The sequence below is a fragment of the Lissotriton vulgaris genome, chromosome 6 (genome assembly GCF_964263255.1).
Source record: "Lissotriton vulgaris chromosome 6, aLisVul1.2, whole genome shotgun sequence".
Lineage (NCBI taxonomy): Eukaryota > Metazoa > Chordata > Amphibia > Caudata > Salamandridae > Lissotriton > Lissotriton vulgaris.
In genome coordinates, this window is record NC_141694.1 from 1,529,316,347 (window position 1) to 1,530,469,779 (window position 1,153,433).

Below are 1,153,433 nucleotides of genomic sequence, written 5' to 3' on the forward strand. Positions count from 1 at the left end.
TTGGCCCTGCCCGGGGCTAATTAGCATCAAAGCGCGGTAGACCGTGCTTCGTTTTTTTATCGGCAGGATCTGCGCACCCTACACGGATTTTTCAGATTTTTCTTTTAAATGTGATTTTTTTCAGGAACTACTGAACGGATTTACACCATTTAAGCAAAAGGCACAACTCTGAACTAAGGTCTACCTTTCTGCCAAATTTAGTGTCATTCCGTTCAGCAGTTTGGGTTGTAGCTGCGATTAACGGTTCCTGTGGGAAATTGCATGGGTAAAACATGTTTTGGGAGCCCCCCTTTTTTCTCAGCCCCCGCTTAACGAATCACCCCAAGACTTTCAGGATAGGAGCAGACCAAAGCTCCCCACCAGTTTTGAACATTTCGCGAATATTCGTCAACCGGCGCCAACGTTATTAAAAATAGAATGTTGCAGATTTCCTATGGAAAATAGGTCCTAACTATAACTACCTACTGGCGACAGGCACCAGCAATGCCCTGGGGTGCCCACCCCGGGACAATGCAGTTTTCTGCCTGTGCTCTCGCCAAGCCATAGCAAACACTGCTCTGGGTCTGAGTGAGACCATGTAAAATGCTGTTGCTTGCACAAAGCTGGGCAGAATTGCTTTTGGACAGAGAGAGCTGTATGTCCCACAGGATGTGGAGAGCCGGCAGAGACTACGGGGGCCTTCAGACTCCCCCCTGCAGCCCCCATTGGAGAGGCCAGGCCCCAGGGGAGGGGCCGAAATTGGCCCGTGGAGGGTGGCCATGCAGCCACCTCCCTTCTTGCTTAAAAAAAGAAAAAGGGGCAGGCCCCCGGGTATGGGGTCCCTGGGGCAGAAATCGTACCGGGAGGGAGGCTACATGGCCTCCTCCTATGATTTAAAAAAAATATATTAAAAAGGCCAGGCTCTGGGGGATTGGGTTCCTTGGGTTGAAATCAGCACAGTAGGGGGACCGCTCAGCCACCTTCTCTATAAATTACATAGAAAATAAAAATAAATGCTGGGCCCCAGGGAATGGAGTTCTTGGGGCCTAAATTGACCAAGGGAGGGCAGCCGCCTGGGCCAAACATTCTTTAGGGAAGGGGAGCCACATTGCCCCCTTCTCGTAAAACCTTTTTAAAAAAAATCCTACTGCAAGTTGCTGAAGGCCATGCCACCTCCTGTTACCTTCAGAATGAGAGGTCTTCGTGGCCCGCCCCCTTTCTCTACCAATCTGCAAACACGCCTCCTAGCACACTACTAGTTGGGAGATGAAGTCCCCTTGGCTGCTTAAGGTCCTTGGGGGTGCTCAACCCCTCCTGTTACCTCTAGTAAGTCCCACACAGTGGAATAGTTAAGAGGTCTGCAGAGGCTACCCCCCCTTTCTACATAATTCTGCAAACACATCTCCTGGGGAACTACAAGGTGAGGAATTAAGTCGTTTTGGATGCTGAGGAACATAGGGTGCCAAGAAGCCCTCCTGGTACTTTCTGTAAGTCCTACACAGTGGGATTCCTAGGAGTTGATCAAAAGACCCGCCCCCTTTCTCCACCACTCTGCAAACACCATTACGTCTTTCAAAAACATAGACATTCACTGCTTTCCCCAACATTCCATCAATGACTTGAGCAGCTTTTATCAATTTTTAATCTTGAAAAGGGGGTGTATGAATGGAAGGCACGAAAGGCAAAAAAAACTAGGAAAGCATATATGGGCTACGATGTACAGCTGGAAAAAAATAATGAGATAGGTCAAGATGAATTATGAATTATTTATAATCTTCGTATTTTGTATGATATTAATTGGAGTTCTGTATTTGATGGTCCACGGATTCCCATTTTCCCTCAATATTGTATTTTGTTTATTATGCACTGAATTGCCTCATGTATTTATATATGTATTTATCTATTTGATGGTGATAAAACTTCCCCCCTAAAAAAAGGGGCTGGGGAGAGGCAAGGTCCTTACAGAACTCTCTTGAGGTGGTATCATTTACCACTCCTCCCTCTACTGAATTTTGCAATTTAGTAGCTTGATACTTCTCTGAGAAGATAGATACTATCTACGCTTCTTTTCCCGAATCCGTCAGAAATTTTAAACTCACTTTGCAAGAGAATCAATGCCCCACTGAGAGTTTTTCCAACCTCAAGACCCTAACTGTATTATAGACTGGCAGTATTCTCTGCAAGGTGAAATCTGGATCTCCTCTTGACCCATCTCACTGACCATGCATGTACCGAGCACTCACTTGATAATTGTAACTACTGAAGAACTGTTCCTTTATTCTGTGCCTCTTAATTGGTTTTAAACTTATGTAACCAAAGAACATAAAGCAGCAGACAAGGTCAAGCACAATGGTTCTATGTATTCTTGATATTAGGTGGAGCAATTGCTTCCAGCATCCGCTGCTTGAGGATGTACAAATTACCACAGTACAAAAAAGCCAAAAAGGAAGGTGCACTCAAATGAAGTCAATAGAGAAAAGTAATTTATAAATATCTTATTCTTTATTCAGAGTATTGTTTTCTGTGAGCAAAGGCACAGCCAGCGCGTTTCATTCCCTTTTTTGCCTTGGGAACTTCGTCAGGGCAAAATAGTAATATCAGGAAACGGCAATCATAAACCAACACAGTATATGAACCGGGATAAGGACGTTCTGGCTTGACCAATTGAGGTCTCCTTGGCTTGGATTGTCACAGCCCTAGCTGAAATATACTTAAAAAAACCCAGTCGGTGAGGTAGAATCGTTTGTAGTCCAAGTGCTATTAAGATCCCCAAGTTAAGAGGCGTAAAACATGAATAGGAATGGACAAATGCGTCTTCATCAAAGTCTCTCGTTTTAATACGGTGATCATATAACAACTAACCCCCGGTTCGTTTTCCTGGTATCGTGAAAGCAGCAGGTCAAGTCGTGACCAAGACCGAACATAAACAGAAAGTGCCGCACCTGTGATAAGGTGGCGTTTTCAGAAATCTCCATCGGGAAGGGCGTCTTTAAACTTACACTGTTGCTTTTTAATTCACCTGTGTGTTGTGCTCCTGACCTACGGTGCACGTAAGTAAGAGTTGGCCCGCTATTAGGAGATCAGCGTGCTAGTTGTTTTGCACGCAGGGAGACATAAAAACCCATTCTAACGGTCGTGCCACTGGTGCGCCAAAGGAAAGCATGTCTGCCCCATCATCACCCGGAATGCGCCAAGGGCCAGGACTCCTGGCCATTTCTCCCACCATGTCTATTTAAGGGAATAGCTACTTGCACTCAACAATGGTAAGTGCTGTAATACCCCGTTATTTGATGGGGAGAAGGACAACACTCCTTACCACTGTAACCTACGCAACTTCTCCCTTGCGGTTAACCCCATGGCAGCTAATCCCAAAGCAGAGCACTTGATAAAACCACACCAAGAGATAACAACTCTCTCAATGCTACAAATAACTCACTAACTTGTATCTTGCTGAACACCAGATCATTGATCAAGCACAAATATGATTTCGAGAACTTGATGCAGACTTCTAATCCTGATCTGATATTCTCAACTAAAACTTAGGCCAATGAAACTTCGGAGCCCGACTGGATTGCAGCTGTGCATGCAGGATAGGAATTAGCAAGTGTAGACAGGAAAAGGAAAAGGGGAGGAGGGATAGCAATTATTTACTGCTCTAGCTTTAAGGCCATGTTTGACCCAACCCATCACCTTGGAGTAGAAGCAACAACATTCAATTTCAAATTTAGTAACACTGTTGGGCATATTTACAAGCCCCTATTGCCACCACAGTGTCACTTTCAGTGATGTTATGATGGTGATAGGGCCTATCCTTACTTACAAGACAGAGTTAAGCTGCTTAACGTGGCTTAATGTTGCTTTGTAAATAAGGCACCCTTTCACACTGTAATTAGCTTAAAAGGTGAGGGCAATGGGTGTTGCGTTGGGCGTTCCACCGTAACACCCATTAATTTTGCCGCTGCCTCCTATTTACAAGGGCAACGTAAATAGGAGGCAGCACCAAAATTAAGACCAGGGAAAACCTGGTTGTAAACAGGCAAAACGAGGAGAAATGCTTTATTTCTCCTCGTTTTTGCTTGTGCAGCACACATAGAAACATTAAGATTATCACGGAGCCCAGACACAAGGCCTGTAACACATTAGATGGAATCTTCATGAATAACCCCAACATTTTCTGAGCAAAAATACTGCTGCTAACGTGGACCGATCATAAGGCTTTTTCTTTCAAACTCCTTCTTCCAGAGAAAATAGTGCCCTTTCACAAATTATTCCTTCCTACCAAGACCTGACTGTGGCACAAAATTAACAAAACTGACTTAGAAGAGGTCCTTCTTAGTCCCAGATAACAATAAGGCTGCTGATAATGTTGACTGCTGGATCAGATCAGCAATCACTCTCCTGGCCCCAGATAAATCTACTAAACAACACCGGAACGAAGCTCCAGCCCCATGGTACAATGCAGAACTCAAAAACATAATATTTAAGTGCAGACATTTAGAACGTACCTGGAGATTAGATTACAGTAAGCAGGGCAAACTTAACTACAGACTAGCCCTAGTAGAATATAAAGAAGCTATAAAAACGCCAAAATGAACTACTTTACCTCTAAAATAGAAGCTCCACAAATTCGACTAGACAGCTTTTCAAAACTGTCACTTCTCTGTCCAAACTTCAGCGGGAGAATCAATTCTTTCCTGATCAAGCCTTCTGCACTAAAGTGGTCATTTATTTCCAGACTAAAGTACAAGCAGACTACAAGGAGCTCGCAGGGAACGCCCCAGACACTGTCAGAAAGGTGTCATTAGAGGATATTGTCTCCGTAACTCCAACAACTTGTCAACTGCTAAGTTTTCCACTTTAAACTCTGAGAAAGTAAATAATATACTATTATCCAATAAATCTGGCACCACGTCTGATGCCTCTCCTCCCTCAATATTTCACATGGCTTCAGATAGTGTTAGTACTCGTTTGGCCCCACTTCGGAACAACATTCTCATGTCACGTAATTTCTCGATTTCCTGGAAGAAAGCTTGTATACAGCCCATTCTAAAAAAAAACCTCACTAGATACCACTGAGGCTAAAAATTATTGGCCTATATGTTGCCTACCTCATGGCCAAAATCCTAGAAAAATCTATTAATCATGAGCTGGTGTGCTTCTTAGAATCCAATGACCTCCTAGACACCAACCAACATGGCTTCAGACCAAACCACTCAACAGAATCAGCCTTAGTCTTGGCCACCATGGAGATACATAAACAGCTTGACAGTGGGCGGATGGCCGTACTCATCCTACTTGACCTCTCAGCTGTATTTAATACTGTCAACCATCTGGTACTAACGCAGAGGCTGAAGTCAGTTGGAATTAAGGGGACGGCCCCAACCCTGCTCACCTCTTTCCTTGCTTCGAGGGAACAGAGACTGTGCTGTGGGTAATCCTACATCCAAGGCCTTTTCACTCCCTTGTGGAGTTCCTCAAAGCTCAGGACTATCACCTACCCTCTTTAACATCCTTGTCAGTCCTCTGGCTAAGCTGATTAAGGTACATGGGTTTGCATTGGTCTCTTATGCCGACGACACTCATATTGTGATATCTATATACTCTGGTGAGAAATAGTGGCTGAGAGGTTCCACAACTGTCTGAAGCATATCATTGGGTGGATGGATCTGAATTATCTTAAATTTAACACAGATGAAACAGAGTTAGTTGAGTTTGGAAAGCGATCATTACTCTGGAATCACCTGTGGTGACCAGCAAAGACAGGATGCTGTCCTGATACCACTGATAAGGTCAGAAACCTATGAGTCATGTTTGATGATCAGCTCAATTTTGCAGGCCAGATCAATCTTCTAAACTCCTATTACTTTTTCCTTTAAAAAATCCTCAGAAAAATGTTTCTGCTCATTGCACAAGAACTGAGAAAAACCGTAATGGTTGTCTTAATTCTCTCTGGAATTGACTACTGCAATGCTCTTTTTCTGGACATTGACAAATGCCTCAAAATTCAAGGGGCATATTAGCAAGAACCTCGTCAAAATTATCGCTGTTTTAGCAGCAGGAAACTGCCGCTAAAATGGCGATAATGGGCTTGCTAATTTGCGTTATAGAATTCCAATAGAAGCCCAGGTTAGATGTGCAGGACATCTAACCCGCGCTTCAATTGGAATTCTATAACACATGTTAGCAAGCCCATTATCGCCGTTTCAGCTGCAGTTTCCTGCCGCTAAAACGGCAATAATTTTAACGAGGTTCCTCCTAATATGCCCCTCAGTTCTTACAGAATGCTGCAGCGCAGGTGCTGCTAAACATCAAGAAATTTCATCCCATTTCCAACAGCATCAGGGACCTTCATTGGCTTCCGGTCCAGCAAAGAGTTGGGACGCGACTAGCACCCGGTGGCAGTGGGTGGTCGCTAGCTGTGCGTGCATGCTCCTGATACTTTGCTTTTAAAAAACCTGACTTTTAAAATTTATTGTATTTTTTTGCTACTATTGTGCAGCCCTACCTGCTCGCTCATCCCAAGCCCCGGTCCTACACGGCTGCGTGCCGATTGCTCGGAGGGCTCCTGAGGCTGATTCCACTTCCAGCGATCACTGCAGGTTAGCGCTCCACCCCGCGCACCTCGGCCTACTTAATCGACGGCCAATGCACACGTGCAGCGGACGCGCGCAGTGGGCGCGCCGGTGGCGCACCGAAGGCAAGCCCGTCTGCGCCAGTCCGCGGTCGACCGGGGCTCGGGGCCCACCACTATGCTCAGTTTTTAATCTACTCCTCTAAACAACTGCTGGCACTCCAGGGCAACTGGCTGCCTAATGCCCTTACCCTTACTCACATTGGAAATCTTGGCATACTACAATCAAATCCAATTATATCATGCCCTCAGACATCTGGATTACTTGATCCCTCTTTGCCTTCTGCTACCCCTGAGACACTTTCCCGGACCCTTTCCACCCACTATTCCCCTCACGCAACATTATTTTATCTTCTCAATACCTGCTCAGCGGTGAAACACCAACCGGAGCTTTTTAATTTTTTAGATACGGTCAAACCAGACATTCTGTTTCTTACTGAAACCTGGTTTTCATCCGACTCTCTGCCTGACGTCCTAGCGGCCCTCCCTGACTCATATTACGCTTTACGTGCTGACCGCCCCGAGGTTAAGATTGGCGGCGGAGTGGCCCTAATTGCCCCCTCCGAACTCCAGTTTCAGCTCTTCACATTTCCCTCTATTACCGCTGTTGATTATTTAGTTGTTTGCTTTATATCTCATGTAGCCCCATTTACCTGTGCACTCTTCTACTGAACTCCTCAACCTATGCCTCACTTTATTCAGGAATTGCTGGCCACTCTGGTGGTCAACAATTCCTCTGTTCTGGTACTAGGCGATATTAATTTCTGGCCTACCGACCCCCATGAATATCACATGTCTAAAGATTTTACAGAATCACTCTGCACTCTGAGTTTTACCTCGCATATACATCTCCCTACTCACACCCACGGCAATATCCTGGATCAGGTATGGTCAGCCATCTTACCTATCTCCTCCCCTCTTGTCACCCCTTGCCCTTGGTCTGACCACTTCCTCATCTCCTTTTCCCTCCACCAAGGAATCGACACAAACATCCACTCCCTAGCAACATCTGGGCGCACAATTGGAACCATGTGGACCCAGTCACACCCTGCTCTTCCCTTTCTGCTTCACTCCCTGTCCTAGCTGATATCTCCCCAACTCTCAGATTGCCGCTATTAATAGCTGGCTCTCCGCAACCTGCGATCAAGTGGCCCCCCTTAAACTGGTTAGAACTCGTCGCCTTCACAAGGCTAATAGATGGTTCACCATCAAACTTAAAGACAAAAATCTTGCCCTCAGTCAGGCTGAGCGCCACTGGAGGCGTGGATATTGCTCTGCATTAAAACTGCAATATATTACTCTCCTCCAGGACTATAAGAAAGCCATCCTTCACGCCAAATCAGAACACTCCAGCCGAGTGGTCGCTCCCCTGCCTCCCTGGTGCACTGTGGTATCGTTATTCAGCTTTTGTCTGCCCTCATTACTGCCTGCAGTCTGCCCCGCTTGCCGCTTTGCATATTTGACATTCTGAAAGCGCGTTTGTGTCTGTGTATACATAATTGCTGTATCTGTGCATTCCGCCCCAAGCGCTCCGCTCCGCTGACCCCTCCGCTGCCATTTTGAGCGTTGTTGTCCTCCTTCGTGGCCCGCCCCGCCTCCCAGCTGAGACGCCCTCCCACTGCCTAGATAGAGCGCTCCGTGTCCAGAACGCGCTGTGACTCGCTTCGCCCTCCAGCCGAGTGGTCGCTCCCCTGCCTCCCTGGTGCACTGTGGTATCGTTATTCAGCTTTTGTCTGCCCTCATTACTGCCTGCAGTCTGCCCCGCTTGCCGCTTTGCATATTTGACATTCTGAAAGCGCGTTTGTGTCTGTGTATACATAATTGCTGTATCTGTGCATTCCGCCCCAAGCGCTCCGCTCCGCTGACCCCTCCGCTGCCATTTTGAGCGTTGTTGTCCTCCTTCGTGGCCCGCCCCGCCTCCCAGCTGAGACGCCCTCGCCCCCCCCCTCCACTATCCATATATGTCAGTTGTACCCGCGCGCAGCGTTTACGCGCAGCGACCGCGCCCAATCCGCGCCGAAGGTGCGCCAAAGGTAAGCCCGTCTACGCCCGTCCGCGCCTGGACCGCGCCCAGCGCCAGACCCCCTGCCCCTCGCGCTGCCCAGCCCTCCCGCATCACCTACGATGCCGCCACCCTCCTAGCCCTCAACCCCGGTCGCGCCCCCAACTGCGTCCAAGCTGCTCCCGGACACACCCATGGACCTTTCTCCTGCTACTCCTGCAAATTCATCGGCACCGTCAACATCTCCGCTACGACCACACCACTGATTCCCGACCCCAATCACCTACAATGCATCCTTCTCAACACCCGATCAGTCCACAGGCACGCCATCGACCTATGGAATCTACTAGACACCATTTCTCCGGACATCGCCTTCCTTACGGAAACATGGATGAATGCTTCCTCCGCTCCAGACATCACCATTGCCATCCCTGAAGACTATAAGATCACTCGCAAAGACCGTACCAGCCACACAGGAGGAGGAATCGCTATCGTCCATAAGAAATCAATCCGCATCTCCACCAGCTCTGACGCCAACCTCGCCAACTCCGAACACCTTCACTTCCAGATCCACATCGACCCCAAGACCACACTCAGAGGCACCCTCCTCTACAGACCACCAGGACCCCGCGCAAAATTTAGTGAAGACATCACAGACTTCATCACTCCTCACGCGCTCCCCTCCAAAGACTACATCCTTCTGGGAGACCTCAACTTTCACCTTGAAAAGATCAACGACCGCAACACCGCCACCCTCGTGGACAACCTCGCCAACCTCGGACTCAAACAACTAGTCACTTCCCCCACCCACATCGCAGGTCACACACTCGACCCCATCTTCACATCCAGCAATCATGTCTCCTTCAGCCACACCACGGACCTCCTCTGGACTGACCACAGCTGCGTTCACTTCACCTACAACAAACCAAAACCCAGCACCCACCTCCAACCTACCCTGCAAAGAAACTGGAACAAAATCACCACAGACCAAATCGCCGCATCGCTCCTTCAAAACTCCCCAGCCCTCTCTTCTAACGCCAACGAAGCCGCCGCCAACCTCACCCTATGGTTATCCAACACCGCCGACACCTTAGCACCACTGAAAAAACGTCAAAGCAAACATGGCAGCAAGAAGACCTCATGGTTCAACGATGATCTCAAGAAGTCCAAGAAACTCTGCCGCTCCCTTGAAAAGGCCTGGAAAAAAGACCCAACCACCAGCACCAAGGACGCCTTCAAAAGCGCCACCCGCACTCACCACCAACTGATCCGAAAAGCCAAGAAAACAGCATTCAAGGATCGACTTGACAACAACGCCCACAACAGCAAGGACCTTTTCAACATCGTCAAGGAATTTTCCAATCCCTCGGCCAACTCAAACGACATTACCCCCTCTCAAACCCTCTGCGACTCCCTAGCCTCATTTTTCCACAACAAGATTGCAGACATCCACAACAGCTTTGACAACCAACCCGGAAACCAACCCACCCTACCATTTGCTGATCATCTTCCCCCCGTGAACACCCTTAACGACTGGAACCCAATCTCCACTGAGGACACCATCCGCCTGATGAATTCCATCCACTCAGGATCCCCCACAGACCCATGTCCTCACCACATCTTCAACAAAGCAGACTCCATCATAGCACCGCACCTCCGAGACGTCATCAACTGCTCCTTCAACTCCGCCACCTTCCCGGAAGACTGGAAACACGCTGAACTCACCGCCCTTCTGAAAAAACCAACAGCGGACCCCACCGAACTCAAAAATTACCACCCCATCTCGCTTCTTCCATTCCCGGCCAAAGTAACCGAGAAAGCTGTCAACAACCAGCTCGCCGCCTTCCTCGAAGCCAATAATTCCCTCGACCCCTCTCAATCTGGCTTCCGAGCAAAACACAGCACTGAAACCGCCCTCATCGCAGCAACAGACGACATTCGAACTCTACTGGACAATGGAGACACAGTCGCCCTCATCCTCCTTGACCTCTCTGCAGCTTTCGACACAGTCTGCCACAGCACCCTTTTACAACGCCTCAATAACATCGGAATCCAAGGAAAAGCGCTTGAATGGATCACCTCGTTCCTCACCGGAAGAACCCAGAGAGTCCGCCTTCCACCATTCAAGTCCGAGGCCTCTGAAGTCATCTGCGGCGTACCACAAGGATCCTCTCTCAGTCCCACCCTCTTCAACGTATACATGAGCCCCCTCGCGGCCATCGCACGCCAACACAACCTCAACATCATCTCTTACGCGGACGACACTCAACTGATCCTTTCTCTCACCAACGACCCCAGCACAGCCAAAACTAACCTACACGAAGGAATGAAAGAAGTTGCCGAATGGATGAAACAACGCCGTCTGAAACTGAACTCAGACAAAACAGAAGTCCTCATCTTAGGTACATCCCCCTCTGCATGGGACGACTCCTGGTGGCCGGAAGACCTCGGAAAAGCACCCATCCCGACAGACCACGCACGGAACCTAGGCGTCATCCTGGATTCCTCACTCTCAATGAACAGACAAGTCAGCGCCGTATCCTCTTCCTGCTTCAACATTCTTCGCATGCTCAGAAAAACATTTCGCTGGATCCCCTCCGAAACAAGGAAAACAGTCACCCACGCTCTTGTCACGAGCCGACTGGACTACGGAAACACCCTCTACGCAGGTACTACCGCAAAACTCCAGAAGAAACTCCAACGAATCCAAAACGCCTCAGCCAGGCTCATATTAGACATCCCACGCAACGAACACATCTCTGGTCACCTTAAAGACCTCCACTGGCTACCCGTCAATAAGAGGATCACTTTCTGACTGCTTACCCACGCACACAAATCACTCTACGACATCGGACCAGATTGCCTCAACTCAAGACTGTCCTTCTACACCCCCTCCCGCCAACTACGTTCTTCCAGCCAAGCCCTCGCCACTGTACCTCGCATCAACAAGACCACCATGGGAGGCAGATCCTTTTCATACCTGGCTGCTAAAACATGGAACTCACTCCCCGCTTACCTTCGCCTTACCCAGAACCACCTAGCATTCAGAAAGCAACTTAAAACGTGGATATTTGACAAGTAATCCTCCTCCCCTCCTAAGCGCCTTGAAACCCTCTGGGTATGTAGTGCGCTATACAAATTCTATGACTTGACTTGACTTGACTTGGGGCAAACAAACCTAAGGAAATCTTCATTATTGTCCAGGAGTTAGCCACCTCTGACAGAGCTACCCCCAAGCCAATTCCCTCACAATCCCTCTGCAACTCTCTCAATGATTATTTCATTGAGAAAATTACAACCATCAAGCGTAATATTCCCCACCTTCCTCTTCCTTCTCACATCCCCAGCTGCCGCCTAAACCTCTCTTCCTAGATCAATTTGCCCTGATTTCCAAGGAGGTTTCTTCCACTTTGCTTAAGAAAGTCAAATCAGGGTCGCCCTCTGACAGCTGCCCTGCCCACATCTTAAGAGAGATCTTCTCCATTTATTCTGAGCCCCCACTAACTCTCCTCAATAACTCTTTCACTCAGGGCATCGTCCCTGTTCTGTTCAAAGCAGCCAAAGTAATTCCTATTTTAAAAAAGCCAGGTGCTGACCCCACTTCCCTTTCCAACTTCCGTTCTATTTCCGTACTCCCGTTTCTGGGAAAGATTTTGGAGAGCCATGGTACTACACACCTCAGTGCCTTTATTGAGTAGAGCTACTTCCTGGCTCCTCACCAAGCAGGCTTTCGCCCACTACACTCTACGGAATCTGTCGTCCTCTCAGTCCTGGACGAGCTCAGAGGGAGTGCTGATATCCCCCTCCCAGGCTCTGGTCCTCCTCGATCTGTCCGCCGCCTTCGACACGGCCGGTCATTCCACTCTTCTCGACCGCGTCGAGGGCGCCGGCATCCGGGGATCTGCTTTGGCCTGGCTCACCTCCTTTCTAGAGAACCGCACACAGGCCGTTCAGCTGGCGGACTTCTCCGCTCCTACTCGCTCGGTTCTCTGTGGGGTCCCCCAGGGTTCCTCTCTTTTTCCTCTTCTTTTCAATCTCTATATCCTTCCACTTATATCTGATCTGCAAAAAATGGAGGTCACTGTATTTAATTATGCCGATGACCTCCAGCTCATCTTTAATCTTTTACCCCTTCCAGCTTCAATTCTTAACTTTGAAACCATCATGACCTTCATCAGCGACTGGATGAATGGTAACCATCTAAAGCTAAACCCCGACAAGACCGAGTTGATACTCACAGGTGGCTCCCCCAGTCCCTGGACCTCCGCCTTCTGGCCTCCCTCTCTTGGTCTTCCCCCTCTACCCTCAGCCTCTGTATAAACCCTGGGGATCAAAGTCAGCAAGGACCTCACAATGCGTCCTCAGATCAGCTCTGTGGTTTCATCATGCTTCCTGACTCTCCGAATCATACGCAAAATCTCTCGCTTTTTTTCCTTTTCAGCTCTTAAATGTATTCTCCTTGCCATGATCATATCATGCCTTGACTATGGCAATGGCTTATATGTAGGTGCCCCTGCATACGAACTCCAGCGCCTACAACTAATTCAAAACCAGGCTGCCCATCTGATCTATCGACTTCCTAAATTCCACCATGTCACCCCTCTGTTAAAAACTCTCCACTGGCTGCCCATCCTCGAACGATCCCTATTCATGATGGCCTGCACGATTTTTCTAGCCCTGGCTGGCACTGCACCAGCCTTTATCAATTCCAAAATTAAAGCTTACGTCTCCAACAGAGACCTGTGCTCCTCCTCCCAGCTTCTCTTATGTTTTCCTCGCTTAGGAGGAAAAAATTCGGAGGCATGAGGTTCTCTACCTTGGCCCCCCCTCCTTCAATCAATCAATCAATCAATCAAAGCATTTATATAGCGCACTACTCACCCAGAGGGTCTCAAGGCGCTAGGGGAGGGGGGTCCGCTACTGCTCGAACAGCCAGGTCTTGAGTTGCTTCCTGAAGGCGAGGTGGTCCTGGGTCAGGCGGAGGTGGGTTGGGAGGGAGTTCCATGTCTTGGCGGCGTCCTCCTGTGGTGGCTCTTCGGATGCGGGGGACGGGGGCGAGGGCGTGGCCGGTCGATCGAAGCTGGCGTTTGGGAGCGTAGAAGTTGCAGCGGCTGATGAGGTATCCTGGGCCTTGGTTGTGTAGGGCTTTGTGTGCGTGGGTGAGGAGTCGGAAGGTGATTCTCTTGTTGACCGGGAGCCAGTGCAGGTCTCTCAGATGTCCGGAGATGTGGCTGCGACGGGGGATGTCCAGGATGAGTCGTGCTGAGGTGTTCTGGAGTCTCTTCTGGAGTTTGGCGGTGGTTCCGGCGTAGAGGGAGTTGCCGTAGTCCAGACAGCTGGTGACGAGGGCCTGGGTGACCGTCTTCCTGGTCTCGGTGGGGATCCACCGGAAGATCTTACGTAGAATGCGCAGGATGTTGAAGCACGACGAGGAGACGGCGTTGACTTGTCTGGTCATGGAGAGGGACGAGTCCATGATGAAGCCCAGGTTGCGTGCGTGGTTTGTTGGTTAGGGTGCGCTGCCTGGGGCAGGGGGCCACCAGGAGTCGTCCCAGGCGGAGGGTGAGGATCCCAGGATGAGGACTTCCGTCTTGTCCGAGTTCAGTTTCAGGCGGCTGTTCTTCATCCATTCGGCTACCTCTTTCATCCCTTCAAGAAGGTTGGCTCTGGCGGTGGCGGGGTCGTTGGTGAGGGAGAGAATCAGCTGGGTGTCGTCGGCATAGGAGATGATGTTGAGGTTGTGCTGGCGTGCGATGTCTGCGAGGGGGCTCATGTAGACGTTGAAGATGGTTGGACTGAGCAAGGAGCCTTGAGGCCCTTCCCTTTTCTATCAGGACTACTCCGATCTACCTGGACTTTCGCAAAGCTCTCAAAATGTTCCTCTTTTCCCGCGCATTCCCAGACTAAGTGGCCTCCTCGGCCCCCTCCCGGAGCTTTCCGTCCTCAGCGCCAAGAAACCGCACGGTGATCGAGCGCTATACAAAATTCTTAACTTCAACTTCAACGAGGTTCTTGCTAATATGCCCCTCAGTTCTTACAGAATGCTGCAGCTCGGGTGCAGCTAAACATCAATAAATTCCATCCCATTTCCAACAGCATCAGGGACCTTCATTGTCTTCCGGTCCAGCAAAGAGTTGAATTCAAGGCTTTTTGTCTAGTGCATAAAACACTTTATGGTGGAGGGCCTCTGGACCTACAGAAACTTTTTTCCTCGCATATCCCGCAGCTGGATCAGCCAGCAAAGGTATTGTTCAGGTCCCTAATATTTGAAGGGCAAGATGGGGGGGTAGAAGTCTCTCCCATCAGGCATCCAAGCTCTGGAGTACTCAGCCGGTTGTAACTAAGCTACATTCGAATAGACTCTCGTTCAGGAAGATGCTTAAGACCTGGTTATTCCTGTCCAAGTAAGAAGCAATATGTCCCTTCTTTGGCGAATACTTTCAGCGCCAAGACGCCTCAGCATTTTTACACTTTACAAAAGTCTTACTTACTTACTTACTTACGCGGGGAAGAAGCCATTGCCCCCAAGCTCTGCAAACTAATTGAAACTTTTTTTTCCCTCTAGCCGGGTCCCTCTAGACTGGAAAAATTTGATGGTGGTGCCTTTACTGAAGAAGCCTTCCTTAGACCGTTCTCTACTGAAGTATTTGAGACCAGTCTCACTACTTCCATTCTTTGCCAAGGTTGCTAAAAAATATTTTAACTCTCAGCTGACGAAGTTTATTGAAGAAAACAATCTTCTTCACGAGACCCAATCAGGGTTCAGATCTATGTTCAGGACTGAATCTGCTCTTCTTATAGCCCCCAAATTGCTTAGATTATCTGCTGATAAGGGAGAGATCGCAGCCCTGATTATGCTAGACCTGAGTGCTGCCATCAATACTGTATCCCAGGACCTCCTACTTGAACGACTTTGGGGTCTCGGGTGGGGGCTGTGCACTTGGTTGGATTATGGGTTTTCTCCAGGACCATCACCTTTCAGGTCTTTCAGCAGTCATACAAATCAGGGAGCCGCCCCCTACCCCAAGGTGTGTCTCAGGGATTGGGTTTGAGTCCGACCCTATTTAATGTCTACATGCTCTCTCTGGCAGATGTAGTTGAGTGTCACGGGGTGAAGATAGTATCCTTTGCTGATGTCGCTCAGCTGATTATCAATTTGTCACAGGACACAGGTGATGCTGCCTCCAATTTTAAATTATGCCTGGTCGATCTGACAAAATAGATGGACTCCAGCTGGCTTAGACTCAATGCAGAAAAGACTGAGGTCCTCGTGGGTGGCAAGCAACTGTCTATTTGGTCCTCTTTATGGTGGCTATCTGAATTAGGGTAGGTTCCTGCTCCAAATCCTAAGATAAAAAATCTTGGGATATGGTTTGACTTGTCACTGACCTTCGATTCCCAGATCTCTACTCTTGCGGGCACCTGCTTCAGCATCTTGAAGATGCTTCATAAGATCTTAGAGTTTTTGCCAGATCCGGCAAAGAAAACAGTCATTTAGACGCCTGTAGTGTCATGCCTGGATTACCGGAATGTTCTTTATCATGGATTTCCAAAAGCAGAATAAGTATGTTGCAGAGGGTTCAGAATACTGTGGCTAGAATGCCTCTGAATATCCCTAGACATTTCTCTTTGGGCCCTGCCCTTACCAAACTCCATTAACTTCCATTCAAGCCAGAGTAGCTTTTAAAGCTCTATGTTTCTGTCACAGAATTTTAAATCTAAGGGGTTCTTGATATCTGTTTCCTTTGATCAAATTCCACCTGCCAAATCATTGCCTGAGATCCTCTGGAACAGCCAGGCTTCTGATACCCAGAATGCACAGAGCTCATTTGGGTGGTAGCTCTTTCAGTCTCCTGGTAGCAAAGATGTGGAATATCCTTCCTGTAGACCTTAGAATACAACCTTTAGAAATGATGCTTCATAGAAGGTTAAAGACCTGGATCTTCAGGCAATCAATGGTAATCTAATTGCCATCGCTGGCTCTCTGATTGCTGTTAGGAAAAAAACTAGTGCAGGGACACTTCGCATTGGAGTAACCAGGCGTTTTACACAGTTCTAACATAACATAACACTCCACATTGCACAAAGAGGGTTCATCTCCCACCTGCTCTGGTATACACAGGCACTGGAAGTAGTGCTGCAGGGATACCGCAGTACCCCCAAACTAATTGTGCTGGATTCCAGAAGGTGAATGAGCAAAATGTCTTTACATTAAAAAGAAAAGAAATTCACTGAAAAAAACAAATGTTATAATGGTGTTTTAGTTAGGAATTATAATTTTAAAAAACCTCAAAAATTCACTGAAAAAAAGTAAAGTTACAGGGACTTTATAGTTAGGAAATGGAATTTAAAAAAAACTGTAGAATTTCACTGCAAAAAACAAAGGTTACAAGGATGTTATAGTTAGACTCAGGTTTCACTCGCACAAAACCAGTACAACACCAGTGAAATACAGCAGTTATAGTTAGCTGAGCTAACTATAACTTGTGCCCCGCAATGCATTGCTTATGACCTCACATGTTACATCATTCATTACATCTCATATGACATCACTGATGGCATCTTCCACAAAATCATACCCACTCACACTCCCATAGAACCTTTTCTACACTCACTCCCACAAAACCATTCACATAACCATTCACAGACCCATACCATTACTTACATACCCACTCACTGACTCATAGATCTACACACACATCCACTCACTCACCCATACCGCCACTCATACACCCACCTACTCACTAATGCAGCCACTGACAAATCCACTCATACAACCATACATCCACTCACACATTGAGTCAGTCACCCATAGAGCTACTCATGTACCTACTCACTCACCCATACAGTCAATCACAAAGCGGATTACTCACCCATACAGTTGCACACAAGCCCACTTACTTACTCATACATATACTAACACACACTCACTCACCTATACAGTCATTGACACAAGCACATGCTCACCAATATAGCCTCTCTTACATTTACTCACCCATACAGCCACTCATATACCCCTATCACACACCTATACTGCCTTTCACATACCCAGTTACTCACCAATATACCACTGACACATCCACTCAATCATCTGCACAGCCATATACATACTCACTCTCCCATACAGCCCCTCACACACATTCACTAACCCATACAAGTCAAGTCAAGTCAAGTCAAAGGTTTTTGAAGAGCGCAAACTTTTCACCGCAATGTCTCAAGGTGCTTTGGAAGAGAAGAACAATGTGGAGGCAGTGCAGGGGGGTGATTCAGGTGAAAAGGAAACCTCCTTACGGGAACAGCCAGGTTTTGAGACTGGCCCGGAAAAGATTATGTTCAGAGATGGATAGAAGTTGGGGAGGCAATTTGTTCCACAACTGGGGGGCGAGATAGGAAAAGGACTGATGGCCATTTCGGGAGGAACAGACACGAGGCAGGATCAGGAGTGATTTATGGCTGGATCTGAGGGATCTTACTGGTACATACCAATTGAGCTTCTTTCGAAGGTAGTTGGAACCAGATTTATACAGGATGGCATGCGTCAGACTCAGTTTCTTAAAAGGACTTCTTTGGCGAATGGGAAGCCAATGAAGCTTTTTCAACGTAGGGGATGAGAGGGTTCTGGGTGGAAGATCAAGGATGAGTCTGGCAGCTGCATTCTGCAGGGACTGTAGTTTGGAGAGCAGATTTTCGTTTAGTCCGAAGAACAAGGCGTACCCGTAATCAAGCCGACTGATGACAAGGCCCTGCACCAAGGGCTTCCTGGTTTCAATGGGAAGACATTTGAAGGTCTTCCGGAGATTACGCAGAATCCCGTAGCAGGTGCCAGTGACCTGGCTGATATGGTTCTTCATGGACAGGGTGTGATCAATCATAATCCCTAGGATGCGGATTGCAGATTTGGGGGGAGGACAAGGGCCAAGTTCCGGCGGCCACCACTCGTGTGATCAAAATTCTTCGGCTTTGCCAAACAGGATAATATCCGTTTACTACTGTTCAGTTGAAGTTTGTTGCTACACATCCAGCTGCTTATATCGATCATACAATCCTTAAAGCGGCGGCGAGTTTCGAAATAATCTGGGCCGCATGTGATAAGCAGCTGGGTGTCGTCAGCATATGATACAGCCACTGACTCACCCACTCACTCATCCATATAGGCAGTCACCCACCCACACAGACACTCCAACACCCATACAGGTACGCAGACAACCGATCAATCACCCTGATAGCCACTCACATATCTGCTCACACACCCACACAGCCACATAGACACCGACTAACGGACTGATATAAATACTAACACAACCAGTCACTTACTCATGCATTCACTGAGACACTTAATCACTCACTTATGCAGTCAGTCATGCACCCACTGAATCATCCATACAGGCACTCATACACCCACTGATTCACCAATACACCTTGGTATGTATATTTAACACTCAGAAACTTTTAAAACATACTCATAGTCACTGGATGATGTTGTCAGTGATGTCATTTGAGATGTCACTGACCATGTCATGAATGATGTAATATGTGAGGTCATAAGCAGTGCATTGGGGGGCATGAGTTAAAGTTAGCTCAGCTAACTATAACTGCTGAATTTTACTGATTGTGTATGAGTGAATCCCGAGCCCAACTATAATGTCCCAGTTGCCTTTGCTTTTTTCCAGTGAATACATATACCATTATATATATCATCAATACATGAATGCGGACACTAGGATTCCTGCCAGAATATAGACAAACTTGTAAAGAAGGCACAGAGGAACACAATAGCAGTTACAGAACTTATAATTTCCCGCAGAATTGAGCAGTAAGTTCCTGCCACAAACTATGTCTAAGTTGACCTAATACCTGACTGCCATCTTAGACCACCTAGTAGTGCACAAAATCGTAATCCAAATACATTATAAATGGCACAGTTCATGAATCAAACATATGTTACAAATGCAAATGTCTCATCATAAGTGCAGATGCTGACACTCGTGTTAAATTTGTACAAATTGTGGCAAACTTGTAAATGGGTATAACTCTTTATTTGTAAGACAAAGTGTCATGCCGTATTCCCCAGAGAGTTCCTATCACAGATTATGTTTGAGTTGGACTCAAATGCAACAGCAGTCTGTGACCAAATAAAAAATGCACAGCAGCAGAATACGAATGTAAATATAAATGGCACAGATTGCGAGTCAAACCTCCTTAGCGGGCGATAATAATCCACCTATAAAGTGAAATCAAGCCCTTCATAGCAAGTGAATGCATCAGTCTAGAGTGCATATACTGTGGGTAACCAGGCGATTCGTCTAACCCAATAGAGCACCAGTGGGCAATCATAGCTCAATCATACTGTGGCGAAGATGACCTATATACATGTTATATGCATAGTGTAACGTAGGGGAAGAGAATTTTTTTCAACAAAGGCAATAATAAAATTGCAATGACTAATCCGACATTGATTGCCCAATAGTAAAAAATGGTGTATGTTATGTACCCGACAGACCCTGACATAGTCACAAATTCTAGTGGATGAAGTTGTCAATGAGCCAACTGGATCTTTGTAACGACCACATTTAAGCCCTAATGGGCATGCATCCACCCGAAGACAATACCAAGTGTTTATCATAACTCAATATCTGGTGGGTGCTAGTAAACAGAAAATAAGTGTTATGTAGTAAAATATTATCATGTATGGGATCTCCAACTAGGATCCTCTAAACATTCCCTATAATCACATCCAAGAAAAAGGAAGGAGGAAGTCAGTAGAATAGAAGCAAATATAGATAATTGGAAAAAATAAATAAAAAAAGCTCTTTGCTGCAATTTGTCCCCTCAGACTGAGAGGAAAAGGGAGAAAAGAGAAAGAGTCCAGCCCAGTGGGCAATCATCTACAGCTCAGATGCGTCTGGCCAAACAGCATCAGGAGGTAGGCCCACCCCGTGTGAACCTGAACATAAAAACATAATTTACATTTTAAAATCAAATAATATTTATGAATGTTGATATACACCCTAAGAGACACAAGACCTAGAGTTAAAAGCCATATTCCAAACTAGCACTGAATACATCCTGATTAATTTAGTAAAAAACAAAAGGGGATAAAAATAGTTACTCACCTAGATGGATATGTAACTCCTCGTCAAAGTTCAGCCCATTGGGAGCCCTGGTGTAAAGATCCAATATATATATTTGGATTCAAGTTGCTAAGCGTGTGTGTTCTGTTCTCACCCCCTACAGATTTGGAAATTTTGACTATAGCAAAGGAACGCAATACTTTTGTGACACCCTTGAGTTCTAACTTAAAATGGCATGCTACTGTATACTGCATGTCCCTGTTTTGGATAGCCCTAATGTGCTCCAGCATGCGTTTCTTTACTTGATGTGTTGTGCTCCCTATGTACATTTTGCCACAAGGACGTACCAATGCGTATACAAAAAAGTCAGAACGACAGGTAATATGTTTGTCGATTTGTTTGTCAGTGTTTGTCACAGGGGTAAACTATTCTTTCAGATTGGAGCTGTGTTTGAAAGCCTTGCAATTAATACATTTAAAAAAGTCTACCAATGTGGTATTTGTCTTAGACTGTCCTAGTAGAAATTACTGTGACTTAATTTTTGCATAAAAATACAGAACGTTTGACAGGTGTACTTATAATATTCCTTTAAAGGTCTAAATATTTAAGAGTTTCCTTGTTCTCAATATACTTTTTAGAAAGCCTGCCATGGTACCAATGCAGTAATATGTTTCTAACATCTGTAAATACATAAAAGCAGGGCGGCATTGTCTCCATCCTCTCTGTTTTAATAGGGGTACAATCCATCTTCGTCGTTCGATTGCATAGTATTTACAGAATAAAATTACATGAATGGTAGTTTGTAAAGAAATGTTATCTCAAGGGCATGGGTATAGTTCCCTTGACCAATTGTTCATAACAGGATGACTAATCGAGCGGTGGAAAGTCCCAAATCTAAAGCGTGTTAACACGTACCTGTCGTACCCCCCCAGACAACAAAGTAGGTACTGTTGAATGTTATATGTTATGGTGATCAGTTGATGCCGGACCACCATGGGTTTGTTTATTTCCAAAACCAAGCTATTTTCGTCCAGGACGGTCATACAAACCTTTTTAAATTCATTCCGGTGTATTGAATTTAACATTTCAGGCTGGGAAAAATATTCTGGATGCCCAATGTCATGCATAATTTGTTTTATATATTTTACCCATGTGATCTTGCTGGCATGATTCAGTTTCATTGCGTAGGTTAAAATTTCCTTGTTTAGACCTGTGCTGGTAGAGGTCTAAATTCAGTGCCAGAGCTGCACTGGTTGTACCTTAATTAAATCTGAAATGTAATGTACTCCTAGCTTGCTGTGGCAGTTTAAAACAGGGGTACTAGCAGGGAAAGCAAAAATAAATCTTAAAAACTTGTTTTCAACATATTGGATTCGGGCACAATCATGGAACCCCCATATTCCCGCCCCAAAGATTGCAATGCTCATGCATTTAGCCTGATAGATTTTCAATAACATTTCGGGTCGTCTTTTGCCCAGTTTTTTGGAGGCTCCTGATCTTGATTGCCTGTGCCCAAGACACAGTGCAGTTAAATGGGACACTCAGATATGTAAAGGTGGTAATAGGTTATACTCTGCTCCCCCCAGCATGAAAACTCCTATACCTTTGTTTCCTCCCCCGCAGGTCATAACAAAACTTTTCTTTGCATTCATTTTTAGACACAAATTATGCATAAAACTAGTATAATGAGTGAGGGCCTTCTGCAATCCAATCTGGGTGTGTGCCATGAGTACTGCATCGTCCGCGTAGAGAAGGGAGATTATCGGACGCGGTCCCTCGCGTTTGACACCGCTAACAGCCCTGGGACGTCCACGGGTAGCCATGCACTCTATAAATGCCAAAAATACAAATACAAATACAAATTCACCAACTCCTGTTCTAGTGCGTTCGTATACAGAGTGAACAGGAGTGGTGCTAAAACACATCCTTGCCTCACTCACCTCTCAACTTTGAACGGTGCAGTAAACTGTCCCTTCGGAAGCAGTGAGTTCCATAGTTTAGGGATAAGATGTGTGAAGGATTGTCCACCCCATTGAGTCCTACGTATTCGAGTCACCTTCAGGAGTTGGGCAATGGAAAATCTAAGCACCAAGGGAGGTGGCCGCTGTGAGCTGACCTATGTTTCAACATTGGGACAATATTGATTCATCTGTTTATCTTTAAACCAGGTATTTTCTTTTTTAGGGAATTACTACATCACATATCAGGGTACAGGTGAGGGGTAGGTTCACTACCTCCCTTGTTTGGTCCTGAAGAAGCACTATGGATCCATTCTGGACCTTTGGGCATGAAACATGTTGACCTGACTACACTACACCTAGAGACTTGAAGCTACTTGGACACATTATGCCTCCACAGTATCCATAACCATTTCTTGGTTTCTCAATCCTGCCAGGAGAACCATCACATTAAAAAATGATTTAGTATCTCCTAGACAGTTTTATCTTATGTTTCCTCACTCCTATATACACAATCCCCCCACATATTTAGGATGACCTCATACTTGCACCCTTCATAGTACAACATAAACAATAAATCTTCACAAAAGCAACCCTTCATGGGGCCATAGAGCACTGCTGGCCCTATGAGGAGCAAACCACCAATGATGGAGCATGACATCCCCAGGGAAGTGTGAGGACAACAAGAAATAGCCCATGGGGTGCCCTTTCCACGTTTCATCCACTGTTTTGTCTCTTTCTCTATTCTTTTGATAGGAACAGTACCTTCCCAGCTAGTCTGATTACTGCTTTCGGAGCCTAAGTACTGGACCTTTGTTGGCTCAAAGTCCCCTCTTCTTTTTTGCTTTGAGTAAACTATGTGAAACATGGGGTATCTTTGAAAAACTCAAATTGGATTTGTTGCATAGGTACATCTTAGAAGGGCCTCACAATATTCTCAACAGGGGAATTTCAGTCTATCTGTTCAAATGATTGAACTACCTCCAGGATGTGATCTCAAATGATATTTCTCATGTGGAATTTGCCACATTTCCTGAGTTAGACAACAAGGAGAAAACTAGGATATGTTGGGTACCTGGGGTCTGTTACAAAGCTCTGAAGGAAAGAAGAGGGCAAACAGTTATAACATCCCCCAAGATAGCTGCTCACAGGACAGTCTTTGCTTGGAGAAAGCATGACATTATTGGCACACACTTCAAATTTTTAAGCTGGGATGTAGCCAGCCTTTCTCAGGCATTACATTTTCCCCACTTGTGCAATTTTGTATCAACCTATCAGATTTGCATCGTTCAAGAAACCTGGGTTGTAGATGTGGTTCACTTTAAAGGTCATATCACCTTCTGCATCCCTGCTTCAGAAGGGACTAGAGCAAAACCTTTGCGGGTATGCAAGCTGGGTGTGTATCACATTGACCTGCAGTACTACTGAAATAAACACCATAAGGACATTTAATTTTAATTATAAAGTTTTGCATGGCACGAGCATGATCCTAATGGGTATCAGAGCCCTTTACATGACAAGACGTAGTGTAACAATTGGACTGGTAAACAAAGAAAATGCATGAGTGCCAAACATATAAGGAAGTTAATATGATGAAAAAGGCTTGGTCTAGGTTAAGGTCAACAAAAGGATGGTCGATCATCAAAAGAGGCTGATATGTATACATTTTCATTGTCACCGATAAATTGTCTTAGGGTAAAAACTTAGCATTTACTTCTTTTTTGAAAGAGGCGGTTGAGGAGATTAGGCGAAGGTCCGGAAGTAGAGAGTTCCATATCTTAGGTGCAATCACCAAGAATGCTCTGGCACCCGTTTTCCTTGTGTGGGTTCATAGAGGTTTCAGAAGGAAGGTGTGCACACTTTGCGATGATCTGCTGCCACCTGATGTTTCTAGCTTTTGAGCCAAGTAACTGGAGGTATTGAAGTGTAACGCTTTATACGTCATGTAAGCAATTTTCTGTTGGATTTTTGCTTTGTTCAGTAGACATTTTAAGGATTTTAGAGCCAGTGATATGTGTGTGTTTCTTTTAGCTCCAAGGACAAATCATATTTCCGCATTGAGGGAGACTCTTAGATGGACCAGTTTGTATCGAGGTAAGTCACATAGTGGGGAATTACCTTAATCCAGTCTGGGCAAAACAAGAGCTTGAACCACTTGTTTTAGGCCATTGTGTGGAAGGTAGGGTTTAAGTTTCCGCAGAATGCTCAGTTGGTAGTTTGGTCCTTTGGTGGCTGCGCTAATGTGATCCCGCATGTTCAGGTGTTTGTCTAATATAATACCCAAGTATCTAGCGGAGTCTCTGATGTGGGGCGAACATTTTAGGGCTGTAAGATGTTTCAACCAGAGATCAATCTTGGGGATGTTATTCGGAGGAGAGATGAGGAAAATTTAGTTTTAGCAGTGTTGAGTTTGAGATGGTTGTCTGTGAGCCAGAGGTGTGTGTTTTGTAAGAAGGAATTAAGGGATATAATGTCCTCTGGGGAGGCGATTTTGTGATACATCTGAGTGTCATCCATGTACATATGGTAAAGGATGTTGGTTGATTTTGGGTGGTTTGCCAGTGGTTCCAGGAATACGTTGAAGAGAATGGGTGATAGAGCAGGTCCTTGGGGAACTCCAGGAGTGATTGCATGATGCTTAGACATTTTCACTCTTAGGGATCTGTTTCAGAGAAATGAAGAGAACCATTGTAAAACAACACCTGATACGCCATTCTTTGTTCCAGTAAGTTCAGAAGACTATCATGTTTGACGTGTCAAAGGCAAATATGAGTAAGTGCCAATTCAGTGCTGTGATCTTGATGGAAACATGATTGGTTCTGATCGAGGAGTTGATAGTTGTTTATGTTATTGCAGAGATGGCTCTGGACACACTTTTCTAAGAGCTTTGCCATAGTAGGGATGTTGGAGATGGCCGGAAGTTTTTAGGGTCAGAGCAGTCTCACATGGGTTTTTTTTTAACATAGGGGTTACTTGACAGTCAGTGATAGTGCCTTGACGTACTGGGACATTTACAATCTTGGTCCATAGGAGGAGAATACAGGTTTTGATCTCTTTGAAAATGAGTCGTGGTAGAGGGTTAGTGAGGTGGTTATGGGTTTAAGGAAGAAAGAATGTTGAACATGTCATGTGCACTGATTTGAGAGAAGGTGTTCCAAGAGGCATAGTTTTTGGAGGAGTGCCGGGAAGTCTCCTTCCCTTCCATATACTGGGAGGTGTGTGAGAAACTAAATGGGGTAGTCCGTAGATAGACCCTTTGCTAATTGTAGATTGTTCTCTATCTTTGCGGTTTTATCCTTGAAAAAGACGACCAGTTCTTAGCAATTTGGAGGGGTGCTGGAACCGGAGTCTAACAGGTTTGATGTGTTGAGTGATTGACGCTTGACTATTTCGAATAGTTATTTGGGCTTATTTTTGGTTCTAAAATAGTTAGCTTTCACTTGTCTTATTCTTCTGTTGTATGTGTTCCTCGTTGTTCTTAGGCGTTTTAGTAGTTCCAAGGATGGGGAAGATCTCCACGCTCTTTCTGCTATTTTTAGATTGCGTCTTTCGGTGTTCAAATTGTCATTGAACCAGGGCTTTGAGTTTTAATTGGATATATTTTTCTGTTGAAGAGGCACGACGGAGTTCATGATTTCCAATATGGACGTATTGTAGAAATCTGTGAGGTCATTGACATCATCCATGTTGGTCTGTGGAATCAAGGTATTATTGCATTTAATGATTATGGATATCTTTTAACACTGAACACAACTAATGCTTTTCAACATTTTTACAGTTGAACAGAGAACAGAGTAGAGCCTGCAGTTCTGCATCACTTAGATGCTCTTATTAAAACATTTGCACAAGTGTCCACAATCAAAGGGAAAACAGCATTTGTCTATAGAGAAAACTTTTATAATACTATTGTAAATTGGAATAAATGTTTTCCTCTTCCATATCCTTTTTAAATCACCGCTTCACTAGCACTGCACTGAGTTTCTTTCCATCACAGTTTTAGTGGATATGCTCTAGATACATCGGATGATCAAGGAATGTAACTGGTCATTGGTCTTTATCTACCACTACTTGTAGAGGTCACAGAGATCGATACGAAAGTTATACCACATCATCTCCTTTTGTGTCAAAAAGGTTGAGTGGTAAGAAAAGAAGGATATCCAGATGATGACACTGGCCATGGCTGGCAGTTGATGGAAATCTGACTGTTTCGTAATGATCTCTGTTTTTGTTTTTGTTATTAGTCCCGATTATGGAATGTAATATTCCTCTTGGAATTCTACTTAATAGCAGTAGGCTACATGGTTGATGGTTGCTGTTTCTCTCTTAATTTATCTCTTTTTGTTTGACCGCCAGATTTGTAAGTAACAAAAGTACGTCTGTGACAAAAAACAGAAACTCACTGAGCTATCCACATAAATATAGGTCTGTCATCTGCATGGTACATGTTCTACATTACCTCTCTGTGCTACAGTCAAAACTTCTACTAAATAAAACTCTGATCTCTCTCCAACAGGGACATAAGGCTGTAAGTATGCAACAGGGGTTTACGGTACATGGGTCTTTGGAGGTGAAGAGAAGGTGTTGGGCTATAGATCTCAGCAGGCTTGTGGGGATGGGGGGAGGTACAGAGCGCCCAACACAGCGTAGCCCCTCTGATAGCATGTTATGATATTTTTCTCCAGGTCAAAGCTGAGAAATTCCCTGCGTATCGTCTCTCTGGTTAGGAGGTAATTGGGAAAGCCTCCTGGTTCGAGTGTCCAAGACTGAGAAGGGCTTCGCGGTCTCATGTGCAAACTCAAAGTATGGATACTCAGGGCCCAGTACAAGCTTTAATACAAAGCGATGGTGGGGTGGGGGGGCTCTGAGAGTGAGTTAGGGATCCAAGGGGTACTGTAACAGGAGTGAGAGAGTGTTGTTGCAGGGATGGGCATTGTGATACAGGGGACTGTAAGCAGATGGGCACTGAGATACAGGTGTGAAAGACACTGTGGAGAGGGGGACACTGGGATAGTGGGAGAAAGCCACTGTGGAGAGAGGGGCACTGTTGGAGGTAGCGGTGGGGCACAGTCACAGTGGAAGGGATGGGAGGTGTTCTTCAAGGTGCTGTGGCTGCAACGGTGCCCATTGCAGAAGGGAGAGGACGGGTGTGATAGAGGCGAGATGGTACTGGGACACGTAGGAGTGTGGTACTAATACAGTGACTGGCAAGAAATGTTTTCACTTTTGGACCACCCTCAGCTGCTTCCGGTATTTTGTTATTACGCTGCAAGGCCTTGTCTGGCCTCCTGAGGCAGGCAGCTACTGGGCAGTTTCCTGCGGGTGCCACAGTGCAGGAATTTATTGATGGTGTCCCACGGCCAAGCACTATTCTGTCACCTGTAGGATAACAGTTGTGTGTAAAACAAGACACACACAACTCACCTAACCTTGCAGCTTTGGCTACACTGGAAAGTGCAGACTGCTGGGTAGCGCAGCTGAATTTATGCTCCTAGTTCATTGTTCGTGCAGTTTATACTGCACATGACACAACACACCTGCCCTTCCCCCACCCTGAAGACCAGGCACTGGTGCCAGCCAAAGCAAACACACTAGCAGCATGCACCAAATCTGAATGTACAGCTGCACAAGCCTCGCTCGAGGCTGGGGCTTTTTAATGGCCTGTGAACAGTGCTGGCTGTGCATGGGAGAAAAATTCAATAGACCCGGCCCTGAGAAATAGGTGCTGGTGCTCAGCACCTGAAAGCACCTGCACAAATTAAGCACTGGTTAGGACAAAAAAGATAATTCACTATAAATCACTTTTTCAGGCTGCACCTAGTTTTGTCAAACTGAAGAGAATTGCTCAACATGTCATGATCATGGAGCTCTGTTCCTTGTTGAATAATATCCGAAACCAGCTATTACGGAATTCCCTTAGGGAGGCGGATACATTTACTAAAGAGACTTACTAAACTGCAAGGAAGAGGTCATCAAGTGTGTCAGAAAAGGCTGCCCTTTAACCCTTTCATTTTCATGTTGTACATAAATCAGGCGGTCGAGGAAGTTAGACAGTATATTATTGATACTCTTTCCTCAGTTGGCATCAGGATTGCTAATTTATTGTTTGCAGAGGGTGCCCTATTGGTTTACAGATCTCCCAAGTGTCTACACTCAATTTTAAAGAAATATGCCATTTACACAACTAAAAGGAGCTAATAATGAATACAGACAAAACAATAATAATGATATTTAGATCAGATAAAGGTGCGAGAAACACCTTCAAACAGAATAATTTTTGTTGGAAGAGGTGGATGTATGTAAGGATCAACATGTCAACATGTCAAAACGTACCTCATAGACACCACAGGTAATATTTACAAGTCCCTTACGCCACCGGAGTGTCACTTTTTTTGACGCTCCGGTGGGGCTCTTTGCTAGCCCATATTTACCAGGCAGCGCTAACCCACTTCACGTGGCTTAACACAGCCTTGTAAATATGGCGCTCTGCAACCCAGTTTTCTGCACAAAGGGGCATGCAATGGGTGTTGCTGTGGCTGTTCCCAGCAACACGCATGGCTTTTTGACACTGCTCTAGATTTACAAGGATCTGTAAATCTGATGCAGCACCAAAAACTAACGTATTTCAAAAGGAGCGTTAATGAAGCGCAACAAGGAGAATACTTTTATTTCCCCCTGTGTTTTGCTCCTTCTAGGAATACTGCATTATTATTTATTTATTTATTTAAAGGTTTTATATAGCGCAAACATGACCCTTGAGGGTATCAGAGCGCTTTACATGGGTCGAAAGTAGGTAACAAAAAGAACACAGGAATACATCATTAAGTCTTATAATACAGATATCAGTTGCGGGCCATATGTGCAAAGGTTCATGAGAATTTCCTTAAAAGTAAGGATTTTACTTCTTTTTTAAAAGAGGTAAAAGAAGGGTTCCGTCTGGTTTCTGGGGGCAGTGTGTTCCAAATCCTAGGAGCGATTCCAAAGAAGGCACGGTTTTCTTTTTCTTTTTGGCAAAGCGTTGTGATTTCAGCAGAAGACTGCTGTTAGTTCTGGAGGATCTGTTTCCACGGGAGAGCATCAATTTCTGGGCCAAGTATCTCGGAGTCTTGTGATGTAGGGCTTTGTAAGTCATGCAAGCAATTTTTAGTTGAGTTCTGGTTTCGAAAGGAAGCCAGTTAGGAGCTCTAAGGTCCGGGGTAATATGACAATTTCTTTTTGAGCCCATGATGAGCCTAGCCGCTGAATTGAGCAAGGCTCTTAGAGGGGCTGTTGATGTTCTGGGAAGACTGCAAAGCGTTGCAATTCCATAGTCTAGTCTTGGGATTACTAATGCTTGAACTGCCAGTTTGAAGTAATTTGCAGGAAGGAAGGTTATTAGTTTTCACAAGCCTTTTGTTGCAGCACTAATATGTTTCTGCATGTTTAGATTTCTGTCCAGTATTAATCCCAGTGATGTTGCTGAATCAACAATATTAGGTTGGCAGTTGAGCGCTGTAAATTGTTTAAGCCATTCTTCGATGTTGGTAGTTTTGTTGGGAGGAGCGATTAGGAGAAATTTTTTCTTGAGGGTGTTTAGTTTCAGGTGGTTGTCCGCCAGCCAAGTCTGGTTTTTTTTAAGAGTTGGATTCAGAGTTGTGATATCGTCCTGAGATGTGATCTTTTAAGTATAGTTGTGTATCGTCATTGTACATATGATAGTGGATGTTTGAGGAGCTGAGGATTTCAGTCAGATGTTCCATGAAAAGATTGAAAAGTGTAGGCAAGAGGGATGAACCCTGTTTTACTACCAAAGTGACTGGGACGGCTATAGACAGCATTCTGCAGCACACCTAGAAGGAGCAAATCACTAAGGGTGGGCGTAGTTCGCGAAGTCGCACTACGCGTACTTCACGTAGCACTACGCGAGCTGCGTAGTAGCATGTTCGCACTGTGCAAGATGCGTTTTCAATGATTGCACGGTGCGGACAAGCATCCAGCACTGTGCAATCATTGAAAACGGCATCTTGCACAGTGCGAGCTGTAATTTTCTGCTGCTCAGGTAGATTTTTACTCTAATCAACAATATTAGGTTGGCAGTTGAGCGCTGTAAATTGTTTAACCGCATCGCTGCTGCGGTCATTTTTGCGCTGTGCGGCTGTTTTCGCAAAATCGCATTACATGACGAGCTCAGCTCGTCATCCGCACACGCCACCCGTGGCTGATGACGAGCTGAGCTCGTCATCAGCATCGAAGGGGTTAAGCCATTCTTCGATGTTGGTAGTTTTGTTGGGAGGAGCGATTAGGAGAAATTTTTTCTTGAGGGTGTTTAGTTTCAGGTGGTTGTCCGCCAGCCAAGTCTGGTTTTTTTTAAGAGTTGGATTCAGAGTTGTGATATCGTCCTGAGATGTGATCTTTTAAGTATAGTTGTGTATCGTCATTGTACATATGATAGTGGATGTTTGAGGAGCTGAGAATTTCAGTCAGATGTTCCATGAAAAGATTGAAAAGTGTAGGCAAGAGGGATGAACCCTGTTTTACTACCAAAGTGACTGGGACGGCTATAGACAGCATTCTGCAGCACACCTAGAAGGAGCAAATCACTAAGGGTGGGCGTAGTTCGCGAAGTCGCACTACGCGTACTTCACGTAGCACTACGCGAGCTGCGTAGTAGCATGTTCGCACTGTGCAAGATGCGTTTTCAATGATTGCACGGTGCGGACAAGCATCCAGCACTGTGCAATCATTGAAAACGGCATCTTGCACAGTGCGAGCTGTAATTTTCTGCTGCTCAGGTAGATTTTTACTCGAGCTTCAGCTTTCTCAACGCGAACTGGTAGTTTCTCATTGCGAGCGGTCGCGAGCATGCGCAACCACTCGCAATGAGAAACCTGACCTCCCCGCGTTGAGAATCTCACTGGGATGTCATTTTACTTGCTCGCGGTCGCGAACATGATGTTGAGGACCGCGAACAAGCAAAAAATGACCTCTGCACTATGCTACGCTGCACTATACGTGTTCGCACTGTGCTACGTGCAGCTCGCGTAGTGCGAAGTTGCGCAAACTTCGCAAACTACGTGAGCGTAGCATAGTACTTCGCCCAGGGTTACAAAACATCATTAATGATTGTGTTTGTGCCACCTTCCTGCACAAACACAATCATCCCTGCACGGCCCCTTCCTGCACAATCACAATCATCCCTGCAAGGCAGGCACCTTTGCACCATGGTGCGTTGTTGCTAGGCAGCTTTTTTAGCACCAGTGCAGGGGTGAGCACAGGGATGCACCATATTCTTGTTAATCCTTCAACCCTATGTTTTAAAAATGGCGCAGCTCGGCTCAGCAGAATTGCTTGCGTCACCGAGCTGCATCATTTTCATGTAAATATGCCCACACATGCCTTCAGAATGAGAAATTTTTGTGCACAAAGAACTAGAGCCCTTGCCAACTTTGCTACAGAAATTAGAGGGCGCTTAGTGTCTCCTGTTGTGGAAGTATACAAGGCACATTGCCAGAGTTCTGCTCGGTACAGTGCCGAACTTTGGGGCCACTGGAATTTGGCAGACTTGGCTATATGTGAGAAAGGGATTTTAAAGAGTCTGTTGAGACTTCAACCTGGTACTCAATCTCTCCATTTGTACCTAGATATGGGAATTACGGATAACGTTTCTTGTTCTTAACTCAGGGCCATCTTGTATTGGCTAAGAATCTAGGGCACACAAGAGCTCAACACCTGCGGTCTGCCCTTGGCAATGTTCTGGGCTTCTTAGATAGTGCAGCCGTGGAATGACTCATGTATGTCAAGAATACATTGGGGGAAATATGTCTTTCACAATTTTGGGACCAGCCTAACACAATTGCATGTGAGAGCGCCTTAGATGCAAAATTAGTATACAAATGGTGGTCTTCACCTGCACACTGATCACATTTTTGACTCAAAATCAGCAGTGTTCCAATAGTCAACAAATTTCATTTATTTACAAGGAAAAATATAACTCTTTCATAGGAATGAAATTACGACTTATGATGCAAACTGTCATACCTTAACGTGGGATGTACAAAGTAGATGAATCTACAGGGCCCAGAACATGTTATATTAGGTTTTGTTCAGAAGTTGTTCTGGTGCCGTTTGTAATTTGTATTTCAGCACTGGGGCAGTAGGAACTCTATAAATGTTCAGGATCACTGTAGCAACCACAGACAGTGTTAGGCTACTTGGAGAAGATATGATCGAGATCAACCTCAAAAGTGAAAAATGTTCAAAAGTGAAAAAATTATTAATGTTCAGAACGTTGCTTGTCTTTGTTACAATTGAAAGACTGCATTACAGTACCAAATGTGTTGATAATGAATGCAGTATACAGTGCAGAGAATTTAACTATGTTTCTAAGTGTAGCATGATTCCAACAAATTTGTATTTGGCAAAATCCCATCTGGTTGACTCTTGGTAAATGTTTTAACCCTAGCAGATAAAGCAGAAAGAAGCATTAGTCTGGTTCATGTTTAATTTGCGGTAACTGAAATATCAGTTCTCAACTTAGTGAACATGTTAATATTTTCCTATAAGTGGTAGTGTATGGTATAAAAAATATATATATTCTCCTGATTTCTCCTAGATTTGGAAACCTGGCCTTCCGTTTATAGGCAGAGAGACATGTTACATGATTAATAATCTGGTTACTTACGATAATCTTCAGTACTCTGACTCCAGGTCTTCCTCACTGCAGTTCTTACTTGTGGAGTTTATCTCCGCCTCTACTGATAGCATGCGAAACCAAAATAAAACTAACTGTTTCCTGAGGAAGAGTTTCCAGAGGAACAGAGGGCTGGGCCAAAGGAACTTCCCGTACATCCCCAAGATGAGAAATAAAAATAAAACTGGTCAGTTTAAGGTCCCCCTCTGGGCAGGAGGGAGGGACCAGGTCTGTAGCAAGGAAGTAGTTAACATGAAGATAAACAATGAACTTACATTTAATGATGCCACAATAGCAGAAATACCAAAAGCAACGTCTTTACTAGCAGATACGATGGTCGCACAGACCGTAAAAAAATCAGATAAATGGGAGGCTCTTTCTACAAACAAAAAAGAGCAAATACGCACGGCCCTCCATGGACCTTTCATGACTGAATACCTCCGAAAGAACACAGATCCCAAAGGTTTAATAGTAACAAATGAAGCAAGGATTTTTTCGAACAACAAGGAGTTTCGAAAAAAATGGTCATACATTGCATGGAACTGAACAAAGGAGTGGCTGGTATTAATAATCAATACAGCAAGGAAACTGGCCGACCAACTACTCATAGAAATACAACAGAGTGAGAGTAAACTAAAGACAAAAGTGCATATTTCCGTTTTCAAAAAGAAACTAGAAGAGATTAAAAATGATAACTCCCAATACAAAGAGTATTTGACACAATCAAAACTAACCAAACTTAAAAAGGATGTCCAGAAGTTCAGCCACGGGACAACCTACCCATACGCCACAGTCGAACACTATGAGGAACCCAAGACACAAACTGCTGGGAGAAGACAACAGAGGTTCAGAACCACACCATTGGACTGGACCTTTAGTTCAGGTGATGAAAGGAGCAGCAGTTGCAGCAGCAGTAACGAGGGGACAAGACGTCTTCAAAAACAATACTATCCGGCCGCTCATCAACAATCACCTATGCATCCACCAATGTACACATTTGGCTACTGGCAACAATGCTATTACCCGCAAGGGTTCCCGTTTCAACAGGGTCCTCCTTCTTTTTTATACAGAGGCAGAGGCAGGGGAGGAGGAAAACAAAAACAGTCAAGACAACAGGCCAGAGTACACTGGAAAGACCAAGCACTGAATATAGTGGTGACGAGGGGCAAAGGGAAAGACCAGGGACCAACCACGAGCAGGGACCAAACAACATAGTGAACCTGAGCAAACATACATTATCACTAGACAAAAATTCTATCCTTTCCAAAAGACTAGGGTTTGTACCAAAACCGAAAAATGACCTCTCTGCCCTAAGCATTGAACTAGCACAATTTTTTAGAAGGATCAAACTAAAGAGCTTCTTTGAGGACTTGGAATCTGGTACGCAGGAAACACTCAACACAGGACTGAAGAAAAAATCCACCTTTCTACCACCAATGCAATCTATCCCTTGTCATGTGATGGCCTTTGAGCAGGCCAATGCTCAAAGAAATAGACACAATTGATTGTCAAACCAATAAGGGCTTCCAGAATCTAAGGAATGGTGAAAGAAAAGCCTTAATGGACCTTAAGAAGAACACTGAACTGGTTATAAAACCAGTGGACAGGGGCGGAGCAATTGTCATTATGGACAGAGAGATGTACCATGCTGAATGCATCCGGCTCCTATCCGATGGTAACAGTTATGAAATCTACCAGACCGACCCCACGCCCAGACGTATCAACCAATTAAAAAGCCTGGTTGTGATGAGGGGCTTTTGAATTTTTGGATCATGAGACATGAAGCGGAGTATTTTGCGTGTGAAACTCCTCACACACTACGGTTCTACACCTTCCATAAGATCCCTAAAACAGGAATCCTCCCCTGGGTAGACCCATAGTGTCAGGAATTGGTTCAGTGCTGGAGACCCTTTCACAGTTTTGCGACTGGTTCCTTAGACTGATTGTTGAAACATTCATCTCATAACCGAGAGACACAAAAGACGTCCTATGCTTACTCAGAGACATGGAGATTGACCCCATAGAAGACTGGATCATCACCATGAACATTGAGTCTCTATATACCAGCATACCACAGAGACATACCCTGAGCGTTGTTGAACATATTCGGCTTGAAAGGGGGTGGGATTATATGACTCTAAACATTTTATTTTAGAATGTGTGGAACTGGTCCTAACAGAGAACTTTTTTTAATACGAGCACGATATACCACCAAATTAGAGGTACTTCGAGGGGGAGCACATTTGCTCTTTGTACGGCTTGTCTGTACGTGCACCAATTTGAAGCAGGCTACATCTTCCACCAGGACAACCCCTACAGGACACAGTTGAAACTTTGGCTCCAATATATTGATGTTGTCATCATAGTGTGGCACAGTAAAAAGATATCAAGCCGTGGATTTTGTGGAGTGGGTAAATACCAGAGATGAACACCTAAAATTTACACACACAATCAGCATGGACAAGGCTGTCTTTCTGGATTTGGACATAACATTGGACCAAAGAGGCATTAAAACAAAGGTCCATAATAAAACAATAGATAGGAACAGCCTTTTCCTATTCGAAAGCTTGCACCACAAAACCCTCCGACAAAACCTCCCGGTGGGCCAGTTTCTATGGATTAGAAGGAATTGCACTTCCCTTGAAACATTTGATATACAAGCCGAAACACTGGATAACAAACTGATAACTCACCACTTCCGAAGGAAACTAATTAAAAAAGCAAACAAGAGAGCAAGAAATAAAAACTGAGTGGCACTGCTCGAGAACCAAGACAATAAGGACAATGACAGACTAGTGTGCGTCACTATGTACACCCCGATAGCAAATAAAGTTCAGAATATCGTAGGGAAGAGATGGCTTATCCTTATTGGAATGCAAATACATTGGCCTCAACCACTGTTTGCATTTAAGAGTCATACAAGTCTACGAGACTTTCGGACTTACTACTTCAGTTGTTAAATTCTATGTTAAAGGGGGGCCAAGTTCCTAACTCGTTTACGGAAGGCTCGGTGGTTAGCTTTCCTAAAAAAGGCAAAGACCGTAAAGACCCCAATTCATATAGGCCCATTACCTTACTCAATACTGATTATAAGATTACAACAAAACTGCTTTCCTTGCGATTTAATTCCATGGCTGCTGCGGATCTTATACATCCAGATCAGAATGGATTCATCGCAAGCCGCCAACTTGCAACGAACACTCATTTTTTAGTAGAAGCCTTAGATTATTTTGAGATGAAGAAGATCCCGGCTTTAATTTTATTGCTTGATGCAGAAAAGGCTTTTGATTTGGTGGTTTGGAACACACTTTTTGTTATTTTGACACAATTTGGAATTCCTTCACAGATTATTAATTTAATTCAAAATTTGTACACGGGTGCTAAAGCTAAGATAATTATCAATTCGGCCTTAGTAGGCACAGTCTTAGTTCAGCGAGGGACTCGACAAGGCTGTCCTTTATCCCCCACTCTTTTTGCTTTTTTTTATTGAGCCTTTAGCCATAGCAATTCGTAATTCTGTAGATATAGTCCCCCCTGTTCCTACTATGGCCAAAATTAAAATGTATGCAGACGATATCATGCTGCTAATCAGACCAGATATGAAATCTCAGGTCTGCGCCTTAAAACTTTTTGAGGAATTCGAAACCTTAGGTGGCTATAGGATTAATAAAAGAAAAACCGAAATTTTAGTGTGTGGAGGGAAGGATCTTAATGTTCATCCAGAGTTAGTCGGATGTATCAATCCAAGGCCAAAAAGATATTTAGGGATTTTCTTTTCGGCTTCGGTCGCAGATTTATATATACTTAATTTTGAACCTCTTCTGCGGAAAATACATTTAATGTTTACTAGGTGGAGTCCTCTGCCATTATCAATCTTGGGCCGGGTGGCCCTGATTAAGATGTCCGTGCTTCCACTTTTTAATTTTTTGTTTGCAACTATTCCATGTTTTCTTCCTGCAGCCTTCTTTTCAAAGGTAGAATCTTTATTTTCTGGTTTCATCTGGGCAAAAAAAACAGCTAGACTAGCATTAAGTACTCTCTATACAGATACAAAACAAGGTGGGCTATCTCTACCGAATATTAAAGATTATTATAGTGCATATTTTGCACAATATCTAGAGCGCTTTAAGATTGGAGCGCAAAGACCTAGTTTATTTATTAATTTCTTCTTTGACCTTATTTGTCATGATACCCAGACTCCCTTCTTTTTGCAAATTCCGAAATCTCCAAAATTAGTACGATATAAGATCATGAATTGGTTTTTTAAACGACGGGATGCTATCCTTAAAAGATATTCCCTTCCACGCTTCAACTCTAAAACTCCTCTGAAATATATCTTCAAATACACAGAGACTAAAATAAGTTCAGATATTGTTATGCAATGGAATCATCGAGGTTTTAACAATTTATCAGATTTTATAAGGGATGGAGTCTGGATAAAGCCGTGCAAGATGCAACTATTAATTCAGGGGAATTATCTGCTAATAGGTTCTTATATTCTGATTTATAAAATGCTGGAACAGCTGGACCCAGGAAATCTTAGTTTACGGATTCAGCTATGGGAAGATTTGTTTGTGGTCATAAGGTCCAAGAAACCAGGGGAATGGAAAAGCTGTTTAGCTCTTCAGATTGAGATAGATGTCACCTCGAAAGCTATTAAAAAATGGCAAGATCAAGAATATCATGTTCTCTCTGTAAATGTTTGGAAAACGTTAAATGAGTTAAACTTTAAAGTGCTACGGGGTGCTAATTGGAGAAGAATGTTATTTTTTAATAAATGGCTGCTATATTATACACCAGCCGCTATCTCAAAAATGTATGTTAACACATCTCCCAATTGTTTTAGATGCCAGCACTTTTCCCCCGCTAATTGGTCTCACACCATAGTTAACTGTCCTAAAATTGTACCCTTTTGGAATGAGTTATTTAAGTTTCTACAAACTGATTGTAAGATTCAGATTTTATACAATGAAAAGTTGATGCTCTATGGGTATGATCTCGAACTGGAAATTGATGATCAAACCGTCAAATTGTTATATATTGTAATGGCTGTAGCAAGGTCGTTAATACTGCAAAATTGGAGATCAACTCAGGTCCCGTCGCTCCAAGCATGGTTGCAAAAGATAAGAAATGTTAGAAGAAGTGAATTTTTATATGCAAAACGGATAGGAGGGCTGAGGAAATTTGAAAAGACTTGGGATTCGTTTTTTGAGTAATTATGGATCTGTTTTTGCTTGGTAAAAAGTAGCCCTATATTTTTATTTCTATTTTAATTTATTTTATTTTGTTTGTATTCTGCATGTAATGTTACTTTACCTATGCCTTGATCTTGATTTTGACATTGTATATAACTGTTCAGATTTTTAAGAACCAAAGAACTTCAATAAAAAATTGTTTAAAAAATAAAAAAAGTCTACGAGACGAACTGGTACACGCAAAAACACCGACCTCTCAGACCCAGAACACACACAACCTTATGGGGAAACCAGTGACCAGTGTGACACTACCCATGCGGCAACTGTGTAGCATGCAACTACACTAGAGCAACAAAATAAGTTGACATTAAGACAGATAGGCCATGGGTCTTGAATGACTTCAGCAGTTACGACAAGGAACATTTCATTTATCTCATCTCCTGCCTATGCAACCTCATGTATGTAGGAATGACTACCAGAAAGATCAAGATACAAATCAATGAACATAGGAGCACCATCAGGTGCAAGAAGACAAACAACAAACTGACGCAGCACTATCTTGAAAAAAAACACTGGGATGTGGGTCTGAAATGGGTTGTCCTTGAGACAATTAAATGAAAAGGCCCAGACATAAAAAATAAACTACACACCCGCGAGTAACAATCGGTGTATCGCCTCAGAACCGGGGAAAATAGATTAAATGATGATATCCCCTGGTTACACATTAGGAAATAGAGTAGTTATCTAAACCATCTCTTTGTAAACCCATCCCTGCTTTGAGGGGTAAGAAATTACACCCTTACTACATTCATGGCTGGAATAAAGGAGAACTATTTACAAAGATGCAGAGAACAAGGGTATCTGCCACCTCTGTGAACCCTGTACTCTAGTACTCTATTGTGGTTCTCTTACATATTTTTTGTAATATATTTTTAGTAACCTTTTAAAAAAAGATGGTGTCCAGCATTTATGTGAAAAATATGTACACAAGCATATACCATTTTCTTAAACTAAAGCTATCCGAACCCATAACAGCACAAAGGAAAAGGGGGGGCCCTTGGCCCCCCCGCTCACATGGCGGCGCGGCGATCACCTCTTCCCCTGCCTGCCGGTGGTGTGGGGGCGTGATCTCCCGGCGCCCAATGGTACGCGGGAGGTGTGCGCCACACCACCGGTCGGCCGACGCCCAATCCCTAATCCGGAGGCGTGGTGCAGCTTCCGGGTCAGAGGGGCGGGCGTCGAGGGGTGAGGCCCACCCTCTCCCCGCGTCCCTGGGAATAAAGGAGGGGGGAGCACTCAGTTGGCCCTTCTTGTCGCCTGACGCTCCCCCACACTGGTCGTGCCCCGCGCTCGGGCCTCCTAATTTTCAGGTTTTTTTTTCAGATCAAGGATTGCTGGAGTGTGTGGTAGCGCGACATTGGAAGCAGACAAACGGAGAGTGGACCGTAAAGATCGAGGACGGTGGATCTGTAGAGTGCAGGACATGCAAGTCATCGACAGTAAGAGGAAGCTGGGGGGCTTGCATTTCATCGCTTCGTGTGGCCGCCGGGTGGTTCTACGTTAGAGTTTGGCCACCCATTACATTCGGAATAGCCAGTGTTGCGGTCGCTGTGGCGTGGTGCTCATAGCCCCCTGCACATCCTCCGTCTCGTGAAGGTATAGGGCGCACTGGTTGCAAATCTGAGCAGTGAGTGAATTGATCAATAGTAAGAATGCCGGGAACTAAGGCTAAGGGGTCAAAGATGGAGTTGATGTTTTAGGCCATGATGCGTAAGATGAATGCCATGGATAAAAGATTGAATAAGGTTGATGGCCTAGAGGCCCGTATGATGGAAAGAATGGATGATATCGCAGGCCCGTGCGGTAGGCCCAAGCGGCAGATTGACGCACCTTTACTGGAGGGAGATTCCGATTCCTCGCCTAAGAAGGGCAAGGCTAAACGGCCAAGGCGCAATTCTTCCGCTCGTGCACCGGTGGTGGTGCCCACTACCCCGGAGCCGGTACTCCCGGCCCCCTTAACACAGGCTCCCGCCTTGCCAGCAGGGACCAATCCTGCCAGGCCGGCGCCACCTGCCCCGGATGACCCACTTCCATTGCCCCCAGTGCCGGCACCCTTGGCGCCATCTGCACCAATGGTGCCGGCAGCATAACCGGATTGTGACACTCAGATCCCTCCTGAGTTAATGGCACAGATAGCGGCTATACTTCCTTGGCTGCAGAAAGGGGGTATGATGCCCTCAACGTTAGATCATGCCGCGGAGGCGGCAAATATGGTGGAGATGATTAGGGCGGGAACAGTTACAGGTGCGGCTGCAGCCTCTGTTTCTCCTTCTTCTGCAGGTTTGGATGCCGCTCGGCCGAACGGAAGCGATGCAGAACCAGCCCCAGTGTTCGGAAACGGTTAGGCGGTAGCCATTCCTCTTTTAGGAGACGGGACGAATCCGTCTCGGAGCGAGGATTTAGGGCAACATGTTTCTCGGGCGGTGAAAGAGATGATTTGGGCTGGAAAGTACATATATATTTTCTCTTTGCTATTAGACAATAGGGAAATGGAAAATGCCAAAATGCTAAAGGAATGGATGCATCCTAGTGAATGGAGAGTACAGTGTGTGAAGTTTAGGGTGGAGGAAACACTGAGCAATTGGATCAGGGCCTTCTCCATCCTTACAGCTATCACTGTTGTACGCCCTCCAAACGTGCATGCGGCAATGGCGTGCTATCAGAGCAGGATCGTGGGCTGGAGCGAGCAGTATGCTGGGGACGCATGGAAAGAATATGACGTGAATTTCAGAAAGTCGAAGGAGTTTGACTCGTCGTTGTCATGGGACAAGGTGGACTCATTGTCGTGGCATAAACAGTTTGCAGGGTGCACGGCCCCCACCCAGCCCGGGACCGTAGCCAACGTGTTCCCCGCAAAGACCCAGCAGCCCTTTCGTGCGGCGCCGGGGAATGAGTTCCCAGGGAAAAGTAGGGGGGAAAGAAAAGGTGTGTGTTGGGACTTTAACCAGCGTTCCTGTACTAGACCGGCCGGCACTTGTAGATTCAGACATGCATGTGCAATCTGTGGTCACACCTCCCATCCCGAGACAACATGCAGGAAAAATGGTAACCAGAATCAGAGAGGGGGAAAGAAACCGGAATAGTGCTGGAAGCCCAGTTAGCCCCTCCCCGGTTAATGTCCTGGCAATGATTCCATAGTTGAACAGATACCCAGACCACGGCGCAGCTGCGTTACTGCAAGAAGGTTTCTCCCAAGGTTTCCGGATCCCGGCTGGTGGACACATCGGCAGTGCGCACTGTAGGAACCAGTTATCTGTACAACAGAATCCTGCGGTAGTTATGGCTAAGATTCGAAAAGAACTGTCCCTGGGCAGGATAGCGGGGCCATTCCAGAAAGTCCCAGTGCCGAATTTTGTGTGTTCACCATTAGGCGTAGTCCCCAAGAAAGAGAAGGGCGAGTTTAGATTGATCCACAACTTGTCGGCACCAAGAGGGGTGTCCGTGAATGATGCGATAGATGAAGCAATTTGTAATGTGAAATATGCCTCCTTTGACCAAGCAGTTGAGTTATTGCGGGGATTGGGGCAGGGCACTCTCACGGACAAATCTGATATTGAATCCGCCTTTCGTTTGTTGCCGGTGCATCCTTTGGACCACCACCTACTTGGTTTCGCTTTAGAAGGAAAGTTTTATATGGAGAAATGTATGCCGATGGGTTGCTCGATCTCTTGTGCGTACTTTGAGACTTTCAGTTCCTTTCTGGAGTGGGTCATGAGACAGGCCATGGGCCACAAGCAGGTCATGCATTATTTGGACGACTTCCTTTTCCTGGGAGTGGCGGGGACTTCCGAGTGTGCCTAGGCATTGCAGGAATTTTGCGTGCTCATGCAGGCTTTCGGAGTTCCGTTAGCGCCCGGGAAGACGGTTGGACCGACCACCTGTTTGGAGTTCTTGGGTATCGAGATTGATTCGCTGGAGGGGTGCTTTAGGTTACCCACAGGCAAAGTATCGAAATTTTGGGCGGCATTGCGCCAGTGCCTTCAGAAGGAGAAGGTTACATTGCAGCAGCTGCAGGAGACGGTGGGCCAATTGAACTTTGCATTGCGAGTTTTCCCAATGGCACGCCCCTTCTCTCGGTCGATTGCCCAAGCCATGAAGGGTTTGAGAAAGAAACATCACCGCACTAGACTGTCAGCGGAGGTTCACCAGGATATGCGGATATGGGTAGCATTCCTGGAGGATTTCAATGGCAGGGTAGTGTGGCCGCCCCCCCCCCACGTCATCGGCAGAGTTGGGTTTATGGACCGACGCTGCTAGTAGCGTGGGCTTCGGTGCCATCCTGGGCACTAAGTGGATCACCCAGAAGTGGCCTGAGGAATGGGGATCGTGGGGACTAATCCGACACCATCAAGTTCTTGCAAGATGAGGGCAGGCAGGCTGTCCTCATCTTGCTCGACCTTACCGCGGCCTTCGACACCATCTCTCATGCGATCCTTATCAGCAGGATGCGTGGGATTGGTGTCTCGGGTTCCGCGCTTGCTTGGATAATTTCATTTCTGTCCAATCGCTCTCAAACGGTTTCCTTAGGCCCTTACTTCTCTGGTGAACGCCCCATCATCTCAGGTGTCCCTCAGGGCTCCATCTTGAGCCCTCTCTTTTTTAATGTATACATGGCCCCCCTCCTTACGTTGATTGAGTCACATGGGATTCTAGTGACGTCCTATGCTGACGACACTCAACTCGTCGTCACTATCGACAAAAGAATCCCTGACGCTACCATCAGACTCCAAAATTGCCTCTCAGAAGTCTTTTCCTGGCTCAACCTGAATCATCTGAAATGTAACAGCGCCAAAACCGAAATAATACCTCTCGGTAAAGGCACACTCTTCTCCCCTAAAGAGTGGTGGCCCCAAAATTCTGAAGCACCACCAAGTGCGGTTGTGTCAGCCCGCAACCTGGGAGTTCAATTCGATGCTTCCCTCAGCTTCGATGAACATGTGCGCATCACCGCAGGACGCTGTTTCAGCTTAATCAGGCAACTAAAGAAATTCTTTAATTTCCTGCCTATCTCAGCCAGGAAATCAGTCGCGGTTGCACTTATCCTTTCCCGGCTGGATTATTGTAACGGTCTCCTTGCAGGCATTAAGAAGTCCTCACTAAAAAAACTACAGACCGTTCAACATGCAGCCGCCAGACTCGTCCTGAAACTCCCCCGTAGGTCCTCGGCCACTGCAGCCCTCAACGCACTCCATTGGCTGCCCCTCCATAAGAGAATCTTGTTTAAGCTTTTAATTACTGTTTTTAAAGCAAACAAGTGCATGGGCCCAGCTTACCTGACTAAGCGCTTCCAGCATTATACTCCAACTCGCTGCTTGAGGTCATCAGGCGCTAATTTCATCTCTGAACCTCGTATCAAATTAAAAACAAAAGGTGGAAAGACCTTTTCATTCCTTGCTGTTAGGGCATGGAATCGCCTTCCCCCTCATCTTAGGCATGCCCCCTCAGAAAGCCTTTTCAGGAAAGCCCTGAAGACATGGATCTACTCTCAATTTGACTCCTCAGTTCTCGCAGCCATCTGATCCATGTTATCCAAGTAGATCTACTGTGGGTGCAGCGCCAAGATGCTCCTCCCGGAGCGATAGAAGCGCTCTACAAAAAACCATAAATATCAAATATCAAATAACCACCAACATCGGATTTCTGGAATTGTTCCCGATATGGGTAGCATTGATGGTCTGGCCGGCGCACCTTAGCAATCAGTCAGTGGTTTTCTGGTCGGATAACATGAGCGTGGTAGAATGCATTAACCAGCAAGCGGCGCGGTGTCCATTCATACTGCGCTTGGTAAAGGAGATTGTGCTACAATGTTTAAAATGGAACGTGACTTTCAGGGCCAAGCATGTGCCATGTGTTCTCAATAATGCAGCTGATGCCCTTTCTCGCTTCAAAATGAAGGTGTTCAGGGAACAGCTTCCAGCAGCAGACCCATCGCCAGCACCTTTCCCGGTTTCTCTCTGGTGGATTGGTGCCCCAGACTACCGTACCTCGTGGCATCTAGCTTAGCCCCCCGGACCAGAACAGCATACGAAGGGGCGTTCTTGTCTTACTGTACTTTCCTTGGGCATGGTTGGGAGGATAACTGGGCACATGAGGACAGTTTTGTTGCATACCTAGAGCTGATGCACAAGGAAGGGCGCTCGGTGGCAGCTGCAAACAGACACAGGGCTGCGGTTTCATTCTTTGCACAGGCCAAGGGCGTGAGGGACCCTACAAACACGTTTCTAGTGCGCAAGGCGTTGAGGAGCTGGCGTCGCATTCAGGGACACTCGACAGATTCGAGAAAGCCTATTGGGCTGGTAAGGCTTACAGCCCTGTTGTTAGCACTTCCTGATGTCTTAGTTCCCCTTGGGAGGTGATGCTTTTCAAGGCGGCGTTCACGCTTGCATTTTATGGGGCCCTGAGATTAGGCGAGCTAGTAGCCGCGTTCAAAGTTGACAAAAAGGGTGGCCTACAAGTGGCCTGCGTGGGGATCCATGCCGATACCATGTGTGTAACGATTCAAAGATCGAAGACTGACCAGGAGGGAAAGGGGGAAACAATAGTGCTTCACCGTGCTCGGACCAACCCTTGTTGCCCAGTCTCGCATGTGGAGGCTTTTAGGAGGCAGCAGGACGGGTTGGTCGGGAGGGGCACTATTGTGTCACATGGATGGTACTCCTTTAACTAGGTACCAGTTTAGGAAGGTCCTGGACCTAACGATTGCAAAGGTAGGCCTGGATCCCACAGAATTTGGCTCCCATTCTTTTAGAATCGGGGCAGCAACTGAGGCAGTGGTAAGGGGACTCTCAGCCGAAAAGGTTAAAAGGATTGGGAGGTGGTCCTCTGAGTGTTACAAATGCTACGTACGTGTTGACATGTTGTGACATGGCCGGATGACTCACGCTTGTATCTCTTGGCTTTGCAGTTTCTAAAACCTGTCACGCGGGAGAGGAACTTGCCGAATGGCGGCAGAAGACAGCGGCATTGCAACAAAAGCAACTGGAAGATCGTTGGACAATGATGACTTGGATTGTGGGCCACTCTTATGTGGGGTTCTCCATCTCATTCTTCGGGAGGGGAGGCCTGGGTACTCGGCAGTTCAGGGATTACTTTCTGGAATTATTGTCGCAGCAACCCACCCCCCCCGTCAGTGGTGATACTTCACCTGGGGGAGAATGACTTGACAAAACTGGGGAGACGCATCCCGATAGATGAAATCATATCCACTGCGGGGTGGGTGTCGAGGACTTGTGCGGGTTGCACGGTAGTCTGGTCGCAACTTATTCCTCGTTAAGCAGTGGCGAGGGGGGGACTCGGTCAAGGCGTTGAATTACTCGGTAAAGAGGATCAACACACAGTTGGACAAATTGTTTCGAGCCCCCCGGTTGCAGACGATTCCTCATGGGTGTATCTGGGGGGAGCATTTCTACCTGCGGGACGGGGTACACTTGACTGAGGCTGGGAACGTCCTGTGGTCAAATAACATTTTAGCATGGCTAGAGGGATATGCGAAGGGGACATGACCTTTCTGAGGAGTAGGAAGGGGGGAGGCCAGATCGTCGGGTAACAATGCTGGCCTGTGGCGGTAAGGTCATGACCGGTGAGCAGCTATTTTAAGGTCTTAGGGGGTGGCATCATCCTTTGGAGGTGTCCGCCCAAGGGGAGGAGGGGTCACATGCCCCTCCTAGAACTTCAGGGGCAGCTGGTAACGCAAGTTAGGGCCCTCCTTCACTGGTTAAATGAAGTTCACGGGGTGGACCGAGTAATTAACGGGCTTGCCTGCATGGGTGGACCGAGTAAGTAACGGGCTCGGCTGCATGGGTGGACTGAGTAATTAACGGGCTCGGCTGCAAGGGTGGACCGAGTAATTAACGGGCTCGGCTGCAGGGATGGACCGGGTAATTAACGGGCCCGGCTGCGCATGCGCACCTGCGTAAGGGCGCAGCTTGTAAGACCTGACACCGATTAACGACCTTGCCATATCGCCATCAATGTTAGTATGCAAACTTTTCAGGTGAGGATGTTAGATTCGGTTAGGAAACAAGCTGTATTAGAATCTTGTTAAGGCTAGCCAATCACAATTGTCAATATAAATGTATCTAAATGTTTCTGAATAATTTTGCATAAAAATTGTATATTTTGTTTAACAATTTTATTATTTTGTATCTTAATAAATACGGCCGGGGGGTTTTGCGACCCCCCGCCTTCCAAAGACAAATCATGTTCCGTTTAGTTGTGTTCTGAGTTGATGTGGGCATACAGGGAGAGGGGCGGTAGCCGTCGCTGACCATGCTGATGAGCTGGTTCTCATATCATCTCCAATTCACTTCAACCACACCCCCGCAGCACGTCATGTATGACGCAATGTTAGTAATTACGCCGGTAATGCCCGATTGCGCAGCGCTGTGATGCAAAGCCCAGGCTGTCCCAATCAGGACTCCGGGGCTTGCACTAACCCTGGGTGTAGTCTGCGTAGTAGCGCAATGCATGGCAACGCGAAGTGCACTTCGCACTACGCTAGCTAAGCATAGCTACGTGAACTGTGTAGTACGGTAGGGAAAATGCTGTTCTCACTGATTGCACAGTGCCGGATGCTTGTCCGCACTGTGCAATCATTGCAAACGGCATCTTGCACAGTGCAAGCAGTTGTTTTCTGCAGCTCGAGTAGATTTGAAGTTGAGCGGCAGCCCAAGCTTAGCTTGCACAAGTGCAGCAGCTCAACTCTGATTGGGGCGTGCAGCTGATGGGTGGCCCAGGCAGTCCTGCGTGGGACACCGGGGCTCACACACGTGCATAGGTTCAGCTACACCTACGATATGTAGCCGAAGGGTCCATGCGATGCGAACATCAGTCATTTTAAATATATGTTGTCTCCAGGCAATCGGCCTGACACCGTAAACAACTCAAAGGAACTATTCAGCACGAGTGCAACTAATTAAGCGATTTCATACAATTACGATGACCTATTTAAGGTTACTCCCTCACCCCTCTCCATTCTACTTCAGGGAAGAGTAGCAAACACATCTAGGCAGATGGCGAGAAACTCACCTTGAGGCAGTAAAAGTATGAATGGAGGTGTGGGTGAGTCCTTTTGTGTAATTATCTCAACTTTCAAAAGAAGTGTAAAACATATGTTTACCACCCAAACAAATAACTTTTCTTCCAGAGTGTGACTAGAGGGATCTCTAATTCTCTCTTCCCATGGGGCATTTAGAAACCTCCATTTTTGTAAGATTGTTAGCTGGTCTCACACAATTTTGTAAAATGTACTGTGTTTCTCACGTTTGCAGTGACACGTCTCTCACACTCTATAGCCACTATATATATGCATGATATGTAATGTTTATTCTGCAATGACCAGATACAGTTCAGATAAATTATGATACTTTTCTGATGGCAATCTCGTTTTGCATTACAGGTTTAAGAAAACTCGTTCATCTAGAGGTTGACATAGGTCATACAACATAGTGGTCATTTCAAACCAATCATGGTAAGATAGGTCCCACCGTTTTTTCCCATCCTGATGAATGTCATGGACCCTAAGGGCCATTTTGGCAGAAACATGTTGATGACTACAATCCCGGTGGTGATGGGGTACTAACGCCTCCATTCGCCACATTTTATTTTAATACCAAGTAATTGCCCAGTGAATAAAAAATGTATTTTGGCTTTTACATTGGTTTTTAAACTACTTTCATGGGTCCCCACTTACATTCAGAAGTACCTCCCTGTCTCCAGGTGTAGGCCCGCTCTCTACCAAACGGAGTTTCTAGAGAGCGAGGACTGCCAATGATGAAGCATGACACCTGGTGGTGTGTGAGGACTTTTTATTCAGATGCCTGGTACTCCACCAAGTACAGTGTAATTTCCCTGTCATTTTCCTTCAGGGTAGCTTCTTTGTGTGTACATGTTAAGGTTGGAGGCCAGCTCACCCTGAATACCCCGTAGCCTCTAGTTCCCTCTCCTGGGAAACCCCAGGGTTTAGTGTGTTGTATGTAGCAAGGAAGACCTGGAGTAGGAGTACTAAAGATTACCGGTAAGTAACTGGGTCATTAGCTCCTCCCCCTGTCTTCCTCGCTCCAGTCCTTACCTTTGGTGATAATATTCAAGCAGTATTCAAACAGCCAGATAAACCCATAATAAGATTCATACAATACCAGGTAATCTACTACATTCTGTATTTACTGATGAAACATTTTAAAACATGACTAAGCATCGACTGATTGAAGAACCTTAACCCTAAACCTGAAGTAAAACTCACCAACCACTTGTAGCCTGAAGTGAGACATACATGTGTGAGCTGTAGACATAATTGTGGCAGCAGTGCAAATGTAATTCATTGGTGCACCTTTAAAAAAATGCCCCTGACTTAGCAACCACATGTGTACCTAATCTAAACAGTATTTAACTAACATTGACCTTCTGATACGTAAGCCTTGATAAACGTAGATTTCAACCACCTACCCAGAAATAGATTGGATGGTTTCAAACCTTGTCCAAGCCCTCTTAAAGTCACAAATAATGAATCCCATTACTTCACCGGAGATGTCCTTTTCACATAAACAATTGAGAGAGCGCCAGTCACATCAAGGGAGTGCAACTTCAATTCCTCTGGGGCAAGAAGGATTGGCATGTAAAGCTGGCAAGACTAAATCCTGAGAAACATGAAATGAGGATGGTAATTTAGGGCAAAATAATGGATCCAGTTCAGAATTAGCTTGTCTGGAAGGAAACGCAAAAAAGTTCAGATCATAGCAATGCACCTAAGTCCCCAATCCTACAACCTGAACACACTGCCATAAAGAACATGACCGTATAACCTATAACCTATAGTCAGGTCTTGACTGTTGTGGCCTGCCAAAGGTAAAGGCAGCCCCTTCTAGTAGCCATGTTGCTACCAACATAGGAAATGTACAAGCAGGAAATTTCCCTCCAGAAGGAATACCAGGGTAGGAAAAATACAGAGCGCATAAAACCTCCAATAAGGCAGTAGAATTCCAGGGAAAGATGTTTGGATGAATGACTATAGGGATCTAAGCAGAGGATGGAACAGGAAACGAATGACAGAATTACAGGAAAGATAACTAGAATAGCTGGGACAGGATAACCAGTTGGCAGGGCAGAAACCATGAAGTGTTTTGATGCAAGGAACAAGCTGGACAGACTTCTTTATATAGGGCCCCAAACAGGAAATTACAAAGAAGCCATCTTGGATTTGGAAAAGGATGTCAATGAAGAGGCTGCCATTACAGCAACAAGGTAAGTGTAGGGTAAGTGTTGGTGTGTGCCACTGTGAGCCATCGGCGCATAGTCCGCACTCTCCAATGGCATCCAGCAGCACGATCCACCTGGATGATAAGAGCTTGGGCCTCGGGCAGGACGCGAGTGGCAGAGGAGTCACAGTATACCTCACTGTGAAGCCTCGGGCATATGAGGGAGTAGGCAGAAGAAACAGCAAACCAAAACAGGGGCATGAAAAGGAGGGTACCCTCTCCAATAAATCAAGAACTGCAGGGGCAGATTTACAAGCCCCTTGCAACACTTTTACGCCACTGTTGCATCACTTTTGTGATGCAGTGGCATCGTAAACAATGAGCCACATTGTGGCACATTTACAACGTGACGCATCTAGGGAGATGCATCATGTTGTAAAGCCCTGCATAACACTATACCTGCATCAGGTATAATGTATGCAGGGTGGGCTTTCCGACGCAAGAAAGCCTCATAAAAGTCTATATTTCACGGAGTCATTTCTACGGCACCACTGCGTCAAGACCTTATGCCTGTCTGAAGCAGGTATAAGGAGTGATGAAGCACAATAGGAATAGGCATTCCTAAACATTGTTGGAGTTGTGACACGCTTGTGACAAAACTCCAGCAGTGCATTTACCTGTACAACAATAGACGTGTGACGCATCTATCAATCCTTGCACCAAGGTGTGCCGCCTTGTAAATGGGTGGCATCCATGGTGGCACAAGGATATTTTTTGCGTGACGCACTTGAACTGACACATCTCTGCTAATATGCAGAGATGTGTCAGTTCTTGTAAATCTGCCCCGTAGTCTATAAGAAAAAGGTAGGAATCACAAATCTCCTGTACTTCATACTGAGGTTCATGATCAACCAAAATAAAAGGATTCTGAGTGAAAAGACGTGTAAAAGGATCTGCCCAATAGGGTTTTAACTAAGAAGAGTGAAAAATGGGTGTTCCAGCAGGTTAGCCCCAACAAAGTAAGTGTAGGTGTATGGCGCTGTGACTCACCAGCCGTGTAGTCCACCCTTCCCACTGGCATCCAGGAGCATGTCCCGCCCACCCGATAGGAGTTCAAGCATCCGGTGACACATGACTGGCAGAGCCACAATAGCCTCTTTAAATCAATCATCTGTAGAGTTTCACAAGGTAGGGATTGAAGAGCTTTCAAAACTAAAGTCAAATCCCATGCAAGAATCGGGGAATGTAGCACAGGAAAAACTCTTGAGTAATCTGGCCATCAACCGATTAATATTTGTGTAATCGCTGAACGGACGCTCGATTCCCGGCTCCGCAAGCCTGTGCGTTCCGCACCTATATCCTGACCGCAAATCCGGCCTCGCACCGCAGCGGAACATAGCCACGACCGCACTGACACTTCCAGTGCTCCACCGAGGTCCCTACCTGCCAGATTTCCGGAGATATCGTTGTGACGGGCAGCGGTCCTCATAACCGGGCGCTGAGACCAGTGTTGCTCCCTGCCACCGTGGACCTCCAGACCGGCAGCAGTCCGCTGAGCCCTGGAAAGCGTGGATCCACCTTTTGCAGCACCGTCGCTGGGGGAGTCGAACGGATCCCTTTCGCTGCACCTGGGCACCCCGACCGGTGAGATCGGTACGAGGTGGTGAAGTGTTCCTTTGTTGCGATCGCCCCCCTGGCTGGGGCTGACCTGCGCCGTCCAGTGTGAGTGGGTCGCCCCTGGATTGCCCCGACTTGCACCGCGGCGGCAGTGCTCTATCCATCGCAACGCTCCAGAATCGTGCGGCAAACTTGCCCGGTCCCGAACCCTTTGGGACCGAATTCGCCCCCTTCCTGTAGTGCACCCCTCAAGGCATTGAACATGGCGGCTGCCCTCTCTGCTGCGGCGACTGTCCTCTCGCCTCATACCAGCGACTCCCTGCCCGACAGCGAACTGGGGGCTGCACTGCACGCATCGTCTCGCGCTGAGGAGTAGCAGAGCTTGCAGACGGAGCCGACCTGCCGGGATATCTTCATAGCACTGGTTGAGCTCGGGGCGGAATGGCGAGCACTCTCCGGCAAGATGGGCAACGACGCAGCATGGCGGTCGGAGTGGGTCCGACCGGCCACCTCTCGGCGCTACACTGCCTCGACATTGACGAGCGCGGAAGGGGAAGGCGAGGTGCTGAACGCTGACAAGGAGATGGGGATTATCTCTCGACGCCACAACTCCTGTGAATGGCAGTCCGACAGTGATACCGGGGACACAATGTTGCAAATATCATCGGAGTCCGTAACTTTGTTTGTGGGGAAGTTGCTGTTTCCCCGACCTCCATTCACGCTGCAACTGTATCCCTTTGAGCTTGCTGCCCCCCAAGTACTTCTTTCCCAGCTACGGAAGGTATGTCAATCTGTGAGTTTGGGGGTACTTCTCCTGCTTGCCTGTGACTCGGCTGATGCCTGGGGACCTCCATTTTGTCCCTACCTCCCACTTCTTCATCGACGGTGGCCATTTTACTTCCCGGCTTTGTTTGGATCGGGCCCTCCTCGGATGGTGTGCTTAGGGGGTCTGTCGCGTTCTGGCCAGGGCTGAAAAACTCTGTTTGATGACCGGGACTGACAAGCTGTTGGGGACTCGGATTGGAACATTTATGACTACGCTTTGGATTGTGCGAACCGGAATGTCTCGCTCCGTTTTCTACCGTAAATGAGACTGTTATTGTTTCTCTATTTCACGGGGTGGGGATGGACTGCACAGCGGGTATGACCGGGAATGATTGTATTGGGCCCTCCTCAGGCTTTCTAGTATGGGTTACTTCTTCTTTCTTCTTCTTTTGTCTCTGACTCCTATATTTCGGGTATTCTAATGGGCGACAGACACACTGCAAGGGGGGGGGGGGTAGGCCGTAGCCTCTGCATGCGTGTAGGGTGGGGGGTTTTGAATGTACGTTTTTTCGTTTCTATGGGCCTTCATTTTCTTTTTTTCTTTCACTTTTTCTCGTCTTCTTTCTGTCCTTGGGCTATTGTTTGGCTTGAAGCTGGGTGGGTTCCTGTTGGCGTTCGTCATATTGCTTGCTTAATTATCCTGTTGTGATCTTTGCGATGCCGCTAGTTTGATTGCGATGCTACTCTGTCTCATGGGACTCGCCTGTTTATCGCTGACTACCTGTTCTGTAGTGGGACTGACTGGACAATGGCTCTCCTGGACCTAATTCTCGTTATTGTTTTATAAAACTTTAAATTAACCTCACTTCTCTTGCATATTGGCAGTACAGTATGGCCCAGTGTAACTCCAATTGATTGCCCAATAATGTCATCTTACTGTCGATGTACCGTATGGTTTGCAACAGTACTTACAGTTTTGTGGCCGGCCAGGTGGTTGTAGGCCCGTATTTGTTCGCTGCTTATGCACAATAAAGGTTTCCAAAAATTAAAAAAAAAAAAAAAATATTTGTGTAATCTGGCCCTCTGAAGTCCCGGAAAGCTGTCCAGTGGATCCTTAGATTCAACACTGGCAAACCCAGGAGAAAACCATCCCACCAAATTCCAGCACCCTCCTAAGAAGGGAACTAGACCCTCCTGATTACACCATCCCATGAACTGTCCCCAGTGATGCTTGTAAGCTTTCAAAGTTGCTGGATGTCTGGATTCCTGGATATCTAGAACTACCTAATCAGAACAAGAGTGAGATTGAACCCTTCAAGCTCCAGACCCCTACCCTTAACCTCTGTACTGATGCCTGGTCTAGGATCTGAAAGTTCAAGGAAGATGGGTGAGTCAGAAATAACCAAGAAGGAAAGACCACTAACCTCTGCAAAATGGAAAATGAATCCCTTTTAGGCCAATATGGGTCTACCAACAACACCAATTTATCATCCTCCCGTATCTTCTGAATCACCCTTGGTAGCAGATTGATGGGAGGGAAAGCATAAAGTTTTTCTTGGGACAATGGGATTTGAGAGGTCATCTACTGCCCATGCATGGTTGGGCTGTTCCAGGGAGCAAAACTGTGGGAGAACCGCATTTTTCTGTTGAGCAAAAAGATCCAGACAAGTCAGAATTTCTGAGTTATTTCCGCGAAGATCTTTGGGTGGAGTGCGTCAATATAGGAAATGAGCAGCTCAGATGTTCTGCCCCAAGAGTTCTGTTTCCCTGGAAGATGGATAGCACTCAGCTAATTCTGCCCAACTCCCTATCTCCTGTGCAACTAGAAATAACTCTTGCTGACCTCTACCCCTTGGTAATTTAGCAGGGGCCTGGCAAACATATTACCCATCTTTTGACTGGATGATCCCTTGACAAATTGGCAAAATGTGTTAGGGCCATCAGTACTGGCTTCAGTTCTTTCCAATTGAAAGACTTGCTGCGTTCCCAAGGACACCATTTCCCCATAACCTCTACTAACTCCAAGGTTGCTCCCCAACATGACACACTGCATTTGTTGTTACTATTTTGGGAAGTGTAATTTGAAATGGCTAACCTTTGGGAAATTCTCTACTTCTAGCCACCACTGCAGAGCATGTGAAACCTGGGCGGAAACTAGGATCAAATGCTTGTACATTTGGGATACTTGGGTTCCAGGCCTCTAAGAGATGCCTTACTGGTGGATACATGTGAATGCATGCCAACTGCACCAAAGACACCGTTGCTTTTGATTTATTCAAAGGAACCTTCATGGGACATCAATTTTGCAATCCTGTAGTTTGGCAAAAATATCCTTCCCACCTCCGAATTGAACAAAGCTCCTATTAACTGGATTGGATGTGCTGGAATAAACTGTGATTTTGAGTGGTAGATTAGAAATCTGTGCTCCTCCCTCCATTGCAAGATCCTCTGTTGCCTTAGAAAAAGAACAAGATACAAAAAATCAGTCATCAAGGTAAGAAAAAAGAAATATTCCCCAAAAATGTTATCTACCTACCCGGGGTGCCAACGGCTTTGTAAATAACCTCAGTGCTGGTGTGCATCTCAAATGGAAGGTCTAGAACCTGAAAATGGGGATCTTGCACACAAAACCACAGACATGTTGTGCACAGAGACATGCAGATAGGTATCCAATAGATTTATCACTGTCATGTAATCCTCTAGTCACAATAAGGGGATGAGGCCTGAGAGCATGGTTATTTTGAAGGTCTGATGAGAGATGAAAGTTTTCTCTTTAAGTCTAACATCAGTTTGAACCCACCTGATAACGTTTGTACCAGAAAGATTATCGAATAGCAACTGGTTTCTCTCTGGTCCTCTGGTACTGAAGTTATTGCCTTTTTGTCCAAGAGGGCCTAAATTCCTTTGATTAGCATGGCATAACCTGAGACACTAGGGCTTGAATACATTTTCCCTGATAGTCATGAGAAATCTTAACTAAATATCCTGAGCATATGATCTACAGACCCCACTTTACTGAAATGCACTTCACCCAGATTTTCTGGCAAAATTGCAGCCGACCTCTAACTGGGTGTTGAACTGTCATAGTCATGTTTTAGATTGGGCAGGAGAAACCACGCGCTGGGTTGACTGGGTCCAGGGTTTTACCAGGACCAGGATCCCTTCTGCCATACCCTATGTTTGGGAAGAGCAGTGATGGTCCTCATGCTGGAAAAGCAGGACCAAGAGCTATTTTTCACAGTACTCCCCTTCCTCTGAAGATGGTATATACCGGCTGTAGTAATTTGTGACATTCTGCCTATTTCTTTACACGAATCTCCAATTGAGCACCAAATAGAGTAGTTGCAGTTAAAGGTAAATGCGTCAAGGATGCCCTCTGAGAAGCATTTGCCTTCCACGAGGGCTTCCAAAGGTGTCTCCTTGCTGATAATGCTGCTCCCGAAGAGGAGGCTGCTGCTCTCAATAGGTCAAAAGATACAACAGGGGGGAAGTGTTACCCGCTGTTTCATTGCCGAAAGAGTTGGACTCAAATTGGCACCATTCTGAATCTACTCAGCCAAAGATTGAAAGACTTTCAACAGTTTTGCTTGTATAATTGACATATGTACTGGCTCTGATCGAGAAAGTTTAAGCCACATACGATCTCTTAATCGCTTCCTCCACTTTCGTGTCTACTTCTCCAGAATGGAGTGCCTCTTCTGCAGTAATGAACCCTTGCCAGGAAACTCCCACCATAAGAGAGTACACCTTAGCTGTTGGGAAAAATTCAATAAGGATATCGGCGGATCAAAAATCTTGTAAAAGACTGCTGGTCAACTTTCTTCCATTCTGAAGTCAAAACCTTTATAATTACTGAATGCACTGGAAGTGACTCGGGTACTTTATGCTGAATAAGACACACAAATCCTCTTCATTAGCAGCCTTTTGAGCTTCCGGTAAAGTAAAATTATTTCTTAAATGCTGTAGCAAAAATCAGACAGCTCTTACCCCTGAATATATCGCCCTTTGACCTTCTCCTCCGTCAGCCTGGTCATCATCCCCAGCATCCGCAGAGACCATAGGAATTTTTAGAGGTGGATACCCCTCTCTGACTACAAATGCAGCTTTCACTGCCTTTTCAATTATGGTTTGTGCGGCACCTAAAGATATTGAAGTCTGAGGTATAGAATCTGGGGGCATATTACCAAGGGCCATTATCGCCGCTTTATTGGGACTTTTTCCTGCTAAAGCGGCGATAATTTGATCGCCCAATTACCAAGCAGTCGCTAACACCAGTTAGCGACAGCTAGTAGGCGATAGCGATCATCTTGGGGCCCGCTTTGCATGTCACCGATAATTATCGCTAATGACATGCAAAATGGGCGTGCCAAGATGTTAGCAACTGGAAACAGTTGCTAATATCGCTATCTCCTATTACCAACATTGGATTCGTTTTGGAAATATTCGCGCTAAGCGCGAATATCTCCAAAAGCTAACGCCTGCCCAGAGCAGTTCTTAGCCATGTTATCCAATGGTAGGTGGATAACATGGCTAAGAGCATTGTCACGATAATGTGTGAATATCGCTGTATTTACAGCGATATTCACGCATTTCGCCTGCTTTTTATCGTTTTAGAGATATACCTTGCTAATAGCAAGTAATCTCTGCGATGAAAACAGGTGAACCGTGGCGAATATTGTCACCGCTGAGCCTACTTAGCGATATATATCGCTGTAGGTTGGTAATATGCCCCATGGGGCTGTGTCTTTCATTGACTGCGCAGGGAGTTTCAAATGCTGACATTTGGCAGAGGTTTTTAATTTCATATTAGATCCAAAGTCAGGAGAAACAAGCATTTGCAATGCAATAGGTCTCGCATTAGGAAAGTTTGAGCTATTGGTATTGTAAATGACACATTTTTTATATATGTGTTGGTTTTGAAAATAGCGAAATTAATAGCTTTGTCATTTACAATGCCAATAGTTTTAACTTTTGCAAATGTGACACCCATACCATTTGTAATGCAATATGTGTTGTATTTACGTGACTTAGATGTATTGATATTACAAATAACAATGGCTTTTAACTTTTTTAATAATGAATACTTAAATAAAACTTATTGTAATATATAATGGCAATAGCTTAAACTTTTGTAAATAACTTTTGTGAACATTAAGTTCAGTGTATTTTTTTGTGATGAAAATCCAAGAACAGAAGTGAAATATTAACATCTTTTTGTGACATGAAGCTTGAAACATTGAGATAACATATTTGAACCAGTTGCTGTTGAATGGTTGCACAGATTGATGCTGTGGTGGCGCTGAGTGATGTTGTGGTGGCGACGAGTGATGCTGTAGCGTTCAGTGATGCTGTGGTAGCGCATAGTGATGTTGTGGTGCCCCTGAGTGATGCTGTGGTGGTGCTGAGTGAAGCTGTGGTGATGCGATAGATAGAGTGAGGGCGATAGATAGATAGAGTGAGGGTGATAGTTAGATAGAGGGAGAGCGATAGATAAATAGAGGGAGGGCAATAGATAGAGTGAGGGCAATAGATACATAGATAGATAGATAGATAGAGTGAAGGCGATAGATAGATAGATAGATAGATAGATAGATAGATAGATAGATAGATAGATAGATAGATAGATAGATAGATAGATAGATAGATAGATAGATAGAGTGAGGGCAATAGATAGATAGAGTGAGGGCGATAGATAGAGTGAGGGCGATAGATAGATAGAGTGAGGGTGATAGACAGAGTGAGGGCGATAGATAGATAGAGTGAGGGTGATAGATAGAGTGAGGGTGATAGATAGATAGATAGATAGATAGATAGATAGATAGATAGATAGGTAGAGATAGATAGATAGATAGATAGATAGATAGATAGATAGATAGATAGATAGATAGATAGATATATAGATAGATAGATAGATAGATAGATAGATAGATAGATAGATAGATAGATAGATAGATAGATAGATAGATAGATAGATAGATAGATAGATAGATAGATAGATAGATAGATAGATAGATAGATAGATAGATAGATAGATAGAGTGAGGGCGATAGATAGATAGAGTGAGGGCGATAGATAGATAGCTAGAGTGAGGGTGATAGATAGCTAGAGTGAGGGTGATAGATAGATAGAGTGAGGGCGAAATATAGATAGATAGATAGATAGATAGATAGATAGATAGATAGATAGATAGATAGATAGATAGATAGATAGATAGATAGATAGATGTGAGGGCGATAAACAGATAGATATATAGATAGATAGATAGATAGATAGATAGATAGACAGACAGACAGACAGACAGACAGACAGACAGACAGATAGATAGATAGATAGATAGATAGATAGATAGATAGATAGATAGATAGATAGATAGATAGATAGATAGATAGATAGATAGATAGATAGATAGATAGATAGATAGATAGAGTGAGGGCGATAGATAGATAGAGTGAGGGTGATAGACAGAGTGAGGGCGATAGATAGATAGAGTGAGGGTGATAGATAGAGTGAGGGTGATAGATAGATAGATAGATAGATAGATAGATAGATAGATAGATAGATAGATAGATAGATAGATAGGTAGAGATAGATAGATAGATAGATAGATAGATAGATAGATAGATAGATAGATAGATAGATAGATAGATAGATAGATAGATAGATAGATAGATAGATAGATAGATAGATAGATAGATAGATAGATAGAGTGAGGGCGATAGATAGATAGAGTGAGGGCGATAGATAGATAGCTAGAGTGAGGGTGATAGATAGCTAGAGTGAGGGTGATAGATAGATAGAGTGAGGGCGAAATATAGATAGATAGATAGATAGATAGATAGATAGATAGATAGATAGATAGATAGATAGATAGATAGATAGATAGATAGATAGATAGATAGATAGATAGATAGAAGTGAGGGCGATAAACAGATAGATATATAGATAGATAGATAGATAGATAGATAGATAGATAGATAGATAGACAGACAGACAGACAGACAGACAGACAGAGAGACAGACAGACAGACAGACAGATAGATAGATAGATAGATAGATAGATAGATAGATAGATAGATAGATAGATAGATAGATAGATAGATAGATAGATAGATAGATAGATAGATAGAAAGAATTAAAGAGCACTTCTATACAAATTTGAAGCCTAAAAATTCTTCAAAAAAGTAAGGCTAAAGGTTTTAAAAAACGCACAGTATCTGTGGTGTGAAATAAGGAAGATGCTAAACATCGGGTATTATTCAGAATTCTCCCTGATTTGGGATTCCTCTAAGACACCAGAAGGCCTGAGGGATACATTAAGTCTCCCTTTAAAACAAGCTGAGATATCCAAATGGGGATATGTGATATCTAAGGAAGGTGTGTTACCATGGGAGGGGTTGAGCACAAAGACAGGCAACAGACTGTCTCCATTTAAATATATGCATCTTACATTATGGTTTGCAACAGCTTCTAGAGAGAAACGGGGGCTATGGGATTTGAGATCCTCCTTCAAGATGTTAGCCCGAAAAGTAAAGAAGTGGCAAAGTGGTATGGGTTTTTCCCGGAGGTAAAGGAAGAGAAATTGGAGGCCCCTTATGCGACCTTCAGGAAGAAAACATCCAATTTCTTTGGATGGACTCTCTAAAATTATTATACTCAACAGCCACGCCCGCAAACTTTAAACCTCACCACTTCTTTGTAATTAATAGACTGTATTGGACCCCTCAAAAAGTGGCTGCGTTCGTGTTACAGCCAGTACCCTGCTGTAATAGATGTATCCTCCCAAGAGCGAACGATATACACATATTCTTTTTATGTCCTAAGATTCAAGAATATTGGAAAATTGTGGATACCACTACGAGCAATGTTTTGGGGGCATGTAGTCTTGACAGTGACCCTGGTACTCTTTGGGGTGGATAATGTTACGCTCAACACTTTGAATAGCAAGCAAAGGGGCCTATCATTCTATCTGTTGCCTCTGGCCATGCGGGAGATTTGCAAACACTGGTCAGATCCCGCTCCCCCACACTCAACAGAGTGGTTAAGTTGACTAGCAATATGGATATCAAATGCAAGTCACCAAGGTGGGAGAAATCTTGGAGGATTTTATAAAATGGGCAGGTTAGCACTCATGGAACTACGTTGGGCTGCCGGAAAAACATCTAAATATTGTCCTATGACTACACCAGGTCATGGACCCCGAGGTTGGTCATTGCACTCTCTCCCCCCGATAAGACCAGAGCCTGGGATACTTGTGTCAAGTGAATGCAATGTACAGCAAGATGGATCGAGCGTGTCAAATGGTCCAAGAGTTGCAGGCGCCATGGTGAAATGAGGACAACAACAAAAAATTATGAATGAAAAAAATTGCTAAACAAAAAAGCTTTGTATTGGAATAATACAGTTTTATGTGCCCCAATGGGTGAAGATTTTATATGAATTGCGTTTGGAAATCTTCCTAAAGGTGAAAAGAACTTACTCCTAGGCAGAGAGGGTAAAAACACATCCAGGTTATCAGTTTTGTGATGCTGATAACCAATACTTAAATCAATTTGTATTAAAATCAGTTTCTAAGACCTGTGTTTGTAAAGCATAATACACAGACGCATTCTGATGCACTATTTATGTTGTGTTATCCGAGATCAATGAACATTTGTTATCGATTGTATACATTTTCTATTTTTTTTATTACTTTGTAATTCATACTTGTATTTATTGTAAATGTCATTTTGTTCTGCAGTATTTTATGGAAATGCTACAATGAATAAATACTTAGAAAAATAAAGAAAACATATTTTCATTATTCTTTCATCTGAACTCGTCCAGAAAAATATACTGGGCAGAGCAAACAAAAAAAAACTGTCCAGCGCCCCCTCCCAAAAGATGTTCATCTGGAACTCTTGGTGTGTGCCCTTGGCGACCAAGGGAAATCAGTCACAGCGTCCTGCATATGACAGAGCGATGACGAATTTTGGATGGTGGGGTTGCATTGCCAAGCACTTGAGAGCTAATAGAGATGTTGTTTTCTTGGCAGCTGATGCCACGTTATATAAATGTTACACTAGTGCAAAAAAGGCCAAAACTATTTTGCAGTGATGTTGCGGTTTGCAGAAAGGAGGTTGGGCAAACTGGTTTATTTGTGCATTCAGCAGGTAATGTTTTGCATAATACAAAGAGAAAAAACTGCATACCAGTTGCAGGAAATGTATCCTGCATGTATCCCTTCAAATCACTTTTCATGTGTCGTACAATTTAAAACAAACAGCGTCTGCCCCGTGAATAACCTTTGTTCTACCCGAGAGGCTGTTAGAATGACTGTAGGCCGATTGAAAGGTGACTCCCCTCTCTGTTTATGAGGCCTTGGGTGAGCTTAGCTCCGCGGATCCGCATGTAAATAACAAATAAATATGATGGAAATGTAGTTGTGTGAACTGAAGCGCCAGTGTACACCATGGGGCTCCGCGAAGGTAATACAATCAGCCGGTACTCGGTGCTGGCCCAGCTCAAGCCGGCTGCATCCTTGTCTTGCGCCTGACACTGTCTTTTCGAGTTCATGCGAGTGATTTGGGCGAGAGCGAGGAAAACAAGTTGGCCTCTACATTTGTGAAAATGTTGTTACAAACGCAACATTAAACTGCCACCTCATTATTGCTAAGTGTTTGGCCTTTTGATACACTCGCTCTTTAAGCAGCAACATTATTTTCAAACCTCCTTTGCTATTAGTGGAGAAAGCAGTGCCCCAACTCAGCGGACTCTACGGTGCACGCCCGCCACTTCCTGCTCTGCAAAAGGAGGGCTCAGCAGGTAGCGAAGGACGAGGTGGTGTCTGCGCTGCCGCTGCAGCACTTCTGCACATTTGGAAAAAATTGTAACGCCCTTTTTGCCGTTTTATATATCGGGAACTTGCCGAAGCACTTTACATGAGCACCTGTTACATATTTCGTAAGGTGATAATTATTTTGCCCAGCATCACAAGATGTTGTGCCATTGGTGGAGCGAGGTGGCAAAAACATTTTGTATACCCCTCGTAAAGTCAATGTTCCATAACGTTAACTTTACTAATGGTGTGTTGTGCTGAAATAATCAACCATAGTATAATTTGCATACATAAAACACACGTGGGAATACTAATCTTGCGTGCATGAAGCGAAATAATTAACTTTGTAATGTTATAGTGATCTGAACTAATGCACAGCTTAAATATAAATAAACGCAGCATGTTTGAGCTTATTGTATACGTTTTTGTGCTACAAAGTCATCGGATATGTAAGTATAAAACGCATTTATGTGGCTTATTTGCTAGGTAATAACTAATGGGGAACATTAGTATGGTGGGAGGTAAATAGAAGGGCTTTAGTTCTATATTTAACATAAATTTGTGTTTGTTTCTACGATAGTTACAAAAAAGTGGCCTCTGAGGCCTACCGAGAAAATGGCCGCTCTGATTAACTGCGAGTGAGCACTGGTCTGCGCATGTGCATCCAAAGCCTTCAAGTGCGAGTGAGCTGCCTGTGCTCAGATGAGGAGTTCAAGGTTACCATGTCCCGAGAACCAGGATGGGTGCCAAGATATGGACATTCAAGTGTTCTAAATGTGGGGAAAGGTCCCAACGTTTCAAGTCGCGGATGTGACTAGGCCAAGACTGGCCTAAAACAATAAGCGTATTATGAATTTGCTGAATCACTGTGAATATGATGCTGTAATGGTGAGGAAGTACTCACCCACCCCAAAATTGTCCAATCAGAACCCAAATTGGTGATGTTAGATACTTTTTAGATAGATTAAGTTAGGAAATAAGTGTATAAAAATCCCTGATTTTGCTTAGAGGGAATCGCTCCTTTCGATTTTCTCTGGAAAGGCTGTTGGACTGAAGATCGATTCCCGGATGTAAGAAACTTTTTTGACTTATTTGTTTTTCTTTGCAGGACTGTTAAGATAAGATGAGGGTGTTAGTTAGGGATGTTAGGAGAGAGTGAATTTGGAACTATCCGTTCTTTGCTAAACTTCCCAACTGAACGTTAAATGTCTATTTCTGAGCTCTAAAATAAATAATAATTTTATTGAAATAAAGATAAAAGAATTTTCTTGAATAAAGAATGAATAAATGCCTTAATATATAGACATGCTGAAATCTGTTGATAATAAAATAAGAGAGTTGGAAAATTAAAGCTGGTCTGGTATTTTTCCTACGCCTATTTTCTACTAACAGGTTCATCGCCACTATGGTGGTGTGTTTAAATAAAATTGAGCTTTATTAAAACCATGGTAAACTGTTATTAAAAACTGCAGGTGTAAATAATAACTAGTTAAATAGATTTAGACACTCCGCCAAATGTTACAGCACTTACTTTGGATAGATTTCACCAAACCCTGAAATTGAGTTACAGTGAAGAGAGTACAGAGTTATGGGCCCCACTGGTGCATGAATATGTGATGGAACATTTCAGGGAAGTGGTGATGTTGGGTTTAGAAATTCATTCTGAAGTACCGCTGCAACACCATCGCTGGGACTCGACCACAGCTCCGCCCTTCCAAAGTCGACTCCTCTGGCGGTAACCCACATATTCGCCGTTTCCGCCATTGCAGTTAGCATGAAAAGAAACAAATTCAGGAAACAGGTTTCGGGCCATTTTAGGACACATACATTTGTAACCAACTGGAAAAACACATCTTTCTGTTCGTACATTGTAGGTATCTGTACAGAAAAAGAACAAGGGGCGGGGAGGGAAACGGAAAGCGCGCGGCACATTAGCTGCTTGTGAACACACGCTTACTCACTGAGCATGCGTGCTGCCAACTTTGCCTGGGACATGGGCGGGGATGGAGAGCGCAGCAGTGTCCAGGGCTCCTGTGAGCTGAGGGAGCCCTGCGTGTTGCAGCCCGCGTGAAGGAGCGCACCCCTCAGAGAAGTCCCACAAAAGCCCACCCCGTCCAGTGAGTGGGGCATGCTGTATGTGTGAAGCGCACATGGGCATCCGCAGGAATTTTTCCTGGGGGGGCTAACCTGGAAAACGAAGGGGCATGGCTAATGTTAATCAATAGGGGTGGGGCTAAAATAGCAGTTAATCGGGATCAGGTAATGCTCAGGCCAAGCTGAGAAAAAATAAGTGGTGAATTCTGCATTTGAAACTGGACAACAATTAAAGCACACTTATGAACCCTAATATTACCCCCTGACCCCTTAAAACTCATACATTCCCTGATCCCTAAAATTAGCCCCCTGTCACTCCAAAACCCATAACCCATACCCACCCTGACCCCTAAAATTGGCCCCTTGCACCCCAAAACCCATACCCACCCTGAACCCTAAAATGTCCCCCCTTGCAACCAAAAACCCATACCCATCCGAACCCTAAAATGACCCCAAAACCCATACCCACCCTGAACCCTAAAATTACCTCTGCCCCCCAAAAACTCATACCCGCCCTGTACCCTAACATTACCCCTGGCACCCCAAAACACATATCCACCCTGAACCCTAACATTTCCCCTGGCACCCCAAAACCCATACCCGCCCTGAACCCTAAAATTACCCCTTGCACCCCCAAAAGTCATACCCACCTTAAACCCTAAAATTATCACTGCCACCCCAAAACCCATACCCACTCTGAACCCTAAAATTACCCCACTGGCACCTCAAAAGCTGTACCCTAACATTACCCCTGGCACCCCAAAACACATATCCACCCTGAACCCTAACATTTCCCCTGGCACACCAAAACCCATACCCGCCCTGAACCCTAAAATTACCCCTTGCACCCCCAAAACTCATACCCACCTTGAACCCTAAAATTATCCCTGTCCCCCCAAAACCCATACCCATCCTAAACCCTAAAATGACCCCACTGGCATCCCAAAGCTGAATGCTACGGGGCAGATTTACAAGCCCCTTGCGCCACTTTTGCGTCACTTTTGACATGGGAAAAGTGAAGCAAAAGTGGCCCAAGGGGCTTGTAAATCTGCCCCTACAAGCTTACACTACATTTGCATATTCGGAGGGGACTGTCCTCCTTGACGTTTCCATGCATGTAAGCCTAAAAAAAGTAACCTAGATATGCAGCCAGTAGGTAATGCTGGTGAAGCTGTAGAATGCATTAAAGTTACTGGAACTTACTTAAAAACTGCTGCCTGCTCTTCTGATACTATTTAGTGGTGTCGGGCTGATCAGCAGCACTGTCGTCCTGGCATTCAGCCCCTCCCGAAGGTCTCACTTTCTAGATAAGTGAGGATCAAATGTGTTCTGGATTCTCCTTGCCTGGGCCTCCTCTGCTTCTTCGTCGGTGCCCTTGGATGCAAAAAGAGATAGATCCATGGCCCTGTTCACCATTTATCTGGTGAGCAGCACCGTGAATGTGTATTCCATACAAGTGCACAGACAGCAAGGTGAAAGGGATGTCAATGCAGGTGACACTTTTCCTTTGTAAAGTAATTCCTGCTGGCCTCATAGCCCAGGGTGTGCTGTCTGTGCACTAGTATGGAATACACATCTTTACGACACTTTTCCTTTGTAAAGTAATTCCTGCTGGCCTCATAGCCCAGGGTGTGCTGTCTGTGCACTAGTATGGAATACACATCTTTACAAGTGCACAGACAGTAAACCCTGGGCTATGATGCCAGCAGAAATTCCTATACAAAAGAAAAGCGTCACCTGCACTGGCCATCCTTTTCCCCCTGCTGTGCACATCTTCCCACTCCCACCCCATGACGAGGCAGCTAGAAATGGTGATTTGTCATTTTGAGGGGTATGAATGTTATAAGAATGTGTGTACCTGTCTGAGACAGCTTCCCAGCACAGCACACACACACAGCCGCACCCGAGTACTTCACACAAGGTCTTTAAAAGACTATTTACTTGGTAATGAGGTTTTGTTGTGTTTTCACCCCTACTTAGAGCCCCCGCATCTCCACTCTGCAATTGGCTTGGGCTGGATGAAATAGCCCTCCCAAAATTTGAGGGAGACAAGTTGAAATGAGGTTTAAAAGAGGGGTGAACGAGGGATTGAAGACGCAGAGTGGTGACTGTGATGGGGCAGACATTTAATGCAGTTTCCTTTTCAAATGGGTTTATTGTACAAATCTAATTTGACAGACTCGCAGACAGCAAATGCTGCTGCCTTTCCATGGCGTCTGAAATTTATTTTTGGGAAGTTGGGTCGACGAGCTGGTCGGGTTTTTTTCTTCCTTCATGTGGTGGTGATGAGTGGGTTGTAGGGCACCTGCACTTGTCACCTCTGTCATTGGTAGCCCCCTGATTCCATTAGAACGCTGAGGATCACCGCCCCCTGGAGGGGTCGCCGTGATGTCTACAGTGACCTACTGGCATGGGTGCAAATTCAGGACAGTGAGCATACGAATTCAGGACAAAGGGTCAAAATTCGGGACAAAAAATCAGGAAAGGAGGTAAAAATTCAGGACAAAAGGTAAGGTTTACAGACACATCAGAGAAGGTTGTGCAATAGTATATAAATAAGTAAATAGACAACCACTAAAGTACCAGTGAAAATAAGTTAATATTAGATTGAGACAATTGTGCACTTCATGGTTTGTCAGTATACGTGCAGCTTTAAGCAAATGTGCAGGTCTTTTTGTGGTAACAAAACTGCCCCCACCTTTCCAACTCCCAGAGAAAACACTTGATGCCCAGTCCGGCCAGTCTGGCCTTGATACCACCCTCCAATGGCGCCCCTCATCTTCACATAGACCCTCACTCATGTGTATTTAATTTCTTCCAGAGTGCTACTCGTCCCACGTATGTGGGGCAGAGTTTTGGAGTGTGTTACAACACACACATACTATATAGAGACAATCACTCATATAAATGGAAAAGTCAATGTATAGGAAATGTTGCTTAAGATAATGGGGCTTACAATGTGTAATCATACTTTCATCCATCATTCAGTCTTTCACCATTCATTCTGTCCTTCCATCTGTGTGCCCAACAATGTCCATATTCATCCATTTACAAACCTATCCATCTCGTTTCCTTCCATCCATCATTTCACTTATCTATCCACGCTTTTACTCATCCATCATCCATCCATCCACCTTTTCACCCTATCCATCTATACACTCACCCATCGACTCTTCCACCCATTAACTCATCCATCCAGCCATTCACCCGTGCAGTCATCCCTATTCCTCTTTCAATTCCCCTTTCACTCCTTTAACTTTTTCCATCCTTCCATCCACCCACCCATCCATCTACTCATCCACTCATGAATCAATCCATTGAACCTATCATTTCACTCATCCATCCACCCTTTCACTCCCTCACTCATCTATCCATCCTTTTGTCCATCATCGGTCCTACTAATTCACCCTTGCACTTATCAATTCATCAATCCACTCTTTCACTTATCAATTCATCAATCCATTCATCATTTCACTCATCCATCCACCCATTCACTTGCCCGTCATCCACCCTCTCACTCATCCATTCATCATTTCACTCATCTATCCAGCCATCCATCCACCCATCCCTTCACTTACTTACTCACTCACCCTTTCACATTAGTTATGAAACCTATCAAGAACTCCACCCTCGCTGTAGTTCCTAAAGCAAGGGGTGGGGTGGAGCAGGGTTCACTGAATATATGCAATCTGAAAAAGTGGAAGGCATGAGTCATGCATGATGCACAGTGCCTTAACATGGGGCGACTGTGACATGGTGTTGTTCCCAGAGCTTTAAGTGGGATGAAAAAACTAGAGGGGTCTCTCCAATAGGGTGTTTGATGTAATAAAATGCGTGCTTAAAACACATAAGCTAAAAATTTGTGCTTAATATAATGTGCCGCCCAACTGGTATTTTTGTTGCTTCTGTCATTGCATCCAGATATATAATACAACAAGTAACGTTACACTTAGATCGAGTAACGTTACACCTACAACAAGCCAGAACTATTGGCTTTGTCTATGGTTGTTAGTTGCATAAAATAAAAAAGCAGCAACCATGGCTGCTATATTACTATTACTATAATCCTTTCCTTTAAACTTCTTTCACCTCCTTCCTTTGGCTAACTGGATTCTCAGATAGCAGCAGCATGGGCGTTTTTGCACTTCCATGTGACAGATGCCCTGCCCTGGACTGAGGCTGTAGGAGGCCACCACATGCTGTGCCAGCCCAGACTGACCCATTGTCATTCTGTATGTGGCAATCAGCCCCACACAGAATGATAATGGACGGGGTGGGGCTGCTCTTGTGCTCAGGGGAGTGTGAGGCGGTCCCATCAGGGAGCTTAGGCCTTTTGCAGGGGAACAGCTCTGTTCCCTGTAATGCCTAAAATTAAGGTCTCTGTAAAAGGGATTCTCTTTACGGTCAGTTGGATGATGTCCAGCCTAAGGATGAGCCCTGGCATCAGGCCTCCCTCCGGGATGCATTTGTGCACATGGGCGTGCGCAGGGGGGGCAAGGAGAAGCGCTCCAGGGGGGGGGGGCAAGTGCCCCCCTTTACCCCCTGCGGACGCCCATGGAATCGCGTGGCGTGCTGTATGTGTGTAAGTGGGGCATGCTGTATGTGTGAAGCGCGTGTGACCTTTTAAAAAAATTATATTGCAGGAGGATAACTTGCCTCGGAATCAGGACAGGAGATGTGCACAGCGCGTGGCTCTACGTGCGGGTGCACCTGCTCAAATCGACAAAAGCTGTGCGCATGCCCATCTCCTGTGCCACTTTTTTTTCTAATGAGAACTTGTTATATAAATCAAAGGTTTTGTAAAGACGTTCTTGCTTGCGCGTGATCCAAACAGATTCTTACAGTGTGCAAGATCGCTGTGACGTCCCACACTTCTTTACCTGCTGGCAGTTACAGCATGCTTCTGATATCATTTAACGGATCTCTCCACCTGTCTATTAAAGCAATATATGTATACAGGGTAGAGCAAGATTCAATGAAATAAATAAAATATTTTTAAAATGTTAGTCCGCTATAGCGTGACTAACACTTACCTCGCTTCCTAGTCACGAAAAATGAAAAACAGGGAGGTCCTTTTGCCCAGTCGGCTGTTATACACTTCTTCAAAGAGTAGGTGGCATCCATTCTAATAGTTTTGTTTTGGTGCCCCATGTGAACGAATAAGCTCCACAGGTAAGGACTGAAGTAAGAAAGATGGGAGAGAAGGTGATGTGTCTTTTACCACCCAAAAGAACAGACCAGGACCAACTCTAAGTTCATGTGTGTGCATGGCACACTTAAGAGATGAACCTGGGAATTGTGTCTAGGTGGGTAAACATCGTCTACAAAAATGTTTCAATGTCATTACAACGCAGTCATTACAATGACTGCGTTGTTACATCGCATGCCATCAGAACGCAAGCCGTTACAATGACTTGCTGTAGGGGGCAGAAGGTGTTGGATTTCATATCCAACACCTTCCCTACTGTTGCACAGACTTGAGTTGGAATAGTAAATTATACTATTCCAAAATCCAGCGCCCCCCCCCCCCTCTGCAAGTCATTATAATGACTTATGTTGTAATGGTCTGCAATGTAACAACGCGGTTGTTGTAATGACCACGTTGTAATGGCATGCCTTCTAAACGCATGCGGTATAATGTGGCCTATTCGTCTAGGTGTGTTGACATGATTTGGACCTGCATGGTTTCAGACGTTTTGCAAACCCTCATCATACAGCTGTAAAATTTTAAAAAATAACTAAACCCAGTCCCTAACTTAAGCTCCACCATTTCCAGAGAGTGATAAAAAGGGTTTCCACCTACCAATATTCCTGAAACACCGAGCATCTCAGCAGCTATGTAAACAAAATGAAGCATGCATGAGTGTGCATATCTTGGACTGTGGTGTAGAAGTCTAGGACACTGAGGGGCAGATTTACAAGCCCCCTGTGCCACCAATACGTAACTTTTTGTGACGTACTGGAGGCATATCTTACTGCTCCATATTTACAAGGAGAGGAAAAGCCACCCTGCGTGGCCTCTTTACATGAAGCACTTTGCTTGAAAGGGGCGTTCCATTGGTGTTTCTGTGTGTGTTCCCACGCAACACCCATGGAACAAGACACATTTCCAGATTCACGAGGAATCGTTAATCTGGAAATACGTGTGAATGCTATGGAGGAGTAGGGAGGTTTAACGAGGGGAAACTTTTTCATTTCTCCTTGTTTTTTCTTGTTTCAATTCATGCTGCATTCTACAGCACGCATTGAAAGAGGAAAATGCCTGTAGTGATTCTTTTTGTGCAGGAATGTGCCCCTTCCTGCACAAAAAGAATCTCCCCACGACAAAGGCACTTCTCAAACACCACTGCACTAAAACACTACCCCCAGCACGACCCCCTACACTACCCAAACACCACTGCCCTACCCTAAACCCTAAATCTACCCCATCATGACCCCCTACACTGCACAAACACCACTGCATGACCCTAATCCCTACAATCACTATACCCAGCACAACCCCCTACACTATACAAACACCACTACACTACCCTAAACCCTACCACACTACCCCCAGCACGACCCCTACACTACAAAGACATTGCTGCACTGCCCTAAACCCTAAATCTACCCCAGCACAAACCTATACACCACCCAAACACCACTGCACTACCTTAAGCCCTAAAACACTACCCCCAGCACGAACCCTACACTATCCAAACACCACTGCATTACCCTAAACCCTAAACCCTAAAACACTACCCCAGTACGACCTCCAACCCTACCAAACACCATTGCACTACCCTATACCCTAAAACACTACCCCAATCACGACCCCTACTTTACCCAAACACCACAGCACTACCCTAAACCCTAAATCTACCCCCAGCACAACCCCCTACACCAAACAAGCACCTAAAACACTACCCCCAGCACGAACCCTACACTATCCAAACACCATTGCATTACCCTAAACCCTAAACCCTAAAACACTACCCCAGTACGACCTCCAACCCTACCAAACACCATTGCACTACCCTATACCCTAAAACACTACCCCAATCACGACCCCTACTTTACACAAACACCACTGCACTACCCTAAATCCTAAAACACTACCCCCAGCATGACACCCCACACTACCCAAACACCACTGCACTACACTAAACCCTACAACACGACCCCTATACTACACAAACACCACTGCACTATCCTAAACCTTAAATCTACCCCCAGCATGACCCCTACACTACAGAAACACCACTGCACTAAACCCTAAAAACACTACCCCAGCACAATCCCTTACACTACACAAACACTACTGCGCTACCCTAAACCCTAAAACACTGCCCCCAGCATGACCCCCTACACTACCCAAAGACCACTGCGCTATCCTAAACCCTGAAACAATACCCCCAGCACGACCACCTACTCTACACAAACACCACTGCGCTACCCTAAACCCTAAAACACTACCCCAGCACGACCCTGAACACTACACAAACACCACTGCACTACCCTAAACCCTAAATCTATCCCCAGCACTACCCCTAGACTACCCAAACACCACTGTGCTATCCTAAACCCTAAATCTACCCCCAGCAAGGCACCCAACACTACCCAAACACCACTGCGCTGCCCTAAACCCTAAAACACTACCCCAGCATGACCCCCTACACTACCCAAACATCACTGCTCTGTCCTAAACCCTAACACTACCCCCATCATGACCCCTACACTACCCAAACACCACTACACTACCTAAACCCTATATCTAACCCCAGCATGACCCTCCTACACTACACAAATACCACTGCACGAAACACAAAAACACTACCCTCAGCACGACCCCCTACACTACCCAAACACCACTGCACTACCCTAAACTATAAAACACTACCCCCAGCACAACCCCTTACACTACACAAACACCACTGCACTGCCCTAAACCCTAATACACTACCCCAGCACGACCCCCTACACTACCCAAACACCACTGCGCTACCCTAAACCCTAAAACACTACCCCAGCACGACCCTGAACACTAAACAAACACCACTGCACTACCCTAAACCCTAAATCCATCCCCAGCACTACCCCTAGACTACCCAAACACCACTGTGCTATCCTAAACCCTAAATCTACCCCCAGCAAGGCACCCAACACTACCCAAACACCACTGCGCTGCCCTAGACCCTAAAACACTACCCCCAGCATGACCCCCTACACTACCCAAACATCACTGCTCTGTCCTAAACCCTAACACTACCCCCATCATGACCCCTACACTACCCAAACACCATTACACTACCTATACCCTATATCTAACCCCAGCATGACCCCCCTACACTACACAAATACCACTGCACGAAACACAAAAACACTACCCTCAGCACGACCCCCTACACTACCCAAACACCACTGCACTACCCTAAACTATAAAACACTACCCCCAGCACAACCCCTTACACTACACAAACACCACTGCACTGCCCTAAACCCTAATACACTACCCCAGCACGACCCCCTACACTACCCAAACACCACTGCAATGCCCTAAATCCCCAAAACACTACCCCCAGCATGACCCACTACGCTACCCAAACACCACTGCGCTACCCTAAATCCTAAAACACTATCCCCAGCACAACTCCCTACACTACACAAACACCACTGCGCTACCCTAAACCCATAATCTACCCCCAGCGCTACCCCCTACTGGGGGTGAGCAGAATTAGCATAGTCGCACTACGCAAAGCTCTGCGAAACAGTAAAAAATCTGCGCAAGCATGCAAAAGTTCTGCGAACCCGCAGAATTGCTTGTTCGCCCTGTTCGCTGTGCTTTTTCCCTGTTCGCGAATGCTGTTTGCATGCTCGGGTAGAAATATCTGGCGAACGCCCATTTTTAAAGCGCGAACAAGCAAAAAAATCCACGAAGCCGCGGATCGCGGAATTTTTGGCAATTTTGCGTTCTCCGCAGAACGCGAAATTACCCAAATTCCGCCAGTGGAACAGAATTTACCGCCCAGGCCTACAGATCTTGCCTTTTTTTGTCATCTAGGGCCCATTAGGCCATCAGGTTTTTTTTTGGGAGAGTGACCGCTTAGGCAAGGGACTCTCTCCCTTGGGGGCTGTCTCTTCCCATATTTGGCTCACTAGACCACCAGCGATTTGTTTGTGGGGAGTGGCCCCCTCGGCAAGGGTCACTCTCCTTACGGGGGCAATGTTTTTTGGCTATGTCTTCCCTTCTGGGGGGCAGATTTCACCATTTTTTTTAATATGGCCCACTGGACCACCAGTGAATACTTTGTGGGGAGTGGCCCCTTGGGCAAGGGTCACTCCCCTTCGGGGGCTATGTTTTTAGCTGTCAGCCCCCATGGGAGGCAGATTTCGCCTTTTTTTATTCTAGGGTCCACTAGGCCACCAGGGAATTGTTTTTGGGAGAGTGACCCCTTGGGTGCGGTTCGCTCTACTTTGGGGGCTGTGTCTCCCCATGTTTGGCCCACTCGACCACCAGGGATTTGTTTGTGGGCAGTGGCCACTTGGGCAAGGGATGCTCCCCTTGTGGGGGTAATGTTTTTTTACTTTGTCTGCATCCCGGGGGGGGGGGGGGGCAGATTTCGCCATTTTTTTTAAAGTGACCCACTGGACCATCATTGAATACTTTGTGGGGAGTGGCTCCTTGGGCAAGGGTCATTCCCCTTCGGGGGCGATGTGTTTGGCTATCTGCCCTCATTGGGGGGGGGGATCAGATCCCGCCTTTTTTATCTAGGGCCCACTAGGCCACCAGGGATTTTTTGGGGGTAGAGTGACCTCTTGGGCAATGGTCACTCTCCTTTGGGGGCTAGGGCTTGTCATGTTTGGGGCAACTAGACCACCAGGGATTTGTTTGTGGGGAGTGGCCCCTTGGGCAAGGGTCGCTCCCCTTTATGGGAGGATGAAAACATACTGGCAGATCAGCAGTTTTTTTTTTAGGCCCATCTGCCCCAAGGGGGGCAGAAGCCACTAGACAACAGGGCTTTTAACATTTTTGAATTGGGGAGTGGCCTCAAGGGCAAGGGTTGGTCCCCTTTCACAGAGGTGAATCTTTTATTTATACTCTTAGGCCCACATACCCCATAGTTTAGCTGGTGGATTGTATGTTGACTGGTGCATTATTTGAATATGTGACTGTAATGTTTTTTTTCTCCTTTTCATTCTAGTGTAAAGCTTTCGATTCCTGTTTGCGGTTTTGGCAGTGGTTGTTCTGAAGTTTTGCATAATTGCATTTATTTAGTAAAAAAACATTTTTGTTGTGTTTACTCCAAATGAGTATTATTGTCATGCATTAATGAATTCTTTTGTAAGTGGTGTCATAATGGCAGCATATTTGTTAGTGTTCAGAGCATGAAATTCTTTGCGATGTATTTTGCATAGTCTTTTGTGTAATTTTTTGTTTCTTTTTCTTTTTTATAGGGATATTGTTGATCCTTACTGTGTCTGTGCAGAGTAGGTGGTGGTGAGTCTAGCTGCTTCTGTCAAGTGAGTGGTATAGTGTTGGAGTTTATAGGTCTTTGTGATAAAGCTACATTTTGTTTATTTTTTTTTTACAAAGCGTTTGTTGTTGTTGACCTGTTTGACAAGTTACCTTTATTAATAAGCATTTTGGCTAGCAGTAAAATGACTGCTCAGTAGGTGGTTGGTATGCTTCTTTAATCTTCCTCTGAGCAGGAAACTTTCTAAATGAACAAATCAATACGTCCACCAATTCATCTTCGCTCACAATTCCGCCATTGCAAACAACCCACTTCCAAAAGACCTTGGGCTCGGAGCCATCCAACCCCAACCCAATCCCGGATTGCTAAAAATTAAGGCACTTCTGTCAGTCACCAATAGAGCCCTGAGCTCTATGACTTGTGCGGCCCACATGCACGCCGATAAACTTGACACCAGATATCCATTCTACAATTGGTGGCCGACTCCATAATTGGAATCGATTTAAAACTGGATCAACTAAATTCGCTTATACGAAGAGCCCAAACAAGCATGAACCAAAATCATGCGCCCGAAGCGAATCCGAGCATGGAACCAACTGTAAACGTAACTGTACACCCAAATCAAGGCCAAAAAACCTGCATCTGCGAGCCTTTATTGAATAAACTTGAAACTCTACCAGAAATAATCTCTACGCTAATAGAAGACCTGAGGCTGAAGACCCAAGCTAGACCACAGAGTCTTAGTTTCCCCCCCACTCACCTTCGAACCTTGGAAACTCAAAGGCGATCAGAACCATGCTGTAACAGCCCATCCCATCCCGCCTTATTAACAACTATACCAGTTTAAAACTGGAACACTCTCTGTTTAAATTGACACTAAACACTCCTTCTGAACAGTTCTCCTTTGAGCCTCCAGTCTCTGCTGGCAATCTATGTTCACAAACACCGAATGCCACAAAAATAACCATGCAACCCAATACTGAAGCACATCCCCTTACCCTATCAAATCACCATACGCCTGCTACCAAGGCCGACAACGACCAAAAAGCAAGCACCTACCTATCCAGATAAAATAAGAAGAAAATGAAGAAACTAAACAAACCAAAAAAAAAGGGCAACGCACTAACACAATGGCTTGGAACAAAAGTGGGCAAGTCTCCAATTGAGCTGATGAATAAGGCAGAAAAACTGGCAGCCTCTCAAAAAAAAAAAGAACATTTGGAAAACTCATCCAATTGTGCACAGCCACTAATAGATCACAAGTCTCCCGGTAATTGCCCAAAGCAAAATGATGGCCTTACAAAACTCTTTGACAATAGTTCCTTGCTTACAATTGTCGCAGTACACAAACCAGCTATCAAGGCCCAAAGTCCAAAAGAAGGAATAGTGGCGGGCGCCTCCCCATCCATTGTATGGGAGAGGAAAAAAAACAGCCCAAAGTTAATGCAAATGCAGATAGTTCTGACAGTAAAATGCCCTGCCCCCAAGAACCCCCAATGTGTGGCGAGCCACCAAGAATTCCCCGCCCTCTAATGATCAAATCAAGCGCACAAGCTAACACAGAGCCGCCGGGCATTGACTCTGATGCTCCTATTATCAACCCGGCTTCACTGCTTCAAGACCCTTGACTTGGACAACAACAGCATAGAAAAATATTTCTCCATCCGCAGTATGAATCCCAGGGACAATGGGATATCTTAAATAGAGGAAATATCCTCAGGCTATGCCTGCATTTGCTGGGTCTAGAAAGCGTGAACTCAACGGATATTGAGACAGTGTCCTTCATAGACCCTGTCTTAGGACAAAGAAATGAGTCCACACTGGTAAATTTCTTTAATCCAGAACGTGGGGCCACGCTAATGAAGAACAAAAAATAACTGAACGAATGGGGCATCCAGGCTAGCCCTTATATTAACACCAACTACCCGTCCTTTTAAAAAAACCTCTCTGACATAGCTATGTCTGCCAATACCAGACCGGACCAAAAACAAGCAAAGCATTCATCCCAGTCATCCTCGATGCTGCGGGGCTTCCGGCAAGAGCCGAAAACAGTTTCATGGACTGAGAACCCACTGCAAGCAATCGCCTCCACAGCTGGCGGCCCACGAAAATGCATATTAAAACCTCATGAAACGAAAGACTGGTTTTGGCTCTCTCAGGGGCTAGGGTAGTGCACCGATACCTGTGTATGGCCACAAACCTAACCATGAGACGGCCCATCATTTAAACATATGCTCTTGGAATATTCGGGGCCTCACACAGGAGAAAACAGAGCGATTAACTTCAGGTCTGCTGAAGACCCACAAAATATTTGCCCTACTAGAAACCTGGGCCCTGGAAAATACCATCTGGGAAGACTTTACTGTAATAGAATCCATTGCCACTCCTTCCAAGGTGGGGGGCCACGCATCTGGGGGAGTGCTGATTGCTGTGAAGAACTCCCTGACTACGAAGATTGAAATGCTCCATAGCGGGGACATCGACCATGTCTTTATCAGCATGGAGATTGAGAGCCAGGCAAAGGGGAATCCAAAGCAAAAAATGATCCTTGGCTGCGTCTATTTACATCCAACAAAAACAAGGTACGAGTCCACCTTGAGCCCGTTACTACCAATAATGAACAACCTCAAAGTTCTGTATCCAACTGACCTGTGGCTGATAATGGGCGACTTTAATGCAAACTTAATTTAAATCGATTCTACTCAATCCTCCCGAATAAAATATTTTAACGCAATGTGGGCAATTCCGGAGATAAAATCCCAGTATCAGCGAAAGGGTATGAATGGAATAAAACTTGCAACAAAACTGAACCATCTCGGCCTGCGCATCCTCAATGGAAGGATGGCTACAGATCAACCGGCCGCCTATTCACACATATCCTCCTCTCTAATGGCCACCTTAGATTACATATGGATATCGCTAATGGCCTTCCATCTGTTGTCCCAATTTTTGGTAACACCGTCCTCAGACAGCGATCACGCCATTTTAACATGCAGCATTGCCCTCGGCCCACTACATCGTCCTAGCATAAATGCAATAGGGTCTGCTTCAGGCCTGCAGAGTGTGAGGAAACTCCGATGGTCAGAAAGCAACCAGGATGTAATAGAAATGGTGGTGGACAAGCTTATGACCAGAGGACCCCTGCTGCTTGCATCCAGGTGACAGCTCCCGCTTGGGAAGCTATATTGACCAACTTTAGAGACCTTTTCCCTTCAAAACCGCCCAAAAAAAAATTCTAGGGACATTCTGTCCGTGCAAAAACAACATACAAGAACTGCCAAGAGTAAACTAAACAAGCTACAAAGAACAACTGTCCACAACGAAAAGGACCATAAACTTTTGAAGAAGGACATCACGGCTGGGGGGAAAGCTTATAGGAAGGAACGCTTTACCCTAAAGAAATTGGAAGAAGACCAGCACTGAGTAACAGCCTTTGAGATTATAAAATCTAAAGATCAAAGGAAATTCTGGAATTAGGTTAATAAGGCCAGTAAAACCACCAAACCACCTACCGCAACCAACATCTCTCCTACGTTAAAATGCTCTACACAGCTCCACATGGCCAGATTACCAACAGCCTGGCCTTTCTCGATCAACCAGTTAACCAGGAAGAAACCACCACCCTTGTCAATACACTAACGGATGACATAACCGGAATAACAAAGAAAATGCGCTCGGGTGGCGCCCCTTGACCCAATGGAATTCCGACCCAAGTATTTAAAGCTTCTGCTGGAAAATGAACCCGGATACTGACACCCCTCTTCGAGGTCGGAATACTGGGTGGCCCCATCCCGGCGTCTTGGCAAGGATCGCTTCTTGTCCCCATTCATAAGAAAGGACTGCGCTCTAATCCCGATAACTATCGAATGATAGCTCTCTTAGACATGGACGGGAAGGCATATGCTGGCATTCTCTTAACTGCACTCACTACGTGGGCGGAAACCAACAACCTAGTTCCCTTCACTCAAACCGGTTTCCAGAGAGGCTGCCACATTGAAGACAACCTGATATCCATTGCTCATCTGATGGAATCCACCTTAGCCGTAAAAGGTAAAACCTTACACCTTGGTTTCATCGATTTTCAAAAAGCCTTTGACATTGTAAGTCGGACAAAATTATGGGAAAAACTTGCAAGATGGGGTATTCCACAGTCGTTACTGAAAGCATTAATCGCTTTACATACTGACACCTGGGTCAAAGTGCGAGTTACATCGAGTTGGTCGACCTCCAATAAAATCTACACCACCAGAGGTTTAAAGCAAGGGTGCACCCTTGCACCAATGCTTTTCAACCTGTACCTCGCGGATCTCCCCGAATGGTTGTCACGCATTCGTGCTGTCCCTCCAGGAATAGAGTCAAGAAAGATCCAAACTCTTCAATGTGTAGACAACACCATTCTACTAGATCAAACCCAGGTTGGTCTCCAGAGACTGTTCGACTCCCTCGCTCAGTACTGCAATATGAACCTGCTTGAGATATACATGACGAAAACCAAAGCAATGATAATATCATCTGGAAAAACCAAAAAGACCATGTGGTTCATCGAAGGGAAAAGACTGGAAACTGTCACTGCCTATAAGCACCTGGGGGTGTGGATCGACCACAAAGGGAGACCCTCTGTGCATACAACCGAAATGCAGGCCGTTGCCCGAAGTCTGGAAGGGGCCTTTATAAGAACGAAAAGTGCTCTGCACTCTCAAAATCTAGTACCATTAATAAAACAGATTAATGCAACATTACTCCCCACTATCTCCTTTGGTGCAATAATATTCAAGGACAAAATTAATAATTGGTTGGACAGAGCACAATCGTCTTGTTACCCTAGGGTTTTTCTGCTGCCAAATTCAACTGCCCTCGCCCAAATCCGGGAAGAATTTTCATTGTCTTCCCAGAGGTGGATAATGGCTGCACGCTACATTAACTATTGTTCAAAAACAAAGCACGCTAGCCCTCACTCCTGAAAGAGCTGTCTATGTTTAGTCTTCAGCAACCACAAAACACAGTGGAACAAATATCTGACATCATGTCTAGAATCCCTCAAAGCAAAGGACATATGGTCATCCCCGTTGCCCATTGCGGTGAAAACAAAACTTCTAACCAAACAAGCAAAAACTCTATCAAGCGACCACGACGAGCAACGGGTCGACCAGCTCTTTCATGGCCCCAGGGTCTGCGTTGCGTTGCACTTTGGTTCTGTAAACTTTCCTGGTGGATAATATCAATACATTAGCGCACATTGTTGCATAATATATGCTCCAACCTAACTAGATAAATTAATATTTTATTCTAGTTACCTCTCTCCTATCAAAGGAGCTCATTCTCTTGGGGTGTCTTTCTTTCGTCCTATCGCACTACTTCACAATCTATAAGGGAGAAACACATAGTATTTGTTCTGTATCTATCCCCTTTTGCCTATTCATAATCTAATAGTTGATTTGTATGTATCTTACCTCATGTGAGTTTTCTCTCCACATAAAATCTTCGGATGATGAAGGTTCTATCAGTGCGGATGAAGCTACTCTCGGTGTGGATGAAGCTACTCTCAGTGTGGATGAAATGCCTGTTTTAGAGGAGGATACTGCTGTGTCGATGGTGCAAGAGGCATCCGGATTGCAGCCTGAGGCTGCTAGGCTTCCTACTGGAAGTGCTGGACTCTGGGTTGATCCAAACATGGTGCAGCTGGTGTGGCCTGCCTTTAGTGGTGATGCAGGGTGTAGAGTGGATTGTGAATTTTTTTGCCTATACAGTTTTTTCAGTTGTTTATGGATGATGTATTTTTGGGTGAGATTGTTGAGCAGACTAATTTGTATGCTGAACGTTTTTTGAGGGAAAACAGTGCAAGACTTAGGCCCCACTCTAGAGCTTCCCGGTGAACCCCCACAAATCTGGAAGAAATGAAGAAGTTTTTGGGTTTGACTTTATTGATGGGTTTGATAAGGAAGCCGTCCATGGCTTCATATTGTTTTACCAGTCCCTTGATGACAACGCCATATTTCCTGCAATTATGACTCGTGATCGGCATTTACTTTTACTTCGGATGCTGCATTTTGTTGATAATGATTTGGCGTTGCCACAAGATCACCCTGACTTTTTAAGATTTGGCCTATTCTTGATCATTTTGTAGATCGATTTTCAGAGATCTATACTCCAGGGAAAGAAAAATCTATTGATGAGTCTTTGGTCCTGTTCAAGGGCCATTTGGTTTTTAGGCAGTTCATTCCTAGCAAGAGGAAATGTAATGGAATTAAGCTGTGTATGTTGTCAGAGAGTTAGACAGGATATGTTTTTTAATTTCCGTGTGTATACTGGTAGGGATTCCACTGTTGACCCCCCTGGTTCTCCGTCCACTTTTGGAGTTTCAGAGAAAATGTGTGGGATCTTACTAGAGGACTGTTTAACAATGGCCACCATTTGTACCTTGATAACTTCTACACTGCTGTGCAATTGTTTAAGTAATTGTTCAAAGTGGACACTTTTACTTGTGGCACAATCCACTCTAACCGTAAAGGTTATCCAAAAGAGCTTGTTTGCAAAAAACCTCTGAGGGGACAGTGCAGTTACTTGCGTAGTGATGAACTACTCGCTGTGAAATTTGTGGACAGGGGGATGTGTACATGTTGACTACCATCCATGATGAGAGTACTTCACCTGTGGCTGTTTGGGGTCAGATTGCTGAAGTGTGCAAACCTGAGCGCATTTTAGACTACAATAAGTACATGGGTGGTGTTGATACAGTAGATCAGAGGTTGGAACCTTACAGTGCTATTTGTAAGGCTTACATTTGGTAAAAGAAGTTGGCAATCCATCTCTTCAATTTAGCAACTTTCAATGCTTTTGTTGTGTTCAAGGAGTGTTCTCCTGCGTCAAAGTTGACTTTTGTTCAGTTTCAGGAGTCTGCGATAGGCAGCCTTGTTATTGTGGAACAGGCAAGTGATCCTAGAGTTGGAGTGGTGGAGGATGTGGCTAGATTGAAAGATCACCACTTTCCTGATTTAATTCCTCCCACGCCCCAAAGAAAAATCCCTGTAAGCGATCTAGAGTCTGCTTGCGAAGAGGTGTGCAGAAGGAGAGTCGTATGCACTGTGCCGATTGTCCTTCTAATCCTGGGCTGTGTGTGCCCACATGTTTCAGATTGTATCACACTCAAAAGAGTTTTTGCGAACAACCATGAGTCTAATAGTGTACTGCCTGGTCTGTATGGTTTTATATAGTTCAGTTTAACGTTTGGCAATAGAATGATGTTTTCAGTTATTGCTGTTGTTTTTGTAGTTATAGTTTTGTATTTGGTTGCAATTTGTTTGTGTTTTCGTTTTTGTTTAAAAAAAATGATGACGGTGTGCGTGGACTGGCGCTTGGCTGTCGGTGTGCGTGGACTGGAGCTTGGCTGGCAGTGTGTGTGGACTGGCGCTTGGCTGGCGGTGAGTGGACTGGAGCTTGGCTGGCGGTGAGTGGACTGGCGCCTGGCTGGCAGTGTGCGTGGATTAGCTCTTGGCTGGCGGTGTTCGTGGTTTGGCGCTTGGCTGGTGGTGTGCTTGACTGGCACTTGGCTGGTGGTGTATGTGAATTGGCGCTTGGCTGGCGGTGTGTGTGTGTATTGGCGCTTGGCTGGCGATGTGCGTGGACTGGTGCTTCGCTGGCGGTAGGCGGACTGGTGCATGGCTGGCGGTGTGCGTGCTTTGGTGCTTGGTTGGTGGTGTCCGTGGATTGAGGCTTGGCTGACGGTGTGCTTGGATTGGCGCTTGATGGCGGTGTGCGTGGATGGGCGCTTGGCTGGCGGTGTAGGAGTAGTGACTTGCTGCTGGTTACTACACACACTGCTAGCTAAACGCCACTCCACGCAATCCGTGAGCTGGTATGGTTGCTGTGTCAGGAATATGGGCATGTGAAAGTGATGGGCCCTTGAATGGTGTGAATGGTTTTATATGTGTCACACATATGAAAGGTGTTTGAATGGCCTGTAAAGCGGTTTGTACCTTGTTGTGGCTTTACAGCTCACGAGCTGTGAGTCAATGGTTCAGTTTCTCCTCCTTTCAAATATTAACAGTGCATTTCATTTTTGTGAAATCTCTGGTTAATACAACTGTATACACTGAACCATCACTCACCCTCATGCCAAATCCAACCAGTATGTCTGTGTGCTTGAAGAATAGGTGGTTGTGCAGAAATATTTGTCTTTCTGTCTTTCTCAAGCAGGGTGTACCTTGTCTCTTTTTGTGAGTGTTTTAATGTGTTGGTTTCCTGCTTGGTGGCGTGAATGGTCTTGTGTGTATCACGTATGAAAGGTTTGTGAATGGCCTGTGAAACGGTTGGTACCTTGATGTGGCTTTACAGCTCAGGAGCTGGGAGGTACTGGTTGAGTTTTTTTGTCAGTTTAATTATTGACAGTACATTTCATTTTTGTGAAATCTCTTGTTAAAAAAAATGTATATACTGAACCATCACTTGCCAACGGCCCAAAACGTAGTGAGGCGACATCAAAATTGCCTATCACGAAACGACCTGGTTTTGCAAGGGGTCACCTTTGTTTTTGGCCCCGTGCTCGGTGGTCATCTAGGGAAACCTTCCAAACCCACACATTTCTGAAAACTAGACACCTGAGGGATTCCAGGGAGGTATGGCTAGCGTGGATCCCCCAAGATTTCCTTACCCAGAATCCCCTGCAAACCTCAATTTTAGCTGAAAAAAATCACTTTTTTCACACATTTCTGAAAACTAGACACCTGGGGGATTCCAGGGAGGTATAGCTTGTGTGGATCCCCAAACATTTCCTTACCCAGAATCCCCTGCAAACCCCAAATTTAAATGAAGAAAATCACTTTTTTCACACATTTTTGTGTGGGAAAGTTGCGGCATACTGGGCTGACACAAATTTCCTGTCACCCAGCATTCCCCCGGGTCTCCTGATAAAAGTGCGGCCTCACTTGTGTGAGAGGCTCAAGTACTCGCGACAGGCAAGGGCCAAAAACGTACTGAGGCGACCACATAATTGCTATCTTAAAACAACCTGGTTTTGCAAGGGGGTCACCTTTGTTTTTGGCCCCGTGCTCGGCGGCCATCTAGGGAAACCTACCAAACCCACACATTTCTAAAAACTAGACACCTGGGGAATTCCAGGGAGGTATGGCTTGCGTGGATCTCCCAAGATTTCCTTACCCAGAATCCCCTGCAAACCTCAATTTTAGCTGAAAAAATAACTTTTTTCACACATTTTCATGTGGGAAAGTTGTAGCATCACTTGATTGACACAAATTTCCTAGCTCCCACCGTTCCCCTGGGTCTCCCGATAAAAATGGTGCCTCACTCGTGTGGGAGGCCCAAGTACCTGCGACAGGCAACGGGCCAAGACTTAGTGAGCCAATATCGAAATTGCCTATCTCAAAACAACCTGTTTTTTGCAAACAGGGTCACCTTTGTTTTTGGCCCCGTGCTCGGTAGCCATCTAGGGAAACCTACCAAACAAACACATTTCTGAAAACTACACACCCAGGGGATTCCAGGGAGGTATGGCTTGCGTGGATCTCCCAACGTTTCCTAAGCCAGAATCCCATGCAAACCTCAATTTTAGCTGAAAAAATCTAGTTTTTTTGCACATTTTTGTGTGGGAAAGTTGTGGCATGACCGGGCTGACAGAAATTTCCTACCACCCAGAGTTCCCCCGGGTATCCCGATAAAAATGGTGCTGCACTTGTGTGGAAAGCCCAAGTACCCGCGGGTGTCTAGTTTGCAAAATGTATAGGTTGGCTAGGCTTCACTAGGTGCAGAGCTAGTGTTCAAAAACTACAGCTAGGCACTTTGCCAAAAAAAGGGTAATTTTTCACTGTGAAATTGTATTGTGTCCACGTTGCTTTTAGCGCCGTTTCCTGTCACGGGCACTAGGCCTACCCACACAAGTGAGGTACCATTTTTCTCAGAAGACTTTGGGGAATGCGGGGTTGGTAGAAATTTTCATTCCAGAACTTTCCACTGCAGAAATGTGAGGAATATGTGTTTTTTATACATTTTTTTAGGTTTGCAAGGAATTCTGGGTAACAGAATCTGGTGAGAGGCAGTCAAGTCACCCCATCCTGGATTTCGTGGGGTTTCTAGTTTTCAAAAATGTATAGGTTTGCTAGGTTTCACTAGTTGCCGGCAGAGCTAGGGTCCAAAAACTACAGCTAGCACTTTGCTAAAAAACTGTCATTTTTCACTGGGAAATTGTGTTGTGTCCACGTTGCGTTTTGCACCGTTTAATGTCGCGGGCACTAGGCCTACCCACACAAGTAAGGTACAACTTTTCTCAGAAGACATTGGGGAGTGCACGGTGGGTACAAATTTGGTGATCCACGCAAATTCCAGAACTTTGCACCACAGAAATGTGAGGAAAATGGTTTTTTTTGACAATTTTTTAGGTTTGCAAGGGATTCTGGGTAACAGAACCTGGCGAGAGGCAGTCATGTCACCTTATCCTAGATTCCCCATAGTGTCTAGTTTACAAAAATGTATAGGTTTGCTTGGTTTCTCTAGGTACCAGCAGAGCTAGGTAAAAAAACAACCGCTAGGCACTTTGCCAAAAAAGGGTCATTTTTCACTGTGAAATTGAGGTGTGTCCATGTTGCGTTTTGTGCCGTTTCCTATCGCAGGCACTAGGCCTACTCACACAAATGAGGTACCATTTTTCTCAGAAGACTTTAGGGAACGTGGGGTTGGTAGAAGTTTGTGGATTCACACAGATTCCAGAACATTGGTCCAAGAAAATGTGAGGAAAATGTGTTTTTTTGGATAATGTTTTAGGTTTGCAAGGGATTCTGGGTAACAGAACCTGGTAGGAGCCAGTCATGTCACCCCATCCTGGATTCCCCTGAGTGTCTTTTTTTAAGAAATGTATAGGTTTGCTAGGTTTCCTTAGGTGCCAGCAGAGCTGGGCTCAAAAACTACAGCTAGGCACTTTGCCAAAAACGGGCCATTTTTCACTGTGAAATTGTGGTGTGTCCACGTGGCGTTTTGCACCGTTTCATGTCACAGGCACTAGGCCTACCCACACAAGTGAGGTACCATTTTTCTTGGAAGACTTAAGGAAACGCGGGGTGGGTGGAAATTTGTGGATCCACGCAGATTCCAGAACTTTCCACCACAGAGATTCGAGGAAAATTTGTTTTTTTTGACAATTTTTGGTTTGCAAGGGATTCTGTGTAACAGAACCTGGTGAGAGGCAGACGAGTCAACACATCCTAGATTTCACTGGGTGTCTAGTTTTCAGAAATGTATGGGTTTGCTAGGTTTCCAAAGGTGCCAGCAGAGCTAGGGTTAAAAAACTACAGCTAGGAACTTTGCCAAAAAAGGGTCATTTTTCACTGTGAAATTGAGGTGTGTCCACGTTGCATTTTGTGCCGTTTCCTATCGCAGGCACTAGGCCTACTCAAACAAGTGAGGTACCATTTTTCTTGGCAGACTTTGCGGAACGTGCAGTGGGTGGAAATTTGTGGATCCACGCAGGTTCCAGATCATTTCGAATCTAAATCTTCGGACTGACCTGTCTCTTTGTTGTGGTTCCTGGCAGCTCCTGGCTCCCTGCTGATAGCGCCACGTACAGGCACCTTGCCCCTAACGCTGGTCTCTCCCCACCGCCGCAGCCTCTTGTACTCTCGGCGCGGTCGCAAGGGAGTGGGGGACTACATCCCCCAGTGTCCCCAGCGGCAGGAACCCGCACACGCCTGTTCCGCGCCCGGAGGCGCATAAAAATCAAGGAGAGCCCCGGTGGAGCGGGGGCTCGAATCTAAATCTTCGGGCTGACCTGTCTCTTTGTTGTGGTTCCTGGCAGCTCCTGGCTCCCTGCTGATAGCGCCACGTACAAGCACCTTGCCCCTAACGCTGGTCTCCCCTCGCCGCCGCAGCCTCTTGAAATCTCGGCGCGGCCTCAAAGAGGGGGGAACTACATCACCCAGTGTCCCCACTGGCAGGAAGCCACACATACTTGTTCCGTGCCCGGAGGCAAATAAAAATCCAGGAGAGCCCCCACGTCGCGGGACACACGTGGGCAGCGCCGGGTTAAGCCCAGGCAAAAGGCGGGCCATCTGTGGCTATCAGAGGCCAGAGGCGGCTGGGCTGGGACACTTCCTTAAGGCCTACCATCAGACTCGTTTATTGTTGTCAAAATTCCTTGCAGATCGCCGAAGCATCATCAACGATTATTGACTGTTCAGAGCTCTTCAAAGGTACTGTTTATCATTGTTGGTAGTAAAGTAGGGACTCTTTTCAATCCTGATCATGGCGAAATGTAAGCCCACACAGACTAGGGTGGGGGGAGGAGTGAGGGAGTCCCTTCTAACACACGGAATACAGCTGACGGAAAAGAGACTGTCACTGGACACACTAGTCGCACAGAAACGATCTTCTATGGGCAAAATAGCAACGTGCCCGTCTCCCAGAGTCGACACTCCCTTAGACCAGGCTAACCCTGCACACACTACACCTATTCACTGCACTAAGGCACAAGTCCACACCAACCCCCTGGTGAGTTAGCCAACCCAAATGAGCAGATCGGAATTGATCTAAACCTAGCACAAACCCCTATAGATGAAAGAAAAGGGCTTGCGGCTATCCGCCCAGGGTTAGTGGAGATGAGTGGCTCGGGGGAAGGGACAGCCCTAATAACATTGGATACGGGTGAATCAGATTCCTCTCAAGGGTCAGTCAGGGAAGTGGTCACACGCTCCAAAAAGTCTCTACTCATCACAAACTCTGCCCCTTTAGTTGCCCCACCAGCCGCCACTAGGGCTTCTTGTAACCCAGCTAAGGGCGGGTCACATACAACAAGACCCAAAATCAGATCTAAATGGAAAGGGGGTGATAAGATTAACAAAGATGTGGAGGGGGGAACCGTGAGCACAGTGTGTTAAAGTTGCCCAAATTGTGGAGGAGTGGACTGGTCCCAGGGAATTGCTACGGCGCTAGAGTCAAAGCTGGAATTGCTTATAAACGCACACCTGGGCCGGTGCTTGAAGAAATAAATAGATTAGAAGGGAAAATATGCAGGATATTAGAGCTAGATAGGGGAAAACCAACCGTGATTAGTGCACGGGCGGCGGATGAGAGGACAGGGTCCTTGCATTGCCCGGAGCCAGCTAGTACCAATAAGGGAATAACGGAGGGAAACTCTCATGTGGACAAGCCTACAGGCGGGAAAGAGGTATCCAAGGAGGGACTAAGGGCAATCACCAAGAACCCAATAAGTTTGGGGCCAAGTAATACCCCCAACCTCTCTACAGCCACAGCACATAACGAGGGGAGAAAGGATACTGTCACTCTCCCATACATAAACTCAACTGACCATGTATGCAGTACCCAGGGTCTCCAGACCCTGGACTTACCGCCGGCATCCTGTCCCTACACTATAGTACTGACAGGGGTCCCAGCATGTAGCCAGGATAGAGAAGAAACAACAAGAACCCTGATTAATAAGGCAGCACATTGGATGGCTAAAAATACGAATGCGAGCACATTCCAATACAGGCACATTCTCATGGCAAGGAGGGTGGCATGGATAGGAGCTAGCAAGAAGAAGTTCGCAGGAGATTGTGTAATCGTAAACCTTAGACATCTAGAGTTAGTTAGTGACCTGCTCGCCTCCCGGCAGTTGGGGCGCCCCGTGAGGTAGACGGTGGGTCCTGCATTAAAATGTTGCCCTTGAGTTTTTTTTATAGGGACACAGTCAGAGAGGTAGGCAATGCATCTACAGGCGATTCATGAATGTTTCAGGATGGGAGGATAGGCCCAAACCTGTAACCAACATATATGCCCCACTTGCTAGTGCATTCATACTGGATGAATTAGATTGACTGGGATTAGGGGAGGGACTTGAAGACGCTATAATACAGGAGAGCCCCCTCAGGACTGAAGTTAAAGGAATGGTACGCACAACAGAGTTAAGCAGCCCAACCTCCTTGGAAGTGCACGGGGAACAGCTGGGGGAGGGCAATGAACTGTTTGTAAGACGGCTTTAGACGCCTTTAATAATAGGTAAGGGCATCACGGGGAATATCACGGATAATCTTACAACCAGCGAGATTAGAGTGGTCTCTTGGAATATTGCAGGATTATCGGCCAAAATACAAAATAAAGAATGGTTAGATTTGATCAGAAAATGTCATATCATCTGCCTTCAGGAAACCTGGGAAACTAATATCGGTGCCCTTCACCTAGATGGATATAAAATGTTTTTGTCCCGGCACGCAAAACAACCATGGGGCGTGCTAAGGGCGGCTTAATCATTTATGTGGACCTGACAATGCATGGGACCTGGGAAGACTTGGGTTAGGACTCGGAATTCATGCAGGGAATTAGGTACTGCAAGAAGGGACTAAAGCTAATTTTTATTAATTTTTATAACGCAATAGTGACGGGACAAACCACGTTAACAATGTGTGAGCTAGCAGGCTGGCTGGCATACAGGAGGCAGGGGATATACCCTTTCAGCTGATAATAAAGGGCAATTTCAACTGCCACCAGTGCCCCTTCCTGAAATGGGGCAGGGGAGAATGGGCCTCCTGCCCAACTAACAAGGGCTGGCATTTAGAACACTCAAAAGAAGGCAGGGAATTAAGCAAGATCCTAGGCACACATGCACTCACACATACAATGGACCTGATCAAAAGAGGGGAAAACAATATAGTCATCCCAAACTTTAAAGGTAGGGGCAGGGATACCATCATTGACTTTATCTTCATAAGTAACACACTTAAACGAAGGATCACGAATGTCAGCATAGAGGTCAGCATTTTTAGCGACCATAACCCACTGGTATTGTCCATCAGGGATTTTAACCCATCGACTGAGCCCGGTCAAAGGAAATCCAGTGGCTTAGTTCAAGCCACTGATCAGGGCAGGAGACTGAGATGGAAGAAAATAGACGGGGAAGCGTTTTATAGAACATTTCTCGCCAAGTCTGAAAGTCAGATTTGGAAATGCCTAGACCCAGCAGTGGAGGGGAATGAACTGATCAGTGCATTTGAGAGCACAGCGCAGCACATTGATGGGTTATTGAGGGGCAATAAGAGGAAACATGACCCAATGCACCCTAGATGGTTCGACCACGAATGCACCTTGGCACAGAGAGAATTGAAGCGAGCGCTTAAAACCGTCCCAAAAGATAAGAGTAAGGTGGTTGACTGTAGGGCACACTATAAACGGGCCATTAAACAACGTAAAACCAGGCTACAGAATCAGGCATGGGAGACACTAAAAGATGCCGCAGAGCGCAGGGATATGAATGAATTCTGGAGAGTAATTAACGATCCCTGTTTCCAGGAATCAAATAAATCGAAGGTGGCTTGTCATATTCTCCCGGATGCGTGGGAGGAACACTTTTAAGGCCTGTATAATTATGGTGGCTCAGAAGATTCAATAGTACCAGATACAGGAAATGTAAACAGCACGCATATAAGCTTTTCCTTTGCGTTGTCCGGAAGCTGGGATTGACGCCGAGGAGCAATTGACTCGGTCGTGTGTTGGAGGATCGGCGCAGGGTCTATCACTAAGCGCAATCAGGTTGTCTTTTGAGACTTCCCAAATGGTGTTTTATATGAATATCGGAGACACACATAATTCGGATGAGCACAGTTGTGCAGAGGAAATGAATGCCTCCCTTTTTTTGCGACCATTTAACTCCTGAATTCGCCTGATGCACTAGACCTCCTTATTTGAAATTGGATATTTATTGGCAATTCCCTTGTGTTGTAGGATTTCCTGTTAGATTAATGTTGCCCTTTGTCCTGATGAGGCCTGAAATTGTTTGACAGGCTGAAACGCGTCGACAGTTACCATTGATTTCAACACCTTTCTTTTGATTTGGAAATCATGTGAATATAATCTCTAGGAGCATTATTTTGATTTCAAGCCACAAAGACATTGTTGTTCGCTTCTTTATGCTCCTTGCCCTCTGGGTGTTCGAAGAAGGAAATAAGGTCAGGAAAAGACATTGCCAGATTTTCCTTGAATATAAACTATTGGGCTTCTCATACATCTCGTGGATTAAGGATTTACAACGATAAGATATTTGAGTCTTTGGATTCTGAACAGGATATATTGCTTTTGAATTTTGAAAAATAGTTTCACACAAGATTGAATATTGCGTGAATTGTATGTATGATGTAAACATATAAAAAGTATTTCTAAAAATTTTGAATCACTTTTGTTTGCAGGTGTCCTTTTTAGTTTTAGTTGTTTTGTAATGGCTAGTAGATGAACGTCCAATTAGATGAGATATTGATTATATCATGTACTATATGATGAAGACAGATAATTAGTAGTGTTTGTCTTGACAAATAACAATTTTTAAGACAATACCGTTGGCATCACCTCTTTCTTAAATTGCTAAATTCCTGGGAGAGATCAAGGCAGGAATAGACGGGCTGACTCGAAATAAGGCCCCAGGCCCGATGGGATCACGCCAGACCTTTTTAAGAGCCAGGTAGACCTTTGGGCCCCTATACTCACAAGAGTTCTAAATACAGCAGTGGAATCAGGGATGCCTAGGTCATGGTCCATGGTCACCACAGTCCCGATTTTCAAAAGGGAAACAGGAGCGACCCACAATATTACCGCCCGATCTCGCTAATAGATGTGACAGTGAAAGTCCTGGGAAGGGCCATCCTTAATCGGTTGACGGATTGGGCGGAGGAATATGACATTATCTCGGATACCTAGTATGGGTTTAGAAATGGCCGATCTACAACGGACCAATGCCTCAATCTATACCACCTGGTGGCCAAGTACACCGTGTCAAATAAGGGGACGGTGTACTTGGCCTTTATGGACCTGATGGCAGCTTTCAACCGGGTCAACCGGAGGAAGCTGTGGGAATCCATAGGGCTGCTTGGTGTTGACCCAGGCCTGATAAATATTCTGTGAGTGCTCCACCAGAACACAGCGGCACAGGTCAGATTCAATGAAGAGGGGAATACAACTAATCATTTACCTTGCCTCAGAGGTGTGAGGCAGGGATGTATCCTGGTGCCTTTCTATTCACATTATATATAAATGGACTGGCCAAGTGCCCGGAGATCTAGGGGGGGACTGGCCGCATATAGGTAGGAGAGGTATACCGGTCCTACTGTACGCACATGACGCAGTACTCCTGGCCCTCACCGCTCGAGGACTACAGTCCCTTATTGATGGTTTTGTCAGTTTCATGGAGGATCTAGATCTAACACCCAATCTCACTAAATCAGGGAAAAGATCATCTAAGAATTGTATTTTTACAATAGGGTCTAGCAAATTAGAAAAGTTCAGGCATTTAATTATCTAGGGATTTTATTTGATAAGCACCTTAGTTTTAAAACATTGATTAATGATAAATGTAGCTCACAAATCAGCTCGGTGGGCTCAATTATGAATTTTGCAAAAAGACTAGGCTTCTGGTCACTGAATGAAATAATGCACCTGTATAACTCTGTATGCTGTGCTAGGACCTTGTATGGAAGTGAGGTATGGTGTTTTAGAGATACCACGCTGATTCAAAATGAGGAAAATAAATTCCTAAGAAGAGTGCTGCAGGTACCACAAAGCACGCCTTCCCATATTGTCCATGAGGAGTTAGGCCTCACTAATATTAGCGATAGGTTAAGACTCAAACACATAACCTGTTGGATTAAAATATGGACGAAACCTGAAGCCACATTAAGTAGGCAAATACTAACGGACTGCATTGTCCTGGATAGGGGACGAATGATGATACCTTGGCTCAAATATGTAAGGGAAACCTTGAAAGGGTTCGGTTATGTCAAGTATTTTGATGAGCCCACTATACTTTCGCCTAAAGACAAGGGAATCATAAGGATGGAATTCTTAAGGCAAACAGCAAATGAAAGGGAGGACAGAGAACTGATCAAATCCTCGGTGAGAGCCCACTTGCTAACTTAATCAACTCCAGGAATGGAATTTTACCTGTCCCATATGTACAATAAACACAACAGATTCCTAATGACCAGATTCAGGCTGAATCTTCTGCATCACATTTTATCAGTTCCAGAAGGGTACACATCAAATATCGAGATAAAGGGACCGTGCGGCTTTGACCAGTGGTCTCCGCAGGACACACCTCATTTTGTTTTAATATGCCACTTCGATGCGTACCCTAGGATAATGTTTTTAAAAGCTATTTTAAGGTAAATTAGATTCAACTTGGCAAAGGTGGCACTACTGGTTCTGAAATTGTCAGCAGATCCACTAACGCTGTTTAGTATGGTAATTTTTTTAAGATCGGCCGTGAGACTAAGGAACACCAGAGGCGATAAATAACCGTCTATGATCCTCTTTGTTGACAGAAGGGTTGGCAGCACCAATATTGCCCAGGATTCTTATTTTTATTGTATAAATCGTTTTTAATATGACTTTTTAGTCATGAAACAATTTTACTGTGCATGTTTATATATTTCTTTATTTTATTACGTAACTTTCAGCGGTTGTAATGCCTTTTTCTGTTAATAATGCACTTTGTATGGCATTGTTTCTATACCGACTAAACTAATTTTGATTAATTGATTTGTTCCAGAACATTGCACCACAGAAATGTCCAGTTTAAAAAAATGTATAGGTTTTCTAGGTTTCCCTAGGTGCCAGCAGAGCTAGGGTTTAAAGACTCCAGCTAGGTACTTTACCAAAAAAGGGTCATTTTTCACTGTGAAATTGTCGTGTGTCCATGTTGCGTTTTGCGTCATTACATGTCGCAGGAACAAGGCCTACCCACGCGAGTGAAACACCATTTTCTCGGAAGACTTTGGGGAATGCGGGGAGGGTGGAAATTTGTGCATCCACACAGATTCTAGAACTTTCCACCACAGAAATGTGAGGAAAATGTGTTTTTTTGTCAATTTGTTATGTTTGCAAGGGATTCTGGGTAACAGAACCTGGTGGGAGGCAGTCGAGTCACCCCATACTACTGGATTCCCTGGGTGTCTAGTTTTAAAAAATGTATAGGTTTGCTAGGTTTCCCTAGGTGCCAGCAGAGCTAGGGTTCAAAAGCTAAAGCTAGGCACTTTGACTAAAAAGAGTCATTTTTCACAGTGAAATTGTGGTGTGTCCACGTTGCGTTTTGCGCCATTTCCTGTCGCAGGAACCTGGCCTACCCATGCAAGTGAGGTACCATTTTTTGTGAAGACTTTGGGGAATGCGGGGTGGGTGGAAATTTGTGGATCCACACAGATTCCAGAACTTTCCACCGCACAAATGTGAGGAAAATTTGTTTTTTTGTCAAATTTTTATGTTTGCAAGAGATTCTGGGTAACAAAACATGGTGGAAGGCAGTCGAGTCACCCCATCCTGGATTCCCTGGGTGTCTAGTTTTCGAAAATGTATAGGTTTTCTAGGTTTCCCTAGGTGCCGGGAGAGCTAGGGTTAAAAAACTTCAGCTAGGCACTTTGCCAAAAAAGGGTTATTTTTGTGGTGTGTCCACGTTGCTTTTTGCGCTGTTTCCTGTCACGGGCACTAGACCTACCCACACAAGTGAGGAACAATTTTTCTCAGAAGATTTTGGGGAACGGGGGTGGGTGGAAGTTTGTGGATCCACACAGATTCCAGAACTTTCCACTACAGAAATGTGAGGAAAATGTTTTTTGGATACTTTTTTGGGTTTGCAAGGGATTCTGGGTTATAGAACCTGGTGGGAGACAGTCAATTCACCCATCTTGGATTTCCCTGGGTGTCTAGTTTTCAAAAATGTATCGGTTTGCTAGGTTTCCCTAGGTGCCAGCAGAGCTAGGGTTCAAAAACTACAGCTAGGCACTTTGCCAAAAAAGGGTCATTTTTCACTGTAAAATTGTGGTGTGACCATGTTGCGTTTTGCGCCGTTTCATGTCGCAGGAACTAGGCCTACCCGTGCAAGTGAGGTACCATTTTCTCTGAAGATTTTGGGGAATGCGGGGTGGGTGAAAATTTGTGGATCCACAAAGATTCCAGAACTTTCCACTACAGAAATGTGAGAAAAAATGTGTTTGCCAGTCAAATCACCCCATGCTGGATTCCCCTGGGTTTTTAGTTTTCAAAAATGTATAGGTTTGCTAGGTTTCCCTAGGTTCCAACAGAGATAGGGTTCAAAAACTTCAGCTAGGCACTTTGCAAAAAAAGGGTAATTTTTCATTGGCAAAATGTGGTGTGTTCATGTTGCGTTTTGAGCCGTTTCCTGTTGTGGACACTATGCCTACCCACACAAGTGAGGTACCATTTTTATCGGAAGACCTAGGATAATTCAGATTTGTAAAGCAACTGTTATTACCTATTGACTTTCAATGAATTTCTGCCTTCCAAATGAAAGACAATAAGTAAAAAAGAAGTCATTTTGAAAAATAACTGATAATTCTCATGCTAGAATGAGTATTCCCAAATTCGGAAAAGTGCAAATATCTACTGTTTCTAAACTCTATATTTTGTTCCCATTTCAGAAATACATAGGTGTCTTTCATACCGATTTTTCCATGTATACATTTTCCCAGAGTAATTGCTATATACCCGGTTCATAATAAAAAAAACATTGCAATCGGCTGCTCAGTTTTTGACTCTGGGTTCGTCGGGTTCTTGGTGAACCTACAAGTCCTATATATCCCCACAACCAGTAAGGTCCCGCGGATCTAACGGTATATTGTGTCAAAGAGCTGTCATAATTAGAAGAAGTTACAGGTGAAAACGTTACCACAAAAGGCTGTTTTTTCAATTAATTTTCAATTTTTCCTATGTTTAACTGTTAGTTTCTATAAAGAATCCTTGAAGGATCTACAGAAATGACCCCTTGCTGAATCTAGAATTGTGTCTACTTTAATAAAATGTATAATTGTCCAGGATCCATTATTGCTTTTATACCCATTTCTACCATTAACTGGAAGGAGGTTGAAAGCACAAAAAATAGCAAAAATAAGCTATGTCCCAGAAAAATGCCAAAACTGTGTAAAAAATGGTGGGTTTCTGACAAAAGTCTGTCATTCCCTAAAAGCTGAGAAATTTGTGATTTCAGCCCCAGAAACCGTTTTTTGATATAATTTGCCGGGAAAAACCCGGATGCTTTCATTTGCAGCACTTTTTTCCCATTGTTCCCCCAAAAACATGTTGCTGTATTTTGGCTAATTTCTGCGTCCCCTCCAGGGAAATCCACAAACCTTGGGTATCTTTAGAATCCCCATGATTTTGGAAGAAAAGGACGCAAATCTGGCATGGATACATAATGTGCTCAAATAGTTACAGGGGCCTAAGCGCAAACTACCCCAAGTATCCAAAAAAAGGCTTAGCACAGGGGGGAAAGGCCTAGCAGCGAAGGGGTTAAATGTCACCAAAACTCTGAGATGGCACTATAAGACCATATTATACATTGGGGGAGTTACATTGCAAAAGGAGTTTTTTAAAAAGAGAAATATTTATTTGAAGTTGTGAATAGAACACTCTATTTTACAGTTTGATTTCTTGTGAGTTGGGATTAATAATGGACGCTGACTGTAAAAAGAATATTTTGTTTTAATTTAACCTAAATTGATAGATTATTGATAAAACAATGGACAACGTAAGAACTATATGATTCTGTGACTGCAGCATTTTCTGCATTGTTACTGATTTGCCACACGTGCAACGCAATTTGCAGATATAAAACAACTGTTGTTTCTAGCTCAAATGGATCGAAAATCATAGCTGCTTGAAGTAGGTGTGCCTCAGTAATATATTTGTAACTGTGTACTCTAAAATACAGCACTATCTACTTACCAAAGCTTTACCACTGCTGAATGTGCATAGCTCATTTGTTCTCTGTGAAACACCAAGACTTCAATGATATAAAACTCTGAGAATTGTTCCAGCACCACTGATCAAAATATTACTGCCAAAGAAATATGCCATATAATATGGTTTTCATGATGCATTAATCCAGCATAAATATATATATTTCTGCATCAGCGTCGTATTTGTTGTCTTCTGCTTCAGATTTGAGCTCCCCGCCTGACAGTGAGTCAGACTTAGAGGCAAGCAGAAATGACCCACGATTGGGGTTTACCAGGTTCTCGCTGGAGGAGGAGGTGGACTGCCTGCGCCAAGTCAGGAGAGACACTCTACGTCCCAGAAGACCCAATCAGATCAACACAAAAGGAACAACAAAAAGCGCTGACAGCGCCGCAAAGCAGGTTCCAAAAGAAAAACCAAAGAAAAGGAATGATTCCAACAAAAGATGGAACCAGAAGAAGTAAGTCCAGCCCTTAAGAAATCATGCCCTGACCCAAATGATTCCTCTGTTATCAATCTCACCAACGTTGCTCTCAGTGCTGCAGAATTAAAAACTCTTTCGCTGGGATTATCTTTCAGTCCCGCGAGTGACTTCAATTATGCAAAGACCAGGATGGATCTTTTCAAATACACTCGCAAGTTGAAGTTACAGAAACATTTTATTTGCAACAAATTCCAGCCTGCAGCAAATATAACATCAACAGCCCACACGTCACTGGGCTTAAATGTCAATGATCTGGAACTGTTGAAGGATTTGGAAGCACTGCATAATGAAATCCCCAGTTCAGGCTCTTCAGAAGAACATTTGGTTTTAAACACTCCAGGTAACACCAAATTTAAACCCAAGTCTACTTTTACCCTCCTAATGTTACATGATAATATTGATATCTTTCATGAATTGGCCATTAAGGGGATCAAAGATCTTTATGTAACAACACTGAAGGAGAAACGCAAATTTTCAGCACATAATAACTGCACCATGAATTTGGTCAAAAAGTTGCAAGCGGATAACAACATCATAATCCGCCAATCAGATAAAGGGGGTAATGTGGCCTTGTGGCCACGTTCACAATACATGGAAGAGGCCTATCTTCAGTTGAATGACTCGCTGTGCTACAAACGGTGTGATGTCAGCACTGTTCGAAAAGCACAAGCAGATTTCTACACACATCTGATGGGTTGGAGAAGTTCGGGTTTACTGAGCCAGGATGAATTTAAGTTCCTCAAAAATGAACATACGGAAACTCCCGTCTTCAACCTAAGTCCGAAAGTCCACAAGCATCCTGAGAAACCCCCAGGCAGACCTATTATCTCTGCACGCAGTGGACTTCAGGAAAATACCTCCTTGTATATTGATTCTTTTCTCCAAGAGTTTGTCAGGGCGCTGATATCCTATGTACAGGACTCTGGGGACTTTTTGAGGAAACTAAACTCTGTAACATGGGACTCAGACTGTTGGTTAATAACTTTGGATGTGTCATCCTTATACACTAGCATTTACCATCGCGACAGTCTGAGGGCGGTTCAGTATTACTTGGTTAATAGACCTATCCAAATGTCGGAGCACAATAAGATGTTGCTATCCATGATTGCCTACTGTTGGCACAATAACTTTTTTATGTTCAGCAACCTGTATTTCTCCCAGTTATGCCTGTCTGCATATGGGCTACTGGGAGAAGCAGTTCCTCCATGGTACGTTTCATTACATCTGTGTTGAACACATTGTGCAGTGGTATAGATATAGCGACAACATATTTTTAATATGGCGAGGCACCAAACAGCAAGCAGTGGATTTTATCACCAAGATCAATAGCAATGCAGTCAATCTTACTTTCTCCTCCACTATCAGCCAGGAAAGTGTTTGTTTTTTAGATGTGGAAATTGTCGCCAAAAACAATAAATTAGAGACAACTTTGTACAAGAAACCCACAGCAGGTAACACAGTTCTGCATGTCAAGAGTCATCATCCAGTGGATCTGATACACAGTATCCCTACAGGGAGATGCTGCGTATCAGACGCATCTGCAGCACTGACCTTCAGTGCCTACAAGCACAGGAGGCTAGTAAAGTACAATTCTTAGCTAGAGGGTATACTACCTCAGCAATGGATAATGCCATCAGAAAGGCCAATCTCATTCCTATGGAGGAGGCCCTAATATACAAAAGAACTCAGGTAGCTGACCCCAATCCAATCACTCAGCCTACTAGGCTTATTTTGACAAATAACAAGCAGCATCAGGCTCTACGCAAAATTATCAATAGAAATTGGAGTCTGGTGCGCAATGACCCCGTTATTGGGGAACTAATGACAGATAAACCTGCAATATCTTACAGGAAAGCTCGTTCGATGAGTAAAGCTTTGGTCAAGTCAAGCCCTGAGATTGTAGGAAACACTTCCTGGTTGCAGGCCAGCAAAGGTTTCAGAAAATGCTCCACATATAAAGCCTGCAAGCACGGGGTCAGTAAAACTGAGTTTACAACTCCTTTCTCTGATATCCCTTGTACTATCAACAAACAGCTCAAGTGCAAGACTGAGTTTGCTGTGTATATGCTGGAGTGTCTGTGTGGCCTGCAATATGTTGGTAGCACCAAGTTGCAGGTCCACAAACGGATACTCCAGCACATTAGAGCTATCAACACCAGTGAAGCTGCGTATCCAGTCGCACGTCACTTCAAAGAGAAACAAGGCAACAAAAGTCAGCTGTTACAATACTTCGGGATAGATGCCGTTTCCCCCCTGAGAAGGGGAGGCAATAGGGAGGTGATCTTACGAGCACTGGAAACGAGGTATATTGTAGAATTGTATTGTAGACCCCTCTAGGATTGAATGCCAGTGAAGACTTTTATACTTGTCTCTAGTTTTAAACATCAACCCACCATTGTGAGCTGAACAGAATTTGAAATTCCCCATTGATTTAACTTTATCTAACCTTGGGATATCTAATGGTGTGTCCTCTCCTCTCCTCTCCCTCGTAGACTATAATGTTTTTAACATTATTTTGTTTTATGAGGAACTGCTGTTTTTAAATAATGAATGTTCATTTACATGATTTTTTACCTATTTTGCACATGTTTGCACTTAGTTAACTTTGTTTTCACTAGAATACTAGACGGGCGCAGCTGCCCCTCTTATTGTATATTAGGGGCACAATTGGAAATTAACCCACTTGGGTTGTATTCTGGCACTTTGCTCTATTTTTTGCACAGCTGCATTAAGTTTGCACAGATAGGTGTTGTGGTATAAATAATGATTTTACTCAGATATTTATTCACCAAGGCCTAGATGTAGGTAATAGCAAATGACCGAATGGTAAATACCGAATTTTACCGATTCGGTATTCACTATTCGGTAATTGCTATGTAGGTAAAATATTCGGTAAAAATACCGAATCTGTAAGATTCGGTAATTACCGATTCTGTTACAGAATCGGTATTTGCCATTGATTCCTATGGGCCTTGAAGCCCATAGGAATCAATGGCAAATACCGATTCTGTAATTACAGAATCAGTAAAATTACCGAATTTGCAAGGGTGACAGGGTGTCACTTTCACACCCTGTTGCACCCCTGTTTCTGGCTTGTGTGCCATGTGACACACAGACATGCCCTTAGGGCATGTCTGTGTGCCACATGGCACAGGTGTACATGCACAGATGTGCATGTACACTGGAATTCATTATTTACCATGGAATAGTATTCCATGGTAAATAATCATTCGGTAAGGGCCTGTGGCACTGATTACAGTGCCACCTACATCTTGATTTACAGAATCGGTAAATTTACCGATTCAGTATTTTACCGATTCTGTAAATTTACCAAATCGGTAAATATACCGATTCTGTAAATAAAATGCCCCCTACATGCCAAATCCCAAATACCGGTCGGTAACGGCCAAAATCGGCCGTTACCGGCCGGTAATTGGCGACCTACATCTGGCCCCAAGACTTGCATTTGAAAGAAATGCTCTTCTTTTTACAATGGCTGGTTCGTATGTGCTGTTTTTACTTACGATTATTCGGTTCTTTACAACTGTGAACCCGTGAGTATTTCTTTTCTGCCCATGTTGATGGTTCTAGTGTTATCCGATCACATGTCAGCTTCCTTTGCACCTGGCACTTTAAAATGTGTTTGCTTTTGACACAGAGTTGTGTGTCCTAGGCCTCTGGGTAGGCCAAAACGTTATGCTGGCAGGCTGCGGTAAAATTCAAGAAAAAAAAGATTTCTCACCTGCATATTTGGGTCAGCTCTCGCTTCTTCTCGTGTGAAGTCCCGGGTACGTTGGGACATCGGGATCTTGGGAAACGAGTCTCTTGGCATTTCTTCAACCAGTTTTGCTTCTCCGGTTTTCGAGCTGACCCCTCCTTCGACTTGTGGCAGAGTGGCAGGAAGCAATCACTTTCGGTGTCCCGGAAGTTAATTTTGTCTCCAGTACGGAGTAACTGCTCTAGCCCCCGGACCGCTTCAAGCTTCCCTGCATCCGAAAACGAGACCGACGTTCTGAGACGGACGTCCCTGCTGCCGCCAGGTACTCGCTGCGGAGGGGGTTTGCTGCATGCGGATTGCCTGGTGAAGGAGTTTGCGGACTTCGGATAGGGCTATTCCGGCAGCTGTTCGCCTGTCCAGTGAGTAAAGCATTTGTGTGTTTCATCAAGCGCCATGTCAGCCGACGCATTAAGAAGCAGGGAGGAGTCGGCTATAGATGTATTTGATGACTCCCCGGCTGGGGAGTCCAAAGCTATTACGCATATAGAGACTGTGCGAGAGAAGGGGGCAAGCCTTCGCGACAAATTTAAAAAGCTGGAAAATCTTATGAAAAGAGAGCAAGCCAAATGGTGAGAGTACCGCTCTCTGAGCAGATACTTGGAGGTGGGACGAATGTCTCGTGGATTGAGGATAATGCTCGCACCTAGCCATGAGCAACGAGACCCTAACAAGCTCAGAGAGTGGGCGGAATGTTACTTAGATTCCTTACGCAAGCTGGTCACCATTTTAGTTAAATATGCGGAGAGTGACCGGGTAGCGTTACAGCAACAAGTAGAGGAACTCAACTGTGAAATTAACGCTATGGGCTCAGGGACAGTGGCTGAGTGCGCAAACTCAGAGAAGAGATGCTGGGCAGGCTATGTAAGGAAGAGGAAGTGATTAAGAAGAGGAAGGCTTTCAAATTTCAACGCGATAAAACAGACTACCAACAGGGCCGTATTTTCACCTTCCCAAGGAAATTTGAAGCGATCAAAGCCGCCAAAACTCCTCTTGGCCCTCCATCAGCCCTAGCCAGTACCAGTTCTGAACCAGCGTCGCATTTGTTGTCTCCTGCTTCAGATTTGAGCTCCCTGCCTGACAGTGAGTCAGACTCAGCGGCAAGCAGAAATGACCCACGATTGGTGAGTGTTTGATTTGATCAAACGCTCCGTCCATCATCCCCTTTTGTATCGCTTTGTTCGCCCTAAGTTGGCAGGGTATGCTCAGACGTGAGTCCCTTGCTCACTTGGCCACTGGATTCAAGATAGCCTGGCTGATGAGGATTATGAATCCGAAACCGGTCACAGGATGCTCGTTTCCGGTCCTGGGAAGACATGGTTTGGCAGTTCGGGCTGGACTGTTCCCATGAGGCACAGGGTCAGACTGATTTGCATATGGCCATGTCTGAACTAAGGTGGCTGAGTGAGCTAAAGAATGGTGATGGATTAAACCCAGATCAGTTGACTGGGGTGAGTGTTTGATTTGCTCAAATGCTCCGTCCATCATCCCCTTTTGTATCGATTTGTTCGCCCTAACTTGGCAGGGTATGCTCAGACGTGAGTCCCTTGCTCACTTGGCCACTGGATTCAAGATAGCCTGGCTGATGAGGATTATGAATCTGAAACCGGTCCCAGGATGCTTGTTTCCGGTCCAGGGAAGACATGGCTTGGCAGTTCGGGCTGGACTGTTCCCATGAGGCACAGGGTCAGACTGATTTGCATCTGACCATGTCTGAACTGGGGTGACTGAGTGAGCTAAAGAATGGTGATGGATTAAACCCAGATCAGTTGACTGGGGGTGAGTGTTTGATTTCCTCAAACGTTCCGTCCATCATCCCCTTTTGTATCGCTTTGTTCGCCCTAAGTTGGCAGGGTATGCTCAGATGTGAGTCCCTTGCTCACTTGGCCACTGGATTCAAGATAGCCTGGCTGATGAGGATTATGAATCCGAAACGGGTCCTAGGATGCTTGTTTCCGGTCCAGGGAAGACTTGGCTTGGCAGTTCGGGCTGGACTGTTCCCATGAGGCACAGGGTCAGACTGATTTGCATGTGGCCATATCTGAACTGGGGTGGCTGAGTGAGCTAAAGAATGGTGATGGATTAAACCCAGATCAGTTGACTGGGGTGAGTGTTTGATTTGCTCAAATGCTCCGTCCATCATCCCCTTTTGTATCGCTTTGTTCGCCCTAAATTGGCAGGGTATGCTCAGACGTGAGTCCTTTGCTCACTTGGCCACTGGATTCAAGATAGCCTGGCTGATGAGGATTATGAATCCGAAACCGGTCCCAGGATGCTTGTTTCCGGTCCAGGGAAGACATGGCTTGGCAGTTCGGGCTGGACTGTTCCCATGAGGCACAGGGTCAGACTGATTTGCATGTGGCCATGTCTGAACTGGGGTGGCTGAGTGAGCTAAAGAATGGTGATGGATTAAACCCTGATCATCTTGACTGGGGTGAGTGTTTGATTTGCTCAAATGCTCCGTCCATCATCCCCCTTTGTATCACTTTGTTTGCCCTAAATTGGCAGGGTATGCTCAGACGTGAGTCCTTTGCTCACTTGGCCACTGGATTCAAGATAGCCTGGCTGATGAGGATTATGAATCCGAAACCAGTCCCAGGATGCTTGTTTCCGGTCCAGGGAAGACATGGCTTGGCAGTTCGGGCTGGACTGTTCCCATGAGGCACAGGGTCAGACTGATTTGCATATGGCCATGTCTGAACTGGGGTGGCTGAGTGAGCTAAAGAATGGTGATGGATTAAACCCAGATCAGTTGACTGGGGGTGAGTGTTTGATTTGCTCAAACGCTCCGTCCATCATCCCCTTTGGTATCGCTTTGTTCGCCCTAAGTTGGCAGGGTATGCTCAGACGTGAGTCCATTGCTCACTTGGCCACTGGATTCAAGATAGCCTGGCTGATGAGGATTATGAATCTGAAACCGGTCCCAGGATGCTTGTTTCCGGTCCAGGGAAGACATGGCTTGGCAGTTTCCGGCTGGACTGTTCCCATGAGGCACAGGGTCAGACTGATTTGCCTATGGCCATGTCTGAACTGGGGTGGCTGAGTGAGCTAAAGAATGGTGATGGATTAAACCCAGATCAGTTGACTGGGGATGAGTGTTTGATTTGCTCAAACGCTCCTTCCATCATCCCCTTTTGTTTCACCACGATTGGTGTTTACCAGGTTCTCGCTGGCACAGGAGGTGGACTGCCTGCGCCAAGACAGGCAAGACACTCTACGTCCCAAAAGACCCAATCAGAGCAACGCAAAAGGAACAGCAAAAAGAGCCGAAATCGCTGCAAAGCAGGTTCCAAACGAAAAACCAAAGAAAAGGAATTATTCCAACAAAAGATGGAACCTGAAGAAGTAAGTCCAGCCCTTAAGAAATCATGCCCTGACCAAAATGATTATTCTGTTACCAATCTCACCAACGTTGCTCTCAGTGCTTCAGAATTAAAAACTCTTTCGCTGGGATTATCTTTCAGTCCCGTGAGTGACTTCAAATATGCAAAGACCAGGATTGATCTTTTCAAATACACTCGCAAGTTTAAGTTACAGAAACATTTTATTTGTAACAAATTCTAACCCGCAGCAAATATAACATCAACAGCCAACACGTCACCGGGCTTAACCCCTTCCATGCCCATGACGGCCCCCAGCCGACATGGCACACAGTGCTTGTGACAGCTGGGGGCCGTCATGACCACGCCCGCGTTCGGAATGTGCTGCACAGGAGCGGATTTCCGGCCGCGGGCAAGGGGTTAAATGTCAATTATCTGGAACTGTTGGAGGATTTGGATGCACTGCGTAATGAAATCCCCAGTTCAGTCTTTTCAGAAGAACATTTGGTTTTAAACACTCCAGGTAACACCAAATTTAAACCCAAGTCTAGTTTTACCCCCCTAATGTTACATGATAATATTGATATCTTTCATGAATTGGCCATTAAGGAGATCAAAGTAACAACACTGAAGAAGAAACTCAAATTTTCAGCACATAACAACTGCTACATGAATTTGGTCAAAAAGTTGCAAGCGGATAACAACATCATAATCCGCCAATCAGATAAAAGGGGTAATGTGGTCTTGTGGCCACATTCACTATACATGGAAGAGGCCTATCTTCAGTTGAATGACTCGCTGTGCTACAAACGGTGTGATATCAGCGCTGTTTGAAAAGCACAAGCGGATTTCTACATACATCTGATGGGTTGGAGAACTTTGGATTTACTGAGCCAGGATGAATTTAAGTTCCTCAAAAATGAATATCCGGCAACTCCCGTCTTCTACCTAAGTCCGAAAGTCAACAAGAATCCTGAGAAACCCCCAGGCAGAAATATTATCTCTGCACGCAGTGGTCTTCAGGAAAATACCTCCTTGTATATTGATTCGTTTCTCCAAGAGTTTGTAAGGGAGCTGATATCCTATGTACAGGACTCTGTAACATGGTACTAAGACTGTTGGCTAATAACTTTGGATGTGTCATCCTTATTACCATCCCGACGGTCTGAGGGAGGTTCAGTATTACTTGGGTAATAGAACTATCGAAATGTTGGAGCACAATAAGATGTTGCTAGCCATGATTGCCTACTGTTTGCACAATAACTTTTTTATGTTCAGCAACCGGTATTTCCATCAGATCAGAGGTGTTGTCATGGGGGCCTGTTTTTCTCCCAGTTATGCCTGTCTGCATATGGGCTACTGGGAGAAGCAGGTCCTCCATGGTACATTTCATGACATCTGTGTTGAACACATTGTGCAGTGGTATAGATATATCGACGACATATTTTTAATATGGAGTGGCACCAAATAGCAAACAGTGGATTTTATCAACAAAATCAATAGCAATGCATTCAATCTTACTTTCACCTTCACTATCAGCCAGGAAAGTGTTTGTTTTTTAGATCTGGAAATTGTTGCCAAAAACAATAAACTAGAGACAACATTGTACAGGAAACCCACGGCAGGTAACACGGTTCTGCATGCCAAGAGTCGTCATCCGACGCATCTGATACGCAGTATCCCCTATGGGGAGATGCTGCATATCAGACGCATCTGCAGCACTGACCTTCAGTGCCTACAAGCACAGGAGGCTAGTAAAGTACGATTCTTAGCTAGAGGGTATACTGCTACAGCAATAGATAATGCCATCAGAAAGGCCAATCTCATTCCTAGAGAAGGAGGCCCAAATATACAAAAGAACTCAGGTAGCTGACCCCAATCCAATCACTCAGCCTGCCAGGCTTATTTTAACATATAACAAGCAGCATCAGGCTCTACGCAAAATTGTCAATAGAAATTGGAGTCTGGTGCGCAATGACCCCGTCATTGGGGAACTAATAACAGTTATACCTGCAATATCTTACAGGAAAGTTCGTTCGATGGGCGAAGCTTTGGTCAAGTCTAGCCCTGAGATTGTAGCAAACCCTTCCTGGTTGCAGGCCAGCAAAGGTTTCAGAAAATGCTCCATGTGTAAAGCCTGCAAGCACGGGGTCAGTAAAACTGAGTTCACAACTCCTTTCTCTGATATCCCTTGTGCTATCAACAAACAGCTCATGTGCAAAACTGAGTTTGCTGTGTATATGCTGGAGTGTCTCTGTGGCCTGCAATATGTTGGTAGCACCAAGTTGCAGGTCCACAAACTGATACTCCAGCACATTAGAGCTATCAACACCAGTGACGCTGCGTATCCAGTTGCACGTCACTTCAAAGAGAAACATGGCAACAAAAGTCAGCTGTTACAATACTTCGTGATAGATGCCGTTTCCCCCCTGAGAGGGGTAGGCAATAGGTAGGCGATCTTATGAGCACTGGAAACGAGGTATATTGTAGAATTGGATTGTAAGACCCCTCTAGGATTGAATGCCAGCGAAGACTTTTATACTTGTCTTCAGTTTTAAACATCAACCCACCATTGTGAGCTGAACAGAATTTGAAATTCCCCATTGATTTAACTTTATCTAACCTTGGGATTTCTAATGGTGTGTCCTCCCCTCTCCTCTCCCTCGTAGACTATAATGTTTTTAACATTATTTTGTTTTATGAGGAACTGCTGTTTTTAAATATTGAATGTTAATTTATATGATTTTTTATCTATTTTGCACATGTTTGCACTTTGTTCACTTTGTTTGCACTAGAATACTAGACGGGCACAGCTGCCCCTATTATTATATATTAGGGGCACAATTGGAAATTAACTGACTTGGGTTGTATTCTGGCACTTTGTTCTATTTTTGCATACCTGCATTAAGTTTGCACAGATAGGTGTTGTGGCATAAATAATGAATTTACTCAGATATTTATTCACCAAGTCTTGCATTTTAAAGAAATGCTTTTATGCTCTTTTTTTACAATGGCTGGCTCCTATGTGCTGTTTTTACTTCCGATCATTCGTTTCTCTACAACTGTGAACCCGTCAGTATTTTTTTTCTGCCCATGTTGATGGTTCTAATGTTATCCAATCACATGTTAGGTTCCTTTGCACCTGGCACTTTAAAATGTGTTCGCTTTTGACACGGCGTTGTGTGACCAAGGCCTCTGGGTAGGCAGAAACGTTAGGCTGGCAGGAGGGGACATCGGGATCTTGGGAAACGAGTCTCTTGGTATATATATATATATATATATATATATATATATATATATATATATATATATATATATATATATATATATATATATATATATATATATATATATATCCAACAAAAAGGTTGCCCCATTTAGAAGAGCCAGCATTCAGGTAGGTTTTGTAATTTCGTTTTTATTTTCAGGAAAACAGCGTGGAATGATGAAAACAAAGTCCATGCAATTTACAGGCCTGACGGGTTTCAAGCGTGATCTATTGAACTACTAGAACCAGCAGGCTCTGGGGGCACCAAAGACTCTGAAAGCTCCACGCAGAGTTTACAGAAGCCTCTAAAGAAATGCTCAGGGGAGCATGAAACGCGTCAGGCTTGTAAATTGCATGGACTTTGTTTTCATCATTCCACGCTGTTTTCCTGAAAATAAAAACGAAATTACAAAACCTACCTGAATGCTGGCTCTTCTAAATGGGGCAACCTTTTTGTTGGATGTATTTACCGCCCGGTCCCGGTCAGGGAAGAGCCCTACCACATGGAAGTGGTCCAAGCTGCAGGCACATGGCATACAGCAGAAACTGGCAGGCAAGGTCGTTTTTCAGGATGTTACTTGCAGCGCAGAGGTGATTGAACATTTTCCAGACCCACTCTGGTTTAACTTTGAAGTATTATTTCTCTATGGGAGCAGCTCACTGGAGCGTGATTTATTGAACTACTAGAACCAGCAGGTTCTGGGGGCGCCAACGCCCACTGGAGCAGGTGATAATCATTTAAAGACTCTGAAAGCTCCACACAGAGTTTACAGAAGCCTCTGAAGAAATGCTCAGGGGAGCATGAAACGCGTCAGGCTTGTAAATTGCATGGACTTTGTTTTCATCATTCCACGCTGTTTTCCTGAAAATAAAAACGAAATTACAAAACCTACCTGAATGCTGGCTCTTCTAAATGGGGCAACCTTTTTGTTGGATATATATATATATATATATATATATATATATATATATATATATATATATATATATATATATATATATATATATATATATATATATATATATATATATATCCAACAAAAAGGTTGCCCCATTTAGAAGAGCCAGCATTCAGGTAGGTTTTGTAATTTCGTTTTTATATATATATATATATATATATATTCTCCCAACCTTGTCCACAACGAAGAAGCACTCCACAGCAAATAACTCTTCCGGGTTCTTTATTTCCAAACAAAACGGCATTTGTGAACAGCTGTAATTCTTGCTTGACGCGTTTCGGGACTCTTGCACTTGTTCACAGGCTTAGGCAGAGCGAAGCAGCAACAAACCAAGGCCCTTCCCTTCACACGCTAAAAACTTTTGTTTTCCATCCAATATGGCCTCACAGGTGAGTTCACTTTCCTGCGTGCATTATGAATCTCGTAGTCCCTCGATGCAATTCATACCCTTCAGTGGGTGTGCTTTATTTCCAACTATTACAATATTCATTCCTAGCCCTCCTGTGGGCCGCCGAAAACATCTGCACAGTTTTAATAAGCATTTGCTGTTACAGGTGCAAGGCTTTGAACAGATCTGTGGCCCTGCGGCTCCACATTACTTTCTTGTGGCTCTGCCGCCTTCATGGCAGGACGGCCGTATTTATGATTCTCAACCTTGTCCACAAACAAGTCACACTCCACAGCAAATACCTCTTCCGGGTTCTTTATTTCCAAACAAAACAGCATTTGTGAACAGCTGTAATTCTTGCCTGACGCGTTTTGGGCCTCCTGGCCCTTGCTCACAGGCTTAGGCAGAGCGAAACAGCAACAAACCAAGGCATTTCCCTTCACATGTAAAATACTTTTGTTTTCCCTCAAATGGGGCCTCTCAGGTGAGTTCACTTTCCTGTGTGCATTATGGATCTCGTAGTCTCTCGGTGCAATTCATACCCTTCAGTGGGTGCGCTTCATTTCCAACTATTGTAATATTCACTCTTAGCCCTCCAGTGGGCCGTCGAAAACATTTGCACAGTTTTAATAAGCATTTGCTGTTACCGCTGAGAGGCATTGAACAGTTTGGCGCCCCTGCACATTACTTTCTTGCAGCGGGCAGCCTTCACGGCAGGACTGCTGTATTTATGATTCCCAACCTTGTCCACAAACAAGAAGCACTCCATAGCAAATAACTCTTCAGATTTTTTTATTTCTAAACAAAGAGGAATTTGTGAACAGCTGTAATTCTTGCATGATGCGTTTCGGGCATCCTGGCCCTTGTTCAACAGCTTAGAAAGAGTGAAGCAGCAACAAACCAAGCCCCTTCCATTCACACGCTAAATACTTTTGTTTTTCCTCCACTGGGGCCTCACAGGTGTGTTCACTTTCCTGCATGCATTATGGATCTCATCGTTCCTCAGTGCAATTCATACCCTTCAGTGGGTGCGCTTCATTTCTATTATAATATTCATTCTTAGCCCTTCAATGGGCCGCCAAAAACATTTGCACAGTTTTAATAAGCATTTGCTGATACCGCTGCTAGGCATTGAACAGTTCGATGCCCCTGCGGCTCCACATTACTTTCTAGTGGCGGTGCAGCCTTCATGGCAGGACGGCCATATTTATGATTCTCAACCTTGTCCACAAACAAGACGCACTCCACAGCAAATTAGTCTTCAAATTCTTTATTTCCAAACAAATCGGTATTTGTGAACAGTTGTAATTCTTGCCTGACGCGTTTAGTGCCTTTTGGCCCTTTTTCACAGGCTAGGGCAAAGCAAAGCAACACCAAAGCAAAGCACTTCCCTTCACACATTAAATCCTTTTGTTTTCCCTCCAATGGGGCTTAACAGGGGAGTTCACTTTCCTGCGTGCATTATGGATCTCGTAGTCCCTCTGGTAACTTCATACCCTTCAGTGGGTGCACTTCGTTTCCAACTATTATTATTTTCATTCTTAGCCCTCCAGTGGAGTAAATTTGTTGAAGGGAAAAAGCAGCTGTGTATCGTCGGCTTAGGATATGGGGGTGAACCCATGCATCCTAAGGAGATTGGTGAAGGGAGCAACATAGATATTGAACAATGTGGGGCTCAAACAAGAGCCCTGAGGTACTCCCTTGGACAATTCCATGGAGGCCAAACGATACGGGCCCTGGTTGACAGTCTGGGAGCGAGCAGATAGAAAGCTCGCCATCCACTTAAAGGCAGAATTCCTTAGTCCAATTTCCTTCATTCTTCTGAGCAATATCTGATGTGAAACCGTGTCAAACGCGACCGATAGGTCCAATAGCACCAGTATCGTAGAATAGCCCTTGTCTATGGTCATCCTGATGTTATCCGTGACCACTAGCAGAGCTGATTCAGTGCTGTATTTGGGCCTAAAGTCCAGACTGGGAAGGGTCTTAACTACCAGTTAGTTTGACATGGTTGGAGAAATGTTCCGGAAGGGAGAAAGCGATGTAGGGCAGAGATTGGAAAGATCCGTCAAAGGAACCTTGGTGTTCTTGAGAATGGGCCTAACCTGTGCTACTTTCCATTCTGATGGATCGTGACCCTCACTCAATGAGAGATTGAGGAGATATCTGACAGAAGGAGACAGTTGACAGGCCCGGGAGGTGACAACTTTGGCCAGGATGGAATTGAGGGGGGACCCTGATTTTACCGTATGAACCAGTGTTTCTACCTCTACCAAAGTCAATGGAGGGAAACTCTCTAACAGCTGGGAGGTTTTTAGTTCTAGTTGATCAGATATCGTTGTGACCAGAGCCTGTCTTCCTAACGGGACAATTTTCTCGTAGATGAGCTCTATTTTCTGCAAAAAGTATAGTGCCATTTCGTTACATAGTGCTAGTGTGGGCGCCTCAGGGTTCTCACAGGTCTTGGGGTTGATAAAAGAGTGGAGAAGGTGATGCAAGATTTTAGGGACTTTGCCAGCCTGGGATAAATGAGATGCAATATGGGCTTTACAAGCTGCTTTCTATATTTTAATGGTAACTGGACAAAGTGGCCAGAAACTGAACTTTATCTCACTCATCGTGGATTGTACACCAGCGTCTTTCATATTTCCTACTGAGTTGCTTCTGTCCATGCAGCTGAGTAGAAAACCAGGCCGTCTGAGGGCGTTTAGAGTGGTTAGGTAGAAATTTCAATGGCGCAAGTTGGTCCATAGCCATGGACGCAGCAAGGTTGTATTTGTCTAGAGCATCCTTCTGCCATTGTCTGCGGGTACAGTAGGGGACAGGGTTTAATCCCTTCAACTCCCCTGGGCCCTGAATGGAAAATTCGATTGACGCATGGTCAGACCAAGTTAGCTGTTGGGGGGTTCACACTGAACACTAGAAGAGTTGGAGAAGATAATGTCCAGCGTGGGGCCTGCTGTATGGGTAGGGCCTTCATTGAGCTTGGATAGGCCCACGAGGGCTAGGTCTGTCAAAAGTGTCTGTGCATCAGCATTTGAGGAGCATTCACTGTGGATGTTAAAATCCCCTAATAATAAAAAGTTGCTGCACTAAACTACGTAGGAGGCTATTAGTTCGGTGAGTTGTATTGAAAAACCACCTAAAGTCCTGAGGTCAGTTGACTAAAGCTCCCTTCCAGCTAACTCGGGAGGAGAAATCTATCCGGAAAACTAGAACTTCCATAATAGTATTGCAACGCTGATCTAGTGCTGTGATTGTAATGCTATCTTTGTACACAATAGCAATTCCACCCCCCACCTTTAGTGGTCTGTCCATTCTAATAAGTTTATAGCCTTCGGGTATAGCTAATGCAATGGAAGGGACAGAATGAGGCTTAAGCCAGGTTTCCGTCAGAAACCCCAGCTTAGGATGCACTGTGGACAATAGATCCCAAACCTCAGTGGAGTGTTTAGGCAGGGATCGGATATTACATAGTAAACTTTTCCATCCCTTCTGTAGCTTATCATGGGGTTTACCTGTATCATGGCTGGAAGGGTGACAGGTTTAAGGGTAAGGGAGCCAACATTAGGGGGAAAACCACAGGGTGCCTCATGAGTCGGCGTCGGCCCAGCAAGTTTTCCTTGAAATTGACAGGCTCAGCAAGAGAAGAGGCCTTCAGGAATAGGCCAGGTCTCAATCCGGCATAGGAGTGTGGGATCGGTCCTCAAATCCAACAGCTCACATCTAGTGTAATATCGGAGCAGAGTGGGCCATGCATTAAATTGAATTGACCAGGGTCCCTGGCTTCTGGCGACGTCCAGGCACGGACAGGCGTAGACGGGCTTGCCTTTGGCGCGCCCGCTGCACGTCGTTTGAGGCATCCGGTTAAGTAGAGGGGGTTGGGCCACTAGAGCGCCAACCTCCCTCGCAACCGGAAGAGCATCAGAACTCCCTCACTACAATTGAGCTAGTCCCGTGGTGGTCCAGGGAGAAATGACCTTCCACTAAGTTAAAAAGAGGTGAGCAGCAGTTTAACAAATTGTACATGTTTTAAAATAAAAGATTTAAAAAACAATATCAGTTCTGTGCAAAATCACAATAGAGCACTCAAAGCAGCTAGCAGTGCAGTATGGGTGCCAGCGCATGTCCATTCATATTCCATACAAAGGCACACATGCAATAAGTAACCTGCAACATGCCACACCAACGTTGCTAAATAAAGCCTTTTATTTTAGGCAGGAGAGAATGCATAATGCGTTTCAACTCTTGACAAGTCTTTGTCAAATGAAAATATTCCCAGAGCGGATTCGTCAGCTTTTTTATACAAACATGGCACAAACACTGAAAAGGACTGAATGTCTACATTGATTTAAGGAGGCAGTAGATTGAATTATTTTGGAATTCTGAGAAAGTTCGCTTTTCATTGCTGGTAAATGTTCACTTTCAGTTCTTAAAATGGTAAATCTTTAGGAAATAAAGTATTCCCATTGTTTTGACTTTACGGTCACTTTTAGTAATTACATTTGTGTAGTCACCAGGACCACAACATCCATGATTCAGTGTTCCATTTGATATTATTTCGTAACTTGATATCGCTGTGTCCCAAGTGCCTTGACTTTGCCTTCAACCAGGAAAGTTCCACGTATTGGCTGAGTATTAGGGACACTGCAACTATCAAGGAATTCCGCTTTTTGGCCTCAATTGAGATATATATGTATATATATATATATATATTGCACACAATTTCTTTTCCTCCTTTCAGGAGATACAGAAAGCACAAGACACTCCCAAGCAGTTGCTGCCTCAGTTATTCTATGTAGCGTAGAACCTGATACATCTCGACTCACATGGGTCTTGGTCACATGATCAATGATGAGTACAAGTGAGATTTAAACCCCTTACTAAATGTGCAACATAGAAAAGGGACTATTTATCCCATTCCTGTGAAAACACCCACATTTACATATGATGAAATGGTTATACCTGACAATCAATTACAAATATACAATATTACATCGTATCACTTTCTCCCCAGTGTTCAGATTTACAAAATCTGCTTTGTCTACATATCCTCAACTGGAATGGGCAGGGATTCCTGAATACGCTAATCAGCATACAAACATTAATTATAAACCTTTCATTACATGGGGATGACGTACATGGAAACATTGCAGACTCTAATATCCTCAGCTGTTAACATCATTTTATAACCGTTCAGGCTCAAGTAGGCTCCAGTAACACTGGAGTCAATCACAGATATTTTTTGCAATTCACAAATGAATTGCAACAGTATCATTTTCCTGCTCATCATCCCCATAAGTTATCGATTATCAAAAAAAATATCTAAGAAAATTTCTGAAATAGTATATCACTGGTGTATCATTCCTTAGTATACACTCTAAAATAAAAACAACTCACTTCAGTCCTATTTAAAAACCTATTTATACTTATTACATTAAGACTCATTCAGAAGGATCAGGGGGATTAATATATTCATGTCAATGGTTTCACAGATGTACAAACAATTCCTCATCATGGTTCAGCCACTTGGGGCCAAAAAGTCTGCTTCTAAGATGTACTTAGACTCTAGTGTTCGAATGGATAATACATTATCATCTCCTCTTGGAGTGCTTGAAACACAATCAATACAAAATATCTTCAGTGCCCTCCAGTCCCCTCCATGAGCTTCATTAAAGCGCTGAGCCATGCTGTAATTTGAATCAAAGTTGGCTAATGGCTTCATGCGTTTAAGGATACGTTTCTTAACAGTTAAGATGGTACTCCCAATATACCATTTACCACAGGGGGAGGTGATTTATTTATTTATTTATATTCTTATATAGCGCTGGAAGTCAATCCTCGAAAGGGTATCTCCGCGCTTACGTATTACCAAAAGAGAGCCAGAAGCTAGTATTTAGACAGTGAGATGAGGGAGAACAAACCTAACAGGCGACAAATAAAAAAGTTTTCAGGGACTTCTTAAAGGATTGAAAGTTGGCTGTATTTTTGAGAACAGAAGGCAATGAGTTCCAAAGGATGAGGCTCGCCCTCCCTGCCAGGCTTTTTTTATCCTAGGAACCTGGAGTTGTTGCTGGCTACTGGATCGCAGAGTTCGACTGGGTATGTAGGGTTTGAATATATCTTTTAGATATTTGGGTCCGTTGAAAAACAGACATCTATGAATTGTGCAACAGATTTTAAATTTTACACGCTGTCTAATTGGCAACCAATGGAGTTTTGTCAGCAGGGGGAGTGAGGCAGACCTTGGCTGGGCGTTGAGGACTAGTCTTGCGGCAATGTTCTGGATCACCTGTAAGCTCTGTAGTTGTTCCTCATTTGCAGAGATCAACAGGCCATTGCAGTAGTCCATCCTACTTATAACCAAGGCCTGGACGAGAGTCTTCCTATAAGAGTCTGATAAAAATGGGAAGACTCGTCGTAGCAGACCAATGACCTGGAAGCAGGAACCTGCTACTTGATTTGTGTGTTCTTTGAGCAGGAGTGTTCTGTCTAAGCGCACACCAAGATTTTTAACAATCTGTTTGGGGCTCGGAGTTGGTCCTAGGTCCAGAGGCCATCAATCTGGGGACCACAGAAGTGTGGCTACCCCGAACAGCATTACCTCAGTCTTGCCTACGTTGCACTGGAGGCAATTAATGGCCATCCAGTTGGATATTGCCCTCATTCCGTCTGCAAAAGATTTTTTTATTGCGGTTTTAAAGGGGAACAAAAGCTGGGTGTCGTCAGCGTACGACACAGGGGTGAACCCATAAGATCTTACAATATCTGCCAAGGGAGCCACATACACATTGAAAAGTGTGGGGGTTAGGCAGGAGCCCTGTGGTACTCCCTTGGTGAGCTCCCTTGCGATTGAATGGTGAGAGCCCAGTCTCACCTCTTGTTGGCGATTCGAAAGAAAGCTCTCCAGCCAAGAGAGAGCCACCCCTTCCACTCCCCTCTCCTTCAGACGATAGCATACACTACATGATAGGTTTAACAAGTGGCATGTTTGGTGATGTAGCACTTCTGTTTAATCCACATCAATTCACATTCTTTGACACTTAGGCTAAATATACTCTCTTTGCAATGGCCACATCTTTGAAACCCTGGTGGTGGTTTCAACCATCTGGTTTCCATGGGATTCATGAAACTGTGGACCAACTTGCCCTTAAGTGAAGTGAAGTATATGGGTTGAAGATTTTATGGCTGGACCTTTGCCAATGGAATACTTCATAGTATCCTCATAGTATCCTCTCATAATAGGATATCCCAACGCTTATGTAAGATACCCCGTAGCCTACCCGTCAGTTTGGTGTATGTAGTAATAAAGTGGATAAATCCTTTATCTTGTCCATCTCTATCGGCCTGTTTTGGTCTGTACAACATTATTTCTCTACTCACTTTTTCAGCCCTGTCGTTAGCTTCATTGAGCATCTTGTTAGAATATCCTCTTTGTATGAATCTTTGTATCATGTGATCACGTGTTGCAATGTAACCTCTTCTGAGCTACAATTACATGTTGCTTGATAAAATTCACTTTAAGGGATCCTTCACCAAAAACTTGGGGAAAGGTTACTCCTGGCATGGAATATACAATTGCCTGCCATGAATTTCCTAAATAGCTCTGTTTCCAGAGTCAGATTTTTTATTGTCAGCCTTAAGTCTAAAAAAGCTATGATCTTCTTGCTTTAATTCATAGCAAATTGTAAAGTCAATTGAATCGGTTCAAAGTCAAACTGAACTATTTCAATTCTTACTCATCACCTTTCTAAATTTAAAAACATTTAATGTACCTGAGCCACATCACCACCTTTCATAAGTCAACAGTTCAAGCTCAGTGGACCAGACCACTTACTCCTCCCACCAGCCCAGGCAACATTTGCAAAGCTGTGGGTGAAGCAGGTGCCAATATCTGTCCCTTGGAGTTGACTGAAGTATTGATTCTCAAAAAGAAAAAAGTTCTCAATTAGGCAAATGTATATCATGTCATATATGCAATATGATCCAATATCGTCATTGAGGGGTTCTTGCAAATAAATGTTAACAGAATCATGATTTGGCAACCTAAGACATATTAAATATTATCCATTATGTATTTTTATATTATCTGTTTATTTTGCAAAAGATAGCTTGGTACTCTAGGTAACCTTACTTTATAATTTGGTCCTCCATGCAAAATAATCATATGATCACTGATAACGATAAAGGTCTGCAAAGTGGGGCGGTGGCTCATTCAGCATGAAATCCATATTTTACATCGAACTCTGAAACATTTTCCCATATTTTCCAGTTCCCTGTAAAACACTGGATTTTACACCATTGTATTTGGTGCACTAAAAGCACACAAACCTATAGAAACTATATCCAGTGATTAACACATGTATTATTTGTGCATAATGTAGGTCCAGATTTACTAAGCAATTGTGATGTCCTTGTGTCACGCAAGTCAATGAAAGGCAAATCAACTGCTTAAGTGACATTCACAAAGCCAAGCAAAAATGATTTTCACCTACAAAGTAACTCAACGCAGCGGCTTGTGTTGCCTTAGCATTGCTTACATGACCATGGTGTAACAAGCAGAAATATCTTTATTTCTACTTGTTACTTCTTCTTTGCATATGTGCTGCATTCTGCAACACGGATACAAACCGGAATATGTCTCTAAAGATTGGTTTATGCGTGGCAGTATTCCTTCCAAGGCTACCTGCATTGGCACTAGGCAGCCACAAGTGCACCAGTGCAGAGCGAGAGAGCTGAATTGCAGCATATCATTCCCAATATGTCACAATTCAGCTCTCTTCCATTCATGAAACACAGAGCAGCAATATCCCTTGCCATGCTGTATTTCATGAACTGTTAGTAAATCCCGAGGTATTTACTGTTTACTATCTGCGCTATCACAATGTTCATTGGACCAATAACACCAAATATAAATAACATGATCACTATTAATGGTTTGCTTCTATTTCAACTACTTTATTTTGAATTAGTATACCAAAATATACTAATATACCTGAGAAATTCTGAAACATATACATTGAATTCCAAATGCACTGGCTAAATAAACACAAAACACAGCTTTCATTAATAAATAAAGTTTATTTCTTGTGGGAACTACACTTGACATGCAATTTCATCCAACAAGCAGCACAAACATGTTTTTCAGTAGTCTTCTGCTTTGACATAGAATCAACATTCAAAAAGGTTTTAACAGCATAACGATTTTTCTACATGAAAATACCTCTGAAATGATTATAATCTTGACAATACCCGCTTCTTCGTTTGACCACTGTTGCCATTTGAGATTTACACACATGACATAAACAATGGCAATGAATACTATGACACTGAGGTTTCAATACATACATAAGAAAACTGCTGCTTGCGGTTGTCTATCATCTATGATCTCTTGTATGGATTTACATGAGCTTGGGATGGTAACAGTAAGATGTACAGATGCAGACATCTCCTCAATGCTATTACATATACACACCCTGTATTCTCTCATTAGCTTCCACATTCATTGGATCATAACTGAAAAAGGATAAATATGTGAACAGTCGACACACACTCTGAAACTGAACTTAGACCCCTGATCATGTTTTAATATGATATAAATCCAAATGTTCACGGGAAAAAATGCAATAGATAACTGGTTTATCTTCGAAGTAACTATTTTCTTGGAATTTGAGAGACGTTCTGCCATTTAGGGCACCTGTTTTATCATGTGCCATCACTTCTATGGCTTACTTAATTACAGTTGATTCATAGAAGAAAGCAAAATTGACCCACTTTTTCCGGAGTTGATATACTGCAGTTTGACACTGATCTTTTCTCTTTCCAAAAGGGATACAAAAGTAGTAAATATTGTCTTCAGACATTTGCCAAGTTACACCTGATACTCCGACTATCACAAATGTTACATAACCCCAAAGTACTGTAAATTATCAAAATTAGTTTACAGAAAATTACAAATTTCTTTCAAAATACATTACATTGCTACTATTGCCAAAAGGTGTTTTGCCGAAAAAAGATCTCGGTGTAAATAAAAATGCAATTCAATAACCTTCTGATTAAAATTTAAGAGAAACATTTTGTGTGCTATTATCTAGTAATTTTGTTGAACTTGTAAAGAGTTTGTATCTTGATTTATATTTTTCCTGAATAAACTATAAAACATCTGCCAAAAACTATTGTGCTATATAAGGCTTACACAATATATCGCTGTATGTACACAGATACCCAAGCAAACCTCTACACTGCTTCATTCACCTTGACATCTGGTTAGTGACTCAATCACTCATTGAGCTGAGATCGTCCGGTTTTATCTGTTCCATGTGAACACCCAGTGGAATTAGCGGTGTCTGTACTGCCTCATGAGTGGTATAATACAAGAAGGCGGGCCAGCCATTTTCAAGAAAGGTTGTCTCAATAGCTCCTGCGCAGTGGCTCTCTGTGAAGGATCTCTTACCAACATCAAATCCAAAAAGCGTCGTAATACAGAGGAAACCTGTAGTATCACATGGAGTTTGTAATGAAAGAGAAAAAAGTTAATGTTATAAAACAATGCAAACAACATGAACATAAACCAAAAGATTAATAAACCATACTCCAAACACTATAAATCCTGATTTCCATAAACAAAGTATGTGATTTCTTTCCTCTCATAGCTAGGTATATTCAAAGGTTGAAATTTCAAAAACAAAAGCAGAAAAGCCCAAGGCTACTGTGTTTTGAAGTTCGACCAACTCCCATTGCTAAATAACATAAAAAAGGAAATTGTTTCAGCCTCTGAATAGCAAGTTTCTTAAGGATGGGAACAATATGAAATAGCTAGAATTTGTTAGCTGTTATTACACAGTATAGTCCAGAGTATATTTCCTATATTTCCAAAGTAGTAAAGATGTTTCTTTCCTTTCATTCTCAATGTAAATTATTACCAATGAGTTCTCCAATAAGCATTTTATCATTCTCAAACCTAACCTGTAAAGTTACTAGCCACGAGAGGCTAGGAAAGAATATATATCAGCTTTCCTGTTGGGCTCCTCCTCTGTAATGACAATATACATGGAAAGGGTGGTTTGAGAGAGCCATCTTGTGTAGGGTTAATATTTCAAGACAACAGTACTGATTGATGAGTACACAGAGTGTGATGCTATGAGCAGCAATAGAGAAGTGAACACTACACAATAATCATACTTTAAAATGGCAGGAAACCATAGGTGAAAGTCACTACCTTGGCCTGAATGTGTCCTGATAGCATTATGAAACAGATTAGGTTAAATGGTTCTTAGCACTCCTGTTCTTTTTATCAATGCAAAATACCAAGGGAATGACCCCTGAACTTAGAAGCCTTAAAGCCCCATTAGTGAGTTACACAATGTTCTTTCAACTTTTCTGGACAAACGTGGAGTATTATAGAATTTGTATGGACTATATTCTGAAATATCCTACTGAAATTTCAACGTGGAACTCATGCCTGGAGAAATCAGGTGATTCTACCTCCTATAAGTGGGTCCTCCTGTGGAAGATTAGACATTGTCTATCAGTTAGCTCAGTTAACTATTACTTGTGAATTTCTGTAGTTTTCTTTGTTTTTAAATAATATTTTTTAAACAATTACTTTAGTTTTTTTATGTGAGGTAAGATCTTATTACCATAGCTAACTATAATATCACATTAAACTTTGTTTTTTCAGCGAATCTCTGGGTTTTATTAGTTATAGTCAGCCAACAGTCCCGCTGTGCAGGGGGTTCCCCTCAGGGCCCGGCCTCAGGCCATGCCCTGTGCCCCTCTCCCATGAACACCCAATCCCCTGCTGAGCACGCCCTGTGACTGTGTGCAGTGTGGGGTTGGCCGAAATGCCTGACCTTTTGCCATGCCCTACAGCCAACTCCACTGCAGTACCCCAACCCATGCTGCACACAGCTGTGCACAGCAGTAAATTGGATGCAAGCCCTGCACCCAACCCAACAAGGACACCCAACTCGCATTTTCTTTCCTTTTTTTTAAAAAATTTTTTGCACGATTTACCTCCATGATACTTTGCAAGCTTACTCAGTGAAGCTACCTCACAGGAGGGCCACACTGGATGCAGTGGAATGATTTATTTGAGTGAAGGCATCCCTACCAATTTTTAAAAAATGTTTTCAAGACAAAGGAATGAGTCCCCAACTTTAATAGTGACTGCAACATTTTCTTCTGAATTGCAGTCAACCAATCAGACTGCTTGGTACCAGGACTGGTCCTGCAGTAAAGAAATAGCCTTCAGGGGAAAATACTCTCTTGGTCAATCAAAAGTTATTTTTTTTAATTTTGTACTACATGACTAACAGGGGAACAGCTGCGCAGATATACCTACATTTTTAACTACTTGAAGCCAAACCTGAGCACTTCTTTCAATGCTAAATTCTCAACAATGGCTGAAGGGTTATACACCAAATTGCAAAAAGCATGTTTTCTAACTGAACTGCTAACTTTCTGCCAAATTTGATGCAATTCGGTTCAGCTCTTTTTTCCTTATCAGAGAGCAAAGTTTTCTATGAGAAGTAAAATGAGAAGAAATGTTTTGGGAGCCCCCTGTTCCTTGGCCTCCTCTAAATGTATTGCAGCAAAAGTTTTGAGAAGGAGCTGAGGTAGCTACATTTTGTTTTGGGGGAAAGTGCTTTGAAGAGTTGTCACAGGACATTAAAGTAATTAGCAAAATAAAATGCACTCTTCCTTTAAAAACTCTGAGCTAACTAAATACACCGTGATGACTGCCACTGTGTAATATATACATATTCACACACTCACACACACACATACACACATGCACACGCACACACACACACACACACACACATACACATACACATACATAAATAAACACACATGTCTTAAAAAATGGCGGTTGCAACTGAGTAGTTATAGTTAGGACCGAGTTATCATAGGAAATAGTTTTTTTGTTTTGCAAATAACTTTGACATTATTTGACAAATCTTAACAAAACATGTTTGTTTCAAGTTCATCCACTTTAGCTCTTTCTTGGGAAGATTTGGGGTGATCTGTCATGCAATGCTGAGAAAAGGGGGGATACCAAACACAATGTCCTCATGCAATTTCCATAGTGATATTTGAACAGTGATACAGAAAAAAATGGCTGATCGACAATTACAATAACTGTGGCAGAAAGCTAGTTCTTTATCAAGAAAGTGGGCTCTTTGTGATTTGGTGGAAATCTGTTTAGTAGGCTTTGAGAATTCGGGGTTCAAAATGTATATATATCTGGATGGTTAGGTATGCGTTAGACTTCCAGGAGTCCAGCATGTATGAACATTTAGAAATATAACAATCTGATGGGCCGAGGGTAATTTTTTCCCTGTCAGCTACATTGCTTTTGCGAGTCCAATAGGGGCTCATGCTCCGGTTGGCTCGCTGCAACCTGAACAAAAATGTTGCAGCTGCAATTCCAGAAATCAGTCCGTGTGTCCTGAAAATCAAAATAATATAAGGTACATGGGGTCAGGGTAAGGTTACCCTGACCGCCTGGGCCATGTGGGGGGGTTAGAGTCCCAGAAGGGTCATCCCTGGGGTCAAGCTAAACATATGCCTCACTTCTGGGCCTGGTATATGCCTTCCTTTGACTGATCTAAGACTGTTGGATTCAATGGGGAAGTTACAGTCTGCAAAAATCTCAATTCCTGACATGTTTTGCAATCGCTTGGATTTACCAAAAAGATGTTCCTGGCCTGCACTGAAGACTTAATTATTAATCTGAGGATTCATGTGACAGGGAACGTCAGAGATGTGTTAAAGGCAATCAGTGACAACCTATGAACAGGAAGATTCAGTGGCCAAAAGGTCTACCTTCGTTCTTGAATACATACGCAAAATAATACTGACAACGTTAGTTCATTTCTTCCAAGTATAAAACTGAAGTCAGAAAAGACATCAATTTCAGAAACTGCATTTCATAGTTGATCCAATTGTGGTTAGAGGCATAACAGAGAAACCTTTATATGATCACTAAAACTGAGAATCACATTTATGGATTATAGGATGTAGGTACATATAGCTTCCCAGATGAAATGGCGATTCTTGGTTTCTATAGGGTAAGCCAATTCCAATTCCATATTCTGTATTTTAAACGTTTTTACATTTCTCTAATATATTATTTTTTCCAGAACCTAACTAATCTGTTAGATCTCTAAACAAAATGGATGGTCTTATATAACTGATGAAGATGAAATATCAGGTTGTGGTTAAAAAAATTGGATGTTGAACAGAGCTGAAATTGTCCACCTCACCAAACAGCAGGATATTTATGTGCAATCTCATTATATTATAAATACATTGAGGAGCGGGCGTGGCTTACGCGCCGGCAGCAGAGGACGTCTTCCCCGTGAGCTCCGCTTCGGACGAACCTGCGGATGCCGTGAGGACCCGTTTTACCGTCTTTTGGGAGGATTTCCGGATGTGTAACGGTGTCGGAAGGTGGGCAGCATATGATGAAGCGCTTTTGCACCAAAAACGAGCGCTAGTTTATTGACAATTTATAACGGCAAATTTCTCTTCAATTTGTAATGCGAACGGCCGACATTTTGTCTGCCGCTGAAGAGAATGCTAATTTGCGCACCAGCCGCATTCACCCTTCCGTTTTGGCATTAGCTTGGTCTGGAAACAGAGTATGATGCTGGGTCATTTACAGATTGTCGTGAGTTCTTTTCTAATTTATGCATTTTATGCATTTTCTCTATTTTGCATCTAATGCGTAGCTTATTCTCTGTGGTGAAACGACCGCCATTTTGAATTCCTGAATGCCATGATTTTTACTGCTACATCAAGGCAATGTGGTGACTGCCTCACCGTTGTTTCAAGACTTTTGCTCTTCTAATATTCCACGGCCACCTGCCTCCTGCATTCTCTCACTGCCCTGTTGATACCAGCGTGATTGTGTTTTGGGTTTTCTCTTTTTTTTTCATCTAGCCTTGCACTTTCTATTTGCACGAACTTCTACCACCATGTTCATATGCTCCTCTTTGTGGATGCTCCTTCTCTGGTGATGTGTGGCTTTTAGTGTATCTTCGCACTGATAAATAGTGCACTACTACGCAACTCCTTTACTCATCGGCTTCTATTTGCCACACTGTGTGCCCCTATCATCTTTGTGCATCCACACTCTAGTTCGTATTCAACAACTTTGTTGGTCATATCTCCCTTTTGCTGTCCTGCACCATGGCAAATGTTTCTACTTCACCGAAGCTGACGCAGACTGGAACAAAACCTAAAAGACCTAAAAATGACCCGCCATCCCCCATTAACTCTTCTACTAATCCAGTACTGGACTCCATCCTTGAAGAGGTGCGTGGTCTTCAGCCTTTTATGTCTGCAACCAATGCTAAACTTCAGCAGATTGAGGAGCGATGGGTGGTTATGGAAAATAAAGTTTTGAACCTAGAACAACGTGTAAGCGATGTCCAAGACCTCTCAACTCGGATTCCACTATTGGAACAAGAAATCCACAAACTCAAACTCCATACCGAGGATTTGGAAAATCGCAATAGACGCAACAACCTACGCGTTTATGGTGTTCCGGAAAATTTGGAGGGGTCTGACATGGTCTCTTTTATTCGAAAATGTCTCCAGGAACTTTTGGAACTCCCACCATCGACTCATCCTCTCAACATACAACGAGCACACCGTCTTGGCCGCCTCAACTCCAATGCCGCCAAACCTCGTGGAATCATCATGTTATTCTTGGAGTTCACAGAATTAATGGCTGTATTGAAGGCCGCCAGGGCCAAACGTCGTCTCCAGTGGTCTGGTCACAACATCTTCATTTCCCAAGACCTCTCTTCTGCTACAAATGCTCGACGTAAGGAATTCCTGAACCTTCGGCCTACGATGAGACAACTCAACATTCAGTATGGAATTCTCCATCCCTGCTTCTGCAAGATCACACACAATGGTCGTACCAGGTCCTATGATGATCCCCAGAAACTTCGCGACTATCTGCTAAGTGTCTCGCCTTCCACCATGGACACTGCTAGCTAATGCTTTTTTGTTTTTTCTTTGTTTTCTCGTTTTACATCCACTACTCTAACCTATCTAACTTTTCTTAACTTATCTTCCTTCTCTATCTTCGTTTTAATATTTTCCTCACATCCTTGTGTTTTTTTTCTTCTTCATAATGTCCGTATCCTGTGTGCTCGTGGGACATGTCCTCTCTCTGGTGTACCCTCGTCTCACATGTTTCGGTTACTGTCTTCTTCTCAGATCAAGCCTTTGCGCCTTGATCTGTTTCCTTTTTCTCTTTCTCGATTTATGTATCTTTCCTCTCTCTCTCTTTTCTATCTTTTTCTTTGCTTTCTTCTTCTTAAGTGGCCTCTACTGTTTTCTCTATTTCTTCGATTATTCTTTCCTCATTTTTCGATTATTCTTCGTTTTCTTAAATTGAGCGTTCTACGATTCCACTGTTTAACTGTTACTTTTTGTCTTCCCCTCTGTAGTGATCTCCTCGCCTTGTGTCGCCTCCATTTGTCGCCCCTCCTCCCATCCTCCAAACATGTGTAATTTTGTCTCTTGGAATGTTCGAGGTCTTGGTCACCCTGTCAAGCGTCAGAAGGTATTGTCTCACTTAACCAAATTTCATTCACAGGTTGTTTTCCTTCAAGAAACGCATTGCTCTGATACTGAATCACTTAAACTAAAGAGACATTGGGTGGGTCAGGTTGTGTTTTCTCCTGCTGTTAACAAAAAAGGAGGGGTTGCTATATTATTTCATAAGGCTTTAAATGCGCAAATTATTTCCTCTCAGTATGATGATGAAGGTCGTTGGGCAATGGCAAAGGTTGTTATACACAACAAGACAATGGTTTTATTAAATATATATGGCCCTGTTCGTCCAGATCCCAAATTTTGGAAAGACATTAAATTGCTCATTGCATCTATAGATTGCCCTGATTTTATAGTAGCTGGTGATTTTAACCAATGGTTAGACCCTTTTTCAGATCGGCTGTCTTCGAGTAAATTTCAACCTGACAAATCTCTTAAGAGTTTTCAATCTGCCATTGCCTCACGTCCTATATATGATTCGTGGAAAGTGTGTAATCCTGATTTATTGGAATATACTTTTTTTTCTAATGTCCATCATACACGTTCGAGGATTGATTATATTATGATTAGTAAGTCTCTTCTTCCCTCCATTCAAAAATCTGTTATTGGTTCTATTTTTATCTCTGACCATGCCCCTGTCTATACTACCCTTGATCTTTCCCTTAGCCCCTCTAAATTTAGCAGTTGGAAGTTTAATTCTTTTCTTTTATCTGATGCCTCTTTTATGAAAAAATGTACTGCGTTTTTTAATGAATATTTTTCCTTAAATAATCCCGCTGATACCTCCATTCCTAACACCTGGGATGCTTTTAAAGCTTCTTTTCGAGCTTTTACGATTTCCTATGTTTCTGCTAAAAAGAAGCTTAATAAGCAAAAGTATGAAGATCAACTTAAACAGATTAAAACTCTCGAACACACCTATTTCACCTCCAAATCCCCATCTGCCCTTCAGGATTTGATTCTTGCCAAAACAACACTTAATAAAATTATCACTAATGAAGCCTGTCATACCCTCCTTAAAATAAAATCCAAATTTCATGGGGGTCAGAATAAAGCAGGGAAAATGTTGGCCAATTATTTGAAAATCAAGTCTGAGCGCAAAGCTGTCGGCCCAATTTTGAATGATTCATTAAACAAACTAGTTACTTCCGACAAAGACATTGCTGAAGAATTTCACAACTATTATCAAGCCCTATATACAGAGGACACACACCCTTCTGATGCAAACTTAACAACATTTTTTGAAGGCCTTCCCTCTCCTCCATCCCTCCCTATTGACTTTTCGCATTTAGAACTTGAAATTACTCTCCAGGAAATCACCACGGCCATTCATTCCCTCAAGAAATCAAAAGCCCCTGGCCCTGATGGTCTGCCGGTTGAATTTTACTCCTCCTTCCATTCCTTTTTTGCTCCTAAACTCCTTCAGTTATTTAACTCTTTTATTTTGGAAGCTAAAGCCTCTGGGTCCTTTTTGGATGCCCTCATTGTAATTATTCCAAAACCTGATAAGGATCATTCCCAATGCAAAAACTACCGCCCCATATCCTTAATTAATTATGATTGTAAAATTTTTGCTAAAATCCTTGCCTCTCGCCTTGATTCCAATATCCCTCGCTTAATCAACACAGACCAGGTGGGTTTTGTTAAGGGCAGACTCGCTGCTGATAATGCTCGTCTTTTTTCCAATGTCCTTGCTCACAGTAAAAATGTTAAAACCCCGTTGGCAGCCCTCTCCCTAGATGCTGAAAAAGCTTTTGATCGTGTTAATTGGCAATATATGTTCCGCACCCTTACTTGGTTTGGTTTTGGCCCAAATTTTATATCGTTAGTTAAACTCCTTTATTCATCCCCCCGTGCAAGTATTTTTGTTAACAACCAATTTTCCAGATTCTTTTCTTTAACCAGAGGCACGAGACAAGGTTGTCCCCTTTCCCCTTTATTATTTATTTTATGTCTTGAACCCTTTCTACAGCGCATTCGTTCCAATCCCCATATCACAGGTATAAAATTTTCCTCTGTCGAAACTAAATTGTCAGCGTATGCTGATGATGTACGCATCTACATGTCCAATCCCGAAACATCCCTCCCACCCTTTTTAAATGAAGTTCAGTTGTATTCCTCAATATCAGGATATAAGCTTAATTTATCCAAAACGGAAGTGCTTCCCCTTAACTCATTGTGTTTTCAATACATGTTTAATAATACTGATTTTGCATGGTGCCCATCTAAAATTAAATACCTTGGTATATGGTTTTCTTCTTCTCTAAAAGATACCCTTAAAATAACCTTTGATTCGTTGACTAATAAAATTCAATCCCTTCTGCAGATTTGGTCCCCCCTATTTCTCTCTTGGTGGGGTAGATTAGACACCACCAAAATGATGATTACCCCTCATGTTTTGTATACAGTTTCTATGCTCCCTTTCAAAATTCCTAAATCCTATTTTTCTCGTATTAATTCTGTATGCACAAAATTTTTGTGGAATAATAGACATCCCCGCATTGGGTTACATAAGTTGATTCGACCTAAAAATGAAGGTGGTGTTCGTTTCCCTGATTTTGGCTCATATCACTCTGCCTTTTTAATCAAACAATCCTTCTCCTTGGCCTACAACTTCCTTGATACTCCTGTCCCTAAGTGGGTTCTTCTGGAACGCTCTTTTTTAAAAGATTTCTCCTTTCAACATGTTACTTTTATGTCGAATTGTACCTTTGTATCTAAATATCCCATTCTGAAATATTCCCAATCTACATTGCAAAATGTTTTCTCCTCTACTCTTTCCCCTCTACAATGTTTTTTATCCTCTGTAGTTTGGTACAACAAATTTCTTAGATATAGGGGTAAATCATTCTATTTTAAACACTGGAAAGAAAATGATATAATGTTTGTACATCAGTTTTTCCTTGATTCCACTCTTCTTTCTTTTCCAGCTTTACAAATCATGTTTAATTTACCTCCCTCATTTCTCGCTGAATATTCTATTATAACATCTGCTATTCAATCTTACTTATCCTCTTTATCTTCTTCCTCCGAATCTTTTTCTTCTTTCACTCCTGTCACTCCACTTTATCCTCTCTTTTCTACTTAACAACCTAAAGCTGCTCTTGTATATTCACTTTTACTAATAATCAAATAATTGCACAAAGTTCCCCTGGGGGTAATATCTATGCGAGAGAGAGTGAAATGGTTCTCTCTCTCTGGAGGTGTGGTTGTATCTGGAAGGCAGGGGCGGTCGTCCCTTGTCGGAATTAGGGAAACCTCACACAACAGGCTGGTTCTACGACTGCTGTCGCATTCCCAACCGGCCGCTTCATATCATCATCGGCTTCCTGCTCCTGCGTCAAGCCGGCACTGCAATGCCTGACGGGCAGCACTTGGTGCTGCACTTTAACGGAGATCTTTTATTCCAAAAGCCGATGTTTGAGTGGGTGTGAGGGGCCCTAATCGTGAAGTAGTGAGCGTGTTAATGTGGTGATGCTAAAAAAAGTTAGTACAGTCTACTCTGGGTACTTTATTCCTGTAGCTGCCTACTTTATTAAAACTAAGAGGGGTATGGGATTTCAGCAAACCGATGTGTGGGGAAGCCCGTTTCAACCCTCAATAAGTGATCTGGTCGACATGTTTCGTGCCATCAAGGCAATTCTTCAGGACCAAAAAAGTGCTCATAAACTCAATTCAGCGCCCATCATGGGCTGCGAAGTTTGATAGATACAACCTGGGGGGTCGGGAACTGGTGCAGGAAGAGTTCCTGTAATGTTCTCCGCCCTGCGAGGAAAGGGGAAAAACATTTTTTGGTATAAGAAACAATGCTTACAGAACTGCGTTGTCTGTATTTCCACCAAATTAATCAATCTCTCAATTACAGACTAAGAATTGAAATAAATTATGTCAGACAATGTATACCACATGCAGCATACAATGAGCGTGTTATCTCCCATTCAATCTCCCAAGCACAATGAAGGGAAATGTCACCAATCAATTCTAAGGACGTATATGTGCCATGGGCAATCTCATAACGGCTTAAGCAAATTTTAGAAGGAACCATAATGGGGGACTTGGGTAAAGCTCTAGACTTACCCACAGTTGTTGTAGAGAGTTCTCCCCGGGCTGCCTGGGTAGGACTTACGTGGTCAAAGTATCGCCTGTGGGGATGCGGGAAAAATTGGAAAAGTGTAAAGGAAGGCTTGGATCGTGGTTCTACATCAAGGTTCAACAATCAGCCATGCCCAACCAGGTGCAGTAGCACTGTGGGTAGAGGGGCCCGTGCCAGGGCGACATTCAACCATTGCCGCAGCGCGGCGGCGCGAAAACCCAACCGTGGATCGCCATTACCTATGTGCCACCACCCCCATGGGGGTATATATGAGTCAATTCCGTAGTGCCAAGGGGTGGGCACGCCCAAGCTCGCCGAACCTTCCACATGTCTTACTCCAGGCTCACGGAGCCTCATTAATGTGGGCAGCGGCCGCCAGTCCGATACAGAATTACAGGGGTGCAGGCACAGGGGCTTATTTCAATTCTTAGTCTGTAATTGAGAGATTGATTAATTTGGTGGAAATACAGACAACGCAGTTCTGTAAGCATTGTTTCTTATACCAAAAAATGTTTTTCCCCTTTCCTCGCAGGGCGGAGAACATTACAGGAACTCTTCCTGCACCAGTTCCCGACCCCCCAGGTTGTATCTATCAAACTTCGCAGCCCATGATGGGCGCTGAATTGAGTTTATGAGCACTTTTTTGGTCCTAAAGAATTGCCTTGATGGCACGAAACATGTCGACCAGATCACTTATTGAGGGTTGAAACGGGCTTCCCCACACATCGGTTGGCTGAAATCCCATACCCCTCTTAGTTTTAATAAAGTAGGCAGCTACAGGAATAAAGTACCCAGAGTAGACTGTACTAACTTTTTTTAGCATCACCACATTAACACGCTCACTACTTCACGATTAGGGCCCCTCACACCCACTCAAACATCGGCTTTTGGAATAAAAGATCTCCGTTAAAGTGCAGCACCAAGTGCTGCCCGTCAGGCATTGCAGTGCCGGCTTGACGCAGGAGCAGGAAGCCGATGATGATACGAAGCGGCCGGTTGGGAATGCGACAGCAGTCGTAGAACCAGCCTGTTGTGTGAGGTTTCCCTAATTCCGACAAGGGACGACCGCCCCTGCCTTCCAGATACAACCACACCTCCAGAGAGAGAGAACCATTTCACTCTCTCTCGCATAGATATTACCCCCAGGGGAACTTTGTGCAATTATTTGATTATTAGTTTGTTGGGACATGCACACTGGACCCCATTAAATATTGTCCCCCCTCTTTTTAGTCCCCCCCTGTTGTTAACTAATTTACGTGGGTTTCCCCCACGGGAAATGTAAGGTTACCAACAGTGAAACTCTTTCACTGCACTGGCCCGACACACCAACACAGACGAGAACTACCTGCGTGTTCCTCCCACCCTCCCATCTCTCGGGATTTTTCCTAACATCTCTCCAATCACTATGGAGGATGTGCCAGGCCTAAGCTTTAATGAGGATGCCATTGCCGAAGCCCTAAGAACGGCTCCGCCACTACTGAACAACCCCAATACCTCTGCCTCAGGCACATCTAATGAAGACTGGACAACCCTGACAGAACTGAAAAAAGAACTCATCAGAATTACCATCCATGGGGTAATGATGACGGAATATCTAAGGAACAACATAGCCCCATATGGATTGATTGTTAAACTCATTCCAAGACTCTTCTTGGAGGACAAGCAATTCAAAACAGATTGGTGCCAGGTGTCCTGGAAGTGCACAAAAGATCTGCTATTCTTGATCAGCCAGACAGCAAAACGCCTCGCGGATGCCCTGCTGGAAAAAATATCAAGCATAGAGGCCAATATGAAAGCTGCTGTCAACAAAAATAACAAGACTTCCTTCACCACGAAACTGGCTGATATCAACCAGGAGATGGCTGACCATCATGACTATTTATTGAAACAAAAAACGGATAAACTACAGAAAGACATCACCCGATTTGATAAGGAGAAGGTATATCCTTACCTTAAGGATGACTTTAGGAATAAAAAGAACAATTATTCCTCAGACGATAGTTCAGATGACAACACCAGACGAGGCTCTACAAGCAGCGACTCGAGTGGAGGACAGGCCCCAAGGAACAACCGGATGCAACACCGTCCCCAATGGCAACAGGGCTACCACCAAGGTCCAATGTTCCAGGGACCTCCACAAATGCCACCACCAATGCAATACCCTTTCTTCTCCCAAGGTCCACCCCAATTCTACCCTCTCAATCCGCCACCTTTTCAAGGCAGAGGTTGGGGCAGAGGAAGAGGGCGAAAAAGAGGAGGACAGAAGAATGTGCAATGGTCAGACCAACCGGCCCAACCAACGATGATGGAAACTCGGAGTGCCACCAACAACAGGGGGAGAAGAGTCTGATTGTCAACCTCTCATCAAGGACCCTGACCCCCATTGAAACCACCGTTTTGGAGAAAGGACTTGGGTTTGTCCCTACACCTGTCCCGGATACCTTCGAAGAGATGATTGAGATGAAGAATCTCTTCAGGAAGATAAGGTTACGGGCCTTCTTTGATGGCAAACCCGAAATCACGGCTCAGGGAACTGGCCTCAAGAAACCATCAACCTTCACCCCCACAGATGGCATGGTCCCCCCGGAGGTACTAACCTTCGAGCGAGCCGTCTTATCAAGCTTGAAAAAGAAACCTCAAATAAAACAATTCAACAACCTATCAGCTGCTGAAAGACAAGCCGTGAACACACTGGGCAATGATGTGACAATAGTAATCAAGCAGGCAGATAAAGGCGGCGCCACAGTTTTACAGGACCGCTGTGACTATGACCTGGAGTGTAGAAGACAACTCTCTAACACCGCACACTACCGGCCTCTACCTGTGGACCCAACTAAACGTCTGGCAACCACTATCATGAGCCTAGTCATCGAAGCCGAAACCAATGAATGGATCTCAAAAAAGGAGGCGGACTTCCTGATCACTCCACATCCAGTCATACCATACTTTTACACCCTACCGAAAATTCATAAAGGCACCACTCCTGTACCCGGTAGACCAATAGTCTCCGGCATCGGTTCAATCCTGGAGCCCTTGTCCCAGTTCTGCGATGTCTTCTTACAACCCGTAGTGAAAAAGATACCTTCCTACCTCCAAGACACCAGAGATGTCCTGCGACTCATTAATGATGTGGACGGGAGAACAGACGTGGATCTATTGCTGACGTTGGATGTGGAATCCCTTTACACGAACATCCCCCAACAGGCAACCTTGGAAGCAGTGGAGTCCACCCTGAGACTTGAGGAATGGACATCGCCTACTCCAATCGCTTTCATTATGGAGCTAGCAAATATCGCCTTAACAGAGAACTTTTTCAAATATGAATCTGAACTGTTCCATCAAATCCGTGGGACTTCTATGGGTTCAACCTTCGCGCCCAGTGTAGCATGTATTTACATGGCTGCGTTCGAGAAGACTTTCATTTACCCTCTGGAAAAAAACCCATTCCGTGAAAACCTCACCCTCTGGCGTCGCTACATAGACGACATCTTGATCTTTTGGAAGGGCAACCGGACCAGCTGTGAGGAGTTCTGTTCCTGGATCAATCTCCAAGACCCCTACCTGAAATTTACAGGAACCATTTCAGAAACCTCCATACCCTTTCTAGATTTGACAATTTTACTGGGTCCTTCGGAGATCTCGACCACTCTGTATAAAAAGGAAACTGACAGAAACAGCCTCTTGCTCTATGGCAGCCACCATACGAAAACATTAAGGGATAACCTCCCCTTCGGTCAGTTCCTAAGAATCCGCAGGAACTGCACGAGCACCAGTGATTATCAACGGGAAGCCGACATCCTCCAAAATAAACTACAGGAGAGGGGCTACCCTACAAAATTACTCCACCGCTCAGCGAAGAGAGCCCTGAATAACAATAGAGAATCCCTGTTGGAAACTCATACCAGGGAGAAGGAGGATATAATCACGTGCGTAACAGCCTACACCAAGAACTCTTCCTTTATCAAAAAAACCGTTAATTCTCATTGGGGTATACTTAACTCTGTCAATCTAGATATTCCACGCCCTCGGTTTGCGTTTAAAAGAACTTGCAATCTGAAAGATCAACTGGTCCATACCCGTCCCAAAAAGAATAGCACGCGCCCACAGAACACCCTGTGGGACCTGCCACCAGTAACTGGTCACTACCGCTGTGGTAACTGTGTTGTTTGCCCACAAGTCATCCAATCCAAAACTGTCCAACTTTCACATGACTTCACGTGGCACCTGAACAGACATACGAACTGCAACAGCAGCAAATGTATATACATGTTGACGTGCCCTTGCGATCTGAAATATATCGGAATGACAACACGCACAGTAAAAACACGCATCATGGAACACAATAGCAATGTTCGGTGCCACAAGACCCATACTCGCCTTTATGAACACTGCCATCTACAGAACCATGCGGCAGAAGACATGCGCTGGGTAATTTTGGAATGGCATCCCTCATTAAACCAACAGGCATTGTTCAAGATTGAACAGAGATGGGTCCACCGTCTACGTCTAGACACTGAAGGGCTCAACGACTCTGTCCCATGGAACACACTGACAAGATAGCCATCCACCGGACAGAGTATCTTCCTTTAGTTCTGTCCTTCACCAATGGGGCGAGTAGCTGCACCACATAGCCAACACAAGTGCTTTTTACCATCAAAAGTATAGTGTAAGGATTATGAACCCACGACCAAATCAATGATTCTGCAGAGTTGGATACAATAGCACCAACGGGCAAACCTGAGACTGCTGTGATATCCTCAACACAATATATAATATATAGTGTAGAGATTAAGAACGTACGACGTAATCAATTATTCTGTTAGGGTTGGAGACAGTGGCAAGCACTAGCTACAGTAGCTCTGGGACAAAGCCTGATAGACCCATACTAATAACCCAATGTCAATGTCACATTACACCTTAATAAGCAAACCATAGACTGCTGTAATTAAACTAGGTTCATCATCTTTAAATAGTATCTGTTCTATCAAGGTCTACTGCAAAACTAAGCAGTCTAGCCTTCCCTCCGTGGATTATTCCATTGGTGCCCTGTAACGCAATTCTGTCACGACCCCATTCCAAGATGTCGCCTGCTGTGGTACATGCATAGGCCCACTCTGCCTTCTTCTTTTTGCGCATGCCCGAGAACAGGTAAACAGCCGTAGTCCTTTTTCATTTTCTACTATCGCTACGATAGTCTTAAGAGCTCCCGACAACGCGACCAATCCACCGGCTGCCTGCTCGACCGAGACCGCAGGTCGGATGGACGTAGGTTTGATGGCCCTTGCATGCTGCTCTAAAGGTAAGTGGCTGTCTGAGCCCGTCGCTGCCTGGATGATACCGCGGGAGCGCTGGGGGCTCCGGGTCTCGTCCTATGTGCGCGCTACCTCCGGAGGGGTCTACGCGGCCAGGTGACCTCCCGGGTGTGTTGTGGTCGCGATGGCTGGAGCCTTGCCCCTTTGCCTGCACCCCTGTAATTCTGTATCGGACTGGCGGCCGCTGCCCACATTAACGAGGCTCCGTGAGCCTGGAGTAAGACATGTGGAAGGTTCGGCGAGCTTGGGCGTGCCCACCCCTTGGCACTACGGAATTGACTCATATATACCCCCATGGGGGTGGCGGCACATAGGTAATGGCGATCCACGGTTGGGTTTTCGCGCCGCCGCGCTGCGGCAATGGTTGAATGTCGCCCTGGCACGGGCCCCTCTACCCACAGTGCTACTGCACCTGGTTGGGCATGGCTGATTGTTGAACCTTGATGTAGAACCACGATCCAAGCCTTCCTTTACACTTTTCCAATTTTTCCCGCATCCCCACAGGCGATACTTTGACCACGTAAGTCCTACCCAGGCAGCCCGGGGAGAACTCTCTACAACAACTGTGGGTAAGTCTAGAGCTTTACCCAAGTCCCCCATTATGGTTCCTTCTAAAATTTGCTTAAGCCGTTATGAGATTGCCCATGGCACATATACGTCCTTAGAATTGATTGGTGACATTTCCCTTCATTGTGCTTGGGAGATTGAATGGGAGATAACACGCTCATTGTATGCTGCATGTGGTATACATTGTCTGACATAATTTATTTCAATTCTTAGTCTGTAATTGAGAGATTGATTAATTTGGTGGAAATACAGACAACGCAGTTCTGTAAGCATTGTTTCTTATACCCAAAAATATTTTTCCCCTTTCCTCGCAGGGCGGAGAACATTACAGGAACTCTTCCTGCACCAGTTCCCGACCCCCCAGGTTGTATCTATCAAACTTCGCAGCCCATGATGGGCGCTGAATTGAGTTTATGAGCACTTTTTTGGTCCTGAAGAATTGCCTTGATGGCACGAAACATGTCGACCAGATCACTTATTGAGGGTTGAAACGGGCTTCCCCACACATCGGTTGGCTGAAATCCCATACCCCTCTTAGTTTTAATAAAGTAGGCAGCTACAGGAATAAAGTACCCAGAGTAGACTGTACTAACTTTTTTTAGCATCACCACATTAACACGCTCACTACTTCACGATTAGGGCCCCTCACACCCACTCAAACATCGGCTTTTGGAATAAAAGATCTCCGTTAAAGTGCAGCACCAAGTGCTGCCCGTCAGGCATTGCAGTGCCGGCTTGACGCAGGAGCAGGAAGCCGATGATGATACGAAGCGGCCGGTTGGGAATGCGACAGCAGTCGTAGAACCAGCCTGTTGTGTGAGGTTTCCCTAATTCCGACAAGGGACGACCGCCCCTGCCTTCCAGATACAACCACACCTCCAGAGAGAGAGAACCATTTCACTCTCTCTCGCATAGATATTACCCCCAGGGGAACTTTGTGCAATTATTTGATTATTAGTTTGTTGGGACATGCACACTGGACCCCATTAAATATTGTCCCCCCTCTTTTTAGTCCCCCCCTGTTGTTAACTTATTCACTTTTACTGTCCAACTCTGCTGTTCGCTCTAAATCTAAAGTAGAGACTGCTTGGGAAACCGATCTTGCTGTCTCTTTTGACATTGCATTATGGGATCGTTTATGGTCCAGAATCTTCAAAGTCTCTGTTGCTGCACGCATTACCCAATCCTTGCTTTTTATTTACCATAGAGTTGTTATTACCCCGGTTACTATTCATAAATTTTCTCCAACCTCTTCTCCTTTATGTTGGTCTTGTTCCAAAGTTACAGGTACTCTACAACACCAACTATACAATTGTTCCCCTGTTTTATCTTTTTGGAATGATGTTTGGAATATATGTATGAAAATGTTATCTCTTTCTTCACAATTATCTTTTTTACGCATATTTTTAGGTTCTTTATCTGATGATATTGATATTGTTACACCCTCTTCTGCTAAGTTGTTAGACCTATTTATTACACTTGCATTTAAAGTTATTTTATCGTGTTGGAAAGACAATTCAAAAATCTCGGTCCACACTTGGTGGAATTATATTTGTGATGAACACAGAATTTCTATAGCCTCTTCTACCTCTGTTCCCTTGAAAATCAAATCTGAATTATTATGGCTTCCCTTCACTTCCTATCTTTCATCTAACCCCTCTCCCTTACCGCGTGCTCCTTGTCCCCTATGATCCCTTTGTTTACTTACTTCTTCTCCTCTTTCTCCCCTCTACTCTTTCCTTTCCTTCTGCTTTCCTCTCTTTCTTTCTTTTTCCTTCCTTCCTCTCTCTATTTCTTTTTACCCCTCTTTTTCATATATAAATTCCTCTGGATTGATGTCATTTATTTGTATACTCATATGTTCTTTTTTCTAATTTTTCATGACATGCTTCTTGTATCACTTTTCAATGCTTAATAAAAATTTCTTAAACAAAAAAAATAAATACATTGAGGAGGTGCCATCCATACATTTAGAGCAATAATATGTAAAATACAAGCAAAACAAACCTTGTGTACATCTTTAACTCTTGGGGGTAAATTATCTCGGATCCTGCGCATAGCTTGAAGTGGTGGTTCATTGAAGTATGGGGGTTCACCATCTATCATTTCTATCACCATTATACCAAGTGACCAAATATCCACCTGCAATTTACAAAAAATATATTCAGAAAATGTTCTTACTCAAAATAAACCATGTGTACAGAAAACGATACTAATACAGCACAGGTTAGCAAATTATGCTTAAATAATTCTCTGCATAGTCGAAACAGAATTCACTGAGGGTAGATAGGTTTCCTAGTATTGTAATATGAGAAAACCTTAACACTCACAACAATTTCTCAAAGGCTTAATATAAGGGCACAAGAAATGTTATCATGGAAATGTTTTTACCTTTGCAATGGGTCTTTCTGGTAGATATTCTACCATCTACAGATTTGTGACCTCTTGAAAGCCCAGGAGTCGGAGTGGTTCTGGAAACCTTTAGTAGCTCTTCAATTTTTTGTAGGGGGTGCTCTTGCCAGAAGCAATGGCGCTGGAATATCAGTTGAATCATAAAGTGTGCACCTTGGCACCCTGATATCAGTTTCTCGGCCATTTTTTCTGTGCCCTCCAAGGCAATAACGAGACGGAAAAATACATCAATTTGTGACAGTGAAGTGCAACAACCTAGCTGGAACCTTTTTGTTCTTTTTTACTTTAATCATCCTTCAGAAAAGGAAAGTGTGTGGGATAGGTGAGGAATCTGCAGGCCAATAGAGTATCCCCCATTCAGATTGTTACAGAAGGCAAGTAACTTTTTCATCTAATGGATACTTCTGATTAAAGATTCCTCACCTCTTAAAAAGATTACAAAGCAGCACCTCCCTAGAAGGTGGGTCTGAAGGTATGGCTATTCAAGGAAATCCTGCAGCACTGTACATGTGAAATGGCCATACTTTCTCACCTGCGATTCCCAAAAATGTTTTGGAAAAGGTGTGAGTAAGCTGTGTAGCCTCCTGACAGAACTTAGCCAAGTGAACACCCCTGGCAAAAGCTTACATAGATTGCCTTGATTAAATGGGCCTAAGGCAGCTCCTTCTTTGCAAGGGTGTAAAACACCCTGATGCACAACATTTTAAATAAGGTTATCTTCTGGTCTGCCTTGCCCTCTTGCTGTGAAAGACCCCACAAAGAACTAGTCCTCAGGCCTGGTCGCTATAGTGTGGTTAATTTAATAAACCACTCTTTTAGGATTCAGCTGTGTAATCTATCCTTCTTTTGGTATGATGCAGCAGGAGATAAAAGGAAGGAAATGGATTGTATTGCCACAGATGGAGAGGGGTCACCACCTTTGAAAGGAAAGCAACTCTGGTTGGAGCAACCAACTTGTTTGGAACAAATCATGTCTATGGCGGACGGATGCTCAGTGATTGAAACGTGCTTGCTCCCCTTGCCTAAGTAAATTTTACAAGAAAAGCAGTTTTAAATGTAAATAATTTTAATTTCCAACTATGAAGGGGTTCAGATGGACAACCCTTCAAAAAAGTTAATATCAAGTTCAAATTCCAAATGGCATAGGCATAAACACATTTGTCAGTCACTTTAAAAATCTTGTCAAGATGGCAGACTTAAAAGGGAAGACTGGTCTAGAAGGGAGAGAAATAATGACATGTGTGCACTGTAGCTCTTACCCTGCAGAGCTAATGGTAATATAAACTGAAGGGTTTCTTATAGGATGAGGCTTCATGGGTCCACATTTTCCAGTGTACAAAGCAAAAAATCTATCTGACCTTCAAGAATAGACAATCTTGGTGGAAGGTGCAGACCAAATGACATCAACCGCCTCTAGTGGCAGATGAAAAGACCATAGCTGCCGTCGCTCAATCTCTATGCATGAAGGTGGAGGCTCTGGTGGTTGGAGGGCAGAGACTGACTGGAGAAGGGGTCCACCCTGAGTGAAACTTAAATCAAATCAGGGGCACAGGGTGAGGTACAGGATGGATGTATGACGTTATAATGCATACTTTTACCACGCATACCTTTACAATGCGGTATTTACAACGAATACCGTTACAACGCATAGCGCTTAGAGGTGCTGGATAGTGGTAAGTATAATTTTCTATTCCAACTCCAGTCCCTGTGGACACTAGGGAAGGTGTTGTATAGAAAATTAAACTTATTCCCTATCCTAGAGCGCCCCCCAGCGCAATGCGTTGTAATGGTATGCGTGGTAATGCCTGCGTTGTAATGGTAGTGCGTTGTAAAAACTTCGTTGTAAACGTTGCATACCGTACAGGATATATGCTTACAACCCTTATCAGACAGTCTGGGACAAAGGGGTAACTAGGGCCCATCATGATGAATCTTAGCTCAGGACTGGAGGAATCAAAAGTATGGGAGTGAACATGCAATTAGGTGGAAAGCTACACCTCAAACAATTCACCTCTCCCAAACATTCCTGCAGAAGATTAAGCAGGGCACAGAACTGCTAGAAAAGGGTATTGGCCTGAGTGGTAAAGTGATCTACCCCAGAGTAAATATTTTTTGAATCACCACCGGATGGAATCACCACTAGTTGTTCACTGGATGGCAAGACTTAGGCTAACAGCCCTAATGTTCAGTGAACTGGCGAGATGGTTGGAGATTAGCCAAATTTCATTCTGATGCACCCATTCCCATAGTCTCAATGCTTCCTGGAACAGAAGGTGAAAAACCACTCCTTTCCTTTCGGCTTACTGACATACCACATTACTGTTGTATTGCCGGTCATAATCTGGACAGACTGACAGCAAAGCTAAGGGAGGTGGGCCTTGAGCACCAGCCGAATCACCTTTAGTTTGAGCAGGTGTTCATGATGGAACCACTGTACGCAGAGGTACCAAGCTAGAGAGCCCTCATGTGCCAATGTGCCTACATGACCAAAAGCTACAAGACCTAGTAGGCGCCGGACCATCAGGACTGGAATGCGAGCTCCCTTCCAAAAAACCCTGAATCAAAACTTTAATGTCTGAGGCTCTCTGAGGAGGAGAAGATCTCAAAGCAATGTCTTCACTATTGCCCCTTTGAACATTGGGTGCTGAGATGGATCTAAGTGAGACTTGGGCATGTTGGTAGAAAAGTCCAGGCCAAATAACAAGGACGATTTTGTTTCGAGATGAAGCAACGCTATCTGTAGGGACCGGGCTTTGAGCAGCGAATCGCCCAAGTATTAAAACACTGGAAGGCGTCCCGACCTCCTGAGGCATGCCACTACCACTGTCATTAAGTTCTTGAAGACTTAGGTGCCCATGTCAGCCCAAATAGGAGGGCACTAAACTGGTGGTAGGTGGAATCTACCACGGAAACGCATGTACCTCCTGTGATGGAGCCTTCAGTATGATAAGTTGTCAGATGAGGCTATGCACTTTGATGGCGCCTTGTCTTTGTGGAAAACATTCTGTATGGTACAGTCATAGGAGTTTCTCCACCGCCGCACCTTTGTACTGTGCTATTAGGGTGTTCTTCAGTTATGTCTAGTGAATTATCTGTAAACAAGGGTGTGTCATTGTCTAGCATATGAGCTGCCCTGTGCATTACAAATGCAGCTTGCTGCCTGATGTGCCTTTCTAGTGCTAGTGTTCAACCTGATCCTAATAACTTCTGTTAATCTGCTCATGTACTTTGCTGCACTGTCTAAAAGGAGGAATTCCCTACACTTAGCCTAGTGCTGCTTTATATATAGCCAGTGCACCGCAGCCTCTTTGAGTTTTAGAATTGTCAATATCATAATTGCTAAAGTACATTTTTGGTTACTATGCATCCTCTCCAGATTTCCAAGTCCCTGCTGCTCAGCCAGTGAGAAAGGTCATTGGATGGTTGGAATGTAGAGAGTATTTGTGCTTGGATGAGTGGACAGGTGAAGTGAGAAGGGCTGAGCGGCAGGATGCTACTCCTGGTGGGACTTTACATGATTTACCTTTAACCTGATCTATACCTAATAAACCTACATCTTTTATAACCTACAAGACCACATCCTTGATTGTAACACTGCCAGCGAGTGGAAAAGAAACTGTGCTTGAGGAACAAGAAACTTGTGGAACTACTAATGAAAATAAGCAATTACAAAACGAAAGAGTGGGGGGTTCTTGACGGGTTACCTCAGTATATGTTTTTAATGCCATGCTTAATTCTCTTCCCAGTCATGTTGGGTATGCAGAAGAGGGAGTGTGTGTACTGTGATAAGGTGGTCCTAAAGTGTGAGCATGTTGTGACTTGTTGGTTGAGTTACACTGATGAGATGTGTAATTTTTACTACCCTTCCTAAGGGGTTTAGGGTATAGGGGGAAGTGTTTAGCCCTGGGTTGCACACTTCCTATGGGGTTAAGGGTGTAGGGAAATGTGTTTAGCTCAAGGTTCCACCATTCCTAAGGAGTTAGAGGTATGGGGCAGTGTGCAAGCCCATATTTGTATGTGGTAAGGGGTACGTGGTTATACCCCAATGCTGTTGTCAGTTGTGAGAGTGTAGTAGAGGGCATGTGGTCCCTATTCCTGCCATTAGTTAAGTTGATGCAGTAGAGGGTATAAAGTCTCTGGTTCTGTTGTGAGTTGCATGGCAGCTTATCTCTACGGTAGTGTGTTCGTACAAAACTGTAGTCTTTCTGGTTGAATATGAGGGTTTGTCCCCACTTCCCCTAGCAGAGTGCACTAGTCTTCTTAGGTCTTGGTGGACACATGTTCAGTACTTATAGCACAGTGTCACACATCATTTGCCCAGACATGCAACTGCCTCTGTTCACCGGAATCCTCACACCCCTTCACCAGAGAGCAGCATGTGTTTGTGAGCTGCAGCTGGGAGCTTGATGGAGAGGCTTATTCTTCATGAGGTCAGTGTAGAGGCTCTCTGAGCTCTAGCCTGAGATGGGAGAGTGCACTCAGCAGCATCCAAATTCCTCATCATTGCTGCTCAGGCGGGTGGCGCTGCAGCTTGTGTTCAAACACTGAGGTCTGAGACGGTCCACCGCAGTTTCTCGGCTGGTGAGAAATGCTCTGTGCTCTTGAAGCCTACTGGCACCCAGACAGGCAGTAAAAACAACAGTGATGGCAAAGGTCTGAGAAGCCAGTAGCTGTACAATACATGGGACTCTGTAATCCCTGTATAAAGGCAGTCACTAATTTCTTTATACTTGCCGAATTGTGACCCACCAAGTCCATTGATTATAAAGAAAAGACATCAGAACTTGACTATTATAAGGTTATTACATTCAAGTTCTGATGTCACAATGTCAGCTTCCAGAACTAGCTGCAGAGGTGAACAGCAGGTCAGGTCACAGAGCATAATTAAACCAGCTGGTTAAATCATCCAATAGAAAGTTGCTTTCCCTTCTACTTCTCTATTTTAACAGTTTATAATGACAAGAAGAGAGAATATGTTTATTTTTTGCACTCCTTAGATAGAGAAAAGCTGGAATCTTTCTGCCTGTTTCTACACTTCTTGAGCTACGGCAGCTTTTTTTTTCTTTTAACTGACTTACATTGAACTGTTTCTAGTATCTGTTTGGAACAGATATCTAACACGTTTTTGATGTGTTTAATTATGCAATAGAGATTTTTTATTATTCATGTTTGCAAACATGCTTGCTCTTTCATTTGAAAGAGCTACGCACCAAGATTGTAAGGGGTTTGTGGGTAAGGTGATGGCGGGGCTATGTATTATATGGAATAAAGTACCCACTAACATACATGATAAGGATATTGTAAGTCACCTTAGAGTTTCATAACCTTTAGGGGTGGGAGGAATTTTTAATTCAATTGGTGGAATTTAAGGAATTTATTAATGCTGCATTGCTCTTTTAGTGTGGAATTACTAATGAATTCCGGTGGAAATAATGAGCAAAAAGGGACCTAAAAGGATAGCAGGGAATCCCCATCATCATAACTAAGTTCAGTGGTTCTCCAGAAAATTCAATGTCCATCTTTGGCACTGGCAAGTTGGCTGAATCTGCCCGACCACCTATCCCGAAGTCGGTAGCAGAGACCTCTAGTTCGCACACCCGCTTGTAATTAATACTTAGGACACATTCTTGACCAAATCTGGCACCGAGACTGTCCGGTCACCTCACTCTCTATTTCTCCCTGTGTTTGGTCAGACCACTCTCTGATCACTTTTTCTCTATCCCTTCTCTCATTCCCCAAGTCCACCCCCGCCAAAAACGTCTGGGCTCGATCATGGAACCGCGTTGACATAGCGGCCCTATCTGCCACACTCTCCTCATCCAGCCCCGACCTCTCAGGGCTGCCATCTTCTGGACAAGCTGAATCTATCAACAGCTGGCTGCGGGCTGGCTGCGACTCCATCGCCCCTCTGAAGAGCATCTCGTCCAAACGCCCCAAAGATGCAAACCGATGGTTTTCTAGCGACCTGAAGATTCAAAAACGTAATCTCCGCCAAGCGGAACGCCTTTGGAGGCGGGATTACTGCCCTACTTCTAGAATTCGCTATACCACTCTTCTAGCACAATACAAGAAATCCATCCTGGAAACTAAGAAGGCTTATTTTTCATCTAAAATTCAGCACGCGGAGAACCGGCCTAGAGAAATATTCTCCATCGTTCAAGACCTCGCCTATTCTGATAGAGCCTCACTTAAACCCTCTCTTTCACAACCACTTTGCGATTCTCTTAACTCCTTTTTCCTCGACAAAATCAGCACGATCAAAGCTAAGATTCCTCCCCATCCCCCTCCTTCACTGACCATTGCTGTCCCCCAGCTGCAGCACGTCTCCATTCGATCCCCCCCCCACGACTGTTTCTCTCTCCTCCATTCTTCCGCTGGTTAAATCCGGCTCCCCCCTGGATCCCTGTCCTGCCTATATCTTGAAGCAGATCTACTCCTATTGCCCCTCACCACCCCTTACATTTCTTAACAGCTTGTTATCCCAGGGTATTGTCACTCCATCACTCAAATCCGCAGTGATTGTTCCTATTTTAAAAAAACCTGGGGCGGATTCTTCGTACCCAGCCAACTACCGCCCCATCTCTCTCCTGCCTTTCCTGGCAAAGGTACTGGAACGTCATGTTGTCAGAACCTTGAGTTCATTTGTGGAAAGAAATAGTGTCTTGGCTCCCAGGCAGGCTGGATTCCGCCCTGCACACTCAACTGAGTCAGTAATTATATCTGTCCTGGACAACCTCCGAGAGGGCATGGATACTAGTCAGCCCCAGGCCCTGGTCCTCCTTGATCTCTCCGCCGCATTCGACACGGTGGACCATGCCATCTTACTTTCACGTGTCGAGGCGGCGGGAATCGGAGGGACTGCCCTGCTATGGCTATCCTCCTTCTTGAGTGATCGCACTCAAGCGGTCCACCTGGGTGAGTACTCAGCTGACTTTCGCCCAGTGCAGTGCGGGGTCCCCCAAGGATCCTCTTTGTCCCCTCTGTTATTCAACCTTTACATTGCCCCCCTTATTTTTGCTTTACAGCAGCTGGAGGTCTCTGTGTACAATTATGCAGACGATCTCCAGCTTATCTTTTCTCTCTCTTCCTCCCCCGAGACAACATCTAACTTTCAGTTCATCATGACTTTTATCCAGGACTGGATGAACTTCAACCACATGAAACTCAATCCCGACAAAACGGAATTGGTGTTGATGGGTGGTTGCTCCAGTCCTTGGTCCTCTTCCTTCTGGCCCCCCTCTTTAGGTTCCCCACCCACTCCAGTTTCCTCCGTTAAGACTGTTGGGTTCAAAATCAATAATAAACTCTCCCTCCACTCTCAAGTCAGTGCTGTCATTTCTTCAGCCTTCCTCCCCCTCAGGACAATCCGTAAAGTTTCACGATTTTTCTCTTCAGCCGCCCTCAAACTAATACTCCTGGCCATGGTGACGTCCCGCCTGGACTATGGTAATGCCCTCTATCACGGCATGCCTGCGTACCTCGTGAGGCGTCTCCAACTGGTTCAAAACCAGGCGGCTCACCTGGTTTTTAATCTACCTAAATCACAACATGTCACACCCCTTCTCATATCCCTTCACTGGCTCCCTGACCGGCAACGTGCCCTATTCAAGCTTGGCTGTACCATCTTCAAAGCCCGGACTGGCTCTGCCCCGTCTTTCATTAGTACAGCCATTCAAGACTATATTCCACCTAGAGAACTGCGCTCTGCTACCCATCAACTCCTTGTGGTCCCTCGCTTCAAACGGAAAAAGTGGGGAGGTTCCAAATTTTCTACCACGGCTCCCGCCTTTTGGAATTCTCTCCCACTCCATTTGAGATCCTGTTCCCAGTACCCCCTATTCCATAAAGGCCTCAAAACCTTTCTCTTCACTCAAGCCTTCCCCTCTTAAACCTGCCGTATCCTTCAGCCTTTCTGCCCCCTGAGTAGCAGTATTCACACAGCGCCAAGAAACCGCATGGTGTATGCGCGCTCTACAAATTCCTTAAACTCAAACTCAAACTACTTACCCACCCCGAGATAAGACTCCTCCGGTGCCATAGGGCATATCTGCCCACCCGTCACCTGTTGAAGGCAATCTATCTCTTCCCCTTTACTGTTTACCGCCAAACTAAGTGGTCACTCTTCATGCTTTCTTCACATTTTTCCAGCCATAATATGTGTCCCCTCTTTAAAAACAAACTTTTCCAGGTGCTTTCTACTGTCAAAACTAAAACTAATGAGTAATAATTCAGAAAAAAAATTGTGACCTGCGCACTTTGACACATGAGGCTGTGTTGCTGTATCCGGGCGGAGGAAGGTGTTGTTAGCTAGCTAGGCCTTGCAATACAAATGGGAGATGGCAGATTCTCTAAGCAGGTTGTTTACAGCTCAGAGCTCCAGTGTACCGCTGCCAGAGTTCTGCCTGCTGCGCATCTAATGTCCAACCAGCCCAGTCCTAAAACCGCTGCAAATACGCTTGCAGAAGAACTGGAGGCATCTTTTGAGGTAAGGGAAACAATGATGTCAAGTGTGCTTTGCTAGCCCTCACCAAGTTAGCAAATCCAACATTTAGACTCATTACAGACTCATTGGAGACCCACTCAAAATATCACAGGACGCCGGAGAGGGACGTCAATATATATTTTTTTTAACATTTGGGCTCCTTAATTTCTCCCATAATTCTACAGCATTGCTTTCCACAACCGTCATTGAAACCCGTCCGAGAGAAAAGCGCCCTGGAAAGGTTCTCTATCTGACAACAATTCGTGTTAGATCAGGCACGCACAGCTCGCAGCATCTTGGACAAGTTCCTAATACAGTGGAATTCCTGTCACAAGACCATCAAATTAGCAGGGGCCTAGTGCCCCCACTATAAATGGGACCCAGATCCACTGAGGAGACGTTAATTCCCATCATTTGTGAATGCTTAAGGTAGTTCATCACATGAGCACCAGAGCGCCTTATTACCTCCAAGTGATGTTCCATTTAGTAGATGTCTGTGAATTTGGGTAGGAAGCACACTGTCTCCAACCTGTCTGGTCTTTAATGCACTGTATCTGTCTCCTGCTCCCCTCTGGGATGGCGGAAACGGGAAGAGGGGTGCACAGCAAAGGGCCCGGCTTCAAGATGGGCTGAACTACGCAGAATCTTGCAGAGTTTTTATGTTATTCCAAGGTATTATGGAAAGTAAAACTCTGCCAGTTCCGCCCACCTATAATAATCTTATAAAGGAACTTGGACTTCGGCCTTGTTTCTCTATATGGTTGTGGAACTCCTCGTGGACTTGCAATATCTTTATTATGTATGGCACGAAGTACTTTATCTCTTATATATTACAGCTCTGGTGCAGGGCTGGGGGAGACTGCCATCTTCACATTCCGCTTCTGTCATGATACAGGACTGAGCCTGCCTTACTTACCGATGAGAACTTGCTTGAGTGTGGGTAGAAGGCTTTAGACTGCGTGCACAGTGGATGGTGTGGTGCTACTTCAGGGCTGGAAGAGACCTCAAACTGTGCACACAACTCATGTTAGGGTGCAGGGCTGGGAAATACCTTACTCTGCCCAGGAACGTGGTTAAAGGGGCCGATGCATGACTGGGAGGAAGCTAAGTCCACTGATCCTTGATGCTAGTTGCTTGGTGGCATGGCATACAGAAACTATTGTCGCTAATGCATAGAGCATGATTTATTTTATTTTTATTTATTTGCAAAGTTTTATATAGCGCTGGCTAGACCCGGAGGTATCAGAGCGCTTTACATGAGGATCAGAGCGTTACAGGTTACATAGTTACATCAATTACAGATTTCAAGTAAGGACATAGGAGAAATTAAAAATACAAGATGCAGGGGAGGGAAGAAAACACAATGGGGCGACGAGGAAAATAACGTCAGATGTCCGGCTGGGTAGGTGTCGGCCGAGGCGGTGAACCAGAGCCAAAAACTCCTCTACAGCTGCATAGGACAGCTCCACCGGGCATCAGCCAAGGTTGCTCGGGCTCTGAGGTAAGTACAAACAGTCATGGTATCCACCCGAGGGGCATCCTAAAAGTTCTATCGGTAGGCACCGGTCCTGGTTTTACTGGGAAGTGCCGTCTGCTAGGTTCTTCAGTTGTCCCCCAGGGCGAAAAGGTGAGAGGAGAGGTGGAAGGGACAGATTCCAATGTCGGCAGATTGTAGGACAACCCATCGTTCTTGCCATCAAACCTCCTGGCAGGAGTGAAGCTGAGGAGAAGTTGTGCCTGGAGACCGGATCCTCATCAGACTTTAGACCTCTATAGCCCCCCCATAGCGACAGTTGTAGAATTTGTCTTGGCGCCATTTCGGGCAAGTCTGAGCCTGAACTATACTTTGAATAAGGATGTCTCACTATGCCCCCTGTATAGAGCACTGATAATCGGGAGCCCCTTGGAGTTCCCCAGCCGACTTCTATGCTTTGTAGTGCTTTCTCGTTGGAGACCTTGTTGTGCAACTTCAGGCTTGTTTGGCGTTAGAAGGTGGTAGCTTCCCCCATTCAAATGTCCCCAGTGGCAGCCATCTTAGGGTGAGGTGCACATTGCAGCTCTGGATTCTTCTGACTCCCATGCTGCTTCCTTTATGGACCTCAGGACTCCAGTTTAAAATCTCCCCATCAACTGGCGCCTCCTGTGCTACTTCATAAGAGATCTACTCACTGGGGTGTTGCTCCCACCATCTTAAGAGTCAGGGGGCACTGAGGGTGTACTCCCGGTACCCCCGATGCCATGCACTTTCTTGATGGGCTGAGCTGAGCTGCACCCCGTTGCCTCGCACAACCAGTGAGTGCCCCCTTCACTCCGGCAACCACCCGGGCCAGGTCCGATCCTCCCGTCACTCCAGTTTTCCTTCCCAAACAAAACATCCTGTAGGCTCAGGCAGCATTCAAGGTGGCACAGATAGAATTCTTCATTCTCAAGCATCATACATTCTGGATTTCAAACATGAAAATAATTTTTAGAAATTTGTGTCCTCATGGCCACGAACCTGTCCTAGTTGGATAATCATCATCATTATTATTAGTGATACTTCTTTTAATGTTTTCATTTTTATTTAAAAATGATGTTGGCATCGTCTTTTTTCTTTTCTGTATTAATCTGGTCACTACAGGACAGGGAGACACAAATGTACAAATCTGGTACTGATAAATGTACATTTGGAATATAATGCATTCTGCCAATGGCTGTTTTTCTCCTTTATTGCTTTGGCTTCCCTAACTCTTGCTGCCGTCTAGGAGCGAAACACAGCCTGAGATTAGCTACAACTCAAGGAGAGACTGCAATTCAGACAGGCTGTGAGATTGCATGAGCTAGGAAGAGATCTCAAGAAGGGCTGCTCTCCAGGACAGACTATGAATGAAACAGCACACTAGAGACTGAGATCACACCACAAGACAGGGCATCTCCCACGAAAGACTGTGAGAATGTCCCACAGTACAGGCTGAGATACACTTCAAAACAGACTGAAATTATTTACAATGTATTCAACGACTGCTTCACAGAATGGGTTCAGACACTACACAAGGCAAAGGCAGATCACAACGACAGACCGCTCTCCGGGACAGGCTAAGATGTTCCTCAACAGTCCACCTCTAAGCCATAGCACAGTATATTCAGGAAACTGCTTAAAACCTTTTTTGGTATCTGTCAAATTTGCCAGGAACCACTGACTCTCCTCATTGTCCGCTTAAGCGCAGAGATACCCCTCCGGGGGTCGATTCTAGCGCTATACAAACAAATAAATAAATAAAAATTGTGAGATCCCACCTCAGGGAGAAGCTGCCAGGCTCAGAGACTGCACAGCTATACAGTGAGGTCACCAACACAGCTACTGATCCATGAAACAGTCTGAGAGACTGATTGAATGAATGAGACTTTATTGTATAGTTAAATAAAACCATTACAAAGATACTATGGTAAAAACACACTGAGAATTTACACTGTGAAATGATAACATTTAAAAATTGGGGGTAAAAGCAAGCGTCTTTCTGGGGTAAAAAAAATAACAATTCCAAGTTCAAGGTTTTGCCAATGTTCTTTGCTTTTTCTCAAAATACTCAATAAATTAAATTGATCTACAAATGAATTGCGGGTCTGAGAGACATGCCCAATAGACTGTCAATGAAAGAGTGACTGTACTCTAAGATGCCGTACAATATACGTCACAACACCCCTTTGGTCAATGTTGGCGATTTGGCCAACAGCAGTTTGTGCTCTTGTCTTAATCCTAAGACCACTTGTAGACCATAACAATGTAAATAATAGCTACATTCTGATACTCACCCTATCAAATGGAAATATCTGTGTTTCTGAGAAAGTGACACTCGAAAGTCACACCTGAGGCATTGGAATTGCACACATAAGCACAGTAAAAACATAGAAATGTCATGCTTCTGGACAAAGAAAACTTGGCAGCTAAGAGGATCAATTGTGAAGTTGTCAGCGTATGTTTCTTATTGAAATTCAAATGTACTTATTGCAAGAGTTATTGTTGCCACGGTAACCACCTGAAAATGGCTCTTCTCTAACAAATGCATTTTTCGTGAAACATATTTAGTCGAAGTAGAGTGTATTATGCAAAAACCTGTTTTGTTGCTTTAGTGGCCCTGGAGACTTGTTTGCGTAGTGAAGGTGTGTATTTTAAAGAAAACTTAAGGTATGCTGTTGCCTGTGTACGAACTAGTTGTGTTTGCTAACTATTGCTTTTCAAATAACAAGCTAAAAATTAAAAGCGGCATGCATATTACGACATAAGAAGGAATTGGTATGTGTTAGAAAAATTACTTCTTGATGATTCTGAACTTATTGAATGATGTGTCTTCCAGGGTTTCATGTTTTCCTAGCTCTTGGTTGTGAGAGAGTTCTATAACTCCTGCCAGTCTGAAATGCTTATAGCTGGCTGCTTGCTCATGATGTATGCACCTGAATGCATTAAGGGAGAGGTTTGAGATTAATGCTGTCGAGGCTAGACATGTTGGGAGTGCTACTGAATGAAGGCTATCTAGTTTGAAGAGTGAGCTTGATGACGTCAATACTCGGCACACACTCGTGCTTTGAGGCAGCAGATGTCAGACTTATGTTCGATAAAGTAGACAACAGATGCAGGAGGATTTGGTGACGTTTATGGTGCTTGAAGGTGTTCAGTTCGCTCTGTGTTGATTCTATTTATGTGTGGGTGCCAGTGTTCTGTGGAAAATGGCTGTCAGGGAAGTTTGGCCCTGTGTTTTCGAGAGTTTGAACTGTTTTGTTTCGTGCTGGATGTATGTTTGCTTTTTTTGAAGACACGTGCCCAGCATATTACATGGGGTGACGATATTGGTGTAGTGTGTGTGTCATTCTACCACACATGGTGGTAATCATATGATGTTAATCAGTGCATTGACATTATGGAACATGGAGATTTTGGTGGAAGGTGTTTACATCTCTTAAGGACTACTGGTGAGTATCTGTTGGGTGGTACCTGTCAGAGTGTCTGTAGTTAATTGCATGTGGTCTTGTATGTGTGCACCACGTGGTCCTAGTTAACTTATTTCACTGTCACATGCCTCTCAACCACACTAAAGGTATAACGATTTGAAAGTAAATACTCCAACTTTCATCTCTCCTCGGTAGCCTATAATTGCAAAAGTTAATATACCATTTAGTGCAAAACGCACAGCTGTATTGAAAGTCACTAAGCAGAAGAGGAGACATGAATTTCAAAGAATTTTCTGTTTTCTGTTTACTCTTTTTTAACGATCAGGGCAACTATATCGACTTAAATACCCATGCCGTTTAGTGCAACATGCACACCATGTGTCCTTGCTTTACACCATTGCCATTCAAAGCATGTGACGTATTTTTGATGTACACCAGGATTTAAAATCATTAAAACATTCCTCATTCTCCCCGAAATTTTCCTCAAAGATTCCAGTTTGTTCTGGAGAAGCCAAAAAGACCAGCAGTGTTCGAGAATCCCAGAGTGCTATAAGGAGGGAGCTTTGTTATTATTCACTTATTATATTTCATTTGTTCATCTAGCACGTCAGTGTACATAGTAGTAAGACCGAATGTTTCACTTGTTTGAGATATATATATATATACACACACACACACCCACACACACACACACACACACACACACACATATATATATACACACAGCCACACACGTGCTTGTCCAGAGTGAACTTGGCTGAGATGTGTGATGTATTGGAGAGTGATGAACGAGAAATTATACCTCACGATGATCTACTGGTCACTTGCTCTCATACCTCAGTTCCATAGGGAAGTCTTGATATAACTTCTGGAGCCATCCAATATGGTGTTCCAACCAAAGATTTCCTTTTGGGAACCTCTTTGGAGACTTGCGCGCAGAACCCAAAGTCTGACAACTTTATCTAAACAGGGAAACAGAAAAACATTCAATCAAAATTAGAAAAACAATCTCTACTAGAGATTTCACATTATATGTGAGCTTGCAGGGTTGAGTATTTGAACTGTTGCTAGCAACATAAAAAAGTTGTAATTGAAATTATTGTGGTTCCACCTTCTTTATAGGAATGTGCCTTGTGCAAGAAAAAATACGTTTGTCTTGAGGCATACTCCAAAAGCTGCTATTATCTCCTAAGTCCAGTTGAAAGTTGTAAATGATACAATTATGTCATTCAAGATGTTACCATCAGTGATGTCATAAATTATGCAATAGAAAATGCCATGAGTGATGTAATATGTGAAGTCATTAACAATGCATGGAACGGATAAAAGTAATAGTTAACTCTGCTAAATATAACTGGTAAATTTCTGTGTTCTTTGTTCAGTTCAAAATGTTAATGTTGGAATTAACTATAACATTACTTTAACCATATATATAATAAAAACATAGGCTTCAGGGGTGTTAGTGTTAGCTGGATATTTCACTCATACAAAACCATTGAAATTCCTCCGTTATAGTTAGTTGTACTAACTGTAACTCTCACGCCCCCAATCCACTGGTGATGATGTCACATATTACATAATTCATGACATGGTAAGTGACATCACTGATGACATCACTGATTTTTAAAGACGAATATGTGATAGAAGTACTAATCATGCACTTCCTACACCCAACAAAATCACAACACCCAGCGCCACCACCACTACAACAAACCCCTCCTGTCCCCTTCCCCTCTTCTACCTCAGAGGCAGCGCAAAACAGGACAATGGACCTTCCCAAAATAATATATCCCTCAACAGCATACTAGCTCAATGTTCAGAGATGTGGCAACTAACTATGTATAAGGGAGGAAACACGCACATCAACAATAATTTACACAATCCCAAGACTACCGGCGAAATGCTATACACAACTCACTATACAAACCAAAAACTTTTCCGTGTGTAGATATAGTATTGATAGGTATAGTGTACTGCACAGTGGACGCAACCATATTATCTCAGACACTGGGGAATATCTTGGTCATGTAGCTGTGTTGTGCTCCCTTCTTGAAGCAGAAGCAGAGTGGGCTGGTCCAACGTACGCAACTCCAGCGTAAGAGTATAAATAATTAGGCTACGCCTTGGGCTTGGTTCACTTGTGCAAAGACAAAAGACTCTGCCTCAGCGAAGGTCCTCACAATGCCACAGGGCTGCCGCCACGAGCATGTGCCTCCTCGATACATTGCGAAATCAGCGCCACAGCACCGCAGACTTATGTTGGTATCGACTACTGCCTTCGATCTACACTGCGGACAGCAGGGTTCACAACTTGAATTCAGCTTTGGATCTACACTACAGACAGCATTGAATTTAGCCTTGATTTATTTAAGGCAGAGACAATTGTACTTTAAGTCCTCAGATTTTGTTAAAGGATCTAACAAAAACCATTCGTCAATGTCTGCGCCGACCACTGCCTTCGATCTACACTGCGTACAGCAGGGTTCACAACTTGAATTCATTTTGGATCGACACTACGGACAGCATGAAATTCAGCCTAAATTTATTTAAGGCAGAGAGAATTGTACTCTAAGTCTTCAGATTTTGTTAAAGAATGTGACAAAAAGCATTCCTCGATGTTTGTGTCAACTACTGCCTAAGATCTACACTGCGGACAGCAGAGTTTACAACTTGATATCAGTTGTGCATCTACACTACAGACAGCATTGAACTCAGTCTTGATTTATTTAAGGCAGAGACAATTGTATTCTATGTCCTCAGATTTTGCTAAAGGATGCGACAAAAAACATTCCTCCATGTCAGTACTGACTACTGCCTTCGATCTACACTGCAGACAGCAGAGTTTACAACTTGATATCAGTTTTGCATCTACACTACAGACAGCATTGAATTCAGTCTCTATTTTCTTAAGGCAGAGACAATGTACTCTATGTCCTCAGATTTTGTTAAAGGATACGCCAAAAATTATTTCTTGATGTCTGTGCTGACTACTGCCTTCAATCAACAGTGAGGACAGCAGGGTTCACAACTTGAATTCAGCTTTGGGTCTACACTACAGACAGCATTGAATTTAGCATTGATTTATTTAAGGAAGAGACAATTGTACTCTATGTCCTCAGATGTTGTCAAAGGATGCAACAAAAACCATTCCTCAATGCCTGTAGTGAGTACTGCCTTCAATCTACATTGTGATGGCTCACTATTTATGTGGAATGGCGATTGCACATGACGCATTCTGTAAGAAACATACATTGCACCAGTGCGACCCACCGAAACCACAAATCATCGCAGGGTGCACACACGCTGAGTTCTTTAGAGACCACTAACTCACTGCCCCACAAGTCATTTTCCCGTGGCCTTATTAAGGCAAAATTCACTAGGCAAAAAACATTGTTCCCAGTGCGGCCTGCCCGGACTATGCTTTATCGCAGGTTACGTACAAACTCAGTTCCAAAGGTACTACTAACTCAGTACACCATAATTCATGGCCACATGGCCGTATTCAGACAGAATTCAACAGACAAAAAACATTGGTCCGAATGCGGCCCCCCTGGACCACGCATTATCGCAGGGTACGTACAAGCTGGGCGCCAAAGATACTACTAACTCAGTGCACCATAAATTATCGCAAAGAAGAGTGAACAGCTTTATGTCAGCAGTGAGGCATACTATCACTTTTAAATGGAATTCATGCAGATTTCAATTGACAAAAGACATTACTCCAATTACTGTGCCTCCACCCCCAACCATGGATCATCGCAGGGTACGTACACGCTAAGCGCCAAAGGTACTACTAACTCAGTGCACCAAAAATCATCGCCACGTGGCATTACTAAAGCAGAATTTACAAGACAAAAAACATTGCTATCAGTACGGCCTGCCCGAACCACACATCATCGCAGGCTCCAAAGAACCTTGTTGTTTCAGGTGCCGCTCACTTAGTGCACCACTAATCATCACTGGCTGCACACACACTAAATTACCAATACCGTGCAGCTCTATTCAACCCCACGTGGCCGTGGGCTCTTTCTGACCGCTGCCTCCTGCCTACACTATAGTCATCAGAGCTCACAATTAAGTAGACTGTTGATTCATTATTTGCAGAGTGCAATACCAAGCTAAGTATAACATCTATCAAACCTATACAATATCCCTTTGGTATACTTCCTTCAATAACTTCTTTTACATCAGTTATAGATTTAGTTGAATAATAAAATTCACACTGCAAGTGCAAAGGCACACTCAATGGCAGTCTACACTGCGGACAGCACAGGTCACAATTTGAACTATAATGTCCCTGAAACATACATATTTCAACAATGTATTCCATACATGTTTCATCTTTTATTTCAATCGTGATTACAGGTGATTCAGTCCAGTAGGCAACAGACAATCCTTCCAGTGCAGACCGCTCGAACCACGCATCATCGTAGAGTGTGCACAAGCTGAGCACCAGACATACCACTAACTCAGTGTACCATAAATAATCACCACATGGCCTTATTAAGGTAAAATTCAGTAGTCAAAAGACATTCATACCAGTGCATTCTGCCTGGACCACGCATCATCGCAGGCTCCACACAAACCGACCCTGACTTAGTGCACCACAACTCATGAACCCTTTATGATAGATATTTCACATATAGTGGTCCTACCTTTGTACAGCAGAAGTCATAAACCGTTTATGATTGAATATCTGTGTATGATATCATGATTACTATTTTACTTGTTACCAACAGCAACGTAATAAAATGGAGTGGAGCACACGTGCCCATACCCACTTCAACTATCTATCCACTTCAACTATCTATCTGTGTCTGTGTATTTATTATATTTGTAAAATGCTGGTCCTGCACCCTCCCACATTATATTGTGCTGTAAACAGTGTATGCAACCATCTTACCTCTGCCAGTAACAAAAACTTTGATTATATAACTTTCCGTTGCTCATTCTACAAATACGAACGTACAAACTGGATCATTACAATACTGCAAACAAAGTGTATAGTAAATGTATAAGTGTGTGCTATTGCTCGTTTTTTTAGCATATTTATATAGCGCAAAGTCGACCCAAACCTATATCAGCAATTTACATGAGCACAGTATTTACAGTACATTTTTTTAGGCACACGTACATTATGTAATTTCTCTACAATAACAGGATGTGGACGCAACTCCGAGCCTCGAAAACTGATTTCCAGCTCCAAGTTCTACAGTATACCCGAATGACCACATACGTATATATATTAGCTGCCCTTCATGTGCCAAAAACTGCAACCTAAAGCTTTCTTAGCCCTGTATTACTGCAGCTAAAACACTCACTCACGTTCAACAAACATTGATATTCGCAGAAATGCGTCATGTTTACCATCTTTTATGTGTGCAACTATGTATGAATATAGGGTCAGTGATACCCCGTACCTTCCATGTTGGCCATGTGGTGGGACTTTACAGACATAATGACACATTTGCGTTCAAGACCTGGGTGACGGCAGCACTAAAACATGAACACCCGAATCAGTTGATTTCTCATATAGCTCATCAGTCCAGCCTACTCCACTTATGCTTTCAGGAAAACTACATGGTCCAGATTTCCATTGTAGTGATTTTTTAGTTCCAGGTCTAGTTCTCAGAACGGCACACACACACACACACTCCCTCTTTGCTAGAATACACCCACACCACACCCATCCAGTACAGACGTCACAACCCACGTGACCCTACCAATAAAAAAAGACGGAGTGCACATGCTCTACGCCAATTGAGAGTTTCTCTCATCGCAAGCACTGTGAAGGCCTGTCCTGGTGGATGGAACACCTCATGTAGGCCCGAACTACCAAATGTAGTTAATGTAATATGGTATTTATAAAGCGCAAACTATCGCTCCGAAAGGAGCATCCTGGCACTGGCGGTAGTGGGCCCACCGAACAGGTGGGCCCACTACCACGTGTGTGGCCTCTTTGGCCACTGAGTTAGTGGTACCACAAGGACTGAACGGGTGAGGAACCTGCGATGATGATGGGTGCACAAGTATGTCCTTTCCCATAGGTATATCAGGACTCAGCACCAACTGTGACACTTCTTGGTGGGCGGAACTGCATGATGTAGAACGTACCCTGTCCACGAAAAGGTGAGCAGTGAGGCCTGGTGCACAGCGGAGGGAGTAGATGAGCTCCAGCAGACTGGATACAAAAAGGCAACACAGCAATTTAGGCGTACGCAGTCCTATATACCGTATCTTATTACATTTGTATTTTTTATCCTATAGCAGGAAAGATTTTATAGTCGGTCAAAAGTCTGTCGCTCGTGATGATTGAAACCACGTGTATCACTGTGCACCACTTTTTTTCTATAACCGGATGGAAAACTTTACTACTCTACTAATTCTTCAAAAATCTAAGCCCATTAAACAAGTTGGAACTGTACAAATAGTTGTATTTTAATGCGGGAGGAAAGGTGTGTAAGAGGGCGATGTTATTCTATTCCATATTAAGATAGTGTCAATTACCAATCATGACATCTTTCTTTTACTATCTTTTAGATGTAAAGCTCCAGGGTGCACTATGTCCCGGCATGTGGTGGAAGACACACCGGTCACAGAAAGGTGAGCTGCGAATATTCTTTTCAGTCCCTCTCTCACTTCCTCTCTCCTTTGATAAACAAATGACGCACAGTCTTATCTTCCTTTTTATCTAACAGGTTGTGTTTCACTAATTGGCGTTCCCCCCCCAACACCTCCAAAGCTCAACGTTTGAGGATTCTGCGATGATGCGTGGCCATTGTAACAACACATAAGAAGGCTGCTTCGACATGTGGTGGACCCTCTTTAAATCACGTCAGTGGCACAAGGTGAGCAAAGAAGCTTGTTTCCGAATCAACGAGAAGTCACCTGTGGGTGGGGAGAGTGGATAGTGTGCAGCAACTTGACTGCGTACGAATGTACAATTACCTCTGGGCAGTGGGAGTGGATAGGTTGCAACAGTCTGGGTGCGCAAGAAAGGGCACTCAACTCTGGACACTGGGGGTCAATGGGATGCAACAGTCTGGGTATGCAGTAATGAGAACTCAGCGCTATGCAGTGAGAGTGCATGGGTGTGGTTCTCTGGGAGAAAAAGAGCGCACAGACACCTCCTTGCAGTGAAAGTTGATGTAATACAGTACCCTGAGTGTCCAAAGGCATAACGCAGAAATATACGTGTGCAGTTGTATGTACTCTGCTATTAGTAACTCTATACTATCTTTCAGATCACTAAACTTGTGGGTGCACTATGAACCGGCACTTGCTTGAACGCACACCAGAGGCAAAAAGGTGAAGTACAAAGATTTTCTCCAGTATCAACACTACCCTCCTGCTCCATCTATTACTTTCCCTCTCTCACACTTTCAATGTCATTTTTTCTTTCTTTCTCTCTCTCCCTCTCTCTCATATTGGTTCTCTTTCTCTTTTCAAGTTATGAACGCTGCTGTCCACTCTGCAGATAAATAAATCAAGGCTGAATTTAATACAGTCTGCAGTATGGAACCATAGCAGAATTCAAGTTGTGAGGTCTGCTGAAAACAGTTTCTGCAAAAGGAAATCAAAGCGGCCAAGATACACAATGCCTCCAATTAAACGTGCTGTAAATAAACTATATTGACCTGCAAAATGAGCTCTCACCTAATCCTGTCTCATCTCTGAATCATTTTAAAGTCCTGCTGGACCATACTGTAGATCTGACCCAGCAGGCACTTCCCTACAGACACCTCTTCAGAGAGGGGTGGGATGTATCAGGAACACTGCACACATGCGAATAAGCAATATGGCCAAGTGTTATGTTAATTTGTGATCTTTGACCTCATTCAGTCACATCTCTATCTCATTTTGAATGTCATCTGTACCATAAGATAGGCCTAAGCCTACAAGCAGTGCTGACCTACAGACTCCTGTTGAGGGTGATTCTGTGGGAGCAGTAGGGTGCAGTACCCTGAGTGTGCATGTGAGAAACATCGATCTTGCCTTTTGTAAAGATGTAATCTCTCACCTCATTCAATCACATTGATCTAATTTTAAAGACTTATTTTCATTTGTGTTTTGCAGGTTACCTAAGCTCTTACCATTGGAGTCCATCTCACATTTTGTTCATTATACTCTTATGTTAAAGTTACGTTTCTATTTATTTATTTTAGTTTTAATAAAAGTTAATAAAAAAAACTGAGTGTATACGTCTTCTTTTTCTGACATTTCACTATTATTTAGTGTGATAATCATATGCTTAGAGAAGATTTAAAAATCAAAAGTAGAAATGATGTTTATAACACTGAGGCAAACTATTTACCAGCTCTTTACCAGAGTCTGTAGCTGCGATGAACGGTTCCTATGAAAATTTTAAAAAAATCCAGCACACTTGCTGTTTGGATTAGCAACATTGTGTGGTGAACTTGTGACCTGTGTGCTCAGTTAAGTGTTCCATGAACTGTTACTATGATAACAGGCAGTAAGCAGTTTGGGGGTATGGTTGAAAGGTAGTGGCTGTACAGAAGCTGTTATATTTACCCAGGATCCTCTACATGACAGAGGGGACAGCAAACGGATACGACAGAACACTATGTACATTACGAGCAAAAGAAGTACACAACTCTTCGAATTAACCTCAAGAGAGGGCTCGAGGAATAGCCACTAATGTTACAAAACCCCATGTACAATTTGCCTACTCTGTACTCAACAATGGGCAATTCTTTATCGATCACACTCAGACACTGTTGCTTCACAATTCAAAGTGTGCACTTCACTAAATACTTGGTGCCTATTAAATGGGAGACAGGATTGTCGACATTCCAAAACTTAGGGGCATATTTACAAGGACAGCTTTAAATTATCGCCGCTTTAGCGGCAGCAAATTACAGCTAAAAAGACGATAATGGACTTCAAAATCCTTTGTTGTCTTACCGGAAGATTTTTTCAACACTGCTATTTGCTATGGCGGGTGAGAGCCGAGGTTTGCATTTTGAAAGAGAGAACATGAAAACGTACTCTTTCTTTTAAAATGCAAAGCAGAATGCTTTCCCCAAGGGGATGCTACATATTAGCAGGTCCTCGAGTGGAAAAGTAATGGTGGCTTCCAAAGGACGCAGGGAGCTGACTGGCACCGTAGGGACATTGGCCCTCCACCCACAGTCCCCAATGTTGAATATACGCCCATTAGATGGGATCCCGAGAAAGAATACAAATTAGTAGTAGGTGATATTTTTTTTTACGGTAAAATTAGGGGTCTGTAATGGGCATACTTAATAGGACACCGTTAAAATGTTCTGGTGTCAACCTGCGCTTCTATTGGAATTCTCACGAATTCTCAAAAGCCTAATATTAAGCTCCTTATGGCCGCTTTAACGGCACTTTCCTAACACTAAAGCAACAATAATTTTAATGCTGTCCTTGTAAATATTCCCCCAATATCGTGAGAAATACAGAGATAATTCATGTTTGCAAGTGAAAAGCTTGTTAATATAAGACAGTGGACTTAATATATCAATCCACCTCGCATATTAAACATCCTTAAGTCTATTTCAGAACAGATGTTAGGATCCGACAAAAAACGCAATTACCAAGAGTTTTGCTATCGGTCCTCAAATCCAGGGCCACCTTGTAAATACAATGCTGTTGTCATACCTCCCTCTTCCATGTTATATTGTCATAGGAACACCTACCTTGCCACTGGGAATGCCTACATTGCAACTCATTGGCGATACAAGGCGAGCCGTTAGCAAACTGGCTGCTAACATGCGTTAATGCATCTTAGCATCGCCTAGTAAATAGGGGGATATAATTTTCACCGCATTTTGGCTTTTTTTTTATTGCAGCACAATGGCACTTGTTTATATGCCCTCAAGTTTGCTATGACAGAGCAATGACGTTGACTCCAGCCCTGCCCAAGCAAACAGCAGTGTCCCAGTGGTAGGCACCCCAAGACACAGCAGGAGCCGCTCCTGGGGGTGGTGTTCCCCAAGGCTTTAGACGGCTCCAGAATGGGGACCACTCGGCCGCGCTCCCAAAATATAAAAAGACCCAGAGGTTAGTAATCCCTGGGGATTTGATGGACTTTTGAGCTCCCTCACCCATTTATTTTGTAGCACCGAGGAATGGCGGTCTACGGGCTACAGAGCCACTCTGAACCCCCATCAAATTTAATATTTTAGACCCCGGGATTTGGCCCTCCGAGGTAGCTAATTATTAAACAAGCACAAGAGCCCCCGCTTCGTTTTTTAATTTTGTACGGAGGATCCATGCACCCAGTACACATTTCTCAGTTTTTCCCCCAAAAACTTTTTTGGGGGGCCAGAGGGGGTCCTTGTGGGACCCCCTAAGCAGGTCTAGAGGGTCAAAATATTTCTAACCTGCCCCCTTTATACATTTTGAACACCTGTTCCACTAATTTCTAGATCCTCTCGTCTACTGAGGCACAAAATGGCTGCCAACACTTCCTGGTTTCGAATGTTGACAACCACTTGACAGCCAATTAGCATTCAGCTCACGATCGGCACGGTGCGCATAGGGTGAGCTCAGGATGAGCGGATCCACTGCGGCCATAGATATATATGTATTTTTAAATGTGATTTTCTCAGGAACCACTGAACGGATTTACACCATTTATGCAAAAGACACAAGTCTAAACCAAGGACTGCCTCTTTGCCAAATTTGGTGTCATTCCGTTCAGCAGTTCGGGCTGTAGCCGCGATGAACGGTTCCTATGGAAAATTGCATGGGGAAACACTTTTTGGGACACCCTCTTTTTCGGTCCCAGCTTCACAAATCACCCCGAGACTTTCAGGATAGGAGCGGATCGGAGCACCCCACTGGTTTTCAAAATTTTGCGAAGATTCGTCAACCGGCGCCAAAGTTATGCCAAAGAATGTTGCTGATTTCCTATGGAAAATAGGTCCTAACTATTACTACCTACTGGCGACCACAAATTCTGTAGAATCTACAGCAAATCCACTGCAGGAAATAGTATCCTGCATTCACGCAGTTGCCATCCGAGTTCGCTCATCAACAGTATTCCGGTGGGCGAATTGTTATGAGCGAAACAAAACTGCAGTACAGCGCAAAGTTTCAAGTTAGAGGAAACTATTATGACTGAGAGATTCCTGGCTAGGGGATACTTACCAAAAGTAATCAACAAAGCTAAGCTTTTAGTAGCTGAAAGGTCTAGAGAATCATTGTTGGTTGAAAAAGAGACAGTTGATCCTTCTAAAAAAGTACCTGAGAAAACTCGATTTATCACAACTTACAGTAACCAGGCAATTGAGATTCGGAAAGGTTTGGGAAAATTCTGGCCAATACTACAAACAGATTCGGATATAGCTAAATGTGTAGATGTCTCACCACAAGTTACTTTCGGGAGAGCAAGATCTTTGAGGGATTTTGTTTGTAGGGCAGTGGAACCCCCCAAAGTGAGAATTTTGGGAATACAAGGCTTTTATACATGCAGAAAATGCAAGGCGTGTAAAAACAGTAGGAACATGAAAGAAGTAAGCTCATCACCAGGTTGACAATCATTTTGTATTACAGAACACACGTCTTGCAATACTGAGTTTGCGATATACGCATTGTTTTGTCCCTGCAAAAAGGCGTACATAGGCAGTACGATTCATAAGGCCAAGATAAGGATTCTTGAACATCTGCGAGCGATTAAAAACAGGGATAAACAATATCCAATCGCTCGTCATTTTCAAAGCCATCACAAACAGAACACGAATCTTTTAAGTTTTTGTGTACTAGATATGATCAAACTCAACGAAAGGGGAGGTAACAGATTACAGTGCCTACGCCGCTTTGAATCAAGGTTAATTATACAGTACAGGACATTAGCCTCAATAGGACACAACTGCGATGAGGGGCTTTCAGTTCACCTGGGTTAAAGATTCATTTGTCAAATCATTATTTATTGTCTGATGAGAGTCTTAATGAGTCACAGTTAGAGAGAGAAATGTAGAGGGTACTATGAACAGTTTTTAGGTCTCCCAAGGCATAATCCTGTTTAAGAAAATGTAAAAAAAATTATTTTTGTAAATGAGATGCTTGTGATTTATGCTTTTTGGATTTTTTTAGTCTATGTTAGTGTTTGGGTTTTTCACATTTTTGTATTATTTGTGTCTTAACAGATCATCTGGAAAACGGTGATTGGAAGAAACGTGAAAGAGCAAAAGTATCAGTATTTTTGAATAAGTCCTTTTTTCTGTACATAGTTATTTAGGTACCAATGTGAATGGTATTTAGCCTACTTGGGCGGTGATGAAATGTACGATTTAGTATGTCTTGGGGAGGGGGTTCCGGTTTTAATATGGACTTTGAGTCCAGCCTGCAAGTTAATGAGGGACGGGACTTTGATGCCATCGTTGCTAATAAAGTTTAGTCAAGATATATATGACAAAAAAGCCCACTTGGGCTATACTGTGGATATTTCCTCATTGCCCTCTAGGGAGCGGGCTGGGGTCTTTCTTTACATTCATCTATGCCGGCAGTTTGAGACACCCCTTGCACTCACGATTTAAGACGCGAGTTAGATTTGACATGTTTAATTTTTTCTTTATTGTGAACAAGAAATATAATTGTGATTAATTTAAGGACAATTTATTTTTTATACTTATTTTGATGAATTTACGGTTTACAATCTCGGTTGCCACGACTGTGTTTTGAAAACGGAGGTCTGTTTTCATTGTTTATTATTTGTTGTACATCACATGTGTATTTAGACCAATGAGATAACACTAACGGCACTCGTGACCAAGAGACGAGGTCTCATCTTGATATCCGAAATACACCATTACAAGATGGCGGCCACTCATGCACCATTGATCCTAGAATACCGGAAGCTGATAATGATCAGCCTACACAGCAGTTTCAGCTTATCTGGGATTGTCGCGGGAATATTAAGCTGGTTTTCAACATGACCTTTACACGTCCCGATTCCACTTACGAGAGAGGAACACACCAACTCATTCTGGTAAGAGACCCGACACGGTCCGGCTGGTTTTAAACGTTAATTTTGGGGATATTGGCACTCTAACTTGCAATCGCTATAACTTACTCTGGGGTTAGTCCTGGAATTATATAAATTGTCTATTAAGCCATTTTGAGGCTTCGCTTTATTCTCCCTCCGAAACGGTAAAGCTCTGCCTGGGGGATAATCTGACTTATATGGTGATGTCACTGACCTTATCATGAGTGATGTAATATGTGAGGCCATAGGCAGTGCCTTGTGGGGCACAAGTTATAGATATCTTAGCTAACTATAACTGCTGAATTTCTCTGGTTCTCTACAAGTAAAATGTCAACTTAACCATAATGCCCCTGTAACCTTTGGTATTTTCCGTGAATTTTTATATTTTTTTTACAATTCTATTTCCTAACTATAACATCCCTCTAACCGTAGTTTTTTTTCTGTGAATTTGTAACGCTTTTTAATAACCCTGGGCGTAGTTTGCGAAGTAGACCTACGCGTAGCTACTCAAAGTGCACTTAGCACTACGCGAGTTACGCAAACTGCATAGTTCACTGTGCATAAAGCTGTTCACACTGATTGCATAGTGCCAGATGCTTGTCCACACTGTGCAATCAGTGCAAACTGCATCTTGCACAGTGCAAGCAGTCGTTTTCAGCCGCTTGAGTAGATTTCTACTCGAGCAGCAGCTTTCTCAGCGCGGACTGGTAGTTTCTCATCGTGAGTGGACGCATCAGTGTCACAATGGGCCGGTGATTGGTTGAGTAAGTCTCTCAATCCGTGAGTATGTGCATGAGTGCCGTTGTGCATTTTTAAGTAAGTATATGACTGTCTGACTGGATCTGTGAGTGGATACATGAGTGTCTAATTGGGAGTCTGAGTGAGTGAGTGAATGCATGCGTGTCTGAGTGGATTTGTGAGGAAGCGCATGAGTCTCTCAGTGGGTATGCGACTGGTAGAGTGAGTGACTGAGTGGTTCTGTCAGTGGGCATGTGGGTCTGTGAGTTTGACTGTGTGGGTACATCAGTCTCTGAGTGTATAACTAAATGGGTGCATATGTCCCTTAGTGGGTTTATGAGTGCCTGTGTGAGTGACTGTATGGGTGTGTGAGTGTCTGAGTGGTTCTGTGAGTGGATGCATGAGTGTCTGAGTGGATCTGTGTCTGGAAGCGTGAGCGTTTCAATGGGTCTGTGAGTGAGAGCATACGTCTCTGCATGGGTGAGTGAATGGGTGCATGCATGAGTGTCTGAGTGGTCTGTTATTGGGAGAACGAGTGTCTGGGTGAGTCAGTGAGTGGATGTCGGAGCCTTGACTGGGTGAGTGAGTGGGTGTGTGTATATATGAGTGAGTTTCTGAGTGTGTGTGTGAGTTTCTTAGTGACTGACTAGGTAAATAAGTCCCTGAGATGCTCTGTGAATGAATGTGGGAGTGACTGTATCGGTGTGAGAGTGAGTGCATGAGTGTTTCAGTGGGTCTGTGAGCACATGAGTGAGCGTGTCGGTCAGTGAGGGCATGAGTCTCCATGTGCGTCTGTACATGGGTGCGTCACCTCCGAGTAACTCTGTAAGTGGGTGTATAATAAGTTCCTGAATGGGTTTGCGAGTGAGTGCATGAGTGTCTCAGTGGGTATGTGACTGGATGTAAAAGTGTGTGAGTAGATAAGTGAATGGGTGCATAAGTATCTGAGTGAGTTTTTGAGTGCATACAAGAGTGTGTGACAGTGACCAGTGAGTGTGTACAAATCTATATCTATTTTTATATTTTCACCAATATTCGTGATAGTCATGATGTCCCTGTGACGGGACATGGAGGTCGCACTGGCAGTAGTGAATGGATGTCTCAGTGGTACATGTGCGAGTAACTACATATGTAAAAAGCAGTATATGTGAGTGATAGTGTATATAAATAACTATATGTGAGAGTGAGTGATTGTGAGAGTGGCTGTATGGATAAGTGTGTATTTGTATCAGTGATTGTATCAGAGAGTAAGTATGCGTTAGTATCTGCTTGAATAAGTGAGGTGGTGTGTGTATAACTGTATAGGTGAGTAAATGGAAGTGTGATTGACTCTGGATGAGTGGCGGTGTGTGAGTATCTGTATAGGTGTATTAGTGCATATGATAGTGTTGTATTGATGAGTGACTGCATGTATGAGTCACTGTATGGGTGAATGAGTGTATGTGTGTGAAGACCTAGGAATCAGTGAGTGTGTATGTAGTAACTGGTACTGGTGTGTCTATGGTTTTGAAAATGGTAGTCTGTATTTTAGAGTGGGTGTATCAAAGGTTATATTAGGGGGTGAGGAGGTGCATCAGATTTTCACGTGGATGATCTCATCAGTGATGTCATTTCAGATGTTATCAGTGATGTCATCAGTGATGTCACTCACCATGTCATGACTTTTATACTATGTGACGTAATCAGCAATGCATAGCGGGGTGCGAGTTATAGTTAGCTTAACTAACTATAACGGCAGAATTTCTCTGGTTCTGTGCGAGTGAAATGTTCAACTAACTATAACGTCCCTGAAACCTATGGTTTTTTCAGTGAATTTCAAAGATTTTTTAAATACTAATTTCTAACTATAACTTCCCTGAAACCTATGTTTTTTTATTTCATTTCAAAGGTTTTTTACATGCTAATTTCTAACTATAACATAGCAGTCACATTTTCAGACTGGCGGAAAAAGGTGAGCATGGCATCCAAACACCTTTTAGCAAACCCACTGTGTGGGATTTACTGGAGGTAACAGGAGGGGTAGTTAGCCCCCAACATCAACCTTGGGGGCCAACTACCCCTTTTATTACCTCCAGTAAGTACCACACAGCAGGATTGCTAACTTGTTATATACCAGGCCCGACCCTCCCTGCACCACTGTGTAAAACGCGCCCCCCTGGCACGTTGTTAGTTGGGGGATTAAGTCCCTTTGGATCTCGAGGGTCCCTGGGGGCCAATCAGCCCACCAGGTACCTCCAGTAAGTGCCACAGAGCTGCGCTGCAGAGAGGTGTTCTGAGGTCACGCCCCTTTTTACACCACGCTGCAAACGCGGCTTCTGGCTCACTGCTGCTCGGAGTATAAAGTCCACTTTTGTCCTGAGCCCCTCAGGACACAAGAGGACCTCATCGCGCCACCAGCAGTGCACCAGAAGCCATGTTTGCACAGTGGTGTAAAAGGGGCGTGGCCTCAGACCACCTCTCTGCAATGCAGCTCTGTGGTGCTTACTGGAGGTACCTGGTGGGCTAGTTGGCCCCCAAGGACCCTCAGGATTGAGGGGGACTAAATCCGCCAATTTACACACTTGTATGTTAGGCCCCGCCCCCTTTCTACCCCACTGTGCAAACGCACCCCCTGGTGTGTTTTAAGTTGGGGGAGTTAGTCTCCTTGAATCCTGAGGGTCCCTGGGGGCCAACTAGCCCACCAGGTACCTGCAGTAAACGCCACTGAGCTGCATTGCAGAGAGGTGTAAAAAGGGGCATGGCCTCAGACCACCTTTCTGCAAGGCAGATCTGTGGCGCTTACTGAAGGTACCTTGTAGGCTAGTTGGCCACCAGGGACCCTCAGTATTCAAGGGGAGTTAATTCCCCAATTTAGAACGCGCCAAGGGTCGCGTTAGCAGAGTGTTGCAGGGAGGAGGCGGGGCCTCCGACGAGTTGCCGTTTTTTTTTCTGGGAGGGCGGCTGTGTGGCCCCCCTTTCCTGGGCTACTTTGAGCCCTGGGGGACCCATGCCCAGGGCCCTCAACATTTTCATTTTCTTTCTTTTAAAAAAAGATACAGGAAGGGGGCCGCGTGGCCCCCCTACCCTGGCCCCTTATTGGCCCCGGGTACCCCATCCCCTCGGGCCTGGTTTAAAAACAAAAATTCTATTGTGGCCAGGGGACTCCAACCCCAGGGCCCACACTTTTTTCGATTAACATGAGAGGGCCGCATGGCCAGGTTTAAAAAAAAAAAATTCTATAGTTGCAGGGAGGGGGCTGCGTGGACCCCCCACCCCTGGGCAATTTCTGGCACCAGGGACCCCTTCCCCAGGGGCCCATGCATTAAAAAAAAAATATGCAGAGGAGGGCCGCGTGGCCACCCTCCCGGGTCACTCCTGGCCCTAGGGACCCCTTGCCCCGGGGCTGACCCTTTCCCCTAGGGTCCCTGGGGGAGTCCCAATGCCCCCATTGTCCTGAGGGCTCCCCACCTCTGCGGGAGCCGGCATTGCTTTTGACCAAGGGAAGCTGCTGACATGCAGCTCCCCTTGCTCAAAAGCAATCTGCTTTGGTTTCTTGAAGCAAGAGCAAGTTTCCTGCTCTCGCTTCGAAAAATCAAAGCAGAGTTTGCTATAACAGAGCGGGAGCCACACGGCTGCCGCCATGCCATAGCAAACAGCAATGTCCTGGGGGTGGGCACCCCGGGACATTGCAGGAGCTGGCCCTGGGGGTGGCAGTCCCCAGGGCCATGAAGGGCTCCTAGGAGGGGGCAGTGCGGCCCCCCTCCTTCCATTTGTAAAAAAAATGTAAAAATGTAAATTGATACTTGTATAGCGCACTACTCACCCGCAAGGGTCTTAATGCGCTTGTACGAATACAGCTGTGGAACCCATTCTGGCCTTCCCTGTGAGGCGTCCATTTCTGGGCACCCCCAAGGTGGATGCCAGGCATCCTTAGCGTTGTGGGGGCCGTGTGGAGATTAAGCAAGCTATTGCCCAGAGTTGCAGAGTGGGACTACATGATTGGGGACTCCATGATTGGAATAAGCACCGAGGCGAGAATTATCAGGTCCGTGGAATTTTGAGCCCAAGACCCGTTGAGGTGGGGAATTGAACCCTGGTCCTGGGCTAGACCTCTGCATCAGGGTCTGCCGCTCTAATCATTCAGCCACACTTCTCCGGGGAAGTGGTGGTCACCGGGGCTCATGGGTCAGTAACGGACCCCCAATTTTGCATTATTTGTGCCAGGGAGATGGTGGTCCCCAGGGCAGTGTGGGGGGGAGCAGGAACTCCCCCACACAACTTAAGCTGCACATTTAAGCCCCAGGAAGGTGGCATTACCCGGAGATGAGGGGGGCCACGTGCCACCCCGCGCCTAATGAAATAAAGCCCCAGGGAGGTGGCGGTACCCGGGTTTGGGGGCTTCGGAGCCCCCCCACATCAAATTGAGCAAGCCTGTTGAGGTGGCGGTTCCCGGGGCTGCGGGGCCCCCATGGGCCCGCGCTATTCATTTTTGACATTGCCCCCAGGACCTGGCCCTCCCGGGGCCCCATTAAAATGAAGCACGGGAGACCACAGTTTATTTTTATTTTATTTTCTCTGCAGGATTCGCGCACCCAGCGCGAATTCTGCTGTTTAAAAAAAAACCACTTTTTTAGGCCTTGAGGGCTCTAAAAAGTAAATATACTTAAAAAAGGAACAAAATGTTTGTTTCCAAATTTAGTGAAGCAAAGAGAAGCGTGAAAGGGGTAGGTGGTTAGAAGTTTAGTGGTATGGGTTATTGATACAAGGTTAAAAGTTAAGGATCTAGGCCCAGATGTAAAAAGCTATTTTTTGGTTGCAAATGGGCTGATTCACAGAATCAGGCCTTTTATGAATGAAAAAAGGTGTTTTAAAAGCACCAAGCCCCATTGGTGATTCGGTTATCTATTATCGAATCACAAATAGGGTTTGCAATTCGGTATGAGGAAGTGGTAGTGCTAAGGGTGTACCTTCCTAATACCAAACTGCAGTGGTATTTGTGAATGTTTTGCGACTTAAATGCGGTTGCACAACATTCGCATTTTACCACCTTCTTCAAGTAGGTGGTAACCCATTTGCAAATGGGATGGGGTTCCTTTGTGAATGTTTGTAACCAATGCCTACTCTTAAAAGAGGAATAGAAAACTTTTCATTTTTCCTTTTGAAACACATTATGTTTTCCTTTAAGAAAAAGTGCTGCACTTAAAACAAAGCATTGCTCCTTTGAAAAGCAATCACAGACATGGTGGTTTGATGACCACAGCACGTCACCAACCCTGTGATGTTTGCGATTCCCAATGGGTCATAAACGAAGACCTATCTCATGAATATTAATGAGGTAGGTCTATTTAGGACCCCTTGGACTCGCAATATATGTGAAACACACATTTGTACATGGGTGTTTGTGATTGCCAAATAGTGAATCACAAACATTAGCTATTTAGTAATCTCAGAACCTTCCCTATGTACATCTGGCCCGTAGGGATTAATTTATATGATTAAGGGTTTGAAGTATAGGGATTAGTGGAAAGGGATTTAGAGGTTAATGGTTCAAGGATTAGGGTTATGTGTTGGGTATAGGGTTAAAGGTATGGTTAAGGCTATAAGTAAAGAGCTTAAAGTATATGGTTAGAGTAGATGGTTAGAGATATGTGGTGCAGGGTTTAGGGTTTGGGGTATAGGGCTTGGAGAGGGGTTAGAAGTATATTGGCCATGGGTATGGGGTGGAGGGTAAATGGTTAATAAGCATCGCTTCAATGTTTAATTGTTTAGCATATAAAGGTTGGATTTAAGAAGAGAGGTTTATGGTTAAGGGTATACAGTATTGGGGTCAAGGGTGCATAGTTTATGAATTTAGAATATAGGGCAAAGGGTTAAGTACACCAGGTTAAGGGTTGGTGTATAAGATCAGTGTTTGAAATATAGGGATGATGAGCAACGGTGTCCTGGGTATTGGGTAACAGAAGTATTAGGGTTAAGGGTTTAGGGAACAAGAATAAGGTTTAAAGATTTCAGGTACAGAGGTTATGAGTAAATGGTTAAGACTATAAGGAAAGTGTTGGACCCGGCCTTTTTGGCAGGTTCACCCCGAGACTTTTGCTTTTTCCTAGCCTGTTTCTGTGACCTGGTGTTGGTGATTTTAGGCCTCTGCGCACTTTTTCACTGTGGTACAGTGTAAAGTGCGTGAGCTCTCTGTGTATGTGTGGTGAGTGACCTGCCCTTCCATAGGAATGAATGGGGAATATGTATGCCCATGGTAGTTCCTGATGTGTGGGGAGTGCAGGGTCGAGTTCGGTATGTGCAAACTCGTGAGATTGAATGCTGCACAATGGTATATGCGGCATGACTGTGTCTAGTGTAGAAGTGCCACTTCTAGAAGTTGTAAAAAAGGGGGATTTTTACCTATGCCTCTAAAGTTGATTCAAACAATTGATCCATGAAAGAGGATAAACCAAATTTTATTCGTTTTTCCTGACACTTGATTTATGTTGTGTTTTCTTTGTGATTGATTATAAAACTTATTTCATAATGAGCCAGAGAAAGAACATCATCAACTTCACATTTTGCCATACAATTTTACAAAGTGTTGAAACACAAAACATAAATATTTACAGTGAAAAACATGTGAAAATAAACAAGTCTATTTGAATACAAAACAAATGTGCTCTCAAGTCTCTAAACAAATCAATCTAAACGAATCAATAAACAGTTGCCAAGAGATAATACAACAAAAACTGCAATTGTCAAGTAAATTCCCAGGAGGTAAAAAGAACTTTTTGTTACCACCCACGCCCCTGTTGAAGTATTACCATACTCTTATTAATTTTAATCAGGGGGTAAACAGATGCCATTGGCATAATCTCTTTAATGAATAGATAAATGCCGACGCATTTCGAGTCTCTCTGTCTGAATCACAGGAGTCTCATCAGCGCAGGATAAGTCGTATCCGTGGGAACTTTTGTAACCAAGGTTGCGCTGGTCTTTAAAATGTCATCAATGCCGTGGTTGTCACACTTTTATCATCTTGATCTGGCAATGCATCGGACGACTGAGTCGGTTTTACTCCGAGTGCCGAGTGTAGTTTACATTTTTGTCAGTAAACATCAGGGGAGCGGAAATGAATACTGCTGTTAGTTAAATTGCCAGGTCGTGTGTCCGTCAGGTGTAAAGCTTTCCGTGTTGTCAGTTTCTCTCCTTCAGAGATATTGGCCCCTAGCGCTTAATAGCGCTCTAGTCTGTCCAATGGCGCTTGGGAGCACTGGAAGTTGTCTTGAGCGCTTGAGAGCGCTTTACTTTCACTTTCGCGGCTGCCCACGCCGCATTTTGCCCGTATTTTAATTATTAATTTAAATACCCCGATAATTGTCGCAATTACGAGTGCCCACCTCGCTTGTACTTTTATATTTATATCGAGGGTGCCCACCCCTCGGTACTGCTCCGAGAAATCACCGCCGGCCGGCCTGGGACACCCCCGTGATGTCATTCCCGGGCCGTGCTGGGATTGGCTGCCAGCCCGGGACCTGAGGCGGAAGGAGAAGAGAGGAAGTGTGGCCTGTTACGGGGCTCCCGTGTGCTGAGGGAGCCCCGAGAGAGGAAGAGTCGAGGCTGCAGGCGCCGGCAGGCCTCCGGTGTCATAGAGAGACCAGCCGAGACTAGAGAGGTGGCGGAAGGTGCGGGTGGGGCTCCGTTGTCAGGAGAGCCCCGCCGCCCAAGAGAGAGAGATGCCGCAGGGACCCAGCGTGATGTCTAGAGACCCGGTGAGTGGAGAGAAGGAGAGGAGGGGCATCGGGGCACATTGCCGATGCCCGCCCCTGCCCTCCATCGTGGGTGCTGGGGTGCTGAGAGGCCTGTGGGGCCTCACTCGATGCCGAGTCCCCCGAGAGGGACTCCACCAACCCCGCCCACATTTATTCACGAGCCCTAGGCTCCCTGGGGCATATTGTTGATGAGCTCACAGAGGCTCAAGGGGGCATATTGGATTTAGAGCCCTGAGAGGCTCCTGAGCAGTTGAAGATTTTCGAGTCCGCGAGGGACTCCAATGAGGGGGGCAATCATTCCTCGCTGAGCCCAAAGGGGCCGCTCTCCTGTTGCCCCGCCGCAGATGGTTGGAGCCCAGAAGAGTCTCGGGGGCATGGTTGGTTTACGAGCCTGAGAGGCTCGAAAATGTAGCATTTCGTGTGCGAGCCCAGAGAGGCTCCCTGCCCACATGGAGGTTTAGAGCCCCGTGAGGCTCTTGGGGGACACAAGTTGTTCAGAGCCTGTGTGGCTGCCACGTGGCCCCATCATTATTGATTCCCAGCTGCCCAGCAATTAGAGGGCAGCTGCACCGTTTAGGCCCCTGACTTTTGGACACAGGGCGTCCTAGCCCCAACAAGGCAGGTTGGCCTAGGGACTGCCACAGGTGGTGGCTGATGTAAGTTTTGCACAATTGTGTGGTTTTATTTCACCTCTGAATGTGTTGGTTTATGCATCATGTGTTTTTCCCTGTCCTTACACCTCTGAATGTTTTTGGGCATCATGTGTTTTTGTGCTATTGAGTTATGTTCTGGCACCTCTGAATATTTTTATGCATCATGTGTCTTCCTTGATTTTACACCTCTGAATGCGTTGGTTTATGCATCATGTGATTTTCCTTCCCTGCACTAGTGAATGTGTTTTGATGCATCATGTGCCTTGTTATTACACCGCTGAATGTATGTTTTATGCATCATGTGTTTTCCTTCCCTACACCTCTGAATGTTGCGAGGCATCATGTGTAATGTGTTCTTGCTTATACCCCTAATTGTATTGTGATACTTAGGTGGTTGTTCTTTCTAGTACAAGTGGTCCTAGTGAGGTCCTGGTTCCCTGCGTGACATTCTCCTAAGGTGTTTAGGGTTGCGTAGGTGGTACTTACCTGTTACCAGTTTACTGGTTGTGTGCTATATTTGCTAATTTGTGCTACAGTGATTTTATATCCTATATTCTATATTCTAGAAGTACTATTTCTACTAAGTGCTGATTCCGACAGTGGCCCATGTGGCCCTGTCCTGTATATAATCCCTTGTGAATATTGCCGGTGCCAGTTGGCACAATGTACATGTGTGACTTCTATCTGATGCGTTTTTACAATACAGAAGGTATTTTTATATAACCTTGTGTGGAGTTCCTTTTGTGGTGTGCCTAAGATGTTGTTGCTGGTGTGTGCTGGCGCAAATGCTTTACACATTGCCTCCGGGATAAGCCTGTCTGCTCGTGCCAAGCTACCAAGGGGGTGAGCAGGGGTTATCTTGGAGTGTGACTCCCTTGCCCTGACTAGAATGGTGGTTTCTGCCTAGCTTTGGCGTCAGCCTTAGCCAACCAGAAATGCCCAGTTCTAACAGAAAGGATTTGGGGTGTAGGGTTTTTAGGTTTGGGATATATGGTTATAGGTTAAAAGTATAGGGGTTAGGGCTCTGGGTTACAGATTAATGGTTAATGTACTCTTGGATATTGTCCAGTTCCTCTTGATAATCAGCATGGGCATGACGAAGTTGAAGATTCCGGAAGAACTGAGAGTCTGGCATTTGGAAGTCTGTGCCTAGGTCCTGGAATGCCCACACATGGTCCCGTTCCCAGACATCACCGACCTTTGAAATACCTATGTTGTCCCATCCTTTGAAGCTCTCTAGGTACAACACCTGAGGCAGCCAGTGGAGTCTCCAGTGCAAATTTGCAGTCCCACCCGGTCCACCACAAGGTGCCTCTCCATGCCCTAAACATTACTTGGGTCATCTCCCGAAAGGAGGCTGGAATGGCAATGCCGTATAGAATACCTATTACCTTGTCCAGGTCTAGCAACGATAGCTCACACTGTCATTAATTGGGCAGGAGTTGAGGCACCCAGTAATACAGACAAATGTCTGGTATGACTAGGCCCCCGTCTTATATCACACAAAGACATTTGCCGAAAGCTACCCTAAGGGTTTCACCTGTCCATATAAATGTGCGTCTCATTGTCGTTACAGCATCAAACCAAGTCTTAGGAATGTGCTGGGGATAATTCTGAAGAACATACACAAGCCTTGGGAGGATCATCATTTTAATAAGCGCTATTCTGCCCAAAAAGTTGAGGGGGAGTTTGTCCCACTGTACCATGTCCTCCAGAGCCTTATGCAGCACAGGGCAAACGTTCAGGCTCCATGTAAGGCCTGGCTACCAGGAGATGTATATACCAAGATACTGGAAGTGAACATGGCATATCGGGATACGGGATTGCCAGTTTTCGTCTTTGCGGGTGCCCCTCAAAGGGACCAGCAGGGATTTGTCACAGTTGACCTTAAGCCCAGACGCTGCCCTGAAGACTTCCAAGATATAGAAGAGCCTAGATCCCATCTTGGCTGGGCGGGACAAAAACAGCAAGATTTTGTCATGCAGAGTTGGTGTAACATTGCTCTATTGAGCTCCAACTGGCATCTCATTGATTCAGTCTGCTTCCCCTCAGTCTCCCACTCTGGTCAGTATTGAGGCTTGCAGGTCTGTGATGCAGCTGCATTTCTCACAGTATGCCCCTTGAGCGTATGCGCGTTGCAATACCCCTCATGGAGGCCTTGCAGCCTAACACAAAGGTGCCCGCTGTGTCAACGGTGCCCTATTTAACCCCTTCACTGCTGGCCCGTTTACGCCCCTGTGCGGTAAACAAATGAACAGGGGCGGGCCATGACGAACCCCAGCCGTCATCAGCACACAAGCACCGTAGTGCATGACGGCTGGGGTTCGTCATCAGCATGCAAGGGGTTAAATCTAGTTTAATTTAGTTCTTGGAGCAGACAGTCCACAAACTGGTCATCCATGAGGAGCCAAGCATTAAGGCGCCACATGGGGCGCCTCCCTGCATGTTTGGATGCTAAACAGAGTAGTGGGAGGATATATGATCCTGTGGTGTGGAGACGGTTAACAGCTGGGAGAAACAAGTAATCTATACAGGACAGTGACCTGTATGTTGCAGATGCATGGGCATATTGTAATTTCCCAGGGTTCCACACCTGCCATGGGCCACTAAAGCTAAGCCCCCTTGTCAGTTCTCCAGGCCTCTGCCCTGTCACTAAGCCTGAGGCCCCTTGTCCAGTTCTCCAGGCCTCTGCCCCCTCGCAAGGAACCACCTTACACCCCATGACATATTTTAAAATCACCTCTCACAATGGTCACCTTTGGGGTCAAAACGGGCACTAAAGTTCTGAGAACCCCCAGTGTGGACTGCTGCATGTCCGGTGGGCCATACATGCTGAGGATATTGTATATAGTATCCTCCAGTGTTCTCTCTAAGAGTATGTATTCGCCCTGATTGTCCCGTGTGACTTTGGTTATAGCTAAAGGCTGTGTTTTGTGCAAACAGATTGCAACCCCATGGCACCCTCACACATATCCCATGTGATATATTCTGTTATATCCCTGCAAGTCAGAAATGAAATTTGCAGTGGTGACCCTGTAACTGGGTTTCCTGGAGCAGCAGGACCATAGTGTTATGCCATTGCACAAATTGGAAGACTGCCCCTCTCTTAATGAGGTCTAGAAGACCGTTCATGTTTCAGGTCATGATTGAATGGGGCCCGTCATAGTGGTAGGGAATGAACCAACTGAATCCCCCTGCATGCTGTTCACACGCCCCTTAAAGGCTGGTCTAGCAGGGTCTTCTACAATAAATCCACCCCTCCGGATGCACAAGTGGGATCAGAGTGTGTTGCATACCCATTAGTGAAGAGCATAACATTAGACAGGGCAAATCGAAGTTATGCCAAAACATAACTCCATCCCTCAACTATCCTCTCTCTATAATTCCTACCCAGTAGAAGCATCTGTTGGCCATACCCAACTTAGACTTAGTACTAACTATCTAACTGGAGGGGGTGTCGATGTACCCAGGCAAGCCGAATAGGCTGCCCAATGACGGTTGGTAAGTAGCCCTACTTGTCAACACTGTCTCAGTATACAATTTTGCTGGTGTGCATTGTAGGATCTTTCAGTCAAATCGGGGACTCACCCCAAGTTCGAGTCTGCCTATGTTATCAGTTGTGACTGGAATGCAGGACCAGCACCCACACAGCAGCATCCTCTCTCCCCATCAGAGTCCGTGGAGGCATCCACACACGACCGCCCACTATGCCTCTGCCGCAATCATTTCCTCTGACGTTTACCTTTCACTTTTTCAAGCTCGGTGCCTAATGTCAGGGATGGGCTGGTCACTTGCCAGGGAGGTGGCTGGTGCATGGCAAGCGGTCGTTGTTCAGTGAGCCAAGTCCATGCTTTCTTCAGCAATTTGAATAGCCCAGTCTTGGAGTGATGGATTACTTGCAATTTGGCAGGATATAAGCAAATAGGGTATATGCATTTTGCGCAACTTTCATTTCACTTGATCTTTGAATTCACGCTGTGATTAGACCTGGTGGCTGTAGTCAGGAAAGATCATTAAGCTCCGTGATTGAAACATCAAGTTTCCCGTAAGTTGGACCCCCTTCAGAAAAGCGTCTCAGTCCTAGTAGTTTAACAAATGTGCTATCAAGGGCCAGGGTGGGGCTCCGGGTAGGAGCATCTGGGTGGGCGAGCTATGCGCCCTTTCCAGGATGAAGCAAGAGGACAGATTTACTGGGTCCATCCATCATGTAATCCATTGTTCAAGAAAGGTCTCAGGGGATGGGTCCTCAGCCCCCGCCAGAAAACCAATGAAGCAAAGGTTATTGTGGCGGGCACAGTTTTCAGCATCTTTGGCGCAGTCTTGTACAACCTAGGGGATCCGGGGAGACGCAGGTCACTTCTGACAAGAGATTTTTTTAGTCTCGTACAATTCTGATATCGTCCATTCTGCTTCAGTCCCCCTGACCACTGAATGGCAAAGGTCTTTGCAGCAGGGCCACCTCCGCACCAACCACCCCAATTTGTGTCTCCAGTATGGTCTTGGATTCTCAAATAGCTGTGAGAATTATAGAGGTGTGGCCTCATTTGGTGGGGCTCCTTTGCTCCCCAACTTGCACTGTAAATGTAGACATTTTGGCCTGGCCTGGCAGAGCTTTGTTGTGGTCCATAGTGCCTTCACCAGCCAAGCTCAATCAAAACGTGTGGGGTTTGCAATTAATGGTAAGTTTCCACTGGGAGTTCTCCTCTTGGGGAAGGGGGAAACCAGGCCCCCCTGCTCCAGACATGCCTATCTGGGTAGAAATTCTAGCATTCAGCAGATCATGTCTCTCGTATGGTCACTGAGGCCACCGGAACCACCCACTCCATGGTGCAGGCCCAGCGCCCCAGTCGGTCTGCTTCTGAGTTGTTTGTCAAAGAGGGTGATTGATTTGTGATACAGATAGGCTGAAAGAGATTAGGTAGTGTTAGTTTGAAGGGATAGGGTTTTAAAGCAGAGAGGTTGGGACCTATGAAATGAGGTATCAGCCAATTACAGAATTATAATAAGAGATATTAAGGCAGACAGGTTTGAGATTAAGAGGAGGCTATACTCAGAAATAGAAGGCATGCAAAGGATGGAAGGTAAGAAGAGGGCCACTCTGAAGACAGATTTGAGAGGAATCAAGCAGTAGTCAGTCAAGGTAATTTTTGTGTGCAGGGTTTAGGAGTATAGTGGGAGAGGGCTTTCTGAGATAGCAGGCAATCTAAGGATGTAAACCTGTAGAAAAGCAGACTGATGTTAAAAGCTGTAGAAAAAAAACATTATACATAGTGCTCCATAGAAGGCAGTTAAATACATGCAAATCCGAGTGTACACATCACAAACATTGAGCATTAGTCTGTTGTGTGCCAACCCTATTACAGGCCTTTTAAACATAGTCTGGAGTATCCCAACCTTAGTTGTAGGGCCTGTACACTGCACAAGAGGATTCGGCACAGAAAAGAGAAAAGGTCTCATTTAATCATCTGTTAGATTCTAATACAGGAATCAAATAAATTTAAATAGGATTTATTGTCCAGCACAGCATAAACAGTCTCTCTGCTATAAGATCCAGTTGCAACTGGCTCTGTCTCATTAACCCTTTCGATGCTGATGACGAGCTCAGCTCGTCATCACCCACGGGTGTCGTGTGCTGATGACGAGCTGAGCTCGTCATGACAACAGCAAAATGGTAATTTGCAGCACAGCGCAAAAATCACTGCAGCAGCGATGCGGTTAACCACCTTCAGAATACAGAATGTCATTGGAATGTAAACAAGGTGTACAGGCAGGCATCTCTGGAACCATATGTCACCAAAGCAGAGACAGATAAACATGACAAAGATGTGGTAAAGGATGTAACCTCATCTTCCCACACTATTCTGTATTAAAAAAAATAATTTTATTTTATTTTTCACTCACTCATTAAAAAGGAGGTTTTTGGCATCAGTTGTGAATGTCTTTTCAATGGGAAGTGAGATGTAACATTTGTTTTGCAACCAACTCATATTCTAGGTTGTTTCTATGGCACAGCAGAGCAACCACTGATATGAAAGACATTTACAGTTAACATCTCAAGTGCGTGCTGTGAATGTGTGCATATTTGCCCAGTATAGTGTATGCATTGTACGCGGTAACTAGACATAATATCGAATTCAAAATATAGAATAGCCATAATATCGAAGTCAAAATATAGAATGGATAAAATATCGAATGGACAGAATATAGTGGTGAAAAATATCGAATTGGAGGTAAATAATATAATATCAATGGTTTAAAACATAGAAAGTCAAAATGTGGAGGTATATAATATAGGTAATAAAATATATCACATTTTTCATAATATCGAATTTTTTAAAGTGTTTTGTATGTTAGTATATATGTGAAAAGTGTATATTATTTTTTTTATTTATTTTAAGTAATGAATTTAATGTTATTTAATTTTTGCGTAATTTAATTCTGTAGCGGGTTGTGGGTTTATATGGGAATAGGGTGGGAAATAATTTAATTATTTTAAATTAAATATACATTTTTAAAAATTATTAATTATTTTTAATTTGATTTTGCGTCTTAGTTCTGTAGTGGGTTGCGGTTTTATAGGGGAATAGGGTGGGAAGTAATTTAATTGTAATTAATTCAATATTTTTATTATTTTATAGGTATTCATTTTGAATTAATTGTTAATTGATTTTTAATTGGTAATTTATTTTTATTAACTAATTAATTAATAATTATGTTAATTTTATTAATTTATTTTCCGTAGCGGGTTGTGGGTTTATAGGGGAATAGGGTGGGAAGTAATTTAATTGTAATAAGTAAATACTTTTTATTTATTTATTGGTATTGATTTTTAATTTATTGTTAATTAATTGTCAATTGGTAATTAATTTTTATTAATTGGCAATTAATTTGTATTAATTCATTAATTGATAATTACGATAAATTGTATTATTTATTTTCTGTAGCGGATTGTGGGTTTATAGAGGAATAGGGTGGGAAGTAATTTAATTGTAATTAATTACATATTAAAAATACTTTTTGTGTGTTGATAATTAATTTACTGTTAATTAATTATTGTATCAATTTGTATTATTAATTAGTTTTTGCTATTGAACATTAATTAGTTGTTAATTAATTATGAAGCAGTAATTAATTGTAACAACTAATATTTATTTATATTTCTAATTGATTAATTATTACATAATATTAAATTGGTAATTAATTTTAATTTGTTATTGGTATTGATATTTAATTTTTTTTAATTAATATATAAAATCATTACTTTCCCTACTGTTAAATTCACTAGAGTGGAAATTGTAATGTTTACCCCTACGCTGTCCAACGTTTTCACTACTGTTACACTCTCTGGAGTGGGAATAGACATTTTTACCCCTACGCTATCCAACGCTTTCCCTACTGTTGCACTCTCTGTAGTGGGAATAGTATTCTTTACCCCTACGCTATCCAACGCTTTCCCTACTGTTGCACTCTCTGGAGTGGGAATAGTGATTTTTAGCTACCGCTATCCAACGCTTTCTCTACTGTTGCACTCACTGAAGTGGGAGTAGTAATTTGTATCCTTCCTCTATCCAACGCTTTCCCTACTCTTGCACAAACTGGAGTGGGAATAGTAATTTTTACCACTACGCTATCCAACGCTTTCCCTACTGTTGCACTCATTGGAGTGGGAATAGTAATTTTTACCCCTACGCTATCAAACGATCAAACGTTTTCCCTACTGTTGCACTCACTGGAGTAATATTACGTTAATATATATATGTATATATATATATATATATATATATATATATATATATATATATATATATATATATATATATATATGTTCCAAATGCCCAATCATTCACTGCTTTCACCGTATCGAGAGTTGCGTCGTCACCAAGAGACTCCTTGAACTGAGTCTTGCTTACACCTCCATTAAACGACCACGCCGTGTGAGATTTTCAAAGGATTTCTTTATTTAGCCGCTGCCATACGCGTTTCGACTACACAGTAGCCTTGATCACTGGTTACGGTTTTGGAGGAACCAACCCTGTTTCTCACACAGTGACAGTGTATTGCTGATATTCCTGAAGGAGGAGGGAGGAGTCTCAGACACTGAAGTAGATACAGAGGGGACAGAGCTCCTATTGAAATTCGATTGTTTTTTTGCTGAGAGGAAACCTGGATATTCAGCCTGTAGCAGTGCCATTTGGTATATAGGAGGGGTCGGAGAGGGGGTGCAGTTTCGGTTGTTCAGAGCTTGCAGAATTCTTTAGGTGAGATAAGCATTTTGCCTCTTTCCTGATCACTGTCTTCTTGGCTGTTCATAGCCAAGTGCAGATAGTTCACACCTCTTTATGCCTCTGTTGTGGATGCTCCAAGCTGGAGATTACCCCGCTTTGATGAGCATCACCCCACTCAAAGGCTGCATCTGCAGAATAGCATAGAGAGGCACCACACAGCGGAGTAAGGAATCTTCTTGGAGTGGCTGCTTCCAGGCGCTGACATTCTACTTAGTACACCTTTCCATTTCACACTGTGTCATGTGGTAGGCCCTTATGGAAGGATACCTATATTTTATAACTGCCTTCACAGGAAACGTCAGAGTAAGTGGCATCAATCGTCTTTTCTCGGAGAATTCAAAACATTTCTACTTCAATTGAGGCTTGAGCGGAAAGAGTGTGAGCCAGCCCACGGTAGCGTCTGGCTGCAGCCAACTCTGATGTTGGCCGTGTACAAGGTTTTTCACTCACGTACAAAAGCAGCTCATTGTAACTGACAATCCTTAGTGGCAACGTGAAAAGACACTGCAAGAAGTTTCAAGGAAATGTGGCAGGAAACTGAAGGTCATTTTGAGATCTGTACTTGTCTAAAAAAATGAGTGCTCGTGAATTTTACTCTAGTGCACGTTATGCGCCAAAACACATACCTCTCACCTGCTCATTTGCTCAAGTTTAGTTTTATGATCCAATTTCGGGTGAAAAGTAACTGCAAAACAGAACATTAAACATACTAAAGATGCAGGAGCAAAACAAAGTCATAATGCCATACTTTTCTGCATAATGATCAATGAGGTGCTAAAAGACCGCAGCAACTCAGCACACACTTTAAGATTAACTGAAATGAAACTGGCAAGCAAAGGAAATTAGTAAGAGTAGAATGCAACCTGCCGTTTCATTAAGAGAACATACATAACAGCTTACCCTTCCATCACTAGTTAATAATATAGAATCGCTTTTTATGTCTCGATGTATAACTCCCTGAACGTGAAGGTAGGACAGCGCTTTCAGAACCGACAGGCAGACTGTGGCTATTTGCTCCTCATTCATTCTAAAAGGGAAACGTACAGAATTAGATATTCATATTAAGACATATATAGCGCTTCAGAAAGAAACATACTTATAGTCAATATAGAGATCATCGGATGGCATTTCGGAAGTGAAGTTGTCTGTTGTGCACATCCTGACAATAACCATGTCAATAATTCAGTAACTGACTTATAACATGGCAGTACAACAGTGATGTCTTTCAAGTATTATGGATATATGTGTGTGAGTTTCAATGTAAAGAATCTGTTACAGTCAAATAAACATAGTGTCAGAAGAGTGAATTAAAAAGATGAACAGGTTAGCCAAAATGCATACAACAGCATTATAGGAGCAAGATTGTTACGACTTTCCAGTGCAGATTCACAAATGTGCAAAGCTGAAGTCATTAAAGATATCCTTCAAACCTTTATGTAAATATGCAAGTCACTCACTCACAAAACGGTGTATTGCATCCTCTGTGGCTGGATGTGGGGAGATGAGGATGACTGTGTGTGCTTTACTCCTATATCAGAAAATTGAGCAGATGTCGCTACCTACAAAGCCCTACATTTCAATACCCCCAGATTTTTGGCCCAAAAAGTAGAAAAACAGGGGGGATGGGGGGGATTGATAGTTGCAGAAAATTGTGAAGTGCGAGTTCCCTGCTACTGAAACCACAGCGGAACCTTTTTTTTTGTCAGTCAAACAAGCTTTATTCGACATAGTCATAAAAGCATTACAGATAAAAATGTGTTATATAAAAATAGAATTAGAATTTACACAGAAATTTAAAACAAATTTTTAAAATTCAAAGTTTATTACAATATGAATTAGAAATCATCATGTTAAAATGTATCAAGTATTCAGGTAGAGAGTGCATTATCAAGAGCCTATCCCTTTACATTTTTGTTTCTAATAATCCAGGCCCATCCTAAAAATTTCGCCACAGCTATATATATTACAGGGCTTGGGTTTGTACAGATAATTCTAGCAGCCACAGTTCCATTCCGTGTACCCAGCAGTTTAGCCATGGGTCGCACCCAAACTCTGCGCAGAGCGGAGTAGGCCGGACACACAAAGAGTAGATGACTAACTGTTTCTTTGGGATCTAGGCACGATGGGCAAGAGGTACTTCCACCATTAGACCATCTGGATGTGAAAGATCTAACAGGTATACTACCAATTCTCAGTTGGAAATAGAGCTTTCTATCCAGTGGCTTCGTTATGTCGTCCCAGAATGTCTCAAAGCGAGTCTCATCCTTGAACTCCATAAACACCCCCGTTAATGAAAGTGGGGGAATGGTCCTGAGGAGTTTCGAGGATATCATCTCCCAGTACAATCCCTTGACAGCCTTTTTCGAGCGAAATATAGCGGTGGTTGGGTCTTCCCATGTCTCCACCAGACCCAGCTCTCTGAGAACCGCTCTAATTCCAGAGAGCCATTTTATCTGATGAAAGAAATCACTTTTAATAATGTCTAGAAGTCCCATGGTGAATATTTTCAGCTCCGGCGTTACCCATATTCGCCTCCAGTATAATACTGGGCGGAGGTTTGCAATAATCTCAATTGGTTTCATGCCAAGGTCCTGAAGAAGAGGGCCCATGGGGGTACTATGCGGCAACATGGCAAGGTTGCGTAGGAACCTGTTTTCAGAGATAGTTAGTTTACTTAGGTTCCCATGTCCCCACATCTCAACCCCATAAAGTGCTGCACTCACAGCCTTTGCATTATAGACCATGATTGCAGGGGCCATCGGTTTTGTCAGGGACCTGGCATGTTCGCCAATCAGTGCCCATGCGATTTGCCTATGTTTAAGGGTGGCTAAGTCAATTTGCTCAATCCATCAAAGATCATGCTGGATGGTTGTAATGGCTGGGTTTTCCGCTTAGATGGGATCAGCCCCCAGGGGCCCCTATAACCCAGCCAAAACGTACTCACCTCCCTCCTTAGAACGTATTCACAATGACTATGGATATATATATATATATAGGTATATACAGGTCGCACCTAAGGATGGGGAATAGCAATACACATGCACAGATTTTCTACAATATCTGTTAGACCTGACATCTTTTGGCGTGATTACCCCTATCTTTTTGCCTCTGCCTCCTGTATTTTTTTGATGCTGTGCTGGATTCGTTTTTGCTGGTTTAGATGCTTTGGACACTCTGCCACTGCTGATCAGTGCCAGAGTGTAAGTGCTCCCTATGTAAATTGTTATCATGATTGGATATCCATGTTTGGCATATTTGTATCACCATGAAGTCCCTAGTAAAGTGCACTGGGTGTGCCAGGGCCGGTGATGACGAATGCTACTAGTGGGCCTGCAGCACTGATTGTGCCACCCACGGGAGTAGCCCTAAAATGGTGTCTCGGGCCTGCCACTGCAGCGCCTACGGGCAGTTTAGAACTGCCATGTCCTCCTGGTCCGCGTCCCCGCTGACCAGGCCGAACCCTTCCCTTTTCGTGCACATCAGTCACCCCTATGGAAGGCCCAAGGTACCCCCCTGGCCAGGGTGCCGTGTATGTGAAAGGTAGAGCATGTACTGGTGCAGGTGACATGCTCTGGTAGTGAACTACAACCATTTTCGTTTTCACTATTGTAAGGCTATCTTGCTCCATAGGTTAACATGGGGGATGCTGGCTACAGTGGTTAACGGCATTTCTTCCCATAGGAACAAGATAGGACATAAGTATCTAGTATCCCTGAACTCAGAATTTAATAACGCATCTTTTAGGAAAGGTGGTTTTTAGATCCTGTGTTTGAGGACAGCACTTTTAGAAAGTTGCTGTTCTCTTGTCTGACCCTTCTGTGTGCCTGAGACTGTTTGTGTATTGACTGTCTGGTTTGTGAGTGACAGGAGCGGGGGAATGCCCCAGAGGCTGGATGAGTCAGCGCTAGGCTGAGTGGAGCAGTTGCTACCTGAGTGGTGGGAGGAGTTAGCACCTGGGCTGAATAGGGCTGTGCCTGCCTGCCACAAGGTTGGCTCCACCTCCTGCTGGGCGGCTGAGGACTCTGCCCCTCACTCTGAAAGGAAAGATGCAGCCAGCACATCAAGGTGCTCAGGATCCACCCAGAACTGGTTCAGACCGGGCTCAGGGCCCACATGCACCGAAAGAACAAAGACTTTAGGGGTATAAGTACAGGACCCCTGACAACAGAAAATTAGATCATCCTGGAAATCAAGAAGGAACCTCTGCCAAGGAGAAAGCTGACTCTGAAGAAGGAAGACTGTCCTGCTGTTGCTCTGCTGGACTGACCTGCTGTTGCTTTGCTGCCAAGGAGAGGGGAAGGACTTTGCTGTGAGCTGTGTCCCCTGTCTTGAAGGAATCTCCAAGGGCCTGAGAAGAGCTGGCTCCCTGTTTCCAAAGTCCCAGGAACAAAAGGACTTCACCCCCAGTCTCCCTGAACTCTGCTGAGAGAGTTCTGTCCTTCATAGAGTGCTTGATCCAGTTGTGGGGCCTCTAGAAGTCGAACCTGAGCTGGGAAGCTTGAGACTAAGCTGAGAAACTTGTGAAGCTGAAAAGTGTCGCATCGCTCGCTTGCGGAGCGCATCCCCGACAGTGCGAGAAGTTTCCCGCCGCTACGAGGGTCGAGATCGGCGCAGCACCTGACCTCGCTGCCGAGGCCGTCGCACCCTTCGTTTGCGAGACGCACCAGGCCGGTGCAGGGGAATCGAACATCGCTGCGAGTGTCGTCGCAGAGCCTGTCGCTGGGTGAGATCACCGCACCGCTTGCTTGCGGACCGCATCACGTCGCTGCGAACATCGTCGCAGAAAACATCACATCGAGGAGCTGCGAGAGAGAGGGTCACCGCTGGACTGTGCATCGTCGCCCCGGAGATCGTCGCAGCCCCTACGAGATCATCGCATCGTGCCTTTGCGAGAACAAACTTCCCACGGAACCTACGCACCGGAATCTACGCAAGCTGCCTTCCTCCCCTTACAGACCGGATTCGTCGCCGCACGCCCGCTGCTGCAGCGGGGCTGTCGCATCGCCTCCCCAGGGTCTCAGGAATAACGAGTTGCTTGTTTCCACCGCACCAGCTTCCTGCTTGTGGAACTTTGTTGCATCTAAAAGGTACTGTGAGTCAACGTGACGCAACTGTGAACTTTTCACGCATCTGTGGATTATTTGATCGTAACTTAAAGAACTTTGATTACAACCTGAAGAACTCATTTGAAACCGTAACCTTGCATTGTGTATGTTGGATTTCTGCCGTTTTGGTCTTGTGTAGTTTAGAATAAATACCTTTATTTTCCTAAACTGTCGTAGAATCAGTTTGTGGTGTTTTCACTGTGTTACTGTGAGTGTTGGTACAAATACTTTACGCATTGCCTCTGGTTAGCCTAGACTGCTCCGGCCAAGCTACCTTGAGGGCGAGCAGGGGTTATCTGAGAGGGTTATCTCCTTGTCCTGACTAGAAGCAAGGGTCCCTATTTGGACATTGATACCTACCTCTGCCAACTAGAGACCCCCAGTTCTAACATTGGTGGTCAGGCGGTGGGATTTGAGCTTGTATTTGTACTTGACCCACAGTAATTGGTGTACATCACTAGTGAGTGCAGACCATTACGCCACCGCATACTACTGGTTTTTGAGTTTTTGCATTCTGTTGTTGAGTAACTCTTCGGAAAGCGTCATGTCTCTGAATGGGAAAGCGCCCAGCGAGGAGGCAGAGCTAGATTTGGAATTCTCGATTGAAGATCTGTACTCCTACCCGGTAAAGCATCTTAGGTACTTCTGCCAGCAGTTTGAGTGCCCCATAAAGAGTGCCTACAGGAAGGAGGAGCTGCAGAAAATCTTGAAAACCCATTGGGAGGCACAAGAAGGAAATGATGTTGTGGATGTAGAAAGCGCTTTTCAAGGCAAAGATCTGCCAGTGGGCAGAGTAGGCTCAGGAGCTGTCAGCAACCACTCCAGCAGGGGCCTCACCCCAGAAGAGTTACAGGAAAATCAAAGAATAAGAGAATATGACTTGGAAGTCATGAAAATGAAAATGAAGCAATTGGAAGTCGAGAAGGCGGCGGAGGAGAGCAAGAATGCCCGCGCGTTAGAGGAAAAGAAATTGCTTTTAGCTCACGAATTGAGAATGAGAGAGCTGGATCTGCAAAACAGAGAGGCGGATGCCGGTTCAAATGGTGGCAGCGCACAGCCAGTGCATGGGGGTAAAGTATATATTCCCAAAGACCTGGTACAGAATTACCATAGGAGTGAGGATATTTATGCCTGGTTCACTTCGTATGAAATTGCATTGAAGATGAATGATGTGCCTGACAAGTATTGGGGGCGGGCCTGTGGAAACATTTTGAGGCGTCTGGGAGGAGTGCTCTAGAGCCTTTAGAATTGACAGGTGCCATGACCTACCCCAATATGAAGGAGGCCTTATGTCTCAGGTATGGCCTTACTCCAGAGCAGTACAGACTGCAGTTTAGAAACTCCAAGAAGAAAGAGTCTGAGACTTGGATGGAGTGTGTGAATGGGTACTCGCGTGCACTGGAAGGTTGGATGAAGGGCAGTAAAGTAACTGATTTGAAGGGGTTGTTGCATTTAATCAGTTGGGAGCACTTGAGTAGTCTTTGTGTTCCAGAGCTGCGCCAGCATCTTTTAGACAGCAAGCTGACAGACCCCATTGAGCTTGCTAAGGAGGCGGACCGCTGGTCTAGTACCAGGGTCCACAGAGGAATTGTGGGTACCACAGCCAAAGGTGGGCAGGGTCCCCAGCAGAAGAGTGGGGGGGACAAGGGTAACCAAAAGGAGTTCTCACAAGGGCCCCAAAGTAGTTCCCCGGAAAAGGATTCCCAAACCCCCAAGCCTAAACAGCCATGGCCCTCGAAGGGTAGGCGGGACAAGAGAAATAACCAGGGTCCCCCTACCTGCTATCACTGCAACGAGGTGGGCCATATCGCTCCGAAATGTCCCAAGAAGAAGCCCGCACCCACTGGTGCTCCTGCGCCAGCGTTAGCTAGTGTAGCTTTGGGTGGGGATTTGGTTTCTAGTGATTGGGGAGAGCTAGCGGTCATGACCCTTGTCTCGCTAGGAGACCGAGAGATGGTCCCGGAAACCTTACTGCCCTCAAACACTAAGAAATATGGGCAGAAGGTGACCATCAATGGGAGGGAGGTTGAAGCACTGAGAGACACCGGAGCAAGTGTGACATCCGTGAGGTGTCAGTGGGTGTCTGACGAGCAAATCATCCCTGGCGTACTCCGCCCTGTAGTGGCCGCTGACAGCTCAGTGCGCCTCTGCAAGTTAGCGAAGGTTTCCTTTGAATGGGGAGGAGTCTCTGGTCTTTTGGAGGTAGTTGTCAGTGATGCCTTGCCTGTGGACTGTCTGTTAGGTAACGACCTGGAGAGTTCTCCATGGAAGGACATAGAACACCGAACTCACTTGGAGATGTTGGGTCTGCCTGCGTGGATCTGCGTGACCACGCGCGCTACGGCAGCCAGTAAGGGTGAATCAGCAGAACTGGAGCCTGAAACAGTGGCCCAGAGACCTGCCAGGAGAGGAAGAGGCAGAGGGCGCGGGAAACCGGCCCCAGCTGTTCCCACGGTCCAGGAGGAAGCAGAACCTGAGGGGGATGCCCTGGAACCTACAGGGGAACAGGTCGCCGAACTGGGAGACCTACCTGAGCTGACCCATTGGCAGCAAGAAGGTGGTCCCTCCAGGGAGGAGTTCTGCCAGGCGCAGAAGGAATGCCCTTCCCTCGTTGGTCTGCGGCAACAGGCTGTAGATCAGACAGCAGGTGGAGCAGTCAAAGATCACTATGTTTACTGGGAAGGTGACCTACTCTATAGCGAGCCTAAGTTTGCTGAGCCCGGTGCAGCCCGTGTGCTGGTGGTACCCGAGCGCTTCAGAAACTTCCTAATGGGTCTGGCTCACGACGTGCCTCTCGCAGGACATCTGGGGCAAGACAAGACCCTAAACCGGCTTGTCACCCACTTCCACTGGCCCCAGATGAGAAAGCACGTTGGTTCCTTTTGCAGATCTTGCCAAACCTGCCAAGCTAGTGGCAAGACTGGAATGAAGTTGAAGGCCCCCCTTCATCCCTTCCCAGTGGTAAGCACCCCTTTCGAGCGGGTGGGCATAGATATCGTAGGGCCCCTGGACCCCAAGACAGCCTTAGGCAACAGGTTCATCCTGGTCTTGGTGGACCATGCCACCCGGTACCCGGAAGCAGTCCCTCTCAGGACAATCACCGCACCCGTGGTGGGCCGTGCATTGATGGGGATCTTTTCCCGTGTGGGGTTCCCCAGAGAGGTGGTCTCCGACCGGGGTACCAACTTCATCTCTAGGTACATGAAGTCTCTGTGGGAGGAGTGTGGGGTAACTTATAAGTTCACCACTCCTTACCACCCTCAAGGAAATGGGCTGGTTGAAAGGTTCAACCGGACCCTGAAAGGTATGATAATGGGCCTAGCGGAGCCCATGAGACGGAAGTGGGACGTCTTGTTACCATGCCTGTTGTTTGCCTACAGGGAGGTGCCTCAGAAGTCCTTAGGGTTCAGTCCCTTTGAACTCCTGTATGGCCACCCTGTCAGAGGACCTCTCTCACTGGTGAAGGAGGGTTGGGAAAAGTCCCGTGGGAAAACCCCCCAGGATGTGTTCAGCTATGTGCTGGCCATCCGCAACCAGACACAACGCTTCAGGAAGCTCGCTCAGGCGAACCTGGAAGCAAGCCAGGAAGAAATGAAAAGATGGTACGACCAGAATACCACTCTGGTCGAATTTCAACCTGGGCAGAAAGTGTGGGTGATGGCGCCAGTGGAGCCTTGCGCGCTCCAAGACAAGTGGTCTGGGCCATACGAGGTGGTGGAAAGGAAGAGTGAGGTAACCTACCTGGTTAACCTGAAGACTCCCAGGCAGCCCCTGAGAGTTTTGCACGTGAACCGCCTCAAACCACACTTTGAGAGGTCTGAAGTAACCATGCTCATGGCTACAGATGCAGGGATGGAAGAGGATAGCGATCCTCTCCCTGACTTCCTGGCAGTTAAGGAGCACGATGGGTCAGTGGATGGTGTGGTCCTCTCGCCCACCCTGACCCCAGAACAGCAGAGCAACTGTCGCCAAGTGTTGGGTCAGTTCTCCTCTCTGTTCTCCCTGACCCCAGGAGTCACCAACTGGTGCGTCCATGACGTGGACACTGGAGACAGTCTGCCTGTGAAGCAAAAATTTTACAGGGTAGCTGACAAGGTCAGGGCCAGCATCAAGGAGGAGGTTTCCAAGATGTTGGCGCTAGGGGTGATTGAGCCCTCCAGCAGCCCCTGGGCTAGCCCAGTGGTCTTGGTTCCCAAGAAAGCTGCTACCCCCGGTGGCCCTCCAGAACTCCGGTTTTGCGTGGACTACCGTGGGCTCAATGCGGTCACGAAGACTGACGCACACCCTATCCCCAGAGCTGATGAGCTCGTGGATCGGTTGGGAGCTGCCAAGTACCTCAGTACATTTGATTTGACTTCCGGGTACTGGCAGATTGCCTTAACTGATGGGGCCAAAGAGAGGTCAGCATTTTCAATGCCAGAGGGGCACTTCCAGTTCCGTGTCATGCCCTTTGGGTTGAAGAATGCCCCTGCCATGTTCCAGAGACTGGTTAACCAGGTACTGTCCGGGCTGGAGGAATTCAGCGCCGCATACCTGGATGACATTGCTGTGTTCAGCTCCACGTGGGAGGAACACTTGCAACACCTCTGCGAAGTGTTGAAGGCTCTGCAAAAGGCAGGCCTCACTATCAAGGCCAGCACGTGCCAGATAGGGCAGGGATCTGTGGTGTATTTGGGACACCAGGTGGGGAGCGGCCAGGTGGCGCCCCTACAGGCAAAGATTGATACCATTCTGGCTTGGGAGCCCCCCAAGACCCAGACAGAGGTGAGAGCCTTTTTAGGACTCACCGGGTATTACAGACGGTTTGTCAAGGGATATGGCACCATTGTCGCTCCCTTGACAGAACTCACTTCCAAGAAGTTGCCCAAAAGAGTTGACTGGACTGACGCCTGCCAAACTGCTTTTGAGGCCCTGAAGACTGCGATGTGCACAGCACCGGTGCTCAAGGCACCTGACTTTTCCAGTGAGTTCATAGTTCAGACGGACGCTTCAGAGCATGGTGTGGGAGCAGTACTCTCACAAGCCACTGAGGAGAATGGAGACCAGCCAGTAGCTTTCATTAGTCGGAGGCTACTCCCCAGGGAACAGAAGTGGAGTGCGATTGAAAGGGAGGATTTTGCTGGGGTCTGGGCTCTGAAAAAGTTGAGGCCCTACCTGTTTGGGACTCACTTTCGTGTTCAGACCGACCACAGGCCCCTCAGGTGGTTAATGCACATGAGGGGTGAAAATCCTAAACTGCTGAGGTGGTCCATCTCCCTACAGGGAATGGACTTTACGGTGGAACACCGCCCTGGTACAGAACACGCCAACGCTGATGGTCTGTCTAGATTTTTCCGCCTTAGTGAAGAGAACTCCCAAGAGGGTGGGTAGTTCTCCCCACTTTCAGCTGGAGGGGACACGTGTTAGACCTGACATCTTTTGGCGTGATTACCCCTATCTTTTTGCCTCTGCCTCCTGTATTTTTTTGATGCTGTGCTGGATTCGTTTTTGCTGGTTTAGATGCTTTGGACACTCTGCCACTGCTGATCAGTGCCAGAGTGTAAGTGCTCCCTATGTAAATTGTTATCATGATTGGATATCCATGTTTGGCATATTTGTATCACCATGAAGTCCCTAGTAAAGTGCACTGGGTGTGCCAGGGCCGGTGATGACGAATGCTACTAGTGGGCCTGCAGCACTGATTGTGCCACCCACGGGAGTAGCCCTAAAATGGTGTCTCGGGCCTGCCACTGCAGCGCCTACGGGCAGTTTAGAACTGCCATGTCCTCCTGGTCCGCGTCCCCGCTGACCAGGCCGAACCCTTCCCTTTTCGTGCACATCAGTCACCCCTATGGAAGGCCCAAGGTACCCCCCTGGGCAGGGTGCCGTGTATGTGAAAGGTAGAGCATGTACTGGTGCAGGTGACATGCTCTGGTAGTGAACTACAACCATTTTCGTTTTCACTATTGTAAGGCTATCTTGCTCCATAGGTTAACATGGGGGATGCTGGCTACAGTGGTTAACGGCATTTCTTCCCATAGGAACAAGATAGGACATAAGTATCTAGTATCCCTGAACTCAGAATTTAATAATGCATCTTTTAGGAAAGGTGGTTTTTAGATCCTGTGTTTGAGGACAGCACTTTTAGAAAGTTGCTGTTCTCTTGTCTGACCCTTCTGTGTGCCTGAGACTGTTTGTGTATTGACTGTCTGGTTTGTGAGTGACAGGAGCGGGGGAATGCCCCAGAGGCTGGATGAGTCAGCGCTAGGCTGAGTGGAGCAGTTGCTACCTGAGTGGTGGGAGGAGTTAGCACCTGGGCTGAATAGGGCTGTGCCTGCCTGCCACAAGGTTGGCTCCACCTCCTGCTGGGCGGCTGAGGACTCTGCCCCTCACTCTGAAAGGAAAGATGCAGCCAGCACATCAAGGTGCTCAGGATCCACCCAGAACTGGTTCAGACCGGGCTCAGGGCCCACATGCACCGAAAGAACAAAGACTTTAGGGGTATAAGTACAGGACCCCTGACAACAGAAAATTAGATCATCCTGGAAATCAAGAAGGAACCTCTGCCAAGGAGAAAGCTGACTCTGAAGAAGGAAGACTGTCCTGCTGTTGCTCTGCTGGACTGACCTGCTGTTGCTTTGCTGCCAAGGAGAGGGGAAGGACTTTGCTGTGAGCTGTGTCCCCTGTCTTGAAGGAATCTCCAAGGGCCTGAGAAGAGCTGGCTCCCTGTTTCCGAAGTCCCAGGAACAAAAGGACTTCACCCCCAGTCTCCCTGAACTCTGCTGAGAGAGTTCTGTCCTTCATAGAGTGCTTGATCCAGTTGTGGGGCCTCTAGAAGTCGAACCTGAGCTGGGAAGCTTGAGACTAAGCTGAGAAACTTGTGAAGCTGAAAAGTGTCGCATCGCTCGCTTGCGGAGCGCATCCCCGACTGTGCGAGAAGTTTCCCGCCGCTACGAGGGTCGAGATCGGCGCAGCACCTGACCTCGCTGCCGAGGCCGTCGCACCCTTCGTTTGCGAGACGCACCAGGCCGGTGCAGGGGAATCGAACATCGCTGCGAGTGTCGTCGCAGAGCCTGTCGCTGGGTGAGATCACCGCACCGCTTGCTTGCGGACCGCATCACGTCGCTGCGAACATCGTCGCAGAAAACATCCCATCGAGGAGCTGCGAGAGAGAGGGTCACCGCTGGACTGCGCATCGTCGCCCCGGAGATCGTCGCAGCCCCTACGAGATCATCGCATCGTGCCTTTGCGAGAACAAACTTCCCACGGAACCTACGCACCGGAATCTACGCAAGCTGCCTTCCTCCCCTTACAGACCGGATTCGTCGCCGCACGCCCGCTGCTGCAGCGGGGCTGTCGCATCGCCTCCCCAGGGTCTCAGGAGTAACGAGTTGCTTGTTTCCACCGCACCAGCTTCCTGCTTGTGGAACTTTGTTGCATCTAAAAGGTACTGTGAGTCAACGTGACGCAACTGTGAACTTTTCACGCATCTGTGGATTATTTGATCGTAACTTAAAGAACTTTGATTACAACCTGAAGAACTCATTTGAAACCGTAACCTTGCATTGTGTATGTTGGATTTCTGCCGTTTTGGTCTTGTGTAGTTTAGAATAAATACCTTTATTTTCCTAAACTGTCGTAGAATCAGTTTGTGGTGTTTTCACTGTGTTACTGTGAGTGTTGGTACAAATACTTTACGCATTGCCTCTGGTTAGCCTAGACTGCTCCGGCCAAGCTACCTTGAGGGCGAGCAGGGGTTATCTGAGAGGGTTATCTCCTTGTCCTGACTAGAAGCAAGGGTCCCTATTTGGACATTGGTACCTACCTCTGCCAACTAGAGACCCCCAGTTCTAACAATATCTTATTCACATCAGTTGGTCTCGCTGCCACCCCGAGTGGATCCTGCCCGGCAAGAGTGAAATCAGCTGGAGCCCTAACTTCTGGCCGTCCGACATGGGCCTCCCCCCCAAGAAATCTCTCACTGTAAAAAGTCTGGGGATCACCATCAACGAGGACCTTTCGTTAAAATCTCAAATTGGAACCGTGGTCTCTTCTGGATTTTTCCAACTTAGGAAAATTAGGAAAATCGCTCATTTTCTCACTCCCACCGCCTTAATCCAGGTAGTCATGGCCCTGGTCCTCTCCCATATTGACTTTTCAAACAGCCTCTACCTAGGCCTACCTGTAGGTCAACTCAAAAGACTGCAGTACTTGCAGAATCAGGCCGCCAGGCTGATTTGCAAAGTTCCCAAATGGGAATCAATTAAATCAGGCCTAGAGAGCCTGCACTGGCTACCCGTAGCTCAAAGAGCCGAATTCAAAGCCGGGTGCATTATCTTTAAGGCTCTGCAAGGCAAGGGACCTCTATTCATCAGACAGCTGATTGGCAGATATGCTCCCTCACGGAACCTAAGATCGGCCTACAAAGACCTTCTTGAAGTCCCTCGCTTTAAGAAGAAACGACAAGGTGGCAGTAGTTTCCATTTCCTAGCAGCCACCCTATGGAATTCTCTGCCACTAGCCCTTAGACAGAGTAAAGATCTCCTCGCCTTCAGAAAGGCATTCAAGACTCACCTTTTCACTAAAGCTTACTTAAAATAACGCGTCCGGCAGATTCACCCCTTGTTATGTTTTTTATCTTTCTAGCGCCAAGAAGCCCTTGGGCGTACGCGCGCTTTATACATTTTTAATAACATAACATAACATAACCCAGACCGGTCTACCCTAGGGCAGATATGACACACAATCCGGTGCGTCTACACATGGGCCTGCAGAACCCAATGCTCTCCTTTCCAAACGATCCACATTCCGGTAGATCTACACGCCAGTATCCTCCCTGACGCTCTCACTTATGCAAGCCACAATCCTGTGGGTATCCGCGTTGGTAATCCCCCCCAACGTTCTCACTAACGCCACATATCAACGACGACCACATTCCTATGGGCAATTATCGGGACAATGTCTCAGTTATCTACTTGGGATAAAACTATGATAATGACTTTTAATACGGTTCCCAAATTATATAATGTACCTCCTATTCTTGGCATCAAAGGTCCACTCACTCCCTCTTTGTTCGATCACTATTTACCTGATCGGGATTTCACATCCGTTCATGCAAACAACTCTCAACTAGGAGATCCATTTACCAGGATTGAACAGGAATACAAGGCACCCATTAGTTCTCTAAGAACTAGGATATTTTATTGACAATAGACACATATCACATTACTATGCAACATAATTTCTGTAAAGAAAAGGTAAAGATTAGAACGCGCGCTTATTGGGAAAGGGCAGATGTCACCTTGTTAACATGAAGTTGGGGCTCGGCAGTCATCTAGGTTCCCTTCTCGTCTCTGTGTCCTGGCTCGCTTCGCAGTCACACCCCAGCCGTCACAAGTACACGTCTGCACCGCTAGGCTCAACCTCGTCTGCTTCCCTCCAGGCCACCGGAACCTCGCTGGATATTAGCTACCGTCTCTCTCTCTCTCTCTCTCTGTGCCAGTGCGCTCCGCGCTAATTCTCCTTCAGTCTTTCTCAGAGAGTTTCGGTCTTAAATCTTTCTCGGACTTCAAAGATGGCGACTGTCCGCCATGAAATAATTAATGGCAGAGATGCTAACGGCTAGATGCCGCCTACGAACTAACTGACAACTGACTAACACCTTCGCTAATATCAAAGCCCGTTCCTTCATGGAAATTTACGGCCAGCAACCTGCCGCCCACCAAATTCTTGTACCTCCCCGTACCAAGGACACGTTCCCAGCCGGCCGGCCTGAAGTTGTGTCTTCGGAGTGGAGAAAAATACATTCCTTCGATAAGGGCCAGCCTGAGCCGGTTCTCTCCAAGCGAACAACAGCTTGAAACTAAAACACTACACTTGACCTAGAAGGCCTCTCGAGCTACCAGGCAGAAAGCAAAATGGAGTCTGTCTCGTTTAAGGCCTACAGGGCCCGCAATATGCGTAACTCCACGGAAAATATCCTAACACGTTAGCAAATGGGCAAATCATGATTAGTACTTATGTATCTATTCCCTAACTTAAATTCATAAGCCCTACACTAAGGAAAGTGACACGAAAATGCTCTAATATATGGAAGGCAGGGGTCCTGTCTATAGTCCTAATCCCTATGCTATGGGGGTGATAGGCTGGAGTCATTCTCCATCCTTCTCCCTCTTAAAGGAGCCAGAAAAGGGTAGCCATTACAATGGTAACACCCAGATATGAAAACGATTTTACTTGCTCCAGGGGTAGGTTATTTATCAGCACCTTCCCTCTGAATGAAGTATGCGGTTCCATAAAAAGAAAACTAGATATAGAGCTTTCTTGGGTGTAGCACCAAAGATATGGAACTCTCTACCAATGGATGTGCACAGAATTTCATCTACTGCGTCATTCAAAAAAGAAGTAAAATAATTTCTGATTAACACGTTTTTACCCTAAGCTATGTCCTTTATGTATACTGATTGTATCCATACCTGTGACTCTTTTATGATTCCTGGCCTTTTCTTGATGACTATATTTGAGAACAAGCATAGTAAGTTATGTACGCTCTTTACTTCCATTAACATAGGTGATCATGTTAGATGCTCAATTATACTCATGTAAAGGGTTCTGATACCCAATAGGGCCATGTTCGTGCTATACAAAACTTTATGAAGAAATAAATAAATACGGACGCCTCGGGCCTTGAGGTGCATAGGGCCAAATCAGTAGGGCAGTCCACAGGGGACTCCGCCACATTAATTTTTGAGCGCTGCTGAGATTAATATAAATCAGTGTGCGCCACGTGCACGAGGGTCCTAAGCTATCCCGGATGCATGTGTGCTTTCTAACTGCACAAACCTGGAGGAGATGAGGGCAGCTACACGATGTGTGTGCATGCAATGGCTCTCAACCATTCGTGGTTTGTGGTGCACTGCTATTAGCTGATCATGCCTACATCCTACCCTTTCTGTGTTACTTGAGATCCAACTACAGAGAGGTATTTTGCGAATAGCTGTATCTAATATACCTTCTTTTCTACTTGGCTGATATATTAATACCTTGTTGGGGAACAGCAAGAGGTTCCTCCTTTTTCTTCATTTTCTTAACTATCTTTAATTTCTTTAGCTTTTCTCCTTTATTGTGTTGTGAGGCTGAGCTCGTCAATTTGCTTATCTCATGTTCCTACAGAACCTGTATATCATTACTGGATCCAAAGTATGTTGCTTACTTACTTATTTTCCATGTAACTTGCTGTTCCAGTATTTCACAGGCTGGTGAGGATGGGGGGTTGATCTTGGCACTGGGAGCTCCGCCCCCGTGTTTCTCCAACGGTCTGACCTGACTCTGCACTGCTCCAGCTTCGGAAGCTCCTGGCAGTGGCTCTCATCCCAGGCTCCAGGCTTTGCAGTTCACTTCAGCACTTGCACCTTGGTTTCTGCTTCAGCTGCTCTTAGCGGCAGCTTTCATCCCAGGCTCCAGGCTCTGCTGCACATTCCAGCACTTATACCTAACTCCGTTTGGCTCACACTTAAGCTGCTCCTGCCAGGCGGGTTTCATCCTGGGATCCACAGCGCATACCAAACCTCTCACCTGACTCTGCTCTGCTCTCGCTGCATTTCTGGCAGCATCTCTCACTCTAGGTGTCTCAGCGCTTGTATCGGGCTCGGCTGCTTCGGTTCAGTGCGTCTTGACAAGGGGGGGTCATTCCCTCTCTGTTTTGGGATACTCTGAGGAAGTCAATGTTTGCAGGTCTTGTTTATTTGGCTGCATTTTGTTCTAGGGTAAAACAGGCCCTGGGTACTACTACCTTTTCGGGCAAACAACTCACATGCTTACATGGCTTACTCAATACTACAGGCATATTCTAAAGACTCTCCAGGAGGGGAAACTTCACTTGCGAATATGTTGATGGCCACTGTGCCATCTGAGAATATGGATACTTTCTTAATTGCTCTGGAAGGAGACAGTGTCGCAGGTGGACAGGAGCTGGATACATCGCTCCCAGGCGGAAGCCAGCCATCCAAGGATAACGACACCTCTGGAATTGTGTGTAGCGATGGCATATCTGGGGGATCTGGATCTGACTTTGTGGAAGGGGGAGGTACTCAGTCTCTAGGTGCTTGGAGTACGGCACATGGTGCCCATATTGGTAAATCTACAACAGCATCAGCTGTCAGTCATAGCTTAGCTCCTAATCTATTGACGTTGAGTGTACATAAGGAAATGCCTACAGATGATATCGATAACACAGGACTAAATAACTGCTGTGAGAGGATGACAGAAGAGGGGTCAATGGCGAATGTGTGGGCTAATAAAAGTGCTGGGAGAGATACAAAAGTGCAAACACACTTACCAAGGAACAAGCAGGAAGAGAGCTGTGTCTTTTTTCGTGGCAAGACTCAGGTTAGACGCAATACCACCAACGGTAGCCCACTGCAAAATTGGGTTGTGTCTAAAGGAGATGTTAAAACAATAATATCATGTTTGTCTATTGCCTCAAGCGACTCCCAAAATCCTTGCAAGGGAGGGAAGAAGCACAACCAGGGATCAATAGAGCTTACAACCTCAATTACTGATAGCCTGGAGGCCTTGGATCCACCTGATACTCGGTCCCCCCTCACCTAGGGACATTACTACAGCCTGCTATCCACCTACGGCTATGTCCGGCCCTTTCTTATCTGACAGTGAGCATAAGCCAACATTGTTAACTAGTCTGCAGATGTTACAAACTCAACGAGCCGAGGCACAACAGCACTATGCGCAGGTCAGAGCCAACAACATTGCTATACAGCGCTCGTTAGCCAATATCAGTACAGAGATGGGGGTGCTCCAAACACGGGTTTCAAACATAGAGGATGTAGGTGCAGTTACTCAAAACACCATAGAGCAGCATGATAGTGATCTGAATATTGTACAGGCTAAACTTGAAGACCTGGAAAATCGTCAAAGACTAAATAACTTATGCGTATTTGGTATACCGGAAGGTAAGGAAGGGGAAGATCCACATCAGTTCATTGTGCAGCTGTTTAGAAAGGCATTTCCAGAGTTATAAGACTGGGATATGGTATCTCAAATACGAGGGCACACACACTCCCTATTAATTGCCCCGTCAGATCGAACACCATGGCTTCTAATGGGGGTCTAAATGTACGACCAGTTGTGGTGTAATTCGGTAACTTTCTATTGAGGCAAGCCATTTTTATAAAGCTCCTGTACGAATAGACTCAATGACAATAGTGGCTTTATCGGATTTTTGCAAGCCCACAATGGACAGGCGGTGAAAACTGGAAAACTTATAGATCCTCCAAAATCTGCTTGAGCACAGTTTTTTTTACAGGAGCCCATTAGACTTAAAATTGTTAAAGAGGGTCAAAGATGGTTTTGCAATACGGAGGAGGAGGCAGCTCAGATTTTGTCTAATATAAGGGGAGGGTTGAGGTATATAAGCCATCCGAACCCCTCTTTCTGTGACCTGATTACTTACTTTCTAGGGAGGTCTGTTAGTTTGTCTTATTCTCCCTCTTTTTTCCTTTTAAGGTGTAAATTACTTTTTTTGCTCTTCTCTTTCCAATATTCTTTCCTTTTTCTTACGTAAGGGGAAAGTCATGGTCGGGTGGCGCAGGAGGGGGGAACATAGTGGGTGGGAACTCTCGGGCTGAAGAGCAGACAGTCTAGGGATTAGGATGACTCCTTTTGCTAGAGTTGGGGAAGGGGGGGGTCACTCATTGAGGTGAGGGGAGGGGTCCCAGAGGTAGGGATGGGTGCAAATGGTGTCAAAAGTCAAATTGGTCAAGGTCTTTTTCTCGGGTGATTAAGGATAAAGTTGGAAATGTACCAAATGTTATCAATTTAATTTGACGATTTTCTCTTAAGAACTCAAGGTGCGGTGTGGGGTGTATTTCTTCTTTTATGTCAATGTTAAGGATTAGGCTAAGGCAAGCAATAACTAATTTGAAATAGGGTTAATACGTTGTATATGTTGGAATGTCTCCGGTTTGACCACTACCAGTAAACGTCAGTTAGTCCAAGAAGAACTCAAAATGTACAAACCCCACATAGTATGTCTTACTGAAACACATATGGCTTACAATGACAGGTTTTTATTGAAACAGCTGGTTTATAATATCATTGTCTGTACATCCCAGAACTGCTAGAATGGCAGGGAGTACTGCTAGTTAGTTGCAATTTTAACTGTACCTTGGATTATGTTAAAGTTTCAACTAACCAGAATGCTTCTCTAAGAATGAGGAAGGTTAGGATTTCTATTCTTGAATTAGCAGGCTTAAATTGTCTTAAGGACGTATGGAGGTCGCTCTACCCAATTGAGCCTGAATACACGTACTACTCTGTACCCCATAAACAGTATTCTAGGATCGATTTGACTTTTGTTGACAACACAATACTACAGTATGCGGATCTGGAAGTGTGTCCTAGAGTAACATCGGACCATAACCCTATTTTGCTATCTTTTTGTAGTCAGGCTGTAAAAAGTCATAGGCATTCTTTTTCCTTCTCTCGCCATTTACTTATGGAGAATGAGTATTTAATGAAGGTAGAAAAGAGGAGCCTAACCAGTGACCAAGATGGCCGCTTAGAGAGTCTGCTCCGCCGATCTCCCTCGCCCTCGACATGATCCTGTGAATTATCCTGTTTCCCAACCCTACTCCCCGGTGTTGGAATAGAAGAGATCTCCGCCAAGCCTCGAACGAGTCGCCTCCAATGTCCTGGGGCAAAGATATCCCGACAGACATATTGGGGCCTACTCCGGAGACCTGACCGGGACCTGTGGTTCTCAGCCAACCGACAGTGAGTGCAACAACTTCGGCCGTGGAGGACCGGAAGTTCCCGATGCCCTCCGATATAATCTTGAAAATTGGCCCTAATATACAGAATTGTCAGTGTGGGACACTGTGGTGGCCCCTAGACAGAGGGGTTTGCTGGATGTATCCTACTGTGCCTCTCGGCGGAGGTCGGACCCTTGATAACGAGCGACGGTGTCGTGGCGCGACGGAAACTGGGGTGCTCTGAGTCTGCCCTTTGCACTCTTTGGAACCAACATAATCGTGGGCGAGGGATATCTATCCCGCTTGAGTCACTTGGCCTGGAGTGCGAAGTTGGTGGCCTATAGGAGTAGTGTTGGGTGATCGGACACAGCGGCGAAGGCCCGGTCGATTGATTCGACGCCCATCGCCTATGATAAACTGGTGTGAGCCGGCAATAACATGTGTGAGTCCTGATGGCGATGAAATCGGACCAAGATAAGACCTTGCCGCATTCCTCCAGAGCATCCAGAAACGTGCAATCCAACACGCTGGAGCGCTATGCCCTACCAAAAGGATCCCCAGCAGATTCGAAAAAAGCGCCAGTGGCGGTGGATATGGGAGCCCCTTCAACGACGGCTCCTACTTTATCGGATCTCATGGTGGCTATCACTGGAGTCAAGACAACATTGGGACAGAAGATGGAGGCCTTCGACCACAAAATTCACACTGTAACCATCGAGGTTGGACTAATAAGAGCAGATCTCAATAAGGCGAGTGAGAAGGTGAAATCACTGGAGGTCAAAACTGCTAGCCTCGTCGCTGATGTGAATCTACTGCAACAGGAGGTGCGGGACCTCAAGACATCGAGGGCCCAGACGGATCAGAAGTTGGATGAATTCGAAGTTAGAGCACAGCGCAATATTATTCGCATTTTGGGGGTGCCTGAGAGGTCGGAGGGTCCAACGCCACACCTGTTCGTCGAAAACATTGTACTCAATCACCTACAGCCTAAAGGCCTCAGTAACTTTTTCACGATCGAACGTGCCCATAGAGTTCCGGGAGGTAGGCCGAGACCGGGGGCTCCCCCTCTTCCTATGATCGCAAGAGTTCTTAACTTTCGTGACCGTGATGTGATATTGCAGGCGGCCCGTTCTGGGCCTCCGTTAAAATTTGAAAATGCAACACTATCCTTGTATCCAGACTTCACTCAAACAGTGCAGAAACAGCGGCAGGGATTCCTAGCGGTGAAGAGGAGATTACGGGACAAAGGCATGAAGTATGCCGTGATGTTTCCAGCCCGGCTGGGAGTGGAACAGAATGGAAGGGCTGTGTTCTTTGACAATCCTGAAGTAGCAGCGGACTGGTTGGACAACACATGTGCTGCCGAAACGGAGGTCTAGAACAAAGATACATCGGAGGAGCAGTAATTGATTGACATTTGGAAAGTATTTTGTGGGAGGTGGAGTGGAGCAATGATAATTTCCTTACTGCAAGTCAGTCAGAATTGTACTGGGGAGTTAATCCGAAAAGATATGGTGTGCGGGGTGCGGGGAGGGGGCCGGCTTGGCTTGAGGTCCTCCTCCATTTTCTACCTCTAGTTAGCTGTAGTGTAGTTTTGGGGCGACAGGCACACTGCTAGTTGGGGATGCGCGCAAGCTGCAGGCAGGGGTGCAGGCTGGGGGGGGTGGAGAAATGGGATGTTTGGAGGGGTTTGAAAATTCGTATTTGTGTAAATTGATTGCACTTTTTTTGTTGGCGTTCTCGTTTGAAGTTAGTTTTTGTTGTGTTTCACAAGCATTGGGGAACTTAGACAAGAGTTACCACCAAAATGACTTCTAGTAAACAGGGTTTGGGGATTACCACACTCAGCTGGAAAGTGAATGGACTGGGTGATAAGATAAAGCGAGGAATGGTCAACCAACTGATTAGGAGACACGCACCCGATGTACTGTTGCAAGAGACGCATCTCGTTGGGAATAGTTGTATGGCGTTGCATAAGGGAGGGTATAAAATGGCGGCACACGCTGGATTCACCTCAGGATCCAGAGGGGTGGGGATATTAATGAGAAATTCCTTCCCACTGATGATCCAAGCTACTTAGACAGATAGCCATGGCAGATATGTTGGGATTGTGGGAGGGAAGAACGGTGACTCTATTGTCTGTGTATGTCCCGCCAGCCCTCCAGACTGAAACCTTCCGAGATCTGGCTAGAATTTTCCTGTCCCTGCCCCTCGGAACTTTGATTGTTGGGGGTGACTTTAATGCTGCGATGAATGGTGGAGTGGATAGATTCCCTCCTCGAGTTTTGCCATTGTCCAGCCGATGGTTGATTGATTTTGTGGAAACTACTGGTTTGATGGATGGTTGGAGGCTGCGAAACCCGCTTGATGTACATTACACTCACTCCTGGGCCGCTCATGGTTCCCTCTCTAGAGTAGATTATGTCCTGGTGCCAGTGTCCCAGTCAGATGGAGTCAGGGAGGTGCGGCACCTAGGTAGAGGGATCTCTGATCACTCGCTAGTCTGGATTCGCAAAGAGGTGGGTCGCAGGGATGTAGGTAGGGTGGTCCCCATAAACGCATAGCACTTAAAAGACCCAGCCATTAAGAAGGAAATCAGCAAGGCCACGGATAGCTACTTTCGATCTAATGTGGGGACAGTGGAGTCAAGGAGTACCCTTTGGGAGGCATATAAAGCTGTGATCCTAGGAGAGGCATTATCACTGATCTCTGGGAAGAAGAAAAAAGGTTGAGCAGAAGTGGACAGAGTCGAGGCGGAGTTGGCAGTACTGGAGGGGGAGGAGTCGACAATAGGGGCAACGGAGGGGGGCCACAGACTGAAACTCCTCTGAGATGAGTGTAAGAGCTTGGCAAGGGAGAGGGCAGAGGCGCAGTGCGCAGACACCCAGAGTAGGATTTAGGAACATGGAGATAAGGCTGGGAAGTTGATCGCATGGCTTGAAAGAGGGGAGAGGCCGACGCAACTGGTGCCGGAGTTACACACGGTGGAATTAGGCAAAATTACAGAACCGCAGGAAATCGTGGAGGAATTTTCGTCCTATTATAGTCGGGTTTACACAGCTGCGAATACGCACACAGAGACTGAGAATGCAGATATATTGCGAGATATCCAGATGCTGTCATAGAGGAAGAACGGAAATTCTTAGACTCTCCCCTTACTAACGATGAGGTCGCACAGGCGATCAGGGGGGTGAAGTCCGGGAGGGCCACCGGCCCAAATGGGATCCCCGTAGAGTTATATAAACCGAATGCCAACAAATTGGCACCTTTTCTGCGTGATATGTATCTCGAAAGCAGGGAGGACGGTCAACTTCCTTATGACCAACTTATCGCCAACATAGTGGTCATTCACAAAGAGGGTAAGCTTCGGGGGAAGTGTTCCTCCTACCGACCAATCTTGCTGCTTAATGCAGAGCCCAAACTTCTGGCAAAACTGTTGGCCACCTGTTAGACCTGTCTGGCTTTTTGGCGAAGTCCCTCCTAATTATTATTTATTTTGTCCCCTTTTTGCCCCTCAAACCCTTATTAATTTTTGTGTCTACTGACTTTTTGTAGGTGTTGGCCAGGGGGATAGGTGTTCCCTCTCCCCCTCATAGTTTTTACCTCAGGTCCAGAGGCCTGTTCTGACAGGAAAGTTGGCACCACCTAAAATGGTGGCCACCAACTGCCCCAACTGTCACCAACAGAACTTGGCCATAGCCTAACATAGGGCATTCCAGAACCTTCTGGTCCATTCTGGACCACTGAAGGGCAGCCTATATAAGGCGGAATGCGGGGCAGCCATTTTGTCTACCTGTGGAAGTCAGCTGGAGGACAGGCTGTAGCCAAGGGTGGGAGAGGTTAGACATAGGGTTGACCTCCTAGATAGGGAAGCTGCCTTGGGTTGTCACCTCAAAATCCCCCTTTTGGGTTATTTGTCCTGACCCCGCTGTGAAAGATTACTGGAGACCCTGGGCGCCTAGCTTGCCCCTTGTCCAAACTATACAGGGGAAGTTTGAGGAGAAGGAGACTGCAGTGCTGCGGTGCGCAGTCCTCTGCCCAGCAGAAAGAGACTCAGGAAGGATAACCTTCTTCCCTAAGATCCCAACCCCTTCTTCAACTCAAGTGCTAAGAGGACTTTGTGAGGTGGGAACTGGGTACAGAATCGAGCCAGCGCTGTCCCTACCTTCCTGGGTGCTGGGGAAGGCTTGTGTCCTGAGGAGCCCTGGCTGGATTGGCAGTCAACTGATCCCTGGAGTCCCTGGTGGAAGGCATCAAGTCTTCTGGAATAGCGCTCAACCCCGGGATCCACTGAGCCTGTGAAGCTTGTCAGGGCTTCCCTTTGAAAGCGGGACCCCGGGGGCACCTTCCGCGCTCCAGTCGCGTTACCGAGTGGAGTCCCGGTTCACAGAACAGAGCCTGGGCGAGACGCTTTGCAAAGGCGCCATCGCGCATGCCCATTCGGCTATAGTATTCCCTCAGGAGGGGCCTAGGACCGAGCAGGCCCGGTGCGGTGTCGCTTCTCCCCCGCGCATGCGCAGGAGAGCCCGGGGGCGTGTGGAAGTGACGACGCGACGCTGAGGAGAGCTGTGAGGAGGCGGCTTCGGCGAGTGGCTGAGATCAAGTGGGGCGCCGAGGGACAGATCCTGGACGGTGAGGAGCAGCCCTGTGGCGAGGCTGCATCACCGTGTCTGCGCTTCGTTTTCTGAGTGCTGGAGAGGTCTCTGCTCCTCTGAGAGGGAGCGAGGGGGCCGAGTAACAGCGGTGAAGCGTCCTCGAGTCCAGAGGGTGAGCGGAGGACTCGACTGCTGCCTGCTCTTACAAGTAAGCTGGGAAGAGTGAGGGGTGGCGAGGGAGAGCTCGACAGGCCTCCAGCTCGTCTGTCTTCTTCCTCTAAGGCCTGAGAGAAACGAGTGGCCTAACTGCAAAAATAACTACATAACTGCCTACAGAAACTTGGTACTTAACAGTTGGGGACAGATTACTTCCTTCCCCCCCCTCTGGTGGAGTAGAGTTGGTGAGAAGTTAACTAAAGAGTCAAGTATAACGCATAGTTAACTGGCCTGAGAAAACCTGAAGGTTACCTACCGGCTAATGATATAGTGCTTGTTTAAAAAGGTCATGAACTGTAGTAATTAATTGAAGTTTGCATAGCACGTTAAAAGTAGTATTGCTATCGCTGAGACCAGTTGAAGAGTATAGGTCATCTTTAGAAACTATGCCTAATTAAGCGCTAGAAATGCTAGTAATGTACAGCTGATGATTTAAGCTAGCACCTTGACAGAATCTGTAACAAATTCCCTGACTAATAAGATTTGTGCTTTCATCTCAAAAGGAAATCTACTTGTATTTAGGTGGCGCTGGGGTTTTTCCTCCCAAGGTTCTAGCAGAGTGATAAATAGCCTGATTGATTCTAAGGTACAGTTTATCCTAATGTACAAGTGTAATAGGAGTTCAAGGATATAGCAACTGCTTTAAAGACAACGTGATAATCTGCTAGTAATTTCAAAAGTGTAACTGCTGATTCTAAAGGTGCCTTGAAATGTTTTGAACTGTTTATATGTGGGCTACTGATATTTGACAACATAGAGCATATTATTTTTATATAAAGCAGTACGTATTTTCATATAATTTTGGTGTAGTGTTTTCTTTTTGAGTGCTATTGCGTGGAATTACTTTTGGGTGGTCTGCAACCTTTACACTGTGCCTCTGTTATGCTAGTCTTGCCCTAGGCCAGGCTACCTAATTCCAACACCACCAGACTGGTTAAGGTCTTTACGACCCTGATACACCCGGACCAATCTGGTTTCATGCCCCACCGGAATACAGCAATAAACATACGGAGGCTACACGGAATTTCGGCTAGTGCTTCCTATATCCACGAGCCAGCTGTTCTCTTGTCGTTAGATGCCGCTATGGCCTTTGATAGGGTCGAGTGGCCGTACTTGTTTGCTGCTCTAAGCAAAATGGGCTTTGGGGCAGGATTTGTTTGGTGGGTCCGCCTCTTGTACACGAGCCCTCTTGCTAGAGTTGTGGTAAACAATCATAGATCTGCTGATTTCCCATTGGGGCGAGGTACGAGGCAAGGATGCCCGCTCCTCCCGTTACTATTTGCATTGGCGCTTGAGCCAGTAGCGGCGTGGGTGCGATAGGACCGGACGATCAGGATTGAGATGGTCGCCAGACTGGAAGGACAAGATATTGGTATACGCAGATGATATCCTGCTCTATCTGACCACTCCCTGGGCATCATTGATTGCTTTTTTAGACATCCTTGCTATATTTGGGAGATACTCTGGCTTTGCCATTAATTGAACGAATTCGGTACTCTTTGTCCTCAGCAGGGACCCACCCAAAGTCCCAAACTTCTGTCCCCTCCGGATGGAGTGTACGGGCTTCAGATATCTGGGGTTATTGTTTACTATGGACCCGAAGCTGAGATATGACAATAATTTGGGGCCCCCATTGGCTCGGCTTCGCCGGGATGTGGACAAATGGAAGGAGTTGCCGCTCTCCTTCCTGGGACGTACCACGCTGTTCAAAATGATGGCACTTCCCTGGTTCCTGTATGCGCTTCAAAACAGTATGGATCCGGTGTCTCCTTCATATTTCAAGGATATAGAGTCACTCCAGAGGCGGCTCCTTTGGGAGGGAAGACCACGTATCGCATTTTCCAAACTCACATTGCCCTGGTATGATGGGGGAATTGGTTTGCCTGATCTCCGCTAATATTACTGGGCCTCCTAGCTTGCGTCAATTAATCATGCAATTTATGGATCGCCCCTTGACCCCGGCTATGCAATGGACCGGGGCCAGATGCCCGGACATGACTATATGAGAGCCCTCTACTCCAAACCGGGTAGAATTCCCCTCATTGGACCGACTGTGCACGCGGTCCGGGTGTGGCACGCAGCTAACAGACATCTTAAGTGTGATGGGAAGATCACACTGGCCACTCCTTTGTGGAGCTCTGAAGTTCTGGGCAACTGTGGAGATCAAGGGACTTCGACCGGTGGGATCTTATCGGGATTTCACGGGTCAAAGATGTGTGGGGTAAAGATGGGATCCTTTCATTTGAGGCCATGCAGCACAGTTATCAGTTAAGTGAGAGCGAGAGATTTAGGTACCTCCAATTGAGACATGCTTAATTGACCAACATCCCCCGGGGTACTACGCCTCCCGAGTCCCGAGGCTTCCGCGCTGGAGGATCGAATTCTGGAAGGACACCTCCCTACTAAAACCATATCTCTGATCTACAGAAAACTGATTAACCATATGGAGGATCCGTTGGCAGTGCTCAGAGAACAATGGTGCGCAGATGGTTTAGTTATTGGTGATGAGGATTGGAGAGAGGCTGTGTCTTCCCCCAAAATAGTGGCTATTCCTATGAGGTTCCGACTTTTGCAGTTGAAAATCCTACACAGATCTACGTGACGGGGCCTAGATTTGTATGAATGGGTTTGGCTGACGATGGGAGGTGTCGGAGAGGTAGCGGAGAGACAGGAACGTTCATGCATATACTGTGGCACTGTTCGGAATACAGCAATATTGGGTCAAGATACATGAGAAGTTCCGGGAGGTGTTGGGTGTGGAAGTGTGCATGGAGACTAGACGCTGTCTTTTGAAAGTCTGGTAGCCCTCAGACCTCACAACACACGGGAAACGATGGGTGACACTGGCATGTATGATTGCGAAACGTAACATCATGCAATTATGGGGTGCTGCTCAGGCGCCTCAAGTGGGGAAATGGATGGAAGACCTTGACTTGAATATGATTAGGGAGAGGTTGGTGTATGTGGCTAGGGGTCGTACTAAGAAGTAGGGGAAGATCTGGGTTGCCTGGAATAGCTATAGAGGAGATATTTGTGCCCCTCCTACTGTGCAAACTGAAGCTGTTGTGTTGGAATCTCTGTGATCACTTTGAAAATCTGCAATACACATTGTGTTGGTTGGTAATGTATAACTTATTTTTTGTAATTAAGTGTACTGTCAACTGATGCTTGTTTTTTGTTGTTGTTTTTTTACCTTCGTTTAACAATAAAAAGATTTTTTTTTTAATAATAAAAAAATAAAGGTACAAAAATATTTAGCAGAGTTCATGGAGAACAATGCTTGGTCCGCATCTCCACAGATAGTGTGGGACACTATGAAGGCCTTTCTGAGAGGTGCCACCCAGCAGTACATATACCAACAAAATAATAATAAGGAACTCTAAATGAGGGGAACTAGGCAGACAGTTACACAGCTAGTATTTTTACATACTGGTGCAATTAAGCAGGGGGAAAAGATCAACAGGATATATCTTTCTCCTTGATAGAGAAATAATGACACTTGGGAAGTATATTGAGGGAGAGGGTAGTGGTCAGCTACAATAAACATTGCTCCCTTCAGTATGAATATGGTGAGCGTGTAGGGAAAGTGCTGGCACACTAACTGGCTGACAAAAGAGCAAGAAGTCAGATTAAGGTGATTTAAGTTGAGGATGGAGTCCTATACACTCAGACACAGGCAATACTCAAACAATTTGTTGGGTTCTATCAGAAATTATACGACCAAGTCAGCTAGATTGATGAAATGGGGTTTAGTCAATACTTATTGGTGTGCACCCTACCAAGGCTTAGCGTTAAACCAGCGGAGTCTCTTCAAATGGAAATGAACAGTGAAGAAATGTTGGAGGCCTTGGCTGCATTGCCCAGTGGGAAAGCAGCTGGCGACAATTCACTACCCATAGAGTTCTATAAAGTTTTTAAGGACTACTCTGTGCCACTGCTAAGAGATGTTGTACGATCTATAGGAGAGAGCGGGGATCTCCCCAGTTCATGGAATATGACAAATATCTTCTCTTTCATATACAAGGAAAAGGACCAGAGGAGTGTGGGTCATATCGACCTATCTCCCTTATAAATGCAGATGCCAAAATCTTTGCTAAGATATTAGCTGCCCTAATGGCTCTTCTTATACCAGGATTGGTATCTAGCCAGCAGAACAGCTTTATATTGGGTAGGGATACTGCAGCCCATATTAACACGGTGATAGTGGCCTTTGATGTGGCAAAAAAACAAGGCATATGTATGGGGATGATATTGTTGGACGCCGAAATGGCTTTTGATCGTGTAATTTGGCATTGTCTCTGGTCCACACTCTCAGCCTATGGACTGAATGGTCCATGATTTCTTCTCCTTTCCGTACACAGCGGGGAAATCGACAGGGCTGCCCGTTGTCCCCTCTGTTATTTGTTTTATATTTTGAGCCATTCTTACACTCTCTATGTTACAATATTAACATTTTACCAGCTATGGCAGGAATATGTGAGTTGAAATTCACTGCATACACTGACGATGTGGCTGTGTATTCGTCTGATCCAGTTTCCGCACTTGAACATATTAAAGCCAAAGCTAACAGATTTGGTACTTTCTCAGGATACAAACTAAATGCCAGGCTCTTCTTAATTTTCAATCTACTAGACCAGTCCCTGGCGTTTGTTCATCAGCCTTATACTTGCGGGTGCAGATATCGCCTCAAATTAAACTGATTGTTGCTTTTACAGCGCGTGGTCCAAAGCTTTGGAAGCTGGCATAAGTTGCCCATTTGTATGCTGTCAAGCTTGACAGTAGGCCCAACTGCCCTCCTTTAGGAGATAAATAAATCTTCGTCTGTTTCCTGAATCAAAGTAAACAAGATTATATCCAGGGAGGATTCCATTTTCAATTTAGTTTATTCATATTCCATAAGTGTCGTATTTGTCTCTCTGTTACATCACAGCTTAATGTTCAATTTCTCATGGTCAATCAATCATTTACAAAACAGTTTTTTAACAATCCAATTCAATGATCACGAGTATCTTTCAAGTACACAATGCATTTTGTGCGAATCGCACTTTATCAGGAGAAATACATGTAATCTATGGAAAAAATGAAAGTGAAAAAGTATATCAAAGATAGGGAAGCGGACCTGCATTATGTTACTCAATGGTGATGAGGCATGCTATTCATGTTAGAGAGCGCAAGTGGCTTAATCGTGTTTATTAGTTATAGCTGTATGTGAAGCGTATAGTCTTGTGAACGCATTGTGTTGGGGCTGCACGTGTTAATAGTTCACAATTCGCATATCGTACCCGTGGAGAGTCGTACATGATTACAATTCGGGTTCATCGCAATGTTATCGTAAATCATGCCGTGGCGGAATTCTGTGTGCCCGAGTGTTCACTGTGGTGTTATTAGCCTTACAGCAGGGTGGTAATTCAATGGCTGTTAGGCGGTGCTCCGAATACGTTGTGCTCAAGTTAACAAAGGAATAGATGTGCGCAAGTCTAAAGTAAAATAAAATGAAATGTGTATCATTTCATTGTTTTAAACGGGTGTTCGGAATTCCACTGTGTATGCACATTCTGCTTACCGGTACTCGTAAAGTTGTTCGGGTCTCTGCTCGCGTTTACATTTTCGATGCTGCATTGAGTCGAAGAACGCTGCGCATGCGCTTGTGGGATTGTTATCGGTTTCCACAACGATGACCCGGAAGTGTTATCACGAAACGTGAAAATCTTCGAGGATGTTTTAATATACTCAGTGTTGCCGGATTAAATATGCAACATGCTTTTTGTTCTGTAAATGAAACGTGTATTGGAGTATAATGTGGTGGACCTCAAGGTGCGAGTGATTGCAAATAATGTCTGTGACTGGCGGCCATATTATAGAGGTGTGGTGTGTGTGAAAGTGGAGGGTCAGTTTCGCTGTCACGGGGTGTTACGACTGTATAAAAAGGAGTGTTAATATATTATTTGGTTCTCTAAGAATATATCTTAACTTTAATACACGATTAAGGTAAATTGAAAAAACGAATTCAAGGATAATTCTAAGAATGCTCTCAAATGTCATAATACTCATTTAAACCCATTTATAGAATGCAACTGTATTCTAGTCTTCATTTGACCCCGTCGGGTTGCATGAGTTCAATGTCTTAATCCAAAACATTTCACGTTGGAGTAGTCTTTTTCTGTTGTCAAAGCCTAGGTTCACAGGGACAATCTCCAAGACCATGAATCTGATCTGGCTGATGTTATGATTGTTGGTGACAAAATGTGCGGCCACCGGAGCTTTCATGGTTTTATTTCTTATCGTGCTTTTATGCTCTGTCGTGCGAGTTTTTATTTTCCTCTTGGTTTTTCCTACGTATGGAAAACCACACGGGCATTTCAACAGATATACCACATTTTTTGTATCGCAGGTGGCATTGATGGACAGTTTGATCGTCCTGCCTGTGGTTGGATGGTTGATGGTGTTGCCTCTGATAATGTTGTTGCAGTGACCACAATTCATACATGGGATAGTACCAGTGTAAGTGATGTTCGGTTCTCGTGGTTTAGATTCATGTAGGTCTTTTAGATTTCTTGATCTTTGGTAGGCAAATAAAGGTTTCGTGAAGATTCCTTTGAAATCAGGTTCGTTTTCAACCATTTGCCAGTTTTTGAGGATGATTTTTTTTATCTGTTCACTCCTGGTTGAGAATTTGGATACAAACACTGGTCTGTTTTGGTTGATATCCTTAGTGAGTGTTTTTAAAATTATTCTGATTTGGTAATGGTTTGTGTTCTTAGTTTTGCCTCATCCAGGATGTTTTCCGGATATTTGCGTTCTCGGAATTTCATGATCATCTTTGTTTCATTAGATTTGTATGTGTGGTCATCCGATGATATCCTCTTCAGTCTTAGCAATTGTGAATATGGTAGGTGGCGTTTCAGAGACATGGGGTGACAACTGTCAAATATCAGAGTATTGTTCCTGTCCGTACTTTTGGTATATACATCAGTAGAGAAATGATTGTTCTCGAGAGATACTAGGGCGTCCAGGTATGGGATAGCTCCAGTGCTGATTGTGTGTGTAAACTGTATGTCGTCATCAATTTCATTGATGCATTTAATGAAGTCCTCAATTTCTATTGGTGGTCCTTTCTATATAAGGAAAATGTCATCTATGTATCACCAGTATCTGTGGATCTTATTCTGCCATCTTAGATTACTGAGAATGTTGTCAAGTTCCAGCCGGTGCCTGAAGAGATTAGCATAGCTGGGGGCCGCACAATTCCCCATAGATGTTCCAGCTAATTGTTGAAAATGTTCGTCGTTCCGTGAGAAATAGCTATGGTACAGGGTGAAGTGTAGAAGTTCTAGAAGAAACACTTTTAGATCTTGTTTTATGTTATGATGGATTAAGAATGATTCTGTGGCTTCGAGGCCCCTGTTATGTGGAATGGACGTATAGAGTGAACACACGTCTATTGTACAAAGAGTGAATTCCCTGGTCCCATCCAATGTGGTATCATTTATCCGGAAAACATCCTGGATGAGGCGAAACTAAGAAGAACACAAACCATTACCAAATCAGAATTATTGAAAACACACACTAAGGATATCAACCAAAACAGACCAGTGTTTGTATCCAAATTCTAAACCAGGAGTGAACAGATATAAAAAAATGATCCTCAAAAACTGGCAAATAGTTGAAAACGAACCTGATTTCAAAGGAATCTTCACAAAACCTTTATTTGCCTACCAAAGATCAAGAAATCTAAAAGACCTACTTGAATCTAAACCACGAGAACGGAACATCACTTACACTGCTACTATCCCATGTATGAATTGTGGTCACTGCAACAACATTATCTGAGGCAACACCATCAACCATCCAACCACAGGTAGGACGATCAAACTGTCAATCAATGCCACCTGCGATACAAAAAATGTGGTATATCTGTTGAAATGCCCGTGTGGTTTTCCATACGTAGGAAAAACCGTGAGGAAAATAAAAACTCGCATGACAGAGCATAAAAGCACGATAAGAAATAAAACCATGAAAGCTCCGGTGGCCGCACATTTTGTCACCAACAATCATAACGTCAGCCAGATCAGATTCATGGTCTTGGAGATTGTCCCTGTGAACCTAGGCTTTGACAACAGAAAAAGACTACTCCAACGTGAAATGTTTTGGATTAAGAAATTGAACTCATGCAACCCGACAGGGTTAAATGAACGACTAGAATATAGTTGCTTTCTATAAATGGGTTTAAATGAGTATTATGACATTGGAGAGCATTCTTAGAATTATCCTTGAATTTGTTTTTTTAATTTACCTTAATCGTGTATTAAAGTTAAGATATATTCATAGAGAACCAGATAATATATTAACAGTCCTTTTTATACAGTTGTAACACCCTGTGACAGCGAAACTGACCCTCCACTTTCACACACACGACACCTCTATAATATGGCCGCCAGTCACAGACATTATTTGCAATCACTCGCACCTTGAGGTCCACCACATTATAATCCAATACATGTTTCATTTACAGTATAAAAAGCATGTTGCATATTTAATCTGAGTATATTAAAACATCCTCGAAGATTTTCACGTTTCGTGATAACACTTTCGGGTCATCGTTGTGGAAACCGATAACAATCCCACAAGCGCATGCGCAGCGTTCTTTGACTGAATGCAGCATTGAAAATTTACAGCGCGAGCAGAGACCCGAACAACTTTACGAGTACCGGTAAGCGGAATGTGCATACACAGTAGAATTCCGAACACCTGTTTAAAACAATGAAATGATACACATTTCATTTTATTTTACTTTAGACTTGCGCACATCGATTTCTTTGTTAACTTGAGCACAACGTATTCGGAGCACCGCCTAACAGCCATTGAATTACCACCCTGCTGTAAGGCTAATAACACCACAGTGAACACTCGGCCACACAGAATTACCACTGTATGATTTACGATAACATTGCGATGAACCCGAATTGTAATCATGTACAACTCTCCACGGGTACGATATGCGAATTGCGAACTATTAACACGCGCAGCCCCAACACAATGCGTTCACAAGACTATACTCTTCACATACAGCTATAACTAAAAAACATGATTAAGCCACTTGCACTCTCTAACATGAATAGCATACCTCATCACCATTGACCAACATAATGCAGGTCCGCTTCCCTATCTTTTATATACTTTTTCACTTTAATTTTTTCATAGATCACATGTATTTCCCCTGATGAAGTGTGATTCGCACGAAATGCATTGTGTACTTGAAAGATACTTGTGATCATTGATTTAAACTGTTAAAAAACAGTTTTGGAAATGATTGATTGACCATGAGAAATTGATACGTGCAACATTATTAAAAACAATATTTGGGGGTGTGGCTTTAGCGCACGGCAAGATGGGCGCTCATTAGAGAGGCTCTGCTCTGTTGATCCATCACTCCACCTAATATCCGCCTTTCACACGTTCTTTTAGAGCTGTGAACAGAGCGCTCCTTACCTTTGAAGTTTTCTGCCTGGACTGGTGTGGTTATTGCTGCTTGAAATTGCTGCTTCGCTTGGTGGAGTGGAGTGCATGACATCGGCGTGGGCTTCGGCGCGTCCCTGAAGCCAGCGTGCCGCAACTGTGCTGCAGTTTCCGACACCAGTGGAGAACATTGCTGCTGCCTGCTGGGCTGGTCCTGATTGCCGCGCTCTCTTGGTGCTCGCTGGCGGATTGCCTTCGGACTGCCCCCCTGTGCAGTGTGCTGTGCCCATGTCGCCGGAGAAACTGGTGGAGTGGAGCCCTGCTGCTTTGTGGCCCGGGGATCCTGCCTGGACCGCCGGATCTGAGTAGAGGAGAGGTGCGGAATCCTAAGTGCTCCATGCTGGGTGCGCAGAGTGGTGACGGCCTGCCACTGGCTGGTGACTGTGGAGGTGGTGCCGGTGGGGGTCGGGCCGCGGCCTGCGAGCTGTGGCTTGGCGTGGGAATGCACAGGAGTGTGGCGGGCCGCACTGAGAGGCTGCTAGACGACTGGCTAATTGAGCTCATGCAAGGAGTTCACTGTGTATCACTCTGGCAATGCTGCTGAAGCTTGGGGTGCAGTGCAGTGGCTATTTTACCCAGGCACACCAAGAGATCACTGGCGCTGCGTGTGACTCTCTGCATCTGCGTTGGGAGTCCGCCTTGCTCCATTTTATTGTCTGGGATAACGACCTGCACCTGGTGGGATGCGCTCCTCTAGGCTCCTTGCCCCTGTTGTGACTGTGCAGAACTGCCACCTATTGGCTGGCGTACTATATCTCCTAGTGGGGATCTATTGCATCAGGCACTATCATACTCCGGTGTGATTGAGGCGCTACCCCCTTGCTGAGGAGGGTTGTGGTTCTCTGATTTGTGCCACGAGGTCTCCTATTTGTGGTGGAAGAAGTCTCTCACAAGCACTTTGCTGCGAGATCTGCTATTGGGGTGCCAATTGGGCCAGGGTCTTGTGCTGTTTTTTTGCCATGGGAAGGACAGATAAAACACAACCTTGCCTCACTTTTCAGGCGCGCATGTCCTCTAAGACTTCACAGAGGGTGGCCTTGGATGCGGAGGCTGATACCCTGACTGTGGGGCCTCCCACCCTCAAAACAACACTGATAGCCATGCAGAGCAGATTGCAGTCCATAGAGGGGGCGATGGCAGCAGTGAACCATAATTTGGATCATATGTCAGCGCAACTCGAAAATCACAATGCTCGTATGGGAGAAGTGGAACAACGGGTGTCCGTGACAGAGGATGAACTAAGTAAGGTCATCAGGAAGACGCTGATAATGGAGAGGTCCTATCTCTAAACCAGGCCAAGAATGAGGATTTTGAGGCCTGTCCCGAGGCAATAACATTCGCATAACGGGTCTCCCAGAATCCACGAATATCGGCAAGATGGAGCTGTTTGTTGAGAACTTGATCAAGGAGGTCTTTGGCACCAAACAGTTGTCCCCTATGTTCATAGTCGAATGGGCTCATAGATCCCTTGCAGCAAGGCCTGTTCCGGGAGCTCCAACCACCCCATTATAGCCCGCCTGTTAAATTACAGGGATCAAGATGTGATTTTACAAATGGCCAGCGACAAGGGGTATACTGTGCATCAGGGAAATTCTCTCTTATTTTTTCCTGATTTTACAGTCGCAGTACAGGCCGCAAAGAGGGAGTTTGGTTCCGTAAAAAAGTTCCTACACTCTGAAGGGTTCCCCTAGGCTATGCTATACCCTGCTCACCTGCGTATTGGTCCTAAGGGAGACTCCAAAATATTTACAAGTCCTAAGGCTGCCCTTGAACATGCTAAACATTTAAAACGGGCAAGGCGAGAATCTCAGGTGCCCTCAGACACTGAGGAACAGTAGGGGCATGACAGCTCAACCTTTATTCTGTAGCATTGTTAATTGTATCTGTATAGTGCGGCTTTGTTGCTTCTAACAATTGTTTTTCTCTTCAGGTTGTTATAGTCAGGCCTTAATGCCTGTATATCCTTCTATTCGACCGGGAGCTGGGGGATACTTTGCTAGTGTGTAAGAGGCATGATTACTGGGAATGCTCAGCCACCTACTACTAGTTGGCAGGCTAGACGCGCTCTGACGCCCCCACATGGGAGTACCCCATTTGTGATTGTTTGTATTTTTTTGTTGTTTGGGTTGGGTGGGACTGGGTTGGGGGGCTATTTCTGGGGGGGCTTGAGTTACCAACAATGGGATGTCTTTGGCAAGTTGGGGAGGTCGAAAAGGGTGGGGGGTTAGGTGGTGTACAGCAGGCACTGGCTGTTTGGTTTATAGCTGACATCTGGCACAAGGTTCTGAATGATGTTCTTTGAACATATCTGCATCTAAGATCTACTAAGTCTTATGGGTGGTACTTTTAGATTGCTAACCTGGAATGTACATGGTCTTAACAGTCCTAAAAAAATACGTACTGTGATGGCGAGCCTTGACAGGCTGAATATTCAAGTGGCCATGTTACAGGAGACCCATCTCACTACTCTCTCAGAACGGAATGTGGGATTATGGTGGGCTGGGTTTTGGATTACCTCATCTTATTCCTCGTATTCCCAGGGAGTGTGGATCTTGGTCAAGAAGGGAGTCCTATTTCAGGTTCACAGCACAGAGACAGATGATCAGGGACGGCTGGCTATTGTGCATGGTATGCATGGGGGTACGAATGTGCTTTTAGTGAATGTCTATAGTCCAAATTGGGATGACCACCCCTTCTTCACGATGTGTGGCGTCGCATCCTTGCTTTTCCCGTTGTTAAGATTCTTTGGGGAGGGGATTTCAATACATATCTGGATGCTAGTGCTGATAGGGCGGGAGCAGGGGCAGCGAGACATGGGCTTTCCACTGATGCACTTCCGGGAATTTTAGATGCCAGGAACTTGCATGATATTTGGCAGGTGCGGCACCCTGGAGTTAGAGAGAGTACGTTTATCTCTACGGTACATGGAACGTGGTCCCGGTTGGACTATTGGTTGCTGTCGGAGGCCGCTTGTACCTAGGTGGGGGATGTACAACATCTGGCTAAAACTTTTTCGGATCACGCTCCTGTACTCCTTGACCTGTGAGTTCCTGGTTGTGAGCGCCCCCCGTTCTCGTGGCGACTGCAACCATCTTCCTCGACTGATCAAATTTTTAAGCACACAGTAGGTGAGGCTATTCATAATTATTTTAGGGAAAACGGAGGGACGGTCGACAATCAGGGAGTTCTCTGGGAAGCATTCAAAGTTACTATCCGGGGGGCTGCATTGGTGCACAAGCGGGGGTCCTTAGAGATTTGTACCGTACAACACATAAGCTGGCCGGGGAAATCGCCACCTTGGAATGGGCTTATGCTCGCGATCGAGTACCTGAGACGCTGTCTGCCATACGCGATCTAGTGACTGAACATAACGCGACGGTGGATCAAGACAGGACACACAGATCCTGACAATGTACTGCCAGATATTATGGGGAAGGGGGACACCCTAGTCGCTCTTTGGCGCAGAAGTTGGCTGCTCAAGGCCCGGGGCACGAGGCAGGGCTCCCCCCTGTCGCCCATGTTATTTGCATTGGCGCTGGAGCCTCTGGCGTGTAAGCTGCGTCATTTGCATGCCCAGGCGGCACTGCGGTGTTGACAGAGACCCTTGGTGGTGTTGTTGTATGCCAATGACATGCTGCTCTGTGTCTGCGAACCCGCCACATATTTATCAGCATTATTACGAGAATATGTCAAATTTGAATTTGAATTTGAAATATGGAGAAGTGTGGCTCACTGGTTAGAGGAGGCAGACCTGAAAGCAGAGGTCAGCCCGGGACCAGGGTTCAATTCCCGGCTCGGCGGGGTCTTGAGTCCTAAAATGTCCATGGACCCGACAATTCTCGCTCCGGTGCCTACTCGATTCACGGGTTCACACTCTGCGACTCTGGGCAATAGCTTGCTTAATCTCCACAACGGCCCCTCGCGGCGGGATGCCTGGCTTTCACCTTGCGGATACCCTGCCGGGGTTATCTCACAGGGGAATACCAGGATGGGTTCTCTAAGCAAGCGCTTAGAAACCGCTTGGTGATTTGCGCTATATAAATTCCTGAACATTTACATTTGAGAGATACTCCGGCTTAGGCAACAACTGGGCTAAATCTACTGTGTTTTTCCATTGACGGCAGGTACAAAGGAGATTGATTTAGAATACCCTTTGCAGTGGTTGGTCGACCCAGTGAAATATCTTGTGGTATGGCTTCATAGGGACTATGAGGTGGTGATCACAGCTAATTACGGTATGCTGGTTGACAAGATTACAGACCAAGCCGCGCGATGGGCTAAACTTCCTCTTTCACTTTCGGAACGCATTGTGGTCATAAAAATGACTGTTTTACCCAAACTCCTTTATTTATTTGTTAACATCCCCATTCATCTGAATAAGGCACTGTTCCCTGCGCTGCAGTCGACTCTTTTAACATTTGTCTGAGGGGGTGGAAAGCCCCGCTGCAGCTGGAGTGTACTGACTCTGCCATTTGACTGCGCTGGTTTTGAGGCCCCAGATATGCGCTTGTACTACTTATGCGCCCAGGCTCAGTTTGCGCACTTTTGGTATTACCCAGAGAGGTTCCAGCCACACACTGCGACTGAGGCAGCCTCCGTACTGCCTACGCCCCTGATGTCAGCGGCTTTGATGGGCTGTGGCGGGGGCCCGCACCCTGAAATTAGTCCAGTTCACTGTACGGCCTGGGCGTGGAAAACTCTTGCTAGTAGAGCACAGTTGGATTATTTATATGCACCTAAACTGACGCTTGCTGCGCATCCTGGTATCTCTGCCGCTCGAGAACCAGCGGCTTTGAAGACATTGAGTGTAGTGGGGATTAAACATAATGGTGATTTATATAAACAGGGTCAATTCCGGACTTTATTGGACCTGCAGGCGGGTCAGGAACCAGGTCTGATGCTGGTGTTTACCTATTGCATGTGTGGCAGGCAATCCGGGACATTTACCCCGCATTTCCGGAAGAACCGCAATCACTACAGGCCTTGCGGGCGGTGTTGGGGGGCGAGAACTGAAGCGGCCTGATCACTAAATTGTATAATGCGTCTCTTTGGGAGCAAGAATTAGGTGTATCTCCCTCTCGTAAAAAGTGGGATTCCAACTTGGGCTATAAGCTGACGTTGGATACGTGGAAGTTCTGCTGTGCCTTAACAGGGCGTCTGACGGCGAACTGTAACCTCCGCGTCATCCATTTTAAATACTTGCACCAGCTTTACTACACGCCGGTTCAATTATGTAAGTTTGGCTTCCGTGAAAGTACGTGCTGCGTGAGATGTGGCCAGGCTGATGCAGTTTTTTTGCACTTAGCCTGGTCTTGCGCTGGTGTTTCCAAATTCTAGTTATGTGTCACGCAAGTGTTAACTGATATTACCATGGAAACTGTTGGGTGTGTGCCTGAGATATGTCTGTTGGGCAGGGTGCTGAAACTCAAGCCCTGTAATAGGCGAGTAGTAGCCATATCTACCTTATTTGCTAAGAGGGCTATAGTACAATGTAGGGGTGCAAAGACTGTGCCAACAATTAAGAGACAGATCCATGATCTGCTCTATTGTAGGACCAATTGGCATTAAATGGGGAGGAGTTGCCGGAAGCGTCCCGACCTAAAGATTTTTGTGTTCCCCTCTCTGGGTATCTCCTTACGAATCCAGATTTGGCATAATCTCCTGTACAGGCCTCCGCGGTTTATGGGCCAGGAGGAATGGGACTGTTGTGCAATGCTTATCGAAATCAGACTGTATTACTACCAGATGTTACAGTTATATATATTACTGCCGAGCTGGGGAGCCGCTGGGCGGTGAGTGTTTGTTTTGCGACGGGTGCTTTCTTTCTTGAACTGCGAAATGGTCTGTATATGTAATATTGGCACAGTGATTTTGCTCAGCCCTTTTTTTGGGGGCGATGTATCTTTGTTGCTCTACAAGCTGCTTAATAAAGATATTTTTAAAAAACAAGAATAATATTTTACCTAAATTCCTATATTTTTTTCATTCAATACCTTTAGGAATTCCAAATCTTTTTTTTAAGAAACTTGACGGGTCTCTCAGGAGTTTTATTTGGGTTATAACACAGCACAGCACGTAATATGGCATATTAAGTTTCCATATAATCAGGGTGGGTTACAGCTTCCGGATTTTAAGTTACATTATTGGTCAGCCTTTGCCGGGCATCTTAGTAAACTATTGGCCGGAGACAACTATGACTTTTTTTTATAGGTTTGTGCTTGGCTCAGACAGCAGATTTATTTTTGCACCATATTAATGATCCCAATTACTTCAAAAGAGTAAGATTTAAGACTATAAGAGATATAGTTTCTATTTGGCGGGAAATCTCTGCTGAATATTCCTTACCTCTTTTTCATGAGTTTCTTCCCTTGTAAGAAAACCCGATGCTTCCCAAAGTGTTCCATGACTCAGCTTGTAAAATCTGGTCAAATTATGGTGTTGAGTGTTTGGGACAGTTGTACAATATAAATGGGTTTTTATCATTTGAAAATCTGCAAAGCTCCTATGCTCTCCCTCATTGGCTTTTCTTTAAATACTTGCAATCCAGGGATTTTGTTTTGTTACGTCGGGGTATAAAAAATTTGGAACACTCTGATTTGCTGAGAGGTTTTTATCAGGCACCGAGGAAGTTGTTAATATAAACTATTTACCAGAATCTTTGTCAGTAAAGAGTTAACAACAGCCTGAAGATTGCGCTGAAATGAAGTAACCTTCTCTTAGAAAATATTACTCCTCTGGAAATAACTGCGGCATTAGATTCAATGGGGAGATCAGTTCACTCCGTGAACTTAAAATTATGGCAATTTAGATCGGTCTGTATGTTATACTATATGCCTGATAGAATAGCTAAATGGTTATGCAACGAGGAGAGGGATAGAGGGGAGAAAAGCAAGTACCCTAAATGCAGACTGAAGGCTGCTAATGTGCTACATATGTTTGTCACTTGCCCAGAAAGTGACAAATAAGGTGATCATGCTGGGGAATAGTGGTGTGGAAGATGTAGACTTACCAATTCTTCTGAGCGTGATAAGTGTTTCTGCCAGGCTGTGCATAGCCAGGGCATGGGTCTCGACAACACCCCCTAGAGTAGCAGAATGGTGGGTATTCTTTAGGGTAGAATATGAGAGGGAATATGCCTTCGCTAGAATCATAGGACACGCACTATTAAAATATTTGACCGAATATAAGGTAGTTTAATTAGGGTTTAAACTGGGTTTTTACCCGAAGTAATGTAATTTACTTCACTTTGCCTAAAATGAAATATTAATTATAATTATGTATCTTGACTTATAATTTTCCTTTATCACTTATCTCATGGTTTTTGGTACCACTTATAGTTTGATTTATTGTGATAGATAAGTGCAAGTACAATTGTATAGCTTTTTGACTTATGTATTTACAATACTTAACATATCTGTATTTTGGAAATCCCTTTATCCTTGTTTGTCTCCTGATCAATTTGACAATAAAAAAAATATACATAAAATACATAAGTCAAAAAGCTATACAATTGTACTTGCACTTATCTATCACAATAAATCAAACTATAAGTGGTACCAAAAACCATGAGATAAGTGATAAAGGAAAATTATAAGTCAAGATGCATAATTATAATTAATATTTCATTTTAGGCAAAGTGAAGTAAATTACATTACTTCGGGTAAAAACCCAGTTTAAACCCTAATTAAACTACCTTATATTCGGTCAAATATTTTAATAGTGCGTGTCCTATGATTCTAGCGAAGGCATATTCCCTCTCATATTCTACCCTAAAGAATACCCACCATTCTGCTACTCTAGGGGGTGTTGTCGAGACCCATGCCCTGGCTATGCACAGCCTGGCAGAAACACTTATCACGCTCAGAAGAATTGGTAAGTCTACATCTTCCACACCACTATTCCCCAGCATGATCACCTTATTTGTTAATTGCGGCTCTAAACCAAGGCAAGTCCTGATATGACTATTCACATCATACCAATACTTTCCAATTCCAACTTGGAATTAAAAAAGAATCACAATTATATTTTTCATTTCAGTGTGAGAAAATACTTTTCTTTGAGTCACTATAAAAGAAATGAGGCTTGTTGTGGTTGATCAGTGTGCATTATCTTGAATAATCTCATACCAAACCACAGTTTTAAAGAGATTTCTTGCAGGAACAATATATGGCCATTTAATCATAAATCACATCCGCCATTGAAGAAATATTGAAATGCTGTAAGTATACCTGGCCACTGAACATAGTGCATCTTTCTGGTACACATTACACAAATGTACTGTTGAATTTAATTGAAATGTGATGTTAGACCTGGTATCCTTGGCATGGTTTCTCCTGACTTTTGCCTTTTGACCTCCTGCTTTGCTGACTTCATTTTTATCTGGCTTTAGGATTCTGGGCAGTTTACCACTGCTAACCAGTGGTAAAGTGCATATGCTCTGTATTCAAAACATTGTAACAGTGGCTTATCCATAATTGCCAAATGTAATTTACATTTAAGTCCCTAGTAAAGTGCACTATATGTGCCCAGGACCTGTAAATTAAATTCCACTAGGGGACCGCAGCACTAATTGTGCCACCCATTTCAGTGGTCCTTTAAACATGTGTCAGGCCTGCTATATTAGATCCTGTTTGTGCAGTTTTAAACTGCCATTATGACCAGGCAAGTTAATCTACTTGCCAAGCCCAAACCTTCCGATGCTTATATCTAAGTCATCCCTAAGGTAGGTTCTAGGCGGCCCCGTTGGCAGGGTGCCGTGTATTTAAATGGTAGGACATGTACTTTTGAGTTTTACAGGTCCTAGTTGGGAAAAACTGTTAAATTCGTTATTCACTACTGCAAGGTCTAACTCTCCCATAGGTTAATGTTGGAATTGCTTTTAAGCATCTTTTAAGTGTAATTTCCATTTGGTAAAAGATAGAGATTTATGGTATGGTGTCTCTGGAATCACAATTCAAAATCAAATTTTATGGTGAAGTTAGATTTTTCATTTCAAATCTGAATATGCCACTTTTAGAAAGTTGGCAATTTCTTACTTTAAACATTCTGTGCCTCTGCCTGTCTCTGAATACCCATCTGGGTGGTTGAAGACTGGGCTTTGTGCATTACCTCTAGACCGTCACACACAACGCATCAACCAGACTGTGAGAATCGGAACTGCCACATCGAGTCTTCCCCACTGATGCTTGCACCATCAATGATACTTGTTCAGTGGCCCCTGCATGAGTCCTGTAGCAGGTCTGCCCATCATCCTGGTTGGCCTTAAACTTTACATTTTCCCTGGTCTAGCGCAACCTCAGGTAACCCTTAAGCGCTATAGAATTTTAAGCACTTTTAAGCATTATATTGCAGTTAATCATTTACAAACTCATGTCTCAATTTTTCACCCACCATGCTACTCTAGACAAAGGCCTGCGTTATGCAAATCAGTACCGACCTTGAGCCTCATCATAACAATCCATCATGAACTGCCAGGTGAGGCCCCCTCCCTAAGGGACCACAAGCAACCCCAGACCAGTTTTGACCTACATAGGTCTCATCACTGAGTTATAACTTGAGTCCTGTAGCACAGTGAGCACTGGATCAACGTCTGGGTATACCAGTCGTACTTAGGGCACAGACTGCTACAACAACAGCAAGGTGATGAATGGAATACTTGACTTCTTCTCAACCACTGGCAATCACTCGGGCAGTATTGTCGTCCATCCTTTTACGCACACCATGCTACACAAGACAAATGCGCACCTTCCCGTTCCGGGAGGTCCTGGCCTGTCAGTTCAGGCAGGACTGCACCTATTGGAGCAGAGTCAAGACTGATTTGCATATTGAGGGGTCCAAACCAAAGGTTGCATTTTGTGCAAAATATTGATGGTCTGGGATGTGGTCCAAGTAATTACAAGAGGCTGACATTAATTCACGCATTTCACTCATTGCTTTTTTGTATATTTCAATGTGATGCCCTAAGTATGACAGGTATGCCTAGAAGTGGGTCTTGTGCTCCCTATGCCACTGGAGCCAAGCTTCCCCCAACTGTAGAGCCTCAACCAGGGCGAGGTTGTAGGAATCTGGCTGGCAGCTCGGGCTGGACTGCTCCTATTAGTGCAGGGTCAAGATTTATTTACATATTGCTCGGTCCAATTTGAGGTGGCATGTGGTGAGCTGTGCAAAAAATCAATGGACTGGGATGAGGCCTGATTAATTACCAGTGATTGAGATTCATTCAAGCATACCCCATCACTATTTTGTATACTTCAGTGAGGCGTCCTAAGTGTGATGGTTATGCAAAGATGTTGATCCCGTGCTCACTTTGCCACTGGAGTCAAGCAACACCGACTGAATAGACCCAAGGAGAGCCGAACCGGTCTTAGGTTGCTTGTGTTTAGGTTCAGGGAGGACCTGGCCTGGCAGTTTGGGTGGGACTTCTCCATTGGAGTAGGGTCAAGATAGATTTGCATATGGCTGGGTCTAGTGTGTAAAAAATCAATGGACTGGGATGCGGCCCAAGTAATTATCATTGGTTGAGATTACTTTTTTAATATTTTCCTCCTATTTCAGTCTCTGAGCGATTGCTGGAATGGCCGCTTCCATCAATGCTCAGGTGTAGCAGATGCTAGATGTATGCCAAATCACCCTGAGACCAAAGATTTCCCCAGATAGATTTAGAGTTTCAATGGCATGAGTGATCTTCATGTAAGCCTCTTGTAAGAACTGTACCTCTTGCAGGAACTGTAACATGTTCTCAGCTAATAGCGATATATAGTGAGTTTCTTTGCCAATATTTATACCACTGAAGCAGTTTCATTTTTGCAGTCGAATAAAATTAATGGTTTCATGGCTATTACAAATATATGCATGGGCAGAGGACATTCCTGGTGTGTTTCCCTAATACTATACTACCTTTCTGACTATACTAATGCAGGATTATCAGTCCTGTCTGAACTCTCGTAGTGGGGTTGGTGAGGTCCAGGCCAAGAATCCCTCTTCCAACCACATTTCCCTCATCACAGTGTACCAGGTATCTCCAGTCTAATGTGTGAAAAGCTTTCTCAATATCTATAGACAGCAGTGCTGCTTGAGGAGGTGGGTCCCCTAATCCTTCGAGGACATAGATCAATTCCCTAATAATTCTTGCTGTATTTGACACCAATACAAACCCATATTGATCTAGGTGTGTGAATTGTTGCATTTGCTGGAGAACTCAGTTGGCTTCAAATTTGCTAAACAATTTGTAATCAGTGTTTAGCATTGATAGGCGACAATAGATGGCTAACTCTGTCTGCCAAATCTCAGGCTGGTTTTGGGAGAGATATCAATATGACTGCTTGTGCAGTGGGCAGTAAGCAATATTCCACCCTTGTGGTATTAAAAAACTTTACCAAAATCAGAGTTAGGATATTTATGAATTATACTCCCTAGTGACCCAATTCAAACATAGGCTACATCAGTGTAAAATCATTTTCGATATTTGTTACATCAGAAACTATATCCATTTGATATAGGCAAATAAGTTTAACTGTTGCATCAAATGTGCTCTTGACAGTCCCACAAACCCGAGACCCTTATTTATGAGGCCTTGCGTCAGTTTTGCGCCGCCGGTGCGTCACTTTTTGTGACGCACCAGCGGCATAAAATATGCGCCTTGTTGCGCCATATTTAAAAAGTGACGCATCTAGGTAGATGCGTCACTTTTTAAACCCCTGCGCCACATTATACCTGCGTCAGGTATAATGTATGCAGAGGGGGCGTTCACCCGCACAAAGCCTCGTAATAGTGACACAGTGAAATCTATGAGATTTCACTGCGTCACTTTTAGGATGCTGTTGCGTCAAAATCTTGCGCCTGCCTCACAGCAGGCGTAAGACTGACGCAAGCCCTTTCACATGGGGCTTTCCCCATGTGAAAGGGCGCATTGCTGGAGTTGCGTCACTTTTGTGACACACTCCAGAAATGCGTCACTTTTGCGCTTACAGATACGTCAGAAATACTGACGTATCTGTAAGTCCTTGCGACATGATGCGTCATACATTAAATATGACGCATCATTGGTGTTGCAAGGAGTGCGCAGTGAAAAGTGACGCATCGCTGTTTTCACGCAGCGATGCGTCACTTTTCATAAATGAGGCCCCATGTAGTTTGCATCTGCACTTTTTTTTTTTACAGAGTTTTATATAGCGCGTACTTGACCCGTTTTTATTGGGTATCAGAGCGCTTTAGACGAGCACCAGTAGCGTTGCATGAGGACACATTGATTTTAGTTAAGCACGGGGGGATTAAGGGGCATATTATCAAGGGGGTTTATCTCCGCTTTTTTGGCTTTAAAAGCCAAGAAAGCGGAGATAAAATGATCTCCCTATTACCAAGCTGTCCCTAACACCAGTTAGCGACAGCTAGTAGGAGATAGCGACCATCTTGGGCCCCACTTTGCATGTCAGTGATATTTATCACTAATGAGATGCAAAGTGGGCGTGCCAAGATGTTAGAGCCTGAAAACAGTCGCTAACATCGCTATCTCCTATTACCAACTTTTGGAGATATTCGCGCTAAGCGGGAATATCTCCAAAAGCTAACACCTGCCCTGAGCAGTTCTTAGCCATGTTATCCAATGGGAGGTGGATAACATGGCTAAGAGCATTTGCTCGATAATGCATGAATATCGCTGACTTTTCAGCGATATTCATGCATTTCGGCCGTTTTTTATCGCATTTGCGATAAACCTTGTTAATAGCAGGGTTTATCTGCGATAAAAATCGCCGATGTGCGGCGATAATTTTTGTCTCTAAACAAGTTAGAGACAAAAATTATCGCTACTTGTTGGTAATATGCCCCTAAGTGTTTTGCCCAGAATCACAGGATGTTGCATGTCCTTGCCGAGACTTAAATCTGGTTCCCCAGATTTGAGGTCGACCGCCCTAGCTGTTACATCAACTCCTCTCCCCAATTATTGTAAGAATACTGATTTAGTATTTTCCATAAACATGGTAGTTTTCTAAATTGTACTATAGCACCTAATCCATATGTATATTTTCCTGGTCAATATCAGCATAAATTAGCACTGTACAACATGATTATTGGCAGAAATATTCCTGTTAAAAACTGAAAGACCAAATCGACCCCGTTTTGCTCTGCATGAGGGAAATAAATAAGGTGTATTTAATGGAATATAAGATCACTTATTTTCAGGGAACCACTACCAAAATTGTGCAAATCTGAAGTAACCCTTTTTTTATGATGTATTTTTTTCTACTCATTTTTAAATGGGAAATAATCTAATCAAAATGGGACTTTTTCTATATTTCGTAATGTGCTTTCTTAGTTCCCAGTAATCTCCCTTCCTAATGTATTTTTTTCTTTTTTTTACATGAAGTGCATGTACATTTATGATGAGATCTGTAATGAAATCTGAATTCCACATAAAATGAAAACAATAAAAAATAAAGACTGTAATGTTTCACACCAAAACAGATAATCAGCAAACCAGAAACGTTGTGCAGAAATAAAGCAAAAAGCAATATGCCCAAATGAAGGTAAACACAAGAACTGATGCATAGAGAGTCAATGTAAAATTGGAAAGATATTCCACAAAATCCTCGTCTTCTTCACATGTCTACTAGGGACCCAATATAGCTCGAAATGCTGACCTCGAAGTTGAGAGAAGTCGGTGGTTGAGCTAAGTCAAGATATATATCCTTCACTTGAAAATGTTTTAGAAGCATTTACAGTTCAACAGAACAATCCTGGAGGGTTTTTTGTAATAAACACTTGCTCGAATATGAAAATAGCCTGGAGTAGGAAAAGGGAATAAAGTGAGCATGGTAGGCAAACATTTACATCAGGATCAGATACATCGATTGGTCCTGATCACGATTTCCACATTCCTACTTTGCTACTTTATAGCGCTCAAACAGGTCCACTAGGTATCTATTAAGTGCTCTACAAAGTTGGTGTGACTTTGCAGGAGAGCCTGCTAAAAAGCTTCTTTAGAAAAACAAAAGTCTAAAGCAGAACAAGTGCAACTATCCAACAAGGTTTCATCTTGGCTGGAATAAGGTTCCTGCTTTACCCCAGTCTTCTGGAACAAGCACTACTTCAGAAGAATATGTTCCACAACTTATACATGTTTTACAAATCAAAGTGTTTAATCCAAGATGAACTTCATAAAGGTGTTTTTAAGATGTTTTTTTCTAAAATGGCATAAAGGGTCCTTTTTTAAAAAAAATCAGTTGTTCGACTCAATTGCACAGATGTAGGTCTACCAGAGTCTTCCAAGCAGCACCTGTGTAAACTGGAATTCTGGAACTGGTTGGTGGGCCTCTTTGGCCTTTTGCTTTCTTAGTATTCATGAACTTAATGTTCTTCAGGGACAGGAAGGCAGGTGTCCACAGAAAAGTTAGTTCAAATATCTATGTAGACCACACCAGAAAAGTTTCTTCCAGATCTTAGAAAGAGCTACTGGAGTTGAAATATACAGACAAAGGTTGGAACAAAGCTTCCAGTGTTCTTCTGGCAGCCATGGATATATTTGTCTAGTGGAGCAGGCATGGACGTCATATTCAATCTTCTCAAGTATAGTTTAAAAGTCCAGGTAAATCAAACATAGGGTTTTAGCATGTCTATTGTAGATGATCCTAATGCTATCTCTGAAACAGACCCATCACACTAAGTTTTACTACGTGTGATATTTTCCTGTTCTTGGAGAATTCCTGGCACCACTAACAACTTCCTAGCTTCCCTTTTAGGTAAAAATACAATGTAGCTGAGGGCAGCCTTAGTTTTATTTTATTTATTGAAGCATCCATAATTATATGTTATAGTAGACAGTAAAGAGGTGACTAGAGTTCTTGGCAGAAGTTATAAGGTCTGAGATTGTACAGATTTTCTTAGGTAGATTTTTTGTTACCCATTCTTTCTGTAAATGTTTGAGAATGTGTGACAGGATATTGTGATTAGTTCAATCTAGGTATGTCAAAGAGGAAGACCTCTTTTTTCAATGTAAATTGTTTTGCACAACATTTGTGTCAGGTTGGTATCTAAGTCCAAGTGAAACGTTTTGTAAATAATATAGCCTTATAGCCCACTGCCAAAGGTTATGCTGGTTGTTAAAGGCCCTGAACCTGAGTTATAGGCCAAAGTCACAGGCGAGGACCTATAACAAGAGTGAGGACCTTTAAAAACCGGGATAGCCCTATTAGAACATTCCCCCCATTAAGGGTAAAATCTTCTAAATTAAAAAGAGAGAAACATGCAGAACAACATTGGAATGTTGAAGCTCCAGACTTATACCAGCCATTATAAGCCCACAGCTACTCCATTCTGTTCAATTGAGCTCTCAACATTCCAATGTTCTAATATAGTCTTATAGACCATCGTAGCGGGCTATACCGGCCATTAAAGGCCCACTACCGCTTTAAAGGCCCAGGTCGAAGGCGAGGGCCTTTAACAAGGGAGCGGAACTTTAATGGCCGGTATAGCCCAGTTACGAAGAGCTATAAGGCTATTAGAACATTATGCCACTAGAGGGCAGAATGTTCTAACAAATAAAACAAAGGCCTCTCGGACCCCAAGAGGACTGAAATCCCCTCCGGCTCTGGCCTTTGTTCAAACAATGTTGGAATGTAGCTCTGCGGGCTTTTACCGGTCCGTAGAAGCATGGAGCACTCCATTGTATTCAATGGATCGCTCCACATTCCAATGTTCTAATAAAGCCTTATAGCCCACATAGCTGGCTATATCGGCCATTAAAGGCCCGCTTCAGCCTTTAACAAGGGAGCGGGACTTTAATGGCCTGTATAGCCCAGCTACGAAGAGCTATAAGGCTATTAGAACATTCTGCGAACTAGAGGGCAGAATGTTCTAACAAATAAAACAAAGGCCTCTGGGAGCCCAAGTCAAGTCAAGTCAAGTTAAAATTTGTATAGCGCACTACTCCCCCAGAGGGTCTCAAGGCGCTTGAGGGAGGGGGGGTACGTTACTTATCGAATATCCAAGTTTTTAGTTGTTTTCTGAAGGAGAGGTGGTTCTGTGTAAGGCGGAGGTGGGTGGGGAGAGAATTCCAGGTTTTGGCCGCTAAGTAGGAGAAGGATCTTCCCCCCATGGTGGATCTTTTGATGCGTGGAATCACGGCGAGGGCTTGATTGGACGATCGTAGTTGGCGGGTGGGGGTGTAAAAGGTCAGGCACGTGTTGAGGTATTTGGGTCCTAGGTCGTAGAGGGCTTTGTGTGCGTGGGTGAGGAGACGGAACGTTATTCTCTTGTTGATGGGGAGCCAGTGAAGGTCTCTCAGGTGACCGGAAATGTGAGCTTAGCGGGGGATGTCTAGGATGAGTCTGGCTGAGGCGTTCTGGATGCGTTGGAGTTTTTTCTGTACTTTGGCTGTGGTTCCGGCCTAAAGCGTGTTTCCGTAGTCCAGTCGGCTTGTGACCAGTGCATGGGTGACCGTCTTTCTTATTTCGGTGGGGATCCAATGGAAGATTTTTTTGAGCATACGTAGGATGTTGAAGCATGATGATGATGATTGTTAGAACAATGATGGAATGTTGCTCTTTTAAAGGTCCGTAGAAGCACAGAATACTCCATTGTATTCAATGGAGTGCTCCACATCCCAATGTTCTAACAACGCCTTATAGCCTTATAGCCCACATAGCTGGCTATATTGGCCATTAAAGGCCCAGTTCAGCCTTTAACAAGGGAGCAGACTTTAATGCCGGTACAGCCCAGCTACGGACGGCTATAAGGCTATTAGAACATTCTGCCACTAAAAAGCAGAATTTGCGATCAAATAAAACAAAAGCCTCACGAAGCCTGAGGAAATTGAAATCCCTGGGCTCCATGAGGCCTTTGTTCTCAGCAACAGCTGTGAATAACAACATTGGAATGTTGGAGCTCCAGGCAATTAATGGCCATTAGAAGCCAGGAGCACACCACTGTTGTCAATCGAGCTCCCAACATTCCATTGTTCTAATAAAGTTTGATTCCTACAGGCCAAGGTATAAATAAGAAATGGATTTTATAACAATCCCTACCACCATTTCCACAATCCAAATGTTATTTATAATGTCCTTAAGATACATACATCTTGATATGCCTTCAATTAAATCCCATCAGTGGATATGGCAGGCATCATACTTAAGCTGTATTGTAAGGATTTTCAACTATATATAACATTATGTCTCACAAGTCGATATTGGACCCAGATGCACTATGCAAGGTGAGTTGTGCATTACTGTTACTTCACAATGAGCTATAAATACTTTAAAATTTGAAAGTAGTCAAATGCTTCCCTGTCAGGCAGCCGGGCCAGTACACAGAAGTGGGGGCAGCCATGAGAGGAAAACCATTTTATCAGAAAGCTTGTGGCAACGGCAGTTTTGCAATCTATGTGAAAAATTCAGAGTGCACAACAATTGGAAACTGACTATGGAGATGAAAATTCTTACAGAATGATCATGGCCTATTTTGAAGAAAGTCTTAGGCCCTCATGACAAGTTAGGCAATACGTATTTATCACACCTGAGAGTGAGGTATTCGCCATGTATGGTAAATAACTCCTACTTAGATTTTTCAACTTGAAAATGAGGCAAAGCATGCAGAATCGGTATTAAACACCCAATTACGCATGTTTGACCTGCCGAATTTTATAATCAGAAAACTGCGAGGGTGTGATGATTATCACACAAGTCACAGTTCTGATCTCCGTGCAAACTCCTGCTTGCACAGGGATCGAACTTTAGCCCTCAACCTGTGATGAGATCCTAGTTAACTGATTTCCCAGTTCCTGGTCGCACCGCTGCCAAGAAAAAACATATTCACACATGCATTTTCAGTTTCAACCCCTAGCACATACCGTTTCAGTCATTCAACTGGCCTTCATAGCCTTACTATATGGCAACATGGGTAACACGATCAGAAAGGCGATCAGTTAAGCGAAGGAAGTCATTTATAACAACTGTACATTGACTCAAACCATGGCATCCATTTTCGAAATTCTTCAAGAGATCAAGCTAGAGATTTGATGTATCCAGTGTGATAAAAAAATCCCATGTTGGTTTTCAAATTACATGTTATCATTGCATGTTGATGCTGTTTGAATCATACAGCAAAACCATATCAGCTCGTCGGCTTCATGTGGCTACTTGCAGAGAGGTATCAGCGATTTAAAAATTCATATAGAATTACAGACATTGCTTGAGGATGAGTCCAGATTTTACAAAATGTGGTGGCTGAGGTCAGAAGACAGCAGTGTTGGTTTACAATATCAAAGGCATAGTAGTAGAAAGGTAATTTCCAAAATCTGACTGAATCGACAATTAAACTTGAGCCAAAAATGTGTATTGTTATGCTGACAAAAAGATAAATTATCCAAGGGACAAGGAAAAGGTAGAAACAATGCAGAGTTAGCTCGCACACCTGTGCACGCTTCACATTCACCCCCTGCATCTGAAAGAATGCGTAGCTTTTATTCCATGTTATTGAAGATTTGATTAATTACTCATGTCAAGGTGAGTAAAGTAAACTGCAGCCACAGCCTCCTTGACGCGAGTCGGGCCTGCAGTAAAGTTCCATGAAAACAAAACAAAAGGGAGGGGCTTTTTTATATATAGGTCTTTTATACAGCCTGCCAAAATACTTATACATGTTAGTGATTTTATTGCAATTAAAAAGCACTGGTGCATAATATTATATGATTAAATATAGCAAAAAGGGAGAAGAAAAAGAAGAAGGGGAGAATAAGATAAAAGAAGAGAAAGGAAGAAGGAAAGAAAGGAAAGAAAGAAGAGAGAGGAGAAAAGAGGAAGAAGAAAGAAGAGAAGAGGAAAAGGTAGATAAAACTCAGTGAGATAGAGTAGTGGAGGAAAGATATTATGCCTGATTGTATCTCCCTATTCCTATTCATATATTTCCATTTTTTGGCATGTACTCTGTTCTATTTGCAAAAATTACCAATAAAAATGTATTAAACCAAAAAAAAAAAAGCACTGGTGCAAAACACCCATATGTCGCAGATATCGTCATCGTCACGACAGACCCAAACCACTCTGAAGAGCTCTAAAACTGTCTGGGCTACTAGGCTTATGCAGCATGGTGGGCTAAAATATGCAGCAAGGTTATCTTAAATATGCAGCAAAAAATGCCATCATGTGTCATATGCTCTGGCAGTATTATTTTCATCCATTTTAATCTAAAGAAAGAATTATTGAAATGCCCCTGATCTATTTTAAGGTGACCATGTATTCAAGTGAAACACACAACTGTTATATTGCAAAATCAATCAGTGAAATGTGCCGAAGGAGTTCTTAATAATAACATAACAAAACTTAAAAACCAAGATAAGACGGGTTTTTGAGAATAATGCTATTTGCACACTTCAGTGATTGGTTTTGCAATATAACACCTGTGTCTTTCACTTAAATACACAGTCACCTTTAAATAGAACAGGCATACTATAATCATCTATTTTTTTTATTTTTCCTTTTTTATACATTTTTTAACAGTATTTATCTCGTTGGGTCCTGCTAAACCCTGTTAACATCTTGGGTTCTTCAGAGTATGGTCTTGAGTACATATGACTTATGAGACCAAAAGGTCAATGCTGTTCCACCTCTCAATTGCAACAGATTGGATCTATTGGAGATAATTTATGGATTTTCACTCAGTTGCTATGAGAGTAGCCTTAACATGCATTAGTCTATGAACTGTGGACAAAAACATTTGTGATTTAAGTAGCGTGACTAATGTATGTAGGGTTTTCTTTGTTGTTTTGGATGTCCCCTTGATCTATATTAATTCCGCATATGAAATTGTGTATGCCCGTTTTTCCTTTTCTGCTGTTTTGTGCTGCTTGTTCCAATTTTGAAGTCGGGCTTTTGAGAATAATACTATTTGATTAAGTCAGTCTGAAATGACCTTCTTTGAAATAATTCCTCCTTTTCAGCATTTTTGACTTCACATATCACAGATTGCCAGGCTTCAAAGGGTTATTAAGTTGTCCACCTTCCCTTACTTGTATATTTGTGCTACTCCGACAGCCTCCTGAGACGCTTTCCCGGCCCATTGCGGCCCCGTCCACCGCAAACGGGACTCTTGGCACAGATTTTAGAAGTAAAAAATTCTGCAGGTCTAACCGGATGACTGTGGTCGACTTGTGCTCTATTACTGTTGGCCTTAATTTGTAACTTTGACTCATCGAGCACAACCTGATATCCGAAGTTGGCGCTGTATGCTTTTTGGTGCTATTTTCACTAAAATATTTGAAAATTCATAGCTTTGGAATTTTGTTTTTTTGGTGTCAAATAGTTTATTAAAATGACTAATTCTTGTGCCAAGCTATCCGTAGTTTAGCACAGGTTCATTTAGAGACTTTTCGTGGTCCAGTCTGTATGGGACTGTGGCCGTTGCTTGGCCAGAGCTCACACCCAGTCAACTAACAACCCAATTTCTAACATTGGTGTTCAGCAGTGTGGATCAGGACTTGTGTTTGTGCAATACCATACAGTGATCTGTGTAACACTAAATCCCAGGTAAATAATTTGATACCAACTTGGGCCTTTTTAAAATCTTAATCTCCATTGGCTGATTTTCTTTTTCTAAATAACCCTGCCCTCTTCTACTACAATGGAGGTGATTAATGTTGCCATCCTCTCTAGAAATTTTAAATTGCTAAGATAATCTTTTATATGAATAAAAACATTGCAAGCGCTACAATCTAGTCTGACAATATACTTAGTACAAAAACTGCGGTGATATGATTGTGTGATAAAAGAGACTACAGACACCGAGTAGCCATATTGAACCAAGTAAGAATATACAACAGTCTGTTTCCAGGGATTTCCCTACAGGCTTAAAATGCCATCCTCACTAGGCCTGAGCTGCAAAGGCTCTGCGTGATTAGAGGTGAGGAAAACTTCCAAGGTGGATCTACAGATAGCCCTTCAGGCCTTTGAGGAAGTCAAGAAGCTACAGCCAACAACAGTGGATGTTGACCCTGAGGGGGACCTGGATTTGAGAATGGATGAGGACCAGGACCCCGAGAGGGACCATGAGCTGCAGGAAGGGCCGCACTGCCCACCAGAGACGAACCAGTATGCCCAGGATGGGGCAGGTAATAGTGTGTCTTCCAGGGGTCTGTCACCAGAGGACTTGGAGGAGAAGAGGGAGAAAAGAAGCTCAAGCTTACATGGCCAAATTGAAAGTAGAGGATGAGAAGGAGAATGCTGAGCGGGACTTAGCCAAGGAAAAAACCATGGCTGAGAAGGAGAAAGTTGAAGCTGAGGGGGCCTTCGCTGAGGAGAATGCTGAGAAGGTTCTCATTGAAAGTAAACTGGTGTTGGAGCACAAGAAAAACATGAGGGAGCTGGAGCTAAAGGCAAGTCTACCCACAGGACCAAACAGTGATGGTGGCAGCGCACCAACAGTGTCTCCTAGAGAGGTGAGAGTCCGCATACCACAGAAGCTGGAGCCTAACTGTTAGACCTGGCATCCTTGGTGTGTTTTCCGCTGACTTTTTGCCTTCTGACCTCCTGTTTTGCTGACTTCATTTTTGATGGCTTTAGGATTCTGGGCACTTAACAACTGATAACCAATGCTGAGGTACATATTCTCTGTACTCAAAAGATATGGTAACATTGGGTAGTCCACAATTGGAATATTACATTTACATATACGTCCCTAGTAAAGTGCACTATATGTGCAGAGGCCCTGAGAATTAAATGCTACTAGTGGGCTTGCAGCACTGATTGTGCCACCCACTTCAATAGCCATTAACCAAGTCTCAGGCCTGCCACAGTAGCCTATAACTATGTCTCAGGCGTGCCACTGCAGAGCCGGTATGTGGAGTTTAAACTGCTATTTTGACCATGTCAAGTTAACCTACTTGACAAGTCTTAAACTCCCCTTTTATTACATATAAGTCACCCATACGGTAGGCCCTAGGTAGCCCACAGGGCAGGGTGCAGTGCAAATAAAAGGTGAATCACTGACGAAATATCCACGTTGAAAATATCGACATCAAAAATATTGGAGGCAGAATATCGACATCAAGAATATCGAAGTCCTATCTACATTAAGGTAAGTACAAAAATATTGTAAAAAAGATACCGTAAGAAATATTGCTGTAAAAAAATGTTTTTTAAAATGTTTATAAATAATACACAATTAAATAAATAATTATAATTATAATAAAAATAATAAAAATATAATTAATAAAATATTATTAAACAATATTTAAAATTATAAGTAATACATATAATGTAAACAAATATATATATACATAAATAATATAATATATAAACATACTTAATAATATTTACAATTAATTACTCTAACAACTTATAAATTGTTAAAAAAACATTTTATAAATTATAAATACATCCATACACATACAATAATATAAATAAAAATATAAAAACTATAACAATTTAGAAAAATCATTTAAAATAAATTAGACACTACATTAACTAAAACAGTAAATATTGGATCGAGTAGGGGTAAAAATTACTATTCCAACTCCAGAAGGTGCAACCGTAGGGAAAGTGTTGAATAGCGTAGGGGTTAAAATTACTATTCCAACTCCAGAGGGTGCAACAGTAGGGAAAGTGTTGGATAGCACTGGGGTAAAAATTACTATTCCAGCTCCAGAGGGTGCAACAGTAGGGAAAGTGTTGGATAGCGTAGGGGTTAAAATTACTATTCCAACTCCAGAGGGTGCAACATTAGGGAATGTGTTGGATAGCGTAGGGGTAAAAATGACTATTCCAACTCCAGAGGGTGCAACAGTATAGAAAGTATTGGCTAGCGTAGGGGTTAAAATTACTATTCCAATTCCAGAGGGTGCAATAGTAGGGAAAGTGTTGGATAGCATTGGGGTTAAAAATACTATTCCAACTACAGAGGGTGAACGACTGGAGGACAGGCTGACATTCGAGGGGTCGTACTTTCTGAGAATTCCACTAATGGACCAAACCATGGGTGTAGAAACACTGTGACATTGAGATAACGGGAAGATTAACCAAGTAATCACTGAGATAAGGAACCAACTTGTGTTCATGTGAAATAATATTCCTGGTTTCCTCTTTTATATTATTGATTATAGAAGTACCATAGGAACACTAGACGACCGATGCTTACTACTTTTTTGTTGCAACATTACAACGCAGCCCTGAAGAAGTCCCAGGTGGGATGAAACGCGTTGGCGACAAGCAATTTTGCCATGTTTTAATGAATTTTTGAAAATAAAGAAATTATCAATCTACAATCAAGTCTCTGAAATTGCTCATTTTCAAGAAGCTATTCCTGTGATACAAGTATCTGTTACTGCAATACAAATATTTTGTTTACTTTGCATTGACATAATCTGGTGCTGGGTCATTTTGTATGTTAAAGTGTTGGATAGCGCAGGGGTTAAAATTACTATTCCAACTCCAGTGGGTGCAATAGTAGAGAAAGTGTAGGATAGCGTAGGGGTTACAATTACTATTCCAACTCCAGAGGGTGCAACAGTAGGAAAAGTGTTGGATAGCATAAGGGTCAAAATACCTTACTAATCATTAAAATAATATTTGTTTTGTAAAAAATAACAATTTAATTACCAATACCAATAAATAATAATTTACAAATAATTACCAATGAATGATTAATTAACAATTAAAATAAATACAAATAAATAATAATTATTAAAAATGTACTCACAAATATTACAAAAAAAAAAAATTATTGAATACCAAAAAATAAAAATTATTCAAAAACATCAGATCCAACACCTTCGTAAAAAGCAGGCACTGGTGCAGAACATTTAAATGCTACATAAAAATTAAATAAAACAACGGGTTTTAATAATCCCTTTCTTATAAATGTTCTTTCCTGAAAATCTAGTGATTTGTTATTTATTTAAAACGTTTGTATATTAAACTGCAGGGGTTCAATACAGGGGAATTCATGTTACCCTCACACCCCCACAAAAGTGTCTTTTCTACGGACTCACATAAAACTAACTGTCGAGCACTTAGGGCCAGATGCTGTTACCGACCGGTATTTGGGTATTGTAATGTAGGGGGCTAGAAAATTACAGAATCGGTATATTTACCGATTCGGTAAATTTACCGATTTGGTAAAATACCGAATCGGTAAATATACAGATTCTGTAATTCAATATGTAGGTGGCACAGTTTACAGTGCCACAGGCCCTTAGAAATTCGTTATTTACCACCCAATACTATTGGGTTGTAAATTACGAATTTCTGTGTACATGCACATCTGTGCATGTACACCTGTGCGATGTGGCACACATACATGCCCTAAGGGCATGTATGTGTGTCACATGGCACACAAGCCAGAAACAGGGGTGCAATAGGGTGTCAAAGTGACACCCTGGTCCCCCTTGGAAATTCGGTATTTTTAACGATTCGGTAATTACCGAATCAGTATTTGCTATTGAATCCTATGGGCTTCAAGGCCCATAGGAATCAATGGCAAATACTGATTCGGTAATTACCGAATCTTACCGATTCGGTATTTTTACCGATTTTATTCCTACAAAGCAATTACCGATTAGTAAATACAGAATCGGTAAAATTCGGTATTTACCATTCGGTAATTTGCTATTACCTACATCTAGCCCTTAGTGATGTACCAAAATAGACTACAGATTCCACCTTTATTATACTTCATCTGATTGTTGCTTAGAAGGAGCAAGACACTAAAGAACTAATAGGGCACGAGGTTGAATTTGAATTTAAATTTAAAAGTATTTATTGAGCGCACGATTACCAGGCGGTTTCTTGGCGCTAGAGGATGCATCCCATCTTAAAAAGGGCGCGTTCTCTGATGGGAAGCCAATGAAGGGCTCTAAGTAGTGGGGTGACATGATGTGATTTGGAAGACCATGAATAAGGCGGGCGGCTTGATTCTGGACTAGTTGGAGACGCTGAAGGGCGTAGGCAGAAACACCATTGTACAGAATATTGCCATAGTCCAGGCGTGAGAGGACCATGGCCATGAGAATACGTTTCAGAGCTGCAAAGGAAAAGAATCATGAAATCTTTTTAATAGTGCGTAGGGTAAAGAAACAGGAGGACACAACCGTGCTAATCTGGGAGTGTAGAGTGAGGTGTTGGTTAAGTGTTATCCCTAGTGTTTTAACTGAGGGGGACGGTGATGGGGAAGGGCCTAGGGAGGGGGGCCAAAAGAAGGGAGTTCAGGGGTTGGAGCTGCCACCAGTGAGAACCAGCTCGGTTTTATCAGAGTTGAGTTTGAGGTGGTTACAGTTCATCCAATCTCTGATAAAGACCATAACGGATTGGAAGTTGTGAATGGAGTGTGAGGAGTCGGAAAGATTGAAAATGAGCTGGAGGTCATCGGCGTAGTTGAATACTGTGACCTCCATCTTCTGTAAAGCAAAAATGAGGGGGAAAATATATAAATTGAACCGGAGAGGGGAGAGGGAGGAGCCTTGGGGGGCGCCACACTGCACCTTGCGTGAGGGAGCAGAGAAATCGGCCAGATGGACGGCCTGTGTGCGATCCCTCAGAAAGGAAGTGATCCAGGCCAAAGCGGGCCCCCTGATGCCCGTCGCCTCGACACGGGTGAGAAGAATGGTATAGTCCACCGTGTCGAAGGCGGCGGACAAGTCAAGGAGGACGAGGGTCTGGGGCTGGTTGACATCCATCCCCTCTCTGAGCGTGTCCATAACCGAGATGACAACTTTTTCAGTAGAGTGTAGCGGGCGGAAGCCCACCTGGCACGGCGCTAGGTGGCCACTGTCCTCAATAAAAGAGCTGAGGACTTTGGTTGATGGAATGGCCATGTATTTAGAGGATAACAATGCCCTCTACTGTATTTAAAAACAGTGACATCTGAAGGATTGAGGGGCCCCAGGTATTAGATATTTTGTAGCCTCCTGTCTGAAGCAACTTTGAATTTATTACCTCTTTTCGGGGCCCTCAAGTCCTGAGTGATGCCAACCAATACTAAAATTATGTTACCCCTGTTGTAGGAAAACAGTGCTATCGGGGAATTGTTCGATGTTTCGTGGAATAATGATTAGTATTAAAGTAAGAAATGTGCACAAATTATTTGAAATTGTAGCTTTAGTTCTCCAAATGTTTATAGTCACAAATATATCCCCATTCACTACTAGCGTTCTTGTTGCAACAGTGAAATTCAAAGCCCTACTTTGAGAATTTTCACCATTCCAGAGGTTTACAACTAATTACATTCTATTGATTTCTGCCCCCCTCCTTGCCCTTTTCCTCTTTATAGATGTGCACTTCTCTTGCTAGACAGTTAACTGTGACACTGCTGAGTAAGAGAAATGGGTCATTGTTGAGTCCAAGAGATGAACAGATAACAGTATAACATGCAACATGAACTAGAGGCTAAGCAGTGGAGATAGAGATGATGTAGAGAAATATTTGTGGTAGGGAGAGAAGCAAAGTAAATAGAGAAAGGTGCGGTGCCAGAAAAAAAGATAAGGAGAATGAGGAAGGGAGAATGACATTTACGTAAAGGAAGGGGAGTACAGTACTCCAAGGGGTGATGTAGAAAGAGAGGTAATGTAGAAAAATAGGTGAATTTTAGAGAGGTGAGAGCAACTAAAGGTAGATGTAGACAGAGAGACAACAGGAAAAAAAGAGATACAGGTAGAGAGAGAGAGAGCAAAATAAAAAAAAGGGGTCAGATAAAGAGTAGTGGAGAAGAGTGAATGTTAGAGAGAGGGTTAAAGGGTAGAAAGAGAAATGTAGTATGAAGCGAAAAGAGGAAGTTGACTTGAGAGAAAGCAACCTGAGGTTTATACAGAGGTACACAGTAATGAGATCAAAAAAATTGAAAGAGGTGATGAGAAATGTTGAGACAGAATGTTGAGGTGGAGAGGTGAGTCAAAATGGGGAATGTGCAGAGAGACTGAGACATTTGAGTTTTTATATAAAACAGAGAAAGTGAGTGAGGCAGAGGCGTTGATCAAAGAAAACAAGGGGCAGGGGTAGCAAAATAGTGTTGGCCAGAAAGGAGTACAATATATAGAAAGGTGAAAGAAAGGTAAGAAAACGAGAGATAGAGGAGGTGGAGAAGAGAGATAGTACACTATTGATGAGGTAATTTGAGAAGTTAGGTAGTGAGAGAGAAATGGGGGGTATATAGAGGTGAGGTAGTGAGGGAGATGCATAGTAGAGGGGAAATAAGAGACACATATGAGGGAGCGGTGATGAGGTAAAGTAAGGGATGAGAGAGTGCTAGAGAGAGATAAGGTGAAAGATTGATAGGTGAGGTACAGATAGAGATGAGGGTGTGTGAGAAGTGAAGAAGAAGGAGGAGAGTTACGGGCAGGTCATATGAAAAAAGTGCACTAAAGTACAAAGGGATGAGGTAGAGATCTGAGGTACGGGGAGGGCATTGAGAGTGATACATATTGATATAGACGGAGAATGAAAGAAACAAGATTAAGGTCATGAGAGAGATGAAGTTGATTGAGCTATATTCAGTAATTTGATAGAGAGGTGAGGTAGACACAGGTGAGGTAGAGAGAGCTGAGAGAGAGAGAAAGAGGGTGAAGTTATATAAAGAAGTTGAGATAGTCAGAAAGGTTAAGAGAGATGTCAAGGTTGAAGAGGTGAGGTGATATATGGAGAGGGAAATGATACAGAAAAAATATGGTTCAATTTAATTGCCACCAACTGCCTGGTAGTGCAAGGGTTAAGGCTGGACAAGATAAAATGCCCACAAATGGGCAGATTTAACTTTTAGTACAATGCACTACAGCAACCACAGTTGCGGCACGCAGTTACTCAAGAGAGGGAAAGCAGTGAAGAGCCATGTTTATTAAAATAACCTCCAGCAGTTCACTACCCCAGTGCTGGCCCAATAACAGGCTATCTACTACCATGGATAACGTTTGCTCCGAGGTGCAAAGGTGAATGTGCAGTCTAGCACAGGATTTCTACTGGCAGCATACCCTTCTAGTATGCAATTCTATGGCTAGATAAATTATTAAACATATCAAGCATTATATATGTGCTGTACCGTGCAGAATGCATGCAATTTGTGGAACGTTTGCAGAAATGAAAACATTACTCCATATTAGACCCTGCTTCAAGTAAGCTTTATGTTTTGATGCAAAGCCCAGCCTGGATATTATAGCAGAGTGGGATTTGCATTAAAAATTATGGGGGCTTGCACTAGTCCACCAAAGTACTGCTAGGTTGACACAAAGTGGTGCCAAGCACTATTTGTGCTGAGAAAACTACATATTTCCAGCACAAAATAACTTTTGCACAGGATCGTAAATGCAGGTGGTGTAGCTAGACCTTTTACCACCCATGGGTGTCTGGGCATTTGCCGCACTGCGACAGCCACAGGTGAGAGCGAGGAGTATGAGGGATGGCGGCTGTCCCTTTGTTTGCCGTCCCGCAGTCGCAGCTAAGAGCAAGGGGGGTTGGGTCCGCCGCCCCCAAAACTCTGTCCAAATGCGTACACTTAGTAGAGGTGGCGCTAAGTATCTGTTAAACATGATCAACTGTCAAATTAGAAAAAGAAACTTTTTTGATGAGTAAGGTTATTGTGGTAGAAATCACGATTGTCCCACTCACTTTATCAGGGGGCTCCTTGTCACTTGCCCACTTTGCCCACGCCTGAACATGTCTATGTTTGAAACAGATATTGCAAGTAACCTTGGAATGGAATGGAATGGAATGGAATGGAAAGGAATGAGGATTTGTAGAGCGCGGTGGCTACCCGAAGGAGTCCCAGCGCTGTGAACAGACTGAAGGGTTGTGCTAAAAGGATGGGAGTGCGGCAGGCAGAGGAACAGGTTAAAAGAGGGTTTTATTGAAGAGCCAAGTTTTTAGGAGTTTTCGAAAAGTAAGCAGGTTGAATTCCATCAACTTTGGCCTTGTATGTTACTAGGGCACTCCTGAGTGACTGCAATATCATTGACACGTACAGTAGGCAGCACTTTAGGCAGTACGTAATAATGCCTTCCTTAGTTGTTTTTTTCAGAATTATCAGCATAAGTCAAGGCACAATTAATTAATGCGTTGCTTAACACAGGCAGAAGGATACATATTTGACACGGTTAACAATATTGGGTTATACGATGCACACATACCTTGTGTGGGTTACTATATCCGTCAGGGCTCCACCTTCCAGAAATTCCATCACTACCCAAAGTTCATCACAAACAAGGTAACTGTTGTACATATCAACCACATTGTCATGATGGTAGTCTCTCATTATTACAACCTGTGTGGTGAAAATAGACATAAACAAACATAAATATCTTTAATACAGTTAAGCATGAATGCAGTTACACAGCTGCTCCTGGGGGAAGAAGATTAGTATTCACCAGGCAGTGTCAGCACTCAGGATGCTGATCAATAGTACATCCAGCTCCTCAATTTAATGCAGAAACATCAATCACCTGTTTTTTCTTTTCTTTGCAACTTATCAGTGTGATGTAGATAACCAGTGCGGGTCCATGAACCCTCTGAGAGGTCCAACAATGGGCCACAAGCCTGTGAGAGCTTGCAGCCAGCACACCGGGGCCCAAAAACATTTCACATTGTAAAGATTAAAAATATATAAGAAAGGGGACTAACCTCTGTGTGGTTTGGTTTTCGAAGATCATGCACAGAGTGAGATGATCACCCTCTGTCATCTGGGCACATTGCCTTGCTGGGGGCTTGGCCCCAACACGTATGTTAAAAAAAACTCTCAAATGTTCTTAATAACCGATACTTAGAGTTTAATTATGGTTACAAATTAAAACTAAAAAAATACTGCAATTAACCAGTTATGATGAGCTCCGAAAACCATAACTCGCACAACATCTTTCTAAACCATATCTAACACACTACATGCAAAGCTCATGACTAAACCCCTGATATGACAGATGCAATTACAACTGCCATAAATGATATTACAGGTCAGACTAAATATTACATTACGTTTACGCTATGAAGGATGGGACTATGAAAATACTATACATTATTGGGTTATGGATGTGCTGTTATCAGTCTGACCATGTGACAGTTATACTTAGTTAAATACAACCCCCTAAGCACATTGTATCCTCTGCCACAGTATTCATTTGTTGGTCTAGATGTTTTAATGAGACAGTAACTCCTTCACAGAGAGGCATACCTGTGTGTTTTTAATACTACTTTTATATTTTGTTGCATATTTGTGCAATGTAGCTAATGACCTGTGTCATTTTATTGTGCCATTTTATGTTGATTCAAAGATGTTGATGTTTATCGCATGGTGGTAAGATCCACCCTTTTATGATTTTTACAAATCAAATAAAGTAACATTATATAGGGTTATGGATGTGCTGTTACTTAATGACTGTGCTTCTATGTTGTGTAACTAGTTGGTTTTTAACATTGCGAGGTCATAAGCATTGAATCCTTGACCTGTTATTTATTGGTGTAATTATTATAGGGTCGTATGCATTGCATCTTTGACCTCAGAAGTGATAAGGCAGAGTGGAGAGTTGTGTCTTTTTTCACTTTTTCTATTTCCGTTTCCAGATTTCTACCACCCACTGTAGTGTTTTAGGATTGCTGGTCACTGGTGGGGATGGTGAGAAATAGAAAAGAACATAACTTTCACTGGATCTTGAGCATACCGTTAGTGAGAAATCTTATATGATGTCAGTGGTGATTTCATCAATGATGTGAATTGTCATGTCATCAGGGATGTTATGTGAGATGTCATACACAGAGCAAGGGGTGGCACATGTACATGGTGTGCATCATGAACCACAAAATAATGAATTTCAGAGATTTGTCATGTTTAAGCCGGAACCATAACTCAGTTTCTAACTGTGTTTTTTCTCATACCAACAGCACAGCACCAAAGAAGCAAACACCACACAACAGCACAGTTGAATAACAACACATCACAAAAAACAGCATAATTAGGTGCAAAATAAACTTCAACAGCACAATACAGGAAGCACAAAACCACAACACTAGCAACAGCATAAAGTACAACAATACAATAACTAGTCACAAATATAGACACACAACGCATCTGAATAGCGCAAAAGCACAACACAGTGGCAGAAAATAAAAATAATACAAGAAAGCAGAACACCACAGCACAATATCACATCAGAACAGCAACAACACAACATAATAAAAAGACACCCTATAAAACTTGTCCCTAGTATACAGTACTAAGAGTACCCACAGCCTGTACGTTAAATGCAACTAATGGACTGTAGCACTTATTGTGCCATGGCGGTCGGCATTCCAACTGATGGCGTCCACCAGGCAAGACGTTTCAACTTCGGGCTATAATCTAGGGGCAGTTTTTGTGCATCAGAATCCACATCGTTGGACATTCTAGTCGCGAACATGGTTTAAATATAAAGAGACTCTTATCATCTTCACATATATCGGAGTGTTGTAGTGGAATTCTTGGAATTAACACAACACATTTTTTTGTCGCAAATGCATAGCGGTCACCGCTGTAGATGGGGCATCAATCTCTATTATTGCTGTAACGGACAGTGACGTTTTTGAGACTACAGTAACCTGTAACAATGCATAGATTGGGTTTGCCGATAAGATATACAGACAAAATGCTTAGGACATCGCAAAGGTTAATATTCAAACCTCATTCAACTCACCAGACATCCATCTAAGAACCTTATGTAGGAACCGAAGAGCCATAAAATCGCTTGCAGTTGAATAACCAGAAGTTCAAGTACCCAATATGAGATATAGAGGTTTCAATTGATATATGTACATGGCGTCCTGATGAAGGCTCCAAGCTGAAACGCGCTAAGGATTTAAATTGTACAAGAGCCATGCCCAAGATCAAATTGATTTCATTAAAATATTAACCAACAATTTGTATATGATTTTGAGAATGTTCAATGAATTTCAGATAGAATACAATACAAATCACTGTATCCTCTGTTGTTGATCGATTGAAGTATTTATGTGTGCAAACATTATGCATTTTTTAGCATAGAGGTTGTCATTACCTCCAATGTATTTCTCTTGTGTTTTTTCTTTTGTTCTTAAACAATAGAAAAATATGACCAGTTTATAAAATAAGAAAAATAAAAAATATATATTTTTGTAACCAATGGTGCAAGCATGCAATTTTGTGTACTCTTTTCAGGTCCGCATTATTATTTTATATGTTCCTAAATTGTTTTGATCTCAGCCATCACTAAAGTAACCATGGAAACATGACTCGAGGCATGCCACAGCTGCCTAGATGGGCAGTTTTCAAGCTGTAATTTTGTTCTGTTAAAATGGCACTTTTAACAGGCTTAATGCTTCATTTTCAAAAATAACAAGCCACCTCTAAAGTGAGCCTTACCAACCCTAATGCAGGGTGCATAGTATTTAAAAGCAGGATATATGTATTTAATGTTTTTACATGTCCGACAATGAAAAAGGCCCCAAACCCCCCATTATACTGTAACAAAGCTGACTGTGCCATAGAAAACATCGGATTAATTTATTACACTTAACAAAGATCACTTCAAATTGATACTAGCTAGTAAAATACTTCAACACACATTTTTATAATTAAACTAAATCCAACTTATTGCCAAATTTGAATTTTGTCAGCTATTTCAGGAATATTATTATATATATATAGAAAGTCACACTTGTTTTGACTAAAGGCTCTGGTAGCCTTTTCAGACTTAATCCCCGACTGTCATCTAGTAGCCTGCTGGCCCCATGCAAGCAGGTGTGAATGGCTCCCAGAAAAGGGAACAAAAAGGCCTTGAGTTGGAAGTGGTGACAGGATGGCCTGCCGGATGTGCCCACCAACTAAGCAAGCTTCAAACAGGCATCCCCTGTCACAGGCATAGGAACTCATACCTAGCCCTGCCCTTTCCATTGTCCAGCTGATCAGAATGGCACCAATTCCAATGGGTGGAAAATCTGTTTTGGAATTGGTTTGCAGGGGGAGTTTCTCATTTCACTAGACAAACCTCAGGGGCATACTCAAAGCTCTTCTCAGGAGAAGAAAGGTCCTGCAGTGTTGAATTTTGACAGCGCTGTGTACTGTGGGAAGGTTTTGGGCCAAACAAGCAAGAAGTGATGTAAAATTGTATAGGGGTGCCCCTAGGAACATTTTCACTATTGGTCAGGGAGTGTCCCACACCCACAAGCTGGTGCCAGACATAAATGTGGAATCCCTGGATAACATTTACAGAAAACCTATGGACCTGTGAAAGACAGAAGACTGCATCTGTGGTTGAACCTGTGGAGAGTGATGCCAAGGGCTCAACCTGCTCCCACTTGCACCTAAGACAAGGAAGTGGACTCCAAGGGTTCAGGGTTAACTAGCTGACCTCATTTTAAGATACAGGGCCACACAAGCTACACAACCCCTCCTTTTCAATAGCCCAGCTGACCAGCTCTAACTGGATTTGTACTGAACCCTGCTGGTGGCTTCTGGGAGAGTCAATCCTAACCCCAAAATGGTGCCCTCAAGGTCCTGGATCCTTGGCTGGTGTTTAAGTGTACTCCTCTGACTCTACAACCTGAGAAACCTGATTCATAGAACCCTTTCCAGAACTTTTCCTCCAGAGAATCAGCGGACACTGGTACTGATCCTGAAACCGTAGTCGCGATAGTTGAACCATTGGTCAGACTCAAACTTGCAGACTTCCTCTACTGAATGGATTTAAACTCATAGAAAAGTTTCTCAGTCCGAATGTAGAGAGGCTCCATTGAGGTAAATGCTGGACAGCATGTGACCGCGAACGAGACCTTTTTGGGCACAAATTTTGGACTTTTCCCAATCAGAGCTTTCCCACCATCAACAACAACCAATGCAAGTTTCTCACTGGAGCCAAGGCCCCCACCAAAGACTTGCACTGCACCAGGCTGCCTCCATTGAGCCATCCTTCGGATCCAGCATGCAGTCAACCTCCAGGCGACCAGTCTAAGAAGACATTTCTTTAAAAAATCTTTTAAGTCACAAGGTAAACTTTCCACTGGGACCACCCTGGTCCCTGTATCGAACTCGCAGTAAGCCTTAACTTCTGACTTGGACCCAGTCTAGTATGACTAGATAGCTGTGATTGGGGTTTTGCGCTTTAGGTGCTATTTTGACTTAAAACTCCTAAAAATCATACCTTCGGTTTTCTACATCTGATTTTGGTCCTTTTAACATCTATTTGTTTATTAAAGTTTACTCTATTTTTTATAAATTGGAGGGGGCTTTTTAGTGTGTTGTGTTTTTAACTTCTTAATTGTTTGGGTACTGGTAAATTCTTTAAACATTTCTCCTAATTTAAGCCTACTTGCTCTGTGGTACAGCTACAACAGGTTGATCTCAGGTTTAAATCACCAAGACCTAACTGAACCTGATAAAGTATTGTGACGTTATTACTTGGTGAGGACTCACATCCTCTCCATCCATTGCGACTCTAAGAACACATTGCCCTCAGAATATATTTTTTTCTCTTAGACTGCTGTAATTGTAATTGGCCCAAAGACTAATTTTTTCATATCATTTCTGGAATCTGTATGCATTAGATTTGGACTGTGTTTATGGTGTTTGCACCCAACAGCATGTCCCTTAGTATAAGATTTGGTTCTAGAGAGGAGGAAGCAGATTTTCTGCAAATGGAATAGGATTTTTGCCAAGGCAATAGTAGTAAATCTGCCAAGTTTAGTATTCCTCAAGAGCAGCTTTAGAGATAAAATGTGTGGTGAAAAATCCATTTGTCACATGATGGAAGAATGTCCACCATCAATCATGTGGACTGAAAATGTACCCCCAGATTTGGTAGGCGACTGTCAGTGGTCGCACACTGGTTTCCCCAACATGCTCTTTTCCCTCAAAATAACAGGAACACCACACTTGCATGTTCATGAAAGTTAACTCATCCAGCATCTCTTTGCAGAATTTCTATCACTTGGGCAATATTGAAAAGGGCAATTATATTGCTGAAGAGGTTGATGAGGTAACTTCTTTTTTAGGATTCTTTATCACCACTCTGCTCTCAATCAGCCTATAAGTCTTCAGCTCTGCCTACTTTGCTAAGGGGTGACACATCAACACTTTAAATAGAACTTTGGTTTGCATCTGTGGATTCCTCTTGGCAAAGGTGTTGTGAGAGCTTAGTCATATAGATTTCTTTGACCATGCTTACCATATACCATGACATGGGTATTTTGTATAATGTTTTACACTCAGAAAGGAGCAAATTACAAATCAGGTTATGTGTTACATGTAAACAAAACAAAAGGAACAGCCTACCTGAACAGCAGACTCAGCTTCTACACCCCTACCTGCCAGCTCGGCTCCGCCAGCCTCGCCGCTGTCCCCGGCATCCAACGAACGAACTCCGGCAGAAGATCTTTCTCCTACCTCGCCGCCAAAACCTGGAACACCCTCCCCACCCACCTACGGCAGACCCAAGACCTACTCGCCTTCAGAAGACTCCTCAAGACCTGGCTCTTCGAGCAGTAGCAGCACCCTCTCCCCCAGAGCGTTGGGACCCTCACGGGTAAGTAGCGCTCTTTACAAATAACTGATTGATTGATTGATTGTTGTAATGTAACACCTGTTCAACTCGGTACCAGTCAGGCAGTTTAATTAGGCAAATGTGAGAAACGATTGTGAATTTATTTTTAAAACATCTTCTTTTTTTTTCAAAGGATAACTATTCAAAGGACAACTATTCCCCAGTTGAAATTGCACAATTTTAACTGCTGGAGAAAGGAAGCTTTATTTCACTCTACTCTTGGCCATGTGCTAATTTCTTGCTCTGGAATTGTTACATAGCGAAGAGTAGATTTTCTTAATTAAACATCTACTTACCTTAATGATATGTTGGCAGTGGATACTATGGCATCAAGGTGAGTGTGGATCTATATAAAAATGTAATAGGTTGGTAGAACACCACGCTAGCACACCCATCTCACCACATTCTTCAATGAAAGCACAGCCGCCAGACAACATTCTCACATGGAGGTTTGGGAGACTTATAAAGAGCTTACATTATGAAACCCTGAATTAAAAAAGTATAGCTTCCTCTCCCCAAGGTCTAAGCAACTCTTTAGCTACTTACTTCTGAAAGAATACCCCAGATGTTCAAAACTCAACCTTTATGCCAAACCCTTCCCATTTCCACCTGAGGACCTCAAAAATAAAGTTTCATCTTTCAAGAAAAGGTGTGATCAAAGCTTCCAAGTTAATAAAATAACATACTGAATCCAGGTGGAATTCTGCCTCTTTAATATGTCCTTGCAAAAAAGCCATGACACTGATGCAATAAAACAAGCAAGCAAACTAAATAAACTATCTGGATTTACATATGTAATAGGTTTATCTGGGCGCACGGTAAGACCCGCAGGGCCTATAGGTACATGACACTTCCTAGGGATAAAGGGGGATGGGGTGCACCAGGTTTTCGTTTATATTATATGGCACCTGTTTTGCAATATATACAGGGATTAATTGAAGGGAATAATGATGATGATAGAGTGAAGAACATGTCTACTGGGGTTTATGCTGTTGTGCTTGGGGCAAATGCTGATAATTGTTTTTTAAATTGCACCGATTTTGGTTATTTTAAGAGAACTCGGTTCAAGACGGTTTTGGCTGCTGTAAGTGTGTGGAACGCATTTCTAAAGAAAGCCAAGATGGGGAGGTACAATAGATATGTGTCTCTGATTAATAATAGATCATTCCCCACTGAAATATTCAATGATCAGACAATGGCAGAGTGGGCAGCAAGGGGGATTACACAAATAGGGGACTTGTTTTCTCATGATGGATTTGTACAATTCTCAGACCTACGAGATGCATATGGGCTGGACAATAGGGTTTTTTTTAAGTATCTACAGATCAGGAGCTTCCTCAAAAACAAGGTGGGAGGCCCCGCAGGCTTTGATAAAAATGAAATAATGGAGAAAAGTAAGCTCATGGGCGATCGTACAATCAGGTCCTTTTATGCAATATTGATAAAGGGAAAGGTGGACGATTTGGAGAAATTTAGCACGAAATGGGCGGACAAACTGGGAGATGAAAGTATCCTGTTTCTTGAGTCCCTGAATTTAGGATGTACAATCCTGAGCGCAGCCCCTCTGCAGTCTCAGCACTATAAGACACTATATTTTCTTTATTATACTCCTGCGAGGATAGCAAAATGGGGTGGTAGTACAGGAATTACCTGCCCCCGATGTGATGCACTGGAGGCAGATAGCATACATATCTTTGCAACTTGCCCTCATTTACATTCATTGATTAAAGGGATAGAGGGGTTTTTATCAAGATCCTTGGGTATACAAATTACTCTTACACCACCTTGGATTATGTTAGGAGTGGCAAAGGGTGAGCAGGAACAGCATGCAGAATTTCTATTTGTTGCGATGGCTGTTTACAGACTGACAATAGCCAGGGCTTGGTTCGATAAAAATCCCCCAAAATTTCAAACCTGGTTGGCAAATATGTTATATTCATATAATATTGAGAAAAACATCTATGCTCGGAACGGGAGGAGAGGAAGATGTCTGGGTAGAAGGATTTGGGAGCCCTTAAGTAAATGGAAGGAGATGCAAAGTAATGATGAATAGGAAAATTTCCCCCTTCTGCTTTTATTCTTTGTTTTTCTAATCTGCCTTTATTTGATTGATTGAAATGTTAAAAAACCATGATTACTTTTTTATAAGTATTGGAATGACAACCTGTTGAATGTTGTATTGGACATGTACCTAGGATTGAATTTGTGCAATAGGAATTAAGGAAACGTTGCAATTGTTAAAGTGTATTGTATACAGGATAAAGTGTGCTTAATAAAAATGTAAAAAAAAAAAAAAATGAAAGAATACCCCAGATGTTCAAAACTCAACCTTTATGCCAAACCCTTCCCATTTCCACCTGAAGAGCTCAAAAATAAAGTTTCATCTTTCAAGAAAAGGTGTGATCAAAGCTTCCAAGTTAATAAAATAACATACTGAATCCAGGTGAAATTCTGCCTCTTTAATATGTCCTTGCAAAAAAGCTATGACACTGATGCAATAAAACAAGCAATTGTTCTCTCCATACTAAATAAACTATCTGGATTTACTCCTATCCAGCTAAGCATCAGCCCAACTCCAAGTTTCCATTTCTCGAAGTTGATACATGCTAACAGCTACAAAACTATGATCAATAAAATAAACCTGCTATTCCATTCTCAAACAGGCATCATTCATTAGAAGGAGCAGGATCTGTTATGGAAATCAAGAAAAAAGTGCTGGATCCATAGGTCTGGTTCAAATGCTTCTTTTGTGAGGGGAGACAACAATTCAAAATGATCAGTACTCCTCTGAGCCCATTACTGTACAGTGTTGAGTTCCACAGGGCTCAGCTCTGACACCTCTTCTCTTCAATCTATACATGCGTCCCCTAATCCATTTGATCAGTGACAAGGAACATAACTGTCTGATCCATTCAGAAGACAGCCAATTCCTAGCTGAACTAAGTAACAACTCCCTTTTTGTTAAACAATCAGACTACCTATGGCATTCAAACACTGGATGAACCCTAATGGCCTCTACTAAACTGTGATGAAACTGAGATTCTGATCATCAATGATGAACACTAAATTAAACTAGATGCTTTTTGGCACACTTAATTAGATCTACTGCCATCCCCTGTAGCAGTGGTGCAGATGTTTGCAGTACTTTTCAAATTCATTACAAGAGCGGAGGCTACATTATGCAATGTCTTTTATTGCAGTCTCCAAGCAGCCGCATATGTCGCAATAAAAAGGTTCCAAAGAGAACATTCAAACAAGGTAAATGATATGGTATGACAACAATCTGCCTCTTTTAAATGCGGCTCCGAGCAGATAAGTAACTCCTCTACAAGCTCTTGCCTGATTTTTTATCTGATGTTTTACGTCATTTATTTCTATGATTCTTTATTAGATTTCATATTTTATGTATCTTTTGCGGGCTAACCCCCTCCTTCCCCTATCATTTTCCCTTACCGGTCTCCAATTTATGGAAATCCCCCTTATATTCGCTTTATTTAATGTTTTTTTCTAACATGACGCGATTCTTACAGGTCCTGAGTTTCAGGTGAGTTTCCTTTTACACTTACTTTTGGAGTTAAGCCTCATTCACAGCTAGACTCCTCTTCACGGAGATAAGCAATTCCTGTGATTTTCCTCTTTCGACACGATCGTACGCTTGAGGAGCCCTCTGGCCACATTACGCCGCTATCCGCTTTTGGCTAGGCATCGGGAAAGGGACCCTTCTTTCCCCAATGCGATCCCTACACGACGCAGGCCGATTCAGAGGAAAGTACCCTGGCAGCGGGTGCGTAACGCGCTAGGGCTGCCTAGGGTCTTTCCTCCAATACCGCGTCTGGTCTCGGGCCTGGGGTATTGCTTTGATGCATCCCCATGACAACCAGGCTCGAGATCAACAGTTTACTGCGAAGCTGTTGTCAAAAGGACTTTTCTCCTCATTTCTTTCACCGGACCTCATATTTAACTTATATTTGACTCGTTTTTTATGCCCATTTAAAAAAAAAAAAGAAAGAAAGAAAAAGAGAGTTTAATATCCTAATCTATCTATACAATATAAATACTTAAAATTGATAATAGAATACATGGAGCATATAACTAATACATAGGGCATATAAACAAGCCCTTTTTCTCTGATTTATATATTTTTTCTTAAAGGCCATTTCTGTATAAAAATAAATTAAAAAAAGGGTAAGATATGTCTGACTCTGACTCTAAGCAAGCCAGTGCATCCTTCCCTACTTTGATAATGAGAGCTTCAGATTAATGCTCCAAAAGAAAATGAGATCAAGTATGTTGGAGACCCTTGGCCAGGTCATCCCCAACAAAAGACCACTTCCATCTCAAGGGATATTTCAAATGGAGTACCTGATTTGAGGGGCAAACGAATTATGAAACTTAATAATATTGACATTTGTACCCCTATGAGCACTGAAGGTCCTAGCATCTCTTCTCATGCGGGAGGTTTTACCACCTCAAATTTAATTAGAAGTCCTCGCACCTCAACTTCAAACAGTGTCCTTAACGGCACAACAATGGAAGGTGCCCTTCGCGGCGCGAATAATTTGGATGCCCATAGCGGCACAATATCTAATAGTGCTCAAGATAATATCAGACATAATCAATATACTCTCAATGATGACCTTTTAGATGTACCTGATGAGTACATTTTAGATCTAGACGATGATGAGGATGAGTTATTCAACATGGAGGAGAAATTTCTTCCTTCCTCGAAAGACAACATTGTAGACCCTTTGGGGGAAGAAATGTTCTCGCCTTTTAATTTAAAACATCCTAGATCTTCACAATGGTGACCACAGGACCACGTTTCTAAATTTATAAAGAAATGGCTTTGCAACCTACTAGAAAGAGACACCAGAAATATTCTTATAGCAGAATGCTCAAGACCCACCATCGAAGACAAGACATATCAAACTCCTAATCTTGACCCAGAACTTATTAAATTTATATTTAAACTCGGTCGTGATCCGAGAAAAGGGTTAGAGAAATCATTTAAAGGTTGCCAGGACCGTCTTCTGGACGTCCTTGGTCCCCTAACAAGAATCCTTGACTCGGCTGAGGAGTGCCATATCCAGGGGACTCCCCTTGATATTAACCTTATTAGAGGCTGACGTCAAAGAGCAATAATTCTCTTAGGGAACACAAATGCTAGTTTTAACGCTGAAAGGCGTAGATTGATCCGCTATAAGATTGACCCCAAACTTTCCGATATGGCCGACAAGGAGCCATATTTGAACCCAAAAGGTCTTCTCTTTGGAGAAGAATTAATAAAGTCACTTGGGAAATATGTATCGACCTTTACAGCCCTAAACAAGGCACAACAGAACATGAAAAGAGTTTTTAATAATAACCTTTTTGGAAGGTCTGGGAGAAGGGGCCTTTCTTCCGGCTGATTTAACTAGAGGCCCTATCAACGATACGCGGCTTTGGTCGGGGATAGCAGCAATACAGCGGATCCACCTTCTACCCCCAGCGTGGGAGAGGAACTTGTGGTTCAAGATCCCTTGAAGCATTCAACTCCAATCCAACAAGTAAGTGCTCCCTCCTCCCCTATCCCTTCTATACCCTTAAAGGTGGGAGGCAGACTCAAACTTTTTTTCCAAAACTGGAAGTTGATAACTCAAGACCCATGGGTACCGAACACAGTCAAGGGTTTCATGATAGATTTTGTTCAAGTTCCCTTTCAATCTTCCTTTCCAAAAGACAAATCTCTCTCTTTAGAGAAACAAAAAATAGTAGAAGAGGAAATCTCCTCTATGCTCAAGAAGGGTGCCATAATAGAAGTTCCCTTGGACACTTTAACTTTCATAAGTACATTATTCCTCGTAGAGAGAAAAGGAAAAGACTTGAGGCCGGTGATAAATTTGAAAAGTCTCAATAAATTTGACATTTCAAGACGGAGGGTATTCATCTTCTGAGAGACCTCCTCTTAAAAGAAGACTGGCTGGTCAAACTGGATTTAAAGGATGCGTATTTCACGATCCTTTGGCCGTAATCCATCAACCTTTCCTCCAATTTATGTGGAAAAATCACCTTTATCAGTTCCAGGCACTTCCGCTCGGACTTTTATCTGCCCCTTGGTGTTTTACCAAGGTGATGGGAACGGTCGCCTCTTTTCTGAGAGAAAGAGGTATTCGCCTTATCATTTATCTAGACGACATTCTGATAATGTCTAAAGACCTCTAACAGATCCTCCTAGACCTAGAGACAGTTATGAATCTTCTAGAGGGTCTAGGTTTCCTTATAAACAAAGAAAAGTCTATTCTGACTCCCTCAAAATCACTAGAGTTCCTCGGTTTCACCCTGGATACCTCCAAGTGTCTCCTCCTCCTTCCTTCAATGAAAATATCAAAGATCAAAAAAGAAATACGACACATTTTGAGACAAACAGACCTTCCACTGAGGGATCTATCCAGACTCTTGGGTCGTCTTTCTTCTTCTATTCAGGTGATTTTTCCAGGCCCACTGAACTATCGGGCCTTACAAAGGATAACAGGCAGAGCTCTGAGATCTGGCCTCTGGTACGAAGATCGGATTACCCTAGATCAGGAAGCCAAATCAGAACTAGTCTGGTGGTTAGACAACCTAGAAGCATGGAATGGCAAGGCAATCTTTGGTTTGGAACCAGATTTTATTCTGGAATCCGATGCTTCCCTCCATGGTTGGGGCGCATGCTTTTTGGACCAGAACACCGGAGGGATTTGGTCTCAGGAAGAATCATCTCACCACATCAACTTCCTGGAAGTTACGGCTGGCCTTTATGCTCTTATGAGCTTCAAACATTCCCTCCAGGGGAGATCAGTCATTTTAAAGATGGACAACATGTCCGCTGTAGCTTACATCAATCGTCTGGGCGGTACCAAATCTGCCAATCTTTCCAATCTAGCCAGGAAGCACTGGATGTTCTGTCTAGAACACACAATTGCACTCAGAGCGGAATACTTTCCAGGCAAATCGAACGTGTTTGCCGATTGGAGTTCCAGATTCCTATTGGATCACAGCGATTGGAAACTCAATCCACTTGTCTTCAATTGCCTGAACAAGATCTGGGGCCCTTTCGAGATAGTCCTTTTTGCGAGCCGTCTCACGTATCAACTAGAAAATTATTTCAGCTGGATGCCGGATCCCAGCGCTCTAGCAGTGAATGCCTTCCTGCAACCTTGGTCAGGAATCAACGCATATGCCTTTCCTCCCTTTGCCATGATCCAGAGAGTCTTACAGAAAGTGAGGCAAGAAGGGTGCTCCCTGGTCCTGATAACTCTGTTTTGGCCATCCCAAGCATGGTTCCCCACCACTCTAGAACTAGCATGCGACATTCCCTTCTTAATCCCTTTCCTAGAGAATCTCCTCACAGACGTAAACGGAGATTCCCATCTCCTAACCCAAATGGGGAGTTTGAACCTTCTTGCCTGGAGAGTGTCAGGAGATCTAACGAAATCTCAGGACTTTTGTCTTCAGCTGCAACTCTCCTTAGAGAGTCCTGGGCACCAGGTACCCACTACAGATACAATAACATTTGGAAATCCTGGGTACATTGGTGCCTGGAAAGGAATTTGGATTCCCTTCAGGCACCTATCGTTAATGTGGTAACATTTCTGGTTGAATTATTTGATAAAGGTTTAAGTTATAGATCTATTAATTGCTATAGATCCGCTATTTCTGCTGGTCATGTACTTGTCAACGGAAAAACTGTGGGTAAAAATGTTATTGTTTGCAGAGTAATGAAGAGTATTCGTTTGAAGAGCCCCCCAAAACCCAAAAATGATACCCTATGGGATGTGAACTTGATTCTGGATCTTTTCAAGTCATGGCCTGAAAATCTCCTTTTGAATAGAAAATTCCTCTCCATCAAACTAGCAACTCTTCTTTGTCTTATTTCTTTTCATAGAGTCTCTGATGTCAAAGCCCTAGAGATCTCTAATAGGTCTTATAACTTATTTGGTGTCAAATTCGAGGTTTATAGAAGAACCAAAACCATGTCTGACTCTATCTTCTATCCTCGTTTCGATCCTTGCCCAAAACTTTGCATGGTTGAGTGTATGAAAGCTTATGATCTAAGAATGTCAAGCGTACGTCCTTTTGCTGAAAAACAACTTCTTGTCTCTTTTATCAAACCTCATAGAGCTGTTACTTCTACTTTCATTGCTAGATGGGTTAAGAGAGCCATGGACTTAGCTGGTATTGATTTATCAACATTTCAAGCTCATTCTACTAGAGGTACTATGGCCAGTAAATCTCTGTGGTCTGGAGGTAAGTTAGATGATATTCTTAAAGCGGCCGACTGGTTGAACGCTAGTACCTTTGCTAGACATTACTGTAAACCTATCGAACATATGTCTAATGTTGTATTACAAAACTACCAACATGCATAATGTAGCCTCTGTTCTTGTAATGAAATTGCGATTACCATGACTAGAGAATCTGGATTTCATTAAAGACACAGAGGCTGACATTATCCCACCCATCCCACTCCTTAGTGGTTGATAATTTATGATTTGTATTTACATTTATGCTAATGTAAGGCTTTATTTCTTGTTTACATGTATTCATGCTTGAAATGTCTTATTTTGATCTAGAGAGACTCATTATCTTCTTTCTTTTCAGATAACCCTTCTTCTTAACCTTGGATACCTTGTGCTGATTCCCTGCTTGGTTATTTTCCTCTTCAAGTCTCCATTTGGATACTTTGGAAATCTTCAAGTTTACATTCCAACACCTCTGAACTTTTTCTTTACTCTTCACATGTTTAAAAAGAGGCAGATTGTTGTCATGCCATATCATTTACCTTGTTTGAATGTTCTCTTAGGAACCTTTTTATTGTGACATATGCGGCTGCTTGGAGACTGCAATAAAAGACATTGCATAATGTCAGCCTCCGTGTCTTTAATGAAATCCAGATTCTCTAGTCATGGTAATAGGAGAATCGCATTTCTCACCTATCTTTCAATGCACAGTGGCAGTGCACTCCACAATTTCAACTGTATGCCCTAGCTAAAATCTGCCAAGCTAGTAGGGAACCAACACTGATAACCACTATCATGGGCAGTTTTAATATCCAGAATTCAAACAATATAGCCAAATTCCATCAGTAAAGCTATTCAGACTCTTCAACAGGCAAAAGACTGAGCCTTTGACTAAGTAACAACAATCATATATCCACTTTCAGAGCACAACTAGTCCGCCTAATCACAGAGCACCACAAACACCTCTGAGCCCTCTGCCTCATTTGGAAAGAATTACAAACATCCCTCACTAATTATCAGGCCTCTTCCAATTTCACCAATCTGCCACACCATTGTGCTCTAGCACTAACCACAATCTGAGATTTCCTACATGGCACTTGTATTGATTTGGGGGCAGATCACTGAAAGTGGCAGGAAGCAAACAAGAAAAACAATCTGCCCCAAATCCTCAGACAGATTAACAACTTCACTAGTTGTAATGTAACTTAAAATATTTACAACTAAATGTATCTTTGTGAAGGAGGCACCTATATGCTATTTTGTCCTTCTTAGACTGTGTGAATCAAAATATGTTCAGGGCTTGATTCACAAAGCCATTTGCTCTATTAAATCAACATTTAAATGCTAAACTGCATTTATGAACATATGAGATTCGCAAAAGGGTATATTGCAGATGTAAATCCTTTTACTTCTATGGAATACTACCACCCACTTTTGTAATTTTTCACAGGAGTAAAACCATCAAAATCAATGTGGAGTGGTTATTACAAGGCATGGTATGCCTTGAAAAATGGAGGGGACAGTATTCTTCCATTGAAAAAATGTATTTCCCCATTAAGAAAATAAATTAAATGTGCTGGTTGCTACAATATTGTACCCTGTGTACAATACTGTATTGCCCAGGGCCCAGGACAAAAAAGGGAATTTAAGGCGGTTTGCTATGAGTATGCCTGAAAAAATGTGAATGACATAGTTTTCCAGGCATAACCTTGGTAAGTTTTGAGAACTTATAAAAAGTGCAAATGTACAAGGAAGCAGAAATGGAAAAATTTGAAAGTATTTTCCCAATTTTTATAGTGACCTGGGCTCTAAATGTATCTCCTTCCTTGAGTACTGAATTATGCATTTCGACCCTTTTGGAAACTAACTTAAAGGGTCTTCCTCAGGTCGAGCTAATAAGGGAGCACCACCGCCTTAAATTGGCCACTATGAACGAATTGATCTAGAATTCTAATGATAGATAGATAAATTAACAGATGGATGCCCAACAGTATACTGTAGTGTCGGTGTCTGTGTGTGTGCACTTGTATTATCTGTGTCGTCTTTTTCAAGAATGTCCTTTTTGTCCATATATCCAGATGCCTCCATGACGTTTGCGACCGGCATCTCTCTTAGCAATAAGGAATCATTGGTTAGATGTTTGATTAGGAACGCAGTCTTTAGACATGAACATCACCAAAACAAATCTGGGATTCCTTGCCAAGGCGGAGGCCATTTTAGAAAGAGGGAGCAGGAAGAGGTCACTGGGTAAAGAGTGTTCAAAGTACATGTGCCTGCCATATAGTACACAGTCTCTTCTACTTAGCCGGAGGCCATCTAATTAACAGAGAAACCTTACTATTAAGTGGTGCCTGGCCAACAATTTGCGACTTTGTCCATGTTCTACAATCATTTGTACTGTTCCACAATGGCAAACTGCACAGACCGCACTCATTTTGATAACTGTGGGTGAAGGGAGAGACACCAATAACGATGGGCCAAAAGGATTTGAAATCAGACTTGGCAGCATTTTCTACCACTAAAAACAAGAGGGTTGAGATAGAAAGAAGGTTTAATTATCAGGCTGGTGTGCTAGCAGGTGGGGTGTCTGCTCCCTTGAAGTCTTATAGCTTGTCACGCAAGAAAAATAAGATGAAAAGGGTAACCCTCTGGGCACAAAGTTGGCTGCACCATAAGAAAGTCCACACCCTTGATATTAGAAAGGCTTTCACTGCTTCCACCATAGACACATGGGTAAGACGGCTGACTACTGCTGGATGTGCAATTCTGCCATGTTAAAAAGCTGCCTCAAATGGACTGCCACCTTAACATTTCTCGTTGACTTTACCATGCTTCACAAACATGCCACAACAACGTCCAGAACAGAAACACAGCTTACCTCATTGAACAAGAGCTCCCGCCTTTGTTGTTTCCTGAGATCCATTTTTTTAACTGCAACTTGCTTCCCTGTATGTTTCTCTGTCGCAATGCACACTATTCCCGTGGAACCTTCCCCGATTTTAATGAAGTTATCCAGATACTCTCGTGGGTCCCCAGGGCTGACAACCAGCTGCAGCGCAGCCCTGAACTGTTCATGTGACACTCGCGAAGGCTGCTGGTCAGAAGATGAACCCCAGCTTGGGGGAGGATACGCGCTTGAAGTAATACTGGGGGAGCTTGGATAAGAAGCCGTGGACGTAAAATGAGAACTAGCAGGTGGAGAAGGCTGGTTGTAGTGAGAAGATTTGTGGTACACAGGAGGATACTGGTAACTACTTGCTGAATAACTAGGCTTGCTTTGGCTTTGAGGTAGTTTGGTTGTGCCTCTGGGATAGGTGTCAGATCCAGACAGTGAGGGGCTAGCAGAATTTTGTGCTCGGTCGTATTCCCCCTGCAAAACAGAAAAAAGAGGTAAATCTGTATGTGTTGTTTAAAGAAACTGAGCAGTAACTGCTTTCGTGCATACAAGGTGTCTTACAACAGTATCTTGAATGGTGCATGTCCTTGACTACTTTTGTTATGCAAACTTGTCTTCTCACCTCACAATTTCATGAGCAACACAAGAATGATATGAAAGTGAGTGATATGAATAATGATACAGAGCAAGATATTTTCATAACACACCATTTAGTGTGAAAAATGGAGAGAAAGAAAATGAAAAACCAACGCTTGAGTGCACATTAAATACTGCTCAGTAGGTAACAGCGCCAGGGGCACAGGTCTTTGGGGGGGGCCCACATGTCACAGGCATGGATATTGGTGAGTCTCAATCAGGTGTTCATGTTTCTGAGGTCAATACAACGTGTATCACTGAGTTCAGCAACAACACCCTTGGTTGTTGCAATGTATGTATAGCAGGGGATTCGAGAACTTTGAAAAATAACAATTTAATATGATTATATAATTCTCGGCTAAAATGTAATTATGTTGTGCATGGCAGGTAAAAGAAGGTAACAACAGTTCAAAGATATTCCAGGAGAGGCCCACCCACTTATAGGGGTGGGAAGGGAAAAGTGACCCTTTTGTGTATATAACCCTCACCCACTTGAATAGTGGCATGCTTCATCATCGGGTTCACCATGACTCACCACAAGCAGGGGAGTTGAGCGTAAGATAGGTATATAGATGGGATAAGACCCATGATAAAAGTTTGACTACAGGGCCGCCCTCTCATGCCTTCATGGGAACTTTGTCCCACTTTGTTTGGGTAATCCCCAACAGCGGCAAGTATGTGTATATATATATATATATTAGATATTTTATGAATTTATTTGCATGCCCATAACAGTGACCACACGGTAAACATGTGGGGGAGGGACCTCTTTACTAACCCATCCTGACAAAAGCCCAGGACCTCACACAGGCCAGTAGAACAGGGCTGAAACATGTTGGAGATATAGGGTCATTGGGCCATCAAATCTATGGAATTAGAATAAGTATGAAGTCGATTTGCACACTGACAATCACAAATGAAAAATGTATACAGAAATGTAACAAAATGTATGTCAAATGTGTTTCTGGAAACCTCAATAAAATATGTTTAAAAAAAAATAGGGCCATTACACCCTCATAATGAAATGTTTTTTTACCTTCCCTCCCACTCTACCAATATTTTTGAAGTGGGTGAGGAATTTTACCTCTAAGGTTACACCCCCTTACACACAAAAATACTTGTAATCTGGTAGGCGGGCAGAAGTGAGTTTTGGCGGTGCTGGAGCATGCCAAAACTCATGTTCGGGTCCTTAGTATCTACTGCGTAGAATCTTTGCCCTGTTAGAAAAATGTTCTGCAGAACCAACAATTTGTGTGAAACATACTATTCACAAGCCAACTGTCATCTACACACATAGTTACTCTTCAATTCAAAGAATTATAATGTGTTAAATACCTCTACACACCCATGATGCATTAGAAACACGTGTTTTGTTCACACACCCATTAGCTGAACACAGGCTGTGTAACATAAGGTAGAAAAGGAATATGGTAATTAGCTGCCACTATCCAAACTATAAAATAAACTGGCACACTCATTGGATGATGTCATCAGTGATTCCATAAATGATGTCATAGAACATGTTATGAGTGATGTAATATGTGAGGTCATAAGCAGTGCATGGCGGGGTCACATGTTATAGCTAGCTCTGCTACGTATAACTGGTGAATTTGTGTGTGTTTTTAATGTTTAAAATGTTAATGTTGTCACTGACATATTCACCTAACTATAACGTTATATTAACCTATATGACAAAGATATCCTGACCTCCACCACAGAGGCCAGACTATCATTCTTCACATGTGATAACATAGTGGACAGGTACACAAAATAAATGCGGCATATCATGCTTTATCACCTCCCATGTACCTCTATGCACATGGCACACATACTTGCACTATGTGGTAGTCGAAATCCAATCAGCCCGCTAATCAGACCCATCGAAATTTCGCACATAGGAGACCCAGCAATTTACACATTCTCCTACCAAACATGCATGTCTATCTCTTATCACTGTGGACGGACAGGCTGAGTGCTATAGTGCCACACCAGTGGTAGTTGTGTGTTGTTTATATTTTAAACATAACATAACTTGTGACTGCGAAAAAACTAACACATTGGGTCCGATTTCACAAAAGTAATTTGAGACAGTATTCTAACTTCACGACTTTCGGTATTCACAAAGGGCATTTAGGAGTAGTAAAGTTAGGATTTTGCCTCAGTTAAACTTAAGTTTGGCCTTAAGTTAAACTTAAGTTTGGCCTTAAGCTAAACTGAAGACCAAAACTTAAACTTAAGACCAAAACTTTGTCTCAGTTAAACTTAAGTTTTAGTCTTAAGTTAAACTTAAGAAAGAAACTTAAACTTAAGACTAAAACTTTGTCTCACTTAAATTTAAGTTAAACTTAAGACCAAAACTTTGTCTCAGTTAAACCTAAGTTTTCATCTTAAGTTACACTTAAGACCTAAACGTAAGTTTAACTGAGACAAAATCTTACCTTTACTACTCCTAAATGCTCTTTGTGAATGCCTAAAGTAATAAAATTAGGATTTTGTCTCAGATTACTTTTGTGAATCGGGCTCAATATGTTTTTTAGCTGCAGTAACTACCATATAGGATGACAAAAATGCAGACTGAAATCTTGTGACTCTGGCTACAACATTTTTAAGTGCAGATATAATGTATGTAGAAAAGTGTTCAAGACGTGGATGCTACTCTACTATCCCAGTGCAAATGGAGATCTTTATACACACTGTACAAACACTATAAAATCTATATCCAGAGGAACGATAGTTTTGTAATCAACAACATACCAGATACATTATTTATGTCAAACAATATTTTGATTAAAAATCATCTGACATCAACCAAGAAAGAGAGCATGGGGTAAGCACCTGAAACACCGTGTATAATTTGCCTAGGCCACTCGTTGATATCGATTTGCTCACTTCTTTTTCAGGGTGGATTTTTAAATTGGGTTTGTTAATATATTTTATAGAAACATACCACATAAATATTCATTCTTAGAATTGGCCACATAAGTGTCACGGTGTTTGAGAACGTGTACACATGTACGTTTGAAACAGCAAACCTTCTAGCACATAAAACAATGCTTGAAGGCTATCTGCACACATCACAGGCATCCTCACGTAGTTGATTCACTTTTTCAGGTTAATGTCCTTTCTTGAAAATGAGAAATTATGTGAAACACGGGAACAAATACAGCATGCACCGTCATTCATGATGCTTCAGTGATAGGCTTAAAACAGCAATGGTATGGATAAGATAATAGAAGGGGAGTAGAACATTTTAAATGTATTTTCCTAACTTAGAATATAAGAAAGAAAATGGGCCATGCTTGAAAATTAAGCAAAAAATGTTTTTGCTAAATTCTCTACTGAGCACTTTTAAAACTGGATGTGCGCATACAAAACAAATCTGGCATGTGTGCACCTGCACTAATCACAAAAGACGGCGTGTATAAATAATTATGATTATGAAAATAAATACAAGATTCTATATGGTATTGATTTAACATTCAATCCACCTACGTAACCCTTGAGGTTTCAAGTGAATAAAATCCACACAAAGCTGAGCAACCGGCATTTACACATGCGTTCACAAAACTCCCTTTTTGTGCATCCTCCACCAAACCAAAAGAAAGCTTACTTGCCTTTGGTAATTTTTCTGGTGGAAACTTTATCTTCTATGCTTTTGAATATCACCAGGTGTGAGATTTGATCCGAACATTTGGCAGTTGTGCTACTGCGCAGGTAGGTTGCATCAGCTCTGCCTCAGTCTCGCTTACTACCCAGATATGACAACATTGAAGCTGCAAAGTGAAACCCGTGTGCCCAACGTCAGTTCCTCATACATTTTCTTCTGAGCCCTTAGATGCAGAGATGTGGACGCATTGATTGAATAGTGGCTTTGAAGTGCAACAATTTAACATAGACTCTTACTATCCAGATGAGTACGACCCATTCCTCAAGAGGGGAGGTGAGCAGCATCAAAGAGAAATCTGCAGGTAGATAGGAATTCAAACACAAACATTGTTACCGTAGGTAAGTAACTTTCTTCAGAGTATAGATATCACAGCAATAGCCATCGCAGGAGATGGGTCTGAAGCAGAGGCGCAACTAGAACCACATTTCGGGAAGGGCTCCGAAAAAATTCGGGAGCGCTGACTCTTTCAGTAATATGCACAGTGGAGATGCAGGGGCTCTAAGAAGGGGTCAAAAGCAACAACGCCTCATTAACACGCAAATGGTCTTTTAAAGACCTGTGAAGTACTTGGGTGTGGCTGTGTGTGTGCCCAGGAAGCTAGGATTGTAGAGGGAGAAGTAGGGTGTTCTCTTCTCCAAATTTCATTACAAGCACCCAGGAGACTGAGGAGAGAATATACGAATTGAGAAGTGAATCATTCCATGAGCGCCAAATTCTCCTTGAAAACACCCAAAGGATTGTTCTGGTGCCCAGGAAGCTGTCTCAGCCCGGGCTGCCACACACGACGGGGGATGCTGAAGCCCTTTGAGCCCAATAGGCATTGCGCGCCTGGTCTGAAGTAAAGGTCACACCAGAAAGTCTTGGCGCATCGAACAAGCAAAATTGCCATCCATTCTCCAATATTGCTTGGCCGGTGTGTGAAGCGAAGCCTATGTTAGTGTAAGGTTTATTTCTAGAATGCAAGAACAAAAAACATTTAAAGAGGGTCAATGGGGATTTTAAAGACCAAGCTCTGATGTGGCCCCTACATATACTTGAAAGACAAAAAAGTATCAGAGGGTCTAGGGTTAACAAGAACAAGAACGCCGGATATGCACCTACAGAGGACTCTAATACCATGCCATGTGTGAACTATAGAGATATAGGTCAGCCTTACATTGAACCCACCAAGTGATCAGATAAGGATGCCCATCAGTCACCACACCGAACCGCCCTTCATCATTTGGGTTCCTCTTAAGACCACTCTTGGTGTTATCTATTATCTTTCACATGGAGGGCTAAGGTTGTTAAAAACCCTCACATGATCAGATAGATTTTTCGTGGTCTTACTTATCAACTAGGAGGATGCTTGAGTATTAAAGGAGGGGACTGATGTTGCAGTGCAAAAATTGGTGAAAACAAAAAAGAAAGTATGTGAAGTAAAATTAGATGAGGGGGTACTGGACATAAACTTTATTCTGTTGCTACCCTCTCTACCAATTTTAAAAAGTAGTCAGAGACAACCAAAATATTTTTGGATTGTCTAGATGTATTCCAGGGTCAACATGTTTCAGTAATTCATGACGCAGATTGTCATTGCTTTCATCAGGACCACAATAAAATGATTGCTACTACGAACAAGTGCTCTTAAAACAAAAATTAGTGCTCAAAACTTTGAATAGATTTCAAAACCGATACTTAGATCACCTGTATCCACTAGGTGTCCACATCGGTAGCTTCACCTTTCCAAGTTAGGGGTTTCCCACTTGGAAGATGTATGGACCTCACCCCACCTGGCCACGTCTAAGCCGATCGGGCTTAGATGCCAACAAGAAGTACCGACGGAGAGAGCAGTGCTTCCCCTTTACCCTGAGCCGTGGCCAGGTGGGGTGAGGTCCATACATCTTCCAAGTGGGAAACCCCTAACTTGGAAAGGTGAAGCTACCGATGTGGACACCTAGTGGATACAGGTGATCTAAGTATTGGTTTTGAAATCTATTCAAAGTTTTGAGCACTAATTTTTGTTTTAAGTGCACTTGTTCGTAGTAGCAATCATTTTATTGTGGTCCTAATGAAAGCAATGACAATCTGCATCATGAATTGCTGAAACATGTTGACCCTGGAATACATCTAGACGATCCAAAAATATTTTCGTTGTCTCTGACTACTTTTTAACATTGGTAGAGAGGGTAGCAACAGAATAAAGTTTATGTCCAGTACCCCCTCATCCAATTTTACTTCACATACTTTTTTTTTTGTTTTCACCAATTTTTGCACTGCGACATCAGTCCCCTCCTTTAATACTCAAGCATCCTCCTAGTTGAGAAGTAAGACCACGAAAAATCTATCTGATCATGTGAGGGGTTTTAACAACCTTAGCCCTCCATGTGAAAGATAATAGATAACACCAAGAGTGGTCTTAAGAGGAACCCAAATGATGAAGGGCGGTTCGGTGTGGTGACTGATGGGCATCCTTATCTGATCACTTGGTGGGTTCAATGTAAGGCTGACCTATATCTCTATAGTTCACACATGGCATGGTATTAGAGTCCTCTGTAGGTGCATATCCGGCGTTCTTGTTCTTGTTAACCCTAGACCCTCTGATACTTATTTCTAGAATGGCCACCCCATTGCTAATTCCACAAAAAAATGTCTTGGCTTTGGTAAAATGAGCTCTGGTTTCTTCTGGGAGTTCTTCTTTGGCCAATATCTTAATCTATTTTAATGCAAAGTACAATCCAATGAGACAGGGTCCTCTTCTGGGCTGTTTTACCCTTCTTATTGCTTACATATCTGACTAAACAAGTCGTAGAATTTAAAGTCCTTGGTCCTGACGACATGGTAGCTGACTACTCTATATGGAAACAGCCTAAGTAGCCTCCCCTTCGCTTTGGTGGGATGGGGTGGAGAGAAAAATTTATGAAGCATAACGGACTGCCCCATATTGACTGGACAAACCACCTTTGGAAGTAAAGCTGCTTTTGTTCTCATGACCAGTTTGTCTGAGTAGACACAAGTAAATGGAGACCGGACAAACAGCATTTGCAATTTACTTACACACCAAAGCAACATGCTGGCCATCAAAACACAGTCTCGAGCATCAACTGGCAGACAGACACGTTCATACGGAGCCCGAATCAAGTCTATTAGAACCAGATTAAAGTCAAACTGAGGCATAATAAAAGGAGAATGGGGATAAAGAAATAACAGCTCCTTCAGAAAACTCATGACTGTTGAGGACTTGAATGAAGAGGGTTGGTCTGGAAAACAGATAAAGGCTTTTAAGTCTGCAACATAGCCCTTAATTGCGTTCACTGTTTTTGCTTGCTGAGCCAACAAAAGTGCAAAATGCGACACATTGGAGAGGTGTGGTTTTAGAAGGTTGCACTCTCCACCGGACACCAATCAACACAATGCTTCCACTATCCTGCATGAACTGACTTTTGTAGAGGGGTGAAGTGGAGAAGACTTACTTTGGTCACCTTCAGCAGCAAATGAAACAAACAAAGATGTCTCCCACTCAATCTTCAAGAATGAAGGTGGAGACTCTGGATGTTGGGATGGCCAAATTGCCCCTCTGACTACAATAAGGAGATGATGGATGGAGCGCCAAAACTTTTCAGACACTCACCCCTAATCACAGATCTGGGTTGAATCCATGACTGTTCTTTAGCTCACTTCACCAACCTAGTTAATACCCAGCCATGCGCAAATCAGTCTTGACCCTGTTCCTTATGGGAACAGTCCAACCTGAACTACTGAGCCTGGTCTTCCCTGGACCAGAAACAAGGATCCAGGGACCGGTTTTGGGGTAACTTACCTCATCAGCCAGGCTAGCATGAATCAAGTGGAAAAGTGAGCAAGGGACCCACGTCTGGGCATACCCTGCCAAATTAGGGCAAACTAAGCAAACACAAGGAGATGATGGACTGAATGCTGAAACATTTCAGACACTCACCACCAGTCACAAATCTGGGATGAATCCATCACTGTTCTTCAGTTCACTTCCCCAACCCAGTTCAGATCCAGCTATATGCAAGTCAGTCATGACCCTGTTCCTTATGGGAACAGTCCAGCCTGAACTACCAAGCCAGGTCTTACCTGGACCAGAAACAAGCATCCAGGGACCGGTTTTGGGGCAACTTCCCTCATCAGCCAGGCTAGCTTGAATCAAGTGGCAGAGTGAGCAAGGGACACACACTGGCCATACCCTGCTAGCTTAGGGTGAACAAAGCAAACCACAAGGAGATGATGGACAGAGCACCAAAACTTTTCAGACACTCACCACCAGTCACGGATCTGGGTTGAATCAATCATCCTACTTTAGCTCACTTCACCAACCCAGTTCATACCAGCCATATGCAAATCAGTCTTGGCCCTGCTCCCCATGAGAAGTCCAGACCGAACTGCCAGGCCAGGTCTTCCCTGGACTAGAAACAAGCATCCTGGGGTGGCATGGTGAGCAAAATACCAATGGATTTAACCCAGATCTATTGACTGGGGGTGAATGTTTGATTTGCTTTGCATTCCGTCCATCATTTGTATGTCTTTTGCTTCCTCTGACTACAACAGCGGGAGCAGGAGCTGAAGTGGGAGGCACAAGGAGAATCTCGAAAGGCTTGAGTACCACACTCTTTTTGAGTTGTGGCAATCAAAATGACTTCTAACCAGTCTTGCCACAGCTTCCTTAGCACACAAGAGGTCAAGGGTATGAAAGAAAGATATGATAGTGGACAATTCCATGGCAAATGAAATACATGAGCCCAAGTCGCCCTGTAACAGAAATAGGAGGGCTTGTAGAGTCCTCCTTTATTTTTACAATTATTGTAGAGTTTTAAGATGTCTAGTGTATGTTTATAACAAGTTGCATTGTAATTAAAAAATGACATTGATGATTAGTTGAAATTAAACTGAAAATGACTAATATATCAAAGGATCATGATGAGCCAACAGTTATTAGCCCTGTTTTCCTGCCACCAAACTCGTTCGGTATTGGTACAAGGTTTAAATGATCTGTTTATGTTGATTGATTTAACAATTTGTGATAAAGTGAATTTCATAACTAGCAAATTGTCTAGGATAAGTCAATAAATAATGCTGATGTCTCAATAGGTTATTTAGACATTAGGGATAAGTGCACACTTATCAATATTAGTTAAGATTTGAATTTAAGGAATTAATATTTTTTACAATGGCTGATGTGATATGTTCTACTAAAATCTTATTTTCCACTTATTGTGAAGCCAGTTTAATTAGTTCATATAGGAGAGAAAAAGAATAGTTTGCACACTTAGCTTTAGAAGAATGACTCACAATTGCATTTGTATTTTGCTTTTGGCTTATGGAATATTTTATATGTATTCATGTTTCTTCTTTTGTGCTAAACCCCATTGACATCGGATAGCGATTTGTGATTTCATCTCAATCAATTGATTAATTTAATTAAATGTTTTTTGTTAGAAATGGAGTTCTCTAGTTGGCAGAGGTAGGTACCTTTGTCCAAATAGGGACCCTTGCTTCTAATCAGGGTAAGGGGCATACACACTTCAGATAACTCCTGCTCAGCCCCTGGGCAGCTTGGCACGAGCAGACAGACTTATCCGAAGGTAATGTAAAATATTTGTACTCAAAACACACAGTAATACAGTGATAGCACAACAAATGGACACCACACCAGTTTAGAAAAATAAAGTATTTTTACTTAAACTCAACAAGACCAAAACAACAAAAATCCAACATACATGTAATAAGAATATGACTTTAAAAATGTTTTAAACAACGCGGTCTATAGAAAACTATGGATGCCTGATTTCTCACAAAGTAACTGTAGATGCGTCAATATTCACTAGGCCAAACAGCCGCAGAGAGGGGAAGCATCGAGAAACAAAGAGATGCGTCAGTTCCTGAGACCTTGGGGAGGCAATGCAACAGTTCTTTTGCACGCAGGAGAAGTGATGCGTCAAATCCACTCTGTAGGGGGGAAGTGATGCGTTGACTCCAAGATGGTTCGGGTCTGTGGGTGATGCGTCAGGAAGACTTGCCACACAGGTGCGATGCGTGGAAATCCGAGATGCGACAGCAAGCGAGGCGGAGGCGGCGAGCGAAGATGTGCCAGCTTCTTCAGCTGCGATCCTTTTATGCGTTGTTTCTTGCAGCAGCCTGAGATTCTTCTAACACATTGGTGCTGCGTTGGAAAAACAGCTACAAGAAGAGGGATGCGTCAGTTTCTTCAGTTCTTCTTTTCTTCCAGCTCCCAGCAGCAGGGACAACCTTCAGAGGCCCATACCTGGAATAGGTACCTCCTGGCAGGTCATAACTCCCTGCTACAAAGTTCAGAGGGCCTGGAGGGTGAAGTCTTTGTGTCCTTGAAACTTCAGAACAGGAGGCCAACACACACAGGCCCTTGAAAATCTTCATCAAGCAGGTTCACAGCAAAGTTCCAGTCTTTGTCCTTTTCTTGGCAGAAACAGAAACTACAGGCCAGCCCCACATAGCACACAGCAAAGGGGCAGTACTCCTCCTCACAGCTCTTCAGCTCTTTTCTTTGGCAAAGGTTCTTCTTGAGTCTAGAAGTAATCTAAAGTTTCAGGGTTTAAGGTCTACTAGTTATACCCCATTTTGTCTTTGTTCGCTTTGTGCAAGGGTCTCTGAGCCCAGTCCAAACCAGGGGGTAGCTCGGACCTACCATGGCAGTACCTTACATGTAGGAAAAGGGAATGTTAGTGCCTGGCAAGTGGGTGCAATTAAAAATAGACTATCCATTAGAGTATTATTAAGACAAACACATTAATCCAATCATCTTGATCGATCATACACATGTTAATACCCCTATGAAAGCACCCACTGCACACTGAAGGAGGACTGTAATACAACTCCCAATTATATCACAAAAGCTACTTTATTTAAAACATTTGTACACAATGATGCCATTAAAATGTCACAAAAGATATGTGACAGTCTTTTTTTTTTGTTGGTAAAAACACAGTGTTATATAAAATACATTACAATGAAAACATCATACAATACAAAATTTCATGAACAGAGAGAAAAAGAAATTTGACAGTCCAATTTGTCATGAATACAGCATATCGAGTGGGATAAATTCTAAACCAGGCCTTGATGTACTTAATTTGACACCATTAACAAGACCGAGTATCCCCGTAGATTATGCTACCAAGTGGGTGCGATTGCCAGGCCGACATGGCAGTTAATAACTGCGCATAGACACTGCAGTGGCAGGTCTGAGATAGTTTTTCAAGGCTACTCATGTGGATGGCACAATCAGTGCTCCAGGCCCATTCGTAGCATTTGATTTACAGGCCCTAGCACACTTCGTGCACTTTACTAGGAGCTTACCAGTAAATCAAATATGCCAATCATTGAAACACCAATACATATTAACAATTTACACAGGGGGCATATGCACTTTAGCACTGATTAGCAGTGGTAACGTGTCCAGAGTCCTAAAGCCAACAACCACAGGTGAGGAAAAAAATAGGAGAAAGAAGCAAAACGTTTGGGGATAACCCTGCAAAAAGGGCCAAGTCCAACAGTCTTGAAGAAGGTGAATCCAATACCAGACGAATTCCACCAAAACGTGCATGCACGTTTTAAATGTATCTACTGTTGTTAGCCTGTGAATGAGGAAAGATGTTGTTATCTTCTCTGGCAGTAGAACCTGTATTTCCCAACAGGGATTGCTTTTAACTGGACTTGACTGATGCTTGTCACTAGGTTTCATCTATGGGACTGATTTATATCTACACTATGTTGTTATAACTAACCAGATATACTCACTAAAGGAATTTTGGACTGCCATTTATGAGTTGTTAAATGTGTTTACTAACCTAGCATTCAAGTAAATGTACCCTTATAATGCAGAAGAAAGTACATTTGTATGACTCTATTAAATTCATTGACACTCTGTGGGTATAGAAGAGTTTAGCTATTTTTAACCCTTAATCAACCCACAACCTTCTCTATTTTGATGCAGAAGTGGGCTTGTCCCAGGTCACATTGATGAGCGTCATGAGTTCCTTGTTGAAGGGGAGCACAGGTTTGAAGATGCTGTGGCTTGTTTGCAAGATCTCTGTTAAGAGATTTAACTTAATCACCAGCATTGGAAGTGACAACATCAGTACCTCTGCAGTCTTCTTGATAACAGCAGTGAACAAAGCGATGTTTGTAGCATTGCAGGCGACGGTCCAGAGGGACATTTCTTGTCCATGTCAAGCAGTCTGATGTATCTGCATCTGCTAGAGGGGAAATTGGAAGCTTCACTGCTGTCCTCCTCGCCCAGTAGAATTATTCGTGGCATCTGAATGTGTTCAGATTTTGACATAATTATGTCATCTAATCATTTCCAATATTCCTCCCTGTGCAAAGACTTTGGCTGAGTGACATTTCTGTATTGGTCTTCTTCTATTAACCCTTTCACTTTGTGTCTAGAAGGCATCACAACGGCTGTAGTTTGAGGCATGGACTCAAAAGGCGGAGCAGGTGCCAAAGTACGCTTTAGTGGGCGGGCTACTGGAAGAGCGCTGGTAACCCGTGCCATTACAGTAGGAACGAAAGAGACATGCCATGAGGTGGACATCTAGAGTCAACTTGCTACTTAGCCAGCAAAGGCTATGGAACAGCCCCATCTTAGTTTATATGAAGGAAAGGACCTGCTCTGGTTTGGCAGTAGGAACTCCTGATATGCTTGAAGATAGCCCTGCATCGAGGCAGGATCTGGCACCTGAGCTGGGACTGGACCCAAAGTCAGTGTCAGTTCTCCAGCCAGAGTGATGTCCATCAGCTCCCTCTCAGAGGGAGGTTTTGCTGGTGGTGGAACGCGTAAAGGTGAAATAGTTCTGGAGACAAATCCGCACCTAGGAGATCAGTTGTCCCACCAGGACCTCTTCTTATGCTTCTTTAACATGTGCTTAAACGACTTCAAGAAAACGACCATCGCGACTTTGACCAAACCAAGATCTGGAACGTGAGTGGCACCGAGCCCAGCACTAATCACATGTGCACCATAAACAACTTTGACTCCCGCTTCTTGATGACTTTTGAATGTATGAGGTAGCACTGGCCTGTAACTGAGAGTGGTGCTTTGACCCCAAGCACCACAAGTAGAACTCTTGGGGTTCAGAGATAGACATTTGCTCATGATAGAAGCAACTGGGTTGAAATCCTGACTCTTTTGTAGGAGACTTGTACTATCACTGAAAAATATTTGGAAGTTTGTTTAAAGCAGCTTTGATCTGCGGGTGCAGAAAGAAGGGAACTAAAGACAAGCACCAGGGAGGGTCATGTGCAGGGTGTGTTCAAAGCTAAGATGGAGCCAAAATCACATAAGGATGCAGGAAAGATATTGCAAAAGTTCCAGATCGAGTGCTTGGGGATATTCAGAGGGTGGGAAACGTACAGGTTGAAGTACCCATCAGAAATTCGATGTTGCTCTTACTGACTGCAAATAGAAACAACACTTAAAAATTACTGGGGAAATCCATCATGCTTGTAAGAAGAACTAACCTGGTTTGAGAATTTTACTCACAGTCAATTGGTGAAGAACTATGTCCCGGCGATTAATGAAACATTGGATGATGTATAATAAATGCACAAAACACTGCACAGAGGGGATGCAATGTTGCTTGTTATGTGAATATCTATTTTCACAGTAGTTCCAAGAATACTCCTAAATGCGAAACATAAAAGTATCTCTCTTTTGTATGAAGAATCAGACTGATTAGCAATATTGATTTAGAATGTTGTTGAAAGATGGAAAATCCTGTGTGAATTGGAGCCCTGCACTCAGCCAACAGCGAACACATCAATACAATCTTTAAAAGGCAAGCATCAGTGGAACATACAAAACAATTGCCTTCCACTGTCATGTGATTGAGGTCACAAGGCTACAGAGACTCTTGGCCTTGATTCGATCAGTAACACTGTATTTAAAGTAATCTTTTATTCTTATTTGCAGGTATCATGCTTGGTATTTTTTCACATTACACACAACATTTGAAATGAGACCAGTGGGCTATCGGAACACATAAATATAATGAACAGGGGGCCATATGTACACAAAGATACAACCTTTCTACCACTGAGTAAAATAAGTCCTGCTTTGCAGTAGAGTTGATGTATGCTTATCAGGTGTGCTAAGTACAGTCATATTCAATGCAGGTCTGACACTTACTACTGTCCTCAAATACGCGAAAGGTGACAGGCGGAATGCTTGAATAAGACTAACCAATGGCAATTGCTTGGGGTAGCTTTCCACCTCATTGTTCTTTTGCCCCGTATGCCACCTCTGACTTGACCCAGCCACATGCAAATCAGTTCTGGTCCTGCTCCAATTGAAACAGGCCAGCCTGAACTGCTGAGCCAGGTCCTCTCTGAACTAGATCACCTGCAACCCAAGATTGGTTTCGGCCTCACTGGGTATCTTTAGTCCGATGTATCTTGATTCCAGTGGCAAAAGTGAGCAGGGACCCATGTCTGGGCATACCCTTAGCCATTTAGAGCATTACATCAAACACACAAACGGTGACGGGAGGAATGCTTGCAATAAGTCTAATCATCGACAATCACTTAGGGTAGCATTTCAACCCCGCATTTTTGTGCCCACCATGTCACCTCAGATTAGAGCCAGACATATGCATATTAAACTTGGTCCTATTCTGATAAGGACAGTCCAGCCCAAACTTTCAAGCCAGGTCCCCTCTAATCTGGAACCCTTCACAACCAAGCCTGGTTTCAGCCTAATTGGGTGTCTTCAGTTGGGTGCACCTTTGTTCCGGTGGCACAGAGAGCATAAGACCCACATTTGAGCATTCTCTTGGCCACTTAGAGCATGACATCAAACACACAAAAGGTGATAGGAGGAATGCTGGCAAATAGTCTAAGCACTGGCAACCTTTCGGGCTAGCACTCCAGCCCATTGTTGTTTTGCCCACCATGCCTCTCCTCAAATTACGCCCAGCTATATGAGAATAAGCCTAGGTTAGTACAATAGGGGCAATCCAGCCCTAACTGCCCAGCTAAGTCTTCTCTGAACCAAACACAAGAAACATAAGACCAGTCTTGGCCTAACTGGTGCTCTTCAGTTGGGAGCAGCTTAGTCCTGGTGGCATAGTGAGCTTGAGCCCTGATTAATTACGACAGGTTGGGACAATTCAAGTATTCCACCGGTCTCCTTAGTTAACTTTTCCGTTCACTTCAGTGCGACACTCAAAGTAAAATGGACATCCCTGACTTAAGTCACATGCTCAGTGTGTCACTGGAACCAAGCTGCACCCAACTGAAGAGATCACATTAGGTCACAAATGTTCTTGGGATGGCTGTGCTCTCTTCGGAGAGGATGGAGCACTTGTTATTTTTGGCTATTGTGATAAGTCTTGTGTGCCCAATCAAACCGTTCCATGCATTCACTCTAGTTTCTTTATGGTGGATTAAACTAATAGGTTGGGGGATATGTGAGCTCATACACATGGTTGGTGGGATTAATAAATGAGCTAGAGAAGAATAGGTTTTTGTGGGTTGCAGGTGTAATTTATAGAAATAACATAATGGAGATTAAGGCAAATATGTATGCGCTCAGAGATAGGAGGCATGCAGAGGATGGAAAGAAAACAGGGCCATTTGAAAGAACAAAGAGGCAACAATCAGATGTATTAATTGAAGGCCAGTTTTTCCTGTCATATTGTAGGGATGCAGAGGATATTTTTGAGATAGCATGCAGGTTGAGGATGCAAACTATAAAAAGAAATACCCAAATTTGCATGTGAAAACTGTGTTATATTAGATATTTTTGACAGGCACTAGAATCAAGAAAACTGTCTGTCCGCTGTTAGGCTACTGTTGGCTCATGATTTCAATTAGGTCAGTGGACCAGCTCAAGGACTGGAAGTGCAAATTAAGGGCTTGACGCATATGCCGAGATATATCAAGAATTAAAGGCTACACTCAAAGAAAGCAGTAATCTCACTGTGGTGTCCCACATAGGGAAAGTAAGCAGACACATGGATGATATCTTATGGACATCAGCTTCCTTTAACACAGGTCTCTTCAAACGTGACAAGAAGGACTAGGCGAGAAGGGAGGGGGATATGCCAGCAGCAGAGGAGCCTGATAAACATCAAAGCGGCCGAAAGGGGAGAAAGGTGGGGTGAGTTCACGCTGAGGTGAAAAGAAGTACTGGGCGAGAAGGGGGGGGGGATGGCTGCACATAGGAGCCTGATTAAAGCTGCAGCAGGGAAGGAGGCAGAGGAGGCTCTGATGGAGAGCAACGCAAAGCCATATGGCTGCTATGCGCGCATGCACGCCTGGTGCACGGTAGCTCTATGCCAGCGATACCAGCGGTAGCACTTTGAAGACCCCCTTACTAAATGCCTTGCTACAGCGCATGCGCGCTGTCTCAGCAAGACCTAAAAAGTAGCATGAACATCAATATTGATCAAAATATTGGTATTACATATGAGCATCAAAATGACAAATACAAATAGGCAAACATAGAGTAAGAAAAAAAGTGCATAACTAGTAAAAGACAAGCACATTCATTAACAGAATAAAACACCAATTTTTAAGTAATTGCAACAACTATGGCTATGATCCCATTTGTCACCCCGAGTGGGATGGGTATGCTCAGACGTGAGTCCCATGCTCTCCACACCACTGGATTCAAGCAAGCCGGGCTGAAGACGGCTGGAATGCCAGAAACCGGTCCTCGGAAGCTTGTTTCCAGTCCAGGGAAGGCATGGCTTGGCAGTTCGGGCTGGACTCTTCCCATGAGGCACAGGCTCAGACTTATTTGCATATGGCCATGTCTGAACTGGGGTGGTGTGGAGTGCAATAAAAAGATGGATTTAGGCCCAGATCTCTGTACTGGGGTGAATGTATGACATTGTTCTGCATTCTGTCTATCAACTGTGGTTTTTGCATTTGTCACCCCGAGTGGGATGGGTATGTTCATACGCGAGTCCCATGCTCTCCACACCACTGGATTCAAGCAAGCCGGGCTGAAGACGGCTGGAATGCCTGAAACCGGTCCTCGGAAGCTTGTTTCCGGTCCAGGGAAGGCATGGCTTGGCAGTTCAGGCTGGACTGTTCCCATGAGGCACAGGGTCAGACTGATTTGCATATGGCCATGTCTGAACTGGGGTGGTGTGAAGTGCAAAAAAACGATGGATTTAGGCCCAGATTTCTGTACTGGGGTGAATGTATTACATTGTTCTGCATTCTGTCCATCAACTGTGGTTTTTGCATTTGTCACCCTGAGTGGGATGGGTATGCTCAGACGTGAGTCCCATGCTCTCCACACCACTGGATTCAAGCAAGCTGGGCTGAAGACGGCTGGAATGCCAGAAACCGGTCCTCGGAAGCGTGTTTCCGGTCAGGGAAGGCATGGCTTGGCAGTTCGGGCTGGACTGTTCCCATGAGGCACAGGGTCAGACTGATTTGCATATAGCCATGTCTGAACTGGGGTGGTGTGGAGTGCAAAAAACGATGGATTTAGGCCCAGATCTCTGTACTGGGGTGAATGTATGACATTGTTCTGCATTCTGTCCATCAACTGTGGTTTTTGCATATGATCCCATCAAAAGCATGAGGACAACAGTATAGGCTCAATCAACACGGCTTCTCACAGACAAAACAGAATTAAACTAACCCAGACCGAAAAAAGGGTAAGTAGTGTATTTGTCCACAGACAAAAAGGAAGTAAACAAAGTTACCCACTACCTACTTGTCATAATAGCCAGGAATACCTTCTATACAAGGAAAACTATGAGTGGAATATGATGGTTAGGTCAAAAAGAGACTGTTAACAGTAACAAGCAGATCAATCAAAAAATACGCCGTAGGTCAGACCTTAAAGGATGTGATTTCACAAGATCAATATGTATTGCTGCAATATTGTTTAATTCCTCTCTCTCTCTCCCAAGCTCTCTCTCTGAAGTTCTCCCCCCTATGTCCTGCTCTTTATCCAAACACATTTCTTCACCAGAAAGACAATGACTCCAGTGCAAAAGAAAACTCCAATCTCTTCATTTCTATACGGTTGCCAATAATAGGTAGTTATAGTTAGGACCTAGTTTCCATACAAGATGCATTTTTTGTTTTGCCAGTAACTTTGGAGCCGCTTGGTGAATCTTCACAAAATTTTCAAAACTTTTCTTCTTTTTGGTTCAGCTGCTGTGTTAAAACTTTAGGGGTGATTCATCAAGTGATGGCTGAGAAAAAATGGGGTCTCAATTTGCATTTTCCCATATGGATTTTGAACACGACTAGCGCCCAAACCGCTGAACGGAATTACAGCAAATTTGGCTAAAAGCTAGATTTTTGTCACAAAAGCATAGTGTTTGGGATTTGGTGTAAATCCATTCAATTGTTTTAGAGATATTTAAGGTTAATAAATATAGATATCTGGGGACGCGGATCCCTGCAGTGGACTTGCGGGTCCACAGTCCCTGTGTTGAAATTTGATTGGGTGCTAACACTTCAACTAGGAAGTGTTGGCAACCATCTTGGCACAAAAAATATAAAAAATAAAGAAAAGGGAGCAGGCTAGGAATACCCTGGCCCCTCAGATATGGTGGGGGAGCCCCACAGGGCCTCTGCTTCAGGGTTAAAAGCAGTTTTTAAATTCAATTTTGCTACAAATTTGCAGGTGGACCTGCAGCAAAATTGGAACCAAAAAAGGCAAGAGGGCTCCAGCGCATCTTCTATAGGAAGCCCCTGGGTGGGCGAAATGCCAGGGGCAGTGTTTTATAATTATGCAGGGGTGCCCATGTAGCACCCTCACGCTCTGGGAACCACCACCTCCCTGGTGCAAACAATAATAAACTTATGCACAGAGGCCTGCACGGCCCTCCTGCAACCTATTTATTAAATTAGTGTGGGGGAGGCCCGTGCGGCCTCCCCTGCAGCCTTGGGGACTGCCACCTCCCCGGGGATTTTTTTATTTGACATGTGGCGGAGGCCTCACATACCCCGCCCTGGGACCACGACCTCTCCGGGGCCAAACTCCTCTTTTAGAAATGGGAGAGAGGCTGTGTGGCCCCCCTACTGGGCTGTTCTTTACTTCTTGGCTGCAGAGAGCCCTCGTTGGCTGCTGGACACTTGTGGGCCAAGCAGCGTGACTGCTGAGAGTACTTCAGAGGACTTCAGAGGCCACACCCCCTTTATCTACCACTGGTTGCAGGGGTATTTCCCCTTGGATGCTGAGGGTCCTTGGTGGCCAACAAGGCCTCCTGTTACCTCCAGTAAGTCCCACCAAGCACAACTTCTGAGAGGTCTTTGGAGGCCACCCCCCCCCCTTTCTCCACCACTCTGCAAAAGCACCTCCTGGTGCGCAACTGGTGATGAAGTCCTCTTGGATGCTGAGGATTCTTGGGGGCCCAGAAGGTGACCTGTTACCTCTAGTAAGCGTGACACAGCAGGTTTCCTGAGAGCTGGTCGGAAACCTGCCCCTTTTCTTCACCACTCTGAAAACACAACTACAGGCTAAAAAAACATTGAAATTCACTTTTTTTTTCAAAAATGTTACGCGGTCGTTATAGTTAGGCTCGTAAAAAAACCTGTGAAATTTAGCCGTTATAGTTACCTGAGTTAACTGTGACTTACGTCCCCGCAATGCACTGCTTATGACCTCACGTATTACACCACTCATTACATGGACTGATGACATCTCAAATGACATTAATGATGACATCATCAAGTGGGTGTCAGTGTTTGTAAGCATTTATTGGTGTTAAACATATATAATTACCTACTAACTTAAGGGGATAGGTCTGGCTTTGTGTATAACATGAAAATGTCAGGAAATATTTTAACAGTATTTTCAGTGGAATTAAAACAATCAGTAGTGAGTAAAGATACATTTACTACCCTGACTGGCAGATCAGCATAAGACCAGGTTTTGCAAGTTCATGCCAGCCATAGATATTTCTGCATTGGCCTGCAACATAGATTTTAGTTAACAGCGACCTGCCAAGACAAGACACAGTGTCTATGAAGAACCCAACCTTAGCAATATCCTGAGCATCATAAGCTTTAGGATTTATGTTTAGGGTGCTCAGGATAACATTAGACCCCCAGTGTTGGTACAATAAAGTATCATATAAGGTAGTAATATGTACACCTGAGTCACACATCATGTTAAGTGCTATTTTGGAATCTAGAGTTACCTGATATAAATGTTCCTTAATTTTGATAATAGACAAGGAGTCAATCTCCAGATTCAGGACCATATTTTATATATTCACAGAACAGTCCCCTTCATTTAAGTCAACACAATGTACTTTAACTTAGTGTTTACCGGATCTGCAAATACTGTGAAAGTGGCCTAACTTCTTGCACTTATTGCATTGTTTACCTACTACTGGGCATTGCAGACAATTGCTCAAATGGGATTTAGATCTGCACCTGAAACAACAATTATTAATATTATGTTGAACAATTATAAAGACTTTGCCCTTGATTTGTGCAGCATCAACACATTCAGAATAGCCCACAGCATTAACAGTTGGAGAAGATGTCTGAATGGATTCCTGAGCCATCATGCGACTCGAAATTATTGAATGTGTAATGCTTTTGGCCAGATCATCAATCTCAGACAATGAAGGGTCTCTGCAACTTAGTAGACTTTCTTGTATCTATTTAAAAAAGCAACTATACACAAACTGGTCTCAAATGTATATGTCAATGGATGCTCCAAAATTGAATGTAGCAGTCAATACCCTTAATGCTGATATGAATTCTTCAACAGTTTCATCAGTTGTTTGTTCCTTCTTGAAAAAATTAAATCTCTCCAATAGTATGCTATGTTGCTCTGAGAATTTGAATCTAAGTCTTGTAATCGCTTCTGAATAATCATTAGAATCTCTAGATAGCCCATATGTGCTGTTCGCAAATCATCAAACACTTGCTGCCTTTCAATTCCCAAGTGACTAAAGAAAATAGCAGCCTTTATTTTAGGTTCAGAGCCATCTACTCCAACTGAGTTTAAATAGTTCTCAAAAGATCTTAAGCAAACATTCCACTTAATCAAAGGCTTGCCAGGAAGTTGTGCAATGGTGAGATCTGAGCAAAATTGTTAGAATCCATTAAAACAATTGTTTAAGATGCCACCATCCAATGAAGAGTTGATACAGGAAATGACCCAGTTCTGATAGGTCAATAAATATTTCCAAGTACACTTGAGCCAATTAAATCAAAGGCTCTCAAGTTACAAAGAAATATTGCTGTAAACTTGAACTATCGAAACCAGTCTAGCACTGGCATTGAAAAACGAGCATGTCGGTACAACACCGATAATCAAAACAGCAACAGATTAGAAAAGTAAAGATAGTGCCAGGAGGACACATGCACATGCAGCCAAGTATTTACTTGTAGGACAGGCACATGAGCTGAAGAAATTTTATCAAACGCATGCACAAGCATACTGGCTCGGTGGCTCACCTGTGTTGAGGAAGAAGTGGAGCACACAGAACTGAAATGAGGAAGTGGGCTTAGCTGCTCTCGAAATAGCCAGAAAGATGCATTGAGTTGTGTGGGCTCCAGGAAATACAGTAGAAGTACTCACTTGAGAATGGCTTTGACGAGTGAAATAATACAGATGCTAGTGTGGGTTATCCGGAATGCTGTAGGCTCCAAATTCTCAAAAAGTCTGGTTGGTGATAAATTGTCACCAAATTTTACATAGAGACTTCGGTAGCCAAGTGGAAATTAGTACAGCATTTATTTTGTCAAGCACAAGATAAAAAGAAGCTCACAGACAGCCTTTCCTCATGCATCAGACACCCAAAGAAGACTGAGCAACCAATGAGGGACAGCAGCATGGGCCATAAAGCAGTAACTTAAAAGGAAATACAGCAACTGGAATGCATTTACTTTTGACAAGTGAGCTCGCTATGCAAAGCAGGAGCTTGCTCACTCATAACAAGTCCTTAAAGACACAATGCACTCCGTAGTTACTGAAATGTCTTATGGTACAACAGTTAGCAAACTTATAAAACATCAAGGAAACAAACCAAAGCAGCAGAAGCCAAGCTGTGATATAACTGGTACCTGCAAACGAAGGCGACACTGTCTTGGAGTTTGTGCTTTTGTAGAAAGAGTGACGTAAGAGGACAGACGTATATAAGTTCTAGAAATCTGCTAAGATGAATCTAACGTTAGAGCTAATATCGTGATGGCATTCAAAGGGGCACATAACAGATGTTTCTTGACTGCAGGTAGATTCATCAAAGACCCGTTTTGCGAGTCTGTAATAGCGAATCATAAGGAATCGCTATTACAGACTCGCAAAACGGGATTCATGTAGGAATCGCAAAATTAAATGCGATTCCTACACATTCCTTATTTGCGATTAGCAAATTGCTAATCGCAAATAAGGAATAACTCCCCATTCATTCCTATGGGCCTTTATAAGGAATAACTCCCCATTCATTCCTATGGGCCAAAAGGCCCATAGGAATGAATGGGGAGTTATTCCTTATTTGCGATTAGCAATTTGCTAATCGCAAATAAGATAGCGATTTAAAGGGTGCCAGGGGTGTCCAAAGGACACCCTGTAGCACCCCTTAAATGCAAATTCAAACAGGTGTTGCGCACACACATGTCCAAAGGACATGTGTGTGTGTAACACACAAAAGAAAAAAATGCACTAAAGTGCTTTTTACTCTTTTTTCACAATTTACCACAAAGTCAGATTTCGTGGTAAATTGCGACCAAATATTGCGAATTCGCAATTTCAAATTGGGTGATGAATTGCATTTAAGGAATCTCTATTAGAGATTCCTTAAATCCAATTCTTCGCAAATATGCGATTTCGCAAATAGCGATTTTTGCATTTGGGATGATGAATCGCAAATGCAAAAATCGCACTCGCAAAGGGCCAGATTTTTGGAATCTGGCCCTTTGCGAGCGCAATTTCGTTTCATGAATCGGGGCTGTAAGTCATTACTATTGACAAAAGAAAATATTGTGCTTGAATGAGAAAGGCCAGAAAACACTGTTCATAACCATACTTATGCAGCTAAGATGAACCTCTTCAAATAGGCGAAGCAGAAACTAACATCTGCATCAATCAAGAAATAGATGAATGACAAAGGGCCATATGTATGAACACATTTTCCCATTGACACAGAATGGTTAAAACCCTTTCATACTTATGGCCAAAAGTCCATAAGTAGTACAAGTGAAGAGTAAATAATATAAATAGGTCATGTGAAGCCAGCTCAATGACATACCCACAAATACAATAATCAGAATACAAATATCAAACACATAGCCGCAAGGACAATCAAGCACATACATACCAGTTGAAAGGCACATTTCAAACACAGGACATGACTGAAGCTTTTATTAATATCCAATGATCTTAACGCATATATTGTGCTAACTGGAAACATATAACCTTAGAAACCACTTTACACTGCCACCCGTCCACAGTAACGCTGCAGTGCATCCCCTTAAGGCCATAAAACAAACATGGCACCAGTTCCTTGTTGAAACTCAACTACACACATGGAGCAGCCGAAGAGTAATCCAGTCAGCATTGCAAAATGAGTAGCGCCCCACAGACCAACAGCCAGGTACAAATAGTACAAATAGCCTTGCAAGTCATCAACAGCATACAACTCCAATACATTTTGATTACCTTATTATTGGGCACCAGAACAAAACCTGTCAGGTGACAATCCTAACAACTTCCAAAGAGCTACAGGCCATGGGGCATTAAATGTAAACAGGCTGCTTGATTATGAACACAGACACACAACTTCCCCAATGTACTGACTAAGAAATATATCATGCCTATCCAAAGGTGGAGAACATTAATCCTGGGCTAAGAAGTATCAAAGGGAAGCACAGCAGAAACTGCATTTAAATTAAATACTAACATAATTACCAGCTCATCCTCATCTCAGCCTCAGCATCCTCCTCCTTCCCCCAAACTCGACATAAAAACACCAAAAAAGAAATACTGAGATGGAAGTCACTTGGCTGTCATACAAAGTGAAAACACCTATGGACAACAGACAGGCCTCTAGGCTGCTCCAAGTAGTCACATCAAGTATGTTCCATACATGATAGTTATCAGTATCCACTGTGTAGGGATATCTACATTCCTACTCTTGCATAGAGAAGCACAGATGTAGCAACTCGTGCAACATTTAATGGGAGGTCTCTCGATATAGCTTACTAAGTGAAAATGAATCTGAAGCCAGTACAGCCCAAGATTAGAATGGGACCCTGATAGTAGAGTAAAATTGCCAATACCCCACCAGTCTGAATACCCAAGCAGCAGCTTGTAACATATCTCTGCATTGGAACTGATAATGGCCCAAAGATCGCATTACTGTGGTTCAAAAAGCGTGGTGACATCAATGTCAAATGTCAAAAGATCTTATATAGCGCAGCTTATCACCGTGAGGTCTCAATGGGCCCTGCTGCACAATTGAGTGTTTACACTAGCAAGGTGAGCAAAACCAAACAGGTGGGAACAACCAAAACACCTGACATCACCAAGGAAGATAAAGTAATCTCGGGCATGGAGGTATAGCCAAATTTGAAGCTTGTCTGTAATTCTGTCAGAGTACTTCAGAAAGCTTCACGTACACACAACCGATTTTGTACACAAGCACAAGACAACAAAATAGTTGCACAACAAAAAGGCAAGAACTACCAGATGAATTTGCCAATGAAGAAACACTTTCTCAGAAATATGCTTACCAGACAAATAATGAGACAAATCCAGAGATCTCCAGTGAAATCAAGGAATACAAAAGAATTGCAGCGACAATACAACTCCCAAAAATAGTCAAAAGGAATTACAAAGGCAGACAAAACAAAGCAGAGGCAAGTTTGGGTTTCTGTCAACTCTTCATTGTGAAAAAAAGTGCTGAGGGAATGGCCATCTTACCTGAATCATGGTAGTTGGAAGTCATTTACATGGTATACTGGCATAAGGGAAAGCTCTAATATCTCATCACAGGGCAGACAAATAATGGAGCATATGAGGGTAGAACTTCACGATCTTGAACATTCAATTATATTTGCACCACATACAGAATTGTGTGAGTACATTTTCCACTTACCTCCCCGGTCCATATCAGTGGTGACACCCTGATCCAAGATAACAATGATGCTACACTGTCTACTCACTCCATGAAGTGCATCAGCACAGCTCAGCAGCGGCTGAGATAAAACTTTGTGTCCATGATATTCATGTTCATTTCAAATAAAGTCTGGATTGCTTGACACGTGTGAATAATCATAGAAGTGACCACAACATTGATTTACTTTTGTTCATCTCCTTACAGATACATCCTTACTGAAAACTATTACAAATCAGCAGAGGTTGAAGGGCATAAATGAAAAAAAGTATGGAATTTGTGATGAGTGCAGTGGTGGTGGATCCTGCCCAGTTTAACTACTGCACATCAGTAACTATCAGATCAGACCACAACAAAGCTATGACAGAAGAAGGGCGGCTCATATCACCCATTGCCTGCATCATACCGGATACACCTTAGCTTGCCTATGTGGTGGATCTAAACTTACAGAAATCTATGTACATCTGGCTGTCATCTCAACCACTCCCTGCACTTCAATAATGTATGTATTTGGATGTACCTGAATGTGCAAGCCTTGTCATCTCTGGCTTCAGGCATATGTACCTGTACCACTGTACCAGGCATAAGCAGCCCACACACAGAGGTATTTCCTTTATCACACCTTCACCTTATTCACTGTTATCTTTACAATTGGCCAAACAGCATTTCAGATTTTCCTCTCTTTGTCATCTAAGACTGGGGATGAATCTAAATTGCCACCATAATGCCGGACACGGTTACATACCAAAACACCATGTAGATGACGATAAGACGCAGACAAACATGAAGAGTGCAGAACTAATTATGGAGCCCTACCTTAAGTGTACTGCATGACGAGCTGACCTTGTCATGAGCATGGAAGGGGCTAAGAGGTTTAAGAATGTCAGTGGGAGAAGTCTATGGCGTGTGTCCAATGCACAGTGAAAACTTAGCACAGATTTTCAGACTGGGTCAAGGGACGAGATAATATAGACACTGACAATGAAATGATGGGGGAAAAGTCCAGAGGATTCAAGGGACTCAAGCACAGGTATGGGGTGTATAAGGCATGTATGTCAATACAGGTTTGACAGGACTGAGGAGTGGACATGGGGTAAAGCAGAAAGAGAGTAAGTTTAGTGTAAATGATTTATTGGGTTAAATGTGCAACTGTCAACATAAGCTCTGTGTCTCCCAGAAGGTGGCAGGGAAATGGACTCGGTTGGAGCTTTGTCGTAATGAACGAATCACGCTGTGCACCACAGAAAAACATTAGAGAGCCACATACCAAATGGTAACTGAACAAATACATCATGAATAAGATGTTGGAACCATAAAAGGCTTGCCATTGTTGTACATACATGACAGTAAGCAAAATCACAGTGTCTGTCCTGAATATTGAGGTGACTGGAGCTATAGGACTTATCACATATTCAGCAGAAGTGTCCCGTGGATAGTGACAGTGTTGAGAGCAGTTGTTGTCAGCGTGTGTCTTTTTTTTAATCCTCATTTGCCTTTTCGCCGCCCATTGCAAACCGAGTCCACCCTAGGCTTTTCAACTCATTTACTGGTATTGCAGGAAAAAGGCTTACGCAACACTCTCAGGCTGAGAATCTCCTCCAGGGTAACCCATAATGAGTCGGACAGAGAGTCTCAGTCTAGAGTGTGTCCACCCTTACCACAAGTCTTCACAATACCTGGAAGACTTCAACCAGCCGAGGTAGGCCAAGGCTTAATCATTGGATTTGTATTTTATCAAACACAAAAAACCCTTACCCTCACCCAAAACACACAAAAAATGGAGTCCAAAATGTATATCTCTTTTTTTTCTGATCCGCAATATCCAACTTAGCAATGAGTCTCATAGCTCGCAACCAATCCAGTTCTGTTAGGGGGACCGGCGAGACCCATAATTTACAAGTCTCTCTACGAGCCAAAAGTATGGCATAAAAAATGAGCTTAGCCTTATCATCTATACCCCTACCTTGCAGATCAAGTCTTCCAGATATAACTAGCTCAAGGCTTACCTTGATCTGCAGGCCTAGGGCCCTTGACAAACAGCTACTCACGGCCTCCCAAAACTCTTTGATCTTTGGACACAGCAAGAACATGTGCAGGGCATCTTCATTAGGGCTCTTGCACTTGGGACACGCCACCACACCGCCAGAGCTGAATTTAGAAATTCTTCGAGGTGACCAGTATGCCCTATGAATGGTAAAAAAATGGTTCCGCCTTAAATTTGCAGGTTTCACTATTTGTAGAGCATAGACATTGTTACTTGCCATTGGTCTTCTGTTGTGATCTCCGGCAACCAATCTCCCCACAGGGCCTCAGGCAGCTTGAAAGGGCCGTCCACCATCTCTAGCATCAGCCAGTACCACAAGGAAACTCCCTTTTTCATGTATGGGTTCGAGAAAAACTTCTCCTCCAGCTCATTATAAGTTCCAATTTGGTCTCCCACTTCCCTTGACCAACTCTGGATCTGCAAATATTTAAATTTGGAGGAACCTTGGCCCCATTCTTGTACGCAAAAACCCCAGGAGACCAGCCTCCCATCCGGAAATAGGTCCTTCAAGCTCTGGGGACCAAACTCCTTTAACGGTCTAGCCAACGCATCCTTTGACCAAAGCGGCGACCCTGGTGCATCCCAAATCAGAGCCCTATGACTATAATATGGGATTTTTTGAGCCCTCCTGATTTTAAACCAAGTCTCTGCTAAGCCTCTTAAAACCTTTAACCTGACCTTCTTAAAAAAATTCGGATCAGCAAACATATATAGGAAACCATACTCGCTGAAATTTTCCTTTCTGAGCATTGCACGAAACATTATCCCAATTACTGAGTTTGTCGCGGTATCAAACAACATTCTACAGTTTTTCAACAAGAAGGCCCATGAATATAGTTGCAAGTCCGGGACCGCTAAGCCTCCTTTAACAAGTCTTCTCCTAAGCTTCTTCCATGACAATCGCGGCCCTTTTGATGCCCATAAGAAGGAACTGATCCTACTCTGTAAACTTGCAAACCATTCTTTCTTAAATATCAAAGGAACTGATTCAAACAAAAATTTTTAACTTTGGCAAAATCATCAATTTCACCAAGTTCGTCCGGCCAAACAAAGTGAGTGGTAGGGGTGCCCAGCCTCGCAAACTGGCACTTATCTCCTTTTTTAGCTTGAAAAATTTACTTTAGTGATTTCCCCAATATCCTGCGTTATCTTAACCCCAAGATATTTCATCTCACTCTTACAAACTTTCCCTCAGAGTTCATGTTTCAGGCCATGATTTCTGTTTTTTCCTTTTTTATAGCATAGCCTGAAACAGCCCCGAAGTCCTTGGTCAAGTCTAAAAGGCATTCTATTGACTGGTGTAGATTGGGGGTATAGATAATTATATCATCAGCGTATAGTCCGATTTTTTTGGACCATCCTTCAAATTCAAAAAGGACAATATTCCCTACAGATCTTATGTTACATGATAGGGGTTCAATATATAGGTCAAATAATAGTTGTGATGACAGGGGGCAACCTTGTCTGGTCCCGCGCACAATAGGCACTGGCTGAGTAAGTATCCCGTTAACTAACACTCTAGACGTCGGAGACTGATATATAGCTGCAATAGATTTACTAAAATTCTGACCTAGACTGAGATATTGTACCAATGCTTGCAAATAAGCCCAATTCACACGATCAAACGCCTTGGCGGCATCTAAAGCGATCTCCGCCAAGGGAAGAGCATGGGCCGTGGCCATATCTATGGTGCCAATAAGCAAAAAAGTGAGCTCTTTCAGATATCTGCCCTTAATAAAGCCTTTTTGATCTTCATGGACTAACTGTGGGATAACTATACTCAATCTATCAGCCATTATTTTAGCAAAAAATTTATAGTCACAATTAAGTAACGATATAGGCCGATATGACTCCATATATTTTGGTGATTTCCCAGGCTTCGGTATTAGTATAATATTTGCCTCGTTCCAAGAAGGTGGCAAGGACACCTTACCCATAAAAATCTGATTGAACAACTGACAATTAATTGGTTTGAATATGCCTACCATAGATTTATAGACTTCGACAGGAAGGCCATCTGGCCCGGACGCTTTAGCTCTTTTTCCCCCTTTGATGACACCTTCAACCTCCGACTGGGATATCTCCTGATTTAAAACATCCTTGAACTCATCCGATAAGGGCTCCAGAAGTTCCACCCAAGCCTGCACCGCCTGCTCTTCAACCCTCAAATCTTCGTTATAAACCTTCACAAAGTATTCGTAAAAATCCGCTGCTATACCTTTAAAGTCTGTAATCATCAGCCCCGTCTCCACACCCTTCACTTCTTTAATCAAATTCCGAACTTGGTCCTTCTTCGTCTTCCACGCTAACAATTTACTACAGCCCTCTCCGTATTCAAAATGCGCTAGTTGACTAAAATCCCATTACTCCTTAACCCTCTCTCTCAGAATTCCCACTAGATCTGATTTTAGCTCTATTACTTCTTGAAGGACACTTTCATCCGGAGCGGTTCTACCAGAGTTTACCATATCAGTCTCCCTCTGCCGAATCTTTTACTCCAAATCTGTAACCTTTCCATAATATAATCTTTTTTTTTTCGCTCCCAAGGCACCAAATCTTCCTCCTAAGAATGCCTTGTAGGTATCCCAGACAATCTCAATCCTAGCTGACCCCAGGTTCTTCTCAAAAAATAATTTTGTCACTTCATTCAAAAATTCTAATGCTTCCTGATCAGAGAGAACCGTGCGTTCTAACCTCCATATTGAACCAGATATACCGTCCCTTATTTCCAACCAAAGCGTAGTACCTGGATGATCCGAGAGATGTACTCTAACATGACCCACATGGGTCACTGAATCAGCCAACCTAGAGTCTACCAAAAAATAATCAACTCGAGACTTATGATTATATTTGTAATTATAGAATGTAAACCCAAATTGCTGTCCAAACCTGGATCTCCAAATATCACACAATCCTAACTGGGACATCATCAACTTAACTCCATTTGACATTTTGGGATTCACAGCAGCTCTACTCTTTTCAGAGCGATCTAGCTTATGGTCAAGCACAGCCTTAAAATCACCGGCCATGATGATCTTACCTGAAAAATTCAATAGCTCCCTTGCCAAATCATCTAGAGGACCTATATTGTCCTGATTCGGACCATAATAGCCGACCAAAATAAACATTTGCCCACAGATCTTTAACTTCACAATCAGCCACCTTCCACGTACATCAGCTGCTTTATCGTCAACTGAAATATTTACACCCTGCCTGATTAAAACTGCAACCCCTTGAGTAACAGCTGTCTGAGGAGTATAAATTGCATGAGCCACCCATCGCTGTGATAGAAACAGTTCCTTACTTTCGTCCCCTGATAAATAAGTCTCTTGTAATATTATAATTTGAGCCAAAGAATCCCTCAGGTATTTTAAAATCAACTCCCTTCTTCTTTTTACATGCAGCCCATTTATATTCCAGGATAGGATTCTCAGCTCCTTTAAATTAGTGCCATGGGGCCCGATTCACAGAATGAACTTAAGACTAAATCCTAAACTTACTACTATTTGGTATTCACAGAATGCACTTACTACTTTCGGGATTCACAGAGTGAATTTACTACTTTAAGTATTCACAGAATAGATTTAAGACTACTAACTTTACGTCCTCACTCGGGCCCAAAATTCCGGCCTGGAGGTGGAGCTAGCTGCTTGGAGGCGGAGCTTCCGGCTCGGAGGTGGGGATTTAGCCATGGCTGAAATGTCCATTTCTGGGCCGGAAGCTCCGCCTCTGGGCCGCCAACTCCGCCCCCAAGCCGGAAGCTCCGCCTCCTGGCCAGAATTTCCGGCTCGAGGGCGGACGTAAAGTTAGTAGTCTTAAATCTATTCTGTGAATACCGAAATTAGTAAATTCATTCTGTGAATCCCGAAAGTAGTAAGTTCACTCTGTGAATCCCGAAAGTAGTAAGTGCATTCTGTGAATAGCAGATAGTAGTAAGTTTAGGATTTAGTCTTAAATTCATTCTGTGACTCGGGCTCACTCATCCCAGCCTAAGCCGACAATCACGTGCAACCTTCCTTTTTTTTCCAAAAGCAAAAAAGCATCTGAGGTATTTTTTCTTCCATTTCTCCCCGTACCCTTACACCCTGCCCCTCTCCCCCACCCCCAAACCACCCAAAAAAAACCCCTCTTACCCCGGAAAACCCATCCTGAATACCCATGGCCAAAAGGCCCTATGGGTGCCCTACAGCAGACGGAGCAAATAAACAACATTCCAAATAAGCTACATTAATAGTATACCTGGCAGGAGTCTGATTTTTTAAAACCACCTAACAACATAAACCTAAACTAACCCTTAAACCAAGTGAATAGCCATACCGGTACCTACTTTACATACCCCCTGTTTGGCACTGCTCCAAAAAACTATCAACCTCGTCAACAGATCTAAAAGAATGCATTTTATTATTCCACATGACCTTCAAAAAGGCCGGAAACTTCAGCTGAACCAAGGCTCCAAGCTTTCTCAATGGCTCGATCCTCTTACCAAGCTTCCATTGTCTGTTGGCAGTTACTGCTGACAAGTCTGATCTTACCTCCACCCTAGCACCATCTACTTCAATGGTTTTCTTCTTAAGAGCAGTAGCCAAAATCTTTTCTTTCAAAGCATAAGTCAGAAAATTAATCAAAATTCTTCTGGGCTTAGCACGGTTTGGGTTCAACCTAAAGGGATCACGGTGCACTCTCTGAATATCCCTAGAGATCTCCACCTTTGTCTCCTCGAGCTGTAATTCACTCTTTAAAAGCTGCACTACATATTTCCTGATGCCCGTACCTTCTTTACCTTCCGGAAGTTTTAAAATCTTCAAGTTATTTCTCCTTTGCATAGTTTCCAATCTTTCTACCCTCTCCTCATGTTCCCTATCCTTAATCTTAATTGCCTCTAACTCCTTACGGTTCACCATAACTTCCTCTCTTAGGGCCAGATGTAGGTAGGCATTTACCGGTCGGTAACGGCCGAATTCGGCCGTTACCGACCGGTAAATGCAATCTGAGATGTAGGGCCCTGTATTTTACCGATTCGGTAAATTTACTGAATCGGTAAATTTACCAAATCGGTAAAATACCGAATCGGTATTTTTACCGATTCTGTAAATTTGATATGTAGGTGGAACTCTTCTGAGTCCCACAACCCTTACCGAATCAGTATTTTACCATCAAATATATTTGATGGTAAAATACTGATTCCGGTGTGCATGCACATGTGTGCATGCACACCTGTGCCATATGACAGGCAGACCTGCCCTTAGGGCAGGTATGCCTGCCACATGGCCCCCGAACCTTTTTTGGGGGTGCTAGAGGGTGTCAAAGTGACACCCCCTGCACCCTTGTCAAAATCGGTATTTACCGATTCGGTAAATACCGACCGGTAATGCCCCATTCATTCCTATGGGCTTCAAAGCCCATAGGAATAAATGGAGCATTACCGGTCGGTATTTACTGAATCGGTAAATACTGAATTTTACCGATTCGGTAAAAGGAACATCTGGATGTTCCTACATACCCCCCCTTCTTATTTACCGATTCTTAATTACCGAATCGGTAAAATTCGGTAATTAAGATTCGGTAACTGAGTCCTACCTACATCTGGCCCTAAGATCCTTAACTTCCACCTCCAAAGCAATTGTACGGCAACTCAAATCATCCATTTGTTTCTCTAACAAGCTACATGCAGCTCTAATACTTTCCTGATTCAGCTTGGAGACTTCAAATCCCTTATGCATATCAGTATTTAACTTTTTAGGCAGAGCAATAGCTGGGAGATCACAATTTTCTGATTCCAAATCTGTCTCCAACCCTTTCTCGCTTTGTTGAACCGTCTGATCTAATTTCTTGACCTCAGCCTCAGCACCTAATATATTGGGGGTACTCGGACTACGAGCTAGCCGTAAAGTTGCCCCAGAAGTATTTAGAGTTTCTACATTAGAGGGAAGGGCAGGTTGTTCTAAACCACCATTCAGATCTAACTGGGGCTGTGGGACGTGATCTGCGCCCTCCATATCTAAAGAGAGGAGCTGAAAACGGTTGGGGCTCAAATGCTTAGACCAGTCAAGCAACCCTGTGTCCACAGCCACCTCCCCAATGTTCCTATCACCTACCAAACTACAATCCGTACTTAAACAGAACTGTTTAGCTCTGGGAGCTGCTACTAAAGCAGTTAACTTTGTTGGAGATTTGCCTTTTAATATCAGGGTTTTTGGCACAGCTTTAAAGAATGAGGTGAGTGAGGGGTTGTCTTAATCTTACACTCCAATGACCCCCTTCCAGCTTTTTACAGCTCTTAAACTGCTTACTATTCTTTGTTGTAGTTTTAGACTTTACTTCTATCCCCCCTTTATTGCTGGTCTTGAGAGAGCCTGTATGTTTAAATGGGAACTTCTCCGGCCCCCTCCACCTCCCATCGCTTCTCAGGGCATATCTGGAAACCCTAGAAAAAGTTGTTGCAGGCTGGGTCTCAAACCCTAATTCACCTGGAGTTTCCTCTATGTCCTCTGTGCCCCCAATGTCCACTGAAATGTCTGTAGCGTGTAAAACAAAACACTGTCTCTCCGTGGTTACCTTATTAAAACCGTGTGCCTGCCTGCCTGCCTCGTCCTCCACCACAGAACACAATCCTTGATGCAGCCCGACTGCCCCTGCTGAGCTCTAGTGCTACTCTCCCCCAGCAGAGCTCAGCTTGCACTGCTGACGAGTCCTCCTTCTGTTTCTGGGAGCTCTGCATGGCTGGACCCGCCATACGCAGCCCACGCCGAAATTACCCCTTATAATCCGCCCGAAAACACTCTCCAAAAACGCCTGCACAACCTACAGCTCGTAGCACTATTGACCAGACCCCTGCACGACAATCCACAAAGCATCCACACCGCCGCCTTCCCCAACACCCGCAGCCCGCGCCTAGCCGGCCGCCATGTTATCCTCCTGTCAGCTTGTGTCTTAGAAAGTCTTTTCTCCCTCTGCCTCCAAATTGTCTCAATTTTTACATACTGCTATGCTGGTTTCACTCCTCTCGCATCTGTACCATCTGCAGTAAAGAGGTCCAGGTCAGGGTGTTCACTGTGCTGGTTCTGGTGGCTTAGTGGTCTAATGAGTCCACTGTAGGGGCCTGTATTTGACCTCATGGTCACAGGTTCAAATCCCAGCAGATCCACTCACCCTTTCCTCTTTCTGAGGTCGATACAAATGAGTACTATAAAGTTGGATAACAATAAACATCTGTTAGTCAGTGCCAAGATACCCTTTTTGGTAAACATGTACTTTACAAATACATGATATGTGCTCCAGTAAGAGCTTTCAGATGTCTTCTATTTCTGGGTTATCGCTGCCCTCCTGTACTCAGCATCTGTACCGAGACATCATTGTTTCACTGGTTGCTTGACCACCTAACAATTGTGATGGCGACAGCAGCTGTCTGTGTCGTCCATGGTAGGCAGCTCTCGGCTGACGCCGTGGAGTGCAGCTTTATGCTATCTGTGGTAGGTTCCCTGCCTTGCAGTGACCTCACTTTGCTTGTTTATCTGCTTTCAGACAGGTTAATGAATCTCAGTTTGAACACCTAAATGAACCACTTCATGCTGCATAAATCCCGATGTATGACCTGTTGGACCTCCTCAGTTGCTTTCTGGATCAGTTGTAGGTGGGTATTATGCATTCAGAGAATATTTACACTCAACTGAAGGGGTTAGAAGGAAGCTTTGTGGTTTCAAGTGCTATATGAATTCCGTTTGTGTCGCCTACTCGTTTAGAAGTACTTTGGTCTATTAATTTTATATTTGCATCCCGATGACTATCGTTCACAACTGCTGCATTATGCCATGAACTTGAGAAGCATTTAGAGCACCCATTGGAGCAATGGTTAAAATCACAAACCAACTGAATTATGAGTGTGATGAATCATTTGCAGATTAAGTGGGGGGTCTTGATATCTATCTGTATACCATTGCTAGATCTCACATTGAGTTGGAAGCCACTAATGTTAAAATCCCTTATTACTTCTCATATCTGCTCGGCTGTGTGGAAAGATGACATGAAAGGCCACATTAGGTTTGAGTGTATGCATGACAAATTTCTCTGTAGCCATGCAGAGTGATGATTGTAAGATGCTGGTGGTATGTTCGGTAACCCTCTAGAGGAACCTCGTGGCATAATACTGTAGAGTGCATAGGTGCTTTGAGTCAGTGATCATGAAGGTGGTTTGTGTTTCATGTCTGGGAGGTGCAGAATGATTCATGGCTGTGACTATCTAGTAAGTTCCCTGGATGCATGCCGTTTTGGGTCTTCAGTGGGTGGATGCTGAATAGCACACACCTTTCATATATTTATTTTGTAGGTTTGGGCCGCTATATTTGCAATTTAGGAAACAAAATAGTCATACAAACACGCGAGACTCAATCTCCAGCTATTTTTGGTAATAAAAGTGTTACTAGAAGTAACTGAAATATTTGTTGAATATTATCTCAGCTTTCACAGAATAGTCCAGCACACTTTGCGAACAAGAAGTGACAAATATACAGTCAAAATACAGCAATTTTTCAAGGAAGGGTCGATGCTTTAGTTATTTTCAATGTTATCCTTTATTTTTCTTTGTGTAAAAACTTTTGAAACCGCCAACGCGTTTCGCCCACACACGGACTTCTTCAGGGCTTAAGTATGTATCTCTAGCGCTGTTGCCTAGTGATTGCCAAAGTATTGAGACCACGTATTGTTTGTTATTAGATTATAATGTCCCACACTGAGGTCTGTTATGTTCCAAATGTTCTTTCATAGATGAATAAATATCCGAGTCTTGAGTAATTCCAGCAGTATAAACCTCCACAGTGAACGGCAGCGCATTGTTTTCGAGAGAGGTTTATTTTTTGAGGTCCATGTCCAGGATTACATCTCCATCATTGCTATTTTATGTGACTTGAATTTTCTCATTGGAGCCCTTAAAAACTAAGTGTCAAGATCCACAGGCACCATGTACTGATTATAAGTTGGAGGTAGTGATAAGAAATTTGAATGTTTATGTTAACTTGGAAGCTGTTACAACAATCCTGTTTACAGAGTACTACAAAATTGGTAAGTGTTTTGGCTCAATTTTATTACATTAATCACAAGAAAGGAGCATGGGTCAATATTCAAATATATTTAGACAGAACTTGAGACATCATCTAACACCCAATAAACAATGTGCTTTCAAGAGGGAAGATTTTAAAAGGATGTGGACTTGATTAAACTCAGAAGAGATCAAGGAAGCAAATCTGTGTCGAGCACGCTGTGAGACTGGAAATGCAGCCTTTGGTTCTTCACAAGAAAAGAACTGCAACTGAGATAGCACCATGGACATAGGGGTGACGTTTGTGAATTGACGCTTAATAATATTCATGACATGGATGCTAGGCTGTTCCTCATGTGTCTGGAGGAGAACGTGTCCTCAATTCTTCACGAAATCACCAAATTTGGTGGATACTCTTGCCTAATGATAAATTGGAGTAAATCTGAAATTTACCTGTTGAATCCCTCTGCCCGTGAGGTCATCTTGGAAACCACAATTTTTTAGTGCGAGGAAGCGGTAAGCATCCAGGGTATTAACATTAATAAATTTAAGGAGGTGGTATTGCTTGATAACTGCGGTGTCCTGGCTGTGCATGCAGAAGGGCTGCTAGGTCAAACTGTTTCTGTCCATCGCTGGCAGGGTGGTTATGACAGATGTCTTTATTTATTCCTGGAGTATACAGATACATCCGAAATTCATGTTTTTCAACATACTGAAATCAAAGCTCAGCAGGCTCCTCTTGGTGAAGAGACAGCCAAGGCTGTGCTGGGAGTTGATGACACTTCTGCTAGCGAGGGGCGGTTTGTCTGTACCTGACCCTGAGCTATATTACTTAGCTGGCCAAGATTTGTTTGCAACTTACTGGTGTCTGCCACAACCAATCATACAACACATTATTGTCAAATCTGAGGTCGTGGCTCCGGGTACACTACACATTTGTCTCTTTTAAAGCCTGTCATTCTTTGAGTGTTGAACATTGTAGTGACAACCACTGCCTTATGGCACAGCTTGGGTTCTATCATGGGTTGTCCCCTGCTATACACTCTCACGGCCCACAATACCTATCATTGCAGAAGCATTCGCCAAATCAACACTTATAAGAGAGGACATAAAAGAGTTGGGACAGCTGTTTCACAAATAGATATTTTAAACCCTTGAATAATATTGCGACAGAGCACAAACAACTACTCTAGACATTTTCATATGTTACAAACTTCGTCATGCGATCAGGGAGCATCTCCCAGGGTTCTCTCACGAGTCCAGGGAATTTATCCCTCTCACCAAACTTTTGGATCTAGGGCTTACAAGGGGGTGGGTCTCACAAATCTATAAACGTACACTAGGAGGAGCCCAATTATGTTGTGTCCCAGCTAAGGAGTGTTTTGAGTGATTTAGGTGATGTATGGGACACAGGTAGATGGATCTATTGCTGTGTCAAACGGGAGAAGTTCTCCATTACAAACACAAATTCATACACTTATAGTTCTTGAACCCCGGTGAGACAACATCATTTTGATAACACTAGGCTGCATGAATGGACCCGTTGTAATAAACCACAAGCTACCTTTCTTCATCTGCATGGGAATGTTGCTACATCGTTGCTTACTGGACTACAGTGTTGGCAGAACCCACACGACAGCTGGTGGTGCTTCTCCTACTATTGGCTAAACAAGTGGAGGCCATTCAGAGGATGAGGAGACCGCTACTCACAAGAAAGGGGTGGTCTTGTGGGTGACCTGCAGCACCAATGCAGGATTGCATGCCACTATGCTGCCTGTTAGATCCAGACTCAGGGCTACATGGGCATCACTGAGATCTTATCGTGCAGTGCAGCAGAATGACAGCTCGGATGACCACCCGATGACTCCTATGGCTAGCAATAACTGATTCATCCTTTTTGCAGATTACTATTACTTTAATTCATTGGCAAATTATGATAGTGATAACTGGCACTTAAGCTGGAAATACTCTTTGAATCGACAAAATTTGATGGAGATAACTAGCACTTATGCTGGAAATACTCTGTGAATGCATGCTGCGAGACTGTGTGATCATTGCGGCCTGTTAAGTACAGTGATGGTGCTTTGACTGTGACACAGAACCTTTATAGTACTGGAGAGATGGATAAGGTACTGTATTTGCCAATTATTGTTTTGCCTTTTAAATTACGTGAAAAATAAAATAAATTTTAAAAAGAAGTTAGAGGAATGGGTGGAATGTCCAACCAAAGACTTCTGTCCAATTAGAAGAATACAATTCTGCTTAGACCTGCTGGTGAATAATTGTTATTTCTTGATGCTGCTTGTGAAAAGATGGTCCGGGGGGGGCCTTCCTATTTGCATAAGGTTGACTTAAAGCTATTGGTCAATTTTATTACCGTTGGAAAATTCCTTTGTCGCTGCTGAGAATGTCTACTAGGTCATTGGATATGCAGGAAAGGTGTTTAACAGTAGGAATACATCATCTTTAATCTCTTTGTGCCAATGGAAATCAGGTGAGCTGATGTAAAGAATGGATGTAATGCTGTGCGAACTTCCTGTGGAATGTTTTACTGAAGGTGAAAAGTCTGGCAAATAGCCCTTAACTCCAAAACCAAAGGGCCCTTAGTGTGTCAAAGCATGGTCGGTTGAACAAAATTTCATGTCATGCTGTAATGAATGGTTTCTTTGAAACTGTGAAACAAGCCTTGGCGGTCCATCAGGCAAACACCTCTGTATTGCAGGATGAATTGTGTGCAAGCTTCAGTAGACCATCATCCATGTTGGCAAACATGTGAAGCCCCTATACTATATGTGCTGCCACTGGTGTCATGCATTTCACAAAGATTTGTGGGGCTGATAGGAGACCGGATGACAGCACCACTAACATGAAGCACTGATATTTCCTATGATTTGGGTGGATTGGGATGTGAATTTTTTTTTCCTGGAAACCGATAGAGGCCAGAAAATAATATTGAAATAGAGAGATTATGTATTTTCGTGTTACCCTCCTGGAGAATCATTTCTTCCGATATTTCTTAAGAAAAAAAAGATTCAGGAAGAGAGGTCATCCTTTGGACTGTTTTATTGTCTATAATTATCTTAAGCAAAGCACTAGTTTCACTGGAGCTTTGGTACTTGTCTTATTGTCATACTAGGACCATTGAGGATGTGCCTCCTCCTACCCTCTCAGATGCTTGTTATACTCACCACAGAAGGACCTTTTGAGGAGAGGAACGTCTTGGCAAATTCTGAGTAGTGAACAACATGAATGATACCGTGTACCCATCAGTTTATTGTCACTGCTTTCCAGGCTATGAGATGCTGGCCATGTAGTTGTGGAAAAGATCTTTAAGGATTCGAGCTCATTTGGTAGGCTCTTGGGTCTTTTTCAGTTGTTCTCCCTGGCGAGCTGGCATTGCGATTGATAACTTTGTACTTGTTGGATTGTGGCTGAAAGGACTCACAAGACTGATTCAAGTAAGACCCGGGCAGTAGAAGGTGGGTTCTTCCACTTGCTAAACAAAAGAGTAGCTTCTATGGACACATGATCTTGGTATATTATTTTATTATTTGAAGAGCGCTATTGATATGTCTACCAAACAGGACCTTCCATCTTATTATATCATATGGCAATCTTCTCCTGGGCCTCCAGTCTGAAGAATATACTGCAAAGCCGCTCTTGTTTTTTCAAGACTGCTCCAATTCCTACCTACACGAGCATCACGTTCACATCTGTATCAATGAAGTGGATAAAGGCTAATTACACCTTGTACAGAATAGCCATTGCTTTGTTTACACATTCTCTGGCCTGTGTCCCAGCCAGGTCCTTGTTTTTTTAACTGGATGAACCAATGTATTTCAACGTTAGGGGAATGACCACATGCGTACCCATTTGTAAGGGTGTATGCATGCCTTTATATAGAGAAATACATACGTTCAATATCAGGGTGCAGATGAAGTTGTTGATGGTGTTTAGTCTTACGACGTTGACAGTACCATGCTCATCAAGTTCAAAGGACTGTTTGTTACTGATGTACACCCAGCAAAAACACAAGGTTTTGGAAATCATTACGAAGGCTAGTACTGACCTCTTCTCTGGCTCTGTCTTTGGGCAAAATGAAGGAGAGAAAGGCTTATTGAATTTCTTTTAAAGCCCAAATGACCTCTGAGAGCACATGGTTTATTTCTGGACAGACTTAGGCAAGGCCAGACTATCTACAGAGCAACTGTTAGGAGGATTAAACTGGAATCTAAGGGAAGTATTTGCCATAAAACTTAGCAAACATTAGTTAAATACTGGGGCCTGGCAGTTCTAATCAACATTCTTGAAAAATGTGGATTTGTGTCTATCTATCACGGATGGAGTGGCCCAGGCAAAAAACTGCCGGGAAGTTTCCATTTAAAAAAAAACTGAACCTGCAAAATACAGAAGGCCCACACAAGGTGAATTCTACGCATCTCAATACATATATTGCTCCTAACTCTCAGGCACAATCTTATTCCGTGGTGGTGAACACCAATTATAAAACCGTGACTAAAGGAATAGAAGGTTTGCAGGCAAAGGCACCATCTGAGACCAGCAGAAGTATGACAACCCAAACAACAGCACTGAAGCCCATGGAAACTCAACCATGCGAGCAGCTGGAGATGTCACTACCCGGACTAGAGCAGGGTTCTTGCACAACAAAGGTACACCCACCACTAATGGAAACACAATGCAAAGGCCAAAATACAGTAACTTCACTAACAATAACAGCATGGAAGAAGACACTAGCAGATCAAAAGGCTCAGATGGTTCAGCAACCCTTCAGCACTAAACCGGATGGAAAAGCACCAGCTGTGCCTTGCGGGATAGTAACCAGATGGGGATCTCTGATAAAATACACTCGTATGATGGGCAGGGATATGAGAATGAGGAAAAAGAAATGAGAAAAGAATCAATGGCTAACTCAGCGTTTCCGGTGACTTTCACCCATAAATACGAGGCAAGAGGCCCCAGTGAAGTCCTAAACTGTTCAAATATTTTATATATCCTGTCGAATATACCCTCACTGGCCTATTTAACATCAGCTCAACTAGCATCGGTGCAATTCAAAAAGTATACCTGGAAACATCTTAGAGAGTCAACCCTGACAAAGTGGACAAGCAGATTAGACACTCAAAACATCATGGCAAAAAAAGACCTACTTAAGGATTGGGGGACCCGCGTAGATAACTGCCCAATGGAAAAGTACCACACGTACTATTGAAAGTTGCATAAACAAGTGGCACAAGAACCACTGAAAAGTGTACTAAGGGGCACAAAATCCACCTCGAAATAATCCTGTGATAATAATATTAAAATACAGCTTTACAAGGGTGGTGGAACTAGACATTGCACGGAGGTAAGAGCATTTCATGATTCAAGGATATTAGAAGATTGTGCCTGGATCTCAACGGCACTGCACACCAATGAGAGGGCAAATTCCTAGCATAAGAAAATACTCAATCTTGCCCGGACTCCGACACCATTGGATATCAGGGAAAGCCCAAACAAGCTTTATCGAAGGTGTAAAAGAGCTGAAAACAAGATCTAAGATCAGAATAATAAGCTGGAATGTGGCTTGGCTCAAATCCACCATAGCAAATAAAGAAACCATGGAATTTCTTAAAACAGGAGAGATTTTATGTTTACAGGAAACATGGATGACAACACCAAGCTCTATTAAAGTCTTCCAGGTGACCCAGACATTGGCCAACAAGAAACACATTTTTGGAAGACCAATTGGTGCGGTCTCGATTTTTATATAATTAAACTTGCAGGTACGAGTCAAGGACTGGCCCATGTACTCACCCGACGTTCAGATCATAAATATAAAAGGAATAGGATTAGAGGGCACTCCCATTACCATTGCAGTAATCAATCTCTATCTTAACCCAAACAAGAAGGCAAAAACCCTGAACATTAGGATGATCACTGGATTGATCAGAGAATATCTTTATGAGTACCCAGGGCATGAGTGCATTGTTACCGGGGACTTTAATATGAGAGATCTGTGTTTCCCTGGGCAAAGCCAAGGGGAGAGTGGGCGGAACATCATGGAAGCCTGCATTAATGAATTTAATTTGGGGTCCATGAACCAAATAGGGTAGATAAACAGGAACCCACAACCCACATTCAAAACATCTCCATGCTAGATTACATCTTCCTGAGCAAGAACTTATTGAAGAGGTGCGAAGAATATAAGGTGCAATATACTACTGCAAGCGATCATCATCCATTATTCATCCTTGTTAATGTTAGTGCCCCCTTTGGTAAAAAGCTCAATTTAATCAGTGAACCAGCATCAATAAAACAAATTAAATGGGGAACTTCAAGTTGGGCCAAATATAACCAGTGGAAACAGGTTACACAAACAACTGGCCTTCAGAAAAGCAGGCCAAAAATAATGGACTCGCTATTCAAAGCTCTGAGTGCAGGAAAGCAACTCATACATGAAAGTAACCTTATTGGAAATGGGCCAATTTATCTCCTTGATAACAAAGATTTTGAAGAGAGCAAAAACAGGTGTAATCAGGCAGAGCTACAGTATTGGAGTGGGAAGTACCCGCGGATGGAAAAAATCCTGAAACCATACAGAAAACTGCATTAAAAAAACATCTGGCAGCTGAAACAAACGTAAATGGAAGAAAAATGGAAACAAATACATGCCCTGTTAGTGCCCAATAAGAACAGGGTATTTTGGAGCTATTGTACACACATCAGAGGTGAATAGAGTAAATAACATAAAAATACATATATTCACAACAAACAGAGAAAGTTTAATAAAGTTTGTTTTTGGTTGACACCTTTAATCAGTTTTAATCACTCCCTATACTGCACTTTTTTGTCGCACTTCTCGGTTGAGATCACTTGGTGTTTGCACAATTTTCACCAATTTATGTGTTTTATGTTGTCGATGTCCATTTGTCCTCACTATATGTCGTGTTAAGAGCAATTTATTATTTTTTCCCCTCCCTTATGCTCCGTCCTGCGTGAGGTTCACCAGGACGTATTGTAAGCAGGCCCAATGATGAAGCATGTCACATACCTTGGTATGTGAGTGAGGGCAGTTTTTTCAAATAGAGTGTTTTGCCCTATTGGGGCCTTCTCTGTTTGTTGTGTATATATGTATTTTTATGTTATTTACTCTATTCACCCCTGATGTGTGTACAATTGAGGTCTTTGAGGGTCTGGGGTGATAAGAGTTAAAACTGAGTTGACCCTCGCTCCTTTTTTGTGATTGATTATTCTGGAGCTATGTCAATGGCCTAAATGGTGGAGAACATACAGAAAACCCTGTATCTGCCAATAAATGGGCAGCCCATGCAAAAAAGCTCTATTTCGACTTAGATAAATCCATGGCCAAAACTATGTAGGCGGAGGGCATCTATCCTGACGAGGTTGAGGCAGATCACATTGCCATAACAGAAAAAGAAACCCTAGTTATTCTCAAGGGAATCAGGAAGCATGGGGCTCCTCGGCCAAATGGGTTACCGGGTAGCATCTTTAATGAAGGTCGAGAATTTTAGGCCCCTCACATCCATGGCCTGTTGTATCAATGTTATAATACTTCAGTGGTACCAGACTCAAGGAAAGGCTCCGTCTTGCATCCCATCTATAAAGAAGGAGATGCCTCTTGCCCAGAGAACTATAGACTGATCGCACTGTTGGACGTTCATGGGAAGGCATTCGCAAAAGTGCCCTTGGAAGAGCTAGAGGCATGGATAAAAAAAATCATAAGAGCTAGAGGCATGGATAAAAAAAAATCATAGCATACCTCAATATCAGATAGGATTCCGGCCCAACTCATCTACGCTGGACAACGCTATTGCTTTATTATATCTGGCAACCAAGGCCACAGAGGTCGCCTCCCCACTACTTTACTCATGTTTCCTCGATTATAGTGCTGCCTTTGACAGTACTGATTGTAAGCTACTTTGGGCAAAACTTGCAAAGTGGGGCATCCCGAGGAAACCTTTGGCAGCCATTATGACGCTCGACACCGGCACCTGGGTTTGTATTAAGCTCACACAGACACATGCGACGGCAAAGATTTATATGAACAAAGGGTTAAGAGAGAGCGGTGAGATCGCCCCTACATTGTTTAACTTATACACCATGGATATGGGATGGGGCACTTCTAAAATCAAAATTTTTCCATCAAAACTAGGCCATCTTAGATTCCCGATCATGCAGCATGTGGACAACCTGGTTCTACTGGATCAAACCAGAGTCGGCATGAAAAGGGCATTGGAGACATTACATCTATATAATATAGAAAACAAACGTTAAACCAATGCCTCAAAAACGAAGGTGCTGGTTTTTGGTAATAAACCAAAAAAAATATTATTGGGATGTCGGTCATTCTCACTGTCCTCGACGAACTTAGATGTGGCTCCGACGCAAATTCTTTTCAGGCCTTGGTCCTCTTGGATCTTTCGGCCGCATTTGACACGGTCGACCATGTCATTTTGGTCGACCGTGTCAAGAGTGCTGGCCTACTGGGATCCTCTTTAGTTTGGGTCTCCTCATTCCTGGAGAACCGTCATCAAGCTGTTCAGTTAGCCGGATTTTCAGCCACTGCCTGCCCCGTCACTTGTGGTGTCCCTCAGGGTTCTTCTCTTTCTCCCCTTCTTTTCAATCTTTATATTCTTCCTCTTATCTTGGCTCTTGACGAACTGGATGTTACGGTATTTAATTACGCTGACGATCTCCAGCTCATCTTTAATATCTCTTCCTCCCCTTCTTCCATCCTCAATTTTCAATCTGTTATGATCTTTATCAGCGACTGGATGAGCATGGACCACCTTAAGCTCAATCCAGATAAGACCGAGCTGGTTCTTACCGGTGGTGTTCTTAGCCCCTGGTCTTCCACCTCCTGGCCCTCTTCCCTTGGTTCTTCCCCTTCCCCCTCCCACACTGTTAAAAGTCTAGGCATTAAGGACAGTAGTGACCGTTCTATGCATCACCAAGTCAGTGCTGCGGTGTCCTCATGTTTTCTTAATTTGCGCATTATACGTAAGATCTCCCTTTTTTTCCACCGAGGCGCTTAAATTAATATTGCTAGCCATGGTTATCTCGCGTCTGGACTATGGGAATGCCCTGTATGTCGGCATACCTGCCTATGAGTTTCGCCTTTTTTAACTTATTCAAAATCAAGCCGTAAGGCTAGTCTACAAACTTCCTAAATCCCATCACACCACCCCTCTTCTTAAATCCCTCCACTGGTTACCCCTCACTGAACGCTCTCTGTTTAAGCTTGGTTGCCTGATCTTTAAGGCCTTAGTTGGATCTGCCCCTGTGTTTGTTTCCACTAAGCTTAAGCTTCATGTTCCTACTTGTGATCTGCATTCTTCTACTAAAAATGTATTGCCTATCCCTCGCTTCAAAAGGAAGAAACATGGTGGCCTGTGTTTTTCTTACCTGGACCCTTCCTTTTGGAACTCCTTATCTTTTACTATTAGAACTATGGCTCATTACATGGAGTTCCGCAAACAGCTGAAAACCTGGCTGTTCTCACAAGCTTTCGCTGAGTGAGCAGTTCTCCTCTTACATCTGTCCTCAGCACCAAAAACCGCTCGGTCAACGTGCGCTCAATACATTCTTTTCAGCTTCAACTTCAACTTCATGTTATGGCGGCCTGCTAAGGATTGCTACTGCTAATAAATACAATTATCTGGAAGGTCAATTCTCAGACACTGGCAGATCAGCATTGCAGGCCAAAGCACTCCAGGTCAAAGGTCACACATGGACTATGCAAACTAAATCATAGGCTCCAAAGTTATTCTGCAGAGGGCATCCGACAGGTAATGCAAGCAAAGTTTATTCTAACACTGAGTTATGGACATCTCGTCTTTCCGGGTTTGCTTACAGCAAAATTGGAGCGCTCACATATCATGTCTTTCAGAAAGGCTTTCAACACGGCGCACACTGATTCAGTGGGAGTTCAATATCTCAGCAATGGACATTGAATGCAAAAAAGATATAGTTAAATTTTACTATCGTGTGATACATCAGGGAAGCATTACAAACAGTTTTCCAGGATAACAGTAGCTGCTGGGCAAGGTATCTTTTGATGGCCAACAAGCCATTGGGCCTGCCACTAGACCTTTTAACCGACACATCCTTAACCATGGCCGGCCTTAAAAGCCTGTTACAGAAACGGGGCAAGCGCATCACAAGGCAACAGGATCTCGAACGGATTAGACACATTCTTGGCGCAGAGGGTCTTGTGTAGTCACACGAAGCCAAATCATGTAAGCATGGGCGGAAAATCCGTTCCGCTCGCGAATTTTGCGGATTTTCGGTAAATTCGCAATCCGCGAACGCTCGCGAATTTACCGAAAATCCGCAAATTCGCACGCAGCAGATTTTTTTTTCTTGGTTATACAATTTTGCGGCGTGCGGTGTAAGTTCGCAATTGCGAACATGTAGGCAGCAACAATCTCGCACTCGCGAAATTACAAAAATTGCAATTCTGCACAAGAAATCCACTAGCAAGCAGCATAGACCTTCTGGAAATGATGATTTTTATCAGAATAACTCCTCAGGTTGACATTTGCCTGCACTTTTTTGGATTTGAGGCCTTTTGACTTTCTTTGGATCACTTTTGGATTAGAAATCAACTTTCACAAGTAAGCTTGTTTGGGGAATTACAGTTGCTGTAATGCTGTTCTGCAGAAAAACGAGTTTTGCAAAAGTGAAAGCATTCAGCAGGTTCAAAAGTTCAAACTCATCATTAGTAACCATTCCCTGTCGTGCTTCCTGACTGGGGCCCCTCCAGAGTTCAGTTGCTAGTTGCAACAATTGTATGACCCTGCTCTGACCCTCACAGCAGGCTCATAGAATAGCTACAAGTAGGCCATAAAAGGTCCTGGAAAAAAAAATTGCACTGTAACAGAAAGCAAATTACAGATAAGGAAGCAGGTGCCAGACTGGAATTTTAAAACAGTGACACATTAATAAATCAACCCCAAATTAATTCATGTCAGTTGAAGCAGGGCTGGTGTGCTTGCTTTTCCCCCCCATAATCTACAGTGATGATGAACCAGAGGGTGGCATTGATGTACCAGAGGGTGGCATGGGTGAAACAGAGGGTGGCAGGGGTGAAACAGAGGGTGCTGGGAACCTGTGATGATGAACCAGATGTAGAACCAACATAATCGCGACCGTTGCGAGCCGACAGGTAAGTTCGCAATTGCGAACTGGTACAAAACCCTCGCGAACTGGCAGAAATCCTTGCGAACACAAAAAAAATAAAAATCCACAAATTCGCGAGAATTCGCGGATTTTGTGGATTGCGAGTTCGCAAATTTGCAAAATTCGCTCATGCTTAAAATCATGTCAACCATACTTGAAGTCAGGATTGGGAAGGCAAGTCCTACAGAATGGTCTGAGAACCAGGCTCCTAAGTTTACCAATATCGGACTATAGGGACACTGGAAAAACCCACTGCCATGAAACGGGGGATGTTGCTTGTGCCAATATCATACAGACTCAGCTGAGCACATTATTTGTTGTTGCCCAGCCTTGCTGGGTCAAAGGCGACTATATTTAAGAACAATGTTCCTGCAAAATGGCGTAAAATCATGTATGGAGGCCCTAATGTTCATTTACACTACCACGATGCAGATGGCCCAGGCACGAATTGGCAAGTTTTATGCGGTAGCTGGAAGGAATTCAACAAACAATGCAAGAATCAAAGACGAAAGTCAAAAAATATAAGCTGTTGTTCATCTATTTTTGCAGTAACACTGGCACCATACGACTCTACACATGCACCTTGCACTTTAGGATCACTCACAAAAGTTGAACTATCTGATGGCCATGGGCTTGAGTTTGTCCCTACACCAGCGTATTCTTCATTTCTGGAGAAGTTTCCCGGAGGGGACAACTGCACAATAACGCGTCACACAGATGTACGTGTTCACCTGTACCACTGTTCTTTCTTTCACATTTCATATTTTATTTTTTGGGAGGAGGTATTGTTTTTAATTAGTAACATATGTGTTGTACAATATTCCAGTTGGTCAGCGACGGCTCGTGGAGGGAGTTACGGTGGGGCAGGAGGGTGGGGAGGGGGAGGGGCAGGGTGGAGGTTGCTAAAAACCGGCATATGGATAATTGCAGGTAAGTAAACAATTTAATTAATAAAACGAATTTCATAGCTCGCACTGCATTGCATTTTGCGATGCAAGGCGCACTACGAAATTCGTTTTATTAATTAAATTGTTTACTTACCTGCAATTATCCATATGCCGGTTTTTAGCAACCTCCACCCTGCCCCTCCCCCTCCCCACCCTCCTGCCCCACCGTAACTCCCTCCACGAGCCGTCGCTGCAGTTGGTTAGATCTCTGCAGCATATGTCCTATGCATACTTCCTCCGGCATTTAGATAATCCAGGCTTACCCATTTGTCTCTTAGGCATGAGTCTCTTTGTGATACATGCACAAATGTTCTGGATGCAAAATACAGAGGGCCATAAAGTAACCCTGGATTAATCCGTGCAATTTGTTGATGCATGTTTACGTATACAACAATTATATGCATGTTTGCATGACACAACATCGCATATTCACGAACCTTATGCCTTTTAGCTTTGCCTGGTGATCCCTTTTTGCATTTGCTACACCAAAAAAACCTTGCGCTATTTCCTGTACCCATATCATTTTGCAGCTGCACTTTTTGACGTTTTTAATTGTATATGGCCACACATTTTTTAACAATTTTTTATATCTTTTTAATATCAGATGTTTGTTTTATGACGTAATTCACACTGTTTTTGTAAATAATTTTAGGTAATCATACAATAAAGATAATTACTTACTATCTATCCGCAAGGTGTCTCAAAGCTTTCCTCTGCCTCAAAAACTCCAAATTGTGTTTCCTATAATAACTTATAATTGATGTATGGCTCTAAATAAGCGTGTGGATCTGCTTCCTTGACAGTGTTATTTTATTTTTCCCTTAGTGCGTTTTTTGCAATTTTCTTTTAGGTTTTAGATATAACATAAAACTAAATCCTAGCCCCTGAGAATCTCTTAACAGATAGAATGGTATTGTAGCTGAGGTATCTTAAAGACTAGGTCCTCTGTAAAAAATAAAAAAAGCAATTAAATTCGGTGGGTTGTGGTTGAAACTAGGCTACTGAAATCTGAAAGGGGTGGGAGGACAAACCTGTCCAAAGCAAACACAGAAAATGCAATAGGAATTAAGCTACATCTACAGATTACCTACATTTTCTCAAAGTTGCATTTGATTGTAGCAGTGAATTATTTGGATGTATGGAAACAGAAAGCTGGAGAGTAGATACATTCGTAAGGACATGCTTACTTTACTCTTATATATCAGAAATTTAAATAATTTACTTTGTGTTTATATATTTAAAGAGGAAAAGGCAAATTAAGAAAAAAATGTTTTCCGTCTGTTCATATTGTATGTTAATATTCTAACCGTACCTTCCTCTATACAATCAAAACGAATGATAAACAACTGAGAAACATTATGATATGACGTAGACTGAGGACTAAAATGGTGACTCCATGCTAGGTTCGTATGGATAGAAGGCCAAATTAATGGAGATTGGGTGACAAGACATATTTACCACTCAACTGCATTTGGATATTGGGTGACAAGACATATTTACCACTCAACTGCATTCCATCTTGACACTATGACACCTCACTGTAATTACCAGCTAAATTTACCAGAACATATTACCACTGGTTTCCTCATATTTACAAGGAAACTACAAAATATGGTCTAAAGATGTCACAATAATTCAATCCCTGCTGCAGCAAAATACTGGTATTTGCCGAAAGATATAAGTGAACGCTGCAGCTGCATAAATTTAGGATGAATACGTTAAAAATAGGCACTTGCCTTGCGCACATTTTTATTAATTGTGACAACAAAAAGCCCAAACTTTGAGGTTGGTTTTATTCAGAACTCATCTAAGATAACAAACGCTCATGGAAAAATGTAAATAACTGCCATGAGATATTTAAAACAAACTAAAGCAGGAGCAATCATGGCTGTATTTTAGACTCTGAATGGCACAGTGTATGTTAAGAAAGAACACACGCTTCAGGATAAGAACATATTTTAATAATCGCGCACACTTGTACACAAATGGGCTATTCTGACATCATTGTAATTTCCCAGCCTGGTAGTTTTGTTTACATTCGACCACAGTAGATAAGCACATGAAACCCATTATGTTGTTGTGTTGCCGCTGTTGTTGTTGTTATGTTGCCGCTTCCCCTATCTCGGTAGGCAACTGTTTTTAGCGTTGCATTTTACGCGATCCCTTAATATGGACAACACAGAATAAGGGGTTTTCAAGCAGCAGATCATACAAGTGCTTGGAAGGGGATGGCTGTGGCATCCGTAGGACACTAACCGACTGACTGGAAGATGCTTGTGGATGGAGGAGACACCAGCGAGGATGAGAGCGACAGGGGTAAAGATGAAGGAAACAAAGGGGGGATGGGACAGTGACTGTGACGAGACGAAGAGTAGAAGAAAAAACAAGGACTGTGACAAGATGGGGTCAGGGAAGGTCAAGAGCGATAAAAAATATGTGTATCATTCACATTATGTAGAATTCTATGTTCTCGGTAATGCAGGAAATAAGCATTGAAACTATGATTCCCAACACTTGGAGGAGCAGGCATTGTGAGGTTAGCTGTTGCGGTGTGTAATGCTGGACCGTGAAGTGATCCACTGCCATTGTAGACAGAGCCCAATTCTACAAACTTCAGGAACACAAAATGTATATATATTTTCAATGCTCGGATACCTAATAAGAATGTATGAGTTAGGGGGGGGGGGATACACAAGAGAAAGGCCAATCACTCCTGACATTCTAAGATGTGTCTGTAAGGTGAGGCATTGAGTGTGGCGCATGGTGGAGAGCAAACACTGCGCATACACAATAGAGGTTTCAGGGGCCGCCGCAGCTCATTAGGTAAAGATGGAAGAATGGCGATGAAAAAGTGTTCATGGGGCTGGGAGAGCTGTTAAGGATGCAGATGCTTATAGCAGGCGGCAATGTGTGCCATGAGCACAGTCACCACATTCAACATGGAGCGGGCAACTTAATTCTAAGAGAGAACGGCTTTACTATGTATAATGCTTGATGCAAATGACGGGTACTGCTGCCAATCGCAGAGGCGCAAACAAAGAGTATTCTTTCAGAAAGAATGCACTATCAGGTGGATATAAGGCATACAGACTTAAAAGTCATATTTTCTGAAGGTATATGTTATGGGAGGCAAAAATCAGCCCGTGTCATCTTAGGGTATTCCAACCTGCTCCCCAACACCACCAGACCGCCATGTCCTCTTACAGTAGACGCCTGACCTTGGATGTACCTACCATTGATGGTTTGCTATGAAGGATGCAGGGGAATGGAGTACCATTATTGATATCCTTTGCCATTTTTAATGGAAGAAAAGCTGAGAAAAATGCAATGAGCTATCAAAGAAAAGATATCCTATTTGTAGCATGGCCACCTTGTGACGAATCCCAATATGTATGTGCATACAGATTCAGGGCACTGTAGAATTCTCCAACGCCCTGGAAATCAAATGGGAAACCTTCTCTTGAAATGTGTGGCCAATGGAAAAAATGACGCAGCAGCGGCACATGGCTAATTCCCACTCCACACTCATAACTGAGGTAACTCATGGCAAATGTGTGTGACATCTACAAGGGGAAAGAGTGAGACGCGGGCTCGCGTGTTGCACAATTACAAATAATTACAGCGATGAATTAATTTAATCAATCAATTTCACTCACGAGGCACCGAAGTGGACAGGGCATCAAACCCGACGCCGCTATCAATTTCTAGTATTACTGCTGGCTGTCAGCCAGAGGTCCCCTGATCCATACTAGTTAAATGCACATTAATCTGAATTTGGCAGTGTAATCAAGGACCCAACTGAACTGTGAAATTGAATTCTGCGGTGGAACATCATTTGACCATTTTATGCTAAGACTGCAAAAAAAAAGAAAAAATCTGCCGCAGCGTCAATTTGTCACTGTAGCCTGCTGCACAAAGGGAGGGGGTTTATGGTTTAGCTCTGCTGAAGAAGAAGAGTGGGAAGGGAGTCTGGAACAGCAAATCACATTCTCGCTCTGGGATATCATTATCTTCAAGTAACATTACACGCAATGTCTGCGACAAGATAGTCAACGACTTTGGAGCCGCGTGCGGTATGTAAATGTCAGCAGCCCCAACAAAGACCCAAAAAACCCTGCAGAGGAAGAAGGAAGATCCAACCTCAAATATTAAAATTTGCAGCTCCCTGCATTTCCTGGCCATTCACCGCTGGGGGCGAGGATTGTGGTCATACCCATCATCTGCTTCTTATCGATATTGGAACAAGCGGTAGAGAAAATGATCAAAAAGTGATAAAGTAAGCAAATGTATTGCCAAAGCTGCAGCATGCAGACAATTTATTGCAAACATTCTTATTAAATCTGACCTCTAAAATCGAAAATTGTAAATCGTGTAGGAGCACGTAGATATAAAAGAACTACAATTGTGTATTAACCGTGGAAAGAACAATGCTTCAGTGCAATTGACGTTCCAAAGGTGCTATTCGCTTACTCTGCGCCTTTGGTACATGGGCAGGGAATGCCTACCCTTCAAGCGCAGGACAATAAAGTCCCCGAGGAGGTGCGGGTCAGCGAAGCAGATTAAGCTGTGACATGGAATCCATCACAGCGCCGCAGTGAAAAGCAGCAGCCATTTCGGGCGCGCAGCGGGCTCAGTGACTCAGAAAAGACTGAAAGTGTGTACAGCACAAATTCAATCCAGGAGAGAGATCTTTTAGCTTTAGGAAAGAGACAGCGGAAGCCATTTGAGCCTGCTGACTGTGAGGTCGGAGCAGATGTGAAAGGCACCATCTGTAATCCAATGCCCTGTGTATTTATGGTACAACGGTACCAAACCCGCTGCAAATTCAGCAGGAGATGAAACGGGCTTCTTTGTATTTGGTTTTAGGTAATAATCGAGCTCGAGAACTAAAATGTTTGCAAAACAAAATGAAAAATAATTTTAATTTCACAAAAAGGGAGAGGTGCGTTTACACTGCTTCATGCTCATTTTATTCATTAAGTCCTATGGCCTTCAATTTAGAGGATTTATAAACATAATTCAGTGTTACAGGCTCTAATATGTTGCTCAGATGTACAAAAGATTGGCTTAGTATGGATGGGTCTTGGCTGAAGCCGTTCAATACTGGCATATAACAACAAACAAGTGAGGACTACTGTCATTTCTCTTCTGACCCAGTTTAATGTGGAGTATAAATGAAGGGCACTCTGTTCCCGCATCACTTTATCACATACATGAGACCTTTACCATAAAGTATTCAACGCTATCATTGGGCATATCAGTAATCTGCTGGTGACACCAGTGCTTAATTTGTTAAATAAAAAGTTTTCTCAGTAGCCTGCTGCTGGAACTGTAGAAGGCCAGTTTGCCAAACACTAAGGCTGCCTAGTTTTATTTTCACCCCATTTTTGCTCTGCTTTCTCCATTTATCAAGGCTTTCCTGCCTTTCTCTTCCTTCTCCTTTCTCTCTTTCTTGCTTTGAGTCAAAGTCTGATGATGAAAAATAAGTTCTGGTCTCCAAAAAAGAGTGCTGGAACTCACCATCTGCAACAACCCGCACAAATTAAGCATAGGATGATATGCTCAGTTTTAGCTAGACTGGACGAGAAGAAGAGTCGGACTGAGAACACAAAGCAGCCCTGGCAATTTTCCTGGACTGCCCTCTTCCCTCCCCCCCCACCCCCCCGGGGGCCAGGCAGAGGGCGAGGATGCAAGTATGAAGCACTACTACATAACTAAACCGGCGTCCAGCACTGCTACTTTTTTTACTGGGGGCCGATGGTGCAGTGCCTCAATAAAACAGACCCTCAGTAACAAAACCAGCCCCCACCGCTCCAAAACCAGCCACCACCCTTCCAGCCTCCCGGGAAAATGCTGGTGCGTGCTACAGTCAGTCCAGCCCTGACGATAAGATTGACAACAGAAAGCCAGCGGCTATTGACAAATGTTTAGACCTTAAAGCCTGCATGTTTAACATTGGCTGACTTTGAATAGGAGGTTAAACTGAAATGCTCACATTTGTGTGAAGAATAAAAATCTAAGCACATTTCAATAGCTGCAAAATTGGGAGTCAAATCCAGGGCTGGACTGGCCGTAGTGGGCACTGTGCATTTCCCCAGTGGGCTGCCAGGGTGGGGGCCGGTTTTGGACCCCTGAGAGGCCATTTTTGTAACAGAGGGCCTGTTTTGCAGGTGAGCTGTTTGCCAGGCCCGGTATTAGGTTCCCAGTCTGACCTTGGTCAAATCCACCTCCACACCACCACATTTGTCCAAGAAATACAACTTGGAGGTACCATGCTTGTCACTTGAGGCCAACTGTGGAGCAAGTTAGTATCCAGGCGCGGTGCGTCCATTGGGGCGTAGGGGCGTAGCCCCACTAAGCCCCATGGCGCGTCGTCATGAAAATACAAATACAACAAATATTGAAATAATCGCGCTCGCTACCTGCCGGCCGGGAATCCGGGAGACACCCGACTTTTCCGGAGTGCGGGGGGGGGGGGGGGGGGGGGGGGGCTGCTGCAGCTGCGCAAGTGGATTTTTGGGCACAAACATGCCCGCGCATGCGCAGATTGATTCCCTGGCAATTTCCTCGTAGAGAGAGGACCAGGGGGCGGGCCGCAGCCCCCAGGGTTGCACATGGCGACTGGGCGAGCAGTCATGGTGCCCCCCCAGCCAATCCTGGCGCTGATTTCCTGGTGTGAAATGGCTAGTTTACAGAGAAGTCCCCTTTCTCACGGGTTACTGGTCTTAAACAATGCGAGTTTCAAAGACTTGCCCTCTCGTCAGAGTAACAGGAGTGGAACTACTAGTGTGCGCAAAATGCCTCCTTCCACGTAGATTACAGGTGGGACACTGAGCTGGTGCAGAAACCCCATGAACAGTGCTAGTTTACAATGCTCCTTCATCTGCCCCGAAGGTCGTGGTAAATGCGTGCGTGATGCTGTCCCTTGCTCGAAGTCCAGCTCTCACATAGGATACAAATGTGAAACTGATACTTTGTAGAGAACACCCCCCTTTCACGAGTTACTAGTGTCAAATTGCTAGTTTACCCAATTAGTGCCTTTTCCTACGAGTTTACGTGTCTGACACTGCACCAGTTTTCCAGAATGTCCCCTCGCCCTGACAGGGCCCTCGGAGAAGTAACCCCAATAGCTACTTTGTATATTCTTGTTTCATCGAGACGAGTGTGTAGAACATTCAGTTCGAGGAGGAAGTACGTGTAGATGAATGGATTCTGCCTTAAACCGCCCCAGTTGAAATGTGCTGTAAGCAGACCCAGTGGCCTAATGGAAAAGGCACTGGCCTCCTAAGCCAGAGATTGTGGGTTCGAGTCCCATCTGGGGGGAGAATTTTTTTGTTGTTGCAGTTTTCGAGTCCCATCTGGGGTGGAGTAAATATGTGTTTTTTGCAGTTTATAAGCAATCTGATGTTGTGTGTTTTAGATTTGAGGCCTGGCTTCAAGTCGATTTTATCCCAGGGGGAAAGCAGCTGCCATTATTAAGGTTTTGCACTCTCAACGTGACCTCATGTATGACATTATATATTTTTTTTATTTAACTTGATTTGCAAATTACCTCTGAGGTCGGAGTTAAAAATCGTAATAAGAGCTGGTGTTGTCAGTGCCAACATGTGTGTGTGGATCAAATGTAAACTTCTTTTGAAAGGTGTGGTTTGCTTAGTGCCTTTCCAGGTAACTAAAAATGAGTTTGGCTTGATATAATCCACAATGTCAATGAAGGTAGTTAGCCCCTCAAATAAAATGTTTAAAAAAGAAAGTTCCCTTTGCATACATTTATTTTAAAGTGGCTGAAAATTTTTGGGGGCTGCATTTAAAGCACGGCCATGCTGCTTAAAAAACAAGGCAACATCGACATTATTTTTAAATGTACTTACAATGTACTGTGCACTAAAATGGCCTCTGCATTGTGGTCATCTTGCGCCTCAGATCTGTTTTACTATTCCTACATACAGTGACTTGCAGTACTCGAGAGGTCGAAAGATGAGGGCCTGGGTGGTGGCAGCTAGGTTGCATCAAATATTGTATAATGTTTGATGTGATTGCTGTGCTCACTTTTTAATGCTTTACGCAGCCACCGCTCTCTCAAGCACAGGGATTCTGTTAACTTTTATCCCTCTGCACTGCTTAAATCTCTACTTGCTGCTGTCTTCCTTAGTGAGGCTGGGATACGTCACTCTTTCTGTCATATCTGATTGTTCTGGGCTTCCTACCTCCCACCCTGGCTTTGGGCTGAAAGCCTCTGCATTCCTATGCTGCGTGGTTTGATGGTGCGTGCTCCAACTACATTTGCTTCTGACATCATTGTCTGGTGTGTATAGGCGCTGCACCACACCATAAAAAAGCCAATTCATCACCTCTCTTATTTCATACTCAACCCTCTATGGGGTTCTGACACACCAAAGGGTCTGGTTGGGACCTCATGTAGTCTCAAAAAGAAATGAAACCTCCCAACCGTGTTTCTTTTGGAGATGTGACCCAAACAGAGACCATTATGGGGCTTTAGCAAAGGAAGTTTAATGAGCATTACATCATCCAACTGTATTTTTGCTTCTGAAGGACACCAGAGACAAAAACACCAACCAGAGCTTTCTAGTTATCTTATATCAGATGTGAGAAGCGAATGCATCCCTGCTCTTTCATGCACGTGGTCCTTCGATTTGCAACCCAGTAGTAATTGTAGTAGTGGTGGTGGTTGGAAGGATCATTTCTATAGCACATACCACAAACTGAACTGCTCCTAGTGTTAAAATAAGGCTTTTTAAAAAAACTGGTGTCAGGGCAGTAACCAGCCACAGGTAGTGACCATGTAATACTGTCTTTGTTATGCTGCTCCGCTTTGACACTCCCGACTGAGTGTCATGGACTCATTTACTTTGAAAAAGTAAGCATGAGTCTCCAGACTTCCTCAGGTAGGTACAACGGGAATGGCTTGTTGCTTAAAAATCATCAGTGGTAAAGCAGCTGCATCTGTGAATGTTTTTTAAAATGCGATTTTTTATGTCAAGCATAAAGAGCAATATTTAGGAGGCAGCATATTTTCTTTTTTCCCTTTTTATTTTGAGGCATATGCTTGTAAATAAAACAAAATTAAACATTGCACCAGATTGCCAAGGCCTATTGGCTTTGCCAACTCTTGTTAGACAAGGGGCCATGATTATAAAGGGTCGACTAGGGCCTTCATATCATTGAGCTACAGATGGAATTCTTGGACCAGTCCACCATGAACGTAGGCAAAAATATTTCCAGGAAGGTTTTCACTAAACTAGAACGAAGTTAGTAGTATTGATGACAATAAGATAGTTCGTCATTCTTACCACTAGCATTGCTGACAGATAACTGACATAATTATTTCTATGACTTGGGAAGCAGCTTCCAGTAAATATAGCATCTTACATCACAAATGCTTTTTCAATGCAATTACAACACAGTCGTTACAACGACCGCGTTGCTACATCGCAGTACATTACAACGCAAGTAGTTACATCGACTTGCTGTAGGGGGCGTACTGGACTTAGGAATAGTATAATTTACTATTCCAACTCCAGTCTGCGTAACAGTAGGGAAGGTTTTGGAATAGTAAATTATACTATTCATTAGGTTAGCGCACCCCCTACAGCAAGTCAATGTAACTACTTGCATTGTAATGTATTGCGATGTAACAACGCGGTTGTTGTAACGACCGCATTGTAACCCCCTTAAAGAGGTTCGGGCTCGCTTGCTACGCTCGCTTGCTGCGGTGCAATATGCAAATTAGCTTACGCCCCACCACTGTCAAATGTCACCAGCCGCCCCTGTTAGTATCCCATTTAATTTGGCACCTGAACATACCATAATGTGTTTAACTTATTTAGATTATGAAGACTCAATGCCTTAAAAATGTGTAAAATAGTTTTAGGAAGGATTTGTGAATTCCAGACCAAGTCCATGTGAAGGCAATTCTGCATGTGTACTTGTTCACAGTGTAGAACAGGCCTTCATTTAGAGCTATTGCACATTACAAAAAAAAATTAAAGCAAACATTTTTTTTCGTATTCATTTCCCATTTCCTCTCTCAAAGCAGATTCACTCCCCTCCTTCACAGGAGTAAATATCTGACTGTCTTAAAGGATGGAACCGGTCATGGTAAAATCTGTGAATAGCCACACATTCACTTGTGTGTGTACCTAAGCTTTCTATGTACTTGGAAACAACTTAGTTCATCATATAGGCTTTGACGGATGGTACTCCATCTTTAAGGGTGGCGACGGACATTACTTCTGCCACCCTGATACGATCCCCCAAATTTAGAGATCATCATCAGCCCAGTTTTCTTCTCTCTACCTTGAAAGGAACCACCATCATGGCAGTTCCCTACAAAAAAGTGTGGTGGATGGCTGCTGTCGTTTTTGACTCCTGTTCACCAAATTTATAAACGTTTTTTGTTTTCAGAAACACACAAACAATTGGTCCCTACACCATGGTAGCTTTCTCCCAAGGTTTCTGGGTCATTATATCTGTTTTATCTGTGCAGACGCTAGAGTGCAGCAGAGAGCGGCAAACGCCACGAGCCACAAGCGACGAGCAGTCACGAGGAGAGGGAGGCGAGAAACTCCGGCGAAACTCCGGCGAGAAGCTCCGGCGAGAAAGCCCCGGCGATCTGCGGTGGTTTTGAGAGCCGTAGAGACTTGGAGCCCCAGAGTGGAGCCAGAGCCGGAGCCGGAAATGAGAAGCAGTGAGAAGCTCTGAGCACCACGAGGGGGGGGAGCGCAGATCCTGACGGCTCCGAGCCCCATGGGGGAGAGCAGTGATCCCGGCGGCTCTGAGCGCTGAACGCCGTGAAAGGAAGGGATTGTGTGCGGCTGTCACTGTGTGTGCCGTGAGCGCCGTAAGTGCTTCGGTTGTCTTGTCCCGATTCCGTCCCTGCTTTGCCTTACCTTCGCCCTACCTCGCCCCACCTCCCAGCAAGTCTTCACCACGGCATTGTGCTGCATCAAACCAGCATCTTCGCTGTATTGACCGGTAGGAGGCCCAGCTGGGTATTGCGACTAACTCAGGAGCAGGCAGCTGTAGCGGCTGGAGAACAACGGTGTCAGCGGCCAGAGAGAGGGGAAGGAGTGGCGGATGCGGTGAGGCCCGGGATGGTAGCCCCATCAGTCCTGACACCCCTGACAGCCGCAAACTGGGAGCCGAATTGTAAAGAAAGCCGCTGGTGAAAAAAAAAATCGATATGATCTTGACAACCAGGCACTGTGGTTGCTGGGGGAAGCGGGTGGAAGCTCAGCCGACACTGGGCTGCGACCCGACCGCTCACATACACCTCGAGCTTCACTTCCAAGGTGAGTGAGTCAAGGTGGGAGTAAAGGCCACATCAGCTGCAAGTAGCAAACTAAACAGGCAAAAGCAGCAAAAGCTGTAAATGCTGCAAATTTTAAACACTCAAAAATACCAAAAGGATACCAAAGCGGGAGAAACAGGGACTATAAAGTAATACTAGCAGCAGCAAAAGCCGTTAATTTTAATTTTTAAGCAGCAGGAGCTGTGAATACCAGCAGAGACAATAGAGTCTCCGGTTGATTAACTGCCAGGAGCCAATAAACCTCTTAGAGGCATTTGGAGCTAAATTGTCTGTTTGACTGTACTACAGTGTGAATTAGCAGTCAGCGGTAGTATCAGTAAGCCCTAAGACCTAGAGCGGGCGGCTCCGTGACAAATAGACTACCACGGAGGATTGAGTGAACAGGCACATCTTTAACCAGGCAATTTATTTCTTATGGATATATGCTAATCGTTGGCTGGTAGAGGTGGAAGTGCTAGAAGGCTGAACATACAGTCGGTGGAAATCAGGGGATAAGTGTTGCGTGGAATAGGAAGTTTTTCCCCCCTCCCTGATTAAAGCAGGGGTATAACCCCATGCAGAACAGTATATCTGCACCACAAGGAAGAAAAAATAATTCCAAAAGCAAATGTCTAAATTGAAAGTAAAATGAGGTCTGGGAGATCCAGAAAACAACTGATACAAAAAGCGGGCAAGCAAGGTGGAAAGAAAGCAAAGGAGTGCGATGACTCACCGGGAAAAATTCAAGAAAACATAAGCCCCTTAATTCCCTTAAAATATTTAATATTCGGAAAACCGGCTACCAACAGAAAATTCATGCTTTTAAAAGATCCCATGACAGCCATTTTCTCAGAAACAGGCCACCTGGAGGGCCTTCCGAACCCATTAACACCTCAAAAAAATCACTTAAGATCTGAGAATAACAACTTGGAGAGCAAAGAAACTCGGAATAATAGTCACTTAGTCATCCAAGCTCAAGTTCACGCTACTGACTTCTCTGACTACTCACATTCAACACCAAAATCAGCATTAAATTTAATACCATTCAAACAAATGCCAGAAGAGATACATTTGGAAATTTCGGATACCCTCAAATCTGCAAGGACTAAACAGAACAATTCATGGTTACACTCAATTTCATTAACAAACAATATGGATCTCCTGCAGGCTCTGGAAGTTGAAAATACAAATGTCCCAGAGAATAGAAAGAGTAAAGAATCGATAGAAAAAAGGATAGAGCCCACGCATCCAATTATTGAAATATCAAGTACACTGGAGCAGCCAATCCAATCTCAGAGCCTAACAAATCATAATACAAAAAAATCTGATAAAGAACAGTCGGTTCGGCTGCATCAAAGTACTAACACAACAATTCTTACACAGAATAACAGCCTAACAGCAGATAAAGTTGTGGAACAAGGAAAAAATGAAGATAATAGTGAAGATACGCCCGCATCGGAAACAAAAGGAGGGACTCAGCAATCAGCATGCTTATCACTACTTAAAGGTTTGGAAACCACAATAACAGTCCTTAATATGCAGTCTGATAAGTTAGATACACAGATCGACCTCATGAATATAATAGCCTCAAATATCGTAGGAATTAACATGAAACTGGAAACACTTGCTGATCTAACAATGAAAGACCGAGAAATAAAAACAGTATTAAGCAAAGATTGTGTATGTGGCCCAATAATTGATAAGCTAAGCAACGTTCCAGCGATCTTAACAAGTATTCTAAATGATAGGAAAAAGATTATTGATGCGGAGGGAACAACAAATTGTCTAACAAAAATCTCAGAATCAAACCCACAAAGTTCTATCACTGGTGACAGAAATGCACCGACCACAGTAGAAACTCCAATAATTTGTACAAATATTGAAAGTCCCAATTATATTAAGGGTAATTTTGGGAAGGATATACCAAAGATGAGCAGCGATGGGCTCGGGATCATAGAAAAAAACGCATCCCATTTAAACTGTGAGCAGCTTTTACAAGAAGGCCAAGGCAAGATAGAGAAATGCTGGCAAACCAAGAGACAGAGAAAAAGAGCAAGGAAATCCAGAAAGAATAATCCCAACGTAATACAAGAAATGAGTACCAGTAGGAAATCGTTCCCTATCTTTGAAACTAAAAAAGTCAACATAGATCCAGAAATGCAAGGTATACAAATAGATCAAAGAGATATAGTAGAGGAAGAGTGTCAACAAGGAGATCTTTCCTAATTGACATCATTAAGTCATAGTATACAAACAGATGAATCATGTAATATGATGCAGATAAATCAACATCAAATCTTATGTGCATCAAAACGAACCCTCACAAAGCGATCAACCACCAGCAGGAATAATCTGGCGCAAACAACGGGCAGCTCAGAGATGGAGCAAAGATATCTCCCCGATGAGATGGAAAAGAAGAAAAACTATACAACCAGAATCAATAATCCAGCAGGGGATTTCTCAGGAAAGAAACAAAGAGAGACAGTAGAACAGACTCAAGAGAAGCAACCTTTGGGTTGTAGGAGTAATGCCGTGGAAAGAAAAGGCACTACAGAGCCGGAGCGAAGACATTTCCCAAAAGAGGTGTTGAAGGAAAAATTGATAATTAAAATCAACCCACAAATAGGTGATAGATATGGAAGTAATCAAATGGAAGTATCAGGCCTTACCCCAATTAATCAACCAACTGATGATCAGAATAACCCAGTGCAAACAAAGGGCATTTCTGAGAAGGAGCACATAATACCTTCGGTATAAGATTTACCCAAGGAAAACATTATAATTAAAATCAACAAGCGGGCAGGTGACAGATATGGAACCAGTCAAAGAGAGGTACTTCAACGCGCTGAACCAAGAGTCAAACATCTGAGCAATAATCGAGAAAATAGTTGTAATAAACAGATTATATTGACCCCCCATTATATTTCTCAGGGGCAGCAAGACCTCCTCAATAGAGGGAATTTACTAAAACTAATAGCTGAAATTCCTACCTTAAAGCATTTGACTACCTCTGATCTGCTGTCAACTGAATTTCTCGAGAAAGAAGAGAATAGTAGCATGGAAAAAACATTATCAACTTGGAAAAATGAAGACATTGTAGCGCTAATAATGAATGCCAGACAGCTGTTTGAAAGTTGGAGTATAACAATGACAAGAACAATAAAGAGATGATATCCCTCACCCCTACTAACTGAGCTAAAGATTCTAAAAAAAGAACTACAGAACGTGCCTGCGTATACAGTACTCCATAACGCAAGAGGAAAAACAAACACCGCCAAAGACGCCACAGAGAGTCTTATTATACAACAAGATGGCATTAAATGGAATTGGATGGCCACAGCCTTAAATGTTCGGAATATGGAATGACTTGCCACAAAGGGCAAAATCACCATCAACAGTACCATAACATTTCTATCGTGGAACATTGCCGGTGCCAAAAAGGAATTAGAAGAAGATACAGCCCCAGAATATTGGGAACACTATGACATCATCACCCTGCAAGAAACATGGATGATGAAGTGTAAGGATGTAGCCAACTAAACACTCCACCAAGTAAAGGCAACGAGAACACACAATTATGGTAGGCCGAAGGGTGGCTTAGCAACGTATATATCAACCGTGCTAAATATTAATACAGAACAATTACAGAGTACGACATCTGATCAACAAGTAATTAAAATGGTACAGGGGCATAAAAATCAAACAACAGTAATTTTAATAAATCTTTACATTCATCCAAATGCAAGGAAAAGAAGGCACAATCCGAAAAACTAATGTCACTAGTCGCCTCTATAAGGTTTGATAATCCAGAATGGGAGATAATAATAACTGGTGGTTTTAATTCATATTTAATCCATACACCAGATGATGATGATCAGCTGATAGCAGACAACGAGCAATGGTCCGTTCCTCCACAAGTATCCGCATTAATAAAGAGACAGGACTTAAAGGGGCAACAACTGGTCCAGACACTAGAACATTTAGGCCTTCGAGTCCTAAATGGCAGAACAAAAGAGGACACTCCGCGTGGACCTATCAGGGTGTTCACGGGCAGTCAATTCTAGATTATACAATTACAACTCTTCCTTTACTTGTGCGCGTGACAAAAAATAAGATCAAATATTCCATCCGAAGTGATCATGCATATCAAGTATTTGAATTGGAAATAGGTCATCAAAAACACTGTGCGGCTCCCGTTCACTTGGGTCAGTTGACCACAACAAACATCAAAAGAATTCGATGGTCAGCAGAAATGCTACCTGAACTATCAGCATTGGCAAAAGAAATAGCTGAAGCCAAGAATACAACAGGCAAAAACACAGTAGAGCGATGGTCTATTTTTGCAAAAACACTATTGCTTCAGGCACCAAAAATTAATTACGCACAGACTAGCAGGCTCAAGCCCGAAACAAATATGTCTAGGAAAGCCAACTTGTTAAGAAAAGAACTGAGAAAGATGGTGAGGAAAAACAATACACAGAAAATCCCAAAGCATACATGGCGGGATATAAAGATCGCCAAGAGGCTGTATAAAATATAAATCTGGAAGGATCATAAAGTGCAACAGGAAATCCTCTGGGCGAAATTACTTTTTAGGGCCAAACAAGCAAACAATAGGCTGTTTTGGAAACTAGTCAATAATTTGACAAGATCAAAAAAAGTGATCAACAACGCCTGGGTATCAGAGAATTCATGGGCAGTCCATCTAAGTAAAATATTTGAAGATCATATAACATCCACGAATAAGTCAATTACTGTGATCAGCAAGACTTTAATCGCAGTACTTACAGGGAAGAATCATCCAGGATCGTTAGATCGTGGCATCACCATAGCCCAGGAATATCAATGCCATGCATTAGAAGATATTGCCAGAATAATAAAAAAGGGTCGCAATGATGGCGCCCCAGGTCCAAATGGCATCCCAAAGGACATATTCAGGACGGATCCAGACTACTGGGCAAAATCGCTACTAGGTCTTTATAATGAAATCACCTTAACAAATGCCCTTCCCACAAGCTGGAAGGGGTCAATCATCAATCCGATCTACAAGGGAGGTGACAGGGCAGATCCGGCAAATTATATGTTAATTGCTCTTACGGACGTGGAAGCGAAATACTTTGCCACACTAATCCTGGAGGACCTGGTGGAATGGTCTAATACAAATGGCCTGATTCCCTTAAACCAAACTGGATTTCGTAAAGGTTGTGGCACCACAACAAATATTTTAGCCCTTGCCACAATAGCCAATAAATGCAAACGCCAGCGAAGACCACTACAAGTGTGTTTTATAGACTTTAAATCTGCATTTGATCGAGTGAACCGCGGGCTATTATGGACCAAACTACATAACCTGGGCTTTTGGAAACAATATTACGTCCCATTATACAACTCTGCACGCATACTTGGGTCCGTGTAAAAATGGTGAATGGTATTAAATTATCCAAAAAAATACCAACTGAGATTGGATTAAAACAAGGCTGTGTATTAGCCCCCCATTTATTCAACCTTTTTATGGCCGACCTCTCACCTCGATTGGATCAAGCAAATGCACACCGGCCGCGTCTGGGAACATTGCCCATAACGCATCTCTCCTATGCAGATGACATTGTTTTGTTTAGCCTGACCCGAGTAGGCCTACAAAGAGCACTTAATGACTTATTGATGTTTGCTAATACCAACGCACTGGAGATTAACGAGACCAAAACAAAAACTATGTCGTTCCGAACTGCACACAGCATCAGTATCATTTTAAAATAGGAGAAAAGCGCCTTGGAGTAGTAAATACCTATAAGTACTTGGGGGTATACATCGACAAAAGTCTGAATTTTCAATCTCAGAAACAATATCTTGAAAAAAAAGGAAACAGAAATATCTATGCCTTCTGCGCTATCGCTAAGAAGCTAAATGGTCCCTCATTCACGTCACTAATCTCTGTTGTGGCCGCAAAGTTATTACCGTCAATCCCCAATGGAAGCATAGTTTTAAATGGAAAAGATGGTAAAATCTTAGACTCATTACAAATAAAGGCCTTTAAAAAAGTCTTCAGATTACCCCAGTCAGCAACCCCGGCACAGGTCCGACTTGAATTTGGTCTCATCAAGCAGGAAATTGGGAGGAAATACGCAGCAATCAAAACATGGTATAAATTATGGCAGAATCGATCTAATCTGCTAAATGATGCCTTGTGGCAAGCCCAGGAAGATCCAAACTCAAGCGACAGTACATTTTTTAAAAAGGCATTAGATGACACCGAGACGTGGGATCTATGGACGAAGAACCCTTCATTCCAAATCTTCCGTAGCGTAATAAACAAGGTGGCAAAACTGCAATCATTATTGGCAGACAAAGGTACCCTAGCAAAAAGATCTCCATCACTTCGACCGGCGGAACACCTCGGAGCAACATACTCGCCCCACTTGAAACTTAATGGCAACAAGATTTGGGGTATTACCAAGCCTGGCTAAACAACCGTTGTGGAAATATAGTGACGTCAAATCTTGTGGTTTATGTGGTGAAGCCTGGCAAGACATTATCCATCTAACATGCGTCAATCCCACCCTAAAAATGCAACGTATGGTATTACTGAAAAAGGCTTTTAATGACAGAGGAATTCGAACGTGTAGAGGTGCAAATATTAGAGGACTCAGCACAACAGACCCTCAGCTGACTTGTAAAATAATGAAATTCTTACTGTATTATGAGACAAACTATGTGGCACTTCCTAAACAATAATGGTTAGAATTTTATGGTCATTTTACAAGAAATGTAAAAAAAAAAAAGGGGGGGGTGTTTTATGTGTTACAACTTGAAATCAATAACAATACGATGTCGTAGAATTATGTACAAACTTTAAATTGGCATCATGAGAAGGACACCGCTTTTGCTCTTTTGGAATTATATAATTAACATGCTTGTTCTTGTTTTTAAATATTTTTTTAATAATGTTATAGGGACATTATATTTGTTTTATGACATTGTTATGGTTTTAAATAACTTAAACAATAAAGACTTACTTACTTACTTACTTACTGTTTTATCTGTGCATCACGGCCAGAATTTATCTGGTTGTGATAGACAGAAAGAAAAGAAAGTTTTACCATTCACCCTAAATAGGGCTGGCGGTGTAATTCCTCTACTCTGTCAGAGGAAGCTCTGTGTCAACAGAGTTAACTGGGGCTCTGTTGACAGAAACTTAACAGTACGCCCATCTCAAATGAACAAAGAACAGATGATGGACGGAATGCTGAACAAATCAAACATTCACCCCTAGCCACAGATCTGGGTTAAATTCATTGTTTTTTTTGCTCGCCATGACATTCCGGTTTTGGCCCAGCGATATGCAAATCAGTCTTGACCCTGCTCCCATTGGAAACAGTCCAGCCCGAACTGCCAGGCCATCTCAAAATGAGGAGGGTAAACAGATGAGTTAGACAGACAGAGTACTCTGTCACATTTCTGACAAAGTACCCTGGACACAAGTCTTGAAATCAGGCCCTTGCTCTTGTGCAATATTACACCAGATTGAGATTGGAATTGATATGAGTACATTCACTTATGAGTGCAAATTCACATTTGCAGTGCTTAGAAAGGCCAATAGTACAATATGTAGAGCTATTATGGCTGAGATACCCGCCACCCCCTCTCAACACAATCCCCAAAGGAGGGAAACCGGAAACAGTTCTTGAAGTTTTTGGAAGAGGGAGGGAGTGACCCTCCCCGGCCGTATTTATTAAAACAAAAAATTAAACGTTAAACAGTTTCATATTAATGTACAATTTCATAACCACATTGCGATGTTTGGCTAACCTTAACAGATTCTCTAATACAGAGGTTCTCCTAGCCGAACTAACAACCTACAAAACATTTTCTAGAAATAATGAAATTGTACATCCTAACGTTTAAGGGCCAACGGCAAGGTCGTAACCGGTGTCAAGATCCCTAACCAGAAATACCCCCCCACTTGGGAGGGGCGACAGCACTGAGGCGTACCCCAAGTGCAACTACCAATTTCCCTTGACTTGACGGGGGCCCCAATAAACTCGACGCCACTTAAAGGTCGTTCGAGGACTCGTGTGAGTATCTAGAAGGTAGCGTAGACCTCCCCCCAAACCCCACACAACTTACCACATCTGCCGTCGCAGACGTCACTGGCCCCGGGAAATTCCCCAGGAGGGGGCTGTAACCCCTCCTACACAGGAAGGGGCCTTGACCGCCTTTCCTTTCCTTCCGGCGGCCTCTCCTTAGACAGGACCGCCTCCCCGTTGAGGGGCCAAAGGCCACCTCTCCCGAGCGCTCCCATCCGTGTTGGGTGACGCCCACTCATAGGGATCTTCCAATTACTGCTCACCGATCATGACCTTACCGCCCGACCAAAATAAATACGACAATGCTAACTAAACCAACAATACCTTGGCCACTATGACCAGAATAAGCATGCTTATAAACGGACACTAAAAACCGAATATCTTTAATCACAAAACATACATAAAATCGACCAACTTTATTACACACTCAATATCAACATGATAATACCACAACCTGTAAACGAAAATAGAATTATCGATCTATTTTAAAAACAACTGGCTGTCCTCAGGGGCTGGTGGGTGGGTCAAAATTGGCTCTTCGTTCCGTCTCGAGCTCACGTGCAGCGAGGAGGTGCAGCTTCAGAGCACAGGAACAAGAGGATGTCTTCCGGTCTTGCGTCCCTTTTTATCCGTCTTCAGGGCGGGCGTAAACCCGCCCCCGCCTGCCCCGAGGGCGTGGCCAGCCGCATCAGTGTCTAGGCCAGCCCACTCTAGGGCGGGAAAGAGCGCGCCCCGGCTACGCCGCTTCGGGCATACCAGCCGAGACGCGCCTCCCGCCCAAAATGGCTTCCCGGGGGGATCGAGGTACTCTGCCATACGTTCGGGGGGACCGAGTGGTCGCCCCTTTCCATATGGCTGAGATACCCGCCACCCCCTCTCAACACAATCCCCAAAGGAGGGAAACCGGAAACAGTTCTTGAAGTTTTTGGAAGAGGGAGGGAGTGACCCTCCCCGGCCGTATTTATTAAAACAAAAAATTAAACGTTAAACAGTTTCATATTAATGTACAATTTCATAACCACATTGCGATGTTTGGCTAACCTTAACAGATTCTCTAATACAGAGGTTCTCCTAGCCGAACTAACAACCTACAAAACATTTTCTAGAAATAATGAAATTGTACATCCTAACGTTTAAGGGCCAACGGCAAGGTCGTAACCGGTGTCAAGATCCCTAACCAGAAATCCCCCCCCCACTTGGGAGGGGCGACAGCACTGAGGCCTACCCCAAGTGCAACTACCAATTTCCCTTGACTTGACGGGGGCCCCAATAAACTCGACGCCACTTAAAGGTCGTTCGAGGACTCGTGTGAGTATCTAGAAGGTAGCGTAGACCTCCCCCCAAACCCCACACAACTTACCACATCTGCCGTCGCAGACGTCACTGGCCCCGGGAAATTCCCCAGGAGGGGGCTGTAACCCCTCCTACACAGGAAGGGGCCTTGACCGCCTTTCCTTTCCTTCCGGCGGCCTCTCCTTAGACAGGACCGCCTCCCCGTTGAGGGGCCAAAGGCCACCTCTCCCGAGCGCTCCCATCCGTGTTGGGTGACGCCCACTCATAGGGATCTTCCAATTACTGCTCACCGATCATGACCTTACCGCCACAGGCCGGATAGTTGACCGGCTATCCGGACCCCCCACAAAGCACCTACCTAAAGGTCATGCTTTAACTTTTTTAACCATGCTAAGAAGTCTCCTATGAGTAACTCATTCCCCACCCGAGACAAATGCACACCATCCCCCGAATACATACTGTCATCATTAATACAGCCATGCGAAATAGAATGCAATGTCCCGGAACGGAACAACCTACTCACTTTGTTATTAAGCTTTCTAACAGACTGATTCAAAGCAGGAATAGAAATAGCCCCCCGCCACACCTTTCGTGGGATCATATGGGACCACGCAATTGTGCACCCCGGAACTCTCCTCGCCAACCAACTTACAGTGGAAAGCATTGCCTCCAGGAGAAGTCGTCTACCGGTGGTGACCAAATCATTGCCCCCTAAATGCACTATGACTATAGACGGCGGTGACCTCGTCCGCCCTAACAAATCCTCAAAATATGCTTGAAACTGGTCAATACAGAGACCGCCTCTTCCGTAGAAGGACACCCTGTACCCGTATTCCCCAGCTACGTGAATCATGTCACCTGCTTTGAATACGTCCGCGGCACGCCTCACGTATGAGTGGCCCACGACCCACACCTCCTTTTTCACAGCCGGTGATGTCTGACCGCTGGCCCGGTGTTGGGTCGACTGCATAGTCCGCCCCGCCTCGTAGGCTTGCGCAACTGAAAACCAAACAAAAACAAGAGGCGTGAGTACGTCATTACAGCTTTACAACATGTGCAACCGCACATACCTCTTATAACAATTGGAGGACCAACGCCCCACTCGTTTCACTTGTTCAACATTAAGACCCCTGGCTGTAGCTTCCGTAGCAGCCCCTATCCGAAAGGAATGGGTCCCAAACTCGCCCGGGTTCAAGCCCGCAGCGGCAATTGACCCCCGTGAAATGCTAACGTAAAAGCGGCTCGGAACAACACCGCCTCAAACTGAGATGAACATGTGGCAGGGAGTGTAGCCAACAACTGGGCCAACCTATCCAAACCTATCGGGCGCCTCTCGTCTACTCTGCGACCCTCAAGGCGTTGCCACCCACGCAGCGCTTTCTGTACAACGAAAGACGCTGTCGGGTCCTGGATACTATGAGCCCTGGCAACAAAGGAAATAGCAGCACGATGCCTCTGAGCCGTAGCCACAGATTTCCCGGCCCTACGTAAGGACATCAGAAAATTCACTACCCATTCCTCGTGGCCCCAAAGCCTCTCTCTATCAGTCCCCAAAAAGGCTAAATAGGACCTAAACGCCCCTTCATATGCTTTCCTCGTCCGTGGTGCTAGACTCTCTCCCACGAGGTGACGAAGTTCGGGGCACCGAGAGACCAGAGAGCTTCGGGGAAGGGTGCCGGCTCTGGGTCCGCTGAGGGAAGGAAACCCGAGAAAGCCTGCCTATGAAAACGAGACAGTGCATCAGCCGCCTGATTCAGTACCCCTGGGACATGTTTTGCTCTGAACAGCACATTCAGTTGCATACACAGTAAAACAGTTTCTTTGAGCAGTCTTAAAATCAGTTTACATCGTGCTGCCTGACTATTGATGCACTCGACCACGGTCATATTGTCAGACCAAAATATCACAGAGTGATCTTTGAACCCTTCTGGCCAGGTTCTCAGGGCCACCAAAATGGGAAAAAGTTCCAGGAAAGCAATATTACTTGTCAGACCATTGTCATGCCACCATGTCGGCCACCTTTGTGCCGACCATTTTGTGCCGAAGATGGCACCAAAACCTATGCTACCTGCTGAATCTGTCCATAGCCCCAGCTCTTCAGAGGATACGGCTGGTTTGTTCCAGATGACTCGACCATTAAAGTCCGCCAGAAATGCTAACCAAATACGCACGTCCTGGCGGACCTCAGCCGATAGTCTCGTGCGATGATGGCCCTCCTTTAGGCCGACCATAGCTTGGGCAATTGAACGAGAAAAGGGGCGGGCCATCGGTATAACTCTCAGGGCAAAGTTCAACTGTCCCACCAACTGCTGTAACTGATGCAGCGTAACTTCAGATCCATTTAGACACACTTGCAGGGCTGCCCTGAACTTCCACACTTTGTCAGGTGGCAAACGAAAACAACCTTCTCCGGAGTCTAACTCGATCCCCAGAAACTCGAGGCAAGTCGCAGGACCCACCGTCTTACCTGGTGCCAATGGCACACCAAACTGCTTCATTAATACACAAAATTCGGCCAAGGCCCGGCCACATTCGAGATCCCCGGCTGCCCCAAGGAACAGAAAATCATCAAGGTAATGCATTACATGTTGGAAACCCGTCTTCTTTGTGAAGACCCATTGTAGAAAACTACTGAATTTCTCGAAATAAGCACAAGATATAGAGCACCCCATCGGCATACACTTATCCATGTAATAATAACCCTGAAACATAAAACCTAGGAGACGCTGATCGTCCGGGTGTACCGGGAGCAACCGGAACGCTGACTCGATATCTGACTTCGCCATCAGCGCCCCGGGCCCCAGGCGATTCAAAATGGCTACGGCCTCATCGAAGGATGCGTACCGCACCGAACACACTTCTGGGTCTATTGCATCGTTTACAGAAAGACCACGTGGAGCTGACAAATTATGAATCAGTCGAAACTCACCCGGGTCCTTCTTGGGGACCACCCCTAAAGGAGAACAAACAAAATTCTGTACCGGGGGTACACTAAATGGGCCGGCGACCCGACCTCGAGTAACCTCTTTCCGGATCTTTTCCTGAACCACGGTCGTATGTTGCAGGACGGAAAGTTGATTTTTACACTTCTCCACGCCCTGAAAGTCCCCTACCGGGATGCGGAAACCATTCGAAAATCCGTTCCGCAGCACCCCAGCAGAAGTACGATCCGGGTATTCACTGAGCCAGGGAATCATCGCCAAGGTATCAATCGGGGTAGGTAAAGGCGCCCCTCGGACTACGTTAGACCTGTTTGGCGCCTCCTCTCCCCCCGTTATCACCCGTTTTGGCTCTGCACGTGGACTCAGGATGGGACGACCCGCACCCACTACATTCATGTTTAAATTTACACGATCCCTGGGGCCTGGTACATTTACCTTTGTTGAAATTGAAGCAGAACCCCCTTTTTCCTGTATTGCCGGCAGGTCTCGAGTAATCGTCGGTACTCGTACCTGACCGAAAGGGCGTCCCCCCATAATGGCGGGAGGATTCGCCAACATTACTTCCTACCAATGGCATTTTCAACATACCTGTCTCCTTCATTTTATCCCATGTCAAAGAATCATAACAATCCCAGGTTAAGCTTTTATTATGCTCTTTTGCCTTTCTAAAAAGATTATCGTAGCAGAACCAATGGATACCCTGGTGTGATGTCGAGTACCCCATGATTCTTGACTGATAGGTCGGCAACTCGGAAAGCAACTCGGGCCTACGTTCCCCCAAGATTGACGTAAAAATTCCCCATGCATTGCCCCAATTGCCGATAGTCTCATTTACTTTAAAGGCGGCCATTTTTGCGCGCCAAACACTCGGATGCATAAGATCTTTCTGACCCATAACATGCTCCACCTCATAATGATCAACAAGCAACGAGAAGATGTTCACGTACTCCCCCGCCCAAATCTTCTCCTTAATTGCCAAAGGCACATGTTGACCCAACCTTTCTCTACGAGAGGGTGCTGACTCATCCCTCGCAATCGGCAATGGCCGCTTACCTGCACCGGACGCTGCATCTGCGGTCGCAATCGTCCCTTGCGGCTTGTCAACAACTGCAACCGGCGCGGACGCCTTGGCTGCATCCCGTTTCTCGCGTAATTGCTTCATCAGCGCCTGGGCCTCGGCAGCCGTGGCGCCCTTACTACTGTCGCCCAACCACGCTGCAAGTTGTGCTGCCAGCTCGGGCGGCATATCCTCGTTGGACACCGGGGTGACCACCACAGGAATCGGATTCCCCTCCACTGGTACTGGGGTTGGCGCTTCGAGCGGGGTACAGGGAACCGGGGCGTCTCCCCCAGCTGGTCCCCTCCTTGGCCTCTTGGCTCTTCCTCCCGGAGCTGCTCCAGCCGACGGACGCTCCGGCCCCCCTTCCCCGTCTCTCTCCGCTACCCGCTTCTTCAGCTCAGTCATCTCCTTCATGAGGACCCGAACCATCTGTTCGGTCGTCATTCTCTTCCCGCCTTTCTTGGGCATTTCTCCGACAGAGTATCTGTAAGACAAAAGAAAGATTACAACGCTCAAAATTGGCTCTTCGTTCCGTCTCGAGCTCACGTGCAGCGAGGAGGTGCAGCTTCAGAGCACAGGAACAAGAGGATGTCTTCCGGTCTTGCGTCCCTTTTTATCCGTCTTCAGGGCGGGCGTAAACCCGCCCCCGCCTGCCCCGAGGGCGTGGCCAGCCGCGTCAGTGTCTAGGCCAGCCCACTCTAGGGCGGGAAAGAGCGCGCCCCGGCTACGCCGCTTCGGGCATACCAGCCGAGACGCGCCTCCCGCCCAAAATGGCTTCCCGGGGGGATCGAGGTACTCTGCCATACGTTCGGGGGGACCGAGTGGTCGCCCCTTTCCAATAAAATGGTAACTGGTAGTATGCTAAATGCAGATTAAGTTTATAGTACAAAATAACTGAACCAAATCTAGGGGCCGATTCACAGAACTAACTTATGACAAAATCCTAAACTTACTGCTTTTGGTATTCACAGAAGGCATTTAGTAGTCTTAAATTAGGATTTTGTCCTAAATTAGGATTTACTCTTAAATTAGTATTTTCTCTTAAGTGTGGATGTTGTCTTAAATTAAACTCAAGACAAACTTAAGTTAAACTTAAGTTTAAAAAGACAACCAGTGGTAAGAAATGTGATGACCCACAGCTCACTTGAAGTATTACTACTGTCCACAATAGATCTTTGACAATAGACTACTAGGAGCTGTCTCTCACTGTACATGTGAGACATGTGGGTAGGCCAGGGAAATAATCATCAGGTGACAGACTTGATCAGGCTGCAGCCTCTTTATTGGAGAAATAGCGTATGTAATTGTACATATTGTAAAACAATCAGGGCAGGTAGCACTGCAGGACCGAAGGATAAAACATAACAACAATGCAATATTCTCTGCACAAATCACACATGTAAAAAATGGAAAGACTGCTAGACAATGTATTCCAGGGCTTGCATTGTTTACTCTTTCTACAGAGGTCTTGTTCAGAGTTTTTAATGCACTCAACAATCCGCAGCTGGAAGAATTGGACAAAAAGTGAGCTTGCAATGAAGAGGAATGGGAGTGGGAAGGATCTAGCTCTCCTCGTCAGAGGCTGGCTGTTCAGTACAGTAGAATTTTACAAGACTGCGGCAAAATCAGCAGTCCGCATTAGCAACAGTAATATATATAGCAAGTATCTGTTAGCGATTTATGTTCAAACAAAGCAAAAGAAGACTTTCAACTTGCATTCAACCACCAGCCTATTTGACACCAGATGATTGGCCAGAGCTACCTCCTTGGAGAACTGGGAGAAAGACTTTCAGAACCCTGACCATGGCTTTAAGTTACAGAAGATTGATGCATGCCTTGATGTCTTCACCTGACCATAAGCCATAATTGAAGAGGATGTTTAAAAATTCCTAGATGTGTTTTAAAAAGGCAGTTGACTGTGGTCTAAGACTCTACCCTTTGGAAGATAAGAATTCTGATAATGCTAAATCATGGGTCTGCTAAGACAGACCAAGGGGCAGGTCAGGGTAAATGTGGAGCTTTACGTACCCGGAAATGCTATTCATTAACTAGTAAGATCTGCAATTCGATGGTTCATTCTGTCATGAAGCACTATATGGAAACCCATGGCCAGAAGACCTACAAAGTATACATTATGGTGAAACAACTATGGAGGAAAATTGTCCAGAGGAATGACTTTCTGAGGCACGGAAAGACCACATTTATTGCAGCGTTCATGACATCTCAATTATACTGAAGCCAAGAAGGGAGTCGAACGATGATTTGGGCTTGCTGCTGGTGAACAACTGACATGGAGACAGGATAAGATGAGAGAGAGAGTGGGAGCGAGCAAAAAGTGTTGAAACGTTCGTTCTGGACATGCTGGTTATCCATTCACTAGTAAAGAAAGCTCCAAGAACATAGTAGATGCCATATCGCCACTGGCAAGACTTTGGCAAAATTAATCCAAAGAACTTTACACTGCCTCCCAGGAGAGATATGTCAACAAGGTGTTTCAGTATTTTCTATATAATGTGTGGGAATGAGAATTATCTTTTGTGCATAGCTGACAATAAGCATAGTGCCCAGAACCTTACTTGGGCAAGAAAGATTTCACGTTGAATAGGTCAAGTGTGGGTGTTAAGCTTTTTTCATGAACTACTGTAAATCCATGTATTTGTTTTATCAGCCAGTGAAGAAGGACATTGTGGGCTTCTTTACAATAACTTAGCTATGATGCAAGGTGAGATCCAAGGCGATCCAAGGTAAGGCAGTGGTGCCTTCAGTTCTCAATGCATATTGCCCAAGAATCCTGGTTTAACTTTAACAACTGTTTATAATATAATTGTTAGACACCATCTTGATGAAAAGGAAGACTTACTATCTTATCAAAACAAGCTTAAAAACAGATATCCACTTCAAAAAATCAAGCTTACTGTAAATCTTGACTCATCAACAGAAGGCTAAAATCGTTTAAAAGCAGTGGGAAAAATCTGAGAGTTGAAATGGTGTAATTGGAAAGGGGCGACCATTCGGTCCCCCCGAACGTATGGTGGAGTACCTCGATCCCCCCGGGAAGCCATCTTGGGCGGGAGGCGAGTCTCGGCTGGTATGCCCGAAGCGGCGTAGCCGGGGCGCGCCTTTTTCCTGCCCTAGAGTGGGCTGGCCTAGACACCGACGCGGCCGGCCACGCCCTCGGAGGCAGGCGGGGGCGGGTTCACGCCCACCCTGAAGACGGATAAAAGGAGCGGAAGCCAAGAAAGCATCCTCTTGTTCCTGTGCTCTGAAGCTGCACCTCCCCGCTGCACGTGAGCTCAAGACGGAACGAAGAGCCAATTTTGAGCGTTGTAATCTCTCTTTTGTCTTACAGATATCCCGTCTGAGAATGCCCAAGAAAGTCGGAAAGCGGGTCGGTACCGAGGAGATGCTCCGCATACTCATGAAGGAGATAGCCGATCTGAAGAAAAAGGTTGAGGCTAAGGACGGGGAGGGAGGACCGAAACGGCCTTTACAGGGAACAATCCCAGGTGGAAAAAGCAAGAGGCCCAGAAGGGGAGCACTTGGGGGAGAGACCCCGGTTCCCGAAACCCTACGAGAGGAGCCAACCCCGGTGCCGAAAGAGGGGAATCCAATCCCTGTGGTGGTCACCCCCGTGAACAGGGAGGATATGCCCCCCGAGTTAGCGGCACAATTGGCAGCGTGGTTGGGAAACGATAGCGAGGGCGCCACGGCTGACAACGCCCGGGCAGTAATGAGGCAACTGCGGGAATCTAGGGAGGCTGCGAAGGCGCCATCTTCTGTTCCCCCACAGGTTCCGGCGGCTGGAAGTACAGCAGACCCAAGTTCGGCGACAAGCGTGGGGTCTACTTCAGGTAAGCGGCCATTGCCGATTGCGGGGGAGGGGTCTGTACCTTCTCGAAAGGAGAAGATTGCCCAGCACGTCCCACAAGAAATCAAGGAATTGATTTGGGCGGATAAATATGTAAACATGTTTTCATTGCTTACCGACCATTACGAGATCGAGCATGTGAAGAGTCAAAAGGAGCTCATGCATCCGAGTGTTTGGCGCGCAAAAATGGCCGCCTTTAAGGTCGACGAGACCATTGGTACTTGGGGCAGAGCGTGGGGCATTTTTACTTCCATCATGGGTGAGCGCAGGCCTGAGTTGTTGACCGAGTTACCCATTTATCAGTCGCGTATTATGGAGTATTCTGTGGCATATGGGGGTAATCAGTGGTTCTGCTATGATAATCTGTTTAGAAAAGCTAAAGAACACAACCCATTGTTGTCTTGGGATTGTTACGACTCCGTGTCTTGGCAAAAAATGGAGAGTACAGGGATGTTGAAGGTGCCATTAGTAGGGAGTAACGGGGGGGAATCCTCCCGCCAAAACTCTGGGACACCCTTTCGGACGGGTGCAGGTAACGAGTACCACTCGAAGCTGAGTGGCAACACAGGTAAAAGGGGGATCTGTTGGAATTTTAACAGAGGCAAATGTACCAGGCCCCAGGGGTCATGCAAATTCAGACATGAGTGTGGGGGGTGCGGGCAGCCATCCCATCCTGAGTCCATGTGCAGAGCCAAAACGGGTGATAACGGTGGTAAGGGAGGCGCCAAACAGGTCTAATATAGTCCGAGGGGCGCCTTTACCGACCCCGATTGATACCATGGCAATGATTCCTGTGGCTCAGCGAATACCCGGATCATGCTTCCGCTGGGGTGTTACGGAACGGGTTTTCATATGGTTTCCGCATCCCAGTGGGGGATTTTCAGGGGGTACCAAACTGTAAGAATCAAATGTCGGTCTTACAGCACACGGCGGTGGTGCAGGTAAAGATTGGGAAAGAGGTGACTCGAGGTCGTGTCGCCGGTCCATTCGATTTGCCACCGGTTGCTAACTTTGTGTGTTCTCCTCTAGGGGTGGTCCCCAAGAAGGACCCGGGTGAGTTTCGGCTGATACATAATTTGTCAGCCCCACGTGGTCTTTCCGTGAATGACGCGATAGACCCGGAAGTATGTTCGGTGCGGTACGCATCTTTCGATGAGGCCATTGCCATGTTGAATCGCCTGGGGCCCGGGACGCTGATGGCCAAATCGGACATCGAGTCAGCGTTCCGGTTGCTCCCGGTACACCCAGACGATCAGCGTCTCCTTGGTTTTCAGTTTCAGGGTCGCTATTACATGGATAGATGTATGCCAATGGGATGCTCGATTTCATGTGCCTATTTCGAGAAGTTCAGTTGTTTTCTGCAGTGGGTATTCACGAGGAAGACAGGTTTTCAACATGTTATGCACTATCTCGATGACTTTCTGTTTTTGGGGGCAGCCGGGGATTCTGAGTGTGGACAGGCATTACATGAATTTTGTGTCCTAATGAATCAATTCGGTGTGCCATTGGCGCCAGGTAAGACTGTGGGTCCCTCGACCTTGATCGAGTTTCTGGGGATCGAGCTCGACTCGGTGGAAGGTTGTTTTCGATTACCCAAGGAAAAAGTGTTAAAATTCAGGTTATCCCTTGAGACATGTATTCGTGCAACGAAAGTAAACCTGCATCAATTGCAACAGGTGGTGGGTCAGTTGAATTTTGCCCTAAGAGTAATGCCGATGGCGCGCCCTTTTTCCCGCTCGATTGCACAATCCATGGTCGGCTTGAAGGAAGGACATCATCGCACGAGACTCTCGGCAGAGGTTCGCCAGGACATGCGCATTTGGATTGCATTCCTGGCGGATTTCAATGGTCGAATTGTCTGGAACAAACCAGCGGTGTCTTCCGAGGAGTTGGGGCTTTGGACAGACTCGGCGGGGAGTATGGGTTTTGGCGCCATATTGGGTACACAATGGTCGGCTCAAAAATGGCCGTCATGGTGGCATGAGTGCGGGTTGACGAGTAACATTGCTTTTCTCGAACTGTTCCCTATTCTGGTGGCTTTGAAAACATGGCCAGAAGGGTTTAGGGATCACTCTGTGGTGTTCTGGTCTGATAACATGACCGTGGTTGAGTGTATCAATAGTCAGGCAGCACGATGCAAATTGATTCTGAGACTGCTCAAGGAAATTGTGTTGTTGTGCATGCAACTGAATGTACTGTTTAGGGCGCGACACGTGCCGGGGGTGATGAACCAAGCGGCTGATGCGCTTTCTCGTTTCCGTATGCAGGCCTTCTGGGGTTTTCTGCCCACAGCGGACCCGGTGGTGGCACCCTTTCCCGAAGCTCTCTGGTCTCTCGGTGCCCCGAACTACAAGACCTCGTGGGAGAGAGTTTAGCACCCAGGACGAGGAAGGCATATGAAGGGGCGTTCCGTTCCTATTGGGCCTTTTTGGGTACTGCCGGGGGGAGCTTTGGGGTCAGGAAGAGTTTGTAGTGAGATTCCTGCTCTCTTTACATCAGGCAGGCAAGTCAGTAGCTACGGCCCAGAGGCATCGGGCCGCCATTTCCTTCATGGCAAGGGCTCATGGGATCCAGGACCCGACAGCGTCTTTCGTTGTGCAGAAAGCGCTACATGGGTGGCAACGCCTTGAGGGTCGCAGAGTAGACGATAGGCACCCGATAGGTCTGGATAGGTTGGCCCTGTTATTGTCCGTGCTACCGGTAACATGTTCATCCCAGTACGAAGCAGTGTTGTTCCGAGCCGCATTTGCATTAGCATTCCATGGGGCTATGCGGGTAAGCGAATTAGTGGCAAAGAACAAGCAGGATACGATGGGGGGACTGTGCCGGGAACACATTCAGGTCAGGGAGGAGACAATGACGGTCTCGTTTGTCAGGTCCAAATCCGATCAGGGTGCAATCGGGGACTGCGTAATCATCCAGAGGATCCCCGGGTCTTCCATGTGCCCTATTGTGTGTGTAGAGGAATATTTAGCGCAGAGGGTGGCAGCATGGGGGGGGACCTTGTTAAGACACGCTGACGCCACCCCACTGACGAGGTTTCAGTTTCAGCGGGTGCTTGCGATGTCGATTTCGGCCGCGGGCTTGAACCCCGGCGACTTTGGGACCCATTCCTTTCGGATAGGGGCTGCTACGGAGGCTACAGCCAGGGGTCTGAATGTTGAACAAGTAAAACGTGTGGGGCGTTGGTCCTCGAACTGTTATAAGAGGTATGTGCGGTTGCACATGTTGTGAAGCTGTAATGATGTACTCACGCTTCTTGTTTTTGTTTGGTTTTCAGTTGCGCAAGCCTACGAGGCGGGGCGGACTGTGGAGCCGACCCGACACCGGGGGGCCAGCGGTCAGACATTACCGGCTGTGAAAAAGGAGGTGTGGGTCGTGGGCCACTCATACGTGAGGCGTGCCGCGGACGTATTCAAAGCAGGTGACATGATTCACGTGGCTGGGGAATACGGGTACAGTGTGTCCTTCTACGGAAAGGGCGGGCTCTGTATTGACCAGTTTCGATCATTTTTCGAGGGTTTGTTAGGGCGGACGAGGTCACCGCCGTCTGTAGTCATAGTACATCTTGGGGGCAATGATTTGGTGACCACTGGTAGACGACTTCTTCTTGAGGCGATGCTTTCCACGGTAAGTTGGTTGGCGAGAAGAGTTCCAGGGTGCACAATTGCATGGTCCCATATGATCCCACGAAAAGTGTGGCGGGGGGCTATTTCTGTTTCTGCTCTGAATCATTCAGTAAGGAAAATTAATAATAAAGTGAGTAGATTGTTCCGTTCAAGTACACTGCATTCTATTTCGCATGGTTGTATTAAAGGGGACAGTATGTATTCGGGGGATGGTGTTCATTTGTCCCGGATGGGGAACGAGTTACTCATAGGAGACCTGATAGCCTGGCTAAAGACTTTATGACATGACCTTTAGGCAGGAGTGTTGTGGGGGGTCCGGATAGCCGGTCAACTATCCGGCCTTTGGCGGTAAGGTCATGATCGGTGAGCAGTAATTCGAAGATCCCTATGAGGGGGCGTCACCCATTACGGATGGGAGCGCGCGGGGGAGGTGGCCAATTGGCCCCTCAATGGGGAGGCGGTCCTGTCTAAGGAGAGGCCGCCGGAAGGAAAGGAAAGGTGGTCAAGGCCCCTTCCTGGATAGGAGGGGCTACGGCCCCTCCTGGGGAATTTCCCGGGGCCAGGACATCTGCGACGGCAGATGGGTAAGTTGTGTGGGGTGCGGGAGGGGGTTTACGCTACCTTTTAGACACCTCACACGAGTCCTCGAACGACCGTTAAATGGCGTCGAGTTTATTGGGGCCCCCGTCAAGTACAAAGGGAAATTGGTAGATGCACTTGAGGTACGCCTCTGTGCGGTCACTCCTCTCACAAGTGAGGGGGGTATTTCTGGTTTAGGGATCTGACACCGGTTACGACCTTGCCGTTGGCCCTTAACGTTAGGATGTACAATTTCAAGTCAAATGTTTTGTAGGATGTTAGTTCGGCTAGGAGAGCCTTTGTATTAGAGATCTGTTAAGGTTAGCCAAACATCGTAATGTGGAAATGAAATTGTACATAATATGAAACTGTTATTTTAATGTTTTAATTTTGTTTCATATTTTAAATAAATACGGCCGGGAAGGGTGACTCCCTTCCCGCCTTCCAAAAGTTCAAGAACGGTTTCCGGTTTCCCAATTCTTGGGGATTGTGTTGAGAGGGGGTGGCGGGTATCTCAGCCATATGGAAAGGGGCGACCATTCGGTCCCCCCGAACGTATGGTGGAGTACCTCGATCCCCCCGGGAAGCCATCTTGGGCGGGAGGCGAGTCTCGGCTGATATGCCCGAAGCGGCGTAGCCGGGGCGCGCCTTTTTCCCGCCCTAGAGTGGGCTGGCCTAGACACCGACGCGGCCGGCCACGCCCTCGGAGGCAGGCGGGGGCGGGTTCACGCCCACCCTGAAGACGGATAAAAGGAGCGGAAGCCAAGAAAGCATCCTCTTGTTCCTGTGCTCTGAAGCTGCACCTCCCCGCTGCACGTGAGCTCGAGACGGAACGAAGAGCCAATTTTGACCCACCCACCAGCCCCTGAGGACAGCGATTCGTTGTGAATACAGTTGATATAGTATCTTTTGTTTTCTCTGTTTTCTTACAGGTTGTGATGATATCGTGAAATTTCTTAAGATGCAATAAAGATTGGTTATTTTCAGTATATTTCGCAAATAAAGTTTTGGAACAAGGATTGAGCAGTATTCACGCTTGGTAATAAGTGATGTTTGCTTTGTAATCTTAGTAACTTAGTTAGACTTGTCGTATTTATTTTGGTCGGGCGGTAAGGTCATGATCGGTGAGCAGTAATTCGAAGATCCCTATGAGGGGGCGTCACCCATTACGGATGGGAGCGCGCGGGGGAGGTGGCCAATTGGCCCCTCAACGGGGAGGCGGTCCTGTCTAAGGAGAGGCCGCCGGAAGGAAAGGAAAGGTGGTCAAGGCCCCTTCCTGGATAGGAGGGGCTACGGCCCCTCCTGGGGAATTTCCCGGGGCCAGGACATCTGCGACGGCAGATGGGTAAGTTGTGTGGGGTGCGGGAGGGGGTTTACGCTACCTTTTAGACACCTCACACGAGTCCTCGAACGACCGTTAAATGGCGTCGAGTTTATTGGGGCCCCCGTCAAGTACAAAGGGAAATTGGTAGATGCACTTGAGGTACGCCTCTGTGCGGTCACTCCTCTCACAAGTGAGGGGGGTATTTCTGGTTTAGGGATCTGACACCGGTTACGACCTTGCCGTTGGCCCTTAACGTTAGGATGTACAATTTCAAGTCAAATGTTTTGTAGGATGTTAGTTCGGCTAGGAGAACCTTTGTATTAGATATCTGTTAAGGTTAGCCAAACATCGTAATGTGGAAATGAAATTGTACATAATATGAAACTGTTATTTTAATGTTTTAATTTTGTTTCATATTTTAAATAAATACGGCCGGGAAGGGTGACTCCCTTCCCGCCTTCCAAAAGTTCAAGAACGGTTTCCGGTTTCCCAATTCTTGGGGATTGTGTTGAGAGGGGGTGGCGGGTATCTCAGCCATATGAACTGTGTTCAGAAAATCAGGATAACAATGTCCTCTATTAATGAATTCCATATGTAAAGGGGAATTCTGACTCTGAGGTGGGAAGATCACTAAAACCAGGCATTAAGGGAGTAGATGGATGTTCCCACACCCTCTAATTATGAAAAACGTATATGAATACCCTCCCAAATGAACAGTCAACAGAAGAGAGCCTATATAATTACTCATCGACTTTCCAAGCTCAGATTCTACGATTTAAGTGGTTAGGAATGTCATGATTACTTACTAGTGATCTTCATTATTCCGAGTCCTCGGCTTCCTCGTTCCAGTCCTTACATACTGAGGTGAGTGTTCACTTGAGATATAGAGAGGTATCCCTTTTTTCATATCGAGGTAGAAGGCTATTTTTCATTTTCAAACTAGTGAATGTTGCGCTTCTTCCATATCAAATACGGCTGCCCTGCCCCATGGCCACATAACCACCACATTTCCAAGGAGGAGAAAGTCTCTGTGAATATCCCAAGAGTAAAGCACCAAACCCCTTCCAAGAGTGAGCAGGAGAAGCGAAGGACACAGTATGAAGAACAGCAATGCACAACTGAACAACAGTGAAGGAGTAAAGAGAAGGACCCTGCTTAACAGCATGTCAATCAAAATGTCTGACTCTGAAAGATAGGGCAGAGGATATAAACCAGTGACATGACTGTATTTTCTGACAACAATGTAAGACTGTAATGAACCTTAAAAGGAAGCAGGAAAAGAAGGACAGACCTCCCGCCCTAAATGGATCCCACAAGTGACCCAAAAATGAGAACTGAATAGCTGTTGCAGCCAAGATTCAAAATTTCCCGGGGAGCCCGTGGTGAAACAAAACATGAAGGGGTGAGTTAGAAGAACGTAAGGGCTGACTGGGCAATAGTGGGCTCAGCTATGACAGATAGGCAAAAAAACAATAGAAGCCTCCATCAGGACATGGAATAAGGCCCTCTCCAAGAGATGGCATAGAAGCCGGCCAGCATCCCCAAAGAGTCTGCACTCTTATGCATAGACCCAGCAACCACTATAAGTGATTTCTTTTAGGCCCAGGGCATGGACAGACCTAGGCAGGCTGAAAAAAATGTAGGCCAGGTTGAGGAACTGCTAAAAAATCAGTCAAAAATGAGAAGAAAATCATGGAGTAATACCTAAGAGGCAGCCCACAAAAGAGTACTAGAACATCCTATGTACAATAGCCAAGGAAGCCACCTATCCCCAAGTGAGCACTCCAAGCCACCGGGGTTCCTATATTAAATAAAGAAAGGAACACCAGAGTGAAGAGTAGCAGAAGGAATCTACATCTCTAACTGGAGAGAGAAGGCATCTATGAAAGAAGCACGAGAAAAGCTCAATCATTCATACCCAAGGCAAGAAACTAGACACCAGCAGAATGGGGCCTTGGAACACAGGAAGCAGGAGAACGATGGGGCGGACCCTGGACCAGAAAGAAGAACAACTCACCAGTAGATCCAGCATAATCACCCATCAGGAACAAGGAAAAGAAGCACCTCTAAGAAAGACATCCAGAAGAAGAATTAGCATCCCTAAAGGACATTGACTCAAATGCTCAATACAGCAGTCAAGGGGCTGGCATTTGACCAAAGGTTAGGACTGACCCAGTAAGGTCCATCTGAAACTTCAGAGAAGAGGTGCAATAACCTAGCCTTATATTTCTTCTCGAAGGTGACAGACATTTATAGTGGCTTCAAAACAGATGGAGACCACATAATAGAGGGGGAGGAAGAACGTGCAGTAGTCTCCTCACAACAGGTTATTACTAATTTCCCAAAGATGGAACAGAAGGATCTAGAAATCTTACTAGACACGGTGAAGCCTGTTTCAACTCTGGATCCAGCACCTTTACATATTCTCAAAGCAGTAGCACCCATTACTGCCCCATTTTAATGAAGATCATGAATCAATCACTAGAAACATGCACAGTTCCTTTGTCCTGGAAACATGCTGTGATAAAACCACTGTTAAAAAAAGCAAACACAGATCAATAACAACCAGGAAACTACCATCCCATCTCCCTGCTACCATACATTGGCAAGCTATTGGAAAAACACGTCAATAGGAATGTGTCCAAATTCCCAGAGGCCGATCACTGCCTCCACCACCCACAGATGGCCTTCAGTGCACAACACAGTACTGAAACTGCCTTGCTGGTAGTAGTGGAGGAGTTAAAACTGTCACTGGACATTTGAAAACCAGCCGCATTGCTCTTATTAGCTTTGAGTGCTGCATTTAATACGGTAGATAACCTTATATTGTGCAGAAGGCTCTCAGACAATGGAATAAAGGGTTCGGCATTCAAATGGTTGACTTAATTCCTGAGTGATCGTTCATTTCAAGTACAGGAAAACAACATCCTCTCCAAAACCATGTCTCTGAAGTGTGGAGTCCCACAGGGTTCCTCAATGAGTCCAACACTTTTTAATGTTTATGTGGAACCACTTGCCAAAATTGGACTGGAATTTGATATTTCCATGACTTCGTATGCCAATGATACGCAGCTGATCATCTCCCTTGACACAAAAAACTGCAGGGATGGTGAGAGACAATCCTCCTGCCTGGTCAAAGTAAAAGAATGGATGACGGCAAGCAGCCTAAAGTTAAATGGAGATAAAACTGTGCTATTGCTCATTGGAAATAAGGCAATACTGAGGCCTATAATAAACTGTCCGGCATGCTTAGGTAAACCACCTATCCCGGCAGAAACAGTAAAAAATCTGGGGTTCTGGCTAGAAATGGATCTTTCTATGATCTCAGTGGCCAATAAGGTCACAGCAACCTGCTTCGGATTTCTCAGAAGTGTACGAAAATTTTTAGACAGAATACGCATCCAACTAAGGAATACAGTGATCCACTCGCTGGTAACCTCGCGACTTAATTATGGAAATTCACTGTTCCTGGGGGCACCTAAATATGTTACCCAGAAATTGCAAACAGCCCAGAATGCTGCTGCCAAAATACTGTGTAACATCCCGGCATGCGAATCAGTAAAAAAGCACCTACGAAAACGACACTGGCTCCCAGTGGAGGCCAGAATTAAATTTAAAGTATTAGCCATAACTCACAGAGCACGGCACAATAAATGGCCAAAAAAAGTAAGACATCTAATCTCCCCCTATGTTCCAAAGAGGCATCTGCGATCCAGCGCAGAAGAACGGCTAATACAGGCTAAGGTCAGTAGGGAGAGATAAGGAGGAAGATCCTTCTCCCACTTGGCTCCCAAATTATGGAATTCCCTACCACTGGAACTCAGGCGGATAGAGAGGGAGTTACAATTCCACAAAATGATCAAAACATGGCTGTTTACGCAATATCTTTAAGGTATAACTTGCCCAAGCTCAGTACTTGACTGCTCAGTGCTCGGAAGCCAAGAGTAGCCATGCGCTTTATAAAATAATATTAATGATAATAATAATAATAATAAGGCTGAAAAACAAAACACAGGGACATGATGACATATTCATTGTTAACTCACTCTATATAAAGGCAAAGAAGATAGCCAGTGAAAGCAGAACAGACAGTTAAATGACACTGAAAAGATACCCAAAAGCTGTCAACCCACTGTGCTAGGTACGGGTTGTGAAACACAAACATCAAACTCCAACCAGACACCGCAACCATGAGGGTCACCATGAGGGTCACTTCAAAGCATTAGTGGAGTCTAAATCAAACACAACACGCTGAACTTGCAATACAAAGATGTCTATGGTCCAGTCCAAAAAAGAACGGCGTCACAACTCACCCTAGAAATAGAGACCTAGAAATGCTTAAGCAAATGTTGCAAATGAGGAAGCCAGCAAAGAAAATGAAGCCCCTGCCAGAACGGTCACTTAAAAGCACCATGCTGAATCCCCAAAGGGGGGGGCAACGTGCCACCAGAGGTGAACCAGCATGATAACCATGGATCATGGATACAATAGCGTGGTAAACAATATCGTTGTCAAAAATACCATTTACCCTAATATTGTGAAAAAATACACATAATGGTAAGTACAAAATATATTGTTGACCATATTTCGTCCAAAAATAGACAAAAATTCGACTTGGTAATATAATGCAGATTAAAGTAGTACATTTAAAATATTTTAATACATACTTTTTATATAATCTTAATGAAATAAATTCTACTAATATGTAATGCTATATATATAAATATATACCTACATAAACACACTTGTGTTTATTTTTATATATATATATACTTTTGTGTTTGGGCAGTTGGTGAACAGAATATATATATATATATATATATATATATATATATATATATATATATATATATATATATATATATATATATATATATATATATATATATATATATAGATACATACATATATATATTCACAGAAAAAACCATAGGTTATAGTGGATATATAGTTAGGAATTTGCATTTACAAAACCTTGAAAATTCAATGAAAAAACCATTGGTTTTAGGCCATATATAGTTAGGGATTTGCATTTACAAAACCTTATTTTACTCGCATAAAACCATTGAAATTCCATATATAGTTATAAGCGCTAACTATATATCGCGCACCCGCAATCCACTGCTGATGATGTCACATATTACATCATTCATGACATGGTTAGTGACATCACTGATGACATCACTGATGACATCTCAAATGACATCACTGATGACATCACTGATGACATCTCAAATGACATCACTGATGACAACATCCAGTGACTGTATGTTTCTGTAAAGTTAAAATATGTCTTACATATTGAAGAATGAATGGATGTATAAGTGTCTGGATGAAGGATTTAGTAGGTGCATGACTGACTGTATGAGTGAGTGATTAAATGTGTCTCACTGAGTGCATGGGTTAGTGACTAAACTGTTTTAATTTGTGCATCATTATATCTGTTGTTCTACAAACTGCTGCATATGTTGATCAGTAGCTATATGAGTAACTGTATGGGTTATTCATTGGTTGTCCAAGTATTTGTATTGGAAACTGAGTGTGTGTGTATGGGTGGCTGGGAGGTGTGTGACTCTGTACATAGATGTGTGAGTAGTTGATTCACTATATGTATGGGTTCAAAAGTGCATGTGGAAACAGCTGTATGGGCGGTTGACTGTGCATGAGTGTATTAGTGAGTGAATGGATATCTCAGTGCTACATGTCAAAGTAAGTACATATGTAAAACACAGTACATGTGAGAGTTGACATATATAAATAACTGTGCATAAGAGCCAGTGAATGTGTGAGTGGCTGTATGGATCATTGTGAACATGTATCAGGGATTGTATAAGAGAGTAAATATGTGTTAGTATATGTTTGAATAAGTATGGTGTGTATAACTGTATAGTTGAGAAAATGGAGATGTGATTGATTTTTTGCATAACTGACTAGGTGTGTGAGTAACTCCATGGATGAGTGACAGTCTGTGACTGTCTGTTTACACTGATTGTATCTAAGGTTATATTAGAGTCTGAAGAGGTTCATGGTATTATCACATGAATGATATCATCAGTGATGTGATCAGTCATGTCAAATGAGATGTTATCAGTGATTTTATCAGTGATGTCATTTGAGATGTCATCAGTGATGTCACTAACCATGTCATGAATGATGTAATATGTGACATCATCAGCAGTGGATTGCGGGTGCGCGATATATAGTTAGCGCTTATAACTATATATGGAATTTCAATGGTTTTATGCGAGTAAAATAAGGTTTTGTAAATGCAAATCCCTAACTATATATGGCCTAAAACCAATGGTTTTTTCATTGAATTTTCAAGGTTTTGTAAATGCAAATTCCTAACTATATATCCACTATAACCTATGGTTTTTTCTGTGAATTTCATTGGTTTTTTAATAGCAAATATGAAAAGCTTTAAAATGTCAAGTACGTGATAGATAAAAACATTTTCGTATTTATGCACGCTGATGTGCTTTGAACGCTGCACCCCCCCCCTCCCCTCTTTTGTCTTAGTAGTACTCTCTCTTTGCAGATAGTGAACGGTAGTTAACGCAAGCCTTTGCCCCCGTTGTAATCCGTCGTGCCTGCTTGTCTCTCCATTTGATTGATTGTTGTCCAAGCATTTACTGTTTTAGAATTGGTTCTCTTTGGATCATTCTCTATTTACAAACAAGCACAAAGTCGCAATACTCTGTTTAGTCTTTGCAGATAGTGAAAAATCGTGTAAAAAAATAAAAGTAATCGAGCAAAATCAGTAGGCCACTAATTGGATCTCTTTTTGACCTCGCTAAAATAGAAATATTAGGAACAACCCTTCATGAGAAATACGAAAATAGTGAGATGAACTGAGCTCCACACCATGAGGGCTGCAAGACAGCTCGGCTCCATCACCCATCCCGCACAAAATAACGACAAACCCTATGCAAATATGAAAAATATAGACAACACACCAGCAAAGAAACAGGGTAAAACATTTTATTAAAAAACTATTTACATAACGTTGGTTTATAAGATGATGTCAGTAGTGGACCGATGTGTGAATAGGTCGAAAGCAGCACAAGGCTCCAAGATCCGGATGGCAAGCTCCTGGATGTTGGGTGCCATAGTTCAGAGTTCTGAGTTTGAGCCTTTTTCAATGCCTGTGCTTTGTTGAATCAAAATGGCGGCTTGACACAAAGCTGACTCAAGCGTTGCTACTGATGCTATGCAGACCAAAACTGGTTTTCAGTTTGTACATTTTTCTAGATTTTTCAATCCAAGTTTGGTTGACTTTGTAGAACGATGGCTTCAAATTTTCAACATACGGTGTGGTGGCGCTGACTGGGAGGGGGCGCTTCGCTCCTGCCCCCTCCCCAAGTAAGATTTTCATACGTGAAAGTACGTTAATGGTTTTGGTCCCTGAGTTGCTTCGATGTCACTGCCATTCTCAAATGGCATAAGTTCTGGATGTTGGGTGCCATAGTTAAGAGTTCTGAGCAGTGCTTGTAACACTGTCTGAAGCTTATTTCCACCTACTGCAGCTTCACTATTCTCAAAGTAAGTGAGTGTCGTTTGTGGACCTGACTGCATTAGAAAACAATGTGATATGTTACCTTCCTAAACAGCTTGACGGAGGCCCCTGAGGGGCGGTGTGATGGTCATGGACTCGGAGAAGACGCTTGGCTCCGACACCCTCCCCAAGTCTTATAGCACTGGTGTAGCCTGAGATCGCCCCCGACATAGGCGGCCGGCTCCCGGGGTCCGGCGGAACTTTTTGCCTTTTGATGACTCTTCAATTCTGAACCTTGTCCCACAATCCGTTTGACCTGAAGACACGCTGTAGTGGGGCGCCCCTTTACCGTTTCAGTTGCCATTCCGCCCGCTTTTGCTACACTGTGCCTCTTCCGCCATTCAGCTGTTTACCGCCCGCTCTTGCGACTACAGCGTCTCGCTCATCATGTAGTTGAGTTGCTCCCGCTCTTGCGGTGCAGCGATAGGCGGCTGCCACAGGACTCTCAAAATGGCGGCTGGCTCTTCGGTTTTGGGCCTGGTCCACTAAAATGGCCCTGGGACACCTTTGAACTCGGACGCTTCCCTGATAGGGCTTGGGTCCCATTCTCGAAAAGCGTCCCCTCAGCCGTGAAGATTCTACAAAAGTCTTGGGGGCCTCCGACTCCCGCAGGCTTCTGGTGGGGAGCGGCTGCCATGATTGCTCGTGGAATGGCCACGACGGAGCTACGAGATGGTAGTGGTCTCATGCTGACGCCAGCTTTAGTCTGAAACATCCAGAAACACTGTAGACTACCAATTCGATCAGTTCCGGTAGCGCCCCAACATGACCCGGAAGAGAAGAACTTGCCCTCCCCTCTTTGACTGATGGTTCTTGTTGCCTGTCCCCTCTGTTGTCATTTAACAGAACTTTTTGGACTGCTGAAAGGGGTTGTGTTCCGAACGCTGGTTGGTGGAGACATTTTGACTATATTCTTGACCTACGTTGTCGCGTAATGCGTTATATGACACGCCGCGTTAGCGCACCCGGAAGTGATCCGAGGCGCGGCGCGCAGCGCGTAACGTAAGCATAACAGGTCATGTGACTTGTTAATAAAACTTTTCATTGGTTCATTTTACTATTGTTAATTTAATGATGAAAAGCTTGGTCATATGACCTAAAAATTACGCTTTTTATTGTTTTCGAACAATATTTTTTTTTCAAACATATGTTATAATATTCCAGGCTAATGTACTTTCCCGGAAAATTTACAAATGTCTTGCAAGTAAAATATATTCCTTTTTCGAGAAAAAGGGCGTTTCTTCCTTTTATGACGGAGCCGTTGAGTAAAAGAGATTCCGCCTGCTGTCTTAGTCGCCGATACGCCTGATTATCAGATTCTTATCGATCACTTTATGTTGCAGACATGAAAAACACAACTGCCCTTGACCATTTATCTTTACTGCGTTCCTACATATTATACCTTTTATCCGTCATGTAATTGGACTGCTTTATTTCACTTGCCTTTTACTGATTCGAAAACAGTGACTAAAAGTAAAAACTTTACCAATGTAAATACTACTACCGTGTTTTGTTTTAAAAACCTTTATTGTGAAAATGTCAGTATACAAATACGGGCCTATAACCACGTGGGCCGGCCACGGAGCAAACTGAAATCGTATATGATGAGGAGACATTTACACTGTAGAAGAACGTAACGAGCGGGCCATTAGGTTGCAAGAACAAAGGTGTCTAACAGTTGCGGAATCGGTGGACGTACATTTTGTAATTAAAATAAGACAGGGCCACTTACAATAACATTTTCTAGATATACATTTGCGGGCAAGGAGTTACGAGTCCCATTTATACCGGCGCCATTTTGGGCGAGGCCGGGCAGGTCCAAGATATAGTCAAAATGTCTCCACCAACCATCGGCCAGACCAGAACCCCTTTCGGCCCTTTATGCTACAAGATGGTGTCTTCCATTCAGAAAATATTGTTGGCAGCATTTTGAAAGGAAACAGAAACAGCCGTTCTCCTAGTGAGTTTCACATTGTTACATTTAGGAAGAATGTTGAAGAGTAGTATGTGGAAAATCTGAAGCCATTTTTCTACAAACTCTCAATCAGACTTGGATGGAAAAAAAAAACCTGAAGAATGTACAAACTGAAAACCAATTTTTGTCTGTATAGCATCAACAGTAACGCTTGAGTCAGCTTTGTGTCAAGCCGCCATTTTCATTCAATCAATAGCGTCCCCCTGCACACATTCAGGGACCTGGTCGTGTCTTCAGATGAAACGGATTGTAGGAAAAGAAGCAGAAAGGAAAAGGAAAAAAGTTCCGCCGGACCTCGGGAGCCGGCCGCCTATGTCATGTGCGACCTTTGGCCACACCAGGGCAATAGTGAAGCTGCAGCAGGTGCAAATAAGCTTCAGACAGTCTTACAAGCACTACTCAGAACTCTCAACTGAGGCACTCAACATCCAGGACTTGCCATTCGGATCTTGGCGCCTTGTGCTGGTTCCGACCTATTCACACATCGGTCCACTACTGACATCACCTCATAAGCCAACGGGGCACCCCACACTGACTTTCGGCGCAGCATTGTAGGATGGCCACACCAGAGCGGCAACTTGCTGGACACGACCTCGGTGCCATCCGGATCTCGGCGCGTTCGAGTCACTGTACCGCAAGAGTGACCGGAACTCAGCTGAACACGCCGTCTTTCGGCGCAGCATTGTAGGATGGCCACACCAGTGCAGCAATTTGCTGGACACCACCTTGGGCAATAGTGAAGCTGCAAAAGGTGCAAATAAGCTTCAGACAGTCTTCAACTTACTCTGATTCTTATAATAAACTTCAGACAGTCTTACAAGCACTGCTCAGAACTCTCAACTGAGGCACTCAACATCCAGGACTTGCCATTCGGATCTTGGCGCCTTGTGCTGGTTCCGACCTATTCACACATCGGTCCACTACTGACATCACCTCATAAGCCAACGGGGCACCCCACGCCGACTTTCGGCGCAGCATTGTAGGATGGCCACACCAGTGCGGCAACTTGCTGGACACAACATCGGGGCCATCCAGATCTCGGCGCGTTCGACTCACTGTACCGCAAGAGTGACCGCAACTCAGCTGGACACGCCGTCTTTCAGCGCAGCATTGTAGGATGGCCACACCAGTGCGGAAACTTGCTGGACACCACCTCGGTGCCATCCAGATCTCGGCGCGTTCGAGTCACTGTACCGCAACAGTGACCGCAACTCAGCTGGACACGCCGTCTTTCGGCGCAGCATTGTAGGATGGCCACACCAGTGCGGCAATTTGCTGGACACCACCTCGGTGCCATCCGGATCTCGGCGCGTTCGAGTCACTGTACCGCAACAGTGACCGCAACTCAGCTGGACACGACGTCTTTCGGCGCAGCATTGTAGGATGGCCACACCAGTGCGGCAATTTGCTGGACACCACCTCGGTGCCATCCGGATCTCGGCGCGTTGTGCTGCCTTCGGCCTATTCGCACATCGGTCCGCTACTGACGCCGCCTCACGTGCCAACGGATTTTCTACGCTTTTTGTAGCCCTATGCCGCATAACAGGTCATGTGACTTGTTTATAAAACTTTTCATTGGTTCATTTTACTTTTGGTTTCCTAAAGATGGAAGGCTTGGTCATATGACCTAAAAATAACACTTTTCATTGGTTTAGAACATTTTTTTTCTCCCAAACGATGAAAGCCCCACCTTGTTTCTGGATCATTCAGACTGAAGCTGGCGTCAGCATGAGAGCACCACCATCTCGTGGCTCCGTCGTGGTCATTCCGCGAGCAATCATGGCAGCCGCTCCCCACCGGAAGCCTGCGGGAGTCGGGGGCCCCCAAGACTTTTGTAGAATCTTCACGGCTGAGGGGACGCTTTTCGAGAATGGAGCCCAAGCCCTAGCAGGCAAGCGTCCGAGTTCCAAGGTGTCCCAGGGCCATTTCAGTGGACCAGGCCCAAAACCGAGGAGCCGTCCGCCATTTTGAGAGTCATGTGGCAGCCGCCTATCGCTGCACTGCAAGAGTGGGAGCAACTCAACAACATGGTGAGCGAGACGCTGTAGCCGCAAGAGCGGGCGCAACTCAGCTGGATGGCCGCCACCTGGGGAGGCCCGTTCACGCCGCCTCCGGCACCCCCCCCCCCCCCGGGCCGCCGCACGCCAATTTTCGGAGCAGCATTGTAGGATACCAAAACCAGTGCGGCAGTTTACTGGACATCACCTGGGTGCCTGTCGTACATGTTGTGTCAGCCATGGGACACTGGACACAGTGCCATCAACATCTCAACGCGTTCTGCTGCCTTGGGACTATTCGCACAACAGACCGCTACTGACGAGGCCTCCCCCCGCACCACCCGGGACGCCCCACGCTGTTTTTCTGTGCTGCATTGTAGGATCCCAAAACCAGTGCGGCACCCAGGCGACATCACCTGGGTGCCGTCCAGAACTCTGCACGTTGTGCTGCCTTGGGACTATTCGCACAAAAGACAGCTTCTAACCATTGTTGCTTTTTGGGTTGAAAAATGTTTAAATGTTTTCAGTTTTTGTTCCGTTCATTATAGTTAAAAGTTAATAAAGTTTTATAATCTTACTTTGTTGGAGTGTTATCTATTTTTTTTAAAACGGGTGAATGGGGCCTTGAATCGGGTTATTGTCATGTGTGGGCTTTGGAAGTGTGCTGCTGCAGGATCGGACATTTCAAACTCAAATGCACGTTCTTTTTCTTACCTTTCCGAAGCATGGAGCGCAATAGCAGGCAGAGAAAGGGTGATGCACGTGTTGAACACTACCTGACCTGGCAAGTTGCTGGCAGTGTCCCCCCGCCCGCTCCTGAAAGAGGGCACACACACACCGCCGCCCCGAGTACTTCACAAATCTTTAAAAGACCATGCGCTTGTTCATGAGGCTTAAATGGTTTATCACCTCTTCTAGAACCCCTGCATCGACCCTCTGACGTTTCCTGGAAAAATTACCATGTAACACAATACCAAGCCCTGTCAGCTGAAACCCCCAAGGAATCGTGGGGCATATTATCAAGGGGGTTTATCTCCGCTTTTTTGGCTTTAAAAGCCATGAAAGCGGAGATAAAATTATCTCCCTATTACCAAGCTGTCGCTAACACCAGTTAGTGACAGCTAAAAGGAGATAGCGACCATCTTGGGCCCCGCTTTGCATGTCAGTGATACTTATCACTAATGACATGCAAAGTGGCGTGCCAAGATGTTAGCTACTGGAAACAGTCCCCAACATCGCTATCTCCTATTACCAACTTTTGGAGATATTCGCGCTAAGCGCGAATATCTCCAAAATCTAACACCTGCCCTGAGCAGTTCTTAGCCATGTTATCCAATGGGAGGTGGATAACATGGCTAAGAGCATTTGCTCGATAATACATGAATATCGCTGACTTTTCTGCGATAATAGCAAGGTTTATCTGCGATAAAAATCGCCGATCTGCGGCGATAATTTTTGTCTCTAAACAAGTTAGAGACAAAAATTATCGCTAGTTGTTCGTAATATGCCCCCGGGTTTTTGCTTGCAGAAATCGGGAGGCGGGAGACTAGCACTGAAATCAGTAGTCTCACGCCTGAATCGGGAGGGTTGGCATGTCTGAATTCTCTACAGCTGGGGCCATAAAGTACATCCGCAGGGGTAGGTGATAGCCTGGGACCAGCCTGGCATCTAAAATGGCTGCCGTGCACGACAAAATTGTGGCATTGGAAAAAAGGCAAGATGGCGCAGCCGCTGGAAGAGATATATCAACATATATCAGCCTCCTCAGCCACCCTCAGGAAACATAGGGGATTAGGATACGTCTCCCGCACCCCCTTATACCTAGTAATTTAAAGTAATTTAATTAACGAAGCACAAAATGGCGAATTCCCGTTTCGCTACCAGTTTGCGGCCCAGTTCGCGGCCCGTGAAGCGCTTCTACCGTGAAAAATCATTTTTTTTTTTTTTCCCCACGGGACCCTTTAATAACCCCAACAACATTCCTAGGGGGTCAAGAGGGGGATACCTTGCCCCCTTTCATTAAATTCCCCCTTCGTTTTTCACCTCTTCTTCTCTCTCGATCCTACCGGGAGACAAGATGGCGGCCGCTCCGGACTGTCACGCAGCAAAAAAAAAAAAAGCTCACGCACAGCCGCTGGAAGAGATGTATCAACATATATCAGCCTCCTCAGCTACCCTCAGGAAACATAGGGGATTAGGATACGTCTCCCGCACCCCCTTATACCTAGTAATTTAATTAACGAAGCACAAAATGGCGAATTCCCGTTTCGCTACCAGTTTGCGGCCCAGTTCGCGGCCCGTGAAGCGCTTCTACCGTGAAAAATCATTTTTTTTTTCTTTTCCCCACGGGACCCTTTAATAACCCCAACAACATTCCTAGGGGGTCAAGAGGGGGATACCTTGCCCCCTTTCATTAAATTCCCCCTTCGTTTTTCACCTCTTCTTCTCTCTCGATCCTACCGAGAGACAAGATGGCGGCCGCTCCGGACTGTTTAGAATGTTGACAGACACCGGAGAGCCAATCAGCTTTCTGCGCGCAAAGTTCCGAAACGCGAAAAGTAAGCGGACCGGATCGCTGCCCGGAGCGCTGTTACAGATATATATCTTGATTTAAACGTTAATTTCGCAAAATCCACTGAAGCACATATATTGAGACCTAGCAAAGGCACATCGGGCTAACAGTCCCTACAATTTTGCCAAGTTTCGTGCAAATCCATTCAGCCGTTCGAGCTAAAAGTGAGTCCAACCGCCCTATGGAAAACTCAATGTAAAAAACGCGTTTTGGGACCCCCCTTTTTTCTCAGCCCCCCCTTGACGAAACCCCACCAAATTTTCAGGGGCTGCTCAGATACAAAATGTGCCATTTTCCTGAAAATTTCAGCCGATTCCGTCCACAAACGCCAAAGTTATTAGACATAGAATTTTCAAAAATCCCATAGGGAATTAATCCTAACTATATATACCTACTGGCGATAGCCAGTAGGTAATATATACATATACATATATATATATATTTTTTTTTTTTCGATGAAGATATGGCAGGTATTTAATTGGATGTGCAATATTATTAACCAATAAAGAATCCCCAGTTGAAGAATTTTAAATCTGGTTACTGTGCTTGTAAAACTCTATTTCAATAAGAATTTAAAATGATTTTGAAAATCATATTTGAAAACGTGGTCTGATTATGGGGATCATGTCACTACAAGCTATCAAAAGCAATCCCATTGAGGCTGGAGACATGATAAGGTCTAGATGCTGCTGACAGGAAGTGAGCTAAGAGACAGTCTTTTTCTTTTTTTAAAGCAGGGGTTTGGTGTTGCCCCGTTGAACGAGTAAGCCAAAACGCGTTGCCGTTCCATGTTGGGTGTTGCTGTTTAAGGAAATATAAGAAATAAACATCTAATGTGCATTTGAATACTGTGTAACACCTTTGTTGGAGTTACAGGGAGAGTGAGGCTGGATCATCAGACAGCAATGGTTGTTATGAAATAATATATATACGTATATATACACACACACACATATATATATATATATATATATATATATATATATATATATATATATATATATATATATATATATATATATATATATATATATATATATATATATATAGCCTCCCGGCGAATTAAATATCCTCACAAGTTTGAAAAGATGGGACGCACTCTCAGGAAATAAACCAAGTGAGTTTAATCTGTAACACGTTCTGACAAACAAGTTGCCTTGTTCACACAGTGAGCATATACGTGAGGAAGCTATACATATACAATTGAGCAAAAGTAATGACGGACTCCACATGGGAATACTGTGGATACATCAAACAAATGCGGCTGCCATTTGTGAAAGGGCAAACATGTTATACTTAACATTTTTGTTTGCTATACAAAGTACATGTATGTATAGTATTCAGGTGCATAAATATTAACAGTGTGAATAAATTGTCTATGTATAGCCTCCTCACGTATATGCTCCCTGTGTGAACAAGACAGCTTGTCTGTCGAAACGTGTTACCGATTAAACTCACTTGGTTTATTTCCAGAGAGTGCGTCCAATCATATCAAAATTGTGTGTCCATCATGTGATCAAGGCCCGAGTTGGGGTTCAAACGCGTTATGGCGGAAATGCTGGGCATCTATTTTAAAAATGTATTGCACCAAGAACTTTCGGTCCGCTCCCCGTCTTTCCATAGAGAAATTGGAGCAGCTGAGGCCTGAGGCGAATCCTGCGATATATATATATGTATACACACACAAATATATATATACGGCTAGTGTAACAATTAAAAAACATTTCTTATTCTTTAAATATATTTTATTTATTAATATGAACACATATATATATATTCATATCAGTACATTAAAATTATTATTACTATATATTATACATACACATTAAAGCAATAAAAAATGTAAACATTTGTAAGACAAAATATATTGATTACTGTACACAATAAATAAAATATTGAAAATTGAAAAAAACAAAAACACATTTACAAAAAATAATATAAGCATTAAAATAAATACTAAAATAAAAATATGTAATGTTAAAAATAAAAGATAAAGCAATTAATGCTATAAGCTCTATTTAACCACCATTATCAAAACGATTGGAATCTAAGAATATTAAATTTACTATTCCAACTCCAGTCTGTGCAACAATAGGGAGCGTGTTGGGCGCTAGAGGGCGCATGACCGGAATGGCCGCGCACGGGTAAGGCTCCTGCCAGTTCGGGCGGAACATCAACCATAACCCCCATCCTATGTCGAATAACTGGCCCTACATGAACCTACATAGAGAGGGGAAACAACGCTGCCTGCCGTGGTGGAATTTCCAGAGCTCAGGGATGAACTGTCGCAGAGAACGGAGCCGGTGAACCTCCGTACAGAAGGCGGAGGCGGAGGTCTGGAGAGGCGCGCCGGCTGCGGACATTAGGCAAGACCGGGGAAGACTGGGCCCCACAGGAGGAGTAGTCGCGAGGGAAATAATGGCCCGAGCCACTGCAGGTGCGTGCTCGGAAAACTCGAGAACGACAGAAATAGAGGTAGTGGCGAGCTGCAACTGGTGATCCACTGCCCAGGACCCGCAATGCGGTAAGGAGGAGAACCGCTGCGGAAATCACAGGAAAGAGGAAGCAGGCTCCTGCGCTCGAAATCCGGACGACAGGATTGGAGCAGGTGCGGTTGCATCATACAATGTTGTGGGGGCACATAAACGCCCTAAAAAGTGTGCGGCGGAGTTACGGAGGAAAAATACAGGCTCCCTATTAAACTATGCTAATAGCATCAGGACTGGCACTATCAAGGGAAAGGCAGGCCGCCATTTAAAATCGCCGAGCATAGCAGGAGATGGGAGAGGATAGAACACTGAGCCCTGTCCCAGCCAAAGTGGAGCCCAGTATGGGAATCTAGGGACAGGAACAGGTGCAGTGCATACATAGGCCCTGAGCAGAAGGGCAGGGAGTGGGTACGGCAAGCAGCACGAGGTGGTGACAGGATTCAAGCTGATACACCGCCATTTTAGGACAGAGTCCATACCCCGGCAAGAGCAGAGGGGGGCTACCATAGGCCTGAACGCTTGAGACTTGCATGGTGGTGATAGTGCAAGGTAATGAGGACCAACCACCGTGCTGCCACCAGACCCCCAGACTTCAGGAGCAAACCCCGACGAGACATGAGTATACCTTGCATGGGACCTCACAAAGAAGACTAGAGCAACATGTCCACACAAACATGACCTGAGGTGAACTGGGCAACGGAGGCAAGACACACAGAATCACAGAGTGTAAGGAGAGCACAAAGCGGTAGTATAATCAGCATGACCCACGCACGGCAGTTGAAGGCACCACGACTCAGACTTTGGGGACAGCAGAAGGGGAGCAACAACGAGCCAGGGGAGTAGGGAAGCACTAAATTCCACGCCCTGCTCATAGAGTAAAAAAGGACTACCAACATGGGGCGTACTGATGCTAAACAAGCTAACCATTCCTTTGACCCCCGTAGAGTGCCGCGATCAAGCTCAGCAGAGCAGAGGGACTCAGACCCAGTGGAGCACCAGGAGGATGACTGGAAATCAATACTACTAGGCATGAAACAGCACCTCACATCTATCGACTCCGTGGTGAACAAGGTCGACCAGCTTGACCAGAGAATCAAGGGTGTCGGAACTGGAAGATGGAGCAGTGGTGACAAGAGAACATGTACTCCAAATCAAAAAAATTGCTAAAAGTGATAGCAGATAAGAACAAAGATTTAGAGGCGAAATAACGTGGGGCTGGCGGAATCAACAAACATGGGCCGAATGGAAGACTTTATGGAAAACCTAGTTATCGAACTGTTCGGCAGAGATGCCTTTTCGGCCCACATGACTGTGAAAAGGGCTCATCGCTCGCTAGTGGCGCGCCCGCCACCCGGAGCACTGCCCCGCCCTGTAATAGTTTGCTTCTTAAACTATCGAGATAGGGACACAGTGCTGTATGAAACAAGTGCGATATGAGAATACTACCCTGGCGTTCTTCCCAGATTTTATGCAAGCGGTTCAGGAGGCAAGATGCAAATATGCGCACTGAAGAAAAAACTACTGGCACAAGACATTCCATATGACATGATGTATCCAGCGAAACTCAGAATCACCCACTTAGGGAAGCAACATTTTTTCACAACCCCCCAACAAGCCGAAGAATACCTCAGAAGGAATCGAAGAGCAGCATCCCAAGAGTCGGAGGCGCGCAGATGCTCCAGGTCCCACCTACCCACGTCGAACCCGGAATGAAGGAACTGGACTTGGCTAGCGATCTATAGACTGACACAGCCGTCAAGCTGTTTGTGAACATCTCCAAGTTGGTGACGTATTAACAGAGATAATGTTGTAATATTAGTTCCGGCCGCACACTCACCTCCCTCCCACTAATGCAGCCAGCTTAATTAAGTGGAGCTGCGGGTGGGTGAAACAGAGGAGGAGAGTGGGCGTGTTGTGAGCCCCTAGTGTCTCTCATACGAGGGTGAACCCTCTAGTTTCCCTCAGGTGAGGGGGAGAATTTGATTGACTTTTGCATTCTTTGAGGGGGGAGGGAATACATGCCCGGCGAGTTGGGGAAGCCGGTGTGGGTGTGGGTGGATGTGTGGATGAGGGGAAGTTAATTGCTGAAGGATGGACAATGGACACGGCATGTATATACTAGGCATAGGCAGGAGTGGGACAATGGATGATGGTGCAAAAGATGTAAATGAGCTTACTGTTTTATCTTGGAATGTACGGGGGCTGAACGACCCAAGGAAAAGGAGACAGGTACTCAGGTACTTAGACAGGCACCATGTTAAAGTGGCCCTATTGCAGGAAACCCACCTTGCCTCAAGGAATAAGCCCCAATTTGCAACGAAGTGGGCATCCCATCACTGCTTTGCATCGTACTCTAGCTATTCTAGAGGGGTGGCCATTCTAATCAGAAGGGGGTGCAGTTTGTGCAGGGGGCATGGAAATAGATGTTAATGGAAGATACTGTTTGCTCTGGGGAAGGCTGAACTCCTATGATGCAACGTTTGCTAATTACTACGGACCGAACACGGATGACACGCATGCCTTGCTCGAGGTATGGGGCAGGATTCAGACGATTGCCACTTTTTATGTTTTTTTGGGGGGGGACTTCAATACAGTTGCAGACCCTCAGAATGACAGGCCCTGCGCAGCCCCATGCATTACACCAACATGCAGCGAACACTAAAATATATAATAGATACCAGCTACTTGCTAGACACGTGGAGATACAAGCACCCCACACTTAGGGAAGGGACACACTATTCCGCAGTGCACTTTTCTTGGGCCAGGTTGGCCTGTGTACTAGGGTCAGTGGGTATGGGGCACTGGGTGGGAAGGGCGACTCATCTTGCCCGCACATATTCTGATCATTTGCCTGTTATGACTACACTGCAGACCCTGGTCAATAACTCCCCATATATTAAATGGCAGCTCAATCCCTTGCACCTCCAAGACTCAGTGTTTAAAGCAGAAATAGGGCAGGAAATTCAGGAATTGTTTGAGCGAAATGTGGATTCGGTGTCAAGCTTAACAACAGTGTGGGAAGCATTTAAGGTCACGGTACGGGGCTGGTGTATCTCTAAAGGGGGCGGTACCCTAAAAGACCTACGCAGAAGCTTACATACAGTGGAAGGGGAAATTAAAGCGCTTGAGAGGGATCTAACGGAGGGGGGGGCGAGGCAGGGGCTACGAGGGCCACATTGCGCACCAAAATGACATAGTATGGAGAAGCAGCTGACAAAGAGTGTAAATTCAGGGGGAAGTCTCATGAGGCGCGGACATATGGGGAAGGAGACCACCCAGGGAAGGCATTGGCGAATGCAGAACGCCCCTCTAAATTTGCGAACTACATAGTATGAGAAGGGTCAGACTTATAGGAACCTAGCGGAGCAACTAAACACATTTGTGGCCTATTAGAAAACACTCTATTCCTCCCAGATCTGCAACATTATTGCTTAGGGGTCCCACAAGGACCCCCCAGGTCTACAAAAATTGTTGTTTTTTAAAAAAGATCACGGGATGGGCGCTGAATCAGCGCATCTGGCTGCGATAAAAAAAAAGAAGCGAGTACTGCTGCGCTTCCTTTACTATTTGGCCCCCGGGTAGGCCAAGTCCTGGGGCAATATTTTAATTGTAATGGGGGGCCCCGGGGACAGCAACCCCCATTACCCCCAGGGACCCTCAGGATTAAAGAGGAATTCATTCTCCAACTTAAAACGCGCCACAGGGCGTGTTTGAAGACATGTCACCTCAGGCCCCGCCCTCTTCCTTCACCATTGTGCAAACACGCCCTGTGGCGAGTTGTAAGTTGGGGAATTAATTCTCTTTCAATACTGAGGTTCCCTGAGGGCCATCTAGCCCAACAGGTATCTCCAGTATGCGCCAGGGAGCTGCGTTGCAGACAGGTGTTCAGGGGCCACACCCCTTTTTACACTTCTTGCAACGCAGCTCTGTGGCGCTTACTGGAGGTACCTAGTGGGCTAATTTGAACCAAGGGACCCTTAGGATTCAAGAGGACTTCATCTCTCAATTTAGAACTGCCACAGGGCGCGTTTACAGAGTGGTGAAGGGAGGGGACGGGGCCTGAGGTGACGTGTGCAAACACGCCCTGTGGCGCGTTTTAAGTTGGGGAAATAATTCCCGTTCAATCCTGAGGGACCCTGGGGCCAACTAACCCACCAGTTGTTTCCAGTATGCGCCACTGCGCTGCGTTGCATAGAGGTGGTGCAGGCCGAGCCCCTTTTTACACCTCTCTTACTGGAGGTACCTAGTGGGCTAATTTGACCTTAGGGACCCTCAGGATTCAAGGGGACTTAATCTCCCAACTTAAAACGGCCGTAGGGCGTGTTTACACAGTGGTGAAGGGAGGTAAAGGGGCCTGAGGTGACGTGTGACGTGTGCAAACACGTCCTGTGGCACGTTTTAAATTAGGGAAATAATTCCCTTTCAACCCCGAGGGCTCCTGGGGGCCAACTAGCCCACCAGGTGCTTCCAGTAAGCACCACTGGGCTGTGTTGCAGAGAGGTGGTCTAGGACGTGCCCCTTTTTACACCTTTCTGCAACGCAGCTCTGTGGCGCTCACTGGAGGTACCTAGTGGGCTGATTGGACCCCAGGGACCCTCAGGATTCAGGGAGACTTTATCTCCCAACTTAAAACGTCCACAGGGCGTGTTTGCACACATGTCAAATCAGGCTCTGCCCCTCCCTTCACCAGTGTGCAAACGCACCTTGTGGTGCATTTCAAGAGGTAGTTTTAATCCCCCTGTGCTATTATGTACTAGGGGCTTACAGAGGAGGTCATGCTAAGCTCAGGGGTACCCCAACATATGGTGTTCCCTAGTGTATGTAGGTGTTTTAACTGTATTCTAAGTGTCTTTTAGCATAGCACTGGCTCTAGGACTGGTTAGTCAGAAGTCAGTTACCAGTACCCATCGGAAAAAGTTGAGGGTACAGGATGATTTTGCAACAAGGCCTCTTTCAACTCCTCTGTTTGTTCTTTCTGCACGTCTTCCTTCTTCCTGCACTTTTCTTCGTCTTTGAGGACTTCTGTTGCTTCTTTCTTCATTTTTTTTCTTCTTTCTGTATGTTTTTCTTCTTTCTTCACATGTCCTACCTCTGTAGGCATGGTTAGACACTAGCATTTAAAAAACCTTTGAAATTAATTGAAAAAACATAGGTTTCAGGCACGTTATAGTTACAAATTAGCATATAAAAAAACCTTTGAAATTCACTGAAAAAACCATAGGTTTCAGGGGCGTTATAGTTATCTGGACATTTCACTCGTACAAAACCATTGAAATTCCCCCATTATAGTTAGTTCAGCTAACTATAACTCACGTGCCCGCAATGCACTGCTGATGTCAGTGAAATCACTCATGACATCACTGATGACATCTCAAATGACATCACTGATGACATCATCCTTGTGATAGAGTGGCAGACCTCCTCTCACTCTAATATAACCTTTGATATACACATTCAAAAATAGAAACTAACATTTTCAAAACAATGGGCATACCAATACCAGTTACAACAACCTATTCAGTAATTCCAAGATCTACCTACACATCCACTCATTCACCAACAGTCCTATACAGTCACTCATACATGTACTCACCCATCATATGTACTCATACACCTATACATCCTGTTACACACCGTCACTCATCCATAGAGTTACTCACACACATACTCACTCATGCAAATAAAGAATCAAACATCCATTTACTTGCATATACAGTTATACACACACCACCACACTTACTTCTACAGAAACTTACACATACTTACTCTTTTAAAAAATCACTTATAGAAACACATACTTATTCATACAGGAACTCTTCCAATCTCTCACTCTCACATATTTTCACTTATATACACCAATACTCACATATACTAGTTTAAAATATATGTAGTTACTTATAAAGACACCATTGAGACAGTAATTTACTCACTAGCACACCCATACACACACTCATCCACCCATACAAACACATACAAACAGTGACTCACTCATTCATGCATCTATGCACTAAGTAATACCCCCCACTGAACCATACAAATACTCAGACACTCATACTGATATTCAAAAAAACAAGTAATAACCCATATAGACACTCATGTAGCTACTCACCAACTCATGCAGTCACTTATACACAAAGTGAGAGACTGATACAGATATTTACATATTTAAACATTACTTTCTAACCGATGTATTCACAAAGATACACTTAACCCCTTCGATGCTGATGACAGAACGGTTCCGTCATCAGCATCGGCTGAGCTGTGCTGATGACGGAACGTTCCGTCATGACTCCGCCCGCGCAAGGCGGAGTCAGCATGGGCGGGGAATTCGCGCCGCACGCATGCGGTTATTCAGTTCGTTATACAATCAATTTTACAAAACAAAATCATCCATTTAGACACATATATACCCATTTATTCTTCCATCGACCTTGAGATGTACATATATAAAACATATTTAATTTTCAGAAAAACACACATTCACTGGATGATGTCATCAGTGATGTCATTTGAGATGTCATCAGTGATGTCATGAGTGACGTCACTGACCAGGTAATGAGGATGTAATATGTGATGTCATCAGCAGTGCATTGCGGGCGCGCGAGTTATAGTTAGCTGAACCAACTATAACGGAGGAATTTCAAAGGTGTTGTACGAGTGAAATGTCCAGCTAACTATAACGCCCCTGAAAGCTATGTTTTTTTCAGTGAATTTCTAAGGTTTTTTAAATGCTAATTCCTAAATATAACGTGCCTGAAACCAGGGCTGGACTGACTACCGGGCAGTTTGGAATGCTGCTGAGCTGGGGGCTGATTTCCCTGTGGTGGGGGCTGATTTTGATCATGGAGACCTGCGTGTGCTTCAAAATAATTAAAGGAAAACAAATTTTGTTTAGCACACGCAGGTCTCCATGAACAAAATCAGCCCCCAACTCTGCAGCATTCCAAACTGCCCAGTAGCCAGTCCGGCCCTGCATGAAACCTATGTTTTTTTCAGTGAAAAAAAATTATATATATATATATATATATATATATTTTATGTCACAAAGGGAGCGGCACACCAAATTTATGTTTGTAGTCTTTTAATCAGAGCTTCACCCCACCTGGGTGGGGTGAAGCTCTGATTAAAAGGCTTCAAACAGAAATTTGGTGTGCCGCTCCCTTTGTGACATAAACTTTATTTGGGTCAGGATCCGACCCCTGAGCTGAGCACACGCTGTTGAGCGCATCATCTGTCTGCAGGATCACTTTGTGGCAAAAAAAAATAAAAAATATATATATATATATATATATATATATATATATATATATATATATATATATATATATATATATACACCTTCCTTTGGCGAAGGAGGTATGATGGCCACTAGCAGCAGCGGGCTGGGACGGGATCGCCACTCCCCCGTATTCAACAAACAGTCGTTCTCCTTTCTCTTCAACAGAACGATATCCAGGCCACATCTCAATTCAAAAGTGTTTTATTCACAAATGCACTCGACGCGTTTCGGGAAACGAGTTCCCTTGTTCGTGAACAAGGGAACTCGTTTCCTGAAACGAGTATTCCTCTTCTGTGTTTCATCCCACCGTTCCAGACGATAAATAAATCGTTGATGTAACGGTGCCAACACACGGTCTCCCCTTTGTATGCCCAACCGTACAGCTCCTGGGCACCTGCTCCTCCCACCAGCCCACGAACAAGTTCGGGTAGCTGGGAGCAAAGCAGGTGCCCATCGCCGTGCCTGACCTCTGCAAATACAACTGGTCTTCAAATAGAAAAATATTGTGGGTTAGAAAAAACTCAACAAATTCAAGGATCATTATATTGTGCCTGGCAAATCGCATTTGGCGTTGGTCTAGGAAGTGCTTGACTGCTTCCAGCCCGTGTTTATGTTCGATACAAGTATATAAACTGGTGATATCCAACACCAGCAGCAAATAATGTGAGTCCCATTTCAAATCTTGGATCTTCATCAAGAAATCCTTGGTGTCCTTGATATAGGATTCCAATATCAATACCAAGGGAAACAGGATATTGTCTACAAACCAGGACATATTCTCGGTTAAACTGCCGATGGAGGAAATGATAGGACGGCCTGGTGGACGGTCTCTATTTCTATGCAACTTGGGAAGGTGATAAAAAGTAGGGATCATAGGGCAGTTGTTCCTTAAAAACAAATGTTCGTCTTTGCCCAAAATCTGAAGATTGTACCATTTCTGAATAAGCGTGTCATATTCCATAATGCTCTGTTGGTATAGTTCAGTGGTTCATTTCATGTAGAATTTTTCATCAGAAAGTTGCCTCAGAGCTTCTTTTTTATAATGATCTCTACTCATTAGGAACACGTTCCCCCCTTTACCACGATGTTCTTGTCATTCATTATGTTGTTTAGTGCCAGTTTTTGTTGGTCTGTGATATTGTTTCTGTGGGTTTGGTGGTCCGCTTTTCTATATTGCATGAGGTCGTTGTTCATTGCCTCAGTGAATACATCCACAGCGTCCCATGGAGACTAGGGAACAAAGACGGAAGTGGGTTTAAACCTGCTTTCCTCCCTCTCCTGTTCTACTCCTTGTAATTCTGCTCGTTGTGCAGTGTCCAGTTGACCTGTATCAGAGGACTGTTCCATTTGTAGGTCCTCAAGGGTCTCTACTGTAGATAAATCCCTACTGCTGAGAGCATCTGTTGCAGTCATCCTTACTCCTTTCTTACTATGATCTTTCATATGCGGGCGCAGTTTAAAATATTTGTGGAGTTTCAACTTTCTTGTAAAGCGGAACAAATCGATTTGTGTTTGTGTATATTCTAGCTCGTTATTAGGGCAGAATGTCAGTCCCAGGCTCAGTACTTCGGTTTCTGGATCAGTTAGTTCTTTGTCTGTGAGATTCACAACTGTAAGGTTAACTGGATCTCTGGAACCGTTACACATGGCTGTCATTACTTCTTGTTGGTGTTGCGGTTGATCCAGCGGGAGGCTCTTGCTCCTCCCCTGCCTCCTTTTGCCACCCCCTGACCTCCTTGTCCTCCTGGTTCTCCCGAGCCCACTACTCCCGCGTCCAGTGGTTTGTTCTTTCCGTCACGGAGCCAGGATTTCCTGATTATTTCGAATTCCTCTTGAAAACGGATTCTCTTAGTTTTGATGGCTTGGACAGCTCGATATATACAGAGGCGCAGCACAGAAGGCCCCTGCCACGAGAAGAGACTCGGCTCTATAACTGGCGTTCCGCTGTTTCAGCGTACATCGAAGTTGAGGGATCAACAAAGAGTCGGAGACTGCCAGGAACGCGATGCTGGAATGCGAGGAAGGAGGTATTTTATCTCCCTAGCAAACACGCCTCGCATTTGGCAGCTCCCTCGTATTTTCAACATTGTGGAAATGGCATTGGCAGGAGTGAGGGGACAAAGAGGAATGACTGCAGCATTGTGGGCGGTGTGAACAGTCCTCTCCAACTCACCTGTAACTGGCACGGACCCATTGTCTTCAAAGTTCACCCCCAAACCACCGACCAGAATTTTGCCGAGACTGTGCATGCTGGGAACTGCAGTTCTGAGGACTTAATTAGAGCTGCTCAGGTGTGCCTACAGCCTCAGGGGGAGGAGCAAGGAGTGCAGTTTTGTATTTCACGCAGGATGAGCGAGACGAGGAAAGGACACAGTACTGGGCGCTGAGGAAGGTCTGTTGACCGAAATGCATTCGCCGCTGCTGGCATCATCCACAATAAAGCAATTTGTTCCTTCAGAACTCCCCTCCGGCCTCTGTCTTCTCTTTTGTTGGGAAGAATTTCCGCCATGTTTTCTGCGCCAGCCAGAGGCGCAGCACATAAGGCCCCTGCCACGAGAAGAGACTCGGCTCTATAACTGGCGTTCCGCTGTTTCAGCGTACATCGAAGTTGAGGGATCAACAAAGAGTCGGGACCGCCAGGAACGCGATGCTGGAATGCGAGGAAGGAGGTATTTTATCTCCCTAGCAAACACGCCTCGTATTTGGCAGCTCCCTCGTATTTTCAACATTGTGGAAATGGCATTGGCAGGAGTGAGGGGACAAAGAGGAATGACTGCAGCATTGGGGGCGGTGTGAACAGTCCTCTCCAACTCACCTGTAACTGGCACGGACCCATTGTCTTCAAAGTTCACCCCCAAACCACCGACCAGAATTTTGCTGAGACTGTGCATGCTGGGAACTGCCGTTCTGAGGACTTAATTGGAGCTGCTCAGGTGTGCCTACAGCATCAGGGGGAGGAGCATGGAGTGCAGTTTTGTATTTCACGCAGGATGAGCGAGACGAGGAAAGGACACAGTACTGGGCGCTGAGGAAGGTCTGTTGACCGAAATGCATTCGCCGCTGCTGGCATCATCCACAATAAAGCAATTTGTTCCTTCAGAACTCCCCTCCGGCCTCTGTCTTCTCTTTTGTTGGGAAGAATTTCCGCCATGTTTTCTGCGCCAGCCAGAGGCGCAGCACAGAAGGCCCCTGCCACGAGAAGAGACTCGGCTCTATAACTGGCGTTCCGCTGTTTCAGCGCACATCGAAGTTGAGGGATCAACAAAGAGTCGGAGACCGCCAGGAACGCGATGCTGGAATGCGAGGAAGGAGGTATTTTATCTCCCTAGCAAACACGCCTCGCATTTGGCAGCTCCCTCGTATTTTCAACATTGTGGAAATGGCATTGGCAGGAGTGAGGGGACAAAGAGGAATGACTGCAGCATTGGGGGCGGTGTGAACAGTCCTCTCCAACTCACCTGTAACTGGCACGGACCCATTGTCTTCAAAGTTCACCCCCAAACCACCAACCAGAGTTTTGCCGAGACTGTGCATGCTGGGAACTGCAGTTCTGAGGACTTAATTGGAGCTGCTCAGGTGTGCCTACAGCATCAGGGGGAGGAGCAAGGAGTGCAGTTTTGTATTTCACGCAGGATGAGCGAGACGAGGAAAGGACACAGTACTGGGCGCTGAGGAAGGTCTGTTGACCGTAATGCATTCGCCGCTGCTGGCATCATCCACAATAAAGCAATTTGTTCCTTCAGAACTCCCCTCCGGCCTCTGTCTTCTCTTTTGTTGGGAAGAATTTCCGTCATGTTTTCTGCGCCAGCCAGAGGCGCAGCACAGAAGGCCCCTGCCACGAGAAGAGACTCGGCTCTATAACTGGCGTTCCGCTGTTTCAGCGTACATCGAAGTTGAGGGATCAACAAAGAGTCGGAGACCGCCAGGAAAGCGATGCTGGAATGCGAGGAAGGAGGTATTTTATCTCCCTAGCAAACACGCCTCGCATTTGGCAGCTCCCTCGTATTTTCAACATTGTGGAAATGGCATTGGCAGGAGTGAGGGGACAAAGAGGAATGACTGCAGCATTGTGGGCGGTGTGAACAGTCCTCTCCAACTCACCTGTAACTGGCACGGACCCATTGTCTTCAAAGTTCACCCCCAAACCACCGACCAGAATTTTGCCGAGACTGTGCATGCTGGGAACTGCAGTTCTGAGGACTTAATTGGAGCTGCTCAGGTGTGCCTACAGCATCAGGGGAAGGAGCAAGGAGTGCAGTTTTGTATTTCACGCAGGATGAGCGAGACGAGGAAAGGACACAGTACTGGGCGCTGAGGAAGGTCTGTTGACCGAAATGCATTCGCCGCTGCTGGCATCATCCACAATAAAGCAATTTGTTCCTTCAGAACTCCCCTCCGGCCTCTGTCTTCTCTTTTGTTGGGAAGAATTTCCGCTATATATATATATATATATATATATATATATATATATATATATATATATATATATATATATATATATATATATATATATATATATATATATATATATATATATATATATATATATATATATATATATATATATATATATATATATATAATAAATGAATACATTTTCAGGATTACTTTCCATTAAAATTATCAATTATTAAATATTCAGTTATTCATTTCCCACCCTATACCCCATCAAATCTAGACCCTGCATCTAAAATATAACTTAAAAATAAGTATTCCATAATTTCTACATTGAAAATCTATTGAATAATTAATAATTAATGGTTAATTATTACTTAATTAACTTCCTAGCCTAAACACCTACAAACCTAGCAGCCAAAAACTAAAATATAATTAAAATAATGTCATATTTCAAAATTTAAATATTATAATATAACTGGCGTTCCGCTGTTTCAGCGTACATCGAAGTTGAGGGATCAACAAAGAGTCGGAGACTGCCAGGAACGCGATGCTGGAATGCGAGGAAGGAGGTATTTTATCTCCCTAGCAAACACGCCTCGCATTTGGCAGCTCCCTCGTATTTTCAACATTGTGGAAATGGCATTGGCAGGAGTGAGGGGACAAAGAGGAATGACTGCAGCATTGTGGGCGGTGTGAACAGTCCTCTCCAACTCACCTGTAACTGGCACGGACCCATTGTCTTCAAAGTTCACCCCCAAACCACCGACCAGAATTTTGCCGAGACTGTGCATGCTGGGAACTGCAGTTCTGAGGACTTAATTGGAGCTGCTCAGGTGTGCCTACAGCATCAGGGGGAGGAGCATGGAGTGCAGTTTTGTATTTCACGCAGGATGAGCGAGACGAGGAAAGGACACAGTACTGGGCGCTGAGGAAGGTCTGTTGACCGAAATGCATTCGCTGCTGCTGGCATCATCCACAATAAAGCAATTTGTTCCTTCAGAACTCCCCTCCGGCCTCTGTCTTCTCTTTTGTTGGGAAGAATTTCCGCCATGTTTTCTGCGCCAGCCAGAGGCGCAGCACAGAAGGCCCCTGCCACGAGAAGAGACTCGGCTCTATAACTGGCGTTCCGCTGTTTCAGCGCACATCGAAGTTGAGGGATCAACAAAGAGTCGGAGACCGCCAGGAACGCGATGCTGGAATGCGAGGAAGGAGGTATTTTATCTCCCTAGCAAACACGCCTCGCATTTGGCAGCTCCCTCGTATTTTCAACATTGTGGAAATGGCATTGGCAGGAGTGAGGGGACAAAGAGGAATGACTGCAGCATTGGGGGCGGTGTGAACAGTCCTCTCCAACTCACCTGTAACTGGCACGGACCCATTGTCTTCAAAGTTCACCCCCAAACCACCAACCAGAGTTTTGCCGAGACTGTGCATGCTGGGAACTGCAGTTCTGAGGACTTAATTGGAGCTGCTCAGGTGTGCCTACAGCATCAGGGGGAGGAGCAAGGAGTGCAGTTTTGTATTTCACGCAGGATGAGCGAGACGAGGAAAGGACACAGTACTGGGCGCTGAGGAAGGTCTGTTGACCGTAATGCATTCGCCGCTGCTGGCATCATCCACAATAAAGCAATTTGTTCCTTCAGAACTCCCCTCCGGCCTCTGTCTTCTCTTTTGTTGGGAAGAATTTCCGTCATGTTTTCTGCGCCAGCCAGAGGCGCAGCACAGAAGGCCCCTGCCACGAGAAGAGACTCGGCTCTATAACTGGCGTTCCGCTGTTTCAGCGTACATCGAAGTTGAGGGATCAACAAAGAGTCGGAGACCGCCAGGAAAGCGATGCTGGAATGCGAGGAAGGAGGTATTTTATCTCCCTAGCAAACACGCCTCGCATTTGGCAGCTCCCTCGTATTTTCAACATTGTGGAAATGGCATTGGCAGGAGTGAGGGGACAAAGAGGAATGACTGCAGCATTGTGGGCGGTGTGAACAGTCCTCTCCAACTCACCTGTAACTGGCACGGACCCATTGTCTTCAAAGTTCACCCCCAAACCACCGGCCAGAGTTTTGCCGAGACTGTGCATGCTGGGAACTGCAGTTCTGAGGACTTAATTGGAGCTGCTCAGGTGTGCCTACAGCATCAGGGGAAGGAGCAAGGAGTGCAGTTTTGTATTTCACGCAGGATGAGCGAGACGAGGAAAGGACACAGTACTGGGCGCTGAGGAAGGTCTGTTGACCGAAATGCATTCGCCGCTGCTGGCATCATCCACAATAAAGCAATTTGTTCCTTCAGAACTCCCCTCCGGCCTCTGTCTTCTCTTTTGTTGGGAAGAATTTCCGCTATATATATATATAGATATATATATATATATATATATATATATATATATATATATATATATATATATATATATATATATATATATATATATATATATATATATATATATATATATATATAATAAATGAATACATTTTCAGGATTACTTTCCATTAAAATTATCAATTATTAAATATTCAGTTATTCATTTCCCACCCTATACCCCATCAAATCTAGACCCTGCATCTAAAATATAACTTAAAAATAAGTATTCCATAATTTCTACATTGAAAATCTATTGAATAATTAATAATTAATGGTTAATTATTACTTAATTAACTTCCTAGCCTAAACACCTACAAACCTAGCAGCCAAAAACTAAAATATAATTAAAATAATGTCATATTTCAAAATTTAAATATTTAAAAATCAATAAAATAAAATAAATAACTTGCATAAAATAATTAATATTACAGTACATTAAATAAGTAAATAACTTCCCTCCCTATTACCCTATAAACCTAGCACCCTGCAATGAAAATATTAGTACTATAAATCAGTATTACATATTTTACACAATTAAAGTATTATTAAATTATAATTATTAGTTAACTTCCCACTTCAAACCGTACAAATCTAGCATCCCACAACTATAGTGTTATGTCTATAAGTAAAATAAATATGTATTCCCTACATTACATAACTAAAATAAATTGTATAATTAATTAACATTGTGTATTTTTTTTTATGAATTATGACTTAATTTACTTTTCATCCTATACCCTACAAACCTATCAGCCTGCAAATAACATATAAAGAAAATACATCAATATTACATAATTCACATTATAAATATGAATCATATAATTAAATAAAATGTATTAACTAATTCACAATTATTAATGACCAATTAACTTCCCATCTTATCCACCAATAAACTCAACATCCTGCTATCCTGCTAGGACACTATAAATTGCTATACAAAAAGTAAAAAAATATTCTACGTCACTTCAAATTACACGATATATTTAAATAAATAACCTATATATAAAAAATAGAAACACATAAAAATAACATATCAACTATAACACATTCAAATTATTTTAAAAACTATATTTTTTACCACTGTATTATAGCAAATATTTTCAACACATTAATATTATTAAAAACTATATATTCCTAACCAAAGAAATCTAAACATACTACTCAATGATATTAGTGCATCACGATGTTTGTGTATCCCGATATTTATTTTCTGATATGACTACCTCCAGATATTTATAATCTGATATATTGTTCAAACACGATAACCACAGATACAGTGGCTGAGAGCAAGCAGATGGAGAGGGAAGTGGAAGTGAACCAGAGACCAAAAGAGAAATCATTAACCATCACTAATAACCATACTAATAATGTTTTAAGGGGGTTTCTATCTGGTTGAGGGGCAGGCGGTCAAAATGTCTCAAAGTACGAGGTTTGCGACTCTTTGCCAGCCGCAGCCCGTTCGGGTAAGAGTGGTGGGGCCAGGTGGTGGTGGAGGATTTCAACAGAAGGTAACGGAAAATGTATTATTAATTTAATTTACCCTTGTGGTCATCTGTCGAATCCCCCCAACCGGGACCCACCGCACCCAACGCACTTAGCAGAACAGGCAGCGGTTGCTTTATGCCTAAGTATGGATGGTGCACCTTTTCCTAGAAAAATGGCGTGTTCAAGGTCTCGGCTGTAACTAATGGCTGAAAATAGTCCTCATTTCTCATGTTTTCCCAAAAGGACATCATAACAATCGGCATTTACGGTCTAATGCTAGCAAAGGCCATTCAACCACAATGACACCACAGTCTCCAGAGAGGGGTTTCTGCGAAACAGCAGTAAGATTGATTGCAGTATTTATCTCAGTATCTAGAGGACAAGGATTCTTGTAACCCACCACTCACAGTGATTCTACCTGTCTAGTTTAATTCCACTCACCTTGATTCAGAGGATGCTCAATAAAAGGTGATGTACATTTAAATAACAGCATTTTTTCTATGGTCTCTTGGGACTAGCATTTTACCTGGTTCATTGTGTGGGGATTATGACTTTGCACATATTGCTCATTGCTTTACCAAAATCTAATTCCAGCAAAACTCCAGAAAAAAATGAAATGTAAATACATTAAGTTGTTTCACATGGTATTTAAAGTTATCGTTAGCATCTACCTGCAAGCAAACAGTACAACGTTTCTTCGTGGGATCAGGATATTCAAATTAGTTGCTCAAAATAGGTTTGCTAATGAAAACACTTGGAAGTAAAACGACAAGTTCATGCTTTGTTTCTTCCACATTTTTTAAACTGACCGTTTATACAAAAGCATCTTATAGTCTAGTTTTCGTTCATGCTTTCTTAAGAATTCAGGGGCATATTATCAAGGGGGTTTATCTCTGCTTTTTTGGCTTTAAAAGCAAAGAAAGGGGAGTTAAAATTATCTCCCTATTACCTAGTAGGAGATAGCGACCATCTTGGGCCCCGCTTTTCATGTCAGTGATATTTACCACTAATGACATGCAAAGTGGGCGTGCCAAGATGTTAGCGACTGGAAACAGTCTCCTATTACCAACTTTTAAAGATATTCATGCATTTCGGCCGATTTTTATCGCTTAGGAGATAAACCTTGATAATAGCAAGGTTCCTAAGCGATAAAAATATCGCCGCTAAACCAACATAGCGATAATTTCGCTAGTTGTTGGTAATATGCCCCAAAATATTTTATTACTTTGAAGACTTATAAAACCAACTTGTTGCATGTGATTAAAATGAGACCACATATTCCAAACAAACTGATGCCTCATAAAAAATATAAATTTGCTAGTGAGCAAAAATGTGATCCTACTTAAAAACAAAGGGGCGGACAAAGGATGCCTCGTAACACTTTGCACAAACCCAGACTCTGCCCTAGCATGCCGAACAACGAACACTGAAGCACCAACAATCAAATGAAGAATTTCTATGAAAAATAAAGTAATTCGGAAAAATACATAACAAACCAAAACATTAAACCAGCAATTTCTCGAAAATCTTCAAAAGCGTACAATTAGTCAGGCCAGAACAAAGTGGAAAAGGGGCCTATTTTGAAAAAAAATATCAAAAACAAATATATCCTCTAAATTAAAAAAAAAATTATGTGGTGTACATTGACATTCAAATAAATCCGTCTTAACATTGTCTTCAATAGACAGGAGTTTGTAGATGGATAGGGATAAAGGCAAAAACATACCTCACACATTACCCTCTGGAAAATGTTGCTCAGAGACATAATCGAAACAGCCAGCCTGTCTTTCACATAATGGAGCGTTTGGATTGCAAATTGAAATCTATGTAAACTTAACTGTGTTCCTTGTGCGGTCAGACTGACACACTTTTCAAAAAGTAATTTCCGAACCACATAAAACATCAATAATATAAATAACAATAAAAAGCGGTTTGTAGGTTTTGATCAGTTTTTAGCCCTTCTGCCACCCTTTGCAAAATATACTGTGATGGTACGCTTCATATGAAAGCACATAAAATTCTACCATGTCATCAAAAGATACTGTGTTCTAAAAGTCTGATTATTCTGTAAGAGTAATGCCCTTTTTGAGTTCAAATCTTTTTCTGAACTTTTATGCAAAGAAACATAAAAGCATATAGTGAACCATAGGTTGAGCGTTCCCGTTAACAACAATGGGGCATATTACCAAGCCCGCGAGAAATGCGTTAGCGACTTTTTAAAGTCGCTAACGCATTTTTTTTCACATCGCACTATTACCAATACGTCTCTAACCTGAGGTAGAGACGTATTCTTGACATTATCTATCGCCCCGCGCTGGGGACGATAGATAACGCTAATGGGATGCAGGGTGGGCGTTCCCACGTCCAACCAGATGTAAAATGTGGTTGGAGGTGTTAACACCCTATTATCAAGGCAGGCGTTGGGAGAAGGAGACCTGCGATAAACGAGTTTATCGCAGGTCTCCCAACGCCTGCTCTGACCAGGCGTTGGGCATTGATAACATGGGGGTGTGGATCATAAAGCTGAATCCACCCCTCATATTATCAAGGCATACATTAGCGCGTGAAAACAACGCTTGTTTTCATGTGCTAATGTTCCATATCGCTGACTATCCCCGGATTTCATTTCGCCTACGTGATGCGCGTTGATAATTACGCGCTATCACTGCGAAAAAATCCGGCGATTTGGAAATGTGCGATGTGCATATTTTAAAGCATATCTTAATATGCCCAATATTCTTTTTGGGTCCAAATTCCCAAGACTGGTAATTAATGATTTGTATGCATTTACACTGCCGACTGAATCTTAGATAACCTCCATCTTGTATCATACAGCAGAACATTATCACTGCATCTAAAATATTAAAAGCTCATTAACTTATTCAGTGCTTAACGTGCGCTGACGGTTGCAGATGATGGGCATCAACACTCATTTTTGGGGTCTGTGACCATTTTTTCATAATTAGATCTTGACCTAGAGTAGGAGAGAAAAATGAAGGAAAGGGTGATAGAAGAAGGAACAGAAAGACAGTAAAACTATGACAATGCCAGTAAGTAGGTGAGACAAAGAAACCACAAGAGTGGAATAAAGAGGTGGGAAGGGTACGGTGATGAAAGAAAGAGGTATGTATTTAAGTCAACACTAGGCAGCCTTGTGATTCAGCCACACGCTAAATGAGCAGAAAAAGAGGCAGACTGCTAAGAAACCCCCCCCAAGTTACTTTTAACAAACTAAACACCAGTTATAACTGTATTAGCTTATGCCTTTAAACAGCACATGCAGAAGTTGAACATGTTCCTCGAGACAGATAAGCGGAACTACTGGAATTAGGAGACTATAGGGATCAAAAACTGCAGATTGGAAAAGAGCTCTCCAGTGCAAGACAAGAGAACCAAAGTACTAATTCATTGTTTACCGATAAAATAAATCAAGAGATCTTAGCACTTGTGAATATCATAAGGATCAGGGAGCGGTAAATCCCACCACAATGCCAGCCTAATTCCCTTGCTACCAAGCCGACCCCAAATGTTTCTGAGGGGGCCATGGAGTGCGATATATAAGATTGTATTCAGAATGAGCAAACAAGACCACTGGCCTACGAAGCAGCGGGCAACTTTCAACGACCTCTGGGCTCTCTGAGTCCCATCGACCCATGGTTACTGCTGGATTGTAGCTACCATTTACTATGTCACCATAACTGAATCGCTGGGAACAGTAAGATGATACACTTATGGGGACAGATGGTAGGGGTGATGGCCTTGCCCCTCTTTTGTTCAGATGTTTTGGGGGTGACAGGTGCTCTGCAATGTTGGGGGCAGGAAGTTTTGAATCCGATGTGCAGGGAGGCGGAAGGGGGGGTTGTAGGGAACATATTACTGTTTTGTTAACACCGCATTATGCACAGCTGGGTTAAAATTCCATCCCAATGTTCAAATTTACACACTAGCATTAAACATTGGAAAGTTCTCCTGTCCTGATCCTTTCACCATGCTGGAACAATGCAGCCCTAAATATACAGCCAGATACCACACATGACAGCACATACAGATAGGGCATGCCTATCTATGCCTAATATCCTGGAATGTTAATGATCTGGGTGACAAGATCAGGAGGGAAGCGGTGCTACAATATATCAAGAGACATTCTCCTGATGTGTTCCTTCTGAAGGAGACACACCTGGTGGACACAAAATGCAAAGCCACGGATAGATAGGGTTATAGAATGTTAGCTCAGGCAGAAGACGTGACAGGCTCCAGGGGCATGGGCAGATTAGTTAAAAGATCATTGGCCTGAACAATCCAAAACACCCGGGGAGATAAGTGTGGGTGATATGTGGCCATTACTGGTACATGGGAGGGGGCACCTTTAATATCCTTAGTGTTTACATCCCGTCTGGACATCACGATACAGCACTGCCTGTCTTGAGCTCATTGCTTCTCAGTTTCCCAGATGCAGAGCTATTTATGTGAGGAGACTTCAACGTGACACTTAAAGATGCTAGCAATAGGTGCCCCACCCCTCCTCCCCAGTGTGTGCCATCAAAGCATACTTCATTGGCAGACTTTCCTAATGCCAGGTAGATATGTGGTGCTCTCTTAAACCCATGATGCAGCAATTCACTTTCCACTCTGGGGCACATGGTACCCTCTCCAGAATCGATAATGTGCATCGCCTCCCCCACTTTCATGAAGTTCTTCACCTGGTCAGGGGCATCACTGATCATTCCTGTTCTATAGTCTTGATAATCTCGAGAGCCAACAAACTATAATGCTCAACCCTGGTACCTTAAAATTCCCAGTGTGAGAGAGGGACTCGTACAAGCCACAGAACATTACTTTTCAGACTTCAAATTGGACCAGGTCTCTCCCTGATTGTAGCCCAGAAGAGGGACTGCTTTGTAGAACAGTGGTCATGTTCGTTGAGCACTTTATCTGCTTCTCAGTTCGTGTTTGTGATGTGGGGCATACAAAGTGACAGTTCACAGTTTGAGAAACAACTGACACACCATAGTCAAACTGATACCAAACATAAACTGGCACTACAGAACCAGGAGTATCGTGACATGGTGAAAGAGGGGACCAGGGCTAATCACAGGGCAACCTTACACCGGATTTACGAGGTGGGGGACAGGGCGGATAGGTTGACTGGACAAGAAGGAGAGGGTGAGCCGATGGGTATTAAAGTTTCATTCTGGAGAGGGGGAATGGACGACTGAAAAACTAGTGATAGCTTAAGCTTTTGCATCCTAATTTTCTAAACTTTACCCTCAATCTCACGCCACAACAGCAGAGGAATCATGTGAGTTGTTAGCAGACTTAATACTTCCTACCCTCACAAACGATGACAATACCCTCCTGGAAGGTGATATTCCAGAAGAAGAAGTAGTCTGCCTGCTTGAAGAATTTAACTCTGGTAAGGCACTTTGCTCAAATGGGATGCCCATCAAACCGTACAAATTCACTGCTCAGACACCTGCACTGTACATGCTATGGATTTTAAAAGAAAGTAGGGAGTGGAGGATCCTTCCCAGAGACCAACGTGTGACTACCATTATAGTCATACACAAAGAGTGCAAACTGCCAGATGAATGTGCTTCATATAGGCAAATTTCACTACTCAACGCTGAAGTTAAAATTCTGACCAGACTCCTGGCTTCCCAGTTAATACAGGTCATTAGTACACTGGTCCACCCGGATCAATCTGGCTTCATGCAGGGGCGCAGTACTGCGCTCATTTTGAGGAGATTACGTGGAGTACTGGGCCATGCATGCTATATTCAAGAAGATGCCAACTTCCTCTCCCTCGATGCCGTTGACCTTTCAAACTGTCGAGTGGCCATACCTCTTCAATAATTGGCTAAAATGGGCTTTGGTCCCAGATTTTTAGGCTGGGTCCGGCTTCTGTACACCAAACCCCTGGCCCAGGTTGTGGTAAATAGTGGAACCTCACGAGACTTTCACTTGCAGCCTGGTAACCTACAGAATTTCCCACTGTTCCCCCCTTCTCTTTGCCTTAATGTTGAAGCCCTTGGCATTCAGGGACTGTGCTGGAAAGATCAGTGGGAGGACAGAATTTCTGCTTATTCTGATGATTTCCTGTTGTATGTGGCGAACCACAACATATCCTTGAACAGAGTAATGCATATACACACCCTATTTGGCTGTTATTCTGGATACTCGATAAATTGAGCGAAATCACTAATTTATGTATTACATGGCCCAACGCCCATGCTACCTCAAGACTGTGAGGTCCGAGTGGTTATGAGAGGCTTCAAATACTTTGGAATTTTTGCCACCACTGACCAAGATCTCTTCTATGAGAAAAAGCTATTAACCCACCTTCCAGAAATGTTAAAGAAGGATGTACAACATTGGAGATCCCTACCCCTGTCCCTACTTGGGAGAGCAGTGCTCCTCAAAATAATGGCACTGCCCTATTTCCTATACGTTCTCATCAATACTCAGTTCCCTGTTTCAGTGATATACTTTAAGACCATAAACTCTGCTCTACACACACTACTATGGAATGGGGGGTCAGTATGTATAGCGCTTTGTAAGCTTTATTTATTTGCGAATTTTGTAAAGCGCGCAGCGGCCCCAACGGGGCGTCCCGGCACTGAGAACTCTGAAAGTAGAGGCCACGGGGTCCGATATCCAGATTTAAGAGGAAAGAAGATGTGTTTTCAAGGATTTACGGAAAGCAGATTCTGTCTGGCAGGTGCGTAAGGCTAGAGGGAGCTTGTTCCAGCGCTGAGAGGTGCAGACCTCAAAGGTTTTTCCACCTGCACAAGAACGTTTAAATCGGGGAGTTTCCAGGAAGTGAAGAGTGTTGGAGCGTAAAGTCCTGGGGTTGGCATAAGGTCGCAAAATGTTTTTTAGGTGTGCCGACCCACTGCCTTTTGATGCTCGGAAGGCCAGTGTCATGGCCTTAAACACACTTCTTTTAGCTATGGGCAACCAGTGCAATTTGCGGAGGTGTGGGGAGATGTGGTGCCTAGCAGGGAAATTCTCCAACAGCCGGGCGGCGGCATTCTGGACCGTCTGAAGTTTATGGCAGAGGCCTGCTGTGATACCAAGGTAGAGGGCATTGGCATAATCAAGATGGGATATTATCAATGCCTGGATCACAGTCTTACGGCAGTCCGCCGGCAGGTAATTGATGAGTCGTTTAATGGTCCTGATCTTTGCGAAGCAGGAGCCTGCTACTGTTTGGACCTGATTGTTGAAGCTAAGTTGGTTGTCCCAGCGAACTCCAAGGTTTCTTACCGAGTCTTTGGGGGTGGGGGCTTGGCTCAGGTCTTCCGGCCACCACATATTAGAATCTAGAGGGGATGGTGAATTAAAAAATAGGATCTCTGTTTTCCCAGCATTGAGTCGGAGGGAGTTGGCATCCATCCACTTCGAGATGTCTCTGAGACATGATTTCAATGGGTCAAAAGCAGAAGCGGAAGGGGAGTCAAAAGTGAAGAGAAGCTGAATGTCGTCAGCGTAGGAGGTGGATTTGATCCCCGTCTGGGCGATCAATTTGGCCAAGGGGGTGAAATAGACATTAAAAAGGAGCGGGCTTAAGGAAGAGCCCTGTGGAACTCCCCATTTAAGTGGTCTGGCAGGGGAAGTGTACGGAGGAGTGAAGACCTGCTGAGTGCGGTCTGAGAGGTAGGAAGAGAGTCATTTCAGAACAGCGACCCCCAACACTAAGTTCTCCAGCCTTTTCAGCAGGATGTTGTGAGAGACGGTGTCGAATACTGCTGAAAGATCCAGCAGCACTAACACCGCCCTCGACCCTTGGTCAAGCGTCCATCTTACCGAGTCAGCCATTTCAATAAGGGCCGACTCGGTGCTGTGGCCTGATCTGAAACCGTGCTGGGAGTCGTGGAGTAGACCATTGGTTTCGATGTAATTGGACAGCTGAGAACGTACCAGTTTTTCCAGGATCTTGGCTGGGGCAGGCAGGAGAGAGATAGGCCTGTAGTTGCTGGGGTCATCTGGATCCAGGTTGGGGTTTTTAAGCATGGGGACTAGGGAGGCATGTTTCCATTTGGACGGGAAACAGCCAGTTCTGAGGGGGCCGTTCCAGATGAGGTTGAGGTGGGGGTTAAGAACGGATGCAAGATTTTTGTATTGCTTGGCTGGCCAAGGGTCTTTAGGTGAGCCTGATTTGCACTTGAGGAGTTCTACCATGGAATCAGCTTCTGATACAGTAGCAAATTCGAGTAGGGAAGGCTGCGGGGGCGAGGAAGTTATGAGTTCCTCTTTTCGCCCTTCTATGATAGGGGTGGGGAAGGAGGAGTAGATAGCCTCAATTTTGTCCTCGAAGAATTGTGAGAGTTTGTCGCAAAGGGACTGGGAGGCGGGCTGGGTGCGAGTCAGCGCATTGGGGTTTGTGAAGGATCTCACTATATTGAAAATTTCCCTAGCGCCATTGCTGGCTAGTTTGATTCTGGAGGCCAGAAAGTCCCGTTTGTGCTTCTCGATCATTCTCCGGTATTCTTTGAGGGCTGATTTATAGGTGGTTTTACTATCCAGGGAGTAATTTTGTCTCCAGAGGCGTTCGAGGGATTTACAGGAGGCCTTTTTCTGCCGGAGCTCGTCGGAGTACCAGGGTGCAGATGGTGCCGCCCTGAAGGTTTTAGTGGGTTTCAGAGGGGCTAGTGCGTCTAGGGCCAGATTAATCCATGTGTCCAGGTTGTCAATCTGTGAGTCCGGGTCAGATGACAGAGGGGGTAGGGAGTTTTTTAGATATTCCAGGAGCGTTTCAGGGGTGATGCGACTCCAGTTTCTGCCTGATGATTTGGGGGTGATAACGGGTCTAATGTGGGAGGGAATGTCAATCTCAAAAGGGATGAGGAAGTGATCCGACCATATGACCGGAGTGGGGGGAGAGATCCGGATAGAAGGATGGTTGGAGCAGATCAGATCTAGAGTGTGACCTGCTTTGTGCGTGCGTAAGGTAATTAATTGGACTAGGTTACAAACAGCTAGCGTAGAGATGAAGTTGCTGCTGTGCGGACAGGAGTTGTTATTAACGTGGAGATTAAAGTCTCCTAAAGCGGTGAAATTAGCCTAGCGTGTGCTAAGCTGAATGAGATAGTCCGCCAGAGCCAGTAGATGAGAGGTGTTGGAATGCGGGGGACGATAGATGAGAATTCCGGAGCAAGAGGAGGACGGGGAGGTTTGGACTCTGAAAGGTAGGCCTTCGATACAGTCAATATGTTCAAATGGGGGAAGGGTAGCAGTCCATTTGGAGTTGTGGATTAAGGCAACGCCACCTCCGATTTTACCGTTGGGTCTGTTTGCACAGATAATGTTGTAGCCTTCGGCAGAGCAAGGGAGATGGCGGGGTTCGTGGTGTCATTCAACCACGTTTCCGTTAGGAAGAGCAGGTCCCAGCTGTTGTCCTGAAGGGACTGCCAGATGTCAATGGTGTGCTTGCTCAGTGATCTGCAGTTGATCAGTGCAGCTCTGAGGATCAAGGAGGATTGGGCTACGCACAAAGAGGTGTAATTCAGGGCGTGAGCCGTCCTTACAGTAGTGTCTGGGACAGAGAGGGAGAAATTGCAAACAGTGCAGACATGGGCCTGGTGCCGAGCGTCGGGGGTGGGAAAAAGGCATGTTGCGCAATGGGGGGGTTTCAGAGACAGCAGCTCATTCCGAGTGTATGTAGCGGAGATATGGCTAGTAGGACGGAAAAGAAGACCGGCCCCGGTTGCGTCCTGATCGCGGATGAGCGTAGACGAGCTTGCCTTAAGCGCGCCTTTGGCGCGCAATCGTCGCGCCCGCTGCGCTCGTCCGCTGCGCTTCCGGTACAGGCACATCTTTATGAGGATATGCTGAGGAGGGGGCGTGGCCTCGGAGTGGGCGTGGCCCAGTCAGGGCGAGGGGAATGGCGGTAGTGGAGAACGGCAATTTCGCCCTTTCCAGCGCTCGTTTTGCTGGGAAAAGGGGTGCCTGCACACAGCAATCGTGTAACAGGAGGGGTGAGTGAATGTTTAAAAAAGCGTTCAAAATACAGCTTTTAAAAACAAAGCAAAGTGCTCGATCTGACTGTCGGCTCCCGGCTGTGCCTCAGCAGTATTTTCAAAGTGGTCTGCGCACTAGCAATTCAGTGCGCTATTTGTAACATTCAGCGGGGGGGCGTGGCTTACAATGGGATAGTATCATTGTGGAATAGCATTACCCGATATACAGAAGTATTATTGGGCACAGGTGCACCTATCAGAGGATGAACCATCGGTCCATATGGATCACCTGACTATACAACCTGGGGTGTACTTGCTTACTTTATATTCCACTTCCCCATGATCTGCAATACAAGGCCCCACAGCTGTCACAATCACACATTAGCACACTGCACAGGCAGTGCTGGGGTGGAAAGGTAGATTAACCCACTCTACTCCCCTATGGGATTCTGGTGCGCTGGGCACTCTAGGCACTCTACCAGAAATTGACAAATGGGATCTCATTGGACTGACCAAAGAGGGGGGTCTATGGCTATGAGGAGCAGTCACTCCCTTTACCGACTTGCAGTGGGACTATTGACTAACTCCCTCTGGAATATACCGCTATTTACAAGTTCAACACACTCTTCAAACAGCACTGCCTAGAGGTGATGAACTGCCTGAGTCCTCCCCACTGGAGGATAGGTTACTAGATGACCATATGGCACGTAAGGCAATATCCCCCATGTATTGTAAATTGATGAAAACACTCCAGACACTTTCATACATTTGCGTGAAAAGTGGGTTTTATATGGGTAGAGTAGAAGATGATGAATGACCTGAGACTCTGGCCTACCCGAGGGAAATAGCAGTAAAGGCTGGATTGCACTTGGTGCAGCACAAAATACTACATAGAACCTATTTCACTTGTACCACATTAGTGAAAATGGGCAGAGCAACAGATGATACCTGTCGCAGAAAATGTGGTCAGAAAAGTAATATTTTTCATATTATATGGGAACGCCCTGTCATACACTGCTATTGGGAGGCAGTTGTAAACTGTATGAATACCCTGTGTGGCTCAACTGTACCTCTCACGGCTAAATGGTGCTTGAAAATATTTGGACTAATCAGATCTTAACAGTATAGACCAGACCTGGATGTCTCTGGGCCTGGTGATATTCAAACTTAATATTGCCTGTCATTGGGGGGCTGAGATGGCGCCATGTCTGAGGGATTGGAAGAACAATATGATAGCCAGCTGAGAGAGTGGTTTATAAGCATAGAGGCTGTCCAAATAAATTGAATGAATATCCTGGGAGATTGTGTGTTTCCCCCTCACTTGAAAATGGATTTCGGCCCCACCATTGATTATATACCCCAATCCTATACAGTTGAAGGTGGGTGGGCAAAGGGTCGGCACTTGTATAATGTGTAAAAAAAATTGTGGCGCTACATCTATTTATAACATTGACACTATGTGATGTGTTTATTTGATTTTTGGTTTAAATAAAATGATTTTTTTAAAGTATTACCAAACATTTGGGATATTTTTTTAAAGAGAACCCTAAAGATAGATTATTACAGACACTGTATCCAGTCTTGAACTTTTAGCCAAAAAACACTGTTTTCAGGGGTGTTAGACTAATTAGCTTCTTGAGACCACAACAAGACTGCAACTTCTAGAATGCATTAGGTTATCACTGGAAACAGTGTCCTTAATGATCTGGAGAGAGGTGTCACCCTAGGAGCAATTTCTGGCCATTACGTCTTTAACTAGATTTATTACAGCTTCACTCCACGAAGTCCAGTTTACTACATCCCAAAACATTTGTTTTATTACACTATAAAGATTAAACCATTGTGCTCCTTAGTTTGATTTTAGACCTAACCTAATCACTTCTATGCTGTGTCTCTAATGATTTCCAAAGTCATCTGCTTTATTTTACGGCTGGAGAATTACAGTAATTAGGATATCAAAACCCAATAGATGTCTCTATATTGCTAGGGATATCGGTTCTTCTTTACTTTTGCTTTCTCAGATCAACCATTGAGTTTCCTTGGATATTAAGAGGGATATTTAGTAAGAATAGGAATATGCAAATCTCTGTCCTCCTGATCGGTACAGTGTAGTTTGTCAATCATAATTCAGGTTTTTTTCTCTTTTAGTAGTTCATTGAATTAAAAAAGTATCAGGGCATTCTTTGTAGTATTGCTATACATTATTGGAGTTAATGTCATTTTGACAGTCTGGTATTCTCCACTATGCCAAAATTTGTGAGATCCCTTTTGAGCTATTCCTTTGATTGTTTGGATTGTGAGAGCAACATTTAATTTGATTGTGTATTCTATATTCATTTTAAATTGGGGGCCGAGACATATAAGAATACAAAGTGGCCAGCTCAGCCTGATACCTGTAATCATACTGTTATTGCTTAATATTACTTCATACAGCTGAAGATGCACAACTGAACTAAGAGGACAAAATCAGACCAGTATTGGCACCTTAGGCCTGCATGAGCATTGTTAGACCCAGCAGCCACCCTTGGAGCGGTCTTCCCCCAATCCTTTTGCCTACTCACCCGTTGCTCAAATTTGTTATTACTCTGTGAACGTTACCGCTGCTAACCACTGCTGAAGTGTTTGTACTTTCTCCGTGAAACAAACTAAAATTGGTACACACCCAATTGGCACATGTCATTTACTTATAAGTGCCTAGTAAAGTGGGGCAGCATGTATTCAGGTCCTGTAAATGAAATGCTACTAGTGGGCCTGCAGCACTCATTGTGCCACCCACTTAAGTAGCACTTTACAAAAAGTGCCTCAGGGCTGCCTCTGCAGCTTGTGTGTAATTTTAAAGTAACTATTTGACTTTGCAAATAAACCTTTTGCCAAGCCTAAACCATCCTTTTAAATACATATAAGTGACCCCTAGGGTAGGTAATAAACAATCCATACAGCAGGGTGCAGTGTATTTAAAAAGTTACCACACAAAATAAAATGATGGACAGAGTATTGAAACCTTTCAAACACTTATCCCCATATACAGATCCGGGTTTAATCCATTGTTAGTTTGCTCGCCACGTCATCCCAGTTTGGACCCAGCCATATGCAAATCGGTCTTGACCCTGCTCTCAATGGGATCAGTCCAGCCTGAACTGCCAAACCAGGCCGTCTCTGGCCCAGAAAAAAAGCATTGTGGGGCCGGTTTCGGTGTATCACCCCTCTTCAGCCAGGCTGGCTTGAATCCAGTGGCACATTGAGCAAGGGTCCCACCTCTGGGTATACCCTTAGCCACTTATGGCGCACATAGCAACATCACAAAATAAAACGATGGACAGAATGTTGAAACCTTTCAAACTCTGATGCACTGAGAGTCAAAACAGATACCTGTAATTTGCCAATTTGTAGTAGGGTGGCATTTAGGCATGTAGGCATTTTCAGACAGCTCAGGCGTTTACATTAAACATAGCACATTACATGGCACACCATTGTTCTGATGCCAAAATATTTGCATTTTTGTATCATTTCCACATATTTATCCTGCTACTAGTATGGGTTGTGTAGATCATAGCAACAATGAAAAGACCCCCGACCCCCCAAAACTTGAAGCCCAGAATAAACTACTAGCAAAACTTAAAGATGTTGCATAAGCTCTTGCGGGAGCAATACTGGCTCTCGGATACATAGCATTTGTACCAATACAGTGCTCACACTGAGCATATAAAGAGGCAATAAAGGGCTAATATTTGTAACTTCCTCTACATCTTGCTTGCCTTGGGATTGTAACACCCTACCTTCTACTTTCCGCTCTTCAGGATACCTCTCTTTCTTCCCATGGAGATATAACCAACTTCAAAAGACTGTGCGACTCGGCTAGCACAATTAGTGAGTAGGGCACACAGACCAAGGGATGCAGATATACATGAAAAAGTCAATCATTGCTCTTGTGACCAAGAAACAAGATTCTAAGGAGTCAAGTAAAACCCTAATGAAATTCAGCAACAACATCCACTGATTCGAAAGGGAGCACCCTGAAAAAGTATGAAGAGAAACAAAAATTAGATTCAATTCATGCAGTTTGAAGAGCAACCAGGAGGCTCTCTAAGATTTCAAAGTAAGAAATAAGAGACTTCATGAAGTGCAGGCAAATATTGCGGCAACAGACAAAAGCACAACTAAAATTTTAGAACTTTATTGCAACACACTCGTTATTGAGAGTGAGCTTTAAGAGTTATGGGGATCCCCAGAGAGGGAAGGATGGAGGGGAGGCAAAGTACTAAACAAGTGTTGTCAATCTCACAACTTTCATAAAAGTCCTAAAAGCAATGAAGCAGCTCAAGCCTACACCTTTGGAGAAAATAACAAAATATAATTCCAAAACGATCAGTATTGGAAACATAGTTGAATCCTCACGCTACTGTATCAATTAGTGAACCTCTCTGGCCCATATCACTTGTGACCTCAAGAAGTAATATGTGCAACCCCATTTCCCACGCAGCAAGGTGATATGGCTTAGTAGCACTGTAAAGGCATACAAATCAGATACATTGCTAAAATGGCCCCATCCACATGATACAGATAGAGCCGTGTTACTTTGGCACAAGAAGTTTATCTAGGTCTTTCTTTGGAAATGACAGCGATCACAAGACAAGCCTTAGTAAATATTTAATACAGCCAGCCTGAAAAATGACTTTTTATTACATGGGGGGGGGGGGTGGTTTGTGAGACATAGACTTAAGTAAATAGCCAGTAAATTAGGAAATAAAGGACCCCAAGAAGCCAGAAGGAGGAATGGAGATCTGATATCAACGTTATGGTTAATTTGGAGATTCACATATCATAAGCATTAAACATACTTCAATACTTTTGGAGTCAAAAGGAAGAGTGGTTGGTTGATCGGAAAAGGTAACTCTTTTGAATTATTTCCATTACAGGATGTGTGGATAGAGTTGAAGAAATGAATTGAGATGAACAAGGCGAAAAGAGAGAAGCACACCTCATGAAACAGACAAAGGGAATAAACAATGAGAGCACATAATGCAATCATTTAAAAGGGGCGAACATTTCAAATTGAGTATGGGTGGACATCTTCAGTTATACCTTAAGCTCTCTGAAATAATAAAGCAGCTGCTCCCACTGACTAGGAACAGAGGTTAAACCAACAAACATTATCTTTGTCTGAAGTTGCTTTGCTCTGAATGGAATGTGAAGAAAGCATCAGGTACCATCACAGTGAAAAGTTGCTATGCCCCAGCATGCCACCACCAAATATCTTTATTTTTTAGGCAGATTGATAAGTGGCAGTTTTCCATGATCTTGTCATTCTGAGGAGGGAAGTTCTTCATGTGTCTTCTCACAAATACTAGATTGTCACTGGGTGCTGCATCTCCCTTTGCTACAGCTCCTGACACTTGCAGTTGCCTAAATAGTTTTTATGGTATTTTATTCCTAGATATGAAAGACTTGGACTTCTTCCAACTTCTGATTGCCCAGGTTGAACTCCCTCAATTTTCCTTTGTGTATATGCTCATCCAGAATTCATTATTTTTAACAATGCACAGTAATACATTGTTATCTGTGCAGTATTCCAACATTACTTTCCGATTTGTGTCAATGTGGACTTGTCTACTTATAGTAACAGGAAGAACAAGATCCATTACAATTTGGGAATGCCTGTCACTGCTTTCATAAACTCATTGTACAGGTTGTTGATATTTAGGGAAAGACTAAACTTCCTTACTTGTGCTATTGTCATATATCATATAGTGTTTGACTGTAAGGCAGTGGTGAGGCTCATTTGTCTATGTTTAATCCTAACAGTTCAATGGGTATATAAAGGCAGGCTGGCAATTTTCCTAAACAGAACTCAAGATCTTCAAGTTCGCCACTGAGTCTTTTGTCGATTGAAGCATCAGTTTGCAGTAAATCATGCAGTAAATCCACTCAGTAGAGGACAAAAGTATAGCTTTGCACGATTGGGATAATTTTGTGGACCATTTGGATACTGGGATCATTAGTGTTTTTTAACATGATGTGAGCGATTGCAAATAATTGAAAAGTCCTTGAAGAAGGCTGCTAAGATTACCTCTAACAAATGTACCTCTGTATATAGGGGAACATGCCAAAAGACTCCCAGAAAGCTGTTTAAGATTCTTAATGACCAAATCGTTAAGAATGACCAGCTTATCATAAATTAGCTTTGGAGCCATGATTTATGAGTTGGTGGGTGTAGTTGGACTCTCTGCAGATAAGAGAGGGAGTTATGCTAGCCATTTCTCTGTTGAAGAACTATTAAGCTATTGTGGTACCTGAGGAACAGGAGCTGTAGTTTCCAAGCAGTGAATGAAGGTCAAAGGAAGCAATTCAGCTGCTATCCCATCCTGTTGCGTTAACTGCATGTGATATTTATGCATGCAATAAATCAGAATCAATAAAAAACACACATTGTTAATATTTTAGGGCCTGATTTCATTTGCGGAGGTTAGGAGACCGCCAACATGCATATTCTGATGTGACCACGAGGGGGGCAGTCGGGATTCTGTGGTACCATGGCGGGGGCATGCCACAGCCATAGAAAAGGACTGCAGCAGATGCAGCCACCATGCAGCGCCTCCGGCCCATCTGTGTACTGTGTGCCATTCACCATGCGTGCATGTCACACAGTGCTCATATGAATGTGCCAGGAGAGGGAGGCACCACATGCCCAATACACATTTTTCTCTGGGTTGCAATGTCCCGGGCCCTCTTTGGGGCCCCTTTGCACCGGTTTCAACAACCTTTTATTGGCGAAGTTTCCACCTTGAAAAGGTATTCCGAAAGGAATATCGTAATCCAGACAGGGGTGCCTGACTCGGCACCGCCTTCATTCTGGGGCACAACTCCGACCACCGAACCATCAGGAGCTATGATCCTGGCGGAGGTCTTGCGTCCAACAGCTGTGGTCCAACTGCTACTATCAGATGCAGGCCCTTAGTTATTACTGAATTCCCTCCTTGTTTTACCTCAGGGTAAACGATAATGAATGTAAGAGGGTATGTAGCTAAATTTGATCTTGAAGTACAAAGATACTATAACAATCCAGAAACAATCGTAATGATAAAGGATGAGGTTATTTAGGGAACGATTCAAGATTGTGCAATCAGTAATTGCTTAAATTGCACTGCACAGGGGACTGTGGTAACTGTATTTACGTTTTGCAGTATTTACAACAGCATTTTCAGAAAACTCAAAATGACCTCTAGATGACGCCCAAAGTAGAAAAATTTCTATTGTACTAAAAACATACATATTTTCACACATATTGCAGAAAAATATAATTTAACTAGTAGGAAATTATGTTTCAGCCTTTTGAACAACAAGGTGCCAGGGCAGTCAAGGGTCATAGATAATATTTCCTTCCTGAAATGAATGATTGATGAATATCCTTATGTTTCATAATGTATGGTCTAATAGATCAGGCAAGAGGAATGCTGATGGATGTTGGTTACAGTGCCTTCATGATAGAGAATCGGTCATAGTATTGATTTCCATCCTCCCCCTTAATATTATTTGGCTTCCTTTCACTTTCAGGGAGTAATCTGCTGTCATACATTTAGTCTATGGGATACTGTGTGCAATGGGACTCAACTTAATGATTAGCTACTGATTAGATCAAACAGAAAGTTTGAATGAGATTGCTCTTATGTTTGGCTCTCCCTGACAGCCTTTAACATGAATACCAGATTCTAGATCTGGTTATTCACTGCAATTACATTGAACAATGATAAACAAAGATTGTTTCCCACTCTTGCTATGCCATAAAGGAATTTCAGGCTGCTTTAACATGGCTCTCTGTGAGCCTGTCTGTGCAGCGCTGGCTCTATGCGCCAATGGGGAGCTGAGTACAGCTTCAAGAGTGTAGAGTGAAGAAAGGCACAGATAGCAGGTGGGAAGGATTTGTTTTACATTGAGGGCAGGAAGGAGAGACCAGGTTATCTTTGGCTCCCCAAATACTCCTCCGCTCCTGCCTAGCAGCTGAAAACGAGTCAAAAGATGTGGTGGTCCCTATATAATATAAAATTATAGAGGGGTATAAGAAAGTGGGTAATTTGTTGTGAAACATGTAAGTTTTTCACACGTAATAAGTCTGTCACATTTCCTTTACCAGAAATGAAATACACAGTTGTAGCACTTGACTCTCTCAGCAAAGGGAAGCTGAGCAGTCCAAGGTCTATTTAAAGGGAGGTGGTACTTGCTAGTACTCCAGCTCAACAGTAAGCCATATATAACACTTAATAACTCATAGTCAGAACCCTTTTTCATAAAATTGAAAAGTACTTTATCATGCACAAACTACTGAATTCTACATTTAGATATATGTACAGGTTGGCAGATGGAAATAACTATGGTGACTGGCTATTAACTTTGCATTTGGCAATTAATTTGTATTCATTAAATATGCAATGTTACACTGACAATAAAACCTTTTCCTGACGGCTAAATTATATAACATGTAATTGTCCCATTGTTAATAAAGACTTACAAGTTCAATTAAAAGTGTACATGAGTTTCTTTTCTACTCTCAAAATGCTGCAAGTGCAGCTATAGGACCTATGGACAGGAGTCCTGACACTATAGACTTTGTGCAAAAGCTCCAACTCCAAGACTGCTTGGATAGCATTGAAAACCTGTCCCAGGATCCTAAATGTAATCCAGTGGGGGCACCACAAAGGCCAATTAGCACATTTTCTGAGTGCCCCAGAGGATTCTGGAGTGCTCTGTTCCCTGATGCAATGACTAAATAATTTAGAAGCTTTGCCAATTTGAAAACAAAAATGTTTTTTTTTTAATCAGAAGCAGCCTTACCCTGCCTTTTCATTTTCATGTTGGGTGCCCCTGCCACTCCCTTGGGCCATCCTGCATGTGCTGACATTTGATCAGGGTGGGAAGCTCACCCCTTACCTGCCCAGCTGGCTTAGCAGTCTAGTGGACCCTATTCCTATGCCGGCTCGGGGGAGGGCATGATTCTGTTTTCCCACACACATCTGAAAGAGTATGAAGGTGCTGGTGGTGTGCCTCCTGCTCTCCCCAGACTTAGGTCCTGGGGATGGGGTTCATTAGGATAATTTTTACCCGAGTCTGGCTCCAGGGAATCGGGTCGCTAGAGCACATGTTCACTACTCACCCAAGCATACTTTTGTCAGCCCAAAGTTGTGGCCCACACTGGGAGCATTTTCCTTAGTTATGGTGGAGCACTATGCACTTAGTTTTCTGCCTTGACACCCCAGGGACTAAACTTCTGGAGCTACTTTCTACGGCCAGAGACGGTGGATTTCCAGGGGAAGGAGTTGTTTTACTCCTGGTGCTCGAGTTTCAGACCTACTTGCCTCTAAATATTATTTTTCTTCCTCGAGTTTCAGACCTACTCGCCTCTAAATATTATTTTTCTTCCTGTAGCTGGGTTTTACTGCGCCTGATGCTGGATCTGTCTTCTCTCTGGTCTCCTGGCACATGATTTTGCCTGGGGGTTACCACAATAGCTCCTCTGCAGACCACCGAAGGTTAATTTTCCGTGTCACAGTGTCCAGGCTTCATGGTTTGGCTATATTTCAGGGCACCAGTGTCAGCAGCAGAGTCAGTTGCCCCCTTCCTCATGCAGGTCACCCATCTCCAGAGCCAGTTTACAGGACATAGAGGTGATGGTCTCCCCAAACAGGCCAATTTGTCTACTGCTCCCCAGAGGGTATACTGGGTCCAGCACCAATGGCTCCGAAGAAACACTGCAACTCCCTTGTGCCAGGGATTTTAAGTGGAGGTGGAGAAGATCTAGAAGGTAGACACCTCTGCCAGTCCTATGGTAACATCATCATTCCACCAGTGCCCCAACCACTTTGCACATTTCTTTGTTATTGTGGGACATTTCATCATGGTGGCTTAAAGTGGTCAGTGGACAAACCTTCCCCGAGAGTCTCAGCCGCGCCTACAACAGCCGCAGCTACCTGATCCCTTCCCACTAAAACTTCAAAGGGGAGCCTGCCCTTTAATTGGCTTCAAGAGTCTGGCTGTCCTCCATTTTAATGCCGGCTTGGGCTTGTCCATGCTAGGTGCAGTGTGAAGATCTAATTAGCACATGCAGATTTCCTCCCTACCCCTTCCTTTCCCAGAAACAGAACCAAGACCTGGCAAAAGGGTATTTTGTGTGGGAAGACTTTTGCTCCTCCTGCTGGTGCAACTTGGCCCAGTAAGTGGGGCAATGGTCAAGAGCCTGGAATCTAATTGTGACTATGAGAAAGCTCTTGAATTATGACAACTCTTTAAGTGCAATAAGGAGTACAAATATCACAAAAGTGGCAAAGGATCCACATTCAGGGTACACTTGTACCCTATGACTGGTACTAGAACTGTATCACTAGGCCTATATAGAGTGAAACTGTGTGTTTGTGCATATTTTCCCATAATATATAAATCAGTGAGCACACAGCATTTTCAGTAATCGCTACAGATATACACTATAATGCCCACTTGCAGTAAAAGATCTACACCAGGTCAGCACCAATCCGTGAAGGTGCCCTACTACGACACACTACCTGTGTGCAGATACCAGTTAGAAAGTAGTCTCACAGGTTTAGCCACACACATTTGTACACTCCTATTCTTATGTGTTCACATTCAGCCTTATGTGTTCACATTTGTCCAGAGCCTCTTACCCTAGCTAAGCAGTCGAGAACCATAACGTAAAGGGTGGACTCTAGCGGGTAGCACCCTCTATCAATTTTCATAGAATTTCCCATGGGTGAGACTTAGTTGGTGAGATTTATTCACAGTAAAAATCCAAATCCAAGTAGTTCAAAAATCCAGTGGGATTAAGCGAGTGCAACCTATTTGCTCTAGTGGCAAAACGGGAATAACGGGGATGCTTTTCACCTCTTGGTTCTGAGTGACATCATTGACAACTCAAACTTTGCTCTTTTTGTCTATTTGATGTCATTTAGACTATCCAGTGAAAAACATCCCTGTTATTTACTGTTGCCTATGTATAATTGTATATAAACATGGTCTCAATCTGATGGTATTAATTGAAAAAGCATCTACCCTATGCATCGGAGAAGACAGGAGAGCTTCATAATATTGACTTTTATGCAGGAATCATCTTTAGACAGGAAAAAACCGAGGTACCTGCTAAAATCATATCATCCTGTCATACTGGAATTCATTTCATCTAGACCATACATGTATTGGTATCTGAGTGAAAAATTACCATTGGTGCTTGTGATTAAATCAGAAAAACAGTTTTTACATCAACATTTTCAGGGCCTTAATGTTATCCAGGCTAAAACAACACATCCTGCTCAAAATACACAGTTTTCCCATGGGATTTACCAAGTCAGAATTGGGCAAAGCTGGATGGGCTTACTAAACATGGACATAAGTGGTTACCAGAAATAACCTGGTCTATGGTCAGCAAGGACTTGGGCAGTGGACAGTGAGGACATTACCACAGTAAGAGATGGAGATTACAGGTCAACACAACATTTTGCATTAACCATTCCAAGATGAGGAGGTAGCAATCAAAAATGATAGATTGTACCACTTTCATGTGAAGATGTAGAACAAAGGTGATCTTATTTCTTACGTAGTACAAAAGGTCAACTAAGAGAAGACACATTGTCTTTGAAACTTGATTTGTAACTAGCAGGTTAGACACATGCCACTGCTGCAGTATGCTTGCTGAATATTTTATTCCTTTTTGCAGCCTATGTAATGGTAATTCCTGTGAGAATGGTATTTGGTTACCCCCTTAATGAGAATTAATACTCTTTGCCTTTAATGGTTTTTAATGGAATTTGTTGATATAGAAGTTTTTACATTCTATCACTCGGAGCCTGCCTATTTATTGGCACCCTCGTTTGTGGTAGAGCATGCTCTTGCAGGCTGTCTTACTTGCAGTGTTTTTCCAATTGCATCTGCATTGTCATCACAAAATGTCTAGCAAACGGGACCAATCCGAATGCAGCATAGCAGCAGTCTAAAGAAGATTTTATTGATGATTAAATATTTGAACAGGATCATTTTTGGCAAGACTGGCAGACCAGTATCTGAGTTGAGATACAAACAGCTTTACATATGGAAGAAGAAAGAGGAAATGCAAAGTGTAAATGGTAATTCCTGCTCACTTTGATTTCTGTCATGCACATATATGAAATATTCACCTTAGGCCATTTCTTCTCAAGATTCACAGCTATTTCTTACATCCGCCAAAAACAAACTAAAAGGACACCTACTTTTGAAGTATCTTTAAATGCACTACTATTACATGTTCCAATTAAATGGTAGGCTAGTAACTTGCTGCTCTACCTTATCTATTACCTTTTGCCACTATGTTTGCAACACATAAAGCACTCCCTCCATATCCATATCTCCTTCCCTCCTATGTCCCCCAACTTCATTTTGGATTCTTCTCTTTCAAGCTCGTCTTTAAAAAGTTCACAACCAATCAACCAAACCTTTCTGATCTCTACAATGATTAGTATGACATCTTTCTAAAGTTGATTGCAATTTCAATCTAAATAATTTGAATGCACATATTACAGCTTTTTACAGTTTATATTTTCACCTGTTTGTAAATGACTTGACATCCACTTTGACATTCAATCTATATCAGCACGATGTGAAAAGCAAATGAACAACTACATCAAAAGCAATAGAGATTCAATCATCATCGCAACATATCAGGATAAGGCTCTATAAAAGCTTCCTACATTTTGACCCAAATTACTGTTTTTGTTATTAACATAGGATCGTTTAAGGTGTTTCATGCAGACATAAACCAACTAACTCTTTCTGTGTTTATGGAAAGTGCCTTTCAATAGACAAGGTGAAGTCTGCTGGCTCCACACATTGGTGGTCAAAGGTTTATGAGGATTTGTCCCAAAACAATGAAGTGCTAAGTGGTACCACAGTCCTGAAACTGTTAGAAATTAGACTGTACAAGTACAAGTATAGGTTAAGGTGACTTCTATAGTATTTTCTTCCTTACTTTTTAGCATGAATAGACATTGCTGAACCATGAAACATTTTATTGACACATCTCTGTAAGAGGTGACAAACCATAAGAAAAACTGCCGTTCAGTTCTAAGCCAGTGCACCTCAATCTGCCAGCTCCTAAATAGAAATGTGTAACATCTTGAAGAAAGATCCAACTTAAGTTCCCAATCCTGCTGACAAAAGCATGAGCATGAGATGATTGATGCAGTCCAATAGAAGTCAAAGCAGGCCATCAATTTCAAGATAGTAGAACTTTCATGCAATTTTTGTATTAACTTTTCAGAAACAATTGAAATTCATTCCTAAGACTGCACTGAACTTAACAATGATTAGTGTCATAACAATAATATGCCAACATGCTAAGGATGCTTGTAAGATATCCTGTCTTTCATCAACATCTGAAAAACATGTGGTGTCCGAAGCTCTTTGTTACAGCAGGGTGTGACAGAACGTGAAACATATCTGAAAGACATGTGTGTCAGCAGACGAATGTTAGAAGAATCACAATGGATATCAAAGAGAGTATCTCTGGCCAAATGGGATGTGGTGAGCCTTACATAAATCCTCACACCAAAGCAATCTCACTTTAGTGCAAACTGAGACCAGGAAATGCTACTGATCTGCATCATCGGTCTTGGACTAAACTAACTACAAATGCTACTAGTTTGTAACAAAATATGTTTTACAAAGAAATGTTGTGGTGATGGGACCAATATGAACTTTTTGTATGTAAAAAGTGTGATAAAAGATTGGAAAATGAAATATCTCTTATTGGCCATAAGAAGTGACTGTTGATTTAACATCTGTTTCAGGTATACTGATGTAGTCCTTTAGTTGTGGTAAACACACTTCATTAAATCACTCAATGTGCAGAGGAGCTATACATGCAACATGGACATGAGTTTACCTAAATATAAGTGACTCTTCTGTGAATTTCTTGCCCAGCACAATTAGTACAAAACAAAAACTTCCACACTTTAAACTGAATTGAAATACCACTGAGCCCAACAATGCTGTGTATTACTCAAGCGTCCAACCAATGAACATTAAAGGGAGTATACCCTGCAGTCTATTGTGCATGCTGTGATGCATTGTGAAAGAATGGCACGACTGGGACACGTAACTCTTGAACATGTCGCCCATGTCAATAACACATAGAACTATTGTTAGACGTAGCATTATCTAGAGGTAAGAAAGCTTATGTTCTGGGGGAACGAGAACAAGTCTGCCATCTAAAAAGGGCTTTAAATCCTATAGCACAAAGGGGCATATTACCAAGGGCTTTATCGCCGCTTTAGCGGGAATTTTTCCAGCTAAAGCGGCGATAATTTTATCGCCCTATTACCTAGCTGTCGCTAACGCCAGTTAGCAACAGCTAGTAGGAGATAGCGATCATCTTGGGGCCCGCTTTGCATGTCAGCGATATTGATCGCTAATGACATGCAAAGTGGGCGTGCCAAGATGTTAGCGACTGTGAACAGTCGCTAACATTGCTATCTCCTATTACCTACAATGGCGCACTATTGGAAATATTCGTGCTAAGCGCGAATATCTCCAAAAGCTAACGCCTGCCCAGAGCAGTTCTTAGCCATGTTATCCAATGGTAGGTGGATAACATGGCTAAGAGCATTAGCTCGGTAATGCATGAATATCGCTGACTTTTCAGCGATATTCATGCATTTCGGCCGATTTTTATCGCATTTGAAATAAACCTTGATAATAGCAAGGTTTATCTGCGATAAAAATCGGCGGAGCTCGGCGATAATAATATTGCCGCTAACCGTGTTAAGCGATGATTATCGCTTGATCTTGGTAATAGGCCCCATAATTCTCTATGTGATAAGGCAGCAGTACTTTAGTCCACAGAGTGGAAAATACATGCAGAAGTGGGACTACACATTAGTAATCCTCTCCTCGCTTGAACACTCCCATGAATAAGAGACCCAGACCTTTGACTAATGTTTCGATGCGCTGTGTCTCTTGTTGGTCGGCAGTTCCTGCCAGAGACAGACACGGACTCATCACCAACGGGGCTTGTGTAATCAGGTATAGATTTCGTCAAGCAGAAAGCAAGACAACCAATGGGAAGGAGCTACTGCTTAGATACATAATCAAGACCTTTGTGGGGTGGACACTTATTGTACTGAGCCATTAACATTAACAAACAATGAGCCATGCAAGATGACGATGAACAAAAATTAACCTGTGAAACATCCGTAAAAGTCTAAAAATGGCTCTCGAAAGTAAGAAATATTCTCATAACAGCATACAGCATTTCACGCAAGTCTCAAAAGTAAAGAAAAAAGATTACATTTCCAAGTCTCCATCTTGTGAAAGTTCACTCTTTTATTAAGTATAATAAAGTATTACGACCAAGCACTACAGAAAGCCTTTCTGTCAGTGCCTTTTTTATGCATTACTCTTAGGGGCATATTTATGAGTTTTGTGGTGCAATAAGTCACCTTGCTGCGCTACATCACAGGGAAACAGCAGGAATGTGCCGTATTTGATACAATACGGTGCACTCCTGTCCTTTTCCAAGCGCTGGTGCACAATGTGCTGGCTAGCGCCAAAACAGGCACCCTTGCACCATGGTGCAAGGGTGCCTGCATTGCATGCTGGATTGTTGTTGTGCAGGAAGGTGCACCTTTCTGCACAAAAACAATCCTTAGAGGCATATTCCCCTATCTATGTGTGCTGCACAAAGCAGCACACGTAGAAAGAGGAAGTAATGAGAAGAAATAAAGATATTTCTCCTTGTTATGACTCCCCTGGGAAGGCGTATCTTTTTTGCGCATTCCCAGGTTTACCAGTTCTGGTAAATCTGGGAATGCTCAATAAACAAGTAAAGAGTGTCCTATGGTTACAATTAACCACATATAGGGAGCAAAAAAGGAAGGGTTTTAAACGGCCTGATTTAGGATGTTTAAAGAAAGCCCTCACTCACCACCTGGTGATGACATGCTTCATCATTGGGCTCCACCATAGAGACCGAATGTCTCTTTGGTGTGCTACAACGCCAGATCTACTGCGGAGCAGGTTGGTGAGAATTAGGGCGTGTTTTCTGCAAAAATAAGCTAATGAGTGGTGAGGGAATTAAAAGTAGTCAGTAGTGTATCAAGAGGAACTTTATTCTATGATCACTAAAGACAGTATTTTAAAATCAATGTGTATGGAAGCAGTCCATATTTAGTTGAGTGGTAGTTTCCTAAATATCAGTCGACATGCTTCTTGCCACGAAATGGTGTATATTTACCGGGCAATTCTTCAGGACTAGAAAGGTGTATTTCAAACCCTGGCGGTATGGACGCGCTAAGGCCCACCCTTACCTAGGGACGTGAAAGTGAAAATAATGAAAAATAGTGAAAAAGTGCAAACAATTTTGGAAGACAGGTAAGTCTTCTAAGTCACTTCAGGTTTTGGAGGCTTCAACTTTGCGGTTTCTGCACTTTGTTGGTGTTTCGGAAGAACACCATGGGTCACAGAAGGGGGGTAGGAACATAATTGGCATAATTGATCATAACCGGGGAATAAGAGTGTCAATCTACTCTCCCTACCTCTCTTTTTGTTTAAAGGGAAATCTGGGAATGCATCAAAAACCATGGGAATGCCTTGCCAGGGCAGAGAAACGCAACACTGCGATTTGCGCTACATTACTCGAGATTTATGAGTGGCGTCATAAATCAGAATTTTGATTTGGCTCGCGCTTGCACCATGTTGCGTGGTGCAAGCGTGATGCAACAGGGCCCATAAATATGCGCCTTTGTATGTAAACAGAAAGCACTAAATTGTCCTTCCTGGTATTCAAATTTTTTGTACACACCTCCACACAGACACCTAAGAATAAAATCACTACAAAAAAGCAAAACTTTTTAAATTGTTCCACTAGATGGTACCTGGAGTTTTGAGCACCTGTGGGAGCATGACACTCCCCTCGCCCATCTCTTTGACTGAAGTTTGAATGAGCAAATAGTAGATTTGGAAAATATACTTCATACTTATGGGAGCGTTGTTTTGCTTTCCAGTGCATGTTTGGTTGTGGTGCCTGCCACACGGTGCAGGGATTTACAGTAATTCCCGTTTCTCTATGAGAGCAACTATGACCGACATCAGAATCAGGCCCTAGGTTCCTTACTAAGTGCAATTGGCAGTTTGCCTTTATGTATTCCTCATAGACAGCCACCCAATGGGGGGGAAGTCACCTACCGCACTTGCAACTCAATGGGGCTACCTCAGCAGACACACACAAAGCACTTCGCACTAGCCTATTGTGTCCCTAGACAGACTGGGACCAAGGCAGGGAGGCAAGATATTCCAGACACCTCTGTAGGGGCAAACTGTAGAATCTTCTCCCACTTCATAGTGTGCACAAGGTATAAAAACTGGGATCCTCAGCCCCACTCTTAAGTACACTCCTGGACTTGTGGATGCTACAGAAGAAGGATTGCCCTGCTGCAGTGCTGCTTGAGTCTTGTTCAACTTGCTGAGAAGGAAGATTGGGTCTGCACCTTTTGTTCCAGGCTGAACTGACACCAAGGTTCAGCTGACTTACCATCTATTCTAAGCTGCAGGGACACTCCAAAGCCCTCTCTGCATCTGCCCAGCTGACCTGCTGCCTGGGCCTGCAACTGGAACTGCCTGAGCTCTGTTGGCATCTGCTGGAGTGAGTTCCTGATCCTCAGGAGGCGCCACTCAGGTTTGGACACTTGGTGTGGTATCAGTTGAGCTCCTCATTGAAGAAAGGAAGACATTCTGAAGTTTTGGGCTCTTCACAACCACGAAAAGGCCCATTCACACCAAGATCTTGCTGCCTGCGCAGACTGTCAACGTGAAACTCAGGTGAACTCTACTGTTCATACTATGTCGACCACCAGCGACGACTAGAAACGCAAGATCTGCACTTTGCGCAACAGTATTGACATCTCGAGGTGACTGCCAAAGCGAATCTCCAGCGACAACAGCCCGCAGCACCAAACAGGATACTTACGCTACAGGCATGACCATTTGCAACACCCGGCATGCTCTTCGCAATACAGCTACAACCATCCATGGCACTATCCCTGCTCATCGCGGCTCCCTCTACCATGAATGGAACTCTTTGCACTGGACTTTAGCAGGTAATGTTTTCAGTGGGACTAATCTGGTCCCTGCACCCCACCTGTGCTCCATTGCGGTCGGCCTGAACTTGTGACTTTCAAGTGGTCTCACGCAACCTGGTAACCACGAGTGGCAGTTTGTGATTTTAGGCGCTGTAATTACCTTACATTTTTTTAATTGCATATCTGTGGTTCTACTGATTTGAATTTTGTTCTTTTGATATTAAGTAATGTGTTACATTTTACTCTATGTTTCTAAATTGGTGTGGGATATTTCTTGTGTTGTGTTTTCACTTTATTACTGTTCATGTCTTGCACAAAAACTATACATATTGCATCTAAGTTAAGCCTTACTGCTTTTGTGCCAACATACCAGAGGGTTGAGCACAGGTTAATGTAGTGACTTTTTGTGGTTCACAATGATTGTGGTTGTTGCTTGAGAAGGACTCACACCCCCTTCAACCACCAACTCAATTTCTCACAGAAAGTGATACTGGAAGAAACAGAATTGATCTGTAAAAATTCAGACAAAAGCTGATTAACCTACACCACAGCAACTTCAGGCTCCAAGTGGGTTCTTCAGTATTTGCTTCTCACAAGACTAAGGCAAACAACAACTGTATGAAACAGCACCAGCTTTTGCATCCCCTAAGGAGCCTTGAGCATCTATAACAACTCATTGTAAATTAACCAATAAAACACAGTTCTTGTAACTCCAAACTAGAAAGCTCATGTAACTGACCATAAATAATCCAGTTACCCTTGGACTGTATAGGTTACCCAGCTCACATATCTCATGTGACTGACCACAAATATTCCAGTTCCTATTGGAGAAGTATGTTTCATTCAACTCAGCCAGGCACAGCGATTCCTTGGTCCAGTATCCAGGAACTGGCGTAATAGAGTATTTCTAAAATCTTTAAATCAATATTTAATGATTTGGTTAGGCAGCTGTCCAACCTGGCTGGGATTTTCATTGGTAAAACAAAGTGTTCCCTTGAGCGAAAATGAATAGGAGAAGCCAGAGGGTCAAGAAAAAAACAATTACAAAATACAAGTGAATATAAAGAGTTCTTACAATTTATTTGAAAATACAAATGTTAAAAGGAGAGTGGTCCAAATGTAACCCACTCAACACAGGTAAAACAATAAAAAAAAAAATTGACATTCAATTTTGGCCAGCAAGATTGAATCACAAGGACAGAAAAGGCTGTAAGACATAGAGTTTGTGCAATACTGGTTGTATATTCGGACTCTATTATTAACACCTAAGCTATGTGCACTACAATACAGTATATCAGCAAAGATGTCGAGATCATGAATTATACTGGGTGACGCTTCACCCAGTATAATTCATGATCTGGACATCTTTGCTGATATACTGTATTGTAGTGCACATAGCTTAGGTGTTAATAATAGAGTCCGAATATACAACCAGTATTGCACAAACTCTATGTCTTACAGCCTTTTCTGTCCTTGTGATTCAATCTTGCTGGCCACAATTGAATGTCAAAAAAAACTTTTATTGTTTTACCTGTGTTGAGTGGGTTACATTTGGACCACTCTCCTTTTAACATTTGTATTTTCAAATAAATTGTAAGAATGCTTTATATTTACTTGTATTTTGTAATTGTTTTTTTCCTGACCCTCCGGCTTCTCCTATTCATTTTCGCTCAAGGGAACACTTTTTTTACTGGTTAGTTAACTCTATTTCCCTTGACTCTAGTTAAGGGGTACCTCTCGTATTTACCCTCTCTGGGATTTTCATTGTACAGTTCTTTCTGAATTGGTTATTTTTTCATATACTATTCTGACATAGTATGCAATACAATTATAAAATCATAACCTGTGCCTCATTTGAAGAAGTAATGACATCATAAATACTGGAAGAATTAACATAATGATTGAGTTGTGTGGGTCTAAATATTCAACTTCTAGCAACTTGATTGAGTTACCAATCTATCAATCAATCAGAGGATTTAAAGCATGCTACTCATCCGTGAGCGTATCAAGGCGCTGGGTGGTGGTGGGGGGGGTGCAGCTCCGGTTCAGTCTGGAGTTGTGTGAGTCTAATTCATCAACTTCTTGCAATTTGATGAGAAAAGGTGGATACTGGAAGGTCACAATGATTTCAGACATCCATTCTGCAGGCCATGGTGTCTGTTCTGTGGTGCCCAGTGCCTTTTGGGTGGGGCAAGGGACAGCAACCAACTGCCTCTAATGACCAAATCCACTCCAAACTAGGTAATGAAAAGGTCAGATAAAAATGCACTCAATTAACTAATGATTATTGCTGCAACATATTTATTAACTGTGTTGTGCTGCTGTAGTAGGTACACACAGGGTTCCTTTCTGGGTTTGTGTTGGACCTGGCCCTCTCTGCCGGGTCACCCTCAAACCTTTTGCCTTTACCCTCCACTTTTTGCTGACTTTGTTTTTCCTAGCCTTAATTCTCTGTGCACCTTACCACCGTTAACCAGTGCTAAAATGCTTCTGATCGCTCTTACAAACATGATAACATTAGCATATACTCATTTGGCATATTCAATTTATTTATAAATCGCTTCATGTGCCAAGGGCCTGTAAATTAAAATGCTACTAGTGGTCCTGTAGCACTGATTGTGCCACCGACTTAAGTAGCCCATTAAACATGTCTCAGGTCTGCCAATTCAGCCTGTGTTTGCAATTGTAAACTGTCATTTCGACCTGGAAAAATAAGCCTTTTGCCAAGCCTAAACCTTCCTTTTGATTACATATAAGATATCCCTAGGGAAGACCCTTTACAGTACAGAGGGCAGGGGGCAGTGTATTTAAAAAGTGGGACATGTACTATTAAGTGTCCTTTTGAATTAGTTTTTCACTACTGCCAGGCCTACCACTCCAAATGGTTAACTTTGGAGTTACCTTGTTAAATTTAATAAGCGGTCATTTCCAAATGGGAACAGGTAATCAGTTCATGTTTGATGTCTTCGGAATTGTAATGAAAAATCCTACCTTATGGTAAAGTCAGATTTTAAATTGCAATTTGGAAAATGCTACTTTTAGAAAGCTGGGATTTTCCTGCCTTATCCATTAAGTGCATGTTGCCTGTCCTGGGTCACATGACTGGGTGTAGCTGAAAACCGAGTTTTGTGTATTCCTCCTCAACAGCAACACAATATAAAACTTAGGTGTTCCTGGATAGGCCATCACTGGCAGACAGGGAGACCGGAGCAGGACCCTGCCCTTCTCATACTTGAATAGGCTATGTCCTGCCTCCACATAATGGACTGCATACTACCTGCAGTTAGTTTGGAGCTGGGTCATGGACGGCAGGATGCGTGGGGACTTCAAAGTGAAACCTGTAGAAGCTTTTCCCCCACTTCAAAGGCACAACTGGGTATAAATACTGGACCTCAGATACCAACCATTGAGTACACTTCTGGACCTGTGGATACTCTGCCAGGAAAAAGAACTGCTGTACTGTTGAAAGGACTGCCACTTTGCTGGACTAATGCTCTAAAGGGCAGGTGCCCTGCTGTGCTAACCTGTTGCCTGGCTGAGAATGTCTGGGCCTGCTTGTCTCGAACTCCAGAGTGACTTCAAGGGCTAGTTTGCTGGCTTCTTGATCTGAAACCTCAAGGACACAACAGGTTTCCAACAATCTTGCACCTGCACCTGGACTCTGCCATCTGTGACTCTACCCTGCCAAGTGGTGCCTCCCCAGTCTGGGATCATTGGAAGTGGGCTTAAGGTGCCTTTCCAGGCTCTGTTCCCTACCATGATTTTCTAACGCGGGCGGTTGGCGGCATTCGCTAGCGATTGTGGTCACAGGGCTACTGCTCCTGTAGATTTACTGTCACTCGAGTACCCGTTCTACTCGAGCGGCAGCAAAATCATCAAGAATGACTATGCACTCTTGCAACACATGTGCCATTCACACTCATTTTTGCGATGTTCGCGCTACCAGTGCTAAATTGCAGCGCAAATAGAGCAAGCTGCATATCTTCTGGCCGTTGGCACAATTCTGCAGAATCCTGCAGAGTTTTTCTGTAACTACGCGGAATTCCATGAACTGAAACTTCGCAAGTTCCGCCCACCGCTAGACTGGACCGCTGCAAAGATCCGCATCACCACTGCAGCCCTCAACACCTTCAGAGCCACCACTGTGAAACGCATACTCAGCGCAGGCCCTTGCATCCCTTGTCCCCGACAGTCTCGAAAATAACGATGGACTCTGTATCAAAGCCTCACAGCTCCTCAGAATGACGCATCTCCTCAAATACGCAATGCCTTGACGCGTTCGGGCTTTGCGTCCCAATCCCTCGTTGACAGGATCCTCGACAATGATGCAGGACCTCGCAACGCAGACTCGCTGCACCTCGGAAACAACGTATCACTTCAGCTGCGCTGTGGATCCTCGCGACGCTCCACAAACAGGATTTCAAGTACTTTGTCCAGCGGGTCTAACTGGGTCCTTGTAGCCGGCCCACGGTCCATCGCGGTCAGCCTGAATTTGTGACTTTGTCCCGTTCCAGCACGACCACATATCCACAGTTGTCACTTTCAATTTTTGGGTGATATTTTTACTAAAATCTTTAAACTTGCATATCTCCAGTTCTACTGATTAGATTTTCTGTCATTTTGGTCTTTCTTAATTATTACAAATTATTCTATTTTTCTAACTCTGTTGTGGGACTCTTTTGCTGTGTGTTCCTCACTGTGCTACTGTTTGAATTGTTGCACAAATACTTTACACATTGCCTCTAAGTTAAGCATGACTGCTGTCTGCCAAGCTACATAAGGGTTGAGCACAAGTTCATTGAAGGAAGAATTAAGAAGATTTGTGTTTGCTGCTGAAGGTTTTCACCCCTCTCAACCAGTAACCCAATTTCTTACAGTTTGCAGAAATTGATTGCATTGTCGTGTGCACATGAGTTAGAAAATAACATCACATGCTTCAAACAATGTTGGACCATAACTTTCTCAGTGGTGTTGGTAAATGGTAATTTTAGATTCTGCGAGGTGCTTAAATGTCACAGTGCTGGTGGTCACTCGTTAAGGGGTATCTCGACAAGCACTGGGATTGTGTTTTTGTTGCAAGGCAAGCATCTGCCCCCTCTTTGAAAGTAAAGGTGTTTCTAGAAATATTGATGAAAGCCACATACTTTTAGATCAGAATTTAGAACTGTAGTTTGGTCTCGTAGCAGATCGTTTTTTTCTTTCCACCGGTTTAGATCCACAGATTGCATGCTATTAAAAAAACACAGTCCGCTATATTCCTAAAACCTTGCTTGAAAAATTGACCTTCATTTACACTTTCAATTTTACTCTCCTTGATTTCTTTTGAATGATCGTTCCTTCTCTTCCACCACTGGCCTGCCTACTGAATATATAGACTAGTTTACGTTTCATGTATCTCTGCCTTAATCTCTCTATCTTTGAAACCATATCTCTGCATCATTACAATATATCTATTCTTTCCATCAACTACTTGCTTCTCACAAGGAAACTGCAGTAAAAGCATGGAAGGGTTTCATTTAGAGCACAAGACTACGCCTAATAATCGATAAACTCTGCACTAAACACAAACTTTGATCCCATAGCAGCATGCTGCTTGATGTTAAGGACTTCAATGCCAAATGACATATAGGCACAACATTTTGAGTTGGCAAAGACCAAGGGCTTCATTTATGAAGGCCTTGCGCCACGGGTGCGTCACTTTTTCCCATTTTAAAAGTGACGCACCAGCGGCGCAAGACCTTCATAAATAAGTCCCTAAGTATTAACCACATGGCTGCTGGGCGTTTTCCCCCCCCTGTGCTGGAAAATGCCATTTTAGTGGCACCATGACGAGCTCAGCTCGTCATCAGCACACGACACCCGTGGGTGATGACGAGCTGAGCTCGTCATCAGCATCGAAAGGGTTAAAGAGTATTTGCCTTTGCCATGTTCCACTATCTTCCCTTGTTCGCTTTATGAAAATGGAGACCACTTGCTGGAAGAGAGCACAGACACTTTTAGAAGCAACCTCATTAGCCATTTTGACAACCTTACAGCTGGTTTGTTGCCGAATTGGCGAGCGGCCACATGATAATATTCCCTGAGGCCATTCTGCCAGTGCCTTAGAAGAAGTTCCGCATATGAAGGCATTAACGCACATGGATATCCCATGGATATCTGGGGATGGGAGAGTGGTCAACCCTTATCAGGTCCTTTCCTACGAAGAATCTATTCTACCTGTTCATGTAAAAGTTTTATTCTGCCATTCCTCCTACAGAACAACCAGTACATTGTGGTTTATGGTAAGATCAACTACAACTTCGATTATAGTATATCCTTAGGTTGATATCCCTAGGAGAATACTGGACCTCCTTCAGAATTTACCAAAGAAGTAATCCTGGATTATCTGGCTTCTATTAAGTTAGCCTGTTAGGCGGGTGGCGATATCATTGGATGGCTACCGGTTAGATGAGCACTTAGGACAAGTAGTAAATAAAGAAACCCGATGGTCGATTGAGGTGGCTCCTGTCCCTTAAGAGGGGCGGGCGAATTAAAGATGCCAAAGTAGGTCTCAAAACCAAAACAGACATCATTGCACCAAGGAACATACTGAAATGCCTGTTGGTGATTGTTAGAGATGCCAGACTGGTAAAGGGAACTTTTTTCCCTGCAATGGACGACTGCTCTCATTTTCATTCATTACTGGCAGGTTGGATGAATTATTGGCAGCCACTAGAACTTTCACATTATTCAAGTGCAAATACATTTTCCATTCTGCATTTGTTGCCGAATAGAAAATGTGTTTGTTGTTTTATGAAAAATAACACTTTTTAGAATGTTACACAAGGGAATTTTACACTTATTTGGGCAAGTGGCTAATATACTAAATCTAGTTAATGGCCCAGGCTCATCCTGTCTTTCTTGCGGTTTCAGGTCTTCGTTAAGCGGCGAGTGAAATGTGGTTGGCGTTGATGTTTGCCATGATTAGCAATAGAAATAAAACTTGAACAATAGCATGAATAAATCAAAAACAATAAGCGAGTATGCTTTAGGGATGCAAAATGAAAATCTGAATGTTAGCATAATAACCAGTAATTATGTCGTGAAAATACAACTTGGCTTCAGTACATTGATAAAGGAAAACAAAATATCATGAAAAACACAAAGGGTGAGTATTTTTAGTTTGAAAAAAGATCAAAAGAAGAATTAGGCATGAACGCTGTTTCCAAATGCTGGCACATGAACACCGTAAGAAACATTTTTAGGCACATAATATACGTTTATTAATTTGGAAAGCACCCAATTGAAGTTGTCAGAGCTATTGAAGCTTTAATATGCAGCTCTCTAATTGTATACTGAATTCAAGTAATTGTAGAAAATAATTATAGGATTTTATTTTAACTTCAACAGCAAATCTGATATATTTAACTACACTTATAAAATTAGGTTAAGCTTATTTTTTATTTCAGTTAACAATATTTTCATGTCATGAATGTAGCACACTCGTTTTCAGGAGGTTAACTTTACCTTTGCAATGCACGCTGCTGTTTCGGACAAGCGAGGGTAGGTATATGAGCTGTACGAGTGTCCTTGATGGTTCATTTTACAAGCACTTGCTCCATATGGAATCACTGGCTCCTGCAGGCCAGACCCTGATCTTGACCTCTGTCTTATGGCTGGCTGTGGGCTTGTCTGGCTCACATAAGAGGACTTGGGTCTCCTTTCATAATCGTCCTTGGAAAGTCCATCTCCCCAGTCATTGTCCTCAAGTCTTTCTGTCGACCCTTCACTGAGAATTCTAGTTCTAGGAGTGCACTTGTAAGGTTCTGCATAAACTACAGGCGATCCAGAGCTGGGTCTTTGGAACTCCCATTTCAGACCACCGCGTTCTGATGAAGCACCTTTATCCTCCGTGTGTGGCCGATACTCTGGAGAAAACCTTGAGATATCTGATCTTAGGGGGTTAATGTCTGGATAATATGCCTCATACGATTTCATTTTCATGGCATGGCCATTTTGCTTGGTAGGTTTGCCTCCTTTACAAAACCTGTCTATCTCTTCTTCCTGGCGGATGCCTTCTCTGCATTTTTCAGAAGCATAACCTCTGTCTGACTCACGGGAATACTGGGCATAAGAGATGTAGCCATTTTCCTCTAGGTGACCTTGGGCGTGGTTGGAATTCCCTTGCCGCGGGGTGGGTGGACTTTCTTTGCGTAGGGAATTGGAACGCGTGACTGAAATATTGTCAAAATCTTCTAGAAGGCCATTGACGGAAGTATCCTTTTGAGGTTTATTTCCTCTAACAATAGTCTGGAGAAAGAAAAGGAAAATGAGTTTATAAAATGGGATTTCCTTCATATTTTATCTTTTCTTTCACTCAAAAAAGAGGCGTACTGAACTGTAGCTTTATAAAAGTAACTCAGTGAATTTCAGAGTTTGTCCATGTCACTTAAAGTAAACTGTTGGATTACCACAAATTCAGTCAAACGATTAAATGCAATATATTAGCAGTACATTACCTAAAAGTATAATAAATATGCACATTTTATATCCCCGCAAGCACACACTGTATGCTATATGGTACACAATAATATTACATGACTCAGGGTCTTATTGATCAATATTTATTGCTATAAACATGCATACATTCAATTGCGGGGAAGAAAAAAAAGTATTCATTTAGGGATACTCACAATTCATAAAAAATAACATTAGGAAGCTTCTTCTCCAAGCCTTAGAAGAGCAGTTGAAATTAGCTGATGCCAGCAAATTCAAACAAGTATAATACTGTGAATAAATATGTACCTTAACTTTGTTTTCCTGTCATTATTGTTTGCCTGTATTATGAAAAACGCTATAAAGCATCTCATATTTTACTTTCTAGGTATGGAATGTAAAAAAATTATAATTCACATGAAAGTGTGTTATGTCACTAGCTGCTCTGTGCACCATTAACAATCTTCTAACAGGCCAGTTGACCTCAAACCTATACACCTGATGCCCAGGTAAGGAGTAATGTTATTGACCGGGCACCCCCTGCAAATAGAGGAGGGGCACCATTTGTCTCTCCATGGACAGGAGCCAAGGCAAGTAGCCCGTTGTTTGTCACGCCACAGAGGAGAGTCGTGATGTCATCTGGAGGCACCTGGGACAGGAACATTTAAGGCGCTGAGAGGTGAGGGATTGGCCTCTTTTCCTCTTCACCGCACTCATGCATACTGGATCACAATCCACCCACCCACTCCTGGCGGAAGGCGGAATTTCTAGCAGCAGAAAATTGGGGTTACCCCAAAAATTTAGACTGATTTACTGAACTGACCCCTTGGGGTGGTGTTGAGTTGTGTAGGCACTGGACAAGCAGGAGGGGAAACTGATCTGTAGGTGGTCCTTATCAGCCTGGAGATCACCATTTTGGGTGAAATGCCTGGAGTAGAACATGTTGAGCAATTTGCCTAGTGAGGGCAGAGTAAAGGGGCTACCCGAAAATTGGGGCTGATTTACTGAACTGACCCCTTGGAGGGGTGTGGATTTGTGTGAGCACTGGGCAGGCAGGAGGGGATGCTGACCTGCCATTGGCCCTTGACCTTTCTGCCCTCCCCGAGATGCTTGGAGCAAAACATTTTGGGGGTATTTGCCTGGTCACAGGTACTCCGGCAAGAACAGAGTGCTATGTGGTGCCCTGGTGTATGTGTTGGTATGGAACTGCGGTTAGTGCCCATCCCTCAGCGACCTGCATGTTGTGAGCACACTATTCATTCTAGTGGGATGAAAAACATGAGTGGGATGCTCTAAAAGGGGTGCAGTCTAGGACAAGTGTTTAAGAAACTTGCACAATAGGTGTGGCCTAGAAAACTAAGGGTAGTGCCTATAATATGAAATAAAAATATAGAAGGTGATTGTCTCACAACGGAGTGATCTGAAACCTAGGGAGCATAGAGAGAAGGGGGAAACGCCAATGAAAAATGAAGCATTCAACAAAATGATTATCACAAGACAAGAGTGCAGAGTCTTGAGAAAAGGGTTATCATAAACCAGGGACAATGCAAAATCTTTCAGGAGAAATTCAACAAGTAAACAAGCGAAAATACAAACACAAAGATGGGAAAGGAGTGGAGCCAATAGACATATGTAGGAGATATCACCAGGAGAAGCAAGACTAGAGAATTGCCAGTGGTCTCAAGAGTAGAAAAGCAACATCTAACAATAGAGGCCCTTGACAAAATGGGGACTCGCAGAGAAGAGCACAGTGATAATAAATTATTGCAAGTGCAAACTCCATGGTACCATTCACAGGAAAAATGAAGGTAGTGCAGTTCTTAAAGAAGCAGAATTCTATCAGAATTGACATTTGGGAGTAATTTTAAAGCAGAGACACCGACATAGTGACGTTTATGTGCCAATTAAATGTATAGCATCTGAGTATCGAGTTTTAAATATTGTGCTCCCAAAATATAATATCAAATACCAAAATATCTTTAAGGCACGAATATATAGGTAAGTCTAGATGCGATACACTTAACTTCACATCAATCAACCATGACAATATATATTTCAAGGTACATAGATGTGGAGTTCAGAATACTAAACCTGTATGTACTCAAATAAAATTATGTTTATGCTATTTTGGCAATATTGTGGAGGCACAATATTTTTGTGCTTAATAATCCAAAAATGTGTGCGTCAATAAAAGCTACACCAAGAGCAAAAATCGATGTTGTGCATTAATTTCAACCACAATAAACAAACTAGTCTGTGGAAGCATGGGAATATTAAGTTGAAATTTGCTGCTTTAAAAATACTTATGGGTTAAAAATTAGATCCATTCACTTTGAACTCAATTTTACTGATGTTTAATGCCAGTCCATTATCATCAATCCAAAGCTTAATTACAGTGTGGCAACTAGTCAAGGACATCGAATTTTGTTCATAATTGAGTTGAGTGCTATCAGCATAGCATAGCTATTAACCTCCATTCATGTCTTTGCCAGAAATTCAATAATATGTTGCAAGTAGATGTTAAAGGGCTGTAGTGTTAATGGAAGTCCGCACACCAATCCTCACAAGATCAAAGGAGGACCTAATAAGAGTGATGGGATCTTTAAAGACAAAAATGTGGATACAAGTATACGGTTGTTGAATAGATTTATAAAGCCTATATTGATTATCCTGTAGATTCAGAACCCACCGTACGTCTAAAAGGGAGTATGTCTAAATTAAATTTTCAATTTTTCTTTACACATTTTGCTCCACTAGTAGCTTATGTCATAGTAGTTAACTCCATACTAGGATTCAGCACAATATTAATGTGTCTGTATTGTATCATCGACTTGGGGAAAGTGAACAGTTTCTACTCCCAATCGTGCCAGCCATTCGTATTATCCTTCTGTGGTGCATACATCAGGCAGAGCTTATATATAGCAGATTTTATATAAGCTTGAGTAAACCCAAATTTCCCTTTTTGTGTGACGAGGTTTGGATTATGTCAAAATCTTTCTAACACAGGCTAACAGTCGTCCTGTAAACATTTCCCCCTTATGATTCAGACAGACTATTTAGAGATAGAAAGTCCCCCTATAAGGAATGCTGATCTTGTCAAAAATGATATGCAGAGATGTTCCCCTTTCCCTTATTCCCATTGTAGAAAAGGACCTCACCGCCATACGATGAGCCTAAACATCTAAGATGGTGGCCATCTTGGAAGGGCTCAGCATAACTCATCTAAGGGAAATATAAGACCCAGGAGGGCAAAGAGGGCACAGCAACAACAAATAGACCTGCAAGCACCGAGAGACAGGTAATGACATTCAAGTAAAGTCTCCTCTAGACGGAAACTAATTTCCTCTCAGTAAATATGGTGGAAAACAATTTAGAATCAGCAGGCACAAACTCCTTTGTTATAAAGTACCCAACTAACCTATCTAAGCATGCAGTCCAAAAAATCAAACACAACCTAATTAGAAAATACCCAGACACGCTGATCTCTGACCCCTACTTCAACCTAAACAAAGGCATAAATATTAACGACTTGATTTGTTTCACCAGAAAAACAACGAAATGGTGCACTGTCATTACGAAGATGCTCAATGTAAAAAACATAAACAACATGCCACATGGCACAAAATGTATGGTCGTCCCATCACCAAGACTAAGAGCGGATTTATGCATAACTATCTACAAGAACAGCATTTTACTTATACAAGCATCTAACAGCGAGCTAAAAAAGTTTGACAACCTATTTTCAACACTAAAAGAGTGTGTAGATAACTCAAGACTATCTTATCAACAACGGATCAAACAAGAAGCCACACTACTCACCTCCAACAATACCGCCACAGACGTCCCAACAATCAGAAACCCTCTAGATCCACAAACTACAATGATACCAGGAGGCACAACTTTAACAGAAGGCTCATTAGACGGAAATGATACAGAGACAGGTGAAAATTCCACACCATATGCCACTACCGCACCCACGCCACCTCATCGAGAAGTATCAACACCTCTACCGCGAGATTTGACTTCTTCTACATGTAGGACAGTCAATGGGAACCTCCTTCCAGAAATAAAGGATTTGAAAGCTAACACCCCTCTTATACCCCACTCAACAACATCACAAAGTACATCAATGACCTTACGAAACTCATATCCTTGTAACGTAAGATCAGGAGTTCAGGAATTAGGGAGCACACTCCACCCCACTGTCACTAACCCCCAAACCAAGGACAAAAGTAGGAAAAATGAAGAAACCAAAGCTCTAAAGCACCAGGACACAAACAAAACTCGAAATAGGCAGACACATACTCCCATAATATCTTCTCAGTCTCAAAAAGAACTCAAAGCTCTTCAAACAAAAGTGGGTAATTTGTCAAAGGACATCTCAAGCCATTACAAATTTTGGACAAAATACTGGAAATCACAGTAAACACCCACACCGAAGTCGAAAACTTCCAAAAATTAGTGTATATCTCTCAAGAAAAAAGTGGAGACAGCCATGCCAGTATCAAATAGACATAACCGACCAGACAGAAGTCTTAAATACCTATCAGACGATGAAACCTTAACCATATTGCGATCATATGAGCCGGGAGCTAGCAGCAGAGGAGAGGAAATTAAATCAGTCCTGATCGATGCTAATAGAAACTCCTGGCCTAGGAATAGGAAACCCAACCTTAACAATCTTCAACAAGTCCAGCTAATGGCCAATACTCGAGAAATGAACTCTAGCAATGCAGGGAAACCACTACTATGCCTCCTGCTCAACTGTCGGTCCACAGCAAAACATGCTTCAGACATCGCTGCCCTCATAGTTAGTCAGGAAATCGATGTAACAATTCTAACAGAAACATGGCTTACGGAATCCTCCTCCCCGTTTATGGATCTTCTGGTGCCCCCTCGTTATAACATTGTAAGATTAGACAGACGAAACAAGACAGGTGGCAGTATAGCCTGCATAGAACGTTCAGATATAGAGATCAACCAAATACAGTTCGACCCTCTCGGATCTTGAGAATACCTAGTCCTCAATGTAAGAACAGCAGACAATCAAAGATGCAACCTGCATGCGCTTTACCACCCACCAGGCAATAAAGCTACTTTCATAGAACAGTTAATGGAGATCATCACGGCTAACTCTAACTGTCACACTAATAACATATTCCTAAGCGACTTCAGTTTACACTGTGATGACAATAATGACAAACAGATCAACGCTCTTAAAGACTTATTCACAGATCTAAACCATACTCAAGCATGCACACAACCAAACCACTCGAACGGGGCAACCTTAGACTGGGTAATCTCAAGGAGGAAAGATATCACAGTCGAATCAATTATTCCTTGTGATTGGTCAGATCACCATGCCATAACCTTCCTGATACCCACAATAAAAAAGCACAAGACCGCGCAGCCTGTCAAACTGAAAAAGTGGACCCGGGACACCAAAGACCCTACTATGGAGCTACTAATAGCAAGATGAGAGAAGGAACTAAATCCACCCAACAACTTGCTGAACGCTAACGAGCTCACTGAACACAATACCATATCAATGGCAAATATAGTCAACTCTACCATGCCACTAAAACTAAAAAGAATATCTGAGAAGGATAAAAATCCATGGTTTAATGAGACACTGAATGAAAATAGGCGTAAACCGAGGCTTGCAGAAAGAAAATGGAGACAGCACCCATCATCCCCCCAGCTTAAAACACTCAGAAAGATCAGAAACGAGTACAACAAAAAAGTACTCAACTCCAAGAAGTAATTCTTTAGATCGAAACTAGAAAGTGCCAAAAACAGACCACCAAAACTATTCAAGATGTTAAAGCAACAATCAAATAAGTTGGCCAAATCTGCACAAGAAACCACTAAAACTCAACTGAGCTGCGAAGAATTCTCTACATTCTTCACTGACAAGACCAACACGCTCGAAAGAGAGCGCATGTTGGCAGCCGATAATCTTTCTAGTCAGCCACCAACACAAAACAATGATACCATGACAAAGGATCATGATAGATTGAAAAACAATGCATAAAGGGCAACCTGTCAGCTATATGATCAGAATACCATTGACAAAACACTCTCGGATATCAGACCTAACAACCACTACAATGACCCCCTCCCCTCTAAATGCTTAAAAAAAATCAATCATATCATCATCCCAGTATGGACAAAGAAAATAAATGCCTCACTATCTCAAGGGATCTTACCGGAATGCCTAAAAGCAGGTCAAGTCCTCCTCATCATCAAAAAACCTACAGCGAACCCGGCAGAGCCAAATAAATTTCACCCAGTGACCAATATTCCAATACTCGCCAAACTAATTGAGAAATGTGTACAAAATCAACTGAGCAGCCACATCGCCAAATTCAAGTTGCTGGACGACTGCCAATCCAGATTCAGACCAGGCCACAGTACAGAACCATGTGTAGAGAAATACTGTTACACCTTGTCATGTACAAGAATATTATATATATTAATGTTGCTATTGACACTGTATTACAAATGTTCCACATGTAATTGTGAAGTGCTCTGATACCCAAGGGTCAAGTCCACGCTATCTAAAACTCTATAAATAAAAATAAAATAAAATAAAATTGTGCGAACCGTAAACATTCTAAGATGTAATGCTGATATTTTTAGCCAGAATGCGTTGCTATTTTGTTTATGCGAGGAGAGTTTGCTAGATCCTTGAAGATACCTAATAATATTGAATTGGAAATTGGGTTCCTGAGCACCTAATGAGCTGCACAAATGGTGTCTATCTCTGTACTGCTCCACTTGCTAAGATGTTAGATGACCTTCATTCCCAGGCTGCTCTACATTCCTTCTACATCTATAAGAACCCTACAGTTCACAGATAAAATGGCAAAACAAAGTGCTAAAAAACGGATGCACCTGAATGATCCTTGAATAATTCCCTAGGCACGGTATATGAAAGAAAACAGTAATCAGAAAGCTATTAACCCCGTGCATGCTTGTGACGGAACCGTTCCGTCACAAGCCTCGGGTGAGCTGTGCTTGTGACAGAACGGTTCCGTCACGGCCCACTCGGTGCGCCTGAGCGGCGCTGATTTCACGCCTGCGCAGCGCGTTCCATTGAGCGGGCGCGTTCGTGACGGAACCGTCCGTCACAAGCACAGCTCACCCGCGAGCCGTGACGGAGCGGTTCCGTCACAAGCAAGTGACCGCCGCGCGGCCTCCCTTCCCCCTTAGCGCTGCGGCGGAATAGCCGCCGCAGCGAAGGGGTTAACATGATTAGTTAGCAATAAACGAGTTCCAATGGTACCGTATGTTTTATCTCTGCGTGAGTCCATGAGTCATCAATTTAACATTAAAGGTTGAAAGTTCAGATATCCTAGAAGCAGTGATGCAGTGTGTTCACCATAAAACAAATAAATGTTTGTTATTTATGTTGTACCTTGAGTTTGAAATGCTCATCAAGACAAGCTTTAGTGCCATTATTCTTAACACTTTAAGTGCTCATGACGAGCTCAGCTCGTCATGAGGCGCGGTGCTTAGGTGCTCATGACGAGCTGAGCTCGTCATGAGCTGTGGAACGCTCACACGCGGGGATAATTCCCCTGCTGTGCTGAAAGTTCCACGGAAACGGGTGTGGTGTGGTCATGACGAGCTCAGCTTGTCATGAGCACACGAGCACCGTGCCTCATGAGTACAGGGGTACTGCAGCCCCCCTCCCCCGCTCCCCAGCACAGTGGGGGAATTACCCCTGCTGCGAAGGGGTTAAAGTTACAGAAAATTGCTGAGGTTGAAAATGTGTTCTTTTCCCTGCCAGAGCTCTGCCTTACAACATAAGACCATGTTTATGATGTGGTGAATTAGGTCTAGACCCCAAAACCAATTTCTCTCTTGATAAGTAATTCCAAATGAGGGTAAACCTGGCTCTCCATGTTTCACACTTTATGTTTGATTGAATGGGCAGTCGGTGGACTGATTGCTGATGGAAGATCCCACCCATGGGGTGTGGAAAGGCTCCTTCCAAATGTTTAATCATGAAAGTGGGTAAAACTTACACTTCGTTTCCTTCCCCTATAAAGAGACACATTTAGTTTGATATTTAGCAGTAGCATTCCAATTTCTGTGCAATCTGAAAAAGGCATGTAAATAATTCCAGCCATAGTTCAAGCTCTGATGAATGCTACCTAACAATGTCTGGCCCAGTACGTCCTCCAGATCTCACCCTCGAGTGGTGAGGTTGCCTAGTAGCAGTAAATCTACACAAGCTTGGAAAGCAGGTCCAAAAGAAAGACGCTAATTTTTTACTCAATCGGCTTTTGTTTTCCACTGTATTTTAGCTTGTTCTGCTGCGCAGTCTACAGATCCCAACTAACATTTCTTTAATATCAAGTTCTTAAGGTAGCATAGATTTCGAAGCCTAGCCTGGTCAATAACTATCCAGTGTAGGTGTAGGTAGTGATTTTGCATATTGTGTCATTTATTTTTCCACAGAAATGACCTTATGGCATGTCTAAATAAAATTGATTGCTCATTCTCCGTAGGGAGTGCAATGGGTGTAGCTCTCATAATCTTTCTTCCCTGGGGACCGATCCTTTGGCAGTCAGGAGGTTTATGGGCTTTTTAATACTGGTTGTCTTATTCCAGTCGTAGATATTTCTTCTGGTATTGGTCTGTTATTAATTCTGGATTTGTTTAATTCATTTTGCCAGAGTAATCATTGGATCTAAAATTGATTTGGGAAAGTCAGGACAGGATAGGCAAACCGTCTGCCAAGTGGGATGAATATATCACTACCAAAGGGGGCTGGCTTTCACAAACTCGTGTTCATATGCTGTTCATGAAAGGGGCTTTGCCCGCACATCTAGTCATACAGAGTTCTCTTAAGCTCAAAAAAGTACTGGCCAGATGTGCTATCTCCAGGGAAGAGCATTTGATAATAGCAAATATTTGAGAGGCTTCTTTCTGAGTCCCCAGAAAATATTTGTGTCTCCCAGTTACATAGTGATGCTCTGTTACTACTAGTTCTTGGAGATATGCATCTTTATCATCAAAGGACCCATGGTCTTTCTGATTATTATTTCATCAAATGTTACAAGCCTTAGATAGCAAATGTACATCTTATTTAAGAATGATATCCTCTACTATATTATAGAACTAGCAGCCTGTCCCGACCTTGTCCGGGAGCATTCAGGCTTCCCCTACCCCTGCATCCCCCGACATTGCCCAGCAGCCCGTGCCCCCGCCCGCCCCGTTCCCCCGCCTGCCCGACCCTCGCCTGCCCCAACATTGTCTTTCCTCAGCCGATCTGTTTTCCCACCTGGCCCTACCCCCGCCTGTCCTGAGTCAATGGAGGTCGGATAAAATGTTCCACCCGTCACCTTGTTAGTCCCCGTCCCCCGCCTGCCCTGACTCCCGCCTGCCCCGACATTGCCTTTCCTCAGCTGATCTGTTTTCCCGCCTGGCCCGACCCCCACCTGTCCTCAGTCAATGGAGGTCAGACAGTAGTACGTGGAAAATTTTCCACCCGTCACCTTGTTAGTCCCCGTCCCCCGCCTGCCCCGACCCCTGCCTGCCTCCGACATTGCCTTTCCTCAGCCGATCTGTTGTGTTGTAACTCCCCGTCCCCCGCCTGGCCCGACACCCACCTGGCCCGACACCCGCCTGCCCCGACATTGTCTCCGGAGCCTTACCTCAGCTGCCGCTCCTCAGTTCACCGCTGCTCCCGCTCTGCTCCTCACCGCCTGTCTGCCGCCGCTCCTCCCCCGCGCCATGTCCCCCTCTCCGCTGCTCACACCGTCTCTGGCCTGTCCGCTGCTCCTCATGTCACCGCTCCTCCCCCGCGCCATGTCCGCTGCTCCTTGGACGCCGCTCCTCCCTGTGCTCCTGACGTGAGCACGCACGTTGTGGCCGGCGCTACTTTGGAGGGACTACTTTTTTTAATATAAAGTTTGTAAATAACTTTTATTTTTTATATTTATATAGCCTATAACCATCTACACACCCTGACGATTTCAACGGTGTATCAGGTGTGTAGATTGGCGCCGTGGTTCCAGAGTTTACCCGCCTCAAAGCTTGAAAGTTCTCACTTTATTATAGTAGTATAGATTTAATTTTATTCCAGTACATAATGACATAGTGTTGTGTGAAGGAGTATCAGTAGGATCTGAAGAGCAGAAACCACTCTTAGTGACTCAAAGTCTTTGTGAGCTTCAGAACCAGAACTTATATTCCTTTTTTTAACCCAACTGATGGTAGTATGTATGTTTCGGCATGGTTGGGTAGGACACTAATTCTCTTTTCTCCTAGAGTGCAACAAAGAGGAACCATGTGGAACCAGCTGCTGCTTGAACAAGAAAGGCATTGTTCAAATGTGTACCAGTGGTATGTGCTCCATTGTAACAGTTCTCATGGCAGGAAAGGCAAAGCAGTCGGTAGGAAACAGTTCTAGTAACCTGGAAGGTCTAAGTCATCCTCGAAATGCTAACTGCTGTGTGCAGAGAATGGTGTAGAAAGGGATAGTGGTCTCCTTTTTAAAGGTGACAGGAGCCAATGGAGACAGACTAAACTTTGCCTTATTTGGGTACGCTACACTAAGGTGTGGTCTCTCTTTTCCAAACATATGAGAAGATGACAGGAAGAGGGATGTTCCAGTAATCATCTATTTAAGCCGCATTCCCAAAAGCCTTCAGCAAAGAGCATTGGGATTACAAAACAGGCACTCTTTCGGCACTCTTTCGGCACTCTTTCGTGCCAGTGAGCTAGGAAGCACCCTTGGGATGGGAAAAACAATGGAGGGATGAACAATTACACCACTATGACTGAAATAACCCCTTGTGTAGAAGCAAAGATGAATAACATAGAAAGGGATAGAAACAGACTTTGTGAAGGTACAAGGAGAAATTAGGAAACTACACCTTGTAAAAGAGCAAAGAAGACTAGGGAAAACATCCTCTAGGAAGAAATGAGGAGGACCTAAGAAAAACGTGCCATGTAAATAAACAAGAAGGACTGTGGATCTTCTTGTTCTGAAGGAACAAGAAGATCTGTAAATAATACACCTTGGGAAGGACCAAGGAGAACCGTTGATAAGATCGAGAAGCTCGGCTTATTATACAGTTATACAAATTAGTCAATAATTTCCATCATTTAAATATACAGAATACAAAGTATAGCAAGACTGGAATAATCTTAAGCAAATCTATGACCATCGATAAAGCGTTCAAAGCCCAATTATCATTATACGTTCCGCCTTTCAGCCAGTACATAGGTTTCTTCATTGGCTGTAGCCTAACCAATTCCTCTCACCTACCTTATATTACAGGGAGGAGTTCTCACTCCTTTGAGAATGTTCTTATGACCCATAATAAACTATAATTGTAGCACTCAAAAACATATTCCTAATTGTAGCACTAAAATACATGCCTTAGTAAATAAATCAAGGACACTGTATAAATTCATTAGGATAAATAGAGAGATTTTACCATCATAGTTATTTCAAAATCCATGGAGCTAGGCATAAGCTGCATTCATATATGTGTAGATTCCTTCAGGTTGAACATAGCCGCATGGGGCTAGCAGAAATGGCTGAACATGATCTGGTGTATAATGTAACCAAAATAATCTTCCTCACTGACCTTGAATGATAATTGAGTCAATTCCAATATGAATCCTTTGCAGTTACGAAGGGCCCCACTTTTCCATATTAAACGTTACACGGGCCACCTGAACACACCACATAACTATACCCTCCACCAATTTGTATTCCTGGTTAATAATTATCTCATGTCTGGGCAAAAGATTGAAGTTTATATTTTTTTGCCATTTAATGAACGTTAGTCATCTCATGCCATGTTTGAATACATCCAACAACAGTTTGTATCAAACCTATCTGTACTATTTATGGGGGGGGAATCTAAATATAGAACATTGTAGTTGTGTGAGAGGCAATATAACTGTAAACAATTACCAAATACTGCTAGTCATATATTTCAGATTTCCAACAATTTGCAAATTCCTCAGAATAAAACCTTATGTGCAAGAGCCTCCATCAATTCTTAGATGCTGGTCTCACAAACATATCCTAGGTGAGTAGTGAGAACGTAAAGCTCTATAACACAATTAGTTAATCAGTCTTTTCATCACATCAGTATTTAAATACATTATTTTAAGAGGAATTGTCTGATATTAAAACAGAATATGAGCAAGTACAGTTGCTTTAACAAGACTCACCCCAATACCGTTTGAAAACAGACTTGTCTGTAGGCCAGCTTTTATGTGTGCACAGATGTGCCTGAATTAATTGGCTCTACTTGCTCACTGGTCCTGAAATGTTAATGTTGAGGTACTTAATATTAGTACCACCATTAGTTACTTTAGGATGTTGTCAGTGATTTCTCTATAGTTATGTAGTGCCCTGAAATTTGTACTTCTTGGTTCAGGTTTTAAAGTTTAAAGTACTCATCCAATAGTCCTAAGAAATCCAAATGAGTTCATCAGCAAAAAAAGGCAAATGGAACATATGTTGCCTGAATATAAATCCCCTTAGCAGAGGATGTGATCAAATACTATATATTAAAGGCCCCATAAAAAATAAGAAAGTAAGTAATAACACCTATTCTTTGTATCCCTTTCTATCCAAAAGTGGGCCACATGCAAATCATTCAAAATTTCTATGGCTCTTGAGAAAAACCAAAACATACCATCACAAATATCTGTCAAAATAATGCATGCCAGTCTAGAAGAAGACCCACTCTACTCAGTCACAGGGCGTTTTATCATCTCAGCTTAGTATAGATATTTGCAATCCTCTCCCTTGTGCTTGACTACATCTATCATGGTATTCAAGACATTGGCTTACATCATTGCCAAGCATACACCAGTTAATTCAATTGTCTACAACTACGGGGGACTTTTGTTAAGCAGGTAGCAAGAACTTTAGAAAACCCGGTACAATCTGAATGTATTGAAAATATTTACTGATAAGGTACTTTCCTGGTTTGGGGAACACAACAATGGATACAATCTAATTGCTAGTAGGTGTGACTCCCACAACATAGAAACAAATACATTATTCAACAATGCTACTAACTGATACCTGAAGGTTGCATACAATTCAGTGGTAAGTTGAACAGGCCTGCATATTTGCTGATAGGTAAAACCTTTCAGTTCCAGAATTTCCTCAGGTGTTATAACTTGATTGATATTAAGAGACCACTTCACAGATAACGTTTGTAAAATCAACCCACTTCAAAACTGTCTTACCGTTGAGTCTGCATCATTAGGTACGATCAAAAAAGGTCTGATTTAAGCCTTCTGAACCCTATAGCAATTGTGTCCTCTACACTAAATAGTACTGCAATGTGTCTTCCTTCATCCAGTTACATGAGACAAGGCTGGCAGTTTGTGCCATGATGCCATAATGTAAAACTGTTTAATGGACTGGAAAAGTACCTGGTAAAAGTTGCCCTGGGTAGGAGTTATCTGCCTTCTTATTCTTATTCCATTGCCCTACTTAAAGAACAGTGATAGTCAGTGCAGGTTGTCAGAATCAGTTTATTACTGACATAAACACAAAAAAATTGATAATATTTGGCCGATATCCCAATTTCTTCTCAGCCCTCACCTAATCCAAAAAATAAATGTAAATATGCTATTCTCTAGGCGATAGCTAAATACATACAAGAGCACATCACTTGCCCCTCAAATATGGTATCATTTCTATTCTTACACATCATAGCTCATCCTTTCTGACTCCGTAAAAAAATTCCCAAATCACTCATAATCCCCCCCAAAAAAACATGAGCCAAATTTAGCCATGAACCTTCCCACCGTATCATTTCATTTCATAAAGCTTTATTCGGAGCATTTAAAAACATGTCCATAAAAGCACATATAATATAGACAATTCATACATAATTCGTTAAAGAAAACACATGATATAGAATATACAATTATTAATTACAAACAATACATTAAACAATACATATCTCCAAGAAATACCACATAATGCAAAATATCCAGAGGGGGATGGAATAAATATTTAAAAATATACAAATGTTTAAAAACACATACTTTTCCTGGCGCTGATAGCTTTAAGCAAAAAAGAAGCGGTAAAAAAGCAAATGTCCGGGTGATTCAGATTAAAAAGCAGTCTCATAGCATCCGAAGTGTTTCTCACTCCAAATCTATTAAATAATGGCTTCAAGTAGAATTTCCGTAACTCCCTATACAGTTCACATGTTAATAAAAAGTGCTTAGTGCTTTGTTCAGTTTTATTATCACATTCACAGGGGCCAATAGGGCGCATTTTAATGTTTGGGCACGCAACCAGATAATGTACTATACCCATCCTCATTCTGGTTAGTACAAACTGGTGCGTGGTTCTTGTTACCTGTGACAGATATGGGCTGAAACCAGTAAATTCATTCATGCTATAGTACAGTACACATGTAGTTAACTTAGAATCCTCTAGAAGATGCCTTTCAATACAGTGATTTAAAAAGGTTGTTTTCACATTAGATTTGGAGATTTCCGAGAGACTGTAAGGGTCCGTTAACACATTGATCCCGAATAATTTTTGTAAACATTCAATAATATATTTGATCCAAGGGATCTTCAGGGGCTGGTCCAATGAAAAGCAGTCCTTAATAATTGCTCTGTTCAATGAGGTGCCATCACTGAGCCAGATAGAGCGCCACAATAGTATGGGCCTTAGCATAATCAGATCATTTAAGGCTTGGGTCCCTGTTTCGCTATGAACCAAGGAATTGGAAGTAGACTTGGGTAAACATAAGAGCTTTTTCAGGAAGAGGTTCTCCTCTACCTGAAGGCTCTTGGCAGATGACACACCCCAGACACCTGCCCCATAGAGGGCCGCAGATAGACATTTAGCTTGGTAGATATTTAACATGTCTTTAATGCGTCTATTCCCCAACTTCTTGGCAAACAAAAAGACCCCGTTAGAGCTCCTAATCATCTTAGTTCTGACTACTTTATGTTCGGTGGCCCAGCTCCCATTATTAGAAAAGGTAATTCCCAGATAGCAAAAGTGTTCAACTTTTTTAACTGGTTCACCATCAATAACATAGTGGGTTTTAGCTCTGATTTTTGCTTTTCCCAAACTGCATTCCATTACATAAGTCTTAGACTTATTAATCACCAGTTTCCTATTCTTAATAAAGGATACAAAACAATCCATCAGACGTTGGAGACCCAAGGGTGTCCTAGACAGTAACACTGCGTCGTCCGCATAGAGTAATACAGGTATATTAAAGTTATTGACTCTAGGGGCATCCGCAGCGACTGCCTGCAGGGCAGATTCGACCTCATTAATAAAGAGGGTAAAAAGCAGGGGTGCTAAAACGCACCCCTGTCTAATACCTCTTCCTATCCCAAACTTTGTAGTACATTCCCCATTGGGTCCATAGCGAACACTGGTGCGAAGCTTTTCATACAGTCGGGCTAAGAAGTATATAATGCCTTCAGGTGCACCCATTTCCAATAATTTGGCCCATAATAATGCGTGATCTACCAAATCAAAGGCGCTACTAAGGTCAGCGAAACATAGATAAAGCGACCCTTTTTTCGCCTGGGTGTATTTTCCCACTAGTAGCTCTAAATTCAGGCACTGTTCAATAGTACCGCGGCCTTTCCTAAAGCCAAACTGACAGTTACTGAGGATCTCATTAGATTCTGCCCACTCCTCTAGTCTTACAAGAAGGACCCTACTCATAATTTTAACAGATGAATCCAATAAGGATATGGGTCGATAATTTTTAGCATCCCCCCGATCTCCTTTCTTATATATGGGGATGATTATTGACTCTTCCCATGTAGACGGTATTTTACAGCAGATAGCTGTGTTAAAAATTTTGGTAAGTAGTGGACCCCAAATATCTGGCGCAGTCTTATACACGTCTATGGGAACGCCATCCGGCCCCTGGGCCTTACCTCCTTTACTAGATCTTATACTAGCCATGGTTTCTCCAATGGTAATATCTAAGGCTAGAGTGGGCAATCTATCTCCATTGGAATCTGTTAAATTACTAGAGTCAAAGATGTTAGAAAAATGCTGGATCCACGAGTCCATGCTCACATTAGATGTGAGTTCTGGGACCTTGTCATCTTTTAGGAATGGGCTATTCACCATGGACCAGAACAGGGTGCAATTATTCGTGTCCGCAGCTTGGGTGAGATTATCCCAGGCTTCTTGCTGTAATTCAGCTTTTCTACGTTTGAGGGTCGTGTTATATCCCTGTCTAAGTTGGACCACCAAATCCTTGTCCCTTGGTTTTGCTGCAAGAGCCTCTTTAAGGTCATTCCGGGCAGTAGAGCAAGCATGGTCAAACCAACCCCTTATACACCTAACTTTAGACCCAGCCTCTTTAGTAAACTTTTTATTGATGATTGAATTAATCCTGTTAAAGTGGTCAATACTGTCAGACGAGGTGTCGTCCTGTTCTAAAATTGCTGTGATCTCCATCAGACAACCAGAAATAATGGAATCTGATGTTATGTCCGCTTTTTCTCCTTTCACCTCAGTCTATAACCATTCTGTCTATGGGGTTCGATATTAGCAATGATACCCTGTTCACAGACATGATCGTTTTTCCAGAAAGTTAATTCAGTAGTCAAACAGTTATGGTCACTCAACATAATATCTATCACCTTGGGCGTTGGGCATAGCGGAGCAATGGTTGAATACATGCACATAAAATCAATAATGGTATTCGCGCCCCTTCCTTTAAAAGTTGGTATACTTTCACCCTTGTCGTTTTTAGCATTGTCCATAATTTCCATGTCATATTGAATCATAAAGTTATTCAAGGTTTCCCCGTAGGTGTGATGGGGAAAATGGACTTCAGCTTCCCCCAGTCGGTTATACACACCACAAACCTTCTGGGTGGATAATGGGCACACAGGAACATTAAAATCCCCCACAAAAATAAATTCAAATACATCATTAAAATTCTTCACGAAATTATTCACTGCCGTTTCTAATTCATTAATTGCTACATGTCTAGTGTTATCAAAAACATTATTATAGAAATTTATCAATAGAATATTTCTGCCAATTTCTTGTGTAAGCCATAGAATTTGCGAATGCGCCCCCACATTAACAAACTTTTTCACTGAGATGGGTAATTTGACAGAAATTAGCACCATCAACCCACCTTTAGCTCTACCATGGGTTGAGGGCAGTGCTGGAAGCTCATAAGACACATACCCATAAATGCCTTGGAAATGTTTGCACCAGGTTTCCTGTAAACACAGGATATCGACTAAATGCACAAAATCCTTCCAGCCTAACGCATCCTCCTTGCCCGCAATTCCAGCAATGTTCCAGCTAGCAATATAACAAGTTACCTTCACTCTCTCTTGGCTATCATTAGGCTGTTCAACACTAGATATGGACATGTTATTCTGTATAATAAAAGGCTCTATGTTAGGTATAAAATTCGGAATGTCGCCCCCTGTTAACGTACAGTTCAAGCACACATCATTACCCGTTTCCTCAATTAACAAAATAACTTCTTCATTAAGGGTACTATTTCCTACTTCCCTAGGGGGGTCAATCTCATGTCAGTCATTCTGATCTAAGTAACTCAGGGACTGAAACCTGTTCTGGGTTGGGACTTGGTAAACCATACCATTATCATACAAAGGGGTGCTACCAAAAGGTACAAATGGGTTGGGGGTATGCATTAAGGGAACATTCCCCCCTATCATAGAATTCCCCATATGCAGCGGTGGGGTAAATAGACTATTTTGTGGACCAAAGAAAAAGTTAGGCATCACTGGTCTATTTACCATAGGTGGATAGGTAGGATTACTCGGTACCCTCTCCTTACAGTTTGCCGAAGGTTGCCCACCAAGATGATTATAAAAATAGCCCAATGGTCTAGCGACTACTTCAGTCTCCGACTGTGTAATTGCGGCCGCTCTAAGCAAGACAGTCGCCACATGTTGTGGATGCTTAAAATTTATTATCACACAGTCCCCCCCACCGACTTTTTTGGTGTTACCTATCCAGTTGACTCTTCTGATAGAGATAATTTGGTCAGAATAGCCGACTGGGTAGCCGCAATGACGGTTTAACCAAGAGATGGTTTTATTCCTCAAGGAGTCAGGTGTCTCATAATCATTTGGGGGCTGAGTGAGGATGGGGACGTTGGTTAATACCACAAAGTAGGGTACACAGTCGGGTGGAAGATCAACTGGGCGTCTGCATATCCTAGTGGACACCCCATTAGACCCTCCCGTTGTGTCAGATGAAACTGGCACCGCAGGTGCCGATACTTGCATGGGGGCTGGCAATTTGGCACCCGGCAAAGTGCTTGTAACCCCATTGTTAGATTGCTTTGAAGATCTACCTGCCTCCTGAGTCAATGTAGGTAATGGTTTCAGTGGTTCTTTAGAAGAGTGTTTCCTGGTGGTAATGGGAGGGACACTAGTTGAGGCTTGTGGCTGCTCCTTATCCTTAGCGGAAGCAGTGGCTGGGCAAGTTGTCTTTTTGAAATGGGCTAAAGACTTTTCTAAGTTGTCAGCATGCTTGCCCACCATACCCCTTAACCTAGCTACTTCCTCCTGGAGATCTCCTATTTTACTTAGCAATGGCTCTACCACCATACTAAGTTTACTGAGAATGGTACTCATTAGTGAGTCAATTTGGTCAGGCTTAATGGAAACATATTTATCTTGGCTCAGAGTTCCTAAGTCCTCGGTATGTTCCAAATGTGTGGTGTCTTTTTTCTTTCTTGAAATATGACTACCTCGCTTGGGGACTGTTTTTCTACAAGCTCGCATAAATTTGGAAGCCCTCCCAGATTGCTGTGGTGTCCCCCCAACATTATCACATTGGTCATCATCCCCCATTATTGACTTGTCTGAAGCCTTAGTCACTTCAACATTAATACTATTAATACTATTATCAAGCTCTACAGGAGCGACCATCTCATTAACAATATTATCTGAGTTAATATAGTTATTTGCATCCGCCGACGGGGTCAAAGGGGGGTCTGCAATAGTACTTTTTCCTAGTGATTTCCTTCTGTCGCTGTTGATTTTGGAGACCACTTTCAATAAGTAATTGTCCGGTAGTGTACTTTGGACTGACATTTCAGGGCTTAATTTGACAGTATCAGGTGAATGTTATTTAAAAAACAAGGGGAACAAGTGGATTTTCCACGATGTATCCTTCAGTAGTACTCACAGTTCGTGCCAAGGGGGGTGGCCCTGCCCGGCCTCTTCTGGCCCCTGACGGCCACAGACGGCCCGCCCTTGTCCCGGGCTTCTCCCGGTCGCTCCCACGCGCGACTCGCGGGGCGAGAGGGGGTGTCAGGCTTTATCTGGCGCCTCCGGCGCTCTCTGCGCGTCACGGGCGCGCTGCTGGCAGAGGGAATGCTGGGGAGTGTGGTCCGTTCTCTCGGGACGCCTCCCTTCGCCTCCCGGCGTGTGCTGCTGCGTGTGCTGCTCCCGCCGTTCCCCTCACGGCAATGCCCGTTGGCAACAAAGTCAGGTAAGTAGCGTGGTGTTCCCCCACTGGGCTCCCGGGGGGGTCAGGCTTTATCTGGCGCCTCCGGCGCTCTCTGCGCGTCACGGGCACGCTGCTGGCAGAGGGAATGCTGGGGAGTGTGGTCCGTTTTCTCGGGACGCCTCCCTTCGCCTCCCGGCGTGTGCTGCTACGTGTGCTGCTCCCGCCGTTCCCCTCACGGCAATGCCCGTTGGCAACAAAGTCAGGTAAGTAGCGTGGTGTTCCCACCATATCAAACTTGCCTTGACCCAGAGAAGCATTAGAAAGATGTGTCGCCAAGCATCTGAACAACATCATTGCTAGGGAATATTTTTATCAGACTACCAATCCAGTTTCTGGTCTGGTTTTACAATGGGAATCAAGTGCTTAAAGTTAATGATGAGATGTATCAAATCTTGGCAAGAGGATTTGCTTCTTTAATCCTTTGGTGGTGTCCTTTCACATAGTTGCTCACTGCAGGCTAATAGAAACCTTGGAGCATTACATGGGCTTTTGTGGCCCAGTCCTTGATTGTTTCTCTTCTTTCCCTACAGTTACTAGAGACTGCAAACATGAACGTCTGAGAACTGTCTTATGCTGAACCCTCGAAAGATGAATTTGTACTCTTCACCTCCAGACACTGGATCAAAACTATGTTTGCCCTTCTGAACTCATTTTAACTGGAAGGCTTTTCTCCTACTCTATCTTACTCTATCCAAAATAGTAAAGTCCCTGTTTTTCATCCTTGATCATTCCATCACACTTTTAACACACATTATATAGGTTACAAAGTTGACACACTTTTACCTCTGTGTCCTAAAAAAAGAGAAAACACAAGACATTGACTATCTTCAGAACTGTTGAAAATATATGTGCACCCTCAACATTTCAAGACTGGAGTTTGGAACTATTTTTATTAGAGTTTTAAATATTGGGATACCAGAATTTCATCGCAGGAATATTGGAATGTAAAAAATATAATTGACAGGAATACCACAGGGAAGGATAATATTTTTAAGTGTTGTTTTAATTTCATTAAAAATGTCATGCTTAAAAATATTGTTGTAATATTTTTTCCAATAGTTTTGCAATGGTTCAGTTCCTATCTATTTTTTAAATTGTTATGTTAAATTGTTTATTATTTGTTTTTAATTTACCTGTAATGCTGTATAGTTTATTTTTTATTTTTTTTTTGACAAATTTAAATTCCAATAGAAATTGAGAATATTTTTGGAAATCTGTTTTTCTTTTAAATGAACATTTTAGAAAGTCTAATATTACATTTTAAATATGTTTATATTTTACATTGCAATTATGAATGAAATGGTAATGTCTGTGTTTAACCACATCGCTGCGGCGGTTATTCTGCCGCAGCGCTAAGTGGGCGGGGCGGCCGCTCGGCGGCCGCATGCTGATGCCGGAACCGCTCCGTCATCAGCCGCGGTTGGGCTGTGCTGATGACGGAGCGGTTCCGTCATGGCCCCCGCCCGCTCAATAGAACGCTCAGCGCAGGCGTGGAATTCGCGCCGCGCATGAGCGGCGGGCGGGCCATGACGGAACCGCTCCGTCATCAGCACAGCGCACCCGCAGCTGATGACGGAGCGGTTCCGTCATCAGCACGGAAAGGGTTAATAAGGAAATTGTAAATATATTTTTTCTGAACATCTTTAATGTTATAAATGGAAGTGCAAACATCACACATAACTATTTAATATTTTTACTATTGTTAATTTTTATTCATAATTCTTATTCTAGATTTTTCAAAAGTATACTATTGAAAAATTTCAAAGAAATGTTAATGTTGTCTTTAATGTCCAACACCTTCCCCAAAGTGGCTTAGAATTTATTATAACTAGTAAATCCGATTCCATGAATGTCAAAAACCTTCCCAAAATGGCTTAACGGAAGTGGTGTAGTTTAGTTGGAGTGGGGATAGTAAATCTTACCCTTTAATTGTCCAATGCCTTCCCTTTAATGATTTAGATTGAATAATTAATTTTTTCATTTTAATGTATAACCCAATCCACATTTTTGTAGCTTTGAATAGTTTTTAAGTGTTTAAGATATATTTTATTAATAATTTTTTATAGCAATTGCAACAAATAGCTTTATGTTTTAGACATAGCTTTCTTTAGTACATTGTACATCGTATTTCTGCATTACAGAACGATTATATATGCACCTTTGTTTTCAAACATGTTTTAATGTTGTTTTACACATAATATATATGTGTGTGTGTATATATTTATATATTTTTTCACAATGGTACATGCTTTAACATATTTTACATAATTCTCACTTAACATACATTTTGTCCTTAACGTAAACATTAAATGCACTTTTTTAACAATACATAATATATATACATACATATACACACACATATACATCACACATATACATACATCCATATATATTCATTAGTATTATTGATTAATATTATTTTTAATAGTACTTTTAATCTATATTTTACAATCTTGGATGACATGAGAGGCCTCAGGCGCAGAAACTAGAAACTCTCTCCAACTGGAGGTCAACAAGATCAGAACTATGGCAGCCCAGAAGTACAGGTAATGCTACCTCAGGCTTGACTACTTTACTCCTGCACACCAGAAAAGCTGACAACCATTTCTAACTAATGGAAATGTCTCAGAACCCTCTTGGTCTGGCAGTTTATAAACTTCTTCCAAAGTAATTTTTGAGCCTTTCTTTCTACTCTGTTCCTGATTATATTCAAATAAGCACCCTGAAAACTAGGTAAAATGACTAGCATTTTTCCATGTTTCCTATTAATTTGAAATTTATGTTCATCACTATCAGCCTTGTTACATGGTATGCAATGTGATACTCGGGAAGCGCCCCAATATTTGTGTGTCCTAATGTGCTATATAAATGTGTTAACTAAAAAAAAAAATATTGTGTATGTTTATACTGACAAGTGTTTGACGTGTTCAAAACATCATTGCAAGATATTCTCATACATTATAAAATAAAAGTTCCTGAATTGCTCCTCAACATTTCTTTGCTTAACAAGTGGCAGGCACTCTAACATGGAACATATTGCAGAGCCAAAGTCACGGGCAATGTCGCCCAGCTTACTCTCAAGGAGATGTTTCACATCTACATCAATTATGCTGAACACTTGGTAGACAAGGTTGTTTTCAGACTCTAGTTTTTTTATGTTCACTAGAGCAGTCAAGTTTTCCTGTAAAAATCTAAGAATGCAGAAGAGTGCACTTTTTTCACATCACTATTAATATGTGACCAAAGATCCTCGCATTTCTTGCCTTTTGCATCATCACTCTGAAGATTGTAAATATGCTTTCAGCGTACCATCAAACAAGTGGCAAGGATCTCTTACAGGGAAGACTTCAGCTCTGATATCGATTTTGACAGTTCATCACACTTTTTGCATGTATGTAGCTGAATTACTACAAATACAAACAATATCACTACAATCTTTTTTGAACTTGATCAGAATTTTTTGCAGCAGTATTCCATGTAACACTGCATTCCATGTTTTCCGAAAGTCTGGTGTCATGTTTTACCACTATCCCAAATGCTTAGTGACAGCATTGTTTTCACATATACCTGTCACCAAACCTTTCATTGAATGTTTAATGCTTGGGGTGTTTGGCAATTCAACTACTATCAATACTGACTCACTAGAAAAAAGAACTGATGTATCAAGGGTTTTACCCAATCTCTGTGGGTGAATGTGATGGTAAATATAAAAAATATTCTTATGAAACCAGACATTTTATCTATCAGTGAAAGAATCAAACGGAACCAAAATATCAAATATGATTTTGATATTTCCTGATTCGCCTGCAGTTTATAAAATAATTAAACAAGACATAAAACATGCTTCTAAACCCTACATCTTTAGACCAAAGACCACAAAACAAAAAAAAAGCACAAGGAAGAAGAAACAATATTTTGTGACATTCCTAAACAAAACTCAAACAGAATAATGATAGCCGAGTCTTTATTGCTGCTACCTTGTTTAACAAAGTTACATTGTATTGGCCCCTTCAGGAAGAAATAAAAATGACTCTTTCACTCTCCTTTTCCTTTCTTTGAATGGCATTTAGTTTGTGCAGGTTTTTTTTCAGTGTTTATATGTTTACACTGATGAGGGTTATTTCCCTTTCGGTGGGGTATTATCAGTTATTATGGGTGTAAAGATAAAACAGGACATCCTAACGATGTCCTAGCCAGTGCCTGCTTACCTCTCTAATTTGGTAAGAAAAACTAACATGTATATGTGATAGGAAAATTGATTACACCTCAAAAGTACTAATACTTTCTGTTACACGCTATGAACGATATTTAGTAAAAATACCCAAACACCTGCCTTGTGGATATGAAATCTAAATATGCTTCATTTCATGATGGGGACTTTGCTAAAAATTATACCATTAGTCCCTCCCAGAGAGTGGATGATATCCAAAGATCTCCAGGATGCATACCTTAAAATCCCAATTCACTCGAATCACCAGCACTATCTAAGGTTCGTTACCCAAAATTGTCATTAGCAATTTCAGTTGTTGACTTTCGGACTGACATTAGCTCCAAGAATATTCAGAAATGCATTGGCTCCACTAATGGTGCTGTTCACAATTCTGGAAACAAGCTACACCTGTACCTGCACAACTGGGTAATACACTCTCAATCTTCAACAGGGATGTGTCAGGACATAACCAAGGACGGTCAGCATCTTGTCAATCATGGCTTCCTGATCAAAATCAAAAAGTCATAATTCATTCCTTTTCAAGATCTAAACTTCCTTGGAGCCTGATATGAAACTGCAGAAGGAATTGTCAATCTACACAAAGCAGGAGCAGAGAGGTTAATGCTCTATTTATCCAATCTCCGGTCAAGACCCAATGCTTCAGCCAGCGACTGATTTAAAATACAAGGAGACATGGGAAGTCACTTTTGGTTCAAAATGCATGGAGATTTGGTAAGTACATTGGTAGGGGAACTTATCCTAAAAGGTGTTTTGTTTTATTTAGTACTAATGTTTGGGTTTGATCTTGTAATACCTGTTCTTGTAGGCGTCCTGCATGTTTGTGACTTACATACCACATAGGATATTGCGTTAGACATCTGTTTTAGATTTGGCCTCCTTCTTCCCCGGATGAAACACTTCCAATTCTCGTATCTTCATCAATAAAGCAGAATCATCAGTGGTGGTTAAGCCCTTAAAACCCAAAAAGAGGAGATCCCCAATCTCAGTCCCCCTTATAATAATAACAAAATATGCAAGTAAAATAGGTTGGAGCGATACAGTGGGGTCTCTTACAGCACAAATACAGTGATCACAGTCTGTTCTGGAGCACATCTCCAACTAGAGCGAACTAGCAGCAAACCACAGGGCTGTTTTTTATTTATTACCTCTAATGCAAGGTCAGTAGGTTCTCATTCATTCACACAATACAGTGGATAGGTCTTATGTATACAAACAATCATGAACAGGTTCAACATCACTTGCTCTATTTGTTGTCCACATCTATTTTGGGGCACAAGTAAATCTACTGGCACTCCAAGAGTGGAATTCTTTGCCGAACTAGACAATGCTCATCTTCGAATACCAAATACAACAAAGACAGCAGACCAAAAGACAAACTGCACCAGGCCGTTTTTTCCAAGTAATATCTCCAAACATGCATAAATACAAATGTGTGCACACACCACAAGCACCCGCTGCCTAGGGGCATCCACCAAAAATGGTTACAAATTACTTTAAAAAGTGTAGCGATGCATAACACCAATAATCAACAGTCACAAATATGATTCTTGTCCTTATTTTTCTTAATTCTTTTTATAAAGTTTCACGTATACACAGAAATGAAAGCCAATGTGTTTTGTCAATCTAAGTGGACTTCTTCAGGGCTGTTGATAGACTAAATACATACAACACATGAAACACACACATTACACAAACAAGAGGGAAGAATACACACATAACAAACGCAATCTTCAAATATAGTTCATAGCTACAAACTAGAAAATGAAACACATAAAGTAAAGCAAAAGATAAATAAAGAATAATTATATATAATATACTATAGACTATAATTTATGGATAAATAGTGAGTCAACAAAGATCAGGTAGTTACTGCAAACAGTAAGACATAATATTAAGCTAATAGAGCATGTGGTTGCTATTTTAAAAAGACAGGTTGTATTACATCTTAAACACACTTGTGTAGAAAATGCAGGATTACCAAACATGATAAACAAAAGCAAATACAAAACACAAAAACCAAATGGAAGAAAACACATATTCCAAATCATTGTACAACGAAAACAGGTAATGGATGCACATAGTGCACTAAATGTCATGTAAGATATCATATGTAATACTTTCTTAACATCATAAATTACATCATAAAAACATCTTAGGCAATACATGATAGGGCAGTTAAGGTCCCTTATATTAGCATAGTTCTGGGATAGTATCAAGAAAGAAGAGTAAGTAAATAGGTAGAGAAAATATGAATGGAGGGATATAAATATGAAAAATGAAAAATAAAATGAGTAAAGAGAGAAAGTGTAAAATAGAACAGCAGAGGAGTGTTGTCACAAACAAAGTGAAAATACAGAATTGCTCATCTTCCTTATGATATCTAAAGGGTTTCGAGCCAAAGGCATGGTGTGTGGATGTGTTAATTTCTCCCAGGCCTCATTTGTACACCATCCCTCGTGAAACCTCTAATTCCCAGGCATTTAGTACACCTCCAGAAGCAAAGAATTGACATAATTCTAGCAGTCCCCTTCTGGCTCTGGATGAGTTGGTTTCTCCTGGTAAAATTAGGTCTAGTCCCTGGGAAATTGTCTCTATCTTTGCCTGTCTATTTGGAAGTAGAGGGGCTTCTAGGTATGTATTCTAATGCAGCTGCCATTCAGAAGCCTCACCGCCATCTACCTGGAAATCTTTTGACCATGATTGGAAATCCTTTTCTTTTTTGTCTGAGGTTATGTTTGAACCCTGTAAATACTTGCCTAAATGGGTTCTTAACTTTTCTAAAGATGACTTCCATTTAAGGCTATCTGGTTCCACCCCTAGAGTAAAGAGACAACGATTAAGGTGGCCATAGTCCTTCGAGTGGCCTTTCGAAGATGGAATAGTTGGGAAGTCATTTGCTAAGGTAATTTTCTCTTCAGAGTCCACCTAGCAGGTCAGTGGTTTCCTCTTGGGCTCTTCCTTTAGTCTTCAGAGAATCACTGCAGCCAAAATGTAAATCCCTTGAGAAGGTTGCTTTAATGTTTTTTTTTTACGGCTTTCTCAGTGGTCATTATTATAGCAGCTCACAGATTAGGTGGGTAATTGAGATGCTTGCCTGTCAAAGCTCCCTAGCTCAGGATTTTCCCAGACAGCCTGGTTCTTTGCTTAAGTCCAGATTTTAGACCTAAGGTTGCTTCTTCTTTTCATATGGATTAGTAAATTGTTTTTATTCCTTTTCTCACACTCCCTCATCTGAGGAAGATTTCATGGCATCATTTAAACACACGTTGTACAGTCAAAATGTATCTTACTTGCACAGCTGATTTCAGGATTTGGGACAATCCTGTTGTTAACTTTGATCCCTTCAAGCAGGGTTGTTAGCTTGGAACCTAAATCTTTTCCCACAGTAGGTAGGTCAATTAAAAATGCTCTATAGCCTATCAATCGAAAAGCCAATTCAGAGCTGTTCCACTTGTGGTGGCCTCCTGGGCAGAAGCTGAATGGGCAATCATTTAGGACATTTGGTAAGTAGCAACTTGGACAGTTCCTTTGATCTTTGTAAAACACTATCATTTAGACTTGATGAATCAAAGGATTTGTACTATGGAACCAATATTTTGAATTCTACATTGCAAATATTTTCTTCTGTATGGCTATATTTCTGACTAAAATATAGATGTGTTTGCATTATCTTAGGAGATGATTTTTATTTAAGGTCCTGATGTAGTCAGCTTTATAACAGCTTCATAATAGTAAGGACTGGGATGAGGTAGGATTGAGGAGGTACTGTGCGGATTATTTAGAGGTAATCTCAATTGCACCGATTATCCTTCTCAATCCTAGTATGTACATCCCTTCCTCCCTTCCTGATAATGACCTGTGAAGTGAAAAAAATCTACATCAAGTCTTATGAAAATATAACTTTACTCTAATAAATACAGACGAGTAACTGCACAAGATGCACAGTAGCTCCTCATCAACAGCTCTCCATACTCAAACATATACTTTCTATAAAAAATAATATCACTATAACAAATGGGAAAATACATATAGGAATGACAGACAGACATTCCAAATTATAGGATGAAACACCTCTCCCCTTTCCACACAAAACAGCAAAAAAGCACAAAACACACACACAATACCCACATAACACAGACACAATAAATATGTTGCAAACAAAGACCACAAACAATAATGAACAGACAAAAAGTGTACAATTCACTAACATTTGCCAGAGGACTATGGAGTACAAGAACATAAGGTCAATAAGCTATGAGGAACACATTTTGTGCGTAGCCTCCTATGAGGCTGTAGTAATTTTTGAGCATGATCATGACGAAAAGTTTCCTAATGTGTAGTGACCAAGTCTACTCCATGTCTGCAATGCTTCTCACATCACTTTTCTTCCAGTCAATAGCCAAACTGTATTTGCCAATTTTGGCAACAAAGAATTCTATCACTGACCATAAGAGATATGCATTACATTTCCCCACACATAAATAACTTGTACAGGTTCCCTGAATTTGCATACCCCGTTTCCTAACAGCAAAGGAGCCTTAATGCACATCCAATCAATCACACTTAAATTAGCACTCTTCTGCTTGCCTTACACACTTTCATGAATATACCGTGTCACACTTCTCTCATCATTATTCAAGTCACACTACTGCTTGAAACCTGACATTCACCATCCAAAACGTTGAAAGATCAGATACCACTTTACCCCTCATCCTTACAAATTGAACTTTTCAAGTGACAGAATGTGGTGTTGTGCGAAAAGTCAGAACAATTCCCTAATGGCACCTGAACAATCCTTTCGTGATCTAATGGCATAGTGAACATACTCAACTAACATTTTATTAAATCTTTCCAATTTACCATTAAATTGGGAGTAATAAGGTAGGACTCGGTTCACAAAAAGTAAACTAAGACAAAATCCTAACTTTACGACTTTCGGTATTCACAAAAGGCATTTAGTAGTAGTAAAGTTAGGGTTCCTCACTTTACTGCTACTAAATGCCTTTGTGAATACCGAAAGTCATAAAGTTAGGATTTTTCTCAGTAAAGTAGTATTAAAGTTAGGAATCCTTAATGCCTTTTGTGAATTCCTTAAGTCATAAAGTTAGGATTTTGTCTCAGTTTAGTAGTAGTAAAGTTAGGAATCCTAACTTTACTACTACTAAATGCCTTTTGTGAATATCGAAAGTCTTAAAGTTAGGATTTTGTCTCAGATTACTTTTGTGAATCGGGCCCGTAGTGTTTGAGAATGGTTAATGCCAAACTTGTGAAGAATGTTCTTCAAAACCACAGAAGACAACTGAACACCACTGTCTGTAAAGGTTTTACATGACACACCTTCTTTAGCAAACACTGCTTTAAAGAATCCTATGACACTGCTAGCTGTGGATTCAGATACTCCCTTCACTTCTCCCCAATAGAAAAATGATAATTTAAAACAAAAAAATACCTTGGTTGGTTGGCTAAAACCGGGAAAGGACCCAGAAAAACGACAGCAACTTTCTGTCATACCTTTGAAGGACAAGGGGGATAACAATAGTGCAAGAACAGCTGTTTCAAAATGTTTGTCACTACAGGAACTCAGCACACAGTTTCTTATCAATTCTTTGACATCACCATCCAGCCAAGTCACCTAAATTATGATGCACCCTACGCTTGGTTGCACTCATGCTTGGATGTGCAGAATGTACAGTTTTCATAATGCACTGTCGAAAACACCATTGTGGAATTAGTTTATCAACTCTTACCAAAAGATTACTTTCTATCGAAAGCTTATGGACACTTTGCAAAAAAACTGCAGACTGACTTTTAGCATTTTTTCTTTAGGACAGGCTCTTATGACAAAAGAGACCACCTGTTTCAATGCCTCATTAAGTTCCAGTTCTTTGCACCTATACTCTATATTCGCACACACAACCGGATATTCAGCTTCACAATAATACATTCTTCAACATCATCATCCACAGAAACACGTTGATCGTCAACAGGTAGCTTTGACAGGAAATCTGCTTTGACATTCCTACTACCTGTAATATACACAATCTCAAATGTGTATTCCCCACAATTTGTTGACAATCTAGATAACCGAGCAGTGGCCTTCTTGATTTTTCCACCAGACACCATGTCAACCAAAGGACAGAAGGCTCTCGCTCAAGGACACGGTTTGACTTTTTCCACACACCAAGTACAAGCAAGCATCTCCTCATAATATGTGGACTCCACTTCTTTTAAAGACCTGGACAGAAACTCAACTGTCAATCCCACTGAAATAATACATTTCCCATACCATATGCACTAGCATCTACAGTCACAAACATTGACAGCTTTCAGAATAGGGCTGCAGAGATGAAGCAGACACAACGTTTTGTTTGATCATCTTGACAATTTCCTGGCATACCTATGATCATACAAAATAAGTATTATGCTTCAATTAATTCGATAACACTCAGTTAGACAGACGTGATCCTTCATGAACTTAGAAAAGAACTCACACATCCCTAAAAAGGAACAGAGATGTTCTTTGCCACATGAGTGTGCCATCAACAAGTCCAGGTTTAGGTTTGGCAGCATCAGCAGATACAATATGCCCCAAGTACTCCACTTAACTGACTTCAGATAAGCATTTAACCTTCCTCAGCGTGACCCTATTTTCCAATAGTACATTGACAACATTATTCAAAACAATGTTATGCTTTTCCAATGTTTCCGCAAAAATAATATGTCATCTTGAAACACCACAACATTGTGAATTCCTTTCAACATTTTGAACATTACCTTCTGAACTACAGATGCTGCTGAGGCCACTCCAAATGGTATTCTGCCAAACTGAAATGTATAATCAGTTACATGTAATAAAAAACAGTGAGGTGACATGAAACATTATATAATTCCGCCTTATAATAGGCTGAATGGCTATCAAGCTTAGTAAACCATTTGGACTGGCCTACTGTCATTATTAAATCTTCAATGTGTGGGAGGAAAAACTACTAAAACCAAAATATTGTTAATAAGGAACTGATATTAATGCATAGGCACAACTTGCCTGTTTTCCTTTTAGCTAAAACCACTGGGCAAAGCTAAGCCTGCATCTTTTTGAGAATTTCAGTAAGTTTCCCCCTTCACACTGAGCAAACTATCGCATGACTTACGCTTAATAGGGACATGGTATTCTTTCACTTTAATGACGTGAACATGTTTTGATCAATCCAATTTCCACTTTGAAAACATCATTAAACCTTGACATCCACTGATGATTTATGCGGAAGCAAACTCTGAAATCTGACAATTGTCTTCTAAAGATAATGGACATTCCCTTCTAGGACGGATCCCCATGCACAAATGTGCCTGATGCTACTATCCCAGGACGTTAATGTACTTCTGGCTTTTATAAAATTTAGGGGCATATTATCAAGGGGGTTTATCTCCGCTTTTTTGGCTTTAAAAGCCAAGAAAGCGGAGATAAAATTATCTCCCTATTACCTAGCTGCCGCTAACACCAGTTAGCGACAGCTAGTAGGAGATAGTGACCATCTTGGGCCCCACTTTGCATGTCAGTGATATTTATCACTAATGAGATGCAAAGTGGGCGTGCCAAGATGTTAGAGACTGAAAACAATCGCTAACATCGCTATCTCCTATTATCAACTTTTGGAGATATTCGCGCTAAGCGGGAATATCTCCAAAAGCTAACACCTGCCCTGAGCAGTTCTTAGCCATGTTATCCAATGGGAGGTGGATAACATGGCTAAGAGCATTAGCTCGCTAAAGCATGAATATCGCTGACTTTTCAGCGATATTCATGCTTTGTGGCGATTTTTACCGCATTTGCGTTAAACCTTGGTAATACCAAGGTTTATTTGCGGTAAAAATCGCAGCAGCGCTGCGGTAAATTTTTGTCTCTAACCAAGCAATAGCGATAATTATCGCTATTGCTTGGTAATATGCCCCTTAGATCTTGAGTTTTCCTATCCTGAAAATAAATGTAGATCCAAATGGATCAAATATATTGCTTTCAAAAGCAGTGGTAATAACATCAGGGGGTAATAAAGCTTTGTAAGCTCATTTCTCCTTGTACTTATCTATAGCTGTAATTGTAATCCTTGCTCCCGAATAAAGCAACAAGGGAATGTCTAATCCATAAATGACAATAGCATTGTGTGGGTCTCTTAATTTTTGTCCTAATTGTCAATACTACCAATTTACATGACCTCAATCCCAGTTAACACACAACCCAATTTCTCACAAGATCCAGTGCATGTGTAGCCCTTAGGGCGTGCTACTGAGGAACTGCCCAACAGGTGCTTCACCACAAAACATTTTCTAGGCACCAGCACTATACAAAATGCTGAGGAAATCCTCTTCCTTGTTTGGAGAATAAATAAAGGAATCAAAAGCACAGATTTTAATAAACTATGGAGATTAAATAAATGTCCTTTGTTACGAAGTCCAATGACCAGCATTTCACTTTGTGAATTTATGATCAGTTGTATTCTAACTTTTCCTTTTTATTAGCATTCCCCACTGTTAGACCTAGCATCCTTGATGTGGTTGTCCCTTAACGTTTTGCCTTCAGACTGCCTCTTTTTGCTGACTTCGTTTTTGCTGGCTTTAAGATTTTGCTCACTTTACCATTGCTAACCCATGCTAAAGTGCTTGTGCCCTCTATACCCAATCGGCATATTTAGTGTACTTATAAGTCCCTAGTAAGTGACACAACCTGTAAATATTGGGCCTGCAACACTGATTGCGCCACCCACTTAAGTAGCACATTAAACATGTCTCAGGACTGCTACTGCAGCCGGTGTGTGCAGTTTTATATGGCCATTTTGATCTGGCAAAGTAAAACTTTTGATTAGAAGCTGGAGCCTTGTCAGGTCCCCCAAGATGCACAGCCGGCGAATGAAAATTGAAAATCCAATACAGTTTAGACAGTTTTGTCGAATTTTAGTCCAGTTTATTCCAAGAAGTAATCCTTTTTAAACCATATGTTTTCATGTTTCCATATTTCCACTACGAGTTTAACAAGTGCCTTTGCAGGATTTTTCCAGAACGCATGGAGATTCACTATTCCTTATAATGCAACATGAATGATACATACCCAATGCATTTCGGGCAAACTGCAGTTTGCTTGAAATGCATTGGACTTGACGAGACTCCAGCTTCCGCTCTGAATGTAATACGCTCCAGGGTTGCATGTGTAACTACTGCCTTTTGAGCAGCAAGGAACTTTATTGACGACTATTGCAATTTAGAGGCCATTATACCACTTTTTATATATAAAGTAAATCTTGTGCTAGGCCTCAACGTTCCCTTTAAATACATGTAAGTCACTCTTAGGGTAAGCCCTGGACAGCTCAGAGGGCAGGGTGCACTGTATTAAAAAAACAGGAGACCGTGTACTTTTAAGCTTTACATGTCCTGGTAGAGAGACACTCTTATATTCTTTTTCACAAGTGAAAGCCCAGCCTCTACCATTGGATAACATTGGTGTTGCCTTATTGCATTTTATAAGTGTTATTTCACTATGGGACCAGGTAACCACCAGTTCATATTCGGTGTCCCTGGAATTGTAATGAAAAATTCTAACTTATGGTAAAGTCAGATTTTAAGTTACAATGTTTGCATTTTCCTGCCTTAGCCACTTGGTGCCTGCAGCCTGTCTCTGAGTCACATGACTAGGTTTAGTTGACAGTTGAGCTATGTGTATTCCTCTTAGCAAGCCACACACAATGTAAAACTTAGGTGTGAGTAGATGGTCCATCACTGGTTCGATGGGAGGGGGAGCAGGGCCCAGCTTCACTTACATTTGAATAAGCTACATCTGTCTCCACACAAATGGCTGCATTCTCCCCGTAGAAGCTGGGCACCTGTACACTTTAAAGGACTGCCTCTAGAAGCTTCTCCCCACTTCAAAGGCACAACTGGGTATAAATACTGGAGCTCAGACACTACCTCTTCAGTACACTTCTGGACCTGTGGATACTCTGAGGAAGAAGGACTGGTGCCCTGCTTAAAGGACTGCCACTCTGTTGTACTGCTACTGTGAAGGACTGCTGCTTTGTGATGCTGAGCTGTTGCCTGCTACCCTCTTGCCTGAATGTGAAGAACTGGACCTGCATCTCTTGACCTCAGAGTGACTTCCAGGTCTAGCTGACAGGCCTCCTGAGGTGAAGCCTCAGGGACACAACAAGCTTCCACAACCTTGCACCTGCTCATGGATTCTGCCATCTATGAGTCTACCCATCCAAGTGGTGCCACTCCAGTTTTGGACCCTTGGAACCGGGGCTTAAGGTGCTCTGCCAGTCTCTCTGCATCCCCATCCGCTCTGCTGCACAACGCAAACCCGAGCAGAATGAACACATTGTTGCTGCAGTGTGGATTGGACCCATTGCAAAGTCTGCATCAATGCCACAGTCCCTTCAGAACGGCCACTGCGCAAAACATCCTCGGCTCAAGCACTTGCACCCAGCATCGACAGCAGCCTCAACAATGATGCCGTACTCTGTATCGCTGCTCCTCGGACCCAACACATTGCCCTGACTGCGCATCGCATCATCAATACCGGTCTTCGCATCGCAAGCGCTGTCAATGGGATCTTTGTAATGTAGCCTCACTGCATCTTGGAACCAACACATCACTCGGCTGCGTAATGCATCTTTGATGCAGATCCTTGCAATGCTCTGCAAATTGCGATTTAATGTACTAAATTCAGCAGGCCTAACTGGCTACATCGCGGTTGACCTGAACTTGTGAATTTGTCCTGGTCCAGTGCAACCAGACCTCCACAATTGGCAGTTTGTGGTTTTTGGCACTATTCTCACTAAAGTCTTTAAACATGAATATCCATGGTTCCACCGATTGGATTTGTGTTGTTTTGGTCTTGTGTTATTTATTAAAGAAAGTTCTATTTTTCTTACTTGATGTGGAATCTTTTTTTGTGGTGTTTTCACTTTTTGACTGCTTGAAGTGTTTGAATTGTTGCATGAATACTCTACACACTGACTCTAAGTTAAGCCTGACAGCTCCATGCCAAGCTGCCAGAGGGTTGGCTTGTGCCTCGCCCTGAAAATGATTGTGGTCGGTGCTTGATGTGGGCTCACACCCCAGTCAAACTACAGCGCAATGTATTACTGTCACAAACTACTGTCTTATGATGATAGGATGCTGCACTCAAGAACTGAATAGCTTTAGGCGAAGAGTGCCCTAAGGCTATAAAAAATCACACGGGATGCATGTCATTTAAAATGTCTCTTTCAATTGGTGCCTTTGCTTCCTTCCTGCCCCTATAAAAATTTAAAAATAACATTTGTTGAGTACAAAATTAAAACCAACATGGTGTGACTTCCTTTAAGATAACTTTAAAAAGGCTGGTATGTTTGGTTTGCTGGTGTTAGGTAAGGCAGTGTTTGGTGAAAATATCTAAACCAAAATACGCCACAATATTATGAAGGCGGACTTTTGGAGGTGTTACATGAGATAAGAATGTTTACACATATTTGTTATGTTACATTTTGGTTGTGATGTGTTGTGTTACATTTTTGTGTTTTTATGGTACATTGTTGCATTGTGTAGTGCTCTACTGTGATTTTTAAGGTGTGTTCTGTTATGACTGGTCTGGTGTATTTTGCAATCAAACAATCAATCAATCAGATTACTTGTAAAGCGCACTACTTACCCATGAGGGTCTCAAGGTGCTGAGGGGAGGGGGTGCCGCTACTGCTCGAAGAGCCAGGTCTTGAGGTGTCTTTTGAACGCGAGTAGGTCTTGGGTCTGCCGTAGGTGGGTAGGGAGGGTGTTCCAGGTCTTGACGGCGAGGTAGGAGAAGGATCTGCCATTGGAGGTTGTTCGTTGGATGCGGGGAACATCGGCAAGGGCGAGGCTGGTGGAGCGGAGCTGGCGGGTGGGGGTGTAGAAGCTGAGTCTGCTGTTCAGGTAGGCTGGTCCGGCGTTGTGGAGTGCTTTGTGTGCATGGGTGAGGAGCTTGAAGGTGATCCTCTTGTCAACGGGGAGACAGTGTAGGTCTCTCAGGTATGGGGTGATGTGGCCGCGGCGGGGACGTTAACTATCAGTCGGGCGGAGGCGTTTTGGATGCGTTGTAGTTGTCGTAGGTGTTTGGCTGGTATTCCTGAGTAGAGTACGTTGCCGTAGTCCAGTCTGCTGCTGACGAGGGCCTGTGTCACCGTTCTTCTTGTTTCGGTCGGGATCCACTTGTAGATCCTGCGAAGCATGCGGAGGGTGTTGTAGCAGGAATAGGAGACGGCGTTAACCTGTTTAGACATGGAGAGGGAGGAGTCGAGGATGAATCCTAGGTTGCGTGCATGGTCGGTGGGTGTCGGTGCTGTTCCCAGTGTGGTCGGCCACCAGGAGTCGTCCCAGGCTCAGGGGGTGGGTCTGAGGATGAGTACCTCCGTCTTGTCTGAGTTAAGCTTCAGACGGCTGTTCCTCGTCCAGTGGGCGACGGCCTTCGTTCCCTTGTGGAGGTTGGTTTTGGCAGTGTGCGGGTCCTTGGTGATGGAGAGGATGAGCTGGATGTCGTCAGCATAGTAGATGATATTGAGGTCGTGTTGGCGGGCCAATTGTGCGAAGGGGCCATGTAGACGTTGAACAGCGTCGGGCTGAGGGATGAGCCCTGGGGGACGCCGCAGATGTCGGTGGCCTTGGATCGGAAGGGCGGGAGGCGGATGCTCTGGGTTCTGCCAGAGAGGAAGGACGTGGTCCAGTCAATGGCCTTCTCTTGGATTCCGGCTTCTAGGAGGCGTGTCTTTTGAGTGCAATGGCAGACCGTGTCAAAGGCGGCTGACAGGATGAGGGCTGATGTTTCGCCGTTGTCTAGTTGGCGATGGATGTCGTCTGTGGCGGCGATGAGGGCTGTCTCTGTGCTGTGGTTTCGTCTGAAACCGGACTGGGACGGGTCCAAGATGTTGTTGTCTTCCAGGTGGCGAGCCAGGTACATGTTGACGATTTTCTCGATGACCTTTGCCGAGAACAGGAGCAGGGCCGGACTGGGAACTGAAAGCAGCCCTGGCAAATTTTGTCAGACCAGCCCCCATCCGGCACGTAGCGAGCCAGCCCCTGTCCGGTGCATAGCTAGCGAGCGCAGCGTGAACAGCGAGAAGTGGTTGGCACGACCTGTTTCTGAGTTGTGCTGTCTGCATCTCATGCACCAACTGGAAGTTGCCGAGTTAGTATAAGTAACCACCCGTCTGGTACATAGATTGAAGTAAAATATCTCATCAATAATTTCAAAGCTCAATAAGTCGCAATTAAGCCCAGCGATTCAATACATCACAAATCTCAAAGCCAGGTTTGAGGCAAAAATGTATACATCATATTTATTCACAATATTCAACGATTCTTATGGTACATACACCTAGAATTAGGTATATACAATATCTATTCAAATGCCAACACCACAGTAGCAATATTCATAACAATGTATGTACACCCTGGAGAGACCCAGGCTCAACCCCCCAAATACCACAGTCAAACTATCAATTGCACTACATACATTCCATTCAAATCACACATATCAGTCACATATAAATATATAGCGCAAATTCAATAGAATCAAGTAGAATTGTTATAAAAGAAACAAGGGCCAAAATAAGAATACTTAGATTTACGTGGGCCAACTTATTTCAAATACATGGTGTACATAGACCCTAGATCCTGTATTATATGTTGGATCACTCGGTTCATGAATGATAGGATTAATCGTGTATTCTGGTCCCTGTGTTCCAAACCAATGTAAGTTCTATTACCCTGTTTGCCAAGTTAGTATCTGAACCCTTGGCCGTCCAATTTTGTTCTAAACTGACTCATGAACCCTTCCTGTGCACAGTGCACCGGCTCAGAATAGGATCCTGAATGCTTCTTTCTGTCTCAGCCCGCGGCAGAAAAACGGACTCCCTCACCTCACTCAGGCGGCAGGCCTGCTGATGCTGACTGGAAGGTGTTGTGCTACCGGAGCCAAGGGGTATGACGGGAAAACTTCGCTCAGATTATATTATGACGGGCAAACTGCGCTCAGATTATACAGCATTTTCCCCACCAAAGTAAGGAATGGAAAGACCCACATTCCTTGCTTGTATTACATCTTTGAAATGGAAGTAATGTCCGGATTAGAAATGTATTTTCCATTTCTTAACGGCCAGATCCTCGATAGTGTAAAAACGGAATTTATAACACAGCCCAACTTTATTGGAAAGCATTAACACTATAAACAGAATTATGGCGAAGGAAAGAATTTACTATCGCCGTCATGGAATTGTCAAGAAGTTCAATAAGATTTGGGGAATTCTTTTAACAATTGAACTTTGGATATACTGATACAAAATTGGAAAAATATGTTGTTTTTTTCCACAGAGTTTATATAGCGCGAACTTGACCCGAATCGGGTATCGAACGCTTTACATAGCACCAGTTGAATTACACGAGAACACATTCATTTTTGTTAGGCACGGGGAGATTAAGTGATTTGCCCAGAATCACAGGATGTTCAGTGTCATTGCCGAGACTCGAACCCAGGCAGTTCCCCACATTCGAGGGCGACAGCCCTAGCTGTTAGGCCAACTCCTAGTAGAAAAGAAACTAAGGCTATGTGGTCGCTTGGTTTAAATTATTATGTGCTATATTACCTTCTATGCTGAGGCCAATTAAAAAAAAAGAAAAACGAGTTTGCTGGAAATCCCGATTGATACAGGAATGGGATTTTATTCCCCTTAGAGATTATTCGTTTAGTGGAAATGCCCGCACATTCCCTCCCCACCACCTGTGAAAGGTAAGTAACTGAAATGTAGTAGGGGAAAATGCTCAAAATAATGTCAAAATCAGCTCGCACACCAATTTACGTGATTATTCTTCGTACTCAGCACTGGCGCGTTATTGGAGAGAATTCCTGCATCCTGTTATTAACGCTCCATGCTGCTGCAGTATTGGTGATAATTAGGTGGAGGATTTCTAACTTGGCCTGTCTATCGATGGTGTGACGAACACTTAATTATGAAAGTCTTTTAACGTCCAACCAGAGGCTTAGGAGGCGTTTACCTTGCTGGTTTTCGGGCCTCTGGTCTTGGAGCGTTAGGTTTTATACCGGGTTTGCCGTCTTGAAGCCTGCTGTTGGTGGGGTCACGTGACGGGGTGGCACTAGCACTCACTAATGCAGACACATGGGGGGTCGGGTGCTAGGCGGCGGCGCTAGCTAGCCCCTGCCAGTAGCCACTGTAGGAATAAAATTATGCAGGGGCCGGCCGCTCAACTACAGTCCGTCCATGCGCACCTCTGCTCCTCTCGTCAGTCACGCGCAGTTAATTGCAAAATGCGCATGCGGGCAATGGAATTACAGCCGCACCCTACTAGAGGCGCTCCACGCGCAGACGCGGCAAAGGAGGAGACAAAGCATAATTCTGCGTGCTGCGCACAGGCACCTCCTCCTCCTCGCTCTGTTTGTTTAAGTTAGGTTGCACATACTTGCTGCAGTGCTACAGTGCACACACCGGTCAATCAGGCTTGCTGGCGGCGGCGCTACAGTACTTTTCGGGGGCGGCAGCCTGCAGGCCTGCATCGTAACTGATCGTAACTTGGAAAGTCTGACTGAGAGTCATGATTGATGTGGCTTCTTCTAAGTGAGTGACGTGACAGTCCGCCCGTCACAGGCTGTGACGGGCGGACTGAAAATCGGCCCCCAGCCACAAAACCGGTCCCCTTTTTGAAAACCGGCCTCCACCCCCTCCAGCCGACTGGGGGATTGCCCGGTGCCCGGCATTGCCAGTATGGGCCTGAACGGGAGCAGGGAGATGGGACGGAAGTTCTTGAGGTCCTTGCGGTTCGCCTTGGGCTTCTTGAGGAGGGCGTTGATTTCGGCGTGTTTCCAGCTTTCCGGGAATGTCGCTGTTTCGAAGGAGATGTTGATGACCTTCCGTAGTTGGGGTGCGATGGCAGCGTCTGCTTTGTTGAATACTTGGTGTGGGCACGGGTCTGACGGAGATCCTGAGTGAATGGAGTTCATGACCTTGCGTGTCTCATCGTCGTTGACGTTGGACCAGGAGGTCAGGCGGTTGGCGCTGGTGGTGTTCACAGGGGAGGTGGGGTCTGGCGTAGTTGGGCGGTCATGGTGTTGAATCTGTCATGGATGTCAGCGAACTTGCGGTGGAAGAAGATGGCCAGTGAGCTGCACAGTTCTTGTGAGGGTGGTATGTCGTTGTTGTTGGTGCTGGGGTTGGAGAGTTCCTTTATGATGCTGAAAAGCTCTTTGCTGTCGAGTGCGTTGTTATCCAGGCGGTCTTTGAAGGAGGATCTCTTGGCTAATCTGATGAGGTGGTGATGTCTGCGGGTGGCGTCCTTGTGGGCTGCGTGGTTGTTCGAAGTGCGTTCGTGGAGCCATACCTTCTCCAGTTTCCGGCATGCGCATTTGGAGGTTTGCGGCTCGTCGGTGAACCAGGTGGCTCTCTTGCTGGCGTGGTTATTGGAGGGTTTCTTGAGAGGGGCGAGGGTGTTGGCGCAGTCGTCGATCCACTGTCTGAGGTTTCGGGCTGCGGTGTCTGGGTTGGTGGGGTCGGTAGGTGGGTTTTGGGCGAGGGTGGTGATCAGCTGGTCTTCGGTGACTTTTCTCCAGCAGCAGCAAGGTAGCTGTGGTGCGGTGGTTATGTTTTAGCTGTGTGGTTATGTTGATGTGGGCTGTTATGTTGTGTACTTTAGAGATGTCAAGAAATGCTGGTACATTTTGGACCAATTCCTTTAAATTTCCAGGGTCTACAGTGATGAAATACTGCTTCTCCAGCTCTTTGACTATTTAAGACAGATGCCAGTCCGAAACTGTGGCAGAAATCTATCTTAAATTAGCACTTCCAGTGTTAACGTTGGCTGATCTGGCTCAGTATAAGTTGCTACCAAGCCACAGACGATTATTAGAGCACACATTGATCAATGCAAAACACTGCCCGGTTACAGATGGATCAATAGAACGATAAATTAGAGAGCATTGGTGAGTGTTTTGTAGTAACTGTCGCATTAAAATCGATGAAACCCAATCTATTTGAATTAAAGCCCGGAATTTCTTCCGCGTTCTTCCATTTTCTTTCTCTTGCTTTCTGAACATTTGCCGCGTTTGCTCCGGGCTCCGGTGACAGTGGTAATATTTCACCGTGTTCCTTTAGTTCCTTTAGCGGTCTGTCCTCCGGTGATAAGCTGTAATGGATCTGTCTGTAAGAACAGCTGCCTCCCCATGTTCCTAGGAGTAAGCGAAGAACTGATTTTGCGCTCAAACACCATATTAACCTTGACAATAATGAAGTGAGTAATTAACTGTTGTGGCTTCAAAAAGCCCCGCCGTGCATTTTTAACGCTTCTACTGTACACGTTTTGGAATACGTTCTGGTATTATACGAAAATGCAAATATCGCGTTCCATGCGCGGTTTTAAAGTGTTAACTGAGCACAGGTTAAAACAATGTCATCACACCAGCGATCTACATTTTTCATTTGCGGCGGCGGATGCCTAGCTTTATTTATGGAGACTGCTGAATGCTGCCGGCAGAGACAAGCACCGAATAATAATCCTATAATTAAAAAAAACAAAGGAGAAACGAAAGCCAAAGGAACTAGTTCTTAACCTTTAAACTGAACTTAGTGCACGCGGCACGCGGAGGGCGGTCAGGGCTTTGTTTTCATGCTTGAACTGTAATCGCAAGGTACCTCTACTCTCCACTTCCCGCAAGAAGCTGTTATTTAGCACTGGACAAAGTAATTAGAAGGGGCTAAAAGGGAAATTATCAGGTCTACTTGAAACCAGAAAACCTGCCAAAATTGCAATTTCAAAATGTCTGTCCACCAGTGCAGTGTTAAATTGTCAGTGGCCATAACAGCATGCAAAAATGATTTTATTACAATTAGGCTCGCCTATGATTCTTGTGGCGTATACAAATGCAAGAACTTTCTTAAAATATTTGACACTGCCGTTCATTTAAGCTGCACGCGGTTCAAGAATATAATTAGTTTTTGCTAAACGATAGGATTTAATTGACTGTACTTGCATGTCTAATACAGTTTAGAAATGTAATAATGTACATATTTAGAAAAAGAATAAATGGGACGTGTTTTTTTATCCATAGTACACCCGTGTAGAGTTCCTTGCGAGACTAGCTGATGAAGTTACTTTGCAAAGTCCAGAGCAAAGAGTTCTGCTCACAGTAGAGGGGCCCGCAAGGAGCAGAGACAAGTTGCGGATGTCGCAGCTACTGTAGCATGAAGAGCAGGCCGGACATCCCAGACAGCTGTTGTTGTAGCACGAAGATCCTGTCGGCTCTCACAGACAGTTGTTGCTGGAGCTTTGCCTAGGCGTCGCAATGGGCCATCGGTGCTGTAGGGTGAAGTGCATATCTTGCACTGCCGGTCGTCGCGGGCGGTTGCTGCATTACAAAGAGTTGTGTTCACCAGAGCTTCGCATTAAGGGTCGGCACGTGATGCAAGATCTTGGCGTGAACAGGCTGGTTTGCGGTGGCGTGTCAGCAGGTCAGATGGAGGGAGGCCTTTCAGAGCTTGGTAGGTCCCTGTAAGCCCAGAGCAATAGGTAAGTCAGCTGACTCCTAGTGTCACCTCAGCCTGGGATGAAGGGTCCAGGTCCAGTCTTCCTTTTCAGCAAGTAGGGTAGCAGGCAGCATGGCAGCAAAGTAGCAGTTCTTCTGGTAGCAGAGCAGTACAGCAGTCCTTCTGTAGTCCAGGTCCAGAGGTGTACTAAAGAGTTAGGTCTGAGGGTCCTATATTTATCCTGGGTGCCACATTTGAAGTAGGAGAACTTTCTAGAGGGTTCCACCAACAGAGGGGCTTGGAAGCAGAGGCTTTGCGTTGTGCAAGTGTGATAGGTGACAGCTATGTCCCCCTATCAAGTCCGAGATGGCCCGGCCTGACAACACCTATTCCCCCTCTGTCTCGTTGTCTGGGATAATACACAAATACCAACTGCCAGCCACATCTAGTCATGTGGCCCAGATGGCAGGCAGCAAATAGTTAGGACAAAAAATGCCAAATTTCTAAAAGTGCAAAAAGAACAATTGATGGTCATAATGCAGAACAATGCCGAACGTTCACCCCAGTACCGATATCTGGGCCCAAATCCATAGTTTTTTTGCTCACCATGCTATTCCAGTTTGGACCCAGAAATATGCGAATTGGTCTTGACCCTGCGCCCAATGGGAACAGTCCAGCCTGAACTGCCAGGTTAGGTCCTCCCTGGACTGGAATCGAGCATCCTAGGACCGGTTTCGGGCTTTCAGCCCTCATCAGCCAGGATAGCTTGACTCCAGTGGCATGGAGAGCACAGGACCCACGTCTGGGCATACCCGTTCCACTCAGGATGACAAATGCAAAAGGAACAATTGATGGACAGAATGCAGAACAATATCATACGTTCACCCCAGCACAGAGATCTGGGCCTAAATCCATTGTTTATTTCTAGCCTGGCGGATGAAGGGTGACACAGGTATTAAGGAGGAAAACTTAGGACTGGCAAAATGTTTATCTTGCCAAGTCGAAATGGCAGTTTAAAAACTGCACACACAGGCTGCCTTGACAGGCCTGAGATGTTTAAAAGGCTACTTATGTGGGTGGCGCAATACGTGCTGCAGACTCACTAGTAGCATTTTATTTTACAGGCCCTGTATTGCCACTTGGCTAGAGACTTACAAGTAAATTAAAGGTGCGAATAGGTTATAATACAATTTTACCATGTTTATGAGAGAGAACTCTAGCACTGGTTAGCCAACAAAAACGGGTTCAGAAAACAGGAGGGTGAAGACAAAAGGTGTGGAGATGACCCTGCAGACAGGACCATATGCAAAACCCCTATACGGAAAAAAAACCCACCAGAAGGCTGAAGACCATTCAGAACTCGACATCCATAATTACACTCAATCTCACATGCAGCAATCACATCACACCACACCTGAAGGAGCTCTACTGGCTCACCATTCACAAATGAGCAGAATTCAAACTACTCACCGACACTTTCAAGGCAGTATATAACACTGGCACAGCATACCTAAACAATTACTTCTGGTTTCTCAAACCTTGCCGACAGCTCCACTCGTCTGGAGTTCTACTTGCACAAATCCCAGTCATACAGAAAACCAGATCCGTCAGTCACACTTTCTCCTACTATTCTACTAAAGCGTGGAACAAAATGCCACTACACATAAGAGCATCCTCCTCTCTTCTAGAATTCCGCAAGAAGTTCAAGACTTGGCTTTTCAAGTAGGTACACTAGGCTCTAGGTGGGCCTTGACTCACACCTATCCAGCCCCAAGATACCCTCCTGGATGGTGGTGCACTCTACAAATCTGCATAATATAACATATCAGATACATGAATTTAACAAAAGAAACTTGCATACAATCAGAAAAGGTGGTTGTAAGACAAGCAGATCACCCAAGAGTTTCAATTTCAGTATCAGAGAAAAAAGTGAAAATTGGCTTTTGTCTAAGAATATGGAATACAAGGAAGTGTAAGCTAGAAGAACTCCAAAGGTGAAGGAGAAGATGAAGTGAAAGAAGAGGTGACTGTTGTTTGAATAAGGAAAGCTCAAACATCTTAATTGCAGTTATAAAGAAAGATTAATTTCAAAAACTGATATTTTCGGAAGACCCAACTGATTTTATAATTTGGATGAGATCTGAGAATAATTTATATGTAATTGTTTATTGGTGCACATGAGCAGAGTCCTTCTGAAGTCTATTACAGTTGCTACATTGTGTCTTTGTAGGTTGTCATGATTGATCCATGGCTGCATTTGCACAACATAGATCCTTTTGTGGAATTCTATATGTCACTGAAAAGCTGTGAAAAGGCAGGGTATTTAAAAATTATGGTTATAAAAATGGCATGATCACATATTACAAGGATTATATCATTGCAAAAATGATATGTAGTGGAGTGCTTAATAACACACAGTTTGCCACACTGGAGAGCACTGCCAGACTTGACACATTTCTGGCATTCTCAAGTATGCTTTTTGTAAATTTCAACTAAATTGTATATGGAACTTCCCAAACAAACATTGATATCATCGTGAGACTCACTGTAGACCACTCCCCTCTAAGTCTGATTTAGACCCTATGTTAAATTTGGGGGTCTCTAGTTGGCAGAGGTAGGTACCTCTGACAAATAGGTACCCTTGCGTCTAGTCAGGGTAAGGTTGTACACTCCTAAAATAAACCCTGCTCACCCCGTTGGTAGCTTGGCACGAGCAGACAAGCTTATCTCAGAGGCAGTGTGTAAAGCATTAGTGAACACAAACAGTAACCCAGTGACAACTCTACAGATGGACACCACACCAGTTGTATATTAAAAAGAAGTATTCTTTATATAGATTTAACACAAGACCACAAACGACAAAAATCCACAATACTGTACTTAAAGTGGTAGAATTAGCCTAGTTCTCTTTAGCTCTTAAAATGCCACACTTTGAGTCAATGTACCTTAAGATGCGTAACGGTTCTACAACGAAAGTGTTGCAGAGATGGTGATGCGATAGTTCCTTACATGCAGAGACACTGTTGCGTTGAAGATCCGGTGCAAAGAAACAAAGATGGTGTCTTCTTCTTGATGCGACACGCTCCTCCGATGTTGCGAGATGTCTCAACTCAGTGCGACAGGTGCAGGAGCGACACCCCTGTTCAGTGATGTGACAACAGCGGCTTTGGCGGCGACACTTTTCTCCGACGATGCGAGATGCTTCAGCTCGATGCGACAACTGCAGCAGCGACACTCTTGTTCAGTGATGCGACGACAGCGGCTGCAGCTCGCTTCTCCGTGGATGCGAGGTGCTTCTGCGATGCGATGCAACAGCTACAGCAGCGACACCCTTATTCAGTGATGTGACGGCTGCAGCGGTAACACGCTTCTTCGATGTTGCAAGATGTTTCTTGTGATGCGGTGCAATGAGACAGCTTCATCGGTGACACCCTTGTTCAGTGATGAGTTGGCAGTGGCTGCAATGGCGACGCGCTTCTTCTTAGTGAATCATGCTTCCAGCTCCTTACGACACGCAGTCTCTTAGAAGGCCAAAAACAGCTACAGGCACTTCAAAATAACTCTTGGGAAGCTGGTGGTTAAAGTCTGTTGTCCCTGAGACTTCAGCAGGAAGCAAGCTCTTCTCTCAAACCCTTGGAGATCCTACACAAGTTGGATAAAGCCCACACAAAGTTCCTTTCTCCTTTCTTTGGCAGTCAGGCAACCACTGCAGGCCAATCCCCCAAGTAGCACTTCAGCTTAGGGATAGTCTCTCCTCAGTTTCTTCCGGTCCCTCTCTACAGCGAAGATTTCTTCTGGTTTCCCAAAGTAATCTAAAGTTCTGTGGTTTGGGTCCCCTCTTTTATACACAGTTTTTCTTTGAGCCTAGTCCAAACCAGTTCTGGTCAGTCCTGGAGCACTCTGTTTATATGACTCCTTTTTTCCTTTCACAGTGCAGGGCAGGGACATCAGACGCACCACAGGGGGTGGAGCCAGCATTGTGGCGGGAAGGCACAGCCCTATTCAGGTCCCAGGTGCAACTCATCCCTCCCATCTAGATGCAGATCTCTCTATTCAGCACTGGGGTGACTCACCCTGTCTCCTGGAATCCCCCAGCCCCTGTCTCTCAAACTCCAGACAAGGAATACACAACCTAGCAGAGGCAGGCCTGGATAGTTAGACAAGAAAATACCTACTTTCTAATAGTTGTATTTTCAAACACAGAATGTCAAAACCAACTTCACTAAAATATGTATTTTATCATTCTGAGTTCAGGCATACTAAACACGAATTTCTACCCAGTTCCCTGAGTCAGTTAGGATTATAAGATGTAATAATCAAACTGCCCATTCTTTTTTTTTTTTTTTTTGTGTCCTCATACATGCCACCAGTAAATTGATACTCTGAATTAGCGCTCTTCAAGCCACTGACGCAACCTTCTGTTACGGCCCTTGTGGTTGTGGATAGCCATTGAAGATTGCCCAGAGGTAGGGTTGTTACCCGTCCAACTTCCTCTCGTAATGGTACTTGCTGCATAGGAAGAACAGGACCACAAGACCTCTGGCATAATCATTGGACTATTAGATTATTTTTCGCTCCAGGTTTTTAGCACCGACCACAGTTTAGCAGACTTTTCACCCCCACATAAAGTATCTAGTTTACTCACCACCATGATGTTTTTGATACAGTCTGCAAACGTCGGAGAGAGCGCCGACTTCCAAACTTTACAGATCTCTCTTCTAGCGATCACTATTACATAGAAAATAAACTGTGATAGGTTACTATTAACAACATAATCCGGAATAAGACCAAAAAAAACCAAACTGGGGGTACATATAATTGGAAATGATAGTACCTCCTCCAAGAACTTACACACTTGTCCCCAAAAGTTACTTATATTAGGGCAATCCAAAAACATATGAATATCATTTGCATCTTGTGAGTTACATTTGGGACAAAGATACTGGGTTGCTGACAATTTGGAGAGTTTAGCTGGAGTCCAATATACTCTATACATTGTATATAAATGATTTCTTCTTAAATTGGATGGTTTGATTACTTTCTGAGATATCGAAAAAGAGTCTATCCAGAGTTTTTCTAGATTTTCTAAGTTTTCAGTAATCGGGACCGTGCTAAGATCCCATAGTTTGGTGATTTCTAATTCCAGATTATCTTTGTAGTCTAATAAAATTTTATAACATTGAGCAGTCTCTCCTTTCCTACCACTACAGCTACTAATAAATCTCAAGAGAAGGTTTTCGTCCTCCGTACCCCAATATTGGCTTTCCCACCAGGCAGAGAGTTGATAAAATTTAAATCTCGTAAGAGTACCGCCAGTTATACCAACCAGAAAGTCCCAATCTAAGACTCTTGAGTCATCGCAAAAATCTCCCCATCTAAAAAGGCCAGCTCTCTTTAAGGGAAGGGCCAATTGGTCAGTTAAGCATTCAGGGGTGCTGGGGGAGTCCCAAATCGGGGCGTATAAGTGGTAGTAGGGAATATGTAATAACTTACAGCTCTGTGACCAATAATATAAAGCCGCCTTCAAAAGCTTTAGTCTAACCTTTTTGAAGAATTTTTTATCACCAAATTTAAACAGAAAAAAGTCTGCATCATATGGAAGGTCTTGCAGCATAGCCTGAAACAGTAAACTGTTAGAAGTTGAGTCCAATTTATTGGCTAATAACCTAAAATTTTTAAGTTGAAAGGCATAACAGTAAAATAATAAGTCCGGAAGAGATAGTCCACCTACTTTCAATCCTCTCCTTAACTTCTTCCAAGCTATCCTTGGAGTTTTAGTTGCCCAAATAAAAGATCCTATCCTACTTTGCAAATTAGTAATATCTTTTTTGTTAAATATTAAAGGAATAGAATTAAACAGAAACGTCACCTTAGGTAGGATAATCATTTTAACTAAATTAACTCTACCATAAATATTGAAAGGAAGAGCATTCCACCTGGACAAAAGTTCTTTAATCTCCTTTATTACTTCTTCCCAACTAGTCTTAGAAATTTCCTCCAAATTCTGGGTTAATTGAATACCCAGATATCTCATCTTTGGTTTGGCTTCTGGAATAGGAACTGGGATGTTCCAACACATAACATCAGTTTTATCCCGATTAATGCAATAACCAGAGACAGAACCAAAATCCTCAGCTAGGCTGAATAATTTTAGGATTGCTACTAGTGGATTAGAGGTATAAAGGAGAAGGTCATCTGCATATAGTGCAGTCCTAATAGATAGCTCTCCAATACTAAATGAAGAGATTATGGGGTCTTGCCTTAAAACACAAACAAAGGGCTCAATATATATATCAAACAATAATGGGGACAGGGGACATCCCTGTCTTGTTCCTCTGCAAACATTCAACCAATCTGACAAACCCCCATTTACCAAAATCTTAGCTCTCGGGCCCCTGTATAACGTTTCAACGCCTTTTATATAGATCACTCTCCATAAATAAGGCCAATTCACTTGGTCAAAAGCTTTGGCAGCGTCTATCGCCACAATCGCAAGTGGCTTTTTCTTCTGGATTGCATAGTCTATCGCGCCAATCACTTGAAATATAAGTTCGTTCAGTTGTCGGCCAGGGATAAATCCTCTCTGATCGGGGTGAATAATAGTCTTTATAACCTTAGCCAATCTGCTTGCTAATATGCCCGAGTACATTTTTAGGTCAGAGTTCAAAAGTGAAATGGGTAGATATGACCCTATTTTTTCCGGGTCTTTATTCGGTTTTGCAATTAATGAAATTATTGCATCTAACCAAGAGGACGGAATTTGTTCTCCCTGGATAAGAATATTATTAAATAATGTCTGAAGTGGGCCCAAAATTTCATCTATGTTGTCCTTATAAATCTCTATTGGCAGACCGTCCGGACCTGCTGCTTTATTCCTTGCCATCTTCTTCACTTGTGATCTAATCTCCCCCCCAGTTATTTCCTTTGCCAAGAACGCTATATCTTCATTGCATAATTGTGGTAAGTTTCTCAAGATAGCCAATTTTTCTAGTTCAACAGTTGAATTATTAATATTTTCTGAATAGAGTTCTTCGTAAAAGGATCTAGCTTCCTCCTTAATCTTGCCGTCTTCAGACAGAACAAAACCCGTCCTTCTTTGTTTTAAAGTTTTGATGTTGTTCCTGGTCCTCTCCGACCTAGCTTTCCAGGCTTGCAATGACCCACATTTTTCCCCATATTCAAAATTTCTTAGTTTGCTTATTTCCCATTTATCTCTAAGTATTTTTTCGTTTCCTAACCTGAACTTTGTTTGTAACTCAAAAAGTTCTTTTTCCAATCTTGGTATACCAGGTAGATCGTTAGGAATGGCAGAAAGAAGTTGCTGTTCTTTTAATTTAATAGCTCTAAGATCATTAGTATCCATTTCTTTATTTAGGTTTTTAGTCAGGGCCATTTGGGAACCATATATTCCTCTTAATACGGATTTAAATGCGTCCCATATTATGTAGTCTGGAGCTGTTTTATGGTTAAACAAAAAAAACTCTAATATATTCTCCTTGACTTTTATCTTATACTCTTCGTTTAACAAAATGGTCCTATCCAAAGTCCACCTATATTCTGAAAAGTTCTTTTGAAAGTTAATATTTAACTCAACTACTGAGTGGTCAGACAGCCCGATTGGAATGTAAGACATGGATTCAGTATCTGCAAGCAGTGATCTATTAATCAGAAAAAAATCTATCCTAGAGAACTGATGATATTTTTTACTGTAGAAAGAAAACTCTCTACGGGTACCGTGCTTAACTCTCCACACATCACACAACAAATGCTCCTTCATGATATTTTTCAAAGCTGACAAGGATTTCTTAGGGCAGTTATATTTAGATTTAGAAGTGCGGTCTACTACAGGATCTAATAATAAATTAAAGTCACCTCCTAATACAATAGGTATAGTATATTGCAACATATAGTTTTCTAATTTCTGTAAAAAACAGGGCTTATCCTCATTTGGGCCATAGTAAACCCCACATAGAAATTTAACTGCACACATTGAAACAACTGCAACTAACCACCTGCCTGTCTGATCTGTGGCCCAATCATGCATAACAATTCCTTTATTAGCACAGATTATTATCGCCACCCCTCTCGTGTTACCTGATTGTTTTGAACAAAAAATATCTTGAACCCATTTGCTCTTAGTAAACTGCCCATTCTGGCCTATGGGGAATAGGTCGCCTTGCAATTGTGAAAAGCGAAAATGGCTGTAATTCACTATTAGGGTATGCCACACACATCAGGGTTTGTCCTACCTTATACTTACAAAGCACCCTGCCCTTGGGCCTACCAAAGGGGTGTCTGATATGAAGAAAAGGGAAGGTTTAGGGACTGGCAAGTGGGCACACTTGCCCAGTCAGCATGGCAGTACCAGACTGCACACAGGCTCTGCAATGACAAGCCTTAGACACACTTTTACAGGCTGATTCTGTGGGTGGCACAAGCAGTGCTGCAAGCCCACCAGCAGCATTTGGTGTACAAACCCTGGGCACACTCAGTGCACTGTACTAGGGTCCGACAAGTAAACCAAATCAGCCAATCATGGAGTCACTAATCCATACATCAATTTACAATAGGGAGAGCATATGCACTTTAGCACTGATCAGCAGTGGTAAAGTGTCCAGAGTCATAAAACCAACGAAAACAAGTCAGACAAAATACAGGAGGAAGGCAAAAAGTTCAGGGATGATTCTGCAAAAAGGGCCTAGTCCAACACCCCATATTTGGTAAGATGGAGTCTATCAGCTCTCCCAAATGAACTGCAGAACTTTAGTTCTTCCTTCTTTCAGAATCCTGCTTGCTAGAAATGATAAAGAATTCTGGATCAGTGTGGCCATTTTGAGCTTGCTGGTATTTTCGAAGTTGCCCTCAGTCAACATAAGCAGTTCTGTTGATTGAACAAGCCACTAACTGGTTCCCAGTGCTAAAATGGAAGAAAATCATTCAGTATACAAGTTATTGAATTTGATTTGTCAAACAAGAAACTGCTATCTCTACAATGTAAGTAGCCAGACAATAATATTGTGTTGTAAAAATCGATATCAGATACGTAAACTATAGTTTTGAGTTTCTTCAAATTTCAACAGGTTTTCTTAATCCAAGTATAACACATTTATGGTCTAATTTCCCCCTGCAAGTGACAAGTTTTTATACTTTAAGATGTTTTAATCAGAGCTGTCTTAGACCAATAAGTACTACATGTCAGTTAACATACAGATTATATCCAGTTTAGTAGCTTTGCAATGATGTAGTAGAAGAGCATCCTTTATTATTCAACTTATTGAAAAGAATTTTCAAGCAAGACCACTGGTTGCGACCTCTAAAATCTAACGGCCTCATTACGATGTCTGGAGGACCATAACGATCTGGAACCACCCGACCATAGGTCGGCGGTTCGACCTCCTAATTTGTATGCGACTGCCCTATGGGCGGTCGGAAACATACATTTTGTAATGGCAGCTTGTGCAGCAGGCGGTAAAGGCCTGCAGCACAAGCTGTCACTGGAAAATTGATGTTTGTAAACATCCCTGCACTGTGTGGCAGGCATCTCACCCCCTTGCCCCCAGGCCCATAGCGGAAGGCCAGGGGGAAAGGGGCCCTAATAGGGGCTGTCAAAGTCATTTTCTGACAGCCTTTCCATGTCGGAAAGGCTGACATAGAAAGATTGTCGGAAACCGACATCGTAATCCCGAAGGCGGAGCCGAGGTTTGCTCTGCCGTCATTCGTGAGATTACAATTGCGCTCCTCTTCTGACGGGGTCTGTGATTCTATTCTTGAGTGAATCAAGAATAGAAGACATTCCGGGACAAATCCAGGAGTCAAACATTACTTGAGGCTTCAATTCTGGTTGTCCTTGTACCATGATTGATGGAAGCTCAGAAGGAAGCCAATGATGAGGATAAGGAAAACATTGTTTTAGTTGAGAAAGGTGAAAGTCGTAATGAATCTTTCTTTTGTATAGTAAGTTCAATAAAAAAAAGCCATAGGATGAATCTAATGATTAATAACAAATGGGCTAAAAAATCGTGGTTGATATTTGATTAGCAATGTATGAACATGGAGAAAATGAGGCAATAACAAAACTAATTTCAGGAACAAAAGGAAAATAATGTAATCGTAACTTATCCGTTTGCTCCACCATATTTGAATGGCTTAGACTTTCAGAAACAAGTTGTCTTTGTTACAATAGCATCACAGATGTTGTTACAAGCAATGTGAAGCTTGCTCTGCGTATCCATTTACTGATGATGATAGTCAGAAGAAAGAGCTTGTTCAATTGAAAATGCTCACTGTCATGAGTACAAACCAACAAAACAGTGGGATTACAACTGTTGAGCCTGCATGATGGTAAGGAGAGGTGGTCTAATAGAACACAATGCCTTGCTCTGTGCCGGTCATAATCTTGCTTAAAAAAAGCATAACAACTGCTGCCAATTTAGAGATGGATAAAGGGTGATCTTTCACAAGAGGAACGTGTCCTTCCACCAGAATTAGCTTGCACAGTAGGTATAGAGCGTAAATGGGTAAAACAAAGAGCCAAACCCAGACTTCCCAATCAGACCTCAAACCCTTTCCTTACCAGGATGTACCTAGACAGGCAAATAGCAAGAGGGTGTGTAAAATGTGATATTATTCCTTAGAGGAGTTGGAATTCCACTATTTAAAAGAAGCCCTTCCCCAATCCATATTTCCAGCGCTGCCAAACAGAGATTAACTCAACAGAGACATTGGGAGAAGGATAAGAGTTGTGACAATGGCTCTCATCTGCCATTCTGAAAGATATACCAGGACTGACAGGAGGAGCACCCTTGTTCTTCCAGGAAAGCCAGGAAGGAAATGTAATGGGCCTAATTAGTAACGCTAGTGTAGTGGGGGTAGAAGTAGGAAAGGAGAGATAATCCAGGACCTGCAGACAGAGTATGGACTTGCTCCCTTTTTCTTCCAGGCCCCTGACTTCCGTAAGTGGTCCATACCTCCGAGTGAACCTAAGGGGCAACATAGGACCTGATTCGACCAGTACTATTAAACCCATAAAGGGGAAAGCCCCACTGTACTACAACGAGGCTAGGAGGAGAGGAAGAACTATAGTTAAACCTTTCCCAGAACATACCAAAAGACAGAGACAGGCTGTAATATAATACCAGTATCAGGAGAAAGAAATTTGGGAAATAAAAAAAATCCTGAATAAGAATCTCTATGGTGCCACTCAAATACTGCAAAAACTCTCTTCTAAATTAAGTACAAAGAATAAAGATCATACTTCTTAATAAGATGTACTGGGTTACTTCATACTTGAGATTAAAATCGGCCATACCTACACAGAGCTCTCCAAAAACATGAAAGATACGGCGGTCCGCCATCAAAATAATGGTATGAGCAACCCGTTAAGGCAAAAAATATTCATCAACAAACATACCCAGCACATTTTATGCTTGGCACTCCAAAGAGCTAGCAGAACAGCCCTGCAAGTGACCGTGATCATGGAGACATCAGGACTTGAGTCCTAGAAGACAATAGCCAGCAGTGTGGGGAGCTCCACTGACCTTCTTGAATGTGCATAATCTTCTGTAAATGTTAAAACTGCTCTCAGCACGGATATAACAGTAAGTCATCTCCTGAAGCTCCAGGCCTGCCAGGTTGTTATTGAAAAAAAGAACAACACAAGGAAACATACACCAAAGAAGCATCTTCCCCGGATTCTCATTAAAAGGAGGGCCTTTTTGATGATCAGAAAACTGAAGACGACCTCAAAAATGTCCAAGACCCACACATTTCTTGTACCTCATATTCTTTTTTTTTTAAAATACATTTTTATTGCAGATACACAAGGAGCCAATAATACAATCAGTCTTGAGTTACAGTAATGTCTCACAGATGGGGTTACTTAGTGCCGGGAAGGGATACACAGCCATTTAGCCCACATCCCTGGGGTTGGGCGGCGAGCATGAGTAGTGCAGCATATCTACTAGAAATTACCCCCCTGAGGACTTTCATAGGCAATCCAAGTTTCTGCTTTTTTGATTTTAGAACGTAAACAAGCCCTCCCCCCACCCCTCTCCCCCCAGTGAGTAATAGAAAACACAAGTCAAGTTCCTTTAAAGTGTACACATATAATAAATAGTAAAGATGTATCAGTCACTTCTCCTTGCCCCTCCTTCTTCCCCCCGCACCGGCCAGAGACATTCAGTTATTCAGGGTCCGTAGGAGCGGGTGGAGCCCGGCTCCTTATGGGATCAGCATTATTAGTCGTGATCACAAGTGTATATCCCTATGGTCCCAGGATTACGTCCCATTGTCCCTCCTGATCAGAACCCTCCTACAGCCCCCCGTCCAACCCATGGTAATGTCTCCATTTTGACCACACTCTACGGAATTTCTTCGGGCAGCCCCTTGCCTAATACGTGACCCTCTCCGCTGCTATATATAAGTCTAGACCTCTTCTCCACTCCTCCAAGTCTGGGGGCTCCGGTGCTCCCCAGTGTTTAGCAATGTCACGTTTGGCGACCACCAAAGCAAGGACTAGAAAAGTAAGTAGTGGGCGAGTCAGGTCAACCTCGTTCGTCATTCCAAGCAGTGCTAGCTTGGGGTCCCGGGGTATCGAGGCCTCGAGGACCTCCTCCAATTCCCTAAAAATCTGGGTCCAGTATCTCTGTATTACTTCACAGGACCATACTGTGTGGAAAAAGTCTCCCTCCCCCTGGAGGCATCGGAGGCATAGTGGCTCATCTATCTTCCCCATCCTGCATAGACGCACTCTGTCAAAGTATGTTCTATGGAGAAAGTTGAATTGAATAAGTCGTAGTCTAGCTTTGATTGCCACCTCCCGGGGATGCATCAGGACTATCTCCCAGTCTAGGTCCTCCATCACCCCCACCTCCGCTTCCCAGGTGTGTCTAAGTCTGTTTAGGTCGCCCAGCATATGGTTAGTCAGTGTTTTGTATGTTAAGGATACTGCCTGTCCCACCACCTATTCTTGGAGGAGCCTCCCTTCCAGTGGTGCGTATTCAGGGATATCTGTAAGCGTAATGTTTTGGGCTATCCAAGCATGCCGCAATTCAACGTATTTGAAATGTTGCGTTTTATTTAGTCCGAACTCTGATTGGAGGGCTTGGAACGATTTTAACTCCCCTTTGGCTATGACATCTCCTATGGTGGAGATGCCGATGTCGTCCCATCTCTGGAATCCGCGTAATTTGTGTAACTCAGTCAACCATTGGCAGTGCCAAAACGGTGTTTGCCGTGTGGGTTTCTTTTCCCAGCCCATGCGACGTGTAGCTCTCGCCCATGCCCTGAGCGTTATAGATGTGGCCGGGAGGAGGGGGGCCCTACCGATGTTCCCGTAAAGATACCTTAAGATGTTATTAGGCGCCAGCTTAGTTCTTTCTAACGCATAAGTTGGGTGATCTGGCGGTGCATGGAGCCAGTCATTGATTGGAGTCAGATGTTCCGCCCAATAATAGGCCTCCAAATTTGGGAGTGAGATCCCTCCATTATATTGGTGCCTCTGAAGCGTGGACAGGGCCACCCTGGCCTGTTTACCCAGCCAAAGGAAGGAGCGCAGATCCCCATGGATCCTGTTGAAGACCGCCACTGGTATTGGGTAGTATTCATTTTGCAGGGCGTATAAGAATTTCGGCAGGATGATCATTTTGTACATGGCCGCCCTACCCAGCAGTGTCAGTGGGAGCTGCCTCCAGCGGTCCATATCGGTCACTGCATTAGAAATGATCCGTTCCAAATTTCTTTGGAACGAGAGGTTCGCATCCGCCGTTATATAGATCCCAAGGTATTGGAAGCCCTCCGTTGTTGTCATCAAGTCCTCCGGTAGTCTCCCCCACTGATTGCGTCCCCCGGATCATAGAGAATTGATTTGTGCCAATTGATTTTGTGGCCCGCCATCCCTCCGTATCGTTCTAGTTCCCAGAAGAGCTCCGGCACCGTGATCTCCGGTTTGGTGATGTAAAGCAGGACATCGTCTGCATAGAGCGAGACCTTTTCCGGCTCAATGGCGAGCGTAAAGAGGAGAGGGGACAGGGGGCAGCCCTGCCTAGTGCCTCTCTGGATTTGGAACTCACGGGAGAGCACCCCGTTTACCCTCACTCTAGCCCTAGGGTCAGTATAGAGTATCTGGACCCATTTAATAAACCTCGGCCCGAAACCAAATCTGTGAAGCGCTGCAAACAGGAAGGGCCAATGGATCGCATCGAACGCCTTTTCGGCATCCAGGGAGAGGATCCAGTGTGGGTCCTCTCTCCCCGCCACCTCTTTAAGCCAGTTGTGGGCTCTCTTGAGGTTTAATTTCATCGCTCTGTCAGGCAAAAGCATGATTGGCCTAGATGTACAAGGTCTGTTATGACCATCCTCAAGCGGGCCGCCAAGATGGTTGCCAGCAATTTCACCTCCGTATTGGATAGGGAGATCGGCCTGTAGGAGGCACAGTTCTCCCGTGGTTTGCCCTCCTTATAAATTGGAACTATCGTGGCCATTGCGACGTCCGGTGGGAGCTCACCTTCCTCATAGGCGCCAGCGAAAAGGCCCTTAAGATGGCGGGTCAGTAGGTCCATCGTGCGTTTAAAAAGCTCTGCTGGGAAACCATTTGGACCAGGAGTTTTGCCCGGCCGGAGCCTGGCAATGGCAGTTGTGATGTCGTCCGACGCTATGTCCGCTTCCAGAGCCTTCATAGCCTCAGGGGGGATGGTAGGTAGGGTGGTGTTCTCCAGGTATTGGAGGGCCACTTCAGGGGTAGCTAGGTCTCGAGCTGCATAGAAAGTCTCGTAATGGGTGGCAAACGCCTCTGCTATCTCCGCGTCCGTGCTAACCATCGTTCCCTCAGCCGTAGCGATGCTATCTATCCACCTCACCGCTCGTTCCCTTGTACCTCATATTCTTGCATCCCTTGTACAATACCTGACAGAAATTCAGACAGAAGCCAATTATAAAAGCCAGGAACTTTAGGCTTCAGTTGGGATGAGTGAAAAAGAGAAAGACTCTTCCAACTACAGAAGCATTTAAACTAAAAGGCAACAGGATTGATTTGAAGACCTGTCAAGAATAGCCCAATAAATTGCAGTCAAAACGTAACTGGTAATGCATGGACAAGAAGAAAACAAAAAGCCTGGGCTTTTTTTGGGCAGGCACAATAAAAGTAGAACTTGATCTTGGTTTATCTGCAGTTTTCGTGCGATGTAAACAGAGTTGACTTTCAGAAACAAGTTACCTATACATCATGTAGTTTGTAACTGTAACCATAAGAACACATTTCTCGTAAAAAAGAAAAGACAAGGAACATTATTAAGTGCTAAACATTTGCCGCTGGCCGCGCGACGCGAAGGGGAGATAACGCGAGACAGCGTCTTAGTGCCACATGCTGCGCGAGTAAAACGTTAGCGCGCCAGCCCGGGTGCCGCCCCCTTTACGAAGGGCCAATGAATGGTGAGTTGGAAGTGCGGGAGGCGGACCCACGGGCCTTTATCCAGAGCAGCTTGGCTTTGCTCGGTCTTTTCCTCGCCACGTTTCCTGACTGCTCTGCGCTGTTCCCACCCTGGCCCTGACCCAGCAGCAGAGCAGCAGGCGAGTGTGAACAACTAATGGTCTGTTTTGTGTTGCAGGCGGAGTCACAGGGCGATCTGGAAGCAGATGGACAGTAAGGGTACCTCTGCGGCAGAAGGAGACAGTCAATACCTCTGCCTGGCACAGTAGGGGTGCCTGAGCCAAGAACCTGGAGCCGAGGGGGTTCCAGGAAACAGCGTCGGCGCCCCGTTAGTCCTTCGGGCGGTCGGGGGGCCTGAACCGACCGGGGGTGTGCCTCATCGCTCCGCCCTGACAGGGGGGGCGGGAGTAAAACGAACTAAAGTATTAACGTATTGCACCGTCAAGAGCATCGACTTACCGTGCAAGATGGCTAATTAGGCATGCGGGTCAGCGAGGGGCTGCCGCATTGGATCGCCTGTAAGATGACCCACCTTATCTGCTACTTGTTATGCAAAATAAACCTGCACCACCGTTTTCCCCAATTATGTCTCATGAGTCTCCTTGGTATGAGAGTGTATGGAGCGCAAGGTGGAGCGAGCGCTGGCGGTGTGGGCACTAACATTTCTCAGAGAACCTCTATAATGTATTTTACTTCTAAATGTCATAAGTCACCGCTATGACAAAGCCACAGTTGATAACAAAACTGGTTACCTACTGTTGTAATGTCATGTAGGCCTTCTAGGTCGGGCTAACAGGGTTGTCAGAAAGCCTGTTAACCCAATGCGGATTCTATGCTTTGACTGAAAGCAGAAAGCACAGCTGAAGGAAGAGGAAGGAAGGCGGGGAAGGTGGCGGAGGCTGGTCACGGATGTCAAGTAAGGATTTGTTTTCATTTTTGGGACAGGGGATACATCACAGGGTAAAAGTTATGTATGGCTCCCCCATTATTCCTCTATCACAACATGGGACTTTAAAGAAGTGGCGGATGTTTTTGGGGGCGATGCATAACATAAAACTATAGATGGGTAAAAAGTGAACTCCGGGGATGTTTTTCACCTCAGAGTTCTAAGTGACATCATAGACAGCTTGAGCTTTACTCAGAACTCCTCGGTGAAAAATCATCCCCGTGATTCACTGTTACCCATCCATAATTCTAAACATTGATGGTTACAGTACCAGTACGAGTTTTACCCCGAGCGATTGGGAATAATCTCAGGAATTGATGTTTGAACATTATTTCCTGTATGTTTGTCCATCATTCTGGATTCCTCCTCACATACATTCCTTCAAGTTTTTCTTAATTAAATGTGCAAGGGGAAAACAACAAAGTGTGGCATTCCCGTACAACTCGTAACCCCAATTTAGTTTCCACCCAATTTGGGATGTACAGGTTTCTCATAATGAGAACAATAAAAGGAAGGCGGGGAAGTCGCATTGGCATTTTCTGTCCTTTTTTTTTACATAAAGTTACTAGAAGTTACTTAATGTCATGAGGTCTCTAAAAATAGCAATATACTGCTTATAGCTAAATATGGCCGCGACATTGCATTTTTTAAAGGGATCCAAGTTACAAGGACAAGTGCGTATAAATTAAACATCTATTTTAGTTAAGAACACGGATAGTGTGCCTCTTATTAACACGAGGACCTCATTCTGAAGAAACCCTGTGACTTAACACTTCTAATCCTGATAGAGTTCAAGTTTTCAAACTAAGGAAAGGATTTAAGGTCCTCATTTGACTGAGCTCTCCGGAAGACACTGAAAGATGGCAGAGCTGCACCCTTAATCCATCTGAGAAGCAATACCTTTCATCTGCCATCTTATAGAGACGAATTTTTGAATAACACTAAGACAGCGCTGCAGGCTTTCAAACATGCAAATCTTCAAATGACGTGTTTAAGAGTATTTAGCATGTATGGCTGCTGCAGGGATCTGTGGACTTCCGAGTGCTTCTAAGAATTTTATTTTATAGTAAAGGGCACTGCCATTCATGATAAAGCTAGGCATTAAGGGTCAGAAAATCCATTCTATCAGGAGCCCTCACAGCTAATTTAAAAGTACCTCCGAAATTAGTTTCATTTGGAAATCTATTGAAATTTTACTTTGGTGAAATTCCCATCGATTTTTTATATTCAGCCCTGAAATAGTTTAAACAACTATACTTTATTCACAGACCAGAACCGTAACCACAGAGAAATGGCCAGCACAGTGTACACAGCAACTTTATGAGTGTCTGTGATCCTAGCTCATCATTTCCATACCTGACTAGCCATAGCATCACTTCTTTAACCCTTTCAATGGCAGGGTGTTTTTTTACACCTATGTGCCGGAACGTGTACCTCTTAGCCTCCTTGTACACCCATACAAACTAAATACATTTTTTGGCACATTCAGGGCTATATGTTGGTACACACCAAGCACCACTCTCTGATTGCAGCCTGAAGATCTCATTAAAAAGGTGGAGATATTTTGACATTCTGACCAGTGTAATGTTGGCCTGAATGTTTCAGGAATAGCAATTTTTGTGGGGTTTCCTAAGGAATGAAGTTAGCACAATGAATTAAATCACATTGTCACAGACCACAAAATTGCAACAGAATCACTGTTTATGGTGCACTGTTTATTTGATGACAGATATGAAACTCTAGAAAATATTCACATAAAAGCAATAAATGTTCTATTATGTGCAATTTCTATAATACATTGGTGCATGTTAGATTTCGGGGTCTCTAGTTGGCACAGGTAGGTACTTGTGACAAATAGGAATCCTGGCCTCTAGTCAGGGTAAGGGGGATACACTCTTTAGATAACCCCTGCTCACCCCCTTGGTAGCTTAGCATGAGCAGACAGGCTCATCAAAGGCAATATGTGAAGTATTTGTACCAACACTCACAGTAACACAGTGAAAACACCACAAATGGACTCCACACCAGTTTAGAAAATAGAGTTATTTAATCTAAACTAAACAAGACCAAAACGACAAAAATCCAACATACACAGTTCCAGAATATGGTTTCAAAAGAGTTCTTAAGGTTGCGGTAAAATAATCCACAGTTGCGTCACGTTTTAGCCAAAAGTACTTTTAGATGCAACAATAGTTCCAAGTGAAAGCTGCAGCGTTGAAAAACAAGCGATGAGTTACTCCTGAGACCCTGGGGAGGCGATGCGACAACCCTGCTGAATGCAGCGGGCATGTTGCGGTGACTCCGGTCTGTATAGGGAGGGATGCGATACCTTGTGTGAATTCCGGTGCGCAGGTTTCGTAGGAAGCGTCTCACAAAGGTACGATGCAGCGATCTTCGGTGAGGTGACGATCTCAGGTGCGGCGGCGATGCGCAGCGCAGCGTCGATCTTCTCCTCTCGCGGCCCCTCGATGCGATGGCTCTGCGACGACTCTCGTGGCGACTTGGAGCGGTCCGCAAGCAAGCAGTGCGACGATCTAACTCAGCGACGACAGGCTCTGCGATGATACTCACAGCAATGGTAATCTTTTCGCACTGGAGTGATGCGTTCCACAAGCGAAGGATGCGTTGGTTCTTGCAGCGGCAACAGGCGCTGCGATGATCTCGATCTTCGCGGTGGTGGGAATTTCCTCGCACTGTAGGGGATGCACTCTGCAAGCGAGCGATGCGTGAAACTTTGCAGAACGTCTCTAGTTTCTTCTTTTCCAGCATCCCAACAACAGGTACAACTTCTAGAGGCACCACAACTGGCCCAAGCACTCTAGGAAGGACAGAACTCTCTCAGTAGAGTTCAGGGGGGAAGCTGGGGGTGAATCCTTTTGTTCCTGGGACTTCTTAACAGGGAGCCAGCTGAACTGAGGCCCTTGGAGATCTCTTCAAGCAAGGGGACACAGCACGAAGCAAAGTCCTTCCCCTCTCTTATTGGCAGCAAAGCAACAGCAGGTCAGCCCACAAATACACAATAGGACAGTCCTTCCTCTTCAATCTTCCAGCTTTCTCCTTGGCAGAGGTTCCTTCTTGATTCCAGGATGATCTAATTTTTTGTAGTCTAGGGTCCTATACTTATACCCCTAAAAGTCTTTGTTCCCTTTGTGCAGGAGGGCTCTGAGCCCAGTCTGAATCAGTTCTGGGTGTTCCTTGAGCACTTTGTTTTCCTGGCTTCTCAGGGTCATCAGCCGCCCAGCAGGAGCCAGCATTGTGGAAGGCAGGCACAGCCCTATTCAGGCCCAGGTGCTACCCCCTCCCACCACTCTAGATGCAGATGGAGCTATTCAGCCCAGGGATGGCCCACTCAGCCTCTGGGAGCCACCCAGCCCCTGTCACTCACAAACCAGACAGTCAATTCACAAACAGGCTAGCCACGGCACACAGAAAGGTCAGACAAGAGAACAGCCACTTTCTAAAAGTGCTGTTCTCAAACACAGGATTTCAGGGACACCAGACTTTTATGTCCTATCTTGCTCCTATGGGAAGATATGCAGGTAGTAAAACAAAGAATTGTTCCCCTGGTGTAGTCTTTTTGATGCTCCAACTGCCTTGAAAGGTATCTACCTTCTAATCACTATCATTCAGCAAGAGTATTTTAGATGCTCTCACGGTTTAAAAGAGCTATCTACTTCTCATTCCATCACATTCAACCAACATTTAATCAAACATTTACACAAAAAGGCTCCAGTGTATTGCTCCAGGTTTAACACAGGAAGAGTTAGAGTGAGGTATAGTGTACCCAGAGTTTACAAATTTTAACCTGACAATGCAAATTGCGTTAACAATCTTATTTATTAAAAATATTTTACGTTTAAAAAAAACAGTCAATGTGAATATTATTTGTATTGCACCATCCAACACAATTTATGAAATGCAGTTAAAAACACAGTTTTGATTGTCTATTTTCGGGTTCAAACCCACACAAATTATTTTGTATCAACAATCCAAAACAAACAAATTCATGAAATACACTTAAAAATACATTATTATGTATATATCCAAGTTAAAACCCAAGCAAAAAAAGGATTTTTGTGTGTCGACGCGTTTCGGTGGTTGCTGGCTTTTACGCTCCACCTTCCTCAGGACAAATGATTAAAAATACAATATATTGTAGAGAATGAAATCCCTGCATGAAGTCTTGGGAATCCGTGGCTTACTGGTTCATCTTATTCCTGCTCAACTGATGCTTAATCTCAGATTGTTTTAGCTCCTCTGAGAGGACATATCTAGCATTGTTCTTGTCCTCCTGGATATGGAATTACTACCTGTCGCTCCGTGCTGTGCTACTCATGGTACCAGATACTTTATTTTCTGGTGACTAGCATTTATCGTCACCCTCCTTCCTTAGGCAGGATTATTCAATTATTCCGGGGTGTGATTCTTACGGGTAGATTTCTCGTGACCTCAACGTCGCAACAAGGATACGGCAATGGAATTCAGGTAACCACTGTACACAGCCTTCCCCATTATAGCCTATGGGCAAGATAGCCTTACAGCAGTGAAAAACGAAAATGGCTGTCATTCACTACCAGAGCATGTCACCTGCACTAGTACATGCTCTACCTTCCGCATGCACTGTGCCCTGCCCAGGGGTGTACCTTGGGCCTTCCATAGGGGTGTCCAATATGTACAGATAGGGAAGGGTTAGGCCTGGTCAGTGGGGACACTGGCCAGTTTGACATGGCAGTCCACAGACTGCACACAGGCACTGCGGTGGCAGGCCTGAGACACCATTTTAAGGCTACTCAGGTGGGTGGCACAATCAGTGCTGCAGGCCCACTAGTAGCATTCGGATCACCTGCCCTAGCACACTTAGTGCACTTTACTAGGGACTTCTTGGTAACACAAATAGGCCAATAATGGATAACCAATCACAATAACAATTTATACAGAGAGCATATGCACTTTAGCACTGATCAGCAGTGGAAAAGTGCCCAGAGTCCTATTGCCAATAACCACAGGTCAGTAAAAATATAGGTGTAAGAAGCAAATAGTTTGGGGATAACCCTGAAAAAAGGGTCATTTCCAACAGTGCACACCAGACCTTTTTACCCTCTCTGACTGACCAGAAGAACACTCCAATCATGACCGTTGTCAGCTTTTTAATAATTCCGTTTTCAAAACATGGAAGTTCTTTCTAGCCTCCCTCATGCAGGAACATACCCTTGCCAAGGCTTAAACCCCAACTTTGCTTCTATGGGTTTCTTGGTTGTGGTGGTACCCGAAATGAAAGGGTTTTATTACGTTCAGAGTGTCCGTAGGCACTAAATTAGGTGTTGTGAATTCTGTAAAGCAGCCACAAGAGAAGTGCTTGTTTAGGGTACCTGTTTTTATTCATTATTATCAACCAATGGGCTGTATGGAACCATGCAATAACCATATATTTTTAATATCTACAAATACTAAGGTTTCTATTGCTAGGTGTCAGTCCTCGCTCACCCTGATTGACAGGCTGGAAGATTGTGCTGAACATGGCGTTCATCAAATTTTTAGCATTTCAATCTAAACTATAGTAATTCCCTCCAGACTTTCCTATGCAGGAACATAACACTTCATTTTCCACCAGCTCTGTTCCTTTTAGTCTCCTGAACAAGGTGGTGGGATAAATATATGGGCTTTCTGTGGGTTCAGGGTGCCTAGAAGTTAAAGACTGGGTGCAGGGCATTTTGGAAATTTGGAAAGCAGCTGCAAGCGAAATTGCAGTATAAGATACTTGTCTTTTGGTCACATATATCACCCTTGGACTGTATGGAAACATACCTCAAACATATATTTTTTATGTTGAGATATCCTAAGGTGTCCATCACTTTGTTCCAGGCCTCCCTCACACTGAATGGCGAGAAAAGAACTTGTGATTAACATTACATTTGGCATAGTTATCATATTTTTAGTATTTTCCCCCAAAGCCTGGTTAGTCTCCTTCAGTTTTTTTCATACATAACCAAATATGTATTGCCCTACGTTTTATGTGGAGTAAGCAGACATGTGTGGGTTTCAAATAGGTTTGAGCAGGGAGCCACACACTAGGCACCAGGGTATGTTTTTGATAGGGGAGACTCAATGAGGAATGTCTGGAGCATTTGGGCCCAAGGTCAGCAGGCACCAACCCTTCAAGACATAGATAAGAAATAGAGGAACAGGGAAATCTACTGTAATGTGGCATGCATGAACCCCAACATGATTTATTAGTGGGAATCCATGAAAATGTCAAAGTATGGATAGAAGAAATCATAATTTCTTCCTTTTTGTGTGAAAGAAAAGTCCATAACTTCATGCAAATGGCAAAAGAGAGATGGTAGGTTTTCCCTGTTGCCAGACGACCCCAGGCCCAGATCTTTGCAATTACACCCCAGCAAGGAGCTGGGTGCTATATGGACTTTTTCTTAAGCTAAGAAAGAATCCAAACAGCACCCAGATTCTTTGCTTGGTTGCAACGGTGTGTGTATGCACCAACACAAGGTGATGGATTCTGTTTTTTTTTCTGGAGCTAAAAAAAATCCAAACAGTATCCGACTCCTCTGTGAGGCCCAGTGTGTCTGCACGCCTACAAAGTGCCAGTCAATGTGGATATTTTCTTAGGATAAGAAAAAATCCCCAAACTTCTGACTCCTGGCTGGGAAACAACTGTGTGTGCCTGTGCAACAGATATGCACCTGCCGGTGGATTTTTACCTTAGGCTAAAGAGAATACAGAACAGTATCTGGCTCCTTGCTGGGGCGCAGACACTTAACTCCTTCCTCTCCCAATGTTTCTCTTGGATACAATCAGCAAAATGGGCACCAGGAACACCCTAAACGCTGGGGTCACCCAGCAACTCACCAGGAAAAACTACAACCCAGCCAGACTGATCCTCAACCTCCCACACAGGAATTACATCCCACAACACCTTAGGGAGCTCTACTGCCTACTGATTCATAAACATGCTCATTTCAAACTCCTCACAGACACATTCATCTTACTAGACACCTTAGTCCCTACCTGAACAATCCCATCTCCTTCCACCAACGAGCCAGACACTTTCCCTCCACAAGACTCCTACTTGTACACATCTGACGCATATACAGAAACAGATCAGGAGGACAGGCATTTTCTTACATCACTCCTAAAATGTGGAACAACATTGCATACCAAGTCAGAGCCTCCTATTCTTTTCATGAATTCTGCAAGACGACAAACCCTACTTTTCAATTAACCAACCTACCCAAGGCAGGGCCAGGCACACATACCTGCTCAGTGGATAGCTTAGCAGGTGATAGTGTGCTTTACAGATAAACATAACATACAATAACATATGGGAAAGAAAGAGCAAATAATACAAGGATTCCCATGGTGTGCTAGAGGATAAAAACAAAATTGTTCACTTTATTCAAACAGTGGAAGGACACAAGACATCCAATCAAAATGAAGCAAAGAACACATATTCCTACCTCTATATATCATTGCGATATTATTTCCTTTCCTACTGAGGTACTTCCCGTAACAATGCTACCACACATTTAACATATGTAATACATACAACACAATCATATCTCCTACGTTTGTGGGGATCCCCTGTTGTAATAAATAGTTCAAACTAATCAAAAAATAATTATAATAAAACAATGTAATATTACGTGTAATAGCCAAATGTGGCTTGTACAAAATTAACGTCCAACATAATGGCCTTGACATAATCTGTTGGTATATTTCTAGATTTTTCAATGTTTATTTACAATTCACCTAACAGCGCTGTACACGTGTTGCATTCTTTCCTATAAAGCAGTCATTTAGCCACTTATTAATGTCTAACATCTGCTTATTTAACTATATGGGGCCTGGAAAAGTAAATATAAGGCTAAGAGAATGAGTTGACAAACATTGAGTATTCTGTTCACTACAGGCCATCCAAAACCTATGATAACAGCAAGGCAATATGCTTCACTGTATTCACATGTTTTCTTATATTATCTAGCCCATTGTAAACTGGCAAACAAATACACTTGGCAAGACTAGATTGAGTCAACCATATAAAAATACATACAATAGGGAAACAAGGAAGTATAATTACGTTTATTTTTCCATTGAACTGAATAAAATTAATTGACTGTAAAATAAAAATGTAAAATAATTAAAACAAATAATATTAACCTATGTCACATTAAAGAAAAAGGTATATCACACATGACTTTGAATACAATTATTAAATATAAAAATTATTTTTTTAACATTATTTTCAACTTTAAAATTATAATAATAGACCCTCATTAAAAATGCTCTTTTTATTTAATGTGTTACAAACGTGGCTCTCAGTTACATTTGTAATATATTTTCATAATTTTAAGTTACAAATTTAGTTTAAAATAATTTAAAATTTCAGTCTGTTACTAAATTAACAAATAATACATTTTTGCTCCGCTTGACAATTCTTTACGAAACTTTTCCACAACAAAGTACATCCTCCTCAGCTCCTTCCTGGAAAGTTTTGGGGTGGTTGTCCGTTAAGCGGGGCCAATAAAAAAGGGTATCTCAAAACGTCATTTTCACATGTTAATTCTGGTAAGTAAATTTGGAAAGTAATACAGAAAAAACAGCGTAGATCTCTTCGTAGAAAAGAAAGGAGAGAGGGAGGAGGTGGAGATCTCATCTCTAGGCATAGATTTGTGTGTTTTACTTCCTGAAGTAGAACTACTTTATTGGTTTCAAAATGCCTTTGCTGAATCCGTCTCAAAATCTTTTGCCTCTGCATGCCTAAGCTGTGGTTATGCCTCTGCAGTGCCATCCATGCGCTGATATGGGACATACCAACATGCAATACAGGGATTTCAGGTTTGGTGTTTTATTTGAGGAAATTGTATGAGCATCTGCACACGATAAAAAGAATGTTTATTTGGGATGGGGTACACAACTTGCCATGGTACTGTGTAAAGACATGATTTCTATATTAAATGAAGCCCTATCATGGTGCAATCAGGAAATGTCAGAACATTGTGAGAACTGTGTGCTCCTGTGCTGTTCCCCATCCTTCACTTTTTGTGAAAACCACAGGGTAAATGTCCTTGGATAGAAAGTTTCTGCAGGATCTACATTTATCATCCCCCTTCCCACTATAGGTTGTATGGCATGCATACATGTACGGTACATTCGCAGGGGCTTGCACTCAGAGAGAAAACCTATGTCAAAAACAGCAAAGACCATAAAGATGTGCCAATGGTTCGAAGTTGGTAAAAGTTCAGTTAATTGAGACTGTTGCCATACCAATCAGCAAAGGGCTGCGGCACTGCACAGAGACACCAGTGATGAGTTGAATGAGCTCATTTTGCAGTGAAACTGCCTCAAAACTTTGTCGGCTAAGCTAACGTTCATTGACATTCACTGCATTTTTGGCAACACTAACCAGCTGGACTCAACTGCGAAGCCTATTTTTGGAAATCTCAGAGATCATTAAAGACTAATATACTTCCTGAGATCTTTAAAGATACTGTGACATACTTCCTGTGACATTTCAATTTCCTGGTATTAAAGAACCATTTGCAAATGTATATAAGCTCTCAGGAAAAAACACACAGTATGGCCAACACAAGAAGTAGAAGAATGTATCCACTGCTGCTCTTAAATATCAACCAAAGGCTAACTTCTGCCAATAAGAAAGCCTCACCAGGGCAGCTGCGTTCGGGAAAACTGTCAGGAGAGATCCACTGGCCAAATGAAACAGAGCATCAGGGATTACTTGATGCAATGTGCTGAAATTGCAGGTCAAACTAATGAGAAACTTACCATCAAGTCGATATTTTGTTGCCTATCAAAGCGAAGTCATTTGATGCTGGTGAACTAGTCTATGTGACTAGGACAGCCAGCTTAGAAAAGCCCTGTATTAAAACCACATAAGACAACCATTCATAATATGATTGCTCCTTACAGATTGGTAGTGTGTTTTGAGGCTATGGTTGCAATAAGATTTGTGAACGGTGTGGTTGGGTGGCAGAGGAGTAACCAGAAAAAATAAATACCACCCACTTGGACCTACATCCAGAACGGCTGTGTACGAGCTGCCCTTTTTTCTCTGTAAGGGCTATCCTTACATCCCACCTCTAACTTTTCTCTATTCTCCTCCATCTTCCACCTATCACTTGCTCTGTTCTGGCCCTTTTTTCTCCTGTACTTTTTCCTGTGTTTTGCTTCCCCCTTTGTCTCTCTCTTCTCCAATAGCCCTCACCTTCCTCCTCTTTTTGCCTTTCTGTCCATCGGTCCTCACTTTTGCAGGTACAGATGACAGGAAACAGTTGTAATCTTGAAGTTTATTTGTAGGACAAAAACCCTAAGATGTCACTGGCAGGAAAGCATAGCACCAACTGCCCTTACATTCCTATGTGAACACATTGGAGTCACCAACATTCCACAAGAATTAAAGACACAGTAATACACTGGAGCAGGAGAGAATGTAACACATCCTTCTTCTTGAACAGCAAAAAAAAAAAAAAATAAAAAAAATAAAAATATATACATTGCAATGGGTATAGGGTCATTATGCATATATACAGAGTCACATCTTATGCATATATTCTGAGTCACATCAAATAATCCTTAAGCTTGACAGGTTTCACAATAATACGTCCTGACAATCTTCTAGGCTTTGGAACATCCTCCTTTGGAAGTTCAGATGATGCGGATTGAACATGGGAAGACTGGACAGAACTAGAGGGAGAAATGGGACCAGACCCCTTTTTCAACCAAAGTTCACGTTCCAGATCATTGCACCTGGCTACATTGCATAAATTCCATTTTTGTCCATCATCAAGTAGTACACAATTACCCAAAACATTTAACACTGTTTTAGGATGAGACCATCTGGAAGAACCATCCTTGGATAACCCAAAGCGAGAAGACCTGACTAAATCTCCTACATGAAAACTATTTACACGTTTCATAACCTTGTTATTATGCCTGTCCACATACTTCTTCTGATAAGAACTCATTCTACTGTCGAGACCTTCTTTATAATTACGACCAGCAGAAATCTTGAGCATCCATGCAGGAGTCACCTTATTACCAGCAGAACGCCCCTTTAAAAGATGGAATGGAGATACCATGGTAGCAGAATGTGGAGTATTTCTATAACTCCAAACCAAATTTTTGACAGCAACCTTGCAATCATTGCCACCAGACACAGCTAATTGTATACAATCCTTTAAAACACGGTTGAACCTTTCTACCATTCCGTTCTCCCTTGGGCAATAAACAGCCGTGGTAATATGTTTTATACCACATTGGTGTAAGTAACTTTGGAACTCAGAAGCAATGAACTGGGGGCCATTGTCAGTCGTAATGCTCTCAGGAAAACCTTCCCTATGAAAAACCTCCTCACAAAAATTAACAATGCTGGAAGCTTTAACTTCCTTAACGAATGCAACCTCTGGCCATTTGCTATAATAATCCATTAACACAATGGCGAACTTCCCAGTAATGTTACCTACACTGAACGGACCACAAATGTCCATAGCTAACTTCTGCCATGGTCCGTCAGGAAACGCAACAGCAGAGATTGTAGTTTCTTGGGAGACATGAGATTTATCACTGCATGTGCAAGCAGCACAATTCCTTACACACCTTTCAACATCCTTGTCCATACCTGGCCACCAGAAATCACACCTACATCTTCTTTTCATGCCAGACATGCCTGAGTGCCCTTCATGCATAAGATCCAGTAACTTACTTCGTAACGAAGACGGTACCACAAGTTTATCAGCTCTTCTAACTACACCAACCACCAGGTCATAAGAAAGTTCAGCCCAAACAGTTTTGTATTCAGACAAGTCAGAATCACTCCAAGAGAAATTCTTGCATGGTGATGTTAAGCGTGCAATTACTTCCTTCAATACCATATCATCCTGAACAGCTTGTCTCCATACTTCCAAACTTATGGCACCACCACATGCTTCATCCACAGAAGCTATTGACCAGTCTTCATCTTGTTCACCCACAACATCTTCACCTCCCACAGGAAGTCGAGATAGGCAATCAGCATTGACATTTTTGATTCCCGGTACATATTCCATTGAAAAATCATATTCTTGTAACTTATAAATCCACTTGGCAATTCTAGGTGTGGCCTTCCCTGCACCCTTAGTGGAAAAAATATCAACAAGGGGTTTATGATCTGTTCTCAACTCAAAGTTAGTGCCCCAGACATAGTTCCTGAAATAATTCACACCCCAAAAGCAAGCTAAAGCCTCTTTCTCGATGACAGAGTAAGAAGGTTCAGCACCTTTCAATGTACGTGAGGCAAAGGCTACCACCCACTCAAATTTGTCTTTCCCTTGCATCAAAACAGCTCCAAGCCCATATGCACTTGCATCCACAACTATGATCGACCTCTTGCTGGGATCATAAGGTTTAAGTGCAACAGCATTTGCAATTTCCTTTTTTACATCATCAAACACAGCTTGACACTCTGTGGACCATAAAAACTTGGCACCTTTTTTCATCAACAATCTCAAACAAAAGACTTTAGAAGCAAAATTCGGTACAAATTTCGAGTAGTACTCGGCAAGACCTAAAAAAGAACGGAGCTGGTCTTTATCAGATGGTGCTGGAGCGTTCTTGATGGCATCTAACAGATTCTTTTTTGGTTTAACACCATCTGCGGATAAAGTGTGCCCAAGATATTCTATTTCATTTGTCGCAAATTTGCATTTTTCAGCAGCTACAGTTAACCCAGCCTTTTGAAGTTTACCCAATACATCATGTAGAATTATATCATGGTCACTTTTATCTGCACCCCATACAAGTACATCATCTTGAAACACTAACATATTAGGTGTGCCTTCAAGGACTTTGCACATGACTCTTTGGAACACGGCCGAGGCAGAAGATAACCCAAAAGGCATTCTCAAGAATTGAAATGCACCCTCAGGAGTGATGAAAGATGTAAGATGACGGGATTCTGGATGTAACTTTATCTGATGGTATGCATTAGATAGATCAATGGACGAGAAAAATTTTGCATCTTTAACCGAAGCAACCATTTCGTTAATTTTGGGCAAGGGGTAGCGATCTACCCAAATATTTTTGTTCAAATCTCTTAAATCAACACACATGCGTAATTTTCCGTTGGGTTTTCGTGCCAAAACCACTGGACTAAGCCAATCAGATGCTTCAATTGGTTCAATAATGTTTTGATGACAAAGGCGATCTAATTCTAGTTTGAGTTGAGATCTTAACACTAACGGCACGTTCCGTACTTTATGGACAATAGGAACACAATCTGGTTTAAGAACAATTCTATGTTCAAATTTTTTGAGACAACCTAATTTAGGATTAAACAAATCAGGGAACTTATTATGCAATTCCAAAACAGCATTGTCATCCTGAGTTACTAAAACTTCTTCAGAAGTTTTTTTATGCCAATTGGTAGATAGCAAAACTTGGTCTGGATGATTTGGATCAAGGGTCAAACCTAAATTCCAAACTTCTTTCCACCCTAATAATGCTCTCCCTTTTTCCACTACATAAACAGTTCCAAGAGTGCTCCTATCCCTAAAAATGATTTCAGATGTGAAACATCCAATCACAGGTAGTCTAATACATAGATAACCTACAGGAGATCTTTGTGAATGAACTAAGACGGGTTTACCACATGTTTCCCACATGGTCTTATCAATAATGGTGTACAACGAGCAAGAATCAGCCCAAAGAAATAACTTGTGGTTGTTGATAGTGACTTCACATCTAGGTGGTTGAATCTCTTCAGAGATTTGATTTACCTCATCATCATTCCAAATGGTCATAACTTCAATGTCGCTATCACTATTAGAGTAAACAGATTCATTAATGACATTTACAGAGCTTTTCCAAGCATTAGGATTTCCTGACCTGCACATTTTTGAAAAATGGCCAGATTTGTTACACTTGAAACATGTGACATTTGACGCCGGACACCAAGAATTTTCAGTGGTATGCTTGGCATTTCCACATCTGAAACAAAATTGCTTATTGCTAGGAATCATAGTCTTATTAAAAGGCGCTCTGTTATATGATACTGTGCTTTTGTTGACACCAGAAAAATTGCGAGGTCTAACTCTACTATCACGTTTAACATTATATCTAGCATCAAATGTTTTTGGCTTACTGGACACAGTACATACTTCACCAGAATCTTTGTTTTCAGATAACTTTCGATCTGTGCTATGTGTATTGTTTAACTCTTTGACATAACGTGAATTATTTTCAACTCTCCTGGCAACAGAAATAGTTTTCTGAAGAGACGGATCTTTCAAGTCCAGTAATTTCTCCTGGATTTTAACATTGTTAGTTCTATTGATGAACTGATCTCTTATGATTTCCTCATGTAATTCTTTAAACTTACAAGTAACTGCTAACCTTCTTAAGGCAGTAATATACTGTTCTACAGTTTCACCAACCATTTGTGCTCTAGAAAAGAATTTATGTCTTTCTACAACAATACTGGTTTTCTTACCAAAATTTTCTTCTAGTGCATTAAGTGCATCTAGATATTCATCAGATAAGGCTGGTTCAAGTTTTGAACAATCAAATACAATTTCTTCTTCACTGAGATCTTCATCTCCGCCTACACATACCTTTGAATTAAGAGAAGATACAATTGGTAATGTTTTCAGTACTTTCCTACCTTCAACACCAAGACTATGCTTGAGTAAAGCTAATTTTCGTGAAGCAAGAAACACTTCTCCTCCAATTGCTTCCAAATAAGTTTCAAATGATTCACGCCAATCCTCCAAGTTCATAGGAGGTACACCAGGATCTTGCAAAAATTTGGGAGGAGCTAAAATATTATTAGTTTCCATGCTAAGTGAAAGTTAGTTATACTATATTATATACAATAAGTCTAATATGACAATAATACAATTAAAGTGAAGAAAAAAAAATAAACTAACATATGAAAAGTAGTCACCGATGTCTGCGCTGATTTCAATGAAGAAATACTGAAAGAAAAAATAAGTAGATTTATTTCTGGTAGAAAAATACAGGAAGACTGTTTGTTGTGAGGATTAATAAAGATGATCTCTTCTCTTTTTTTTTTTTTGAAATTTCCCAGAATGCATTGTCATTTCCCAAGGTGCATTGCGAAGAAGAAGAAAAAAAAACGAAGGAATAGCAGGTGAGTGTGTCGTGTCAATTGTCTAATTGTTGAGATAAACAAGAAAAAGATCGATAAAATGTAGGTTGCACGTTTGATAAATGATGACAGAGTCACATGTTGCAGTCGATCGTTGTTTGTTGGTGATTTTTTTTTTTAAGGCGAGGCGCCGCTTAATTAGAGTGAAATGAACGGAAAACCGGCAAAAGTATGTTGCCAAGCAACCAGAACACACAAAATGGCTGCTACGCGACGTAACTGCCTGACGTTGTCTGCAACTTCCGCCTGACGTGGCTGGAGCGCCTGACGTCGCTGCCGATCAGCTGCAGATCTGCTGACAATATTCTATGCGCGCATACACGCTCGCGCATTGGCAACAGCTGGATACTTATTTCAAAAGATGCAACCCACTGAAAACGCTGGTTTCCAATGTAACATAATTTCCAAAACAAGGCAAAAATGAAACGAAGTTTTCCCTTTTGGTGCCGGCGAGCGTGTTCAACAAGGCAAAATGAAATGTAGTTTCCCCCTTTAGTGTTTGCGAGCGCGTCCAACAGGACAAAAGGTCAAAGTTAATGCCGTGAGGAATAGCAAGTGCTCTTAGGGGAAAATTGAACAAGGAAAATGACAATACGGAGATACACAACTCACTGTGTTGTTATTTCATGTTGAAGATCTTTCCTTTTTTGAAGATATTTCCAGGATTATTTTTCATCTGTAGAAACGATTTCCTTTCTTGATATGTAGAAAAAAAATTTTGGTTTGAGGACATCAAAGGGTTATATGGGTTGTTTTTTCACCTCGTCGCCACTTTTGCAGGTACAGATGACAGGAAACAGTTGTAATCTTGAAGTTTATTTGTAGGACAAAAACCCTAAGATGTCACTGGCAGGAAAGCATAGCACCAACTGCCCTTACATTCCTATGTGAACACATTGGAGTCACCAACATTCCACAAGAATTAAAGACACAGTAATACACTGGAGCAGGAGAGAATGTAACACTCACCTCTCTCGTCTACTTACTTTGTTTGTTCATTTTCCTACTTCCCCTCCCTTTTCTCTTGCCTCCCCAGATCCTTGTCTTTTCTTTCTCCTCCTAATACACACGTTCTCTTTGTTTCTATCATGGCATGACTCATCTTCTCCCTATTCCATTTATCTCTCCATCACTTTTGCCCTACTAAGTCTACTGCCCATTTGTCCTTTCCTTCCCTCTCACCTTTTTCTACTGTCTATTGACTAGACTTCTCCAACAAGTGCCTCATGAGCTACTGGTAGCTCTCCAGCTACCTGTGAGTAGCTCTCCTGTGTGCAGCTCAGTATAATAAAATTAGAGGCTTTTGCTTGGCTGAATTAATATGTGTATCCCACAATTCAAAAGTGAGAATTTGACGAGAACATGGGTGTATTTTCAAAACCCATAATTTCAAAAACATATTTATTCGAAGCTGGCATTTGAATGATAAATCATGCAGTTTTGTGAGACTTATTACTAACATTATTCCCATTGTGCTAGGATGCATTGTAGCTGTTGCTGTTATATATTACTCTTGTAAAGGTATTCCAAACTGACTAAGCCTTTTTTACATTTTATTGCTTGCAATCCTGCCCTGGAGTAATCATTAGGGGTGGGCGGAAGTCGCCGAAGGGACTATCGCGGAGAGGCACGGAGATTGAACCAATCTCCGTGCCTCTCTGCGATATTTCCGTTACGCGAGCCCGCCCACCCGCCGCCCGCCTCCCGCACACCTTATTAAAGTATATTTAAAGGCTAAAATACATCTTAAATAAAACGTACCTTATTGTACAGCAAACGTCCCCATCGCGGCTTCATTTTGGAAACTGCGCATGGGCAGGCTTCCGCGCATGCGCAGGTTCCAAAATGGAGACGCGATGGGGATGTTTGCAGCGCAATAAGGTAAGTTTTATTTAAGATGTATTTTAGCCTTTAAATATACTTTAATAAGGAGGGCGGGAGGCGGGCGGGCGGCCAACTTCGTTCCGCCCCGTTTTTCCGCCTTCTTTGCGGAAGGCGGAAGGTGCAAATTCCTGCACATTTCATGGGCGGAACGGAAATGTCTTCCCACCCCTAGTAATCATGGTTGGTAATCTTGCATATGTTGGCCACCAGTGGCGGCACCTCGAGGGAGTGCTAGGGGCGGGGTGCATCGCCGATTGGGTTGCAGTGCGCGCAATGTAATTCATTTTATTTATTTATTTATGTACTTAACTCGGTTCAGTCATTTGCCGGAGTTTACTACCCCCACCCTGCCCCTCCCCCGCTCTGCAGCACTCCCTCGAGGAGCCGTCACTGTTGGCCACTAACGTACTCTTGTCTGAAGCGTACAGCACTGATAACTTTGGTAGCCCAGGATGATTTTTGTTAAACAAAAGTAGCTCTCATTAGTGAAAAGGCTGGAGACCCTATTCTACCCTCTCATTCCTTTCTTTTTTCTCCCTGTCAGAAATGGGGATCTCTGGTTGGCTAAAGCATGCGTGAAAGCCAGGCAGAGACCACCACTCTAGTTAGGGAAAGGGAGTTACACGCCAAAGATAACCCCTGCTCACCCCCTTGGTAGCTTGGCACAAACAGTTAGGGTTATCCCAGTGGCGATGTGTAAAGCATTTGCACAACACCCACAGTAACAACACACTAGGCACACCACAAAAGGAACTCCACACAAAGTTATATAAAAAATAGCCTTTGTAGTATAATAAAAACACATCAGATAGTAATCACACAATATACACTGTGCCAACTGGCACGGGTAATAGTTACAAGGGGTTATTTACACATGACAGGGCCACGTGGGCCACTGTCAGAATTAGCACTTGATAAAGAAATAGTAAAAGTAGGAATATATATGAACTTAGAACACAGCCAGTAGTCACTGGCAGAGACTATACTCAGCGTCAACCTGTAACATAAATCATAACATGCACAGTATCACTTAAGGCGAGAACTCTATTCTGCGCCACCCTCATGAGTTTAAATATAGTAGACCACAACTCCTAAACATAACTTGCATCAGGGAATAAACTTAGTAACATAACCTGCAGTAGGGAATAAATCAAACCTAGACCACAGTAGAAAACTAAAACAGTAGGTAAAAACCTAATAAGCATAAAAGCACATTTATAATCATAAATCAAGGTGCATAAATCATACCACAAACATTACATTTCCTAGCACCTATAAAAATGAAATTAAGGCCTTGCGCCCTACAAACCTAATAGTCCCCTGGGCCAACTGGCCATCTCTAAGGTGCTCAAATGCCCTCTGTCCAAAGTCAGGGCACACTGCCTATGCAGCGACAGACACGGGGGCGCACTTAGCGCAAACCTAAACGTGGCAGCTGCCCACTGCTTGCTGGGCAGCTGGGAATCTTCAAGGAAGGACCGAAACGTTGCAGCAGGCACTAAGTGATGCGCAGCTGTGCAGGCCAAGGTAGGGAGGAAGGAGTGCGTCTCACTCCTAGATTAAAAAGACATGTCCCTTAAAATAAAAAGTCCTTAACGGTGCAGCTGCCCACTACTTGCTGGGCAGCTGTAAAAGGAAAACTGCGGCATGGGCTCTTACTGGCCCTTGAACAAACATCTGTGCCCCATGTGGGAGCCATCTGGGCTCTAAGACAACCACGATGGGGCAGTGGAGCCATCTGGCTCTGAACAGAAACATAGCCCCCAAGGAGCGCAGTGGCTCCGGAAATAATGAGGAAATTATGGGCCTGTCTGGGCCAGACATATAATAAGGGTGCCATCGTTGGAGCCCTCGGGCTCAGGAAATAGATGTGGGACCTGACACTGCCCCTGGGCCATAAAACATGACCCCCTCTGGGCCTGGGCAAATAATGAACGCTACCTGGTTGGAGCCACCTGGCTCTTACCAGGAATGAGCCATCACCGTTGGGGCAGCCCGCTGCCAAGTGGGGTCGCCCGTGACACAATCAGGGATAACCCCTAGCCCTCTTCTTACCAGGCTGCTCTCTTGCTGCAGGGTCTGTCTCCTTTCCGAGGACAGCGGCGAGACTCTGCTTCCGGGGCTTCCCTCACTCCAGGGAGCCCAGTCACACAATACCGGGCACCAGGATGGGGCGCCTCTTCACCCGGTCCCCCGTCTCGGGACCGGTACTTGGGAAATAGAGCCCACGAGGCTCTGTGCGGCTTCTCCCCGTGCGGGGGGGAAGCGGAAGGGGAGCCCGCGAGGCTCCAGCATACGTCGCCGGCCACGCCAACAACCAGGCGGATGGCTGGACTTCTCCTTCCGGGTTCACTCCTCCTGGGCCGGGGAGGTGAAATGCAAGGCAAATGAGGGGTAGGCTCCCTCTAGTTCAAAATATAAAGTGGGGTGGGCACCCGTAATAAAAAAAACAAAAATAGGCGGCCATAACACAGGGTGGGTACCCGCTAGGAATAATAAATAAAAACAACCAGAATGCAGGGTAGGCACCTGCTAATAAGTATCAAAATAAGCAGGGTGGGCACCCGCCATGAAGGGGCTACGGGGGAATCCCTACGCTGGAGATTCCCTATTAGAGGGCCACAAGGAAAAGGAGCACAGCGCTCCCAGGGGCATTCAGGTAGCATAAAGCCCTCAAGGATAAAAATAAAGCCAAAGTCTTTTAAGGTCTTGAAATAAAAGCCAAGCAGAAGGGTCCCAAGAAGCCCTCCAGGCATCCAGGGCCAGGGCAGAGCCCAGGGAGGCTAGCCTTTCCCTGAGCTCCAGCAGCAGCACACCCCTGGCAGATTCCAGTCCAAGACAAGAATATTTACTTGGGGTCACAGCCCCTCTTTTATACACAAAAATCCTTTGTCTAAAAGGTGCAGGCAAGGGGAGAACCAGATGCAACTGGTTCTGGAGCACTTTGTTTTGCTCAGCCCCTCTCCCTATTCACAAGAGAGGCCAAGGACATCAAACGTACCACAGGGGGTGGAGCCAGCATTGTGGTGGGAAGGCACCACCCTATTCAGGTCCCAGGTGCGACTCCTCCCTCCCATCTAGATGCAGATCTCCCTATTCACCACTGGGCAGACTTACACTGGCTCCTGAAACCAAGCACACCAGCCAGCCCCTGTCACTCACAAGCCAGACAGGCAATTCACATCTCTCAGCACACAGAAATGCCAACTTCTAAAAGTGGCACTACTACACTAGACACAATAAATCTGCGCATACCATCCCGCAGCATTTATTACCACGAGTTCGCACATACCAAACTCTACCCTGCACTCCCCATATATCAGGAATTACCACGGGCACACATATCCCCCATGCATTCCTATGGGAGGACAGGCCTGCTCACCACACGCACTCAGAGCCCGCACGCACTTTATACTGGGCCACAGTGCTAAAGTGCGCAGAGGCCTAGAATCACTATCACCATGCCAGAGGCTAAAGGCAAAAAGTTTAGGGGTGAACCTGCCAAAAAGGCACAAGTCCAACACTCCCTCTCTCTTTTCAATCTCTCTGTTGCTTCCTTTCTGTCTCCTGGACAGTTGTCATACCAAGAATACACTGGTTTTAGTTAAGATTAGTTTGGACAAACAAAATAAATATTTGTGGTCAACATTACCCAGATGTGTGCCAGAAATATTACAAAAATGAACCAAAAAATCACACCGTTAAACAAAAGGAAACTATCAGCCAAAAGGAGTAAGTTTGCTGTTTTTGCATTCATAAATGACAATATAAAGTTCTGTGGTTTAAAATGTTGTTTTTACAATTAGAAATGGTGTCCATCTCTTTCTGCACCAAGAAGCTAAATACATTCTGGATTTTAAAAAAATGGTTGACTTGCCTCCTGCTGTCTTCAAATTCTTATGGAATTACATTTTCGATTCTTATTGCTAGTTCTTATTTTTGAATTACAGAAAAGACCTTTTTTTAGGGGCGGGACGAGAGATGTTGTGAGCTAACAGAAAACACAGGCAAAACACTCCAGCAGGGGTAACTCATGCTCGCTCTGCTGTTAGATGCAGCTTCTCTCTGAAGAGAGTAAAGGTGTCGTACCCGGTGATGGACGCTAGGAATGGGTCTGACTGGGCGGAACTCCATGTCACTTGCTTTCGCAAGTGCCCACTGGGGGTTGTAGTTTTGACCAGGCAAACTGCTAGAAAGATGCCTGTGTACTACAAGCCCCATAAAGATTAGTCAACGCAAGGAGGGATCTGAGTTGGGGCTGTCTCTCACACTGACAAGCTTGTTTGATTTCTCGAAGCCTTGGGGGGTGGTAAGCCTGTACCCCGACTTAAGCTGGTGGAGCGGGGGTTCACGACGCCACTGTTTGATGGCAAAGCTGCTACTGCAGCAGCCAGTTTTGAGGTCTGGATTGAACTATTGTTTTTTTCAGTTCTTTAAATTATACCCAGAGTTAGCTTTGACTACCACTAGAAAAGCAATTCTGTCTCACCTCGTGCTGTTGGCTGCTTGGTGTATCATTCTGCCTTCTAGAAACTGCTTCCACTGGAATTCAAGGGGGGATTTTATATCAGAAAATACACTCAGTCATCACACTGTTGCATTCTATTCTTTGTCTTCAATGTGCTTTGTTATGTGCTAAACAGATTGTGATGCAAATAACATTCGTAAATGCCTGTGACTACAGGTGTTAACACACTGAAGCCAGATCTACTCGCTTAGCGAATGTTTGTTAATGATTTAGTTAGGAATCAAAGTCAAGTCAACAATGTTTATTTGGGTTCAAGTCGATCCAAAAAAAAATCTAGAATTAAAATTAAAATATTTACATTTTATAAGGTAACATAACAGATACATTAGAAAGGTACAGGCATAACCAGGAGAGAATTCATCTAAGAATATAGAATAATAAGGCAAACCCTTTATAATGTGTTTTAACGTTTTTAGGATACGCAATTCAAGGCAGACCAATTGTGTGCAAAGTGATAGACATTTAGCATAGGATCTTCATTCCAAGCCAAACAACATGTAGCCCTGAGGCGTATCAATTGGAAAAGAATGAAAAGTAACGGCTGGTGCATAAGCAAGATTGCAGCCTACTGGCAACCCTTGCGGCGCAGCAGCTGCAGCACGCGCTGCACTTGTTCAAGGCAGTGCATTATCACAGAGGTGTTGTAGGCATTCTACCAATATCACACCAACCTCTAGGCCACGGATGGCATTCGGAAGAGGAGAGGAAGCACACTATTTTTCCTTTCTCTGTGTATCTTCAGACAAGTTCCTCTGCTGCTATCTGCATTGTCCTGGATAAATACCATCTTTTTAGCTTGACGGTTTGTTTTTCCAAGCAGTCTTAATGTTAGCTATTTGGAATTAAAAGACTTACATCTGCATTTGAAAGCTATGTTTACCCTCTAACTCATTGGGCTGTTGGGCCTTGATGGCCTACATGATGCAAATATTAGAGAGCCAGGAACCCAGTTCTAGTTTGCATTTCAAAAGTTTGCACAGTAGCACTATGACAGATGATAACATCAGTATGCTGCACTGTGAGGCCTATTGTGTGTTTAACACTGTCCTATGGACTCAAAACCTCAGCATGCAAAGTGCCACTGACTAAAAGGCCAGAAATGGCTGAAGGTGATATACATGACGTTGAGCCACATGTCAGCTATGTTTTAAAATGGAGCAAATCCTCTAGCCCAAGTCATCAGTTTATATTCCATAAGACAAAGACTAAGTAAAGGACAGGTGGCAGTAGCAGGAGCAACATCAACCAGTTCTCTCACACATGCAGAACAGGTACTACTCAGGATGACAATATACTAAAGAATGAGTAAGAGGATTTACAGGACTGTTGTTTGGCGTCAAAAAGCAGGCATAACATGCAAGAAGCACAACACCCCTGAAAAGACACAGGCAAGCTCTTGTGGTATTATGGAATCACCATACGTTCATGCGTTTGTATAGTTAGAAGTGCCCTCACTCAACTAGTGTGGTATGCTTCATCAACATGTTCTATATGTACCCCTGGAAAGCTTTCTAGACGGCAACTGTTCACTGGTTGCATATTTTCCTGACTATTGATTCCCTAGTTTGGGTGAATTTATGTGTCTTATGTGAACATTTATGTTCTCCCTTTATTATACTGTTAGATATATTTTAGAATTGTGAGTGGGTTCTCTAGAAATGTGTTTTACTGGTGTCTCCCTACTACAAGTTTAAATACAGTAGGGTCGAGTAACTAGCACAACTTTTCATTTCCGTCAACAAATGTTGGTGCTTCAAGATTGCACCTATGGGACCGGGTGTCTTCCTCAGGACTACAGATCCTAGTATCAGTCATCAAAAAATTTGAAACTGTCCCTGGTTCATAGGACATGTTATGCAAGTGCATTCAATAAATCCTTTGTCATTTCAGAAGATGGTGCAACAGTAGTGGGAACACCCCTTCTTCATAGAACAGGTAACCTCAGGCAGCAGCAGCACAAGTTATGACTGTCATAAGACATGTACTAATCTGATTCCTCACAGAACAGGTACAGCATGATAGCAGCAAAGGAAGCTTCTCTCTCTCACAGAAGACAACAAGTGCACTCATCAATTCCCTGCAGACCAGATTCAGCAGGGCAGATTAGTACAAGCGTTCACTGTTTGCAGCACAGGTAAACTCCTGAATGAGTGACTTGTAGGTTACAGACAGATCTCTGGAGCAGGAATTCAACTCAGATGGGAATCTAAAAGTAGATGAGTGAGTGACTATGCAAGTATTGGCACCAATCTGTCTTGGGTGGTATTCCACGTCAGCATCTAGAAAGTCATGGAAATGTCACTCGGAGACCAGTCGTCACTGTGGTAACTCTTCGGCAAGTCCTGCAGTCTTGCTGCTGTCCCTTCCAATAGATCCAAATGCTGTTATTTACACTTCCCAATGAAACTTATATCTCAAAGACTGGCACTTGTTAGCCCAATACAGGGACCTTCATTACTTGTGGTGTCAAAAGGGATGGAGATAGAGCCATGTACCAAGTAGGTGAAAAACGTGCCTCTAGCCTGATCTGTCGTTTCCTCCATCCATCACCCTTTCTATCTCTACATCCCCTTTCCCTCTATTACATATTGCCTCTTCCTCTCTCTTACACTTGTTATCCAGTCTCTATTTCTAGCAATACTCTCCCTTTTCTTCCCTTCCCTCCTTTTCTTGGTTTACATTTCTGTCTCTCCTGATTTTCATCTGGTTTCACCATCATTTCTCTTCTCACCCTTTTTTTCTTTCCTTCACCTCCCTCACACTTCATTTACACCTGGCTTTCGCAAACCTTCTTCTATCCTAATTGAATCTATTAAGCATACCTTCTGTAACAATCTTCTCATTTTTTTCATTCTCCCAACCTTTTTGGCTCTCACCTCCCCCTCTAATATTTCTTTATTGCTATTAGTTCTATCTCCTAAAGCTCCATATATGGCCAGCAAGAGAATTGTTACCATCCTAGCTCAAGGTACATGTTTCTGTACCAACGATTCTAGGAATAGTATCACATTTGCTGCATGTACTTGAAATATGACACTCCCTGCTGTTGACAGTCTAGGAATCCATCTATAAATCTCTTCCCCAAAAATGTCCCCAACTCTCGTCCTGTGTTTCACAGCATCCTCACTTCTTACACCTCCTCTCTCAAGCTCTTGTTATCATTTATCCTTTTCGGCTTCTTGAAGACATGATCCTCACACTTTCCCTTCTGACCCCTGCTACTCCATTCCTCAATTTCATATATGGTCCTCTCTCACACTTTTCATTTGCATACCAATGTTTCCATCCTTTGGTATTCTGCTCATTCTTACCCTTCTCACTTTCCTCAAGCTTCCCTCCACACACTACTATCCTTGACGGTCATCTCACTATCATACCATACATTCCATATCACATCTTTCTTTCACATAACTTATAGCCTCACCTTCTTCTTACATCATTCTCTGAAAAATACCCTTTTCTGTCCCACACATGCCTTGTACCATCTCATTTAAGCTTGACGGCACTAACACTCTCACCTCTCAATCACATGCTCTTCTCACAAACACAGATGCACACATTATCATCCCTCTTTCAAATCCTACTTTACCAGGCAAACCTTTCTTACTTGCCCTTCACACGAAACCTCCTTACACTACACCTTTGTTGCTCATATTAGCTTGCTCATATCCTTCTCGTTCTCACCTCCTGTTTCTCACAAGCACTTTCCTCTTTCAGACTTTCTTCATTACTAAGGGCCTTATTATGAGTTTCGGTGGTCCTGGAGCGGGCAGCATGCCACCGCTCTGCTCCAAGACTGCCAAAACTCACGGCTGCCCACCCACCAGATTACAAGTAATTTTGTGGTCTGGCGGGTGGGCAGCATATCGGCGGTGGCGTTTTAAGGCTCATTTTGAGCCTTAAACAGCACCTCCGCGGGTCTGCCGGTGCCCCTTCCTGCACAGGAAGGAATACACCATGACATGCATTCATTCCCTTGCAGGAACTGTGGGTGCAAAAATACAGGGGGACACATCATGTGCCCTCCTGCATCCACCCTGTGCACAGAGACACAAGGGGGCCCTGTAGGGGTCCCCTTTGTTGTATCACCAGCATACTTTTGATGCCGGTACAACCGCCATGAAAAGAGTTGCGGTGAGGCAACTCAAAAAATGCTTGGAGGTGTCGCTGTGGCACCGCCAGCCATATTTTGGCTTTGAATCGCTGCAAGACTGCCGCAGGGTCCTTGATCCGCGGCGGTAGCAGTGGTTGAGTGGCGGTTCAGTGGCGTTCTGTGCCAGTGTGGCGTGATCGGCCGGCCACCATGACTACGTCAGTCCAAAGGACCACCGTAGTCATAATAAGGCCCTTAATGTCCACATTCAAGGATATATGTGATTCTTGTGTTCCCGATCACCAGTGCAAATGTTTAATGATCACTTTTTGAAAATGACTCTGGTGAAAACAAATTTGTGCAACACAATTAGGAAATAAAGACCGAGAGGCCTTGTCGATGAAGCCTACAGAGAAAATCATACTTATTCAATACAGCGATGACTTCTGATGAAATGTAGATTTCTAGTTGTGAAAATGCAGCCAAAGAAATGCCTGGGGCCATTATAAATTGCTGAATATTATGCTGATACCTCATCATGAACTCATTTGATCAGCATGTCTGCACAAATGCAATATATGAGGATACTTTAGTAATGCAACATTGAGCTGAACAGAGGTCGCTAACGAGTCCGGTATGCTGGAATTCATGTGTTTGAACACCGCAAGGACTACTCAGCCTTTTATCATTCCAAGGTGGGTAAATTAAATACAATAAAATGGGTAATAGTGCCATATGTTACTTACATAGACATATTTGTTATTTACACAGTCACACATGCAGTTTTATCACTATTTAAAACAAGATCATTATTTACGTATTATTAGTAAAATAAGACATCAAATAAAGTATCATTATGTTTTGACACGTGCATGTACAGGAGTGTACCACACATCCACCAAATGTTCCTAAAATAAATGTCCACTTGTGATATTTCCCTCTTTACAAAGTTACTGAGTGCATTTCTCTTCATGGAAAGAAGGACCGGGTTTTAAAAACCTAACTGGGTACAGTAAAAACAACTGCGCCGACAGCTGCACTTCTGGTGTTCTACTGACTGTTTTAATTTGCATGAATCTGCTGCAATACTTCTGCAGCCATTTGGATAACTGGTTAGATACTGGAGTGATCCGCTTTCGATTGCACTCTGTTATCAGCTGTGCTTGGGCTCTGACAGCCATGATAAATGAAACTGCCTGCAGCGAACAGGCTGGCCACAGCTGCCGTTTTGTCTTTATCCCCCATTTAAAAAGAAGCCAGGAGTTGCAAGATAAAAACAAAAGAACTATAAACTAAGAAGGTGTAGCATTATTGAAATGTGTGCTAAAGCGCTTTTAATTAAACTAGTCACAAGTTTCAATTATATTACACACAGTGGGACACGTTTTCCAATTAAAGAGACAAGCTACGTGTAAAACCCCAGTAGCGTCTGTAGAACGGGGAGGGGGGGGGGGGGGGCGTTTTTCCTGCTCCTTCTCCTTGCGCCCCACCGTTGAAGCTTGAATGTGACATGAGGCAACACAGAAAAAACAAGCATTGGCAAAGCCAATAGGTTTCGTCTTTGAGACTATTGGTGCTGCCATTGACCTTTGTTCTGCATTGAGAGGCATCTATTTAAAGTGATAGTTCCACGAACTGAAACGGCACATTTAGTTTCAGAAGGTATGTTTAGCACCAACGTTTGGTTTAATTTAACTGCAATTTTGTATGCATTAATCACACTGATCAAATGAAAGTTTGCAATGATTTAGGAGACAAGTAGTTTGACTTTTGTGTGGTGCATGTGCCATGAGGGAGCACCGGAACACACTGCACAAATGTGAGGAGATCAACATGTCCCACAATACTGAGTTATACATTCACACTTTAAAGTAAACGTATATCCAATGGGGAAAAACACATCCTTTGGTCAATGTAAGATATGTGTATGTGTGCGAGCTCTGAACAACATATGAAAGGCACTTAATTTACAAAAGGGATAAATGGCCAATGGTCAGATCTGACTGTCTCAGCATGCATATGAGTGACACTTCAGTTTTCACTTTGCATATGAGACGACATTTTGAGTGACACTTTATCAAGAGCAATTATCAAGAATACATTTGAGAGGAAAAGCAGCAAATCTTCATTGTACTGCACTTTTCCCAGATAAAAATAAGGGCCATATGTCCATGTTTTATCATTCTGCAAAGACCCCGACATGATCCTTAAATTGAACTTTATATAAAATCCTCTTTCTTCACTTTTAGCATAGCCCTTCCACCTGTGTTTACTTTTATTATCATCCATGGATCAATAGGCAGCTCTAGAACACATTTTACAGTGCATCCCTCTTACAGTTACTGCTTAAACTTCCAGCATGTGGTTCTGCATTAGATTATCAACTCCTACCGTCGCAAGACAATGGGCTGCTGACAGTGGCTGGACTGGTGTGGACTGGTCAGGTCGCTTTTAGGTACTACTTTGTGTGCCAGGACAGGACACTGTGTATGCCTGTTCCTCACAACAAACACATGTGAGGAGCAGGTGAGAAAATGACTTAATTCCTTTCATCCAGGGGGGCTGGTAGGTGAGTCCCTGGCAGAAACGTCTTTGGCAAGAAAAACAACAAGGCAAGGTGCCTTCGGGGTCAAGGTGTGCTGCAGTTTATCGGGCTGGTCTGCGTTGTTTATTATTTATGTTCACTTTCAATACGTTGCTGGGACAGGGATCACGTGGTCCAGGGCCACCTATTACATTTGAGAGGCTGGGCTCCAGGTTGACCAGGATGGCGTGGTATGACTGTAAACACTGAGATCACCTGTGTTGTGTGCTGATTTATCATTTTGTTTCAAAATCTTTTTATTGAGTTTGTACCAATACAGAGAAAAATAGTGTAGTCGCAACAAGTACAGCATACAGGCCAAGAGTTACAGATATCCCCAAGGTACACACAGCTTGGTAACAAGGTCTTAGCCCCATAGGTGTCCGTACTAATAAGCCCCAATCTACACTTTTAGTACTGTGCATTGCCCCATTTACCAAATTGTCCTCATGTGGGACCTTTGCTAAGATGCACTTGTGCTTCCTACCCCAACTTTAAGCCCAAAGAAAGGTAATTAAAGAAGAGGAAAACCTAAAACCAAAGATAATAAGCAGAAAATAAAAATATAAAAGAAGAACTAAGTGTGAGCCGAACTAATGTATCATGGTGATTATGTTCCAAAGCGGACCGAATGGTGGGGTGGTTCCGTTTGCAGGGGCTAGGGTCGGATCTCTCTCACCGTATGCTCACATAAAGCGCGTCCCCCTTCAGTTAATTGAGAAAATAGTGAAGTGCTCGCAGTCTGGGGCTACATGTGAATAAGGGCAGACCCTCTGACAGATATTCCACCAGCAGGGACCAGATGCACTCAAACGCCTTTCTTGAACCCTTTGTTATGTCTGTCAACCGCTCTAAAGCTCACCATAATCTAGCGTGCCATTGCGTGATGGACGGGGCCTCTGCCTTCTTCCAGGCCGCAGCAATAGCCATCTTAGTGGCGCCCAGGCACAACCACATGATGGAGCAATCTCTGTACATTTGCCGCTTCAAAATCGGGTCCCAGATCCCCAGGAGAGTGTGGTCTATAGTTTCCCGGATGGGTACCCTAATATCAGTTTAATCTGTGAGAGAATCTCCTTCCAGAATGGTGGAATAGATGGACAGCCCCACTAAATGTGTCAGAAGTCTCCCAAGAGCCTGCAGCCCTCCAGCACCTGTCCATAGTGTTAGGGAATATTTTATGCAATTTCTGGGGGTGCAAGTACCAGTCATACATAATTTTATAGTGAGCGTCTCTCCAGTGAATAGAGCGATTGTGTTTGGCAATATCCTCATACAAGCGGCTCCACTGTTTCTTCTCCAGTGGCCTAGAAAGGGTAGAGTCCCAGAAAGTCCTGTGTCTCAGAGTCGACTGTGGGCTCAGCACTCTAATGAGGGAGTACAGAAAAGAGATAGTCCCCTTGGTGGATGCCCCTGAGTGTGCGAATTTCTCAATTGGGAGCAGGTCCGTGGTTGCGGCCAGCCGCTCCTGGGATTGCGGCACCCAATGTTTGAGCTGTGTGTAATGGAAGCCCTCTGTGGGTTGTAACTGGAATGCTTTAGCGCATTCTGCAAATGTCGGGAGTTTCCCTTTTTGTATAGGTGAGATATCATAAGGCAACCCTCTAATCTCCATTGCCTAAATGGCCCTTCTTGCAGTGCTGGGGGGAGCTCCAGGTTGAAGTAAATGGGGGTGTAGGGTGATGGGAAGGTTGTCAGGGATAATGTTTTTGTAAGAAGGTCCCAGACCCGGGGGCCTGGCTAGCTAGCCAAAATGGCGGACGCAAATCTGTGAGCTCCGTTTGTCATCCCCTAAAACTCTGCTAAATCTATCCTGCAGGAGCGCCATCTCAACGAATGCTGAGTGGGATCGGACATCTGAAACTCTGCAGCACCCGCTGAGCCGACTACTGAGCTACTTGACCCATGGACTTTGTGAATCTGCTAGTAGCGAACATCTGGCCCTGCCCGTACTGAGGCCGGGCGCGGGAGCCCAGTGTTGGAAGATGGCCGGCTCCACCTGAATGCCCGCGACCGGATTTTGAGGTGGCCCGCCCGGACCTGACGATGTGGGAAGGGAGCGATACAGGCAGGAGACCCGGTACTTGACCGCAACGCCTCCCAGAGCTTCACGGCCCTGACCGCTGTGTGGCCGCGGGCGGGTGACCAGCGTTAGAAGTTGGCCGCCCATACATGACTGCCTGAGACCGGTGCTGTGGGAACCGCCTGGTACCCGGAGTCGCATGGAAGGAGCGCCGCTGCGAACAGGAAGACCCGATACTTGGCTGTGCCGCCCCTCCGGTCTATGACCTTACGCACTGTGCGGATCCGTGTGGATGCCCAGTGCTGAGGGATGGCCGCCTGCGCCTGAGTGCCTGCACCCGGTACGGTGAGGGCCTCTGCCCAGGCCTACCGCCGCGGGGTAAGGACACTGCCACAAGTGGGAGACCTGGCTTTGTGCCGCGCCTCTCTCAGAAGCTGTCTGTCCCTGTCTGCCGCACACGGGAGACCACAGTTAGAAGAGGACCACCCGCGCCTAAGTGTTGACGCCCAGGGCTGTGGGGGCTTTCACCGGGGCCTGGGATTGCGCGCCAGGGCTGCCGCCATAAGTATGAAATCCGGACTTGAGCTGCACCATCCCCCTCGAGCCACAGCTGACCTGAGAACAGAGGTGGCGGCTGGGCCCCCGAGGTATGTTAGCCCAAGTAGGGCGGCGGCGCTGATAGTAGAGGAGAGGGGTGGAATACAAAGCTAACACCGTGCAGAGACTACTGCTGGGGACACTGAGGTGCCCAATCACCTCCCCTACCCACAGTCTCCGACTCCCGGAATACTGTACACAGTAGCGTTACCGCATAGGGCCCTGTTCACTGAGGCCATGTGGTGTTGGCTGTCGAGTGGGAAAGAGGGCTGCCTGAGTCGGAGGACGCGTCAGGCACGAGCCTAGAACCTGCTCTGCACCCTATGGCATAGCAGACATAGCACACGTGCTGGGCACCCCATCGAAAGTGAGTGACACAGGCCTTTGTGCATAGGGGCTCTCTGAGGGACCTAGCTGTGGTGAGAAACGTGTAGTTGTGGCGTAACGGAACTGCAAGACCTGGACCCCAGGGGAGGTTGCGACTAGAACAATCCTATGGTGAAGAGGCTAGCCGTGCATCTTCAATAGGAACTAACACCGCTGTGCACCTGTAAGCAGGCTGAGATCAATACGCCGGCAGTGCCTATGGAGAGATAACAGAATAGACTAAAGAGAACACGGGCGGCCAGCTGAGATTATCGTAAGGATCCCTGTAACCCCCTCTACCGGACTCTGAGATCTGAGCAGGTGTGGAGTGGAAACAATGACGGTGGGTGAGCGCTGCAGTTTCCCACTCCCACACACGTAGACCCTTGTGACCTGTGGAGACAGTATCCGTGTGGAAATCCGCCGTAGCACATACCCTTGGCCGCTCCGCAGTGTGGTTGGGGCAATAGACAACGTTTCGACTCCCCTAAAAGTTAATTGCGAATGCCCACGGCGCAGCAGCTTGTACTGGGCCGGATAAGAGCTAAATTACAGCAAGGGCCTCTAGGCACGGGCAGTTTGGATCCTACCAATATAAGCGCTGGAGAAGGGATGGAGCCAGCGTCCACCTCCCTGGGCTCACAGCAGTGGAAAGGATTTGGACCACACAAGGACTTCCCTAGAGACCCGGATAGATGAAGTCACCTCGGACTTCACCTTACTGCATGCAGACCACCGCAAGTTGACTGACAAGGTTGTGGCGCATGGCCAAACGCTGAAGGAATTCCAGCCTATAATGCAAAACCACGCACTTGCGCTGCAGGATTTGATAGACCGCGTTCACGATCTGGAAGACAGAGCGGACAGAGCGGAAGATGCGGAGGGATGGTCCCGTCGTAACAACGTCCGCATAGTGGAACTGCAGGAAGGCGAAGAAGGGGGAAACCCGGAACAATTCACAGAGCGGTGGCTACGCAATCTATTACCTCAGGGAACATTGTCAATGCAATTTGCAGTTGAGAGAGCCCACCGCATGCCGGCACAGAGACCCCAACAGGGAGCCAGACCTCGCCCATTCATTTTCAAACTGCTGAACTACAGGGACAGAGATGCGGTGCTCCGTGAAACGCGCAAGATGGGTGGCCTAAGGCCTTACAGTGAGCGGCAGTCAGGTTATGCTCTTCCCAGACTACACCACTTTAGAGCAGAGACCCAGGAGTAACTATACTCAGAACACTAGAATTGCCATATTTGCTGCTGTTCCCAGCCCGACTATGAGTGGTCACAAAAGAAGGGACTCGCTTCTTTGATTCCCCCGAAGACGCGTGGGACTGTCTGGAGGAGTCGGGGTGTGAGACCTCCGGAGACAGCACAGCGAGCAAACGGCCAAGGAGACGACAAAGGCGTGGACCCTTACAGAACGCTAAGCCGAGTGCTGCGGCACCAAGTCCGGAAAAGCTGAGGAAGGAAAGACAGGGCGCCTTGGAAGCGGTCACAACTATTGGATCTACTTGTCTTAAAGAAAGACCGGACTTCTTCATACAGGAAATGGTGGTGGTCAGCGGATCCTCGTCGTTGTCAACGGACATATCCGAAGAGTTCAACTTGCAGATGATTACCCCTCAGACTGCTGATGGTATCATATGAGACGGGACTTCCGAGGTAGATGCTGACATAAGCAGCATCCGCAAGTAGAACTCTGTTTATTGACACCTATGATATTGCTAGCTGGAATGTAAGGGGTAGGACTCACTAGGTTAAATGCAACACATACTTCACATTGAGCTGGTGAGGTACTAACATGCCTCCTGTTAGCCACCACACACATAACATTGGAAGGTAAGCTCACACTCGTCCCAAATAATCGAAGCAATATTTTACCGGTCCTACAAGATGTTTCCCGCAACCGATGGATGGCGCACTGCGCAATCTGGAATTAAGGGGGTGGCCATAACTCAACATCGCTAGTACACGCACCCCAACAGGCAACATACTGACCTAGCTTGTACTACTCATTAGTTGCAGAGGTTTGGACAGACAATGCGCAATGTCTGCCCCAGATGTTATGTTGTTTTCAGTTTGTTTATTGTTGTTGATTTTATTGCAGCATACCGACGTGCTCACTCAGGCCCCTGCCCACCGCATTCTGTGGCGTACCCCCCCCCTCGGCATCCCAGTTGCTTAACTCTATCAGAAATGACACACGCTGACATAATCACATGGAATATACATGGCATGTACACACCTGCGTGCCGCTACTCTATATTTGCGTACCTTCAGAGGCACTCGGCTGCAATCGCTCTGCTGCAGGAAACACACATGACCCAGCCGGAACTAGATAGGCTGCACAAATGATGGAGGGGACAAATATATGACACGACATATTCAGCACATTAATTTGGGTATGAGCAGGCAGCCTGTTCAGCTGCGCAGAGACGGTGATAGATCCCGCAGGCTGGTACACCTTAGTGAGAGGGACACTCAGTGGGCAGCAGGTACACCTAGGCTCCATATATGCCCCAAACACAGACCAACCCCTGTTTCTGGCGCAACTGTCTGCAACACTGACCCCCTACGTTGGGCTCCCCTGGCTGCTAGGCGGGACTTCAACTCAGTACTCAACGTGCACATGGATAGATCTTTCCCACCCCTCCGGACGACGGCAGCTGTGTCGAATGCGCAGGCGCTTTCAGACTGGCTGTCGCAGTGGGCATTGCTGGACTTGTGGCGAGTCCTGCACCCCACTGACCATATCTACTCCTACTACTCAGCGGTACATGACGTACATGTGCGGCTGGATAGGGTAGTGTGTTCCCAGTCGCTGGTCCCTCTGGTTGAGATTGCGGACTATCGGGGGTGGACACACTTTCACCAAAACCCCATGACACTTCGGTTGAATTGGGAACCTGTCCACCCCCCTGTGCCCACCTGGCGCCTACAGCCAACTACACTGGAGGATCCAGAGTTCCTCGCATCCCTAGAGACGACGGTTCTTGAATACTTCGACCTAAAAGAGGGGACAGCAAGCTCCACAACAGTGGAATGGGATGCCCCCAAAATTGCTGTTAGAGGCCAATGCTTCGGTGCCACATGGAACATACGCAAACAGTTGTTTTTTTCGCTCCCTCGCCTGGAATCACAACTACTGCAGTATGAGCGTGAAGGGGAGGGTGGTGGTGGTTAAACCAGCCAGTTTGAAAGTCTTAGGGCGCAACACCTGGAACTCATAGAAAAGCTGAGGTGCCACAATTATACTTCCCACACAGCCCGCACCCACGCCAAAGAGGACAGAGCAGGTCGCCTGCAAGCCTGGCTATTGAAACAGAAAAGTAGGCATACCCCAATCAGCGCCATAAGCACACCAGAGGGGGCTCTCGTATACACACAGAGGGAGATACATAAAGTAATGTTGAATCATTACTCGATGGTATACCAATCCACAGGACGATGCTCACTCCTCGACCTGGAGATGTTCCTAGAACTTGTTCACTTACCCACAGCCTCAGGAGCACATCAAGAGGCACTTAATGGTCCCCTCACCCTAGAGGAAATAGGCGAAGCAATAGGGTCAATGGCATCTGGGAAAACGCTGGAGATGGATGGCCTGATGGCTGAATACTACAAAGCCTACAGGGAGCCACTGACACAGCCACTGCATAACCTGTATGCTACGGCCCTGGAGGAACAAACATTGCCCCCGTCGATGGGAGAGGCCTACCTGGTGTCTCTGCTAAAATCCCATAGAGACCCTGAAAACTTAGGATCATACAGACCACTGACACTCCTAAATGTGGACTGCAAAATACTTGCCAATGTGCTGGCAAGTATGGGGCAATGCACGTCATAGGTTAACACTAGCAAAGTTATACTTGCCCACCGATCAAGGGGGACTAGCCGCACCTTGTTTGAGCACTATACTTTGGCTGCACAGTTGCAGTGGATAGCCCTGCTGGCTAGCCAACAGGGGGCGCGAAGACACTGCGACCTCAGCCCCTCCCCTCTCTTTGGATAATATCACCAATCTTTTCCACCCAGCCTCTAAAGCCCAAACGCCTACCCCTCTCCTTCTGGCGGTAGCTTACAGGTGCTATCACCACTGCCTACACCTCACAAAAACACTAGTCCCTTATGCACTGGCTATACCACTAGCGGACTCCCCCAGTGGGCGGGGGTGCTCACATCTCTTGAACTAGTGGACTGGCACAAAGCTGACATACAAACGTTGGGAGACTTGTACCGGGATGGCATGCTCATACCATATGAGTCCCTGGTCGACGAGGTGGGACTGCCGCCAGGAGAATTTCTAAGACACCATTCGCTGATTGCAATACTAGCCACTAGATGGGGAGACCTGCAAGTGGAGCAAAATCATCACCTAACAATACAGTACCTTCATGTCATTGGGCAGGGTAGACACTTGGTCCGCTGGTATGCAGCATCCCTTCGCACACATGCAGCGATAACGTTAGACCCATTGCGACGCAAATGGGAAGCAGATCTGGAGTGACAGTTAGAAGACAGGGAATGGGAATAGATACTAAAAAGTCCAACGCGAATTCCTAGGAACATGAGGTTCCGACAAATACAACTATTTATAGTCCACAGAGCATACCTCACACCTGAAAGGATAAACAAGTAATTTCACCGCGCAGATGCAATGTGTCCACAGTGCGGGGAGATGGGGGTTGGACTGGTACACATGCTATTGGGCTATCACAAGTGACACATATATTGGCACGTGGTCGGCGAGGCGCTGCACACCTGCACGGGCCGCGACATACCCTTTGAATGGCCTGTTTACCTATTACACCACTTTCGCAGGTCCCCGACCACGAAGGTCTCCTCTTGCCTCTTAGACCTAGGTTTAGTGGTAGCTAAAGCGGCTCCTAACTAAGAAACGGAAGGCACAAGAACCACTACACATTCGGGCATGGAAATACTCGCTCCAAGCATGGGCCAAAGCAGAAGGAATCGCTATTCTGTGGGAAGAGACGTTAGGACTGAGGAAGACACCTATAGCAGCGCAATGGGAGGGACTCCTTCGGGCCCTGATGCAAATTGGGGGGCCACCCTGAAAGGCGGCCAGGAAGTGGGGAAGTCACTCAAATAAGGGGGGGCCGGTGGCCCGACAGCGAACATTGGTGATGGCATGCAAGTGCACACATTTCGACTGGCGACTGGGGTGCGCTGCGACTTGGGCAGAAGGGGCAGGGGAGGGTATGGGGTGCTGGGGAGGGGGAGGAGGCCGCGGGCGGAACAAAAGCGGGAAAGAGGCAGGGGGCAGAACACACACCTGGAAGTCGGTACAAGCTGCTGTTGTTAGTTTTGAACTTTTGTTGTTTGTTTGCTTACAACGTCTGTACACTTGCTGAAACGTTATGATCCGCAAAGAATCTGCACAAAATGCAGATGGAGCAACATCAATAATGTATAATGGCTGTTATCCTTGTTGAACTTGCATGGTCTGTAAAGATTCAGGGCCATATGTATCAAGGCAAAATGGGTTCGCAGAATTTCGGCGTTTGCTAACCCATTTTCGCAAAATGGTATGTATGAAACATTTTTGTTGCAAAATAAGGAATCGCTAAATTTGCCTTTCCTTATTTTGCGATTGCAATTAAGGAATTGCACATTTTGCGATTCCTTAAATGCAATGTATCAAGGAAAAAAACATTCCAAAATGCCATTAAGGAATCGCAAATTACCACCAACTTCCAGTTGGTGGTAAGTTGCGAATTCTTTCAAAAAAGCATTATTTTAAAAATGAAAAGGTGCCATGTGACGCTCATACATGCCCTTAGGGCATGTATGTGCGTCATATGCGCACACATGTCATTTTCAGGGGTGCAGCAGGGTGTTCTTGAGACACCCTGCACCCTTGAAAATATTCACAATTTGTGATTAGCAAAATGCGATTCGCAATTTCCCCTACATTCCTATGGGCCTCCTGGCCCATAGAAATGAATGGGAAATTATTCCTTAATTGCGATTAGCAATTTGCTAATCGCAATTATGGAATTTTAAGGAATCGCTAAAAAGAAGCGATTTTCTACATACATACCATTTTGCGATTTCTGAATAGCGATTCCTTAAAATCGCTATTTAGGAATCGCAAAACGGAATGTTGATACATATGGCCCTCAGCTGGTAGCTGAGCCTGTAGCAACATCAAAAAGTTTATTTGCCATATATTGCTGTTCAACCGAAATGTATCTTTGACGTGGACAGATGGTCACTGTATGGTCAACTTTATAAGATGTATGTTATTGTACATGATGAAGCAATCTTTAAAACCTAATAAAAAACAGATTTAAACAAAAAAAGAAGGTCCCAGACCAGCAGAGTAGTGGTCGTGGGGGTGCTGAAGTAAGTGTTTGGGGGCATATGCTGCTTCTTTAAACACAAGAGATCCCAGATGGTCCTGCCTGTTATTTGACGGTCCATATGGAGCCAATGTTTTTCGGACTCTCTGAGGGACCATTCCAACAGCACATGGAGCTGGGCACCTCTGTAATACACCCAGAAGTCAGGGAGGGCTAAGCCCCCTCTGCTCGCAATCTGATTAAAACTCCGTATGATAATCGGGCTCTTTGTCCCTGCCGTATGAATTTAGTGAACAACATTTTCAGTTCTATAAATAGTTCCCTGTCCACCGGGATCGGAAGGCCCTGAAAGAGGTAGAGTAACCTGGGGAGGACATTCATCTTAATTGCATTGATTCTCCCTATCCAGGAGGGAAAGGCAGCTTTCCACCTATTCAGATCTGCTTTAATCTGTCGCAACAAGGCGGGTAATTGGCCTTATAGAAGCCGGCAATTTTTGCAGTGAGCTTGACCCCTAGATATGTGATGTCTTTGCCTGTACAGCAAAAGGGGGAGGTCTCTTTTATCCATCCTATCACCTCTCCCGGCAAAGTTAAGTTCAGCAAGAATGACTTTGGGAGGTTCACCTTTAAGCCGGAGACTAGTTCAAAGCGATGAAGCTCTGTTTGTATGGCCAGTAACAAGTTATGGGGATCGGTGACGGGAAGCGGGACATCGTCCCAAAAGAGGGAGATTTTGTGGTCATTGGTGCTTTTATATCTGGGTTTGCCCTGATCCGCTCTGCCAGGGGTTCAATGCTGAGAGAAAAAAGCATGGGGGACAGAGGACAGCCCTGTCCGCTAGCGTGCAAAGGAGTGGGAGGCCACCTACTTTACGAGGACTTGAGACCTGGGAGAGTGCTAATTGGCCCGCACCATACCAATAAATGTTTCACTGAAGCTAAATTGTCTCAATGTTCGCAGGAGAAAAGGCTAGTTGGCCTGATTGAAGGCCTTTTCCGCGTCTAACAAGAGGAGGCCGCGGGAATGCCCTTCTTCTGTACCTTCTTGATTATATGAGCTATTCTTAGTAAATTGTAGTGGGGCTGCCTTCCCTTAATAAACCCCGACTGGTCGGGTTTGATCAGAGTGGAAAGGAAATTTTTAAGTCAGGTGGCCAGTATTTTAGAGTACAACTTTGCGTCTAGGTTCAGAAGTGCAATGGACCTGTATGAGGTGCAAGCTTTATGGTCCTTCCCTGGTTTGGGAATAACGGTGACTAACGCCTCCCCCATGGTATCCATCACCCTTCTGGCATTTGATATGTCGTTAAAAAGGGTCACAAGATGGGGAGTCAGCTCAGGTGCAAAGGTACAATAAAATTGAGCATTTAGCCCATATGAGCTGGGGGCCTTCTGTAGTTTCAAATCGTCTATTGCTTTCTGGACCACTTCCCTGGTGAAGGGGCAACTAAGTTGGGCTGAGACCTGAGGCAGGCTGAGGGGCACCAGATAACACTCCTTGGCTTGGGCCTCTAGTGGGTCGGTGGTGTAGAGGTTGCAATAAAAATTCCCAAAGGCATTTGCTTTACCCTCCTCGTTAATATGGGAGACAACAGCTTGATCCACTATTTGTTTGATATATTCTTTTTCTTGCTTTGCACTCAGCTGCCGAGCCAATAGGGTGAAATTTTTTTTGCCACTTTCGTTGCCTCGGTCTGAAGCCGAGAATAGATTTCCCTGCCCTATTGGTGTATATGGCCTTTCGTTTACTCTTTAGGGACGTGACCTTGGTGCAGTTTGTAGTTCCCCTTCTAACAGGAGTCTCACCCACTTCGGCTGATTTCCAAGCATGGTGGCTAACAGGATCAAAAGACGCAGAGTGTCTATCAGAGTACCATTCTCTGCATTTGATGCATCAGTAATGGGGCCATTCCCCCAGTGTTCTCCCTACTGCAACCCCCCCTTACCATGCCTCTATTGAAGTCTAGACTTAGGTGCTCAGAATGCGTGGAACCAAGCAAAACTCCTTAGGCTCTCCCAACTTCAGTCTGGTGCTTTCTTACCCCCTCGTCCAGTCAACTACCATGAGCCGCCACCACGTTGCTCCTTCGGTTGCACCCCTTCTTCATCTCTCGATGTTGTGGCTCGTGCCGGGGAGTGTCCTGGATGAGTGAGCATGGTATGTTTTGGAATGTAACTTTGTCCAGAATTCTTGCTTTTTGAAGGACCAGCTCTTTCATTTTGAAGGAGCGAAAGTGTCCTAACACATCTCTTGGCCTCCTGTTGTTTCTGGGCAGCCTCGGTCCCACTCTATGTACCCGCTCCAGTTGCACCTCTGGGCTTCCCTCTCCAAGGACCGTGGAAAAGGGGCCTATCATGAATGCCTCCAGGCCAGTGCCTTCGCAGCCTTCTTCCAGGTCTCTGACCCTTATATTGTCCCATCGGGAGTGGTTCTCTAAGTCATCGCATTTTAGAGAAATGCTCGTAGCTGGCTGCAAAGCTCCACAGAGCTCTCCTCCAGGGGTTTCATGCTTTCTACCAGTTCCTGGCATTTCGCTTCCAAGTCTGGGGTGCAGGTTCCTACCGAATCCACATCAGCCTACAAGGCAACCAGCTTCACCCTCATCTCTGCTCTGAACGCATCGAAGGAGGCATCCATGTCCGACTTGATATCCTCCAGTAGCTCCAGGGTTCAAGTCGGGGTACCACGCGGGTGGACGGTGCCCCCCCACTTATTTTACTGGGGGGACGCCATCCCCCCTGCCAAATAGCTGAGCTGGACTTAACTCTTTGGCTTCTCTGGGACGAGGAGCTCGGCACCTTTCGTGACATCACTTCCTGTCGTGACGTCACTTCCGGTGAGCGTCCCCCCACTTCTTTTTTTACGACTTGTGCCCTGCGTAGCTCCTCCATGACATCTCTGAGGGACGCCGGTAAATCTTCCTGAGTGAAAGCCATGCTGCCACCAGGCTGCGCCTCTCCTTCCTTAGCTGTCCCTGCGCCAGGCGGAGCAAAGTAGTTGGAGACTTTATTATTGGTGGCCTTTTTGGGTGGCATATGGGGGCAGGGTGTCCAGTCAGCTCGGGCCACCCTCCCACAGTCCAGAGCTTGACCAAAGAGTAATCCACCGGAGGAGATTCCAGCAAGGGGCAAAAAGTCTATCGATCTGGGCGACTTTACTTCTCCCTGTGGTGGCTTCAATCAGGGCCCCAAAGGCCTCTCTGGAACTTCAAAGCTCCGAACTCCCTCTCCCTCTCGTGGGAGCTCCTCCAGTGACGGGGTGGCCAGGGAGGGGGTCAGCACCTGCTGCCGTGAAGGTCTACTCTGTTTGAAGGCCTTTCCCCCTGCTCATCTTCCTCCCCCTTGCCTTATTGGTATCGCACTGCAGTCAGCCGCCACCATCTTGAGGTCAAGCATCACCTATGGTGGGTCACACGCCCAACCTTTATTCTTCAGACCACTGTTTTGTTCATGGGGGCCACGCTGCTAGCCGCGGGCTCCAGGCATCACTCACCTCCAATCCACCACCTCAGATTCCCGCAGCACTGACCTCCCCTCACTTTGTCCGCCAAGCCCGGGACCGCCACATTGGCTCTGGGGAAGCTCGCCGCTACCAAAGGTGCTTCCCGGCGAAATTTACAGAGATTTCCGAGTGGGCGGCGCTTTGCTCACCTCCGAGTGGCTCACTCCTCACCTTCTACTTTCTGACCGGAGCAACGGAGGGCTTCCCCCTCTCTCACTATTGCGGTCTGCCGGGAGCTGGCATTTTGGGGTGCTCGATGGCGCTTCAACTGCAGTACTTTTAGTCCCCGTCCACGATCATCCGGTGGCACCCAGGGGCTCAAAACTGCATTCTGGTGCCCCCGCCTCCACTTGCGTTGCTTAGGCAGGGTTCATTGCTGGATTCCGTGCCCTTTTCCACTTCATCCGCGGTGCCTGGAACTGAGCCATTTGGATTCAAGTCCGAGCGGTCACCCCCGTGATTTGTCATTTTATGGTGGAGTGAGACAATATAATTTTTATTTGTCAGAGGTAGCAGGCTGTGTACCAAATCCAATTTTAGCTCGGTGGAAGGCTCCTAATAAATATGCAGCTGACGTTTGCGTTAGTGCACCTCGCTGCAGGTCGTCCCTGGAAATGGAGACTTACAACTAGTTAGTGGCTTGGCTCAGGCATAACTCTTTCCTAAATGTATGGGGGCTGTAGGGTGGATATGGAGCCAGGTAAAAAAAGTTTATTAAGCTCCTTTATTGCTAGCGTCACCCCTCTCTGTACAGAGATACATGAAAGTCCTAACATTCAGATGTCTTAATCCCATACCACTTCCCGGATTGTCAAACGTATTGCTCCCTGAAAAGAACTAGTCTGTTCAAGACTGAAGTGAAATGATGTGAGACAGGAGTGTGGCTCTAACACATATAGTACTTAAGAAGGACAGAGAGCAGACATGACTGCTGCATCAGGTATGACTTGACCTGGATTATGAGATGCACTGTGGCCTATTCACTTCACTACAGGTGAGGTGCACAACTCTGACTCCTGATAATTCCTGGGCACTTCCATGTATTTCAGAGAGAATGCACAAGCAAAGGTTGATGCACTGGAGTAGAACTTGTGTTAACCCGAGAAACCCTATAAAAGGACAGAAACATGTGTGAGAGGTAAAACGGAGGATCATCAGCTCTGGAAGCAGCATGAAGAAATGAGAATGCTCTATCAGTCTCTATGAAATTAGTTCATGAAATGATCAAAAATGTAAAGTATAAAGAAGGCCCCATGAAGAACAAGGTGAAAGACTTTAGCATTAGGTTTGCAACAGCAGAGCCACTTGGGAACAAACATGAGCATAGATCATAACTGGTGAGCTAACGTGTGCACAGATCATAAGCATAGAATCAGCCATTAAAAGTGAGTTTAACTGACTGGCAGTTAGTTCCTTTGGCTCGTACCAGCCGGTGCTCGTGCTGTGGTGAATACATGCTGGGGGAAGGCGTACGAGGCAGATTGCACGTGCTGTGGAGGATGCAATCCTGAAGCCGTGCAAAGATTAAACCCAGATCTTTTGACTGGGTGTGAGTGTTTGATTGATTCAGATGCTCCGTCCATCACCACCCCCTTTTGTACCGCTTTTGGCCGCCATAAGTGTGGCAGGGTATGCTCAGACGTGAGTCCCTTGCTCACTTTGCCACTGGATTCAAGCAAGCTGGGCTGAAGACGGCTGGAATGCCAGAAACCAGTCCTCGGAAGCTTTTTTCCGGTCCAGGGAAGACATGGCTTGGCAGTTCGGGCTGGACTGTTCCCATGAGGCACAGGGTCAGACTGATTTGCACATAGCCATGTCTGAACTGGGGTGGCAGAGTGGGCTAAAGAAAGGTGATGGATTAAACCCAGATCTTTTGACGGGGTGTGAGTGTTTGATTGATTCAGATGCTCCATCCATCACCACCCCCTTTTGTACCGCTTTTGGCCGCCATAAGTGTGGCAGGGTATGCTCAGATGTGAGTTCCTTGCTCACTTTGCCACTGGATTCAAGCAAGCCGGGCTGAAGACGGCTGGAATGCCAGAAACCGGGCCTCGGAAGCTTGTTTCCGGTCCAGGGAAGACATGGCTTGGCAGTTCGGGCTGGACTGTTCCCATGAGGCACAGGGTCAGACTGATTTGCATATAGCCATGTCTGAACTGGGGTGGCAGAGTGGGCTAAAGAACGGTGATGGATTAAACCCTGATCTTTTGACTGGGTGTGAGTGTTTGATTGATTCAGATGCTCCGTCCATCACCCCCCCCCTTTTGTACAAGGCAGATTGCACATGCTGTGGAGGATGCAATCCTGAAGCCATGCAGCATCTAAGAGAACGCGTTTCACAATCTGCTAGAGTCTGGAGCGTAAGCTCCAAAGCGGCGGAGATGTTGGCGCGTCACAATCACCTGGAAGTCCAGAGTGTAAGCTCAAATGCAACAGAGATTTTCGCAGCCATTGCAGAAGGAATCCAGTGCTTATCTGCCCATATAGCATTGGCATACTCTGTGAACAGCTGAGTGTCGGGGGACAGTTGGAATATCAGCGTGTTCACTTGAAAGCTCCTAATGTTGATTCGCACCCCTAATTGAGGACACTGTTGCTAGCTGTTTACTGATTATAGAGGTTTTCCTGTAATTTGCCAACACTACATGCGTTTACAGGGGGAGGGGCAGTGACATGAGCTGGGGTAGATAAAGGCAAACGAACAGTGCGGTTTTAGAGCACAGCTATATTAACGCAGAAGTGCTTGCACTTTAAAAATAAAAACAAGCACAGCACAAGCGCTATTGCAGGCAAAACCTTAACAAAATAGTGCCACAAAAGTGAATGGAAACACTGCTTCAGTGCTGGGAAACTGATAAGAGAGGTACAGGAGGAACAACACGAGCAAGGAACAGGAAACAGTATGCTACAGTCAATTGTAACAGAAGAATAGTTAAGTGGCAAGCATAGAAGTAATTGAAAATCAAGGAAAGCAAGGGGGCGGGGTGTAAGCCCCTTTTAAGATTTTTATTAAATACAATAGATTTCACAAGCACACCGCATGCGCTCTGCAGGTGAAACCTAAAAATGACACTGGAACGTGCCACATACATTTATTTGTCCATCTACATTTCATTTCAAGGCAGTGTTTGTTTGAGGCAATACACAAGCATACATTCTACTATTATGTTTATGGTGCAAATTTGTTTTTATTGTTTTACATCCAAACAAGAGACAGATATGCTGACTTCATGCATAGACAAGCCCCAAATGGAACCCAACAGGGTAGAACTCAACAAAGACAAAGGTCTTGACAATATCCCGCCTTCCCCCTTCTCCCAGTTCTCTCCCTCTACTACCTTGTAGGTTAGTAGAAATCAGAGTGCCCAGAATCCCCACTGATACGGGCATACAGTTGTTCATAACATGTTTAAATTTGTCATCAGTCAGATTTGGCAACACACAAGGCTACATTTTACTAACATGTTTAAATCAACTCAAAGTTAGATTTTAAAAATGTCCACAAACATGCATATCTCTCTCTTTCTTTCTCTCCACAGACAGTTACACAGATGTAGCGGCAAAATGGCTGAACTGATTTTTACGAAATTTGATAGGAATATAGGTTATGGTGTGGAAAGGGTCGTTTTTTTCTCTTATATAATGTGAATTGGTACAGCAGTTTTATGATATAAGGGACACAATATGATTGGTTAATGAAAGCCCTTCGAAAATGAAAAGGCAGCACAATTGTTTAGAGCACACAATCTTTGTTCTGGGTTTTAATATGAAATCTAGATTATTACTGTTTGTGAAATGGATAGGAAGTAATGAGGCAGCTTGGGAAACCCAGTAGAGGTAACAACATTATATTTGTGGATGTATATGTTTATTGTTTTTAAGGAATACAGAGTACAGTGATACTTTCCTGAAAGTATCTAGAAAGAACCATGGTGTCTATGGAAATAAAAAAAAAATATGACACTCTACAATTCGCTACTCCCCTTTCCCATAACAACAAGCCACTCCACTCTATGAGTGGGGTTTCCAACCGTTTGTGTAGAGATCTTCAGATCGCTAATGAATTTAAAGTGAGCAAATATGCTCCCTAAAATATTAAGACGTAATTGTCTTAATTATTTTATTTATTTAGAAGTTTGTAGAGTGCGAGGTGTCCCGGCGCTGAAGACAACATCTAGTGAGGTTCAGTGAAGTTCAGGGGGATAAAGAGTGGGCTAGATCAAGGAGAAGAGCCAGGTCTTAAGTTTCTTTTGGAACAGAGGCTCAGAAGTCAAGAATCACAGTCTGGAGGTGGCCACTGCAAAGGCCCTTCCTCCCGTTCGCGCTAGACGAAAACGGGGGCAGATCATTAGGCGGAGATGGTTAGATCTGAGATTTCGGGATGCTTGTGAGATCTTCAGTCTGTGTCTCAGGTAGGCAGGGCCTCGACCATTAAGAGCTCTAAAAGGAAGGGTCAGGGATTTGAACTGAATACGAAGTCTCACTGGGAGCCAATGGAGTTTGATCAGATGAGGTGAAATGGAATGACGGTAGGGAACATTACAGATCAACCTGGCCGCTGAATTCTGTACTGTCTGCAATAGATTTATGAGATACGCCGGGGCTCCAACGTACAGATTATTTGCATAGTCCAAATGGGAAGTTATGAGGGCGTGGACTACAGTCTTGCGTGAGTCTAATGGTAGAAAAGAGATGATTTTTTTAATCATACGGAGCTTTCCAAAACAAGACGCTGTGACTTTGTTAATTTGGGTTTTGCAGGAGAGGGCAGTGTCAAATTGGAAGCCCAGGCTGCGGGCAGCTTGGACAGGTACAGGGGGAGGATCTAATTCAGCCGGACACCAGAGGCTAGTAGAGATGGGGGATTTCTGATAAAAAAATAAGACTTCCGTCTTATCTGTATTCAGTTTTAAATTGTTTGAGGACATCCAGGTGGCGATATTCACCATGCAGTGGCGAAAGTTTAACAAAGAGCTTTCAGAGTGATCTTTGAAGGAAAACACCAGCTGAGTGTCGTCAGCATAAAAGATCACTCTGACGTCCCATGATTCCACCACTTTTGCCAAAGGCTTCAGGTATACATTGAACAGGAGCGGGCTAAGGGCAGATCCCTGTGGAACCCCCCATATCAACGGTTTCTTGGTGGAAACGAAAGAGCCCAGCATCACTTGTTGGAATCGATCCGGGACAAATGATTTGACCCAGGCGAGAGGGGTCCCACCAACTCCCACCTCCTGCAGGCGTGTAAGTAGAGTTTCATGGGAGATGGTGTCGAATGCTGCGGATAGGTTGAGGAGGACCAGCATGGCCTCCTCTCCCCTATCCGTGCACTCACGAATCGACTCGGACACTTCTAGTAGAGCTGATTTGGTACTGAAGTCCGGCCTGAATCCTGACTGAGAGTCGTGGAACAGCAAGTTTGACTCAAGGTAGTCAGACAGTTGTTCTTGTACAGCCTTCTCGAGCACTTTGGCTGGCTTGGGTAGGAGTGAAATCGGTCCGTAGTTGCTCAAACACATTGGGTCGACACCAGCTTTTTTTTGAATGGGGATTAGCAACGCGTTTTTCCATAAGGAAGGGACAACACCTGAATATAGGGAGGAGTTCCAGATTTCAAGCAGGGGGTTAACAACTAGCGGGGCAATCTCATTCAGGATCACACGGTGAGCCTGATTTGCATTTTAAAAATAGATTCAGGGCATACTCTTTAGTAAGTGGTGTAAAAGATGTAAATGCTTTAGTACAGGTGGTGTCAAGATCTGAGGTAACTTCTGTACGATTCTGGAGGATTGTTCCCGTGATGTTAGCAGTTTTTTCAGAGAAGAAGTCAGATAGGCCTTCACTAAGTGCTTGGCAGGGGTGACGGGAGCGGACAGAGCAGTGGGATTAGTAAACTCTTTAACGATGTTGAAGAGGGCCTTAGTGGAGTTTTTTGCGTTAACAATAGTTTCTGCAAAGTATACACACATGGTATTACGTTTGAGTTTATGAAACTCTTTAAGGGCCTGTCTGTAAAGAGATGTGGTTGCAGGGTCATAGGTCCGGCGCCATAGGTGCTCCAGTTTTTTACAACTGCTTCTGTTTTCCCTTAGTTCCTAGGTGAACCAGGGAGCTGACGGTTTTGATCTGCGGGAGGTGAGGGTCTGTAAGGGCGCGACTTTCTCAATGACGGTCGTGAGATCTTTATTAAATGCAAGAACCGCTGCATTGAGATCGTCAGGGTGTGAGTCTAAGCTATTATTGTACGTTTGCTCTAGGGAAGTACATGTGATCTTGTGCCATTTTCTGCCTTGTTCTCTAATGGCAGATTCCTTCTTAAGAGATCGGGATATAGACACCTCGAACGGAATCAGGAAATGATCAGACCATGTCAGTGTGTGGAGGGGAGAATTTTAAGCTTCGTACAATTAGAGAAGATCAGATCAAGGGTGTGTCCCGCAACATGTGTGGGGCCACTAACCCCTTGTGTCAGATTCATACTTTGCATGGAGTCTAGAAGATGGGTGGCTCGACTGCAGTCACTTACATCTACGTGATAGTTAAAGTCTCCCAGTACCGTGAAGTGAGGGTGTTTGAGAGACAGATCTGCAGTAACTGCTAACAGTTCAGAAATGACAGGCTGTGGGGTATTGGGGGGGCTGTAAACCAGGATCCCTGAAAAGATGGCTGTAATGGTGTCCGAGACGGAAAAACATAGTGCCTCTATGGGCCCTATATTCGTGATTTTTCTCGACGTGATCGTCAGGTGAGTCTGTAAGATTACCGCGATTCCGCCTCCCATCTTGGAGCCTTCGCGGCTTATACCTGTAAGGCGGTAGCCCGGGGGCAAGGCGAGGGAAATATCTGGGTAGGAGGAGTCTTTAATCCATGTCTCAGTCAAGAAAAGTAGGTCCAAGGACATGGAAGATAGCAGCAGTCAAATGTCACTAGCGTGGCATGGCAAAGAGCGACAATTCAACAATCCCATGGAATATGTTCTTATGGGTATGGGATGACTGATTAATGAATCATGGGGGCATTTTGTCTATGGAGAAAAGGAGAAAGGGCAGCTGTTACATTTAAAAAGGAGAGGGCTAGTCAGAGAGAGGTTGCACTGTGTAGAGGGAGTGCAAGTTGTTTTTCTTAGATCCATAACTGTGATCTAGACCAGACCTGCCTCTGTGCGGGAGGGGAACTGGCAGCATGGCTGGCCCTTGGCCCGGAGCTGGCACGGACGGGCGCAGACGGGCTTGCCTTAGGCGTGCCTTCGGCGTGCAGACGGCGCGTCCGCTGCGCTCCTCCGCTGCGCGTCCGGAAAATGCACATAATTTATAGGAGGTAGGAGACGAGAGGGGGTGTGTGGCCTCACGGAAGGGGCGTGGCCTGAAGGTTCGCCGGTAATGGCAGCAGTGGTGTTTGTTTAGGATCCCCCGGCAGCGCTAAGATCCGCTGCGCTGGGTTGTCAGGTGCGTGCTTGAGCCCAGAGTCAATGTCAAGGAATGGAGATCAGGTAGATTAAAAACACACAACACAACAGTGACACTCAAAGTTTTAAAATAATATCGATCGTGCTCCCGGCTTCCGCCTCAGGAGATTGTAGTCTCTAACTGGCGCTTGTAATCAGCGTCCTTTAAGTAGCGTCGGCGGGGGCGTGGCCTCACGAAAGGGGCGTGGCCTGAGGGTTCGCCGGTAATGGCGGCAGTGGTGTTTGTTTAGGATCCCGCGGCAGTGCTAAGATACGCTGCGCAGGGTTGTCAGGTGCGTGCTTGATCCCAGAGTCAATGTCAAGGAATGGAGATCAGGTAGGTAAAAACACACAACACAACAGTGACACTCAAAGTTTTAAAATAATATCGATCGTGCTCCCGGCTTCCGCCTCAGGAGATTGTTGAAAGTGGAGAAAAACATTGACTCAATACAAATATTTTTATCCACTTTAAATTTCTCCCATTTAAAAAAAATTACAGTATCTTTCAGTTATAAATATGGCACAGTGTCTACTGGCTACTGTGAGCAAGAGTCCTTCAACACTTTGAAATGGATTACATTAAAATGAAGAGTTAACTTAATCATTGACTCTCATGCACCAATATTGAGTTGACAAGGACTTTTATTTAAAATTTAAATATCTTGATGCTTCAGTTCTTCACCTCTGTGCCCTGGTTCATAAATCTGACTCCAGCACTGGTCATTATCAGGCCCTGCTATCTGCAGCCTGAAGATAATAATGTAAAATAAACTAAACCTTCCCTTAACATTAAAAGGATAATGTGACCCGGTGCTTATTTAAAAAAGAAATCAAGGCTGTGAGCTACTCTGGAGGTGTCTGTGAGCTACTGGTAACTCGTAATTGACTGGTTGGAGACACCTGCTCTATTACATGGCACTCCATGCCCCTCCACTCTATGTCTCTCTATGACATCAGTATATAACAAGCCACTCCACTTCACTTTAACCCACTCCACTCTACTCTATGACATGCCACTCTACCCTACAACATGCCACTGAATGCCGCTCCACTCTATTCCATGGCAGGCCACTCCACTCTTCAACAGGCCACTACACACTACAACATGCCATTCCACTCTACACCACTCCATGACACTCTACTCTACACCAGTTCACGCTACAAGACTCTACTCTGCTCTATGGCCTTCCACTCTACGACACTTTACGATGCACTCCTCTACTCCACTGTACAACATACCAGTCCAGGGTACAACAGGCCACTCCAATCTACGCCAATCTACTCTCTGCCCCTCCACTGAAAGACGCTCTACGACATGCCACTCTATGACACGCCACTCCGCTCTACTCTACGACATGCCACTCCACTTCACTTTAACCCACTTCACTCTACTCTATGACATGCCACTCCACCCTACGACACGCCAGTGTATGCCACTCCACTCTACTCCATGACAGGCCACCACACTCTACAACATGCTATTCCACTCTCCGCCACTCCACTCCATGACACTGTAGGACACACCACTACGGCACGCCACTGCACTCTACTCTATGACATGCCACTCCATTCAACTTTATGACCCGTCACTGCACTCCATTCTACTGTACAACAATCCACTCCCCTCTATGCCACAGCAGTCTAGGACACTCCACTCTTCTCTGCTATACAACACTCTATGCCCCTCCACTCTACAACACTCTACTTCACTCTATGCCACTCCACAACACTCTACTCCACTCTATTCAACTCTACAACACTCTATGCAACTCTCTCAATGCCACTCCACCCCACTTTTCTCCGCTGTATTCTATGACACACCATGCCACTCCACACCACTTCACTCTACGCCACTTTGTACCACTCAACTCAACGACACTCTATGGCACTTCACTCTACTCTATGCCACTCCACTCTATGCCACTCCAATTTACGACACTAAACTTTGCAACACTCAACTCTATGACCCCCACTCTACGACTATATGACACGCCACTCCCCTCTACAAGACTCCACTCCACTTTACGGAACTCCACACCACTCCAATCTATGACATGCCCCTCTTTGCCCCTCCACTTTAAGACTCTGTACTACATGCCACTCTACTCCACACCAGCCTACTCTATAAGACTCCACTTCCCTTCCTCCACTCAATGGCACTCAACAATGCTAAATGACACGCTACTCCACTCCACTGTATGACACGCCACTCCAGTCTACGACTGGCCACTCCACTCTCTGCCCTCTGTGGCTGCGACACTCTATGCCACTCCACTCTACCACACTCTATGACACTCTACTGCACTCCACTCTACAACACTCTACTCCACTCTATGCCACTCCACTCTACAACACTTCATTCTAGACACTTGACTCTATGACCCCCAATCTATGATGCTCCACTCTATGCCCCTCCTCTCTAAGACACTCTACAACACTCCACTCATTAACCCCTTGCATGCTCATGACGAGCTGTGCTCGTCATGAGCTACAGTGCTCCGGTGCTCATGACGAGCTGAGCTCGTCATGGCCTTTAGAACGCTCGCACGCTGGGATAAATCCCCTGCTGTGCTGAACGTTCTAAAGAAACAGGTGTGGCCGTGACGAGCTCAGCTCGTCATGAGCACAGGAGCACTGTAGCTCATGACGAGCTGAGCTCAACATGAGCATGCTGGCACTGCGCGGGTCCCCCTCCCCCCAGCACAGCGGGGGAATGTACCCAGCAGGGAAGGGGTTAACACACCACTCTATGTAACTCTACAATATGCCATCCGCTTTCACAAAACTTCACTCTATTACATTCATCGCCACTTCATTCTATGACATGACACTCCACTATAAGACACAGCACTCTATGCCCCTCCACTCCAAGACACTGTACTACACGCCACTCTATGACCCACCACTCCACTCTACTGTACGGCATGTTACTCCACTCTACTTCATTCCACAACAATCTAGTCCATTCCATGTCCCACCACTCTATGCCACTCTGCTCCAAACTATGACACTCTACTGTTTGACCCTCCACTCTAAAACACAGCACACCACTCCACTCTAAGACATGCTACTCCACTTCACCAGATGCCAATCCATTATACGACATGCCACTCCACTCAAAGACACTGTACAACACCCCAGTCTATAACATGCCACTCCACTCTACTGTGTGGCAGGCCTCTCCACTCTACAACACTCTACTTCATAATTTGCCCCTCCAATCCATGCCACTCTGCGACAGACCACTTCACTCCACTATACGACACTGTAGGCCACTCACTCTACGAAATGCCACTCCTATCTACGAGATGCCCTTCCACTCTAACACACTGTATGACATGCTATTCTATGACACATCACTCCACTCTACTGTATGGCACACAACTCCACTCTATGCAATTCCACTCTACAACACTGTACTCCACTCTCTGCCTCTTAACTCTACACTCCTCTACTCTATGACTCTCTACTCAGCTCTGTGCCACTCTCATCCACTCTATGCCACTCTAGGACACTCTACACAGCTCCCTCTAAACCACCCCATGCCTCTTTACTTCACTCTACTCTATGGCACAGTAGTCCTTTTTATTCTATTGTACTCCACGACTCCACTACGTCACTCCACTGTATGCCACTTTATGTCACTCCACTGCATGACACTCTATGGGCCAGATGTATGAAACTTTCAGTTTGCATTTCCTAAATAGCGAATCCTAAGAAATGGCTATTTAGGAAATGCAAACTGAAATGTACAAAAAAGAGATTTCCTAAAAGGTTTTGCATTTCAAAATGTAAGATTTCCTAATAGGAAATCACAAATTTGGAAATGCAAAACCAAGAGTGCGTATGGGCCTGAGGCCCACATCAATGCACCTCCAAGAAAAGTGGTGCAGATGTAAAGCACACAAATGCCCTAGGTGCAAGTGTGCACTTTACGGTACTGTAAAAAGAAAACATTTTGGGGGGCCTTTTTGAAATTGCACATGGATACCATCGACTTGGAGTCAGCGGTAATAGCATTTCCTAAATGCCCATTTCGCATTTAGGAAATGATTTGTACATGTACTTCAGAAATCGCAAATAGGAAATCCCAATTTGCGATTTCCTATTTAGGGAATTGTAAATTGAGATTTCTACTAGATCAAAATCACATTTTGCGATTCCCTATCTGCCTTTGTACACTCCATTCTGTGACACTCTACTCTACGACACTTAACAACACTTTCCTTCACTCCACTCTACAACACAACACTTGCCTCTACAAGACTCCACTCTATGCCCCTCCACTCTAAGAGACTGTACGCCTCTCTTTGACACATGACTCCACTCTACTGTATGACATGCCACTCCACAACACTATATTCTATTCTATGACACTCTACGAGATGCCACTTCACTCCACTCTGACACGCCACTCCACTGAATGACACTCCACTCCACAACACTGCCAGCCACTCTACTCTAAAGACATGCTACGCCACACCATCAGATGCCGATCCACTGTAGGACATGCCACTCCACTCTATGACCCTCCACTCTAAGACACTGTACGACACACCACCTTATAATATGCCACTTCACTGTGCGACACACCACGGACGTTTATGACATGCCACTCCATTCTACAACACTGTACTCCACTACTCAATTGTATGCCACTCCAATGTATGCCACTCCACTCTACACCACTCTACTACACAGTACCCCACTCCACTCTACAACACTCTATTCTATGCCACTCCACTCACTCTATGACACTCCACTCTGAGATGCCACTCCACTGTATGAAACTGAACTCCACAACACCACACGCCACTTTGTTCTAAGACACGCTACTCCACTCTGCGAGATCCATAGTAGGACATGCCAATCCACTCTCCGTCCCTCCACTCTAAGACACTGTACAACATGCCACTCTATAATATGCCACTCCACTCTACTGAATGACACACCGATCTCCAACACTCTACTTCATTATATGCCCCTCCAATCTACACTACTCTACTCCACGCTACAACAGACCATTTCACTCCACTGTACAACACACCACTGCCCTGTATGACACACCAGTCCACTCTATGACACTTTACTCTATGAAACTGGCACCACACCACAACACTCTACAACACACCACTCCACTCTACCAGGCACCACTCCCCTCTATGACATGCCACTCCACTCCACTCCACGCCACTCCGCTTAAAGTCACTATACAACATGCCGCTCCATGGCACTACCCTCCACTCACCTGTATGACATGCCACACGGCTGTATGACACACCGCTCTTCTCTTTACAACATGCCACTCTTTGACATGTCACTCCACTCTACTGTATGACATGCAATTCCACTTTACACTACTCCACTCTACAATACTGTATTCTACTCTGTGCCTCTTCAATCAATCAATCAGGGATTTGTAAAGCATGGCAAATCACCCATGAGTTTCTCAAGGCACTGTGGATGCTAACGGCTTCATGGCGATCTGTTCATTTGAACAGCCAGGTCTTGTTGACTCTACGCTGCTCCACTCTACTCCCCTTTGTGCCACTCTAATTCACTTTATACAACTCCACGACACTCTCCACAACTCCCTCTACTCCACCAATTGTCACTTTACTCCACTCTAATCTATGACACAGTACTCCTTTCTGCTCCACTGCACTCTATTACTCCTCTGTACACCACTCCACTGTACGCCATTTTATGACACTACACTGTATGACACTCTATGCCACTTCACTGTACTACACACTACTCAACTGTAAGCCACTCCACTCTACAACACTCTACTCCATTCTACACCATTCCATTTGATTACACTTTACGACACACCACTCTGCAACGCTCCACTCTACAAAAAACCCTCTGTATCAAACTCTGTACTATATGCCACTTTGCACCAGGCTATGACACTCTTTGCTCCTCCACTCTATATAACTCTTCTCCACTGTATGCCACTCTACTCCACTCTATGCCATCTACTGCACTCTAGGCTGCTCCATGTATGCCACTCCAAGCCACTTTACTCCACTCTACTCTATGACCACTACTCCACCCTATTCCACTGGACTCCTCTACTCCACTCTGCGCCACTCCACTGTATGCCACTCCTCTATATGCTACTGTATGCCACTCCACTGTACCACACTCTACTACTATGTACCCCACTCCACTCTACAACACTTTACTCCACTCTTTGCCACCCTACTCTAAGACACTCCGCTGTACAAGTCTCCACACTGTGACACTCTCCTCCACTCTACGCAATGCCACTACACTATACAACACTCAACTCCACTCTGTTATACTCCACTCTACTCTATACCACTTCACTCTACGACAATGTACTCTACTATAAATAATATCAGATATTACTGTAGTAGTCGATTATAAACTTACCTTACACTTACCTTTTATGTCTATATTAATTATGGTGTATTTCTAATACCTGAAAGAATATGGTTATTTTTCATACAAGCTCTTTATTGTTTGAGATATTTGGTTAGTTCTGAAAATAACTTTTTTCAATATTTTTCCAGGAAGTTTTCTTTTTTTCAAAAGTTAACATTGTCAACCAACAAAAAAGAGTCTAAAGGTCAGCATTACTAACCAACAAAAAGAGTCTTAACAGAAAAGTGGATAACAAGGGCAAAAGGGCAAAAGAACTTGGGCTGTTATGGAGACACTGGTGAGCCATGACAAGCTCCTGGTGTTTGGTCAGATCTAGGCATGGGCGAATTTTGCGGATCTCGCGTTCGCGAATTTTGCGGATTTGCGAATTCGCAATCCGCAAAATCCGCGAATTCCCGCGAATTTGCGGCTTTTTTTTTTTTGTGTTCGCCCGTGTTTCTGCCAGTTCGCGAGGGTTTTTACAATTTCGCAATTTGCGAACTTACCTGTTGGGTCGCAAGTTTCGCGAACTTGTTGTTTCTACGTGTCCAGCCTGTTTGGGACACTCTTCTTCATCACTGCCACTCTCTGTCACCACTGCCACTCTCTGACTACTCATGCCACCCTCTGGCCCACCCATGCCACCCTCTGTTTCATTACCACACCCTCTGGTTGTCCAGTGTACATTATTTTCGGCAAAGCAAAGCACACCTTCCCTGCCTCAAGTGACCTGAATTAATTTGGGGCTGATTAATATGTCACAGAATATTTTTTTAGCTGGCACCTGCTTCCTTAGTGCGCCCTGATTAGTGATCTTTTGCACTTGCTAAGTGCTTTCATTGTTGCAAAATTAGTTACAACACCTGCCCTGCCCCAACTGACAATAATGAATTAGGGGCTGATTAATGGATTTTAACTTCCAGCCTGGCTCCTGCTTGTCTCCCTTAGCTGTAATTCAGGACCTTTGTGGCATATGTGTAACTATTCTGAGGTTCAGAGCAGGGTCACATAATAGTTGCAACTGGCAACTGAACTCTGGAGGGGCCCCTCAGGAAGCACTACAGGAAATGGCTACTAATGATGAGCCTGAACTTTTGAACCTGGCAAGTAGTTTCAGTTTTGCTAAGATCGTATTTCTGCAATTTAGCACTTATTCGCGGGGCGCGAAGTTGTACTGGGAAGCCGCGAACTCACGCGAACAGTGCGAGCAGTGCGAGCAAAATCCGCTGCTCGCGGATTTGCGGATTTTGCGGGAGATTCGCGAATCTCGCGGATTGCGGATTACCCGAAAATCCGCAAAATCCGCGAGCGAAACGGATTTTCCGCCCATACCTAGTCAGATCTCACTCATGCAACAATCACAGTATGGCACAGGAGACATATGTGGCAGTACTGTCTCAGGCCATCTCCTGGCATCGTGGTAAAAAGAGTAGGTTTTGATGCAGGGACAGGTCCACCGGGTGGTGGTAGAGGTGGTCATGGTGGTGACAAAAACAAAAGCAGGGTCCTTCAGCAACCAGACAAGAGATCCACAAGGATGGTCTTGACATCCTATTCTCTCCATTTCAAGTGTGCCCCAAGTGTTACAAGAGGCTCAACAGACCTGGAAAGCAGGATTTGGCAGTGTCTGTCTCACAAGATACCCATACCTCCCACTCTGAAAATGCTGTGGATTTTGGAGGAGTCATCCTATTATTTGCTCCTAGGAGAACTCTCACACCTATTCAAGGCTCTGCACAAGCTGAGAGCAGGCAGAAGCTTATGATACTTAGCCTTCTGACAGAATAGACAGGTATAGGGTCACTTTATAAAAATTGATTTTATGGCATGACACGGATCGCTTGCCTGACTCCAAAATGGCGGCGCCTTAGGGACCTCGGCGCCAACGAATCCCCGGACGGACTTACAAGCCCGCGATCGGTTGCTGCCAAAGCATCGCCTAAAGAGCCTGCCTTCCTCCTGTGCCCATCCAGCTGCGACGTTGCTCCGGCTCCTCCATATGGCTCCAGATGATGTGGGACGGCTGTGAGGCATGTTCTCCCCCTCCTGGGACAGCGAGACGTCTTTGTTGATGTGCCCCCACTGGCTGCCTGCCGGCCCGCTATCTCCCCATACAGGCTATCTTCATGGATTTTGCCTCGCCTCTTCATCGACTTTGGGGACCCCAGTGAACTTCTCCCAGGTCTGGGGGCATGGGAGCCACGACCGGCTGAAGGTCTTTGGCGTTGATCAAGTGGACCCGAGCCCACACGACTCCTCTCCCTTCCTGACTTAGATTTGCTTTAAATATCTACCCACACCCCCCCCCCCGGACTTCTCTTGGCACTTTGGTCATACTCACTGGGTTACTATCATGGACTTCTTTACTTTTTTTCTTTTGTCCAGGCTGCCATTTTGCTGCTGCTCTTGGCCGTTTTTTGCCTTCTGACCCTTGCCCACCATCTTGTCCGTTCCCTCGACCTCTACCTTTCACCCTCGTTTCCCCCTTTGACAATCCTCAAATGTTTCTGATTTGCCTTTTGTTCATACCCCTGTATCCCTCCCACCCTCCCTACTCCCACCCAAATCTACTATTTGTATATATATATATATATATATGTATATAGAGATAACTCTAATCACTAGTATATGCTGTAGACCAGGGGTACTCATAGTACGACCCGCGGGCCGGTGCCGGCCCGGCAAGCCTTTCCTGGCAGCCCGCAGACCTTGCAGACATTGTACCTGAGTTTTTTTTTTGTTTTTTTTAAGAGTGTCTGCAACCAGTGCGCGACTCAGACTCTGCTGCTCTGTGGAGGCCGGGCGATTCCCATCATAGTCTGAGTGGGGCTGCAGGGGCGCTGAGAGGTGAACAAAGCCTCATTAACAAGCCAATGGTCTTTTAAAGATCTGTGAAGTGCTTGGGTGCTGCTGTGTGTGGCTGTGTGTGTGCGCCTGGAAGCTGTCACAGCCCGGGCACACCCAGACAGGAGAGCGAGGGAGGGAGGGAGAGCAAGCGATGGAGCGAGGGAGGGAGAGCAAGCGAGGGAGAGCGAGGGAGGGAGGGAGAGCAAGCAAGGGAGAGGGAGGGAGGGAGGGAGAGCTAGGGAGAGCGAGGGAGGGAGAGCAAGCGAGGGAGCGAGGGAGGGAGAGCAAGCAAGGGAGAGCAAGCAAGGGAGGGAGGGTGGGAGAGCAAGCGAGGGAGGGAGAGCAAGTGAGGGAGAGCAAGGGAGGGAGAGCAAGGTAGGAAGGGAGACCGAGGGAGGGAGAGCGAGGGAGAGCGAGGGAGAGGGAGCGCGAGGGAGGGCAAGGGAGGGAGAGTGAGGGAGGGAGAATGAGGGAGGGAGAATGAGGGAGGGAGAGCAAGCAAGGGAGCAAGGGAGAGTGAGAGAGAGAGGGAGCGAGGGACAGCGAGGGAGGAAGGGAGAGGGAGGGAGAGCAAGGGAGAGAGAGCGAGGGAGGGAGGGAGAGCGAAGGAGGGAGGAAGAGCAAGCGAGGGAGGGAGAGCGAGGGAGAGGGAGCGCGAGGGAGGGAGAGCGAGAGAGGGAGAGCGAGGGAGGGAGGGAGAGCGAGAGAGAGGGAGCGAGGGAGAGCAAGGGAGAGGGAGCGAGGGCGAGAGAAGGAGGGAAGGAGAGCAAGGGAGCGAGGGAGAGCAAGGTAGGGAGAGCGAGGGAGAGCGAGGGAGGGAGGGAGAGCAAGCGATGGAGGGAGAGCAAGTGAGGGAGAGCACGCGAGGGAGGGAGAGCGAGGGAGGGAGAGTGAGGGAGGGAGGGAGAGTGAGGGAGGGAGGGAGGGAGAGTGATGGGAGAGCGAGGGAGGGAGAGCAAGCGAGGGAGCGAGGGAGGGAGAGAAAGAAAGGGAGATCAAGCAAGGGAGGGAGGAGAGCAAGCGAGAGAGGGAGAGCAAGCGAGGGAGAGCAAGGGAGGGAGAGCAAGGGAGGGAGGGAGAGCAAGCGAGGGAGAGCAAGGGAGGGAGAGCGAGGGAGAGGGAGCGCAAGGGAGGGAAGGCGAGGGAGGGAGAGCGAGGGAGGGAGCACGAGGGAGGGAGGGAAAGCAAGCGAGGGAGCAAGGGAGAGTGAGAGAGAGAGAGCAAGGGAGAGCGAGGGAGAGCGAGGGACAGCAAGGGAGAGAGAGAGAGCGAGGGAGAGCAAGGGAGGGAGAGCGAGGGAGGGAGGGAGAGCGAGGGAGGGAGGAAGAGCAAGCGAGAGACGGAGAGCGAGGGAGAGGAAGCGCGAGGGAGGGAGAGCGAGGGAGGGAGAGCAAGCGAGTGAGCGAGGGAGAGCGAGAGAGAGGGAGCGAGGGAGAGCAAAGGAGGGAAGGAGAGCAAGGGAGCGAGGGAGAGCAAGGTAGGGAGAGCCAGGGAGAGCGAGGGAGGGAGGGAGAGCAAGCGAGGGAGGGAGAGCAAGCGAGGGAGAGCACACGAGGGAGGGAGAGCGAGGGAGGGAGAGCGAGGGAGGGAGAGCAAGCGAGGGAGTGAGGGAGAGTGAGGGAGCAAGGGAGAGCGAGGGAGGGAGGGAGAGGGAGCGCGAGGAAGGGAGAGCAAGGGAGGGAGCAAGGGAGAGCGAGAGAGGGAGCGACGGAGAGCGAGGGAGGGAGAGCAAGTGAGGGAGTGAGGGTGAGCGAGAGAGAGGGAGCGAGGGAGAGCGAGGGAGGTAGGGAGAGCGAGGGAGAGTGAGGGAGGGAGGGAGAGTGAGGGAGGGAGAGCGAGGGAGAAAGGGAGAGCAATGGAGCAAGGGAGAGCGAGGGAGAGCAAGCGAGGGAGGGAGAACAAGCGAGGGAGGGAGGGAGAGCAACCAAGGGAGAGCGAGGGAGAGCAAGGGAGGGAAAGCGAGGGAGAGAGGGAGAGCAAGCGAGGGAGCGAGGGAGAGAGAAGGAGGGAGAGCAAGCGAGGGAGAGCTAGGGAGCAAGGGAGAGCGTTGGAGCAAGGGAGAGCGAGGGAGGGAGGGAGAGGGAGCGTGAGGGAGGGAGAGCAAGGGAGGGAGAGGAAGCACGAGGGAGGGAGAGCAAGTGAGGGAGCGAGGGAGAGCAAGAGGGAGGGAGCGAGGGGAAGCGACGGAGGGCGGGAGGGAGAGGGAACACGAGGGAGAGGGAGCGCGAGGAAGGGAGAGCGAGGGAGGGAGAACGATGGGGGGAGGGACAGTGAGGAAGGGAGAGCAAGCAAGGGAGAGCAAGAGAGAGGTAGGGAGAGCGAGGGAGGGAGAGCAAGTGAGGTAGCGAGGGAGAGCGAAAGAGAAGGAGGGCGGGAGAGGGAGGGAGGGAGGGCGAGGGAGGGAGAGCGAGGGAGGGAGAGTGAGGGAGGGATAGCGAGGGAGGGAGAGCGAGGGAGGGAGACAGAGCAAGGGAGACAGAGCGAGGGAGACAGAGCGAGGGAGACAGAGCGAGGGAGGGAGACAGAAGGAGAGAGAGGGAGACCTCAGAGAGAGGGAGACCTCAGAGAGAGGGAGACCTCAGAGTGAAGGGGAGGGAATGAGAGAGAGGGAGACCTCAGAGTGAGGGAGACAGAGGGAAGGAGACAGAGGGAAGGAGACAGAGGGAGGGAGACCTCAGAGTGAGGGAGAGGAAAGGAGAGAGAGGGAGACCTCAGAGAGAGGGAGAGCTCAGAGTGAGGGGGAGGGAATGAGAGAGAGGGAGACCTCAGAGTGAGGGAGACCTCAATGTGAGGGATAGGAAAGGAGAGAGAGGTAGGCAGAGAGAATGAGGGAGAGGGAAGGAGAGAGAGAGACAAAGGGATGGAGGGAGAGAGAGAGGGAAATAGAGTGAGGGAGAAGGAAACAGAAAGAGAGGGAGACAGAGGGAATGAAGGGGAGAGAGGGAGACAGAGGGAAGGAGGGAGAGGGAAGGAGAGAAGTGAGACAGTCAGGGTGAGTGAGACAGAGGAAGAGAGGGAGTGAGACAGTCAGAGTGAATGAGACAGAGGGAGAGATGGAGGGAGGGAGTTTGAGAGTCAGAGTGAGTGAGACTGAGGGAGACAGAGAGACAGAGGGAGAGAGAGAGAGAGAGAGAGAGAGAGAGAGAGAGAGAGAGAGAGAGAGAGAGAGAGAGAGAGAGATAGATGTGTGTATGCCGGGGCTGGTGGCTCAGTGGACGAAGGCGTCCGCTGCAGGGACCGGCGGTCAACCTCATGGTCACTAGCCCCGCCCCTTCCTCACTGACCCCGCCCCCACCGGTGCGGCCCTCGGACAAAAACCACATTGTAAATTTGGCCCCTGAGAGAAAGTTTGCGAGTACCCATGCTGTAGACCATTGTACTCTCTACCATTCCTATGTGATGCTTAGAGTTTATCCATTTGTATTGCTTCCTCGAGTGACTCTCTTCCTTGTGTGACTTTACTACTTGTACTTTTGCATTTTTTTCTGCTTGTATCTTTTATGTAACGCACGTAATCCTAAATCCTTATGTATTGAAACTGGTTCTTATGTAAAGCGCTCAGACACCTTCGGGTAAAGTGTGCGCTATAGAAAATCACATTAAATAAAATAAAATAAAATAAATTATGCAAAACTCCTTTATTGCCCAGCTTACTGCTGAGCTGTGGCAATAAAGGAGTTTTGCATAATCTTAGCCTCTGTGTCCTAAATAAAATCCTGATTTTCTGCCCACCAGGCTGTAAACAAATCTAAATTTTCCTGAATATTTATTAAAAATCTAACTGCACCATTGAATTGGATTTTTTAATAAGTGTTACAAATAGATTTTCAAATATTTTTCTTGCTGGCCCCATTCCAGAGATACAGTATTCGTTTTAGTTTGTTGTACTCTGGTTTTCTGCATAGGACAGCTAGGTCTGTCACAGTGAAAATAACTTTTTGGGCCTTGTCACTATAGAGACATGGTAACATGAATGTTCTACATGTCCTACTTTTATACCGTGCACCCTATATTAGGGGCTGCAAGGCAGACACAAGGGTGACTTATTATTAGAAAAAAGGATGTTTTCTCCTGCCCGGGTTATTTTGACATGTTGCTCTGCAGGGTTAGCGCTGCAGTACTCAGGCTTCACAAGATAAACCTGAAGCCATGTTTGCCCAGCCACTGTAGTGGCAAAATAGGTGCTGCAGACCACTAGAGGCATTTAACTTCCAGGCTTTGGGTGCGCTTTCTACATCATATTCTAGGAACTTGTAGGTAAGTTAAATGTGCCAATTAAGAACAAGCCAGTTCAACCACATTACAGGGGAAGCACAGGCAATCTAATCAGGGTTAGCAGGGGTAAAGTGTGCAGAGTTCTAAAACCAACAAAAGTATAGAGTCCTGTATAGAGTCCAGCAAAGGGTGAAAGATCAGGGGAGAGCGCCCAGCAAAGGCACATTTCGTATAATTTAAAAACAAACAACCTACCACGATGGCGAATTCACCTCTACCCTGAACTGAGATACGTGTAGAGATTCAAACATGGTCAGGTAATTAGCATTGTAGTATGCTTTGCAGATTTAATGCTCTTTATAGAGACCATTCCATCGACCCGCTATTGAAGGTGTTTGAAGAAAAGGCAATAGCATCAATCTTATATAAAACGAATGTAATGGGCAGCAGCTAGCTTGTGAATTAATGTTTTCTGATGTCCCTCAAGAGCTAGTTTTTCAAACTCATCAAGCGCTCTTTTGACCAGAACTGAGTACATACTCTATTAACCCTAAAATTGATTCTAGCTTTTTTGTACAAAGTATGCATTAGATTAGGTCAGGAATCAATTAAGTACCAATTAAAAACTCTTGTTTAAGTTAGAAAAATGAATAGCATGAAGTCACGGTCCCTTTTTCAATGCCTACTACATTCATTTTCCTCTGTCCTCATTCCTCCTAATTTAATTTCCTGTATCTTGTTACTTACTCCCCAAACCTCAAATCATGCTTTCTATACATTAGATTGATATTTCAACTCATTGTCTGTAGATGTGCATAACTTTGCTATTTTTTATCACTTATTGCAGTCTTACTATACCAAGATTATTTTATTCTGAGGTTACTCTGTGTTCACTTAAATTACTATTGCTTTTTGGTAATTGATTTATGTATGTCTTATTCTGACTGCACCTAGAAGCTAAGTCCCTGGCTTTGGTTTGTGCACTGGAAAAAATAAACAGCACAATACAATACAACAATAAACTACTGCAGCAATGTCAAAAACTTCATCTGAAAAGATGCTTGCAATACTAAGTTAATACGTATGGAAGATATTCTGACATAAAAGTGGGCAGGGTGCCTTAAAACCAATCGTGTTGGCCACAGAGGACACCTGTGGCATATCTTTGTTCATCTGTAGTCAGCTCAAAAGCTTAGCCACATAGGTAAACTCATTAAAGTTCGGACACTTAAGGACTGAGCCCCAAATTATTGAGAAGGGCCAATACTGCACTATTTCTTTTTTAGGTCCAGCGCTAGCCAAGACTTTTTGATTTTACTAAAATCACGTACACAATATCCATACTAATAGGGACTTCCAGCCAGCACTATTTATCTATTGGTTCGTTGTTGTGTTATTTACATCTTTCTTCTACCCAATACAGCATGGAGCAATGGGTCAGTTTATTTTAGTCATTTGCTACCTCCTCAGTGAGTGATCACATTCTGCTCTTTCACAAAGATCACATTTAGCAAATGTGTGTTTATTATATAAGAGAGGGCCTAGTAGTTCCTTAAAAATACATTTTAACAAAAACCATAACAAAACAATATAAGCAGTGACAAAGCCAAAAGGCTGGCAACCAATGATAGACCTGTTGACTTTGCCAATGCTTGTTTAGAGTGTCAGTCAGTCACCCTGCCACCATGTATGGAGCAATCTGTGGAATTTACAAACCTAACTACATTAGTGACATCTGTAAATGATGCAGGAAAGTCAGGAATCGGAATGTAGACCATGTCTGTTGAGAGGTTCTATCCCCCCACCAGGGCCGGACTGGCTGTACTGTGCATAGGGTCTTTGTCCGGGAGGCTGGAAGGTTGGGGGCTGGTTTTGCAGCTGTTGGTTGTGTTACTGGGGGCATATTTTGCAGCAGTGCTGCAATAACGTCCCCCTGTAACAAAAGCAGCAAGCAAGCGTTGATGGTCTCCCAGGGCCAGGCAGTGCTTCCCCAGGGGCTGCTCTGAGAAAATTGTCAGGCTGCTTTGAGTTCCCAGTCCAGTCCTGCCCCTAACCCCTCACGCCCCAGCAGAGGTGGGTGGCTCAATTAGGATAACGTCAAATTGCACTTTCACACCATTTTTGCCCATTATATTTGGAACCTTAGTGTAAAAGAAGTAAGAGATCTTTTACTGACCACTTGAACAGGGGGGGCAGGCACCAATGAGGTAGAGGGATTTAGAGATTTTAAAGTCTGCAAAAGGGTTCTATGGAAATAGCGCGAGCTGTGATGATTTTACTATGTGAATATTATTCTTTGGCCATCAAGGGGGCTTCGTGGTTAAACCATCGACTGTTTGTTCAATGCTTCTGTGTTATTTCCAGAAACATGTTACATAGTGTGATATCCTTGCTCCACGCGGCCCTCTCTTCTGCTTTAAGTCAGAAAGTCGGGTGGGGACACGGGTAAAGAAATGTAGAAAAAGCCAAGATAGATGATTATAACATTGCTGATATGTCTGACTCATTCGAAAAACTGAAGCTGAGTGGTTTCAGGCACTTAACACCAGGGAGGTCAAACAACAAACAGAAGCATCCCATTTGAAAAGAGGCATCCGAGCTGGATGCAGTCACAGCAGCAGCACAGACCACAATCCGTAGATAGAAAGTTAGTAAGATGTCCAAACACTGCAGCAAGTGCATGGCAGCAAGCCCTTCCAAGTGCACAACTGGGAGCTTCACCGATTCGCAGGGACGGCTCTTCCACTGGGGGAGGAGCGTCGCCCCACTGCTTTCTCCAGTGTGAGAAGAAGAAACATAAAATGGCTATACCTTTTCGTTATCACCATTTTATGTTTGGTTGCGGGTGCGAGGGGCTGACCTGTGAGCAGCCGGGGCAGGGGAGGAGTGGTGTGCCCACTCCTGAGGGCGCAATGACGGTTGGTCGGCCCTCTGGGACCGCCCAAACCAGTCATGTGCACTCTGCCTCTGCTCCATGGAGAACATAGCCTCCTTGTAGCCCCTGTCTGGGCAGCATCCCCACCAATCCCAACGCGTTATGATTGGCTATAAGGAGGGAGCCAGGCTGCGAGCTTCCTGTTCAAGCAGGAGCAGAAGCCGAGAATAAACGGGATCCGCCCAGCTGAAAGGTAAGTTTGATTTTTTAGTTATTATTAAACGACCCTCCCCCCCCCCCACTCCCTGCGCGACAGCCCCTTCCCTGCGTAACCCACCCCTGCACCCTCTCCAGCGAGTAATGGAGGTTTGGTTATATCTTCTATACAAGGATCATGTGTATTGACGGCTTTAGCAGAATAATCCAGGCTAGTTGTAATAGGGAGCCAAGGATGCCTCTATTAATGGCACGAGACAATGGGTTGGCATACGCTCTGCGGCATGTGTTTCTGTCACAGGCAATCCCCAAATCTTATGAGGGTGCAGAATAAAAGTTTTTGCCGAGGACAAAAATAGGTACTATATAATAACTGTGTGGGTATTGGGAGGGTCCTCATGATCTAAGCCATAAGAAAAGCAGAAACAAGCATGACGAGGGTCCAAAGAGGATAGGGACAGAGTAGGCAGAGCAGAGCCCTGTGGTGGGGCCATGTCAATGTTCAAAACCGCTTTTGAGTATCATGATAATGCACAGATAGCAATTGGCTTTCTATACCTGAGTGCCAGAATTCATGTCACTAGATTGATGATTTGGTCCCTGCTAGGTCCTTTCGAAAGATTCAATTCTAAAAGTTTCTCAAGAAGGGAACATCCATGGTTGCAACCAATAGACTACATGTGGCCAATCGGCTGACTGTCCTCTCAGAGGTCTATTCCAATGTTGTGTGTTATAAATCAAACCACCTCCATGAAGACCCATAAATAAATTAAAAAGGTGGTGAGTTGGACCCTGGGGCCTGCCTACTACAGGAATTGTTAAGAAAAATAGAGGTCTTTAACGCCTTCCTAAAGAAATGATACCTTCCTGGGAAACTCGAGATTCAACAAAACCTAAGTCCAGAATTCTGTCCTTGACAGCTAAACAGTAACCGCCTATAGCCACAATTTTGATAAAATAATTTGTCAGCAGGAGGTGCTTAATGGAATATACGTTTTTGCTCTGTGTTGGAGCATGATTTAGCTATGCTGGTTTTTATTGCACAGAGATGCCCTGCGAGATGTTTGACTTGATTATGACACTGAATGAAGCTATGCAATGATGAAATCGTCTTTTTTTATTTATTTTTTATATAGATTGCTTTGCCACTACTTGCTTCATTTTCGACATCTGGTATCATTTTGGCTTGTGCTCCAGCAGTAAGGGTTGGAAGAAGGCATGGTTTCAATTAGATACAGAAGGGTTTGTTACCTCATATGTAGTTAGAATAGGTCTACTTCTCCTTTTGCGGCCCCATTTATTGAGGCTGAATGCTTAAATATCTACCAGGATAGATGTACAGATTCTTAGGGTATTTGTTAAACTACTCTGTGTAACCAAATAAGAAAAAGTCTCAGGTGGAGCAGGGTCTAATGAGATGGCAGTAGCCTAAATAGAGGCCAGGAAATGTAGACACAGTGAGCTGACCACTGCTCAGGCCCCATCATTCTTCTAAATGTCTATGTGCTCTGATAACACAAAGGAACTACAGGGCTTATTGATATTCATGTAAAGTTTACAGGAGCGGGACCCATATACCAATTCAGGACTGGGTAAGTAAGGTGCATTAAGAAACAATGTCCTGATAGGTAAAGATGTGTAGGTAATTAATTATGCATGCATACAGCATTACTCACAAAGAAAGAAGGAAAGTACTCATTGATTTGAAAAAAGATAGATGCACAGTCACCTCATGGCCTGGCACTGTGCATCATTCATGGCTCATGACTTAGATTGCCTATGTACAGGGGCATAGTGAGCCCTTCCCCGCCCCACCCATTGCTTTAGGAACAACAGAAAAGGTGAAATTCTTGATGGCTTCTTCTGTCTGCAACTCTGCAGACAAAGGCACAGCTCATAATTAATATGAAAAGGTGGGTGAGTGAGTAAGTGAAGGGATGGGTGGATGGCTGGATAGATTAGTGAAAGGGTGAATGGATGAATGAAAGGGTGAATGGATGGATAATGAGAGAAAGGATGGATGAGTGAGTGTAAGGAAGGATGAGAGAAACGGTAACAGACTGTATGTATGGGTGGAAGGGTAGATCGATGGGTAAAAGGGTGGATGGATGAGTGAAAGGATGGATGGATGAGTGAACGGATGGATGATGGGAGAGTTAATGGGTGGATGGATGAGTGAAATGATGGATGGATTGATGAATTGATGAGTGAAAGGGTGAATGGATGGACGGATGAGTAAACGGGTGGATGTAAGGATGGATGAGTGAGTAAAAGGGAGGCTAGATGGATAAAAGGATGGATAGATGAGTGAAGGAGTGAAAGGGTGGATGGATGACTGATAGGGTCAGTGGATGGATTCATGAGTGGATGAATAGATGGATGGGTGGAAGGAAGGATGGCTAAGTGAAAGGGTCGATGGAGAGAGAGCGGGAGGATGGATTGATGACTGAAAGGGTGAATGAGTGGAAGGATGAGTGACTGGGTGGATGGATGAGTGAAAGGTTAAAAGGCTGCATGGATGAGTGAATGGATGGCTGGATGGAAGAGTGGATGGATGAGTGTACCGATGGATAGGGTGAAAGGGTGGATGGATAGATAATGGATGAATGAGTGAAAGGGTAGATCGAGGGATGGATGAATGAAATGATGGATGGAATGATGCATGATGGATAGGTTTGCAAATGATTGAACATGTTTGGATATGGATGGGCTTAATTATATTCTATTGCGCGACCTCCACTGATGTGTCTGTAAAACGTACCTTTTGTCCCGAAGTTTTGTCCTGAATTTTGACCTCCTGTCCTGAATTTCTGTCCTGAATTTTGACCCTTTGTCCTGAATTTTTACACTCCCCGTCCTGAATTTGCACCCATTCCAGTTGGTCACCCTACCCGCAACCAAACCCTTCTGCTTTCTCGCAGTGGGGCGACATTCCACTACCCTAGCAGAGAAGCCGCCACGAGGCCGTTGGTGCTTAAATAAAGCTCTCTGTCTGAAAAAGGGGGCTCGTATACAGGAGCCGTCACCCCGACCGGAAATATGGCATACTTAAAATGAGCAACGTTTGTACAGAAAAAAAAAACATTTGACCGACGTTTTCCTTACTCTGATAACCTAAAGTGTGAAGACGTGCTACGCATCTACAAGAGCTCACGTTTTCAATCGCTATTACACTGAAATACATATATTTATAAAGCACAAGACTAGGCCAAAAATGATTAAAACGCCCATATTTTCACTAAATAACCGTTATTAATAATATTTAATGCAGTTACGACTGTAACCTCGGGCATCTCTCAACTACAGAAGGAATGTCATTCTGGAGCAGTTAATGGGTTCCCGTTGTTGTTTAAACCGTCTTTAACTGTGGATTTCCCTCGTGGAAATAAACCGACGGAATCGTATCAACGATTTTCCTCTGGCTCCACCTGCTGGTTTTCAAGACAAACCTAGAAATCCGAGTCCACAAGAGGATGAAAAATATTAACCGAGTGTTGTCATACGAAAAGGCAAACATGTCAGATGTCCACTGGTGCACGTTAACCCTTGCATAGTTCACACCTCGCAGAACGGCTCGAGGTTTGTAATAATTCTACTGCCAAAGGTCTGCTCGATTTCAGACACATCTAAAAAGAATGAATTAAAAAAAAGACAGCGGATGTTGCTATTTTGAAACAGATATAACTGCATATCAAATAGTGTCTGAAATTATTAGAAAAAAATGCAGTGTCAATAAACTTGAAGGCGTCTCTTACTGACTTCGATAACAAGGAAAATTAGAAGCTTCCACTTGTCTGGACCAGTACTGCAGAAGTGGGGGGGTGGTTGCAGCAGCCTTGCAAAGGAAGCCTGGCCTGATGCGAGGAAGTTCGGGAGTTCGTGGAGGGAGATAGTAGCGTACACTTTAGAATGCCAGCTTGATAGATTAGGTGCCTGGAGCTGAAATCTACCTGGAACATGCAAGTTTCGGTTCTAAATATCAGGGGAGCTGAGTCACCCTTCCTATCAGCATTGAGCTGGGGTCTCAGAAAGGCGCCTTCATCATGTCTGAGTTGTCTAATTACATCCATAATGGCCGCCTCCAGGTTTGACAGATCCAAACTTGAATTCAAGCTGGTTGCTGGCTTGATCCACATTTGGTTCCGACTTCATCTTGAACGGCGTTGCAGTTCACCGAGAAGGGCCCACAGTCACATCTGCTCTTGCCCACTCAACCCTCAAATTCTTTCAGTAACATTTCAGCATTGTCAATCCTGAGCTGCAGCCACCTGTGAGCCTATGCCAACAAAACTTCATGCCCCCTAGATTGTACACTATCATGACATAATCTTTTAACAGGAGTTTGATTCTATTTTACAGAAACTCAAAGTCATATGCTAAAAAACCTCGTTTGCCTCCTGATGGCCTATTCCCATGATGTTTGGTGTTGGTGTTTCTGGATGGCTTCCTTGACATACTCTATTCCTTTTATATCCCTATTTTGTTTTTAAGGCTCTTTCCACATTTCCCATTGCAAGTCTCATTTATGGCTTATTCTTGTATTTTTAAAGGTTTCCTTTTTATTTAAACTTCATGCAGCTCTTCATGTTCTATAAACTCGTCACACAATTTCCTTGAGGTTTTAATTTCGGTTTAGGCCTACCAACCGAAGGCGAGTCAAGGACCCTTGGACAGGGGCCTCGGGCATCATCATCATGTAGGCTGTTTTCTGTCGAGAGTGTTAAAAGTACCTTCTTGACTTTCCTTTTAGGACAATGTCTCTTACCCAGGTTTGAAGAAAGTACCTGATAGTACCGCAATCCTTTGTGAAATGGAATGGAACAAATATACAATCTGAATCAAGACTAGATATGGGCCACAGTCTTTTTTACATTGAAATGTCATGATCCGGAAAATGGAATTATGAAAAACAATTACACAGACTTTCTCACAATCAAAAGCAATTACAAAATAAAGTTGACGTAAGTCATTCCAATTATTTTTTTTCTCTAGCACTGAGGTTAACTGGTTTCTGTCAGTGTAGTTAGGATTAGGGAAATAATTTGTTCACGGTTTGGTTAATGTTAGTGTAAGGGTTAGGGATATGTTAAGTTTAGCTTAAAGATTAGTTAGAATTTGGGATTTGTTGAGGGTTAACATTGAGGTAAAACATTGGGTTTAACTATGGTCAGGGGTTAGACCTAGTATTATGTTTAGTGCACATGGGTTAGAGAATGGAAAAATACCAATGGGAGCGCACAAACATCAATTCAATGAGAATGTCCCACTTAAGATAAATATTTCAAGAGCATGTATAACTTTATTATGTTTTCTATATTAATGATAATTCTGTGTATTCACACTACAGGAACAGGAAAATGCCTCTTCGTTCTGCCTTAATATAGACCGATTAATTTCTTCTCTTAGTCTACACCTATAATGTTATAGTATCCAGAGAGACATTTGGTGACACCCTCTCACCTCAAATGCTCATATTAAGTGGGCGTTACATACCTTTTTGACAACTACCCTTTTTCAGCTACATTCCAGCAACAGCATCGAACTTACCATAAAAATGACTCCGTCAAACATTATTCACAGTACAAATCTGCATACATAGTTTTGAAAAAGTCCCACTGGCAAAACCTGTGTTGGCTGTTCTTGGTGCAAGTGAAGGTAATGCAGGTTCACCGACTCATAATTAATAAAGAAAAACATTATAATATTATACATGTACTTTGCTGAACAGATGTAAAATTCTGAAAACAATCCCGCAATGACACTGCAATGGCGACCCCATCTGGATTCACCAAATGTAAGAAATAACTGAGTAAAGTACCACTGATATACCATCTTCCCGGTGGCTGATCCTAATGCCAGAGCACACAACGTTCCTGTTGGTGCACTGGTACCACAAAACGCGTTCAGCGGCAGCACCATGCACACTGATTTGTGACAGAGGTGCTTGTTAGCAGGGCTTAGTAGGCAATTCTGGGACTCCAAGACAGTGGTGTGCCTGGTACAGGGGCATAGAGACATAAGAACTTCACTGACTATGGAGACCTGTTCACGGGGGTTTGCTACAGTCTGAGGCTGGTTGTGGCACTGGAAGTTTGGCTGGTCACCGCAGCCTGCTTCAGGAGCTATGGATGAAGTTGCGATGAGAGGCGGCCTACTGACTCCACCACACTGAGTCTGAGAGAGGGGATCCAACTGGCTGTAACTGCGCGATATCTTGAAGTGGTATTGATTATCTAGAAGCAATTAAAATACAGATGCCTGCAAATGACTGCGCAGTCATATTCTGTGATCTGACTGCAAACATGGTGAACAACAAAAATGCCAACGTGACAAAGTCAAACAAATTAGTCTAGTACATCCGGACATAGTTCTTCGAGCACTGAGGGACAGAACCCTCCCCCGACTGTGGTAAATAAAGCTGGGCATTCAATGGCTGAACTACTAAAACTATTACAAACTCACGCTTAGTTCTAGATACAAGATAGACACAGTCTCTTTCAGAATTACCCTCAACAGGGATGACGGTAGGAATCTGTGAGGTAAGTCGAACTATCATGTGGAACTTTATTGTTGATGGGAGAAGAAAGGTAGCTCTGTCCTCTGCACACTTGGTTGATAGCATGTATGGATACATGAGACAACTAATGCACTAAGATTTAACCTGGAGCAACAAGGAAACCAGTATCCAAGGGAAAATAGGATATATGGGGTTGTTTAATTTACAGCGTGTGAATTATTGTGAGAATTACCTGAAAAGAATAACAATATGGGATGAGGTTCACAAGAACTTCAGCTCTGCTAGAACTTCATGACCTAATACGGCAACCCCGTAAAAATTACCATTACGAGGGTAAAGGTTAATTGATACTGATAAATGGACCATTTCAGCAACCTCTCCCTGGGGCCTATGACCGGGCATGTTATTGTTGAAGGAATGGCTGAAGGCCACTGGCAGTGGAATTTCCAGGGTGCATCTTGACAGTGATATCAATGGTATTACATTGATTTTCTCCATACGATGTAGTCATGTCCAGCAGTTGTAGAGTTTTAGAAAAAGGTAACAAATGCCCTGAGGAGTCCAGTGAAAACCATGATTAATCACTCCCTGAGGACTATCCCAGACTGAAAGAGGGTTTTAGCTGACATCAATTTATGCTTCTTTCGCTCATGTTGGCTAAAAGCATCCCGGTGATACATTGGCTGTGTCTGTCTAGCCTTCCCTTTGACTCATGGAAACAAGATGTAAGGGAATAGTTAGTGGCAGAGTAAATCAGTATGACTGACGTGAGAATGGACAACAGACCTGAGATCTTAGAGACCAGAGTGAAATATTGAGAGTGCTGAATGGAGATGATAAAGATGCAAAGGTGTCACAAGAATCCACTAGCTAGACTGGTGAGCTTATTGGGAAAATATGTCTCCAACATAATCCTTAGATGTGGCGGAGTGGACTGTAGTTGGAAAGACAGGCTGAATGTAACGGTTGGTGCAAACACAAAGTGCATGAGGCAGAAACCCTGCCATGAAAAATGTGGGTTTGCCACACCAACAAGTTTGATGCGGCTCTTGTATTGTGATCAACTCCATAGGAAGGATCTAAAAGAGTGAATGGCTGGCCTGGGACCAAGCTGGGGATCAGAGCGGAATGTTGCTATGGTGAGCAGTGGGGCTACAATGAATATATCACTGATTGCGTTTAGTATCTATAGAGCACCCTCCTGATTGCTGGTAACGATGTTGGAGGAGCTTCCTGTTCAAAAACTGAAATACTGGAGAGTAGGCAGAGGAGACCCTGGTCCTCGTTGCCCGTCACCAATGAGCGGTGAAGATCATTCTTTTTATGGCGGCAGCAGTCCTGTGCTATGTAATATAGGTTGGTGTCGACTAAGAGATAACACTAGGGTAGATGAGTTAATGATAAATGCAGCATACTGGCTAGTATTGTGCACTGGAATGCCCAGTGTAATCTACCCTACCGCGAAGTTAGACATGGAATGGAGTTTTAAGCAGGCTGATAAAGCTTGATTTGGCAGAGATCTGCCTGTGAGGTACATGACACTAGCAAAACTCCAGGCCTAGTTAGATTGCAGAAAGATCCCATCGTAGGGTGGCATTTTCTGGACTTCCATTTGGGGGAATGTCTGGGGAAGGGCTCCGATGGCAGCTAACATTGGATGGGAGGGTTACCTGAACTCCTGCAACACAAGAAGTATACTGGGGGAAAATTAATAATAATGCTCTCCTGTCCTTGAGAGAATTGCTGAGCTTGCCTGTTGTGTAGTGGTTGGGAATACCCATATCCATTAAATCTATACATATATATGACACCGGAAAGCATAGGAGGTGTGGAAGCAGTCAACGATAAACATAGGAGGAGGAAAATGTATGCTAGAAGTAGGGAAGCAGATCATACATGCAACAAGAATCAGGCAAGAAACTTTCATACAGCAAAGATTTATGATAGCAGTACCCTTCTATAGTACAGTTGGTTTAGAAAGGGTACCAGGATGGTTAAGATCATACTCTCAATTGACGGTGCGGGTGAAGAGCAACACTCTAACCCTGAGACTGGGATGAGGTGCTACACAACAACAGCTGGTGCCTGTGATCCGTGTGTAAATCACTCCAAAGCTATTTATGATCTATGTTTGGGGTTCGGGGATGGGAAATTCATATGGTGGCAAACTTGGGGCTGAGTGTAGGTGGAGGGATGAAGTAGTGTAATGTATATAGTCTATCACATATCCTCTGTGCCAAGCTCCAGGTAATGCTCCTCATACTCCTCCAGCCAATTTAGAGTAAGGATAGAGCTATGCTAATTAATAGAGTTTGACTCAATTCATTCAATTCAATGTAAACTTGATTCGGTCTTTGAAATAAAAAACATAAAAGTAGTACACACCATAATAAAAACATCACATATAAATCCTCCTCCATAAAATCACATTAAAAGACAATAAAAATAAGTGACCTCATAAAAGACCTAAATGAAAATCTAAGAAAATAGAAACTATCCTGCATTTCCCATAGGTTTAATCACAACTATTTCACAGTCTAACAGCGATTTTTTTTTAAACTGAGAACTTTAACAATAATGTCTCCGGGAAGCATTTGCAGATATATCAGAGCGGGTCGAACTTGGATAAAGTTGACCCTTTTCAGTAATGAGAGAATAAATTGTTTCCTAGATGCAGTGTAAAAGCTACAAAACATAGTAAAATGTAACATGTCCTGCGGAGATTTACTGTCACAGCAGGGGCGGCCTTAGGCATGTGCAAGCTGTGCACCTGCACAGGGCCACCAAACCCCAGGGGCCACCACGCCAATATATATCCTTAATATAATAATCCTCTGAGGATGGATACATATTTGTGCAGCGGCCCCTGGCAGGGATTTGGTGGCCTCTGGCTGTGTTCCACTTCCAAACACCCTGACCCCCTTCCTGAGCTCCGGGGGGTTCCGCTCGGCCCGGACCCCCTCTTCCAGGGCCCCCTACCTCCGCTCCCTGCCCAGGGCCGCCATGAGCCTAGAGCCGCCCCTGGTCACAGCCGCAGGATGGAAGATTGACACCCCTATTCCCCCCATCAGGGTAGGCTAACAGGAAAGGCAGTAGGTCCAGATGGAACCTGGTTAATAGAAAGCTACGGTACCTGCTTTTAACACACAAAAGGTAAGGCTCAGTAGAGCGCACTGTTTTTAGAAAGATATGCAGTCGAACTCTAGGCTTCATGATGTTTCTCTCCTCCCTATCCAGCTCCCTCCTTTTATAGAATTGTTCTTTCTCCCAGCTAAAATCCTGTTTCCCAATCCTTTCTGAGTTCCTAAAAAGATCTACCCTGTCCAAATTAAAAAAAACAGTCCCTTATATATTTAAGCCAGGGTGTTAAGGGAGTGATACAGGGATAGACAATTCTTTATACTATCTTTACTCAATTGGGTCCCAGGCCTGGCCCAAAAATTCATCCAGGAGAGAGGATGTCTGTTAAATAGGCCACTCCCATTTTTTCATACACTGAGATGGTTGGTGTACTTTGCGAAACGCACAGAAAGCTTTTTACTCGTTTCTTTATAACAGATGCTCATAGCAGGCACATCAGAGCAAAATGGATCCTGTGGAGATAATGCTAAGGTGTTTATTATGAGTGTCTGCTGCCCTAACACTGACTCCTGAGTCTCTTAAAAAGCTATTCAGGTCAGGTACTGACTAGGTGGGCAAACCTGGATCATTACATGAACAATATCCTCGAGCAGGTCCACAGTGGCAAGGTCTCAAAAGTAGCAAAACACATTTTCAACTGTTTGCACTTTTTTCCTTCGACTGATGCAAGCACATCATTAACTCCAGTCAAAAGCACTTTTTACAATATTTTAATGTTTACGATACTTCCTCTCAAGCACACTTTTAAATTCCATAATAAGAAGTTTGGCAAACTCCGGGGGAGCTCTTCTAGCCCTCGAATATAGATGTTTAGGAAAGGCGCCTTGACTAATGTGCTTTTTAAGACACAATTAGCAGATTACCTAGACAGCTGTTTTGGCAGGAAAGAGGGTTAAGCAAATATCGTAGGGATAATATGGAAGGCATTTAAGCATTAAATCAGAGGAGTATATTCGTCCACGTTGAGCAGGATTAAGGCAATCAGGCTTGAAGTACTTAAATCTAGGGATGCTCTGAATGGACTTGAAAATGCAATGTGATGCACACACAGGAAAGAGTTACGCTGGCTTAAATTCACTGCATAACAGAGACACTTGGTAAACTACAGTCAATTCAGGTAAAATTCTATGCAGAGAACCGAGGGTGACGTCATGTGCTTCTGGGGAAAGACCAAGGCGAGCGCAAGAATGGTTGGTTCAGGGTAAGAAGGGGGCATATTATCAAGGGGGTTTATCTCCGCTTTTTTGGCTTTAAAAGCCAAGAAAGCGGAGTTAAAATTATCTCCCTAACACCAGTTAGCGACAGCAAGTAGGAGATAGCAACCATCTTGGGCCCCTCTTTGCATGTCAGTGATATTTATCACTAATGACATGCAAAGTGGGCGTGCCAAGATGTTAGCGACTGGAAACAGTCGCTAACATCGCTATCTCCTATTACCAACGTTTGGAGATATTCGCGCTAAGCGCGAAAATCTCCAAAAGCTAACACCTGCCCTGAGCAGTTCTTAGCCATGTTATCCAATGGGAGGTGGATAACATGGCTACGAGCATTTGCTCGGTAATGCATGAATATCGCGGACTTTTCAGCGATATGCATGCATTTCGGCCGATTTTTATCGCTTAGGAGATAAACCTTGATAATATCAAGGCTCCTAAGCAATAAAAATCGTCGCTACACGGTGATAACATTATTGCCGCTAAGCCAACCTAGCGATAATTATCGCTAGTTGTTGGTAATATGCCCCAAGGTTCGTAAACTGATATTTGACTGCACAGGTGTCCAATATAGAACAGGGCAACTTTGAACAGGGACATAAAATATATTTTGAAATAAAGAAATATGATAAATCTATCTCATTTACATAGTCCGGTGTTATCTTGCATGGACCATGTCTTCCTTGACCTATATTGAGCATCCGTAGGTTATTGAGAAAAGACAGCTCGAAAGCCCTTGTAGACAAATATTTCTTAGCTTCATTCAGTGAGGTTTAGAAAAGTCTTTAACCATATGTCACTCTAAAAAGTTGAGACAAAACTGGCACTTATTTCAAAAGAGTTTCTGTTGCAAATGGATAAGAGCTGATTTTGATGAACCCATTTACACCCATTCGATCGCAGCTGCATTACATGCAGTGAGATCTTGTACATCCACTCGACTTGTTGGGCTCACCATGGAATCAGCATTGAAATTTACAAGCTTGTTGCTACTAACTACCCTCAAAATTATTTCAGATATGGAGGAAGCAGTGGACAAGAGTGAATGGCCTCTCACCTCTAGGCAATCAGTATTATTAGTGGTGCAAAAACCCGAGAGTGCAGTTTGTAAAGACCAATCATTAATATGTTTGTATCCTAAAATATTAGACACAGTAATTGCCAATAGGATGTTCCTTCATGCAAACTCACTTGTATACCCTACCCAGGAAGACTTTAGCCTGAACAGCTGACCAGCAACGATCTGCTTAGTTGTTCGATATATTGACCAGCATTAATATAATGCTGATGACAGCTGAGGAATCACTTGATAATGAAAGGTCATTTTATTCCACAGCTTGTGTGCATTGGAATGCCACCCTCCTTTAAATTTGGCTTGCACCTAATCAAACTAATAAAACTATACTACAGCAACCCAATGGCGATGTGATGGGCAAAGAACATTGTTAGACTCGTACAGCTTAGGGCTGTCTTCCCTGCCAACTTTTTGCCTTCCTCCTCCTTTTTTCTCGCCTCGTTTTTACTGGCCGTTGAGCTCTGAGCACTTTACTCCTGCTAACCAGTGCTAAAGGGCATGAGCTCTCTCCTCTAAACATGGTAATCTTGGCTCATATCTAATTGGTATATTTAGTTTACTTATAAGTCCCCAGTAAAGTGCACTATATGTGCCTAGGGTCTATATATTAAATGCTACTAGTGGGCCTGCAGCACTGATAGTGCCATCCACTTAGGTGGAACCTTTAAACATGGCTCGGGTCTGCCGTTGCAGAGACTGTGTGTGCATTTTTAAACTGCCATTTCAATCTGGCCAAATAAATCTTTCTGCCAGGACCAAATCTTCCTTTCTAATACACATGTCACCCCTAGGGAAGGCCCTGAACAGCCCTGAGGGCAAGGTGTGATGTATTTAAACAGCAGGACTTGTACTTTTAAGTTTTACATGTCTTAGTAGTGAAAAACTCTTAAAAAATGTTTTCACTACTGCAAGGCTTATATCTCCCACAGGATAACATTGGGATTACCTTATTACATTTTATAAGTGTAATTTCCAAATAAGAAGATATAATTGATTCCAGTTTGGTATCTCTGGAATCCAAATTTATAACCCTAACTTAAGGTGAAACCAGATTTTAAATGACAATTCTGCAAATGCCGCTTTTAGAAAGTTAGTATGTTCTTGCCTCAGCCAATTGGGGCCTGTAGCCTGACTCTGGTCACAAAACTGGGTGTGGTTGGCAGTTGAGCTTTGTGTATTCCTCCTAGACAGCCACACACAATGGGAGCTTAGGTGTGACTGAGTGGGACATCACTGGCCGGATGGGAGTGAGGAGCTGGTCCCAGCCCTACTTACACCTAAATAGGCTGTCCTGCCCTCCACAAAGGGCTGCATATCCCATGTAGTTAGTTTGGAACCAGGATAGGCAAGGCATCTGTGCACTTCAAAGGCTTGCCTTTAGAAGCATCTCCCCACTTCAAAGGCACAACTGTGTATAAACGAAGGCCCTCAGACACCACCACTTTAGTACTCTTCTGGACCTGTGGATACTCTGTCAAGAAGAAGGACAGCTGTGCTGCCGAAGGACTGCCACTTGGCTGGACTGCATTATGTTGGACTCTTGCTTTGCTGGGGTGTCCTGCTGTTTGTTACCCTCTTGCCTGGTTGAGAAGGACTGGACCTACACCTCTTGAACCCAGAGTGACTTCAAGCGCTAGTTGGCTGCCTTCCTGATTGGAAGCCTCAGGGACATAACAGGCTTTCAACTTACTGCACCTGGACTCTACCATTATTTATTTTATTTACCATCTCTGAGTCTACTCTGCCAAGTGGTGCCACCTCTGTCCTGGACCCTTGGAAGTGGGCCAGTGGAACCAATGCATCTTGTCTGCTGAGCAATGCATCCCCGAGCAGAACTGATGCATATCCTCGATGGAGCGACACAGCCCTGAGAAAAACCAATGCATCGCTGCTGCAGCGTGGACTGGACTTTTCGCAAAGATGCATATCGTCCACCACAGTCCTTGGAACAGACGCATCGTCCTGGCGGTGTGGCATATTTACAGCCAGGTCCTCACACCTTTTATTGACAGCAACCGCTATGATGATGACATACTCTGCATCGCAGCCTTGCAGCTTCTCTGTACCGCCGCATTGCCACTGGTGCGCCACATCTCTTATGCAGAACTTTGCATTGCAATGCCTGTTGACGGGATCCTCAACAATGAAGCAACATTAGTTATACTCGACAGCGAAATGTACAGAAACAAACTTAAAGAACACATTGAAGATACCTCAACCTATATGGCATTGAACTGTAACCCCACCAATGAATACCAAGATCTGCTGAAGGAAATCATTCACAGAGCATTCCATAATGGGGTCATTGAAGAACGTACCAAAAAATACCTGATCACAGACTGCCCAAAAAGCCCAACGATACATATGAGCCCTAAAATTCATAAAAATCTGATGGATCCGCCATTTAGGCCCATAGTATCCACTAAGCAATCTATTCATGAGAAGACTGGTAAATTCATCGACAAATATCTGCAACCTCTCGTGACTCAAGCAGACAGTTACATCAAAGACACAACGGACTTTCTGCTGAAACTCTCCAAAATATCAAATCCTAACAACGAACCGTACATTCTATGTACCGCCGACGTGAGTGCCTTGTACACCTCTATACCTCACTTAGGAGGTATCGAAGCAATTGAAGGAGTTTTACTCAACAGCGGAATCGATGTAAAAATGCAAACATTTTTGATCGAACTGATGATTTTCACTTTATATCACTCTTACTTTACAGTTGACAATCAATGGTTTCTACAACTCTCAGGGATGGCCATGGGGAATTGTGCTGCCCCGTCATACGCGAACACCTACATGGAAAATTTCGAAAAGAATTACATCTACACCAACAGGAACTTTCAGAAGCATTCTAAATTGTACGTACGGTACATTGACGATTTATTCTTTCTATGGTCAGACACCAAGGAAACCTTACATGACCTTATAACTGAAATCAACAACAAAGATCCACGTATCAAATTAACATGGCTCATTAGCGATACTGACATCGCATTCTTGGATGTACACATAAAGAACACTCCACAAGGATTGATTACAGACTTGTACAGAAAAAGCACTGACCGCAACAACTCTTTACATTATGCTAGTTTTCACCAAGGTTCCCTTAAAAAACATCTCCCATTCTCTCAGATGCTACGCGTCAGACGCATTGTGTCTGATGAACTTTTGGTTGAAGACCGCATCACAGAAATGCAAAACAGGTTCCTGGAACGAGGCTACCCAGACAATGTTCTGCAACAAGCACGTGTCCGTGTCACCAACATATCGAGAGCAGAAAGTATGACTAAAACTCCTAAAAATCCGGATCAACGTATGGTTCTCGTTTCCAAATATTCCACTGCAAGTGCCAAATACAAAAAAATAATACGGAAACACTGGCCCATTCTACAAAATGAACCCGATTTCCAGGGCATTTTCGCGAAACCCCCTATTTTTGCACACACTAGAGGAAACAACTTAAAAGAAATTCTGGCAAAAACGACAGAGTCATCCAAACACCATAGGGGTACCCAACCGTGCCTGAATTGCAGCCACTGTAACAACGTTATAAAAGGAAATACCATACAGCATCCTATGAAAGGTCATAATGTGAAACTTCGGGTGGACGCAACATGTGATACTGCCAACGTGATCTATGCATTAAAATGCCCTTGCGGCAAATTGTACATAGGTAAGACAGAACGTAAAATGAAAACACTCCTCAATGAACATAAATCTAACATCAGATTGAAATCAGAAAAATCGAACATTGCCATGCACTTCATTGATGCACGCCATACCATCGCTCAAATGAAATTCATCATCCTAGAGACTGTATCCAAGAGAGAAGGAACTGACAACACCAAGTTCCTCCTTAAAAGAGAACTCGAATGGATCTACATGTTACAAACACTTAAGCCGAACGGGCTTAATGACCGCACCGAATTTAGTTGCTTTTTATAACTTGACATTATGCCGTAATGTATATGAATGTCTTTGTCCACACATTTGTTCTTCCTTGTTTTGGTATCAGTCACCACTATTACACCACTCCAATATGGCCGCTTCACTTTCCACTATGACACGCATGCGTAAGTCCATCGTCACTGTTAACTTATTTATTTCATCGTGTTTCCCCTGCACGATAGACAACCGGTTGATACCTACATGAGCACATGTACTGGAGTCTCCACGTTTTTCACCCTGAAGTAAGTGTATGCGCACACGCGTAATCGCGTTTCTTTCACTTAGAGCAACACGCAACCGGCGTTAAAATCCGGAGCACCCCCTTACCGATTTAATCACGCGAACGCGACCTAACTATCCAAATCCCATCACCCGTTTTGTCTCGCCAACCTCTCTAGTATTAAAATTCGCCACTATCCCTCCACTCCATTAGACGGTGTCCGCTTTTTAACTTGAGCTTTTAACTTGGGTCTTGCACTTAGAGCACTCGCTAAGCAACCTCAGTTATACCATCACAACCCCTGATACCAGTTTATTTACTCTTCCTCTTCAGCCTATCCGTGACCAAGGGCAGAACAGCCCGAAATGCATTGGATATAAACGTTCAGGTGTCCAACGATGTTGTCCTATGATATGCAGTAAATATCAGAAAAATAATTAACATGGAATACACTAAACGATATTGAAGAAAATAAAACGTTATGTTCAACATGAAGTTTTGAAGCACTTTTGATGATCCTTATTGGTGTGCCTCATTGGGGATGTACCTGCGGTTTCCGCAAACACAACTCTACAGTGTGACTGAGTGGGACATCACTGGCCGGATGGGAGTGAGGAGCTGGTCCCAGCCCTACTTACACCTAAATAGGCTGTCCTGCCCTCCACAAAGGGCTGCATATCCCATGTAGTTAGTTTGGAACCAGGATAGGCAAGGCATCTGTGCACTTCAAAGGCTTGCCTTTAGAAGCATCTCCCCACTTCGAAGGCACAACTGTGTATAAACGAAGGCCCTCAGACACCACCACTTTAGTACACTTCTGGACCTGTGGATACTCTGTCAAGAAGAAGGACAGCTGTGCTGCCGAAGGACTGCCACTTGGCTGGACTGCATTATGTTGGACTCTTGCTTTGCTGGGGTGTCCTGCTGTTTGTTACCCTCTTGCCTGGTTGAGAAGGACTGGACCTACACCTCTTGAACCCAGAGTGACTTCAAGCGCTAGTTGGCTGCCTTCCTGATTGGAAGCCTCAGGGACATAACAGGCTTTCAACTTACTGCACCTGGACTCTACCATTATTTATTTTATTTACCATCTCTGAGTCTACTCTGCCAAGTGGTGCCACCTCTGTCCTGGACCCTTGGAAGTGGGCCAGTGGAACCAATGCATCTTGTCTGCTGAGCAATGCATCCCCGAGCAGAACTGATGCATATCCTCGATGGAGCGACACAGCCCTGAGAAAAACCGATGCATCGCTGCTGCAGCGTGGACTGGACTTTTCGCAAAGATGCATATCGTCCACCACAGTCCTTGGAACAGACGCATCGTCCTGGCGGTGTGGCATATTTACAGCCAGGTCCTCACACCTTTTATTGACAGCAACCGCTATGATGATGACATACTCTGCATCGCAGCCTTGCAGCTTCTCTGTACCGCCGCATTGCCACTGGTGCGCCACATCTCTTATGCAGAACTTTGCATTGCAATGCCTGTTGACGGGATCCTCAACAATGAAGCAACAGGACCTCGCCCTGCAGCCTTGCCGCATCTGGGAACCGCTGCATTGCTCCGGCTGCATGGCACGTCTTCAACATTGATCCATGTAATGCTCTGCAACCCCGATTTAAGGTAATCTGTTCAGGAGGCATAACTTAGTCCCTGTAGCTGCCTCGTATGCCAATGCAGTCAGTCTGAATTTGTGACTTTGTCCCCGTCTGGCATCTTGTGCTTTTTGGCGATATTTTCACTGCACAATTTGGAATTCAATATCACCAGTTCTACTAATTGGATGTTTGTAATTTTGGTTTTGCTTCATTTGTTAAAATGTGCTCTAATTTTCTAAATCTATTGTGTGCTCCTTTTGTGGTGTGTTTTCACTGTTTTACTGTTTGAAGTATTGCACAAATACTTTGCACATTGCCTCTAAGTTAAGCCTGACTGCTCTGTGACAAGCTACCAAGCGGGTGAGCACAGATTAATTTGAAGTTTTCCTGTGTCTTACACTGACACAGATTGCGGTTGCTGCTTGACCAGGGCTTATACTCCTGTCAACCATCAACCCAAATTCTTATAGGCATATTTTACCAAATTAGTTGTTTGTCTTAACTCCACTTTGAACTAGTCATGGAATAAGGCTGGAACAGATGGTTAGAACTGCTATGCTGGCAAAAAAAATGAAGATGTTATATTTTTCTGTTAAATTCCCTTATGTGGAACACTGATATATAACCCATAGTGGATAATTCTGACCAATTTGGTTAAGTTTATGGCCACCAAATCTAGGCTAAATCTGAAGTCTTTCCTTTGCTGTAATGGATGAGAGAGTACAGGCAGGCACTCTGCTACAATGTGCCTCTAACATTCTTCATTATTTGAGAATCAGTACTGGTCAGTGAAAGACATTATGATTTGTAATTGGTATGCCATTTAACAGTAGAAAGTGGCCAAACAGATTTCTTTCTGAAATGTTAATATTGGAAGTGGATGGCTCAATTGTTATGATCTTCCATAACCCAACCATACTATCTGGAGGAATTGGCAATGCCAATCACTTAGGTGAATGATATGGAGGTTCAAGTTTGTTAAGTGGTGCATACGTATGTTACAGCTATGCACCACCTGAGACATGGTCATTTCATTTATTGCATACTCTGGAACATACCAAAAGCAGACCTTGAAATACAATGCCACTAAAACAAGCCACATGGTGCTGAAGTTGATAGATTTCACAAAAACGAGTGTTATTTCAGGTGGGTGTTTGGGGTGTGATACCTGCCATATAAATGAATTATTGGCTTCGTAGGTGGGTCTAGGAGCCCTTAGTCGCATCTGCTCTGTCTGTGTTGGTATTTCTCTTTGTCCTGATTTCGCCATTGGCCTGCTGCTCCATTCTCAGGTTACCATCCATACTACTAGCAAACAAACCTCCAAAGGTCTAACCACTGGCAATCATTCGGGATTGCATTCCAACCCATTTCTTTAGGTAATTGTGCATCTCTAGGCAGAGAGCCTGATTCAGTGTCTGGCAGACGGAGTAAAGGCAGATAGGGTGGTGGAGAGCTTTACATTTTCACCCCTGCCATTACTCCACATGCCAAATTTAGAGCTGTCCACCAGCTCCGTGCACATCTATATACATTGGCAGAAACTGCTGTTGTGGGGATGCTTTGCAACGTAGGAAAAGTTTAACGAACAGCACCGTCAAACATGATTGCTGGCGGTTAAACTTTTCCAAAAGTTTTCATTTTCCATAAATAAACTTCTAAAGCGGGTGTTTGTTTTTGAAAAGAAAAACACTAATTACCCTCAAACCATGTGTGTTTTACCCATGGTGTGAGGATCACGTTTCTCATTTTTTACTGTTCCTCACCACCAGGAAACATTTGGTGGTGACGTACAGTTAAAAAGAAGCCATCCAACCATCCACTCTACATAAGAAAGAAAGTTGGATAGCTTACCTTCAACTGCTCCTACTCCTTGGAACTGCTAGAGGAAGTTGTACAACAATGGGGTGCATTTGACACTGTTGGTATCAAATTTGCAGTGCACCCAGCTCAAAATCAGGCAGGTGGACCTTGAGTTTGGCAGGCTGGGTACTCCATTGCTGTTGCAACAGAGTACCCTGTCCAAATCAGTACTGACCATGTTGCTCATAAGATCAGATAATCAGCCTTGGTCATTTCACCCTCACACCTGCAGCCAGCTGCTTTTTTTCACCCCCCCCCCCTGCCCCATGTATCACTGACCAAGCCTCGCCCCTGGTCATAAGCTGGTTCGCCAACTGCTCTGGAACACTGTCGTAGGCTCAAATGTACTAATCAAAATATACAATTCACCAAGGTCAGCTTTAGGAATTGTTATACTGAGGAGCTAATTAGCCCCAATCAAAGTTCCTTACTACAGGTGTTGACAATTTTGAAGGCATCTCCTGTGAAAGTCATAGTTTCTGAAGGAAGAGATGAGATAGAATTTCATAAACAGGTAAGCAAGATTCTCTGACAACCAGCGGACATTTCCACTGCCTCCATGGATGAACTTAGCAGGAGGTTTCAAGAAGCTAATGGTCAAAAACGTCAGTTTTATGTTGCTGGTTTGACGTTCGTTATCTACAGTGACTGTAGTGTTGAAACTGCTTAGGTAAAGAATTTCATGAAGCAACTTCTGAAAGATGATCGAAGAAGATGACATAAGTAGGGACTTGAAGAACATCCCGCAATTTAGGTGCAACAACAACAATTGCATACAATGTAGATGTATGACAAAGAGAACAAGAGGCAGAGTAAGTAAATGTCTAGGAGACTGAATATAGGATACAAAGAGAAGACAGGTAGAAAGGGGCCAGAGAAGTAATGCAAATCAAGAAAATGCACAGAAAGTGAAACTGAAAAGCAGTGGTTGTTCCTCCGCTAAGGCGGAGGAGCGTCGCCCCACTGCGGCAAATCAGTGAAGAAAGAACAAATAAAATATTAACTCGGTATTATTATCATTGTATTTGTTTCTGCTGCACAGTTTGCGTGGCAGAGGGGTATGCTCTGCTATTGTGGCAGAGGAGGAGTGGTTTGTCCACTCCAAGTGCCAAAAAGTAATGCGTACTTCGCATGTTCTCCATGCAGGTTACATTACAGCTGGCGTGGAGAACATGCCCAGGCCCCCATTCCCTGGCTGAGCGCCGACCCACAGCTCTCAGACCAGTCACAGTGCTGCATTGCACTGCTGAAAAGGAAAGGAAATGTCCTGGGCTCAAAACAGCAGTAATGGACAAGACTATTAGCCTAGGCCCAAAGCTGACTGAATCAGAGTAGTCAATGGTTGAAAAAGACAGTTTAAAAGTCCTTTTCTGTGTATGTGTCTCAGAGTATGTCCGAGTGTGATGATAAAAACTCTTGCCTGCCTAGCTAAAACAGTCCATAGGCAGGACCTAAAAAGGAAAAGGAATCTTTTGATGTTGGGTAATTTTAAATAGCATGCAGTAGTAAAAACTAGCATCCAAAAGTTCAAAGAACCGACCGTGGAAATCTAGTCACGCAAGACTGGGTCAAAGTCGAGAAATGTGGCTGACCGCAATGAAGCATGGGTGGGAAACAAAAACTGGATTGGGCCCATAAGCACTTACCTTCAGCCTTAGAAGAAAGTAGAAGAAGTTTCTAGAGAATTCAGTTTAAATGCTTGGAGTTTCCTGACTCTCCTGCCCTGTCTCCAGCTTGAATGCATGAACAGTGAAGTGGTGCGAAGACTTATTGATTTGCTAGTGCTCCTGTCCCCCATCCTACCAGTGATGGCCCATCCAGGCACATCTAATCCCTTCATTAGGTGGCTGTCTGGGAGGAATAAATAAAGTCCAATTGCTAACTACACCAAGTCATGTGACCCGGGAATAGACTGCAGGCACCAAAGAGGGCAGAAAAACACCAACTTTCTAAAAGTGGCATTTTAAAAATTATGACTTAAAATCCAAGCGCCATTTGTGGTTTTCTGGTCTTGCTGGACTGGATCACAGTAAAAAGTTCAGCTCGAAGAACTGTTGGCTCGAAGACCTGGTTATAGGTTGGCATTTGACTGCAAGGAGATGATTGTTGGCACAAAGAGCTGGTCGACTGTCAGAACATTGCATTAGTGGAAAATGCGGCAGGTGATTGCTGAAATTAAGAGCATCGTGTAGGTGAAGTCCAGACATTGCAGCTGGAAAGGTCGCATTTACATTTGGAAGCAGGTCATCCGTCAGCCTTGGTAAAGGTTGCTGCTGCTCTCGAGGAGACTCAGGACAATTGTTTTTTTAACAAAAAGCCCAGGCCTCTGGAGTTTCAACTGGAGTCCGGTTTGTGCTTTTTGCAGATTGGAGGAGTACAGTCTGACACCAGCCCGGGGTCCAGGACCTGGGCAGACAACTCTTGGGGTCAGGACTCACTCCAGCAGAGGCCAGTATCAGGGTCAAGGCAAGTCCAGTTGGCACTGGTCAGCTGAGCTGTTGCAGAAAAGGCAACTAACAGCTTGTCATGTCCTGTAGCTCAAACAGGAGGCCAGCCAACTGACCATCGGAGTCACTTCTGTTATCCTGGGCTCAAAGCAAACAGGCCCAGCCGTCCTTCCTCAGACAGCATGGCAGTTGTTCTTCTGAATCTTCTCAGGTCCAAGAGTGTGCTGAAGAGAGTGTCTGAGAGTGCCACTTTTATACCCAGTGCCAGCCTCAGTGTGGGGATTACCTGCTTTGTCTAACCCCAAAGTGGTTCTGCCCAGTTCTTCCTCTGTCCCTGGGTCTGACTTTAATCTGTCTACAATAACAAAGGGCAAGCAGGTCAAGGTATGGGCTGCATTTCCCACTGACAAGGGAGGCAACTTCGGAAGCTCAGGAAAAGTGTACAAACCCCCTGGCCATCCTGCTCAGAAGAGGGACAGCCTTCCCCCACAGCAAAGGCCCTTTTGTGTTCTGCCTGGAAGGAATACACATTGTTTCACAGGAGTGTCATTAACAGACATGTGACACTAAACATTGGCACAAAGGCACATTTGGTTTAGGCAGAAAAATGCCAACTTTCTGAAAGTGGCATTTTCAGAATAGTGATCTAAAATTCAACTTTACCATTAAGGAAGATTTTAGATTACAATTCAAATGAGTTGAAGAATTACTTCTCTATCTGCTTCCAAACTGAAGTTATAATTTATTAAGTGTAATGAGCTAACCCAGAGTTAGTCTCTGGGAGAGCTTGCCTGTGAGAAGTTGGCCTGGCATATGATGTCCACTATTCTAGTGGGCACCTTGCACCAGTCCAAACGACCCTTATTGATGGTAGGTTTAAGATAACCTTATAGAAAGCTATCCTAGTGGTAGCCGTGGAGAGCAGCCTTCAGTGCTAAGTCTTGAAGGAATGTAAAGCAGCTTGTTTTATCAGTCTATAATCTCTTGAATGATCAAATGAAAGTACACCACACAAGGTATATATCAAATATATATGTATGTATTCTAAACACAACCCCTCTAGTCTCTTTATGAGGCTAGAGGTAAAATTACAATAAAAGAACTTTAAATAGCACACAGTAAATAGCACAGTATACGTTTTGCACTAGAGGCCTCACAAACCATATACTAAAATAGTGGTATAAGAACCACTTGAGGGATAGATGTGAGGCCTAGGGCCTGTAAGCCGCTGGGGCAACCAGGAACCACCAAAGGTAGGGACGCAGAGGACCCACGAGGGACGCGTGCAGTGTCTAAACACAGCCGCGAACCCCATAGACTTCTATGAGGAAAGATTAAGTTACAGTTTTAAAGTTTAAGGACACTTAGGAGTGGACTGTGGTGAAACCCTTTAGACTAGGACACTTTGCGAGTCAAGACCCATGGGAGCACCAGAGTACTCGTGTTATCTCACCCAGGGAAGCCGGGTGCATAGGTGTCTTTTCGTGTCGGGTTTCGTCGTCGATTCCAATGGAGAGCTGCAAAGAAGTGCTGCAGGCGACCAGAAGAAAAGTTTACCGGTGGATCCAAGGGTGGATCGGAGATCCGAAGAACCTGAAAGCAGAGGGGGCAGAGTCTGGGTCACAAGCCAGAGACCAGGATGGCGACAAGAAAATGCCAGCCGATGTCGGGTGCTTTCAAGTGAAGTAGGTGAAGCTTGACTCTTCAGCCACCAGGACCAGGAGGCGTCAACAACAAACAGGAGCTGGATTCGAGCTGTCCCACAATGGATGTCGAGTGCTGCAGCATCGCAAACCGGATTGGCCCCAACAAGCCTTGGCAACAGCAACCCACGCAAGATGCAGAGATTGGCTTCGGTGCAGACCAGCAAGGTCTAAGGGACTCACCCATTGGAGGGGAGTCAGAGCACATCTGGAGCAACCAGGAAAGCTCAATAAACAAAGGGATGTCCTTCGTGGGGACCCACTAGCCAACAGACTAGAGATCGCAAAGGAGCCTCGAGCTGCGTTTAAGAACGCAGGCCCACGGAACACTCGTGGAGTGTAGGCCTTTCAGCTTCGGTGCAAAAGGTGCTCGGGGCACGGGCAACAGAGAGCCCAATGCACAACTTTGGGAAGTAGGTGCACTTGCAAACTTGCAGGATGTCCAGGAGTTCCGGTCCCATGTCTCTCGTCTTGGCTACAGGTCTCAACTTTGCTGGGATCTCGTGTCAGCCTCAGAGATGTCTGGAAGTCTGTGTCCTGTTTTGCTGATTCTTAGAGATCTGGCGGGAGCCTCGAAAATGCAGACCGGCAAGACGCTCTTAGGTGCCTGTTTGAACAGGGAGGTCACTCCTTGACCTCAAGGGAGATTTCTTCCGTCTTCAAGTCGATATGGAATGTCGTAGGTCCAGGTTGTCGTCTTCAGAATTTCGTCCAGGGAAATCCAAAGTCTCAGTGACTGGGTTCCTATCCTTATACTAAGTTTAGGGGATGGACTAACTCTAGGGTCCCACCTATGGGAGGACCTGGGGAGGGGGTGGTTACACCCCTTCCCCTTTGTCCAGTTGCACGCCAGAGCTGGGGGTAAGTGCCCCAGCAAACGGTTTGAACTGGGCACCTTGTGTGCCCCAGGCAGTGTCTGAAAAGCATTCACTGAATGCAATCCACCCTGCCCCAGTACACTAAAGCCTGTCTGGGGAGATGCTAGCAACTCCCTGGGAAGGAAACCTATTGTCCAGGCCTCCCCTGCCGGAGTTTCATCCAGCAGCAGGAGGTCAGATGCGTGTCTGAGGCAGCAGCATCCATTTTGTGATGCTGAGGCTCTTTTAAACTCTTACTGGGAAAGTAAGTGTGCATGTCTTCTCCCTCTAGAAGGGTGGAATGCTACCCCCGCCGCCAGAACTGGTGGGGGATAGTATTCCAAAGTGTTTGACACCAAACACGACATGTTTTGACAAAGCCAATCCAAAGTTAGCATTAATCATGAGGATTATAATGCACTTAAGAGTATATGGTGTGGCCATATCACAGAACAGCTATAAGGAAGGGATTCCGAAAGCTGCAGAGGGTCTCAGCTCATGCTAGGGCGCCCTCTCACACTAAACCAAGCACTCTGCCTTCAGGATTGTCAAGGCTTGCCATAGGAGTGACTTATAGGTTAATATGTGTCTGTTTTAAATGGGGGATATAGGTATACTATATCCCAGTAAGGGGTGCTTACACCACCTTACCCAGGCTGCAAGTGCAGACCTGTGGTGTCATTTTGGAAGGCTTTCCAGGGGTGGCATAATACATGCTTCAGCCCCTGGTAGGCCTCTGGGGTACCTATGTCCTTGGTACCTAAGGTACCATATACTAGGGACTCACAAGGGTAACCCAGTAACCAATCTGGTATGTACCTAAAGTACATGCAATCAATTTAGAGAGAGAACAGCTAGGCTGTGGTCCTGATTAGCACGGCCACAGCCAGACTAAAGTCGAAAAACCAGTGATACACAGCAAAAAGTGGGGGTTACCATAGGAAGCAGACCCTACTCTCCTACATTGCCTTGCTACACTGAAAACTACTTTGTGAGGTTTTCACTGCCAGGACATGTCAAAATTAAGTACACTTGTTCCCCTTTTTAAATACCATGTAGCCTGCCTTTTGTGCCTGCCTTCGGGGTGATTTATAAGTATTAAAAAGGAAGGTTTAGGCCACACAAGGTTTAGCCTTGGTACAAGGTTTATTTTGCCGAAGTTGAAATGGCAGTTTAAAACTACTCTACTGCAGAAGCGACCGGCCTAGGACATGTTCTACTGTGCTATTGTAGTGGGCTGCAGCCTATTTGTAGAATTTAATTTATAGGCAGTAAGTGGCAGGCTTAACTTAAGAGGCAATTTGTAAATTATTTGTGCACCACTTCAAACAGTAACACAGTAAAAACATCACAAAAAGACTCCACACCAGTTTAGAAAAATAGCTTATATGTTTATGACCAAAACAAGATCAAAATGACTGGATTGCAACAAGAAAGGCAAGCCAAAGCCTGGCCTTGGCTCACCGCTGGGATTTAATTACAGAAGACTTCTGCTTTGAGGATACCGCAGAAGCCCTCGCACATATCCCGCAGGCCACCCTGGAACCTGCCCCATCACTATTTCACAGTGGGCAGATTTCGCCAAGCTGTTTGGGCCCTCGATCAGGCTGTCTTTATATCTGCCCTGCAGACAGTGGGTGCTGGCCCTTGGTTTGAACCCTTAGAGCATAAGGGGCCTCCTGAGGCCCGCTTTATGTACTAAACCTGTGGAGGGGCATCCAGCACAACGAACAGTAAGTCCACAAGCTGGACAATAATAGACTGTGTACTGTCAGTGGTTGCAAGGGTTAGACGGGTAGCCGACAGATAACTACCATGATGGTTTATTGAATGGACACAGCGTCTCACATTATTAAGCCGGGGCGCCCATGAACTGCTTGGGGTTGGTCCGACAAGCCCTAGTACTTTTTTTCATGATGAACTGGGCTTGGGGTTTGTGTCAGAATTTGTAAAAATAGCTCCATTACTTTTATGGATGTTTTATTTTTTTAATTTCAAAGTACTTTATTAAGAATTTTACACAAACATTTTAACATTGCTTTCCCTTCACGGGGTAGCGTCCCCAGCTGGGCATATCTGATTGTGGTACAAGTTTCAGTTTACTTATCGGATGCACTCCTTACTTCTGTCCTACTGTAGGAGTGAAGGTAAGTGAAAAGATGGAAAAGAAAAGAGTGTGTATAGGAAGGGAAAAGAAAACAGGGTGTGCGCGGAGATAGTTTGTTCACACACCTTTGTGTGTGGGAAAGGCCTGATTTTGGTGGATTGCTCTACAATTCTGGTGCTCATGGGGGTTCTTAGTGACCCAGGAACTCATCCAGTGATGACCACATACCTATGGCTGTTGGCTTTCAGGGTAAGTTGCAGGTGTATTATCCCTTGAATGATGCCCTCCCTGTATCCTTCCACTTGGAGACCACCATCTTAACTGCTGAAGTCAACAGGTCTAGAAGGTCTCTGTCTTGTTGTGAGCTCAGGTTAGTGGTTATAAATGCCATAGTGAGGGTTGAGAAATCTGGTCTTAGTATAGACCCCAGTAGTTTTTTAATATACATAAATATCTCCTCTCCTCCCAGACGTTTTTTACTTTGGACATCGGAAGATGAGGTGAGCTTGGTCTCCTTTTACACTCTCACAGTTCCAGCATAAGTTAGTATCTCTAAGGCCTTGTAACGCTCGCCGTGCGGGTGTCCAGTATGCCTTATGCAGTAGCCAGAATTTTGTCTGGGGCAATGGTGATGTTATCTTGTTCTTTGAGGGGGAAGCCCAGAGGATCTCCAGTTTGTGTTCGTTCAGTGTGGAGTTGTGTTGTACTGTCCAGTAATCTGTTAGCTTATCATTGATTTTGGTAGAAGTAGGGCGTAATAGTTAATAGAGGTGCGATACTTGGTGGCCTACTCTGTTTAGCCTGGACATATATTGTATGATTGAGGGGCTGTGCTTGTCTAGATTTGCCTCTGTTAAAGCTGTTCTTATTTTTAGGAAGCTGTATAGCTCGATGTCTGTGAGATTATGCTTCTCTTTTAGCTCGCTGAATGTTGCAGGGATTTTCCCCTCTTCTAGTTGTGCCGGGAATGAGATCCCACTCTTTTTCCATACCTCTATGTCCAGGGCTTTCCCCTTGTATTTAATCTTGTTATTTGCCCCCACTTTGAGCCTTTTATACTGTGTTCCATCTTTTTGTCTACCTTGAGCAGGGCCGCCTTTGTGTTCTTGAATATAGGGTTGGTGCCGTGTGTCTGTTTATTGGCTGTGAGTAGTGCCATTGGTTCGAGATTGTGTAGGATGGCTCGTTCTATTTGTAGCCATACCAGCGTGTATTCTTGAGGGGGTGTCAGACAATATTCTCCCTGTTTCGCTATGTATGCTGTTTGAAAGGCTCTGTAGTCCGCCAGATTCAGCCCCCCAGCTTTTTATCTTATCTTAGTTTTTTTAGGATAATCCTGACTCTTTTGTCTCTCCATATAAATTTGTTGAGCAGCTTGTCTAGCTTGTGGTGGAAGTCATCCGTAAGTGTAGGCGGGAGCATGCTCAGTAGATAGTTGACCAGCGGTGTGATCATCATCTTTATTGTTTCCACTCTCCCCCACCAGGTGGTGAATTTGGGTGACCAGGACTCCAACAGGGACTTTATTTTTGTTAACAGGCGGGCCTCATTATTGTCTAGTGTTGATTTCAGGTCATTTTCAAAGTAAATCCCAAGATACTTGATGGACCCATCTTGCCAGGCCAGCCCGACTCTCCTAAGGTTTCCTTATGTGTGTGTACGTTAAGGGGTTTGCATTCTGATTTGTCCTTATTCAGTTTATAGCCTGAGTGTTTTGAGTATTTTTCAATTGACCCTATCAGTGCCTCAATGGACCTCTTCAGCCGTTTGGTTACAATGAGAATGTCCTCTGCATAGGCGGCTAACTTGACCTCCACCTGGTTGATGCATATTCCTTTAATTTCTTTATTTCCCTTGATGTCCCTGATTAAAGGCTCCATTGCGAGCCGGAAGAGTGAGGGGGGAGAGGTGGCATCCCTGTATTGTGCCACGCTGTAAGGCGAAGGGCTCTGAGGTAGCTCCGTTTATTAATATTCGTGCTTTGGGGTCCCCGTATAGTGCCACTACCTTCCTAGTGTTTGCCTCTCCCAGATTAAATGTCCACAAACATTCTTCCAAAAAGCCCCAGGACACTCTGTCAAATGCTTTCTCGGCATCGAGCATAATGGCCACTGCCGGTTCGTCTATTACGGATGTGCGTTCAATTATGTGGCACAGGAGCCTAGTGTTGTTGTGTGACATGCGTGACTTTAGGAATCCTACCTGTGAGTTGGAGATCAGCTTTGGCAGAATGTGAGCTAATCTTATTGCCAGAATGTTTGCGTAGATCTTGCAGTCCACGTTAATTAAGGATATGGGCCTGTAGTTCTTGGGGAGTAGCGGGTCTTTGCCTTTTTTGTTGGTATCAGTATAATGTTTGCCTCTGACATGGATTGTGAAACTAGTCCCTCATTCGCACAGCAGTAAAATACCTTCTTCATGGATGGCAGCAGGGATGGTAGTAGCGCTTTGTAGAAGGCGGCTGTATACCCATCCGGGCCTTGTTGTCTTTCAGGGACCTGACCACCATTTCTATTTCCACTGTGTTTATGTCCTGCCCCAGCGTCTGTGCCTCATCATTCGTAATTTTAGGGAGACTGAGTTTGTCTAGGTATCCTGCACATCCTTTCAGATCTAGGGTTTGGTCTGCCTTGTAGAGGTCCAGGTTGAAATCCTGGAATGTCTGCAGGATTTTCTTATGCTTGGTGTGGGTTTTATTGTGTAGGTCCATGATAGCTAAGATTGTGAATTGTCTTTGCTTGCATTTTAAGTATGAGGCCAGTTGTTTCCCCGCTTTGTTTGCCTCGCATAAGTTAATTGCCTTGTATTTATTCACCCATAGTCCCGCTCTTTCGCTCAGTATTCTATTGTTTTCATATTCTTTTTTGGTGAGCTCATGTATTGTTGCTGTGCCTTGTGTGTTGCCTGGTTTTATTTACTTGGTCCTTCAGGACATCACTGTTGAACCTCTACCTACGGGGGTGTGTACTTGTTGTGGCAACCACTCAGCTTCAGGCTGATGCAAGAGTTGTCTGAGACTAGTCTTGGAGCTATGGTTGTGTCCTCTATTAGATGTGTGTGTTCCTGTAATCAGTATGTAGTCTATCATGCTGTATGAGTTGTGTGAGATGGAGTAAAAGGTGTAGTTCCTAGCATCCGGGTTTTGGAGTCTCCATGGGTCTTTGAGGTTGAGGCTGGAGCACATATTACTTAACGTATTTTGTGCAGCCGGGGGCTGGTAGTGGCTTTGTGTTTGCCTGTCTAACGTGTGGTCAAGCGCAATGTTGAAGTCTCCGGCAACCGCCATGAGATCGTTCTGAGGAATGTTTCCCAACTTACATGTTATCCCCTCCCAAAATTTGGGACTGTCTGTGTTTGGGCCATATATGTTTGCCCCGTGTATGTCCTCCTCTCCCCTTTTCAGGTGGGTTATTAGTGTTCTCCCTTCATCGGCGTGGTCTTGAGCTATAATAGTTAGCTTAGAGTTCCTTGTTACTAGGGTGATCACCCCGCGCTTCTTCCCCACTGCTGGTGAGCATTCTACCTGGGCTATCCACTTTGCCTTCTTTCTCACCGAGTCCTCTATGGATAGTTTAGTTTCCTGCAGTAGAATAATATCACCTTTGGTCTTAGCCAGGTATTCTAGAATTTTCCTCCTCTTGACGGGGTGGTTAAGACCTTTTACGTTAAGGGAGACAATTTTTAAGCTCATTGCCAGGGTTTTTGTACTAGACTGTCATTGATGTTAGGCATGATCGCTGTATTCTCTTGTGTTATACTCCCCCTTTTATGCCTAGAGTGCGCACTTTCCCTGTTTTGGCCCTCCTCGTATTTTGGCGGAGTTGACCCCTCTTTGTCGGTTCGTGCGTGTTTGACTACGATCCCTCGGCATGACCCGGTTGTAACGCTTACCCCTGTGCAGATGCGCATAAATAGTTGGGTATTGGAAGTATAGAAAAGAATGGAAAGAAGTAGGTCAATTAGACAAGACAGACATTAACGACAAGATCGCCAAACCGTCCCCCGGGAGAATGTTCTGTGGTATGGCATCTATACTTTCCCCACTAGTTGTCTGTTGTCCCCTTAATTACTATCCAGCTTGAGTCCTTGCTTTTGTAAGTCTCTATCCCCTCTCAATACCCACCTTCCCCTCCTTCTTATTTTGTACAAAAGGATATGCAGTCCATGATCTTTTGATGTTGGTTTCGCTTCCGGTCTTCTCGATGTCCTGCTGGTGGTGCAGGTGGGGCTTCTTTGTGCTCGCTTCCATTCTTGAGATAACATTAGCTTCTTAGTGGGGCCTTCCCGCGTTTGTTGCGACTGTGCTCGCGAGGATTGGTCCCAAGGTATCTCAATTATAATCATGACCGTTTTCCTGATTATAGTCGCTTGGTTGAGGTAGCTTGTGTGACGTACTGAGGTAGCATTGTTGTGTAGTCCTGAGTGACTTATTGTGTTCTTTGTTCGGTGCAGTCTTGGTACAGCCAGGCAGTCTACCTCTGCTTATTCCCCTGCCCGTTCTGGTGACGCTCTTCTCTTGCTTGTTGTTGTTTGTGACGTTTCCATTTCTTGGTGTGACTGGCCGTCCAGGTATCTTGCCAGGGCTCGCGGGTCGTCGAAGGTCTGCGTCCCTCCTCTGTCGCTTATCCTGAATCTTGTTGGGCTAGCGAATGAGAATAGGATGTTTCTCTTTCTCATTTTATCTCTTTGGGCTAGGAAACACTTTCTGATGTCCACTGTTGGTTTAGAGTAGTCTTGGGTCAGTATTATTTTCTGTCCATTCCATGCAATGTTTTGGTTCTTCCTTGCCGCTGTGAAGATACTTTCCTTGTGGTGCGATCTTAATGGTTTTCAGATTATCGGTCGTGGTCCCGTCTATTTGTGGATGTTTTGAAAGCCGGAACCCTGTAGGCTTTATCCAGTTCAAAGGGTTGATCAAATTTGATATTCGTGATCTTTGGAATCATGTCTTCGATGAGTGCCAGGCAAGAGCCCGCTTTGTCCTCTTCTCCTTCCAGCACTCCTATAATTTATATGTTACCCCTTCTATTGCGGTCTTCTAGCTCAGCTGTTTCCCTCTGTAGGGCTTTTGTTGCCATAGTCATGTCCTTTATTTCTTTGTTCATGTGTTGGTCAGCGTCCTCTATGTCACTGATTCTCTGTTCCACGATCGCGATTCTGTTTGCCGCGTGTACATCCGCTCTTACTGCTGCTAGCTCAAGCTGATTTGCTTCAGTGGTTTGCTTCGTCGTTTTTACTAGCTCGTGGACATCAGCTAGCTTTTTGAGGATCGACTCTAGGGTGCTGTTCATGTCTGATTTTTGTTTGATCAGAGAGTCGGTTAGTAAGTCTCCTTTGTTCCTTTTTTGCTGTTGCTTTTGTTGGCTATTCCCTTCATTCCCTTCCATCGTCGCTAGCCCTCTTCTTGTCTGGTAAAGCTCGAATCTGATCTCTACCTTGTTGGAGGTCGCTTGCGCTTTGTTTTCCCCCACGTGTCTCTGCTGTTGTCTTGGGCTCCGTTTCGGTGGGTTGGATGGAGTTACCCTTGGAGCTAGGCCTGTTGGCAGGTGAAGGCAGAGCTTTGCGTCATTGATCTGACTGCCTGCGGGGGATGGGCCTTCTTTCTCCTGCCCTCCGCCGCGTTTTGCTGTCTGTGGGAGCGGCACCTCCGTTGTACGAGCAGCCTGGTTTCTGCCCTGAGTTCCTCTTTTACAGAGCTTCGCCGCTCTTGTTGCGCCTCTCTCTAGTCTTTTGGGCTGCTTGTCCTGCTTGGCTGTGAAGATTTGTTTACCCCCCGATTTTTGGCTCTTCTGTGCAGCTTTGTCCACAGCCCTACTGAGGTAACCTCCCACTGGGGTACTGGTATATTTCCTGGGTTTGGCCCCACACGCTGCTCTCAAGAGATCGTAGGCAGAGCAGCCAGGCACACTTTTGTGTAGTTCTGTGTTGTGCTTAGGACATAGACATAGGTTCTTTGGTCGGTAGTAGCTATGGAGGTATCTTTGGGCCAAGTTTGCTTGCAGCCTCCGGTTGCCGGGTTGGCTGTGGGCCCTCCGCACTTTACTTTCTGTTGTGTCGCTTTTCAGAGTGTTGGCTTATTGGGCATAGCGTCTTGTGTCTTAAATGCAGTTCCCTTTTCGCTGTTGAGCATGAGGATCGGCGGTGTGGCAGGGTTAGTAGGTGCTCTCTTCCATTTGCGGTACCTTCTGCCCTCTTTTTACTGTCGCGAGCCCCCACTGATGCTTCACGTCCTTCTCCTCCGCTACTGCGCCTCACTTTTGGTCTGGTGCTGTCTGCTGTCCGGCTTTCCATCCGTTCAGCATACCCCCTCTGACCCTCTCCACATGGTGTGTGTTCGCTAAGATGGCCGCCTTACTCTTTCTCTTCCGCCCAAACCAATCTTGTTACGGTTTCGCTTTTAACGGGCATTGTGGCTCCCTTTGGCCTCACATTTGCCTCAGAATTGTTGTAATTTCCAGGACCGCTGCTTGTTTCTGAGTGTCCGCTGGGCTCTGGGCTAGTTGAGCGATATGTGTGTGTCTGCTGCAGTGAGATGGGCTGTGCCACACCCTCGGGTTTTTAATTAGGTGCTGTCTGCTGTCTGGTCTCCCTCCGCTCTCTCAGTACCTCAGAGTTGTTGTGCAGGGCTACGCCGCCCTTTCGGGGTTTTGATCTGATGCTGTCGGTTGTCCGGCTTTTTCTCTGTTCTGCCTGCCTCTTCTGCTCCCCTCCGTTTCAGTGTGCGTTCGCTAAAATGTCTGCCCTGTTCTTTCTCGTCGCTCTAGTTTTGGTTTCGTTTTACATGGCTGCGGTCTCGGTCACTTTTCGCGGGCGCGGTTGGCAGTTATGTCGGCTGTCTGCCCGCTATCTTCGGGGGTCCTCTCTGGGCTCTTAAGTGCCTCCTGCTGTGCTTGCTGTGATTTGGGGTTCTTTACTGAGCTTTCTCAGTGTTCGGAGTATTTTCTCCCGATTTCTTTACCCCCTCTCCTCTGGTCCACCCTCTCGTGACGCCTTTTACTTGTTTATTTACTTAGCTTGCATGTGCGTTGTCGCTACTGACGGCGGGTATTATCGGGGCTGCTGCGCGGTCTTCCCTGCATTTCACTTGATATCACCTTGTGTCTGGTGATGTCGGACATGGGTTACCTCAGACAGAGAGCGGTCCATGTTCCACCATTTTTGGTTCAGGTGACCAGTTCCGATCTCGTGAGGGCCCCCTTACCGATTTTAACACAGCTGATGACGGGATCTCCCCGAAAATGTCCCCTTTGCTGCGTCAACCATTCAGCCTTCCTTTTCCGTTCTTGTTTCTCAGGGCCACTCGCTGGGTGCTGCGGGAAATGTTGTTTGCTCTCCCGGGTTCACTGAGCGGCTGATTTAAGCGGCCATTCCCTTTGCCGTCCAAGGCACACCCCACTTTTATGGATTTCTGTTTGGTGTAGAGACCACACAGCTTTTAATAGCGAAGTAATTCAGAACTGTCTTGGCTGTGATCAGGGGCATAAGATACTGTGGTTGGTATATGTAAAAAACTTGGCTATTAAATTGGAGCATCCCGAATTGTATTACACTCCCCATTCTATTGTCAAAGCGTATAGGAAGAGGATAAAAGAAAAATATTTTAGATTAACTATGGATAAGAGGGAATCAAGGGCCTCGGAAAAAATGACAATGAGAGCCTTTAAGATAATACAAACAAATAGAGGTCTTGCGCCTTATTTCACCATGGCTAAAAATCCATGGGAGAGATCCCTGCTCACTAGCTTCAGAATGGCCTCGATACACTGTAGTCTCTGCTTCCCTCCTGGCAATAAACAATAATTTCATTTTATTACACCCATGTAAGCATGGGCGAATTTTGCGGATCTCGCGTTCGCGAATTTTGCGGATTTGCGAACTCGCAATCCGCAAAATCCGCGAATTCCCGCGAATTTGCGGATTTTTTTTTTTGTGTTCGCCCGTGTTTCTGCCAGTTCGCGAGGGTTTTTACAATTTCACAATTTGCGAACTTACCTGTCGGGTCGCAAGTTTTGCGAACTTGTTGTTTCTACGTGTCCAGCCTGTTTGGGACACTCTTCTTCATCACTGCCACTCTCTGTCACCACTGCCACTCTCTGACTACTCATGCCACCCTCTGGCCCACCCATGCCACCCTCTGTTTCATCACCACACCCTCTGGTTGTCCAGTGTACATTATTTTCGGCAAAGCAAAGCACACCTTCCCTGCCTCAAGTGACCTGAATTAATTTGGGACTGATTAATGTGTCACAGAATATTTTTTTAGCTGGCACCTGCTTCCTTAGTGCGCCCTGATTAGTGATCTTTTGCACTTGCTAAGTGCTTTCATTGTTGCAAAATTAGTTACAACACCTGCCCTGCCCCAACTGACAATAATGAATTAGGGGCTGATTAATGGATTTTAACTTCCAGCCTGGCTCCTGCTTGTCTCCCTTAGCTGTAATTCAGGACCTTTGTGGCATATGTGTAACTATTCTGAGGTTCAGAGCAGGGTCACATAATAGTTGCAACTGGCAACTGAACTCTGGAGGGGCCCCTCAGGAAGCACTACAGGAAATGGCTACTAATGATGAGCCTGAACTTTTGAACCTGGCAAGTAGTTTCAGTTTTGCTAAGATCGTATTTCTGCAATTTAGCACTTATTCGCGGGGCGCGAAGTTGTACTGGGAAGCCGCGAACTCACGCGAACAGTGCGAGCAGTGCGAGCAAAATCCGCTGCTCGCGGATTTGCGGATTTTGCGGGAGATTCGCGAATCTCGCGGATTGCGAATTTCCCGAAAATCCGCAAAATCCGCGAGCGAAACGGATTTTCCGCCCATACCTACACCCATGTGATGGAATTACTCTACAAACTCTGGACCATTTGGTACTATTCTGCCCAATAGGTAACTTCTAGTGAAAAATATATCTGCTCCCCGTTTTAAAGGCTAGAGGTTTTTATCAATATAGGCCTGCTTTTGTGCACTTACAATTACTGTTAGATCCAACTGTTATCTTAGCCGTCGTGTCTTTGATAAAATGTGCTTTAAAACTGAATATATATATGTATAACTGGTTTTACCCCAGCACCAAAGTATGATGCTCCATGTATACTGTAGTTTTAATGATAATCCTATATGAAGCTTTTTTCCTTTTGTATAATTGTGTATTTATTTACAGTTGTTTTATGATGAAATAAGTATGGTTAATGGTTTTAGTCTGCACTTTTTTGATTATGAATTAATAATGTAATAAAGAAATATTGATTGATTGATTAATTGAGAATGGTTTACTCACATGCAATATTACTCCATAATTGGTTACCGTTATACATGAATACAAATCAAGCAAGGCTTTAAATGTTACTCAGACTCATTGGATAAAGTCACCGATGAATACTGATGAAGGTAGCCAACCTCTTCTCCTTGGAAGAAACATTTTTCAAGGGCTGAAAAATAATGTGTAAAATTTTTGAATGTGGTTTCAAGATGGTGCTTAGTGTAAACGTTTAATGTTCAAATGTATTACTTCAACATTGCAGGGTGTTGAGTTTAATTAAATTATGTAACAGACTGAAAAGTATCATCTCCTACATAAATATCAGCTGGGGTAATTCTGTTTCAAACAATAATAAGTAGCCCAACCCAGCTGATTGAAAGGTCCAACTCCTTAAGTATGTGGACTTTTGGGAAGTTGGCTTTCTTAACCAATCTGTGCCTTTGACTGTCCCTAAAATACACGTCTGGTTTGAGCTTTGTGAATTCACTCTAGACAGTCACACACAGAGAGAGCTGAGGTGTGCCCTGCATATCCTGATGGCACATCCTCAGGCTGATGGGCCATCTTGAGATAAAGTGGTGGGAGTACTTGACACTTCCACCTGAATAGGACTATGTCTGTTCCCTCACAAAGAGCTATTGTGTTGACAGGAAGGACTGCTACTTTGCTACTTGCTTTGCTGTGCTGGCCTGCTGCCTGCTGCTTCTGTCTTGGGAGTGAGAATATTGGAATTTGCTCTCTGCATCCTGCTTTCTACAGTTCTCCAAGGGCTTGAGTTGAGACTACCTCCTGTAGGAAGTACCAGAGACATCAAAGACTTCACCTGCAGCACCTGGGCTTTTTTTGCTGTGAGCCCTACTCTGCCAAGGGGTGCCAAATCCAATTCCTGGGTCCTTGGAAGTGAGTTTACTGTGATAAACAAGGAGAAGCCAGTACAAAGACTTTGAGTGTGACTTTGGAGCGGGCGCTGCTCTCCGATAACATGTCGCTGCCTGCATCAGAGCCATGAGCCTTGTTCAACACAATGACCATGACATATAACGCATGTCCCGACACCACGGCACGCCTTTGAAGATCCACCACAGTGTGAGTCTCAAGCACCTCATCACCGAAGTCCATGATGCTCGACTCGTCACAGCACCTGAGGCCCCATGGTGTGACATCAAAACCGTGAAGTTGACGCCTTGTGGCCTGACCCTTGATGCTTCATCGATCCTGCACCGCAAGCCGAACCGATGCCTCACCACCAATGCTGCATCATCTCCCCTGTGCTTTGCAACATCCTGGCTTTCAACAACTCAACAACTCTGCATTGCCTCTAGGAACCAACGCCTCAAGTTGCTTCAGTGACACCTCAGTTCTGTTGTGCAACGTGCAGCCCAAGCACCAACATGCAAATGACCTGCATCGACATTAAGGAACCATCGCCACACCAGCCTCTGCAACGCCTCATCTCCCCGGCGTCTCACAATGCTTTGTTTTATTAAAGGTTCCAAGGTACTGTAACTGGGGTCAGTATGACCCCATAGCCGGACCGCGCTCCAGCTTGGTCAGCCCCCAACTTTGAGATTCAACTTCGACAAGCATGTCGTTATAGCCCCAGCCGGAGTTAATGTGTTTCTAAGCACTAGAACTGCATTTAATCTTGAAGAATTCATATTTTGATTTGTGTATGTTGGATTTTTGTCGTTTTTGGTCTTCTTTTACGCAGATAAATATTAGCTATTTTTCTAATCTGTTGTGCAGTACTTTTGTGGTGTTTTCACTGTGTTACCGTGTGATTGAGCACACATATTTTAGACATTGCCTCTTTAGTTTAGCCTGACTGCTCTGAGCAAAGCTACCAGAGGGTGAGCACAGGTTATCTTTGTGTGTACTACCCTTACCTTGACTAGAGTGTGGGTCCCAACTTGGACAAGAAGCAAGCCACTGCCACCTAGAGACCCTGATTCTAACAGTTGGGATGTCAGTGTACAAGGGACAGCAGACATTTCTACCCTCTTTGGCTTTTTTGCGGCCTGGCACCACTGCAACCCCAGTAACTTAAATATCTAGGGTTCACAATGCCACAGTGGTGCTTACTGAAGCAGAAGTTGGAGGGAGCATGCAGCAGTTAAACATATTCTTCTGCTGCTACCTGTACTGGCAGCTGTGAAACGCACAAGGGAGGTATCATGGGAAACATCCGCTTTGCAAATGGTTACCGCATGCCCTTACAAGGATTTCACAATTGTTGCACCAGCTTGAATATAAATAACTCAGAGGAAATATTTATTCAACATCACCTTATCAAATGCACCACTTGAATCAAGGAGGATCCAGAGGAGAGATAATAAACGCAATAACAAAGCTCACAAACAGCAGGGCTCCAGGCCAAGGCGGGTTTACACCTTACATTTACAAATACTTTAAGAATGCTTCAGTGGAACCCCTTGCCTAACTGTTTAATTCATTCTCTTAAACAAGAGAAGTTACAAGTCTTATGAAGGAATCGGAATACCCCTTGATTTGAAAACCACAGAAAAATCTAAATATATGTGGGTCTTATAGCCCCGTTCAATATGGATGCCAAAATACCCGCTAAAATATTCACAAATCACTTGGGAAATATATGTCACTTATCAATCCACAGAGCCCAATCTGGATTTACAAAGAATTGGCAAGCATTGGGCAATATTCTTTTGGCATTTCAACAAACAAATAAGCCTTTTCTCACTAGATGCGGAGAAGGCATTCAACAGGGTAGATTGGAAATTTCTCAAAACATTCAGTCATACAGATTTACCCTCTGCTCGGACCCCCTTCAAAAAACCAGCAATTAAAATCCCAGTGACTCTAGATCAAATTTATGATGTCAATATTCCACCTTCCCCACTACCAGGCACCTTATACAATGAAGTATACGGTTGAGGAAGATTGGAGACTTCCTTGTTCTGCTGTATGGCGTGTGTAAATGAACTTCGTACCTCGATTACTCTGTTATTCCCAAACATTACCACTGACATTTGACTCTTATATTATCACAGTGATACAAACTAAATCTAAATTACTAGCCTTCCTGTGGGCAGGGAAATCCCCTTGAATATCTAAGCTAACTTTATTTGAAAGTAAATATGAGGGGTGGGAATAGTCTGGTTCCAAGTTGGCGGAGTGAGGATCTACGCCAGCAGCTCACCTGAGTCTACCCTCTCTTCGCAGGCGAGATGCGAAAATCACCGAGGCTGATTTAAAAAATACGGAGCTGAAACCGGGAGTGCTGAGCGCTGAAAAAGAAGGAGCAGAGCTGGCTTCCTCGCACCGATGCAACGAACGCGAGGTAGGCAGTTACGGAGCTGAAAACCCGGCATCAAGCACGGGTGCGAGTGCGAGGGATTCTATGCTACGCTGCACTGCTGGCGGCTGAAAGAGAAAAGCTACGGAGCTGAAAAACCCGGCATCAAGCACGGGTGCGAGTGCGAGGGTTTCTATGTTACGCTGCACTGCTGCACTGCTGACGGCTGAAAGAGAAAAGCAGCTGGCGGCCATAAGAGAAAAGCGGAGTCGGCTTCCATGCAACGAGTGCAAGGCTGACATACCTGAGAGCAGCAGCGGCAGTCCAGTGATTGAACGCGGACGCGGGCGCCGATTTGAATAATTGCTCCACGCTACACCGAGAAAAGGTATGGCAATGGCGTGCTGATATCTTTTACTTGTGGAGATTAGAAACGTGATCCACTACCAGAAGAGTGCAATTCAATTTAATATAAATGTTCTACTTTGTTGCCAAAACCACGCTCCTCTGGCAGGCGATTTTTGATCGGCTCAGAGGCTCTGGGCTCCACTCATCAGGACTAGCACACTTGAGTAGCTGGAGCCACAAGCTTACGAATTCTTTGAAACAAGGAGGAAGAATGTCACCAAAGCACCCTCCTAGGACTACAAGGAACAGTAAAAATACAGCAAGTAAATTGCCACCTTCTCCTCATTCACCTGTACAGCCACAGAGCGGCTCTTCTAGCGGCTCGTCTAGCCTGACAGCTGGAAAGGCATCTACCACTCCATTGTCCCCACAGTCGATGCCAGCCAATACACCTCGGAAAGGGCTCACCTTCGCAGCCTCAACTATGCCAAACGCCTCAGCTGTTAGCAAGGAGGGTGAAAAAAAGAAAAAAACTAAACTTCCTGCTCTTACAGAATGCACAGAGAGGATTGAGGATTCAGGCACGGTGGGAGCTCAACGACTGGAGGACTGCAGCACCACAAAACAGGTACTGAAAAAGAATTATATTTCTAACATTTCTTTGGCTACAATGGGGGAAAAAACTGGGCATCTGGAGGAAGTGGTTGCTAAAACTGCAGCTAAAAATGACGCTGAAAATGATATAATGACAATAGCAAGGACAGACAAGGAAACTTTGGTGGATATTTCAAATGGGATCCAAGATATAGCGATAGCCAAAGTAACAGAATTAGAAACAGAAACAGAAACTGAAACATCAAGCAAGTCAAGTTCTAATTCAGGCACAGATATTCAAAGTGATATTGGTGGGGCAGATGCAGAACTAACAGGCTTAACAGGCTTAATAGCCAGTACTAATAAAGGAGATATGGTCATGGCTCCTATAATAGACTTATCAGAAGGTGGGCCAGTGGAAGACTTGTCAGCAGAACAGACAGACATCACGGAACTAAGCTCTTTTGAAGACTGTGATGCCGAAACAGAAGATGAGCTAGGGGTGAAAGAGAACAATGTTGATAAAGGCATAAAATCAAAAGCCAAGAAAGGACGTACACAAAGAAACAAATCCAAGAAAAAAAAAAGAAATATTAAACCTAGCCTATCGCTAAACAGCTCTGTGATAAATAACAGCCAGACTTTGACAAAAACTCTACAAGACAAAAGCCCGCTAATAAGATGGATGGTGACAAAGGGGCTAGTTAAAAATATGACTCAAAGACTCTCTGGAGCAAGCCCAACAGAAATATCCTCAAAAGCTACACAAGGGAATATCAATGACACTAATAATGATGATACTAATAATGATGACGCCAACAACGGGAAAAGTGATCCCTCAACTGCTCTACCCAACTTATCTAACACAACATCTAACTATGCATCAGATACTATCTCTGAACAAATGCCTATAACAATGCTGTTTGAGCCGCAAGACCCTACTATAGATACTCCCGCAGCAGAGAGAGAGATATCTGAGCCACAAACATGCTCTTTAGCTGTAACAAATACAAATATAACAGAGAATGCTGCTCTTCCCATATCTACTGTGAGCCTCTCTCATGAACCTACACGGTCTCATAACAACTCGGAGAATGATAGTCATATAACAGCTTACATGACTACACCTGAAGAGGAACCAAATTTACGAGACTCAAACGACGCCTCTCCGCTGGATATCATACTTCAGCTATTAAGCAATCAACGGACTGAGGCTCAAGAACATTATTTACAATTAAGAGAAGACAATAACAAAGTACAGACAACTCTACAAGAACTGACTGGGAAATTTGGAGGAATCTCACAAGATATCGCGGAATTACAGCAAAGAGTTGCTGATGTGGAAGAAATAAGCTCCAGAAATGCATCCTCATTCGATAAACACGAAACACAGATTGCGACTCTACAGCAAAAAGTGGAGGACTTGGAGAACAGACAGAGACGCTCGAATCTTAGAATTTTTGGCATACCTGAAGGAACAGAGGGATCTGACCCGAGGGCCTATCTAGTGGGGCTACTTCAGAAAGCTTTCCCTGATCTAGCGGACTGGGACTGGGACTCACAAATCCAGAGAGCGCACTGCCTTCCTATAATACAGAGAAACAGAGGGGGCCAGTTCCCCCGCCCCTTCTTGGCTTATTTTGGCAACTTTTTACTCCGCCAAGCAATCTGGCAGAGAGCTCGTCCTAACACCCCGGTAACTATTGGTGCAATCTCGATTTTTGTCCGCTCTGATCTTAGCAAAGAAACCATGGATAGGCGATGGTCGTTACGCAAGCTGATAGATCCCATTAAGTCAAGCGGTGCCCAAGTATTTCTTCAGGAACCAGCACGTCTAAAGGTAACAAAAGGGGGCCGCACCCACTTTTTTACGGACATAAAAGAAGCAGAAGCATATCTAGCTGACACTGATGCTGGCTCAAGCAAGACTAACTCCAAAACGAAGAACTAAGTACAACAGCAGAGACACTGCTAGAGAACTTTTTTTTTTCTCTTTTTGCTAGAAGCTCCCTTTTTTTTTTTTGGCATTACTTTCTCTCTAGTGTTTATGCCTATAAATTTGCTATAAATTTGCTTAGTTAGTGTGTTTACATCACGCAAGATTAACACTAGTTTACTTTTTTCTTTCTTTTCGGTGGACATATAGATTATGGATTGTCTAAGCGCAGAGAGGGGGAGGGCTTCGGTGTAGAGCTGCCAACCAGCTGCCCATCCAACGGCAGCAGATGCTGAGGGTTGGCTCTACCCCGGCTGGGGTAAGAGCTAGGGGGGAGGGGGGCGGTGGGAGGGTGTTCTCCGCACTCTGGGGGGTTGTGGGTGGGGGAGGTAAAATAAAAGAAAAAAAAGTTTGCAGGCTGAGGGGGTGGAACTAAACAATGATATTGGAACCTTTTTTAAAGGAATTATTAGTACACAATACAGGAGACTAAGTCAATGCTTTGATAAATATAAGATAAACCTCGATAGTAAAGCTTTATTTTTGTTTCTTTTTTGGGTTAAATCGACATATAGATGTATGAAATAAAATGCCTAGCCTGGAACGTTGCTGGGCTAAATAGCAAGAATAAACGAATGCTGATAAAAGAAGAATTAAAATTACATAACTCACATGTAGCTCTTCTGTCCGAGACACATATCACAGGAAAGGATAGAAAACTACTTAACCATTTAGGATACAAAGTTATCATCAGTTCATCATATTGTCAACCTATTAGGGGAGTTGCTATACTTAAAGATAAACGATTTAAGGCTGAGACAATACAAACATCTTGCGACAAAAACGGCAGATGGGCAATTGCTCAGATACGGTTGGAGAATGCTTACTATGTTTTGTGTGTGGTTTATGGAAGTAATGTAGATGAGCCTACTGTCTTTGACGAATTAAACATCAAACTTCTAGACTGGGAGGGAGAACTTATTGTTATGGGAGACTTTAACTGTATCATGGATTATAGAATAGACACTACTAGATCTGGGGGACATCAAAGAATGCACAAAACAAGGGCTTCTATACTGGATATGTGCTATATACATAACTTAAAAGATGCATGGAGATACTTATACGCTAGCAAGCCAGGATATACATATTACTCGGCACCCCACAAACTATGCTCAAGGATCGATATGGCATTTATAAGTGATAACTTATTGAACACAAGCTCTATGATCTTATGCCCACGCATCTCCTCCGACCACAACGCTATAATTTTATCATTTAAAACAACAGAGCACAGAGCCACTTCTAGGCCTTTTTCCTTCCCAAGACTCCTAATATCAGACACAGAATACATAACACAGTTAAAACTATACCTTACAGAATTTATAAATATAAACTCAAATACAGCATCACCAGCAATAATTTGGGATACTTGCAAAGCCAGCATTAGAGGCTATACTCAGACTTATGTGATTAGACAGAATATAGAAATAAAAAAAAGAATGAGACTTTGACGTCAAAGATAATTGCCCAAGAAGAACTTTTGTCATCATCCCTTCAGGCCAACTCGACTTCAAGCACAGAAATAGGGCTTAAACTCACGACACTGAAGAATGAAGCAAAATCTAAATTTATTAAAAAGAGCGTCAACAGCCTACATAAATTTAAAATAAATGAATATGAAGGCGGGGATAAAATTGGGAAAATTCTAGCGTATAAAACAGCGGAAGACAGAGCAGGTGCTACAATTACTAGCATTCGGGGGAGAGGGAACAAAATATACAATAAACCCCAAGACATACTAGAACAATTCGCTGACTACTATAAGAATCTATATACTCCAGAAACAACCCCCAGCTTAGATGACATACAAAAATATACTGAAAAATATATCATAGACACTCAAAATATCACTGAAATAGACTCACTGTCTGATGAGATAACTATGCTAGAACTTCATCAAGCCATTGCCTCATTACCCTCAGGAAAAGCAGCAGGGGAAGATACCATACCCTTAGAAATATACAAAATATGCTTAAAAGAGCTTGAACAACCCTTGCTAAAAGTAATTCAATATGTAGGCCTAGAAGGGAAAACACCACAATCCTGGAATAGGGCTAAAATAATATTTTTTCTGAAGAAGGACAAACCAAAAGAGGAGAGAGGGTCTTATCGCCCAATTTCGTTGATAAACACAGATGCAAAAATCTTCGCCAAAATCCTAGCTCTAAGACTGGCCCCCATCATGCCCATGATTATCCATCCGCAACAACATGGCTTCATTATTGGGAGAGACACTACCATACACGTAAACACGGCCATAACAGCATTTGACGTTGCGGAGACCAACTCCACCCCACTCGGTATGATTTTGCTAGATGCTGAGAAAGCTTTCGACCGAGTGGGATGGGATTTTCTTTGGTGCGTACTATCTAAATTAAGGTTTGGAGGGGAATTTTTGAATTGTATCAAAGCATTATATGATAAACCAACTGCATTTACTAGCTATGGGGGGTTGGTATCTTCAGACTTCAGGATTTTAAGAGGAACTAGACAAGGCTGCCCTCTCTCACCTTTTTATTTGCACTTTCTTTAGAACCTTTTTTGTTGGCTCTTCAATCCCAAACTCAGATTATACCGTTTAAATCAGGACACCAAGAATTAAAAATAACAGCATATGCTGACGACATAGCGGTTTACACTGAAGATGTAGTAGAGGCTCAAAAAGGAATAATTTTAGAAGCTGAGGAATATGGCAAAGTGGCGGGTTATAAATTAAACTTACAAAAAACACAAATAATAGTTAACTATGCCCCTCCTGTGGCGATGCCTGAGATATGCAAAATAGCCACTTATTTGGGAATAAAAATAACAGCTAATATACAAGACATTAATAAAATAAATTACGATGAATTAATCAAAACTACTAGACTACAGCTAAAGAAATGGCACAGGCTACCCCTCAATATAATTGGCAGAATAAATTTGATTAAAATGAAGGTATTACCTAAGTTTATATACTTATTTCGATCCATACCATTAGCACTAAATAATCAATTCTTTAAGAAGTTGGATGGAATATTTAGCAGCTTTATATGGGGTTATAAAAAGGCGAGAAGATCACTGAACTTTATGAAAAAAGACACATCCGATGGTGGGCTCAATTTTCCCGACTTGAAATTATATTTCTGGTCCGCCTTTACTAATCGGCTACGCTCATTACTCAATGAAGGAAGGGCTTTATTTTTTCATTCTTTTATGTTAAAATCTGATTCAAATCTATTCTTATTTAGAACGAACGATCCCAACTATTACAAGAGAGTCAAATTTAAGACAGCCAGAGATATAACAAAGATATGGGGTAATATCCTATCCTTCTGTGACACTAACTTTTTCCATTCGAACTTATCACTATGGGGAAACCCAGGCTTACCAAATATTTTTAATGATAACACTGGCCACCGATGGTCTAGACTAGGTATTAAAACCTTAGGGGACTTATATAACGCACAGGGCTTTATGGAATTCGACACTCTTAAACAATTATACAACTTATCCGAAAACATGAGATACAAATTCCTACAGATACATGATTTCCTGATCAATAAAAAACAAATCTTTGAAGTCCCAGAATCTCCAGAATTTGACATCTGGACTTGTTTATACTCATCAAAAAACAAATCTGTTATAAGCGAGACATACAGTACTCTTATCGCTATTAAACCTAACGATTGCAGCATACTGGCTGACAAATGGAGCAGAATATTGGGATTAAATATAACCTCCACACAGATAACAAACTCTTTAATGAATATTAACAAACGAGCAAGATCATCCAGCTTAAGACTTCAACAATTTAGAACAACATGCATGTTATATTATACCCCCGAAAAAATCTCTAAATGGTCTCATAACAATATTTATAGTGACCGCACGAAGTGCCCTAAATGCTCTATGGAGGCGGCAGACCTGACACATATGCTGTTCTCATGCCCGAATCTGAAATTATTTTGGTGCGAAGTTGAAAATTTTTTGCATATGAAGCAGATACAGATACCAGCTCTAACAGCAGCGTCAGCTCTATTAGATATATATATAGATCCACTTCCACATGCCGCCTTGATTACAATACTAATGTCCTGTGCTAAACTAACGGTGGCAAGAGCTTGGATCAGCTCAGAAACACCAAAAATTTGGGACTGGTGGACACTGGTAACCGAAATACACTCAATGGAGTTTGCTTTAGCAAATATTAGGGGTACAAAAGCAATGAAAAATTATGAAAAAAATTGGGGTACTTTTATAGAAAGCTGATGTTATATCTTTGAAAAACTGTATTATTTGACAGCTGTTATAATATTTTGGAGTTTGCTAACATGAAATTGCTATATCTGTTATGTATGATGGCCATTATATATATGTATTGTGTGTTATATATTGCTATTACCCTTCTTTTTGTATTTTCCGTTCTCCTCTTCAGCCTGCTAACAATAAAAATCTTTTTTAAAAAAAAGAAAGTAAATATGAGGGTGGATTGGCCCTTCCGTGTGTGGAATAACATTCATGCCTCCCAACTCAGACCGATTATAGACCTTACTACACCTAATAGCTTGAGAAAACATGGAACAAGCGTACAAAACTTAGCCATTACACATTCTGCATGGTTGCCCCCAACCGATAGTCTGCGATGGACAGATTTGCCTCTACTCCACTGCACTACATTATCCTACTGGCAAGCAATAGTGGGAAGGGGAGGAGTGATGATATATCCCTCAGCAATGTCTCCAGTATTATATAATCCTGATTGTTTTCTTGGTGTCCAAGACACAGGTTTCATGAGATGGTTTGGGAATACAGTAGCAATATTGGGACATCTTTTTGAAAAGGTTGTCCCATTTCGTTGTCCTCTTGCATGCAAAAATGGGAAGTCAATCGTCAAGCGGTGTACAGATACCAACAAATGATTCACTGGACAAATCAAAAAGACAACAAACAAGCAGATACTAGAGATTTGACAGTCACCGAAACCTTACTAAAAGAATACATTAATAAAAGGTATACCAATACTCTATACAGACCTAAGTAGTTTCTTGGAAACGCCTAAGCCAACATACACATTAAAATGGGAAACAGAACTGAGAGTGAAAATAGATGAGGAAACTTGGATTAATGCTTTGTCAATGATAGCTAAATCCTCCATCAGTAGCCAATATAAAGAAAATAGCTTTAGAGTCTTTTTGATAGGGCAATTAGTGTGCCAGTATGTCTACACTCTCATCTATGCTGGAGTGGTAGTAGTGAAAAATGGACAAATGCAAATATGTGGTTGTTCTGCAACAAGGTACAAATATTTTGGAAAGAGACAAATCAAATTAATATATACCATGTGTTGTGCTGGAAGACATGGGTGATGCTTCTGAATATCAATCAATCAAACATTTGTAGAGCGCGCTACTCACCTGTGAGGGTCTCAAGGTGCTGGGGGGGGGGTGGGGGATGTCGCAGCTACTGATCGAACAGACAGGTCTTGAGGAGTCTCCCGAAAGTCAGCAGGTCCTGGGTCTGACGCAGGTGGATGGGGAGGGTGTTCCATGTCTTGGCAGCGAGGTGGGAGAATGATCTGCCTCTGGTGTTCGTTCGGCGGATGCGTGGGACAGTCGCGACGGCAAGGTCAGCAGAGCGATGCTGGGGGTTCGGGGTGTAGAAGGTGAGCCGTTCGTTAAGGTATGCTGGCCGGGCATTGTGGAGTGCTTTATAAGCGTGGGTGAGGAGCTTGAATGTGATCGTCTTGTGTACCGGGAGCCAGTGCAGGTCTCTCAGGTGGGCGGGGATGTGGCTGTGGTGAGGGATTCAGAGGATGAGGTGTGCGGAGTCGTTTTGTATTCGTTGGAGTCTTTTTTGAAGTTTGTCCATGGTTCCCGCGTGGTGGGCATTGCCGTAGTGCAGCCTGCTGCTGACGAGGGCTTGGGTGACGGTCCTTCTGGTTTCAGTGGAGATCCATCTGTAGATCTTGCGGAGCATGCAGAGGGTGTTGAAGCAGGAGCAGGAAACAGCGTTGACTTGTTGGGTCATGGAGATCGTTGAGTCTAGGATGAACCCCAGGTTGGGTGCATGGTTGGTGGGTGTTGGGGCAGCTCCCAACGAGGCCGTCCACCAGGAGTCGTCCCATGCGGAATGGGTTGGGCCGAGGATGAGGACCTCCGCCTTGTCGAAATTCAGTTTCAGACGGCAGGACTTCATCCAGTCTGCAACAGCCTACATTCCCTCTTGGAGGTTGGATTTGGCGATGGCCGGGTCCTTGGTGAGGGAGAGGATCAGCTGGGTGTCGTCGACGCACGAGATGATGCTGAAGTGGTGTGCTTGGACGATGTTGGCGAGAGGTGCCATGTAGATGTTGAAAAGGGCCGGGCGGAGGGATGATCCTTGGAGTACGCCGCAGGTTATTGTGGTGGCTTCAGATCGTAATGGGGGAGGCGGACTCTCTGGGTTCTGCCGGTGAGGAAGGAGGAGACCCAGTTCAGGGTTTTGCCATGAATCCCTATGTCATGGAGGTGTGTGCGCAGGGTGTGATGGCAGACGGTGTCGAAGGCGGCCGAGAGGTCCAGGAGGATGAGGGCTGCGGTTTCGCCGTTGTCCAGCAGGGTCCTGTGTCATCAGTGGCGGTGATGAGGGCGGTTTCGGTGCTGTGATTGCTGCAGGGACCATATTGGGAGGAGTTCAAGATGTTGCTCTCCTACAGGAAGTGGGTCAGATGTGTGTTGGCGGCCTTCTCAATGACTTTCGCCGGGAACGGGAGCAGGGAGATGGGTCAAACGTTTTTGAGTTCCTTTGGATCCACCTTGGGCTTCTTAAATAGTGCGTTGATCTTGGCGTGTTTCCAGCTTTCCGGGAAGGTGGCGGTCTTGAAGGAGCTGTTGATGATCTTTCGGAGTTGGGGTGCAATGATGGAGCTTGCTTTGTTGAGGATGTGGTGGGGCAGGAATCGGAAGGTGAGCTGGAGTGGATGGTGTTCATGATTTTGATGGTGTCATCATCCTTGACGTTGTTCCAGGAGAGCAGGAGGTTGGAATGTTTGGTGGGCATTGGGTCGGGGATGTCGGTGTCTGGGTGTCAAAGCTGTTGTGGATGTCTGCGATCTTGCGGTGGAAGAAGGTGGCCAGGGAGTCGCAGAGTTCTTGTGATGGCGGGATGTCATTGGAGCTGGAGCTGGGGGCAGCGAGTTCTTTCACGATGTTTAAGAGCTCTTTGTTGTTGTGTACGTTGTTGTTGATGCGTTCCTTCTTTTGGCGGATCGGATGAGTTGGCGGTGCTTCCGTTTGGCATTCAAGAGGGCTGCGTGGTTGTCTGGTGTCTGGTCTTGGCACCACTGCTTCTTGAGTCTTCAGCAGGTCTGCTTGGAGTTCAGGAGGACGGCGTTGACTCAGATTGTTCTCGTGTTGGTATCATATACCAAAATCATATGATCCTAGCGGCGAAGTTCTCTATTGCTCATTGAGGGAAGTTACCTTCCTCTCACCCCTTGACCATGCGATGACCAAATTTGTGGTCCATTTAAGGGATGAGAAATTGATGGCTGTTATCCGTGACAGAATTAGTCATATGGAGAGGTTTAGGGCACCTTTATGTACGGATATAAAAAATCAAGGGTGTCTCAGATGGCGCTCAGGACAAATATCTACAGTGCTTGTGATATATCTGATATATTTATAGCTAGATTAACTCCAAACAGTTCATCATCTGATACAGAACACAACATTCCATAAAAGATGAAGAGACAACTAATGGAACACAAGGTAGTACAGTAATATAAGGTGGAGGTGTATAAGGGACAACAAAGATATGGACTACCTAACCAAGGCAGAATATTGATTGCCTTTTTTTGGTCTGAGGATGTATATACGTGGTTACACGCTGGAAACACATGTAATGTTTCTCTGATTATTTGTGATCTGTTTTTGGGAAAATGTTAACGTTTGGAAAAATGTATGTAATGGGAGTGGGTACCTCCAAATGTTTTACAAAATCTGGTGAAAAAGAAGTGAGTCATAACCTTGAATTACAGGTGGGAACGATGGAAACGAATGGACACAGCCTTTGTGATCCCTGGTGGCCCTGGGTAAGTTATTCAGTATATAACTAAAGGAGAACCTTGGAAACTACAAATGCAAAGGAGGACACTCATTTTGTTATACATAATGCAAAAAAAATCGAATAGACGACCTAGGCACATTGTTGAAGCACTGGATTGGGGCCACGTTGTGGAGCGGACATTATTTTGATGTAGTTTACAAATAAAGAAATAAAGCATCACATTTAATGACGGTCTAGTTATTACATAACTATGCAGAAGTCACCAAATTAAAATTTAATTTATTGTATAACTTCTATCACTTTTATAGGTATACCATTTTCTTGCACCTATATCATTTTAAAAAGATACAAAATGCATCTTCAGGAATTGGCAGAGGAGGGGGGGGGGTGAGTTTCCACAAAGCCTATTGACAGAGACATGTTTGATAAATAAACCCGAGCTTTTGATCTTCAATCGCTTTAGATGTGAATGTCTTGTTTAAGCACAGTATGAACACTAGATGGCACATTTGCCTTGTCTTTCTTCGGCGAAATAATTAATATTATACCTTTGGAAATGTAGGAGGGAAACCAGTAGAACGTTCTCTCGAGACAACTCGTCTTGTTCGCACATCAAAAATGCTCTCGGGAAAAACTATGGGGCAAATCCGCAGAGGCATTGACATTGATGTGTACGTGAAATAGTATGAAACAGGAGTATTTTGTGAATTGGCCCAATGTTTTAAATGGCTCAAAGGAAATGCATACGTAATAAACGTTTTCCATTAATCTCTTTGTCTAACTGGCTAGTGTTCTCACACCAGCCTCTAGATGTCAGCCAAGGTTCACATTTGCTTTGGTCTGACAACATTTACGGAGGTCAAACACAGTGACGGAAAATGGCCTGTGATAAAAACTGCAGATAACAGAACATTTTACACCACACACATCTTTTTGAATATTGTTTCATGTACATACACTCTCGTAAGTAGCTCTTTTGATACAAAGACTAAATCTTAGAAGAGAAGCACCAAACAAAGGAAGTCATTTTTAACTCATGTAATGTAACGTTTGCTTTTGTAACATGCCCACTTGTAATTTTCTCCTCATGTAACGCTACTGTTCCTATTGTGAAGCGCTCTGATACCTTTGGATAAAGTCGGGCGCTATATAAAAACGCATAAAATAAATAAATAAAATACATGAGAAAAACGTACAACAGAGCCATCCCCCTACACCCAACACAGGAGCCTGCGGTGTACCAGGAACAACGGCTCACTAGGTTTCACTTAAAAGGGAATCTTCAAGCTAGGGGTCTTCCACAGCCGCTCTCAGGGCCTCATTTATGAGGCTGTGCGTCACTTTTACGCCGCTGGTGCGTCACTTTTTGTGACGCACCAGTGACGTAAAAAATGCGCCTCGTTGCGCCATACTTACAAAGTGACGCATCTAGGTAGATGCGTCACTTTTTAAACCCCTGCGCCACATTATACCTACGCCAGGTATAATGTATGCAAGGGGGGCGTATTGACGCAAGGAAGGGTCGTAGAAGTGACGCAGTGAAATCTATGAGATTTCACTGCGTCACTTTTAGGACGCCGTTGCGTCAAAATCTTGCGCCTGCCTCACAGCAGGCGTAAGACTGACGCAGGCCCTTTCACATGGGGCTTGCCCCATGTGAAAGGCCGCATTGCTGGAGTTGCGTCACTTTTGTGACACACTCCAGCAATGCGTCACTTTTGCGCTTACAGATACGTCAGAAATACTGACGTATCTGTAACTCCTTGCGACATGATGCGTCATACATTAAATATGATGCATCAGGAATGTCGCAAGGAGTGCGCACTGAGAAGGGACGCATCGCTGCTTTCACGCAGCGATGCGTCATTTCTCATAAATGAGGCCCCCAGTGAGCATGTGATGAAATGTACAATATACAGAAAAAAACAAATAGACACATTATCAGAATTATATTATTTTGACATGTACTGCCTAATCATTAGAATCGCAGCGTAGACTTAGGATAAAGGACGAATAAGGAATATGCTCTAGCGATTTGGTGAAACGAAGCAAACTAATCAACCCATTTCAAAGCTGTGAGCTTCAGACTTAGCATCATCAGTTGTATATTTGATGGAAACGCTGGTAATTTCGTACAATAACTGCTAGACGAACTACATTCACCTATGTCAGTCCCTTCTCTTTCACCCTGCAGTTTATAAAACACTGAAATAACAAATCACTACATTTTCCACCAGCCTTGGGACACTAAGTAAAGTACAAAAACATGCAAATCACATGACACCTCCGGACCAAACTGATTCTTTTTCAACAAGTCCATCCTGGCTCCAGGACTTTGAGTGGGCCAGGTCCCGCTGGTGCTCAGCACCGGCAGTTCTTAAAAGCAGGTGCCGAGACAGGTACCTATTGGGCTCTCCATTTTTACCGTTAGGGTGAGGAAGAAAAAAAAAAGCTTAAGTCTCCAATAGTACCATCTGTCACTGCTTTTGATGCAACTTTGAAGAGACTAATTTTTCAGTTTTATATTCCGCAAACTTGGAGAAACCACATTACACAAGGAAATATTCATGTTATGAATCAGAGGATGTTGCCCTGACGGGAGTGTGATGTGGGCACGGCAGGGTGCTTGCGACCTGGGCCACACTAATAATAAGCCCACAATGGAGAATAAATTATCATACCCACACAGTATGATAGTTGGATGGAGACTGGCCTCGTGCGACCATGCCTCCCTTTATTACCATCCCCGGACCACGCCTGCTCCAACCGCGTGGGTGCGACACATCCGGCCCTCGCTGAGGCCAAAACAATGCTGACTCATTCCATTCCATTTTAACTCAGTCCTATTTTTCTTCATCCACTTGGCTGGCTGGCTCACACAACATGCAAAGTCTTTTAGCCCGGAGCTCGGGCAGGATTGTCTCTCAGCTCGTACCGGGGGTGGGAGCCCCTCACCATGGTCCAGACAGCTGGCGTCGCCAACGGTTTTGTTTGCCCTCCTGAATCAGGGAGACCACAGAGGTTTCCTGATGGGTTTCTCTAGATCCCCTAGGGTCGTCGCTTGGCGGGTGCCCAGGTCCTCTGGCCAAGAATATTCATCTTCTGCTCCACCTGCGGCTGCTTCCCTTCTTCATGTGTGGTTTCGCTCACTTTCTTGAACCACTAGATATTCCGGTTATTTCCTCTCCGTTCTTCTCTGTGGTGATCATTGTCCCCTTGGCAGCGACCACAGTCCAGTATCCTTGTTCATATGGGGTCCGGAACTTTCCTCCTTACCTCCGATCTCGTACTATTACTCGATTTCCTTGATTCAAATCACGGGGCCAGGCCCCGCTTCAGGGACTGCCCCCTTGGTTCGGCTGTTTCCGTCTCCCTAGGACTTTGTCCTCATGATATGGAGGTGGGGTCCAACCAGGGCAAGTAGTCCTGGCAAGGTCCAATAAACATTAGCACCCGCATGGCCTGGCACGTGGTGCTGTGTGGTGTGCTTCTGTACTCCCGAAGGAACAACTGTAGGTGGCATTCAGGGTCTATGTTTTCAGCCACGGCAATGAGCAGGACTTTGTTGAGAGTCCTCATGAACCACTCAACCTCTTCATTAGCCTGTGGCCATTGAGGAGTGATGCAGCGGTGTTGTATCCCATGATGTTGCATGAAGTCGCGGAAATCTCCTCCCTGAAATGGGGGTCCATTGGCACTTTTGATCTCGTTGGGACATCCAACCATCGCAAATTTATTTTCTAGTATTGGGGCGGTCCCCGCAAATGCCATTGAGTTGACAACCTCAACAACTGGATATTTTGAGAAGCTGTCCAACATGACTAGGGTTGGCCGTCCATCCGGGAAGCACCCAAAGTCAATGTTTACTTTCTCCCACGGTGCCTTTCCATGTTCTTCCTTCTGGAAAGGCGCTAGTTGTTCTGGCGCACTGGTCAGCTGGCATGCCGGGCACTTCCTCACCACTTCCTCACCTGTCCTTCGAGTCCTGGGAAACAGGCCTTCTCCCGCATCCTGGCCTTAATTTTTTCCATCCCCTGCTGTCCCCAGTGGGCTAATTGGGTTGCTTGATGTTGTAGTATGGTGGGGATGATGATGCGGGACTCTTGCAGCAGGAACCCATCCGAAGTTACACTCAGCTTGTGCCTGATCCTGCACATTTTTGTGAGGTACTCTCTGTCCTGCCCCGATCAGTCGTTGGCCGTCTGTAGGAATCGATTCCAGCTGCCCCCTTGGACTGCATAGCATACTTTGGTAAGGACTGGGTCTAGTTCGACAGCGGCCATAAACTCTGCCAGGGTCAACGCTTTTGGACAGGTGATTGTCGAGATCATGTTGGGCTTGCAGTGCTTCGACTTCCTTCTCTTCTTTTGGAGTGTCCCTTGGAGGTGGGTGCCGGGAGAGCAAATTGCCTAAATTTTTGGCAGCAGGCCTGTACACTACCTCCATCTCGTACTGTTGAAGTCTGATGGCCCACAGTTCGATATGTGGGGGTGGGTGAGGCACAAATCCCTTGAACAGAGGCACAAGCGGTATGCAGACAAAATATCGATATTTAAATATCGATATACAATAATATCGAAGTTTAAAATATCGAAGGGACGTAATATAGAAGGTAAGTAATATCGATAGATTTAATATCGATATTAGTAATATCGAAGTGTTAAATATCGTTCTTAGTAATATCGATGTTAATAATTTCGATGTTACTAATATCGATTTTTATATTATTTTTGTGTATATTATTATGTATTTATAATGTTTTTAATTTATTTTTATGTAATTTTGTATTTTAGTAGTGTAGCGGGTTGTGGGTTTATAGGGGAATAGAGTGGGAAGTAATTTAATTATGTTAAATTAATTATTAATTTGTAGGAATTATAAATTAATTTTATTAATTGGAAATTATTTTAAATTAATTGGTAATTAAATTTATGTAATTGATTAATTGATAATTATGTTCTGTAACTCGTTGTGGGTTTATAGGGGAATAGAGTGGGAAGTAATTTAATTATGTTAAATTAATTATTAATTAGTAGAAATGATAAATTAATTTTAATTAATTGATATTATTTTTAATTAATTGGTAATATATTTTAACTAATTGATTAATTGATATTTATGTTCTGTAGTGGGTTGTGGGTTTTTAGGGGAATAGGGTGGGAAGTAATTTAAATGTAATTAAGGAAAAAAAAATTTGATTAATTGTTTTGTTAATTATATAATTGTTAATTAATTATTAATTGGCAATTAAATATTATTAAATGGTATTTTTAATATTTTTTTTATTTAAATATATTTTGCTAATCATGTTTTTAATAATTATGTATTGGTATTTGTAAATGGTTCATATTTATTTAATAGTTAAGTTTTTTATTATTTAAAAAAATACATTTATTTATAAGTATGTTATTTTTATCCCTACGCTATCCAACACTTTCCCTACTGTTGCACTCTCTGGAGTTGGAATAGTAATTGTTACCACTACGCTATCCAACACTTTCCCTACTGTTGCACTCTCTGGAGTGGGAATAGTAATTTTTACCCCTACGCTATCCAACACTTTACCTACTGTTGCACTCTCTGGAGTTGGAAGAGTAATTTTTACCCCTACGCTATCCAACACTTTCCCTACTTTTGCACTCTCTGGGGTGGGAATAGTAATTGTTACCCCTATGCTATCCAACACTTTCCCTACTGTTGCACTCTCTGGAGTTGGAATAGTAATTTCTAACCTTACGCTATCCAACACTTTCCCTACTGTTGCACTCTCTGGAGTGGGAATAGTAATTGTTACCCCTACGCTATCCAACACTTTCCCTACTGTTGCACTCTCTGGAGTGGAAATAGTAATTTTTACCCCTACGCCATCCAACACTTTCCCTACTGTTGCACTCTCTGGAGTTGGAATAGTAATTGTTACCCCTACGCTATCCAACACTTTCCCTACTGTTGCACTCTCTAGAGTAGGAATAGTAATTTGTACCCGTACGCTATCCAAAATGTATTTAATTTTTTTGATTTGTTTTACATTTTTATTAATTGTTATTTATATTATTATTTGATGTATATAAATGTATTTGTAATTTATTATATTTTCATTTATTTATAAGTTATTAAAATAATGTATTAGAGGTATTATTAATGAAGTATATACTATGTATTATATCTTTATTATTATTAGTTTTTATTACATTATTTATTCATTTTAAATATTATAATATATATTTATATATATATATATTTAACTATGTTTATTACATTTATAAGTATTATTTTGTTAATATTCCATTTTTTTTTATTTAAAAAAAACGATATTTTGAAAAAAACGCTATTTTTGACATCAATATTATTTTTTCGATATTTTTGTACTTACCTTGTTAGAGATAGGATATCAATATTAATATAATCAATATTTTTGTTGCAATATTTTGGTAGGTAGATATTTTTTTCGTAGTCGATATTTTGTCATAGATTCAGCACCAATAGCTGGTGGTTCATGATGACCTTGAATGGTTGGCTGCAGACACACATGTGGAAATGCCAGCACGTCCATTGGATAGCCATGGCCTCCTGCTCAATTTGTGCATAGCATTTCTCTGTGGGCGAGAGGGACTTGCTGGTGTAGGCTAATGCGGCCCTCCTTCCCAGTTCCTGTTCTTGTCTGAGCACTGCTCCAAGGCCTACCAGGCTTGCATCCACAATGAGCTCTGTGCGTTTGGCAGGGTCAAAGTATACCAAAGTGGTGTGGTCGAGGAGGGCACTCTTGATTCGCTGAAATGCCTCTTCTTCTTGATGTTCCCACTTCCACTTGGCGTCGGCTCGCGGGAGGTTCCGGAGGGGTTCTGCTATGGTGGCCAGATCCGGGATAAATCAGCCACAGTCTGTGTCCATCACAAGGAAACTTCGGATCTCCGATACTGTTGAAGGGGGTGGTGCATCTTTTATAGATTGAGATTTCAGAGGGTCCACCTGTATTCTCTCCTGATTGAAAGGGTAGCAGAAGAATTCTAATTTTCTGTGAAAAAAGATAAAAATTTCTCTGTGTAGGGTGACGCCGTCCTCCTGGATTCGTTTCAGAGTGACTCTCAAGTGCTGATAGTGTTCATCTACAGTGGCTGGGTGGATGATAATATCATCACTTACATTCAGGACTCCAGGTAGGCCCATCAGGATCTCTGTCACCGCATCCTGAAACACTTCTGCTGCTGAGGCTATCCCGAAATTGATGCGCTCACATAGTCGTAGCCCCAGGTGGGTGTTGAATGTAGTGATGTATCTGCTTGCCTTATCCAGGACCAGTTGGTGGTATCCGACATTCAAATCCAATTTCAAAAACCACCTGGACCCGTTCACATCGGCCACTATGTCGTCCCTTGTTGGTGTGATATGGCGTTCCCACCGAATTGCCTTGTTGGGGAGGCCCATGTCTATACATAATCGAATTTTCATTGGCTGCCGTGGTTTCTCTGCTGTGACTATGGGTGACACCCACGGGCTTGGTCCCGACATCTTCTCGATGACCCCTTGGCCTTCAAGCTTTTGCAGTTCCTGCTCAACGAGTGGTCTTAGATGGAGCGGGATTCGTCTGTCGCGTAAGGCTGTTGGGGCAACTGTTTGGTCGATGTGGAACTTTACTGGTGCTCTCTTGATGCATCCTAGGCCTCTGAACAGGTTTGTGCACAGGTCCAGCAGCTCCTCCATCTGATTCGCTCGTACACTCCTCGCAAAAGACATCAGTCCTAAGTCATCGGCGGCGTGGCTACTAAGCAGTGTATCGGCTTAAGGGTCGATGACATGGACAACTGTGAGGATCTCATTTTCTTCCGACTGGATTGGTACGGTCATGTTCTCTCTCACCGGCAGGGGTCAGTCACTCCCAAATGCGAAGATCTACATCTTTGATGGTGTCAGTTCTGGCTTGGGTTGCAGTTTGTGGTATTGCTGTATTCCCATGACATTCCCCATGTTGATGACAGCCTTCACCTCCGATCCAGCTATCTTTACCGTGCACAGGGGCAGTAGTCTAACCTGCCTTTTCAGTTCTTTGGGGAAGGACACCAGGTAAGTCTCGGCTTCATCATCCTCGGTTGATGTGTCTTCTACTTGGTAGGTTGCTTGTTCGGTTCGTTTGGCACTGCTCGATGTTTCCAATGAGGCACTTGAAAGTTGATGTACCAACTTCCATATGGGCTTCCCTTGTCCATTGTCCTAGCGCTAGCTTCTCTTCTGACAGACTGGCTCAAAATGGTTTGGGATGCCGCAGTTTGAGCATGTTCGACCCTGGGCGGGGCATGCATGGGGTGGGTGTTCCTCGTGTACGCAATACCCGCACTGGCCTTTCGGGGTTGAGGTTTGATGGCCTTGCACCTTGTTCCCTCGGTCTTGTGTCCTCACGGTGTCAACTTTTTCCGTCTTGACAAACATGTTTTTCTCTAGAGGCCATGTCAAGGCTAAATCCATCTCATCGGCTCCGGACGCGGAGAAGTCGTGTTTTCTGGCCAGGACCAGTATGTCGTTGAGGGCCTCAGTATCAGCCCACGCAGTTTCTTGCTGCGGATGCCCTGGATGATGTGGGAACAAATTTCTTCAGTGGCCCGGTCCTCCGTGATATAGGTGCCAGATAGCACTCGCAGTCGTGCGTAGAATGCATCGATTGATTCCCCTTCCCTCTGTTGAGCCTGCCGCAACTTGAATCATTCAAAATCGGGGTTCAGCTGTGGGTCAAAATGCGTGTTAAGCGCTGCTACCGCAGCGTCATAGTCCGTGGGTGCGCCAGTGTTCAGGGAGGGGTGTTTAAACAGGAGTTACACCACTTCTCCTGCATAGTGGAGCAATAATGACCGCTTTACAGCTCCATCAGTCTCCCTTGTCAATACAAAATAATTCTCAAGCCGCCCTGTCCACGTCTTACATCATGGGGACGCAGTGGTGGGGTCAGCTGCTTCGCTGATGGGGGCAGGACCCCTGTTGGAGCGCGTTGTGTGATCACGCATGTGGGTTGCTGGTCCGCATTTGGCTTGGGGTCTCCAATTTCCCCCTTCTGGGGTGGTGCGCCTGTCTTGTAGTTCTGGCCTGTTTGGCATTGTGGATGGTGGCTGGCAGTGCATGTGTGCGTGGTTATACATGGGGAGCCAGAAAAGATCCTTTTATGGTATGGTGTCTTTAGAGTCCCCATTGAGGCTTGTGTTGCAAGATGCACTCAGCTGGGGCATATCCTATCCCATGTTTGTCCCTTTTAATTTTGTCTCCAGATACCAGATGTGGTATCTCTCCCTGCTCATCGGAGGTACGGCCTTGCGCAAGTCACCCACGTGTTGCACAGCGTGGTGGGGCCTCCAATAATCCTCGGGCTAGGCCACGCATCATGCCCATACAGGGGCGGGCCTGACGATCTTCAGTGAGTAGTGCCAGTCGTACGGTCACCTCCGCCACGGATGTTCAATGCAGCGCAGGCCAGCGGATAAAGGCGGAAACGCCTGCTCTTTGTCGTGTTTCAACTGTGCGCCCAGTGTTGAGGGTGAGCTGCCAGCGCCCCGATAATCTATGCAGGATTGTGAGTCCAGCTCTGCACTAGTCGCCAATGTGATTTGGACACTGCGGGTGCTTGAGACCTGGGCCACACAATAATAAGCCCACAATGGGGAATAAATTATCACACCACACAGAATGATAGTTAGATGGAGACTGGCCTCGTGCGACCATGCCTCCCTTTATTGTCACGCCTAGTCCGAGCACGTGGGTGCAAAACATCCGACCCACGCTGAGGCCAAAACACTACAATGCTGATTCATTACAGTGAGGTCAAACCTACTTTCGCAGCTTGAAAGTCAGCAGCTTTAGCCTTATGCCACAACCTCACCCACAACAAGCATTTGAAATGCAATAGGTCTTGCATTAGGAAAGTTTGAGCTATTGGTCTTGTAAATGACACTTGGAGGGTGGAGTAGGGGTTGGAGGGTGGAGTTGGAGGGTGGAGTTGGAGCTGGAGGGTGGAGTTGCTGGGTGGAGTTGGAGGGTGGAGTTGGAGTTGGAGGGTGGAGTTGGAGTTGGAGGGTGGAGTTGGAGTTGGAGGGTGGGGTTGGAGGGTGGAGTTGGAGTTGGAGGGTGGAGTTGGAGGGTGGAGTTGGAGGGTGGAGTTGGAGGGTGGAGTTGGAGGTGGAGTGGGAGGTGGAGTTGGAGTTGGAGGGTGGAGTTGGAGTTGGAGGGTGGAGTTGGAGGGTGAAGTTGGAGTTGGAGGGTGGAGTTGGAGTTGGAGGGTGGATTTGGAGTTGGAGGGTGGAGTTGGAGTTGGAGTTGGAGGGTGGAGTTGGAGTTGGAGGGTGGAGTTGGAGTTGGAGGGTGGATTTGGAGTTGGAGGGTGGAGGTGGAGTTGGAGGGTGGAGGTGGAGTTGGAGGTGGAGTTGGAGGGTGGAGTTGGAGGTGGAGTTGGAGGGTGGAGTTGGAGTTGGAGGGTGGAGTTGGAGTTGGAGTTGGAGGGTGGACTTGGAGGGTGGAGTTGGAGTTGGAGTTGGAGGGTGGAGTTGGAGTTGGAGGGTGGAGTTGGAGTTGGAGGGTAGAGTTGGAGGGTGGAGTTGGAGGGTGGAGTTGGAGTTGGAGGGTGGAGTTGGAGGGTGGAGTTGGAGGGTGGAGTTGGAGTTGGAGGGTGGAGTTGGAGGGTGGAGTTGGAGTTGGAGGGTGGAGTTGGAGTTGGAGGGTAGAGTTGGAGTTGGAGGGTGGAGTTGGAGGGTGGAGTTGGAGGGTGGAGGGTGGAGTTGGAGGGTGGAGTTTGATTTGGAGGGTTGAGCTGGAGTTGGAGGGTGGAGTTGGAGGGTGGAGTTGGAGTTGGAGGGTGGAGTTGGAGTTGGAGGGTGGAGGGTGGAGTTGGAGGGTGGAGTTGGAGTTGGAGGGTGGAGTTGGAGGGTGGAGTTGGAGGGTGGAGTTGGAGGGTGGAGGGTGGAGTTGGAGGGTGGAGTTGGAGGGTGGAGTTGGAGTTGGAGGGTGGAGTTGGAGGGTGGAGTTGGAGTTGGAGGGTGGAGGGTGGAGTTGGAGGGTGGAGTTGGAGTTGGAGGGTGGAGTGGGAGGGTGGAGTTGGAGGGTGGAGTTGGAGTTGGAGGGTGGAGTTGGAGGGTAGAGTTGGAGGGTGGAGTTGGAGTTGGAGGGTGGAGTTGGAGGGTGGAGTTGGAGTTGGAGGGTGGAGTTGGAGTTGGAGGGTGGAATTGGAGGGTGGAGTTGGAGGGTGGAGTTAGAGTTGGAGGGTGGAGGGTGGAGTTGGAGGGTGGAGCTGGAGGGTGGGCAGCGTGTGAAATCAGACTGGGGTTGAAAGTGAGAAAGAAAGGTTAATTAATAGAAACATCCGAAAGGAAAACATTTTCACAGATAACATTAAAAAAATATTAGAACGCCTGACTGGATTGAACTTGTGCAGCTGAAAGAAGATGTGTTTCATTTGCAAGCGCATCAACAGATAAACCTTACACTTATGGTATGTGTAAAGTGCATTCACAGTTGGAGGTGAACGTCAGCCACATGATCTGTGAAGGTGCAGAAAGCTCAAAAACTTGTTGGTATTAGGTGCTATAAAAATAAGCTGCACGCTTACATCATGCTCAGGGGTTAAATCTATAGAGCGAGGCTCCTTTCTCACCAAATAAAATACATTTAAATAGAAATTGGATTACCCTGCCAGGACATCACAAAACTGAAAATGATCAAACCAAAATACTACATATATAAGGTGCTAATAAAAGACATTACAAGGACCCTTTTAATTTAGATGAGGCAGTAACAGAAGCTACAGACCGAACGACAATTAGGAGACGTGCTGGGCAACTCCGGATCAGGTTTGTTTCACCCAGAGATGTTAGTTCCCAAAAGCAGCTGATAGTTCTGAAAAGCAGCTGAAATCTCTGCGTGAAACTACAGGGGGGATTCGGAATTGCCAATTCCCATGGTAACTTTTTTTTTTTAGTGCAAGATCAGGTGTTAACCTGTACCCCATTAACTCTGTGACAGTAATCCTATTTATTATCTGCACTTCACGACACTTGGGGAGGGGTTGAACAGAGTTAGCAGGAGCATTACCAGGGCACTGAATATAACTTGGCTCTATATATGTGGTATCTGTATAGCGCAAACCCGATGAAAGGCTTCGGGGCGCTGTACAGAGGCACCAGGTAAACACACTGTTAGTGACTGGAGGGACAGCAGTGTTTTGAGAGTGGAAGTGGAGTGCTACTGCGCCATGATAAGAGTGTTTGACCGCGCTGTGAAATAGTGTTCTTTAAAAGGGTTCTAAGAGGTGTGCATCCCGTTTCACAGGTTTAAATAAAACGGTCTCCATGATGAAAAACAGAGTGACTGTGTGTGAAAGCAGCAGTAGCCCTTTAATAGACTAACCACAGAAGATGAAAAGACGGCCCACTTCCTGTCACTGCCCTCGCTTTAGATAGAGTCCGTAAGCTGCTAACCCAGGCAGTGATTATCTCCCCTTCCCTCACACCCGTCAATTCCTGCTTTTGCCGCTGCTTCTGCGAGATTCCAAACTTTACATTCACAGATGCAGATTGCTTGACGTATGTTTGCAGATGGGGACAGCGACCAACTTAAGCACATGGCCCTTCTCCTGAAAGCGTCTCACACAAGATGGTCTGGCAATGGTTTCCATCTCACGTACTTACAGGAGTGATGTGCTCAAAACTGTCTCACTGCACAAGCTTACATCAATGTGCACGATAAAAAAAATAAACATGAAAGCGGGTGCCGGCGTACTATAACATGAAGCATGACGTCCGTGTATAAAAAAAGTTGTGCGCACAGCGCACACATTAGTAGGAAATAAAACAAGCAACGTTTTAGAACATGAAAATGGGATAATAAAAAAAACGGGAAATGTATTTTCTCCATTGATTTATTTAAAAGCGGAGGCAATTTTGGACTGGGGACAGCTGAAATAAAGCAGTTTTGGCTTGAAAAATCGTCAGCCACACTATCAAAAACCTAAATAACAAGTGATTACAGTATAAGCAGGAGAAGGGCAGTGGAATGGGAATAAAGCCAATAGCGAGTGTAGGTGTAGGCGAGGGACTGCAGAAACATAAGTGCAGGTTGAAAAGTAAACAAGCCCAGAACAAGCTCTTGGCATTGCTGTGGGAGGGGGAGGGAGGGAGGGGGAAAAGTGAGACACGGCCTGGCGGCCGTGAAAAGTATGAAGCAGGGGGCGGGGAGCAGATGCCTTTGAAGTGAAGCTGCTGGGGCCGTGAAGTGTGAAGCAGTGGGCGGGGAGGCAGGAGCAAATGGTAAGGGGAGCCTTTGAAGAGCAAGGCAGGGGGATAGAAGCGCGTTCACGAGCACGTGCACTTCTACAACTCTGCATTGTGAAGTCAGCTTTGTGGTTTGACTGCAATAGGTCTCTCTGCGAGACCTAAAAATAGAGGCATTTTCAATCTTCTATACAACAATGCCATAGTTGTTGCTTATTTATCTTATCCAATTGACAACCATTGACAAAGCCAATAGTCCTGGCTCGTTGTGGGTGTAATATTGTTTGTTGTATTATATAGCTGGACAAATGGACAGAAGCAGCTAAATACCAGTGGGGCAGCACACTACGCTAAGTACAGATTTTTAGCTTAAGTATTTTAAGCCACATCTTAATTACATCGGCCACGGCCCTATGAGAGACCCCCCCCCCAGTTTTTTCATCCCACTTAAAGCCCTTTTGGGCACTTTCTTTCCTACTCAACGACTAAGATAAGTGCCTTTTTCTTCTCTCTCTCTGGCGTTTTGGATTTAATTGTACTAATGTTATTGTACTGACTGACGATGCAGAATTTATGTTTTAACATCTTAAGGTTTTGCTACTGGACTAATACATTTATGTTGCTTTAGGTTTTCGTCTTACTACTGCAGCCGCCCTCTGAGTGTGCTCGGTTTGCCAGTGGGCTTTCATGTCCTGAAGAGGTCAGGCGCAGACCGCTCGGCTCAGTTAGCGACAGAGCCTGCCTCTTTCTTAAACTATTGAAACTAGCTTTAGGTGATCAAGGTGATGCGACCACTGATACCAATAATTAAAATGTAGATACATTTTCTCTTGTTTGTTCCACCTGTGATACTAGATGGTAGTCTAATTCACAGATACATATGTTGGTGGTGCACACAATTGTCGATTAACACAATGAGTGGCAAGGAAGGTGAAGGGGACTTCAGAGACCTTATTGTCAAGGAAAAGCAGGACTTTTCTGTCCTGGGTGTTAAGTTCACAGGGGCCACAAATGAAGCAGTTCAATAGTTGATTCAGAAAGTAGTTACGCCTGTGGTGGCACCTACTGGAAAACGACATATAAAATGGGTGACTGACTAGACCTGTGGTACTCCTCAACTGGATAGAAGACTTACAGGTACCCAAAGAACCTTTGAGAAAGTGTTGTAAATAGAAGATCCTTGAGCCAGGTGTATAAAACAGGATAGGTTTATTTAGCCTAGTTCCATGTTAAGTTAACCAGGATAAGATCGATGGAAATGTAAAACCCCACCAGGAGCGACCTACCTGTCTCTCAGCCTGCCTGCCATCAACTGCCGCTCCACACACAAGCCAGGCACCAAACATTCCATGATGTCACCAGGCATTCTACCACTCACACTATCTGAGCAACAGGGAAATCCCAGCCAGGGAAAAGAGAGACACAAGTCAATTATAACACATCCCCCTTGCTTAGGGAGACAACAAAACTGAATGCATTCTAAAAGAAAACATAGACATTGTATTTTCAAAAATAACAACATTTGAGATTAGCCGCATCCCCCTCCTTTGGGAAAAACAAAATTAACATTGATACCACTAATTGGCAAATCGCTTAAAACTTAAAAACCCAGTCATTAACATTCACTTCTCCCTTTCTCAAACGAAATGACAAACCTCACACACACACGTTATACTCAAGCCGAAGCAACAAACACACCACCACGCCAGCAAATGACATACAAAACCCGAAAAACCAAACAAGCCGACTGGCCAGGCCAGCAAGAGGCAAAAGGGTCCCAACTCACGGCGCGACAGGGAAACATCAGTCAAGTGTAAAGACACTATACAGAACTTGTAAATGTGACATCAGTCACGTCACACAGGTCACGCGTTCACACTCTCATGTCCACAAAAGAGAAACTAAGCAGATAAAAATAAGACAGAGAGTGACGTATTCACACACTGTCACCCCAGTGCAGTCATTCAAAATATGCAAAAACTATATTGTAACGAGTGGCTTAACTCTTCACAGCCAACTCATGCGCCATAAAATTAAAGAGTTACTTAATGCTTCTCAGTCATCTCAGACACAGTAGAAAACATGAGGGGCTTAATACTTAACAGACATCTCATGCACAGCCATTAAAACAATGAGTGACTTTAAACTTAGCAGTCATCTCATGCATCACAACAAATGAGTAAATGACTAAATTTTTACAGTCATCTAAAAAAATACATCAACTTAAAGGGTGACTTCAAGTTCAATACGCTAATCGCTGTGCCAGTTATCTCATTGCCGCATTTTCAAGTTCTGGGCTCATTGCTCTTTATCCCAATTTTGGACTCACTGCCCCAAGTTCTCTCATCCATATTTCATATTTTTTTTAACACCGGGCCCCGATCCTTGCCCCCGACCAACCTGTCCCACAAGAATGCAGACATACACGCAGCAAATCTAGGCAAACAGTACCTTGACTAAACTCATGTCAAGTGTCCGCCAAGAAGCGAGCTGCAGTTACATGTCGCCAGGAGTAAGCCATTGCTGCCATCACTGGAGGAACGCCTTGCTGATATTTCATTTAAAGACGTGGTTGGCAAAGCGCTATAGCAACAAGATTGGCAGCAAACAACGTATACCAGCACAGGATGGCGGCACGTTCAGCACGCCTTACCATATGGCTCACAGCACATTAGATCAGCAGGGCGTCCTTCACAAGCTTTGCTGATAGTGACGTAGGGAAGAATCAGAGTACAGACTAAGCATGAGCGAATTTTGCGGATCTCGCGTTCGCGAATTTTGCGGATTTGCGGATTCGCAATCCGCAAAATCCGCGAATTCCCGCGAATTTGCGGATTTTTTTTTTTGTGTTCGCCCGTGTTTCTGCCAGTTCGCGAGGGTTTTGTACACTTTCGCAAATTGCGAACTTACCTGTCGGGTCGCAAGTTTCGCGAACTTGTTGTTTCTACGTGTCCAGCCTGTTTGGGACACTCTTCTTCATCACTGCCACTCTCTGTCACCACTGCCACTCTCTGACTACTCATGCCACCCTCTGGCCCACCCATGCCACCCTCTGTTTCATCACCACACCCTCTGGTTGTCCAGTGTACATTATTTTCGGCAAAGCAAAGCACACCTTCCCTGCCTCAAGTGACCTGAATTAATTTGGGGCTGATTAATGTGTCACAGAATATTTTTTTAGCTGGCACCTGCTTCCTTAGTGCGCCCTGATTAGTGATCTTTTGCACTTGCTAAGTGCTTTCATTGTTGCAAAATTAGTTACAACACCTGCCCTGCCCCAACTGACAATAATGAATTAGGGGCTGATTAATGGATTTTAACTTCCAGCCTGGCTCCTGCTTGTCTCCCTTAGCTGTAATTCAGGACCTTTGTGGCATATGTGTAACTATTCTGAGGTTCAGAGCAGGGTCACATAATAGTTTCAACTGGCAACTGAACTCTGGAGGGGCCCCTCAGGAAGCACTACAGGAAATGGCTACTAATGATGAGCCTGAACTTTTGAACCTGGTAAGTAGTTACTTTCAGTTTTGCTAAAATCGTATTTCTGCAATTTTGCACTTATTCGCGGGGCGCGAACTCACGCGAACTCACGCGAACAGTGCGAGCAGTGCGAGCAAAATCCGCTGCTCGCGGATTTGCGGATTTTGCGGGAGATTCGCAAATCTCGCGGATTGCGGATTTCCCGAAAATCCGCAAAATCCGCGAGCGGAACGGATTTTCCGCCCATGCCTAGTACAGACACACAGCGCAAACAACAAAACAAGGTAAGTGGCACGCGCCAAATTTGTATTTTGAATCGCAGAGTGACGTTTTGAAAGTCTATTTGCCTTTTGAAATTCTGTTTGCCCCATTTAAAGATCCAGACTGCTGCATACTTCCTCCGAATCATCACCAATCACCACAGTGTTAAAATGTTACACACCAGGGCCCGAACCTGTGCCCCCGATCAACCGCACACCAACAAATTACTCCAACTTTCACTATGTGCCGCTAACCAACACAACAAAGAGTGTGAATCCCCAACGTGGCTCGCACACTTCAAAGCAGGATGCAGTTCTAGTCCCAGATGACAGCGGGGCTCAACACCACATTTCAAACTCACTGTAGCAAAGTCACCAACGCCGGGCTCGATGTTTGCCCCCGATGTCAATTGCAAAACGTGAGTTGGTATAGGAAACAGGGCATGAGCAACATCCACAGATTCCAGCAAGCAGATTGTAGACTAGCACACGAGGGATGAACACTGTAACAGTGGGTATTCTGTCTCTACGTGTGTGCGATAGACGCACCTATGGCTTTTCTCCACGTATGGCCATACGTGGAGAAGTATGGCTCAGGGGTTAGAGGTGGCAGACCCGGAAGCTGAGATCGGCCCTGGACCAGGGTTCAATTCCCCGCCTCGACGGGGGTTGGGCTCAATAATTCCACGGACTCGATAATTCTCGCTCCGGTGCCTACTCGACTCACGGGTTCACACTCTGCGACTCTGGGCAATAGCTTGCTTAATCTCCACAACGGCCCCTCGCGGCGGGATGCCTGGCTTTCACCTTGTAGATACCCTGCCGGGGCTATCTCACAGGGGAATACCAGGACGGGTTCCCTAAGCAAGCGCATAGATGCCTGCGATGTGGGCGATTTGCGCTATATAAATACATGTACATTTACATTTACATTTACATTGCCCCCTGGGCACTCTCCACCTCACTGTACTTACTCATTGAAAGGGCTATTTACGCAGCAACTGCTCAAACCCCCAAAAATGGCCAAAAGCCCTCGGCTGCAGGCTGTCTTGTTGATGAGGGACACTGGTGAGGCTGACCATGGTGTTTCTGTTGCGTTTCCATTACTTTGAGGGTTCAATTCATATGTTTCAGTCTCTTTAGTAGACTCCTTTGTTCCAGTAACTTAGCTCCTTTAAACACAAGTCCCAATACATTTTCTTTGTAGGTTCCTCAATTCCTTTAGACATAGACAACTCCCTCAAGGGTAAGTCCTTTAAATCATCGCCAAAAATTTTATAAATAGAAGAACCTTGAGCCGGGTGTATAAAACAGGATAGGTTTATTTAGCTTAGTTCCAGGTTAAGTTAATCAGGATAAGGTAGATGGAAATGTAAAACCCCACCAGGAGCGGCCACCCTGTCGCTCAGCCTGCCTGCTATCAACTGCCACTCCACACACAAGCCAGGCACCAAACATTCCATGATGTCACCAGGCATTCTACCACTCACACTATCTGAGCAACAGGGAAATCCCAGCCAGGGAAAAGAGAGTCACAAGTCAATTATAACAGAAAGGTTACTCAGAAAACACCTTCGGAGGTAGGATGCAAGCCTAGCTCTTCTCTGTAAACAGATGTTTTTGCAAAACTGAAAGGACCATTCATTGAGAGGGGTGCCACGATAGAGATGGGCACTCACGGATAGTGGAAGACCAAACAGGTCAGTACAAGGAGAAACCAAGAGCATCCAATAAAGGCATTTCTGAATTCTCCTATTAAGAGGATAAACATTCTGAGGATCGGGAGTCTTCAGGCTTTGAATAGGGACATGACAGGGGCAGAAACTGATGAATGGACATGGTAGCCAGGAAGAGGAAGAAAGGAAACTTTAATCAGACCAAGATCAGGCCACTTAGCCTGAAGAGGAGAGGAAGTGGGACCCTGATTATCTTCACCAGCTGAGGCCTACCAGTGGACACCTGCCCTGAAAGTGACCAAATATGTCAAAATATATCAAAAACCTTGAAAATAAAACCAAAGTTAAACACATTTATGGGTGATTTCATAAGGGAACCAAGAAGGGGTTTGCTAGATCTTGGACATCATAGCAAAATAATTTCTGGACTAGGTGGTCCCCTACCAAACCAAGATTACCAGTGTGGCCACAAAAGACATTGGCCAGGTGGACCCAAATCTTTTACATGGATGGAAGCAGAGGGCCATTCACCTTCTAGCAGAGCGAACTGCAGCATTTTGGCCAGATGTGCAGGTTAATTTTCATCAGAGTAGACTCAAAGGCGTGGGAACTGCTAACTCAGGAATGTGCTGGGTTGCCCACGGCTAGCTTTTTGAGGATCCTTTTGTGAAGGACCTCAGAAAATCTGACACAAACATGCATCCCTGGCCAAGACACGACTTACAAAGGGTGCAACTCTAGAGGTTTGTGGTGGGCTCAACGTGGTAGGAGGTGATTGTCTGGATGCTTCAATAAATGAGGCTATAGGAGCTTCTAATAATCCCACAGAGGAGGGAAGGACCAAGATCAATGGTGCCGAGGCGCCTTTTGTCCCCGTTCAGCGTCAGTCAAGAGTATATTTCTGCAGAAACAACTACAGATGCTCAGGAGGAATTCCAGGTTACGGTGCTCTTTCTTCCCATTCAAGATCACATGCTGATTTAGTCTGGTTTGTGCATGACTAGTGCCTGGTAATCAATGACGCTTGGTTGGTGCACAGCGTACAAGTTTCAGGACCAAGTTTTTGGGGATCTTCATTTTAAAGCGTGAGACTGAGAGCTTTTTTATTGTCTACAAAAAAAGGCACAAAGTGAAATACATAATCTATATGTCTGTGTCTTGAGTAGAACTGACCCTCTCATAAAAGCTAGGAAATGTTTCATTATCGTTGAATCAGAACACTTGAACTCACTCTCCTTTCCCCTGCGTACAAACTCAAACCCTCCTACCTTCTGCCTTCACTTAAGACCTGGTTCTTCTCACCTGTTTTTTTTTTTTCATTTCAGTCCATCCTGAAAGAGACAGGATCCTAATTTTGGGCAGTGATCCTCTCTGAGTCAAACCCACATAGCGATTGGAAATGTTGGAATACAAGTTTATCGACAAACTTTCTCCTGTCCTTCCTGTCGTGAGCAAACGACAGACCCGTAAAAGACAAACAATGCGTTCAGTGTAAAAGGGATTAAAGGCAAAGGAACCAGGAGCTGCAGCCGCTGTAAAAGGCTACAGAAGCCCAGAGGCCACCACCCTCACATGATACACGGAAACAAACATAAACACAAAGGTCTGATTCACAAAACGTTTTTTTCATTCTTTTTCCGTGACTAAGTGTGCCTTACTGTGGAAATTCAAGACTAGAACACATCAAAGTGAAGAGTGAGATGCACCTAAAGACAGAAAATCTGTGGCTCAAGACCAAAGTAAATTTAGACTTAAAGCACGAGACCTATCTATGGCACATGACTGCATTTACCATCTGAATGTCATCTTCTCTCCGAGCCCCTGTGATTTTAAAATGTGTGACAACATGTCTTTGCAATTGAGAAAAACGGACCTGAAAAAAATGTATTCAAACATAGAAAGTCATTTCTGCAGTTTTAATATGTTTAAAATATGTTGATTAGAAATTATGTGTGTGTGAAAGGATGAGCGTTTGGCGTGATAGATGGTCACACAAGGGTGAGGTGGTGGTATGTGGATTCTCACTGCAAGTAAGGGGATCAGAGGCAAAACGTTTGGGAGTACAGGGTCTTTAATCGGTTGGCAAGGCTGTTCAATCTGCAACCATGTGCACATTGTATGTTTTGGAAAATATGTTTTGGTAAAAACTATTTAGAGAAATTACTTTACCATATGGCAGAAATGTGGAGTAAAGGAGCACAACCTACCCTTTTGCCCTCTTCAAAAGTCAGATAAGGCCAGTCCTTGACAAACCAAGTCCTCCCCTTCCCTAATTTCCCATCCACACTTGTTCCTCTATAATCCAAATTCAGCCAGACCTCTTCTCGCAGGGAAAGGCATTGCAATATGGTCAGCCCACTGAAGCCTCTTTACTCCATGCATCGTCAGCTTCAGCGGGAAACAACCTTTACAATGCAAATTTTACAACGCACTACCATTACAACGCAGTCATTACAACGCAACATCCCTTACAACGCATGCCATTACAACGCAACCATTACCACGCATTACACTACAACGCATAAAATTACAACTCATGTCATTACAACGCAGTCATTACAACGCATACCATTACAACGCATACCCTTACACTATCCAACACTTACCCTATTGTTGCACCCGCTGGAGTTGGAATAGTAATTTTTACCCCTACACTATTCAACACTTACCCTACTGTTGAAGCCCCTGGAGTTAGAATAGTAATTTTTTCCCCTACACTATCCAATACTTACCATACATGCAATGTAAAGGTATGCGTTGTAATGGTATGCGTTGTAAAGGTAATATGCGTTGTAATGGAATGCGTTGTAAAGGTAGTTTTCAGAAAATTCGTTGTAATGGCATGCGTTGTGATGGAATGCGTTGTAAAGGATGTTGTGTTGTAAAAAATGCGCTGTAAAGGTATGCGTTATAAAAGTATGCGTTGTAACATCATACATCCGCTTCAGCTCCATAGCAAATATTACGTGGTACAATATATTCTCAGTTGATGTTTTATACCATGCTGCATATCGCCCAATAGAGAACTTCATCCTAATACCAGCAAAACCTTCGACTTTACAATCTAGAATGGGGAGTTTTTGCACTGGTCTGTGGCTCAATGCATTATACTAAGCTTCCCACCTACTGTCATTTGACAACCACTGTCGAGTATTGACGGCATCAGTCACCTGTACTGAGAAAGTGTCATCAATGTGCGCATACATACTCTGCTTTTACCAATAATAAACACAATAATTACAGTAAAAAAAGTTAATTAGAGCATGTCAAACCACATATGAGCTTGGGGGACCACTCTTTCACCATCTTTGACTTTTGTTGGTTAAAAGCACTGCGACTCATATACATGACAGGTGGAGCATTTATAAGGATAGAAAATACTAATCCGACTTTTAAACTTTTTTCGGGTAAATTTGGATTTTTTGAGGGGATGAATTTCAATGCTTCCAGATGGCACAACATTGTTTACTGTGGGTGATTATAAAGTACAGAAATTTTAACTGTAGAAAGTTGCATACATTTTCTCATGCATAAAATTGGCCCAGGTCATTTATCTAATGATTACTAAATATATTCATGTGCTGCATCTCTCAAAACGAGACACCATAACTCAGGAAAGATAAATATGTATGTAGTCGACTAATCCATTTTACAGTAGATCACTTTGGAATACACCAGTGTTTGATACATATGAATTTAAAACACACATCCTCCTCATCATTGTATAATGCTATCCAAAAGTTAAAGAGGAAGCGCTGGGAAACAGGATACGGCAATACCTTCATAGGAGCAAGTTGTATCGGGGTGATACACGACGGGTCCACCACAGGCTTGGGCCTGTTGGCCGTGTCTGCCAGCAAACTCTGCCATTGTTGGGGAAGTCCTGTGAACTTTTGCTCCCTGGGATCAAATCCAGTATGAACCCTGTGTTCGAAGTTTGAAGGACCAGAAATCTCTATCTTCTTCTTCTTCTTTCCAAACATGATGGGAAATCCTGAGCAACCTAGGAAAGCAAGAGCACATGCCTGAAATTTACTTGCAAAGTGAGAAAATGTATTTATTTTGTGCAGAATTATCAGACATAGAGTCTGGTAAACATTCTATAAAATGGCACAGCCATTGCATTAAAGACATCGCATTGAAGGGATTTGCCTCTCGTCTATATTCTGTCATCAAAAGAACATCATCGCTATGTTGTACCATGAAACGTATTTTCCGAATTCTGTTCAAGTAAATTTGGTGGATTTTCAAAGATTTGGTCGCAGGAATCTGTTGATATTCCAGGCCAGCATCTTAGATGATGGTTCCCTGGAAGATGCCAAGAGCAGCTCAAATTTTCATTTGGCTTCTTCCTGATACACCACTAAATTACTTCTGAATCTCATAAACAGAGCATAAGCCCCAACATCTTTCTTAAACATGTGAAACAGAGCGCACCCCCGATAATCCATGAAAAAAAAATAGGAGGTAAGAAAACATACAGCAGATGGTGACCCAGGAGTTACCACTAACGCGACCCACCAAGAGCTTGCATTCCGTCCTCTCCGGCCACAGCGTATGGTACCAAGTACATTCACCTAGACCCCCATTCCATTGCATCAGAGTTTACAGCATGAACACTCATCATAGCTAAAACAGGATACAACACGCCCACTCCAGAGAAATACAGACATACAAGGACAGCAGAAGCAAGAAGATACAACACACTTCCTTCCTTTTAAAACCCAACATCTCATGCAAGACAATTACACTGCCCAGAGAACGAAATGTAGTACATACGCACAACCACATAGTCAAAGCTAACAAGCTGATCACAATTCCTTGCATGAATATATGCAACAGTTCCACAGAAAAACACACCCCCACAGAGCAAGGTAAGATAGCAGATGAAACTTAAATGAAGCAGAGATGCAAGCTGTACTCCATCTCTGTACTGATGCATAACAATCAGAAGGCAACAAACACTTGGTAAAGACAATAAAGTCACACCCTATATGACCAACTCTTACACAAATGGGAGATCACTACACCAGCCCATACCTAGACAAAGTCCACGGCAGCAAAGTCTGTTAATGCATCTATCAATATAGGGAGTGCATGTCATATGTCACAGATGTGAAATTCACAACACTCCACATGTAGTTCAGGGAGCGATCTCAGCACAAAGGTCAGAACATCTAACATCATACATTTTTAAATAGTTTTCATGTAATATTTTCTCAATTATAAAAAAATTATATACTTTATATAAGCATACATTAATGATTTATTTGCATCTTGTAAAATAACTTTTTGGGGTGTATTTCTTCTTTACTAAAAGTAGTATATGAAGACTTGTGCAAGTGATTGCAGTTTACTATTTGGTATTTTACCGGGTATGGCATATGGTGACCCAGCTTTAATTTTAAATGTGCTCACAGTTGTAAGTGCACCGCAAACAACTTAAGCTATTGCCAAACCACAAAATACAAATCTTCAAAACACATACTTCCGGCGAATAGCAGGCAAGGGACCAGCCAGAGTGTTACATTTTCCTCGCTTGCCACTTGTAACTTTAATCTCTTGTCTGCTGGGCAACCTTGGGCATTCTTTGACAACAGTTATTGAAACAATTAGCTATCATGAGAACAGACTATGGAATGCAGAGAGCACTGCCTAAACACTCAGCAGCACTTCCAAAACAGGCACATCACAAGTGCACTTTCCTAACCAGGGCAAAGTGCATCGATTTGTGAATGCAGAGCACTTTTCACAACTTGGGGGCAAGGAAGAACAAGGGGCAGGATGGAGGGAATTTTAATAATCCGCATGTTGTTTCTTTAATCGTAAAGAATACAGTAAAATGCAAAAAATGTTTTCACAAAGGAAAAGCTAGGGGGTATTGTGGAATGGCGATAAGAGGAAGTGAGCAAGAGAATTTCTTTAAAGGGAGATTTCTGGTGATAACTCGAAGGCGATTTAAATTCCTCTTACATGAGCTCGTGCCTTGGAGCTTTCAGGTCTTACACAGTTTAATTACACGTCGCCGTTTCTGGCTGTTGTTTTAGTGTGAAGCTGCCCTCTCTTTCAGCTCTTGAAAAATGGAACCTCAAACTTTCCTTCACTCTCTTCCTTACAAATTACCAACAACAGTTAGTAGCAGCCACCCTCACAATTAACCCCGACCTACTTTCACTAATCCATAGGCCTTTTGATGAAGAAATGATGTGATTTAGAAGTAGAGGAGCTGCAGATGAAAGAGGCGGCTGACAAAAAATCACGGAATCTGATGCAGTGTGGAGCGAAGAGGCGCATGCTGGCCTCCCCTTTACTTTAACCTGAACTAGAGCTGCAGCTCTTTCTTGGAAACCATCTTGTTATTGAGTTGTTGTAAAGTGCAGCTTTCTATTGGACACCGGTGTAATACGCAAAGTGCCAAAGATGGTGCTCATCAGGGCTGGCTTTAGGGCGATGCAACTGGTGCAGTTGCGCCTGGCACTGATCTCAGGAGGCAGTGTGTTTAAAAATAACTTATGGGTTAAATAGCACGTGCTGCAGAGTTCCTTGTGTGTCCTTCGCTTTTCAGGCAGCAAGAAAAATGTCAAGGTAACGCTAGAATTAATGCTCATGCTTGAAAGAGATCAGAGTTTTGCCTAGTGGCAGTTTTGACTCATCATAAAATAGCACAGAGGGTTAATGTGCCTGCTGCTAAGAGTGTGTACCATGAAGATCACAAAACTGAGTGTGGGTGAACCATGTGTAGCGCTATAAAAGTGGAGTGGGAGAGGTGGTTTGTGGAGAAGAAGGTCATAGGGGGTGCACCAAATTAGACGGTTACAATGGGCGCCGCCAGTACTAATGCAGGCCCGTGCTGATTTCCAGAAACGCTACCTTTTATCACAAATAAAATTAAATAACAAATGGGAATATATTTATTTAATAATGTATTCAAATATGTTTGGCTTATTCACCTTTGTAAGTGTGTTTTTGAAATATCAGAGTAGTCAACGCCTACTCATAATTTTGAAAGTTTCAACTAACTAATAAAATTAGACATCAAAGAAGGAAAAAGGAAACAGGGAGATGTGATTGAAATAATCAATAAAGTAGCATATCACTTTACAAGCGCCCATCTATTTAGCAGCAGCGGCTCCTCCGCTATGGCGGGGAGCATTGCCCCCCTGCCAGAAGCTAAAAAGGTTAAAAAATACAATGATAATAAAACAAGTTTATAATCCTTGGATTTTTCAACTTCAACGTGCTGCATCCTGGGGGTGGGGCTCAGACCGGCCAAACCCACATGCGCACTGAGCTACTTCTAACCCAGCTGTGTTGCCGGGTTGGAGACAGCAGGCATAAGCTCCAGTCTCCATGGGAGCGCAAATTATCGGTACTCAGGCCAGTCCTGAAGCTGCTCTCATTCATGAGAGTAGCTTCAGGATTGGTCGCAGGGGAGGCAGGGAGCCTCTGCCTGCAGTGGAGCCACGAGAGGAACAGAAGACCGAGAGTACGGCGGGCAGTAGGCGGAAGGTAAGTTCTTTATTTTCTTCTTTCTTTCTCCCCCCCCCACCCCAGCCCCGCCACGCTGTCCTAGCTGCTACTTCTATTTAGACGTGGTTTCAATTCATTAAAACAAAAGTTTCTGATGGATGCTTTATGCTAAACACATGAGTGAAAACAAGAAGGACTACATGCCTTGTGGAGACACAGGGCTGTCATGAGACTTTCCAATGGTGATGGGCTTCTTGAGTGCTTTGCATACAAGTATATAGTTGTCTATAGTGTCTTTGCTGGGCAATGGAGATACATAATTGCTGTAGCCGGGACTCTGTTGTCAGAAAGTCAGAAGCCTTGCATGCTGTCGCTTGAAAGTCTACAAAAGATTGGACTGAACTCAGGGAAGTATTTTAGTCCAGATCATGTTTAAGGATATAGATTTTGCACTTGAACACGATTTTCTTAAGTCATTCCTTAAGAGTTATGAATTCTTATATTGGCATACAAGAGGAGCAAAAAAGCAGCCTCACCTTGTGCGGACTTTCTTGACCTTTCGTAGAGGTATTTTGTACTAAGGTACTGGTTTAGTTGGAAAATAAAATTGCTGGTTATCAGGCAAACTGTATGACAATAATGTACATTTTTTATACTACAGTTTATGAACCTGTCACATTGAAAGTAATTTTAACCACAGAACGTTATTGCATCACCTTGAAGGTAGTTGTCTTTAGCAAGCAAGGTTTGGGGCCTCATGTATCAACCTATTTTGCATTTGCAAATGTTGTGAATTGCAAATTTTGACTGTTTGTGAAAGCAAAATAGCCTTTCAAGGTGTCTGGAAGGCTTTGGTAGTGCATTTTAGGTAATCACAATTTTTAGAGATTAACTAAATTTGAGACTACAAAAATTGAATCGTAATTTGTGTTTCTCTAAGCACATGTAGCAAGCATTCTCTAAATGCAAATTGTGCATTTACGAAATGCTATTATCATTAACTCCAAGTCGATAGTAACCATGAGCAATTTTTGAAAATGCTGAGAAAATGCATTTTTCCAAGTGCCATGTAGCGCACACATGACCCTAGGGCAGGCGTCCCCAACGAGTGCTGATGAGCTACCAGTTCCAGCTACCTGCGAGTAGCTCACCTGTGTGCATCTCAGACTACTAATATGAAAGACTTTGTTTGGTTATTTTATTATTTGGAGCCAAAATTAGAAAATATGTTTTTGAGACGAAAATGTGGGTATTTTCAGAACTCATTAGCTGATGTTTGGAGAAAAATGGTTCAATTTCCAAAAATGAATGTAGAGCTATTATTTGAGTTGGAGACATTTATTGCTCATATTGGGCCAGATGTAGGTGGCCAAATACTGAGCGCTAATGCTGACATTTGCAGAATTTGAGCATTTGCGACTGGTAAATAGCCATGTACAATGTAGGTAATGCCGAACGCTATTGCAAAAAAATGCAACAGTATGAACACAATGGCGGCCCTCTATGTCATTGCAAGGCGGCTTCGGATGCAAGCAGCAGGACTGAGGATCTGGAGATGGGAGGAACGCGTGTACAGATTGTGCATTACATTTTTCCAACTGACTGAGACTGAAATCCATGAGAGGTACAGGCTTCACCCCCAAACCATCCTAGACCTGATACGGGACCTGCACCCACTCCTGGAGCATCAGATACCAAGGGCGCACGCTATACCACCACATGTCCAGGTGCTTTGTAGCCTGCACCTACTTGCATCAGGCAGTTACCAGGAGGTGATAGCTGTGGCGGGTGGTGTGTGGGGAACAGTCATAACAACGTGGGGCTTACCCTGCAATGCCATTACAACGAAGGGATTACAAGAAAAGTCGTTACAAGGGGTTGGAGTTGGAATAGAAAATTAAACTATCCCACTATCCAGCGCCCTCCAGCGAAAGTCGTTGTATCGACTTTCGTTGTAATTCCCGTGTTGTAATGGCAAGCGGGGTAAAAGCCTGCGTTGTAATGCCATACAACCGTGGTGTGTCACAGAGTTGTCTGCCCCGTTTTTTCAACACTTTCCTGGATGCCATGATGCAAATAATGCACCACTACATACGGTTCCCCAGCACATAGGCGGAACTGCATAAAACCAAGGTGGATTTTTATCAAAAGGCATAGTTCCCACATTTAATAGGGGGCATTGATGGGACACACATACCAATCTGCCCACCTGCAGCTACAGAGTACATATATCGGAACCTCAAATCTACACATTCTATCAACATGCAGGTAATTTGTGATGCGGACCACATCATCACCGACATCGTAGCCAAATTTCCACGGAGCGCCCATGGCTCCTACATATTCAGGAACAGTGGGATCTACACACGTCTGGCTGGGGGCGAATTCGTGAAAGGATACCTGCTAGGTAAATCTATGTGACACACCCTGATGTATACCTTGGATGAATGTGTTGGTGACTGTTATTAATGACTCTTCCTCTCTCACTCAGGTGATAGCGCATATGCTGTGCGGGCATTTATCCTGACTCCATATCTCAACCCATCTTCCCCAAGTGAGAGGAGATTCAATGTGGCACATAGATCTATGTGCAATATTGTGGAGCTCACATTTGGGCTCTTAAAAAGCAGGTTCGGCTGCCTCCACAAAAGTGGAGATGCAAGGCAGTACCACCCTATCATCTGCTGTAAAATTATAGCAACGTGTGCCATGCTGCATAACCTTGCCACAAAGAAAGGAACAGCAGTGGAACTAAATGACTCCGAGGACGAGGGTGAGGATTGTCCACAGCTAGAGCACAGAGCAGCAGGTGTGGCAGCAGCACCAGATAGGAGACACAGACGGGCTGAGATCACACGCAACTATTTCTGAGTAAGTAATGAGACAAAGCCAGTAACTGTAAGTGTGTGACAGTGTTTTATTACCCTTAACTCATGCAATAGCACAGCACACCGCCACACCATTTTGGCCTCAACATGCCATGTCAATATTCAATAAATATTCAAAAGGTGAAATGGGTTACATCACCCATCCTACAATGCTAGATGATGGCGGTCATTATTTTCTGCGCCCACACACAGCACTGCCGCGTTCCCTGTGCACACTGTCCTCCCTGAAGGTCTGTCCTATGGCAGCTCCATGCCTTTAACTGCACCTCCTGGACTCAGTTGGTGGGGGTGATGCTGCTGTGGCTAGTTGCCTCCTCACTACCCCCCCCCCACCCACTCCCTGCACCTGTTGTGACTATTTGTGTGGTCTGGAGCACTTCCAGAGCACTGGTAACTGTGACCAGACCCCTTGCAACGTCACAGCTGCAGTGGGCCATCGGTTCCTGCATTGCCACCGAGCGCCTGCAGAGAACAGGGGTGGCAGTGGAGAGGCGGTTCACCGCTTTAGTGTAGCCCTCCAATTTCTGTCGGTGCCTGCGCCTCGCCACACGATCTTCATCCAGTTTGCTGCACAACAGCCTCACAGCCTCTGACATGTCCCGCATGCCCTCAGCCACAGTGTTGTTCATGCTGTTTATGCCCTCCTTAATTTCCAGGATGTGTCTGTTCATGTACACCATCTGGTGTTGAACTGATCTAATGGCTTTGCCTTGCAGGCGCTGTACCTTCAGCATATTCCCCTCCAGACCAGCGAATACGCAACAGGACTCGCTGCCCTCGATCTGCGGCATCTGACACCTGTGTGGGCGCACTCGGTGGGGGACTGTGTCCCTGCACTGTTCTCATCCTCTACCAGCGTGGAATGTTAGCCTCCCATGCTCTCCTCCTCTCCTGGAGGCTAGCCACTGTATGCCTCCTGGCTCTCTGTGGTGGTGGTGGTGATGATGATGGTGATGGTGGTGGTGGTGGTGGTGGTGTGTGCTCAGCAGGCGACAAGACCTCCTCATCCTGTGTGTTGGCTCTCCTGGGTGCCTTTCCTGTGTCCCCTTCAGCAGTCTTGCGCGCTGCCTTGCTTGTTGAGACAAAATGTACATTTACTCACTTTCCTGGCAGCATTTGTGGAATAATACATTTAATGACTGCCAATCACACTGACTCTCCTCCGCTTGCTAATTACTGATGTGTGTCACATGCCTTTGGGTTCAGTGGACTGACTGTTATGATATGTGTTACTTCTGACTAACTCTCCCATAATGCATTGCTGTTTTTTTAGAAAACATGTACTGGAGTAGGAACCATACCGGCTCATTGGGGATTGTGGAGTGGGGGCACAACATGCTGTGCATGCATCTTACCTTGCCTGTTGCCAGCTCTGGCTAAGCGGTCTGCGTCCCCAATGCCACTCACGCTCTCCGGCTGGAGGATGGACTCCACCAATAAATCCAGGGCAGTTGGTACAGGCACTGTAGATGTCCCACCACCTCTCTGCGTGGCTTGCTTGATCCTTTCGGCCACCCTCTCTTTTGCACGCTTCCTGAGGTCATACCAGTACTTCTTTTGTTCATCTATTGTGCGCTGTGTTACGGCAATTGCATTTATCCTCTCCTGGATCACCAGCCAAATTTTCCTCTTTTGGGATTCCGGGACATGCAGGGATTGTTTTCCAAACAGCTTGTCGTGGTCCTTTGTCACCTCCTCTATCAGCACCTCCAGCTCCCTCTCGCTGAATATGTGCTTTCATTTTCACTCTCCTGCCTCTTTTTCTTTCTCCTGGTTGTCTATTTTTGGCTTTGGTGTGTCTGCAAGATGTTTGCAAAGCAGCTCCTGTGTAGTAAGGTCTGCTCCCTGCCTCTCCCACAGCTTCAGCCACAATGTAGCAGCAGGTGTCAGGCAACTTCCTGCTTGTGATGTCATCAGAATGCACCGTAAAGGCAGGTTAAATAGTTAGCGATTTCTTAAATTACCGATTCGTTAATACCAATTGGGTAATAAATAATCGCTATTTGCTAATCAGTAAATCAGAATCGGTATTTCATTTTACCAATTTTTACTGATTCGCTATTTTTTAATGAATATTTACAGCAGAATTTGCGAGTTCTTAATAGCGAATCAGTAAAAATCGCTATTAAGATCTCGCAAATGGAGTTTTACTTACATATGACCCTTAATTACCTTAGTGCCGGGGAATAGCAACTATGGCTATTACGTATTGCGCATGTATATGCATTCCAAATTGATCATAGTTTTTTTACTTAACACTGGCAACCCTGCCTAATGCACCAATGTGATCACTGTTGACAATCATGAATGGATTATCACATCACTTACAGTAGCTCAGAATACTTTTCATTGAACATAAGTAGCTCTTATTGCATAAAAGGTTAGAGACCCCTGCCTTAGGGCATGTGAGTGCTTCACATGCACACATCTTTTTTGTTGGGGTGCCCGAGGCCTTAGGCCCCAGGACACCCTTGGTCGCAAATTAGGTAATGTAAAACCATTTGCACACCCTACCATGCTTGTAGATTTACTTGTCTGAAAATCTTGGGTAAGTAATGGCCTGGTGATACTACAGAAAGGACCTGGCTGCATCAGGAGACATTGATACGTTCATGCAGATTCTGTATTTTAAATCTACTGGCAAGCAACATAACAAAGAGCATGGGACTGCAGGATGATAAACCTTAGAAACCCTAGGGGCATTGACAGTGATACCATCTACTAGACTTAAAAATTACCCTGAAGTTGACGGTCATTTACCAAAGCATTGCTAGGAACTGCCGTCAAAACAGTTCCTGTCTACGATTTTTGCAGCTTGGTGGAGGGCAATTTGAGCCATGCACAAAACTGTTTTCTATTTTAATTCCCCCCCAAAAAAATCCTGAAGCAGGAATTTCTCTTTGAAAATCAAAAAGAAAATGCTTCTCTCGCAATTGGAGTCTGCTCCCATGCTAAGGAGAGCATTTAACAGTGTTCACCACCCCTTACTGCCAGGGTTTTCCTGGAGGTTTCGGGCAGTGAACACTGACCTTTAATTTTGCCCATCTAAATTAAGTGGGCTAAATTAGAGGCCTGACTATGACGGCCTTTACGCCACAGGCTCGTTGGGTGGGTTTAATCACGGGGGAGATGGAGTAGTCTCTGCCGTGATTAACCCAAAGGTCTGCTGGGATCTAAATTTGGAGGGCAGACCATTATGGTGGTAGTAAGCAATAGAGTATGCTTACCGCCAACGTAAAAGAAATGAAAAAATGTAGTTGTAAACCCCATATTGAAACCCAGTTAGGGATGATAATTTTATTAGAATCAAAGCACACCAACAACTTCATACAATTCGTAACAACAACAAAAAAGATTCAAAGTTTGTGCACAAGTGTTTTTTATAAAGGTTAAAAAACTTTTGTGTGTTTTAGGAACTGAAACAAAGAGATAATAAGGCAAAGATACAGGGACGAAAGTAACGAAAGGGCTTAAAAGAATGACTGAATGTACAGATGGATGAGGCATTGTTTACAAAGATTATTACCACAAAACTATTGTGCAGCAGAGCGAAGTCAGAGATGCCAGACGCACTTTCGGAAACAAATAGGAGGTATGCAGGAAAATCCACACACCACCTGGTGTCAGATGTAAATGATTACAAGGCTCTGAAATTGAAAATATTGTCATGCCCTAATATTCAGGCATTTTTCTCGTTTCTGTAGCATATCCGGCAAGTTTAAAACGAGAGAGTTATATCAAAAGAGAACTATTAACTGGATCTTTACAACAAACTGAGTGGTAAAGAAGAAGTGCAGAAAAAAATGTACAGTAATTGGTTAACCATATACTTTTTCCGACCCTCAGTATTAAATACATTCTCTATAATTACTGGGAGATGCAACCTTAATACCAGGCGATGCAAGAGTAAATTGTGCATCCAGCAGTAACTAATGAAGATGGCTTTTGGCAGATTTTATCAGCTGGAAAGGAAGAAGGGTACAGAACACAAAACATTGGCTATTTTCTGCACCCTTTCTCTAGCCGAAAAAAAAGCAGTTCTAGGGTTGAATATCAGAATATTGTGGACTGAAATATTGTCTGTCCTAAATACCAAGGACTGCATGTAGTTTACCAAAATAGCCTCCCACTGGGCGTAGACGTTCTATTATTCATTGTCATGGTGCAATATTTTTGTGAATGATATTTATGACACAACATTTATGTCAGAAGATATTCTTCTCACCACGACACTGTGGTACATGACCTGACAACTCTGATGATGCTCGGTATCACCGGGCCCTCTCCTGGTTTTACCTTAAGTTCCAACTCTTTTTTTATAAAAGATAAGTGCAGTTTTGTAAAGACAGCCTGACTACCAGATATTTTTTTCTGCTACGCACATCTCAGCGCCCACCCTCATTCCCCTTGATCCCGAGGAATCTAGGGGCAGATTTATGTTTCCTGGCACATCCCGGCAAATCAGCAGGGTGCGCCAGGAAAGATGCGTCATGCAAGTTTACCCTTGCGCCACCGCAGATGCGCCACATTTACAATGCGGTGCATCATGGCGCAAGGATAAACAGATGCGTGTCGCATCTGCCGGCGTAAGGTTGGCGCAGTGCTGGAGTTGCGTCACGGGCGCGACACAACTCCAGCACTGTTCCAACCCTGCCTATGTCCAACATGGTGCGTTAAGCCTGCTTCAAGCAGGCGCAAGGTTTTGACGCAGCGGGGTTGGAAAAGTGACTGAGTGAAATCTTGTAGATTTCACTCAGCCACTTTTGCGTGGCATTCCTGCGCCGGACCGTACCCCCTGCTCCGGCACGCCCACATGAAACCTGACGCATGCTTCATGTGGCGGAGGGCTTTACAACGTGACGCATCTCCCTAGATGGGTCACATTGTAAATATCCTGCAGCATGGCGCTGGCTTTACGCCGCCGTTGCGTCAAAGAAGTGACGCAACGGCGGCGCAAAAGTGGCGTACGGGGCTTGTAAATCTTCCCCCTAATATATTCCAAAAAACAAGCCCTACTCATTACTGGAGAAACAATAAACATATACAAATGCAAACATTTCAAACCTCATGGAATAGCATTCCTAGATTTTTACATAATTTTAGTTTCTTGCCACAAATGCTAGTACGCCACACTCTAAACTCCCTGCAGTGCGTCGGTGTCTCCTCTCGACTCATTAGCAGCACTTTCATTACCTCCACTGGGCTCTGTGCTGCATAAGTAATGCCCTTCGAGTTTACTCTTCTGGCCTGGAGTCATCAGACAATGCACAGACCCACCGAGGCGGCTCGCAGACAGCCGCACCAACAAGTCCTGGCACACGGGGGAATAGGCTCAAATGCAATCAACAGAAATGCGCGCCAAACGGTGGCGATAATTACCGAGATAACAGAGTAAAACAGATACTCTGCTATTTAATGGGATCTGACTGTCAATTATCTATTTCTTAATGGATCAAAATGGAGTGCATACAGCAGCTGTCAGAGTCAGAAATACATTCCTTGCACCGCGCACTTCCTCATTTTACAACAGTAACACAGCAGCAGACAAAATCTGGAAGTTTGGGTGGATGGTGTGAAGGATGGTGTATGGACAGCACCTGGCCGCTAGGTGGCGGCAGTGCCCAGCTATTTTGAAATCAGATATAGGCTTTCTTCGTGAAGGCAATCCATGCCGCTAATGACATTGGTTTAACCTAGACAGCAAAAGCCATTCTCTGCTGTGCATGTGATGACTGCATAAACTGAAGCCTTAATTCTGGAGCGGCACACCACTTCCAAAAGCTTGCACCACCAAAATAATACCTAAAAATAGTAACGCACAGTATCTTGGCATCTGCTTACATTAAAATTAGATCACCCATCACACACAAACCTCTCTCTCCCCTCTCTCTCTCTCTCTCTCTCTCTCTGTCTCTTTCTCTCTGGAGCTCGCAGCACATACAGAACGAAGCAAGACCGTCTTCTTGAGTGCAAAATTGTATGGAAGTACTTTACGGTCCTTGGAGACTTCAATATTCATCTGGAGGCCCATGATGACCCACCCACTGAGGCTCTATTACAAACAATGCACTCTTTGGGATTGTCTCAATGAGTGGACAGTCCCCACGCAATTCTTCTCTGGGTAAAGTGAATACACTCCCTCCTCCCTTGATCCAATCACAGCGCCAGGCCCGGTCTGGCCTGCCGTTGCGGGCACCGGGCAATCCCCCGGTGCCCCGCAAGGGTGGGGGCCGGTTTTGGGCCCCTGGGGGCCGTTTTTGTTTGCTGCAAAAACGGCCCAGTTACAAAATCGGCCGAAAACTGGCCCTGGCAACGAGCGCGGTCGCACCCACATCCCGCCTGGGGTGTGGGGGAGCCGGCCGAGCACTTTGCAAGGGCCAGATTTGGTTCTCAGTCTGGCCCTGCACAGCGCCGTTAAAAAAAATACCTATTGAGGTCCTGTATCCGCGGCTAGTCCATCCTGGCCCTTCTCTCGTGCTTGGCCCTTTGGGTGATGTCTATAACTACACACACTGACTGGAGGCCGTTTCTAGCTCCTTAGCACCGGTTCAAAAGGTGAAGACCAAGAGGCATGGTATTACCGCCCCTGGTTTTCCGAAGCATTAAGGATCCTGAAATACGTCTGTAGGAGGCAAGAAACATGCTGGCGCTTAAACTATTGGAACAGCGAAAAGGACAAATCTAAGATTTGCCTGGCTAGTTATAAGGCATTCGATTCGTCAAGCAAAATCTGAATACTTTACTATAAAGATAAAGCGTACAGCAAATTCTTCTGAGGAATTATTCTCCACAGTTAAAAAACTTACTTCTGCCACTGCTGCTCTACCCAAAGAATGCAATCTTTTTGCAACTCAGTGGCAAGTGCCTTCCGCATCAAAGCAGAGGATGGCTTCTATACCTTTTCTTCACTGTCATCTGTACCTCAGTTGGACAAGTCTTCTCTCTTGTCAACTAATCTAGGCACTGAATTCAGCTCTTTTTCTCCACCTGCCACCAATGAAGCTATTAAGCTGCTGATGGCCCTTAGATCAGGTTCTCCAGATGATCTGTGTGCCCCTTCAGTGGCTAGCCTAGCCACTGAAACTATTGGAACCAAGCATTCTGATATATTTCAGCTTATGTACCTTTCGGGTTCTTTCCCTTCTTGGTTGAAAGCAGTAGTGTTGCCCCTCATTAAAAAAACCTTCTCTCGACCCTAATGATGCTAACAGTTATCTTCCCATTTCCTGTCTCCCACTGCTGGCTAAGATTTTTGAAAAGGTGCTGAATCCACAACTGGGGATTATATTAACACCAACAATATCCTGGACACTACACAATTTGGGTTGGAGTCTGGCCACGGCATGGAGACCTCTCTTATTACGGCTCCAGAGGAGATTAGGTCTACTCTTGACCAGGGTGGCTGGGCTGCACTGATCCTGCTTGATCTATCAGCAGCCTTTGATACTGTGAATCATGGGCTGCTGTGGAAGCAGTTGAGCGGGATCGGTGTAACTGAAACAGCGTGGGAGCTACTGAATTGATTTCTTTCAGGCCGGGTGCAATCGGTCAGTCTAGGCGGGTCCTCCTCTCCACAGTTCTCTCTTCCTTGTGGGGTTCCCCAAGAGTCATCTACCAGCCTATCCTTTTTAACATCTAAATCACTTCCTTTGCTGATCTAATAGGATCATTTGGATTTGCAGTGAATTTGTATGCTGATGACACACAAATTGCTGTGTCACTGGCTACAGAGGACTAGGTAGTGGGTTGAGATTCTGTGACTGTATGAAAGTGGTGGGACATTGGATGACAAGGAATTGTCTCAAATTGAATTCTGTGTAAAGTGAGATACTGGTGTTTGGAACTCAGACCTATTTTTGGTCCCCGACTGGTGGCCTTTGGAGCTTGGTCATACCTTTACATGTCAGATGTCTTGAACTCTCCTGCCAGAACAGCCTCTCTCCCACTATTAGAAAGAAGTCTACACTGGCTTCCAATACGTAAGCGGGTTAGATTTAAGATATTGTGCGCAAAGCGCTAAAAGGTAGAGGCTCTGGTGATCTAGCAGAAAAATGTACTCAATACCAGCCACTCAGACCTCTTCTCTCAGGAGCGAAAATCCTCGCTCCTCGTTCCACGTTTAAAAAAATCTAGTTTGGGTGGGAAAGCCTTCTCTCACCGAGCCCCCTATAACTGGAATCAGTTTCCACTTCATCTCCAAAAATGCCCAGATTACGTTTCATTTAGAAAGCTTCTCAAAATTCAACATTTCTAAAATACCTGCTTCAATATGTCCTGACTGGTGCACCTCCGTATGTCTATGTCTATGTATTTAATTTTGTATAGCGCATAACTCACCGTTCGGTCTCAGAGTGCTAGCGAAGGACTGAGCTATAGAGGGCTGGCGTGGGATTTAATATCAGTTAAAAAGCCAAGTTTTAAGGTTTTTACGAAAAGTTTTGTGGTTTGGGTCCATTCTAAGAGATAAAGGAAGGGTGTTCCAGGTGGAAGGGCCTATTTTAGAAAAGCTTCTGTCCCCATTTCTGACTGTCCTGACCTTGGGGACCTTTAAATAGTGTTTGTTAGAAGAACGCAAGGTTCTCCCTGGGCAGTAGTCTTGGAGCTTTCTCTGCAGGTATTTAGGTCCGGAGCCATTGATGGACTTGTGCACCAGACAACATATTTTGAAAGAGATTCGTTTTCTTATTGGGAGCCAATGAAGAGTCTTCAGGCATGGAGCTGAGGGGGTGCGAGGTGGAAGATCAAGTATAAGCCTTGCAGCAGAATTTTGTAAAGTCTGGAGTTTAGTGAGAGCGCTGTCGTTTACATCGGCCAATAGCGCATTACCATAATCAAGGCGGCTGATTATGAGACCCTGAATAAGAGGTTTGCGGGAGGCAAGTGGAAGCCACTTGAAGATCTTCCTAAGGCTTCTCAGTAGCCCTATACTGGAGTGGACAACCTTATTTATGTGTGGGGACAGAGATAGTTTGTCGTCAATGATGACTCCGTAGCACAGAGACACCGCTTTGGGGGTGATTCAGGCGCTTTACAAGTCAATAAATAAATAAATAAGATGGGTTTAGAACCTAGGAGTTTTAATAAATATAAACTCTCTAACATTGATCAAGCTAGTGCTGGAACATCTGGAGCATTTTTCATCCTAAAAATAATTTAAAAAATCCTTTCTTTTGTTACTGAGTCATCTCCAGAAAACATGTCATCTCTCTTGTTCTCTCAAATGTTGATTATCGCAATGGGCTTTATCCCAATGCACATCAGCAGGTTCTTAACAAGTGACAAACCTTACAGAATGCTGCTGCTCGGCTGCTGTGCAAAAATTCTCAAACATCAATCCGTCTCTAAATCCATATCCTAACTTCACTGTCTCCCTGTTAGACAAAGGGTGACTTTTAAGGCCATGTGCCCTGTGTCAAACGCTCTGCATAGGATATGCCCTGACTTACGGAGGCGGAGTTTCAATTGGTACCCACCAAGTCGATCTCTGCGTTCCGCATCGGCCAAATTGTTGATAGTTCCTAGACTTAGATACGCTAACTGGGCGGCAGAAGTTTTGAACTTGGGGCCTCCAACGTTTGGAATACTCTTCCTTTACATATTAAAGCCCCGCCCAACCATCTGTGTTTTAGAAAGGTGCTAAAAACTTGGCTCTTTTCCACGTGCTAAACTATGTTTTTACCTATTCTATTTTCTCAGCACTCAGTTAGTGCCACAACACCTTTTTGGGCATGTGAGCACTTTATAAGCATACCTAACATAACATAACAATCACACATTTAATATCAGTATGATGCGCACCCAAATCAATACCATCTGAAATCTGGCGCGGCATACTGGTGCAATGCATGCAAATGCAGCTCCAACCACAGCTTCATTTATGCAGGTGGCTGCAGGCATTGGACACTGGTACGCATTATTAGCGGTCAGGACTTATTTTTCACTGTCAAACTAAGACTCACAGTAAGAGAGAGAAAGTCAAACCGAGGAAGATGGATGAAGGGAAACATTGAAAAACAGTAACAAAGGGGAACAAACTGGTGTGAAAAAGAAACAGAGTGAGATAAAGAGAGACAAACTGTAGGCTAGTGTAAGAAAGAGGCATGAGATGGAATCGAGAGGAGGCAGCCTTGATATTCGGTGAACCTGGTAATAGACACTAAACAGCCCTAGCAGCGGACTCCTAGAAAAAAACATAAAAACTTTGGGCTTCTGCAATAATAAATATTTTTTCAGATTAGGCACTGGCACTACCACATTATAAAACAAATATATAGGAAGTCACTGCAAAAAGCCATATTTTTTAGAAGGTGGATGAAGAAGAGGCATAGGACCAGTAAGCATCCTCTCCATCAACATGATGGACATCCAAGACCTCAGAATGTGCTGACTAGTCATGGTCCAACAATGCTATCATGATATTATTTGGACAAGCCATAGAGTCTAAATGTTCACATCGTACTGCCCTTGCACCAGTAGTGAACTTGATAACTGTTAGACCTGTCAGCCGTTTTGCCTTACTCTTCCTGTTTTTGCTGAATTTTATTTTCTTGGCTTTAGGGTTCTGCGCACTTGAGCAAAGTGCAAAAGTGCTTGTGCTCCCTCCATTAAACATGATGAAATTGGCTAACCCCTGATTGGCACATTTAATTTACATATAAGTCCCTAGTAAAGTGGTACTACATGTATCCAGGGCTTGTAAATTAACTGCTGCTAGGAGGCCTGCAGCACTCATTGTGCCACCCACTTAAGTATTTCTTTAAATATGTCTCAAGCCTGCCATTGCAGCCTGTGTGTGCAGTTTTAAACTTCCATTGAGACCTGGGAAAATAAATCTTTTGCAAGCCCTAAACCTTCTTTTTTAATACATATGCCACTCCCCGGGTTGGTCCTAAATAACTCATAGGGCAGGGTGCAGTGTATTTAAAAAGTTGGGCATGTACTTTTAACTTTAACATGTCTTGCTAGTGAAAAACTCTTAAATTCGCTTTTCACTACAGCAAGGTCTACCCCTCTCATAGGATAACATTGGGTTACCTTATTTTATTTAATAAGTGATAACTTTCAATTGAAAGCCGGTTGGAATGTTGAATTTAGTGTCCAAAGAATTGTAATTTAAAACCCTCTATTTTAACTCGCAATTCAGAGAAATGCCTTTTTTAGAAAGTTGGAATTCTATTGTCCCAACCATTTGGTGACTGCAGCCTGTATCCTGGGTCACATGATTAATTATACCTGGCAGTAGATCTTTGTGTTTTGCTCCCAGACAGTGGACAAAGGGGGCTAGGTGTTGGGCGGATGGAGCCATCTCTGACATGATAGGGGGCGGAACTGTCACCTACCACACTTGCACATCACAAAGCCCCAGCCTTAGCAATGTTGTACCCCCAGACAAGGTGGGACTGGACAGGGAGGCAGGCAATTCCAAATACCTCTAGGGGTGGAAACCTCAAGAAGCTTCTTCTACTTCAAAGCTGGAACCAAGTGTAAATATTGGCTCCTCAAACCTAACTTTTCAGTACACCTGTGGCCCTGAAGAAGACTCAGAAAAACTACTATGCAGATCTGCTGCAAGATGGACTGTTACTCTGCTTCTCTGCTGCGTTTGTGAGAAGGACTGGACCTGCATCCTGAACCCAGGACCACCAGAGTGGCTCCAAGGGATAGTTGGTTGGCCTCCTGACCAGAACCTCAGGGACAGAAAAGACACAAACTACATTGAACCCAGCAACTGGACTCTGCTGCAAGTCTTGCCACTTAAGTGGTGCCACCCCAGTCCCAGACCCTTGGAAGTGTGTCCAAAGGTTCTCTGCCAGCCCAGCTGAGGTCTTATGGGCAGAACCAATGCAGTGCAATGCATTTCCTCTCAGCACTGTATCGGAAGCACTGTTGGCTGATGCATCTCTGATGCAGGGCATTGCATCGCAGCCTACAGCTTCTTGGAACTGCCGCTATGCATGCCCAACACAGGACTTTGAACCTGAATACTCTGTCGATGGTATTCTCAGTGATGAAGAGAGACCACGCATCACAAGCCTCATCTATGGTTTTATCAGATCAACCGCTGCATGACATATCCTCAACACAGGACTTTGCATTGCTGATCAGAGATCATCGGAGCCGCCGCTGTGGGACGCATCATCAACACAGGACGCCGCAACCAGGACTGATGGTACTTAGTTCAGTGGACCTAATGTTTTCCCTGAATCCGACCCATGCTCCATCACAGTTGGCCTGAACTTGTGACTTTGTCTTGGCCCAGCGCAACCAGATTACTACAGTTGGTGCTTTGTGCTTCTAAGCACACTTTTTTTTAACCTAAATATTTAAAATTGCAAATCTCTGGTTCCACCGATTGGATTTTTGTTGCCTTGATCTCAAATAAATTATTACATTTTACTCTGTTTTTCTAAAGTGGTGTGGGATGTTTCTTGTTTGTGCTTTCCCTTTATTCCTGTTGGTGTTCTGCATAAAAAATGTTCACATTGCTTCTAATTTAAGCCTGGCTGCTTTGTACCAAGCTACCATTGGGTTATTTTGGAGTTATTTGTGACCTGAAACTGGCTGGAACTGTAGGTTCTACTTGATTAGGGTCTCACCCCCTTCAACCAGTAACCCAATTATCTACAATAACCATGCTACATTTCTGTGCAAGTGTTGTGCAAAACGGACTCTTTGATCAGATTTTGCAAGCTATAAAAAGTGAGATTTTTAACAAGATTGTAGATCCTGTAGTGATCGAGGAATCGGCTCAGATAGTCCTTTGTCTATTACACAAGACTAAGATAACCAACTCAGACAAGGTTTTCAAGAATATATGGACCACGGACCATGGTTTATCTAACAGACTTTCTCTAAGTCAATGTACACCACTTTGACAAATCACGCTTTGTAATACAAGGTTTGTAGATATGTTTTAACCATCAGGCATGCTATGATCACCCACATACTTGTGCGTGCACACACACACACACACAGGATCTGCCCTATCAGCTTCCAATACAGACACATACAACTAATGCAAAGCTATGATACAATCTACTGCAAACATCACAATATCACAGCAATTAAATTAAAAGAAAGTATAAAAGAAAGTGTAGGACAGGTCCCACTACATAACATCAAAAATATCACAAAGAGAACACACCACAGCTTGATCCATTATTGATGCTTTCTAAATCGCCAATGGGCATGCAGCGGGTGTTAAATCAGTTTACCATTTTCTGCAAAAAAAGGAATTTGGTGGTCAATATTGATAAAACTAAGTATATGGCTTTTAATGCCAACACCACCAACTGTCCTCACCCTATGATGGAGGGTATGCCTTTGGATAGGGTCCCTAATTTTGAGTACCTGGGCCTAACGCTGAATGACAAAATGGGGTGGGCCCCCCAAAAATGCAAGGCAAATCTAAAACTAACACAGGCTGTCGGGGGCATTTTAAAAGTTTTGTCCCTCCCAAAAAATACGCTGCTCATGCCGCTAAGGCTAGATCTAAATATTCGTCCCATTTCTGACGTTTTAGCCTCGCGGCCTTTGCTGTACTGGAGGATATTTGTACAACAATTTCAATAGGTACCACCCCACAAGAGAACTCAGGTCAGCTACTGCCAATCTGATGACTGTCCCCAAATTCAGACTGGCCACAAAAGGAGGAAAATCCTTGGCAGTCATAGGTGCCAAGGCATGGAACAAAGTGCCTCACCATCTTCGAGCAATCACCTCCGAACAGACTTTTAAAAAATCCCTCAAAACCTGGATTTATAGTCTAGCTGACTCAGTCTGCAAAACACTTGTTTAATCCCCCCTCTTGTAAAACACCAACGAACAGTAAAATCCTACCATCATATCAGTAATGGAGTTAAAGCGCCATGATGCTCCCTGGAGTGACCGAGCGCTATACAAATATTTTTTCATTCATTCATTCATTATGGAGTACTCCCGAGTTGGCGAGCTACAAGGAAGAACTTAAAGTGGTTTTGGGTTCTTTAGGTGCCGATAAGATTCCCTGGCTCTCATTTGTTAGGAAGTCTTTTATTTCGATTGGGCTAGAGAACCTCTGGACAACCCCGAGGATTCATGCATTGCTATCTCTAAGAAAAAACTTGCCCTTACAATAAAGGATCATAACCTAACAAAAGTACTTGCCGCCGCCAAAAATTCAAGCCTAACTCACAAGTTCCTCGACTTTAAGGCTCATTATGGCTTCGAGTCTGAATTAGGTGCTATTCAAACTACTCTAGCTAAGAAGCTATTTTTACAATTTAGATACGGAACTCTGCCTCTGCATGCACTTACTGACAGGTGGTTGGGAGGCCCACCCCACTTATGCCCAAGATGTAAGAAGGAGGAGGAGTCCCCTCTTAATGTTATACTTTTCTGCCCTACATATGCTGTGATTCGGAAGAAGTGGGTCATCCAGTTATGTAAAAATCTGGGCATCAGGAACTATCTTGTTTTTTATAGGATTTTAAGAACTGATACTAGTCCTGTGATAGTTGCTGCAGTTGCAAAGTTCTTGTTCTCAATGTGGCATATACGCAGGAAATTAATTAGCCAAACTCTGTAACGTTCTTGTACCAATCGAATTATGTAGATCCATGGAATGAATTTGTGTATTACATGTAATTGTACTCTTCTTTTAATCACATCTAGACTTAATTAAAAATTTTATAATTCTTAACTCGTGTTTTCCCAACCTGATATTTTGCAGCGTTGATGTATTTTTATCTAATTGGATTATTTTCGAATGCAATTTTAAAATTGATGGTGGAATATCTGAACTCTGTATTCCTTTTAACATGCATGTGCTTTTATGGTTAAACCCAACCGAAATAAAGTTTTTTTTGAATGAATGAATGATGTCGGGACAGAAACCATGTCACAAGTCACTCCTGTGGAGGTCAATTAGAGATAGCAAGGGATAGCAGCTGCCACTCATGGCTTTTCCTTTGGTGCCCCAGGCACTGACCTTGGTGTCTTCGCTGGATCATTGGTATCAGGTGGCAAGAAGGAAGAAACAGTAACATTTTATTTAAGAGCCATATTTAATTTTTGGTGGGTTCGATTGCTTGCACTTCTCCTAGCTTCTCAGTAGGAAATATATAGATCTAAAAGGGCAAAGCTTTGGATGAAAGGGTCTCACCTGCAATGGCTGTGTGGGATAAAGGGTTTGTAGTATCACATCTGTGAGTGAGACTTGACTTTTGTGAATTGAGGCTCATGATAGCTCGATATCACTGAAGCACATGGTCATGTCATGTCATGAATCACATACACATGTTCAATTTACGGCACATCAACGCAGAAATCATTAAAAGTAGAGGAGACAAAACAACAATGTCATCACAAGGTCACTCTGACAATACCAGAGTACAAGACTGTGTGTCGAACTTGCTAACACTACTGCCAAGAAAGAAAACTGTAGAACCATATCCCATGATACATGAAAAGCAACATATACGTCTGGCAACAAGGAAACACACTAATCACATTGTTTCATATGCATGTGCTGAAGCTTCAATTTCTTTGCACTGTTTTGAAACTTCGGCAGAATCTCACAATATATTCTGGGTAAAGAACCTATGAAATAATGGGAAAATGTCAGTGTACTGCGTTAAAGGGGCGTGCAATGGGTGTTGCTGGGGGCGTTCCCAACAACATCCATGGCCTTTTGACACTGCCCCAGATTTACGAGAAATCGTAACTCTGAAGCAGTGCCAAAAGCTTACGCCTCCCCAGGGGAGGCGTAAGGGAGGCGCAACAGGGAGAAATGTCTTAATTTCTCCTCGTATTTCCTTTTTCTGTGTGTGCTGCATTCTGCTGCACACATAGAAAGAGGAAAAGCCTCTTGTGATTATTTTTGTACAGAAAGGTTTCCCTTCCTGTACAAAAATATTCTTCCCCGCAACGCAGGCACCCTTGCACCATTGTGCAAGGGTGCCTGCGCTGGCGCATGTCAGCCCATTGTGCGCCACGCAGGGTAAAAGGACAGGAATGCGCCGTATCTTACAGATACAAACAAAACAGGTGATGGACCGAATGTGGATCAATGTCACACATTCAACCCAGTCAAAAGATCTGGGCCCAAATCCATCGTTTTTTTGCACTCCACACCACCCTGGGTTAGACAATGGTGATATGCAAATCAGCTCTGACCCTGTGCCCCATGGGAACAGTCCAGTCCGAACTACAAAAGCCATGTCCTTCCCAGAACGGAATCAAGCATCCGAGGACCGGACCGGTTTCGAGGTAACACCTCTCATCAGCCCGGCTAGCTTGACTCCAGTGGTGTGGAGTGCCTGGGACCCACGTCTGAGCATCCCCAGCGCACTTATGGCGGTATTGCAAACAAAACAGGTGATGGACCGAATGTGGATCAATGTCACACATTCAACCCAGTCAAAATATCTGGGCCCAAATCCATCGTTTTTTTGCACTCCACACCACCCTGGGTTAGACAATGGCGATATGCAAATCAGCTCTGACCCTGTGCCCCATGGGAACAGTCCAGTCCAAACTACAAAAGCCATGTCCTTCCCAGAACGGAATCAAGCATCCGAGGACCGGACCGGTTTCGAGGTAACACCTCTCATAAGCCCGGCTAGCTTGACTCCAGTGGTGTGGAGTGCCTGGGACCCACGTCTGAGCATCCCCAGCGCACTTATGGCGGTATTGCAAACAAAACAGGTGATGGACCGAATGTGGATCAATGTCACACATTCAACCCAGTCAAAAGATCTGGGCCCAAATCCATCGTTTTTTTGCACTCCACGCCACCCTGGGTTAGACAATGGCGATATGCAAATCAGCTCTGACCCTGTGCCCCATGGGAACAGTCCAGTCCGAACTACAAAAGCCATGTCCTTCCCAGAACGGAATCAAGCATCCGAGGACCGGACCGGTTTCGAGGTAACTCCTCTCATCAGCCAGGATAGCTTGACTCCAGTGGTGGATGGATTTAGGCCCAGATCCTTGTGCTGGGGTGAATGTAAGACATTGATCTACATTCTGTCCATCAAATTGTTTTTTGTAATTTTCTCCGAGTGCACTGTAGTAGCTCAGACGTGGGTCCCAGAGCCTCCACACCACTGGAGTCAAGCTAGCCGGGCTGATGAGAGGTGTTACCTCGAAACCGGTCCGGTCCTCGGATGCTTGATTCCGGTCTGGGAAAGATATGGCTGTTGAAGTTCGGACTGGACTGTTCCCATGGGGCACAGGGTCACAGCTGATTTGCATGAAGCCATTATCTGACCCAGGGTGGTGTGGAGTGCAAAAAACGATGGATTTAGGCCCAGATCCTTGTACTGGGGTGAATGTAAGACATTGATCTACATTCTGTCCATCAAATTGTTTTTTGTAATTTTCTCCCTGAGTGTACTGGGGTAGCTCAGACGTGGGTCCCAGAGCCTCCACACCACTGGAGTCAAGCTAGCCGGGCTGATGAGAGGTGTTACCTCGAAACCGGTCCGGTCCTCGGATGCTTGATTCCGGTCTGGGAAAGATATGGCTGTTGTAGTTCGGACTGGACTGTTCCTATGGGGCACAGGGTCAGAGCTGATTTGCATAAAGCCATTATCTGACCCAGGGTGGTGTGGAGTGCAAAAAACGATGGATTTAGGCCCAGATCCTTGTACTGGGGTGAATGTAAGACATTGATCTACATTCTGTCCATCAAATTGTTTTTTGTAATTTTCTCCCTGAGTGTACTGGGGTAGCTCAGACGTGGGTCCCAGAGCCTCCACACCACTGGAGTCAAGCTAGCCGGGCTGATGAGAGGTGTTACCTCGAAACCGGTCCGGTCCTCGGATGCTTGATTCCGGTCTGGGAAAGATATGGCTGTTGTAGTTCGGACTGGACTGTTCCCATGGGGCACAGGGTCAGAGCTGATTTGCATAAAGCCATTATCTGACCCAGGGTGGTGTGGAGTGCAAAAAACGATGGATTTAGGCCCAGATCCTTGTACTGGGGTGAATGTAAGACATTGATCTACATTCTGTCCATCAAATTGTTTTTTGTAATTTTCTCCCTGAGTGTACTGGGGTAGCTCAGACGTGGGTCCCAGAGCCTCCACACCACTGGAGTCAAGCTAGCCGGGCTGATGAGAGGTGTTACCTCGAAACCGGTCCGGTCCTCGGATGCTTGATTCCGGTCTGGGAAAGATATGGCTGTTGTAGTTCGGACTGGACTGTTCCCATGGGGCACAGGGTCAGAGCTGATTTGCATAAAGCCATTATCTGACCCAGGGTGGTGTGGAGTGCAAAAAACGATGGATTTAGGCCCAGATCCTTGTACCGGGGTGAATGTAAGACATTGATCTACATTCTGTCCATCAAATTGTTTTTTGTAATTTTCTCCCTGAGTGTACTGGGGTAGCACAGACGTGGGTCCCAGAGCCTCCACACCACTGGAGTCAAGCTAGCCGGGCTGATGAGAGGTGTTACCTCGAAACCGGTCCGGTCCTCGGATGCTTGATTCCGGTCTGGGAAAGATATGGCTGTTGTAGTTCGGACTGGACTGTTCCCATGGGGCACAGGGTCAGAGCTGATTTGCATAAAGCCATTATCTGACCCAGGGTGGTGTGGAGTCTAAAAAACGATGGATTTAGGCCCAGATCCTTGTACTGGGGTGAATGTAAGACATTGATCTACATTCTGTCCATCAAATAGTTTTTTGTAATTTTCTCCCTGAGTGTACTGGGGTAGCTCAGACGTGGGTCCCAGAGCCTCCACACCACTGGAGTCAAGCTAGCCGGGCTGATGAGAGGTGTTACCTCGAAACCGGTCCGGTCCTCGGATGCTTGATTCCGGTCTGGGGAAGATATGGCTGTTGTAGTTCGGACTGGACTGTTCCCATGGGGCACAGGGTCAGAGCTGATTTGCATAAAGCCATTATCTGACCCAGGGTGGTGTGGAGTGCAAAAAACGATGGATTTAGGCCCAGATCCTTGTACTGGGGTGAATGTAAGACATTGATCTACATTCTGTCCATCAAATTGTTTTTTGTAATTTTCTCCCTGAGTGTACTGGGGTAGCTCAGACGTGGGTCCCAGAGCCTCCACACCACTGGAGTCAAGCTAGCCGGGCTGATGAGAGGTGTTACCTCGAAACCGGTCCGGTCCTCGGATGCTTGATTCCGGTCTGGGAAAGATATGGCTGTTGTAGTTCGGACTGGACTGTTCCCATGGGGCACAGGGTCAGAGCTGATTTGCATAAAGCCATTATCTGACCCAGGTTGGTGTGGAGTGCAAAAAACGATGGATTTAGGCCCAGATCCTTGTACTGGGGTGAATCTAAGACATTGATCTACATTCTGTCCATCAAATTGTTTTTTGTAATTTTCTCCCTGAGTGTACTGGGGTAGCTCAGACGTGGGTCCCAGAGCCTCCACACCACTGGAGTCAAGCTAGCCGGGCTGATGAGAGGTGTTACCTCGAAACCGGTCCGGTCCTCGGATGCTTGATTCCGGTCTGGGAAAGATATGGCTGTTGTAGTTCGGACTGGACTGTTCCCATGGGGCACAGGGTCAGAGCTGATTTGCATAAAGCCATTATCTGACCCAGGGTGGTGTGGAGTCTAAAAAACGATGGATTTAGGCCCAGATCCTTGTACTGGGGTGAATGTAAGACATTGATCTACATTCTGTCCATCAAATAGTTTTTTGTAATTTTCTCCCTGAGTGTACTGGGGTAGCTCAGACGTGGGTCCCAGAGCCTCCACACCACTGGAGTCAAGCTAGCCGGGCTGATGAGAGGTGTTACCTCGAAACCGGTCCGGTCCTCGGATGCTTGATTCCGGTCTGGGGAAGATATGGCTGTTGTAGTTCGGACTGGAATGTTCCCATGGGGCACAGGGTCAGAGCTGATTTGCATAAACCCATTATCTGACCCAGGGTGGTGTGGAGTGCAAAAAACGATGGATTTAGGCCCAGATCCTTGTACTGGGGTGAATGTAAGACATTGATTTACATTCTGTCCATCAAATTGTTTTTTGTAATGTTCTCCCTGAGTGTACTGGGGTAGCTCAGACGTGGGTCCCAGAGCCTCCATACCACTGGAGTCAAGCTAGCCGGGCTGATGAGAGGTGTTACCTCGAAACCGGTCCGGTCCTCGGATGCTTGATTCCGGTCTGGGAAAGATATGGCTGTTGTAGTTCGGACTGGACTGTTCCCATGGGGCACAGGGTCAGAGCTGATTTGCATAAAGCCATTATCTGACCCAGGGTGGTGTGGAGTGCAAAAAACGATGGATTTAGGCCCAGATCCTTGTACTGGGGTGAATGTAAGACATTGATCTACATTCTGTCCATCAAATTGTTTTTTGTAATTTTCTCCCTGAGTGTACTGGGGTAGCTCAGACGTGGGTCCCAGAGCCTCCACACCACTGGAGTCAAGCTAGCCGTGCTGATGAGAGGTGTTACCTCGAAACCGGTCCGGTCCTCGGATGCTTGATTCCGGTCTGGGAAAGATATGGCTGTTGTAGTTCGGACTGGACTGTTCCCATGGGGCACAGGGTCAGAGCTGATTTGCATAAAGCCATTATCTGACCCAGGGTGGTGTGGAGTGCAAAAAATGATGGATTTAGGCCCAGATCCTTGTACTGGGGTGAATGTAAGACATTGATCTACATTCTGTCCATCAAATTGTTTTTTGTAATTTTTTCCCTGAGTGTACTGGGGTAGCTCAGACGTGGGTCCCAGAGCCTCCACACCACTGGAGTCAAGCTAGCCGGGCTGATGAGAGGTGTTACCTCGAAACCGGTCCGGTCCTCGGATGCTTGATTCCGGTCTGGGAAAGATATGGCTGTTGTAGTTCGGACTGGACTTTTCCCATGGGGCAACTGGACAGAGCTGATTTGCATAAAGCCATTATCTGACCCAGGGTGGTGTGGAGTGCAAAAAACGATGGATTTAGGCCCAGATCCTTGTACTGGGGTGAATGTAAGACATTGATCTACATTCTGTCCATCAAATTGTTTTTTGTAATTGTTTTTTGTATCTTATAGATACGGCACATTTCTGCCCTTTTCTTTTGCCGTAGGGAAGCGCAGCAGGAAGGCCTTCTGCGCTTCCCTACGGCAAAAAGTCATAAATGAGGCCCTAGGTCCTTATGCTCCAGTACTAGGAGAACATTACTATAGATTGTGTCTAAAGGAACAAACAAAGTGGTAAAAACGAATTTTTCTCACTGAGTTTAAGAACTTTTTTTTGAGTCCCACAAGACTCAAAACATGGACTCAGCCTCTTTTATCTGTAAATTGAACTACTAGGAGTTTTAATAAACAACCTTGGACTTTCATACCATCATTACACAGTTCTATGTATTGGTAACACTGTAGCTGTAGGTAAATATCAACCATGGCTTATTCATGGACTACATTAATGATGGCATATTTAAATTACATAACCGGATGTCCTCCTGACAGTTTAAACTGAGTTTTTCATCATCAACCCAAGCAAAAACACACTCAGAATCACCGAGTATCAAATTTATAGGGGCAGATTTATGATAACCGGCGCTATTTTGCGCCGCTGCTCCGCCACCCATGGTGCGCCGCATTTACAATGCGGCGCACCATGGGGCAAAAACGGCACAGATGCGTGACGCATCTGTGCCGTAAAGGTGGCGCTTTGCTGGAGTTGCGTCGCAAGCGCGGCGCAGCTCCAGCAAGGCTCGGCAGTGCCCCATCTTTACAATGCTGCGTCAAGACCTACGCCTGCTTCAAGCAGGCACAGGGTTTTGACGCAGCATTGGCCTGAAAGTGACTGAGTGCAATCTTATAGATTTCACTCAGCCACTTTTGCAAGGCGCACCTGCCCCGGAACGCCCACCCTGCGCCGGAACGCCCACAAGTGGCGCAGGGCTTTACAATGTGACGCATCTGCCTAGATGCGTCACGTTGTAAATGGGTCGTAGGGATGCGCCACGTTTACGCCGCAGTTGCGTGACGCAAACGAGGCGCATTCCCAACATAAATCTACCCCATAGTGTCTAAGGTTCATGCCCTTTTTTGATCGTTAATAAGGCCAATTGCGGCCCTGAGGAAGGCCTTCTAGACTCAAAACCTAAATCATGCTTTGAAAAGCTCAAGGGACAACACGGCCAGAGTGAAACACTTGACGGCTAAAATACATCCAGGTACTCTCGTCAGTTGTGTTACGATTTGCCTTTCACATCTATCATGAAGATAACAAAAAATAAATCAAATTTGTAAAATCATCGGATTTCAATAAGTATTTATTAAACTGGAAGGAGCATTCTAGATATGAGGGTCAGCACAAGTAGAGCTAATAAACATAACACCCCAAAGTTACCAACAGATTTCAAAGCACTTTAGAGACAGGCCAAGCTTACACAACCAAGGGCTGACACTACCATTAATAAATAGCTGAGGAGAAACTCACTAAGAGTTGGGAGGACTTGAGATGGTTGACTGCAATGAATACCATGGGCTGCCCACATACAAAACAGTATCTATTCAGACATTACTCAGTGTGTGACTGTGTTGAAACCTACAAAGCAACGTTTTGCTGCTTCTTTTCTGCTTCCGAAATTCTATATAAGATTTTTCACACAATCTATGAAAGTTTTAAAACATTTTTAAATAAGAAACGGTGTCAATTAATCTGGGTCTGCACACAGGCAAATCACGTGCTCCACTTCTGCGCCTCACTGCTTCGCTCCTGGTGTTTCTGTGAATCATTAGCATCCGCTTCTGGGAAAGGAGCTTTAAATGACACTGCTGAGGAGTGCTGGGAGCTGAGCTCGGTTGCACTGAAAACAAGCTCATACCGCAATGAATAGCACACACATGGAATTTATTATGGAAAACTTTTAACCCCTTCGCTGCTGATGACGAGCTCAGCTCGTCATCAGCCACGGTGGTCGTGTGCGGATGACGAGCTGAGCTCGTCATGTAACGCAGCTTTTAGAAAAAAGCTGCACAGGGTAAAAATAACCGCCGCAGCGATGAGGTTAAAATCATGCTTCCCACTATTTACAAATGGTGCTGAGCTACCGGCAGTTATGTAGCGCTACCTGCATGCTCACGCACTGTTATATCTCATCTCATGGTCCTTGTCCACTGTGGGGAGGGGAGGATACGTGCTTCCCAAAGAGTGGGGTGCAGAGCTCTGTTCCCCAGCAAAGCCACCTCGAATATATATATATATATATATATATATATATATATATATATATATATATATATATATATATATATTACCTACTGGCTATCGCCAGTAGGTATATATAGTTAGGATTTTTTCCCTATGGGATTTTTGAAAACTCTATGTCTAATAACTTTGGCGTTTGTGGACGGAATCGGCTGAAATTTTCAGGAAAATGGCACATTTTGTTTCTGAGCAGCCCCTGAAAATTTGGTGGGGTTTCGTCAAGGGGGGGCCGAGAAAAAAGGGGGGTCCCAAAACGCGTTTTTCCCATTCATTTTTCCATAGGGCGGTTGGACTCACTTTTAGCTCGAACGGCTGAATGGATTTGCACGAAACTTGGCAAAATTGTAGGGACTGTTAGCCCGATGTGCCTTTGCTAGGTCTCAATATATGTGCTCCAGTAGTTTTTGAGAAATTAACGTTCAAAACAAGATATATATCTGTAACAGCGCTCTGGGCAGCGATCCGGTCCGCTTACTTTTCGCGAAACGGAACTTTGCGCGCAGAAAGCTGATTGGCTCTCCGGTGTCTGTCAACATTCTAAACAGTCCGGAGCGGCCGCCATCTTATCTCTCGGTAGGATCGAGAGAGAAGAAGAGGTGAAAAACGAAGGGGGAATTTATTGAAAGGGGGCAAGGTTGACCCCTCTTGACCCCCTAGGAATGATGTTGGGGTTATTAAAGGGTCCCGTGGGGAAAATAAAAAAAAATGATTTTTCACGGTAGAAGCGCTTCACGGGCCGCGAACTGGGCCGCAAACTGGTAGCGAAACGGGAATTCGCCATTTTGTGCTTCGTTTTAATTGTTTAGAGACAAAAATTATCGCCGCACATCGGCCACAATGCATGAATATCGCTGAAAAGTCAGCGATATTCATGCATTATCCAGCAAATGCTCTTAGCCATGTTATCCACCTTCCATTGGATAACAGAAAGCTGATTGGCTCTCCGGTGTCTGTCAACATTCTAAACAGTCCGGAGCGGCCGCCATCTTATCTCTCGGTAGGATCGAGAGAGAAGAAGAGGTGAAAAACGAAGGGGGAATTTATTGAAAGGGGGCAAGGTATACCCCTCTTGACCCCCTAGGAATGTTGTTGGGGTTATTAAAGGGTCCCGTGGGGAAAATAAAAAAAAAAATGATTTTTCACGGTAGAAGCGCTTCACGGGCCGCAAACTGGGCCGCAAACTGGTAGCGAAACGGGAATTCGCCATTTTGTGCTTCGTTTTAATTGTTTAGAGACAAAAATTATCGCCGCACATCGGCCACAATGCATGAATATCGCTGAAAAGTCAGCGATATTCATGCATTATCCAGCAAATGCTCTTAGCCATGTTATCCACCTTCCATTGGATAACATGGCTAAAAACTGCTCTGTGCGTGAGCTTTTTTTTTTTTTTTTTGCTGCGTGACGTTTGTTAACGTTCGATTCGATGGAAATCAGGAAGTGTTGACCACCATTTTGTCACTGCGACTAAATATTTTGTTATAAATGAATCCTTATTGATAAACATTGTCTGCGCCATCTTGCGTTTTTGTCCAATGCCACAATTTTGTCGTGCACGGCAGCCATTTTAGATGCCTTGACCAGGGCCACTCTCTGCACGCCGCCGATCCTCAGCATGGCTCCCCACCCTCGCAAGCATCTCCCCCACGCACTGGTCACCCCCGCTGTTTCTCTCATGCATGGGCCATATACTTCCCCCCATCTGCGCTGCTCTTCTCTGAGAATCACACCCTGTGCCCGCCCGACACCTCCCTTTCACCCTATTCACTACCGCACCCTCTGACACTCCTCTTCCTCTGTGTCCGATTGTCCAGGCCGGACCTAGGCTATCACCTAGCCCTGCGGATGTAGTTTATGGCCCCAGCTGTAGAGTATCCAGACATGCCAACCCTCCCGATTCAGGCGTGAGACTACTGATTTCAGTGCTAGTCTCCCGCCTCCCGATTCCTGCAAGCAAAAACCCGGGGGCATATTACCAACAACTAGCGATAATTTTTGTCTCTAACTTGTTTAGAGACAAAAATTATCGCCGCACATCGGCGAATTTTATCGCACATAAACCTTGCTATTAGCAAGGTTTATCGCAAATGCGATAAAAAACGGCCGCAATGCATGAATATCGTTGAAAAGTCAGCGATATTCATGCATTATCCAGCAAATGCTCTTAGCCATGTTATCCACTTCCCATTGGATAACATGGCTAAAACTGCTCAGGGCAGGTGTTAGGTTTTGGAGATATTCGCGCTTAGCGCGAATATCTCCAAAAGTTGGTAATAGGAGATAGCGATGGTTAGGGACTGTTTCCAGTCGCTAAAATCTTGGCACGCCCACTTTGCATGTCATTAGTGATAAATATCACTGATATGCAAAGCGGGGCCCAAGATGGTCGCTATCACCTTTTAGCTGTCACTAACTGGTGTTAGCGACAGCTTGGTAATAGGGAGATAATTTTATCTCTTTTTTTTTGGGCTTTTAAAGCCCAAAAAGCGGAAATAAACCCCCTTGATAATATGCCCCATGATTTCTCGGGGGTTTCAGCTGACAGGGCTTGGTATTGTGTTACGTGCTAATTCTTCCAGGAAACGTCAGAGGGTCGATGCAGGGGTTCTAGAAGGGGTGATAAACCATTTAAGCCTCATGAACAAGCGCATGGTCTTTTAAAGATTTGTGAAGTACTCGGGGCGGCGGTGTGTGTGTGCCCTCTTTCAGGAGCGGGCGGGGGGGGCACTGCCAGCAACTTGCTAGGCCAGGCAGTGTTCAACACGTGCATCACCCTTTCTCTGCCTGCTATTGCGCTCCATGCTTCAGAAAGGTAAGAAAAAGAACGTGCATTTGAGTTTGAAATGTCCGATCTTGTAGCAGTACACTTGCAAAGCCCACACATGACAATAACCCGATTCAAGGCCCCATTCACTCGATTTTTTAAAGATATATAGCACTCCAACAAAGTTAGATTTTAAAACTTTATTAACATTTAACTATAATGAACGGAACAAAAACTGTAAAAACATTTAAACATTTTTCACCCAAAAAAGCAACAATGGTCAGAAGCTGTCTTTTGTGCGAATAGTCCCAAGGCAGCACAACGTGCAGAGTTCTGGACGGCACCCAGGTGATGTCGCCTGGGTGCCGCACTGGTTTTGGGATCCTACAATGCTGCTCCGAAAATTGGCGTGGGGCGTCCTGGGTGGGGCGGGGGGAGGCCTCGTCAGTAGCGGTCTGTTGTGCGAATAGTCCCAAGGCAGCAGAACGCGCTGAGATGTTGATGGCACCCAGGTGATGTCCAGTAAACTGCCGCACTGGTTTTGGTATCCTACAATGCTGCTCCGAAAATTTGCGTGCGGCGGCCCGGGGGGGGGGGGGGCGTGGGGGAGGCGGCGTGAACAGGCCTCCCCAGGTGGCGGCCATTCAGCTGAGTTGCGCCCGCTCTTGCGGCTACAGCGTCTCGCTCACCATGTTGTTGAGTTGCTCCCACTCTTGCAGTGCAGCGATAGGCGCCTGCCACATGACTCTTAAAATGGCGGACAGCTCTTCGGTTTTGGGCCTGGTCCACTGAAATGGCCCTGGGACACCTTGGAACTCGGACGCTTGCCTGCTAGGGCTTGGGCTCCATTCTCGAAAAGCGTCCCCTCAGCCGTGAAGATTCTACAAAAGTCTTGGGGGCCCCCGACTCCCGCAGGCTTCCTGTGGGGAGCGGCTGCCATGATTGCTCGCGGAATGACCACGACGGAGCCACGAGATGGTGGTGCTCTCATGCTGACGCCAGCTTCAGTCTGAATGATCCAGAAACAAGGTGGGGCTTTCATCGTTTGGGAAAAAAAAATGTTCTAAACCAATGAAAAGTGTTATTTTTAGGTCATATGACCAAGCCTTCCATCTTTAGGAAACCAAAAGTAAAATGATCCAATGAAAAGTTTTATAAACAAGTCACATGACCTGTTATGCGGCATAGGGCTACAAAAAGCGTAGAAAATCCGTTGGCACGTGAGGCGGCGTCAGTAGCGGACCGATGTGCAAATAGGCCGAAGGCAGCACAACGCGCCGAGATCCGGATGGCACCGAGTTAGTGTCCAGCAAGTTGCTGCACTGGTGTGGCTATCCTACAATGCTGCGCCGAAAGACGGCGTGTCCAGCTGAGTTGCGGTCACTCTTGCGGTACAGTGACTCGAACGCGCCGAGATCCGGATGGCACCGAGGTGGTGTCCAGCAAATTGCCGCACTGGTGTGGCCATCCTACAATGCTGCGCCGAAAGACGGCGTGTCCAGCTGAGTTGCGGTCACTCTTGCGGTACAGTGACTCGAACGCGCCGAGATCCGGATGGCACCGAGGTGGTGTCCAGCAAATTGCCGCACTGGTGTGGCCATCCTACAATGCTGCGCCGAAAGACGGCGTGTTCAGCTGAGTTCCGGTCACTCTTCCGGCACAGTGACTCGAACGCGCCGAGATCCGGATGGCACCGAGGTGGTGTCCAGCAAGTTGCCGCACTAGTGTGGCCATCCTACAATGCTGCGCAGAAAGTTGGCGTGGGGTGCCCCGTTGGCTTATGAGGTGATGTCAGTAGTGGACCGATGTGTGAATAGGTCGGAACCAGCACAAGGCGCCAAGATCCGAATGGCAAGTCCTGGATGTTGAGTGCCTCAGTTGAGATTTCTGAGCAGTGCTTGTAAGACTGTCTGAAGCTTATGTGCACCTGCTGCAGCTTCACTATTGCCCTGGTGTGGCCAAAGGTCGCACATGACATAGGCGGCCGGCTCCCGAGGTCCGGCGGAACTTTTTTCCTTTTCCTTTCTGCTTCTTTTCCTACAATCCGTTTCATCTGAAGACACGACCAGGTCCCTGAATGTGTGCAGGGGGACGCTATTGATTGAATGAAAATGGCGGCTTGACACAAAGCTGACTCAAGCGTTGCTGTTGATGCTATACAGACAAAAATTGGTTTTCAGTTTGTACATTCTTCAGGATTTTTTTTTCTATCCAAGTCTGATTGAGAGTTTGTAGAAAAATGGCTTCAGATTTTCCACATACTACTCTTCAACATTCTTCCTAAATGTAACAATGTGAAACTCACTAGGAGAACGGCTGTTTCTGTTTCCTTTCAAAATGCTGCCAACAATATTTTCTGAATGGAAGACACCATCTTGTAGCATAAAGGGCCGAAAGGGGTTCTGGTCTGGCCGATGGTTGGTGGAGACATTTTGACTATATCTTGGACCTGCCCGGCCTCGCCCAAAATGGCGCCGGTATAAATGGGACTCGTAACTCCTTGCCCGCAAATGTATATCTAGAAAATGTTATTGTAAGTGGCCCTGTCGTATTTTAATTACAAAATGTACGTTCACCGATTCCGCAACTGTTAGACACCTTTGTTCTTGCAACCTAATGGCCCGCTCGTTACGTTCCTCTACAGTGTAAATGTCTCCTCATCATATACGATTTCAGTTTGCTCCGTGGCCGGCCCACGTGGTTATAGGCCCGTATTTGTATACTGACATTTTCACAATAAAGGTTTTTAAAACAAAACACGGTAGTAGTATTTACATTGGTAAAGTTTTTACTTTTAGTCACTGTTTTCGAATCAGTAAAAGGCAAGTGAAATAAAGCAGTCCAATTACATGACGGATAAAAGGTATAATATGTAGGAACGCAGTAAAGATAAATGGTCAAGGGCAGTTGTGTTTTTCATTTCTGCAACATAAAGTGATCGATAAGAATCTGATAATCAGGCGTATCGGCGACTAAGACAGCAGGCCGAGTCTCTTTTACTCAACGGCTCCGTCATGGAACGAAGAAACGCCCTTTTTCTCGAAAAAGGAATATATTTTACTTGCAGGACAGTTGTAAATTTTCCGGGAAAGTACATTAGCCTGGAATATTATAACATATATGTTTTAAAAAAAATAATGTTCGAAAACAATAAAAAGCGTAATTTTTAGGTCATATGACCAAGCTTTTCATCATTAAAATAACAAAAGCAAAATGAACCAATGAAAAGTTTTATTAACAAGTCACATGACCTGTTATGCTTACGTTACGCGCTGCGCGCCGCGCCTCGGATCACTTCCGGGTGCGCTAACGCGGCGTGTCATATAACGCATTACGCGACAACGTAGGTCAAGAATATAGTCAAAATGTCTCCACCAACCAGCGTTCGGAACACAACCCCTTTCAGCAGTCCAAAAAGTTCTGTTAAATGACAACAGAGGGGACAGGCAAGAAGAACCATCAGTCAAAGAGGGGAGGGCAAGTTCTTCTCTTCCGGGTCATGTTGGGGCGCTACCGGAACTGATCGAATTGGTAGTCTAAAGTGTTTCTGGATGTTTCAGACTAAAGCTGGCGTCAGCATGAGAGCACTACCATCTCGTAGCTCCGTCGTGGCCATTCCACGAGCAATCATGGCAGCCGCTCCCCACCAGAAGCCTGCTGGAGTCGGAGGCCCCCAAGACTTTTGTAGAATCTTCACGGCAGAGGGGACGCTTTCGAGAATGGGACCCAAGCCCTATCAGGGAAGCGTCCGAGTTCAAAGGTGTCCCAGGGCCATTTTAGTGGACCAGGCCCAAAACCGAAGAGCCGGCCGCCATTTTGAGAGTCCTGTGGCAGCCGCCTATCGCTGCACCGCAAGAGCGGGAGCAACTCAACTACATGATGAGCGAGACGCTGTAGTCGCAAGAGCGGGCGGTAAACAGCAGAATGGCGGAAGAGGCACAGTGTAGCAAAAGCGGGCGGAATGGCAACTGAAACGGTAAAGGGGCGCCCCACTACAGCGTGTCTTCAGGTCAAACGGATTGTGGGACAAGGTCCAGAATTGAAGAGTCATCAAAAGGCAAAAAGTTCCGCCGGACCCCGGGAGCCGGCCGCTTATGTCGGGGGCGATCTCAGGCTACACCAGTGCTATAAGACTTGGGGAGGGTGTCGGAGCCAAGCGTCTTCTCCGAGTCCATGGCCATCACACCGCCCCTCAGGGGCCTCCGTCAAGCTGTTTAGGAAGGTAACATATCACATTGTTTTCTAATGCAGTCAGGTCCACAAACGACACTCACTTACTTTGAGAATAGTGAAGCTGCAGTAGGTGGAAATAAGCTTCAGACAGTGTTACAAGCACTGCTCAGAACTCTTAACTATGGCACCCAACATCCAGAACTTATGCCATTTGAGAATGGCAGTGACATTGAAGCAACTCAGGGACCAAAACCATTAACGTACTTTCACGTATGAAAAACTTACTTGGGGAGGGGGCAGGAGCGAAGCGCCCCCTCCCAGTCCGCGCCACCACACCGTATGTTGAAAATCTGAAGCCATCGTTCTACAAAGTCAACCAACCTTGGATTGAAAAATCTAGAAAAATGTACAAACTGAAAACCAGTTTTGGTCTGCATAGCATCAGTAGCAACGCTTGCTATCAGAGTGCATGAGTTTCATGCTCGATCGATTGAGCTAGCCGGATCGGGCAATAAAAAGTATAAAATAGTTATGTAAATAGTTATTTAATAAAATGTTTTACCCTGTTTCTTTGCTGGTGTGTTGTCTATATTTTTAATATTTGCATAGGGTTTGTCGTTATTTTGGGCGGGGTGGGTGACGGAGTCGAGCTGTCTTGCAGCCCTCATGGTGTGGAGCTCAGTTCATCTCACTATTTTCGTATTTCTCATGAAGGGTTGTTCCTAATATTTCTATTTTAGCGAGGTCAAAAAGAGATCCAATTAGTGGCCTACTGATTTTGCTCGATTACTTTTATTTTTTTACACGATTTTTCACTATCTGCAAAGACTAAACAGAGTATTGCGACTTTGTGCTTGTTTGTAAATAGAGAATGATCCAAAGAGAACCAATTCTAAAACAGTAAATGCTTGGATAACAATCAATCAAATGGAGAGACAAGCAGGCACGACGGATTACAACGGGGGCAAAGGCCTGCGTTAACTACCGTTCACTATCTGCAAAGAGAGAGTACTACTAAGAGAAAAGAGGGGAGGGGGGGCAGCGTTCAAAGCACATCAGCGTGCATAAATACGAAAATGTTTTTATCTATCACGTACTTGACATTTTAAAGCTTTTCATATTTGCTATTAAAAAACCAATGAAATTCACAGAAAAAACCATAGGTTATAGTGGATATATAGTTAGGAATTTGCATTTACAAAACCTTGAAAATTCAATGAAAAAACCATTGGTTTTAGGCCATATATAGTTAGGGATTTGCATTTACAAAACCTTATTTTACTCGCATAAAACCATTGAAATTCCATATATAGTTATAAGCGCTAACTATATATCGCGCACCCGCAATCCACTGCTGATGATGTCACATATTACATCATTCATGACATGGTTAGTGACATCACTGATGACATCACTGATGACATCTCAAATGACATCACTGATGACATCACTGAAAACATCTCATTTGATATGACTGATAACATCACTGATGATATCATTCATGTGATAATACCATGAACCTCTTCAGACTCTAATATAACCTTAGATACAATCAGTGTAAACAGACAGTCACAGACTGTCACTCATCCATGGAGTTACTCACACACCTAGTCAGTTATGCCAAAAATCCATCACACCTCCATTTTCTCAACTATACAGTTATACACACCTTACTTATTCAAACATATACTAACACATATTTACTTTACTCTCTTATACAATCTCTGATACATGTTCACAATGATCCATACAGCCACTCACACATTCACTGGCTCTTATGCACAGTTATTTATAGATGTCAACTCTCACATGTACTGTGTTTTACATATGTACTTAATTTGACATGTAGCACTGAGATATCCATTCACTCACTAATACACTCATGCACAGTCAACCGCCCATACAGCTGTTTCCACATACACTTTTGAATCCATACATATAGTGAATCAACTACTCACACATCTATGTACAGTCACACACCTCCCAGCCACCCATACACACACACTCAGTTTCCCATACAAATACTTGGACAACCAATGAATAACCCATACAGTTACTCATATAGCTACTGATCAACACATGCAGCAGTTTACAGAACAACAGACATAATGATGCACAAATTAAGACAGTTTAGTCACTAACCCATGCACTTAGTGAGACACATTTGATCACTCACTCATACAGTCAGTCACGCCCCTACTAAATCCTTCATCCAGACACTTCTACATCTACTCATTCTTCAATATGTAAAACATATTTAAACTTTACAGAAACACACAGTCACTGGATGATGTCCTCAGTGATGTCATCAGTGATGTCATTTGAGATGTCATCAGTGATGTCATCAGTGATGTCACTAACCATGTCATGAATGATGTAATATGTGACATCATCAGCAGTGGATTGCGGGTGCGCGATATATAGTTAGCGCTTATAACTATATATGGAATTTCAATGGTTTTATGCGAGTAAAATAAGGTTTTGTAAATGCAAATCCCTAACTATATATGGCCTAAAACCAATGGTTTTTTCATTGAATATATATATATTCACTGAAAAAAACCATAGGTTTCACACCAGTTATAGTTAGGAATTAGCATTTAAAAAACCTATTAAATTCACTGAAAAAAACATAGGTTTCACACCAGTTATAGTTAGCTGGAAATTTTACTGACATAAAACCATTGAAATTCCCACGTTATAGTTAGTCGGACTCACTATAACTTGCGCGTGCAATGCACTGCTGATGACATCACATATTACATCACTCATGACATGGTCAGTGACATCACTCATGACACCATCCTTGTGACATAGTGACAGACCTCCTTTCACTATAATGTAACCCTTGAGACACATATTCAAAAATAGAAACTGAAATTTTTTTAAAAATGGAGATACCTATATCAGTTACAACAAGCAATTCAGTAATTCCACTATCTATATACACATCCACTCATTCACCAATAGTTCTATATAGTCACTCATACATATACTCACTCATCATATGAAGTGATACACCTATACATCCTGTTACACACCGACATTCATCCAAAAGTTACTCACACACATATTCACACGTGCAAATAAACTATTGGACATCCATTTATTTGAATATAGAGTTATACACACACTTCCACCTTACTTCTATTTAAAATTACACATATTTATTCTCTTAAACAATCACTTATAGAAACACATACTTATTTAAACAGGAACTCTTACAATCTCTTACTCTCACATATACTCACTTATATACATCAATATTCATATATACTAGATTAAAACATATGTAGTTACTGATAAAGACACTAGTGAGACAGTCATTCACTCACTAACAAACACATATAGACACTCATCCACCCATACAGTCCTGTACATATGTTGTCTTCAAAACACATACAAACAAAGAGTCAGTCACTCATGCATCTATGTGCTAAGTAATACCCCCACCAAACCATATAGACACTCATACTGATACTAATAAAAATATCTAATAACCCATATACATACACATGAGTGGATGTGTATTAGATGGTGGTATTACTGAATTGGTTGTTGTAACTGGTATGGGTATATCCACTTTTTTGAAAATATTAGTTTCTATTTTTGAATATGTGTTTCATGGGTTACATTACACTGAAAGGAGGTCTGTCACTGTGTCACAAGGATGGTGTCATCAGTGATGTCATGAGTGATGTCACTGACCATGTCATGAGTGATGTAATATGTGATGTCATCAGCAGTGCATTGCACGCGCAAGTTATAGTGAGTCCGACTAACTATAACGTGGGAATTTCAATGGTTTTATGTCAGTAAAATTTCCAGCTAACTATAACTGGTGTGAAACCTATGTTTTTTTCAGTGAATTTAATAGGTTTTTTAAATGCTAATTCCTAACTATAACTGGTGTGAAACCTATGGTTTTTTTCAGTGAATTTCATAGGTTTTTTAAATGCTAATTCCTTACTATAAGTTTCACTTTATAAATAAGACTGTTAGCACTCTAGTTGTTCTTTTTAACACTCTGGTACATTCTGTCATTGGGCTACAGTTGTGCTACATCTAGTTGAATTTTGGGCTACATTTACAATTTTTGATCTCTGGTGGCCATCTTTGGGCTTCATTGGGCTACTTTGGGCTACATTTGGGCTACATTTTGGCTCTAACATATATTAAGCCCAATGTAGCACAATACATATTTTTATAAAGTTAATTTTTTTACAAACCACTTCAGAATAGGGCTACCTGTCTCTACAATTAACCCATTTTTTTTTTTTAATTTTTGGGGGGAGCGCTCCCAGAGCGCGCCCCGGAGTGCGCCCCGAAAAGCGTATTTCTGAAAAGCGCCCCCGGGCGCGCTCCGGGGAGCGTCTCGTGAGCGCCAATATCGCAAACGAAAACATGATCGTGACGTATCGCGTAGCCGCGACCGCGTGATACGCACGGCGTAAGCGCACCCGGAAGTACTCGAACGAATACGATCGCAAAACGTAAACTTCCGACGCGCTTACGCTGCGCGCCCCCGTGCGCGTAGCGTAAGCGCGTCGGGTCATGTGAGCAGAAAATAACACTTTTCATTGGTTCATAACAGTTTTAGTTTCATAATGATGAAGCCCCTGGTCTTGTGACCTGAAAATAACACTTCTCATTGGTTAAGGACAGTTTTGTTTTCCAAATGATGAAAGCCCCCACCTTTTTTCCTTATTCTGACTTTGTCCTTTGACTGAGGAAGATCTGTTTGGAACTCTCTCTACCTTTTTGTACTTTAAAATGGCTTCAGTAGCAGCAGCAGCAGGTGCATCTCAGCCACCACCACCACCACCACCACCAAGAGGACCAGCTCCAAATTATATTGGTGGTCAAGAACAGGAGGAGGAGGAAGAGGAAGAGGAGGAGGGGAGAAGAAGATGGCTGCCTGAAGAAAACACACCTTATAAACCCAAACCACACTTCATTTGGCAGTTTTTTTCAATCCCAGAGGGGCAAAAAAAGGTGAATGCGCCCAAAGTCACTTGCCTCATCTGCAATGATGAACTTTCACGGGGCAACCCAAATAAGAAATATTCTTTTGGTAACTATACCATGATTCGGCACATGACAAGAAAGCATCCAAACAACTACTCTCGCGCAGAGTTCCGGGAACTGGCCAGTAACCTCCCCCAGTCATCAAGGACCCCCTCCCAAAGAAAACAACCCTCTTCCTCGCAACCAGAAACATCTGAGGTGATGCCTTCCATTCAGCCAAGATTTGCTGATTTTAAAATTACTTGTAAGGCTTGTGGCAAGCTTATCTCCTATGGGGAACAAAGTGTTAAGCTCATCGTCCTTGCAGGTGATAATCACAAGTGCCCCAAAAAGAAATAATTTTTTGGGTTTTTTGTTTTTTTGCTCCAGTTGAGCCAGTTTCAATTCCCTTTTTTTGTTTCTCCCCCTAAAAAATACAAAAAAAATATAAAACTGTTTTGAAAAGCCAAAAAAAGTTTAAAAAGTTCCAAAAACACAAAAAAAATATAAAACAACAAAAAGAAGAAAAAAAAAAGTTCTTTTAAGAACTACCTCCAATTTCTAAATGAAAACTTCATTTTTTTAAAACTCTGTCATCTTTTTCCCTCATTTTACGCTCCCCGGTGCGCTACCTGGTGCGCGCACCGAGCGCTTCCCCCGCGCAAAACGAAAAAAAAAAAAATATTTTAAATGCCCCGCGGGGCCCTTTTATAGCCCCCACATCAAACCTAGGGGGTCAAAGGGGTCTATCCCTGACGCCTTATGGTCAGTTCCCACTTTGTTTTAGCCACCTCTTATGTCTCGATTTTACCGAGACACAAGATGGCGACCGCTCTGGACTGTTTGGAATGTTTACAGACACCCGAGAGCCAATCAGCTTTCCATGCGCACCTCGCGTGTCGCGCCTGGAGCGCACTCCGGTGCGCGCACCTGTGCGCTGCTATAGATATATATATTTTTTTGGACCTAAATTACTCAAAATCCACTGGAGCACATATCTTGAGACATAGCAAAGGCACATCGGGCTACCAGTCCCTACAATTTTGCCAAGTTTGGTGGAAATCCATTCAGCCGTTCGAGCTAAAAGTGAAATCGACCGCCCTATGGAAATTAACATGGGGAAAACGCGTTTTGGGACCCCCCTTTTATCTCGGCCCCCGCTTGACGAATCCCCCCCAAACTTTCAGGGAAGGACCGGACCGCCATGAGACCATTTTCCTGAAAATTTCAGGCAGATTCGTCAACCGGCGCCAAAGTTATTCAAAATAGAATGTTGAGATTTAACATTGAAAATTATCCTAACTATAACTACCTACTGGCGACCGCCAGTAGGTAATATATATATATATATTATTTTTTACAGAGTTTTATATTGCGCGAACTTGTCCAGGTATCGGGAAACAGAGTGGATTACAATTGCACCAGTTGCGTTACATGAGGACGCATTCATTTTTGTTATTCATGGGGAGATTAAGGGGCATATTATCAAGGGGGTTTATCTCTGCTTTTTTTGGCTTTAAAGCGGAGATAAAATTATCTCCCTATTACCTAGCTGTCGCTAACACCAGTTAGCGACAGCTAGTAGGAGATAGCGACCATCTTGGGCCCCACTTTGCATGTCAGAGAAATGTATCACTAATGACAAGCAAAGTGGGCGTGCCAAGATGTTAGCGACTGGAAACAGTCGCTAACATCGCTATCTCCTATTACCAACTTTTGGAGATATTCGCGCTAAGCGTGAATATCTCCAAAAGCTAACACCTGCCCTGAGCAGTTCTTAGCCATGTTATCCAATGGGAGGTGGATAACATGGCTAAGAGCATTAGCTCGGTAATGCCTGAATATCGCGGACTTTTCAGCGATATTCATGCATTGAAGCCGATTTTTATCGCATTTGCGATAAACCTTGGTAATACTAAGGTTTATCTGCGATAAAAATCGCCGCAGGTTGGTGATACATTTTTGTGTAATATGCCCCGAGGTGACTTGCCCAGAATCACAGGATGTTCAGCGTTGTTGCCGAGACTCGATCCGGTTCCCCAGATTCGAGGTCGACCGCCTTAGCAGTTAGGCAACTCCTCTCCCCTCAATCAAATCATGAATGTAAATATCTGTCATTATCTGAAAATGAATGAATGCCAAGGGTGAATCTGGGTGCCTTAAAAAAGAATCCAATGTTTTTGGTACTACCTTACACACCCGGCCTGTTGGCAAATGCTGGAAAAAAGAAGCAATGTTCTTCTGCATCACAATAAGGGATATATGCATTGAGGGTGTGAGATATGTTTTTAGAGCAGCTATAGTTTAGCATGCAAAAGTCAATGCATCGCCCCTACCATAGGGCCTGGGTAAAAATGTTACCTTGCTTCAGGTTCTGATGCAGCCTGTTTCATTGCAGAGTGCATATTCTACACCACAGTCTGCTGCAAAGAAAACATACTTGGTAGTCCTAACATACGTCACCACATCACCTCAAAATACTGGCCTTGCTGATGTCACTTCCTGTGATTGAACTGACTCCTGGGTTCATGTTAAGCAATGTCATCTCATGCCAGGTTTAGGTGAAGACTCATCTGTGCTGTTACTGAGATAAAGGTTATATTTGTCATGTAATGGATGCCCAATAGAAGCCTTCCATTAGAAATTTAGCCTGTTCTCTAACACTCTTTAATAAAAAAAAGACACATTATCGTCCAGTTACACAGGCTAATAAATGTGCTATCTTACATTCCATCCTTCAAACAGATCGGCGATTTGGTAATGACTTTAAAATATTAATACAGAATATTTCAAAACCAAGCTAAAACAAAATAAAACACCATGCCACCTTACTTACTATTACCACACACGTACCCCCAAAATGTTGCATTTGTAAATGCTGTTTCAGCTTAGTGCGATTCAGAAAAGGGGGTGGTGATGAACAGAGTGTCTGAATTAAGCAGTCCAAAGATCAGGGCTTGATCCATCACCGTTATTTATCTCACTGCACCATCCCAGCTCAGAACCTGGCTACATGCAAATCAGTCTGTCCCTGGCCCAGTACATCATGGGAACAGGGCAGACTAAACTACCAAGCCAATTCTTTTACTGGAAAGGAAACAAGCTTCCGGGGACCGGTTTCTGGCATTTCAGCCGTCTTCGGCCCGGCTTGCTTGAATCCTGATGGTGCAGTGAGGAAGGGACTCATGTCTGAGTATACCCTGCCACACCTATAGTGGCCAAAAACGATTCAGAAAAGGGGGTGGTGATGAACAGAGTGTCTGAATTAAGCAGACCACTCTTACCCAGTCCAAAGATCAGGGCTTGATCCATCACCGTTATTTATCTCACTGCACCATCCCAGCTCAGAACCTGGCTACATGCAAATCAGTCTGTCCCTGGCCCAGTACATCATGGGAACAGGGCAGACTAAACTACCAAGCCAATTCTTTTACTGGAAAGGAAACAAGCTTCCGGGGACCGGTTTCTGGCATTTCAGCCATCTTCGGCCCGGATTGCTTGAATCCTGATGGTGCAGTGAGAAAGGGACTCATGTCTGAGTATACCCTGCCACACCTATAGTGGCCAAAAACGATTCAGAAAAGGGGGTGGTGATGAACAGAGTGTCTGAATTAAGCAGACCACTCTTACCCAGTCCAAAGATCAGATGTGAGTCCCTTGCTCATTACACCATCAGGATTCAAGCAAGCCAGGCAGACGACGGCTGAAATGCCAGAAACCGGTCCCCGGAAGCTTGTTTCCTTCCCAGTGTAAGAATTGGCTTGGTAGTTTGGTTTGCCCTGTTCCCATCATGCACTGGGACAGGAACAGACTAATTTGCATATAGCCAGGTTCTGAACTGGGATGGTGCAGTGAGCTAAAAAACGGTGTTGGATCTAGCCCTGATCTCTTGACTGGGTGAGAGTATTCTGCTCAATTCAGAAACTCTGTCCATCACCACCCCTTGTTGTTAAATATTTTGTCCACCCTAAGCGTGGAAGGCTATACTCAGATGTGAGTCCCTTGTTTATTGCACCATCAGGATTCAAGCAAGCCGGGCCGACGACGGCTGAAATGCCAGAAACCGGTCCCCGGAAGCTTGTTTCCTGCCCAGTGTAAGAATTGGCTTGGTAGTTTGGTTTGCCCTGTTCCCATCATGCACTGGGACAGGAACAGACTAATTTGCATATAGCCAGGTTCTGAACTGGGATGGTGCAGTGAGCTAAAAAACGGTGTTGGATCTAGCCCTGATCTCTTGACTGGGTGAGAGTATTCTGCTTAATTCAGAAACTCTGTCCATCACCACCCCTTGTTGTTAAAGATTTTGTCCACCCTAAGCGTGGAAGGGTATACTCAGATGTGAGTCCCTTGCTCATTGCACCATCAGGATTCAAGCAAGCCGGGCCGACGACGGCTGAAATGCCAGAAACCGGTCCCCGGAAGCTTGTTTCCTTCCCAGTGTAAGAATTGGCTTGGTAGTTTGGTTTGCCCTGTTCCCATCATGCACTGGGACAGGAACAGACTAATTTGCATATAGCCAGGTTCTGAACTGGGATGGTGCAGTGAGCTAAAAAACGGTGTTGGATCTAGCCCTGATCTCTTGACTGGGTGAGAGTATTCTGCTTAATTCAGAAACTCTGTCCATCACCACCCCTTGTTGTTAAATATTTTGTCCACCCTAAGCGTGGAAGGGTATACTCAGATGTGAGTCCCTTGCTCATTGCACCATCAGGATTCAAGCAAGCCGAGCCGACGACGGCTGAAATGCCAGAAACCGGTCCCCGGAAGCTTGTTTCCTTCCCAGTGTAAGAATTGGCTTGGTAGTTTGGTGTGCCCTGTTCCCATCATGCACTGGGACAGGAACAGACTAATTTGCATATAGCCAGGTTCTGAACTGGGATGGTGCAGTAAGCTAAAAATCGGTGTTGGATCTAGCCCTGATCTCTTGACTGGGTGAGAGTATTCTGCTTAATTCAGAAACTCTGTCCATCACCACCCCTTGTTGTTAAATATTTTGTCCACCCTAAGCGTGGAAGGGTATACTCAGATATGAGTCCCTTGCTCATTACACCATCAGGATTCAAGCAAGCCGGGCCGACGACGGCTGAAATGCCAGAAACCGGTCCCCGGAAGCTTGTTTCCTTCCCAGTGTAAGAATTGGCTTGGTAGTTTGGTTTGCCCTGTTCCCATCATGCACTGGGACAGGAACAGACTAATTTGCATATAGCCAGGATCTGAACTGGGATGGTGCAGTGAGCTAAAAAACGGTGTTGGATCTAGCCCTGATCTCTTGACTGGGTGAGAGTATTCTGCTTAATTCAGAAACTCTGTCCATCACCACCCCTTGTTGTTAAATATTTTGTCCACCCTAAGCGTGGAAGGGTATACTCAGATGTGAGTCCCTTGCTCATTGCACCATCAGGATTCAAGCAAGCCGGGCCAACGACGGCTGAAATGCCAGAAACTGGTCCCCGGAAGCTTGTTTCCTTCCCAGTGTAAGAATTGTCTTGGTAGTTTGGTTTGCCCTGTTCCCATCATGCACTGGGACAGGAACAGACTAATTTGCATATAGCCAGGTTCTGAACTGGGAAGGTGCAGTGAGCTAAAAAACGGTGTTGGATCTAGCCCTGATCTCTTGACTGGGTGAGAGTATTCTGCTTAATTTAGAAACTCTGTCCATCACCACCCCTTGTTGTTAAATGTTTCAGCTTAGTGCGGCGTGGAAATGTGGTGATGTTCTGGGAAGTTTTTTTTTTGTTGCTTGTTTGGTTCCTCATAATTGCACACATGCATAAAATAACGTGTGGTGATTTCAAATTGTGAAACAGGATCTTCCCTAAAGTAGCCTCTGCATTAACAGCTGGGCAGCTTATTTCATCTTTACAAGTCTTCCTTGATTATGGGCCAAATGAGCATTGTATCAAATTTTCCTGGAATGGCTAAATAGAAATTTAAAACAGTAGGGCAAACCTGTCCAACAGTAGGGCAAACCTGTCCATATCAACGTTACATTCAGACATTCTGTGGCTGAAGTAGTCAGAGACAATAAAATACCTTTCAAAAGAGCTCAAAAGGTCTATGCATCGATACACTGTTTTCTTTTCTTTTAGTTCTCAGAAAGACTGTTCTGTTTCCTGCTCTCACTACCCCACGCTGACAAAGTGATAAGAGCTCACAAAAAAAGCGAACAATTTCCTAAGTGAATCAAAGGAAGAATATGATCAGCAGTATGAGACTATTTTTCGTTAGATGAAGGGGAAGAGTCCGGAGAAGATCCCCTGCTATTTCATTTCCAGTTTAAAAAGAAATACAGCTGTTTAATGTGCAACTTCTGCACTGAATTCGCTTTCCATAATTTGGTGCGCTGTCGCAAGACATCACATAAATGATGCTGAAAGTAAAGGTTGATAAACAGGGTTGTGATGCAAAAAAGTTTAAAAAAATGATTACCATCTAATCTGAAGGTGACATTACTTTAGAAACCCGAATAATGTATAAATCAGAGTTGGAATCCTTTCTTATTTTAAAACTACATAAACATGCACCCAAGATTGTCCCTGACTTAAAGGTTGTTTTCACTACTCCACAGATGGTCCAGAAGGAGGGGAGAATACCTTTAAACTTCTATAGAGGGTATGACCACAGCCAGACCAGTGTTTTATCTTTACACAGTTTCTTTCCTTAAACACTATTCCAAGGATCCCAAAAAGGTGATAGATTCAGCGCATGCTCTTCTCAATATAAATAGCTCAAGATAACTGTCCCTTTGATCACACTTTGCATGCTATAAAGTGAAAATGTCTAACAAGGCGACAGATACTGCAGTGACTGATGGATCGGCTCAGGGAGCCATTTGCCTATTGGTGGACCTGGACTTTTTTGCAGGGTCACCCCCATATTTTTGCCTTCTGTTGCTGAACTCATTATTATTGGCAATAGGACTGTGTGCAATTTTTCCCTGCTAACCAGTGGTAAAGTGCCTATACTTTCTCCCTAAAATGTAGTACAATTGGCATCCACTTGATTGGTATATTTAATTTACTTATACATTCCTTGTACGTGGTAATGCAAATTGAAATTGAAATGCAATTACTAGTGGGCTGCAGCACTCATTGTGCCACCCACTAATATAGCATTTTAAAACATATCCCACGCCCGCTACTGTTGCTTGTGTGTGTAGTTTTTGACCTGGCAAAATAAACCTTTTGCCAAGCTTAAACCTTTCTTTCCAATACTTATAAATGAACCCTAAGGTAGGTTCTAAATGTTCTTATGGAAGGGTGCATTGAATTTAAATAAATAGGACATTTGTACTTCATTTTTCATGTCCTGGTAGTAAAAACTCATTAAGTTGTTTTTTTCATTGTTGTAACACCTATCTCTCCCATTGACTAATACTAGGTTCCTCTAAAGAAGAAAAGGTGAAAATCCTGAAGTCTGGGTCCCTTGCAAATGCGTTTGGGCTCATTTGCGACATGACTCGGCCATCCACGATGACCACCAATGCAAACCTCTAGAGAAACGTTGTCGCGTGACGACTGTCCACCACGACTGGCAGTGCAAGCCCTGCACTTCGCGCTACAGCAATAACTGTCTGCAATTCACGACCCGTTCTTCACACAACTGTGATGACCGTCCTCAACACCCAACCTGCTCTTCATACTACAGACAGAACCGTCTGTGATGCTCCTCCTCCTCCTCATGGTCTCCTCTAAAGTGAACAGAACTCTGAGCCAGACTTGAGAAAGTAAGGTTTCAGTGAGACTAACCTGGTTTCTGTATCTGACCTGCGCTTCATCGCGTCGGACTGAACTTATGACTTTCCCCTAGTCCAGCCTGACAAGAAAACCGCAAGTTGCACTTTGTGCTTTTTGGCACTATATTCACCTAAAACATTTTTTAATTATCTCCAGTTCTACTGATTGGATTTTAGTTTTTTCTGGTATCATTTTATTTATTAAAATGTATTCTACTCTTCTAATTTGGTTTGGGATTTTTCTTGTGCTGTGTTTTCACTTTATTACTGGTTGTGTACTGCGTACATACTTTACCCTTTGATTCTAAGTTAAACCAAACTGCTTTGTCTAAAGCTTTCAGAGGGGTAATCACAGGGTAATTTAGTGAGTTGCGGCGGCTCATCAGCGTCTTCCGGCGGTGTCCACCACTTCTTGCTTCAGGTCTCCAGTGTTCCGTCAAGGCCAGTGGCATCTTCTGCTGGCTCTGCTGCGTTGGGTGGTGGACACCGCTGGAGGACGCTGATGAGCTGTCGCAACTCAAGAGAGTTGTGGCATAGCTGGTTTATTTGCCGACAAGGGCTAAAACTAGAAAACTGCATGAACAAGCCTGCTCACGCCAAGATCTTGCCACGAACAATGCTCACCAACGCAAGGGTTGGGTGAACCCGACTCATTGCGCCACATCGACGACCAGCACCACGAGATCTGCACATAGCGTACAGCATGACAAGTCGCAGTGACTACCAATGTGAAGCACCAGCAAAGACTATCCACGGGACCGGACAGGATATTCGTTCTACAGTGACGATATCCATGATGCCCGGCCTGCTCTTTGTGCTACATTGATGACCATCTGTGACACTCTCCCTGCTTCTCGTGGCCCCTTCCACCACGAACAGAACACTTTTGCGCTGGACTAAGAAGGTAACTTTTTCAGCTGGACTAACCTGGTCCCTTTATCTGGACTGCACTCCAACATGTCACAGTCGGCTGAACTTTCACCCCGTCTCGCATGACCAGAAAACCGCAAGTGGCTTTTAGCTCTACACTTACCTGAAATCTTTAAAATTGCATATCTCTAATTCAGTTGATTGGATTGTTGTCGTTTTCGTCTCAAATAATTTATGAATTTTTACTCTGTACAAATACTTTACACATCACCTACAAGTTAAGCCTGACTGATTTTGTGTCTAGCTACAAGAGGGCTACGCACACGTTAATTTGGGGTTTCCTTATGATTTCACCCTAACAGGAATTGTGGTTGATGCTTGTGTAGGGTTTCACCCCCTTCAACCTGTAACCCAATTACCCAATTTAACATACTATATTTTCCTTGTTTGTGTGTTGTAGACTCTTAGAGGATGGATGAAGAATAGATATGGCCAGTAAAAAAGTCACTATGACTTGTGAGTTGCTAAACTTTAAAAAAAGGTAGTCTCCTTAACTATTCCAGCCGAGAGTGATTTCCATGTGCTGTGCTTGACCGAAGAGACGTATATTTCTTAAACCCAGAGCATGGAAATCCAGTCCCGGATCCAATGGCAGGGGAAAACAAATTACGTTCAGTCTATGTTTTATAACATTGTGGGTGTTATGGGACGTTACCGGGGGGTAGACATGGCTGAAACTGAAAACAAGGTAGATTAGATGTCCTTTTTTAATTCGGTTAGGGCTGGTAATTGAACTTACGGATCAATCAGACTTGTGGAACACTGTGGGGCCAATGTTTTTCATCCAGTGTTTGTCACCAAGGGAGCCCACTTGCTAACATTAGCAAGTAGAGTCTCAAGGTAAAATACCTGATGCGAAATGAGGAGTAACCAGGGTACTCAGGACAGGAATGACTGATTTAGTTGTTAATTCCTGATTCCTAATGGGAACCAGTTCCCATTGCAATTCCTGGTAACTCAGCTCACTGCAGGGATTACTGAGGACCTCGTAATAATAAATACTTTGAAATAACATTTTTCCAACAATATATGGCAGGAGAGTGCATAACCTGTGAACAACACAAGCGGCAAACACAATGAGTCTATAAGATAAAGTACCCAAAGTTGTCTATTAAAGGGATATTGCAAGTCTCCCTGGAGTTCCATGACCATGTCGAAGAATGAGGCTGAAGACAAAGTTTCCTTCGAAGGTCATGGAACTCCGAGTAGAAAGACCATATTTCCTCATGATGTACAGCAGGGCATACATTATCCCTTATAATAAATGGTCACATAATCACCCTTCCCACAACAAACTTAAATCCTTGCTGTGGAATTTCATATGAAAGATATAGGATGTTTGTCAATATGAAGGATACAATTAGAATCTCTAGTTCAAAATTGGAAACACCAAAAAGCAGTTAAATATCTGTTGCAAAAAGCTATTTCGATCAGTTTATTACAAGTCAGATTTTTTAAAAAAATCTGCAGCTCAGAATGTGTTGAAATATGCAGAGAGATTCTGTCTTTTTCTTTTCGTGTTTTTTTAAAGTGCATCTTCATACATTGATTGCTGGCTCCAGCAGCAGACACGTGTGACATGAAAACCCAACTGTAATAAATTATTACAGTTGTCCAGCTGCATCATTTCTTTATTAGAGACAACTAGAGACATCAGAAGATGCCAGTAATAAGGAATTGGAAGTGAGCTTTTATACAGCGATTGTAGGCTCTTGTTTTATAAACAGAATTATGTCTACTCCGATTGCCTGTCAATAAACAACCATTAAGTGATACACTTTTGTTGTAGGATTGACTGTATCTCTAAAGGGAGAAAATGCCAATGAGGTATGCCTGATCCCTCTACAAAACCTTTTACGGTCAAGCCTACTAGACAGCACTTGCCCTGTTTGTCGCGAGGCCTATTTTGGTTTTCCAAGAACATAGAGGAGCATGGAGTCTGCCCATTGCACATCATTCCTGGTGAATCTCATTTGACTGTTTCTTATTTGTGTCCTAGTTGTCAATCTTGTCAAATGATTTGACACTTATTCCACACATAATGTTCTGAATGTGTGAAGGGCTTTCAAAATGAAGGAAAATGGTTTTTACAATGTAGCTCAGGAGAGCTATGCCTTGGCATGGTTTTGACACCACTCAAGATGGCGGCGTGCCTTTGAACTCCTGTGGACGCGGGGAGCATTTTCAGGACCTGAGGCGGCTGCAGCACTCACCGGTCAAGGAGACAGCAACGTATCTTCTCCTGAGCACCCGATGAGTCATTGGGGCCCTTTGTTTTGAAGCAACTCCTCTTTTTTGTGCATGCCCGGTCTGGTGAATTTCTCTCTTTCAAATATGAGGTTGTGCCTGCATTTTGTGAGGCGGCGAGGGTGAACCTCGTCATGCTGAGCCTCCAGAAGCAAAAAACAACAGGTGATGGACAGAATGCAGAACAATGTCATACATTCACCCCAGTACAGAGATCTGGGCCTAAATCCATCGTTTTTTTTGCTCACCATGTCATTCAAGTTTGAACCCAGCCATATGCAAATCAGTCTTGACCCTGTGCCCCATGGGAACAGTCCAGCCCGAACTGCCAAGCCAGGTCCTCCCTGGACTGGAAACAAGCATCCAAGGACCGGGTTCGGGTTTTCAGCCCTCATCAGCCTGGACAGCTTGATTCCAGTGGCATGGAGAGCACGGGACTCACGTCTGAGCATACCCTTCTCACTGGGGTGACAAATGCAAAAAACAACAGGTGATGGACAGAATGCAGAACAATGTAATACATTCACCCCAGTACATTAAACCCAGATCTTTTGACTGGGTGTGAGTGTTTGATTGGTTCAGATGCTCCATTACCACCCCCTTTTGTACCGCTTTTGGCCGCCATAAGTGTGGCACGGTATGCTCAGACGTGAGTCCCTTGCTCACTTTGCCACTGGATTCAAGCAAGCCGGGCTGAAGACGGCTGGGATGCCAGAAACCGGTCCTCGGAAGCTTGTTTCCGGTCCAGGGAAGGCATGGCTTGGCAGTTCGGGCTGGACTGTTCCCATGAGGCACAGGTTCAGACTGATTTGCATATAGCCATGTCTGAACTGGGGTGGCAGAGTCGGCTAAAGAACGGTGATGGATTAAACCCAGATCTTTTGACTGGGTGTGAGTGTTTGATTGGTTCAGATGCTCCGTCCATTACCACCCCCTTTTGTACCGCTTTTGGCCGCCATAAGTGTGGCAGGGTTTGCTCAGACGTGAGTCCCTTGCTCACTTTGCCACTGGATTCAAGCAAGCCGGGCTGAAGACGGCTGGGATGCCAAAAACCGGTCCTCGGAAGCTTGTTTCCGGTCCAGGGAAGGCATGGCTTGGCAGTTCGGGCTGGACTGTTCCCATGAGGCACAGGTTCAGACTGATTTGCATATAGCCATGTCTGAACTGGGGTGGCAGAGTCGGCTAAAGAACGGTGATGGATTAAACCCAGATCTTTTGACTGGGTGCGAGTGTTTGATTGGTTCAGATCCTCCGTCCATTACCACCCCCTTTTGTACCGCTTTTGGCCGCCATAAGTGTGGCAGGGTTTGCTCAGACGTGAGTCCCTTGCTCAATTTGCCACTGGATTCAAGCAAGCTGGGCTGAAGACGGCTGGGATGCCAGAAACCGGTCCTCGTAAGCTTGCTTCCGGTCCAGGGAAGGCATGGCTTGGCAGTTCGGGCTGGACTGTTCCCATGAGGCACAGGGTCAGACTGATTTGCATATAGCCATGTCTGAACTGGGGTGGCAGAGTGGGCTAAAGAACGGTGATGGATTAAACCCAGATCTTTTGACTGGGTGTGAGTGTTTGATTGGTTCAGATGCTCCGTCCATTACCACCACCTTTTGTACCGCTTTTGGCCGCCATAAGTGTGGCAGGGTATGCTCATACGTGAGTCCCTTGCTCACTTTGCCACTGGATTCAAGCAAGCCGGTCTGAAGACGGCTGGGATTCCAGAAACCGGTCCTCGGAAGCTTGTTTCCGGTCCAGGGAAGGCATGGCTTGGCAGTTCGGGCTGGACTGTTCCCATGAGGCACAGGTTCAGACTGATTTGCATATAGCCATGTCTGAACTGGGGTGGCAGAGTGGGCTAAAGAACGGTGATGGATTAAACCCAGATCTATTTGACTGAGTGTGAGTGTTTGATTGGTTCAGATGCTCCTTCCATTACCACCCCCTTTTGTACCGCTTTTGGCCGCCATAAGTGTGGCAGGGTATGCTCAGACGTGAGTCCCTTGCTCACTTTGCCACTGGATTCAAGCAAGCCGGGCTGAAGACGGATGGGATGCCAGAAACCGGTCCTTGGAAGCTTGTTTCCAGACAAGAAACCTTAAGTTATCTGGTACCTCCAGCAATGTTACATTATCCGACTCTGATTCTACTTACAATGACATGGATGACGCTGCTTCTCAGAAATTTGACTTTTACTCAGGCACAATTCCAAAGACATCCTCATTAGGTAAAATGCCGCTAGGGGCAACTAAGAGGTCAAAAAAGATCCCCCTCACCAGTAAAATCTGCCCCCGCTTCCATGGATGTGATCCTTGAGGAAATTTGTACATTGAAACCTTTTACGGAAGAGACTACCAAGATGTTGCAACATCTTGATGATAAATGGTCTGCTTTGGAATCACGAGTTCTGCTGGTGCAGCACAAAACAGACAATCTTCAGCTTACAGCTTCAAGTATTTCCCATCTTGAATCAGAAATGTGTCTACTTAAAAAGCACACAGAAGATCTTGAAAATCAACATCGCAGAAATAATCTTTGTATGTATGGCTTTCTGAAAACACAGAGGGCTCCAATCCGACTGTCTACGTTCAAACTTTTCCAGCAAAACGTCTTGACATGTCTACAACTACTCCTCTCAATATACAAAGGGCACACAGATTGGATCACAGAGTCTCCACAAAGCAGAGAGGAGTTATACTACTTTTCTTGCAATACACCAATCTCTTACAAGTAATGTTTGTGGTTAAAACTTAAAAGCAAATCCTCTGGGCTGGACATAGACTATTTGTCTCCCAAGACGTAGCCAATGCCACTGCGGATCATCAGAAGCAGTTCCTAGACATGCATCCTCAACTGAGAGTGAGAAGGCTTGATTTGGTTTAATGCACCACTGCCTGTTTAAGTTGACTTACAAAGATAAAACTTCTCCTTACAAGGAGCCTACTGCACTGAAGAAATGTATTCAATAGCACCGAGGAGAAGATATGGACACTTCAAGAATTACCGGATTAATAATCTCTTTCTCTCGCATGTCTTTAGATATTTATTAGAATAGTTGACTTCTTCATGCCTTACTTAACCCAGCGCAGGTAACTCCGCTTCGCCAGCGGAGTTCCGCTTCGCCAGCGGAGTTTGCGGGGATTTGCCTACTCCGCGCTCCATTGTGAACATGGAGGTAGGCAAAACTCCTACTCCTTGGCGGAGCAGTGTTTGCCAGCCCCTCCAACCTCCCAAGTTTGCTAAAAACTAAAAAAGAAGGCACTTACTTATCTGCGTTACTGCCACCTCCTCTGCCTGGCCGCTCTCCTTCTAGCTCCTCGCGTCCATCTTGGATTAAAAAAAAATCTATGTTATAAGTCTTGCACATGCGCACGTGCAAGACATACAACCTAGGATTTTTTTAATTGAAGAAGGATGCAAGGAGCAGGATGGAGAGCAGCCAGGCAGGGGAGGCAGCAGACACGCAGGTAAGTGCCTTCTTTTAAAATGTTAAAAAATGTTTGGAGGAGGGAGGGAGCAGAGAGGAGTGAAGCGGAACTCCACTGAGTTTTTTTCAAACTCCGTGGAGCTCTACATAGAGGCACTACACCAGCTCTGCCCAACCTTTGTCTTACTGACATGATGTTTTTTTTCATAATATAACACTTTTATTCTACAATATCTTCTTTTATGATACATGAATTTTGCTTCTTACGTCTCGTTCACTGTTGATCCCACCATTATGTGATGTTTTCACCCACGTCGAGACTGCCCTGCCGACTTACGAAGTTTCAGGTGTTGTCGCAGTCGTCTTCTGGTGTTTCCATCCTCCCTCTTATTCTGTCTATATTTGGTATGTTTTTCATTCATCGTTTGTATGACTTGTACTGTCTTTTTGTTCTTTGTCTGGTATTTTCTTGTTCACATTTCTGTCAGTGGTTATATTCTGTTCCCTTCTCGTCCTCAAGAATTTTTCCACTACCACTTCCTCCTTTCTCTATTTTACTAAACCCAATTTATATTCTTCCCTATATTTGATTCAGTTTTACACTAATTTGGTTATTGTAGAAATGTTAAACGTGCATGCTTTATATTTTAGTATTCAATTCTGACTACATGGATTAGCAAGGGATTAGGTAACCCAATTAAATGGCAGAGGATGTTATCCCATCTTGCCAAACTCAAAAATGATGTGGCACTTCTTCCGAAGTTCACTTCTCTTAGAACTAGAGTCTGCCAAACTAAAACAGACTGGGCAGAAAATGTTTTTGCTGCCGCTGCTAAAGGAAAGAAGAATGGAGTATTAATTCTGTCATACAAAATTACACATTGCAGTTATTAACCAAGATCATGATCCTGAAGGTCGATAGATTATTGTTATACTCCCTGTTGATAATATACCTATAACAATTTTCAATGTGCACGGCCCAGTCTCTGTCTACATTTTCTGGACCACAATTTCTGACAAATTACTTCAATGGGCTGATGAATATATCATATTCTAAGGCAATTGTAATCAAATTCCCGATCCCATATTGGACAGAAACTCAGCAATCAAATGTATTCACACTAAAATGCATTAAAAATTTAAACCTAATATCCAGGAAAGACATTGGTCGATATTTGGTGATGATGTCATCCAGACATTCAGGAATACACCTTCTACTCTGCCCCTCACCTTTGTCAATCTCAAACAGATAATCTCTTTCTTAGTAAATCCTTGGCTCAATACGCCCTTCACTCAGATATAGGATCGATTTTGATATCAGACCATGCACCAGTTTACAGTGATCTTCACCTTCTACCCTTTTTGCCACATGCAGCTAGATGGTGTTTTAATAACTTGCTACTTTTAGACAGTAAGGGCCTGATTACAATGCTGGCCAGACCAACTGCCGTGCTCGCTAGCCCTTTCCGACCGCCAAGTCCGGGAAGCTTCCCCCCACCATATTACGATGCAACCGCTGCTACTACGGCAGTCACATCTACAATGGAGCACATATCCCCAAATATGTTGCTGCTAATGCGTACAAAACTCAGATTAAACATGTGAGTTGTACACACATGCATGACATGTGTTGAGGGGTAGCTTAGTTGTGTTTCAGGAGACTCAGTGTGTACGTATGTCGGCAAACCAATTGGTTTGATTGTGAAGCCCTCACCCACCAACCTAGTTGGTGGCATGCTTCATCATCGGGCCCACCACAGTGACACCAAATGTGTCCCGGGTGTGCTTCGACTCCAGATTACTGAGGAGCTGGTATACTTGCTGAGTGTGCTGTGTTGTGGGTGTGAAAGTGTACCCTATTTTTACACAGTGCCCAAGGTGCGCAAAGGGGTTACCCCGCCTCCAGGCAGACCTATTGTGTCGGGCATCCAATCCCTGCTAGAACCACTATCACGCTTCTGCGATTTCTACCTCAACCCGTTAGTCCAGAATACACCGTCCTACATCCAGGACACAAAACATCTCTTAAACATCATCAAAGACACCAGCTTCAACCCAGAAACACAACTCCTTGTCGGATTGGACATAGAGAGCTTGTACACAAGCCTACCCTAGGACGCTACCTTACAAGTATTACATGATGTCCTGGTGGAAAGCATTTGGCAACATCGTACTCCCCGGCACTTTATCCTTGACTGTGCTGCCCTGGCTTTGAAAGACAACTATTTCGAGTATGAGGGCAAATTCTTCCTCCAGACAAACGGAACCTCTATGGGGAGTGTTTTTGCCCTGAGCGTGGCAGGGCTCTTTGTTCATCATTTTGAACGAACCCACATCGAGGCCCCTACCAACCCCTACTCAGCTAACATCATAACTTGCCGTCGCTACATCGACGACATTTTTATCATCTGGGAGGGAAATAAAGACACACTGAAACACTTCCTAACATGGATCAATAACCGGGACACCTACCTCCGGTTTACCTGCACCAGCAGCCCCACTGAACTCGCCTTCCTGGACCTCAACATCAGAGCAGAACAGAATGGCCTGACAACTACCACACATTACAAGCCAACTTCACGGTACTCATTGCTGAGATTTGACAGTTTCCACCCGAGGCCACTTAGGGAAAACTTACCCTTTGGCCAATTTCTACGCATACGACGTAATTGCAGTAAGATTCAAGATTACAAATCACAGTCCAAAGCACTAGTCCATAAACTTGAGGAACGCGGCTACCCCACCAGAATCATTTCCAAAACCTGCAAAAGGGCGCGCAATCAGAACAGAGAGGCACTCCTGGACACCATCATTAAACCACCTGAAACACCTATCCTAACATGTGTTACCACCTACAACACTGCCTCAAACCAAGTGTCCAACATAATCCGAAAAAACTGGAAAATCATTAATTCAGGGGCAAGAGAGTGGGAGACCCCACGCTTTGCTTATAAAAGAGCGAAGAATCTATAAGACCAATTGGTGTCCACGAGACCAAGAACAAACCCCCGCCCCACAGGCAATACAATCCTGAACGCCTGGGGCCTACCAAAAATGATGGCCACCAACCGTGTAACAACTGCAGTGTCTGCCATCTGACCTCCCCCTCTAAGACACTGGCCCTAGAAAATGGAAAAACCTGGAAACAGCGCCAGTTCTCAAATTGTAATTCATCCAACCTTGTGTACCTCATCACATGCCGATGTGGCCTCAGATACATTGGTATGACCACCCGGAAAGTGAGAACAAGAATGACTGAGCACAGAAGCACCATGCGCTGCGGCAAAAACATAAGCAAACTGACTGAACACTTTCTCACCCACAATCACACCCCAAATGATTTTACATGGACTGTGATTGAACAATTTGAAAATTGCAACGAGAAAGCCCTCCTCACCAAAGAGCAACGTTGGATATACCGCCTTTCAACACACCTAAGTGGGCTTAACGATTCCATCCCATGGAATTCGCTGACAACCTAATCAGCTACATGTATACAGATCACTCTGACCCATTCGTTTGAATCCCCAGACCCGTTTTGACTCGTGGTCTGTCCCCAGTCTGTAGTTCTTTTAATTTCCTTCCTTACTTTCTTTTTAATCACAATATGGCAACAATACTAGGCCATCATTGACCCAGCGCTGCCACCACGCATGCGCCCTCACAGCGCTATACTAGCACGCATTGCGCATGCACTGACTTCCACGATCAACACTGTCTCCACGCATGAGCTGAACCTGCACTGATCGCGCACACATGCACAGTATAGCAGATGACTGGGCGCTTTCTGCGCGACCGCGCCCACTCTTTCCTACCCTACTACAGGTGCTGCGAATCAAAGGGGCTATATATACCAGACCGAGGAAAGCACACTCTCACTCGGGACACCGCAGCAGGACGATAGGTCCATGGAGCACGCAGATCGGCAATTCTGTGAGTAACTAGGCTGATTCACCGCTACTATCTAGGTAAGAAGCAGAATCTTTCTCCCTACAGGCTCGGCTCTAACCAATGCCTTTTACAATGCCTATGGTCTTCTCCCCCTGCCAGGTGACCCAGGAAGCTTTAACAGCAAACAGCAAGTGTGAGGAATATGTACATTACTTACCTGTATCTCACCCTAAGCTCACCTCGCTGTTTAGCCCACCACCTCCACCCCGTTTTAAACGCTATATAACCACACTTGCCATGTAACCCACATGGCCACGTTCTACCTGCCGGTCTAGGTCGTTCACACACCTTAGAAGCCGGCATCATGTTGTGTTATAAGAATACCATTCTCATTGACTCTACCTTGTATGTCTGTTTGTGTCTTTATGTTATGTGTACAGTAAAGCAGAGGGAATCCCCCTCTATACACGTATAGCACCTTAGCGAGTGCGACACTTTTATAAACAACACCTATCACTTAATATAATTTATTTTTTCACCCACACATACTCATTGGTCCTGAGGAAAGCCAGATGTAAATAAAAGGCCTGGCTGAAACATGTAGACCACATAGGACGTGGGAGCCCATAACTCACTCCACTGCGTCCGTTTGCCTTTTTATCTGCTAGCAGGGGCCCAGACATTAAAGTTATCCATATACCCTCGGGAACTGGGACCCACTGCATAGCTTTTAAATCACTTTCACACCCACAACACAGCACACTCAGCAAGTATACCAGCTCCTCAGTAATCTGGAATCGAAGCACACCCGGGACACATTCGGTGTCACTGTGGTGGGCCCGATGATGAAGCATTCCACCAACTAGGTTGGTGGGTGAGGGCTTCACAATCAAACCAATTGGTTTGCCGACATACGTACACACTGAGTCTCCCGAAACACAACTAAGCTAGTCCTTTCTTGATACTACATATAAACCAGGGGATCCGGACTAGCTCATCTAGTCCTCTCTCTCCATTTTGATTTGCTGATGTGTTGTGGTGTGCCTTGTGCACCATGTACCCAATTGCTGGAGTGTGTGGAATGTGCACACTTCAGTCAATTGGGATATATACCACATAAGGACGGACCTGAATTCCAGCGCGCACAGGATCATAGTCATCGGGGTCAGCTGCTAGATTTGTAGGGGGGACCTGGAGGACGGAATCCACTGTGGAAATTGCTGGAGGGAAGCGGATTTGGGTGAGTATGCACCCCAAATCCTTTGTTTACGACGACTCGAGGCAGCCGGTCAGAGCACCAAGGTCGGGTCATCGGAAACCCTCATCGTAATCTGGACAGCAGTCGGAGATCCCTGCACTGCCCTATGGATGCTGTTTTTCTCTAACCGCCATCTCAGCGGTCAGAGTTAAGGTGTTGGAGTCGGTGGTCTTTCAGCAGTCAGTCGGAGTACAGGATGCATGCATCGTAATCAGACAGTCGTTCCGACTACTTCCCACGAGACCGCATCGGTCTGACTGCCTCTGACAGGATGGCAGAAGCCAGTGCGACCTGCATCGTAATGAGCCCCTATGTTCTCATCTCAATCTGAAGCCTTTGCCTCTGAATTCTTTGCTATTAACAGCACTCATGACTCCTCCTATGTAATGGTTTGGGATTCTTTTAAAGCAGCAGCACAGGTTTCATAATACATTTTGTTTAACAAAAGAAAAAATCCATAGAGGCTCAATCAAATCAATACCTTGATAAAATTAAAAAAAAATAGAGTATACTTACTAACACTCAAAAAGCGAGGTTTCCTTGAAGCACTTTATTGAAGCTAAACTCACTTTTAACAGACTAACCACAAATGCCTCCTCTTCATATTTATTGAAGAGTAGTGCTTGCTATTATGGGGGTCAAAATAAATTGGGAAAATTACTGGTTAACTATTTAAAAATTAGAAAGGATAAAACAAGAGTGGAGTCTTTATGGAGCAGTGAGGGGATTACTCTTTTTAAGGAAAAAGATATTTTAATTGAATTCATTAATTTCTGCACAAATCTATATTCACCAGAGAAAAAACCCTTACAATCTGATTTTACGATGTATTTTCAGTCGCCCTCATCAAAATCTAGCATATTGATTATGGTCCGTTAGATGCAGATATTTTATTGTCAGAAATCACCCACACAGTCTCTATCTTACATAGAGGGAAAGCCACTGGACCTGATGGTTTTACTATCGAATTTTATAGTTACTTTGCAAAATTCCTCCTTCCCAAACTTCTACTCTTGTTTAACTCTTTCATTAATAATAGTTTTTCTCAAGGCTCCTTCCAGGATGCTATGATTTATTTAATTCCGAAAGATAATAAGGATCTCATGCACTGTATAAAATGTTCGCAAAATGTTTAGCATTGCGCATTGACCCTATCTTACCTGATCTCATAGGTCCAGAACAATCAGGATTTGTTAAAGGCAAACTGGCCTCTGACAATGATTGTGTCTTTTTTCAGCATCTTACGAAAAGGACCATCCTATTGCTGCTGTTGCTTAATTCAGATACTCTGTCCATCACCACCCCCTTTTCTGAATCGCTGTTGCTTTGGAGGCAGATAAAACTTTTGTTTGATTTGTTGGGATTTTATGTTTTATGCATTAAAGTGGATAGGTTCCCTTCCAAACTGAATATTTTGATCTCTGTGTTGTATACATATCCTAAGGCTGCAATTTTTGTCAATGGTATGCTATCTGAGTATTTTCTCCTGTTCAGAGGTGTACAGCAAGGATGCCCATTATCCCCTCTTTTGTTTATTATCGCACTCAAACCCTTTATAACTAAAATCAGACAAAACCCAAGAATCTCTGGCTTTCGAATTGGGACACAACAAATTAAGATGTTAGTCTATGCCGATGATATTCTCCTATATTTCTCAAATACTACTGAGTCCCTCACTCCTTTCCCTGAACAAGTCCATGCTTTCTCTCAACTATCAGTTTATCGACTCCATGCAGATAAATCAGAAATACCACCTCTAAATGTCTTATGTAATAAGCAACTTTTTGCTCATACTGGCTTTGTCTGGCAACCCACAGAAATTAAATTTTTGGGGCTATGGTTTTCACAGACTATTAAATATACCCTCAATTTGAAGTTGGATTATATGACTAAGAAACTAAACAATAGCATTACTCGTTGGCATTCATTATTTCTCTCTTGGTCGGTAAGATTGATTCTATCAAAATTATGCTCACTCCTCTGATTTTATATATTATCTTTATGAATCCAATTCACATTCACAATTACTATTTTAAAATAATTGATTCCCTTTAATAAAAATGTCTTTGGAAAGGCACATCTACTCATATAGCTCTATCAATTTTAGAAAGGGATACATCCGATGGTGGCCTTGAATTTCCAAATTTTAAAAAGTATCATTATGCTTTTCTCTTTAAAACTATCCAATCGATGCCTTTCTTCAGACTCCCCCTTACACCCTTCCTTATGGATATTGGTGGAATAGTCTCTCATTTCCCCTTTTTACTTCAAGGAAGTCCTCGCTTTCACAACGAATATCTCTCAAATACATACTCCAGTTGTTACCCATTCTCGTAACATTTTAACACCACTTCTACTTTTTACATATCCCTCAGTGGCTACATTTCAACAACAACCTATTTGGCATAATACAGCTCTACAAATTAACAGTCATTTTATATATTGGAAAAATAGTGAACTAAAGTGCTTTACTGGTTATCGTAACTTTTTACGGACAAACAGATCCTGTCCTTTTCTGGTCTCCAAGCTCAATTTTCCCTACCATTCACTGCTAGAACACAATATGGTCTTCTAAGCACCTCTCTCACTCATTACATTCCTATGCTACCTCACACGTCCTCCTTTCTCTCTAAATCGGCTATAATTTTCCCTTTATTAGGTACCAACACCTTGGCTTCTAGTATTTAGAAGTCACTGCATGTTACCCATGATAGAACCACAACAAAGATTGAGTTATCTTGGGGAAAAGATGTGATGGAATGATGGCCAACTGCTCTGTGAGATCAGATATGGCTTAAACTTCATAAATCGAGCTTCAAATAGTACATCAATTATTTTTTTTTGCTCACCACCCTTCATTATTTACTCCCATGACCATAATATCGTTCTCTCCAAACTTAAGTTCCTCTTGCTGGTCCTGTTCATGCTCAAATGCTGATTTGAAACATATGCTGTTTGAATTCCCTTCCATATTCCAGTTTTGGAAACTGGTTTAACAGCAAATTAAAAAGATTTTCAAGGTTAGTATTCCATTTTCCTTAATGAATGTTTTCCTGGGCAATTTAGCTCCTCAATGGCCTCTCTTAACTTGAAGTCATAAGCTGATAGATTTATTATTAGCTGTTGCTTTCCATTAAATAACTTCCAATTGGAAACAAGCTCATAATGTTACCTTTCGATCTCGATTTCGAACGCAAAAGGTTTTCATCATAGACTGGATACCAGCTATGGCTCTACTTTATCATTAACTATAAAGAGAGATTTGTTATGGCTTCCCATGACTGCTTATTTATCTCACCCCAGTTCACTTCGGAAGCCCCCTTGAGCTCATTCATCTGCCTTTTTTATATTGATATATTATTAAGTTATCATATAGTTTTACAAACGTGTACAAGTAATATTAATTTTTCACTTTTTCATGTCTACAGTTTTTATTGTTAATCATTTTGTCACTTTTATTGCATAATTGTATATATCCTTATTCTTCCCACTTCATTCACCCCATACATTTACATGTTTTTTTACAGCATAACAAGTCTTTTTTTCTATACTTATATACATATTTCAACAGCATTGCATTTGCTATGTATTGTATTTTATACCTATTTTCTCTGCCTTATATTGTTCTCTTTGTTTATGGAATCTATTGAGTGCTGTTCATTGTTCTAAATAAACTCAAAATAAAACAAAAGGAGAGCTATCTTCTTTATTTATATATTGATAAACAGATACAATTCTTTTGCTTGGAAAAAATATTCTGCACAGAGTTTATGTAGTCTAGCATTCAGATCAGCTGGAAATTTAAATGTACTTTATGCAAAAAAAGCACCCTCTTCAGATAAACCGCACTAGAAACACATTAGAAAAACATATTAGAACAAACAATGGCAGTGAGATCTGAGCACTGACAGGCAATGTATCATGGCCATACTGATTGTATTCTCCACACTGCAATTTCAGATCAAAACGCTGGTACTGATATCACACTAATTCATCATTGCTTAACATGCTTGTCAAGCAGCTCCTTTTCCATGAAAATTACAGCGGAGATTTTAACACAATTTACAAAGCGTTGGTCAGCACACTTTACTGGACGTATCTGAGTTTCTCCTACGTGCTTTTCAGCAATTATCGGCTGATATATTCTTTAACCACTTTAATATTACCTGTTTTATACAAACATAACAAACAATTCGATTATAGATAAGGGCACAAAGTAAGAGAGTCATCTAGATAAACACCAACGAACCATAATGTCTCACAACCAGGTAAGGCTTGTTTCATCGGTAATCACACATTTCAGGGGAGTGGGGAGTGATGACCTCACCTTACCCCCTGCACTTTATACATAATTTTTGAGGTAGTCATGCTTGGCCAGGCAGTGGCGTAACGAAACTTGAGGGGGCACCGCTGTAAATATATATAGTGGGGGTCCCCGAGGCTCCGAACCCAGTCAGGAGCTCTTAGGCCAGGGGCCCGATGCCCATGCATAGTGCCGGAGGGGACCCCCTGGAGCTCAGGAATGCGGGACCTAATGTCACACCAGTGTGGCCAGGTAAATGCAGTGCACAAGTCAAATACTTTCAAGAAAGGAATGATCATCCTACTTGTAGCCAGCCATTACAGACAGTGATTAAAGTCCCACCCGTCAAGTCACCCTACCCTTTCAACTCCAGGTGCTGATCAAGGGCACACATTTACTTCAGAATTAACCACCAAGATGGTAGCTGAAGGTCACGTGATTGTGAAGGATCATGGACAAAGGACCTGAAAGAGTTGTCGGTCTTTCTCATTATGCGTCCAGCTGTTCTAGAGCACATGACCCTCCAATCACCACTATCCACCAAAACAAAGAGATCTGCCAGCTGATGTGGCATTGATCTGTGCCTCAAGGGCCATCCTCTGATAGCGTAAAAATCCAGTATCAAGTTCAAGAATTTCTGCAACACTAACAAAGCCACCCAAACTTTCAACCCCTCTTACCTTCAGAATGCCTTGCACAGATTCAGAGTTGACTCCCACCTTGGCTATCACCATCATATTCAGGAAAAAGGTTTAGGGGCGGCCAAGCTCTGATAACCCTCAGCTTCCAACACTAAGGCTTCTTATTACCTCATCATCACCAACAGAATTGCTACTTTCAATTTAGAAGATGGAGAAAAGCCGACCACTTTCTTCAGCCTTTACCTTATCCCTCTTTCCTTCTCTTTCTCGATAAACTACATTTCTATGTTTTACTCTTGACTGGCCTGCTGGCATCAGAGTGGCATCGTTGGAGGCCAGCAAAACGTAGTCAGTTGTGCCCTGCAGCAGGACATTGCGAGTGTTGCAAATCTCACCAATCGTCATATATATTGCGCTACCAAAGCATCACAGCAATGCATTCTCAGGGGCAGACAAGAGAAGTATCAGTGGTAAGTAATTACTAGAGCTTGTTGAAGAAAATATGGACTTGGAGTAAGACCTAAAATGTCTGTCAATGTTTAGGAAAGCTTATAACCAATGGATTACTATTCATGACTCGATACTGAAGATAGAAGAATGTGAGAACATCTTAAGAATATGCATATCCGAAGCTTCATTTTATTGGTAACAGAATACAGATCCCTAACATATTGGCTAAGTAGGAGCAGTGACAACTCTCAGTATTTTTCTGCTAATAATATTATTATTTCAGTTTGTATCTCTTGGACGCCCCTCAACCCACAGTCCATCCGCTAAGTTCTCATGAGAGTATGCTTTAACTCCCACGCCATTAGGAAGAGTGGGGAGTGACACATGGTGTACTGTAAACCGGAGCGACTCCTATTTGCCTGCCTAGTGGACTCCTGCATTGTTACCCAATGGCGGTTGGAGTGCTCCTTTCATGTCTTTGGTAGATATGGCATTCTTGTGTGACACTACTTGAATGAGCATTGTACTTCCACTGTATTGAGGACACTACATAGTATTTACTTGATGCCTTTTAACTGCAATACTAAGTATTGTGCATTGCTTCCCCCCAAATTTACGTTTTTGTGGTTCCATCTGTCATTTGAAAAATAGAAAAATCTGTAAGTTGCACTGTTTAAACGACTCTGCTAGTTTGTCAAAAAGAGCAAATGCCAATAAGGGCTCCTACGGAACTCCGTGTAGGTCTATGGGACTAAGACAACAGTCTAGGAAAATAACTGGCTTGATGGTAGTTCATGTGGTCAGATATTATTTTCTGGCTAAGCGTGGCAAACATGCTTACCTTTCAGGGCTCATAAAATCTGAAAAATTGTACTAGTCCTGCAGGTCTAGTACCTTGGAAAATACCCTAGACCCAACTGCAACCTACTTGACCTCCGTCTCTGCAAACAGAGCAAAAGTGACAAGTTAACAAGATTTAAAGGCATCTTTATTGCTCATTCCCTTTGTGAGCAATAAAAAATGCCTTTAAATCTGGTTATCTTGTCACTTTTGCTTTGTTTTCAAAGACAGAGGACAAAAGTTAGTTTGTCTTCCTACTCACCAGAAAGGGCGAGTAGGACCTAAAAATAGCTCGTACTCATCAATTCTCCCTCGCAAATGCGAGCGGGCGAGTGGATTTGTCGAGCCCTGCCTTTGAACATAGTTTTCTGTCTGGAGCGAAAACTTCAGCAGGGGATAGGTCCCCTGTAAGTGTGAGCGGGAAATCCGTTACGCTCGCGGATTTTGCGGATTTTTGGGAAATCCGCAATCCGCAAATTTTGCGGATTTCCCGAAAAATCCGCAAAAAAAAATCTGCGAACGTAACGGGTTCAAAAGTTGAACCCCCACGCATGCAACTATTTTACAATGGCGCCAGCAAGCTGCCAGCGCCGTTGTAAAATAGTTACAAAGTTAGCTTGCACAGGAACCACTAGATAAAACGAAGCAGGTGCTGCTTTATTTTATCTAAGTGCTTCCTGTGCAAGCTAACTTTGTAACTATTTTACAACGGCGCTGGCAGCTTGCTGGCGCCATTGTAAAATAGTTGCATGGCTGGGCACAGGTCTGCAGCTCACTCAAGGGACCCCTGCGCCCTTCGGGGCGATTGCATAGTAACACACACATGGTCGCTCGAACTAGTTGATGCTCAAATTCAGTGACTCATTCATTAGCCCAAAAACAATCGTGAGCGTTGTCGAGGCTGGACAGGTGTGCCTTCTTCCCAAATCTACCGTGGAAAATCAGCTGTGATGGTGGATAGGCTTTGCATCCTTGACTTTCACGAGCGCAATACCCGTGCTGTTCCTGTGACCAGGAGCTTCTTTCTCTTCATCTGCTGAACTGATCTTTCTCTGACCTTTTATTCACACAAGAGGCACATACCCTACTGGGCACATTGTGTTCGCACGGGTTTCTGCAAGTTCGCACGCGTTTTGTACAATTTCGCAATTTGCGAAATTGTACAAAACCCTCGCGAACTTGCAGAAACCCCTGCGAACATAAAAAAAAAAATCCGCAAATTCGCGGGAATTCGCAGATTTTGCGGATTGCGAGTTCGCAAATCCGCAAAATTCGCGAACGCGAGATTCGCAAAATTCACCCATACTTAGTCCCCTGGCATCATCTAGTGAGGTCTGCACCACCTCAGATACACTGATCTTGTCTCCATGATCAAAAAGAATTATATGGATCAAAACTCTACAGGAGTTGGAAAACTGTTCCGCACAACTGTTAATGCTCAAAGCAAAAAGGTTGGATAACCCAGGGAACTTTTCACAGGGAATATAGAGCCCAACCGACCCATGCCCCCACCACGTCTTCAACAAGGCCGACTCCATCATCGCACCCCAACTCCGGGACATCATTAACGCCTCCTTCAACACCACCACCTTCCCAGAAAGTTGGAAGCACGCCGAGATCAGCGCCCTCCTGAAGAAACCTACAGCGGACCCCACCGACCTCAAGAACTTTCGCTCCATCTCGCTCCTCCCTTTTCCTGCCAAAGTCATTGAGAAGACCGTCAACAGACAGCTGGCTGCCTTCCTCGAGATGAACGGATCCCTCGACCACTCGCAGTCCGGCTTCCGAGCCAACCACAGCACTGTGACCGCCCTCATTGCAGCCACTGACGACATCAGATCCCTGCTCGACAACGGGGAAACAACAGCCCTCATCCTCCTGGACCTCTCCGCAGCGTTCGACACGGTCTGCCACCGCACCCTAGTGCAGCGCCTCAGCAACATCGGAATCCAAGAGAAGGCACTGGAGTGGATCATCTCGTTCCTCGACGGTAGAACCCAGAGAGTCCGCCTCCCCCGTTCAGATCCGAGGCCACCGAAGTCATCTGCGGCGTACCACAGGGATCATCACTCAGCCCCACCCTCTTCAACGTCTACATGAGCCCCCTCGCAGCCATCGGACGCCAACACAACCTCAACATCATCTCCTACGCTGGCGACACCCAGCTGATCCTCTCCCTCACCAACGACCCAGCCGCCGCCAGAACGAGCCTACACGAAGGGATGAAAGACGTCGCCAAGTGGATGAAGAACAGCCGCCTGAAACTGAACTCAGACAAGACGGAAGTCCTCATCCTGGGATCATTTCCCTCCGCCTGGGACGACTCCTGGTGGCCCCCTGCCCTAGGCACCACTCCCAAGCCAACGGACCACGCACGTAACCTGGGCTTCATACTGGACTCCTCCCTCTCGATGACCAGACAAGTCAACGCCGTCTCATCATCGTGCTTCAACACCCTGTGCATGCTCCGAAAGATCTTCCGATGGATCCCCACCGAAACCAGGAAGACGGTGACCCAGGCACTCGTCACCAGCCGACTGGACTACGGAAACACCCTCTACGCCGGAACCACAGCCAAACTCCAGAAAAGACTCCAACGCATCCAGAACACCTCCGCATGACTCGTCCTGGACATCCCCTGACACAGCCACATCTGCGGCCACCTGTGAGACCTGCACTGGCTCCCCGTCAGCAAGAGGATCACGTTCAGACTCCTCACCCATGCACACAAGGCTTTCCACGACCGGGGCCCTAAGTACCTCAACAACCGTCTGACCTTCTACACGCCCCCCCACGAGCTACGGTCGACCAGCCTCGCCCTCGCCGCCGTTCCACGCATCCGCAGAGCCACTGCCGGAGGAAGATCCTTCTCCTACCAAGCAGCCAAGACATGGAACTCCCTCCCCATCCACCTTCGGCTGACCCAGGACCATCTCTCCTTCAGGAAACAACTCAAGACCTGGCTTTTTGAGCAGTAACGGACCCCTCTCCCCTAGCGCCTTGAGACCCGTCCGGGTGAGTAGCGCGCTTTACAAATGTCTTGATTGATTGATTGATCTATCTCTCTCCATTGGAAAGAACTTATGGACACCTCCATTTCAGGTGTTCATATACTAGACAAGTCAACGTCAATTACAGCTGAGTGAATGAAAGATATGTTTTAGGTGTTTAATTGGAAAGTTCATAAACCGTTAAAATTTGCACTAATTGGAAGAGAAAATGTACCCCACTTTTATACAAGCTCAATTGGTTTCCATGCACTTGTATGTGTTGAGAAGGCCTATCACACAGGGAACAAAGCACAGGAGCGAGAGATGGCTTTTCCCTTTGTGTGTTTTTCATAGCAGCACAAGGCTGAAAGCGAATAACGCCAACAGCACAATAAAAATTTGCATTTTAATACAACTCATGTTTCGCCACTTCATCACAGCTACATCAACAATGTCATTACGGAGACGTTTGAAGGTAAAGTCCAGGTAAAAAGAACTAACAGGTTAACATTTGTGGAATACTGCCCCTGTGTCTAGCTTCTAGGACCCTTATAGAATATACAGATTGAAAAGACATGTAGGTCTTTTGCTGTGCCTGTTAAGGCGCTGGACGCCCAGGGTGACTCATTATAGTAGATAATAAGCCAGGATGGAAGGCTTTGACTCCACCATGTGAGGTCGCTCTACCTGCTCTTCACAATGCAGGCGCCACTCAAAATCCAGAGCAAGGAGCACGCTCCACCTGCGTCATTGGCTATCACCCATTCCCATTTTCACTCAGATTTGCAGTCCAGAGGTTGGTGACCAGCATTTTGCAGTGCACGACTAGTACTAATATAGGCCTGCCTTGGCAGTTCGGGCTGGACTGTTCCCTTGGGGAACTGGACCAAGACTGATTTGCATATGGCTGGGTCTAAACTGGAATGGAATGGAGTGGCATGCAAAAAAATATGAATTTAACCGATATCTGTGACTGGGGGTGAATTTTTGATTAATTCAGCATTCTGTCCCTCATCTGTTCCTTTTGCAGAGGTTGGTGACCATCATTTTACGGAACACAACTAGTATTACTATAGCACGACTCACAAACTACTAAATTCAATTTCTGAATCGGTCCCCTTAATGGCATTTTTGAGATTATCTCATTTTTCATGAAATATTTATTTGTAAACACGTTTCCATTAGTGGACCAGCAGCAGGTTATTTCCACATCAGAACAGCCCTTTCCACAATCTCCTCTCTCTTCTACCGGAGTAGCACTTAACCACTCCTACCTTTTCTCCAACATCATTAAGCCACTTTCCGAGAACCGCAAGTGCGGAGCAGCAGTAGAGTTCTGGGAATGAAACAGACAGCACTACTCAGTAGGCGTCATGATTTTAAGATTCTTTCTTTTATTATGGACTGCGTTGCTTTCCTACCCCGCAGCAGTTTGCCAGTCATTGTAGACGCAATAGTTGCCTTAGTTCTGCTACATCCCTTTTACAACAACTGTTAAAATGCAAAAGGTATTTTTTAGAAATCACAGCTTTACTTGCAGGCCACAGGTTTCAATTCCAATAGGTATAATAAGCTTGTATTATGCAATTCGGGAATAAAATGAGTACAACTGAATTTAGTATCCTAATTCCGGGGGTGACACTCCAAGAGGGTTTCAGTCTGCCTACGGCAGAAACAATACAGGAAAGCTCATTTCATTGTAAAATGACGAAGACAGGAAATGTCTGCAAACTGGAGAATATCATTGGTGCAGAACACTTCTAAATAATCATTTCCACCAGTGAAATTCATTTGCAGGGGGGAGTGCTCCTGATTTGTTAGGCACTGTGATAAGTAGCAGGGTTGCAAAGCAGAGGGAGTGTGGCCAATCACTATGCAGAACAGGATCCGCCTAGAGCACTTGCACTCCCATTAGGAATTTATTAATTGAAGCTTACCTGCCTTTCAGTGCCACACCCCATGAGCGATAATATTATGCACAAACACAGATGCAAGTTTGATGGGATGGCTGCAGTTTGTGGTTTTTGATATGGTACGAATAATGTGGGAAAGCGTAACAAAATGGAAGAAAGAAATTATAGACTGTATTGACCTGTGGCAGACTATTGATAAGGAAAAAGTTGTTTGTTTGTTCCATGATAAATGGACCAATAAAAATACTTTAAAAAGAACAGTAAATTATCCTACCCATTAATATTTTAACCCATTTGTATGCCTTTCCATAGCTTTAAAGGATAGCCTTGTTTTATGGCTACTTCTGGCAGGCACATGAATACCAAGATGCTGAAATGGTTAGAGAACAGGCAGAAATAACTCTGCCTAACATAGAACCAAGGACCAGGGCCTGCTTTCCCGCCAAAATGAGTGGAAGAGGGTTTTCTTCTGTAAACAGTAATCACTCTCCATCCATCGAAACTGGCAAGTGATAAAAACACTAAAAGGAGACAAAAGCATCTGCTGAACTAAGCTTTGATATGAGGATGTTAGTATAACCTTTGGATAGTATCACCATACAAGAGAAATGCTTCTGATAGTATAGTAAACCAATCTCTGCTTCGTGGTGGCTTGTACTTCAAATTACTGAAAAACCGTGCATCTTAAGATCAATGGTATCCTTCATTACTAGCAAACAAATTTCCTGACAGTGACAGAGTGGGCCACTATGGCATGAATATTTAATCACATCACAGGGACTCATCAAAATTAAGATATTTCCAGTAGTTAGCTGACCAAAGATATACTCACTGTGACTTCACTTGTGAAAAGGAAATAAGCTTTGAATGTTTCCGTAGGTAAAAATGTATGTGTTTAATTATAGCATAGACTTTTTTCACACAACCGTATATGATGCAATGATACTTCTGTGGACCACATCCTGCACTGTAATCCTACATAAGGCAAAACACATTTTTGGTTTCTGTTTATAAACAACCACATCAAATTCTCAGGAGACAATTCCCCACCTAAATTCAAATTTCATGTATCATCTTCTGAAATCACCAGACTATGAAGCTCCTGAAAATCCACAGTAATTCGATGTTATTAAAAGCTCTCAGTGTTTAACTTTCGCCTGGGCACCTGGGGAGACACATTCCGCCTGTGATACATCACATACCTAAACATCTGACTTGGCCACCATAGGTGGGTGAGTGCGGAGGCATTGCTGGTTTTGACACAAGTGCCATCTGGCTCCGGCTATCACCCAGATCTCAGTTGCGCATTATCTTCCACAGACATACAACTCCCTGACATATTTTCTTTTCTTGATTTTCCATTTACCCCATCATACTAAGTTATTTTGAAGCATCTGTGGTTAATTAATCCCAGTTTTTGATCTGATTCCCAAATAAAAGCCTGGAATTGAAACCCAAGAGCCAGAAGAAGGGGTACTTCCAGAATGGTAGGAAACAGAAACAAACCACAAAGCTATATTGATCATATTATAATTTATTTGTTCTTCCTGTTCCTTAATGGCAGAGGTTTACTTTCCAAGTCAATTAACTTTTATCTTCCAAATCAATTTTCTCCTAGAGTATAAAAGAGGCTCAGCCAGGTCAGCCAGTGTATTGCTGTGGTCCCGTTCACTTCAGTTCGTTGTTTGCTCTGGATTGCTTGGCTGCCAACCTACCTTTCTTCTCGCTCTTTTGTGTTCTCTTCACTTGACTGCAGTCTTCCTGCTTGTTGCAGTTATCTTCAGAAACTATGCCTGAATTGCTTCTGGGTTATATTAACCTGTCCAGAGGTTTTTGGTCCTGGTTTTCCAGATTGTCTCCTGGGCTAGATTCAGATCTGGTCCGTGTTTCACCTCCCACTTTAAAAAATCCTGCGCGCAATACTGGATTTCTGAGTGGTAGAAGGAAATGGTATACCCTATTTATAACAAAAGACCTTGACTTCTACTGTGTAACCAGCCATTGACAAGTTGTGATGCTAAAAAGTTCAGCTTGAACAAAGAATGGATCAAACAAAGAGTCTCTTGACTGCAGTCAAAGACTTGACAGTTCGGGGGCACACATTACCCACTGAAAGTGCTGCGCTTGGAAATTAAAAGACTCAGCAAATCTTCAGTTGTTTCCAGACTCTCCATTTATTTGGATTTGCAAAAAATAAATCTGATGACCATCACAGAAGACTGGTATTTTCTAGAAAACAATTTTATTCATTATTCTTTCCAACCACACAAGTATCCCTTTAATACAGCCACGGGGAGATTTCCCCGTGGACATTTTCCATCTTGGCATGATAATTCAATTAAATAACAATGGGTATTAAAAAAAAATCCAAGCTGGCTGTCAGTGCTTCAGCAAGCATACACACGCATAGGCAGTCATGTTGGAAGTTTTTTTCCGTATAAACAGAACATTCCAATATGTCTACACATACATGAATATAAATCCTGATACACCAGATGCCATTTTGGATCTTTTTTTTTTTTAACACATTGCATGACTGCAAAGAAAGCAAGGATTGGCTAAGCCAATAGCTCTGTACAGGTTTATTCCAGAAGGGAAACAACCTTTACAACGCAGTCATTACATCGCACTACACTTACAAAGCAGTCATTACATCGCAACATCCTTTACAACGCATGTCACTACAACACAGGCTTACAACGCATGCCATTACAAAGCATGACACTACATCTCATGTCACTACAATGCAGGCATTACAACGCATACCATTACAAGGCATAGTACCCCTACACTATCCAACACTTACCCTACTGTTGCACCCCCTGGAGTTAGAATAGTAATTTTGACGCCTAGACTATCCAACACTTACCCTACTGTTGCACCCCCTGGAGTTAGAATAGTCATTTTTATCCCTATACTATGCAATACTTACATTAAATGCTATGTAATGGTATGCATTGTAAAGGCAGTATGCGATGTAATGGGAATGCGTTGTAAAGGTAGTTTTTTTAGTATACGATGAAGTGTCATGCGATGTAATGGAATGCGCTTTAGTGGATGTTGCGATGTAAAAACTGTGTTGCAAGTGCATGCGTTGTAAATGTATGCGTTGTAACATCATACATTCTTACAGGAAGACTGGCTGGCTTTGCCAATGCTTATTATTTACTAGTTGCTCCCATTTTTGTCTTTCTGTACTGTTTATAAGAACAATGTTAAACCTTTAATTTTTTCGCTCTCAAAGTTCAGCTATTTTATTAGCATTTGGCATGATAGTTTTGAATTACAGTTAATAAATGTAACGATAAATCATTAAGGGGTGGAATAAAAAGAATGTGGTGATCTGCACACAAGCCACAGTCTCATGTGCTCAAATTATGTTTTTGCCTTTTCAGTGTAGTTCTCACTACTACTGTGCTCCTCACACTAAGGGAACTAGACTGTCACTGAGACCTTTAACATTACTGATTACTCCCTCTTCATAAGTAAGCATTATAGTTGGAAGGTGAGAGATTATTATTATTTTTTTTCGTAGTCCTCATACACCATGTTGCGCATTCTTGATGGGATTCCTTCAGCTCTTCTCATCCGGCCAGCACGTTCCAACCCTGGTACTAGGCCTACAATGATAGAGAGGTGGGGTTCCCCCAAGCCAGTACTGTTTCCTTGATCCACTCCTGTTCACACCATCTACGTGACCATATGTTACTTAGGAGAAAGGACCAACAGAACCCAGGCAAAATCATAGGACCACTTTTACCGATTTCGCCAGTCCACTAAGGCCGCCCATGTCTTGTCTAGGCTCGTGCTGTCGCAGGCTATATCAGATTCACTTGTAGGTGAGGGATGGCCAGTGGTTAGTGTTATTGCAAGCATTTTTCCCCTCACCTATTTTGTGTTTGATTTAACGCTCTAAGAGGCCAATGGTCTGCCCAGATGTGGGTACCAGGCTCACTCAGTCACTAGAACCAAGCAACAATGGACTAAAGAGCCCCAATCAGGGTGCAAACAGTTCTGGGTTGCTTGTGTTCCGATTCAGTGAGGACCCGGTCTAGCAGTTCGGGCAGAACAGTTTCCTTTGGAGCCGGGCCAAGACTGATTTGCAAATGGCTGGGTCGAAATGGAGGTGGCATAGTAGGCAAAAGAACGATAGGTTGAAATGGTACCCCAAGCGATTGTCAGTGGTTAAACTTATTGCAAGCATTCCTCGCATCACCTTTTGTGTGTGGGATTCAAACCTGAGCCATGTCATCAAAAACAGAATCCTGCAAAGGATGTATCATTCAACCGAGCCATCAGACCAAACCCCGGAGCCAACCTAGATCACCAACACGGATCGCACACCAAGAAAATGTAACTTGTTTACTGGTCTTTTGGGTAGAACAATACCACATGCTATACTGAACCTTGAGTGGATAGTAATCATTACTGTGCCTGGAAGAGATCTTCTGGTCACCAAAACAAAATTCTCGCAGAGCAATGCTCTAGACTGCAACTGAAGTACAACCAAAAAGATGTCTATAGTGTTTCTGACTTTTGCTGTCATTAGTCAGTATGTACATATTAATGAATGGGTTAACTACATGGCACATACCTAGATGTGCGGTACATAGGTAGGGGGATACTCCAGGGCAGTGTGATACAGTGGTTACCAGGTTGAGCTATGGGTGGCTGCGTGTGACTCTTCAGCTATAAACATATGTTGGAGATGGGCACCCAGAGTGCCGCTGTGCTGTAGCTGTCACCAGCCATCCAATCCGAGCAAAAGAATTGGTGTACCTTTAGGACTTTTATATTCACTGACGAAGCTAGCATTCCAACAGTCATGGAGGAGTGAATGGGCATAAGAGTAGAGGGTGGCAGGTACGTGGGTAGCTCATTTACTCTCATAAAAGAACATCTTCCCCTTACCTAACATCAGGCATAAATCTAACCATCTGGCTTTCAGGAAGCGACTAAAGACATTCTTGTTTCAATAGTGTCTTTCTCACGTCCTCCGGTCTTACAGCGCTGGGATGCTCGAGGGTAGCCATGCGCTCTATAAGAAAGTATTCATTCATTCATTCATTCATACCTGTTACCCCCAGTCCCAGTACCCAGAGTTCAAATAATCTCAGATTACTACCTCCTCTCACATACTGTTTTTTTCTGCCCTCACAAATCTCTTAAGACTGCATTTTGCTAAAATTTACTACCCTCAAAATCACATAGGCTCATACAGTCTTGTGATCTGAGGTTACACAGCTGAAGAAAAGAAATGGAAAAGCACGGAACGCTCATTAAAAGAGAGAAAAATGAGTAGTTGGGGCCTAAAAGGAGGACACAGCCCTGAGGAGGCCTTTAAAAGCACTTAACCTAGTAAATATTTGAAGAGTTATGGAACGAGCAACGAAAAGACAGATAAAAAGAACAAAACATTGACAAACACTATAGGATTGGCTTTGTATAGGTCTGTCCCAGAAAAAAAACATTACGTCTAGAAATATGCTCCCTGTGTAGATCAAAAACGCATGTTGTTGTGGGCCTGATGATCAAACGGGTTGCTCTGAACTGAGCTGCAAGCACCATCTATCTTTGTGCTGCATGGAACTGGCTAAACCTCTGCAGTTGAAAGTCATTCTTCACAAAGGCGCAAAATGCCACCTCATTAATATTAATGAAAAAAGGTTTGTTGCTTAATTGCAAGCAGTTAGCTAATGCTGGGATGGAGGACTGGATGAGACAGCAAACCGCACCCCCGGCATTCAATTTCATTCGCTTTTGCAGTATACTGGCATTGCAACTATTTGTCTTTAAATGGACATGGGTCATAATAACACAAAAAGTAGCCAATCGTGAGTAGACTGCAGCTTTCGAAGTCCACAGCCTGCAAACAAAGATTTTGATATACTTTGTGTATTGATTGATGAATTGTTTTTTATTTGATTGTTGCTGTTCCTAATGTCTACATGGGGTTTTCACCCTCACACAAGAGAAATAAATAGTTGTAGTATTCTCCTTCTAATGTTCTAACTGTGGTTACGATGTTGTATTTGTAGTGTTCCAGTTCTAGTGCTTTTGTTTTACTGTTGTAATTGTAATTATGTGGTGCTGTATTTATATTGTTATGCAGGTGAAAGTACCGGCTCTAGACAGTGGGACGAACACTGATTCCAGGGAATGGGTGCTAACAATGGCAGACTCATGAAACCAAAGCAACAACTAATACTAAGGTAATAAAACAGGACAATATTAAGACTTTTCCTAAAAAGGAAATTATTTTCTGTAGCTCTTAGTTTTGCAGAGAGCATGCCAGGAATGAGCATCAAACATGAATAGCCAGACTGCCCGGGCATGGCCAACAAACCTTTATAAGTATCAGAAGACTTCTTCAAAGGACTGGAGAGGAGTGTATGACGGAATTCCGCATGTTTGTTTTTTTACACATGCCTTTGGAACATTTTAACGAATGTGTCTTTAGCATGCATTTGTTCTGCCCGCAAGTCCTTTTAACGACTTGCCTTGGGGGGCACAGGATATTGGAATAGTTTAATTTACCATTCTAAATTCAGTCTGCGCAACAGTACGGAAGGTGTTGGACTTTAATTCCAACACCACCCCACCATTGTGCGACCCTAAAGCAAGTCGTTGTAATGCCTTGTGTGCAGATCGATTGTGTGCTAAAGACGCACTCATTCTGTTGCCTGCGCTGTGAAGGCACAGTGCGATTCCGGCTTCATCCTAAAGAACGTTTCCCCCAGAGACTCCACCTAACAATGGAATGGGTAAATTGTGCCCTAAAATGGAGAGGATCTGTTTTTGAAGGTTTTATGACAAAGCAAAAGTGTCATACAGATACCTCTTGAACCCAGGTAGGCATGAAGTCAAACCAAGTGGCCAGAGAAGAGGGAAAGCTGATGGAGGGCAAGCATAAGTCATGCTACAGATATCTGAATCAACTGGAGACACTTAGTTAAAAAGGAAGATGGTACAACAGAGAACTGAAATCGTTTTTTTCTCAATATAATTTCTTGAATTACATACTTATTCAGATGAGATTGCAAAAATGAAAGGATCCTTCCTAATACTGTAAGGAGATAGAAACAAGAAAAGGTGACTGGGCACATGATTCTTATAGAACTGATCCGTGGCGAAGATTACTCCTAAATTACAAGCTGAGTATGAAGGGTGAGTCAACCGGGTAGAGCTTGCCATACTTCAGTTAAATATATACGGTGCACTGTACTGGGCGGGGGTTTTGGAAGGTCTACTAAAGATTTATTTAAATATCAGACACACCAATAAAAAGAACACTGTTTATGGGATTTCAATTTGTTTGACTGCAATCCTTACGGACAACTGATGCATGTCCTACTGCAAAAGAGTATTAAACATCTTGACCTTGTCTAATTAAGCTTCAATGAAAAATTGGCAATACATGTATGGAATAATTTTGACAGGAAGCCATTTAAAGATCACAGGGGGTTATTATATAATAATGAGAGTGTATTCAATAGTAAATAAAACAATTCTTAATGTGATTTTGAAAGACAAGATGAAATGTATGTGTATTTTGAAGTTCGTATAGTTTCATAAAAAGTAGAATAAGTACCTAAAGATTTGGTTTGGACTCCTTCAACAAAAGTTTGGTCTTGAGCCCTCATAATATTTATTTAAAAATGTGCGAACTTATGGGAAAAACACAAAAGTATGAACCCATGGAGCCTCTGATAATATTTCCCTTCTAACCAATCTCCCACAGCAAAGCATAGTGGCATAAACAAAATTCCACTTCACAACACAACAGAACATCACTGTACAATACAAAACAGCAGAACGCATACAACACTGAAAAATTGCATGATAAAAAACAATACAATACAAAACAGAAACACAACACATAACAGTGTGACATAAAAAATACAACACATAACAATAGACAATAAAATATAACACTGCAAACCAGCGTACCACCACAACAAACAACAACACAACACAACAACTATAAAAAAAAATCAAAACATGGACTACAACAAAGTCAATAGATCAACCATCCACCTCCGACTCTTCTCAAATAGAGTGGGCATTTGCTACATTGAACAGTATATACAGCGTCAAAGGGTCAGAGTGCTCATATAGCCCTGGACATTCGTTTGGTAAACAGTGCTAAAGAAACCAAATGAACAAATGTGCCTTTCTGCTGTTCAATGCTCTCCTATTCTCAAAAATATAATGTGCCCGCCCCGCCGCGACTCCTTTCCTGGGTGCATATTGGATATTGTTACAATGGAAATAAATATCTCCTGACAGGCATGTGGAGAGTGCATTCTCTTCGGCTGACATCTCCCACGTACCCTTGCGAGATCAAAAATTGAAGCAGCTGGAACCTTTTACCTGGAAAAAATTCAAAGTGTCCCATGACTATACCATATGCCCATGTTACCAATGCAAACTTATATCACCAACACGTCGATTTGCTGCCTCCTGAATTTCACAATTAATTTCTTAAAGTGTTTGCAAACAGATAAATAAATCAGCGACTTTCACAAGGAAAATGATATGTGAACGGCCGGAGGCAAAACATGAATTATAATTTGCTTTGAACTATATCTGGAAAGATAACTTAATAATTAAACAAGGCGTTTAGCTGATTAAAAGTGTTTGTATTTACTATATTCTTGTAAATTTGTTATAATTAGATTTTTTTAGTAATATATGGTAACTACAAAACCTATTCATACCATCATCATTATTATTCAGAGGCTCATTTGAATAATCAGTACTGAAAAGTGTTGTACCTATGCTAGCTGTTTATGTGTTCTCCCCCTCGACAATAAGCTACTACATTCAAGTGAATATTCAGTTTTTTCTTCTTTGTTATCTTTCAGTCTCTCTTTTTAACACTGAAAAAGTCCAGGTATTGTGAATACATGATTTTCTAGCATAAATGTCTCTTATACCTGGTTAATAATGTTCACAGATTGAATCATTAACAAGCCATTATCATTATGTCAAAACTATGATGCCTAAGCTATCTCTCCTCTCTTCTCTTCTCTTCTCTTCTCTTCTCTTCTCTTCTCTTCTCTTCTCTTCTCTTCTCTTCTCTTCTCTCTATATATAGTTACATTTAGAATAAATGTTAGTGCAAGGGTAGGAAACTGGGCCATCGATCATATTAAGATTACTTTTGGGGCAGGGGTAGCTTTGGGCATAGGGTTTGAGGAAGGATATTGTTTATGCTTATACTATGGAATAGGCTTAGAGTAACAGGTACTACTAATCATAATGACATTCATATACTTAACATACGTTTTTAATCTAGGATAGGGGTGGGGTTGACCAGGGCCGGACTGGGAGCCAGAACCGGCCCTGGCAAAGTGCTCGGCCGGCCCCCCTCCTACCTCCTCCGGGAGGAGAGGGTAGGGGGGAGAGGTGCGACCGCGCTCTGTGACAGGGCCGGTTTTCGGCCGTTTTTGTTACAGGGCCGTTTTTGCAGCATAACGGCCCTGTAACAAAAACGGCCCCAGGGGCCCAAAACCGGCCCCCAACCATGCGGCCCACCGGGGAATTGCCCGGTGCCCTCACCGGCCAGTCCGGGCCTGGGGTTGACTTAGGAATGGGTTTAGTGAATGTCCGCACTAGTGTTAAGATAAGCATTAGGGTCAGGTGTAAGTGGAGAGGTAACAATTAAGGTTAGTGTAAATTTAGCAGTTTTCATTATGTTTTACAGTTGATGTAGTGGTTAATCACATGATATAAGTTGATATATAGGTAGGTTTATACAGTTAGAACAATGAAGTGGGTTTGCGATAGCAACATACAACCCGTTTTAAATACAATACTATTTGCTACCATGTAAATGCTCTTACTGGCTGTATCCTCAATTTCAAGGTAAGCAAACATGTAAGCCACAATGGCTGGATGATTCAACCTACCATGATGCGGCTTAACTACGGCAAGCTGTTTATTTGTTTGATGATCAGAGTAATTGGGAAAAACAATTATTGGAGGGCTCGTACCCTCAGGGTACACTAGGGGAGGCACTGATGATGGGAAACGCAATTCCGGACACTTATCCACACATATTTACACAAGTGGCCAGGAAGTGGCATATGGTGATACAGAAAATTATCAGGAAAGCTCTGTTTATGGAGAAACCTTCCAATCTGGATATTTTAACCATTTAAAAATACCAAGCAAGACATGGACATCTGGGAGGGGAGGCAAGGAGGCTGAATCGTAGCAGAAGACTTGTGCTGCAATAAAAAAATTAGATTTTTCAGGAAGCGCAAGAATATTTTGGGGTGGGAAGAGGTCAGTTCCTGCAATATGCTAAATTGGCAAAAATAGCAAGAGATCTATGGCTAGCACTAGATGCTCCAGATGACTTTAAAATAATTCAGGCATTATTAGAACATTGGAATGTGAACACTCCATTGTAGACTATGGAGTGCTCTGGGCTTTTAATCGCTGGTAGAAGCCTGAAGCATCAACATTCCAATGTTTGTTCACAGCTGTTGCAGTGAACAAAGCACTGACAGAGCCCGCGGGGATTTAAACCCCCTCGGGTTACATGAGGCCTTTGTTTTACAAATTAGAACATTCTGTCTGCTAGGGATGGAATGTTCTAATAGCCTTAGAGCCCACCCTAATGGTATCTAGTGGCAATTAAAGACCCGCTTCCTTGTTAAAGGCCCTCAGTTTGCTGGAGCGGGCTTTTGAGGGCTGTTGGAGCCCACTACAGCAGTCTCTAAGGCTATACTAACATTAGTTTGGGGTAAAAGGCAGATAACTAACTTGTATAGAGCCCTGCAGGGAGACAAGATGGATGTTCGTCCAGTACAGTAAAGATGAGTGGACAACATGGCAGAGCATATAGCAGAGGAGGAGTAGAAAAGACTGTGTGAACAAATAAGTTAGATATCCACCAATGCTAGATGTAAGTTAATTCACTTTCACTATGTCCAAAGAAAGTATCTCACACCTATGAAACTGGCAGGAATATACCCGGGTGCTGATGTCAGGTGTCAGATGTGCAAAGTGTGGAGAACAGCACACCAATTTTGATCACATGATGTGGTCTTGTCCTGGCATTTCGTAATTTTGGGATAAAGTAGTGGCAGCCTTGAAATCGGTGGCAGGGAATTTAACACCATCCCTGCTAATGATATCCTTCTCCTGTGCTGGGCCATAATAAAAACGGGTGTGGTCATGACGAGCTCAGCTCGTCATGAGCACACGAGAGGTGTACCTCGTGACGAGCTGAGCTCGTCATGAGCATCAAAGGGGTTAATAGATACAACTATAAAAACTTGTCTGCTTAGCATATATAAGGTATGGAAATCAAATAGAATAAAGAGGACATTCCTGTCTTTAGGGAAGATATTGGCAAAGCGTAAAATTGCTATCAACTGGAGGAAAAAAAAACAGACCGCCCACTTATTCTAGCTGGTTTATTGGTATGGGCAATAGCAAAAGAGTTTCAAATTAGAATATGCACAGTGGATTTAACACAATGGGCACAGGCCATAGACCGACACTGTGGCCAAAGGACATGCTTTGTGCTCAGAGCCTGCAGAGTATGGGACAAGGTCCCATACAATTTTGGGGAACGGGACTGGGCACATGGTATGCCAAAAGTTGATACTCTGCACCAAAAAACACAATGTTCATGGTTGAAGGTTGTGCCCAATTGTTACCTTACATTATCCTCATGGACAACTCCACTCTCAAGAAGGGACAGGACTCTCCCCTTTAGCAAGACATTCACCAAAATCAAAAGTGCTACTATATTAATGCTTCCCAAGCATAGCATAGACATTTGTACATAATACAGAGGTCCTAATCTGATCTATGTTTTGTCACTGAAACATGGCTCGCCACAACACTCATTTGGGAAAGCCATCCTGTTTGTCCAGGTCCCCCCATTTTTTTGACTGATGCTGGTGGTTACTGACACTAAAGGTGCCCTGGGCTCTGCTAATCAGACCCAGGGGCTAGTTCTCTGTCCTCTAAAGGTATATTGTAATTGGTATAATACTAATTGGCAAAGACAACCTACCTGTAAATCCCTAGTATATGGTAGACATGTAGGTTAAGACACCCCAGTGGACTTAATGCACTGAAGTGTTCACTGCTGTGGTGTCTGATGTCATTTGAAATCCAGGCCTGCCTTGCGGGCTGGCTTTAAAATAAAGTTTTGTCCAAATTCGACTTTGGAATTAAAAGTCCTTCCAAAGTTCAAAACTACCTTTTTATTACCTTTCAGTCACCCCTATAATCTGCCCTAGGTACCCCATGCATCAGGGACAATATACCATATGCTTCATATGACCTGGTAAGTAAAAACAGCCAAAGTAGTTTTTCCCTATTGCAGTTTTGCTAGCCCCATAAGGTAACATCGGAAGGCTTTATTAAACGTAATAAAGTCTAGCTTTTGATTGGAGATAGTTAAATGTCTCATTCAAAGTATCAAAATAATGGTTACAATAAATGCAACAACGTTCTGGGGTCATATTCATTATACCTATTACCTGAAAGTAGTTTTAGAATTTACAACAATGAGGTTACCTAAAGCAGCCCTGTAGCAGCCTCTTCTGATTGGTCAGCCTTTGAAAGCCAAGCTGCTTCTTGAATAGGTGCGATGAGGCCTGTGCGTAAACAATACAGACATTTGGTGGGAGATGTACTTGCTTGAGAAGCCAGGGAGAAGACTGGGGAGATAAACTGAACTTTATAGCTGCCAAGGTTTCAGATTGCCATGTGTGACATTTTCATAATTTCAATGAAATTATGAGTGACATTTCAGCACTTATGAGCGACACTTTCTCGCAAGCAAAAATCATGCAATGAAGACGCGGGAAACTTCTAAACATCACACAGTGAGTCTCAGACAGGCAGCACTGAGCACTGCAGGCTGCCTCAGACAGAATGACGACGAGCGTTAGTACTTCTAGTGCTTACTGTTGTCTTCAAGTTCTCTCTGCTAGCCATGGGTGATGGCGGTGTTCCAGGCGCTGTCCCAGGCGCTGAGCCGCATGACCGGGGTGACATGCTGTGCGCCTGCCTCTCGTCAGCCGGTGGCTGGCGACGCACATGCCTGCAGCAGTGTGCACACTGCAGTGCCTCTCCCACCACACGCAGTGCGCCCGATGGAGCCACAGGCCTCTCTCATGCCGCGCTGCCATGATCGTGTGAGACTCTGCGACTCAGTGTCCTGCCGCTGCCGGTTTCTTCTCACAGACGAGCCTCACACTTCCTGCTTCCAACTACAGGATGTGAGGTAATGGGCGCCAGGCACCGGCACAGCCAGTTAACGCGGACTTGTCTCTCTGAGAGGGCAGGCCCCGGGGTCCCGGTAATTTAATTGGGCAGGGTGAGTGTCTCACATCTGACTCACTCTGCTTGTGGTCACTACCGCGGCGGGAGCCAGCACTCTGCAGCCTGAACAGTTTTGCAACATTGTAGTGCTGCTAGCAAGCATGATTGAAAGCAGGCAGCATATTTCAATTTGGGCACGCACGGGCTCCGATGTCAAATACTCTGTCTCCTGGAGTCCTGCTGCGCGCTAGCACCCTGGTGTTAAGCCAGTTTCAGCACGTCAGCAGAGAGTGGTCAAAATGCGTGACAATACATTTCAGTGCGGTGTTGCGGACCACCACACTGAAATGCGTTAGCGTCACGCCTGAAGCGTGACACTTGGCATGACTGGAACTTCAAAGGCAGGAGAACAGATGTCATAGAACCTAGGCAAGCCCGCACTTCCTTGATCCCCAGTCAGATGGGGGCCCCTAATTAGATTAGGAGAGGGGCAGAAAGGGGTGTGTAGTGAAGTGTTAGCCACACCTTTGTGTTCGGGTGCACAGACACACAAACTAAGGAACAATTTTCTCCATTTTGATCTTTGTGAGAACAGTATTTTCTAGTTCAAAAATATGCCACACTTCACAAAAAGTGGTCATAGCTGAGTGAGGAAATGCTACCCCTATTGGTTGGGGTGTGTCCCCTATTTCCAGCCAAGAATGGAGGAAAAATATGGGAGAGCTGCAGGAGCTCCTCAGAACACTTGCAGGAACAAAAGAAGAAGAAGGACTGCCCTGATGTACCTTTGGACTGCACCACAGAAGGCTTGCACTCAAAAGGACTGCACCTGCTGCACTCTCAATGCTACACAAAGAAAGGACTGTGGCTGACTCAAAGGAAAAGTAGGGAACTCCCTGATCAACAAGAGGTACAACAAATTTGGAAGACGTCACCTGCAAGCCCTTAGAGAGGATCACCCCAGCTGATCATTTGCACCTGTATTTTTCCTGAACTGTGCAGATGTATGGTGGGACATTGACTCCTAACCCCCAAGAGGCAACCCGGAGTCTCTGAACCCTTGAATTGAGCTTGTGGACCCTTACTTTCCCCAAAGGAACAAAGAAACTTCAAGACTTAACACTTTGGAAACTTTCTGCAACATTTCACAGAAAAGCTCCAGGGGGAAACTGGCTCGACGTAGAGAATCAAGCTGCTGTCGTCAACTAGGGAATTGGCCTGACCATGTTTGTTCCACTGACAGCTCTGGAGCCTCTCACTGTTGACGTCAAGGGTAAAGATTTCTGGAGACTCCCAAAGGCATCGTGCTGCGGCAGGCCGCGGTCGTCGAATCTAACTTTGGATTTGAGAAGCCCAGAAAACCCGCTGACAAGCCAGTCAACGAGAGAAAAGCTAAAAAAAAACTACGTCCGAAGGCAAACTTTGACTGTGACCTAGCACTCAGCCTATTCGAGATGCGCTCACGATCGGCCTAAACTTTTGACTTTGTCTACGTCTAGCGTGACCAGAAAGTGGTGAATGGCGTTTTAGGCCTTTTAGCACTAGAATGCGCAATCTTTTATTTAATCTTTAAAAATTCACATCTTCAGTTCCCTACATTGGATGTTTATTGTTCTGGTGTTATTTTAAAGACAAACATATTATCTACTTTTATAAATTGTTGTTGGATTTGTATTATGTTGTCTCTTTTCATTTGGTAATATTAAATGCATTACACGTCTCCTAAGTTAAGCCTGAGTGCTTGTGGATGAGGGTGAGGCGGGTTCTTGCTTAGGATGTACAATTGAACCACCGGATACATTTGAACAGTTCAGTCTGCGAAAGGGAAGCTGGAAAGCAGAAATTCAAGGAACTGGTAGATTTACTGAATGGGGCCAAAAAACTGCTAGGATCTAACTATTTCTGGTTATACATTTATTGTAAGTTGGATCAGTATATGTGTTACATTGCTATTGCCCAGGCGACATGCGACGGGGGGCCAAAGGTGGGTTTGAAGGGGCAGCCAGAGGGTCTACACATGGCCACAGCCCACCCACATACAGAGTAGTTGTTATGAGGCTACAGGCAGTCTACAAATTGGGGTGGTGGATGGTTCTGATCCCAAAGTGCAGGACAACAGGGAGGTGAGGAGTTTTTGTCGTTTTAGAGGATTGAGTTGACACTTTTATGTGGGCTTGGTTCTATAGTTATGTGTGACGTCTAGCTTGGGAAAGATAGGGCACTGGAAAGCTTTAATGGGACGAAGGAGAAGGAGAAGGTACGCAATACTTTGCAGACGAATGTGCACTGAGCCAGTATATACCACGACAAACCTGATTAGAGGGTACAGACACCTCAGACATGCAATTGTGGCACGCACGGACAGACACCACTCTAAAAAGTCTCGACTTGGAATGTAAATAGCCTGGGCAATAAAATTAAACGTACAATGGTGCTTCAGTACTTACGTAGACAAGCCTCAGACATTGTTTTACTGCAGAAAACGCACCTCAAGGGAAAAACTTGCAAAGCACTAGATAGGTACGGCTATAAGCTCCTTGCACATGTAGGATACACATCAGGTTCCAGAGGGGTGGAGGCATTATTTCAGGCTGGACTCCCATTTGTACCGGGGCAGATTTGGCATGATCAGATGGGCAGATAGGTGGCGTTGACTGAGAGTTGGGAGGGCAAGGCCCTAAATATATGCTTAACCTACATACCACCTAGGCTGCAGGCATTCACTCTGCTGAGTGCTCTGTTGCTGGACTTCCTGACAGGTATAGTGATAGTGGGGGCAGAAATGAATGCCACGATGGATCCCGAAATGATAGGGTGCAAGGCCCTAAATATATGCTCAACCTACATACCACCTAGGCTGCAGGCATTCACTCTGCTGAGTGCTCTGTTGCTGGACTTCCTGACAGGTATAGTGATAGTGGGGGCAGAAATGAATGCCATGATGGATCCCGAAATGATAGGGTGTCAATTTCAGAGGGTGGATAGGGAGCAGAACCACTGAGAGCCTTTACGGAATCTCTCGGATTGGTATACCTATGGAGGGAAAATAACCCAGGGGCAGGACAGTATATGTTTTATTCAGCATCACATGGGAGCTTCTTCCGCTTGGAGTACCTCATGACGCATTACACTGAAGCACATAGGTTTAGGGCAGTGGCTCATATGGCAAGGGGAATATCGGACCATTTGCCAGTAGAGGTACTCCGATAACGGCCTACTAGAGACACTACACTACCACCCAGACTCGACCCTTGGTTATTTAGGGACAGACAAGTCAGAGATAAATTGACAGAACAAATGGATCAGTATTATCAAGATAATGCTGGTATTGTGGATTTGGCATGTATACTGTGGGAGGCCTACAAGACAGTTATGCAAGGGTATGTCCAAGCCATAGCTGCGGGAAAGATGAAGGAGCAGTGACTCCAGTATGACAACCTGGAGAAAGACATCACAAGGCTTGAGACAAGGGCGGCGAAAACAGAAGTACTGAATGCTGGTGCCCGTCAGCTCATATGGGTTAAGCAGCAGGACACGAAAGACATAGCAGACGAGGCAGCCAGGGCCCAGGCCAGGCTGACCCAGAGAAGATTATATGAAGTTGGGGACAAGGCTAATAAGTTGCTGGCATGGTTGGATAAGAAAGATAGCGAGAGAAGCTGGGTGTACAGGTCCAAACACCACAAGGGATGATTAGTGGGATGGGAGAAGAAATAGCCACAATATTCAAAGATCACTACAAACAACTATATACACCCACTTCTAGTAGAACGGGGTCAGATTGTGTCAAGCGTCCTAAGGATGCTCGCCTTACTAGACTACCACATGAAGAAAGGAAGGAGTTAGAGAAGGATCTATCAGTTAAAGACATCGGACAGGCCATTAAGGACATTCAATTAGGCAAGGTGGCTGACCCAACGGCATGCCGATCGAGTTATACAAAGGAGTAGCATTGAAGGTAGCCCCACATATGTTTAACATATTTCAAGAGTCATTAGAGTAGGGTAGCTTCCCATAAGACCAAAAGCTGGCCACTATTGTAGTCATTCTGAAAAAGGGCAAACCCCCTGATGAATGTGGGTCATAGTGCCCAGCTTCTGTATTAAATGTTGAGGCTGAGGTATTGGCTAAGGTACTAGCAACCAGACTCAGCGCAGTCATTACGTCCATAATCCATCCTGACCAGTCGGGCTTTATGCCCCATAGAAGCATCCAGCTTAATTTACAGTGCCTACACGGAGTGATGCACGTAACACAGATGAGGAGAGACGAACACACAGTGCTCCTATCTTTAGACTCCTGCATGGCGTTTATTAATATCGAATTGACCTATTTGTTTGCGGTGCTAGAAAGGTTTGGGTTAGGCCCCAACTCTGCGTCTGGGTGCGGCTCCTATATAAGAATCCGCTCGCTAGAGTGAGAGTTAATGGGGTGGTGTCATGGTCAGTGACGCTACATAAGGGTACGAGGCAGGTATGCCCCTCTCCCCTATGCTATTTACTGTGGCATTGGAACCATTAGCTGGATGGGTCAGACGAGGTCCATTAATACAAAGGATTGTGGGAGGCAATGGATGGGAAGAGAAAATATCAGTCTATGCCAATGATAAACTGTTGTATGCGACAAACCCACGGTCCTCGATGCGTCGGATACTACACATATTCCAGTTGTTCAGAGGATATTCGGGATACCATATAAACTGGGATAAATCCCTCCTATATGTGTTGACCAGGAATGAGCTTGCTTTGCTGTCCATTGCTCAGGATTGGTGATTAAAAATAAGTTTAAGTATCTGGGCATAGTAATCTCGAAGCCGGACAGTGAGTTCCTTGAGGATAATTTATTCCCTCAATTAGACAGATTGCACAGGGACTTGCTGTACTGGAGGCAGTTGCCATGGTTGCCTTGGTTCAAGATTATGATGCTCCCTAGACTATTATATATCCTGCAGAATGTGCAATATAAAATAGCACCCGACAGTTTCTGAAAAATAGATAGCGAAATCCGGCTCTTCCAATGGGACGGAGATAGTCCACGAATATCCCTACATAAATTGCAGGGGGTGTATGAAGGTGGATTGGTGATCCCTGACATCAGGAAATACTAGTGGGCAGCCCATCTGGTGATAATTAATGTGTGGGTGTTCATGGGGCGGGAATAACCAGCATACAGAAGCGACCACTACTCAATGGAACAGAGGGGATATCCAGGGGCACTCTATCGCCGGCGAGTTGAAAGACAGTTGCCAATGGACACGCAAAAGACAGTATGTATATGGAGGGAGACAAGAAAATTCCTGGGCTGGGAAGGGAAACTGACAGAAAGGACTCCATTATGGGAGAGTGATCTACTTCGGGAGGTGGGTGGACTACAAGGTTTCCATGCGTGGGAGGTTCTTGCGACTGAGTACCTGGGAGACGTATGGAGGGGACATAAGATGATAGATTTTGAAGAGTTGAAGACAGAATATCAGATGACTAACTACGAACAGTGCATATACATTCATCTAAAACATGCACTCTGATGCCATATCACTGAAGAGGAACAATTAGCAGAATACACTCCGCTAGAAGATAGGTTCCTGCTAGATCCTATGACTAAAAAGGCCACATCCTTGATGCATAAGATAATAATGAACAATTTACCTGATCCACTGAGGACTCTTCAGGAAATGTGGGAGACGGAGGTGGGGATGCTAGAGGATGACGAAAGGAATGAGCAATACAGTGTTCTAGGGAGGTTGCAGTTTGGGGAAGGTTTTGTCTTATACAATTACGCATCTTATATAGGTTATATACCTCAAGGGCAAAATTAAATCAAATAGACCGCATCAACACCGACCTATGCGCAAGGGGGTACGGTGAAGTGGGCACCTTTTTCCACATTCTATGGACATGCCTCCGAATTCAGCAGTATTGGAGAGAGGTAACAGATAATATCCGAAGTGGAGGAGCGGGAAGTCTCAATGGAGTGGCACATGCTCTATGTGATGGGTGAAGATACATTTTCCAAGTGCGTTAAGATATGGCTTATGCTAGCAGATATAGTGGCCAAAAGAAATGTAGCAAGGGTGTGGCGAGCATACCTGCCCCCTGGAGTTGCAGAGTGGGTGGAAGATATAGACTGGTGATGCACAGCAGAAAAAGTGGTGTTCCAAAGCAGGTGGTGTCCGAGTAAATAGTACAAATAGCAAGTGGAAAGAATATAGAGGCTTTCGAAATCAAAGCAGCCAGCGATAATAGGCTGGGGGACGGGTCCCTAGGGCCTCCTGATGAAATACATGGTCAGCTATAACTAAAAGTCGATTGTTGAATTGAATTTGGAAACAATGGTGTACTGAGGGAAAGTCCTGCCTACCCTCATGGAGAATGAATGAAAATATTGTATCAGTGATTGTACTGGCAGCTTTTGTTTAATAAAAAAGACTCCCCCTCCCAAAAAAAAGCCTGTCTACGTGTTTCCAAACTACCATGGACTTAACAAGGATTAATTTATTGAGACTTGACTGGACTTATTAGTGACGGAGGTATTATTACTAGCTGAAGGTGAATATCCCTAAATAATAATTATGAATCCTGACCTAGCCATCACCATCCCCAGGTCTTCAGCATCATCAAACTTGCCCACCCTTACTAGGTAGGAGAGGGATTGCCATTATCTTTAATCAAAAGATTCAATGCATTATCCTTGATTCAATCACTTTTTTTTTTTTTTTAAATATATTTTTATTGCAGGAATCAGTAAATCGTTACATAATCGACCAGCATTATAGCACAAGCAAAATCAATGAGACACAACCCTCCGTCCCCCCGCCGTAAGTTTCTTACACAGCCATTCAGCCCACAACCCTGGGGTCGGGCGGCGAAATTCAATGGGGGCTCAGAGGGATGCCGAAGCTGGTCCGGATGATCCACTGTCCGTCATCTGCTTTTCCAAACAAGCCTATAAACCCAAAAAGAAAAACCCCACCCTCAAAAACACTACAAACCAAAGAAAACCCTACCCAACCCCGCCATCAGCGCACGGTAACAACCGCAACAGGATCTGCCAAGGGACCCATGGGGAAAACAACAGATCTGAAAAGTGCAATCATTTATCGCGACATGGGGCGAGCTGCTTCCTCATCTTCAGAGTCGCTGGGGGCGCAATAATCCCTGAGGGCCTGCACTAACGTCTCCCACTCCAGCGCTGCCTCCTGCGCCTTCTCATTACGCTGCCTCCAAGCTAGCTGGTATCTCAGCGTGCTCTCCCCCGCCGCCCACTTCAAAAGTTCGCTGTGCCACCGGCTTCCTGTCGGACCAACTCGTGCCTTCCAGTTCCTGGTCACCTCTCGTTTAGCCAGGAGTAGCCCTAAATCGATGAACTTGCTGGATATTTTATTCTTGGGGGTATGAGGGAACCAGTGTAGGAGTCCCACCGCCGCATCAAACGATAAGGATCTCCCCGTCACTTCCTCCAGGGTCTTCCCCACTTCTACCCAATAGGATGACAATCCCGGGCAGGCCCACAGCATGTGGAGAAGGTCCGCCTCCTGGGCCGGGCACCTGGGGCAGTCCGCCGAATTCGTAGCGAAATATCGCCGGATTTTCACCGGGGTCAGATATGCTCTATGGAGCACGTAATAGTGGACCAGTTGAAAGCGGGCGTGGCGTGTGCCCTTCCAGGCTCGCCGCACCAGCTGGGACCAGGTCGTCTCCGGGATCTCCTTGCCAATGTCCTCCTCCCAACGGTTTCTCAGAGTAGTGAGGGGAGCCAGCCCCTCATTGATCAGTCTGCCGTAAAGGCAAGTGACCGCCTTCACCGTGCCCGCAGACATCATCACGTATTGGCACACCGGAGATAAAGTGGGTTCCTCCTGCCCGCGTCTCCAGTGCGCCTGGATCGCTCGGACAAGGGCCGAGTGCAGCAGAAAGTCGCCGCGGGGGATCTCGAAGCGATCAATGAGCTCCTGAAAGGGCAAGAGCGTCCCGTCCTCGTATAGGTCCCCCACAAGCTGTAAGCCGGCGTCCTCCCAGTTCGCCAACGTGACCAATCGCCACCATGGGGCAAAGCCGTCAACATCCCCAGAGGTATTTCGGGCGCATACGGTGTTCTCAGGTGGCCCCGGGCGTGAGCTCGGTTCCAACACAGGCGAACGGTCCGCTCCTCCATCGACAGGTCAGCAAGGCCAAACGTTGTCGCAGCGCTATGAAGGAGAGAACATGCCTGGCCATACCCGTTCCCCTTCTGTCTTCCGGGCCCCGGAATTCCCGGGCGATCTCCTGGGTGAAGGTCTGGAGCTGCGCCGCTAAATAATACTTTTCAAAGTCCGGCACCGCAAGCCCACCTTCATCCTTCGGCCTCATCAGGGTCTTGAGGGCCACCCGCCGGCGGCCCGAGCCCCAGAGGAATCCGACTATCATAGATCGTAATAGTCGAAACGTAGCCGGCGGGACCCAGATCGGGAGTGTCCGGAAATAATATAACAACCGGGGAAGCGCCACCATTTTAAGCAAAGCGATCCGCCCTGCTACCGAAAGCGGTAGCGTGGCCCAGAAGTCCATACAGCCTCGAAGTGCTTGAGTGCCACGGGCAATGTTCCCATCCAGGAGGTCAGATGGCTCATGATAGACGTACACCCCCAGGTACTTAAAGCAGTCGGGTTCCCATCTAATCTCCCTACTTAGAGTAGGGGTAGGAGTGCCCCTGCGAACCGGGAAAAGACAGGTCTTAGTCCAATTCACCCGGAGGCCCGAGACCTCCCCAAACTCCGTGAGCGCCGCCGCAGCGCCATGCAGGGCGGCGAGCGGGTCCTCTAGGAAGAGCAGCAGGTCGTCTGCATACAGCGAAATGTAGTGCGGGCCCGAAGGAGTCCATAGGCCCGTATAATGGGCACCCGATCGGAGATGCAGCGCAAGGGGCTCCACCGCCAGCGCAAAGAGAAGTGGGGATAACGAACATCCCTGCCTCGTGCCCCGTTCCACCGGATATTGTGAGGAAATCATCGGTCCCGCCCGTACTCTGGCCGATGCAGAGGCATACAGGACCGTGGTCCATCTGATGAAGCCCTCACCGAGGCCGAACCTCCGTAGCACAGTGCAAAGGTAGTCCCATTCCAGGCTATCAAAAGCCTTCTCTAGGTCTACCGATAAGACAACCGGGCACGGGGCGTCCACAAGCGGCTCCCCTAGCAAGCGGAACAACCTGCGAATGTTCATGGTCGTGTTACGCCTGGGGATAAAGCCAGCCTGGTCCTCATGCACCAGGGAGCTCATGTGTCCCAGCAGCCTCGAGGCCAAGATGCTGCTCAGTATTTTATAGTCAACCGTCAGCATTGATAAGGGACGGTAAGACCCCGGGTCGGATGAGTCCCTTCCGGGCTTGAGGAGTGGAACCACCAACGCCTCGCACATCGAGCCCGGGAGTCGCCCGAGCCTCTTCGCCTCTCTGTATACTATCAATAACCTAGGGGCTAGGAGGTCAGCATAAGCTGCATAGAACTCCACAGGAAGGCCGTCCAGGCACGGGGTCTTATTCCTCGCCATCTTTTTAATGGCGCTACGGATCTCTCCCAGTTCTATGTCGGACCCCAGGGCTTTCGCCACGTCCTGCTCCACTGTTTGGAGCTCCAGAGGCCGTAGATAATTATCAAGCAGGTCAGGGTCTCGGGCAGAGCGACTGCGATACAAACGTTCGTAATATTGCCGGTAGCAGCTCAGAATCTCAGGCTGAGTGTACACCTCGGTTCCGTCTGCCTTGCGCATGGATGTCGTCAATGAGGACTGCCGCGTAGGGTTGGCCAGCCATGCCAGCAACGCGCTCGACCTATCCCCCTCTGCGATGGACCGAACCGTATAGGCCTTGTAGTCAAAACAGCGAAGCCGTTCGACCTCCGCCGCCACCGCCTCCTTCGCCTCCGCCGTGCGTACCTGTAATTCAGGGCGCCCGGGGCGGCGAATTTCCAGCTCGCGGAGTTTCCGGTCCGCTGCATCTAGGTCGGCGAGGATAATTCGCCTCATGCCGACCTTTTTAGAAATACAGTATCCCCTCACCACCACCTTAAAAGCGTCCCACTCTAATGCTCTCGAGCTCGCGGTGCCGCCGTTGGACGCAAAGTACTCTGAGATCTTATCACCTAGGTCCGCCCTGAAAACACTGTCCTCGAGGATCTCGGGCCGTAATTTCCAGGTGGGCACCGCAGGCGCCCCGGGAAACCAACGAAGGTCCAGCAGGAGGGGGTTGTGGTCCGATATCGTCCTGGTCAAATATTCAGACCGGACCGCTGCCGAAACCAGTTCGGGCGAGCCAAGAAATCCGTCCAGTCTAACGTGCAACTCATGGAGGCTCGAAAAGTAGGAATAGTCCCTAGACGTGGGGTGTTGCGCCCTCCAGATATCCGTTAGACCCCAGTGAGTCTGCCAGTCCCTACGACCCTTAGCCATGCGACGAACCGGAGAATCGGGAAGGGGTGGATGCGAGCGGTCAGCATCTACATCCACCACTGAGTTGAAATCTCCACCGAGCAGGAGGGGCCCGGAGAAGAAGTGGGCCAACGAGCCCGACAACCTGGAAAGGAAGGCAGTCTGGTCTATATTAGGAGCGTACACACAGCAAACGTTTAGGTCTCGCCCTCCCAAAGTGCCCGAAATGGCCACATAACGCCCCTCTGGATCTATCACTGTTTTCGTGACCTGGAAGGGAACCCCAGCTCTAACCCAAATCAGCGCCCCTCTGGCATACGCGGAGTATGAAGTGCAAAAGACCTGCCCCCTCCATCTACGCTGTAGCGCCGCCCCTTCCGCCCCTTCCGCCTTGTTCAGATGAGTCTCCTGCAGCAGCGCCATTTGTACCCCCCTACGCACTAAATAAGCGTGGACTTTGTGACGCCTGGACATAGTATGAAGCCCCCGCACGTTCCAAGTAACACATTTCAGATTAGCAACATCAGCCATTGTCCCATATCGTACTCGCAAAGTCTCCCCATCTGGGTCCCAACAAAGAAAGGACATCAATCATCCCAGCACTGATGGCGGCCATTTTCCCCAACCAAAACTTAACAACCCAAGTATGAACTAAACCCCTATCCACCCTCCCCAGAACAGGACCCAAATAGCACCATCTAGTTCCCATCCAAACCATACCCTCCAACAACCCACTATCCCCTACTAATCCTGCGGTCGCCACCGTAGGAAGGCCTTAAGGGCCAGGTGCGGGCTGGGCGGAGGCAGTGGGCCCTCGACGCTCAGGCCACCAGGACCAGAGCAAGCCCAAAACAGTGCCAAAAACCCTCGGGGCAAAAACAGGGCACCCCACCCTCCCTACCCCGGGAGTCAGCATCAATTGTCGGCACCCGCCACCCCCCTGCCGGGCCCCCTCCCAAAATGAAGTAGCTCACCCCGTTACCCCTGTCCATCCAGAAGGTCGTCCACCGATTTCGGTGTGATCACCGGTGTATGGACGCTATCAGTCACCGATTCCTCGGAGTCCGTTGGTGCCCCCTCGTCACCAGGGTCCGCTTCCTCCTCAATGGCATCGTCCCGTGAGCCAGACAGCGCAGATAACACCTCCAGCACTCCCTTCCGCTCCGTCGAAGTCTCTGCAGTTGAGGGCCCCCCTGAGCGGCCACGGCGACTCCGAATCCTCTTGGACCGCCGTCTCCGCTCCGGCTCCGCCGCCTGCTGAGATGAGGAGCCGAAGCCATCTTTCCCTGCTCTATAGAGTTCCAGCCAGTTACAGACATCCTCTGGGGTATCGAAGAATTGAGTTTTGTCATCGACAATTATGCGGAGCCTTGCAGGATATAGGAGCGAGTACTGGATGCCCTCGCTCCTGAGCTCGCGCTTGACCGCCAGGAAGGAAAACCGTCTGCGTTGAGTTTCATAGGTGTAATCCGGGAAGATGTTCACCTGGCTGTTCGCCACTTTGAAGGGACCATTATGTCTGGCGGCATTGAGGATAAGGTCTCTGTCCCTAAAGTGCAATAACCGTGCCACCACCGGTCTCGGGGCACGTCCCTGCTGTGGTGGCCTCGCCGGGACTCTATGGGCACGCTCCAGGGTGTAGAAGGAGGATAGACCCTCCGGGGCCACCGTGTCACGGAGCCAGGCCTCCAAGTATGCCACCATGTCGCCATCCTCAATCTTTTCCGGCAGGCCCACCACACGAATGTTGTTCCTCCTGTTACGGCCTTCCGCATCCTCCGCTCTCTGCTCCAGGGCCGTAATCCGGGATAGAGCATCCTTCATAGTCGCAGCCAAGGTTCGCTGCGCCGGCTCCAAGGTTTTCACCGAGCTCTCTACTTCCTTGACCCGGTCCGAAAGTTTGCCGTGGTCCGCTCTGAGGAGACCTAGGCTCGTCGCTACCTGGGCAATGTCCTGCTGGAGGGCCGAGCGCGTGGTCGCTATCGCCTCTAAGACGCGGTCAAATTGCTGTTGCATCGATGCACCACCAGAACCCTCTGGGTCCCCACGTTTCCTCTTTGTCCTGGGTCTCCGAGTCTGATGCGGCTGGGGTTGTCCCCTTGGCTCCTCTAGGTTTCCCCATGTCGCCGGGAGCACTCCGTGTGGGCCCAGGAGCAGGCGTCTCCGAGTGCCGGCGCCGATTATGACTCTCCCGATTGCTGGGCCTCAGGTCGAGCGCCGGAGATCCCCGTCTCCAGGGCCTGTTGGATCTTCTCAGCTTCGGCTCGCGCCACCACCCCGTCGTCCGAGGGCACCGAGGAGGAGGCGGAGACAATCGTCGCCAGGTCGGGCAGGCCCGCACGGCCGATAAAGTCCCGGGGTGAGGGTCACCAACTCCACCGGACGATTTGCGGCGCCAGAGGGTTGCGCCTCCCATGGAAGTGGGTCTGCCAGGAAAAGGTAGCCAAGTGCGGTGTAGGGAGTGGGGTCACCGCCGGGACCTCCAGACATCCGTGTGCGGGATCCACTATAGCGTGGGCATCCACCCATCCGCCCATCCGAGTACAATCCTCGTTGAAAGAGACCGATCTGACCGATGTCCAGATCGCATATCACTGGGAGATGGCAGAGCAGGGGGTGTGCCACCGCTGGTGATGTTCCTCCAGTCTAATGGATCCGGCCAAGGGGACAATGAAGTCCGGGCGCCATGTTAGGTCGCACTCCGCAACTCCGCAAACTTCGATTTTCCGCCGGGTCACCACTCGTGCAGACCGCGCCAAGGGCCCCGGCAGGTCTCCGTCGGGCCGATCAGCAGAATGCGGGGGCTGGGGTGCCCCGCAGCCTCCGATTTACAGGATAATCACAGGCTCAGTCCCGGAGCCGAGCTCTCAGGCGACCATCGCCATCGGCGCCCAAGCCACGCCCCCTATCCTTGATTCAATCACCACTGATAATTATGAAATACACGTCTTCCTGATCATCTCCAACACACTGTCCCCCACTTGCAGAGCGTTACTGTATAGACCTCCATGTCAGAAAATTGATTTCAGCTACATGCTAGCATCTATATTGGCCCCTCATTCATCAAGTCCGATAACCTTTTAGATTTTTACTTTCATTTTGATGACATAAAAGACATCCCTACTACCAAGCTTAGAGATGACCTTAAGGCCCTTGGGCTCTTCCAAAAAATCACCAGCCCTACTCATTTAGCTGAAGACATCTGAGACTTCATTTACACTAACAATAACAATATCTCGGGTGAGCCGCTCCTATCACTCACCTGGGCAAACCACTTTTACCTCCACTCTCAGACTACTTTTGGCTTTAAAGCTTCCATAGTTCCATCCAGGTATTCCAGCACAAAGTGAAGAGCCTGAAAACTCATTAACAATGAGAATCTGGCTAATACTTTGCACCTGCTGCCACCTGTACAGTTAGATAATATTAACATGAATCTATTCCAATACCAAATAGTGGTTTCAAGTTTTCCTTTCTCACAGATCTCAATCCATTCATCTTCCTCCCTATGTGTCTGACCCAACCACTATCACCTGTGGAGGCACTCAGGGATCCTCCTTTATCCTGGCCCTCTTCAACATCTATATGGCCCCACTAGCAGCCACTGTCCACGCATTGGACTTTCACGTTCTGTCATATGCTGATGATACTCAAGGTACACAGTCTAAATATCGAGTTTGTAATATCGACCTACAGAGATATCGAGTTTGAAATCTCGAAGGTAAAGAATATCGAGGTCAAGAATATTGTTGGACAGAATATCGACCCTAAGGTAAGTAATATCAAAAAATGTTATACCGATGTAAGTAATATCGTAGTCAGTAATATCGATATCAAATATATCGATTTTACTAATTTCGATGTTACTAACATCGATATTTGTATTATTGGTATGTATTTTATTATGTATTTATTATGTATGTGTTATATGTTTTTTGTTAAGTATTTTACTTGTTTTAAATTATATGTGTACTATTTTTATATAATAATAATGTTATTTTTAAGTCAATTGTATGTTTTAGTACTGAAGTGGGTTGTGGGTTTATAGGGGAATAGGGTGGGAAGTAATTTAAATATATTAAATGAATTATTATTTTTTAGGAATGACAAATTCATTTTAATTAATGTTTGCGTTTAAGTTTTGTAGCTGGTAGTGGGTTTATTAGGGAATTGGGTGGGAAGTATTTTAATTGTAATTAAGTAATGATTTATTTTAATATATTGGTATTGATAATTAATTCACTTTTAATTGATAATTGGCAATTAATTATTTTAATTTTTAATTTATTTTTTAAATTGGTAATTAATGTGTTTTAATTGGTAAAAAAAATTGAATTGGTAATTAATGTTTGTAATAGGTAATTACTTTTTTAATCGGTAATTAATTTTTTTAATTGGTAATTAATGTTTGTAATTGGTAATTAATGTTTGTAATTTGTAATTAATTTTTGTAATTGGTAATTAGTTTTTATAATTGGTACATATCTTTTTTAATAGGAAATTATGTTTTAACAATTGGTAATTCATGTTTTATAAAAAGTATTTCTGGGTATAAAAAATAATTTCATTGTTTAAAGTTTTTTAATTGCTAATCAATTTTTAATAACAAGTATGCTTTTTTTAAATATTTCATTGTAAAATATTTATTATTTGGTAACTAATATTAATTAATTAATATTTATTTTTAATTTATTGTTAATTAATTATTCAATTGTAATTATGTTTTTAACAATTATTAATGGGTATTTGTAAATGAGGTTGAGTTATTTAAAATTTAAATTATTAATTATTTTAAATACAAACATTATTTATAAGTAGGTTGTATTTAATTTCTACGCTATCCAACGCTCTCCCTACTGTTGCACTCTCTGGAGTGGAAATATTAATTTTCACCCCTACGCTATCCAACGCTTTCCCTACTGTTGCACTCTCTGGAGTGGGAATAGTAATTTTTACCCCTACACTACCCAGCGCTTTCCCTACTGTTGCACTCTCTGGAGTGGGAGCAGTATTTTTTACCTTCCCGCTATCCAACACTTTCTCCTCTGTTGCACTCTTTGGAGTGGGAATAGTAATTTTTACTCCTACGCTATCCAACGCTTTCCCTACTGTTGCACTCACTGGAGTGGGAATAGTATTTTTTACCCACCTGCTATCCAACGTCGTCCCTACTGTTGCACTCTCTGGAGTGGGAATAGTATTTTTTACCCCTACGCTATCCAAAGCTTTCCCTACTGTTTCACACTCTGGAGTTGGAATATTTATTTTTACCCCTACGCTATCCAATGTTTTCCCTACTGTTGCCCTCTCTGGAGTAGGAATAGTCATTTTTACCCCCACGCTATCCAACGTTTTCCCTACTGTTGCACTCTCTGGAGTGGGAATAGTAATTTTTACCCCTACGCTATTCAACGCTTTCCCTACTGTCGCATTTTCTGGAGTGGGAATAGTAATTTTACATTCTACGCTATCCAATGTTTTCATTACTGTAGTTTTTTGGGGGGACTTTAAATAGTAGTTTATTTATTTATCTATTTAATATTTTGTGTATTATTTTAGATAATGTAGTATTTAATTAATTTTAAATATTTTGAAAGTATATTAATTTTTTTTAATTTATTAAAATAATTATTTACTTTTTATTTGTTTTTATTTTATGTGTGTAGATGTATTTGTAATTTATATTATTTATAAATAATTTATAAGTAAGTATATATTATATATCGTATGTATATGGTTAATTAATGTTTTCTTATTATATATGTATTATTTATTAATTTTAAACATTATTAAATATTTTTAACTATGTTTATTTTATTTATTAGTATTGTTTACTTTATTTTACACATTTATTTTTAACAGACAAAAAAACGATATTTTTAATTACGATATTTTTAACGTCGATATTTTGGTTTCAATATTTTTGTACTTACCTTGTTGTAGATAGGATGTCGATATACTTGCCTTCGATATTCCAGCGTCGATGTTTCTGTAGGCCCATATTCTGTGAGTCGATGTTCTGTCAGTGATTCGATACTCAACTCACTGAGAATACTGAAGAGATTAGAACTATGCGGGTGACTTCTGATTGGATGACACAAACTGTTTGAAGCTTATTAGCGATTCGGCGAAGGACATTTTATAATGGGAAGGCCAGTAATATCTGGTCCACAGACCGGTGGCAAAGTGCACTTGGCTCTCTCCTTTCCCCATCTGATTCAGCCAGGAATTTGGGTATCATAGTGGACAATATTTTGTCTGTGAAAGAACAGGTGAAGGCAGTTTGTGGAGCTTGCCACAGTATCCTGCACATAATGTCCAAAATATTCAGATGGCTCCCACTGAGATGCAGTAAAACCATTTGCCAGGCCTTGATAACAAGTCAGTTGGATTATGGCAACATTCTAAATGTGGGCACTGCCAATTACCTGTTTAAAAGACTTCAAACCACTCAAAACTCTGCAGCTCGCTTGTTGTTGAACCTCCCAACCCATCTCGACTCCCACCCTGAAAAGCCTACATTTGCTGCCTATCATTTCCTAATTTTCAGCTCCTGTATTTCACTCATAAAGTGATCCATTCTTTTGGGACATGCCATAGTAGTAGGAGAATTTGATTATACAAGTCATATAGGGCCAGATGTAGGTAAATCTTATTTTCCGACTCTAAAATACTGAATTTTACCGATTTGGTATTTTAGATTCGGTAAAAAATATGTAGGTAATTAATCAGTAATTTTTACCGAATCGGAATGATTCGGTAATTACCGAATCGGTATTTACCGATTCGGTAATTGCCATTGATTCCTATGGGCCTTGAGGCCCATAGGAACCTATGGCAATTACCGAATCGGTAAATACACATTCGCTAAAATTACCCTGACAAGGGGGACAGGGTGTCACTTTGACGCCCTGTTGCACCCCTGATTCAGGCCATGTGACACACATACATGCCCTTAGGGCATGTCTGTGTGCCACATGGCACAGGTGTACATGCACAGATGTGCATGTACAGAGGAATTCGTTATTTACCATGCAATAGTATTACATGGTAAATAACGAATTCTTAGGGGCCTGTGGCACTGTTTGCAGTACCACCTACATATAGATTTACCAATTCGGTAAATGTACCGAATCGGTATTTTACAGAATCGGTAAATTTACCGATTCTGTAAAATTTTGGCCCCCTACATCTCAATCACCAAATACCGGTCGGTAACGGCCGAAATCGGCCGTTAGCGACCGGTATTTGGTGACCTACATCTGGCCCCTAGAGCCTTAGATCCTCCACTCAAGCTAGAGCTTCTATCCCCAAATCAGACTGGCTAAACCAGGAGATCACTCCTTACCCTTTGTCGGAGTCCACCGTTGGAACACTCGTACTCTGTCCCTCTGTCTTACCACCCACTTATTTACCTTTAAAAAACTTCTAAATACCCGCCTCTAAAAAGCGCCTAACCTTTCTATTAGCTTGTCTTGCGTAGCTGTCAGCCAGCTCCTTTTCTTTTGAGTGCAACTGCACCAAGGTACCCACCATGGGGTGAGATGGTGCATTATAAATTCCATTAACATAACGTAACATAATATGACATATCATACATGTTAATCATCATAAAAATGTTTATATTACATGATTAATAAATTATTTGTTCTATTCTTTGTAGACATTTTAGCGTGATCTGGTTAATATTCATTGTCTGCCTTAGATTGCAGAAATGTCTAGCATTGTTTTGAGAAATGGGTATTTTCAGTTGAGGCTAATATGCTAATATTTAAAATGTTTCATGGAACGATGAGTATTTTTATAGGTTTCATTTCAAATACAAGGCACACTGTAAGGAAATTAAAAATATGCATACTAAAATGTGCTCTTCTTGTATAGGGCGCTGACAGTATGGAATAGGTGTAACAAGACATTTATGAAGAAAGACAATTCATTGCAATGTGGAGAGTGTAGTTTTTTGTGAACAGTCTTCTGCATTTACAATGTTTACTTTCACACAATCAGAAGGACTGGGCCTGTAAGAATGAGCTTGTACAGCATGCTGATTAATTCTCTAAAAGCAGCAATGCCATAGTGACATTTTTTTTGGGTTTTACCAACAATTTGAAATATTGTGTTTAAGATTCATTTAACTTTGTTATTTGTTTAAGGAGGCTAACTATCCTGCAAATTAAACAGACTGTTATGCATTTTGGGTAACATTTGCCTAAAATATAACTTGTGATTGACATGAGGTAAGAAGGCAATTGCTGTGTCATTTCCTATTCATTACTGGGTCATAAACACTTATTCAGAGTTATTTTTATTCTATGTTTGTCCATTATTTACTTTTAAATTTCGATATGTCTCCATGAGACAGTTCTAATGGAAATCATAAATTGTACCACCTTGCTGGGCGGTGTTAGTTACGGGCACAGGAAGAGGGTGGAGTGAAACCTCCATGAAGTAACTAACTGAAGTTCTTAACAAGCCCCAGCAGGAAACTCGAACAGGTGACAAAGAGAGCAGGCAGACTTTTTATTTCAGTCACCAGCTTTTAGGAAATAAACCAGACTTGGATATGAGGAGCTTGGATCTCCATTTTTAAAGCATTGCTCATGGAAGAACAGATAATAGGAGCAAGAGAAGGACTGACCCACACTATGGATAAACCCATCTGAAATGGAAGTTCTCTTGATGTGTACTTCTTAGACTTTAGTTGGGTTTTGTCTCCAGTTTTATTGGCACTAGCTCTCCACTTTGATCGCAGGGCCAGTAGAGGGTAAATTTGCTGTGGATACTGAAGGAAGGTCCCCCCAGACTTTGGTGGGCTGTTCTTGGCTGTGGCAGCATGGGCAGAGAGGGTACCTGCAGTTCCTGCTGGGCACACAGGCACCAGGCAAGGGGCAGAAGTCCATGGGGGATTAGGGATGACAAGCTGGGAGAGTGGACTGTCCGGGGTACCTGCGGTGCTTCTGCAGGAATACTTCCAGTAAGTATCTTCAAAAGGCTGGATTAGAGGGCTGGTCTAGACTCTTGCATTTTCCTGCTACTGAATAAAAGGAAGGAACTGTGCCAAGTGGCTGAAGAAAAGCATCTAAAGTCATCTAAATTTTGTATGCCAGGAGGCACCAAAAGAGCACTTCCGGTGCCTGTAATACACCAGCAGGAGTTGATTGATACCAACCATGTTTTATATGGCCACACTGACAACAGGTATCTTTAAAAATAAACCTGTTGATCATGTGCAATGTTGCAAGATCTCCAGCGAGTGCTCTAGGGCTTGCGGACACCACTGCATCATCAGACCTCAAGAGTGATCTTCAATTGCCCCAGGGAAGTCCATAACCAGCTGGATTACGAAGATGAACCAGGAGCTCTGTCATGCTAATCTCTACGTACCCCCATTATAAATAGGAGAACCACAAAAGCAACATCCAGAAGTCTGTGGAGATCCCGAGCCAATCCTAAGTGGCACTGTTAAGTAAAGGTGCTCTGCAGACATGGACTGCACAGGTGTTTTGACTCCCACCTCTCTCCATAGCTCACAAATAGCCAGCTGGCAAGTAGGAAGGCAGGCAGGAGGAAGGAGAGAGAGTGCTGGCTCTTCTGCCACATGGCGAAGAGACTGGTGGTCGGGCAGGGGGAGCCGGCCTGAACTGAGTGGAAGTTGGGGCTCCCACGTGCTCCATTACAATATGTGGACAGGTGCACGTGCTTGTGAAATATTAGTGCTAGGTGCTCTGAGGAACCTTACTGGAACCGGTGGGCCACTTGAACTCGGGCCGGAGGGGTCAAGTGCAGAGGCGGAACTGGGGAAAGGCTTTGCGGTTCGTCAGGTCACAGAGTCTTTACTTTTAAGATGGTTGTTTTGTGAACAGGGCCACTGTTCTTGGGAGATCTTGGTCTTTATCGAAGGAAGGCAGTCCTCCCAAAGATCTGGAGGTCGCTGGGCTTCAGGGCGAGTTGTTGTTTGGTGCAGGATCATTGAGGGCTGCCGAAAGACTAGTAGGGCTGGGGCAAGTAAGTAGTTCACTGCAGTTCTCTCTGCTGGTGTGACTCTGTGGTATCCGGTTCTTCTTAGATCGTCAGCAACTGAAGTTCGGGGTCTGGGGATGCGACCTAAATACTAGATGTTGGGGTGTTACAAGGAAGTGACAGGTAGTTGACAATGGGCCTCTTACCTGGGGTGTCTACACCCTCTATTATGCCTAATTCCTGTGGGAGGGGGACATATACTTAGCCCTGAATGGATATGTCCCCGCATGTTCAAGATAGTGGGCACTGAAAAGTGTCCTTCCTCTCGCCTCCGGCACCTGAAGGGTGGAGTTGGCAGAAGGGCATACAACTCCTATTCTTTCAAATTTTTTCCCACCAGTCCTTACGTCAAAAAGGGGTTGAGGCCAGGAAGGGGGAGTCTCCCTCTAACAGCGGCACAGCCTTTGAAGCTCCCCACCACAGATGGCTCTTCCTGGCCAGTGGGAGGTGTGAACACCTCCACCCAGCAAAGGCATTGTTCTCGACCTCTGAGCACGCAGGCATTCACTCTATGAGGTCAGACATCCCATACTTCGGTGAAGCTGGTAAATTCGTAAAGACGAGTGTCCAACCCATGTACTTACTATGACTTCCGTAGTTTCTTACAATATCCAGGAATCAACAAGGATATTGCATGAGAAAATTTGTCCTCAAAAGAGCTATAGTGAACCCTACACCGGTGTCTTACCTATGCAGCATCTGTGGGTATGGCACACAAGGATGGGTGTAATGTTGACGCTTCACTTTTCTCTGCAACAAGGCACACAGCCTGAAACGGCAGAAAGCATAGCCTTGTTGAGGGGTACCTGGGGTGGCACAACCAGGGCTGCAGCCCCAAAGGACCCTCTTCAGTATCCATGCCCTAGGTACCAGGGGTACCACTTACTAGGTACTCACAGAGGTAACTGAAGTGGTGCCCATTGTGGTACAGTTTTAGGGAGAGAACACTGGTACTGGGGACCTGGTCAGCAGGGACCCAGTACTCTACAGTCAAAGTTGCATCAAAAGCCAGGAAAAAAGTGTGGGGGGCACTGCAACAAAAACCCACTTTCCTACACCATGTATAATATGAAATAAAATCCCCCCTGGAATACATGATAAGGACATTGCAAGTCACCTCAGAGTTGCATACCCATATAAAGGGACTCAGCTTTGGCCTCGTTCCTCTATATGGTTATGGAACGCCTAGGTGACTTGCAATATTCTTAAAATGTATGGTGGGTGGTATTTACCCTCGCTATAAAGAACAAAAGATTATTTCACTGTATTCCTCTTCTGACACAGTTGAAGAGACAAACATTATCTTGATAATGGTTGTAAATTACGTTTTTACTATTAATTTATGTGAGCTGTGTATCAGATCTTGCATTTGGTTTAGTTTCCTCCTCAGAACTCTTTGCCGGGGTGCTGGACGCTAAGGAAAGTAGTTTTACAATTATTTAGAATGTGTTTATAGAAATAGTCTATGGAAACTCTCCCGGAAAGAGAACGAAATTTAATGCAAAACTAAATTGAAAAAACTTGAATGATTAGATCTCTTTACTCTTTTTTTGAAAAAAAATCCGAGATGTCTTTTTAGGTCCCTAAAATGCGCTGAATTCATAACGGAATATTCTTTATAAAAATGAATAACATGAAGAAATTGAAATATGTGAAATAGGGACACATATAAACAGCAGAATTGAGGCAAACCCAAAAATGAGTCAGTGCAGTGAGTACAAAGTCTCACTTGTATCGAGTGAGACATGTGGATCCTTTGAAAAGATTGCATTATACTTGTAGCATGCTAAAGCCAAATTGATAATGTGTAGCAAGCCAGCTAGCAATAGAAATCGGCGTCAGCAGACGTCATGCAGACTGCAGTAAGCCTACGTGTACCACCCTGGGGGCGGGGGCGGGCGTACAAGTGCATCCGTGACAAATAACAAACCAATTTAAACGACATCTTCCAGGTTATCAGAATGCGTACCACATACAGAACGCACGATAGTTCCTAAAATATGTGCACCTGGGATAAAATGAATTGTGCATCATGAAAAAGTTTTGTTAAAACAACAAAAAGTAAACAAGTGTTAATGTAATCGTTTTTTTTCATTTAAACATTACTGGATGTCTCTGTTACGATATATCCAATGAAATTCTCAATAGGACTGACTGACAAGGTAAACCAGCAATGACTACACCCCAACCACTATATCAGGCGACATTTTGGACCACTTGATTAAAAAGCCACTTTTATACAGCAACAGCAGGAGTCAAACGGCCACCACATTTTGCACTGTTCATGATTTTGGAACAGAAGAAAACCAAATATCTTTCACCTGCAACATCACAAAGCTTTGAAACGTAGAGTGCAGTTGGTAGAGTGCTAGACGGATTTCCCTACTCCTGCACCAGATCATTTTTATTGTTTCTAAACGAGTTCTTCCTCAGAGCAAGTCCACCTTGAAGTATCCTTCAAGGCCTCTAGGAAGCACCATTCTGCAGCAGGATGTAAAACGAGGGACGTGACTGAAAAAACACTCGCACAAAGACACATGCAATGTGTGGCCAACGCAATGGACCGGTCAGTTCCTGTTTGATAGCTTTATCGAAGCACATTGCAAAACCCAGGCATCACACCCATCTTGCTTTATGTGCCACTTTTAGAAAGCAGAGCAGGCGCCATTTTAGAGTGTGGAGTAAACTGGGAAGTGACCCGTATAAATGTTGTCATGGAATATTAACATTCAGAATGGCAGCAGGCAGTGGGGCCAGATATGCTTCCTAAAATGCGCCCATGTTGCTTGCTTCTTCACTCACCCCCATCTCCTTTCTGTTCCAATATGTCCTGACAAATGTGTCTGCATTCGTCAACAGGAATCCACACAACATGCGCTTCACCATTTGTGTCAATGTACTCCCTTTTCACCTTTCCACCTACAGCTCAAAGACATTTACTAATTTGTCACACTTCATAATATCAGAGACCATCACAGAAATCTACAAAAGTCACAGGTTTCCAAGAAAAGCGGTTAATTCCCTAAACATAGCTTATCAACAGAAAAATTAGGCAGAAAAATAACTGAACAGATCATAACCACTTTCTGGGGGAACATAAATTTGAGTAATTAAATGAGTAAGAGACAGTAAATGGGGAGGACCAATCTTATTTCATAGAATAGAGTGAACCTTATTGGGAAGTCTTTCCGCAGTTTAAGAGTTATAGGACCTTAAATTTGGAAATGGCATTGAAAGTAGGGGCTTTTGTTCATTTTTAAAAATGCCATTTTCCTGCTCTCCCCTATACTATTTTGGAATCATCACAGATGAATAATCCGGATGAGCAAGTATGGCGGGAGACAGTGGGATGTTTGCAGGTGGCGCAGCTGAGGATGCGAGGTAAATGCCATTGTCTGAAAGGAGACAGGACCGGAGCGTGCACATTCCCTCTTCCCCGGAGTTCAATGGCACCTACAACTCAGTTCACTCCCACTTCCTGTAGGGTTGGTAAGAAATGTTGTGTGATTTGTCAGTACCTCCAACTATGAGATACAGCTGAATTGTTTCACTGAATCCTCACAACATGGTCCTTATTCCATGACTAAAATCTGCCCTTTTCTTCTGAACACAAAAAGCTCTTGAAAATTCCAACTGCTCTCTAACGCCTGCAGTACTGTAGGACTGAATATTACTGCCAAACTGTCCAATACAAAAAGAATAATTGCTGGACAGAATGTAGAACTATGTCATACATTCACCCCAGTACAGAGATCTGGGCCTAAATCCGTTGTGTTTCTGCTCACCGTGCCATTCCAATTTGGACCCAGCCATATGCAAATCATTCTTGACCCTGTGCCCAATGGGAACAGTCCAACCCGAACTGCCAGGCCAGGTCCTCCCTGGACTGGAAACAAGCATCCTAGGACCAGCTTGACAGAGTGGCATGGAGAGCATGGGACTCACGTCTAAGCATACCCGTCCCCCTCGGGCTGACAAATGCAAAAAGAACAATTGATGGACAGAATGTAGAACAATGTCTTACATTCACCCGAGTACAGAGATCTGGGCCTAAATCCATTGTTTTTTTTTGCTCACCATGCCATTCCAGTTTGGACCCAACCATATGTAAATCAGTTTTGACCCTGTGCCCAATGTGAACAGTCCCTGAAGATCCTTGGTCCTCAGCAGCATTCAAAGCTACCTATGAACCATCAAGTGTTGGTAGTTTATGGGCCTCAGACATTCTAGCACCAGCCAAGAGTCCAGGACCTGGGAGGCACCTCTTGGGATAGGACTTGATCTCACGGGCTACATCAGCGGAGTCCAAAGGCAGTCCAGGAGCAACCTGTCAGCTGGTTACTTTGTAGACAAGCTTCTTAAGCTTTTGTGTCCGTGAAGATTAACAAGAACCTAGCCAACTATCCCTTGGGGTTCACTCACAGGTCCTTGGATTGAGCGGGAGCAGGTCCAGACCTTGTGGTCTCTCACTAAGAAGTCGACAGTTGGAGAAGCCTCTTCTCTTTATGAAGACTTGTCTTGGTTCAGCAGTTGCAGTCTTTGCTGGTGCATACTTTCTTTCTGGCATCCACAGTTTCAGAAGGCGCAATCCTTTTTCTGTCCTTTCCCATTCCAGTAGTGTTCTGAAGCTGGAAGTCATGGTTGTCACTTGAATGCCAACTGCGAGCTTCTGTGTGAGGAGGACTCACTAGCCTCTCTTACATCTTTTTGTCCTAATAATGCATCTCTCTGCCTAAATCAAAAATGGTTTGACTCTTCTTCCCTGGGCCAGAGATACAGGCACGCCGCTGAGATGTGTCCTGTATATTTAGCCCCCCTCCTGGAAAATGGTTATGCAATAGATTTTCCTTCTTGAGAAGATACCCCAGCCTGTCTACATTCGAAAAGGAGCAGGCAAGCTAAGGTGTGATTTTTATTTGCCTCTCAGAGGTGGTAGCCCATTTGAAGACACACCAGCTGTGGCCCTAGCCCTCTGGCCATCCTGCAGCAGGAGTTCACGTATCATCCCACCAATAGTCCTTTTGTTCCTGATTCCTGGACATGCTTCACACCTTCTAGCAGGAGAGTAGCAAGCTGTCTCGGGTGATAACTGCTGCACTTAACAGAAATGGCTACCAGAAGTTTTGGGCAAGAAAGGTGACTTTCTATAGTCACCTTTGCATTAAACGTTACTTAAAATCTGACTTCAGAAATATGTTGGGTTTAATGCAACAATTAGTTTGATACTTTGGAGTAGTACATTTGGTGGTCCCAAATGGAAATTCGGATTTAGCCTGGGGGCTAGAGTAGCCCCATGTTAGCCATTGGCACTACCAGCTTTGCTACAATGAAATGACAATTTTGAGTATATCACGGTCAGGAGATGTAGAATATAAAAGGAACATGTACTTATTTTAAATATTTAGCACCATGTCTTACTGGCTATCAAGACCTTCCTTAGAGGTGACTTATAAATATTAAAAAGGAAGGTTTTGACTTGGGGTTTATTTTGCCATATCTGGTTGGCAGTTTAAAAGCTGCCCGACTAGGCTACAGTGTCAGACCCTGTGCCATGTTTTCACCTTGTCACTGTAGCAGTAGCACAATAAGTGCTGCAGTCCACTGGTGAACTTTAACTTATTAGCCCTTGATATATTTTGTTCCATATTCTAGGGACTTATAGGTAAGTAAATGATACAGGTATCGGGCATTTGATACAGTCTCTTGGTCCTTTCTCAAGGTGGTGCTTCAGTGTGCAGGTGTTGGCCCTGTCTTCTGTAAGCTGGTGAAATTGTTTATACTGGCCCTTCTGCACATGTCTGCGCCAATGGGATTCTCTCTCTACCATTCCCGGCATCAGGGCTGCCCCTTGTCCCTGCTGTTGTTTGCTCTTGTCATCGAGCTGTTGGCCTGGTACGATGCACTGCGCGGGTCTAAGGCTGGCACTGGGGGGAGGTTTGGAAGACCGTTTTGCCCTATATGTAGATGGTGTCATGCTTTTTCTCAGCAACCCTCAGACAATGGGTCCTAGGTGCCTCGAAAACCTTCAATTGTACGCTGAGGCTGAAGAACCGGGTTTTAGAACCCAGCGGCGCCAGGGGCACGCCTAAAGTCTTCGGGTTCACCTGTCTTAGAATACAGAGACACAGGATACTTCTTGGTGGCGTCAAAGATCGAGTTTATTGGCTGCAGCCAGAAACAGAAGTCCATGAAGTACAACACAGCGTATATTCGTAGGAGTCTGCTCAAATTCATAAGTCCAGTCATCCTCTTATAGGCCAAAAATCACATTCTGGACAAACACCCACTATTTACAATTTGTCCAATCATAGGTAACATTGCAAAAGGTATCGCATGACGACAAACCCACTTTTCGGTTGTCGGGCCCACCATTAATTATATAGACAAGCCCAACATTCCTTCGAACACAAGCCGGACAAACCCATAATAAAAGACCACAACCCATATCGTAAACAGACCATAAAAGAAGGAACAGAAACAGATAAGAAGCAGGATAAGGGGTGTGTGTGTGTGCAATAAACTCTACAATGTCCTGTGCTTTGATCCTCAATCTTGATCAGCTACTGGGCAAGGAAATGGCTTGTCAAGGTCAGCTTCAGGCAACGCGGTTAGTTCACTCAGGTCATCCTGAAGTCCGCTAACGTGTACGTATACTAAGAACTCGTTCGGCCGCAGTCATCGGCCTATGTGAGGGCAACCACAAAATGGCTGCCATGCACAAAATGGAACCCATGGTTCAGAACGAAATCTCCAAATACATAGTGAATCCATCGGTCCAACATGACGAAATCACTCGTACTTGCCGCACTCACTAGTTACGGTTTGCTACTATAGAATTCGTAACGAAACCATGACATTTATAAAACGGGTTCAGAATTCACAGAACCTCAGACCCTCCTTTTGCCCTTACATAGGCAATCACCTAAACTCACGTCAATCTGAATCTAGGTCTATATCAATCTTCATCAGACCATCAAGATGCTGCTGGAGTATCATCCTATTACTCAATACTTCTCTCGAGACAGGTTTCCTTATACACGTAGTAGCACAAAGACTACATATGGCAGGAACACACTGTATACAGAGACAACACAAGAAAAGAATCGCTAAAGCCATCCCAATGATCATCAGAATCTTCCATTCCCAAGTGGATAACAGTCCCAGAAACCATCCAGTCAACGACCAATCTCCTTTGTCCACATGTATAGACTTGTAGATCTTATGTGGCTTGGAAATGGCTTGGTATACTGTAGGAGCATTATCTGGTATGAAAACGCAGCAGCTCGATTGGATCAGTTTACATACTCCACCTCGATCTGCAAGTATGACATCTAAAATCATACGATTCTGTAACGTCATAAGGCGATCCGCTTGAAGCTCAGCGGTCAAATTACTAGGGGCACCGGCGGTTTCATTTATGGTGGACTCAACCACTTTCGTCAATTGCCGTATGTTTCTACTATTAGCCATAGGTCCCCAAAACGGTAGGAAACCCTTGAGAAAGTCTCCCACTTCTTGTCCTGTGGTATCTTCCTGATCCAAGACACCCCTAATAACTCTCGTTCTGTGGTAATCTGCAGCAGCAGTATACGTAGGAGGTAACAAATATGCAACATAACAGGTTCCCGAAAAACCAGGGGGCAACCATGTATATGCTCTGTCATAGCAGACAAAATACGTGCCCTTAGCTGCTAAAAACGGTGGGGAAGTCTGGGACGCAAAAACATACATCCGAGTACAAACAATCTTCCCCAATTGAGCTCTCGGATTCTTGCCATTACCTTGCAGATAAAAATAACCACAATGGGGTACGATCCAAATCGAAGATGACTTTTTCTGTCGCTGCTTCTCACTCAGACTAACACTATATCCAGTCACATTCCATCCGATATAAGCTAGTGCCTCATCCCGAGAATAGTCTCATATGTATCGATATCTCTAATCATATCTGTTATTCCCTTCACTAAGGCACGGTTACTCGAGTTATCTTTAATGGAACGCAAGGGATAGACTTCGTGGGCATAAATAAACATCGTCTGATACGCCCATACAGACCCATTGTAGCTAAATGGCAGAACCAAATAGGGAATGCTTCTATCTGTAGTATGCAGCATAAGGCCACACACACAACAATTAGTGGTGTTCACTACTAACTGATGTTGATGCAAAAGCTGTACAAAAGAATTGTTAACGAACTCTGATCTTCGATCTTCTAATTGATTCATGTTCAGGTAAAGTATGTAAAGAATGCAAAGAAGTAGTAGTAGGAAAAGACATAAGTTGTGAGGTGGGTGTAGACATCGATTGGCTAGCGAAAACAATCCAACCCACCAAAGACAACGTCATGCTAAGAAACACCAAAAGACACGTTATTAAAAGACATTTGGTACGCATCAATTTACACAATTTCGTCTTATAGTTCATTTCTGCAACAACTCTCTCAATCTCAAAAAACTCCATCCTCTAACCGTGCTGTTCGCGGCAGTTTATTCTCTTCGCTAAGGTGTATGTCTGTAAGTCCAGGGAACGCCCTAGAACAAACCAGAACCGTCGACCTTACGTTTACACGGCTTGACACTCCAAGTCTTGATACCGCGACCCTACAGCTGAACCCGGATGGCGGTTCAAAAAAGAAAAATAGATCAAAACAGCTTTTCGGATGAGAGAGTGCTGTTTTCAAAAACAAAAAGGAATTACTTTTTTATTGGTCCATTGTTTCTTGGCCGCAAATTATAGCGGCCTTTACCAGACACAGTTTGATCTCGAAACAACAACTCAGACTCAGTGGTGTCCAATCTTAGAGAAGGAGGCACAGCTGCTTGCAAAATATCATCGCCCTCTCGTTCAGACCTTGTTCCAACCAAACGTGCGTCACTAAACTGCACAAATTTCAGCACTGTTTCTGTCTCTGAATCACCAACACCTTCACCGACCCACTGGTAGTATGGCAGAGTTAAAGGAACCCTCTTACAATGTACGCCGTGGATCCAATTCTTCTTGCCGTGGACTCTCACTGAAGTTCGCGTTGACAAGAGCACCTGGTAAGGTCCTGTCCAACGGGGCTGATCATTCTTGGTCCGTTGAAAATTTCTCACTAGAACCCAGTGTCCAGGATTAATAGTGTGACCTGGATCTTCAGATGCTTGTGAAAGGTTATCATGAATCTGTTGATGTAAGACACGCAATTTAGCCGTCAGGTCATACAAGTAGTCAATCAACACAGGATTCTCAATCTTGTTAAACTTTGTCGGCCTCGGTACTCCCCACACATTTGCCGGGCGACCAAACACTATCTCGTATGGACTAAGGCCTACTCGAGAATGTACTGTAGTTCAAGTTGACAAAAGTGCCAATAGCAACGGAGACCAGAACTCGCCTGAATCTTGGCTAACTTAAGCTTCAGGGTGCAATTATAGCACTCGACTAATCCAGCTGATTGGGGGTGATTCGCAGCATGGAATTTCTGCCTTATGCCCAAACCCTCAAACACTCTCTTCATCACCTGGCCCACAAACCCACTTCCATTGTCACTCCACACCATCCTTGGCAAACCAAACCTAGGGAAAAATTCCTTGAGTAAAACTTTAGCTGTGGATAGGGCAGTATTATATTTTAGGGGGTAAGCTTCTACCCATCTTGAAAAGGCAAAAACAATCACAAGGACGTATTTCAGATTGTTACATCTCTCCATGTGGATAAAATTCAATTGCAGCACCTCGAACGGGTACGTTGGAGGCGCAAAATGACCAGCTGGAGTTGGGGTTCCCTTGCCAGATTATACATCAGACAAACCATGCAATTCTTGACCAGATTCTCTGCAGATTTAGGAATTCCAGCATTCTCCCATACTGGAGCCAACAACTTACAAATCCCTTTTGCACTAATGTGAGCCTTTCCATGTGCCATCGTAACCACTGCAAGCACATATGCATCAGGCAACAACCATCGTCAGTGTTCCGACAACTCAGTCCAACAACCAGTCGAGTCCAACATTCCCGTACTCTCTCCACACACTCAACCCTTTCTCAGTAGCTTCAGCCTGAATAGATTTCACACTCTCTATTGTATCCTTACACATTCCTCTATCCGAAACCCATCTTGTTGGACCTGCAACATACATTCGACTCGTCAAATTTTTTCGACGTTTCTTTCGCTACTTCATTTGCAAACGCATTACCACGACCAACGTCATCGGTAACTTTCTTATGTGCACTGCATTCCACGATTGCAACTTGCGTCGGCAATGTAAGTGACTCAAGAAGTTCATTCACCAACTGTCCATGCTGAATCTTCGTACAATGGGAAGTATGGAATCCACGTTCCTTCCACAACCGCCCAAAGCTATGGGCAACACCAAACGCATATTGGCTATCGGTATACACAGTCACTCTCTTTCCTTTTGACAACACACATGCTCTTCTCAGTGCAATCAGCTCTGCTGCTTGAGCTGAATTCTGTGGAATACGTGAAGCTTCAACAATCGTATACAAAGTCGTAACCGCATACGCTGCAGTCGTATCGCTATTTGGAAGCTTAAAGCATGAACCATCCACCCATAAGGTACCATCAGAATTCGAAAGAGGAGTATCTTTCAAATCAATTCTACACTTCGTTTCTTCCTCTGTCCTGAAAAAACAATCATGCTGTTCCCGAGCATCTGTCTCTACAGAAATCGGCAACAACGTAGCTGGATTCAACGTGTTGCATCGCTTTATGTGCACATGACTCGCCAAAAGCGTCAACTCATAACCTGACAACCGTGCACTAATCAAATGCTGAGTCTTCGTTCTATTTAATAAAGTATCCACTGCATGTGGAACCATCACAATCAACGTATTATCCATCACCAAACCCTCAGATTGTCGAATAGAAACAGCCGCTGCCGCTGTAGCTCTCAAGCAACTTGGCAACGCTCTAGCTACCGGATCCAAAGTCAACGAGAAATACGCACATGGACGCTGCCTATCACCAAACTGTTGTGTCAAAACTGACAATGCACAACCCTCTCTCTCGTGAACATAGAGTGTAAAAGACTTACTGTAGTCGGGAGTACCCAACACCGGAGCCGAACACAACGCATCGCGCAATTCAAAAAAACTCTTCTGACATTCGTCAGACCAAGGAAGAGGATTCGGAGTATCCTTAAGAGTAAGTGCCAACAGAGGTTTCGCAAGTAACGAAAAGTTCGGGATCCATTGTCTGTAGTACGAGGTGATACCCAAGAAAGCACGCACTTCTCTGTGTGTGGTTGGCACAGTCATTTGCGCAATCGTTTGAATTTGTTCTGGGGTCAACCTTCTTCCCTCCTTCGATAAGAGATGACCTAAATAGGTCACTTGTTGTCGACAATATTCCAACTTCGAAGTTGACACTTTATGATGAAGGTTAGACAAATGTTGCAACAAAGTAGCTTCTTTACAAGTTTCTTCATCATCAGCAGCAACTAACAGATCATCCACATACTGAATAAGAGCAGCACCATCAGGCAAAACAATCGCATCAAGCTGTGTTTTCAAAGCCTGACTATAGATTTATTTATTTTTCTTTATTTATTTTATTTATTTATAGTGTTTTGTATAGCGCGAACAAGACCCGTGGGTATCAGAGCGCTTAACATGGAAAGAGTTACAGAAAGACATTATAATAGCATTACTAACAACAAAACAGATATGAGGTAGAGGCAATATATTGTCTGGACGTGATTATATATATATATATTCCTAATGACTGTGCAATTAGCATTAGGTGCGAACAAAGCTTGGCTTGTGTCAAGGTAACACTTCAAGCTTGGTGAGGTAGGGTTATAAGGCATTCCAGTGCAGATCAAGAATAATATAGATAAGTAAATAAAGTGAGGTAGAGGTTATATAGTTTTGTCTGTGAGATATAGAGATAAGTTCACAAGTATATGAGGTAGCAGTAAAGCGTCTAGCCTAGGTTAGAACATGGAATCAGTCAATTGTCAGATATTGATCTTCCTATTTTCATGAAGAGGACAACCCTTTGTTAGCGTAAATGATCATCCCAGTAATCAGTAGGTTTCTCTATGTAGGGTATTTACTCATCAACTGGCTCTTCAGTTCTCGTTTGAATGTTACTGTATTTTGAATCCTCCTGATGTTTGGTGGGAGTGAGTTCCAGATTCTGGGGGCAGCTCCAGAGAATGATCGGTTGTAGGTCTTTATCTTGTGGAAAAAGGCTGGTCGCAGTAGCAGCTCCTTTGCGCTTCTAGTTGGTCTGTTACCTCCTGATAGCTTAAGTTTCTTGGCTAGGTATCTAGGCATGTTGTAGTGCACCGCTTTATGGGTAATACAGGCCATCCTCATTTGAATTCTGGCCTCGTAAGGTAGCCAGTTTAGTGCTTTCAGGTGAGGAGATATGTGATCGAATTTCTTCGTTCCCGTAAAGAGTCTAGCCGCTGCATTGAGGCAGGCTTTTAGTGGTGCTGTGGATGTTTTCGGTAGGCCAGCTAACGTGGTGCAGCCGTATTCGATCCTCGAGATAACTAGTGATTGGATAGCCAGTTTTAGATCCGCCTCTGAGATAAAGGGTTTCAGTTTTCTTAAGTAATTCAAGTGGAAGCGGGCGCTCTTGGCCATAGAGTTAATGTGGTCTTTCATGTCGAGGTTCTCATCTAGCGTGATTCCTAGTGATTTGGCTGAGTTAACTAGGGTCGGGGTGCAGTTTAGCGCCGTCACCAATTTAGTCCATTCCTTAACTTCAGATTGGCTCCTTGTTGGTGAAATTAGCAGGAATTCTGTTTTCTGGGAGTTTAGTTTCAGATGGTTCATTGTTAACCATCGCAACGCTCTCTGTAGTGTCTTGTTCATTAGGTCGATGTCATCAAGGGAGGCGATCTTTATGTATATTTGCGTGTCGTCTGCATACATATGATAGGATATCTGAGATTTCTGAAGGATCTCCGTGAAAGGTTCTACATATAAGTTGAATAAGTCTGGGGATAGCGTTGAGCCTTGTGGGACCCCGATTGCATTGGGGCGCGGGGAAGAGATTGCTTGATTAACCAGGAATCGCTGAGTCCTGTTCTGTAGGAAAGAATTGAACCATTTCAGCATGTTTCTGGACAAACCCATCCTGTTTTGTAGCCTGGTCATTATTACTTTGTGCTTTACCGTGTCGAATGCTGATGACAGGTCTAGGAGGATCAGTAGGCATGATTGATTACGGTCTAGGGCTTGTAAGGCGTCATCAACAATATGCAGGATCGCAGTTTCAGTACTGTGCCCTGTTCTGAATCCTGATTGACAATCATCAATTAGCGAGAACTTAGTGATGTGTTGACTTAGTTGCCTCTGCACGCACTTCTCAATGAGTTTGAGCAGTAGAGGGATGTTGGTCACTGGTCGGTAGTTATTCGGGTCAGTTGCATCAGCTGTCGGTTTTTTGATGATGGGCACTACCTGCCCTGTTTTTAGGCTGTCAGGGAGGGTCCCTTGTGCAAGTGAAGCACTTATTATCTCAGTCCAGATCGGAACTAGAGTGTGGCTGATTTCTCTTACACACTTTCCCGGTAGAGGGTCGTGATAGTGGTTGTTCGGTCTAAGTTCCGCCAGCATTTTGGCGATCTTTCCCTGGTCGTATAATTCAAATGTGTCCCAGTTTGCCTTATTCTTTGTTTGGAGACCCTCTGTTGACACATTGGTCTCATTTTTAGGTGGAGGAAGGGTCATAAGGTTAGCTGCTGCACTTGTGAGTTCAACTTCTAGCAGATTGGATTTTTCCGTGAAAAATTAGGAGAATTCCTCGCAGCTTATGGGAGTTTTTGTATTCTCTTGAACCGTCTTGGCTAGTTTATTTGATTGTTGTTTTAAAATCTCGAAGAGTTTTCGTGGTCTGTTTATGGCACTGTCCAGCTCAGTTCTGATATATTCTTTTTTGGAGTTGATTATCTTTTTGTTGTATTCGTTTCTGGTTTTTCTGAGGGCTTTCAGCTCAGGGGAGGAGGGATGTTGTCTCCATTTCCTTTCGGCCATTCTCAGTTTGCGCCTGTCTTCGTTCAGTGATTCATTAAACCAGGGATTTTTTGGCTTCTCTGAGACTTTTTTCAGTTTTTGAGGCATGGTGTCATTGACGATATTACCGATCGAGGTTATGTAGTGATCTGTTAGCTCATTGACGTTTTGCTTATTGTTAGGTGGCTTCAGGTCTTTCTCACATCTTTCAACCAATAGTTCAATATTAGCCTCTTTTGTGTCTCGGATCATTTTCTTGACCTTGCGTGGTTGCACGGTCGTGCCCTTTTTCATTGTAGGTATCGCGAATGTTATGACGTGATGGTCAGACCAATCACATGGGTCTATAGCGAGGATTGATGCCTCTTTATTTCTTGAAATAATCCATTCTAAGGTCGCTCCTTGTGAGTGAGTGGGTTGGTTGCATGCCTGTGTAAGGTTTAGCTCACTGAGGAAGTCTTTAAGCGAGTTAACCAGTTTGTCATTGCTGTCGTCCCAGTGGAGGTTAAAGTCGCCTAGGAATATGTTATTGGCATCCGAGTTGGAGTTGGTCGTTATGATCTCTATCAGTTGCTCTGTGAACTTTGCGTTCTCTCCTGGTGGGTGGTAGAATGCATGCAAGTTGCAACTTTGATTATTTGGTGTTCTCACATTAATACCGAGGTATTCACAGGATTCTAGGGGGTCCGATTGGAATTGGCAGACCTCGATCTCTGAACGGTGAATGCAAGCTATACCTCCTCCCACGTTCCTTGGTCTGTCTAACCTGACGATGTTATATTGTGGTGGTATTAAGAGATCCATGGTAGGAGATGATGATTCACTGAGCCATGTTTCCGTGAGGATGGCCAGGTCAATTTCCTTGTTAATGATGAGGGCAGCTATGTCTGATGCATGTTTAGTTGCCGAACGACAGTTAAGTAGTAGGCAATTCAGGGGTTTCTGTGGTTTAACGGGATTTCCATTTTCAGATTCGGATGCGGTTAGCTGAATATGTTGTAAGTTGTGATGAATTGCTTTCCTGTCATTCTTTCTGGACGTTCTATTAGAGTCAATAGGTACTATTTTGATATTCTCCTCCCTACCATGGGCAGGTTGTTCATAAGAATGGAGTAAGGCCAGAGCTTCTTCATTTGATAAGGGCTTGGTCCTGTTAGGTCTGTTGGGTCTGAGTACTAGATTCTGGATGTGTGAGACCTTGGAGTGTGTACTTATCACCATCTCCCAGATTTTTCCAATTGTCTGTGATACTTTCGTCGAGTTTTGTGCCAGGTTTCCTACGAGTTTCTGGAGCTCCTTGACTTCTTTCTGTGTTCGGGATGATTTCTTATGTGGGATAGACCTGGCTGGATGGGTATTGCTGTTTGCTCTTCTCCGTGAATGATCTGTTCTCATTGCCACAAATCTTTTCTTTGTCTCCTTAGTTGGGTTGTGATTTCTGGCTCTATTAGAGGTGTCCCCATTATTTCCTATGATATGGGATGTAAGGGGTGTTTTTGTGGATAGGGATCTATGGGACTCAGGATGGACTTTCACAATAGCCTTGAGGAGCGCGCTTAAACCGGAAGCTTCGGCCTCCTAAAGAGAAGCCAAAAATATCTCTACTCTCCTCAGCAATTTGGATACTGAAGAAAGCATTCTTCAGATCTATAACCGAAAACCATGTCGCTGAAGCAGGAATCATAGTCAGCAAAGCAGTAATGTCCGGAACAACAGGAAACTGTGGCACAACAATCTTATTAACCTCTCGAAGGTCAATCACAAATCTATACACAGGCGGCTGAGAAGAGTCAGTATGCTTCGGGACAGGCAATACAGGACTGTTACACACATTACCTCTTGTTTCTTCAATCACACCTTTCTCAATCAAATCATAGATGATCGCTAAAAGTGCTCTTTCACCATCGCAAGAAATCCTATATTGGGCAATACGTGGCAATTTAGCATTCACTTTAAGCATCACAACATAAGGTGGAATCTTCAAAAGACCCACGTCATTAGGACCAGTAGCCCAAAGAGTATCAGGGAGAGAACGCAATTCCAATGGAAGCCCATCTTTAGACAAATACATCGGAGAGATCACTTTCTTACCCAATGTAAGCTGTGCTCCCGAAGGAGAACAATGCAATGTCGCATACAATCTCTTCAACAAATCCAAACCCAACAAATTCTCACCACAACCTGTAGTCAGAATGAGGGGTGCTTCCAATTCACAAGGACTAACAGAAAGAGACAACGGACTAGAAACTGGATTACGAACTAGGGCGCCAGAAAATCCTACCAAAATATTCATTAAGCCAGACAAAGGTACGCCAGGGAGTTTAGAGTGCATGATAGAACTCTGCGCTGCACCAGTATCCAACAGAAAAGGCTCTGACACACCTGATGTAATCACTTCAACATAAGGTCCACTCTGGTCTACTAGAACTGACACTACTCCCTCTCTTTGTCTACGGCTGTCCTAGCAAGCATTAGAATCGGCATTCTCACTCTCAACATAATAATCATCAGCATAATATTGAGCCGATTGATCAGTCGCGGCATTCTGCTGATCGAAACAATTCATAGAATTCTGTGGGGGAAAGGAACGTCCATTCTGGGGGAACACACCACGTCCTCTACGTACTTGCTGAACACTTCGACCTCGCACACCAGACACACCATTCGCACGCTGTAGCAAAATCGGACAACTATGCTTGAAGTGGCCCTCCTCTCTAAAATAAGCGCACTGATTAGGGCCTACTGGAACACGCTGCTGAAAAGACTCGGGCTTCTGTGATATTCTCTGAAAGTGCTGAGGCTGCTGAAACTCACGCTGATTATAACGAGGCGGATACGCCTGTTGCAAAAGAACCTTCGTCTTTAATTCTTTAGTCTTTTTCTCTGCTTTATCCTTCTCATCTTTATCTCTATTCTCGTAATATTGTGCAGTAGCCAATATCTGGGCCGACAAAGAAACAGCCCATGAACTCTCAGAATCCTTCAACTTATTACACAATTCGGGAAGCAAATTATGAACAAATTTATCCACAAACAACCTTTGGCCACCTTCCGTACTCATGTCTTGACCACTATGATCGATAAACGTCTCTTCAACCCTAGTGAAGAAATCAGACACACTTTCATCTTTCTTCTGCTTACATGCTGCTAACTTCTCCCAATTTACTCGCATAGCAGGCATCAAAGTTTTCATAAAAGTAATAATCCTACCAGGAAGTTCCGCAACTAAAGACTCAGGGTTAGCCCCTCCACCTTGACGACCATCTGCGGCAACAATATTCGCCCATGTATCACCTAACTCTATTGCATGATCCTCGTGGCGGATCTTCGCCCACAAAGGTTGAGGAACTACGTTACCCAACAACATATCTATGTCAGCTAAATTCATCACACACGCATCAACTGTCTGTGACAACTCCTTATAATATCCTGCAGGATTCTTACGGGGGTCAGGTAGAGTCTGCTTAAGAGCCAAAACTTCAGCTCTCTTCAGCGGAACATGTACCCAAACACGCTGGAAATGAGCCGGTACACCCTTAATACCCTGATTAAGATTAGCCACAACTTCCTCTTTCCATACCGGAGGAACTTCTCTCATGGGGTACTGTTTCACCTTTCTCCTAACAGAAGGATCAGGTTCAAACAACTGCTGAGAAGGAAAATCACTCCTAAACGCAAGTACCGTCGCAACTGCTTTGTCAACATCGGGACCCACTATCGTCCCTTTCGCAAACTCGGACTGTACATTCAATAACTTCGACGGAATAGGACCCATTTCAATATCGTCCCATTCTTCACGAAGAAAAGTACACATAACATTGAAGACGTACCTTTGCTTCGGTGCTTCCCATTGCTGGAAGACATCCATAACTGACTCTAGATTATATCTCAAAACATTTGAAACCCATCTACGAGCCAAAAGATCTAACACTGCCCGTTCTTCGGGACTAGGAAGCTGACTACGTAATTGTTTATGCGCAGAAACAGGGGTCACACTCAATGACCCAAAGAATGGAGACAAAAGACCAGTAACAGTATCAGTCATTCTTTGTCGAACAGAAGGAGAAGCTGTCATAAGGACAGGAGACAAAGTATTCTGAGATGAAACAAACGTAAGAGTAGTAGCAGGAGAAGTCGCAAGTACAGGAGAAGAATACAAAGGAGTTTGAGGCAAAGGAGTGAAAGGCAAAGCCGGTGGCCCTAGAGGAGGCCACGCCATAGGAGGAAGAACCAGCTGAAGAGAAGCTGGCGGCTGAGCAACAACAAGAGGTTGCGCAGCTAAAGGTTGCGGAGGTGCCGTAGCACTCTGCACATAAGGGGGTGGTGAACTCAACAAATGTGACATTAAAGGATCCTTTTCAGGGTCCTTCGTCACATTCGAGACAGGAGGTGGCAAAGACGGATAACACTTATCAATGGCCATGCAACGCTGTCTATCTGACACCTCAATCTCACGGTCTTCCTCATCTTCTTTAAACTGCCTAGCAGCTTGCATTATCAATATATTCCTATCTTTACTATCTCTTTTAGCTTGCTTAATTTCTCTCGGTTTGGCTTCCTTACGCCAGAGGCGGAAAGAGTCAAACATCGCCGGCCGGGCTTTCTTCTTAAATAGCTTAACTTCCAAATTATCTAAGGTATCTGATTCGAAACTACCATGATGTGGCCATTTTAGGACACCATCTTTCCTTGTATAGCGGACCCATACTTCATTATATGTAATGGGACCCACTCCATGTTTAGAATAGAGCTCATAAGTCGGAGTTCCAACCGGAGGTATCAGACACGAGTCCTTCAATCGGGAATCCCTGTTACAACCACAACAAAACAAATCCCTAATTCTGCTAAAACCAGGCATCTTCGCTCACTAATCTAGCTTCAAACTTCAAGGGGTTATCAAAAATGATAGTCTCATAAATATACGAGTCCCTCGGCTTTGGTAATTGCAAGTACCAAATCAAAGACCCAAAGGAAAACCCAAAACAAAGGACTGGGAGTGACCCACTTATACTTAACTAAGGTATCAGTCACGCCACCAGAAGACCCGTCTATCGTCTCGCCATACAAATCATCAAAAGGGGGTCCAAGACAGGGCGACAGTCAGGGCAGCAGTCCTTCGTAGCCGCCGGAAAGCGGGAAGCCTCTCAGCAAAAACCTTCAGTCCACGTTCGACATACCGGGGTCGATGAAGTGGGGGCCCTCTTCCAGAATTTCCTCACGAAGCTCCTCACTATCTTCAGGCTTGGACCGGTACCGCTGAAGTCGCCCCACAATGGGCGCCAACTGAAGAACCGGGTTTTAGAACCCAGCGGCCCCAGGGGCACGCCCAAAGACTTCGGGTTCACCTGTCTTAGAATACAGAGACATGGGATACTTCTTGGTGGTGTCAAAGATCGAGTTTATTGGCTGCAGCCAGAAACAGAAGTCCACGAAGTACAACACAGCGTATATTCGTAGGAGACTGCTCAAATTCGTAAGTCCAGTCATCCTCTTTTATGCCAAAAATCACATTCTGGGCAAACACCCACTATTTACAATTTGTCCAATCATAGGTAACATTGCAAAAGGTATCGCATGACGACAAACCCACTTTTTGGTTGTCCAGCCCACCATTAATTATACAGACAAGCCCAACATTCCTTCTTACACAAGCCGGACAAACCCATAATAAAAGACCACAACCCATATCGTAAACAGACCATAAAAGAAGGAACAGAAACAGATAAGAAGCAGGATAAGGGGTGTGTGTGTGTGCAATAAACTCTACAATGTCCTGTGCTTTGATCCTCAATCTTGATCAGCTACTGGGCAAGGAACTGGCTTGGCAAGGTCAGCTTCAGGCAACGGGGTCAGTTCACTCAGGTCATCCAGAAGTCAGCTAACGTGTACGTATACTAAGAACTCGTTCGGCCGCAGTCATCTGCCTATGTGAGGGCAACCACAAAATGGCTGTCATGCACAAAATGGAACCCATTGTTCAGAACGAAATCTCCAAATACATAGTGAATCCATCGGTCCAACATGATGAAATCACTTGCACTTGTCGCACTAACTAGTTACGGTTCGCTACTATCGAATTGGTAACGAAACCATGACATTTATAAAACGGGTTAAGAGACGTCGGGCCTATGGGTGAATGGTGGCAAATCTGTTCTGTTATCAGTTACTGGTGATGCAATAAGACAAATCTGGTGCCCCGAAATTCCTACTAGACAAAATGTTTTTATGTGCCGTGGAGTCCACATTTCCTATATTCCAGACCTAGCTTGGTCTCTTAATTTTCATCCTCTTCAATTGACATTGGACCAATATATGCGGAAATGAAGCTGTCTCCCATTTAATCCAATGGGACAAGTTGCTTTATTTAAAATTATGTGCTTGTTTCGGTACCTTTATGTCCTGGCAAACTATCCCTACCCTGTTCCTTGTGCGTGGTCCTGCTCCCTCACTTCAAAGTTAACTTCTTTCATCTGGGCGTGTGGTGCCACCCCATGGCCTTTGCATCAGCTACAAAATCACCGTTTGATGGAGGCCTTGGTTACACTGACCTCTATGCCTACTATCTCCCCGCTCACCTGGTCCCGGTGAATGAGTCGTTTACTGGGGGATGACACTGACCCTGCCTATCATCTTGAACTACATCTTTCGGGTTTGGATGGGCTACTTGATCTCATTATGGCACTCCTGTGACCTCCATGGTTCAGTCCTGCACTTGAGTGACGGTGCTCTGCTGGAAAGCGGCCTTATGCCTCGCCCGCTGGATGCGCCGCCTCTCAGATATGTGATTGACCTTGCGGGGTTCTATCAATGGGACTGCATTGGCATTATCTATTTGGGTGACATTCGTAAAGTGGGTCTCCTAATGTCCTTTCAAGAACTGATAGAACAAAATAACTTATCACTTGCACAATTCTTTTGTTACTCACATATGTTTCATGCCCTCTCAACTCACATCCTGGCAAACATGCAGATTCCTGAATACAGCGCTCTTGAAGGAAAGCTTATGAGGTTTGATCTCTGCAATCTATTGTTCCCTAATGATCAATGCCCTGGATCTCTTCCTGCACCTCCTCCATAAATGGGAGGGCTAGGTGGGAGAACTGAAGGATGAGGACTAGGCAGAAGCTTGTCTAGCCAGGAGGAACTATATATTTTCTCAAGATTGCGGATGGTCCAAGTAAATTATTTTCACACCAGATACTTGTCTCCAAGTCTACTGCAGCAGACGGAAGGGAGTGGGCAAATTGTTTGTGCACGCTGCCAAGCCCCAAGAGCTGATTTTTTTCATATGGAGTGATCCTGTCCATGCCTAACATCCTTCTGGAGTGGAGAGAAAGAGGAGATCTCTGAGGTCCTGGGTCACAATTTTGAGTTGGGTGCCTGGGAGGCTTTAATGGGGTTGTTGGAGGGGACTGGCGAATCCCGTGCCAAGAGGATATTTATTGGGAGGTGTCCTTGTTGGCCAAGAGAGACATTGCTTGCTGCTGGAGGCGCCCAGAGTACTTGAGGTGTAGCAGAAGGGAGTTGATTGTTGTGCATGCCAAGAACGACCAATTTATGAGGCCCCTGGCTGCCCTCGGAAACACAAGAAAATTTGTTTGGGGTGGGGGACACACCAAGGTCTCCCTCTGTAAGGTTATAATTTGGTTGAAAGACTGTCAGTGATCAAAGATCGAATTCAGTGGAATGATCTTCTTTGATTGTATTTATATGTGGATGAAGCTGTGTATTACTAAATGTAATAAAATGTGGCTATTAAAACAAAAATCTGCAGGTTTCAGCCAATTGCACATACACTTCGAGGTGTCAGACCATGTGGACTGGAGCATGGTAAGCAGGGAACAGTGCACTAGAGAGTCGAAAAATCAGCAGCATCAGCGCAAATTTTATTTGGGGGGTGGGGGGGGTGACAATACAAAAAGAGGCATTTTCTTACAGGGAGTGTAAATACAAATACCAGGTTTGCCATTGTATCATCCAAATGCTAAACAACTCCTGAATGAATGAATAAAATAGCATTTATAGACGCAACTAAGACCTCAAAGGTATCCTCCATGCTTAAGAACCAGCCTCAGTATTGCCAATGGATCCCATACTCCATCGTGTGATTAGTTAAATGATCTCCTATTTGTTTTGATGGATCGTGGTAACTGTACTCTACTCAACTAGAATGAAACCACAATTATTTTTAAAATAAATACAGCAGTAAATGTGCCTGTTTGTCAGAGAGAGCAGAACTAAACATAAAATAAGACTGGTATTTCGAAATAAATTCGAAAATACTCCCTTGGCAGGGGACACATCATTTTACAGTAAGCCCACAGAAGCCCCTTAAAGTACTATAGTATGTTTGGAGAAGGGCACTGCGAAGGCACATGCCAAGCGGTGGGGGCAGGAGACCTTGCTATCGGATTTATTTCGACGGACGCACAGATATGGGAATATTTCTCCGTGCTGCTATATTCTGGAAAGACTCTGAATTTGACATTTCAAAAGGTACAATGAAATAATAGCCTGTATTTGGAGGTTAAAAGTTCTCGTTTTAATTTAGGAGCTTTTCAACTTTATTCAGACCAGCGCTCCGTGATTGAACTGCAGCACAGCTGTTTTATTACAGCCGCTTTGAAGTGCTTTTATCTATTGACTAACACTTTCAGAAAATAAGTCTTTCTTTCTCTGGCAGCTTGTGAAAATCCAGTTCGGGTTTTACGTCAGCTAATGTAATGTGTGTGGGAACTTTGCTTTAACAGCTAAAAAATAACGCTTGGAAACACTTGTTCAACATGGTTTTAACCTTTCCAAATGGGGTTGAAAGATATGCCAATTACTAATTAAGATATTTTAAGAAAATGTTGCACTATTTGTTAAAAGTTCACACACGTTAAAAATCTTGCGTAACAGAACTACTGCTAGCCATAGAGATGAAGTGCATTTTCCATGTTTACTGTTTTTTTACATTTAAATTGTGCACCAAAATGGCGCTTTTTAGATTCAGAATGGCATTTGTACTGCCGAAACGCGTCTCCTTTTTGCTTACCTTTGTGTCCAGAGTGACAAAATCGAATACAAATATTTAAACTGCTCCTATCATCGAGTGCTAGCTCACTTACTTATGAAGTTTGGGAGGTTAGTGGATATATATATAAATATATACGCTCCACTAGTACCGGTACACGAGTTCGGCTGTCACGGGCGGTCCTGCTGCAGCCACCGGTAGGCTTCCAAATTCACTCCACAACAATTGAAGTTGTTGTGGAGTGAATATATAAATATATATATATATATATATACACACACACAGGCCCGGACTGGCCGTTGAGGGCACCGGGCAATCCCCCGGTGGGCCGCATGGTTGGGGGCCGGTTTTGGGCGCCTGGGGCCGTTTTTGTTACAGGGCCGTTATGCTGCAAAAACGGCCCTGTAACAAAAACGGCCGAAAACCGGCCCTGTCACAGAGCGCGGTCGCACCTCTCCCCCCCCCCCTCTCCTCACAGAGGGGGGAGGGGGGCCGGCCAAGCACTTTGCCAGGGCCGGTTCTGGTTCCCAGTCAGGCCCTGCACACACACACATATACATGCTCACATTTTACACAGAGAGCATATTAAAAAACCTGACTGTAAAACGCAAGATATGAACATTTCCAGTAGAGTGGGATTAGTGATACAAGGATGCTATGAAATAGAACCTTGATATTTTTTTTACAAGGCAGAATAAAATAATCAACAGCAAAAACGAAAGGGCAAAAAAATCCTAAGCAACATACTCAAGATATTTTTCATAAATATTGTATAATGAAGATGACATATCAAGCACGACTAGTGAAGAAGGAATCGTGACTCATATTTAGCATCTTACCAACGTAAACTTTCTAATGTTAGATCTTTTTAAAATCAGTCTGAAAATAATACAGGCATGGATTGGTCAGAAAATAATATCAGTCTTATTTTTGGAGGAACTTAGGGCCTGATGTACAAAGACCCTTTTAAAACCCAGTGTGTGCAATTTGCACACTCACTGGTTTGTGAATGTCTATGCAATTTGTAATATAATCTTAGTGGGCATCACAAATTGTATGTCTTTAGGGGTCGCAAAACATCGAGTATCATGAATAATAATTTGGGAGATCACAGTTTGCAACCCCCTCCTAATGGCTGCGAAAGCAGGCTTGGTTCCCCACAGGGAGGCGTGTATGATGTTACTACGTGATCATGTTGATTGTGGTATGTTACAACGCAGGTTTTACAACGCAATTCGTTTCAACAACTTGCGCTGGAGGGCACTGAACTTAGGGATAGTACGATTTACTATTCCAACACCAGTCTACATATAGTAGGGAAGGTGTTGGAATAGTAAACCATACTATTCCTTAGCTTACAGCGCCATGAAACGACTTACATTGTAAAGCCCGCATTGTAAACCTACCACGGTGAAACGCCCGCGTTGTAAAGGTCTTCTCCCACAGGGAACAGCAAAGCACAATCCTTGCATTTGCTTTCCTGAATGGAAAATGAGAGAGAAACAAAGTTGCCCATGTCCATTAAAGAGGCAGGTTCCCCTTTTTTTAAAAACACAATTGTATTTGCTTTTTATAAACAATCACATCCTAGTATGTAGAGGTGTGAGTGAATCAACAATACAATGCCCTTGATAGGAGCTGTTTTAAATTTTTAAAAATCTCATTTGAAAACAAATAGGGGGGGGCACACCGTTTTGTTGTATACACCATGCTTTCATATGCTCTCTTCTCGTCTCATTGGATTGGTAAATATTTCTCGTCTGCGACATCACTTTCTAGTTGTGGGTAATATTCACTAAACGAGTATTGTCTCTCAAAACTACAGCTATATTATGCACGAATATAAAAATGGCAGTGGAAGTGGAGTTCATTCATGTAGGAGAAACACAGTGCTTACAAGTCACTATAAAATGAACGCTTGTGCTTTTTTATAATCATAGTTTTGTGCTCAGCGTTTTTTTTTTCCCAAGGACAGGAATCTCCATGAATCCATAATCATCCCAAACACCATCTTTTTTTTACCCATTTTTTATTAGTATTTGATATTAAAAGCATTTACACTTGTACATATAAAGCATATATCTTGGGCCCTGGCCCAGGGCAGATAACAACATTGTGGTACATGTCATCGCTACCCAAGGACTGTACATGGGCATTACATGTATAACACGTCAGGGCAAAAAGTGAAACATAGTACAAATTACAACTTTCATGTCAATATAAAAACCATGGGGCAGATTTATGATGCCCTTGCGCCGCAATTGCGTCACTTTATTTGACGCAACTGCCGCGCAAACAATGCGCCCTATTTACAACGTGACGCATCTAGGAGATGCGTCACGTTGTAAAGCCCTGCGCCATAGGGAGGCGTTCCTGCGCAGGGGGGGGCGTTCCTGCGCAGGAACGCCTCCTGAAAGTGGCTGAGTGAAATCTATGAGATTTCACTCAGTCACTTTCAGGCCAATGCTGCGTCAAAACCCTGAGCCTGCTTGAAGCAGGCGTAGGTCTTGATGCAGCATTGTGTAGATGCGGCACCCCCGAGCCTTGCTGGAGCTGCGTCGCGCTTGCGACGCAACTCCAGCAATGCGCCACATTTCCGGCACAGATGCGTCACGCATCTGTGCCGTTTTTGCACCATGGTGCGCCGCATTATAAATGCGGCGCACCATGGGTGGCGGAGCTGTGGCGCACTGTGGCGCATGTTAACTGGCGCATCCCTGGGGATGCGCCAGTTAACATAAATCTGCCCCCATGCCTCTAAGCCACCCAGCATTAATCCTTGGGTACCATCTAAGGTAACAATACTATGTTTCAGACATATTGTGTTGTCTCATTGCCCATACACCATCATTGTAATTTACATAATACGTCTCTTAGCCCTGTGTTTGTTAACTGAAATTCTAGCACAGGAAACCTAGTTGAGAAAGATGAAATTCGGAGAAACCTTAATGCTTAATGTTCTTGGGAACTACTGTCTTTTACATCCTACAAGCTGGGTAAAACACATAAGTGTATTGTGCTCTAATAGGTGGATGTACGAAAAATAAAAGTAGAAATAGTTCTTAACTGAAGATTAGACATTTGCCTGTTGGCGAATATTCTATTGACCAGACCAATAATTGCATCTGATGCTTTCCCTATGCATGAAACTCCTTTCACAAAACCAACATCAAAACCTACACCTCACTGCAGCTTGTAAATCACACTTTCTTCACAGAAGAAAATAAAAACTATTATAGACAAAATTACAGTGATTTAATGTTCCTTAAAATATTTTGATTGGGTCACAATGACTTATTCCAGGGACTGTAACGGACTCAAGTTCATCTGTGTTACTAACTGTTCCAAATGATCACACGTAATGCAACTGCCTGTGTTGGTTGAGTTTTACTCACTGCCTGACAGCAGATTTGAAAGAATGAGGCAAAACATTGGCTGTTAAATGACAAATAAAAGTAACATCTAATTTCACATGCATCTGTCCGTGTGAAAATATCCTTGTTGACTCCTCCCATAAAAAGACAACCTCTGACACAAGTTAAAAAGCAAACCTAAGCCCATTTTCTAATATTTTACTATAAGCCTCTTACTAGGCAAAGGCTGACAGGATACAGACTTAAGAGTGTATGATTTAGTGACTGTCAGATCAGTACTGGCTCAGGAAAAAGGCTCCAAGACTCTTATCATGGTGTGAGGGCAGACAACTTTACCTCAACTTAGAGGCTGAAACCTGCTATCTTGATTCTGTACGAAATGGTAGCTGAACCCAGTAACAAATGTCACTACCCTGTTTTTATGTTCATTCACATGGTAAATAAAGAAACAATCATGGATGCCGAAGACTTAGCATTACTTTTGGACACACGTTCTCAGCCCTAAACATCACCTTCCTATGTGTCAGCTCTGAACCCCACAATGTGACAGCCACCACCAACGGAACCAATTTCAAGAACGATTGCTCCTACATTCTGCCTTTGAATGCACCGGCCATTCTTCCCCACACCATCACCCTTGCCAATGCAAACCGAAACCCAGAACACCAGCTGCGTATGAGAATATCTGCATATCTCAATCCATGTCCTCCTGCCGTGATAACGGGATCCCATTGAAGGACTGCAGGAAAAAGCACCACATCCGCTAATCGTCCTTGACTCATGCTGATAGCCGAACATGATGATGAGGCAGTGAGAAACTCGAGAGTTCTAGACCCAACCTTTAACCCCTTCCATGCTCATGACGAGCTCAGCTCGTCATGAAGCACACTGGAGCTGTGCTTATGACAAGGTGAGCTTGTCATGAAATAATGCCTTTCGAGCTTTTCCATCACAGGACGGGAACAGCCTTAGCATGGAAGGTGTTAATAAAACGTTCTACCTGCACTGACCTGCACTGACCACCATGAAGGCAAAAATTCTGTGCACCAGCAACACCTGAATCACCCTCACTCTCACCTTGTCTCTCACCAGCATCCAAACCAACAATGTGTGCATCGTCTCTTTTTTGTCCTGTGGCAATCTCACCTCCATCCATTGGGAATCGATTTCAATGCCCAGGAAAGACAAGCTCATACTCGGGCCCACAGTTTTCGCGTGTGGTAACGGCAACCACAGGTCACCCGAGGGCTCTTGGCACCGAGCTGGGTTCCCCAAAAAAATGAAATCATCTAAATAATGTGTCACCAGCTGATGGCCCAAAAGCCATGAGAAAAGTCACAGAAAAAACTAACTGAAACATTCAAACAGTGCTCACAAGATTGAACAGCCCATCAGCAGTGCCTTGTCCATGTACCACCTCTCCCCAAATGCAATGCCCAATAGTTGAAAATCATCCAGGTGTACCAGAAGCAGCTGATAAACTGACTTGATGTTGCACTTCACTATCAGGGCTCCCTGGCCTGCTATCACTACCAGTGACATGGCCATGTCAACAGATGAATATGGCTGTCCACATCATAATCAACCAGCGTGACCCCCAAAGGGTTCTCTACCCTGGCCCAACTGCGCCTGAACACGCTCCTTGTCTTGATACTGTTACTCTCTTATGGGTCGTGGACTACACGCAGCACCCGGGGGCGGGGGGGGAGAACCCCTCCTCTCTGCTGATACTACCCATCCACTGCATGTACTGGCTGGAGGCCACCTGTGACCTTCCTGCCGGTTGGGTCGCCAAGGCCGTTCCGGACCTTTTACTGTAAAATGCTTAGGGATTCCTCAGCGACGTCCGGAGAACCACACAGGGCCCAGCCATCTCTTCACCATGGTGCTTTCGAGTCGCCCCCAGCTTTGCCAAGTCTGGAGAATGGCGCCGCTCCTCCACTTGGAAAACAGATGACAGGCCTTGTGTACTGGCTCCCTGCACCGTCCCCAACCAGCCCCCATCCTCCACCTGAGCCCCAGACCACCTACCACCTTCTGTCTACACAATTGCATCTTCCCTGGAGTACCTGCTCACCCCAGACTGACCCAACTCCAGCTGCACAACTCCCCCGCCTCAGAAATCTGCGCCCTAACTCTTACTCATCCTCATCCACACTCTACTCTAACATGGTTGCCACCAGTGCAAACGTGGGGCCCCAGGCCTTTGCTGACCCCCCATCTCTGCCCCTTGCATGGCCAGGCATGACCCCACCGACTGCCAACCTGAAGGCTGAAGCTCATCCCCTTCTAGTCCCCCTTGCCCCCAGGGAACTCCTACAGCCCAATGTGACCACAGCACCTGCAGGGTTCTCTGCAGCTAATCCAACTTCCCTAAGCATGACCTCTTCTCCGACTCATTATAGGGCCACTTTCCAACTACCGATCCCTCAGCAATTGAGTGCCCTCTCGCCTCAGGGCCCTCCATATGGCTAGAATCATTCTATCCTGCACCCTCAGCACCTACTTGTGCCCTCATGTGCCCTAAATATGCCTCAGGCCCCCACCCGAGTGCCTCCGTTTCTGGTTGCCCTGCCCCCTTTCCTGCCTTTGCGCTCTTTGCAGACCATGCCGCTCCACCTAGTGGATCTGCAAATGCCACCAACTTTACCTGAGCCTTTCTGGCAGCAGTACCGTATACACAAACTCACACACCACATAGTCAGGACATGCCTTTTGGCCCATATCACATAAGGTGGCCGCACTAGCAGCCACATCATTAGAGGTTCACACCCCACCCACCTCAATAGCCTCACACCGTGGCCCCGCTTTCATTTTCAGTGCCATGTGGACTTGCCTGGTCAACACAGCCTGGCCCGCCCTTGCACTTGAGGTTCCACTTCCTAGCACACCACGAGGGGCTGCTCGTCTTGCATCCTTTGCGGCCCCTGGCACTTACCCAGTCAGTCACAGTAGAAGTCGCCAACAACTTTCATGGCGTGGAACACATCAAAACACCTGCAGCAAGGCGGTCGGATGCCCGTCTAGCCGGGCGGGCCAGGCTCACCACCACATCATCTCCCAACACAAGATAGAGACGCTCTGCCTACCGCAGGAGCAGCATCGTCTCCACCACTTTCGCTGCTGAGTCTGATAGGCCTAATGTACTCCCAATAATGCTCACAGCTAACGTACCATGCAATACCTTGCTATAATAACTTTGAATGTTGCCACAAATCTCCCTGCCACCAGACACTAGGCCACTTCTACCTAAAATGGTGGCAGGGAGCCCAAAGGAAGCCCCTATATAACTTGGCCTACAAATGGTTACAAAAGTAGCCCAATTACAAAATGGCAGACCTGGACTCCACCACTTTCCCAATCTGCCTGGGATGCAGACCTCCCTGTGGTCGAATACCCCCCAGCCCCCCTTTTTAGTTTCATTCAAATGGTAAATATGCAAACAATCATGGATGCCAAAGACATTACTTTTGGGCACACATTTTAATGGAGCATTAACAAACACACCAGCCCATATTTAATCAACACAGGAAGGAAAAAAGGCTGAATCAGACCCACACAAATTCAAACTGCTCAACACTATGTTGCAGGAAGGTTTCTGAGAGAGGCACATTGACCCGCTGACATGTCTACTCGTCTGATGAAGGGCCACTTCAACTTAAACTCTTTTTGTATTTTGACATATTTCAAAGTTGTCTTGAAACACTTAAAATAAAGCAAAACGTCGACATTATGTGTCCAGCAGAATAAGAAAAAAAATCAGGTTACATAGGAGTGAAAACATTTAGAACCATCAGAGCATTTAAGTACTTGAACAGCCTGCTTTATGAGGTGGTTAAAAGCCTATCACGACACGACTTGGAACATAGCAGGGCTCAAATAAAAACACAAAAATAGTTCTATGGCTTACATTAACTAAAGAATATTCATGGGGTTCACTCTCTGTGTGGCACTGAAGGGCAACATGTATGTGTCTAAAGCAAAATATAACACAAATCAAAAACCTCGAGAGGTTCTGGGCACCCTTCTACAGCTATACTGAGTTGAATAAGGGAACAGGATAAATATTGAAAAGAAAAAATTGCACTTTCTTTTCGTTTTATTTAAGCACTATAATAATTGAATTTGTTGTTTGTGCTGGATATAAAACTCTCTCACATGTAATACTAAAACATGGAAAAGTGCTTTTAGAGCTTGTGTAGTTTTGGACCTGTTTCTACTTTCCTCAAAGATGATGGTGTCATTTTGAGGAGTATTGTGGGCCGGGTGTTTTTCGTCATGGTTCTTTCTGCACATTAACTGAGCAGATTGTAAAAACCCAATTGCCTCAGAGAAGTAGTCCAGTGAAACTGTGAAGATGTGGAGAATGCATGTATCCAAATGGAATGAAAAGGCCTCAATCGCAATTTATAACATGGAGGCAAACATGACTCACTTTAGACTCAATTCAAACATACCTTTGACTTTGCTGAGTCAAACATATCTATATTAAGAAAGCACATGTAAGTGAGTACTCAAGTGAGAACAACAGGGTGGTTCTTTAGAAAGTTCACTTCAGGGACACAGCAGGATAGTAACTCATAAATAAGGGTGTGCAGGGTGAGGCAAGAATGAAGAAACACTTAACTGCACACACACTGCTAAATCTTCTAGGACTCAGCTGCCTGCTGCCGCAACCGCCCTCAGAGCCAATCAGTAGCCTAGCCCGTAGTCAGCCCTCACCACTTGCCCAAACTGCTTGTATTTTGTTTATGTGAAACTAATTTATTTACTGCTAGTTCCTATGGACTGTTGTATTATTTGCCTGCCTCATTTATTTTCTATTGGAGTAGGTTACAGTATCAGTGGTCAGCCATTTGTGGTGCTTGACCTACTCCAAGGTGGGCTGCAGTACATTTGATCCAGAATGCATGAATACTTGTGTTTTCTTGTTTACTTTCATAGGAGCCCGTTCCTACTGGTGTGTGGTATGATCAGGGGGCCTACTTTCATTGACCTCCTTAGGTGACAGTCTTTACTTTGCACGGTGGAGGTGGGACAGTTGACAGGTAAACCTTCCCAACAGGAGGATGTCTGACTGGCCTGTCTGCATACGGCCTGACGGCCAGTGTACTTGGTATTTATTTATTTTTTGCAGTTTTTATATACTGCGAACTCGACCTGAGATATTGGAGCGCATTACATAAGCAATAGTTACATTACACAAGGACACATTAATTTTTTGTAGGCACATTATAATTAAATGATTTGCACAGAATCAAAGGATTTTGAACCAACTCAGAGACTTGAACCTGGATCCCCAGTTTCAAAGTTGGCAGCTTTGGCTGTTATGCCACTTCCTCTCACAAGTATAAGTGACTGATTATGTGAATGGGAGTGAGTGAAGTCGTTGTTAGCCAGAATCTCCAGCAGAATAGAGATGGGTGGATGACCTCTATAAAGGTGGAGTAATTCAACAGTAGAACAGATAAACAAAGCATATCCTGTGCCACTGGCTGGATCCTCTCAACCACTACTGAGGACAAGATGGCCTAGATCTGGCAGGCAAAATGGCACCACGGAAAGGGCAAAGAATAGTAAGTGGGTCAGACATGCAGGTGAGCACTAGGGCTTTCAAAGCAATAGGCCAATGACTGGTGCAATCTACTGCCATCCTGGCCAGGACAGAATCAGTTCCCTGTTTTGGCAGTGGGCCAGAGGACAAGCCAGATGTCATGCTTGAGGGGTCTCATGTCCGAACTCCCAACATCTGCATTAATTCCCATAGAGAATAAAAAGGAGTGCGGATTGCCTAACAACTGCACGCCTCCAGTCCCACTCCCTAATGACTCTTCGCACTCCCCTAGCTCAAAGGTAAGCCCTTAGGATAGGGATGCAGCAGGGATTAGGAAAATGGTGGCGTTTGGAAATCTGAAATGAGAAAAATCCAACAAACCAAGTAATTCCTGCCTCTACTAGGCATATCTCATGTTTGCAGCAGTTCTACAACTTGCCAAACACCAAGAGGAGGTACAGTGTTGTTGTCATGAGTCTAAAAAAACTGGGAAAGCTTCTGTGGAGTATTCATCAATGTTCAGGTTTGTCACCCACAGCAGGCCAAGCGGCACCAAGTTTTTTATGTATGAGAACAGGGAACTATTCTCTGCCCAGTGGCCACTGTTTCACTCAGGGGACTGGCCACTACTGGTAGAGGAAACATTGCCCATGCTTGTGAACTAACTTGACCTACAAAACCCTGGTCGATAATTAATTTGATCTAGCCCCCTTTACCTATGCATCTACCTCCTTTGTCGCCCTTTTTAACTGCCTTCTCTCTTTTACTGATTATTTGCCGCAGTCTGTGTAATTCATACCCACGGGTCAGTGAACAACCAATAGGATACAGAAAATACTAGACAGCAAGAAATAACAATGGGCCAGAACAAAAAGCAATGGCACTTTAATAACAAAGCAACTGACCAGAAAAACAGGACAATAATGGACTCAAGGGGAAAACTTAAAAAGGCCGATGTAAAGTAAATACTGGCAGCTACAGAAAATACTGAATTAAGTTATAGGTCCACCGTTTTTTTCCAGGCTTAGGCTTACTTTTTGCCGATTTCCTACCAGACCGTTCAGTTTATGTTTAGGACGAAACCTGGCAACATAAACTCGTAGCTGAGGTACATCCATTTGAAAAGGGGTCATGACCACTGCATAAAGTCCCACCGAACCGTACAGAGGGCATTGCACAAGTTAAATATGACGCACACAATAATAATACCTTCTTTTATGCAGAGCTTCATACCACGCTTTTTTGATGGTTGAAACCACTGACAGCAACGTTTAACAAGCACTGAGGGTATACCGCGAATATGTTCCTTTTGATGTGCAACAAAAGTAGGGTGCAAGCAGCCTACATGGAGAAAAGGCAGAGTGTGCATGATTGGTTTGGTCGGCCCTGGGGCCGACCAAACAGTCGGCACCCTCAGCAGTGGGCAAGCCCCTCCGACCCGCCCGCCCCCAACCAAACACTTCTGCTTTCTTGCAGTGCGAGAAGCAGAAACATAAAATGGTACCATATTATGGATCTGCTTCTCGAACTGCGAGAAAGCAGTGGGGCAACGCTCCTCCGCCCTAGTGGAGGAGCCGCCCCTGGCAGGAGCATATGTTACAAAGCTTTCCCACATGTTGCAGCAGATAGACCCAATAGCTGTTGCTCGGACACACCATTAGTCTGGGATTTGGCCTGGGACTTCTGGACAGGAACTGAAGCATTCTCCTGCGTAAAAAGGTGAGTGGGCAGCACCTGCTAGCTCCAAAGCCCTTCTACAGTACACGCCCTCCTCTTAACCCTCTGTTTTCTTGTCTGGCCGGCAGAACAGCTGTCACCAGATCTAAGGTGATCAACAGAAAAAGAGCTATCAGAGGCATTAATGAGAGATGGGCTTTGGCTCCACTCAAATATGTATTCCCCTACATACAGATTTTGATTGGCTGAAGTTGTGTCCTTCTGCTGAAAGAGAGCTTGTTCTGCCCTTTTTCCATTGTTAGTAAAGCGTATGCCTAATACTACAGGACTGAGTTGGTTATGGTGACAAGCCAATGGTCAAGGTTACAGCCCTCATCTACTTATTATGAAAAGTTATGGCAAAGGCAGTAGGCTTGACATATTTATTGAGAAAAGCACTCGTTAAACCGAATGTGCCTTTAAGGGTTGATTGTTTTTTGTTTCTACACTGAGTTGAGGTTTGGAAAGTGGGTATTTTGAAAGATGGAATCTCGCCTATTAGAATATTAGGCAAGCACTTCGGTGTTGGATAACCCCTGTAACAAACCCTCAGGGTAGATGCTTTGCACTTTTAGAATCCTTGCATTGCCATTTTAGGAAAGGCTGTATATTGTATTGCTCCCTGTACTATTGTACATATTTGTAATTTTATGACTGTATGCCAATGGGTGTCTTATAGGAAAGCTTATGTGGGATACATTAGGCCTGAGTGTATTAGGGTAAGTAACCAGTGATAGAGATTTTTGGCCTGATCGGTTCGTTAGAAAAAGTAATATCAAAGTTTATAAGTCAAACCCTTTTATCATGATGATTTACTACAATAAATGGAGGCCTGACTTATTTACTTTGAAAATAATATGTTAAAGCCAATAGGCCTATAAGGGTGGATTACAAATAAAATGTTGTAATCTTGTATGCAGATATTGTGTTACATGGATTGTCAGAGACTTAAGAAGTCATAGCTTTCCTATTGGTTTCCTCCTCTGACAAATCATGCGGGCCGAAGACCTACACCAGGAGACCTACACCAGGAGACCTACAGGGCAAAGTAAACCTTACAGCAGCGAGTATGTCTATCGTTTTAAGTTGATCCTGTACTATATTTTAAGAAGATAATAAACGGCATCTTATTGGTCATGCTACTGAACAAGTTGTGGATGTCATGTCTTGTTTAATTCAAATGCTTATGAGGTCAACAAGGCACTTACATGAACTAAAACCATTCAATTAATAGGTCACATTTTCAAAAACGCAATAGTGTAAAATTCGTTTCAAAATAAACTGGGTGCATATTCAATTATTTATTACCGAAGCCACTCTTTCTCATTTATTTCATTTAAAACATTTAACTAAAAAAACATTAAATTTGCAGGGATATTAGATGTGTGCCCAATTACCCTGAGAAAATTGCATGGCTGTAGCTGGGCTAGATTTGCGCATGATCAATTTATGCACAGACCTTTTCTTTTTACAAAGCACCTCCTTGCGTCTACCTGTAAAACAAGTATTCGGGTAAACACTGTGGGGATCTCCGAGTTCGGACACCCCTGGTTTGAATGAAGGGAGGTAGACTGCCCAACAATCTGTGTGTGCAAAGATAATAATGCAGGCCTGACTCGCGCTGAGCCTGCTTTGCAAAGTCTGGTAACTCCCTATCAACACTGACACAAAACTGCCGACTCCAGCAAGTCGCAGCAGACAAAGTGGGTTGGATTTTCTATTCAATCCGCATCAATGTTCACAAAATCACTGCCGACCGCTCGTCCGGGTAGCTGGCTCCAGTCGGCTGCGTTATATACTTTGTTGCCACAGGGCCTTGCCATTCCAGCCACTGAAACCGAACGAAAAGCAACTTCCGAAGAGAAGGCAAAAGTGTGCCACATGAGAAGCCGAGGAGCTGGAAGCCGGAAGCACAGCAGCGCATCCCTCTAGAGAGCAAATCTTATTTTTTTGCTAAATCCATTTGCATGACAGCACACCTGCTTCCATCAGTAACAAAAATATCAGAGTATTAATTCGATTAGAGTCTCGCTCCAGCGGAATCGGCTTGACACGGTTTTACTTCACTTGTCGAGGAACATGAATGTTTGCTCCGCAAACGCATCAGAGAAGCACTCGGAAAACCTAATGGACTGAAACGCAAAGCCCGCGCTGGAGAGAGGCAGCCGAGTGCTCTACTTCGCAGGCATTTCAAGTCTATAAAAAGTAACACCTCTCGACTCCTCAGAGGGGTCACGTGGTATCTAAACAATGTCAATGGGCCCGTTTTTAGCACTCGGGCAGAAGCTGCGACCGCAAAAGAAGGTGACCGGGTCAATTAATGACACCTTCAGACGTGTAGAGAAGAGGGCAAATGACAAGCCGACAAAACAAGCATTGAAAAAGCCAATAGGTATCGCCTTCTTTGGCGTCTATTGGCTAGTCCGATTTCTTTTTGGGTGATGCTAATACAGCATTCCCGATGTGGCGCACCATTGCTAAAGATTTCGTGCCAGATTTACAAGCCCCTTTTATGCCGCCGTTGCGTCACTTTTGTAACGCAGCGGCGGCACAAAAGATGCGCCATGGTGCGGGGTACTTACAACGTAACGCATCTGGGAGATGCTTCACGTTGTAAAGCCCTGCGCCAGAAGAAGGTGTTCCTGCACAGTTCCAGCGCAGGAACGCCTCCTAAAAGTGGCTGAGTGAAATCTACAAAATTTCACTCAGTCACTTTGGGGCCCATGCTGCGTCAAAACCCTGAGCCTGCTTCAAGCAGGTGTAAGGATTGACGCAGCATTAATAAGATTGTGCCCCCCAGAGCCTTGCTGGAGCTGCATCCCGCTTTTGACGCAACTCCTGCGTCACGCATCTGTGCCGTTTTTGCCCATTGGTGGGCGGCGCATCAATGGTGGCGGAGGAATGGCGCACAATAAGTGGCACATCCCTGCTAATATGCAGGGATGCGCCACTTATTGTAAATCTGCCCCTTATTTTTTTAAAGCCACCCGTGTCATTTTGTAGGTCTGAACACCATGAATGCGTTTGCCTACAAAAAGACGTGGATGTTTTTTTTGCTCTTTATTTACGGATTGGGGAATAAAAACAACGTGCAAGTAGGTGGGGGAAGCAACAAAGGGAACACGAGTTGGGGAATGGAGAAAAGCAAATTGATAAATTCGAGCAATATAGCGCTTTGGGCGAGCAGCACAGAAATGGGAAACCCACATGGGGGATTGAAGCACATGAGTGAGAGTGCATCACGAAAGGGGTGGGTGAGAGGCACTTGGGCAAGAGTGCAAGACAGAGCACAGAAGAAAGAAGAGAAGCATGCTAGGCGAACAGCTGGAAAACACATGAACTCTCATGAAGTGCTTAAGGCAAAAGAAAAAAAGTGAGCAGTGGAAGGAATCAAGTCATTGCAATAATTCACAGGAAAAACAGACATAAGATGAGCAAGGCAAGCTATTAAAAAAGGCGACAGCAAATGAGAGTGACAGAAAAGCTAACCAATTGTGAGGAACGGGTGGGTCAGAAGTCCTTCTATGTTCTATACAAAACCACAATATGTCTTTTGCAAGCAGAATGCTATGCTGTCTGGTAGGCTCCACCAGAAAGGTTTAGCTGTAGACTCTAGGAACAATAAACTGGAAATTACATAAATGAATGGGTGGCTATTTATGTCGGGTGCTGCATATCAAATGACTGATCTGTAATCTATGTCTGGGAGCAGAGCCAAAAGCTAGTAGACGATAGAAATTAAATAACTGTATCTTAAACGTTAACATAAACGTAAGGTAAACTACAGTTTTTCTAATGAGGAGACACCATTTCATCATTTACGTATTGAATTTTGTAATATGGCTGCTCCCATGAGCCATTGCTTATGGATCTTCGAGTCCAACTCTTTTTAATGCTTCTTTTGCCTGCTCTCCACTCTCCATTTTTTTGCGGACCCCAATGAGTCACTGCTTCTGTTTTATTTTTTTTATTTTTATTTAACTGCTTCTCTTATTCATGCTGGTGGGTTGAGAAAGGTACCTGAATGCTTTACCCTATGCTTAACTTCTCCCATGCTCATGACGAGCTGAGCTCGTCACGAGGCACGGTTGCGCTGTGCTCCAGCTCGTCATGACCGCCGTGTCGCTCACACGTGGGGGTAATTCCCCTGCTGTGCTGAATGTTCCACGAAAACGGGTGTGGTCATGACGAGCTCAGCTCGTCATGAGCACAGCGCCACTGTGCTGGATGACGGGCCGAGCTCGTCATGAGCACCGGGACGATGTACGCGCCCCCCCCCCCCCCAGCAAAGGGGGGGAATTACCCCCATGGTGAAGGGGTTAATTTGAGCCGGTGGTGTGGGCCTTACCAGCACTCATTTTTGGGGAACATCGCATATTTGGGCATTTACAGAGGCAACATGTGGGAATACAAAAGTGAAAGACAGAAAAACCGTCACAAAGAGAGAAAGCAGTAACCTTAAAGAGTGAGATGAAGAGGTAGGAATGTCTGGTAGTGGATTAAAGAGGCCTTAGGTGGTTTGAACACTACTCAGCTTTGTTATTTGGCGTGCCAATATTTACTAGCGCTGGCCACAGGCTTTTGGGCACTCTTTTACAAATTAAGCACTGGCTTTAGCCACCTGCTTTCAAAATTCTTGTGTGCTTTTACATTTTCACTGAGACTGATTACTGGATTCATTAAAGGGCCTTAATGTTTACTTCAGGCTTTTATCTTCTTACGTACGGAAGGATTGGCGTCGACTGTCTTTGATTTGCGACCACAGAGATGTGATGCTAATGCTACGCTCCGTATCTGTACTGCCTGCCTAGCTGCCAAGTTTCAGTTAGCTTAAATGTGACATTTCCAATTAATCAGGAACTTTTATGTGACCCTTCAATCTCATATGTGACACTCTGAGTGGCACTTTATCTATACTACTATTATAAAGAGAGAACTGTGTCCTTTGAGCCAGGTAAACTCGAAAAGTACACCACCAATCACAACACCCAAAACAGCGTTGGAAAGGGAAGGTCCCGGAGATGGACATAGGCTATAGAAAACCACACCATATACATTAGGGGGGGGGGACGTTAGGGGAAAAATAGTCTGTATGGATACAGTGATTGCACGCAGCGCTCGGCGTCGTCACAACGCTTGCGAAAGGCGCAATGGCGTGTGGGCGTGACGTCACGTCAACGCGACGTTCGCTGTCTGGACCGGAGCACAGAAAGGAGCAAGGGAACAAAACACGACATGCGGGGAGGAGCGGTGGCGCGGGACCGACTCACAACATTGGAGTGCCCAGCGCGGGGAGGAGCGGCGATGCTGGTGGGAGCGCAGGAAGGAGCAAGGGACACACAGCCGACATGCGGGGAGGAGCGGCGGTGCGGGAGCTGGTATGTATGCTCTGGTGCTCCCGCTGATGGCCGCTCTGCTGCACGTGTCCTGCAGCGGTGCGGCCCCCAGCCCCTTCTGACCCGGACAACGTCGGAGCGGGCTGCTAGTAATGAATACAACAAAACAGTTATGGGCATGTAATGAAATCAATATAAAAAATGACTGCATTTGTGGACTGTAATAGTCTAGAAGATGTCTTAGAAACACTGCAATGCTCCTGAGGTGCTTGAGCTAGGTCACAAACCTATCTTTCTTTTAAAACATTGCACGGAACAGCTGACAACTATGGCACCTAAATGTTGCTGGGGAAATACATAGGTGCTGGGTGAAATCCTTGCCACTGACAATAGCTTGGGCCACATTCAAGTCCACTGTTTTCTGCCCTCTATGCCACCTTAGCCAAAGGCAGCTGTATGCACATCAGTCTTTGTCATGCGCCAAAAGGTCTAGTCTACCCAACTGCAAGGCACGGTCCCCTGTCTTTGACAACACAAGCAACTCCAGACCAGTTCTGACCTAAATGTTTTGAGTGGACCTCTGGGAACAGGGCTGGTAACGGATTTCAAACCAGGACTGTGACAGTGACAGTCCCATTCTATCCAAAATAAACACGGGCATCCACAAACATTTGTAGATGGTGGAGTTCTGGACTTTTTGGTTCCGTCCAGAGGTGTCAGGGAACAACACCCAAAGACCCCGGAGTTCCACCTGCCTTGGTGCGCAAATGAACAGAAACACGGGCTTCTCGATGGTGGCGTCAAAGACCAAAGGTTTATTACTGCAGGGACACAGAAGTCACAGAAACTACGCATGGGCAGTAACTAGGAGCCTGTTCAATTTGTACAAAGAGGGTTGCTCCTTATATACTAAATTTTGGCCTTCAGGCGAATTCTTCACATGTTGGTACATTCCCAAAACCTTTGTGTCATAAACAATAAATATTTGGCGTACACAGGAACCGTTGATAAAATCTGTTACAAAACATCTCTGAAGAGGGGTTCCCACTAGTTCATCACAATCCCTTGTCAATATTGCATTCAAGAGCTGGACCGCCTCATCGTAAATTTCGTTACCTCCCCCTAATAAAGGCCCAGAAGGAAAGGAGCAGAGCCAGGTGCAGAAGATAGAAAAGCGGGATAAGAGATGTTTGTGGGTCGTAAATGGGCAAGGCTACCGGCTTCGGCCGCTTAATCGTGATCAGGACAATGGACACGAAGACCAGTTTAGCAGGACTGGCCTCGGGCAGAGGAGGCAGTCTTTGTCGAGTCATGCAACTAAAGCGTGATCTGGTTTAAGGTGCACGTGTCATGAAAGAGGCGAATCTCCGGCTAAGGCTACGTGTCCTTAATCGAAATGAAGTGATCAGAGGTTATTGCGTATGTGAGGGCAAGAAATACAAAATGGCGGCCATGATCTAAGATGGATGCCGTGGGTAGATCAGAAATGTGTTTATAAAAGGAGTGCTCTTGCTCGTAGCGTAGCGAAAACACCAGGATATGCTAAATGGATCATTTGCGGTTCACTGATACTAATATTATGTATTTCCGACAATATTGAAAACACGGGTTCAAATCGTCACGGAACCTCAGACCCTCCTTTTGCCCTTACATAGGCAATTACTCAGTCTATGTCAGAATCTAATTCTATGCTCATCAGGTCAGTGACATGCTGTTGTATCATCATCCTTTCTCGTGCCTTTTCTCCAAACGCAGGTGGTTTTCTAAAACAGTTTGCAGCACAAAGACTACACAGAGCAGGACCACACTGGATAATCAGGCAACATGAGAACAGGAATACTAAGATGACACCAATGACCATTAGAACCTTCCATCCCCACGCTGAGATCAGAGTCCAAAACCACTCCATGAAGGACCAGTTTCCCTTGTCTACGTGAATAGAGTCGGAAATCTTGTGTAGCTTAGAGATCGCCTCATAGACTGTTGGAGCATTATTAGGAATAAAGACACAGCAGCTCGATTGGATCATTCTGCATACCCCACCTCGATCTGCAAGGATAACGTCTAGAACCATACGGTTCTGCAACGTCATGAGTCTATCCGCCTGAAGCTCAGCTGTCAAATTGCTAAGGGCACCAGCAGTTTCGGTAATAGTAGATTCAACTACCCGTGTTAGCTGACGTATGTTTCTACTATTGGCCATAGGCCCCCAGAACGGAAGGAAGCCTTTGAAGAAGTCTCCAGCTTCCTGACCAGCAGTATCTTCCTTGCTGAAGACACCTCTCGCTACTCTGGTTCTGTGGTAATCAGATGAAGCAGTGTATGTTGGAGGCAACAATCGAGCAATATAGCATGATCCTGAGAAGTCGGCAGGCAACCATGTATAAGCTCTGTCTCGACAGATGAAGTAGGTACCCCTAGCAGTAAGAAAGGCAGGGGAAGAGTTAGCCGGAAACACGTAAGTCTCTACGCACTCACTCCTCCCTAGCTGAGCTCTCGGATTCCTCCCATTACCTTGCAAACAGACCTGACCTCGGTGAGGTACGACCCAGATTGGGGTTGAGCTTTTACGCTTGCTTTCTCCTAAACTGAGGCGATACTCTGAAGTATTCCAACTTAAATATACTCGCAGTTCGTCTCTAGGGTATGATGGAGTATTATTGACGTCCTTGATCATGTCAATAATTCCCTGGACTAAAGCTTTGTTGGCAGAGTTATATTTAGTGGAACGTGGTGGACGTGGAGGATAGGTTTCAAGGGCATAAGCAAAGATGGTTTGAAGGGCCTGAAATGATCCATTGTAGCTGAAAGGCAAAACCAGATAAGGAATACCTTTATCCATAGTGTGGGGTATCAAGCCACACACCCAGCAGTCTGTAGTGTTAACTACCAGTTGGTGTTGATGCAAGAGCTGTACAAAAGTGTTGTTAATGAACTCTGAGCGTCGGGCTTGCTCATGTTCGGGAAACGAATGAAAAGAGTGTATAGAAGAAACAGTAGAAATAGCAGGATCAAGGGGAGGTACTGCAGTAACTGGCACAAAAATCAAATTTATACTGAAAACGATTCCACCCACCAACGTTATCAGAACAATCAAGAATGTAATGGCACATTGCATCAAAAAGCATTTGCTGTGAAGGATTCTATAAAGTCTGTTTCTGCGAACATAAATCACATGTTCTCGTTGCAGCGCAGGAAGCTCCATCTTCTACAATCCGCTCGCGACCACTGATGATGTGTACGTAGATGAAAATGCCTCTATCAGCCCTGGGAGTTCCCAGAACCAACAGAAAGATCAACCTTGTGTCAGACCCCTGCAAATCCAACTAGGCACACAGCCACGACCCTACGGCTACCCAGACGGCAAGGCAATTTTAAAACAACAAAATAATAGCAAACTTCCTGGCTGAAGGCAAAAGTTCAAAATTTCAAAATATCACAATAGGCAGTTGCCTGCTTTATTTGTCCATTTTACGGTTTCGTAAATTATATCTTTGCTTCGCAGGTACTGTCTGATCGACAAATAGCGTTTCACTGGTAGCTGTTGCAGTGTTCAAGTTCGCAGATGACAGATTGTTTTCTGATGCAGGGGACAAATGTTCAGAGTTCAAAGGAGTCTTTTCTGAAGGAGAGTCAGAGCTTGGAGTGTCAGTGATTAATTCGGCATCGCTGAAAGGGATGAATTTTGGCGTGCTTTCAAATTCGGAGGAACCAATTCCCTTCTTCACCCAGTCGTCGTAAGGAAGTGGCAAAGGCACACGCTTTACATGGGATGCATGCACCCAATGCTTGCGTCCAGCCACACGAACTGCTGTTCTTGTTACGAGCAGGACTTGGAAGGGGCCGACGAATCTCGGCTGAAGGTTCTTCGTCCTTGCGAAATTCCTGATAACCACCAGATCTCCTGGTTTCAGCTGATGCCCTGGACTCTCCGGAGGCTTTGGTAAAGCATCGAAAACCTGTTGGTGAATAAGACTCAATTTAGCAGTCAAGTCGTACAAGTAGTCTATCAACATAGGATATTCTAGAGAACAAAACTCCTTAGGCCTCGGCACACCCCAAATATTTGCCGGACGGCCAAAAACTATTTCATAAGGGCTAAGCCCCACTCTAGAATGTACAGTTGCTCTCGTTGATAACAACGCCAAAGGAAGTGCGTCTGGCCAGGCTAAACCTGTGGATGCTTGTATTTTAGCTAGTTTCAGCTTGAGGGTGCCATTGTAACCCTCCACTAAACCAGCAGACTGGGGATGGTTCGCACTGTGGAACTTTTGTTTCAAACCTAGGCCGGCACACACACTCTGCATAACTTTCCCTATAAACTCACTTCCGTTATCTGACCATACAATCCGTGGCATTCCATACCTAGGGAAATATTCTTTGAGAAGAATCTTGGCAGTTGATAGGGCAGTATTGTCCTTTAGTGGATATGCTTCAATCCACCTGGAAAAAGCACAAACTACCACCAGGACATATTTCAAATTATTACAGCGATCCATGTGAATGAAGTCTAACTGAATCACTTCAAAGGGGCAGGAAGGAGGAGCGAAGTGACCAGCTGGAGTTGGAGTTCCCTTGCCAGGATTATGCATCAGGCATACCATACAATTTTTCACCACTCTCTCTGCACACTTACTGATTCCATCATTCTTCCAGACTGGAGCCAACATTTTACAGATTCCTTTAGAACTTATATGCGCTACTCCATGCGCCATCGTCACAACTGCAAGCACATACGCATCAGGCAACATCCAACGCTGCTGTTCTGTCAAATCAATCCAACACCCATTCGAATCCAATTTGCCCGTACTTTCTTTCCATACACGTTTTTCCTCCTCAGTTGCTTCTTTCTGAATCTCTTTCACACTTTCCATAGTATCCTCACACATTCCAGACTCAGCAATCCATCTTGCAGACGTAGCAACATACATTCTGCTCATCGTGTCTCTAGCTGTCTGTTTAGCAGTTTCATCAGCAAAAGCATTCCCGCGACCAACATCATCCGTGATTGCTTTATGAGCACTGCACTTTACAATCGCAACTTCAGTCGGCAAGGTTAGAGATTCCAACAAGTCGTTAACTAGCTGACCATGTTGAATCTTAGTCCCATGGGACGTAATGAAACCTCTTTCTCTCCACAAACGGCCAAAACTATGGGCCACGCCAAATGCGTACTGACTATCTGTAAAAACATTCACTCTCTTTCCCTTAGCTAAAACACACGCTCTTGTTAGAGCTATTAATTCTGCAGCTTGGGCAGAATTCTGACTCACTCTTGCAGTCTCCACAATCGTCTTCAAAGTCGTTACTGCGTAGGCAGCAGTCACATCACCATTCTCCAATTTAAAACATGACCCGTCCACATACAGCGTGCCATCTGGATCGGATAATGGAGTATCCTTCAAGTCAATGCGTCCTTTTGTCTCTTCCTCCGTTTTAAAACAACAATCATGTGGTTCGGAATCACTCGTCTCTTGATCAGTCGGCAACAGCGTTGCTGGATTCAATACATTACATCTTTTGATCTGAATATGACTCGCTAGTAATGTCAGCTCATAACCAGATAGTCTCGCACTGGTAAGGTGTTGTGTCTTCGTTCGATTCATGAGTGTATCCACCGCATGAGGAACCATGACCACTAGCATGTTGTTCATCACCAAACCAGCAGATTGTCGAATGGAAGCCGCAGCTGCCGCTGTAGCTCTCAAACAACTAGGTAACGCTCTAGCTACCGGATCTAATGTTGATGAAAAATACGCACAAGGGCGTTGTTTATCACCAAACGTCTGTGTCAGAACACTCAACGCGCAACCTTCTCTCTCATGAACATAGAGCGTGAATGGTTTACTGTAATCAGGTGTACCCAATACAGGAGCTGAACACAATGCTTTTCGTAATTCAGTAAAACTCTCTTGACATTCATCAGACCATGGCACCGGACTCGGAACATTTTTCCCAGTCAAAGCTACCAATGGTTTTGCTAAAAGAGAAAAATTTGGGATCCACTGCCTACAGTAAGAGGTAATACCTAGGAAGGCACGTACCTCTCTCTGTGTGCGTGGAACACTCATCTGCGTAATTGCTTTTATTCTCTCTGGGGTCAACTTCCTTCCCTCCTTTGACAAGAGATGACCTAGGTAGGTCACTTCTTGGCAGCAGTATTGCATTTTCGAAGGTGACACCTTATGATTCAAATTAGACAGATGATGCAATAATGAAATCGTAGCTGCTTTGCAAGTTTCCTTGTCATCGGCAGCCACTAGAAGATCATCTACATACTGTACTAGGGCAGAACCTGGAGGAAGGACAAAGGAGTCTAACTGGCTTTTTAATGCTTGACTGTAAATAGATGGGCTCTCACAATAGCCTTGTGGAGCGCGTTTGAATCTGAAACTTCGACCTCCTAGACAGAAGCCGAAAATATCTCTGCTTTCCTCGGCTATTGGAATGCTGAAAAAGGCATTCTTCAAGTCGATGACTGAGAACCAAGTAGCTGTAGCAGGAATTAATGTTAACAAGGCAGTAATGTCTGGAACTACAGGAAACTGTGGAATTACAATCTTATTAACTTCCCTAAGGTCGATAACAAACCTATACACTGGAGGCTTTGTAGGATCAGTTCGTTTCAAGATTGGTAATACCGGACTGTTACAGACATTTCCTCTAGTTTCTTCAACCACACCTTTCTTAATCAAATCTTGCACAATCAATAAAAGTGCACGCTCACCTTCACTAGATATTTTGTATTGCGGAATTCTTGGAAATTTTACATTTGCTTTCAAAGTTACTACATATGGTGGTATTTCTAAAAGGCCTACATCATTAGGACCAGTCGCCCAAAGAGAATCAGGGAGTAAACGCAGCTCTGGTGGGAGTGCATCCATTGACAAGTACATCGGAGAAGTGATATTTTTACCCAATGTAAGCTGTACTCCTTCCGGAGAACAGTACAATGTTGCATATAGTCGTTTTAACAAGTCTAAACCAAGCAGATTTTCATTACAACCCGTCGTCAAAATCAGGGGTGCTTTCAAGTGACACGGTCCAACAGAAATAGACAAAGGACCAGATATCGGGTTGTAAACAGGGGCGCCTGAAAAACCTACAGAAACATTTGTTGAGCCGGACAAAGGTGCGCCAGGGAGTTTCGCATGAATGATAGAACTTTTTGCGGCACCAGTATCCAACAGAAACGGTTCGACTACACCTGATGTTGCTACTGCGACATAAGGCCCACTCTGATCCACTGGAACTGATACTACTCCCTCTCTCTGTCCATGGCTGTCCTAGTACCCAATTTGCTGAAATCCCTCATCCACTTCACAATAATCTTCAACAAGATATTGTTGAGATCTATTTTGCTGAGTAGACTGGCCATTTCGTTGATCAAAGTGATTGGAAGGACGATCATTTGTTTGTGGAGGCATAGTACCTCGCCCTCGACCTCTAGAATTCTGCACAAAACCACCACGACCTCTCTAAGCTGCTGCTGCATTATTTTGCGCTAAGATCGGACATTCATTTTTATAGTGACCCTCTTTCTTACAGTACGCACATTGGTTCCACTGATATTGAGGTCTCGATGTACTATAATCTGTCCTTTGATACGAACCCTGTTGCGTATTAGTCTGATTCATGCGAGGCGGATACGCCTGTTGCAAAAGAACTTTAGTCTTTAAGTCTTTCGTTTTCTTTTCTGATTTCTCCTTTTCCTCTTTATCCCTATTTTCGTAATACTGCGCAGTTGCGAGTATTTGCGCAGTTGTAGAAACAGCCCACGCACTCTCTGAATCTTTTAATTTATTGCATAACTCAGGTAACAAATTATGCACAAATTTATCGACAAACAGTCTCTGTCCTCCTTCTGTGCTCATATCCTGACCACTATGATCTACAAAAGTCTCTTCGAACCTCGTGAAAAAGTCGGAGACACTTTCGTCTTTCTTCTGCTTGCATGCGGATAACTTGTCCCAATTAACACGCAATGCAGGCATCAGAGTCTTCATTAAGTCTATTATCCTACCTGGAAGATTAGCAATTAAAGGTTCGGGTTTTGCACCACCTACTTGCTGACCATCCGCTGCAGTGATAGCTGCCCAATCACCACCTAAGGCAACTTGATGATCCTCTCTACGAATTTTAGCCCACACTGGTTGCGGAACTACATTGCCAAATAACATATCGATGTCCGCTAAGTTCATTATACAAGCCTCAACTGTCTGTGTTAATTCTTTATAGTATCCAGCAGGATTCTTACGCGGATCTGGCAAGGCCTGCTTCACTGCTAGTACTTCAGCTCGTTTCCTCGGAATGTGTATCCACACCCTTTGGAATTGCGCCGGAGCGGCTGCAATACCACGGACTGCATCAGCTTGTACAGCATCGCGCCAAATTGGAGGAACCTCCCTCATTGGATATTGGCGACTTAGCTTCGTCTTACTTTTCTCTAAATCTCGCGGTGAACGAAGTGATGGATCACTCCTGTAACTTAAAATAAATTCCATCGCTTCCTCTATATTATCGCCCACTATCATTCCAGCAGCAAACTCTTTCTGGACCTTAATTAAGTCTTCTAAATTTGATTCAACATCGTCTTCTTCTATCTCCTCACGTAACAACGAGCACATCTCGTCAAAGACATAGCGTTGCGTTGGCTCTTTCCACTGCATAAAGGTTTGTAGCACATCTCTCGTGCTATATCTCCTACTCTTCGAAATCCATCTGAGAGCCGTGGAATCTAAAATTCCCCGTTCCTCAGTACTTGGAAGCTGACTACGTCTCTGAACAGAGTCAGAAGTAGGAGTCTTGATTAGGGTTTTATAGAAAGGAGACAGCATATTAGACACAAAATCAGTGATTCTCCGACGAACAGAAAGTGGAGTCAACATACTCGCAGACGCAGAAAACACAGTAGAGGTAGGAACAGATAATGGAGCAGTAGGAGTATCGAGAAAAATAGTTTGTGGATTAGTAGATGCGAGCGAGACAGATACAGGTATAGAAGTCGGCAACCCAGGAAGAGGAGGAGCCGTAGGAACATTTACATTGACCACAGGAGGTACGTGAGCTTGATTCTGAGGGACAGGAGCAGGAACACCAGGTTGTCCAGCAACCGGCAGTTGAACATTTGGCACAAATTGGGCCGTAGCACCTTGTGCATACGGTGGAGGTGACCGTAACAAATAAGACAGCAGAGGATCGTTTTCAGAATCTTCCAGTATCTTAGCTGTTTTAGATGGCAAGGCAGGATAGCACTTGTCAATCGCTAAATTGTGCTCTCTAATGGCCACCTCTGTAGCTTTCTCACACTCGTTATCCTGCAACTGCTTAGTTGCTTGTTCTAGAGTCAACTCTTCTTGCTCTTTCTGTTCTTTCTTTAACCTCTTCATTTCTCTCTGTTTGGATTCTTTTCGCCAGTAACGGAAAGAATCAAACATTGCCGGCCGGGCTTTCTTCCTAAACAATTTCGCTTCTAAATTGTCGAGAATTTCGGGTTCAAAACTACCATGCAGTGGCCAACTAAGGACACCATCTTTCTCAGTGTATCGGACCCACACCTCATTATAAGATATAGGACCCACACCATGCTTACAATACAAATCATATAGGGGAGTCCCAATCGGAGGAACCAGACATGAGTCCTCCAATCGTGAGTCACGGTTGCAACCAAAGCATGACAACATACAGTTTCTCCGACTTACCATTTTTCAGTCCGGAACACAAAACAAACAAACACGAAACAGATATGTGCACTTGAACCAAGAACTTAGGCCTACCAAAACGAACTGATGTATCGATACCCAAACTAAACCAAATAGATTATCGTAACCAGAACAACCAGTGATAATCTTACGAAACCAAACCAAACCAAGAACCAAAAAGGATTTTAACAACCCTCACAAAGTAACCAGCTAGCAACCACTAAAATACTTAACTGAGGCACTGAAGACGTCACCAAGGAGAAACCCGTCACGTTTCGCTGTACTAAGGACTGCACCTCGGGTCCAAGACAGGGCGACGGTCAAGGCAACGGCCCACTGCAGCCGTCTTGAACGGGAACCCTCGTGGAAGAGAACTTCGGGCCACTTTTGCGATATGCCGGGATCGATGAAGTGGGGCGCCTCCCTCAGGAATCTTCACACGAAGCCTCTTGAACTCTTCAGGCTTTTGGACCGGTACCGAATGACGTCGCCCCACGTTGGGCGCCAATTGGAGTTCTGGACTTTTTGGTTCCGTCCAGAGGTGTCAGGGAACAACACCCAAAGACCCCGGAGTTCCACCTGCCTTGGTGCGCAAATGAAAAGAAACACGGGCTTCTCGATGGTGGCGTCAAAGACCAAAGGTTTATTACTGCAGGGACACAGAAGTCACAGAAACTACGCATGGGCAGTAACTAGGAGCCTGTTCAATTTGTACAAAGAGGGTTGCTCCTTATATACTAAATTTTGGCCTTCAGGCGAATTCTTCACATGTTGGTACATTCCCAAAACCTTTGTGTCATAAACAATAAATATTTGGCGTACACAGGAACCGTTGATAAAATCTGTTACAAAACATCTACGAAGAGGGGTTCCCACTAGTTCATCACAATCCCTTGTCAATATTGCATTCAAGAGCTGGACCGCCTCATCGTAAATTTCGTTACCTCCCCCTAATAAAGGCCCAGAAGGAAAGGAGCAGAGCCAGGTGCAGAAGATAGAAAATCGGGATAAGATATGTTTGTGGGTCGTAAATGGGCAAGGCTACCGGCTTCGGCCGCTTAATCGTGATCAGGACAATGGACACGAAGACCAGTTTAGCAGGACTGGCCTCGGGCAGAGGAGGCAGTCTTTGTCGAGTCATGCAACTACAGCGTGATCTGGTTTAAGGTGCACGTGTCATGAAAGAGGTGAATCTCCGGCTAAGGCTACGTGTCCTTAATCGAAATGAAGTGATCAGAGGTTATTGCGTATGTGAGGGCAAGAAACACAAAATGGCGGCCATGATCTAAGATGGATGCCGTGGGTAGATCAGAAATGTGTTTATAAAAGGAGTGCTCTTGCTCGTAGCGTAGCGAAAACACCAGGATATGCTAAATGGATCATTTGCGGTTCACTGATACTAATATTATGTATTTCCGACAATATTGAAAACACGGGTTCAAATCGTCACGGAACCTCAATGGTTTTCCACATAGACTATTTGCCATACACTTTAAATGCCTTTATGTCCCAGTGTTTTTAGAGTGTTCAGCTTCACATGCTTTCAAAGGTGAGACAAGGAAGTGAAGGGCTGACTTTGAGTTGAACAGCAATGAAAACAAACCCCACGGAAAGTGCAAAACCCAGCGTGGAACCCGCTGGCACACTATTCCCTACTATACTATCCGCAAGAGAAAGGAAATTCGACTGGTGGCTTTCGGTCCTCCTCAGAACCAATACCTTTACTAAGAACTGGAGGATTGCCCACCACTACCCACCTCAAAATCAGACGCAAGGATGCTGCACTGCAAGAGATCACTTAATAAAAATATGTAAAAGTAAACAAACTAAACTGTGCATCATGCGAGGCACTATACACCTTTCCTTTATTGTATAGGTCAGGAAAAGCAGAGCTCCCTCTCTCCTTCCTTTTTTCTCTCCATCCTTCATTTGCCACGCTCTCCCCCTCTTTCTCTTCTTTAGTCATACCCTTCCTCTCCACTTTTCCATCCTACTTTCCTTTTCTCCCTCTCTCTCGCTATCTTCACAGGTGGCTAAGAACCTGGGGATTAAGATTGACAACGGTCTGACCTTAAGATCTCAGATCCTTGCCCTGACTGGCACCTGTTTCGGCCTCCTCAGGATGCATCGGAAGTTTCTTCCTCTGCTATCGGAGGATCATAGGAGGACTACGGTACAGGCCTTAATTGGCTCAAGATTGGACTACTCCAACGTCCTATACCTTGGCCTGCCGGAGTATCTCTTACAACGGATGCAGGTGGTCCAGAACACGGACGCGCGAGCCATTTTCGGCCTTCATTGGCGAGCCAGAGTCTCTGGCCTTTTGCAGTCTCTCCATTGGCTGCCTATACGGAAGCGGATAGTTTTTAAGGCCCTGACTCTGGCACACAAGGCTCTTTACGCCTCCGGGGCTAAATATCTTCAAAGGAGGCTTGCCTTTTACCGGCCGGCACGATCTCTGAGATCAGAATCGATGTTCCTGGCCACGGTCCCTCGTGTGAAGAAGGCCTGCATCGGAGGCCGCTCTTTTAGGTTGCGGGCTCCACAGCTTTGGAACACTCTGCCTCTGGCATTGCGCAGTACCTCAAACTTGCTGGCCTTCAGGAAGGGCCTTAAAACCTGGCTTTTTGCCCTTTAGATTCCCTCTTCTATTCTGCTGACTTCGTTTTCTTTATCTTCGTGTTGTGTGTCTGCTCAGGATGTCAATAAAAGCGCCGGGACACTCTTGCTGAGTAGCCGTGCGCTATATAAGACAAAACTAACATAACATAACATAACATAACATAACATAACATAACATCTGCTACATCTTTCCTGTCTCTACAATCACTCTTTTTCTTCACACTACCAACTTCTCCCTGTAGTCTTTTCTTTCTTCTCCCTCTTTCATCTACTTTTTTTTTAGCTCTTCTCTCCTCCCTTCTGTGTCTTTTCTTGAGTCTCTCCTCTTCAATGTTTCACTCTCTCCCTTCACATTTTTGTAATTTCCTATTCTGGGTCTTGCTTATCTAGACTTTTACTCGTCTCATTGCACTCCTCTCTATCCGACCGCTGTATTTCTCTCTCTCCCCTCCATTTCCCCTCTTTCCCCTCTCTAGTTTCCCTTGCCCGCATTTGAAACATTAAACACAACCTGCCTTCTCCCCTTTGTCTCTCTCTCTCTCCCTGCTCTTTTTATTTCTCCCTCGCCACTTCAATCACATCTGCATTTGTCTTATTCCCCCATGACCTCCCCCTCTCCTTTCTTCTATCTTGTTTCTCTCATTGTCTTTCTCCCGCTCTCAATCATCTTCTTTTTCTCTCCCCTTTCTCACCATGTTCCCTATTCTCTTTGCCTGTCTCTTTCATTTTCCTTCTCCCCGACTGGCTTTTCACATTTTGGATAGTGTGTCACTAACTTCATCTTTCTTTCTTACCTCTCCAGGAATAGTTCAACCTAGGCACACAGCAACAGCAGATTGACATCTCATGATAAAAATAGAAAATGCAGTGGTGGTGACTTATAAAATAAGCCTGGCATAGACAATAGGTCTCACCTTTGGGATCTTATAATAGAGCAATTGCTGCCAAAGTGGGTGTAACAAGGATTGACACAAGTACGGCAATCCAAATACAATGACAGCAAAGAAGTGGTAGCAAAGAAGCGGTAATATTAAAGTGAATAAAATAATGGTTAGTTCAACCAAGGGGAGAACTATTTAAATTAGTTACAAGACCTGGTATAGAGAAAATAAGGTCAATACAGTGATCAGCATTAGGGGTAGGGAATTGTACCTGTTGTTCAAATCCAATGACTTTAGATGCCCACATGTGGTAGAGATAAGGTCATAAGTTTTACTAAAATTCAGTGGACAAAATATGAATTCTCCCCCCATTGGGTTTGCATCCACCCGTTGATATGCGTATAAAACCTATAAGGCATCTGCAAACCCAAGTTCATAGCAAGCATTAATAACAAGTTATATGGGCATTATTTTAATTTAGCAACATGATTTAAATACATCTGACTAAAGTATCATTATTGTTTGCTTGTGTTCACCCCTACGTTAACATTCCTGGGCACTGAGAGTAGGTGCACAGGGAATTCCCAAGCGCTGATGACTTCACTCTTGAGCTGGCCCTGTCCAGACCTGTGCATGAAGTCACTGTTTGTCCCAGTGTGAGATAAGCACGCAATCACTGTGCGTAGAAGCCCTTCGTAGGCGCATAGCTTTGGCTCTTCTGCGCACCCCAGCCTCCTGCCGTCACCAGTAATCCTGCTTCCTGGACTTTGAGGCACCCTCCTCCTGCCGCAGTGAGGTGGGGTAGACTATTGCCTTTTTTACATAGTATCTGAAAAAATAAATAAGCATTTTGTATTGGTAGGTGATTTTGGGATAGTGAATGTTCTTCCTGTGTGCCGCTGAAGAAAGGGGGGGGGTGGGGTGTTTAGATCAGCGCACAACGTTTATTAGATTGTAAAGCATCCATCTCTGTCACTGCACCCGAGGGCTTCACTTTCATCCCTTAATGGGACGCAGCATATAATGCTAGTGGGATAGGAAAGCAGATACAAGCGTGTCCGTGAAAGTGAAAGCGACATGTCCGAGCGAAAGTAACATGATCCACAACAGATGGCACCCTGCGCGCCACTGCTCGCTCCCAAGACCCCTATGCCATGGAAGTGAAAGTTTTGAGGAAAGGCGGGACATGCATCTGTCTTTGGCCATTTGCGTGCTTTCATTATTGAAAGCCACATGCAAAGACCAATGGGATGTGTGGGAGGAGGCAGACCCAAACGGAGATTTCTCTTCGAAGGCTGAAGTGATTCTAATAGGCTCTCTCCTATGGCGGCGCATACGCGCTGTGCTTAGGCGAGACCTAAAAAATGATGAATTTTGCAGTGCACTATACTGGACCCCAATGTCACTACTACTGGAGATAAACCTTGCCCCTATGAGACTCTGAAAGTATAGATTTATTAGCAATGGCCAGGAGGACATTTTCCAGCCCTTGCAGAAACTAGTGACTTCATCATTTGTGGACCTCAGAAGGTGCCAAAGCTACGGAAATGCATGATCTATGCACAAAATATTTCCAGCTTCATCCTTCCCAGAACATTTTGCAGTGATAAAAAAGGCTTCAGTGGGACCTTGCGCTGACATTTTCTGGCCACATGCAACCCCGTCCAGCTGTAGCATTTAGCTTTGTCCAGCTAGATTTCATGCTCCAAAAAAGTGACTTAGTTCAAAGGTTAACCTTTGAACTGGGACAAGTCAGCAACTTCAGCGGCTATGAAAGACTTGCTTTGTTTCATTAATAGCTTTTGGCAATAAAACGTATCTGACTTTGAGGTATCCTTGCAGTTATGGCATTCTGACTTGCCTCAATGAAAGAATTTAACATCCAGAAATAAAAGACTAGGTTCGTCGCTAACATTTTTGTCTCATGTATTCTGTTAAACTTGCCCAATCCCTCTCTATCGCAATAACTCAAAATATGCTAGCTGTCCTAAATGACATAGGGATATCCAGAAATGGAGTGGGGTTAATTCCTGTTTATTTAAGACCAGACTATGCTGTTTTTAGGAAGAAAGGCCTCACACATCCTGAGGTGACATGCTTCATCTTAGGGCATTTAATCACACAACTGAATGAAAGCATTGGCGTTGACTACAACCCTTCATGAAGCAGTGGGAACCACCTGGATAGTTAGTTAAGTAGGGAGGCGGTCCTACAAAGTAATAGGGTATGTAGCAAATGGCTTACTGAACTTCTGGCTGATCCTACAGACTCCTGTGAATACCTTGCACTCTCCATTTGCAACAACAACACCCAACTGTGCATACTACACATCTTTTACCACCCCCCAGGCAAGAATTGCATCTTCACTGACCACCTCATGGAAATCATCACAGCCAAGGCTTCCCCTAACTCTAATTACATTTTCCTTGGTGATTTCAACTTGCACTGGAACGACCCCAAGGACCCTCAGGTCAATAACATCAGAGACTTCCTGGCTGACCAAGCCTGTACACTCCCTACTCACTCGAAAGGCGCCACTCTAGACTGGATCATCGCTAAGGAATCAGCGGTCAAACTTATCGCTATAGACCCATGTGATTGGTCTGACCACCACGCCATCTCCTTTTTTCTGCCTGGCACCCACAAGACAAGGACACCACAACCTGTAATCTCCAAACGATGGGTTAGAGACACAAAGAACCTAGATCACAGGAAATTGGTGCGCGCTGTGAGACTGACCTCTCACCCCCCTCATCTCACCTCGTTCAACAGCCTCAAGGAACATTACTCCTCTACAATATACGACATTCTTGATGACCTTGCTCCTCTAAAACTCAAAAGAACCCAGATCAAAGACAGGAATCCCTGGTTCAACGAATCCCTCAACAAGGAGAAGAGATCCCTTCAGCAGACAGACTGTAACTGGAAACAGCACCCATCAGCAGCCCATCTAAAACTTCTCTGCCAGGCCAGATTTGCCTACAATAGGAAAATCCTCAACTCAAAAAAAGAATTCTTCAGAACAGAACTAGAGAACGCCAAGAATAGACCTCACAAGCTATTTGACTTGGTCAAACACCAATCCAACAAACTAGCAAAAAACTCTTAAGAAACCCCTAAATCACTAATATATTGTGAGGAATTCTCCTTCTTCTGAAACAAAATCTCTGCCCTAGGAAACAAACTTAAATCCGAAAATTTCACCCTAACTCCATTGGCTCTACCTTCTCTCTCTGCGCTGCCCTCTCAGACTTCACCCAAAAACCAAGTGCACTGGTCCAACTTTAAAGTCTATGATGAACACTCTGTCTCGAAAATTCTATCCTTAAACCCGAACAATCACTTCAATGATCCTCTTCCCTCTAACGGCCTAGCCGCCTCTCAGGCTATCATCCCTTCCTGGACTGCAATAATCAACGCTTCCCTCCTACAGTGATCGATACCTGACTCTCTTAAAGAAGGCCAAGTCGCCCCCATCTTAAAAAAAACAAAGCTGGATCCTACCTCCCGTGACAACTATAGACCTATACCCAACATCCCACTCCTCACCAAAGTTCTGGAAAATGTCTGCAACAGCAGCAGAGCCTACACATCAACAACTTCCACTTACTAGACGGCTTCCAATCCGGGTTCAGACCAGGACACAGCACTGAAACCACCCTCCTCCACATCGTGGATGATGCCCTCCAAGCCCTGTACCAAGGCAAAACCTGTATCCTTATCCTACTAGACCTAGCCTCGGATTTCGACACGGGCAACAACGAAACACTCCTTAAACACCTCAAACTCAAGATGGGTTTGGATGGCACCGTTCTTGAATGGTTTAGGTCCTAACTCTAGAATCGCTCACAGAGAGTCCTAATTAATGGCAACCTACCTGCTCCCTCTCCGATCACAGTGGGAGTCCCTCAAGGCTCAACCATGTCCCCTACCCTCTTCAATCTTTACCTTGAACCGCTCTCAGAGGTGCTACGCACCGGCAATATCCCATACCACATGTATGCCGACGACACACAAATCTACATTAAAATCTCTTCTCCTAAGGACATTCTCTCCCTGAATGAGACCTTGAAGCTGACTGTTCAATGGCTCACCTGTAACCAGCTCAAACTTAACACAGAAAAACAGAGTTTCTTCTTATCTCCCCACTCAAAAACCAATCCAGACATCCAAAAATGGATCAAGGCTATCACAGCGCTAAACTGCTCTCCTACCATTGTTGACTCTGCTAAATCCCTTGGAATAACTCTAGACGGCAGCTTGGCCATATCAACTCAATGGCCAAAACTGACAGATTTCACCTGTGTTACCAAGAAACCTCAAACCCTTCCTCGACACTCCCAACCTAAAAACGGCAACCCAGGCAGTAGTCATCTCCAGACTAGAATACGGATGCTCAACTCTCGCAGGTCTACCCAAGAAATCTCTGACCCCACTGAAAGCCTGCCTCAATGCTGCCGCCAAACTCCTAACCAGTTCAAAGCAATTCAACCACATATCTCCCCACTTGAAAGCTCTAAAATGGCTTCCTCTAGATGCCAGGATCCAACTTAAGCTGGCTTACATCACTCACATGGCTCTATTCTCCAATACCCCGGCATTTCTCGCCCAGAAACTCATGATATCCGGAGGAGCCAGAAACTCCCGGTCTGCCAGAGACCTTTTGCTCCAACCAGCTCGCTTCCGGAAAATAAAAACTACAATCGGGCCTTCTCTGAGGCTGCTCCAAGGATATGGAACTCTCTCCAGCCCACTATCAGAAGACTGTCGTCTTTGGCACGCTTCAAAAAGAAGACCAAAATATTTCTTATGGGCGAATTCCTCGCCTAACAATCGCATTACAATCTCCTCTGTGGCCTTGTGCCACCCACTATTATGGCATTATCCTTGGCTTTTCCGGATGATACCTTCCCGGCCCTTCTGGGCATCCCACCCAGGAGCTGAGACTACTTATTTTCTTGTATAATAATTCTACCAGTTTTTATCCCAAATGTGTCCGGAATTTGAGACTGTTTGTTCTTCCTGTTATAATGTACCTACCCCTTTGTATCCCATTGGTATCCTCCCCTCCTAAGTCTTTTGTATACCACCCGTCAATCCTGTAAAGCACCCTGATACCCGCACAGGTCTGGTTTGAGCTCTATAAAACTTTAAACTAAATAAATTAAGACAACTGTTAAAATTTCCTCTTGGTGGACTTCTAAGATCATTTATTCTTGTCCCCGGAGGCTGGAAGTTAAAAAAAGAGGAGAATAATTCAACATAGTCTGAAAGGTTGCATGGGAGGTCAACATGTTTCTGTACACATTAAAATCATAAAGTAGATGTGAAGAGATTCATTAGTAGCAAAGATAATCGCCCTGATAGCAATCATCAATGGGAATTAAAAAATATGAATAAATGCAGCACTGGTGATAGTAATGGAAATTACCCACTAGCAGCTGGACCCACTTAACATTCAGTCTTAAGTCTCAGCTCGATGACTATGGTAGAGGTGTGAATAGAACTGTGTGAGTATCTGCTGTAAAAAATTGTCGCCCGCCAGGCTGAAGAGTCAACCTCAAATCATGCTTAGGTCTCGGTCAAGCGCAACCATGGACTCCTGTTGGCACTTTACTTTCTTGGAGGTTTTTGACTCAAAATTTGAAACAGCCATCTAAGGTGCCCTTATTCTGATTTTACCCATTTTTGTGTCCCCTTTTTATCTTATTAAACCCTCTCCTTTTTACTAAATTGGTTTGGGAATTGTATTGTGCAATTTCTTCAGTTTATCGATGATTGGGTACTGCTTAAATATTTTTCTCTAAGGAAAAACCTGTTGTTTCGTGCCCTAGTTACCAGAGGTTAAACCATATTTTCTAAGTGAATTGGGTTTTGCATTGCAAGATGTTGTATAATTATCTCAATTGGATCTCTCATAAAGAATTAACTTCCCAAAATTTTACAGTGTCTGGAGGAATGACCAAGATGCTGTGTCATATTGTAACTGTCCCTCAGATTTGAAAGTTCATGGCCTCAATATATTTTTTCGTGCTGACAATCTCAAACATCAATAGACTCACACAACTAATCTCAAATCAGTGGCCAACAAAAACAAACTGGAGGGTGAAAATTGTGACTGAGTGTTGCAGAAGGTGAGTGTTCCACAGAGATGGTTTTCACTGAGAACATCAATATGGTGATTGGTCTATGCCAGAGTAATAGCTCTACAAGTGCCTGTCAACTCCACAGCAGTAGTTGTTTTGTAGGCTGGTAAGGATATTGGCTCTAGGATACCTCAGCCTAAGGTCCCTTGTTTGGTATGTAGCATTGGATACCTCAGTGGGAATTGCATCTATAAACTAGACATTAGACAGATAATCAAGACAATAGAGCTGACTGGCCTTTCCACAGTGAAAGCTGAGAAGGCACCAGGGGCCATCATTAGGAAAAAATATATTAAAAAAACACTGGCTCTTCGCAAAAGTCTTCACAACAGTCCTGGAAGGCACATATTGAAAGCCAATCAGCTGTGCTTTACTATTAAGAACATAACTCATACACTCACTAGCATGGCTAGTGCAATTACCCTTGGTGGTTAAATACAAAAGACCGTCGAAACGCGTCGATGCAAAAGGAGAAATACAACTGATAAAAACTAAGGAAAATTCTGACTTTTTCATGAATTTAGTTCCTGTTTTGTATCTCCTTTTTAATAATAGGAATTTTTGTTTAATTTTATGTAATTTTTCCTTTTTTAACAATGTTTGTTTCCCAATTTTAATTAAGTTTCTATGTATACTAATAAACCGTGCGGAATTATTTTACTATAGTGTTTTCACTGTTATTATATATATCTTTGTTTTGCTTCCATATTTTGACTTTGTTGTTGATGAGTCTATATTTACGTGTTTGTAAGAATTTATGTCTCTACGTTAAGGTGCCCAAAGGGAATCTTATTTTGACTATAGTCAGTTGTGGAACCCTATCCCTTTGGCCTTGGGGTCCCTCTCTCTTTTATTCGAGACTCATAAGATTATTTCCAAGATCTAGTGCTGCATGTGACAATAATTGCTTATATAAAGCCTGACTGGGTGAAAATACTGTCTGAAATTTGTATTACCTTTCTTTCTGTTAAGATTTGTTGGCCTGCCACTTCATTCACATTTAAAGTAGTTTATAGCTTAATGATCATCTTTGTGTTGGATTCAATCTGTACTTAGATCCCATATGAAAGTGGTTGCAACGTTAATTGATTACTTTATGAACTAATTTAATCTGCTTAGGGGACTTTGCCATTAGCATTATCCACAGTCTTCCCCAGTTGCTTTCTTATGAAGTTGCCTATCGTGAGGCAGGCAGAACCTCTCTGCATGAAGTTTGCCTGTCAAGCACTATAATGACAGCCTTTCACTAACAGGTCCAGCATATTTGGCCTTGATCTTAATCACGACTTGCCTGAATCTTAGATTTTGCTTCCTTTTCTTCCCGTTTGTCCACGTAGGACCTTGCTCTTGGCATGTCACATCTGCGACAAGGAAGTTGATGAAGTTCTTATATGCAGTATGTGCATCTACAGTATCAGAATCAACTTGTGTCGCCTACTGTTACTTAGACTATTTAATTCCAGTTGACAAATTTATAGCTGGTGCTGCCTTGTTTCCAAAATAACCATGGTATATGGCTCAACAGATTAGATTAATTTGCAACATAGGTGCGGACAGAGACAGTAGTTGTTGATAACATAATAAGGCACCTCAGTAGCTGAAATGGTTATAGCTGTAGAAGTCCATTCAAGTCCATTACACATTTAAACATTTTTAAGGTATCATTAGGACATAGATTAGGCTGGATAGCAGACAGGTTTAATGCCCAAAAGGAAGTAATATTACAGAACAAGTCCATATGTCAGAGATCTCTCAGAACTGGTAGAGTGTAAGGATTGGAGCCACAAGGTGCATTAGTAAAGTTTGCCAGTTATGGCATAATTCCCAGGCCCTGGCAGTATAACTGGGGTAAGTTATTATGCATAGGAACAGATTGGGCCATCCCCTCGGTGCCCCCAACTAAATACAGGCCCCTTACTGCAAGTATCTACGATCTGTGCAGTGTTCTCTAGTCTAAAGGCTGTCACTCCCATTCTCTTCACCCAGAGGTCCCTCACTTTCCTCACAGCCAAGGTATGGTCTGAGAATGTATTAGGTTTCTCACTGTACGGAATTTGGTTACCAGGACAAGTGAAACTTAAAAGCACATGTTCAACTTTTTAAATACATTGCACCCTGCCCTATGGGTGCTTTTGGGCGCACCTTAGAAGTGACTCATATGTATTAAAAAGGAAAGTTTTAACCTGGTAAGAGGTTTATCTTGCCAGGTCGAAATGGTAGTTTAAAACTTCCCAAAAAGCAATAGCCGACCCGAGATGTGTTTGACAGGCTACCTAAGTGTTGGCACAATAATTGCTGCAGGCCCACTGGTAGTATTGAACTTACTGACCCTGAGTACATGTAGTACCACTTTACGAGGGACTTATAAGTGAATCAAATGTGGCAACTGGGTGTAACCCAGAATTATCATGTTTTAGGGAGTGAGCACACTCACTTTAGCAGTAGTTGCTAGAGTTCTAAGGCCAACAAAAACGAAATCAGCAGAAATGGAGGATTAAGGCAAAATGTTTGGAGGAAGACCACCCACCTTTAAGCTGACAGGTCTAACACCCATCTTTAACAATTCTACCTAAATTATGAGCCGAAGACACCCTTTCATCTTAAATTTCAAACCACTCTTTTTCTGTTTACTTGCACTCCTCTTTTTACCTTCCGGACAAATTCCTTGTGTGCATCTATAAGTCCCAGATTTGGGTACTATTTCTCTTTATACATGACATCACTTGGAGACAACATACCCTCCTTACGTTTTAACAGCCATTATGATATATCTGAGTATGATGACACTCGGGTGCGATTCTACTTAACTTTCTTTTCCACCTAGTTTCTCACCCCATGTGTCTGAATTGGAAATCTGACACGGAGAGCACTCAGCTAACTTCTGATAAATTCTACTCATTAGCATCTTTAGTGCGGACCTCATTAAGAAACATGTCCATTAACTCCCAATACCGTTCTTGGGTCCATCTCTCCTCGCCACTAGAAACATCTGTATGATGTTACTCTAATATGAATCTGGATTCTTTCATATTCACCACAGCAATCCTGCTGGCTTCCAACTACTGAAAGTTCCAAGAATCCAAACTCACCTTTCTTTCCTCTTTGCAAGCGCACCAATTAATAGCCTTTTCATAAGCATAACTGACTACTGCAACTGGCTCTTAATGAATCAGTGCAATCACATTTATGCCACCCTCAGCAAAGCCAAACTTTGCTGCAAAGACTCAATTTAATCTTTTTAATCACACTCCCATCTTCCCTTACTGAACCAAGGCTGGCTGGTTCTGAATGAACAAAGAGTCTCCATCCATGTCACTGTTCCTTCCTATAAATAAATGAAAAGCTATTTAGAAAATATTACATGCGACAGGGAATTAGGTTAGGTAACCTAGGCAGGTATTTGAATTTTTTTTTTTAAAGATGTTGAGAGACAGAGAAGTTAAGGTACAATCAGTATATTCTATCCACATGGGGTAGGAACCAGACCAAAAGGGTCTATAGAAAAATCTAGATGCAGTCAGTTGCATGTAGTTGACAACCAATCATAAAGAAAAAATCCACAGGTCATCATTAAGGAAGGAATTTGGGTAATAAGCATGTGGGAGGAATGTAGGATATGGGAAAAGAGATAGAGTAAATGTATGGATTAATCAAAAAGTATGAAACGGGGGAGTGGGGAAGGGTTGAAAGTTAGATTGAATCGGATGGTGATTTGTGGCCTAGTGTGAACATGTGAAAATGTAAGCATTTAGTAGGAACAAATAGTTATCCCTGCAAGGCCAAATGTCTACCAGCATAACTATATAAAAGTTTAAAAAAGGAAAAATAAATTATTCATATCCAAATACTATGACTCGATAGCGGCCGGTGTATGCTACGAGTGGCAGGGCAGGCAGAGGAGGTGAGGGGGGCATAGGGGTCACAGAGGGAGAGGGGAAATACAAAATAATTATTTTTAAAAAAAAACTTGCCTTCAGCCGGCCACATCCAGCATTGAGCTCCTCTGCTCCTTCCTCTTCTTCAGGTGCACAGCCTGCCCTGTGGCCAATCCTGAAGCGGCTCTCGCATGAAAGCAGCTTAAGGGTTGGCCTGAGCGCTCTCGATTAGCGCTCCAGGTCAGACTTGGAGTCTGTGCCTGCTCTCTCCAAACCCAGCAATGCAGCAGTGGTTGGAGAGAGCTTCACTGCGCATGACAGTGTAGCAGACCTGAGACAGCCAGCTAATCAGTCATGTGCAGTGAAGGGAGTGCACACACCACACCCCTCAGTGTTGTCACCCTCCCAGGCCCCACCCCAAGGCGACAGGAAAGGAGAAATAAAACAAGTGTTCTTTTATTTCTCCTTTCCTGCCATTTTGGGGGGGGATGCTCCTCTGCCATAGTGAAGGAGCTGCCACTGCTATTCCTTCATATACCTCTGGAAGATGACCAGAGGTCCATAATTCAGAGTATGATTATTACTATAAAAGTTCAAGGATATAAGCACATATTGACCTGAGAGTAAACAAGGAAGAATAAAATGTGTTTGTAAATATATAAAAGAGAAAAAAAGCCATATACTTAAAGGGCACAAGGAGAGTAAGGCTGAGTTTAATTCTAACCCTACTCTCAGTCATCCATCCATACTTTCGCTACCCTGTCATTTTACAACATGTTGCATTTCATACAGCCAATGTTTGTTTTTAAGATTCCTGCCAGCCTAGACAACCTCTATGGATCAAGAGTACTACAAAGTATAAATATATATATTTGTGTGGATCAATCTGAGTTGTATTATTACTTTGCTGCATGACCTATTATACCTCATTTGCTATCAACTGATTGACCATGATTATCTTTGGACTGTTCCGAAGACATTTAAGCACTTGTGGTTTGGTTCCTACCCCTTTGAAAGATATATTTTGTCTACTGTTGACTGGAGTACAATCAATCCCTTTGAACTAAATTGTTATTGCATGATCTCTTTTTCTGCACCTCATTGTACTATGTGCTGGACTGTTCACAATGCATCAGCCCTTTTAGTCTGATTGTACAAGTTCTCTTGTGGATTAAATACAATGTTCATATCTACCTGATTTGTGTCCGCAGCAAAAAAAGTTTAAAACAACTGATAATGTAAAATACTATCTAAAGTTATTCAGTTTCGTATCATACTGTAAAGGCGGGCTTGACGGGAAGGGTTAAAAGCTGAGAAAACTTTTCAGCATCTGATTATTCTAGCTGCTTAATTGCAGTACAGTTTTATATTAATCCTCCGAGTCCTGGCCTATTTTCAGACGCACTGAAACGCTAGAACAGCTGGAGGTCAGTCATATCAATTAAAGGCAGGTCAATTCAAATCAAAGTGCAATTTCAGAATTGGTTCCAGATAAAAAAAGACAACAACGTATCATTAACTATCTGAATGCTTCTATGCAAATCATGATAACATGAGCATGAATAACACATTTCACTAAGGTATGGAAAAACCTACGTCACACCTGTATTTTAATTATCTATGGATGTGTTTGTGCAACATATTACAGATGCCCTTCTAAGTAGATTTAAATAATTTTTTTTAAAAAGTTTGCGACAGTGTTGTGCATTCTGAGTCATTCCACATTTGAATATATTTGAACAGCAGCATTATGAATGTAATTCATATTTAAGTATGCAAGTTGGTGGATTTACTAGAAGAGCAGACACTAAACAGAGATTTTTGGAATGTGGATAATGAGGTGCCAGCTTCAGCATGTATCCTGGGCCACAATAAGCTTGTGAACAATGCAAAGGGTCTTGAATTTATTGCTGGCCACGACTGGGAGCCAATACAGAGCTATCAGTGTAGCTTTGATGTGGTGATGTCTTCCAATGATTAAAGAGAGTCTAATAACTTGAGTTTGTTACCTAGTGATAAGGTTCTTAGGAGGCCAAAAAGGTGTGTCCTGACCAGAATACTTGTCAGCTTTAACCAGTGGTCACTTTGGAGATGTGGTGGGATTTGCGGCATTAACATAGGTTGAGATCTGTACCTTCAACTACTTTTTTGACCTGAAGGACTGGCCGAAATCAAAGAGGATGCCCAGATTTCATGATTTCATTTATGTGTGACTCCAAGGCCCCCAAGGGTCTCATGCCATGAGCAGATGCCCTGTTAATCTGGGCTAATTCCTCTTGAGAACAGCAGCAAGTATTAGACTAGTTCCAAAATATTCCCTTTTACTATCACACATGCAAGTTGCATGCTCACCTTCACTCACGTCTTCGCGGGAAGTGACTTCATCGCATCCCACTGTGACACAAACCCAGGATTTTCAACGCCACTAGGAAGGGCTGAAACATGTTGATGTTCTAGTCTGGGGTCAAAGGACCACTACATCATTTAGCCCTATTATTTCTTTTAACCTTCCCTCCCACTCCGCGAATACAGGATATTTAAGGAATGGGGGAGGAGTTTTATTTTTAAAGTTATGACCCCATACACCAAATCTTCACAAGTGATCCCTGGAATATGGTTGATCCCACCCCGACGTTTAGGAGTTGGGGTGAACCCGAAGATGAAGCATGTCACTACTATAGTGAGTGAGGGTTAGAAAGCCTTCTTGGCTCTTTTGTTGGGTCTGCTGTAAAGTTGCTTGTGTATTATGTATCTGATTTTATTGCGTGCCACATAGGAACTGTACAATTATCATTCCAGGTCACAGTTAGCACAATTAACTTCTGTTAGACAGTTGTTGAACCACTTGTTAGTTGTTTTGGTCCTCGTCTTAGGTTTTCTAGTTGTATCTGTGGCTAGATTGTCAAGAGTGAAGGATAAGCTTTGATATATGTTTGCCACTAAACATTCATCTTTTGTAATCAAGGAGTTTGATTTTCACAGCATTATATGGTGTTTTGAACACCTCAATGCACAAACACGCACTGTTATGCTTTCAGCAAAGGTACAAGTTTTTTTGTTGTATCTTTAGTAAAACATATAGTTTCAACCTACACACCATGTTACATCAGCAAATGAACAAAAGGACTAATTGAAGTAAACATCCTCAAAATGCCATGGTCTTAACATATAACCCATCTAAGCAATGGCAAGCAATGAAAAACATACACAGCCAATGGTTCAAGAGGGGGAACCCAAATCCCATTCTGTTTATGTGTATTCATACTTCTTTTAGTTGTGTTGATGTCACAGGCTCTTGCACAGATACAAGCAGTATGTAGCAAGTCTTATAAAGTCTGAGACAGACTCACCTGTGACCTGCAGAACTCTGTCTGAGTGCTAAATTGACTGAATCACCTTAGCAGTCATAAATGTGACGAACTCTCATGAGCAAGGGTACAATTATAGAAAATGTCAGTGGGGTATTTAATCAACTATGAATGACGATCTTAATCCGTGAGGAAGGGCAGTAGGGTATAAGCTATGCAAGGTCATGAAGCTCAAGTAAACACTGAAAATGTTCTTAATGAGAGTGCTCCAAGGGTATTGCACAATGACCACCCCGCGTTGTAAAGGAATGTAGGCCTAGGTCCACACACATGAAACACAATAAGGGTCAATATCCTGAGCAACAATCATATACTCAAACACATATGCGTGCAAACAGTAGTCTAAAAAGTAGTTCTTCTTTAAACTTTATTTAATATATTGTTTGTTTAGATCAGTACTCCAGTCTTCATCAACAACAAATAGCCACAGATTAAGCCAACGTGTTTCGTCTTTATGGGTTTAACCAAAGACTTCATCAACAATCAAATAAATCAGCTATATTACAACATGTATAGCCAATGTTTGATAATTAATCACAAAGTGCTTAACCAAGTAAAATACATATACGGTCAGCCACTTTGAGCTAATAAATCCGCAAGGCATGGTGGACATCAATGAGAGTGAAGAGTGTCCCTGATAGACAGGGCAAGTAAAAGAATAGATTCAACCAAAAAGTGTATAAAGAGAACAACTAATATATACCAAAATAACACTCTAGTGCTTAAAAGAAAAAATCCCCTGAACACCTCATGCACACTCTAGGTGTAACAACTTTAAACAAACTCACCACCTTTAGCAATATATCAGGGAATACTAGAGTAGGGACATCTGCCAAAAAGCCTTCATAAATTTCTCCATATTCCAAACGTATCCTACAAAACGTGTAAAGTAAGCACATTATATACTAATTGCACGACCATGTTAGAAAATATGAGCAATATAGCTAGTATCAATAAAGTGCATGCAAGTGTGAATACAAAGTTTCCAAAGATGTTAGTGCTAGGTAAAGCCATGATTTTTAAAATTTACCGGGCGTCTTCCACTAGCTCCCAAATCTAGACACCGGTAACAATTGTAACCCGTTGTTGAAATGTGCCAGTTAAGTCGTGTTTGTTATGCCACAATACCCCAATTGGGACAAAAAAAATCCATGTTACGCCTTACAAGTAGACGAACAATAAATAGATTAAAACTACCAAAGTTCTTCAGTGAAATGCCATTACCTTAAAGCGGCTAGTAATCCTTTGGAGAGTACTCTGTGTCTTTCCATGGCGCATTGCATCCTCGCCATCTTTGAATACTAATTTATACGTCACCACTACATGAGAGTAAAAAAAGGACCAGAGTGCAGGGATTGTGTAGCTTCAGTCCAACATGGACGCAATTTTGGAGCATGTTACCATGATTATAATAGATAATACAAGTAAACCAATAGGTAATCCTAATACTAAATCCAGTACACACAAATGAACGTAACTGTATCTAAATAACAAAATTCCATTCATGAGAAGAACGACACCCCATATCATACTTAAAAATAGGAAACATCAATAAGACTGTAAGTGCCCAAACTTAGCTCTTAGCCCAAGTGTAACACACTACTGTCTCAGTGTAACAAATCCTAGCTCATGCGCTTTCTACTGCTGTGCGTAAAACATGCCTCTGTGTGAAAAGCCTAATCATCTTTGTCTTCATAGTTAGACGCTTGGTCCAAAAATGGCCAATTCATATAGTTAAAAAATAAGGCGGAATAAACGCATTTCGCTCTGTATTGATATATAGTAAAATGCCCTAGAAGGTTATTGAGTGCATTACACTATGTCATAAAAATAACTAATATTACAATAAATACCAAACAAATGTGTTTATATTGAAACCAACCACTAATATTATAAAGAAAATCATAAAAGTAAAAATCCCGAAGAATAGCAAAATGAAAAATGCGAAAACATAATACATTTGAGTGGGAGAAGAAACAAAATAGAGAAAGCAGGTTCCTAATCCATGTTATGAGTCAAGAGATAGAGACACACATTTTTCGCAGATCATCTGGAAAGCATACACATATTTACAGTCTTAACACAATAGTTCATTAGAGATAACAGGTTATATAAGTACATACAGTCTCTGTTTCAAGTCTGAACATCTATGAACCCCAAAAATACGGATGTAGGATGATACAACGCAATCATTAGATCACGGTATATTACATCGCCGTTTTCACAACGCAAGTTGTTACATCTGGAGGGCACTGGACTTAGGAAGAGTATGATTTACTATTCCAACCCAAGTCTACGTACAGTAGGGAAGGTGTTGGTATAGTAAATCACACCATTCCTTAGTCTAGAGCGTCCTCCAGTGCAAGTCGTTGTAACGACTTGCGTTGTAAAAACAGCAATGTAAATGTATTGTAGTGTTTTGACCACAATGCACAGGTCGTTTTCCCAAAAATACTGTCACTCATTATCAGTATTGATGCTTAATTCCACAGCACGTAGTTTCAGGATCCAACGAACTTTGCATTGTCTAACTCTAAGCTCTCGGTTTCCATCTCTGATATCAATAGGTATAGATTCAATACCATCAAATTTAAACGATAGCTGTTTGCTTTGTGCTGTACATTCAAGGGCATGAGTCACAATGGGCTACCTAGATTCCAAATTCTTAAGGGCCCTAAAAATGCTCCGAAATGGATCTCTGAGACATCTAATAGTTTGGAGCCCGAAATGATGCAGAAGGTTTACAATGGTGGAGCCAGTGGATACTCTGACAGTGTAAACATGGAGCTTCTCCTTATTCTAAACATTGCAGGGGGAACAGCAAGTTTGTGTGGAGGGGGCAGTGCTCCTGGCCTGGCAATCTCTAAACAGGACCAAGACTGTTTCATTAAATGGCAATATATATTCTGGAGAGAGATTGGAGAGATTCGGGTGAGACTTGAAGATGGCTGACAAGCAATCACCTCTTTTGCCAAGTCAGCTGTGTCAGGCTACAGATAGAAACTGGCTTTGTGATAAGACAGAGTTGCAGTCTGGATACAGTCTTGTTTCTGTGAAAAAGAGATGGCTAGGCCTGATTGGGAGATGAAGATGTAGTTCTTTATTTGTTTTTGATTGCTAACCTGGTGATCGAAAGGGTGCATGATTTTATGTGTGTGGTGCGAGAGAAACATTTTGCAGGATTATTTTAATAGGTGATGAGAGGGTGAGGTGGAGGTTTTGTGTAGATAAGTATCTGAATACATTTTATTTAAAACTGAAATCAGCTAAGCTGAAAAAGTACGTAAAGAATAGAAGTAATTCCCACTTATCTCAACCCCCTAAGCGATTTCTCTCACCCACATTCAAACTCTCTAGGGCGCTTGCACTATCTTTGTTTTGCTCATCATTCTCTCAAGCACACCTTCAGTCTCTTACCCCGTTATGGTATAATCAATCCTTGAAGATTAACAACAAAGCCCTTTTTTGGAAGGAATGGATTGACAAAGGTATTATGTATGTAGATAAGATCTTTGTTAATGGTTCCTTGTTGGTTTTTCAGATTTTTGCACATCCTTTCACCGATCTAACACATATTCTTCACAGTACCCTGCGTTTAAATTAGCTCTAACCACTCTCATTTCTCACCACAGCTCACTACCTGATAATACTCCATCAGATTCCCCTCCGCTAGATTTCACCACTCCCCACAAAGCTGCTGTTATTTACAAGATTCTTTCTTGCTCTACTCCTGACCGTCCTAAATCCAAATCTGAGCTTGCATGGGAAAGAGATTTATCACAGGACTTTTCCCTTTCTGTCTGGGAATCCATTTGGTCAAAAATCCATACTGTTTCTCGCTCAGCTAGTACCACTCAGACTCTTTTTTTTTTATAACCGACTTTTCCTTACCCCCTCGGATTTATTCAAGTTCAAATCTTTTGAATCCAGTCAATGTTGGTCATGTCCCCATCCTGACAGTAACCTCTTTCATATGTTTTTCCAATGTCCATTGGTCAAATCCCTTTGGCACCAAATATGGTACAAGCTGAATGATATTTTAGGTTCTAATTACACCTTTGACATTGTTCATAATTTTCTAGGTGGTTCCTCCCCTATTTGGAATGTTTCATGTAATGTTTGTAAATTTATAGATTTGTTCATAGCTATTTCTTTGCAGATAATTACTACGAACTGGAGAGATACCTCAAAAATCTCTTATAATGCTTGGTGGAATTTGATATGTCATCATCATAGACTTGATCGTGCTTATGCTACGACTACCCCTCTTTTGATTAATAGAGATTTGTTATGGTTACCTTTAACTGATTTTCTTTCCAGACTTATATCCTAATATGCCTCAATTGATTTTTTATTTCAAATGTCTGTATTGTCTGCTTTTATTTTCCCTCCCCTCTCTTTCTTTTTCTCCCCCTTCTTTTTCCTCTCTTTCTCTCTTTCTTATTCCTCACAAAAATTTTAAATAAGCATTTTCTCTTAGTATATTATTTAAATTCCCTTTTTGGGATTTCTTTGTTTTTTAAATACACCTTTATATTGTATTTTTCTATTTGCTTAACTTTTCTTACGGATTGTGATTCTGTACTAATGTTTTACTTGCCATATTTGATTCAATAAAGCTTTCTAAACTCAAAAAAAGAATAGAAGTAATTGATGCTGAGCGGCTGTTTACAAACAGGCAAAATATTAAATGTTCTCACAGGGAAAACAAGAGGCTTTGGAGGAGAGGGTGAATGTAGATACAGAATATTATGAAACGTGCTGGATCACTTTATCATCAGTGCCCAATGATATCAAAACAAGTTTGGCTGCTAGGCCCTGTAGTAAACTGTACCTGTATTTGTAACATGGTGGTATTATTCAGATATCATTAGGACAGCAGAAAATGTATTTTTCTCGTACGTCTGCTATTCGTTCTTACAGCACTCATATGCAGAGCACTGTGTGCGGTATTCAGTTTCAGGGACACCTCCAAGTAAAGAAAACATGCTGATGCTGTTAGAGTTTTAAATAGTCATCATCACACCTCTCAGGGTTCTGAATCTACAATAGGGGATAATCGGCCCCCACCGCAGCTGGCACAGACATTTCCTTACACTAAATGTTTGTAAAAAGAGTGTTGTGATGACATGTTCTTCCCTTTCATCTATACAGTAACACCTAAAGCTGTCAACTGTCTTCAGCTCCAGCTACATTCACACTTGCACACAATCTCGTGTTGAATACGTAATCTGTTGCGCTCTAATGCAGCTTGGTAAAGCATCAAGGCATGGAAGACAGTTTAAAGTGAATAACGCAAACTGTTAAGTCCTGCTTACGAATGGAAAATGGGAGATCTTTCCAAGTAAGGCACCGAGTTGACCGAATAATAAGTAACTTGCTGACCTTTGATAACATCCCAGTTCTAGACTCAAGTGTGTACATACAGGCAATACTCCTAAATGCCCTTTGTTAATTCCCAAAGTTGTACATTTAGATGTTTGGTCTAAGTTTAGACCAAACATCTAAGTTTACCTTTGTGAATCGTGCCCTCTGAGAATATCTCAGACCAAGTGCATCTCCTCCACCCAGAAACAGAAATCGCTCAGGAGCATATTTAAATTAAATACATTATTACAGAATAAATGATAAAATATAATAATTTGCACTTCTTTTTCCTTAACAGTTGGAAGGTGGAGTATTATGTGGTGATGCTGGGTAGGCTGCACCATGTAATACTATCACAAACCCCAAAGATAGTCCTTGGATTCACAATAATAAATCCTATGCTCAGTAGTAGTAGTGTGGTAAAGAGCAGTCAGGTTTTACTATAGGAACATCTGTTAGGCATTTGAGTACCAACATGGATGATAAGTAATTGACATGACTCGAAAGAAATCTGACACCAATTTATTTTTTTTAAAAACAGATTTTACTTCTAATTTAGACACCAAAGTGAACTTGATCAGCTACATATAACCAGAGTTATGGATTTTAGAAGCAATATGAAATCAGTAAAAAATAATACAGTGAAACTTTAACATTGCAGTCAATCGTAAAAACCACTAGTGACAATGGACAACTTGCAAGTCAAGTTGTGTGGAACCCAAGGAGGGTAAAGGTGATGCGGGTTCCAGGACCAAGCCATGACAGTCAGTTCAATTTTACCTGATACTTTCAAGACCTGGTGCTGAATGGGAGCCAAGGGAGAGCTGCTTTTACCACTTACACTGTGCTGTCGGGAACAACATCTAACAAGCATTTGCAATGCAATAGGTCTTGCAGTTACAAGATTTTAAGCTATCGGCATTGTAAATGACAATGCCTTTTATTTATGTTTTTAAAACAAAAACTAAAATAAAAGGCTTGGGGCTAGATGTAGGTAAAATAGATTTACCGATTTTTAATCACCGAATTTTACCGATTCGGTAATTAAAAATCGGTAAATCTAAGCGGTGGACATGTAGGTATTCCAGATGTGCTGGAATACCGATTCGGTAGTATTCGGTATTTACCGATTCGATAAATACCGAATCGGTAATGCCCATTCATTCCTATGGGCTTTGAAGCCCATAGGAATGAATGGGCATTACCGATTCGGTATTTACCGAATCTGTAAATACCGATTTTCACAAGGGTGGAGGGGGTGTCACTTTGACACCCTCTGGCACCCCCAAAACAGGCTCGGGTGCCATGTGGCAGGCATACATGCCCTAAGGGCAGGTCTGCCTGTCACATGGCATAGGTGTGCATGCACACATGTGCATGCATACCGGAATCGGTATTTTACCATCAAATTGGATTTGATGGTAAAATACTGATTCTGTAAGGCCTCTGGGACTCAGAAGAGTCCCACCTACATCTGGGAGCCTCAGATTCGGTAAATTTACCGAATTTTTATTTTACCGATTCGGTAAAATTACCGATTCGGTAATTTTACCGAATCGGTAAAAAAATGCCCCCTACATACCTGTCACCCATTTACCGATCGGTAACGGCCAAAATCGTCCGTTACCAATCGGTAAATGGCCTGAAACGGCCACCTACATCGGGCCCTTTGTTATTTGCAATGTCAATAGCTCAAACTCGTGTAAATGCCAGACATATTGCATTGCAAATGCTTGTTTCAAGTGACAGCAGCAGTTTTAGTGGGAATGAAAGGTGTATCTGTGCCCGCGGGCTCTTTCTACTGTGAATCTGGGGACATGTGGGAGCAGAAAAGACAAAGCTGAATAGAATAACTTCCTGCCTGAGACCCAGGATATATATCTCCAGGTGGGAGGGAAGCCGTTCTGCCCACCTTCCACAGACTGCCTCTGTGGAACAAGCGCTCTCTGTAATCTGTTGCGCACTCAAGCGTGCCCGAAATGTCAGGGCACATAACATAGGTTTGCCGAGCTCATTAAAATCTCCTTTGTTGTCTGGCCTGGCTCTACCTAACCTGACGTTACGCAGTGCGCACTTGACATCAATGAAAAGGGAGGATGTCACATAATCCTTGCCCAAAATATATTTAAAGGGCAAAAAAGAGAAATGCATTTCGGGTTATTGTTAAACTGCGACTCTGACTTTATCACACTGAGTTCCTCAACAGTCTCTTGTGGCAACTGTCTTTCTCAGGCGCTGTATGACATGTTGTGAAGCTCTTCTACTGCAGGAAGTTAGTCTTTCTCAGGCGAATTCTGATTGGTCCATGGTTACAGCGCAGGAATACGATGTAGGTGCGGGGATCCCTTGTCTGCTGTCGACGGTACTTCCTGAGTCCTCCCTCTGGTTCTCGACGTCGTCCAGTCCCAAAAGAGAACCAGCAAACGGAACGCCGTCAATGAACAGTCAGAGCAATAATTGCCCTTGGAGACTGGAGTGCAGGGGACACCGCTGAGTAGTGCTATACAAAATATTTATAGTGTCTGGGTGTGAGGGAAAAGGTGAAAGGAACACGGGGAGGGAAAACAGGGGAAGGGAGTCGGGCAAGGGATAAAGGGAACAAGACCGGGAAGGAATACAGGCAAGGGAAGGTTGGAGGAAGGGCTAGGGATTTGTACACAGCGTATTTACACAGGGGGTCCTTCTCTCCTTCTCCCCACCCAGGCTGACAACCGTCGCCGTACCTGTGAAAGCCACACTCCTCCCTCTGGAGTGTGGGACGGCGCTTCGCAGGAACGTTGGCCTCCTGGCTGAACTTCTCCGCCTTTTTCCTCGCTACTCCGCTCTCCACACACTTCGCCTCCTCTCACAACTGCCTCTCTTCGACCACCTCTCTCTCCGCCTTCCTCCTCCGGGGTGACGTTGCACACCGTATAGAGAACTTCCTGGTTTTTGTCCACTCCAGATCCATGGATGTCATATGGGGGTGTGGTTTCGCTATCACCATCAAACGCCCAATTAAAGGCGCCTTCTTCATTTTCGATGATGTTGCCGTCGTGGAGTAGCGGCTCGGTATCCCAGTCTCTCTGAAGGGAAGGAGGGGAGGCAGAGTCAGCGGAGGCAGAGTCAGGGACCCACCAGTCAGTCTGGGTATGCTCCCTCCCCACCTCGCTACAGCAACTCAGACCCTGAAGACAGCAGGTACAACACAAGAAATATTAATAACAGAAACTACAGTGTAGTTGTCTTTTATTGAAATTCATGGATTACTCCCACACTGTTGTCATCATACACACATTTAAGGTAATCATGTTGGGACCCGTGTCATTAAGACTGGTGAATGAGAGTCCTCTTGCATGTCAGTTCAATTCATACATTATACGTTGTTTTGCAGGTCTTATTTCCATGGCGACCTGTATTTAAACGGACGAGTCCCTCATTTTAAAGTTGTTATACTTTCTTTAGCTACTATACAAGCTTTGGCTTTGATCGATTTCTGAACTACATGTTATCAGGTAGTTTTCACTCTTGGTTCATGGCTTAATTTTTAATCTTTTTCTGGTTCCGATACCAGTTTGTGCTCTTTCAATTTTGTTTATTTATTTGCCCAGAATAGTCATTGAAACCTGGTCTTTTGCCATCTGACGTCGCCATATATCTTTGGCTTCACTATTTTGAGGAGTGCATTTGGTAATTATCAGTTCTGTTTTTTTACACAGCAGCCCTAAGTCTCAGCCACTCTTCCAAATATAGGTACCATTATCTATATATATATATATATATATATATATATATATATATATATATATATATATATATATATATATATATATATATATATATATATATATATATATGTTCATTGCATCTTCATCTTTTTTTTCCTGTTTCCATAGCCTGCTGTTTTAAAGATATACCTTTGTCATTCAACCTAGCGGGGCCAGTCTAGATCAACCTTAGGTGAGACCAAATAGTTGTTCAAGATATTAACTAGCATGTTCATGATAAGTATATGCGCAAGTGGGGATTTTCTGCACTTTGTCACAATCTCTATATGCACAACTCTGGTTGATTTGGTGACTATCCTATACCATCTTCAGCTATTTTCACTTTGGGCGTGGTCAAAAGCTTCCTTGCTTTCGTCACACTGCATCCTCTTTTTCAGCTTTTCTGTTTTCATCACAGCACCAGCCAGCCTTCAGTAATCTGCACTATGCACCTTATTTTACTTTGTAACAGTCTCAGTGTACTATAATATATGATTGATTAAGATTAGATATATATTTTTTCATGTTTTTTCATTTAGAATTCTCAGTGGTTCTCCAGAAGAAGGCGTGTCATACGCCAAAACGCACGTAGAGATCTACATCCTACCCACTTTTGTTGTATTTATTTTCTGTATTGCATTTTATTATTGAATGTATATTTGATCTTTAAATATTGTTTTGTACTATTTTATGTCTAACATTTAGTACATATTCTGATCATTTCCATGTTTGACAATAAGATTGTTTTTTATTTGGTGTATTTAACATATATTTTTAAACAATAATAAATGAATAATATTTTTTTATAAATTTAGTTGTTATTAGCTTAGTACACTGTAGTTTCTGTGAATGAATGAATGAAATGGGTTTTATAGAGCTCACATAGCTGCCCTGTGGCGTCCAAGCGCTAAGATTACCATTGAGGCTTAGGTTGCTTGAGGGAAGGATATCTACCCGACTACTGATTAATGAACAGGAGCGTTTTCAGCTGTTTGCGAAATGAGATGAGATCGGGGTTGGACCTTAGATGCTGGGGAGGAGCATTCCACAACTTGGCCACATTATAGGAAAAAGAGCGGCCTCCCGATCTTGATTTCTTTATTTTAGGAACAATGGCCAAGTTGGCATCGGTTTAGCGCAGCTGTCTGGCAGGATGATAGGGAGTAATGAGGGGCAGATGTATTACTGGGCCTAAAGACCAGAAGGCTTGATGTGCAATACAGAGGGATTTAAAGTTGACTCTTTCCCTAACGGGGAGCCAGTGCAGTCTCCTTAGGCCGGACTTTACTGATGATCTGCGAGGAATTTGTAAAAGAGTCCGTGAGGCGCAATTTTGTATCAATTGTAATTTGCGCAGAGTAAAGTCAGGGGCTCCCAGGTATAAAGCATTCCCGAAATCCAACCGAGATTGGATCAGGCCCAGAACCACGGTCTTTCTTGCTTCGAAGGGGAGTAGAGGGAGGATCTTTCTGATGACTCCGAGGATGCCGAAACAAATGGCAGATAGTTTTAATGCCTGCTGGTCAAATGACAGGGACCTATCCAGCCAGATACCAAGGCTCTTAATGGTATCTTTGGGTGCCGGGGCTGTTATTAATATATCTTGTGTTGTACATTGAGGTACTGGGTTTTTCGGAACCGATACTATTACAATAACCCAGCGGTGTCAGGGCAACACCCAAAGACCCCGGATTCCCCTGTCTTGGCAAACAGAGACACGGGATACTTCTTGATGGCGTCAAAGACCAAGGTTTTATTGGTTGCAACCAGGGACAGAGGTCTACGAAGTACACACGGGTAGTTCGACAGAGACTGCACCAACTCAATGAACGAAACTCGGTCTTTTATGCCGAAAATTACGCCTCTGGCAACATCACAATTTACATTCGGTGCATACAAACTGACCAATGAGCAAGTAGCATTTCAAAGAGTAACGAATGACGACAATCATAGATGATCCCACTTTCCGTTGTCCAGCCCACCAAAACGATCGCACACATGCTTGGTTTCCTGTTCGATCAGGCCGGACAAACCCATCATAAAACCTTCAACCCAGATCGATGAACATGTCATAAAAGGAAGCAACAGATGGAAAGGAGACAGAGAAGTGGGAACGGTGTGCCATAAAGTCAGGGCACGTCCTGCTCTTTGATCTTTATCAGGCCAGCTGCTGAACAAGGAACTGGCTCAGCGGGTTTCGCCCCAGGCGAGGAGTCAGTTCGGCCAGGTCAACCAGAAGTCAACTAAGGCGTACGTGTCAAGGACTCGTTCGGCCACAATCATCGGGCCTATGTTAGGGTAAGCACACAAGATGGCTGCCACATACAAAATGGAACCCGAGGGTTCAGACTAAATCCTCAAATGCAGAGTGTTCTCCTATATCGATTCATACGAAAACACTCAGACACGTTATACTCGCCATTTGCGGTCCGTAGAGACCAAAATCGTCCATTTCCGACGATCTTTATAAATCGGGTTTCGAAACTATCGAACCCAATTCGGAACCACGGAACCACAGACCCTCCTTTTGCCCTATCATAGCCAATAAACCCAGACCCATTTTAACCTGAATCCGGATCTATATTCATCAGGTCATCGATATGCTGCTGTAGCATCATCTTATTACTATGCATCTCTCTCCGGACAGGCTTCCGTACGCACAAAGTAGCACAAAGGCCAAAAATAGCCGGAGCACACTGTACACAGAGACAGAACATGAACAGAATCGCTAAGACCATCCCAATGACCATCAGAATCTTCCAACCCCAAGTGGATATCAATCCCCACAGCCATCCCATCAAAGACCAATCCCCTTTGTCCAGATGGACAGAATCGGAGATTTTATGCAATTTGGAAATGGCCTGGAGGACTGATGGAGTGTTGTCTGGAATAAAAACACAACAGCTTGATTGAATCAGTCTACAAACTCCACCTCGATCTGCTAGAATAACGTCTAGGGCAACTCTATTTTGAAGTGTCATAAGTCTATCCGACTGGAGCTCAGCAGTCAGGTTACCAAGGGCACCGGCAGTTTCCACTATGGTGGACTCAACCACTCTCGTAAGCTGACGAATATTCCTACTGTTAGCCATAGGTCCCCAGAACGGCAGAAAACCCTTAAAGAAATCACCCAATTCTTGACCTGCAGTGTCTTCTTGGCTAAAGACACCTCTCGCAATTCTCGTCTGGTGGTAATCAGCCGCAGCTGTAAAAGTGTGGGGTAACAGAAAGGAAACAAAACATGTGCCCGAAAAGTCGGAGGGCAACCACGTATAAGCTTTGTCATAGCAAACAAAGTAGGTACCCTTAGCAGCTAAGAACGCTGGGGAAGACTGATACGGAAACACATAAGTCTCAGCGCAAACGCTCTTCCCTAACTGAGCCTTCGGATTCTTACCGTTGCCCTGCAGACAATAGTAGCCCTTATGGGGCACTATCTAGATCGGTAGGGGACTTTTCGCTTGCTGGTTAATACTCAGACTAACTCCATATCCAGTTACGTTCCAACCGCTATATGGTTGTCTCTCATCTTTCGGAATAGTCTCCACTGCATTAGTCCCTTTAATCATATCGACTATGCCTCTAGCTATAGGACTATTCTTCGGATTATCTCTCGGTGAACGTAAGGGGTCAACACTGTGGGCATATATGAACATGGTTCTGTAAGCTCGGATCGAACCATTCAAACTAAAAGGCAAGACCAAGTAAGGAATACCTTTATCGGTCGTATGAGGCATCAAACCACAAATCCAGCAGTTTGTTGTATTAATCACTAACTGATGCTGGTGCAAAAGCTGTATGAAAGAATTATTAGAAAATTCCTTACGTCTGACTACCTCATATTCAGGCAAAGGGTGGAAAGAATGAGAGGAAATAGTAGGTGAAGGTGTAGATTGCACAGTGGAATCAAGCGTCATTTTAAAAACAAATGCTACATAACCAGTTATGAAAATTACGAGGCTCAATAGCAAGAGTATGCATGGTATCAAAAAGCATTTCTTCGACATTATTTTGCATATACGTTTTCTAAAAGTCAGTGTCTGAACAGGTCTCTCCAACTCAAAGAAATCCATCCTAAACTAAGGGTGCTGCCCGCGGTGGTTGGTTGATTCTGCTTGAGAGTGCCTCTGCCGAATCCAGGAAGACTGCCTTGGACCAACAGAACCCTAGACCTAGTGTCTCGGGCTTACACTCCCAAGACTGGTAGCAACCGCGACCCTAGCAGCAAGAACCCGATGGCAGTTCAGAAAAAGAAAAATAAGTAGATCCTTGGTGGAGAGTTAACCTGCAAACAGTAAAAAAAAATCAACTTTATTAATTTTTATTAGTCCTTAATTCTCGATCTCAAATTGTATCGATTTCTTCCAGGTAACTCTTGATCGGCAAACAGAAGATGAGGCTTGGTAGTGTCCAATCGCTCCGCAGGAGGTATTGATGCTTGTAAAAGTCGATCACTTTCCTGTTCTGAGTTAGTTCCAATCAAACGAGCATCACTGAACGGTACAAACTTCGGGATTGTCTCGGTCTCAGAATCTGCAAGACCATCCTGAACCCACTTGTCATAAGGCAAAGGTAAGGGTGCTTTCTTCGTGTGGGAGCCGTGTATCCAGTGGCGTTTCCCACGCACCCGTACCGCAGATCTCGTGGACAATAGAACTTGAAAGGGTCCCGTCCAGCGGGGCTGCTCGTTCTTCGTATGCTGGAAATTTCTGATAAAGACCCAGGCACTGGGTTCAATCACGTGGCCTGGATCTTCTGTAGCTTGTGGAAGAGTATTGTAGACCTGTTGGCGTAAAACACTCATTTTAGTTGTCAATTCACGCAGATAGTCAAGCAAAACAGGGTATTCGAGGTCGCTAAACCTCGTCGGTCTTGGTACGCCCCAAACATTCGCCGGGCGACCAAACACTACCTCATATGGACTCAAACCCATTCTCGAGTGTACAGTCATTCGGGTGGACAAATGTGCTAATGGCAAAGCATCTGGCCATTGTAAACCAGTGCTTTCTTGAATTTTGGCCAACTTAAGCTTCAGAGTGCCATTATAGCACTCGACTAAACAAGCTGATTGGGGATGATTTGCAGCGAGGAATTTCTGCCTAATCCCGAGACCATCACACACTCTCTTCATCACTTGACCCACAAACTCACTTCCGTTATCACTCCAAATGATTCTCGGCAAACCAAACCTCGGGAAAAACTCTTTTATCAAAACTTTTGCTGTGGACAAAGCAGTATTGTCCTTAAGGGGGTAAGCTTCTACCCATCATGAAAAAGAGCAAACAACCACTAACACATACTTTAAGTTGTTGCATCTTTCCATATGGATAAAATCTAGCTGCAAAGCCTCGAACGGATACGTAGGAGGAGCAAAATGACCAGCTGGTGTTGGGGTTCCCTTACCAGGATTATGCATCAAACATACCATACAATTCTTAACTAAATTCTCTGCACATCTGGGAATCCCTATATTCTGCCAAACCGGAGCCAACAACTTGCAAATCCCTTTCACACTAATGTGTGCCAATCCATGTGCCATTGTAACAACTGGAAGCACATACGCGTTAGGCAACAACCATCTCTGATGTTCAGACAAATCAGTCCAACAACCATTCGAATCCAACCTACCCTTACTCTCTCTCCATTCATCCAACTCTTTCTCTGTGGCCTCACACTGGATAACTTTCACGCTCTCAATAGTGTCTTCGCACATACTCTTCTCTGGAACCCATCTCGCTGGACCCGCAACATACATCCGACTCGTCACATTCCTAGCAGTTTTTTTCGCAACTTCATCCGCAAACACATTACCACGACCAACATCATCCATAACCTTTCTATGGGCACTGCATTTCACGATCGCTATTTGCAAAGGTAGCGTAAGAGATTCAAGAAGTTAATTCACCAGTTGTCCATGCTTGATCTTCGTACCATGCGATGCAGAAATCCACGTTCACGCCACAATCGTCCAAAACTATGAGCCACACCAAATGCATACTGACTATCAGTATACACATTCACTCGTTTGCCTTTCGCCAGCACACATGCTCTTGTAAGTGCAATCAGCTCAGCCGCTTGCGCGGAATTGTGTGGGATACGTGCAGCTTCGACAACTGTATATAAAGTCGTCACAGCATATGCTGCAGTGGTATCGCCATTCGGTACTTTAAAACACGAACTGTCAACCCACAAGGCATCATCGCAGTCAGGAAGAGCGGTACCCCTCAAATCTATTCTCCCTTTCGTTTCTTCTTCAGTTCTCAGAAAACAATTGTGTTGCTCTTCGCTATCATTGTCTGTCTCAAGCGAAATCGGCAACAATGTAGCCGGGTTTAGAGTATTGCACCTCTTGATGTGCACATGACTCGCTAACAACATAAGTTCATACCCTGAGAACCAGCACTAGTTAAGTGCTGTGTCTTCGTACGATTCAACAAGGTATCCACTGCATGTGGAACCATAACCACTAACGTATTGTCCATAACCAAGCCAGCAAATTGTTGAATTGATACAGCCGCTGCTGCTGTTGCTCTCAAACAACTCGGCAGCGCTCTAGTTACAGGATCTAAGGTTGACGAAAAATACGCACATGGGCGTTGCTTCCCGCCAAATTGTTGAGTCAAAACCGACAATGCACATCCCTCTCTCTCATGGACATACAATGTGAAAGGCTTGCTGTAGTCGGGTGTACCCAACACAGGAGCCGAACTCAACGTATTTCGTAATTCGGAGAAACTCTGTTGACATTCCTCAGTCCAAGGAATCGGATTTGGAGTATCCTTAACCATAAGAGCTATCAAAGGCTTAGCTAGAAGTGAAACATTTGGGAACCACTGTCTACAGTACGACGTGATACCCAAAAACGCACGTACTTCTCTCTGTGTCGTAGGGACACTCATTCTCGCAATAGTCTGGATTCTTTCTGGGGTCGGTTTCCTTCCCTCCTTCGATAAGAGGTGACCTAGATAGGTTACTTCTTGGCGACAAAATTGTAATTTCGAGAGAGAAACTTTGTGATGGCATTCAGACAAATGAGACAACAAGGACACAGTGGCATCCTTACATATGTCTTCAGTATCGGCAGCGACCAACAAATCGTCAACATACTGGATAAGAGCTGCACCTTCGGGAAAGGTCAGCAAATCAAGTTGCGTCTTCAGAGCTTGACTGTAAATCGATGGACTCTCGCAATAACCTTGAGGAGCGCGCTTAAAGCGGAAACTTCGTCCTCCTAAAGAGAATCCAAAGATATCTCTACTCTCTATGGCAATCGGGATGCTGAAGAAAGCATTCTTCAAATCAATCACCGAAAACCAGGTGGCAGAAGCTGGAATCAATGTCAATAATGCAGTAATGTCGGGTACAACAGGGAATTGCGGAACAACAATTTTGTTCACTTCACGAAGGTCAATAACAAACCTATATACAGGAGGTTGTGAAGAATCAGTTCTCTTCAAGACAGGCAAAACCGGACTATTACACACATTACCTCGAGTCTCTTCAATAACACCCTTTTCAACCAAATCATAAACGATCGCCAAAAGCGCTCGTTCACCATCACTTGAAATACGATATTGCGGAATGCGCGGTAACTGAGCATTCGCCTTCAACATCACAACATATGGGGGAATGACTAACAGGCCCACATCATTTGGACCCGTAGCCCATAGCGAATCTGGTAACAGAGACAATTCAGGTGGAAGGCAATCCTTCGATACATATATTGGAGAAATCACGTTCTCACCCAAAGTAAGATGTACTCCTGACGGAGAACAGTACAAAGTCGCATACAATCTCTTCAACAAGTCAAGGCCTAGTAAGTTCTCATTACAACCTGTAGTCAAAAGAAGGGGTGCTTCAAACCTACGAGGACCAACAGAAAGAGGCAATGGAACGGAAATCGGATTCACAACGGGGGCGCCAGAGAAACCTATAGAAACATTATTAAAGCCAGACAAAGGTGCGCCAGGGAGTTTAGAATGCATAATAGAACTCTTCGTAGCACCAGTGTCTAGCAGAAAAGGCTCTGACACACCTGATGCGATCACTTCCACGTAAGGCCCACTCTGATCTACCGGAACTGAAACAACTCCCTCTCTTTGTCTATGGCTGTCCTAACAATCATTACCTTGCTCTCCATCGCCTTCAACATAGTAAACATCTACGTAGTACTGAGCTGTCCTACCGGACGAATTCTGCTGTTGGTCAAAACTGTTCATTGAATTCTGCGGAGGCAAAGGGCGCGCGCTTTGTCCGCGACCTCTACCTCTAGGCGCTTGTTGAGCACCTCTACCTCGAACACCAGGAGCACTATTTGCACGTTGCAACAGAACGGGACAGCTATTCTTGTAATGGCCTTCTTCTCTACAATACGCACACTGATTAGGCCCATACAGAATACGCTGTTGAGGAGTCTCGTCTCTTTGCGAGTTCCTCGAATACTGTTGAGGCTGCTGATAATCGCGCTGATTATTAACACGTGGTGGATAAGCTTGTTGTAGAAGAACTTTAGTCTTCAATTCCTTAGTCTTCTTATCCGCTCTCTCTAACTCATCCTTACGCCTATTCTCATAGTACTGAGCCGTAGCAAGAATTTGCGCCGAAGTAGAAACAGACCAAGCACTTTCGGAATCCTTCAACTTAGTGCACAACTCAGGAAGAAGGTTGTGCACAAATTTATCAACAAATAATCTCTGGCCACCTTCGGTAGCCATATCCTGACCACTATGGTCAACGAACGTTTCCTCGAAACGCGAGAAAAAGTCCGAAACAGACTCATCTTTCTTCTGCTTACAAGCAGACAATTTATCCCAATTAACACGGATCTCAGGCATCAAAGTTTTCATGAAAGTGATAATTCTACCAGAGAGTTCAGCAATAACATCTTCAGGCTTAGCACCTCCAACTTGTCCATCATTTGCTGCAATAAGATTCACCCACGATTCACCCAATTCATTATCATGATCTGTATGTCGAATGACATTCCAGATAGGCTGTGGAACAACATTCCCGAACAGCATATCTATATCCGCCAAATTCATAACGCACGAACTCACAGTTTGCGTAAGTTCTTTATAATATCCTGCCGGATTCTTCCGCGGATCTGGCAAAGTCTGCTTAAGCGCTAGAACTTCTGCACGTTTCCACGGTACATGAACCCAAACACGCTGAAAGTGTGCTTGAACAGGTGGATGAGCATTAGGATCAGCAGGTCTCCATACTGGAGGAACCTCTCGCATCGGATATTAACTCGCATGTCTCCTAACTGACGAATCTGGCTCAAACAGCCATTCAGTAGGAACATCACTGCGAAGCGACAATAACGTCGATACCGCTTTCTCGACATCATGTAAACTCACAATCATTCCTTTAGCAAATTCGGAACGTAATCGGGACAACTCTACAGGAACTCGACCCAATTCGTCCATCCATTGTTCATGGAGGAATGCACACATAAGCTCAAAAACATAAAGCTGTTTTGGTGCTTCCCATTGTCGGAAAACATCCATAATACCTTCTAGATCATACTGGGACTTATACGTCACCCATCTTCGTGCCATATGGTCCGAAACCACTCGCTCATCTGTATCGGGCAATTGGATACGCAACTGTCACTCATGCACAGGAGACATACCCATTTGTCCCAACCAAGGAGTTAGAAAATTAGAAAAGGCAGCGGTCATCCGCTGTCTAGGAGAAGGAGTAGTCGGAAGGACAAGAGGAGATGAAGCAGTAGTAGTAGGATCCATAGTCGGAACAGACATAGAAACAGTAGTAGCAGGAATAGGCAAAGTTGGCAACCCTTGAGAAGGCTGCGCATAAGGAACAACAGCCAACGAAGGAGCTGGCTGTGGAGGAAGAACAGGAGGCAAAGCAATAGGCGCTTGTGCGGCCACAACCGGTGGTGGTGGTGCCGTAGCATTCTGCACATAAGGTGGCGGTGAATTTAGCAAATGCGACATTAAAGGGTCTTTCAAAAGATCCTTTTCGTCTTTCTGTTCTTTAGCCGGCAATACTGGGTAGCATCTGTCTACCGCTAACTTCCTCACTCTAAGCATCTGCTCACTTTCTTTCTCCTCTTCATCATCTCTGTATGCAACGGCAGCTTGCACCATTGACATACCCTTTCTATTCTTCTTCGCTAACTTAATTTCTTTCTGTTTGGCTTCTTTGCGCCATATGCGAAAAGAGTCAAACATCGCCTGCCGGGCTTTCTTCTTGAACAACTTCACTTCAAGGTTATCTAAGACTTCTGTTTCAAAACTACCATAACGGGGCCACTGTAGGACACCGTCATTCTTCGTATATCTTACCCAAACTTCATTGTAGCTGATAGGACCTACACCATGTTTCACATACAACTCATATGTAGGAGTTCCGATCGGAGGAACCGGTCACGAATCCTCTAACCGGGAATCCCTCAAAGTACCACAACTAAACAGATTCCTAAGACTGCTAAAACCAGGCATCTTGCTCACTAGTCTAGCTTCAAACAACAAGGGCAATCTAAAATCGATAAGCTCGTGAATACACGAATCCCTTGGCTTTGGTGCCTGCAGGTACCAAATCAAAGCTATCCACTCAAGGATACAAAACAAACTAAGGACTAGGAGACGCTCCTTTTTATACTTAACTGAATTGTTGATGGCGTCACCAGAAGACCCGTCAATCGTCTCGCTCTACAAACGTCTAAGGCTCCAAAACAGGGCGACAGTCAGGGCAGCAGTCCTTCGTAGCTGTCGGGACGTGGGAAACCTCACAGCAAAGACCTTCGGAACCACGTCGACATACAGGGGTCGCTGAAGTGGCTGGCCAACCTCTGGAATTTTCACACGAAGCTCCTCACGAACCTCTGGCTTGGACCGGTACCGCTGAAGTCGCCCAACGTTGGGCGCCAATTGAGGTACTGGGTTTTTCGGAACCGATACTATTACAATAACCCAGCGGTGTCAGGGCAACACCCAAAGACCCTGGATTCCCCTGTCTTGGCAAACAGAGACACGGGATACTTCTTGATGACGTCAAAGACCAAAGTTTTATTGGTTGCAACCAGGGACAGAGGTCTACGAAGTACACACGAGTAGTTCGACAGAGACTGCACCAACTCAATGAACGAAACTTGGTCTTTTATGCCGAAAATTACGCCTCTGGCAACATCACAATTTACATTCGGTGCATACAAACTGACCAATGAACAAGTAGCATTTCAAAGAGTAACGAATGACGACAATCATAGACGATCCCACTTTCCGTTGTCCAGCCCACCAAAATGATCGCACACATGCTTGGTTTCCTGTTCGATCAGGCCGGACAAACCCATCATAAAACCTTCAACCCAGATCGATGAACATGTCATAAAAGGAAGGCAGAAACAGATGGAAAGGAGATAGAGAAGTGGGAACGGTGTGCCATAAAGTCAGGGCACGTCCTGCTCTTAGATCTTTATCAGGTCAGCTGCTGAACAAGGAACTGGCTCAGCGGGTTTCGCCCCAGGCGAGGAGTCAGTTCGGCCAGGTCAACCAGAAGTCAACTAAGGCGTACGTGTCAAGGACTCGTTCGGCCACAATCATCGGGCCTATGTTAGGGCAACCACACAAGATGGCTGCCACATACAAAATGGAACCCGAGGGTTTAGACTAAATCCTCAAATGCAGAGTGTTCTCCTATATCGATTCATACGAAAACACTCAGACACGTTATACTCGCCATTTGCGGTCCGTAGAGACCAAAATCGTCCATTTCCGACGATCTTTATAAATCGGGTTTCGAAACTATCGAACCCAATTCGGAACCACGGAACCACAGACTGCTATCCTCAGGGTCTGAGTTGCCTATGAATTTTTTAATATTTGGAATGTGTGGGGAGCAGTCTCATACGGTATCCTGTGTCACTGAAGCCTGTCTAAGGCAAGAGCATTGTCCGCACCCCATACTTTGGCACCAGATTTTGGATCGGGATATGTGGCATCAGTAGATTCTATATATTCACCAGCACTTGACTATGTCTTAAGCAGTCTCTGTATCCATCCTGTGGCACAGAAGCTTGTCTGGGGAATCTAGCAGAAAAAAAATCTATACTAGAGCCTGTATCACCGAAGGCCATTTACTGCTCAAGCAGTCTCTGTACTGTATCCTTTGTCACCAAGCATTGTCTACTGCACGATCAGTCTCATACTGTATCCTGTGTCACCGAGCATTGTCGTCTACTGCACGATCAGTCTCATATTGCATCCTGTGTCACTGAAGCCTGTCTAAGGCAAGAGCAGTGTCCGCACCCCATCCTGAGGCACCAGATTCTGTCTTGCGTCAGAGCGGACCTGCGAGGGAAGGATGCACGAGCAGCTGGGGTGCGCAAAAACTTGTTTCAGCCAAGTGAGATGCATTGCAGACAACAAAAAAAAAGCTGGCTCAGTGGAGCCGACGGGGGGAGGGAAACTGAAAGCAGGCGATACGCGCGCTGCCAGCCTGCAATTTGGAAAATGCTATTTATTGTATGTTTTAGTCAATAACTTTTGGGTTGAGTAAGTCTCAAGGTTGCGCAAGAGGTTATATCTTCCAGCAAACACCTTTTGGGTTGTGCTGTTTTATGTTATGTCTCCTTTAGAACCAACATTATAGAAATATACCAGCATTGCAGTGTGTCAGTGGCAAATAAAGCACTGCATTCTGCAGGGTCTTGGGACTGAAACTGGGATGGGAATGTGAAGTAACAGGTTAATTTGAGGGTCAAAGATGGCTAGCTTGAAAGGCCGAGGATGTAATATGCTGTAATAGCATTGCACACATCTGATCTGTGGTCATAATTCTGCTCAGCGTGCCTGAAAATAGTACTCTTCCGCCTTCGAAAGCTTAACCTCGGCAATAATGAGTCTAATAACACACTTGACGCATTAGCCGTGACACTTACTGAGTGAGCGGCTCTGCGGCGGGTGCCCTGCCCTCTGCCCTCTGCTGCCTGCTTCTGCCTTGCCCGTCCTGCCTCTGGCTCCCATGCATGCACAGATGCGGTGTGTACTAAAAAGCCTGTGCACAAGGAGCCACCTAGTGACAGCCATTGCCGCGTCCTCCACCCCCTCCTGCCTCCTCCCTAAGTTTTCATTTCCCGGCAAAGGCTCTATAAAGTGAAACTTATGGACCAGAGGCGGCAGCGCGCGCAGCTCTGCCTGAACAGACCCCGGACCACACCCTCTTCTGAATTCACACTTTGAAGACACCACAGGCAGGAACGTAATTATGGATGTGGGGGTGTGCGCAGGGAGCGTGCGAGAGCCGGCGGGACCAGAGGGTGGAGGGGCGATGCTGTCCCAAACACTCCTGATATCTGCTTGCATCTCTGCCTGCCGGGCTCGAAGCCAAGGTCTCAGCCCTGACAGCAGGCAGCAAGTAGCCCGGTATGTGGGGCTGACTTTTACAGCACTTGGGGGCATTGTTGGCTTTAGCGTGCACATGGGCTGTCCAGGCTCCCTCGCTCGCGAAAGTGAAAGCATGGGGGAGCGCGAGAAGAGACGCACGCATTCATAGTCCATGTCTCCAAAAGAGCGCGGTCACAGCCATTGTCCCCAATGTGTTTAGAAGCTCGTGCACCTCTCCTGTCCCACTTAGCTAAGCTACCTGTAGACAATATGTCTCGCTTACGTGAGCAGCGCATGGCGCCGCATCACTAGGCGAGACCTAAAAACACAATGTGGGGCTGCTGCTGAGGTCAGACAAAAATTGGATGGAGTTCCCTCTAGGTGCAGTGTCAAGTTCAGGGGTCGGTTGCTGGACGGACGACCAACAAGCAGTGAACACAGCAGATGGTTACTTTGATGTCCTGTCGTCCTGGGGAACACGGTAGCTGTCTAAAACTTTGTGGAGGGCAGGACTACATTTACCACAATGCAAAAGGCCATTTGGATTTCGGTAATCTCTCGGAGGACCCACAAGTCAGCGATTCTTCCAATTATGAGCGTTGTTTTACCCACAGTTTTCAGGGGACTAGTGCCACTAGTCCAGGGGAGTATGAGGTTGTTTCTGGCACTCAGAGGGGCCTTCTGTCTAGGGGACCTAACCTTTAGCTTAGAACGAGCCTCAAGAGTGTTGCCACAGGTGCAGTTTCCTTCTCTTACTTTGTGCAAGTCCTGCTGTTGTTGTCTCGGGTCTCTTCTTTGTCCTCTTTGATGCAAGTTGGATCAGAACTAAGATTCTGGTGTCAGATGTGGCCCTTAAATCCTAGATTTAGAAGCATTAGGTGTGTGGGTGCAAGTGTGGGTGCAAGTGGCCAATCGGCTACTAGCCTGAGCGGCTAATTCTCCCCTGAAGTGATGACATTCAGGGGTGTAGATCCCTTTTTCCCCTTCTATTCTGCTACTTTTAAAAATGTCAGTACTCTTCCTCAGCTTTACAGACCAGGTATCCACCCAAGAGGAATGGCTAGCCTTCTGGGGTTGTACGTCTCTGGACTACCTTATTTTTCTGCCTCGCCGGGTACTAATGTGCCTAGGGCAGGGGGAGGGCTATGTACTCCTCGGGGAGAAAACCTGGATGCATATCAGAGTCAAAATAGCCTTTAAAGCTCACTTCCTTGATGTGCTCCTTCGCTGGCCTTCCTGGGAGGGAGGAGGTGTGACCACCTTCCTGCCTATGCCTTTGTTCCTGGCTCCTGGGAGTGTTCAAGCATAAGCTGCCAGCCAGAGCACAGGAAAGCTGGGGCAACCAGGTGGGGAACCTCTAAGGCAGCCACCTGGGTGCATGTCACATCACCTTCGACATGAAATTTGTGTCAGGGGTGACAAGGCACTTTGTTTGATACCAAACGTAACAAATGTAGGTGGTCCCATAATGGAGCTAGCAACCCTTGGGGTTCCCAGATGCAAGGCTTGATATAACTTATAGTCTACTTCAATGGTAAAGACCACAATAGGGACATATAAGCTTACACTTACATGTCCACACCTTTAATATAAGGCACCCGGACTCCTGAGTGCTCAGGAGGCCTTCCTGAATGGTGCGTGACATATATTAAAAGCAGTGCATTTACTTAGCCACATATGGTGAGGGGAAAGTCGAAATAGAGCAGTTTATAGTGTTCATGCAGTCTGCAATGGCAGGCATGCAGTCAATAGTTTGCGTAGGTCACTCAGGGTGGCACAAACAGTGCTAGAAGCCCCACCCAAGCCCTAGGTACTCGTTGTTCCATATACAATGGACTTATAAGGGGAGTAAAGTCCTTGTCAATTGGGGTTGCCAATTTATACATATCAGTTTAAGGTAGAGAGAAATGGCACTTGGGCCTGACTAGCAGGCTTCACTGCACTGTCAGAATAAAAAAAAAGCATCTAGTATTGCAACAGGAGGCAAAAATTAGGGGGAACACTGCAAAAAGGCCTGCTCACTAACATTATCATATAGAAAGGAAAAGCCCTCTCACGGGAGCCCACTGCACTGAGCTCTCGTGCATCATTTCCCAAATGTTCAGACCTACTAAATTAATTTCCTCTAGGCAAAAACAATTAAACTTATTGTTCCCAATCTTTGTAAAACCTTCTTAAGTACCCTCGAGATTTTAAGGGATACAAGATAAAACAGAATCTGTACTTACATGTAGCACCTATGAGGTTTGACTGCACATACCCTCATCCTGGTCTCCTTTGCCACAGGCAAGGGAAAAAAGCAATGACAGAGCCAATAGGTTTGACATTTGTAAAGCCTGAGGATCAGGTATGCACATGCCATAAAAAAAAAAGACAAATCAATTGCACTAAAGTTATGACAAAAACATCTGTAGAATGAATTGTACAGAAAAGGCGTGGCTTTTTCTGTAGCATCTTTTTTTAGATGCTTCTATTAGTGCTCAATCCCCAATACTACCAGTACATTTGCCAACCAGTTTCAGATATAAAATAGTCCCTCCTGCATTGCCAAAAAGGCAGAAGAAAAACCCAAGCAGCCAAGAGATAAACGGTACAACTAAAATATTAATTTAGCAGTTGCAAAATTTGATTGACAATGTCTCAAGCTAATAGGCGAAGGCTCTAAAGCAAAAGGTTCCAACTGCCTAAGAATAAGTAAGTGGCATAAAAAGTTCTTGCCTGGTCATATACATATTGTTACTGAAGTCTGAATTGAACCTGATTGATAACTGTGCACCTTGATCTAGTGGCCCTGCAAAAAAGACCTTTGACAAAAGCTCTTTCAACTGAGCATTACACTTCTTCCAAGTCAGCTAAGTGGCTACGATATTTCCCTACTCACTTGATCGATCAGTAATTCCTTCACACATACACAGCCAAATACAGACACCTGTAGAGCATCTTCATCAGTAGGACTAAGATTTCTATAACTTGAAAAGACTGCTGGCTTTAGCATCAATTGGAACAGTTCTGAGAAAGGACACTGAACAATCTCAGTAAAAGATACTTTGTTCGGCATATGATCAAAGGACAGTATCCTCAAAATATTAGGGAATGATGAAAGCAATCAAATTTCAAATCACATACAAAGTGTGGTGGGTGCCTCGGAACGGGGGCGCCGAGGCGGGGGAGAGATAAAAAAAATAAATTAAAAAAATGTACCTTCTTCTTCACTGCCACCACACGTTTCTCCTCTGTCTTCTTCTCTGCTGCACCAAAAGCGCCCTGGCTCCTGGACTCTCCCTGCCAATCACGACACTGCATGAGGAGCATCGTTATTGGTCTGAGCTGCCTGTTTGGATGCTCAGGAAGTACCTGGGAGGCTGTGCATGTTCTCCACTTGGGCTGTGCAACGCAGCCCAAGTGGAGAACATGCCAAGTGTGCATGACTGCCTGGCCGGCCCATAGGGCCTGCCAAGCCGTCATGCGCACTTAGGGAGAGAGTGCAAACCACTCCTGCTCCCTCTGATGGTAGGGGAGACCAGCCCCACCACACCTGAGCCAGCTGGAGTCGCAAAGGAAAATAAAAGGATAATAATTGTGTATTATCATTTTATTTTTATTTTCCAATGCAGTGGGGTGACGCTCCTCCGCCTTAGCGGAGGAGCTTCCACTGTTTACACCTTGTTTCTGTCCCAAGACAGTGTTAAGATATAAAGCCAGTTTACAACTGGTTCATGGTTTGGTCAAGCCATGAGGCCACTGCCACTGCATTTTAGGTCTTACCTACAGACACTGTAAGCCTTACCAGCAGAAATGTTTTAGGCACTACCTGCTGAGAGAGTTAGCTGTCCGTGGTAAAAGACCTATTACATACAATACAATATTACTTACAGTGAGCTTTCAGTCATGCCCCTACTCATGACTAGATCTGGTTTTGACTAGATGGCATAATTTTCTATCACAAATCTATGCTCCAGATTCAACAGATTTCTTCAATTCTTCTTTTCATCCTCCCATAAAGCCTGCTTCTTTACCATCATTTTGATTTGATGAGTTGTATGCTTCCAAAGCTGACATCAGAGGACACATTTTTAAACGTAACATTTAGCACTGCATTGGAGTACATGACTTTCCTAGTTCACAGCTCATAGGCCATTATTGCCTCATTTGTCTACCTACTGCTTCCCTGCCCCCCCCTTCCCTGCCCCCTCTTCCCTGCCCCGCTTCCCTGCCCCTCCACTTCCTCCAGATTGTTTAGAAATGGTTTAAAAATATTCTAGCAGGGGCCCAGCAGTTGAATATTGGGAACATGACTCTCAATTATTTTATTATGCACTGTGGTACGATACTCAGTTGCTGTTCCCAATGGGTTCTAATCCTGTAGATGAGAAACTGTGTTTCTCTGCTGGAATGCTTGCCATTTCAAAGTGGATGACAGAATGCTGCTTCCAACTTAATCCCGAAAAAACTGAGCATATGCTCCTGGGCAAAGCTTCCAACATCTGGACGGCTGGCTGGTGGGCACCTCAGTTGGGAGTGGCCCCCATCCTACCTCCTCAGTAAAAAGCTTGGTATTGCAACTGGATCAAACGCTTACAATGAAGGACCATATCACAACCACTATTGGCTCTTGCTACTACCTGCCACTGGAACATCGCAGAACGGTGGTCCAGGCGATGGTCATGAGTCGCCTTGACTACGGGAATGCGCTATTGGCAGAAGTAGGTGAGACACTACTAGCTAAGCTCCAAGTGATCCAAAACACAGCAGCAAGGATGGTTTTAAAACGTCCCCCTGGGTCCCCCTCACTTCCCCTGCTCAGAGAGCTTCACTGGCTTCCAGTGAAAAAAAGGTCCTTTTTTAAGATTAATTTCCTCACATTTAAAGCAATGAAGGGAAAGGGCCCCTGTTATTTGCAAAAGAAGCTTTTTAAACTGGTCTTGGGCCGCAATCTTAGGTCGAACTTATTAGCCCTTTTAAAGACACCCGTATCGGTCTTACCCGCACGGGAGGCAGAGCCTTTTCGTATGTTGCCCCCAAATATTGGAACTTGCTACCAGAGGCCTTATGTAAATGCACCTCCTATCTGGTCTTTAGAAAACAACTAATGGCCTTTTTGTTTTAATCTGTTCGCTCCACCTTCCTTCCTATTTCTCCCGTCTCCTGTTATCTGCTAAGTAAACGCGGATATGCCCCCGGGTGAGTCATGCGCTATATAAGAGTCCCCTAACATAACATAACATAACATTGTGTTGTAATTTAGCATTCCAAAATGGCCATTAGCCATTTTGGATCAGTAGATGAATCTTTCAATAAAAATGCACAAAGGGTCACCAGTGCATGATGACACATGCAAATAAATACATAAATATGCAGCAACAGCCATCTTGGAATGCTTTTTATTTCCCATGAAAACCATTACATGATGCCCACCATTGTGTGTGTTTGTGTAATGATATACTGGTGGCCACCTTCAAATGATTTTTCTCACAAAAAAATATTCCAAAAATGCTGTCCACGCATGCTTAGGCACACATCATGACACGGCAGCATCCCTTTTTCTCTTCGAATCTTTGCCAATGGGAAATATTATTGGCAATGGCCGATAACTCAGGTATCGCCTTTCACATGCAAGTCCTGCTGGCTTTGCCAATGCTTCTTTGATCTGTGCCCTGTTCAGTACTATCGGGTAATTGCAGGCCTGCAAAGCCGGTCCTTTCCACTATATGACTTCAGGTAAGGCTCATTTGCACTGCACCACATTTACAGTGCAGTTGCCAGAGAAACCAACATACATCATGGATTATTGCGTTCTCAAAATATGTTACTACTGCAGGGCTAACACCCTCATACACACGCATACACAGACAAACGGTGGTAAATTTAGTTTCACACTTATTCACAGATTTAGTCATATATAGAAACTCAACACAGAGATGCACACAAAGAGAAAGAGAGAGAGAGAGAAGTAAAAAGAGGAGCGAATGAACGAGAGACTAGGCGAGAGAAAAACTGAGAAAACTCGGTGGTAAGGTATAGAGCGGAAATTTGAGAGTCTTGAAAATGAAGGGGAAGGAAAATTGTAAAGAAAGGAATATTGGAACAGTCACCGGAGCTATATAGTCCACCTCAACAGCCACCGCATAATTTAAAGGCAAGGGCACTGTGTAACCATCGCAATATGATTACATTTAAAAAATGGTCCCCCTATGGAAACTGAGATACTCTGACACAAAGCTGCATCAGAACTTTTTACCACCAAGTTTACTCATAGTCACCCAGGATTAAGATCAGAACTTGATTAAATCCCTCAAGAAATATCTTCACTTCTTCCTCTTAATGCCAGGAAGGCTATAGCATGTGCACTCATTACGTCAAGACTAGATTATTGTAACAGCTTATATGCAGGATGCGTAAACCAGCTAATACATAAACGTCCGATGGTCCAATAGGCAGCAGCCAGAACGGTGCCACAGCTCTCTAAATGGAGCTCCCCATCAGCTCATTACAAATACTCCACTGGCTACCTATACATCAAAGAATCTTGTTTAAGACACCGATGCTAGTCTAAAGAATTCAAGGCCACTGGTCTGAAATATCTCACTATCAGATTCAGCCACAACTAGACTGCGAGAATACTAAGATCCTCAAATGCAAATCTGCTGAAGCCCCCCCCGCCACCTTCGGACTAAAAACTCGAGGTGGAAATCCTTCATGGTGATAGGCTCCAAGGCATAGAACCAATTGCAATTGATCTCTGATTTATAAACATGAAAGATGTTTTTAAAAATACACTGAAGACGTGGCTTTCCTAAGACTCTGACGCACTCTGTCATGCCCTCATTTAAATCACCCAATTTAGGCTCCAGAGAAGGTCTACGCTGCTGCTTAGTACAGCGCCAGGATGCTCATTTCTGAGCGACAGTGTGCTTTAGAAAAACTCCATTCTTTCACTCATCAGTTTAAATACTCTTCAGCAAGCATCTAGCCAAACTCCTTTCTTACAATCTTTCTGCCTGATTCCTTCATTGCTTGAATAATCCTGAGCAGAAGTCAATGTGATGAAGTCAATGAAGCAACAATCTACAGCAGATGTTCATGGCTTACCACAAGACTTTTAATGTACTTAAGAAGGGATTTTAAAAACCAAAACAATTTATTAATCCAGTTACTGTTGGCGTTTGACCATATTTGCTGATGTGATTCATCCCAGCTCTTATGTTTTTTTCTATTCATATGCATTTTGAATCACTGTGGAAGATACATCTGTGCATTTTTCATGTGCATCAGTTTCCGTAATGTTATTTTGATACTATGTTGTTCGATTGTACTTCCGAGAGAAGCCATAGGCATAGCCAGCAGCCAGAAATAGAGCAGCTTTGTGAGTCACTGTTGTACTAGCATTAAATATCTCTGAAGATGTCTCATCAAAGGACACTGTCAGGTCATTTAGATATGGGTCATTATAGGTATCACCATACATTAACAGTAAAACAGAAGCAGTAAACAGTTTCAAAAGCAGCCCAAAAATCTCCAACTAGACAGTTTCATGGACAAAACACCTTCATGCACTGACACTGAATGCAGCTTATAAACTGAACTTCATACACTCCACCAGCTCTTAGTAACACTGATGGACGCTACTGCAATGTCACGCACAAATGAACCAGCAACAGGTATTCACAGATCAAAACCAATGAAACAATCAAGAATACCCACAGCAATTGCCAACAGTGTAAGAACACAAATGCAATAGATGAACGCTCATCACACAAAAAAGTTGATTGGAACATATCAAAAGTATCAGCATGTACTTTCACAGTAACCAGCCTATTGTCAGTGCTGGTAGGGCCACATTTACACACGCAGATTTCTAAATTTGGGTAGCGAAAACATCCAGTCCTTTTTTCACTACACATACATATCACACTGCCCCCTCAAAAGCAACAACCGAACAGAAATCGTATGATGCAACAAACTTTGAACATTCAAATGGCCTGAGATCCAGATCTATGCATCACACAGTGCTTTGTGACATATCCTTGATCAACACATGGTGTTCCTATTTTTAGGTATAGTAGAATGGTCCACACTAGGACAAAAGTCTAGCCAGGATACGACTCTCAGCAATGCAGCGTCTATCAACACTGACTACATAATCACATGCACATGTCACAAGAACCATGCTTTTATGCCATTTAAGTTTGTGTACTGATAAATGCATATGGAGAGTGCCACAAAACTCACAGCATATGTGGGCTTCTTACCCACATTTGATGCAGAATACCCTTTCAATCTGTGTACGTGCTTCCAATACTGTTCTAGCCACATACACGGTACTATGCATCACATGCATCGGTTGGAATGTGCCTCTGGTCTCTTTAAAATCTCCTCTAAAATCTATGCTAAGTCACCTACACTTGGCTGATGGGAGAAAACACATTCTACCTGAGAGTTGTGTTGCACTCTGTACCAGGCACAGTATTCATGACAAAATTGAAAATGATCCAGCTACTGATGATGTGCATGAAAAGGAAGGAGGCCAGCAGAATGAGGATATTGATGGTGTTGCCATCCAACGTTCTTTCAACCAAATGTAAACCCATATCATCTTCTAGCAAATACGGACCCTTCACTGTAAGCGTTGGTTCAGGTTTTCTCTGACTAATCACCCTAATCCCTACAAACAAGCATCAAAATGCACTCTTAGCATTATTCTGTGCCCTAATTCAAATATTCATTTTTATTCACAAACTGCACTTTGTAGTACATTTCCTAGTACTACAAAAGGCAATTCACAAACTAAGTGCAGGTTTTTACAACTTTGCACTCCTTGTATTTATGTTTGCGGTGTTCCCCACCCTGATTGTGTAGTCTCTGGGTGCAGAGAACTCTGCACACATAAGTATAGGGAGTATGGAGTCATAATACTTTGCACGTAGTTTGTGAGTACTGAAAAGTAGGAGAAGTATAAAAAAGGATAGGTTTACCTCCAGGGTCTCATACTGGGAAATGAAAAAGAGACCCGGAGATAGACTGATTAATGTCAGAGGAAGCCCCTCCTATTGCTTTCTAACTCGCATCACTTTTAAGGTTATTTTAATCTGGAGAAGTAGCAATTTAAGAAATGTTAGCAATCTGCTCCGTTATTTTATTATGTGAATTTGTAATAATTTTAATTAATTATGCAATAAATCTTTGACTTGATAGGTTTACCTTTGTTATTCTAACCCAATGTCACAACCAAATGCTCTCCTTGGCTCTTGCAAAAAGAACAATTGAATGGAATGCTGAATAATGTCAAACACTAAGTGGTCAAATCCATAATTTGTTTGCTCACCACACCATTTCAGTTTCGACTGAACTATATGAAAATCAGTCTTGAACCTGCTTCCCATGGGAACTGTCCAGCCTGAACTGCCAGGCCAGGTACCCCCTGGACTAGAAACAAGCATCTTAGGGCGGTTTTGGGGTATCAGCCTGGATAGCTTGAATCTAGTGGCATCGCAAGCACAGGACCAACGTCTAGGCATAACCTGCCCTCTCTGGATGACAAATGCAAAAAGAACAACTGATGGATGGAATACTGAACAATGTCAATGTCAAACACTCATCCCCAGTTAGAGATTTGGGCCTAAATCAATCAGTTTTTGCTCACCACGCCATTCCAGTTTGTCCAGCATCAAGACGTATTTGCTAATGGCTAGGTGCAAACTGCAATGGAGTGGTGAACAAAAAAACAATGGCTTGAGAGACAGAAGCTATCTCCCTTTCAAAAGTTGACCTCAACAACACTGCAGAAAGGCTGCTCCTTTCAAGAGGTGACTTTTGAAAAGCACAAAAAATCTTGCACAGATGGGGACATCCATCTGGTTAATTTTCACTGGAGCAAGTAGAAGAACCAGCTTACATCACAGAGTAATGCCAAACAGACCTTAGGCATCGAGAAGGACAGCACTACTTCGGAAAAAGAGGAATCAAACGCACTTCGCAGAGACCGCAGAGAGAGAGCTGAAAGACTCTGTGACAAGAGGCTAAAAGGCAAAAGACATGGTCCAAATCAAGCACACATGGCCCCAGAAAGAGAGAATAAAATATACCACACAAAGGTGAGCTATAGCTAGAGGAGCCAGGGGGTGGAACACAAAGAAGGTGATGGGTGATCAGCTGTATTCAGAGGTATACACCTGTTACAACGCATTTGTTACAACGCACTACTATTACAACGCAACTTTTACAACGCATACCATTACAACGCATTGCGCTGGGGGGCGCTCTAGGATAGGGAATAAGTATAATTTACTATCCAACACCTTCCCTAGGGTCCACGGGGACTGGAGTTAGAATAGTAAATTATACTTACCACTATCCAGCACCTCAAAGCGCTATGCGTTGTAATGGTATGCGTTGTAATGGTCGCGTTGTAACAGTAGGTAGTTGTAATGGTATGCGTTGTAACATGGTACATCCGTATCCAGAATAGCATGGTAGCAGAAGGCCTCATTGATATGCAGAGAGAGCCTGAGGCCAGAAGTCTAGTCTTCATGAAGAGGGAATTACAAGGAAGGAAAAGGGAGTGAAATTAAGACCTTGAGAGTAAGGTAGGAGTGGAAAATATGGATCACATGGAGGAGGGAGATTCCATAGAAAGATCAGTAACTTGGGTATGAGAAAATTCTAATTTAATTGTGAAAGTTTCACAGGAAGGAAATTTAGACAACAGTCGAGTAAGGGCTCAGACAGCCTTCTAAACTCCACAACAAAATGCACACAAAAGGTGGATATGGGGCAAAACACATATTCTAACCCAAGTTGGCAGCACACAAGGATTAGGTAGGGGACACTTACCTCTTACAGGGGACATATATTTTCCCTAAAAATTGGCTCAGAATGAGGTGACAGGAATTCCCTGGATAGTAGAGGCAAGGGGGAATTCTGCTGATGAGCCATCCATTGGAGCAGCCCAACATGTATGGCAAGATAAAAAGAGGAGTACCTTTGCCAGAGTGTTATGAATTAGAGAGACATCATACACAATCGGCTCAATCTATGCTCCAAACTATTGTCATGATTTTTTTGGGGGGAGGCAATAACTGATATAATGACAATGGCCCAAGGGAAATGATCAAAGGCTGCTGCCTTAGCCTGATTATAGATAGTTCCAGGGCCCGGTCAGCACAAAGAGTGCATTGCATAGGAGTCATATCAGAGAACAAGCTTAAATGACTGCAGCAAGTGGGATTAAATGACATCTGGTGAGTACAACATCCAAAAGAAATAGGTTATACCTTTTATACAAGAACTTGTAAAACCTATGCAAGACTATACCATTTCTTGGTGTCATCCTCACATTTTGCAGAAAATTAAATCCATGAAAAATGGCCTGGTAATTATTTTAGATCATACACCTAGTGAGGTAGATCTTAGTATACAGAGATAAATATGGAGTGAAACATCATGCCCTCCCAGCCCATAGTCCAGGGACTATAACGCCTTGCTGCTCTTTATGGAAGACAACAATAAAGGTGAAGTAGATGATGGAAAATAATTATGAGATGCCCTGAAAGCACTAGTGAGAGTGAAAAATCCTGTCAATCTTGGCGAAGCTCAACAGAGAAAGACAAGAGATAATAAAGTGCCTTGAAAGCCAAGTGAGAAAATTAGAAACCATTCCAATAAAATATGGAAAAGTAGGGTCCAAAAGAAAACGAGAGATACAAAAAAAGTGAAATATTCCCACACTGCGTATCTAGCAGAAATACTACGATGATATCAAAAACACAGGCAGAATATTGACAAGTAAATTACAAACAAAAACTGCAAAAGAGAGAGTAGGGAAAAGTCAAAATCTGAGTGATTACTGGAGCCAAGACAATTGAGGGATATGAAACGCATTTGGCGAATTTTATGAAAAGCTCTTTATGGTAGGAAAAGCACAGGATGACAAAATAATGACCAAATCTGAAGTGCTAGTGGAAACAGTATCAACGAATGGAAGAATTATATATGTCTAACTGAACAGAAGAAACAATATTGAGTATAGCCAAATTAAAAGTGGGTAAGTCCCAATGCACAGAAGGCTACAGTGTGATATTTCATAAGACTTTCTGCACAGAAATTGCACCTCGTCTGACTAGGTTGGTTAATACATTCAACAAGACCTAGGGCACAACAAAGACAATGACACAAGCAGTGATCTCTGTGATAGCTGAGCCAGGGATTTACCTTTCATTATGTGTATCATATAGACCCATATCTCTGTTAAATGCAGATGTCAAGATCCTCACAGGGATTCTGGTGGTTAGGCTGGGGATAGTGCTACTAGACTTTCTGGAAGCAGATCAGTCTGGCTTTGTCCTGGGCAGGGGTCGTAAAGATAAGATAGAGAAACTGCTGCATATCATAGATAATTTACACAGAACCCAAAAGGAAGCACTGATTGTCATGTTAGATACACTGAAAGTGTTTAATATGGTTAATTAACACTTTCTTGAGCACACTTTGTCTGCCTGACGGGGCAACAGAGGTCAAGATGGCCGCCATGTTAGCATTTAACGACAGCAGACCTCACATGGCTATGTGACATGGTCACTTGGTTTCCCAGCAATACATTTTAACAGGGAACACCAGCCGCAGCTCACTTGACAGCGAGTTGGTGAGAGACACTCGAGTCTTTCCCTCTCACTATAGGTACACAGTTAAAGCTGTTTGATTGGTGAGTACATGTAATGGATGCAGCAATTGCATAGAGTATTAGCTATACACATATAGGGATGCAGATATTAACTGGCACTCCCACCATTTTGCAGATGATCCTTGAATAAGAACCCCTTCCGGGCTCGGAGGAGTTAATAGATTTATACTTGTGAATTCTCAACCATCAAGGTTGAGTATCCCAAGAGTATGGCGGCTCACACATTGTACATTTTCTTCCACACCATACTAATAGGAATTTCATTTTCCTTTGAATAGGTTGTCGAACTTCCTTCTTTTGTTCTGAAGAAGACCCTACTTGATGTATCTACAAACACATATATATACATATACAGGGTCAAAAAGTCAACGTACAACCATCTCATGTCATGGCTCACTATGGCAATTAATTAAAGAAATAGGACTAACTAAAGTGAAAGACCTGAAAAGGACAGAGAATTTATATTATTGTCTTGTTTATTGTTTGAATTTGAAAGATCACCCATTTGCACTATATGTCACCACAGTCACCCATTGAATTGTCTGTGTATTTGTTATTGTGTGTTTTTTGTCAGATAGCCATATTGGTATTATCTTTTTAAATAAAACAGTTTACACAATTGGTGAGACAAATAGAAAAACAGAACAAATAATTTGATAAATATATATTTTTGAGAAGAAGAAGAAGACGTGTGGTACATTTATAAAAGTTCACTATGGATTGTGAAAGAAATAATCAGGTTCTGAACCAGTACCCCGTGGTACTTACCCAACGGAACCACTTGTAGCATTAAAACTATTATCCCAGGTTCTGAAGGATACAGGGTGACCCCATTGATCTTAATGCCATCATTATTATGTCACTGAAGTCATAGGGTTTCTGAAAAATACAAGCATCATACAAAGAAGTACAACAAATTAACTATGCTCATTCAGCAGGAGAGTAGTACGGGTGGCATGCCACAGGGTGTGCAGTTTCGAGCATTCAGACACAAATTTATTATTAAGGTGTGGTGTGGGACTGCACTATCCTTCACAAACAGCACATTTTCCATTTCAATGTCCACTAAATTTGCACAGGGATGAGGTTTTGCCAATAACACTACAGAGTCCACAAATGATAAATGTGTGGAAATCAGTTTTCGTGAATATGTATCATTCGGGCATCTCCAAGTAAAGTGTCTTGATTTATGTTGATCCTATTAAACTATTTGTTTCCATCACACTTCAGAATTACAAAAGAAAGCACTTCATTTGTGTTTTCCTAGCTGCTGATACATTTTGAAATATTTGTAGCGGTCAAGTTTTGTTGTGAGTTATCAAAAAAGTAACACCCTACAGCCTTTCCTTTCACACTCAGCAAGATTGTCATAAAGGGCCTCATTACGATGGCAGTGGGACCGCCACCGTCAGCCCGACGGTGGCGGTCCAACCACCATCGGAACCTGCCTCACAGCCCGCAGTATTTTGATGGCGGGCAAATGGTTGGCGGTCGGAGAGACTGACCGCCACAGATTTGATGGCCGTCAGAGGCAACCGCAATCCCTACAAATTAGGGATTGCTCTGTCCCTTCCTGCCGGCTGTTTCATGGTGGTTTCCCCACCAATAAAAGGAAGGCGCAAAGGGAAATTGCGGGCCTGAAGCAGGCCCCCGTCCCCCTGTCCCCCCAACATGGGACCTGGGGTCTCCTAAGGTGCCGCCCCTACATATGCCTCATGGTGCCTACCACATAGTGCAGGGATATGCAAAATGTGTTTTTTTTCATACTGCGACGTGTGCTGCACCCCGCAGCACATGCCGCAATACAAATAAATACACTTTGCAACTGCCTTGAAGGCGGTCGCATTGTAATTCCCATGGCGGGACCGTCGAGAGCAAGTCGGGTGTTCCCATCAATGATATGATGGCGGTCAGACGAAAGTCAAACCGCCATCATAATGAGGCTCAAAGTTCGCATTACAAAATCCTCTCACTAATTACCAACTAAAAAAGAACCCTACATGTTAAAAGAATAGGCAGAACACAAAGCACAGCATTTGACCTCTATGACAATAACATTTAAAGGCGTCTTTATTATCCATTTACCTTCTCGAACTCCAGCATGGATATTTTTGGGTAGCTGCTGCACCCCTACATCCAGCACCCAGAGTCATGGAAAAGATTGCTCAAGATATAGCACAGAGTTCCTCTGCTTCTAACAAAAACTGGGCACCAATATTACGCTACTTGGTCAAATAGTTTGTCAAAATCACTTGCCCAAAATATTTATGTGTTGTTAATATATCTAGAGAATTTCTTAATGAGAAAATCACCACAAACAAGAATGGACTAAAAGGGATCTAGATACATTTAGGTAACCGGCGTTTTGGGAACTGGGGAAGGCATTACATTAATATTGTTTGGATTTACTTAATTTACCTCACTTGTTGCCCAGTGGTTGTAGTTCTTTGTGCGATGACAAAACTGAATAAAAAGATTATATCCTAAAAAAAGTAAATGGTAAAACATAAATTTTATTAAAACCCCAGAGCTCTTTTTCCCTATTAAATTAAACAACTGGGATTAATGACAAATGTACAATTTACGGCCTGTATTTTGTTTGCGATAGTTGCTAGAGTAATGTATGCATTAATACAAATTCATCGTGAATTATTTTAACTTGGCATGTCTATTACTTTTACATTACCTTGTGGGATTTTTATTTAGACCTAAGGAGCTGGAGAATGGGAGAAATAGTTCAAGTATTGGTGTGTCTCAATGACTGAATCAAATGGATATTTTGTGTCTCAGTAGCGGAGTTCACATGAACAAAAGGCAAAGTAATGGAATCGAAAAGGGGGAGCAGCAATTAAAAGGACCCAGTCCTTCCCAATTAGTGCTGGTTAGGTTTGCTGGTCCATACACGTGGGCACCATTTCAATTAAAAGTGCACATTTAAAATGCTTCTGTTCGTGTGAGGATAAACACTGTAATACTTTCTAATGGATATGGAGAACGTTGTCTTTCTTCTCCATCTGCTTGGTCGGCCTTGTGATGGACCAGGCAAAAGCACATGGCACATTACTGCCTAGATGTGTTGGTCTTCATTACATGATAACTATATTAAATATTTTTAAGGTTTCCATGGCAGCAGCCTGTACATACAGCCAAATGTAGGGGTTCAAAATGTTTCCATTAAAACTCTGCATGTAAAATAATTTAGATGAACTCTTAATTCTAAATTACCTGAATAGCAAGGCAAACAACTATTGCTTTTTTGTGACAATTAAATATACGAAATGTTGCCTAGGGCTCGTTTGATTAAGGGCATCTACATGTAAATAAGCCTCCATTAACCTCTGTCTGAAGTGCCAGGCCTAGTGTAGCAGCAATTATACAGTGACTTACACATTATACAGTGTGGTTCACTACCCCACCAGATATGCAGCCCTGCCATCTTCCTCCCAGAAGTGAGTGGGAGCCACGCTACAGACAGAAATCATGATCTGGAAATTAAACCAAGCAGCTTCAGTGCAGTTAAGGGGGTAGGACTGTGACCCAACAACATGAGATTGGTCACTGGAGAGGGCAAAGAGGATGGAGAGTGATTCTTCAGTCATGAATAAAAATAATGCAATGGAGATACGAAAGGGGCTGCAGTGCATCTCGGAATAGCACTGCAAGATTAAAAAGGATTATTTGTGGGGTAGTGGTGTTGTCCAACAATTCTTTTTTAAATGGGTACGGAGTTTTTAGCATCGAATAGACACCAGTAAAGTTACTGATATTTTTAACTCTCCATTATTTATTCTCATAGAATCTAATACTAGCCTAAAAAAGTATGTCACTTTGACCTGTAGATCAAGTGGTAGTGGTTTTGTTTCTCAGGGACATGGTTATACTGTGGTACCAAATCCAGGAGTCCAGGACCTCACCCTTTTCTTATAACACCGGTGATATTACCTTTGCAGGGAAGGGAAAGGAGCAATGGGGAAGTTGAATCTTGCTCACAAAAACCTTTGTGAACTTGGAATTAAGGAGAAGGATGTGTGTTAACAGGAGATGTTAGCTAGCTAATGTTAATCTTAGTATGTGTGCACTTTAAACTTTGAATCCTTATAAAACTGCTGGAATGAACTTTATAATTAAGGAGAAGCCAATTGCCAAACCTAATAACGTGGAGAGTTTGCTAGTCTTTCTCCAGCTAGACCCAATCTGTCAACGTTGAAGTCCCAAAATCCAATAAGGCTGCATTGCATGGAACTGTGGATTCTGGAAACTACAGAGGATCCAGTGACCTGCAGTAGATACACCTTGTAGCTGAGTCTAAGAACTCTAAGCTCTATATCAGACATTGTACAGGAGAGTGACAGTTTTGCATAAAGAGTCCTGCCTGAGTTGTAAGAATCAATACCTATACAACTTCTATTCTGTTATGCCCAGCAGTATAATTCACCACCAGTTAGAGGACCAGGGCGACTCACTAGTCTGAAACAGACACACCCACTCCAATATTGGATTGGTTTTTACACCGCCCACAAAATTCCTCTAATCTAATCGGATCTTGTGCAGCCTGTGTCCTCTGCCCATCTATGAGAGAACAATTTAATAGCTTTGTAAAAGATGAACAGACCAATGGAGCTGCCCAGCTTGTATGGCAACCTTGCACCCACCATCATCTGTCAAAAATACCTTTCCCAGTCTGATGCATTGTTTTATTCCTCACCTTGCTTACACATGGGAAGCTGGCCAGCGTATTAACCACCCTTGAAGAAACGCGACCTAGAAACTTTATTCATTGCTGAATTTTTAGCTCCATAAAAACTACTAAGGACTATAGTAACTTTATTTAGCATGCTAAACCTTCAAACCCCTGTAAGCACACCCAGGCACCCGCTAGCTTTGGCCCATACCACACTGAATGGACTTTTAGAACAGTTCTTCATTTTACTGATGTAACAATTTCCAATTGGATAACACTGGTTGCCAGACCGTTCCATGTTAATAGTGGCTTCAAAGACGTAATAAAAATGATTTTCTCCAGTTTCTCTTTATTGATATTCATTTATTATTTTCTGGAAGTTATCCGATACATGTTTCCTTTTAGTGAACTTGGTTTGGGCCTTCCATTATTTATGTTTTAGCTGTAACTCTTTTTAAATTGTCCTACCCTTGAACCTTTGCCTCTTCCCTAAGAGTAAACTACAAGCTTGATTCGCACTATCACAGGCTGAGACAAAGATATTTTAAGGAGTCCTATGCTATGCTTTTGTGAGGTTCTGCATTAAGGGGGTTTTGTAAACACAGTTGTATCCCACACAAGTTATTTCCCCACTATGTCACTTAAGTTTGTCAGCAAGGAGAATTTCCTACACCTCTTGTTTAAATATCTTTTTTTTATTTTCTGGTAAGTGTTCCGTTGCATTTTTCAGCTTAATGTCAGGCACAGAGTCATGACCGGTCACTGAAATGTCAGTGAAGGAGAAGGTTCACCCAGCTTTCCTCCAGGATTGTGAGAGAAGATGATCAAACCAAAGAGAATGGTGTGGCGGAAAGGGGTTTGGATCAGTCAAGTCAAGCAGATACACACAACGGACCAGGCTGAAGAAACAATTTTTCTCCCATCCCACATCACCTCGAATCCCTGGATTCAACATATCATCTCCATCTCTCAGACTGCAATAATGGCAACCATCAAGAAAATGAAGAACAATGGGGAACTAGGGCCTAATGGGTTCCCAGCCTCCATGTTTAGATCTACATAAGATTTATGGGCTAGGACCTTAACAACACTTCTTAACTATGCCTTTAGTACTGCTACGACACCGACTTCATGGAGGAGGTCAATTCTCTTCCCAATTTATAAAAAAGGGAGATTGCTCCATTCTGGCAAAATATTGGCTCACTGACCACCTCGATTTGAAAGCTAAAGCCTACGCCGATATTCTTTTGGAGGAGTTAGGACCTTGCTCCTCAGAAAAAAGAATCCACCCTTTCTTCCAATCTGGATTCAGACTCGAGTGCTGCACAATGTACAACATCATAGCACTTGCGCATCTATCCCACTGAGCTGTAAGGAGCAAGCAACTCTCCATGTTCTGTTGCGTTGCTGACTATGGTACTGCTTCGATAGGGTGGATCGGGGCATGTTATGGGGGAATCTCACTGCAAAGTGGATTCTCCCCACTCTTTAAGGCAATAATATGCCAATATCAGGAAACATGGGTGAAGATAAAAACAAGCCCCACCACAGCCATCGCCAAGGTGCCATCACCAAGGTGCCAACTAATAAGTGGCTTAAACAGAGCTGCATGTTGGCTCTTCCCTTTTTTAACTCTTGCACCGCTGCCCTGTGCTATGCACTGGAAGGCATCAGTTTGATTACACCAAAGCTGGGCAGAGTGAGTCTTCCCATCTTTCAGTATGCAGACAATACTGCAATTATGGATCACTGAAGAGCTGGCCTGCAGAGAGCCCTCAACGCTGTGCAAAGTGCAAACTCCAGGTAAATCAGGGAAAAACAAAGGTCATCATCTTTGACAAAGACCCAAACAAAAAAAACTCATTAGCAGTTAGAAGACTTACAAATTACGGGCCCGATTCACAGAACTAACTTAAGACAAAATTCTAAACGTACTACTTTTGGTATTCACAAAAGTTAGGATTTTGTCTTAAGTTTGTCCTAAGACAGACTTAAGACAGAGTTAAGACAAAATCCTAACTTAAGTCTGTCTTAAGTCTGTCTTAAGACAAACTTAAGACAAAATCCTAACTTCTGTGAATACCAAAAGTAGTAAGTTTAGGATTTAGTCTTAAGTTAGTTCCGTGAATCGGGCCCATAAACAACTCCAACCTACAGTTGCCTAGGTGTCTGGTTCACGGAACAAGCCAAATGGCAGCCCACCTAAGGCACCTCAGAAATTAGTTCACCATGTCACCCACAGCCTAAAATTCCTAAGCAACCGCTTACAAAGTTTAACTGTTGACCCAATGCTGAATGTTTTGAGAGCAAAACTGATCCCGTCTTTTAGCTACTGCCGCTTAGACTTTCCCGGAGCCTTCAATACACTTCTTCAGTACTCTCAGATCACGGCGTACAAGAAAATATTGCTTGCTCCCCAGCATGCCAGAAGAACAAGGCTCAGACAGTAGCTGTCTCTCAAGAGTCCAGACCTTGTGTGTCAGGGGGACTTAATAAAATACCACATTAGGGTCCTGCGGCCTCCAGAGATCTCCCTCAAATTCCACCTTAAAAACATCTTTGAAGGGGAGGGCGCCCCATGGCAAACCTAGCTAGCAAAGGCAATCAGAAGTCTGAGCATTGTGGCTGCCAACTTGCACATCCAAGAAATACCATACTCAGCCTGGAAAAAAGCTGTGAACAAGCAGGTCACGCAAACATCATTCGAGCAGGACATTGAAAGGCTTCGGCCCAGCCCCACCACCAAGTCATCAAACACATCCTACATCCCAGGAAAGGCTGAGCCCTACTTCCAACATGCAGTTTCAGTCCAGGTACACAGGAAAATCTTCTACAAGAGGCTCAACGCCTTGCCAATCTCAGACTTAAACCCCGCCTAGGCACGGCAGACTGAGGCTACCACATGCAGGTTATGTAATTATCACAGAGAATCTTGGCTCCATCTGCTGTGCTCCTGCCCTAAACTTGCTGCAGATCATCACCAACCGCTACTTTCTCTGTTGTGGGCCAATGGCATTAGACGCTACAGAGAGGCTTTGGATCTGTGCTTCTCTGACAACACGCCAAGGTCCCTAACTAGACTGGGGAAAGTCAGAGGCTCCATCCGACTTGCATTAATCAATGCCTCTTCAGGGTGACTCTGGCAAAGATCAAGAGGCCATCTTTTTATCCTCCGGGTACTGCAGATAGCTCCCATTGTCTACTGAATGGGCCAACTGAAAAGCCTTGTGCACAGCAGGATGATGCTTTGTTTCTTCTACCTCCCTGCACCATCTTTGTGGGGCTTACCCAATGGGGAAGGTGATTAATGCAGCCCAGACTAACTCTTTGATACTCCCAATTTTCAGGGTGATAAATGTTCAGATTTTAGCTTGAGCATGACCACAATTGCCCTTGCTTGTGAGCGTTCACAAACTTATAAAGCTAACCATGCCTTGTAATGCCCATTTCCCATCTCTTATGAGGGATTCAGGCTTTATACCTGGCTGGAAATAAATTGTGAATTCCTGGCAGGCCTAAAAGATGGCATCTTTTGCCATAAACCTATGATTACTGCTGATAATATTCCTGTGAATTGCACTTATAGCGTATAATGATACTTTTTCAGAAGAAACAGGGTGGGAGTAAGACCATTAGGATGATATCTTGGTCCATGGATGGGTTGAAAAGACAGGTAAGAAATTTGGGAAAATACAAAGGACAGGCCAGTCCAGAAATCTTTCATATATGGTTCTTGGCATATGAGATCATCAAGTTCCCTAACCTACAGCCACAGGTAATGTTGTACAAAACTGCTCATTTGTATTGGATTGAGGGGGGCGATTGCAGACAAAAATGTCCACCTATTCAATTAATCCAAATGGATAGGACATGAGAATGAATTACAGATTGGTTTGAGTTTAGATCTACAGTAAATTTGGACACCAAGAGCTTGATACAAGAGGCTGACAATAGACAGATAAAAGTAATACAAACAATCTCCAAAGAAATTAAAAGTTCTGAAAGTGAAACAGGCTTCCACACCAGACTATAGACTACCTTGCCTTGATGAGTAAGTTAGAACTGCTAAGCTGGAACATCTCACTGCCCCTGGTGACTAATATATGATTTTGCAACTTTATTCTCTATTACGAGAAGAAGCGTTTCATTGAACAACTAGGGAAAACATATCAGGAGACCTTTCTGAAATGCTGCAAGTTCCCTGGATTACCTAATTATGCAAACCCTAATTGATCATTTGCCTTAGAGAGGAATCCACTGAGTAGAATCTGTTGTCGCAATTATGAGCCTGAAAAAGTTGAGGATCCAATTCTTAAGAGGTGTAATGACCTGTCCATCAAACCAGAAAGTTCCTGAGGTCAATGATCAGTTTTAAACTGGTTGATCAGAGGGAAAATTGTATGCATTTTTGTCCATGGACGCACTATAGTATAGGCAACCAAATTCCCTGGGCCACTCTCTTATTATTCTTTCCACTTTTGATAACCGTGCCACCCGCTGGGACTGTAGTTTCATGTGATAACATTCTTAATCGGTTTTTTAAGTGTACACAGTCACCCTTTGTGCTGTCCTGTTGCTAAAAGAATTAGGGCCAGATGTAGGTCGGTCGGTAACGGCCGAAAATCGGTATTTTCGGCCGTTACCGACCAGTATTCAAGAATTGGCATGTAGGGGCACAATTTTACGGAATCAGTAACTTTACCGATTCGGTAAAGTTACCGATTCTGTAAAATACCGAATCAGTATTTTTACCGATTCGGTAAATCTCAGATGTAGGCGGGACTCTTCTGAGTCCCAAAGGCCCTACAAAATCGGTATTTTACCACACAATCTTATTGTGTGGTAAAATACCGATTTCAGGTGTGCATGCACATGTATGCATGCACACCTAGCCATGTGACAGACAGACATGCCCTGAGGGCATGTCTGTGTGCCACATGGCGCACATGCCTATTTGTGGGGTGCCAGAGGGTGTCAAAGTGACACCCCCTGCACCCTTGCAAAATTCGGAATTTACCGATTCTGTAAATACAGAATCGGTATTTCCCATTGATTCCTATGGGCTTCAGATTCGGTATTTCCACATCTGGAAATACCTACATATCCACCCCTTTTACCGATTTTTAATTACCGAATCAGTAAAATTCGGTAAATAAAATTCGGTAAATCTATTCTACCTACATCTAGCCCTAAATCACAATTAAAAAAGACAAAATCAAATGAACTGCTAATAGAAGAATCAATCTAATAAAAAGCACTTGCGAGCTTCTGCAAATCTACGCATGGAGAATCTGGCAAGCCTAGTTAGAGACTTTAGCAATGGCCGTGTTGCACAGAAGCTGCAACAACCTTAGGCTAATGTCATATCAATAAAAATGAAAGAATCTTTCCCAACAAACAGAGGGCAGGAAATCAGGAAACGAAGGCAGAGCTAATCCGAATTTTAAGAGGGACAGCCTCCTCCAATAGACCACCTAGCTGATTGACCTTAATTGATGATTTAGGGGATTACAGCAGAGGGGCATAGGGCCCGATGTAGGTAAATCCCATTTACCGATTTTGAAATACCGAATCTTACCGATTCGGTATTTCAAAATCGGTAAATGGGATGTAGGTCCCAACATCTGGATTCTTTACCGAATCCTTAAAATTCGGTATTTACCGATTCGGTAAATACCGAATCGGTATTTGCTATCGAATCCTATGGGCCTTGAAGCCCATAGGATTCAATATCAAATACCGATTCGGTATTTACCGAATCGGTAAATACCGAATTTTGCAAGGATGCAGGGGGTGTCACTTTGACACCCTCTGGCACCCCTGTTTTAGGCTTGTGTGCCATGTGGCACACATACATGCCCTTAGGGCATGTATGTGCGCCACATGGCACAGGTGTACATGCACAGATGTGCATGTACACCTGAATCGGTATTTTACCATGCAATTGTATTGCATGGTAAAATACCGATTTTCAAAGCCCTGTGTCAATGTTAAAATTGGCACCTACATACCAAACATGCATTTTCGGTAATTTTACCGACCGGTATATTTACCGATTCGGTAAAATATACAGAATCGGTAATTTTAACGATTCTGTAATTTTACCGAATCGGTAAAATTACCGATTCGGTAAAATTACCGAAAATGCATGTTTTTTACCCCCTACATCTCCATGGCCATTTACCGGTCGGTAACGGCCGAATTCGGCCGTTACCGGCCGGTAAATGGCCAAAATCTCCCACCTACATCTGGCCCTAAGTGTGTTGTGCCAACGAGGTTTCATATTACCAATGGAAAGGAGTTCATGCTTGTCACTGTTTAATTCCAGAATGTTGTCTCATCCCATGCTGAATGACAATCAGTCACTCAAACTGGATGTAGAGTTTAGTCCAAAAGCATGATATCAATTGTGTATCTTCTGTATAGGTCACTACAGTATAATAAAACGTGTTAACATGGACCAAAGGTTTTACATAGGCATTGAAAATCGTTATTTCCCAATGCTTTTAAACTCTAGGGACCAGCTGTACGACGGAAAAAATGCATGCACAAATGGATTTGCGACCCGTTTGCGCATGCAATTTTGCTCTGGGCCATGTACTAACAATATTTTGCGAGTCGCAAATAATTTACGACTAGCAAATTGGTGTTTTGCGACTCGCTATTAGGAAGGGGCATTCCCTTCCTAATAGCGACTCACAAACCATGTACACAAGCCATGGACAAATGTTTTGCGACTGCAATTGCAAAACACTCGCAATTTACCACCCTCTTTAAGATGGTGGTAATGCATTCGCAAAAGGGAAGGGGTCCCCAGGGGACCCCTTCCCCTTTGCAAATGCAGTGGAAAATATTTTTTAGGGGCAGGCAAGGGTTTAAGGATCACTACCTGCCCTTAAAAAAATTAAACAAAAACGTTTCATTTATTTTTGTTTAAATGCATCCTGTTTTCCTTTAAGCAAAATGGGCTGCATTTTTTCAAAAAACTGCTTCATTTAAAAGTAGTCTCAAACATGGAGGTCTGCTGAGCCCAGTAAGCCACCATCCCTGGGAGGGCCAGCCATTTCCAATGAGGTCACAAATTGGGAGTATCTCATTAATATTCATGAGGCTCACATTTTGCGACCCCATTGGGAATCGCAATCAGTGTCTCAGACACAGTTGAACACTTGAAATTTAGACCCGCAAATTGCGACACGCAATCGAGCTCTATTTACGAGCCGCAATTTCAAATGGTCATAAATCTGGACCCAAATTAGGGATAACGATGAACCCTTTGGGACCCCACATTGAAGTGGAAATCTTTTGAAAGGAAGGCTGTAAAACTTTGGAACCTGAAGCTGCCTCAAGGCAGGATTTGCACAAGGCTTCAACAGAACCAAGAAAGCCAACTTTTCTGATTCTGGCTGCTAGGATGGTAAGGTCTCGGGTAATGAAAGTGGCAGCAGATCTAACGCCACCTGCATGCTCTGTACCATACTCAATAGTTTGTTCTTTGCCCACGGCTATGGCCTTGACAGTTTGGTCCCTTCTGCCTCAGCAAAATATGAGCGTTACAGTTTTCCTCATGTCGAATAACAGCTACCCTGGCACAAAGCTTTTGGTTATTTTGCCTAAAACAGTAAGTAATATGAGGGGTCTGCCAACTTCAAGCCCAATTTAAACAGTACTTTCCGAACAGGCCTTTGTGCACTATATGCTGGAAATGGCAGACGTTTCCTTAGCCTGACATTGCTGAGTATGCTGGAGCATGTAGGTTATTCCAGAGATACTCCACGATATTTGATAAATCAGACATCTGGACAAACCATCCCGTGCACTCCAGTTTCAATGCTATTTTATCTGATAGTTAGTCACCTTTGGGTTCATCATCACTCTGCCTATCATGTGTGATCAGATGTTCCTCCTGCATAAGTACCGCCACTGCCTGATTTCTGATCTCCTGGAGATTTGCAGGAGAGAGCCATTATAAGATTGAAAAAGCCAGTCGTTGTTTAGGAGATGAGGCAGGTGAACTCAAAAGGCTGTCCTGCAGCTGGTGCCACTGTAGTAGCATTTTTTACGTCCAGTCTCCCGGACTGTGCAAGCTGCCTGGTTTCAAAATGCCTCTGGTGGGCTTAGCAATAACTTACAGGGACTTATAGGCAGCCCCATGTCTTATCACTATGTGGCTTTATAAACACTCAATAGCTTGCTTCTTTTTCAGGCTTTTCTTGACCCAGCTTGTCCATCTTGTAGTGTATTGTATTTGTCTCCTCCACCCTCTCTGGGAGCATAGCCTCTTAACCATCTCTCTGACTGACTGGCCTCTATCCTTCCACTGCTCCCTTTTAGGGAACTACTTTTTTTCTTTTTTGCTTAACCACTACATGAGAGAGCAAGTGTTTTTCAGCTCTTATTCCCCTACCAAATACATGCCCCTGTGCTCCATGCTGCTGACGCTGTCTACCTCTTGTTACAATCTTTCATTTGCATCAAACTCCCTGCCTCCCCAGCGCTCCATGTTTTCTTGCTTGTGTGGTCTCCCCTCATCCCCATTGGTTTCTCTCCATCATGACCTGCTTTCCCCCGCAACCCAGCCATTCCCTGTTGCTCCACCCACCGCCTCCCCCGATTCCTCCATTGCCCCAACACCCAATGGCTTAATTTGGTTTGGGTGGAGAGGACCAGGCAGCAAATTGCCCCTCACTTTCAGGTTTCTTCTTCTTCGTTTTTTTTATATTTGCCAATCTATTTCAGATTAAAAAAAACAAAAAAACAGTGGTGCCCCGCCATTTTATAGGAGTGCATGCATAATGACATCATCACGCATGCACAAGTCTACAAAATGGCTGCTTCATTGCACTTTTTTTTCCTTTTTATCCTTTCGTCAAAAGGCATAAGTAGATACAATCGGTTCCAAAGGTGAGACCTAATGCTTTTTTCAAAAGGCTTATTTTCAAAACACAACATCTTAAGCAGAGCCCAAGAACACTCCTTGTTTAATACAGGATTCTTCTTCATGTCTTTTTCCCACATTATTTTGGGTGCCACAAATCCAAGCCATTTTGTGACTCCTTGCTCCAACTTGGACAATGCACCACACCACCCCTCTAAACAAGGTACGGAATGGGATAGACAACCATGGGGCCTTCATCAATTCACACTGTTCTGCTAGGAACTAGCGAGCTTGTCTTGCCTGAAACACAGAAAACAACAAGATTCGTCATGGGAAGGGGATGTCTTCTAATAACAGTAAATCAGACAAAAAGACAAAGAAAATATACATAAATATGCCTTTTCATTAGGGGTAAGCAAACCTGTCACCACAACAGTGCTTCACTGATGTACCATGTGCTAATAACTATTAAAAGGTGACAAGCAGTCTAATTTTGCTCACGTAATGCACCCTGATGACAGACTGTGCTTGTACTAAGAAAATAAGGGGCAATTCTTTAACAAGCAGATCACAGATTTCCACATATTATGATGTTCTAGTTATACAATGGCTTAATACTTGATTATTTAGCCAAATGTAGTTATGTATGAATGGAAGTGCCATCTCTTCACAGTTTATAAAGTAACAGTGCACGGTCTGGCATGGATTACTCTCAATACCGAATGAAGTTTCAAGTCTAGGATATTTAGAGAGTGCAGTCCAGCGGCCTTGACGCGCAAGTTCAAGATATGCACGTGAAACCAACATTATTCTTTGCTATTTGTCGGAGAAATGCACGGCCTATCTGAGCTACCAAACCCATCTACTTCAGCTAGTTTCAAACATTCAACGGATAGCACTTCATGGACTATTTTTAAAACACAGAAGAACATGTTGCTTAGAAAAGGAGATACTTGCTTGCACGTTCATGGATCTGAGAACACCAAGTCCTGTAATTTGCGTGCTCTCGTCTGGCAGGCACTGTTGTGATCAGAATGATACTGAAAGCATTGCTTTTTGGAAAATGGTATCTGTATGATCAAGGAAATGTATAAAACAGGCTGGTTGCTTTGACTTCTATGCCTTATCGTCAATATGACGGATGTCACTTGATTCTCAGTTGACTGTACATGTTCCATTGTATACATTACTATAAAATAAAGGAGCATCCATATGTGGGCAATGTGCTCGTATGTATGAATTGTGCTTGTTTTAGGTGAAAAGTATTAATATTGAGAATATCAATTGAATGCCAGACACAGAAGATAACTGCATTCATTTTCAAAAAGGGGCATGTTCAGTATCAATTTTCAAACTGTAGGCTCCAGCTAAACTTTCACTAGCAACCTTACACTGTCCGCCCCTGAGTTACTCAACTCTGTAAAGAGTTGAGTGTGCCTCTTTCTAGAAAAACACTAAAGAAACAGAGAGGGAGTTGGGAACAGAAAGCAGTCAAGTGAGTGAGAGAGCAAGAGAGAGAGAGAGAGAGAGAGAGAGAGAGAGATAGAGAGAGAGAAAGAGTATCAGAGGCAGAGAGAGATGGGCAAAATAGGAATTCGGAAAAGAGCGAGAGAGGAAAAAGGGAGAGGTGAGATAGAGAGGAGAGTGAGAACCATGGAGAAAGAGAGTGAGAAGTGACATCACAGGTTTCCTGCCAAAAGATTCTTTAAAAGTAGAATCCAAACAAGATGTCTTTATTTTCCACTACCCATCTGAACGGCAAATGACATCACTGCATTTCCCATCATACATCTGCACAGGAAGTGACATCACTCGCTGACTTCTTTCTTCTTCAATCAATTCCTCAGGGTGTCCTCAGCAAAGAGTGGACACAGAAAAGGACATTTCCTGCTTGGAACTGTTAGTGCCAGGAGGGGTCTTGGCCCAGAAAGCCTATCCCACATACATTTTTGAAGTGAGATATAACCATGTGCCTCACCCAACACCCCATACTGCCGATCTCCACAATCGCACCCGGATTACGATGATAGAACACTCACTTCACATCCTCACAACACACAGACCCAACCTCATGCATATCCCACTAACTACCACATACCCTCATTGTTGGACTTGGCCCTTTTGGCAGGTTCATCCCTGAACGTTTCGCCTTGAACTCTGACATGATGGTAGTGATTTTTGGCCTTTGTGCACTTTAGCACTGTGGCCCAGTGTAAAGTGTGTGCGCTCTCTGAATGCGTGTGGTGAGATTGGCCTGCCCTCCTATAGGAATGCATGGGAGATTTGTGTGTCCATGGTAATTCCTGACATGAGAGGAGTGCAGAGGCGAGTTTAGTTAGTGCAAACTCGTGAGAATAAATGCTGCGCAATAGTGTGCCTAGATTTATTGTGACTAGTGGAGAAGTGCCACTTTTAGAAGTTGCTATTTCTGTGTGCAGTGTGTCTGCCTGCCTGATGTAAATTGCCTGTCTGGCTTGTGATTGACAGGTGCTGGATGATGTGGGTGGCTCCAGGAGCCAGGATGTGTCTGCCCGGTGGTGAATAGGGAGATTTGCATGTGGATGGGAGGGAGGAGTTGCACCTGGGACCTGAATAGGGCTGTGCCTTCCCTCCACAATGCTGGCTCCACCTCCTGTGGTGCGTCTGATGTCCCTGGCCTGTCTTGTGAAAGGGAGAGAGGAGCTGAGCAAAATAAAGTGCTCCTGAACCAGTGCATCTGGTTCTCCCCTTACCCTACAGTTGTAGACAAAGGAAAATGCTGTATACAAGCCGAGGCTGTGACTCCATAAAGTTGTTCTCTTTTGGATACTGACAGAGGGGGGCTTGCGGCTGGTAGGGCCCAGGAGGGACCGCCATGGGGGCTGCCTCCCTGCTGGAGGGCCCTGTGTGCTGGCCCCTGGGCCCTACATTGCTCCCCTGATGCCTCCAGAACTTCTTGGACCTTTTTCTTCCCTGTGTCTTTGCCAAGGCTTGCTACAGCCTTCCAGCGCCCTAGTAGAGCTTTATCTAGAGCTTTTGCCTAAGAGAGGGAGAGCCTGGGGGCTGAGCAGTGCTGCACTGCAGCTCTGGCGGAGGGAATCCCCCTCGTAGGGATTACCCCTTCCTTCTGACCTTTGCGGGTGCCCACCCTGCTTATTTTTTAATTATTTTTTTTATGCGCGGGTGCCCACCCCGCGACTTCACTGTAATTTTTATGTGCGGGTGCCCATCCCGTGACTTTACCTGTAATTAAAGCGGGTGCCCTCCCCGCTGCATATTTTTAATCTCGAGGGAGCCTACCCCTCGTTTTCCGCCGAGATTGGGAATCACCACCACGGCCCATGGGGCCGAACCGAAAGTCAGGCGCCCTTTGCCGGGACATGGGCGGGGCCTGAAATCTGTCCGGAAAATGGAGGCGGCAGCCTGGAGCCACGCTGGCTCCACACTAAGAAGTCCCGGTCCCGAGACGGGAGACCGGGTGAAGTGTGGCGCGTGAGGAAGGTGGGGCTCCCATGAGGAGAGAGAGCCCCACAAGCTCTGCAGCCTGTCTCCTGCGGAGGGGGCGCAAGGCACATTGCCACTGCCTGCCCCCGCCACATCCACTCTGAAGAGCCTTCCCCCCGCCAAGAGCCGGTAAGTTGAGACGGCTGGAGGGGGGGCACACCTGTCGCACAGGGCCGATTTGGTGAGCGGGCCCGCACTTGCGGGCTGCTCCGTCGGCTCGGTCTCCTATGTCTTTAGAGCCCATGTGGCTCTAGCAATGGGCTAACTTGATTGAAGGGGGTCCCCCAGGCACAGTGGTGCCAGTTTGTTATGTGGCTTCACAGCGGCACCGTAGTTGCAGGCCGCTGCAACCATGGGCATGGTTAGTTTCAGAGCCAGATGGCTCCAACCTCATGGGCATGTTTATTCAAAGCACCAGGGCGCTTCACGTTTTGGGGGCAAGTTCTGCCTGGCATAATTATTTCAGAGCCCGTGTGGCTCCTTTGTATGCATTCATTTTCAGAGCCTAGATGGCTCCAACGTTTTGCTGATTGTTGTCGAGAGCCCCGTGGCCCCAACGTTTGGCACATTTATTTCAAGGGCCAGTGAGAGCCCATGCCTCATTTGATTATTTGCAGCTGCGCAGCAATTAGTGCCAGCTGCACCATTTAGGCGCACAGTTCTTTTGGGGTCTTGTGAAGTCAGGAGTGAGATGCACTCCTTTGCCCCACACTTCCCAGCTGCCCAGCAAGTAGTGGGCAGCTGCTATGTTTAGGTTTGCGCAGTGGCACCCCTTGACTTTCGCTGTATTGGCAGCGCACACCCTGACTTTCTGGACCAGGGCATCATTTGAGCCCCTTTTTGAGATGGCCAGTTGGCCAGGGGGACGGTTAGATTTATAGGGCAACAAGCGCTAAATGTGATTTATGTGCTAATGTGATGTGGTGCTAGGGAATGTAATATGCGTAGTATGTTTTACGCACCCTGTTTTATACCTCTAAACTGTGGTATATGATTATGAGGTGGTTTTGCATATCATGGTTTATGCTAGTGAGATTATGTTTCAATCTGTGATTTATGCCCCTAATGTGAGTTATACTTAAGTGGTTAGGGTCTAATGTGTTTAGACTTGTGAGAGATTGCGTAATGTGTTCATGCTGGTGAGGTTGGCGCAGAATGTAATTTACGCCTGTTGTGGTACTGTGCATAATGCAGTTTATGTTACAGGCTGATGCTAAGTACAGTGATTACCAGTGTTTACTGGTTGTACATTTATGAAATGTTTTAAATCTACCAAGTCCGCTTTGTGATGGTCCTGACAGTGGTCCAAGTGGCCCTGTCATGTGTAAATAATTCCCTTGTAGATATGACCTAGTGACAGGTGGTACCATGTATATTATGTGTTTACTATTCTAATGTGTTTTGAAAATACAAAGGCTATTTGTGATATAACCTTGTGTGGAGTTCTTTTTGTAGTGTGCCTGGAATGTTGTTGCTGTGTGCGTACGCAAAAGCTTTACACATGGCCTCCGGGATAAGCCTGACTGCTCATACCAAGCTACCAATGGGGTGAGAGCAGGGGTTATCTTTGGCGTGTAACTCCCTAGCCCTGAGTAGAGTGGTGGTCTCTGCCTGGCTTTGGTGCAAGCCTCCGCCAACCAGAGATCCCCTTTCTAACACTCATACTAGCCAATACACATTCCAACACATGCCCATAAAGGCTCTCTCTGTATTACTTCATGCTCCAGATATCGAAGGCTTCCTCACTTACCACAAGCTTGACACTTACCACAAGCTTGACACCCTCTTCATCACAGAAACATGGTTTACACCCACATCCTCACACAACGTAGCTGTCCTTTTTTACACAGGCTACAACAGCATTCAGCATGTGAACCACGAACATAAGAAGGGAGGAGGTCTTACTGTCAACCATAAATTCTCCTAGTCCCACACCTAGCAATCGACACTCACATCGATTCCATGCCACTTCCCACTCTGTAATTCAGACCACTACTTTCAATCTCATCTACAGACCTCCTGGGTAGAACAAGGACCCTTCAATCTGGCATACCCACACAACCCACTTGGGTGACTTTAAACTCCCTCACAAAACAATCTAAAAAGAAAAGACAAAAAGTATAGACACCCTCTTCAGACTCGTCGACACACTCAACAAGGTACAGCACATCACCCAGCAACACACAAAAAACACCTTGTCTTTTCAACATCAGCAGCAGTCCAATACAATCCACCTATACTCCTAGGCTGGAAGGACCACCTCGCTCTTCAATTCTCTCTACTCAGTATTCTACCAACATACCGAGGACAACCGGAAAGGGAAGGCCAATTATTCAGATCCTTCAAAGACTGTTACATCGAAAGCAAACCACATGAACTCATTTCTCACCCTGCCAGCTCAATGACCAATGCCAACACCCTTCTAAATAACGTCATTATTTTTTGGGGGGAACATCCATGCTTCCACAAAAACACGTATTGCAAGTTGAAACCTTAAGCACTCTGGTACTCTAAAGACCTTGTTGACAATAAACACTCCATCTGCAGACAGGAAAGAAAATGGAAGAAAAACCCTAACCGTAGTGACCTAATGATACTGAAGTCCCTTTACACAACATGCAGAAAACTCACCAAAACCATCAACGAAGTCACCAAAAGATGTGGATTACTTTTTTTAAACAAGCACTGCAGCAACTCCCTGCCTTCCCCACCTATTCCACACTTCACAGACAAGTGCAATGCCATCAACCTCTTCTTCAGTGAACACATTAAAGAATATAAGACAACAAATCAACATCAAGGCTACCTCTCCTCTAACGCCTACCCCTACTCGTAAAATTCCACCAAAATGGTTGTCCTTTAAAGCCCTGACTCTCACAAATCTTGCCAACACACTCAACTTCCTCAATATCACTTCCTATCAAGGTGGCATCTTACCCTCGTCCTTCATCAAAGCTCTCTCTGGGGACGCTCCCTCACTCCTACTCACTATTGTCAACACCAACCTCAATCAAGGTATCATTCAAGAAATTCTCAAACCAGGCTAGATACTCCGGCTCCTAAAGAAACCTTCGCCAGACACTGTGATGACCTTTCCAACTATCAGACCATCACCCAGCTACCCTTCATTGGCAAGATCATTGAAAAAGCAGTCTATGCTCAACTACACGACCACATCAATGCTAACCATCGCCTGGATGACTACCAATCTGGGTTCAGATCATTCTGCAGCATGAAGACTGCTATCTTATCTATCACAGACAATGCCTTTCAGACTACTGATGAAGACAACCCTTCACTTCTGATACCGTAGTACCTGTCAGCTGCCTTCAACACAGTCGACCATCCAACCCTCATCCACACCCTGGAACCTCAAATGTAATTCACTGGCAATGTACTTCACTGGCTCTCCTCCTACCTTTCCAATTGATACTAGTCTCCAAGTCCTAAAGACTTCCTATGACCCGCAGAGCCCCCCAGGGTGCCATGCAGTCTTCTGCCATCTTAACCTTGTACATGGAGTCCTTTGCGGCTCTATGGACAGATAACAGCATCAAGATTCACTAATATAGGCCATTAGCCTTATATTCAACAGACCCTGTTAAAGTTTGGATTTGGTCCCATCTTACTGACCTGGGTAAAGTTCCTATATACCAACGCGAGTGCCAGAGTGCGAGTAAACAGGGTACTATGGGATGTATTTCCTGAACAGAGATTCACCAGATAGGGCTGCCCACCATCCCCCTTGCTGTTGCTCTGGTGCTAGAACCACTGCGTGCTTGATCAGGTACCATGTTTGAAAGAAAAAGTAATTAGGAACTGGTTTTAACTCAAGGGCAAAACCTGACAAGTGACAGAAAAAACTATAAGGAAACAGAGTGCATGGTACAAAATTATAGACTTTATTTTATTAAGTTATAGTTATTATAAAAAACATTGTTACTTTATTATACATTTTTTGTTGTGTGCGTGCCTCCACTATACATGTGATAATTGATCTACATATATATACACATCATTATATCCTTAGTTCAGTTCAGTACATTTCACAAGAGATTATGATTCAAGAACTGTCTGGAAGCTTGTTTTAACACACTATACATAAAAACATGGCTAAATATAACATCTACGCGCTTTTCGGCTGAGGGCCTTCATCAGGGAGCCATGTGAGTGTCCAAGTGAACCTGGATTTAAAATGGTGCAGATTCTCACAGGAAGGGAAGTCAGTTTTGTCTGAAATGTAGGACTGCCTGTCTTGGAACGTAGGTACTTTGTTGAATATTTTACTCGTTTTGTCTTTGATTGGTTATTCTGATATTTATATATCTGGTGAGAGTGGAGGGCTGTAAAATTGGTCCTACATAGTTTAAGGGCTACGAGCTCCTGACGCCGGTGAAGTAATATGCAGGTAATCTGTAGATTATTCTCAATAGTTCTTTAAATGGTGATCTGTGGACGATTCTTCTAGCGCTGACAGTCTTTTGGTTGCGTCCACTAGGCTTCCAATGGGGGTCTGTGGGCTTCTTCACGAGCCTTGAGATTTAGCGGACGGGTGCCTTCATGGCAATAATGATGCGGAAAAGATCTGATAGTCGAATTCCGTTCGCCTTCCAATAAGGGGGTCTGCCGGCGTCTTGAGATTTAGCGGACGGGTGCCTTCATGGCAATAATGATGCGGAAAAGATCTGATAGTCGAATTCCGTTCGCCTTCCAATAAGGGGGTCTGCCGGCGTCTGTACGGGTAGAGCCAGGTGTGGCTTGATCAGGTACCACCCTGCCATAAGCGAGTTCATCGACAAAGAGGGGCACCTCCTGGAGAAGCAAATTTTGCATTACGCAGATAATATACTGTTATATGTCACTGATCCCAAAAAGACACTCCCCCTGACCCTACAGTTGTTTGAAGAATACAGCAGATATGCAGGATACAAAATAAACTGGGATAAATCCAGCCCATATGCGCTGGGAGGTACTCTTGATACCCAGACACTCCCCAGATGCCTAAGAGTAGTCCAAGAAGGGTTCCGATATTTAGGTCTAAATATATCTACTAATGACTCAGCGAACCATATTCAAAATATCAAACGGGTTCTAGCGAACTTCAGGGACAACCTAAGACAGTGGAGACGACTGTCCTTGATGCTCTCGGGCAGAGCAGCCATGTATAAGATGACGTTGTTACAGCAAACAAATGATGGACGGAATGCTGACAATGCAAACATTCTACCCCAGTCAAAAGATCTGGGTTAAATCCATCGTTCCTTTGCCCACTACGACACCTCAGTTTGGACTCAGCCATATGCAAATCAGTCTTGACCCTGTGCCTCATGGGAACAGTCCAGTCGGAGCTGCCAGGCCAGGTCCTCCCTGGAACGGAAACAAGCATCCTGGGACCGGTTTCAGGGTATGTCGACCTGCTTCAGCCAGGCTAGCTTGAATCCAGTGGCACAGTGAGCAAGGGACCCACTTCTTTGCATACCCATCCCACTATGGGCAAAAAGTGTTACAGCAAACAAATGATGGACAATGAAACCCCGAAACCTGTCCTAGGATGCTTGTTTCCAGTCCAAGGAGGACCTGGCTAGGCAGTTCGGGCTGGACTGTTCCCATGAGGAACAGGGTCAAGACTGATTTGCATATGGCTGGGTTCTAACTGGAATGGTATGGTGAGCAAAAAAACGATGGTTTTAAGGCCAGATCTCTGTACTGGGGTGAATGTATAACATTGTGGTATTCCCAGCCGTGGGTCCGTGCTCTCCATGCCACTGGAATCAAGCTATCCTGGCTGAAGAGCTGTGAAACCCTGAATCCGGTCCTAGGATGCCTGTTTCCAGTCCAGGGAGGACCTGGCTTGGCAGTTCGGGCTGGACTGTTCCCATGAGGCACAGGGTCCAGACTGATTTGCATAGGGCTGGGTTCAAACTGGAATGGCATGGTGAGCAAAAAAACAATTAATTTAGGCCCAGATCTGTGTACTGGGGTGAATGTATGACATTGTTCTACATTCTGTCCATCAACTGTTTTTTTTTCCAATTGTCACCCCGAGTGGGACGGTAATGCCCAGACGTGGGTTTGCGCTCTCAATGCCCCTGGAATCAAGCTATCCTGGCTGAAGAGGGGTAACACCCTGAAACCGGTCCTAGGATGCTTGTTTCCAGTCCAGGGAGGACCTGTCTTGGCAGTTCGGGCTGGCCTGTTCCCATGAGGCACAGGGTCAAGACTGATTTGCATATGGCTTGGTTCAAACGGGAATGGCATGGTGAGCAAAAAAACAATGGATTTAGATCCAGATCTTTGTACTGGGGTGAATGTATGACATTGTTCTGCATTCTGTCCATCAACTGTTGGTTTTGCAAATGTATAAGATGACGACACTCCCGAAGTTACTCTATGTATTACAAAATACATACTGTAAGCTGCCAGAGACAACTTTTAAGATGATTACTGAGGAAAAACACAGGCTATTATAGGATGGGGGACACACGAGGGTAGCACTGTGAATGCTACAACGTAGCCAATACAACAGGGAAATCACCCTACCTGACATACAGTCATACTACAGAGCTGTACACCTGGTGATAGTCAATGACTGGGAACATATAGCAGGAGGACACCCAACCTATGCCCTAGAAAGGCTCCAATTCCAGAAGCACACACATCATCACTACATATATGGGGTGCAGTCCCTTACTACCTGCTACCCAAAGAACAATGGAGGCCTGGAAAGGGACAGAAAGACAAATGCAATGGACAAAGAGGTTAACGAGGGAAACCCCACTTTGGGAGCACACAAGAATGCCTGAGATAAATAGGCTTCAAAGTTTTAGACACTGGGACGCAATTGGGATCTCCAGACTGGGAGACATTTAGAAAGAAGGAGCACACATCTCCTTTGTGGCACTTCAATCTGAATACTAGTTGAATGACCACCAAAGATATCAATATCTCCAACTAGAACACGCATGGAGGGCAGAGAAGATAGACATCATGGAGATCCCAGAATTTGCATCCCTAGAGGGTTGGCTATTGTAGGAGGAGATGCCCAGTAAGGCAGTCTCATAGACATACAGAACTTTAATTAACAATATCCCGACAACTTGAAGGCTTTAAGATCTAAATGGAAAAGCACCACAGGTGCATTGGAGGATATCGATTGGGAAGCGGCCTTGATGCACCCACAAGAGGTGGCCATCAGGTCAAGACTTCTCCTGATACAGTTTAAAATACTGTACAGGGTATATTATGATAGGGCAAGCCTGCACACAATAGGAAGAGCAGAGACACCCAACTGCTTGTGCTGCAAAACGGAAAGGGGCACATTTATACACACAAATGTCAACATGTCAAAGCATATTGGTCCCAGATACTGGAAGAACTTGGCGAGATATTGGGAATGGAACTCCCTATAGATGGCAAGGTCATTTTACATGGGGTGCCCTCAGATGTAGATCTACCCCATAGTAAACTCCTACTAATCTAGGATTGGTGGGGGCGAAGATTGATGATGCCCGATACTGTGGAGCAGTGGAGATTAGACCTATATATGGTTGCTGAAAAGGTGACATAGAAGGCGAGAATATGCCCCAAAAAGTTCAGGAAAATCTGGTCCCCCTGGTTGAGCTTTTATGGCCTCTAGATAGAAGAAGGAGTGAAAGAGTCTCTGTTGGAGTACCAAAGCTCTCGAGAAGTGGGGAGGAAAGGAATGTCTCCCCCCTCCAGCCCCCCAGGAGTAGGCACAGTATGGAAACTATTAGCACAGTGTATAGTCAGGTGCTGGATAACTGGGTTGTAAATTTGTACATGCTGTGACTGGACAGACGTGTTGCCATATGACCTTATACTGTAATGTGTTAAATATGCAAGATGTATATCCCAATGGACTGGCTCATTTTGTATTGTTTATAATAAAAGAAAACAAAAACAGTTTAAAAAACAAAAGATTCATCAATATGCTAACAATACACAACTCAACCTGAAAGTCTCCTCTGCTCCATACATCCGATGCCCCTAACTCTGTCTATACCTCATCCAGACCTTGGTGTTCAGCACTTACCAGAAATGTAACCCAACTAAGACAGAATTCCTGTTATTTGCCAAGAAAAATAAGCACAAAACAGTAAAACCTGGTTCATTGGTATGAACCCTGACAGCTTCAAACTCCAACTATTACCAAAAGCCAAGTCACTTGGATTCACCTTTGATATCAACCTCACCCTCAAGTAACACTGCCTCAAAGAAAAACAAAGACTGCCTGGTACTAGCTCTCTCTTCTTAAGAAAGTGAAACAGAGGGCGTGGCCATGATAGCAGATGCGTTTCTTCACTCCTCCGCTGTCTCACCACAGCAAAAACCCTCTATTGCAGAGTCCCGGACCCGGACAGGTGACTGCAGAGACCAGGTGCTGGTTAAGAGGCTGCTGGAGCCAATGGTCAGGTGTGCAGTCCAGCCGATCATGTGCGGCCCCCTTGGTGGCTGCAACCGGTGTTTGTGCTTTTCAAGATGGCAGCGCCCACGCAATGAGAAAGTGCTGTCCGGCTGCCAGAAAAGACCAAGGCTGGACCAGTGGGAATGCTGTGCCCCTGACTTCAGTAGTCCCGCCGGGGGATATTGGAGGTCTGGACAGAGTCGGCTGAAAAGCCTGAGACCTGGTGAGGACCTGATGCTCAAGAGCAGCTCGGGGAGACTGTGCTGAAGGGCCACCTGGGCCTGGGCTAACACCGGAAAGCTCAGGTGGCTGCATGGTGCCATGGAGCAGATCAGCTGTGCTCCAGCACCACGCGATACAGAGTGTAGCGGCTCCATGGGAATGGGTCCCCACCCCATAGCCCACTGGTGACAGCAAGGCGAGAGAAAGTGGCAGACAGGAGCAGACAGAGGTGGAAGTGCCTCTCCACAGACTGGAAGACAGCTGCGGCCTCTGGGGGTGATTGCAGGAAGGATTGCTGGTGGATGCCACTGATGGTGATCATACAGGATGGACAGCCCGCTAGCCCCCTAAAGCATCGAAGCAGTGCTCTAGCCGAATAGCAGAGCAACTGGCCCTCCACGTGGCTGGTGTAGCTGGGGCAATGGATGCTCTCATCCAGTGACAGAGAGTCCATGTAGCCGTGCCTGGAGTGATTTGTCAGCAGCGCATAAGATTGGCCCCTCAGTGAAATAAGTGGTAGAGCCCGAGACACAATATTGGTTCATACTAGAGGTGTACGGAGCACTGCGTTCGGGACTGGAGGTTCTGGTCAGGGGAGGACGGCACCAGGAGAATGAAGGAGTGCTTGCTGAAAGACATGCAGACATGCCTGGTGGGAGCCCTGGTCGAGAAGGTCAACAGTCTCAACGATCGGCATGGCGGGAGGCCCCCTGATGAGTTTGTTTATGGAGGCGCTCTTTGTGCCCCGGAGAGAAGATATCCAGATGGTGAAAAAGGAACTTGCATAGGACCTAAGGGAGGTCAGACGATACTTGGTTGGGGTGGCCAAAAAATTGTCCAAGCTCAAGGACAATGAAACTGGACGAGAGGAGGAGATTTAGCACCTGCAGAAAGAAGTCTCGCGAAAGCGTGAAAAAAAGGTTGCCCTCCAGGCCCATACCAATAGATCTAGAAAATATTTCACGCAGGAACAAAATACACATTCAAGGGGCACCAACTGGGGCTGAGGTCACAGACATCATGGCCTATGTGAAGGGCCTCTTCCACCCGATACTCGAACATATGTGAAGTCGGACATGCAGCTGGACAGGGTTCACAGGTTGGACCTCTTGAGAGTCGGCAAGGGCCGTCTGCCTGAAATCATTGCCTGTTCATGATTTTCAACTGAAATAAGCCATCCTGCATAGGGCAAGGGGCGCACAACCTCCCTTCCTACTCCTCGCTCCCTTAGACCATCAGTGTACCTCAAGGCTCATACCTCAGCCCAACACTATTCAATGTAAATACGACACCCCTGGCCAACATTGTCAAGAGCCATGGACTCAACAACATCTACTTCGCCAATGACACCGAACTCATCCTCTCCCTGATCATTGACACAATTTCCACCAAGGACAAGTTCCAAATATGCAAGAAAGATGCAGCCGCCTGGGTTACCAACAATTGTCTTAAACTCAACAACGACAAGACAGAAGTACTTATCTTCAGGAATGGCAAAGATGTGCTCTGGAACAATGAATGGTGGCCACCTGAGATGGGCCCAAACCCAATGAACATGCCCGTTACCCAGGGCCAGACTGGCCGTAGTGGGCAGCGGGCAATTCCCCGGTGCGCCGCACAGGTGGGGGCCGTTTTTGTTCCAGGGACGTTTTTGCAGCATATCGGCCCCTGTAACAAAACTGGCCAAAACATGGCCCTGGCAAAGAGCTCGACGGCACCCACGCAAGTTCTCACCACAAGAAGACTAGACTGTGGCAATTCCCTCTATGTAAGAATCAACGCCCAACTTATGACATATCTCCAGACTATCCAGAACAAAGCAGCACATTCACCATCACCTCAGGAAACTGGCTACCAGTCGCGAAGATATGCACGTTCAAGTTGGTCACCCACGTTTACAAGGCACTACACAATGAAGGCCTGGCGTACCTCAACAACTGAATGAATTTCCACCAGCATACTAGGAAACTCTGCTCTGAATCCCTCTACCTTGCAGCCATTGATGCATCCACTGGATGAACAGTGTAGGCTGCTCCTTCTCGCACATGGAGGATAAGGCCTGGATGATCCTCCCCCTGCACCTTGGAGCCTCACCATTGCTCCAGCAGTTTCCGCAAGCCGAAAATAGGCTGTGCAAAGGAAAAGAGTGGAACTAGAGAGGAAGGTATGAGAACTGCAGGCTATCCATAAGAGGACAGGGGCTCCATGAATCTAGCAGCAGTTGTAGACTTCAAGGGTGCAGCACTGCTGTTTAGATTTAGATGTGGAGAAATATGCACTGCTCTGATTGCAATGTTCCTTCTATGTATGAGGGAACCAATGCAGCAGGCTCTTGGCTAGCAAGTTATGAGCTAAACGACAGGCTCATAGGGTAGAAGCACTCCAACAGCCGGATGGTAGTGAAGTTGTGGAAGATGCAGCAATAGTGGCGGCCATTCAAGGATTTTATATGTCGCTCTACGAGGCACAGGACTTTAAACCTGTTGATTTGCGGGCTTGTCTGCAGGGCACGCACACATGTCTACTGATACCCTGCGGAAATTGCAAGCCAGAAACTTCTAAAATTGCCGGGTCCAGGTGGCTTTCCTGCACTTTTTTCTAAAATGTTCTGCAAGATATTTGTCCCCTATCCTGGTTAGACTCGTTATCTCGTTGGCAGATACAGGCATCCTCCCACACTCCATGGGCTTCCATCACAGTTACACCCAAAACTAGTATAGAAAGATAAACAGGAGTGTGGCTCGCATCAGCCCATTTCGCTTATACATGTGGATGCCAAATTCTTCACCAGCACTCTGGAGGCATGTTTAGGGCTCCAAATGCCAAGCCTGGTGGATCCCAATCAATCAGGCTTTAATACCCATCGCCAGTGTGCAGAAAACAATAAGCACACCCTCCATTTGGTGGTTAAAGCTAAACACTTGCGGTGGGAAATAATGCTTTTTGCCATTGACTCTGAAAAAGCGTGGATCTGGTTCATTGGCCAAATCTAGAAGCAACATTGACCCATTTTGACATCGGGACAGATTTCGTGCCAGAATTCTTAGCAACTACAGTGAGCCTCGAGCAGTGGTTCGACCAATGGTGTGGCATTGACCCCCTTTCCCATTGGTAGAGGAATGAGACAGGGCTGTCAGTTATTGCCCCAGTTGTTTGCTCTTTACATGGAGCCGATAGGCACAGAGGAATAGGGATAACCCACGTATTACTGACGTGCGGTTTGGGGGGAGGTGGGAGCATACCATCAGTCACTATGCAAATGATGCTAAAGTAGTGCTTAAGGACTCGTTGTGAGCTCTACCGTCCTTCCTGGATGCGCTGGGGCAGTTTGGAAGGGCCTCGGGCTTCTGCATCAACATTCTGAAAATGCAGGCTCTTAACTTCTACGTTACACCTTCTGTACAAGAACAGCTTGTAGCCCAATATCGTATAGATAGCTACCACAGTGAGAGATACAGTGGCCATCAATTATAGAGCCTTATATCAGCAGGTCTGTACAGACCTCAATCAATGGAAACACTACTGCCTCTCATAGCTTGGGAGGATGGCAGCTCTGAAAATGATCCTGCTACAGAGGGCTTTATTCCTGTTCCAGGCCCTTCCTTTGACACCTTCCGTGGGAGGAAATTAATTGCTTTGTTTGGGAGGGACAGGCCACATATGAACCGTGTGCAGATTCATCGCATGGCCTGGGAAGGTGGTCTGGGGGTCCCTAGCCTCCTGCACTATTGCTGTGTCATTTCACTCTCTTGTAGAGTAGAACCGAAAGGAGTCTGAAAATCATTTTTGTTTTATGGATATGCCGATATCGGGAAAACACCTCTGGAAAATCTCCTGGGGGCTGTATTCCTCCCTTGTTACTAGAGCCACCCTTGGGGTCTGGGACAGAGTAGCCGCTCTGAAGGACTTGACCTCATTCCCATCACTGTTGATGCCTATCCTAGGAAACTCCTCTTACATCTAGGAGGGGAGCAGGACATTGGCTTGGTGCTGGGAGTGGCGCTTCAAGCAATTCTCTCGCATTGGGGCATGCAGATACTCCCGAAACATAAAGCATTGCTCCATATGATATGACCATACTGGGTATGGAACCCCTCACCCTTGCAATGACCCAACAGCTAGAAGCTTCTGGTTGAGCTGTGGAAACCATACTTATTACTGCTCTCTGCTGAATTTTACGAACTGACATGTCCTAAATATCTATACTTGTTGTGACTGACGGTGCTGAATGACCGGGCGCAACTGGTATGAGAAGACGATAGAGAGTGGGACACAGAATGGTCACATGATGCTTAAACGCATTATGTCGACGTAAGTACAGGGTGGAGTGGTGACAGGGGAGGGGGGAGTAGTTGGAGTAAAGTTTGGGTTGTCTTTGTATCTCTTCTTTCTGTGCAGCGCCACAGCTATTGGGGCTTGAAGAGTATGGAACTTCTGTATTATTTTGCTTTGAAATAATAAAATAGACTTGAACCATAAAGAAAGTGAAACTATTCCTTCCAGAAAGCAACTTCAGAACTTCTGTTCAGGCCCACAGAAGAAGAAGTAAGATTATACCCCCGCCATCCTAATGGAACTCTTTGGCTCCCCTTATTGGCATGCACCACCTTCAAACACTACATCGTTTACAAAGTTATCATGAACAGCATTCGTGGTTACCTTGAATAAAAGTTCACAATCTGTGCCTCCATCAGACTTGAGCATATGAAAGAAAAAGCAAGGCAGCAGCACTTTTCCATCTATACACAAGCAATCTGTAACAACATCCCCTTATCTATAATGACAGCCCTAACACTGTTCCAGTTTAGGAAAGAGTTGAAGATGCATCTCTTTGAAGAGGACTATATAACACTGCAATAACAATCCAATAAACAGCTAACTCAACTGCAACTCATTAACGTTATACTTGCTTTTGACCATGACCAGCACTCCATTGCCTTTGAGGCTAGGTTTGCACTATACAAATACCACATACAGTGTGAGCAAAATAGACAGCGAGAGATAGGATCGGTCACAAGAGAGAGAGAGAGAGAGAGAGAGAGAGAGAGAGAGAGAGAGAGAGAGAGAGAAAGAGGGGAGATAGCTAGATAGAGATTACAAAATTAATTTGAAGCAAAAAGTTACAGTTGAAATGCAATGATTTTAACAGTGATTGTGAACTTCTATTGGATTTGGAAAATCACAATGACATTATTTAAAGACCATTAATGAGACCATTCAAAAAGATGTTTCTGTTAGTAGGTCTGACGTGCGTACTACTGGTCTATTCCTGAATTGTCAAGAGTTGGTCCCATCTATTCTTGGGAAAAATAATTGTGAAGCAGGCTCTAAAAGTGGTAACTGCCCCACTGAGAATGAAAACGTGCCTTGACCCTCACTGATAAAAAGCATAACTGCAGAAGCTGGTGACTTTAGCCTCGAGTTGAAATACCCTGCTCATTGAAAGAAGGATCTTGACGTGTGCAGTACGGTTAACAATGGCTCTCAACTTGGATAGGCCCACAGCTGATGACTTTAAATTGTCACTTTAGTAAAGATAGGAAACGTTTGACCATGAACTACAAAACCTGAGGAAAATGTTAAGGCGGCACTGTTGTCAAAACCTTTGAAAAAACTAAAAGCCACACTTTACTCTCAGAAATGAATAACCTGTGAATGCAGGTTAAAGTGGGTATTGATAAACTGAATGTAAAAACCTCCCTTTATTGACCTGTGCCAGGTGCAGTAGTTTCAAGTTTCAAGTTTATTTGCTTATGATAACGGAACTCAATTGAGGTCCACATAATAATACAGTAAAAAACAACAAGATGTCTTAAAAAATTACATGATATTAAACTATCAATATAATGGTAAAAAACATTTCAAAAAAATGAAACAATTTAAAAGCAAAACATTTCATTCGGAGGATTAAGCATTGCTTCAATAAAATCAAAGGCAGTAAGGATACCCATTTGAAGACACATAGGTCTTAACCATTTACGTCTAAATCCCATAAGTACCGGACAAACAAAAATGACATGATACATATCCTGGGAATTGGAATTACAAAAATCACAAATGTCGGAACAACCGTATCATTTGGACAAAAGACAGTTCAAAGGGAGTAAATTATGCCTTAACAAAAGGGTAAATCGCCTAACTCCATGAGGGAGATTCCAGCATATGTATGGCTGAGGTTTTTTTATTTGACAAAAGTTACCAGTAGAGAACATACCTCTCTTCACTTTACTTGCCCCACTATCTACTCTATAACCCAACTCCCAGGAAGCAGACTTTAAAACTAACTTTAATTGGGCCGCAGATAATGAAAAAAGACCTTGTTCATCTAACTGTAATAAAGTAACAGCCTGTCGGAAATTCCTTACAATTGAAGAATAAGCATTAAAAGTACCCAACAGCTCATTTTTTATATGGTGCCTCAGCGTACCCAGCATTCCTCCAGCAATGTTAAAAACCCAACGCACCACACTCGCAACTGCCTGAGCCCAGGAACTACGCAAACCGAATTCCTGTCTCAGAGAAGACGTAGAATTCGCAGTATTTACAGAGGTAAGGTTGCGTAATATTTTTCCTTCAGTGGAATCCAAAAAATTCCAACATGTCATATCTACTATTTCTAGTCCATAGATAAGGGATGCGGGGATTTTTGCTCGGAATACCTCGAGCAATATGGAGAAATGCCTTCTACCTGTCGCCTTGTAAAGAGCAATAAGACTCTTCCCTTGAGCAAGAGCTTTCCTGCTATTATTCTCAGTGTGAGCTTTGTCACTTAGACTACTCGTGACAATCTTTCCAAGAAAAGGATAGGATTTGACTACTTCTAGTCTTTCACCCCCAACAGTCCAGTGGTAATTGTCATATTTGGATTTTTTCCTTCCCCGGAAGCACATTATTTTGCTTTTTAAAATATTTCTTTTTAAAAAATGGGCCTCAGCGTAGGAGTTCAGGGCGTGTAGGCGGCCATTCAAACCTTTTGGGGTAAGGTCCAAAATTAAAATATCATCCGCGTACATTAGGCACACTATTGGGGTTCCCCCTAGAACTGGAGCAATACCATTACTAGATAATAATAAAGCCTGAGGGAGGTCAGCAATATATAAAGAGAACAACAGAGGAGCCAATAAGCAGCCCTGTTTAAGTCCATTAATCGTGGATATAACCCTAGATAGTCCTCTCTTGCCACCCATTAATACTTTGCACCAAGTGTCTGTGTGCAGTGCAATAACTAACCTTAATAAACTAGAGGGCATCCCTAGATTAGCTAACTTACTCCACAACAAAGATCTGTCCACCTTATCGAAAGCCGTAGAGAAGTCAATAAAAGCACCATATACACCTCCTCTACGAACTATGACATATTTTTCTGTCAAAACTTGAAGAGCAGTAAGATTGTCTAGGGTACCATGTTGTTTCCTAAAGCCAGTCTGCTCTAACGGTAATATTGCTGTCGCAGATACCCAGTCATTTAAAGAGTTTAGTAAACATTTAGCAAAAACCTTACCAATGGCATCTAAGAGGGCAATTTGTCTGTAATTTTGAGGTAAATCTCTAGCCCCCTTTTTAAAGAGAGGAATTAATAAACTCCCTTTCCAAGAATGCGGAACGGTGCCTCTGGTAAAGCAACATTTAAAGACTGGATATAACATTTTCCCCCATAGAATACTATGTGATTTTAGCACAGAAATAGGAATTTCATCTGGGCCCAATGCACCAGATGTACGCAGAGCTTTAATTGCAGCAACAATTTCCAATTCAGACGGAGGACCATAGGGGAACAAATCTTCCTGTAGCTTACCGGAATCAAACCTCACATCATTACCGCTATATAGATGCTGGATAAAATCAACCCATGACTGCTCATTAATAGATATCGGTAAGGGTCTGGATCTTACCCCGCATCCTTCTCCAATTAGTGACCAAAAGATCTTTGCCTGCCCACTCCTAGTTGCCTCACGGAGTTTAACCCATAGGGCATCTTCTTTCCCCCGTTTTAATCTAGCCTTTATCCTTTTTCTCCTTCTTCTCAAAAGAGTTATCCTTTGTTTACGTTCGGGAATAAAGGAGAGATACTGAACCCTAACCAATTTATTTATTTCTGTATTTAGGTGACGAAGGTCAGTGGGGATTTTTGGAATTATCTTTCCAGAGGGAGGCTTTTTTACCTTAGATTTTAAGGTATGTAAAAGGGGCGCAAAACATAGTAGCTCTCTCCCTTACCATAAGAGTAGGTTTTCTGCTGTATATTCTAATATATTGGCCAAGCTTTTAATGGACCCTGGGTTCCAATAGCATTTCCCTTTTTTAATATTAAAATTCAATAAGTCATCCCCGATATTCCATGCATCCCTTTGAAATGGTGTTACATTCAATTTAACAGACAAAACATTATGATCACAGAGATCAGTAATAAGTACAGACAAATCCATCAGAGAGCTAAAGAAGGAACTATCTACTATCATATAATCAAGGATCGAACCACCATTCCCTGATTTATGTGTACAATGAGCGGGACTATCCGAAGGGAGCCTTCCATTAATTATAATACAATCTGCTTCGGCTAAACTCTCCAAGATTAGTTTCCCTCTTTTGTTTGTTTTAATGTTCTCTGGAAATATGGCTTTTGGTATCTGGAATGTTTCCTCCTTTAACTTATTCCTGAATAACTCCAAGGCACTATTAGATATTTTACCACTTAGGTCTCCTAATAATAGAATATGAGGGGGAACCATAGATTCCTGAAGATTTAGTATAAAAGAACAAATCGTCTTAATACCAGGGTTATAATTTATATCTGGAGGTATGTAGGCATTTATTATCACGAGTGAGTACTGAGGGGCATCCATAGCTAAATTTGTTAAAGTTATTGCCTGAAATAATTTGTTCGGATCTAAATAGTGGGAATAATTCCAATTAATTTTATTGGACAGTAAACAGGCTAGTCCTCCCTTCGCACGCCCTCTCGTAGAAGGGGTAGCACTACCCTCTAATACATAATAATCTTTTCAGACCGGGAATTTCTCTACCAACCAAGTTTCCTGCAAACAGATCACATCTGCCTCTAAAGTATGCAAAAATAACAACTTTTCAGTGCTCTGGGTAAGTCCAGCAATGTTCCACGATATTATTTTTAAATTAACGTTAAAAATCAGAATTCATTCTAGATGTAAAACCAGATTTATCTGATAGAACAGCGGGTAACCAACTCCACTCCAGATCGGCGTCCTTTACCTTAATTTGTTTTATAGATTGAGGATTATTTACGATCACCTGTCACTCATTTTTTGATATACGTATTTTTAACTCCTCAGTCACTACAGAGGATCCATCTGAAGGACCGGAATTTGTACCCTGAAATGTTAACATTTTTTGGGGTCTTCGGCTTCCTATTTTGGCCGGAAAGAAAGGATCGACATCAATCCCTTTTATTTGAAATTCCTCGGCCCATTGAAGGATATGGTTTGTTACCAATTTGGAATAAAATTTTACCTGTGCAATCTTTCCACTCTCTGAATTTATTAGTGTTATTACATCTAGGTCTGCGGATTGGATCAGTTTTAGGCTCTCTATTTCACGAAAGCAATTAACCAATACAGATCTATTTAAAATAAGATCTGGATCAAAGATAGGTATGAAATCCAAGAAAAGAGTGTCCACATTTTCTCTATTCTTGGGCACTGTCTTGGATACATATTCAGTTGCAACCACGTCTGAAAAGGGAATAGCCAGAGGGTTAAGATTTAATTTTAATTTGGGATCAAGAATTGGTTTTGCTTTTTGATCATTCACCATTTTGATCTGCTCATCGGGACATTGTTGGTTTGTGTGAGATAAAAATTCATGTTGTGTCTCTGTGGGGATCAACTTTAATGTTCCCACTGAGTCATGCAACGAATTAGATTCCAAGACCTCGAGGTTAGAATTATCCAAAGAAGGCTCTTGTTCGCATTCAAAGGTGATTTTCCTTTGCCTTTTTTTATAAAATCTACGGTTTGGTTTTCTTTTTTTGCATCTTTGTTTTTTTAATACTACTATTTCAGGTTTTTTCTCCTTTAGCGGAGAAACCTTATCCAGGAAAACAGCGGGAAGTGGTGTTTCTTTATTTGTTTGGGGAATAAAAATAGGAAAAATAGGGGGTAAAGTGCTGGTCAAGTTATCATCCGGAAGTATCAAAGCCTCAATCTCTTGATTAATAAATGCCACACAATTACTGTTGATTGGATTCTCATTCTTATATATGTAAGATTCAGAAATAACCGCTGTATGAGTGTTAGTTTTAACCAGAGGATCTGAAACTGTGGTCGATAGGGGTACCTCAAGATTTGTTTTAACGTTTAATTCTTCATTTACTTCCTTACTGGAATTTTTTGTTGGAGTAATTATTTTTGGATGGGTGACACCTTCTCATCCTTTGTTATGACTCAGCAATGCCTTTAAAATCAGGGTTACTGAATCAAATACACTATCCGACCCACTGACTAATTTTTCGAGAAGCTGTAAAATAGATGAAATGAGCCGCTCTAAAGAGGACAAGGAATTAGATATTACGTTATCTTCTCGTATATAAGAGTTAAGGGGATCTTTATTTTGAATATGAACGGGGCTAGGGAAAGAGTTCATTTCAGAGATGGAGAACTCGGAGTTTTTTGAGGGAGTACTACTAAAAAGATGTAACCTAGGAGTAGCTACAATATCTTGTGAAATAATGGAATTCTGTACTTTGATTAATCCTTTCTGGGACTCAAGGTTTATATCTGGTAAGGTGAAGTCCTCTGGCAGAAGATGCAAAGAAGGAGATGTACCGAGATGAATTTTTTGGTCTGCCTTAAGAGGAGGGGGAAAGTTATGTACTGCGGCCACAGCAGGAAAAACGGAGGTGTTACCTAAATCTGCAACACCTACAGCTTTGGCTTGGATTTCAGGCAAATAGGTGGGGTCTCCCTCTTGGTTATTATAAGATATATCTTCTGTAGGGGGCAGGGCAACGATACCCGATAAGGTACTATCATTTTTAGTAACAACGGGATCCCTCACCTGCTCTTTGTTGTTAATAATAATATCTTCAGCAAAGGGCCCCTCCCGCTCTACTTTATCCTTACCCTTGTCCCACAAAGAGTAAAGTTGACATTTACTTTTTAATTGTAAAGCTGACCCATCTCTATTCCGCAAGGGGTTGGATTTAGTCTTAGAACAAGCTCTACCAAATAATACTCTTCCTGATCTCAATTTCTTTGTCGTCATTTTTTGCTAGAGAGACAATATACAATATCACCAGAAAATAAAAGATTAGGATAAAAACAATATATTCCACTAATTAACAATAAACATAAAAAACTTAATAAATCAAAAAGCAAAAGAGTAAAGAGAAATGGCCCAGCCCAGCCTCAATCGGCCTCTGTCGGTCCCGCCCTTATCCCGGGCTTCTCCCGGCGCGCTCCCGTGCGGCGGTAGTGACTTTCAATGTTTTATAGGGGAGTAGCTAGGGGGGGCGTAGCCTACAGGGAGAGTATACAGGCACAAAGGAAGTAAAATCCCACGAAGGTCGGAGTCCTGGTAGTTTTAACGCTGATAGGGGGGCCGTAGCCTACAGGGAGAGCGGCACCAAGTGATTCTGGTCAGGTCAGCAGCAAGGACTCTTGGGAACTGGAGTCCAACAACTGATGCGCTCACAGCCCTGCTTTATAAATGCCCACAACAGTCTTTAGAGAGACCTGCTCCCCAGCGTCCTCAAAGGGCAAAGCACCGCGAAGCGGGAACCGCGAAGCGGGTCTGGCAAAAGGTAGCGCTTTGTAAAGAGAAAAGCGCTCAGGATTTCTTAAGCGCTGACAGCTCCACCTGCAGCAAAGGTCCAGTTCCAGTATACAGGCACAAAGGAAGTAAAATTTAGGTAGTTAGGGACGATGAAAACACAGCCCCTGCTTCAGCTTGTGAAAAGTAAGAGGAGTTTCGGTCAGCTGCAGCCTCCCCTTGTCGCAAGGTTTGTTGGCACAGAGATTTTGTCTCGTCTCTGGCCAGACACAGTTGATGCTTAGGTATCTTATAAATTTAAGATATAGGCGGGAGCACCGGGTTTCGATTCAGCATCACGGGGGACTAGCGGCGAGCAGAGCGGAGCACTCGGGGGGGCCGCAGGCAGACCAGCTACCGGACACTTACTTTGCAGCCGCCTCTTACGGCAGCCGCGCTCGTGTCTCTTTCTCCGTCCCTCGAGCCCCACGTCCCAGTTGGCACGGCTCTCTCCTCCCTCGCCAGACGGACTAACAGAGATGCAGCCACTTCTCTCACCAGATGATGCTGGAATTGCGGGGAAAAAACCCCGGGCGTCCACCAGCGGGGTCTGTTTGCCTTGCCTGTTTTGCCGGGATCTGTTTGCCTTGCCTCCGCTCTCCGTTCTCGCTCTCGCCTCCGTTCACGCCACTAGCCGCTGCTCGCCGCTGCTCCTCCTCTGACACGTGATTCCACAGCCTGCATAATTACCAAAAGCCAGGTGCAGTAGAGAGCCTTATTAAAGTGTAGTCAGCAATCCCAATGAGATATGCCAAGTAACTTGCTTTACCAGATGAAGGCAATGTACAGGTAGTCCAGTGCTTAATTTGAGCCTGTGGTTTCTGATGCTCGAAACTGGCACTTAATTGTCAACACTGGCACTTTTGACAATCAGCCACATGGTTGCGCTGTTTGTCTAAGTGATGAACACACAACAGTTGTTTATAATTTCAATATCTATTAAAAAGGACTAATATCTGCCTCCTAAACCATTTTAATAATCTCGGGGGCCTGGAATAGTCTGAATTGTCAAACTTGTAGGAGTGTGATTGTAAGTAGTTGTGTTGGTACTGTCATTAGCAGCGCTGGCAGGGGCAATCGGTGGTGCAAGCTGCAGTGCCTCGTAATGTGGGTCTGGCACTGATTTTTATACAACTTGAGCACTGGGGTAGTCCAAATAATGTTAAGTCAAAATATATGGTGTACTCCCTCAATACAGAAGCAAACTGCAAAATAAGATGAAGGATGAAGAAACCAAAGGCAGCAGACGGAAAGCAGACAAGGAGCAGGCGGTCAGGAAAAATATTATCTTTGTGAGGTTCTTTTACCTTGAGTTGTTAGGGGAAACTGGAAACGTTCTCCAATTCTGATTATGGAGTACAGGAAATCATATTTGAAAAAATTGTTTAGCACGTAATGGGGCAGACTGGAATAATGACTAGTGATAATTGTGAAATACACACTTCTTACAGAAATTTAATGGAGGATCTATGTGGAATGTAAATATCTAAATATCTAAATATCTAAAAAATAATGGTACAATGTTACACTTCCAACTAATCCTCTCCTCACATTCTGAGTTCTATGATCGAATGTCAGTTGGTACTTCTCAGGTATTTACATCGGGAGTCGTTACATCAGGAATGCCTTTACTGTGCAGGCCAGTTTGTAAGTATTCATCCAGACCACATGATATATGTTGCTCTTAATGCATGTAATTAATAAAGAAGCAATTTACCAGCAATTGACATCACCCCGTGTGAGTGGGTCTTGGTATATAAATAAATACAAACACACACACACACACACACATATTCCATTTAAAATCGAATATTTAATATGATTCTTTGTTTAAATTTAATTATATATTTTATTAATTGTAATATCTGTTTATGCTAAATTAATACTATTTTATTTATTCAAATTTAATAATTTAAACTACCATTACCTTAATCCTAAAAACCCCTTTCCACCACTAATCACTACCTCAACTTGTAACCTAAAAACTCCTTACTACCCCCAAACCACTACCCATCCCTAACCCCCAAAAAACCCTCACTACCCCAAACTACTACCCATCACTGAGCCCTAAAAACTAACTTCTAACCCCATAGACTATCCATCCCTGAGCTCTGAAAACTCACTTAATATCCCTATACACTCCCCACCCGAGCCCTAAAACCCCTACTAACTTTATGCATTATCCTCTAAGAACCCTAAAACTCCTTGGAACCCCAATACACTACCTGACCCGATCCTAAAAAATCTTTACTGTCCCTTTGTTTTACCCATCCATGGCCACTAAAAACACATTACCATTCTGAAATTAACCCATATTTTAATGTTTCATTTTTAAACAAATCACCTAATATTTATTACAATTGTTTTATGTAACTACTTAAAACAGGGTTTTAACTTAATAATTATTTAAATATAATTTTCTTTTACAATTTTAAGTTACATTACCTCAGACACACACATATATACATATATCATTAAGGTTAGAACACTTAAAACTAACTTGCATGTGAAGTAAAGACTTGGGCCTAGATGTATCATCGTTCCTATTTGCGATTTCTTAATAGCGATTTTTACCGAATCGCTATTAAGAAATCGCAAAATGGGATGTATGTTTAAAATCGCTATTTTTTTGCAATTCCTTCTTATTCCTAATTTGCGAATTCGCAAGTTGCGAATTCGCAAATAAGGAATAATTTCCCATTCATTCCTATGGGCCAGGAGGCCCATAGGAATGATTGCGAAATAATTCTCAAATTGCGAATCCGCAATTTGCTAATCGCAATTTGAGAATTATTGCAAGGGTGCAGGGGTGTCTCATGGACACCCTGCTGCACCCCTGAAACTTACATGTGTGTGCATATGGCGCACATACATGCCCTATGGGCATGTATGTGTGTCACATGCCACCTTCAAAATTGCTTAATTGTGAATTTTGAAAGTAATTCGCAAATTAACACCAACCTCAAATTGGTGTTAATTTGCGATTTCTTAACCTAAATTCGCAAATTGAAATTGCTTCATACATGGCATTTAAGGAATCGCAAAATTGCGATTCCTTAAATGCTTAAGCAAAATAAGGAATCGCAATTTTTTGCGATTCCTTATTTTGCTAATTTCTCATACATACCAAAAGATGCAAAATGTCCGTTTGCGATTCGTTAAGGCCAAAATTCTGCGAATTTCGGCCTTAACGAATCGCAAAAGGCTTGATACATCTAGGCCTTGGAAAGTAAAGCAATGAAACTTACCTGCGATGCAGACTTCCAATTTACCATATACAATGTAATGACTCTGATGCAGAAACTTTGAGGTAACGTTAATTTACCATTGTAATCCATTCCCAGATTAACCCTACACATATGTTGGTGCACATACAACGGGGCTGTTGGAAATGCTACAATAATTATTGTATGAAAGCAATCCAAAGCTCCTCATGAATGAAGAATAATCACATAAATTATACAATGCCACCTGAATTGGTGAAATTGCGCTTGTTTGATTATGTGAGGCACCACGAACACTGAGGAGGACCACCTTCTTCAATAATTTAGGGTGAAACCTGAGCCAAAAGAGCCTTAAGATGGAAGACTCCTGGCTGAGCTCCAGTGGAGGCTTTACCTCTAGCAATAAAGTCACAGAAGGCAAATGATGAAATATGCCATCCTTCCATTCCTGAAAAGGGAATGAAAGAAGAAGATTTGCAATGCAAGTCCCCTAGGGGTCTGCAGAGGAAATATAAGGAGACATTAAAAAATGGAGTCAAACAGAGAGAAGTGTTCAGAATTGACTGCAGTGCACTCAAAAAAATGCCCATATCAATTCAGGCATGTCTAGGTCACAGCCGAGGACTTTAGTTTGTCGCTAAAGTAAAGGATATCTGCTTCACAGAAGAACTACTTTTACTATCTTTTTGGTGAGCTGTCACATGAAGGCGATAACATAATAATGCTGCAGAGAGACAAAAGAGCTTAACACTCATTTCATTGCTACTGCATTTAGAGTCAACAGCACCAATATGCACCAACGTGGTTCATGCAGTAAATATTTCTAGTAAAAGTCACCATAGATCTTTAAGCACCCACAAAGTATACCAATCTCTTTGACACCTTCTCTCTCCACCACATGGCGCCAATTGCTGGACACATCCACAATGTTAAAATGCTCTTTAGAGTGAGCAGGTTCTACAACCACTTCAAAGAATTGCCTTTGCTGAAGCATATAATCACTAAAAAGGAGATCATATCCAACCTATTCTACAAATACAGAAAACTCCGACAGCACATAGAGGAATATAATCAAGATGTTAGTCTGATGTTCAATATATCTTCATTGTTGGCAAATTCCATCTGACCTGGCTACACAATCTGGGCCTATTACTGCCAGTATTCACAACTACAAGAGCTGAAGCCTTATGGTAAAGATGGCCAGAGAGAACTGTACATTGTATCACCAGTAGTCTACGGTCTCAGGCTATACACACTTGAAACTGGTGTTCAGACACAGTTTGACACTGTGCTGAGGAATTGTGCCATTAGAATACTTTGTGCTATAAAAGACTGTTAATAAACAGACAGCACCCAAGAAACAATTCATTTTTCAAGAGTACCTGTACATCTCAAGAGGTCTACATGCAAGAGCTGTGCGTTTGTTTGATGAAATGTTTTTGCATTTCCTAAAGTGTACGCTTTTCAAAAATGGCGTCTTTTGGACTTAGTACTAGGTGATGTTTCACATTAATGTTGATTCTGTCTGTATTGCACTGCAGAGATTACAGATCTTCAAACATCGGAATAGGAAGCTACCCAAAATGATTTTTCAATGTGTGAAAAAAATCAGTTCTACAAGAATACAAAGTTAAATGTTATGGAATTTGTTGAGTCTGGCTGTGTTGGGTGTTTCACTAATGGTTGTGGGTGATTAGTGTTGGAGAAAGAAAGCACTGTTCTAGAGTTCTGACTTGTGAATTACTTTTAATGTGATATGCTTTAAAATTTCTAAACTAGCTCTGGAAATGTATAATATCCAACTATTTGACAGCTTTCAACTACTACTACTTCAACGCCGTAGGTTGGTGATGTCAACCTTCGGATACAAAAAATTGTGACAAGCAAAGTATCAAGGAAAGTAACAGAGCTCAATAGGTTAATGCATGCAAGGTCCTTTGGAACCTTTCCAGACATATACAATGTCCCAGTGAATTCTGAGGCTCAATAGGTGGTTTGTTAGAAGAGATGGGTGGCAGTTAGGAAAAAGGCTACTTTCATAAAGGAATATGTAATGAAATCCTAATCTTTTACATAATGGAGACACTTATAAATAGCATGAATTCAAAGACTCACACAATATATGAGTCCGTGGACCGCCAGACTCACAAAAACCCTCTTAGTGTCTGACGTTTCAGTACCAGAAATTACATATACCCTCAAAATCCTTAAAACAAAGAATACATCACTAGAAATGGTTGACCTTCCACTGGAAGTGTATGACAATTATTCTAATAATCTTACTCTGTTATTAAGGCAATTGTATTGAAATACAGGAGATCAATGGGCTCAGGATTTATTACTCTTATCCAGGGCCGGACTGGCCATAGCGGGCACCGGGCGTTTCCCCGGTCGGCCGCAAGGGTGGGGGCCGATTTTGGACCCCTGGGGACCGTTTTTTTGTTACCGGGGGTCGGCAATATCGGCCCCCAGTAACAAAATCGGCCGAAACCGGCCCTCGCACACTGCTTTGCTGCACTCCCCCTCACCCCAGGGGGGGGCTGGCTGAGCAGTGTGCCAGGGCCGGTTTCTGTTCCCAGTCTGGCCCTGCTCTTATCCCAAACTCTTGCACGGTCCTTCAGAATGTAGGAACTAGATATCTACAATCTTGTTAAATGACAAGTTCAAATCCGGACAAGAATTACTACAGTGAATGAGAAATCCATGTAGAATACATCATACCTAAATTGATTCATAATTCATAATGCAGCTTTGTTTAATGTAGATTTGATCATTCCCATATACAGCCTATAATTACATAATATAGTTGAATAGACAGAAAAACAAACTCATTGCAGATAGTTTTATATTGAAAGAAAGCAGTTGATCTAAACTGGTTGATTTTAAACTGCATTCATGAATTGATTTGCATGCTATATGCAAGAGAAAAAGCACAAATTATAAATAAATGATTATGGGCCATATGTATGAAGGTAGCAATTAGCGATTCTGTAATAGCGATTTTTAAGAAATCGCTATTTCAGAATCGCTAATTGGTATGTATCAAGAAAATCGCAATTTTATAGCGATTTCTTGATATTCCTTAATTGCGAATTCGCAAATTGCAAATTTGCAATTAAGGAATACTTTCCCATTCATTTCTTTGGGCCAGGAGGCCAATAGGAAAGAAAGGGAAATTTGCAATTCGCAATTTGCTAATTGCAAATTGAGAATATTTTCAAGGGTGCAGGGGTGTCCAAAGGACACCCTGTTGCACCCCTGAAATATGCATGGGTGCACATGTGGCACACATACATGACCTAAGGGCATGTACGTGCGTCACATGGCACTTAGAAAAATGCAAAAATATGCATTTTTCAAGGAATTCGCAACTTACCACCAACTAGAAGTTGGAGGTAATTTGCAATTCCTTAAGGCCAATTTGCGAAAAAATTTTGGCGTCTTACATTGCATTTAAGGAATCGCAAAATTTGCGATTCCTTAAATGCAATCGCAAAATAAGGAATCGCAAATTTTACGATTCCTTATTTTGCAAGCAGATTTCCTTGATACATACCATTAGGCCAAATTGCATTCGCAAACGCCGACATTCTGCGAATGTCGGCGTTTGCGAGGTCAATTTGGCTTGATACGTATGGCCCTTAATATTTGAGTCTTTCCTCCTTGCTACAGGGACTACAATAGGTTTCCCTATTTTCCCTTTACGTTTTACTCTAGTCATTGAATATTTAGGAAGTGTTCAAAATGCTACAAGTGTTGATCTTTTTGTTAAATAACATAAAGATCTTCTGTATGTGAGCGATATTCTTCTATAACTTGTGTATCTTGGAATTTCATCAGGTCAACCACTAAAATAACTGACACATATCAGACTTGCTGGCTATAAACTGAACGTGTAAAACACAAAATCTACAACATTGGGCCCTCTTTCCTAAAATAGGAAACTTGCACAATACTCCCCATGCAGGTAATGCAGTTCCAATATTATGCCTTTTTCACCATTCCAAAATTCAATTACATTAAATGTGTGTTAAGAGACTTCTGAGTGACTGCAGTTGAGACGCAGAATCAGCCACAACTCTTTTGACAGTTCAATTCCATATTAATAAGATTCAGGAAAAAATAGAAAACTTGGCTCTTTGCATTATATCCACCTAGCTGTAGATCTCTGCGGGTGCTGCTTTACTCTGAGTATTTCTACGTCCCTGGGGACAGATAAAACGCAATGGTTATCCTTGTCATGCGCAATACAATATTCACTTAGTGGCAAGAGACTACCTAGATAGTGGATACAGTGTTATACAAAATGTCCAAAAAATAGATAAAAAAACATTTCTCATATCAATAACTTGTCTTAAACATTATTCTTATAAGTGGGACTTTAAGTGATTGAAAGATACCACCCCTTGTTTATTTATTCTATCACTTATTTCAGAATTAAAATGGTACGGGATGGTTCCAACAATGTAATAGTAAACTTTGTAGCCGTTTTAGTGAAAATAAACAAGGACTGTGGAGAAATTTCGTTCCCCAAATGTCAACAGTAAGGAAAGAGCATCATCAGCAAGATGAATTGGTTACTCAAGATGTTATATATATGTTCCATTGTTCCTACAGACATTCCTAAGCTGCATGGCTGACTCTGCTAACGGAGATGTGAATATAATCTACGTACAGGCTATGTGTAATATCTTAATTTTCTTTTTTTTTTATTTCAAATCTTTTTTATTGAAGAATAAGGATAAAAATAAAGACAATACAATAAATCTTTAAAGGAACAAATGAACAAATTCTTGGTATCATGACACTTACAATAATCAAAAAGCAAATCAAGGGAAGAAGATAAGAAAAGGGAGAGAGAGAAAGAGAGGGAGAGGAGAGAAAAGATAGAGGAGAAGAGAAAAAAGAGGTGAGAAGAGAGAGGACAGGTGTATCCATAGGGCAATAGTAGTTGGTTTACCCAGACTTGGCACACTGTGTGTGTAGCAGAGAATATACAGTAAGTATACAAAAACAAAAACCAACACCTCAAATTCCACCTAGATCCTGTCTAGGAAAGCCGAGTGTTGAGATGCATATCATGGTGGTTCAAAGTGGGAGGATGACGCATCCAGGGATGTCCAGAGTTTTTTGTTCGAAGGCTTCCAAGTGGCTGACTGTAGTGCAGGATTATCTGCCCCTCTTAAAAATGAAAGCCATTCCAGCCACATTTTGAAGTTGACTTCATCAAAATTTTTCCATTTGTAAAGAATGACCTTGCACGCCAATGTCAGCATAATATCAAGCAATTGTCTGTCATGAATGTCCGGCAATTGTGTTTCCAGAGGGCCTAAAATGACATATATGAATTCCTGGACAGGCGTGATTCCAAGCACCTGTTGAATGTATGTAAATATTTTACTCCAAAATGATCGCAATAGGGAACAATGAAAAAACATGTGTGCCAAGTCACCAGGAGCTTCTTGGCAGTTCCAACAGGTAGGCGTATCCCTCAGTTTACATTTAAACAATCTCTGGGGGGTCCAGAACACTCTATTTAACAGCATATATTTCGTTTGACATAGGATCGGGGATATCTTGTTTGTCAGTGCGGTGTTGTGTATCACCTCCCAGTCTAATGCAATGCCTGTGGAATTAGGTTCCGATTCCCACTTACTTTCGGTCAGCCTATGTGGTGTCTTGGGTAGGGGGAGGAGCAATTTATATATTCTTGATACAAAATGGTCAGCATGGTATAGTATTCGTAGCCGGGTCACAAGCCAGGGTAAGTCTGTATTGAGGGGGCATTTGGAGATAGCGGCCTTCAGTTTTAGGAACTGGTAAAATTCTATGGGTGGTAAGCTAAATTTTTCTTGCAATGTCGAAAAGGGCAGGGGTCTGCCATTATCATAGAGGTCATTCACTATGTGTATACCTTTTCCAGCCCACATTTCCCAGTAAAGGGTTTTCCCTTCTATCCGGATCTTAGGGTTATGCCATAGTGAGAGTAGGGTGGATCTCTTAATCACCAGAGCAGTCTTATGGTACTGGTCAAGTCGGAGAAGTGCTCTTCTGGTATTTAGAAGGATGTATTTAGAGTGAGGTATATGGGCCAGATCCATGGTGAGGAGAGACGAGAGGGGTGCATCTGCCATTAACGACCGTTCAATAGTTAGCCATACTGGAGTGTAGGATGTATCCTCAACCAGCCAAAGGGCCCCTTGCTTACAGAGGAAAGCCGTTTGGTAGTTCCTAAACGAGGGCAGGCCCAGGCCGCCCTTATCTTTTGCTAGTTGCAGCTTTTTAAGTGATATTCTGGCTTTTTTCCCTCGCCATAGGAACTCTCCGAACAGCTTGTCTACCTTCTTAATAAATTCGTCTGAGAAAGTCATGGGGAGCATGCTAGCCAGGTAGTTAACTAGAGGCGTGCACATCATTTTTAGAGTCTCAACCCTACCCCACCAGGACAAAAATGTTGGTGACCAGCTGTCTAGCAAAGTGGATATCTTTTTTAATGTTGAGTCTTCATTTAACTTCAGAGTCGTAATCAAGTCCTTCTCAAAGTCTAGGCCCAAATATTTAAAAGCTTTCGGTTGCCAGGTAAGGCCAGATGCTCCCAGAATTCCTTTATCCCCGATGTTGTTTAGTAACTTAACCTCTGTTTTATCCTTGTTTAATTTATATCCTGAGACTCTAGAGAACCCCTCAATTGTGTCCATCAAGGCCGGGATAGCCTCGTCAGCTTTTTCCGTCAAGATTAGGACATCGTCGGCGTATGCAGTCAATTTTACAGTGCAATCACCAAATGGAACCCCAGAAATGGCTTCATTGTGTCTGATATGCCACAAAAAGGGTTCTATTGCCAATAAGAACAGAGAAGGCGATAGTGGGCAGCCTTGTCTCGTCCCTTGTTTTAGGCAGAAAGAGGAAGAGAAGGAGCCGCCCGCTCTGACCTTAGCAGTAGGGCCGGCATACAAAGCCATTACGAGTTTAGTAAACGTCTCTCCTAGGTTGAAGTTGCGTAAAACTGCCTCAAGGTAGGACCAATCTACCTTGTCGAAGGCTTTTTCCGCATCTAGTGTGACTGCCACCGTGGGGGTTGTCAAAAGCTTCGCTTTTTCTAGAGCATGGGCCAGTACTCTGGTGTTATCACTAGATAGTCTATGTTTTAAGAAACCCGCTTGAGACGGATGTACTAGGGTAGGGAGGACTTTTTGCAGACGGGCTGACAAGATCATGGCTAGTAATTTACAATCAAGGTTAATCAGGGAAATCGGCCTGTAGTTCTTTGGAAGTGACGGGTCTTTGCCGTCCTTAGGCAGGACTGCAATAGTCGCCTCTGCCAACGTGCCTTTGACTTCTCCTGACTCCGTAAATTCGTGAAAGAGGTTTAGAAGAGGATCAACCAAGTCCGTTGCAAAACTTTTATAAAATTTGGCCGTGAAGCCGTCCGGACCTGGTGCTTTCCCACATTTTAACCCCCTGATCGCTTTTTCCACCTCATTAGCCAAGATCGGCCCATTCAGACTGAGTTGCTCCTCAGGCTTTAATTTTGGTAGTACACATTCTTGTAGATATTCCTGAATTTTGTCCTCCACCACCAACTCGTTTTTAGCGTATAGGTCCTCATAAAAGTCTTTAAAGACCTCGGTTATCTTTTGGGGGTCTGAATGAGCGACTCCCGCCGAGTCCCTGATAACATTAATAGCATTCTTTTGTACTTTAAATTTTAAGTATGCTGCCAGGCTCTTACCGGCTTTATTAGATTCACATAGCTTAAACCTTCGCTTCCTATCCAGCCACACTCCCGCCCTTTCGCTCACTAGCTTGTTATATTCGTATTTTCTGTGGGTCATGATATTGAACGTTTCCTGGTCCCTTGTCATTTGGTGTTTGTTCTCTAAAGTAGCTATCTCAGCTTCCAACCCTTCTAACTTCGCATTACAATCCCTATTCATTGCTGAACGGATTTTGATGCACACCCCCCTTATTGTACTTTTCAAGGCCTCCCATCGCACTAGTTCTGAAGTGTCCCCTCTCACATTAGTCTCCAAATAAGATCTAATAGCCTCCAAAATGTTAGCCCTATTCTGTTCTTTGTGCAGGATTTCTTCATTGAGTCTCCAAGACGTTTGTTTAGGGGACGGTTTAATGTTACTGATGGATAGAGATATACATGAATGGTCCGACAGTACCCTTGGCTCAATTGAAGTATCCTCTATCCTTGCTACGCCATTTTGTGTAATGAAAATGTAGTCAATACGGGAGAACGAGTCGTGAGGGGAAGAGTAGAATGTGTAGTCTCTATCAGTAGGGTTTTGTATTCTCCACGCATCAATTAAATGGAATTGTTGGCATAGTTTGATGAAGGCATTATGGGCCCGATGTAGGTAAACGCGATTTTCCGAATTCAAAATACCGAGGCGGGCCGAATCGGTATTCTGAAATCGGAAAACGAGATGTAGGGAAAAAAAAGCGAATGAATACCGATTCGGTCGGCATCGGTAATGAGAATCGGTACGTTCCGATTCGGCACGGACCGAATCGGGAAGTACCGAATCGGCTAACAACGAATCGGAAATTACCGATTCGGCTAACACCGAATCGGATAGTCCTGATTCGGCGAACACCGATTCGGTAAAAGCCGATTCGGTAAAATCCGATTCGGCAATCATAGATTCGTAGCCATGAAAACACACCCATGGCGAAAAAGCCCATAGGAATGCATTGAAGAAACCGAATCGGCTTTTACCGAATCGGATAATACCGAATCGGATTTTACCGATTCGGTAATATCCGATTCGGTAAAAGCCGATTCAGCCAATGAGGTGGCTCCCCCTCCCCCACGCAAACAGGGAGTGGCAACCCTGGCAGGTGCAGCTAATTAAGAAGTTTCTGGAGAGCCAGCCTGAGCTCAACACTCACAGTTAGCAGCAGTGGGAGTAGGAGGTTGTCAACTGTACTGAAGAACATGGCAGAGCAGTGTGAAAGCCAGAAGTCCTCACAGAAGAGGAAGCCGAAGTTCACCACCACCGAGCTTCAGGTGCTGGTCGAGGAGGTGGTGAGGGTGCACCGCCAGCTGTTTGGAAAGCTGTCCCTCAATGTGCCAGACAGCACCAAGAGGAGGATCTGGACCGAAATCGCCCAAAAGGTGAATGCTGCGGGTGTCACCCCCAGGTCCGTAGAAGAACTCAAGAAGAGATTCTACGACATCCGCAGCCTCACAAAAAGGAAGATGGCTGGGATACAGAGGCAGGCTGGAGGCACTGGAGGAGGCAGGAACCCGGCGCCACCCCTCACCGAGCTGGAGGAACTGGTCTCCAGCAACATTGAGAGGGAGAGTGTCAGTGGAATTGGGACCCTGGACAGCTCTGCGAGAGCTACAGCTACAGGTAAGAAGCATGCGCATCATGACACACCCTACCAGACACCTCCCCATTAGACACAATGCATAGGCAAACCCCAGCACAGTACTGTCACCAACATACAAGAGACAAGCATCATGGTACATGTAGTCAGCAGAAGTTAGCTAAATATGGCAGTGCAGAATCACAAGACAGGAAACAGTGTGACACAGTGTAAGGAGATGCAAGGACATGTGGAATGCTTTAATTGTACTGACTGTAATACATCGGCACTCAGTTTACAAATGCTTCTTTGTACCTAGGGGCACCATCAGGCGGAACAACATTGACATCAGAGGGAGCAGCACCGTCTGACACTGCACTCGCAGGGCCGAGCACCAGCCAGGCTGGCCAGGAGGAGGAGGAGGACGGAAACACCCTAGGGCTAGGTATGGAGGGAGACCTGGTGATAGACTTCGATGCACTGCACTCCCCACAAATGGCCAGCACACCCCCCTTGCAGTTCTCCCCAGAGAACTCCCCTACAAGGGACACCATTCCGCCTACACCAGCTCCTGCCACAACCATGGCCTTGCCACCTGTACAACCTGTCCTGGGAGCAGGGGCTCAGGGACCGGCCAGCACCACACCCCCACCAGTGGCACCCCAGCCCACTCAGCAGGCCGGAAGCAGCAGTGCCCGGCGCCGTACCATCACCACCACTGCTGCACCAGCACGGGAGGGCAGTGTATTCCTGGGCCTCGAGGGACAGATGGTGAAGATTCAGAGGCAACAGGCAAGATCCACGATGGCCTGCCAACGCCAGCTCCTGCAGCACAACCTGCAGATGGGAGAAATGGTCAAGGGATTTCAGGCCTTCGTGGAATCGAACAAGGAGGTGGCAGCAGGGTTAGGCAGGCTAACCACTGCCATAACCCAATCATCTAGCAGACAGGAGGAGCATGAGCTGGTGCGCAGGCGGGATGCCCGGGTGCTGAACCGCGCCATGAGCCGCCTTGCTGCGGCGACGGCACAACTGTGCCATCGCGGCGCGAACATGGAATCTAGCCTGAGTCAGCATACGGCAGAGCTCACAAGGGGGATGGCCCGGATCACCACTGCTATGGAGGCCATGATTATTTCGAACACGGCCTCCAATCCTGCCCTGGACCTGGGTGATGCTGGGGACAGCAGCAGCCGCAGCAGCCCGGCCAGCGCTGCGTCTGAGCCACGTAGGAGCACCAGGCGCTCCGCTGATGCTGCTGGGCATTCAGAGGGGGCTGAGGGACACCCCAGTGGGTCTGGCAAGCGGGCAAAGAAATAGCCTTGCAAGGGCGGGTGAGGCAACCTGAACCTTGGACTTTTGTTTTTTTCCTATACACCATTTTTTGTTGCACATCAGTGCTGTAACTGTGTTGCAACAGTATTAAAATTTGTTTTTTCCCAACCAACATTTAGCTGTCTTTGCATCTGTACTCACTCAGAAATAGTTCTCAGTAATCTCCTCACGTCTGTATCTGCCATCACTTGGCGTACACACCCCAGCTGGCTGTGTCAGTGGCACAGCTTCGTCGTCGTCATGGTCCTCGTAGTCAGACAACTCCACCTCAGTGCCCTTCTTCACCGCAAGGTTGTGTAACATTGCACATACAGCTATGATCTTGCAGCAGGTGATGGGGGTATACTGCCTTGCACCTCCACTCTTGTGCAGGCATCTGAATCTACTTTTCCAGATGCCAAAGGTCCGTTCGACAACATTCCTTGTGCGTATGTGGGCCCGGTTATACCTCCTTTGGCTGGGTGTGGAGGGGTTGAGGTAGGGGGTGAGTATGAATGAGCGGAGGGCATATGCACTGTCGCCTGGAAGAGAAAGGGGTTACATTACACACATGCATACATGTATTCCACCTAGCTTCTATGTGTTATGGGGGTCTGATGATGTGTCTCACCTAGGAGGTATCCTTCACCAAATTCGCCAGCCATCAGCCGTGCATAGATGCCGCTCTGTTGGAAAATATAGGAGTCATGGGTACTCCCTGGAAATTTTGCAACCAGGTCTGTGATGGTGCACTTTGCATTGCAGATCACCTGCACGTTGATGGTGTGTGTAGACTTGCGATTGCGGTATATGTATTCGGTGTCCGCTGGTGGGCAAATCGGAATGTGCGTGCCATCTATGCAACCGATGATTTGGGGAAATTGTGCCATCTGGTAGAAGTCAGCTTTGGTTTGTAGCAGTTCTGCGTGGGTTGCAGGGAAAGAGATGTATTGGTCCATCCTGTGTATCATGGCGTCAAGGAATGTGTGGAAGAACCTTGACAGGCTGCTCTGGCTCACCCCTCCTGCTGCTGCTACTCCACTTTGATAGCTGCCAGACGCTAGCAGGTGTAGGCTGCATAGCACCTGGATGTGCGCAGGGATGGCGTGTGCCCTTGGGGTGTGGTGGTCCAAGAATGGCTTGAGATCCCTGATGAGCTCAAGTATGGTGTCAGAGTCCAGCCTGTATCTCTGTAGTATCTCTGCCTCTGTGAGCATGAACAGGGTTATCCTCTGTCTGTAGACCTGTTCATTTCTTAGCCATTCCCTCTGTCCTTCCTGCTGTAGCCGTAGCCGCCTCGCAATGACATAGAAAGCTGCCATCCTGCAAGTTGCAAAGCATTTTGGGCCTGTTTATATGGGTTGGAGTTGGTTACCACCTGATTGCAATCCATGGTAAATACCGAGTGAATTCTACCGATTTTGAGCCGATTTCGGTGTTTCTGTGCCTCCCTACATCTCTCCATCTGTCGGAATCGGGGAATTTCCCGATCGGCGATTCATACGATTCGGCATGTTTTCCGATTCGGCTCATGTCCGAATCGGTCTATCTACCGATTCGGTACATGGACCGAATCGGTGATTTTCCGATTCGGTGTCACTAACGATTCGGTACATGGACCGAATCGGTGAATTTCCGATTCGGTGTCACTACCGAATCGGTACATGGACCGAATCGGTGAATTTCCGATTCGGTGTCACTACCGATTCGGTACATGGACCGATTCGGTGTTTGCATCCGATTCGGTGTTTTTCCGATTCGTTACATATCCGATTTTCGGTATGTACGTATCGGATTCTTTCCCATTCGGTACCATTCCGATTCGGTTTTCACTCCGATTCTTTATGTTTTTTGTTCCCTACATCTCGATGGCTGTTTACCGATCGGTAAGGGCCAAAAATCGGTATTTTCGGCCGTTACCTATCGGTAACGCCCTACCTACATCGGGCCCTATGTGACTTGTTTGGCTTGAATGTACACTTAGAGTCCCTATCTAAGGCCGGGTCAAACGGAAGATTAAAGTCACCCCCAATTATGTGTATCGCCGTATCAGGTACCGTTGCAATCTGCTTGACTAAATCCTTCCAGAATTCTAAATCATTAGTGTTAGGTGCGTAAACATTAGTGACAAAGAATTCAGTGTTATCCCTAGTGAGTTTCACCGTAACCCAGCGACCTTTTTCATCTGATGAGGATGACAGTAGCTCTACCTTGGACTTCTTTGACATTAATACCAAAACCCCATTCTTTTTACCGAGTGCACTACATCCTACAACCTCTGTATAAAACTTGTTGCGCAGAGTGTAGAATTGTTTAGCATCCAATTTGGTTTCTTGCAGCAGAACAATGTCCCCCTTTTGTCTCCGCAAATAATCTAATATCTTTTGTTTTTTAACGGGCTGATTCAGACCCTTAACATTCATGGATAAAACTTTCAATCGATCAAGAGAGGTTGTACCAAGTGGAGTGGACAGTGTTCTATGTGACATTTACAACGGTGTATGTATCATGGTTGTACCAAGAGAGCCAAGGGAAAACATAGTACTCGGCGCATCATGTAAAGGACATATTGTTCTGCTACTTAAGATGTAAAACCACAACTAGATATTTGGGCACCCAAGGATATAGCACGCCTGGTCTGAGTATAGATATACAAACACATCATATGCATGATACAACTTGTCCAATCAAGAGCAAAGAGATAGATCATAAAAGAAAGAAGTGGTACGGAGAGGAGAGGAAAAAGAAAGAAGGAGAATGAAGGAGAAAGAAGGAAAAATAATACAAACCATAGAACACAGCACCCATCCCTCCCAATCCCACGTAACCCCCCACCCCACCCACCCCAATTGTGATACAGAAGCATGGCGACGTGAGGAAAACCGCAGTAACCCCCCCCGCCTAAACTTAGTCATGTATAGACATTGGAACAACAATACATAACGAAAAATGCATATAAAAGGCTATGCAAGCAGTGGAACGTTGGAATGATGCAGCAAAACCGACATGTGATCAACAGCGCACACACACTATACATTCCTGGTAAATCAGAATAATTTCTGAGTGCTCAATAAACTATGATTATCGAACAGAAATTTGAGAATACAACATCATGGCCCATTGGGAGATATTATAGCGTCATATCCCACATCAAAGGCACGAAATGGCTAGTAAAATCTAAGTCGTCGCATCAGTGGCGAATAACCTAAGCAAAGAACAGTAGAACATCAGTAATCAGTAATCAAAGAGTCACAGTATTGCCAGAACGAATCCGGTCTACTCCGAGTAACCCGACAGTGTACCAAAGTCTGGAGTTAGACAACACGTTATAATTTATATATCACCGGCCATCGTCTCATTGGAGCCAACAAGGCGAGCCAGCTTTAGTCAAGAGGGTCAGATCAATAGCAGCTGGACCACGCCAGCTTGAACCAGAAAGGTAAAGTAAAGAGACTTCCAGGACATCATAGAGCTTCTAGTGTTGGGAGGTTTCCGTAAACTTGAGACCTATCCTGTAGGAACCCAGCAATAGATAAGCGCATCAGACTTTTAATAACTTTTAATAACAACAGAGCACAGAAAACTTTATGATAAGACCTAACGTGGTCACTTGTATCCTGAAGCAGAAGCCGAGGCCGATAGACCATCCGGGTTATTAGTTTCCATGTCGCGCTCCATGTCTCGTTCTTCCACGTCCTCAAGCATGCGTTTGAGCTTCATTGGGTCCGTAAAGTAGTGAGACGATCCTCGTATCGTCACCCGGTATTTCGCTGGGCCCACAAAGCCAAATTGGTACCCCTTCACTGACAGATGTGGACGAAGGGCGAGGAAGGCCTTCCTTGTTTCGACGGTCTCCTTACTGTAGTCTTGAGAGATGTAGACCTTGGTGTCCTTCCACAGAATATGATTGTGTTTTCTCACGAAGGCTAGGATTTGCTCCACATGTTGGTAGCGTAAGGGTTTACATACGATGGGTCTTGGTCCTCTCTGTGTTTTAGTGATTCTCCCTGGCACTCTATGCGCTCTGTCAAATTCCAGAGGACTTGCAAAAGTCATGTTTGTGGCTTTAGTGAACCAGGATTCCAAGAACTTGATGCAGGAACCTTCCGACTCTTCTGATCCTTCCGGAATACCAAAGATGCGTAGTTTCCCCCTCCTGTTCCTGTCTTCCAACTCGGCTAGTCGTCTGGTTGTCTGGTCAGAGGAGATGTGGAGGTGTTTCAAGGCCGTTGAGGTTTTAACCTCTATGTCTTCTAGGCGACTGATCCAGGATTCTGTTTCTGTTAGGAGCGCGTTAGTGTCTCGGATATCTTGACGGATTGCCACCACTTCCTCCTTAGTGACCTTGGCTAAGTCCTTCACCTCGTCTAGCCTATTTAATATCATATCCAGTGCATCCGGAGTAACTTTCTTTGGCTTGTTTGGTGACCCCGGGTTCGAGTGGTCCGATTTAAGTCTCTTAAGGGTTCCCTGATCTTTGGTATCCATTGTAACCTTCTCTGGGATGCTTAGGTGTTTAGGCAGCAACTTGAGAGCTCTCTTCCGGCACTCACGCAGCGCAAAGCAGACAGCACCAGCCTAAATAGGAGATTAGTCAGCCAGCACCCAGATCACTGACATTAATAGCATTACGCAGAAGGCATCTGAGGAGCAGAGCAACCCATTTGTTCATTTATCATGTGCACATGGTGTTAGTTGAGACTGGGACATTAGGGAGCCCCCTGTGGGTTGATGTCAAGCAATTCAGGTGTTCACCTCAGCAGACTTGGGTTTCCATGCGCAGAACATCAGACAGCATGAGCAACACGTGCATCGGAATCATTAGAGAGTGGTTTGTAGGTTAATGGTTTTGTAGGTTAATGATATGCATTCCAGGCACACAGCGCAGCAATTATCACCTCTCTCTGAAATTCCTGAATGTGCAACTAAATTCTTTCCCACATGTTGAATTGGCTACCAGCAGTGCTCGCCTGGCGTCAAAAACGGTCTATTTGGGTAAAGTTAATGTGGGAAGAGACCTTGCTTCGGTGCTCAGGCATTACCGAGTAGCGGCCGCCATCTTGGTAAAGGTCAGTGAAGTCTCTGTATGGCCGATCCCACTGCACTCATTCGATCGGCAAAAGTCAGCTGTCTGCCCCCGTGCGCTAATGTCCGTGAACGCGCTCACCTATTGCAGCTTTCCTTGCGCTGCCGGGTTTTCCGCTGTGTTTCTGTGGGAGCTTACTTCGCGCTCCGCTGTCCGTCCCTCAGCCGCGCTGCCGCCATTAATGTCCGAAGCCTCAGTCGGTGCAGCTCTTGATCTGCTGCAGCCCCGGACACGGAAATCAGCTCATCACGGTCAGGGAGTGATCCGATGTACAAATCTTCGGTCACATCCCCGCTATAGGCATGGAAAGTCGTTCCAATTTCAGGTAAAGACGCTCGTGGCGGGAGGAGAGACGCTTCAAACCGCCATCTTCCTCGGCGTCCAAGCCACGCCTCCCGTAATATCTTAATTTTCGAAGACCTTTTTGTGACTTTTACATTAAGAACTGTTTTGTGCTATGATACTATATCAAGGAAGTGATTAGCATGCTTAGTCCTCATTTTATTTAAGTGTTATATTTGTCTTTTCTAATTTTAAAGTGCAATAAAATATATTTAAAAATACAGGAGGAACAAATGGTCTTCAGAATGCTTAGCAATGAGCACCAACATCTGTGCGCAGTTTAATGACAAAAACATGGTAGGGACCATGCTTTGTACTCAGGGAGTGTCTTGCACTCATCCTGCACTTGCCTCTTCCCTGTCATCAAGGGCACAACTTTCTTGCACTGATGTTTTGTGACAAATCAGCTAAAAGTATTTGAGAAACTGACTGTGGAGATTCCATTCAAAGTGGTCTCCAGTAATATGATAAATGTTTAAGAGACTATTTGGTATCATTTGGGAGATTTCTGTATACAACCATTTTGGTAAAAGCAAGCACAAAGGGAAGAAACTCTGACACCTTTACCCTATTATGGGGCATCTGGCATGTGTCCCGTTTAGTCAGTATTTATTTTTCTATATGTGAATAATGGCATGTAGATGTACGCACATGATCTAGATCTCTCCAGGAATTCTGGAAATATGCTTCCAAATGCTTCCCAAGGTAAAGAGCCAGGTCCTAGTCCTCCTCCCATCATTCATGATAATGCACCAATTGACCCAAACAATCTTCTGGAAATAAACTGGGAAGTGTCACACTCTTTGTGTTGACAGGCAATCCTGAATAGACCAATGAAAATCTATGAGTCAAATTAATTGAGGAGATGATTAAGATTGGCAATATTAGGTCATTATTTCGGAAAACCCATCTCAAATTGTTGCAAGTGATAACTAACAATGTAGACAGACTGACTTGTAATCTTGCCCTACTCTTTGGCAGGAATTTGCTGAAAAAAATATCAGTGTGTTCCCCACATTTGAAGGTCATGTATAGGCAGCCTGTATGCACTGCCTGAAAGGCATGCTGTATCTCCTCTTTAGGCTTCAAGCAGGCCCATCGATTTTCATTCGTCTTTCGCTGTGCCATTCACAAATGCTGGCTTTTGCTTGGTACATTGGTTGTAAGTGTATCTTCTTTGGGTGCTTGGATTTCACTCGTTGTTTCTTCTGGTTGGTCATCGCAACAAGTTCACCGTTCCTCCTGGTCGGCCATCGTAATACATTAACACAACAGGAGTAGTATCACGTTTGGTTACCAGATGGCTTCAAGGACACAGTGTTCACATTCAAGAAACAATATCTGACCCGTACATTGCTCATGGCGGTTGTATCTTTTTTTTCTATGTTATCGCTCTGCTGATTGATTTTCTTTTGCCTTGGCTCATTCTTTCTCTCACCCACTCCTCCCTTCATTTGTGCTTCTTTAGCTGCCTTCTTCTATTTCCGCATCCCTGGCACCTTCGTCCCTTGACCAACCCACAGACACCACAGCAGCTATCTTCAGGGCCATCGATGCACAGCCCAGCCCCCTCCCAGCCGTGATTTTAAGATTATTTATTCAGTAGAATTAGAAAATAATGAATTAACAAGGCACCTGCTCCACGGTGCTTCTACATAATCATACATGGCTTCATAAAGGGGCAGGCGGTGCTTTTGCAGAAAAACATGACTCTGAGTTGGGCTGTTTACTATCCGGTAAAAGGGCTTCTGATGTAGACATAATAGAAAGATGCCCTTTTAACAAGATCTCAGGGCAAGTCACTGGTGTGAGGTAGCCTCCAGCAAATGAAAAGAGATGGAATATAATGCACCACTTAACCGGGAAAGATCTGGCATAAAGGTTTTTACACTAATTTTCAATAAATAAATAAAATGCCTACTGCCCGGCAACTTGTTCAATTTTGAGAATCTGGAAAGCTTTTGACACAGCTCTGATAGATTCCAAGATGTTGGCAGGTCCCGTCAGGTAGGGACACCACATCGCTCCTGCTTCAGGTGGACGCAAGGCAGAGGAGGTTAGTGCAAGCTGTGACTGGAATTTGCTTCCCTCCCAGTGTCAGACACAAAACCCTACACACAATGGAATGATTTCCCTTCCTCATCAGTAAATATTATTTCCCCAGATCAGTTGCGCACTCATTGGGGAAACGCCCACAGATGCAAGTCTGTTTTACTGTGACTTTCTCAAAAGCTAAGGGCTTCTCACACTAGCCACTTTGCCATCCTCGATATGACCTTGAACCATGTAATTCACACTGCCATCTCAAACGACAAAATAGAATTGGGTGTTTCGGTTGTGTGACGGTATATTTTCACGTACGTCATGTGACTACTTACATACAATCATCAATTTTTAATAAATTGTGTTTATTGAAATGTATTACCTGTCTGAGTTCTTTACAGTTTCAATATGGGCTTAGCAGGGGCCTAGTTGACATTGATGCAGCAGGTACAGTGCACCAGGTGTACAGATTCCTGAGGGATCCAGTGATCCCGGATAATTGCACACAAGCAGTTAGCTTTCCTCATTGACCCACCAGCCTTGTTTTGATAGGCTATTCAATAGTCTACTGACGCATCTGCACATAGAAATGTTATAGTGCTGTTGACTTGCATCGAGGCACTTGTCTTTCTGTCTGTGCATTAACCCCATGCATGGGCATGATGGAACCACGCCACCATGAGCCACGGGTGGGTGTGCTCATGACGGTGTGGTTCCGTCATGCTGCAGCGGCTCCACCCAGCGGCACTGATACCTAGCCTGTGCTTGCGAATTAGTGAGCGGGCGGGCCGTGACGGAACCACGCCGTTATGAGCACAACGCCGCCCATGGCTCATGAAAGCGTGGTTCCATCACGAGCGTGGAAGCGCCACGCTCAACTCTCAACCCTTTTGGGGTATAAATAGTGGGACCCTGATCCCAAGAATTTAGATCACTTTTGGACAACAACAAGAAACCTTTGCTGAGGAGTGGAACCAGAGAGACTGAGGAGAGACTATACCTAAGCTGAAGTGCTGCTTGGGGGATTGGCCTGCAGTGGTTGCCTGACTGCCAAAAGAAGGAGAAAGGAACTTTGTGTACTTTATTTCAACTTGTAAGGATGTCCAAGGGCTTGGAACAGAGCTTGCCTCCTGCTGAATTCTCAAGGACAACATACTTCACCCATTAGCTCCCCAAGAGTTTTCCTGAAGTGCATGCAGTTGTGTTGGACTTTTTGGGGACTTGCGTGTCGCAAGGAGCTGGAAGCGTGCCTCAAGATCAAGAAGCGTGTCACAGAACTGCAGCTGCTGCTTCACAACACGAAGCGCCTCTCATCGGCAGAGGAGAGGATCGACGTTGCAGCAGGCGCTGCCACATCACCGGGAAGCGTGTCGCAGAAATAGAGGATCGACATTGCATCAAATGCCACCGCATCACCGAGAAGCGTGTCGCAGGGTCAGAAGCGGCTCATCGCCGGAGAAGAGGATCAACGCCGCAGCAGACGCTGCAGCATCACTGGGAAGAGTGTCGCAGAGCCTGTCACAGCTCGCATCGTTGTGGAAGCATCTCGTATTGCCGGGGGAGAGGATCGACTTCGCAGCAGATGCCGCCGCATCACCGGGAAGCGTGTCTCATCAAGGAGAAAGCACCATCTTTATTTCTTAAGGTACATTGACTCAAAGTGTCGCATTTTAAGATCTAAAGAGAACTAAGCAAATTCTACCAGTTTAGGTACAGTGTTGTGGATTTTTGTTGTTTGTGGTCTTGTGTTAAGTCTGTATGAAGAATACTTATTTTTGATATAAAACCGTCCATCTGTAGTGTTGTCACTTGATTACTGTATGTGTTCACAAATGCTTTACACACTGCCTCTGAGATAAGCCTGTCTGCTCGTGCCAAGCTACCAAGGGGGTGAGCAGGTGTTATTTTAGGAGTGTACCCCCTTACCCTGACTAGAGGGAAGGGTCCCTATTTGTCAGAAGTACCAACCAGTGCCAACTAGAGACCCCCAAATCTAACACTCCCACTAAAAACGAGTCACATAAATGGCACTAGTTTGGAAGTTACTGTGTGCATACATTTTAGCTAAGAAGACAATTATATTAACATAATGACATCTAACCTGCACTGAGCAGGGGGAGAGGCGCAGTGAAGTACGAGTTACACGGATGTTGATAACATAGGACTGTATTCCTTTTGATGTGGCTGTTGTTTACATCAAAGCGTTTGTGCTGCAGCACAGGTAAAAGTGTGCATTAAGTGAGGATGTGTGTGCTATTATTATTTTGGCTGTCAAGGGTATCAAAAAAATGCTATGATCTGCTCCGGGAATTTTCGCCGCTGAAAATAAAACATACATTTGCTGGATTCTTCCAAAGTAAATGTCAACATTCATGGATATCTTGCACTACAGAAATGCCAACAATAAATAAATTATCAAGGCGATTGATACCTGGGAGCACACTGTTTTTCAGTGCATGAAAGTTAAGGAGCTGCTGCGAGACCAATTAATCTTAAAATGTGTTTGTGGTAAACATGAAATGTGGCTGAATCTGAGGGTTAGGGAGAGAAGTTTGTTGTTTTTTACTATAAAATAGATTCTCACATAACGATTCTGTATTAACATACACCATTAATAAACGTGGTTTAAAAAATAGTTTGTCCGTAAAAACGCAACGTTCGTGGATTTGCTAAGTTCTTATTTCCCTTTGTTTCAAACACGAATTTCAAACCTTTGAATTTTTATTAAACAAATACACATTTTTCAAGACAAGCAGTTGTTAATGCTAATGCAAAACTCTACAGTATGAACTACCACAACCAACAGACCCCGTCCAGCATCTAATGGCTGAGTCATGACCTCACCAAGAAGAAAAGACACTCTCCACGTTTAGTTTTTTTTTTCCCCGTTTGATGTCCAAATAGGGTTTCTTTTCGAATGTTGAAAAAAGAAAACACCCTAGGTAGCGCCACTTTGGGCGCCAATGAACATTCTCAGTTAAACAAATTACTCATAAAAGACGATCGCTTTTTCCACCGACCGTAATATCTGTTTCAAACGGATGTACCATGTTACAACGCATACTATTACAACTACCTACCGTTACAACGCGACCATTACAACGCATACCATTACAACGCAAAGCGCTTTGAGGTGCTGGATAGTGGTAAGTATAATTTACTATTCTAACTCCAGTCCCCGTGGACCCTAGGGAAGGTGTTGGATAGCAAATTATACTTATTCCCTATCCTAGAGCGCCCCCCAGCGCAATGCGTTGTATTGGTATGCGTTGTAAAAGTCGCGTTGTAATGGTAGTGCGGAGTAACGAATGCGTTGTAACAGGTGTATACCGTTTCAAACACATGAATTATCAGCATTGACAGGTCCACAAAATTCTTTAAAATAATAAATACGATCAAGTTGGTAGTATGGCTGTCTGCCTACTCCATGGTGCGCACGCCTACATACTTGAAATTCTCATGCCCCAGTGTTTGACCTCTCCACCTTAAGTCCAGGAAGACTGCAGCCTGATCCACAAAAGGGAAGGTGTTTAGGCATCGATGTCCTTGGAAAATACAACACAAATAAGCAATATCATACAGTCTAAGAAGTCTTTTCACTCCGACCTGGTACCCTCCCCTCCCTGGATTCACATAATCAACCTATTGCCTAAGAATGCCCAAAAGGAGCTGAAACAAAAACGCTGTCAACAAATTCTCTGCGATAGCAGCAGGCAGAAAGAAGGTGACCTTAACAGCAAAATTACCATCAAAGAAATACCTTATAGAAAGCAAGGACATGAGGAGAATCCATCAGAGAAGCAGAACATGGGTGCACCATACAGACAGGTAAGAGCTATGTATCATACAGACTGTCATATAAGAGCCATGCATCCCCCCACAAAAGGCACGTGTCTAATAAATATCACAAAAGTGGCATTACCTTCAAACAGACCAAGCCCTTAGATCTTCGAGTACAGGTTCTTTTACCTTGACTTATCTTTTGCATCAGTGCGTTCAATCCATAATGTCAGTGCGATATAGACTGAGCATTCAGGGCTGGCACCTCATTATAAAGGTCAGTAATGCAAAAACCCTGGCGGACAACCAAGATGTGACCACAAATTATAGCAAAAGCGATGAAAACTGCCTTTTTATTAGTTAATGGGAGTGTTCCAGCAGCAAAATGATATTTTGGCTGCAGTGTTGCATATTCTCGCACCATTTTAAATATCATCTTACATGATAAGACTAGACATACGGCCTCTTCCAATGATCCATAGACTAAACGCATTCTCTGTTTTCTGATTTAGAGATGTTTTAGGACCAAAGTACTTTCTGCTACTATTTCTACTGTAATGAGATGGTTCTGAAGATGTCTGCATTGCTTTTTCCTGAATTTAAAACATGGCTTATGAGGGGCTTGTCCAGTGGAATAAGATAACAGAGGTGCCCTGCCAGAGCTCCCGGCCGGCGCCTGACATTATGCTAATCCTGCTCTAAATTGGTGATTCACTGCTTCGGTGGGACTGATCTTGCCCCAGTAGTTATACATGGGCCTTTGGGGTCTAGACTACTGCAGCAGCCGTGGTGTCTCGTTGGTGCATGGCAGGCCCAATGGAGGCCCCAATAGACAGCTGACTGCCTGGGAGGTGGTCCATGTCAGGGTAAGTGTAGCAAGAGGGGACGGTCGGGCACTGATGCTATGGACGATGCAGTCCTCCATGGCATTCCCCCTTTCCACCGCACTGGACAGCTTGGTGTCTAGAGGTTCCAATAGTGCTTACTGTGGGCACAGGGGTGGTGCCCCCTGCCCCGTCTTGCATAATCCCGAATCGGGACCCGCTGAGTGGTTGTAAGAGTGGCCCCGCGGAAACACAGAGCTGTGGGCTGCCTGTGCTACCTTTTTCTTTTTGCTGAGGCTGCATGTGGGGGACAATATAGGTGCCCCTCCCCCCCGGAGATCTGGCAGCTCAGGGCCTATTCACTGAGGCCCGCCTTCGAGTGGTGAAGGCTGCAGGCTGTGGTGTTAGGACTCCCCACTCAGCTTGGCCTGGGGTGTCCCTGAGGACCATTGACAGATTTCCCTGAAGAAAATATAATCCAGAGGCATGGGAGACTGAAGATATGGCAGTGCCAACCCCGGTGGCCTGGAGGGTCCTGACAATGTTGCCCTTTGCTCTGTGCTGCAGCTTACCCCAGTACTTCAGGCGGCACAACTCTGGGGAAGCCTGAGGCTAACAACAGAGGGACCCAGAGTGGTTACTCAACCCCTTCAGATTACCACCACTGCCCTGTTTGGGATCATCCATGAGAATGGTTTGAGGACTGGAGGAGGAGGCTTCTCGGGGAGGTGTGTTATGCCGGTTGGACTCGGGCTGTTTGAGAGGCTTCCCTGGTAAAGGTCTGAGGGGTCCAAATTGTCGAAGACTGAAGTGACCCAGAGGGAGCGGCAATGGCCAAAGACAAGGCCCTATCCAAACTGAGTAAGCAGGACAAATACGCCAAGCAGCTTCATCGGGAAGGGGCTGCTTGTGGACCCTGACTGCTGGTGCTCCACTCTGGCAGAGCCTGAGAATGGCTCCGTTATCACTAATGAAGCCCCCCTACAAGCCATCCAGGAGTCTAGACTCATACTTGAAGCCAAAGTCAAGGAGGTGGGCGGTGATGTCCGGCTCCTCAGACAAGACCTGCGTAACAAAATGCGGTCATGGAGGTGGAGGGCTGCATCTCTTCCCTGCAGGTCACAAGAAAAAGTTACAGCAGACGGTAGGGAGCTCACAGAGGGCAGAAAACAAGATGAAGAGCCTTTAAGATACAGAATGCGGCTCCTGCTGTAATAACTTCCATTTTCTGGGACTCCCCGAGGGCGCAGAAGGGGTTAGCCATGAGAAGTCTTGGAGTCCTAGTTCGCTCCACAGTTACCTCCCCAGGGACCAGCTGTCTACATGTTTCCTGACTGAGCACACCCACCATGCGCTGGTCCAGCGGCTGCCCCTGGACCCCCTCCCGGGCTTTCTCAACTACTGAGACAGAGATCTGCACCTACGCACTGCAAGATCTTTGGGCGATACTCTATATGAATCATCTAGGATCCCCCATTTTACTGGATTACACCAAACTGGTCCAGACCAAAACGAAGTCATTTGAACAGGTAAAGCTGAAGGTAAGGACGATAAACCTTAAAGTTTGCCCCCTAGTCCCAGCCAAACTAAAATTTATCTTCCAGAGAAAGACTCATTTTTCCTACCACCCTGACAGGATGTGGAAATGGGTAAGGAGCCAGAGGGGTGGCTATACTTCTGCATAAGACACGCCCAAATGTTATTACAAAATCTCAACTAGACTCACAGGGAAGATAACTGCTCCTTGAAGGAACCCTGGAGGGCCGACCATGGATGTGGGTTTTGGGCATTATGTATGTACCCCCAGAACTCATCACCATCATTATAAACACTGCCTGATATTCTGCTACTGGCCCAGCCTGGTACACTGATTCTCGGAGTGGATTTTAATGGTATAAAGAAGAGATCCTTAGACACAACATCGACCACCTCATCCAAAAAAGGCTTGGCTCTCAGCAGATGGGCAGCTTTCCTGGAGCTGAAGGATGTCTGGTGTAGATGGCAGCCCAATTTGACAATATTCCCTCATTGCTGCGCATCGAATAAAAGCCACACCCAATTTGACTTATTTTCATGCCATCAGACTCCGGGTCCATCATTTTGCGGCTTCTCAGACCATGCGCAAGTAGATGTATTGCTGGGTGCTTCTGCACCTGGTACCAACAGAGTCTGGTGGCTCAGTGCTTAGGAGGAGTTCTTAGTTGACCTCCTCCGAGTAACCATAGAGGACTACTTTAATTTAAATCAGTATTCCATGAAATCCTTGGAAACCCTATGGGACGCATTTAAAACAGTTGTCTGTGGAAGAGCATTGACGGCAGAATGTGGTTGAAAATGGGAGAGAGAAAAGGAGATCACTTGGCTGCAAACGCAGATCCATCAGGCCGACAGCATTTCCTCACTGTTCACACCTCTTAAATGAGCTCTGTGAGATGCTGAGTCCCAAATTCCTTGAGACTGCCAACGTCATGGGTCCCTAGTCCAATACCAATTGCACAAGCAAGGTAACAAAGCAGGGAAGCTTATTTATTGACTATCCAAGAGGGTTTACGATTCGTCCCGGCCATACAAACATCAGAGGAGGGCTGACTTACAAAGCCTTAGAGATCACAAAGAATTCTTTGGATAATTCCCATACTCTCTACAGTTGTAGTTCTCCTCCCCACTGACATTATCCCACCCGACAGCGGTACAAACTCTTTTTCAGGCTCATAACTTGCAGACCCAGATGCCCCCATAACCTTAGAGGAGCTTCAGAAGATTATCTCTGCTTCTTGTCAGGTACAAACCCGGGACCAAATGGCTTTCCTGTTGAGTTCTATGTTTCTCATTCCTCCCCAGGCCATGCTTGCTTGCTGCATCTGTTTGAGGTGAGCTATACTGGCTCCCTTCTATCTGATCTCAGAATGGCTATAATCACAACTATACTCAAGCCTTGTAAACCTCCCAATCTCTGCATTTCATATACACCAATTTCACTTTAAAATGTAGAATCTAAGCTCCTGGCCAAAATGTTAGCCACCAGACTAACCAGCATTAACAAATCACTCGTACACAAAGACCAACATTGTTTTATGCCACTGCCTATGTAGACTCCAGGTGGCACTCACACAGCTAGATCGGCTACAGGGTTCGAAAGCTCTGCTAATAGTAGAATACAAAAAGGTATTTAACACAGTCCACTAGCCCATTCTCTTCTGAATACTTCACCAAATTAATTTTGGTTCCGAATTTGTAACCCTAGTTGAGGCCCTGTACTATTCCTCAAGTGCACCGGTACGCATCAATGGGACTCTTTCGTCCTTTCGCCCATTCAGCAGGAGACGCGACAAGGTTGCACCTTGTTCTACAAAGCTGAAGTTTACAGTCCCCCAAACACCGTTGCCACTCATGATGTGCATGCTTGAAATATACAGGGAAGTTTCAGGGCTGTGGGTCGACTGGGCAAAACCCCAATATATATTGGCACACCCCCTCACCAATGCCAGACGTTAGACTGCAGGCCACACAAAGCCCGTTCCAATATCAGGGCATCACCATAGATCTTGGCCTGGGGGTGGCTTGGGAGCTGAACATAATCCCTAATATGAGGCCCATCTCTAATGATCTGGACTCCTGCATTACTCTCCCCCTCAACCCCCTTGGCAGGGTGATTTTCAGCAAGATGTTAGTGCTCCTCCGCTTTTTCTACGTGTTACAATATCACCCTTACTCCGTTCACTTATTACAGGTGTCCCCACTCGAGGGCTTCCTAAAGGGAGTTCTGGGTTTCAGCTTCCTGGAGGCCGAGTTAGCAATGGGTCCCTTGGGACAAAAGGGTATTTCCTGCCCATACAAGTCCTTCCTACTCAATGTCCCCAATCCACTTGAAAAGCTATGTGAAAATTGTGAAGGCTAATACAATTTAACTTTGTCTACTGAATATATTACAGCCCGATAGGTGATGGAGGAAAGGATGGTCCAAGTCAGTGAACTGTGCGAAGTGGGAACCCAGAGTGGTCCTTGTTTATGTTATTTGAGCCTGTGCCATCATAGCCAACTATTGGCACTCTATACACAGCACAATTACATGACTCATACAACCCACCATGGCCCTGGATCCTAAAATGACCCTAGTGGGGATCATGGAGGGATATGCCCCCACCAGACACCTGAGATGGTTAGCGGTCATTGGCTCGCTTATAACCAAAAGGGACATCGTTAGAGGCTAGAGATCCCCTCACTCGCCCTCCCTCCTTGTGTCCATTTGGTTACATGATATGGATTATTGCTGTAAAGCCGAAAAAGAAATATACAAATGGAGAGGATATGCCAGCAAGCATCAAAAGGTTTGGGGCCCGTGACTTTCAAGGACTTCCTATGCCAACGATTAATGCACCTCAACTCTATTTAAACACCGCTTGCCAATGATGGGGAATGGTTTCTACGATGTACATTTATGTTATCATACTCGTAGACTCAGTGTTGGCTTGAAGTTTTATTCTGCTCATTTTATCGGTTTAATTTGCAACACACCAAAATAATAAACAGATGTGTTACAAAAGGCTTGTGGAGGTGGCTGATTAGAAGCATAGCTGAGGATTGCTGCCAATTCAAAGGATGGAAATATCAGAATTAGGGGAATTGGGTTTCTGTTAACAATTAAAGTCAATCAGCACAAATCATGTGGAAGAAGTAAAGAGGAATCCAAATGCAGATAAATAATTTCAGACAAGATTTTACATGACCCTTACACCTAAGGCTTTAGTTATTTCGAGCAGAAAGAAATGGGAAGAGTAGCAAAAGTTGGTTAGTTAATGACAGTATGACATCTCAAAATTCAATGTTTGCAGCAACAAGGTTTCTGAGTCGATTCCTAATTTATAAGATTGCTTCAAACTTTAATTTGTTATCTTTTGGTAGGAATATCCAAACAAAGCCTACTTTGCACCATATGGCTAATCTGGTCTGCAATGTATATCCTTGTTATAATACTAAAGGCAATCACATTCCTGGCTCAGTTCTGGTTACTCTGCACCGAGACCATACTCCCGCAAAGTTGCATAAGTCACTGCTGCTTCAAATGAAAGCCACACAATAGTAAGAATTGTGAAATAATGTGACTGCATTGCTCTCCTGGGTAAAATCAAACTCTAAATATAGTTTTCAGTGCCATTCTTCTTTCAGCCTATAGGGCAGAGAAAGTCCACTGCAGCAGGCACAGGCCCAGAGCAGAGGGAGACTTAGAGGTAAAGATTTCCTTTTAAATACTTGGGGAAGTAACTGGGCTGGAGTTAAGAGACTGGGAGACCTCTGTATAATAGCACACAGGCTCCATCATAATTTGTGTGGTTTCAGTGAATGATACATACATTTTTGCCTCAAAGAGACATGGAAGAGAAACAGGGCCACACTAACAAAATATGGGAGAGAGAAGCCAGAAATGTAAGTCCTATTTGCTATGGAATCATCACCTATAGCTAACTCGTTTCACCTTTTTAAATACACCTCGTGACTTACTCTCAGGGTAGAATTGTCTAAACAGATGCAAAAAGCCAAATTCCCAGCTTCCTTCACTGATTAATTTGTGTCGGATAGAAGAATGTGGACAGGTTTGTCTTCAGCTCAGACTTGAATTTTTGAGGGCAGAATGTTGCTCCAGGACAAGGTTGCCTCGCACTGGCCCCTGAGAATTAAAGGGTCATGAGCTTAAAAGTGAAACCACCTTGCTACTGAGGAACTTTCCACCTGTGACTGGGAGTGCTGAATGTGCTACAACAGAGGACACACATGCCCTTCTCCACCTAAATCCGACATGGCAGAATGCTTCTTACTCTGGTCCGAGCTCCCTGTGCCCACCTAGAGGAATGGCAATATTAATGGGCAAACCAGCCCTTATGGTCACTCCAAACCAGTTCTGGAGTAGCTTCTTCTCCCACTAGGTCTGGAGCCAAGCTGAGTAGGAAGACAAAATAAGGCAGGCTTTGGTGTGAGGTACATCTATTAGTGGCAGGGTAGGTTCGCTTAGAAGCTCAGGAAGGGGCTGGTCACAACCCCCAAGCCATCCTGGCCAAGGAAGTAAAACACCTGTCCACACCAAAACCTTTTGTCCACTGTCTGGGAGCAATCAACATTTCACCACAAGGGAGCCATTCACCAGTCAGGTGACACTGACTCAAAAGTCACAGTTAGCTTAAGCAGGAAATATACAACTTTCTAAAAGTGGTTATTATATAAATAGAAATAGAAAATCCAACATTACTATTAATTTGGATTTCAAATTACTATTAATCTAAGTCCTTAACTCCCAACCCACAATTAGGCAGTTTAAGTAGTTATAATGTAACACAGTGTTTTTCCTTGCTACAGTGAAAAATTACTTTGGGGGGTTTTCACCGCCAGGACATGTAAAACTTAAAATATACACGTCCTACTTTTTAAACAGGAATGTCACTGCATTTAACTATGCAGATGACATTCAGCTCATCTTCAATCTTGACTCCTCGCAGGATGCGGCTCAGGATTTTCAGTCTACCCTCTGTCACATCAGCAATTGGATGGGCACTCACCATCTCAAACTCAATCCCGACAAGACGGAGCTTGTTCTTGTCGGAGGCCCATCCAACCCCTGGAACTCCACCTTTTGGCCCCCTGCCCTTGGTCCCTCCCCCTGCCCTGCTGACAAGGTAAAAAGCTTGGAGGTCTACATCTCTCATGATCTTTCTATGCAACATCAGGTCAGTGCTACAGTGTCTTCCTGCTTCCACCAGCTCAGAAAGATTCGTAAAATCGCCCATTTTCTGACCACCGAAGCCCTCACCCTGACGTTGCTGGCATTAGTCATCTCTCGGGTTGACTATGCCATCGCCCTATACGCAGGTATCCCGCAATATCAAATCAAAAGACTTCAGCTGATACAGAATCAGGCAGCACGCCTCATCTACCACCAACCTAAACATCACCACGTCCGTCCTCTCCTTAAAGCCCTTCACTGGCTTCCGGTATCAGAGCGTTGTCAATTCAAACTAGGCTGCTTGATCCACAAATCCCTGGCCGGCATCGGCCCCTCCTTCATCTCGTCGCTTTTGCACCCGTACGTCCCTTCCAGACCCCTCCGATCTTCTCACCATGCTCTCCTTCAGACGCCCAGGTTTAGGCGCAAAAAGCACGGAGGCCTCAGATTCTCTTTTCTGGCCCCTTCACTCTGGAACTCTCTCCCTCCGGAACTTAGACTTTCCTCCTCCTACTTTCACTTCAGGTCTCTCCTAAAAACTCACCTCTTCCGCTGTGCTTACACATAAGCTCCCTTGCCCTCCCTTCTCTGTCTCTTCCTGATTTAGTGAACAGCGCCAAGAAACCGTCCGGTGTATGTTGCGCTCTATAAATCCTTTTTACATTACATTACATTACATTAAACACTGTGCACCCTAACTTTAGGGCATTTATGGCCTACCCTAGGGGTGATTTATAAGTACTAGAAAGAACGGTTTAGGCCTGGCAAAAGCTTTATTTTGCCAGGTCGAAATACCAGTGCAAGACTGCCCACCCAATGTTGCTGTGGCAGACCAGTAGACAGGTTTTGCCGTACTATTTTAGAGGGTGGCACAAAAAGTGCGGGGATCCACAAGTAACAATTATTTTACACACCCTGAGTACATGTTGTACGATAAACTAAGACTTATAGGTAAATTAAATGTGCTAATTAAATATATGTCAATTTCCTAATGTTTCAAAGGGAGAGCACAAGCACTTTACCACAGGTTAGCAGGAGTAAAGTGTGCAGAGTCCTAACACCAACAAAAATGGGTTCAGCTACATAGGGCAAGAATCTAGGGGAATACAGCACAAAAGATGGTCATTTTTAACTACCACTTTTTTTCAGGCTTTGTGGGTTAAACAGCCATTACAACGCAGTCATTACATCGCACTGCTTTTACAACACAACTGTTACAATGCAACTGCCTTTACATCGCATGCCATTACAACACATGCCATTACAACGCATGTCACTACAACACATGCCATTACAAAAATACCATTACAACGCATGCCGTTACAGCACATTATAAGGTAAGTAATGGAGATTTTTTAGTTTTAGGATGGGTATGGGCTTTGGGGTAGATGGGAATAGTCATTTTTACCCCTACACCATCCAACACTTTCCCTACTGTTGCACTCACTGGAGTGGGAATATAAATTGTTAGCCCTACACTATCCAACACTTACCCTACTGTTGCCCTAAAAGTATTATGCGTTGTAATGGTATGCGTTGTAATGGTATGCATTGTAATGTTATGTGTTGTAATGGAATGCATTGTAATGGTAGTTTTAAAAAATGTGTTTTAATAGCATGCGTTGTAAAATCATGCGATGTAATGGTAGTTGCGATGTAAAACCCTGTTATGAAAGCATGCGTTGTAATTGTTTGTGTTGTAAAGTTCTATATTCTTTGTGGGAGCTTGGCCACACCAAGACTGTCCCTCTAAAGACAGCCTCTCTAAAAGGCCCCATATAGACATGAAACTCAATGAACCATGGAGGGGTGTGTTTACTGGGTAAAGTGGTAGCTGTGTATTCAAGGGCAGCTTGGTTCAAAACTTGGTTTTCCTCATCTGCCATTTGACAAAGGGAATGGTTAGAAACTGGTCAAATGATGGTATTACATGGTAGGTAAGATAAATGTAAAACACTGGACTTTTACCAGAGCAAACCATAGCACGCTTTATAACAGCGAAGAACTTCCTGATTCAGCACACATAACATCACATGCCTTCACCAGTACCTAAAGGTGTACCTTGTTCTTTACCATAACGTTTTTTGTAGCCTGCTGTATACATTTGCAACACTACCAGTTCCAGATTACAAATGATACAAACATGAGACAAGATCAACTCCCAAAGTAAAAATACATTAAATAAGTTCCATGTATGTACAGAAAGCCTCTGAAAGTATACATTCTAAAAAACAAATACAAAAAAGATAGAACCGGTAGTTTTGAAAATTGCATCTAATAGAGCAGCCAACAGGTGATTCGCTTTGAATCAATGTGGGGATTTCTAATTTTGAAATAGGTGAAATATTGTTTAGTTTATAGACTTCAATAAATAAAACTATATTTATACTTAAACATAACATGCAGAATTAGTGCATTACACACAAACCGTACATGTTTATTTGTGTTCAGTCAAGGCTTAATGAACGAGCCTAATGAATTACCTTTCTCATAGGCAAGTTTGTCAATCATTAACGCAAGTCCTGGCATTAGTTAGCACTTTTCCATCCAAAGTGAACAAAGAAACAAAAGCACTAACAACGAGTTAATTATACTTGTCAAGGCAACGGCCAGTACAACAGTGCCTTTCCAACAAAGTAGTCAAGACATTTGTTTTCATGTGGTGAGGTTTTCCATCAAAAGCAAATGAATACAAACAACACTGAAAAACACCTAGAAACCTGGATGTGCAGTCCCTGCACTTGCGATCAACAACAGAAAATGTGAGCAAGAGTCATGAATACCAGAATCACAGGTATTTCACACCCTTTGCTTAATTCTTAAATAAATGAGTTCCAGTGCCTAAAGCTCTATTCAGAAGCTCGCGGCCGGTGCAATTAAATGCCAGAGCATGGGATAAGTGCTGTTTCCCATTAATAAGTGCTGGTTGTCCCCACTAGCAACCACCGGCTTAAATTAGGCCCTGCTCACATCACATAACAGTGGTCAGGGGGGTTACAGAGACTCTGTAAACAATTAACACGGCTGCTAACACTTTAACCAGTGAAGAGAACATCATTTACAGCAGCTGAAGAAATAACGCCGTTATTAAGGTTTTGTGAGCAGTAAAAAACCACAGCCGACCAGAAACTGTGCAGAACCAGGAGAATAAAAGGGGACCTGTTAGAAAAGTCACCCATTTTGGCCTATTCACCCCCATTTTTGGTGCTGAGTGGAACTGGTGGTAGCTGACTCTGACTGTGCACTGGTCTCTGCTACTCAGGCACAGGGCCAGGGCTATGTTAAACACATTACATTGAGGTACCTTTATAATTGGCATCACCAACCCTATAAGTCCCTAGTATCGATAATAGAGTCAGGGAATAAAAACAAACTATAAGTACCTAGTATATAATCGGCCATGGCAGTTTAGAGGCCACCAGCCTTTATTGCACTGCATGTGTGCACTGCTGAGAGCTTGAGGTCATTTTAAAAGCAGCCCTGTGTTGCATTTTAAAATAAAAATACACTGCAAACTCGACTTTGGGTGTAAGGGCTCTTTAAAAGTGAAAATCTACCTTACTTTTACATTGATGGTACCCCCACGGTCTCTAGATGTTCCAGGGGTGGTGGGTACATATAAAAGTGGTGTTATAAAGCCTGATAAGTGAAAGCTGCCCAATTTATTTTTCATCATTGTAGGAAATTCACTACAAATTCGTAGGCGCTGTGAAATAATAACCAAATCCCTTTTAGCATATTTGGACACTTGAACCCACCAGGAGACTTTCTGTAAGGACCACCACAAGTTTAGGAAAGTTTGGGAAGCTTTTTTTAAATATCTCCAGGAGGTGACCGACCCGACAGCAAGCGCCAAGCCGGACACCTTCAACCGCGACCTGGCCAGGTTTGTCCAGTTATGGAGTTCCCCTGGTCCAACTTGCAGAGTTTGACCGGGAGCTCCCTGAATGTCATGCTGGCAAACACTCACCAAATCTGGATTAGTGGAAAGTAGCGAAGGCACTCGGCAGAAAAACCTCCAAAACTGTTTCTAAGTCAGAAGGTGACATTTTGGCCAAGGTCTACTGCATGGGGGATCTGAGAAGGACCCCATCACGGTGGGCCTCAAACTTTGACTTTGTCATGGTTAAGCACGACCAGATGTCCAGAAGTGGCGCTATTAGTTTCTATACACTAGAAAGTGTTTATTCTTTAAAAATTCATATCTACGGTTCCCCACATTTGATTTTCATGGTTTTGTTGTAATTTTAAAGATATATATGCTATTTTTAGAAATTGGTGAAGGATTTTTATTGTGTGTTGTGTCTTACTTATAAAGGCTTTACATGCCTGTCTCCTAAGTTAGACCTTATTTAGGACCCAGTACCATGTTGGTGGTCTGTTGCTGGTGGTAGGTGCCTACCTACCACTCCTTATAACCTGCCTTCAAACAGGACCTGGTTGCAAACAGACCACTGTTGTTTGCAGAGTGGTGATTAACCAAACCAATCCTTGGAAGTGGTGTCCTGTCCTCAAGCTGAAGCTGATCTTGTCCTGCAGAGTAATTAACATCTACTAATGTAACAAATCCAGCACTATATTTTACATTTGTATTACAAACATGTTTTATTTTATTCAGCAAACAAACAAGAAAGGGAGTGAAGAGGTTCTGTAAGTAGTGGACTCACTCTCCTCTGTAAATCATGAAAAAACAAAGAAAGTCCACACTTTACTTTTAGAATAATGCTATCCTTCCTAGACCAGTTCTGTAGTGGGTGTATAGAAAACTGTTAGTTTTCCTAAAGATGTATAGGAAAACAATGTTTTGTGAAAATAACCCTCACTCACCAAAAGGTCCCATTGAGTTCTTCCCTCCTCGCTGCGGGCGTGCTGCGACCGATGAAGAAGTGGGAGCACTTATTAGTGAGGTGATACTATGTGTTGGTGGGAGAGTGGAAGGGTCAGAGGGAACAAAGTGAGATTAAAAAATACCTGGCTGTGTGGAAACTAAAATGTAATACTCCCTATAACTGGTTTTAGTAAAAATGGGGAGTGGAGAGTGTATGCTATAATGAGATGTTGCATCCCTGGTCTATATGTTTCAAAGCCATCCCCTTGGCTTCTCTTCAGGACAAAAACAGTTGATCCCTGCACCACTCTTTAAAAAAACAAAAATGTGATCTGCCTGATCAATGTTGCAAACTTGTGTGCATATTATACAACTTGCACTCATACAATACCCAATTGGTATATTCCTGTGAGTCAATCCGGAAGGATAAATGTTTTATAACATGCAAACGAGACTGCAACATTGATCAGGCAGACCGCATTGTTGTTTTTTTAAAGAGTGGTGCAGGGATCAACTGTTTTAGTCCTGAAGAGAAGCCAAGGGGATGGCTTTGAAACATGTAGACCAGGGAGGAAACAGCTCATTATAGCATACACCCTCCACTCCTCATTGTTACTAATACCAGCTATCGGAAGGATTACATTTTAGTTTCCACATTGCCAGGATTTTTTTTACCTCACTTTATTCCCTCTGAACCTTCCACTCTCACACCAACATACAGTATCACCTCACTAATAAGTGCTCCCACGCCTTCGTCGGTCGAAGCACGCGTCGTCCCACGGCGGGCGGGAAGAACCCGATGATAAAGCACGCCACCAAGGGACCTTTTGGTGAGTGAAAAAACATGAAAAAACATTAACAAAAAATTGTGTTTTCCTATACATCTTTAGGAAACAACTAACAGTTTTCTATATGCCCACTATAGAACTGGTCTAGGAAGGATAGCATTATTCTACAAGTAAAGTGTGGACTTTCTTTGTTTTTCATTATTTCCTTCAACGCCTCACAAAGTATTTTTCTGGCGCTCTTACTGACCTTGCCATTTCACTGGTTGTTTTTCATTACCTCCTGAGCCCTTGACCTCAATCTCCCAAAATCCACCAATTTCATAACACTGCAGGATTTTTTTGTGGTGAAACAAGTCTTAGGGCCTGATTACGAGTTTAGGGGTTATCGCACCTGATAAATATTGATACCACGGGGTAAGCTATTTAAATGGTGCGATAAATAACAACTATTATGAGTCTGTGGGTAATATGCAGATTCTGGCATTTAATCCAGCAAAATCTGCATGGTATGGACAATACTGTATGTTTTCCTTCATTGCATTTCAGCAGGTTTGACCTGCCAATTTTAACAAGGGTTGGGGTATTAAACGCATCCGAGACTTATCAGATGCATTAAATACATTCAATCTTGTAAATCCAACCCATGCATAAACAGGCATTTATCCATGGGTAAGAATTACCCAACGCACTTGTAATAAAGCCTGTACTGTTAAAGCTGTATAAGGGATGGGTCATAAAGTCAGGCTCAAGGTGATTCTGAGATTATCATGTAGCATCCTCATAAGGCTCTGCTAGGAATCATTGTTAAAACATGGATAGGCATTCTTCAGAATGTGCATACCTACAGCTTCTCCGTGTACCTTTCTTCGGGAATTGAAGATCACCAAGTGAGGGATGCAGGTGGGGTGCCTGGTGCTCTGATTACAATGAATGAGATTTCTATTTTGAATGAAGACAGTCATCTGTAATAAGTACCTTTTATTAAATTAGTTGATAAGCTCACAATGTGCTTGCTGCGCAGGAGCAAAGCACATCTGGTCAAACCCTGTATACTGACTCATTACAATGCTGTGATAGCACACCAGAGAAATACCAATGCCACAAGATTCGGTATTTCCCAGGTGCGGATCTCCGATATCATTCAGAGTTTAATAGGTCAAAATGAGTAAAACCTCATGTGTTCAGCCGTTCAAGTTGAAAAATTCTGAAATGTGTTTTTTAGCCTTTTTTCAACACGTTTTACCTAATGAAAAATGTAATGAGAAAACAGTGGGGTGAGAAAATATATATCTTATGGAAAACAATGTACAGCGGAAACCTGGCCTGAGGGCTTTAGAGGGCCTTACAAGAGAAAACAGATGAAGCTCATTTTTCTTTGGACACTGGGGGCATATTTACAATGAATTGGCATAGGGCAGTACGCAAGTCATTTTGCTGCACTGCCAAACACCATTTCAAAAGGACAGAAACACACCATATTTACAAGATATGGTGCATTCATGTCTTTTCAGCCAACGTTGGCGCAAAAATTGCAGCTGTGCACCGATGCAAGCACCCTTGTAGCATGGTGCAGATGTGTCTGTGTTGTTGACATGATTGTATTTCTGCAGGAAGGGCCACCTTCCAACACAAAATCAATCACGAGAGGCATTTCCTCGTTCTATGTGTACTGAAGAATGCAGCAAGTAAAAAAAGAAAAAACGAGGAGAAATGTAAACATTTCTCTTCATTACGCCTGCTCTGGGAAAGCATATGTTTTTGCTGCGGCCCCAGATTCACACCATGTTGTAAATCTGTGGCAGTGTCAAAATCCATGGGTGATGTGTGGGAACACCCACAGCAACACCCATGGCAGGCGTCCCTGCCGCAATGTAAGGCAACGCAGCGACTTGCGCTGAGTGGCCTTACACCTTATCTACAAGGCCACGAAAAGACACCCTATGTGCACTGTGCACCGCCAGAGTGTCTAAAAAGTTGAGGCTTCGGTGGCACAAGGGGATTGTAAATATGCCCTGGGAGATAAGGCGATATGCCCTGAAACACTAGGAGTTGAACCTCATCCAGGAATCGAAGTAAGTTCTCCAGATGCAAAGTCAGCAGCTAGTCCACATATTCTTTGTTACTGACGAATTAGCAATACATCGGGATTCATGAATGTACCATATGAACAAAGTGGCACAGTTGTGCGTATATTTGACATTCATGCATGAGGATGACAGTTTTCAGAGGAATAGTTCTATGTTGTGTGGTTTAAACCGCTACTTTTGTACTAATCAATGTAAATTCTCTCACAAAATATCTTCATCTCATCTAAGTAGTAATCTGCTAATTCAACGCTTGCTGTAAGATTACAAAAACAAAATATATACTTCAATCCACTGTCGAAAAAACTATATTTTTTAAAGAAAATTGATGAAGTTGAGGACATTACAATTGTTTTTAAGTGGCTCGAAAAGTGCTTTGTGAAGATATGCAAGATTTGGCGCTTACTGTATGAGTATTACATGACAAAAGTTTCAGTCAGAAGGATGTTAAGGGAGTATGACATATCATTCCCTAAGGCAAAGTACCGACATGGCTTAGAGTTTTTGCCTTTAAAAATAAAAAAATGAAATCCAACTGCATTATTGGTTTGGAGGTCAACCCTGTTCCATTACCCTTACCTTTTATGAAAATACCGTACGTACCTCAAGCACTTGCAACTTATCTTCTAACGTTCACAACTTTGTTTTTAACTTTCGCATTTCCTGTTTCAAATATTTAACTCTGATTTGCAACAAGATCCCTTATCTCAATAAAAAAAATCTGTGAGCATCACTTATCAGCAACATGTCAAAAACTGATCTACATAATACAATAAACGATATAACCAAAGCAGACTTCCTTAGTGGTATCAGGCAGTGATAAAATAATGAACATTTGTAATACAAAAATATGCTAAAAGTGATGGATAGAATACATACATTAATCTCAGTCCAGTATTATTTTGCACACAATGCCTTCTCAGTTTAGGCCCAGCCATATGCAAATCAGTTTACTCCCTCCTCCAATGGGAACAGTCCAGCCTGAACCGCCAGGCCAGGTCCTCCCTGGACCGTAATCCAAGTAACCCAGATCCGCTTTTGCCCAAATTAGGGTTCACCAGCCAGACGTGGGTCCCATGTACACTGTCACGGAAGTCAAGCTACACCTGGCTGATCAGCCCTAACTAAGGCGAAACCAGTCCTGGGATCACTTTTTTGTATACATGTGTAATACAAGTCATTATGATACATGGAAAATCCTTGGGGTTAACATTAACCTTACAGAATGAAAAGTCATTGATTATTCACATCTTCGCCTGAAAATGAAGTAAGCGTTCAGTGTGATAATACCATTAGCATGTCCACTTCCTATAACATAAAAGCATTATCTAGAAAGAAAGAGGCGTAGAGATATAGACTGAAATAAAAAAAAATAATAATAAAAAAAAAAATCAATCAATCAATCAGAGTACTTGTAAAGCGCACTACTTGCCCGTAAGGGTCACAAGGCGCTGAGGGGAGGGGGGGGCTGTTATACAATGGATAGAAACTGAAAAGGATTTCTGCTGCGCCTAAAACTTTAGCGGCACTTGAAACAACAATGGATCTGCGAGTCGGTAGGAAGAAAATTACAGATATGTATGAGATTACTAATAATGCCAGATGCTTGGCGTCACAAGCCATAAAGGCAGATGGTATAGGCGCGTGGGTAGGAGTATGTAGGAGATGATGATTTGGACCAAATGTGCAATAATAAACAAAGTGATGCATTTGAAACGCTTACACGTCTTCCGTCACGTTTACAATGTACCCAAAAATATCCCTCGATGCCGGGCTAATTTCCTGTATTTAAGACGGTTATTATCATTATAAATGAACCCTGCACTATACAGTATTGTGTTATGTTAAATACCCATTATTCAAGCGCCGGAAGCAGAATAGCATCCTCAGAGCAGGCGCGCAACACCCATTGGACTCACCAGGCTTCAGCGCCCCCCCCCAACCCCCCCCCCCCCCCCCACCCCCGTCGTGTGTGGCAGCCCGGGATGAGACAGATCCCGGGCACACACAGAGCCGCACCCGAACGTTTCGCAGGTCTTTAAAAGACCATTTGAATGTTAATTAGGCCTTGCAGTTGTTACACCCCTTCTAAGAGCCCCTGCAGCTCCACTCGGCCTACTGATTAAAGGTTCAGACCCCCGAAATTTTTTCTTAGCCCCCCCCCCCCCATCTAGTTGCGCCCCTGCCTCAGAGGAAGCGAATCTGAAAACGTGAAATATTGTAATAGTTAGTGTGCAATGCGCCAAATCAAGGCAGCAAAGCTGAGAAAGTATAGAGAAACCAGAAAAGACTGTACTATACATCTCTTCAATGCATAATATATATAAGTAGAACAACCCCACACGCACACATAACAATAACAATAACTGCACAGGAATAATTCTCAAGCAAAACCAGATTCCACTCACCATTTTCACTTTCCCAGGTGGCATTCAGATGAACATTCCTCACACCACGAGGATTATGCGTCACAAGGAAGCCTCGAACAGCAGGCACATTCTATCTTGCACACGCCCTTTCTTATGTTATAAATACACATTTAACCTTTAAAGACGTTCCGTGAATTGGTTTTGGGATGTCTCCAATGCTGAGACCAGACCCAAAGAAAGATATCCACGAAGCACTGTACAGACCGGACATTATCAAGGGCAAACATTACTCCTCCCAATACAACACAACTCACTAGCTCGGGCATTCATTCTCTGTAGGTTGAAACTGCCAAATACATGCTTTTCATAAGTGGACTCTAAATGAAGGTTTACCCCTAAGGTAGAACAATTCTATTACTGCTTGATAGATTTCTCTGAGGAGTACTTAATTCGTAATTTTCCAGGACATGTGCCCAGATTTCAGGAATAACAAAGGCCCCTTCAGGTTAGCCATCCACTTAAACCTCTTCAACTAATCAAGTGTTTGCATAACTTCACAAAGCACTCCATCACGTGAAGCCTCTTCAATTCTCTTAACAGTGTCTCGGAAACACAGCGCATTTCTCAAACATGTAAAATATAGTGTACTAATCTCTGACACACTGCCGATGTCAGTCCCATGGCAAGTGGGAGTGTTAGAAATGGGATCTCTAGTTGGCAGTGATTGGCACCCGGTCCAAGTACAGACCCTTCCTTCTAGTCAAGGTAAGGGAGGTATACATTGAAGGTAGCCCCTGCTCACCCCCTGGTAGCTTGGCACAAGCAGTCACGCCTATCTCAGAGGCAATGTGTAAAGCATTTGTACATAAAACACACAATAACACAGTGAAAGCACTAGAAATAGACACCATACCAGTTAAAAAAAAATAGCCAATCTTTATCTAAACCAAACAAGATAAAAACGACAAAAACTCCAACATACACAAGCAAAGATATCACGTTTTAAACATTTAAGCAATTCAGTCCATAGAACTATATGGATGCGTTGATTTTAGCACAAAGTACCTTTGTGTAGTATGTATTCTCTAGCAGTTCTCTTCTTTCTGCGAGACAGCAATTTCCTCACATTGACAGTGGTCTCACACTCCCTCGAGACTACTGTCATTGCATGCATGGCTGTTTAATTTTGACTGGTGTTCCACGCTCGGGTGCAACAGTACCTGTGAGCTCCTTAGCAACATGAGTCAGTTGCCCTTCAGGTTCACAGCTGGTGGACGCTCTCATTCATGGGTGTTTTTACTTTAATGAAATAAACCTCACTTGACCTTTCTTCTGCCTCCATGACTTAGCTTACTTTAATGCATCAAATTCCAAAAAACAGCTGCAAAAGAGGGACGTGACAGAAAACACAAGCGATGCGTCGATTCTTGAGTCACGGATGCATAGAGGAGTCAGTTCTGCTGCAATCAGGAGACGTGTTGTGTCAATTCCTTACTGCGAGGAGAAGCGATGCATCGAATTCCAAAAAAGGCTCCTAACTTCAGAGCAATACTCTGGAAACTTGCCACCCAGGTGAGATGCGTGGAAAATTTGGATGCCCTGGGCTTGATGCGGCGGGGGCGAAACAGGTGCTGTGTCAACTCTTCCAACCGCAAGCTGGTGAAGCATCGATTCCTTTAGCAGCACAGCAGAGCCTGCATTGGAGTCAGAGTGGGGGTCTCAGGTGTTGGGGAACATGGTGCTCTGAATTCGGGCTGTGGCTGTTCTTCCATCCGCGAACATGCCCTGCATCGATTTTTTAGCCGTACCACAGTGATGCATTGTTTTTTTCACCCGTACAGAAAGCTTCCGGCGGGAAAAACAGTGCTGAAGGGCGAATCATGGATTTTCAGCTCTTGACGAAGCAAAACCACCTCCAGTGGGCCGAGAGCTAAAGTTGGCACCACTTGGTAGGTCAGAACTCCCAGCAGAGGAGTTCAGGAACACTGCAGATGAAGTCTTTCATGGCCCTTTGCCTTCCTACACACACGTCCTTGGAGAACCTTGATAAGCAGTATTAGAAAGTCCAGTCCTTCCTCTCCCAAGACAGAAGCAACAAGCAGCAGGCCAGCACAACACAGAAACAGGAGAGTGGCTGTTCTCCTCTTACAGCTTCTCCAGCACTTCTTCTAGGCAGAATCTCCTCTTGATCCAGCAGTGTTCTAAAAATGTGGGGTACAGGTCCAATACTTATACCCCATTTTGCCTTTGAAGTAGGCCTACTGCAAAGGATAGTATTTGTAGCGCACAGATACTGACTTGCTGTTTCCTGGCTCCAGTCACACTACAGGGGTTAAAGACAGCATTGTGAAAGGACAGGCACAGCCCTATTCAGGTGTCAGTGATGGTAAACAGCCATTAGTTCGTAGTCATTACTTTGCATACCATTACAACGCATGCATTACCACACATGCTTTGTACAACGCAAAGTAATTACTATGCTTTTTTTTACTTTGCATGTGCAAATACCACTAATGTCACTACAAAGAAATTCGTTGTAAAGGCATGTATGGTTTGCTTTTACAACGAATTTCATTGTAAAGGTATTGACATGTGAACTAAAAAAAAAACGATCCATGTCATTGTGAGGAAACTGATGCTGTTTCCTCACAAAGACGTGCACCGCCCCTCGGAGACGACGTGTAGAAGGTCCCAGGAGGAGAGAGGAAACACGAGGAGAGAGAGGTAAGGGGGATTGGACGTGGGGTGGGCGTTTACTTTCTAAGTATTTAGGGTAGTGTTGGGGGGTTTGTGTAGTGTAGGGGGTGGGGCTGGGGGTAGTGTTTTAGGGTTTAGGGTAGTTTTGCGGTTCATGTGGAGTGTAGGGTAGAGTTTTAGGGCTTAGCGTAGTGTTGTGGTGTGTGTAATGTAGAGGATGTGCTGGGGTAGTGTATTAGGGTTTTGGGTAGTGTTGTGGTGTATGTGTAGTGTAGTGTAGTGTTTTAGGGTAGTGCAGGGGGGTCGTGCTGGGTAGTGTTTAAGTGTAGGGACAGGGCTGGGGGTCAGGGGGGTTGTGCTGGGGTAGTGTTTTAGAGTAGTGTTGTGGTGTTTGTGTAGTGTAGGGGATGTGCTGGGGTAGTGTTTTAAGGTTTAGGGTAGTGTTGTATGTGTGGTGTAGGGTAGTGTTTTAGGGTTTAGGGTAGTGTAGGGGGATAGTGCTGGGTAGTGTTTGAGTGTAGGGACAGGACTGGGGGTCGGGGTCGTGTTGAGATAGTGTTTTTGGGTTTAGGATAGTGTAGGGGGTCGTTCTGGGTAGTGTTTGAGTGTAAGGACAGGACTAGGGGTCGGGGGGTCATGCTGGGGCTAGTGTTTTAGGGTTTAGGGTAGTGTAGTGGTGTTTATGTAGTGTGGGGGGTTGTGTTGGGGGTAGTGTTTTAGGGTTTAGGGTAGTGTTGTGGTGTTTGTGAAGTGTAGGGGGTAATGCTCGGGTAGTGTTTTAGGATTTAGGGTAGTGTAGGGGGGTCGTGCTGGGTAGTGTTTGAGTGTAGGGACACGACTGGGGGTCGGGGGGTTGTGTTGGGGGTAGTGTTTTAGGGTTTAGGGTAGTGTTGTGGTGTTTGTGTAGTGTAGGGGATCTGCTGGGGTAGTGTTTTAGGGTTTAGGTAGTGTTGTCGTGTATGTGTAGTGTAGGTTAGGGTTTAGGGTAGTGTAGGGGGGTTGTGCTGGGTAGTGTAAATGTAGTGAGAGGACTGTTGCTTACCGTAGAAACTTTTACCACGACTATACCTTTAAAAAGCATGTTGTTGCATTGTAAAGGCAAGCGTGGTAAAGGCATAGTTGTGGTAACATTTTTGCGTAGTAATGGTATCTCGTTGTATTTGTCAATGTGTTCTAATACATGCTTTGTAATGATACTCGTTGTATTTGCATGCTTTGTAATGACTCATATTCGTCAGTAACAACCCCTCCCACTACGCTTACTCAGGAAGGCCCATCAGCCTGGTGATGGGCAATAGGGACATGCAGGGCACACCTCAGCTCCCTTTGTGTAACTATCTAGATGGAATGCACTAACGGCCAAACTATCAGTCTAAACCAGACATGGATTCCACTGGCAGGCAGACGCACAGGATGGTAAAGCAAGAAAATGCCCACTTTATAAAAGTGGCATTTTCAAACACACAATTTAAAGACCATCTTCACAGAAAGACGTGTTTTCAAATTCTGAGTTCAGGGAACGCAAACTTCAAACCTCTATCTCCTCCCAATTGAAAGTTACACTTGTAAGATGTTACAAGGCAGCTCCAAAGATTGTTTATGGAATAGATAGTCCTTGCAATAGTGAAAAACGAAATTAGCAGTATTTTACTATCAGTACATGTAAAGCACACTGGTATATGTCCTACCTTTCACATAGACTGCACTCTGTCCTTAGGGCTACCTGGGGCCTACCTTAGGGCTGCCTTACATGTAGTAAAAGGGAAGGTTTGGACCTGGTAAATGGGTGTACTTGCCAGGTCGACATGGCAGCTTAAAACTGCACTTGCACACACTGCAGTGGCAGACCTGAGACATGTTTACAGGGCTACTCATGTGGGTGGCACAGTGGTGCAGGCCACTAGTAGCATTTGATTTACGGGCCGTGGGCACACACAGTGCACTTTACTAGATACTTACCAGTAAATCAAATATGCCAAGCATGGATAGCCAAACATAATCACAATTTACAGAGGGAGCACTTGCACTTTAGCACTGATCAGGAGTGGTAAAGTTCCCAGCGTTCAAAGGCAAAAACAACAGTTGATGGACAGAATGCAGAACAATGTCATACATTCACCCCAGTACAGAGATCTGGGCCTAAATCCGTCGTTTTTTTGCATTCCACACCACCCCAGTTCAGACATGGCCATATGTAAATCAACCTTGATCCTGTACCTCATGGGACCAGTCCAGCCCGAACTGCCAAGCCATGTCTTTCATGGACCGGAATTAAGCATCCTAGGACCGGTTTCTGGCTAGCAGCCGTCTCCAGCCAGGATAGCTTGACTCCAGTGGTGTGTAGAGCATGGGACTCACGTCTGAGCATACCCATCCCACTCGGGGTGACAAATGCAAAAACAACAGTTGATGGACAGAATGCAGAACAATGTCATACATTCACCCCAGTACAGAGATCTGGGCCTAAATCCATCGGTTTTTTTTGCACTCCACGCCACCACAGTTCTGACATGGCCAAATGTAAATCAGCCTTGACCCTGTGCCTCATGGGACCAGTCCAGCCCGAAATGCCAAGCCATGTCTTTCCTGGACCGGAATCAAGCATCCTAGTACCGGTTTCTGGCTATCAGCCGTCTTCAGCCAGGATAGCTTGACTCCAGTGGTGTGGAGAGCATGGGACTCACGTCTGAGCATACCCATCCCACTCGGGGTGACAAATGCAAAAACAACAGTTGATGGACAGAATGCTTCATATGCGTGCAATTGGCTCTTGGCTCTTCTGCACATAGGTAGCCAATGTAAGAATGCCACGCAGGCCGAAGCAGAACTTTATCTGTCCATGTTACAGATTAGCTTGACGGCAGTATTTTGGATTACCTTTAAACTCATGAACAGGTAATCCGCTATGCCTACAAAGGGGGAATTACCATAGTCCAGTCTACTAGTTATGAGAGCCTGGACCATTGTTTTAAGCCTACCTATTGGAATCTATTTGAACAGTCTTCTCAAAAACTTGTGTATGTCAAATCATTCTTCCTTCTGCCTTGGTTGGGAAGGATTTGTGGTGCTGTACTGTCTCCGCTTTCACCCTTTGAAGGTGCTGACTCTTTTATACCCTCTGCTTCTTCCCAGGATTCGAGAATGTCCCAGGGTATTCCACAGTGAACATCACAGCCTCATTGGTGGAAGTACTGGCAAGAGTATAAGCAACTGGTGAATTGTGTTACTGTCATTTCCTCCTATTCTTTGGCATTTATCCGTGATTAATAGCAGGGTTTTACGGAAAGAGCTTTTATCGTGTACAACCATACATCATTTGCCACTTGGAGGGTTTTCTTTAACCAATCTTCCACTAGCCAAATCAAGGACGCTGGAGCAGTTGTGCTCACTCTCTCCCTCTTTTCTCGGTTCTCTACTTGTGTCTCACCATGTTTTAGCTGCATATCAGCAACACCTATGACAGTAAAGAGGGGTAGGTTTCACATCAGAATCTGAATGCTACCGGACATTGACATAGACAGAATCAGCAAGCAAACATCATTTTATGCTGATGTAGCACTCTGGCCCAGTTGCAAACAAGAGACGAGGAACTTCGGATTGGTACAAGTACCATATCCCCAGATTTAGTTGGGGGTGGCCTGTTGCAATAATACGTACGGTACAGAACAGATATTGTACCTATCTTTTAGCTTTAGCCTACTGACATTCAGTTATACAATTTAAAATGGTTATAATTGTATGTCATCTAACTTAGGGTGTGTGTGAACCTTTTTATTATAGGGTCTGATCCATGTGGGGTACTCCATTACTAGACCATTCCTTTTTAGCAGAGTTTTATGCTTTTCCACCCATACACATTCACTATTGTAAGTTTTGGCAGGTGGTACTGGTAACTCAACAGCATTTGGTTGCACCAGTAAATCTTTTTTACTTTTTGCAACAATTACCAGGATTTCAATCAAAAAACTACCCGTGCCTGCACTCACTAGCATCTAATTCAGCAAAAGAATGCTTTCCTCCCAAAAGAGTTTACCTTGAATGTGGTTGTCTGGTGGGTTTGTCTCATGGAAACTGCTTTTGCTTCAATTTTGGACATTTGCAATAGATATTCTTATGGATCAGTGTTCAGAGTTTGAACCAAAACGGGGTCTTGTGATCTGGAACACAATGAACCCTCTAAGAATTGGAGAATCATAGTTCCATTTGGTTACAGTCTTGGCATTTTGTGGATTTGTATACAAGACAGCAGTTGCATGGTTGCCTGCTGCTAAAACTGCCCCTCTTCCAGACAAATGTCTGAAGTTCGTCTTTTTTAATTTTTATGTTAGTTTCTCTCATTTATCTACTCTGACTCAGCTGGGTCTTTTGATTTAGCTTCTTATGAACACTGTTCAAAGAGTTTTATTCTATTGCACTTACCATCACACAGTGGTTCCTCCACTCTGGGTTTATCAGTCGTATTTAGCCCACTTCCCGTCTTTCTGACACTTACAAATTTGCTGCTATCATATTCATGGTTTAGGTCTATTTACATGTACCAACTGCCTAACAGTTTATTATTGTTTGAGCTTCCATATCTTTCATTAAACAACTAACTTACTGAGCTTATGCTTGCCCCACCTTTCCCATTTCAATGTTTTCACTTTTCTTTATGGCCCAAAAAAATAACTCTCCAAATAGGGGAGAGGATGTAGCCTTGCGGTTAGAGCTGTCGACCTCAAAGCTGGGGAACCAGGTTCGAGACAACGCTCAACATCCTGTGATTTTGGGCAAATCAGTTAATCTTCCCGTGTCTAACAAAAATGAATGTGTCCGTCTGTAACGAAACTGTGGTCTCATGTAAAGCGCTCTGATACCCAGTGTCTCAGGTCTAGTTTGCGCTATATAAAACTCTTTAAAAAATAATAATAATAGTAATCGTATCCTATCACTTCCAATTAACAGTCAACTTCTGAGATTCTCGACTATGTCTTTTAAAATTGTTTTGCAAGTAACCTATATATTTATGGTCATTATGTGCTCATGTTCACCTGTTTATGTTTATTTAGTTTTGCATACTCTATGGAGTATGCTATTTAGTACCCTTTGTTTATGAGATTCGTACTAAACACTTCAATTATCTATAATATTCATAATGCATCAAATCTAAAAAAATTCTACTGTTTCAGTAAACCAGCAGCCGGATAGACAGATATAGATATACTATTTAGAAAATGATACATGAGAAATATGCAACTAATTCTCTAAAAAAGTGATATATTTATAGAGTCATCCTTGTTGCTTTTGACTTCTTCTATCATCATTGATATTCTTGTATAATTGGTATCTTCTTTCCTTTTTCCAATTGCAACGAGAGCATTCGCATTTCTCACTAAAAATAGTGCATGAAACAAATTGTACCCATCAGAAAATGAAAGCAGGTCTAATTTATCCTGAAAGTCCTATGCTCAAAAGCATTGTGTAATTGTAAAGCGTTTAAAATGGAAATGAAGAGAGGTTCCATTTCTGCCTTCTATTTACTGAAAAGAGCAGAACCGTAATAGCTTTTTTCGACTGCTAAAAACACCGATATAACAATCTGCTGCGGCTCATGGCCAACTACAACGCCAACTTACATTTCATCCATCAGATCATCAGATGGAGACCGCCCTTGACCTGCCAGTATCATCAGAATTGATGCCAACAAATATATGCATTAGGGATGAGAGTCAGTTACTGTAAAGCACATGCAGACATGTTAGCAACCACGACCACTTACTCTTAAGCTATGCGTATAATCAAAGTACTACAACATAAAAGCAAAATCTAGGTATATGGACTGCGACTCTGGAGCATAGTTTTCATTCCTATCTTATACCCCTATTTCAGTTTCTCTTTCAAAATATTGTGCTCAATTGGCAAAGCTTTTGTCAGGTCTACGTTCTGCCTGGGAACAGTCATAATGTGTGCATACATTTATTATGTGTCTTTCACAAAAGACGTGTGAGTGCGACTTAGGTGTGTGTATAATACATGGCAACCTGCAATCCAGGTATAAAAGACTGTCTAATTTTCTTATTACAGGCAATTTGTGATGTCTCCTGTCACATGTAATAAAAAGAAATGCGTAGCTACTCAACTGCGATAACTTGTTAGTTGAGTTATGATATCACAATGCTTCCTGCCAACAGCCAAGATGGAAGGGAGATCACAGAGCATGATTACAGCTGCAGTTCAAACAACGAAAAAAACAAGAACTGGTCTTCCCTCCTGCTGATACATTTTTCTAAAACAAAAAAGTGATCAGAAGAAAAGGAGATGTTTATGACAACATGTTTATTTTTTATACGCTTTTTGTCATTACAGGACAGTCAGAATCTCTGCATGTTTCTAAACAATCTGGGCCACAGTATTTATGAACCTGACTTGCAGTAAAGCAATTCTATTATCTTTTTCAAAAAATACCAGCTGCTTTTTGGTGTATTTAACTGCACAGTACAGATTCTGTTTTTATTTGTATAATCAGTAATGAACATGAAAGAGCAAGATACCAAGTACTGAATCTGTTTTTGGGAAGGATGATGGAGTTGTTGAATTGATAAGCTAAATTAATTCTCTAATGATACAAAAACAAAAATAAAAAACACATTCTCTGGACAGTAATTTTTTTAAGGAGGTATATCAAGGGGCCAGGACTCCTGCAGTGTGGTGCAAAGGGTCAGCCCATTTCAGTCATTGGCTAACTCCACTGTCAGTGATGGTCTTTTGCGCTTTCTCAAGGAGCACCTCCAAACCCCAATGAATTCCCTTTAGTGCCAGGGTCTACTATGGCACTGTGTCCTTTCTGAAACCAAAAAAGGATATGCTGTCAAGCATTTTTTCTCCAACAATAGAGGTTTTAAAAAACGACAGCAAAACAAAACGAGCATTAACAAAACCAAACGACTGGCAGCCACCCCAGACATGTTGGTTTTGCCAGTGCTTGTTTCTATTTGCAACAACAACCTTGTATATGTTTACCAGAATGTTCCTCCATTTCAGGAATGACACAGTGATGGGTTGGAGAATGTTTAGTGCGCTAATGCATAATAAAAACTGACACACACATAGCACTAGAAATTATAGCTTTGGTTGTAGGCTATTCATAATAACAAAGAAACGGGGGGGGGGGTGGCTTGGACGGCAGAGGCAATGGCTGCCTGATCGCGTTGCTCGGCAAGCAGAGGAGCGATCAAGGGTATTTTCAGGGGTCTAATTGCCGCATTTTTTATGGGGAAAACCAGGCTTATATTCCCCACGACATGTAGTACACCCTGGTGCCATTATTTACCAGCAACCTGCACAGTGAAGGGCTAATTGCAGCTCCATTTCCAGCGACTCACAAGCCTGTGCCTGGAGATCCTAAAATAGCGGCACAGCAGCCGGAGAAGCTTCAATAGACCAGGACGTTATTCCAACTCCACCGGACCTGAGGAGATCGGTGCTTCGGCGCTTCACTGCTCTTCCCCCTTTTGTACCGCTTTTAGCCGCCATAAGTGTGGCAGGGCATGCTCAGACGTGAGTCCCTTGCTCACTTTTCCCCTGGATTCAAGCAAGCCGGGCTGAAGACGGCTGGAATGCCAGAAACCGGTCCTCGGAAGCTTGTTTCCGGTCCAGGGATGACATGGCTTGGCAGTTCGGGCTGGACTGTTCCCATGAGGCACAGGGTCAGACTGATTTGCATATAGCCATGTCTGAACTGGGGTGGCAGAGTGGGCTAAAGAACGGTGATGGATTAAACCCAGATCTTTTGACTGGGTGTGAGTGTTTGATTGATTCAGATGCTCCGCCCATCACCACCCCCTTTTGTATCACTGCTCTTCCCCAGCGCGGCACAAGGTGTGTGATTGAAGGGCGTTCCAACGAGCAGCACTAACCGAGGCGAGAAACACGTCTCTGCTCCCCCAGCCTCTCAGTGCCTGACCTCAAAATGGTGGACGTTCACTAACAACGCGAACCCTCAACAACCCAGTTAATGAAACGTACAACGCTCAGATGAGACATGCAAGTGTGATAATGAATTAGGGATCTGTATCTGTATCTGTACCTAACCCTGCTATTTGGAACCCCTCACCTACCCTCAAACAGATCTAATGTGCAAAGCCAGCAAGACTCTATCTTTCACTTCGTCCAACGCAAAATGGCGGCAATAACAGGGCTGGGGACCCACGGTACTCCCCTCTGCCTGCCTCCCAAAGTAATGCTTGCGCAACTCGCTACCTCAAGTTGGCTCCTGATGTTTGTTTAGCGCTCAAGTGTAGGTGGTGTGGCTCGACCTGGGGGCATATCCACATCCTTGGCAACAGCTGTGTGAGCCGTGACTTCGCGAGCCCCATAAGTACTATAACCTGCAACCTATACCGCATGCCTCAACTTGCATCAAAAGACCTCTCAGTAGGAGTATGCCATTATTCTACCAAACACCTTAAAGGTCAGGTAGGAGGTCTCGTGGTCTGCTCGCTTATTTCCAACCCCTCGATATTGCAACGCCCTAAGAGGAGATTCTCACTTTCCTCTCGATTTGCCAACGACATAAGCCATCTTGTTGGTCAAGCCTGCAGACACCCAACAGTGATTTAATACTGGTTCTATGCCTTATTCTCCAACATGGTCGTTTTGGTGTGAATAAGGAGCGTTACAACAGCTGTTGGCAGGGAGTAAGCAGGGGTGTGCAGGGAGAGCTAACAAGAGCGTGGGAGCGCACACCAGTGATCGCCAGCAGTGAGTGACCATCAGAAGTGACTGGGTACCCGAGGTTACCGATGGAGCATGGTCAGCAGTGCTCATTAACAATGCGATAGGTCAATCTGGGGGTCACCAGTGTTCCATTTCACCAACAGCGTCTATCCTACCAATTCTTTCCCGCAATCGGGCCCTCTGAGCCTGGCAATGGCAGACAGAGAAAGCAGAACCAACAACAAAAAGGTGCGACCGGAACCCTCTCTCCCAGAATCTCCAATCAAAGCCAGGCCAGACTTGAACAGTACGATGGACATGATCTTAAAAAAGTTGGCAGAAGTCCATGATCTTGCTAAATCTACTAAAAGCAACACGGACACCATGCAACTAGAACTTACAGCAATCTGGGCGGATATGAGCACCATGAATAAAAGCATCCATGAGGCGGAACAACGCATAAGTGATGTGGAAGACACGACCTCCAAGTCATCTAAAATCATAAAGCAACTCCAAAATGCAACGGATGACCTCAAGTGGCAAAACGCTGAACTGGAAGACCGCATTAGGAGGGGTAATGTACGCATATTTGGTGTTGCAGAAAACGCAGAGAAGAATGCAGATTCGTGTGTGGCATTTCTCAAAGCTTGGATTCTGGTGATCACAGGGATCACTTTCCAACCCGGCCTAGAATTAGACAGAGCACACAGAATACCAACCTTCAATGTCCAGAGCAAGAAAAGCCCTCGACCCCTGATCTGCAAACCTCTCCGATACCAACATACTGAGGCCATCTTGCAGTTTGCCAGGAAGAATCACCAGATCAAATGGGAAGGTCAACGCATAATATTCACCCAGGACTATTCTAGGGAGACCGTTGAAACGAGAAAGGGATTCCTTCTTCTGAGGGATAAATTAAAGGCAAAAAATATAAAATTTTCTTTTGCAGGACATTCAAAGTTCAAAATCATCGAAAATGACAGACCATACTTCTTCTCGAGTCCTCACGATCTTGCACGTCATCTAGAAGGTTCCCCATCACAAAGCAGGGACCTGTCCAGCAGCTCCTCCAACAAAAGGAAAACGGACATCCAGGATTCGCCGATCCACTGAGCTGCCTGACAATGTACATCACCGGTATCGTATTGTGCTTGTTACACTCATTGTCCTCCTGTTAGCCAAATGACTCTTTGAACTTATTCCTGCTAACAGATCACTACAGTTTACCAGATAGTCGCTGCGCCAATGTATGCCACCGACATGGCAGGTTACTGGTACTGCCTTATTTGTAAAAGACCTGATTTGCCAGTTAAGGTACACCACTGGTATTACGTTGCTACACTTACTATCCTCCTGCAAGCCAACTTGGCTTCCTTATCTAGCTCCTGGTAACCGAATGATACTGTTTCCCACATAAGCTTTAGACCATTTCAGACCATTAGAAGGACAATCCACTTGAACATCTAGACCAGAGGTCTTCAATCTGTGGGGTGCGACCCCCAGGGGGGTCGTGGAGTCCTTGGAAGGGGGTCGCAGATTCTGCCAGAGCATGCAGTTCCTGTCGGTGGGCTGATTGAGGGTGCTCACGGCGGAGGCCTAATTCACACCGAGGGGAGAAAAACATCAAAGCCTCATTAACAAGTAAAAGGTCTTTTAAAGACCTGTGAAGTACTCGGGTGTGGCTGTATGTGTGTCCCTGAAGCTGTTTCAGCTAGGGTCACATACACGAGGAGGGCGGAGGAGGGGGAGCTGGGGGAGGAGGCTGTAGTGTAGCCCTTTGAGTTCAATGGAAGTTGCGCGCCTGGAGCTGTGGGTCCTGTGACACGTCCCATAAATCATTGGTTCAAGTCCCAGGAGCCCTCATACCTGGCGACTGTGTGGGAGAAATGTGCCTGAGAGTCTGCTCTTCATGGTGAGATGTTGTTACAGCCTATCTGCCCCCTCTACCCCCCCCCCTCCCCAGCAGGGAGGCACAGAGATGCCCTCCCATGAGCTGGAAAGAAGAAGGAAGAAGATGCAGAGAGATACTAACACCCCCCTCCCCCTCCCCTTCCCCCCCACATGAGAGAGGCACAGAAAAGGTGGGTGGATTAATGATGGGTGGATGGATGGATGAAAGGGTGGACTGATGAAGGGTGGATGGATGAAGGGTGGATGGATGGATGTAAGGATGAAGGATGGATGGATGTGTGAAAAGGTGGGTGGATGAATGATGAGTGGATGGATGAAAGGGTGGATGGATGGATGAAAGGGTGGATGGATGGAAGGATGAAAGGGTAGATGAAGGATGGATGTATGGATGGATAAAAGGTTGGATGGATGGATGTGTGAAAAGATGGGTAGATGAATGATGGGTGAATGGATGGATGAAAGGGTGGATGGGTGAAGGATAGATGTATGGATGGAAGGATGAAAGGGTGGAAGGATGAAGGATGCATGGATGGAAGGATGAAAGGGTGGGTGGATGGATGAAGGATGGATTTATAGATGGATACAAGGTTGCATGGATGAATGATGCATGGATGGATGTGTGAAAAGATGGGGGATGAATGATGGGTGGATGGATGGATGAAAGGGTGGGTGGATGGATGGATGTATGGATGATAGGGTGGATGGATGAAGGATGGATGTATGGTTGGACGGATGAAAGGGTGGATGGACGAAGGATGGATGGATGAAAGGATGAAAGGGTGGATGGATGAAGGATGGATGGATATGTGGGTGGATGAATGATGGATGGATGGATGTGATGAGGTCTAACAGGCGCATTTATGGTTGTCAAAAGTTGATGATGAGAAGTACCAGTTTCTAGAAACTTTTGTCTGAAGGGGGTCCTTACACCTAAAAAGGTTTTACAAGGGGGTCTCGACATCAAAAAGTTTGAAGACCTCTGATCTAGACTTTCCTGAGTTCTGTGCCTGAGCACTGCCTTAGGCTATGCACGTTTCATTTCAATAACTTGTAGCCCATCACATCTTTACTGATAACCATGCTGAATTTTCCCAGACCGATGTTGAGGGTTTTATTACCCCAGGTTATCTCTTAAGTTGTACTTTCTAAGTTCCCTACCACACGTTACCTGTGGTATGGTTTCAACCCACAATTCCCCTGAAAACCAATGTTCCATACATTTCCTCAGTGCTGCCTATAGACGGTACTGCCGTCGCAGCTCCTGTGTTCGATTATTCTTGAAGGGAGCGGGCAGAAGGGGAGGGAGGGGAGGGATGGAGGAGGTAAGTATGAGGGAAGAAGGAGGGGATAGGGGGGTTTGGGAGTTGGGGGTAAATGCATTATGGTCGTTTCCTTTTTCTATGTTTTTTGCTTATATCTTAATGGCATCAACACTTCTGTTCTAAAACATAAGTCATACAACAATGGCAGGCCCTTACTCAAGCCCGCAAGTTCGCACCCAGCTACAATAGTTGTACAATAGGCGGCTCTTTTAGCGACAGCACCCACTTAGATGGCTAAAACTAGTTCTTTAGCAGAAAATCTCACTGTAGTGTCACTGAATGTCAAGGGTCTCAATCACCCAGTGAAAAGACGGAAGGTCTTCGAATACTTATCTAATTCAAAAGGGGATGTTATCCTCCTACAAGAGACTAAACTCTCAGAGGAAGATACACGCTTTATCAACCTCAATTGGATTTCCCATACACTCTGCTCCTCGGCAAACCACAAGAAAGGGGGAGTGATCACCCTAATCTCAAAGAAATCTAATTTATCTGTCACCTCGCACACACATGACACAGAGGGCAGGCTATTGATTACCCATCTGTTGAGAGACGATGATCCAATTCATGTATTGAACATATACGGTCCCAATTCTGATATACCAGACTTTTGGGAATCAGTCTCCTAAGCGATAGAGAACATCCCACAAGACAACCTCCTAATTGTAGGCAGAGATTTTAATCTTCCAATGGACTTATTAGACCACCATTCAAAATGCACGTTCCAACCTTCTCGCTTCCACGAGTCACTCACGTGCCTTTGCAACAAATTCTTACTAAAAGATTCTTGGCGGCTCCAACACCCTGACGGGAAAGACTATACCTTTTACTCCACCCCACACTATTCAATTTCCAGAATCGACTATATCCTAATTTCTAGCCCTTTCACTCACCTCATCGAGGAAATAGATATTGCTCCAAAGCTGATCTCTGATCACGCTTGCATTAGCGCCAAGCTTGCGGGCTCCCACTCTATTCTACCCCCAAAACGATGGCGTTTTAATGACGAAAATCTTATCTGATCCTGACAGCAAACAATCAATAAAAAACGCTATAAGAGAATACATCTCACTAAATGACTCCCCTGATATGAACACCTCCACAGTCTGGGACGCCGTAAAAAGCCACGATTAGAGGGATACTTATTGGCATCAGAGCAAAGACCAATAAAAAACTAAATCTAGATCTTGATAGACTCGAAAAAGACATCATGTCCCTAGAAAACACCCACTCAACTGACCTGGACAGCAAACTTGTTTTAGAGCAACTGATCAAAAAGAAATATGAATATAACACTATAGCAAGCAAGCGGGCTGGTGTTTGGGTTAATAAGTTCAAAGCCCTGAAACTTTGCGAAGGGAATAGAGCTGGGAAACTCCTTGCATCCTATCTCAAACATAGACAAAAACTGCTCACTATAACATCAATCAAAGACTCCGCTAATAATACACACACCAAACAAGGGAAAATTGTTGACACCTTTAAATCCTTCTACGAAGACCTCTACAAGAACAAGATGACATTTGACCCGGTCGCTTGCACTAAATACCTAGATGCCTTGAATCTACCCAAACTCTCTGACGAAGAAAATTCTGCACTAGGTACTCCATCAAAGATACAGAAATGCTGGCCTCTATTAAATCACTCAAAAGTAACAAACCCCCAGGTCCTGATGGGTTTTCTGCAAACTTTTACAAAGCATTTGATAAGTCACTCGCCCCCATGCTCCTAAAGCTTTTCAACTCGTTGGCCTCTTCTTGGAGTGTCTCGGAATCAATGAGCAAAGCCACCATAATTGTTATCCCGAAGGAGGGTAAGGACCCCCTCCTACCTAAAAATGATGGACCCGTTTCACTTATAAATCTGGATTGCAAAATCTATGCGCAAATTCTAGCAAGCAGACTTAATGTCATTCTTCCCAAATTAATCAGTAATTCCCAGGTGGGGTTTTTAAAACAACGTATGTCCAACGACAACACAAGGCTTCTATGCCATATCCTAGAGAAGGGCAAATTAACACCCACCCCAATGGTAGCCATAACCCTCGACGCTGAAAAAGCATTTGATAGAGTCTCTTGACCCTTAATCTAGGGAACTCCTACATCAATATGCTAATGGCCCTCTATTCTTTGCCATCTGCTAGAATCGCCATCAACGGTACCCTTTCAAACTCATTTCATTTAAAACAGGGCACCAGGCAACGCTGCCCCCTATCCGCGGCCCTGTTTCTCCTGGCCCTCAAACCTCTTTTATCTGATATAAAACAAAATAAAGATATAACTGGAGTGAGTTTCGGGGGCACACAGGTGAAACTAGCTGCATACGCTGATGACATTCTAATAGCGACAGAGAATCCAGAGTCCTCCATAGAAGCTCTCATGACTACCATTGAAAGACACTCACTACATTCCGGCTACAAATGAAATCGTGATAAGTCAGAAGTGAAGCCCCTAAACGTATATGGCACCAGAGATATGCTCGGTGCCTCAGGCCTCACATGGCAAACTGGCTTTATTAAATACCTGGGAATCGAATTTGGCAGCTCCCTTCTCGAAACACTACACCACAATGAATCCGTCACTCTAAACAAAATTAAATCACAATTGGTCCCCCCATTTTATTACTTGGTGGGGAAGGGTCGAGACCATTAAAATGATGATCTCCTCCTTAGTCAATGATCTCATTACAATGCTCCCTCACACCTTTTCCCAAGACTTCCACCACAAGCTAGACAATCTTCTTTCTAAATTCCTGTGGAAAGGGAAAAAGACCAGAATTATACCAGATTGCCTTTCTCGCTAAGCAAGGATCTTACTGGCTGGCACCACCAGCTGAATACGTTCCTGTATGGCTCACTGTTGAGAAAGCCCTTATTAAAAACCTCGACCCGGCGTCCATCCTTACCGCTAAACCGAATACAGCCAGCTGCTTACTATCCATTTTCAAAAATACAAGACTTGCTCTCCTCAAAATTGATAAACTCCTGCCTGATCATGTAAGGTGTTCTGAATGGGAGTCGCTATAGTACAACCCCTTAATAAAGTATAAGGGAAAATCTCTTCACAATGAGACTTGGATCAATAAAGGTATATTCTTCGCATATCAGCTGTTCAATGGTAACTACCCGCTCTCTTTTAAGGAACTCCAAACCAAATATGGTCTAGAACCTATAGAATTCTATAACTTTTTGAATATAAAAACAGCAATCTTCAAAGCAAAATTGTCCAAAAAACCGCCCTCCCTCCCAAGCTACTTAGCCGCCCTTAATAAGTTAGGCCATCAAATCTCCAGACTTTATAAAACAATACGTCCACAGCATTCCAATCTCAATAAAGAGCTTCGGCAGTTCTAGAAAAACATACTCATCGGTACCAACCTCAGATATGGAGTGGTCCAAAACATGGGAATCAACCATGAGACACAAAATAAGCCCTACACTTTCCCAGACGAAGGCCTGGCTTCTCCACAAAGCTTTTTGGACACCAGCGCGTTTCTTTTCACATAATATCAGAGACAACGCCACATGCTGGAACTGCAACGAGAAAGATGATGACCTTGAGCACCTATTACTAAGCTGTGTATGTGTTACGGCCTTCTGGGACAAAGTATTTGCATTCATCGCAAAGGTTTTCTCCCTCTCCCTACCAGAGAGTTTTCTACATTAGTAATGGGCTTTACTAGAGCTGTTCCGTTATCGGAGGAAGACAGGACCTTACTAGACCTTATGTTCACTGCTGGTGTGAAAATCATCTTAAACAATTGGAAAGATACCCGCAAAGCCTCCTTTAAATGTTGGCTAAATTGGATCACAAACCTGAGAGGTGCTGACAATATCTCACTCCAAACACCCCATGGCGTACCCCTCACAGACAAATCTGGACCTCTTTTGACGATTATTTTAACATACATAAGTCCCCGTGATTCCTCATCACGCTTCATTACACTCACACCCATAGGCTCATATATAACTAACACCATGCCTATTCAATGTCTTATTTGCCTGCGTTTGATAGTCTTACCCTCAAGGGGTTGCTGGCTGCTTACCATTGCCCACCACTCCAGTGCAGCTGCTATATAGGAAGTTAATGGCTGTTATTGTGCTGCCTTCCCTTATTGCTGTATTTTTGTCCTAGCCTTATTTTAGTTTTAGTCTTACTTTAATATGTTTCTTGGTGGTTATCAATCTCATTACAAATGGCTTTCCATTTACTTGCTTACTGTATTCACTACCAATTATTTGCACACATTATTGTCGCCTTTGTTTTTTTCTTAATGTATGCTTTTGTATATTGTGTTTTGCTTGGAAACTTCCAATAAAAATGTGTGAAATCAAAAAATAATAACAAAGAAACTCTCTTCACTGCTGGTGCTTTGCTACAAGAGTCAAAATCCAAACACTGCATTAACGATTTTCACCATTCCATCAGCTGAAGCCAGATAATTGTATCCTTATTTCCCTTGTAGTCCTCGGCCCTATTTTCGCATTTCTATGCATGCACGCGCTCCTTTGTCTAGAAAGTGACCGGTGACTGCTGACTCTGCTGATTAAGAGAAATTGGAGAAGGATAAAAACAACAGCAAGGACAGAGAGATAAAGCCAAGAGCAAGACTGTAGAAGTAGCGATAGAATGGAGGCAGTGATAGATGAGAGGTAAAAAGACAGGGGAGATGGGGGGAGAGACAAAAGGTAAGGAAACAAATAGGCAGAAAGAGAGACAGAGGAAAGGTAGAAATAAATACAAATAAATAGAAGCATTATAGAGACACAGGTGAAGTATTGAAAGAGCTGAGGTTGAAGGGAAGTGAGAAGTCGATCAAAGGACGGTGCAGTAGAGAGAGTTAGTAGGTAGAATTAAATATAGATAGAGGGTGGTATGAGGAATAAGTAAGTGTTGAAAGGAGAGGTAGAGTGAGACAGGTGTGCAAGAAGGGGTGGGTTTAAATTGAGGAGGAGCAGAGAGGGATGTGTGAGTTAATAACAGGTACATAAAAAGAGGGAAAAGCAGTGAAACAGATGGGGGAGATGGGGCAAGGTAGTGAGAGAGGTGAGGTTTAGGGAATAAAGACAGAGAGAGAGAGGGAGACAGAAGAGGTGGACAGGTGGGGTAGCAAATGAATGGAGAGGTAAATGGAGTGGAATGAGATAAAGAAGTGAGAGAAAGATTGGCGAAGCAGAAGAATGGCAGAGAAAGTGTGTAGAGAGGTAAGATATGGAGAGGTAGGGGAGAGAGTGCTGAGGTTGAGGGAGGCGAAGTAGACAGGAGAAATTCAGGGAGGTGTGGTGAACAACAGAGCACTAAGCAGAGAGTGCGTGGTGAGTTACAGAGAGTGATGAGGAACTGTGAAAGAGAAGAGAGTGGGAGAGGAAGAGAAAGAGGTCAAGAAAGACTGGTGAGGTAGAGGAGCTAATGTGAAGTTAGCAGAGAGGCCTGACACGGAATGATTTTGTGTGTTTAATTGCCATAAAATGAATTCCCTGAGAGTGTGAGCAGTTGACAAATTAAAAAGAACCTTTTGTTATTAACAGCATTATATGGCTGAAGAGTTTCCTCGGGGAAGGCCGTCTCTCTTGTAGGCACACCTTGTAAATTAGTCTTGGTAACCATGGTTAAGTTGTGCTAAACTTTCTGCGTGCTACAGGGACGAACCTGCCTGTCAAGGTTTGTTTGTAATTAGTCTATCCATGTACAGTACATTTCTCCATACTGGTACCCTGTGCTTTATAACACATTTTGAATGAAAATTCTTTTGTATTTATTATTGATTTGGATTATAGCATTTTTTTATTTGCACATTTTCATCATCTGCGAAAAAATAAATGTAATAGAGGTACTTTTACAACAGCTCCATATATGACTATCATATTCCATTTAGTTCATTAGTACATCTTGTTTGACTAAATCCATTTTGAGAATCAATCAATCAAAAATAGCTTTATTCGTTAACAGGTATCATAAAAGCATTAACAATCTAACATTGATCAATATATAAAAGCAATACGAGTTATCAAAAAGCATCAGTTAAGAGTATAAAAATCCTTCAGCTCATTAAATGCGTTAGAATCTCATTGACCGTAAATGGTGAAAGCAGACTAGCGAATGAGACTTGTGACACTGCTAAAATTAAAAACAATTCCAGCCCCCCCCGCATGATACATTTTCTGTATTTTGTTTTTCTTTATAAGAGAAGGGCTGTAATGGAGAAGTAACAGTCCAGTATGGACTGTAGAAAACGTTAGGCTAAAAAATAGCATAAAAACATGAAAATTCATTGGGAAGCCCCTCGCAGAAATTTTAACCTTATTATCCAAACACAACCGAAGTACTTGGCCACACCACAGGCAAAAAGGGTCTGTGCATCTGACTTTAAAATACAAGACATGTTCAATTTTGCCCAATTGTCTGCAGATGGGCTTTAACCATCTTATTCTAGGGCTTTTGTAGGCTGGGCAGGTGAACATAAGGTGGACCACACTCTCAGTCGACGCTTTTCAGCAGGGACACCCAGCTAATGTTTGGTGTAGGGCACTCCATTTTACAGTTAGCTCACGGACCGGGAGTGAACCTACCCTGAACTGTATATACAGTGCTCTATCTCGTGGTGTCTCGATAAAATCTAGGTATGGTTCTAAAAGGATATGCTGCTTATGAAGATAAAAGTCTTCCGTGAGCCTTCCTACTCTTGATTTGCTGTACTCCTGGGCGTCAACCCAGGCCCAATAGTGCCTTTTGAGCTTGGCTTTACAGGGTGGGGGTTTGCATATCCCACGACTCCTTAAGGCCTAGTGCAAAAAGCATTTTTTTAAAGTTAGACACCCAGCTAATCCTTTGGTTACCATCAAGGGCCATAGTTGGTAAGCTCAGGAGTCCGGCACAAACGGCCCCAAAATAACAAAGGCCGCAGCCTAGCTACATCTTTAAAAGAGCGTCTACCCATGTCGCTCATCAATGGTTTGAGTGGCACTTTGCGGGGAGGCATCACTAGATCTCTTAAAAACTTGTGTTCTGATCTGGTAATATTATCCACATTCTCAAAACCCCATAATTCAGCACCATAGAGTGCTGAGCTAACCACATTTGCTGCATAAATTGTAAGGGCAGGGGCCACAGGTCTACTCGGCAAAGAGCGGTGTTCTCTGGCTAATGCTCTTGCAACACGTTTATGATTTAGCAGCAGTTTGTCTATGTGGTATCTCCACTGCATTTTCTCAGCTAGCCTTATTCGTAGGTAATCAAAGGTTGCTACTTTTTCCAAGCGGACTCCATCTAGGGTGAGATTGCCTCTATATGACCTATGGGGGTTAAACACCATATATTTGGTCTTGGAGGTGTTAATAATCAATCTCCTAGACTCACAAAAGAGGCTGAATCTGTCTAGAAGCTTTTGCAGCCCTACCGGTGTTGTGGTTTTGAGAAGTGTGTCGTCTGCAAAAAGAAGGGTGGGGACCCTATCACCTGCCAGGGCTGGGGCGTCAGATGGAAATTCTTTGAGAAAGCTAACCAGCCTGATCATACATAAAGCGAACAGGGTGGGTGCCAAGACACTGCCCCGGCGTACTCCTCTATTGACTGGGATCCTATCTGTTTTCTGGCCTTGGGACCCCCACCTCACTTGGGCATAATTGCCCTCATGCAGGTGTGTTAACAAGTTCAGCAACAAAGACGGAATTCCCATTTCACCCAGCAAATGCCACAACTGCTCACAAGGGACCAGGTCAAAGGCAGTCCTTAGATCTATAAATGCCAAATAAAGACTGCCTTTGCCAATTAGGACCACCTTCCAGTAAATTAAAAGTAGCCTAAATGCTTGATCTACTGTCCCTATGCAGGCCCTAAATCCCGCTTGATATTGGGAGAGGATATTTTCCTCATGCACCCAATGGTGAATTCTCTGCAGTAGCACCCTGTCAACTACTTTTTGCATGGCATCGATTAGGCTTATTGGGCGGTAGTTGGCAGGGTCTTCCCTAGCACCTTTTTTTTAAAATGGGTACCACCTCAGCACCCTTCCATGACTACCCTTTGCGATGGAATTAATTAGAAGCTTTTCCTGGAACTATTTTCATTATGGCCACCTCCACTTCTTCTAATGTAAAGAGTTCAATGATATTCAATGTGGGGTTAGCGCTTGGTTGATCGTGTGATCCTACTTGGGGGGTTGAATTAGTCCCTGAATAAAGGGTCCAAAATGATTATATCAATCCTGGCTTGTAATATGGTTAAGAATTAGGTATGGTTCTTTATTACCAGACCTCCTAACCAAGTTCCAGAAGAGGTTTGGATCTTTAGCTGTACTTGCATTTTTAAGTTCTGACAATGGGACTCATCCCACTCAAGCTTAGCACGATGGACAGCAACTTTATAGTTCTTTCCTAAATCTCTAATTAGTGAGCAGTTTTTGCTTTTTATTGCTAAGACCAAGGCCCTCTTTTTCTGTCTACAATCCCCTGTGAACCAGGTGCAGCACTTTTTAACGCCACTACTTGGTTTTCCAGCACTGTCCACTATAAAGAACGCCCTGATCTGAGCTATCATTCTGTCATATAATTCTGGTATCTTTACCTGGCCATCTAATTCATCGTAAGCCTCTCTTAATGCAAGTGTATTTTCGCTCAAGGCATGACTAATGCCAGCCATTTGGGATTCTTGGGCACCGACTCTAAACCATTTAAGGGACCTTCTACAGTTTGAAGGGATCCGTTCTTTAGTTAACATACGGGGCCCCAGAACTTGGGTTAAGAAAGAAGGAAGAGCCCAGGGGGTTTCCATGCTCAAACTAAGTGTATTGTGGTCGCTGTCAGAAGAAGAGATCACTTCCATGTCTATTATCATTTTCCAGAGTCTGACATCTACTAGTATATAATCAATTTGTGAGGGGCAATTGACTCTGTTATATGTATTAGCTCCTGTGAGGTCAGAGGGGGTTCTGCCATTCACAGCCCTTAGAACGGTTTCTAGGGCAAGTGAGCTAATCTGTACTACTACTTGAGACCATTTCCTAATGGGAGGGATATTTAACAATGGGACACCCCACCTGATGTCACCATCCTTTGTCATTAACAAGTCTTCAAAGCCCAGTGGCTCGGAAGTGCAGTTAAAATCTCCTGCAACAATTACGTGAGAATTTGGTGGGCAGTTGGATAATTCCTGTTCTAATGACAGGACAACGTTTGACAATTTGCCCCCTGGTGTTCCCCTTACATAAACGTTAAACAATTCAAGGGTGGATTTTGAGTAAGATAACTCTTCATCCGGAGGCTCTCTCAATGAGGTGCTACGATCACATACATTCATGGCTGGAGACAATTGGCCAACCAGCATAAGGCATGCAAATTGTATTGTATTGCAATTGCATTTATGTAGCGCTTACTACCCCTGACTAGGAGCCGCAGCACGTTTTCAGTGAGTAGCACACTATTACGGAACCCATAAAGGATTAGTGGTGAATTAGTATAGTGAAAATATGAAAGTAATTTGAGTGGTGGATATGTTAGTCAGTTATTTGGATTGAGAAGGATAACATTGTACCAATAAGCTAAGTGAAATATAGTAGCCTTAAATGAAACTTGCAATTTTCTGAAAAAAGAACTCTTAGGTTAAGATTTTTACACACTGTGAAATTTGGTACTTGACTGATAAGAAAAGGTTTGGAGCTCGCAGCTGTTCATTGGGTAACAGGACGTCCCGGACGGCACTGTGCATGGAAGGACTTTTGACTTTCTAACTCACTTCACCAGGAAGCCTCTTGGAATGTGGAGGCCCTGGACAACTGCCCACATTACCCATGCTTTAAAATATATCTGAAAGTTTGCACTTACGAGCTAAGCGCTCATATTGAAGTCACGTCTACATAATGTAGGAACAGGAGCTAAGGGTGAGGGAAAGAAAAACCTGTTGTTTTTGTTATTTAGGGCATGTTGTAGTGCACATGAGACTTCAAGTATGGACAAACCTACACTTTAGCGTGGCTGCATTGGATCACTCGGTGAACTATTTGAGGGCAAATAATCCCAAAATATGCAAAGATATGATTGTGTAATAAAAAGAAAACTTAGCATATTCATATAATAAACTCTAGTGCTTATTGTTAGCCAATAACATAAATGAATAGATTTTACATTATGAATAAAATACCATGTTTACCAAGCCATAGCACTATAAAACAGGGATGCACTTACGTGCCTACATAAAATATAAACATTATTAAATACAAAATGCAGATTGGATAACAAAAACGGGTATATTTACATTAATAAAAATATGTCTAGGTTTCCTTCTTCACCATTAATCCTGCACGAAATAAAAAATGCAACCAATGTAAATATCAACACTTCATTCATATGGTAATATAAAGCTAAGGCGTCAAGTTGAAATCTTATATCATAATTATTGGATAATAGAAGAAGCCATTTTCACCTTTACTTCTGGTAGGGAAAAAGCATACATTCAGTGTGGTGTCCTTTCAACTGTAGTCACAAAGATTAGCATTTGAAAGATGCCAATCCCAGTTTGCACAATATTCTCTAATGTGAAGGGTCCATAGCTTAAATGTCATATATAAATTGCAATATGTCCCTGGTTTCAACTGATCGAGGTAATTTCACATCAACAAAAGATTTCCGAGGCCAGATAGTTTACAGTTAAGGGACCAATTTTAGTTTTATTAGCAATGCTACCACATTTATATAGCTAATATGCCTCCTTGACTATCCTGCTACTATTAATGCCAATTAAAAGAGGATTATCCCTAAATCCCATTAGCCCCTAATCTAAAAGCAAATCTTTCACATGCCTTGGCCATCTAATACCATCATCTTCCTTCTGGCAGACAATTTCGAGAAAATATATTAAATATGAGCTAGCAAGATGGTTCCGATTCAATCGCTTCCAGTGTAATACAGGACATAGGGCAATCATGTCTGAAATAGTCTTAATGCTCATCTTCACATACAAGGGAGGAAAAGGTGTTCCCTGGCCCAGCTTTAGCAAAGATTGTAGCAATTTGTTCTCTATTATCTGTAGCTACTTTGCTTTATTGTATCCCTAGATCTCTGCACCGTACAATTGATTTTTGCCTTTATACTTGCAAATTTATACTCAGTGGCTGGTTACCAATTTTATTCACAAATCTCGAAACTGTACTGGAGAATTACTGCAACTTTTCCTACATGCTAGCACCAATCAAGGTTACGATGGAGGTCAATTCCTAGGTAGTCAAAGTGACTCACTCTCTCATGTAGCATCTCACTAACAAAAAGCTTAAGAAACATTAATTGTCAAACCTTTTCCCATGCAAAAGTTAGCAAATATATCAATCAGCTTGTGCATTGAATTCTCAATTAAGGGTATCAAAACTGAATTATATGCATAAAGTAAAAATGTTTTACTTCCATGCACAACAACTCTAGGACATCAAAATTGGATTTCCCCCAAGTAGGCCCCCACTGAATTAAAAAAAAAAACAGGTTGAACGAGTGAGAGGCTAATACACAGCATTGACTCCCACCTGACGGGATTTCAACAATGTCACCACATTCTTCCATTTGCCCATAGCAAACAGGATTGTAGTTTTAGTAAGGGGATATTTTATGGCCATTTGTAAGGTTGGGGCAATTTATAACTGATGCAATGTATTTCCGAGTTTGGGCCTACTCACCAGATTGAAATCTGCTTTTATATCAACAAAGGCCATATATCAAGGAATGGTCTTTATAGGAAAATATTTTAAACACATAGCATTAAATCATGTGACCTTAGTACCTGATCAGCAGTCACCAGCCCATTATAAATCCTGCTTGGGCGTATGCAAGGATGCAGTTTGTATCAACCCAGCCTTGCGCACAATTGATTAACCCCGTCCAAAGACTTTTCTAACTCTGTCCAGTAGATATTTGCATATCATTTGTCAGGTCCATGCAACTATATTTTTAATGCAGCTGAACTAAAAGAGACAATCACCAGGACACATGAATATATGTTTATGCTAATGCAGAGTAATAAACGGTGACTATGCTCTGTGCCCATAAATTGGGATTTGGCTAGAAGAGGTGAACAGGGACCAGCTATGGGCAGGGTGCTTTATAAGCCTTCTGTGCATGGATCCCTTTCTCCACCTCAGGAAATAAGATAACCATGGAGATTACCAAATCTGGTCATGCCTTCGCATGTAGCCTATCCTTTGACTCAGCAGATTGCACTATTGAACAATTTGCAGCATATTGTTTAAAAGTGCGACCTAGATATTTGCTCCAATAAAGTGATCTTACTTACTTGCCCCTATTATAATTGCTAGATACCAGCTCCTAGGATCTTTTAGTGTTTATTTTTTAGCAGCATTGTGAAGTTCACTTCACAACCTTAATTAGTCTTCCAGTTTATTCTTATTCAATTTTTTCCAATAACCAATCCTTAGTTTTTCAAAGTAAGCCTCAATACTAACTGAAGATCAGCTGTTTACAATTACAAACTCCTTTTTCTTCACCCCGCATTCCATATCAAACCACTTTGAATATTTACTGGAATTCCTTCCCCTGGGTGTATTCATGATTTACCATATAGCAGCACCTGTTCCAAACCCTAACTTAAACATTTCAAAGATTGTGCTTTCTTCAACCAGGTACACTTCTTAAATGATTCCTATATTATCATCTAGCTTTTCCATTAGTGCTGATATCGTGATGCAGTCCATGGTATAACTCGTATGCTGGTGCTCAATAGGACTTTCAGAGGAATTGTGTTCACCTGACCACAAGGAAGTCCTGAGCAGCGATGGATCAGCAGTCAGGCAGTCATCAAACAGCAGTGTGCTGCCCCTGCACTGATAGAAATGAGAGTGTAAGAAGGGTGTCTGCCACAGAGTTTGGTTAAAGTAGATTATAAACAGGCCCCCAACTTGTATCATAAGAACATAAAAGCAGGACATAGCTCCTTCTATACTAAATGTATTAAAAAGGCCGACAACAATGGTCTGGACAATTTTTTAATTGTCTCCAGCTTTGTCCCCCCTAAAGCAAAGGTCACCTCTTCCATTGCCTAACCAGGCTTTTTACACAATGGTAAGTGAATTTTTTTAAAGATAAGATTCTCAAAATTGAAGCCAATATGGGAAGTCCGAATTCATCGACTTTTGTTACATTAGGTAGCAATATTTTAGGGCCTTCTGCACAAAAAGCTGACATGCTTGTAAATGTATTTGAGCTTGTATAGCGCACAGCTACCCGCAGTGGGTTTCCCGGCGCTTGCTTAGGGAACCCGTCCTGGTATTCCCCTGTGAGTTAACCCCGGCAGGGTATCCACAAGGTGAAAGCCAGGCATCCCGCCGCGAGGGGCCGTTGTGGAGATTAAGCAAGCTATTGCCCAGAGTGTGAACCCGTGAGTCGAGAAGGCACCGGAGCGAGAATTATCGAGTCCGTGGAATTTTTAGCCCAAGACCCGCTGAGGCGGGGAATTGAACCCTGGTCCAGGGCCGATCTCAGCTTCCAGGTCTGCCGCCTCTAACCCCTGAGCCACACTTCTCCACATTTGCTTTGTAACTCTTAAATTAGTAGAAGTGAAGAAGCAGTTAGTACTGTGCAAGTCAGGCTCACCGGAAGACCTATTCCCCCCAGTAGTGGCCCGTGATGAGAGTGCTGCTGGGTGCTGACGTGGAGAGGGGGAGGGGCAGGGTGGTGGTAGTAAACTATGGATTACGGCCGATTACAGGTAAGTAAACATATAAATAAATAAAATGATTTTTGTTGCGCGCGCTACATTGCCAAATGCGATGCAGCGCGGGCAACGAAATTCATTTTATTTATTTATATGTTTACTTACCTGTAATCGGCCGTAATCCTCAGTTTACTGGCCCCCACCCTCCCTCTCCCCTTCCCCACGTCAGCGCCCGGCAGCACTCCCACCAAGGGCCGCTATTGATTCTCCCACGCATATTTTGGCAACAGTTGCAGACCATATTGCCCCTTCCTATGAGAAGTTGTTTTCTATCTCACTTCAGTTAGGTGTTATTCCTAATGCCTGGAAGAGAGCAAATGTGATTCCCACATCTTAACAAGATGAATGCAGATCCAGAAGAACCAGCAATTGTTCGACTGGTTTCACTACTCCCCGCATTTCCTAAAATCTTGGATAAGTGTGTGAACCACCAGCTCAATACATTTTTGACTGATAATAAACTGCTACACCCTACTCAGTCAGGCTTTCCCACTCAACACAGCACAGAGACAGCATTGCTCAAAGTCGCTAAATCAATACGTTTGAGTCTGGACGCCGGTCTCAATGTGGCATTGGTGCTGTTGGACCGGTCAGCAGCATTTGACACAGTGGACCACAGCATCCTGCTAAAGAGACTAGAACATTTTGGTGTGGCAAACACAGCCCTTGGCCGACTGGGGTCATTTCTCGGGGAAAGAGAGCAGGTCGTATTGAAGAAGCCATATTCATCTAAAGCTAAGCAGTTGAGATGGGAGGTACCTCTGAGTTCTGCCCTGATCCTCACCCTCTTCAACATTTACCTGTCTCCCCTGGCATTTCTGGTGGAATCGTTCAGCATTAAGATTATTTCCTATGCGGACGATTCTCAGCTCATATTCACCAATGAAGGAGATTCAGTCAAGGCAAAGAAAATATTTGCTCGACGTCTAAATGCGCCTCTTGAGTGGCTAAGACGAAACAGACTTCAGTGCAACCCAGAGAAGACTGAGATCCTGTTGTTTGGACCTGATCCTCTTCCCAGGATGGAAGGGGGCTAGACCAAGCAATGTTGCACTGCGTTCCCCCCTTCTCCCCCCCTACCAACCCCAGAGGTGGCTTTAAATCTGAGCGTCCTGTTTGCTCAAATCAATCATCTAAAGCCCAGGTCTCAGTGGTGGTGAAATCCTGCCTTTCGATTCTTCATCTCCTTACGAAAGTTTTGTACCTGATAGCTCGGGAAACACAGGTAACAGCGGCTAGGGCGCTGATTTTGTCACAATTGGATTATGTCAATGTCCTGTACCTGGGCATTCTGGAATATCTAATCCAACGCTTGTGCAAAATACAGCAGTTCATTTACTGTATAGGCTTCCAAGGCATTCACATGTATCGCCTTTTCGCGAGAAGCTTCCTTGGCTTCCAGTGCGCAAGCGAGTGCTGCACAAGGCACTAACTCTGACACATTAAGCCTTGTACAACAGGGGTCTGTTGTATCTGAATGAAAGGATAAAAGTTTACAATCCTGTGAGATTGCTGCTCTCTAGTCAGATGGGGCTATTGATGATGCCCACTCTAAAAAGCAACGGAGAGGGGGTTCTTTGTTCATGGTCCAGCCTATAGTCCTGTGAACCAGTTTCCAAGACATTTCAGACTAATGTCTGAGGTGGGCAGTTTTAAAAGGCAACTTAGGGTAGGGGACTCTTATCTGGTGTTGTCTTCAGTCTGCCAGTGGATGCTAATGTGCAAGCTCCGGGACACTTCTGGAGTAGCTATGCGCTATACAAATAATCATCATTCATTCATTTATGGGACGCAGACCCAATGGTTAAAAGTAAATTAGGGGTTGCCCTAGCAAAGATAGGGATAGAGGAGTTGAGCACATCACTAACCAAACTAAAAAGGGAGGAAGAAAACAAATGAAACATCTGTAATGAAGAGTCAGGTTATAATGGGTCCTGTTACTGTAGAGAAGAGTCAACTTCCCATGGGAAGTGACCTTAGCAGGAAGATGTAAGACAGAGTAGGCCATTTAATGATACAGCCTGGCTTCTTGACTTTCTTCCTTGCCTGACATTCCAGGGAAACTCTCCCTGGGTTGGGCTGAGTCTTCTGGGCTGTTGGCTGTTGGGGAGATGGGGGGGTGGGTGGGGGGGTTGTGAGAAACCAGTGCTTTTTGCAATGTTCCCCCCACCGCTTTTTTCCCATTTTGACTACTAGATGCTGGTTTTCTGATTGTGCCCTGGGCCTGTTCCCTGATTGAAAGAACATGGTAATTAGGTGCCAATACAATTGGTATTAACAACCTACCTGTACGTCCCTAGTATGTGGTAGAGCATGTAGGTTTAGAGGCCAAGTAAATTTAATGCACTTAAGTGTGAACTGGTGTGTTGAAGGCTGCTTATTAAAATTTTATTGTATGCAAATTCGACTTTCGAATTAAAGGTACTTCCAAAGTCTTAAACTATCTTACTTTTACGTATATATCATCCCTAAGGTCTCTGCCCAAGGAGTTTGGCACCTTGTAAGTATAAGCAGGGAAATTATAAAAGATGGATTATATGCCCAGGCAAGGGAAAAACTGGCAATTTCATTTTTCCATATTGTGGCACATTGTCTCCATAAGCTAACATGGGAATACATAAATAAAGTATAACTATTAACAGGAGTGTGCTCAAAATATACTTCAAAGCATTAAATTGATAGAATAATTCCAAAAACTTGGCACAGAAAATACATTATAGGACTTTCTTTTCTGATGAACTAAAATTCAGACTTGCAGCAGCCTCTCCTGATTGGCCAGCTTTTGGCAGGCTGCACCAAACTGCTCTGATGAGTTGTGAAGTGGCCTGAACAGAGACAAAGGACATCTGGTGGGAAGAGATCTGCAAGCTGCAGAACAAAAAGCAGGAAGGGGGCTGAGTAGCGCAACTGGTCTTCAAAGAGGAAATGACAAGACACGGGCACCCCTCCTCCCCCCCCCCCCCCACACTTTCTGCATCCTCAGTCAGAAAGAAGCCCTAGTAATTAAATTAGGAGAGAGGCAGGAAGGGAAGTGTTAGGGAAATTTAGCCACACAAGTGGGTTGGCTTACCTAGAACTTAACCTCCAGAATAGAGTTTTTCCATTTTGGATTTTAAAGGAATAGTGCTTTCTGGGACAAGAATATGCCACACTTTGGAGGAAGTGGTCATACCTGAGGCTGGCACCCTGTGCCCCATTGGTCAGGCGTGCCCCCTTGCATGTCATCCAAGAATACTGGATAAGTATGGGAGAGCTGCCCACAACTCAGATTTCTGCCTGAAACTACAAGAAGAAAAAGGACTGCCCTGCTGGATCCATGGCCTGCACCAAGAGAAATCCACTGTGAATGACTGCACCTGCTGCACACTTTGGGAACTACAGCCCTAAAAACTTAGCCTTCCTTTTAAAAGAGGAGTAGACTCCCTAAAATAACCTGGTTAAAGGAGATCCACCTGCATCATCGCCAGCAAGAAGAAACCAGTTGACCACCATCAGCTGGACTTTCAAGGATTTGGCCAGGTGCTTTGTGGGAGATGTAGTCTCAACACACCAATGGATTAACTCAGAGCTTCTGGAACCTTTGAACCTTTTCAAGTGTCGTGGCACTTTATAACCCCAAAAGGAACTTCTGGAAAAAGATCCAGAAGTTTGGAGAAGATTGGAGAATTTTTGGTAAAAAGCTCCAAAAGGTGACCAACCTGCGACGTCGACCGCGACCTGGCCTGGATTTCAGGTTTGTGAAACTGAAAGCTCTGGAGCTCAAGACTTCCAGAATTTCACTGAGGCCTTGCTCTGAAACAAGCCGCTTTTGTCGACTCGAAACCCGGCCTAACGAGGAGCCTTGCTGAATGTCGAGAGAAAAGCTATAAAAAAGTGACCATGTCTAAATGTAAAATCTTGACCAGTGCCTACCATTAAGTGTATCCGATCCACGCTCTCTTGCAGTCAGTCTGAAATTTTTACTTTGTCCCAGTCAAGCGCGACCATATGTCCTAAAGTGGTGCTTTTCAGCACTAAAACATGTTTATTCTTTAAACATTCATATCTCTGGTTTCCTACATTGGATTATTGTCATTTTAGTGTCATTTTTAATCATTGAAATATTTCCATTTTTTTAAATTCATGTTGGATTTTATTGTGCCTTACTTATTTAATGTGTTGGTGTTTTACATGGTTTACACACATTTCTCCTAAACAAACCATGTCTGCTTGTAGCCAGCTACCAAAGGTTGAGCATGGGAACAACTTATTGAGACCTTGACTGGGCCTTATATTGTGATTGTGGCCTTAGACCTAGTGGTCGGTCCCTACCTACACCTACTAATAAACCACATTCCAACAGCAGCACAACACTGGAACAACTTGCCTCTTTCACTCAGATCACGCCATGACTTGGTCAATTTCAGGAAACCCTTGAAGTTTTGGCTTTTGATTGTTTAATATGTTACTAAGCTTGAGCTTTATCTGTGTACTCTAGCACCAGGTTACCTTTTAGGTCAAAGCAGATGTTTATAAATATTATTTAATTCTTTCATTCATTGGTTTGATGTTTAGTGTAAATATGCTTCTTTAAGATCCAACATAGTCATGAAATTGTCCTGTTGTAGCAGAAGAAAAGACTTCCTGGATTGTTCTCGTTTAGAGGAGCTTTCATGGAAGCATATGCTTTAACCGGCCGGATATCAGAAGCCTCCTCATCTGACTCCATCTCATACTTGTTGCAGGTGTCATATTTATGTCCGTCCTTAAAGTGCTCATCTCGTTCATTCTCCTTCTCTGAATTAGTGTGACTAGATGTGGAGGTGGAATTGATGCTTCTTTAACAACTATTTTAGGCTTCAAATTCTTTGGAATAGAATTCTGTTGAAGTTACTCTGATAGCAAATCTTGAAACGCAGTCTTAATTTTCTTTCAGTGATTGATTACAAAAGTGAATTGCTTGGTTCTCAAAGTAGAGACTGTGCCTCAAAGTGCCCTTGTCTGTATTCTCTTTGTATCTCCTCTTCTCATATCCATTTCACAAGAGTCTGCAAGTGTTTTGATCTCAAACAACTTGTAAGCGGCAGATTCTGTTTTTCAATTAAAGCTTCTTTACGAATTTGGCTTGATAAGACTCTCTGTCAACATACCCTCTTTTCAAGCCTGAAACTGTTGTTTGAACAGAACATCTTTTAGAGATTTATCTTTAAGTTGGGATTATCAAATTCACAGATGTCCTTTCAAATCCCCAAATGCGATTCTCTTCCAGAGGTTTTTCAAAGACTTGGGCAGAAAGTACTACAGGAGAGTTTGTTTTGACCTGATGTGCGTGTTTTATGTATGTCACCTTGAACGTGTATCTCTCTTTGTGATTCTTGGCTTCCATGAGGTTTTTAGAGCTTCAAACTCAAGCAGAATGGCACCTATGGCTTATGAAGGAAAATAGCTCTGAACCCCACGCCCAAGACTATGATCGTGAATGGTTCTGTATACTCATCATGACAGCCCTTAAGGTAACTTAGTACAGGCTCTGTCCTCCATTTGAGAGGAGTGCACCCAAACTTTACCCATTCTACGATTTAGAGTTATCATGCACTATAAAGCGTTACGCATGACACCTTATGATACCTCGCCAAACAGAGATTACAGCCAGACCTTAAGAATGTGCATTCACAGCCAAGTCTACGCTGCTCCCCTTAACAGAGGCTTCAACTCCATTCTCCATGGAATATCTGCTCCAATGGGCAGATAAATACATGGGGGTGCAATGACACGGAGGTGGTCTGGAGAGCCAACTTTGGCAGTGCAATAAGTTGGCTTGAAGGCAGAATTTCCAATTGGACAAAACTTCCGTTGTTCCTGGCAGGAAGTATCGCCATACCAAAAATGCTTCCCAAGTTCCTTTACTTGTTCGTCAACATTCCCATACCAATTACACAAACGTTCTTCAGGCACCTACGATCCAACCTCATAACGCTAATTTGGGCTGGGAAACAGCCCAGTGTCACATACAAACTGCTGACGTTACCGCAGGCACAGAGCAGAATGGGAGCGCCGGATTTGCAACTTTATGCACTTGGCACCCAGGCACAATTCTTAAGTTATTGGACACACCCTATACCCTTCCAGTAGCATGTTGTGGTAGAGATAGACAAAGCTTCTCCGTGCCCTCTTTCGACAGCCCTTTTCATGCCAAACAGACGTCCGGGACCCGATATAGACACTCCGCAATGCCTGAGGTGGGCAATGGACAGGACTGGTGCGTCGCGTGGGCTGCGCACATTTGTATGCCCCGTTGATCCTTGTGACAAAAAATCCAACACTACCTCCGATGATGGAGGTGGTGCCTGCACTCGCGCCACCAAGCTCGGCATCCATAAATTTGCAGATCTCTATCCCAACGACCGATTCATGGACCCTCCCTCCCAGATTCGGGATGGAAGCACTCCCCTGGACACTATCCTTTATTACCAACTATGTGCAACATGTTATACAACATTTTACACTTTTCATGCTTCTCCGCAAACATTAATGGCCCTAGACCACATCTACACAGCCAGAACCGCACGGAAACTCATCACATACCTTTACAACCACATGCAGCGCTCAGCTCCTGCAATGGGAACACCGGCACGGGAAGCTTGGGAAACGACATTCACACACCTCTCACTGACGAACAGTGGACATACTGCTGCGGCCAACTTGAATTCTTAGCCCCCAACTACAAATTACGCCTCATACATTTTAAATATCTACACTGTATATATCGAACCACTGCCCAATCATACAAAATGGGTATCTCTCCCTTTTCCCACTCCGCCCAATGCAACAGGCCGTTCGCGGACTTCCTCCACCTTGCTTGGCAATGCCCCGCGACTGCCGCCTACTGGTCGGAGGTATTTAACACTAGTGGGAAAATCATAAGCACACAAATAGACCCCTCCCCGCTGATGGGTCCCCTGGGACATGTGGAGGACGTAGACCAGGATGTTAGGAAGTTAGTGGCACTAATGCTACTTCTAGCAAAGGGCCGAGTCGCAATGAACTGGGGGAGGACCCGGGCACCACTGACTGGCTCAAAAACACCCCACACTGCCATGCACAACTGACCAATTACTGGGAACTAATGCCAATGAGATCCTGCCAACGCAACATCTGGGAACCCTTTACGGCCTATTTCCGACAAGTAGAACCACTACAGGATGACCCAACCAAATAAACGTTTTTAACTCACGCACCTCATGTGACAACCAGTGTATCTTACCCATTCCTTCTTTATGATGTCACATATGTATGAACCTATATTCAAACGTGGCCCTGACTGTGGATGTCTGCAATTGTAACAATATCTACTGTGCATATGTCATGTCATGTAAACTGCTATTCATAACCTGCTGGTAACAATGCCAACAATTTAAATTAAAAAAAAAAAAAAAAGAATGTACATTCAAAGGAAATGAGTGTTCCATTCGGGACAAAATAAAAACAGCGCATTTCCTGTCATTTTGGCCCCAGCCTTTACCTGGGAGTCAATCTCCTGTGACTGGACCCAGTCGAGTTTGAAAGCTCAATTTATATGTTGAAAAGTGTCCCCGTATCCATGCTTTCTTTCTGTACTAAGGTGGAATCTGTGTATGTGGCCATTGTGGGTTTCGACAAACATGCCTATCAGAAATGGCCACTCACATGGCTTAAAGATTTTCTCAGTATGGGAATAGACAGAGCAGCCAAATTGAACTTTGTGTCATGACTGGACTATATTGTGGGAGTCACTTTGCACACCTCTCTCTACCATAATGTGTTCTAGCCCAGAGACCTAGCTCATGTCAATCCTCCTACTCACTGGGTGAAAAAATAAAGGAATGGAAATCGATTACAAACTTAACCTTCAGGCCTAGTTCAGCTAGTTCGTGTTTTTTCATCAGCGTTTGTTGAAAAACGTTTCCACGTTTTTTTTAGTTTTCCAAACAAAGTCACAATGGTAAAAGGTTTTATATCATCAAGGGGGGTTATTTTAACTCCATTGACATTGGTCTCCTTAAAAAAAACAACCAGCATATTACAACTCTGCAAAATGCCACAGCCAGACTTTCATTTTGCCTTTCACAGGAGAAACATTACACCAGACTTGAGGTCTTTGCACTGGCGCTAGAATAGAATCTTTGCTAACCAATCATTTCAGCTGGTGCAATCCAGGGTTTGGGTTTAGATTGGCCAAGTGTACTTGTGTGCGAGCAGTAGTGGGGCATTTTCTGTCACACCAGCCTCCTTGTGAAATGTGTTACTTGTCTTCTACAGAAGGAGCATGTCTTTCTTAAGTTTATGAAATGCAACTCTTTGAAAGTGTTTAATTTTCATGAATCATCATAATCCAGTAGATGCTAACAGCCATTGGAGCCCAAGAGTGACTGTCTGCACTCTAGAAATCTGCAAATACATTTGAAAACCAAATTAGACTTCAAAGAAAAATACGTTGTTAATATTCTACATTCCGAAGTAGATGGCAGGAGAGTAAATGTAAATGTACAGGAATTTATATAGCGCAAATCACCGAGCGGTTTCTAAGCGCTTGCTTAGGGAACCCGTCCTGGTATTCCCTTGTAAATGTAAATGTACATGTATTTATATAGCGCAAATCGCCCACATCGCAGGCATCTATGCGCTTGCTTAGGGAACCCGTCCTGGTATTCCCCTGTGAGATAACCCCGGCAGGGTATCCGCAAGGTGAAAGCCAGGCATCCCGCCGCGAGGGGCCGTTGTGGAGATTAAGCAAGCTATTGCCCAGAGTCGCAGAGTGTGAACCCCTGAATCGAGTAGGCACCGGAGCGAGAATTGTCAAGTCCATGGACATTTTAGGATTAAGACCCCGCCGAGCCAGGAATTGAACCCTGGTCCCGGGCTGACCTTTGCTTCCAGGTCTGCCTCCTCTAACCAGTGAGCCACACTTCTCCACCGACACAGAACATGATCTACAACAATGTACAGTGCAAACCTACTATGGCACCTGAAATTTGTATGCAATGTGTTGACACCAATAAAACAGTTTTGTAGGCCAACACCGATGGCATTGGAGGACAACCAAACCAATCTACACAATACATGCTGAGGGGGACAATGGAAAACTTAAAAATGCTCAGACATTCCAGGATGGGTGCAATCAAAAATTGCCCTCACTGTGGGGCTTAGCCCAGAACAGAGAGCCAGTCAAAAGCGATGACTCAATGGTAATCCCTCCTATTATTAAAATGTCAGTATTTGCTCCTTACAGACAGAGGAACCCCTCCTTCTTCCGTGGGTTAATCTAATTTAGCCACTCTGCAATATACACTTGCAGCAGACAAATTTGAGTTATCAGCAGACATTTGGATCTTTTACTGCTGCAGATTTAAGGATTACATGGTGGTAAAAATGTAGCTATTACACAGGGAAGAGGGAGGAGTCCTAGGGTATTCCACACTAATAAAGCAATTGTAATTTCTATCTCTTGTTTCCTGTTATGTAAATATTAACACATTCAATCAACGTCCTGCTGTGACATCCCTACCCAATCCAAAAGCCTTCTGCATTAGAATGTGTCCACCATATGGTAAACCGCTGAACCTTCCAGGTGAATCAAATTCACTTGCTAGCCTTCGTCAACGGTGAGGTGGTGATCTTCTCTGATATCTGGCAGAGGGGGTGAGTCTCTTTTCAAAGGTCCAACATTTCTATTGAGTGTTCAAAATGTAATAGGATGGTCCCAAGGTTGAGAATCACCGGGTAGTTTGTAACAAAAGTCTAGAATACGCTGTGATTTGCAAAGCTTCACTTTTTAAACGGCACAAAGGATAAAAGCCTTGGCACCAGCCTGTTAAGTATGCATGCACTGCAAAGACTGCAATGTAGAGGGGAGGTCCCTCTACTCTTCATTATATCAAATGAATGAAGTAGTTAATGGGCATGGCCAGGGGTAGAGTGAAGGCTCTTTTCAACCATCAAGTGCATTGGTGATTGAGAAACCTTACAGAAAACATAAAAAGAGTGATTTCATTTTTTAACAGAAAAGGGCAGTCCTATGGCAGGGCATTTTGCTCGAAGTGGTATAAAAGACATATGAGTGGGGGAGAGGTGTCTTAAAATAAACTGCACCCGTGCCCCTCTTGTTTCTTTATGTACCGCATAAGAACAAAATCTCTCTAAAAATATGTCGGAGGATGCAATTGGAATATATTTTCATTCGTGACTAATAAGCCAAGCCGTATGGAGATCAAACCTTCAGTCGCAGAGAAAAAAAACGAGAATCCTTCAAAAATAACATTTGGCATAGACGATTCTGGTTTGCGCTAACAGGTTTCTAGTGGGCACAGAGCGTTCATAACACTGTATGCGGAGTCTGTGCACATTTCTCACATTGAGAATGATGGATCAGGCAGCTCAAGCAGATATGGCAGTAACTGTCAAGTAATGTACACAGCCTTCTCTGTAGCATACAAGAACGAGCTTTAGGGAAATAAAAAATAATAAAAGTTATTGCCACTGATGGTCCAAAAAAAGATGAAAAAAGCATTCTACAGTTAAACAGAATATATATGCTGAAGATGGAGTATGTGGGGGATTCATCCATGGTCAATCTAATTTTAAAACCTATTGATCAATAATGTGTCTAATTGAGAATAATGAAAGATAAGAATTAACTTATATTGGGCATATTTACTAATAACATGACTGACTGCACAATGAGAGAAACAGAGGGTGATTGAAAGTAATGGAAGTGAGTCAAGAGCACAAAACCCATCATAATTGTTTACTCCGATGGCTCTGCTCATCCAAACAGACTTCCTTTGCTGGATTCTTCATTCAGGCCTTCATTTTACAGAGAGGGGCTGAATGTGCTTTTTTTTTCAATTGCTCTTTATTAATTGTTTACTTTAGGGCTGGTTACAGGTCTAGTCAAACAATGATAATGTACTTAAGAATCATATTCCAGCTACAGTATTCTTAAAAGTTCAAATATACGCAAGTCCAAAGGGTAGAATTATAGATGGAGATGTCTCACAATCCTTAAAAGCCAAGCCAATAGAAAAAAACAACTCCCCTCAGATTAACACTTGTACCCTATGTCTTAATTTTCATCTTAATAAGTGATAACCTGTAAAGTTTGTAAACCCGATTACGGAGTATCCAAGTGTTGAGAACTCTGCGTATATATGTATAAGGAGTGCGGAGTTATACAATTCTGCACGTAGTTTGTAAATACCTACAAGTAGTACACTTACACAAAAATGTAAATTTACCTTTGCGAATCAAGTCCAAAGTGGCTACCGTCTCTGTGTAATATATATTACTCTTATATCTTCTCAAATGCTGTGCTTAGGCACAGTTTCTGCTGCCGTCGTCACTAATGTTACTTTATGAGTGTTTACCTTTTAGAATGTGCATTTGGTCTCCCATCTCCTTTCTGGCCTATGGACCCTTCATATGTGTAAGAAGCCCTCAGTGTGAGTGAAAATCACCCAGGAAAAGATTATTCTATCTACATATACATATATATATATATATATATATATATATATATATATATATATATATATATATATATATATATATATATATATATATATATATATATATATATATATATATATATATATATATATATACACACATATATATATATATATATATATATATATATATATATATATATTTTTTGTAAACAAAAGGCAAGGACGCGGCACTCCTCTTGAACACGATAGTTTATTTTTAGGTCTCTTTGCAAAAACTCCTACGCGTTTCGAACTAACGTTCTTGGTCACGGCAGTGTTGTAGAACACTGCCGTGACCAAGAACGTTAGTTCGAAACGCGTAGGAGTTTTTGCAAAGAGACCTAAAAATAAACTATCGTGTTCAAGAGGAGTGCCGCGTCCTTGCCTTTTGTTTACAAAATTACCTGGGAGACACGTTCCCGGTCTCCAAACGCGTGCACCAACCAATGGAGTTCCCTCTGCTACGGGGACATTTGTGAGGAATATATATATATATATATATATATATATATTCCAAGGCTTTTCTCCTCCACTCAGATGAAGAAAGAGGTGGCACCACGGGGCTCGGGGTACACCAGTCTTTATTATAAAACACTAGGCATGACGCGTTTCGGAGGGTTCCTTTCTCAAATGCCCCTCTGTTTTAAAAGTGCCACTGTTGCTCGCAGTCCTTTCTTTAAGTCTTTTATCAGATGCCTAATTACTGAAGTAGTATAGGCTACCTTGAAAACCTGGCCCTGAATTGTCTCTGCCTCCACAATTGGCCTGCATTTCCCAGCATGCAGTGTTGCTTGCTTGCTGGCGATCGTTCCGTTTGTTAGCAAATCTTTTTCCTCGGGTGAGTAGCTAACTTGCCACGTTTGTAGGTAAGGACTCCAGCATCTGTTCTGGGCATGATGGTGTTCTCCCATTTTCGAGTCCCGCACTTCAAGCCTCGCAGTTGTGCCGCCGCAGAGTCAGGAATGTCCGTGAAGTAAGGGCATTTCTCCATAAGGTATGGACTGCAGGTTTGCAGCCTGTTCTCCATGTCAGGCTATCTGCGAGGCGGTCGGGGAGTCTCCTTCGCCGCTAACGACTCCCGTAACGCTTGCAGAAGGGCTGTCCTCGGGTGCCGGTCAGACACGCTAATTATTCCAAGGCTTTTCTCCTCCACTCAGATGAAGAAAGAGGCGGCACCACGGGGCTCGGGGTACACCAGTCTTTATTATAAAACATTAGGCATGACGCGTTTCGGAGGGTTCCTTTCTCAAATGCCCCTCTGTTTTAAAAGTGCCACTGTTGCTCGCAGTCCTTTCTTTAAGTCTTTTATCAGATGCCTAATTACTGAAGTAGAATAGGCTACCTTGAAAACCTGGCCCGGAATTGTCTCTGCCTCCACAATTGCCCTGCATTTCCCAGCATGCAGTGTTGCTTGCTTGCTGGCGATCATTCAGTTTGTTAGCAAATCTTTTTCCTCGGGTGAGTAGCTAACTTGCCACGTTTGTAGGTAAGGACTCCAGCATCTGCTCTGGGCATGATGGTGTTCTCCCATTTCCGAGTCCCGCAAATCAAGCCTCGCAGTTGTGCCCGCCGGGGAGTCAGGAATGTCTGTGAAGTAAGGGCATTTCTCCATAAGGTATCGACTGCAGGTTTGCAGCTTGTTCTCCATGTCAGGCTACCTGCGTGGCGGTCGGGGAGTCTCCTTCGCCGCTAACGACTCCCGTAACACTTGCAGAAGGGCCGTCCTCGCGTGCCAGTCAGACACGCTAATTATTCCAAGGCTTTTCTCCTCCACTCAGATGAAGAAAGAGGCGTCACCACGGGGCTCGGGGTACACCAGTCTTTATTATAAAACATTAGGCATGACGCGTTTCGGAGGGTTCCTTTCTCAAATGCCCCTCTGTTTTAAAAGTGCCACTGTTGCTCGCAGTCCTTTCTTTAAGTCTTTTATCAGATGCCTAATTACTGAAGTAGTATAGGCTACCTTGAAAACCTGGCCCGGAATTGTCTCTGCCTCCACAATTGGCCTGCATTTCCCAGCATGCAGTGTTGCTTGCTTGTTGGCGATCGTTCCGTTTGTTAGCAAATCTTTTTCCTCGGGTGAGTAGCTAACTTGCCACGTTTGTAGGTAAGGACTCCAGCATCTGTTCGGGGCATGATGGTGTTCTCCCATTTCCGAGTTCCGCACTTCAAGCCTCGCAGTTGTGCCCACCTTCTCAAATGCTATACTTAGGCACAGTTTCTGCTGCCAGTCGTCACTAATGTTATTTTATGAGTGTTTACCTTTTAGAATGTGCATTTGGTCTCCCATCTCCTTTCTGGCCTATGGACCCTTCATATGTGTAAGAAGCCCTCAGTGTGAGTGAAAATCACCCAGGAAAAGATTATTATATATATATATATATATGTATATATATATATATATATATATATATATATATATATATATATATATATATATATATATATATATATATATATATATATGTATGTATATATATATATATATATATATATATGTATATATATATATATCAGCACTGATGAAACATACACGAAACACAAGAAAACAATGCATGAAAGGTTTAAAATGAGAGGTTATCACGCTAACATGCTGAAAAAAGGTGAAGATAGGGTAGCCCTCATTGACCGGAAGGATGCACTATTTAAAGACTCCACAGCCAGACAACAAAGTCCCAAATCTCCTATAAGACTGATAACCACCTATAATACACAATCCTCTGCGTTCAGCCAGATAATAAGAAGGAGGTGGGATATCCTTTTACAGGACAAAGTGTTAAAAGAAAGATTAGACCCACACCCTTCCATAACATACAGAAAAGGCAGATCCATCAAAGACCTTATAGTGCAAAGTCATTTAGACAAGAAAAAAATATGGCTGGCAGCAAAAGGTGGATTTTTCAAGTGTGGAAAATGCAAGGCCTGTAGCCACAGCACCAATGTAAGGGAGGTTGAACTCAAAAGAATAAAGAAAAAATGGAGAATCACTAAAAACATCCAATGTACCACTGACTATGTCATATATGTAGTAACCTGCCCTTGTGGCAAATGGTACATCGGTTCAACTACTTTCCCTGTGAAGAAGCGAATCTTGGAACATTGGCGTGCAATCACGAATAAAGATTTCGCATATAGCACGGCCAAACATTTCCATCAATACCATGATGGAGACTGGACTAAGGCGAAATTCTTCGCTCTTGATTCAATCCCTAAACACATCAGAGGAGGGGACCGTCTAACAGCATTGCGCAGAGCAGAGTCCAAATTCATTTTACAAGCAGGATGTATCGTACCTTTTGGGATGAACATTGACGAGGAGATGTATGTACACCTGTAAATATATAAACTGTGAGCTTCCTAAACCCCCTTCACTGATACTCCGATTCCATGACATATACCTCAAAATTTTTCTAAAATTATGATTTAGATTCTAATAATGTTTGGTTGACACAATATCTAATATAATTAAATTAACTATGATATTTAGACAGGTTGAAATGTTGAGAGAGGAAAACGATGTGAAAAATGCTATCATGTCTAAATAGTTTATATCTGTCAAATTTGCATTTGAACTAATGATTTTTTTTTCCATTTTCTTACTTTCCCTCTAGTGATATATTTCGTCCTGATAAGAAGTGATAAACCACTAATAGTGAATACTGTTATGAGCACTACTGCTACACGAGAAATATCAAATTACGACTATGAGCACGGGATAGAGTATTTTGGGAAGATATCAACTATGAAATAGTTTATTTCACTCTTTTTTGACCAGATAGAGACTATAGCCACCCACTGATTTATACTGAATCATGATATGGATACTTAGTTATATGGAGGCATGATGAAATGGGTACTAGACCCGAGCGACTTGACTAAACAATCAATACTTTACATCTTCCTCCCACTTACCTCTGGTTATTCCAACTTAAAACTTACCACTCATTCTTAACTTATCCATACCTCTCTTAAACTTTTTAAACCTGTCTTCTCAATAAGGCAACATGGGTACTATACCTTTATGCGATTTGTTTGCGTGTCTTTTGAGGTTCAAACCCACTGAATAATTGTAATAACTTAATACCAAACGTTTGGGAAATGTGCATTATTTGAATTTTCTTTATTTATGATTTTTAGAAATTGCACTTTAAAAGTTTCCGTGTGGTGTTTGTAAACACGGAAACTTTATTCCCTTTCTATTATTTTCCACTATATAAACAAGGTTGAAAAAAATGGTGGTCATGTGACCAAGAGCCCGTGAGCTCGAAACGCGTCTGTTTATGCCCTAAAATAAACAATCTTTCCGGTACCTGGTGGTGTGGCTTGTCGTCCTTTTTCCTGAATTGAAGAGGAATCCGTGGAGATATATATATATATATATATATTACCTACTGGCTATCGCCAGTAGGTATATATAGTTAGGATTAATTCCCTATGGGATTTTTGAACATTGTATGTCTAATAACTTTGGCGTTTGTGGACGGAATCGGCTGAAATTTTCAGGAAAATGGCACATTTTGTTTCTGAGCAGCCCCTGAAAATTTGGTGGGGTTTCGTCAAGGGGGGGCCGAGAAAAAAGGGGGGTCCCAAAACGCGTTTTTCCCATTCATTTTTCCATAGGGCGGTTGGACTCACTTTTAGCTCGAACGGCTGAATGGATTTGCACGAAACTTGGCAAAATTGTAGGGACTGTTAGCCCGATGTGCCTTTGCTAGGTCTCAATATATGTGCTTCAGTGGATTTTGAGAAATTAACGTTTAAATCAAGATATATATCTGTAACAGCGCTCCGGGCAGCGATCCGGTCCGCTTACTTTTCGCGTTTCGGAACTTTGCGCGCAGAAAGCTGATTGGCTCTCCGGTGTCTGTCAACATTCTAAACAGTCCGGAGCGGCCGCCATCTTGTCTCTCGGTAGGATCGAGAGAGAAGAAGAGGTGAAAAACGAAGGGGGAATTTAATGAAAGGGGGCAAGGTATCCCCCTCTTGACCCCCTAGGAATGTTGTTGGGGTTATTAAAGGGTCCCGTGGGGAAAAGAAAAAAAAAAAGATTTTTCACGGTAGAAGCGCTTCACGGGCCGCGAACTGGGCCGCAAACTGGTAGCGAAACGGGAATTCGTCATTTTGTGCTTCGTTAATTAAATTACTAGGTATAAGGGGGTGCGGGAGACGTATCCTAATCCCCTATGTTTCCTGAGGGTGGCTGAGGAGGCTGATATATGTTGATACATCTCTTCCAGCGGCTGTGCGTGAGCTTTTTTTTTTTTTGCTGCGTGACAGTCCGGAGCGGCCGCCATCTTGTCTCTCGGTAGGATCGAGAGAGAAGAAGAGGTGAAAAACGAAGGGGGAATTTAATGAAAGGGGGCAAGGTATCACCCTCTTGACCCCCTAGGAATGTTGTTGGGGTTATTAAAGGGTCCCGTGGGGAAAATAAAAAAAAAATGATTTTTCACGGTAGAAGCGCTTCACGGGCCGCGAACTGGGCCGCAAACTGGTAGCGAAACGGGAATTCGCCATTTTGTGCTTCGTTAATTAAATTACTAGGTATAAGGAGGTGCGGGAGACGTATCCTAATCCCCTATGTTTCCTGAGGGTGGCTGAGGAGGCTGATATATGTTGATACATCTCTTCCAGCGGCTGCGCCATCTTGCCTTTTTTCCAATGCCACAATTTTGTCGTGCACGGCAGCCATTTTAGATGCCAGGCTGGTCCCAGGCTATCACCTACCCCTGCGGATGTAGTTTATGGCCCCAGCTGTACAGAATTCAGACATGCCAACCCTCCCGATTCAGGCGTGTGACTACTGATTTCAGTGCTAGTCTCCCGCCTCCCGATTTCTGCAAGCAAAAACCCGGGGGCATATTACGAACAACTAGCGATAATTTTTGTCTCTAACTTGTTTAGAGACAAAAATTATCGCCGCACATCGGCGATTTTTATCGCAGATAAACCTTGCTATTATCGCAGAAAAGTCAGCGATATTCATGTATTATCGAACAAATGCTCTTAGCCATGTTATCCACCTCCCATTGGATAACATGGCTAAGAACTGCTCAGGGCAGGTGTTAGATTTTGGAGATATTCGCGCTTAGCGCGAATATCTCCAAAAGTTGGTAATAGGAGATAGCGATGTTAGGGACTGTTTCCAGTCGCTAACATCTTGGCACGCCACTTTGCATGTCATTAGTGATAAGTATCACTGACATGCAAAGCGGGGCCCAAGATGGTCGCTATCTCCTTTTAGCTGTCACTAACTGGTGTTAGCGACAGCTTGGTAATAGGGAGATAATTTTATCTCCGCTTTCATGGCTTTTAAAGCCAAAAAAGCGGAGATAAACCCCCTTGATAATATGCCCCACGATTCCTTGGGGGTTTCAGCTGACAGGGCTTGGTATTGTGTTACATGGTAATTTTTCCAGGAAACGTCAGAGGGTCGATGCAGTGGTTCTAGAAGAGGTGATAAACCATTTAAGCCTCATGAACAAGCGCATGGTCTTTTAAAGATTTGTGAAGTACTCGGGGCGGCGGTGTGTGTGTGCCCTCTTTCAGGAGCGGGCGGGGGGGCACTGCCAGCAACTTGCCAGGTCAGGTAGTGTTCAACACGTGCATCACCCTTTCTCTGCCTGCTATTGCGCTCCATGCTTCGGAAAGGTAAGAAAAAGAACGTGCATTTGAGTTTGAAATGTCCGATCCTGCAGCAGATAAACTCAGTTGTGTATACAGAAGGACTTCTGATACATCCCCTCATGAGGCACACCATTGGGGTTCACAGAAAATGATTCGCAAAGTGGGGTTGAATGAGTTTCAAAGTTTTTCAACGTTTTATTGACGCATAGTTCATGCTGATATTTACATCATATCAGTTACGATGTGAGTACATTGGATTGATGTCAAACTTATTCCCAGGTTATTCCCAATGCATTTCGGGCGGGAAAGCCCTTGATCACGGAATCTGAAGAGGAAGAAAAACGGGGCGCGGTAAGTCGCTATGTTGGTGAAAATTAAAAGTGGAAAAGGGGTAGACTGTTTAACGTGAACTAGGTGAAAGGTTGTGCTCCATCACGTTCTCAGGTGCATAGGTGTGACGGATTTGGCAAGTGAGGGGAGGGTAGTGTGGGATTTTAACGCGTGTGCGTGCTACAGCGCATATGGCGCATGTCGATAATAAAATTAAACGTTAACAAAGTCAAAGGTCTGATGACTTACTTGGTGCTACGAGTAGCGTGCCTGGTGATTTACTCCATTCGCGGGTCGGTGACAGGGATGTGAGTAAGTTGCTGGTATTCATGCAGTGCCTGACGGGCGCGTTTGCGTGATAATAGAAATAAAAAAGGGACCGGGTGTTTAAAGAGTGAGGTAAAGGGTTATAAAGCGGCGGCCATTTATAAACGGTAACAAAGTATTGGTGAAAATGGGTAAAGGCATAGCGGAGCAATGTAAACAGGGTACACAGTGTGACTAATACAATTACAAATAACAACTGAATTCGCTGCGGTCATTTAAACCAAAAGGTTTAAAGGTCTGTAAACGATAAATCCACTCAAGTTCACGTTTCAATAGTGTCTTGTGGAGATCAATTCCTTCTTTCTTGATGACCATTTCCAAGATGACAAATCTCAATTGGGCGATGGTATGCCTGGATTCAAGAAAGTGCATAGCTACACTAGATTTTTCCAATTTGAGCCTTATGTTGGATTTATGCTCGTTTAAGCGGGTCTTAATCTTTCGTTCAGTTTTTCCAACATAGAGTTTCCCGCAGGGACATTTTAGGGCATAAATCAGATTCATTGAGTCACATGTTCCATCCACTTGAAGTTGAATTTTGTGGCCTTTCATGGGATGTTGTATTGAGTTACCTTTAATGATGTTATGACAATGATTACAATTCAGGCACGGTTGGGTCCCTCGGTGTTGGGTGGTGGTGTTACTGGGTTTACTTAGAATCTCCTGTAAATTTTTGCTTCTCGTGTGAGCAAAAATAGGAGGATTTTGGAAAATACCCTGAAAATCTGGCTCCATCTGTAGTATAGGCCAATGCCTATTTATGATCTTTTTGTAGATATGACTGACGGTGGAATATTTGGACACAACAACCATTCGATCTTCATTCTCTTTGTGAGTTTTGAGCAGACTGTCTTTTCTGGTTATCTGTAGGACTCTGGTTCGTGCGTCTTGCAATATGTCGTCCGGGTACCCTCGATTGCGGAATCTTTCGTGCATTTCATTGATGCGTTTGTCAAGTGTGGACTCATCTGATACTATCCGTTTGACTCGCAGCATCTGCGAGTAGGGTAAATGTTTCTTCAGAGAACCCTGGTGAAAACTTGCAAAGTGTAGGGTGTTGTTGCGGTCTGTACTTTTTCTATGTAAATCTGTCACAAGGCCTTGTGGAGAAGTTTTGATGTGGACATCCAAAAAGGAAATGCTGGTATCACTTATTTCCCAGGTGAGGTTGATACGTGGGTCTTTGGTGTTGATTTCTGATAAGAAATTATCAAGAGTGTCTTTGGTGTCTGACCATAGAAAAAACAGGTCATCGATGTAACGTACGTACATTTTTACTTTGTCTTGGAAACGTCTATCAGTGTATATATGCTGTTTCTCGAAGTTTTCCATATACACATTAGCGTATGTGGGGGCAGCGCAGTTTCCCATAGCCATGCCTGAGAGTTGCAGAAACCATTGATCCTCTTGTCGAAAGTAGCTGTGATATAGGATAAACATCATGAGTTCCATGATGAATGCCTGTTTCGGTCCGTCAATATCACTCTGTAATAGTATCTGTTCCACGGCTTCGATACCTCCAAGGTGGGGTATTGAGGTATACAAAGAGCTCACATCTGCTGTGCAGAGAACAAGTGGTTCATTGGGTGCTAATTTGAGTTCAGAGAGTTTCAACAAGAAGTTAGTTGTGTCCTTGATGTAGCTGACGGATTTGATGACTAACGGTTGCAGGTATTTGTCAATGAACTTGCCAGGTGTCTCATGTATCGATCCTCTTGTAGATACTATGGGTCTGAAAGGTGGGTCCAGTAAGTTTTTATGGATTTTGGGACATATGTGGATGGTAGGGCTCTTGGGATTTTCAATCAGTAGGTAATTCCTGGTGCGTTCCTGTATGGTGCCAGCTTGGTGGGCTTTATTGACAATGCCTTTCAAGATGTTTTGAAATTCCCGTGTAGGGTTAGTGTTAAGAGCCATATAGGTCGCTTTGTCTTCAATGTGTTCTTGCAGTTTGATAGAATACATGCTTGTGTTGAGGATCACCAAGGCTCCTCCCTTGTCCGCCTTAACGCACTTAATGCGAGGATTGTTGGCGAGTGCTTTCAAATTGTCCCGGTCTTTTTTGGTAAGGTTTTGAGTTTTCTTAGAGGTCTTGAAATTGATTTTTTGAATGTCGTTTCGTACTAGGGTCTCGAATAGATCAATACATTTATGGCTGTTTGGTGCTTGAAATGAACTAGGTGGTCTTAATCCAAAGAGCTCATCTTCTTTGACTGTGGTGGTAGGTGGAAGGATATTGTCAAAGAAGTTTCGTAGTCTTAGTTTTCTTGTGAATTTGAAGGTACTAACTTCAAGTTCTAGAAGATTGGTGGAAGTTGTTGGGATGAAAGATGTACCTTTCTCCAATAGGTCCATCTGATAATCAGATACGTTAGTGTCAGATATGTTAATGACTAGACGGTCCTTTTGATTTTTTGGTCTTTCTTCGCCACCGTGCTCCGGGTGGCGGGAGGACTTTTTGGTCTGGCTCCTCCTGAGTCGTCGAGGTGGTCCGGGCCAACCTCTAAAAAATGACTTGATGAAGATTGATCCTGGCTAGTTGCTGATGTGCTGGCTGATTCCGTGTTGGTGGATGATCTAGATGTTGATGGGTGTTTAGAAGTTCTGTCGGATGAGTCAGTATCTGAAGATGATGTGTCAGTTTGTGCTTTTGGTGGACGGTTACGTCGTCGTTGGGCGTATATGTCGGCCCACGAATATACCTCATCGAGCTTGTAATCAAGCGTGTCCCGGCGGAACTTTCTGACTTTACGGTCATTGATTTCCTTTTGATGTTTATCCAAGATGTTTTTGATTTCGTCTAATGAGGATGTAAGTTCTTCTGGGGTGAGTAAATTCTTCAGTTCACTGTCAATCGCTTTTATTTCAATTTCTAGATCTTTTAGAATGCCAGCAAGTTCTTCAACTATCAGCAATATTAAATCAAGGCTGCATTTATTTAATATGCCGTTCCATTTTTCAATAAAGGTCTTGGAATTTTTGCATAAGGAGGGCTTTAGGGCAATTCTCAGACCGCGTGGGATTCTTAGTGCCCGATGGTATCGCAGTAATGTGCTCGCGTGGAGCTTTTGGTTAATGTGGCGTTTAGACAAATACAATAGCTGTTTTATACATTGCTCCTTGTTCCGGCTGGTGGTGGAGGTACTTGTTTCTTCCTCGATCAGTGAGTAGATGCGGTCTCTTTCAGATTCATCATAGGCGAGTGTATGTGCTCGGGCTTCTGTACTTTTACTTATTTCTTCAAATTGCATTTTGGATGCGTGCTACCTTCCTGTGGCGGAAAAAGGAATTGACAAACTTGTGAGTGATGGGAGGTGCACAGCTTAGGTACTGATAAATTCCGTGGTGAGGTGTGTATGAAGTTCAGGGTGCTCTCTAGGGTGGTGCAAACCGTCACTGCACCGGATTAGATAAACTCAGTTGTGTATACAGAAGGACTTCTGATACATCCCCTCATGAGGCACACCATTGGCGTTCACAGAAAATGATTCGCAAAGTGGGGTTGAATGAGTTTCAAAGTTTTTCAACGTTTTATTGACGCATAGTTCATGCTGATATTTACATCATATCAGTTACGATGTGAGTACATTGGATTGATGTCAAACTTATTCCCAGGTTATTCCCAATGCATTTCGGGCGGGAAAGCCCTTGATCACGGAATCAGCCGCTCCCCACCAGAAGCCTGCGGGAGTCGGAGGCCCCCAAGACTTTTGTAGAATCTTCACGGCTGAGGGGACGCTTTTCGAGAATGGGACCCAAGCCCTATCAGGGAAGCGTCCGAGTTCAAAGGTGTCCCAGGGCCATTTTAGTGGACCAGGCCCAAAACCGAAGAGCCGGCCGCCATTTTGAGAGTCCTGTGGCAGCCGCCTATCGCTGCACCGCAAGAGTGGGCGCAATTCAGCTGGATGGTGGGCAAGACGCTGTAGCCGCAAGAGTGGGCGCAACTCAGCTGGATGGGACAAGGTTCAGAATTGAAGAGTCATCAAAAGGCAAAAAGTTCCGCCGGACCCCGGGAGCCGGCCGCCTATGTCGGGGGCGATCTCAGGCTACACCAGTGCTATAAGACTTGGGGAGGGTGTCGGAGCCAAGCGTCTTCTCCGAGTCCATGGCCATCACACCGCCCCTCAGGGGCCTCCGTCAAGCTGTTTAGGAAGGTAACATATCACATTGTTTTCTAATGCAGTCAGGTCCACAAACGACACTCACTTACTTTGAGAATAGTGAAGCTGCAGTAGGTGGAAATAAGCTTCAGACAGTGTTACAAGCGCTGCTCAGAACTCTTAACTATGGCACCCAACATCCAGAACTTATGCCATTTGAGAATGGCAGTGACATCGAAGCAACTCAGGGACCAAAACCATTAACGTACTTTCACGTATGAAAATCTTACTTGGGGAGGGGGCAGGAGCGAAGCGCCCCCTCCCAGTCAGCGCCACCACACCGTATGTTGAAAATTTGAAGCCATCGTTCTACAAAGTCAACCAAACTTGGATTGAAAAATCTAGAAAAATGTACAAACTGAAAACCAGTTTTGGTCTGCATAGCATCAGTAGCAACGCTTGAGTCAGCTTTGTGTCAAGCCGCCATTTTGATTCAACAAAGCACAGGCATTGAAAAAGGCTCAAACTCAGAACTCTGAACTATGGCACCCAACATCCAGGAGCTTGCCATCCGGATCTTGGAGCCTTGTGCTGCTTTCGACCTATTCACACATCGGTCCACTACTGACATCATCTTATAAACCAACGTTATGTAAATAGTTTTTTAATAAAATGTTTTACCCTGTTTCTTTGCTGGTGTGTTGTCTATATTTTTAATATTTGCATAGGGTTTGTCGTTATTTTGTGCGGGATGGGTGATGGAGCCGAGCTGTCTTGCAGCCCTCATGGTGTGGAGCTCAGTTCATCTCACTATTTTCGTATTTCTCATGAAGGGTTGTTCCTAATATTTCTATTTTAGCGAGGTCAAAAAGAGATCCAATTAGTGGCCTACTGATTTTGCTCGATTACTTTTATTTTTTTACACGATTTTTCACTATCTGCAAAGACTAAACAGAGTATTGCGACTTTGTGCTTGTTTGTAAATAGAGAATGATCCAAAGAGAACCAATTCTAAAACAGTAAATGCTTGGACAACAATCAATCAAATGGAGAGACAAGCAGGCACAACGGATTACAACGGGGGTAAAGGCCTGCGTTAACTACCCTTCAGTATCTGCAAAGAGAGAGTACTACTAAGACAAAAGAGGGGAGGGGGAGGTGCAGCGTTCAAAGCACATCAGCGTGCATAAATACGAAAATGTTTTTATCTATCACGTACTTGACATTTTAAAGCTTTTCATATTTGCTATTAAAAAACCAATGAAATTCACAGAAAAAAACATAGGTTATAGTGGATATATAGTTAGGAATTTGCATTTACAAAACCTTGAAAATTCAATGAAAAAACCATTGGTTTTAGGCCATATATAGTTAGGGATTTGCATTTACAAAACCTTATTTTACTCGCATAAAACCATTGAAATTCCATATATAGTTATAAGCGCTAACTATATATCGCGCACCCGCAATCCACTGCTGATGATGTCACATATTACATCATTCATGACATGGTTAGTGACATCACTGATGACATCACTGATGACATCTCAAATGACATCACTGATGACATCACTGAAAACATCTCATTTGACATGACTGATAACATCACTGATGATATCATTCATGTGATAATACGATGAACCTCTTCAGACTCTAATATAACCTTAGATACAATCAGTGTAAACAGACACTCACAGACTGTCACTCATCCATGGAGTTACTCACACACCTAGTCAGTCATGCAAAGAATCAATCACAGCTCCATTTCCTCAAATATACAGTTATACAAACTTTACTTATTCAAACATATACTAACACATATTTACTCTCTTATACAATCCCTGATACAAGTTCACAATGATCCATACAGCCACTCACACATTCACTGGCTCTTATGCACAGTTATTTATATATGTCAACTCTCACATGTACTGTGTTTTACATATGTACTTACTTTGACATGTAGCACTGAGATATCCATTCACTCACCAATACACTCATGCACACAGTCAACCGCCCATACAGCTGTTTCCACATGCACTTTTGAAACCATACATCTAGTGAATCAACTGCTCACACATCTATGCACAGAGTCACACACCTCCCAGCCACCCACACACACACTCAGTATCCCATACAAATACTTGGGCAACCAATCAATAACCCATATAGTTACTCATATAGCTACTTATCAACACATGCAACAGTTTACAGAACAACAGACATAATGATGCTCAAATTAAGACAGTTTAGTCACTAACCCATGCACTCAGTGAGACACATTTAATCACTCACTCATACAGTCAGTCATGCACCTACTAAATCCTTCATCCAGACACTTATATATCCACTCATTCTTCAATATGTAAGAGATATTTTAACTTTACAGAAACATACAGTCACTGGATGATGTCATCAGTGATGTCATCAGTGATGTCATTTGAGATGTCATCAGTGATGTCATCAGTGATGTCACTAACCATGTCATGAATGATGTAATATGTGACATCATCAGCAGTGGATTGCGGGTGCGCGATATATAGTTAGCGCTTATAACTATATATGGAATTTCAATGGTTTTATGCGAGTAAAATAAGGTTTTGTAAATGCAAATCCCTAACTATATATGGCCTAAAACCAATGGTTTTTTCATTGAATTTTCAAGGTTTTGTAAATGCAAATTCCTAACTATATATCCACTATAACCTATGTTTTTTTCTGTGAATATATATATATATATATATATATATATATATATATATATATATATATATATATATATATATATATATATATATATATATATGTATGTATGTATGTATGTATGTATGTATGTATGTATGTATGTATGTATGTATGTATATATATATATATATATATATATATATATATATATATATATATATATATATATATATATATATATATATATATATATATATATATGGGCCACTGGAATAACGTGATTGTATTGTCGCAGCGATTTTCTCATAATTATAGATTTGCCACATTTGCCACATAATCTATTATCTACTACATAATCTGCAGATTTTAACAAACAAAAGAATTTTGGTTTCGAGCTCAAGCGATTCAAAAGGTACAAAAATGCAGTGACACATGTTGCTGCGCAGTGAACGGCCCTTTGCAAAGCTGGACTTGATGCCGTTTTGTTGCTTGTGTTAAAACAGCACTAATGAAGTGCAGCCAATGTGCAGACACTGTTACCAAGTTAAAAAAAGACAAAATAATAAGCAGAAGAAGTTCCGGTGCGGGACACCTGCCTAAGGCTCACTAAGAAATAATGTCTCAAGGAGTTTATGGTGCCTCCGAAGGAGGAATTGATTAAATTAATCATGGATATCCATTCTGGATCCCCTACGGACGTCGCTCCTTCGAAAATTCTCAGGAGTCATTTACACCTCCTGTGGAACTACATAGGTAATTTGGCCACCCTATCCTTTCAAGAAAGTCAGGTGCCTGAGGAATGGAAACTCGCCCAGGTCGTTCCAATTAAAAAGAAGACTAACCAGAGTATTTCCCAACTGGATAATCTCCGCCCCATTTCTCCCTTGCCTTTTTGTGCCAAAGTGGTGGAGAAATTGGTCAATAGCCAGTTGGTGAAATTTGTGGAGGAGAATCATCTTCTACACCCTTCCCAATCTGGTTTTAGGGCGTAACATTCTACGGAAACTGCCCTTCTCTTCTCCACAGAAATGCTTCGTCAGAAAATGGATGAAGGACAGACCGCCGCCTTGATATTGCTGGACTTGAGTGCGGCATTCGATACTGTATCGCACGTCAGACTTCTTGCCCGTCTGAGTGAGATGGGGGTTGTCGGCCAGCCTATGAATGTATGGTCTCTTTTTTGGCGGATAGGAAATTCCAAATACACCGCCCCCCCTTCAAGTCCACGTTTCGATCTCTTAGTCAAGAGGTCTCACAGGGCTTTATATTGAGCCCTACGTTGTTTAATCTGTATATGGAACCCCTTGCCAGGCTGTTGGAATCCTATGGGGTGGATATAGTGTCATATGCGGATGACACTCAACTGGTGGTCACTCAATCTCACAACCCAGTTGAGACGGCAGATAATTTTTCTGCTTGTCTTGTGGCACTTGCAGCCTGGATGAAGAGCAATTATCTCCGCCTAAATGGTAACAAGACTGAACTTCTTGTGATTGGCTCCTCTCCATCAATTTGGACATCAGCCTTGTGGCCCGGCGACCTGGGTCCCACTCCCACCCCCTCTGATATGGTGAAGAACTTGGGTGTTTTCCTGGATATCAATCTCTCATATTCCCAACACACTGGCAATATGGCGGGTAAAGGCTATGGACTACTGAAGGTCCTACGTAAAATCCTGGATCTTTTACCCATCACAGTTAGGAAAACGTTAGTGCACGCCTTGGTCACTTCCCATCTTGACTATGGGAATTCCCTGCTCTGCGGCCTCAGTAAAAAGGGCCTGAACCAACTTCAACGTGTCCAAAATGCGGCTGCTAGGCTTGTTCTAAACTTGCTGAGGAAGTCGTCTGGGAAACGTGCATTACAGACCTTGCATTGACTCCCCATGCGGGAACGTATCCAGTTCAAGGCCATGTGCATTACCCACCGCATTGCACATGGCCACGGCCCGGCTTACCTCTAAAAGATGCTGACCATTTACCGCCCCAAACGCCTACTGAGATCTATGGGCAGCATGCAGTTTTTGGTACCCCGTATATATAAAACGCGGATGGGTGGGCGTTCTTTTAGGTTTCTATCCAGCAAACAATGGAACGAACTTCCCACTGAACTTCGGATGGAACCTTCAGAAACGTTGTTCCGGCTGAAACTTAAGACTTACTTATTCCCTAAAGATTAGTAGTAAGACAGTTCTTCCCACTCCTGTCTTTTCCCCGCATTATGGGCCGGTCTTTGTTTAGGAATCTTGTGAAATGCATCCTCAGCGCGGAGACGCACAGTTCTTAGTGTATTCAGGCGCTTAATAAATGTTTTTATTATTAATATTATTATTATGGCAAAATGTGCCCTTACGTAACTATAACTCGTGCCCTCGCCATGCACAGTTTTCTCATCAATAATTTTACTGTAAATGTTACAGTGATATAATCACTGATGTCATAGAAGATGTCATGAGTTATGTAATATCTAGAGTAATTAACAGTGCATGGGAAGGGTGCAAGCTATAGTTACCTTAGGGCACGAGTTATAGTTACTTGAAAAACCTCCAACTATAACAGCTGAATTTCTATGGTTTTTTGCATACAAAAGCTTAACCTAACTATAACGTCCCTGTAACCTTTGCTTTTTTAGTGAATTTATAAGGTTTTTTTTAAATTCTATTTCCTAACTATTACTTCCCTGTAACCTTTTGGGTTTTTTTCAGTGAATTTCTATGGGGTTTTTTTAACGGTAAGTAAAACGCACAGGGGGTGTGGGGGGGTGGAAGCAGGGCCTGTCCTGGCATTGTGATGTCCACCTCCAAGCCTTCTGCCCCTGCCCCCTCCTCCTTAACATCTACTGTCCACGTCAATGCCCCTGCTCCCTCATTATACCCCTGTGTGGCTGTTGTTTTGCTACTGTCCTTCCACCCTGCCCTGAACAGTTAGCTTGCTGCCCCATCCACCTCCTCCCTACCCTCTTTTTTCCGAGTCCATGCACCAACCCCTTCCCTGTGCTGACACTGCCCTCCATTTAGCTTGATATTCTGACCACTCCCCCCGCTCTTTTTGCCCAGTTCTATGTCCCATAATGGCCCTCCTCCCTAACCTTTGTGCTTAACTTGCTGCCCCTACCCTCCTTCCCCCTGCCCTCTGATGTCTGTGTGCACATCCTCATTCCCTCCATTTTGCCCACAATGTTTCATGGACTTGTCACTGCCCCTCCTATCTACTCTGAGTATTCTGATGAGCTGCCACTGCCCCTCTCACCTGTCTAGCATGGCCAGATGGCTGCTGCCTGTCCCTGCCACCTCCACCCTGCCTGTCCCAGTTCCATACCCCATATCCCCTCCCTCCTGTCCACCATGGTCCATTTTGCAGCCACACCCTTCTGCCTTTCATGCTGTGTTGTGCTGCAACCACTTCTCCTGCCTGCCTTGTCTGTTCTGTTGCAAATCCTCTTCCCCTGCCCTCTCTTGTTTGTGTCCAGCCCTCTCTTGTATGTGTCCAGCTTCTACCCGTCCCTTCTGTTCTCCAAGGTCCTTTGTGCATGCCCCTACCCCCTCCCGCTTGCCTACAGTGGACATTGTGCTGCCACTGACCCTCCCACTTGCTATGCCAGGTCTTCTGTGCTGCCACAGCCCCTTCTACCTGCACTGTGTGGTCAGCTTGTTGCCCCTGGCCCACTCCCACCATCCTTCCCTTGTCTGTGTGTATTCCATTATAGTCTCACTGTTCCTTTCCATGGTTTGTTGTGCTTCCCTTGCCCATCCCACCGGCGCTCCAAGGTCAGCTTGCTGCTCCTGCCCAGCCTCCCTCTGCCCTCCGTTTTACATGTGCAGGCCACTATCACCTCCCTTCTGCTTTGTCTGGTTTGTTGTCATGCTCCTGCCTCCTCCCTCCTGCCCTTCATGGTCCATTATGCTGCAACTGTCCCTCCTCTCTGTCCGGTATGGTCAGCTTGCTGCCATTGCCTCTTATCTCTCTGCTGTCCATGTGCATGGACCAGTCCCCTCCCTATTGCTTTCTGTAGTACACTGTGCTGCACTGCTGTCCCGCTTGCCCTCTGTGGTGTATTGTGCTGTGCAATCCCTGGCACCTACCCTGTATGGTCAGTTTAGTGCCCATGCCGATCTCCCTCCTGCCCTCTGTTATCCGAGTTTATGTAACTACCCCATCCCCCTGCTCTCCACGATCTAATGTATTATACTTACTAATATTCTGAACTTGGTAGGAGGGAATTTTTTTTTAAAAACCTGGGGAATTGATTGTTGCCGTTGACCTACATGGAAGAAGAGGATATTTTAGGCAGGAGAAAGATAAAATAAAGCATGTATGGTTGTACTCCCACTGCCTCATCGTTCTTCCCTCAATTTAAATTTTGTCCTATATTGGCACAGCCTCTCTTGTCTGCCCTGCATGGTTTCCCCCTTTCCTCTGCTCTCCATGGCCCAGTGCGTTGCCACTGTCCCTGCCACCTATCCAGCGTGGTCAACGTGTTGACTCTGCACCCTTCTCACTGCCCTCAATTATCTGAGTCCATGCCCCTGACCTCTGCCTCGCCACAGTATTCTACCATTCTATAGTCACTACAAAAGTTTGGTATGCTCACGTCATCTTGATGTAATCAGAACTGCAATACTTAAAGCATTTCCTTTAGAAATTATAAAAACGAGAGGGTCTTATTCCCATATAAATTATGGGTAATGCTGTAAAAAACCAAAATGAGGATATGTTTTGTCAGTACTCAAATAGTGACAAAGCACTTTTAAATGATGTGCTGTCTTTATTAGTTTTTTTTTATCCAGTTGATCATTATTTATATGGTACGCTTAGGGGAGAGGATGAGGCAATACGGCCAGGGCAGAGCTGCAGACTTTGCAACTGGGGAACCAGGGCAAATCTTTTGTAGTCTTGTAAACTACTTGATTATTCAATAATTCACAATTCACCCTTCCCTCGGGGTACCCACAGATACTTTGTATAACTTTTGCATTGTAGCCTTGTGGTTGCCTTACAGGCCCCTTGGTAGAAGTTTTCTCTATGAATAAGTTAAACATACACATTACTAACACTCTCAGCCAGCATGTAAATGTATTTATAGCTTTGTTTTCTTATTTATTTATTTATTTATTTATTTAAACTTATATGGCGCACAGCTACCCGCAGTGGGTTTCCCGGCACCAAGGGATAGACTGGAGAAGAAAGAACTACAAGGCATCAATGAGTGGTGCTACCTGAAAACTGTTCTAAAAAATTATTGCTGGAAAAGCCAAGTTTTTAAGCCCTTGCGAAACCGAAGAAGATCAGTTTCCAACTTCAGCCTCACAGGCTTCACCTAATTTGTTTCAAGTTACATGACATTCTCTCCCTAACCGAAGATAAGTCATACACAAAAGTAACTGATCGTTTGAGAATGTTTTTACAACTCATATAAATGCTGGAGGAAAACAGATAGGTACTTTGACTAAAACTTTGACTGATCCCTTCTCTTTGGGATGTTTCCTCTTTTTCTTTTGCTCTGGAAATCTGTTTCTTTTTCCTTCATGTGTAACTGCAACCTATAGAAGTGCTTCTTAACCTGTAGTCTGTGGACCTCATAGAGTCCGCAAAGCCTACTCAGGGAGTCTACAAATTTTTAAATTGAAAATTTTAAAACATTCTGTAACTGAGTTAAGTTAGTATCCTCAGATTGATTCATGGGAGCAGAGCAAGCACATCAGACAGAAGATCGTATGGATGAGGAGTGGCTTTAATTGGATTAGGAAAAACTCAACTTTCCCAATAAAATTAAATTTGTATTATATTTTTTTGTGAATTAAATCACTTGTGTATATAAATGCAGAATCCTAGTTTCTGTGCGTTGTTTGTATTGTTTGCCAGTTCAAATAATCGAAAATGCCTAGGCTGGGGAAACTGACTACAAGTAATGACTTAGTAAGGGCCCCTGGATTTCGAAAATGATTCAGTGGGGGTCTCTGGGTTCCAGTTTTGATTAAGTGGGGGTCCGCAAAACTCAAAAGGTAAAGAACTACTGACCTATAGTCTTTGCCCTGCCCTATGCCATCTCTCTAAAGTATATATATTTTGTTTTCAAAAATGCAACACATCTTACTTTAGCAAGAAAACTGTCACTGTGAAAATGCAGGTCCACTAAGTGATACTGAAGCTTAGTGTTAACCCAGATGTTTCTTAAAAGTAAACGCATGTGGCTTTAGGAGGTATGTACTTTTCTACCTTTTACCTTTGCTGGTTCTACAAAATTAGCATTTATAAATAAATGGCATGATATACAATACATTCAGCAGTTTGATGCTGTTCACGTAGTGGTCCTTAATACAACCATATACCAATCTGCAAATATCATGGTAACACAGAACAAAAAATCAGTCAAATTATAGATTCTCCACTGCATTGCCAAAACTCCTACATAGTTCTTCTGCAAGGGCTGATGACAACAGAGCATTACATGTTATTCTGCAGCTTAAGCTGTGGAAGGTTCTCTTGCATGAATAGTTGTATTGCATGTTAGAAATGGGGTTTCTGGTTGGCTAGGCACATGAGCCAGGAAGAACGCACCAGTCTAGTCGGGGTAAGTTAACCACCAAAGATAATCTGTGCTCACCCGCTGGTAGCCTGGCGCAGAGCAGTCATCCTTATAATCACAGGCAAAGTGTAAGCGTTTGCACAACACACTCACACAGAAACACCATGAATACACTACAAAAGAGACTTCACACAAGGTTTTATAAAATTATAGTATATACTGTGCATATAACATAGAAAAAAACGACATGAATCATAAGTATTGTGTGTATCATGCAAGTACTGCAATATTACTCGTTAGCCTGTCAATGCAAGAATCAAAACAACATATATTATAATATCAGTGCATGAAATTCAACAGGTTATACAATACAAACATGAGTCATAAGACATTACTATCAGCACATGAATTATGAAATATCATTATAAACTCATAAAGGCACCGTGCACCTAAGCGCCTACTATGCATACTATGGAAATTTAGCAAAGATCCTCAATCAGGCAGATTCACAGCTGATGACCAGGGCCTCAGTCAAGTTTTTACACAGTAATACCACACCAGAACAATGCCCCCCAAGTTCAGTGCACGTGGAGCCCTCCGGGGTCTCTCAGACCACAATGGCAGAGAAAGAACAATGCCAGCATAAATCATAGACCTCAAGAGCACCTGCACTTCTGCAATAATATAGTAATTTTAGCTCTCCCACGTAGAGCAAGCTCCTAGTGGCGATTGGGACCTCCGTAAAGGGGTCACCCAGTAATGCTGGCTGAGCTCGCGGGCCCCCAGGCCCAGGTATGTGCTAAAACAGGGGGGATGGAGCACACACGTTGTGGACGCAGTGAGCAGACCTTGAGTGCTGAAATGCAGCTGCCTGCAACGTGCGGTACAGCTGCCACAGCCCAAACCTTTTTGGTCCCAGCACCTCTGCAGTCTCTTCTGACCCAACCAACAGTGTCCTGGAAAGGGAGGAGGGCTCCTCTGGGCACTCATGATGTCAGCGGCTTCCAGAGCGGGTCTGCCTCAGCAGATGCAGGCAATTCCCTAAAAGAGGGGGACGGATAATGCCCATGTGGTCGCCTGTGCTGGGAACAAAACGTTCAAGGGGAGAAAAGCAGCCAAACCTGACTTTGGGCAGCGTGAAGCGAACCTAGCGGCACGGCGATCTCGAGTGCCACACTTCCCCTTGAAGCTTTGTAGCACTAACCAATGCTTGCCCGGCGCTGACTGAAAAGATGAGGACTGTCCAGACCCACGAGTCCCACTGCTGTTTGAGGTTTGATGGAATCTTTTTTGATACTAGGGTTCTAAACTACAGGGAGGGGACTGAAAACCAACAAGCACTGGGGAGCACTGGGGAGCACTCAGCAAACAGCAGCCAAACAGGCCAGCACACAAAGAGCCTTAGCAGAGTGTCTGTCCCTCCAACAGCCCAACAAGCAGCAGGCCAGCACAACAAAGATTGTAGTCCTAATAGCAGTTCTTCTTAGCTGCACAGCAGCCTTCTGGTAATGTTCAGAATGTAGAGCCAGCATCATCTGGTTACAAGTCCCAAGCAGTGTCTAGCATCATGGGGTCAGAGACCCTGTACTTATACTCAAAATTTTCTTTGTTCAGGGTGGAACTTCAAAAGAACCTTTAGAGGTGTGCAGCAATCCCCTTTCAACCCAACCTTTGCTACCATTATCAGTAGGGGGTATATAAGCCCCTTTGTTTGAGGGCCAAACACAGCCTATGCAACTGTAAAGTGTGAAAGCGTTCGTCCTCTCCCAGCCCTGGAATTCAGAAACATGCAGATGGATGCAGATGTAATTCCTGCCACCCCCAGCCCTTCCTATGTTATGGCTGTCTGGAAAGTTTGCACCGAGTGTAGGTGTCAGGCAGGTCAGACATGGATTTGAGTCAGACTGCAAAGCACAAAGAGTCATAAGCACAGAGAAATGCCCACTTTCTAAAAGTGGCATTTCTAAAATAGTAATGTAAAATCCAACTACACCAGTAAGCAGGTTTCCACACCTTTCAGATCAGGAATTATCACTTAAATATATATAAGGGAATTCCCAATGCTAGCCTATGAGAGGAGTAAGCCTCATGGCAGTGAGAAACAAAATAGGCTGTTTGTCACTACCAAGACATGCCTCACATAAAGGCACATGTCCTACCTTTTACTTACACAGCACCCTGCCCATAGGGCTACTACAGCCACCTTAGGGGTGACCTATGTGTAATAAAAGGAGAGTTTTTGTCTTGGCAACTATTTCCTGGGATAATTTAAGGTCCCGTTACGATACCTGTATGATTGATACTACAATCTACAGTAAGGCGGAGAATTGCCTGACCGGCTGGTACGAGTGAACATGGCTGGTTCAGGTTTCCTGATTTAAAGATGTCCAACGCTGGTGTAGCAACAGAGTGTTAACCCTGATGAATCTGCCATAAAATGTATTGGGCAGTGAAACATGTTGGTTACAGGTAGTGGTATGCGACAGTAAGCTACCAGCCTATTATAACTCAGCAGTGCATACCTTATTCGGTAATAAATTGGTACACTTGGTGTGACTGCTGATGTTACTTTCACTCTGTATTGTCTGTCACGTCAGGGAGCTATGCTCTGAGCTCCTTGTTCTGCACCTTTACCTTTATTATCTGTTTCACACTTTTTTGTGTTGTGACACGTTTGTCTATTGGAAAAGGAATGGCAACCAATGATGAGAAAGGGGCAAAGTATTGGTAACATCTGCCAATTTCCCCGAGGGTGTTCGCCCGTGAGGTGCCTTCCTCTCCGCCACACATTTTTTCTGTTTTGATTGTTTGTGTGTGGTTGTATGTATTGCCCCAGTAGGGCTGACATCATAGGTTATGTTGAGTTGAATACACACCGGAACCCCCTATTAGTAGTCACAAACAGTGGTTTGGTATGGACAGTAAGGCATTAGAGACAATAGATACCCAATCATAGAATTAAGAGGGTGTAGATCTAGAATTTTACAATAGAAAATTCTAGTATAGGGTGTTCTCATGCCTGTTAGATGATGGCTAACTAAAGTCCTGGGTACAGGGATTTCTTGTGTTTGAATTAGTTTTAAATGCCAATTCAACGTGGCAGTAAACTGTGCATGCAGGCTGTGCAGTGGCAGGCCTGAGACAGGTTTGAAAGGTTACTTCTGTGCCTGGCACAAGCAGTGCTGCAGGCCCACTAGTAGCATTTATTTTACAGGCCCTGAGTATATGGTATACCACTGTACACAGGACTTGATTATAAATCAAATATGCCATACATGTGTAAACCAATTATACCTTGTTTAGAGGGAAGAGAGCACATATACACTTTAGCACTCAGTAACAGTGGTGGCATGCCCAGAGTCCTAAAGCCAACAAAAAGAAGATCAGAAGGCGGATGAAGGCAAAAGGTTTTGTGAGAAGACTGCAGAAAGGGCCAGATCTAACATGATTTCCTCACTGAGACAGGGCTAGATGCCAACTCAGAACCGGATATAGTTGCTTCCCTTCCTGTCGGCTACTCCATGGTAAGGTTAGATAGAATTGGGGGCAGAGGTGGCGGGATAGCCATTATTTTTAAACAGCCACTTTGCTGCCAACTTGAACCCCATGTTATTGCGGACAGTGAGACTGGGGCCTTCTCGATTAAGGTCAATGCTAGTAATACATTGAGGGTTTTTTTGGTCTATCGCCCCCCAGGTCTCTTCTCAAATTTTACTGTCAGCCTTATGGAAGGCTTAACAGAAACCGCCCTACGTAGGGACAAGTTTATGCTGTTGGGTGATCTAAATATCCATTTGGATAACCAACTTGATAAAGGTGCTACCAACTTCTGTCAACAATTACATTCTCTCCTAATGCACATTAAATCTACAGACCCTACTCACCAAAAGGGCCATTTACTAGACCCCATTTTTGCGATTTGGGAAGGCATTGAAGTAAAGACTCCCGTCCCCATCCCTTGGTCTGACCACCTACTAGTACCTTTTAGTATTTTTATGGCCACTGAAAACACTCATAAATATACCAATCCCAAATATATGAGCCGTAATTGGCGAGCTTTTACCAAAACTAAATTTCAGATGGCACTGTCTAAAGGTGGCAGACTTGGAGGTGAGGACGGTGACATGGTGTCAGATAGATTAGTAGGCCGCATCAATGCCGCCTTAGATGAAATAGCCCCTCTATGTCAGAAAAAATTTGGCAGTAGACCCCAGAAATCGGCCCTTGGTTCAGCAATGAACTTCGCTTAGCGAAATCACAATGCAAGAAATTAGAAAGGCAATGGCGGGTGGCATACCTAGAACCAGCGAAACTGAGCTATCTAGATAAACGCTGAGAATACCATAATTCCATCAGACGTGCAAAAACAACTTATTTCTCAGGGAAGATAGGAGAAGCCAAGAACTCAGCCAAAGAGCTGTTTAAAATTTATAAGGAGATATCCTTTTGTGGCTCATCTGCTGATCCAGCACGAGTATCCGAAGACTCTTGCAACCGGATCGCTGCTTTTTTATCGGACAAAGTGGCTACTATCTACTCCACCCTCACGGGAGGGATGAAAAGGGGCATCGAGTTTGGAGAAAATACACTGGAAGAGGACGGTGTTAGTAGGCTTGACCACTTCTATACTCCATCCCCCGACAAGCTTCAGCAGATATGCCGCATCATTAAGTCAGGATCTCCTCTTGATCCAGCATCACCTAAACTTCTTGCAGAAAGCATCGACACTCTTGAACCCTATATTAGGGAGGTTCTCAACATATCTTTTAAATCCAACACTGTACCTAAGAAGTGGAAGCAGGCGGTAGTCCTCCCCCTTCAAAAAAAAACCAATCTTAGTTGGGAGCGGATGGATAACCTACGTCCTATCTCACTCCTTCCCTATCTGGCCAAGGTGGCAGAAAAGGTAGTTAACCTTCAGCTTATGGCATTTGTTGAGCAAGCCAATTTACTCCACCCTACTCAATTTGGCTTTCGGTCCCGCCATTCCACAGAATCGGCGCTGCTGTTGGCCACGGAGACCATCAGGCAAGGGGTAGATGAGGGTCAAACTATGGCCCTCATTCTACTAGACCTTAGTGCAGCGTTTGACACTGTAGCACATTACACCTTGCTGCAGTGTCTAAACAATGGGGGCGTCACAGGGCCAGCGCTGAGATGGATTCAGTCTTTCCTCACTGACCGGGGCTTTCAGGTTAGACAGGGTGAACACTACTCTCGGTCATTCGATCTTGATCAGGGGGTACCTCAGGGTTCATCCTTGAGTCCCACCCTGTTTAACCTGTATGTTTCCCCGGTGGCCACCATTGTTGAGGGCTATGGAATCCAGCTGGTGTCATATGCCGATGAAACGCAACTGGCCATTTCACGATCACGGGCGCCGGATGTTGCGGCGGTCAGCTTCAGTGCCTGCATGCAGGAGCTTGCCTCCTGGATGTCTGACAACTGCCTGAAGCTGAATGGGTCCAAAACTGAGGTGCTCGTGGTGGGGAATGGTCCGAGTGTGTGGTCGTCGGCATGGTGGCCAGCCTGTTTGGGCTCTACCCTTATGCCTTGCCAACAAGCAAAAAATCTGGGGGTAATGTTTGACTCCGGTCTTACATTTGCTCCCCAGGTCGATCGAGTAGCCGGGATGTCCTTTGGCATTCTTAAAAGTTTACGAAAGATTCTAGATTTACTTCCGGTTGGAGCAAGACAGACTCTTGTGCACGCCCTGGTGACATCTAGATTGGATTACTCCAATCTTCTTTACCTGGGAATAACAGCAAAAAGCCTAAATCGACTCCAGGTACTGCAAAATGCCACAGCTCGGCTGGTGCTAAGACTTCCTAGAAGATCTGCCTCTAGAGCCGCGTTAAAAACGCTCCATTGGCTCCCGGTAAGGGAGAGGATAACTTTTAAAGCTCTATGTGTATGTCACCGCATCCTAAATGGCAAGGCACCTAATCCCTTACAGTCCCTTACCACTCCCTACAGCCCAGGACGCAGGCTTAGATCTTCTGGTACCGGGCTACTTGTAGTCCCCAAAATACATAGGACCCGAATGGGAGGCAGATCCTTTAGATTACTGGCGGCGAGGAGCTGGAACATGCTTCCGACGGAGCTGCGTCCTGAACCCTCCGAAGTAAAATTCCGTAGAGCTCTAAAAACACATCTTTTCCGTTCAGGTTTGGTGTAGCCTCCCCGTTGTGTATGCTCACTCTCGCTTTTCTAGCGCGGGGACACGCCGGTGTGCGTAATGCCATGCGCTTTATAAAATTCCCAAAAAAAAAAATCATATTTGTCTGAACTTTGCCACAGTTTAGTCACCTGATACATATATTTGTTTCTGGATTTTCCACAACTTCACAAGTCATAATGGCTGTGCGCTCAAAGACATGCTTCAAATGGCTCTCATGCCAAGCACTGGACAGAAGCGAAGAAATTAGTTGGGCTTGGCAGGAAACCATTAGTACATGAAACGTACTAGTAAGAACTGTAACAATGAATACAGGTCCAGGTAGAGTGTATGGTGCTCTTCCTTTAGGCCAAATGTTGACTGTGGGATATATCTCCATTTCAGTTCAGGAAGTTAGAATAAAAAGGGACATGGGTGGTTGTAATAAGTACGCAACCACTCTGCACAATGGGACTAGGTCTCACCACATATGTTAAATAGTGCATGGGACGGTGGGAAAACTTTCTGCCACAATACATTTCCCATATCAGAAGCACATCATACTGTTACAAAGGTAGTATTGGGACATATTGGAGTTTTTTGCGGATTAGTTTAGAGACCAACACCAATAGTAAATGTGTTTGACTTGTAAAATCCGTTAATTACGCCACTGTAAAGAGGCAATCTGCTTGGAGCTGAAAAAAGTAAGCAAGACATCCCTGCTTGCAGCAAAGAAGACTTTTTCTGTCACTGCAAGAGGCTTGCAGGAGGTGTGTCCCTTGATCTCACGTGATGGTATGCCTTCACCACTTACCTATAGATGGGAAACTAAGTGTTCTGCTTTAAAGAACCACAGGGGCATTTGACTCTCACTATTCTGAGAATAAACAAAAGCCTGTCCCCCGACGCAGCTTGCTGCAAGAATCTTGGATGTTGTAGGGCTAAGACAGAGCCTGCCAGCTGCAAGCTTCTGCTCAGTTAGAAGCACCTTGCCCTAAGAAGCTAGAGTGATGAGGGGTTGAGACTAGTCTTTGCATAGTGGGAGTTGACTGGGGAGACAAAAAAAGGGGTTACTTCAGTGGAATTACCTCTGAAGTAGCCAGCAAGTTGTACAGAGAATCTTTCAACCTATGCATACAATTCTTCAAACCATATAGATGATCTGCATAAAAGCATTATTTGAGTAACGCAAAGCATGCTAAACTAGCACTAAGTCAAGGCCACAAGAGGTACCTGGATCCAGCTGAAAACTTCTATACAGCACATCCTAGAGTTCAGGTTGTTTGACCATTGGAGCAGATGCTATTAATCCACAGTCTGAGCGCGCACATTCTGTTTCAACAATATCTACCAACTGCAACAACTGCGATAACTTGACTTGGTTGGGGGAGAAGGTTCCTGTGACGGGAAGTACCAACAGCAAGCACATTCAACACCGACAAGCGCATTCCGCCATGGGGCGACCCAAAGTAGAAGAAATACACACCATGCAAAGGGGTCTGTCACAGGTTCTGCAAATACAATCCCAACTGTATCCCCCGGAAGGTATGACCCAGAAGCCCACTAATGAAACAATTCCTGACAGTACATCCAGTAGTCTTTAGCAAGTCCTAGGAAACTGAAGTAATGATGGGAATGAGGGGTTGCCTGATACAACAACTATAAACTTACCACCAGCCTGTAGCCCCTATGTGACAGACATGGCAAATGTTCCTCCCTTGAAACCAGGTTCAATTGAGATCCCATTTCAGTTAAAGAATAAAGTTTTGCACTGGCTTCACTCTAAGTTTTTATTTCCGACTGCCAAAAGCAACCACATTTTGAAGATACGGAGAGTGGGAGGGATTGGCCCTACTAAAAGGTGTTGAAAGGGGACTGTATTAAACTACCCGGTTATGCCAGAGAGACTCTAAAAAAGGTCATCACAGCTGCCCTGGACTGGCAATAACCTCATACTTTTTCCCTAAGGATATTTTTTATTGCTATGTATTTCATGATCTTGAGCCCACTGGTGACCAATTTAGTGGTAAGCAGCATGATACCCATCACCCAGTGACCATACCCCTTCCAATTGAATCGAAAGCTTGTGCTCATTACAGGAGAATGATTGACTTTACGTTGAGAATGACATCATACTTATAGGTAATAAGGGAGGATAGACAGCAATAGTTAAAGATCAGTGCCTTAACCCACCTGACATTGACCCTTTATGTTTGTCCAATCCTGTAGTCTCTATTTCCACCCTACGCTCTAAACCAATTTTTCATACTAGGTTCGAAGCCCTTAATCAATCTGACCCTCCTGTAGTCTTCAATTGTTTTGATCATAGGGGGAAATGCTCTCTTGTCACATGGAATGTGTATGGCTGCGAAGTAAGTTGAATTCCCCTGACTGGTGTAACCTTACCCTAGACTCCAATGTAATGTGTATTCAGGAGACCTTGTGTACAGTGTCTACCTTTGTGAAGGTGCTTACATCGTTGTTCCTGGAAGCCACCCCAGCTCCAGCAGGAAGGGCCACAGGGGGTCTTCAGATCCTAGTATCTAATTCATTATCCTCCACCACTAACAAGGTAACAACGGTTTTAACTTATGTACAGCTACTTTGGTCATCACTGAAAAATGTACCTAATTTAGTTGTTATCAACTTTAATAACAACGTTTTCTATTCATCCTTGTTGGACTAGGCCCTTTTTGCAGGGACCTCCCTGAACGTTTTGCCTTCCTCTATAGCCTTTTTTCTGACATGGCGTTGGTGGTTTTAGGACTCTGGCACTTTAGCACTGCTGTCCAGTGTGTTCTCAGTGGTAAACATGGTATGATTGGTCAACACCTGTTTGGCATATTTAATTTTCCTGTCAGTCCGTTGTAAAGTGGTATCTCAGATACCCAGGGCCATTAAATTAAATGCTACTAGTGGGCTTGCAGCACTGATCGGGCCGCCCACCAAAGTAGCGTTTCAAACCTGTCTCAAGCCTCTGCCATTGCAGGGCCTGTGTGCGCAGTGTTACTGCCACTGTGACGGGGCACCTAAAGCATGTGCCGCGTCTGTGACCCACCTTTTAAAGCATGTCAGTCACCCCTAAGGTAGACCCTAGCTAGCCCTATGGGCAGGGTGCATTGTAGGTGAAAGGTAGGACATGTACCTTAAGTGGGTGCCATGTCCTAGTAGTGACGAACAGCCATTTTGGTTTCTCACTGCCGTGAGGCTGCCTTCCCATAGGATGCATTGGGGATTCCCTGAAAAGTGTTTCAGTGGTAATTCCTTATATGAGAGGAGCAGCGTGGTCAAGTTTGATATGTTTGGAATAGTAATAATAAAGGCTGCTCAATGATGTGCGCAGATTTATTATCACTGTTTTAGAAATGCCACTTTTAGAAGTTGGCATTTTTGGGTGCTATGTGTCTGCCAGCCTGATGTGTATTGCATGTCTGGCTCTGGAGTGACAGGGGATGGTGAGGTGTGCGGCTCCAGGGATGGCAGGGTGAGTCAGCGCTAGGCTGAATAGGAGATCTGCATTGGGAGTAGTGGGAGGAGTAGTCACCTGACCCTGAATAGGTCTGTGCCTCCCTGTGGTGTGTTTGAGGACTGAGCCCCATCTGACAAAGGAGGGTGGAAGCCTGGTAAACAGAGTGCTTCAACACCACCCAGAACCAGTTGAGGCTGGTTCCCCAAGCCCTGTGCCAGGGCAGAACAAAGCGAAAATGTACTATAAGTACTGGGGCTGTGACCCCATGAATGTGTGCTTCCTTGTGCTACTGTGGGATACTTGCTGCTTCTGGGCCCCAGGAGGAACCGCCACGAGGGACTTCCTCCCTGCTGGAGGGCCTTGTGCGGTGGCCTGCTTGGGCCCAGCCTTTTGCCCTGGCACAGTGGGACTCTGGTCCTAGCACCTTGTGAGCGTTCCACCTTTGCTGCAGGAGTCTTAGAGAGAGGGACTCCACCCTCAACCTACAGTTTTAACTTTAGCAATTCAGGTCCACAGCACTAAAAGTATTGTATGTATCTCCAATATCACCCCTGTCTGGCCTAATGGTATTAGGATTAAATGGGCGGGGGTGGACCCATGTAAGGTACTGCAGGATTTACGAACCATAAACCCTCAATGAATTTAGTTATTGCTTGGACAACGAGGTAGATCATTAGAGGCTCTTAAATGCCTTTAGTCAAATCACTAGATCCCTCAGTTCATCATTACTGTTAAGACCTCTTAGATCTGGTAGTGCAGGGAGATGAGGGTGGTTTGATCATTAATGCCCCCAAGCATCTAAACTCTGAAGGGACGCCCTTCACAGTCTCCCCGGGGATTTTCCACAAATTAAGCAATTGTGCAAACACTGTAAGCATGTACTTGCAGCCAGGAAAAGGGTATTACAAGAGGAAGCGCGGGCAAACCTAGCCAATTCAAATAATCAAATGGTTTGTTCCTTTTTGGAATATAGTGAATACCTCTTTTTTTTTTTTTTAAGTATGAGTTTATTGAAGAAATAAGGAAGGGAAGGAAAGGGAGGAGAAAAGGGGGATACAATCATTATAAATATCACATATCAAGGATAAGCAATGCAATAAAAACTCATAAAAAGCAAATTTAACAAGCATGAAGATTTCATGAACATAACTTACGGATATGAGTGAAAAATACAATAAAATACAGTAATGCCTCTTTTTTAAAGGATGACTTTATGCCTGAACTTCACTCACTAGTCTGCTGCGTAGCATGGTAACTCATTTCATGGGTATTCTTTATTCATCTATGATGGATACACCTCTAGATAGTGGAATGGTAGAACTGCTTAAATCTCAGCTTCCCTTCACATTACTTTGGAGGAGGTCCTTCTTGCTATTGATACAATTGCTGAGGGAAAGGCGCCAGGCCCCGATGGAGTGGCAGCAGATACATTTAAAGCTATGAGCGAACTATGGGGCCCCATTCTGACTAGGGTGCTGAATGCAGCTATTGAGATCACATGTTCCTCTTCTTGGGTCATGTCGATCATAGTCCCTATTTTTTTTTTATTCAAAGAAATTTTATTGATTATGATTACAACACAAAAAACATATAAGAACGGGGGAAGTATTGTATGTACATCATGTCACTCATGTAACCAATACTAGAAGGAAAGAGTGATGGAACGGACAACATATTACAAACGGACCGATCGTCATACACAGCAAATTATCCACAAATTTGCTGGTAGAACAAATTCTAGCAAGTGTCGAATACTGCGTAGTACCAGGCCCGCAGAATAATGTTAGAAAAACAGAAAAAGGAAAGGAAAGCAGAGAGTGAAGAGGTACAGCAGGAGGAGAAATTGAGAGGAAGTAAGCTATAGCTTGGTGCCAAAGAACTTGGAGGTTGTGAATAAAGTCAGATCAAAAAGGGGGAAGCCTTCAATTAGATCCAGCGGGTGGTCTCCAAGGACATTGAGGGGAGTGAGGTGATATGGAGCGTGATCATTTTGATCTAGCAGCTCAAGGGGGTTTAAAAACCTTAGGGTTAGCGTTGAGGGCCTTCCATAGTTTCCTGTGTCTGGGTTTCCAGGGGGAGGTATTTAGCACAATATTATCTGCTCCTCTTTAAAAAATTAACCATTCTTGCCATTTCTTGAATATGATTTTCCCAAAGCTCTTCCATTTGCAAAGGACTATTTTAGACGCAAGTGTTACCATTAAGTCAAGCAGAAAGCGTTCATCCTCTCCTGTCAAGTCAGGGTCCAAAAAGCCAGCCAGAATATAAGATAGTTTTTTAACCGGGCGGATGTTAAAAGTCAGTGAAATGTATTTGAAAATTTGATTCCAAAACTTTTCTAGCATTGGGCATAACAGAAGCATGTGCGATAAGTCACCTATGTGGGCGTTTCAGTTCCGGCAGAGTGGTAATTGGATTAGCTTTAATCTAAATAGACTATCGGGGGTCCAGTATGACCTGTTTACGATCATAAATTTTGTTTGTGAGAGAGTAGGGGAGATTTTGTGTTTGAACGGCATTATGTGCATTTGCTTCCAGTCCAGTTTAATTGTTTTACTGTTTGGTTCGGTTTCCCACTTTGCCACGTTATTCAAATGTTGTTTGCGTGGCTCTCGGATCAGAAGTTTGTAAATCCTAGAGACAGTGTGGCATGCTCCTACTAATTGGGTGAGTCTTGAGGGGAGTGAGGGGGGTTAAAATTAGAGGTAAGTTTCGAGATCTGAACTTTCAATTTCAGGAAGTCATAAAAATCTAACTCGGTTAATCCCTTATCTTTTTTAAGTGTGGAGAATGGAATCGGACCAGCCGCATTATATAGGTCTTTAAGGAAGTTGATCCTTTGTGTGACCACTCTTTCCAGAACACAGTTTCTTTATTTATTTTTATCGCAGGATTGTTCCAGATCGCCTGTAAATTAGATGCACCCATTTTTGTTGTGAGGATAGTCTCTAGTCGCTTTAGGGCTTTTTTTGTATTTGTCATGATGTATTTAGAGTGTTCCATTTTATTTGTCTGCATAGTCATAATCGCTTGAAGGGGGATTCCTTTAGTGAGCTCTAATTCCACATCTACCCTATTTTTAAGAAGGAAAACAAATAGTATTCCCTTTATCTCTGTTTCACTGACCTCAGTAGTGAAATTGATTTGGTTGACCACATATTCCCCTGGTCCACATTGATCGCACAGGGTGCCCCTAGGAATTTAATCAGCTTTTTAGCACACCCAAATGGAAGTCTATCTGGCATGGTGCGGTATGGCCTCATTGGGGAATCTTCCCCCTAGTTTAAAATCAAGAAGGGTGTCAGACAGGGGTACGTAATAGCATCGCTCCTTTTTTCACTTTTTATTAATGGGGTGGAAGGCTCCTTCTTGAGACTGTGCGGTTGATGCCCTTGTCTTTGTTAAGCAAATTCTATTGTATGCCGACGATGCTGTCCTATTATCTAGGACCCCTGTCGGCTTACATAAATTGATGGACTCTTTTTGGCAAGTCATGCACTCCTGAAAATTCAATTTTAAAAGGAAAAAACCTTTACAATGGTGTGCGGGAAAGTACAGAAACTTAGGACTTTTTACATTGAGGGAGCCCCAATTGTTAATGCTAATTACTTTTGCTATCTAGGGGTTCTATTTACAAGCAGTGGGTCTTGGGCACAGCATGTTCTAAGTACACAGCTGAAATGGAGTAGGATATACGAGGGAGTGTTCAGATTTTCTCATAAGATCGGCAGTCACCCAATCAAGGCAATGGTTGAAATTTGTATGGTGAGGGGTCTTACAACTGCTATATTTGGAGAGGCCTGAGGGGTTATGCTCAGAGTCAACGCCTTCAGATGAAAGAAATCCACATTCTTAAATATGTGTTATGTGCATCCAGATCTGCATCATCCTTTATAGTACACAATGAGGCTGGGTTACACTTTCTAGAGGATACATTAGCTTTAATTTCCCTATTGCTTTGGCAGTCTATATAGACAAAAGCAGAAACATATTTCACCAAGTCAATTATATCTGCCTATCTCTTGCCCATGTTTTGAAAATCCCATGGTTGTCTTATATAAATGTTTATTTATAATTGTTGGTTGATTCACCCATCTTGACTAACCGTGGAAGTTGCCCCTTTGAAGAAAAGCATAATTAGGAGTACTTGTTTGAATGACAGATAGGAACTTAGAATGCTTCATGAATCAAAGAAGCATTCTGTTGTTTTTTAATGTATCAAATGGTCTGTTGGAGGGTTGATAAAATTATTTAATTTGGGTGACTAACATTCAACAAAGCTTTGTGTTAACTAGATCACGACTGGGCATTGTCCACCACCTTGTAGTCCTCCCTGAAATGGAAAAGCACCCACCAGATACAATACCTTGTCCTTGTGATGGTGTGTCAGTCCAAAGAACATGGCATTTTATTTTATTTTGCAGTTTTTATGAGTGCTTGAGAAGATATTATCTAAACTACTATATATATATATATATATATATATATATATATATATATATATATATATATATATATATATATATATACATACATACATATATATATATATATATATATATATATAGAGAGAGAGAGAGAGAGAGAGAGAGAGAGAGAGAGAGAGAGAGATGCTATAAAATGTATATTGGCACTAGAGAATCCCTTGGTTTGCGTTACAACTGCACTCTATATAAAGGGTGCTATACATTTTTGGAAACGTATTGCACTGCAAAATATTTTCATGTGAAGGTTTTAATAAGTTGCATCTTTTATTTTAATCATTTTCTTTTAATACTGATCTGTATTTACTGATGATGTGTTCTTTTTTATACACTTTTATGGCCTTCTGTGTCTGTGCCAAAAAAATGTTTTAAAGGAAAGAAAGGCTGGATTATTGATTAAGAGTGAGAATATAAAGAAACAGGGCATTTTGCAGTTTTATATTTGTAGTGTTCATAGAAGGAAACATTTAGATGTGTGTCCAGAACATTGTAAGCAGTCAAGGAGAAGAAAAATCTTGTGAAAGAGTTGGCAGTTTAGGCAGCTAAGGGTGGTAAGCCAAAGCTATGAGGAAGAGAGGAAGTATGCAGCTGTCACTAACTACTTTAGAGGTAAAGCAGGACACATGCCCATTTCTCAGGATGCCATAGCTATCAGAGTAGCAATTCGTAATTGTAAAGTTGTTTGGCAAGTTGTTTCACACATACTTCACACATTTTCTCAAAGGGTACTTAGCTGCTGAGCCATGCAGCCAAGCTCAAGCTAAGAGATACTTTTCAGAAACTAGGCTAACTTTGTGGGTGGGACTCTTTGGGTCTTGTGTGGGTTCAGTCACAGCTCACACCCAAACTTTGGTATTTCCCACATAGATTTCGTTCTAAATCAACACAGTTACCAAAAGACACTTTATGATTTACAAAGGCTGCTACTACTAATACTATACAAATTACATTTCAAAATGTTAGTAGCCTCCCTGGGGATACTGGGACCTGTCATGAAATCTGTCGGAGTACACTAGTAAGCGTCTGTGGTTGGATAGTACTTTCTACCAAATTAAATGGCCAAATCCACTCTTCTAAGACACGTATGACGAGAGTACTGATCGATATGGGTATAATCCTAAACATTAAGGCATGAAGCGCTTTATCAGAAGAAAGGATTAAGTACTGAAACATCAACATACAGTAGAATAGGAATGGTTATTGCAGAACTAAAGGCTCGTCTTGGGGATTGCATTATAGGGCACCTGGCATGCAAAACTGTCCAGAAAAAATGAATACAGTTAAATGACCAATGGCGACCTGTGACAAGTTGACCCTAGTAGAAAACAGCACAAAGCACACAGGTACTGTGTCGGAAACAGACAACTTTAATATGTCAGTGTTAACTTCTGGCACAATGACCGTAGAGTTGAACTGCAGAGCCAGCCAGGTGTACCGAGACTAAGGGATACGGTGTAAGGGGAGGGTGGGGGGGGGGGGCATGCAAAAAGAAGTGCAAGGTAGGCTGTAACAATTACTTTTCCGTGGAGATTATCATACCAAATTTGCCTTAAAGACTAAGTGTAAGTATAAAGTTTTGGAAACAAACAATACATCAATGTTTACAACTTTAGCGCAAGAAGAGTGCAGATGTAACCAAGTTACAACATAATACTATTAAGGGTAACTTAACCAAAAACTTTTCAATATACACTCACCGCCCAGCCTTGCAGCTTAGCACACCTTTAAACTTTAGTTGAACGTCTAAAAATGTTGACAATCCCCCCTCTAGCCAAGAGTTCAAACCACAAAGACGCCGAGTAACATTTAAAATAGATCAGAATCATTGCTACGGATAATAACGACACGTAAATTGGTCATACTTCTCGATACAGGCATAACGTTTGATGAGCTTTTGACACTTCTGTGTTACTGAAGATAAATGTGAGTCCATAAAAAGAAATAAAGGGAAAACCAGGCACATATACACAGAATATGCGACTTGATATAGACATAGCAAGACATACAGTATAGAAAGCCTGTTTGCTGCATGAATAGATGGAACAGCGTGATGCTGCTTTCCACTGTCACATGCCCGGTGTTGCAGTATACCGCTATCTCCACAGAGCACAGTGTGTGTGTACAGGAAGTACACACGGGCAGTAGAGTCATCGCTCAGAGGGTCTATCTCTGGGATGAAGCCACTGGACGGGCACAGGGGGGGGAGGGAGTGCTGTGCATAGCCCCTGTCACACACATACATTGTCTGCTCGGGTTCATGCCTCGGAGCCTGCTGTCAGCCTGCACAGCATCTCCTAGGAAACAGCCCTGCTGCCATGTAGTCCTCCTCCCGTCCCGGACTGGCCGGCTGCAGCGCGCCCGAGACTCTGGGTACCACGGATGCTCTGTGCACCTCCAATACCGGGAAGCGATGACAGCCTACCTGCTCTTGCGGTCGGTTTGGAGAGCGCTGCTGCTCCTGCAGCCCGCTTCAGCCGCGGTCCGCGGCCGCTCACATGCTGGGCTCTGCCGGCGCCATGTTCGTGCCGGGCTGCCGCGCGTGCCGCCCCCCTGCAGGGAGAGCGCGAGCCCAGGGGTGGGAGAACAACAACAACAAGAGCATCAACACTGTCTGCCTCCCCGGCGCCAGCCCCAGCCCGGTGACAGCGCCGCCTGACGCGCCCGCGCAGCCTCCGTCGCGCCTCCTGCAGGCGGAGCTGCCGCGCAGGCTTCACTCAGGAGGATGCGCGAGGGCCGCGCAAGGACAGACCGGCGCACAGCGCTCCCCGACGCCACCCCGGAGCACCGGCGCTCGTGCTAAGCCTCGCGGAGGGAGGGCAACAGGGTCACGCAGGGCAGCCACCAGCAGGGTCACGCAGGGCTGCATCCATCACAGGGGCACCGTCACTCTAAAAGGCATGACTCCCGGTACACCTGTGGGTCACACTCAAGGACACACCTCAGCTGTCACTTCCTGACATTTGAGGGGATAAGCAATGTTGAGATTTCACCTACTACTGGCCTTGAATTCTTTTTCCTCAATTCTATATAGTTTAATGGGGCGTCCGGAGAGAGTCATCTCCTCCTGGGTTTTTGGGAGAGAGGTGCGTCAGAGCTGAGCCAGAGGGTATAGACCGCTGGTAGAAAGGGGCAGACTTATTGTGGAGCTTTAGTTACTGATTGCGTGCCTAGTTTGGCCTCTTTTTGGCAAATGCATCGATCCAGTTGAAGATTTAATTAACTGCTATCACCTATGGTTTAGGTGTATTTTTGGTGACGAGTTTGTTTCTAGGATTAGGAGCGGAAACTTACTAGTTGGAGAAGGTTATGCCCTGTTTTAATTTTCTCACGGTACGTTTCTTCGCCTCATCTTTTTTCATTGTATTTTTGTTGCCTTGCTTGGCCACTTAATCGAGGTTCTTTTATGTTGGCGGACTGTTGTCATTACTGTTATAGAATAGGCCGTTGCAGGAGGAGAGCAAGATGATACAGTAGTTGCAATAAGTTTGGATCGTTGCCCGGCAGGAGTATCCGGCTCAGAGGGACGAGGGAGAGTAGGCATTGGCTAGTGTTAGCTGCAGAGAAGTTGGCCAAGTTCAAGGGCATGGCTACGGGGAGCTAGACAAGTGTATCGTACAAGTCGGGGGAGGGGCGAGGTTATTTTTGATGAGTTGTCAGTGTTTGAATGTTAATGGCAGTTTGTTTGAGATGGCGGCCGTCACCACGGTACAAAAATGGCAGTAAGACTGTTAAGTGATGGTTTTGTATTATTGGGATCGGGTATTCCGTGTCTTAATAAAAAGACCATTTAATTTTAGTTAGTGAGTCTGTAGTTTGCTGCGCCGTCTATACAGGTGGCATTTTATACCTTTCCCACAAAAAAAATGTTCAAGATGACCCAAACACTCACTGAAATATTTGTTGAGAAGTAGTAAACATGGAAGGTTGAGTGGGGTGTGGAGATCACACTAAAACTGTGGCTCAGGTGTGCGCCTGAGTGTTACAGTGAAGGGCTGGGCTGGTGGCTCTCAGTGAGGCGCTGAAGTTGCTGAGGATCACTATGCAACAAATATCCGCATACCGTGGCCCTAGACTTATTCATTAAGGGAGAGTAAACATGTGTGCTTGTTTAGACTAAATGTAGCAAGTAAAAATAATACTTATATGTGTCTGAGAAGTGCACATTATGCATTATATTACGAAAGAAAGACACATTATGTGGAAAATGATGTTGCATTTTATAGTTATTTTAGGTTTTAGTCTTTTTATTAAAAGAAAAAGACATGGTAGAAAAGGCCACCATTACTTTCATTGTACAAAATCACAGAACAGTTGTACAAATAGCACAACCCCATTAAACCATACTACATCAAATCAAATACTACATCAAATTACTATTGGGCTATGGACTCCCTGTCCAAAAGAACGACTGTACACATTTGGCTGTAAAGGCCTCACGATCGAAGGGAACAGAGTAGGGAGCAAAACACTTATCTAAGGTCACTTCGAGTAAGAGAAATGGAAAAGCACCCCTACCCCCCTCCAGGGAAGGTCCCAACCCACCTACCAAACGCTCCCCTCAGGAATAATTTCCCAGCCGCACCTACAGGAAATTTGACCCAAAAGTCCCCGGCTAATTCCACCTGAATGGTTGGTGCATATTCAACTGAGAACAAATGGCCCTCACTGTCGGTTTGTTCCTCATTTCCAGAAGTATGCTCTTTCTTGATAGCATCTCAAGGCTGAGATTGGGGGGAAAAAGAAGCCTATCAGGCTTCATCATTACTCTGTTTTTTTTACTTGCAGCCCTTACCACTTTGTCTCTCAACTCCTTATCTCCCTGTCATCATTACCATAACTCATATCTCTCTGTTGCTAGCCCGAAGCTTCTGATTCAGCCTAGGAATACCTTTTACATTTGATGGCAGAGTTTTCGAGTCCTCCACAAGCAGCTTATACTATATATTGCACATTTACTTGTTCAAGTCCTCCTCTTATTTCTGAATAGGGACTCACAACACTGTCTGCTGGGGTCCTGTTCATAGGATGGGAACGTGTAACTGCAACAAATGATGGACGGAATGCTGAATGATTCAAACATTCTCCCCCAGTCGAGAGATCTATGTTAAATCCATTGTTCTTTTGCCCACTATACCACGCTAGTTTGGACCCAGCCGTATGCAAATCAGTCTTGACCCTGTGCCTCATGGGAACAGTCCAGACCAAACTGCCAGCAGGTCCTCCCTGGACCAGAAACAAGCACACTGGGCCCAGTTTTGGGGTATTTCACCCTCCATCAGCCAGGCTAGCTTGATTCCAGTGGCACAGTGAGCAAGGGACCCACGTCTGGGCACACCCATCCCACTTAGGGCGAAAACTGTAACTACAAAAATGATGGACAGAATGATGAATGATTCAAACATTCTCCCCCAGTTAAGAGATCTGGGTTAAATCCATCATTCTTTTGCCCTCTATGCCACCCCAGTTTGGAGCCAGCCATACGCAAATCAATCTGTGCCTCAAGAGTCCGGTCCAGACCGAACTGCCAGGCCAGGTCTGCCCTGGACCGGAAACAAGCATCCTGGGACCGGTTTAGGGGTATGTCACCCTTCATCAGCCAGGTTTGCTGGAGTCCAGTGGCACAGTGAGCAAGGAACCCAAGTCTGGGCATACCCATCTCACTTAAAGCGACAACTGTAACTGCAACAAATGATGGACGGAATGCTGAATGAATCAAACATTCTCCCCCAGTTAAGTCATCTGGGTTAAATCCATCGTTCTTTTGCCCACTTTGCCACCTAGTTTTGACCCAGCCATATGCAAATCAGTCTTGACCCTGTGCCTCCTGAGAACAGTCCAGACCAAACTGCCAAGCCAGGTCCTCCCTAGACCGGAACAAGCATCCAGGGACCGGTTTAGGGGTATGTCACCCTTCATCAGCCAGGTTTGCTTGAGTCCAGTGGCACAGTGAGCAAGGGACCCATGTCTGGGCATACCCATCTCACTTAGGGCGAAAACTGTAACTGCAACAAATGATGGATGGAATGCTGAATGATTCAAACATTCTCCCCCAGTCAAGAGATCTGGGTTAAATTAATTGTTATTTTTCCCACTATGCCAACCCAGTTTGGACGCAGCCAATTGAAATAAGTCTTGACCCTGTGCCTCATGGGAACAGTCCAGACCAAACTGCCAATCAGGTCCTCCCTGGACCGGAAACAAGCATCATGGGATCGGTTTCAGGGTATGTCACCCTTCATCAGCCAGGCTAGGTTGATTCCAGTGGCACAGTGAGCAAGGGACCCACGTCTGGGCATACCGATCCCACTTAGTGCGACAACTGTAACTGCAACAAATGATGGACGGAATGCTGAATGAATCAAACATTCTCCCCAGTCAAGACATCTGGGTTAAATCCATCGTTCTTTTGCCCACTATGCCGCCCAGTTTTGACCCAGCCATATGCAAATCAGTCTTGACCCTGTGCCTCCTGGGAACAGTCCAGACCAAACTGCCAAGCCAGGTCCTCCCTAGACCGGAACAAGCATCCTGGGACCGGATTCGTGGTATGTCACCCTTCATCAACCAAGCTAGCTTGATCCCAGTGGCACAGTGAGCAAGGGACCCCCGTCTGGGCATACCCATCTCACTTAGGGCGAAAACTGTAACTGCAACAAATGATGGACAGAATGCTGAATGGTTCAAACATTCTCCCCCAGTCAAGAGATCTGAGTTACAGCCATTGTTCTTTTGCCCACTATGTCACCCCAGTTTGGACCCAGCCATATTGAAATCAGTCTTGACCCTGTGCCTCATGGGAACAATCCAGACCGAACTGCGAAGCCAGGTCTTCTCTGGACTGGAAACAAGCATCTTGGTACCGGTTTCGGGGCTTGTCACCTTTTATCAGCCTGGCCAGCTTGAATCCAGTGGCACAGTGAGCAAGGGACCCATATCTGGGCATGCCCATCCCGCTTAGGGCAGAAACTGTAACTGCAACAAATGATGGATGGAATGCTGAATGGGTTGGAAAGGGGTTCAGTTCTTTGCTCTAGGAGTGATACACCTTCAATCGCATTGGACCTGAAATCTCTCAGATCTATTACTGCTGTGTTATGTGGATTTGTAGAGCGCGGCTAATTGCCCATGAGGGTATCCAGGTTTTGAGTAGGGCAGACTGGAGGGGTAGAAGGGAAATCATGTCTATGTTGTTCCTTTGTGAGTCCATGAGGGAGGGGGAAGTTCTGAGGTGTTTCAAAAAGTTGTTCCAGGTCTTATCTGCAAAGTATGAGAAAGAGCTATCTCTGTTTCTAGTCTTCGTGATGCGAGGGAGGTGTGCTTTTGCCTGGGATGCAGATGGATGGTGTCTGGTGGGTTGGTAGAAGATGAGGCGGTGTTTGAGGTAAGTTTAACCAGTGTTGTGGAGAGCTTTGTAGGTGTGTGTGAGTAGCTTGAGCTTACATCTTTCCTGGACCGGGAGCCAGTAGAGGTTGTTGAGGTGTGGAGAGATGTGGTTATTTTGTGAAATGTTCAGGATGAGTCTGACAGCGTCATTCTGGGAGGGTTGGAGGACATGGGCTAGGAATCCAAAGTAGAGGGAGTTTCTGTAACCAAGTCTACTTGTGATAATAGCCTGGGTGGTGGGTCATCTGGTATTCCCTGGGATCCACTTGAAAATCTTGCATAGCATTCACAGTATGTGGAAGCATGATGAGGAGTCGGCATTGATCTGTCTGCTCATGGAGTGGTTGGTGCCCAGGATGATCCTCAGGTTCTTGGCATGGTCCACAGGGGTGGGAGGCTAAGTTCAGAGGACCACCAAGAGCCGTCCAATGGGCAGTGGTTGTTGCCAAAGATTAAGAATTTGGTTTTGTCTGTGTTTCTCTAGAGGCAGTTGTTTTTCATCCAAGCAGCAACATTGCTAATGCATTTGGCGAACTTTGCTTTAGTGGTGCTGGTTGAGTCGGTAAGGGAGAGGATGAGTTGCGGGTCATCAGCGTAGAATATTTTGCTGATGCCATCGGCTCTGACGATGCCCGTTAGTGGTGTCATGTAGAGTTTGAGCTTTGTGCTGAGTGATATTCTTTGAGGGACTCCACAAATTAGTTGTTTGGGTTCTGAAGTGTAGGGGGAAAGTCCAATTCATTATGTTCTGTCCATGAGGAAGAAAATATCCTTGAGGGATGGTCCGCAGATACCCAAGTGCTGAAGCTTTCTGATGAGTGACTTGTGGGAGACAGTATCAAAACCTGCGAAGAGTTTGAGGAGAATGAGTGCAGCCATTTCTCCTTGGTTGGGGATGCTTCAGATGTTATTGGTGGCCACAATGAGGGCTGTTTCTTTGCTGTGGCTGGTGCAACAGCCTGATTGAGAGCTTTCTAGGAGTTGATTGAGTTTTAGGATTTCTGTTAGTTGAGTATTGATGGTTTTCTCCATGACTTTAGCTGGAAAAGGCAGAAGCGAGGTGAGTCTGTAGCTGCTGAGGGTGTTGGAATCATCTGTTGGTTTCTTCAATATGACGTTGACTTCTGCATTTTTCAGCAATGCGGGAAAGTGGCGGTGGTTACGGAGATGTTGATGAAAAGGATGACTGTGGGGGAGATGATAATTCTTTCAAGGTTGTATATGAAGTGGGGGCATGGGTCTGAGAGGGTTCCTGAGTGAATGGTATTCATCAAGTTTGCAGTGTTCTTTGTTCAAGAGGTGTTTCCAGTTATTTAGCTGCTGTTTGGCCATGAAGGAGGTGTCCGGCTTGTCGGGGGAGTTCATATCAATATGCTGTGGGTAGAATGTGTTGTACATCTTGGCAATCTTCTGTTCAAAGAAGTTTGATAGGTCGTTGCAAAGTGCTTGGGATCAGGTGATGTCATTGTTGGCAGATGCTGGATTCGAGAACTTGACGATGTTGAGGAGTTCTTGGCTGTTGTTGGAGCAGGCTCCAAGGCTGAGAGTTAGGGGCTTTTTCTCTGCATTTTGTGGTTGCTGGTAGAGGTCAAGAGCAGCTTTATGTGTGGATCTTGCGGTAGTGTTTTTGTCGAGTCTCCAAGTTGTTTGCAGTGACACTTGGACTACTTGAGGTCATTTGTGTACCAGCTGGGGCATTTTCTGTGTTGTAGGTCTTGTTCCTGGTGGGAGCAATGCCAGTGCAGCAGGTCAGCTGGGCTGCTAAATGGAGGCCTCTGGAGTGTTATATCCCTGTAGGTCAGTCGGGATGCCAGACAGCTGACTCTTGGAGTCACTCAGGTTAGCCTGAACTGAAGGTAAGCATGTCCAGATTTCTTCTCAGACAGCTAGGGAGTCCTCAGCAGGCAGCCCTTCTGTAATGTCCACAGGTCCAGGAGGGTTCGGCAGAGTAGCTGTAGAGGCACAATATTTATACCTGGTGCCACTCTTTGTATGGGGGTACTCCCTGTCTTACTCCCACATCTGGTTCTAGAAAGTTCTTCCACTTCCCCTGTTAAGGCTCCAAACCGCCTGACTTGTGACGCACCCTCTCACTGAATATAAAGAAAAGACATCAGAACTTGACTATCATAAGTTATTGCAGTTGAGTTCTAACATCACAACGCCTGTTGCCAGAGGCAGCAGCCTAGGTGAAAGGCAGGTCATATCACGGAGGATAATAAAGCAGCTATTTAGCACCACAAACTTTAAGTTGCTTTTCTTCTGCTTTATTTTTCTAACTTAAAATGACAAGACGAAAGAACATGTTTATTTTTGACACTCATTAGATATTTACTTTCAGCATGTTGCTACACATTGGAGACAAAACAGGGCAAGCCTGGTGTCAAATTCCTTCATGTTTGTGGGAAGCAAAGCCCTTTGAAATGTAAGTGGGGCTGTGTACAGCTTCTCCCAGTCATCCTGCAGGATGGCCCATCCGGTCCACTCCTGTTACTGTCTGGAAGCAAAACACAAACCCCAATAGCAGAGCCATCCACAGTCAGGCGACCAAGGACACTGGCAGAAGGCACAAATGGATAGGAGAAGAAAATGTCTGCTTTTTAAAAGTTTTATACCACGGAAAATGCCACCCCCCTATTTACATTAGCCCTTGATTATAGGCGACACATCGGCTTCAGTCGGGTATGTCAGGTATTTTATTTACCTTAGTATTCAAAACGTTTTTCAAAGAATTATAACTTCTCATGGCAGAGAAAAACACTGTACATATAAAAAATAATAGACATATTGACAACAATACAGTATTTACAACATGAAAAAAATCACAAAGCGATTCATACAAAACAACTCTACCAGTTTCTGGGTATTCAGGCAAAGATGCAAAATAAATGTGCAAACCTCAATGACCATAGATGAACAAAGGTTTTTAAACTATTGGACAGAATCACATTCACAAGGAGATGTCACATTACACAAATGTTGTGATTTAAAAAACTCGCAATGATTAGAAATTGCATCTCCTTTCATGCCGACGCGTTTCGAACACCAAACAGGAGTTAAGGGTTCTCATCAGGGCCGGATTGCTTTCTGTCTTATTTGTCGCTGTTGTTCTCAGGTAAGATTTTCAGGTAAGATTTTGTGCATCAAAAAACTGTCGTCTTTCAGTGATTATCGGTCTGTGTGGGCCATCCCTACGCGCGATGAGGTTTTTCCTTGTAAGCCAGCACCGCGCGTTTCAGGAGCCGCTGGCTCCGTTGTCAGTTAGTTGCAGCCGGTGGCTTTTACCGCGGGTTCCGTGTGCGGTCCCGTATTGCTTTTGCTTTTATCTTGCGCTCGTATCGGGCGTCTTACTCCCACCAGGATACCGCTCGCTATGGCTGCCATAGCGAGCGGTATCCTGGTGGGAGTAAGACGCCCGATACGAGCGCAAGATAAAAGCAAAAGCAATACGGGACCGCACACGGAACCCGCGGTAAAAGCCACCGGCTGCAACTAACTGACAACGGAGCCAGCGGCTCCTGAAACGCGCGGTGCTGGCTTACAAGGAAAAACCTCATCGCGCGTAGGGATGGCCCACACAGACCGATAATCACTGAAAGACGACAGTTTTTTGATGCACAAAATCTTACCTGAAAATCTTACCTGAGAACAACAGCGACAAATAAGACAGAAAGCAATCCGGCCCTGATGAGAACCCTTAACTCCTGTTTGGTGTTCGAAACGCGTCGGCATGAAAGGAGATGCAATTTCTAATCATTGCGAGTTTTTTGAATCACAACATTTGTGTAATGTGACATCTCCTTGTGAATGTGATTCTGTCCAATAGTTTAAAAACCTTTGTTCATCTATGGTCATTGAGGTTTGCACATTTATTTTGCATCTTTGCCTGAATACCCAGAAACTGGTACAGTTGTTTTGTATGAATCGCTTTGTGATTTTTTTCATGTTGTAAATACTGTATTGTTGTCAATATGTCTATTATTTTTTATATGTACAGTGTTTTTCTCTGCCATGAGAAGTTATAATTCTTTGAAAAACGTTTTGAATACTAAGGTAAATAAAATACCTGACATACCCGACTGAAGCCGATGTGTCGCCTATAATCAAGGGCTAATGTAAATAGGGGGGTGGCATTTTCCGTGGTATAAAACTTTTACAAGGTCCAGCCTTCCCCTCTGAATAAGGGCCTAACTCCTTCCTTCTTTAAAGATTGCTTTTTAAAAGTGGTATTTCCAAAAGTATGACTTAATATTCAACTTTACCATTAAAGAGGATTTAAAAATGACAATTCATTTGAGTGTAAACAATATATCTATCTTCAAAGTTATGCAAGAAAGGGGGGGCCTTGCCCACTAATTTCAAAACTTGTTCCGTAGATATAGAATGAGGGATTCAGTAAAACCCTGCAAATAAATTGTCCAGCAACCTTTAAATAAACCAAAAGCCATATCTTTGTTTCCATTCGTTAACCAGTACAATTATTGACTCCATGTAACCTGCAACATGCTTACATAATATGACATACCTTCATCCAAGTATGCGGTAGGGTAAAAAAAATGCCTACAGAAAAAAACAATGGGACATGTTTTTAATATTTTAGGAATTTGTCTCCAAAAAGAGCTGGCATGTGTACAAGTGTTCACGCAACTCAACTATTGCTTCCCTACCCTTAAGGTTCGGCAGGATAACACTTTGAAAAAATGTAATAAAATCGGATAAAAACTATAAATCTCAGCTCATGGTGGAATAGTGGAGATGTACCAATAAAGGGAAAATGGTCCCGCTTACCTATTTTCTTTGAAAATATATTTTTTGCTAAGGTCCCAAAACTCTGACATGTTTGAGGAGCTCTTTGGATGCCATAAGCCAAATCACGTGGGCCTGAGCCAGAAATTATTATGTGAAGCGGTGCATGGCTGTGAATTATGTGGCCCTGTCTTACCAATCATCCCAGAGTGTGACTCTGGTAAGTGTAGTTTTAACTAGACTGGACCTGCATTCCATGACAGCACCCAGAATTGAAATGGGAAAATAATAATACAATGGGTTGTACAAACTACATGTGCAGATCAATGCTGGATCTATTCTGACCGTTAAAAATTCTAAGATGGTAGTGTTTGCTTGCTGGAGACTGGGCAAACGGGGTCAAGGATAGTATTGTATGAGACAAATGTGGTTCCTTTTTTACATTTTTTGGAAATTCAATACAAAGACTAAATCTGCAAATCTGCTTCACACAATATTCGTTATCGTAATACAATTTCATACTATAACTGTACCTTCTCAGTTCCTTTTTACTACTTCTTCTGGGGATTCCTTCAGATCCTTACCATCCAAACAGAGTTAAACTTGAACAAGAAATACGTTCTCACATAATTTTAAAGGAGCTTGGTTCTGTTATATCATTGCGCGTTTTTTGAAATATCAAAAGGTTTTTCATAACTTCTTTCTCCCATTTCATAATCTTTCGTATCTGCCAACTAACTGTATTATTCACATAAGGACTCGGTACATTGTTTTTATCATACTATTTCCACTGAGATGGTAGAACAAAGTTGCTCTATTTTCTATTCTTAAATCACACAACTAATCTTAAACCTCGCTGGATATAATTTGTGCCTATTTACTGCTAAAAAAATGCTGGTGTGCCTTCTGTCAGAGATACCTTGTCGAAAAATCCACAAACTGTCTCAGTATCTGCTCTATTCACAACTTTCAATTGTGTCCATCTCGAAAACAATAATGAACTGTTGAACTGTTCATAACTCTGTTAAGAATGGACACAGCCCAAATGAACAAGAAATTGACTTTATTATCAAATACTGTGCTAATGAAATGGAAAGCATCAGGCAAGCTTGAAGTCTGCAGAGCAAGTGACACACCCATCCCCCAGGAGCGCAGGGTAGCTGTTCCAATTCAGAACGTGAGTAAAAGAACATTACAGTATCAGGTAGGTAAACAAGGTAAGTACTTAATACAGGTACCTTAGCACATGTAAAATTTAGTACAATCTTAGTACAATCTTATTCAGACAGAAGTAAAACACAAAACACGTGATGGATCTTATTCCCTCTTTTCTTCTTGTTTAATTAGACATCCCGAAGTTCGGGGTCCTTGTAATGCAAGTCAAGCCAACACGTGTTTCGTCGCTTCTTGTACACATTAGAACATGCGACTTGTTCACGGCTGTACGTATGGTTATGGGTATTTTTCTTTCATGTGACGATAATTCCAAGCCACATGGTCCCGTGGCATGTTATATGCGAATCCCTGAAGGATGCAGCGACAATATTCAATGGCCAAATACCAGCAATCAGAATCTATTGATCTTTCGACAGACGCCAAATCTGCGTTGCCTATCTTCCACGCCAGGCGCTCGAGTGCGAGCCCTTGACAACCCAACACACTGCATGCATTAACGGAATCCAGTATTTCCACAACAAAAAATAGTTAGCATGTATGGCCAATGTTGTTGACACAACGGATGCATGAGTGATTTTTGTGTTTTCTCTCCATTTTCTAATTTGACACACTCTATAACAATTTTTTCAATTTTCGTATTGACTCCTGGCCACCAAAAAGTGTCCTTATCTCTTTTCTTTGCCTTCACTATTCCCTTCTTAATTTCTTTACTCACACAAACTATTTTCCTCTACAAGTTTTGTTGGTAAATTAATTTATCACACCTAGTAGGGAGCATGTCATTTTCAGTGCAATCATTTTAATTTTTACAAGATGGTCCTTCATCTTTCTTTAGCTGTTCTTTCTGCACCCAACCCTATTTCCAATACATTGTGACAACCTCAATTTACCATACCTTTCCCTTCCTTTATCCAAGATTACTGGTTTACCATAACCTGTTACTACTGCAACTTATCAATCAACCCACCAATCTTCATTATTTTCATCCATGTGAACTGACATATTTGATAAATAATCCACTACTACATTTTTTTAAACCAGGCACAGTATAGTCCTGCAACTCCCTCAACCACCTGGCAATTCTCCCCGATGCACACTACATGTCACTTGTAGTAAGAAGCTTTGTCAATAGTTTGTGAATGCTTCAAAGCGTGAACTCCTTTCCCCGCACAAATTGTTAGAATGCTGTAAGAACCATATATAGGATAAAGTTTCATGTTCAATCATAGATTCTTCAGTGAATATCATTATGGAAAAAAAGAATGTCTTTTACACCCTTAGATAATTCTTACACAAGCCTTTAGAAAAATGCTTCATTGACTGCTACGTCTAAGGGCATGCATTTAACTAAGTCTGGGCAGTGAACTTCGCTCCGCTCGCGTTACGCGGAGCTTGCGGAGTTCTGAAAAACTCTGCTTCGCTTTGGGGAGTAGAGTTTTTTTTCCTCACTTGTGTTTGGCATTGTCATGTTGGTGAGCGCGAGCGAGGAAAATCCACCTTCCGGTGAGATTTTTCCTAGTTCGGGATCGTCAACATCAAGTTGGAAGCATGAGCATGGAAAATCAACCTCCTAGCGAGATTTTTCAATGCGGGCGGTCAGATTTCTCATTTCGAGTGGTCACCGCTCACATTGAGAAACCGTCCGTTCACGTTGAGAAAGCTACAGCTCGAGTACAAATCTACTTGACCGGCAGAAAGGAGGCAGCGCCCGCTTGCGCTGTGCATGGAACCATTTGCAATGATTGCACAGTGCGAACAAGCACCTGGCACTGAAAATCACAGCAAACGGCATTTATCTAATTCAAACCACTGCTCGCTGTGCACCACTTAGCGCGGCAGAGTTTTATTTGCATTTCACTGAGTTTACTCCGCAAACTCCATCCAGGCCTACATTTAACCTGAACGCATGGTAAAGGTGTGATCAATATGGTGAAAATTCTGCTGTCAGGGTGAAGCGGAACTTGGTAGTCTGCTGATGTTAAATTCAGTGCTGGAAATCATTTAATCCCTTTGGCCATAAATGAAATCTCTCCACACTTGTCAGCAATAAATGAGCTATCATTTTACAGAGGTTATATATCCTTGGAGGGGCTTCCAAGCCATTTCACATCTTGCATTCTGCTAAGCAAGAACCTAGCACTTCTTCTATAGTTTTGATTACCTGGCCAGATCCATGATATGACTTGTATCTAATCATCATAATTTATAAGGTATTTTTCAAAGTGGACAAGAGCTCTTGTTGCACCTCCTCTAACTTGAGTATGTTGGAACAAATGTACCTATACATTCCAGTTCTGTATGCCCTGATTCCTCCATCATCTATTCAAAGGATGTGATACCTTCTCTGCTGAAAATAATACATAATCTATTATATTACCCATTTTGTCTAGTTTTGAAAGTGATCTTTATTTCTACTTGGCATTAAAGTCTTTGTGTTGTGACACTAGGGTCAATTGTGATGGAAGCAATGTTCATCCCAACTTGTGTTGTACTATGTCCCACACTTTCAGGGTGGTGCTTGTGACAGGAGAAATATATAGTTGTGGATTTCTATATGCTTAGATATTTCCCACAAGTAGCCCCTCAAAGTATGTGGTCCACCATGCACTAAGCTATCTCTGTCTTTCTTTCCCTATCCCAGATAATGTGATATTTATTCTTACTCTCACTACAGGTTTGGGGTATCCCATAATCATCCATCTCACCATCTGCTCCCCAAAGCATATCACATGCATGAAGTCAACTGATTTATCAACATCAAGGGAGGCTAGGATTTTTTTCTGGTTGTCCCTGCTTCCTATATATATAAGGTGTAATGATTTCTTCATGTGATCATTAACTTGTCTTCCAAAAAAACAAAACAGCCTGGTCTGTTCTAGCTAGTATGGCTATTTTAGTAAATATTTTAACATCGATATTAAATAACCATATTGGTCTGTAGGAGAAACAGCTGTCAGCAGGTTTACCAGATTTCAAAACTGATGCATCATCACCATTGCTCCGATTGGAACCGACACATCACACTTCAATGCCAATGCTGTTCGACAACAGCGGTTCTACAGCCTGCACGGCTTGACGACGATGCTCTGTTCAGGTTGACAGCGACACATTGCTTTCATCTCAACGAAGCTCGAGGACGATGCAGCAACCTGACTGCATGGAAAATATTGATACGTTGTGCCTTCAGCATCAATGCTTTGCTCCAACCTAGGGTAATTTCTCAGAGGGCGCTACGCGGGTCCTGTATTTGGCTTGCCCTCCATCGCTGTAGGCCTGAACTTTGGATTTGCACCGGTCCCTCGTGACCTCAAGTAAACTTTTAACTGCTAGTGACTTCTCAACACTGTTTTTGCATTAGGGCCTAATTACAATGTTGGTCGGAGTTTCCTTCTCCTGGCACCAACTCGGAATCAGGACCGACCGACCCACGGTTGGTGGTTCCTCATGACCGGTTACGATGCGACCAAACACTGTCCAGTCGGATTCTCATTGACATTTATTGGAGCCCGTGTTCCGCCTGACAACACAGGCTCCTATCGGGAAATGGGGGGGGGGTACGGAAAACTCTGAACTCTGCACAGGTACTCCATGGTGCCTGCCAAACAGTGCAGAGTTTTACTGGGGGGCCCCTTAGGTACCCCCTTGGCCCCACCCTGAGGCTGCCGGATGATGGGGGCCCTGCTCGGGGCCTCAAAAGTCACTTTCCGACACCCTTGTCATGTCGGACAGACCAACTCAGAAAGGCTGTTGGGAACAGCCTTTCCGATGAAAGGGGATGAAGTCCACTTTAGTCATGAGGCCCTCAGGAGGCAAGGGGATCTCATCCCCCCATCACCAGTGCACCAGGAGGTGCGTTTGCAAAGTGGTGGGGAAATGGGCATGGCCTCTGACCACCTCTCAGCAGTCCCACTTTGTTGGACATACTGGAGGCAACAGGAGGTCTTGTTGGACCCTAAGAACCTTCAGCAGCCAAGGGGACTTCATACTCATCAGTGCCCTAAAAGGCACTTTTGCAGAGTGGTGGAGAAAGATGGTGAGGCCTCGACGGTTTGCCAGCAGTTTTTTTTCTGATTTCATTTTTAGGAAGGGAGGCTGTGTGGCCCCCCCATCCCAGCCCATTTTAGGCCCCAGGGGACCCCATCTCCCTGGGCAAGGCCTTTTCCTTTTATAAACTATTTTTTAAATAAAGGAAGGGGGACAAGTGGCTCCCCCTTCCCTTAGCCAATTTTGGCCCAGGGACCCCATCCCCCAGGGCCTGCCCTGTATTTAATTTATATTTTTGAACTTGGACAATATAGGCCATGTCGCCCCCTCCTAAGGCCAATTTCGGCCCAGGGACCTCATCCTCCGGGGTCAGGCCTTAACCTTTTTTTAAAAATGGGTAGGAGGCCTTTGTGGCCCCCGTCCCGTACTGGTCCAATATTGCCCAGGGACCCCCATCCCTTCGGCATGGCCTCATGTTCGGGACCTCAGTGGGAGCCTCATGGCCCCCATGGTCCCTTCTGGCTCCCTGCCTCCTGCAGAAGCCAGCATTGCTTTTGGACAGAGTGAGCTGCAAAAATGAAGCTCCCTCTGCCCAAAAGCAATTCTGCTCCACTTCATGGAAACAAGAGCATTTTTCCTGCTATCGCTTCCATGAAGCAAAGCAGAGTTTGCCATGGCTTGGCAGGAGCAGTGCACCTGCCAAGCCATTGAAAGCTGCAATGTACTGGGGGTGTGCACCCAGGGACATGCTGGAGCAGGCCCTGGGGGTTGGCGGTCACCAGGGCCATGGAGGGATCCTGGAGGGGCAGCTCCCCTCCCATCTTCTCTATAGCCCTGGGGGTCCACAAACGACCCCCCGTCTTTACTTAATTTTTGCACTCGGAGGTGGTGGTTCACGAAGCCGCGTGAGGGGGGCCTGGAGTCCCATACTCATTATTTGAAATATAGCCCCAGGAAGATGGCGGTCTTCGAGGCATGTGGGGGACACATGACCCCCGCATTTCAATAAATTAGCCCCGGTGAGGTGGCGATTCCCTGGGCTTCCTGGGGGAATGAGCCCACCACGCATTAAGTTGTAATATAGCCCTGGGAAGGTGGTGGTCCCCTGGGCAGGGGGAGGGCCCAGTTGCCCTTCAGCATTTCTGTGATTCAGCCACTGGGAGGTGGCGGTTTCCAGGGCTGCAGTAGGCTTGCGCTTGGGCCCCCATCATTATTATTTATTGCTCCCTGGACATGGCCCACCTGGGGGCTTTCATTAAATGAAGCACAGTGACCCGTGCTCTGTTTTTTTAAAATATTCGGCAGTATTCATAAATCCAACGTGACTCCCGCCAAAAGTTCTTTTTGTTAAATGTTTTTTTTAGCAGGGGCCCCCTGAACAAGCCTAGGGGTTCAGGCCGTGTCTACCCTGCCCCCTTTTCTTTTTTTAATGTTTTTGGTTGCGATGAGTCACCAGATGGCAGCCACCACTTTCTGGTTTGAAGCATACACCGAACGAAGCAATCCTGCCGGATGTCGTACTTTACTCGAGTGAGTTACAAAAGTAACAGAGGAAAAGGTCAGGGTGACAATTGTACCTAAATCGGCATCACTACGTTGCATATTAAGGGCTTTTGAAGCCATCTGCTTTCACAGTTCCTGGATTGTTTGAAAGGAATAACCAGTTTGCGGGGACTACCTTTTAACATTAAGATTCTATGTATGGAAATTGGAAGGAGACTAAAAGAAGCACAAATACAAGGGAGACGTGGCCTTTCTGATAAATAGTCAATCCATAAACTGATGAGATTAAATTGAGAGACTTAGTGGTGTCTACTGCAGAAGTTTTTTAATATAAAAGAGAGGAACAAGCTTGGTCTTGTTAAAGGTGTTTTATATTGGTTTAATACAGCTGAAACTCGGCGCATTGAATTAACTAAATCTAGTGGAAATATTGGCGTGCCTGAGAGAAACAGAAAAAGATGTGTTAAAGGGATGCCAATATTGATTTCATTAACTGATTAGCAATGCACAATTACAAGCGTATTGTTGTATGTCTTCTTTCTCTTTTTCTTTTCTATTCTTTCTCCCCTCCCATAGGAATTAGCTATGCTATAGTGATGGAAAAATACCTTTTGATGATTTATTGTTTTTGGTTTTAGTGGTGCCTTGTATCTATTAATTCAACTGATTATAGCCTTAGTAATTTTTGAAAATGAATAGAATTTTAATGTAATAGTATAGGGTTGGCCGTACGCATTTTATAATATATATTTTTTAATATTATACATTGTGTTGTGGTACTATAAGTGAGACCAGGGTTTAGGTTAACATACCACATTGGGCTGAGACTGAGTGCATATGTGTGAGAGTGCTGAATTAAGTTGAACCCAAAGGGAGTTATTTTTGATATTATAGTTGTATATCTGCAAAATCTTTAAATTGCTCAGGAACCACTGAATGGATTTACACCATTTAACAAAAAGATTGCTTTCTGGACCAAGAGCTACCTTTTTGCCAAATTTGGTGTAATTCCGTTTAGCAGTTCGGGGTGTAGCTGTGTCTAAAATTTCTTATGGAAATTAACATGGAAAAAAAGCATTTTGGGACCACCCCTTTTTCTCAGCCCCAGCTTGATGGATCACCCCAAAATTTTCAGCATAGTAGCAAATTATTTTTTACATTTCCGGATGATTCATCAAACTATGTTAAAGATATGGGCAAATGAAAACATTTTCTTCCTATGAAAACTAGGTCCTAACTATAACTACCTACTGGCAACTGCGAGTAGGTAATATATATATATAAGGACCCTTAATTGACAGTCAACTCACAAATTTGAGATCATATTTAGGTGCACCAATCTCAAGACCATGCTGTAGAAAGAAAGAATAGCAATGGGAAGACCTAGAACCTTGAAGAAGAAGTTAAATTGGGCTACAATTATGCAGATTAAAAGCTCTCAACAGCAAAACAGTACCAGAGAAGTAATACTTGTTGCTCTGACAGAGCGCTCTGATTCTCCCTACAATTTATTTAAATCATTTGTAGAATAGCACAGTTAAAAATGGAAGAACCAACATGATTCAATATTAGACTCAGACATGTATTAAATTCATTCGGTTATTGTGTTAAACATAAAAAAATTGTACCCAAAAGCAATCTTTTGAGAATTTGAGTTAAGAAAACCGCAGCTTCCATTAAGGCACCCAACATTTAGGCAAGGCTTTATCAATCAGGGAATTGTGAAGCGCGCTACTCATCCGTGAGGGTTTCAAGGCACTGGGGGAGAGGGGTGCAGGTCTTGAGGTTCTTCCTGAAGGTGTGCAGAGTGAAGGCGCTTCTGTTGTTGATAGGGAGCTCGATCCAGGTCTTTGTTGTGATATAGGAAAAGGCTCTTCCACCTGTTCTTGCTTTGCAGATGCAGGGGGTTTCGGCGAGGGTGAGGTTGGCGGACGGAGGTTTTTTTTGTGTATGTGGAGGAGATTCTTTCATTGAGGTATTGTTTATTTTATTTGCGGCATTTATAGAGCGCGACACTCATCCCTTGGGATATCAGGGCGCTAAGTACCAGAAAGGACTACTGATGGCGTATGCTGAGAGGTTACGATTTAGGGAAGAGGTATGTTTTTAGTTTTTTTCAAAACTGAAGGTAATTTGTGGTATGTCTTAGGTCAGTAGGCAGGTTATTCCACCTTTTTGGTGCAAGGTAGGAAAAGGAGCGACCGCCTGTTCTGACTTTGTAGATGCGTTTGGTTTTAGCCAGAGCTGATTGACATGAACGTAGGTTCCTATTCGGAACATGGAAATCGATCTTCCCTTGAAGAATTGTGGGGCCAGTTTCATGTAAAACCCTGTGGGCATGGCTAAGCAGTTTGAAGGCAGCCCTCTGGCGCATCGGGAGCCAATGGAGTTTCTTTAAGCACTCCGATGCCGAGTCTCGTTTGCCTTTATTGCAAATGAGTTTGGCCGCCAGGTTTTGCAAAACCTGTAGGCGGGAGAATAACTGTTCGTTCATCCCTTCAAATAATGCATTGCCATAGTATAGGCGACTGACCAGTAGGGCTTGTGTGACTGAGCGTCTGCAGTCCAGGGGTATCCAGGGAAATATCCTGGCGAGGAGTTTTAGTATAGCAAAGCCCTCACCCCAAAGGGATCGGACGTGATCCTTCATGGACAGGGCATCATCCATGATAATTACCAAGTTCCTGGCATGTTGTTTAGGAGTGGGGGCCAGTCCCAATGAAGGTGGCCACCATGTGGCGTCCCACACGCGTTTGGCTCCACAGAACAGAAGAATCTCCGATTTGCCTGCGTTCAACTTTAGACAGAGGTTGTGCATCCATTGGGCCATTTCGGAAAGGCAGTCATGTAGCTTAATTTTGGTTATCTTAAGTCCTTCGTCCATGGCCACCATCAGCTGCGTATCCTCCGCATAAGAACAGATGCCAATGCCCCACTTCCTTCCAATGTCAGCAAGAGATGAAATATAGACATTGAAGAGGGTGGGGCTCAGTGAGCCGCCCTGGGGGACCCCGCAGCCGATGGGGTTGGGCCTTGAGTGGAACTGACCCATATGTACTGCCTGGGTGCGATTGCTCAGGAAAGAGTGTAGCCAGTTCAATGCTTTAGATTGAACTCCCTTACTCCGGAGTGTATTCAGCAGACAGTCGTGGGATACCGTGTCAAACGCCGCTGACAGGTCAAGCAGTATCAGTGCCACCGCTCCACCTTGATCGGTGGAGGATCTGATACTGTCCGACACTGCCAGCAACATTGCCTCGGTGCTGTTATTGGCTCTAAAACCAGTCTGGGAGGGATCCAGAAGAGAGTTATTTTCTAGGTACCTAGTCAGCTGTCCGTTGACCAGTTTCTCCAGGGCTTTAGAGAGGTAAGGAAGCTGGGAGATAGGTCTATAGTTCTCTCAGTTGAGAATGTCAGATCCCGCTTTCTTCAGGAGGGGGGTCACGGAAGCGTGCTTCCAAGCATCAGGGAAGATGGCAGTGACTAACGATTTGTTGAAAAGTTGAGTGATCAGGGGACAAAGCGTGGGTGCATTTTTTGAGAACACAAAGTGTGGACATGGGTCCGAGGGGGATCCAGATTTAACTGTGTTCAGAACTGCTAAGACCTCATCTGCAGAGAGTGGTTCGGAACTGGTTAGGCGGGGTGCATTACCTAAGTCTGATGGGTCTTTAGATACTTCTGGTGACACAGCAGTCTTGGATGGGTTGTCTGAGTTGCTGTGGGTATTTTGGGGGGTGAAGGTAGAGTATATTTTCTTGATCTTTTCAGAAAAGAAAGTGCTGATACGTTTGCAAGCCTCGGTCGAGGGGGTGAGAGTTTGTGAAGTGCTAGATGGTTTGCTAAGCTCCTTCACTATTCTGAACAGTTCTTTCGCAGAATTGCTGTTTTCTTGAATGCGCTGAGTAAAGTAGTCCTTCTTTGCGTTTTTGATGGCCAAAATATACTGCCTCCGTTTGTGGACATAGTTCCGTCCCGCTTCACTGTCTTTAGACTGTCTCCATAGGTGTTCATTTTTTTGACATTCCTTTTTGAGATTTTTTAGGTGGGTATTTAGGTATTGGGGACTGGTATTGTAGAGGCAGTTGTAAGGGTGGGTGAGTATATTGAAGGTTACTCTCTCCTCGACGGGGAGTCAGTGGAGGTGTCGCAGGTGTTGGGTGATGTGTTCATGTCGAGGGATGTTGAGGATGAGTCTGGCTGCGATGTTGTGTATAGTCTGGAGCTTGCAGAGCAGGAATATGTTGATTCTGGAATAGAGGGTGTTTCCATAGTCCAGTCTGCTGGCTAGGAGTGCATGGGTGACGGTCTGCCTGGATTCATCAGGGATCCGTTTGAAGGTCTTGCGAAGGATGCAGAGGGTGTTGAAACAGGTGGAGGCGTCTGCCATGATCTGTTGGTTCATGGTGAGGAAGGAGTTGAGTATAATGCCAAGGTTCCGGGCGTGGTCTGTGTGGGTGGGGGGCTGCCAAGGGCGATGGGCCAACAGGTGTTGCCCCATGCAGAGGGCGAGAGTCTGAGGACGAGGACTTCTGTCTTCTCTGAGTTGAGCTTCAGGCAGCTGTTGCTCATACAGGATGTGACATCCTTCAATCCTTCCTGGAAGCTGAGTCTGGCGGTGTGGGGGTCATTGGTGAGGGATAGGATGAGCTGGGTGTCATCTGCGTAGGATACTATGCTGAGTCCATGCAATCTGACAATGGTGGCTAGGGGGGCCATGTAGATATTGAACAGTATGGGGCTGAGCGACAATCCCTGGGGCACTCCGCAGTTGATCTCTGTGGGTACAGAAGGGCGTGAGTTTATCAGGTGGTTGTTACAAAAATCAGTTTACAGAGACTGCATGGGCACTGCAGAGACTGTAGGGGCACATCAGAACTGGCTGTATCAGCACAGCAAAGACTGAAAGAACTCCAGAAGCATGACACAGACTGTAGTAGCCCTCTAAAACAAGAAACAATCCTGCTAACCTGTATTACTTACATTACAGAATCAATCATATAAATGTGCTGCCACCATCTATTCTTTAACCATCTTTATTTTCTCATTCTTTCTATCATCCTTTTGGTACATTGCTTAATAAAATACATCAATAACAAAGTACTTTACCATTTATCACAATTATTTAAAAATGTCATATATATATATACACACTGACATAGATTTAATCAATCTCAAACCCCACCTACACTCACGAACATCACAACAGAGATTGCCGCCATACAACACAGACTGTTGAAGCACAGCAGAGACTGATGTAGCACAGCACAAAGACTGTAGGTACACACCAAAAACTACTATAGCACAAGAATGCATGACTAGAGCAGATGAAAGAGGGGTACAGCACTGACTGTAGGTGCAAAGACATCATGAGCACAGCCCGAACTTTAGGAGTACAGCACAGACTAGAGGGGCACGGTAGAACACTGAGTATTAAACAGGCAGCTGGAGCACAGCAATAATTTCAGTGGCACAGAAATGAGTTACGTCTGAAGGAGGGCAGCAAAGATTACAGAAGGATGGTACACACTTCAAAATCAGAGCAGAAAATGTAGGAGGCTAGGAGATATTTCAGGAGCACAGTAGAAAACTGAGGGAGCACATCAAAACAAAAACTGCAGATTAATATTTTGAGTGCAGGAGCGCATCACATATTGCACAGGCGCAGGAGAGACTACAGGAACATGGGAGAAACTGCAGGAGCACATGAGACACTGCAGGAGCACCTCAGAGATGGTGAGATCATATTACAGATGATAGGAACACAGCACAGACTGCTGGAGTACAGCTTACACTGTAGGAGCACAGGAGAGACTGCAGGACCACTTCAGAGATGATAAGATCATATTACAGATGGTAGGAGCATGGCACAGGCTGCAGGAGTGCAGTATGTAAGAAACTTCAGAAAGAACACAGCACAGACCCCATGAACAAAGCAATGGAAGAGATTCCATGGGGAACACTTCAGAAAGCTTCAGGAGTACAGCAATGAATAGCACAGGGCACGAGAACAGATGAGGGCAGGAAGTGAACATCATCTCTTTGTGAACGATTCAGCTGGAGTTCCCCATCTTTCTCTTCTTTCCTTTCTCCGCTTGTCCGCTTTTAATCTCCATCCTAATTTTCTCTCTTTTACTCCACTGTTCTGTACAGTCTATCTTTACTGATTTTTGGCAAAGCTAGAGACAGGTTAAACTGAATGTCAAAGATCATGCCATACCAACAAAGAAACAAGCATTGACAAAATCAGAAGGTTTGGCATTAGTGTGCTGTTGCATGCAAACAGTGTTCTGTGCAAATACTATTTCCACAATAAAATAGTAACATCAGGCCTATTAGCTTTGTAAATACTTATTTTTAGTGGTGGCAATGAAGGAATGTCCACATTAAAGAAAGGGAATCATTATGAAATTAAAAGAGTCTAACAAATAATGCAATTTCATGAACTGTGTTTGCACTGACCATCCAAGATACTGATGCAAGCTAGGAAATGTGTTTTAACCACAGGAAACCTTAATGAAAACGGATAAATGTGTTGATACTGTTTGCTATTCCAGGATGATCTATATTAGGTTCATGCAAACCTATACTTTTTTTAAGTCATGTCCACATTAACCACACAAAATTACACACAATCACACACACACACAGACTCCCCGACACACACACACACAGACACACAAACACACACACAATGCTCACTCTTAACAAGAGACATGTGAAAACAAAAGATACATTGCCATGCAAACAGAAAGACACATGTTTAAGGCATTCATGCATATCATGAAAGTAAGGTTGTGATTCCCTGTGTTCCAAATGTAAACCAAGGTGTGAGGACTACAATAATACAGCAATTGGCCTCTATTTCATAACTCTCCCTCTCTATTAGTTTCTTTCTGTTCTTATATCTCAGCTGCACTAACCATTTAAAATACTTAAAAGAAGTCAAAGGACAAGCATTTGACAATCTAGGCTGAACCTAGTCCATCACTCTATATTCAAACTATGACATGGTGAGCGTCACTATGACATGGTGAGTGGATAGGTAACTCGCTTATCGCACATGCAATGGATCATGCGAGGCTGGTAGGAATACTGGAAAGGGGAAAAGTATGCAGAAGATGTGGGGCCCACATGCATCAAGCTATTTTGCATTCGCAAATGATGGGAATCGCAAAATTCAGCCGTTTTATGTATAACAGCCTTTTGGATTCGCAATTTAGATAATCGCAATTTTTAGCGATTACCTAAATGGCGAATGCAAATAGAGAGTCGCAATTTGCGATTCCCTACTGCACATGTAAGAAGCCTTTCCTAATTGCAAACTGTGCATTTAGGAAACACTTAACCATCAACTTCAATTTGATGGTAACCATGTGCAAACTTAGAAAAATGCCCAAACTGATTTTTTCAAACTACAATGTTACGCACAAATGCCCCTAAGCCATGTGTGTGCCTTATCTGTGCACCTTTGCTTGTTAGGAGTGCCTCATGTGGCCTTAGGTCCCCAGGCACCCTTGCCTTTGCATTACTTAATTTGCAATTACAAATTAGGTTATCAGAATTTAGGTAATGCAAGACCAGTCTCACCTGTGAACCTTGAGGCCCATAGGAACAAATGGAATCGCAATTGCAAATAGCGATTCCCTAATTGCATTTGCGATTCTTAACCCCTTCGATGCGTGTGACAAGGTCAGCTTGTCATGGGCGTTACTTGCGCTGTCACGTAACGCGGGATTTTTAAAATCGCAGCGCTCAGCGGGAAAACCGCTAGCGCGCATGCGGTTAAGAAATCCCAATTAGGGAATCGCTATTTGCTGACTGTTTTGTTACATCGCATTTTGCATTTACCAAATAGCGATTCCTTAAAAATCGCTAATAGGTAATCGCAAAATGATACTTTCATACAAGTGGTCCGTGGTCTCCTACTGACACCCATCACATTTGAGCTTTGGGCAGTCCCTGGCACAATAATTGCACATGTGCTGGTCTTTCCCCTAAAATATCACTTTCAAATATTGTGGTCAGAATAGTGTGACTGCAGAAACATTGTGAATAAAAGAAGAAATATTTTTCACTTTTTACAATAATATTGAAGTTTAACATATAGTTTGCTATAACATCATTTTTATGTTGTTTTATTATTTTGTATTATGTTTTTATTTCATGTTTTATGTTATTGTGGAATGTATCTAGGATTTATTAGATGTTTTTATTTGTTAGTTGTGTAGGTTTAAATTAGCAAATTATTTTTTTAATAGTGTTCTGTTTTGGAGCTAGCATGGATTTAGTTATTTTTGAAGAGTATATAACTATTGCTATATGCTTTCTATTTTAAAATTAATGTTGGATTTCTAATAACTGGTGAATTTCAGTGGTATTTTGCTTTTTAAACATTAAGGGGCCCATTACGATGTCGGGCGGATTGCCCCCGCCAGGCTGGCGGTAGCCACCGCCAGCCTGGCGGGGGCAATCTGCCCGACATCGTTGCACTAAAGACCCCCCGCCATATTAGGATGGCGGGAGGGACCTCGGCGGACGGAAAGACCGTCTGTCGCTTTTCCACCCTGGTCGCCTTGCAGCCAGGGCGGAAAAGGAATAATATGGTGGCGGTGTCTACCAGACACCACCAGCCATATTAGAATGGGCTTCTCTGAATGTCTTTCGGAAAGGCATGCGGAGAATCCCTGCGGGGGCCTGTTGCGGGCCCCCAGGGACTCCGGTGGGGTGGGAGATGCACATGGGGGGTACCTATGGTACCCCACAGCAGTTCCATGCACAGCATGGCAGTCACCGCACGGTGCCTGCCATGCTGTGCATGGAAGTGCAAAGCATGCTTTCCTGCCATTGTGGCGGGCGGTGCTGAGTGCAACGCCCACCACAATGGTATGAATGCAGGATGCACCCGCCATTGTGGTGGGCGCATCCTAATGCTGGCGACGGGACCCACGCCCTTAAGGCGGGAGGTCCATATTACCACGGGGATGGTGGGCGGGCAAAGTCCGCCCGCCATCCTAATGAGGCCCTAGGTTTTGTATTATTTATAACACCTAACCATAATTTCTCTTTAAGCATTATTTTTTTTAATGAATTTCTAGGTTTTTTTTAATTGAAAGTCTTATTACTGTTCCTAACTATCACATCACTTTAATCTGTGGTTCGTTCAATGAATTTCTAGGTTTGTTTTTTTACATAGAGTCAGATCATATTACCATACCTAATCATAATGTCATTTTAAAATTAGTTTCTTTAAGTAGATTTTCACCCAGCTCCCCCACTCAGCATAGCTTTTGGCATATTTTGTGATAGAAGAAGCAGAGAAGAATTGAAAAAGCAGTTGGTGATGCCCACCACAGGGACTTGCAGGTAGTGCAGTGGATGAACGTCATACTTGGGCTCCGGCAGCAGATATGCTATGAAGGTTGAGGTTTGGTGGGAACTAGAGTAGCATTAACCCGACCCCACATAAATCTGCAATAGCACAAGACTCAATGTTGCATTTACCTCAGTGTTCCTCCACTAGGAGTACAATTGGAAAGTATTTCTGATAAGGTAAACACAAGATCACAAGAGCATTTAAAAGCAAATAGCAACAAATGATCATAAACCTAACATTTGATGCAGCGGAAACATGGGGTAAGGTTATATTCACCACACGTAACCAATTTAATAACCACTAATCTTTTCTCCTTATGAAACTAAATTAGGCCCAAACCTATAACTGGTCTTCTGATGAACCTTTTCAACTGTTTAAACGGATAATACCCCCTTATGAGGACCTACAACATAGGGAATATTCTACAAACCAACTATACATCACAAGGTACAGATCTCAGTAATCACAATCATCAATAATGACAGGCTCAGTTTTACTATTCACTTAGCTTTATCTATTTCTTTGAAAGCATCTGAAATGGTCAAACAAAGGTGCAGCACAGTTCATCACAGAAGATAAAGCAAAGTAATACATGATAACATCTCATTTAATGAGCATGAGTGAGTGGATAGGAAGTTAGACAAAAGAGCATTATAACAGGATCAATGCAATTTTCAAAGCATCATGCAAACCTAAAGAAACTATAGCACAGCGTGCTAATAGTCTGAAGAGCTAACCCTCCGGCCAGAAGGGAAAGCTGGGAAAACCTTACAAAGGTATGAGGAGCAAAGTTAAATAGCCAGGATCAGACAGCAGTAGCCATAGTAGAGCTTAAGGAAAATAGCTCTCTCCTCATGACTAACAGCTCACACAGAAAATGCTCACCTTCGCCACGCCTGCCGAAGCTAAAAAACAGTGGATTCTAACGCTAATAGTTATACTCTAAATGCTAAAGTCCATGCCAAACTTAGTATCAAAGTCCAAGCAATTCACAGTTCTCGTTGGTTCAGGAGCATAGGGTAGCCATCAACAAAAAAAGAACAGAACAATCATAACGAAGGACAAAATAATTTTTTTCTGCAGTCTGCGTTTAAAAAGGAAATGTATCCCAACAGTGGTATGAGGCCTTCTCTGTAAAGCGTGCAGTTTTCTCTAGGAGAAATAAACAGACTCAGTTATTTGTTCACATAAAAAGTTCCATTTCATTATTTAATTGTAGTCTTCTATTATTCTAATGTATAAGCAAACATTTTCAACGGTTATTCTATGTAATTATCGCTCGTGTAAAACTCTTTTTTTAACGTGTTTCATTTACGTTGCACATGAAAACTCAAACCCCTTAACATTATTTCTCTGCTGTCTTTCGTGCAGAAATCATCTGTGGCCTACAGGAACATTTCTCGATTCTCTTTCCAAACACCCCATATTAATATTTTCTCTGTTAATTTCACAGCTCTTGTTAATAATTTTCACACAGTAGGAAGTTTATTCTGAGCAGGTTTATTTACAAAAATCCTGGTCCATCACATTCAAATCGAGGCACCTAGAGAAAGAGCAATCAGAAAACGGTACAGAAGAGACTCAAATCCAGGCACAAAAGCCTGAAGATGAGATGGCTACGAGACAACTACTGCTTCTGCCACAGACTCAACACTGCTGAAAAGCGGTGAGCAGATCTGGAAGAAAAGGACTTTGAAACAGGACAAAGAATTGACATAATTGGAAAAACTGGTAAGGACATTACATTTAAAAACAAAAATCTTGAGCTAGATATGGAAGAAATAAGGTTTGTAAAATGACTCTTCCTGAAACCACAGCAATGGGCAAGCCTGGGACATTTGTAGAATCTCTGCTTTTGGATCTCTTTTGTCAGGGCTACTTTTTGAGATGTATAGCTTGTTTTACATTGCTCAGTTGAATCTTGCCCATCACCTAAAGCAACCCCATGGCCTGTAAAGCCAGGTTGTTTCACTATTGTGATGGTGTAATGGCGGGAAACAACCATTACAACGCAGTCATTACAACACACTACCTTTACAATGCAGTCATCACAACGCACCATCCTTTACATCGCATGCCATTACAATGCAGCCATTACAATGCATGTCACTACAACACATGCTATTACAATGCATGCCACTAAAATGCATTATAAGGTAAGTAATGGGAAAAAGTATTTTTTTTACCCCTACACTATCCAACACTTACCCTACTGTTGCACTCACTGGAGTGGGAATAGTAATTTTTACCCCTACACTATGCAACAATTACACTACTGTTGCCTATAAGTATTACGCGTTGTAATGGTATGGGTTGTAATGGTATACGTTGTAATGGAATGCATCGTAAGTGTCGCTTCTAAAAATGCGTTGTGATGTCATGCGTTGTAAAATCATGCATTGTTATGGATGTTGTGATGTAAAAACTGCGTTGTAAAGGCATGCGTTGTAAAAGTTTGCCTTGTAACATGTCCTATTGGAAATGGCACTTAGGTTGGCCTGGAAAAAAAGTGGTCTCATATACCAAGAAAAGAGTCTTGTAATCTACATGGACTTCACCAGGATGGTTCAAGAAGCAGGCTGTACATCCATGCCAGTGAAAAAAGTACCAAAAGGAAAGCAAATAAAGTAAGTCATTTTATATCCCGCTAAATTAAAAGTAATGGTGGGAGAGAAATTCTGCTTCTTTACTGATCCCAAATTGGCGATCCAAGGAACAAACATAAATCTACAACGATGGTAACAATGGCAAAGAGGACCACAGTATTGTAGTGTAGTTCTTATATCCCTGATAGGCTTTGCGCATTGGAATAATATGCACTATAGTTTTGTCATAGGGCTGAGGTCAGTATGTCTCTATCGAGTACATTAAACTTAGTTACTTGTGTGTGCCAGCTAACTTAGAGGTCACTAGAAACTTTTCGAATAAACAAGAAGGGATTAGTTTCTGACAACCGCATAAACATGACAACTTTGTTTCCCTTAGAATCGGAATAGTCTCAGAATCGTGGAACCAATAGATAACAGTTTCACTCAGTCAATCGTGCAAGCTTAGTTTCTACAGAGATTACCCAGAAATATGTAGACGGGCATTTCAATAAAAAGGGTTTATGGAACAGTCTTATTTCTCGTGCAAGCGATATGAGCTGAGCAGCCAGGAGGTCTTACGAGGAACGAGGAGAGGTTGCCGCTGCCGAGTGAGCCGTGCTGAGTGAGCCGCGCTGCCTCGCGGCAGGAAAAACATAGTCACGGACGGCAGAGGGCGAGGGTGCGGTATCGGTGTGAAGACTTTTTCGGGACTGTCTCTCACTGCGGCGCCGGCACAGGTGAGCCTCAGGCGCAGCGGGTAGCGGGAGGCCCCCCGGGTGTGGCGGGAGCTCTCCTGAGTGGCCAAGAGCTCTCACCTGCGAACAGTGGGCCCCGCAGAAGCCGCCACTTTTGCCGCTACCCTACCCATTCCATCACAGCCCTACGGAGTGGCTCGACTGACATTGAGTGGGGGCACAGGCCCAGGCCCCTCGCCTCTCTCTCCTCTCTCCTGTGCGGTTGGACCTGGCTGTGAGTCAGCTCACCTGGATTCCTGCACGGAGGGGGCTGTGGACCGAGTGGAGGCTTTCGGTCATTTAATGCGGTAGGGGGGGTTCAAAGCAGTGCAAGGCAGTGCAGCAGTGCAGCAAAGCAGTGCAGTAGGAGATGCAAAGCACTGAGTGCGGCAGAATTAATCAAAACAATTAGAACAATCAAAGGAAAATCGAATAACATTGAGTGATCACAAGGAGGCAGCTACTTTTAACCTGCGGGCACTAGCAGAGGAGGACTAGCAGAGGAGGAATAACAGAGCACTTTCCACAGCTGCAGAGAAAGGTCCTGTGAGGGTGTCCCCTTAGGATTGCGGATTGGGAATTGTGGATTGGGGATTGGGGATGTATTACACATTTCACACAATCCCGTGGCGGCTCTAAAACAAAAGATCAAAATAACAGCCGCAAGGCAAACTAAAGGCGCTCTCGATAGTCGCCATGAGATCAGGAAGACAACGAGACACACTCCCACTAACAAAGAGGAAAAAGAAACCTCAAGGACCTATGGTAAAGAATAACAACAAAGCCAAACTAGAAGGTGGGATGAAACCTCTAATTGCACCGGTGTACAGAATGTTTTCCAAATCGACCAGCATACCAAACAAATTCCACTTGCTAAAAAATCCAGCAGAGGTAATGCTATCTGCTCTTGCGCAATCTAACGAAGGGGAGCACAGCTTACCAGACCCGATTTTACCCACTATCCATGTAGGGGCCCTCAATTTGAAAAAAACTAACCTAGAACTCATAACAACAGTAGGACTCCAGCAGACGCACGATCATAAGGATCATATGGAACAAAACGATGAATCTTGGGGCTCAATTAAGGACTATGATTTAGTAATAAATGAAGATCCATTGGATCCATCTGAGTGTCCCATCAAAGACATGTCACTAAATAAGCAAGGTCAGTATTACACCAGTATGGCCCAACAACCAATTGAGGTAGAGGCCAAAATCATCAACCCGGCCTCAAATATCACACAACATGATAATTAATACAAGGCACCAGTCCTTAATAGAAAACGACTGACATAGTAGCATCTCAGAGCAGACAGAATATTGTAATAAATGAGGGACCAAGAGAGGTAAATTATGACGGTGATGGAGTCGAACCCAATTACAGGGACACTCGTTTGCCAGAATCTACAGTCCCGAACAGTAAAGAAAACATTCCATCTTATCCGATGGAGCTGACAGCCGAAAGTGTGAGCCCTTGAAACAATTCCATGGCCAGGGTTATCCCTGAAGCAAGTACAGACGCAGGATCAATATGGGACATATTCTTTAAAACATCTCAACTCACACTCGAGGCACTAACGTACCAATCAAATAAGATGGACATCCAAGTGAATCTGCTAAACATTATGGCAACCACAATATCGGGGATTGATCTAAAATTAGCTAATTTGAAAAAGCTGATAACACGAGCTCAAGAATATGCCACAAATACACACTGCGCTTGTGGCCCAACAATCGACAAACTTGCATCCATCCCAGAAATGCTCACCACTTTAATCGATGACTTAAAAACTCAGACAGCTCAAACATTTTGCAACAGAACAATGGGGGCCAATAAACAACACTTCCAAGAAAACACAACAAAAACAGTTAGTGTAAACCTAATTTCCAAAATAAATAAAATAAACACAGACTCAACAGCCATTAAACAAATAACTGAAATACCTGGAATCCTGGCCAAAGAAAAGATCCAAGAGAACACTATAAAAATAGTGTCCACAAACTTAAACCTAGATACAACGAACACAAATCCAATTCTTCAAATTAATGGAACCCCTGAGGAGGAAAGGATAAAGGAGAATTCAATTAGTAAAACTGAGATAAAACTCTCACGACGTATGAAGAAAAAACAAAAAAACCAATTAAAACGCCAAAAGTCTATACAAAATACAAGGATTATGGCTCAGCTTACGCACGTCCCTACAAAGGGCACAGACAAATCACCTCTCACACAGGAAAGGCCAACATCAAGCAAACTTTACCCAATATTCATCAAAACTAAAATACAAAATAATTCCCTGAGTAAAGATGAGCGCATAGACAAGGCAACGCCAAGACCATCATGGTCGCAGGTCTCACCACTCACAGGAAGTGGTAGTTTAACAAAGGAAATTGCACTAATAAGAAATGAACAAGTAAAAGATAAATCTGAACATGGGTTAGCCAAGGAAACTACAAGTTTGTGAAGTAAAAATCAAAGAACCGGGCAAATTACCTCGGATCATGCCATAGAGATGACACAGTCCAAAGACATAACATGCACGGAGCCTTCGTCTAGAACCACACCAATTCCAACAGACACCAGTAACAGCTTTACAACAATCCTACAACCGCAGGATAAATCAAAGGGGAAGCATGACATTTTAAACAGGGGGAACCTTTTACGGCTCCTACAACACATACCCACACTGTCGCACATAAAAGCGAAGACATAGTCTCTATTCAATTTGAATCAATGAAAGAGGACACTAACAAAGAAGATACCATAGTTACCTGGTTAAACCAACACACGGCGGAAGCAGTGCTGAGAGAAAAGGATATTTTCAAAAACTGGGGAATTGGGGTGAGTCAACTAGAACAAGTAAAGTACCCATCAATTCTACAGGAGCCCGTAAACACAAGAACAAATAACATGAAAGAGCCCTCCCAAAGAATACTTAGAGGCACATCCATAATATATGCAGACAAAAACGACAACAAACTGATCATATCAGTCAGGAGACAGGAGGATGCAACCATAAGTAGGAGTGTAACAGATGACGGTTCACCCAGAATGCAAACAAATGCTCCCCTAAATAGAATAAGCCAAGAGCCACAAAGAACAACTCAATACTCCTGACGCCCAAGGGGGTAGACTAGAAACGAAAGGTTGTCGACAATGGCCTTCAATCGTTAAACTCGCAATACCGGAATCATTCAAGGAATTCTACACTAATTATATAACGCTCTCCAACCTCAAAATCCTTTCGTGGAATGTGGCAGGATTACATAAAGCACTGAAACATGAAACTGTCCCACAAATTTTGCAGGAAGGAGACATAGTATACCTACTAGAAACTTGGGCCACAGACTACGTTCACCTCAAAGGATATGCTGGTTTCCATAAACTAGCAACCAACAATAATCACTTTGGCAGACCATCGGGGGGCATTTCGATCTACGTAAAACATCAAAAGCGGATGACAGTAAAGAGGGTAAAAACAGATTCTGACAAACTACAGGCACTCATAATAGAGGGTGACAGGGCCCGAAAAGATAGTGTGCCCATTTTAGTTTTAAATCTATATCTAAACGCACAGGGAAAGAACAAACTGGACGCCACCAAACATATCATAACACTAATAAAGGAAATCTTATACTCCAATGCGCTCCTGGCCAAAGTTATCGTAGGAGATTTTACCCTGCATTATCTGGTAACATACCAGAGCGACAGGCTTAGTTTAACCAGCTCTGAAAGGGTTTTTAACTCCTCCCTAAAAAAGTGCGACCTAAAATCCGTGAAGGACATAGGGAAATCTCCAGACTCTAAACTCTTAAGCATGGCCACATTTAGGGATTGTTCCACAATAGACTATATATTTTTGTGTAATCTGTTAGCCCAGAAAATTGCCAACACCGAAATAATAGCACACGAGACTAGTGACCACAAACTACTGCAGGTGGACCTAAATTTGTGCTTACTACAGAGGGAACAAGCAGAGACAGTATCACAGTCAACAGGGATTGAAGAACATTCCCTAGTTAAAAGGATAAAATGGAACAAGACCCAAGCTAAGCGGTTCAATCTTTGAAAAAAAAAAACAAGAGATGGGCCCGGGGAATCCACCCATTATGGAAAACTGGGCAAAGTGGATTGAAAACCAAAAAGCGAAATTGGTCAATAACCTTAATGTCAGTGGCCCGGGCAACAAAATGCTTACCTCAAGGTTTAGATATAACACAAACCTAACTACAATGTAACGCAAACTAAAAAGGGCAAAGCGATTACACAAAATGAGAGGCACACAAGAAACAAGGGAGAAATGTATAGACCTATCTAAGAAGAAGAGACACTTATTATGGTCGCTCAAACAGTAAAAACTAGAGCAAGACTGGGTAATAATACACGAGCTCTCAAAACCCCACAAACAACGACAACTTTGGCAATATATTGCAAATTTGGAGAACGGCAAAGTGGAAAGGCGCAACTCAGTACGCGCCGATGCTTGGATAAGGCACGCTGCCTCAGTCTACACTGAGAAAGAAGCTATTACAGTCCATGAAAAACAAGAGGTCCAAATCGTCCTTGGAGAAGACACAGATACGGAAGCCCTTGTGGGATCACTTGGGAAAGAATAAGATGGTACCTCAGTTAAACAAGTGAAAAAGGATAAGAAGAGACGGGCTCCTGGGCCTAATCGCCTCCCTGGGGCCATCTTCAGAGAAGATCCAGTTTACTGGAGTGGAATTCTCTCTATACTGTTCACTGAATGTAGATTAAAAGCACAAGTACCACACTCATGGCGAGGGCCCTTCTTGCATCCTATCTTTAAGAAGGAGGACAATACAGACCCAAAAAACTATCGACTCATTGCTCTTCTGGACATTGAAGGGAAAGCCAAGTAAAGGTTTTGGGACCCCTCTAAGGGTTTACTTTTAGGTCAGGGAGAAGAGGGTAAAACCAGCAAATACACAAGAATCAAGGGAGAACTCCCTCGTGACCTTTAAACTATTTTTTCAGGGTACAACCTCTAGTTAGATGGGCATAATCATAATGCAATAACACATTCTTTTTACTTTCTTATTTTTTTTATTATTTAGTTTATTTTGTCATCCAATTATTTCTTTTTTTCCCATCTTTATTCCAAGTTAAAAAATATGTTTTTCATTTCAAATTGCATTATTTATTATCGTAAATCACAATACAAAATTCATAAATCCTATAACAATATAAATAACCTTATCACCAGGTAGAGAACAACCCAAACACAACACTGTTTCAAACTCATCCACATTCACAACTTCATCTATTCGTACTCATAACACGTTCTATTATTTTTCTATCTGTTGTCCAGTATAGAACCACTTTGGTGGGATTTGACAAGGACTTGGCCAACACGTTTCGGTGGAAAATAACAGCGATGGAGACCACCATCATCAGGACCCGCCAGATAAATCAATAAGTGTTCTCTGTGACCTGGAGTTTTATCTGAAAGGGATGTATATAAAAAGATCCATATTACACTGTATGCCCATGTTATTTTGAATTTAAAGAAAGACATTGCTTGGACCGATCATTCAACTGCACACTCAACATCCCCTCGAGTGTCACCTTATAACCCATTCATGTGAATGATTTCTATTTTTCAAGATAAAAAAGGGAGAATAAAGAAAAAAGTACACCAGTTCTACATCTTAGCTACGGGCAAAAATTTTTTTTTTCTTTATCTACTTTCTAGATTTTTAGTGGGAGTACCATCTCTGAATTTCATTTCTATATTCTATCGTTTGCGTCTTATTTCCTATGTTATAAAATAGGTACAAATCAACTTACACTCAGTTAGAACTCTAGATTTAGCCTGTTCACGTATCGCTCAGGAGATTCAACAATCTAGCGACCACAGTTTTAGTTGCTTCTAAAAAAACTACAGAAATTCTGTCAATATTCCTGCATCAAGATCAATTTTTAAATTTTTAAATTTCGAGCCCCAAACCACTATTCTCATTGCCTTGAATTGCCTTTAACAGATGGCAGGGGGACTTCTCCTCTGTTTTGGTGTAGCCCACGTGGCTTACTCAAAAAGTGTAACTGCAAGATAAAGCAGCCAGCCTATCCAAAACCCATTTGTTTTAGGGGAGCATTATCTAATAACCATTTCATCTAACAAGACCTTATTACCTTAAGACCTTGACATCTGTATTTGGCTAGTGTACGTTGTTTAGAAGCTTTATATTGCGTAAGATAAGGAACCTATGTATACAAAATATAAAAATCTAATATAACTGTCCTAGAGGGCACTCTAAAAAAGTTCACATGAAACATTCATTATTATATTTTGACCATTTCATGGGTACCTTAAAATCTTTTTCTTTCCTTTGACCTTGTAATTAAATTTCCTCTCTGCAAACGATGTCCAACCCTCTATAATTCCGAATTTCGTTCCGTCAAAATACGGAAAAGTAAGTCATTTCTCCTATTGAATCCCTACATTCCATCAGATTTTTCTGCTAAACAACGACCAACCGGCTCATATAACCTCTCCCTCGATGTATCCCTTAATTTATCACAGAGGACAATATCCTGGCTTATAGTTAACAAAGTACGCAAAGTTCTGTTGTTCCCACTTTAGAAGAGTTGCATCCATATTATTTCCACCAAATCTGGATAATGCAAAGTATCCCTCCCCAAGCGGTAAGCCACTATATGCGTTCCAGACTTTGACGTACTTGCCTTTTTTATCCGCGTTCCTCTCCGTAAAGATCCAACCTGTGGCAACACGCTTCCACAAATAATTTGGGTGACACTCTTTTTATATTGCGTTCTGCGTTCCAAATATTACTCAACTTAAAACACCTGCATTCAATTTAACAGCAAGCCTCAGAACTCCGCTTGCGCATGTCGGCCATCATCACGTGGTCGTAGAGCAGAACCGCTCCTATCACTTTTGACGCACAGCATGATCGGGCGTCCTAAAGCGCGTTTACTAGCATAATCAAAAAGAGATTGTTGACACTAACGACGGACTGATCTTTCTATCGCCATATTGGAGAGGTGAAGGTTACACACTCACTCTTCAGTGTATATATACTGATTTAGTCAAGACAGAGACTGTTGATACTAACGACGGACTAATCTATCTGCCGCCATATTGAAGAGGTGAAGTTTACACACTAACTCTTCAATATGTATATAATATACTAAGTACTTAACACGCTTTCACAAAACCCCATTTTTTATTCAGGGAATTTTTTTTTACATAAAACTGCACTACTACTTACTATTACCCAAAATGGTTATTTGTTTTAAACTAAAACCGCTTCATTATATACCTTAGGACTGCCTGAATTTTAGTACGAGATGCCCTTTTATGCGTATCTTTTTATACTTTCTACATAAGGCTACAATTTCAGAAGTAACAAAAAGAAACCATAGCTACTTTATTAGAATATCCACATTATTATCAGGCTGCTATTTTGTTATTCATAGGTTCCTACCAGTGTAAATGGCTTGAACCTACTACCTAAAATTCAAACTAAATATTAGTACTAAAATCTCTTGACAGTACCCAATTTACATAACTTGGGAACTGGATGATTTCAAGTGTGACTCGTATATGGTGTATCTTTATTTTAACACATGACCTGTGGGTTGAGTACAATACATTACAACTCCCACTCAAAGTTTCTTAGCTCTAATCGATGATTTCATATCTAGTACTGCATTGAACTTTCTAAACTGTTCTTTTTGGGTACCGAGGTAGACAGCCGTCTACAACACTCAAAATACCTCTGTTGTAGTCACTGATCTGCAGAAGCGATATTACCAAGGTTTCGTAATATTCCACTATATTTCCTCATTTAATCCATTTCTTACCGTGTCCAGAGAAAAGATCCAAAAGCACTCTCTTCTCTTACGGATAATATCCTTGTGAGTCCCTATTTGGCCTTTCACTTTCTCTAGGATACACCATTTTGCATCCTTTTCAGAGTGCTGTTTGGCCAAAAAATGGTGGACGAGTGGGGCCTCCTCTCTGCCATTGCGTATTGCTGATTTGTGTTCGCTGTAACGGACTCTAAACTCACGTGATGTTTCTCCAGTATAGGACAGATTACATGGACAGGTTATACTGTAAATAATGTTCTGACTCCTAAAATTGGTTAGATCTCTCAACCGGAAACTTTTTCCTCGGTACTCAATTGAATCAGTGACAATGGCTGAGTCACAGGCGTGAAGGACCCACACCTATGATTACCCATCACCATCGGTAGTCCTGTTAAAGTTGTCTGCCGCATCCTATCTGACACATTAGGTCTAGTATGTACCAATATGTCACGTAGATTTTGATTCCTACGAAAGGCCACCAGTGGTTGGTCTAAACTCATATCGTCATCCCCTGGGTTCAGAATTTTCCAATTTTTCTGAATAATGTACTTCAACTTAAAATTATAGGGGGAGTGATTGACGACACAGACTACCTGATATTTTTGGGTACGATATGTTCCTCCCAATAGGGCATCCCGATTATAATATTTTGCCCTTTGATATGAATGGCGTACTTGCCTTCTAGGGTAGCCTCTAGCCAACAATCTTGATTTTAGAGCATCATCATGTCTGTGAAATTCCGTCATACTTGTGCAATTTCTTCTAATACGAAGAAATTCACCAAAAGGAATTGAATCTTGAAAAATAGAAATCATTCACATGTATGGGTTATGAGGTCACACTAGAGGGGATGTTGAGCGTGCAGTTGAATGATCGGTCCAAGCAATGTCTTTCTTTAAATTCAAAATAACATGGGCATAAAGTGTAATATGGATCTTTTTATATACATCCCTTTCAGATAAAACTCCAGGTCACAGAGAACACTTATTGATTTATCTGGCGGGTCCTGATGAAGGTGGTCTCCATCGCTGTTATTTTCCACCGAAACGCGTTGGCCAAGTCCTTGTCAAATCCCACCAAAGTAGTTCTATACTGGACATCAGATAGAAAAATAATAGAACGTGTTATGAGTCCGAATAGATGAAGTTGTGAATGCGGATGAATGTGAAAGAGTGTTGTGTTTGGGTTGTTCTATACCTGGTTATAAGGTTATTTATATTGTTATAGGATTTATGAATGTTGTATTGTGATTTATGATAAAAATAATGCAATTTGAAATGAAAAAAATATTTTTTAACTTGGAATAATGATGGAAAAAAAGAAATAATTGGATGAAAAAATAATCTAAATTAAAAAAATGAGAAAGTAAAAAGAATGTGTTATTGCATTATGATTATGCCCATTTAACTAGAGGTTGTACCCTGAAAAAATAGTTTAAAGGTCACGAGGGAGTACTTTTCTATTGCATTGAAGGGAAAGCCTACGCCAGTACTCTACTGAAGGAACTAAATGAATGGATTAAAGAGAACGAAATCCTTCCCCACTCTCAGACCGGCTTCCGTAAGGGATGCTCTACAATTGATAACATCGCGGACATGTCATATCTGAGCCAGCAAGCTAACTGTATAAACAATAAACCAATTTTTGCATGTTTTGTAGACTACTTTGACAGGGTATCCCGACATAAGCTCTGGGAAAAACTAAGCAATTGGCACAACCCAGCAGGACTCCTTAACGCCATCATTTCATTATACAGTAATACCTGGATCCAAGTAAAACTAGCGGACAACACCATAACAAAGAAGTGCCGGACAAATCGTGGACTAAAACAGGGATGTGTACTCGCCCCCACGCTGTTTAATCTATACACTGCAGATCTGGGGAAGAAGCTTTTGAATGCCAACCTTGTAACCCCAAAAATCGGGAGAAACAAATTGCAAATTTTACAATACACAGATGATTTATTGGTAATGGACCACACAAAAATTGGGCTGCAAAGAGGTCTGGAAGCCCTAAATAAGTACAACGAAATCAACGAGCTTATAATCAACGCTCAAAAAACGAAAGTAGTTATTTTTGGCCTCCTCCCTAAAAAGCCTCACTGAAATGGCACGTGGGCAAGGAAATTATCATAACCACGCGTTCATATAATGATCTCGGGTGCTGGCTAAGTGAAACTGGCAAAGCAACATCACATACGCATAAAAAATAGGCCAGAGCACAGGCAACAATCTTTTCGATATGCAAATTAAATTAGCTCATGCAGAGCCCAACGTCAGCACCAATTAGAAAAGTTTTACAAGCTAAGATCAGGGCAACCGCAGAATACGCACAACAGGCATTCCCAGCCAAAATGGAGGTAATGTTGGATAAAGGGCAATGCCAGGCCTACAAACGCATTTTAAACTTCCCAAACATACTTGTAACAGTTTAATTCGTTTGGAGTTCGGCCTAAAGCAACAAAGTAAGGAATGCTTGGGAACACATGCTAAATACTTCTATCAAGGCATAACAGCCCCAGCTGGAAGTTCAAAAAGTATGCTCAAGCCAATTTACGGAGAGACCACTAACCTGTGGCATAGTTACAAGGAAAAAGCAGTGGAAATCTTGGGGCTGGCAATTGAAAATTGGAAGGATGCACCAACAAACTACCTGGCGATTAAAAATGCAATAAACAAACAATGTCTTCATCTGTCACACACAAATGACCTAGCAGAATTCATAACAGGAAGAGGGCACTCGGGTTGGCAACATCATATATAGGGCATAAAACACAGCCCTATCTTAGTAAAGCACTAGGATGGAAAGCACTTAAAACATTATATGGGCCAGACTAGTGCCCCTTCAAACCAAAGAGCTAAACCCTGGGTGGTGGTCCCTTGAACACAAAATAAGATGCAGACTCTGCAACTACAAACACAAATCTCTGCTACACATGATTTGCTGCTGCCCAGCGATGCTTTTGCCCCCGACAGATCTTTTTACAACAAATTTGGCTACAACACGGGGTTCGAACAGTAAAAGAAGCAGTTTCGGTACTTTTCTCCTGTACTCTTCCATCGGACCTGGCCAGGTTTGGGAAATACATGGCCGAGCTTCGAAATTGGTTTATGGAAGATGAGGGGTTAGGCATGATGAAAGTCACTTCAGTTCAATAAGCCAACTTGCCCTATTAACCAGATGGAGAAGATATCATTTTAATAACTAAAACATTTTAAATCACGCAAGAAACTTAGTAAAGAGGACGCACTGGTATACTCTTGCTGTTTTTTTCCCCACGAATGTATAGATACATATATTGATATATTTATTGTATTTTATATACAGTTTTGAAAGTGTTGTATACAAATGTCTTTTTTTCTTTTTTTTAGGATTGCTGTTCTTTCTTTTTTCTTCTTTTAACTGGTATGCTAGATGTATTGCAAATGGTTTTAAGTAACTGCAATATAAAACAAAAAGTGTGTGTGATATGAACTGCTACAATCATAAGACAGAATGCAAAGTGTAATAGGTACAGCGTTAGCAGTAAGAAAAAATATTACTGAAATAGCATGCTTTGTAGCTATGCCATATATTCATAAAAATACACACATAAATAATTCCCTTCTCAAAACACGCTAGTTTAAGCAGTATTCTGCTCCAAGGTTGTGAAGTGGCAAGGGGTTGACCAGCTTTTCTGGGCAGAGCCTGCTCTGGACCTGTAGTGCCTCCTTCGCAGAACCGGTTCTGCGAAGGAGGCACTACAGAATCCCCCTCTCACACATAGAAAAACACTTTAGGGCGTGTATACACATAGTCTGAATTACACACCCACTAGTTTAATCACACACACTTATTTTAATTTTGTCCTGAAGAAAGCCAGCATATTCATAAGGCACTTGTTGAAACATGTTGACCCACCAAAGGATGTGGGAGGTCGTAACTCGCCTCTAACATCCAACAGCCTTATTTTTAACCGCTGACGGTGGCCCAGGTATTAAAGTTTAATTCACCTCCGGGTACTGGGACCCCCGCCAAGCCGTTTTAAATTCACATTCATAACACTCTTCACCGCACACTCAGCGACATACCTGCTCCGCTGTAATCCTGCGTTGAAGCACACCCGGGACACGCTAAGTGTCACTGGGTGGGCCCGATGATGAAGCATGCCACCAACTAGGTTGGTGGGTGAGGGCTTCATGAGCACACTCACCAGGTGCTCCTACCCCCTGACGAAACATACTTGAGTCCTTAAACTTTTGTTAACCTCTTATACATAAGCTAGTCTCCTTTTGATTAACTACAGTTAAATCACAAACAGGATAATAAATGTTATAGAGAAGCATCATTTGACTCTTGTTATTAATAAAATAGTTCGGCGAATGACATCCTGCTCAGGGATAAACAGATGCGCCGTAGCAAAAATAAGCCATGATGGTCAAAAAACATCTGAAATGACAGATAAATCATTAGAAATACATATAATCATTTGTAATATTAGAGGATTTACCAGTGCCAGAAACTGTAGTAATGTACAGTCGTACCTGAACATACGCACAAAACACTTTGCACTCCTCCCTGAAACGCACATGATTCCAGGGAAGGAAACAATGTTTGATAAGAACTGAGTGCCAATGTCCTCTTTCTTCTCATACACTACACTGTCAGGAGGGTAGTAATACAGGACATTCTCTTTCTACATCACGGTACCATTTGGGACGATAAAGAAAGGCACGTCAAAGTTAAGGGCAGACTACGACAAATACAAATTGCAGACTTCAATACAGTACTACAGACACAAATAGACAAATCTAGGCCTAACGCCTGCACACGTGCAACAGCCATGAGATTATTGGTGAAAATGGCGAGGCAGCACCAGCAGCAACATATATGGAGATCTAAGCACTCTAATGCACATGAGCATACTGCTGGACCATCCCCTTTCTGCAGGGTCTCTCCAGATTTCTGCCTTCCTTTGCCTTCCATGAGGTGAACAGAATTGAGCACAATATCCATGCCATGATACGAAGTCGATGTGAATGGATACACAGACACACACCTATACAAACACAACATAACATGCCATCATTTAGAAATCTCACTCATTGGTTCCTGTTGTTATAACAAGAACCTCAGATGTAATAAAGAGAAATTAAAGAAACAGGCGCTAAGCTGATCTCACAATTCTCCTACAGCTGGTCATCCAGGGCACCGAAAATCACTACCTTTGCTCTTTGAATGATCAACTGGCTCTTTGCTAGACTTTTCCCACCCAATGGGATGACTCCTCTTTGAAATTAGCCATTGATTTCCTTGGGGAAACTCCAGAAATGAATTTTGAAGACACACAAGGTGTGAGCTTGGATATAATCTGGGGTTAAAGGGTTAGGAGATCCTTACTTCCAAACAATACCTGGACTTCTACCATGGTACACTGGGATGCTCCTCCTTGGGCAGTCTCTTCCGGGAGGTTCAGACATTCTTTTCTCTGAGCAGTCCAGGCCTCAGGTAGACCCACTGTTCTTCCAGCAAGATGCGTAGATTTCAGGTGATGTACTCCCATCTCTGGGAAACTGGCTATCAGACATACCAACCATTGCTTTTCATAGTTCAGTTCCCACTGAAATAGAATTCCTATTTTATTTAGGTTGACAATAGGTTGAGTAACAGTGGGAAAACACTGGAAAAAATGTTGGTAAAAGTTAATGAAGCCCACAAGCTTTGGGATTTCTTTCATATTGCTAGGAAAATGGTGAGGCTTGTACTGTGGAGTTATGTTATGTTAATACATTTTAGATAGTGCACGATTACCCTAAAGTGTCTTGGCACTAGTGTCATTATATGCTTTGAATAAAATGTAAATGTAGGTATACTTATATAGCGCAACCTGTCACCACAAAGGGCATCCTGGCGCTTGCCTAGGGAACCCGTCCTGGTATTCCCCTGTGAGAAGCCCCGACAGGGTGTCCACAGGGTGAAAGTCAGGCATCCCGCCGCGAGGGGCCGTTGTGGAGATTAAGCAAGCTATTGCCCAGAGTCGCAGAGTGTGAACCCGTGAGTCGAGGAGGCACCGGGACGAGAATTATCGAGTCCGTGGAATTTTTAGCCCAAGACCCGCCGGGGCGGGGAATTGAATCCTGGTCCAGGACCGATCTCAGATTCCGGGGCTGCCGCCTCTTACCCCTGAGCCACACTTCTCCATGAATAAAGACGACAGAGGGGAAACAGGTAATATGTCTAAGAAAGAGAATTCCTGAACCTGTATGTTTTTAATTATTTCCTAAATGTTAGAAGATTGGATTGTTCCAATACCTTGCTCTGATATTTGAAATCCAAATAAGGAGATCTCTGATAACTCAAAAAGCATTTCTACAATTTAGCCTACGGCTAATGTCTGGTGAGCACTTACTTGACATGCTGTGTGTTGTGATAGAAGTTTAAGATGTAATCTAAGTATACCACCATGAAAGCATGCAACAGTCCTCTGAAAACATTATTCAGCAGCAGGTATTAAGAATATTGCACAGACCAAAGGACATGATCACATATTCATAATGTCCATTCTCTTTATGAAATGCTATGCTCCACTCCTGATTCGAACACATTTGTATGCTTTTTGAGGTGAAGAAAATCTTGGCTGACTTGATGGGGTTTAATTCATGATAGTCATTAAATAGTCTATACTCACCTTTCACCATGGTTGTATAAAGAGATGGGAGTCCCCCTGGAGAATTGAACATCTAATAAATCCCTTATCCAAGTTTTCCTTTAGGTATTGTTTGAGGACTTTATCATTACAGGATAAATCCTTCCAAGAGGAGCTTTTGATCTGGGGAATCTCATAAATGATACAATCACAGTCTTGATTTGGAAGAAAAGTAGCTACATCTATTTACTGACAATATCTGTGAAGTCAGGGTATGCTTAAGCCACTGAATTCCTTGTTACAGACATCGGTTTGCAGACTTGCAACCACAAGCATTACATCAATCATATAGAAGCATTAATATACTCCTTAAGAAATATGTGCCCTGACAGAAAATTATTGTTTCCCCTGAGGAAGATCTCCAAGAACTCTGGGCTTCATTTATATGTTGGCAGTATGTACACCCCTTTGCACCATTGATAAATTTGATATCAAATTTGGATCAAAGTAATTGATTTTCATATGCCCACAAAAAGCACTCATAAGAAGAGGCTTAGTTGCTTCTCTCACTGATGTGAGAGTAGTGCCATCAATTCCCTGAATATCAATGGCTTCACTTTAGTCTCAGTGGGAAATGTGTGCTGCAAGAATGGACTATGAAGCAGTCAGGGGCACTGGAGTCTACCAAAGCATGTTGAGCAATGATACTGCCCAAAGTGGTAATGGGAACGTATAATTAGACTTTGGAAAGACCAAGTGGGAAAGGTTTGAAAAGCTTGCCCTAGGTAGGTCACCTAGGCTCAAATCGGTCTGTCTACTGACAGATAAAGGCTGTCAGGCTCTGCTTTCTGGCCTCTTCGGGGCTGTGCTGAATTACCTTTAACCTCCCCTATGAACCGCCTCAGAGTCCGAAGTAATAACACAGACTACTAAGTGAGTCTAACCGGGGAGGGAAAGGAAGGGGACAGCGGGGAGGGAGATCTGCAATGACAAATGACAGGTATTTAGAAACACCCCCGTACCTTCCACTGCTATCCCACCCGCCTGTGCCCCTTAAAGTCAACACCTCAAACGAGCCCCCCACATACCTGAAAAGGAAAATACAATTGACTAATTCATAGGAGACAAGAAGGCACCAGAGATTCTACCCAGCTGTAGGAGAAGACTAGAAAGGCAAATAATGAAGTCACGCAATTCAATAAGAGCTGTATTATAATCAATGAGGTCCACTACATATACCAAAGTTATGAACGAATACACTTCAATGGGTTAGATTTAATCTCTCTGAAAAGGTTCCCCTCATGTGTCTCCTGTTTTAGGATATAAAAGATAAACAACGATGTGTAAGGAGATCCAAAGAACAAACAAGCAGACTGGGTAAACAGGATCATCAACACTGTTTGCTGGTGCGGCTGAGCGTTATTGTATGAGTGCTCTGGACACACCCATAGCCCTTCGTACATTTAACCGCTGACCCAGAAATACGCCTGTGTTGGTAATCAATAGAATGCAAGCGCGGCAGGGCCCCGGCAACACCAAAGATAAAGGCACTTTGGAAATCGGGGTAAAGTTTTGAAAATAACAAACCACCAAGTCCGCTGTTTATATCAATGAAGCTAGTTCACTCTCAGCCGAGAGGAGAATTGCCAGATCAGAGCGCCACACTAGACACGTGGCCCGCAGCTCCGATATCAAGAAAGTTACGAAAGAATACCCATAAAGGTGTCAAGGCTTCGTGGGGGTAAGACCCTCTATCTTACCGCATCTTCAGGTATACCAACCGACTGCAAGGTACTGGAAAGAATAATCGGCACCACCGATTCCGTGTAAGGCTCTTTAACTTCCGGGGATGTGCGTGCAACGCATGTCACCTGCGTGACGTGCCGCCTAGCATGATGGATATTGTAGTTCTTTGCCTTTCCGATGCTTTTTAATGCGCGCTAGCCGGGTCAACGCCGTATACTCGTGCGAGCCTTGACAGTACATCCCCCTTCACGAAGGGCGGGGACCGGCAGCAGGCTTGGTCGGATACAAACGATGGATCTTGGCAACCAGCCCGGGAGTATGCACAGCCCTAGCAGGCTCCACTGAATTTTCTTCCGGACCATAACCCTTCCAGGAAATCAGGTAATGCAGATGACCCCTCACCCATTTGGAATCAAGTATGCTCTGCACTTCATACTCCTGGTCATGCTGCACCCAAATAGGCAGAGGTACACGGCGAACCGGGCACCGAGATGGTTTAAGGAGAGACACATGGAAAACTGGGTGTATCCTGAAGTGCGCCGGCAGGCGCAGCTGAACAGCCACAGGGTTTATGTGCCTCACTACCCTGTAGGGCCCAATAAACCGGGGATTGAACACGCTATACCTCTTTAACTTGATGTGTTTGGTGGATAACCACACCAAATCCCCCTTCTAGTACATAGGGTTGGGCCTATGGTGTTTATCAGCCTGTACCTTGTAGCGGGCCTTGACTCGCAGCAGGTTCTTGCGTGTAGCAAGGAGCACCTTGCGGACACGCAACAATCTCTCCCTCACGTCTGGCAGCTTGGTATTCGTGTTAGGCAACAACATAGGGTTAAACCGGGGATGATGCCCGTATGTACTAAAGAAGGGTGTGTGCCTAGTGGATGAATGTTGAGCACTGTTGTAGGCAATTTCTGCTACCCACAACCATTCCACCCAAGAATCGGAGTTGGTCTGTACGTAACAACGGAGATTCTGGTTCAGGGTCTGGTTCAGCCTCTCTGTCTGACCATCAGTTTGTGGGTGGAAACTGGTTGACAAAGATGTTGCAATCTGAAGTTCTGAACACCAAGTTTTCCAGAATCTTGCGGTGAATTGGGTCCCCCTGTCTGACACTATGTCGCTCGGCAGCCCGTGTAACCCAACAATGTTCACAAGAAGAAGGTGAGCCAGATTGCCTGCTGTGGGCATTACAAGCTATGAAATGCCCCATTTTAGTTAAGTAATCAACCACCACTACTATAGATGTTTTTCCCTGGTCTTTTGGGAGGCCTACAATGAAGTCCACCGAGAACCTTTCCCATGGGTGTTCTGGCGTGGGCAAGGGTTGTAACAACCCCTGAGGTTGTTGTCGATCGGTTTTCATTTGATTGCACTCCTTCACCCATTTTTGAATATCAGGTCTGATGGAAGGCCACCAAAATTGTCTTAATGCCTTCTCTAGAGTTTTTACATATCCCATGTGTCCTGCGCAGGGGATGTCGTGACACCAGGAAAACACAGTTTTGCGCAAGACGTACGTAGGGACGAGGACTTGCGTTCCTCTCAAAGGTATTCCTTGTTTAACAATCCATTCAGGGTGGTGCCTAATCCAGGTTCTCCATACACAGGATTGTACTCCATTCCTCACTCCCTTCAGGAAATCTCGGGTTCTAGTAACACAGATGATCTTAGAAGGTTCCATAATGGCCCTAACCGGTTTTGCGGTGTGTATGGTTGGGTTTTATTGTCTTGTTAGAGTGTCCGCTTTCCTGTTATGAGTACCGGGTCTGAAGATAACAATAAACCGGAACTCCTCAAAAATTAACATCCAGCGTAGTTGTCTTGGGGTAAGATGTCGTGCGGCCCGCATGAACTGTAGATTCCTATAATCAGAATATACTGTGATCTGGTGTTTCGCTCTCAACAACCAATGCCTCAACTCCAAGAAAGCGTCTCGAATGGCTAGCAGCTCCTTCTCTGCGATGGTATAATTGAACTCGGCTGGACTGAGTTTCCTGGACATGTATGCGATGGGATGTAACAGGCCGGACGTTTCTTCTCTCTGCGATAATACCGCACCCTGTGTGGCTTCGGACGCATCTGCCTCCACTATGAAAGGAAGTTCTGGATTTGCGTGGATCAATACTGGTGCCATGGAAAAAGAGGCTTTCAACCGGTCAAAGGCTTCCTGTGCTTCACTGTCCCATACAAAAGGTTCGTCTTTTCTCGTGAGCTTGGTCAGAGGGGTCACCATACCAGAAAATCCATGAATGAAGCGCCTGTAAAAGTTGGCAAACCCCAACAGGCTCTGGATATCCTTGACGTTACAGGGACGTGGCCACTCCTTTATCGCCTGGACCTTACGTTCAGATATCACTTGTCCTGAGGGGGTGAGCATCACTCCGAGGAACTCCACCGTTGTCACATGGAATTCGCACTTGGTAATTTTACAGTATAAGTGATGCTTCAGTAGTGCACGAAGCACCGAACTCACGTGTTTCACATGTTCTTCAGTTGAGTTAGAATAGACAAGAATATCGTCAATATATACAACAACATAGCAATCCAGAAACTCCCTCAATACTTCGTTTAAGAAGAATTGGAATGCAGCCGGGGCATTACATAAGCCAAAGGGCATCACCAAGTATTCGTAAAGCCCGTACCGCGTCTTGAATGCCGTCTTCCATTCATCACCCTGACAAGGTGATACACGCCTCGTAGGTCCAGCTTGGTATACACTTTAGCCGCTCGTACCTGTTCTAACAGAACAGGGATCAAAGGTAAAGGGTATTGATTCTTTATGGTGATCGTATTCAATGCCCTGTAATCGATGCAGCATCTTTTCTCTCCATTAGCCTTCGGAATGAAAAACAATGGTGATGCCGCGGGAGACCTAGAGGGACGTATATATCCGATGGCAAGGTACTTGTCTAGATAGGCTCATAAGGTCTCATTCTCGGGTAACGTGAGAGCGTAAATCCGACCGTTGGGTATCTCTGCCCCCGGCAGTAGGTCTATTCGGCAATCATATGCCCTGTGAGGAGGGAGTACCTCTGCTTCCGTATCGCTGAACACTGCTTCAAATGCCTTATAACACGAAGGAAGAGACACCTCTTTTTCTGCGGCCGTGGCAATCCTCCGTATTAAGGCTAATGTCTGTGAAGGGTTAGCCAACCCAAAGAGGCAATGTTCTAGGCAATAGGGTGATTGGAACTGCACCGTCTTGGTAGACCATTGTATAAAAGGATCGGGCTTTTGCAACCAAGGGAGCCCCAAAATTATCCCATATTGGGGTGCTTGGATTATGTTGAACACCATTTGCTCATGATGGGTTCCGTTGTAGGAGAGGTCGTATTCCGGAGTATGATACCTAATGGGCCCAGCCTCTAGCTCCTTCCCGTCGACTGCATATCTGGTTTCTGGATGTGTTTTGGCAACCAGACGCACTCCCGGGCTTCTGCGTAGTCCATGAAACAGCCAGTAGCCCCCGAATCCACCATGGCACGAATACTTTTGTCCTCGGAATCAATCACCAGTGTCATACCAAGAAACAGATGATTCCGTTCCTGGTGAGTACCTGGCGTTATGGAAGGGATGATGCTCTTGCTTGATGGTTCCCCTTCGTTCACCTTAAAGCATTGGAGTTTTCCGACTCCTTACTGGCAACTCCTGCTGCGTTTTGCCCAACCCTAAACCTACCGGGTTTGGGTTTCACCGGGCATTCCCTTAGGAAGTGCCCCTTCTTGCCGCAATACAAGCATAGTCCTTGTTTACGGCGGCAGTCCCTTTCGCTTGCTGTCAAAGAAGCCCGTACGGCGCCTATCTCCATTGGTTCGGGCACTGCGGAGGATTTTTCCCCAAGGCTCGATTGTTCGTAGGGTGCAAACAACCGGTCTTCTTCTTGCCGTCACCCTTCCGTTCCTTCATCCTGTGGTCTAAGCGTAAAGTGAGTTCGATAAACGCAGTACAAGTGCGGGGCTGGGGGTCGATTTGTGCCAACACGTCTTTCATCTCTTCGTTCAGCCCTTGGTAGAACAAAGCCGTTTGTTTGGCTTCTGGCCAATCCGTTTCCGCCACCAACTGACGCAAACTGTTCAGATAAGTTACTAAATCCGAGTCACCCTGTTTGAGATTCAGCAATTCCCTATCTGCAGTGAATGTTCCAGCTCTTCTGTCGAAGGTCTTCTCGAATTCCGCGCGGAAATCATCCCACGCAAAAAGGAGAGGGTCGTCTCTTCTAACCACAGGAACTGCCCATTGTGTGACTTCGCCCCCCAGGTATGAAATAAAGAAGGCTACCCTGGCTTGAGTGGTGCCAAACATTTTTAGTTTACACATGAAGTGCAACAGCACTTGTGTCATGAATACCTGTACCTTTTTATTATCCCCATAAAACCGTTCAGGAGGGGCCAATGGTATCTGTGAGGGCATTTCTACCACTACCGAGGTAGAGGGAGCATGACTACCACCCACCGCAGCTGGGACCCCAGGCAACCCGTCCATACGGGCTTTCAATTGAGCAGTTTCAGCACGAGAGGCTGCCACTTCTCTGTTGGACGCTGCTAGCTCAACCTGAACCTGAGCTAATGCCGCCAGTACGTCGTCTAGGGTTGCCATTGCAGAGTTCAGCACAGCCAAGAAGTGGATAAAATTATTGGGCCGATTATTCTGTCAGCCTCTGCTTTCTGGCCTCTTCGGGGCTGTGCTGAATTACCTATAACCTCCCCTATGAACCGCCTCAGAGTCCGAAGTAATAACACAGACTACTAAGTGAGTCCAACCGGGGAGGGAAAGGAAGGGGACAGCGGGGAGGGAGATCTGCAATGACAAATGACAGGTATTTAGAAACACCCCCCGTACCTTCCACTGCTATCCCACCCGCCTGTGACCCTTAAAGTCAACACCTCAAACGAGCCCCCCACATACCTGAAAAGGAAAATACAATTGACTACTTCATAGGAGACAAGAAGGCACCAGAGATTCTACCCAGCTGTAGGAGAAGAATAGAAAGGCAAATAATGAAGTCATGCAATTCAATAAGAGCTGTGTTATAATCAATGAGGTCCACTACACATACCAAAGTTATGAACGAATACACTTCAATGGGTTAGATTTAATCTCTCTGAATAGGTGCCTGTCATGTGTCTCCTGTTTTAGGATATAAAAGATAAACAATGATGTGTAAGGAAATCCAAAGAACAAACGAGCAGACTGGGTAAACAGGATCATCAACACTGTTTGCTGGTGCGGCTGAGCGTTATTGTACGAATGTTCTGGACACACCCATAGCCCTTCGCACATTTAACCGCTGACCCAGAAATACGCCTGCGTTGGTAATCAATAGAATGCAAGCGCGGCAGCGCCCCGGCAACACCAAAGTTAAAGGCACTTTGGAAATCGGGGTGAAGCTTTGCAAATAACAAACCACCAAGTCCGCTGTTTATAGCAATGAAGCTAGTTCACTCTCAGCCGAGAGGAGAATTGCCAGATCAGAGCGCCACACTAGACACGTGGCCCGCAGCTCCGATATCAAGAAAGTTACAAAAGAATACCCATAAAGGTGTCAAGGCTTCGTGGGGGTAAGACCCTCTATCTTACCGCATCTTCAGGTATACCAACCGACTGCAAGGTACCAGAAAGAATAATCGGCACCACCGATTCCGTGTAAGGCTCTTTAACTTCCGGGGATGTCCGCGCAACGCACGTCACCTGCGTGACGTGCCGCCTAGCATGATGGATATTGTAGTTCTTTGCCTTTCCGATGCTTTTTAAAGCGCGCTAGCCGGATCAACGCACTATACTCGTGCGAGTCTTGACAAAGGCCTTGTCATAAGAAATGTCCCACATTACCATAGTACAGACACTTGCAGTTCCATCATCCTTCTTTTTACCTCCTGAGAAGAAGTATTTCTTACACATCCTAATTGGCACTTTAATCACAGCCTTTGTTTCAGAGACTTCTGACAATGATCATACCAAGTGTGATGAACATGGCCTCTCTTTTCTTTCTTCCTTCTCTGTAACTGTGCAGTAAGGCATAAAGTTAAGTCTGTAATGCCTTTGGTTGTCATGGGTTGATTAACCAACAGTGAGAGTGAAAGAGCATTGTTTAAGGTCTTCCCAAAGGTCTTGATAAAATGGCACAGCCATCACTCCATCTGTCCTTTACCAGCTAGCATTAACTAATATAAGGAATAAGGGCTTCCTTACATTGTTTAGTGGTGTGTACCGGTATGGGCTTTCTATATGGTTTGACGACCTCTAAATATCTCTTTTAGGTGGATCAAAAACTGGACATAATTGGAATGAAACAACTCTTATTGATAATGAAAGGAGTTTCACAAGTCACAGCTTATTTATTGAGATACAACAAAATGAAAGTTATCTTTTGTGTCAATGTACAAATACTATAGAAATATAAATGACATTGGTCATAAAGGACTGGACATTTAATAGCTTTCCTCAATGCTTTTCATGCGGTGCTGGGAAGAGAAGGGATTCCTATTTCCCATACCTAAAATATGTCTGGTTTAGTTTGGTTTATTACTAAATGGCTTCATTTAACTGGTAAAGGAAGTTTATGCCAACATTTATAGATCCTTATAATGTAGCTAAACTCATGAACTCTGCTGTGGTAAAGTTATTTTCCCTTTCTTTTCATTTTTATCCAATTTTTCACTCCTGTTTAGTAAAAACCAATTCAAGTGGGTACTGACCTGTTGCCCATACCGTCGCCTGTCATAGTTGCTTCTGAACCAGAATATGAGGAAATGGCAATATTGGATTGTAAGAAATTGAGTTATTAGTTGAGAGAGGTGGGAGCCCCACTCATATATTAAACACAAGCCTTGTCAGGGTGAACCATAAAAGTCACAGAATTAACCTGTGATTAACCGTCTGGTAGCTTGACACAAAGCAGTCAGGCTTAACCTAAAGGCACTGTGCAAAGTATTTATGCAGTGCTTCAAACATTAATAAAGTGAAAACACAACACAGGGAAATGTACAAACCAATTTAGAAAACAGAGCAACGTTTAATGAATAAAATGATACCAGAAAGTCAAAATTCCAATCAGTAGAACCAGGGATACTGAATCTTAAAGGATTTATAAAAAATGGCACCAAGAGGGACAAAGTGCCAACTCTGGTTATTTGGTATGCCGGACAAGAAAAAAGTCACAAGTTCAGACTGACTGCGATAATGCACGTGCCGGGTACAGGATGAGCTCAGCTGCTGGAAGTTCTATCTTTTTGTCCCTCGTGCTGTGATGTGAGGTCCTGCATCAGGCTGCGCAACACTGAGTCAGTTCCGATGAAGCCACTGATCAGGAACTGCGAACTTCAGTAATGCAAGGTCCCGCGTCAAGCCGTGCCATGCTGCGCTGGTATCTGCAAAACCTTTGCTTGCACGAGGAGGAGTACACTCTGAATCCAGCCAAGGGTCCAGGAGTTTGAGGACACTTCTTGGGGATCAGGACTCTCTCCAGCAGAGGCCTGCAGCAAGGCTCAGACACGTATGGCAGGTCAATTTGGGGCTGGTTAGCTGGGCAGTTGCAGGCCTCTGGAAGCTTTTTGGGGTCCTGTAGCTCAAACAGGAGGCCTGCCAACTGATACTGGGACTCAGTCTGAATAGCCTGGGATCAAGGGAAGCCAGAACAATCTTTCTTCTTCAGACATTAGGAAGTCCTTCTTCTGAATCATCCACAGGACCAGGAGAGTTCGTATGAATGGTTCTGAGGTCCCATTTGTATACCTGGTGCCAGCCTTTGTACGTGAGAATTCCGTGACCTACCTCTTTCCCTGGCTGGTTCTGGATCCAAACTGTCTCAGGTGACAAAGGCAAGTCCAGGTCTGGTGGTAGGTCACTTTGTGGGTGCTGGAGGTAGGACCCATTGAAATGTAATCAGGGCAGGGTTTAGCTGATCACCTGCCATCCTTTCAGGAAGACCTCCTCCCACTCACACCTAGGCTTCCTTTGTCTTACTGTCTGGAAGCAATGCACAGACTCAAAAAACAGAGCCATTCAGTCATGTGACTCAGGATACTGTCAGGAAGCACAGTTGATTTGGACACAAAAATGAAAACTTTCCAAAAGTGGCATTGTCAAAATTATAACTTAAAATCGGACCTTTAATGAGTATTTAAAATTACAATGCAATTGAGTACAAACAGTGTACCTATATCTGCTTTCAATCTGAAGTTATCACTTCTTAAATGTGATAAGGTATCCCAGTATTAGTCTATGTGAGAGATAGGCCTTACAACGGAGAAAAATTACTGTAGGAGGTTTTTACTGTCAGGACATGTAAAAGTTAAAAACACATGTTCTACTTTTTAAATACCTTGCACACTGCACCATGGGTTGTTATGACCTACCTCAGGGTGCCATAAGTTTTAAAAAGGAAGGTTTAGGCCTGGCAAAAAGTTGTTTTATTCCAAGATAAAATGGCAATTTAGAAGTGCACTACAGGCTGCAGTAGCAGGCCTGACGCATGTTTTACAGGGCTACTTTGTTGGGTGGCACAAAAGGCTCTGCTGCCCACTAGTAGCCTTTAATTTACAGGCCCTGGCTACATGGAGTATCATTTATTAGGGACTTATAAGTACATTAAATACGACAATTAGGTGTTCGTCAATGTTGCCATGTTTTAAGGAAAGCACAAGCATTTAGTACTGGTCAGCAGGTGTAAACTGCCGAGAGTCATACTGCCAACAAAAACGAACTCAGGAAAGTGAAAGCATGAAGGGAAAGAGTTTGGGGATATACCACACCAAGGATGTCAGGTCTAACATGCAATATCACAGGGTCAAAATGAATTCGCTATATTTGATTAATTGAAAGGGTATGGTTCACTGGAAAGAACATAGAAGCCTGCTGGCAATGCCAATGTTCCTCATCTTCTACATGAATTACATAAACAATTCTGTTTCAAACCAATCCCTGGGATTAGGGACATAAGGAGGGGTTATGGTCGTGAATGCTTCCCAGTATGCTATAATATGGTGTTATATTGCTTCCCACTATGTCATAATATGGAATTATAGATCATTCGAATATCTTACTTCAATGTATTGATTCTAATATGAGATAGCAGGAACAGAAAAGTAGACGCCCGTGGGTAAAAAAAGTGTAGTGTTGCAATAATTCAGCCATTAGGAGCAGGCGGACGACAATTGATGCAGCAATTTCTTGTATACTAAAAGTCAACGTAATTCAGAGATCAGGTAGCTGTATGGAACGCTTCTCAATTGTTTTCACTATCAGAGGGCCAGGTTGGCATCTTCAGCATACTTGTTGGTCAATCCTCTTCTGCTTTTCACCTAAGTATTTGGATTTGTTTCTGAAAGATGGCAATGACAGAAGTTTGAGGTTTGTGTTTTCAAGTTTTTTCATCTATTTGGCAAGTCTTGAGTGTGAGATCAAGGTTGACAGGTCAAGCTTTGAAAATATATCCTGAATTTCTGCACATTAGAACTGAACTGCTTGTGAGTGTTCGGGTATTTGAAAACCTGTGTGCAGTACTCATTGTTTACGATAAATATGGACATTTTTCAAGGGGATAATCTTAATTGAATTTACATGGTGTGCAACCTGAAGTATTTAGATAAAAGGTTCTGTATATCTTGTTTAGAACAGACGTTTTGAGACAAACATGCTTCTGTATGTTATTGCTATTCAGATAATTTTTTGAATGTAATGAATGTATTCGCATTTCTGGATTACTTACGGCAAGAAAGTAGTACAGAACATTCAGAGATTGATGTCATAACTGCATTTATAACTAGCAATGTGGGTCTTGATTTAACAGTTCTGTGTGTTTCAAGAGTTTAAATACAGAGTAGCACAGTCAAAGTAAGTTAGTTGAATGATTGGTAGCTGAAGTTCTAAAATCAGTGGCATCTTACAGAAAAGGTTATTTTCTTCTATCTACAGGTTCCCAGCTAGAGTTTAGGCTCTCATCTGAGGGATGCTATCGTTTTCCATTGCCATTTTCTCTTGAGGTCATTTAATACAGAATGGTATACCACCTTCAGAGAAATGGGTGGACAATGTGTGACATGTTAGCAGATATCCATGATACTCTAGCAGGGAAGGCATCAAGTACAACAGTAGTGATGGACATAATAAAAACTAATAACCTCGGATGAGCACATTTTAGGTATCAGAAAGGATGTCTTACAACCCTTGTACAACTTTAGTTCGAATTTATAGTGCAGATTTTGATGTGTGCTGCCGACTAAGGTAACACAAAGGACACAAAACATGAGCATTAAAGATCATTGTAAGTTTCTAGTGTATAACTGGTTGTTGCAGTCAAAGTTGGCACAGACATACTATTCTTAACCGAATCATGGTTGGGAGAAGATATGGCTCCAGTCCTGCATGAAGCCATTCCTCTAGGCTATTAAATAATCACCCAAAATCATATAGCCAAAACAGGAGGTGGTCTAGCTGTTGTATTCAGGCAAACAATACATATCACTAAAATTGACAACATTTCCATAAAGAATTGTGAGGCTCTTCTAACAAGATGCAATCCTACACCGTCTTCCTCTTGTAACTTCCTGCTCCTTTACAGACCTCCACCTAGCAAGGCAACATTCCCAGACGCACTTCTAGACACAGTTTCAAAGCTGATAACAATACACTCCAACCTATGCGTTCTGGGTGACCTTAACATTTGGTTTGATAAACCCGATATGACCCATCCAAAAACTATAATCACCGCCTAGACCCATTTAACCTGCATCAGACTGTCCACAATCCGACACACACCGCTGGACATATCCTAGATGTCATTTTTGCTAATACTGAACTAGTTACCTTTCAAACTATAACTCCAGTCACATGGTCAGACCACCACTTGCTTGCCTTCCAACATAAAACAACGCTAATCGACTCATCTAAAACTACCTTACATCCATCCACCTATCAGCCGTGGAACAAACTCAATTTGGAACACTTGGAAACACAACAAACATCCAGTACAAATCTGGAAAGCATACAATCTGTTCAAAATCTATATGAGTGGCTACAGGAAACTTTTGACATCCTGATACCACTCAAAACCACACAACAGAACAAAAGAAAAAAAGTGCCTTGGAGAAACATAGAAATAAAAGACATAAAACAACAAATTAGAAAGCTGCAACGTACCTGGCTCAAAACAAACGCCAAACAAGACAAACTTCACCTACAGAAAATTAACAGATTATACAAGTCGGCTATCAAAAAAGCTAAGAAAAGGTACTATTCAGACAGAATTCAAAACGCTAAATGTGCAAATAAAGAATTCTATAAAATACTCAATGAATTTCGCAAACCTAATTGCCTAGAAAGATTTTCATCCTGTTACTCAAGATTTCACAGACATACTGGCAAAATTACACGGACAAAGCAGGCACATTGGAATCATACTTAAAACAGAAACAAAGCACCAGCACTAACCCTTGAACAAAACAACAATCCAAGAATGCTCTAATCAAGCCTCTCCGTTCCTTCCAAAACATCTCACATGATGAATTTATGGACCTGGTCAAAGCAAGTAGGCCTGCCGGCAGCCCTTCTGACCCTTGTCCGCCACAAACTTTCAAGACAATTCTTTTAACAATCTCTGCTGCTACTCCGGTAAAAAGAATCATCAATGATTCCTTAACTACTGGAATTTTTCCAGAAGAACTCAAAAAATCATACATACGCCCTTTACTGAAGAAAACAAACTTGGACCCGCTGAACCCTGACAACTACAGACCCATTACAAATGGACCGTTCCTGGGCAAACTGATAGAAAGAGCAGCGTTCGCCTAGATGTCACAATTCTTTGAAGAGAATGACATACGTTCAGACTTCCAAACAGGATTCCGTCCGGGAAGAGGCACTGAATCTGCCCTCCTTGCCATCTGGGATGACCTAAAGAATACAGTTGACCGCAATGGGGTTGCTGCGCTACTCTTCTTGGACCTCTCAGCTACCTTTGACATGGTTGACCATGACACTCTGAAACAAAGACTCTATGAAGCTGGCATAGTGGGAACAGCTTTAGACTGGCTCGCATCCTACCTTCGAAACAGAACTAATGTCATCCATACCCCACCTTTCTCGTCCAAACCATACTCCACAAAAGTAGGGGTCCCCCAAGGTTCTCTCATCTCGCCCATGCTTTTCAACATCTACATGAAGTCATTACCAGTACTGATCAATAAATTTCACCTCACGTGCTATAACTATGCAGATGACACGCAAATACTCCTTCAACTGGAATGACATTGGAAAATCACCAATTTTCAGCTGTCTCAGAGCCTTGGATCAGTGGATGACCTGGAGCCATCTCAAATTGAATGCTTCAAAAACTGAAATACTCACATGTGGCGATTGGAAACATTACAACCCGCTTGCCGCATTGCCTGATGAACTGGGATCACTGCCTAAAGTATCAAAGGAAGTATGAAACCTCGGAATGACCATGGACTCCAAGTTGTTGATGAATGCCCAAGTGGATAAACTAGCAAGATCAAGCTTTGCTACTATAAAAACGCTGCGACAAATTTTCCCTCATTTGGGATTTCCAAACAAGGTCCAAGCTACCGTCTCCCTTGTTCTGTCCAAACTCGATTACGCCAATAGCCTCTACTACGGATCACCTTTAACAACCATGAAAAGACTACAACGGATTCAGAACTCGGCTGCCAGACTACTCTTTATTTATTTATTTATTAAAGTGTTCTATAGCGCGAACAAGACCCATAGGTATCAGAGCGCTTAAATAAAATTACAGACACGTCTTTCTATAGTGTACGATACGGAAGTATACAATGATCTGTCCTCTAAACTATTCATATCCAGAGTCAGTAGTGTGTTAGCTTCTGGTATCAGCATAGAGTTGGTGATTTCCTATAGACTTCCCATATAGTTATACATTTAGTACCTTTTAAGTTAGGGTTTAGGTGACGGATTGTCTTGTCTGTGGAAGGAACTTACTCATGAGAAAGATCTTAGTTTCCCTCTTGAATGTTGCAGTGTTTGTAATTTTTCTAATGCTCGGAGGGAGAGAGTTCCACATTCTGGGGGCCACTCCTGAAAACGCTCTATCGTAGGTTTTTTTCTTCTTGAAGATTGGTGGTCTTAGCATCAGATCCTTGGCAGTCCTGGCAGGTCTGTTTCCTCCTGATATTTCAATTTTCTGGGCAAGGTATCTAGGTGTGTTGTGATGAATAGCTTTGTGGGTAATACATGCCATTTTTAGTTGTATTCTAGCTTCGTAGGGTAGCCAATTTAACGCCTTCAGGTGCGGGGAGATACAGTCAAATTTCCTCGTTCCAGTGATAAGTCTTGCTGCTGCATTCAGGCACGCTTTCAATGGTGCTGTTGAAATTTTTGGCAGACCTGATAACGTTGTACATCCGTATTCGATACTCGAGATAACCAGAGATTGCACTGCTAGTTTTGGATCCGATTCAGTTAAAAATGTTTCATTATTCTTAAGTAGTTCAGATGAAAACTGGCATTTTTTGCCGTTGCTTTGATGTTGCCTTTCATGTCTAGGTTCTCATCCAGTGTGATTCCAAGTGATTTCGCGGAGTCAACTAGAGTGGGGGTGCAGTTTAACACTGTGATCATTTTTCACCATTCCTTCACTTCTGCTTTGTTCTTTTGAGGTGATATAAGTAAGAATTCAGTTTTAAGTGCGTTTAGCTTCAGCTGATTGATAGATAGCCATTTTAGTGTCATTTTGAGGGCTTCATTCATTAAGATGATATCTTCCAGGGACGCGATCTTGATGTATATCTGCCTGTCATCCGTATACATGTGGTAGGATATTTTGGAATTCCGCAGAATTTCTGTGAGGGGTTCGGTGCACAAGTTAAACAGTGATGGAGATAATGTTGATCCTTGAGGTACTCCTATTGCATTTGGACAAGCAGATGAAAGAGATTGGTTAACCAGGAATCTCTGACTTCTATTATGTGGGAAGGATTCGAACCATTTCAGCACTGTACCGGATATTCCCATCCTGTCTTGGCGTCTGTTCAGTCATTTTTCATGGTTAACTGTATCAAATGCGGATGATAGGTCTAGGAGGATGAGTAGGCAAGATCGGTTTTGATCTAGTGATTGTAGTGCATCATCGACAATGTGTAGGATTGCCGTTTTCGTGCTGTGACCTGTTCTAAATCCCGATTGGCAGTCATCTAATAGGGAGAAATTGTCGATGTGTTGGCTCAGCTGTTTCTGAACACACTTCTCTATTAGTTTGGCAAGGAGGGGGATGTTGGTCACTAGGCGATAGTTATTTGGGTCAGCTGGGTCCACTGTAGGTGTTTTGAGGATCAGTATTACTTAATCTGTTTTTAGGCATTCTGGAAGTATCCCCTGGGCGAGAAAGGCGTTTACTATTTATGTCAATATAGGAATCAAGATATGCCTGACTTCTTTCAGACATTTTGATGGTAGTGGGTCATTATAGTGATTGTTAGGTTTGATGTCAGATAGCGTTTTAGCAATGTCATACTGGTTCAGTGATTTGAAGGTGTCCCAGTGTGCTTTGTTTTTTATCAACTTATCCCCTTCTTTTGATGAAGTATTGACCCATGATGGTGTGTGGTAGTCAGGGTTGTCTGTAGCAATCTTGAGTTCTCTATCCAGCTTGTTGGCTTTGTCGGTGAAAAAGTTTGAGAACTCTTCGCAGCTTAGCGGCGTTTTGGTGACTTCTAGGGCAGATTTGGCCTGCTTGTTCGATTGTTGTTTTATGATCTCAAATAGTTTCTGTGGTCTGTTTTGGGGGTTGTCTAGCTCTGTTCTAATAAATTCCTTTTTAGAATTGAGGATCTTTTTGTTATATTAATTTCTGATTTTTCTGAGGGATTTCAACTCCGGGGATGATAGGTGTTGTCTCCATTTTCTTTCTGCCCTTCTTAATTTTCGCCTGTCTTCATTCAATGTCCCGTTGAACCAAGGATTTTTAACCTTCTCTCTGACTCTTTTCAATTTTAGCGGTATAGTGGCGTTGACTAAATTTGTTACTGAGATAGTGTAATGGTTCGTTAAATCAGTCACATTCTGCACGTTGTGAGGTAGGATTAGGTCTTTCTTGACGTTTTCAATTAGTAGTTCCATTGCTGAGTCTCTCGTATCCCGCATCCTTCTTTTGATTTTAATAGGCTGTGTGGTTTGTATCTTCATCCAAGTGGGTATCAGGAAGGTTATGGCATAAGGATCTGACCATGGTTCTATTGCGAGGATTGAGATATTTTCATTTTTAGAGATTATCCAGTCCAATGTTGCTCCTTTCGAATGTCTTGGTGGTAAACATGCTTGGGATAAGTTTAGTTCGGTTAAAAAGTCTTTCAGCGTGTTGACTTGTTTGTTGTTGTTGTCATTCCAGTGTAGATTAAAATCGCCCAAAAATATATTAATAGGGTCAGTGTTAGCGTTGGCTGTGATGATCTCCATTAGCTGGTCAATGAAGTTCATATTATTTCCCGGTGGGTGATATAAGGCATGTAGGTTGCAACTTTGTATGTTCGCTGATCTTATATTGAGACCTAGATATTCGCATGTCTCAAGAGGGTCGGATTGTATTTGGCTAATTTCTAAGTCTGATTTGTGTATGCAGGCTATACCACCTCCAGTCTTTCCTTGCCTATCAAGGCTAACAATGTTGTATAGAGGGGGAACCAGAAGGTCCATGACTGGGGACGAGGGTTCAGTTAGCCATGTTTCCGTGAGGATTGTTATGTCTATTTCCTGGTTAATAATGATGTCGGCTATGTCAGACGCATGTTTAGCTGCTGATCGACAGTTGAGCAGTAGGCATTTTAGAGACTTTTCAGTTCTATGTGGTTTCATTTTTCGCATTTTGGGGATTAGATGTACTTGTTGAAGGTTGTTGAGATTGGGTTTTCTCTCATTCAGCTTAGGTATTCTGTTGGCATCTATCGGTACTATTTTGATTTCCTCCCCTCTACCACGGTCAGCGAGCTCATACTCCCGGAGTATGGAATGGATTTCCTCTTCAGTTAGGTATTTCTGGTTCCTGTCTGGTCTATTTTGTCTGTTTGACAGTGGCATTGCCTTCTTATTGCTCTTGCATTGGGATGTATTAACCTGATCTTTATTGAGCTCGACTTCTGTGAGAGTGTATTCTGTGATATCCCGTAGATTTTCTATTCCATTAAGGGTGCCTAGTAAGTCCTGTGATAGGTTGCTCATTTGTGTTTGGAGCTCTCTGATTCTTCTTGGTGAACCGGGCCTTATGGGCCGGGCGGCGCAGGGCATGCCTAAATCCCCGGATTCACCTGCCTTGTAACTAACAGAGACACAAGACACTCCGTTGAGCGTGGAAGCCAGGTTTATTAGCTGCAGCTAAGCACAGTTGTCCCAGAAGTTACACACAGGGTGGATTCTAAGGAGACTGCCACTGCAATCCGTGTCGTACAGTCTTTTATAGGAAGCCTATTTACAGCATCTCACTCCTTTCACATACAAAACGAACCAATGAGAAAAGTTGGAAAACAAGCTATCAGGTGTCTCAAATACGCCCCTCTCTCAGACCCCGTGTGCTACCCCTCCCAACAAATTAATCAGTGATGGCGTCCACAATCCTTTCTTGCAGGTGGCAGGACGTACTTATGTGTCTCAAATGATGGTTGTGTAATAGGAGCATACAAGAAGAGAATAGCGAAGGCCAATCGGATAAGATAGTATAAGGAAAGAATAGGAGAGGGCAAATAGTAGGCCGAGACCGGGATCAATCGAATCAGACATGGATTAACAAACTCAGCCAGACACTGACATCGGGTTTCGTGAACAAGGGCAATGGAGTTACTTTTTAACTGATCATTGCCTCTTGGTTCGAGGGGGATCAGTGGCAGTGATCCTCCTCGATCTAAGCGCCGCGTTCGACACGGTGCACCACAAGATCCTGTTGAACCGTCTTGCCGACCTGGGAGTATCCGGAGATGCCCTGTCGTGGCTGGAATCCTTCCTGTCAGACAGAACCTTCCAGGTCTTCGACGGCACATCTGTATCCTCCAGTAGGCCACTGGGGTGCGGAGTGCCGCAGGGCTCTTCCCTAAGCCCTACGCTCTTCAATGTGTACATGAGGCCGCTGGCTGGGATTGTTCGTCCGCATGGTGTCAATATCATCTCCTATGCGGACGACACCCAGCTGGTGGTCTCCCTTGCACAGAAGAGCGGTATCCAGACTCCACCTGACCTGGCGGCCTGCCTGGAGGACGTAAAAAGGTGGATGTCGAGCTCATGCTTGAAGCTCAATGATGATAAAACGGAGCTTATGCTCCTTGGCCCAGCAACTCCTTCCACTCTGGAGCTAATTTGGCCTTCAAGTATGGGTTCCCCCCCCCCTCCCCAAAGATAATATCAAAAGCCTGGGAGTATGGCTCGACAAGTCGCTGAGCCTAAACACTCAAGCCACCAAGGTGTCAGCCACTTGTATTGGCCTTCTTAGGGTAATCAAAAAAATTCTTCCCCTCCTTCCTTTCGAGGCCAGACAAATTGTCATACAGGGCCTGATCCAATCACGGTTGGACTTCAACAATGCCCTTTATCTTAGAGCCCCGGACTATACTCTACAAAAACTCCAGCGCACTCAAAACTGTGCTGCTCGGGCGCTCCTGGGAATCCCTCGGAGGACCTCAATAAAATCCGGCCTAAAAACTCTACACTGGCTGCCTGTCAGGGATAGAGTAAAGTTTAAGGCTCTCTGCATTGCCCACCAGACTTTCTGGAGAATGGGCCCAGAAATCAACTCTTCCCTGATTTCCCCATACCAACCCAATAAAACTCTACGCTCCTCAACTGCTACTCTTGCCATAATCCCTCGAATATTTAGAACCAGAGCAGGAGGACGCTCATTCTCATATAACATTGCCAAACTGTGGAATACTCTCCCGCTGCAGATGCGAAACAACACAAATCTTACCAGCTTCAGGAAACAGCTCAAAACCCTCCTGTTCAACAACTAACAGCCTTAGTGGTCAGGTTTGTTAGGTTTAGCTCCAGCGCCTGGACGCCTCAGGGCAACTGCAGCGCTATATAAGCCTAATTTTCATTTCAATTTTCATTTCACATCATTCGCCGTGCTGCCTGAGTGAGGGCAACACAAAATGGCGACGAACCAAAAAATGGCGGCTAGATACTGGACGAAATCAGAAATCGAAGAACCTCAGACCCTCCTTTTACCATTACTCAGGCAAAACACCAGGGACTCAAGTCAATCTGAGTCGATGTCAATGGCCATGAGGTCATCGAGCTGTTGCTGTAGCATCATTCTAATATTCTCTGTTTTCTGTGATGCGGGCTTCGGGACACACATAGTGGCACAAAGACCACATATTGCAGGTTCACACTGTACACAGAGACAACAAGAAAAAATGATGGTCAAAACCATTCCAAGGAAAGTTAGTATCTTCCATCCCCATGTGGACAGTAGTCCCCAAAACCATCCCATCACAGACCAATCTCCCGTGTCCTGATGTATAGACTCGGAGATGGTATGTAACTTGGAGATAGCTTGGTATACTGTAGGGGTATTATCAGGAATGTAAACACAGCAACTAGACCCGATCAATTTACAGACTCCACCACGATCTGCAAGGATAATGTCTAAAACTATCCTATTTTGTAAAGTCATAAGACGATCTGCCTGAAGCTCGGCTGTCGCATTACTCAAGGCTCCAGAAGTTTCATTTATGGTAGCCTCAACAACACAAGCTAAGTGTCTGATGTCTCTCCTATTGGCCATTGGGCCCCAAAAAGGAAGCAACCCTTTAATGAAGTCAGCTGCCTCCTGTCCTGCTGTGTCTTTCTGATCAAAAACTCCCCTACCATGTCTTTCCTTGTAATGACCTGAAGGAACAGTATACGTTGGAGGAAGAAGAAAAGCCACATAACAGGTTCCTGAAAAATAAGTAGGAAGCCATGTACAAGCTCTATCGTGACAGATAAAATATGTGCCTTGTGATGGCACTAACGGTGAGGGAATCTGAGGTGTATAGACATAAGCTTGGGAACAGATACTCTTCTCCTGCTGATTCTCAACATTCTGACCATTAATGTGTAAACAAAAATTACCTCGATGAGGTACAGTCCAAATTGGCAGAGAGCTCCTTCGTTTAGCCTTTTCTGTGAGGCTAGTAACGTATCGGGTTATATTCCATCCATCATATGCTCTCTTCTCATCTATAGGAATCTTACTAATCCGAGCAATCTTAGCCATAGTTACTATTCCCTTAATCAAAGTACTATGACTAAAGTCTACTCCACCACCATATGGACTACCAGGAGGATATCGTAGCTGGTTTTGATAAAGGTTAGAGAACATAGCCAAATGAGCCCAGGCGGAACCTTCATAGGAGAATGGAAAGACTAAATACGGCATGCCTCTCTCTGTATTATGAGGCATGAGCCCACAAACCCAACAATCAGTAGTATTCATCACTAGTTGGTGTTGATGCAATAACTGAATAAACGAATTGTTGAAGTATTCGGTCTCCCTAATCTGTTTGTGTTCTGAAAGTGTATAAAACTGATGTGGGGAGGCAGTAGTAGGAAAAGATAAAAAGACAGATGTAGGGACAGGTGATGGCTGCAGAACATAAACAACCCAACTTCCACATGCTAAAAAAAATGCATAAACATATCAGAATACATAGAGTTCTTGCACATGGACTAACCACTAGTCTCTTAAGTATTTCTTTCATATTTACAGTCTAATCATTAATTTCCACTTTAATATCCATTACTCTAAAAGCGTTGCTCACGATAATCTTCCTAGATCACTTAGCTGTGATTGTTAGCCGTCCTATGACACTGCAAATCCTGCAGACCCTAGGTCACTACTCAGGTCACAGCTTAAGACTCCTACCGTGACCCTGCAACTTGATGGATAGTGGAAGAAAACACATTAAAATGTCTTTCAAAACAAAAAGGTATAATCAGAAAAAATCAGAAAAAAAGGAAAAGTTCAATTGTCTTTGGTCATCCTCGATCGTAAATTATATCGAGTCTTATTAGGGATCGTCTGGTTCTTAAACAAGGCTTCTGGATTCACTGTGTTCAAACGCAGATGTGTTGGGACGACCTCCTGTAACACGTCGCCATCTTCTTTCTCAGAGTTTGTTTGTTCCAGGGGTGCATTACTAAACGGTACGAATCTAGGTACTTTTTCACTTTCGTTATCACCTATGCCCTCACGAATCCATTGGGCAAAGGGTAAAGGCAAAGGTACCCTCTTACACTGCACGCCATGGATCCAGTTCTTTTTTCCAACGACTTTCACTGCCGTACGTGTCGTTAAAAGCACTTGTCGCGGTGGGCCCCAACGAGGTTCCAAATTCTTTTTTCGCTGAAAGTTTTTCACGCAGACCCAGTCGCCAGGTTGGATGGAATGACCTGGGTCTGCGGAGGCCTCTGGCAAAGCGTTTTGAACCTGTTGATGAAGAACACGTAATTTAGTGGTGAGGTCATGCAAGTAATCAATCAGCATTGGGTATGGAATATCAGAATACTTTTTAGGTCGAGGGACTCCCCAGACATTTGCTGGCCACCAAAAAACGACCTCATACGGACTCAGACCTAAACGGGACTGCACAGTAGTTCTCGTAGACAGAAGTGCTAATGGTAGGGCATCAGGCCAGGCGAGACCTGTGCTCGCCTGAATCTTTGCCAATTTGAGCTTAAGAGTACCATTATAACACTCTACCAATTCTGCTGACTGAGAGTGGTTTGCCGCATGGAATTTCTGTTTAATACCCAGACCTGCACATACTTTCTGCATAATCTGGCCTACGAATTCACTCCCATTGTCAGACCAGACAATGTGCGGCAAACCAAACCTCGGGAAAAACTCCTTCAAAAGAACTTTGGCAGTGGACAAGGCAGTATTGTCCTTTAGGGGGTAGGCCTCTATCCATCTGAAAAAGGCACAAACCACCACCAGAACATACTTGAGGTTATTACAACGATCCATATGAATGTAATCGATTTGCAATACCTTGAAAGGATACGTAGGGGAAGCAAAATGACCTGCTGGAGTTGGGGTTCCCTTTCCTGGATTATGCATTAAACAGACAATGCAATGCTTCTCTGCACACTTAGAAATTCCTTCATTCTGCCATACTGGAGCCAAGATTTGACAGATGCCCTTTGCACTAATATGGGCTGGACCATGCGCCATAGTAACTACAGGTAGTACAGAGGCATCTGGTAACAGCCATCGTTGATGGTCTGACAATTCCGTCCAACACCCAGTCGCGTCCAACATTCCCGTACTCTCTCTCCACTTACTCAGCTCTTTCTCAGTAGCATCTTCTTGAATCGTTCTCACACTTCCTATCATGTCCTCACACATTCCTCCTTCTCTAACCCATCTTGCAGGGCCCGCAACATACATACGACTCGTAACATCTCTCGCTGTCTCTTTTGCTACTTCGTCTGCAAAAGCATTCCCACAACCCACATCATCAGTAATCTTTTTGTGCGTGCTACACTTGATTATTGCTATTTGTGTAGGCAAAGCAAGTGAGTCGAGAAGATCAGTCACCAACTGGCCATGCTGTATTTTAGTCCCATGGGAAGTAAAGAATCCTCTTTCCTTCCACAAGCGACCGAAACTATGAGCCACACCGAAAGCATATTGGCTATCAGTGTAGACGTTTACTCTCCTTCCTTTCGCCAAGACACATGCTCTCGTTAAAGCAATTAATTCAGCTGCTTGGGCTGAATTCTGTGCAATACGTGCTGGCTCTACTACCGTATGCAAAGTAGTAACAGCATAAGCTGCAGTTGTCTCACCATTTGGAAGCTTAAAACAAGATCCATCTACCCAAAGGATCCCGTCCGGATCCACAAGTGGTGTATCTTTTAGATCTATTCTACCTTTCGTTTCCTCCGCTGTCCGGAAAAAACAATCATGCTGTTCTTGAATGCCTTTCTCATCCGGTATGGGCAACAATGTTGCTGGGTTCAGAGTATTACACCGCTTGATATGTATATGGCTAGCCAAAAGCGTTAGCTCATATCCAGACAAGCGAGCACTCGTGAGATGTTGTGTTTTAGTCAAGGGTGTTGTCCAATACCAATCCAGCAGACTGACGAATAGAAATTGCTACTGCTGCTGTAGCTCTGAGACAACTAGGCAATGCCTTGGCTACTGGATCCAATGTAGCCGAGAAATAGGCACATGGCCGTTGTTTGTCTCCAAATTGTTGCGTTAAAACTGACAACGCACAACCTTCTCTTTCATGCACATGCACATAGAGTGAAAAGGCTTACTGTAATCCAGAGTACCTAGCACAGGTGCAGAACACAGAGCGTTACGTAAATCAGAAAAACTCTTTTGCCATTCATCGGTCCAAGGGAGAGGTTGTGGCGTATCTTTCAACGTAAGTGCCAGCAAAGGTTTAGCTAACAAAGAAAAATTCGGAATCCATTGTCTACAATATGAGGTAATGCCCAGAAAGGCACGTACCTCTCTCTGTGTGGTTGGCTCAGACATTTGTGCGATCGCTTGAATTCGTTCTGGGGTCAATCGTCTTCCCTCCTTCAACAAGAGATGACCTAAATAGGTAACCTCTTGGCGGCAATATTGCAACTTAGAAGGGGACACTTTATGATGTAGATCAGACAAATGGCGCAACAAAGAAACCGTCAAATCCTTACAAACATCCTCCGAATCAGCAGCAATTAGCAAATCGTCAACATATAGGATCAAAGGAGCACCTGAAGGAAAATGAACGCGTCAAGCTGAGATTTCAAAGCCTGACTGTAAATAGAGGGACTTTCACAATAACCTTGAGGAGCACGCTTGAACCGGAAACTTGGGCCTCCGAGAGAGAAGCCAAAAATATCCCTACTTTCCTCAGCAATAGGAATACTAAAGAAAGCATTCTTTAAATCGATAACAGAAAACCATGCTGCTGAGGTGGGTATCATAGTAAGCAAAGCAGTGATATCTGGGACAACAGGAAACTGGGGGACAACAATCTTGTTGACCTCCCGAAGATCAATCACAAAACGATACACAGGTGGTTGAGAAGGATCGCTGCGTTTAAGAATAGGGAGAACAGGACTGTTACAAACATTACCTCTCGTTTCTTCAACCACACCCTTCTGAACCAGATCATAGATAATAGCCATCAAAGCTCGTTCACCATCATTAGAAATCTTGTACTGTGGAATACGTGGTAACTTAACATTAGGCTTAATAGTAACCACATAAGGAGGAATCTGCAACAAACCAACATCGTTCGGACCTGTAGCCCAAAGTGTAGCAGGAAGAGATTGCAATTCAGGCGGAAAGCTATCTTTCGATAGATATATAGGAGAAACCAATTTCTCACCCAAAGTAAGACGCACACCAGAGGGGGAACAATACAATGTTGCATGAAGACGTTTCAACAGATCCAAACCCAACAAATTCTCTCCGCAACCAGTCGTTAAAATAAGCGGAGCTTCCAGATCGTAAGGACCAATCGAAAGAGGCAAAGGACAAGAAACTGGGTTAGCAACTGGGGCGCCAGAAAATCCTACAGAAACGTTTGTTAAGCCAGACAAAGGTGCCCCAGGGAGTTTTGAATGAATCATAGAACTTCTCATTGCACCAGTATCCAAAAGAAATGGCTCTGCAACACCCAAAGCAACTACCTCAACATAAGGCCCATTCTGATCCACTGGAACTGTTATGGCTCCCTTACTTTGTCCATGGCTGTCCTAACTAGAATGAAAATCCTGAATCTCACCTTCAACACAATAATCATCATTGTAATATTGCGCAGACTGAGTATTCTGCTGATCAAAATAATTCGAAGAATTCTGTGGGGTAAAGGAACGCTGCCTATGAGGCAACGCACCTCGCCCTCTACCCCTAGGTGCTGATTGACAACCACCACGGCCTCCCCGTCCCTGAAATCCACCATTACGCTGCAATAAAACCGGACAACTATTCTTAAAATGGCCTTCCTCTTTACAATAGGCGCACTGATTAGGACCAAGGATAGGTCGTGGAACAAAAGGCTCATTTTTCTGCAGCAACCTCCGAGACTGAATAGGTTGCTGGAACTGACGCCGGCCAGAATGAGGAGGATAAGCCTGTTGAAGAAGAACTTTCGTCTTTAAATCCTTAGTCTTCTTCTCAGCCTTATCTTTTTCCTCTTTGTCCCTATTCTCATAATACTGAGCAGTAGCTAATATTTGGGCAGACGAAGAAACAGCCCAAGAACTTTCCGAATCTTTCAACTTATGGGACAATTCAGGAAGCAGATTGAAGACAAATGTATCCACAAATAATCGCTGTCCACCTTCAGTACTCAAATCCTGACCACTATGGTCAATAAATGTCTCTTCAAACCGAGTAACGAAATCAGGAACACTCTCATCTTTCTTCTGCTTACACGCAGCTAACTTATCCCAGTTAATGCGTAAGGCAGGCATCATCGTCTTCATTAAAGTTATTATTCTACCAGGCAACTGTGTAATCAAATCATCTGGTTTAGCACCGCCCACTTGTGCTGTATCTGCAGCAACTATATCAGCCCACGTACCACCCAAAGCTTGCTCATGATCCTCTCTACGAATCCGAGCCCACAATGCTTGTGGAACTGCATTCCCCATCAGCATATCAACATCAGCCAAATTCATAATACATGCATTAACAGTCTGGGACAGCTCTTTATAATAACCAGCAGGATTTTTACGAGGGTCCGGCAAAGATTGCTTAAGTGCTAAAACTTCAGCTCGTTTCCAAGGAACATGTACCCATACACGCTGAAAATGAGCAGGGACACCTTGAACAGCGCCCGCTTGCGGAAATGCTTCCCTCCATACTGGAGGAACTTCTCTCATAGGATAATTCTTCGAACTGCAGGATCAGGTTCAGGAATAGTCTGGGAAGAATATAAAGACCTAAAGGTAACAAGTGTTTTTATAGCACCCTCAACGTAAGGACCCACAATATGTCCTTTATCAAACCTGTCCTGTATATCCAATAGACCCTGAGGAGTTAGATCCAGCTCCATATCCTCCCATCCTTTAACAAGTGTATCACACATGACATTAAAAACATATCTCTGTGTAGGCGCATTCCACTGAAGAAAGGTACTCAATATATCGGGTACACTATACAGTGGACCATTCATCATCCATTTATGAGCAGGAGAATCAAATACAACTTGTTCCTCAGAATCTGGGAGTTGGCTACGGGATTGCCTTCGGGAAAAAGCAGGAGACCTATTAAATGGTCCAAAGAGGGGGGAGAAAAGACCAGAGACAGTATCAACTAACCGATTACGAATCGGAGAAGAAGTAGGGAGCAAAACTGGAGACGCAGTATTAAGCAAAGGAAGAGAAGGACTATCGTTGCAAGTGACACAAAAGGCAAAGGAGACTGAGGTACAGAAGTTTGTGGCAAAGGAGGTGCAGGCGGTAATACTGGAAGAGGCAATGGTGCGGGAGCCGGAGCTCCTGGCTGAACAACAGGTTTCTGCAAAGGTGGCAATAATACAGGTGCATTAGCACCTGGCGCGTAAGGCGGAGGTAATTTCAACAAATGAGACATTAAAGGATCTTCATCAGGATCTTTGCGTTGTGGAGGTAACACAGGATAACACCTATCAATTGCCATCCGATACTGTCTATCGGAGACCTCAATCACACGATCAGTCTCGTCGTCTTTAAATTGTTGGGCAGCCTATATAACCGTCATATCTTTCATTTTCCTATCTCTTTTTGCTTGTTTAATTTCTCTCTGTTTGGCGGAAAGAGTCAAACATTGCCGGCCGGGCTTTTCTTTTTTAAACAGAATTGCTTCTAAATTATCTAATATGTCAGGCTCAAAGCTACCATTTTGTGGCCACCGCAAAACACCATCTTTCTTCGTGTATCGGATCCATGCGTCGTTAAAGGCAATGGGACCAACATCATGCTTAGAATAAAGCTCATAAGTGGGAGTTCCGACCGGAGGAATCGGACATGACTCCTCAAGCCGGGAATCCCTGGTACAACAAAAACAACAGAATTTCCTAAATCCGCTCAGACCAGGCATTTTAAGCACACTGATCCGTTTACTAACTTCAAGGAGTGAAAGCAAAGAACAAAGTACAAAAGTACTAACCCCTCGGCTTCGACTATTGCAACAGACGAATAACAAAAATCAAAAACAAAACAAAGAAGTGGGCGCTACCCACAAATACTTAACTAAATGGTCTTCTCAAGCCAACGGAGGTCCGTCTAACGTCTCGCGATACCAATCATCACCAGAGGCTCCAAGGCAGGGCGATAGTCAGGGTAGCAGTCATCAGCAGCCATCGGAAAGGAGTAGCCGCTCTGAAAAAGACCTTCGGTCCACTTCGACATACAGGGGTCGCTTGACATGGCTCGCGAATCCTCCGGAATTTTCGTGCGGGGCTTCTCACGACCCTCGGGCTGAACCGCTACCACTGAAACCGCCCCACGTTGGGCGCCAGTTGGAGAACCAGGCCTTATGGGCCGGGCGGCGCAGGGCATGCCTAAATCCCCGGATTCACCTGCCTTGTAACTAACAGAGACACGAGACACTCCGTTGAGCATGGAAGCCAGGTTTATTAGCTGCAGCTAAGCACAGTTGTCCCAGAAGTTACACACAGGGTGGATTCTAAGGAGACTGCCACTTCAATCCGTGGCGTACAGTCTTTTATAGGAAACATATTTACAGCATCTCACTCCTTTCACATACAAAACGAACCAATGAGAAAAGTTGGAAAACAAGCTATCAGGTGTCTCAAATACACCCCTCTCTCAGACCCCGTGTGCTACCCCTCCCAACAAATTAATCAGTGATGGCGTCCACAATCCTTTCTTGCAGGTGGCAGGACATACTTGTGTGTCTCAAAGGATGGTTGTGTAATAGGAGCATACAAGGAGAGAATAGCGAAGGCCAAACGGATAAGATAGTATAAGGAAAGAATAGGAGAGGGCAAATAGTCGGCCGAGACAGGGATCAATCGAATCAGACATGGATTTACGAACTCAGCCAGACCCTGACATCGGGTTTTGTGAACAAGGGCAAGGGAGTTACTTTTTAACTAAAAGGACACGTAGCAGCTGGAAAAGCAAAAACACATCGTTGGCCGTGCTGCCTGAGTGAGGGCAACTCAAAATGGCGACGAACCAAAAAATGGCGGCTAGATACAGGACAAAATCAGAAATCGAAGAACCTCATTCTCAAGATCCTAGGTGATGTACTGGGATTGCTCATCTGTTTATTTCGAATATCCCAATTTTTGATCCTGAGTTTTCGTTCTGAGTTTTTCATCTGTATCTTCTTCTGTTTCCCCTTAGATCGGTCGTCTCTTCTGTCATTGTTTGCTGTGTTTGAAGTGCTGTCTTTGTTTTGTTTTCCTAGATTCTTGTATGTGGAGTATATCGTTCTAGGTGAGCCTTGTATAGACATATTTAGGGGTATGGGAAGGGCGGCTCTTTCCAAGATGGCTATTCTTAGATTTTCATTTTGGAATTTGTTGGTTGGGGATGTTTTGCCATTGAGGGAAGGTATCAGTTCTTCCCACTGGAGGGTATCTGATGTGTTGTACGTGTGGCGTGTGGACATCTTATTTCTCTCAGTAATGATCTCAGACGACGGGCCTCCTGTTTCGCTTGCATCTCCTTGTTGCTGTGACTTTTTTGGTTCCTTATGTACTCTAGTTAGTATGTTGTCTGCGATCAATTTTTCCCTCTGATGAGGCTCTATGTTGATGTGTGCATTTCCTGTTCTTTCTGAGTCCCTCCCGAAATCCGAGATTTCTGTTCTGCTTGTTACTCCTAGCTGCGTAGATTGTTCAGGTTCCAGGAGGTTTCTAGTTGGTGTGCTAATTGTGGTGGTAAAATCATGTGGGTCAGGGTTGTCTTCTTGGTGTCTCTGATGTTGTATGTGGCTTGTGTCTCTTGTCTTGCATATCAAACCACGAGACCACATCTCCCCTGCCTTGAAAGCCCTGCATTGATTACCGGTTGCCAGAAGATCCACGTTCAAGCTGCTTTGTATCACCCACAAAGCAATACATGGAATGGGACCGCTCTTCATCAGGAATAATATCACCAAACACATTCAACAAAGGAACCTCCGCTCTAAAGGAGCATCTCGCCTCAAAATCCCACCATACAAGAAAAAAAACATGGGTGGCACATCCTTCTCTGTTCAAGCAGCCAAACTATGGAACTCTTTACCCCCCAACATAAGGTCCACCGACAACCACCTTATCTTCAGAAAACTACTCAAGATTTGGCTCTTCCCCACATAAGAGCCATACGCAAACAGAAATTTACAGCATATCACTCTATATACAAGCATTTTGTTTCACTATAGATATGTACCTATCTTTGTGTATTACTTTGTGTAAAATAATTATGTTGTTGAGAGAAAAAATAATAATAATAAATAAAGAAAATCCATCTTTGGTCTACATGTACATACTTCCATTGTGCATCTTTGTACCTTCCATGTACTTGGATCTGTGTGTCTGTTACTTTTCTTCTGAAAAAGCATATCCAATGCACTACCCTATTTCTCATCCTGAGCCTCTATCAATATCTTTAATCTAGATATACTTACCTCCTTTATGTATCTATATACTTTCAATGTAATTATGGATCTATATATTTATCACTTTCTTCTAATTTAGCATTTCCAATGCACTACCCTATTTCTCAGCCTATACATCTATCAATATATCCTCTACATCCACTCTCTCATTTATCCCAACCCCCATACCACTACTATGATTGCCAAAATAACCCTTTCTAGACTCTCTCCTACTCTACCCCTCCTTGCATCATCTGATACCTCTTTTACTATACCGATCCCCTAAAACAAACCTTCCTAAACTCTTTCCTCTGAGTCCTCCCCTCCAAAACTCCTTTTTACTCATCCAAAAGCCCCCTCCTATTGCTAAGACCTAACAAATAAACAAATAAATAAATAAATAAATAATCTTTCACTCTTTTATCCCTCCACTATCCTTTTCAATCGAAATTAACAGACTAACATGTTCACTTCTCAAATTCCATATTAAACTATACTAATATACTACCCAAATAACTGAATAACATATCCACTACTCAAATTACTTCATATTTTTTTACTATACTAATTTTCAACAGTAATCCTTTATGGGTTCCGGAGTGGCGTGCTACTCGCCAGAAAAGCGCTTCGACACCCATCAGGGGTAACAAGTGCTATATGAATGCAAATCTTTCTTTCCCTTTTATCCCTCTGCTATCCTTCTCACTCCAAGTAACTGACTAATATCCACCACTGAAATTACTTCATATTTCACCATACTAATTTACCACTAATCCTTTGTAGGCTTCCTGAATAGCATGCGTCAACAAGTGTTGTATAAATACAAACCTTTGTCCTCCTCTATCCTTCTGCTATCATTCCAAATCCAAATAACTGACCAACCTATCCACCACTTAAAATGTACTTGCATGTTTCACTATACTAATTCAACACTAATCCTCTATGGGTCCCGGAGTAGCGTGCTACTCGCCGAAAAAGTGCTTTGACGCCTCGTCAGGGGTAGTAAGCACTATATAAATGCAATTACAATACAATACAATACAATGAGGACGGGACGAATGTTGTTTGGAGTCTCTATATTGTGCACAGATGCTATATTAATAAAGTAGTTGAACAAGCATTAACGGGATATTCCAATTAAAGAGATTAGTGTAGTGGTCAGTTGCTTGGACAATGGTGCACATACTTTGGTATTAGCTCCATGTTTTTGCAGAAGAGGTATGCTGACACAGGTTTATTTAAGGCTTTTTTAAAATATATTTTATAAATATTCTCCATCTACCATGAGCAGCAGGAGCAGCAATGTCCTGTGGTCCAGCTAAGATATACATGGGCATGGGAAAGCAGGTGCACAGACAACTCCCCCCTCCATAACTATCCTTATGAGTGGCTCTGAGTAATACCTGCTATTTCCCTACCTTAAAATTACCATTATCCGAGGTCCACAGGCAAGGAAAAATGAGGATTACTAAAGTTTTGGGAATAACATGCAGGAATCTTTGTTTGTGTGCCAATTTCTGCATGTTTTCCCCTGCTGTTTCACATAGAGTTTTCGGGTGGTTTTAGCAGGCACAAGCTTCATTTGAAACCCCAAAATAACACTGATGGACTTGGTATCTGCACTTAGAGACTCATCTGAATCTACAGACCTCTAGATAGGAAGGTTTTAAGTGGTGAATACCCCTGATGGACAATGGAAGAACATCCATAATGCTTAAAAGTCAACATAAAATAAAATTAGGACAAACACACACTGCTACATTGCATCTTCATTCATAGATAATGCCATCTGGACATAAGAAACACGAGCATGGCCAACAGCCAGAACCCAAGCCAGCACACTCCTATGAGGTGCATGAAGCAGACAAGAAAAAGGAGGAGTTCGCCGGCAGCCCTCTGGATAACACCTCTGTTGAGCTCTGAGTAAACTTGAAAATACACAAAAGCAAGGCAAAAAAGAATCCTTAATGGCATTAGGAGGATAACCAGACGTATCCCTAATTGAAACAACTGGCAAGAGTACACGTCTGACTTTGTATGTGTGTAACTGTAGCATAAATCTCACCCGTGGTGGTGCAACATTTAAAGTCCAAGTACTAATAATTATCCCAAAGAGGAAAAGTCCTATCATCAATACTCTAAGGCATAGCACAATTATGGGTTCACAACATAATTTCGCCCACCCTCATGCAAGGTACACTGTAAGGCTAATAGAGTAATAATTAGACGTGGAGCACTATCCTAGATACCTGCTAGCATACTACTCTCAACATAAAGCACATAAGAAGCATCTACTGTCATGAAACCAGCTCATGGTGACACATTGGTGTAGCATAAATAGTAACTGCAGACTATTTTAATAACAGAATTTAGGCAAAGCCAATCGTTTCATAGTACACACAAGTAACAAGTTAACATCATATCACAGTACACACAAGTAAACGATGCAAATGGACATATCAATGAGCTGCACAAACTTTGAAATATACAAATTATAATGGAAACAGCAAGAATTATTCTAAGTAATGGGAGTCCCAGGTGATGAGAGCAACAGCCACGCCGCTTCTCTGTTCCAAAAAATCCCAAAATTAATGCAGTGCTAATTGATAAACACATTTTTCAAACACAACATGCATAATATAGCTGGCAGCAAAAACTCAGAACATCTCATCTGAAACAGTCCCGTTTCTCATGCCAAAGACAATCAGCGTTATGCTATTGGCAATTTGTATTTTTATTCTGGTACAGCAAATTATTAGAGCATATCATAATTTTATTCTGTTTCAGTAACATATTCAAAATGCTATACACACTCTCATAACACTCAAAATCCCCATGAAAAACACGAAAGCAAATTTGATTGTAAAAGAATTCATGATTGTAACAAAACAATTTCACAGTGAATGAACGTAAAAACTAAAACCAAGCCCGATTCATTTCAAATTACAAATTCAAATTTTTGATTCCTGCCTATATGTTTCTACTCAAGCATGTAGGAAACTAGTCAGTTTATATAGTTACAACCTACAATATTGGCTGTTTAAAAACGTCACAAAGCAGAAAATGTGCTTGTATGCACTTTCATATCATATCTAGATGTCAAACACGACATTTACTAATGTACACAGGCATTGAATTAGCCAGGCATTTGAAACGTAAAATACAGCGGTTCTGTGTCCCTTTGTCTACTCACAGGGGCATATTTACTATGATTTCATGCAACACAGTACATCAAGGGAATGCGTGAAAGGGACAGAGAAGGAATGCTCTATATTTACAAAGGTCCTGATTCACAGAACTAACTTAAGACACAATCCTAAACTTACTACTACTAATTTAAGGACTCCTAAATGCCTTCTGTGAATACCGAAAGTCTTAAATTTAAGATTTTTCTCAGTTTAGTTGTAGTAAAGTTAGGACTACTAACTTTAGGACTCCTAAACTGAGAACAATCCTAACTTTAAGACTTTTAGAATTCACAGAAGGCATTTAGGAGTCCTAAACTTAGGAGTCCTAACTTTACTACTCCTAAAATGAGAAAAATCCTAACTTTAAGACTTTCGGTATTCACAGAAGGCATTTAGGAGTCCTACACGTAGGAGTCCTAACTTTACTACTCCTAAACTGAGAAAAATCTTAACTTTAAGACTTTCGGTATTCGCAGAAGGCATTTAGGAGTCCTAAGGAGTCCAAAAGTTAGGACTCCTAATTTCTATGAATACCGAAATAAGTAAGTGCCTTCTGTGAATACCGAAATGAGAAAGTGCCTTCTGTGAATACCGAAATGGTAGTAAGTTTAGGATTTTGTCTTAAGTTAGTTCTGTGAATCGGGCCAAAAGATATTAAGCATTTCTGCATTATTCTTGCATTGGCGTTCTGGTGCAAAAACAATCCTTAAAGAATGATTTCTCCTTCTAGGTGTACTCAAAATGCAGCTGGCCTAGAAAGAGAAAATAATGAGGAGAAAAAAAGATTTTTCTCCTCGTTATGCTATCCTCTGAGAGGCAGTCCGATTTGATGCAATCCCAGGTTTACAAAGCTATATAGATTTCAAATTGCGTCAAATCCATGGATGGATGCATGGGATTGCCCATACTCCTCCCATGGGACGCCTCTCTGCTCAAAATGTAATGTAAAGCAGCACATGCTGCTGTTCTGAGTTACATTTATTTACAAAGCCACACAAGGTATCGCAAATGGCCCCTTGCATGGCTTTGTAATCCTGTAATAAAGAATTGCTCTGCCTTGCGTCACCTTCTGTGATGCAAGGACAATGCAACTCCTTGATAAAACTGGCCCACAGTCCACATACCAGAGCAATCTAAAACAACTGCAGTGACTTCAGTTTATGACAATTTACACCTTAACTCTAACATTATTATCTTGGTCTATATGTTGCTATACTTGTTTGGGAGGTTGGCAAACACATTGGCATTGACTGATAAAGGTAAATGTGCGCTTGTATATTTACTCAAGCGAATACTGACTACTGCACCTAGTTATAACTCTCCACATTTTTTCAGTTCACTATTTCCATGTGGAGAGTACATGTAGTGTTAGGCCTCCCATGAATGTGTTTACAAGTGTAAAGTTACTACAAGTAGCTTTACACTGTATTTTATGTTCAGACAAGTTAGTAGACATATCCGTCACTGGGATGGAGATCTCTTCTATGTAATTAGAGATCGCCCCATGGGATAATATAGGGAAATTATTAAAGTGTATTATTCTTTAAAAAACAATACAAATAATTCAATGTAATATATGAAGATAAATTCATTTAAAATATTATAAACCTGGAGATAATAAAATAGATTGTTAAAGCACATGAAGTCATCAAATTAATTGCTTATTAGATAATCGATTAATTTAAATATATTACTTAATTTTATAACTAATAATTTGTAATCAATTATTACAAAAATGCTCACGCTCACTAAGAACTTTATTTGTATTTACTATTTTGTAAACTTGGTCAAATGCTATGTTGTTAATTCAAATATTTATATATTTTTTAAATTATTTAACAGTTTAATGCAGATTTTTAATGTAATTTTTTGTTAAATTGAAAAATAAGTTTTGATGAACTTTAATATATATAATTTTAAATATTGAAGTAATTTATTTAAAAATATTATATTATGTTACACTGCTAGTAGCTGCCCATGTGTGGTGCTTGAGTAATTACAAGCCTTAGGTGGAGAACATTTACACCTGTTTTGAAATTATTGGGGCTGTTGTAAGCTTTAAAGTGTATTTTGTGAATTGCATTTGTCATTCCTTTTTTGTGAATATATGTACTGTAATTCCCATTTAACAGTAAGTAGTCCTGTTTTTCAGCCGTGCCCCCTTGTCTCCCCCACACTTACTATCAAAAAGTAAAACTATGTATGGAGAGATCTCGACCACTATGGCAGATATTGATTTGTAAATTGCATGTTGTAGTACATAAGTAGTGCTGCAGGAAATACTACAAATTGCAGTTTGTAAATAAAGCCTACTATTCTTGAGTAAATCGATGTTTTTGTTTTATTGATAGAAAAAATGGTGTGTGTTATTACTTTAGGTTCTTTAATTCCTCCTACTATTACTTTGACAACCTCAATTCTAACATAGCAATGACTGTTTCCTCAATCCCATCACTTTGGCCTGCCATCTCTTTGACATCCTATCCTTAGCTCTAACCTTAGCCCTAAAGCTAAACTTTACCCTGACATTAAATACAATTAAGGGATATTATATAATATTAATTATGTTATATCCTAAGTAATACATATTAATGTATACTTTAAGTATTCTAAGTTAATCTATACTAAAGTAATAAATGAAAGAAAGAACCTTATTTTGAGCGTAATGCTAAGCCTTAGCTCACGCTACCTATGGAGCCAGAGGCCATCAATAGGTAATTGACTGCACCTTTGCTCACATTACAGATTTCAATATGATAAACGATTACCGGATAATACTAAGATCAGAGAGCGACCACAACGAGCAGCATATTGTCATTACTAAAAAAAAGAATTATAACTTGCCAAGCAAACGCCACACACAACCCACACGGAGCATGTTTTATTCTTAGCGAAAAACCAGAAGAGGATAGTATGGAATTCTACCTTGACAACCAAGTTACAGCAGGTCTGGGTGAAACCATTCCTCACTGAAGTCACTGAAGCTATTAAGCTACAAAGGACATGGATCGCATTACGGTGATGGGTACTTTTGACTGCACTAATCTCCTGACAGATATGTCTAGTTTCATCACCACACATATTCGGAAAAGAATTAGGGGGAAGATGTATCATCCGTTTTTTTTGTCGCAAACGCTGCGATTTGCAAAAAAGCAGCGTTTGCGACAATAAAATCGGCAAATGCGATGTATGAAAAATTCGTATTGCTAAATTAAGGAATTGCAATATATGCGATTCCTTATTTTTGCACAAGCATTTAAGGAATCGCAAAAAGCGATTCCTTAAATGCTATGGGAAACAATAATGTTTTGCGAATTTACACTAAGAAATCGAAAATTACCACCAACTGGTCGTTGGGGGTAATTTGTGAATTCTTTTACAAATTCACTTTTTGGCATTGGGAAAGGTGCCATGTGGCGCTCATACATTCCATTAGGGCATGTATGTGTGCCATATGCGCACACATGTAAATTTCAGGGGTGCATCAGGGTGTCCTTAAGACACCCTTGAAATTATTCTCAATTTGCGATTAGCAAATTGCGAATCGCAAATTGAGAATTACTTCCCATTCCTTCCTATGGGCCTCCTGGCCCATAGAAATGAATGGGAAATTACTCCTTAATTGCGATTAGCAATTTGCTAATCGCAATTAAGGAATTTTAAGAAAGCACAAAAAAATTGTGAATTTCTAGATACATACTTTTTTGCAATTCTCAAATAGTGATTCTCAAAAAATCGCTATTTGAGAATCGCAAATGGGTATCTTGATACATCTGCCCCTAGATCTGGTAAAGCATGAGCTCCATTTCAACAGAAAATTCACAGCATAAAAAAACTATACAGACAAGATATAAGATTCCTTCAGAAGAAGGTATCTACAGTGGGCCTAGACAGTTTGTTGAGACAAGTCAGAAACCATCTAAAAAGGAGATCAGCAAAATTAAAAGAACCCATCAAGAAGAGATTTTAACAGAATTGCAGGACGCAATCTCCTCAAAAATCCACGTACGTTCTGGCTATTAGTAGTTACAAGATGGGTGGAAACTAATTTATCCCATACAAGATTTGGAAAGATTATTTAACTGACTTGTATGGTGTTCATGAAAGCAACTGGATGGAGACAAGAGAGGAAGCAGGGTTAGAAGACTATATTATTTCACAAGTACAAATTCAAAAACATAACATCTCGTCAATATCCTCATGCGCTCCAGGTCCTAATGGACTGACAGTTCGGGTCATGAAACGTGACCGCTCAATTTGGGTCTCTCTTCTAACTATTATATTCAATTCAGTCATTTATGAAGGACAGGTTCTACCATCCAGGAAGGGTTTTATTTTATATCCTATCTATTAAAGAGGACCTACACGCTCCCCGCAAAGCTATCATATGATCTCACTATTAGACGCTGAGGAAAAAATATTTGCCAAACTTATATTTCCTTCAAAATTGGTTGGATGAAACAAAGCTAATATTTTTTCACCAGACACAGCCACAGCCACTGCAGGTAAGAGTGGTGGGGCAGTGGGGCCAGGTAAGGGGGATTTTGAGAGACAACCACAAGAGATTTTTTCTTTTTCTGCTAACTCAGCGCCGAGACACCACATGTGGTATTTGTTGCGCTCTACAAATCTTAAAAATAAATAAATAAATAAATAAATAATTAAATATTTACTTAATTGTCCCTCATGGTCTTCTCTCTAAATCCCCCCTCACCTGGCCCCACCACCACACTGCTCTTACCTTCCACCTTACAAAACTTAGTAACACTATCCTTTTTGGCCCAGAAAGCATGACAAAACAAGTCATCAAAGCTTTTCACTATCTTCATTGACTTCTCAACCACTTTTGACAAGGTCAACAGTCGAAGCTGTGGCCTAAATCTTAGGCTTGGAGGGTTGAACAAGGCTTACTAAAGCTTCTCATTGCATTACATAGTGACATATGGGTTAGGGTGACAGTATCTGAGGGGAAAGGTATGACCCAAAGAATCTGCACCTTTAATGGCCTAAAAGAGGGATGCAGCTTTGCTTCTCTACTATTTAGTTTGTTATCTCTGACTTAACTGGGGTCTTACTACAAGATAGGATTGATTCACCCAAACCGGCAAGTATAAAAGTTCTGAATATGGCTTACGCAGGTGACCTAGTGATTTTATCCACGACAGAGGTTGGCTTACAAACTCAATTAACGTGGGTATTTTACTTTATTACGGACAATAATCTTTAGATCAATGTGTATAAGACAAAGATTATTGCATTAGGTTGAGGCAATACTAAATACAACTGGTTTATTGGTCCTAGTAAAATTGAATTGGTGTCAACATACACTTATCCAGCTCTGATATTAGACACTAAGGGCCAGATGTAGGAGCCGAAATACCGGTCGGTAATGGCCGATTTCGGCCGTTACCGACCGGTATTTAGTATTTGGCATGTAGGGGGCATATTTTACCGATTCGGTAAATATACCGATTCGGTAAATTTACCGAATCAGTAAATTTACCGAATCGGTAAAATACAGAATCAGTATTTTTACCGATTCGGTAATTTCCTGATGTGGGTGGGACTCTTCTGAGTCCCAATGGGCCTACAGATTCGGTATTTTACCACCCAATCCAATTGGGTGGTAAAATACCGAATCCAGGTGTGCATGCACATGTGCGCATGCACACCTATGCCATGTGACAGACAGACATGCCCTTAGGGCATGTCTGTGCGTCACATAGCACACATGCCAGTATTTGGGGTGCTAGAGGGTGTCAAAGTGACACCCCCTGCACCCTTGCTGGAATCGGTATTTACCGAATCGGTAAATACCGATTCGGTAATGCCATTGATTCCTATGGGCTTCAATGCCCATAGGAATCAATGGGCATTACCGAATCGGTATTTACCGATTCGGTAAATACCGATTGTTACAGAATCGGTAATTAAATTACCGATTTCACCTACATCTCCCCCCTTCTACAGAATCGGTAATTCAAATACCGATTTCACCTACATCTCCCCCCTTCTATTTTACCGATTCATAAATACCGAATCGGTAAAATTCGGTATTTAAGAATCGTTAAAATATACTTACCTACATCTGGCCCTAAATTAAGTAGAAGGCCCATTTAAAGCACCCGCATATTAATTCGGCAGTAAAAACGAGTGCAGTTAAGAGATTCTCAACAAAATACGGAGGGGGGTGATGGCCCCCCGGGCATGGATGCTAATTCTAAAATAGTTCCAATACTCATGGTTGGGTCTGTCTGATGGACTCCAGATATAGTCAGAAAGGTTGAAATAATGTCTCTAAATTGCATCCAAAACGGGTCATCTTACAGAACGCCGCTCCACAACGCCAACTGAGACTGGAGTTTGGTATTGTACCCCTGCTTGCACGGGGAATATTCAATTGTATTAACTATTATATGGATTGCCATTTAGCAGAGAACAACACCCTCAAGAATTACATCAACAAGGAGTGGTCTAAGCCCGCTACTACCTGCGGAATGCTCTACCAAGGCTGACTTGGCTAAACTTCATTTACCAAACTTAGCCGACATCTGTATAATCACCAAAGCAGCCAGAAATGCATTATTAAAAGAGGAAATAGAACTATCTAGCTGCATTCAGGATATGGATATGACTAGCAAATACAAGAACATAATGTACATGCTGGAAACATATTTTCCACAGCAACGATCATACATTAATTTTAATATGGGTACTTAAGAAAAGAAACTTTACCTACGATTTATGCTCTTGTATCTACCCTTTTATCAATTTGTCAGCCAATGGAAAATACAGCTTGTAGTGTAGTTCCTAGTTTCCCACTAGGCCCTGCGCATTGGAATAACATAAACAGTAGTATCGACGTGGAACTGCGGATATTCCAGGCCTCCACTGACTATGCTAAACTTAATTGGGTTGTGTTACCAACTAGCTCAGAGGTCACTGGAAACTTTCTTCTCTGCATAGGAAGTGATCAGCTTCCTTGGCACAGACAAGAAGGGATTCAGTTTTCCAACAACCGTGCAACATGACAACTTTGCTCCTCAGATCAAGAGTCAATCTCTAGGGTCGTGTGAAACAATAGACATGTATTTCACTCAGTCAGTCTAGTGCAGTTTACTTTCACGAGATGTAGAGAATAGAGAGACGGGCGTGTATCAATAAAGGTTAACATTTATTGAACAGTCTTTCTTCTCGTACAAGAGAAATGTATTGCCACAATTGCAATAATTGTTATTATAAAAAGTACGTACAGTAAGATAAGGATTGCGAAATAGAACTGTAAAAGCATTGATATGGTTTCTTAGCCATACAATGGTTTAAAAGTAATAAAACATATATACAGTCATATATACATTAGGCTAACATACTCAACTGGTGCTTCTAACTAAGCCTACCCCAGTGTGCCTGACCTAAGCCTAACACGTGAAAGGGGAGTAAGTAAGTAGTTTTAAGTTAAGTTGGTTTTGCCAAGGTTTGTTTCAAGAATTCTCGTCTAAGGGTTTAGTCAACACCATACCTCTGAATAGAATGATGGAGGATTGGTATCTCCTTCAGGGGTCTCTCTCGATATCCCAGTCACCCGCGAGGGTAAACCGGAAGCGCCGGGACTGGATTTCTCTGCACGAGAAATGCAGCGGCTTCTCTTCAGCGCGTCGAGGAAGGAGGGGGGACAGCGTCCGCGGGCAGCTGGAATCTGCTGGATGTCTTCGCAGAGGACGGCTGTTCAGCTCCTTAAGCGTACTGCACCATAGTTCGCGCTGTAGCGGCGATAATGGTAATCAGCAGCTTCACCACCACAGGATAGCAGGCTGCAGCGACAGAGTGCTAGATTTACCAACACAGGGTCATGCAGGCAGCTGGCATCAGCAACAGGCAACGAACATTGCTTAAGGCAACGTTGGTAATATTTATACCTGACAGGTGCCGGGTTTGACGCAAGTTTGCTGGACATAAGACGTCAATTAAAGATGTCACTAGGAAGTGATAGTTATCAGTTGCTCATTAGAGTTCCATTACTAATCAAAACATAGCAAGCGGGGATTTCCAGGTTTGCTAAGTTTTTATCTTGTTGAAGAACTCGGAGTGTTATCTAGGAATATCAGATAGTGACTACTGCTCTGTCATTGCACTAATTGGTCACAAAGGAAGTGGCAGAGAGTCATGCTGGAATGTGGCTCTGTTCGTGTGAGGCCAGAGATGACTTTTCAGAAAATCGCACTTGAACGGTTATGCCAATATAGGGAATAAATGGATTTATAGCCGAATAGGGGCATAAGGTCACAGTATCGATCAGGAACCTAGATAAACACGCAACACCCACTCCACGGGTTAATGTCCATCAAAATTACTAAAACTAAAGCAATTAGATGCATGTGTAACATTGCCCACCCCAAAATACATAAATGCATTCGAAATAGGCGTACTTGTAATATATGGAATTTAGGTACTGTACGTTTTTTAAAGCATAGTAACCATTAAAAAAATTATTGCATATGAAATCAATGAACGATTATGCAAAAGGAATTACACATAAAGTATCTCTGACAGAAGAAAGGCGAGATAAATCATCACATAAAAATGCATTGTAATAACATGTGTGCTAGAGGCCGGTGTAATGTTGTTATGTCTCTAGATGTGTTTAGAAATAGAAGTGTGAAGCTTCTGTTCTCTAAGAATAGTTTTTACGTTAAGCAAAGAATTTGTTCGTGCCAAAAAAGGTCAATATTAGAAAAATTGTCCAATTCAAAGAAAATAGATTTCCAAAGCTCTTGGCAGTTTTTGTTGATCAAAACTGAAGGCCGAATTCAGAGTTCATGGGAACCCTGTGTGTCGGAAAGCTTCTCAAAAGTTATTGTTTCTGTACGGGTGAGAACATCGTATCAGACAGGCTCTCAAAGAATTGGTCTACAAAATCAGGTGATAGTTCAACCAAATTAGATAGCGCTGTAACTTGGCAGGTGTGAGAATGATTGCTGTCATCGAAGGCAGGACCAGCAATGCTCACAGAACGTTGTACCTGGATGATGTTGCTTTTGTCACTCGCTCCACTGTTACCACTTGGTTGTAGTACAGGAGTCTCCACAAATGCCGTCATCAGGATTGGTAGCCGCTGGGGACAACACAATGCGTGAGCCGTTATTGGACTGAGCAAAGTATCGACGTCCATTGGTACTGCTGATGGAAGTGAAAGACAGATGTCCAACACGCATTCATCGCCGCAAAGCATACACCGTAGCACAGGTAAAATGCAATTTTGCCATATCGGTCTGAATGAAAGGAACCAGGTCATGTTTAGATCTCTCAGCCTGGCCAATCCAAGGACGTTAGTTATCCTGTCCCTGTAGCGCATTGCTAGGATTATCTCTTCCATTCCCATGGGAGCTATGTCTGAGCCGAGGCTTGCCATAACGTAGCAGGAGGGTCAAAAATAGAATCCCTGCAACGAGTCCCAAAAATAATGGTATGCCGCCAAAAATGGAGTGCACAAAATTAGGAAAGATTCCCAAAATTGCCTGGAAGGGTGTTAGCAGTCCCGTAAAGACTGTCTTAAATATGCCTGGGATGCTTGTAGCACTAGGCATGTTAAGGAGTTGGCTGAACATTTCTACGAAATGCACGGGGCAATTTGTTGATAAAAGGTCATGAACCTCAGTAGCCGTCCTTGCGACTAGAAGATCATACGTCTCTTTAGATGACGTTATAGGCACTGTTGTCTGTAAAAGTACAGATTTCATTTTGCTTAATGTATCAATTCGTATAGAATAGAGATTCAGACGAGGCCAGAGGGGAGTCACTATGTCTGGAGGCCCGCTCGGGAACAATGCTTGCATACAACATTTGACCATGGACGTTACTTGTACTAGATAACTTTTCCCTGGCGTCAGGCCACAACATCTGTGATCCGTTCTAAGAATGTAACTCCCGTTTGCGAGTTGCATAAAGAAGGGCTCTATCTGAGTTGCAGGTGTGACTAGCTGGTGGCATGAAAGGTTGTTTGAATTTCCATCACATGCTCCATGTAAATTAATACCCTGACACAAAAGTATACCGCTTAGTGAATGTTTACAGTTCTCACCACTAAGAAATACATTTTTGTCACTGTCACTATAGCAAGAATGAGTGTATGGTAATTTCCATTCGGATTTTACATATCCCTTACCCAATTGTTCATATTGGCCAGCAGGTATGTACTCAAGGCACTTTTTAAATCGGAAAGTTGTAATCGGAATTGTGATAATTCCGTGTATTATCCATTCAATGACAGGACTCTCTGACATTGTCAATGGTAATCTCTCGAGTTTTTCGATGCTCAAGATTGTATAGTCTGCTCCTTTCTGTGCCAAACTGATCTGTTTATCAGTAAGGTTAAAACTGGAAAATAATGACGTTGTGTTGATTAAACGCCAAGGCACATAGCCTGAACGAAGATTTTGCAGCGTCCAGCCTAATTCTATAATAGAGCGTAATTGAGATTGGCCATTAGCAAATCTCTGTCTATCACATCAAAGGCAGAGGATACAATATTGTCCAAAGAATATATTCTGGAAGACAGAGTCGTTAACCCATTGTCTGCCACAGAAAGTGATTTCTCCAAATTAATACGATCAATTTCTCGTATTTTTTCAGCAGTTTCAATTTGCTTTACTTTCCAAGCCTCGTTGTAAGCAGCATAGATACTGGTCGCTATGAAACGCTTTTGACGCTGTTTGCGTGGTCCAAGAATGAAATCGCGCAAATCAGCACCATCTTTTAATAAAGACAAGTGTTGCTTATTTTCAGCCAGTGTGGATGTAGTTAGCCATTCAAGGCAGAGCTTCCCTACACTGTATGTTGTTATAATCCCTGGATGTTGTCTCTGGGAGTATCTAGGGTCTAATCTGGTCATTTTTAACCCCTGTGTTTTATTCAGGAACCTATCTTGACAGCTATTTGTGTCTGTAGGCCAGATTAACCACTTTTTCCAATCAGGATGTGTTCTGTTGAAATGTAAAATTTGTGACACGTCTAACTCAATATCAGCGGTTGCATTTTCTGGTATTGGCTTTGGTATAGACGGTGTTTTAAGGTCTTTGATTTTAGCTAAGCCAAGACAAGATGTTTGGTGTATTGTGTCATTTAAAAATAACATTTGTTCTGGTATCATGCAGGTTCTAAATAGTGCTTCAATGCCTTGCACCTGCCAATCTTTTGTACCCCAAATTGTTTTCGTTTCAATATTATTTTTCCAATAATCAAAACCAAATGTCATCATTTTGTCATAAAATGCTTCTGAATATATCAATTTAGAATTTGTCAGCATTGTTTTCATACCTGTTTTATCTAACAGTTTGTAATAAAACGTTTCTGCATCACTGGTGTTAAACCCTGAGAAGTATTTGAATTTCTCAAAAAATGCTTTAGAACTGCTTTTAGGTGGTGTAGCACAATGTTCCCATTGATTATACATAAAAACATTTCTAGGCTGTGCAGATTTATGCAAGTAATGATCCCCATAGTGGGTGTAACAGAATAACTGCTCATAACTAGATGAACCTTGTAAATAATCATGATCTGTGAATCTAGCTGACATTACTAAATCAGACATCATGTCATTAATACTGTTAAAGTCCCAATCATCAGAGAATGTACTAGGTGTCACAAAGTCACTTAAGGAAACCTTTAGTTGATGAGGATACTTCAGGATTTCGACCGGACCATATATCTCATAGTCTGTTTTCTCCCATACTACCCCAACAGGTATTGGAATTGCTGTGACGTTTACTGTTGACAGTTCTCTTTTCTTCACGTGGGAAGATCTGTGTGGTTTCAGGACTAGGTTGATGTTCTGACTTGCTGTGTCCATTGTAATATATTTTCCCTCAATGAATTTTCCCAAACACAGTACCATGATGAGCCAAAGCAGGAGGAAAAATACACCTAGACCGAACCAGAACTCTAGCCAAGGGGAAATTAGGTAGATTTCCTTCAGTTGATGAAAGAGTTCCGTTGCTTTTTCTTTAAAAGACTTTTTTGTTTCTGGCATCACTTCGGGATCATTTTGATCTTCAGAGAAGTTGTCGAAGTTGATGAAATAACCAGAGGCAGTTCTGTCAATTGATGGGATTGTTCTTTCAATCTGTCTCTCGGTAGCACTTTCTGATGCTACATCATTGTAGACTGGTGTTGTTTCTTGACGAACTGTTTCAATCTGTGTTTCAAGAGGCACGAGTTCCATGGCATTATTGCATAGTCCTTCATTGTGCACTGCAGGCTGATCGAATGTGATTAGTCTTTCAGTTTGAACCTCTTGGATTGTTGCAAGTTTGGGTATTCTGTTGTTTCTTGGGAGTCCACTGGGCCTACTGTTGATTATAGGCCACATGCTTGTGGTTTTACCAGATCGATAGACACAACTCTGTTCTCCTTTTTACCAGCAAGGGGCGGTAGCACAACTGATCTTGTTCCGGTGACTGCTAAGACAGGTACTGCTTTTCTGTAAGAAGGCCCAAATTCCTTCTTAACCGCGATCTTTTCTCTGACTAGATCCCCAATCTTTGGAATCCAGACAGGCCTTGCTGGGGCTGTTGCGGGTGGTGCCTCGTCAGTGGTACTTGGCTGTTGCTTTAACTTTATGTTGCTTAATGATTTTCTTGTTTCATTCAGTTCCTGTAAAACAGCCAAACGGTCTTTTACATCAAAGTGCGTTGTTTCTTCTTGTACCACTGACATCTGACTATCGAGGTCCTGAACGCGCATTCTAATTCCGAACAATAGTTCGTATGGGCTGAAACCTTTTAGAGAATTTCTTGGCATGTTGTTAAGACTAGTCTGGACACTTATTAAATGTTTGACCCACCCAGCGCCTGAACCTAATACCTTCGTTGTTATAGATTGCTTTATGTCACAGTTTTTTCTTTCTACCACACTATTCCCTTCCGGGGTATGACGGACAAGAATACCGCAACCCAATTCCCATGCTGGCCATGGCCTCCTCATAAGCTCGAGAGCTGAAAGCAGGACCCTGGTCAGAATGGAACGTGGTAATTGCGTATGTGCCGATATTGACTCGCAAATCTTTTATAACCGTTCTAGCGTCAGCCGAGCGCTGGAGGCCTCATTATTTTAAGTGCTTTTCGTCTTAACTGTTAATAGGACGCAGGATGGGGTGTAGGCAGCGTTACGCTTTTTCTGACTGGTAGCCGGTAGCAAGGTTCCTTACTGCGATCCCTATTACAGTTTTCACAGTTGTTTGCATATATTTGGTGTTCTACACTCATTCCCGGCCACCAGAATACTGATTGTAATTCAGTCAGTGATTCCTTGATCTCTCTGTGCCTTAGACCCAAACCCATGTGTGCGTCTGCTATTAAAAATATTCTCCTGTTCATGTTTGGAATTACTCTGTCCCCCACTCCAGGGATTCGAGCAAAAGGAACGGAGTTTGCATCGATTATGTATGCATAATTGAGTGGATAGTTTACGGGTAGTGCTGCACAGTCGCCTTTTACGGTCGTTCTTACTGCCAGCATGGTTTCCCCGTCTATGTACTTATCTGTACGCTTTTTTGTGGCTACGGAAGCCGGTTTAGTTGCTTCCGCGGTGGCTGTATTAGCCAATGAATTCCCTGCAACGTGAACGCCATCACGTTGAAGACTCTGTGCGTGAATCACGTGAGTCTTTTGTAGTTCTTTGTGTAAAAGAGCTACCTGTTTCCAGAGCAATTTATGCTTTATTGTGGCACCTGTGTCATCTTTGTAGTCGTTTTTGATCCAATTCTGCAGTTTATTGTTGTAAGAGTTGACGCAAAAATGAGAATCGCACACTATAAGTGTCGGGAATTCACGTTCTGCATTTTCGAGCGCCATCTTTAAAGATCTGATTTCAGTTCTTTGAACCGAACAGTTTCTTACAGATTCAGTTTTTGTTACTTTCGGTCTGAATTTACCGCACAGCCAACGACCTTTAATGATCGCACATGCTGCATCGTAGGATTTTCTCTCTACGTTGAAATGCTGTACAAAGCTATCTGTATAGATTATACAGGCATATTGTGGGAGAGGCAGACTTTCGATTGGCAGAGGATATTCTTCTTCATATTCTAAATCATTCAGTTCTTCAAATTGCGGGGCGAAATAGTATTTCACATCTTCCGCTCCTAGAGAATCTATGCACTGTATCCATTTCGGGTCTAGTGACACTGTAGGCAGGTTTACTGGGCTGAATAGCGCCTCGAAGGCGGATTCCGCTGTAAGGATATTAATCCGTTTGCCGTGTGCTAGTTCTCGTTCATTTGCTAATGCGATTTGCACTGCGTTCACAGTTCTTTCTGTGCGACTGAATGCTTTTTCTGCTTGTGTGTACAAGTGAGATTTAATTGAAATTGGTACCTTTTCTCCCTCATTAGAGGTTAGGTACGTGAATCCGCATCTTCCTGGGATGACTCGGATTACAAGATCGATCGTGTTGTCACGTGTATCTAATTTAGTTTTTGCTAACATGTCTGTTTGCAGTGATCTCAAAATTTCTGTGTGTTTTTGAGTCCAATTGATTTGTTTTAAATCAGGTTTTATTAGTTCGTAGAGAGGTTTAACCCTCTCTGCGTAATTTAGTATGTAAGTTCTTCCGAAATTCAGAAAACCTAGTATTGATTGTAAATTCTTCAGCGTTTTTGGAGCTTGGAGTACAGCGCACTTCTCTAAGAAGTTGTCCGCTAGGCTTTTCCCTTCACTTGATAATTCGTACCCTAAGAATAGTACTGTCAGATGGGCAATTCGGGACTTTTTAAAGTTGAATTTGTAACCCTCTGCTGCGAACCCAAGTATAATGGTGTTCACTCTTTTCAAGTGAGTATCCAAGTCGTCGTCTGTGAGATAAATATCATCTACGTAAGATAATGCTTCATCATCATAGATTTGTAGTAACTCTGTTACCCTAGCTGAGAATAGTCCTGGGCTGTTCTTGAACCCCTGTGGGAGTCGACAGAATTTTTTCTGCGACCCAAATGCAGAGAAAGCGGTCAAATATCTGCTTTCTGGTGCAATGTTTTGACAAAAGAAACCATTAGATATGTCTAATGTCGTTTTGTATTTTTTCCTAACTATGTTATTCATTAGGGCTGCACTATGCGAGTTTTGTACTGCAAAAGTTTTGAATCATGTATTAAGGTGTCTGTAGTCCAAAACTAGACGATATAAATTGTCTGGCTTGGAGACAGGAAACAAAGGATTGTTCATTTGAGAGGTGCATGTTTCAATCACCCCCTGGTACTCAAGTTGATCTAAGATCTCCCTGACTTGTTTTTTAGCTTCTTGCTTTATGGGATACTGCCGTTGGGCAGTTGGTTCACTTTTTAATTGGATTTTGTGAGGTGGTGAATCCTCATCCCATCCTACATGATTTTTATATAATACAGGTGCCTGGGCTACTGCCTTTTCCTTGCATATGTGTATTTTTTGTGAATCGGAATGTGATTCGAGAAGGCAGGCATAATCACTTCTTCGCCACGAGGGCACTCCCTGACAAACTCTGGGGGCCAATCTTTTTCAGCTAACAGAATATCATAGCCTTTTGAGAGCTTATCCCAAAATAGACCCTTAATTTTCCTAGTCTTATCACCCTCTATACGCAATGTTATTTCGTATATTTTATGGGGCTCGCTAAGCCTGGCGTCGGCAGTTTCAACTTGAATGTATTCATTCGTGTCCACTGTCTCCAGATGACTCATCAAGATCTTGCGCGCTATACTGATTTCTGCTGCACTGTCCAACATTGTCAATGCCCACTCCCCATTTTTCAACTGTGTCCTCAGTATTCTCGGCATGGTTGATTACTCTAATACTGGCTACCTTCTTTTTCTGAAATTGAGATTTTTTACTCTGAGCAGGTTCCTTGTCTTTGGACTTGGTGTGCTCTCCTGGGTCTGACCGTCCTCTTCTTTCCGAATTTTGTGGAAGAGATCGAGAGGGACGTGTATCAATACTTTGATATCTATCAGGTTTTTTCAGATTATCCCTATTTCTAAGGTTATATCTTTTCTCAGAGGGCTCCCGTTGGGGAGACTGGCGTTCTCGAGTCGGAGTTCTTTCCCTCCGTCGAGGAGACCTTCCTCTGGACTGGAAAACTTTTTCCTTGGGAGTGGATTGTTTATTTCCATCCCAGCTCTTTTTAGGAGTATTTGAATTATTTTTAATAAATAATTTTTCAGGATTTTCGAGCAGTTGGGGTTTTACCGGTTTCCCACCCAAGCTGTCTCTACCTAATTCTTCATAGCATTTTTCTATGATTTTTGCAAGCTCAACAGGATCTTTTATATCTGTTTCCTTCAACTTCTGGCGGATCGCCACAGATGCTGCTTCTCCCTTTATGTTGGCTAATAATATAGCCGTGACCTGCTTGAAGTCTTTCAGTAATTTCATACCTAGATTTAAAGCGGGCTCTGGACCGAATTCATTTTGAATCTGTTTTTAGCACTTCTGGTATTACCGCCATAGACGGAACACCGTGTGTTTTTGTGTAAATGGAAGCAAAGACTGTACCCCAAGTGTCACAGTCCTCCACGTGTGGTGCGATTCCCATAGGAAGGCAGATGGTCAAGATTCTGTGTTTCTCTATAGGGGTAGTATCAGGAAATACTGCCTCTATTTGAGTGATTTTCTGGGCTAACCAGAAAGGAATTTGTTCCCGTTTTGCGGGTGTTTTACCAAGACATGACTGTATGTTCTGTGGTGTAAATTTATTTGTGTTCCCCTGATGAGGGGTCAGCTGTGGTGTATTAACAGCTGGCTGGACTGTTGCAGTCCGCATTACATATTGGACTAATTGCCTATGTATTTTTATTAATGTGTTTAGCTGTACTAACAGCTCTTCTCTAGACATTTTTGCAATGTCAGGATGTGGTGTGTAGCTGGCTAGAACCGGCCACGTGGCTCCTGGTCTACCTAGTGGACCGAGCCTAGTTATGTGATCAGTGTGTTTTAGGGCGCCATTAAACCAGAGCAGGTGCTCTTGAAATTTAAGTGGAATTTCAATCTCCTTGAAAGGAGCGTACTCTTCCGGAGGTTTCTCTATTTTGTAATAGTGAAACTCTTTTGTTATAGCGTTTACCGCTGGAAAGTTTATCCATGAATAGAATACCTCTGTCTGCCGATACTCGTGAGCCTCTATCACGAAAATTACTGTACCACCTTGAGGTGTCAGTCCGTTTACTATAAGTTTTGAAGTTATAGATTTTCTTAAATGTGCCGGGATGATTATTGCATCCGGGTCTGTGTATTCGGGACCTTGCTGAGTCGCATCTGCTGCGGCCCCAGTGGTTCCGTTTTCTGGCATTGTAAAAATGCGAGGTTTGCAGAGTAGGTCTCCAAGGAGACAAAGATTAGGTGCACAATATTTTGGAACACTGTATCCTTCAACGTTGAATAAACCAGAGCTTTACATAGGAATCTCTTCCTACTAAGGTCGGGCGGATTTTAACCTTTCACCCACTCCAGACGTCTATTGGAGTATTTACGGGAGAAAGGGGTGTGAAATATGCACGACTGAGTTACTCTATAAGTCTTGCGTTAGTTTATCGCCTTACCAAACGTTGGGCGCCATGTAGTGTAGTTCCTAGTTTCCCACTAGGCCCTGCGCATTGGAATAACATAAACAGTAGTATCGACGTGGAACTGCGGATATTCCAGGCCTCCACTGACTATGCTAAACTTAATTGGGTTGTGTTACCAACTAGCTCAGAGGTCACTGGAAACTTTCTTCTCTGCATAGGAAGTGATCAGCTTCCTTGGCACAGACAAGAAGGGATTCAGTTTTCCAACAACCGTGCAACATGACAACTTTGCTCCTCAGATCAAGAGTCAATCTCTAGGGTTGTGTGAAACAATAGACATGTATTTCACTCAGTCAGTCTAGTGCAGTTTACTTTCACGAGATGTAGAGAATAGAGAGACGGGCGTGTATCAATAAAGGTTAACATTTATTGAACAGTCTTTCTTCTCGTACAAGAGAAATGTATTGCCACAATTGCAATAATTGTTATTATAAAAAGTACGTACAGTAAGATAAGGATTGCGAAATAGAACTGTAAAAGCATTGATATGGTTTCTTAGCCATACAATGGTTTAAAAGTAATAAAACATATATACAGTCATATATACATTAGGCTAACATACTCAACTGGTGCTTCTAACTAAGCCTACCCCAGTGTGCCTGACCTAAGCCTAACACGTGAAAGGGGAGTAAGTAAGTAGTTTTAAGTTAAGTTGGTTTTGCCAAGGTTTGTTTCAAGAATTCTCGTCTAAGGGTTTAGTCAACACCATACCTCTGAATAGAATGATGGAGGATTGGTATCTCCTTCAGGGGTCTCTCTCGATATCCCAGTCACCCGCGAGGGTAAACCGGAAGCGCCGGGACTGGATTTCTCTGCACGAGAAATGCAGCGGCTTCTCTTCAGCGCGTCGAGGAAGGAGGGGGGACAGCGTCCGCGGGCAGCTGGAATCTGCTGGATGTCTTCGCAGAGGACGGCTGTTCAGCTCCTTAAGCGTACTGCACCATAGTTCGCGCTGTAGCGGCGATAATGGTAATCAGCAGCTTCACCACCACAGGATAGCAGGCTGCAGCGACAGAGTGCTGGATTTACCAACACAGGGTCATGCAGGCAGCTGGCATCAGCAACAGGCAACGAACATTGCTTAAGGCAACGTTGGTAATATTTATACCTGACAGGTGCCGGGTTTGACGCAAGTTTGCTGGACATAAGACGTCAATTAAGATGTCACTAGGAAGTGATAGTTATCAGTTGCTCATTAGAGTTCCATTACTAATCAAAACATAGCAAGCGGGGATTTCCAGGTTTGCTAAGTTTTTATCTTGTTGAAGAACTCGGAGTGTTATCTAGGAATATCAGATAGTGACTACTGCTCTGTCATTGCACTAATTGGTCACAAAGGAAGTGGCAGAGAGTCATGCTGGAATGTGGCTCTGTTCGTGTGAGGCCAGAGATGACTTTTCAGAAAATCGCACTTGAACGGTTATGCCAATATAGGGAATAAATGGATTTATAGCCGAATAGGGGCATAAGGTCACAGTATCGATCAGGAACCTAGATAAACACGCAACAAGCTAACAGCTGACTGTTTGTGCTGAATATGTCACACAGGGCTGAACTCCTTTGAAAATATTATCTATCTCTGTCCTGAATGCTTGAGATATTTCAAACTTATTTTTTACAGTGAGGGAATCAGAACAATCAAAGATGCTATGGTATTTTGTTTTAGGGGCTCCACACCAAAAGTTGTTGACCACATAACAAACATTTAGTCCCAAGCAATAAGAAGATGGGAAATTGTTATGTTTTAATGTTTTTATATGCCTGTTTCTTGCGTATTTTTGGAATGAATGCTTTTAGTCTTAAGTTGCCTATCTTGTAGGTATTTTACAAACTCAATTAAGGTATATTGAACTGAAATACTACTAAATGAAATTAAAATAGATTAAAAAATAACGTATTCCTATGTGCCTTCCGGGTGACTTAACTGTGGGGGCTAAACTGAATTGGCGGTTTCCAAGGGGTATAAGATTGAAATTTAGAGCCTCATCTACAAGAAAATGACACAGAGTGGCAACTCAAGCCATTTAGCTGCGCCATACTGCGTCATTTTCAAAGCACAGGGATGCGCAGTATTAACAAAAATACGACGCATCCCTGTGCTTACCCCTGCATTGGCACACAATTGACTGACATGCACCAGAGCAGGCATCCTTGTGTCATTCTAAAAGGGTGCCTGAACCTTGGAGATGATTGTTTTTCTGCAGGAAGGGACACCTTCCTGCACAAAAACAATAATTGATGGCATTTTCATCTTTCTATGCGTAATACAGAATGCAAGAGGCATAGAAAGAGGAAATACAGAGGAGAAAAAAAGTATTTCTCCCTGTTGCGCCATTACTATGCCTCCCATGGGGAGACGTAGGAGTCTGATGCATTCCCAGTTTTACAAAATATTGTAAATCTGGGAATATGTCAAGTTCTATGGATGCTGTGTGGGAACACCCACAGCAACATCCATGGAATGCCCCTTACAGCAGAGTAATGTGTGAAAGGGGCCCATATTTTCAAAGATCATGAAAAGTCACTCAGGGTGACTTTACGTGGCCTTTTAAATATGGGCAAGCACATAGTGCTATTGGTGCATCAAAAAAAGTAATGCATCAGTAGCACATTGCACTTTTAAATAAGATCCTTACCTTTTTTTCTTTTTTCCACTTTCCTTTCCATCATGAACCCAATTGTTGAAGTCTTTCCTTTACTGCTGATTCTTGACCACAAAGTAAATCAACCACGTTGTCACAGGAATCAAAGGTAAGCTTTTTTATAACTTGTTTCTTTTCAATTGTATGTTTACATTTGCTCTGGACTCGTGCATTTTTTAATTTCACTTACAAGCATTTTTTCTAATGTGTTATGCATCTGTGTAATATTGACTCTCAAACATTTTTAAAAAAACACACCTGCATTAACTTTGGATTATTACTTTTTTATGCAAAAAAAAACACTTTATTATTGAAGGAAAAAAAAGTGGCTACACTTAAACTAAATGGCTCTTTTGGGGATTTTCCCCAAAATGTCTTGCCATGAATTATCAAACATAACTTCAAAAGAAAGGTAATAAGAACTAATCAAATGCAATTAAAAAACTTCGCTTCTGTTCTTTGCGCCTGTTGTAGCAGACTTTTGTTACTTCCTCTACCTTTGTCTGCAACAGTGCTGAATTTTGATCAATCCACTGCAGCGAGTCCATATGTGCATTTAAAATCTTGCAGATCTGTTGAAGTGGGTCACTTGTATCAGCAGGACCGCCAGACGTGTTAAGATGTTCAATGATGTCCTTACGATCCTGGGCCATACGCTTTAGCTGAGCGTCAATGTTTTCTTCTAATTTATAGGTTTTCTCGCGCTCCTCATAAGCATGCTGTAGGTAGATTATCCCACTTTGCTCTTTAACAGACTTCTCTAGGGGGGTTAGAAGGTCCTCAAGCTCTTTCTGCTGTGAAAGAATAAAGTCTAGTTCCTGGTCCAACATCTCTTGATCAAGCTTCAACTTTTCAACCTCCCTGTGTACAGTGGTAATCCTGTCCCAAGCATTGACCTGGGTGGCCTGGTGCAGAACATATATGCTATGTTCTACAGGAGTGTTTAAATATTTTTTGTAAACTATCAAATTATAAACATATGCATTACACATTTTTAAAATAATTTACATTTAATATAATTGAGTAATCGCACTAGGCAAGGTAAAACTTTTTTTAAAATAAATGCAAAATCAATGTTACTTCTTAACTTAAATCATATTTTTTATTTATTTATGTAACATTTCCCCTTGTCTAGTACATTTTATTTCCTTTTTTAAATGCTATTTATTTTTTAAGGTGGAATGCATTTGTGTTTATTTCTCCACTTATTAAGTTAAAATAAACACACCTGTATTAACACTTAAAAATAAAAAAATCTGTTGTTATCATTATGAATGCTTGTACCAAAATGTTAATGTCAATAAAAAAATGTTTTTTTAATGGTTAGACTTTACAAATATGTCATTAAACAAATCTTTTGTATTTTTTGAAATGTAAGAAAGATTATGTATTTCATCCATTTTCATCATTAACATTTTTAATAATCAATGAACTGTAAATTAATAATAATGTTAGGACAAACATAAAAATAAACATTTTTATTTGCAATAGAGATAATTCTCTCATGAACTGTTTGCAATAAAAAAAAGATATTAAGAAAAAAGGATTTTTGACACAAAACAGTACTGGAATGGGTAAGTATGATGTTAGTGAATACTATGATATGTGCAGGCCCGAAAACAGCAATACCAATAAATGCAATGTCATGGTATGCCATAACTTGTGCCCTCATAACAATGTCAATGCCCATAAATGCAATGTCAATTCATGCCATAATCTAAACCCGCACAACAGTGTCGATACCAGCAGTAACAATGTGAGTGTATGCCATAATCCATGCACATATGATAATGTTGTTACCAATAAAAACAGTGTCTGGGTACGCCATGATCTAAGCACACATAACTATGGAAATATCAGTAAAGACTATGTCAATGTATGCTATGACAACCGTGCGCACAATGTTCAGAATGTCGATAAAAATTATACCAGTGACTGCTACATTATTTTCAGGAGTTCGAATCAATGCTGTCAGATTTACCCAAAGTGATCTCCCCATCCACCTGAGTCAGAGATACGTGCTCAGGCAGGTCCTGTGACCCACACTCATGCCTATTGAATGACAGGTCACAGTTGGGGCCTCTCATAACCCAAAGACATTAGTGTGCACAGAGAAAACCTTGATCGATCCCACAGATATAGGGTTGTACCACTAACAGGTCCAAGGAAATTGCCCCTAATAAATCACGTTTGGCCAAAGGTTCATGTTCCCTAAAAAAAACACAAAGCTAGATAGCACATGTAGACAGGAACATTTCGGCCAATCAGGACACGACATGCACAACACATGTAGTTAACATGCCTTCCTCATGCCGGACATCTGGACACATACACACTGGCCCACACTACCACTTACCAAGGTCGAGTGCCATCTGTGTCCTTGTCAGATGCCCAAACTTGTTAATTTATGAATTAGATGCTTTTTCAAGAAAGGAGAAATTACTTTATTGTACCTCACAAGATGAATATAATGAGAGCCAAAACATTGTACTCCGAGAGACTTTCCTTAGAAACATTCTGTCCAGACTATCCAGGCTGTTGCATTTAATTAAACCAACTTGTTCCTGTTTTGCCAAACGCCTCTTGTCTTTAAATTTCTTTAAGGTAAATTCATATCTGAACAACACCTTGTGGCTTTGTTGCCAATAACTAACCGCTTCAAGAAGTGGCATATATTGGGCACAGAGCAGGCATCTCAAGGTTCTTTCTGAAGAGTGGTGGGTTTAGGTTTGGTAGGGGTCAAAGACAGATAAGAGGTAAATTTGGAAGGCGGACTAAAGGTAGAAGAGGTGGTAGACAATTAGCTTTTGGAGTTAGAGAGAGCTGGAGTGTGTGATGTGCTTGTGTCTGTATGTCTGGCAGTTGCATGTGGCTCTGGTATTTGTTGTGTATGTTTGGATATGTATTTTGTGGCTTTTGTTTGATATTCTGGTGGGAGTGTGCATTTGATTTTGGTTGTTTTGTGTGTAAATGCTTTTTTGTGAGAGTGTTGGTCTTGATCACTGTGTCGTGGTGGTTGGTGTGGTTGTGGGTGTGAAGGTGGTTGTGTGTGTGGTTATGGTTGTTGTGGGTGTGGGTGTGGTTGTAGTGCTTGTGGGTGCAGTGGTGGCTGTGGATGTGGTAGTGGTTGGGGTGTGTGTGTGGTGGTTGTGGTGCTTGTGGGTTACGTTTTAAAGGTGTGCGTATGTTGTTTGTGTTCTTTTGTGTTTGTGTTTATGTCTGTGTTTGGGGTTAGGATGTGAGTTTGGATTTGGGCTGAGGAAGGGACCTGATTTGGACTAGAAAGTTTGGCTGGTGGGAGTCTGAGGGAGTGAGAAGGCTGCTATTTTATCAAGCAATCTCTGCATGCCAGACATTGAACTGTAAATGGTATCCCGAAATGGAACCAATGGAGTAAAGCACACATAATGACAAATCATACTAACAATTGGTAAAACATGAGAAACAACAATAACGCTATAGATTTCCAAAATAAACAAAATAAAAAATTATATACATGTTTATATGTTTAAAAATGGTGCAAAACACATTAGCAACAGCTACATTAATAGAAAAAATTACATACATTAAGGTTTAGTGGCATACTCAAAAGTATAAATTATATGTCTCCACTCCACAAGGGATTCCTGTCAAGACTACAGGATGTAGGATCTGCAAGAATTTCTCCTCCCAGGGATGTAGTTATAAGGGGGCTGAAAGTACCACAACCAGTCCTCTGAGCCTCCAAGTGATGCTTGGAGGCCAGGCACACACTCTCCCCCACAAGTCATTCCACCTCTTCCTTATTTTCTCCTGTGCGTAAAGGTTGTTTACTACAGAATTCACTCTGTCAATGAACTATTCTGGCCCACATTTGCCTTTTCTGAACTATAGTTATATTTTGTAGTTGGGCTCCAAACAATTGTGGTTCTACTCTAATAATTTCATCCACGATGACTGATAATTCTCCCTCAGTAAAATGGGGATTAATCCTTCCTGCCATTATCAAATAATAAACTTAAATACATTTGAAAACCCCCCAAAAAATAAAAATATAAAAAATAAACAAACAAAGAAAGCAACAAAAAAACCTGACTTCACTGAAAAGGTTCTCATGAACAATGTTCTGCTGCAGTGAAATGGCAAAGGAGCATGGTTCAAATGTATTCTGTTTTATAGTGTGGTACACAGGTGGAAACAATTAGCCAAAACACATCAGGTGTGTGATGCTAGCATCCATCCATAAGCCAGAGGCATAGTGCAATGTTTGAAGCATCGCACAACGGTATCCCTCCATTAGGAATCCGCTGCTTCCCAGTATAAGAATTTGCTTGGTAGTTTGGTTTGCCCTGTTCCCATCATGCACTGGGACAGGAACAGACTAATTTGCATATAGCCAGGTTCTGAGCTGGGATGGTGCAGTGAGCTAAAAAACGGTGACGGATCAAGCCCTGATCTCTTGACTGGGTAGGAGTATTCTGCATCATTCAGAAACTCTGTCCATCACCACCCCCTTTTCCAAAATCGATTTTGTCCACACTAAGTGTGGGAGGGTATACTCAGACGTGAGTCCCTTGCTCATTGCACCATCAGGATTCAAGCAAGCCGGGCTGACGACGGCTGAAATGCCAGAAACCGGTCCCCGGAAGCTTGTTTCCTTCCCAGTATAAGAATTGGCTTGGTAGTTTGGTTTGCCCTGTTCCCATCATGCACTGGGACAGGAACAGACTAATTTGCATATAGCCAGGTTCTGAGCTGGGATGGTGCAGTGAGCTAAAAAACAGTGATGGATCAAGCCCTGATCTCTTGACTGGGTAGGAGTATTCTGCATCATTCAGAAACTCTGTCCATTGATAGAATTCAGTTTTCGATGCCCCAACCATCCCCATTCTCATATGTGAGTTAGCATCATATGGCTAACTGATGGAGTACGTATATATACTTGTGTTGAATTATTCCCGTTTGCTACCTTATTATTCAAATGTATGTGTGACGATATTAGTTCCTTAGCTTAGCTTGTGCGCCGCCATTTTGTGTATCCCTCTGTGTCCGCGAGCCTCACTCGCTCATCTGCCCCTCCCGCAGGAATAGAGAATTTCACTAAGACAGCAGTTTTCGTTTCTCAGCTTACTGTGGTCAAAACTAACAAGTCTCTTTATCAGTAATGTTCTCATGCCCCAGAGACGCTGAAGCCTAGCTCCATGGCCTTGAGTAAAGATAGCGATGTATCCTTTGCAGGTGCAGATGCCTGCTGCATGATGGCATTGTTCACTGGTCTGGGTTTCAGTAATTTTCCAGAAGGGGCGTACCCTAATGAACTGTGTTGCATTATAATGTATTGCTGTGATGCAGAGAGTCAGTCCTCTCGTTCGCACTCCTAGGAGTGATGTCGGACAGGGCCCTCTCATATGAGTGTTGTTTGGCCTAATAAAGACTATTGTTTATTCTTCTCCACTGTCCGGCTGACTTCCTACAGAGTTACTATAGGTGAGTGCGGTAAGTCACTCGGGTGGATTTGAGCCACGCTTATCAGATGGCACCCGAACAGGGACCCCGCGATAAGGATCTTTCTCACCCGTAGGTGGGTAGCAGAAGACCGGGGACCCGCTGGTCGGCACGGTGGGCCCGGGTACCCATCTGATGCCGAGCTTGGTTCTCGCAGCGCTGCCCACCCTGCTGATCGGGAGAGGTCCCGGTTCGGATCTTACGCCGGGGTCCAGAAGGCGGAACTCGAAGCTGACCGTGTTGGTCCTGGCAGCTGGAGGTGGAGAACGGTAGAGGTCGGTGCCGCCTACGGAAGGTGAGTGGTCCACCTGTGATTGTTTCAGGAACTGGAGTGTTTCGGGAGACTAGGGTGTCTCCAGTGGTTTGAGGAGCCGGTGTGCTCCTGGGGCTAGTGTGCTCCGGGGAACTCATAGTTCGAGCAGGCGCTCTGACAGACATGACGAGGTTGGGAGAATATCTAGATATATTGTTTGTAGTGATCCGACCGGGTGGTACTGTGGTGAAGGCGTGGCTCATTGCGGGTGGACTCCGGTACTTACCCTGAACTCCTAGAGTGGCGGTTCAGTGGAGGTGAGTCCTGGGTCTCCCATGGTAAAGTGCGCAGTGATCCGTAGTGCCGCACGGGGAGCGGATTTGTTCCCCATCCTCAGAACAGTTAGCGTACTGTTCGGTCTGCGGTAGGGTCCAGGTTCCCCAGGACTTGGTCGACGGGCCTTGTCCCATTTGGTAACACGTGTTTGGAGGTATTGTATATGTGTGTGTGGTTTCCTAACGTATAATTATATGTGTGTAAGAATGAGCTTGAGCTAGTGATTCAAGGTAACGAAGTTTGTGGAGAAGTGTTTCTTTCACACAAAGGTAGAGATGCCGTGTTTCAGTAAGTTACGATGTTTTGGATGTTGTTGTCGCCCCTCAGATATTAGACTGGCTGAGAGCCAACCTGCACCCCCTGAGGGCACTCCAAGCTTTGATATGTATATCAAGCATGGATTACCCCCGATTTTATTTGGCACTTTATGGCACCGGTACACCGCTGACAATGTGGATTTACAATGGCCCTTGACAGGTTCTTTCGAAGAAGCTAAATTGGATTCTTTGCAGGACAAATTGTTTGCTAGGCGTAGCCGTCAAAGCATGTTTGATTCTTTAAGAGTGTGGCAGAAAGAAGCCAGGAAACGTAAGATGAGAGAAGAGAAAGAGGCTTTTAAAAAGTCCGCGCAGACTATGGCACAGAAAGCGAGAGAACATACTAAGAATGAGAATGAGCAGCGTTTGGAGCGCGCAGATAGGCTTTGCAGGTTGAAAGAAAATAAAAGTTATGTAGTGCGAGAGGATGACCAAGATGAGATGGAGGACATTTTGAGTACTCAACCCCCTCCTCCTTATGCCCCGCAGTCATTGTACCCCTCCTTGCCAGCTCCGGCCTCCACTAGTGGGGTTCCGGGTCCATCGGCAAGCGCCCCACACCAACATGGCGCAGCGATTTCCCCGCCTTCGACACCTCTCGTTTCTTTACTCCAGACCACTTCACCTACACCCTCCCAATTCTCTTTAGCACTCCCTACTGTTTAAGCTAGCACCACCCCCAGTCAGGAGATGTTAACGCCGAGTCGAGGCGCAGGTAGCGGACTGCTCTCACAGGTACGGAAGTTGCTTACACGTTCTACAGTTGGTTTAGATGAGAAGAGTATAGTGGCTTATCAGGCATGCCAGTGGGCTAGGAATAATATTTATTCGTTTGAAGATATTTGGTCCACAATGAAAGATTTTGAGCCCTTGATGCAACAGCACGCTTTGTGGCATATGTCAAATGTATTGATACCGATATGGGAACAGGGGTATGGAGGTGTGGCTCCGGCGACTTTGCGAGATATACAGAGCGGAGCCTTCAGAACGAATACTGGGGTGAATGAGGTGATGCGTAGCTTACGCGCTTTATTACAGTACAGAAATGAATTGCCCTCTGCAGGTACGCCCCATTTTCCAGGTATACATCCAATGCGTGAGGTGCACCCTATCTTTCATCCCGAAATCCCCGAGATAGTAGATCCAGTCACGAGGGCTGTCACCAGGAACAGGGTAGATGCACATTTTCAGGAGCAATGGGTGTATACTCCATGGAAGAGAAGTGAGGTACTAGCCTTAAAGGCTCAGTTGCCAGATTCTAGAAAGAACCCTACTGCATACTACAAGGAGTTAACGGAAGCTGCGTCTTCCACTGTAATGACTTTAGCCGATGTTGAATTGTTTTTTGGGCTTCTGGTGCCAGTCGATGTATGGCGGCAGGTGAAAGGAACAGATCATTCGGAAGAGTTGGGGGGTACGTGGCAGGAGTTGCAGGATTGGGATAAAGAACGTAAGCCAGGAGAAAAGCCGAAAGCTGAGATTTTGGCCTTGCCGGGCGCATAATAAAATACATGCACTCTCTCATTCCCCCGAAGAAGGTAGACTGGGACAAGTTGACGGCTTGTAAGCAGAAAAAGGATGAGGCAGTCTCGGACTTCTTCACGAGGTTTGAAGAGACGTTTATGGATTTCAGTGGGCAGGATGTGTCACAGGATGGAGGGTTGCGACTCTTTGTTAATAGGTTTGTCATGAACTTATTGCCCGAAATTTCAGCAAGATTGCAAGCGTCGGAGAGCACATGGACAACGTCCTCTCCTTCTGGTATCCTCAGTATGGCACAGTATTATGAACACAGAGAAAATGAGAGTAAGGACAAGCAGGAAAAGAAGGCTAAGGATTTGAAGACTAGGGTTTTGTTGCAGCAAGTGTCGAGGGGCCGAGGAAGAGGTGCGGCGCCAGGTCGTGGTGGTGGCGGCTATGGGAGAGGTGAAAGTAGAGAAAGATTGGGACCGAATCAGTGTGCGAAGTGTAAGCAAGAGGGACATTGGTGGAGGGATTGCCCTCTATTTCAGTCGAATGCCGGTACAGGGCGAGGACGAAGAAGAGGTAGTGGTGACTCTGGGAGGCAGAATGCACGGTTAGATGGGGCAGGGAGGCCAGGAGGTAATTATTTCGACAATGGCGCAGACAGACAACAACTGCAAAGGGGCGGTGGTCAGTACTATAATGATGATTACTCAGTGGAGGATCTGACAGGGTTCTCCCACAACTAGGACAGCGTAGGACAGAGCGAGGGACCAGTGCCTGTGGAAGTTGATCAAAGGGGACCCTATGTCGAGGCAGACTTATTGGGGTCTCAGCAAAAATTTCTAGTGGATACGGGTGCAACGAAAAGTTTGGTGGCTCATTCTCGGGTCCCAGGGGTGGCTCTGTCTGGCAAGAACAATATCTCTGTGGGTTTTTCAGGTACCCCGGTGATTAGCCCCATTTCTAAACCCCTTACGTTAACGATTGGTCCTTTCACTGTTGATTCACCGTTCCTATTGACATCGAATTGTGGAGAAAATTTACTGGGCTTAGACTTACTGAAGAGGTTGCACGCCACCATCTATTGTTCCTCGGACGGCGTGTACCTCTCGTTAGGCCGGACTGTCGCTCGCCCACTACAATGTTTTTCTAAAGATGACCCATTACCACCTGAATTTGAAGGGATACCCGACAGTTTGTGGGCTGTCAATGATACAGATGTAGGTAAAATGGATATCGCCCCGGTAACAATAAGGGTAAAGGTGGGAGCAAAACTACCCAGGGTTCCACAGTACAGGATTCCTAGGGAGGGAGAAAAAGCCCTGTTACAAATAATACAAGATTTGATTCGGTCTGGTGTAGTGGAAGAGACGGATTCGAACATATGTAACAGCCCTATACTACCGATCCTTAAAAGACGGTCGCCTGAAGCTACAGATAATACTCCTGATGTATATAGGTTTGTGATTGATCTGCGCCACGTGAATAGAGTAGTGGAGCCACAATACCCGGTGGTCTCGGACATCACTACGATATTGACAATGATTCCCCCCTCTGCTACATATTTCTCTGTTCTGGATCTGAAGAATGCTTTCTTCAGTATTCCAGTACATGAAGACAGCCGTTATCTATTCGGATTCTCATTGGCAGGCCGAAGCTTCAGGTTTAAGAGAATTCCCCAAGGGTACACTGAAAGTTCGAGCATATATAGTCAGGCACTGAAGGCGCAATTGGATGAACTGGAACTTCCACCTGGCAACGTCATGTTGCAGTATGTGGACGATATCCTGATAGCGTCGGACGACGAGAAGGGTTGTCGGGATGCTACGATTAAATTACTACACCATTTGGCAAAAAGGGGGCATAAGGTGTCCCTTCCAAAGTTTCAATACTGTCGAACGGAGGTTACCTACCTCGGTCACCTCCTTTCGAAAGTGGGGAGGAGATTGACGCCAGAGCGCATAAAAGCGATTACTAACATGAAGGTACCTAACACGCAGCGAGAGGTGCGCGCATTCCTGGGCATAACATCGTATTGTCGCCAGTGGATACCTAATTATGCGTTACTAACAAAACCCCTATTGTACCTGACTACCAAAGAAGTGCGCGAACCCCTACCTTGGACCCCTGCATGTCAGGAAGCGTTTGAGTTACTAAAAACAGCTTTATGTTCTGCGCCCGTTCTGGGAACACCTGATTACCAGAAGCCTTTTGTTCTTTACGTACATGAGGCGGAAGGTTGCGCGTTGTCTGTCTTAACACAATGTTTTGGAGGGAAACAGAGACCCTGCACTTACTTCTCTGCAATGCTTGACAATGTGGCAAGAGCGCTGCCGAGTTGTCTGAGAGCCACGGCGGCTGCTGCGGTCTCTATAAGACAATCGGCAGGGCTTGTATTGGGTTCAGATCTCACAGTAATGGTACCGCATGCTGTGGACATTTTACTAAACAGAACACAGACGCAGCATTTAACTAGTGCTCGTCTTACCGGTTATGAGATGACCCTCTTCGCACCTCATGTGACGATAAAAAGGTGTGCTACACTGAATCCTGCCACATTGTTACCTATCCCCACTGATACACAGGACGATGACATACATGACTGTCTGTTTAGGACAGAAGAGGAGACAAAGGGGAGGGTGGATCTGACGGACAAGCCCTTAGACGAACCGGACGGGGAGTTGTATGTGGATGAGTCTTGTTTCAAACTGGCAGATGGTACGTCGACAGCAGCGTATGCAATAACGACATTACAGACGGTAGTGGAGACCTCTAGGATACCTTACAATTCGGCCCAAGCTGCAGAGATCATTGCCTTGCTGAGAGCATGTGAATTGAGTGAAGGACTGGACGTGAACATTTATACTGACAGCCAATACGCCTTTGGCTTGGCTCATAATTATGGGCGACTGTGGGCAGAACGGGGATTTCTGACTTCACATGGACAACGCATACAGCATGGTCCACTGATATTACGACTGTTAGCAGCACTGACGTTACCCAAGCGATTGGCTGTGATAAAGTGTAGCGCACACAAGACAAAAGTGGATGATGTGGGACGAGGCAATGCCTTTGCAGACGAAACAGCAAAAGAGACTGCTCGGACAAAATTACCACGGATGTTTGTGGCAGGACCAGCTAGATGGGTCCCAGATGTTAATATGTTTGCAGATACTGTGCAGAGTGTAAAAAATATACAAGAGAAAGCGACTGAAGACGAATTGAGGACATGGAAGGATGGGGAGGGGCGATTGGATGCGGATGAATGTTGGACAGACGTGACCGATAAGAGACGATGGTTACTTCCGAATGCATATGTTCTTCCAGTGGTGACGATGGCCCATGGGCCTGCACATATTAGCGCCAAAGGCATATGCAAACTGTTGGACCCAGTGTGGAGCAATAAAAATATCACCAAAGTGGCGACTCACTTGGTCCGACAGTGCATGGTGTGTTTGAGGCACAATCCTGGAAAGGGTACCCCTGTCCCGGTGGGAAATTTTGCACCTCCCTCTTTCCCTTTTGAGGTGATTCAGATGGACTATATTGAGATGGAAAGGGTTAACAATCTTAAATATGTCCTGGTGGTTGTATGTGCTTTTAGCAGATGGGTGGAGGCATTTCCAATGAAGGACTGTACAGCCATTTCTACTGCAAAGATGCTAATAAAAGAGTACTTTTCTCGCTTCGGATTACCTAGGGTGATCTGGAGTGATAATGGCATGTCCTTCAATGCGGAATTAATGAAGCAGATATGTAAAGGCTTACAGATTTCCCAAAAGTTCCACGCGGCTCAACACCCTCAGGCTGCAGGACTTGTGGAGCGGTTTAACGGAACGCTCAAACTAAAGATGGCCAAAATACAGGAGACCACAGGACTCCGATGGCCAGATGCCCTTCCTTTAGCCTTGCTTTCCACGAGAGTAACAGTCAATTCTAAAACGGGCATCTCCCCCCATGAGGTGATATTTGGCCGCCCGGCCAATGTCTGGGGAGTGCCCAGGCCTAAGTGCTTCTCTGAAATTCAGTATCCTTTGTTGACAGACTACTTGTATGCTTTGACTAAAGATCTTCGTTCTATTCATCAGCAGGTAGCAGACACCCTGAAGCCGTTGCCGGAGGGGCCTGGACATTCCATCAACCCAGGAGACTGGGTCGTCGTACGAAGATATCAACGGAAGTCCTGTCTGGAGCCAAGGTGGTCGGAGCCGTGACAGGTGCTCCTCACCACGCGTACAGCGCTTCGAGTGGAAGGCAGGAAGGCGTGGACGCACGCCTCGCACGTGAAGAGAGTCCCGCTGCCGTTACCCTACGACCAATGGGTAAGAGAAGGCATTGCTGATGAGGAACATGAGCAAATACCCAGATATGTTCCCTTCTCGGATGCTTCACTGAGGGGAGAGGAGCAAAGTGGCAAGGAGAATTCAAAGTCACGTGCAGAAAAAAGTGTTTCAGTGAGCTCTGCTACTCCCGTTGCTACTAGTGAAGAGACATCAGAGAGTCCAGCACCTGCCATAGATACACCTGTTTTGTTCACTGATCCCGAAGTGCGAGGGAGCACTCGCTATAATCTGCGGCCCGAAGAAAATTAAACAAAAAAAGGGTGACAAGTGTGATGGACTAAACACTGGAAGAAGGGCTTAGTGAACATTCTAATAACGAAGATTTAGTGGTAGGGATGGACTTGTAAGAGCCCTGGTGTTTAGCTGAAGATTGTGTTCTATGAGACTATAGAGTGGTGTGGGGCCCAGATTAAGTGCTCCTCTATTTCAAATGCTGTGTGTTGAGCGACGTGGGAATAAGGTATGGACGGTAAAAGCCTGCCTGTGAGGCTTTGAAGGACACAGGGAGAAGATCCCTTCTTTTTTAGGGTTGAAGAACCCCTCTGGCCGGTTTCGTGGACTGTCTGGGACTATTTTTTTTATTTTTTTATTAGAAGTGTTTTTTTTCATTTTTTTGATATATATTTTTGAACAATTTTAAAAAATGTACCCTTTTGGTCGCCCCATCCCTGATGAGGAGCAGCCCTTTGCGGCTCCTCCGAGACCCGTGCCTGATTCCCCCTGGTTAGCCCTTTCCCGAAAAGGAAAAATAGTGCTCCTTATTATAGTACTCATTGCCTTTATAGTGACTCTTGGTATATTGTTCTTTTTGGATAAAGCCTACCCCGTTCATGTGTTTGCACCGACACCTACTGCTGTTCCTGAACATAACATGGTTACTGTGGATTATGGTGAGCGAATGCTTAGGAGAGGTTACAAAGAAAATGTTTTTATAAAGACTTTGCACCATGCTCATGTCACCACCAACCTTACTGACTGTTGGGTCTGTGGGCTCCTATCTTCTGCTGCCTACAAGAAAGATAGATTTCTAGCACTTCCTTTGACACCTGTGAATAGTTGTGTGGGGTGGTATACTCTCATAGGTCTTGTCAAATATTTTCAGCAGCCAGATTTTCTGACTCCTCGACTGCAGAATAGGGGATCGACAATGACAATGCGAGTACGTCCTCTACCTCCCTCTTCCCTAGGACGGATATATATTGACGGACGTTTTGATCAGACATTTATAGAGACGTGTGAGAAAAAGGTGGGCCGGTTTTTGATTCCAAATGACACTGACAAAGTTAGGGAAAGTTTTTTTCAATTGAATTCCTCCTTGTCTTACAGACACCCCCCAAAGGGAAATGACAGTGTTAAGTCTCTGATACCCCTGGCTGTGGTGGGTCCCCCACCATTTTTCTGTATTGAGGGCAGGGGCCCTATCAAGGTTGGTAATAGTTCTTGTAATGTGACGGCATTAATACGTTTGCCTTTCAGCCCCTCTTTGGTTACTCCCCCTAGCATCTATTTTGTGTGTGGAGATAATGGATATTTATGGTTGCCCGAAGGTTGGGGTGGGATATGCTACTTAGCCTATATGATTCCTCCTGTATATGTGGCACCCTCCGACTACCATAAGACTCATCGTAGGTTTCCTAGTCCACAAGAGCAGCGCAAAAGGAGGGAATTTCAGGTAGATGACGTTGACCAGACAGACACCTCCTCACAGCAATGGGCTAATTTTTCAAAGGGCTTACTGCCTTTCTGGGGTCCGATATTTAATAGTAGGGCCATTCGACGACTGTCCAGGGTAATGGAAAAGGTAGTCCTTACTGAAGCTGACATTGCGACTAACATGTCTGTTGAGATTCAGGTTATGAGATTATTTACGATTCAGAATAGGATGATGCTTGACGTCATCCTAGCAGATAGGGGCGGAGTCTGTCGCGTCATCGGGACGTCTTGTTGCGTGTATATTCCAGACTCAGCTCCGACTGTTAACTTGGCAGTACAGAAATTGCATAGATTAGCGACTGAACTATATCAGGATAATGGGACATGGTCCTTACAGGGGTGGCTCTGGGGTGCTTTCTCCTCTTGGGGTTGGAAAATATTAATGGGTTTGGTTGGTGTGGTGAGCGTAATACTGACATGTTGCCTTTGTGTATATTGCCTCCCTCCATGTTGCTCAATGTGTGCTACGAACTTGTGACCACAAAAGAAGGTGTCAGGTCAATATACTGCTTCGATGATTACTGATATTCCTGACGCCAATTGGTTGATGTTTATTGCAGATGATGTTTTTGAATAAATATGATGTTCTGCCCTTAGAATGGATGTGTCGGCGCTACCTTTTGGCAAATAAACATGGCTGCAGTTAGCCAATGATGCTAAAAGGAGGGTCTGATAGAATTCAGTTTTCGATGCCCCAACCATCCCCATTCTCATATGTGAGTTAGCATCATATGGCTAACTGATGGAGTACGTATATATACTTGTGTTGAATTATTCCCGTTTGCTACCTTATTATTCAAATGTATGTGTGACGATATTAGTTCCTTAGCTTAGCTTGTGTGCCGCCATTTTGTGTATCCCTCTGTGTCCGCGAGCCTCACTCGCTCATCTGCCCCTCCCGCAGGAATAGAGAATTTCACTAAGACAGCAGTTTTCGTTTCTCAGCTTACTGTGGTCGAAACTAACAAGTCTCTTTATCAGTAATGTTCTCATGCCCCAGAGACGCTGAAGCCTAGCTCCATGGCCTTGAGTAAAGATAGCGATGTATCCTTTGCAGGTGCAGATGCCTGCTGCATGATGGCATTGTTCACTGGTCTGGGTTTCAGTAATTTTCCAGAAGGGGCGTACCCTAATGAACTGTGTTGCATTATAATGTATTGCTGTGATGCAGAGAGTCAGTCCTCTCGTTCGCACTCCTAGGAGTGAGGTCGGACAGGGCCCTCTCATATGAGTGTTGTTTGGCCGACACCCCCTTTTCCAAAATCGATTTTGTCCACACTAAGTGTGGGAGGGTATACTCAGACGTGAGTCCCTTGCTCATTGCACCATCAGGATTCAAGCAAGCCGGGCTGACGACGGCTGAAATGCCAGAAACCCGTCCCCGGAAGCTTGTTTCCTTCCCAGTATACGAATTGGCTTGGTAGTTTGGTTTGCCCTGTTCCCATCATGCACTGGGACAGGAACAGACTAATTTGCATATAGCCAGGTTCTGAGCTGGGATGGTGCAGTGAGCTAAAAACGGTGATGGATCAAGCCCTGATCTCTTGACTGGGTAGGAGTATTCTGCATCATTCAGAAACTCTGTCCATCACCACCCCCTTTTCCAAATCGATTTTGTCCACACTAAGTGTGGGAGGGTATACTCAGACGTGAGTCCCTTGCTCATTGCACCATCAGGATTCAAGCAAGCCGGGCTGACGACGGCTGAAATGCCAGAAACCGGTCCCCGGAAGCTTGTTTCCTTCCCAGTATAAGAATTGGCTTGGTAGTTTGGTTTGCCCTGTTCCCATCAAGCACTGGGACAGGAACAGACTAATTTGCATATAGCCAGGTTCTGAGCTGGGATGGTGCAGTGAGCTAAAAAACGATGATGGATCAAGCCCTGATCTCTTGACTGGGTAGGAGTATTCTGCATCATTCAGAAACTCTGTCCATCACCACCCCCTTTTCCAAAATCGATTTTGTCCACACTAAGTGTGGGAGGGTATACTCAGACGTGAGTCCCTTGCTCATTGCACCATCAGGATTCAAGCAAGCCGAGCTGACGACGGCTGAAATGCCAGAAACCGGTCCCCGGAAGCTTGTTTCCTTCCCAGTATAAGAATTGGCTTGGTAGTTGGGTTTGCCCTGTTCCCATCATGCACTAGGACAGGAACAGACTAATTTGCATATAGCCAGGTTCTGAGCTGGGATGGTGCAGTGAGCTAAAAAACGGTGATGGATCAAGCCCTGATCTCTTGACTGGGTAGGAGTATTCTGCATCATTCAGAAACTCTGTCCATCACCACCCCCTTTTCCAAAATCGATTTTGTCCACACTAAGTGTGGAAGGGTATACTCAGACGTGAGTCCTTTGCTCATTGCACCATCAGGATTCAAGCAAGCCGGGCTGACGACGGCTGAAATGCCAGAAACCGGTCCCCGGAAGCTTGTTTCCTTCCCAGTATAAGAATTGGCTTGGTAGTTTGGTGTGCCCTGTTCCCATCATGCACTGGGACAGGAACAGACTAATTTGCATATAGCCAGGTTCTGAGCTGGGATGGTGCAGTGAGCTAAAAAACTGTGATGGATCAAGCCCTGATCTCTTGACTGGGTAGGAGTATTCTGCATCATTCAGAAACTCTGTCCATCACCACCCCTTTTCCAAAATCGATTTTGTCCACACTAAGTGTGGGAGGGTATACTCAGATGTGAGTCCCTTGCTCATTGCACCATCAGGATTCAAGCAAGCCGGGCTGACGACGGCTGAAATGCCAGAAACCGGTCCCCGGAAGCTTGTTTCCTTCCCAGTATAAGAATTGGCTTGGTAATTTGGTTTGCCCTGTTCCCATCATGCACCGGGACAGGAACAGACTAATTTGCATATAGCCAGGTTCTGAGCTGGGATGGTGCAGTGAGCTAAAAAACGGTGATGGATCAAGCCCTGATCTCTTGACTGGGTAGGAGTATTCTGCATCATTCAGAAACTCTGTCCATCACCACCCCCTTTTCCAAAATCGATTTTGTCCACACTAAGTGTGGGAGGGTATACTCAGACGTGAGTCCCTTGCTCATTGCACCATCAGGATTCAAGCAAGCTGGGCTGACGACGGCTGAAATGCCAGAAACCGGTCCCCGAAAGCTTGTTTCCTTCCCAGTATAAGAATTGGCTTAGTAGTTTGGTTTGCCCTGTTCCCATCATGTACTGGGACAGGAACAGACTAATTTGCATATAGCCAGGTTCTGAGCTGGGATGGTGCAGTGAGCTAATAAACAGTGATGGATCAAGCCCTGATCTCTTGACTGGGTAGGAGTATTCTGCATCATTCAGAAACTCTGTCCATCACCACCCCCTTTTCCAAAATCAATTTCGTCCACACTAAGTGTGGGAGGGTATACTCAGACGTGAGTCCCTTGCTCATTGCACCATCAGGATTCAAGCAAGCCGGGCTGACGACGGCTGAAATGCCAGAAACCGGTCCCCGGAAGCTTGTTTCCTTCCCAGTATAAGAATTGGCTTGCTAGTTTGGTTTGCCCTGTTCCCATCATGCACTGGGACAGGAACAGAGTAATTTGCATATAGCCAGGTTCTGAGCTGGGAGGGTGCAGTGAGCTAAAAAACGGTGATGGATCAAGCCCTGATCTCTTGACTGGGTAGGAGTATTCTGCATCATTCAGAAACTCTGTCCATCACCACCCCCTTTTCCAAAATCGATTTTGTCCACACTAAAAGGTCGATTAGGATCGCGGATGGACTTGCGTCTGTCCGCAACCCCAGAGCAGGAGGGAACCTCCGCATGGCATGCGGAGTTCCCTCCTGTGCAATTAGGATGTGACCGCCACCCTGGCGGTCACATCCTCTATTTTTAACATTGCGGCGGGTGCAGCTTCAAGCTGCACCCGCGGCAATGTTAAAAATGCACGCATTGCATTTGCATGCAGAAAGAGGCAGGCACCGCGCGGTGCCTGCCGCTTTCTGCATGCAAATGCAGGGGGGTACCATAGGTACCCCCCATGTGCACCCCCCATTCACCTAGGGGGCCCGCAACGGGCCCCCGCAGTGAAGTTCCGTATGCGGAAAACCCGCCTCAGAAAAGCATAACTCACTGGCCATCCTAATATGGTGGACGGTGTCTGGAAGACACCGTCCACCATATTAGAGCTTTTCCGCCGGGGTTGTAATCCGACCGCGGCGGAAAAGCTGCGGACGGAAACCAGGACCCACCAGCCATCCTAATGTGGCGGTGGGTCTTTGGTCAGTCCGCTGTGGTTTTTCTGCATCCTCGGGGCCGGGGGTGGCTTCCGCCGGCCCAGTGGATGCGGAAAAACTGCAATCGTAATGACCCCCTAAGTGTGGAAGGGTATACTCAGACGTGAGTCCCTTGCTCATTGCACCATCAGGATTCAAGCAAGCCGGGCTGACGACGGCTGAAATGCCAGAAACCGGTCCCCGGAAGTTTGTTTACTTCCCAGTATAAGAATTGGCTTGGTAGTTTGGTTTGCCCTGTTCCCATCATGCACTGGGACAGGAACAGACTAATTTGCATATAGCCAGGTTCTGAGCTGGGATGGTGCAGTGAGCTAAAAAACGGTGATGGATCAAGCCCTGATCTCTTGACTGGGTAGGAGTATTGTGCATCATTCAGAAACTCTGTCCATCACCACCCCCTTTTCCAAAATCGATTTTGTCCACACTAAGTGTGGGAGGGTATACTCAGACGTGAGTCCCTTGCTCATGGCACCATCAGGATTCAAGCAAGCTGGGCTGACGACGGCTGAAATGCCAGAAACCGGTCCCCGGAAGCTTGTTTCCTTCCCAGTATAAGAATTGGCTTGGTAGTTTGGTTTGCCCTGTTCCCATCATGCACTGGGACAGGAACAGACTAATTTGCATATAGCCAGGTTCTGAGCTGGGATGGTGCAGTGAGCTAAAAAACGGTGATGGATCAAGCCCTGATCTTTTGACTGGGTAGGAGTATTCTGCATCATTCAGAAACTCTGTCCACCACCACCCCCTTTTCCAAAATCGATTTTGCCCACACTAAGTGTGGGAGTGTATACTCAGACGTGAGTCCTTTGCTCATTGCACCATCAGGATTCAAGCAAGCCGGGCTGACGACGGCTGAAATGCCAGAAACCGGTCCCCGGAAGCTTGTTTCCTTCCCGGTATAAGAATTGGCTTGGTAGTTTGGTTTGCCCTGTTCCCATCATGCACTGGGACAGGAACAGACTAATTTGCATATAGCCAGGTTCTGAGCTGGGATGGTGCAGTGAGCTAAAAAACAGTGATGGATCAAGCCCTGATCTCTTGACTGGGTAGGAGTATTCTGCATCATTCAGAAACTCTGTCCATCACCACCCCCTTTTCCAAAATCTATTTTGTCCACACTAAGTGTGGGAGGGTATACTCAGACGTGAGTCCCTTGCTCATTGCACCATCAGGATTCAAGCTAGCCGGGCTGACGACGGCTGAAATGCCAGAAACCGGTCCCCGGAAGCTTGTTTCCTTCCCAGAATAAGAATTGGCTTGGTAGTTTGGTTTGCCCTGTTCCCATCATGCACTGGGACAGGAACAGACTAATTTGCATATAGCCAGGTTCTGAGCTGGGATGGTGCAGTAAGCTAAAAAACGGTGATGAATCAAGCCCTGATCTCTTGACTGGGTAGGAGTATTCTGCATCATTCAGAAACTCTGTCCATCACCGCCCCCTTTTCCAAAATCGATTTTGTCCACACTAAGTGTGGGAGGGTATACTCAGACGTGAGGCCCTTGCTCATTGCACCATCAGGATTCAAGCAAGCCGGGCTGACGGCGGCTGAAATGCCAGAAACCGGTCCCCGGAAGCTTGTTTCCTTCCCAGTATAAGAATTAGCTTGGTAGTTTGGTTTGCCCTGTTCCCATCATGCACTGGGACAGGAACAGACTAATTTGCATATAGCCAGGTTCTGAGCTGGGATGGTGCAGTGAGCTAAAAAACAGTGATGGATCAAGCCCTGATCTCTTGACTGGGTAGGAGTATTCTGCATCCTTCAGAAACTCTGTCCATCACCACCCCCTTTTCCAAAATCGATTTTGTCCACACTAAGGGGGTCATTAGGATGGAGGATTTTCCGCATCCTCCGGGCCGGCGGAAGCCACCGCCGGCCCGAAGGATGCGGAAAATCCTCTGCGGACCCACCAGGACCCACCGCCACATTAGGATGGCTGGTGGGTCATGGTTTAGGTCTGCAGCTTTTCCGCCGCGGCTGGCTTACAACCGCGGGGGAAAAGCACTAAAATGGTGAAGGTGTCTCTTAGACTCCAGTTCATCAAAAGGAGATAGGACACTTGTAACCACTTTTTCCAAGAGATTTGAAAAAGCCCTCATAAACACTGCGTATCTCGAGAAGCGAGTAGTGTCAGGCATTGGGTCCGGTACTCTTCTTTTCTGAGGATGACCACTCCTCCACCCTTATCTGCGGGTTTGATGACTATGTCCGTATTTGTTTGAAGTTCTTCTAAAGCTTTTCTTTCCAATCTGGTCAGATTTTGATACGGTCTCTTGACACTCTTTTCCATCTCATCAATTCCTGTTAGGATGGCCTGTTCAAAGGTTAGTATTTCTACTGGTACCATGTTGGTAGGTGGTGTAAAATTAGACTTCTTGCGGAGGTTAGTGTCTCCGAGATCGGTGATTGGGGCAGACTCAGAAAAGTAAGCTTTTAATTTGAGTGAGTGACAGAATTCAGATAGTTCACATTTTAATCTGAAGAGGTCAACATTGGGAGTAGGGACGTAACCAAGTCCCTTGTTTAGGACGTTTTCTTGTTCCTTCGATAGAATCACTGAGCTTAAATTAACTATTAGTGACTCGTTTTGCTGGTTCCTGGTTTGGATGATGTCATGCTCCTCGTTTGAACATTCGGCTGTTGGTCTTGCCATGAAATTGTTCTTCTTCTTCCTCTTTGGTTTTGGCCCCTCAATAAAAAAGGATCCTGATTCTGGTTGTTATTCCCCTGCGGTGGTATGCCCATGTAATTCTGCATTTGCTGGGATCCGTGGTTGTACGGATTCATCCATCCGGTATATGGTGGCATGTAGGGCTGGAAGAATGGCATAGGAGGGCCCATGAAGTTTTGTCTTGGCCATCTATTACCTCTTCTTTGTGGTCTAGATCGAAAGTTACCTCGGCCTTGTCTACGGCCTGAGTCATCGGACCCTGTATCAGACCCTCCGGATGAGTCCCAAGCATCGGAATCATTATCTGTTTTTGAGTCATTCGTCTTATAATCAGTTTTGGTATAAGGGTGCATTCTTTCATGACTAAACTTTTTTATATCCTTGCTTAGTTTCTGCAGTTTACTTTGCATCAGAAAGTCTTCACTGTCTGATATTTCTTTGTTTAGATCTTCTAGTCTTTTTTTATAGATCGCTGGTTGTATGCCTTTCTTTAGTTCCGCTTCAATGGCTTCTATCTCTATTAATAGGGCATCCGATAGTCTCCTGGCAGTTTTTACTATTAGCACAAGGTAGTCGAGGGTGCACTTCCAAGAGATTGCCGACCAATCGCGTCTAAAGGCTAGATCATGAAGAAAAATTCTTGGTGCATTGGTGATCCAGAGACCACGGGGCGCTATTTTTGCGCGTAGGTACTCCGTCATGATGATTCCGTGAATTGCGACCCTTATTTGTTCCTGTTTTTTTGCTGTAAGACTGTCCCAATCATCGGTCTGTGCCAGTACTTGAACTAGATCTGTGTTCTGAATTAAGGTATGTGCTGCTAGAATCTCGCTGATATCATTCCCCGTGAAACTCAAACCATTCATGTCTTCCATGTTGGATTTCTTGACAAAGTGTCTGTTAGACAAAGTTCCTACAGCTGCACGCTGCTTAATGTACTTAGTTATCAATAGGAAGGAAGAGGAATGGCTGTCCTATCGGTTCCCCGAAGCAAGGTACAGTTCATCAAAAGGAGATAGGACACTTGTAACCACTTTTTCCAAGAGATTTGAAAAAGCCCTCATAAACACTGCGTATCTCGAGAAGCGGTATATTTTATTCTCCGCCCCACGCAAGCGTTATGGCAACAGTCATTGGGCTTATTCAGTCAGTGTCTTGCCAGCCTCACCCGAGGCGATCTCTGGTTTTTTGTGGCAGTATCCAGAGAAAAGCGAGTTACCCCATTGAAGCTGAGTGATAAGATAAAAAGTGTGCAGGTGAATATAGGCTTTATTCAGTTCACTTGACCACTTATTAAAATTTATTAGGTATGCTCTGGGGATAGTTAGGAATCCTTAGCATAGGTCAATTAGACAAAAAATAACGTCGACATGTTTCTGCTCTGTCGGCCCGAGGGTCTAAGAGCTTTCGTCAGGACAAATATACAAAAAACACACAAAGTGAGTAGAAAAATTGATGTCAAATTTTTGACATAAAGGGACTCTATTAATTAATAGTCTTACCCTTGAAGGTTTTCATATACCTAAGGATTTAAGAGGAAAGAGAAATGGGGGTAACTAATAACCATTTGGCAATTTCATTCTAGAATACTGGTTTAATCAAACATGCATTGTGTCGATATGCATATTGTATAATTTTTACAACCAATAGTGCAATTATAAGAAACACACAACAGAAGTGACATTAAGGTGAACTTGGGGGAAGAAACAGCGATATCACAGTAGTGCACAGTTAACTTATGGTATGATAATTCATACCTGTGAATTATGGCTTGGTTTTTGGGCGCTTCAATAGCAAGAGGCAGGAAATGTAAAGTCACTCTTGTACTTGTATAGGCATTGTACCTCGTGGAGAGGTCTTACCTTAAAAAGAAATCGACCGCATTTCAGCAGGAGGGTTCAGGCTGAAAGGACATCAAGAAACGGGGTTGTGAGGGAGCTGTGTGTTAGTAACTGACACACGGCGGTGGAGGTGGAAACACTCACCCGCTTTCAAAGCTTACTCCGCGTCTTGTGCTGGCTCTGCCTCCTGGACGCCGGGAGCACGCGTTCGATGGCGTTTTACCAGATTTAATCATGGAAAGAGAGAGCGGACATGTGTTGTTTGGCAAAACGGGGTACTTTTAGAGACAAAAAAATGCAGTTAGCTTCCTATGATTTTGCAATAAATGATTTTTGCGTGATGAGCATGGTTTATCTTAAATTACCAGAACTTAAAAGCGGTATTATTAAACAATCGGCAAAATGCCGAACGAGGTGGTTTTCATACCATTTGCTTCTCACTTAGATGTTAATGTGTCTCATTTATGTGTGGGGCTTGCAATTGAGTTGTTAGGGCTCAATTTACAAAGTTTACTGTGGTGCTCATAGGTTCAGCGTGCAAAGCGGACATTTGTTGTCTGGCAAACTGGGGTACTATTAGAGTCAAAAAATGCAGTTAGCTTCCTATAATTTAGCAATAAATGATTTTTGCGTGATGAGCATAGTTTATCTTAAATTACCAAAACTAAAAAACGGTATTATTAAAAAATCGGCAAAATGCCGAACGAGGTGGTTGTCATACCATTAGCATCTCACTTCGATGTTGATGTGTCTCATTTATGTGTGGAGCTTGCAATTGAGTTGTTAGGGCTCAATTTACAAAGTTTACTGTGGTGCTCGTAGGTTCAGCGTGCAAAATGATGCCATGAGATATCATCATTCAAACCAAATTTATTGGTTTTAAGACGGTCCACCCAACGTTGTTCCTTCTCATATAGTATTTTATCTGCGTTGGGTGTAGTTTCTGATATCTTTTCTATTACTGTCCATCTCAGGTCTTCAATGCTATGATTTTGTTCGATGAAGTGAGAGCAAAGCTTGGTTGTATTCTTTTTAAGGCGAATATTGCTTTTGTGTTCCCCTACGCGTAGTTTCACCTTCCTACAAGTCATCCCTATGTATTTTTTATCGCAAGGGCAGGTGACCATATAGATCACATGGGATGAATTGCAGTTGCTGTGTTGTCTCTGTGTCCATTTTAGTGTAGGGGACAATTGTAAAGTTTTTGTGCTAGTGGTCGATTTGCAGGCTAGACAGGACCCGCATGGATAGTGTCCTGTAACTGGAATCATGTGGGCATTTATTGTAGGTTTTGCCATGATTGTTTTCTTCGGGCGCGTGTGTACCAACATATCCCGTAAGTTCTTTGTGCGTTTGTTTGCCATCCGTGGCTTTGGCCATTTGAATTTTCCAGTATTGACAATATGCCAGTTTTTGTGGATGAGTTTGTTCACCTGGTATGAAGCTGGGCAAAAAGTGGTTACGCATGTCATCAGATCCACAGTTTCACTTTTTTCAACAGTTGTCAAGAGGTTATCTCTAGGTTGGTTCGATGCTCTTTTTCTGCATTTTGCTATGGTCGATGTCTTGTACTCCCTTTGAAGCAGTCTCTTGCTAAGTTCTTTTGATTGTGCCAGATAGTCCATTTTTTGGCTGCAGTTCCTTTTCAACCGTAAAAATTGGCTGTACGGTAGATTGTCCCTTAACGGTTGAGGATGGTAGCTCTTGTAGGACAATAAACTGTTCTTAGCTGTTGGTTTTCTGAATGACTTAGTTTCTATTTGCAGATCTTTTGAGTATATAGTCAGGTCTAGGAAGTCAATGCTTTCTTTATCTGCCATATATGTGAAGCGGAGCCATGGATCACGAGTATTCAGCCAATTCACAAATATTTTTAGATCTTGGGTGTTATGCCATATTAGGAGGACGTCATCAATGTAACGTTTCCAGTAGAGTATACTGGAAACGTAAGGATTGGTTTGTGTCAATACATGGTTGGTTTCGAAATTGCTCACGTAGAGTCCCGCCACCGAAGGGGCAAAGGCACTCCCCATTGAGGTTCGGTGGCTCTGCAAGAATAGCTGATCCTCAAATTCAAAATAATTTTCGGTGAGTGCCATCCGGCAACACTCTAGGACAAAGTGTCTAGGTGTCCTGAAGTTCCAATTCTCAGTGAATAGAACGTCTTCCAACATGTCTAGTGTTTCTTTTTGGGGTAGGCTTGTATATAAGGACTCGACGTCCAGTCCTACTAAGAGCATCGTAGTGGGATCAAAAGATCGGTCTTTGAGTTGATTTAGCAGATCTCTTGTGTCCTGTAGGTACGTGGGGGTTTTTTAACCAATGGTTGGAGAAATTGATCTGCAAATTTGGAGAGAGGTTCTAAAGCTGATCCGATACCCGAAACTATCGGGCGACTCTGTTTTTGTGGGTTTTGGGTAGCGAGTAGAAGTATGGGATTTTTGGATTCTCAGTGGTTAAAAAATCTGCTTCTTTTTTGCTTACCCATCCATTTGTTTCGGCTTCATAAACCATCATAGCTATAGTTGTTTTTAGTCTGGGTGTTGGATCAGTATTGATTTTTGTATAGAATTTTTCATCCGCAAGTAGTGTCAGGCATTGGGTCCGGTACTCTTCTTTTCCGAGGATGACCACTCCTCCACCCTTATCTGCGGGTTTGATGACTATGTCCGTATTTGTTTGAAGTTCTTCTAAAGCTTTTCTTTCCAATCTGGTCAGATTTTGATACGGTCTCTTGACACTCTTTTCCATCTCATCAATTCCTGTTAGGATGGCCTGTTCAAAGGTTAGTATTTCTACTGGTACCATGTTGGTAGGTGGTGTAAAATTAGACTTCTTGCGGAGGTTAGTGTCTCCGAGATCGGTGATTGGGGTAGACTCAGAAAAGTAAGCTTTTAATTTGAGTGAGCGACAGAATTCAGATAGTTCACATTTTAATCTGAAGAGGTCAAGATTGGGAGTAGGGACGTAACCAAGTCCCTTGTTTAGGACGTTTTCTTGTTCCTTCGATAGAATCACTGAGCTTAAATTAACTATTAGTGACTCGTTTTGCTGGTTCCTGGTTTGGATGATGTCATGCTCCTCGTTTGAACATTCGGCTGTTGGTCTTGCCATGAAATTGTTCTTCTTCTTCCTCTTTGGTTTTGGCCCCTCAATAAAAAAGGATCCTGATTCTGGTTGTTATTCCCCTGCGGTGGTATGCCCATGTAATTCTGCATTTGCTGGGATCCGTGGTTGTACGGATTCATCCATCCGGTATATGGTGGCATGTAGGGCTGGAAGAATGGCATAGGAGGGCCCATGAAGTTTTGTCTTGGCCATCTATTACCTCTTCTTTGTGGTCTAGATCGAAAGTTACCTCGGCCTTGTCTACGGCCTGAGTCATCGGACCCTGTATCAGACCCTCCGGATGAGTCCCAAGCATCGGAATCATTATCTGTTTTTGAGTCATTCGTCTTATAATCAGTTTTGGTATAAGGGTGCATTCTTTCATGACTAAACTTTTTTATATCCTTGCTTAGTTTCTGCAGTTTACTTTGCATCAGAAAGTCTTCACTGTCTGATATTTCTTTGTTTAGATCTTCTAGTCTTTTTTTATAGATCGCTGGTTGTATGCCTTTCTTTAGTTCCGCTTCAATGGCTTCTATCTCTATTAATAGGGCATCCGATAGTCTCTTGGCAGTTTTTACTATTAGCACAAGGTAGTCGAGGGTGCACTTCCAAGAGATTGCCGACCAATCGCGTCTAAAGGCTAGATCATGAAGAAAAATTCTTGGTGCATTGGTGATCCAGAGACCACGGGGCGATTTTTTTGCGCGTAGGTACTCCGTCATGATGATTCCGTGAATTGCGACCCTTATTTGTTCCTGTTTTTTTGCTGTAAGACTGTCCCAATCATCGGTCTGTGCCAGTACTTGAACTAGATCTGTGTTCTGAATTAAGGTATGTGCTGCTAGAATCTCGCTGATATCATTCCCCGTGAAACTCAAACCATTCATGTCTTCCATGTTGGATTTCTTGACAAAGTGTCTGTTAGACAAAGTTCCTACAGCTGCACGCTGCTTAATGTACTTAGTTATCAATAGGAAGGAAGAGGAATGGCTGTCCTATCGGTTCCCCGAAGCAAGGTACAGTTCATCAAAAGGAGATAGGACACTTGTAACCACTTTTTTCAAGAGATTTGAAAAAGCCCTCATAAACACTGCGTATCTCGAGAAGCGGTATATTTTATTCTCCGCCCCACGCAAGCGTTATGGCAACAGTCATTGGGCTTATTCAGTCAGTGTCTTGCCAGCCTCACCCGAGGCGATCTCTGGTTTTTTGTGGCAGTATCCAGAGAAAAGCGAGTTACCCCACTGAAGCTGAGTGATAAGATAAAAAGTGTGCAGGTGAATATAGGCTTTATTCAGTTCACTTGACCACTTATTAAAATTTATTAGGTATGCTCTGGGGATAGTTAGGAATCCTTAGCATAGGTCAATTAGACAAAAAATAACGTCGACATGTTTCTGCTCTGTCGGCCCGAGGGTCTAAGAGCTTTCGTCAGGACAAATATACAAAAAACACACAAAGTGAGTAGAAAAATTGATGTCAAATTTTTGACATAAAGGGACTCTATTAATTAATAGTCTTACCCTTGAAGGTTTTCATATACCTAAGGATTTAAGAGGAAAGAGAAATGGGGGTAACTAATAACCATTTGGCAATTTCATTCTAGAATACTGGTTTAATCAAACATGCATTGTGTCGATATGCATATTGTATAATTTTTACAACCAATAGTGCAATTATAAGAAACACACAACAGAAGTGACATTAAGGTGAACTTGGGGGAAGAAACAGCGATATCACAGTAGTGCACAGTTAACTTATGGTATGATAATTCATACCTGTGAATTATGGCTTGGTTTTTGGGCGCTTCAATAGCAAGAGGCAGGAAATGTAAAGTCACTCTTGTACTTGTATAGGCATTGTACCTCGTGGAGAGGTCTTACCTTAAAAAGAAATCGACCGCATTTCAGCAGGAGGGTTCAGGGAAATGCGGTCGATTTCTTTTTAAGGTAAGACCTCTCCACGAGGTACAATGCCTATACAAGTACAAGAGTGACTTTACATTTCCTGCCTCTTGCTATTGAAGCGCCCAAAAACCAAGCCATAATTCACAGGTATGAATTATCATACCATAAGTTAACTGTGCACTACTGTGATATCGCTGTTTCTTCCCCCAAGTTCACCTTAATGTCACTTCTGTTGTGTGTTTCTTATAATTGCACTATTGGTTGTAAAAATTATACAATATGCATATCGACACAATGCATGTTTGATTAAACCAGTATTCTAGAATGAAATTGCCAAATGGTTATTAGTTACCCCCATTTCTCTTTCCTCTTAAATCCTTAGGTATATGAAAACCTTCAAGGGTAAGACTATTAATTAATAGAGTCCCTTTATGTCAAAAATTTGACATCAATTTTTCTACTCACTTTGTGTGTTTTTTGTATATTTGTCCTGACGAAAGCTCTTAGACCCTCGGGCCGACAGAGCAGAAACATGTCGACGTTATTTTTTGTCTAATTGACCTATGCTAAGGATTCCTAACTATCCCCAGAGCATACCTAATAAATTTTAATAAGTGGTCAAGTGAACTGAATAAAGCCTATATTCACCTGCACACTTTTTATCTTATCACTCAGCTTCAATGGGGTAACTCGCTTTTCTCTGGATACTGCCACAAAAAACCAGAGATCGCCTCGGGTGAGGCTGGCAAGACACTGACTGAATAAGCCCAATGACTGTTGCCATAACGCTTGCGTGGGGCGGAGAATAAAATATACCGCTTCTCGAGATACGCAGTGTTTATGAGGGCTTTTTCAAATCTCTTGGAAAAAGTGGTTACAAGTGTCCTATCTCCTTTTGATGAACTGTACCTTGCTTCGGGGAACCGATAGGACAGCCATTCCTCTTCCTTCCTATTGATAACTAAGTACATTAAGCAGCGTGCAGCTGTAGGAACTTTGTCTAACAGACACTTTGTCAAGAAATCCAACATGGAAGACATGAATGGTTTGAGTTTCACGGGGAATGATATCAGCGAGATTCTAGCAGCACATACCTTAATTCAGAACACAGATCTAGTTCAAGTACTGGCACAGACCGATGATTGGGACAGTCTTACAGCAAAAAAACAGGAACAAATAAGGGTCGCAATTCACGGAATCATCATGACGGAGTACCTACGCGCAAAAATAGCGCCCCGTGGTCTCTGGATCACCAATGCACCAAGAATTTTTCTTCATGATCTAGCCTTTAGACGCGATTGGTCGGCAATCTCTTGGAAGTGCACCCTCGACTACCTTGTGCTAATAGTAAAAACTGCCAAGAGACTATCGGATGCCCTATTAATAGAGATAGAAGCCATTGAAGCGGAACTAAAGAAAGGCATACAACCAGCGATCTATAAAAAAAGACTAGAAGATCTAAACAAAGAAATATCAGACAGTGAAGACTTTCTGATGCAAAGTAAACTGCAGAAACTAAGCAAGGATATAAAAAAGTTTAGTCATGAAAGAATGCACCCTTATACCAAAACTGATTATAAGACGAATGACTCAAAAACAGATAATGATTCCGATGCTTGGGACTCATCCGGAGGGTCTGATACAGGGTCCGATGACTCAGGCCGTAGACAAGGCCGAGGTAACTTTCGATCTAGACCACAAAGAAGAGGTAATAGATGGCCAAGACAAAACTTCATGGGCCCTCCTATGCCATTCTTCCAGCCCTACATGCCACCATATACCGGATGGATGAATCCGTACAACCACGGATCCCAGCAAATGCAGAATTACATGGGCATACCACCGCAGGGAAATAACAACCAGAATCAGGATCCTTTTTTATTGAGGGGCCAAAACCAAAGAGGAAGAAGAAGAACAATTTCATGGCAAGACCAACAGCCGAATGTTCAAACGAGGAGCATGACATCATCCAAACCAGGAACCAGCAAAACGAGTCACTAATAGTTAATTTAAGCTCAGTGATTCTATCGAAGGAACAAGAAAACGTCCTAAACAAGGGACTTGGTTACGTCCCTACTCCCAATGTTGACCTCTTCAGATTAAAATGTGAACTATCTGAATTCTGTCACTCACTCAAATTAAAAGCTTACTTTTCTGAGTCTGCCCCAATCACCGATCTCGGAGACACTAACCTCCGCAAGAAGTCTAATTTTACACCACCTACCAACATGGTACCAGTAGAAATACTAACCTTTGAACAGGCCATCCTAACAGGAATTGATGAGATGGAAAAGAGTGTCAAGAGACCGTATCAAAATCTGACCAGATTGGAAAGAAAAGCTTTAGAAGAACTTCAAACAAATACGGACATAGTCATCAAACCCGCAGATAAGGGTGGAGGAGTGGTCATCCTCAGAAAAGAAGAGTACCGGACCCAATGCCTGACACTACTTGCGGATGAAAAATTCTATACAAAAATCAATACTGATCCAACACCCAGACTAAAAACAACTATAGCTATGATGGTTTATGAAGCCGAAACAAATGGATGGGTAAGCAAAAAAGAAGCAGATTTTTTAACCACTGAGAATCCAAAAATCCCATACTTCTACTCGCTACCCAAAACCCACAAAAACAGAGTTCCACCCACGGGCCGCCCGATAGTTTCGGGTATCTGATCAGCTTTAGAACCTCTCTCCAAATTTGCAGATCAATTTCTCCAACCATTGGTTAAAAAAACCCCCACGTACCTACAGGACACAAGAGATCTGCTAAATCAACTCAAAGACCGATCTTTTGATCCCACTACGATGCTCTTAGTAGGACTGGACGTCGAGTCCTTATATACAAGCCTACCCCAAAAAGAAACACTAGACATGTTGGAAGACGTTTTATTCACTGAGAATTGGAACTTCAGGACACCTAGACACTTTGTCCTAGAGTGTTGCCGGATGGCACTCACCGAAAATTATTTTGAATTTGAGGATCAGCTATTCTTGCAGAGCCACGGAACCTCAATGGGGAGTGCCTTTGCCCCTTCGGTGGCGGGACTCTACGTGAGCAATTTCGAAACCAACCATGTATTGACACAAACCAATCCTTACGTTTCCAGTATACTCTACTGGAAACGTTACATTGATGACGTCCTCCTAATATGGCATAACACCCAAGATCTAAAAATATTTGTGAATTGGCTGAATACTCGTGATCCATGGCTCCGCTTCACATATATGGCAGATAAAGAAAGCATTGACTTCCTAGACCTGACTATATACTCAAAAGATCTGCAAATAGAAACTAAGTCATTCAGAAAACCAACAGCTAAGAACAGTTTATTGTCCTACAAGAGCTACCATCCTCAACCGTTAAGGGACAATCTACCGTACAGCCAATTTTTACGGTTGAAAAGGAACTGCAGCTAAAAAATGGACTATCTGGCACAATCAAAAGAACTTAGCAAGAGACTGCTTCAAAGGGAGTACAAGACATCGACCATAGCAAAATGCAGAAAAAGAGCATTGAACCAACCTAGAGATAACCTCTTGACAACTGTTGAAAAAAGTGAAACTGTGGATCTGATGACATGCGTAACCACTTTTTGCCCAGCTTCATACCAGGTGAACAAACTCATCCACAAAAACTGGCATATTGTCAATACTGGAAAATTCAAATGGCCAAAGCCACGGATGGCAAACAAACGCACAAAGAACTTACGGGATATGTTGGTACACACGCGCCCGAAGAAAACAATCATGGCAAAACCTACAATAAATGCCCACATGATTCCAGTTACAGGACACTATCCATGCGGGTCCTGTCTAGCCTGCAAATCGACCACTAGCACAAAAACTTTACAATTGTCCCCTACACTAAAATGGACACAGAGACAACACAGCAACTGCAATTCATCCCATGTGATCTATATGGTCACCTGCCCTTGCGATAAAAAATACATAGGGATGACTTGTAGGAAGGTGAAACTACGCGTAGGGGAACACAAAAGCAATATTCGCCTTAAAAAGAATACAACCAAGCTTTGCTCTCACTTCATCGAACAAAATCATAGCATTGAAGACCTGAGATGGACAGTAATAGAAAAGATATCAGAAACTACACCCAACGCAGATAAAATACTGTATGAGAAGGAACAACGTTGGGTGGACCGTCTTAAAACCAATAAATTTGGTTTGAATGATGATATCTCATGGCATCATTTTGCACGCTGAACCTACGAGCACCACAGTAAACTTTGTAAATTGAGCCCTAACAACTCAATTGCAAGCTCCACACATAAATGAGACACATCAACATCGAAGTGAGATGCTAATGGTATGACAACCACCTCGTTCGGCATTTTGCCGATTTTTTAATAATACCGTTTTTTAGTTTTGGTAATTTAAGATAAACTATGCTCATCACGCAAAAATCATTTATTGCTAAATTATAGGAAGCTAACTGCATTTTTTGTCTCTAATAGTACCCCGGTTTGCCAGACAACAAATGTCCGCTTTGTACGCTGAACCTATGAGCACCACAGTAAACTTTGTAAATTGAGCCCTAACAACTCAATTGCAAGCCCCACACATAAATGAGACACATTAACATCTAAGTGAGAAGCAAATGGTATGAAAACCACCTCGTTCGGCATTTTGCCGATTGTTTAATAATACCGCTTTTAAGTTCTGGTAATTTAAGATAAACCATGCTCATCACGCAAAAATCATTTATTGCAAAATCATAGGAAGCTAACTGCATTTTTTTGTCTCTAAAAGTACCCCGTTTTGCCAAACAACACATGTCCGCTCTCTCTTTCCATGATTAAATCTGGTAAAACGCCATCGAACGCGTGCTCCCGGCGTCCAGGAGGCAGAGCCAGCACAAGACGAGGAGTACGCTTCGAAAGCGGGTGAGTGTTTCCACCTCCACCGCCGTGTGTCAGTTACTAACACACAGCTCCCTCACAACCCCGTTTCTTGATGTCCTTTCAGCCTGAACCCTCCTGCTGAAATGCGGTCGATTTCTTTTTAAGGTAAGACCTCTCCACGAGGTACAATGCCTATACAAGTACAAGAGTGACTTTACATTTCCTGCCTCTTGCTATTGAAGCGCCCAAAAACCAAGCCATAATTCACAGGTATGAATTATCATACCATAAGTTAACTGTGCACTACTGTGATATCGCTGTTTCTTCCCCCAAGTTCACCTTAATGTCACTTCTGTTGTGTGTTTCTTATAATTGCACTATTGGTTGTAAAAATTATACAATATGCATATCGACACAATGCATGTTTGATTAAACCAGTATTCTAGAATGAAATTGCCAAATGGTTATTAGTTACCCCCATTTCTCTTTCCTCTTAAATCCTTAGGTATATGAAAACCTTCAAGGGTAAGACTATTAATTAATAGAGTCCCTTTATGTCAAAAATTTGACATCAATGTTTCTACTCACTTTGTGTGTTTTTTGTACATTTGTCCTGACGAAAGCTCTTAGACCCTCGGGCCGACAGAGCAGAAACATGTCGACGTTATTTTTTGTCTAATTGACCTATGCTAAGGATTCCTAACTATCCCCAGAGCATACCTAATAAATTTTAATAAGTGGTCAAGTGAACTGAATAAAGCCTATATTCACCTGCACACTTTTTATCTTATCACTCAGCTTCAGTGGGGTAACTCGCTTTTCTCTGGATACTGCCACAAAAAACCAGAGATCGCCTCGGGTGAGGCTGGCAAGACACTGACTGAATAAGCCCAATGACTGTTGCCATAACGCTTGCGTGGGGCGGAGAATAAAATATACCGCTTCTCGAGATACGCAGTGTTTATGAGGGCTTTTTCAAATCTCTTGGAAAAAGTGGTTACAAGTGTCCTATCTCCTTTTGATGAACTGTACCTTGCTTCGGGGAACCGATAGGACAGCCATTCCTCTTCCTTCCTATTGATAACTAAGTCTCTTAGACTCCGTCAGTCAGATTAGGATGTGCTTGGGAACATGCTTTTCCGCTGCGGTTTTTCCACCGTAGAAAAGCATGTGTAACTGCACTGCAGGGGCCCGTTGCGGGCCCCCTAGGTGTAGTGGGGGGTGCACATGGGGGGTACCTATGGTACCCCCCTGCATTTGCGTGCACAATGCAGCAGGCACCGCGCGGTGCCTGCCGCTTTGTGCACGCAAATGCTGTGCATGCATTTTTAACATTGCTGCGGGTGCAGCTTGAAGCTCCACCCGCAGCAATGTTAAAAATAGAGGATATGACCGCCACCCTGGCGGTCACATCCTAATCTGCACAGAGGGACCGCCGCAGCCCATGCGGACGTTCCCTCATGCTCTGAGGTCGCAGACGGACTTAAGTCCGTCTGCGATCCTAATGACCCCTTAAGTGTGGGAGGGTATACTCAGACGTGAGTCCCTTGCTCATTGCACCATCAGGATTCAAGTAAGCCGGGCTGACGATGGCTGAAATGCCAGAAACCGGTCCCCGGAAGCTTGTTTCCTTCCCAGTATAAGAATTGGCTTGGTAGTTTGGTTTGCCCTGTTCCCATCATGCACTGGGACAGGAACAGACTAATTTGCATATAGCCAGGTTCTGAGCTGGGATGGTGCAGTGAGCTAAAAAACGGTGATGGGTCAAGCCCTTATCTCTTGACTGGGTAGGAGTATTCTGCATCATTCAGAAACTCTATCCATCACCACCCCCTTTTCCAAAATGCGCTGCTATGAAAACACGAGCACAACTAAGAAATCTAAATAGGCTCGGCAAGAGCCACCCTGCTTCACGGTCTACCAGAGTACCTGTAAACACCACCATGGAGGGACAATGAGAGTCCTGCAAAGATCTTAATCAGGCCCTTAATCGCTAGGGAATTTTGATTAAATGCTGAGATAAGTGTGTTATAATGAATACGTTTAAGAAATGGCTCTAGATAAAGAACAAAAGGCAAAGGGGAAAGGGGGCAACCTTGTCTAGTACCTCTTTGTAATGGTATAATATTTTAATGAATGAAATAGATTTGAGGCCAAAGCCAAACCAGTGAAGAGTAGTGAACATGACTTGCCAGTTAATGCAGTCGGACACTTTCAAAGTCTAGAAGTAGGGGTAATCTAACCTTAATGAAGCGAACTTGACCTTTTTTGACAAGAAAGGGTACAACAGTTTCTAGGCGAGATGCTAGGATTTTTGCCAAAAATTTGCAATGATAATTGATCAATGAAATGGGTCAATATCATTTGCAGAGGGTGGGATCTTTATCTGGCTTGGGGATAAACTCAATCAAGGCTTCCAAAAAGAGCACTCTAGCATTTGAAATTAAAAAAAGGAATAAAAAGCTCTAATAATTTTGGGGCAAACAATGTAGAAAGGGAGGAAATTAGCATAATATAAAATCCATTAGGGCCAGGTTCCTGAGCTTTTTCTAGGGATTTGATGGCGTCTAAGACTTCTTGGAGTGGAATGTCAGATTCTAATTCTTCAAATGTATTTGACAGGGAGAGAGGTTTAGGGAGACCATTGACAAAATATTGTACATTAGGTTCAGATGGGGTGGTATCTTCTGTATGTAGTTTTTGGTAGTAGGATTGGAAGATGCTGGAGATGTCAGAATCAGAGACCGCAGTGGTATTATTAGATTCATTACAAATTTGGCCTATATTTTTTGTGGCACCCCGGGCCGAACGACGACCCGCGACCCTACCTGTTTCCTCTTCATGGACCGCAGTGCAGCCCGCGACACCTCTCTCTCCCCGAGCGCATCGCGGAGCGCACATGGAGGCCCGCTATTGCCATTTTGGCATCGCTGGTGCGTCTCGCGACACCTGCTGCTTTTTTTTATCTGGTACGCCGCTGACTTGTGTGGCGGCCCATTGGTTGTTTGAAATAACATTTTAGGAATACTGCAATACCCAGATTGGGACTGCAGCTTCCTATGTTATTAATTTGGGGGCACTTCAACTCACCTTTTGCATGCTCCCACCCTGGGGCCATCTCCCTTTGGGCCATCTTGTTGCCTGTTTTCCTTCGCTCCTACACAGTCATGCTCCCAGAGAGCTTTGGGGAAAGGTTGTTTTAACTTCCTAACAAAGCGGCCTTCGTATTCTGCTCGTCACTCCTTTCCTTATCCAAGATGGCAACGGTCTCATTCCTGTTTTGTCACTTCCTGTTCCTGTTTGGTCACTTCCTGTTCCTGTTTTGTCACTTACTGTTTTTGGGTATAAAAGGGGCAGAAACTTTTCCTTCCTTGAATTGCAACTCTTTGCTCCTGCTGGTGAGTCCTCAATCCTGTTGGTATCCTGTGCTCATGCCTGGTGTATCTGTGATTCCTGCTGGTATACCTTGTTCCTGATTATTGCCTTCTCTTCTGTTTTGGAGTCCTTGCCTTCTATTCCTTCCTTTTTGTTCTTGGAGTTCCTACTTCCATCAGAGGTTTTTCCCTGTAGGGTTTTTTCCACTTTGGATTCCTTTTGGAAGGCACGGACTGCTCTGCTTTTTTGTTTGCACGGTCTGCTCTGCTTTTTTCTTTGTCTGCAGCACCGTTGCTACCAGAAAGGGTCGCCCTTATCTCAGACAGACAGGAACACTCAAGAACCAAAGTTGAGGATCTCTCCAACATGCCAGAACCGGTAAGAACTTTGCAAGTTGTGAAATGTGTATGTTCTGTTTTTATTTTTGAATACTTAGCTAGCCTTTTACTAGCTTTGTTCTGCCGCCATGGAATTTATAGTCGACTTTAAGCAAGATGTTACGAGCATTAATGGTAGCAAATTTGTTGAAATTAGATTTGGCTGTGATTAATTCATGTAAGACAGAGGGAGATTTGGAAGTAGAGTAAGAATGTTTAAGTGTTTAAAATTGCTGAAGTAAAGTGTGATATTGACAATTTAAGCGTTTCTTCCTCTGGCATAATATGCTATAGCGAAAGCTTGAAAACATCCCAGCTTTGAAAGCATTCCAACTGTTGGGAGTGGATGTATCAATAGATTGGTTCATTCGAAAAAATTCTCTAATGAAAGATTTTGCTTCAGTTATTCTATTTGTGTCAAATAATATGAAATTATTAAATCTCCATTGACTAGTTTTGGAGTCAGTAAGAGATCAATCAATGGAGGACAGTACTGGTGCATGATTGGAAATACACATGGAACCTACGTCTGATGATTGTATACAGGTGAGTTAGGATTTTGTTACTAAAATATAATCAATTCTGGACATAGTATGCTATACATTGAAAAAAATAGTTAATTCACATGCATCAGGTTTGCAAGTTTTACAAACATCAATAATTGGTGGAGATGCAATGATGGATTGGAATGTCTATGAGATTTGCGAGGATTAAATTTGCATTTATACTTCCTATCTGTAAAACTTAAGTCACCTGCAATAATACTGTTGGGATTACCAACATTAGCAAGTTTTACGTTAATAATATGCAAAAAATCAGGAACAGGTTTGACTAGGCCATAGATATTAAACAAGTTAAAATGTTTATTATTAATATTCACATTAACCAATACCCATCAACCGTTAGTATTACTTTCAGCTGGTATAGCAACACCACCATTGCGATCAATAGCCATAGAAAAAAAAACCTGACCAACCCATTGTCGTTTCAAATAAATCGATTCCATTAGAGTGAGTCCTCTATAAGAAGGCAATTTGTGAGTTAAGTTTAGACACATGAGAAAGTACCTTTTGTCTTTTAACCAGATGGCCAAGTCCACAGACATTCTGCAATGCAACATTAAACATATTGGATACACAAGGAAAAGGGTACAGGTACATGAGTGATGAGCTGCAAATACGGAAAGGGAAACAAAATTACCCCATATACTAAAAACAACAAAGAGCATGATTGAAGTGACATAATGATATTGTATAACATATGAGCGCTCACATAATAGAAATAAAAAGAGGAAGAGGACATAAAGGAGAAAGGGAAAATAGAAAAGTAGAAGAAGAGGCAGACCACTGACCTGGTCAGTGTACCTGCTCTCCGCCTGCGCAGCTCCACCAATAAGTGCTTCCCTGTGAGCCCTGAGCTCTCTGTTTTGCTGACAGTCCGAGTCCCTTTTCCACTCCTGCCTGCACCTCATCCATGGTGGTCCAGTGGGAGAGCACTCTGCTCTTCTGTTATTACACCTCTCTTATTTATTTTCAGTGTCCTCTTTTCTCTCTTTTCTCTCTCTGCATTCTTTTTTTTCTCTGCTCTCTTTTCTCTCTTTGTTCCCTCTTTTCTTTAGCTCTCTCCTCTCTATTTTTTTTACTCCTTGTCGCTATTGCCCCCACATCCCCTACCCCCTCCAGTGTGTCCTTCTAGCTCCTGCCTCCCAGCTGACTACTCTCCCCATGATCCCAACTAAACGGTGGCCAAAAGCAAGCCAGTCTTCTCCTGTCCATGACCTGACCGCAACCAGTGGTAGGGACCCAGGTCCTCTGACCCATCTCCATTACGATTCCGGCATCCTCCGCGATGTCAACTCCAGACACAGCAACAACTGCCAGCTTTCGACGCTGAGCGACACCCAAGGCCCAATCTCCTGCCTACACTGCGGCTGCACCTTCACAGACCTCAAGACCCCAGCAGCATCCTCCAGCCTACCGGACATCACCACATACAAACCACTGAACTGCATCCTCTTCAACTTGCGCTCCCTTCACAAGTATGACATAGAAATCTGGGACATCCTCAACACCCACGTGCCCGACTTCCTCTTCCTTACAGAAACCTTGACCAACCCCAACTCTGGACCCGACATAGCCACTGTCATTCCCAACTGATACAAGCTCCTACAAAAAACACCCCACACGCCCAGAAGGAGGCATCGCTATTGTCCACAAAAGCTCCCTCTGCATGACAACCACTGGCCCGGACGATACTATGACCCTCATGAAACATCTCCACTTCCAGATCCAGACCAACCCTAAATGACACTCAGTAAAACCCTCATCTACATGCAACCTGGCCCCGTACTCCTTTTACCAACAGCATCGCCGACCTCATCACACCCCATGCCCTCGCCTCCACGGACTACATCCTACTCAGAGACCTTAAACGTCCATCTGGGCACCCACTAGGATCCCAACAACACCACCTTCCTAGAGAACCACACCAACGTAGGACTGAGGCAACAGGTCACTGGCCCCACACACACAGCAGGCCACACACTCAACCACATCTTTGCAGAAGGAAACAGTGTCTCCTACAGCCACAACACAGAACTCTCTGGACAGACCACCACTGCATCCACTTCTCTTTCAGAAAACCCACTGTACACAAGCAAGCCCCCCGTGGCCCCCGTAGAAGCTGGAACAAAGTCACCAAAGATCATCTCACCTCCGCCCTCACGAGCACCCCATTACCGATGACGCCAAATGCTAACACCACGGCACGCAACCTCCACCACTGGATCGCAAACTGCGCCAACACCCTCGCCCCCTCAAGAATGACACAGGGCAACACATCAAGAAAGCAAACTAGTTCACCCCTGCACTCGAAGAATCCAAGTTCTCCTGCCGATGACTCAAAAGGACATAGAGGAACAACAAACCCCAGAAACATGCCCTGCCTACATAGCAGCCACCACAGCACATCACCACTTCATCAAATCCACAAAAAAGAATTTCCTCCAAGACAAAATCCTCGCCATGGTTCACAACTCCAAAGCACTCTTCTCCATCATCAAGGAATTCGCCAAACTCAGCAGCGAAACTGATGACAACCCACCCTTCCAAGACCTCTACAACCGACTCAGCACCTTCTTTCACCTCAAGGTTAAGATGATCTACAAAAACTTTGACAACCAAGACCTCTGCACCACCCCAGATCCCGCCCCAGTGACACCACTCAACAGACCCTGCTCACGTGGACCCTGCTCTCGACAGAAGACACCTTAAAGACCATGAAGAGCATCCATTCTGTAGCACCCTCAGACCACTGCCCACCCCACATCTTCCACAGAGCCGCCACGGCCATCGCACCTGAACTACTCTGGACTATTAACTACTCCCTCGAAACCACCACATTCCCCAATGACTGGAAACATGCCACGGTCAACTCCTCCTGAAGAAACCGTCCACAGACCTGATGGACCTCCGGAACTTCAGGTCCATCTCCAGGCTTCCATTCACAATCAAAGTCATCAAAAAGTCATCAACACCCAGCTAGCTAACTTCATTGAAGCCAACAACGTCCTCGACACCTCCCAATCCGGATTCCGCAGCAACCAGTGCACGGAGACCGCCCTACTCACCGCCACCGATGACATCTGCTCCCTCCTCGACCAGGGTCAAACTGCAGCCCTCATCTGCCTCAACCTATTGGCTGCCGTCGACACCGTCTCCCACTGCACACTAGGCCCCAGACTACATGACGCCGGGATCCATGGAAACGCCCTTCACAGGGAGAACTCAGCGAGTCAGACTACCGCCTTTGTTCTTGGAACCAACAGAGACCAGGTGTGGAGTAGAAGTTGAAGTTGGTGGAATTTATAGAGCGCACGTATACCAAAAAGATTTCATGGCGCTAATTCAGACCGGCAGCAAAACAGGGCAACAATTAGACCTCAAAAGGTCTGGTGAAAAGCCAGGTCTTCAGATCTTCCTGGAACTCCAAGTATGATTGCGAAGATCGAACATTATCAGGAAGAGAGTTCCAAAATCGAGGGGCCTGATATGAGAAACTCAGCCCTCCATGTTTCTTCCTGACAAGACATGGAACGAACAGAAGGTTCTTGGAGGAAGAACGTAAGTTTCTAGAGGGAGTGTAGGTTATAAGCCCAAATGCTACATAAAAAGGAGCTAAGCCCGCTAATGATTTAAAAATAAGACACCTTAATTTGAATAGGCATCTGTGGGCAACCGGTAGCCAATGCAGTTGCCTTAGAAGCGGAAGAGCATGATGGTATCTAGACTGACTATAAATCAGTCTAGCTGCCTGATTTTTAATTAGCTGTAGTTGGCACAGTTCATAGGCAGGGATACCGATGTAGAGAGAATTAGCATAGTCAATCCACGAGATGACAAGGGCAAGGAGAATAGTAAAAAAACGGGAAACCTTACGAATAGTGCGGAGACATAAAAAACAGGATGAGACGTCCGTACTAATCTGAGTATGCATTGAAAGGTCAACACTGATTTTAATGCCCAGACTTTTCACAGACTTAACAGGAGAAGGGGCGGGGCCAAGAGAGGAAGGCCAGAAATTAGAAGACCAGGGATTGGATGAGCCTCCGATCAAGACTAGTTAAGTCTTGTCTGGATTTAATTTAAGATGGTTAGAGCTCATCCAGTCCAGGATAAAGATCATAGTGTTCTGGAAATAGGAAATAGAATCAGAAGAAGAAGAAAAACGTGAAAATGAGTTGAAGATCATCAGCGTAATTAAACACTGTGACCTCCCGGTGACGTAAAGCAAAAATTTGGAAAAAATATAGAGATTAAAAAGAAGAGGGGAAAGAGCAGAACCTTGAAGGACACCACAGGTTACTGCTCGAGGAGTAGAAGAAAAGGAAGAAAGTTGAACTGCCTGGTGACGGTTCTCCAGAAAAGAGGAAACCCAACTCAAGGCCACCTCCGAGATGCCAGCAAGCTGGACACGGTCGACCAAAAGATGATGGTTGGCCGTGTCAAAGGCGGCCGACAGATCGAGAAGTACTAGGGCCTGAGTAGATCCACGATCAGCACTAACTCTCAGCTCATCCAAAACTGAGAGGATAACTGATTCAGTCGAATGAGTAGGACGAAAACCAGTCTGATAAGGATCAAAATCGTCAGAGGCCTCAATGAAGGAGCTAAGGCAATGAGTGACATATCTCTCTAGAACTTTACCTAAAAAGGGGAGCAGAGAGATAGGTCGAAAATTGGAGGGAATAGTCGGATCAGCCCCTACCTTTTTCAGAACAGGGGCAATCTTTGCTGATTTAAAAAGATTAGGGACGATGCCCAAAGCCAGGGATTTGTTGAGAAGGGCAAGAGGAGGATCGGGACAGACCAAGAAGATCTCGCGAAGGATGTGAGAGGGACAACTATCAGTGGGAGAGCCAGATTTCGTAGAACTAACCAAACTGAGAAAATTCTCTGTCAGGATAGGTGGAAAACGTGTGAAGGAATGTGTACTGGAAGAGGATAGAGGAGGATCGAAAGAGGGCGAAGGAGAGGAAATATGGAGTTTGATGGTAGAAATCTTAGTAAAGAAATAATTGTGGAGAGAGTCACAGAGGTCCTGAGAAGGAAGAGGTTTAGCAGTGACTCGATCAAGTTTCGAGAGACTGGTAAGAATAGAATAGATTTCCTTAGGCTTATTGGGAGAGGATAGAATCATTGCAGAAAAGTATTGACTTTTAGCTGTAAGGATATCATTTTTATATTCCCTCAGAGTTGTAGAGTAAATAATTTTGTCAGAGGGATCGAAGCGCCGACGCCACTTACGTTCTGCCTGTCTAAGCTGGAGTTTCTTTGCTTGTAAAGAGGAGGAGAACCATTTTTGAGTATCATGAGAGCGTTTAAGCCGGATCGACCTCCAGGGGACCAGTTCATCACAAGATGAGGTAAGCCAGGAGTTAATGGCTAAAGCCTGATCGTGAAGGGAGGAGTCAGCATTAGTCGGACTAGTAGTGGAAACCGAGGAACAAACAGAATTAATGTTTACTCAGCCCCAATTTCTCACTTTGATGTTGGTAGGTTAGGGAGATCTAGTCGTAGGATTAAGTGACAGGGAAAAAGAGACCAAATAATGATCAGACCACAGGCAGGGAAGGACCGAAAGTAAAGAAATATCCAAATTAGCCGACCAAATTTGGTACAACGTGTGACCAAACTTATGAGTCGGTAGATGAACCAATTGTGTCAGGTTCAACTGAGTGAGCAGGTCAGAGAACTCCTTGAAATGAGGATCCTCCGAGGGGTCACCAGGCCAATAGTTGAAGTCACCTAAGATCACTATGCGTGAGTTATTTACAATCAGATTGGCGAGAATCTCACCGACTAAGGAAGAAAAGGCGGGCATAGGCTGGGGAGGGCGATAAAACAACACACAAACCAGCGGGGGAAAGACAGACGTAGTTTTCAGGACCAAGTAATCAACCGCAGGGATCGTCGGGGAGGGCATTAGAGAGAATGACCACCTCGAGTGGATAATGGCAGCCACACTGCCCCCACTTTTACCAGGTGCACGATCTGAGCGCAGGAGATAATAGTTTCCAGGAAGAGCCGCTAGAATATTTGCTGAAGATACAGAGGTGAGCCAAGTTTCAGTGAGGAATAAACGGTCAGGTTGTACTTGATAAAGAAAACAAAATGTCTCTATCTGATGTTTTGGTAGTGAGCGAGTATTAGGCAAGCATGCCGAAAATACCACAGGAGGGTAAACAGAGGAGGGGACTGCTATAAGTTCCCACTGTCTTTGGGATTGTGTACTTCCCCAGCTGCAGGGACTAAAGAAGGGAGGTCGGAAGGACAAAAGAGACCCAAGGTGTCAAGCTTGGCCTGTGTATGTTTAGAAATAGACCACATCGTTTGGCACGCCCTAAGTTCTAAAGAGTTGTTGGTAAGGATTTGGGCAGCATCACGGGCCCCTGGCCCCGTCGGGCACGGACAGGCGCAGACGGTCGCGCCACCGGCGCACTCGCTGCGCGCGTCCGCTGTGCAACCAGAATGACATGTGGGCTTTGTAGTCCACCAACGTGCCGCCTCAGGCAGAGCTCCGCCCCCCAGGATCAAGTGGAGAATGGTCAGGTGACTCGTTTCCTCACAAGCCCTCCGTTCGAACGGGAAAACCCTGCGTCGGATCAGGCTGGGGTGAAGAGGCACTGGCAACGAGGGGGAAGCAATGCCCAGCGGAAACGAGAAGGTGAGCCAAATGTTTAAAAACACTAGGGCTGCTGAGTCGATGGAGAGGAGTGCTCAGACTAATGTAAACACTAACAAAATAGGGGCAGCTGAGTATATATATAGGGACCCAGATTTATGCACCATATGAAACGAAAGTGAGTTAAAATATAAGTTTAACACAACAGATGTTAAAAATTATTACCACACAGCTTGGCAAGAAATCCAAGTAGCGCCGAGTCTTAAGTGCGGTATAAACACTAATAAGTTACACAATAATCACCCATGGTCTGCGCGCGTCCGCTGCGTGACCGGAATTAAATGTGGGCTTTGTAGTCCACCAACGTGCCGCCTCAGGCAGAGCTCCGCCCCCCTGGATCAGTTGGAGAATGGTCAGGTGACTTGTTTCCTCACAAGCCCTCTGCTCGAACGGGAAAACCTGGCGTCGAATCAGGCTGTGGTGAAGAGGCACCGTCAACGAGGGGGAAGCAATGCCCAGCGGAAACGAGAAGGTGAGCCAAATGTTTAAAAACATCAGGGCGGCTAAGTCGAAAGAGAGGAGTGCTCAGACTAATGCCCTCAGAGTAAAAACGAACAAAATAGGGGCAGCTGAGTATATATATAGGGACCCCGACTTATGCACCATATGAAGCGAAAGTGAGTTAAACTATAAGTGTAACACAACAGATTTTAAAATTTATTACCACACAGCCTGGCAAGAAATCCAAGTAGCGCCGAGTCTTAAGTGCGGTATAAACACTAATAAGTCCTCCCTCAGCCCCACCCTCTTCAACATGGTCCCCCTCGCAACCATCTTACAAAACCACAGGCTCAACATGGTCCACTATGCGGACGTCGCCCAGCTCCTCCTCACCCCCACCAAGGAACCCAACATCACCAGGCACAACTTCCAAGAAGGGATGAAAGCTGTCACCATGTGGATGAAGAAGAGCTGCCTGAAATTCAACTCAGAGAAAACAGATGTCCTCATCATTGGCTCCACCTCATTAAACTGGGATGACACCTGGTGGTCTCCCGTCCTTGAAATCCCTCCCACTCGATGGCTCACGCACAAAACCTCAGCATCATATTAGACTCAGCGCTCATGATGAACCGCCAGATCAACGCTGTATCCTCTGCCTGTTTTAACACCCTTGACGCACTATGAAAAACGTTCATATGGATCCCTCCTGAATCCAGAAAAACAGTCATGCATTCCCTTATCAGCAGCAGACTGGACTATGGCAATGCTCTGTACACTGGAATCAACAAGACCCTACTTTGCAAACCCCAGACCGTCCAGAACGCCACAGCCCGAGTGGTCCTAGACATTCCCCATCACCAACACATCACCCAGCACCTCTGCGACCTCCACTGGCTCCCCATGGAACAAAGAATAACCTACATACTCCTCATTCACGCTTACAAGGCCCTCCACAACATCGGACCAGCAAACCTAAACGACCGCCTCTCCTTCCATGCACCCAAGAGATACCTCCAATCAGCTGACCTCTTGCTGACCACCATCCCATGCATCTACAAGACCAGAACAGAAGGGAAGTCCTTCTCCTACCTAGCGGCCAAAGCCTGAAACGACCTCTCCTCCACCTCTGGCAAACCCCAATGCTGACCCAATTCAGGACGCAGCTCAAGACCTGGTTCTTCGGATGACTCCAGCACTCAACTGAATCACCCCCCAAGTGCCTCCAGACCCTCACGTATAAGTAGCTGCACTACACAAGCCCCTGATTGCTTGATTGATTGATTGATCAAGGATAGAGAACCAGATATGAGAAGAAGAGTATTGAAAAGCAGTATGTGAAGTGTCGACATCATAACACCAACAGCAGAGAGAAGGAAACTAAAGATTAGCCATATATTCAAGAATGAAAGAGAACAAGTGAAAGTCAAGCTATCTGAACATTATTGTCCACAGCATGAGATGTAATATTTTGAAGAAACATTATTAAATTAAGAGTATCATCAAAAGATCTTGAGGTGCCTTCATAAGTGATTTAGCACAGACAGGGATGAAGGATGCCATAGAGGACGTTCAGCTGTCTCATTGGAGGTCAGAGACAAAGGAACTCCTTTTGTCTGTCATAAATCTCATTAGAGATATCATGAAAAATTAATATATTGTGGGTAGACCAGACAAGATGAGGTTTTACTTAGTAGCCTTCAAGACACATAGAAGGTTCTGTTAATTCAAGAAATAGAATAATGATTCCTCCAGGTTTAGAAGATTGAGCATGAGGACGTCCCAGACGATGTGCTCATTGAATATTAAGAGAAGGAGTAGTAGGAAGTCCAACAAGATCTGGGAGGAATCTCTTCAGAAATTCAAGTAGGTCAGGACCTTCAAGAGCTTTCGGCAGACCATATAAGCGAAGGTTATTACTTCAGTTCCTGTTTCCCAACTCTTCTGCATACACTTTGAGTTTTAAAATTTCCTTCTCAAGTAAAATAATCTTAGTGGCCTCATCATGAAGAGGGCTAACACGTTGCTCCATTTTGACAATTTTACCATCCATAATGATCCAGCTGTCCACAATTCTTTGAAGTTTTTTATTAATTTAAGCCACTCCGCTCATGCTGCCTCTTGAAGTTTCTCTTGCTTTGGAAACATGTGCTGTTGTCAGCTGTTTTTTAGTAGATTTTTTCCACAGATCTTGGTTGCATGCATGTACTTGACTCTCACATATTTTCATTCACTCTGAGTGAAACATATATTGTATAAGATATCACATCAAAAGGTAGGTGTTCCAACATGCAGTGACGCAGTGTTTGTGGTGAGTGAAAAAACAGTGCAGACATTAATACAGAAGAAAGAAAAGGCTGCTTGCTTTAAGCAATTCAGTTACTGTATAATCTGGTAAGCTTTCCAATTTTTCAGCTCTTGGCTATTCATTATATACAACGTGTGTTTCACTTACTGTGAAAATTCAATATCGGTGTTTACTTTGTTTTCATTAAATGACCTAAAGATAACGTTTTAGCTGCCTCTTCCCTAAGAGTTAATATAATAATTGAATACATCAGACAGACTCATCATTGTATATAACTATATTAGAAAATTGGAATGTTGGATGCTCCATTGGAAACAATGGAGTAGCTCCGGGCTTATAATGGCTGGTATAAGCCCAGAGCTCCAACATTCCAATGCTTCTTTGTTCACAGCTGTGGCAGTGAACAAATACTTCAGGGAGTCTGAGGGGATTTCAATCCCCTCTCGCTTCCTAAAGCCTTTGTTTAATATGTTAGAACATTCTTCCCTCTAGTGGCAGAATGTTCTAAAAGCCTTATAGCCTTTCATAACTGGGCTACACGGGCTATTAAAGTCCTGCTCCCTTGTTAAAGTCCCTCACCTTCAGCTCGGGCCTTTAACGCTGGAGCAGGCTTTTATTAGCCCACTACGGCAGGCTATAAGGTTAAATTAGATGCCCAGAATTTGAGGAATACTGCCATACTTCTTAATTGTAACACTTAGGGATGGAAGCAGTTCTAGATCTCCTCAAAAAGTGCCTGCAGAACCAGTTCCCAACCAATCCGAGGAGTGTGTTACCCTGCAATGACATCTTGCTGATTTCTGCTAATGCAACAGGAATACTGAGTCTTTTTTATGGGTGGCGTGCTCTGGGACCCACAGGAGGCAATGATCAGCCTGAAAGACTTGCAGAAGTGGGATTATAAATGCATACATACGTTTCTTCTGACAATTCTCTCCTCAGGTTTTAGGGTACTGGGTTGGTCCGTAGAAGATGATGGTCGGAACTGGGAACGATCCTTCAGCCATTTCTCCACAAAAAGTATTTTTAGACTCAATGTATTTATTTATTGAGTTTTGTATAGCGTAAACTTGACCCAAAGGTATCAGGGTGCTTTACAGAGTTAGCATATCAGCAGTTAAATGAGTTACATATGGAGTAAATAAAAATACATAGTAACAGTGTATAAAAGAAGAATACGATATACAGTAGTATATAGAGATGATAGCGTAAACCAGACCCAGAGGTATCAGAGTGCATTACAGAGTTACCATCGCAGCAATTACATGAGATACATATGGAGTAAATAAAATACATATCAACAGTATATAAGAGAGGAATATGCTATATAATAGCATGTGTGGAAGATATAGTTCTGAGGTAGCTATGGCAGGGTGTTGCGAAGGGGGGAGAGCAGAGGCACAGTTTTTTCCCCCGAGTAGTGATGCTCAGATTTATTTGGAGGGTGTGGGAATTGGTAGCAGGTCAGTCAGATGGATTAGGTGGGAAGATGTAGGTATTTATTCAAAAGATTGTTTGCCACGCAGATCATGAGGCAGATTCTGGGAGGGTTATCGCGAATGAGAGGGTGCGAGATTTCTCATTCTTAAATTTGGGCAGAATCAGGATTAGACTGTTAGAGCTTCTAAGAGGACTCTTTTGGCCGGCTTTTTATAGTTTGCTCCAGAGCTAAACTGGTTTTTCCTTGTAGAGAGCTTTGTGGGTTATGCAGGCAGTTTTGAGAATACATTTTTCTTCTATGGTAGCCAGTTGAGTATCTTGAGTAGCTGGGAGCCAACGCGCTGCTTGGGGCATTCTTCAACTTCTACTCCCTGGTGGAACCGGCCGCAGAGGAGGTGAGAGGCGCGGCGAGCGGGACTGCGAGGTCCAGCATCCCTAGCAACATCGCCAGCTGGTTCCTCTTCCCGCCGCGCCGCGCCCCCTCCCAGTGCCACACCCCCCTGACGTACTTAGGCGCTTCTAGGTACGCGCATCGCGGGACGCGCGCGGGGCGGTCTCCGGGGCGAAGACCGGGCAAAGAGCGGGCCGTTCTAGGCCGTTAGAGGCCGGCAGAGACCGGACCGGGCCACCCCTCTGACGCCCCCTGCCCCCCAGCCTCTCTACACCTACCCCATAATGGCGACCAGAACCTCACGGAGTAAGTCTGCCCAACAAGGCTTAAGTACATTGGATAAACTCTTCCCAAAGGCAAGTATCCAAGCCAGTAAATCCTTATCGGTCACAGAAACGCACCTTGAGATGGGTCCCGAAAGCGTGTTTCTGGAGCAAGGGGATACCTCCTCTACAGATGTTAGCACACTCATTCCACTGGACGCCACTCATATGTCTCTAATGGACAGTATTGATCAGACCATTGAGTCAGTCCTTCAGCAGTTGAGAACTCCCGTAACGCAGAGGGATAGGAACTCCTCCCGTCCATCTGGGATTTCTGACCATTCTGCCATTCCGGATAACATGGGCACAGACCTGCAGGAAGCGGGGCAGGCCGCCCTGCTCACAGAGCCTGCAGGCAGTGGAATGGTCCAACCCCCAAAAAGGAAAAGATCCAGGAAATTAAAGAAGGCAAAAAGGGCCAAAGTTGATATAATTGAGCCAAACCAGGATATCAGTACAGACATTTCGGCCTCCCCTGAGCTTATCCTGTCAGGGTCTAGGTCAGACCACTCGGGCTCTCCAGCAGCAGCGGCCCTCTCACTGACCTCGGGCCCATTTATCTTTGGTGAGGCAAACTCTAACAGTACTGATACAATAATTAATTCACTCACAGTAACCATTAAGGAATTGTTAACCCCCATCTCAGCCAAATTGGACGCCATAGAGAGCAGACTTAAGGCCTTGGAAAATCTACATACAAGGAAGAGCCCTGGGTCAGCTACAGATGCCTCTGTGGCTGCCCAGGTCTGTCCTGGGAATAGACCGTTGCCCTCTGCACCGTCTCAGGTCCCTCATACGGCTCTGCAGAGCACAATTGTTGCGCCTGCTTCTCAGACGCACCCTGTGCCACCTCCAGCGCCTAGGCCTCCTGTCCCGGCCCCTAGGAGATCGAAGCAACCTCCTGCGCCACATCCAGGGGTGGCAGTGATCCCTACCAATGGCACCACTGGTGGTACCACTCCCCCCCTTGATAAGCGCATGGTGGTTAATCTGCCCCCAGAAGCAGTCCCATATACGGCAATCATGGTGGGAGTACCTGAGCTAACTGGCGACACAAGGGAGCCTCAAGACTCCTTACGAAATAAGGTTATAAGTTGGCTTAGTATTAATAGGCCGCTGCCACCAAACCTGAAAGGTGATGTTTTGATGGTTAGGAGGATCCCCTGGATTGGCCTTACCCCAAAGAATAGGGCAGGGGATTGTATTATCATAAGTTTCAAAAGCCCACATGTCGCCAACTACATTTGTAACTGGCTCGCAAGGCCTGACAAGTCCAATATTGAATTAGTACCCCTATCACACTTCTACCCTAGTGCTAGCAGCACGGAGGGAGGGAGGGAGAAGGAGTGGACTAGAGTAGGCTTTGCTGTAGATGGCTCACGTTATAGACCAAGGCATTACTTACCACCTGGCCAGGCCAATTTTACTCACCATAACAGGTTCTCCTGCTTAGATCAGGTCGACTGACCACAAATAGGGGAGATTTCCTTCAGCCCTGGGAAGATGCTGGTTGAGATGCAAAGTCGGGGGGGATTGAGTACAGCCCCTATAACTGAACATGGCCCGCAGGATACCGTTAAAGATCGAACGACTAATATGGATGACAGTCTGGGTGAAATGGGGCCCCCACCAAACACCGGGTCAGTCCATACTGTGCAACCTGGGGCGGCGGAATTGGTTGGGCCATCCGCCACCGCGGTTGGCAGTTTTGCTTCCCCAGACACTTACCCACCTATAGCCGTTGTGCAACATCCTACTGTAGGTCAGGGCACCCTACCATCAGATCCGGGGCTGAGAATCCTCTCCTGGAATGTGGCAGGAATTGCAAATAAGGAAGGCTCACCGGAGTGGGATCAGCTAGTAGGTAGTAGTGACATCCTCCTTTTGCAGGAAACATGGGCGAGGGGCACGCAATCCAGGAGAGGGTTTGAAATATTTGAAATCCCTGCCAAATGGAGTGGGAAGGGGAGGCCGTCAGGTGGCCTGGCAATCTGGATTGCGAGCCACACTGGGTGCCAGGCAGAACAGGTGCATACGTTCTCGCAGGACATTCAGTGTTTTCGGCTCACATGGCCTGGAAAACCACCGTGGGCTATTGTGAATGTCTACTCGCGACCAGTTGCCGCCCCAAATGAATCACCGACCCTAAACGAGCTATCCTCCTTTTTGGGTCAACTTCCGGGAGACTACAAGGTGGTGCTTGGAGGAGACTTCAATTGCCACTTTGAACCCCTGGAAGGCCTACTAGAGGGTGCCCTTACGGCCGAGGACGACTACTGGGGGGTCCCGCCCTCGTCTTCCCCCCACCCCAAAGCCTGGTCACCGCTAGCAATACAACTCATGTCCCTCACCCTGAACTACGCACTGAGGGCTTGTAATGGTCGCACCCCTTCCGATACCCCCTCAGTGTGTACTTTTAACAGAAGGGGCCATGAGTCGAGGCTAGACTATATCATGCTAGATATTACGCTCTGGCCAAAAGTCCTCGACTTTAGGGTAATAGAGAGGTCTGATAGTGACCACAATGCCCTTTGTTTAAACATCCAGTGGCCCCTGCCCCCAGAGGGCATATCCGTGGGAAGTGAAGGAGAAGACACGGGGGAATTGCTCCTTACAACCAATAGGCGCCGGGTTAAGTGGGGGAAGCTTGCGAGCTCAGAAGAGGCCATCAGCAAGCTTTATGAGTTGGCACTCCCCAGGTTCATGGAGGTGGATGCACTTCTAAATGAACCATGTACCCCAGAATATAATGAGAAACTGGGCAACATACATCAGGACCTAGTGAGGGACTTGGCCGAGTTATTTCACCCGGAGGTGCCAACCAGAAAGAAAAGGTCCCATGTTCCCACCTGGTATACCTCTTCCTGTAGGACAGCAAAATCGGAGCTTATTGCTGCAATAAAAGAAGGGTCAAACAAGGCCAAGGTACGTGACCTTAGGAAGCATTACAAAGCAGTGATGGCGACTGCTAGGACCGAGTTGGACTGGAACCATTGGCAGGATCTTCACCATGCCCTTAAAGTCAGGGATTCCCGGAAATTCTGGGCCCTTGTTAACAATGGGATAGGGGATCTTAATAAAGCAATTGAACCCAACATCGCCCCCGTGGTGTGGGAGGCCCACTTTGGGGTACTTTATCAAGACACTAACTCCTGCCCTGATACATCCCTCTTGGCGCCTGTAGGCTCCCATGATTCTCGCATGGAACTATCCCTGGGGGAAGTGGAGGCGGCCCTAGAGCACCTATCGTGGGGGAAGGCGCCAGGTCTGGACAGGCTACCCGGGGATCTCTTTAGGCACCACCCGGACATCTGGGGCCCATACCTCCTTATCCTTTTTAATGCCATTCTAGGAGGCATGGAAATCCCCGGGTCTTGGCTGGGGGCAGAGATTGTTCCGATCCATAAGAAAGGTTCCACTCTGCTCCCTGCAAACTACAGGCCTATTAGCCTAATAGATGTACCCCAAAAGCTTTTTGCGCGCCTCATCCTTAACCATCTCCTGGACTGGGTGGAGGACAATGACATCATGAGCCCCCTCCAGTCTGGCTTCAGAAAGAACACGTCGACCATGGACCAGATCTTCCGCCTCCTTCTCCTATATTGGAAGACGGTTACGTTAGAGGGAGGAAGGCTGTACATGGTCTTCGTGGATCTGAGGTCAGCCTTTGACCTAGTCCCTAGAGGAAAACTATGGGAGGTTTTGCAGAAGCTAGGAGCACCCCCCCACCTTCTTAGTATTATCATCAGGTTGCATGAGAACAACTATGCACAAGTGAGGTGTGGGAGGGATGGCAAGCTCTCGGGCAAATTCCCGGTCCGCCGAGGAGTCAGACAGGGCTGTGTCCTGGCGCCGACCCTGTTCTGTCTTTTCATTAACAGTGTCATCCAACATCTTGACACTGTTAAGGACAATGATGCTCCGTTTTTGGCAGGCAGGAGGGTTCCGGCAATAATGTTTGCTGATGATACCCTCCTGCTTTCCAAATCCCCCATGGGGATCCAGAGGATTGTGGATGGTTTTGGCCTTTCCTGTCACCAACATGGGTTGGAGGTGAACACGGAGAAAACTAAGTTTATGATCTTTAACCCTCCCGCCAAGGCCAGACCCAATCCTAAACTGGGGGATGTTAGTCTTGAGAGGGTCTCAACCTTTATATACTTAGGGGTAACACTCCAAGAAAACCTAGCTTGGGACTGCCAGATAGCGAGATCCAGGCTGAAACTTTCCCAGCTATCGGGTGCACTCCTGAAGGTGGCTAACAAGTCCACCTTTAAGCCTGTAAGCCCGGCCTTGGAAACATACAGGTCCCAAGCGAAGGCAGCAGCCATGTATGGCAGTGAGCTGTGGGGACACAAAGCAGGGAAGGCTCTGGCAGGTGTGGAAAACAGTTTCCTGAGACGCTTACTTGCTCTCCCGCAAGGCACGCCACTCCTCCCCTTACGACTTGACTTGGGCCTTCCCTCTATTGCTGAAGACCTCCTGTCGAAACCTGTGAAGTTCTGGCATCGGATATGGACCACCGAGGAACTGCATCACTACAGACAAGACCTTATGCATGTAATGAGGCTGAATGCCAACAGCAAAATTCCCTGGTTGGCTTTTATCAAGGCGGAACTGTTCAGCTTGAACTTGCCAGACTTATGGGATGACCCAGCCCAGGGCTGTCAAAGGATCACGCGCAAATCTCTTGCACAGCTGTATAAAAATAAAAACTTCGTTGATATGGACAATGCTCACAACAGCGGCACCCTGACGGGACGTTTTATGGAATCCAAAAATTCTTATGCTTTTGAACCCTTCATGGATTTTATTTTCCCTCTCCTGGCAAGGAAATTGTTCCTCCAATGGAGGTTTGGTACACTCCCCACCAAAGTATTTACCAGCAAATGGTCCTCAGGGGGTGACAAACTTTGCCCATGTTGTAAAGCCTTGGATGAAGACGACCTACACATAATGTTTGTTTGCCATGCTTATCAGAGTCCCAGGAAGCGTTGGATAGCACCGTTGTGTCGGAACCTGGGCTTCAGGAAATACCTGCAGGCCTACAGGGTCATGAAAACTAACACTCTGGGCCACATTGTCTTTGCTGTTTCAAAATTCTTAATGGCAGCATGGATAATAAGAAAGAAACTGTCCCCCTGAACTGGTACTATCTTGCAGCTTTTATTCCATGTGGGTTCAGCAGAAAATTTTTATATGTAAATACTGTCTTTTTAATATATGTATTGTATTTTATTGCATCTTTTATGGCCCATGTGGCCGAAATAAAGAATTTTTGGAATTGGAGTATCTTGAGGGTGGGAGTGATACGCTCAAAGTGACTCTCACCTGACAGTAGTCTGGCCATTGCGTGAAGTGGAGCTTTCAAAGGGGTGGACAAGCTTAAAAACAGACACCTGATCAAGTACCCTCTTCCCTCAGGGAGGAGACTTGTCAACCCTAGAGGGGAATGAGCCTCAGGAGCTTGGCCCTTACACAACAGAGATCTTACGACCAGAGGCGCCTTCTAGGGAGTATCTGTGCCAGGGACAAAAAACCTGTCCCACTCTTGAAAACCAGAGACATCACCCTGCTGATCAGAAAAAGTGATGTGTCAATGGTTCCCACAGGACCTATTGGGAAGAAGGACTCCTATACACTGAGTCCAGAGACCCCAAACCTGGTACCACTAGCAGAGTTGTAGTGCCTCAGACGTTTAGAGAGTTTCTCCTAACATTGGCCCATGACATTTCCTTAGCTGGTCATCTTGGCCAGATCAAAACTTGGAATTGGTTAGTTAACCATTTCTACTGGCCAAGAATGTCCCAGAAGGTGAAGGAGTTTTGCAACCCCTGTGCAACCTGTCAGGCAGGTGGCAAGGCAAGTAGCTACCTGAAGGCCTCCTTATTTCTACTACCAGTGGTTGGGATACCCTTTGAAATGTTAGGGATTGACATTGTTGGTCCCCTTGACCCACCAACAGCATCAGGGAATACATTTATTCTGGTGGTGGTGGATCATGTCACCAGGTACCCTGGAGCTGTTCTCCAAGGACCCTGACTGCACCTCCTTGGTAGTTTAACTAGGGTTGGCTTTCCTAAGGAGGTATTGTCAGACAGAGGTACCAACTTCATGCCTGCATACTTAAAACAGGGGTGGACTGAGTGTGGGGTGACCTACAGTTTAACTACACCATGCCATCCGTTAACCAATGATTTTGTTGAAAGATTTAACAAGACCCTCAAATGCATGATTGGTGGACTCCCTGAAAAACTCAGAAGAGAGAGGAGTTGGCCTAAAGTCTATGGTGGTCGACCTCGAATCGGGGGAACTGGGTTCGAGTCTCGGCAATGACACTGAACATCCTGTGATTCTGGGCAAATCACTTAGGGCCATATGTAGGTGGCCCAAATACCGATCTGTAAGGGTGAAATTCTGTAAATTTCACCGTTACCGACCGGCATTTAGGCATTCGTGATGTAGGGAAGGATTCGGTATTAACGAATCTGTAAATACCGATTCCTTAATACCGATTCCTTAAATGCAATGTAGGAAGCACTTTTAAGAGTGCTTTTGGGCCTTAGGAATTTGTTAATTATCACCAACTTCAAGTTGGTGGCATTTACCGAATTCCTTTAAAAAAGCACATTTTTGCTTTTTTAAAAGTGCCATGTGGCACATATCCATGCCCTTAGGGCATGGATGTGCGCCACATGTGCACACATGCACATTTCAGTGGTGCTACAGGGTGTCCTTTGGACACCCTGGCACCCTTGAGATACCTCCCGGTATTACCGACTTGGTAATACCGAATCGGTAATACAGACTGTCTTCACATTCATTCCTATGGGCCTCCAAGCCCATAGGAATGAATGGGTAGGTATTCCTTATTACCGAATCAGCATTACCGATTCGGTAATAAGGAATATTAATGAATAATAAGGAATATTAACGATTCTGTGTTTTCTTACCGAACATTTTCCTACATCACAAATACCAAATTCTTAATACCAAATCGGTAACATTCGGTATTTGGCAATTACCTACATATGGCCCATAATCTCCCAGTGCTTAACAAAAATGAATGTGTTTCCTCATGTAACATAACTGGTGCTATGTAAAGTGCTCGGATACCCGATTCGGGTCAAGTTCGCGCTATATAAAAGTCTGCAATTTTTATTTTTTTTAAATGTTCCACTACCTTGCCTTTTTTTTGCTTAAAGAGAGGTGCCACAAAAGGGAGTAGGGGTTTCCCCCTTTGAACTTTTGTTTGGACACCCTGTAAGAGAACCATTCTGTCTTGTCAAGGAAGGATGGGAGAGACCTTTTCAGGAACCAAAACAGGGCATTGTGAACTATGTGCTGGCCTTTGTTCCATGATGGATGAGTACATGAAAAAAGCAAATGAAAACCTAGAGGCCAGCCATGAGCTCCAGAAGCTCGGTTATGACCAAATGTCTGCTGTGGTGGAGTTCCAACTAGGGCAGAAGGTGTGGGTTTTGGAGCTTTTTGCACCTAGGGCCCTCCAGGACAAATGGAGTAGGCCCTACCTTATCCTTAAGAGAAAAGGGGAGGTCACATACTTAGATGACCTCGGTACATGTAGGAACCCCAAGAGAGTGATACATGTAAATTGTGTGAAACCCTAGAATGACAGAGTGAACCACTCCCTGAATTCCATTCTCATAAACCCAAAAGATAGGTCAGTTGATGGAGTGGGCTTTTCAGGCGCCTTCACTGCCCAACAGCAGACTGATTGCAGGCAAGTCATCAACTAGTTTGATGAGCTCTTTTCCTTGCCGCCGCCCCCCCCCTAGATAGACTAGCTGGTGTACACATGATATGGTCACTGGTGATAGCCTACCTGTCAAAAAAAGTATACAGGCAGTCTGACCATCAAAAGCATCCAAGCATCAAAAGCGTCAAAGCTGAGGTAAGCAAGATGCTGGAGTTGGGAGTCATTGAACCTTCAGAGAGGCTCTGGGCCAGTCCAGTTGTGTTAGTCCCCAAGCCTCATTCCCAGGGTGGTAAGAAATAAATGAGGTTTTGTGTAGAGTACAGGGGCCTCAATGCAGTCACAAAAACAGATGCATATCCATTCCCAAGAGTTGATGAGCTTATTGACAGCGTAGGGGCAGCACATATCTGAGTACCTATGATCTCACATCAGAGTACTGGCAGATAGAACTGACCACTGAAGCAAATTAAAAATCTGCATTTTCCACTCCAAATGGTTACTTCCAGTTTACTGTGATGCCCTTTGGTTTGAAAAATACCCCTGACACCTTTAGGAGGTTGGTGAACAAAGTCCTTGCTGGATTGGAAGCCTATAGTGCAGCCTATCTTGATGATATTGCTGTATTTAGTGACTGCAGGGGAGTGAAGGAGTCACTCCCCTGCAGTCACAGGCACCGTAATGCAACTGACTGGTCTGCTGATCCTGAGCTCCTGCAGACTCTGAAGGCACCAACAATACAGGAGATGGGTTCCTATGTTCCTTGAGGTCAAGCTGCCCTCTCACCAAGTCTAAGGCCAGTATCCCACGTGGGGACTGCGTAACCCAAACCCCTGTGCACCACGTACTTTTGCAATTGCTTATGCTTGTTGGCATTCCCCAACCAAGTGCATTGAGCTATTGATTGCCTCAACATCTGCACACATTTCTTACAAAGGACTTTGGCCTCCTCACACTGCAAGCTGTTACTTTGTTAAAACTGCTAGAGGTCCCCTTGCGACTCCTGTGCCTCTGGCCTGTGGGTCCATTTGAGGAACAACACTTCTTGTCTTGGGCTCCCCTGATTGCTCCAGGCCTGCCCTGACTCCCCTTGCTGTGGTGAGTCTACTGGTCCTTGCTGGGCCAGACCGCATCCCTACTCGACCTTCTTTGTGGGCTGCCGCTGCCAAGGCTTGTTGGTGATCCCACCAGACACCGACCCCTCAGCACTCGACATCCTTTGCGGGACAGCTCATATCTGGCTCCTGGTCATCCTGGACATCTCTCATGGTCCCCGTGGCTGCAGAGTCAAGGTCTCCATCTTCACACCTGAAGCACCCGACATCAGTGGGCATTCATCTGCCAAGCCCCTGGTCTCTCCTGAGTGACTCAGACTCTGTCCCCTCTGCTTTCGGGTCCCTCCCATCAGGAATCCACCTGTGCGTTCCACGGGATTCTTTTCTTCATTCCAGCAGTGGCATTTCTTTGAAGTCTCCCATTGAGATCGGAAACGGTTTCTGAGCCACTGCAGCCCTATGCACCTGGGATCGGTAACTCTGTTACTTTGACATCCATGGGTGGGGTGGCTCTCCAACCTTCTATGTTCTAAAGGCTTTCTTCGTAATCCACTGGGAAGGGTCCATAAACACTAAAACTGCTACCGGGACTCTCCATTGAATTGTATGTACCAAGCGGTCATGTTCTCACACTGCACCCGTCTTCAGTGTTGTCTCTCCTTACTCACCTTGCGCGGTTCCTTGGGGTCCCAGCGATTCTAAAAACCTCTAGATACTGTCTTGACTCGAGTTGTGGTTCTTATATCACTATTTTAGTATATGGTTTAGTCTCCCCCCCGGAGCCCACTGTGTATTAGTGCTACTTATGTTAGTTTCTGTGCTACAGTATTGTGTGTTTTGTGTTTATCTGCTTGTAGCAGATAATATGAGGTACTTAAGGTGTGTTTTAAAAATAAATACATATTTTTGACTACTGTGTGGTTCGCCTTTCATTTAACCAATACAAAAAGGTTGCATTCTGGTAAAACAGGCTGCTTAACAATCCTTCAAGACTAAGCCTGAAGGCTGCTCTCCACAGCTACCACATATCTTTGACCCCTTAAATCACCATAACTGTTGTTTGGATTGGTGCAAGGTGCCTACTTTAAATTAGTGGACATCATATACCAGGCCAACTTCTCAAATTGACGTGCAGCGGTTATGATTCAAGCTTGCATTGTTTTAGCAGAGAAATCTTTGTATTGATTAACTGAAAACCACCAAGTACTCGGTACATATAATACTAGCTTGGATAAGTATGTTCTACTGAACTTGGGGTTGGGTAAGTCGAGGGTTTAGCACACCCTTTCTCACCTAAGAGAGTTTAGTTTCCCACTAGGTTAGGTAGGTGCACACACCACACCACACTTAGTATATCTACTAAAGGAGATGCCAGTGGCTCTCTGCCTTCTAGATATAGTGATCTTTCATTCCAAGAATTGAAAGCCCTGTGTGCCTCTAGAAAGCTGAAGACCGGGAGAAGTGCCAACACTCAACGTCTCATTGAGATGTTACTGTTAGATGACCATAGGAAGACCCCTGACTCAGATGAACAGGACAGAGTGGGTGGGACAGGGAATGAAGACATGTCAGGAGGTGACACCTTTTATGACCTAGACGCTAACCCTGGCCAGGAGGACCAAGATGGGTCCCACTTGGATAGCTCAGATCTCCCAGGAGTCAGTGGAGAAGGCAAAGATGGCCTCCTCTTCACCCCTCCTGGAAGAGTGCAGAGTTTACCAAGGAGATCTAGATCTCCCTCTGCAGAGTTAGATCACTCAGGACAGTCTGTAGGGACCTCTGTATCTAGCAAGAGGGACCACTCTTTTGATGGAATACCAATTTCTTGAACTTGAGAAAGCTAGGCTTAGGCTCAGGCAAGAACAATTGGCCCTGGATAAAGAGTCCCTAGAAGTCCAAAGAGCTAGAAAAAAGTTGGGACTAGAGTCCCATTGTGGCAGCAACAGTGTCCCTAGAGTTAAGGAACATTCCTTTGATAATAGGAACCTGAGCAAGATTGTCCCTCCCTACCATGTTGGGGATGACATCCATAAATGGATAATTGCTTTAGAGAGGGCCTGTAAAGTACAAAGGATCCCTCAAGAGCAGTGGGCAGCTAACTTGTGGCTCTCCTTTGCTGACAAAGGTAGCAATAAGCTCTTCACTGTTAGAGAAGAGGATGCTGACAATTATTCAGTTCTGAAGAGTGCTCTCATTAATGGGTTTGGCTTAACCACTGAACAATACAGGATGAAGTTCAGAGACATCCAGAAGACACGGAATCAGGACTGGGTAGACTTTGTGGACAGTGTCATTAAGGCTCTGGAAGGTTGGTTACTTTGCAGCAAAGTGAATGATTTTACAGGATTGTACAATTTGATTATGAGGGGGCAGATCCTTAATAATTGCCCAAATCAGTTGTTGCATCAATATCTGGTTGATTCTGATCTGACTTCTCCCCAATAATTGGGAAAGAAGGCAGATACATGGGTCAGAACCAGGGTGCAGCAGAAAACTCAGAACACTGGTGGTGACCAAAAGAAGCAAGATGCTAAAACTTCAGATAAGTGTGGGGACAAAGGTAAAGATCAGACGTCATTATCAAGGCCCCAAAAACCTGCATCTGGGAGGGGGGTGGGGAATCACAGTCCAACAAGGGAAAAGTCAAAAAGAAACCTTGGTGTTACTAATGTAAAGTAAAAAACAATTGGACAAAAGATGCCAATTGTCCGAAGGCCAATGATTTAACTCCAACCACCACTGCCCCTAAGGCAACTGCCCTCCCTAGTACAGTTTTAAGTGGTGGTACAGAAAACACTGGATTAGTAAGGTTAACCTTGGGCTCTGAGATTGGTTGTGGCCTAGCCAGAACTCCAGCTCAGGCTGTGCTTGTCTGTGGTGGTGGCATGGATATTGCCACCTTATTTGTCAGTCCCAGTAACCTGGGTAAATACAGGCAACAGCCTTTGATTCATGGTAAGGAGGCCACGGCATACAGGGACAAAGGTGCAAGTGTCACTATGGCGACAAAAGATCTTGCGGCCCTGATCAGATCATACTTGGTGAGATGTACCAAGTGACCAATGCTAATGATGTCAGGACTGGTCATTCCTAGGCAGTTGTTAATTTCAGCTGGGAAGGGGTAACTGGCGCTAAGAAAGTTGTGGTTAGCTCAGACCTTCCAGTGGAATGCTTGTTGGGCAATGGTTTGGAGACCTCAGCCTGGGCTGAGGTGGAACTTGGGACTTATGCAGCAATTCTGGGCATCTCTACAGATGTGTTTGCTGTGACCATGTCACAGGCCAAACCGACTTTTACTTAACATGCCCTGTATTCTGAAAAAATTGACCAGGTGCCTTCCAAGAGAAGGAGCAGGAGGGGTACGGCTATGTCTCCTCCCCAGACTCAGATAGAGTATCAGTCTCTTGAGGGAGATCATCCCAGTCCCAGTGAAGGAACTGTCTCAGATGAACTGGAACCTGATCAAGGTTACATTCTCGGGGACAGGGGGCCCTTCCAGGGTAGATCTGAGCCAGGAGCAGCAATCCTGTCCCTTTCTTGAACCCCTCTGACAGCAAGCTGCTGCTAGAGACCCCAACCCTGGTGCCACCAGGAGGATGGCCATACCTCTGAAGTTTAGAGGCTTCCTGCTCACCTTGGCACTTGACATTCCCTTAGCAGGAAACCTAGATCAAAGTAAGACTGACTTGGGACACGCTTGTCCCTCACTTTCTCTGGCCTCACATGTCTGAGGACACCAAGGTGTTTTGTCGCTCCTCTGCCACATGTCAAGCCAGTGGTAAGTCAGGTGGTCCAACAAAGACCCCCATATACCACTACCTGTGGTGGGGGTTCCCTTTGAGAGTTTTGGGATTGACATAATTGGTACCATGAACCCTCCTATTGCATCTGGGCACAGGTACATACTAGTTGTGGTGGACCATGCCCCTAGTTATCCAGAAGCAATACCCCTTAGAACCCCCACAGCTCCTGTGATGGTCAGGGCCCTCCTGGGATTTTTTTCCAGAGTGGGTTTCCCTAAGGAGGTCTTAACTGACAGAGGCACCAACTTCATGTCAAGTTACATTATGGCTATGTGGAAGGAGTGTGTAGTGAACTACTAATTCACCACACCCTGTCACCCACAATGCAATGGGTTAGTTGAGAGATTCAACAAAACCCTTAAGTGCATGATTATGGGCCGCCCAGAAAATCTTAGGTGAAAATGGGATGTTCCGTTGCCCTGCCTTCTCTTTGCCTGCAGAGAGGTCCCACAGAAGAGGGTTGGTTGCAGCCCTTTTGAACTTCCGTTTGGGCATCCAGTTAGGGGTCCCTGTTTCTAGTGAAGGAGAGATGGGCGTTACCTCTCAAACCACCTAAGCAAAACATTCTGGATTATGTACTTGGTCTCCACTCCAGGATGGCTGCGTACATGAAGAAGGCCAGCAAAAACCTTAAGGCAAGTCAAGAATTGCAAAAAGCTTGGCATGATTATTTTCTTCTTTCCAGCAGTGGCATGTCTTTGAAGTCTCCCATTGAGATCGTCAACGGCCACTTCAGCACTATGTACCCGGCTTCCCTGGGATAGGTAAATCTGGTACTTCGGTATCCACTGGTGGGGTGGCTCTCCAAACTTCTATGTTCTAAAGGGTTTTTCGTAATCCACTGGGAAGGGTCCTTTTCTAAAACAGCAACTGCGACTCTCCCATTGAATTGTACGTAGCACTCAGGCGTGTTCTCACACTGCACCCATCCTCCGTGGGGGTCCCATCTTACTCACCTTGGAGGTTCCTTGGGGTCCCAGCGATTCTACAACCTCAAGACACTGTCTTGGTTCGAGTCGTGGTTCTCTGATCTCAGGAGATCTAGTCTCCGGATTACACTAAAACACCTGTGAGGTCCTCCTTTACACTAGCAAGGAGTTGTAGCTCCTTGGCTGCACCAGGTTGCAGCCAAGAGGAGATCCCAAATGATGAAGCATGCCACCTCAGTGGGTGATGGGATTTCGTCCTCTTAAAAAGGACTTCCTCCAAGGTTGTGTGTCCTGTTGAGGTGTGCTTGTCTGTTTATATATCATTTGTTTAGGGACCCGCGGATTCTTAGATTAAGTTAGCCCAAAAGGGATTTCAGAGTGGTCTATACCTAGCACATTCTGGCAGTAGTTCTAGCGGTGGCAATGGATTACAGGGAGTTGAACATCAAGGTGACGGTCAAATAATGCAGGGTGGAAAAAGTGTCCCACTCAGTAGAGGACAAGGAATGCTGGTTCGGGTATGGCTATAGATAAGTTGAAGAAAACTATGCTGTATCATTAGTGTAATAAATTGGGTAATTGGAAGTGTGAGTACAGATTAAATCCAAATTGACTGCAATTTGATGGCCAAAGGCCCAATGTGGAATTTATGCAAAGAGATCAATTGATGGACAGAATGCAGAACAATGTCATACATTCACCCCAGTACAGAGATCTCGGCCTAAATAAATCATGTTTTTGCTCACCATGCCATTCCAGTTTGAACTCAGCCGTACGCAAATCAGTCTTAGTCCTGCGCCAAATGGGAACAGTCCAATCCGAACTGGCAGGCCGGGTTCTCCCCAGACAGGAAACAAGCAATCTAGGACCGGTTTGGGGGTTTAACCGCTCATCAGCCAGGCTAGCTTGATTCCAGTAGGATAGCTTGATTACAGTGGCATGGAGCGCACAAGTCCCACGTCTGGGCATACCCGTCCCACTCGGGGTGACAAATGAAAAAAGAACAAATGATGGATAGAATGCAGACCAATGTCATACATTCACCCCAGTACAGAGATCTGGGCCCAAATCTATCTTTTTTTGCAATTTGGGCTGGACTGTTCCACATTTGCATATGGCTAGGTCTAAACTGGGGTGGGCATAGTGAACAAAAGAAAGATGGATTTAACCCAGATCTCTTGACTCGGGGTGAATGTTTTTATTTATTCTGCATTCCGTCCATCAATTGTGTGTCTTTTGCTTTCTCGCCCTAAGTGCGCTGGGTATCCCAGACGTAGGTTCAGGGCTCACTGTGCCACTGGAATCAAGCTATCCTGGCTGATGAGGGTTGAAACCCCGAAAACGGTCCTAGGATGCTTGTTTTCGGTTCAGGGAGGACCTGGCTTGGCATTTCGGGCTAGGCTCTTCCCATGAGGCACAGAGTCAAGACTGATTTGCACATGGCCAGGTCTAAACTGGGATGGCATGGTGGGCAAAAGAATGATGGATTTAACCCAGATCTGTTGACTGGGGGTGAATGTTTTGATTTGTGCTGCATTCTGTCCATCAATTGTGTGTCTTTTGCTTTCTCACCCTAAGTGTGCCGAATATCTCCAGACGTGGGTCCCAGGCTCACTGTGCCACAGGAAACAAGCTATCCTGGCTGATGAAGGGTGAAACGCCAAAACCGGTCCTGGGATGCTTGTTTCCGATCCAGGGAGTATGTGGCTTGGCAGTTTGGGTTAGACTGTTCCCATGAGGCACAGGGTCAAGGCTGATTTGCATATGCCCAGGTCTAAACTGGGGTGGGCATAGTGAGCAAAAGAATGATGGATTTAACCCAGATCTCTTGACTGGGGGTGAATGTTTTTATTTATTCTGCATTCCGTCCATCAATTGTGTGTCTTTTGCTTTCTCGCCCTAAGTGCGCTGGATATCCCAGACGTGGGTTCCGGACTCACTGTGCCACTGGAATCAAGCTATCCTGGCTGATGAGGGGTGAAACCCCGAAACCGGTCCTAGGATGCTTGTTTTTGGTTCAGGGAGGACCTGGCTTGGCATTTCGGGCTGGGCTCTTCCCATGAGGCACAGAGTCAAGGCTGATTTACATATGGCCAGGTCTAAACAGGGGTGGCATGGTGAGCAAAAGAATGATGGATTTAACCCAGATCACCTGACTGGGGGTGAATGTTTTGATTTGTTCTGCATTCCGTCCATCAATTGTGTGTCTAATGTGAATTTTATGCCAGCTCCAGGTATGAAAATACGGAACCCTCTCAATCCTAACATCCCCCAAACCCCTTTAATGCAACACAACCAGAATACCCTGCAATGTAATGCTAATACCAGTTCCAGAGTTCAACAAAACTAATTTCCAAGCCAAGATAACTTTCAACAGTATCCAGTCTTCATCTCATTTCGATGTCCAAGATCAGACCCACCACAATGTTATTGCCTGTGATGGGAGAAAGATTGCATGGTTAGCGCAGTCTTAGAGGTAGAATAGAGTGGCCTATATATAGAGGGAGAGGTGAATGGCCACCCCAGCCATTTTTGATAGACACTGGTGCTAGCTGTTCTACTGTAGAGACAGTGGACGTCCCAAACAAATCACTCTCTTAAAACAAGGCCATGTTGTTGGTGCTACTAGCAAGCGCATAGTGAATCCTGTTTCTGTCAAAGTCCCTGTGAAAATAGATCAAAGGTCCCCTAAGTGGGCCATCAGTTTGTGATTTGTGACTCTAGCCAAATACATCTGTTAGGAAGAGACCTTTGTGTAATACTCAGAAACCTGTTGTTTGGCAATTCCCTGCTTTTACAAAAGAGGACCTGTCATTAACCTAAAAGAACTCTAAAAGAGAGGAAATCTGGGATTATTCTGGCAAAGTCATTGGTATATTCAAAGGTGTTGAACCTGTTTGTAAAGGTAACAATTGAACTGAATGCTGAATTCCCTTGGACACCCCAATTTAATCTGTCACTCAAGGTGGTGGCTGGAATTAACCCTGTGATTGAATCCATGCTAGAACGGGTAGTTTAAAAGAGATTTTAGGGAGCCCCCTGTAATTCCGCAATCATGGGGCTACAGAAACCACGCAAAAAGTGGTGGGTCATGTAAGACCTGCAAAAGATTAACAATATTGTGTCCCATGTTGTCCTGTGGTACTGAATCCTGCTGTAATACGGTGCCAGATTCCCTGTGACTCTGATTGGTTCACAGTTATTGTCCTCTGCCAAGCATTCTTTTCCGCTCAGTTCTGATTCAAATCATCAACAACATATTGGTGGCGTTGACAGCACAAGAGGTGTACAGGCAAGATACAGAAAGCATTCCTCCATCTGAGAGAAAGTCTCTGCCTCAGCCCAGCTCTAGGATTACCAGACTATGAAAAGCCTTTCATTCTGTGATCTGAGAGGGAAGGGTGCAATCTATTGGTACTAACCCAAACTCCAAACACCCTGTTGCTTCCTTTTCAGCCACTCTTGACCCAGTTGCCGCAGGGATGCCTAAAGGCAGTGACCACAGTTGGTGTCAGCATTCATCAATGTTGGAGCATGGTCATGGGATACCCTCTGCATACTGTCAAGGTCCTACTAACCCACAATCAAACTTAACGCATGACCAAAAGCTGACTTACAAAGTATGAGCAGGTTATCCTCGCTCCGGAGAACTTCACTCTGTGGAGATGCTCCTGTCTCAACCCTACCACCATGTTGCTTTTGCTTGTTGCTAATGAAGATGATGATGGGGTGGATCATGACAGCCTCGATTTGACAGAATTGTGTACCAAGGCAAGACACAATGGGCCACATGTAGAAAGCCAAATTGCGATCGCAAATGCTGGAATTTCCAGCGTTTGTGATCGCAATTTGGGCAGTGTGCGATGTACCACACAAAAACTCACACGCAAAATAAGGAATCGCAAAATTTGAGATTCCTTATTCTACTAATGCATTTCAGGAATCTCAAATTGCGATTCCTTAAATGCAATGCAGGAAGCACCCAAGTTGTGCGATTCCTTTGAAAAATACACTGTTTAGCATTTTTCAATGTGCCATGGGGCGCACATACATGCCCTTAGCGCATGTATGTGTGCCACATGTGCACACATGTTTATTTCATGGGGTGCAAAAGGATGTCCTATTGACACCCTTGGAACCTTGAAATTGTATTCTCAATTTGCGATTCTCTAATTGAGAATCGCAAATTGAGAATGTCTTCCCATTCGCTCCTATTGGCCTTCTAGCCTATAGGAATGAATGGGAAGGCATTCCTTATTTGCAAATCTCAATGTGAAATTCGCAAATAAGGAATATGTGGGATTCTCAAAATATTTTGCTAATCCTACCTACATTGCGTTTTGCGATTCTCTAATTGTGATTTCCTAAAAATCGCAATTTGAGAATCACAAAACACGTTTTACCTACATCTGGCCCCTAATTCTTACACAATACTCTTAATGTCCCTCTGAAAGAGCTGCATTATATGTTGTTTGTGGATAGCTCTTGTCTAAGAGATAACAAGGGATCTTGAAAGCAGCTTACACCATTTGCACCTTAAAGTGGCAGCCTTCTATTTGTGTAATGTAATTTCTGCACAGGTGGTCACATTGATTGCTCTTACTAGCCTGCTATGTCTCTGATAATTTAAGTGTCACCATCTATACTGATAGTCAGTATTGGTTTGGTGAGGTCCATAATTTCAGGCAGTTGAGGTCCCTGTGGGGTTTCATGACCTGGTCTGGTCCCCCTATCAGGAATGGGCACTATGTTATGGGATGTCTTGATGCATTGCATTGCAATACCAAGCTGAAGTAGCTGTTGTAAAGCGTGCAGCACAAAGGAGCGGAAATGATTTTGTATTTGCTGGCAAACAATATGCAAATGGTATAGCCAGAAATTGCACTCTTGGGTTTTGCACCTTCAAGAATATGAACCACCTATGAGCCTTTTGCTGATCATTGCTAATATGAGAAAAGAGATTCCAGGAAGAGGCAGCAGAATGTGAACAGGAAAGGTGGGTCAAAGCAGGGTGCACTAAGGATGAAGATGAAGTTTTGTTTTCTGCAGATGATCATCCTGCATTGCCTGATTCTATGTTGCCTGTTATGGCACAATATTTCCATGTCACTACTCACGTAGACCGAAACACAATGGTACGTCATTTTTGCACATACTGGTTCAACCCCAGGTTTAGTGTGGTTGTCAGCAGATAATTGATGGAAGGAGAACAGCATTCCTCACAAGTCATACAGGCTGGTCAGGTAGTCTATTTACCTGCATGCTGCTTAACTTAGGTGAGATGCCAATGTGCAATGAGCTTCGGTACATATTTGTGGTGGTTTGTCTCTTTTCCTGATGGGTGGAGTTATTTCCCACTTTGAGAAATGACAGTCTCACTGTGGCTGAACTATTGCTAATGGAGTTGATTCATGGTTTCTCTGGATTCAGATTGTGGCAGTCCCCTCAAGAATGAGGTGATGAAACCTTTGTGTGCCGCTTTAAAGGTTGATCAGATGTTCTGCTGTAGTTACAGACCTGAGGCTTCAGCCATCCTGGAGTGGATTAATGGGCTGCTGAAGTATTGTCTTGATAAAGTGTGTGCCTCTTCATCTCTGAAATGAACTGATGCCTTTCAGCTGGTCTGAGAAAAAAAATTCCAGATCGGTCGACAGGCATGTCCCCTCATGAAATTCACATGGGCGGGGCCATGAGATTTCCCGCTGTGCCTGCAACTGTGCTTTTGAATATTATAGATTATATGGTTCTTGACCACTGCAAATGCCTGGCTGATGTAGTGTGTTCTGTCTTTCACAAGGTTGAATTGGTAATGTCCTTCATCAGACAGGAGCAGTACCATGCCCTCAGTCCTAGTGACTGGGTCTCGGTATAGAAGCACATGAGAAAATCATGCCTGAATTCAGATAGTGCGGCCCCCTATCAATTATTCTGGTCACAATGTTGCTGTCAAATGTGGAGGCCTTCCCAACTGGATTCATGTGTCGAACACTCGGAGAGTGAGACAAGCTGGAAAAGAATTTGTGATAGCCACTACTGAGACACAAAGACCGAACTCAGTACCATCCTGGAGCTCAGTGGGAGAAGCAGGAGGGTGCTGGCAAAAGTCTCAGAATCAACCCAAGACAGGAGCATGGCCTGTGGTAAATGAGCCACGAGCAGCCACAGTGACTCAAACTGAAGAAGCTGTAAGCACAGACTCTGAGTTGGGAGAAGGGACAAGCAGTGTGACCAGAGAGTAGTCAAGAACAGAGAGGTGGCCAAAGAGGGATGGATAGTTTCAGTGTCTCAAAGAACGAATTCCAGACGTCATCAACCTGGATACAGAAACCAGTCACAAAAAGTGACTGTGACATTGAATATCCAGTAATCAGAAGATCAAGAGGAGCAGAGGTGACGAGTTGAAGGTACTCAGCTCATGAATGGACATTTTTCACTGAAAGTGAAGGTGATTTGAGAATTCATGAGGTTGATGACCAACAAACTGTTTTTGAGAAACCTCCATAATCAAAACTGCCACATTTTGACTTTGACTGAATTTTGATTTTATTTTGGCTGAACTAAAATCAACTGACACTTCTGGATGAATTAACTTTTATGTATATCTTTGTGATGGCTTTTAGGGCCCAGGCCATAATAGAGGAGTAGGGATGTCACTTCATAAAAATATTGACATAGTGATGGGGGTTGACTTTGAAGCATCTGAACTCGATATTCTTCATGGACAAGTCAACAGTTTTGCAGAGTTTTGCACAGATAAGAAGACACTGGTAGACTGCTTGTTTGTATTATTTTTGAGTCTTGTATTCTTCCGTTCCAATTCATGAGAAACCATGTTGATCCTTTATTGAAACCAGAGTTGAGCAATAGTGGTCATGGTATCAATAGTTTCTATAATGCTACTGATATTCTTATTATTAAATGTGAGTTCCCTTGAACAGCCAGTAACACTGAAACTAAATCTACCCAGAACTAGTAAGAGAGCAGTCTACTTTTGATGTAAAGTCATTACATAGAGATAGTTTTGAGTGAAACTCCAATCAGAGCCTAGTTTTAGATCAGAGCTTCTGCATGGTAAAGGGTCTGAGCGTAATTTTTCAAATTATGTTTTCTTTAAGTTTTTGCATAGTTATTCACAAGTAATGAATGCTAAAGGGTGTTAAGTGTGTACATGTTTGCCAACGTCTGTTGCTGGTTGTGTGTACTGCCACAATATTCCACTAACTTACCCCTAACTTGTAGCATTTTTCTAGTTTGTTTTTATGAAAAAGGTAGTTTAGGTTTTTTAATTTTGCCAAACCCATATGAGATACATATATTTAGAGGGCTGAATCCATATCCTGCATTTAGAGCTGTAAACGAAATGGGATACTTTATGGGTGATGGTACACTGCGGTCTTATAACAATGGGATTCTTACTTGTGAGATGAACAGGAATGAAAATGATTTAATGAAAGAATTAGAGACAAGAAGGGAACCAACTGCAAAGGATTCAGTAAATAAGAAGGCTACTAGTTGGAAAAAGGAAGAACAGGCATCAAAATACAGTGTAATATATCCTAGATTGAGTCTGGATATTGAAAAGGAAGGGAAGTTATGTTTTATAAGATGACAATGATGGGTTAAGAACCCACTACTAGTAGATACAGTTGGTGTGTACAAGGAGTAGGGGTTAAAAATGCATGTATTTTGACAGGAAGAGACCCCAAAACAATGTAGAATGGTGTGAAAATTAGAAAGTTGTACTCTTTGGTTAACAGGCTGGCTGCTAATACCTTGGGTGCATTAGGCACCATTAATTCAAAATTGATACCAGTGGTTCTTCAAAATAGATAAGATTGGATATTGTGCTTGAAAAACAAGGAAGAGTTTGCACAGTGCTTAGTGTCCAACAATGCTGCACTTATTTACCTGATAAGAGTAAGGAGAACTACAAGTTTGTGAAAAATATATCAAAGGCTTAAAGGAACTGGGAGTGACAGGAGCTTAGGTAACGACTGGGAAAGGACTTTCTGCTCTAGGCAAATGGCTTATTGGACTTGGTGGTGGACGTTCAGGTGCTATATTAGCGCCAATATTGATTTTTGGAGTTTGTGTGATTTTTTTGTTCTTGATAGTAAAAGGAATGAGACTGATGAAGAGGGAAAAAGTTCAGATCAGAAGGGTAAATAGAAATCAGCTGACAGTAAAGTATTAAAAATAAAGTGAGAAGAAATAGAATTGAAAGAAAGGCAGTGTTGTGACTATGATGCGTTGAAGGAGCAAGAGGAATTTAGACTTTAGCAGCGACAGTCAGCTAATAGTTTCTGAATTGTCATGAGGGAAAATTGTGGATGTCTTGTGTGGAGGCTCTGTGAGCCATCAGAGGGGGGAAATTGATGGCACAGTGTCAGTTAGCCAGAAAATATTGATTTTGGATTCAGACTTAAAACATCATGCAACAATATTAAAATGAATCATCATTATGCATATAAATATAAATATAAATAAAATCACACGTACAATTTATACATCTAATTTGTCCATACAAATGCTTTAAAAAGTCTCATTAAAAATAAAGCTCCTTTAAACGCGACTGCAAATCTTCCAAAGGCACATGATACATCCATATATCGCATATGAATTAAAAGTGCTACTGCTTGCCACTGTTCTTGGATACCATATTTAAGAAAAAGAGGTTTTAAGGTTACCTTCTGAGGTGTCTGAAACTTTACACAGTCTAAAAGAATGTGCAGGTTGTTGCACTTTATGTTTAACCCACAAGTGAGTTTTCTATGTTCATCCATCGTTACCATTTTTACCTTGCTATTGATGTAGCACAGATTCCAACCTGTTCGTAATCTTAGTTTCTCTGACCTAAGTGTGGGGTTTGGTCTAGCATCAACATAAGGATACCATTCTTCATTCGATCATGAATTCAGCATAAATTGGATAGACGGCTTGCCCTTTATACTGCATATACTTTTGCCTAGATTTTTTTTACCAGTATATCGAGTTTGCCCCTTGTGGTCTCTATCAACACTATTTGCTTCTTATATTCAAACCTAACACTCTACATATTCTCTTCAGGTACTTTCTGGCGCTCTTGGCTAACTTTACCTCCCCGTGTATGATCTAATTTTTTTATAGTGATGACCATTTTTCCCTATAGCATGCGCGCCTGAGCGGGCGTGCACACTGCCTTTCCCCAGTCTGCACACCCTCTCCCACAGCTCGCACTTCACTGCTCCATGCAAAACCAAGAGATGGTTTGTGAGCAGCGCAACAAAAATCTCACTTTCATGGAGTTGAATTACAGTGACTGCAAGTTTTTACGGCCGGGCGAAACAGCAGAATGCATGTGGAAGGGCTTGAATGTCTTTCTCTTACATGAATGGTTTTTGCTACGGTGAATGACAGCGCTCGGAGCAGGCAGTTGTTAATATGCTTCTTTCATTATTATTTTTGAGTGGGGGGCCTGCAAGGATTCAGCAGCATCAGCAGCCTCTGGGAGCCTGGTGCAGCAGAGGCGGTGATAAAACGTAAGATACGTTATCTGTTGTAAAGCACAATGTAAAACTGGGCACAAATAAAGGTGGATCCTGCCTGGAACTAAAATATAATCACATCCTTTAAACATTGAGGCCCAAAGCATTTACCTTTGATGGCACTAAGAGATACCAATCCAGTGGCTGAAATTCACAGCCTGAAACTAGAAAACCTGGTTCTGTTTTTGCTTGACCAAATTGTGTGATCATAGGCAAATACATTATTTCACTGAAAAATGTTTTTGTTTGTTATCACAATCAATCAATCGATCAATCAGAGTACTTGTAAAGCGCGCAACTTACCCATGAGGGTCTCAAGGCGCTGAGGGGAGTGGGTGCCGCTATTGCTCGAAGAGCCAGGTCTTGAGAAGGATCTGCCACCGGAGGTTGTTCGTGGATGCGCAGGGACAGCAGCGAGGGCCAGGCTGGCGGAGCGGAGCTGGTGGGTGGGGGTGTAGAAGCTGAGTCTGCTATTCAGGTAGGCTGGTCCGGCGTTGTGTAGTGCTCTGTGTGCATGAGTGAGGAGCTTGAAGGTGATCCTTTTGTCGACGGGGAGCCACTGTAGGTCTCTTAGGTGGGGGGTGATGTGGCTGTGGCGGGGGACGTTGACGATCTGTCGGGAGGAGGTGTTTTGAAAGCGGTGTAGTTGTCGTAGGTGTTTGGCTGGGATTCCTGCGTAGAGTGCGTTGCCGTAGTCCAGTCTGCTGCTGACAAGGACCTGTGTCACCGTTATTCTTGTTTCCATCGGGATTCACTTGTAGATCCTGCAGAGCATGCGGAGGGTGTTGTAGCAGGAGGAGGAGACGGCGTTAATCTGTTTAGACATGGAGAGGGAGGAGTCGAGGATGAATCCTAGGTTGCGCGCATGGTCGGTGGGTGTCGGTGCTGTTCCCAGTGTGGTCGGCCACCAGGAGTCGTCCCAGGCTGAGGGGTTGGGTCTGAGGATGAGTACCTCCGTCTTGTCCGAATTCAGTTTCAGACGGCTGTTCATCATCCAGTCGGCGACGGCCTTCATTCCCTCGTGGAGGTTGGTTTTGGCGGTGTGCGGGTCCTTGGTGAGGGAGAGGATGAGCTGGGTGTCGCGGCGTAGGAGATGATGGTGAGGTTGTGTTGGCGGGCCACTTGTGCGAGGGGGGCCATGTAGACGTTGAACAGCGTTGGGCTGAGGGATGAGCCATTCGGGGCGCAGTTCATGATGTCGGTGGCCTCGATTGGAAGGGCGGGAGGCGGACGCTCTGGGTTCTGCCGGAGAGGAAGGATGTGGTCCAGCCAAGGGCCTTCTCTTGGATCACACAAGACCATTTTCAAAAAATTTAGTTCAGGACATGTGCTGTACAAAAAAACTTTTCTTGTGTTTGAATTAATAGCTTATAAAGTTGCTCTATCTAAAATAAGAATCTAGGCCACAATTCCTGCATATAACAGACTTGCCTCTTTGGTCACTTATAGCACGGTCATCAGGGCCCAGATAGGAAGATTTTTCCATTCATGTGTAAAAACTCCTACTTTTTATAAATACTTTTCAAATAAACTGATATGCTCAGGTCAAATGCTTCTGCGTGTTAAAGAAATACTCTTTCTTGAATCTAAAAGGCAACTTATTGTAATCTAACATAATGTTTGTTGAATGATTTAGATGGCAAATATTTTCAGGGCTCAGCTCATATAGCGGCTCTTAGAGCCAGGGCGGATACTTGGCTCAGCTCTGCCTGGTAATTAGTTGGCTCGTTAATCTCTATTTACTGCCCGCTCTGCATTGGACTGCAGAAAGTTGTTCATTTGTTCTTAATCCCCTTCAATGGCACAGAGTGTCCACTCCTCAGTCTGTTTCATGTTTCATGAATCAAATGTGCTGCCAGCAAAACGAGAACTCATACTTGTCACCATGGCTTTAAGTGGAATGAAAGAGTGGGGAATCTCTAAAAGGGCTGCAGCAAAAAAGTGTAACTATTATTGGGGTTTGTTGGAGGCGTACTGGTCTTTATAGTGTCACGATCGCCTATTTACTTGGCAGGACTGCATTCACTTTCACCCTATTAAAAATGACACTTCTCATGACTATCTACGAATTACATAGCAACTTTTGCCCCTATTCATCATCTTGTAGGATTTAACACCACAGTCAATTCACAGGGAGATGCTGTGTCTTATGCAGACTGAAAATTAGAGACACCCAATTTTACCTTCAAGAATTCCAAGCAAAGGTTCTCAATGTCACAGTCTAAGGCCAGTACCTGTTTGAACTCGACGTTGATAGCCAGATTCAAGCCGTTCTCAAAATTGTTCAAAATCCCAGACACACTTTGCCCTATTTGGATTTCACCAGTATGATGAGAAAAATACTTTCATTTGCGATCCCAGCTTCATGGTGGATCAGCGGATAGCAATGCTACTGAGCAGAGTGGTAGAGAGGGTCTGTCCAGGAGTGAGGGGACACTGATAATGTTGCTGGACATATTTACTAAGTAGATAATGTGAAGTTCAAATTCCACAGACCTAACATCTTTGGAGGTCCTGGATTCCGTGAAGGAGAGCCTGCGAATGGGGGCTCAGGGGCTGAAGGGGACGAGACTCAGGGATAGCAAGAAGGAGAAAGTATAGCAGGAGAAAAATAACAGACATCATGCCAAGACCCCATACTCCTACCAGGCCATGATCACCATGATGATTCAGAACTTCAAGGAAAAGCGGCTCACACTCTTACAGGTAAGATGACCACCACTCTGACCGTTAGTCACTTATGACTTGTTCTCCATTAGGATTGCTTTGGAGGATGTTTTCTAATCATATGCTGAAGAAAATACCACTAACTTCAACCCACTATTCTGGTCCATAATGGCTGCATTAGCTAGCTCTAACCCTTCCAAGTAATTATCGCCAGTCCACCACTTTACCTTCAGCAACCTCTTATAATGGTACATCCTTCTGAGTCCTATCCTTTTCTAAACCTGAGGTGCATGTGCTACACGAGTAAATAATACATGTCATGACAAAGTGTATCAACATTACAAAACTGTCTCAAGACCTTACTAAATGTAGCTGTATGTGTGAACTGCACCTGTTTTCGCTATTGTTATAAACAAAAGTCTGCAGAGGTGATTGCTACAGATTTACATAGCTGAGCGTTTCACTCACATGCATCATTGGTTCTTTGGTGCACATAGACTAGCCTGCAGTGCACATAGATATTACACTGCCGCACACAGTTGAAATAAATTAGAGTGAATGTTGGTGATGACAGTTTTTGCACTTCCCCAGTCTCCAAGCGCATCCAGAATCTTACAGTCTCTGCATAAGCTAGATAGTTCCAGGATGTTATTCCTATTTCCATTATTATTGCCTGGGTCACTGCTGACTTTGGTAGTGAAAGTAGGCTTTTCAGACATTTCCCCTCTTCATATTCCCAGTTCGATTTGCCACTTCGGTTTAACAATCCAACTCCATACTGGAATTGCTGGCAGATCATGGCCACACAGGCAGCTAAAACAGATCTTAGGGACATATCTTTATAGCATTTAAAAACAATTTAAGATCACTTATTGACGCCAAGGCTCCCACTTTAAGTGATTCAATGTGATCCTTCCACATTAGTCCCTTTTCAAACCATACCCTAAATACTTATATTTATTCACTATTTCTAGTTTATTAGGCCCTAAGTACCATTCAAATTTTACAGATTTTTTACCAAATCCCAACAATTTGGTCTTGTCAATATTGATTAGCTGTTTCTCATTACAGTACTCCACCAGTGTATTAAATTTATTTTGTAGACGTATTTCAGTCATGCTCATTATGACCAGTTCATCTATCTATAGCAGGCAAACTGTATGGTTGCCATCCATTTTTGGGCTTAGGTCCTTTGATGCAGCTAATACTGATAAGTCAGCGATGAACAGAGAAAAGAGCAGTGGAGGCAGGACACACTCCTGGCGTAAGCCATTCCTAATAGGGATTTTCAGGGTCAATCTTCCTTCTACAGCGATGATTACCTGAGCACAGTTATGTAAATGCAGACCCATTATATGTCAAGGAGGCTCCATGGGGATTTTGAACTTCGTCAGCATTTCTCCTAGAGATTTATGATCTACCAAATCAAAAGCTGCACAGAAGTCCAAAAAGCAGCAAAATAAACCGTGCCTTTTTTCCATTGACTTCAGTGCAAGCGACCACAGACTAAAACAATGGTCTATTGTAGATTGTCCTCCCGTAAACCATCCTTGTTCAAAAGGTGCAATTAGGTGTAGTTCTGCTCATTCCTTAAGTCTGCTTAGAATAATCTTTGTGAACAGTTTTCGCCTACATCAAGGAGGTTAATCAGCCTATAATTTTTGGAGGGTTTTGTATCTTCTCCCTTATGTATTGATTTTATGACTGCACCTTTCAAATTTTAGGGGATCTGGCATGTTGATAGGATTTCATGAAATAATAAGTAGAAAAATGTTGACCACCAATCTGCCTTAGTTTTGATTATGATGACTGGTAAATTGTCTGGGCCTGCCGTTCTGGTGAATTTGATAATTTGGAAGGAAAACAGGGTTTTAATATCCTCATCTATCCCGGTTCAATTTATTGAACTCTCTACCTTAACCTCATTACAAGCTCCTTACATTTCCTCATTTCCTTTAAGCATTCTACCCATATTTCTTCAACTACAACACATTTCGTAACCCCTTCTCCAACCCATATCTTGTTGCACCAGCTGCCAAAACCCTTTTGTATTTCTTGTTTCAATGGATTTTAGCATGTCTTTCCTGCAACTCTCGTTATAGGCTTTTTTTCTACAATGTATCTATTTTATATATTTTCTTTTGCTGTTCAAGAGACTGGAGTACATCTCAAGGTAGAATATGTACTTTAAGTTTTACATGTCCTGGTAGTAAAAACACAATTAAAAATCACAGCTTATGGTAAATTTTGATGTTAAATTACAGTTTGGCAAATGCCACTTTTAGAAAGTTGATATTTACCCTATTCAGTCTGGACTGAGTGAAAGCTGGGCTTTGCATACTCCTTCTAGACAGCCACAAACAAAGGAAGCTTAGGTGTGTCTAAATGGGCCATCCTGGGTGATGGGGAAGGGGGTTGGGCACAGACTCACATTTACACTTCATTAGGCTGTGTCCTATCCACACAGAAAGGGCTGCATGCACTCCTGTAGTGAGTCTGGAGCCAGGACAGGAAGTAAGGGCCTCTGTGCCCTTCAAAGCATTCTCTAAAGTCTCCCTCACTTCAAAGGCACAACTGGATATACGTTCTAGACCACTGACACCATGACTTTAGTTCACTTCTGAAGCTGTGATGGCTCAGCCAGGAAAAACTGCTGTGATGCTGAAAGGTCTGCCACTCTACTAGACTCCCACTCTGCTGGACTGCTTCTTTGCTGGGCTCTTGCTCTGCTGTGCTGTTGCCTTGCTGAGCTACCCTGCTGCCTTCTGTTCTCCTGCCTGGGTGAGAAGGACTGGACCGGCATCACTTGAACCCAGAGTGACTTCAAGGGCTTGCTGGCTTGACTCCTGTTCTAAGTCTCAAGGATACCAACAACAGAACCGGTGTATTGCCTTCAGAATCAATGCATCACCTGCTGTGGGAGCAGCAGCCACACATCGTATTCGGAACCAGTGGTTCGCACTCGAAACCAGCGCATTGCGGCAGTTGCATGGAGAATATCGATGTATCTCATGCACTGCGTAGTTCGACACCGATGCATCACTTTGGCTGCACCTCGCATCTTCAATGACGCATCCTGATCAAGGAACTTTGGTTCAGCAAGTCCAAGGGGGTCCCTGTATCCAGTCCGTGCTCCAACTCTGTTGGCCTGAACTTTTTACTTTGCCCCAGTCCAGCGCTACCAGATAACCCATTAAAGCACTTATTGCTTCTAAGCACTATTTTACAGCACTCTCTCAGATAGAGCTAATGTTTAATTTTAACAAACAATTGTATTTTATTTTAAAATTGTATTTGCAATATGGGATCCAGCAAGCCCGAGTTGCTAAATTCAAGTATTTGAACTCAGACATAGAATATGTGAAAAAATATATAGGAAACACAATCAATAGTGGACTGTGATTCAGTAACTGACCAAAGAATTCGTCAATAGTATTTTTGATTTTTAACTTTATTCATTTTTTAGTAAAAAAAGTTTTTTCCTCTTGATTTTTCATACATTTTATAGAAAAATAGTAATCACATAAATATTAAAACAGTTCTATGCATTTGCACCATATCATACCTATAGCATGGATCTGTCTAATAATCCTAATTTCCTTACAATAATATAAATTGATAACAATATATAGTGTCACCGTTGCCTTTATGTCAACCGAATGAGTATAATGTATTCAATCCTCTATATACATGGTATCACTTTAGTTAGACAGAATTATTCTTTTTTGCTAATGTTTGAAAAAATGCATAAATATAAATAAGGACATTCATATATCTCATGGCTAAGAATGTAATACAATGTAGTCTTGTGCGCGTTTTGGTCTTTAGCCTTCATCAGGTAGCCATGTAAAATATGAGACCTTGATAGGGAATCATGAATCCACTAGTGTATATGACGACTTATAAATATGGCTGGCTTATTATCATGGTCTTCAAGATTGGCTCTTCTGAGATTGCTAAGGGTAGAGAACCTGTAATAATACAGGTTTAGGAGGCTGAAGAAGTACTCTCTTTGTAATTGAGAAGTCTCTATGCAAAGGACGGCATGTAGATACACAGACTCTGTTGTTTCGGCCAGCACTCGGCTTGTGTCGCTCTGTGGGTCACTCCATTTGCAGGTTTTGAGCTGCTATCCACCTCCCCTGTTACTGGAGCAGTGACCGGTAGTTGGGGTGTTTAGAGTTCCGGTGTACGGCGGGGAGGGAGGAAGTCGTGAGATGAGACTCAGACATATACAGCAAACTGTTTCTGTCCATCTGTGTTTAGCACACTGTTTAGGACTTATAACAAGGGTTTTTAACGATTTTGCACTGCATTAAGACTACTTTTACTTCTTTAAAGCAGTCCCCATTCTTCTGTGATGTGTGCCGTTTGAGCGGTGGGACTTGTCTTGGCTTCCCCACATTAAAGGAAGTCTTCTTTTCCTGACTGCTTCCGTCATTTCTACTTCGCGGTCAGCGGTCTAGTCTTATACATCCTCCTTCCCTCACCTGACAGCTGCAGGCTATTTAGGGCAATAACGGGCATGGACATGCACACTGGTGCGCCGAAGGTGTGCCAAAGGTAAACCTGTCTACACTACAAATCTGGCATGAGACACAGAGGGCGATGGGGTGGGAGGGGATACTCACACAGGCGACTCTGCTCTGGGGCACCTGACAATTTGGGAGACTGAGAAACACTAAGGGATTTCAACGGTGGGACCTAATTGGGATCTCCAGGGTGGGGGACCTGTGGCAGAAGAGGGGGCGGTTGTGCCATTTACTCAGCTACAGGACGCATATAAGCTGGGCCAAACTGAAACTTATAGATATGCCCAAATAAGCCATGCCTTACTGGGAGCAAGTGGACACACAGTTACCTGAGTCCTCCCCATTAGAGGACGGGTTACTCACGGACCACCTCCAAATAAAAGCCATCTCATTGATTTATCGGAAAATAACAAACAACCAACAAGATCCAACAGTAGCCCTAAAAAGGAAATGGGAGGCGGAGGTGGGCAACCTAGATGAGGAAAACTGGCAAACGGCCCTGATGTCCCCGAGGGAGGTGGCAACACCCTCCTCCCTTAGGTTACTCCAACTAAAAATCCTACGCCGCATTTATTACACAAGGACCCTATTACACAGGATAGGTAAGCCGAATACTCCATTCTTCCTCCGACAATGTGGTGCCGAGGGTACTTTTTGGCACACACTCTGGGACTGTCCGCGGGTTGCTTCTTTCTGGACCTCTGTTCTACGCACCATGTCCCAAGTCACTAACGTAGTTATCCCGCTCGCTCCAAAATGCTGCATACTTAACATTTGGGAGCCCGCGGGTTTAAATCACGCAGACCAGGACTGGGTAACATTAGGGATGACAGTAGCCAAATGCAACATAGCACAGCATTGGGGTTCGGAACAGTCCCCGACGCCTCAGCAGTGGTGTTGAGACATGGACCACACAATGGTGACAGAGAAATCTGTTTAAATCCACAGAGGCTGCTCTAAGAAATGGACACGAATTTGGGGCAAGTGGAATCACTTTCGGGGCAACATTTGCAAACCTCTCCCACCTGAGCAGGTATCAGATGATAGCGACTGATCTATGCAAATTGATGAGGCAGGACCTGCCACACTGTACTACACCCAAGGGGCACGGAAGGGTTGATAACATTGATGTTCTTGTATATGATACAATGCCATGTCTATACGTACCTGGATTATTATTGATGTATGCCACTGATTATCCATAATTGAATTGCATATTTGTTGATGTGTGTCAAATATTAAATGACATTTTTTTTTTAAAAGGTAAACCCGTCTGTGCCCATCCGAGCTACACCACTGCAGGACCACTGCCTCTTCCCTACGGTTAGTCATATGAAAAGCACCATCACGGCACATCTTTAATATTCGAGCGCAGTATTAAAGAAAATTAGGGCACAAGTCACTGTCACCTGCACCCAGAACTCTGGCTGTACATTTAACCCAGTTCCAGAACATGAAGGCCTTAACACTTGTAAAAAATGTAATTTTAATGACACCCTTTCTCCCCCCCCAACCTGGGCCAAAAATCTTAGGACCCAAAGACAGAGGTCAGTGGCATGGATTTCAGGGCTTATATTGTGATCCACACTCAAATCCTAAACATGCATTAGAGGTATAGAATTTGTTGGATATGGAAAAGCCAGATATATGTTTCTTTACAACTTGGCTGCACTCAGCAGCCCTCTCAGATATTTAATTGGTCTTTCACTCTGACTATAAACTAATTAGGCAGGACAGAGGAAAGAAAAGAAATAGGAGGGGGTATTGCAATTGCCTTCTGCAATTGGATAAAAGTTATCTTAGTGAAGTCATACATCACACGGTGGGCGGAAATATGCATTTTTAGACAGGAAACACCTAGGAAAGAAACATGGAAAGGGGCTTTGTTATATAGACCCCCGGGGTCAAAACATGACTTTAGCAGTAAATTGATGGAGTACTTAGCCTCGCACATCATTGCCGCGGATAACTTCCTACTGGTGGGAGCCAAATATTAGGGTTGACCCCATCCACCCATTGGTCTGCGCAGACCATTATACCATCAAATTCCATTATTAAGCAGCAGTTTCTTCTGTGGTCATGACCACAGCCCAAAATGAAGCAGGCCATGGAAGAAAGTAGACATAGCCAACTTTGTCTTACACTTTTGCCCTCCCTCCTTAATGGACCATACCATTCTGAACAAAGCCTTAGAAGCTTTAGAAAGTATCATTTCTCAAACATTGGCTATGATGGCCCCTGTCGCAATGGGCAAACCCAAGCATATGACTAAGTTGGCCGCATGGGATTCTCTGAGGATTAAAAAGACTGCTTGAAGTAAACTGAAATGTAAATGGAGGTCATCAAAAAAGAACGAAGACAGGTTAACCTAATAGAAGTCCCTTAGGCGCTATCTTGACCTCAAGTTGCCAAAAAAGTGCACATTGCAAATAGAATTGAAAATGCAACTAACATACATAAAGAATTGTGGAGAATTTATCCTCGCCTCACAGGACTTGGTGGAAGAGTTGGCAAATTTTTTGATGAAAAAATTGCCAAAATCTATAACACTTTTGCAAAGGAGAATATATATGAAGTGAAAATGGGGCACAGTATGGAAGGAATTATCTGTACAGTACTACTGGAGGACTTCACTATGGTAAAGCAAGAGGAAGTCAGCGCCCTGATAAACAGAGTTAAGTCAGGATCTCCAGAAGACTTTGCACTTCTCTATATTATGTCTACCCCGGTCCCTGCTCTCCTTCATGGTCTTACCGACCTGTTTAATCTTTCATTGAACCTGGAATCAGTCCCAGCAAAATGGAAATCGTCTAGGCTTAAATCCATTCTTAAAAAGTCCATGGCAGATCCTAAAGTACTAGGAAATTTTAGACCTATTTCCCAACTTCCTTTTGTGGGGAATGTTATTGAAACATTGGTGAATACACAATTGATGGCATACTTAGAAAGGTGCCATCTGCCCGACCCTTCCAGTCAGGTTTCCGTGCATTGCATAGCACAGAGAGAACACTGGTAGAGGTCTTAAACAATATAAGTCGTTTCTTTGACGATGGGCATGCAGCAATGCTGTTCTTATTGGATCTATTAGTGGTTTTCAACACCATCTTCCACGCAGTCTTAACTAAAAGACTGGAAGAGATTGGTGTTGGTTTAAAAACTTTGGGCTGGCTTAATACCTTTTTTGTGGATGTTCTCATACTGTGCAGTTACTCCTGAACCATATCTTTGGACAGGGGACTGCCACAGGTATCTGCAATAAGTCCCACTCTTTTTAACATCTAAGTGGCACCACTCGCACACGTGTCAAAATCATATGAGTTTGAGATCATCTCTTATGCAGATGATACCCAGCTTGATAGCACAATGGCACCAAATCCGAAAGATACCACAGTAAGATTCTGAGACTGCATAAATCATATTGCTACGTGGATGCAGCAGAATTGTTTGCAACTTAATGCAAGCTAAACAGAGGTTGTACTGTTTGGGAAAGTCCACTCAATTTGGTCAGAAGGCTGGTGGCCTATTAGCTTGGGTATAGTTCCAACTCCAAAAGCAGTGGTGAGAAACCTAGGAATTATGGTGCATGAGAAATTGCCCATGAAGGAACATGTATACTACATCATGGGCACATGTTTTGGCATTATGTGTGCCTCAAGAAAAGTATTTTAGTGGAAACCACTTCAATCAAGAAAATCCCTAGTCCAGGCCCTTATAATTAGTCGCCTGGACTATGGAAAGGAGTTAATGGCCTTTATGAATGATGGTCTGCTCTCAAACCTTCAGGTGGTCCAAAATACTGCAGTATGTCTAGGTTGCCATCTCCTGCCTCTATCGCCTTCAGTACCCATCCTAAGAAGCCTTCACTTGTTGCCTATAAAAAAAGTGAATATGATTTAAACTTCTGTGTTT

The 1,153,433-nt window shown here is 44.0% G+C and overlaps 1 protein-coding gene and 1 pseudogene across 1 annotated transcript; both read right to left on the reverse strand.

The window, feature by feature from the left end:
• LOC147709100 (uncharacterized) overlaps positions 1-18,484 on the reverse strand; it is a 19,917-nt pseudogene extending 1,433 nt beyond the window's left edge.
• A 98,995-nt stretch (positions 18,485-117,479) lies between these two features.
• On the reverse strand, positions 117,480-973,776 carry PAK5 (p21 (RAC1) activated kinase 5). The gene is made up of 9 exons (XM_086927707.1): positions 973,572-973,776; positions 609,691-609,914; positions 412,387-413,169; positions 261,986-262,477; positions 244,442-244,575; positions 182,074-182,200; positions 151,625-151,750; positions 136,976-137,110; positions 117,480-118,910 (listed from the first exon to the last, which is right to left on the reverse strand). The coding sequence occupies exons 2-9, from the start codon at positions 609,892-609,894 to the stop codon at positions 118,755-118,757; spliced, it is 2,157 nt and encodes a 718-aa protein (XP_086783833.1). The 5' UTR covers positions 609,895-609,914; positions 973,572-973,776; the 3' UTR covers positions 117,480-118,754.
• Positions 973,777-1,153,433: the final 179,657 nt, after the last annotated feature.

What these genes read in the sequence shown, in the direction of transcription:
- PAK5 (XM_086927707.1), bottom strand. Translation starts at nt 609,894, where the DNA reads ATGTTTGGAAAGAAGAAGAAGAAGATAGAGATTTCTGGTCCTTCAAAC. An exon ending in CAGCAGCGTGCATTGCAAAG is followed by an intron (nt 262,478 to 412,386) that starts GTAAAGTTAACC and finishes TCTGTTTTGCAG; the next exon opens with GGGGAATACGACCGAGCACA. An exon ending in TATTAACTAGTGATGGAAGG is followed by an intron (nt 151,751 to 182,073) that starts GTAAGCTGTTAT and finishes TTCCCTGTTTAG; the next exon opens with ATAAAGTTGTCAGACTTTGG.